At 39.7% G+C, this 1,153,433-nt stretch overlaps 10 protein-coding genes across 39 annotated transcripts; 7 read left to right on the top strand and 3 right to left on the bottom strand.

The window, feature by feature from the left end:
* Nucleotides 1–48,196: 48,196 nt before the first annotated feature.
* On the top strand, nucleotides 48,197–66,472 carry ATP6V1C1 (ATPase H+ transporting V1 subunit C1; the record flags this gene model as incomplete). The annotated part of the gene is made up of 12 exons (XM_082015421.1): nucleotides 48,197–48,328; nucleotides 51,374–51,441; nucleotides 52,589–52,674; nucleotides 53,657–53,751; nucleotides 58,008–58,099; nucleotides 59,191–59,289; nucleotides 60,646–60,714; nucleotides 62,108–62,200; nucleotides 62,289–62,382; nucleotides 63,710–63,807; nucleotides 64,982–65,108; nucleotides 66,377–66,472. 12 exons carry the CDS (start codon nucleotides 48,197–48,199, stop codon nucleotides 66,470–66,472), a joined length of 1,149 nt encoding a protein of 382 aa, XP_081871547.1.
* Nucleotides 66,473–89,929: 23,457 nt separating this feature from the next.
* On the top strand, nucleotides 89,930–113,710 carry BAALC (BAALC binder of MAP3K1 and KLF4; the record flags this gene model as incomplete). The annotated part of the gene is made up of 3 exons (XM_082014980.1): nucleotides 89,930–90,257; nucleotides 110,368–110,537; nucleotides 113,606–113,710. Exons 1-3 carry the CDS (start codon nucleotides 90,104–90,106, stop codon nucleotides 113,708–113,710), a joined length of 429 nt encoding a protein of 142 aa, XP_081871106.1. The 5' UTR covers nucleotides 89,930–90,103.
* A 23,304-nt stretch (nucleotides 113,711–137,014) lies between these two features.
* FZD6 (frizzled class receptor 6) lies at nucleotides 137,015–165,759 on the top strand (the record flags this gene model as incomplete). Its single annotated transcript, XM_082015244.1, has 6 exons — nucleotides 137,015–137,194; nucleotides 157,539–157,735; nucleotides 160,155–161,172; nucleotides 163,250–163,398; nucleotides 164,673–165,101; nucleotides 165,603–165,759. 6 exons carry the CDS (start codon nucleotides 137,015–137,017, stop codon nucleotides 165,757–165,759), a joined length of 2,130 nt encoding a protein of 709 aa, XP_081871370.1.
* Nucleotides 165,760–177,396: 11,637 nt separating this feature from the next.
* Nucleotides 177,397–184,042, top strand: CTHRC1 (collagen triple helix repeat containing 1; the record flags this gene model as incomplete). The annotated part of the gene is given in 5 exon segments (XM_082014636.1): nucleotides 177,397–177,523; nucleotides 177,526–177,692; nucleotides 180,765–180,986; nucleotides 182,133–182,349; nucleotides 183,886–184,042. Coding segments are annotated over 5 exon segments (876 nt in total). The 3' UTR covers nucleotides 184,029–184,042.
* A 3,584-nt stretch (nucleotides 184,043–187,626) lies between these two features.
* Nucleotides 187,627–203,226, bottom strand: SLC25A32 (solute carrier family 25 member 32; the record flags this gene model as incomplete). Its single annotated transcript, XM_082015419.1, has 7 exons — nucleotides 187,627–187,762; nucleotides 189,415–189,560; nucleotides 190,119–190,232; nucleotides 196,765–196,925; nucleotides 198,015–198,100; nucleotides 199,735–199,885; nucleotides 203,055–203,226. 7 exons carry the CDS (start codon nucleotides 203,224–203,226, stop codon nucleotides 187,627–187,629), a joined length of 966 nt encoding a protein of 321 aa, XP_081871545.1.
* A 117-nt stretch (nucleotides 203,227–203,343) lies between these two features.
* On the top strand, nucleotides 203,344–229,531 carry DCAF13 (DDB1 and CUL4 associated factor 13; the record flags this gene model as incomplete). The annotated part of the gene is made up of 11 exons (XM_082015254.1): nucleotides 203,344–203,483; nucleotides 206,337–206,536; nucleotides 207,813–207,920; nucleotides 208,722–208,808; nucleotides 209,633–209,788; nucleotides 210,450–210,527; nucleotides 214,552–214,634; nucleotides 216,542–216,706; nucleotides 220,943–221,078; nucleotides 228,468–228,631; nucleotides 229,444–229,531. The coding sequence occupies exons 1-11, from the start codon at nucleotides 203,414–203,416 to the stop codon at nucleotides 229,529–229,531; spliced, it is 1,335 nt and encodes a 444-aa protein (XP_081871380.1). The 5' UTR covers nucleotides 203,344–203,413.
* Nucleotides 229,532–251,341: 21,810 nt separating this feature from the next.
* On the top strand, nucleotides 251,342–767,805 carry RIMS2 (regulating synaptic membrane exocytosis 2; the record flags this gene model as incomplete). Of its 30 annotated transcripts, XM_082015595.1 has the most annotated exons (40): nucleotides 251,342–251,511; nucleotides 325,465–325,497; nucleotides 325,887–325,973; nucleotides 358,999–359,209; nucleotides 392,872–393,182; nucleotides 478,092–479,017; nucleotides 530,260–530,468; nucleotides 531,864–531,987; nucleotides 534,647–534,742; nucleotides 535,525–535,648; nucleotides 541,325–541,371; nucleotides 542,586–542,698; nucleotides 549,156–549,203; nucleotides 557,481–557,611; nucleotides 560,932–561,103; nucleotides 561,661–561,814; nucleotides 571,314–571,340; nucleotides 579,671–579,739; nucleotides 593,133–593,289; nucleotides 597,561–597,677; nucleotides 607,773–607,838; nucleotides 608,455–608,562; nucleotides 613,533–613,598; nucleotides 616,137–616,199; nucleotides 620,764–620,838; nucleotides 623,352–623,420; nucleotides 624,865–625,044; nucleotides 626,160–626,269; nucleotides 627,103–627,135; nucleotides 655,818–655,850; nucleotides 665,707–665,742; nucleotides 670,652–670,752; nucleotides 690,526–690,698; nucleotides 691,770–692,009; nucleotides 711,227–711,468; nucleotides 763,469–763,610; nucleotides 764,867–764,979; nucleotides 765,732–765,833; nucleotides 766,754–766,893; nucleotides 767,340–767,805. In XM_082015595.1, 40 exons carry the CDS (start codon nucleotides 251,342–251,344, stop codon nucleotides 767,556–767,558), a joined length of 5,637 nt encoding a protein of 1,878 aa, XP_081871721.1. In that variant the 3' UTR covers nucleotides 767,559–767,805. The 30 variants fall into 30 exon arrangements, with proteins under 30 accessions (XP_081871721.1, XP_081871743.1, XP_081871732.1 ...); XM_082015617.1 differs by lacking the exons at nucleotides 620,764–620,838; nucleotides 691,770–692,009 and adding an exon at nucleotides 645,812–645,901 and having other exon boundaries at nucleotides 358,999–359,230; XM_082015606.1 differs by lacking the exons at nucleotides 620,764–620,838; nucleotides 623,352–623,420; nucleotides 627,103–627,135.
* A 48,013-nt stretch (nucleotides 767,806–815,818) lies between these two features.
* On the top strand, nucleotides 815,819–826,813 carry DCSTAMP (dendrocyte expressed seven transmembrane protein; the record flags this gene model as incomplete). Its single annotated transcript, XM_082015094.1, has 3 exons — nucleotides 815,819–816,847; nucleotides 824,548–824,868; nucleotides 826,730–826,813. The coding sequence occupies exons 1-3, from the start codon at nucleotides 815,822–815,824 to the stop codon at nucleotides 826,811–826,813; spliced, it is 1,431 nt and encodes a 476-aa protein (XP_081871220.1). The 5' UTR covers nucleotides 815,819–815,821.
* Nucleotides 826,814–838,545: 11,732 nt separating this feature from the next.
* On the bottom strand, nucleotides 838,546–874,835 carry DPYS (dihydropyrimidinase; the record flags this gene model as incomplete). The annotated part of the gene is made up of 9 exons (XM_082014818.1): nucleotides 838,546–838,723; nucleotides 844,898–845,105; nucleotides 855,791–855,933; nucleotides 857,564–857,705; nucleotides 858,705–858,861; nucleotides 866,843–867,032; nucleotides 868,174–868,353; nucleotides 870,481–870,639; nucleotides 874,566–874,835. 9 exons carry the CDS (start codon nucleotides 874,833–874,835, stop codon nucleotides 838,616–838,618), a joined length of 1,557 nt encoding a protein of 518 aa, XP_081870944.1. The 3' UTR covers nucleotides 838,546–838,615.
* An 11,414-nt stretch (nucleotides 874,836–886,249) lies between these two features.
* LRP12 (LDL receptor related protein 12) lies at nucleotides 886,250–944,118 on the bottom strand (the record flags this gene model as incomplete). The annotated part of the gene is made up of 7 exons (XM_081996870.1): nucleotides 943,965–944,118; nucleotides 907,738–907,794; nucleotides 899,921–900,056; nucleotides 898,184–898,386; nucleotides 892,223–893,324; nucleotides 891,461–891,593; nucleotides 886,250–887,113 (listed from the first exon to the last, which is right to left on the bottom strand). The coding sequence occupies exons 1-7, from the start codon at nucleotides 944,041–944,043 to the stop codon at nucleotides 886,250–886,252; spliced, it is 2,574 nt and encodes an 857-aa protein (XP_081852996.1). The 5' UTR covers nucleotides 944,044–944,118.
* Between the last annotated feature and the right edge of the window lie 209,315 nt (nucleotides 944,119–1,153,433).

The following is a 1,153,433-nucleotide window of genomic DNA, read 5'->3' as shown; positions in this document are numbered from 1 at the left end:
GTTTGATATGCAATTAATTGGGGGCACTGTCAGCTATTTTAAAAACCTATGGAAGGAGGGAGGATTTCCTGCTCATATGGAGGAAGCAACACTTGAAAACAGAAACATAAACTTCATCCTTTCAAATCTACTGGAAAAAAAAAAAAGTGGCACACTGTTTGGGAGAGAATGAGAAAAAATTGATGGATGAATGCTTTATACACTCTTTCCACTACCACTGGTGATATTAACTGGTGAATAAATGATATTAATGATATATACTAAAATATATCTACAGATATTTTAGTATAGTGCTACACAGAACAGCAGTTCTGTTTTGTCTGGAGAGGCAAAATGTAAAAAAGCTAACATAAAATTTTCTTCTGCCTCATTAATGTTTCTCTACACTCAGTTGTACTACTTGGATTCCTAACCTTGTTTGGCTCCATATGCACAGTATGTCTCGTAGATTACTAAAGTAACAATTCACATTTTGTTCTCCAAAGATAAAAAGACAGCAGAGCACAAAATACATGTGCAGCCCTGAGTTCCCCTTACTTCCAACTGTGAGGCACTTCTACTACTTTCCCTTTTTTTTTTTTGCCTCCACTCATTTTATTTTCAGCATGGTTCACAGCTGGATGTAGACAAAATCAGGTGGTGTCCCTATGACGCAGATAAACTGGAGCAGGAAAGACACCCTTCCTCATCTCGTCTTTTGGAGTGCAGAAAATACCCACTGGTGAGGCAACCCAGCGGTCAGGAGCTGCAAATTGGTTTGGACAGACGTCTGAAGGCTGCATAGCCCAATGACCTTCCCTGCTAATCCCAAGTATTTCCTTCTCTTTATGTGTTCCTACAGGCTACCTCTTCTCTCCTCTGGTTCTCCCATTTCCTCTCCCTCTCTGATGCACCCTCTATCACCAGGCGTCAGCAGCAGGATTGGATTCCGCTCCTGCAGGTGAGAGAATGAGATTATTTCCTCCTCCATCTCCTCTTCCTCTTCCCCCACTGCTGCCAACTCCTGCAGCAGTCCGTGTTTTTCCTTAAAGCCTCAGGTGCAGGAATTATGTGATTACAGAGGAATTTCATCTTCCATTGAGAATAAAATGTCCCTAGCTATTGAAAACTCAGCACAACAGAAGACAAATACAAGTAACGATCCACCTTTGGATGTAGGGAAAAGGTTGCTTTGATTTCTGAATGCTTGAACTTGACAATATGGTCCCTGTCCTGGCTCCTTTTACATTCGATGCCAGGTATAGTCAACAATCTGTAGCCATACAGCCAGAGCACCCAGCCACTGCGGTAGGAGGAAAGGGTCCAAACTGCATTTTTGTCTGAGCTGCTCAGGGCAGGAACATCTACGCATAGCGCAGAGGCACAAGAAAAGGAAAATGAAGGCTGTGACAGCTCCGGATCTCTCATGCCCACAATGCTGTAGAAATACTAGCTTTCAAATAGTCTCTCTTTTTAGTAAAACAACCTGTATAAGTAGGACCTTGTGGCAGTAATATCAATTGATACTCTGATCTTCAGACCATTTTCATTGCTGCATACTTTGGACCTATCACTGTTCATGTCCAGTTGACAAACATACTGATAACCAACTGAAAGAATGATTCATAATCATTAAAAGCACATAGGTGGTGGGAGGAAAGACATCTCTGCCTTAACTCACACAGAGCAGTCACCTCTCACCTATATTTACTGAATAGTTTGCTGGATCAAAACAACTGGGGCAGAAATAAGGTCCCAGCTTCCTAGTATGGATTGGTTTGGCTTCAGAAGAAGGGTAAGTTTAAGTGTAACTTATACATAGAATAGTTACAGAATAGATCTCATACTTTACACAAAGGAAAGGTTAAAAAAAGGAATATATACCAGGATTATTTTGCCTGACTTAGCTTCTATAGATGCTTATGGAAAATTAATGGAAGCAGCAGCTCAAAGCACTATATAAAGCTACCACAAGGAAGTAAAATTAAGTTGGGATTGTTTTACTAAATCGAAGGTAGAAGGAGCGAGCAAGAGAAAATTCAGTCCTGTTTTAGGGGTGTCCAGCAATGTATCATAAGCCCAGCTTTGCTTTTTACAGCTACAGTGTCCTGTCAGTCCAATGATAGAATGTTTTCACCTCCAAAAAATCTAGAGTGGATGGACACAGACTAAAAGAAAATCACTGTGAACTAAATATCTGAGCTCTTAAATAAAGACTATTGACGAGAATATTCAGATATGAACATTACTTGAGAATCTAGCGACCTGCATGCCTATGCCACATTAACTAGTAAAGAAGACTCAAAAGCTTCAAGTACCTGCAACAGGGTATGGACTTCTTACTGTTAGGAAATGTGCCCAAGTCCAGCCCAGGTTAGAAATGACTTGGGCTCACTACGTGGTAGATACTGAGCTGTGTATTAATCATTCACACTCTAGTTCCTGCTATCCACATGTCATGGATCATCACTAAAACCTGAAGGATCAGCTGGAGGCTGAGGGTTAGGCCTTCATTTATCATTTCTCATTACAAATATCTCTGGATCGGAGAAGAGACATGGGGTTTCCCTCTGCAGATAAACAGGAGGTGGTGGCTCCCGGAAGAGTGAACTAGTTAACAGTGATAAGACTGTATCAATTTAAAAATGCAACAGTCCAAACACTGAAATGGGATAAAGTAGTCTGTGTACCATGCACGGAGGTTAAAAATATGCGTATCATGTGCTGTTACTGGTGGTTACCGAATGGGGACATTCTTTTTTATTAACTTCTTTGGAATGAATACTCTCTTTGTTGTTGTTTGTTGCATATGCAAGGAGTTTTTGTTCCCAGATGTTTATTCTCAGCCCCGTAAGTAGTTCTTCTGTAAGTAGTCTTCCCCAAGTGTGGTCCTAGCTCTAGGCAACGATTAAGAATGTTTTCAGGCTTCTTGGCCTGCTAGTTGTTCTTGTCGGTCACCTTCCAGCTTTCTGAACATGCACATGTTCTTCTCGTGATTTCTAGATGCAATGCCCGCCGGCAGCCCGCAGTTTTGCTGAGCTTCCACTGGCTGGTAGGGCATTTCATCAAGAATGAAGACTCACAGTCTTCAAGAGGAAGATTTCCAGCGAACCCCTGGAGAAGCACTTTCCACTTGTCAATGTCTTTCATCACCCTCCCAGCTCTAAGAGGTGGCGGTGATCTACCCCTTGTCATCCAAAAGCAGCAAGAAGGAAAGTGGTCTCTTGAGATTGCACTCCAGCACTGTCTGAGATGCCTCCAAACGTGTGCCTGCATTTTCTGCTTCATTGACAATGTTGTCTCACACATTCAGGGGATGAGAGAACCACAAGTCAAGGCAGAGGCCTTTCCACCAGGGTGAAAGGGGCAGGACTCTTAGACAGACAAAACCCTAGCAAACTCTTTCACTGCTTTCAAAGCAAGTGGCAACACATCTGAAAAAAAAAAATTGACCCCTTTAAGATAAATCCTGTTTACTTTGCTTGCATGAATAGAGTTGCTAATGTTACTAGGAGGAAGATGCCACTGCTCACTTCCCTCTGCATTTAAATTTTCTGTAACACATGGATTTTTCACTTAGAAGTCGACAGACCTTTTCAAAAATAATTTATATTTTTCCCTATAAAAAACAGAAAACCCATAGATGACAGGCTGGCAGTTGTGACCAGCATGGAGTAATTACCCCTGTAATGTAGTTAAGAACATACAGAAGGATCCACAGGATCCATGTCACGTACATACAGGAACGAACAGGCTCTGGACCTGTGCATTTTATTGTCAGACCACTGCAGTAGTGATGCTGTTGGTACTCAGGGCCTTCAAACAGGTTGCTGGTTAACCTGCTTTTGAGTCCCTAATTGCATGCAACCAAGTTTGATCTTCACCTCTAGGAAACTGCGTTCGTGTACCTGCTGCTCTTTTTCCCTTGGGGCAGGCCCTTAACTCTAAAAGGGTTGTAGATTGCAATTTCTTTTTCCAGCCTCAGTCTTTCTGTGGTCCTAAAAAATGGGAAAGGAAATCCCTTTTTAATTTTGTTGCCATTAAGATCCCTGATCTTGTTTAGAACTCTAGCCACTGTTGGCTGAAGAATGTGGGACAACGTCCTGGATCAGCCATTACATTATTGGAAGTGAAACAGTAGCTACGGATATCATCTGCTCAGGATACTGTGTCAGTGCTATCCCCTGGCTTTGCTATGGCCCACCAGATTGGCAGAAGCAATAGGAAAGTTAGCAAAGCAAAGCAACTAGGTCTGGGTTATTTTTATTACCCTCCATTTCCTCACAGCCGGTCAAAATAGTCAGTACCTTCCAAATCTGACCGACTCAAAAGGCAAGTGAAAGCTGAACATGAAGTGAGCACCAGGCAAGCATGGGGCAGTGTCTTCTGGTTAGTACCTAATCCTCTTTGTCATGCCCTATTTCAGGAGGAAGAACGTATGGCCCAGTGTGCACACTCAAACCAGAAGACCTAAGTGCTAAGCCAGAAGATCTCAGCTAGCTTTAACATCTCCAGAACCCCAAGGCAAGACCATCTGTGTGGGGCAGTGGGGTCATGCACAGCCAGGAAGCCCCTGGGACAGCTGGGGCTGCAGCTGGGGCAGGAGGACTGAGATACTGAGAGCTGCTGAGCTGAGCTCAGCCTTCAGCCCTGGGCAGTCCTTAGGGGTCCCGGTCCTCTCCCAGCCCAGTCCTGTCTGGGACGTGCCCCTGCTGCTTACCTCCCTGCAGAGAGCTCCCAGGCCAGGGGACAGCAAACCGCCCAGCCCCTGCAAGCTCAACCATTGCAAGGAGGAGAGAGATGGTCTTATGCAAGGACCTGGTACTGGTACCAGTAAGCATACTGCAGTGGCTGCTCCCTGCCTGCTTACCCTGCATCTGCTCATGAAAAGCACCACTGAAGCTAGTCTTGGGCCATTAACTTTGCCTGGCACTCCAAGACTGGGATTTGGTTTTTTTTGTTAAAGATGATTTTCCAACAGAGCATATAATTTCTGTTCATTCCTGAAATTAAAAAAAAAAAAATCTTTCTTGTTATATATAATTTTCTTGCATAATTTAGAATTTGTTTCCCCTCTTCTCCACTGCCTGGAAGTGTGGGGCAGGGACCCAGCACAGCATCTGGCAAGCTGCTGCAGTCCCACAGCTGAGCTGGATGCCCACATCAGCTCCGGTGGTGCTGGAGCTGGAAGGAGAGATGGCAGCCCAGGTGTCATCCATCACGGAAAAGAAATGCCTAAAGCAGCGTGTATTTAAGGTTACCACCCCCCAAGATGGTCCTTTACTCAGGATATCCCAGTATTTTTCTAGTTATGGAGCAGGACTTTGGCCTTAGGTTTACTTTGAGAAGCCAAAGAAATGTTTACCATTTTCTGTAACGGAAGCTGAGTTTAAATTAATTATTATAATAATATTGAGGCATGTGTTATAATATGTGTTTCTGAGATTTTACTACATGTAAACACAATCATAAGTGTAATCAATGTCAATGACTTCCATTTAATTCTCAGACAAAGTTTGCTTTTAAATACCACACCAGATTTGACACGGCCAATGATAAATGGAATGCAATTAGTTCTACTATTTGCTTTGATGATATGCTAAATTATTTCTTACAACAGACCATTTATTATCCAAAGCTAATGGTTATACTCTTGCATTTAACAAGTCTAATATATCTGAAACCATGGCAAACTGATAAGTTTGAAATTGAGATATTAAAGTCTAGAAAAAAGTCGTTCCATGAACAAGTTTCATCTAATAAATCCTTGTCAATGCCCAAGTCATCATTTTCACAAAATCTTAAACTGTAAGAATTTTGTCTGTATTTCTCATCATTGCATAAATTTAAAAAATCTTAATTATGCTTTTACAGTCACTTAATGAATATACAATCTTAAGGAAAATGTCTGAATTTAAATATTCTTATGGCATTTTTAACATCATGCCTTTTCTAATTGTTAACAAGACAATTATTACCTTTTTTCTCCCCTGAAATTTATCATGAGCTCATGGTAATTGCAAATTAACGAAGAAAGTGTAGTCCCTGAGAATACAAATATTTGATCTTATAAATTGTTAGCCCTTATGCTGCAACACTGCTTGCCATGGACCTTACTCTGCTGCTCTGCACTCTGAATTTCCATTATCACTCCTTTCCTTCAGCATGTGCCTTCTTCATGTAGACCTAATCCAGCTAAGGAATGTAAATGCCTTACAAAATAAAAAGCTGAAAACAGGTAGCAGCAGAGCACCTGATCCCAGAAATCATATTTTGGCTGAAAACATAAGTGCCTGGTCTTAAGGAAAAATGTCTTGCCCAAATCTTATCATTCCTGCAAGGTATTAAAGCTACCTTGTGAATGCTGGGCTTTGATATTTCGATGCCTGCTGAAATTCCATGGCGGCAAAAGCAGGGCACACATGAAATACCGGATCTCCAAGATTCTGGAAAGTCTTACTGTACAGTTAACTGCTACAGTGGAACATGTATTGAGTTTTTTAATGTGCCACACTACACTGACAGCCTCAAGTCTTTTAAAAAAAAAAAAGGGGCAACACAAAATTACCACAGGGACTTTAAAAATTCAACTGTAAGATTTATTAAAAAAATAATTCTTGATATTTTTCACTCATATTCAAATTTCCTTCTATCATCAAAGGACAGGTGTGTTCCACCTTGATTTGTTTTATTCCAGGTTTCAAAATAATGCAGGCACAGCAAATTCTGGTTGTTATTTAGAGAAAATTCTTTCCTTTCATAACATGGGGGGGTTACAGAAGGGGGCATTTATCTCCCCTTTCTGTGGTTACCTTAATAATGACAAGCCAGGCCCTGGGCCACCGACACTGGGGTGGTCTGCCCCAGTCACCCCACACACACTCACCTGTCCCCTCCCAAACCTCCTTTGCTCTCCCAGCCCTTCCTCCCTTCCCTTCCACCCACACCTGGATGCAGCCCCACCAGGCACATCTCTTCTTCCTTCTATTTATCTAATTCCTCAGGGATTTTTTTCTCATCCTAGTACCTTCCCCCATTTTCTGAGCTCCATGTTTTCTTGCTTCGTGTTGAGCAGGGGACTCTTCTCACCAGTTTAATCCCCCTGAAGATGATAGGAAGAGGTGATTGCTGGGGATAAAGGCAAACTCAGAAAACATACTGATGGTGAACACTTAAAAACACCCCAAATACCATGTTGTTCTCTGTAAAATCTTAAACATAACAACCATGGATTGTCCCTTCTGCCAAGGACTACGTAGAAATGAGGATGTAAGGGCCTCAGCATTTTTCCTGAGGAGAGATGGACTGAGAAAAAGAAATGGACTAGACATTCAAATCATCCTCCTTATTCTGCTGTCCATACAATGTGTTCATAAATCTGTTCACCTTGAATAAAATCAGCAACTGCAACAGGGAGATTTGAGATGGTAATCCCGCTTGCAGGACCACAGCTAAGATGCTGCTGTGTTTGGTACCCTTTACTCTAAAGCTCTGTCTCGTTACTGTCTCTGTAAGCCCTCTGGTTTCTGAATTCTGACCGAAAGAATATTCCCATCATCCAGATGACACCCTGTCTCCTGCCAACCTTTTGGCTGGGATAATATTTCCTTGAGGTTCTCCTTCTCGATAAAAGAGCCCTCAACAAACTCTGCATGACTGGGCTAGGGCTGCCTGAAACAGCGAGCTCTGCTTCTCTGCTGCAAAACTCCACAGTACGTATTCATCACCCCTGCATTTATCACAGCAAGATTCATAAAGATTTTTGACAGATGATACATGACTTCTAAACTTCAGTTTTCCAACAGAAATACCGGAAAGCGGCAGACAGCTGCTTCATTTTCAGTTTGAGGGAAGGCTATAGATACCGGTAGCAGCAGCCTTTCACTGCAGCAAAGGCAATCCATCATGCTCGCTATACCTTCCCCTGGGCTCCAGTCGGATACAGCTCTGTGATTTCAGCACTCCAAAGTCTCTGCGTTTCTCCAGGGTAGCACTTGTCTTTTTCTAGGGAGTCATGTTAGAAGTCCCACCTGCAGCAGGTCTTGTCTTCAGCTTTTTGTTCCAAGTAAAAAGGGTTTATTTAGCAAATAGAGTCCTCTTCTGTTGGTGGGAGGGCACTGGATAAAACTCACATTCTGCTCATCATTTTTTTCTGCAGCAGAGTGGCCGCTTGCACAGAGATGAGGTGTCAGCAGGAGCTCGGCGATCATCTGCTCTGTTTAGCCGGACAGCACTGGTGGGAGCAGCCGCAGCACGCACTGCCTCCTCCCTGGCCGGCCCTTGGCAGGCTACCATGGGCAAGGGAGAGAGAAGGGGCTGTGGAGGAGGAGTGAGACAGGGATGTGACAAGGTGAGCTAGGACTTCTGCAGTACAAAAAATAAGGCAGAAGTCATGGGAAGCAGACGTGGTTGCTGCTGCTCTCCTTGGAGCAAATTGTCTCTTCCTACCACACCTTAGATAAGCTTCTGTGGGGCGGTGACACCACAAAGCCGTGGGGCCCACGTACCGTTTCCGTTTGCCAGAGTCCCATATGGGAGATTTAAATCACACGTTCGCATGGCATCCTTAATGACCCAACGAGTGGAGTATAAAATAAAGTTAATAACAAAGTGCTGCAGTGAAATCCCTCAGTGATAAGAAACCACGCAGCTCTGCTTCCCGCAAGATGGGTGCTGATTTCTTCCGATGGCGGTACCAAGCTGTCACTGCGGCTGCTTGCTTTAGCGTGAGATGCCAGCTGCACGATGCCATTAGCATTCCTCATCAGCCGCGGCTTATGTCTCTCTCTGTGCACAACGTTGGAAAACCAGGTCATTCTCTTGGCTCATCCTCCTCTGATAACTCCTCTTTTCTTCCACTGCCGGGAAGCCGAGGATGGCGTCATTAGTTTTCACTAATGTTCATCTCTATGTGCAACTGCTTTTGGCTCAAGCCAAAAATGAAGTTTTCACATAGTTTCACGCCCTAATAGAAGGGAAACTTGAGACAAATTTGAGGGGTACCTATTTTCCTTGTGTTACAATGATTCAGCTGATATTTTTCAAAAGATCACAAAGAATACTAATGACAGGTTAAGCTTCCAGTACTCGCAGAAAAGAGAATAAGTGAGTGAGATTCCAATGAAAATACAAAGTTATATACCTACCCATGCCAGATAACCACTGGTACTGCAAGACTGTCATAATAAGCAACCCGAAATCACGCCCTTAAACAGAAAAACTGCCCAAAGTTGTATTTAACTGCTTGGGGTTTGTAGGCAGATCAGAATCCTAATATTCCAAAGAAGTTGCAGGGAAAAATAAAAAGGGAAAAGTCAACCCAACCCCCCGACCAGAAGCTCAGGTTTTCATAATAAGACAGTGGAAATGATGGCTTTTAAACTAGTGAGGAATAAATTTTGAGAGGACTGCATGGAACGTGGTACAGAGAGATAAAGCAACAAACTTTACTAAAGGTCAAGTGATTTTGTGCTGTGGGTAAATACATAAACATAAATGCCCATGAAGAATTATCTGGATGGTACAGTGGAGCTTGTATATTGGCAGGGTAACTGTATCGGTAATTAAAGCTGCATTAATGTGCTTGAGTGATGCTCTGAAAGTGTCACTGTAATGGCAGTCACAGCATCAACTGAAGCAACTAAGCTGTGAGAGGAGGAGCCATGAGCTACGGAGACTCCTTGCCAAGAATGCGCTTAGAATTTAATATACCAGAACACTATTAAAAATAACATGACTTAAATAATAATAATAAACCCTCCGCAATATTAGTTTCCACTACGATAATTGCAAAATCAACTGAATTATATGCAGTATTTCAGGAGATAAAATATGAAGCAGAGAATGCATTAACAGTCATTCATGTCCCTTCATCACCAGGCGGGCTCTTTGGAAAGAAGCATACCAAGTTTCAAGGAACTAAATTGTGTTTTGTATACCTCGAGGGGCTGGAAAAGATCAGAGAAACCTTGAAATTGCAGTTGGAATTTGTGGAAATTTAAATTCTTCTTTTGCAGTGATTTAGGTTAAGAAGTCCTAAACATAAGCTGTCCAAACCTCTGCAAATAAATACAGATCTGTTAATTCAATTAGGTAAAAGTGACAAGTGGGAGAAAAATATCAACTAGAAAAGTTTGAAGATGGAGTTAGTGGGAATACGTGTCCTTCTAAGGAGAGAAATATTTTCAAAAAAATTCATACTCAAGCATAGGTGAGCCTAGCTGCCCAAATTCAGCAGAGTAATTTTACAGAAGCTTCAGGTACATTAATTTTACTATTGCCATTATTGAAATAGGATTTGGCCCAAAAGGCCACATAGCAGTTAAACTTGTCTTATCAACTCCAGGTATAATAGAAGCCCAAGTTCAAGGTATTCTTCAGATGTGTGGTGCTAATTGCAGATATAAATGCTTTATTTTTCAGCTTCTTGCAAGCCATCAGGTTGCAAACAGATCATGGAGAAATAACTCATTTTGATAAGTACACTCATATATTACCTGTCTCCTGAAGTGGTTAATTTAATAAAAGCTATTTCAGTGGTATCCACAATCAGTACCAATGTGATAATGGGTATCATCTCAATCCTCTACGTTGAGTGAAAGTGTTGCTTTGGTTCACAATGGGGCAATCACAATTTTGTACATATACAAGACCAATACCGAGGACTTAATGCTTACAGATGATGTACAAAGAATTAATTCAAAGAACCTCAGGACAGAAATCCTTCTTTGAACCGCTTCCATATTAGTACCTTGAATGTTAATTGTGCTTAAGATGTAATTTGCAGCAAGGAACATTTTACCACAACCGGGCTTTTCTTATGCATTGCAAGAAGGGAAATAAAGGAACTGTGATGCTTTTAGGCCCAGATTCTTGCAGCCTATGTTCTTTGGTGATATTTAGACTACGTAAATATGGGCAATATAAGTGATGGTCTTATTTGCAATGCAGCCACCGAGCTGTTAGGAAGAAACCTATACTTTGCAGTTGCCTCCTCCCATAAAACAAATGGTGCCTTCTTCATCACTGGAGGCGCAAAGTACCCTCTAGTTAGATCTTGTGCTGAAGAGGATCGCCCAGCTCTAGGAATAAACTCTGCAAATGAAAAAATGCAACAAGCCACAAATGTTTTTACATGTTTTAATACACACCTCCAGGGGGAAAAAAAAAGAGAGAGAGATTTCCATAATCACAACATATTACAATAAATGCCCTTTTAAAAACATTGCAAAAGATATTGTAATAGCTCTGGTTTGATTCACTGTTCATGCCTTATGATTTTCTTTACAGATGGAAGGACACCTCTTCCCACTGCCAGCCTTTGGGGCTCATCCTGCAAACAGTTTGCATCCAGGCTCTAGCAGGCCACTGATTAGTTACTAACACTTACAACTGAGTAGAGACTTCCAAGGCAGAATAAAGTGACAGGAGCGGAGGACCCAGACTGTAAAAATTCAACCAGCCATTGTAACACACACTGGAGGTCAGCTTGCGTTTGCATATGAGGTTCTTTCTTTGTCCTTCTCTAACAGATGATACTTCTATTGCATACTAAATGAGCAACATTATTTGGTATTTTGTGTATGATTAAAAGCTAAAAAAAAAGCATAAGTCCTCTTCTACTTTTATTTCTTGCACCCAGTGATCTTAAAGTTTTCACCAAAATGTTGCACGGATATTCTTGTAGTCACATATTGGGAAGTGGGAAAAGTAGAAAACGCTGGAATCATAGAATCTCACAATATCCTGAGCTGGGAGGGACCATGAGGATCATTAAATCCAACTCCTGACTCCACACAGGCCAACCTAAAAGTTAAACCATATATCTATGAGCATTGCCCAAACGCTTCTTGACCACTGACAGGCTTGCGGCCATGACCACTTCCCTGGGGACCTTGTTCCAGTACAGATCTCACAGAACATGACCCGAAAGCCATGCAAAGAGACCTTTTGTTGACAGCACTGTCATGGAGAGCACAAACCTTTGCTGTGGTTGTGCAATTGTGTTGCAAGAGCATGAGAGGATAATAATTAGTTGTGTAGGAAAAGTAGGTCTGTGGGACTGAGTTGAGGCCCCAGGCTCTGAACAGGAGCCAGCATGGTGGAGCTGCTCAAGTAGCATTTTTCGCTTCGAAGCTGGTGGAGGCACTACCATGGTAACACCTGCAGTCATTGGATCTGGTCCAGAAGGTTTGCCTCCAGCACCCGTGGCCCATTAATATTTACTCAGTGTAATATATTGCAAATAAAAAGCAGTTCTGTATGGGTCCCTTGTCGTGCTGGTGATGAGGAGATTCTTTCCACAGTTCCATCCATGCTGGCATCTTTTATAAGAAGAACCGTTTCTAGAGCATTAATTTCTCACAAAAACTGTTGCAGAAAGAGCCTGTGATCTTCTTTAGGATCCTGAAAAATGTAGCCATAACAGAGCAAGATCTGCCTTCCTTCATCTGCCTTTTAATTAAGGGAATATTTTGTATGCAGATCAGCTTTATTTGCCTCTGGTTTATTGCAGTTATACGTCTAAAGCACCACTGCCCTGCATGTTATCCATGCACTGTAGTCTTCTACCAAGTTCCAGAGGGCACACATAGCACTGATCTCATAGGTATAGCCAAACTGAGAAGAGATCTTCACATGTTTTCTTTAAAATAAAATAAAATAAAATAAAATAAAATAAAATAAAATAAAATAAAATAAAATAAAACAAAACAAAACAAAACAAAACAAAACAAAATAAAATAAAATAAAATAAAATAAAATAAAATAAAATAAATAAAATAATGGGGCTACTTCCATCTGCCTGGAGATATATTTTAAATAAGAAAATACCCTCATGAAAATATTCTGAAAAAGGTCAGGGCAACAAATCACAGAATCACAGAATCATTAAGTTTGGAAAAGACCTTTAAGACCATCAAGTCCAACCACCAACCCAACACCACCATGCCCACTAAACCATGTCCTGAAGTGCCACGTCCACACGTTTTTTGAATACTTCCAGTGATGGTGACTCCACCACCTCCCTGGGCAGCCTGTTCCAATGCTTGACCACCCTCTCAGTGAAGAAATTTTTCCTAATATCCAATCTAAACCTCCCCTGGCGCAACTTGAGACCATTTCCTCTCATCCTGTCACTTGTTACTTGGGAGAAGAGACCAACACCCTCGTCGCCACAACCCCCTTTCAGGTAGTTGTAGAGAGCGATAAGGTCTCCCCTCAGCCTCCTCTTCTCCAGACTAAACAACCCCAGTTCCCTCAGCTGCTCCTCATAAGACTTGTGCTCCAGACCCCTCACCAGCTTCGTTGCCCTTCTCTGGACACGCTCCAGCACCTCAACATCCTTCTTGTAGTGAGGGGCCCAAAACTGAACACGGGATTCGAGGTGCGGCCTCACCAGTGCCGAGTACAGGGGCACGATCACTTCCCTACTCCTGCTGGCCACACTATTTCTGATACAGGCCAGGACAATGCTGGCCTTCTTGGCCACCTGGGCACGCTGCCGGCTCATGTTCAGTCGGCTGTCAACCAGCACCCCCAGGTCCCTTTCTGCTGGGCAGCTCTCCAGCCACTCCTCCCCAAGCCTGTAGCGTTGCATGGGGTTGTTGTGACCCAAGTGCAGGACCCGGCACTTGGCCTTATTAAACCTCATACAGTTGGCCTCTGCCCATCGACCCAGTCTGTCCAGATCCCTCTGCAGAGCCCTCCTGCCCTCCAGCAGATGAACACTCCCACCCAGCTTGGTGTCATCTGCAAACTTACTGAGGGAGCACTCGATCCCCTCATCCAGATCATCGATAAAGACATTGAATAGGACCAGCCCCAGAACCGAGCCCTGGGGAACACCACTTGTGACCGGCCACCAGCTGGATTTAACGCCATTCACCACAACTCTCTGGGCTCGGCCATCCAGCCAGTTCTTTACCCAGCAAAGAGTAAACCTGTCTAAGCCACGAGCTGCCAGTTTCTCCAGGAGAATGCTGTGGGAGATGGTGCCAAAGGCTTTACTAAAGTCCAGGTAGACAGCATCCACAGTCTTTCACTCATCCACTAGGCGGGTCACCTGGTCATAGAAGGAGATCAGGTTGGTCAAGCAGGACCTACCTTTCATGAAACCATTCTGGCTGGGTCAGATCGCTTGGTTGTCCTGCATATGCCCTGTGAGGACCCTCAAGATGAACCACTCCATAATCTTCCCCGGTACCAAGGCCCAGCTGACAGGCCTGTAGTTCCCGGGATCCTCCTTCCGGCCTTTCTTGTAGATGGGTGTCACACTGGCAAGCCTCCAGTCTTCTGGGACCTCCCCTGTTAACCAGGACTGCTGATAAATGATGGAGAGTGGCTTCGCAAGCTCCTCCACCAGCTCCCTCAGTACTCTTGGGTGGATCCTATCAGACCCCCTAGACTTGTGGGTGTCCAGGCAGCTTAGCAGGTCCTTAGCTGTTTCCTGCTGGATTATGAGGAGTTTATTCTGCCTTCCATCCCTGTCTTCCAGCTCAGGGGGCTGAACACCCTGCAGATACCTGGTCCGGCTATTAAAAGACTGAGGCAAAGAAGGCATTAAGTACCTCAGTCTTGTCCTCATCCTTGGTGACAATGTTCCCCACCATAACCAGTAAGGGATGGTGATTCTCCTTGCCTCTCTTTTTTGTTGTTAATATATTTGTAAAAACATTTTTTGTTATCCTTTATGACTGTGGCCAGATTGAGTTCTAGCTGGGCTTTTGCCTTTCTAATTTTGTCACTGCATGACCAAATGAGATCCCTGTACTCCTCTTGAGTTGCCTGCCCCTTCTCCCAGAGGTGATAAACTCTCCTCTTTTCCCTGAGTCCCAGCAAAACCTCCCTGTTCAGCCAGGCTGGTCGTCTTCCCCACCAGCTCGTCTTACGGCACATGGGGATCGCCTGCTCCTGCGCCTTTAAGACCTCCTTGTTGAAGGCTGTCCAGCCTTCCTGGACCCTTGTGCCCTTCAGGACAGTCTCCCAAGGGACCCTCTCAGCCAGTGACCTGAACAGGCTGAAGTCTGCCCTCCCGAAGTCCATGGTAGCAGTTTTGCTGACCCCTCTCCTTACCTCACCAGGAATCAAGAATTCTATCATGTCATGGTCGCTAAGCCCAAGATGGCCTCCGACCACCACATCTCCCACCAGTCCTTCTCTGTTTGTAAACAGCAGGTCCAGTAAGGCATCTCCCCTGGTGGGCTCACTCACTAGCTGTGTCAGGAGGTTATCTTCCACACACTCCAGGAACCTCCTAGACTGTTCCCTCTCTGCTGTGTTATACTTCCAGCAGATGTCTGGTAAATTGATGTCCCCTACAAGAACAAGGGCCAGAGAATGCGAGACTTCTGCCAGCCGCTTATAGAATGTTTCATCTGCCTCTTCATCCTGGCTGGGTGGTCTGTAACAGACTCCCAGCAGGATACCTGCCTCATTGGCCTTCCCCCCCATCCTTACCCATAAGCACTTGAGTTGGTCTTCACAATCATTGATTTCACATACAGAGCCACTCCACCGCCTCTCCTTCCATGCCTATCCCTTCTGAAGAGCTTATAGCCATCCATTGCAGCACTCCAGTCACGAGAGTCATCCCACCATGTTTCTGTGATGGTGACTAAATGACCCAGTAAAGTGACTGGCTCTGGGCAGTAACACTGCTGAGCAAAGAACTGTCTTCTCACTCTGTGCATCACAAATCCTGTCCTCAGTTCTTAAAGTGTTCACAGATAATCTTTCAAAACAGAATATAAAACCAGTTTCTGCATATCCATGTTACAGGCTACAAACAAGGGCTTCCTCCAGCATCACTCTAAATTACCATAAGCTCCGACACTTCCCAGACCATGCCTGACACTGAAAAGAAGGGTTTTTTTACTGCGAAGAATTTTCTGAATATTACTGAAATTATTTTTAAATGCCATCCCAAAATACTTACATGGCACGGTCCTAAAACACATACAGCTAATACAAGCTGCATTTGCAAGCACAGGACAATTCTTGTCCTTGTGTGCTTTTAGAAGTGAAAAGGTTTTAGACCAGCACTTGTAAGTTCATAGCTGATCCTTTAAGAACGATGCAGTCCTTACAGAGGAACTGATCACAAACTGCTGCGCACTTTTCCTCTGAAATACGGGTCCATTCAACGTTCCTCAAAGTGTCTTTAATGTTCAGTGATGTGGAAATCGCGGGTAGGCAGGCATGGAAACGTCACTGACGCTGCTCCCCTCGCAGAAACCTTGTGACGCCTTTGACTAGGGTGCGTTGTAACACGGACAGTTTCCGTCTTTCCTTTTATCTCTCTGACTAAGACACTAGCACGACAGAGCAAACACTTCCAGGGCATCAGAGGACGTGACACACAGGGCAGGACTGATGCTGTGTAGGCTCTTGCAAGCCCCAATGGCTGGGGAGCTGCGGGTCAGCCTCCTCCGGCCTCGTGCCCTGCACTAAAGCTTACGACAGCTTTCCATCTTAACCGGGTTCAAAGAAAGGCCAAACCCCAAACCAAACAAGCCCTATGTGCCCCTAGAAGCTTATCAGCACAGCCGAAGCTTTTCTTTAATTTCTTGTTTGTGCGAAGAAATCTGCAGTCACTTAACAGGCCTGGCATTGTGCGTGACCGCCTGCATCCACAACTAGGTCAACCGGCAGCGTAGAGCGCTGTAGATGCGAGAGGCTCTCTCGGCTCAGCCGGTGCCTGCCGATTATATTTTGGGAATTAGCTAGGTAGAAGGGAATGTCCTCCCAGGCATGTGCTACCCTGAAACTTTAGTCCGTTTGCACAACTCATTTGAAACCTCTTCTCGGCCCCAGCTGAAAAGGGTGCTAAACCCACAGCAGCTAAAGCAAGACTGCAACAGTGGAAAGTTCAGGGGGTTTCTCTTCTCCTTCCCTCTTCTCAGCACTTGTAGCTACCCAGTAATTAGTCGCAGTACCCAACACTGTCTAGGGCTTGCGCTCTGTTCAGAGAGTATCAGCTTTCCAAAGCAATGCGGATAACTCTTGGGTAAGATAAAAGTGAGAGGATAAAGACCTGGGATATTTTTACTAGGACTATTTTTATTTACCATATGAACATAATTCCTATCGCTGCCTCAGGCGAAGACAAATAAAACGGCAAAGATGACAGCTACCCTTACGTCTAGGCAGGCAGAACTCTCCATCCTGCCAAAGCGTGGGCTTGCCTGCTCCGTCTCTAGCAGAGCTGCCTCTGTTGTAGTGCCATCAATGTGGAAACACGGCTGCAAGAACATATTTTTGGCCATCACTCAGAAACTGCTGCCAGCCCTCTGCAGAGCCTGGGAGACCTTTTACGCTGTGAGCTTGCCTTTAAGGGGAAAATCCTTACAGAATAAATGATTTCCATATCACTCTTGTAGCTCAAATGTTCGGATAATCTGTAAAAGAAAAAAGAAAAAAACAACCAACAAATAAAACTGACAGCTCCGCAGAGTCCCACCTGGGACATACTATTGCTCTAAAAGCTAAGGAATTACACCCAGCTTCCTTCCAAATTCACCCATATGATAAAATTCTCCTTGAACTAGGGCACCAAAGAGTTTGTGGCTGCACAGCAAATGCAGGGATGACAAACGGAGGGACACTTCCGTCCTACCTTCTCCTTTTTTGATCACTTAAAACCTGATCTTCCATATTATCTAGAATCTGTAAAACTGCAGCCAAGTAATCTCTCCACAATGCTCTCTGCCCCTCCTTTTGCACTGCGCCCAGCCATCCCTATACAGCCGATGACAGCACTTATCCCTATTTCAGGAATGATGGAGTCGGAGGGGCTTAAAGGAGGCTTTGGAGGAGGTCACCAACAACATCCCAGAGAGGCTGCCTGCACGGGGAAAGTGGTGGAGGTTGCCAGGGGACATGGTTGTCCTGCCCAGATGGTATTACTGTGCACCTCAGCACGTCTGCCCCACTTGTGGGTGGGAGAAGATCTGAGCTACGAGGAGTAAGCTGGGACTTCTGCAGTGTGCTCTCTGCGTAAGCTGGAACACATTTTAAGAAGCCCTCTAAGTCTGGAGCAGGGGTGGCCACGCAAGAAGCTTGTGCAAATTGGTATTGCGCTTTGAATTCGCACTCCGACTTACTTCTCAACAGCCTAATTCCAGGGTGGGTAAGACTGAAGATGGAAAAGTCTGCTTATGCACAGAAACACAAGTAACAGAAATGCATCAGATAATGACAATATAGAAAAGGTGTAGTATGGTTTCCAGTTCTCTCTCATGATGCAAGGAGAAATGGACAGCTGAAGAAATTAAAATATGGCACATGCAGAAGTGATGTGAAGTTAGGTTGTTTCTCATGATGGATAGTTCAGCTGTGGGACTCCCAGCTACTAGATGTTACCAATGGCAAAAACTCTGTAGGAATCAGTAAGGACATGAATACTAACACGAGTGTTCAGAGTTGCAACAGTTTGAAATTTTGAAAGCAGTCAGGGTTTACCGCAATCCTCACCTACTCAAGATTAGGACATTTCTTGCCCCTTCCTCTGCTGACTATTATGACATTTCTTGCCCCTTCCTCTGCTGACTACTGTCAGGGAAAGGATATAGGGCTATGTGAGCCATGAAGCTAATTCAGCAAAACAGCTGGTGTGACATACTCATGGACGTCACATTAAAAAAGGGCGTGACGTTGTAATAGTTACAGCCTTGGTGACGTAGCATTCTTTTCAAGCGGTTTCTCACCCACTTGTGTATTTTACTTCCTGTAGAAATTAATGATTATCTTGAAAGTGAAAATCCAAAAAATGTCAAATCTGGTGAATGAACTAGCCAGTGACTGGATGGGAGGTGGAGGCTCCCAGGAGCGTTTGTTCACTGCCCTTTAAAAAACAGATAAATGTCTTAGATTACAGGTATGTTATGGCCTTAGATACATGGTAATTCTCAATCATAATTAGCCCTGCACCCTTCCTTTCCATAAAGGGACACTTCTAAGAAATCTATTTAGATATGTATGAACTCTGTAAAAATAGCCTACTCTGAGTATTAAGAAATCAAATTTAAAAAAATAATCACGCAAACAGAAATATCCAGCAGTCTGTGCATATATCCATCTCGGCAAAGGACATATCAAGTGATTAGATCTCACTCCAGTACCCCAGTATCCCTGCAAGCACCAGCTCTTATCAGATCACAAAGTCTGGATTAATCCGTCGGGCCGGCAGCGTGACATTAAGACCAACGGGATGCATGAGCTACCGAGGCAAAAGGTCTCTCTGCAAACAGAGCGAGTCAGCCGCAGTGTCGCAACGCTTGCTAAGGGATTGCGAGAGCCTGTGATATTACATGGGTTTTCTGCCCAACTGCCGCAGTGAAGGGATCTGCACGTTCATTGAAGGAAAAAAATCATGGGCTGTGTAGGAAAATTCAAAGGTGGGGATAGTTAGTGGCATCAGAAAGGAGCAAATATCTCTAAAATGCAATTATAAGATTTTTTAAATTACTTATTTCTGGGATTTCAGAGCTGACAACGCTGCAGTTTGCGCATTAATTTCAGTATTTTGGTTCAGAGCGATGAAGTACAGAAACGCACCCTACTCTTTTTGCCTGGCCAGCCCTTGCTCAGCCGTGTGTCCTTCACACAGACCTGAGATCCACTTCACCACGGAGAAGTGACTTTTTATCAGAACCAAGCTAACATGGCAAAGCAAGCTGATACGCTGTGTGTGTACCCCGGACACCAGTGCTGGCTCCCTGGACACCGCCAGATGCTGATGTGGCTCTCAGCAGGGCACTGCAGAGATGGATCACCCCAGGGAGGTACAGATATACCCATGTATATGACCAGCAGTGGCTGGCTATGGAGGAGAGGGAAAGTAGGAGAGCAGAGCTGTTCTACAGAGCCATTTGATGGTTTTCCTCAGCCCCTTCCCTGCCATGAAGCCCATATTTCTGCTTTCATTCCTATCACTGGCCTGTTGCAAAAAATAGACGACGACTCAGGCCCACTGCTGAGGGCCAGATTTTCATCAATGTTAATCCCAAATGAAATTAATGGGAGCCATGGATGCTCCAGACACTGGCAAATGCAGTGTTAATCCCTCCATGCCCTAAGGCATGCCTATAATGGAAAAACTGCCCTACTTTAACTAGATCAATTTTAAAATGTGAGATTTTGCTGGAGCGTGTCCAGAGAATGGCAAGGAAGCTGGTGAGGGGTCTGGAGAATAATTCTTATGAGGAGCGGCTGAGGGAACTGGGGTTGTTCAGTCTGAGAAGAGGAGGCTGAGGGGAGACCTTATCGCTCTCTACAAATACCTGAAAGGGGGTTGTGGCAATGTGGGTGTTGGTCTCTTCTCCCAAGTAACAAGCGATAGGACAAGAGAAAATGGCCTCAAGTTGTGCCAGGGGAGGTTTAGACTAGATATTAGGAAAAATGTCTTTCCTGAGAGAGTGGTCAAACATTGGAACAGGCTGCCCATGGAGGTGGTGGAACCACCATCACTGGAAGTGTTCAAAAAACATGTGGACATGGCACTTCAGGACATGGTTTAGTGGGCTTGGTGGTGCTGGGTTAATGGTTGGACTTGATGATCTTAAAGGTCTTTTCCAAACTTAATGATTCTGTGATTCTGTGATTTTAATAGCGAGATTTTTGCAATTTAAGTAATTCAGACAAGGCCTCATGTTCCCAGTCTCTACCGTGTCTATAAAAAGGACTGTTTCTGTTGAACAGGCTTAATTTGTGTGTGAAGCCCCTGCATGAAAAGCACTGAGCCCCAAGCGTTCCTGCTGTGTTTGTTAAATGGCACTTTCCAACTGATCCGTGCTGTTTGCAGAGAGCTGAAGGGCCACAGGGCTGCAGTAACCCGCCGTGGGTTGCAGACCTCCAGTCCCAATCCCTGGATCCCTCACTTCTGCTTCATCTCACCCCACGCTGGCTTTGAGCAGGGAGTCAGACGGGGACCTGCAGAGGTCCCTTCCAGCCTAAGCTATTCAGCGTTTCTCTCCCGATATCTGAGTGGGCTTCAGCTTTTGTTTCTCTAAACGCCATAGACACAAGGAGTGGAGGCAGGTCCATGCTGAGAGCTTTGCTTTGTGAGGTTAAGGAGGTCTCGCAGTGAGGCTGCCCTATTTCTGCTGGAGGGGTTCAGCGTAGGTCTGGCTGGACCGCTCTGCGCTGCTGCCCGTGCACCGTACAACCGCCGCAACTCCTCCGGGCGTGCGCTACAGGCACATCCAGGCTTTCCCAACACGCTCTGTCCTCATGGCCATAGCATAGAGTAGCTCCCACCAAGCTGCTGTAGAAATATAATTCCAGATATCTGTAACTCCTCCAAAACCAGTGATGCAACCAGAGGATCAGATCAGGAGAAGGTGAACTCTTGCTCTTGGCACCCTGGAAACCTGTGAGCCTCTGGGCCAAAAGCTCCTGGGAGCTGTTGTTATTTAAGAGGAGGGGTGAAAGAAACTCAAGGCCCATCTCCAAATCAGGGCTACCACAGCAGAGCAACCAGAATGGTCCCTCACTCATAGGACAGGGTTGCCCTGGAGAGCCCATGGAGGAGGGGAGCAGATCAACGTGCGACATGTGAGGAAGTATCTGCAAATGTGAAAAACATACTGAGAAGAAGAAAAGCAGATGAGAGTGAAGACTTTAACTTGCTCGAAGAAGAAATAAACCACACAAAACACCATTAAAGAAAGGAAAAAGTAGTTGTTTTATAAGCAGTTACTGCAGTTAGCATAGAGGCCTTGTTCAGTTGCAGAGGAAGGCAAGTGATCCACCAAGCACTTCTGCAAGCAATACGTGCTCTGCGTTGCCAGAAGCACTGTCTGCCAAAAAGTCTCTTTTTTAAAAAAAGTGAAGAACCAAAGCTTTCCATAGAGTTACTGTCCAGCTAGATGACCTTCCCCTCCATCATGCCCAAAGAGAAGGCCATTTCTTTCCCATTGGCAATTATGCCCATCCAGAGCACATTTTTACCTGAAACACAGGTAGTAAGACAGCAGTTAGACAGTTGGTTTCAAATATAATGTTTCCAAGTTGAACTGTACCATTTCTGTCCTTTTTGAAGCTCTCTGTGCTCACTTCCTTCCTTTTCTTTACGGGGAAGTACATCCTTTCAGCCAGCCTTTGCATGGTAGGAACCAGCAGTCCTACTAAGTAGAGTTGCATTTCAAATGGAAGTCTAGATTTCTGCTGTTGATGAGAAAAGACAAGCCTGGAGAAGGTATCCGTTCTCCCAGTGAGGCCACTCGCACCCTGGGCTAGGGGCTGAAGGCCTGGGTTCAATCTTTCCTCTGACACCGTTTTAACGGGAGCTAGTCAGGTCCCTTCCCAGTGCTTCATTCTCCCCATGCATAAAACAAAGATATACGAGTGACAGATACCACTTTGAGACTTATAAGCAAAAGTGGTATTAAAGAGATATTGTTGCTGCTGTTATTACTTATTATTATTCACGCTTCTACATCTCCTTTCTCACCTGCAATGTATTAGGCATTACCTCACGTGAAACTCGTAACTCGTCTACCAAATTTGGTTGTTTGCCATCCCAGTTGTGCTTTAGGCAAGAAAAGGTGCCTCCTTATCTTAAAGCAGCCTCAAATTCATGTAACAAGTGTCAACGGTTCTTCTAGATATCTCTCTTGTTCTCAATGCATGCATTATCTTAAGAAGGTCGTGTTTCATATTGTTTTCCAAATCCAGGGAATTCAGTGCAAGTTCATGTCTATCTATCTTCATTTTTTAATTGAAACACAGTCCATCCAGTTACTAATTCACCCAAGCAGAATAAATGTGATTCAAAGGAATTTGACATGGAAGAATCTAGTCCATTATTTAACACAAGTCCAGAAGTGCCTAGTAAAAAGAGAGACCTTGAATATTTTCAGTTGCAGAATAAACAAAGGGCAAAATGATGCAAAGGATGATGATGGAATTAACTGAAAGATGTTTATTGTGTGTCTGCATTCCACGTGTGAGAGAGAATAAAATGTAATCCTTGTACGAACTTTGGAATACACTTGTAGAATACACTCGTAGAATACACTCAAAGATAAAATACCCAAAATGCCACTGCTGGGTGATCGGTTATCCTCGTAAATAAGGAGTAAGTGCTAAAATAAACTGTGGTGCTTCCTATAAGGTCATTTTACTCTGGTAAAGAAATTAGCATCTTTCCAACAAGCAATGTTTTAATGGGAGCAAATGGCCTGTCCAGACTCCCAAACTCAGCTATGAACATGCAGTAACTCACATTTAAAACAACTTTTTTTACCTCACTTTGGCTAAGACACAATGCTAGACCACTAGCCTGGCTGTGTTTCAGGTCCTCTTTTCATAGGAGAAATCAATATAGTGCTACACAGCAATAAAAAATGAGATCTGAGATGACATGGCTTGCGACTGTTAGCAGGTTGCATGGTATGAATGTTTGTTTGGATCTTGCTGTTAAAATTCACCTCCTGCACATATAACAATTGCAATTTTAATGTGCTTAAATTGCATCCCCAGGGTGTAACCCTATTCTATTGTCCTGGTTTCAGCCAGGATAGAGCTGGTTTTCCTCACAGAAGCTAGTGTGAGACTGTGTTTTGGATTTGGGATGAGGAACTGTTGATAATGTGCTGATGTTTTGGGTTGTTGCTGAGCAGTCAAGGACAGTCCAGCTTCTTGTGCTGGCCTGCCAGCGAGCAGGCTGGGGGTGCACGGGGAGCTGGGAGGGGACACAGCCGGGACAGCTGACCCAGACTGGCCAAAGAGATATTCCCTACCATCCGACGTCATGCCCAGTACATAAACTGGAGTTGGCCGGGGGGGCGGAAATCGCTGCTCGGGGACGGGCTGTCGATCACGGGGTGGTGAGCAATTGCTGTATTGGGCATCACTTGTTCTTGTACATTCCTTTGTTGGTATTATCATTGTTGTTCCCTTCTTTCTTTCTGTCCTATTAAACCGTGTTTATCTCAACCCACGAGGTTTTTCCTAATTCTCTCCCCCGTCCCACTGTGGGAGGGGGAGTGAGCGAGCGGCTGCGTGGTGCTTAGTTGCCGGCTGGGGCTAAACCACGACAGTCCTTTTTGGCGCCCAACGTGGGGCACGAGGCTTGAGATAATAACGGTTGCAGGTCACAATATCAGTTTGATTTGCATCATGCTCTCGTCTTTGCTGTACATGTTAAGGATCGGTGTTGGTTTCTGCGGGCTGCTGTACTCTGCAATGATTAGTAATGTCTCGCCTGTGAATTTTGTTTTTAGAGCACTGACCTTGAGCTTAATGTGGTATCATCTGAGCCCTGTACTAAAGCCGTTACTGTATTTTGGCTACAGTCTTGTGGAGACGATTAGCAATTATACTTCTGCCTCTGAAAGGTTTTTTATGGAGGAAATGCAGAATGGTACCTTTGATACCCTCTATCATAACATTTCCTCCTTCATCACAATAATTTTTCAGTATTTTGAACACCCTTGGCTGGTTAAAATACCTCTATTGCTACTTCTGGGGAACATTGTTTCGGTTTTGTCTAAGTCTAGCAAGCAATTTAAGAATATCACCCGGAGATCTGCCCCAAGGCTGGATAGTTATGAATGGCAGGGTGTGTGGAACAGCATGGGCAAATGCCTGGGGCGGTGGGCACCTCCGGTGTTTTGGAATTTCACTCCCGAACAAGTGCAGAATCCTGATAAACCAGCAGAATATTTGGAAGAAGTATGCTGTCAGCCTGGCAGCTCCAAGGAGACACAAATCATTGCCATGTGCTGGGGCCTGGCCCATGCCTACCGAACCCTATTTAACACTGTGCAAAGGGGAGAGAGGCTCTCTGGGTCTGATGGCAATGTGGCAGGCACTGTGACTACTCCAACCCCCGCGGCGGGCACTGCCACTACTCCAACCCCTGCGGCGGGCACTGTAGCTACTCAGACTGTTGCAGCTGAACCAGAGAACCAGCCCATCCCGGTATCAGTTGCCCCTGTACAAAAGAAGAAACCTTGGAAGCGGTTTAGTAAGGGAGGAGGAAGATTCTGCTAAGAAGGAGGCAGAGGAAGAGAATGAGGAGGCAGAGTGCTCTGGCCATCAGGGCCATCACAAGCACGGAAGAGGGAAGAGAGCGAGTCATCACTTGAAGAGGAGGAAGAGGAAGAACTTATAAAAGAGACAGTAACTACCCGATCTCTATCCCTGAGTGAATTGCGAGATATGCGAAAGGATTTCAGCCGTCGTCCAGGTGACCACATTGTCACCTGGCTGCTCCGATGCTGGGATAATGGGGCCAGTAGCCTGGAATTAGAGGGTAGGGAAGCCAAGCAGCTGGGATCCCTTTCTAGGGAAGGGGGCATTGACAAAGCAATTGGAAAAGGTGCACAAGTCCTCAGCCTCTGGAGACGACTCCTGTCAGGTGTGAAGGAAAGGTATCCCTTCAAGGAAGATGTTCTATGTCACCCAGGCAAGTGGACCACCATGGAGAAAGGTATCCAGTACCTGAGGGAGCTAGCGGTGCTGGAAGTGATTTATGGTGACTTGGACAATGGACAATCATCCAAAGATCCAGATGAAGTTAATTGCACGCAACCTATGTGGCGGAAGTTTGTACGGAGTGCACCATCATCATATGCCAACTCATTAGCAGTAATGGCCTGGAAGGACGGAGAGAGACCAACAGTGGATGAATTGGCTGGCCAACTCCGGCAATACGAAGAAAGTCTCTCTTCCTCCCTACGGACCTGCGTCTCTGCTGTAGAGAAACTGTCCCGGGAGTTCCGGCAATTCAAAGAGGATATGCCCTACCCTCCACCCATACGGACCAGTGTCTCAGCCATTAGGAGTAAGCGCTCTTCTGTTCAAGAGAGAAGATATAGAGGATACACACCACGAGCCACCCTGTGGTTTCAATTGCGTGACTACGGAGAGGACATGAGGAGGTGGGATGGAAAACCTACCTCGACCCTAGAGGCACGAGTACGCGAGCTGCAAGGAAAAACAATTACAAAAGGGGGTTCAGGTTCCTCGAGGAAAATCGTCGCTCCACTTTCCAGTGGGCAGCTTCCCAGAAAGAACAGAAGAGCTGATCTCACCTCTGATCCTCTTGAAGGGACTTCTGATTCCTATTTACAAGAAGTGGGTAACGAGTACTATGAGCAGGATTAGAGGGGCCCTGCCTCCAGCCAGGCGGAGGAGAGGGACAACCGAGTTTATTGGACTGTGTGGATTAGATGGCCTGGCACATCAGACCCACAGGAATATAAGGCTTTAGTGGACACCGGTGCACAATGTACCCTGATGCCATCAAGCCATATAGGGGCAGAACCCATCTGTATTTCCGGAGTGACAGGGGGATCCCAACAGCTGACTGTGCTGGAGGCTGAAGTGAGCCTGACTGGGAATGAGTGGCAGAAGCACCCCATTGTGACTGGCCCGGAGGCTCCGTGCATCCTGGGCATAGACTACCTCAGCAGAGGGTATTTCAAGGACCCAAAAGGGTACCGGTGGGCTTTTGGTATAGCTGCCTTGGAGACGGAAGAAATTAAACAGCTGTCCACCTTGCCTGGTCTCTCAGAGGACCCTTCTGTGGTGGGGTTGCTCAGGGTCAAAGAACAACAGGTGCCGATCGCTACCACAACAGTGCACCGGCGGCAATATCGCACCAACAGAGACTCCCTGATCCCCATCCATGAGCTGATTCGTCGGCTGGAGAGCCAAGGAGTGATCAGCAAGACTCGCTCACCCTTCAACAGCCCCATATGGCCAGTGCGAAAGTCTAATGGAGAGTGGAGACTGACAGTAGACTATCGTGGCCTGAATGAAGTCACGCCGCCACTGAGCGCTGCTGTGCCGGACATGCTAGAACTTCAATATGAACTGGAGTCAAAGGCAGCCAAGTGGTACGCCACCATTGATATTGCTAACGCGTTTTTCTCGATCCCTTTGGCGGCAGAGTGCAGGCCACAGTTTGCTTTCACTTGGAGAGGTGTCCAATACACCTGGAATCGACTTCCCCAGGGGTGGAAACACAGCCCTACCATTTGCCATGGGCTGATACAAACTGCACTGGAACAGGGTGAAGCTCCAGAGCATCTGCAATACATTGATGACATCATCGTATGGGGCAACACAGCAGAAGAAGTTTTCGAGAAAGGGAAGAAAATAATTCAAGTACTTCTGAAAGCTGGTTTTGCTATAAAACAAAGTAAAGTCAAGGGACCTGCACAAGAGATCCAGTTTTTAGGAATAAAATGGCAAGATGGACGTCGACAGATCCCAACGGATGTGATCAACAAAATAACAGCTATGTCTCCACCAACTAGCAAAAAAGAAACACAAGCATTTTTGGGTGTTGTGGGTTTCTGGAGAATGCATATTCCAAATTACAGTCTGATTGTAAGCCCTCTTTATCAAGTGACCCGGAAGAAGAACGATTTTAAATGGGGCCCTGAGCAACGACAAGCCTTCGAACAAATCAAACAGGAGATAGTTCATGCCGTAGCCCTCGGGCCAGTCCGGGCAGGACAAGATGTTAAAAATGTGCTCTACACGGCAGCCGGGGAGAATGGCCCTACCTGGAGTCTCTGGCAGAAGGCACCAGGAGAGACTCGAGGTCGACCTCTAGGGTTTTGAAGTCGAGGATATAGGGGATCTGAGTCCCGCTATACTCCAACTGAAAAGGAGATATTGGCGGCATATGAAGGAGTTCGAGCTGCCTCAGAAGTGGTTGGTACTGAAGCACAGCTCCTCCTGGCACCCCGACTGCCGGTGCTGGGCTGGATGTTCAAAGGGAGGGTCCCCTCTACGCATCATGCGACTGATGCTACGTGGAGTAAGTGGGTCGCGCTTATTATACAGCGGGCTCGAATAGGAAATCTTAATCGCCCGGGAATCTTGGAAGTGATCATGGACTGGCCAGAAGGCAAAGATTTTGGAATACCACCGGAAGAGGAGGTGGCGCGTGCTGAAGAGGCTCCACCATATAATGAACTGCCAGAGAACGAAAGGCAATATGCCCTGTTTACTGATGGGTCCTGTCATATTGTAGGCAAACATCGAAGGTGGAAAGCTGCTGTATGGAGCCCTATACGACGAGTTGCAGAAGTGGCTGAAGGACAAGGTGAATCAAGTCAGTTTGCGGAGGTGAAAGCCATCCAGCTGGCTTTAGATATTGCTGAACGAGAAAAATGGCCAGTACTCTATCTTTATACTGACTCATGGATGGTGGCAAATGCTCTATGGGGGTGGCTACAGCAATGGAAGCAGAGCAACTGGCAACGCAGAGGCAAGCCCATCTGGGCTGCTGAATTGTGGCAAGATATTGCTGCCCGACTAGAGAATCTCGTCATAAAAGTACGTCACGTAGATGCTCACGCACCCAAGAGTCGGGCCACCGAAGAACATCAAAACAACCATCAGGTGGATCAGGCTGCTAAGATTGAAGTGGCTCAGGTGGATCTGGACTGGCAACATAAGGGTGAATTATTTATAGCTCGGTGGGCCCATGACACCTCAGGCCATCAGGGAAGAGATGCAACATATAGATGGGCTCGGGATCGAGGGGTGGACCTGACCATGGATGCTATTGCACAGGTTATCCATGAATGTGAAACGTGTGCTGTGATCAAACAAGCCAAGCGGTTAAAGCCCCTCTGGTATGAAGGACGATGGTTGAAATATAAATATGGGGAGGCCTGGCAGATTGACTATATCACACTTCCACAAACTCGCCAAGGCAAGCGCTATGTGCTTACCATGGTGGAAGCAACCACCGGATGGCTGGAAACATACCCTGTGCCCAATGCCACCGCCCGGAACACTATCCTGGGCCTTGAAAAGCAAGTCTTATGGCGACATGGCACCCCCGAAAGAATTGAGTCAGACAATGGGATTCATTTCCGAAACAACCTCATAGACGCCTGGGCCAAAGAGCACGGCATTGAGTGGGTGTATCATATCCCCTATCATGCACCAGCTTCCGGAAAAATTGAACGATACAACGGACTGTTAAAGACTACACTGAGAGCAATGGGTGACGGAACATTCAAACATTGGGATAAACATTTAGCCAAAGCCACCTGGTTAGTCAACACTAGGGGATCTACTAATAGAGCCGGCCCTGCCCAATCAAAACTTCTACGTACTGTAGAAGGGGATAAAGTCCCTGTGGTGCATGTGAGAAACATGCTGGGGAAGACAGTCTGGGTTACTCCTGCATTAGGAAAAGGTAAACCCATTTGTGGGATTGCCTTTGCCCAGGGACCTGGGTGCACTTGGTGGGTAATGCGGAAGGATGGGGAAGTCCAATGTGTACCTCAAGGAGACTTGATTTTGGGTGAAAACAGTCAATGATTTGAATTGTATTATGTTAATTGTTCAGTATGACATTACTACTATGGCTGCTATCTACCATATCAATGGTATTATAGTAAGAATCACCCAGACTGATGAAGAATGAGCTTCACTGAAACCAAGCAACGTGCAGCAGTGATGAAACCAGAACTGGCTTCAGCAGCTTGCGCCCAACAAATCCCTCGAGATCGACATCTTCGACCTGCAGATCATGGACATGGACCGTGCCAGATGACAATCCAACACCACACACCATCTCCCCTGCCCTGAGAGACTGCTATGATGGATGAAGCCCAGAGTCATGGACTGACTGAACTCCATAGACATTTTAAGTGATGGCCCATGGACTAAGAAAGTGATATCTGTGTGTATATATTAAAAGACAGGAAGAGTAATAATGAATAATTGGAATGTATTGAAAAGTATAGGACCCAGGCATGACGTAAATGGTATGGAATAAGGGGTGGATACTGTCCTGGTTTCAGCCAGGATAGAGCTGGTTTTCCTCACAGAAGCTAGTGTGAGACTGTGTTTTGGATTTGGGATGAGGAACTGTTGATAATGTGCTGATGTTTTGGGTTGTTGCTGAGCCGTCAAGGACAGTCCAGCTTCTTGTGCTGGCCTGCCAGCAAGCAGGCTGGGGGTGCATGGGGAGCTGGGAGGGGACACAGCCGGGACAGCTGACCCAGACTGGCCAAAGAGATATTCCCTACCATCCGACGTCATGCCCAGTACATAAACTGGAGTTGGCCGGGGTGCAGAAATCGCTGCTCGGGGACGGGCTGTCGATCACGGGGTGGTGAGCAATTTCTGTATTGGGCCTCACTTGTTCTTGTACATTCCTTTGTTGGTATTATCATTATTGTTCCCTTCTTTCTTTCTGTCCTATTAAACCGTGTTTATCTCAACCCACGAGGTTTTTCCTAATTCTCTCCCCCGTCCCACTGCGGGAGGGGGAGTGAGCGAGCGGCTGCGTGGTGCTTAGTTGCCAGCTAGGGCTAAACCACGACATCTATACATTCAGTGGAAGCTTTGCAGCTGAGCTAGTCTGGCAAGATTTAACTTTGTATTTCTTCAAACGCAGCAAAGCCAACAGCCTTCTCCTAGGCTCAACCACCATTTTCAAAACCAGGCTTTGCTTCCATGTCTAAGACTTAACTACTGCCCATTTCAGAGTACACTAGTCAACTGAAACTTATCCCTAAGTTACAGGAAACTCAAAAGCCATGAGAAAACTCAAAAAATTTGAATATTATACTGATGAAGACCATGCAAGTACTTAAGAAAAGACATTGCATCAAGCAGTATTTTCATTTGAACATCAGCTTGAAACCAAGACTTTTTCATAGAATCATAGAATTGTTTACACTGGGAAAGACTTTAAGATCACCGAGTCCAACCGGTAACTAGAACTGCCAAGTCCACCACTAAACCATGTCCCAAGCAACACACCTACAAGTCTTTTAAATACATCTAGGGATGGTGACTCAACTACTTCCCGGGGCAGCTTGTTCCAATGCTTGACAACCCTTTCCGTGGAGAAATTTTTCCTAATACCCAATCTAAACCTTCCCTGGCACAACTTGAGGCCATTTGCTCTCATCCTGTCATTTGTTACTTGAGAGAAGAGACCAACACCCACCTCACTACAACCCCCTTTCAGATAGTTGTAAAGAGCGATATGGTCTCTCATGAGCTTCCTTTTCTCCAGGCTAAACAACCCCAGTTCCCTCAGCCGCTCCTCATAAGACTTGTGCTCCATACCCCTCACCAGCTTCGTTGCCCTTCTCTGGACACGCTCCAGCACCTCAATGTCTTTCTTGTAGTGAGGGGCCCAAAACTGAACACAGGATTCGAGGTGCGGCCTCACCAGTGCCGAGTACAGGGGCACAATCACTTCCCTACTCCTGCTGGCCACACTATTGCTGGTACAGGTCAGGATGCTGCTGACCTTCTTGGCCACCTGGGCATATTGCCAGCTGATATTCAGCAGGCTGTCGACCAGCACTCCCAGGTCTTTTTCCGCTGGGCAGCTCTCCAGCCACTCCTCCCCAAGCATGTAGCGTTGCATGGGGTTGTTGTGACCCAAGTGCAGGACCTGGCACTCAGCCTTGTTGCACCTCATACAATTGACCTCAGCCCATCAATCCAGCCTGTCCAGATCCCTCTGTAGAGTCTTCCTTCCCTCAAGCAGATCAACACACCTGCCCAGCTTGGTGTCATCTGAAAACGTACTGAGGGAGCACTCGATCTCCTCATCCAGGTCATTGATAAAGATATTGAACAGAACTGGCCCCAGTACTGAGCCCTGGGGAATGTGGCTTGTGACTGGCCACACACTGGATTTAACCCCATTCACCATGACTCTTAGGGTCCGGCCACCCAGCCATTTTTTCACCCAGTAAAGAGTACACCCACCCAAGCCACGAGCAGCCAGTTTTTCCAGGAATATGCTGTGGGAAATGCTGTCAGAGGCTTTTATAAAGTCCAGGTAGACAACAACCACAGCCTTACCCTCACCCATTAAGCAGGTCACCCTGTCATAGAAGGAGACCAGGTCACCCAAGCAGGACCTGCCTTTCATGAACCCGTGCTGACTGGGCCTGATCACCTGGTTGCCCTGCATGTACAGCATGATGGCACTCAAGATGATCTGCACCATAACATTCCCTGGCACCAAGGTCAGACTGACAGGCCTGTAGCTCCCCAGATCCTCCTTCCAGCCCTCCTTGTAGATGTGCGTCACATTTGCTAACCTCCAGTCAACTGAAACCTCCCCGGAGAGCCAGGACTGCTGATAAATGACTGCAAGTGACTTGATGAGCACTTGCGCCAGCTCCTTCAGTAGCCTTGGGTGCATCCCATCTGGCTCCATAGACTTGTGTGCATCTAAGTGGTGGAGCAGGTCACTAACCATTTCTCCTTGGATTATGGGGGCTCCATTCTGCTCCCTGTCCCTGTCTTCCAGCTCAAGGGGCTGGGTATCCCAAGAGCAACTGGCCTTACCCTTCAAGACTGAAGCAAAGGCAGCATTAAGTACCTCAGCCTTTTGCTCATCCTTTGCCACTGTATTTCTCCCCGCATCCAATAAAGGATGGTGAATCTCCTTAGTCATCCTTTTGTAGAAGCATTTTTTATTCTCTTTCACGGCAGTAGCCAGATTAAGTTCTAGTTGGGCTTTGGCCTGTCTGATTTTCCTGGACTCCTTTGCCCTTCAGGACTGCCTCCCAAGGAATTCTGTCAATGAGTCTCCTAAATGGGCCAACGTCTGCCCTGTGTAAGTCCAAGGTAGTAGTTCTGCTGACCCCCTTCCTTACTTCTTCAAGAATCAAAAAATTTATCATTTTGTGATCACTATGCCCAAGATGGCCTCCAACCACCACATCACCCACAAGTCCTTCTGTTCCCAAACAACAGGTCCAGCGAGGCCCCTTCCCTAGTTGGCTCACTCACCAGCTGTGGCAGGAAGTTATCTTCCACCCACTGCAGGAACCTCCTAGACTGTTTCCTCTCTGCTGTACAGTATTTCCAGTGGACATCTGGTAAGTTGAAGTCCCCCATGAGAACAACGGCTAGCAATCATGAGACTTCTCCCAGCTGCTTACAGAATATTTCATCTGTTTCTTCATCCTGGTTGGGTGGTCTGTAACGGACTCCCACCATGGTATCTACCTTGTTGGCCTTTCCACCGATTCTTACCCATACACACTTGACCCTTTCACCATGATTGTCAGGCACTAGACAGTCAAAACACTCCCTAAACATACAGAGCTACCTCATTGCCTCTCCTTCCTTGCCTGTCCCTTCTGAAGAGTTTACAGCCATCCACTGCAGCACTCCATTTGTGCAAGTCATCCCACCATGTTTCCATGATTGCAATTACATCATAGCTTTCCGGCTGCACAATGGCTTCCAGCTTCTCCTCTTTGTTGCCCATGCTGCATGCATTGGTGTGGATGCACTTCAGCTGGACTGTTGATCCTGTCACCTTTTTGTGAAGAAGCCCTAATTCCTATGTGATTGTTCTCAGCGACTTCCATGGTTTCTAACACACCAATAGCCCTTGTGTCTTTGTTGCCACATGAATCTCCACCCCCTACCTCCACTGAGATGGCAGACCAAAGGACCTTGCTAGCACACCATCCCTCAAACATTGTCATGCCGCTCCCAGGCTTACCCCTAGCGAGCCTGGTTTTATGTCTTTCCCCCTTCAAATCTAGTTTAAAGCTCTTTCAATGAGCCCTGCTAACTCCTGCGCAAAGATCTTTTCCCCGCTTTGAGACAGGTGATCGCCATCTGTTGCCAGCAGGCCTGGTGTTATATAGACTGACCCATGGTCAAAAACCCCAAAATTCTACTGGTGACACCAGGCTTAGAGCCAGGTATTGATCTACTGGCTCTTCCTGTTTATTCCCCCATCATCCTCTGCAACTGGAAGAATAGAGAAGAACACTACTTGTGCTCCTGATCCCTTAACCAGTCATCCCAAGGCCCTGAAGTCTCTCTTGATTGCCCTAGGACTTATTGTTGCAACTTCATCACTGCCGACCTGAAAACTCAGTAATGGATAACAACCCAAGGGCCGTACCAGGGTAGGAAGTTTTCTCTTCACATCTTTAACCTGGGCTCCAGGGAGGCAGCAGACTTCCCTAAGAAGTGGGTCTAGTCTGCATATTGGGCCTTCTGTTCCTCTCAGGAGAGAGTCTCTGATGACGATGACCCGTCTTTTTTTCTTTATGGCAGCGGTTTTGATGCAGGGCGTAGGCTGATTTAACCTTTACTCTTCCAATCTAGATGAACCATCATCCACGTCATTGTTCGGTTCCACTGGCAGAGCCTTGTACCTATTATGCAAGGGTATTTTCATCAGCAGGCAACGTAAGAACTCCTGTGTTCACCTGCAATTTATGTAAGATTGGAAAAATGGAGCTTTGTGTTTCTGTTTTTGTGAATAAACCCCTGAACTCTCCTTCCCGGTGGCAGCCAAGCTAGAAAAAATGTCCTGTGAGAAAGCAAGTGCGAGATGGAGGAGTTAGCTGAATCTTCAGAGACTGTAACACTGCTACAAAACTCTTCAAAATTTTGATGCTTCCTGCTTTTTCCAGAGCTGGAAATATCAGTTCCAAGCTCAAGAAACACTAGACAACAGCAGTTTTCATTAATTTTTCACCAAAGATCCTTCTTGCACCCACATATTACCCCGTGACCAGCCTTTCCTGAGCTTTTTTCTGCAGGTTGCTTTTTTCACTGAACAAGATCAAGAAATCCTGAATAATACAAAGACGAGCAAAAGAAACCACAGGTCATCAAGTCTAATGAAAATTTAGTTGTGCTTTGGACAGAGGTTTGGCTGGTTTTAACTGACTCTGCTCCATTCTCGCCGTATTGTCCATATCGAGCATTTCCAATATACTGCCTGATTTTAGCACTTCTTTAGTCCATCTGCCCACTGGTAAAAAAACCCACTGTGAGAAGAGAGGGAAGAATTTCCACTGTCACTTGGGGAATATACACAAAGACCTAAATTTACCAGCAGGTAAATCACTGCCCTTTTGGCAAATTAAAAATAAACAGGCAGTGATATGTAAGTGTCACGTAGTCCATGTGGTTGCCTTGGAGGTATGCTGGGTAAAATGAGACTTCAGCTCCCAGGAACCTCGAGTGAAATATTAGCTTTGCTGCACGTCTGTGAAGAGCCAGACATACCATCGTTTATAGACTGTGAGAAACGAGGGCAGAACCAGGAAGCACAAGATAAGCCGTACTAATATTGCCCTCTATCAGAAATTTTAAGTAAAGATAAAATTTACAGGATTTACGAGTTTTGTATTTGGCAGAGATTTTTGTTGTAGTTAGCAGACGAAACATGTAACACCATATAAACCATAAACACGTGCATAGTTTTATTTATGCGAGGACATGATTCGGTGGAAGTGCTGCATGAATCAGCTGTACGGCTCAGTGCTCTTGCACCTTCTCAGCCTCTTGCTCTCCCACCAGCCCTCTCCTTCCAAGCACTGGCACATTTACAGCCACCGAGTAGATCAGGTTAAAGAACTGATTCAGCTGAAAAATAACAGGAGGGGGTGGAAAAAAGGTTGGTTTTCAGCCACGTGAGTCCACTGTGTGGCTGCAGACCGCTTGTGCTGGTGCAGCGCTGGGCAGAAGGGGAGGTAACACGGGGTAGGACCAGCAGGCGAGGACACGGAAGGGAGATGACGAATTCAAGTAGCTTCTTATCAAACTATGCCCTAAGACCTTTCCTAACATAATTCTGTGATGAGGAAAATATTTGGCCAGGATTATAACCAAAGGATTTGAATGAGAGGAAACTGAGAATTTAAGATAATACAGTAAATCATTCAAATCGGTTTTTAAAATATAATTCTTAAAGGAAAAATCTCTAGGACGGCTATAGGGGAGTGAGACAGGGCTTTTTTTTTTCCTGGGAAAACCACTGTGGTAGTAGCCTGTATTATATCTACTGTAGCCAGCAACTTCTGTGTTCAAAGGTGCCATGTACAAAGGCACAAGGGATGTCCTGCTTAGTTAAATGAGTGCTAAGTTATAACAGTACTTTATTGTCACTGGTATCTTCACAATCTTTCATAAAATGTAAGTTGCCAATCCATTACTGCTATTACTGCTGTGATTATATATTGCTTCCATTTTTCAGAATATACAGACATATAATTCATTTGAATACCATTCTATGATACTGAAGTTACCTAAATGGAATTTTAATTAAGTGAAGATTCACAGTGGGGTTCAGGCACGTAACTCCAGTGAAGTGACATCTGGCATCACTGGTGTCCACAGAGCTTATTCGTGGCTGCTCCAACGGCTCCCAAAGCATCCAACCGTTCTGCTGCCAGACGGGCTCCGAGATTTCTTCCGCTGGACAAGTCTGTAGCCGCCTGAAATAACCGTGCACCCTGCAAAGTTCTGCTGGCGTAGCCTGGCCAGCCGAGCCCTGCCGTAGACACAGGCGTGCTGGCCAAAGAGGACGTTGCCTGACGTCGCGTTATTTGCGAGTGGGACGAACACGAAGCCTGATGCAGCAGCACGTGCATACAAGCGCTGTGCCACTACGGGGAGGAACGTGTCCCCATGCATTGCTGACCATACAGGGCTATAGCCTTCCCAGCCCCTTCTGGTCCACCCAAGCCTGGAGCTAGAGCCCAACAAGAAGCCCCCATCAGTTTATCGCCGCAACAGAGCTCTAAGTCAGAGGCTCTGAAACACAGATTTGTGAGAGCGCTGAGCTTCCCGGTGCCCCCTTTTCCATCAATCAGGTGCTCTCCCGAAAGCCTCGGCTCCGAGCCCTGCATCAGTAGGGTGCTCAGGAGTCCCTGCCCCGCACTGAAGGGCAGGCAGCGCTCGCTGCTGCCCGGGCAGAGCACGCACTTGGGATCGCAAACGCTGTCCGTAACTTCTCTCTGCTTGATTTGGAACCAAGATTTGGACGTGGATTTTAAGTCCGTCGGGGTACGGCCTGCCCCAAAGCTTTTTAGGCATGGTGGTTTAAGTCTTTCTGCACCTGGCCTGAGCATGCTGCCCACATTGTATAGAATAATTTAATGCTCGTATGCATAAATACAGATAAATGGGGACTTCAATGTCAATTAAGGTCACTCAGGAATTTATAAAATTTTGTGAAATTCTAATTTATTATCTTCCTCAAGTCCTTGATCTGAAGCTGAAAGCCAGGGAGGTGGTTTTAAAACAGAGAAGTAGCTAGGGAAGAGACATTCTGTCTCCTTCACAAAGCTTGGCTGAAGAAAATCTACCATTTCTGCTCCAGTTTGCAAACACCTTTTTTCAAAGACTTGAAATTTAAGTCTTAAGGGTTGTGTCTCCCAGGCAACACCAAGAAAGATTAAAACGCAATGTGCTTTGATAGGTATCTTTTATTAAAATGCTTTCAAAAAGCCACTTTCAGGAAAAATAAAAGTGCATAACAAAGTAATACAAGTTTATTTTCTCTCCAATTTCTTTGAATAATTTGGGGAAAACAGTAATATTTTTTCTCTCATTCTCCTACCATCCAAATTGATGGAGGCTGGAGGATGGGGTCTTATACTGCAGTTTTCCCATGTTATGCAGAACATCATGACCTTATCCCATTGTATTTCTTATTTTTCAGATATTTGAATCCTGTGCAACTTGATACTGGGATATATGTATAGCAATATTATTCTTTTCTATCTTTTGATCTACAGATATTCTCAAGCTTTAGAAAATATAGGTTTCCATTTTTAAGGCTTTATCCCTGCAAATTGTATAGAATCTTTATTTTAGCACCTTTATCACCAGAATAAAAAAATCCCACTGACACATTAATAAAACTGTGAGTAAAATTCTGATCATGTTAAAACTGATGATAATATTCCCATTGTCTCCAAGAAGTCAGTTTGTCATCTTTTGTTTGGATAATATCAGAGGAACACGGCCTCAGAATGCCAGAAAGTGACGGAAAACTATATTGTCTCTGCCAGTCTCTGTCGTATATGCCATCTACGTACCAAAGAAGGACATGTAGCTCTGCAGAGATCATTGCAGAAAATTTGCCTACAAATCAAAACTAGTAAATAGAAACAGAATGGGTGAATAATCAGAATTCAAATAAAATCTGTATTTCCCTCAGAAACGCTGAGGGAAATACAGGAGTATTCAAGACTCACTGCACTAGAATGAAAAGCTAAAATCCTTTCACCACATTCATTTCGGAAATATTTGTCACTGTGGGGGAATGTGGAAAGGCAACCTTGACTGACAAAGGAGAGGGCTTTCACGGGACAGAGTCCTTGGATGGCTCCTGACAGCAGCCTGCATGGGCTTTTTGGCTGAAGCTCCTGCGCAGCAGGCGTGGATTCCCCAGCTGGGGACTCCCCGTCTTGCCTGGTGCGGCACGTGTGCTCTGGGTCATACGAGCCCTGTGGGACTCCTCTAGCCCTGGGTAGTGTTACTTTCATCACCAGGATTTTCAAAAGGCAGCAGCTACTTCCATAACCCATCTCATACGTTCTTACTTTCACTCTCCAAATCTAGAAGAGCAACCACTTCAGGCAGCTGCGAAAAGGTCAGGTTTAAGGGCAACCCTGCCCCCAGCTATCTCCTGCCTAACTCCTAGGTAAGCTTTCTCAGTCCTAAGTAGTTTTACCTGCAAATATCTCTGTGCATGCCGGTGCACACTCAAGTCAACTCAAGCCTGTGCACAAGAGTTTTCCTGAACAGAAATGAGTCATTCGGATATTCAAAGTTGAATACAGGCCTACATGGAGAGCTGATCCAAAGTCATCTTTGACATAAATTTTGGGTTGCAGAATGAGATTTCTGTGCAATGATTTAAAGAGAGAATTATTTTTCAAAAAATACAACAGAAAACAATTGAGGTCAAAAAGACACATTACAGTTCCCCCCTCCCCAAATGTAATTTGAACAAATACATAACTCACAAAAAAAAAAGTGTGCACTATTTCAGTCTTCTAAGTCTGTCAGGCCAGATGGAGCAATGTTACAGGCAAGTATATTTATAAAAATATTAGTGAACATATCTGTTTAATCTACCATATACCCACTCATATTGCAGCAGCTCTGGTTTTAAATGTCTTTACAGTATTTTCCATGACACCATTTATAATTACTGCATACCTGGCTTGGGTCTCTCTCCGACAGCTCACTTAAAGGCCATGTTGCAGCTCACTGTTACTGCGTGTTTATTCTGAGGGTGCTAATATCCTGACTATTTAATTTGTGTCAATTCTTTTTTCCTTTTTTTGTTTTCTAGCAAAGTGTTATAGGTTGCCTACAAGCCTGCTTTGTACCTCGTTGATCTTAGTTAACAAATGGCAGGTAAAACGATTGTTGTAAAACCAACCACATTAGGCAGTGGACTTTAAGTGGCAGATCATAGGTCCTTGTTCTCAGAATCCTCTCCTGCATTTCTACAAGCATGTTGTCAACATGCAGGTTAGAAATGCTTGCTATTCTTCAGTTAAGAACTTATTTTATAGTATTATTTACTAACTACTCTATTTATAGAGGTGAATGCCAGGTTTCTGTCTGATAGCTTGGAGCTATGGATCACTCAAAAAAATCTTATCTTGTTCCAAAAATAACATAGATAAGGACTTGCATTTGCTGGTTGGAGTTGGCATATGGCATATATTGCCACATTTTGAGGAAGTGTCTTGCAATAATAATGAGAAAATGTGTCTATTGTGAAGTTTTGTAATAATTTCCACTGAAAACTGATTGAACATTAATAATTCAGCCATTAAGAAACGATTCTTGGTGGACTTTGTAAAGCAGGTATTTAAAAATAAGTTTGCCCACTTTTAAGGTAGACAAGTTTCTGGTTTACTAAGTTGTTTTAGAGCATGTGTTTTTATACTGATATGAGAAATGTCTCTCTAACAGAATTGTACCAGTAGGAGCATGTCAAGAGTATTACAAATGGCTGTGGGCCATTTCCCAGTAATGGGAACATTTTCAGAAGCCTCTGGGGGTTGAAGAACATAAATGGCTGAAGAAAGACTGACCTGACACATTAGGGGTTGTTTAACAACATTGACAATTTGAACTTGACTGAGCAGAATTTTGCTAGATCTATAAATACTTAAGGGGGAGAAGACCACGGGACTAGAAGCCTGGGGTTGCTCCCAGATGAAGCCACATCCTTTGCTGGGCTGGGGCTGTGTGAAGTCACATTTTTTGGTATCTGCAATTGCATCTGTGCCTTCTCTATGCTGCAGTTCCCCGCTACCCACCCACAGCTACAGGATGGCCCCAACTTTTGCCTACTTGAAAAAAAAAAAAAGAAGAAAAATAGGAATAAATCGTTTGGTTCACCAAAAGCTGCAAACCAAAGTAGTTTGCTTTTTGTATATGGTTCCTGCTTTCTCCAGATATAATACTGCGAATTAAGATGATAAGCAGTTTCACACAACAAAAGCATTTGAATTTGCCAGTAATAGAGCAATTTACAACCTGCTGTTTTTCACTTGGCAATTACTGTGTGAGGTAAGAAAAATGGGTTTTGGCCCCAAAATAAAACTGCAAGTTTCTTTCTAAGTCCATCTTTTCCTACTCTTCACGTGCATGCATATTGTCTTCCTTCCCAAGTCCTTCACTGCAGATCAGTAGCAGTAAAGCACTTAAGTACATATACTGACAGTTTTGATCACCCAACTCCACTGCACCTTCCAAGACTGTGTTTTCCAAGAGCCGATCTGAGGAAAATTAGCCACCGCAAGCAAGAACGCACACAACGCGTTTGCAGCCCTGGCTATCCTTCTCTGCCCTAAGGGCAAAATCGCATACAGCCTTCTCAACAACGTCTGTTTCCTCGTGGTGAACGAGGCCACGCTGATCCATATGTGGTTTTCCCAAAAATTCCCTAATCACGCCCAGATTTATCAGAGGGGGCCGGCGCCCGCCAGGGCCTGAGGTGCGGACCGGGCCCTGAGGCAGCCGGTGGGTGCTGCCGGCCTGAGGCGCCCATGGCGGCCGCAGGATGCTGGACTCGGCGCCCCGAGGAGGCTGGCGGTGTCCGTGACGGCGAGGATGCCCCGGGCGAGCCCTGGCTCTGGGGCGAGGAGGAAGGAAGGGATGGCCGCGCCGGCCTTGGCCCGGCCGGGTCTCGAACCCGTGATTCCACCATCACCAGCGCCCGGAGCGGCCCCGTCAATCACTGCGCTTGCTGCGTCAGCACCTCCTCTCCCCGCCCCCGCCCCGCCCCGCCGCTCCTCCATCTCGTGACCGGCGCTGCGGCGGCGTCAGCTGATCCGGTGCCTCACGTGACCCGCTGGCGGATGTGCGGGCGGTGCGCGGCTGCGGCTGCCGGCGGGGGATGGATCAGTGACGGGTAAACGCCGTTGGGAGCCGCCGCCGGCGGGGCTGGGCCTGGGCCTGGGCCTGGGCCTGGGCCTGGGCCTGGGCCTGGGCCTGGGGTGCGGAGAGGGGGAAGGAAGAGGGCCTGGGCCGCGGCCGCGACGCGCCCCGAGCGGCCAGCGCAGCGCTCCGGCCTTCCCCGGCAGCGGGCCGCGCTGGGCCTGGCGGTGCCGCGGGTGACCGCCCGCCGCCGCCCCTCTCGGGAGCGCTGAGAGGCCTTGGCGCGGCTCTGCTGGGCTCCTGCGCCAGGAGTGAGGTAGCCGCTGCGGGCTTTTTATCTTGCGGAGGGTGAAGTGAAAGCGCGGTCCTGGGAGCTTGCGCCGGTGGCTGCTGGGGCAGCTGCTGCTTGCCCGGGTTATGGGAACTGTCATCTAATCCCTGCGATCCAGATCAGCGGCTCTGTGGGGAGTAAAGACAGCTCCGCGAGCCCCAGATTGCCTCTGCACAAGGCATGTGAACTCTCCGTTGTGAAATGTTCCCGGGTGTGGCTCTGGCTTTCTCCTTCTGGCCACTTCTGCTTGTGAAGTGTGGAGGCATTGAAGGCCAGACGCCAGGCGTCAGAAGTGATTTCTGAGAGCGAGAGCTTGAAGAAATAACACCTCGGAGACTTAGTGCTGGATATTGGGATATTGCATATAGTGCTTCCTATTGAGCTAAATAGGAAAGAAGAAACAGTTGTCCCCTCCCCCAAGCCCTGTTTTAAATGCAATGCAATGTGTCTTAGCTCAGATTCTGTTTTGACATCACTATATGTGTTTCCAGGTACAACACTGAGACATCTGTTTAGTAGTTTTATTGCTTAGATTATAGTATAGTATACTGCATGTAAGATTTTTTTCTTTAGAAATATATTTTTCCTAATAACAGAAATTAATATAAGTATAAATTATGGGTAGTGATACGAAATACGTTTTAAATAATATATCAAACTTACTTTGGGCGTTAGCATAGTTAGGGCTCAAAAACAGTCTCTCTAGAGGAAAGCTTCAAGGGATGAAACATTTCAAGCATTTTATAGATGAGTTCTGCGTATTTGACTAGCAGAATATCTTGGCAATGTGTTTATGTTACTTAACCCTCTTTGTAACAGTGCACGGAAGATGATTACACTTCAAAATTACGTTGCAGGTATGGTTATGAGAAAGTGTCAAGGGAAACTCAATGGGATGCTGCCCAGTTGTTGAATCTGAAATGAGAAAAATATGTTCTCATTAAATTCTAGTATTAAGCCCTTATAAATGGGAACTTGCATTCTTTGCGACTACTGAACAAGACAAAGATGGGTCAAAACACTGCTGGTCTTGCAAGGTTAGGGTTTGTTTTTTTTTTTAAAAAGCGAGTGGTTTGGTCTATTGGTATTAAATAATAATTTCACGACCTGTGGAATTGTAAGTATCAAGATAGCTAGCTCAGTGCTCTGTGTAAAGTTGGAATTCCAGAACCTGTTCCTGAAGGTCCTGAACTTTGGTTCAGCATGGTCTATAGAGAGATTCTGTTGCAAGCTTTGTTTCTCATTTTCCTGACTTAATGTGTTTGGTTTTTTTTCCAGTTGTATAGCAAACACTTTTTGTTATACTTTTTGAAGTTGGCCAGAAAATACTTACAATGGCATCTCAGAAGCAGTTTCATTCCTTAATGAGTGGCTTTACCCACATTCAGCAGAACTAGGACCATAATGTCAACTCACGTAGTATCATAGTGTGGTAATGGACAATGTTTAGGAAGAAGCTCACCACCTTGAAAGCATTAGCTTGATTAACTATACTTGTGCTACAGCATTGGATGTTTTTAAATTGTTAGATTTCTGTGTTGTAGACAATTACATTTGCGTATGTGGATATTTATGAATATTTCTTTTAATAAGTGTACGTCAGAAACAATTGTCATAGCAAAAATAACTGACAGTGATTAGGTGAAACTATGCTATGACAAATTCTACTCAGTATTACATTACAAAAAAGTGCTGGTCACAGAGGTACATGGTGTAAACAAGTGTTCATTTGTCCATTCCTACTGCTTATTCTAGGTTTTACACGTTCTACCTTTTTTTGGTTATTGTCTTGGTTTGTCATCCAAAAAACCTAAAAGCAGGAAAGGCTGAGAAAATTTTGACTGGAACGATGCAACTAATGGTTTATGGGAGCAAGGAGGTGAGATGATAGCTGATAGGCAGCTTTTTGTTGGGGTTATCCTCCCTGCTTCTGCTTTAAATTTTCAGCATTAATTAACACTTTCAGTGACAATCATAAGCAAAATAGAGAAAGGAAAGAAGTTTAATCATTGGGTTGTTAACCAAGTACTTAAAAATTTGAACTGTCCCTTTGGGGTTTTATTGGGATGTAAGACGACTAAAAGCTAAACAAGACTAGCTTCTGCCAGCATGCTTGTTGTAACTTCTTTGTTCTTGTTGTGTTTGTTTTTCTCCTGTAACTTAAGTTTCAACATAAATGCTTCAGAGTGCAGATGTTTAAGTTAGGGCTATATCATTAGCCAGACAGTGCTTAGTACAATGAGATCCCAGTTCGCATTGGACTAGAATTTTTGGCTGACCACATACTTGCAGTAGTGTAGTTTTAAAATACTGTCAAAAGTACAAGTAAGTCTTTTCAGGGCAAGGTACAGCTAATAAATGATAGTATCCATGTAACTGATACTCTATTGTTGAGGCCAAAAGAGACTGGTGGTAGGTTTTGCAGGCTGCTGAGATGCCAAGGCTTGCCAATTTAAAAATACATGTTGACCTAAAGAAAGAATAAATTCACCACAATGGTGAATCTCAAGGCAAGATATATACCATTATTTGCAGATCAAAGGAATAAAAAAATAGTTTACTGAAAAATACCTGTCAATGTACTTAGCAGGAAATACCAAGTGTTCAAATCTTCTTTATTCTGTGGTCCTCCTCTTTAAATTTCATGGTTTTCATTTTACAGGGGGTTAGTATGTATTTTTTGGCTGACAACCATCTGTTTCCGTTTTTCTTACCATTCTGTAGCACTTCCCTTTTTTCCACTTCTGGTTCATTGTTCCACATAGTTCTGATTTCAAATTTATCCTTCCCCTTACATTTAAAAAAAAAAAAAACAAACATAGAAACAAACATTTAAAACTCTTCTACCAGGCTTTTTTTTCTTTGTGTATATTTGAAAATACCTCCATTGAGTAGGTAGCTGAAATGGGGAATAATCTTAGTTCCCATGGCTATTAGAAATGGAACAGAGCTTCAGGTAAACCAACCACACAGATAAGGTGAGGGAAGGGAAGAGACGTCCACAAGCTTAATGATTCCTGGGAGCTACAACTGTTCCACCTTTGCCTCCTCAATATGAACAGTAGAAAAAGATCTTGGTTATTCAGCTGAACAATACATTTTTGCCTCTGAGCCAATACATTGGTTTTAAAGCATGAAAAAAGATTTGCTGCAAGTCTGTCAGGAGTTTGTAACTTCAGTTTTGTTTGTGGTAGACTTGTAGTCATCATATGAAGTCATAGAATCACTACGGTTGGAAAGGACCTTCAAGATCATAAAGTCCAACCATTAATCCAGCACCACCATGTTCCCTAAACCATGACCTGAAGAGCCATGTCCACATGTTTTTTGAACACTTCCAGAGATGGTGACTCCACCACCTCCCTGGGCAGCCTGTTCCAATGCCTGACCACCTTCTCGGTGAAGAAATTTTTCCTAATATCCAATCTAAACCTCCCCTGGCGCAACTTGAGGCCATTTCCTCTCGTCCTATCACTAGTCACTTGGGAGAAGAGACCAACACCCTTGTCGCCACAACCCCCTTTCAAGTAGTTGTAGAGAGCGATAAGGTCTCCCCTCAGCCTCCTCTTCTCCAGACTAAACAACCCCAGTTCCCTCAGCTGCTCCTCATAAGACTTGTGCTCCAGACCCCTCACCAGCTTCGTTGCCCTTCTCTGGACACGCTCCAGCACCTCAATGTCCTTCTTGTAGTGAGGGGCCCAAAACTGAACACAGGATTCGAGGTGCGGCCTCACCAGTGCCGAGTACAGGGGCACAATCACTTCCCTGCTCCTGCTGGCCACACTGTTTCTGATACAGGCCAGGATGCTTCTTGGCCACCTGGGCACACTGCTCGCTCATGTTCAGCCAGCTGTCAACCAGCACCCCCCCAGGTCCCTTTCCGCCGGGCAGCTCTCCAGCCACTCCTCCCCAAGCCTGTAGCGTTGCATGGGGTTGTTGTGGCCGAAGTGCAAGGCCCAGCACTGCGTCTGGACAGTTAGTCTTTGAAAACTAAAAGATTGAAAAACTTTACTTACTAAAAGCAATTATTCTTTGCAATGCGTCTATTAAAGTTGTTTGGGGTTTTTTTGGTTTGTTTTTTCCTTGGGAAAAGATGTTTAGGTTTTTAATGATGAGCTTATTTTCCCAATCTGTAATGCAGGGAATGAGACCATGTCATTGTAAACATATAACTGTTTCCTTAGATGGTATAATCTCTGGAAACTTTATACTTCTTCTTTGAGGGCTATTTATGTTTTAGTGGAAAACTTGAGAATTCAGTGTTCCATCCATCTTACTGAATAGGATTTCTATGTTATGGCTCTTCTGTCTTTTACATGGATATTTGCATGCTGCTGCTACCACTGCCTAAACTGTTTTATTTATCCAACATTTATTCTAAAGACTCTTCTAGTCAAATCCAAACAACAAACAATTTAAAGCTTAAACACTGAATGTGTGTGTCACCTGTAGTGGTGTCTCCTTACATGGGTTAAGTTTACTGTAAACTTGGCTGTCTCTTTTATAGGGCCAGACTTCAGTGAAGTGTAGGAAAATGTCATGTGCAATGGGTTCACTGAGTTTGGCATGTGTTAAGGAAAATAATGCATCCAAGTAGTCTGAATAAGAGGAAATTTTGTCTGGTTCCAAATCATTGATAATTGCTCCTGTGGAGACCTGTATGTGAGATAATCTGGTTAGTGCTTCCCTAAACAAAGAAGCCCCATAACACGCTGTGTTGTATTGGTGATGACTGATGTTGCTTTAATTTTTCACAGTACCTCCTGATACCAAAATCATCAGTACAGTATGACCAAGGATTGTTACAGAACGCACCTTTGCGCGTGAGGGACCAATCGTGCCTGAGGGGCTGCTGGCACGGGTTTCACCCCCCTCTTGGATTCTGCTCTCGGGGACCTTCCCCCAACAGTCAAGGCCACAGCATGGTGGGGGAAGTAGACCCAGTGTTTTCACCCATCTTCCTCAGAGACAGGACTTCTTTTCTCATCCATACTATTTCCAGGAACAAAGAACACCTTATCCCTTCTTACCTGCTTTGGCAACTTGTTAGGGTAGAAGAGAGAGTAGTGCCAGTGAGGAGAGCACAGATGACTTCTAGGTCCTCACTCTCTGGTGTTGAATAAAACCAGCTGTGCAGGTCCATGGCCTGGGCTTTGGAGAGTGCCCAGAACTGGGCTGGGTCAGGCCAGACAAGCTTCTGTGGAGTGGGACATGTGTCTGATCTTGGAAATACTCTGATTTCTCAAATATCTTTACCTGCCTTGGCATCATCTGTGTTTAGGATTATAGCATTGCTGTGCTATATATATATATATATATATATATATATATATATATATATATATATATATATATATATATATATAATAGCACACCACCTGGTAGTGGAGTGTCAGATGTCATGGAGTGTGCGGTATCAAGAGCCTTGATGACTGGATGTTGGCATTTCTTGTTATAAACAAGGCCCTTTAATTGAAGGAGAAAGGCTGTTATGCCAGTGACAAGATGTGCTTCATGGTACTAATTTAATGATTGGTAAACTTTCTTCAGCTTTAGGCTTCCTGAGTAGCTGAAGAAAAGAATCAGATAACAGGCCTTTCTTTAGTTCATCTCTAACTTCAATACCCATGATAACTTGTTGACCCTAGAATGATTACACGGATGAAGGACCTATATGTGTTGTTTTGGGCAAAGTTTGCTACTGTGTATTAGTTCTTACAGATACAATATTCTCTCTCAAAAAAAAAAAAAGTAAAAATTGGGTGCTGTAGTCTGTGCTTATTATGAAATGTAGGTTAGTCTCTACTTTTTCAAAACCGCTACAATAAGACATTGCAAATATTAAAATTTGACGTTTATAGTCTGTCAAGCTACGCTTTGATTCTGTTCTTCACTCCCTTATTAAAAAAAAAAAAAAAGTAACTCTCCACCAGCTTGTTCTGTTTCTTGGTGACAGAAGAACGTATATGCTCTGAACTTCTTGAGCTCGTTTGCAAAGTCGCTCAACACAATTTTTATTTAGTACAGATACTCTCTTGACTACTGCCAAGATGTGTAACATTATTGAAGGTCTGTAATGACAACAGAAATACCAAGACCAGAAGGTGTCCTCCTTTTTCTTGAAATTTTTAACTGCCAGGAGAACCTTCTTTGCTTGAAAGAATAAAAGGATTTAAATATCTTTTAGGCATTTACTCACTTTAAAACATTGTCCTAATCTGAAAAGGGATTGGAAAAGATAAAATGTCAGAGTTGAAGTTTGGGGGTTTTTCGCTTATGTGTTCAGAAAAAGTTGTCTGTTTTTACAGATGCTGGAAAATATTTAGAGCTGTGAAAATATGCTTTGGGTCCTGTCTTATGGATAAGACTTATAACTGTCTTATTTTCAGTTAGATAGTTTGCTTGTAATCTTTTGTGGAACTGCAGTTGAAAGATGCTAATGTTGCAAATTCAGCCCACTTTAACTTGCAGGATGGGCAGTTTAAAAAGATTTTCCAACTGTGCAAATGTGATTTGGCAGATAGGGAAAAAATGAATTTGGAACCATGCGATACTCTTGGTAAAATCTCTTACAGTGTCTGGAACTGCACTTTAGTAACATGGAATGAGATGTTTTTCTTCAGGCAAAGCTTTGAATCCTGAACTAATGGCAGGTATTATTTCTCCCCTCTGCTCCCCCTGCTCTGGCTTCTCTTCTGCTAGAATCTTGCCTCTATCTTCAGAAGCAGAAAGCATCAAGATAAACACATAAAAATGACTGAGTTTTGGCTGATTTCTGCTCCTGGAGAAAAAACCTGTCAACAGACATGGGAGAAACTACATGCAGCAACTACAAAAAATAACAATCTTTCTACTAATTCAAAGTTCAATATTCCAGACTTGAAGGTACGTAAGCCCCATTTTATGTCCCAAGAAGTATGTTTGTTTTGCATCATCTTTGTTTCTTTAGACTACAGCTGTAGATGGGGAATACTTGTTTAGAGAGAACAGCTGACTTCTTTTGATGATTATGTGTGGATCTAAAAAATAATTAAGAAAACAATTATAGTTTTTCTGAAATTCTAAGTTAAAGGTTCTTCACTCTAAGTTTTAAAGGTTCAGCAAGCTGTGACTTTCAGCTCATACAGCAGTTTTTCCAGGGACTTATACTGCTAGCAGTTAGCTGGAGGAGAAAATTAGAAGAAAAATGGAAACTTGTGATCTGAGTATTCAGATGGTACAGTTTCCTTTGGTGGTTGGGTTTTTGTTGTGGTTGTTTTCTTTGGGTTTTTTTTGTTTTTGTTTTTTACTTCTGAATTGTCTGCTTCTGCTTTTCTGGCTGAGATGCAGTGAAAAGGCTTGATTTAAAACACAGGGGTGTTGTGGTTTAGCCCCAGCTGGCAACTAAGCACCACGCAGCCGCTCACTCACTCCCCCTCCCCCAGTGGGACGGAGGAGAGAATTGGGAAAAAAACCTCGTGGGTTGAGATAAACACGGTTTAATAGGACAGCAAGAGAGAAAGAAACAATGATAACAACAGTAATAATACCAACAAAGGAATGTAAAAGAAAAATGATGCCCAATACAGCAATTGCTCACCACCTGGTGATCGACAGCCCGTCCCCGAGCAGCGATTTCCACCCCCCGGCCAACTCCAGTTTATGTACTGGGCATGACGTCGTATGGTAGGGAATATCCCTTTGGCCAGTCTGGGTCAGCTGTCCTAGCTGTGTCCCCTCCCAGCTCCCCGTGCACCCCCAGCCTCCTTGCTAGCAGGCCAGCACGAGAAGCTGGACTGTCCTTGACTACTTAGCAACAACCCAAAACATCAGCACATTATCAACAGTTTCTCATCCCAAATCCAAAACACAGTCTCACACTAGCTTCTGTGAAGAAAACCAGCTCTATCCTGGCTGAAACCAGGACAAGGGGTTGATCAAACAGCCACTACTTTTTCTCTGTCCAGAACTAACATTCTTCTGTTAGAGTAGTGGTTGTAGGCTGGGCATTCCAGTGTGACCTGCTCATGTGCGTCATAGAAAACGTGAAGAAAACTGTTTGAACTATTACTGTGAGAAGCAAAGAGAAACAAAATCTGAATGCAGTTTCTCTTTGTTAAGCACAATTACCAGTGTATGGAAAAGTTACGAGCTAGTGTATTCATTAAGAAAAGGTCTATCCCAACACCTGAATGTTTCTTGAACGAGCAGAATTGTGAGCTCAGTTGAACTGAGTGAAAGCTCATCAAAGCATATCAAAATGTAGAGGGGAAGATGCCACTAATCTCTGTCTACAGAATGGATCAAGTTCAGGTGGCATGATGCCTTGTTCCTGTCTCTGCGAGGGATCTGGCCCAGGGCACAAAGTGCTTCGGTGTGTCTTTTAAGAGGATCTTCCAACTGCCATAACTTTTATAACATTTATATTTAAACTGTCCTGAGTTATATATAGGTATAGATATACTAGTAGAGGTAAGAAGAGGGACTACAGCAAATGTCTGTCTCTTTCCAGGAGATCCTTGGAGATGAGTCAGGATGGCTTACAAACTGTAGGGTGCCTAGAGCATTTAGAAGAGTTATCGCTGAAAACTGATATGGCCTGTTAGGATTATAAATGATTGTGATTGTTTTCTACTTCCTAAAAGAGGCAGAAGCTGGGTATACTTAAATACAGTGGGAAATAGTCTGGCTTCTGAGACCTGGTAAAACTGTTTAAGGAGTGAGACCCTTTAATTAAAGCTCATTGAAGCAGTGATTTAGTCTCCATTGAACAGCAGCCTTATTACTTAAAGACTTAGTTGTCCCGTAGCTTGTCAGTGACTAGTCAAAACATTAGCTTCCTTATTCTGCATATAGCTCAGAAGAAGGCAAGGCATGGAAAGTGATTTGGTTGTGATGTTACTTAAGTAATTGTGCTCCTTTCTGCTTCAAGGCAAAAGAGAACAGGAGTCGTGCAAAGTTGAGTGGTCAAATATATAGAACAAAGATGCTAGCCTAAAAAATAATGTTAATAGCATCTTGACAGCAGATTCACTTATGCCTAATAAGCATTTCATCCAGAAATATAAACTAGTAGCTAAAATATTAGAAATAAGAGTCATATTTTTGGAGCTATCTCCTACTTCCATTGAACAGAGTGAACAAATGTGTAAGTATTTAAAGAGAGAACCAAAGAAACACTGGTATTATATGACCTATTTAATAAATAATAGCCCTTTGGCTGTTTAACTTGAACGTAGTTATACCATTCTTACACTTTTCGATGTCTTAGACCCACTTGAGACTTGTGTATGAAAGAGCTAAACAGAGAATATTTTACTGTGCTGTAACTTTTGTGTTTGAATTATACAGAGTCTAAAATGGTGTCATCCTTGGCCCCAGAAAGGTATACAAGTTGCTGTAGATTATTACATGAAATTAGGGAAGAAAGTGTTTTCTGGAGGAGAGGGCAAGAAAGAGTGAAAGCTTATAGACAAGCTAGATATTCCATTACTCCAGGTGCAGGAAGTCCAGACTCTTGTTGATCTGACTGCCGCAGTATTCTCGTATCTGCAAAGTTTTCAATATTCAGGTTGCCTCCAGCACGGAGATACCTGATTACAGAAATTTCAGATTTGATCTAAAGTAGTAAATCAAATGCTGAAGCAAGTGACTTGTGGGAAATGCAGCCAATTCATAATGTAAAAGTTGTTTTAACATGTTTTGGATGGCTGGAACGCAGGACTGAAACCGCGTGCTAAACTAGATCTGATATAGGGGTGCTTTAGAGGTATCTTGAGCAAATGAAACACAGTGTGACTTTGTTAAATCAACATGTCTGAATCTTAGAGTACAGTATTTTATGTGGTTCTGCAAAGCTACCTGTTCAGGAGGTGTAGCTTTTATTGTTATTCGGTTTTATCTTTCTATGTTTATATGCAATTGCTAATACATCTTGATCTTTCCTTCGAGGTTGGCACACTGGATGTTTTGGTTGGTTTGTCAGATGAGCTGGCTAAACTGGATGCGTTTGTGGAGAGGTAACAGTTTATTTTTACTAGCACGCAAAATATTAGAATAATGATGTGATTGTTTCCCGAGTCCTAATAATACACGATTATTTCCAGCTTTTTTGTTTCATAGTGATGCAGGCAGTCAGCAAGCTAAGACTTCAGAAAGCTAAGCTGCTGGTTTTACTAGTATCTGTACTTGGAAAAAAACCAACATATCTGAACTTCTTGTGGAATTATGCATTGATGAAGGATGGTTCTCCCTGCAGTAGTGCTGTGTGCTGCCAGGTCCTGGAGAACTGTTAAGAATGGAGCCTGACAGCTGCAGGAAGTGATGATGAAATGGAGTAAAACCTGTTCTTTTAGCCAGTTAGAGTACTATTTACAGATTTTGAGAAGGTAACCACATTGTTTCCTAATCCACAGAGATGATTAAACAGCATTAATATTAAAATGCAAAACCTATTGATTTTGAAGAAACTAACGGTTCTTTGAAAGTAATTTGGAGCAAATGTAACAAAATCTCATATAACCAGAACTTGTGGAGCCATCTTCTGATTCAAGGAAAGAAGTGTTATGTAGTTGTTTTTAAATAGAAAAGGAAACTACCTGGCATGGCACATGTGAGTAATACTAAACATAGCTTTTCTAGGCAGGAAGGCAGGTCTTGAGTGTCAGATCTCATGAGGGCTTAGGGCTGGGGTTTCTCCATAGGTCTTCAGTTATCTTTGGTGTTTCATTGTCATGGTTGCCTTGTGTTTTATTTGGATTATTGATGATTTCTGCCTCGCTATATACTTCTAGAAAGGGGTTAGGATTTTGAAAGTATCACAGTTTTCAAAAAAAGGTTGGAATATAGTGAGATTACACCTGAAGTCAACCCCTGTTTTCTGGAGGTGAGGGAATTAGCCTCACTTTGTTGAGAACTGATGAGTAGTAACATTAAAGGAGTATTTAAATAAAGTTCTGGCATGTATTTGAGAAGTTGGTCTCCTTCAGATAGAGCCCGGTTTGTGCTCTTGGAAGGTTTGTATATAAAGCAATCAACTCTTCCTTTTCTTGATCTAATGTCTTTTGATCCAATCTCAGGCAACTTCAGATCAGTTTCATAAATGGTATTTCTCAAAACAGCAGGTTTTTTCATTCTTTTTTCATATCTTTATCTTTCATTTTTCAGTGTTGTAAAGAAAGTGGCTCAGTATATGGCTGATGTTCTAGAAGACAGTAAAGATAAAGTTCAGGAGAATCTTCTGGCTAATGGAGGTAAAGTGTTAACCATAATATGTGTATCCCAAAAGTGTAGGAGGGAAGGCGGTGATCCTGAAACATACTGAATGCTGTTCTCTGACTTTCTGAAAGCCTAATTTAGACATGGAGGTACTTTTTTGCATGAGTCACTTGCCCTGACACAAATTATAGGATCCAAAACAGCAAGAAATTAAATTTACATGTTAAATACTCACTTACAGAAGCCTTTTTATCCTTTAGGGCTGTATTTTGTCATCACTGGTGTCTGGTGGAACATAAAAATTACTGTTACTGATCACTGTAAACATTCTTTGTATTAGTTTGTCATCTGAATAGGTATGATTTTATGTAAGCTATTCTGGAATACTCAGTTGTTCCCAAATTGTGATTGAATGTCTTTATAAAAGTAGTTTTCTTATGGAAATATTTGTCCATTTTATTATAGTAAAGAGTTGCACTGGTCTCTCAATCAATATTTTGTTTTCAAAGCTGTTTCATAAAATTTACCACAGCTTGTATTGATGCAAGAGAGGCTAGTATGAGTAGATTAACATGAAGACAAGTGCAGCGATCCTAATTAACACAGTTATTCTTAGATAGGGACTTGGAGTAGTCTCTCTCATAGATAGCTTTACAAAACTGTAGTTTCAGGTGAGCCAGATAATCTTTGCTTTCTTTTTTTTCCATCATAACCCTCCCTCCTACCCATTTTTGACACAAAGCAGAAAATAGTTGGTCTTGTCTATACTTCTCCAGCCATCGTTGCCTTAGTAGTAAATATCATTTAGGGTCTACAGAGGTGGAGAAGCATATCTGAAGGCAAAGGTTACAGATGGCTTACAACTTGATTGATTATTTTCAGATTTCTTAAGCAATAGAGTCCACATGTGTCCACAAACAGCCTGTTACAGTACTCTTCTGTTACAGCAATCCTACAAGGAATATTATACATCAGTCTTTTTATTGTCTATCTTAACAAAGTTCTTTAAAATTTTAGTTGACTTGGTTACCTATATAACGAGGTTCCAGTGGGATATGGCCAAATACCCAATCAAGCAATCCTTGAAGAATATTTCAGAAATTATTGCAAAGGTAAGGTAATTTGTTTTATAAAACTTTCGTACTTGAACTTGAGAGATTTATGCACAAAACTTGGTATTCAAAGCTATTTGTCTGTTTTTGTTAGCTTCATGTAACTTTGATAACTATAGTAGTGAACCTGGTAGCAGCCACTGTTTTAGTAACCAAAGAAGTATGTTAGGTTGCAGATGGGATTTGGAGAGTGTTCCCTGAAGGCCATCCTGCTGTCTTTGCTGATCTTTGTTTTCTAAGATCACTGATTTAACAAGGGGCTAGCAAATGAGGTCACTTACATTTAAAATTTGCTGTACTGGTATGTCATTTGTCTGATGTTCTCAAACTTTGTGGGCTCTTAGCAATGACCCAGGGAACAAACTTCCTTTATGAAAGCTGTGGCACTCAGTATTGAGGGGAAAAATAAGCCGTCAGTACTAAATGTAAGGAAAGCTCATTCCAGTGTCATGGATTTTCCCCGTCTTTGCCTTGGTAAAGTTTTTCGTGCTTTGGGGACTTCATTTGGTTTGTACGTGCTGTGAGCATATATAGGGTCCTTAGCAGTGACTTACTGTATTCAAACAGTGAAAGAGTTCTCTGTAAGCTACCCTTGCTTTAGTATCTTCCCAGCTTTTTCAGGTTTTTTTTTTTTCTTTTCTGTTTTCTGTAATCTGCAAACTGGCTCTTGGAATTATCTGTGTCAATAAAATATATACACGCTCCCCCCCCCCCCCCCCCCCCCCAAAAAGCAGCTGCTCCAGGTACCTATAGAGACAGTCTTTGGTGATGGATATGTGGGAACTATAATTGGGGTGGGGGTAGGGGTAAGTGCTGGCAGACTCATGCTTTGCTATAACTGCACATTCTTTACATCTTAGTTTCTTTCCTGAAACTATTAGTTTAAAATTTTTGCGGAGGTTACAAAATCTTAATATATGGTACATAGCTGACTGAGAATGCAACTAACACTTTAATTTTGATATTTTCTTTGGGGCTATCACTGCTTTTTGAATTTAGTCCACAAATTACACTCAGTAACTATTCCTGGAAAGCATCTGCAGTGTGGAGTTTTGTTAGAGGAAGACTGACTGTCTTATGATCCTTAAGATTTGTTCATTAAAAATATCCCACAGATAGAAAATAATAATCTTAATATCTGACACTACTTAAGCACATAAGCTTTTGCTTCTTCTTCAGAAGGTATCAGAATGAAGCACTCAGCTGTTTACAGCAGCTACTTGGCAGGTATAGACATGAAGTTTAAGTTCCGAGAAGAGGAACTTGGTGGGGAAGGAGGGATAAAGAGAACGTAAGACAGGGTGAAGTGGTTTCTACAAGCCTTATCAAGGAAGTGGTTCTTGAAAAAGTTCCTTTCCTTTGGTTTGGCCTTAGAATAGGAGTGAAAGTTACTGAATTAAAAAGAAAAAAAAAAAAGAAAGTCTTCAACTGTGTTTTGTCTCATTTTTGCAACTTAGCTGTTGCCATAGTATAGAACTTGTTTTTGTAACAACTAAGTTTATTAAAAAAACAACAAAGAACATGAAGGGATATGCCCTTTGAAATGTTATCAAGGATTCAGTGCATGTTATCCTGTGTCCTGGAATTTGTTGGATAAATCATCTGCTTGCAGCAAAGTTGTACTCCAGAACCTGAACTTAAATAACTGACTTGTATTCTTCATCTAATTTAGGGACCTCATTGAGTTATTAGACTGGATACTAAATGCAGAGAAACAGGTCTGCTGGAGTTCAGCCTGAATCATCCTGTTGAGGCTTTCCATTTCTCTGCATGTTCAGCTGTACCTGTCTTCTACAGGGACAGCTTCAGGGACACCTATATATTAAATCTAATTTCAAATAGTTTAAAAATGTTTTCAACTGTGAGTCACAGATGTTTGTCAATAAAGTGGAGAAGAGAAGAAAGATGACTGAAATTGTTTTACTTTCTTGTGGAAGTGACACCTAGGAGATAATGTCACAGGACTTGAAGCAGTTTTGTCCCTAATGTAGTTAAAATCTTCACTTTGGCATGTGATTAACATGAAGATATAGGAAAATTGATAGAGGTACATTAATTAAAATCTGTGAAGCCTCTTGACATGTTCATGTTAAAATAACTCAAAAAGCTTGTTACATCATGAGATGCTACTTTTCCTGTATGGTTTTATATCCTCCTCACTCACTATAACAGCAGATTCTGGTATATGCCAAAATGAGAGTAATGGCAACTGCAGTGGGGAGTTTGTCAGTTGACAAAAAATTCTAGCAATGTTGGAAACATTTAAAATAAAAGGAAATCTACTGAAACTATTTATCAAGTTTTTTCAGCTTTTAACTTTCAGAAGTATTGTGACCTCCAGTATCAATACTGAAGACTTCAAAGATGGTATCTCCACCATGTGAGAGCTGTCACTTAATTTAGACATTCTTTGTATTTGAAATTATAGTCATAAGACTGTTACGCAAGGCGACAACCTCGATACCCTTAGTGCCCTAGTCCAACATTTTCAGCAACCCAGGTATCTACTGAAATACAACTCAGTTTTATAGCTACAAGACACTCATGTATTGCCAGCGACTATGTAAGTGGTTTAAATACCTGGGGTTTGCTATGTGTAGAAATAGGCCCACTATGTTAGATTGATACTTTCTTCAGCAATATCATGAGTCTGCCTCATTTTGCAATGACATTTGAGTTACCCACCAATCCTATTACCAAAATAAGTATGTATTGTCGCTTCATTTGGCAGTTTTACGCAAATATATTTTCAAGATCTCTGCTGTGACGTGAAGGTTTGTGGTTCTGCATTCTCTAACATTTTAATAGGAAGCAAAGCTGATCCTTATTTATAGTAAACTCCAGTCAGTGCAGCAGTAACAGGCTTTTGACTAAGCAGTCCTCTTTTAAAAGGCTACTGACTTTATAAATGAGAGCAATTAGAGTATTGACAATTGGGAAACAATGGAACTAGTTCGTAAAGGCAGTGTTTGGCATCAATGGTTTTTGCTTTTTGTCATTAAACAATGTGTCGTTAGACTGTTGTTGAACGTTTTGATCCTTGAAAAAGGCAGAGGGGAAGGTTGTTGGTCTGGGAAAAAGTCCAAATGCACAAAGGTACTAGCTTAATAGCTTCTGATTAATTTTTCCCCTAGTGCTGTCTTCTAGCTGTGTAACAAAAAAAAGGTGCCATTTCTTGTAGGATTAAAAAGTTTTCATTAAGATGTGTGCTTTGTGGTGCCTACTGAAATGTTCCACATACTTTGCTAAAGGTTACATCAGTCAAAGAATTTAAATAACCTTAAGTACTCATTTGTTTAAAAAGTGGATTGTCTTATTTTCAGAGTATTGTGTCTAAAACATTGCTGTATTTGTAAAGGTGCAAGCCGTTAATGTGTTCCCAAATGGAACTGCCAGAATGTTCAGGCTTTTAATGACTTCTTCCTGCTACAGACAAGTGAACTTATATGGTGACCTTGTTTATGGTAACAGAGAACCAAGTGATATAAAGACAGCATAAAAGATGACTTTGTGAAGGGAGACGGTGATATGATTTATTGTGTTTTCCCTTGCAAACGTACAGAATGGGAAATAGCTCTGTTGGGGGGGAGGGGGAAGACATAAAATAGTTGTGATAATATTTAGAACTGTAAATAGTAACAGCCATTTGGAATTGGGCAGATGATGCATTTAGTTGATACTCTGGCTTTGAGTGACCAAGGCTATTCATCTCAAGGAAAGGTGCAAATTGCAGTAGGCAAATACAGTGCCTCTTAAGTTGTAGATGATGCAAAGCATTAATGTTTTGGGTTACTTAATTCTTGATTTGCTACTCATAAAACTATACTGTCATTCTTGTCACTGAAACTCCAATGAGGGAAAAGCATAATGAGCAAGTGAGGTAACAGCTGGAGGAAATGATACCCTGTTTTAACAAGTATACTTGTTTCACAGTAGGAAGGTAAACTTCAAATGATCTCTCCTGTCAGCTGAGATGGAGAGTGCTAGCCTCAAGGTGGTGGAGTAACGATCAGCTGGGTGCAGTACCATGTCGAGTTGATACCAGAAGATGACATGTAACTTTTATTATTGGCTGATTTTCCTTTAAAGGAATTCTAACTTAGAGTTCTCTGAGTTTTCAGTGAAGTTTATCAAGCACATTTTAACTTGTGTGTTTTTCATTAAGTTCTTGTTGGCAGATCTAAGCTTTGAAATTGAAGTAATTTAAAAACTATTCTAGTTCTTTAGGCACTGTTCCTTTTCATTTTATCTTTAAGGGAGTAAACCAGATTGACAATGATCTGAAAGCAAGAGCCTCAGCATACAATAATCTGAAAGGGAACCTTCAGAATTTGGAAAGAAAGAATGCGTAAGTCATTGTTTTTTTACTAATGTAGCATGGGAAAGTTATCTAATTGTGAAAACTTGGTAACATGTGGAGAGGTACAGGCTCTAAGCTTAATGTATTTTTGAGGTTTATCAATCTTGATTAGCAGCTGTCATAAACCAGCATTTATTACTAGCTGACTTGCTGGTAACAGCTCACTTGTATTTCATAATTGCTTCTCAATCACACAAAAGCATGTACAGATAGTATAAATTGCTGGACCTTTTGAGAGAAGCTTGCTGTTGAAGTGGTGTGTAACACTGCTACTTAGGTGTCTGTCAAAACACGGAACTCTTTCCTGTCACTCACGTGCTTTAAGCATATTGATATTACTGGGTTTCTTCCCTCAAAAGTAACCGGCAGAGAGACGTTGGTTGCATACGTGCGGATAATAAATTAAACAAGGACTGCATGCTGTCTTGTCATGTACATGTGATGATAACTGTACCTCAACTGTATTTCAGATGGTTCTTCTGTGCAAATATGGTTGATTAATTTGACCCAACCCTGCCATTACAGTTAATGGTACAAGCCTGCTGGCTGATTCAGAACCATGGCTCATGGTAATGGTAGCCATTTTATGAGTGAGCCTAAAGTTCTGTCTTAAGCCATGGTAATTTGTCAGCTAAGCTTCATTAAATCTGTGTAAGTTCTTAGCCTTTTGTGAATATGAGGCAATATGCTGCTTTAAATTTTTATTGAGGTTCTGTATGTAGGTCTGTACTAGGTTAGTTTTAACTCTGAGGTTCCAGATACTAGACTTCACAATTAATGTTTTTCTTTTACTGGTTCTTGTGTTTTTAAATCACTTTTAAAAAGAGAACTTGGCTTCTTAACTGTGTGAGGTGTTTGGAATATGGAAATGATGCGCAGTAGTGGAGCTACTGATAAAAACTTTCAGTGACTTTAGACAGTAAGATATAAAATGTATATAAGGACATTTTGTTTCCTCTACTAATAGTGAATGCTTAAGTAAAATAAATTTTTGAAAATGCTATGCTATTCAAGCACTGGAAACTGTCCAGACGAATTCAATTCTTAAACATGTATTTACTGTCTTTGTTTCTCTGCAGGGGAAGCTTGCTAACCAGAAGTCTTGCTGATATTGTAAAGAAAGAGGACTTTGTACTCGATTCAGAATATTTGGTCACGTTATTAGTGATTGTACCAAAGTAAGTTTATTGTTTGTCCTAAGAGCAGAATAAAATAATAGATCCCACAACCCCGTAATACTGTAAGAAAGGACATCTGAATTTCTTTGGGGTTTTCCTGGATGAACTAACACAAACTTTTGGATGCGTAGTAGAGGCAAATGAGCCTGTGTACCTGTATTCCACTGTTCACAAGAATTCATCATAAGGAATTGCTGAGTGCTCATGAATTTCTTTAAGAAACTGGAGATTAGACTTATATCTCTTATCTAATATTAGCCATGGCTAGTCATGTTGCAGAAGGTATCCTTATGAAAATAATAAGTACTGAGTAAAAACATGACTTGTTTTACATTAGAAGGCTTAACGATTGAATTATCTGGGTTAGGACTATGCTGGCTTTCACCACTTAGAGTGAAGTGACCTCTCTACTACTTTGCTGTGTACTTTTTCAGATTGGCAGAACACTGCTTTTTTTTTTTTTTTTTTTTTTTTTACTTAGAATCCAAGTCTCTACCAGTGGTAGAGACTCTCGGCTTATGTCATGTCAAAGGTTTGCTAGGAACAGGTTGTTCCTGTCTGAAATATTTAAACAACAAAAACCCCACTTTTTCCCCTGGCCAAGGAAAGTGGTGATAGATGTCCTCAAGACTCTTGTAAAATGAGAAAATGGCACTAAACTCTCTTTCTGGAGCTGGGAACAAAGAGAGCTTCTAACTTGTAAAAATAGCCAGTAGGCTTTTTATTGCATGGAGCAGTAGTCTGCCACATGTAAGACTGGTGAAGACAGAACAGTTTTGCAGCAGCTTTAGCAGAAAACAGGTTGTTAGTGTATCTTGACTTGTTATTTTTCTTTTGCTATTGACTTGTTTTTGTGTTCAAAGGGTGTAACCTCTTCACCACCGCCTACAAAAAGGCAGGGCTTCCAAAATTCTCAGTGGTCATTCAGGCAAGTGCAGGACTCTAGAGAACCCATTTCTAGGTGTAGAAAAAGTATTCTTATCAGTACTCAGAAGAGCAGAGTTACAGAAGGAGTTTCTGATAAACCTTGACAGTTAAGTCTGGTTCCCCAAGAGCTGTACTGAATGATGACTAATTTAATTTTATAGTTCTTTGATTTCAAAAATTTTACACTTGTAAACTTATATGAAGACTGAAGATAAAAAAATGTTACATTTGCTATAATTTATTTAGCAATAATCTTTAAAAAAAGCATGAGGAGGATTTCCCATGTGTCTGGTATTTCTGACAACCTACACCTGGGTTGGGAGATGTGATGATTAAATGGCTTTAACTTTAAAAAAAAAAATTGATCCATTAATGTAAGATTTCTTATTACAGTACTAAAAGTCTAATCATAACCTGTGTATTCTCTAGGTTAAATTATAATGACTGGGTTAAGCAATATGAAACACTAGCAGAGATGGTTGTACCACGTTCCAGCAAGTAAGCTGTTAAATGCTAATTGTCATATTTGCATGTGCTATAATTGTTCTTTATCTGTAGTGACTTTTAATTTTGAAGATTGGTCAAAAACTTGTCAAAATGTCTAGCCTTATACCTTTATCTGATCAAGCTTGATTATGTTGTAGTTGAAGAAAAATTCAAAGGATCTCTAACTCTAGGGTTAGCAAAGTTATCATACTAATTTGTGGGACAAGTAAAAGAACCGAAAAATTAGTCTAGGTCAGGTCAGGCCCATTCAGCTTCAAGCTAGTGCATGGTGGGGTTTAGCAACAAATACTAGCTGCTAGCCTGTAAGCTTTATGCCTGTACTCAGAGGACTTGAAACAAGTTACATATACCCTTTGAAAACGGCTAAAGAATGAGGAACTGGAAGTGTAGATGTTTTTGGTTTGTGGGGTTTTTTTTTTCTGTGCAAAGAAAACTAACTTGTCTTACAGGCTAAGAAAGGTCCTTGGTACCAAACTGGTGCTTGATGTCTGTGATGGGCAAGACTGAGGCCAGGATTTGATAATACTGTTAAGCCACTTTAGCAATCTTGTAACCACATTAAAAATAAAGTCAACATGTAGCACAAAGCATTGATGCGTTGTAAATTTTAACTCGGAGAGTGAAGTTTAGATCAGGCAGATCTGATATTATCAGCTCTATGCCAGTTATAAAATCTGAACTTGCTTTGGCTAACTTCACATTTGAGTTGGATCAACTTAAGCCTAGTGGGAGATCTGCTAATGATTCTTATTTAAGTACTGGGAAACCATGACCTAGGGATAGCTTAAGAAGAGGTGACTTGTTCAACTGTGGGATAATGCTTGTATCGAAGACAATATGACGTTGAGGAACAGTCTAAATCTCTTTAAGCTTTTATCCTAAGGTGAAGTCTCAAAATAAGCAGTATTGTCTTGAACTATAAAGTATTAAATCTAGGGGTTTTCTTTACAACCTAGGAAACACTTTTCTTACCAACCTATGTCTCTTTAATTTGTGTCCTTTCCTATTTTAAATCCATTTCCTTTTTCTTTAAAACACACATTTCTAAGAATTCTGTAGTCCAAACTTTTCAGTATTAAACCAACTTTAGTTCATTTTTCTGTAAAATAATTTTACATTGAACATACAGACATGTATGAAGTTTGAGTGGTGAAGTCTCAATGTGAAATGGGAACTGCCATCCTTTACAAAGGGAGTAATTAAGAGCAGTTGCTAAAGTTTCCGTTACTTTCCGTATAAGGTGTTTAATTTGGGAACTAATCCTGTGTGATTATCTGCATCTATGTTCTTGCCTGAATAGTGATAAAAGTGCAACTTAAGCTACTGTATACCAGATCTGCGGTGACTTGAACCTTATTAATTCTGACACTTTTTTTCTGTGTAGTGTACTCTTTGAGGATCAAGATAGTTACCTTTGTAACGTCACCTTGTTCAGGAAGGCAGTGGATGACTTCAAGCATAAAGCCAGAGAGTATAAGTAAGGCTTATTTTGTGTATGTTCTGCTTCTCATGCTTTGCAGGATCTCTAGATAGCCACTCTTGATTTTATTCACTTCCAAATGCAGATTTATGGTCCGTGACTTCCAGTATAATGAAGAAGAGATGAAAGCAGATAAAGAAGAAATGAATAGACTGTCAACTGACAAGAAGAAACAGTTCGTAAGTCTGTATGAACTAGTCATTATAGAAACATGAGATGTCTAAGACTTGTTATTGCTACATAACAATTTCATGAACTTGTGATTCTGAGGAAGTATTACAAGAATGACATGACATAGCCTGCCACCCAGCTAATCTGCTCAGGGATAATTGAGTTTCCTGTAGAACAAATGTTCCTCACTGCATTGAACCAAGTACTGATATTACAGAATCACAGAATCACTAGGTTGGAAAGGACCTTCAAGATCATAAAGTCCAACCATTAATCCAGTGCCACCATGTCCCCTAAACCATGTCCTGAAGCGCCACATCCACACGTTTTTTGAACACTTCCAGAGATGGCGACCCCACCACCTCCCTGGGCAGCCTGTTCCAATGCTGACCACTCTCTCAGTGAAGAAATTTTTCCTAATATCCAATCTAAACCTCCCCTGGCGCAATTTGAGGCCATTTCCTCTTGTCCTATCACTAGTTACTTGGGAGAAGAGACCAACACCCTTGTCGCCACAACCCCCTTTCAGGTAGTTGTAGAGAGCGATAAGGTCTCCTCTCAGCCTCCTCTTCTCCAGACTAAACAACCCCCAGTTCCCTCAGCTGCTCCTCATAAGACTTCTGCTCCAGACCCCTCACCAGCTTCGTTGCCCTTCTCTGGACACGCTCCAGCACTTCAACATCTTTCTTGTAATGAGGGGCCCAAAACTCAACACAGGATTCAAGGTGCGGCCTCACCAGTGCCGAGTACAGGGGCACAATCACTTCCCTACTCCTGCTGGCCACACTATTCCTGATACAGGCCAGGACGCTGTTGGCCTTCTTGGCCACCTGGGCACACTGCCGGCTCATGTTCAGTCGGCTGTCAACCAGCACCCCCAGGTCCCTTTCCGCCGGGCTGCTCTCTAGCCACTCCTCCCCAAGCCTGTAGCGTTGCATGGGGTTGTTGTGGCCAAAGTGCAGGACCCTGCACTTGACCTTATTAAACCTCATACAGTTGGCCTCTGCCCATCGATCCAGCCTGTCCAGATCCCTCTGCAGCTGATAATACGTGAATTTGAATGAAATAATAAGATACTACTAAAATGGTCCTTCATATAGTTAGCCCACGGCAGCTGAGATGGTATACTGATGTGACAATGGAAGTCTCATTAAATTTCTTTTTACTTAGTATGGAAACACCCTTGAGCTATTATGTCTATAGTGAACTCTGCCTTTAAGTTGTCTTTCTTATCATGGTACAGATATTCAGTATCTGCTCAAACGTGCTTAATAGGCTGAATGTTTTTCTGAAGTTTGAATAACATAGTTTATTTTTCCTCTTCCCCCCTCACAGGGGCCTCTGGTTAGGTGGCTGAAAGTGAATTTCAGTGAAGCTTTCATTGCATGGATTCATGTGAAAGCACTACGGGTTTTTGTTGAATCTGTTTTAAGGTAATGAGGGAGACATGAATAGTGCTTTTCTTCCTAGACTTTGTAAGAAATTACATCTAGCTTGGGTTTACCAAACTGGGGTGTGTGAATGCCACCCTTCTGGGAAGGAGGAGACAAGAAGTAGGGCAATAATAATAGCTGATGGCAATAGCTCTTGTGGGCAGTTGTGGAATATTTGAGGTAGACAACTGTGTATCTTGACCCTTGGATAATCCTTCCGCCAATGCTTTAGGAATTACAGGTAGTCTGTAAGTTGCAGCAAGGCGTTTCTGCTGATTCTTGGCTTGCTTTATGAGCTGCTTGCAAAAAGAGCTTACTATATCTTCTATTTAAGTGGGAAATGTGAATAGTTCAGAATAAAAAGTACTCAGTTTGACACTCGAAATGTATGCTTTTTCTTTAAAACATGCCTTTCTAAGAATTTTGTAGTCTGAACTTTTCAGTATTAAACCATTCGATATTCCAACTACAAAATTTCTCTGCTTTTTTTTCTTCATAACTATTCAGAAGTATAGTTACTAAGCTGACTTAAGAACAGCTGTACTTGTTCTGCAGGAGGAAGGATTTTTTCAGAGTTGAAAGGACTTCTGCCTTGGTCAGAAAAAGAGAAGGGTTTTTTTTAGCCTTTTTGGCAAGTTATCAGAAAAGACAACCAAAGGAGGAAAAAAAAATCACATTAACTTGCACTCTAATCTGTTTCATGGCTGCTATGGGCTTATTTTTAAGACAAACTTGCGTAAGGAAGGAAGCTGAGCTTGATTTGAATATTGTCAAATGTTTCCACACACCTAGAAAGGAGGATTGAGTAGAGACTAGTTTCTCTGCCTAGTGGCATAAGCAGAGTCTAGCAAGTAAACTAATTGGAATGTTCAAAACTTAGTCTGAGACTTAGGTAACTTTGAGAATTGTGCTAAGTACTCAACTATTTAAAATTATTTTAAAAGCATTTAGATTTATGTTTTGTTGTTTTAAACTTGAAGAAAGAAGTTCTACTTTGTACAATTCATAAGGCATTAATAAACAGAATGGTCTTGCAAAAATTAAAATGAGCAGAATTTCCTCTTCAGCAATAGGATTCTTTCTCAAAATAAAATAAAATAAAATAAAATCTGCTTTACAAAATAAAAGAAGGCTTATTTCAGCATTTTAATAACTTTCTGCTTGACTTCCTCAGATATGGTTTGCCAGTGAACTTCCAGGCAATGCTGCTTCAGCCTAATAAGAAAACAATGAAGAAACTGAGGGAGGTTTTGTATGACTTATACAAACATCTTGACAGTAGTGCAGCAGCTATCATTGATGTAAGTGTTTTTGTAACTGCTACTCCCCTTCAATATTAGGTTTAAACAAAAAAAAGTCTATTGGCTTTATTAAAAAGCTACACCTCTCCATATTCTCCATCATCCTCTTACAACACAGAAAACTTTATCTCCTTGTGAAACTGCCACTTCAGTTTTACATTTTTGCAAAGCAGATGGTATTAAAAGTTGCAACCAATGCATTTGATGAGCTGTCTGGTATAAAAGACTCATGTAGTTTCTTCCTGCTGCATCCTTTCCAACTACCAGTGGAAAGGTATCTTATAGACTGTATACACATTCATATCCTCAAAGGATTCAAACCAAGTCAAATTTGATCTGAAACTAGGCTTAAGGTACTTGAACACACTTTAGGTCTTTTTTTGAGCCCAGAAGGAATACATAAATTGTCCACATTCTATGGTAACAGTGGCCTTAATACTGAAACAACTTTTTTTTGGTTGCATTGCTGTCTTTGTTTTTAAGTTAACGTAGTTGTCCTTCTCTGCTGAAGGAGGCTGAATTGATGTCAAGATGGAGTCATCCTTTCCATCTGTAGAGGTCTCACTTTCATGTTTAAAACTGATTTGCTGGGAGCCTTACTCTACTAATTTGTTTTGAAAAGCAGTGCTTTTCATAGTTAAAGATTAACTAAAGGTAGACCACACAATGAGTTCAGCTGAATTTAAAAAGATTATTTTTAATCTTTCTTAACATTATATTTAATGCTTTTCCAAAGTATTTCCAAACCTGCTGGGGGAAAGGGTATGTGAGACAATTAAGGTGAAAATTAAAGATGCTGAACTTCATGTAACTTCCTGGATCATTCAGCACTTCATAACATTCTTTTCCTAAACTGTCTGTGTTTTGAAGTAGTAAAATGTAATTGTAGTGCTTTTCCTTCCATTTAGTGGTGGTGTGTTTACCATAGCAACAGATGTGAATTATTGATACAGAATCACTAGGTTGGAAAGGACCTTTAGGATCATCAAGTCCAACCATTAATCCAGCACCACCATGTCCCCTAAACCATGTCCTGATACAAAACTACTTAAGATTTTTGAAAAAAGACTTGTATTTCACTTAGAACTTTGACAAATGAATAACAGTATTTTTCAAGCTTTGTTGCTTAAACAGTCACTTGAATGTGAAAATATAAGCTTGAAGTCTTGCCTGGCCTATATGCTTCTAAAACATATGAATGTTTCATCTACTTCTGAATAGGAGCCTGAACTGTAAGAGTATAACTGGTTTCAAAACTTTATTTGCAGGCAACTATGGATATTCCAGGCCTAAACCTCAGTCAGCAGGAGTACTACCCATATGTGTACTACAAGATCGATTGTAATTTGCTGGAATTCAAGTAAAAGTTCCCTAACATGACAATCTTCTCAGTGTTGGTGTAAACAAACAGAAGTGAGGTTGAAGTACAGTAATACTTTTAACACTCTACTAATCATATGCTTGCTTCTTATGTTAGGTGAATTTGACACACAGTGGTCCATCTCTAGACATTTTCTTTTTAAAGAACAGTGTAGGTAATCTGCTTTTAACTAATTATGTCTGTAAATGTATATTGAGAGAATTGAAGTATTTATAAACAGAGTGATCTATTTAAGGAAAAGCTCATTCCTCTTTCGTATGGTGGTCTGTGTTAATTCCATTTACCATTGTTTATAAAAAAACTTGTTTACAGAAGAATAGTGTAAATGTTCATGGCCATTTTGTTCATTTGATTTAGTAGATACAATTGTGTTCATGTTGTTGAACTGTGATGTAAAGTATGTAAAATTGGTATGAAATTGTGCTTTATGAATGGTTTAAAACTACAGTCAAAGCACTGTAAACACAGGAAAAAATAAACCTACCTGTGCAAATGTGTCACTTCCCTGTACCGCGTGTAACTGTAGATACCTGTGCCTAAGCTGAAGCAATGTATCAAGTCATAAAACCGATGCGGCATCCTGCATGCAGTGGTACAGAAATGCAGTTGACATCAGCACAACTACTTCTAAGAGATGCAGGTATTTCTTTTGCTTTGTGCAGAAATGCTCAAGTATGTTGGTTGGCCACCAAGCCTATGTATGAATGTTTATCACATTTATATCTTCATGACTTTAAAGAAGAGAGAGGAGGCAGTTATTGGGAAGATGGAAATAACCTGGGATGCTAACAAGCGAGGTTGATGTGTGACTTTTTTGATAATTCTTTGTTCTTGTCAATCAGTTGAAGCTTGGGACTACTTTATGGATTTGAATACTGTACTGTTAGATGCTTACTTATATTTTTTTTTTTGGCAGCATCCTTTCTACCATACAGGGAATATGACACCTTCCGTTTAATGTTTACAGAGAGAGGTTGTTTATCTCAGTAGCAGTTATCACAGCTATTACAAGTATTCTGCATATTCCATTTGTTAAATATGTGGTTAAAAACTGCAGTACCTTTTAAAACTGACTTGAATTAAGACTGAGACTGGAGGAGCACTGATTTGTCAAAATTAGTATTTGACATACTGTAACCACTGGATTTTTTCTAATTTGGTCACTAACTGAAAATACCAGTACTGTGAATCCTAAGCAGTGTAAAGCTTTCATCTATAGAATCTCTAATCCTGAACCAGAAGCACTTTTGAAGAATTTGTTGCTACTGGTAACGAAATGGGGCTTGAAGTCTATAAAAAAAAAAAAAAATTACTGTAAAATTATATTTGATTTTCTCACTTTTTAAAATTTTTTTATAGGTAAAAGGGGAAAGAGTGAGATCAAGTGTTCGGCTGTGCTCACACTCCCATGCTCGCTCTCATTTCCTTACAGAAGATAATAGCTGCTTACTGCGTTGACCAGGTTGTTGAAGTGTGTGAGCAAGTGGAAGGGGTTTTCCCCTCTATCACTCAGCTCTGCCCCTTCCACTGGCTTTTGTTATTACTATGTACAAAGATAGAAGTCTTGGTCCTGAGCCCACTGTAACTGAAAGAAACTTCACAGGGGTAAAGAGGTTTTTTTGGTCCACTGGAAGCATTTAATTAAAGCTTCCCTGATCACAGAAGTAAGCAGGCTAAACTGTTGTCTCTGTTCATCTTCTCTTCTGATTTTGTTTTCAAAGCCTTCTTACAAAAAAAGCGCAGTACAAAGGCTTAGGATTCCAGTTTTATTGCCAGTTAAAATAGATTTGGATGGTGAGAAGCAGACACAAAAAAACCCTCCAGAACTTATCCCCCTTGTTTTTTCCAAGGCTCAACTTCATTCCTTTATCCCCAGCCTCCTTCCTTCTGCCCAGTAGCACAGAGGGATGGGGAAGCGGGGCGGGGGGGGTATGATCAGTTCGTAACAGTTCTTCTCTGCCTCACCTTCTTCCTCGCACTTTTCCCCTGCTCCAGCATGGCTCCTTCCATATGCTGCAGTCCTTCAGGATAAACCTAGTCTAGCATGGGTCCTCTATGGGCCACATTTCTTCCAGGGCATGTCCACCTGATCTGATGTGGGGTCCTCCAGAGGCTACAGTGTGAATTATCTGCTCTGGCATGGATCTCTCCATGGGCTGCAGGACAATACCTGCTCCCCTGTGGTCCTCTCTGTGCTGCAGGGAAATGCCTGCAGTGCATTTCCTTTCAGTGACGCATCTAGGCTGGACTTACTTGTGGCTGAAGAAACTCAGAATTGCTGTTTACAAGAAAGGGAAGATGATAGAACATTAAATGGTAGTGACTAGCCATGGAATAGCAGATGTCTGATACCCTTGGGCTTTCCTAGTGGTAAAAAGTACCTTGGATACAGGCGGTGGGCGTTAGTCTGTGTTACATTTGATTTATAGGGAAAGGCTACAACTAAAACCACCTCTTTTTACACTTTATTATATTTCTGTGGTTCTTAAAATATTTCTGGCAAATGGAACAGGGTTTGAACTGTGTAGAAATGGAAAATTTTCATTCTGCTTCTGAGAAGCATGCCAGGTGATTAAGATAGAAAGTAATTTGTGGAAGAAATGAGGAACATAATCTACTCTGGAATGTGAGCAGTATGGGAATCTTATTTTTATTACAATAAAACACACCTTATAGTGTTAGTGACTGAGCCAACCAGGGAAGGGGCCTCACTGGACCTGTTCATGAACGGAGAAGGACTTATGGGTGATGTGATGGTTGGAGACCATCTTGGGCATAGTGGTCACAAAATGACTGAGTTTTCAATTCATGGAGAAGTAAGGAAGGGGGTCAGCAGAACTGCCACCTTGAACTTCCAGAGGGCAGATATTGGCCCATTTAAGAGGCTGGTTGACAGTCCTATAGGAGGCAGTCCTGAAGGGCAAAGGAGTAAAGGAAGGCTGGACGTTCTTCAAGAAGGAAATCTTAAATGTGCAGGAGCAGGCTGTCCTGATGTGCCGAAAGATGAACTGGTGGGGAAGAAGACCTGGCTGAACAGAGAGCTTTGGCTGTAACACAGGAGAAAAAGGAGAGTTTGGGACCTTTGGAAGAAGGGGAATGCAACTCAGGAGGACTACAAGGATCTTGTGAGGTTGTGCAGGGCGAAAATCAGACAGGCCAAAGCCCAACTAGAACTTAATCTGGCTACTGCCGTGAAAGAGAATAAAAAATGCTTCTACAAAAGGAGGGTGAAGGAGATTCACCATCCTTTATTGGATGCGGGGAGAAATACAGTGGCAAAGGATGAGCAAAAGGCTGAGGTACTTGATGCCGCCTTTGCTTCAGTCTTGAAGGGTAAGGCCAGTTGCTCTTGGGATACCCAGCCCCTTGAGCTGGAAGACAGGGACAGGGAGCAGAATGGAGCCCCCATAATCCAAGGAGAAATGGTTAGTGACCTGCTCCACCACTTAGATGCACACAAGTCTATGGAGCCAGATGGGATGCACCCAAGGCTACTGAAGGAGCTGGCGCAAGTGCTCATCAAGTCACTTGCAGTCATTTATCAGCAGTCCTGGCTCTCCGGGGAGGTTTCAGTTGACTGGAGGTTAGCAAATGTGACGCACATCTACAAGGAGGGCTGGAAGGAGGATCTGGGGAGCTACAGGCCTGTCAGTCTGACCTTGGTGCCAGGGAATGTTATGGTGCAGATCATCTTGAGTGCCATCATGCTGTACATGCAGGGCAGCCAGGTGATCAGGCCTAGTCAGCACGGGTTCATGAAAGGCAGGTCCTGCTTGGGTGACCTGGTCTCCTTCTATGACAAGGTGACCTGCTTAATGGGTGAGGGTAAGGCTGTGGTTGTTGTCTACCTGGACTTTATAAAAGCCTCTGACAACATTTCCCACAGCATATTCCTGGAAAAACTGGCTGCTCGTGGCTTGGGTGGGTGTACTCTTTACTGGGTGAAAAAATGGCTGGGTGGCCGGACCCTAAGAGTCATGGTGAATGGGGTTAAATCCAGTGTGTGGCCAGTCACAAATAGTGTTCCCCAGGGCTCAGTACTGGGGCCAGTTCTGTTCAATATCTTTATCAATGACCCGGATGAGGGGATCAAGTGCACCCTCAGTACGTTTGTGGATGACACCAAGCTGTGCAGGAATGTTGATCTGCTTGAGGGTAGGAGGGCTCTGCAGAGGGATCTGGACAGGCTGAATCGATGGGCCGAGGTCAATTGTATGAGGTTTAATAAGGCCAAGGGCCGGGTCCTACACTTGGGTCACAACAACCCCATGCAATGCTACAGGTTTGGGGAGGAGTGGCTGGAGAGCTGCCCGGTGGAAAGGGACCTGGGGGTGCTGGTTGACAGCCAGCTGAACATGACCCAGCAGCGTGCCCAGGTGGCCAATAAGGTCAACAGCGTCCTGGCCTGTATCAGCAATAGTGTGGCCCAGCAGGAGCAGGGAAGTGATTGTGCCCCTGTACTCAGCACTGGTGAGGCCGCACCTTGAATCCTGTGTTCAGTTTTGGGCCCCTCACTACAAGAAGGATGTTGAGGTGCTGGAGCGTGTCCAGAGAAGGGCAACGAAGCTGGTGAGGGGTCTGGAGCACAAGTCTTATGAGGAGCGGCTGAGGGAACTGGGGTTGTTTAGCCTGGAGGAAAGGAAGCTCATGAGAGACCTTACTACTCTCTACAACTACCTGAAAGGTTATAGTGAGGTGGATTTCGGTCTTTTCTTCCAGGTACCAAGCGATAGGATGAGAAGAAATGGCCTCAAGTTGCACCAGGGGAGGTTTAGATTGGATATTATGAAAAATTTCTTCACGGAAAGTGTTGTCAAGCACTGAAAGAGGCTGCCCAGGGAAGTGGTTGAGTCACCCTCCCTGGAGATATTCAAAAGACGTGTAGATGTGGTGCTTTAGTTGTGAACTTGGCAGTGTTAGGTTAATGGTTGGACTTGATGATCTTGGAGGTTTTTTCCAACCTAAATGCTTCTATGATTCTATAAGTAACAAGAGATGATTCATGTCCTAATAGGAAAAGCAGGCATAACTGGATTGTCACAATTTACATGTCTGTAGTCAAAATAAGAGAGAGAGAGCTGCTGCACAGAAGTATCTGGAACAGCAACGTACTATTATTTTAGTACATTTAACATAGGTCTTGAAATGTCTGTGTGTGTGTGTGTTCTCTAACGAATTCTTGATCGTTTTGATTGAAGAGTCTTAAGAAATGAAATCTTTATTTTTCACCTCTAGAGAGCGAACTCGAGCTACTTTCAAAAAGCTACCAGGGTAAAACTCTTGCGAAAGTGATCTTTTAATGATTTCATCTCATGGTCTCATAATAGCAAGGAAGTTTTTATTATTGTCCATAATTACGATGCTTTGCTTGCACATACTCCCTAGAGATTCATATGGTGCCACGCACGTATTCAACCTCTCACTGAAGAGCCTGAAGAGAAGAGATGTACACATCCTGATAGTGAAATAGAATGCTGGTGGACTCAGAATTCCTGCCTAAAAATTTACATGTCTAATTTCAGGTACATTATGTGATTTCGATATTGTAAGAGTGGATTCCTTGACTACACTGCTCACTATTTCCATTGATTTTACCAAATATTAAGTGAAGGGATTATTAGGAATCATGTGCTTTTTCCATCAAAGCAAGTCTTCAACTTTCAACCTTCTGTACCATACAACCCTCCTTCACACCCACAGCAACACAGGGAAAAGATAGAGTGATCCTGCAGCTAGAGGCTGTAAAACATTGTGAAAGGCCTTTTAACCTTTTTCTCTTTTTAAAACGGATTTCTGGATTTTTTGATGTGTGAAAAATATTTCTGTACTTCCTGAGCCACCAAGTTTTCCTTTCACAACAAACAGATTTTAAGTTAAATATTCAAAATTTAGGGTTTTGATACTTCTAATAGAGCCTGGTAGAAGCTTGCCTTTTACTTCAAGAATCTTCAGGAGAAATTCATGGTCTCTGGGGACAAAGGCACTGTGGACATCATTACATGGTTACTTTATTCTTGCATACATCTGTTTTGCTATTCTCTACCTTGTGTCAGCAATAGTGTCAGTCCAAGGCAGATCTACCAACTGATCCAGCTGAAACCCACCTGGTTTCCCATGTACCAGTTACCTGCTCTGGCTAACAGAAAACAGAAAAACTGTTTTCAACTTAACGTCACCTGTAAACATGATGGAGAAAGCAACTGTAGGAACAAACATCAATCTGGGATATATCGAACAATCTCACTCGGTAAGGACCCACTCTCCACACTGGAGTAGCCACGGACAATGGCTTAGCCCTGCTTGCTCCCCAGTCTTAGAATCACTAAGGTTGGAAAAGACCTCCAGAATCATCAAGTCCAACCGTCAACCCAACACCACCACGCCCACTAAACCATGTCCTGAACTGCCACCTCTACAAGATTTTTGAACACCTCCAGGGATGGTGACTCCACTACCTCCCCTGGGCAGCCTGTTCCATCGCACAACCACTCTTTCAGTAAAGAATTTTTTCCTAATATCCAATCTAAGCCCCCCCGGTGCAACTTGAGGATGTTTCCTCTCATCCTATCACTAGTTACTTGGGAGAAGAGACCAACACCCACCTCACTACCACCTCCTTTCAGTTAGTTGTAGATAGCGATAAGGTCTCTCATGAGCTTCCTTTCCTCCAGGCTAAACAACCCCAGTTCCCTCAGCCGCTCCTCATAAGACTTGTGCTCCAGACCCCTCACCAGCTTCGTTGCCCTTCTCTGGACACGCTCCAGCACCTCACCATCCTTCTTGTAGTGAGGGGCCCAAAACTGAACACAGGATTCAAGGTGCGGCCTCACCAGTGCTGAGTACAGGGGCACAATCACTTCCCTGCTCCTGCTGGCCACACTATTGCTGATACAGTACTGAGTCTTGTTCTGCTCTGTCTTATCAACTTGGTTAAATCACTCTGTTGTAGGTCATTGCGCCCTCTTAACTCAATCTCTTAGTTCTTTGTCCTTCACCTACTCTGTCCTCCCCTTCCTCTCAGTCTTTTACACTCTTCCACTGCTCCCTTCCCTTCTTCCTCTTGGATTTATAAACTGACACTCTACCAGAGGCTGCAGTTCTGAATGTTTTCAGGCTGCTAAGCGATATTCTTCCCCTCTTATCAGCAGCCTGGTTTTCTTAGAAATATTCAGTAGCTGCAATCTCTGCTTGGTTGCCCTGAATTCAGATGCATCCTTGTCTTTATCTCCGATATCTAAACACAAGACCTAACTTGCCAGATTCACCCACGTGAAACTTCATAGACATTAGTAACACTATTTCATAGAATCATAGAATCTTTGGGTTTGAAGGGACCTTTAAAGGTCATCTAGTCCAACCCCCCTGCAATGAGCAGGGACATCTTCAACTAGAGCAGGTTGCTCAGAGCCCCATCCAACCTGACCTGGGATGTTTCCAGGGATGGGGCATTGACCACCTCTCTGGGCAACCTGTGCCAGGGTTTCACCACCCTCATTGTGAAAATTTTCTTCCTTCTATCTAGTTCATATCTACCCTCTTTTAGCTTAAAACCATTACTGCTTGTCCTATGGCTACAGGCCCTGCTAAAAAGTCTGTCCCCATCTTTCTTAGAAGGTACTGGAAGGCTGCAAGCAGGTCTCCCCAGAGCCCTCTGTTCTCCAGGCTGAACAACCCCAACTCTCTCAGCCTGTCCTCCAGGAGAGGTGTTCCATCCCTCTAATCATTTTGGTGGCCTCCTCTGGACCCGCTCTAAGAGGTCCATATCTTTCCTGTGCTGAGGGCTCCAGAGCTGGACGCAGGACTCTAGGTGGGGTCTCACCAGCATGGAGTAGAGGAGCAGAATCACCTCCCTTGACCTGCTGGCCATGCTGCTTTGGATGCAGCCCAGGATATGGTTGGCCTTCTGGGCTGCGAGCGCACATTGCTGGCTCATGTCCAGCTTTTCATCCACCAGTACCCCCAAGTCCTCCTCAGCGGGACTGCTCTCAATCCCTGCATCCCCCAGCCTGTATGGATACTGGGGTTTGCCCTGACCCTTGTGCAGGACCCTGCACTTGGCCTTGTTGAACCTCATGAGGTTCACACGGGCCCATTCCTTGAGCTTGTCCAGGTCCCTCTGGATGGCATCCTGTCCCTCAGGCATGTCAACTGTACCACTCAGCTTGGTGTCATCTGCAACCTTGCTGAGGGTGCACTCAATCCCACTGTCTATGTCATTGATGAAAATATTAAAGAGTACTGGTCTCAAAATGGGCCCCTGAGGGACACCACTCATCACTGATGTCCCTCTGGACATTGAGCTATTGACCACTACCCTCTGGATGCGGCCATCCAACCAATTCCTCATCCACCAAACAGTCCCCCCTTCAAATCAATTTCTCGCCAATTTAGAGAAAATGATGTTGTGGGGGACCGTGTCAAAGGCCTCACAGAAGTCCAGATAGATGACATCCATAGCTCTTCCCTTGTCCACTGATGTGGTCACTCCATCACAGAAGGCCACTAGGTTGGTCAAGCAGGACTTGCCCTTGGAGAAGCCATTCTGACTCTCTCGAATCACCTCCCTGTCTTCCATGTGCCTTAGCAGAGCTTCTAGGAGGATCTGTTCTGTGGTTTTCCCAGGCACAGAGGTGAGTCTGACGGGTCAGTAGCTCCCAGGGTCCTCCTTGCTACCTTTTTTAAAAATAGGTGCAATGTTTCCCATCTCCAGGGACTTCATCTGACTGCCAGGACTTTTCAAATATCACGGAGAGTGGCTTGGCAACTACATCAGCCGATTCCCTCAGGACTTTGGGATGCATCTCATTAGGTCCCACAGACTTGTGAATGTTCAGGTTCCTGAGGTGGTCTCAAACCTGATCTTCTCTTACAGTGGGAGGGACTTTGCTCCTCCAGTCCCTGTCTTGCAGTCTGTCCCCTGGAGAGGTGTGGGAAGAGAGACTGCCAGTGAAGCCTGAGGCAAAGAAGTTGTTAAACACTTCAGTCTTCTCATCTCTTGTTACCAGTCTGCCAGTCTTGCTCATCAGGGGGTTACACTTTCTTTGACCTTCCTTTTCTGGCTGACATACCTGTAGAAGCCCTTCTTATTATTCTTTGCATCCCTTGCCAAGTTCAGCTCCAGCTGTGCCTTGGCCCTCCTGACCTCATCCCTACACAACCGGGCAGCACCTGAATTTACTCTTCACCTGCCCCATATCCCTCAGGACTGTGAACTCCACCACTACATGATCACTGCAGCGCAGGCTGCCTCCAGTCTTCATGTCACCAATTAGCTCACATGCATTGGTGACCAACAGGTCCAGTATGGTATTCCCTCCGGTAGGACTGTCTGTTACCTGGCACAGGAAGTTATCCTCAGTGCATTCCAGGAGTCTCCTGGATTGCCTACAGCTTGCTGTGCTACTTTTCCAGCAGATGTTGGGGTGGTTGAAGTCCCCCAGCAGGATGAGAGCCTGTGAGTGCAATGCCTCCTGTAGCTGGAGTGAGAAGTCTTTGTCAATAGACTCCCCTTGATCAAGCAGCCTGTAGTAGACACCAACCACACTCCATCCATTTGTTTGCGTAGAGGGCAACATCTCCACCCTTCCTGCCTCGCCTCCTCCTTCTGAACAGCCTGTACCCATCGATAGCCGCACTCCAGTCGTGGGATTCATCCCACCAAGTTTCATTAATGGCGACCAGGTTGTAGCTTTCTAGCAGCACAGTGGCTTCCAACTCTTCCTGTTTGTTGTCCATGCTTCATGCATTGGTGTAAAGACACTTCAGCTGGGCTGTCGGCCATGTCATGCTCTTAGAGGAACATCCTTTAATTCCTTTGAGGTTTTTCTCTGGTGCAAAAGGCTGAGGGGCCTTGCTACCACCCCATTCCTCTAACCTTGGTGTGTCATCCCACAGCTTGTCATCGGTGACCCTGATATTATCCCCCTCCCACTTTGAGTCTAGTTTAAAGCCCTGTCAATAAGACAAATAATTGTGCTAAAATAGTAAATCAGTTGCATTTTTAAATGTACAGAGTACATAATCTGAAGAATATAAGTTAACACAGTTTTACTTCAGCAGAATGAAATAGAAAGTTTCTTTCCAAATACGGAACTGGTGTAATTTGAATTCTTCACCTAAACTGTCCAAAATGGTTAGTTTCTACAGACGCGCAAGTGATCCACTTGCAGGGAAAAACTTTTCATAAGAATTTAGAAAAGTACTTGTAAATGCGCATCTTTGTTACCAAGTGAAGGTGCTTTTGATCTAATTTTCACTCTGGTCTCTACCTGGACTTCTGAGCTTGTGGAAACACCACGGCTTAGAAGAAGCTTCTTTCCTCAGCCTTGGAGAGAAAGGTCTGATTGACTCTTTGCAAAGTAGATACATCAGCAATACCTTCTCTGAAGATATGAGGTGGTCCAAAGGCGATATAAATAATGCCTTATTTTTTCAGATGAATGAAAGAAGAGCCAAACCTTTCATAATTGTGTCTCTGAGACGACAGCAATAAAGCCATCTTGAGACACCTACACAGGTAGCCTGCTGCAGCATTTGTTTTAGGTGTGTAGACAGTTACTGCCATCATATTCAACAGAATGACTGTTGTAGTAGTCACTATTAATACAAACAACAATTTCAAACACCATTGCTCTGAGTTTTCTCAAGTGGAACCAAACTCTGTGGAAAATTTATAATTAAACTATTGCTGATATCAGAATAGATTATGGTATATAGATCTTGGCATTTTTTCTAATAAGTGATGTGGTTGGTACTGTAAAGTAGCTGTTTCTAATAATATTCTAATTTTTTCTAATGGAAAAATATATTAAAATAAGTGTTTAGGTAGAGTCTAAAAATAACTTTAAATTATTTTAAAAAAGAAAGCTTTAAATTCTTAAAAAAAAGCTTTAGATTCATTAAATACTTTAGCTGACCTCCTGAAAAGGTATTCCTTAGGAAAGGAAGAAAAGAATTATTTTGTGTTTAGGTGAAAAAAAGCTGTTGTAATAATAAAATACTTATTTAAATATACAAGCACTTCAAATCGTAGAGCTTCAAAACTGGAAAAGCTAAAATGAATGAGTTAAATACTATCCCCATTTCAGTTAATGACAGTCTTGTCTCTTATTTCAGACTAGGTTTATGCTAAAAATTCTGACTCTAACCTATAATTTTCCTGTTGCTCTGATTTGCTGGAAGACAATTCAGGTTCCTCATTCAGGCCTTTGTATCACTCGATGGCTCTCACAGAACCGATCTCAGGGAATTGAATCGTCGAACCTGAACAATAATATAAAATCCATTTATGTTTAAAATAACTATGTGGGAATGTTGTTCCTCTTTGAACTATTTCCTAATTAAAAAAACCACAACCAACCAAACAAAAAACCACAACATAACCCCCACCAACTGTGAAATTTGAGTTTTAGAAGATAATTGTGAATTTCATAACAACCTTTAGAAGAGGGTCAGCTACTTTACAGTACTAACTATATTCATTTTTTCCATGTAATTACTAACACCTTGCTGTATCTTAAGTAAATCTTTGCAAAATGTAATATCTCAAAGCAATAAATTTTGAAGTACTCAACCTTTTTGCATAACATGGCAAAGGAATCAGGATGCATGAGCATCTCCTGAGACAGAACGGAAGGCTCAGAGTTAGCAGACAGAAGGCAGCTTAACCAAGTGAGACGAGGTGTGAGATTCAGCTCTAGACAGCAAAAATCATGTTGTCTGCGTGTAAGCTGGATGTGTAAGTTCTCACCATAGACAACCTGAGATGCAGTTTGTGTACAGAGAGGTGCTCAGTGCCATTTCACACCATAAGGCAGCTGAGATACCCTGGTAGGACTGGCAGGTAAGACATAGGGCCAACAGGAGGCCCATATCCTTCTGGATCCTACCTGGATCACTAGGTGCTTTGTTTATCTTCCTGAGGTGACCCTCCTCTGGCTGGGCAGCCGAACTGCTCTCTAAGCTATTCCTTAGATCCCCACGCACTGTAATGGGCCATAAGTAAGGTTAGATGTCTTAATCTCTGACTGAATCCCAAGGGCTTCGTCTCCAACCTCCTGTCTCCAGCTGCAGTTCTTACATGGAGGTCTCTGCAAATCACTGTTTTGCAGTGTTATGCCGGGCTGCTTCAAGCTTTCTTTTTTTTGCCGTTGCTTTTTAACTGTTCTTGAAGCTATTTAAATCTGTGTTTTTCCTTCCTATCTTTATGATGAATTGCACAGAGAGCATGAAACAAAGGTGCTACCGTCCTGTTGCCTGTGAACCCAGCCAAACATTGAACGCACTGGTATCATATCAGTGATACAGCTGTGGTCAACAACAGCAGATTCGGGCTGATAACTTTGCCTCAACCATTAGGAATGCAAAGAGCAAACAACAACCGATGCCCCCGTAGCTATCGGTCTACCGCCCTCTGAGGCCGGCCAACTCAGGCTGCTCTGCTTCCACAGATGAAGTACAATAAACCCGCGGCGCACAGTAAGGGCTCCCAGGTGCAGAGTGAAACTGCAAAGGAATAATCTGTGCGCTGAAGTGATGTCATGGGTAGGCTTAACGGCCAAGCGAGGCAAGGCCCTCCAGCAGCATTTTGGTCTGTAGCACAGCTCCTTCTGAAAACAGCAGCCAAGTAAATCCAAAGTTCAGGGAATGTTCTCGGTGTGAATGAGCGGACTTTGCTTGTGACATCTGGAGAAGGCTGGTTTTTCACTAAAATAACTATTTAATCTCTGTCTCTTTGCTGCACTTAGCGTAACCTCACGACTACAGCCGAGATACATTTTCTGTAAGCATACTGGGATGATAGCACTTGTTCTCTGTCCTCTCTTCTTTACTCCCATCTTTCTCTTTCCTCAAGGCAGATGAAGAAACATACTGATTTTATCTGAAATTAGGCTTCTCCCGTTCTCTGATTTGCAATGGCATTAGTGATAACAGGGTTGTAGCCAGGCTACAGTTACAGAAGGCCATATGGCTGACCAACACGAAGTGCTCATATCATCATGTTTAAAAATAGACCTCAAAGCCTTTACAGTTGTGACTAACACCATGGTCATGCATGGATTCCTCCTCCCTTTCCTGGATCGTTTCTCACAGGCGAACGCTATTTGCACACAGTGACATCAGCACGCAATCTTGCACAAACCTCTGACTCTTCTCTTCCTGAAAGACAGGAGAAGAAAAAATATTCCTTTAGCAGGGACAGAATTGACCTTACTAACCTCCTCTCACAGCCATATCAACTTATTTTGAGCAGGACTCCTCATGTTTTTGCATGAGGACCTTCAGTGCCAAAAATCACCAGAGCTTAATTTCCCCTCTCCCTCACCTTGAGGTCTGGGTCTGATCAGACTCTACAAATCTCTTACGTTTCTCCTCACTCACTAGGCTATCATCAAAGAAGACCATAAAGAAGATCATAATTATTTTCTCTTAATCTACAGTCCTTGAGGCCCTCTTGAGGGAAGCACTCTAGTGTGGTGAGTTCATCTCATGAACCAAGAGAGATGACTAGCAGGAGAGCCAAAGTGGAAGACAGCTAACAAAATGCTCGTGTCATGGTGGGACAGTTTCTTCCTAGGCAGCTCTCTGATGGTTTTGTACATAAAAAACCAAACTGCTTCCCTTTTAAAACCAAGTAGCAACAGAACATAGGGATAATTCTCATGAGAAGGCGATTTTCAAAGCTGTCAAGCTTTTATGTAACATTTATGTTGTATCCAGTCATGACTATAAATTTCTTTTGATGAAGACTGGAGAGTGAATGTGTTTAAGCCCAACAGAACAATTATGTGTAGCAAAACTCACAGAATTTCAACAAGTAACTGGCTCGAAATGGCTTGCTGAGCTAGTGCTTATTTGCTGGTAAAACATGTAGTCTTAAACAGCTAAATAAATTAACACTTCAGTAAGCCATAGTTATACTTAAATGATTGCAGTGCCATCCTCTCTGTTTAAAAATGAATATAAAACTTTGTCTCATTTTTGGCTCTTTTGTGTTAGCATTAGTTTTCAGCCATTTGAGATCACCTGTGAACTGACTTCTTTCCATGTTGATATCAGATGGGATTTGCCAGGTTAAAAATGCCAAGAAGTAGATAGGAAGAAAACCTAAAAGGGAAGCCATAGTGTCCAAAAATAACAGATGCTTTCAGCATATAGCTCCTCTGCTTTGTGCTTTTGAAGGAGAACAGCAGTATCACAGTGCTGTAAGCAGCACTTATTAAAAATGTCTTATAGTGAAATCTGGTAACTGTTTAAGTTGAAATTTTGGTGCTACATGTAAAAAAGTAGAAACTTCATTTCATCATTCAACCACACCGCAGCAAGAAAGCTGTAAATCATTATTTTCAAACTCAGGACAATTCATCATTCTAATAAATATAGTTATATTGAATGGGTTTTCATAACCTATCCAATACCTAATGATGAAGCTCTTGAAATAAAGTCAATAAAAATGAACAGCAACAGCAGCAGCAGTAGTAGTAGTAGTATCCAGATCTTTGTTCAAAATGTTTGTTATGACTAGTCAAGAAGAAAATGGTCTGTTGTGAAAAGAATTCAGCTGGGGCTGGGATGCAACCTTCCAGCTGATGAGAAGCTCCTGCAGAGTCTCATTTTCTTGGTTAGTTGTAATTACAAACAGCTGTTTAAAGAGGAAATAAAGTAAGGCATGGAGTCAGAGTAGGAACACCTATCTTTTGCCTGCAAACAATTCCTAGGGAAAGGTAAATCCTTGAGATATTTAAACAGATGTATTGTTTTATGTGGAACTGAAAGCCTGAAAAATGAATGAAGATGATAAAGAAAAACTTTCTGACAGTAAAAAAACTGGCATGAACTTAGTTATGTGCAAGGAAAAAGTGATGCATGGAGATCATCTAATAAAGAATTGTGGAAAATGTTGGAAGAGCCAGATATTTATCAACTATTACATTTCAGTACACGTGGCCTGGATTATAGGGCAGGTGAGTGAAGCTTCTTCCAGAGGGCTTTTCTTTAGGTTTGGGCCTTCAGACTGAGCCAGACCTGAGAGCTCCATCAGTGATGGAGAAAACCGATGAAGACAAATTTAAACACAGATGGGGATCGCTGGGGTCCCTGGAGCGGGACAGACGGCTCTGGCTCAGTGGCTGCTGCAGAGGGCAATATTCCCTCGGCTCGGCGTGTCCATGCCCCCTCGAGAGCAGCCAGGCTCCTTCGCAGATCTTCCTCTTGATAGACCTTTTTGATTTTATACACTATGTCCTAGTTTGTGTAGCAGCGCAGCATCCCACACAAGGTGTGTGCATTTACTTTGGCGGCAACCCAAAGGCTGGAATATTCCCTTTTCACAGGTTTGAGCAATGGGGCACAGAGCTAAACCTCCAAATTTCCAGGCATGTTCAGATTTGTAAATCCATCTGATTTACTTTACTTTAAGCCCAAAAATTCAAATACATTTAAATGTCATTTACTCACATTTTGACACAAAGTAGGGCAGAGCAGAGAACCATGAAATTAATGATTTAATAGAATTCCTCAAATAATAAGAATGCAATTAATTATTTAATATCATTAACAGGCCAAAAACAGTTGTAGTGCTTCCACAATACTGAGATAGCACATTACCCCTGGGGAATAACCAGCTAGTCTAAAAGAGATTGTCTTCATTTCCCTCTCCCAAATCGACTGACTTCCCACTGCAGTTTGTTTGACTAAGGTGTTAAAACCAGTACCAAATTCAAACTGAGGCGTATGAGTCTGTCTTAAGCAGCCCTTGAGTCGTCATCGTTTACGGACTGGCACATCACGGCAAAGCGGAGATCAGCGCTACCTTACGTTAACTCACAGATGAGTCAACTCTTTAAGGTACGAATGAATGGACTTGCTCTTAACAGAGGAAAAAAACTCAGCAGCAGCAGCAGAAACCCCCCTTCATAGGGAAAGGTCTCAGTCCTTCAATGGAGAGGGAAGATGCAGCCCTTGCAACATGGTGTCTCTGCTCCGTCCGTAAGCAAGAGGCTATTGCTTCTGGCAAACTGAGCTGAACCGGCCAGGAGCAGCCGCCAGCCCTGCTCCGCTTCCGAGAGGAAAACACGAAGCCGTGTTATCGTCATTGGGAGAAGGAGTGGAAGGAAAAAATAAATAATCTGCTGAGATGGGAATGGATAACAGAGATATATTTTGAAACTGATGTAAATCCTGTTTGGTGACGTGCTGGTGAGTCACTAGGGTGGGTGGAAGTGATTTTGCATAATAACGGTATCATCTGCTTTCGCCTCTTGCACTGACACACAACAGCAAACACAGGCACTGTGCAGCAGCCGGTGAGTCAGATGCTGTGTACCAACTTAAAAGGGATGAAACCTCACAATATTTACAGTTGCATTTCACGTTTCAGTGTAAAAAGGCATTGGGAGTGGGCACTGGTGGTGTACAGATATTTGGGTTTCCCCTGGGACTGACCGTCTTATACCAAGGAGTCAAAACTTTGGAGGAGACTTAGGATGAAGCTGCTCTAGGTTCCACGGTGTTTAGACAGAATAAAAGAGGACTTGAACAGGAGGACAGGCTCTTTCAGAATTAACGTTTATAAAGAATGATGTTGAATTCAGAATAATTGTACCGAGGTAAGCTTTCAACCTAATTTAAAAAAAAAACCTCAGCAGAAGCACTGGCATTTAAAGGAAGGCTCATACATGAGGAACGGTTGTGCTGAAGCTTAGAAATATTCAAAAGTGCTTATTGAATGGAGGTGATCTTTGTTTCTCATTTTAAAACGTTTTAATTATTAAATGACAAAACATGATTTTAAAAGTTTAACGTGATTGCTCCTAACTGAAGTCTTACCTACACACTGATAACACAAATGTAATCAAACCCTGACAGTTTCCCTCTCCATATTTTCCATCCTCTTGGCACTGTAGGGCATGGAAACAAAGCCTGAAAAGAGAGAAAAATACTGTATTTTTTCAAGTTTATAGTTGACTGAATGGACCCTGTATGTATAGAATTAGCGATTCCTCAACTTACAGAGTACACAAATAAGGGAGTGTCTGCCTGCTTCCTTTTTAATTGCATTTCGATTTCCCTGCGCTGTTGCTTCAGGCTGTTAGGGCATCTAGTCTATAATAAAACAAATGCATTACCTATAAACAATTAAAACGTAGCTGTACCTGCTTGATCTTGTAATACCCACAGAGAGAAGAATGCATCTGAAGGAAAAAGTCAAACCTATTTTAATTAAGAATTAGGTATTAGGGCCATAAAATTTCAGACTCAGTCTGCCAGGAACATCTTAAGTGATAAATGTTTACCCAGTAGGATACTTCGTTACGTGAAATACTGATTTCATAACTAGGTTTTGTGATTTACCTTTTTAATTAGGGACAAAGTGTCGTCTTGGTACAGAGTATAAGGTAAACAGATTTTATGTGGAGGAGCTCTGCAGAGACTCGGGTAAATGAGAATAAATCCATCGCCGCAGAGTGAGCTACTGCTCCGTTTGTGGTCTGAGGTTTCCAGCGACATTACGGTTGGTGCCAATGCCAGCGGCAGCGGTTCGTTTGCACCCTGTTAATGATAAACTCAATAGCTCTTTCCTCTGGGGAGTGCCACCCACAAATTCCCTGTGTGAACAATTTTAAGCCTCTCTCTGTGTTACCCTTGCTGCACTTGTGTTTAATATCCTTGCTGGATACTACACTGCTCTGCTCGGGCTCCTTAGCCAATAGATATTTAAATGCTCTCAGATAAAGCCTGGTGCACAGCTGACAAGTTGTATCTCCCCAGAAAATAACTTTATTTCACTAGTTGCCAGTTTATTTGGACAGGTCTGGGACACCCAAAGGGTCTGGAAAAAGACCTTCTACCTTCTTTAAGAAGGAGGAGATCTCAGCTTGGCTGTCACAGCCTAGCAATACTTTGTAGGATGTGTTTCTATGGGTGGTTACTGCGCCCTTCAAACACTCTGGCGAAGGGAATGGCTATTTAGAACAACCAGAAGCTCTCGATGTTACAAATTAATACGGCCAAACCTTTACTGTGCCCATTTTCATACCTCCTCCTCTCTCAATCCCTTCAAACTACTTGAATTCCGAGTGCAGCAAAAGGTACTGACCCTCACTTCCCAAATGAAGCAAATATCCTGCTGTAACTTTAAAATGTTGGAACTCCCACAATCTTAGAAGTTAGATAGAGGCAAACCTAAGATTTTGCCTTTCCACATACCGATATTGAAGATGTCTTTGCACAGAGGACACCAGAAAACCAGGACACTGCACAAACATGCACGTCCCGCCCAATTTTCAGTCATAAAGCATCGGTAAGGTGCCGCGCAGTGAGGACACTTTGATGCCTGCTGCGTAATAGTTTTCCACTACTTGCTTGGAAAGTGAATATGCTTGTACTGATCCTAAACCTCCTGCTTTTCCAGAACTTGCGGCAGGATCGTTGGGAAACGTTTGCTCGAGACGCAGGGAAGGAGATGGACCATTGAGAAGGACAGGCCAGGGTTAAAGTCCAGCTGTGGTTCAAAGGGGAGGCTGAGAAATCTGGGAAGCCTAAATGATGGCGAGATTTTCATGGTAGTACACCATCGCAGGACATTTCTGTGCTGCCAGGGCACAATTATTCACAATTAGGAATGTGCAAAATTATTCTTTTGAATCTTTAATCCAGTTTGAAACTAAATTGGCAGGCTCGGATGGGGGAATTCGAAGTCTTGCCCTCTGACTACGTGGATGTTGGGATTTGAGGTTCTGTTTCAGTCATCTTCGAACATGAAAAAGATGCAATGGAAAAGCAAGTTAATTAACTCCTTCCTATTTATGTTTGGAGACATCTCACAAAACCTTCAGCTGTAGCTAAGATTTAATATCACATGTACATCTTCAGGAAGCTGTGAATACTAAATTTAAAACTTTCTTGTTTTGACTGGCCATATGAGATAAATGAACGCTATCATTAAAATAAGTTTGTTGAAATATATGCATAATTAATGCAGAGCAATGTGAAAATTGTATGACATACATTTGAAAATTGTTTCAAAGAAATATTTGAGCAATCAAGCCAAGAAAATTCTATTTTTCAAGTACTCACAACAGTAAAGATGAATGTTTTATCATTTACTTGAAGTAAATATCTGCTGTCAGGAGGGAAGCTGACGCAAATAAACAGTGTGAAAGCTTCAGAGTCAATCTTGCTTACAGGCATATTGCAAGCTTGGAGTGATGATGTCAAATGGATATAACACAGCTAATTAATTTTATTCCTCCTCAGATACATAAAATACCTGACTAGAAAGAACAAGTTTTAAATGCAAACTCCTCTCTCCCCACTAACGATGCCCTTGAACACTAGGTAAGCGAGTAAACTGATCTCCTATCTGCTTTCTGGTGTGAACCAAACAGGTTTAATGAGAAAAGGTGTACTTGCTAAACACCATCTAATAGAACAAGTAGAGTTACTACCCAAAAAGCTGAAGACAGGCAGGACATCTCTTGCCTGAACCTCCTATTGCTTCTTCTGCATTTAGCACTGAAAGCAAATATAAAAGCTAACATACAGCTTGCAATGGTCATTGGGATACAAAAGAATTAATTTGACCCAGTAATTTTGAGGTGAAAATTAATAATGGGCCCTACCACAATTCCGTATGGATTTTATGAGGAAAAGTGTAAAACCAAATTGTTTTAAATCCATTTTAGAAAAATTAATAGATGTAAAATCCCCGAGAGTTCCTTCCTTTGCTCATCCCCTGCCCATCCTGTCCCTTTACTTCTACTCCTGTTTTTGAGGGAGCCTATTTTCTAAACAGCATATACAGAGCGTATACATACACGTATTTTGAAACCAGCATACACAGCGCAGCCATTACTGACAGCGTGAGGAGGGGAAGCATCGCTGCATAGCGCATCAGGCAGCACAAAACCAGCACAGCCAAAATACAGTCCAAGCTGCCCTTAGCAGGATCTCTGGGAGACCATCCTTTTACTAATGATTAATGGAGCGAGGTCACATTTTACTGCCTTAATCATCTCCCAGCACGGTGGTAGCAGCATGACAAATTAAATGAGACCCAAAAAATTGCATTCTTAATTTTACTCCCACTAGGCTACACCACCTCAGGTGCTGAAGTAAAGGAAGGAAAACAATCTGTAAAGTTTCTCCCCCCATGACTTCCACAGATTTCAATTCTCCACTCACACATTGCCGTCTCCCTGCTCTACATCGACTGCCCCCCACGCGGCTTCACCGGCAGATGAGTTCCCATCTGATTACACCACTGGAGGAGATGGACTTGGCCCAAGGATTCATCTGACTCAGGGTATCTTCTGTGTTTCTGAGGGGCAGATATCATTTTCTGATCACCTCCTTCCCTGATACGATTCCCAGTGCAAAATGAATATTATCGAATTAATATTCCTGTATTGTTCCATTGCTGTATTAAAACTGCCACCATCTGCTTCACGTCAGCCAACGTGCAAAGACAAACGCAATTCATTGCCATAGGTTGTGGCACTTTATAGCTACAGCACAGGCCCACTCACACAGCTGCTACGTACCTCGGAGTTTGCTCTTTAGCTCAGGAGTGAATCACCAGGGTGTAGGTACATGAAAGTTGCTAGTGAGAAGTAATTTTCTTAACGCATCAAAATGGATTTTGATACAAAGGTACCTGCGACTGACTCCATTTGGCTCTTTTAAGAAAAGATACAAAACTCTGTTTTTCTCTTAGGCTCTTAAATTAATTTAAAACACTGAAGAATAAACATTTTTTTAGGTGTGGAAAGAAAATCCAGTTTAAAAAGTGGTTCTCAGCTCCACTAGGAATTGATGAAATGAAAATTACACTGTTTACTTACTAGAACTAACAAATGTATTTTGTTTGCATTAGTTATGCAAATTTTAATTCATTTGAACCTTGTCAAACCTTATTATTTGGGAGTGAAAATTATTAGGTCTTACTGTTGTCCAAGTGATTTAATAAACCAATCAAAAATTACACCAGCCGCTTAAATATGAAAGCAGTAACAGTTATATTATTACTTTCCTGCAGTCAGTTGCTCCATGTTCCACCAAAAGTGGAAATCTGGAAGTTGATGTAAAGCACATCTGCAAAGCAGGCACTTCTGTAGGGCTCAAGGAAAAAAACATCGCTGAATATAATGGTTTAGGAACCTACTTTACATTTATGGTCTAATTCCTCTCCAGCACAGAAAGGAAGAGAAGGCTTTCATTGTTCTCTCGCCAGTGGCTTTCCCAGGGTTTGAAAACTGTGCTAGGAAACCGGTATGTCAGAAGATGAAGTTCCTGCAAGTACAGCTAGAACTGAAATCCAAGTCATGTGAAAGTACACGTGCAAGGAGACGGCATCCTGTCAGAGCCTTTACAACCTTTATGTTAAAATGAAACAAAATACAAAGGCTCCCCCGAGGTTCTGTTCCAGCACTGTTTAGTGCTCTGTTGTTTAGTGCTCTCGGTCTAGAAAGCTGCTTCACGCAGTTGCAGTGTGAGACACGGACTGTGATGCTAGGTTTTCCTTTGGAGACTCAAGCATGTCTGGCAGTTTTTCCTGGGCCATGCCCTGTGCCCACCTAGGGCACGCACAAGTCCTGGGAATTGGGATATGTGTTAGACCCCTTTGATGGCTTTCAGACACCACTATATTCCATTGTCCTGGGGACTATCTGCTGGTGGGGTAGCCTGATTGAAATAAAATCTCTATTGGAACCCCCTTTTTACATAAAAAAAAGTGTTATTAATCCACAAAAACATTACCACAGTGACGAAAAAGTAGCTGCTTCCTCTCTGATCGCTGCCCTGCTGATCCTGGGACCTTGGTAGTACAAGTACATGGGCTGCAAATGCCAGCAGCAATCCCATGTTGTGAGGGATTTCAGCAGATCTTGGTAGAACAGGAAGATCTTCACAAGTGAGTATTTGGCTGAGAAGCTGCTCAGAGACACCTCAATAGTCATCTGCTTTGGGAAGCCTAATGGGTGTTCAGTTTTGGGCCCCTCGCTACAGGAAGGACATTGAGGTGCCGGAGCATGTCCAGAGAAGGGCAACGAAGCTGCTGAGGGGTCTGGAGCACAAGTCTTATGAGGAGCGGCTGAGGGAACTGCGGTTGTTCAGTCTGGAGAAGAGGAGGCTGAGAGGAGACCTTATTGCTCTCTACAACTACCTGAAAGGGGGCTGTGGTGACAAGGGTGTTGGTCTCTTCTCCCAAGTAACTAGTGATAGGATAAGACGAAATGGCCTCAGGCTGCACCAGGGGAGGTTTAGACTAGATATTAGGAAAAATATCTTTCCTGAGAGAGTGGTCAAACATTGGAACAGGCTGCCCAGGGAGGTGGTGGAGTCAGCATCACTGGAAGTACTCAAAAAAACGTGTAGACGTGTCACTTCACGATATGGTTTAGTGGGCATGGTGGTGTTGGGTTGACAGTTGGACTTGATGATCTTGAAGGTCTTTTCCAACCTTAACAATTCTGTGATTCTGTGATTCTGTGGGTGATTCAGCAACCTGGGCAGCACTGTCCAACCTGAATCACTTTGGAACCAGAACGCAGGAGCTACCGGCTGAGATGCAAAGTTAAGGCGTGTTGGATCCTCTTAAAGATCTTCTAGCAGCCTTTAGGAACAAGAGTTTTTAGCTCCAGAAAGTTTGTGCTTCTACTCGCAACTCTAATGACACAGCAGCCAGAATTTCTCCAGATTTCACTGGGTGTATCCTTTTTAGCCAACAGACCTGTTGCGTAAGGGCATGAAGTGCAGTACACATGATTTCTGTACCACTCTGTAAGCTGTCTTAGGAGAAGGAGTCATACCTGCTGCCCTACTACAAAACAATTGCAGGAGAGAAACATTTATTTGGGATGAAGTGTCCTTCTCGTGATATGATCCCACGGTCCCTAGCGTTCGTGGGGCTTGCTCCACAGCCTTGACAGGGGCCTTGGGAAGCAGCTATTGGAATAGAAACTAAAGCCACCATCAATATGACTCAAAGCAATGTGAAATCTCTCTGTGTGTCTGTCTTTGGATTACAAGCAATAACATAAATTATATAGACTGTTTGGCAGGAATCTGATGTTCTCAGTTGCTTCCCAAAGTGTGCATCCAAGAGGAAAGAGCGGAAGTTCCTCTGGAGTTGAGCGCTCAGTATCGCATCTTCAGTCCGCAATTACACTGCCGCAAATCGGCTAAGGGCGAGGGTGGAAGCCGGGCTCCCCCGGCTAAGTCAAGGAAGGGGCAGGTGGCTTTATGAAATGGGGTGCAAGACCCACTCAGGGTACATAAGTGGGGTGCAAAGGCGGGCCAGGAGGACTGCTGGGCAGTGTCAGCTATGGCAGGCCGGCTCGTAGTGCCCGCCCGTGTGTATAATAAATCCTGTGCGTATGAATCCTCGGCGCAGGGAAGCGGGAAGGCGGTCGGGCTGGGGGGCGGTGGGACGGGCGAGCGGAGACCAGCGGGCGGGGAGGGAAGGGGGTAACGGGAGGAGAAGGGGAGGGGACAGCCAGGACGGGGTGGGGGGAGCTAGTGGGGATCATAAAGGCGGGGAGGAGGGGGAGAAGGGCGAGCCGAGCCGGGAGAGCGCAGGGGAGAGCGGGGCCGGCGGCAGCCCTGCCCGGCCATGGGCTGCGGGGGCAGCAGGGCCGACGCCATCGAGCCCCGCTACTACGAGAGCTGGACGCGGGAGACCGAGTCCACCTGGCTGACCAACACCGACGCCGAGGGCCCGCCGCAGGAGGGCGGGAGCGGCCGGGAGCAGGGCGCCCCGCGCCCCGGTGAGTGGGGGCCGCGCCGCGGGTGGGCGCCGCGGGGGAAGGGCAGAGGCCGCGGCACAGAAACGCGCAGGCAGGCAGCGTCTGCAGGTGTGTGTCCGCACCTACCTGCGTTACCTGCTTGTCGGAGAACGCCTTTTTCTACCCTCACCGAGAAATGCCCACGCCGAAGGCTGGGCTGGCACGTAGGGTGGGCTCGCCGCGGCTGCACCGTGCGCCCGGAGCCGCTGCCGCTCCCCGCCCGCCCCGCGGCTGCCGGCCGCCGCGCCCAGGCCGGCCTCGCCTCGGGCAGGGCTTGCTGCGTGGCGAGAGACCTTCCCCCGGCGCTGCCGGCGTGAGCGCGTGTGAATGCCACCGGCTGGGCGTGGCGTCACCGGGGGAAGAGAACTTGGGCTCTGAGGTTCTCGCTGGGGAATACGTGGCTTTTTTTTTTTTGGCTTTTTGTTTTTTTTTTTGTTTTTTTTTTTTTGCAAAAGAAGTCATTTAGGAAATAGGTTTTAAATAAGGAAGAGGTCATGACATGCCAGCCTTCTTTCGCGCTACCTCGAATGAGGACGATACGCAGAAAAGCAATCAGGTGGTGGGCTGCGCCGCAGCCGACCTGCAAGTTTGAATTTCCCAGGTCTTGTCAGTGTGGCACATTCTTAGTTCTGCAGCTGAGCTGTTACAGTGGGGCGGAGGTGGGAAAGGGAGTGAGGAGCTCTGATCTGATCTGATCTGACGTGGGGTTTAAAATGTTTTCAGAGTTATTAGGTATTGCAGCGGTATCTGGAAATCTCAGTCTAGGTCCAGAAACTCATCGTGCTAGGTGTTGTACAACCACGACATGAAAATGGTCGCTGCCCCAGGTAGATCACAGGACAAGGGGTAATGGTTTTAAACTAAAAGAGGGCAGATTCCGACTAGATAGAAGGAAGAAAATTTTCACAATGAGGGTGGTGAAACACCGGCACAGGTTGCCCAGAGAGGTGGTAGATGCCCCATCCCTGGAAACATTCCAGGTCAGGTTGGACGGGGCTCTGAGCAACCTGCTCTAGTTGAAGATGTCCCTGCTCATTGCGGGGGGGTTGGACTAGATGAGCTTTAAAGGTCCTTTCCAACTCAAACTATTCGATGATAATTTGCATATAAAGCAGTAAATGCCTATAGGCAGCTTCAGAAGAAAAGAAGTAGCTTTGCAGATTTTTATAGTGAGCTACAAAGCACCAGGAAGAAATCATGAAAGTGCAGGAGCAAAAATTCACAAAGGTGGGCATCACAGGCCAGCTGGAATAGGGAGATGCTGACTCTGCACTGACCAAAATACAACAGGGAGGGAGAAGGCATGAAGGGTTTATGTTGTACTCCTGAAGGCTACAGAAAGACTGTAGTAATCACATGTGAAATTATGAGAATTTCAAGGTGAGTTGGTATATGAAGTGCTGTATTAAAAAAGATTATATTAAGGAATTTAAAGAGGTTCAAGATGATACTGGCTGATACGCTTGAATGACAGGTTGAAAGACAGGTCTTGTCTCCAGCAATGAAGACACCAAGTCTTTCCTCAGTACCCATCCTTAGCATTATTTCTGCTGTGTTTAATTTGAGTTGGTGCCTAAACATCATATACAGAAGCCAGATATTCTGAGATTTGATATTGAAGAGGAGGTGATAAAGAGGTAGATCGGTAAGTATTCTTCATAGAAACATGCGATAATTGAATTTGTGTTTACAGATGAGAATACCAGAGATAAGGAGAAGAGGACAACACTCAAGTCCAATAGAGACTGATTAGGGTAAGAGAAACTCTTTACAAGACAACCTTGCAGAATAGATTTAGAGAGGAAGGGAATGAGGAGAGGACAGACTAATAGGAGCAAAGGAAGGACTAGTACGACTTCAGGAAGGGTGAGATTCACCCATCAACACAGCCACGGTGGCAGCAGCTTTAGGAACTGGAGGAATGCACATCAGCCCCAATTAGTGCCATGAAAGTCATAAGGTACTTCACTGAGACCTGTTGTAGTGTAAGACTTGAGGTAGGAAAGGAATAAGGAGAGGTACTCCAGGGACTAGAAACAGCAAGTTTGGTGAATTTACAGATGAAAGGGAGAGGAAGCAGCAACTGCAGGGGCAAATTAGGTCAAGTATGGGTTTAAGACGTGAATAGGAAAACATGCCTTTAGTGTGAGAACTGAAAACAACCCAAGAGTGAGAGACAAAAGGGAAGAGTAGGTGAGGGGATAAGAGTAGGATGGGGGAGATGAGGAGATGGAGTGTGACATTGACGTAAGTGAAGGTAGGAAACTTCTCTAACTGGGACTTACAAAGAGAGGAGGCAGCTGGGGCGGGGGGGGGGCACCAGCCAAAGGCAGTCGGGGAGAAGAGGATGAAGTTCGTTGTCATTTTTCACTTGGAATAAATTGCTGCTGTTCTGTGAAGAGAGAGAACTGGAGGCAGGATGAAGGAAAGATTTCAGGAATAAGTCAAAAGCAGTAAAAGGTGGCTGTGATTGTCGACATGTTTCAGTTAAGTGGAAAAAACACAACCAGACATTGGACATAAAAATGGAAAGAGAGTTAAATCACTCAGGGGTAAAAGAATGCATGGGATACAGGATCAGCAAGCGTACCAATGAAGAAAGGGTTAGTAAGTACCATATATTAATCTTCGTAATCTCATTCCACCCCAAAATTTCATTATATCCTTCTCTTTTTGTCAACCGGCATATTTAACTTTCTGTGCCTACGCTCATTGGAACTATATATATTTGTGTAGCCAAATATTTGTATCTTTACTAAAGCATTTTGAAAGTTACAATATTATTAAATTAAAAAGGAAGTAACAAGTTTTTTTAATTGTTTCTTCACTTTCCATTCTTCCTATTTCAACAGATCCTTTCTTTAGAGTATTTGTTCACTTCCCTACTAGATTTTTTACATCCATTTTAATAAAGTGTATTGCAATCTCCCTATTTTTTGCAGGAAGATGTGTAGGACAATATCAGTTGTTATAGTGTAGCTAAAATAACGCAGCCGTCTTTTCCTAGGTTCATGACAAGTGACTAACAGCCACAAATACAGGCGTTAGTAACTTGTTGCAGTACGCTGCTGAGACTTAGACAATGATGAAGAGGTGGTGGGTTGACCCTGGCTGGGTGGCAGGTGCCCACCAAGGCTGCTCTATCACTCCCCTCCCCAGCTGGACAGGGGAGGGAAAGTATAATGAGAAGCTTGTGGGACAAGATAAGGACAGGGAGAGATCATTCAGCAATTGCCATCACAAGCAAAACAGACTCAACTTGGGAGAATGTTTAATTTAGTATCTATCAAATCAGAGTAGGGGAATGAGAAATAAAAACTAAATCTTAAAAAAACACCTTCCCTCACCCCTCCCTTCTTCCCGGGCTCAGCTTCACTTCCAATTTCTCTCCCTCCTCCCCACCAGCGGCGCAGGGGGACGGGGAATGGGGGTTGTGGTCAGTTCATCACACACTGTCTCTGCTGCTCCTTCCTCCTCAGGGGGAGGACTCCTCACACTCTGCCCCTGCTCCAGCCTGGGGTCCCCCCACAGGAGACAGTCCTCCACGGACTTCTCCAGTGTGAGTCCCTCTCACAGGTGCCAACCTTCAGGAACAGACTGCTCCAGCGTGGATCCCCCACGGGGCCACAGCTCCTGCCAGCAAACCTGCTCCAGCGTGGGCTGCCCACGGGGTCACAGCCTCCTTCGGGCATCCCCCTGCTCCGGCGTGGGGCCCTCCCCGGGTGCAGGTGGAGATCTGCTCCCCCATGGAGCTCCATGGCCACAGGGGCACAGCCGGCCTCCCCGTGGGCTTCCCCAGGGGCTGCCGGGGAACCTCTGCTCCGGCGCCTGGAGCCCCTCTGCCCCTCCTGCTGCTCTGACCTGGGGGCTGCAGGGCTGCTCCTCTCACACATTCTCACTCCTCTCTCCAGCTGCAGTTGCTGTTGCCATTTTTTCCTTCCCCTTCTTAACTCCGTTCCCCCAGAGGCGCTGCCACTGTCGCTGATGGGCTCGGCCTCGGCCAGCGGCGGGTCCATCATGTAGCCGGCTGCACTGGCTCTATCGGACACAGGGGAAGCTTCTGGCAGCTTCTCACAGAAGCCACCCCTGCAGCCCCCCCCGCTACCAAACCCTGGCCATGCAAACCCAGTACAACAGAGTAAATTGATACGGATGAAGGGGGGTAGAAAAGTAATAAATAACTTCATGAAGCACTGCAGGTGGTAAAATTGAAAGACATCTGCTAGAAGGTAAGTGTACACACTGTTCATAGGCGAGTGGCTTCCCGGAGGGAAGAAAAAAGGGGAGACTGAGGGTGAGCCTGTACAATAGAGCACTTTCTCTTAAGAACATCCATTGCCATGTAAGCGTTGAACTTCTCACAGGATTCAGCTGCTGCGTAGGCTATAGCTGGGGAAAATAACAGACTACATTTCTGCTTAGTAACCTTCCTTGATCCTTGCAACCCTTTGCACAAATTGCCTCCTCTTTAGAGGGTCTGATTCAGCTAAGTAGAAGTGTTAGCACAAGTAATGACTTTCTGGGGAATTAAGAATCTGCAGGAGCAGGCGCGTCCCCAGGGCAGTCACCATGGGCTACAAGCAAACCGTGGGGAAAAGGTTGAATTAACAAAAACCGCACAAAAACAGCCAAGTATTTTGGAACACATTTGGATATCCTGCTGTGTTACACTGGGATAACTTGCTGATATGTGGATATGTGTAGGCTAGTAGCTTAAGATGCACAATTTCCCACCAGAAACTAGTACTGTAAAAGCGCTTTATAAACCCCTTCAGTAGCAACTATAACAGAAAAATATATTTTTGTTTTAAAGCAGGCTTTAAATCATCTTATTTCTATTTCTTTTCGTTTTTCAGTGACTGAGTTAGCTGCTGTATTCAATTATTTTTTTCTTTGTTACACCTGAAAGTGCCTCGGAGTGGATAAAGCAGCATGTTGCCTTGTGGTCGGAGAGACCTTACAGTCCTGATTTAGCTCATGGGCTGCAAACTCCTTAGGACAGGTTCTCTCCTTTCTGTTTTCCAGCAGTGACCAGCACAGTAAGACCCCAGTCTTGGCTGGAGATTGTTACTGAAATGCAAATAAAAGTAATTAATTTTTAAATGATGTAGCAACCAAGTGAAAAATAATTCTCTTGCATCATAACTGAAAAGCTGCATATTGATTGCCTCAGGACTCGCCTGTTCAGTTCCTCAACTAATAAAACGTGTTTATTTTTTATCATTACCTGACTCGCAGTATCGGCTAAGGCTTTAAAAACAAAGACAATTGGGTTTTGTCCTTTGTACTTTGCACTATTTTTATAGTAAAGTCTTTTTACCTGAAGTGTATTAAAGAAAAACATTGTCCAGGTTTTACACAGATCCACCTGATGCACTTGGGAGAAAAACTTGCCCACGGCATCTGCAAAAGTACCTGCAGCCAGCGGTCTGCTAGGAATGAAATCTGCAATTTAGGATCAGTTCATCCCCTAGTGAAGAATTTGCCAAATAGCTATGAAAAGGGAGTAGAGTCGAGTCCTTTGCAAAACAAAGAAAATCAGAGGAATGCAGGAGAAATTTTATTGGTATCTAGCAATCCGGCCAGCTAACAGTTTACCTTGCGTAGTTGCCTTTAATATAGCTGTACATTTATGAGTAATTCTTGTCTTAAACGACCGGCTTATGCTGCTGCTCCGCTCTTTTGTGATGGCTGACAACTGTGGGGAGTTTTATAGACCAGGTTCATCTTTGCCGTTAGCCTCTGGTCGAGACTCTGTATGCAGAATCCGGGGTTTCAGAGGTAACCTCGCATAGAGAAGTCTTGGAAAACTGCTTTTCCATCCTTTACAGGAGGAGAGGCTGGAAGCAGCCAAAGAGCAGGGCTGTGCGAACACCAGTTGCTATAACAACAGGGACTGGTGCTGGCTTGGACCGCAGCCGCAGTCATCTGCTCCCTCATTTACCAGGTATACGTAAAGTTAAAGGCTTGACAGCAACGCATAAGCAAGCATCAGGTTGTAAAATGAAGAACGTGTTTTCTGCAGCAGATGGTTTCTCCTAAATCGGACTGCAGAGAAGCATTTAATAAAAAAAAAAAAAATCTATTTTAGGTTAAGAGCCAAAGAGGGATCGCTTTTGCTAGTGCGTATTATGGGTATATCAGTATCTCTTTGTGGTCTTGTGCCCATTTACTACTGTTCTTTTATTAATGCGTTGGTTCAAAATCTGGTATGTTTAAGAAATTATTGTAGCAGTGATTCTGACGTGATATTTTCAGGAGATAACCTTATTACAGTTCAGAATTACAGTAAAGGTGAATAAATACAGCCTCTTCCTGGACTGTAGAAATATTACAATATTTTCCTATTTCACCTTAGTCCAGGCCTTGGTTATAGTGAGAAGGTATTTACTAAAGGATCCTGTTTTAATGCTGTTTCTGGATTTTAATTATATGATCTCTGCCATTTCAGTCGTCAGTAGCCTCTGTATGGAGGACAGTACTAAGGAAACCTTTCTAAATCATACAAAAAGAGAAGAAAAAATAGCATGGAGGATGTTTCATAGAGTAGGGAGAGAAAACTTTTGCATCTAACTTTTACCATCTAGCTTTCAGAACGCAGCCACCTTATGTCTCTGCTCAACTTTGTACACCAACTTTTTGTGTGGTGACATTTATATGGATGGGTAATAGACTTCTTATATATGTAGAGTCCCTCTGTAGATTGGGTTTGTGTAGGTGCTTCCATCTGCACAAGAAGAAGATTGGGTTCAAAGCGCTCTGAAAATCACTTTCTTAAAAGCATGATTTGGTAGGACTATCCTTCAAAGGGTTTCTTTCCGAATGGCAACTAGTTTTGTGTCATCCCTCTGCAGCTCTGGAAGGCCACATAAATAGCAAACCTTGCGGTCAGTACTGCAAGTACGAACGGCGAGGTAAGCCAAAGCAATGGAAAAGCCCAGAGACCCTGCAGATTCCCAAGAGTTGACCATTCCCATATGCTTTAGCGGCTTCTAGTCAAACTTCACAGCACGTCTGCGGGAGAGGGGTGGGGAGTGTTGCAGGATGGACGGGAAATGACTCTGATGCACAGCCCCGCTGGATGCCTCCCTCAGAACTGGAAGAATAACAATTTTTGCTGGTAAAAAATGACAGTTTTACATCAGTCTATGGATCAGGGAATGATAAAGAACCCCAGATAGCAATAGAGGAAAATAATAGAATTAAATGGGTAATCTCTGTAATAAATTATGGGTGTCAACCCACTGACTTGAAACTACTCAACATTGCCTTTCTTTGTTCGACATATATTTGGGGTTTTCTCAGCACAGAACCCAGTCAAAGATTCCAGTATTTGCCTAAACCGGTATTTACTCTGCCACAAGACAGCATTTAAATTATTGGAAAAATTAGGCTCGGCTGATAAATACAGCTTTTTGTAATAACCATATTTTTCAGCCCAACCATTGCTGTTAACTCTTCCAATCCATACATTTTCATCTTTGCTGTCATTTGATCGTTTAATACTGTCATAATTTCACATAGGTACAGGTGTCATTTGAGAACAAAAGGTGACATACAGATTGGAAGCAACAAAATATTTCAACACATTGTCAGAGAACTTCAGCATTTTCATTTTATGTCCCCGAGTCATTCTTCTGCTCCCCATCCCACCCCCCAAAACTAAGCATCTCCGTATTTTTAAGCATGGAAAAAGCCCTATTGATACTGAGACCACCTGTGCTTAAGCTTTTTGATAAATTATGAGAGTAGGACTGTTACAAATGAAAATGTTGTTTGAGATAGTGTGTAGGGAATGGAAGTGATTTGGATGGGACGATTGCTGCCATTTTGCACTACGGCCATTCTGTGTAGTTATATGCTGTGTGGGTGTTGCATGATTCAGTAAAAAAAGTTACTGATACTTATTTGGCCATCAGAACATACTAAGCAACCTCCCTCCACCACCTCCTAAAAGTATTTTTAAGTGAAGTATCAGAGATAACTGATAGATGAGAAAATTTCTTCTGAGCCTTCAGCTTGCTGTTTTGTGAGATGTATTAGATTCAATTGCTGGAAAAACGTCAATCTTCTTTAACAGTAAGTGGTTAGTGGCATTCAGGTACTGCATGAAGCCTCCTGAAAGGTCCCGGTGTCTTGGGTGGGAGCAGCCGCCCCATGCCCCTGCCGCAGGAGGGGAGGGCAGGGGCTGGGCAGATCTCTCCAGCTGCCTGCTCCTGCCTTGGCAGCCTCTTAATTGCACTTTTTTACCCCCCCCCCCCAAAAAAAAAAAAAAAAAAAAAAGCTATGTTAACTTTTCCACGAGGTCTCTTATTTGCTGATTAATTCCCATTTAGCTAATGGCCAACAGTCTTGCTAAATACCTCCAGCAGTCTAAAGCAGACCTACCAGGTTTGATCGCCCACAGCGTACCCCAGAATATTCCTTTACCTGCGGATAAAATAAACTCACTAAAAACGCGATGTGCTTGAGCACTTGAATTATATGAAAGGCTTTCCCAGCTGCCACAGTACCAGAAAGGAGGGAGATTGTTGAGCATCAGTAGAGATGATTTGCAGGAGAGACGATCTGGAACCTTCTCTCTGGGTAATTTTCCATCAGAAAAAAAAAAATCCTTCTTGCAGCATTGAAATCTTTCATGAGAAAAATGTTCTTAGTTACCGAGAGCCAAAGGGCTGTCATTAACTACCCGAAGAGCTCTTGCCCTCTGCCTCTGCTGTGGGCGGTGGGGAGGAGGGGTGGTGAGGCAGCGAGAGTGTCTGAAAGGGTTTGAGCAGCAAACCTGAGCGGTGGTTTTTGTCAATGACAGGTCCTGCCTGCGGGATGCTCAGAAGAAAATTGCTCTGCAAAATCCTTCTTCTTGTGGAAAAAGCTCTCCTTTTTTTTCCCCCAGCGTTATGTCCTTATTCAGGACACATAAAAATTGTTTATTCTTTTCCTCAGGAATGAATTTACACTTTCTGGCCAGTTCTAATCCTGTATTTTCCAGTTCAGGAATGTATAGTTCAAAACCAACACTTAAAAATGGAATTGGCTTTAAGTGAAGACTCCTGCCAATCTCAAAGTAGAGGTGTAATGTGTCTCATACAGGAAACACAGATCAGAGTGCAGTTTACCTCATTGCCTGCGGATCAGAATTTCCAAAATTTCCACCTTGAGCACATAGTGCAGTAATCCAGCATTTAAGTGACAGACATCTGTCTTTTCTGTACCTGTAGTCAGGTATAGTAATATATTTCTTAATAGAAACAGAACTGATATCGCTAGTCCCATTTTTTCCCCAGGTAGTCCTGCCGTTTCAAAATGAAATTGATTGAAGTTTAAAAAATCTGAGATTCAAAGTTGGGTTTTATCTTAAGTCAAAATACAATACTAGTTAAGACTCAGAAACTGAATGATCGAAGCCATGAGTTTATTGTAAGGCTTTTTGTTTGACTCGCATACAGCAACACTCTTTTCTAGATTATGTGGATAATATTGGGAGAGCTGTGTGAGTGCATGCATTTCTCAGCAGTGGCCTTGCACGAAAAACGTGGCTTGGTCCTTTACTGTATGCAAATAAAGGATGTGTTCCTATCTCAGTGTTGTTACCTGATGAGTACATGCATAACTGATTCTGTTTTCGACTGTCACACTGCCTTTTCTCTTCTGTTTAGGGGAAAAAAAAAGTAAAGCAAACAGGTAAACGGGGGAGCAATGTTCTACTGATCAGCATGGGCAGCTGTAGGCTGCGAGGCAGGATTCTCCATTTGAAGGTTTTTCTGTATCCACCGAGCCCCTCCAGGTTGTTTCTGCATTGCTGTTTCCTTGGCTGAGCCTTAAATTTGAAGCAGCTGATGAAAAAGAAGTAACACTGAGCCTCTCATGCCTCCTGGAAGGTCATGGATTCAGGCTAGCCTGTTCAGGTGGACGCTAGCTACTGAAAAGCAAAATAATCAGCCATTCCCTCCATTTTTATGAAATATTTTTATTTTTTTTTAACCAGTTTCCAAGCAATGCACATGGTGGTGTTTCTGTTTCTGTACGTTTCATCTGGATACGGTCCTCAGGCTGCAATTGCCATTCTTATAAACTGCTAATATTTCCCAGGTGGGCCATCAGAATTGTTTCAAGGACTTGCAGTGCTAAAAGTATGAATTTCTGCTACTTGCGTAAAGCTGGTGCCTGAGTGCTTTCCGTGTGTTTACATTGTGGAAAAGATGAAAAAAAATTAATAGATTTATCTAGTAGATTGTTAATGGCTGATGACATTAGGTTTTAACACAGCTACTGCCCTCATTTTAGGATGAACACTAAACGTGAGTGATAACTTTTTCACATGCATACAGATATCCTAAGCCAAAGCATTTTATGATTGCAGTCATGCCACGAGCCAGTTAAGTCATCAGTGTCCTTTCATATATTCATAGACTGCAAGGCTGGAAACGTCACCTGGCCTTACAGCCCACTAGTTTTTCATTAATTAATTCCCATATGGAGGATACCTTTGGGACATTCAGACTTAATTCACAGCTTTCCAGTGGCTGACATTTTGCCTAAGCTTTTGTAAATTAGGCCAGTAGCTAATCACTCGTTCTTAAAATACCTGTCTAATGTCTTACATGGAACCTTTAACTTCAATTTCCAGCTGCTGAACCTTGGTGAGCAAAACTGAAGAGTCATTTCAGCTCAGTTTTCATGTACATTCAGATGCTTTTCATCAGGCTTTCTGTTTAGTCTGCCTAAATATTTTTGCTGCTCCTCAGTATGATTAATTGAAGTGATACTATCTACTCATCTTAAAATACCATGTGTGATTAGCTAGGTAATGAGCTAATTTCTCTGTTGGAAATTAATCCAAAACATAGTGAGCAATGTTTGATTACCACATCCCAAAGGAGAAGGAAAGACCACATGAAGGAGAAGGAAAAGAAATTTTTCACAATGAGGGTGGGGAGGCACTGGCACTGGTTGCCCAGAGAGGTGGTAGATGGCCCATCCCTGGAAACATCCCAGGTCAGGTTGGACGGGGCTCTGAGCAACCTGCTCTAGTTGAAGATGTCGCTGCTCACTGCAGGGGGGTTGGACTAGATGACCTTTAAAGGTCCCTTCCAACCCAAAGATTCTATAATTCTATGATTCTAAAGATCATGTGAACGTCTACAAATCTAAGCCACTGTTCAGAACCCGTCTTCAAACAGGGTGGGTACAGTTGTGGGAAGGATGGTTGAGCGAGGGCCAGCAGTCTGCTGCTTGTTTTCCATCTCACACAGTGCCTTCCTCTAATGGCAACTTCTTTATTTGTATTTTAAGGAAAGGGTCAGACAGGAACTGAGCCAAAAGCAAGCATCTTTGGAAAACAGGCTGACTTGACTTAGTTGATGTGAGATATTGTGCATGGAGGGTATCATTTTTAAGGTGAATTTTTCATGGGCAATATTGAAATATAGCCTGTATTTTTGCATGTGGAGAAGCAGATCCCTACACTGCCTATCCTTCTAAAATGCAGTGTTACGAAAAGCACCTCAGAGGTTTGCTATTTGTACATTAGTTTTTCACTTTGGAGGAATGAGTGATCACTTTCTGGCACATCATGTGTCACTGGTAAATCACTCCATCTTGTGATTTTCCCCGGCATAAAATGTACTCAGCCTTCAATGTCTTCCAAAATGTTGCCAATTCTTATTCCACAATATAGTGAAACTTCAGTTCTTCTTTCCTGTTCTAGTTATTAAAATTTGTATCTTCATCCATGAAACTCTGTTGTCTTTCTGCCATTAAGTCCTTCCCTAACACCCTGATTACAATTTCTTTCAAGTTTACCTTTCCTATCTTCCCTTCATGGTCAGACCAATTCCCCCTTATTCTGCTTCCAGAGTCTTATTTTCCATGTAGTATCCTTTGTCTTGAGCTTTGACATGATCACACATTGTTAACAAGTGTTGCATTGTGCTCTATTTGGAATAAATACGAAATTTATATTTGCCTTTCATCTTGTAGATGGGGTTGCAACACTTAAGTTTGTTTACAGGATAGTTGTATCATGATTCTCTATCATAATTTGAAATAAAAATATACCAGTATGCAAAGACTTAGCATCTGCCTGTACCTGGTAAATTCGGCCATGTAAGAAATATGAAGGTTTGCAGCTTTAATGCTGCCCTTTTTGTATTCTACTTGTCTGCTAGAATCCTTGAATAATTTCTAGGAGAAATCTTCGTATTATAGTAATAAATCTTATCAGACTTTCAGAGCTATTTATCAAATGTTTATTTATGCATATGCATGTTAAACTCCAGTTTTAAAATCTTTTAGAAATTCCTTGTATCTAACAAAGAGGAGCCTCTCGCCTCATTTCAAAACGGCGATGGTAAAAGAAGTTTTGAAATACAGAAATCTATAGGACTCTTTTTTTTGTTTTATGCTCAGAAATGAAGCGGCAGGAAATAGGAAAATAAGCAAACCTGCCCACCAAAACTGTCGTAAGATGTAGTGCCTGGTCTCCCAAGTTTTGCCAGGACTCCAATGCGCATAAACTCATTTAAAAACATCAAACACATTCATCGTTGAGACAGTTCTTTCTGTACTGCATTCGACATTTAACGCCATAATCTTACAAAAGAACGTAATTCCATAAGGCTCCCGAATGTGACAAAACCGTGGCCAGACCAGGATCTACGGAGCCTGATTTGCCTTCTGCTACCAGCTATTACCCGAGCCCCGCTGTCTTGCATAATACAGAATTTCCTCTTACTTATCACCTGCCCCCCTTCGCGCTGGAAGCGCAGCTTCTGAACGGAGGATGAAGAGGCTGTTTGTGCTGGAGGGCCAGCCGAGTTCAAACGAGCATCCCATGGAAGCGGGGGGGGACGGACACGGCTCTCCCCGGCTTCCCCGCGCCGCTCGTGCGCGCCGGGGCGGGAGGGACCCCCGTGCGTGGAGGGGAGCACAGAGCTCCTTCCCCTGCCTCGTCCCCAGCCCCTGGGGCAAGCGCCTCCGCAAAGGGACTCCGCAGCGATTCGATGGCTGATGCAGAACGTATAGAAGGTGTAAATACGTCTGGTTCGCTTCGCTTCGCTTCGCCGCCTAAAATCCGTCTTCAGTTAGAGTTCAGATAAATGATGCTGGATTCTCTGAACGTCTGGGCAGTGAATTCATTCTGTTACTGTATTTGCTGGTTCGATAAACGCAAAATATTGTTTCTGCTGACATTTTCGCGCTGCAACAGGTCCTCCCTCTGCAGATCTTCTGGGTCCTTTGTCCTGCCTTACAAACCCGCTCTCTGCTATGTCTGGAAGTTTCTAAATTCTTCCTTGTTAGGAAAAAATTGCTATGGCCATTTTCCTGAGCCTCTGGCCTCACCCCTGCGGCTTCTGCTTTGGAGGAAATGACTTAAACTTGACTTTTGCCACAACCTCCACTCCATTTTTTACAGGATCCACGCTATCTTTTATTTCTGCAGCAGAAGTACATACCGGCACTCAGGCCCGCAGATACACCATTTCCCCAAACATGAATAGTTCCAAGTCAGGAGAACAAGCAGGTATCTCAGTACTCGCTGTAGCTGCCGCTCCGCAGCATTAAAAGCAAGAAGCTCAGCGCTGGTGACAGACATACGTTTCCTCTGGAAGCAACTGCCCGTCGTGATAGCGTCCTTCGTTCTTCTTTACCGTGAGTTTTCTCCGAGGCCATTTTTACAGTGCGGTATCTTATTATGCAGGCATTTTCTAAAACAGCATCCTATGCATTATTCATGAGACGACAGCCACGATACATAAAAAAGGGTGTTGCTCAACCGGAAAATTGAACCGTACTGGTTTGTTCGTAGTCAGTTCCAAAGATATAAAGTTAGCATACTAATCACCAGCTACTCACTTTAAACAAATCTGTGCTTGTTATTCAATAGCAGAGCGTGTGACGGCACAGGGTCCACAGTCCTGGCTCGGATCGATAGCGTATTTGGGTCAGAATTCATGGCCAGTTTTGGCCACTACCTGCTGCTTTAAGATCAGGCAGGAGAATATTGTGGCAACCACATGTGGAATAATTTTCTCCACAAAGGTCTGATCCTTTTGGCTAAGATTAACTTTGCCTCCGTACTACTTCATACCCCTTCCAGATTTCCTGACGGCATTAGCTATTGCGGCACTCCTGATCTTTGTTAGTCACAGAAATTTTCAGTTCATCTTGGATCTCACTAAGACGTTGCTCTTTTGACGAGGTCCGTGCAAAGACATCCAGGCAGACCTGCCTTTACGCTATCTGTGCTTTGAGACGTTTTCTGGAGTCCTGATAATGAAGGGCTACCCATCAAGGTTGTTATCTGGTTCCTTCTCCCCTTCCCGATCATTAGCAAATATCTATTAGCTTTCTAATACATAGATAAGGTCTAGCAAAAAGCCTTGAGGAGGTCATACAAAATTGACTCCCCTAGTTCTCTTTTTTCCCCCTGTGTCTCTGTGCCAGCTGTCAATCCATGACACTATTTTGCTTTTTACTCTAGTTTTTTACTTTCACGATCTGAATTAATGATGTCATTTTCACCCTCTTCACATCATCTTTATTTCCATACTAAAATCTGCTTAGAAAGAGTTAAATATTAAGAGTAAAAATTTCCTCTTTATGAGATACTCTCATAGAGGATCATTTGAATTCTTAGCTGTAACCAGGCTGTACGAAGAACTACAGCAGCGTCTATGCTTTGTTTATCTTTGGTTTTGTTATCACTAGTGTTGTCAGTATAATAGACGAAATCAGAAATACAGGTCTTATGTCTAAAATTTCCATTCCATGTTTTACATTTTCTTTGACTTCTCTGTGCTGAACATTCTATTTACTCAAATGATTCTTTTAAAAGCTTTCTTAGCCTGATTCCTCCCCATTTAAATGTTTTTTTTTTAAGACATAAAATATGATGTCAGCATGCTTTATTGTGAATGGACATAAGCTTGCCAATCTGCGAGCAACTTTCCAGACTCTAGTTGTAAGTATGTATCATCTAAATTACAAAATATCTGAGGGATGCCGCTGTCCGGGAATTTCTGAAAACTCATTCAAAATTTAAAAATGATTAGGATGGTAGACACAAGAACACATGCTAGCAGGTACTAAGAGGTCTCGTAGAAGATGGTGGGAGATGGGATTTGGTGACCCTTGCTCTTAGAGAAGTGAGGTGCAGCCTGCCAGGAAGGTAAGTGAGGCAGAGAGGGAGATGTTGAGAGAGAGAAGTTACGGCATATGTTACAGCCAGCAGAAAAAAAAGGGCATCACGGACAGATTTCTCTGAATGCATTGGTGAATTTGCATCAGATTTCCAAGTACCATTTCAGGAACCGAAAGATGCCTTTGAACGGAAGAGAACTGTTTACTGCCTACAATTCTGTTATGAAGAAAGCTTCTGTTCTTTACAAAATGGTCGTATCCTACCTGGGATTAATACACGATTTAATAGTCTGAAACACAAAGAATCATGATGATAATAGCTATGGTTAATTTTAGAGAACTTTAGAGAATTAAGGTAACAGAAGCATTGATGTGTTTGGAATCTCCTAAAAACTAATTTTGATGTTTGCTTGGACACACTGAATTTTTCGTTACATTTACAGCAGAGAGAGTAAGAAGTTATCCCAGAAAGACTGGAAAAACTTGGTGTTTTACTGGTAGTCTGAATATTCAATGTTAGGATAAACTATTAATTACAAGTAGCAGCAGGTTTTGGAGACTTAATTTTATTTATACTGTTTCTATGAGTGACATAAAAATACCAGAGCCCTTGTTTCTGTGTTAGTAGTGACAATTTTCATGTTCTATTCTCTTTGCCCTCTTCTAGGAGTTTATATTACCTTTAATATGCCTGTTGTTCTCAACATAGGATACATAGTTCAGGCAGATTTGTCCCATCTTTCTGGTCTTCATACTTATATTGAGATCCCTCTGATTTTAGGTAGCTTTCTGTTCATTACATATGGTTATACTTGTAAAACTGTTCTTAAATGCTCTTCTTTTAAATTGTGGAATAGCTGAAACATACCCAGATGTCCTAGGGATCAGGTTTTAGTTTTGATTTGTAAAATTCCATAACTGGAGTTGATTTTTGTCCATATCCAAATTTTCCCAAACTTTCATATTTTGAGAAGTTTGAACAAAAGGCAGCACTTTAATGCCATCATTTTTGTGGGGGGGAAAAAACTCACTCTTGGGCAAATTTGGTTTTTCAAAATGTATTCAAATTGTGCATGTGAAAATACACAAAACAAAACATTATTTGACCTGACATCATTCGGCGCAAATCACCAGACTTTTTTAGTGAAAGAGATTTTAGAAAAAAAGCTCCTTTGTATCCATCAGCCATATCGCATCTTACTCTGGATCAGCAACTCTGGGACGCCGTTTTTGCTGTAACACAACGGGGATCTTTGGTGAACCCAGGCTAAATGGACAAGACAAACGTACGTCCGCTGGCGCAGGGGTGGTTGGAAGCAAGGCGAATACACCGCCGCGGGCTCTCGATAGCACGGCAGGGCAGCTCCATGAGGAGAACTGGATGAGTGGGGCTCGGTTCGGTTCGGTTTGATCGGATAGTGCACCAACCTAAGCTGCTTTCTGCTGCTTGTTCCGAACCCCGTGCTACCTCCCAAGTCGTGCCGGTCTGACTGCTTGCGTCACTGGGTGATGAATAAAGTCTAGGGATTGATTTCAGTTCAAAATAACCCTTTTTTTCCCTGGTGCTGCTGAAAAAAGTGTTTGTCAAACTGCAGCTTGAAGGAGTTCTATTGGCCTGGTAAGAAAGGCAAGAGTTAGCTCGCCTGTGCAGCCTAGCAAGCCGGTGAAAAGGAAGATGACAGTAAGCGTTGCCGTGGGAGAGTGAATTCTTTTAAGCACATTTCATGCTGGAAAGATAGACTTGGATTTGTGAGCAATAGGGCTGCTGCTTGGGTACTCTCCCTGCGTCACGAGAGGGGACTCGTGTATGTTCTTTATAAATAAGCCTGGTTACATGCAATGAAATACCTGCCTCTTGTTAACCGTTCCTGCCCACAACGGGAGCAGCCTGGCAGTCCCCCAAACCCTGACGAACCATTCCGGAGGGGAAGGTCACCATCACATTGGTGGGGCCTCGATAATCACCCAGAAACTCGAGTTTTGGGAATGGAGCCATAAGGATATTCTAGGCTTGCCAGTTCATTTGAAAATAAAATAGGTGTATTTGACAGAGCATTGTGATGGGATCTGCTGTTTTCCCTGCCCTCAGGAGGCCCACAGACTTTTGGCAGGGGCTGTCCTGGCAGAGAACATGAGAATGAAAACAACATTGCTGAACCCGTTTGTTCAAATTTCTACTGAAGCTCTACAGTTTTCGCTGTCTTTCGACCAAGGAGGTTATTTACCCAACCATGCGGTGAGGATAACATAAATATCTTGACAGATACCTTGGTTTAAATGACACTGAGACCCTGAGTATTGCTACCCTGCTAGCTTGCAAATTCCAGATTGTACAGAAGAAGAAAGTTAATTCTTCCATTTTTGTGTACTGTGGCAAACCCTAAATAGCAATGCAGAAATATTTGCTATTTTAAAAGAAACCATGTGTTTCTAATCTTTTTTTCAACATCATCTCTGTTTTGCAATCAGCATTTTGTGCTACATATCTAGTCTATAAAATAGGTGTCACTTTATGAATTGCCAACAAATCTTGTGTTCTTACTCCCACTGCCCATGCATTCTCACTGTCATTTCTCTTCAGTGCTCATACATAAAGGGCAAGTCACTGAAGTCTTTAAACTGTTGCCCACTCTCTAAATCATCTATTTTCCAATGCAAAAGAATTCTAAAATAGTTTCTTCAGAGTAGCAAACATATTTCAGAATAAAATAAAAAAGCTTTTTGCGCTGCTTTTTGCACTCATATTGGTGGCCACCAGGTCACCCATATAAAAATATAGTAGACTGATAGTAGAAGGCACGATTCTGATACCTGGTTCATTTCTGACAGGTATTGCAAAAAAAGTCTCATCCCTGCAATGCAGCGTGCAACAAGGATGCTCAGGCTGCAAACTAACAGAGGACAAAAAATAAACGAGATAGATATACCATTTTCAGGATAGAGATTTTCCATCAGCCTCCAGAAGTGGATTGATGTAAGAAAAACCGTTCTGTGTGAGACCAAAAGATGCAACACAATCTGATAAATGAATGACTGTGCTTAATAACAAAATGGCTCTTCAGCTGACAGCTGTTTCACCAGACAATTTAGGTAGAGGCCAGATGGCCAAAGGGACACATGGTGGAAAGTAGTTTAGTAGGATGACTCCACAGAAGGAAAAGCTCATAATTCATATATGTCTGAAACATCCAAGATTCAATTAATGGAATTAGTATGTAATGCCTAGAGCATTTTGCCTGTTCAGAGCTGTGCTCAAGCTTGTTCTCACAGCTCCACTGCAAGGCGAAGCAGTAGAATACGGCGTGACTCCTGGTTTAGAGCTCTGACTCACCCGTAGCTTAATTGCCTCCCCGTCTCCCTCCCTGACAACTGATTTTGTCTATGATATCAGTCTGTGCCACTTACTGTTCTGCACCAAGTCACTTTTCTGCCCCTCGTCTGGCACTGTGGAGACCTAAAAGACAAGTAGGTGTGGACTTTTGGGAGATGCAGGAGAGGTGAGGTTTACTCTTGTCTTATGGGAAGTTGCCCGTCAGTTTAGATGGGAGAACGGCATTAGTTTTTATATCTAGCAGAAAAGGCAGCTTCTAAAAACTGAACTTTTTAAAAAAATATAAACTCTAATGTAATATTTCCAGGTTTCAGCTAAAAACTTTTTCTATCAATAAGTAGATGACCTCACATTATTAGTTACCACCTCTGCAAGTTAAACCGGCTTTAGAAAATCTCCAACACCATCTTCTGACTGCTCAGGGAAATGCAGTAACTAGTTTGTATTTAGACTTCTTAAATCTTACACAACTTCAGATATTTTCAATATCAAGACATTGAAGATTTGGTTGATTTCAGTCATTGCCTTTGCTAGCTGCTGCTGATGTTGCTTTCAACTGATAAAGCAGCTTGTAGAGAAAGAAAATTCTTCTGAGAAAGAATTCAGGACTTTGCTTCCTTTTTAATGCCCTTAACACTGTGCTTGAATTCCCACCTGATTCATGTGAGAAGGTTTGATGACACAATGCACACTTCAAGTAGCAATGCATTATCATTGGTTTTCCTCATACTTATTTTTCACTTAGTATCGGTGACTCCTTGCTGGTTCTTCCAGCTTTGATACCTGCATTGCCAGTTAGTAAATCTGCTTTTTTTTTGGTCTATTTGAACATAAAGCTGTAACAATAAATGAGCTTTGCCAAAAATAAAATTCAGAGCTACAGTCATGCATCCCACTTGCTCTTTGTATTTGGATTTCAGACCCAGTGTTGCAACCAGACGTTTAGTCCTCTGCACTCACCATAAATCACAACTGTTTTTTGTTAATGCAATAAGATGAGAAAATTCTTTTAGGCTGGCCAATATCATATTGTATAACACATGCCTTATCCACACAGCTAGTCCAGAAGGCAACGTAATCATTTATTTGATTACTGATAGTCAAAACAGTACGACATATATTTTTCCTGAATTTCTTTCCTCAACTTCTGACCAAAAAAAATGTTCAAGGCCATGAATAGAGTAATCTGTCCATCCATGTTGGTCTCATCTGTCATGCTCACATCTAATCCCTTCATTTCCCGGAACTGAAACAGATTTAAGGGGAGCCTCTCTGGGTCCTTATTTAATCCCTTGTTCATGCAAGCAACTGTGTGTGTGGAGAAGCCAATGGAGATGCGCAGGTGACCACAAGGCTACTGTTAATGCTGCACTCATTGAGCGGTTTTCCATGTTTTCCAAGCCAGTGTTCCACAGGGCAGTGGACTATGGGAGAAAGGCCCAATAATGGAATGCGTGAGGGTAAAGGTGACAAAAGGAGATAGACTGCTCTCAGTGTAGTACCGTACCACCCCTTCCATGACTTGTGCTATCAGAAAAACGTGGTGAAAGAGAGAGAAGCCAAAGCCAGTTATAAACTGCTTCTTAGCATTAATTGCACGATTTCATGTGTCCCTGCTAGGTCTTCTGGAGAATGGGAAATCAGCTCAGGCAGGTGTAGCTACAGCATCAACCACAACTGGAACACCAAACACCGAGGAGAGGAACAATTGTGGTCCTCAGTGTGCGAACCCCATGGTCTATGGCACGGGAGCTACGGCGCAGAGACAGAACGGCTCCAGGACAGCAGAGGTAAGAGTATAACTATGTTTTCTGACGCTCAGCACTAGCTGCAACCAGGTCGAACTTATTTTTGTGACAATCTTCCTCACTGCAGTCAAAGTGTATTTAATGTCTTGGGATAAGAGAAAATGGCTGCACCACAGCTACAAAATTGATGTTTTATTTGGGAATCAGAATAACACACACACTTGTTACAGCAAAAAAACCCCCACACTTATTTTTTTCCAGCTCAGTCCAGCTGGGGCATGTATTGTGCACACTGTTTAGATTAATTATCTGAAAGGGAATGTTTTTTCCATTAATTGCTGTTATGCCTAAATTATGTGCACTGCACGAACACTGGTTCATTCAAGGCTGGATGTGAAGCCTGAAAAAGTCAATGCGAGTCTTTTCAATAATTACAGTAGGCTTCAGATCAGATCCTCCCTGCTTCTCCCCCTCACTTAGATGTTGTACACGTTGTAGAAGGATCATCCAGTGTAACAATAATGTATGAACACCCAAGGCTTTGGGTCTAGACCAAAGCCCCAAATCCTGCTGTCCTAGCTGCCTACCCGCCTGTCTCTCACATGTTTGCATCTGCTGCCCTGTTTGTGTAGCAGCTGCTGAGCTGCTGCAGATTAAAGTGATCCAAAAACTATGGTTGGTTTACTGCCCTCTCGGTTTCTCAGACAGGAAGACCTCTCAGCACGGCATGGGGTGGAATTGCTACACCCACCCCATAAGAAGTTGTCCCCTCTTGGCAATCACATCCTTGAGTGAGGCAAATTTAAACCGAGGAGGACTGAGCAAATGAAAAAGGGAATTTGAATTGAACTTCACCTTGCATTTGCTTACAAGCAACACATTGGTACATGCGTGTTTATTTTATATCTTCACTGTATTATCTTCTGTACTGCCGTAGCACAGAAATATTCCCTGGTGACATGGATCCTGCTGTATTTTTCCATGAGATAGGAACAGATTCTACAGCAGTGTGACATCTAGAGCCATGGGTTTGCTGTAAATGAAAAACATAAATGCCTGTTGTAGCCACTAGCCCATAGAGAAAAATGAATTGGTCGGGTTGGATATGGTTGAACAGAACTAACATAGTTATTACTCCAATTTGGAAGAAGACTTGGCCACACTTGAGAATTATAGTGTATACCTGACACATTGTTGGAGAAAATTATTTGTCTAATTTTGTAAGCTATTGAAAAATGACCTCTGTATTTAGACTTAATAGGAAGTATGGGCAAATTCCCACAACATATTAATAGTGTGAGTATTGACTGTAATGGGGCTACTCAGTGACGTGTAGGTTCCTGACCTGAGGCCCCATGGATTTGAATGCATCCTATTTCTAGCTAAGATACATTCAGTAAAACATATCTGTACTGTTGAAACCCAGTGGAAAGAAAATTTCTGATCATAAGTAGGGCATTTACATTATTCTACACATCTAATGCAGGTGTCTAAGAAAGGAAGGTGATTTGTCTAAAGTTCTTATGGTTAAAAAAAAAAAACAAAACTGTTTTCCTACCGTGAAAGTGTAGTATCTAAGTTAGGCTCCAGCTCTGGTTTGCCATTCTGAATCTCTGTTTCTCCGCTGACTGTTCAGGGAAGCGTAAGATGAGCAGGTTTCCAACTGGGACACCTAAAGTTTAGGTGCCTAGAGTTGAGAATGTGACTATCCCCCCAACTCAAAATGTGCCATTTTATTCACCTGAATATTCACATTGACTACAGTTTTTCTTTTATCTCTGCATGCTGCAGAACACAACGTGATGCAGCACGTGGTGCTCTCAGGAGACTTAGGTTCTGGCATCAGCCTGTGAGGTGGTAGAGGGCAAATTGCTTTACTGCTCTGTTTCTTATTTTCTCAAGCATCAAGCTCTAAAGCATTCTACTGCCTTACCCCTACCATCAGTTATGTGACGGTACAATTTGCGGTGTCGAAAGGCAAAGGGTTTGACATGGGCTGCATCTCGGAAATTTTAGTTTCCTCTCTTGAGGGTAATGTCAAAACAACTTGGAAGTATAAGATGCTTCTGATGAAAGGAGTCCTAATACCAGTGAAGGTAACAGAATGGTTAGGCACCCCAGAAGCAAAGGTGGTATCCAGATTATGTCACAGACTGGCAATAACTGATATGTGTAGTCTTTGGAGAGTCCGTGTGTGAACAGGAGCATGAGGGGAGCAGACAGGAAAGGAGCAGGTGTATTCAGGCTGCAAAGATGTGAAGTAATCCAGAGCAGCAAATAAACACCAGGTTTTGCTCTCAGATAACTATGTACCTTCCACTCATGTCAGTGGAAGTTTACCAGGCATTATTCCACCTGGCATTATTACCCTGTAATGATGCCTAATTTACCTGGCATTCTTTACACTTACAAATTGTCTCATGAAATACTGGAAATGCAATAATCAAACCCACCTAACTCATCTCTGTGTCTCTGTCAGCCCGGTTCTGAATGTCCTTTGCTAGACCTACCCAATTTACTGCACAGTATAGCGTCTTGCTTATGGCAATAAGCAGACAGACTAGGTGATGGAGAAGGATAAATTTAAATTAGGGATGCACTTGCATGCCTCAGACAGACTGACTTTTTTGAATATTTGGAAATAAGCTGATGAAGCTCTGACAGGTATATATTGTACTTGGGTCTTACATGCAGGCAGAACTAAGTGTTATTTTGAAACTATATATTCGCTTAAGAAACATAGAATAAAGTAGAGAAAATTCTGTCTCAGGCTAGTCACGCTCAACTCCCAGTGACATCAAAAGGAACCACTAATTTCCACTTCTAGACTGAAACCAGATTTATTTGCTCCACTTTTAGAATACACATGTGCAGAAGAGACGATTAAAGCCGTGAGGGTCGATCCAAAGATGTCCATAGCCTTTATAGCAGTTATAAAAGCTTGCATCCACGCTGAATGAGAAAGTTGCTCCACATCACAGTACTGTGTGAAGAACGCTGGAGTCTTTCTGTTTGTTAAGTAGAACTGTTTTCAAAAATTAGGAGGTAATCGTCAATGACTCTTTCTGCTGTTGCTGTGGAACTCACTGTTCTTTTTAAAACTTTCACAGAGTAAATGGGACACACAGAAAATGTCCACAAAAGAAGCCACCGTTAATGTTACAAAAAGCATCAGACAAAGTGACAGAAGGAAAACAAAGAATTGTGTCAATTAATGAAGGAAAGTACAGGTGAGGATGGACCTAACAACGCTTCACTGCACTTTAAATGTCATCAGTCGCTGAAGATATGAAGATCTCCAGATGTTCCATGTTGAACACAACAGGCAGCTGCTGCTGAGTGCCTTCAGAAATGTCTTGTAGAAACCATCTCCAGACACTGTAGGATGCCTAGATGTCATTTGTCTAAAGCATGGCACTGCGCAGACATATGCCAAAATTCATGCCATTTGTTTTTTCCTGTGTTACCTCCTGTGTATGTCCTGTTCTGCATTGCTATTAGGATGAGGCTGGATGATGAGAGGTACAGTTCATCCCAATTTAAAATAGGAAATGAACAAACGAATCTGCATGTTCAGTCGTAAGGGGTTTCGAGTGCGCACATGCAAACCCGTGGAGTTCATCTAAAGCGCTCACTTTCATAAAACTCAAACCCAGAGATCTCAGAAAGAGGCACATAGGTGGCTTCCACTAGATCTCTTTTAAATGGTATATATTGGTTATATATAGTTGTCATATGGTATCTTAGTATATGTAACATATAGTAACTTTTTTATATATTGATCTTTTAGTTACTTAGTTTTAATTTATTTTCTGTATTGACAAAACTTAGATCCTAAAACCAGTCACTTTCACATTGATCAGCCTTACTTGAAGTTCCTAGTTTTAGCTGGCAGGTAGGGTTCTGGCTGCTTGGTTATTTTATACATGCCCCTTTAATTATTTTGAGGCCCAGACTGACTTGGAAAAAAAGTGACCACTAACATTCCATGAAAATAACCATAATTCTTAAAACCGTATTCCAATGACAGCTCCAAAAGTTAACTTTATTTCATCAGATATAGTTGATTTGCTGTGCAGAACTTACTTAATTGCATTGTAAGCATCCTGTATGATAGTACTCCATTTTTATCATAAATATACAGTAAAAGGAATATAAATGTTCAGTGCAGTAAAGACCAGGAATTAATTCAACATATTGCTTCTTAATATAGAAGTAATAATATGTATTCTCTGTGAGTTTTTATGTTTATGAAGATAAAAGAGGTAAATTTATTTGCCTCCCCCATCAGACATATATGAGTATCCTTAGAAGGACATTCAAAATAACTATTCAAAAGTTCTTCATAACAAACAAATGGCCTTGGGAAGAAAATCCATGTATGAATTCCTTTTTACATGTAGGCAAATAAGTATAAATAGAATTGTGGGGAGTGAATCCTAATTTATTCCATATTAGTATCATTTCAATAACTTGCTGCTAGGTATGTGACTACTTAATACTTTCCTTGGAGTGCAAGTCGTCTATGCAATAGGGAATTGTTTATTAATTATTCTGACACCAAGGCAAACTGAAATCCAGAGTCAATGTGAGATTTTTGCATAAAACAGCATACGTATAAGAAATATTTATTTTTACATGTTCTAAAAAGGGGCAAAGAACTTGTGCTAATCTTTCTGCAGGTCAGTGTGTTATCTGGTAAGTGATCTTGTGCTGCACGTTTATGTAGAACTAATGTAGATGGCCGCTCACTACAAGAAGGATGCTGAGGTGCTGGAGCGTGTCCAGAGAAGGGCAAGGAAGCTGGTGAGGGGTCTGGAGCACAAGTCTTACGGGGGGCAGCTGAGGGAACTGGGGTTGTTCAGTCTGGAGAAGAGGAGGCTGAGGGGAGACCTTATCACTCTCTCTACAACTACCTGAAAGGGGGCTGTGGTGAGCTGGGTGTTGGTCTCTTCTCCCAAGTGACTAGCAATAGGATGAGAGGAAATGGCCTTAAGTTGTGCCCGGGGAGGTTTAGACTAGATATTAGGAAAAATTTCTTTCCTGAGAGAATGGTCAAAGATTGGAACAGGCTGCCCAGGGAGGTGGTGGAGTCACCATCACTGGAAGTGTTCAAAAAACATGTGGACGTGGCACTTCAGGACATGGTTTAGTGGGCATGGTGGTGTTGGGTTGATGGTTGGACTTAATGGTCTTAAAGGTCTTTTCCAATCTTAATGATTCTGCGATTATGTAAAAGATACTGAAAATGGTGTTGTACAGGTAAGACAATGTTGGTCTGTGTTGTCTAATGGATAGCCACTGTTGGTGGCCATGTGCTGACCTAATTGAAAGCGCGCGTTCAGGATTCTGCATTATTTGTGTAGAGCAGAAGATGAATCTGTGCCAGACTTGTAACCCACTTCTGTTTCAAAGGATTTACTGGCAGAGAGAGTGCAGTATAAACTTGTATGATACAGAAAAGCTACAGAAAGTCATTAATGATGCTGGTGTGTGAAGGGCCAGAGGCTATTTTCAAGGAAGGCAAAAGGGAAAGTTCATTGTGCAAGAAGCTGTTCCACAGATAGTTGCCTTGGGTGGATACCATGTTAGGGTGAGTAGATGCAAGAACAAAGGCGTCCTGGCAGTGAGATTATTTACCATATACCAATAAGAACTTATTTCATAATGATGTGCTGACCAGATGCATCTGATGGCTTGGGTCACACAACAGAAGTAAGTGCATCAGTATGAGAAACAGCTCTGGCTGCATGTCAGCAATCAGCAGGGAGGCAGTTTTTGAGTCTCATATTCAGAGCACGAGATGTGACAGGATGGTTAGCAGGAGATGGCCTTGGTACATAATTATCTGGGCAATACTACAGACCTTGCTTATGTTGACCACATCCCCCATTAGGGTGGCAGCTGTGGAGTGGTGGAGGCTGACTGCCTTGGATGGCCCCTCTGTCTGTTCATGATAACTTTCCTGACCTACTTCAAGATCCCATAAACCTGTTTAGAACCTGAAACTTAACTTTAGGGCATTCAAAGACTGGATCCAACTTCTATGGTACAAACTGTGTCTAGTTACAAGTAACTTTATAAACTCTTCTCCTGTAACACACTACTGTTCTTATTCATTAGGTGGTAACTGAAAAGAATTACATTATGTCTTAGGTGGCTTCTTAGTTCTTGATGAGTAAGCTTCCGATAACCTTACTAAAACTAAGAATGTGTTGTGGAGATGTGGATCCTGTCTCTCTACATAGATAGGGTTATATTTATGTTTTCTTTACTTCTACTAGAGACAACCACCAGTAGAAACAACCGATTTGTTTATAAAATAATACACCACTCTGTATAATTAAGCGTGACAGAATCTAGTCTATACTGCTTAAGACAATTTAAAGTCCTAACAATAGATACTTGTGATGGTTTTAGTGGAAGAAGCAAGCTCAAACAATCGTCTGGACATGTTCACCCCAGGTGACCTTCCTAGGAGTGGAGAGTCTTATTTACAGGGTCTGTTCTTCGAGTAGCATCTTTCAAATATAAACGGCTCAAATACAGGAATTAAAGTAACCACGTTAGAAGACATAGACTTTCGGATAAAGGACCTGCAGACATCTCTGTCTTCTTATATGGCAGGAGTTTTGAAATGTAATTTTCCCCCAGAAGATATTATGCCAAATAATTTGTTCAATGTTGCTTGGCTGCACACGAGGATTTCTACAGCTACACTGAAACAACACGCTTTCTGCTGGAATGATTTGCCAACTTCTGGTGAGCTTTTATGATTTACCTGAGTTCAGGTTTTCAACAGAAACCTTGTCATATTTACATAATTCCAATAGAATGTATGGATAGGGTTTTCCTCTGATGTATATATACATGTAAAATACATTTTCTTCCACTATGTGAGAAACGGAATCACTCCAAAGATAATAGACATTGGATAAAGAAGAGAGAGAATTTACAGTTACCAACAGACGTTATTAGGCAAATTCATCTTCTCAAAGACTCGGTGCAATTTTATCTTTCAGTATTCCTTCATCTTGTCCCTTATGCTTCCTTAATATATTTCATCATTTCACCATTACCATAGGACATTGACTGTAAGACACGCAATTTTACGATGTGACAGAAATGACCTTGTACTGAAAAAATAGGAAAGTATAATTATTGTATAGGCAATATATGAGTACTGGGTTGAACATGCATTCTTGTTAGCTAAATGACTGAGATCGCATACAAAACAGGAAATAGATATTTTTGATCTTCCTAGTATGTTCATATACATATACATTCATATGTGAATGCCTCTGCTTGTGTACATTGTAATGTCTTTAGTTCAGGCATGGTTTTTTGCGAACATTTTACTTGTGTTTTTAATTCTGGCATCCAAGTGTAAAATGTTTTAATGCTTGAACTGAAATCTGTTTTACATGCCTTATGAAAAGAATGAGCTATATAATTTGTGCACAGAAATGGTGTTTGAAAAAGCAGGCTTAGTTTTATTTGGAAATAATGAATAATCTATCTAAATTCAAACTAGACTAACAGGAGCATTTTTGTACTCTCATTTTATCTGCAAATTATTGAAGATTGACCTTGAACTTGAAAATAAAAATAAAGGAAATTTTTTAATTGTCTGTTTATTACTCCACGCATTTTACATTCCTGTGTCTGGGGTTGATTTATCTTCAAGATAATAAGATAAGGTGCTGGTTGACAGCCGGCTGAACATGAGCCGGCAGTGTGCCCAGGTGGCCAAGAAGGCCAACAGCGTCCTGGCCTGTATCAGCAATAGTGTGGCCAGCAGGAGTAGGGAAGTGATCGTGCCCCTGTACTCGGCACTGGTGAGGCTGCACCTTGAATCCTGTGTTCAGTTTTGGGCCCCTCACTACAAGAAGGACATTGAGGTGCTGGAGCGTGTCCAGAGAAGGGCAACGAAGCTGGTGAGGGGTCTGGAGCACAAGTCTTATGAGGAGCAGCTGAGGGAACTGGGGTTGTTTAGTCTGCAGAAGAGGAGGCTGAGAGGAGACCTTATCGCTCTCTACAACTACCTGAAAGGGGGTTGTGGCGACGAGGGTGTTGGTCTCTTCTCCCAAGTAATTAGTGATAGGATGAGAGGAAATGGCCTCAAGTTGCACCAGGGGAGGTTTAGATTGGATATTAGGAAAAATTTCTTCACCGAGAGGGTGGTCAAGCATTGGAACAGGCTGCCCAGGGAGGTGGTGGAGTATTAAAAAAATGTGTGGATGTGGCGCTTCAGGACATGGTTTAGGGGGCATGGTGGCGTTGGTTGGACTTGATGATCTTGAATGTCCTTTCCCACCTTAGTGATTCTGTGTGAAGAGCTATGACCAAAAACTGTGAAGGTATTATGAATAGTTCCCAGCTCCTCTCTTCATGGAATCAGCATATTTCTGTATCTGATGTCCTCAGGCTGTGACTCATGGACTGTGCGGTCACATCAAACAAGGTAAAATACATATTTTCCCCATAAGAAATTGCTGTATTTGCCAAAGGCTGCTTATGAGGTCAAAATGAGAGGAATTGTAGCTCTGTAATTATAAATGAGAGAGTTTGTGGTTGCAGTCATGGCTAAAGTGGAATACACTGGGAATTTGAGACATTTTCTTTAGCAAGATGTCATATTATTGGGGGAAGAGCGGAGAACAAGAACTGAAAGTTATAGAGCCAGCTCAGATGTGCCTCTATAAATAGCAAACTTGGTACATGCTGAGGTAACCCATTACACAGCTTCAGGAAGGTCCCTGCTAAAGCACTCAGCTATTTCTGGCACCTCACTTTAAGAAAGTCGGGAAGAGACCAGCAAAAGCAATCGGCAGCCTCGGATGCACAGCCCCCCAGAACAGCCCAAGGAAGTCCGCCTGCTCAGTGCGAGAGAGCGCTGATGGAAGCATGCTTGTGGTCTTCCTTTACATTGACTGGGAAGAAGACAAGAAGAAGCAGACTTAAGGGGAAGTTGGAAAGATTGATGCTGGAAAATAAAAAACTGAGGATCCGTAAGCATTTGGCAGATTGTCTGGGAAAGTCTATTAAGATCACAGTAGACAGATACCTGTTGTGTGGTGTAGGGACAACTGATTCTTCACTTCATGTGCTGTTCTATCACAACCCACAGAAACGCCAGTTCTACTCAATTTTCTAGAACCTCTTGTTCTCCAAGGAGGCCTCCCCTGAAGTAACCTGTGAATAAAAAAGGCATTTGACTGTGGAGAAAAGAGGTGAAATGCTTATAGCAGCCATGACATGCTCATGTAGTGAAAGGCCCCCTTCTCCTTGGGTGGTACCAATAATTATTTGTTCTTCTTCCTCTCTCATCATTTTTACCAGTTGCACCCAGAAGATCCATTACGGACATTACTGTGTAAGAATACAGGATGAGACAGTCCTTGTCCCAAGGGACACAGTGTTCTCTGAGACAAGACATGGGAACTGAGTATGATCAACAGAAAAAAAAAAAAAAGCTGGCTAAGAAGAAGGATGATTCTGTATGTTAGACATGTAGGAGAGTTCTGCTGGTGAGGAATGTTTTGAAATCTTGGAGAAAATCTGTATGGCATGGCAATAGATAAAGGAGATGTATATCCAAACGTGCAAAAAAGACAACATTTACTTCTGAACCATGGGAAACTGTTCAGTGCTCGGGTAACATCCAGAGAAATGGCTACAGCACATGCTATATTCATCAGAAAGGCATTATCAGAAATGCTGCTGTCAAAAGCCAAGTGGGACAATGTATAGAGTCAGTCCCAGTTCAGGCTTCAGGATATAGCTATAGCCTCTTGTTCCTGCAGAGAATATTGGGCGTTTCTGATACGTTTGATATAGCCATATCCTCCTCTTCTTCGCAAGATATTAGTCATTGCTGATGCGCTTGAGGCCCTCCGGTAATAAGGTAAAATGAATGTGCAACGAGTGACTGCTACAAAGGCAGCCAAATGTGAGAGGAGGATTAAAAGTACCACAGGAGACAGCAAGAAGCAAATCCTGCTTGGGGGCCTCGCCGCTGTACACAGCAGGTGCAAAAAGCTCTTTTTTATACGTACGCCAGTGACATACCAATACAGGCATGACTTTAGTGAGGGCTGTGCGTTTGGGTCCCCATTAAAGGCAATATATCTGTGCTGTTTAGAGTTTTGGTGACGCTGAAAGAAAAATATCAATGAAATAATGACAAATTCTGGTCAGTACCTGTAAAAAGATTAAAAATATATATATTTAGGAGTGTGGAAAGAACGGCAGCCAAGTACAATGCTGAAGAAAATGGCACAAAGCTGCTGCTGGAGAAATCGCACGGCCCACGCTAGCAGCAAAGCTCTAACTGCCTGTCGAAAAGATGGGTGGTCTCCAGGACCCCAGCAGCAACGGGGTGGCAGCTGGCAGCCTGGTTCACATCCAGCCGGACAATCAGTGAAGCGGGGACAGTAAAGGGGACACGGGTTATTCTCCCTGTTTATTCCGTGCAGGTGTTGTAAACGTTTGAGGCAACTAGAATACATAGCTAAAAAACCACCCTTGCTCCTGCCTGAACTGGAAAGCACAGGGCGGAGAAAGTAGCTGCTGTGTTGTTTAACCTGGGCCATAGAAATAAACTCGCAACTTTTACAGATAGCACTTTTTTCTTTTTTTTCAGAATTACACTAAATTTTTAAGCTACTTTTCCTTAGTGCCAGAAAGGGTTACTCTTGCTGAAATGTCATCCGCATCCTAATTGCCTGTGCCTCGGGTGTTGTCTGACAAGTAGCTTGTCCTCTGATTCCTGGCCAAGATGCTGACACAGCAACTGGTTTGTTTCCTGTGGAAAAGGAAGAACAGTATCAAAGGAACAGCCTTCAGATCTGCCAAAAAGAAAAAAGGATCTGGGGGCGTGAGGAAGCCGTAGTCCAGCAGTCAGGCACGCGGGAGCCCATGGGGACCCGGGAACAGGATGCTTTGAAGTCGGGGGTCAGCCTGTGCCCTGCAAGCAGAGCCCTTGCTGCTGCAGGGCGTGAGGAGGTGGGGAGCTCCTCGCAAGCGAAGCCCCCAAAGCAGTTGGGGTTTAATGGATTCTGCCCCTCTCGTGCCTCTGGGGAAGATGTGCTGAGGTGGCGTGTCTAAAATTAAAGCTTAGGTGGTGTTATGTGATCTACAACGCTGCGTACACGGTGCGTCCACAGCACAGTTTCATTCCACAGTGAGACACACTTGGCCTCAAGTTTTGAAGAGCTCGATACACTGCCATGTTTCAAAATTAAACCTTCAGTGTCCTCAGGCTGAGCATCCCCCGTTGCACTAGTGTCTCCTTTCCAGAGTTTCTCATTGAAGGATGCGGAATAGGTAACAGAAAGAAGTAAGTTGTGGCAGTCTAAGATGCAGGGATGCAAGACCTCTTGTTCTGTCCTGTTATCACCCTGGGGTTTGCAAGTCCTCCAGTCTGATTTTCAGGGTTTTTTTTTTTCAGGTAGTCTATGCATATTATCCAGAGTTAAGAGACATTCCCCTGCCCATGTATAAAACTAATGGCGAAGTCAGATCATTAATACAGGATAAAAAGTGAGCTGATTCACCAGAAAAGACGTTTGTTGACATATGCCACTTTAACAAGATAAAATCCAAGTTTTTTTGCAACAGCTCCTTTCAGAGAAAAACTCAGCAAACACTAAAACGTAGGAAATACTCTAATCTTAACGGTAGAAGTAGGACGTTCATAAGAAGGAAGAGGGAAGAATGTAATAGCTTTTCTTTTCCTTCTGGGGGATTGAACATCATGTAAGTCCTGAGTGAGAAAAGTGGGATGCCTCTGTACATCTGTCCTTGCTAGACTGTTTGAAACAAGCAGCTTTAGGTTGCTGTGGGTGCCTGCTGAGGAAAAAAAGAAGGGTTGAGGGAGAAAGAAAGAGCATGGTGTCATAGGTCAGGACTGAGCTGTGCTGCCAGTTGTATTAATTACCCTTGCTTGCACACTCTTGCATTATAATCGGTATTATTCAGCTTTAACTTAATTTCCATTAACCTTTGCAAAACACTCACATGTTTGGATACAGGGAAATATGTCTGGGGCATTACTGCATGGATAGAAAGAACAATTCGCTCCCAGTCAAAAAGCAGCTTAAGGAAAGGCACCATAGCTAATCATCAGCCTATTATTTATTCAGCTATGAGGAGCTGTCAAATGCAAAAGGCATGGAAATATTTATGGTCATTTGTATCTACTCTTATCAGGACATAAGAGTATTGGGCTTGTTCATGCAAGGCAGATAGAGCTTTCCAGGTCACGCTTAGTAAGAGGTTTAATTTTCAGTTTGCCTGACCCAAGGGCTGAAGGGCTGATTTGATCCTAAAACATCAGGTGCTGAGTCTTGCCCATGTCCCTCAACCAGCTCTTTGGCAGTGCTGTGGCATCTACCTTATCCTCAAATTCATTCTCCCCTCTGCCCCCAGCATTTTTTTCCACTTCATTCAAAATATTAATATGACATAATTTTTGCAGCACTTTGTTATACACATTATTATATTATAGAAAGCATAATTTTACCAATTCCAACATGGACCTGGGGAAGCTAAAGATCATGATCAAAATTGCCAAGCACAGGAGCAAAGTTACTTCTCTTTGATTCACCGTCCAGCCTCAACCCCACACAAGTAGTATCATAACCTCTGAGAACTGTTGGGACGTAGGGAATTCAGGCATAGTGTGATATGCATATCGCATTCATTATTCATGTTTCCAATTCAAAACCATCCTTCAGATGAACTAACACCTAACATCATTGCTGAGGCAATTGTTTTACACCCACTTCTGGAATGCAGTACTTCACTGCTCTAGCTGGGATTTCACACCTAGCAAACAAGGATTTTCTGTCCCTTGTCTGTGGTAGATAACACGTCAATCTTTTGACAATTTAGAACAATAATTAATAAATACGACAGAATAACTTCCAGAACATATACTGGGCCACATTTTCCAGCAAGAAATTGCTGTCATCGCTGCCAACCTGTCTGGATGCTGTGTTTTCTTAGAGTGCATTAATTACTTAATCCATGGTAAGAAAGCAGCTTCTTAAGCGTGTACTCTATAGGTATTTTTCAATTCCCTCTAATAAGCTCTCACTGGCATTTCATGTTACAAATGCATTTTTATCAGAAGGTGCATCTAAGCTGCCAAACCACTTAGCTCCAATACTTACTCCTGAATCCTAGTCCCAGGCCATCTGGCACTGCACATATGCACACGTGCACATTCACTCCCGGTGAACATGGGAACAAAACAACCACTTGCCTCTGCGATAAAATGAGGCTTTGGCCCAGGAGAAGGGTGCTGCTCCTGGCAGACTCCCTCTGCCCTATGGAGACCTCCACCACCCCACAGGCGTCCCAGCCTGGCTCACCCACGGACGCCCTTGCATTGTGCCCCAGGGCACTTCTCACAGAGCACCGTGTTATAAACAGCCCCCGTGAGCTGTAGAGCAATCCTTTAATTACCCTGGGAAGGGTGTTTTCACACGTTGTGAAAGCCGGTTCCTATCACCTCCTCCTTTCCAGCTTCCTGGGGAAGCCCAACTTCCAACTTCAAACTTCCAGCCCAACCGCAGCCCAAGCCCTTAGCTTTTAAGCTTCCATCCTCTTTCTCCAGGCAGAACGACCCCAGGCACATTCCTTGTTTCTTCCATCGCTCAGCCTTCCTGGGATCTTGCATTTTTTCCCCTGCGTATTTCATCGCAATGCACCACTCTTTCCGCTTCCATTCATCGCACGTTTCTGTCCACCTGTGTACACGGACACTCAGCTCCACAGTCACCCGCGCTCAGTGGGTAGCTCAGTGCTACCCCACTGCATCAGAAATTACAGTCTGGGTAAAATCGGTTGTTATCTTGCGTCATTACTGTAGGCTGGTGCCTACAACAGGGCTGTTCACAGAAGTGCCACAGGGCTCTGGCTCTCTGTGTCGGTGGCCGTACCAAAGTGTAACTGCCAGTCCTCCAGGACAGTCAGTACAATTTACAGGGGAGAAAGAAACACACATCTTACATGCACAGCCAAGAATTTATTATTAGTTTAATAAAAATGTTGACAGTCCAATAAAGTAATTACCATCAGCCCGGTTATACAGCGATATACCGATAGTCCAAATTGTCCAGCTATTTCAGCCCATTCCCAGGAAGGATACCTGCTGCTCAGCACCCACCCCACTGTCTGGGGCTGCCCCCATCCTGCCCGGCCCCTCTGCGTCCTAGGGTCAACGGCACCGGTCTTCTCCAAGAAGAAAGAGGGGAGCCTGAGGGGAATATGGTGTTAATGTTCATAGTTTTCTACCTCATCTTCTCCAGGAGAAGTGTGACTGATGCTGGGGGGCTTCTTCCTCCTCACTTTGGGTCTGTCTGGAGTAACTGTATACATTTTCTAACACAGTCTGCTTACTTGCTCTTTCCTCATTGGTTTGCAATTCCACATTTTGTCTGAATTTGCTATATATAGCATATTTTACTTATGCCGGAGGCTCATTCATTGTTCTTTTTGTTATTCCTAAAGCAGGTTTAACTCAATCCACAGGGTTGTTCCCCACTAGTGACTAAAAACTGACCATGTGTGACTTGTGCTTACAGTCCCGGCATCTTTAGTATCAGCCCGCACTTGCACCTTGAAGGCCTCTGAGAAGACTCTCATCCTGTGCTTGTACTTGCAGGGACTCCTGGTACAACTCCCTGTTTTCCTTCAGTCACCAGAAAGCTGTAGCTTTCTGATAACCTAATGAATGTTTTGTTAGCACAACCTAATCACACATACATCCCTGCTTTAGAGCCAACTCTGTCACTTTACAACAAGAACAACCCACCAGAAGACACACATTCAGACGCAATACCCCATATCTACTAGTTGTAGACCGGTAAGTCGCCAATTTATAAACACACCCAGTGCACTTAAGGAGGAACAATCTGGATGATGGCTTCAAGAACTTCCACCATGATCATACTTCCATAGTCATAAATTAGCGGTCTTAAGGGTGATGAGGTTTCAGAGCACTGTCCTCTGCCATGGGCTTCTGCCAGCTGCCTCCATCAACTGTTGGAGACGTGCCCCCTATACCAGAATTTGGCATCCAACCCTGGTCAACCCAGGTGGTCCTGGCACATCTTGGTCCCACAAGGAATATTGCTATCCTGGGTCATAAATCTTTTCTGAACTACAGAGAAACTAGTAAGGATATAGTCCCAGTTACTCCTGGCAGCTCACGTCTCTCAAGCCCACATGCTGGCATCCTTAGGATGGATGGCTGCTCTACTTGTCAGGATTGATATCTCCAGCTCTTTTGGGGAGACTTTGTTCAAGGGTAGGAGTCAGGTTTTGGACAGACCACAGCTAACATCAAAGTTTCATGAATGTTCATGAATGTGAACAGTAAATACAGCAGTGGCAGAAGCACCAAAAAGCTGTTGCAATTGCAAGTACAATGGCTGCAGTGGTGGACAGTATGCCCTTGTAGTAAGGGGATGTCTGCATGAGGAGTGCACAGACAATTTTTGAGGAGTCTGCTGGAGCAGTCACTTGCCATACATGAGACAGGAAAGTGCTGTACATGGCACACCAGAAAAGACCAAGGGTTGAGCTGGTGGAAAGCCTGCTCGATATGGACCAAGCAAGCTCCATGGCTACACAGTGTGGATGCAGCTAGCCTGCTCTAGAAGGGACTAACCTTGACATTTTGAGGATAAGCTACAATAGGTAGGTCTGATGCCTTCAGAAATATAGCTGCCAGCTGCCCATAGCCAAATTTGGATCTGAACAGAATTTGGACTAAGGAGAGTTCATATAATGCCACGAAATGCAAAGTTTTTGATTTATCTCCACTCTGACAAATTTGTAAAATCTGGGTTACTTTTAATTATATACCTGGGAAAATCAATAAATTCATCCTTCCAGAACTGACCATGTCTTACTCCTTTTTGATCAAAGTGACTAACACAATTCACGTCACTTGATTTAGAAGGACACTTTGATAACAGATCCAGGTATCTCTGATGTAGTCATGTTTATTTATAGAGACTATACAAAGTCAGGTTGCCCTGGCCATGGCAAGATGCAAGCAATGAGAGATAATTTCTCTAATGTCTCCCAGCACTTCTGTGACCAACATTTACTGAAAAGTTTTGGTCTCAGCTTTTTCTCCTGGACACATCAGCACTGCTTCTCTGACTCAACACCCTTCCAGTTAAGCATGTCTCATGACAGAAACAAGTGATCCACACTCACAGTTTCTATCTCCTCTTTGGAAGTTCCTGCAGTGATTCAAATTTTGCCTTTTTCATACATCAGAGAACATTCCAGTGGTGGTTTAAGCACACAAATTACATTGCAAAGCAATGAGAAGTTACCTCGGGGATGGTCAGTCACCCCGTCTCAAGTGGGAGGTTGATCGTTCAGAACCAAGGAGTGATAACTTCCGAAATACATTTGATTATTTAGATTAATGGAGCAATCTTTCCTACTGTCTCAAGCAGATTGTGCCCTGGAAGTCCACTGTCATAGGTATTAATAACTGAGGGCTTTTATTTTGGATGCTTTTGAGACAGCTGGAAGACTGTTCTCTAAGAGGAGGTACTGCTGGTTCTTATTCACCACATTTAGGATCACCTTACAGACCTCTCCAGTGGTAAATTAATGATTTTTTCTTATTAGCTGAGGATATCCTGATTTATGTCTGCTCAGTTCTTTGAACTGTTTCTTTTCAAATTCAAATGGTCTTTATCCCACATTCTTGAACAGTGAGTGCTACCGAATTCTTAGATATATTTCTGTCCTCTCAAGGACCTGTTGGAGATTTGCTTGGGCAAACCCAGGTGACCACTTTTTTGACATGAATAATACAATAAATAAACATATCTTGACACTGCTCTCAGACTACCTGTCGAGCTCTTAGAGAAGTAATAGCACCTTCCACTTCCACTGGGTATTTGGGATGTCTTTGAGGTCAAAAGAAATAATGATTTCCTTCTTCAAATGACAGACAAGTTCAAGCTTTGCTTAGCCACACTAGTGCAATTTAGTATAAATCGTTTCTACTCTATAATTTTCTTCCATATATCTAAAATAGCAGTTTAAAACTCAGTGGCGATTGGTCTATGTGACACCTTTCTTCCTCCATTTACTGACTACTTCGCTTGCACCTACCAAAGGTAAGTTTTGAGTCGTGACAATGATTTTCACTTCTACTAAGACCATTGCATGCCATGCTGTCTAACTTTGTTAGCATAAAGGCTTTAAAATTAGTCTATGGTGCACATTCTCATGCACCCCTTCATATTGCCAATGTGTTATAAGGTGACTTAACTGTGGGCAAAAATCAGTGGGTTTGTATTTTTTCCAAGGTTTTTGTTTATATCATCTTATACAATATAAAAATAAATTACTTTTCTGCATGTTCACAAGTGAAAACAGTCTCTTTCTTTATTCATTCAACATGTATTATGCTGCTGCTGTTCTCCCACAGAGGTCATAAATACAGAGGAAACCATGTTGCTTTACCGCAAATTAGTATAAAAGTAGAAAGCTCCAGTAATGCGGGTTTGATTTTCTTCGCTTTTTATTGATTTCAAATTGAGAAACAGATTAAAACCAGCACTTGAACTGACACAGCTGGGGCTCCTGAACATAAAGCAGCTTTAGATTTTTCCAAACTGGTAGAATTTTGAGAATTCTTTCCTGCCATTCAACAGTTTCATTCACACAGTTCACGTATAGGTCAAACAAAAGCTTAGATAAATTATTCTCTTTACTCTCAGGAGTGTAGAAGCCTTGCATTTGCTAGCGGCTGAAGAAAAGACACAATGCAATTGGCAGAGATACAGAAACATGTATATCTTGCCAAAACAGGCACAGAGAGGAGAATGGAACGAGGGACACATATGAATTATGGAATTATGGAAATGTCAGTCCATTGGATTAAATCCTGATGCTAGTTATATCAGTGTGAATCAATGAATACATTAAAATTTGTGATATGATAACAGAATTTGTTCTTTGTCGTCTATTAAAAATGTCAGTATCTGGTTTTAGTACAAATTACTCCACAACACTTGCTTAAACACTTTCACCTGTGTTTTGCAAAGGAAGTTGAATCAATTTGGTGCAAAATATAATGAAGCACGTGTTAGTATTACGCAAGTGCAAAGAGGAGGATAGAAACAAACCACTGTCTTTGTCTGTTATTACTGATTTGAATTTATTTTCAGTCCCTTTGCACAGGAGCAAATAACTGCTCTTGAGTGGTGAAGAATAAAGTTGCTAGATACTTATTTTCAGTTCTTACTCTATGCTAGCTGTTATGACAATTGATGCAGAAAGAAGAGACGGTAAAATTGGATTTATGAATCCAAGGACTAGACTGAAAAATCCTAGCCACATTACCCCAATTGCATTTCCAGCAGAAATTGAGTTGGGTGAGCTAAACTGATTTTGGTCTTGTCTATCCAATTTGCTCTACTGACATTTTTTAAAGGTTGCAGGAGCTGCATTACAGTACTTTTGGTATGGAATTGCCCTTCTCTTTCTGACCTCTGCTGCCACCCCTTGATGTCCTTGCTCCCCTTTTTAGAGACTTGGACTTCTCGGTTGGCCTAGTCCCTTAAGTGCTGTCAGTATCTTTAGGTCTATATCAGCTATCAGCCATGATCAGCCTCTGCATCTAGATGCTCAATAGACCTATGGCCTCTACTACTCTGCTGGGATCATTTTACTTATCTTCACTTTTCACCATGAAAGTCATTGTTCCTACAGCATGATACCACTGCAAAGTTGGACCAGACACAGAACCTCATCCCAAACTTATCCCTAATGCAACCATCAAAACCAATGTTCCAGGAGAATGTGTACTTCTAGCATATCATGATTCCAACTAAACCTCTCAGATGGTCCTTAAACTGCCTGAAAGTTTGAGTAAAGGATTGTCAGTGCATCGCGTGACCACTGGTGGCACGGGGTGACTCACCACGGTCCTTTCTGCCCACACGGCCCAAGGTATAAATCCAACTTATAGCAGTGCAGGACTAAAATTAAGGCCCTGAAGCAGAGCTGCAAGACAGTTAAAACCAATAATGAACACTTAGCCATTGCTAAGTCATTGTCCTCTGCTACTGTGAGGATCTGAACTGTGTTCTGTCATGGGACAGGGGCATCACACCAATGTACCCGAGTGTCTCCGTGGACGCAGATGGGGGCATCCCTATCATTCAAGGGCAGTTTGGGTCCTCTGAGAACAAAGACAACCATGATGATTAGGCTGCTGTTGGCAAGGAAGGCGAGAGAAGTTTCCCATGAACACTAAGTGTCTCTTTGTCTCACAGAAGCTCTCTAGGATCCAGAAGATATTGGCATGAGTGCCTTCCACTTTCCCTTTTGAAGAGGGAATGCTTTATGGATACTTCTCAGCCATATTCTCAGTTTGGAAACCAAGACCACAGGCCTTCATGAACCAGTGGTCTGAGAAGGGCGAGTTAGGACTCCTGTGAAGCTTTTCTTTTTGGCTTTTGGCTTCCTCTTTCCCCTTCAAGTTGAACACATCCAGTTACATGGGAGAAAGTCCAAGAAAGAAAATGAAGGCACAAACATGGAACCAGTAAACTCTTTTACAAAAAACATGTAAAAGTACATAACAGAGCACTGGTTAGCCCCTTCTCTGACTCCCTTTCTCTCAAATTCTCTGGCAGTCATAGCTGATGATATCTGTGAGTTACTGAAACTCTGCTCTGCCAGGTGGGAAGACAAACTTGAATGTTAACTAGATGTAGTCAAGAAAATATATTTTTGTGCTTAGGATCAATTCCTTGCTAATGAAGAACTTTTTTCTGTTTATGGCCTCCTGAGATTACTACAGACACATCCTAAAGCCTTTCCTTTCTCATTCATTATTGGCTTGGTCTTTTTTTTTTTTTTTTTTTTTTGTCTAACAGTATTTCACATTTCATTTTTCTGCCATAATTTGTATTTGAGATGCTTTCACACTTACACAGTTGGCTCCATAATCTTTCTGACTACAAATTCCTGGATGGAAAGGCTTCATTTCCAGATGTTGGCTGGTGATATAGTGGTTGATCCTAAACAGCAAGGATGAAAAGACACGGAAGGAGACTGAGCAAATGAGGTTTATATAATTTGTAAGTCTTAACAGTGGTCAGCACTATCTCCCAGGACATGGTATAACTGGTTCCATAAGCATATTTTGCAAATCCTAGAATAAAACAGTAATGCTGACACAAGTCCTGGAGTGCAGCAGATTTTATTAACCTGAGAAATGAGTTGTTATGTGGTTACAGTTACCCTAAGATCTAAAGTGTGACTCATTTTTGTATTCTGCATTGATCTCAGGCAGAACTGTACGTCTCAGCTGAAAACATATTTAGTATTCTGCATGATGTTTCCATTTTGTAATAGCTTGGGAGCATCTGTGAGGAAGCTTAGGAAAAGTAGATCCATTCATTATTTCTGAGTAGTAAAACCATAAGATTTGAGTAATTTAACTGTTATCATAAACAGTGATGAAAAATTCCATAGAAAACAACTTGCTGTTCTATTTGTAAAGATGATGGATACAGTGATCATGATACTTTCTACTTAATTCTTACACATTAACAATTTTACTCCATAGAATTTCACAGAAATGCTATTACAGATAAGTAAAGAAATTGTGAAGCAAGGAAAACCAAAAATTTGTACTTCCTATCTGAACTTCTTCCTTCACAGTTTAGCAAATAGTGAATCTGCCACTCGAGAAGTCCCACAGGGAGAAAGTGTTGGGAGGATGCACTTACAGACAGATCCAGTTTTTTGTACAAGGTACTCTGTTTCGTAGTTCCCCGGAACTTGGGAAGTCCCTGCAGCACAGGACTGTTTTGTTGGGAAGACAGAATGCATTAGCTGTGTATGGGATGGGTGTAATTACCAATACCCTGGAACAGTGCTGTGGATGCTCATTAGTCTGCCTTTAACATGTTGATTAGTACCTTTGGAATCACCTTGTAGTAGTTAGTGCCTGACCTTCCAAAACTGTTGTTTTCTTGTATCCCTGGCATCCTCATGTTTCAATAAATATCTTGAACTGCCAACTTAAAAAGCAGCATTTGAAATGTGTATGAAGTCAATCCCACTTTGTTAATTGCACATCATATTGATAGGGACAGTTCAACTCAAGTTAATGCACCAGTGTTTTGGAGGGAGCGAAGAACAAAGCTACACCATACCCCATTAAGACAGGACTTTCTGTCTTGCCGTCAGTGTCACCTGTACCTTGCCTGTCCACTCTATCAGACTGCTTGGTTTGTACGAGTCTTTTCCATTGGAAATGACTCATGCCCTGTAGCACAGATTTCCTTTTCCCCGGCCTTTGTGACATTGTCCAAAGTAAGTACCGCCCCAGCTGCAGAAACAACGAGGATAAGAGGGGCTCCCTCAGGAAAAAAGCTCACCGATGCTGCTACCGTTACTGTCACCCAAGAAGACAGATTTATCAGGAAGGCAGCTGCTGAAAGTCCACAAGGAATGAAATATCCTTGATCATTCTTAGGAAAGTTTACTCTTTACAAGAATATTTCCTGTTTAGTTTACATTGTGCTTCATATCTGAGGCTAGGTGAGGTAACCTGTTGGGAAAGGAATACTATTAGCATAATCACTGTTTTATTAAAGCAACGCTATGAAGGCACAGTGTTGTCATTTACAGACAAATGAAAGATGAGATCCTTCTAGCATAAAGGAAATCAACATCTTCTTATGTGTGGGTGCCACAACCCACACAGCCATAATATTTTGAAGGACTAAAGTCTAAATAGGTCATACTTTGTCCAGGGAAGAAGATGACACAGGTTCCAAGTACCCAGTAATGCGGTTAGCACACGGCAATGCATAAACCTTCTGGCGTTCTCAGTATGCTTCCTTCTCCAGTCTTCATTGCTGTTGTGCGTTGGGGCTACAGTTTAAAGGCTTTATGGAAAAATATGTATTATAAAAAAAGGTTTAAGCTGATAGAGCTGCATGAGATTGGAGAAGTGCTCAGAAGACATTAAGTCATCAAAGACTAAATAACTAGGAAATTACTGTAACACATCTGTGCATTCTTACTGAGCCTTTCTCATGAGTTTATGTGTTCAATTAAATGGTAGATTTTTGACTGAGGAAACACATTCTGTTTACAAATGGAAATGTTTTCCCTATTACTGTAAACTGGTAAGTAGAAATTATATCAATAATGCTGTTTTGTCTAGTTTTTTTAATTTCCAAAATGCATTTGAGAAAGACAAGAATTACGCTTTTCAATTTTAAGTCTCACAACAGGATTTCTTGATGCCATCTACCGGCTATTTAGTCCTTTTAAATTTCACCAAATTATGAATAATGTGTTTTAAATGTAGAATAATAAGAACATTATGAACCTTAAAACTGAATCAGCCAACATCAAACTATGTAATTGGCAAATCTGTAATATTTAAATTACATTAAGTCAAACTTTGGTACAATGTTCCAACAGCATAATTCAGTTATGAAGCTTTTAGCTGTGCCAACAGGAGAAAGCTCGAGCCAGGGTACAGCTGCTTGTGTACGGAATCTAAGCAATAAAGCCACACACATACATACCCCTTGTGTCTCAGCGGCAGGCTTCTTCCTGACAACTGCCGACCATCTTAGATTCTTCCTCTCTAGTGCATGAGCACATGGGGCACTAACATGTTCACGCAGCAGGTAAACGTGGTCACATTGCTGTTTGCCTTTCCTGGAGGGACGTCCCCACAAAAATTTGAAGGAGAAAAGGGTGCTTCAGTTCATAGCCCTGGCAAACTGTCAACATCTCTGCTGTGGATGGGTTTAAGCTAGTCGGATGGAGCGTGGGCAGGCAATCTGTTCCACCACATCGGTCGCACAGGTGGTAGGAGTCAGCAGAGCTTGGAAGGGAGCTGCCATCAGCCACTGCTGAAGCCCTCACTGCTGCATTTGTTGAAAGGCGTCTGAAGTTGACCTAGGATTTAAACAAGGCTCTAAATCACTGAAACTCTTTGTAGTAAAAATCACTAAACTACGGTGTTTGAAGCAGTGCCAGAGAAAGGTCAGCAAATTAATATTATATTAGCTGAAATGTTAACAGTAACTCTGGTGCCAGGTGAGAAAAGTAGTTACACATCTGAGTAGTTGCATCCCTAATCAGCAATATATTTGAGCACACGCTTAAAATACTTTATCATACTTAAAGGTGCTTTGCCAGTGAGAGTGCTCACATTCCTCACTCTGGTTAGTCAAGACCTTTATAGAGCCAGAAACAAATATATTTAGATCACGGCTCTGAGAACCAACCTCTGGAATAACTTGCTTAGCAACTAGGTTGTGAGCAAAGAAAGTATATTAATAATGTGATTGAAGAAAGGGCTCATCCTTCCTTTTCTCTGCCTTTTCCCGTCTTCTAACAAAAACCGTGAGAGTCTTTAAGGAAGGAAAACAATGTTTTTTAGCCATATCTGGTTTTCAGATATTTATGTATGAAAATGCATTCTGGTGGCAGGAGCTAAGCCATCACTTTATATAATGCCATATTTATACAGTATGATACTAGCAGAGCTTACAACTAAGGCTACTAAACTCCTCACAATATCCTATTTCCAGGTGCTTGTTACTCTGACCAATTTCTGCGGTTTGGCTGAAATTTCCACACCTTGGATTTTTGTCTGGTTGTTTCAGCAAAATTCCTTACTAAGCTTTCATGAAAATCATGTAAGACACGCTGGTTTTCATATATAAAAATTATAACAGAAGCTTGTCTGAGAATTACCCAACCCTACATACTGGGAAGCAGAGACTTTTCACTTGGTATAGATGGTCCTAGATAGTTCTGCTGTTGTTTCCATGAAAATGCCTATAGGCTTAGTTAATGAAACTAGAAAGGAAAGAGAATTCAGTAGAAATCAGCTGGAGTGTAAATCTGCACTGATCATGTCTTGCCCCTGCAAGGTTTTGGTGTGTCTGAGGACCTGGTGGTGTTCCCAGAGTGAAAAGCAACTCAGCAACTTCATCAAGGGCTGAGCGAGAACTTCCCTAGAACAGCTTCTGAGAACATGGAGTGGGAGACTCTGTCTTGCACACTCCTGGTGCTTTCACTGCCAGAGCTACAGACTGTGTGGCCTCTCAGAGCTCATGAAAAGAAAATTGTTAATATTTCTAGGATGGGAAGTTGCTGCTGAGAGGACTAGGGTGGAAGCCAGCTGGAAGATGAGAACTGGAACAATGACAGAGGAGAACATAGGTGTCTTCGTACACTTGAGCACATTCACTTCCACAACCTGCAAAAAAGATTTCACTAATGTCACCTGTGAAACCCGCTGTGGAAATGTCAGTCACCTCCCCATTCAGTTGCTTGTTCGTACAGCAAATTTAACTCTATTACAGCTGTGTGGATCTGCGGCAGGTAGGTATAGTCCTCATGATTCATACAGGTGCTAAAATGGTTTCACATAAGGGAATCTGGAGGGGTTTCATGTTTCTGTGGGGTGACACAGGAAATGATACACAAAAGACCTGCATGAAGAGAAAGGTTTTAGATGCTTGCGGTCCTCTGAATAACCTTCACCGTCTGTGGATGGATTCTCTGGGTAAATGTGCCTGACTGCACAGACCACCTTGGGGCACACTAGCAGAACGGCAGTGCTGCCTGAATGTTGTCAAACCATTTCTAAACCTGGTTTGCATGTCTCGGCATCTGGTGTTTCCTGTTCCAGTCCTGGAGCGCAGAGTGTGCTGCATGGCTAAACAGTAGCCTGATGAGACCTCGGGTGGCTCCGCGCAGAGAAATTCGGTCATCTCTGCCTAGTAACCTTCAGCATTTCTGTAGCTGGGTCTCATTAGCTCGGCCTGTGTTGACAAACACAGCTAAGCACTGCCGGACACGTACGTGACCTGCGTGTGGTCTCAGCCAGCAGCAGACGGTGCAGCAGGAGCACAGTTCATCCTTGATCCGGGTCTCTGGAAGACAGCGGTAGCCGGAGCGCCAGAGCCCGGTGCTCCACTTGCGTCGGGACACTCGTTTGCCATTGTTCTCACCTCAGCATCCCTCTCCTTAGCGAAGGCCTCACATCGCTTTCCTTTCCTTCATTAAATTCAATCGTTCCATGTCGACTTTCAATGCCAACCTCCTCCTCAGCCGTAGCCTCATCTAACCAGCGCCCGCACCCCTCATCTCACGAGGATTTGGGCACTTCGCAGAACGGCGGCAGCGGCGTGGCTGGCTGTGACCCACAAGCCTCACAATCGCTTCCGCAGGCGGGACGAGCTCATTTCCCGACGCTTGAAAGTCTGTAAATCGCCCCAGCATTCAGACAGCGTATTGCAGAGTTAGTACTGAGTGTTTTTATCAAAACCCAAGCGCCAGGTATCGTCTGCGCGGATTTTCCACGCCGCTTGCATCCGTGGAACTCAGCCCCAAGGGCTTTCTCCCCTGGCGGGGCTTCCCCCGCACCTGAAGTGCGCAGGGCCGCGGGCAGGACCGGCCGCCTCAGGACCGGCCGCCGCCGAAGCCCGCGCAGCCCGGGGTAAGGCCCGGCCGCGCACAGACCCCTGCGCGCACCGGGCGGGGCGAGGCGCCCCGCCCCCTCCCGCCAAGTATCGCGCGAGCGCCCCCCTCCCACCCCCGCCGGCCGCTACATCCTGCGGGTGCCGCGGGGCGGCCGCGGCCATCGCAGCCGCGGCGGGTGGGGGAGGGGGCCGCCGCCGCCAGCCTGGGTGAGTGCGGCAGGAGAGGGGAACGCTGTCGTCGCCGCCGCCAGGGCGGGTCCCGTCCCGGGGAGCGCCGGCTCCTCCTCGGAGCGGCGCCCCGGGGCGGCCGCCGAGGGGGGAAGTGTCCGCCGGGAGGCGGGTCCTGGTGAGGGGGCGGCGGGGGCGCGGCTCGGGCGTGGCGGGGATGCGGCGCCGAGGCCGCGCCCGGCGAGCCCCGGCTCCTGGGCCGACTTCTCGGCCGGCTCCCCGCCCGGCCCCGCGGGCGCCGCTTCCCAGGGCGGGGCTGGGAACCGAGCGGCCGGCAGCGGGGCGTTGGGAGCAGCGGTGGCTCCGGGGCCTAGCGCGCCGCTCCCCTCGGGCCAGGCGGCGCCCCCCGGGACGGGGGCAGCGGGAGCGCGGGCTGCGTCGCGGCCCCAGCGGGTATGTGGGGAGGGGGGCGGTCTGGTCCCGGGGGGAGTGGCCCTGTCTCCTGCGGGCTTCCGAGGAGGCCCAATTCGGCCTTCGGACGGGTGGTCGCGGGCGGGTTTGTCCTGCGGTTAATTGCTCTGTCCCGTCTTTTCCCATTTCTGCAGCGCCCAGGCTGGAAGAAGACGGGTTTTATTAAAATCGCCGTCAGCCGAAATGAGGAAATACCTAAAGCAGCGGTGAGCAGTCTGACCTGCGTTGGTGCCCGCATCCTTGCTTTGTGCTGGAGCCGGCAAGGGAAGATGCGTGTTTTTCTCCTTGTGCAAAGCCGGTCTGTCTAACTACTGAACAGAGCTATGTGCTGAAGCTGGAGATCCTGACAAGATGGGAGCGCTTGTGTTCTCTGTGACTTGCAGCTTACTTCTGACTGTGGTGCAAGGGCACAGTTTATTCACATGTGAGCCAATTACTATTTCCAGATGCTCAGGAATGCCTTACAATATGACTTTTTTCCCAAATATCATGGGGCACTATGATCAGGACACAGCTGCTCTCCAAATGGAGGTAAGTTCTCCCACCACTGCTGTAGTATGTAAATATAAACACTGTGAAACAGTCTTTTTTGTCATTGAGAAATGGTTTGAGGTATCTGTTGCACCAAATGACAAGGCAGATAACGTTTAGTGACTACATGTTTCTTTAAATTTTTTTGGAGTGCACTGGAGCTGCTTGGTTGCACAAGCATTGTGTGAGGGAGCTCTAGGCACCCTCCCCCCGCCCCCTGCCTTGGATCCTGTATTGGAGTGGAAGAGGAATGGCTGTAGTGCAGCAATGCGGCTATTCAGAGCTCGTTGACAGAGCTGATCACATGTAGCCCACGCACCTCACTGAGAAACAGAGCAGTTCTTGAACTTCTCTGGGGGCATAGCTTATGATATCCTGCTCCGCTTGAACTCAGGTGGTATAAAAACAGAGTTTAGAAGTTGCTCGTTGTTCCTGTCTTAGTTTATGTCTGCTAAGGAGAGGTACCTAAACTTACTCTTAACCCTATTCTCCATTGTGGCTTTTGTGTTTTGTCTTCTGACTGAATGCTGAAACTTCCGTCTGAAAGAGCAACTTTCCTCTTTTTTTCTTTTTTTTTTTTTTTTTTTTCCCCGGAAAACAAACACTTTCCTACCTGAGCTGACTGTAACATACGGCTCCTTTGAGCATATGCCACCTTGTGGAAAGGCTTTGTCGATAGCAATAGGTATAAAGGGCGAGAGCCTCTCTGGGTGAGAGGCTTGTAAAACAAGTTTTAAACCTGTTTTAATAATGGCTTTTCAGTGGTAAGAGGAGGGGGAACATCTTAACGCAGGTCTTGAAAAGCTTACCATCTTGTGCTGTGCAGAGAGTGAAACAGAAGTGAGTTGAAAGCTTAAGTTTCTGGTTAAAAAAAAAAGTATAGGTGGTATTGGAGGTGGCTACTATTACTAAAATCTTATTTGCATATTCTGTACTGAGCTTGGAGGTGGAGTTTGGTTCAGTTGCCAAAACATTTTTTTAGTGGTGTTTGGGATAGTCAGGATTCCCTGTTTGGCCTCTAGCTGACAGCCTGGAAGGGCACAGGCTTTGGTCTCGTGTCATGTTTGCCAGCCCTGTGTAGATGTATGGGAAATCAAATGTTAAGACACCTGTATGCAAGCAACAGAATTCATCTGCAGATCTCAGATAAACTATGGGTTTTTAAATTGAAAGGCAGGCTATAGGCTTCAGTGGTAAACTGTGCAGTGCCTTCTCCAGTCATGGTTTGTCAGGAATGCTTTCTACAGCATCTTGCTTTCTCTTGTCAGGTATGCTGTTGGTTCGTACTTGGTGTGACTTAACTACAGCTGTTGAGCCAGCTTTTGTCAGTATTTGTGCCTTCCAGTCATGCTGCTGTTACAGCAGAGGGACCATAGAGCCATTTTTATTAGTTTGCTATGACTGACTTTTCTGAACTGTCAGTAACTTGTGCCTAGCACATAACTTCTGCATGGAGAAGAACATGAACCTTTTCCTTTTTGGAAAGGGTTCGTGGCTTACTTGTTCTCATATAGCTACTTCGTAAAAACTGTGTGGTAGTGAGAAGTTCTGTTGTTTTCTCTTTTTTCCATCCTGTCTCCCTTATAACCACCTCTGGCTACTGCAGTGATTGATCAGTACTCAGCGAACTGACTGGGTGGCTGTGTGACAACAGCGTCTGTTAGGGTTTGATTTCCCTACCCTGTTTCATTTGCTTCCTGGTGTCTGTCATTGCCACTGTCTGGCCTCTAATTTGGTACACCTCACTACTCCAGTGTTGTGCAGACATTTCTAAACTACCTAAATGTGTATGTGTGCTGATCTGCATGCCTTTATCTGTGATTCAGCAGTGCTGATGGACTGCTTGGTCAAACTGAATTTTTCAGACACCTGGTTTGCTGGTGAAAGGATAAGGAAGTTTCCCCTCCATTCTATATGCTGCTCATGTCGAATCTGTTGCTAGTGGTTAGATTGGAATTAATATGGTAAACTTAGGGCAATTCATTTCTGGGCCTTTTCCGAGTCACACATTTTGATGTGATTCTACATGGTATTCAGTAATGGCACCAGTATTGTTTGTCCATGGTTGACTGCAACAGGGAATGTTCTCGGGATTGTGAAAGGGTTCTGCTTGTCAGGACACTTGGTGTTACAGCAGAGGAGGAAGAGCTATTGACTTCTGGAATATTGTTTAATTTCACTTTGCAGCCATAAAAAGGCAGAGGGTTGGGAGGTGGAGGAGACTTCTGTTGTTCTGAGAGCTTGAATTTTTCCATAATTGCTAGTCCAAATTTTGTTCATACCAAAGAAAGAATTTTAATAGTATGTTGGTTAAAACTTTTTTCTTTTGATCCTCGGTAGGAATGCTTAAAGGCTTTCGTTTTTATTTCCATCTCTTCCTGCTCCCCTCCCCACAGACTGTTCTCAAGACTGGGCATGGTCTTAGGTTGTAAATGCTGGGTTTGAGATTGAGGCTTGTAATATTTTCCTCACTTTATCTTAACTGACTTTGAGGAAGCTGCTTATTCATGCAATCCCAGCAAACATGGTGGAGAATTCTTCAAGAAGTAAAAGTATTTTGTGTAGAAATGACGTTGATGCTAGTCCTGTTTGCTGCTGCTATCCCCTCTGGCAACTTCTTCCCATTACTTATTTGAAGTGTTTACTCCCAGAAAGAACAAAGAATTGTCAAGGGGACAAGTCTCACCTGAAGGTGAAGTTCATTCTCCAGAAGAGTGGTAACTCTCCTACATGCCACTCTCAAGGCTCCATAGGTGTGTTCTGCTGTGGGGAGTCTAAGAGCCAGAAGAGCTGTGCTTTCTATCTGCTGGAGCACTAAGACTTCTGTACACTTTCTCTACTTTCTGGGAAGGTATAAAATTGTCATTTCTGGGATGGTGTCTTCACAGTAATTTGCCAGGGGAGGATCATGTGGACCCACTGTCTCAAGTGGTGGTTGTCCTTCAGGAAATCAGCTGGATCACCAGCTGATGTGTGGTCTTACATTGCTGTGTCATGTATCAGTTCTTCAAAATTACGTGCTATAAACCAGAACACTAAACTGATTAGAGCAGGAAAAAAGACTAACCCAATTTTATGGCCTCTGTTATGGGTGTTCTGGCTAGTGATGATAGTCCCTCTGGGATCTTATTTTCTGCAATAGAAAATTCATGATTTCCATTTGTTCCTCCCACACATGCATCCTTTTTTTAAATTTTTATTTTATTCTGAGCTTTTGACTTGGATTGAGTTTAAACTACTTGAGTTTTGCTTTATATTTAGATTAGTTTTGTGTTGTTTATACAACAAATTGTCATTTTAGGAAAGTAAAACCACATGACTTTGTGGTGTGAAGTTTTGGGGTTTTTGTGTATGCTAGCTAAACAGCTGCATGACAGTGGAATCTTATTATTTGCAGATGCTTACAGTATCTGCATCTCAAAGCAGTTTAACAGTAACACTGCTCATGTTACCACTTGCTCAGATTGGGAGGCCGAAGATCTAGGATTTGTCTAGTGAGGAAAATGGGTGCACATAGCAGAATAGGTGGTTTGTTATAGCTATACTTAAATGGGTGTAACTCCCCCTCGTGGTCATCCTCAAAACCAAGTCACTTCTAACTCCAAAGTAATTCTTCCTTTAACTATCCTGGGATAAACTGTCAACATAAGGGCATTAGTTCCAGCAAGGCAGAGAATATTATGGTGTCATAACTTTTTGTTCATATCTCTTAATCTGTTATGCCACAGTTCTGGAATGTGTCCACTGTAGACAAGCCCTTAAGACTTCCTGACCTTAGTAAGATCTTGCAGGTCTGTAGCAGTACAAAGACAAAAGGCTTGCCAGTGAGTTTTTAAAGCAGACTATACAAAACAGTGGAAAATGTCCCACAGAGAACAATAAAGTACTTCAGACTGGAAAATGATTCAGTGAGTTTTCCGTTCACTTCTGAGTTTGTGACCATGTGCCAGAATGTGTGTGTGTGTGTGTCTATAGAGAGTTCAGTGCAACTGGATGCAGCAGTGGCAAAAACTGTATGAGAACTAGGGTTGGTTTAAACCAACAAAACCAGCTTGAAGTGGATTAAGAAGAACCTTCAAAAGCTTAATACTGAAATTCTGTGAGTTACAATTTTTAATGTAGTCACTTAACTTGCTGCTACTAAATATAGATTTACAATTAATTCAATATGAAGATACTTCCAAAAGCTGGAAACTTGGTGTCTTGCAAGCTTAAACCAGTACATAAATGTGTGTGTGTATGCACACAGGGAGGAGGAAGCTGCCCACCTTCTGTAAGTTGTGAGTGTTGGGGAAGTAAGTGCTGTTTTGTGTAGAAGGTTGTTACTGGGATGTTCTGCAAAATAGCACAGGTGTGAATTTACTGAAACCTCTACAGAGGGGCATCCTGCCTCTCTTACCCCGTATCAGCAGTGTTTGGTGTAATACGTAAAACACTAGTAGTTAAAACTTGAATCTTAAATCTCTGCTCTTAAGTTTTTGGTAGCTCAGCTTCAATTAGGACAGCAATCAATATTATCTATCCGTCTGGACTTACGTTTTGTCCCTGATGCTGCCTCAGTGCCTAAGTTGGAGAAAGGGTGCAGACATGTGGACATTGACCCAATGGAACAAGCACAAGGGCCTCTTTAATTCATGTTTTGCTTGTAACATTTTTGCCATTTCTTTACCAAATATGACTGGTACTAAGGGGCAGGGAAGGGTCGTGTAAAAAGTGGTAAATGTAGCATGCTGTACATCATGGTACTTAGTACAAACTAATTCAAGCTTATCAGACTAAACGGTGGTCGCAAAAGATTTTGGTGGTGAAACAGCTAAATTGCTGCTTGTTAAATTAAAGTTGCCGAATGCCAAAGTAATTTTTTTTTTTATACACACTTGATGTGGATCAAGGGAAATACAAAGCGGTATGACTGACGCTTCGAGATATACCCACTCTGGCATCCGCTTATCTATGACCACAGGCGCTTTGGGGTGTCCTGCTCTTGTGTGGACTCATCCACAGGTTACAGCCCCTTTGACTGAAGTTCACACTGGAGTTCCAGCCTGTCCAGAACAGCAGCACAGAAACAGCAGCAATGCCCTGGCCATCAGCTAGCCCAGGTGCAAGGCCATTGCTGTTATCAAAATGTTCCCAGGCACAGCAGAGTCAGATGATAAGCAGTACAGCAGTATGGCAAGCAGCAAAAGCAAAAAGCAGCCACTAACAGGCAGTAGACTCTAATATATAGTAAGGAAAGCAAACCCATGGCAAGCACAAGAGCCTGCGAAAAAGCAATATTGGCTATAAAATCGATCTAGCACATTCCAGTCAAATCTGTTGTTATCTCAAACCTTCAAGTGCCATGTTGGGTGCCAAAAAGGACTGTTGTGGTTTAAGCCCAGCCAGCAAGTAAGCACCATGCAGCTGCTCACTTGCTCCCCCATGGTGGAATGGGGGAGAGAATCAGAAGCGTAGAAGTGAGAAAACTCAGGGGTTGAGGTAAAGACAGTTTAATAGGGAAAGCAAAAGCTGTGTATGCAAGCAAAGCAAAACAAGGAGTTCGTTCACCACTGCCCATTGGCAGGCAGGTGTTCAGCCATCTCCAGGGAAGCAGAACTCCATCATGCGTAATGGTTACTTGCGAAGACAGACACCGTAACTCGGAACGTGTGTGTCCCCCTTCCTTCTTCTTCCCTCAGCTTTATATACTGAGCATGATGTTATATGGTATGGAATATCCCTGTGGCCAGCTTGGGTCAGCTGTCCCAGCTGTGTCCCCTCCCAGCTTCCCATGCAACCCCAGCCTTCTCACCGGCAGGCCAACAAGCTGGACAGACCTTGACTGCTTAGCAACAACTGAGAACATCAGTATGTTATCAACATATTTTCATCCCAAATACAAAACATAGCCCCATACTAGTTGCTATGAAGAAAATTAACTCTATCCCAGCTGAAGCCAGGACACAATAACACACTCATAAACCATCTTTGCTGATTCAGTGGGTATGCTGAATTATAGCCACTAAAGAAGTATTTGTTACCTGTGGTACTGAGGCCATTCATCAAGTGTGATTAGCTTGTGCAGATTGTCTGAAACCAGACAGGCGAATGTGTGTAATCCTATTACACTGGCTTTAAGCGTATCAGTCATCTGCAAAATCTAATGCTGCTTTGTCTGAATAGCATTCCTTGTCTACTTGATAATGTGAGTAGTACTGCCTTGCTCCCTTGTTCTGAAAGGATGCCGCTTAGAATGCGTGGGGGTCCAAAGTAATGCATGCTTGACAAAGGGGGTATTTACCCTGTGGTAACTGGGGTTCACTGAGATAGTGCTGACAGTGTGATTCCCAGAGCCTCATCTTTATCCATGTTCAGAGGCTATGCCTACACTAGCAAGTAGTTTGGTGTTATAGGAGTGGATCACTCAGTGAAGTTGTTAGCACACTTACCTGTCCACTGCATGAGACTAAGGGGTTTTACTCTGAACTGGATTTAGGCCGAACCTACTGTGCATGAGGTCTGGAGTTGGCCTACAGAAGGCTGTCCTGCAGATCTTTCTTAAAAGCTGACCTTTCTGGGAAATACCGTGATATGTTCTTGTTGGTCTCCTGCAGGTTGTTGTACCTTCCATAGTGCCCTGTCTAGTGTTCATGTGTAGCTGCAAGCCCTGGTGGTTTCTGAATCTCATTGTATAGCCTGTGTCTTGGACCCCCTCTTCTCCACACTCATATGCTGTGTGGTCACTGCCTAAACCAAGGCACCGTAAGTGTGGAGGCATGGGTCCTGTGGCTGCAGCCTACTCCAGGAGGACACCTGTGAATCACAGATCATTAATGAATGGAGTAATGCAAGCTTCCCTAAAGCTGTTTTTATAGAGAAGGAAAACGCTGACTGTTTGAGCTACTGAGTTTGGAACCGCTTTGCCTTCATTGGTAGAAGGCGGTTAGGGCTTGGGAGCTGAGCCCAGACTAGTGGGAACACATCACCCTTGGAGCGGGGAAAGCCTGCAGTGGGTACAAAGCTTTCAGACATAGAAAGGTGCAATTTCAAGATCATCTCCATGTAAGGGTGGAGGTCTCTGTCTAGGATTGGGCTGACTTCTTACAGGCCTTCATGCATCTGCCCCACTGGTTGCTGCTATAGTCAATAGTTTGGCAGTTCTGGAAGGAAATGGAAGGTCTCCTGCAGAAACTGCCACCCCTGTCACATGTCTAAAGCCTCCTGATCCTTCACTAGCAGGGTGGGCCAAGAGCTGCTCTCATCCTTTTCCATGCCCTTCATGGGCCTGTCAGTGACTACCTGCACTACCTTCCCCAGTGCCACCTGCAATGTCACCTCAGGGGTGACCCCCCCCTCCCCCCCCGGGAGTGTGTTGCCTTTTGCCTGCAGTCTAGGAATGAGATGCTGGAGGAAGGGGGAGAAAGAAGAGGTGCCATTGCATATGCCTCCGATAGGCAGGTGGATGCATCTCCCTCTATCAGAGGCATCTGCGTGAAGAAGAAAAGCAAATGTGAGTTTTTGACTGCCTGTGAGGTTACAGTACAGTGGCATGGCGTGTGAGCTCCCTACAGCCCCCAGCTTCTCATGGGTGAAGATTTCTGCAGTGTGATGGAGGTGCTGGGGGTGTACCTGTTTCTGTTTAGACTGGGTCCTGTGAGGGGTGGGTAAAAGCTCACACCAGGCTGTACTTCAACAACTTGCCATCAAGTTACTTCTGTGCTACAGTGAGCAACGAGCTGTTGTGAAACAGCCTCTCTTTGACTGATCTCACTACCAGGAGTTTAAATTGTCACGGATTTGGGTGGAGATTTTGCAGGGATGGAGGAGACTCTGTGAAGCAGTGCATGCAGAAAGAAGCTCCTGTAGTAACATTGTTAGCTCTGTTAAGAGAGCCCTTTCTTATATTTGGGTATCTTGCATTTGGAGGAAGGAAGAATTGATTATAAAGTAGTGGAGTAAAGGAATTGGCTTATCTCCTTACCAGCTGCCTCATCGATCCTTTTTTGAACATTTCCAGTGATAGTGACTCCTCCACCTCCCTGGGAAGGTTTTTCCTGCTTTCTTGCCTCCCAAGTTGGCCTGTGTCCCAGAAAAAATAAAAATTAAAAGTAAATAAAAATTACTAAATAGAAGTAGTTTAATTAAGATGCTTAAATATGTCTCCAGAGCAAAAATCTATAACTACTCAGGTTATAATTGTTTTAGACATTTTATTTTCATAAAAATAACTGAACAAAAATGCCACAAAAGAAATATGTGGACGATAAGAACTATTTCCAACAAATACTTAAGAATGAAGTATCACTTTTTTCAAAAGAGATTTTGTGTATGTATTTTTTAAAAAAGTACTGCTTTTCCCATTACAATAATGACCTACTCTGAATAATAATAATTATTATTATTTTAAGTTTTCAAGCTGTAGTGAAGGTGATGGCTAGTAGAAGTGAACTTAAAGTGGAAGGCCTGATTTTCCATTTTGCATGTGCACTGATCTTCCCAGAAGCAGTGATTTTTACAGAAAATTACTCTGGATCAAAATGTACAACTGACATTGGATGCTAAGTATATAGAAAGTTGGCTACATGGTGAAAGCTTCCCAAACACAAACAAACCAGAGCTGCCATCCAGTTTTCCATTGTTCTTTTGAACCATCTCTGGTTTGTGGCTCAGACTCTTGGGTCATTTGTTTTCTAGTGCTGTATCTGACTTGTTGGTGTGTGCTCCTGTGTTACTGAGAAATCATTCAGAAGATCTCATCCTCCTTGTCAGCCTGTGTGCATGACAGAAGTGACTTGTGCAGATTTTCTAGGGACTAAGCCAGTCTGTTTGAAGTTTAGGAAAACATTTGATGCTGTACTGCCTGTATCAAGTATCAAGATTACTAATTTCTGTAAACTTTCATTAATCCATTCACTTTGTTGTGATGTAAGAGAAAAATGTCAGTCAGGCATGCACAAGTCAGATGACTTGAGTTGAAGCCCATGAAGCTGCATTTATCTACCTCAGTACCTGCAGTTCTTGCCTCTGTCTTCTGATTTTAGTATTTCCAGCAGGTCATACCTTGGGACACTGACACACTGCTTGGCTGGCTATGAGACAAGCTGTGTCTCATAAAAATGAGATATGGGTAAGAAATCAATGGATGCAGTTACTTTTCGTTTTGTTGGGTTTGGGAGGCTGAGGGTGGCCATTTATTGTTCCCTATTAGCATGGGAATTAACTTCAGAAGCCAGGTGATTTTCCAGTTTATATACAGGTGGTGGGTTGACCCTGGCTGGATGCCAGGTGCCCAACAAAGCTGCTCTATCACTCCCCCCCTCAGCTTGACAGGGGAGAGAAAATGTAATGAAAGGCTCGTGGGTTGAGATAAGAACAGGGAGAGATCACTCACCAGCTACCTTCACGGGCAAAACAGACTCGACTTGGGGAGACACTAATTTAATTTATTGCCAATCAAGTAGGGTAATGAGAAAATAAAAACAAATCTTAAAACACCTTCCCCCCACCCTTCCCTTCTTCCTGGGCTCAGCTTCACTCCCAATTTCTCTTCCTCCTCCCCACCAGCGGCACAGGGGGACAGGGAATGGGTGTTGTGGTCAGTTCATCACATGTTGTCTCTGCCACTCCTTCCTCCTCAGGGGGAGGACTCCACACACTCTGCCCTGCTCCAGCGTGGGGTCCCTCCCACAGGAGACAGTCCTCCACAAACTTCTCCACTGTGAATCCTTCCCACAGGCTGCAGTTCTTCACGAACTGCTCCAGCCTGGGTCCCCCCGCGGGTGCCGTCCTTCAGGAACAGACTGCTCCAGCGTGGGTCCCCCATGGGGTCACAAGTCCTGCCAGCAAACCTGCTCCAGCCTGGGCTCCTCTCCCCATGGGGCTACAGGTCCTGCCAGGAGCCTCCTTTGGACATCCCCCTGCTCCAGCGTGGGGTCCTTCCCAGGCTGCAGGTGGAGATCTGCTCCAGCATGGAGCTCCATGGCTGCAGGGGCACAGCCGGCCTCACCATGGTCTTCCCCAGGGGCTGCAGGGGAATCTCTACTCCAGCACCTGGAGCACCTCCTGCCCTTCCTTCTGCACTGACCTGAGTGTCTGCAGAGTTGTTTCTCTCACATATTCTCGCTCCTCTCTTTGGCTGTGGTTGCTGTTGCCTTTTTCCCCCACCCCCTTCTTAATTCTGTTATCCCAGAGGCACGACCACTGTTGCTGATGGGCTCGGCCTTGGCCGGCAGCCGGTCCATCTTGGAGCCAGATAGCATTGGCTCTATCAGACATGGGGGAAGCTTCTAGCAGCTTCTCACAGAAGCCACCCCTGCAGCTCCCCGGCTACCAAACCCTTGCCATGCAAACCCAATAGAACATGGTATCTCTGCCCCCACCTAACCAATAGCAGGGCTAGCCCAGGTCTGCAAAGTGGAAAACTTGATGCAGGCAACTGTGGCTCCTTGCAGAGCTTCCTCAGGTCTAAGGGGGTCAGCTTTAAGCCAAATCTGTTGTGCCTTATAACTGTGTTTCTGGGTGGACGCAGAGCAGGATCAGCAGCCATGTAGAAATGGCACCTGGCTGGGCTGGTGCTGGTCAATGCAGAGCTGGTTCAGATGCATTTGCAGCCATAGAACTGGCTTTCTTGCTATGCTGGTAACTCTGTCATGGTAAAGAGCATTGAATGCTCTTGGTGTTCTCTTAGTATTAGCATGGCTTGGGTTTAAAAAAGGGGGATTGAGTATCTTGTGGGAAGAGGACTGACTGGTTGTCCCTTGCAGGCTGAGTTGGCAGTGAAGTAAATCTCTGACTGCAGATTGTATGGCTTTTCTGGCTTTCATGCTTTTCTCTGTTGATCCTGTATCACCTTATTTAAATGCTTAAATACTCAGGATCCCCAGTTTCTCTCCCATGAGCACATGTGTCACTGAGCTATTGACAGAAGCTTTTTTTTTTACAACGGCTTAAATTTTTATTTTATGGACTGGCAAGTGGACTGTTCATGGTCTGAACATGGATCCCGGAGCACTCTGAGAAGTAGTCTGTGGCATAAATGCTGCCTCGGAGCTTGGCGTTGGTTGCCTAACTTTTGGAGATACGTACAATTTGATTCCTGCTCCCCTTGAGCATTTTCTCTGCTTCCTGAATTCTGTGGATGTCATTCTTGGGTGCCTCTGTGTGTGGTCATTGGATAAGGAAACTGCTTTTGAGAACTGTGTGAAGTACCTGGAGGTTAGGCATCACAAGTTTCTGTTGCAGTAGCCAGTCCCTTTTGTGGATCTGGCTCTTGATTGCTTTACTTGGTGTTGCAGAAGACTGACAGAAGGTTGCTTGAGAAGACCAAATCCTGTCATGACTGACATTATCCTGATTTAGGTTATGCGTGAAGTAGGCAAGGAGGAAAGCGTGGTGCAGGGTTACTGTGGTGACTTGGGTGGTGCTGTTCTGCTAAAGTGCATGTCCACACTCCCCAAGATGGGGAAACATGAATCTGGTCTGACTTTTGGAACCAGAGCAATAATGACTTCTGCTGGAATTCCCTTCAAATGAGGGGCTTTTCTACAGATAACAGGCAGTCTATTAACAGTATTACTGGTAATTTTCTAAATTGTATTCTACACAAAGTTCAGTAATAAATCCATTGAATCCTGTGATATGTGGCAGATACATGAAGGATTTAAAATTATTTTGATGTTCTCCTGTTACCACAGTCCAGATGTAATGAAGCTCTGCCTAGACTTCAGATGTTTGAGGGCCTACTGTATACTTTCCTTCAGTTGACTTAATATTTGTCTGTCTTTTATGCTTTGTATAGTATACATGGAGATAAAACCATATATAATTGAAAGCTTTGTATAAATAGTTCAGTTCTATAATGCTTGGGAAAACTTTCTTATGTTTGTTTTGGGCTGTAAATTGCAGAGGCTGGAATATCTGTAATTTAGGTCAAGCTATAATTTAGGTTAGAACCACAAAATGCAGTGAATTTTGTTAATAAGCTATTTTGGAAAGTATTGTATTTTGGAATACTTGTACTTTAGTTTGTTTCAGAACAACTTCTTAGTGAGATGCAATATTCCTGTTTCTATTTCTAACCTTTGTTATAGTTAAATATAGGGATATATGTATTTTTATTTTGTACTTAAGAAGTACTTAAAGGGAAACATGGTACTAAGTTGTTTTACTACGGAAGGAAATTCTATAGTTGCTAGTTAATGCAAAACAGAGCCCATGGAAGTAAAAAGCAGAATAGCCTGCTTTATCTTTCTGTGTATGTGTCTCTGTATACTGGCAATGGCAAGTTTAGTGCCCAGTTGTGGTGGTAGAGTGGTTTTTTGGTTTTTGTTTTGCCTTTTTTAGAGTGAGGGCCTTACTGCCCTACTGACCTGTGAAAACCTTCCCCCATGTGCCTTGTCCTTGTCTTGGTTGGATTTCTCATTAATAGTCCCATCAACTTTGAACAACTAGTATGAAGGTTCACAACTGAATGTGTATTAAAGTATATTGCATATATAGGCGTAGGGGTGAATGATGGTGAAGAGTTTGCAAATGTACTCGTGATTTTGTTGCAAATATGTCGAATATTTAGATCATAGTAATTCAGCTCATTGAGCAGCTGCACGGTCTGTGATCTGAACTAATGCCTGGCTAAGTTAGTTTGAGGTGGGTGATGAAGGTCTGGCCCCCCAGGGTCTGCACTGCACGCAGATCTGGCTCGTGGCCTGTCAGTCCCTGAGCCGCTGGAGTTTACAGCACAGCATTTTTAAGATCAGCTGCTGCCTTACTTTGCCTTCTAAATTAAGATGCTTCAGGTGCTGACTGGCCGGCAGCTCCCACACCTTTATGGCTGTGGGAGGAGCAGACTACTGGGAGCAGTTCAGTTAATCAGCTCCTCTTGCAAGCTAAGCTGTCCCCACGCTTTGTTCAGAGCCCGAACGCAACTTGTTGACTTTGGAAGTCCAAGTGCATGCATTACCTTTGCTGTTCAGCTGAAGGAGAAAGGTGAAAGCTCCTATCTTTGCAAACATCTTCCATTGCAGCATTGTTTGGTCCATTTGCTTGTTTACTACATTTTTCTTTTTTTTTTTTTCCTTTTTGTTTTCCCCTCAGCTCCTTGAACTCTAGATTGTCCTTGAGCAGGAAACCTTAAACTACCTTTGTCTTTTAAACTACTGGAGTAACCTGGTTTCTACTCTGACAAAAGATATAATTCTTATCTCTGTAAATACTAGACTGATTATATTTTTAAAATGTCTGACAAGCTTTTAAATGATTGTATTTGCCTTAATTCTATTTTGAAAGCTGTAGAAAGTAATGCTGCTTTGTTTAAAAGCATCTTATTTTAATGAGTCAAATTCATGTGATTTCAATGGTTTTCTTTTACCTCTGTCAAATTAGCATGCACTAATGATGCATATTAAATCTATATATATTCATGTCTAAAATATTTTATTCTTATCAGTGAATTTTAGTTCTGAAAAACTTTTGTCTTAGAGGAGCTACCCATATAAATTTGACGGAGGTTAGAAAATACAGATTATAACTGATATTTGCTGCTGGCAGCAATAGTCAATTATTACCCACAGCTCAGGTAGTGACATTGAGTATTTGGGGCCCCCCCTAAGTCAATATCAAATTACTTCATACCATCTTCATTGGTAGTTCAAAGAATGGTTGACATTGCACTCATGTTCACAAGCTGCACCCGCATTTCTGTTTTGCAGCTCTGCTGTTGAAGTAGCAACTTCTAGCAGACATGTAGCAACAAGACACTAACACTTAAACAGCCTTTGCCTCCTGCAAAGTAGTTTCTAAATCCTTACATACCAACTTAAGTGTCTTTAACTTGCCTTTGATCTAAATCCATCAGTATAGCATCCAGTTGGAAGAACCTAGTCTTTTCTCAACATTGCTTTGAATCTAATCAATCTTGAAAATGTCATCCTTCATTTAGTTTCATGTGTTAGGACATTTATTTATCGTGACTTAATTAATTGTGCATGAATTAGGAGTCAGAGTTTCTTGGCAGCTGATTCACTGTGGCCATGAGCAAATTACCACGCTTGCCAGCCCATCTGGGAATTGCATGAAGGCATTAATCTCTCTGGGTATGATGCTAATCTCATTCGCATCCAGTTGAGAATAGCTCTATTGAAACAATAGTGTAGGATTAAATCAACCATGCCATACTTGTTTCACTGTTTTTAATTGAAACAGATTATCATTATAAAAGTGGCTAAAGATACCGTGAAGATTAATTGTTAGCGTAGCTCTGAGTATAAAGAGTAATTACTGCCTGTTCTTTTGAGACCATTTCTATACACCATGGTTGACAATGGCCATATTTCCTACATATCACATACGAAAGTGGATATGTAGAATATGTTGTGTTTAGGTTTTGAGGTTGTACTTGAATTATATAATGACACTTACTGGACAGTAGTTGTGTTTGAGTTTGGTGCTGTAAATTATTAATAATTATTTATTAATTGCTAAGGTGGGGTGTTATTTCCTGTAAAGCAGGTAAATAGTTTAATGAATAACAATGTGTATATTTAATATAGATAGGAATCTGGGGTACAGAGTGTAGTATGATTGTAGAAATTGGGATTTAAGCCTGTGTTTGCTTCCACAATTGAAATACACAGTTATGTAACTGACAAAGTTGTAAGTAATGTTATTGCTTTAGGTCACAAGATTCGTATCAAATCATGAAACGGGTACCATTGCTTAACAGTGAGACAGCTGGTGTCTCTCATCATTTAACTTCAATGTTAACTAGGTTAACTAAGCTGAATGTTTTAACTTGGTAGCTAAACCTCAATGGTTAGGAGAGTGGGTTGTTACAGTCTTAAATAACTGGCTCCAGTGGCTGAACAAAGGCTCTTATCCTCTGTATCTTCACAGTTCAAGGTACTTCCTGTCTCTTACAATCAAGGTCAACCATAGGTCATTGGAACAAAGACCTCAATATTTTGATCCACTGTTTTCTATATTATTTAAGTATTTCTGTGAAGTTAATCAGCAGTGTACAGGAGAACATCTTCACTTACTTGTTTTGATATATGTTAGTATTTATCATACATCCCAACCCTAGAGACATCTGATCATCTCTGGTAATAGTTTTTTCTAGGATAAAATGAGATGAGGTAGGACAGAGCATCTGCACTGTCTGCCGGGAATAATGAGCTTGTTTCTGTTGTGTCTTGGACTTGTAAGCCCACTAAGCATGTGTAAGAGAAGCATGCTGAGCACGAAATTCGCATACGGTTCTAGGTTGCAATTTACTTGTTGGCAAAGCACGTTTAAGAGCATGTTTGCATCTAGCCATTTATTCTGTACTCTGCACCATTTGTTTTCACTCATCTCAGTTGTGTTATTGTTTGTAGGACCACACCATAACTGGATTTCTGAGGTGGTCTGGCTTTTTGCCTCTGGATAAAATATAACATAGACATACTTTGTAAAGAATCTAGTATTTACTAAGCAAAGCATTGGTGTTCTGTTTGGTGTAGAGGATATTCCTCTTGCTGGCTAGTGATGCTCTGCTCCTCTGATTGTTTGGCCGTATTTACAGCCCACAGTGGATATGTGTATGGTTCCCAGGGTTTAGTTCAGTCCATTTTGCATTGGGAGGTTTCTGTACAGGGCACATGCCCATCTCATACTCTGCACTAACAATGCAATGGAAAGTTTGCATTTCACAGCCCTCAGTTCTTCAGTGCTATTGCCTGAGGCAGTGCTTCTCCTTGTTGGTACAGACTACCTCATCTTCAGCTTTAGTTGTGATTAGTTTGTTGGAGGGTTTTTTTGGTAGATTGTTAGTGTAGTCTAGTTTCCCTCATATTTACTGGGTTTTGTTTCCCCTTGGCAGGGAGATGAGAATTTATATTTTAGGACTTCTGCTGGCTTTTTGAGGCTCCATTCTTGGTTTTAAGAGGGTCTGGTTTCACTTTATTTTTAGCACTGCCATCACTGAATCTGCAAGTTTTCGTCTCTGTCCTTCATGTGACAGGGCAGTGGTTGCTAGTGGTAGAAATGCCAAGGGCCTTGGTTTCCTGGAAGAGCCTGTTTCATGTGATTGTGCCACCTGCAGATCCTGAACTTCCTGAAGAGGAGGGGGTGATGGTACTAGATTCTGAGTTTGATCTCAGACTTGGATGTTCAAGACATCAGCATGTGTATGCATGCAGGTTAACCAGCTTACCACTTGAGTAAAAAATGGTTGGTGGTTGGGACACCCGTGGTCCAGATAACCAGTTGCTTCAAGGACGTGTTCTTACTATCAGTGATCTTGTAATCTCAGCTGTACACTTTTTGCTTACACACCATGCAGCTGGAGGAGCAAATACTTTGGTTTTGGTAAGAATTGCTTTTATGGTCCATCAGGAAATGCAGACCTATTATTTTCTATAATGAAATGTTTCCAAATTGACTAGCTGGAAGTGAAGCCTACATTTAAAGATACATAATCGTTAGCGGAGTTCTAGGTGCAATTCACTACCGCTTTTGCCGTTCTTAAACGGGAAAAGAAGGCGGTTTCTGAAAATAAATCTGTATTTTACAAATCCCATTTGTGTGTGCTTGAGGCAAAGTTTTACATTTTATAAAGGTTTTTCGTTTGAGGTAACTCATTGCCTGTAAAATGTATTGGAGTTTTTTGATGGAGTCTATACATTTGTTGAAAGGGGTGATTCAGACAGTATATTATACTTTAATTTTCAACAAGGCTTTGACATGGTCATAATCTATATTTTTAAAGGAAATATGCTGGTAACTCAACGGGGACTTTCTTTTCCAATGCCTGCCTAAAGAACAAGAAGTAAAAGGAATAAATAAAGGTTTTTTCACAATGGAGAATATTAAATCATTAGCTGATAGTTTTGTCCTATACCAAATGAACGACTAGGGTCGTTCCCCTTAGTTATCTATACTGAAACCTCTGATACACAGCTAATTACTAAATGACCTAGAAGAGGTTTGCTGATAAAACAAAATCAACTAAAGAGTTGCAGAAAGGTCTTGTGATAGATGCAATTGGACAATAAAATCATAGGTGAGATTTAGGAATGGTAAATGCAGAGTAATGGATATGGGGGAAAAATATTCGTACAAGTAGGTGGGCACAGTATTATATTAGTTACTGTCGTTCAGAAAAGAATCTTTGTTGTCACTGTGGAAATGTGAGGTCAGTGTTCAAATGTAGTCAAAGCAGATAGAAGGCAAAGTATATTATGAAAGGAATAGAAATAAAAATTTAAAACATTATTATGCTGACATATAAATATAATATGTAGATGATAGCAGGATGGCAAAATGACATGGAAATAGTAGAGAGTAGTCTGTTAGCTGTTTGTCAAAACACAAACTCAGTTACAGAACCAGGAGTTACAGTAAACAAATGCAGTATTTTCTCAGCAGTGCCTGGTTAAATTATGCAATATAACTTACTGTTGTATTGTTTTACAAAGGGTATAATCATGAATGATTGAAAAAGGGACTAGACTCATTCTAGGAAGAAAGGAGGTCTGTCGGTGTCTTTTCAACACAGCGGCGGTGTTATAACCTGAGCTGGTTTCCTAAACTGTTGGTGGTAGGAAACTGGGAGGGATGTCCGCTTGTCTTGTTATACCCCCTTTGCTAGCAGCTGTGGTGAGAATGGGGTGGCCAGCTAAATGCACCTTTGGTCTGACTTGGAAGGTCTGCTTGTGTTTCCAGAACATCAAACTTCCTGCCCTTAACTTGTGCTTGTACTTTCAGGTGTCAAAAGGTAATTATTTTTAGCAAGCTGAAAGAAATATTGTAAGAACAGTTACTCTTGGAACCCAAGTCCTTGGATTTCTACTCTGATTACAGTACAGGCTCAGCATGGCTTGCTTTCTACAATTTTGCATTTTTGCATTTATCTGTTAAGATAATTTTGTATTTAAATACGTTATTTAAATGACAGTATTTAGCCGTTGACAACATGCTGTAGTAAAACTCATGCAGACATTTTATTTTCACTTGTCATTATCTGCCTGTAATGTATTGATGTGTAGTGATTCTTGTGATATTTTAGCTTTTATCTATTTTTATATAACAGAAACTCTGTTAGAATGGTAAAGGTTGGGTTATGTCCTGACTTTCTTCACCAGACATCGCATTCTTCATACAATTTTCTGTATCAAGGGAGCAAGCTTATGATATCTAGCCTTATTAGCGATGTTGGAAAATGCTATTTAAAAATTGATAGTTGCTAATCAAAATAGCTAGTAAAATATCTCTGTAGATAAAGTTGGTTTCGTAGATATGAATACTGTTTTTTTAAAAATTCTCACTTTCTAGAGAAAATATTGCTGTTTTACCTAAGTCTGCAAAAGTTCTTGACTGGCACCCCAAAACTTGCTCTAGAAAATTATTTTTTATCAACTGAGATGAACTGTGGGTGACAAAAAGGAAGAATTCATAACAATCAAGACAATTTCTACAAGACTTAATTTCAAAAGTAAACTCAATTTCTGTAGGAGCTGTGTATGACTACCCAGGCTATTTTTTTTTTTTTTTATCGTAAGTGCCAGGAAGAACAGAGCTAACATAAATTAAACTCTGGAGCAAATAAAATCTAATTGGAAAGAAAACAAGCATCATCATTGTGCAAAGGAAATTTAATTTAGTTACCGTTAACTCATGACTATTTTTTTTTAATCTGAGGCCATGTAGTATTTAGGAAATAATCCAACTCCTGGAACTAGATTACATTATACCAGAGCTATACTTCTCTCCTCGTCATAAAATACTGGAGTCTTGGGTTCCTGCGAAGGCAGCTGCAGACAGACATCCACAGGAGGGACCAGACTTCTGTGCGCCTGCTGTAATGGCATCTGCAGATGCAGCACGCAGCCAGAGTGCTCTGAAGGATGGTGCCAACTTTTTTTTTCGCTTTTTCATAAAATGTTTTTCTGTTATTCTTGCTCTGCCTTATCTTCTCCCTTTCCCCTCCTCCACACACGTTCCTGTGTTTATTACAAAGGTTCCTTGAGGATTTGTAGGTATTCCATTCTGAAGGGGAAGATTTATTTATCAGTGTCGTTCCTTTTAAACCGCATGCTCAGTAGTAAGACTTGCTCTTGGGGCATGGGTATATATATATTTGGGATGCTTAAAAGCTGACAAAAATAAGGGTTGCTATTCTGGTTCTTCTTCGAGAACCTTTTGACACGCGCACGCCCCACCCGCCGCTCTCCACTTCCCTCCGTTTCACTGAGCTGGCCAGAGGAGCCAGCCTGCCGCCCCGCCGCTCGCCGCGTGGGTCAAACGTCGGCGTGCCATATACGTGCCCTGCGTCCTGGCAATGACCTCATGGCCTTAGCCGATCTGTGGTCTGGCCTGCAGGTGTCCAGAGAGTCACCAACAGGTTGTCAGCGTGTGGTTGGCTTCTTCGGTTTTATTTCCGCCTGTGCTTGCTAGCACGAGGGCCTGCTCACACAGCCCCCCAGCACCTCCGCTCCCGTCTGTTGGCCCCGCTCCTTTAGACATTCGACCCGTACAGAAGTACAGGAGCGCGGCTGGCGATGCTGTTAGTGTGTCGTCGCTTGCTTCCTTCAACAAGCTGCCCTTATAGCGATGCAGCAGTTGCAAAAATGACTGACAACTTCTGGTTTGTCTGAAGTTTGCACATAAGGTAGTATTTCAGCTAAAATAATTTTCCCTGTTGGTAAAGTTGATAAAATATAGAGAAGGAAGGTTGGGTTTTTCCTTAAAAGCCTGTCTGACTGTAAATAATGGGTTGAATGAATGGGAGCGGGGGGGAAGAGTTGCATTAAATTTAATTCTGTGAACTCTAGTAAGAAGTTATCAGTTGTTCACTGCCTGGTGCTTGGTAATACAGGTAGAGAAATTCTCAGTCATGTTGAGATTTTGAAATGCTGTGTTTCAAAATTGAGGAATAATGATATTTGGACCTCATTAATCAAAAAAACCCCAATCCTCTCTAGCATGAGAGAAGACGATGAGTGCAACACACCACTTGGGGCTGAAAATGTAATTTAACAGGAACTACAGGGACAGATTACCTTGAAGAAGCTCAGGGCATTTATTGAGAAGCTGACTGGTGAATGTAGGAACTTAATGTTTTACCTCCCCCCTTTTTTTTTTTTTTTAATCCTGGGCTTCCATAATACCTTTCAGATTTCTATTACTGTCAAATAAGAAAAATCAGGTTTCAACAGTTACAGATTGGCCAAGATCCTGGGGCAGGAGCTGGGCTAGAAGTGCTATCGGAGCTTTTCTATTTTCTAGTAACTTTTTCAAACCTACAGGGGAACAAATGTGAGCCATAGTGATGAAAGTTAGTTTTGATGCTTAAAGTTACTAACCAAAGCCTTTTTCTTCCTCGTAGCCTTTTCTTACACTTATGAATCTTCACTGTTCACCAGACGTCCACACATTTCTCTGCAAAGCCTTTGTCCCTGCCTGCCTGGAGCAAGTTCACGTGATTCACCCTTGTCGAAGCCTCTGTGAGAAAGTGTATTCTGACTGTAAGCAGTTGATGGACACTTTTGGAATCACATGGCCTGAAGAGCTGGAATGTACCAGGTGGGGTATTCTTTATGTTGAAGGTGGTGGGCATGATATTTTCATATTTGACCCAGACTAACTTGAAAATCTGAGGCAGAATGTTAGATATCACCTTGCTGTTGCTTCCTCGTCACTGGTGACCTTACAGTGCTTATGCAGAGGACTATTTTTTTATTAAACTTTTTAATTATTCAAATGTTCACCTGCATTTCCTGCTTATGACTTTTTTTGCAACTGAGTTCTGCGGCAGTTCTTTTCAGTATTCAGATCCCTGCAAAAAGCAGCTTTTTGCTATAAGTTCGGTGAAATTTAAAATATTAAGTGTTACAACATATATTTTGCTTTTATTTCTGCTTTCTAAACTAGGGATGATCATACTTTCTTCATAGGGGTTTTATAAATAATTGTTCATAAAATAATGAAATATGAAATATGAAATATTTGAATGGTCACAGAGCATTAAATAGTAGAAGCCTTATCTTACTCCGAACTGCTTAAATGTGCAAATTCAATCTTGTGTTTCTTTCCCTATACTGCCTGCCAAAAGTCTCTTTTTTAAAAATTTCACCTTTTTCTCAAAGATGTTCATGTGTCTGTTCCAGAGAGGACAGTTAATACTACATTTGGGGAAAAGATGAGTGTATATATATTACATGAAAACCACTGAAAACATTCCAGTTTAGTCTTCTTGAGATGCTGACCTTCAACTGCAGATATTTATAAATGATTAAGGCCAGATGGGTTTTTTTTAAACATACGTCGGGGCAGGAAGTACAGGAAAGGAGCAGAGTGGAAACTCAAATCATTTTTCTAACTCCCATGCAGTTGCTAATCTGTGATAAGGCTGAGGGAGAGCTGGGACAGTACTCCTGTGCCATGATCTCTGGTAGAAATCCATATTGGAGTGAATGTGGCAGATGGCATTAATGCCATTTCCCTTAGTTCTGCAGAAAAATTGAAGTTGTGGGGTTTTAAAACGAGAAAGCAAAAACAAAGAAAACTTCCCATCTAGTGTGAGCTGCTATGTATGCAACAGTAGTGCCACTCAGTGCAGCAAATGCCTTCAAGAATTGTTTTGAAAAATTAGGAAAATTAGAAGTGAATCCAGTTATTCAACAGATCTTTCAAATGACATTTTAAATCAAATTACATTTACCTATTCTAGTCTATTACTGCTAGCATTTACTGAAAATGAACCTGCTCTGTTTGTATCTGAAATGATGTCTGCCCAACAGCCGATACAGAGAAGTCCCTGTAATGCAGGGTGTTCTTACAACAGCAGACACCCTGCTGCTGGAGCCCAGGGAAGAGGAGCTGGCATGAGGATGGGCAGTAACCAGAATCCTGAGATTTACACCCTTGTATTCTTACAGACGTACATAATGCCTATGAAGACATGGGTGAATAAAGTTCACACTGTTCCCGTGCATACTAGTCTGGCCTGTGGTTAATGAAAGAATCTGCTGCAGAATCAGTTTTCTTACTAATTAGTCTGGATTTATTTGGGCAGCATGATAATGCAGAGAAAGAACTGAAGGGTTTTTTTAGCTCAAGCGGAGCTTACAAACTGACATTGAGAGACTGTCACAATAGTGGTTGACAAAGAATGGTTTGAGATAACAGAATCTTACTTTAAAAGCTAGAATGCAAAACTTGTTCTTTTTAAATATGTGCTTAAACTTGGAATGCATGTAGATATTAATCCTGTTTTGAGTAAATGCTTACCTGTTTGAGTTATACTCATGAGTTATACTTACATAATCTAGCTTGAAGATATGTCCAACACTGCTAATACTATGTAACCACTAACCACCCATGTTATGTCCAATGTGTGCAACCCTTGAGAAACTGCCTTTTGAGAAATTTTTAAATGAACATTGCTAAAATAGTGATAATTTTTTGGTTTTGTCTTTTTCAGTTAGGTAGTTTTATTGTTGTTGACAATGAAATATCACTGTAACAAAAAGTTACAATAATAATCATATACTAGTCATCAGTTAATAGGTACCATCAGCCTTCTTTCTTTGTTTCTTGGTTGAAGCTTGCATTTTGACAAGATTGTTTGTTGTCTCCAACAGTCTATTGTTATCCAGATTTTAAAAACACAACTGCTGGAAATATTTTAATGTACATATATAAGAGTTTAGTAGAATTTAAAAGTCTGAAAGAACAATTGCAACTTGAGTAGTGTTGCATAAGCAATGAAACAACAGGCAAAGAACAACAATTAAATAGCTGTGTTTGAATAGGCTTCTAAACACAAAATATTTGAAGTCTGTTTTTTAAAATGCCACCTGTCTTTTTTTACATAATGCACATTTTGCATTATCTATAAAATTTAACAGTGCTTAGAATCAGATTTTTCTTATTTGTAAGAAATAACGATTGTTGAGGGTGAGGGGTATTAAGATATTTCCTCTTCTGTTTATTTATGTAGACTAGTCAATTGTGATGAGAGTGTTCCTGCTACTGCTGCTGTAACCACAGATATACATGGAACTCAGAAGACCCCAGGCCAGACCCGAAGGGATTATGGATTTTGGTGTCCACGACACCTACACACTACCAATGGACAAGGCTACAAGTTTCTGGGAATTGATCAGTGTGCACCCCCATGTCCCAATATGTACTTCAAAAATTACGAATTGGATGTTGCGAAAAGCTTCATTGGAATAGTTTCGATCTTTTGTCTTTGTGCTACACTTTTCACATTCCTGACTTTTCTGATTGATGTTAAAAGGTTTAGGTACCCAGAGAGACCCATCATATATTATTCCGTTTGTTACAGCATAGTCTCTCTAATGTACTTTATCGGATTTTTACTTGGGAACAGAACTGCCTGTAACGAGGCAGATGACAAGTTAGAAATTGGTGAAACAGTTGTTCTTGGCTCCCAAAACAAAGCCTGTACTGTCCTTTTCATGGTTTTGTATTTTTTCACGATGGCAGGAACTATATGGTGGGTGATTCTTACAATCACTTGGTTCCTTGCAGCAGGAAGAAAATGGAGCTGTGAAGCTATTGCACAAAAGGCCATGTGGTTCCACGCAGTTGCGTGGGGAATACCTGGTTTTCTAACCATTATGCTCCTTGCAATGAACAAAGTTGAAGGGGACAATATTAGTGGAGTTTGTTTTGTGGGTCTCTATGATCTGGATGCCTCTCTGTACTTTGTGCTTTTGCCGTTGTGCCTTTGTGTTTTTTTCGGTCTCTCTCTTCTTTTAGCTGGTATTATTTCTTTAAATCATGTGCGTCAAGTCATACAGCATGATGGCAGAAACCAGGAGAAGCTAAAGAAATTTATGATCCGAATTGGAGTTTTTAGTGGTTTATACTTGGTGCCACTTGTAGCACTTCTTGGATGTTATGTCTATGAACTGGTGAACCGGAAAATCTGGGAAACAACTTGGGTGTTTGACCACTGTGACCAGTACCATATTCCTTGTCCTTATCAGGCAAGTAGCAGTTTTCTTTATAAATAATACTGGAAAGTTAGTTAGCAAAAACCCTTATGTGTCACCGTATCTACTGTGCAGTTAGTAAATTATTTTCACATTAAGTAATCAGTTCAAGAACATGCAGTCATTAGTTGCTTTTTAAGTCAAAATCGGCGGTATCATACTTTTGCCTTGAAATTTTTTGCTTATCAAATTGATAGCACTCAGCAATTAAATTCAAACTTACCGCTCTAAAGGGAATATATAATCTTTACAATATTTGAACTTCATGTTACAAATTGTGTTGTAGGGAAGAGCATTCTTCACAGTATCTATTCCTAAAAGTAGTTGCCCAGTATTTGGGTGCTTAGCTCAGTATCAAAGTACCTAAGGTGAATTTGCATCGATTTCAGTTGAAGCTGAAATAATGATTCATGAAAATAGAGTCTAAATTGGATTTAAAATGTTGCTTATAATCATAAATTTAAAGTAACTTTCATCTTTTTTTCTTCAAAGTGTAGAAGTATAAACCACTTGAAATTACAAAACAAATTTCCAGTATATTTTTTCCACGATAGCTGTCATTTGCAGGCTGATTTTCAGTAATGTGAAGAAATCTTTAAAAAAAACCAACCAAACATAAAACCAACAAAAAAGAAAAAAAAAAAAAACCCAAACAACCCAACAGCACTTTAAATTGCAGAGGTGTTCATCTTTAACATTTGACTCTTAAAAATACTTCCTTGGAAAGGCTTTTAAAGTAAATCTGCCCACATTCAGTACTCGCTATGGATTAAACCTCTTCTAAGTATATAGAACTCCCTGCAATGGCAAGTAATTTGTGGTTTGTTTCTTTCCATTTAAGAACAAATATAAAAGAAGACAGCATCACTAAGAGAAATGCAAGTGTCTTGTGTCATCTTTCATTGCTTTGCACTTACTGTCTATGTTTTTACTGCAATAAACTATCATTAAAAAGAGGAATATAAATACAGGCATTATGGAATGATAAGACTTGATCGTTCTACATTCTTAAACATCCTCTGTATCCTCTGTATTGAAGTCAGTGTAAGCTGAGAGTAGCACAGCTCACAGACTTCTTGGTTATTTTTGCATCCATCACGATTCTTAAGAAGTGCACTTTGTCTTCAGCGGGTTTTGCACTGAGCTCTGTATCAGCCTAAATGGTCCAAAATGCACAAAGCTGAAAACAAGGCTTTTAAGCTTTTTAAAAAAACAACTTGTTTTGTAGAGCTTATATATAACAGCTTGGCATAATAAGGCAGAAGGAGCATGTATTTTCAGCCTTTAATTAACATATTGGAAAGAGTAAATAGCAACAGGCAAAGTTACACAAAGACATACTTAATGGGATCTGTCCCTGTAATAAACAGCATGTGCTAACTATGGAGTAGCTTGAAGTGGTGTGCTCGGCCTTGGCTTACCTGACCTAGCTTGTAGACTTTTATTACATTGGCCAGGTGAAAACCAAATAAAAACAAACTTCAGTTTAAGTAGCTAATGTTACCTGGCCATCAAAAATAGTGACTTTTGTAGTTGGGACTGGCAGATAAGCCAGGTAATGTAAATTAAATTTGCAGCTTGGGAGCGGAAGATAATAATCTCTTACAGAGTTAAATGTCTCAGCTCCTATGATCCAGTTTTGCAAATAAGTGGATTAATTTTGCAATAAACAGAAAAGTATTATGTAGTTCCCTGCAGCTTCTTGAAGATGCTGTCTAATCTGATTAACTCCCAACTCATCTACTTACTGTTTCTTTTAAGTTGAAGGGATAAATCTTATGCATACAAACTATCTCTGAAGAACATGGTTACTAACGCTATTACCCTCCAAATTATCTTTCCTTTCAATTTAAAAGAAAGATATTTCCTTCTGACTAATCTCTTCTCTGAGTACTCAGCTGTAGACATTAACCAGGTCCGACTTGACTGTGCATGTCTTACATTTGTCCACTGTACAAGCCTCAACAAAGAACAACAGCCATAAGGAGAAAGTCTCTGTTTTACATAATTTGTTTTCTGCATTTAAAAAATAAATCAACAAGTGCATTTATTAAACTTTGTTATCTTCTAGGCAAAAGCACTCGCAAGACCAGAAATATTTTTGTTTCTGATGAAATACTTGCTGACATTAATTGTTGGCATATCTCCAGTCTTCTGGGTGGGAAGTAAAAAGACCTGTTCTGAATGGGCCAATTTCTTCAACAGAAACCGCAAAAGAGAGTAAGAACAATTTTTTTATTCCTGTTTTTTTTAGGTGTATACTGCAAAATAAGTTGGATTTCAGACATGTTTCTTAAATATAGCTCAGGTAATCAAAACATTGTCCTGAGACTCTTTCTTTTTCAGAGTCCAAATGCTGTATATGGGCATCAGAAAAATTCCATTGGCCTCTGTGGAAGTTTTACATATGCAATGACTTTTTGACAGTATTCTCTATATAGAAAATGTTTCCCTCTGCTGATCTGTTCTCTTCATAGAGCGGAAGACATATTGTTGTGTTTAGCATTGGCTAATACATCTCTGGTTTCCAGTCAAATGAGTGAAGATAATTTCAGCCATCAACTTAGATCCTTTCATGTGTTCTGACTACTTCATTTCATATAGTACTTAGCAGTGTTTAAGATTATGCAACAATAACATCCGTTGCTTTTCCCCTCTGTCAGGCTTGTCTTACTTTAAAATTAATTTTCATTGAACTCTCCTTAGTATCACTTTTATTTTATTAATCTACTTTTTTTTTTTCTGAAACAGAATACTTCAGTTTTATTACTTAATTTCAGTAAATGTATATCTGTGAACTTAAACAGCTTATAAATGTCATCTTCCTTTCTTGTAGCTGTCATTTTTTCCATTCCTTTTATTCCTTGATTATTTCATTTTAGATTATCTGTGTTACTTGTAAATTTTACTGTATTTTTAGATCTTTTTATTTATTTGGATTTCCCAAGGCAGCAGTCTTTAAGCTCCTTTTATTTTACATCTACATTCCTTGATGGTGATCTTACAGCTTCCGTTCCCTCTCCTCTCTTTTTCCATTTCCTGTATAATTTTTCTTGTGTTTCAGATGTTAACTGCTTTCAGCTATAAGAAGTTAAAAATAATTAAGTCAGTTTTGTAATGCTTACCTTTTTTTTTAACTTGAATGAGGTTTACTTTACATAAAGTTAATTTGGTAATACAGCTGCTTATGAGCTAATCCTGCTTTCCTCTTGTAGATGATTAATCTACTGAAGCCATTGGATCTACTTGCAGAAGTAAGAAATGTAGAAATCTGCTTTATTTTTGTTCCACAGACATAATTACTTTGGAGCCATTATGATCAGACTTTTTTTTCCTCCTGTTTTCACATATAATTATTTCCTCTTGTTCGTTAACATCCAGCTCAGATTGCATCATTGGTTGCTATTCTTTCACTTTTTTTCTGTACAAAGGTGCATTACATTATATCTAAGGTTCTTCTCTTCATTCATTTACGTGCTTGTATTTTCTTTCAGTCCCATCAGTGAGAGTCGAAGAGTGCTGCAAGAATCATGCGAATTTTTCTTGAGGCACAATTCCAAAGTTAAACATAAAAAGAAGCACTACAAGTCAACTTCGCACAGATTGAAAGTCATTTCAAAGTCAATGGGGACTAGTACGGGTGGCACAACAAATCATGGAACGTCTGCAGTGGCAATCACTAATCATGATTACTTAAGCCAAGAAACTGTTGCAGAAATTAAAACCTCTCCAGAGACATCTGAGAAGGAGGTAGAGGCAGGTGGAACGTCGGCCCGAAGAGTCGAGGAAGGCGAAAAGAGTGGAGATCAAATGTTATCTAGTTCTAAACTGGCTGTGGATCAAGTGGAAAAAAGAAACAAAGCAGATAGCACATGTGATATGAGTAGCTTGGCTGAGAGTATGAAGAGAGTAGGTGAAGGAAGGTGAGGTTCCTTAACTCAATCTTTTGCTTGTTTATGGGTATTACTGCTATTTTTGTAAGTTTTCTATTTCTTTCTCTCTGAAAAATCAGTATACTCTGAGTATACAGTTAACCCTCAGTAGCTCTCGAGTACTTAATTTTTACAAGCTATTTCTATGGCCATGTATCTTTAGCATACGGGCTATTTTATATTTTTGTAGGATTCTTCTTTTCCTTTTAAATGTTGAGGGCTGGACCGTAGCTCATAGGATATTTTTGTATGATTGAACAGTGACCCTCAAGAAACCTGTGGCTGCAGTGCAATTGTTTTGAGAGGTCACAAGTCTGAAAAAGAACAATGGTGACACGAAGCTTAGAAAAGTATACAGAACTGTATTGTGTTCTCTTGAAAAGAATATAGCTTAAGATATAATATAATTTCATTGCTAAGAGTGTATTTTTTGCAGTGTAATGCATTGTGCTTAAAATTGACTCCCCGTGTTTTATTTTTCGTTACTTACAGAATAACTCCTAAAAATGATTTTATTGAATATCCTCCATTACAAAGCAGCTGTTCCCAAATACCTGATGTCTCACAGTCAGCTTCCGTATCACTACTTGTCTACTCGCCTTCAGACACCAGAAGAGAGTTGGATTCAGGAAACAGTTCAAACCCTTGAAAGATTGAAAATTTATATGAACATTTTCAATGTATAAAACTGATGGATTCTGTGTTACACTGGAAATAACTGGTAATCTGTGCCTTATTAAAAAACACACATATCTTGCTTTGCACTTAAAAAAAATCTAAGTTTTGTTGTGGGGACAGCTAGCAATAATGTACTATATTTAACCCTATCCAGGAATAATTGAAGTTCTGTAGGATGTAGGTGGATTGACTAGCAGTAATTTAAGAAAAAGAGGAGAGAAACAGATATTATTCCCAACATAAAGAACACTTTGTAATAAATTGCATTAAAATAATGCTTAGAAAGCACTGTTACTTTTCAAGGCATAAAAATTACAGCTCCATCTTTGATATTTTTCAAAACTTACTAAATTTTTCCCCCTCTTTTTTTACTATGTCTTAAACGGCAGTATCTCTTAAGGGATCCACAAATTTATAAATACTCTAAATTATGTGTGATGATGTATCAATTATAGCACTGTTTTATGGTAGTTTGTACACTGAATATGAAAGGGAATCTGGAATTATAGTGGTTTATTTTGTACATAAAAATGAATTTTGTAAATAGCTGACTGCGTAAGGTCAATATTTGGGACTACTGTTTTGTATGTATTGTACAAACTTGGTAAAGTTAACGTGCTTCCGTTGGGTGTTACAGACCTGTGGTGATCAGACAATGTTATTTACTTCTGAGTAAAGCAGATTGTACCTTTATATGCACCATACACTGCGCATTTGGGGCAAGACTGGTCAGGCATCTGCCTGTCCTGTTACAGGGATAACATTAGATGCAGCACTGCTTCAGAAAAATGCTTGTGGAGCCCCTCCTGGTGTGGTGTTCCAGTGCGTCGTGCCAAAGACGAAAACACTTCAGAGCCCTGGCAGTGTCGGGGACAGAATCTGAAGTACACGCTTTGGGATTTTTTTTACTGAGCTGCAGTGAAAGTGTATGTTTCACATTGTTTCTATGCAAGTAACTGGATTTTTTTTTTTTAATTCTGTGGAGAAATACCTTGCAGGAAATAAACTGCTGAGTTATTAATATACAGGCTTGTTTAACAATATATTTACTGAAAACAAGATAACTTTTTCTAAAAAGCTTAATTTTCTATAAGCTACAGCAATATATTTTCTTTAAATCAAAAAGGTCTTTGTACATGTAGCCTTTCTTATGATAGGGTCGTTCTCAAGAGCAAGTACTACTGACATGGTGTCCTGGTCTCAGGACAAGAATTCAGGATAAGAATTTTAATGTTTGGCGCTCAGGAAATCCTGGCTCCAATGAAGTCAACGCGATTTATCACTTGAGATGGATTTGGAGTCAGAATTTTGCTGTTTTCTAACCCTAAATGCCAATGTATTTTTTTTAAGAACACTCGGCATCTTGCATTTGATTATTAATAAGAATATTTCTCAATATTTTGATATGCAGAGAAATGATTATGTTCTAATTTGGGCAGCATTTATGGTGATGCTTTGAAGAATCAAGCAAAATTGCATGGTACAAAGGTTGTGTAAATGCTGAATCAACAGGAACTACAGTTCTGATAAACCAAAGTTATTTGTTTTATCTATTGTCCATTAAAAATGGACAGTATTTACCTTTATACTATGGCATCGGCATTTTAGCATTTGTAATTTATTGCCTTAGATGCTATTTCTTTTATAATTTCCCCATTTAAAATATACAGAATTCTTGCTGCTGAGAAGGACAGTGAGAAAGATCTGAAAAGTCTCTTGTGGAAGGGCACACTAAGTACCCTTCATTCTTGTAGTCATGTTTGTAAGCGGGTAACTTTATACATGTGTTCAGTAGTTTTGTTATTACTGTCTTTGTTGGTAATAAAATGTACTGTTGTATAGTAAGACCTTCTGAGTTGATATTTCTTATTAACTACACGTAGTATGTTTGTTGCTGTATTACTGTAGTGTTTCTGCACCGAAGACACTTCAATGTATTTTTTTCTGAGAGCTGTGTCAGGTAATAAATATTGCAGTGTTTTTATCCCTCCTATGTAAGTGAGAAACCAAGAACAATGCTGGGAATTGTTCACATGAACATGGAGAGTTAGGAAAGAGTGAGAAACTGAACTAGTTCTTTCATCCTAACATTTAGAAGATTCTTTCTTTCATGACCTCTAGTTAAAGACCTCTTTCAGATTACATAGAATATGTATTTCCACACTGTGCTCTTGCTGTATCTTCTTAAAATATTGATAGACATTTTAAATTTATTTAATATTATTCCCTTTTTTAGGTAGTTCAGTGAAGTCATGCTTTTGTGGCAACTGCTCTAGAAAAGACGGATACGAACTAATTTTGAAGTTACAGCAATACTGTAGGCTTAAAAATAGATACATTTTCAAAGAACTGTGAAATACTAACTGAGCAGTAATCATAACATTCATTGGAAGTGAGACGCATTAGTGGTAAAATGAGACTGTAGCATTTGTGTGTTCCAGTGCTGCTGTACCAGAAATCACGTACAGAACGTGAGTTCTCCAGGTTTCCGGGGATGGCGCATCCACCACCTCTCTAGGCGAGGCAGTGGCTATAAAGGTGACCTTTACAGCTGCAGAGATTGCGATTCCTGGATGCTTTAACCTTGAAATGCCCAAGCAGTGACTGGAAAGCTAAAACAGACATTTTGAATGCCCACAAAAATGACGGGGGGGAAAGAAACTGGAAAAGAGAGGTGTGGAGATGGGTGAGGGTATGGAGGAGTGCCTTACAGTGATGGACTGTAAAGACCCTCATAAACAGTTTCTCTAACAAAAGGTGTTTGGGTTATTTGCTTTTATCTGTTACCTGACCAAAGTTAAAACTGAAAATAGACAATTCATATTAAAAGGGCTTTTCTTAAACTGTAAGAATAACTTATTACTGGAATGTCCCCATCAACTTAAGTCATTTAATCGTGACTGGCTATCTTCTGAAAGATGCACTAGAAATCCAATAATTTAAAAGATTGATACAGCCATTTTAGTCTCGTTTTCAGAAAGCGAGAATAAAGGATACTGACAACTTCTCCAAGCCTTAAAAAATGTGTGCCAAATGGTCTTTTACTTCTCTTTTATGACAGAGATTCACTGAGAAAATCACTTCAAAATATGCATTATGCTGAGTTTTGAGGTTGCATAGAAAGTCTTTCACAGGGTGAGATGAATTTAACATACTAAATCATATTTGACTTGTGATATAAACAGTACCTGAGATTACCACAACAGTAGTTTTATGGTACATTTTGTGCATAATCTCTTTTACTATCCTATTTTGCTATTTTTTTTTTTTTTAGTGAAAATGAGGGTAAAGTTTACCTAGAGTATAAAATACAGCTACATATATATTTGGAAAAAATAGTCCAAGTTTGCAAAACGAACCCAGAATATGGAAAAAAAATGGCATTTTGTTTCTATTTGTAACATTTGAAAGGTGCTATTAGCACATAATAAGAAAAATATCAGCAGTATTTGAAATATTTTTAAATCCTTTTGCTTTCTAAACTTAAAGAAAAAACAATTCAGGTATGGAGTACTAACAAGCTGAAGCAACATACTTTTTTCTTTGCCAGTTGTTCAAGTGATTGACACGGAACTCTAGGTCCTTTTTCTTCACAGGATGCAGAATATACCTGGGTTTAAAGATGGTCAAATCTAGTTGCATTTCATAAGTGAAAAAGAAAATACTTAAATATGAAAAGCTAAACTTCAGTCAAAATACGGTTAACGATCTACAGAGCACTGAACCATGCAGTAGCTGAACGGGATGAGGAATCGCCTTTCCCTTTGAAGTCCGACCACCTGGTCTCAACGTGCAATTTCAGATCGCTGCACGTCAAAGGAGAAATGCTGCATCCCTCCCCGACGCTGGCCGCTCGTTGAGTCGGTCTTGGAAGGTCTGACCGCTCGCTCCTTGGCTGTATTCCCTGGTAAAGATCTCTGCCAGTATTAACCACTGGCATTCACAGGGATTTAGACTGCTGGCATCAAAGGTATTTTAGAGTCTCATGAGAATAAATGTTATTTCCTGTGCGTTACCTTTTTTTGCACTTACTTTTTCGCTCTTATTTTTGTCCCTTATTATACTTCTCTATTTTTTTAATGGACTAGGGTTTAACTGTAATTAAAAATAATGAAGTTGGGCAACCTATGCCACACCTTCGTGAGCCGTCTGCTTTGTATCCCTAGGAGCGGAGCCTAGAGTATCTTTCTGATGTACATCTATGAAACCCGCTTCTGTACATTAACCAGATTTTAATTCCCATTAAAAAGTGCTTAAGATGCAAAGTATAATTAAAAGATTAAAAACATGCCGGGACGCTTATATCTGAGCTCTTCATTAATACTTATTCCCTGTATTTCAACTTTGTTCATTGAAACTAAACCTAAAAATCGAAAATAAAAGTTTGCTTTATTTGAGGTCTCGCTAGTTAAAATAGTGACAAACCTGAGGTATCTTTAAACCTACCTTCATTAAATGGCTCACAGCTGGTTTCTCAGCACAAACAGGAGCTGGAGAGGAGGATAGTTTCTGGAAGAAGAGCTGTGTGGCAGAAAGCAGGTTTTGTGGAAGGGAGGTGCTAAATGGGCGCTGAGGACTGGGCGTAGGTGAACTGGAGGGACACTGGTCTCCAGCCCAGAGAGCATGCTCTCAGGTATGGCAGCATAGTCGTGAGAGAACATCGGGTGTTTCAAGCGGAGAGGAATACACTGATATTTTAGGACTCGCTCTCGACATACAAAGTGAAGAGAAACAGCAGGAAGAAATTTTACTTCCATTGAGTTGGTTTGTAAGTTAGAGATGATGGTGGGATCACTAGACACGGCCACCAAAGGGATCTTAACAGGAAAAAGCACGTTCCGTGTTTGTTGTGTATGAAGGATGAGCAAAGTATCTCTATCCTTGTGAAGATAATGTGCATCCCAGTTTATCTTTCTGATGCTCTGCTTGACCACATAAATTGGATCACAAGAAATGACATGGGGACAAAAATAAGTCACTGCCAGATAAGGTCCCTGAGAAAATTATTAGGAAGTTATTTAATTAGTTGATCACTTAGGCCATCTGGGAAGCTGCATTCTCTCCAGACCCCGCTCTAGCAGTATCATACCTACTATCCAAGAGTGCATGCAGGTCTTGAATGGCCCAGCCGAAGATGAAGGATTTGAGGATGCTGAAGCAGCTGAAGGGGTTTCTTGGCACTGGGTTTGAGTCACCGATGTTGCCCGCTGGACACAGTCCTCTCTCGGACTTGCTCTCCTTCCAGATTCCTACAGGCAGGACTGTGATCCGGACTTCAGCTAAAGAACAAGCAGATGCACTACAGGGATTAACAATCCAGACGTGTATCATTCCGTCACTGGCAGGGGTGTGACATGCCGCTGAGCAGATGAAATGCAAATATACGGGGCTGGATGAAGTCGGGACTCGCCATGGAAATTAATCAGAGCTATTTTTCTTAAAATGTGATGTTAGTAGGCATGATCATCCAGAGAATGGACACTGTGAAAGAAGCTGATGGTCGGAATGAGGTTCCCTATGGAGAGAAGTAGAAAGTCACCACGCCGGTTGGAAAGACCAAAAAAGCACATCCAATAAAAAATGAGGGAGGACTTTGCCTTATAAATTAATATAACCTCAACAGCATTAGATATTTTTAGGGCACACATACTGACAGTTTCTCTACTTAGCAATGGGAAATTGTGAACTCATTTATGAGATTTTTAATCAACCGGGAGGTGCTGTAATTACAGCAAAGTTACAAGGACAGAAGTAAGGAAACTACACTAGAAACAGTCATGCCTCACAAAAGCATAGTTAGATGAGCATCCGCTGTAAAAAAGGTAACTCGAAGAAGGACCTGAAAAGACATTTTTATTCACAGGAACCTAGTAGGTCTTTCACTGTCCTGGCCAAACACAAGTTCATCTCCACCTGAGCCAGGGATGCAGTTTTGTGCTTGATCCTTTCCAGCGCCATTGCACTAGTCAGTTGTTGATACCAGTCAAATAAGGTTTCTATTTTAGCACATATAATCATTTTAATGCAAGAGGTTATCTGCTGAAATATCCTTGGGCCTACATATGGGATGACCCGCTCATGGTGACCCTCTCTCACTGTGCCTGACCCACCAGCCCCTGTAAATCCATTGCCCTTTTGGTGACAGTGGGTCATCAGCGAACAGATGAGGTGGCTGCTGCCCAGAAGCTCCACAGCCCTGCTTGCAGCAAGCCATGGTGCTTCTTCACGGAGGTCAGGGCGCCTGGACACTGTGGGTGTGAGCAGCCAGGTCTCAGGAATGCTGCGGGCTCCTGGCTGCACCGCTACGTTCAATGGGCAGAGCCAAAGCGACCATGAGTGTTCAGATCCGTCATCGCCGAGTTGTGGCACTGTCCCGCTCTCTGTCTCGCCTGTGAGACAGGAAGTTTTGTGCAAGTGTTGAGTGTCCTGGGCCAACTAATCTGTTTCTGTGACCAAATCCTCTTGTATCCACCATCTTCTGCATATTTTATGTCAGTCAGCTTGGGTGGGTATAGACCTGTGGTTTCTGTATGCCACACTGAAGCGCTACGCAGCCCGTTCTCAGCTCGTAGCCCACTCCTCATTGCTGCCTTGCTTATTCTGAGGAACTCCTTTTCAAAGGGCATGCTGGATGCAAATAAAAATAAATACTTCAAAGTTCAAGTCCATTCCTTTAATTTCAGGATTATCACTAATTCAAGGTGTCATTTCCAAAACTGGAAGGACAGGTATATGGCAGTGCACTAGATGAATGCTGTAGAAAACCCAAGATTGTTCCCTTCATTGAAGAAGCTTTCCTGTCTGAATGGAGCATTGTAGTTCACATCCTAATAACCATTTAATAACACGGGATTCAAGGAAAGTTAGCTTTTCAGTTTGGCAAAAGGCCTATTTACCGAGGATTCATGAGGCAGCCACTTTTTCTACCATTGACTAATTCACAACCGCTCTAAAAGAGCAAATGTTTCTCCTGAGCCTCAGTTCCCTCCATGTACACGTTGATTTGCTGGAGGGCTGCCTGTACGTTTATTCTGCTGTCTGTAATTACTGTCTTCTGCAAGAATTTAACTTAAAACTGGACTGAATTAATTTTCCCGTTCTACCATGAGCACAAGTCCTTGAGTAACCCGATCTAACTGACCAGATGAGCTCCAGACGCTCCTTCCAATCCAAACATTTCCATCACTGCAGCCAGGACTGCGCGGCGGCACTTGGGACGCAGCGTTGCAGAGGTACAGACCAGACTCCTTCAGAGTCAGACATTTTCAGCCAGCGATCAAGTGAAAACGGGTCTCGGTATGGGCTTTTCATCATAAAGTTTACAACATTAATATGTCTGGACATCCTTTATCACTGAAGCAGACGGTTATCCTGAATAGTTTTATAAAAGTTTATCTAACTCTGTCTAACAATTTGTGAGTGGTGTCTAGTTTAAGATATCCAGTGCTTCTATTATTGTTATAAAAGCCACAGCTATAGGGAAATGCCACTATAAATCAACTGATGGCTTGGACAGAAAAAAAAGATCTGCCTAGGAGCCCCAGCAGGCTATGAAAGGAGCTGTTTCCACAAGATGTTAAAGATTTATCCCAATAGAAAACTTAATTAATCTGAGTAATAAAAAGTGTTAGTGCTGTCTCTAGTGTTTTCTCTTGTGGAAAAAATGCAGCGTTTCCCAAAGTAACGTTAAGAACCGCCATATGCTTATTCAGAAGTAAAGAATTAACTGCAGGATGATTCTCTCACACTCAAAAAATGCCGACCTCCTGTATATGGGCACTGGAAACTCCTGCTGCAGACAAGCCTCCGAAGGGTTAGTGTACGCTTTCCTGACAGTTACGCTCCTCTGATGAACTCTGGTGTTACGCTCGAACCTCTGCGTGGCCTTTCTGGCTGTCATTCAGATGATCAATTATTTTTTTTTCCACGTCTTGCCTAGTGAACTGTTCCCATGACTGTCACCTGGAGGTACAGAGTCTCAAGAAGTAGAACATCGATATGACTTACACTTTTAAGCCTTTCTCAAAGGTGGAAAGGGACATCAGTGAGTGTTATAATCTGGTAAAATCTGCCCCAAACTAGTTTCTAAGGTTCAAATGTTAGTAAGCGTACCTGCAAAGCACTGCTGCGACTGCGGTGCCACGCTTACCACATTTGTGTAGAAGCTGCTGGAAGATTTGTTAAATAGAAGTATCTGTGCTAGTAAAGCAGGAAAATAGCGGGAGAGAAGTTTTGGATTATTTTGAAATATTAAGCATACTATAGAAATAATATATTTGAATTAAAAGGTGTTAGAAGGGCTCAAGGCCACAATCCCATCGATTTTCATGCCATCCCAAAGGTTTTTTTGTGGAAGAAAATGAAATCTATTTCTTAAACCCGTAATAAATTTTCCTGAGAGCTCTTGCTTTGGTTTTCTTCTACAGCAGCACAGACGTCTCTTTGTCTCCTCGATCAGACAGGCAGGCTGCAAGAGCCGTTCGAGAAATTCAGCAGCCTTCTCTGATCTCAGCCTTTTACACCAACTTACAACTCACCCGAAAGTATCCGTAATAAAGTGAGCAAGAGCTAAATGATGAACCCCACAGTGAAAAGCACCAAGGGTGGATCAGCAAAGATTCTGAGTGTTGCGATGCTGAGCACCGCAGAGCTAACCCTGAGCGCTCCGCTTGGGGTACACACGAGTTCCCCAAAGCAATGGGGAATAGATAGGACTGCCAATCAAAGTCAAAATCCCCAGACATCACCAGGACAGGGAAATGTATAAAGCAGTAAGAGTTAAAAGCAGATGAAAGGTCCAGGTCTTGGCACGTACCTTACTGGGCCTCTTTTGGCTCAGGATCCTCAGCCTTGAACCTTCTGTAATATTTAGACACCTAAGCCTGGTTTTCCTGGTTGTGAAAAGCCACAAGTAATATAGTTCCCATCTGAGAAAAATCCATTCCTGAGTGGTTAAAGCTTCTCCTCACTGTGTAAGGAGGCTTTTCTACCAGGCCTGAGTCTCTTCTACCAGATCTGCGTCTCTTCTACCAGATTTGGAATATGGACCTGGTCTTTCATTCCCAAGCTCTGCATTAACCATGGGCAATGGGTTCCCACGATAAAATGCTCATAATCTTTCCTACTGCAGTTGTTTCACTTTGTGAAGACCAAGGAATGAATAGCAATTATTTACTGGTTGTATTCAAGCCAGTGATCTAACAAATAGTATTCACAAACTGGAAGAGTTTGCACAAGAAAGGCGGAGAGACCCAGTGGGCAGACCCTCGAATTTAAACATTCTGTTTAAACACTTAAACATTTTATAGCTGAGATGAATGGAAATGCATGCATGTATGAGCACGTCCCCCTCTCCAGGCTTGTGTGGCTGTTTTTGGGGATGCTGAGAGGCTGGGGGTGGCGGGGAAAAGCTCAAGTGGCAGCGGAGAGACCGCACTCATGGCACCAGCCCGGCGGTGTGAGCGCCTGCTGCGAGCGGTGCACTGACGGTGCCGCGGTGACCCTGCGTCAGCCTGCCTGGGCTCTGCAGCAGCGAGCTGATCCCGTGGAAGATTTTAGGGACGTTTTTAAATGACGGATGTATCTACCTCATCATCTTTGCTGATAGGGGCGTAAAGCCACACGTAAAAGAGAAATTCTATATCATATAGCAGGATGGATAAGGTGAAGGAATCACTAGTTGACTTAATATGCATCCTGGTTTGAAGATGCTCAGGCAAGTTTATTACAACACCTCCTTTTGTCTGGGAAATATTTCAGGCAAAGCAGATCAGTAGTTCTGATCAATTCAAGTATCTCACCAGCATTCAGCAATGGTTGCTGCTCTCAGAAGCATTTAGATCTATCAAAAGCCCACAGAACATACGCCTAGCAGATGGCAAGGCTTGCTCGGACTGAAGCAGGCTAAGAAGGATGTTGATATTTCTGTTCTCCAGATGGTAATGCACACTGCAAGTCAAATGAGCGCTAGGAACTGTACAGTGTACTCACCAGAGCTCAAGGCAGATGTCCCACCGTTATTTGGTAAGACCTTCCTCTACAGCGCTCCTCAGTTTGCTTCCCCCAGCAAAGCCAGCCTTTTGGGATTTAAAGGCTTCTAGCCCAGCTCCAAACTCTAATGGTGAGCAAACCCAGGTGGGGAAATGCATATGGATGCATGCGCACATTCTGTTATCTAAAACACTGAGTAATTGCGTGAGAAAGGTGTACAGTGCTGCAGTGCTGTGTGCTTTGGCTGTTGCATCTTGCCCGAAGAAATTAATTCTGTAATACAGAAGTTTGGCAGTCGAACATGCCTTAGCAACAGCCCATACTGATGCCGGGATCCCCAGCCACATGGTAACGATGCGTGTGTGGACGTGCACGTAACAGAGAAAGTCAGGCGTTACCATTTTCACGGCATTACCACCAGCCCTGACCAGAGGCAGGAGGGTTTGCTGGCAGCAGCGCACAGTTGCACAACGAAGGCTCGGCATGTGCATGTTCGTGGATGTTCACTGAGGCTGTCACAGAAGGGATTGTTATAATTAAGGATTTACATCATTCCATAAATTTTCCCAACGGTTTAGGGAACCATTGTTATTTACCGGCTGGTTTATGAAGTCGGCTGGGTGTATCGCAGCACTTCTCCACAAGGCTGGAGCCCGAACCTCAGCAACGCGGCCGACGTCAGTCCCGGTTCTCAGGCCAGTGCGTGACAGGGCTGATGACAGCAGTGTGACCTCTGGGCTCGATCTCACTTCACTGCTGTTGTTCAGCCTTTGTCGTGGAAAGGGGAGAAAGACAGAAAGGGCTTTAAGTGCGGAGGTAACTGCACTCAGAGCAAGGCGAAGAGGCTTAGTGTGAACAAAAATTTGGTTCTGCGTGGTCTAGCGTGAATGGCTCAACGTCTTGTAGCACACGTTCCTACAGGAGAAATGCCTGGTTTTGTTAAACACTTCAGAAAAAGAATGTATTGAAGCTTATCTCCCCCTTCTGGAAGGTCTGCCTCTACAAATCCCACGAAGACTGCAGCATACACAAGTTGTCTTTCAAATATTGGTTATTTTTACTTTTAATGCTTAAGGGCCTACAGCATTCATTATTTTATAGTACCTTCACTGCTAATATGATGAAAACGAAATATTATTTTAACTGGAAGCCGAGTGAGATGGTTTACGCCACGTTGCTGAGGACTTTTCTTGTGTTACGTTCAAGTCAGGCAATACCAAGCGGCTCAACAAAAGTCCAAATTCCGCTGCCGCTCAGACGGATTTTGTGTCCCGAGCTCGTGCTTCTGTTAAAATGAAACCCGCAATTTGTACCCGGTGCCGTTTGAGCCCCGTTTCTCCTCCCGGTGCACCAGGCCCCTGCGGTGCCGGCCCTGCGGGGCGAAGCGGCTGGCTGCGCAGAAAGCCGTGACCGGCTGCGGGGCAGAGGCCGGCAGGCCTCCCCGAGGGAGGGCTGCGCGGTGCCCCGCCAGGCCCCGCCGCCGCCGCCGCCGCCGGGGGCTGCCGGCGCCGCCCGGGGCCAGCTCGGCGGGGCCGGGCCGGCGGGGGCGGGAGCCCCCGGCCCCCGTGCCAATGGCTGCGGGGGGGGTGGCTCTGCCGGCGTCCCGCTCGGTTACAGGATGGAAATTCCCGGCCTCCCCGGGGAGGGAGCTCGGACTCCGCGTTCTGAAAGCCTCATTTATCCCCGCGCTGCCGCCCAGAGCGGCGGAGACGGGCGCCTGCGCCGCCGCCGAGCTCGGCCACGGCGACCCCGGCCCGCACCATGCGCCGCGCCCCGGCCGCCGCCGCCGCCCCGCCGCTGCCCGCGCTGCTGCTGCTGCCGCTGCTGCTGCTGGCGGCGGCCCCGCCGGCCGGCGGCGCGGAGGGCCCCAAGGGCAAGCAGAAAGCGCTCCGCCAGCGGGAGGTGGTGGACGTGGTGAGAGCGGCGGCGCCGGGGCCGCGGGCGGGGGGCCGGGGGGCGGCCGGAGGAGCCGCGCGGCTGCTTTTTTGTTGCAAAGGTTGGGGGGAAAAAAAGCGAAAAACCAGCGCTTTGCGAAAAACCTCGCTGCCGCGCCGGGCCCGGCACCGCCGGGCTCGCCGCCGCGTTTCCCTGGGTTCTCGCTTGATTTTTTTTTTTTTTTTTTTAATTATTTTCTGGTTGTGCTGAATCAGGAAAACGCCCAGAAAGGGTCAGAAGGGGTTTGACAGCAGCCGCCGGTTTTCGGCGGCCGGGTGTGCCCCTTCGTGCTTGCCGCAGCGGATGAGAGTCCGCCGGGGTCTGCGGTGCCCGGCGGGGCCGCGCCCCGTCCCGGCGCAGCGAGGCGGGGCGGCTGCGGCAGCCGGTAACCCCGGTCTGCGGGGCAGCGCCGGGACCTCCCAGCCCTTGCAACAAGCAGCCGTAAATGCGGCTTAGCTCCTAAAAGGCTACCTAATAAATAACGCGCTGCGAAAAGAGAAGCAGGAGGACTGCTCTTCTGCTGGAGATCCGGTGGAACCTGCGTCTGCGCGCGTTACTGAAGCCGCGTTTCCTCGGGGTCGCATTCCTCCCTTCGGCGCCCGGGACCGCATACCTCCATACCTCCGTTTGCTATTCCGTTGCAACCAGAAACCCGAATGCGTTGGGACTATCCCATCTCAGGGGTAGAAGCAGGGAGGGAGATTTTCCAGTCCTTGGAATGTAGAAAGCAGATGTGAAGCTATTTCTGTGAGCTGCTAGGCTCACCTCCTGTAGAAAATCAGTGGCGTGGCCGTTTCTTCCATGATCTCCAGAGAGATCACTAAACATGATGTGCTGGAAGCACCATGGGTGGCCAAGCTTCCCTTTCACACCACCTCATTACTCTTTTCCACTCATGTAGAAATGGAATGGAAGCGAGAATAAGGGAGTTTGCACACCTGGAGGACCTTACATTTTCTGTGGAGCGGGATTTTAGGGTCCTTCGTGCAGGGTGTTTCTCTGGCATCGCCTCGTGCTTTCTGGTGCGGGAGAGTGGGCAGCGAAGCGCGGGTGAAGAGATGGTGGCTGCATCGGCCGCAGCCCGGTTGTACAGGCTGCTTTGGCTAAAGCCCTTGCAGGGCAGAACGAAGGCGTGCCCGAGGGGTGATCCTGCCTTCGGTGGACATTTTCATTTTAAAAGACGTTTCACGCATTTCCAGCTTAAGAAAGCGTGAAAAAAAGACTTGATTTGGCAAGCGTAGGTGAATTTAACTGGAGCAGAGCCTGAAACCCAGGTAATTCTTCCGCTCACATCCATTTTTTGGGGTGTGCAACGGCTAAGCTGCGCTCCCTGGAAGGCAGCAGCAGCAGCGGCAGCCCCTCTTTTGGGGCAGCCCCCTGCTCCCTCGCTGTGCTGCCGGTGCCCCCGGGTCTGAGCCTCGGCCTGCCCCCAGCTCTTGACCATTTCTCCGTCCTCGGGATTGCTGTGGTGAGTACCCACGTGCAAAACCCAGCGCCAGTCCCTGCTACAGAGTCCAACGGCACCGTAGCAGCAAAAGCAGATCACCAGTGCTGTGTGGAACAGAAAGGTCTTTGCATCGTTTTCGTGGCCCCTGGGTCGGTGTGTGCTTCACCACGCAGCCTTCTCTCCGGCTAACTCTGTTACACGTGGCCTTCCCGGTGAGAACATCCTGCTATTTCCACTGCCGTAGGCCACAGTGTCTTCCTTGGTGAGGGCAGTAAGGGAATGCTAGCATCCGTCGGTCCAGCTCTCCTCTTAGAACCCACAGAGTCACTGATTTTATACATAGCGTGGCTCCAGCCGCGCCTGTGCTGGCCGTACTGGTTTTTGCACCCGAGCACAGGAAAAGGAACAGCCCCAGAAGAAGAAAGCTAAGAAAGCTCACCAGTCTGACAAAGGAGAGAGGGCAGGGGCAGAGTTCACAGCTCCTGCGGCGCAGACAGCGGCATGGCTCGCAGCAGGGGGGATAGCTGCTGGATCGTTTCTTCTTGAAACAGGTGGGGATTGGGTGGTTTAAAACGGATGAAGAGAAAAAGGCGTGAGAAAGGGGAGGAGCAGAATAGAGTTGCCTGTGAGGGTCTGGGATGCAGACTGGGGGAAGCAGTCAGTCACCAGGTGGGAAAGAGCATTTAAAGCGGAAGGCCTGTGGTCGCCAGCCCCTGCTCGGCGTTTCTTGTGGCAGCTCCGCACACGTCTCCCCCCCGGCAGCCAGCGCTCCGGCTGCTGGGGGAAGGAGCTCTGGGCTGCACAAACCCACTCTCCAAGGGGGGCAAACCCAAATCTCATAAGGTATGAAGGCAACGTGTGTTAACGTGCAGCTTGGGAGAGCAACGTTTGGCCTTTCCTTGTATCGTGATGTTAGGGAGGACGTTAGTGTGCCGTCTTCCCTCGTGTGCCGTCTTCCCTCGTGTGCCTTCCCACTGCTACGAACGGGGATCCCGAGTTCGGGATTATTCCAGGGTGCATCTTCCCACGTCCAACGTCGGCACCGTTGTGCTGTGCGCGCTCTGGAGTCTGAGCGTGGCTTGGCTATCACAACGCGGTTCTGTCTCGGAGGAGTGGTGACAGAAGAAAACCAGCGTTAACCTCCGCTCTGTATGAAATGCAAAAGTTACTCTACTTTAAAAAAAGATAAAAAAGCTTCTTATCCAAGACAAGACGTACAAGCAATGGTGGGTTAGGAGAAAGTAACTATAAACGTATAACTTTTTTTTTGTTTCTGTTTTGGAATGTTTTTAATATTCTGAGGTTTTTCCAACAGGTTTTAATCCTTGGACTAGGCCAATTTTTAATTCTAGGATTTATGCATCTTTTAATGAAATAATTGGTGTCTTAATTTACGGCAAATTCTGCTGTCACTGCTTATCTTTGAAATTTTATTTTTCCTTTTTTCCTCTATGAAACCATTTTCTTCGTGACCCAGAGAAAGCCCATTAGCTTGTGTCACAGCAGGGGTTTTGGGTTTTGTGGTTGTTATTTGTTTGTGTTTGTTTAAGTTCTTAGCCTCGACGTTAACGGGCAGAAGCAGCAAGATCTGTTCTGTGTTTCAGTACAACGGCATGTGCTTGCAAGGCCCCAGTGGCGTTCCTGGACGGGATGGAAACCCAGGAGCCAACGGGATCCCTGGGACGCCTGGGATCCCAGGACGGGACGGGCTGAAGGGGGAGAAGGGCGAGTGCATGCGCGAGAGCATCGAGGAGTCCTGGACGCCCAACTTCAAGCAGTGTTCGTGGAGTGCGCTTAATTACGGCATCGATCTCGGGAAGATAGCGGTACGTTAGCTTTGCCTGGGATGCTGCACTTCGCCAACCTCAGCAGGCTGTAGATCTGCCTCTGTGAGCTGGGTAGCACCAATCGTACAGATTTCCCATCGGAGCCTTTTTCTACATGTAAGGGTGAACTTCTCAAAGGTTCAGCTACTTCAGATTCATCTCAGCTGTGTTTCACAGCTATGTCCCCATTTCATTTCTCTAATAGTTTTTCAAAAGAATGATGTGGCTGGTGTAAGAGTACATTTAGAAGACCAGATCTGTAACTGTAAGGCTGAAAGTCACACTTAACAAGAAAGTACCTCCAGCTTGCCCAGAACAGGGCAAGGTTTTTACCATTTCAATCATAAGGAACAGGAGAGACGTACATCTTTCTTTCCTCTGTTGATTGTACCTGACTTTGTAACTCCTGCTTCAAAATGGTCGTTCACTGAAACTCAGTTGCAGGATGCTACTGCGGAAAGGATCGGCATCGTTCAGGAGCAGAATTACCAAGCGTTACCCAAACGGTCCTTCCTCCGCTGCAGCCCTGGGTATAAAACTTTCAAACACAACAGTGCAAGCCTAGAGGAGGGGAAGAAATCCCAGTTCAATCCCAGCTATGGAGCAATGGCCAGATTGGTTGGAGTAATTTAACTGCTATTGCTGTGGCTAGAGTGAGAATCAACTTTTTTGAGTAGACATTTCTCACTGCCTTATACTTGAGAATTGTCCCTTGCTTCCCCCCTGCCCTGATCTCCAGCATTTTGAAGACAGAATAACAACCTCTTAAAAACTTGAAACCTTTTATTAGAGTTTAAGCCTCTCACAAATCTTGTGATAATTGTTAAATCCAGGATTTCTGGTGACAGAGGCAGAAATTGTACTTGAAGGTTGTGGTGTTTTTTTTTTTTCCCCCGAGGGAAGAGACTAAAGAGAATAGCCAAAACATTCTGAAATAACTATACATATATTCCTAATATGTTCCTAAATATAAATATATTTCCTAAATATAAGTAAAGAGAATAGCCAAAATGTTCTGAAATAACTATACATATTTTCCTAATGTGTTCTTAAATATAAATATATTTCCTAAATATAAGTATATAGAAAATAAATAGGTTCAAAACCTATTTTGGTTGCTACCAAAGCATTTTTGTCTCCTCTTAGGAATGTACATTTACGAAGATGCGCTCGAACAGTGCTCTCCGCGTTCTCTTCAGTGGATCGCTTCGGCTGAAATGCAAAAATGCCTGCTGTCAGCGCTGGTACTTTACTTTTAATGGAGCAGAATGTACTGGGCCACTTCCTATTGAAGCCATAATATATTTAGATCAAGGAAGCCCAGAGCTGAATTCTACTATTAATATACACCGAACTTCTTCAGGTACGTATGCCAAGACCACATGAACAGAGATGGAGTAGAAGCCAGGAGCAAATCTAGTTACCAAATGCAGAGTACAGTCTGCCTCAGAAAGTCGAAAGACTGAAAGAAGTGGCAGAAGAGGAGCCAGCTAACACTTATTACTCTTACTGTGATGTCTCACAGTTGACTATCAATCAAGTGTAACAGTATTAGAATTATTTATTAAATGGTACTTTATTACTGTGGTATTTTTCATGGTAGAATCATAGAATAGTTTGGGTTGGAAGGGATGCTTTAAGGTCATCTAGTCCAACCCCTCTGCAGTGAGCAGGGGCATCTTCAACTAGATGAGGTTGCTCAGAGCCCTGTCCAACCTGACCTGCAATGTTTCCAGGGATGGGGCATCTACCACCTCTCTGGGCAACCTGTGCCAGGGTTTTACCACCCTGTGAAAATTTTTTTCCTTGTATCTGGTCTAAGTCTACTCTCATGTTGTTTAAAACCATTACCCCTTGTCCTATCACAGCAGTCCCTGCTAAAAAGTCTGTCCCCATCTTTCTTACTCACATCCTGCAATTTATAAGTGGAAGAGATTTCTATACAGAGAGTTCTACTGATCTCTGCTACAACATGAATAGAGACATTCTGTGCTGTATTAGCATACGGAGAAACTGCCTTATTGCCAAGTAGACAGTGTCATCCTGGCTTAAAGTGCTGGTATTTGTGCATTATCTGTGCATAAGATGAGATTTATTCCTCCTGGAATTTCTACTGTAATTTCAGATGGGGCACAAAACTACCTATGGATTGAAGTACCTAGGAAAAATTATTCAATTGCTAAGTAAAAGGCAAATTAGGGAAGTCCTTCACCTAAAAGGAGATGACACTAGGAAAAGGGGACTAACATCAGGTCTATAGTCTTTCTCCATTTTCTTCCCTGTACTATTTATTTCATGACTGCAGGAAATCTAATGTCTAGAGCTATGGTAGGTTTTTCCATCAAGGGGTAGGACCCACCTGGCTTCATTAACCCACTCTCAACTAGTGGTGCTAGCGGGGGGGGGGGGCGGGGAAGAAGAGTGCAACAGAAGTGAAACTTTATACAGAAGCAGTGAAATAGGAGTGGGAAGGCTCACAGGGTGGCAATCGCCTTTGCAGGACTTAGCCGGGTATGGCTGTGTCCCCGTCCCTCCTCCCCATCACTGCTGAAAAGATGGGTGGCTGGGATTGAAGCCATATCCCAGCTACCAGTTTGTGAAGTTGGGCATTTAAAGAAGCAGGAATACCTCCCGTTTAGCCATCCTGTGGACTGGGATCTGCTTCAGGTACCACAGCAGACGTTAAGCAGCAGCATGGGTAAAGGCAGTGCATGACTCTCTAACCTACGCTGCCACATCTCTAAAAAAGAGGTTTTATTTCTAAAAATGCCGATCAGGTTTAATTAAATAGCCTGAGCTTGCAGTGAACTGCTGTTCTTAAGTACCTGTGTCCACCTTCAGTTGTGAAATACAAAGTGATTGTGTCTGCTGAGGTAACCTGATTTTTGCCTTTATCCAGTGGAAGGTCTGTGTGAGGGGATCAATGCCGGCTTGGTGGATATTGCCATCTGGGTCGGGACTTGCTCAGATTATCCACGGGGAGATGCTTCTACTGGATGGAACTCAGTCTCCCGAATCATCATTGAAGAACTGCCAAAATAACTTTCTCTTCCTTTTTATAATCCCCCCCCCCCTTTTTTTTAAATTTTGTACAATTTTCTTCAGAATTTATTTCTGTAGAGTTGAATGCAAGTATTTGACTGAAAGGCACAAAATTCTTGCATCTGTAGTCTTTGTCTAGCCTTTTTTTGCACATTGCAGAGGCTTTTTATAATAATCATTTTAGAATATAAATATCAAACCCAAGTTCATTAACTTTTTCAATTCCTCGTTTGATGTGTGAAAATATATCACCACCATTTTAAGAATGAACTGTAACTTTTTGTATCAAATAAATAAGACCTTTTTAAAAAAATGCAGTCTCTTTTATTGATCATCAAACTGTTTAAGGTATTTTACATGGTGTTATGATACACAAGTGATTCTTTTAGAAGACTTCCTATAAAGTTCTAAGAAAGTAAACTCGGGTCTTGGCTTTAGCCTTCAGAAAACATACATAACATCTATTCCTGTAAACCTGACTACAACATAGGATGCTCTGCTGTTAGTCTTAAGTCTCTCAACAAACTCCTGGTGACTTATCTGTGACCTAGATGATGTGGTAAGCGTTAAATACCTTGTTCTGAATAATGAAGTAAAAATAGACTAAGCTCTCCTTCCATCTTTCTCCTCTCAACAGAGTAGATTTCAATATAAACATCTATTATTGGTCTCCACTATTAGCATGCAGATACTAAATAATTTTACAGTTACAAAACTTAATTTCATTGCTCCAGTAAAATAATTCTCCTGGATTTAGCTTTTCAGACATATACAATCACTTTGGTATTAATTAAAAGCTAGACATATTAAATCGTTCGGAAGATAGAGAAATAAGGCAGGCTGAAATGCCCTGACTTTCAGAAAGTGTACTGGTAAAGTGAAAGAATGATGTCACAGATACTTGACTGCAGCCTCCAGACTGGACAAGTGACAACACTGATCATGCCAGCACAGCATTAGCCTCAGAGTTTTAAGTATTTTCTTCCAAATGCAACAAGTGATATACTCAAATATTTTTTAAAAGTTGTACAGATTCTAAAGGCAAAGAAGTCGTGTTTATATTACAAAACCAATTTTACATTAATCAAAAAAACAAGAAAAAGCATGTACAACATGCAGAAATCTACACTCTTCCCACAAATTAAAAGGAAAAACCATTCAATCTGAGGTAAGGATTTTATTTCAACTATTTAGGATTAAATCTCAGCTTTTTTTCTGAACAGGTTATAAGATTTTTCCCAGGCATCTCTCAAATTGGTAGCTCTTGTCTGCAGCTTTTGTTAAGAGTGCTGGAGGAACACACCTGCAGCTAGGAGAGCATTCAGGCTTTCTCAACTGCAAGCTTACATGTGATATTGCTGAAAGCCAGCAAATTACACAGCTGGTATTCTGTCTCTGAAGAACTGTACTGTTTTCATTGGCTTGGACGATGGGTTTTAAGGTATCTGAACACAAACAAGTTACTATGAGCTAAGCTATGGAGTGAATTTACAGAATGTCAGTTAACATACAGTAAGTGATTGTGTACATGCTTGTAGCCTGTCCTTGCATTTATCTTGGAGCATGACTAAGCTGTTCTGGGCCTAGAGCACACCAATCCAGGGTAGTAAGTGCAAAACTTCTTACGATTTATTCGTATGTCTTCACAGTATTTTTTGGACCCTGGGTGGCAGAGTTATCTCTGTGTTCCATTGAATTCATTCTGCGTACTAGAACACACACAAAACCAAGTAAACACCCTCCAAAGGCAGAAGTTAGTAGCTGTTAGGGATCTATACAGTCATTTGCATGGTAAACTTCAGTAAAGTTGATCTTCAGCTAAATACACATAGAAACTTTCATAATAAAAACCAAAGCCAGCCATAATGGCCACATGCCTTTTTCAGATGAGATTATCAGCTGTATCAATAAAGGGAATGGGATAATGGAGAAGAAAGTGTAAATTATTAATAAAGTTAAGTACACATAAAATGTGGTAAGTGGCAGTAGTATCAACAGAAACAAGCAAGTGGATTGCTGAAATAAGATTCAAAATGTTGAGCAGTTTCTGTAGTCTTCCAGATTTTAATTTATAACTGAAACCAATTCCCTAATCTGTAAAATTTTTATTTAAAAAGCCTTATTTCTGCTTTAGGTTAGTCTTCTGTTAAACAGGAAACTTCTCTAAGGGATTATGCAGGTGTTTTGCTGGATTGTATTCTCCGCTCCTTATGAAACTGATTATTCCCCCCTACCTGTTGAATAATCTTTGCTAACTTATTTCCTCCTTAGTTAAATGATACTTTCTAGATACTTCTTACTACCTTCTTACTAACAGCAGAAGACAGATGTTACAGCCAGTAATGTATTTTTCTTAAACAACTAAAAAAAAAAACCAAACCCAGATCTCCAAAAAGTACATATCCTTGACAGCAATTATTGGCATGCAAATAAACATCATTATTATACAAATTTACTGAGATGTACTGGTTTTATCACTAAGTTAGCAATCAATACATTCTTACAGTCCTTTCCTTAGACCAAATCAGAAGACATTAATGGATCGCTTTGTTTTTTTTTAAGAAAGTTCTGTGCACAGTATTTTTTAGAGTACGTACTTACAGAATTTTTTTTTTCAGAGAATATTATTGAAAGTAAGCATGGTCACATTTGTTATCACAGTGGTTTGAAAACTGCATCTCTGTGGGATTACTAAGAAAAAACCCTAATTTTAAAAATGTAAGGCTACTTTCAAATATGCATATACTTAGTAATATTTGGTCAGATGTATCAGTAACAGAGACAGAATCTCTCTGAGACACAGGAAGACAGAGAGGGAGAGAGAAGGCAGGCAGGGAAGAGAGAGAAAATGAATTAAGTAAGTGGCCAGCAATGCACACAACATACACTTTGGTCTGGTGCTAAAAGCAAGCCAAAACACACAATTCAAGTCTGTCCTGGTATGAGACAAGAACTGGGTTTCATCAGATTGGCAATTATTCAAACCCAAGAATGGACAGCTGTTTAACAAAACAATTTTGAGTTTCCAAACTGCACCCCACAGAGGCAACATTTTTGTGTTGGATGAGCAATGGAATTTGAAGCATTCCATATCCTAAAATCTGACAAATTAACACAGAGGTGGATTCAGAAGACATTGCTGTAAGCAATTAAATACATACTTTCTTCATGAGACTCAGATAAAGATTTAGTTTTGACAGACCCCAGAGTTGCTTTTATATGAAGTTTTCCACTTCTGTAGGAATAGAATCTGACCAACTGCCATCTTGGGACTTGTCAAAACAGATTAGTCCACTATTCCAGGCAGGCCAGGATGAACTCAATTGCTGCACAGCTGCCTTCACCCAGTCAAAGTGCTATTATTTCACAGTTGCAGAGACATCTGTTTCAAGCAGACACAGCTGATTCAGAGAGGAAGGCAGCAATACAGGAATATTCAGCAGAAGAGATGTTGGCAGGGTTTTACTATCTCCAGGTTCTTTCCTCAAAATACTACATCAATTCACAGTGTAAGAAAAGACTGCTGAACTAAATCTCTCCCAGATCATAAATATAAAAAATAAAGGGTAGATTCCTAATGAACACAAGCTCATGCCTTTTAATTTTTTTCTTTTTTGAAACCAAGTAAGAAACCAGACACATTTTCATAAACAACAAAGGTAATACAGCAGGCAGGAGTCACTCTGATCACATTGGGCACAACTCCTTTGTAAAATCCATGAACTCCTTCTTTCCTTTAAAGACATAGAAAAACATTTAGTTTTAATTAACGTCTTTTAATAGAAATCAGACATAAAACAAAGCCTGGCATTTTTCTTCTCACACTTTCACTGAGACAGGTACTTGAGGTTAGGAATAACAGTTTCAGAATAATTGCCTCCTATAGTGTTTAAGGAGCCATAATATATAAAACTTTAACCCATCATTCGCTCTTCTGAACATACAATAATATTCTGTAGGTCAGTTATTTAGCCTAGGGTTTGGGTGTTTGTGGGTTGGGCTTTTTTTGTATTGTCTAAGTAGAAGGCAATTTGCTATCTTTCTTCATGCCACAAGAACTGCTTAAAATAACTTAAAATTTCTGCAGCCTGTTCCAAAAAGCATTTCCATATCCATATAATCTCACTGAAGCCAGCAGGGCTGAAAGGCTTGGTCGTTTTGGGTCATTAATAGCAAATGAGCTGAGGGTCAACATAAGTAACTAAAGTCAGCATTTAATTTCAAAGAATTAAAGCACCTCCTCCAGAATTTTGATTCTATGGGCCAATAAATGAGAATCTAACCTATTCCAATTAGAATTAGAGTATTCATGTTAGGGCTGTTAAAAAGTTTTAAGGACTTTTAATCTCAGCTTCCTATCTTCCAGCTTCATAGAAGCCTAGGACACCTGGAGGGATGAGTACAGTTAACACAGATCCTGCAAAGTGCTTGTGTGTGGTTTACCCTACCCTCTGTAGGGCTCTGGGTTGCATTTCATTCATAATGAGTACAATGGTGGCCTCAGAATAGCTGCATACATTCACACTTTATGAGAACCAATAAGCCTTCCTATAGACTGCAGCACTGAAGGGCACACCACTGAGACATCAGAGCAACTTTGGTTTGAATTGGCTTTGGTCAAAATGGTTGTATTGCCTCTGAGCCAGGGGTGGTCTTGGAACACCACAGCCTCATTCATGTGGCACTTCTTAATACCCCAGGAGTTAGCTGACTCCACTCATGTCCCTCTTGCAATATGCTGCAACCCAGAAACATTGTCCAAAGCGAGATTAACATTGGTTGCATGCTGCAAAGGTGGACAACCTTCGTAACTAGAGACTTCTGTGTGAAAACTCTCACATGCCCTGTGGAACTGAGGGAAAAGAATATGCATAGGTGTGAGGTAACAGTTCTCTAAAGGTCCTACTGGAAGCTGGGACTAGACTACAAATGCAGTCAGGCCCCAGGGTAACCCAGGGACATCAGTATAAACAGCTCTGGCCAGCTCACTTCCTCCTGCCAGGCACCTGGATTAGCCACAACTCCCCGCAGCAAAACACTCCTGTGATAATCTAAAGCAGTTCAAGTGAGACTTCATTGTTTAAGAGCCCCAAAACAGACAACGCAATGTTATTTTTTAATCTTGAAAAATTTGCTGGGCAAGAGAGAAGGGAGACAGAATAAACAACAGAAGCCTGCAGGCTAGCATTAACCCTCTCCTATCTCCTCCTTTGTCCTTAGATTATTGCTATTAGTAGCATCTTGCACAAAGTGACTTTGTACAGCTAATATTTTGTTTGCTCTGAGCTGCACTAGTTCTGCAAGTCAGCATGGAATCCAGAAAACATAGTTCTGATTCTGCAAGACCCACTTTCCAGGACTTAAGTTTTTAATTCTGCATGCCTACCTCCATGTCCTGCGGATCACATCAAACACACCAGAATACGTATTATGCTGATCTTGAAGACGAGCTCGCACAACTTGATAGGGATATGTTGCTGACACAGCGAATATTTTGGATACAGCTGCCATCATTATGTATTCCAGAGTGTTCTAAAAGCAACAAAAATTACCAGGCTTGCCTTAAATATGGTTTAAATTAGCCAATTTCCCAAAATCTTATTTGATTTTTAAATGTTGAACTAAATGATACTCTACATTTTTCCCCCTTATAATACATGTACCTTAAAAATGGCAAAGTTTACTATATACAGTACTACAAGTAATGAATTGTAAAACATGTGTTGTGCCCTCTCATTCCTATCAAGTGAAACACTTCTTCCAGAAGTAATGACATTAGCCCAACTTGCACCTGACCAGTTTCCATGTAAGTGTTTAGGATCACCACCTATGGTTCCACAAAGTAAGGCAAAAAAACATTCATCCCTCTCAAAAGACAAGGAAATAACAAGTTGGTTTCCCTACAGGAAAACAGCACTAATCAGTTGCTTATTCCTAAAAAGTGAAAAAGTATTATTTCCTTCTATATATTCTACATTCCAATTAATGTATCGATACTTTGTAAATTTGGCTGTTTTATGACCTAGACAAATGGAACAGATTTCTGCTTAATCACATGCCACAACACATTTTTATACTCAAGAATCGTACCAACTTTGTATCTGATTCTCTGTTTCTATACTTGTTGTATCTCAGTTTCAAATCCTCATATGCCATGAACTGAAGTGCTCCATGTGAAGTTCCAAACAGACCAGGCACAAATCCCTAAAAAAAGGAATAAAACAAGTTTAAACAGCAGTGCATGAAAACTATACAACTTGACACAGCTCAGCTTACACACATATATATCTCCTCCATTACTTTACAAATTGTGACTGCACAACTGCCACTGTGCAGTATGACTCAAAGCTGACTCTGAGTTGGTATTCTTAATGGCAGGCATCACACAGAAGTGTAATAAATGTTACTTCTCGCCAAACGACATACAGGCTAAAGACACCTAATGATTGAGCAAGATAAAACAAGTGGCCTAGGATCTCCACCTCATAGAGCACAAGCACAGGCCTTGAAAAGCTGGTAACATGGATCAGGATTGTAAGAGTACAAATCAAGCTGCAGTCTTGCAGATGTGCTGCTCAGTGCCTGTCCCTTTCCAGGGACTGGCACTAAACTGTTTAGTTCCCACCTGAGACTGGTAAGGCAATGACAGAAGTTGGCGTCTTAATGAGGAGGGCCATCGGGAGCAGAGGTACAAAAAAATTCTTGTCACAAGTCCAGGAGAAAGATATGTACGTGTGTGCGTGTGTGTGTGTGTGTATATAAATGTGTATCTATTATATATATACATTTCTATATGAAAAATGTCTGTGTATATATAGAATCATAGAATCTTTTAGGCTGGAAAAGACCTTAAGATTGTTGAGTTCAACTGTTAACCTAACACTGCCAAGTCCACCACCGAACCATGTCCTTAAGTGCCGTATCTACACATCTTTTAAATACCTCCAGAAATGGTGACTCAACCACTTCCCTGGGCAGCCTGTTCCAATGCTTGACAACCCTGTGAAAATAGGTGAAATTTTTCCTAATATCCCATCTAAACCTCCTCCAGCACAACTTGAGGACATCTCCTCTCATCCTGAAATTAGAGGAAACTCTACTTGGGAGAAGAGACTGACACCCACCTTGCTTCAGCCTCCTTTCAGGTAGTCGTAGAGAGCGATAAGGTCTCCCCTCAGCCTCCTCTTCTCCAAACTAAACAACCCCAGTTCCCTCAGCTGCTCCTCACAGTTCTCTAGACCCTTCACCAGCTTCGTTGCCCTTCTCTGGACATGTTCCAGCATCTCAATGTCTTTCACACCCACACACTTGCACGGTGGAAAGTTGAAGGGCACAAGATGGAAAGCTAACTCTTACAAGGACTTACGGATGACTTACATTAAAGAAAGAAATCTGAAATTTGGATCAGTTTGAGTATATTCCTCACCCTGCTCAGAGCACATCCCAAGGCAGCCCAGCAGAGGTGACCAAAGGTGTAACAAAGCAGTCTGGGAAATGTTCCCCATTTGTAAGAGGCAGTAATGGACAGCAAGAGTGTAACATGAAAGTACACAGAAACTTTTTATTTCAAAAAAGTTGAAATGAAGGAGGAAAACAGGTATTTTCTGAAGTGTCTCTACAAGAAAGAGAAGGCAGGAGCTCCTTCAGGGACAGGACTAGCTCAGCTGAAAATGAGCTGACAGCTGCATGTGTTCTGAGAAGCACTAAATCTCTTTTTGAAGAGTTGGTCACTTACACCGGAAAAATAGAAATAAATGGTAGATTAATCATCTTGGCCAGAAATGACTTAAGGGAGCCAAAAGCTTGCTGAAAACTATTGCAAAGGGACAATTATGATGGAGTAAGCGATCAAAATGTGGGTAAAAGGACTCAACCAGAATTTCCTCAAAAATACTGCTAACAAATAGTTTTATCTTATTTCCCATGATCCATTCAGGTTAAGACAGAGGAATTAAAAGATGCGTCCAGACACAAAACTCCATATTAGACTAAATCAGAAGCCCAGAATGTTGAATAAAGACTTATCAACATACTACTTGCTAAGAGCCTGGAGAAGACAAAAAAGAGAAGGCATCCTGGTAGGAGTCCACTGGACTAGTGTAACAGGACAAAATGGTAAATTACTTCATAAATTCCTAAACAACAAAAAAACCCCACTAAACCCTAAACTAAAAAAAAAACCAACAAACCCTAACTAAAACAGCATCCATAAAAATTGCACAGAGCTTCTACCACTTCAGAGATTAGCTCTCTGCATGCTATAGATTTCTTAAGTTTACAATATTACAGCCATTCAGGAAGTGATTTTTAGGATCTCTTAGGATAAATGAGGATGAATTTCTTCTCACAGTAGAAAACAACAGTCATGAACTAATCATCAGTGACCATGCAGTGACAAAATGCATTAAGGGCTAGCTAAAGTCCCAGAAGAAACACTTCTCCAAATGAGAACAAGTGGAATTAAATCAAACATCTATATTTCATTAACTGTGAGCACAATCCTAGACTTTTGTGAAGTCTGAAGCCAAAGGACCACAACAGAAGGAAAAGGACAGCTTTAGTTTTAAGAAAACCTGGATCAGAAAAGAGAGTTAACCAGTAATATAAAAACAGAAGAGGAGGAACAGAGAAAAAACAAAATTATCAAAAATATCACTGAGAAAATTACCTAGGTCAGCAGAACAAGTAACAGTATGAAATTTTTGTATAGCAATAGCAGGGAAAATCTTGACAAACACTTGCCCATGGTTAGACAGTCAAACCGTTAAAAGACAGAGGAAGCAATCGCTCTCTAGTTGGAAAGAACAAGAATGATGTATTTGTATCATAGGAGATTGAGGTAATATTTTCCCCACCAACAAAAGAAGAAAGTTAAATGACATTTAAGAGTGCTAAACTTTTAAATTTAAGCCAGCAGATTTGGATAACTTCCACCCAAGAGTCCTAAAGCATCTACTGGTGATACTTGCTAAATGAGTACCAGCATGCTCTAAGTCTTGTGCTGATGGGGAAAGCTTCCAAAGACTGAAATACTTTTAATGTTGGGCCAATATTAAAAAAATGCAAGAAGGGAGTGAGGCAACTGTCAGCCAATGCGCCTCAGTAAAATAAGAGCTGATCCAGGCTTCTATTGATCATACAAAACAATGTGTTCTTATGGAAAATATGTTTCAAAGCAAAACAGATTTCTTCACAGTAATGAAATATCTTGGCTGAGGAAGTTTTTGAAAGATATTCCTACTCTATTTGCTTATTCTTAGAATTTTATGCAAAAATCGATAGAATTTGATACTTATTTTTCATCTATAATATGACTATGAAGATCAATTTTAAAATAATTTCACTTTTTTTTTTACTTTAATATTCAAAATGTACCTTCAGAAGATTTTTGCCATGAGGGCTTATCAGGATCAATGGTTGCTCAAAGAAGTCCTGCTTGAATTCTCTTTTGGAGGATTAGAACAATAGACAGAATTAAATACATAATTAGAAATTTAAATGGTAAAGCATATAATTTTGAACAGCAGACAGCGGGGAAAAAATTTGTACTTTAAAGTTGGCTTAAACAGCTCCGAGTGCTAAATCCACGACAAGAGGAAAATGTCTCATTGGTTAGTGTTTCAAAGGTTGCCCATCACAATGAAAAGGAACATAGGCAAATGTAGATTGTGCAAAGTCTAAGCTTCTTAGTTAAGTAGGGAACAATGTTCATTTGGTGATGTGGTACTCATATCGCTGCCTGAAGCATTTGAGTGTGCTCACACCAGAGCAGCCTCTGCTATATGTTTCGAAAGAACACAGCAGATTCCCCCTGTAATCTGTTCAGTGTTTTCTTCGTTTGAGTTCTCAGTGTGCCAAAGACCAGTAGTATCAGAGTGCCCTGCTCTGACAACTTGTGCAGACAGACACTGGAAGTATGCCATCATCTCCCTATGCATCTTGATTCCTTCATGGTGAAATATGATACCATCTTTTACGTGAAAGTTACTTACGCTTCTGTCTCTCTGTATAACCTGGGATTAAAGTTAAAATCAAGATGGCCAAATCTCAGTGGATTTTGCCATATACAAGTACAAAGACATAGAAAGTCACTTAGCTTACAAGCTTCACATTTGCAAGAAGGAGGAAAATAGCATAGACAAAAGCATAGCAAAACAAAGAGAGTTAAATGCCTTAGACGTTAATGGGCTAGAAAAAATACTTTATCCTCAGAGTATGGAATCTTGCCTACCAAAGGTGAAATGACAATACAGAAGTGTCCAATATATCTACTTCACTTGGTAAAGAGCACACATAACTGCTAGGATTTTGTTGTTGTTAGCGTACTTCATTATTATTCTCAGTCTTGATGACTCTGTAATCTCCTTAAATTTTCTGTACTTCCTGTTTATTTTACTGTTGTCTATTAAGCATTGTTCTATTTCTAACTGCTGCTTCTACATCATCACTGAAAGAGAACAAAACTGAAAATAGAAACACAGCAGCATGGAGGCCAGGAAGACTGTTGCATCCTTGATTCATGTTTTAGTAGTCACTCTAGACATCTAACAGTTTCCCAAGAGCTCAAGAGATATTTTAAGTTTTTCTGAAAGTGCCAACTCCTACAATCTTATGATTATTTTACAATGTTTGGTCTCTCCTGCCTTACTCATGAAAAGAACCATACAGCACTCTTAACATGCAGATGGCTGCATGACATGACAGCTTCATGGCAAAGTACTTTTTAGAGCTCAGATCTCCAACAGATCTATAGGCGTGTTCAAATATATAACTCCAAGATGTTTTTTTTTCCTCAGCCTAGTATGCAGCAGAGCAGCTCTGTCCCCAGCCATCTGGGGGACAGAGGCCAACAACAAAACCTAATGGATGGAGGGTGGGGAAGATCACTGCCTAGATGATTACTGGGATAATCAGTGAAGGAAAGGCTCCTGTCTTTTCAAAACCAGGCCAGGTTCAGGAAGAAGAAATTGAGGAACCCAGCTTCAGATGAACTATAGTTTAATGAATGAACAATACCCAGCAGAGCTAAAAAAGACAGCTTTGGTCCCTGCTAGAAAGATCGATGCGTCTTGACGTTACTAGTCTTGTGCCCCAAAGGACTGAAAGGAATTGCTCAGGCCAGTAACAGCATCTTTTGCAACAGAGAGAAAGATATGGAATTGCTTGGACAGAAATACCGTTCTTTGGAAGACTAATCTCAAATTAATCAGAATGAAACTACTTCCAGATTTTATTTCCAACTTGTGGTGGTATTCTCAAGAGATCCCCTTATTTGCTATAAAGAACTTTATCTGAAATTAAGATATGAGGAAAAAGACGACATTTGTGTGCATTACAGCTCCTGCAACTCAGGGCAATTAACAAAACTTAAGCTGTCAAATTTCAAATAAAGTGAGGAAAAAAGAAAACTCCCACAAAAACAGAAAATGGAGGAAGGCTAAAGTATTGACAAATCAAAGAGCCAACTGAAGAGGTGCCTTCTTCCCCAGTATAGAAAAGGTTGAGAGAATCCTGATGTCAAATCAAAGTTGTTCAGTGTGCATAGTTATGTAAGTCACTCAGGACCTATCTAGGTCACCTTCTTTGCAGATTTAAGCAAGTAATTTGTTCTTTCAAAGGAAGTACCTGGTTTAGTTCCCCACTTGCAGATTAACTCTACAAAGTGTCTAGTGCCAAAGGCAACACATGCTACATGCATGAACAATGTGAAAAGTAACTCAGTGGAAGGACATCTTAAACCCTAACTGATGCAAGCAATTAGAACTTATCTACATGGAACAGAGCAGACATCCAGGCAGGCAAATCAGAAATTCTGACAATTTCAGTTTAGGAATAAGTAAGGTGCCTTGTTCCTGGTGTCAGAATTCAGCATTCACTGGTATGTGGCATACTAGTCTATCAGCATAGGAAGGATTATATTTTTCACTGCAAATAAAAGAAGTTAATGTGCAGTAATCAGGACAATTCCTAAGAGATACTGTTCTTGTTCTATAGCATTACTTGCAGGAGAAGAGCCAGACTGAACTAAAATAGTTTCTTCACACCTTCCAGGCACCGATGAATGCATCTTGATGTCATGGCCTGAAGGAAGGAGGAGGCAAAAAGTCCAAATCCAGTTGCCATCTGTTTCCCTAAATTAAAAGGAATAGAAGCCCCACACATACACAGACTGTATTTAGAAGTCTGCAGATTTTATGGATCTAGAGATGACAGATTACAGACCTCAATAACTAGAGGGCAAATGAGCAGTTGTGAAACCATCCATTGTGGAAGAAAAAATTAGCAACTACATTGAGTCATATGTTATGTTCCACAAGATGTCAGAAAGATAGAGATAAGGGATGAAATAGAAGAAAGTGCTAGCAGCAAGACAGATTACGCTATTGCTGCCCTCTTTATCCAAATTCTAATTATAAGAAGACTCAAAAAAATTAAGCAGCAGCTTGTAGTTTACTTTCATTTCAGCATTATCACCCAATAAGAGATGGCTTAGCCATAAAGCTTACACTCTATTCTTCAGTGATTTCCTGTATTTCAACAGTATAATAGTTTTTCTTCTGATTAAGCCTTTTTGCTGTAGTTCTTCAGTGGGAAAGAAGACACAGAATAAAAGTAAGTGAGCTAATATAAAAAATTACTTGCTTTTTTTTTTTTTTTTGCAGACAAGTATTTACAAATCTCACCATGCTACTGAGTGGTGCTAGCCAATCCTGGAATTTTTCTTAAATTTTATTACCTTATATAAGCCACGTATGCCCTCCGCCTTGTATATCTTTATAAGAGCATCAAACATTCCTTTGTATTGCCGCTTTGATGGATCAACACCAGCGTTGTATTGGAGCACAAGTCGTGTCTTCGTTACCCATATTGGGTTTGTAATACAGAGAGTCATGGCTCCTAAGAACAGATGGAAGTTAGACTGACTGTTATGCCAACTCCAAAGCTTGTCCCAGTTTGTTCAGTCTAGTGTAACACAGGCTTCTACAATGACAAAACTAGTTATTCTACAAGAGTACTCATATTACTTAAAACAGGCAAAGTTTATGCCCACCATTGTTCCCTCTCTCTGCCTTCACAACCTAATCCTGCTGGGATTCTGTAGAGCATATGGCTTTTTTTTTACATCCCCTTTCTTGCCTCACCTTTCCACAGTCAGTAGTGTAATCTGTAGAAGACAGGAAACATAAGTAATTTCTTAATGTACTCCTGATTATCTGAGTTATTCTTCAGGTATCACTGTTCAAAATTTAATGGACACCTCAGTCATTAGAAATTTGCTTAAACATATTCACAGGTTAACACAAGCAACCTGGTATAGTTTTATAGGTTATATATTTACAGTTGTGAAAAACAGTGGAGGGTTATTTTACATCAAACAATATGCTTTATACTTCAACATTAAATGAATGCACCAACATCCTAATAAAAAGTCTTCTCAGTTGCCTAGATTAAATACAACACAGAAGCATGTGCAAGAATGTATGTTAGAAACAACATATTAAAAGTCTTGCTGATAGAAGTTGTATTTTTATTTCAGATCTTTAGTTTCTAAGAAAACTTGGACTATAGATAAAGATTTCCAAGGACTAGTGACAAATTCACTTATTCTATTAACTTCAATAGGCCTCCTCTTTTCTAGGTCTAAGTGTTCAACATTTAACGAGTTAACAGGCCAACAGCAGCAAATTTATATAATTATATTTTGTGACTCAATATAGTACAAAATATGGAAAACACTCATACACAATGAAAACAAGGGCAAAAGGCATTTTGACAACTGCTATTTCTGAGCAAAACTAAAAAGACCACAGTGATCCGTCTGTTCATCTTGGACATCATTAATTTATTTACAGACAATAAATGATTGCATTCGGACTCAGACACACTTGCCACCTGTAAGGAAAAGCAGCACTGACACACAAAGGCAGGGAGCAACATACGGAAAGGCTAGAAGCAGATATTAATCTTCTCTGCATTTAAACTCACCAGCCTCTGCAGCTGACACTAGGTGTTCAGTTGCACTGAGTCTTTCCAGCTTCCCTTCCTTCCTGTAAGCTTTGATGGCATTGTAACTGGAAAAAGTAAAATATGTTTTGGTAAAGGTGAAAACAAACCTACATCACTAAAAAAAACTGCAAACAACAAAACACCTCACTTAAGATGATGGAAAACATTAGGTGGTACACTGTCTTTGAAAATAGGTATCTAAGCAAACAATCTTTGTTTAGTTGATTAATTGATCCCTGAGCAGTTAGCTCTTTAAAGTGAACTATGGTAATACATATTTAAATTGATAAAGTATTACTGTCAGTATCAATGGGACTTGCATCTTGAAACAGCTATTGGATATCAAGAATTAACGTCTAAAAGAAACCGATTAGATAGCCTCCTTTTTACTGAGAGCAACAGTGACAGGTATCTATCTTCTCACTCACAAATACACTGAGCTTTCTTCTCTTGATCCAGTTTCCAGAACAAGATTGTGGACTCAGAAATTGTCAACAGGAGCTGAACCATCAATAAGAACCTATAGCACATCTTGAGGGCTGAAGTACAATAATAACACAGTCTAGACAACTGACAAGCGAGGTTTGCATAGGCGTACCAACTAACTGTTCCAAAAGTGTTTCAGTTAATAGGGATCAGCAGTAAATCACGTCACAGTTACACAGCTAATGAAGTAGAAAAGACTGAGTATTAAAAAATGGGCCTTAAAAGTAAAGCTTGTTGTTGTGGTTTAACCCCAACCAGCAACTAAGCACCACGCAGCCGCTCGCTCACTCCTCCCCTGCCCCCAGTGGGATGGGCTGGAGAACTGAAAAAAAGTTAAAACTCATGGGTTGAGATAAAGACAGTTTAGTAGGACAGCAAGGGAAGAGAATATAATAACAACAACGGTAAAAGGCTATACAAAATAAGTGATGCATGATACAATTACTCACCACCTGCTGACAGATGCCCAGCCAGTTCCCGAGCCGTGGTTACCACCCCTCTGCCAATGCCCCCCTAGTTTATATACTGAGCATGATGTTATACAGTATGGAACATCCCTTTGCCCAGTCTGGGTCAGCTGTCCTGGCTGTGCCCCCTCCCAGCTTCCCATGCACCTCCTCACTGGCAGAGCATGGGAAGCTAAAAAGTTCCCGACTCAGTATAAACACTACTTAGCAACAACTAAAACATCAGTCTGTTATCAACATTATTCTCATATGAAATTCAAAACACAGCACTACACTAGCTATGAGGAAGAAAATTAACTTTACCCCAACTCATCAACTCACAATGAAAGAATGACTGTCACTAAAGTTATTAAAAATCAGTTACACATTTAGCTTTAGTAGAAAACTTTATCATGTTCTCTAATTCTTAACACATCAGTTTAGGTTTTTATTTTTTGTGAGGTTTTAAGCAAAGTGTATTGGCACTTTTAGAGGATTCTTCACAAATTATGTCACCATCTCTCAAGTTCCTTAGTATTTTCACAGCATCAACAGAATGCCCTGTACTTGACAAACTAACAGGTCTGACTCAAATTGCTTAAATTCTAAATGAGCAAACCATAAAAAGGGGTAACACACCTGAAGTTATGAAAAGAATCACAAGTTTATAAGCCACTTAGCACATTTTTATACCCCCCAAAGAAGATGCAGTGTATATCTGAACATTACATTGCACAGGATATGGCATATTTTACAGTTCTACTTACAAGAAAAAGTAAAGTCCCCAGGAAGCCCCTGCTCCCAACATGTTTGGAGTTACCCCTTGATATAAGCCTCGTAGTCCTTCATGCTTCCAGACAGTGGTCATACAGTGGAGAATCCCATTGTATTTTGGCCTCAGCTCCAATCCATCGCTTACTACGAAAGAAAGAAACTATACTGAAAAATATTTCAGAAAGCATGAAGTTCAGCTGTGTAAAAGCCACCACAAAAGTACACAGCCTCCAAAGCAAGCTGCAAATGAACGTGAAACCTAACTCATCAGCTGTACTTTAAAAGTATTCTTTTAAAAGTTTGCAAGAGTTCGGGTTTACAGCTTCATAAGCCTAAAGAACCTAAAAAGAAAAAGAACCTTTAAGCTCTGCAGAAGGAAAGTTCCCATCAACCTGACAAGGCTAAATAAATGCACTGCTGTGCATTTTTGGTGAGTAATAGCTTTGAATTAAAGTTTTTTGTCTCTTCTTTTTAGCGCCCCAGCAATTTTTCATCACATTTTAAGTGATATATGTGATACAATACATTTCTATAGGGAGTCTAGACAAGTCCCAAATAACAACTCTAAAGTCCAATCTTCCTCTTCAACAGGTCCTGTCTCACTGACTCCAAAGTCAGTTTTTACCAGAACATTCAAAGGTTATTTCCATCAAAAATTCCTGTGTTCTCCTTGTATTCTTATTGAATGGATTTGCAGGAAAACACCAAAACTATACACTTCTCCCACCCGAAAACCAAACAGCTGGTTGTCCAAACATTTAGAAAACATGACTGTTGAAAAGATAAAAAGCATGCAAGTTGTTGATAGATTTAATTTAGAACACAGATATTCATGCAACTTACGGTGGTAAATATTATTGTTCCTACCATAACAGCAAAAGAATAAGTTGGTTACTGGTGACATGTGTGATACAGCACACGGTGAGATGACAAGAGCTAACTGACACAAGCTGGAACAGAGGTAATTCTGACCAGAATTTTTTCTCCATCAGAGTGGTCTAATACTGCAAAAAGTTGCCTGAAGAGACATCTCTGGAGCTACTCAGAACTCCAGCAGATAAGACGCTGGGCAATCTGATCTAAGCAGACCTTATCCAAGTAGGGGGTGAACTCCATCGATCTCTTCTGACCTAAATTACTCTATATAGCAGCAGTTTTCATTCTTAATATAGACATAAGTTAATCTCACAGTTTTACAGTCAGCACAGTTTTTGTGTCCTCATCAAGATTAATCCCGGTAATCATGAATTTCAGATGTTTTCTGTTCAGTGACACATTATTATTCATTCTCCTTTGAATTTTGTGTACAGTACTGTATGTCGTGACTTCAGGACTAGAGAAAAAATGCTTTTTCTGAGCACACTGTGACAAGGCTTCAACATCTTGACAATCACTCAAAACTTGAACCCAAATTAAATGCCTCTTCTCTCCCTCCTGAATGAGCACTGCTAGATCTTTCCCAAAGACCTTTCTGAATTCTTTACCATGCTGTCATTAAATCAGGTTTATAAACATATTAAGTGACGTGGGAAATCAGAGACATGAATGCAGTCTGCCAAGAATCTTCAAAACATTGATTTTGGATCTCAGCTCTTACTTCCTCATTGAAGACAAAACATAGGAATCATTATTTTCAACCCAAACAGGCATGTGAAATTATCCTTTTCTTTCTCTGTACAGTCTGACTAAAAAGCTACCTGGAGGTAACGTAGAGTAAGTTTAACATTGCAGTACCAGCAAGTAACTTAGGTATAGTTCAAAAACCAGTGCAGCCTCCAACAATGGAAAGAAAGGGCAATGTCAATGACACTGTTGTGCAGCAGGGAGGAAAAGCCCGCATCCTTAAATGACATTGAAACTCAAACCATATCAGCATTGTATTCTCTCCTGTGCCCAAAGGTGTATTCTGCAGGTATCAACAATCAATACATGAGCTATTTTGTTAAAAGATGGACTTCAGATCTCAACTATCTGGAACAAACTTTTGTAAAAAAGCAGTGAGTGTTGGTGAGTCCAACCAAAACCTGACACATGGAAATCAAGAACAAAACTGAAACCATCATATAGAACCACAGAGTAATATCAGTTGGCAGTGTCCTACAGAGGTCATCTAATCCAACCCCCTGCTCAAAAGCTCTAATTAGACCAGGTTACTCAGGGGCATGTCCAGCTGGTTCCTGGACATTTCCAAGGCTGAAGAGAGAGATTACAGCCTCTCTGGGCAACTGCTTCCAGTATTTGACCACTCTCATGGTAAAAATCCTCTCTCCTAATAAATAACTGGAGTTTTCCACGTTTCCTCTTGTGCCTGTTCCCTCCTGCCCTATCATTATTCACCTCCAAGAAGAATCTGGCTCCACTTTCTCTGTGTCCTGCAATCACATAATCATAGACTGCAACATCTTTGTGAGGCTGAACCGATCTTTTTCTGTCAGCCTGTCCTCCTGTGACACAGGAGGCTCCAGCCCCTTCAACCAGTCTGGTGGCCTCCACTAGGATCTCACCAGTACATCAATGTCTTCCTTGTACTGGTGAGCCCCAAACTACCCACAGTACTTAAGATGCAGTCGTACAAGAGTGGAACAGAGAGAAATGAGCACTTCTGCTAGCTACGCCCTTCATAACAGCCCGGGCTGTGCCCAGACAAGGATATGCAGGGACGTGTTTAAAATGAACTTTGTAAAAAGTCTGTTTGGAAATGTAATGCTCTAAATTTTGTTAAACTTCTCTGTGACAGTTCACTATTTGTTGTTGCTATCTTAAACACCCATATATCCATTTAAGATAATAATCCAAAGATACAGCAAAATGTTTCAACCTCCGTAAATGACACTATGATAAAAAGGTAACATGTTTCTCATATTAACAGCAAAATCAACTGGGAGAAGCTGACACATTTCGCTGCGGAAAAACAAACAAGTGGGAGTTCTCTGCGAAACAATACCACTACTTTTCATCACGGGGATTACTGTAAAACTGCTGCTATGCTTGGACTGTTGAAAATATTTGGCATCAGAGTGAACTTTGAACAATCCGCCCGTTAAAAACAGGAAACCCTGCTGTGTCCTCTGGCATGGGTGCTCACGAACGAGAGGGAAAGGCCGGGTCAGCGCTCTCGCCTGCCCGAGACACGCAGCGCGTTCTGTAGCCCCTAGCCCGCAGCCGCAAGCTGCGGGGGGAGCCGGTCTCGAGGCCTGCCCCCGGCGGCACATCCCACCGCCCCAGCAGGCGCCCCGGCCCCGCGGGGGCAGCCACGGCCTCCGCCTCCGGGCCCCGCGGCGGCCCCGGCCCGGGGCGGCCGGGACGGCCTCACCTGCGAAGCGGATCTTGACCAGGTCCAGCGGGTGGAGCACCAGGGTGGAGAGGACGCCGCCGCTCAGCCCCGCCGCCAGGCTCTCCAGTTGCACGTGCCGGAGGAGGGGCCGCGCGGGCGGCGGCGCCGCCGCCGGCTCCGCCGCGGCGCACGCGGGCCCCTGGGCGCTCATCGCCGGCGGCGCGCGAGCAGCGGGCGGGGCGCCGCGCGCTCACTCGCTCCCTTGCCCGCCCGCCGCGGGCTGACAGCCGGTCCCAGAGTCGCGCGAGAACAGCTCGCCGGCCGCATCCGGTCACGTGTGCCTTTCGCCAGGGTGCGTTTCCCGGCGGCGGCTGCGTGCGTGTGCGAGGGCAGCGAGGATGCGGGTCAAGGTGCTGAGCCGCAACCCCGACGACTACGTCCGCGAGACCAAGCTGGACCTGCAGCGCGGTGAGCGGGGCGCCCCGAGCGGCGGGCTGGGCGGGGAGGGTCGAGGGCCTTCCCTCCCGCTGCCGCCTTCTGGCGGCCGTCGGCCCTGCCGCGCTGCTGAGCTGCCCTCCCCGGGAGAGCGTATCAGTCGGCTGCGGTATTCTCTCCCTCCTGCCGCCGGGTTCGGCCGAGGAGGCGGTAAGGGCCGCTCTGCGCATGCGCCCGCCCCTCGCGCGGCTGGGCCGTGACCTGCCGTGAAGCGGCGGGGGCGTCTTCCCCGCAGGGTTCTGCCCCGAGCAGCCCGGGGGCAGCCCCCCGGGTGTCCGCCCCAGGCGGCGGCGTGCGGTAGCTGTCCGCGGAGAAGAACGGCTGCTGCCCTGCTACCGGACCTGGCAGGAGCCGGCGTCTGGATTTTGGGGGTGCCAGCGCCGTCTGGGAACGCCGTTGGAGGCGGAGTGGGGAGCTGGGGGGGTTTGCCACCGTTCATTTCAGTCACGCCGAGATTGCGCTGAGTATTATCTGGGTTACTTTTAGTCACCTTTTGCACTCGCTAGTGTTTCTTTCCTAGTACAACTCATCCCACTTCTTGCATGTTCCTTATTAAAATGGGCAAAAATCGTGTAGCTTTTACACATTGTTTTTAGATGCAGCTGTAGACAAGAATATGACTCTCCATGCTCTGTTTAGAGAATCACAGAATTGTTTGGGTTGGAAGGGACCTTTAAAGCTCATCTAGTCCTCTCCCCCTGCAATGAGCAGGGACATCTTCAACTCGAGCAGGTTACTCAGAGCCCCGTCCAACCTGACCTGAAATGTTTCCAGGGATGGGGCATCTACCACCTCTCTGGGCAACCAGTGCCAGGGTTTCACCACCCTCATGGTGAAAAACTTCTTTCTTCTATCTAGTCTAAATCTACCCTCTTTTAGTTTAAAACCATAACCCCATGTCCTATGGCTACAGGCCTTGCTAAAAAGTCTGTCCTCATCTTTCTTATAAGCCTCCTTTAAGTACTGAAAGGTTGCAGTAAGGTCTTCCCAGAGCCTTCTCTTCTGCTCTGCTCATTCTCTGGAAAACTGATCTTACAGTCGTGCAATTTCACCTCTGTAACATGATAGAAATGAGGTTTAGTTTTTACCTAGTGTCAGAAATTAAGTTTGTAAAATGTCCACCCTTTGTCGGAAAGAGCAGGAATAAAACTCTGGGTGTCTTAGATGCACTAAATCAAACAATTTTGAGCAGCACAGTACACCTATAGTATTTTAAATTGCATATACTTCATTATTTGATTGAATTGGAAGTAGGTGGCTATGTTGTGTGAAGTAGCACTGTAACTAGCATTCTTTAGGTGTTTAATTGTGGTAACATAACATGGAAAAACGTTATTGAAGTTACTCACTGGGACAGTGGCTGAATACATCTTAATTTTCTAAGTGTGATTTATGTATAAACTGTTAAATCAAATTCTCTGTCATTACAGAGTGAGACCCAACTCTGTTTCATCAGTGACTTTAGAGGGTGATATGCATCGAATAGTCTTTGAAAACCAGCAGACTGACCTAGTTATCAATTCTTAATGAGTGATCTGGTGTCAGTTGCTCTACTGACTTTTCAACCTTTTTGCATGAAAACAATGAATGAGACAAAACACAGCAGCACAGGGTCCATATCCACTGTCTTTCTCAATTTATTGTAAGATATTGTTGTGGTTTAACCCCAGCCAGCAACTCAGCACCACACAGCCACTCACTCACCCCCCCATGGTGGGATGGGAGAGAGAATTGGAAGCATAAAAGGGAGAAAACTCATGGGCTGAGGTAAAGACAGTTTAATAGGGAAAGCAAAAGCCGCACACGCAAGCAAAGCAAAACACGTAATTCATTCAGCACTTCCCAGCCATCTCCAGGAAAGCAGGGCTTCATCACAGGTAACGGTTGCTTGGGAAGACAGATGCCATAACTCCAAACATGTGTGCCCCCTTCCTTCTGCCCCCAGCTTTATATCCTGAGCATGATGTCATATGGGAGGGAATATCCCTTTGGCCAGCCTGGATCAGCTGTCCTGGCTGTGTCCCCTCCCAGGTTCCTGTGCACCCCCAACCTGCTTGCTGGTGGGGTGGTGTGAGAAGCAGAAAAGACCTTGACTTTCTGTAAGCACTGCTCAGCATCTGTATTATCCACACTGTCTCCTGGAGAAATCCAAAACACAGCCCCATACTAGCTACTGTGAATAAAATTAACTCTCCCAGCCACAACCAGCACAGGTATATCTATGCAGGTGGATGCAGAGGGACCCTTGCTTGAAGCTTGAGCATTCCTGTTGGGAAATCAGATCATGCTACTGGAGGACCAAGCTAATGAAACTGATGAGTCTTGTTTCAGAGTCAGGGATGGCTTGCAGCTGTCTAAACATGAAGTGAGCTAGGTTGCCTCTCTGTGCATGTCTGTGTAACCATGTCCTTTCTGTCTTTGTTAGAGTTTAGTGGTAGGAGGTTGGGGTTGTGGGGTTTGGGGTGGTTTTGTTGGTTTTTTTTGTTTTTTTTTTTTCTTTGTTGTGGTTTGGGTTGTTTTTTTAAATAATGGTGGGAAGATGTCTGCAACTTCCTGTTTGTTGTGTACATTCATATCTGCATTGGTTGAGCAGTACACCCTTGAAAAGGGCATAAAATAATTTCAGAGTTATTTCAGACTCTATTAACTTTGAGCTTGTTAAGTGAGCATACTAATGATCCCATGGATCAATTTCAAAACAGTAGGAACAACAAAAATCTTGGCATTACCGAAAATTCTCCCATGGCAGGAAAATGAAAGAGAAAGCTGCTGAATTCAGCTTAGCTTGAACATGAGTCTCTAATGTCTGTGTTACTCTTATTGCAGTTCCAAGAAACTATGACCCTGCATTGCATCCATTTGAGGTTCCACGAGAGTACACAAGAGCTCTGAATGCAACAAAGCTAGAACGCGTGTTTGCAAAACCCTTTCTTAGCTCACTTGATGGCCACAGAGATGGAGTTAATTGCATGGCCAAACATCCAAAGAGTTTGTCTACAGTGCTGTCTGGAGCTTGTGATGGAGAGGTAAGCTGCAGTTACAAACCACAACAAAGAAGGTACCTTTCTTCCTTCTTTTCTTTTTCTTCCTCTCTTGTGTTGGTTTTTGTTTGGTTTGGTTTTAAATGTGCCTTGCTTACTTTTCTTTTGTGTCTTTGTTCAGCATGATACCCTATCTTCTCTCAGAAGGGTAGGCAGTGTTTCTCAAACTGCAGGTTGTAACCTCCCAGCACACAAAGAGTTTCAAAAATCTTAAGGCAGCAGCTTTCAACTGTGAGCAGAGTGTGTGATATTCAGTGCCTCAGGATGGAGCAGTGAATATTAATATTTACAGTCCAGACTGATTGCTGTTTGATGCCTGTGTGAACCTCCTCCTCCCCTTGAAGAAATTGAAGTGCTGCAGATTAAAATTACATGAAGTCAGATGAGCTAGGGGGAATGGGCACACAACCAAAAACTTTGTGTAATAATAATTTAGCATATTGCCTAAAAAATACTAACTCTGTATTTGTTTCATTATTTTACATAAATATTGCAAATAGCAAGCAAGGGCACTTTAATTAGAGTCAGCTGCTCAAAAAAAATTGCCTGTCTTTTCTGCCTTCTGTCCTCTCTCACCCTTACATTTTTCATTTGTATATTTTAAAGGTGTCTCCTGGGTAGCTGGTTGCTTTCTGCTTTTTATAGAAGGTGTATATGTCATGCAGTAATGTAAGGGAGATGAACCTTTTCGGAGAGGAGGGGAGTAAGTTTATATGAAACATTGGCCAGATTTCTTATCCACTGATAGAGTGAGTAAAGTACTGGATACTATAAATACATTCAAATATAAAAACTGGTCTCCATTTCCTTGTTTTTTAAGTGGGCCCAATTTTAAATGGGCTTTGAAACAAAAACCTCTGTGAGAGGTAGAAGTCTATATAAAATGTAGGACAGCAGCTGGACTGAAAACATTCAGTTGGTTCCAGAGGCTATTTCCTTGTGCTTTTCTCTTTAGAGGGGTATTTTTTTCTAAAATTATCACTGCTGCTGTCTTTTAGCAAGAATTATAGTTCAAAAATAGGGGAAAGCAAAAATATGGTAAGTATACAGCCTGGGTGGGGGGAAGGGGTAAGAAGGAAAGAGCTGCACTTTTAAAATGTTTTTTCAAGAAGGGAATAATTAAGTAGTTTTAACATTATAAAACCTGGCTGGTGTTCAAGCCAGCTATGCCATTTTGTTACAATATCTGTTGAATTATGAACTGCATTTGTGGGCTGTCGAAAACATAAACAACAACAGAATACTTTTCTGTTTTTAACAGGTTAAAATCTGGAACTTGACCAAACGACAATGTATTCGCACTATACAAGCCCATGAAGGCTTTGTTCGAGGCATGTGTGCTCGCTTCTGTGGTACATCGTTCTTTACTGTAAGTATAATGTGTCTTCTTAGTGCAACGTAGCAGTACAGAGTGCCTGTTCACCATCTGTTTTCCAGTGAGCAACTTACTCTCTGCCATACAATATTTGAATATCGTATGAACACATTTATTAAACTTGTCAGTGAACCTGACAGTTCTATTTCTGATGAAATTTTTTTGATGCTGTGATACAGATGTTATTCAAGACTATGGAAGGGATAAAACCCAATAAATTGCTAACAGATGGTTAGGTAATTAAAACTTGAGTAAATTAGTTTTCATTAAAGTAGTAGATAGATGATGATCATTGAAAAACATACAAACGCTTTAAAAGTATCCATTTGCATATCCTGTGATTAAAGGTAAGCTGATTAAGTCAACATCATTCCATGTTAATTAAACTTTATTAACTTACATCAACCACAACTGATTCAGTTGCCTGTAAACCACCTGGAAATAGTATGTCTTCTTGTTTGCATTAAAACAATTCTAAGATGATAAAATAAAAAGAATTGGTTTTGAAGAGCAGTGTGTCCTGAGGTTTTGCTTCTTTTGAGCTCAACATGGAAGAGCTATTTTCACTACTATATATTTATCTTTTCTGAAGTACAAATCAGGTTATGAGGTTAGTAGTAAGGATATAGGGGAAGTCATAGCAAAAAATTGTGTAGAGAGCGCACTTTACTTCTGTGTATGCCATGGATCATTCTCTTTTTGAAAGGCTGCCTGTATGTAATTGCAAAGCACATCTAGTAAAATAAACAGAATATATTTATGTAAAACTGTACATGCTTTCTCCAATATTTCCAGGTTGGTGATGACAAAACTGTGAAGCAGTGGAAAATGGAGAGCCCGGAAAATGGAGAAGAAGAACCTATTCATACAATTCTTGGAAAGGTAGTAATCTAAGTTTTCATTTTCCCACATCTCTTCTTTTGGATTAAGTTTGAACAAATTCTTATCTAGCTCTTGGAGGAGAGAGAAACGGTGTGATATCACCTGTTATCAGAATGAGTTGTAAGGTGATGGCATCAAATTTGATAATGGCACTTTTAAAGTATCTTCAAGTTTTTATTATACTTATTTAACATGTAACCAGAAAGAAATATCTCAAATACCATCAGAGACTGCTTAGATCTGTCCCTTTCTTGTGAACTGATCAGACCTTTCTGTAGTCTCTTTTCTTTTCAATTGTGTGTTGTCAGTGCTTAGTCTGCATTAAATAACTTTCTTTTCATGCCAATACCTCACAGACATTAAATACAAAATTTTGACTTTAAGTCTTTCTTTTTGACAAAAGCAGACTAAAAATACGTACTTCAGCATTTTCAATTTAATAGTTTGAAACTCTTTAATTATTGTAATGTCTATGGAATCTGTTCAGGTCCCCACTGAAAATTTGTAGTTGTACCCTTAAAACTTCCGTTCCTTTGAAGTCAGCCAGGACTTTGTAAATGGGCTTCTAATGTTGGCTCCATTGTAAATTAACAAGAAATGTGAGTACACAGAAAGCTAGTCTACTGTGTAAGGGTACATCTGACAAGACAGTTTCTGGTAGCAGTGGTGATTTGGTTTTCAGTAATGTAAATGAATAAAAATATGGCAGACTCAATATGTGATGATTTGTTGATCTTTTTGATAACACAACATACTTGCATATTTATGTATACAGTTGGTTTTGTAAATTTGTTATTTGTGTGGGTTTTTTTTTTCTTTTAAAGACAGTGTATACAGGAATTGATCACCACTGGAAGGAAGCTGTTTTTGCCACCTGTGGCCATCAAGTGGACATTTGGGATGAGCAAAGGACAAGTCCCATGTGTTCTCTGACATGGGGTTTTGATAGCATAAGCAGTGTAAAATTTAACCCCGTTGAGGTAATGTTTCTCTTATGTATCGGAAATAAAGTTTTTTCTTGATTGGTATAAGATCTAAACTCTTATTAACACCATCTTTAACAGCTTTTTCCAAATTTGGATTTTGATATGTGTTTTAACATAGGAGTTGTGTACGTATATTTTTATGGCTATATTGCTTTGGAATGTAGTACCATATATTTTCATCTTTTAATCTTTTGTCTCTGTTAGTGGCAGGGAGGAGAAAGAAAAGTAGGGTGGTCTCCGTTCTGCCCACAGCAATACATATCCTGTACCTCAATCATATAATGTAGTGGCTATGTGGCTGTGGAGCTCTCATCTGTTCCAGTACTCCCGTGACCAAGACTTTTCCCCCTTTCCATGGCAAAACAATTGCATTTGATCGTCTACTATATACCTCTCGGGTGGGCTGTGTTCGTAGATGAAGTGTTTATGAGGAATTGCTTGTTACTTGTGAAGTAGAGAAGACTCTGTGGATTCTGAATCTTAGTGGGGAAAGCTATTTAAAATGTTTGTGCTGAATAACTAATTGCACAGAAGGAACGATGAATGCATTTCCTTGATTGAAAAAGGTACTATTTGACTACCAGTTTTGTGAAATAGCTTAGGTATCTAATGTAAACTGCTGACTGTTTCACCATACTCGTTTTGGTTTTTTTAGACATACCTTTTGGGAAGCTGTGCTTCTGACAGAAATATTGTGCTGTATGACATGAGAAAATCAACTCCATTAAAAAAGGTAATCTTTTTTTTTTTTTAACAGAAGCTTATGGCACTAATAATCATACTGATTAAGTAAATAGTCTGTTGATGATGGTAGAGAAAGGGAAGCTCTGAACTCTGAGTTCACTGACTTCTCATTGTCTCTAATTTTGAGTCTTTTAACTAAGTTTGAATTACTGTTGGGATTTAAACCATGCAGAGTTAGAAGAGCCCTTTTCTGCATTCAAATGGACTGTCATGCTCACTCTGTTGTAATTCTTGCTAAAGTGCCTGACCTGACAGCAATTTCACAATAAGAAATTTATGTTCCTATATTGCATTCGCTCTGTGTATGTGTGATTTTTTTTTTTTTAATTGTTTGTTTGTTTTTTCCTCCTTGCCAGAAGGAAACAAGGTAACTTCTAAGGCATTTCCTTTCCACCACTGGAGAGCCTTGCTCTGCATTTTAAAAGGTGTTTTTCTTTTGCGTGGAGATAAACCCTCCTCTACGCACCTAGTATATGCATTCAGAAATCCTTTGCAGTGGAATCAAAATTGTATTTATATGTGGAATTTACCAATGACATAGAGCTTCTTACTTATCTTTAAGAGAATGTATGTATTTAAAACAAGAAGCATGTAATTCATACATGCATACTAACCTCGATCAAGGTCAGTAGTTCTGAGTCCCAGGACTATCTTAACAGTTTTCTTCGTGAAATACAATATTCTGGCTTGTGAATATACACTCAGTATCCTTCTGAGATATTATGTACTGTCTGCAATGACAGTGGTCTGATACACACTGGAACGGTACTTAACTTAGTTACAAAATAGGAATGTTGTTGGCATAACAGTATTTCTTTCTCTCCCTGTGCCCCAACAATTTTTAATGAAGTTTCACTTGGGCCACTGAGACAGAGATTCTAAAAATTGTCAGCAATGCCAGCTGGAGACCTGAATGTCAAAATGAACACAGACAGTGCTGTAGGTCTGTAGTTACAAGTTAAAAGGATGTAGTTGGAGCCTTTGTGAGTTAGGTTTGAGTCTAACAGAATTTTACATATGTATATATGCTAAATATATAAAAGTATGCATACATGTGCATATGTACACATGTGTGCACATATATATATGTGTGTATCTCATGTAGAAAGCAGCATGCTTAGGTGCATATCCTGCTATAGGAGTAAAATGCTGATGAATACTTCTGTGCATCTGTGGATACAGTAGCTTCTGGGTTTCTTGCTGGGATAGGAATGATTCTCCTGTGAGAGGCAGGTTGAATGTCCGTTTCTGCATCAAGAGCTAAGAGCTCTGTAACTCCCAAGAGAAGAATGCTGCTTATTAGAGGTACCATACCTATGTATGGGCATTGACTTCTAGCACTGCTGTGTTCCTGGTGTTTGATCAGCAAAGCAGCTTACACACTGCTCTGCCTTTGCAACTCAGTGGGAGTCCTTTCCTTAATGGAAACAGGAGTACAACTTTCTGCATCGTGAAGCAGTAGTTCTCTTGCCCATTTGTCCTGTCTGTGAGTTTTGAAGTCTTAAGTTTCAAAGAGGGACAGATAAGATGGTGAGATGCTGCAGAAGTGCAAAATAAGGACTAGCCTAGAAAAGCTGGGAAAAGATGAAGGGAAGCACTCCTGTTGAATGACAAGAGGAACATTCTTAGCTGTTCACCTCAACCAAATACCTTGTAGATAGTAAAGGAGGACAGATTAATTATTTGGGCGATCCGGTTTTGTGTTCAAGTAATCTCAAAATCTCCAGGCTGATGCTCTTTGTAAGCAAGTGCTCACAGTAAAAATAAATAAACAAAGATAGCCAGGTTCACAAATTTGACTCGTCTTAATAAGGATTTTTTTCTTATGAAATGACTAAGTCTATGTACAGTTGATTAAAAAATAGTGTCAGAATATGGCTCTGCTGCAGGTTTAGATAGTTCTGAAATGCCATTGTTAATGTATTTACGGCAACCTAAATCACTTCCAGCGCAGGTTGCCTTGCATAGTTGTTACTGAATATAATGCTAGAACTGTGCAGACAATCCTTTTCTTAGGCATTATTTTAATTCAAATGCCACTGCTGAAATAAACTGAACACTTGTAAGTTTGGGTGAAAAAATAATGAAGCAATATGCGGAGCATGGACTTTGACCAAACCTGTCCCCTTTTGAAAAAGAGCTGGATTTTTCAGCAATATTAGAGTTACTTTGTGGCATGATTTAAAATATTTATTACACATATAATCATAGAACAGTTTGGGTTGGAAGGGACCTTTAAAGGTCATCTAGTCCAGCCCCCCTGCAGTGAGCAGGGGCATCTCCAACAACACCAGGTTGCTCAGAGCCCCATCCAACCTGTCCTGGAATGTTTCCAGGGATGGGGCATCTACCACCTCTCTGGGCAATCTGTGCCAGTATACTCATTTGACGGTGGCTGAAAAACTTCGACAGGGAAGAGTAAAGAACCCTCCTTGATTATTAGCTTTCCAGATATGTGCAGGGTTTATAATTAGAAGGACAGTACTGAAATCTGAACAAAGTCTCCTTGTCACATTACGGTAAACATAGGACCTTTCAGTGGCCTATCCTCTCAGTAAAGTCACTTTTTGAAGTAGAGATCACTTTAGACATCTGATGATTACATTCGGTTCTGGATGCATGCAATTTCTGAAAATGAGCAGTATTTTGCAGCATAGACTTCATATTGAACAGTATAATGTCACCTAGGAAATGAGGACTTAGGGAGAATGAGAATCATGAGAATATGGACACACTCATAAAATTACAATCCTTTTTTTTGGGGTGGTGGTTCAGTAGAAGTTGTCACTATTAACTTGCTTTGAGATTGTGTTCATTATTTTAGAAGTTATAATTGTACAACTACATTTTGTTATACGTATGTAAATTTATAAAGTTTTATATAGTAAGCTGAGAACAAAACCGAGTTTGGAGTACCTTAGCATTAAACACACAAATTTCAGGACTTTCAAGTAGGATTATGGCTGACCTGGAGCATTGTGGAAAATCCTGTTTAGAATTGTTCAACTTGTTAATAAGTTGCTCCGTAATTATACAACTACTTTGCGTCAGGCATACTGTATGGGATTAATTTTTAAATAGAATAGTTGAAAACTCCTCCAAGACTCAGCAGAAGCCAAAGCTGTTGTGTCGTATGGGTGTCAGATAACCTCCTCCCTGCCTCCCCTTCTCCCACAGGGGCCCAGCTGTTTATGCCACAACTATCCCCCAAGGTGGGGGCATCTGACATGCAGCTTCTTAATACCTCTTGGCTACTCCTAGCAAAGTGGAAGGATCTTAATTAGACTGTCATCAGCTGCCTTCCTCCCACTTCAAGGCAAACTGGCCTCTTTGTAGCCATCTGCTTACTAGCAGGGAGCAAAGCTTATGAATGTGTAGCAAATGATTCACTGCTAGTACAGTGACAGTGGCGAGTAGATTACAACACAGTAACTTCTACACACATTGCTTGGCACTTCAACAAGAAATGGCAACTGTCCTGGAGAATTCATGAGCTGCAATTTCAGAGGTAAAATGATGTAGGGATAGTAATAACTGGGAGAACATCAAAATGTTACAATCGCTTTGCACGTGCTGGTTCACAGCGTCAGTTAATGACAATATCCCTTGAAATAACCATTTATATAGGCGTGTTTATGGATTACTTAACTAAAGGTTCCTGTAAATATGATGGAGAAGTGAAATTTTTCAGAAGTTCTGGGTGTACGTGTTGACTGCTATCATGTTTACATGGTTTACATGTTAAATGACCACTTAGAAGAATTTGCTTCTAAGATGATTTAGAGAAGAAAATTTAATTGCAGCATCGCACAAGGCAGTGAGCATATGATGGGGGACAGGAAGTTCTCGAGTTCCAATTCTAACATTGCTAAGGCAACATTCTGTCATGTCACTATTCCTCTGCCATAACTCTGTATCTAGAAAGTGCTTGTCTCCAGTGCTACAGGAAGTTTTGAACTAGAGGGAGTATTTTACTGCCTATAACAAGGTAGCAATGTATAAATGTCTTCCAGGTTATCTTGAACATGAGGACAAATACACTGTGTTGGAACCCCATGGAAGCTTTTGTTTTTACTGCAGCAAATGAAGATTACAAGTAAGTGTCACCTTGCTTTTTGATAATCCTGATCATGTTATGTTTTTAATCTGTATCTTGGTGATTTACCATCATGCTAAAATAAATATTTTAAAAACTCCTTAAGCTCTAAAATTCAATCACTTAAGTAATAACCTAGAGAATTATAGGCTCACTGATTTTTTTTAAAAAAATGAATTGATAGTAGACTGCCTCTTTCTCTGTATTTCAGTACCTGAGGGCGGAAAGCAGTGTAACTTAGAAAAAATGTAGCTGAAGCAATGCCAGTGTAACTTGCAACGGGACCTGGAAAATAAGAACTGTTGGTCCAGTCTGAGGCAATATAAGTGTTTATTTTTATGCCAGCTCTTGTGAAGCTTGATATATTGTACTGATCAGTTGTTTTGATGGGAACATTTCTTTAAAAAAAAAAAAGAAATCTCTTGTGAAACAGTTCCAGGGACTGCAATACTTATCCTTTCAATGTCTCAGAGCAGTTTTTTAACCTTTGAACAATACTATTTATGTGAATAGCTAATCTGATATTGAAAAAGATGTCTCTTCAAAACTAGGCTGCTGCAAAATGTGCTCCATATCCTTTTTGTCCAGGAAGTCAGTGATCTAACAATAGATCACCGTTTTCTTATAGAACAGAGGAATTTTATCACTTATCTCAAGGCTGTTTTTCCAAGGAAATGGAATCTAGCCCAGACCTTGAAAGTGGGTGTTGTGTTTAATGTACTGCTTTTCACCTATTTTGGTTATGGTATGGTAAGGCTACCAGGCTACCTAATCTATTTGTTTATGCATTTGTAAGTTTGTTGGGTTTGTTTTGTTTTGTTGTTTTTTTAATTCCCTTGCTAAACTAAAAATGGTAGCTGTTACTGCCAAGGGCAACTGTCCTCTTGCAAACTAAAGCAGTTAGTATAAGTGCAATGGCAAGTGCATAGATCAACAACGCGCATATGCAAGTGTTAGCTGATTATATGGATTAGTGGTTTTGAATATAATGCTAGCATAGTTTTTCTTGGGGAATTTGGAAGGAAAAAGCAATATTTGCCAGTAAACTATTGAATAAGAGACATTGAATTAATTCCAGTTATGCATTAATTTGCAGCAAGGAGAGTGAGAAACCTGCTAAATTACAATTTTTTAATATAGTAGTGCAGGTTTCATTAAATGCACCTTTGTGTATTGGTACCAGGCAAATTAATGATCTACTCTGTTATTATGCCTTGCTGTGCATCCATGGGCTTGTTGATTCAAAGGGAGTACCGGTAGACCTCACCTGAGCTTTCAAGTCCTTAAGACCAAACCAGCTGTGGTCCACCAGCTGTGTGTTCATTTTTAATGTAATGCTTTTCTACAGATAGTGTGCTCTGCTGGACTAGTATCTCCATGTATTGAAGGACCAAGCATTCCTTGGATTCCTACATTATCTGGTCTAAAGACAATTAGGCAGTAGGAAAGAGTGCCAACCAAATGGGAACTTCACAGTAGACTCTCAATTACTAGGAGTTCGCAATATGGGGATATCTAGAAACCTTGATAGGCTTGCTGTAATGATTCAGAGATGCTTGTCCAAGTTCAGGTTATGTACTTATATCTGAAGATGGAGTAGAGGAGGACAGTGTGGGGGCTGGAGAAATGCATTTGGTCAGTGACTCCATGAATAGAGAATGAAGGGAATAGCGGAGGCTATCTGTTCTTAGACAGTAAGCAAGAAACTTAGGTCTGGTCCAATAACTAAAGCCTCAAGCCCTAAACGATGCATCATTCTTTCTTTTCACATGTTACGAGCAGTTCTAAAGAGTCCCTTCTGCATTATGGATGTATCCTTAAATGAGGTTTAAAAGTAACTGTTCAGCAGAAATGCACCATTTACTTAGGAGTTAAGATATTAAGTTGTTGGTGTGTTTATTTTAAAGCTTATATACTTTTGATATGCGCTTTCTTGAATCACCTGTGATGGTGCATATGGATCACGTGTCTGCTGTTCTTGATGTGGATTATTCACCCACTGGGAAAGAATTTGTCTCTGCCAGCTTTGATAAGTCTGTCCGCATTTTTCCTGTAGACAAAGGTCACAGCAGGTGAGTGATTTTACACCTTTCTTGCTATCATTCATTCCAGTGACCTCCCTCCCTAGTCCTCAAAATTCTTAATTCATTCATTAACATCTTCACTGGGGCATTGACTTCCTGTGAATATTGAAATCTTACTCTGTATAACCTGAGATTGACAGGTCATGTAGTTGACAGATAATTCTGGAGATCTTAGAGTAGAACTTCTACTTGATGAATAGCAGTACTTATGCAGTTTTAGATAAAAATTACAGTGGATTATTGTTCTTGCTTGTATTCATTTGTATTTTACCAAGATGAATCCCATCTTATTTCCCTCTGTACGTATCTTTCGTGTTTTTAGGTCACTTTGTACTGTATCTGTCACCACTTTTTTTGTGGTGTTTGCAGTGTCTTAGAACACTGTGGCATTTGGTTTTCTATGACTGTCTTCATCCTGTTATGGATGATTGCTAAAGACGTTACATGAAAAGCATTGTTGTATGGATCAGTTTGGGACACTTTTGGGATCTGTTTCAGTATGCTTATTATGTTTTGTTCATATTTTGTTAACAAGGTTTTGATTCATCTGACAATGCTTTGAATACACCTCACTTTGAATTAGTTTTTCATGTAAGATTTCATAAGGCAATGTATTAAATATTTTCCTGAATCTCAGATTGGATCTACTGTGTTTCTATTATTATTTATTTTTCAGTTTGATGAAAATTGAAGCAAGTTATCAGATCTGTCTGGTATCATTTGTTCTTTATAAACCTACATTATTCTCTGTTGTCAGTCCGTCCTCCTTTTTCTTTGTTCTTAACTTTGTTTTACTTCTAGTTGCCTTCCTCTCTCCAGCCTTGGCCACCAAAGAAGTTGCTGCTAGGTGAAGTTCTAGGTGGTTTGGGGGGTGGAAATGTTGAAATATTGATTGGGGGAGGAGTATATTTTTATTATTGATTGATGCGATCATGTAACTGTTTGTATGCTCGTGTACTGCATTAAAGATTGAGAAGGGGCTGTTTACATTTTTCTTTATAACTAATCTACAGGTAGTTTTCATTTTCCTCCTGACTTGCAATAATGTTTTAAATGTAATTAGGTATTGCAGTTCCTTTGTGGGTTTGTTTGTTTTGGTTTTTTTTTAATTCTTGTATTATTAAACAATACAGTTAGCAGCTTCTGTGTTCTATAGATTTTCCTTTCTGTGGAATAGTAATGTTCAAAAAAGTGGTGATATGCAGAGTTAAAGCCCCCAGAATCATAGAATCATTTAGGTTGGAAAAGACCTTTAAGATCATAAAGTCCAACCATTAACCTAACACTGCCAAGTCGACCACTGAACCACGTCCTTAAGTGCCGTATCTACACATCTTTTAAATACCTCCAGAAATGGTGACTCAACCACTTCCCTGGGCAGCCTGTTCCAATGCTTGACAACCCTGTGAAAATAGGTGAAATTTTTCCTAATATCCAATCTAAGCCTCCCTCAGCACAACTTGAGGATGTTTCCTCTCATCCTAAAAAGAGAGGAAATTCTACTTGGGAGAAGAGATTGACACCCACCTCGCTTCAGCCTCCTTTCAGGTAGTTGTAAAGCGCGATAAGGTCTCCCCTCAGCCTCCTTTTCTCCAGAATGAACAACCCCAGTTCCCTCAGCTGCTCCTCGTGAGACTTGTGCTCTAGACCCTTCACCAGTTTCGTTGCCCTTCTTTGGACACGCTCAAGCACCTCAGTGTCCTTCTTGTAGTGAGGGGCCCAGAACTGAACACAGGATTCAAGGTGTGGCCTCACCAGTGCTGAGTACAGGGGCACAATCACTTCCCTGGCCACACTCTGATACAGGCCAGGATGCTGTTGGCCATCTTGGCCACCTGGGCACACTGCCAGCTCATATTCAGCCGGCTGTTGACCAACACCCCCAGGTCCTTTTCCGCCGGGCAGCTCTGCAGCCACTCCTCCCCAAGCCTGTAGCATTGCATGGGGTTGTTGCGACCCAAGTGTAGGACCTGTCACTCAGCCTTGTTGCACCTCATACAACTGGCCTCAGCCCATCGATCCAGCCTGTCCATATCCCCTTATAGGGCGTTCCTTCCCTCAAGTGGATGAACACTCCTTCCCAACTTGGTGTCATCTGCAAGCTTAGGAGGATGCACTCAATCCCCTCATCCAGATCATTGATAAAGATACACCACTAAAGTTTGCACACCCAGTAATGCAGCAGTAAAAGGCTTTATTCCACGTTATAGCAGATCATTGCTAAGACCTGTGGAAGGAATTTTCCTCTTTGTCCCTCCTTTTTTCTCCTTCTGTGTGGTGGGTATAAATCTAGTGAGGAAGAGCCTTACAAATGAAGAATTTAGCCTCATATAACCTGACTAGGGCATTCTGTGACACTTAAAATTCTTCAGAGGTTGGGCTTTTTCAGAATTGCACAGTTTAAATTAACCCTGTGGAATGAAGGGAAGTATCCAAATGGAAGATCTGATTCCACTTGGAAGACTGAGAATGCAGTCAAGAGTATCTGTAAACAAGCATCCTGATAATACTCCATTTTGACTTTTGATCTCCCGCCAGTCTGAAAAACTCCTATGTTCCATTGCTTTCTATTTTATTTTAAAATGAAAATTTAAATTAGGAAATTGATTAGCCATAAGAAGTAAGTTTTATTATGAAATTGATTAGATTTAGTAAATTCTTGGTAAACAGAACCGAATGTCTGTGTGAATTTTTTAAATGACAGATCTAGGTTATTTGGCCATGTTTTGTGTCTTTCCTTTCCCCGAGAATGGTGTTTAATAAATTGTGATGGTAGCAACAGGAGAGGCAAAGGCTGAAAATTCCAGGTAAAGAAAGGAAAAGTACTTAGTTTCCCAGGAGTGGGTGAAGAAAAGCTTTGTTATTGAGCCAAATAGTAAAATGAAAGTAAACATAGAAATGCTTATGAAAATGAGTGCACACACTCTATTAAACTTCAGCATCTGTAAAAAGCTGATGTGAGTATTAATGTTTTCTGAAGGTACTTGTGCTCAGTCTTCCACATGGTTGTTCTAGTAGAGCACCACTTGAGTGAGCATTTCAAGAGGTGATTAAGCTTATTAAAGCTTGAAGGTGGTATATTGATTACTTTTGTTTTTCTCACAACCCTTCCAGCTCAACCCAAGTCTAGTTTTTCCACAGCTCTTGAATAGGTGTTGTTTTCGTATTCCCTTTCCATTACTACTTGTATTTTACTTGTAAAAATAATTAAGTAGAAGAAAAAGAATGGTTTATAAGCTGCAGTGCATGACTGGTATAATAAAGGGGTGGGTATTAGTGGACAGTAAGTAGGCCTTACTTATTCTTCACCTTTAGAATGCTAATAAATAATGAAAATTACCAGAAAAGTGTACTCAGTCTATATTTTTACAGCAGAAAGAAAAGAATAACTTCATGAATATTGTTCTGCTTGTTTGGTGCATGCTTAATGAAAATTAGATAAGAGTTTCATTTAAATCCTGGTTTAAATGTAACATGTAGAAACGTTTTTTCAACAGGTACCAGCACTGTTGAGCAGAAGTCTGATTGGCAAAAATTAAATGTAGTTTATGCTTTAATAGTCACGCAGCTGTTCTGAATCCTTTTTACTAATTGATATTTCTTGTTAAGTTCTTGTTTGCAGGACTGAAGAGTTTTCTCCAAGTTTTTAGGGTTTTAAAATTTTTCTTAGGAGTTCTTTAGACAATGACAAGGAAGTAAATTTTGGGGGAAGGAAGGGAAATCACAATGGCCAATCCATTGCCATGTCATAAATGGACAGCTGGGGGTGTTTATTTAGTGTTCTTTTTTCCTGTTCATAATGGTGGTGTCAGATTCTTTGGCATGCAGTCCCATTCTGTAATGCTTGATCAGTATGATAGCATATCAAGGAAAATTATTTCGGGAATAGTATGCGTATCATGTTGTATACCTGTGGCATGTTTTGCAAAAAGAGTTACTCTCTATCTATTTACTCTAATCTCTATGAAAACACTTATTTAAAACATGTATTATCCTAGGTGGTTCTTTTTCAGTCTAACGATCATACCTTACTGGAATCTCTCTCTATATAGATTTAAGATCAACACAGTGTTTAAAAAAAGTCAGATTTTTATAAAAACAACCACAACAAAAAGTCAAAAAAAATTTATTTTGTCTTGAACAGATTGCTTTCTGCTATTGGAAGGGTAACATTGGTGGGAAAAGTGATGATAGATCATTTAAAAATGTTTCTCTTTGCTTTAGGGAGGTATATCATACAAAGCGAATGCAGCACGTCATCACTGTAAAATGGACTTCAGATAACAAGTACATTCTGTGTGGCTCAGATGAGATGAATATTCGTCTGTGGAAAGCTAATGCTTCTGAAAAACTGGGAGTGGTAAGAGTTGCATTTTGCTTTTTGTTATCAAAAGACAAGATGTTTGGGGTTTTATTATTATTACAACTGGTTAGCCTATTCAACTTCTAAAAACTAGTTTCTAAAGGGACAATGTACAATTTTAGTTTGACACTTGTATTTAATTTGAAAACTGACATATGCAGTATAAGTTCATTGCATTTACTACATCTTACAATGATAATAAAATTACATGCCTCGTTATTGCTACGCAAGGCGACTTTTTTGGGGGGGGTTCTTGTTTAATGTTAACAATAATCATCAGTTCTAACTAAACCAGATTAGAGTTTTTGCGTGGGTGCTAAGGTGAGAATTCATCCCTTTGCACTAGGGAAGCAGCAATAAATTCTGGTTTGCCATACCTAAGTCATTCTACTGAAGCTTAGGGTTACTATTTTAAAAATTTTGACTGGCATGCGACTGGTTCATGTGCAGTTCATACTGTGATAAACACATGCATTGTAAAATAGACCATTTGCACCGGTGTATAACTGAGATTGTCATTAACCTATTTAACTCTCAGATACCAAGTAGGCAAACTAGTGTGGTGTCTGGAGTCCATTTAATTCAATGTAAGTCAGTTTCGTTAAAGTGTTCCTAGTAGGAGAGACATCAGTCTAATAAGATAAATGTCTTTTTGGTTACAGTTGTTCAAATGTTTATGTACAGACAAAGCCAAAATGTTCATTTACAGTTACCACTTGCATATATTCATCTGCACAGTTCTATTAAAGTATTGAACGACTTTGGAGAAAGAATTTGACACTTTGTCCACTGGGAGTAATCCCTTCACGTAGCTTTATGTTGTTATGGTATTTTGGAGGTGTTTACATTGCTTTTTCTGAGCCCATCAGCATAGCTGTCAAATAATGCGTGGGGGAATTTCTGCTTGATCTTGTGAAAGATTGAGGTGGGAGGAAAGGAAAGTTGTAATTCAGGGAACAATATTGTACAGTTAAGGGGATGGTCTATGGCATAAGATATGTCTAGGGCTGCTTGTGGTTACCTGAAGCTCCATCAGGTGAATAGTATCTGCATAGGAGGGAAGCAGAGTGGAGCTGTGAGAGGTGGCAGGTGAATGGGAGTGGTAGGAGTATGTAAGGCTACAGTGCAGCATGGGATGATTTATGGACTGTTGTGCACTGTGAAGCACTGGATATGGAGTAACACAGCTAAAAGAACGTGTAACTTTAGCCATGGCCCACCATAAGTATTTGAAAGTCTTTAACTTCCATCTTTGCTATAGATAAAAAAACTCAACTTTGTGGCCTATGCAGTATTTGTGGTTACAAACTATTATTTAAGTTTAATTTATTTAATGGAATAACTCTTATTTTTTGTTGAGGATGCTATTTTTTTTTTCTGTTCTGAACTGATTCTTGGGATTTTCCCATGTAGTGCTTCAGTCAAACATAAAACATTTATATATCCGTCCCATACTTGCTAATTCTAGGGACTGCATGGAGCTCTTTATAGGCTTTACTTTTTGATTTAACTGCTATGTTGAATTTGCTTAGACAGTGCACTATTTATTGGGCAGAAATATTACCTGCTTTCCTGCTGTCGTATCCATGTGGTCATGGCAACACCCTTTTCGCCTGGTTTTACAGTATTAGCTGAAACTTTCTTTATTCACTATATTCATACTTCATATAGAATATCTTAGAGAAAGACAGCATGCTCCTTCTATAACAGAATTGTGTGGTATTTTTGACATGCATCTTTACTTCAGCTGTCAGCTCCAAGAGAATTAAGTTAATAGCTATCTCTAACACACAGGTCAAGTGGCATGTGGTTTTTTGTTTGATTTTGTTTGTTGGTTTTGGTTGGTTGTTGTTTCCATATTTTTACTATCAGAAATGAAAGTCATCCCACCATTTAGAATACAAAACTTGTCATCCTATTTAAAAAAAAAAACCACCTTGCAACATCAAAAGATATCTTAGGAAAGCAAAAGTATTTAGAAATACAGGAAGGAGTTACAAGGGACATAGTGAATTATGCAGAAAAACTGCTGTCATGTCACATGGATGACACTAATGAACTTGTAAAGAATTATGTTGTAATAAGAAGAGATGTTTCACATCCCCATATCTTGGGTGGAAATGTGTTCAAGCATGATGCTGTTGAAGCCTTGAATTTAGCAAGACACAGAACTTGGATATTAAGTTAGTAGCTGTCTAAAGCTGCTATAGTTGTTAAAAAATTTTATAAGCACTGTGAAATTTTATTTTTCAGATGTTCAGAGAGTAACTGTTGCTAATAGAACTTAAGAGTGGAATCTTTATGGCTTATATGTTTTTGGATATACCTTGGAAATGTTACTTGGATTCAGGCAGCTCTGCCAATCCTTGTTTGATCCAACCTGCTAGTTCCTGTGATTCTTAACATTGCAACTGCTAACGGCTATTTATCAAGTTCCACTGTTTTTCTTTAGTACCTGCTACTTCTTTTTTAGAGGATTGGTGTTCTTATCTTTATAGGCTTATGCTTGCTTATCTTATAAATGTCCAATTCTTCCATAGTCTGTGGCTATTTTTTGAATATTTTGAATATTCAAAGCTGAACATTCAGTAATTCTGTTGGAAGTGTCAGATGTCTTAAATGCTTAGTTGCTTGGTCGGCTGTTTTTCTTTGCTGAGAAGATTTGATTGAATGACTCATCCAAAGGTCACTGTATTTCTGATATAATGCTAACATCTTGTAATACATTGTATTTTAAGATGGTTATTTTTGGGGTGGGGGTGGATAGAAACCAGCATCCTGAAAGAGAAAGAAAGATGGTAATCAAACTTTTGTTTTTTCCTTTGGTGAGTCTTACTTAGTCTTACTTGTTTTTAGCATTGCTGGGTTCCAGGGAAGTTGTAGTGAATATATAGTACTTATGTTGTGACTGATGAACATTTATCCAGTTGGAAGGTTGTACTCTCTGAACTGTGGCTACCCTAGCAGTCATCAGTTCTGACATGCATGTTTCTTTTGGTTTTTAATGTATTTGGCATTGCACTCATTACTTTGAGTGAAACAAAGTGAAATATTAAAGTAAGAATAAAAGTCTCTGGAGGAGCCAGAGGCATGCTGTGTCTCCACTCCAGTGACAGTCAAGTCTGCCTGGGTTTTACATAGGGGTAACAAACCCCAAATCTCTCTGTTGGAGCTACTGCAGGAGCTGCTTTAAAATAACTTGCAGTATTTAGGTTTTTTTATCAAAAGTTCATTAAATAACAAATAAACATTATTAAATGGGGCTTAACAGGTTTTGTGTTTAAAGCAGTAAACATCTAGTTTTGCACGTCTAGAAGCAAAAGAGCCAATTAAATAAGAATTTTGAGATACTCCAGACTGTTCCAATACTGTACATAAAATATGACATGTAAAGATGTTTGAGGCTTTTGTACCTGTGCAAGGTTTGGGATTTCTGAAAAGGTGAATGATTTTGGCTTTTGAGGAAAAGAGGAAAATAGAGCCTCATCTGTGTGAAAAAGATAGAAAAGCAGCAGTAATAGAGTAGGTTTCAGTTAATAAAATAGAATTAATCTTATTAATACAAAGAAGGGAATAGATTGGGTTTTTGAATTGTAGTCAAGCAATGTACCATCAACTTCAAAAAGCTGTATTGTTCATCAGTCTATTGACACATTAGAAAAAATCTACACCTGGAGTTGTTAGAGTCTAAATGCTGAGTAACATTACTTCTGTAAGAGCTGCAAAAGTTGGCGCTGTTACATTTCAAAGTAGTTAAGAATTGGAACAGAGCACTGGACAATTGAAGAAAACTTTCTGCTTGGGAATGATTTATATTTCAATACGTATAAAACTAGTGTGAGGAGTGTAACTGTGGTGGAGCATAGGTTTGCTGCTTTCTTACGAGATGCAGAAGTAACAGCTTTTGAGTAAGGACTGAAAAAGATGGGAGAAAGGGCAGTTACAGGTCTTGGTTTTGATCTAGAAAAGTGCATTAGCAGGACCACACGCATCAAAACTGTCTGAGTAATTGTGTATTCTTTCAGTTTGCTTCTAGTATACAGTTCCATTTTGTGAGATAAGGCTGATAACAAGCAGTACCAGATATTGTGTGACATGGCATTTGTTTTGTAGTGATTTTTTCTTTTTTTTGTGATTCAGTGCACATGTAGCTTCATCCCTTTAGCTACCATTTTGTGCTCTTAACATCTACATTACCTTTCTTTTGTCATCCATTTAGATGTAAAGAAGCCATAGGTTTTTGATCCAAGGAAACAATGAGTAATAAACTTTATGGCAATAAATTTAGAAAGGGGTTTTCAGCAGGGCAATGGAAAAAAAATTAAATAAAAACAAGCTACGGTGTAGAAAATTGCTGGGATACGTTTATATTCTAAAAATATGTTGCATCTGTGCTCTGTCTGCCCTAATGTAGAAGGACAACCTGGACAGGATAGATAACCAGTATTCTCATGCTGAATTACAGGAATCTGATAGTGTGGAGTTTTAAATACTGCACAGTACAAATACAGCCTCCTCTAAAAGGCGATTTTTTTGTTAAAGGTGGTTTTAGCTCTTCAGTCAGGGCTCTGGAAAAAATGCTTACCCTCCTCCTGCTTAGATGGGAAAAATAACCAGCCTCTATCATCTGGAGGGAGGAAAGAGGCATAGGCAGTTTGAGGACACATTTCCCTATTTCTGACAACTTGGTTGCATTTTAGAATTCTTTTTCCCTCTTTTTCACTCTAGATATTTTTTGTGAAATGCTGCTGCAGTAGTGGCATGAATCAGCTGTCTTTCTACCACATAATTTCTATTTCCTTCATACAGGAAGTTGCACATAGACTTTTGGAACGTATGAAAAAAAGGGTCATACATCATCTTTCAGCATGTGTTCCACTCATGATGTCATGCAAATCCTAATTTATTACATTGTGGAGTGTTCCAGTCCCTATAAACAAAATACCTAGTCCTGCTAAATTGTGCTGCATTTACAGCATCTTCTCCAGCTCAAAGCAGAATGGAAAGTAATGCTGTTCTCTTCAGCTGTTTACTTTGACCTTTTTAAAATGACTTGCAAGAGAGAGATTGGAATTCAGTGCATTATTGCAGTCTGTTTTCTTAGCTATCTGCTGTCTGTCATAAATAGACGGAAACTTGTCATTACTGCAAAATTTTCTTTTACCATCATGTAGATGAGGGCGCATTTAGCACAGCCTGGTGTATGGGGCGTTGGCATTCAGTAGTTGGATGGAAAGTCACCAGCTATGTGCCTTTCTACATACCACACTACACATAAAAATGAAATCAGACTCAAATATAACCACTGCTTAATCTATATTAATTTTTTAAATAAGATATCCTGGATGTATCTTTAATTTACCAAGATTCACCTCTTGTCTGTAGAATCATCAAGGTTATCGGCAGCAATTTGCTTTTCTTAAATTAAAGGGAAATCATTGCATTTAATTAAAATAAAAGCTCTTTAATTTGGATTATATTGGCAGTTTTCTGCAGAGTGGGAACACCTGGGATTTCTTGAGGGTGAACCAGCTTATCCAGCCTGGCTCACTAGAAAGAATTTCAGTAAAGGGGGGTGGTGGTGGGATGTTAGTTTTAGTGGGTTAAGATTGTAAAATTTACTCAATTGCAATTTGAGACGTCATGATAAATGTAAGTAAAGCAGAAGGATTTTTTTTTTTTTTAATGAATAAGAGGGTGTGGAGAAACAGAGGTTAAGAGTATTATGTGTCTCTGATGCCTGAATAAGAATTTTCTGAGTGATGAGCAACTCTGCATCTGGTACCTGGTTTCTTTATTGTCCCAAAGGAGAAACTCCTTTGCCATATGTTTTATTGTTTTTAGTTGCTTTTCAGACCATAAATGGTATTTTTGGGCCAAAATTACCTGAGTATGATATTTATTTTTTCAGAATTTATGAAATGTTTTAACAGAAGTCACTTCTAAAAGTGACCTCTGGAGTAGAGAAGAAATAGCCAATTGCTGATTTCAAAGGGGAACAAAGCAAGTTTCATAATAATGTAGGTGAATTTCCAAATTTTTGTGTGTGTAATAAAGTTGTTGGTTTGGGGTTTTTTTTATTAGTGTCTGAAAGTCAGGTTCCGTTTTTTTCTTGAGGAAGTAAGAAATTAGTGAAACCGAGTCAGTTGCAAAGCTGAATAAATAGAATTTGTCTGAACTACTGTTTTGCTTTTAATACTTTAGGTGCTGGTAGCAGTGGATGAAGTAAATGTGGGAGGGTGAAAGACTTGTGCCACTGCTTGTTTGAGAATATGAAAGGTTTTTAGATGTCTGAAATACTGGAGTTATAGAGTGTATTTTGGCAGGGAGGGTAGGAAGATGAGGGTAGGATTATCCTTTGTTAATGTTAGAAGATTTTATGTTAAAAAACACTAAGTGGCTTGGGAGTTATGGACTCTTTACCTCTAAAGATTCACTTGCTGCTTTGGTCAAATGAAAGCTCACTAGACAAAAATGCATCTGAAATTCCCGGAGACCCAAGCAAATCCAAAACCCTTAGAAACCCATATCCCTCGTGAAGCAGTGCATGCTTTAAACAAAAACATGGCGCGCACAGGTTTTTTCCCTTTTGATAAATAAGCACTAGGACCAAAGGAAACATGCCTGGTTGGGGGGAAAAAAAAAAAATCCTCTGCAGGTTAGCTGTCAGGAGAAGGTGTTTCTCACTTTCAGTTTTGTTAATGGTGGCTCAGACATAATTTTAAACATGGATACAGTTAAAGTCTTTTGTGGTAATACTAGCTCACCTGTATCTCATGTGTTTGTGATACTAAGACATTTTTAGTTGCGTAATGAAAAGTTGGAACTCCCTGTGTGCCATATTGCCGAGCTAATACTTGAAATCTGATATATACACTGTGCTTCCTAATGGATCAAGGAGCTGGGTAAGATTTAGGCCACCTAAAGAACTGTCTGTAGAGCTGTTCATGAAGACAGTTCATTTACAGCATTTGTACTTACACTGGCTAGGGATTAAAATGCCTGCAAATCTTTGTTTCACAGCGAAAGTTGATCATCATCAGAGGTTAGGAAAGCAGGCAGACTGATCAAAGAGATTTTACTGTCAGCTATTTCTATTCTCTCTTCTTTCTCTACAGCACATTAAAAACTGATTTTCAGGGCATAAATTCAGTTACTTTGCTGAACTTTGAAACCTGTAATAATGTTTTGTGTTTGAACATTGGGGTATTGTTGAAATTATAGTTTTTTAATACTTACCTATCCTAATGCTTAAGTTCCTATGGTTACAGGCATTTGCTATAAGGAAACAGTTTGAACAGTTAAAATTTTGTTTCGTAGAGAAAATTGTGACACTTAAATCCTTGTTCTTTTATAACATGTTGGTGTGTGTTGTTTTCCCCGTAGCTTGCACCACGAGAGAAGGCAGCTATGAATTACAATCAGAAGCTGAAGGAGAAGTTCCAGTTTCACCCACAGATCAGACGCATAGCTCAACACCGTCACTTGCCTAAAAGTATATATTGCCAAATCAAGGAGCAACGTATCATGAGAGAAGCTCGTCGGCGAAAGTATGTCTTCCTCTCCTGGCTTTGGTTTCTCTTGATCTTAATGAAATGATCACTGCAGTGCTGTAGCAGCAATGTATGGGAATGTTAGAGCTGTGTGCGAAGAACAAGTATGAGCTACTTTTAACAACTGAAGAAGTGATCATGAACGACTGGATTGATTAACCTTTGGTTATAAGGAAAATGCAGACGAGTGCCAGGATCAATGGCTGCTTCCCAAAACTTCACTGAAAAAAGGGGAGCAAATACCATGTTGGAAGGAGCCACAATGCTCTGTTAAGCATGACATGAGGCAACATTGCAGTGGAAACAGAATGGGCTGTTTTGGGTGTGTGGAGGTTTTGTTTTGGTTTTTAGCGGTTGGTTTTGGTTTTGTTTTTTTAATGCCAGACTCCAGGATGAGTGTTTTCCATCACCTGGATCACTGCCATATTGGAATTGGGAGCAGAAGGTGGCATACTCTGCTGTAGCCGTTAAATTAATGGTAAAACCAAAAAGTAGTTGGTAGATTTTAGTTCTACCTGATCAGCAAATCCTGTTGACATGAAACCCATGTAAGCTGAGCTCCCAGGAAAAGGCTTCATTTGAAACTTCTCTAAATTAGCAAATTTTAAAGTTATTTTCAAAAGCACAATCCTTCTTCTCAACGGAGGAGGTACGTGGCTTTTGATTAATAAAAGCAAAGCAATTCTTAATTTATTTAATTATTTTTTTACTTGTAGGTTATCTCCATCAGTAGCTTAAGGAGGAAGCTGGTATTTTTTAAATCTTTGTGCTGACTACTGAACTTCATTTTTCTGTTTTTTTGTTTCTAGGGAACTGAATCGTCGTAAGCACAGCAAACCAGGATCTATGCCATTTGTGTCAGAGAGGAAGAAACATATTGTGGCAGTAGTGAAATAATTGTTTTCACGCATACAAAATGTCACAATGAAAGAAAATGTCATTATTGAATGAATCCACTGTACAAAATTTGATGGGCGTTGGTAAGACAACATGTGGCCTCAGAAATGTGGCTTTTCTTCCAAGTATGCACATGCTTTGATTTCTCAAGTTATCGTCTGCTGTGGGTAGTCGTAATAATTGGCCCTGTAATCTTTTATTGCCATTTGCTTGTCTGATGTCACTGGCCCAATGCTGTGTATTGCAGTGGAGTTTGACCCTTTTGATATAAGCAGATAAGTTGGCAGTTGGTGGAGAGTATCTATAGTTCCAATCCTATTCCTCAGTACTGTTATGACAAAAGAAGGATGAAATCAATTCAGATTCGTCAGAGGCAAAAAAAACTTTGTTCCATATAGAGTTATAAAATCAGTTGTCCTTATGCTGTTTTTGTCCTTTTTTGTTGTTTTGTTTTGTTTGTTTTTAAACAGATGTAATAAAGTATGCAAGTGACCTTAAGGCAATGGACTAGATCTTGATTATTCCAGCTGAGAAATATACTGCATTATACTTACTAGTGTGATATACTATTTTTCTTTTATGCAAAAGGAGTTCAACAGGGATGTCAGACATCTGTAAGCTTATTTATAGTTTTGTTTTGTCTTCATAACTATTGTATAATGACTTGACAAAACTTCAGACAATTGAAGTTGCTAATATTAATAATGACATAGTTGAATAAATACCTTCTCTCTTTAGCTTATTTAAAACTTCTAAAACAGGGATGAAAGATGACACAAATTATATAAACCCCAGAAACTTTTTAGGTGAGATTAATTATAAGCCTTCTATTTTAAGTTTGTATAAAAAAAAAAAAAACCTTCACATTTCACAAGGTACCTGCAGCCCAAAGTTCTTTTACTGTTTGTCAGGGAAATGCTCTGCTTCTCTTCCAGTGGGATAGACTTAGCGTTTTACTGAAGATACTAAGGTGATCAAAAAACTGTGCTGGAACTCATCTAGGCCTTCTAGGCTGAGGCTTCTCTTGAAGAAATACGAGATATTTAATAAGTGTTGCTTAACATCTTCCGTACTAGAGGGTTTTTTTAAGCCTTTGCGCTACTATGCAGTCTGTAGCTACGCTCCTGCATCTCCCCGAGTTTATGCACAAAAAATTTATGAACTCAATTAGAGTAAACCTTATTGTTTAACTTTTTTATTATTATTATTATTTTAATCCCAAAATTGAGCACTTAGACAGGATGCTATATGAAGGTGAGTGCTCAAATATGACTGACCCTAGCATCCATATGCATTTCTCGTTCTTACTCTTTCCCTTGTCTGTTCCAGCACTGGTTGGGCAAGATTCCTGGATCATCATTGCAAAATGATGGCTGTTCGGTGATAAGAGGCCATGATATATCTTTTACTTTCTCGATCACTTACCCGATGGAGTGGTGCAGGAAGAGAAGCAGATCTGAAGAGCTAGAAGTAGGATGATGAGAAGCAGTGGAACAGATCAGGGAATAGGCTGATGCTGGCTCTGTGCCTGCTGTACTAATACAGTGCACTCTGTGCTAAATACACTTTATTTCCTTCCTGAAACACTGAGAAAATCGGGGGAGAATGTGTGGTCCAAAGTATGGCTTGTGACACAGCTGTAGTCAAGTCTTGCACAATTTGCAAAACCAGACTAAGCTGCTGGAATGTGATTAAAAATTTTCAGCCTTGTCAGTTTAGCTTGAGTTGATGTAGTTGGTGGTTGATTTGTTGAGTCATGATAACCTCTGGTGTGAACAAGTCCTGCTGCTTGGAATTTTATTAGTTTTGGTGCAGAATTCTGAAGGTAACCAGAGAGCTTTCTGTTCCGAAGTTAGTTTGGTTACAGTGTGGTATTGGTGTGGATCTCTACTGCATGAGCCACGTCCAGAGGATCTCTTTGTGTTCAGAGACCTTTGTGCACTATTGCTTTCAGAAAGGCCCCCAAGTGGAGCAACTCAAAAGATCAAGGTTGGGTAAAGCTCTCGCTAGAGAGACTGTAGCAGCATGCTGGGAAAAGGCATTTTAAAGTTAGGAGGGTACTTGGAGGCTGCATGTTTGAATATGAATTCCTTTTACATATTCAATGGGAGTGGTCTTGTGCAGAGATCTTGGTCTTGTCATCAAATGCGGCACCCACTTAGCATTCCAGGATAAAGTCTGTTTTCTAAAATCAAGTCTTGCTATGACTTGTAGAAACATGTTAGTTGTAAAACCCATGTAGGTGTGGGTTGGGGCTTTCTGGTTTGGAATTTTGCAGGTGTCATTCACAGTCTGTCTGTTCAGAGGGTCCCTGGCCACCAATTTGTACGCTGTTGGAAGAGCTGCTGTTTATTTGTGCCTCTTGGAAACCCTTACAGTTGGTCTCTAACACTTTTTGTGGCCGTCCACCAAAAATATGTAACGCCACAATACTTGCAATACGGCTTTAAAATTAATTTATTTAAATATAGTAGTTGCCAAGTGGTATTTCTGTGCTTGTAAGAAGTGCTCATAAAAGTCTGTCACAGGCCATCACTGAAATGGTTTAGAAACTGTGTTAAAGAGCTGGAGTTCTTAATTATTTTTGTTTCCCTCAGTGATTTGAGCGATGTAATCAGGCGTCATCTTAATCACCTTAAAGGGGTTACCTAGATTTACTTAAATCATTATAAACCAAAAGGGTATCGATGCAGGCAGATGCATGTATGCACACTCGAGTGTATGTAAAATAAAATCCTTAGCATCATATAAGAGATAGAAAATATAAGGAGACTGTTAATTATTACCTTCAAAATTTTGGTGTGGTTGATTTTAAAAAAAAAAGGGGGGGGGAGGGGGTGGGTGAGGGACTATTTTTTTAAACCAAATGCAGTGCCTACATACCTGCTGAGTGAAAAAAGGTAACTTCTGTATGTAGTCTTGCTTTAGGAAGATATTTAAAGACTGTTTTTAAAGATAAATAACTTCTTTTATACGGAAATATTTGACTACATATTCATAGCTGGTGAATTTTAGCTGTTTCATGATAAAGCATCTGTGGAGTCATCAACATTTTGTTCTTGTTCTATTGTGGCCAGGCTACATGATGGTACGGATATTTGAATCAAACAATTTCTTTTACTCTGTGTATATTCCAGCTAGCTAAACCAATCTAAACCGCCATTCAGGTTACTGAGGTGTATATGGAAATAGGTACAAGTTTTAGACCAACTTAAAAAAAAAAATCCATGGGAGGTTTTTTTGCCACTGTCCATGTGGGTATTCTTTTATATCTTTGTTCACAGTAGCAGAATCCCATGGCTTTTGGGACCTGGAGGCTTTTTTTCCTCACAATCCAAAGGATCCAAGACTGCTGTGAGTCCGTATCCCCAATCCCTTAACAATACAAACCAGTACTGGTGTGTGCACCTACACACAATACAAACAATAACCGCATGTCCAGCCGCAAAGCAAGGTGGGGAGAGAGCAGTGCCTTTACTGGCACCTGTGTAAACACAGGCTGCATTTGGCTTACAGCTCCACCCTCCTTCTTCTCCAGCTGGCCAGGACTGAAGTTCACCTGTGGGGTGGGCACGCACCTGCAGTGTGGGTCTCCTAGCTGCTGTGAGACGCTCAGTCCATGCAGCGATGGGCACCCAGCCCTGCTCTTCACCAGCTGCTGGCCCCTGGCCCCTCCAGTCCCTCAGGCATGTGTTCCTGCTCCAGTGGCTCATACTTGCTCCTATTGTCCCACTCATGGGCTAGTTCCACTTGAAGTTTCCTAGCATTGACACGTACATGTATGCAAGACCAGTTAGAAATAGGGGGTAATAAGAATATCGGATGGACTGAAGCATGATCAGTAAGCAGTCTACATGGGACTGGCCCCTTTTAAGCATTTTGTCCTTGGTTTTCCCATGGTTGTTTCTCCCCAGTTTACCTTAGTCCCTCCCTTTACACACCTTTGGTGCTTCTCTTAAACATCCCATAATAAGTTTTGCGTATTACTGTGGTCCCATTAAAAAAATCCCATAATAAATTATGTAATCCCCAAGTTTTTTCTGTTCTGTCCCTAAATTCTGTTCCTCCTGTATCCTGTAAGAAGTCTTACACCCCTTTAGGCAATAGAATCATAGAACAGTTTGGGTTGGAAGGGACCTTTAAATGTCGTCTTGTCCAAGCCCCCTGCAATGAGCAGGGACATCTTCCATCAGAGCGGGTTGCTCAGAGCCCCGTCCAACCTGACCTGAAATGTTTCCAGGGATGGGGCCACCCCTCTGGGCAACCTGGGCCAGGGTTTCACCACCCTCATTGGGAAAATTTTCTTCCTTCTATCTAGTCTAAATCTGCCCTCTTCTAGTTTAAAACCGTTACCCCTTGTCCTATTGCAACAGACCCTGCTAAAGAGTCTGTCCCCAGCAATAATCCCCTCATTTTGCACAGCTTTCTAGGGAGTTTCCTACAGTTGTTGTTTTAGTTGGTTTTGCACCAGGGACAAGGATCGGAATCGTTCCCCTTCGAGGGTTTTAGGACTAGTGACTCAGTGTGCTTGGTTTTCACTAACTGTTCTTCTGACACTTGCCACAGCTTTATGTTTAATTTACTTAGCCTTTAATCAGATAACCTAGCAAACATGCTCTGTTACATGAAAATATCCCCACAGTGCCTTCTGATCCTAGTTATTGGACCAAGAATGTGGCAGGTGGAGTAGAATTCATCTTGTTTAACCTTAGATGTCTACAGTACAGGCATGGTGAGCAGCTTTGTGTACCTGATCTCACTCTATGCTCAGTGAAGATAGTTACTTTTAGGGGACATTTCTCCCATACTTCAGACATTTACATTATGATTTAAAACTTTTTTTTTATTATTTTATAATTAACATGATACAAAAGGTGACTAGTTAACTTGTGAATATCTGCCTAGGTTTGGACAGAATCACACATGGAGGTGATTAGGTTTAAGATGAGCAAAAACCAGGGACAAGTGAACACTTTCTGGAAGTTCTTGTCTGCTATTCAGCATTGCCAAAGTCTAAAAACATTTGAAGGGAGATGAATGAGGTTCTGTAACTGAGGACAAAGAAATTTCTGCAGATAATGGTTTGTGGGAAACTTGAAGAGCTCAGTGTTATACTAGAGAAAAATGGAAAGGCATTTGAAGAAGAGGGACTTTAATTAGGAAGAAAAGACTGTGATGTGCTCAATTAGGCCTTCTGGGGCTTGAGAAGGTGTGTGAAGAATTCTAGGACAAAATCAAAGATCAGAGTTCAAATGCCACCAGCTAAAAGCTGCTGAAAGTGTCATTCCTTACTGTATGAAATGAAAAAAACAGACACTTCCTCTAGGTTGAAGATCATGTTCTTTATACATAGTTTGAAACAAACTTAAGGACTTGTTTTCAAAGATGATGAGTGATTACCGTTATACTGACTTTAAGCAGAGCTGATGTTTTTCAGTACCTTGAAAGTTTGATCTGATATCTCTGTGGATCTTAGGATATAAAAAGGAAGATCTTGGGGTTTGAAGTTTTTCTTATATTAATAAGTGCTAGTATACTTACTGATTTCATTTTGTACAAGTCCGGAGCAGTTTCAGCAGATGCAAACAGTGCGTTCTCAGTGGGCAGATGGGTATGATCAGGAGTTTATAGCATGTTGCATCATGTTTTCTACTTTTAGGGCTTGTGTGAGCAAAACCAAAGATCTTGCAGCAGACAAAGGAGCATTGCTGATTATTAAAAAGATAAATGGATGGAGATGGTATTTTGACCATCATTGTAAAAATGTGATTAAAAACCACAATAGGATAGAAAACCACAGATTTAATATAGATTTAGTAGACATGCTGCACTCACGTATTTATTAGAAGACTGACACCCAAGCCTCTAACTTGTGTTCAAGCAGAATGGAATTATTTGAAGATGTGGCTTTTTTCTAAGAGCTTTATTGAAGAATAGGACAATCTTTTTTTCCAGTGACCTAAAAATACCATTAATTTACATAACAGCATACAAAAGCTGTCATGGCGTAAGGTACAAGTGGATGGTGGGAGGTAGCAAGGGAGAGAGGATCTGTTACTTCTGCTAAGAGGCCATTGCATCAAACACCTGCACGAGACAAGTCTCCTAGTTCATGATAGAGCCAAACCTTGTCAACAGCTGCAGAGCCTCAGTCTGAGCGCTCCTGGCTTTTACTACCTGGGGCAAACATCCCTGAGTAGCTAGGCAGCAGCACTCGGTCATTACTCATTTCCCTTTCAGTCTGTCCTGCAAGAGCAGCTGTTTGCTTTTCTTCTGCACTTTGAGATCTAGGGTAGAGATTGAATAGTACCTGAGGATGAAATCACTTCTTTGTATTTGTAAAATTGGTTTGATCAGAGGATTACAGATTTTCCAGCATTACTGTTTTCTTTCTCTTCTGTTTTTGTTCTCTTCACATCCCTGCTTCCCTAAACAGCGCTTCAGAAATTCTTGCTTTCTCTATGGTCATCGTTGACTTGGCTGTATCACTTAGCTTTTACTAACCAGAAAACAGAAATACCTCTTTCTTGAGGTTATTTCTACCATATAATATTATCTGGTGGAACTTTACCCTGTATCCCTACAAAAATGAAGATTATTAAGCTCTGGAAGACCTATGGTTGTGTTAATAGTTTGCAGATGCCTATGAACCTACACTATGGTGCGCACAGTGTTTGGGTGGTGCGCACAGTGTTTGGGATGTATTAGGAGAAAGGAAACCCGGTCTCAAAAATGCTTGGAGGATGAGAAGGAAGGAGAGCCAAAGGGGAAGGATTATTACCAGAATATAACAATGTTTTGCAAACTGGCCAAAGGGGTGGGGTGTGGTGTGGCAGGAGTTAGGGGAGCTGCAAAGCACAGACGGAAAAGGAAGGAGCATGTCAGCAGTCTTCTCACTCAGTCTGAGTAAAGACGGTAGGGAAAAATCAATCTCTCATGCTATAAGAATGTAAGGCAAATATCTACAATGCCTATGTTTTAGGGTTTTTTTTCCCCCCACAAATGGGATAATCCAGCATTTAAATCTGAAGGCAAAAGATTCATTGGCTCAACTGGATATCTAAAGGTATCATATTTATAGACCAGCTATTTCAGGAATGGAGCCTGTGTTCTTTTGCATCACCTAAGGCAAAATATAACCTTGGCAAACAAAACCACTGGCAATATTTGCAGTTGCGTCATTCTCAAGTGAGTATTTAACATCTGAAAACGTTAGGACATTTATGATAAGCCACTGTGTTTACATAATCCTGTCAGTTATGGCTGTCCAGTGGCTGCGGGACAATGTCTTGAACAGACAATGTTCACTATGACAAGTTAAAGCAGCATGGAGTAGGTAACTGGATTATGATATTGATGTCAAACTGTGGAATAAACTTAATACAGCGGTGTCTAAATGTTTAAATTAAGGCTTAATCAGAAGAGAGTTTTTTCCCCCCCAGGAATAAAAAGAATAAAAACAGGAATCTGGCTCAGTGACAGTTTAAATTATGGGCAATGCGTAGTAATTTGTTTCAAAAGACAAATAGCTGTATGGGTTTTGTACCTTATTCTGTGGAGAGTCTTTTATGTGAACTGCCCTAGACAGAGATTTTCACTGAGCTCTGTACATTGAAGAAACGTCGTAGTCTATTTTGGACCAAGTCAAAATTCAATTGGGTAGTCATGCTTAGGGATGCATTTATGGTGGCAGACATGGAAAAATGTGGCCAAACAGATCAGAACTCAAAAAAAATTTGTTAAAAAAGTTTTGTTAAAATGTTTAGTAACCAAAGATCTTACTCACCAGATGGGAAGAGCTGAAATAGTGTGCAGTGGGATGCTAAACTAGCCAGTTAAGTCTTTCAGCAAGAGATATCTGAAGGAAGAAACTGCAGATCAGTCAGGTTCTCATTTTATCTGTCTGTCTTAATTCAAGCCACTTCTCATATCTTCAGAAGCATAGGAGTTCAGCTGCCTTTAAGCTGTGCTATCAGAGGCCAATGCCTTCGCGGTTTTCCAAATTTTCTTGCAAAACTGCTGCTTCAGTGAATACTCTGCTGAAAATGTCCCTCTGGTTTGCTTGGCTTTAGGGACGCCAAAGTTCATATGTCTTGGGCCATGATGTAAAGGTATGCCCAGTCCCAGAACAGGGCCCGCTTTATTCTGTGCAACTACATCTCTCTGAGTAACCAAGAGGAATACCAATGCTGGAAGCAGTTTTCCATCCATTCCTTCCTGACCCGCAGGTATATGTTTAATGCATAGCTACAAAAGACTCCTAGCTTGTCGTGGACAGCGTTAGATTTCCCTGTTGGAGGCCAGCCATGGAAAAGCAAGGCTTTCCACTTGCGTCATGTACTCACCGATGCAACCGTGCAAAAGTTGGTATTTTAGCAAGTGAGCTAATAAACAACACTACTCAAGCCTTCCCTCTTATGGAGCAATACAGACATCTGAGGTCACACTGGTTTTCACCACCTTTGTTGACTTTCTGACTTCAGGACATTTTATTCCGTTCTGATAGTTCTTTAGTGGCATGGTGTTTATCAATGTCTCCAGGAGGCAGATACCATCAGCAATGTCCAGACCTACGTGTGCGTGACCTGACCACAGAATTTCACTGTCTTGAAGATCTGTTACCTCCAAAATAAGGTAAATTCAGTATTAACTCCCAACTAACTGGTTAGAGATCTTGGCCCTTCTGGTGTCTTAATGGAAACCATAAAATTTTCTGGGTATTGTACAGCGTCAATGAAAAATTTCAGAGATCCTCTTGAAAGCTTTCTGAAAGTCAACATAATCTGGGTATGTTCAGTATGTGCCCCTGAAAATGTGGTCAGGATAAGATCAGGCAGCCAAAAGTAATCTGTTGTTCTTAAAGTACATGAAGATGCAGTGATGTTGCAAATCCAATTCACTTCAAATACGTAGAAAAATTTTCTAGAGAGGACTATGATGCTATGTCAGTTTTACAGTCACTAAAAGTGTCTTTCAGGTTGTTTTTTTGAAGGTTTTTCTTCTACATTTTTCTACAGTGGACTCATTCTCTTGTGCTCAGTTCAAGATTTAGAGCATCATTTTGTGTTTATTTTTGCTGCCACCTTTGAGCAGATCTGATCTGTTTTACCCTACACTGTGCCTTCCAGTTCTTCATTTTTAAGCTACTTCCGTCTTAATGCAAGATGATTTTCTCACAGTTATTGTCTTATTTGAACTATCCAAATTGATTTTTTTTTTTTCAGGTGACAGGGCAGTTTTAGTATGCAGTGAAAGTCTCCTCTTTAATTTGTTTTTTTGGATGGTAATAATATTTCCTCATTTGTTTTTTATTAATTCATTCTAGCTATGATTAAAATCACCTGCAAGCTTTTTGTGGTTGGAAGACAATCCTCAAGAGCCCCCTTTTTGCTGCTTGCCAACGTGATTGTCTTTTCTTCATAACCATTTATTCCTTTTTTCCATTTTTAATGGCATTTTGCTGTGAGCATTTGGGAGGTTCTGCTTTGCTTGTCCCTCTCCGAGGGTGACTCAGTAGCATTGCAGTGACCCACCCCTCCTTTTTCTAGACATTGAAAAATACCAGAAAATTCTTAGTTCTACTAACACATTTTACTGAAGATCCTCAAAATTTGTTTATTTGAAAGCTGAAAATTATGCCTGTTTGTGGAAAACTTTTTTGTTAATAACTGACAGTTCAATTCCATGAATTTGAGTGATGATTTTCTTACTTTCTTCTTCTGCAAGTATTTGCTTTACATTTATTTTCACGATGGCAACACATATGTCATACTTGCTGTCGGCACATGCAATTTGCATGCCCAAGCATTCACAGGAACAAACACAAATTTCTGCAGATTAAAGCCTGGTATGCCTGTGTTTTTGTTACAACAAGCCTGATGCGATTTTGTGGGCAGAAGATCATGTTCTTGCCACCAACGGATGATTTAGTTGTTAAAGTTGGGTGAGCTCTTCATCAGTTCTCCTGTGTGGAACAAATTCCAGGTACCCAAGTCATGTCCAGTCCATCATTAGGTGTCCCAACTCTCCCAGTCATACCCAGCCATGTCAATGAGAGCGTGCTGTTACTAATGAGGTTCTGTATGTTGTTTTAGAAAGTAGGTTTGTATCCTGGTAGCACTTGGAGAGTTTTCATTCTCACGTACTACCTTGCACTGTGTACCTGCTCCTTTGCTGTTAATTGGTTCCTTGTCTGTCTCACAGGGCTCTTTACATGGTGTCACTCACAATCAGTGCAACTCTCTCTTTCCCTCCAGCTGGGAAACCTGAGTAGTTCATGATTTTATTATTGTTCTTCAATTTGATACAATCTGTTCCTGACCATCTGTACCCACTCATGCTGAGAATATCAATACTGTAATTTTCCATCTCCCTCATAACTTGAGCTGATTTTTCCAGCTTGCAGCATTCTATGTACATGCCAGAATCTTATACGTAACTTGGAGTGACTCTGGAGCAGCAGCTACTTGAGCTTCTTGCTGAGGATTGGACTGATGCTTGTTGCACAAATACTTTTGGGAATGTCCACTAATCCAAGGAACTGAGATGGAAATTGTCATGGAGACAAAGTGAAGACTTAGCCAGTAATATTTTTAAAGAGGGAGGTGGTCAGCCCTGCATCCAGCTCCCACACTTGAAGAATCGAGAGAGAAATTTCTGTCTGGCCTCTATCTTTGATGTACCCAGCCGTGGTAGACCTGTCAGGAGCTTACGTAATCCTGCTGACATAATTCTTTGGATCCTAAGCAACCCAACGCAGCAAGGTACTGGTTTCAGAAACGTGGAAAAATGTGGGTTCACCTCTGTGTGTGGGGGTGTGTATGCTCCGCATAATTCTGGCAATTTATATTCTAGTATACTCAGAATTAAGCAGGTTAATTTGGCTTTTCCTATATTTGCTCATATCTAGTGCTTAGAGGATTTTGAAAATCCTATTCTCAGCCATCAGCTAATTTAATTTACATAGAAAATACAACAACTGCTACATGTTGTTAGTGCTTTTTTTGAAGTGTGTTTTTCTTCACATAATGTCTTGAAATAAAAAGCTTCTAAATGGCATGTGATTAGAAATCTGATAAATTAGGTCTTGCCAGTATTTAATCTGTCAGGTCCTGCAGACTCCTACATATATGTGTGTGTGTGTGTGTGTGTGAGTGTGTGTGTGTGTGAGTGAGAGAGAGAGAATATGAGGGAAAAGGAAGATGCATAACGGACTATGACAAGAGGTTTAAGTGATGTTATAAACCACAGGAGTGAAGTTCAGATGGCTTATGGTCCAGTTAACAGAAACTTTCAATATCTCTATAAATCAAAATTTGTCTGTTGCTTGTTTTCTATATGTGGTTCCGACTCATGAATCTATGCCCTGTAGAAATTTATTCCGTCTTGAGTCATGCAAATGTTGCCTCCTATCACCCAGATCTTGTTTTCTCCAATGATTAGCCCTGTTGCACCCTACTCTGTCACGTAGTTTTAACTTCATCTGGGGGGAAAAATGGTATTGATTTGTCTTCTTTTTCAAAAATAATGTAGAATTCATTGTACCAAAATTGGAGGAGTACAAGGGGCAGTCATTATACACATGATGCAGACCCAAATAGGAGAAAAGCTAATGTGAACACAAACAAAATACTTTATGCTACTTCCTTCATGCTACCTTCACCCTGCTACTGAGGATGAAGGTGCGAATGCAGCAAAACTTCATTGGTAAGCACACATGGGCAGCATCAGATAAAGAGGCAATATATTCCTCCCTATGGAATGGTTTAGTCAGGTAATGAACAGGTTTAGCTTTTCCTCTTTAAGTTACTCTGTGGAAATGTAAAGCAAAGCTGAGACATCTTTGCATATGCTTCTCATCCTATGTACTGATACGGGTTAAAAACATGACATAAAGCGATAAACAGTTGCTGGATATGAAATCATGGACAGTAACAGTGTAGACTTCAGGGCAATAGCAGATGAATGTATGAAAGCTTGAGATGCTACATGGGGTGGACAAAGTCACAGGAGGCAACTTTCTGACTAGAAATGAGGAGCAGTTCCTTGTGAGGGAAGCAAGCAGCCATGTGTCCTTATTGCTTTCAGGACATAAGTCAGCAGTGTCATCACTAGCTGGCCTGCAGTCATCTGCTACTACGGGTTAGATGCAGCTCTTCCAGTTGTCAGTCCTGGGCTGCATCTGCTGAAGGATAGAAAGAATTTAACTTTTTCTTCTGTGGCAGAAAGGTTGAGGTGTTGAGCAATGGAACAACTTTCAGTAATAGCCATATTGGCAAAATCTGACTGCCCTAAATGACATTTTTTGTATTGAATTGGGTTGTCTTTGAAGTCAGATCAAATATCTCCTATGTTGGTCAATAAAGGGTAACAAAGCTGGTGAAAGGGCTGGAAGGAATGTCATATGAGGAGCAGCTAAGGACTTTGGGCTTGTCTAATGTGTAGAAAAGGAGGCTGAAGGGAGATCTCATTGCTGTCTACAGCTTCCTTGAGGAGGGGAAGTAGAGAGGGAGGTGCTAATCTCTTGTCCCTGGGATCCAGGGACAGGACATGTGGGGACAGTTCAAAGCTGCACCAGCGGAGGTTTAGACTGGACATTAGGAAGCATTTATTTACTGAGAGGGTGGTCAAACACTGGAACAGTCTTCCTAGAAGAGGCTGTCGATGCCCCAAACCTGTCAGTGTTTAAGAGGCATTTGGACAATGCCCTTAGTAACGGGCTTGATCTTTTGGTCATCCCTGAAGTGGTCAGGCAGTTGGACTAGATGATCGTTGTATGTCCCTTCCAACTGAAAATACTCTGTTCCATTCCACTAGAGACATCATTGGTAAAGCTTGGAGACTGGACCCATGGTCTGTAGAGTTAGGGAAAGCAAGGAGGGAAAGCCCCAGGGTCACCGCTGTAAATCATTATTTCCTTGGAGAAGGCAGGTTGCCAGTTTCACTGAAACTAGATGACCAGAAAAGTAACCAATTCTTGAAGCTGGTTTGTCAAATGTTGACTTGTCCTACACTCCTCTTGAGGGACAGTGATTTTTACATAGAATCATTGAATGATTTGGGTTGGAAGGGACATAAGTAGCAATACCTTATTTCTGTATCTAACTCATTTTTGTCTACCTTTTACAACTGAGTTTTGGACAAGGGTGTGGTACAGGCTACTCTTTATGGTTTTTGAACTGCTGACAGCCATTAATACCTTTGAAAATGATGGTGAATGAGGGGTGAATACCTATGAAATCCATAATATCACCAACAAAATGTCAACAATTGTTATTGATACTTTCTTGCTTGCTGTCTTCTGAAATAGCTGGCACCAGGGAGAATTACATTCACAGAAAGGTGGCTGTTCAACAAAACAGCTCATATACAAGACAGAAATATAGAGAAGAATACATCCAGATAACTGGAAGAATTTATTTGGATATTTATTGCTAACACATTGGTGGAAAATAAAAAATATTATTAAACTAGCCACTGTTAGGGAGAGAAATACAACAGCAATGAGATGAGCACTGTAAGGATGTGACAGCGTTACTGAAGCAACCATAAACACCTGACCCTCAGTGCAGCTGGATACCTTCTTGCTTTTGCACATGCACCTGGTTTATTGCCCCCCTAAAATCATGTGTAGAACAAACCCAAGCCACTGTGTGGTTGATGCTAGAAAGCTTCAACGCCTGCTCATTCTGCTTTCGGGAGAGCACATAAATTTTCTGTGGAAATCCTCCCAGTGCAAAAGTATAGAGATGAGGCTGGGAAGTCTTTCTGGGCAGGTGTATTCTGTTTGGGCCTTCTGGTGCACCAACTTTGTAGCGCTAATCTGAATTGTAGTATGGTGGTTAATGAAATATAGGCTAAGCAGCAGTTTTAGCTCAGTGTTGTGTACTTTCTAGGTATTAGGGTAGTCACTGGTTCTGTTCTTTTCCTTTCCAACTCATAAACCCCCTGCTTTTAAAAGTATCATCCACTAATTTTATAGTGGATGCAGTCCCTTATATGAGAGACCAGGCAGGCTTTAACAGCTGATAGTCTAAAATATTGTCTCACAAAGAGATCCCTTGCACACTGAGAGTGAAATAACTCTCTTTACATTCAAAGAAGGAAATCCACTACATTTTCTTTTTTTATTTACTTCTTTGAAATGCAAGATGAAATGTCAAAAATTAGCTATATTTTATTAACTCTTCCCTTCCAAGACAATTCTTCATAGAGAATGCTTTTTTTTTTTCTGTCCTCTATGAAAATAAGATAATCTGTCCAAGCTGCTGCTTTTTCCACCTCACCATCATCAGGAAAAACTGGAAATAAAAGTAAAAATATAAAGTTACATCCATTAATGTTTTAAATATCTTCGCAGTCTTTACAAACTTTTGTGCACATGAATCTCTTCTCAGAATGTTTTGATTTCCTACTTATTAGGAAATCATTATGAATGTAATTATATTAATGTAGCTAGTGAATGAATCTTGTTTTAATCATACTTGTGTTTTTAAGTATGAGAGAATCCTGGTCCAGAGAGCAGAACACAAAGCAGGCATCGTCGTGTTGCCATGCATTTGCTGACTCTCATTTGGCCTAATGCAGTGTTTCCCTTAGCCTAGTAAAATGCCAAAGTTGATTAGTGTTGATTAAGACTGTTCTTCATAAACTTTTTATCATGCACAGTTTGATTTTTATCCAAGTTGTGTCAACTAATGTCATGGGGAGCTTTTTCAGGAAAACAGTACTAGAAAGTGTCAAATAAGTGCTAATGATCTCAATACACAAGAAAGAAATTGTTTTCCAATTAGACATTAGCTTTTGTCGTTATAGTGCCTTCTGTCTCTGGAGTACAAAATGAACTTTCACAAAATACTGGCTCCTTTCTTAATCTACTGGAGCTAAAATTGTAATGAAAGACTGTTTGCTTGAATAATAATTAAAAAAAAAGAAGTGTACCCTTATGCTTTTCGAAGCAGTTTAGCAGTGCTACCACTTCTGCCTTTACCTATTATTTGAATTAATTGAACTTCCTGATTAATTTTCTGGTCATTTGGCAGATGTGATACCTAGATAGGTAGATAGAAAATACCATATGCTAAACTTATTAATAATCATCCCTTTCAAGCATATTTTCATTATCAAAGCTGCTATATTCCAGGTCTATGAGAATTAACCTTAGTTGAAAATCCAAACAGCTAAAGCCTGGCAGCCTTTGGATTTTGAGGAAAATGAGCAAAGTCAAACCAGTGTTTTCTTTCTTTCAACAACAGAGAGGCCACAACTTAAACTGGGTGCAGTGAAAGAAGGACCTCAGCAATGGGGTGGTTTGCATGGATAGATGTTGCCATCTGTGCTGAATGGATCTGCAGCACCTTGAGAACTTTCCGCTCCTGTGACACTTTGGGAAAAGTTTAAGTCATTCTCCATCGATAACCCTCCGCCTCCAAAACCCGCTTTCCTTACTTTTCTTCAAAGATCAATTTAACCCCATCTTATGAATGTTCATGAAAAAATAGTCATCTTCCATTTATTTAGTGTTGCTAACTTTATCTGATTGCTGTCTTTTCATTTGAATCCGCTGCATTTATCTGAGTTACCCACCCGTTGCATTTCATCTGTGGCTCTCTGAGCTTTCTGTGGCAACAGGCTGTTGTCTGTGCTATTATTTCTGTCACTATCTAGGGCACTAGACTCTTCATACATGACTAGGCTTTCTAGGCATTACTGTAATAACAATAACAACAAGAACAACAATAGTAATAATAATATTAATAATGATAATTGTGGATATCATTACTACTTTTAGTAATGAATAATTAATTGGGAGGCAGAATCACATAGTAGACTCCTTTTTTTAAAAAAAAGGCAAGCACTCATTGCTATCTTATAGAAGCAATGGGACTTTCAAGCTGTCACTACAATAGGAATTAATATTTTCCTGACATCTGGTACAGGATACTCTGTACCAACTCTGAAGGACAATCTTATGATGGAATGAAAAAAAGAAAAAAGATCATGTGGGACTTAACAATACTGGTGTTTGTTCTGAAGCAGCTTGAGTTTCAAAAATGTAGGAGGGGTCAGGGCAGAGGGATTAGAAGGCAGCAAACAGGGAAGGCAATGCTGCATCCATCCATACCTCACAGGAACATGTGGTAACGTTCTAAGCACCTACTGTGCCAATGTCAGCCTGCGCTTTATGTGTTGAATAACATCTGTACACTCATTATTTTGGATTTTGAAACCCGTATAGTATCTGACAACTCAGAAAAAATTAAAAAGAAACCAAAGTGCCCAAGCTGGAGACAATTTTTAATACCAATGAATGTATTGAATACCAATGAATGGCCTGTCAGTGACCAATAAAAATAGACTCTTCTACAGTTTTGGTAGGATTCTTGAAAATTAGCTGAACAGCTGCTACACTGTTGAAAATAAAATCCTTGACTTATTGCTATTTTGGCCTGTTAGAGTATAGGCCTTCACTTACTGCCCAGTTACTTAGAAACATTGATGGTACAGGTCAAGAATCAAACAGGAATATATAACCAAAGAACTGCCATTACACGGGAATTTTTAGTTTCTTTCAAAAATTCCTTGTTTGAGTTTCAACTGACTAACTGGACAACAGTCAAAATTGAATTGTGAAATTCAGACAGAAAATACTGAGTAAGTTCAAGATTCTGCAAAGACTATTACCTACACCTTTAATTCAGTGTATTATACATTACACTTAGTTCAGTCAGTGTACAGCTGTATGCCAGGGCCTCTCCTACATCGCATTTCAAAATACTACCTGGATACCGGCTCCTTGGTCCACTGAGAGGAGGCAAAACAATCTCTTGTCACCCAAGCTGATTTAGGAATAAGGTCAACATTCCTCCATAACCCCAGCAACCACCACAATGGCCATGGCAAGCCCCCATTCCTCTAGTCCAAAAGGCTTTTCTTGAGCAGTTGAGAAGGGAAAGGGTTTGGAAGTGGGTAGGACTGAGTTGCATTCTTCAGCACAAGGTAAGGGCTTGCCCCTTCTTCTGAGCCTGTGAAGGTACTGATCACGTGCATGGAGAGGAAGAAAATGTGGGGGCATTAGCTATAAGACCAATGTTTTTCCATCTACTGCAGGTGGATCGTTTACACTGTTGAAATTGGGAAGGGCTATTTCATCAAGTACAGCTGACACAGGGGTATGGAAAGTGCTGTGATAACCCTCTTTTGTTAGAAGTGAAGGTAACAAATAAAGAAAACTAACTCTTACTGATAAATATCTATTACTTTTCAAATCAGTTGTGGGGAAGTATCCAAGTAAAATAAATTTTCTCAGAGCAGAAAAAAATTGCATATAGAGTAAGAAAAATCCTCCTGAAAGAAACCAAATGAAAATGTAGGTGACATTATATAATATTATTAGCTTCCTCAATTTAGGCAGGGAAAAGCTGGGAAGAATCCAAGACTGCACCAGTAAACCAGTCCATGATGGTTTGATAGCACTTAGCATATGACCAGGGAATCACAAATTGTTGCAGTGTAAAGCTCTGTCCTTCCTCAACAGGAATTTGGGGAGTCCCTTGCAATATGCCTCCAGGAAGAGTCCTACAGGACACATTTCTTGCTGGTTATACATCTGATTTGATCCATCGAGAAGCTGAGTGTGGGAGATTTTCAACCAAGAACATGTTTTTCATTTTCTCCATTCAGTGATCCATAACAGAATACTTTAAAGTTCCTTTCATGTCAGCTACATAAAGATGTTTCCCAAATGAATGTTTCAACTTGGGACAAAAATAATGGAAAGAATTAGTTACACTGTATTTCTCCCTTATACAAAACATTATAAAGCAGATGTTAGCATTGCCTTTTCAGGAAAGAATTACACTTAGCATGCTTGAACGATGAATCTACCAACTCATTTACTCTTCTTGTTGCTATGAGGAAGGAAATGGGAATAAGTATAATGAGACTCTTAGTGAAAGACATTTTGTGGCAATATATAAAGCCAGGTTAAAATGCCACTGTTTCCTTGGGAACCCTTCTTGTCTAACAGAACTCGAAAGGAACAGAAAAGGGTATCAAAAATTTGTATTAATAACCCTGCTTGTGTCAGTACATTTAGATGACTTAGAGAAGCCACCAAAGAAAGTACCATGTATCTTTGATTCACCTGGAGTGAATTTTCAGTTGCAGCTTATATAGTGGAAGAACAATTCCAACAGAAGAATGTAAACCAAGAATGGGAGTACTGTTTTTTCAGAGTATGGTAGTCATTTTGGGATGAGAACCGAGATGAACAGGAAGGACAGGTATCTGGAGATATGTGCATGTGAAGGCCAGAATTTATAGATGTTTTACTACTGAAGGAATTACAAATGAATGCTCCTTAAAAATAAGTTTCATAAATGATCATACTACATGACGATATTTGTCTTGGCTGATTGTAGATTATTGTTGACACCATTACTCTGGAGTAGGCAGAGAAGTCTGTGCTCTGAATATATTTTCATCAGTATGTCACCTGGGTAACGTAAATAACAGCAACTGCATGAGGCAATTCTGTGCTGGCTGACAGGAACATGAACAAAAAATGTTTTGATTTAATTGCAGGAAAATGCGAGGAATGATAGGTGGAACTGATGAGGAGAAAGGAAGATAGAAGCATAAAAGGTCAAGTTGAACCATTTCTTCAGTGAGTCACGGGATGTCTTCTGCTCTGAATCTGCTCCCTCTTTTCAAAGCAAATAGCTAGATAATATCTGCGGATTACAGTTCCTGTCCCTGGATTTGTTTGTTTATAGTTACACGCTTGATGGTACAGGATTTAGTGGGAACAGGGCAAATACAAAGGAGGAAAGAAAGCTCTTGAAATTCTACAATCATGCTGAGAACAGGTATTTGTAATTTGTAGACGAAAAAACCACAGGCACGTTGAAATGATTACAGAAGCAGGCACTGTAAATCCAGAAAGTTCAGAGGTAAATATCCATTGGAAAGAAATTCAGATGGATGAAGCAATGCACAAAGAACTATAGTGATGTCTGGCAACCAAAACTGTGGTCAGAATACTGTTCGTGTTTACAGTTGTGACATGGCATGAAATATTTTTGAAACAACTGTGTAACCTGACAGGGTAGAGAGATTGCTTTCAAGTGGGCTGGCTCTTTTTAATTACTCCTAAAAGCAATTGAGTGATTTCTCTCTTTCCTCACTTCCTCAGGATAAAATGTAGTTTTCCAAAGGCATCAGTCCAGTTAATTCTTCCATTCAACATTTATAGATTGATAAGGACTGTACTATCTTTGGTAATCTGATGACACACAGCTCTACATTTCCTCCTCTTTTTGACTTAGATGCCAGATTAATCTAGTGCCTGGAAAAAACAAGGAACTGGGTGAGAGCCAGCTGGCCGGAATCCAGTCTGAAAGGTGAAGGTGATGTTGACTGGAAGAGCAGAATGCTTTGAGGACTTGATGAAAATCATATAGATTATTTTACAAGGGTATCTGCTCAAATACAATATGCTCAGTTTCTATACGATGGTTTATGTATAATAACAAAGGGTCTGTTACACATAATTTTACATCAAGAAATGGAACGGGCTCCTTCCAGCTAAGGATGTCAATGACATTTCTTAGACAAAACTAAAATTTGATGAATATATGTACATGACCATAGGTATGTATTACTATTAAGACTTGCTTTACTGCAGCTAACCTATCATGTCCCTCTGGTAACCTGTGCCTCCAGAACTTGTCTTCACAAAGGAATGATGTCTTCAGCCCAACATTGCATGCAGAACTCTTTAGCTAATGAAGGCACATCCTAGAATTTAATCTCTGTCGAAATATAGCTAACGAGGACCAGGATACTTTCAGGAAGATGACTTTTTATTCCAGGTCTTTGTACCTGGTTGTACATTGGTGTCATAGTCCATTAGAAATAGCAAATAGAAATGTATGATCTGTGGTGGAGATTTCAAACCATCCAAACCAAACTAAACAAAATTACTTTATTATTGCTACTTACACTTATACGATATCCAATGCTGCTGTGAAATGGGAGTTATGTCTCATAATGTGCAGGTAGAACTCTACTGTCTGTAAATAGCTTGAAAACCCACAGATCTGGATTCAGTTGCTTTCTTTGGCATTCGGGGACAGGTTATTTCTCACTTATTTGGACTGGATGGCATTTTGGCCATTGGCCAGAAATTATTTCTTGCCATCAAAATGACCGTTGGCAGTGGCAGAGGGGGGAGACTTACAGGTAGCAAAAGCATTCTGAGAGGTTTTATTACACCGGTGCCTCGTTTCCAGGGCGGAGGGAGAACTTCCTTCTCCAGCCTTCCCTCATCGGTGTCACATTCCTGTTCCTCTGAGTTGAAGGAATCGGTCGGGACAGGCGCTGGGGCAAATGTCACGACGGGCGCTGGCTGAAGGACGCTCCGGCAGGACGTTGTGTAGGCGGTCGTGGAGCAGCAGCTCTGCGGGGCTGGACCCGCCCGGCAGCCGCCCCGCCGCTGGCTCTCCGTTTCTCAGCCTAAACCGCAGACCGGCCGTCGGGCCTTCGAGGGAACGAAGCTGTGGCGGACGGGCCGCCTCCTCCTCCTTCCGGGGGCCGGCGCTCCCCCCGCCAGCAACTTCGCCCTGAGGCTGCCCGCGGGTCCGGGCCCCTCCGAGCGGGCGCCCCTCTCCGCCCGCCCCCCCGAGCAACCCCGGCGGGGGGAGCGGTGGGAGCGGCGGGAGCGGTGGGAGCGGTGGGAGCGGCGGGGGCGGTGGGAGCGGTGGGGGCGGCGGCCGCGCAGCGTCTCCCCGCCCTCCCGCCCCCGCGGCCGCCGAGCTTGGTCGTCCCAACGCGTCGCCGGCGCGTTGGCTCCTCCTTGTCCTTCCTCGCGTGATTTTTATCGCGTCAATTTTTTCGGGGGGGGGGGGGAATAAATAAATAAATAAGGCCAGCTGCCGCCCGCCGCCCCCCGCCTCACAGCCCGCGCGGCACCGCTGGGGGCGGCAGCCGGGCCTCGCGCCACCGAGGTGGGGCAGGCGGCGGGGCGATGCGGAGCGCCCCCCCGTGACTCCGGCCCTCCGCCATGCCAAGGGTTAGGCGGACCCCGTCCCGCAGCCCAGAGGGCACCAGCCAAGCCAGGCGGCGGCAGGCAGCGGCGCGGCCCGGCCGGGGAGCGGCGGCGGCAGGCGGCGGCGGCGGGAGGCGGGCGCGGCGCCCCACGGGCCCCTCCATGGACGGCGGCAAGGAATTATGAGCCGCTGCCGGCGGCCGGGACTGGCGCTCGCCCGCTGGGGCTTCCCCCGCTGCGCGCCCCGGGGCACCGGGGCTCCGCTCCCGCCCTCCCCCCGCCTCGCCCCCCCGGCAGCCGCTGCCCCCCGGCTCCTGCCCGCCCCCGCCGCTGGCTCCGTCCCCGCTCTCCCCGCTGGGTGCTCGAGGTCCGAATAATCTCGCTCGCACCCAAACCACAGCACTCCCGCGGCTAATCCTGCCCTTTCCCCGCTCCCACCCCACCCTGCCTCCGGCCCTTCCTCTCCCGCCGCTGCCCTCTCCCCTCCCCGCTCCCCCTGCTCGCCCCCCTGCGCCCCGCCGTCCCCGTCCTCCCCGCCGCCCCCGGCCAGCCGGCGGCCGGGCGGGTGGGTGCGAGGTCGGGGCTGCTGTCGGCCACCCCGCCCCTCCCCGGCGGGGCCGTCATTAGGCCGCCGGTTGATTACAGGGTATTGATTTGTATGTGCTTCTCCCGGCGCCGGCGGCGGCCGCTCCCGCTGGTGCCGCCGCGGCCGCTGGAGTCAGGGCAGCGCTTCCCGTAGCGGCGGTGAGCTCCCACCAAACATGTCGGCTCCCGCCGGGCCCCGGGGCGGCCCCGCTGCTCCCCAGCCTCCACCGGCTCCTCAGCCCGAGATGCCCGACCTCAGCCACCTCACGGAGGAAGAGCGGAAAATCATTCTGGCTGTCATGGACCGCCAGAAGAAGGAAGAGGAGAAGGAGCAATCCGTGCTCAAGTAAGGGCGGGCGCATCCCTTCCTCGTCCTCCCGGCCCACGGTCGCGGGCGCCGAGGTGTCTTCCCCGGCCTCGGGGGCGGCGCGGCCGGGGCGGGAGAGAGGTGCCGGGCGGCCGGGGACGGGCAGGGCTGTGTCGAGCCGCCGGCCGTGCCCCGGCGGCTGCTCGGCGCCGGGCGGGTGTGGGGCACGGCGTGGGGACCTGCCGCCGCGGGAGCTGGCAGAGACGGGGCCGGGAGGCCGCCGAGGCCGGCAGGGCGCCGCGGCCCGGGCTCGCCGCCCGCCTCAGCCGCGCTCCGCGGCACGGCGGCTCCGGCCCCGCACGTCCCGGCGCTGGCGGGGGCAAGGCGCCCAACATGGCCGCACAGGTGCCGTTCTCACCCGGCGTGTGCCATCAGGAGGAAGGGGGGGTGGGTCGAGGCGGCGGTTGGCGCCACCGGAGGGGGCGGATCGGCGGCTTCGGGCCCCGTCCCGGGGGCGCGGCGGGCTCCAGGCTGACGGCGGCGGCCCTGCCCGGCGCTGGCGCGGCCGCCCGGGGCAGAGTGGGACCGCCGGGGCCTAGGCTCTAGCCGTCTCGCCCGGTGGGTTTGCCACAGCCGCCATCTTCCCCCGACAACGTGTCTGCCGCCCGCCTCCGCCCCGCTGTTCTTTCCAAGCGTGAGCCCCGGCGCAGGGGGAAGCGGGGCGCCCTGCCGCCCGCGCGGCGCGGGCGTGGGAGGCGGTGGCGGCCCTGCTCCGGCAGCGGGAGCTGTCCGGGGCGGCGGCCCGGCTCCGGCAGCGGGAGCTGTCCGCGGCGGCGGCCCGGCTCCGGCAGCGGGAGCTGTCCGGGGTGGAGGCCCGGCTCCGGCAGCGGGAGCTGTCCGGGCGGCGCCGCCCCTGCAGCCCGGCCCCGGCGGGGCGCGTCTGATCCTGCCGCTGCTGCCCGGGCGCGGCCTGGGGCCAGGGGGCCGGGGAAGCGTGAGCTCTCCCCTTGCGCCGTGCCCCAGCCGCGAGTGGGAACCGGCCTTGTCGGAGGCGCGGGGGTCCCGCTCCCGTGAGCGGCGTGGGCCGTGTCCTTCCATTGCCTGGCTGGAAGGCGCTGAGTAAAGTCAAGAAAACTGTTCTCCCTCCGTGGCAGAGCATTCACGCTGACTTCTACCGGCTTTAAAATAGGCAAAGCTACTACTATCGTGGACGTGCGTGCTATGAGTGTGGTGAATCTGAAGCCCTAAGCATATACCAAAATTAGTATTGTGTCTTGGACATGTTACTGCAGCTGGACCTTCACACTCAGTACCTGGAAGCTGTGTTCTGGGCTTTAGTTGCTGACTTTGGAAGTCTGTTTCCAGGACATTGCATTATTGTTAGCGTCATAATGAAAACTTCAGATGTAATTTGTGTGACAGTTACTAAACTGTGAAGTGATCTCCTAAAAACATTTCAATGTCTGCTTAAAAAGATTTTTTTTATTGGGTGAACATTTTGAAGAATGTCAGTGTAATGTGAGCACTGGAAATAAAGTGCCATACCTTGCTTTATCACTGCTTCTCAGTCTTATGCTATACATTTTGCTTGCTTTTTCTTTTAAAGCAATCTAGACTCCTTTACATTGCTAAATTGTGTGGCATATCAAAATAAATGCAATTTTGTCTAAAATTTCTGCATTCTTAAAAATCATTAGCAAAGAAGGAAATGGAAAATTATTCAAGTTGCAGTTTAAATACATAATAGCATTACAGTTTTAAAGAAGGCTGCTGGCAACTTTTGTTGCAGATGACAATATTTATGATCCAATACAAAGTATGATTTCAGTACGATACTAGGATCAGCTTGAACTGTTAATCTTACAAATGAAGAATAAACTCTTCACAAGTAATGACAAGGTAAAACCAACTTAAGAAAGGAAACAGAACTGTTTTAATTTGTAATTTTCAGAATCTTGGAAGCAGACAATGGACAAAAGAAAGGTCTTCATCAAATCTTAAGATAAACTATAAACTTCATGTGGGCTTTAGTTTCTCATTATGTCTCACTAAAGCTTCCTGTTGAGTTCTGTGTAAGCTGTGAGGAAAATGGTATGGTGTAAAGTTTACACACAAAGGATAGCCTAAAACAGCGCTCTCAGGAAAATGCTGTTGACAGTGGAATTTGGATAGATGGCCCACAGTATTTCACAGGATACTGAGAAGTGATCTGGTGTCAGATGAATAACTCACCAGTTTCATTTTTCTTAAAGTGAAGTGACTTCTTGAACCATCAGGTACATCTTTATTCCGAAAATATCTATAGATTTATTAAGCGCAACCCTCCACCAAAGTCATATCAGAGCTGCTTCGGCATTTTTAGGTAGATATTACTGACTTTAATTCTCTTGACAGATGTTTTCCTTCTGTCAAGAGAAGAGAAAGAAGAAGAAAGAAAATGCCCCATATTTACATGAATGAACTACTGTTATTGCATAGGCATAAATATAGAGCTAAATCTTGCAGTCTTTGTTCAAGTGTAATTCTCCTCGAAGGCAAGCTTCTTTTGAAGTGGAAGGTATTTTTGTCTGACTAAGCAATAAAATTGTGTCATTTCATTCCATGGAGAAATATGGGAGGATAAAAACAGATGCTGAAAACAAGACTTGGCATTTAGAGATATTATCACAAGAACTGTTCAAATGTTGTAGAAAGGGGCAAGCATGGATTTCCTCTAATTTTTTTGATAATTTATGGTGATTGAGTGTCAGTATGAATGGCTAGTCCCTGGGCTCTACTTCCTTTCTCCATTCTATTTCTGTTTTGTGCTTTTCAAATTCCTTTGCTGTGCCCATCAGTGTGGTATTTGAGCATCTTCCAAAAGTGCATTAAGTAGTGTGACTCACATCTGTAATGTGGACTATTTATTCTTTTCCTTTCACTCCCTGGGGTAAATATGTGTGGATTTAAAATAGACACGTAACTTCTTCTCCTTATGCTTGTTTTACTCTTTGTGGGGAAAGGAAATGCAGATGGTATTGAGTTGTAAGCTGTAGCAACTAATAGTGATCAGGTCAGCATGAATTCTTGCCAGGATTTGCTGGAACATGATGGCATGGAAAGCAGAAGCTTTCCAGATTTGCTCTCTCCTTTGGCCTGGTTCGGTCTGTGAAATACGCCTAGCTACAGTTGTGCACGGTGTTCCTGTGGCAGAGCTTCTGCTTTGAAAAGGAGGATGGGCAGCAAACTGCTGCTTCGACTGTCTCTCTTCTGGAATTTTTGAGGCTCTTGGAGTGTATTTTGAATGTCGTGTACTAAGAAGGTGCCTTTTTGACAAGGTTATTGAATGTATATTTTGCATAATATGCAAATGCGTGACACTCAGTGAATTTATATCTGTATGTTGGGTGTAAGTCCTCTGCTGTTACAGGAATATTTGCATATTTTCTACTTTTATCTTTGTGGGTATTCTACTTTCATGCATATAGCATAGAACTTTTGGTGATGGCTTTTTCTTTACATTATGCACATCCTTTCTCTTATAAATTCTAGTTTTGTGTGTGTAAGCTTTGTAACAGATTTTAGATAGCACATTTCCTCTATATGGATTGATTTATGGGATCAATCTTGTGCTTTTTTACTTTTCATTTGTATTTTATTTCTATATCAAAGGACTGGCTTGAGAGGATGCACACAGTAAAAAGATTTGTAGAAGATGCTAGGATGCTGACATGATTTGTAAAGGCTTATGTTTCAGCCTGTGTGATGTGCATATCCACTTTTCTACTGGCAGTATCATGAGTTTCCAGCTCCTTTGCCTAACTATTCTAAAGATAAAATGCTCTTCTTGTAAAGTCAGACTCACAGCTCTGAAAATATATGCATTTCAGCTTTTCATGGGTATGGACAGTTTGGCCCAGTAGAAGACAAATTTTCTGAAGAGAAATTTCGTTATAAAATCATACAGCTTTTCATATATTTACAAAGCATCACAGGTTTACTACGAGGTCCTTACAAGAGATATCTTTTGTATGTGTGTGTGGCTGAAATCAACTGATGTAGTCATTTGTTTTATCCAGGGGGAGAAGACAGATGGAAACACAGTGGGCTAGCTAGAGAATGGTGGCTCTCCATTAGTCACCACTGTCAAGTCCAGAGTAAGCTTTAGGAAGGCATGACTGACTGCAGCCTTGCGTGTCCTCAGTTGCTGTGTCCATGATTGCACGGCCGTGGTAAAAATTGGGTAGCTACAGTCACTGAAACAAAGTCTCTGACAAGCAGACCTCAAAGAAGCTGGGCTGTGTGGGCTCTGTATGGCACATGTGGGTGAGTGAGATGTGGGGCAGGATGCTGGGCCTGGGGGAGAGGAAGCAGCAGATTGATGGCTGTGAGTCACAGCAGCGTAAATATATGCCTCACAAAGCTATTGTACTGCTTTATAAATAATTATCCTGCTTTATAAATAATCAGCTCTGATTTATACTGCTTTAAAAGCATTGTATGTTTAGAATTTTGATTTTGGGGCTGGAGGGATGAAAGAGATGTAGATAGTGATTATTGGTTTTGTTTTTTGAGATATGTATATGGGAATTTCCAGGTTTTATAGGGTAATGCTAAAAGATTTGCCTTTGGCTAGATAGTAAACTAGGACTCCAGGCAATGTTAGTTATTTAAGCTATGCTTCTACAACTTTACACTGTGTTTTGCCTGAGTCTGGAGTGCTGATCAGAACAGTTCATTGCTACACCACTCATCATTTTGTTCGTGTTTCTATGTATAAAATAAAATATGGTCAAGGTGACTTTAAAAGTAATAACTTTATGCAGTGTAAAATAAGTGATAGTGGAAGTTATATGAAAATATATAGTTGAGGAAGATAGTTGCCCCTTCCCCTGCCCTCTTCCCTGCCCTCTTGCCTTCCTAGTGCCTCATTCTCTGCTCCCTCCTAATATTCTTCATCATCTCCCCTTTCTTTTGTTTTAACATTTTGTACTGCTTTTGGGGCCTGTCTCAAAATTGTCATTATTCCTTACTCTTCTCTCTTACCACATGCTTAGGCATTTTGTAATATAGCTAATACTTGGCAGGACATTACGGCTCATACCGTTTGCTTTTCAAGAAGATCCAATGCTTACAACAGTTGTCTAAAGCATCTTAGCACACTTTTAGGCACTGTCGACAAATAATAGCAGTAGTACTTCCTCTTAGTGACTAAGCAGAATGTATTTGGAGATTATATAGACTGGCAGTTACACTCATTACTAGGTTTGCTAATGCTAATGTTGGGTAAAGTTTCAGAAGACTGCAATAGTGCTGATGTTCCTGCATTCAAAAACTACAAGCAAGATGCGTTGGGTGTAGAAAGGCCTGACATCATATGGGGCCAAAAATTAGAAAAGCTGATACAGGATTTAATTAACAAAGAACCCAAAAAATAGTTATTTAACACAAGCCAATATGTGCTTTCTGAAATCTTGTCAAATAAATCTGCTTTTGCATTCTTTGAAACAAAAAGAAGAAACAATTCAATTTTATGTCTTAAAGACAAGAGTGTTGATCATACTTTAAGGTGCTGTGACTGTTAGAAAGCGGTCACTCCTAGAAAGTGGTGACTGGGTGGAATTAAGTGGTCCCTGGAAGTGAGGTTGGGAGGCTGAATGGTTCATTCTGGATTTTGTCTGCACGCATCTGTGAGCTGGGTAACGTCTAAATAACTGAGAATGTCAAATGATTGATTTTTCCATTGAAACAACAGCTTAATTGGTGTATATATTGTAAGTAAGTGCAAAAATACACAGAAAGGTTACTACAGAACTGATATAAAATGTGTTTTTACCCTGCCAGTAAAGTTTTAAAATACTTGCAGCATATTCAAAGTTCCATAATAAGGAGGAAAAAGTAATATAATGTTTTGAACTTTGAAATTTAATCCAGTGGAATGTGAAATTAGCCATGTATGTAAACGTTCAGGTTTTATCTGTAAGGTAGACTTGACAACCTTGGGAATTTCTTCAGATGAATGCCACCCTCTGCTTAACTGGCTTCATCAAAGTTTTACTGTCATATTCACAATCAGTCAGAAGGCGGTGAAAGTTTCTAAGTCCATTAGGCCTACCTTTTCCAAGAAAGATTTTTTTTTGTTGCCATCTTTCCTTTTTCCTCAATGTCTTTCTCTGATGGCTTTTTTGACAGGAACTTGGGGAGATAAACCCCAAAAGAACACAAGAAATGATGAGTTATGATCTATTTTATACTTGTTTGACTGCAATGGACATTACACCTTAACAATGAGCTTTAGGGTGGGGGTGATTTTTTAGGTTAAGATTAGATCATGTGGGCTGTCTTAATCATATGTCTTGCTATATCATGGTTATATCTACAAGTTATCATAGACAACCTAGTCCCTTTAAAAGTGGGCAAAAGTGAGTCTTCTTAATTTAGACTCATAAGAAGGAAGAATGTCTTTAAATACTAATTGTTTAAAAATGGCATTCAAAACCAGATGTCTTTCAGTCAAATTAAGTCATGTTATAAATCTTAAGTTCAAGTTGAACCATATTGTTTTCAATGCTTACTGAGTTGAGATTTTGTCTCTTGCAGGACTATGTGGTGTAATAGGAAGAACTGTTATGTCCTTGAAGTATAACTGTCTGTAGAGGGTATATTATAGTTTATTTGTAAGAACAGTTTACATCTAATCTGATAGTGCTTTTGTAAACTCAGTAAACTTCAATAGCTGAATCTTACGATTTGTTAAACTTCTGGTGATACAATGAAATTGCTGAATCAGTGCTGTGCTGAAAAGCTCCTTCTGCATGATATTATGTTGTGATTGTTTTCTCATGTTGTTTCTCCAAGGTATTGTCTTGAAGCTACAAAGGGATCAGTCAGGACTGTGATTATAAGAGTTAATGTAACAGTACAAGATCATACAGGAGAGTAGGAGTGCATTTAAGAAGTTGATACATACCATTTTTGTAGAGTAAGAGTTCAAAGTAATTTATACTGTTTTCTGCTGTTTTCATTGAAGGTGGAAGACAGTTCTTTTATAGTCTTGAATTAAAAGATCAACTGTCATCACATTTCTCTGCCTAAACATGTTTGCAGAGTGATCTTAGTTGCATTTTGATAAGCTGAAATTAAATTAATGCTTTTTGAAAAGGGAGGAGTTTATAATAGTGTAGTTTATGTGTCTTTTGGAGTTTTGTGGTTTTGATGTGGGAGCCTAAAGAATATCGTTGATTTAGACTTTAAAATCTTTTATTAAAACCATAGTGAGATATCCTATTTGTTCTATCAGGAGTTAGTGAGAACTGAACTTGTGTTTCAAAAAAGTCTGAGCGCTTTACTTAGAAAATTCACAAAGAAAATCTTTACACTTTTAAGTAAAACATAAAAGAGTTTTCTTTTTACTGTCTCTATGGGGTTGGTTTGTTCTTCTTAAATCTCATAGGAAGTTGTTTACATACATCCTGATAACTTATTCTTTATTTAACATTAATATTTTTAAGTTTGAATGGTTTCTTATAGCAAATGTTGTATCGTGTTTGGACATAGAATATCTCACAGGTCATATAGCAGTGCCAGGTATTTGATGTAACATGCCATTTTGGCTCTATGTATTTGTGAGGGCAGTCTTTCCTTAGAATGTGTATTATCTTAAGCATATGAGGGACATCAGATGTTCTGACCTTTAAATAAAATTGTGAGTTAGAAGCAGTCAGCCTTTTCTGGAAAATGTTTTGCAACCATCTTTTGTATAACTTTTCAGAAATGAGTACTCCAGTGTGTTAGCAAGAAATCTTTTTCCATATAGTGTTACTCTAACTCTTTGTGCATTTATACATTTTTCTGTTTACAGAAAGGATGAGTGAGAAGTGATGCTTTGAAAGCTGTTTAAAACCCAGATAACACATAGAATAATAGAAGATAGGGCTGGTTGGGACCTCAAGAGGCCTTCCAATTCATCCTTTGCCTCGAGGTATGACCAACAATAAGATAGTAATTCCTGACACTTATTTGTCTAATCTAGTGATTCCCAACTGTGAGGGCCCCCCTAACCAGTGAATAAATAGGCTTCATGGCCAAGGCAAGGGCACATAACAGACGCTGCACAGAATTTGAGCTAATCAGCTCTGCGAGAGCTGCGCTGCCTACATAGGAAACGGTGAGGAGTGGGCCAAACAGATCTTAGGGTAAAGCTCTTGGATCCAGTATGAAACTTTTACTGTCTTTTCAAATGGTAGTTTACTACTGAAAGGTATGGGAACAACAAATTCAGCTACTGACCTAACCAGGGGTGGAGCTTCCTTGCACTCCCTAGGTAATTTGTGTCAGTTACTCAGAGTTATTATCCTCACCATTAGATTTTTTCCCCTACTGTTAAACCTAAATCTCTTTCCTGCCATTTGCTACTTTGTCCTCAATGGAAATACAGAGCTGTCTGTTACTTTCCTGTTTGCAGCAACCTTTTATATATTTCACAAATGTGATCCTATGTCCTCCCGCAGATTCTCCCTTCTGTAGACTTAACAGGTCATATTTTCTAGACTTTTGGCCATTCTTGTTGCTGTTCTTTATATGCTTTCTAACTGATCATTTTTGAAATACAATGTCCAAAACCAGACACAGTATTCCAAACACAGGTGTATGGAGAGAGCACAAGGATAACACCACGTGTATTGCACAGAACATTTTCCTTGTACAGTCAGTGTCATACCTACTTGCCTTTTTTGTTGTGACATCATTATGGACTCGTGGTCAGCTTGTGATCAACTATACCTTCAACATGCTTTTCTGTAGAACTGCTGTTGAATCAATCATTCCTCATTTTGTATTTTGAAGTTTATTACCTCAGCTATACATAGTGTTTGTTTTCATCTCTGTTGTGTTGTATTCTGTCTTTATCAGATGCTTCTTATGAATTTTGCATTAGAGTGCTTAAATAAAATGCACAAACAGCCCTTGGAGCAAGAATGAGGATTTGCCTCTAGAGAGTATCTTAATCACAGAGCTATTTAGACTTTCTCTTGCTTGTCCATACATTCACATTCCTGACTACACAGTTGCACAGCTCCATCGGTAGGATGCAGGGTAATCTTATTCCAGTTTTGCCCATAGCTTGGTTGTTAGGGAAGAGAGAGCTGTGTTCAAATTTCCTCAAGCTGAGAAGGGTCTACAACACAGGTCTTGCACCTCCTTGGAAAGACATAACTGCTACACTATTGTAAGGGAAACAGTTGCATCCTCTGCTATATTTATTCAATCTGTGGAAGCTGTTGTCTGACTTACAACAAATTTGACAAGAAAGTTGAGGACCCAGAGACACTTAATTACTAAGGGTCTAATGAAAATCAGTAGATGGGTAGTGGAAAGGGATTGTCCACACTCCTGACTGCAAAAGTCTGCTTGCACCATATTACTTGCTGGGTCCTTATAGGGGAGAACCAACCATAGACATAAAAATAAATCAACCATGAGCTGTGAGTCCTCAAGAAATCAGACTTCTTTAGGCTCAGCACTCATGGAACTGCTTGGTTAATGAAAATTATTGCCTTGGTTGTGGTATCTTTTTCAGTCCCGTGTTACAACATATAGAGCTTGTGTTAAGGACTGAGCCCAGAGAATCTCGGGGGTTCTCCTGACCAGATGTGAATATCTACAGTGTAAGACATCTACATCTGAAATCGCTTAGATTCAGTTTGAAGCAAATGGAACTAAAGAGGTGCCTCTAGGATGTGATCCATCTGATCTGAAATTAGACATTTCAAACAGGTCAAATGAATTGCAGAGCCCATTTCTGGCTATGGACTTAAAAAGAAGATAGAGTGAATGTGTCAGATGTAGAGGTCTACCTTGTAGACATCTTGAGCTGGGTAAGCTGAATGTCACCCTCAGAGTTGTGGCTTTGAGGGTAACTCGTCACTATTTGGTGAGATGAGAATGCCATAGTCACTTTTCCTGCTGGCACTGACTTTGATGGTTCCCTAGATTTAGAAGCCTGTTTGTCAATCTGCATCTTTTGCTTATATTTCAATCAATAATTAATTAGTTGCTCATTTATCCATATATTTACTATGTAAGACTCACTTCTGGGAACCTGAGTGTTTCCCTTCTAGGCCAAGGTTATTCTTAGGATTTGAAATATCTTTTATACTAAATTCAGAAAGCCTTCGAAGAATGAGATCTAAAAGACCTTGAAATACAAGATCTTTCCAGCATGTGGAATTAAGCATCTCTATCAACAAAAGTACATTGCAAAAAAACCTTCACATGCCATTCACCAATAAGAATGATTAGTGGATATTTTAAGCCAGAAGACAGAATCTCATAGCTGAAGCTAGTCTGGTTGCTAGACGAGAAGTTACAAACACAGGGCTTGTCTACTACTTGCAAACTGTAAAGAGTGTAACATAAAGACCCAAAGAAAACTCTATAAACTTAGTTTAAGTTGCTAATTTCTTTCCATAACTCACACACCATCTCTCTTTTGTGATGTATCAATGGAAGTTAGATTTCAGCATACGCTTTGGATATTTTCTATGCATTGAATTTCTTCTTTTCCTGCCAGTTAGCCATTGCTTTAAGAATATTTATTTAGCTAATTGTGTATTTACAAGTTGATAGGTCACGTTTGATAGTAGTCTGTAAAAGCATACTATTGAATTACTTTGCATCCTGAATTCAGCACTTTCTTGCTTAAAAAGCCTGGAAAAACAGTTATCTGTGGAAGATGTTGTGTGATATAGAAATCAAATACATTTTTGCTGAATCAGGCCCTAAGACAGTTTGGGAACATGGGTTTTGATTCAGCATGCTTTCATTAATTTGGTTAGTCATTATGATTATGATTCATTTCATTCTGTGTAGCCGACTGCTGCACAGTGGCAGCTGAACCATGTATTATCTAACAGCTAGAAAAAATAGCATCACTGTCACGTTTAGAAGGCTGAGGATTATACTTTTATTGAACACATGTTTTGTACTAAAGTTAAAATGTTTCAGGAAAACCTCACTTTTTCTCAAACTACTTGTAACATTACAGATTTGAAATATCACAGTAAACAATATGAACTCTTTAAAAATAAGAACTTAATTTTAATTTATGAATAGAATGAAGCTTCTTGTCCTGATTTTTAATAATTTATTGGCTTTTTGGATTGGTTGTAAAATTATGCCTGTGGATGCTTTGCTGATATGCTGATTTACATATAAGTGGTAGAGTTGAGGAGCTAGATTTAACTAAATGGGAAATATTTCTCAAGTGCTGATATTACTTCCATGCTAATATATATCACATCAGAAGACATTTCAAGTGAAGCACTAATTTTAATTATTCTGCCGAACTTTACCAAAAATGCTAGAGACATTCCAAAGTTAGCAGGTTGTAAAGTTAAGAAAAACCCAATATGATTGAAAGAAAATTGTATTTTTACCTAGTATATACATTTCTTTTTAAAAATTGTATCTTCCATGTTTAAGAATATGTATCAGAAACATAAAATATATTTTTTCCTGTCCTGTTTATGGTTTACCCGAAAAAATGCTGTAAAGGATGCTGTGAAGGCACTGAGCCAAGAAAAGGTGTTTTCACAGTAGAGTACAGAGGAAGTACTTCGTATTTGAAAACGTTGAATTCTTCTGTCTGCTTGATATCTGAACATGCAGGTGGCCAAAGATGAATAAAATTTAATGGACTATAGCTGAGCACTGATGGACATTTATATATTATGAATTTATTTAGGCTTGGTTGGAAGATAAGTGTTTTTAGCTACTTCAGTATTTATTGGAACATGTCTTCTGCAGAATTTACTGAGTGTTCTTGTCTAAAATTTGGCCTGAGTTATATATTTGAAAAGTCATTATAATAGAGATATTCTCTCGTATAAAAGAAACTTGTATTTGGGGAAAGGCAAAATAAACATTTAGTTAGATTTTTAACTGTTAGTATGAATGGTTATATTTGTTCTGCACAGACAAGAGTGTTTATAATTGTAGAGTTAGGCTATGATCACACCACACTTATGCCCCAACTTAACTTCTCAAACATAAGTAACTATTTCTTAACTAAGTAGGACCAGTTATTTACAAGTAAAAGATTCACTAATTAAAAGGAATTTGGGTTAAAATAGTGCCTTTGCTTAAACTTCGTAATTTTGCCTAATAATACTTTAAAATAAAAAACAAAAACACTCGCTGAAACTGGAGTTTCACTGTGAAAGCCGAGTCGTGGTTCAATAGTTAATAATCAGTTTAGTTTTTAACCATTATGCTTATAAAGAATATACAATATACTTTGCAAATGACAACATTTACTCTTTTAATAAGAAAGAATTTCCTGGAAGTTTACCAGTAAAATTCATTAGTTCAGTGGGTCATTAAATAAGTAAAGGCACTGCTGTATATTTTTTTTGTTGTTGTTATTATCGAAATAATTGAATTATGTACTCCTAATTTTATTCTTAGGTTAAATAAGAAAGAGTACTTCAGAATTGTTAGCATTTTTTTGTCACGCTTCATAACAACAAGGTTTTTCTTTTGCAAGGGCTTAGGAGTGTTTTATTCTAGTAAGCCATGAAAAATTTGTCTCTCAAAGGGGCTGCTGTTCCTAACACAAGTAAGGCTAAGCACTTCCTTAATAATGATGACCTATTTTTAAACAGCTCCTGCCTCCCATTGGCACTGCTGGGTGTTCAGTAAAGCTGCCCACAGGAAGGACGGTGGCTTGTGTTAAAAGAGGGAAATTGCCATTAAGTATCTTCTATCTTGGACATAAATAACTCCTATTCAGTATTTATAAACTTACTGAATGGTATTATCATGGTGTGGAAGGAGATTTATACAAGAGCTCGACTGCGCATTTCTATTGCTTAACATGTTTGGTCATCATTAGTATCTTTTTTAGGGATGGTTTGAACATCTGCATAATAATTTTTATATTTACATTACTGAAACTTATTCTGGCCTTAGTTTCAGTTTAATAAAGTTTTTCTTCAAAAAATTTCTCTGTATGTGAAACAAAGGGAAGAAAGGTTTGTTTTTGAACTCTTGCCCATCAACCCGATTATTCTTTGCCTTTTAATTCACAATTAGGCTCATATTGCCATAATAAATGGAAACTTACATAAGGATTTATATGGAAGCGTGTAACTCATTAGATTCATAACTAAAACCTGTATCATTCTTTTTTGGTATGGAGTAAGTATTTGTATTGGGTTTACATGCCCAGGTGTTGCGGGGGGGGGGAGCTGCAGGGGTGGCTTCGGTGAGAAGTCACCAGGAGCTGCCCTCATGGCACACAGAGCTTGTTTCAGCCAGCTCCAGAATGGACCTGCTGCTAGCCAAATTGAGCCCCTCGGCAGCACTGGTGGCATCTCTGTGATCACATATTTAAGAAAAGGTAAAAAATGCTGTGCAGCAGCTGTGAGAGAGAGGTGTGAGAAAAAATGTGGGAGAAACAGCCCTGCAGACACCAAAGTCAGTGAAGAAAGAGGGGAGGAGGGGCTCCAGGCGCCGGAGCAGAGCGTCCCCGGCAGCCCCTGGGGAAGCCCACGGGGAGGCCGGCTGTGCCCCTGCAGCCATGGAGCTCCACGGGGGAGCAGATCTCCACCTGCACTCGGGGAGGGCCCCACACCGGAGCAGGGGGATGCCCGAAGGAGGCTGTGACCCCGTGGGCAGCCCGCGCTGGGGCCGGCTCCTGGCAGGGCCTGTGGCCTCGTGGAGAGAGGAGCCCAGGCTGGAGCAGGTTTGCTGGCAGGACTTGTGACCCCATGGGGGACCCAGGCTGGAGCAGCCTGTTCCTGAAGGACGGCACCCCATGGAAGGGACCCAGGCTGGAGCAGTTCGTGAAGGACTGGCTCCCATGGGAGGGAATCCATGCTGGAGCAGGGGAAAAGTGTGAGGAGGGAGGAGCGGCAGAGATGAAGTGTTATAGACTGACCACAATGCCCATTCCCCATCCACCTGCGCTGCTTGGGGGGCGAAGGTAGAAGGTTCAGGAGTGAAGCTGAGCCCAGGAAGAAGGGAGGGTTGGGGGGGAAGGTGTTTTTATGTCCACTGTCCTACTCTGTTATAAATTGGCAAGAATTTAAATTAATCTTCCCCAAATGGAGTCTGTTTTGCTGGTGACATTAACTGCTGAGCAGTCTCCCTGTCCGTATCTCAACTCACAAGCTTTTCCATCTTATTTTCTGCTCTGTCCTGCTGAGCAAGGGGAATGAGAGAGCATCTTGGTGGGTGTCTGGCAGCCAGCCAAGGTTAACCCACCACAGTATTTTGCAAATATATTTACAAAGGCTAACTTGGGCCTAGTGACACTGCTCTTCCTGGATTCCCCGTGGAATCAACAGAGCAAGAGCAAGAGAGTCTTCTCCACAAGGTAGCTCCGAGGGGCTAAATTCGTCTCTGGGTAGTTCTCTGCTGTCAGTGCAGCACAGGCAGCTCCATCGCCACCCTATCTGCTCCTTCCTGCCTCCATGACACCGTCACGGCACGGGTGCCAGTGCCTGCAGAACTGTCTAGTGAAACTGCATCAGGGAAGTTAAGCTGATGAAAAATATTTTCCCCTTTGCCATTTTGGCAGAGCATTTTTTTAATCTACAAAAAGGAACTGATCCAGTTTACTGTACAGTTCCGCAAGCTGCTGAGCTAGCACAGCTGAGGGGCTGGGAGAGATTAGCTACAGTACTTTTGGAGTTTCTGGGAGCAGTGGACTTATTCCACCATTATTTCCACAGCCTGCAGTGACTGCTCATGTTGCAGTCATTGAGAAAAGCAGCAGTCAACACTTATGAAGCAATTAATGGTTTTCAAGGTGCCGATGAGGTCTATGAGTGGATGCCACCAAAATTAATGTTCAGAGTTTTTCTCATGAAGAAAACAAAGCAAATGCTCATAAGCTTCTTCTATTGAATAACTGAAGGTGAAAGACCATTGCTGGTGTTAGTTCAGACAGAACTATGTTTTGTTTCTCTTGATCAAACAGCGTATGCAGGTTTTTTTCTCAGACATTTAAAACTCTGATTTGGTGACATAATGGAATAAGTTTGTTCACCTCATAGGACGTGGAAGGGAAGGAGAGGGAAAATACCTTAGATGAAGCTGGCTAAGTGAATGGGCTCTAGAAGTAGTTGCATTTTCCGATTTGATCTGGGACATAAATAATGAAAGATGTGTAGCAAAGGTCCTAGTTGTAATTGCTGCACACACAAGCTTTTATATTTTTACAGGTGACCGGACACTCTTTTTATTGTGTAAAATAATGGGAGAGCTGCTTTGCCCCTAGTATTTCAGTTTTTGTATGGCTATAAGATCTTCGGCTTGTTCAAATTATGTGATGGCTTTGGCTCTTAAGTTTGTTTGCAATTTACTTGAAGTATAGGCTACATGGATATTTTAAAAAAGACAACATGTAACTAATTTTGTTGTAATTTAGTCTGTTATTAGAACATCATTTAAAGTAGTGAACCATGTAGATGACAACAATTATGACCGAATTTCAATATGCTAGGGTCATGAACCCATGAACTACTGAACGTGTGTAAGATTACACAGAGAAACACAAAATGTGAACTCACCATTGCTACTGTCTATGCCAACACATAAGAAAAAGATAAACCTTGCACCAAAGCATTTAATTTTTTTCTAACTGTAATAAAGGAAATTTATTTGGCTAAGTTATAGACTTGCTGAATTCTGCATCTGATATGTAGCCTCATTGACTTAATTGAATATTTTGAAAAAAAAGGCTGTTTCAGAAATACAGCATTTAAAAATATTACCATGCTAGTAGCAATTTTCTGAATGCTTACTTTGCCTTTTTTAAGCAATGCTATATTTAGAGAGACATTTCATTCTTTCAGAAGAGCAATAAATCTATTAGGACTAGCACTATTATGTAGGACTATTAAATATTCACATATTTTGTACTACTTGGTGGCTAATATTAGCCCAGTATTCATTAGGAGCTAGATTCTACTATTGGTTAGAACTTTCTTTTTCTCTTGGATTGCTATAACAGTCGTCTTTGATTTACATTTTATTGAAAAATAAAACAGCTGTCCTCTTTCTTACACCTCCCCTCTAGGATGCTTGTAAAAATTACCACAGAAGCAATATTTTAACATGTTATACCCCCAAACGAGAGTGATGGTAAGAATCAAAGACTACTCTTCTGGAATGATTTCCTGCCCTCAAATAGCAATAAATTATACATTTTTAAAATGTCATATTTACTCAGAAGCCAGCAATTTTATTAAAACTAACTTCCATTTTTTTCTATAAATATCAGACACAAATTTCTGGAGGATATGCTGGGCTTTTTCACAGGTTAAAATTTGGGCTGTCTCAGTGGCTGGTTCAACACACGTCCAGTGTCTGACTGGGTTACAATGACTCCAATTCTGGTTTGTACTGCTGGCTTGAATGCTTGTGTTATTGCAAAATGAAATACTAAACGGTCTTTCCTCCTGATGCTGTATGTAAAGAAGATGCACTTTTATTGCATGTTTCTGTAAAAGTGAGGATGGAACTTCAATAGAGATCTATCTGAGATGATAATGGAATTATCCTGAAAAAAGGAGGGTATTATGGAGGGCGTGCTCATCTTAAACACGACTTTTTTTTCCATCCAAGAAGTGATATGTTTTTTCCAGTGCTCCAAATATGTTTTAAATAATATAAGTGCTAGTTTAATGTCTTTAATTTTACTTACATTTAGGTTATACAAGATAGGATTTTCCAATTTTTGTAATTTTATATCCATTTCATATATTAAAGTGTTCTGGGAGATGACCATTAAAGTCTGTCAGTCCTATAGATTTTAATACAGATTAATTTTAAATTATACACTTTCCCCAACTAATTTTTTATGGATGAATTTATTTTGTAAGAAAATATTTGGGTTAGACCATATCGCTGGCAAATAAAAAACTTTATTGCTTTTTTGTGATGTTTTCCTGAAAATTTTGTTTCCATAATAAAATGATTGAGCCTGATTTTGGTTTAGCTTGCATTCTTTTATTCTGTTATAAGTCTATTGATGTCATTAGATCACTTCTGATCTAATCTTATTGTCAAAGAAAAAAAATGAGGCCTATTATTCCTCATCATTTATGTCAAAACCTATAAAGGCCATGCGGGAGTGAGAGACTGCAGACAGCCTCGCTCCTCTCCTGCAGAATTTAAGCAATGAATTTGTAGTTCCTGAACTGGTGTTGCTGCCTGTGGAAGAGCAGAGGGAACAGCAATCTGAAGTGAGGCATAGAGCCCATCCTGGGGAAATCTTGAAACAAACAAAAACCCATTCTGTCGCATTGGAATTGTAGTCTTCAGTTTCGTCAGGCTTCGACCGTTCTCACTTGATACAGACGACCATATCGTATTATCGTAATCACTGTACAGGCTTCCAAATTTTCTTACGTTTACTGTTAATACTGCTTGAGCTGGAGGTGTATGTATTGAAAGCATGGATTGTAGGTTGGCTGCTAATATTTTGCTGATGTCTTTATTATCGTTACACAGTAAAGTGTTTTCTGGTAATTTCTTCAAAGATAGGTAATGTTTTCCCTTCTTAGCAGTGAATGAACATCATAAAGTCTAATGTTCCACTAGATGTAGATAAGTGGATAAAATCTGTAAAATAAGTACAGAAAAGTGAGACAATTTGCCCCGAATGCCCTAGAGAGTAAAATGACGGTTATTGATTATAACTACAAAATTAATCAAGCTATTCACTGTACCTGTTAAACTTACAAAGTAGTGAAGAGGTTAAGCAAGCCTTGTAGTATCAGCACTTCTGGTGTTCACTGTTGCTTCTAAAACTTTTTCCTTTCTATTTTTTTTTTTTTAAAATCTTAAATACTTTGTTAGTCTCATGCATCTTTGGCTACTCTGCTACCTCCAGATATTTTTGTGTAACATCAGTGTGTGGAACAGGCACAGTATGAAGGTTAGCATTTTAATAAACAGTGAAACTAGTGTACATTCCACACACATGATAAAACTTTGGGGTTAAAGTTCAAGAATAATCACATGCGTAGCAAGTATTGTGCTCACAATAATAAAAAGTAAGCGAGTTGAAGGAAATTGCAACTTGATATCTACACTTATGACATCATCTTGTATATAGATACAGCTTTAGGTTTTTATTTGTTTGCAGTAGATAAAGGGAGGACAACAGGGCTGTCAGTGGTTCTTATTCTCTCTTTTTTGCAGACAGTTAACTAGCCTCTAAAAGCACGCTCACTATTTGAGTTACTTGAATCAGGTTTTATACAAATTTTTCTGGAATCTAAAAATATTTGAAGAATAATATTGATTTAAAGCTAAAAGAAAAATATTTAATTAATAAAGTGCAGAGTAGAACTTATGCATGCATTTGTCTAACATAAAAAATCTAAAATATCCTCTATATGTGTGTATATATGATTTTTATGAAAAATGTAAATTATTTTTGAAAAAGAGCAATAACAAGTCAATATCTTTTGGGATCTCATTAAGAAGGTCTTTCTGACTGAATGTTTTGAAAGTTTTTTTACTGTCTGTTTTGCTCTAAAGTGCACTTTAGCACTATTCTATCTGTAGTATATAATACATAAAAATTGTCTTATTGTCTTGAATTATCCTTGTCCTGATATCTTCCTTTTATCTCTTTTTGGTGGCGAATCCTTATATGTCTGTTGCTAAAGGAACACATCTTCATGGGTGCTAACAAAATTAACTCCTGTCTGTAGTTAAATTTATCCAGTTTAGTAAAGTAAGAATCAAAGTAGAGAAATTTGAAAAAGGCGAATTTAATTAATGTTATTTCTAACAGTTGGCGTTTGATAGCTGGAGCTTTTTTTCTGCACTGTCAGCTGCACCATTTCAAACTGAAGTGCTGTTTTTAATTTGCTTGTGACAGACAGCCGTGCTAGTCAAAATGCGAGAGCCTGGATGCTATCAGTTTCTGTTCATTTTCTTAATCACTTTCTTGCTTTGCTATAACCTACTTGTGCTCTCTCAATCTGTCAGACACAGTTAAAGGGAGTTGTTGTCTACATTTCTACATTAGTTTTATTTTCCCATGTTTCCTTATTTTAATAAGTCTTTTAATCCAGTTTTAGTTAGAGCAGATTGGTCTATGTTCTTCAGAAGGTGGATAGATTGAGTCAAGGCGCCTCTAAGAATGACACCAAAATGCTGAATGTACAGTGACATTGCCCAACCCTGTTTCTGACTGTGCTGAAGAGGGATACACAGCTCTTTTCAGGGCCAGGAAGGAGGCCGGCTACTCTGCGTCTCCAGCAGCTGTGTGGGTGTTTCCTGGGCAGAGGTGGAGGGGAATTGACCTTAACATTTGTTAGCAAGTTTTGGGATTGTCTGGACTCTCACAAAGAAGGAAGAGATCGGAAACAAGAACAAATCAGACTTAGATTATCCCTTTGCACTCCCAAAATACATTTTCACAGCCTTGAACAAATGTTGCCCCTGAAGCAGCACAAGTAGGTTTTGTTCCTTTCTCTGGGCTTTTAGTAAAAATAGAGCAAATGCGCATCATCCACGAGACTCATATCTTAGTGTGTTCATCTTTGTCTCTCTCTCTGCTTCTGTTCTTTTCTGTCCTTGAGGAAGGATGTCATTATTGCAAAAAGTTTTCAATGGGAAGGTGGGCCATTCATTTTAAGGGGCATATGAATTTGAGCTCAGTCTAGTAGTTGAAATAAATAGTTGCAAAACTTGTGTGCCAAATTGAGATTGCAGTTCTCAGTACTGAGAATCCAAGAGTTTCTCGGAATACGTTTCCTGATATCTGCAGCTTGGTACATGTCCCAGTTCTCTGGATCCAGATATACAACTCAACTTCGAGATTTTACTCCGTAGTAGGACAAAATGAAAGTGTGTACCAATTCTCTCCAGTTCATGTGTCTCCCGGTTTTCATAAAAAGGAAGCATTGCTCTGTGCATCAGGCAAGAGCCATGGCATACTATAAAAAACAGCTGGTTTGGATGATTCATAGGTGAGGATATCTAGGTCCTGATACACAATGAAAGATTTGGTTAGGTTCATCCTAGATCCTCTTCTGAATTCCATTACCTGCAGTGTGCATTGCATTGTTGTGTCTACTATCTATGCCATATAGGAGTTTCTATAGTAGCAAAATCTGTAGGTTGCCCTGAAGTGACGTTTTTTAATCATAGAGTGTGTGATGAGGTTTGTTCTCCCAGGTTATTCTTGTTCGACAGGGAGACTGTTGAATTTTATACATGTTATGTTCTCTCATCTTTGTCAGAAAACGCTGAAGTAGTCTGATCAGGAAGTGATTAAGCATGAATCAGAGTGACAGTGTCCTCATTTGAAAAGAAAAAGTGCAGCCTCCTGGATACTTAAGGTTTTAAAACCACTCTTTGCCATCAGTACAACTGTGCCTCCAGGAGAAATGAAGAATCCAGTATGACCCCATGACTGTGCACTTGATAATCATTTCACTCTTAATAATCTAATCCGTCCATTGTAATGAAGCAATTAGCTTGCTGTGCCCCTAGCTGTAGTCTAATAGCGAATAATGGCATTTATTCTCATTTTAAGAGTTTTACTGTTGAATACTATTATGTAGGGTTTATTTGGCCTGTCCTTTCAGGCCTCGTATACAGTAGAAAAAAATCTTTTTAAAATCCAGGCTATCTGTTGTGAGGACATTTATGATGGATGAATTTAGCCCACTGCCATAAATTTATTTGGGTCAAAAATAAAGGTAATATAACATTGGAGGAAAAAAAAGGAAAAAAATAAAGAAAAAAGGGCAAGGAAAGGAGAAACCACAGCACTAAATCTAGCTGCTATTAGTTCCTCTGGTGTCATTTGAAGTGATCAAAGAATAGATCTGTGACAATGTGTTACTCCTTCCTGATCCGGTCAGCTAGCTTCAGAATCTTCCCCATATTTTTCAGTTTCTTTTATGGTCTAACACTCCATTTCAGTATAGGTTATCTTTTTAGGGCTCTCAGTTTAAAATGGGAAAAAAATTCTTTGTATAATTTTAAATGGGATAAGAGAAAGATTTTATTCGATCTGTAATATTTAAGGATAAAGTATGTTTATTTTCACTTTGCCAGAACTGGGTAACACTTGTTTTCCTTCTTCATTCACTGTCTCTCTTTCAGATTTCCTTTCACTCTCTCCCCTTTTTTTCTGCAGTGCTTATGCCTTGTGAGAGCTTTCTATGACACAGGCAGTTTTTGTTCAATGCAACCATTACTCTGCTCCTACAACGATTTTTTCCTCTGTATGAATGGCATGTAGTATCGGGCATGAAATACAGGAGATGTGAGGAGAAGGAAGGCAGAAGGAAGAGTGTCTGGGTTTTAATCCGTGTAACTGCTGAAAGGCAGATCAGGTGGAAAGTGACATTAGGAAGCTCTTGAAGGGAGAAAGCACCTTTTTGTGTGTAGAGTTTTCAAGTTATTATTTAAGGTTTTATTTATTTTTAAACTCTTACCAGTAGAACTTCCTACTGCAGTATATTGTGCCGAAGTACTTCTTGTGGGCTCCTTGGGATGTTTTCACATCCTCAGTAAGGTCTAGGTGTACTCAAGGCTTCACTAGACCTTTTCAACTTTTTGTTGGGATTTGCATGTTCACTGAGGCAATGAAAAAATCGTTTCAATTTTTGTCAGGATTTTTTTGTGACGGAAGTTTTCATGTGTTGCTAGAAGCCAGACAAATTTTGGTATCTGGATTCTGCTAAGAGAAACCAGAATTTCTGCCAGCTCCTCTCCCCAGCTCCTTGGCAGCCTCACTGACAGGCTGGTGGGAAGCCGTATTCTGCATCCTTTGAGTTGTTCAGTCCCTGGTTCTTCAGCAATGGAGACAGCTGGGGCTTCCAGGACCTTTACTTCTGGGCAGCATGTCAGGTGGCTTGTTGCAAAACCCAGACTCCTGATTAAACTAGGTCAAAACCAATAATTCCACTTTGTGGAAAATTTCTGAATTTTTGGTATTCATTATTCCATAAAATGGAGTCACTGCTAGATTTGAATCATAGAATAGTTTGGCTTGGAAGGGACCTTTAAAGATCATGTAGTCCACACCACCTGCAATGACCAGGAACATCTTCAAGTAGATCAGGTTGCTAAGAGCCCCGTCCAACCTGACCTTGAAAGTTTCCAGGGATGGGACATCTATCACCTCTCTGGGCAACCTGTGCCAGGGTTTTACCACCCTTGCTGTGAAAAATTTCTTCCCTATATCTAGTCTGAATCTACCCACTTTTAAGCCATTACTCCTTGTCCTATCACAACAGGCCCTGCTAGAAAGTCTGTCCCCATCTTTCTTACAAGTCCCCTTTAAGTACTGAAGGCTGCAAGAAGGTCTCCCCGGAGCCTTCTCTTCTCCAGGCTGAACAACCCGAAGTCTCTCAGCCTGTCCTCACAGGAGAGGTGTTCCACCCCTCTGATCATTTTGGTGTCCCTCCTCTGGACCTGCTCCAACAGGTCCATGTCTTTCCTGTGCTTAGGGCTCCAGAGCTGGATGCAGGACTCCAGGTGGGGTCTCACCAGAGTGGAGTAGAGGGGCAGAATCCCCCCCCTCGACCTGCTGGCCACACTCCTTTTGATGCAGCCCAGGATACAGTTGGCCTTCTGGGCTGTGAGAGCCCATTGCTGGCTCATGTCCAGCTTTTCCTCCACCAGTATCACCAAGTCCTTCTCAGCAGGGCTGCTCTCAATCCCTTCATCCCCCAGCCTGTATTGATACTGGGGGTTGCCCTGACTCTGGGACTTGTCAGGTCCCGTAGACTTATGCATATTCAGGTTCCTCAGGTGGTCTCAAACCTGATCTTCTCTTACAGTGGGAGGGACTTTGCTCCTCCAGTCCTTGTCTTGTGGTCTCTCCACTTGACAGGTGTGGGAAGAGAGACTGCCAGTGAAGACTGAGGCAAAGAAGTCGTTGAGTACCTCAGCCTTCTCTCAAACTTGTTACCAGTGTGCCAGTCTTACTCATCAGGGGGTTACGCTTTCTTTGATCTTCCTTTTCTGGCTGACATACCTGCAGAAGCCCTTCTTATTATTCTTTGCATCCCTTGCCAAGTTCAGCTCCAGCCACGCCTTGGCCTTCATGACCCCCATCCCTACACAACCAGGCAGCATCCCTGTACTCATCCCAGGATACCTGTTCCTGCTTCCACTGCCTGTGCATTTCCTTCTTGCCTGTTAGTTTGCCCAGCAGGTCTCGACTCAGCCATGCCTGTCTCTTGCCTTCCTTTCCTGATTTCTTGTACCTGGGGATTGAACCTTGTATCTTCCTTTCGTTATGTGGATTTTGAATGTTCTCCTGTCTGGATTTTTTTGTTATCTCGAATGTAATTCCTTTCCCTCTTTTACATTTTTCTCTTCAGTCAGTTACAGAAAATTGTTACAGAACAATGTTTATGCCTTAAGAGTGCTTTCAGAAATATGAATTAATATATTGAATTGTCAAGAATGTGTCATCTGACATGTTTCTTGAGTAAGAAAAACAATTCAGCCCAGCTAATCTGTACAGTGGGAGATTGTTATTAACTCTGACTACCTCTCTCTTTACTGGGGACTGGAATCTCCCAAGTAACTACTGAAACTACATAAACCAAGAAAGTTTTTACCCAGAATGGGCATACAATGTTAAATAGTTTTTGTTCCATTTATCTATTTGATTAAAATCACTTGCTGAACAAAGGCTTCATGATTATATGAATCTGACAGCACAGTGGGCTAAACTTCTGCTATAAGAACTCTGATATTACCTATATCCTATGGTGTTTATTCTTTTCTGTATATTCAGCACAGCCAACAAACAAAATGTACTTCTAATTATTGTTATCTCTTAACAAATAGCCTTCTCTTGTCTCATTTAGAACAAGAAACTTGTTTAACTCCCCAGAAAACTAAATTAGTCCCATGCTTAGAGAATAATAGAGAACAAATTTAATTGCCTACCTTTCCCTATTCTTCCTTATCTAATTTATATTGTGAACATTTGGGGGCAGCTCACAGGACTTTGTGTTATTTTAGAAGTGCATGTCTACTCTAGATTCTGCTAAAATTTGTAGTAACTATTTGCCTTTCTGCAGGTTTTGTTAAAATGTAACTGTAAATAACATTCCCCAAAGGAACTGCTCTTAAATATGCCTCTCTGCTTTCAATAATTTTTGGACAAACCAGAAGAGAGCTCATGCTGAGAACATATGAAAAAGCAACAATAAACATTTATAAATGAAACAGGAGAATAGTAAGTAACACTTAGAACTAACACCAATTTCAACCTTAAATTTCTTTGAAGGCTGTGTCTGTTAATCAGTTTCTTTAAATATAATTGTAGCTAACTACTAAATCAGACACATGGTGGATTTTTTTTCTTTCTCCATTTATCACCAGATATTATTCAAAGAGAGTAAGATAAAAAGTAAGCAATATTTCACACTTACACCAATTTGTGGTTTTTTTTTTTTGTCGCTGTAACTGTCAGAATTTGAAAAATTTTGGAACCGTTTTCTAGAAAAGGTTGGGGTCTGAGAATAGCTCCCTTCTGTTTCCTGGTTTATAGCTTCCTCCACCATCTGAATTTCATGTAGGGCTCTTCTCCCAGGACTACTTTGCTGGCACGCTTCCACAGGCTCAGACAGCTGCCCTCTTAGTCAGGGGTCAATCTCTGAAAAAAGAAGAGGTGGCTGCACAGGGAGAGGCAAGAGAATAAGGGGGATCTGTCTGAGATAGTCACAGATAAACAGGTTGGAGAAAAAAGTAATTACTTCTGTACTGTCTTTGGACTTTGATCCAAATGATGAAGAGTGAGTGTCCTAGTCAGAAAAGTATTTTTGGAAGATACTGATTTATACTAGCTGAGGGTGTGGTCTTGCACCTTTTATTATATGACTAAATTACAGTCTACTCTGACTTCCCATGCTGGCATTGAGGAACTTATCATGATATCCTAAGAAAAAACAGAATATTTTATTTTCATATTTTCTCCTGTGTTTAACATCCCAAATGGAAAAAACTTGAAGCTTGACTTGTGGATGAAGCAAGTTGCTCATTTGCACTTCCCTCACTTTTTCACCATTCTTGCTTCAAGCCTGAATGATTTTATGGCACATTTTTCCAGAATTGCAGTTTTTCTTTGTTTCAGGCTACATGTACAAATGTGTGTGGAAGCATGGAGTGCTATGGTGTGAGTGCTGTTGATAAAATAGCAAATAAACCAAAGAGATTTGCAAAGATTGTTTCTTACAGATGGATAGTAATTTTCTTGTAAAAGTTGGTTGTTTTTTCAGAAGATCCTTGAAACTGAGGAAGAATTTTTTACTAGCCACACTTGTGGTATGGTGATCAGTTTTGATGTTCTGAAAGTCTCTGGCTTCAGTGACTGTACCTGATATCCATGGCAGACTGAAAACATACAAAGAAATTTGGATCAAACTGGTTTTTTCACCTTTTAGCTTGATATTCCCATCTTGAACTCCTTGCTCGTTCTAAGTAAAAGTTGGACTTTCTGGGGGGGGGTTATGTGGCTGGATGGTGCCTGACCATCAAAAACTCATTGTCCTCAAAGATGAGAAGTCTGTCAAGAAGATTTTCAGGGCTTCTGTCTGGACTAGAGGGTAGTGATGGAACTGAAAGTATGTTCTTTCTGTCCTTCAGAAATTTGGGTTATTTAAACTCTCTTTTCTTTTTTTTCAGTTTCTGCTAGAAAATGACAGGCCTTCCAAAGAGTTTGAAGGACTAGATGACAGAAAATTAAGCTGAATAAAGAGAAATTTTGAGAATTCTGAATAAAGAGAAAATTTGACTTTTCCTCATGTCCTTGTTTTGAAAAGCAGGCTCTTTTCCTTCAAGGACAAAGTAGAAGATCACAGAAGACCAATGGGAAATCTCTGGGTTTCCATCAACAAGTTTTGCATTCTTAGAGTCTAGTCAATGCCCATTTATTCCAGACAGAAAATGAAGAAACAGTGGATATCAGATCTTTGTCAAATGCTAGCATAATAAAATTCTTAGAAGCTTACTTTTTGAGAGTGTGTATTGAAATCAGGGTTCCTATTTCATTTTTTGTTCATCTGGTGTTTTCCATTTGGTCTACAGAACATTTAGGAGAGAAGCCACCCAAATGGTTATATGACCATCTACCAGGAATGTTTTTGTGCCATGTTACGCACATATATTTTGAAGGAATTCTCAGCACTTTCCGAGAGAGTCTTAGGGAGGTTAGGGAGGTGGTGTTTTGTTTTGTTGTTTTTTAAAGTGGCACAGATCAGAAAGTCTGTTGGTAATATGGCCATGTAAAATCACCAAGCATGTTTTATCATGCTTTTTAAATTTACTATATACCTATATTTAGATCTTGCTTCACCCTCTTTCAGTCATCCTTATGTTACTGACCCAAAGCTCAACACTACTTAAGCTCTGGCAGATCATTGCCAATTGTGTTTGAATGACTTTGTGGATCTTTCCAAAATGCTATTTTTCTACCTCTGGCATCCATAAGGACCTAGCTTCGTTTGTGTATTGTAGCATTTACAGATTGGGTGTGCTGTTGTACCTCTCTCAGATTAAGGAAGCAGAAAAGTTGTTCTGTCTTTACAGCAAATGCAAAATATGGGATTTGGGATTGCTTTCATAGGCTTGCATTACCTGCGATAATTTAACACAAACTGGAATTCCACTTCATGTTAAACAGAGGGTCATCTTACATTAAATATTCTTATTTTACAAAGATTTTTATAAGTAATCATTTCCCAAGCTATATGTATAAGATGATACAGAAAGCAATCACATTTACTAACATGCATGCCTGAGACAACTGTCACAGCTAGGAATTTGGTTTATTGTTGCTAGGACAGTGATTTCTGAAGCGTTGAAGAAAATACATGAAAAAGGATATAGCAGAGTCAGAGACTGAAAAATCTAAGGGGTAAGCTAGAGGGCTTTTTTACAGAACATCACACACACAGAGAAATGTTATGACAGCTTTCAGACATTTCAGGATATGCTATGGTAAAGGCCATATAAGAAGCTACTGTTAATGGGATACAAAGAATTAATTAATGAGGCAAAATAGTCCTAGATGTGTAAATGCATACTGAGAAAAAGTATGCTAATTCTAGACTACTATTTTCACTTCCTACAGGTACCTTTACAAGAAGGCACTGCAACTGAAGTGATTTTGCAAACCAAATATGTTTTACATTTCCTAATATCTATCAGTTGATCTGTTTCCTGGGCATCAGTCATGTAACTTGCAATGAAGTTTGGAATCCCTTTGCAGAGGGATCTGCACAGGCTGGATCGATGGGCAGAGGCCAACTGTATGAGGTTTAATAAGGCCAAGTGCCAGGTCCTGCACTTGGGTCACAACAAGTGACCATGCAATGCTACAGGCTTGGGGAGGAGTGGCTGGAGAGCAGCCTGGCGGAAAGGGACCTGGGGGTGCTGGTTGACAGCCGGCTGAACATGAGCCAGCACTGTGCCCAGGTGGCCAAGAAGGCCAACAGCGTCCTGGCCTGTATCAGAAATGGTGTGGCCAGCAGGAGTAGAGAAGTGATCGTGCCCCTGTACTTGGCACTGGTGAGGCCGCACCTTGAATCCTGTGTTCAGTTTTGGGCCCCTCACTACAAGAAGGATGCTGAGGTGCTGGAGCGTGTCCAGAGAAGGGCAACGAAGCTGGTGAGGGGTCTGGAGCACAAGTCTGATGAGGAGCGGCTGAGGGAACTGGGGTTGTTTAGTCTGGAGAAGAGGAGGCTGAGAGGAGACCTTATCACTCTCTACAACTACCTGAAAGGGGGTTGTGGCAATGAGGGTGTTGGTCTCTTCTCCCAACTAACTAGTGATAGAAAGAGAGGAAATGGCCTCAAGTTGTGCCAGGGGAGGTTGAGATTTGACATTAGGAAAAATTTCTTCACTGAGAGAGTGGTCAGGCATTGGAACAGGCTGCCCAGGGAGGTGGTGGAGTTGCCATCTCTGGAAGTGTTTAAAAAACGTGTGGATGTGGCACTTCAGGACATGGTTTAGGGAACGTGGTGGTGTTGGATTAATGGTTGGAATTGATGATCTTGAAAGTCCTTTCCAACCTAGGGATTCTGTGATTCTGTGATAGCTATCCTTGTTCAGAAATTTTTTTTTTCCAGAATCTAGGACTTCCTGAGCTGAGTATTGTACGCACACCACTGCGCATGAGAGGCACCGATGATCTGTTCTGTGTGTATTTCTCTTAATCTTCTTTGAATCCGTTCATACCTCTGGTTTCAACAACATATTGTGTATCATGTTCCCTACTGAATGAATGAATGAATGCCCTGTGGAAGAAAACCCTTTGGTTTTGTTTATTTTTAAATTTGCCACTTGATAACTTGAGTAGGCACCACATAGCTCTACTATACTGAGGAAAATAGTGAAGCCATATTCCCCTTGACTACATTCACTGTGTTTGGATAGACTTTTGTTATATACCCTCTCAACTGCTTTTTACAATTTAGACAATCTTAGTCTATCTATCTCAGTTTGATCTTGGGTCCTTAAAAGGATCATGTATAGATTTTCCAACATGGAAATAATTCTCTGCTTCTGATCACTCTTATTGGCCTTCTTGCTACTTTTTTGAATAAATTATATGTATTCTTTCTGAGGACTGGTAACTAGAATTGAGATGTTAAAGATAGGAGCATACCATATTTTTATCAAGTGATATGGTAATATATGTCTTTCATAATAACCCCCAAAGCTATTGCTTTTGCCTTTTTTGACCACCAGTATAAGTTCTTTTTCTTGAATCATAATAGCTAATTTATTTGTGAACTTTGTATCCGTAACTAGGCTTATTTTCCCATGTGCATTACTTTGCATATATCCATGTTGAATATTATCTAACATTTAGTTGCCTGGCTATTCAGTCTTTTAAGATTTCTTACAATTCTTCTCAATCACCTTCAAATTCCAGTAACTTTGTACTATTGGGGTATTTTGTCACCAAAGTTTATTTTTTCATATTTGCCTTGAGTTTAGATGACAATATCTAAGCTTTGAGAACTGACATTATAAAACATAAGAATGCACTAGATATGTGATTAAACATGTATTTTTAAATTAAAACAGTTTAATGCCCCATATGAAAGTTTTCTCAGATTTGTGTTGTCCTAAATACAGTACAGATGAGTTCCTGTAGTTTGATGATTTTATTAAATTGATATCAGAAGTTGAGTTGAATATAAATATTATTCAACTGCCTTCTAATGTCCTAGTTACTGAACTTAAATCTTTTTGCACCTCAGAGCTACAAGAGAGAGTTTTCTTATTATATTTTGGACTGTAATAGTTATCTATGCAAATGTAAGAGAAATTATAAAAAATATGGTCTAAATGTTATTGCAACCTTATGTAATAAAACTTGGCATCTTTTTTGTTCAGAATTTTTGTAAAGAATTTATAATTTGCCTTAAAAGAATTAAAGCAGTGCTAGCTGGAGCACTTTATCGAATATAGATACATGTGTATATGGTCATAGTACGAGATTTATTTACTTAGCTGGAAATCTGGTTAAAATGTTATATGTGACTATAATTTAGATAACAGAGCAGATGGAGTGCTGTTCTTGCCAAGTGTTAATGTTTTTAAATTTATTTATTTAAATCTTTAATAGCCATTTCCATCTCTTCTTTTTTTTTTTTTTTTTGGTAACGTTTAGAAAATTTGGCATTAGAGTGTTTCCTGATAGCTTTGGGTAGCTTATAAAGCATCTACTGTACTGCATTTGCACTTTCTTCTGTGAGTGCAGTGCTTGAAAAAAGTTCAAGGCTCCTACAAGCCACGGGATTCCACATAATGCACAGAAATACCTACTGAAGACTGATTTCTAAGTCTCACCAGTAAGCTTCAATATCCAAGGCACTCTTATAACCAACTATTGAAAATGTAGACATTTTTATGCGCAGGGCATATGCACATATAAAGGTATGGAAGTATTTGAGGCAAAGGGGAAAAATGCCAAGTTTCTACTGGTATACACATATTTAGTACCAAATGTTATAATTAAAAAATCGTTGATTATTTTGCTTTTAAAACAAAACCTGATAATTATACTTAATTCCCGGTTTTCTAGTGTGTAGCTGGGTAGAAGATGAGTCCCTAGAAGGAATGAATGATCCACCATGTCCAAACTCTAGCTCTCAGACAAGCATGTCTTGATAGTCCATTTCATAATTATTTTACAGGTAGAGCTTGATTAGTTTAACTGTATTTTGCTCTCACTTTTCTTATTTTGAAGGTGTTCTAGTATACCACTCTCTTTAGAGCCAGCAACCATCTTCTGTTTTCCTGCTTAAACCAGTCCCTGCTGATTTCTGTTTCTTATTTAACATTTTTTCTTTTTTCTCTGATATTTGCCTCTGCTTTTACTCCATTTTTTTCATTTCTCATTTTACTACAGTTCAAATCTCTCATCCTGTTTCTTAAATTAGGCTCTCTATTCCCTAATCGTCCTCCTAACTCTTCAGGTATAGGTTCATCTTTCTTGAAGAGGGATAAACAGGACTGCGTGTAGTGTTCAAGGTGAAGTTTTACGAGGATCAGTGTGTGGGCATTAATGCTTCTTCCTTTAGCGGCAGTGGCTGGACTGGTTCTCTTTCTCCGGTTGCTCTCCTCTTTTATTCTGCAAATTATTGTCCATTCCTCATCATTCCTGTGAGCATGAATGCCTTTCAGCTTCTTAAATGCATGACCTTGTGCTTAACACAACTGTCCATAGCAGTTTGAGAAGGAACTGGAAGCGTGGAAACTAAATGAGCTTGTATACCAGTAACACATTGAACCACAGATGCATTTAACATTAACAAGTGATGCAACCTCCCTGCTCAGCCTGGGAGCAAAGCTGGGGGTCAGCGTCGCACTTCCTCACATGGCCTCCTGTGAGGAGAGATGGCGGAGTTCCAGAGGAGCTGGGGCCGGTCAGGGCAGTCCGGGCGTGGGGCTGGGGGGCCCCTAGTGCTCCTGCTACTGCTGCCTCCCCCAGCTCCTCTGCCAGGACTCCTCAGTGGACCCTGACCCTGTCACTTATAGGTGTGGGGAGGGAATGCCCCATTCTGATTGGCTTAAGATGCCGTGGTGATTGATGATTTGCTATCGTTGTGTGGGCTCTGCTTGTCCTTCTGGAAGATTCTCCATAGGCTGACGTCAGAAGTTGTGTGAGGTGGTGTGTCCTAGGCTGGTCGTGAGGGAGTCACTGGTGAGGAACGGCTGTTTCACGGTTGCAGCCCCTGCGATACCGCCACGCCTGCTCTGGTCCCGCTTCTCTTGTGGTTTTACTTCAGGTCAGCTAGTTTATGTTGCACAAAGTGTTGATCTGCCTTACTTCTAGTGGTGCGCCTAGCTCGGTGGGGTCAGCAAAAGTATATGTTGTGCTCTTTTATGTATTAGATTAATAAATGAAAAAGCAATTCTTCCCAAGATGGATTCTAGGGGAACTTTATGTTTCTTCAGCTTAATGCTTCCTCTTTCAATAGGATACAATGACATCTTTTTGGGCCAGTTCCTGACTGGTTTAATTCATTTCCCTGTGGCATAGCTCGCAAGTTTACCGAAATCCAGACAAATTAAGTATGTTTTTTTGTTTTTTTTTTTTCTTTTGGAAATCAACTGGTTTTGAAAGAAAAAGATTAGGTTGACTTACTTTTTAACTTATATTAGTCTCCCTTTATCTTGCAACTGCTAAGCAGACTTAAGGTAGAGGCAGACATGAGGTAGGCCTGTCTGTTGAGTGCCTGGGAAACATGGAGTTGCTTTTGCAACCAGAAGGAGAGGTAGCTTCACAAAAGTAATCTGCGCATTTAGAAGCCCAAACATCACTGGGACTTTTAGGTCAGATTTCTGATAGCATAAATAGTGGTATAAAAATGTTATTAACAACCTGCTGTGCTGGAAAAACCATGAATGGAGACACACTTAAACTTTTTTTAAGCAGGATGTCATGTTCAGTAGAAAGGACTATCTTCTTCAAGTATAGTCTTTTTCTGTAACAATTTTTTTTTTAATTAGTAAGATTTTTTTTTCAATTGTATGCTAGAATTCCTATCTGTAAAAAGCACTGCTAATTAGGCATAGTCCATGAATTAATTTCCATGCTTTCAGAGATGTTACTATTGTTCTCCCGTTGTCTTCTGTGTGACCTTTGCTAGAATATTGCATTCACTTTTAAGGCCCCCTGGTCGGAAGTAAATTGATGATTCAAAAGTTGTTCAGGGAACTATGAAGCTGTTTACAAAAACCTGAGAAAGGACCAAGAACATGAATTCTTTTGGTTTTTCCTGTTTTTGTAGAGTTTAGTGATAGTAAAATGGGAAGACTATAACAGTCTGCACAATTTTAGAAGGAAATGAATGAGAAGAAGTAAAAACACTCCTATGAATTCTTAATAAAAATATTCTGGGCATGAGGATTTAGTAGTCTATGGGGTACTCTATTACAGGGATTGCCAGAACTCTTGTTACTTGATTCTTTCAAAACAAGGCTAAGCATTGTATCTGTAGATACACAGTAAAGAGCAGTACTGATGATCAATGGAACAGTTATTTCCTTTTATTTTATGATTCTACAGTTTCTAATATTGACTGAGTGATTTTTATAATGGTCTCAAGAACTTTGTTATCCTTAGTGATTTCTGTGCAGCATACTCCTATTCAGCCCCATACACTTTCCTCAGAAATGCAAACAAATGAGGCATATCCTGGGTGTCATACATTTAAGTTGGAACAGCTTCTCTTTGTTTTGAACCTTTTCTATTTTTTTTGTTTTGTTTGTGTCTGTATTTGCTTTATTTACTTTTTACTTATTTTTTCTTTTCCTGGCTGCTCATATTCAGTGAGGAAGTTCATTTCCTGTAACTTTTTCGTGGACCTTAGTTCATTTTCTTCACAAAGCTGCTGCTTAAAAAAAATCCTCTGGCTTCAGGCCTTGCTTGGCATGCAGTATAGCATCCCTCTGTCAGACAGCCATTCTTACCTTCTTGGATGTCTGTCTGGGTGAAGACATCTTGAAGAACTGTAGTGATTGCCAGACGTTTGATCTCAGAAATAGGAAGGAACTGCAAAAAAGTCTCAAAACTACTTGTCTGAGAGTTTCAGTAGATAATTTTCCAAACTGGCAGTTTAGGTCAACCTAATTAGAATGTTAGATGGGCTTCTCCCTGGACTTGTGCTTGAACAAGAAAGGAATTTTCAAAATTAGTCTGATACCTGGAGCGATGTGGGTGTTGGTCTCTTCTCCCAAGTAACTAGTGATAGGACGAGAGGAAATGGCCTCAAGTTGCGCCAGGGGAGGTTTAGATTGGATATTAGGAAAAATTTCTTCACCGAGAGAGTGGTCAGGCATTGGAAGAGGCTGCCCAGGGAGGTGGTGGAGTCACCATCTCTGGAAGTATTCAAAAAACATGTGGATGTGGCGCTTCGGGACATGGTTTAGGGAGCATGGTGGCGTTGGGTTAACGGTTGGACTTGATGGTCTTGAAGGTCCTTTCCAACCTTAGTGATTCTGTGTGATCTGCAGAACTGGTCTTTAGAAAATCGTTTTGACGATGCTCTTTCCCATTGCACAGAGGCACTAGAGGAGGCTCTTTCCCTTCTGTTTTTGTCGGTTGACCCTGGCTAGCAGCTAAGCACATCTGCTTGCTCCTTCCCCTATCCCATGGGATGGGGAGAAAAATAAAAGGAAGGTGACAAGATCTGTGGATCAAGATAAAGACATTTTAATAGGTGAAGCAAAAGCTACACATGCGAGCAAAGCAAAGGAATTTACTCACTGCTTTCCGCTGGCAGGCAGATGTTTAACCAATTTCTGGTAAGCTTGACCTCAGCACACAGAACAGTTCAAATGCCATAATCATAACTATCCCTGCTTCTTGGTCCTTTCTTTCAGCTTTTATTGCTCAGCAAAATGTCATATGGTGTGGAATATCCTTTTGATCTATTTGGATCAGCTATCCCAGCTGTGTGTCCTCCCAGTTTCTTGCCAGCCCCAGCCTGCTTGTGGAGAGACAGACTGGGAAAAAGCCTTGACGCTGTGCAAGCACTCTTCAGCAATAGCTGGAACTTTAGCATATCAACACTGTTAGTCACAAACCAAAAAAACCCAGCACCATACAGGCTACTATGAAGAAAATTGACTCCATCCCAGCTAGACCCAGTACACCTGCAGAGTAGCTGTCTAAGAAGCTCAAACAGAGATATGAGAATGGGGGATTGTTCAGAATCTAGTGGTGTTGTGTGGAACAAGGAAACCTCTGTAGCTTGTGACACACAGCTGCTCACGTGGTTGGGAGACTGTAGCGGCATTCCTCTGTTCTACTCTCAGTTCCTCAACTGTTCTCATTATGAGTAAATTTTTCACTATTATACCCTGAGGTGACCTTTCTCTTCCATTCAGGCATTGATAAATGATATCAATGATGGCGATGGTAGAATCATGTAGTGCCTATGTGCTTCACTGTGTTTTATTCTCTGGCAATAAAGTCAGTCCATCTCTGGACGAACATATCTTTTCTGTTGGCTGCCATTTTGCCTGAAAAGTAGAAAGACTCATATGGATAATTCACCTTATATGATGTTTTTCTGAGTAAGGTTTCACTTAGGAAGGTATCCAGGGTAAGTTCTAATGTGTTCTTTAAGTTAATATAATTTTTCCTTTTTTTAATGTATATTGTTCCAGAACTGGGACACTGCTTCACACCATTTTCCATCCTGGGTATCGAGAATAATTTATATTTTATTTGTGTAAAACAAAATTCTGTTGTCTTTCTGCCTCTAAATCAGAGGTACACGAATACCCTCATAATAAAGTCTATCAAAATTGTTTCTTGACTGGTATGAAAGCACTAAAAAATAGCTAGCTACACTAGGGTGAGTGTCAACTGCCTGAGGCAGTGATGACAGTATCAACTGTGAAGAGAACCTGCATCTTTGAAATATGTAGATCAGCCACTCTTAATAACTTTATGCTTCAGTGACTTGCAGATGTGATGCAGCACCTGGCAGTGAAGTTCTGCTGTAAAAATGTGGGTGAGCAGCACAGGTAATAGTGGAGTGCATGTGAACACTCAAGCTAAAAAGTTGGATCTTGAGTGTCTGGATACGATTCTCACACATGGTGAGAGCCAACCACAGGTAAACCTGTGGATTATGTGTTGTGGTGGGTTGTCCCTGGACGCCAGGTGCCCACCAAAGCAGCTCTATCACTCCCCTCCTCAGCTGGACAGGTGAGGGGAAAATATAACGAAAGGCTCGTGGGTCGAGATAAGGACAGGGAGAGATCACTCACCAGTTACCCTCACGGGCAAACTCATCAGTTCATCATTTTATAAACAGAAGTGATGCTGTGCGACCATAGCACATGGGGTTGCCTTGTACTGATCCTCATAAGGATGGAACTTTTCGAATGACAACTCTTTGTTACAGGAGCTAATAAATTATTAGTATTGACTGTTCGTTAGTTTCTGCCTGAATACATAGAAAGAGCATGATGTGCTGCCAGTGACTGTCAGCAGTATTAGCAGAGGAAAGCTTGATACTTTTTAGCTGAGGTGGGTAATAGGTGTAATACATACTAGGATTTATAGAGGATTTTAATGCATCTCCTGTAAGATGCCTGATCCCAGCAGGGAGCTAAGGAGAAAGAACCTTTCTATTCTCATTTCAGGTGTCTGGATCAAAACCTGCTATTACTCATAGGAGCTCAGAGCTATCATTTCAGATATGGTTTTGTTCAGCTGAGGTTAGAAGATTCTCCTTGGAGATGAAATGTTTGAGGGATTTGGCTTCTGAAAGCTAAGAATTCTCTTTAGTATGTGTGATATGAAGTTACTCTCAAAGTTTTTTTCTTTGGTTCCCACATGATGACGAGTGGCACATCTGTTGTCAAATGTTAAGGCCTTTCTCCAAAGTATGTTGCTCAATATCATATCATCAGATTTTCTGAAAATAAAGCAGTTTATTTTCTTGCAGCTTTGTTTATGTAGAGAAACCTTTATAGAGGTTATTAAAGAAATGCAGAGTGAAGTAAAACCTGTGATGTAGAATGTCAGGCCAAATGGTTGAAAAGTGACAGTTTTATGCAATTGAAAATAGTATTTTGTAATGGGAAGTGCATGGTCACCCTTGTCTATTAATAAAGAAGAATATTAATTAACCTATACCTACCTGAATTCATATGTGTGTATACATTTTTTTTTTTAAATTATAACATCTTAATTGATTCATTTTGGTTTCTTACCATAGAAAAATAATTTATGAGAAAGTATGGCACACACATTGCTAAAAATAAAATCCAAAATCTACTCTAAAAAAATCAATAAGGTTAATTTTACATTTGTTAGGATATAAGGGCTGATGCTGTCTGTATGAAATGTTATGTCTTTGGTACAGTATGTGAGTTAAATGTGGTTAAATCTATCACCTTTCAGAGAGCAGAAAAGAGACAAAACAAAACCCCTGAAACAAAATCTTAGCACTTCAAAGTTACTAAACTCAAATTCTGGGAATTTAAAATTAAACTCATGGTTTTTTTTCCATGATATGTTCTTTATCACAAACAAATTCAGATATAAATAAATATAAATAATTATGCTAAAAATGAATAGAAGTTAAAGGTAACATAAAATACAGCACAGTGAAAAAACAGCTAATAAATTGAAATAATATTAGTTTCATTGTCAGATCAATGCTATCTTGCAGCTATTAGTGGAGGTGAAACTAGTAATGAAAATGTACTTGTTGAAGTAGGAGTGTGACTTAAAAACACGAAAAGAACATGTTAAGACAGTAAGTTTAACCTTTTTTATTTTGTACACTGTAAACAAAAAAATTGCTCTGTTTTGTGGTCTCTGGCAGCACTGGGAGAACTCTAGGACAACTCTCAAGTGTAAAGAGTTTTTGTTTTTTTTTTCATTGTAAATATATTTGTGGGGGAATCAGTAGATTGTTATCTGTGAATGTACACTTATACTACAAAAGTGGTACGCCTCACATAATACAGGGAATTGATACTTAAATTCATAAAAGGAGGATTTCAGTTTGCTTTTAACTATGCATTGATGACATGTTTTTGCATCCTGAAATGAGTTTTTATTGATAATAGGTAGGATGGTTTGCTTAACTCTCTGTATTCGATAAATGAATTGTTTATGCTTTATGTAACATTTTCTTTCATGTTATTAAGGAGTACAAAGCAGAGAAAAAGTGGCAAATATGGTAGTGAGTTAATTTTTTTAAAGTATGCTAAGTGAAGCAGATATAATCTGATTTGAAGTTAAAAGAGCATCTAGCTTGATTGGTGTAAACATGGAATAAAATAATTGACTGTCTAACTTATTATTTTTATAAAACATATCAGTGTCATTCCCCACACCAGCCTGTGACTATAGAGGCTATGCATTACTTGGAGTGTGCTTATGGGCACAATGGAGCATGGACCTGGAATGGCTGTTTCCCGTTGATGGCTCCTGGTTAGGAGGGCGATGCTGTACCCCAGCTGTTACGTACACAGCCTGCCTAAGGCACAGAAAGAACCAGCACTTCCTGCTACGTGAATTTGTAGATTTTCCTTCTAAGATTCTAAATAATCTCTTAAATTGTACTGAGAAGTTTTTGCAGTAAATTAAAGGATGACTTCAGTTATTTTTTTATGAGATAGAAACTGGGATTTGACTTTTTAAAGTATACTTAATGTTTATATAAAAATTAAATAATGTATGTATTGGCCATTTACTCTGTCTAACATCAGTGTGAAAATAGATTATTTGAATACAATGTGAATATTGTAGCAGTTGGTAAAATGGCAGGCTAAGTAGCTGTAGTTCATGGGTCTTCTGTCTTTGCAGCAAACCAGCAATTTTGCCTGATCACGGTGTAATTGATAGTTAGGAAAAATAAATTCCAGTTCACTTCATTGTACACTAAATTGTGTTGATTTTTCTCAAACAGAATTGTGAAACTAATAATTTTGCTGCTTGATCTTACAAAAACCTTGAGTTAGCAAGGTGTACTTCTGACCTCGTGGTGATTACCTACCCTGTCTGTATATGGCCCTGTCTTTTTTTCTGTGTAGTGACTGAAAATTCTGATTTGATGTAGGAGAGGTCATGCTGTTTTATACAGGCTGCCAGAGTGCAGATTAATAATAATAGACTAGCTGAGCTGCAACAGAGAAGTGATATTCTGTCAGTTTTGAGGGCATGAATGAGTTTAGCAAATAGCATAGCTTTATATTGCTGATCAGCTAAAAGAAATTCAAAGTTTTGAGAAGAGAGACCTAGGCCTGCTTAATCCTATGGAAAGGATGACCACAAAAATCTGTTAAAAGCTCTTGATTAAGTAACAGGGAAAGAAGGAACAATTAAAACATTTAAAAGTGTAAAATGCCAAACTACACTTTATTCTTAACAGTATCTTTTAATGTTTTCATGCTAGCTAGGGAGTTTTAAAAAAGAAAACTCTCCTTCACAACATCTGACAGCCCTTCGGATGTCCTGTTAAGAAAAAGAAAAGAACTAGACAAAGTGGGCTTTAGCCACCATTGTTAGTTTGATTCTTCTTCCTTTTAGTGACAAACACACATAAAGGGAAGGTAAAACAAAGGAAGAGAAAAGATGTATCTTTGTGTTAATTTTTATTTGCAACTCACTGCTGGAGGAACACAGGCAGAGCACGAAGTCCTGTTAGCCTGAAGTAGTTAAGGCACTACTTTTAGCTGTCTTATTCACAGTTGGCTCATGGGGGTGCTGCAGCCATGAGGCTGTGGCTATAAAGGAAGCTTCTGATCTGGTGGTGGCACGAGGAGGGATCTGAAAGAGGGATTAAAAGGCAAAGAAGAGAAAGAACCGTTGAGACAGGTTTTGAGTCTTGCCTTCTAGGTTTTTTTCCGGTGATTTACGAGTAGCTGCTCGAGATGTCTTTTTAAAAATTTTGGTCTGGTTGGGATATTTCTTAGGATCAGGCCAATGAATGCCTATTACTATTGTTTTGGTTATTGGGCTGCAGGATATGAGGGGATGGCAAATTGTTCTTCTGGCAAATGATGACTAAATAAATAATCCAATATAGCCCATTCTTCAGTTGGTATTTTTTCTATCATTTAAGGCTTAATTCCTGACAATCTGATTAGATTATCACACTGTCCTTTGGTGAACAAAGGATTTTTTGAAATGATTTTTTTTAGTTGCTAATTCACTTTTTCTGCCTCTTGTATCTTCTCCTGTCAACATTAATTGCTCTAAGGTATTTGACATTTTAAGATTTCTTATACTAATTCAATATGCAAGGTTGCTCATTTATTGCAAAAGTAGGATTCCTTCTTGTTCAACATCTTCATATCCTGAGTTCATTAGGAATGAAGCACAGTAACAGACCAATGGAGACTTCACAAAGCACATTCCAATCCAATAACCCAGCTGGTATCTTAAGTCAAAGTTTAGGTTGCCAAATCTTGACAGACTTTTTTGTAAACTAGTGTTAAACTGAAATTTTTTTTTTTTTAACCCACGGTTGTCATTGCAGCAGTTAAGATGTCACATTAACCTCCTATTTAAGGCAGAGAAAATGACATGAGTACATTGGTGTAAGTTGACCTTTTTTAACCCTGAGAATTCTTTCTTTTTACTTTTCTATATGTAAACAAAAAGGAAGAATCAAAGAATGTATACATTAATCACATATAGTTTAAAAATTGCTTACTGAAAGTGGTGTTCGATTTTTTTTTTTCTGATTTTCATTTAGTGTTATAAAAATTTTCAAAGAAAAAATAAATACATTTCAGTGGAGCTAAAAACATTCCATAGAAATGTTAATTCAACCAAAGATTTAGAGGGGAATAGTTGTGCTTATTTATTTATTTATGATAACTTCTAAATATTCTATTTACCAGTGTCATTATTTATAAGTAGTCTTCTGTATTAGATTCATATTGAAAGATCAATATATTTGTATGTGATCACTAAATCATGAAAAGGCGGAATGATCTGTTATTCTAGGAGTGAATAGAAACTTTTTCAACTTATTTAAAAAAAAATTACGCTAATGAAACAATAGTCACTATTTGACATAGTTAAGAATTTTTTTTATGTGACAATTTTAGATTTTGTCTTCAGAAAGAAATTAAAAATTGCTGTTACTATTCAGTTCTAATCAAAATATTTCAAGCTGTCTTAAACTTAATTCAGCGTGCATCCTAATAGTTCATAGTTAAAATGTTCAGTCATAGATTTTTAAAGCTATGAGGAGCTCTTCCTAAACAGGAGTCATTATGACCATATGGTCTAACTTCTGTATAACAGATTGTAGAATTCTTGTAGTGGTCTGTGCTAAAAACTTTGGCTATGAGAGCTACCTATAAATACCTAGTCTGCTATACCTTCCCTTTATTTTTGGATATTAAACTTTGTGGTTTGAGGACTAGCAGAATTTGTCAGTTTTTGTTGTAAAGCTAAAAGGAAATATAGATAATAGCTAGTAATCATACTATTATCAATACATATCACATGATTTCTTGTCTTCCAAATGAGTATTAATGTATGCACATAGTTTTTCAAATTTTTAGTCAATAGGAAAAGTTGTGAAACATACTCTCATAGATTTTGTCCAGATACACATTTCCTAGGCATGTTTTATTTGCCTACTTATTTTAGTCCCCCGGTTTGAATGGCTGTTCATGATGGGACAGCTGTTGAAGCTGTAACTCTCTTTTTCCATGAGAATGGAAGATATCTTTTATATATCCACTCATTGAAATGTTTTAGATAACTTCTGTGAGCTTCTGTGAACTGAAGAAGTGGACATGCCTGTTTGATATCAATGGACATCAAGATGATAAGTTTACCCCTTTTTACAGTATGCTTTGAAAATATTAAAGATAATTTAAAAATGAAAGTAGCCAATCCACTTGTTGCCACTTGTGGTAAATCCTAAATCCTTCAAAATGCAAATGTTAGGAATGTTATGTTCACTTTGTCACTTAGTGACAGCTTGTTCTGTATGAAACAAAGAAGAATCAATGGTATCTGTCAGAAACCACTTGTCGTGTTGCTTGATATAGTTGCTTGTTAGTCATGTTTTGCTTTAGGTAAGAACAATTACAGGAATTGTGTTTGCACATTTCAGTACAAACACTTATTACCATATTTAAGTTTTTTTACAGCTAGTACATTCTGTAATAAGTTCCAACAATCACAAAAATGGAACATGCATAGATTTTGCTGTTTCAACTTTTCAGATGACAAAGCTAAATTGATAATTTGTCCCTTTTTGGACAGTATTTACATAAATGAAAATCATTATTACCTTTTTACACTATCTATCATTTAGTAAAATTGCAAATCTTACTTGCGCAGAAGTTTCTTTGAATCCTCATTTGAATGTTTGCTCTTGTAAACTGCATTAAGAATTGTAAATGAATGGGCAGTGTAATTAATGATGACAGAATAAAATGTAATATAAAAAGTGGAGCTTATACTTATTTGTGGAATGAGCCATTTCTGTTTGAAATAGAATAAAAACAACACCAATAGTAGCAATGAACAATTGATGTGCTACTTTGCCTTGAACAGCCATGTTTAACTTCAGTAAAGTGAATAATTTTTGAAGTTGCTAAGATCACCCACAGTTTTAGGAACATACATAAAATTCAGATGTCTAAGACATTTCTCTTCTGACATACACCTAACCATCACTATGCAACCAGGTATTTGTTCTAAAGCTCCTTGCATGTATAAGCTGGGGCACTAGCATGTGCACAGGAGTGTCTTAGCATGAAGAAACAGGAGATACAGCTTGTCATAATACAAAAACTCATCAGAAAAGTTCCTAAACTCTATCTGAGCATCATCAGAGATATAGTGAGGTCACCTGAGGAATACCTATGGCTTGGCGTCTGTTGTAAAACACTGCAAATGTGGCTATATTTAACTGAAAACACCTTGCATTTTTATAAGGGAATGAGAGGAAGTGGTCAGAGTACAAGCCCAGACAATGGAAGATCATTTCATAGTATCATAAGATCTTGCAGGTTGGAAGGGACCTTTTGAGATCATCTAGTGGTCCAGCTTAAAGCAAGATCAAGTAGATGAAGTTTTTCAGGGGCTTGTTGAATCTTGAATATCTCCAAGGATTGAGATTTCACAACCTAACTAGGCAACCTCTTGTGATATGTGACCACCCTCAAAATACTAGATGTTTTCTTTATGCGTAGTTGGAATTTCCCGTGTTTCAAGTTGTCTGCCACCTCTTGACCTGTACCTGTGCACCTTCAAGAAGAGTCTGGCTCCATCTTTTCTGCACCTCCCACTTGTCCACACAGCCAGTCATGTCATCACAGAAAGCAATCACGTAATTCAGGCATGTTTGCATTTACCTTCTTGTCCTTCCTGTGCTTGGAAATGGCTTCCAGTAGGATTTGCTCCATGACCTTCCACTCAAGATGTTTGATACTCACACTTTCTACAAAAATTAGGTGACAAGTCTGATAGGACATTCGTTATCCTAGCTGTTGAACCTATGAAATTATACAGACAATGCAGAAAACCTCAGGGGCTGACAGGAAAGCAAGCTGGAGGGCCTGGCTCTGTAACCCTACAGGTACAGACTTCATCTGGGAGTTTGAAGAGGTCTGGGTTTCCATTCCATTACTTTCATTTCTGACTAGACAAACTATTATCTAAAAGATCGATACCATGTTTATAAAAAGAATTAATCCATTCAGTTAGGTTCTGACTTCTCCAAGAATATTCTGTGAAAAGACAATTCATGGTACTATTGCACATAATTTCAAAAGTGTAGAGAAGTGTCTGTTAGGTACCCAAATTCATGGAAGAGACAGTAATTCAGGAAAGCAGTGTCCTTTTCCTTCTGTTGGCTAGATCTATACAGTTTGTCAGTTTTTCAAGTGTCTTGATTCTGTTTTGAGGATACTTAACTTCATCAATTGTAGTTAATGCGTAAGATATTTTAAATAGTTTTCTTGGGGTACTTTTTAGGCCTTGTAAGAATGCAGCACAGTAGTCATTAATCTTGCCATTAATCCTTGCCTGTGCAGAGGCTTGTGTAAAGTTAAGCAAATAAACGTTTGCAGTCTTTGAGCATGACCTTCAAACTTACTTGAAAACAGAGCTCTCTACTGCTGTGTGTATGGACTTTAACATAAAAGTGGTGGGAGGGAGTTGTCTGGGGCCTCTAGGTGCTATGATAATGCAGAGAGATAATATTTTTTGTTGAAATCGAACTGGGCAATTACTCTGTTTCTTGAAGGCTGATTTAGACTTGCCTTGTTTAAGACCCATGTATTTGCTTGCCTGACAACCATGTCTATATTATGGCCACGACGTATGAATATGTCCCTTATGTAGTAAGAAATATCAAACAGACATGGATAAGATAGTGCTCTTATTTTTAAATGAGAAACCTGGAAAAGTCTAAAGCTATTACAGTAAGATTTTTGTCTCTGAGTGTGAAAAAGCTCTAAGCTATCAATTGTATACAAGGCTAGGAATCCTGGGATATATATCCTTCCAATTTTTCCAAAAAATTTTTTTTTTCCAAAAGGGAATTTGCCCTTCTTTCCTGGGGGATGAATGATAGTGAATTTGTGTTTTGTTTCTTTTAAAAATGACTTACAGTATCCACAATCAATTGATTTATATTTAAAGAGCTTTATAACTTTTAAGTAGTCATGGGCATTCCAACCAGAATACATTTTTTGTATACTTGTCATGAAGATGATGATTTAAGATAAAATATGTTAATTATAAGTGTCATCACAGATGCTGCTATTCTGCTCCGTTTTATAGAAAATAGCTTACATTTCCTGTCTACTTGAAATTTCATAACAAAAGAGACTACATTGGCCATTCCACAGATATGTTTGCACATCATACATATTTATATTTTTTAATTATTAGTTGGCCACCTTCTTTAGTAATTCTCTTAACTTCAACTAGTATTTAGGAAAGTGATTAGCATTTTCCAAATAATTTTAATGACAGTTGAACACATTTAAACTCCTCTTATGGGAACTTGGGTTGAACACTGAGGCTTTTAAGTAACTGCCAATAAATACAATTATTATACTTTTTTTTTAGAGGTCATTTTTAATATTTTTTAATTATAGCTTTTTTCAAAGCTACCATCAGTTATGCACAGAACAAATACCCTGTTTTGTTTAAAAAAAGTCTGATCCCGCAATAATTTTTTCTCCTGCTGTGATAATACCTGTAATTAATAATACAATGATTATAGGCATTTTGATATTCTTTTGTGGTTTCAGTAACTCGTTTATGTAATGTTTATAATAAAGTCTCTCCATTTACATCCTGAAATCATGCACTGGAACAATACAAGATGTCACAAATAGAATATTATTAGTATTGATCAGTTTGACCACAGTGCTGTGTCATCTGTGGCTATTGTCACCAGTGTTAATTTTGAATCATAGTCTTCTGGGTTTTTGGCAGGCTTTATAGCAAATTAGAAGTTCTGAAGCATCTTTGTTGGGCATTCTATAATTTTCAGTTTAATTAAATGTGAAAAAGAGAATTGTCTTTGTTCTTATTTTATACTGTTCCCTCATTTTTAACAATAGATACTGAAGTGCTAATCTCGTTCTGTTCTGCAGAGGTTCTTATGTTGTCCTTATCAACATAGTATCTTCAGTCTTTCAGTCATGCATTAAATGACATGACTAACATCTGTTCCATTTGGTTTGTTCTCTCACATTCTCTCCCTGGGGGAGGAATTTCATGTGCGGTTAGTGGAGTTTATTTTAACATGGTGTTTTTTTAAAAACGTGCATTTCTTTGTGTTTATATTAGAAGAGGTGAGATCAGTGCACCTTGCAGCTAGAACAAAAGACAAGGGTGGTTTAGGAGTCAAGGATTGTTGTAGAAAAGCTCTGTCTCCTTTCATGTAAATTAAGACCATTATTATGCCTGAGGAGTGAAATTGTTGACCATGATCTTTATCCTGGACATGTTGGTCACAAGATGTTGGGCATTTTGAACATAAGAAATTAAGCTTTTCTCTTGATGCTCTCTCCTATTAAAAATCAATGCAGAGAGTAGAAGACGAGGCTACAGCCTTTATGGTGGAAAAATGTGGATGGGAATTCAGTAATGGCTGATAGCTTCTTGCTGAGGAATTTTGCATTACTGTGGTTAAGATAGGTAATGATAATGGCATCTGATAAATATGTGCACCCATAAAGATGAAATGGACTATCCTGACAAGCTAGGAAATGAGAAAACAGCTGTAGGTGCTGTTTGGTAGACCATTATCAGGAGGAATTCCTAGAGAATTCTGAAATATTTGACCGAGTTGACAGTTTGAGGATATATATGTTGAACAAAATAGGGATACAAACATTTCAAAGTGGTCTCTTTGCACATTCACTTCAACTTGTCCAGCTTTCACCAACTGTTCTTCATTCCTGAAGAGATCTTTTTGAATTAGTGAAACTCTGTTATCGTTATAAGTGATAAAAATCATCACATCCAGATGCCAAGCTGGGCTTTGAAGCATCATAGAAAAATTAGGCAAGATTTCTAAAGCCATGATCAGTGTAACACTTGCTTATTTGCAAAGATATAAATACATTTTATTTATAGAATGCCATTTTATTGAAATCAAAAGACCTTGCTATTTCTTTATAAGAACTGTGGTAGAAGGCAGAGTACTTCCATTACTGCTTTCTGTTCTAAGAACGTTTTGCAAATCAGTGTTATTCTGCAGCATTATATTAGCAGTAAAAAACATTATATGTAATTAATTAGGTAGTAATTTTATGTGCTTTTTATAGGTCAGTCTAGAGACGTTTTACTTTATACAGAAATGAGGTTGCTTCCACACTTCCATTTTCTAAGTGTTTCTCTTCCAGGTACAATCTCTTCTTTGAGCTGCATTATAAGACACTGTATACAAGTTCTCCAGAAAGTAAACAAATCTTTTTTCACATGAGTTGGAAGGATTTGCTATCTTCTCATTCTGAAGCTCAGTAATTTTACATTTTTATAGTTTCATGTAGTCTCATTGAATGTAGCCTTTTTTTTTTTCACGCTACTACTTTTTTTACTCACTGCAGTCAATGACATAATATAGCAATATTTTTAGCATTACTTGTATTACAGCTTTTATCAGAGATGTTGAAACAAAATAATTTTAGGCAAACTAAAAAACTAACTTCTATAGTTTTATCTATGCAAGATACAGAGATTTGTTTGACAATGCATGAAAAAAATAGACATGTAAAACCCCCATATCTTTTTAGATAATGTTATTCATTATTATTTAAATATCAACTGTATAGTATACATTTGAAATAACTTGGAATTTGTGTGGTGGTATTGTATTAACTTAAAATATGCCTTATGCATAGAATGCGACTTTTATTTTTTCAGTGCATGTTATTATTTACCCATTTTAAAAAAAAGGTTTTTAAACTTTTAAAAACCTGTAAGAATACTCACATGTTGTTTATTTCAGATACATTTCACTTTTCAGTTAGATGGTTGCTAATAATGTATGAATAGGACATCATAGATGATAGCTTATCTTGGATGGGGGTCATCAACTGAAGAAGGCTATGTTTGGATTCACACACATAGGAAAATTTCTAAGGGACCATTATAATCTGACTTCATCCGTCACATATGTAATACAATCTCTTTGAGCAATTATTGCATCAAGCTCAATAATGTGGGATTGAAATAGAACATATTTAGAAATGTGTCCAATATTGACTTAAAATTGTGAAGTTTCACTCTTATTGTGAGCAAAATGTTTCAATATTTTTAAAAAATCACCTTTTAAAATTTGCATTTTTGTTCTAATCTCCCCCCCTTCTATTCCTTGAGAACAGATTTTTCTTCCTATATCAATACTGTTCTTTTATATATGTTAGGAAACAAGCCCAGGCTTCTGAGCCAGATGGTACTTGTATTCACTGTGCAGACCAATCTATATTATATTCTCATTTATGGCTGTTTTTTCTGCATCAAGATGACTGCTTGGTTCAGCCATAATGGACCCGGCTGCAAACGAATATGTGTACGCTTTCGATGAGCAAGGATCTAGAGTGCCAAAGTGGAAGAGAAAATGAACCAGCTTCACAATCAAAACACTCTTTAAAATGTCTCCTGTGTATATAGAAATTGATAAGATTGAAATCAAGTTACTGATTTTATCACTTTTCCAATAAGGTTAAAAAGTCCTGAACTCACTGACCGTTTCCCAGACCTCATGCCATTCTTGCCTATCTTTTCTGAACTCTTTAATATTGAAATTTTGCTGGTCACTCTTTTCACCCCTCTTTTGCTGTACATTGTTTGGAAACAAAGGTTTAAGTAAATTTTTTAATTGTATACCCTATTCATGAATTTTGGGATTCAATTAACCTACTTAGGTCCTTTTTCTCCTTATAGTTGGTGTCTGTTTGGGGGGGGGCAAAAAAAGAGTATTATTTTCTAGATGAAAAAATTGACACTATAGGTAAGGCTCAGTTTCAAAATGTGTTGTTTCTGCAGCTGTGACAAGCACATCCATCTCTCTGCCCATTTTCTGTTGTCCATCAGGGTTACTTCTTCAAGCCAGCATTCAGCTGTGACTAAGAATCCTGAGATCTTGGGAGAGTAGGCCAGATAAGTTAAAAAAAAAAAAATCTAAATGTTTGCCACAGGACTGAAACTGGAATGTTTGGTACAGGCATGGAGTGCCACAGACAGGCCAGGCAGGGCTGTGACAGATGAACCTTCTCTGCCTTTGGTGAATAGGGATCATCTGTATTAGTAAGAAACTAGTGTGGTTTCCAAGACACTGTTGCCCACAAGTATGAAACAGCTTTAAATTTTGTTTCTTGGTTAATCATAGAATAGTTTAGGTTGGAAGCGACCTTAAAGGTCATCTAGTCCACCACTCCTACAATGAGCAGGGACATCTTCAACTAGATCAGGTTGCTCAGAGCCCCGTCCAGCCTGACCTTGAATGTTTCCAGGGATAGAGCATCTACCAGTGTTTTGCCACCCTCATTGTCAAAAACTTTTTCTTGCTTATATCTAGTCTAAATCTACTCTCTTTTAGTTTAAAACCATTACCCCTTGTCCTTATCACAGCAGGCCATGCTAAGAAGTCTGTCACCATCTTTCTTATAAGCCCTCTTTAAGCACTGGAAGGCTGCAAGAGGGTCTCCCCGGAGCCTTCCCTTCTCCAGGCTGAACAACCCCAACTCTCTCAGCCTGTCCTCATAGGAGAGGTGTTCCATCCCTCTGATCATTTTGGTGTCCCTCCTCTGGACCTGCTCCAACAGGTCCATGTCTTTCCTGTGCTGAGGGCTCCAGAGCTGGATGCAGTACTGCAGATGGGGTCTCACCAGAGCGGAATAGAGGAGCAGAATCCCCTCCCTCGACCTGTTGGCCACGCTGCTTTGGACGCAGCCCAGGATACGCTTGGTCTCCTGGGCTGCAAGCGCACATTGCTGGCTCACATCCAGCTTTTCCTCCACCCGTATCACCAGGTCCTTCTCATCAGGGCTGCTCTCAATCCCTTCATCCCCCAGCCTGTATTGATACACCTGCCTTGCCCCAACCCATGTGCAGGACCCTGCACTTGGCCTTGTTGAACCCCATGACATTCCCTTGGGACCATTCCTTGAGCTTTTCCAGGTCCCTCTGGATGGCATCCTGTCCCTCAGGCATGTCAACCGCACCACTCAGCTTGGTGTCATCTTCAAACTTGCTGAGGGTGTGCTCGATTTCACTGTCCATGTCATTGGTGGAGTCATTAACCAGTAGTGGTCCAGTACGACCGCTGAAGGACACCACTGATCACTGACCTCCATCTGGACATTGAGCCGTTGACCAGTACCCTCTGGATGCGACCATCCAACCAATTCCTCATCCACCCAGTCCATCCCTCTCCAATTTAGAGAGAAGAATGTTTTGGGGGACTGTGTCAAAGGCCTTACAGAAGTCCAGACAGATGACATCCATAGCTCTTCCCTTGTCCACTGATGTGGTCACTCCCTCATAGAAGGCCACTAGATGGTCAGGCGGGACTTGCCCTTGGTGAAGCCATGCTGGCTATCTTGAATCACCTCCCTGTCCTCCATGTGCCTTAGCAGAGCTTCTAGGAGGATCTGTTCTGTGGTCTTCCCAGGCACAGAAGTGAGTCTGACGGGTCAGTAGTTCCCAGGGTCCTCCTTGCTACCCTTTTTAAAAATGGGTGCAATGTTTCCCTTTTTCCCATCTCCAGGGACTTTATCTGACTGCCATGAATTTCAAATATCAGGGCGAGTGGCTTGGCAGCTACATCAGCCTAGTCCCTCAGGACTCTGGGATGCATCTTGTCAGGTCTCATAGACTTCTGTATGTTCAAGTTCCTGAGGTGGTCTCAAACCTGATCTTCTCTTACAGTGGGAGGGACTTTGCTCCTCCAGTCCCCATCTTGCAGGCTGGGATTAAACCACGACACTGACCCCATCCGTACACAACTGGGCAGCGTCCCTGTACTCATCCCAGGAAACCTGTCCCTCTTTCCACTGCCTTTGCATTTACTCCTTGCCCTTCAGTTTGACCAGCAGGTCTTGACTCAGCCATGCTGGCCTCCTGCCTTCCTTTCCTGATTCTTTCACCTGAGGATTGAGAGCTCTTGCACTCTATGGAAAGTATCCTTAAAGATCTGCCCACTCTGTCTGTTCCTTTGTCCCTGAGGACAGTTTCCCAGGGGGTCCTATTGACTCCTATTGACTCCTTGAAGAGCTGTAAGTTTGCTTTCCTAGTGCAAGTGTTTTAGCTATAGGAGAAAGTGCTCAGTACCTACACAGGACAATTGCTTTTTTTTTTCAGAAAGGAAATAAGAAAAATTTTAAAAGTAGTCACAAATATTATATACATTGTTTTGATCCTAGAAGGTCAAGGTTAGACTTTCAACTAATACTTGTATTCGGACCAAATTGTCTGAATAGACAGTGATTTAGAAAGTAGTTTTCTGTTTCTGTTGGCTAAACCAGTATTTTTGTAGGATTGTCTCTAAAATTGTGAGTTTAAATATATTTATGAGTGTGTATTGGGTTTGCGTGGCCAGGGTTTGGTAGCAAGGGGGGCTGCAGGGGTAGCTTCTGGGCCAAGCTGCCAGAAGCTTCCCCTGTGTCCAACAGAGCCGATGCCAGCTGGCTCCAAGACAGACCTGCCGCTGGCCAAGGCTGAGCCCATCAGTGACAGTGGTAGCGCCTCTGGGCTAACAGATTTAAGAAGGGGGAAAAAACCAAACTGCGCAACTGCAACTGGAGAGAGGAGCGAGAATGTGTGAGAGAAACAACTCTGCAGACCCCCAGGTCAGAGGGACAGGAGGGGCTTCCGGCACCAGAGCAGAGATTCCCCGGCAGCCCCTGGTGAAGCCTGTGGTGAGGCCGGCTGTGCCCCTGCAGCCGTGGAGCTCCATGGGGGAGCAGATCTCCACCTGCAGCCTGGGAAGGACCCCACGCCGGAGCAGGGTAATGTCTGAAGGAGGCCATGACCCTGTGGGAACCCCACGCTGGAGCAGGGAGATGCACCCAAAGGAGGCTGTGACCCCATGGGGGACCCACACTGGAGCAGTCTGTTCCTGAAGGATGGCACCCTGTGGAAGGGACCCAGGCTGGAGCAGTTCATGAAGAACTGCAGCCTGTGGGAAGGACTCACACTGGAGAAGTCCATGGAGGACTGTCTCCTGTTGGAGGGATCCCATGCTGGAGCAGTGGCAGAGTGTGAGGAGTCCTCCCCCTGAGGAGGAAGGAGCAGCAGAGACCATGTGTGATGAACTGACCACAACCCCCATTCCCTGCCCCCCTGCGCCGCTGGTGGGGAGGAGGTAGAGAAAATTGGGAGTGAAGTTGAGCCTGGGAAGAAGGGAGGGGTGGGGGGAAGGTTTTTTTAAGATTTAGTTTTTATTTCTCATAAATAAAGTTGAGTCTGTTTTGCCTTTGAGGGTAGCTGGTGAGTGATCTCTCCCTGTCCTTATCTCAACCCAGGAGCCTTTCATTATATTTTCTCTCTCCTGTCCAGTTGAGGAGGGGGAGTGGTAGAGTGACTTGGTGGGCACTTGGCATCCAGTCAAGGTCAAACCTACCACACAGTTACAAAGTAATAATAGAATTGCTAATTAGTTGTGTGTTGTGGATTTTATTCTAAACTATTTCAATAGACGGAATCTCTTTTCTGGATATGCTCTTAGAGAAGACTAGAAAAGAGCAAACACAGAATCCCCCTTTGAAAAGTGGGGGTGGTGTCAGTGGAAGAAGAGCCAGAGAATTAGAAGTGAATCAGCCCACTTTAATTCCCAGAAAAACAGTGAACAAAGTAAGCAAAGTTCTTGTAAGCATCTAGAAGATAAAAAAAGAAATGAATAACAGACAATATGGGTTTATCAAGAACAAATCGTTCAAAAAAATCTAATTTTGTTCTGCAACAGGCATCAGGTTCTGTAGACAGGGAAGTGGCAATAGATAGCATATCTTGACCTGAAGAAGTCTTTAATATCATCTTGCAGAACATATTCCTAAGCAAGCCAGGGCAGGTGACATAGAGAAAACTGCTGTAGAACAGTAATATGTTCCAATGAGTAATAGTCAGAAAGTTTTACTTAGTATGTATGGATGGTTTTCTGTTTAAATGGAAAGATGTACCAAATGAAACTTGCTGAAGTTGTCAAGAACATTCAGTAATGTCCAGACTGATGGAATAAGGCACACTTAAAAGCACGTTAGAAAAGACATTTAAAATTATTTTGAAAAATTAGAGATATAGTCTAAAATTATTGAATGATATTCAACAAGGATGTTATTAAGTAAGTACAAACATGAGCCAGCAGTGTGCCCAGGTGGCCAAGAAGGCCAACAGCATCCTGGCCTGTATCAGAAATAGTGTGGCCAGCAGGAGTAGGGAAGTGATTGTGCCCCTGTACTCGGCACTGGTGAGGCCTCAAATCCTGTGTTCAGTTTTGGGCCCCTCACTACAAGAAGGACATTGAGTTGCTGGAGCATGTCCAGAGAAGGGCAGTGAAGCTGGTGGGGGTCTGGAGCACAAGTCTTATGAGGAGCAGCTGAGGGAACTGGGGTTGTTTTAGTGTGGAGAAGAGGAGGCTGAGAGGAGACCTTATCGCTCTCTACAACTACCTGAAAGGGGGTTGTGGTGAGGTGGGTGTTGGTCTCTTCTCCCAGGTAACTAGCGATAGGATGAGAGGAAGTGGCCTCAAGTTGTGCCAGGGGAGATTTAGATTGGATATTAGGAAAAGTTTGTGTACTGAGTGGTCAAGCATTGGAACAGGCTGCCCAGGGAAGTGGTGGAGTCACCATCACTGGAATTGTTCAAAAGATGTGTGGACATGGCAATTCAGGACATGGTTTAGTGGGCATGGTGGTGTTGGGTTGATGGTTGGACTTGATGATCTTTAAGGTCTTTTCCAACCTTAATGATTCTGTGATTCTGTGATTCCATGATACTATGCTTATATGTAATCATACATTTAAACTGAAGTTAGCAACTGTTTAGGTAGCACTTCCCAAGTGCAGTATCCAGGCTCTAAACTGCCTTTTGTACTGAACATGGACATTAATTGTCCATGTTGTTATGGAAAGGGTACTTGCCATCATAGGTTGCGTAAACATTACTATGCTGTAGAAAACTGTGAGGCAATCCTTCAGTTCTAACCAGCACCAGTAAATGCTCAGCTGGAAGGTGTCCAGTTTTGAAAACTGCAGTTCAAAATAGTGGTGGATTAGTTGACAGCAGCCCATGTGAGGTCTCTGGAAAACATGCCGTGAGGAGATGCTGAACAAATTTGATATGCTTAAGGGAAAAGACTGATGGGAACTTTAAGATTTTCAAATAAATGAAAGGCTGCTCTTCTTCATGCCCACAGTAGATGATGGGACAAGAAGTATTGAGCTTAAATTGCAGTTTGGGAGATTCAGACAAGAAAGAAGTTAGATTTTGGTTAGTTTTTTCATGTGCAAAGTACTTTTTTTCCTCTCTTACTGTCTTTTTGAGCAAAACTGCATGTACCTCCTTCCTCGAAAGAGATAGTATTTTCCTTACAAAACAGCAGCATACAAATTCACTAGTTTATGAACTTGAGAATCGCTTTTAAACTTGTTTTCTCTAGATTGCCTTTACTTCTTATTTATACTACTAGTGTGGATTTAAGAAAATACTGAATGTACAAAATCTAGTTTCATACTCCAAATTAGAAAAGGATACTAGTGTTGTAGCTCTGTAAAATGTGTTAACTAGTGAGTTTTTCAAGGATGTTTAGCATATGCTACATTTTAAATCATAGGACTATTGTCTGGGCTGCTTTTGATGTCAACTTTGTGTTTACTAATTTTCATTTATATATAGTGTCTTCATGAATGGCGGTTCCATTAATTTTAAATGCACCCTAATTGCAGACAGACATGAATGAATGCTTGTAATTAGCTAGAAACACGAACAATGAGTGTCTGCATTACAATAAAGGCTTATGCATTAAATGATCATCCAAAGCTGTGATTCAGAATCCCATTATTAAACATTTAGAACTTCTCTTCACAGAAGAGTTTGAATAACATACGTTTATGAAGAGTGATGCTCACAAAGGTAAGTATATCTATGGGTAGCATTCCATTTATGCCTCTAGTACAGGCGTAGTTTTGCTGGAGGAAGAATGTGAGATGTGAAGGAACTGAAATTCCTTTTTTCTTCCCCTGCCTTCCCCCTACAAGTGCCTTTAACCTGTTATGGCCAGTCCTAAGTTTCTGGAATCCAAAACTGATTACTCCTACAAAGAAGTAGTGAGCGTTGGAGATAATATGTATGTCAGGGAGAGGGTTCTGGGTTCTTAATTGGTTTCTAAATTTATTCCAAGGAAACAGAAAACAAAGGGAGCAAACTTCATAATGCCATGCAAGAGACATTACATCCTTTCAGGAAGTTTAGGTGTTGAGTCAATGTTGAAATGTTAATTGTTGAGAGAATACTATAATTTTATTTGAGTATGATGTTTAATTATATAATTAAATTTTTCATTGGCATTTGGTGAAAAGGTTTAAAGGCTAGTCTGGAACATCAAATCTAATGGAACCAAAACATCACATTTCTCAGATTTTGGTGTAGCAATATTTAAATAGGCTGCATAAAGCCACAACTCACTCAACCAGGAAATGTCTCCACATTTACCCACTGACCACTGCAGAGTTTCATATGTGGCATGAAAATGAATCAAAAGGAAATAGCTTTAGCTTTTAAAAATACTGGTATTCTCAGCGAAAACAAAATATTTTGGAGAGGCTGAGGAATTCTGATCAGAGGCCCTTACATCTTAGTTTGAAGGAAGTAATTTTCATTAGTTTTTATAGCAGATCATTTAAATGCTTTTACACTTCTTTTTAGTGTGCAATTTGTGGTATGGAAGCTATTTGAAAGAATTTTAATTCTGGGCCAAAAAAAAAAAAAATTAGATTATTCTTACCAATGTGTTCTGCAAAAGTTTTTCTTTCTTTTTTTTAAGTGGTATTTACTTCATGAATTAGACCAGGTGAGTTAGTTTCTGTTTAGAATGCTTTTACAAAAGCAGTAAGACAGGTACTCTTCTTTGAACATAAGTTTTAAAATAACCTTGAAAACTAAAACCTTGAAACTAACTGTAGAGAGAGTGGAATGTATGCAAATTTGTCAGTAATTTCAAATCTGTCTATGTTCATAATATCGGATTATGTTCATCTCCTGAGCCTAATGCCTAGTCACTAGATAAAAATAATTGTGAAAATTACAACACTCCAGTTTAATTGGCATCGGTAAGAAAGCATTAGAATCACTTTGCTTGCTAGTTGTAAATACATCTGTAAAACATAAGAAATAAAAATTCCAACAAAAATTATCAATTTAAATAAATGCCTCAGACTAGGAGAGCCTTATTCATACAATAAGTATAAGACACGGGGACTAAGAAAAAGAATCAGAAAAAGCCTAGAAAAATTTGGTAAGTTCCAAGTATTATCTAACTTTAACTCACTTTAAAATAAAGATGCAAATAGCAAACCAACCCCAACAGAGTCCTAGTCAATGGAGACAGGTGGAAAGAAATAGCAAACTATTCTGTAAATAAATAGACTGATATCTTTTATTTCTTAGTGGATCATTGATTCGGGCTTATAAAACCAATGGGAAAGAACATTTCCACTATTGTAAACTGTGTTACTATAGTTATGCAGATAATTTGTAATAATATTCTATTTATGATTCTAGCTCTTCCATGCATCAAATGAATGACCAGACAACATCTGTTTTTAAAGAAAACCACTTCTGCTTTCTTTCAGTAGCATCTAAACTGGGCATTGTGTTTACCTCAAATATCTCATGTAGATAGATTATATCAAAGATAGATGAGATTATATCACAGTCATTTCCAATTATTTCCCAGATATAAACTAATAAATTCTGTAGAAGATGTGAATAGAGAATTCAAAATGAGCTAAAAGTATTCCCATTTATATTTTTATTCAATTAATTATATTCTCAGAAAAAAAATTAGTTTATGTTTTATTCTCATAACAGAAGGTCTTGGGAATATTGGAATTTTTCCCTCAGAAAGTATTTAATTTTTTTCTTTAATAATAATATAATTTCCACCTCTCAATATTTATGTGAACATCAACAGCAAATCAGCAAAAATGAATGATTTCTTGATAAATTGGCCATTATATATGGCCACAGCTATGACATATGTAATTACATTTTCTATTCTTTAACGAGAAGATGGCACAGTATTGTTTGTGTCAATAAGAATAACACTTTCCTGAATTAAAAAAATCGATTTGAAAGTATTGTCACAAAATCTGTAAGGAACAATAGACTTTACGTTACTGTTGTATTTCTCATTTATTTTTCTTCTCCACGTTTTTAATTTCCTGTTTAAATCTTAGATTCTAATCTCGTTTTCATAGCAGAAGCTGTATTGTGTTTCTTTTTTGGTAGGGAACTTGCATTTTTCACACCATTTAGCAAGCCAGCCTTACTGATGAAGTACTTACACTGCAAATACCAGTGTTTATTATATGATAGTCATTCAGAGCTTCATGTATGAGTGGATGCAGGACATAAGTCTGCCCTACAAAGGGGCTTTCTGCAAGGCTGATTTTGAAGAAGCTGAGAACAAATTAATGATATTTATTATTTCTGTCCCTGTTATTTCCTCTGCAAGCAATCCTTCTCTAGGATTGTCTGCACTCTGGAAGAAATCTGAATCTGTTTCAGGCAATTAATTGTCACAGTCTGAGAAATACTGACTTGTTATCTGTTGTGTAGTTGTTAAGCTCTTTAGTGTATATGATTTTCACCTGGTGAATATACAATAGCTAATAATATTACGAAATAGTTATTTAACAGGCATAATAACATATCAAGACCAAAGTAATTGCTAATGCATTCCAAATTAATTAGAGAGTTAAAATGAATTTTTATTTAATTCACCTGCTAGCAGCTGAGCCCAGGGTTGCATATTTCACTGTAGCAGCTGGTGACAATACAAGCATCTAGGAAAGCATTTTCTGCAGGAGATGCTTGGAATGCCACCTACTGTTGAAGAAGCAAAAAAAACCCCAACCAAAACCCATAGCAAAACTTGCTTTTTTTGAGTAGTTTATTCTAAAGTGAAACTCTACTGAAATTGTTACATCTGTAAATTTATTACTCGTGAGGCCATCTTTTTTGCAGAATATTTAAGATGTATTATGTAGAATTCAACTAACGCTCTGAAAAGGGACTAAATGTATTTGACTTCAGTATCCTAGCTTTTGTATTAGTTTTAAAATTAAGCTTTCTACTTTGTTTTATGAGTTCCCTGAGAATTTCAGTTAGTTGCAAGACGGTTTGAAGTATATGTAAAAAATAAAGTCTCATCATTCTAATATAGAGTTAATAGAAATTTCATTAAACAAGGAAAGGTGCGATCCAGATACTGTAATAAATATCCCTTAAAAGTCCTTATGATTAAATTTTTCATTTAAATGGAATGAAGTATTAAAAGAAAGACCTTTCTCTGGAGAAAAAAAAGCTTTTTTTTGGTATTTTAAAGAAAAACAGGTGTAGGATGACAGCTAAAATGGTATTTTATTATCTGTTACTGAATTTCACTCTGGTAAAATTATGCATGGAGATTGCAGACTTACTCCAGCTTGAGTAGTCTTGTAAACCTGTATGTTACATTGGGATATATTTATGCATGTGTTATTACTATCAATGATACTGGTCAATGTTTGCATTTTGGTCATGAACAAGACTATAATTCACGGTCATCATGTTATAGTTATCTATATTTCTATTGCCAGAAGTAAACCATGGCTTACTGTAATGCATCTGTTGTGGTATGTTTCACACATCCTGTAGGTAAGACTATAAAACTTTTTTTTTATTACACAAAATATAAAAGATTATGGTGGTAGACCTAAGACCCAGGTGCTCTTCCAGCAGTCCTATGGTGAAACCTGATTTTTTTAAAGTAACATGAAGTACAAGAGTAGAGTATTGTTCTTAAGGATTATGTTGGAGGGAAATTTTCTTTCCATCTGTCTGTTTGTTAAACTGTTCTTAAAAACATATGAAATTAAACAAGCAAAACCAAAATCTGTCTAAATTCAAACTAACAACAGTAATAAAGTAAAAGATTGCTAGAATTGCCTTCAATTCTATTTAAAAATAGACACATTCACATGAATCCTAGGTTTCAAAAATTTATCTTTGTTAGGAGATTGGGTTGTAATAGTGTATGTAATGCAAAAATTTTTCAACTCAAATCTCACCTGAGACTTGCTATTGGATTCCCATAATTGGGAATTGGATTTAGTAAGAGATCTTACGTGACAATTGGACAATTTTGCCTGTGTCTCTCCTTGGAAAATCAGAGGCAAGTCCAGTATTTTTTTCTGATTTGACTTCTTACATTGAATATTTTTTTTCTTCATAAATCACCTGCCTGAAATACCCACATATCTGCAGGATTTATGAAAGTACTATTTATTAAATTGGAGAAAAAAAATTAAACCCAAATAAACCCGTGTTGTTTTTTTTTTAAATGAACTTAAATATACAAGTTTTTAAAGCTTATCCAGCTAAAATTTTGTTAACATAGTTGAGAACACTCTGAATATCCTGAGTGAACGCAGTTACTGCTTACGTAGAGACCTTGAAGAAGTGTCAGGCTCCTGTGTGAGGCCTTTCAGCCTGTATATAGTACAAGCACTGAGGTTATAGAGAAGTCAGGGCTTTTCAGACTGTGTGAGAGAGGCATTAGTGTGACCAAATACACTGCAGGACAGATGACAAATGTTAAACTACTGTCTCACAATGTAGCTTCTTAAAGAGAAGAAAATGGGTATTTGTAGGAACATAGCCTTTTTTGTCTAGAAAGCAGTCCACTGACAGAACAAACCAATTAAATTCAAGGAGGTATTTACCTGTATCTCATGTCCTTGAAATTGGATTTGGAAATTCATTCTAGTGAAGAATTATGTAATACTAGCTGCTTTTTAGATGAGCCAATAGAAACTGAATAGATAAACTTCTATTAAAGAAATATTTACTAAGGCTCAAGGCTCCTTAAAACTTGCTTGCTCTTTTTAACTGCTGCCCTTGACAACCTTCGTATGCATTGATTGGATCTTTGTTTTGCTCTTACTGTATTTCTAACACAGGCTTATTTTTGATTTTGCATGTTGGAAGTTATGTGGTCTGATCTTGCAGCTATTATATATTGTGTCAAGAGATGAGTAACTGACAGGTAATGGATAATTTACCCAGAGAAGATCAGACTGGTGAAACTCCTAGTTCAGGAAAGTTAGTAATGTGGCAACCTGAAAAAAAGCTTCTGGAACTTTAGGATTGGAAGACGCTTTTTCACTGAATATATTTTCTTATGTTAATGTTGTTTATACAGGATGAATAACGCTACCGTCTTCTAGCTATTTTTATTGCCCTTTTTTGACAGTTTTGCTTGGTCCAATACTTTTTATTAATTATTGCTTTACTTTTTTTTTCCCCCTAGTTTTTGTACATGCTTCATTCCCTCAGCAGACACAAGATACCCAAGTGGGAAGCAGCTGGCATACGCCACATGGCAACCAATTATAATGCTGACAGTTACAAATTCCCACTTACTCTGTGATAACCAAAATATTCTTTTGTTTGCTATATTTAGGAAAAAGCCACAGTAGCCCATTTTAAACAATGTGGTAAGTTTGGACAAACAGTAGATTTTTAACATTGACCTTTTAATATTGCCTCCGTGGTGAGGTCTCCTGCTTGCAATTTGGATAACCTTCAAAAGAAAGCATTGATCCATGATTTAATTATTGGAACTGCACATAACGTAATGGCTACCATTCAGTGTAGTGCTTACTTATTATTGCAGTTGGTTCTCATGTGCTGATTGTGATTTTGACACTCATTTTATGGTTTTACTATCAACACCATAACAGAAAGGAAATAGTCTGACCGAGCTAGGAAATGTGTGAGAAGTGTGGGAGCTTTCATTTGTAGAACACAGTGTTTCTCTCTTACTCCACAACATTTTTGCCCTGAAGATTTCGTAGCCTAAGATCAGCTGAGTCCGATTTATTGTGCTGGTTCTGAAATAATCAAAATGTACTGTAGTCTCTTCAATTTTAGAGTTGAAAGTACAGGGCTGTTGAGCACTAGGTTTTCAGTTGCAGTGAATCACATTTTAGTATATATTTTCTAAAAATATTAGTGTCAGAATTTTACCTTAAGACTTTTTTGTCTGTAACCTTTGATAAAACCATCCTATTTCTAATTATCAACTAAATGTCAGAGTGGTCTTAATCTTACAGAATTTGTTACGTTTATGGGTGATGTTCATCTGAAGTTCATGCAGGGAGCTCATTTGACTGGGACTGTTATACAGGAGTGTGTCTAGATCTGTGCTTAGTTGTAAAGTGTGTATGGTGCTTTTTTATAGTTTCTCTTGTATCTTTAAGATCACTTCCATTTGAACTTCAGCATTGTTTAACCTCTTCAGCTTGGTTTTAGATTTAAATTTAATCTGTTTTACAGGTATTGTTTCTAGCCCAAGTACCCAACTTCTCCACCTGCTTGTTCATGAATATTAAATGTCCGGTTACCTCTCAGCTACTGATCTTGGAGGTGTTTTTGTGAAAACTGCTGATACTTTTGTTACAAACAGGTCAAAATTAGTCAGGAAAATCATTTACACACTTCTTCAGGAAAATCTTTCCTTTGAAAAGCCATTATTGTCCAAAATATGATCCTTAATTCAACTACCTATACCCTTTAAATTAATAAAAAACTTGGAGCAGTCATGTAAAATAAAGACTTTAATTTTGATAAAAAATAATTAAGGTGAATGTTCTTAAAGCATCAATAGGATAATCAATTCAGAGAATCAGTTCAATTTATATGTAAATATTTTACTCTTATCCAATTAACATGGCCTTTCTATTTAACCTTCTTAACTCTTTTCTTGTAGTTAAACATATTTGCATAGTTTAATTTACTTCATCTGTAGAGGTACCCTCTTTCAAGGAAATAGCTGATTTCACACATACTTGACTCTGTGTGTTAACTCCACTGCTTTGTAAAGAGCGGGTGCAGGCAAAGTTATATATTGTGTATGTGTCATATATCTGGACTTCTGATGTGTGAGCAGATAGACACTGCATGCTAATCCTTTGTTTTAAGTTTGCAACTTGGTGTAGGGCATATCACTGGGATACTAGATTACAAGTGACAAAGATGTAGAAAAAGACAAGAAGTTGTCCATAACAGGCAATCTAGGAAGATGGATTAATGGACCTTGTGCTCTAAGACAGGCTGGTAGAAACCTCTGAATGTGGCTGCAGCATATAATCTTCCCCATTTTTCAGCACAGTCCCTACTTAGACCACCCCCACAGTGGTTTAGAGATAGTTATGTACTGAATGCCATTTTTGGTGAGAAAGAGTGGGAGGCAGGGGGAAAGGAGAAGGGAGGGGGAGTAGATTTTTATAGTTGTTTTTTTAAATTGTATTTTATTTTCAGTGCCATTTTCTGTGGTATATTGAGGAGGGAGCTTTTCTACGTTAAGAAATACTGGTGGTGGTGAATACTTTTAAAAGATTATGATGTTCATGTACTATGAGAATGGGAATATATAAATTCCTGAGAAAGACAGTTACATACCTTATTGGATATCTTTTAAAAGTGCTGAAGACTGAAATCGCTTGCTTTTGCTTTCCTCATCAGCTTCCCATGCAGTCTTCAGCCCACTTCATGTTGGGTAATACTATATTTTTTTGAAGATTGTTACAAAGTATTAATTTAGTAACTGCATTTATAATCTGTGAAAAGTTTCATGGAGGATTCAGCAGTGATCTCCTTTTTACTCTTTTCCTTTAATGTGTAATCAAGGTTTTGGAAGGCAAGTGATGAGCCACAAAATTCAGAACTCCCAGCCTGTTGATGATATTTAGTTAAACATTTCCAATGGCAAGGGTAATTTCTTCTCCTTTGTAAGTATAGCAAGGATTTACCTGTAACCTGAAGTTTTTACAGACTTTAGTTTGGTAAGCAGCATGTTTTACCGCAAAACATGAAGAAATTTGTTCATCTAGTGTATTTTGGGTACCTACACAATTCAGTGTCTTAAGGTAATTTAAGTTGGGGTTCTTTTGATTGACTTACAAATTTTTGTTGAAGTGTCTTTCACTTAAAACTGTGTGCCCTAAAGGATGTAGCTCTCTCTGCCTTTCAGATGGGTTAGAACTTCTTTGGGTGGGTGATGGAAGCATCAGCTTGTAAAGAATGGCTTTAAAAATATCTGCTTGATACACATTTGTTAGTAATAGGCTTTTCATAGGATTTTTCACTTTTATAGCAACTATCACAAGCGTCACAAACACAGATACCCTCTTTTTTCTACCTACAGGACTTGGGTTCTGCATAATCCTCTTTACTTTTCAGAATACTCTATAGTGTGGTGTAGTCACAGTAGTTCTATGAATTAGGACACTTTTAGACTTCTGTGCAAGAAATAGTAGCATCTAACTTAAAATCCTGTCGTGGTTTAGCCCCAGCTGGCAACTAAGCACCACGCAGCCGCTCACTCACTCCCCCTCCCGCAGTGGGACAGGGGAGAGAATTAGAAAAAAAACCTTGTGGGTTGAGATAAACACAGTTTAATAGGACAGAAAGAGAGAAGGAAACAACAATGATAATACCAACAAAAGAATCTACAAGAAAAATGATGCCCAATACAGCAATTGCTCACCACCTGGCGATCGACAGCCCATCCCCGAGCAGCGATTTCCGCCCCCCGGCCAACTCCAGTTTATGTACTGGGCATGACGTCGTATGGTAGGGAATATCTCTTTGGCCAGTCTGGGTCAGCTGTCCCGGCTGTGTCCCCTTGCAGCTCTCCATGCACCCCCAGCCTTCTCGCTGGCAGGCCAGCGCAAGAAGCTGGACTGTCCTTGACTGCTTAGCAACAACCCAAAACATCAGCACATTATCAACAGTTTCTCATCCCAAATCCAAAACGTAGTTGCGCACTAGCTTCTGTGAAGAAAACCGGCTCTATCCTGGCTGAAACCAGGACAGTATCCATCCCTTACTCCATACCATTTATGTCATGCCTGGGTCCTATACTTTTCAATACATTCCAATTATTCATTATTACTCTTCCTGTCTTTTAATATATACACACAGATTTCACTTTCTTAGTCCATGGGCCATCACTTTAAAATGTCTGTGGAGTTCATTCGGTCCATGATTCTGGGCTTTATCCATCATAGCAGTCTCTCAGGGCAGGGGAGATGGTATGTGGTGTTGGATTGTCATCTGGCACAGTCCATGTCCATGATCTGCAGGTCGAAGATGTCGGTCTCGAGGGAATTGTTGGGCGCAAGCTGCTGAAGCCAGTTCTGGTTCCATCACTGCTGCACGTTGCTTGGTTTCAGTGAAGCTCATTCTTCATCAGTCTGGGTGATTCTTACTATAATACCATTGATATGGTAGATAGCAACCATAGTAGTAATGTCATACTGTATTGTGTAACAATTAACATAATACAATTCAAATCATTGACTATTTTCACCCAAAATCAAGTCTCCTTGAGGTACACATCGGACTTCCCCATCCTTCCGCATTACCCACCAAGTGCACCCAGGTCCCTGGGCAAAGGCAATCCCGCGAATGGGTTTGCCTTTGCCTGAGGCAGGAGTAACCCAGACTGTCTTCCCCAGCATGTTTCTCACATGCACCACAGGGACTTTATCCCCTTCTACAGTACGTAAAAGTTTTGATTGGGCAGCGCCGGCTCTATCAGTAAATCCCCTAGTGTTGACTAACCAGGTGGCTTTTCCTAAATGTTTATCCCAATGTTTGAATGTTCCGTCACCCATTGCTCTCAATGTAGTCTTTAACAGTCCGTTGTATGGTTCAATTTTTCCGGAAGCTGGTGCATGATAGGGGATGTGATACACCCACTCAATGCCGTGCTCTTTGGCCCAGATGTCTATGAGATTGTTTCGGAAATGAGTCCCATTGTCTGACTCAATTCTTTTGGGGGTGCCATATCGCCATAAAACTTGCTTTTCAAGGTCCAGGATAGTGTTCCGGGTGGTGGCATGGATATGTTTCCAGCCATCCAGTGGTTGCTTCCACCATGGTAAGCACATAGCGCTTGCCTTGGCGAGTTTGTGGAAGTGTGATATAGTCAACCTGCCAGGCCTCCATATTTATATTTCAACCATTGTCCTTCATACCAGAGGGGCTTTAACCGCTTGGCTTGTTTGATCGTAGCACACGTTTCACATTCATGGATAACCTGTGCAATAGCGTCCATTGTCAAGTCCACCCCTCGATCCTGAGCCCATCTATATGTTGCATCTCTTCCCTGGTGGCCTGAGGTGTCATGGGCCCACCAAACTATAAATAATTCACGCTTATGTTGCCAGTCCAGATCCACCTGAGCCACTTCAATCTTAGCAGCCTGATCCACCTGATGGTTGTTTTGATGTTCTTCAGTGGCCTGACTCTTGGGTACGTGAGCATCTACATGGTGTACTTTTATGACTAGATTCTCTAGTCGGGGAGCAATATCTTTCCACAATTCAGCAGCCCAGATGGGCTTGCCTCTGCGTTGCCAGTTGCTCTGCTTCCATTACTGTAGCAACCCACATAGAGCATTTGCCACTATCCATGATTCAGTATAAAGATAGAGTATTGGCCATTTTTCTCGTTCAGCAATATCTAAAGCCAGCTGGATGGCTTTCACCTCTGCAAACTGACTTGATTCACCTTGTCCTTCAGCAGCTTCTGTGACTCATCGTATAGGGCTCCATACAGCAGCTTTCCACCTTCGATGTTTGCCTACAATACGACAGGACCCATCAGTAAATAGGGCATATTGCCTTTCGTTCTCTGGCAGTTCATTATATGGTGGAGCCTCTTCAGCACGCGCCACCTCCTCTTCCGGTGGTATTCCAAAATCTTTGCCTTCTGGCCAGTCCATGATCACTTCCAAGATTCCTGGGCAATTAAGGTTTCCTATTCGAGCCCGCTGTGTAATAAGCGCGACCCACTTACTCCACGTAGCATCAGTCGCATGATGTGTAGAGGGGACCCTCCCTTTGAACATCCAGCCCAGCACCGGCAGTCGGGGTGCCAGGAGGAGCTGTGCTTCAGTACCAGCCACTTCTGAGGCAGCTCGAATCCCTTCATATGCTGCCAATATCTCCTTTTCAGTTGGAGTATAGCGGGACTCAGATCCCCTGTGTTCTCGACTCCAAAACCCTAGAGGTCAACCTCAAGTCTCTCCTGGTGCCTTCTGCCAGAGACTCCAGGTAGGGCCATTCTCCCCGGCTGCCATGTAGAGCACATTTTTAACATCTTGTCCTGCCCGGACTGGCCTGAGGGCTATGGCATGAACTATCTCCTGTTTGATTTGTTCGAAGGCTTGTCGTTGCTCAGGGCCCCATTTAAAATCGTTCTTCTTCCGGGTCACTTGATAAAGAGGGCTTACAGTCAGACTGTAATTTGGAATATGCATTCTCCAGAAACCCACAACGCCCAAAAATGCTTGTGTTTCTTTTTTGCTAGTTGGTGGAGACATAGCTGTTATTTTGTTGATCACATCCGTTGGGATCTGATGACATCCATCTTGCCATTTTATTCCTAAAAACTGGATCTCTTGTGCAGGTCCTTTGACTTTACTTTGTTTTATAGCAAAACCAGCTTTCAGAAGGATTTGAATTATTTTCTTCCCTTTCTCAAAAACTTCTGCTGCTGTGTTGCCCCATACGATGATGTCATCAATGTACTGCAGATGCTCTGGAGCTTCACCCTGTTCCAGTGCAGTTTGTATCAGCCCATGGCAAATGGTAGGGCTGTGTTTCCACCCCTGGGGAAGTCGATTCCAGCTGTATTGGACACCCCTCCAAGTGAAAGCAAACTGTGGCCTGCACTCTGCCGCCAAAGGGATCGAGAAAAACGCGTTAGCAATATCAATGGTGGCGTACCACTTGGCTGCCTTTGACTCCAGTTCATATTGAAGTTCTAGCATGTCTGGCACGGCAGCACTCAGTGGCGGCGTGACTTCATTCAGGCCACGATAGTCTACTGTCAGTCTCCACTCTCCATTGGACGTTCGCACTGGCCATATGGGGCTGTTAAAGGGTGAGCGAGTCTTGCTGATCACTCCTTGGCTCTCCAGCCGATGAATCAGCTCATGGATGGGGATCAGGGAGTCTCTGTTGGTGCGATATTGCCGCCGGTGCACTGTTGTGGTAGCGATCGGCACCTGTTGTTCTTTGACCCTGAGCAACCCCACCACAGAAGGGTCCTCTGAGAGACCAGGCAAGGTGGACAGCTGTTTAATTTCTTCCGTCTCCAAGGCAGCTATACCAAAAGCCCACCGGTACCCTTTTGGGTCCTTGAAATACCCGATCCTGAGGTAGTCTATGCCCAGGATGCACGGACCCTCTCGGCCAGTCACAATGGGGTGCTTCTGCCACTCACTCCCAGTTAGGCTCACTTCGGCCTCCAGCACAGTCAGCTGTTGGGATCCCCCTGTCACTCCAGAAATACAGATGGGTTCTGCCCCTATATGGCTTGATGGCATCAGGGTACATTGTGCACCGGTGTCCACTAAAGCCTTATATTCCTGTGGGTCTGATGTGCCAGGCCATCGAATCCACACAGTCCAATAAAGTCGGTTGTCCCTCTCCTCCACCTGGCTGGAGGCAGGGCCCCTCTAGTCCTGGTCATAGTACTCGTTATCCACTTCTTGTAAATATGAATCAGAAGTCCCTTCAAGAGGATCAGAGGTGAGGTCAGCTCTTCTGTTCTTTCTGGGAAACTGCCCACTGGAAAGTGGAGTGATGATTTTTCTGGAGGAACCTGAACCCCTCTTTGTAATTGTTTTTCCTTGCAGCTCGCGTACTCGTGCCTCTAGGGTCAAGGTAGGTTTTCCATCCCACCTCCTCATGTCCTCTCCGTAGTCACGCAATTGAAACCACAGGGTGGCTCGCGGTGTGTATCCTCTATATCTTCTCTCTTGAACAGAAGAGCACTTATTCCTAATGGCTGAGACACTGGTCCATACGGGTGGAGGGTAGGGCATATCCTCTTTGAATTGCCGGGACTCCCGGGACAGTTTCTCTACAGCAGAGACACAGGCCCGTAGAGAAGAAGAGACACTTTCTTCGTATTGCCGGAGTTGGCCAGCCAATTCATCCACCGTTGGTCTCTCTCCGTCTTTCCAGGCCATTACTGCTAATGAGTTGGCATATGATGATGGTGCACTCCGTACAAACTTCCGCCACATAGGTCACGTGCAATTGACTTTGTCTGGATCTTTGGATGATTGTCCATTGTCCAAGTCACCATAAATCACTTCCAGCACCGCTAGCTCCCTCAGGTACTGGATACCTTTCTCCATGGTGGTCCACTTGCCTGAGTGACATAGAACATCTTCCTTGAAGGGATACTTTTCCTTCACACCTGACAGGAGTCGTCTCCAGAGGCTGAGGACTCATGCACCTTTTCCAATTGCTTTGTCAATACCCCCTTCCCTAGAAAGGGATCCCAGCTGCTTGGCTTCCCTACCCTCTAATTCCAGGCTACTGGCCCCATTATCCCAGCATCGGAGCAGCCAAGTGACAATGTGCTCACCTGGACGACGGCTGAAATCCTTTCGCATATCTCGCAATTCACTCAGGGATAGAGATCGGGTAGTTACCGTCTCTTTTATGAATTCTTCCTCTTCCTCCTCTTCAAGTGATGACTCGCTCTCTTCCCTCTTCCGTGCTTGTGATGGCCCTGCTTCAGAGCACTCTGCCTCCTCACTCTCTTCCTCTGCCTCCTTCTTAGCAGAATCTTCCTCCTCCCTTACTAAACGAGCTGACTTCCGCTTCCAAGGTTTCTTCTTTTGTACAGGGGCAACTGATACCGGGATGGGCTGGTTCTCTGGTTCAGCTGCAACAGTCTGAGTAGCTACAGTGCCCGCCGCGGGGGTTGGAGTAGTGACAGTGCCCGCCGTGGGGGTTGGAGTAGTCACAGTGCCTGCCACATTGCCATCAGACCCAGAGAGCCTCTCTCCCCTTTGCATAGTGTTAAATAGGGTTCGGTAGGCATGGGCCAGGCCCCAGCACATTGCAATGATTTGTGTCTCCTTGGAGCTGCCAGGCTGACAGCATACTTCTTCCAAATATTCTGCTGGTTTATCAGGATTCTGCACTTGTTCGGGAGTGAAGCTCCAAAACACCGGAGGTGCCCACCGCCCCAGGCATTTGCCCATGCTGTTCCACACACCCTGCCATTCATAACTATCCAGCCTTGGGGCAGATCTCCGGGTGATATTCTTAAATTGCTTGCTAGCCTTAGACAAAACCGAAACAATGTTCCCCAGAAGTAACAATAGAGGTATTTTAACTACCCAAGGGTGTTCAAAATACTGAAAAATTATTGTGATGAAGGAGGAAATGTTGATAGAAGGTACCAAAGGTACCATTCTGCATTTCCTCCATAAAAAGCCTTTGAGAGGCAGAAGTATAATTACTAATCATCTCCACAAGATACTAGCCAAAATACAGTAATGGCTTTAGTACAGAGCTCAGATGATACCACGTTAAGCTCAAGGTCAGTGTTCTAAAAACAAATCTTGCAGGCAAGATATTACTAATCATCGCAGAGTACAGCACCCTGCAGAAACCAACACCGATCCTTAACATGTACAACAAAGATGAGAGTATCATGCAAATCAAATAAACTGATATCGTGACCTGCAACCATTATTATCTCAAGCCTTGTGCCCCACGTTGGGCGCCAAAAAGGACTGTTGTAGTTTAGCCCCAGCCGGCAACTAAGCACCACGCACTTAACTCACTCCCCACCTCCCTGTGGAATGGGAGAGAGAATTAGGAAAAACCTCGTGGGTTGAGATAAACACGGTTTAATAGGACAGAAAGAGAGAAGGAAACAACAATGATAATACCAACAAAGGAATGTACAAGAACAAGTGATGCCCAATACAGCAATTGCTCACCACCCAGTGATCGACAGCCCGTCCCTGAGCAGTGATTTCCGCCCCCCGGCCAGAAAATACAATTTATATACTGGGCATGATGTCACATGGTAGGGAATATCTCCCTGGCCAGCCTGGGTCAGCTGTCCCGGCTGTGTCCCCTCCCAGCTCCCTGTGCACCCCCAGCCTGCTCGCTGGCAGGCCAGCACAAGAAGCTGGACTGTCCTTGACTGCTTAGCAACAACCCAAAACATCAGCACATTATCAACAGTTTCTCATCCCAAATCCAAAACACAGTCGCACACTAGCTTCTGTGAAGAAAACCAGCTCTATCCTGGCTGAAACCAGGACAAATCCATAAACTGAATTTATAGTTCTGTCTTCAGTCTTTGCTTTTCACTAGGTTTGTAGGGAGAAGATATTTCCTAGTTATCAAATGATTTTGAAATAGTTCAAATCTGCTAGTAATTGGAGACAGTTATTGAAGAGAGAGAGAGAATACTGTCTTCCCTTCAAAGATTGTGTGTTGGCATCTTGACTTTTGAGAGCGCTATTGGCTCTTTACTGTCATCAGGGCTAGTGGGGTCTGGAATGCAAAGAACAAATGTAAATCCTGAGGGTAATATTGAGTTTAATTCACATGATAATATATGTGGGTATCAAGTAGTTAGCACTCATGCTGTTGTTTTTGTTTGAAAGATAGCAGCTCTATAGATAGTTTTTTTTATGTACATAACTAGAAATCTATATTTGAGACAAAATAATTTGCTGCAGTCTACTCTCAATTATTCTCTACTTGGCTGTGAACTCAGCTGAAGGTCAATGTAAGTATTGTATCTGCAGAGGCAGAAAAATGTTAAGATTCTTCTAATAGATCTGAGACTGTGTCACATTGTTCCTTTATGATTTGCTTTAGGAAAACAAGATAGTTCTGTGCATTAATATTTAATCTCATCTTTATTCTTAATCAAGTTTAGTGTAACATGCATTGCGCATTGAGACTACTGTACACATACTCTGCTTTGGGTTTTGGGCTATTAGGCTCTATGTTCTCTAAACTTAAAATTTCATGCAAGTGTCCCAATCTCTGGACTTCATAGGCAATATATTTAATAAAAATAGCTTCTGTAGAAGCATCAACAACTTCATTAAATTGGCATTAATTGTAATAGCAAATAAAATTTTAGTTGTTTTTATTCATGGATGAGGGAAATCAGAATCTCAAGCAGAAGATTGATTTGCATTTCCAACCCTCTTAGCTTCCACAAAAGGGCTAGGAAAAACTTCCATCTGAGTCTAGCCTCTTCTAACCACCTCACTAAGGTGGTAGGGAGATAAGGGGTATGCTTTCAATCCTCTCAGACTAAGGAGAGCATAGAAAGCTACTGAGCAAAGGACTGTAACTACTGTAACATTTTAAATGACAGTGAGGTAGTGTGTTATATGCTTTATGCTCAACTTTGTGTTCTAGGAGACATTAAGTACACGCAGTCTATTCCTGCAGATCAAATCTCCTTGTGCTTGTAGAGTTTGATGTAGCTATTAGGATGTTTATCTCTGCCAAGGACAGCTGATTCTGAAATCTGGATTTCCCCACTGAAGAAGAACTAGATACTTGTTTCATTTCAGATACCTAGGAAGTGTAGAGTGTATTTTACAGGTCATTTTCATGGATTTAGGCACCTGAATTCTGCCTACACATTTTTGTGGCTATGTACCCAAGTATGTAAAAGTAGAGAATAGATCTGGTAACAGAGTGCTTGTTGGTTTACCTGTGACTAATACATCTTTGGGGAAGAATAGCTTATGGTTTTGGCATAGAGATTTTAGAGGAGAGCTTTTCCTGGTGGTAGTAGAGTGAAGAATAGAAAAGGATTAAGGGTTTAAAGGCCTAACAAGATTTTTATATTAATATTTTTACTACCTTTTCTCCTGCTTTTGTTTTTCTTATTCTTTTCCCTCTCCTTTCTGTTATGTCCTCCTATTCATTCTCTGTGCCAGTGGGACTAGCCATAATCTTTGAGGAAATTTTTAGTACACAAGGAGGATCTAACACCAAAAAGTGTTCACTGAGACTTGAGATCTAACCTAATGATATTAGGTCCTGGAAAAGATCAAAGGGATCTGGCACTTGCAGAGGAACACAAGAGGAATGGTACTATGAATGTTTCAAAGGGCAAAGTGCTTGAATGTTTCCTGATGACAAAGTACAAGGTGCAAAAATTCTTTATTGTTGACAAGTAGAAAAATCCTGGCTTGTTTTCAAGTGAAGCAGTATATGGAGTTATGATCTGTGCAAATAAATTGTGATAAAGGCTTCAGACTCTTTTAACATTTTAGAATTAATTTGGTGCTTGTGGAAAGTGTCAAGTGAACTCCTGTAATGACAGGAATAACAAAAATTGAAAATAGGTGGTTAAGTATTTAACATTCTGCACTGTTAGAATGCATTGTCCCAGTCGCTTTTGATCAGACACACTATCTGCAGCCTGTTGGTGGTTTTAGTAAACAAGTATTGATTGGAAATTGTTTCTAGTGAATAACTAGAACTGGCATCATTCTTCAGGGTTTATAGAGGATAAGATTGAAAAGATGTAGGAAGGTAGTCTGGAAGAAGCAGAATGCAGTCATACTTCTTGGGGTTTTTCAGTTAGTCCATTGAGTAAATTGAGGTTTAGGGTTTTTTTGACCTGTCAATCCAATCCTTTGAAGAAATTATTAGTTGCTGATTTTTGAAAGGAAGGGAGAAAGCAATGCATATATGTGGGAGTACATGACCTATTAAAACACAAAGCAGTTCTTGTAACCAAAGGAAATACAACCGTATGTCTGTGTGTAGACAGGATTTAAGAATCTGGAGTGTCTACAGTCCTGTTTTGTCTAGAAAAAGCTATTTAAACCATAATTGAATTAAAAATGCATTCTATGTTTTTCAGCTAATATGTCATTATTTCTGTCAGTTACTACAACTTCTACTCCTAATGTCATCTGATTGAGGAGTCTTCCTTTTCCAAAGTAAGGAGAGTAGCAGGCATTCAACCTGTGGTTTGCTGATTTAGATCCAGAATCTCTATCTATTCCCTGACCTTGGAAGATAAATATCTGTCCTGTACACCTGGAGAGTCCAGGCCTGTTGATCCACAGCTTCAATATTAGTTTAATTTCATATGGTAGAATCTATTTTTTTCAGTAGATTTTTTCATAATGTCTTTTCAAATGGTAGCTTGCCCTCCATGGTTGTTATAAAGTCAAGGAAAATAATTTCCTAATCCAGGGACTGAAGGATGTATGGAGAGTGCTCAAGGAATGCGTCACAGTTATATAATAATGGAAGCTGTTGTCCTCACATAACTGCTGTGTTGGAAAGTGTATAGTGGATGAGACACAGAATTATAGGAGGAAAAAAGATTATTTCACAGGAGTTATATTTTGAATTGTGGTGTCAAATTATATCTCAACTTAGAACACAGCATTCCTATAAACTGCTGGGAAAATAATTTTAGATGCAGGTTTTCAAAGTGTCTTGTAGTGGGCTATGTTTTTTTTTTAATGGTGCTAAACTAAAAATCTGATTGTAAGATTTTCAAAAATACCAAGGGTTTGCAGCTGCAATTGAAGTCACCAAATATATACTTTTATGTTAAGATGCTAGATCCTCTTGAAAAAAACATACCAAAGATTTCAAATGGCACACTTAGAATTAGTGTGCCCTATTGCAATTTTGATTTCAGTTCCACATGTGAAAAAAACATGACTGTGGTAACTATCCAAAAGAAAGATGTTGATTGTAATCTGATTATGTCAAGCACTCAGAATTTCATTGTTTAGTTCAATAGAAAAATTCACAACAAAGTAATAGTGTCCAGTAAATATGTTTGGGAGTCATGTACAGAGAGGAATATGAGGAACCACGGATTAGCTGCATATTCAGTTTTCTTTGTCCAGTTGCTAAGGAGGTGATAGTTATACTCTCTAGCTCTAGGCGTGTGATTTAGGAGCTCTGAATCATTGTCTGAGAGTGTTTCCTTCTCAAAACTTTTAGGCTCTTAATGTTGGGAGATCTGAATTTAAATGTCCTAAGCTGCCTAGTGAAAAAAGTATGGATATGCTTCGATTCCCTGTCTCTCCCAACCCTCCCCTTTTGAATTTCCTGTGTTGAAAAACAAGTATGGAATTTCTTGGTTAAAGGTAATATGATTAAGATGCATGGTAGAGTGGAATTGCGACTGCATGAGAAATTTTTATTTTCATATTTCTTAACATTGGAGTATATCTGCCTTTTTTTCTTTTTTTTGGTATTGGAAATTTTCTTTGTATATTAATTTCTGAAGTGCTGAAGAGGCAAAACCATGCTGCATGTTCAGTTTTCTCTTTCTGTAGTCAATTTTGGAAAAATTTTAGTGAGTTTTAGTGTCCACTTAGTTCTTGTGTAGTCACTGAATCCTGTTTATAGAGGTATTCACTGTGTTATCGTGTGGAGGAGGAGATGTGGATCTATTTTGGTGAGCTTTATTTATCTGTCCAACATTAAGCATCTGCTTAAATTGGGACCCTGCACTCCCTGTCTAGTTAGGTAAGAGAATATTCTCAATAGAGACATTCAGAGTATCTATTTAGGAACATTTTTGGTTTTTTTGAACATAGAGGGAAACTAGATCCTAACTTGATATTTAAGGCACATATCTGCAATTAGAGGATGTAAATATTCCTGTGACTATAAGTCTCCATTCTTGGGTTCAGTGGAGAGGAATTGCATGGAACATCGGCTTGCTCACTCAAATTAAAGCATTTATTTCCGATAGAATATTTTCATAAAGACAATAGACAAATATTAATCAGTACTATACAGACATAGTGTATATATTATCTAATAATTTTTTAAGCAAGTCCTAGTAAATTTTACTCAGAGTAAAATTCCTTATCTTTCCTTCCTTAGTTTTTAGAGTTACATTGTCTGTAGACCCTGTCATCACTGTATTTTAATAAATATAGTGCAGATTTTCCATTAATCTATTAATTCAGGATATTGCATTTTAAATGGCATGTTACATGTTATAAATTCACTTTGAATTATGATAGGTAATTTGGTTGTAAATAAAAATAAAAAAATCCGATTATAGTTAACATAAAGCACCATCCTTGCATTTATAGCTGAATGTATTGCTCGAAATATTTTAGCATGATATTCTGTCCAAAGAATTGGAAGCCAGTTACAGAACTGATTGATTTCATTTTGTATAGAAAAGCTTTAGATAATTGGCATTCCCCATTTTTAATTCTAAATGTAAATAAGCACAGAATACAACTTCATATAGATACACAACAAGTATTATATGAATTCCTTTTAACTTAAAGTAAGAACTTTCTCCTGCCCATACGATACAGTTTATAGAACTTCAGGGTAGTTGTTTTACAACATGTTGCACTCAGTTGTGCAAACTTATCTTTTTAGGGGCAAAGAAGAGCAAAAACCACAGCTGACACAGTAAGTAAAATATCCTAAAAATGCAGTAGGCTTGACTTTACTACCTTTGCCATGTTCTGCTTTCTGCACCTCTGATGGTATTAGCTTTCACTAATACCTGATAGGCTGCAGGTAGTTTGTCATCTGCTTCCTGACCGGCTTGTAAGAGAGCTGCCTGCAGCTTCTTACATCATCCACACGTTAGCTGGATGTAGGTTCTTGCTGCCTGCTTGTGAACTGTAAAACTTTATTTCCCTTACATCCTTAGTGGCTGACTTAGTATTGCAGCTAACATTCCCATTGGCTCTAGCTTTTCTGCCTGTATATTTCTATTAACATTGGATAAGAAAACATTCAAACTAGTGTGGTTTTATTGGTTATTCAGTCACATTATTTGCTTATTTAAACAGGTGGTTTCCCTTTAGTGGGATCACTGAGCTGGTAAATAACGTTCTTCAACCACAGCAAAAACAGCAAAATGAAAAGGAGCCCCAGACGTAAGTAAGCTGCTCTCTGTAGACTAAGTAATGTCTGTATAGCATTAAAACATACTGGAGAGTATGTTTAAAATAATTGCCCATTTAGACATCCTGCTAAGGGCATTTTACAAGCTGACATAATTTACTTTCTGACCCCTCATTTGTAAAGGGAAAACTGAAAATCAGGTTGTACTCTCCTTATCAGTAACTGAAGTGATTACATTAGAATACAATCTGAGGAGTTACTACTGCTCCATTTGCCTTTTTCTGCAAATGCTCCATACATGAAACTCCCAGTGAAGTGATGAGTTTTCTGTGCATGAGGATCTGGAATAGTGAGACATGTAGTATTATGTATAGTATGTCTATGCACATGCATGGTATTTGTGATATTGGTTATGCATAGAATGCTATACATATCTACATAATATGTATGAAGAGCTTTTTAAGGACCAGGAAAATGTCATTTCATTTTTTCATGCTTCTAAAATATCTGTAAAGTTTCAAAACTTTAGCAGATATAGGTGAAATCTTGTTTCTGTCAAAGCTGAGGGATTTTTGACTTTGATGGGGCCAGTATTTCACCCATGGACCTTTTTACAGTGCTAAGCCAGTATGAAAGCCATATGAAAAATTTTATTTGACTTGCTATCTGAAAGTTTTAAGATTTAACAGAAACTGGCAAAGCTAGGACATTCAGTCTTAGCGTAGAATGTAAAGCATGGAGCTGAAAATATTCTTTCTGTAATGAGAAACTAAAATATATTTATTATTTCAAATTTTAAAATTCTTAAATTGTGACTTCTGATATTATTTAAGCTTTAAACAGTTAAGTTGCTATCTCTTCTTTCTTCTAAACAGGAATGCCTTGTAAGTTCACATGATGAAATAAATGTTATCTTTTGAACTTGTGCATAACTGGTTTAAAACATGCATATTATTTGTTGTTAATTATTTTCCAGGCAGAATCAGTTTTAGTTTAAATATGTATATTTAAGTGGACTTTCATACTTGCAGGCCATGAAAGCTGTGGATTATTTTTTGAAAATACACAGTGACAAATTTTCACAAAAATAAACAGAGAAATAAGCCAGAAGATTGATATTCTGTAAAGCCATGCCTTATTCTGAGCTCTGTTTCTGATATCCTCGCTAAAGTTCTTATAAAATTGCCTATAATATTAATAGTGGAATTTTTCTTTATTGGTTACCGTTAGATGCTGGCAATATTACATTTTGTCCACAACAGCTCAGTACCTCCTTTGTATTCCCAGTTTCCTTAATGCAACAAAGTTTGTTCTGCTTACCAATGTTGTACATATGAAGCATATGGCTTTGAAGAAACTGAAATACTAAATACACAGTATAAACAGCTGAGTTATAGTTGCCAAAAATTACGAATGGTTACTGTTATTATGGAAGGATTTTTCTGAACAGTGATCTCTTTGGGAACCAGCTTTGTTCAGTGTTTTTATTAAATAATTAAGAAATGAATTAAATTGTATACTCATTGTATTTACAGATAGCACAATGCTGGGACAAGTGTAACATCTAATAAAAGAATTATATTCCAAAATTATCCTGAAAAATCCAAGCTATGGTTATGATGTTATAATGCCATTCAAAAGGATAAATGCAAGGTGCTGTAGTTATGTAGGGATAGTTTGTGTGGTTGACATAGAATAGAGGAAAGATGGTGTAGGTAGAAGATCTTTGGCAGAGGACCTGGGAGCCATAATAGTATGTAAGTTGAGCAGGAGCCAATATGGTGAAAGAGATAAATATCTTACTGGAACGTATAGACGTCATCCTGGACATGCTGTGAAGAAGTTTTCAGACTGCTAAGCTTTGGTAAGGTCTCATCTGGAATAGCATGCCCTTTTTTGGACACCATCCTTCAAAAATGATGTGCAGCAGTTGGAATTCACTGGAGAGTAATAAGAATGAATAATCAGATGTCTAAGAAACATGGCATGTATAAGGAAAGATTGAAGCATATGAGGTGTTTTAGCCTCCTGAAGAGAAAATCCCAGGGGATGGACGAGATGGACAAATCTTTAATTATGCAGAAAGTTGCTGAAAAATGGAAGGAAATAATATCTTCTCCATGTCTCTAGTGGTGAAGCAGAAAGGAGTAAACTTAGGTTGTATCAGGGAGGATTCAGCTTGGTAGGGAAAAATTTTTAACAGAAAGAAAACTTAAAATGCTTGCATAGTTTGCCTAGAGCTTATGTGGAAGCTGTGACACTGAACATCTTAAGGGTTGGCTTGGCAAATATCTGCTAGCGGAGACACAAGCGTAACTGGTCCTGCACAGGCACAAGAGAATAGACTAAGTGACTTTTTAAAGTATCTTCCAGCACTGTTTATTTATGATAATTTCATTAATTTATTAATGAACATGATTTATTTTTGTGAATTTTTTTAAACTTTCATGGAGAAAATAGAACAGAAATATTAATGGTGCAACTTCTTTATTTTATTTATTTTTCTGACTTTAATGGCTTGCAGAGAACTGTTGTACTTGGGAACATTGTGGGATGCTGGGGAGCAGTGTGGAACTCTGTATGTTTGAAGAAATTTTTACCACGATCTATACTTATCGGGGCTTCTTCGACTTGAAATCACTGTCAGTATCTGAGTCTGTAATGGAGTTCAAGATACATCTGTCTGTCCAACTTTGCTGATGAAAAAACTTATTTACAACTAATCTGTGGATGATAAAAAGTATTGGGAGAAGACAGAAGAGGAATCATAGTGGTTGAAAACATAAAGTATCATGTTACATATTTCAGTTTTACTCTGGTGAAAGTATTTTTGAAGAATGGTTCAATGAAGATTGCCCTGTCCCTATGGGCAGAAGCAGGGTTAGTCTGACACCTTTGGACATGAACCACAGAATCACAGAATGGTTGAGGTTGGAATGGACCTCTGGAAGTCATCATGTCCAACCCCTCCTGCTCAAGCCGGGTCACCTAGAGCTAGTTGTCCAGATGGTTTTTGAATATTTCCAGGGACTGAGACTCTAGAACCACTCTGGACTAGAGATACATGTGCTAGTGCTCGGTCCCCCCTACAGTGAAAAGTGTTTCCTGATGTTCAGATTGTGATAAATGATTTAGTCCCAAACAGGATTCCAATTTAAGTTTACAATTTATTAAGCGAATAGAGGCAAGCAAACAGCGCTGGGTGTGCCGGGAGTCTCCGCTCCACCAAGACGCACACGGTACAGTTCCTGTTCTTGGTTTATATCCTGTCTGCCAATACATATTCATGAATAGGCGTGTCTTCTTTGGCGCATGCCCTCTTCTCCTTCTAGAGTCTTCTCGAATCTTCCTCGGCGTGCCCCCAGGATGACCCCAAACTTTATGCATGCACTTTACAAGTTTCTCTTTACACAATGCTATGCGGTCAGTGGTCAAATTGGTTTGAGCTGATATACCAGCAAAGTAGTTTAACTTTCTCCTGTAAAATACCCCTTTTTATGGTGCAGGAGAAATCCATAAAAGTACAGAAGATTACACTTCATCACACGAATCAGATGAACATATTTCACAAGATGCAACCTCCTGTGTTTCAGTGTGTGCCCATTGCCTCTGGTGCTGTCACTGGGCATCACTGGAAAGAGCCTGGCTCTGTCCGTTAGCACCATTCCTTCAGGTATCTGTATATATTGATAAGATTCCCCCCCTGAAATTTTTCTTCTCTAGGCTAAAAAGTCCTAGCTCTCTCAGCCTGTCCTCATATGAGAGTTGCTCTAGTCCCGTAATCATCTTTGTGGCCTTTTGCTGGACTCTCTGCATTATGTCCATGTCTCTCTTGAACTGGGAAGACCAGAACTAGACACAGAACTCCAGATGTGGTCTCACCAGTGCTGAATAGAGGGGAAGGATCACCTCCCTCAGCCTGCTGGCAATGCTCCTCCTAATGCATCCCAGATACCATTCCCGTTCCTTGTTGCAAGAGCACCTTGCTGGCTCCTGTTCAACTACCAGGATCCACAGGTCCTTTTCTGTCAAACTGCTTTCCAGCTGGGCAGCCCCCAGCATATGCTGGTGCATGGGGTTGTTCCTCCCCAGGTAACTTTGCACTTCCCCTTGTTGAACTTCATGAGATTCCTGTCAGCCCATTTCTCCAGCCTGTTGAGGTCCCTCTGCAGCGGCAGCACAACCTTTTGGAGTATCAGCCACTCCTCCCAGTTTGGTGTAATCTGCAGGCTTGCTGAGGGTACATACTGCCCCATCATCCAGACCATTAATGAAGATGCTGAACAGGACTGGACCCAGTATTGATCCCTGGGGTACACCACTAGTTACTGGACTCCAACCAGACTTTGTGCCACTTATCACCACTTTCTGGGCCCAGCCATTCAGACAGTTTTCAATCCATTTCACTATCTACTCATCCAGCCTGTACTTCATCAGTTTCTCTCTAAGGATCTTATGAAAGACGGTATGAAAACCTTACAGGAGACAAGGCAGACAATATTCACTGCACTCCCCTCTTCCAGTCATTTCATTGTAGAAGGTTATCAGGTTGGTCAAGCATGACTTCCCCTTGGTGAATGCATGCTGACTACTCCTGATCACCTTTTTGTCCTTCATGTGCCTGGAAACAGTTCCCAGAATTAGTTGTACCATTGACTTCCCAGGACTTGATGTGAGGCTGACCAGACCTGTGGTTCCCTGGGTCCTCCTGACCTTTCTTGAAGGTAGGAGTGACATCTGCTTTCCTCCAGTCATCAGGCACCTCTCCCAATTGCCATGATCATTCAAAGATTATTGAGAGTGGTCTTGTATATCTGACCTTCCTTGATGAAGAATACTTTTATTACCAGCTCATGTGTGCTTCATCATGAGTGCTCAAGGTATTTCCATGTTGTCATCCTTACAGAGTAGAAATTCTTAGCTGCCCCCTGAAGCAACTGCTTTTGATGCTCAGCAATTAGCCTGTCAATTTTTGTTTCTTCAGCTCCTTATGACATATATTTTGTAAAGATATATTCAGATTGTTCCTCATTAGGATTTGGTGGTGGTCTTTGTGCCTAAGGGTTTGACCTGGAGTTTATATTTTTGTTTTGTATGAATCTTGGATCATTATGTAATGGTATTAAGCTCCAATTAAAATAAAGGAATTCCCATGCTAGGAGGCACTAAAAATTCATCTAGTCTAACAGTGCCCGGCAATGAATATTTAAGAATGCACATAAGGAGGAGGGCATGCATAGGCTAATTCTGATAAAGACACTTGACTTCAAGGTATTTTAGTAGCTTCCTAAGACAAAGGCTGCTTGCATATTGCTATATTTATTTCATGGCCATTAGGAATCTATCTGCCATAAGTATTTTCAGTCCCATTTTAAACCTATTTATATTTTTGGCTTCAGAACTTGGTGAAAATTAATTCTACAATTTAAGTATATGATGTGTAGAAGAGTTGTTACCCTTTGTTTGCTTTAAACCTGCTGCCTATTAATTTAATTGAGGAGTCCTAGTCTTGTGTATGTAATTCCTTAGGTACTTTGTCTATACTATGCATAACCTTTACACATTTCTATTATATTCCATACAGTCTTTTATATTCCATACATTCATCCTTTTAAGCTGAAGAGTCAGAGTTTCTCCTTCTATGAAAGGCACTCTGTGCTTCTGATTGTCCTTGTTGCCTTGTCTCCATTTAAAAATTCTATTAGATCTTGTCGAGTTAAGGGTGACCAGCATCACTCACAGTATTCAAGTTATGAGAACTCCACGATTTTATACAGTGGCTTAGGAAACAAAGTTTCTAATGTTTGCTGCTTAAGGATATCCAAATACTGAAAAGATGGTGTGTTTTTTCCCTTTTTCTATGACTAATTTTTTTTATTTTCAGGCTGGAAGTGAGTCTCTAGTTGGTTTGGTTGCTTGCTAAGACCTGTAAGAGGACTATCATTGACTTTGGCTGCAGGAATTGAGCCTTTCTTCTTGCTTTGATAATTATGAGGACACTATTAATAAACAGTACACAAAATACAGTCAGCATCAAAAGCCATTAAGCATAATGCCTTTTGTACCTAAAAGATTTCAAAATAAACATATTAAAATATTTAATTGCCTTTTTACACATTCACTAAACTAATTCCGGGGGAGATAAAAAATGTAGATTGCTTAGCGCAACATGGGGGATTTTTTTCTGCTAAAAATGGCTTGTTAATAAATAGATATTTTTATGTTTTTCTGCAAGTTATTTGTCATTATAGGGAAATGAAGATTGAAAATGACTCTTACTGTTATGAGACTATTAAATTTATCATTTTCTGCATAAGATTATGGTTGCCTGACTTGTAAAGATGCCCTCGAGTTTTTTCCGCACAGTATTTAATACAAGAAAGATTTATTTGTGTTGGTTGGATTATTCACAATGTTAGTGAGGCTAAGACAGTAGCCATGAATATGGTGGATGTCAGTTTTATCAGAAGGCAAAGATAAACCTGTTGGGGACAGGTAAGTATAGTGATCGTAAGAAATATATTTCTATATTTAACTTGGAAGCCAATTGGTCTGTTTTAATCCTAAAATATACACAGGTTTGTAATTCTGCAGATGAAGCCACAGAATGTGGTAGTTCAAAGGTAATAGATTTCACATTTTTGATAAATTAAGAAATCTTATTAATGAGGAATTTAAAAATACCGAGGGACAATATGAGGACCCTATTAAGAAAATGTCTATTTGTGAAAGAAAAAAGTAATCTTTAAACAAAAATCGAGTAGTGTGGTATAACGAGGAATTCCTTGAGGATCTGGTGTTAAAAAAACAAACTGGCAAGTAGAAAGAGACACGATCAAAAATACTTAGTTGGCCAGCAGTTAACATTATGGGCAAGGAAAAGGTGAAAAAAGTCCTCCAAACTGGGATAATCCATATACTTTACTCAAATAAGATACTGGTTAAAATGGTAGTAAAGGAAAATAATTCCACTTATGTATGAGCTAGGGCTGAAATGGAGCTATATGTTGACTATTTAGTATACTAAGATCTCTAGATATTTTGTGTTATGCAGTGGAATAATAAGAAAAAAAATTGGTATGACTGAAGAACAGAATGTTTCCATGTGTATATACTTACAGGTGTAAATAAACCCATTGCTATCTAGGCAATACAGACTTCAATATGTTGTAATATAATTAAAGTAGCTCCTAAAAGCTTTGTGTGAGAGTATTTTCTCTCTGTTATAATTTTTGAAGTTTCTCAGAGTTTGTGGATGTCATGGGCTGTGCTGCTGCTAATATGCTGACAACATCCTGCTTTGACCTGCTTTCCAAAAGAAATGGACAGTACCCCTAGAGGGATGACAGATTGTCTGAATGAGATAAGCAAATAGATTTAGAAAATGCTGGCTTAAGCGTAACTTAAACAAGACAGAAATGGTATTCTTGCTATAATTAGAGGAAAGCACGTTAGCCATGCAGCTGAATCAGTGACCTCAGTCTCCAATGGAACCTGCCTTCATGACAGTGGCAAAAGGGGTTCTTGCAAGACACAGAGGCTATCCACTCATTTTGGCATTGACCATAACCATCATGGATGTTTTAATTTTTTTTTTCCAAACAAGTATTGTGCATTTCATTCTGTGAAGAACTGATGATAAAGGTCATATGGCAAGTCCAATTTGTATGATGTTTATCACGTCTTAAGAAAGTCAAAACTTCTAGAGAGGATCATGTCACAGCTGCTGCACTCTACTGGCTATGCATTATCCTTAATAATTTAAAGCCTTTCTCCTTAAAATTACAGGGCAAACTATATTTTGTGAGTAAAAGTGATATGAACTTTATTTTACTTGCAATAGTAATAGTTCCAAGACTTCTGTTTTTATCAGAAATTATTAAAAAAATGGAACAAGATGTTTTTGACTTGACAAATAAAATTTGAGCCTTGCTTTCGCTATTGTTTGTGATCACTTTAAACTGCAAATGATCATTTACATGTGTAACAACATGGCTATTCAGTGTAGTTCCTATCCTATCTCTGGTACTAAGTGAGCAACTTCCCTCATTCTGCTATGTCTGAAGGGTGTGAATATCCATTACTTACATTTTTGTTTCCCTCCTCTAACATGGTTCTACTTTCCCATGCAATTATCAGTCCATTACAGATATCTGCTCCTTTATTTCCTTTTTTGTATCTGTGGGCAACTAAGTGGGTAAAGGAGTGGCTGTTTTTGCTGAGGCAATCTGACTAAATCTTGCTGGAAATATTAAAAAAATCTTAAATTTTTACACAAGGCAGACTAATTTTCAGGGTAGAGCATATATGGAAATGAAGGTAATTATTAATTGTTGAAAATACAGATTTCACAGTAGACATGTCTGGTTTTTTATTTAGAAGTGACTATTCAGTGCACCTATAGCTGCTGCTATGTATATTTTCCATGGATTATGTCTCAATTTTTAACCGTTCATGATGTATATCTTTTTTGTTAATGTCAGTTTTGAGGAAAACCCAAGGTTGCAAAAGTAACTTTTAATAACTTTTTTTTTTAACCAATGAAATATGGCATAAGAAACATATTCTTAGCTTTCTTACAGAGCTTCTATTTTGTTAAAATAATGTCTTAGTTAAATTCATGGAGATAACTTGGCAGAGACGAAGCAAAAGAACAGAAGAATACCTTCTGGTTCTTATATTCTGTTTGCAGGTTGATACAAACTATTGTGATCTTTTTGCTACTTTTGTCTTTCTCTTCAAGTGGGGAGCATTTGTCATCGGATACCTGGCTAGAAAATAAAGAATACAGGAGTGGTATCACGCTGATGAATAGCGGCCAGGTTCATGATTCTCACTGTGAACATAACAAACACCAAAGTCTGAATTTCCATGGGCTTTATATTATCTAAATCACTTGCTTTAAATCATTCTTTGCCCTCTAGTAAATTTTTCTTGAGATTCAGTATTCCCATTGGGAATATAGGCGTAGTACTTTATCATACGGAAATACAGTTAAGGTGTTTGAAACTGAAGGGAAGCTTTGGAGTTCAGCAGTTCTACAGCATTCCTGCACAGACAGATCCTAGTCTGAATCCTCAAGGAGAAAACCATATGTTACAGCCAGACTGTGCTTGGTGTATGATCTGAAGGTGTAATGATATGATTCGGTGTCATGGCTTAACCCCAGCTGGTGACTAAGCACCACACAGTTGCTTGCTCACTCCGCCTGGGTGTGATGGGGGAGAGAATTGGAAGTGTTACTACACCAATGCACGCAGCATGGGCACCAAACAGGAGGAGCTGGAAGCCATTGTGCAGCGGGACAGCTATGATGTAGTTGCCATCACAGAAACATGGTGGAATGCTTCTCATGACTGGAGTGCTGCAATGGTTGGCTATAAGCTCTTCCGAAGGGATAGGCAGGGAAGGAGAGGTGGTGGGGTGGCTCTGTATGGTAGGGAGTATTTTGATTGCATAGAAATCAAAGATTGTGAAGACCAAGTAGAGTGCTTATGGGTAAGGATGAGGGGGAAGGCCAGTGAGGCAGATATCTTGCTGGGAGTCTGTTACAGACCACCCAGCCAGGACGAAGAGACACATGAGACATTCTATAAGCGACTAGCAGAAGTCTCGCATTCGCTGGCCCTTGTTCTTGTGGGGGACTTCAATCTACCGGACATCTGCTGGAAGTATAACACGGCAGAGAGGAAGCAGTCTGGGAGTTTTCTGGAGTGGTGGAGGATAACTTCCTGACACAGCTGGTGAGTGAGCCCCACCAGGGAAGGTGCCTTGCTGGACCTGCTGTTTACAAACAGAGAAGGACTGGTGAGAGATGTGGTGGTCGGAGACCGTCTTGGGCTTAGCGACCAAAACATGATAGAATTCTCAGTTGTGAGCGAAGTAAGGAGAGGGGTCAGCAAAACTGCTACCGTGGACTTCTGGAGGGCAGACTTTGGCCTGTTCTGGTCGCTGGTTGAGATAGTCCCTTGGGAGACAGTCCTGAAGGACAAAGGGGTCCAGGAAGGCTGGACAGCCTTCAAGAAGGAAATCTTAAAGGCGCAGGAGCAAACGGTCCCCATGTGCCGTAAGATGAGCTGGCGGGGAAGACGACTGGCCTGGCTGAACAGGGAGATTTTGCTGGGACTCAGGGAAAAGAGAAGAGTTTATCACCTCTGGAAGAAGGGGCAGGCAAGTCACGAAGAGTACAAGGGTCTCGTTAGGTCAAGCAGGGACAAAATTAGAAAGGCAAAAGCCCAGTTAGAGCTCAGTCTGGCCACAGTTGCACAGGATAATAAAAAATGCTCCTACAAATATATTAACAACAAAAAGAGAGGCAAGGAGAATCTCCATCCCTTACTGGATATGGCGGGGAACATTGTCTCCAAGGACGAGGACAAGGTTGAGGTACTTAATGCCTTCTTTGCCTCAGTCTTTAATAGCCAGTCCAGGTATCCACAGGGTATTCAGCCCCCTGAACTGGAAGATGGGGGTGGAGAGAACAATAACCCACCCATAATCCAGGAGGAAGCAGTTAAGGACATGTTAAACCACCTGGACACCCACAAGTCTATGGGGCCTGATGGGATCCACCCGAGAGTACCGAGAGAGCTGGCGGAGGAGCTTGCCAAGCCACTCTCCATCATTTATCAGCAGTCCTGGTTAACAGGGGAGGTCCCAGAAGACTGGAGGCTTGCCAATGTGATGCCCGTCTAGAAGAAAGGCCGGAAGGAGGATCCTGGGAACTACAGGCCCGTCAGCCTGACCTCTGTACCGGGGAAGATCATGGAGCGGTTGGTCTTGAGTGTGCTCACAGGGCATGTGCAGGACAACCAAACGATCAGCCCCAGCCAGCATGGGTTCATGAAAGGCAGGTCCTGCTTGACCAACCTGATCTCCTTCTATGACCAGGTGACCTGCCTAGTGGATGAGGGAAAGGCTGTGGATGTTGTCTACCTGGACTTTAGTAAAGCTTTTGACAGCGTCTTCCACAGCATTCTCCTGGAGAAACTGGCGGCTCGTGGCTTAGACGGGTTTACTCTTCGCTGGGTAAAGAACTGCCTGGATGGCCGAGCCCAGAGAGTTGTGGTGAACGGCGTTAAATCCGGCTGGCGGCCGGTCACAAGTGGTGTTCCCCAGGGCTCGGTTCTGGGGCCAGTCTTGTTTAATATCTTTATTGATGATTGGGATGAGGGGATCGAGTGCTCCCTCAGTAAGTTTGCAGATGACACCAAGCTGGGTGGGAGTGTTGATCTGCTGGAGGGCAGGAGGGCTCTGCAGGGGGATCTGGACAGGCTGGATCGATGGGCAGAGGCCAACTGTATAAGGTTTAATAAGGCCAAGTGCAGGGTCCTGCGCTTCGGCCACAACAACCCCATGCAGCGCTACAGGCTTGGGGAGGAGTGGCTGGAGAGCTGCCCAGCAGAAAAGGACCTGGGGTTGCTGATTGACAGCCGGCTGAACATGAGCCAGCAGTGTGCCCAGGTGGCCAAGAAGGCCAACAGCGTCCTGGCCTGTATCAGCAATAGTGTGGCCAGCAGGAGTAGGGAAGTGACCGTGCCCCTGTACTCGACACTGGTGAGGCCGCACCTTGAATCCTGTGTTCAGTTTTGGGCCCCTCACTACAAGAAGGATGTTGAGGTGCTGGAGCGTGTCCAGAGGAGGACAACGAAGCTGGTGAGGGGTCTGGAGCACAAGTCTTATGAGGAGTGGCTGAGGGAACTGGGGTTGTTCAGTCTGGAGAAGAGGAGGCTGAGGGGAGACCTTATCGCTCTCTACAACTACCTGAAAGGGGGTTGTGGTGAGCTGGGTGTTGGTCTCTTCTCCCAAGTAACCAGCGATAGGATGAGAGGAGATGGCCTCAAGTTGCGCCAGGGGAGGTTTAGATTGGGTATTAGGAAAAATTTCTTCACCGAGAGGGTGGTCAAGCATTGGAACAGGCTGCCCAGGGAGGTGGTGGAGTCGCCATCTCTGGAAATGTTAAAAAAAACGTGTGGATGTGGCGCTTCAGGACATGGTTTAGGGATCATGGTGGCACTGGATTAATGGTTGGACTTGATGATCTTGAAGGTCCTTTCCAACCTAGTGATTCTGTGATTCTGTTATTGACTTTTGACCCTGCTACAATCTGAAGGCCAGCTAGTAATGGTAGTAGTACTTTCAATAACAACTTAAATCAGACCATTATCTGATGGTAATGAGATAATATAACCATATCATTAAATAATTAATGAGGTAACAAATATCCCAAATCCCTATAAGGAAATGTGTTTGGTTTGGGTTTTTTTTTCCTCTTGCAAATTAGAACACAATTAACAAAGCTTTTTAATTTTTTGAGTGTATGAAAAAAGTGTCTTTAAATGTCCTTGTAAATAAATATCGCCATATAAGAGGAAGGATCTGAAGTCAGCAAGAGAATATGAAGTTGTATGTTTGTTTTATTTGTGACTCTGAAAGCTGAAGTGGTTGTTTATTGTTTCCTTATATGCTGACCTCTGACAGAAATAGTCAGTGTGCACAGCTTTCTGTACTGTAGAGTTAACATGCAAATAAGACCCCTGCAGTGTGTGGAGAATTGAGATTTGTAGCATGCAGTTGTCATCACTAACTGAAGTGTTTTTGGGCTCTGATTAGAAACAACATTTTCATAGACCATCTTTTTCAAACTCAGGACGTCCTTTTTCCTAGTTCAAAGATTTCTGTGTCCATCTCTCTTTGGCAAGTTTTATCTCCCAGTGTATTTTCTTTTGGCTCTCTGAGTTTGTCCACCCTATTACAGTTTTCTTCTCCATGGAAATCAGTTACTATTTGTCAGTATTTTCTATGATGCATCTATGTGAACATGGCATCATAATGTTTAACTGTCTAAAACACTAATTACACAAGATTGATGTCTTTCAGGTATTCTGGTGGCTCTCACTTCTATCATCAGGGACGTTGATGTTCATGAACTTTTGAAAGCAATACATCCATACTATTTCCAACATATTTTTTTAGATGTCTTCAGCCCACAAGATTTGCCTTAGTGAGGTATTTGGCACTTTTGTGACGTTCTAAACATTTTAAACTTCAGTTGATACTAGTGGATTTGAAGAACAGCTCAACACATTACAGCGTTGTCTGTATTATCTGGTTTAAAAATGTGTCAAAATACATACTTATTAGTTAGTGTTCTTTTTGGTTGAGGTTTCCAGGGGAAAATAAGAAGCCTAGCAGTCAGAATCACAAAATCAAAGGATATTAGAACTTGTTAGTGACTTCAGTGGAACTGAGATAGATACATATATACACACACTATATAAATTGAGTGTGGCTTAAGTCTCTTCCCTAAAAAGATCTCATCCCTAAAAAGATGCTTCTGTGAGTCATGTTGCTACCCTAGTAGCACTGTAAATGTAAAGAGTATGTTCAGGAAGCACTCACACAAAACTGCAGAGATATGGGTGTCTATCTTCATCACTTGGGAAATATTTTTATGGCACAGTTAAATTGGGCTCATTTTGGCATTACATATTCTGTTTTCAGATGAAAACTGCTGACTTGAGCTCCCTGTTGTGTTGAACTCCTGTAAATATGCTCAACTGCTATTACATCTATTATCTCTGTATTGGAGAGATAAGGATTTCATGGGTGGACTGTTGGGTGGATGAGGAATTAGATGGTCTCATCCAGAGGGTAGTGGTCAATGTCTCAATATCCAGATGGAGATTGGTGACAAGTGGTGTCCTTCAGGGGTCCGTATCGGGACCAGAACTCTTTAATATCTTCATCAATGACATAGACAGTGGGATTGAGTGCACCCTCAGCAAGTTTGCAGATGACACCAAGCTGAGTGGTGCAGTTGACACAAAAGAGGGACGGGATGCCACCCAGAGGGACCTGGACAAGCTTGAGGAATGGCCCCAAGGGAATGTCATGGGGTTCAACAAGGCCAAGTGCAGGGTCTTGCACCTGGGTTGGGGCAAGGCAGGTGTATCAATACAGGCTGGAGGATGCAGGGATTGAGAGCACCCCTGCTGAGAAGGACTTGGAGGTACTGGTGGATGGAAAGCTGGACATGAGCTGGTAATGTGTGCTCACAGCCCAGGAGGCCAAGCATATCCTGGGCTGCGTCCAAAGCAGCCTGGCCAGCAGGTTGAGGGAGGGGATTCTGCCCCTCTACTCCGCTCTGGTGAGACCCCACCTGGAGTCCTGCGTCCAGCTCTGGAGCCCTCAGCACAGGAAAGACAAGGACCTGTTGGAGAGGTCCAGATGAGGGCCACCAAAATGATCAGAGGGATGGAACACCTCTCCTTAGGAGGACAGTCTGAGAGAGTTGGGTTTGTTCAGCCTGGAGAAGAGAAGGCTCCCGGGAGACCTTCTTGCAGCATTCCAGTGGTTAAAGGGGCTTCTAAGATAGATGGGGACAGACTTTTTAGCAGGACCTGTAGCAATAGGACAAGGGGTAATGGTTTTAAACTAAAAAAAGGCAGATTTTGACTAGATCTAAGGAAGAAATTTTTGACAATGAGGGTGGTGAAACACTGGTAGATGCCCCATCCCTGGAAACATTCCAGGTCAGTTTGGACGGGGCTCTGAGCAACCTGATCTGGTTGAAGATGTCCCAGCTCACTGCAGGGGTGGTGGACTAAATGACCTTTAAAGGTCCCTTCCAACCCAAATTCTATGAGTCTGTAGATTAAGAGCTTGAGGCTGTAGATTAAAACAGTCCTTCAGCACCTCTCATCAATTTATTCCTCTTTCTAACCTCCCTTCAACTTCTTTCATCTTCTTAACATTTTACCTCGAAAAACTCAGAATAGCTTTTACCAGCGGAATTAAACCCCAAAATATTGAGTATCACACATGAGTAAGGGTAGGACTCAGACCACCTGTAGAGGTGGTGACTTGTTTGGTTTTTGCAGAGCAGTAGCTTTCTCCCAGAGCAATCCCTGTTTTTATCTGTTTTTGTTTTGTGTCCTCCCCCAAACTGTTAGTAAGAAAGCATGAACAAAAGATACCTTCATTTCTTTTGTTGTAGATGTTACCCAGTGATTGGAAAGTTTCTGAAAATAACTATGTGACATTTTTAAAATATTGGATGAATTGGGAAGAAAATTGACCAAGAATTTGAAGTCAGAGATGTATAAAAGCTTCTTTAGAAGTCAAAATAACATTTCTTGAAACAATAAGAGTGACTTTACCAAAGACTTTTAATTACCTTTATCAAATACATCAAACTTCTTAAATCAGTGGTGACTGGTGTAATAAAAAAGGCTTTCAGAAGGGTAGTTTTAATGACTGGTAATTTGAGATATAAAAGATTCTAAATACTTTTAATTTGCACTAAGGGTAGAGATTATTCTTAAAATAAATAAGTGCTAGCAGCCCTTTCTATTGTATGTGATTGATACTAAGACATGAAAAGAGCATAATGAACAATGCTGAATAAATATTCAGGAGAGAGGAGAGATCTAATGATCGTCGTTGAATCAATTATAACATCGTAACTGCATAACTGCCCTCAAAAAGTCAGATCATATTCTAAAAAAGAAAAAATCCGGTTCATGAATCAGTAACCAATTTCAGAACCAAGAAGGAAGTTCTGAAGCAGTTAGTGATGCTGGTGGATACCTTTTAACTCCTTTGAGTTTTTTTGGTCCTGAAAGGTGTTTGGTGCTTCACAAAGGCTACCTGTGTCGTTTCAGCCCTACGTCTTAGTATTTGCTATTGAATGCAAGTACTGAGAGTAGTTTGTACCTGTGCAAATAACTTCTACAAATGACCCTGCTGGGGGTAGTGCTGAATGCTACTATGAAGTATCGAGCACTTCCAGCTGCTAATGGTATCAGTGGAAGCAGTGGTTGGTTTTCATGCTAAGTTTCACATAGCAGTGGGCATTTTTGCTTACTTGCAGGTAGAAAGCAGAAGCAGACCTGTCAGTCATCAGCATCTGGGGAATTCCGGTCCCCTGGAGTCAGGAAACACAATTAGGCTTGCTGGAAATAAAATCAGGCTTCCCAGCTGCAGACCTTTTTGAAAGTTCAAATGTTGGTTACATGCTTTCAAACTCACAACTCCTTTCAGTAACATTTCTGGTTAATTGATAGCTATGGATCCGTGTTGTGTTTGTCTTTGAAAGAGTTTATTCTCTCAGTTATATGCTTTTATTTTGATGTGTTTGTAGTGATTGATTTTATTCTATGTTTTGGAGTGAGTGAGAGTGAGTAAAGTATTCTTTTCATTGTTGTCATGTTTTATTCCTTTGATAAGAAATAGTTGGAGTGTTTGGTCCATTCATTAGATTAAAAAAATGAAGTATTCAGAAGTGTGGAGCAGCAGCAAGGCTAGAGGAAAGAAATGTCTATTTATCCTCAGTATTTAAGGCAGGAAAGGATCAGACTGATTTAGAAAGGCTGACTACAGGATGTGAGGCTCTGCTGTGTTTACCTAGGGAAGACGTACTGGAGGAGACAGTTGTCCTCCATCACCAGGTGCAGTTTTTTGTGGTGGTAATCTTCACTCTAGTTCTGGTTTTGGAGATTTGAGGATGACTGAACAGATATCTAAAACATCTCAGGTATGTTTCATAAGGAGAATGGTCCTCAGAACATATATATCATGAAACCCTCAGTCAGCTCTTTTTTTTACAGATGAATGGATTTTTTAATTTTTTCAATGTAATCATTCCCATTTGCTTTTACCTGTGTGCTCATGGGTGACTTTCTGTGATCACAGTAGAAGTAATATTGATTTTACAGAAGAAGGAAATTCACTTATTGCTTCCTAAAAGTGTTTTTCTGATTATGTTCTGTATAGAGAGAAAGTTGAAGTAAATTCTTAGTGATGTGGCTCCTGGAGTATCTTGGACTTAGAATAAACATAGACAGATGGTGCCAGGGTGAGTTGATCAGAAGCCTGGGGTGAGGATGAGTACTAGTGGGTACAAAGTCTCATCTATGAATAACGTTAACAGACGGTGAAGATTGTCACAGAGCAAAAAAAAGCAGTCTCTCAGAAACAAAATTTCAGTTTTTATTCTGGCCTATTGGGAATTCTGATCTGTCACAGACATGATTCAATGATTTTAAAATTTGAAAGCTTGTCAGTAACTCCAGTTATCCATTCTACATATCACCCTTTTCTCATTCTTTAGGAAGCTTTACATCCTTTTGTATATTCCCTGCCTCCACAACTGATTGCTAAGGGTAGTTTTATTTTAGGAAAGCGATGTTCTTGATTCAGTGCAAGGATATTCAGCAGAGAGAACTTGGGTTCCATCAACAGGAACACAGTCAGACTTCTCATCTCAAGTGTACTTTGTCCATTGATGCAGTCTGTGTCAGGAAACAGTTTTGGAAGAGTTGTGGACCTCCCATCTCTTAATTATGTACCTAAGAGCAAAACATGTTCTATTGTTTCTTTTGTATCTAGTGCAGTGTTTGCCAATAGGGTGAAAAACACATTTGTATGACAAAAATCTGATGAACAGGTAACTTCTGAAACAGCAGAATGTTGTCTATTTCAACACTAAATGTCTATTTAAGGTAGCAAACGTATTCCAGCCATGCTTCATCATATGTAGTGATGGCACTGCATTCTCCTCTTTATGGTATCCCTATTGAATCTCTTAAGAAAATGTTATGCTCTCTGTCCTGTTGGAAACTATTCCGTAAAACATTTACGATTGAATTTGTGACTCCATTGTGTATATTTCTTAACTATTGCAGTATTAATTATCTATGTACACTAAATAAATATTCTTTCTTTGGTTAAACATGTAACATTGAGTCATGATAATCTTAGGATCACAACTTTATCTCCTCTGGTGATTTGTTCACATTTTGGCTATTACGCCCTAGCCAATGCTTTGCCTTTCTTTTGACTCTAGAGGCCTTTCTTTTGACTCTTTAGAGGCCAGGGAAAGATGAAAGAGAAATTTTCTTTTTCGGGTGTTCATATTTAAAGACAGACCCTACTTCCAATGCTAGAAACCTACTGTTACAAAGATCCTATTTTAACAGGTTAGTTACATTAGCAGGAAGAAGAATTGGAAATTTATCAGTATCAATATTGTGCCACCTTTGAATAGTAATGTCTGGTCAATCCTGGATACAAAAGACCTAAAATAAGAATGGCAATTGATTTTTGACATCTGTATTTATTTTCTTGAGGTGGAATTGGCCATGTTCTGCAGTAGAAAACATAATAGATTTTTTTTTTCTCCAAATTATATTCCACAGTGTCTTCAATTTAGGATAGTAGATTTCTTGAAAGGTCATGGCAGTTAAGATACCTCAGTGAGAAGAGGCAAAAGGAGAGCAACACTACAGAATAAGGTTCTCCTTCTGCCAGAGTCTGCCAAGTTTGATTTGCAGTGAACATCTGAGCTTGGGCTGAACCCACTCAGGGGTTAGTTCTGTAAATCTCGTTATTTAAACAAAGAGAATTCTCAGCAATTTACATAATCACATAACAATATAGTAATCTGAGTCCTGCTCAACCATATGAAGAATAGAATGCATGAACATGAGAACCATTACACAGGAAAAAAATTAGTTGATGAAGAGCAGAACTAAGACTTGTTTTACTCATCTAAGTGCAATTATGCTAAAACAAATGTGAGTAGAATCTGCTTATATTTATATTTTTCCCAAAGAGAAGTACTCCAGGAGATGGCTTTAATAAACCGATACCAAAATCGTGGCAGAGAAACATGTTCAAGTGTTACAGGAAAACAGAATTTCACAGAGTTGTCTCTAGGATAGTTCCTGGCCTTTGAGTGTCACAATGTCCTTGCTCCCTCTGCTAGCTTACAGGGCCTGCTGTTACTGCATACTTCTGCTCCACGGGATTGTGAACAGCAGAGCACGATCAGCGGGCCTGCCATTGTTCTCTTACACCCTCATTTACACCTAGTAGCTGTGCGCTCTCAATGGTTAACTACTGTGGTGGGCTGACTGTCTCTGGACACCAGGTGCCCAACAAAGCTGCTCTATCACTCCCCCCCCTCAGCTGGACAGGGGAGAGAAAATGTAATGAAAGGCTCCTGGGTTGAGATAAGAACAGGGAGAGATCAGTCACCAATTACCCTCATGGGCAAACCAGACTTCACTTGGGGAAAAATTAATTTAATTTCTTGCCAATGAAATCAGAGTAGGGTAATGAGAAAATAAAAACAAATCTTAAAACACCTTCCCCCCACCCCTGCCTTCTTCCTGGGCTCAGCTTCACTCCCAATTTCTCTTCCTCCTCCCCACCAGCGGCACAGGGGGACGGGGAATGGGGGTTGTGGTCAGTTCATCACACGCTGTCTCTGCCGCTCCTTCCTCCTCAGGGGGAGGACTCCTCACACTCTGCCCCTGCTCCAGCGTGGGGTCCTTCCCACGGGAGACAGTCCTCCATGGACTTCTCCAGTGTGAGTCCTTCCCACAGGCTGCAGTTCTTCATGAACTGCTCCAGCGTGGGTCTCCCCACGGGTGCCGTCCTTCAGGAACAGGCTGCTCCAGCCTGGGTCCCCTATGGGGTCACAAGTCCTGCCAGCGAACCTGCTCCAGCCTGGGCCCCTCTCTCCATGGGGCCACAGGTCCTGCCAGGAGCCTGCTCCAGCGTGAAGTTTCCACAGGGTCACAGCCTCCTTTGGACATCCCCCTGCTCCAGCGTGGGGTCCTTCCCAGGCTGCAGGTAGGGATCTGCTCCAGCATGGAGCTCCACGGTCTTCCCCAGGGGCTGCAGGGGAATCTCTGCTCCGACACCTGGAGCACCTCCTCCATCATCTTCTTTACTGACCTGGGTGTCTGTTTCTCTCACACATTCTCACTCTTCTCTCCGGCTGCAATTGCTGTTGCTGTTTTTACCGCTCTTAAATCTGTTAATAATCTGTTATCTGATAATCTGTTCCCCTAGAGGTGGTACCACCATCGCTGATGGGCTCGGCCTTGGCTAGTGGCGAGTCCATCTTGTAGCCGGCTGGCACTGGCTCTGTCGGACTCAGGGGAGGCTTCTGGCAGCTTCTCACAGAAGCCACCCCTGCAGACCCTCTGCTACCAAAACCTTGCCACACAAACCCAATACACTAATAAGCTTTAATTAATAGGTTAAAGGATTTAAATATAAGACTGAATTCTGATCTTTTCTCTGGCAGTGATTTTTTTTTTTGAATGGTTTTGCAAAACTGTGGTTAGTTGGAAAACTCAAGCATTATCTCTCAGAAATAGTATTAGATTAACTACTATTTATACAGTTTTTGAGGCACATATCTCTTCTCTTTTCAATCATTATTAAATACTGTTTATCTAAAATGGTGAAATACTGCTGCAACCTAAATTAACATTATATTTTACTTCTGAGAAGTAAAGTTTGAGTTCAGTGCATTTTTTGAGTAAGGGGAAGGTGTGGAGGCATGGGTTTAGATACAATTAGTATGGGGAAAATTGTTACACACTTTGTTCATGCACTTATGAAAAATCTCTCCCGCAGGTGAAAGCATCTTTCTCCCTTTGTGAGCTCTTTCCTTGTAGAAAATAATAATTATTTTTTATATTTAAATTTCCATTTCAAGACCCATTTCTTTTGTTTGTTTCTAGAAGAGGTTACATTAGCATGATGAAAATAATTTTTATTTTTGCCCTACTTCCTGTTACTTTAAAAATATGAGCAGTATTGAAAAAATTACAGTTTTTTGAGAGTTGGGAAACTGTTTCAAGAGGATCTCCCCCTGTAGTGCTGCTAGCAAGATGGCTCCACTGGTGGTACATTTGCAGTAAGAATACTGATACAATCAAAACCAAGATGGACCACGACTAATTACTACCAGCAGTTGTGGTGGTAAGAATTCAGTATCAGGCATGTTGATGTAGTTTGCTTAGATGAAGTTGAGACAGCTGTATGGTGAGCACAACTGAAACTTGTTATGCTAGCTATCCTAGCATTGCTCACATTTATTCCCTGTTTGTTAAAAAAGGAAAATCATCAAGATAGAAACAGTCCTGTCACACAGGTAAAAAGATAGGGACTACTTAATAATTGAAAATGCTCATGAATGTTGTAAACAATGTGGAATGAACTCACTCTGATCATGATACTACAATGTCTGGAGGTGTTATGTTTCGGAGCCAGGACAGTCTGACCTGTTATTTAGCATGTATTTATTTCAGCTGTGTGTGTAATTGTCTAATGAAAAAGTAATTTTGCCTTTCATAGTAAGTTTAACACAGTAACTTAGTTATTGTGGGCATTTCTAAAACTAGAGGTGTGAAGTTAGTGACCTTCTTTTTTAAGTCAACTGATGATGCAAATAAAGTAACCCGAGTGACTCTGAGAAATATTATCTCTCTTGGAGATACCCTTTATAAATGCAATGTTGCAATGTGCTTAATTGCCAGCAACTGAATTAGCCTCTTTTTAAGGTACATTTGGTAAATATTGTATACCTATAAAATGAAATTTAGTATAAAGTAAATAAAAGTATGATTTATGAAAACAAGTCAAATATAAGATAAACTGTGAAACTTTTTTATGAGTGAATTATTTGTATAGAACAAGAATTTGTATACTCTTTAATAATTAGGCTGTTGAAAAAACAAAGGTCTAGTATTTAAGAAGTATTTTTTTAATATAATGGTGTGGCCCAGTTTTCTTAAAACTTATTTATGTGAATTCCTAACACAAGCAGTATGAGGAAAAAAATGTAGAAATAGCCAACATGCAACTCTATTTCTAATGTTTTTAGACTAATATAACATTTCTGTTATAAAACATTTCAATGAAGTGGGTGAATTGGGAAGAAACATGTAACAGTAGCTATAAAAATCAGCATGTTTTTTAAATATAAAAACTAGAATGATAGGATACAAATAGAGTGTAAAAGGGACTTTTATGAGAGCCCCAGCCAAGTGTATTATCAGGTGAGAATTTTTGGATAAGGGATGAATGTCTCTGTATGTCTGTGTCAACTGTACATGGAAAATATCAAAGAGGAATCGTAATTTTTGCATAAAGCTCATAACATAATAAGAGTGCTGCAATAACTGCACAATAAACCTAGTTCGAGTTTATGAAGTAGTTTCCTGTTAAAAAGTAAGTAATGAGGTGTTATTTCCCTTCTGTGTAGCAAGGAGCTCTGACTCTTCTTTCTACCGTTTTACCTGGCAGTCTGTAGTGGCTGATTGACTTAGAGGTCTAAGAAATTTTGGTTTCTGGTTGGGGTTTTCCAATGCTTAGACTACTGCAAGTGGTGATAGTCAAGAGTGATTCTAAATGTATATGATGCTACATTTGATGTGCCTATTTTACAGCAATATACTTGCTACAAATTTTTACTGTCCTTTGTGCCTTCTCTCATAGAAATTAAGGACAGATGCTGGTCATCAGAAGTAGGAAACTGAATGCTGAAAAAAAGACTCATTGCTCCTATGCAAAGTTTCTCAAAACTCCACTACCACTTGTCCAAACTGCTTAGCAGCAGCAATACATGATATTACAGTATCAATCAGTACAGCTGAAGATTCAAATAGTATCATCTGTTGTAAGGTGTGTCTCTCTGATTGTATCCTTTCTAATATTCAGTAAAGCTTGAGGTCATGATGCATCTTCACCCTTAAACGCAACAGTTCCAAAAATTCCCTTCTGTCACTGTGACTATTTTTACAAACTTGAAACCAAACTGTCTTTAAGACAATTGTATCTTCCTACCAGAATTGCCGGAAATTGTTCAAGTGAAGTCAAAAGTATCTGGATATGTAAGGCACACAGTGATTGCTTACATCTTATTTCATAAAAACTTAGTAAAAAAAGGTTGACCATAATTATCTGTAAAGTTTAATGTGTAATCTTGTAATTTCTTTCACTTACTATAATCAGGATGAAATATAAATGACAGTACAAATGCCCATCTTAGAATCACAGAATAGTTTGCGTTGGAAGGGACCTTTAAAGGTCATCCAATCCAACACCCCTTCATTCACAGCTTCAACCAGACCAGATTGCTCAGAGCCTCATCCAACCTGACCTTGAATGTTTTCCAGGGATGGGGCATCCTCTGCCAGTGTTTCACCACCCTCATTGTCAAAAATTTCTTCCTTAGATCCAGTAGAAATCTTCCCTCTTTTAGTTTAAAACCATTAGCCCTTGTCCTATCGCTACAGGCCCTGCTAAAAAGTCTGTCCCTATCTATCTTAGAAGTCCCCTTTAAGTACTGAAAGGCTGCAAGAAGGTCTCCCCAGAGCCTTCTCTTCTTCACACTGAGCAACCCCAACTCTCTCAGCCTATCCTCATAGGAGAGGTGTTCCATCCCCCTGATCATCTTCGAGACCTGGACCCTCTCCAACCCGTCCATGTCTTTCATGTGCTGAGGGCTCCAGAGCTGGATGCAGTACTCCAGGTCAGGTCTCATCAGAGTGGAGTAGACAGCAGGCACAATCACCTCCGTCAACCTGCTGGCCACATCTTTAAAGATCCTATGCTTGTGCTCTGCCACATACACTTTCTGGCAGCTTATTTTTACTAGAAGTTCAACTACTTGCTCCTGATCTTCATTGTCATCTGAGGATTAGTACTTACAGTTTCAGCACTTTACCAAAGCAGCTCCTTTGGGATAGTGTGGATTGCAAACACAGGGACAATGCCCATGGAACTGGAGATAAAATACTTTTAACTGAGGGAAGGCAGCTGTGGAATGAACTTGGAGAGTTTCAGGCACTGGAAGATTCCCTTTTTCAATTTCAACTGGCATGCTTAATCTTACTTTGAATGAGATCTAAAATTAGCTGGGAAGTGTCGGCCTTGTCACAAGGGTAAAGAGCAGAAGGAGAACCACCACTATTGCATATAACAGTATGAATTTAATTTACTCGCTTGATGCTTAAACATTACAAAAGGAGTCATACTGATATTTCCAGCATAGGTGGGGAAGGTACAAAAGTAGGTGGCAATACTTATTAGAAGAATAATGAAGACTTTTTATGGAGAAAGAATGAAAAATTTGGCTAAGGATGTTTATTTTAGAAACATATGAGAAAAACATGATGGGAATCTATAGACTCATAATAGTTTAAAGAAGGTCTTTTACATCTTTTTTTTCTAATACAGGAGCAGCTAATGAGAATGAGGAAAAAATACTCCAGTATAATCACCAAAACATTTGTATGAAAGTTGTGGAAACTTCTGTTTTAAGTTACAATTTTAAATAAGGTTCAGAAAAGGATGAGTAAAACCCTCTCGGTTACATTGAAATAAAATACAGAGGGGTATGAAGATATTCAAAGGTGTAAAGTAATTTCCATCTGCTGTTATGAAGGAACCTCCCTTACTTATAGGCGACTAGTCTCAAAACTGTCAGTTATGGAGAAATTAGGTCGATTTGTCTGAATGATTTGGCCATTGTTAAACTATTGGAGGAATGTGGTATTCTCCTTATTTTTAAACACCCCTCTTACTTATTATAGCTAAGAAAGTGTTGAAAAAGTCCTAGATGAATTGGATGTGTTACTATATTCTCCCAGTTTAAACCTTAATTGTGACTTTATAGCTTTTTGTGTATTATAGATCATAAAAATACAATAAACCATCCAGTCAAAGATTAATTTGAACAAGCAAGAAGAAACAATTAGTCACAAAGATACCACTTCTCAGTTTAGTCTTGCAATTAGTTTGAACTGCTGCAGAAAAGGTAGAAGCAAATATCTCTTGTTCTGAGGAAACCTGGAAGTGACAAGTACAGCCAGGAGTTACCTACTTCTTTTTTCCTTTATATACATATTGTCTAGCTTTATCTTGATAGCTTTAAAACCACACAGAAATATGGTAACATTAAGTGGATCAGCCTTTAATTGGCCGTATGTTCATCTTCTTCGTGTTCACTTTTTCTTGTAGCGCTGCATGGGACTATTGTATGTAGCTATTGTTCACTGCTACCTTGTCAGCAAAGAGTAGCCTCACTGCTGCTAATAAACAAAGTTAATAAACAAAGGCTGCCATTATATTCAATACTGGGCATTATAAACAAAGAAAAATAGACAGGAAAGGTAATCCTGCCAGTTCCAACTAGGGTTTTTGTCTAGCTGACATGTAATCTGTTGATTCATTCAGAGTCATATCCTACTTGGTTATTAAAACTGATCCCTCCCCCTTCCTTTCTTGTCTTTTTTACTGAGTTTCTGAATGTATTAAAATAAACTAGATTCAATGATGTGACTTCATCTGCAGTTACAAACTTATTTAGGGTCATACCTGATTAATTAATTAATTTATTCACTAAGCTGATAACAAAATGCGGTAAATTGTGAACTGGAAGCCTTTGCAGAAAGCCCTAGTAAATGGGGAAAAAAGAGATGGAGCCAGGGCAGTTTGAAGACCTCCTTTTGGACATGTCTTTTACTTTTAAAAGTGGCTTATACGAAGTTCCCACCAGCAGAGAACTTCTGGTTCCACTCCTCAGCATGAGGCAAGTGCTGTTAGGTCATAACAGGCCGTCTTTACCCTGCTCCCTTGCACGACAAGGAGAGACTGAAACAGAGATCTTAGTTTTGGATGCTGATTAGCTTTGCTGTAGTTTGCTTTTCCCACTTGAGTTACAAGTGAGCAGCAGCGTTGATACAAACCAAAGGCAAGATCATTTAGCAGCCATACTCCTTTCTTTCCACTTTCTTAGCTCTTTTTCTTCTGTTCAGCATTTCAGGCACAGTAGTGTAATTCTAAATCCCTTAAAATAGATATAGGGTATGTATACTCACAATAAAAACATACGTTTTTTTACAGTAGTTCTTTCAGTGAAATTATGAGAAAACATAATGTCCCATATGCGTGAACTGCAGTAACTTATTTTGGCTGCATCTGTGTCTTTTTAACCTAGGATTCAGATTTTGGCCACCTTGTGTGTTTCATGTGAATTCAGTAAGAGTATTTTGTTGATAAAGAAATACTTCTGTGATTTAAGAGACAGTATTTTTCTTAGTGCGAATGAGGTTATCTTGTAAATAAGTAAGTCTTTCACCACGTTTAGGGCCTCTGTGAAGTCCTTACTCTGTGACTGCTATATTTCATACGCTCTTTAAACATGGTCTTGTACTTAAACTTTCATCAGTGTTGATCTGTTCCTATTTCAAATTAATGAATATCATAGAATAATTGAGGTACGTACTCCCTAATAAGTTAGAGAATGGGAAACATGAAAATAATGTTTTTCCAGTTATCTCCATCTGTAAAACAACTCAAACCACATATAGGTGAAAAAGATAATAATTTCAGAGATTTATTTCTACTGACAATTCCAGGAGGATTTATTCTATGTTTAGAAAAAAACTACAATGAAATATCTTACTCACTGTTTGACACTGCTGGATATGGCTGTTGTTGTCATTATATGGCTTATATTTAACCACCTTGTTCTAAGTAAAATACTTTAAAAGGTAGCAAAAATCTCTGTATCTGTTAACTTTTGTTTTAGAACTGGGAAAAAAATGCATTTCCCACCTGAAAAAAATAGTGTGGAGTTCATTTCCCCCTACAATCTTCATTTGAACAGATTAAAAAATTTCAGATTATTTATACAAAGTGTAACAATCCCCACAGGAGAGACTGTACACAGTTGTGAGATAAGATTGGGAGTTACTGTTCCTGCATAGATTGTGGAAGGCTGGGATTCAGGGCACGTAGAGACTAAAATCTAGGTCTTTTACATTTCAAGTAAATACCCAAATGAATGGGATTTTGGTATCTTTTCTTTTGTGGACATTATATCTGCAATAACTTTCACTAAATTTTTTTTTATTTTTTAATTTTTTTTAGCTAAAACTGGTACTTTCTGCATGAAATCAAAGTAAGGGCCTCAAATGAAAAGCCACTTAATTAAAAAAGTTTGACTAGCTCTTTTCAATATCTTAGATTTCTCCCAGTTACTGTAAATTCCAGGGCATAGATTAAAAAACAGCATTTTATTCTACAGTTGTGGTTATTAATGCTTTTCAATTTGCATTCTCTATTTTTGGTAGAATTTTTTAAAATAAAGGTTAAGCTTAGACATTTCATTTAGGTAGATGGCTCTGAAGTTAAACCTACTAACAGTAGAAAATAGTTAATTATTGTTTATTTGAGGAAACCAGACAGTTAAAATAGTATGTCAATTCTAATGACACAGTAGAGATTTCATTTTGCCAGCACGAGAGTTAAAGTGCTGTGGATTAAGTGAATGTTGGTAGAGATCTCTGCTGACATCTAGTTTCTGTCAATATTTCATTTTCACTGATATGAAAGCTGAAAACTCTGAATTCTGACTGACATCAGGACTGTGGTTGTGTTCCTGGGTACGATAATCCATTGATTGCAAACAGAACTGGATGAGAGCTTCTTGGTTGAAGTTAGGCTTGAGTCTTTAATTGCTAGTAATTTTTCTTTGCTAGACTTAAAATAGAATGGTGGTCTTCTGAAGAGGAGTTTTGTATGTTGCTCTTTCTCATTTCAGTCAAATACTGGCAAAACTGTCATTTGGTCATTAAGAAAAGTTCTATTTTGCATTGCTGAACATAGTGGTTTTTTTAAAAAATGGCTTTTTTATAGCTTCCACACATCAGTATAAAAGCAAAAGCTCAAGGTTTTTCTGCCCATTGCATTACATGGAGCTGAAAATACAAGTGAGGTCACTGGTGAAACTTTGAGAAGGTTAACTATTTTCACAGCAGTTTATAAAAAGCTTGAAAAAGATTTTTTTTTTCTATGTGTAGAAGTTGTCAATTCTTTATTTTCAGCACTTGCTGAACCAAATACTTGTTGTTGAATACTTTTCCCTATGTTTCTGCTTGAGTTTAAACGTCATATTTCTTGTCTTATTCCACAAAGCCGTTGTCAAGTGCATAATCAGAGAAGTGCTGTTTGAGAGAAGATCTCTGACTCAAAGCATGGTTATTGCCAACACTAGATCAGGGCAGCTTGAGCTTTGTCTAGGTGAGTTTTGAAAACCTCCAGGGATGGTGATCCCGCAGCCTCTTGGGACAACCTGCTCTAGTGCTGCACTGCCCTCCTGGTGAAAAAAACTTCTCTTAATGTCTAACCTGAACCACCCAGTGTGGTGCCAATGGCACTCTAAGGCCATTAGACTGCCTTTTGCCTCGTGTTGGATTTGCAGCTACTAGGAAGAATTTGTCTCTGTAATTTTTCTGGTCATTTTTCGATTAGATAGCTAGTTTCAGGCAGGTGTTAAATCACTCCTTATTCCATTCCTCTTCACTGGATTGAACAAATCCAGGTCCTGTATTCCCACCTTGCAGTTTACATGCTTTAGGACCCTGACCATTTGTTGTTGTTGTTGACAAACTGGATTTGTCCAGTTTGTCAACATCCCTTATGAACTGGTGAACCCAGTCTGGACACCGTATTCCAGGTGCAGCCTTGCCAGTACCAACTAAACGGGAAAAATAACTTCCCTTTATTTGCTGCTCATATGCTTGCTACTGTAGCCCCATATGTAATTTGTCCAATTTCTAATGACAGCAAACACACCAGTGGCTCCTAGCCTGGTTTCCACCCTGTTTTCCAGCGTTTCTTGTTCAGCCAGTTGTTCCCTAACCTCTACCAACACATGGGGTATACATATAAGAATAGTATCTATTCGGAAGAGAAGTGGGTGTACTTGGTGACAGGTTAGCTAGCACTACTGTAAAAGTAGAAAGCATTAGGTGTTTAACATGGTACAGGGAAGAACATTGTATGCCATCTGATAGTCATTGCCACCAGGCAGAAAAATTGTTGAATGAATGGACTTGGCAGAACTGAAAGCGAACAAACCCTTTTGGAGCCTGGATTCCCGCCACATCCGTGCTCTGTGCCTGGGAATAGGAAATGAGGCATGGGATACAATCGGTAATAAAACTTTGAGAAGTGTAGCCAGGAAATGAGAAGTGGCTGCTATACTTACATCTGGCCTCAACATCCTGGATACTTAGTTAACAGTCCCCCTTCTAATGGCAGATTTTAAGCAGCTTTGGAAATTTCAGAAACATTTAAGTGAACTTTTGGAAGGCAGAAACTTCTTGTCAGTATTAAGGGTTTTTTTTTTTTTGCAAAACGCTGAAAGTTTTGTGGGCATTTCTGGAGGACAGGGAAAAAAACCTTCTGCACAATAATAAGAGACATCAGACTACTGAATTTGCTTTTCGTACTTGCCTTTGGCAGTAGCTCATGGATCATGAGAGACCCACAGATTGCTCCTTTTGATTAATATTGAATTTCTCATTTCCAGAAAGGCGTGGGGAACCAAGAATAAGCAGAATTAAATTAACACCATTCCAGAACAAAGCGAGTGTTCCAAAAGAAACTAGTTCTTGACCTTTACAGAGCAATCCATGCTCTTACAAATGGTTGCTTTTGACACTGAAAAGTCCTCTACGCAGCTTTCTTGGACATGATGTTTTACAGTACAAAAAAAGTATTGACTAGTCGTATAAGTCTCATGAACTTCACCACTGTAACTTCCAGCAGATATGAATGTGATTCAGGGAACTCGTTCTCACAAGAAATTAAAATAAGCAGAACAGAAATACCAATTTTCCAGACTAACTTTTCATTATCATTAGGACTTTGCATAAACTCATACTTGTGTTTTTGGAAACAATGTGGAAGAGGAGAGAGATTTTGCATCAGTACAGATAGATGGCTTGTGCTATTGAGGCCATTGTCAAAATACACATATATAAGGGTTACAGATATGCATTGCTGATTTTTCTTCTTAAATGTTCTGTTACTGTATGGTTTGATATAATTATCTGGATTTACAAACAAAAAACCCCTTTCATGCCTGAGAATAAGATTTGTATTATGGATAAGCATTTTGGCCTGACATGCAGCTCATCTGCAGAGTCTGTTTTTCCCATCTGACAGCATGGATCTTGGCCAGAGTAACTCGCTGGAGTATAGGGACTGGAAATCTCAGCCTTGACATACCTGGAGTTCAGCTCCAGGCTCTGAAGTTTGCCTTGGTACTGGTTACTGTCAGTTCTCTGGTAGCTGAGCTCCTGAGCCCTCTCAGGCAGCAGTGTTCTGAGTAGAGGCATGAGTTCAGACAACCTGAACAAAATACAGTTTTATTTGCATTGTGTTTTCTGAAAAATATATGCTATACAATTTTTACTAAACGTGTTTCAAATACTGTGCTATTCTAAGCACCTAATCATTGCTGCAGGGTGTAAGTTTAGTTTTTGGCTTAAACCCTTGCAGGCTAAATGATAAAAAAAAAATATTAATCTATAAAATAGATCAGAAAGTTTTTTTGATGGTCTTCCTAAAATGAATACATTGTATTTTGTTTCAAGTATGCATATTCATCTCAAGTGGTTCTGCTCAGTAAGTAGAGCATATATTGTGTGTAACCGATTATTTAATAGATTTTTGTCTTCTGTGTTTCATTTTTTCTGACAGCTATCAATACCTGTAATATTTTTCTTGGAATGGAAAAATATGTAATAACAAACTATTTTGGCAGATGCTAAGTTGTTTGCTACTGGAACAAGGATTTTAGAAAACTACTCTGTATAACCTTGAAAAGTTTATACTTTGAGGCAAAAGTTGTGACCTTTACATAGATTCTTGTGCCCAAGAGGAAACAAAAGTGAAATTATTTCAGTACACGAGGCTTAAGAATTGGCAAAAGGCTTGTGCTTTTTATGCATCAGTGAGACTGGTAAGCAAATAATCATACAAACAAAGGCTGTAGATTATAAGGAAGGCACAAAACTGAATGTAACCTAAAATAAACTTGAAGTTCAGCATAGATAATATACTTTAAATGAAGAACACAATGTTTGGCAAAATTAAAAGGCAAGCAAGGTCTCAGAGATTATGTGTTATTGATGGAAACAGGCCAGACTACCAGCTACCAATTATGTATTAAATAATTTCAGTGTAAAATGACGAAATGTGCCAGGTTTCCAGATTTCCAAATTTTGTTCTCAACTTCATTCAGCTCTTTCTTATTAGTAACTCGTGTCCTGCCCCATTCAACAACGAACTCTTTTTGAACCAGTGAGAAGGCAGAGGAAGCCACTTACCACTGACTCTACAGATGCCTGTTGGGGCAATGGTGACCCTCAGGTCCTTCCTGTGGAGGCCAGAGACACGACCCCTCTCACTGCTCTGCTACAGGCCAGAAGGTTCTGTAAGCATGTGTGGGAGGAGGGCTGAAAGCAAGAGAAAAACATGGAACTGCCATGTCCTGAGGACAGCGTGTGGACTCAGACCTGAACTCAAGTGACAAGAGCAGGTAGATGAGAAAAATGACATAAACAACGTGAAGTCACGCTGCTTTCCCTCCTTCTGGAAGAGGGTCAGTGGCAGTTGAGCGCTCGAGGCAGCGTTTTGGTACATGGAAGAAGAGGCATGCCTCCAGACTCCTGTCTTGCCAGAGGGAGTTGCCTGTTTGTTCCTACAACTCCTCTCTGGTGTAATGTAAAACATATTCTTAGGGGAGTTTCCCTGAAAAAAAAAAGCAAATCCCAACAATTCTTCCCTTATGTGTGGATATCCGTGGTAAATAATATTGTTGAGATAATTTTAAACTGACTTAGTGTGGTAATATTTGTTTTGATAAGAGCCTCTGACACTTCTGATGAAATAATTTTGTATCATTAATTTATATCTGAACTATATAAAGGATACATTTCTGCATTAAGGAAGTTGGTCTCCCAGATTTATTTTTTTCCAGGAGGTTATTCTTCATTCTATCTTAGTCTTCATGTGTGTTTTTTAATAATCTCATCTCAAGAACCCCTGGAAGGATAATTCTAAAGAATAAATGTCTTCTGCATTTTTAATTTTTTCTTTGGCTTAGTATACCATTTTAATGTTTCATAGAAAACGTTTCATTTTTGGGGTTTTGTTTGTGTCTGTTCAGGGAACTACATGAACTGCTTAAACTAGATTAATAATTTTTAGATTGCTAAAATTTACAGTCTCTATTAGCAAAATTAGGTGAGTGGAATTCCATGCTAAGAATTTAAAGATCACTGTTCAGACCCCTTTAAATCACAAGGATAAAACCAAAAGAGAGGTCAAAGTTCTTTTTGCTTTCTCTTTGAATCCAAATGTCTTGCAATATGCTATGTCACATTTTCCAGCTTTTTTCAACAATGACACGAATTAAAAAATTCTAACTTTTTACAATGAAAATTAAATTTCCCATGACATCATTTACCCTCAGAAATAGGGGTGTTGAGAAATAACTGCCATTATACAAAGGGATACAAGTCTGTAACTTTGGTCATAGTGAGACAGTTTTAACTATCATATATGGATCCAAATCCATATGGATTATTGTGGTCTCAGGAATATGAATGAAGTAGCATGCCTGAAGGAATCATTGCAGTTCTATATGCACGTGGCAGCTGACTATAAATGTGCTCCTAGTCCACTGAAAATGGAAGGTAAAGTGTGTGTGTGTGTATGTATCTTAAACTACTGTCCCTGGATTTTACACTGAAGGTAGTCTTCTACCTTACCTTTGGCATGAGATGGCAGTACCTACCTATCTAATGATATGAAAGGCTTAAATGATTTAAAATAACTTGTTAAACTGAGGTAACTTGTTGTGGGCTTGCACCCAGTGCTTGAAAAATGGTTGAAAAAGCACTTTAGAATCAGTATTCTGTGTGGTATTGTTGGATAAATGAAAATAAGTTGTATCAAGAGAAGATAGTTGCATGTCTGGTGGAATTAAGTAAAAGTACACTTGGAATAATGAATTAGATTTTTTTTTTTTCTGGTATTAACCACTTTATTGTCTAGTGCCATGGGCTCTTGGATCACTCAGCCCATGGTTCCTACTGTTGTATTTGCAGCTAACAGTTGGTGATGTCCTAAAGCAAAGTTACTTCTCTCTGTAACAGCTGGACTGTGTGCTGCATGTTATCAGCATTGGGCCCCGTCCTACAGTTTAGTTGTAATGAAAAAGAAGTAATTCCTGAACATTACTCTTCTGGGGCATCGTAAATTAAATGTATTTTCTTTACTACAGTATTTCTCTCTGAATTGTGTTTTGAAATTAATTGCAATTTAGTGATTGCATTGTATTTGTGGGCTTAAATAAAACAACTGTTAATGATCTCTTGTCTTCTGCAGAAAATTACATCAGCAGTTTGAAATGTATAAGGAGCAAGTGAAGAAGATGGGTGAAGAATCACAGCAGCAGCAGGAGCAGAAGGGTGATGCCCCAACCTGTGGCATCTGCCACAAAACAAAATTTGCTGATGGCTGTGGCCATAACTGTTCATATTGCCAAACTAAATTCTGTGCGCGCTGTGGAGGAAGAGTGTCTTTACGGTCAAATAAGGTATGTAGTTATGAAAGTTTGGTAACAAGCTTCTCCTAAAGTCAGTATCTCTTACTCATTGCTTATGCATCCAAATCACATAGCTACTGAAACAGATTCCCTTTAAGGAGGTAATGATACCTACTTTAGGGGCTTTTAAGACATCTGTCCTCATTTCAAATAATTTCCATTTGCAGATGTATTTGTGACTATGGCTTTTAAGTTAATACATGGCACATTTCTACTAACAGACTCATGAAAGTGCAATTCTTTGATTGAAGAATTGAAACTTTGTATTGGAGAACGGATATATCTAGTGGTCTAGTGAGGCTAATGTTGAGACACCGATAATTAAAAGTTAGAGAAAGGATCTGTTTCTTTTCTGCTTGCCCAGACTTTTCTGTACAAGATTATTGTAAAATTAGTGTTAGAACAGTATATGAAATATATTATGATGTTTTAAAATGTTTATTATGTATTATACATATGCACATATATTATGTGTGTGTACATATAATTATGGATATATACATCAAAATATTATTAGGAAAAAAATTAAATTAACAATATAGACTTACAGCTAGTATAGTGGTGTTTATTGTATAACAACAGGTAAAACAGCAATCTGAATTTTTAAAAAGTTTGATCATAAAGTAAAAAATTCACCAAAACTGAGGTAATCACAGAAAACAGTTCTGAGATCAGTTTATTCAACATTTTAGATAAAGCATCCACATCTGATACACATGTGTTTCTCAGATTCTGACAGATACTTGTAGAACATTCATGAAAATACTCAAGATGTCTTATGCTAGTCTTTTGTGGAAACACATCTTTTGTAAATCAATATGATACTTTAATAATTTAATGCTTATTAATATAATTACTTTACAGCATAAGTTATTTCTATAAATATTTTTTCTGTAGTAAATTCATTGTAAATACCATGCAATCTGCAGATATTATCTTAATCTTTTTGAAGGTAGGAGACAATGGTATATTTGTTACGTATTTCTTTGTCCAAGATTGAAAGATAGGCTCTAAATAATGGAGTTAAGTTTTTGATTGACAAAGCATAAAATAATGTGCTATTTCCTGATGATGAAAGTAACTTAAGTTGTGTGTCAATCTCTCCAATTGCCTTGGATTTTGTTAAGGTAATTTAAAAATTTTGTCTTCAGTAAGCTCACGTATTTTTATTGTTTTTTTATAACTAAGTAAATCATGTTTCTGGTAATATCAGATATAATAATTTCTGTATTCATTTCATCTGATTATGAAAAGAAATCAGGACAGATATTTGAATCACTATGTCTATGTACTTAAAAACATAAAAAAAGTGCATTGGGGGAAGGCTTCATCTACTAATGAAGCATTCCGATATATCATTTAAACTGTCCTCAGGATGGTTCCTGTGAACTTGGCAGATAATTGTCTGACTTCTTTTGACAGATTTCCAATGAGATTCTTCCACACCTTCTTGGTCATTTGTTCCATTGCTTCGCCGTGCTCACCATAGAAAGCTTTTCTTACTGTGTAGCCTAAATCTGTCTTTCTGTAAGCCGACTTCTCCATTCAGTATTATGAGTCTGTTCTGCACTCTTAGCTGGCTTTTTTTTACTGCTGTTGATAGTTTAGTGTGATAAATAAGCTTTTTCTGCCTCTCATTCAATTCTGTTCTAGATAATTTATGAATACGCTGGACACAGCATCTCTTAGACAGATACCCTGTGAGGCTTCACTGGTGATACCTCTCCCTTAAAAAACCCTGACCTATTTTTCTTGTCTTTTTGTCAATTTAGTTTTCTCATGGATGAATTTTTTCCTATTCTATGGCAGCTGAGATTCTTTAAAAGCCTGGAAGCCCAACTCAGCAGTGTGAACAAATCCCATTTACTCACTTTCTCTGTGACTCCTTGAAGGAACTCTAATACATGTAACAGACACAAATTCCCTTTACTAAAGCCATTCTGACTTTTCCACATTTTATCATAATTTATTCATATGCTTGCTAATTTTATTCTCTATTCTGGTTTCTACAAATCTGTCCAATGTGGATGTCAAACTCACTTGTCTATTACTCACTTGATCTAAAGCTGAAATTCCTTAAAAATGAGTAAATTGGCATTATATTTGTGACCTTTTATCTTCTTGTCAATGAAAGACTCTGTATTACAGTTAATAGTTAGATATTTTAGACTTGGGATGTTTTATGCTGAATATCATCTGATCTTAAAAATTTGTTACTATTTTTTTGTTGACTCACTTTATAACTTCTCTTTCTAAAATATCATTTTGGAGTATATTCTCTGGTTCGTTCTGCATAAAATAATATTCTCTCTAATCACTGTGAACATGAATATGGAAGGTTTAATTCAGACACAGACTGTGGCAGTCTCCTATTTATGATCCCTTTTATGTCTATACACATTATTCCATGAAAAGTAGTTTTGGTCTACAAGAATTTACCAGAATTCATTTTCTTCTGTTTTCCTTAATGGATACAACTTCAGCTTCTTGAAGGATGACTTCCAAGAACTTCCTTTTTTAGCTGTGCTAGATTTAGTTTGGTCTTTGTAGACAGTTTTTGACAGGTTATATATGTCTGCTTTGGACCCTTAGGTAAGATGATTCTTAAACTCTCTGAAATGTTTGTTGATGGAGCTGTTTGATCTGTTTGTGACCTTTTTAATAATACCAAGTTTCAGGCCAAATTCATTCCATTCACACCAGATTCTGCTACTGAATAGTTTAGTACAGACCAGTGTTAACATCATGCATTTCAGAAGATGTAAGATTACAAAGAACACTTCTCTTTCAAAGCTCACAAGGTGGACTCTGCTTACAAGGTTCATTGTCATGAATAGGAACAGAGCATCGAAATATTTAACTGCTGTCAGAGCATTAGATTAGGATTCTCAGAATAATTGGGTGATTTATTTCTTTTTCAGTTTAGCTATAATGCCTGAAATATAAACATTAAAATTCAGTTCAGGTTGTACAAAAACTGTAATTGTTTGTGAGTTCCTTCTAGATCAACAACTAAAGCTGATAATGGTGGTCCTGCTGCTTCTGTACTACTTAGTATCTTAGTGAATGGAGTATTTAGCCAGGATGGGGGCTTAAATTTCATGGGAGCAAGGGACCTTGAACTGTCATCTTTTATGTTTATGAACGATTTCAGATTGATTAAATGATTGAAATAATAAATCACAGGACAGCAAGCAGTAATTCTTCTTAATAATACAGGCACCACTGGTATACAAAGTATACTACTGTTTTTTTTTAACTGTATACTGATTTGTATAGGGAAATGCACACTGAATGAGGCAGTAGACAGCAGAATGAGGTTTATGCAGCCGAGAAATTTACATACTGAAATATTGGACAAATACAGCTTCCAGATAGATACAACTTTGTATGCAGTGAATATAAATTCCAACAGCTCAGGATGCCAGTTCGGTAAACCAGCATTTCACTTGTAAAGGAAGAAAGCAATACTTGTCTGAAAACTTAATTTGACGCATGCTGAATATGTTTTTTCAGGGTGTTTGGCAACATGGTATCACTTGTAGCCACTGAAACATCCTTCTCTCTTTGGCTTTGAACATAAAAAATAAGAGATTTTCAGTTGTTTTCTAGGACCAAGCAACTGTGTGCGAAACACATAAGGTATAAGTAGGGAAATACTCTCAGCTCCCTCTGGTGCTGTGAAAGATTTGCATTCTGATTATTTCTCTGGGACTATGTTTGATTTTCAGAAAACCATCAAATTCTCTTTTGTTGAATGATTCTAACTGCAGGACTTGCAGCGTTACCATATTTATGGAGTCACAAAACAAAATTTTAGCATGCTTGTGCTAATGTATAATCCATTTCATTCTGTTGACAATTGGCAAGCACCAAAGAATTAGTCTGTCACAATCAGGATTTCTAAGCCACTAGGATTTGGGATAAACTTAACTTATTTCCTACCACATACAAATAAGTTGGTCTTTAGGAGATAGGGTTTAATTCTGCATTTCTCTAGAAAAGATGTGTAACATTCCGAAGTTGAGGAACAGATTTCTCCAAACTAGGTGTTTGGTTTTTTTTTTCTTTTCAGTTTAGTCCATGTAACACCTGCAAAATCTGATAACCTACAACCGTATTCATCATTCTGGAGAATCTCTATACAAATATCTCTGAAAGAAAGGAAAGTCAGCTGCTGAATTATTCCAAAGACAACCTCTTATGTAGCAGTTGTAAATTCACAACCAGAGGTTGTAAAAGTCATCCTTCTAATTAGGATGAATTTCACATCTCAGTCTCTCCATGAATAGAACAGAGTTTGTGTTATAAAATATATGAAAGACTTCCCATCTGAAATCTGGTCCTGATTACATGAAAACAATGTTAATGCCTTAGTGAACATCTGTGACTTTTAAGACATCTCTAAACAATGATCAGCTTCATTTTAGTTGAGGTGATCAGCCTCTTTATTCTTTCAAAAGTTATACCCAACTTACCAGGGCTACAGTTCAGCTAATATATATCATGGCCCTTGGTACCATTACCTCCTCCTTTCCTGAAACGGGGTTCGGCTGCCTGTGCTCACGGGCAGCTCTGATGTGGTGCAGCTGTAACCTGGGATCAGCCTTTGGGGAAAGAGCTGCAGGAGAAGGGGCTGCATGAGCCCCTTGGGACCTCCGGCCCCTCGCCTGGGAGATGCCCAACCCCGGTCCCTGCCTGAGCCGTGCCGCTGCCTGTGCAGGTCCCTCGCTGACCCGAATCTGTAGGCATGGCTTCCTGACCGGCCTTAGCTCTGCTTCATCACCATGGACCTGCTGGGGACCTGGATTCTCCGCTGACCCTAGTTACAGTCCTGGGCCCTACTCTGCTCCCCTTGCATGTGTGCTGTGGGACGCAACCCTGTAGGTGGGGACATGGCCTGCCTCATGTCACCCTTTGTACCCTGCTCCTGGTCAAGCTGCTGACCCTGCTTATGCCTGGACAGTACAGAAGTAGCGCGCTGCCCCAGCAAAGCACTTCTTCAAATTGATGCGTTTAATACTAAGAGTAAAAGCCTTGCCACAACTATGATTTTGAACCAACCTGTAAACTTCTCTTGCAAACTGATGCTTAGCAGAACTGATATTCAGCATCTGCATTGAAATCTCCAGAATCATTGAACCTTGATTCTTTGGAAGAAGCCTGTAATTTTAATATAAACTATGTGGATATGATCATTGCCTTCAAATGACAACTGCACAAACCATTTCTGTTATTAATTTTATTTATTTGAAACTATTCTCATTTGGTAGCTGTTTTGAATCTCATTAAACAGCAGATACTGGTCTCAATTTCAATAAAAGATAGGCATGTTTGACCTCTTCACTCTATTTCAAAGCTTTCAAAAACCTGAGAGGTTACTATGATCCTGACACAATGAAGAACTGATAATTTTAGACAAACTGATAATTTTAGGCACTTAAGGTGAAAAAATAGTGTCTTAAAGAGTGGCTTTGGATCACACAGTGAGATGCTAGGTTGAAATTCTAACAGATTTTTTTTAAAGGATAAGATGTAGATATTAACCCATTCTAGATTTATTTTGAGCATAGAATGGAATTCCAGTCATTTTGCTAACATTTCTGTGTGTCTGAATATTCATGGAGTTAAGGCCTTTCCTCATAAAACCGATATTAAAATATACTTGTATTTTCATGTGAAACAGAACAAGTCTGACCAATTTGTTGCTTTTTTAACAATGAATAATTTCTTAAATGTCTTTGCTATTGAAATGACCAACTAGACTGTCTCTCATATGGTCAGTCATGCCACTACTTACATTGTACTGCTATGAAGTCAAGAATGTTCATCAATGCAGGGGGAAGCAGCTGAGAAGCTTGAGGTAGTCTTAAGTGTTCAGTAAAGCATGATGGCTTGTTTTGAACTTCACATACCTTTATATTTCATAACCTGTTTCTGAAAACAGACTCTTCATCCTAGAGGTTATTTAACATAGGTAGATTGTGTGAACCAAATCTTGATTACTGTTACTATCACAGTGTGAATGACAGGATATGCAGTCTTAGCTGCCCTTTCAAAACCACCAGTTTTTAGAATTACTGCTTTGTGTTGGAAAGCTTACGCTTATATAGTGAAATATTTGAGACTCTTCATTATGTCATTAATTTCTGACAAAAATCTTTCATAAACTTTTATATATAATTTCATAAATAATATGAATAATATATATATTCATATATATTCATAAACTTTATATATAATTTATAAATATGTGTATATATATATTGTTTTTGTTGTTGCCGTAGTGGGGCTTGTACTTTAGGATATCATTTGAGCTAACAGAGTGAGACTTCCTACTGATAATATCTTTGATACATAAGAATTACTGATTAGCCATGATTTTCACTAATATAGTCTGAGGTTTTAGGAGATGTGAGTTGGTATGTTCTCCTTGCTTACAGCCTTAGCATGCATTTGGTATGTATTTTATCTTTCTTGTGTTTTAAGTTAAGTTTGGTTTTTGGAAACTCTTGATTTGAACACAAATTAAGATTTAGCAAAATGAGCCGGTGATGGAACAGAACAGTCTTACCAGATCAATATTTATGAACCAATAATTTCTAACATTAGAACCTCGTGGCACAAGAGTAGGTATTAGAAAAACTGTCATAAAACTCTTAAACTGTCCTTTCTAAAATATTATCAGTATTGTAGTGAGACTTTATTTCTGTCTTTCAAATTTTTCTTATTTCTGAATTGTCTCAGAAATAAAAACTCATACTGGTTTGTATGTATATTCCATTATGTTATGTAAATTTACTTTTCTTATATTAATTTACATTTCTTCTTGTGTATTATGGTTTTACTTCTCGTAAGTGTTTTAAATATACTCGTATCTTAGGTGAAAACTACTGAGTGAAAAAAATAGATTAGAACATAATTCATAGTATGAAGAGGTGCAGATCATCTGTGTGTTTGCAGAAGACACTTAGAATAAATAATAGGTAAAATTTTCTATATATAAATATCACTTACAATTTGGCTAGACTGGAATACTATGTTAGATCAGCATAAAAGTAGTCAGGACAATGGATAAATTGTATTAGTCATTTTTGTAATAGAGATAAAATGTTTAAATATACGTAGGTGTATTGTATGTAGGAGAAAGCTATTTAAAAAGGATAATATAGCTAGATTTTCTTCATGAGTGAGGAAAAAGTATCATAGAAAAATGGGGTTGGAAAGTACTTCTGGATGTCATCTCATCCAACCTCTTGCTCAAAGAATGTTTAATTACATCAGTTTTCAGAGGGCCTTGCCCAGTGGAATTTTGAATCTTCAAGGATGGAGATTCAGCAGCCACTCTGAGCAACCTGTTACGGTGCTTGACCACTCTTATGATTAAAAAACAGAAGAAAAATTTTCTTCTATCTATTCAGAATTTCCCATGTTCCAACTTGTATTTATTGCCTTTTGTCCCGTGCTTCAGTGTGTATCTTTGAGGAGAAGACTACACATAATACTACTTGTCATCAAATGACCAAACTATGGGTCTTGTGTAGTGAAAATTATAAGGAATTAACACTTTCAAAATAGCACAACTTCTAAGCATTTTCTTGAAATATTATGGGCCTTATTTATAGTCTGCTTTAAAATTTCAGGGATAGCGGTGCAGTGCAGAATATGAAAAACAGAAAGTAAAACTGAAGACATTAAAAGTTACTAAGACGTTAAGGACTGTGCTGGAAAAAGGCAATTCTGCTCAAAAGAATAGTCAGCCTAGACAGGTAGAAAAGTAAGCTAAGCTATATGATTAAAAAAATCAAGTAATGAAGATACATTTAGTCTCAAAATTTGTTTGCTTAAGGATCTTGCCACTTTAAAAACTTTGTCTAAGTTTTAACCTCTTCTACTTAATATTTACATTTTTTATTCATTATTCATTGTTTTAAAGATGTTCTCATTTTCTAATTTGCAATATGTCTGTGTCTGCTTCACAGTTTTTTGTGAAACCTGCTACCTTTACTTTTTTTTCAGTTTAATGTATTTAAAATCTTTATCTTTGTCATGTGCTATTTTACCTACTGTGTCTTGTTGGAGTTTACTTAATATTCTCACATTGTTTTGTAAAATCTTATTTTTAGTTGTTCTCTAAATCCTTAAAGTGGGGAGCTGGACTATTCCGACTTAATTGCTTTTCTGTTGTTACTTAGCCCTTCCTACAGCTGCAAGACGTTCACTAAGAAAACAAACTATTCAGGCATTTACAATGTTTAAAATTTCTTAGCCTCCCTCTGTGCTAAAAATACCTGCTTATGGATTATGCTCCTCCTGCATAGTAGGGTATATTTCTTTAGAGGTGAGGATGAGAAATCAAGGCACTAGGTGTTTCCATTCAAAATACCTATGAGCAACTACTGCCACTCTTACTGCAGTGGGACAAGAAGCCATGCTAGGAAGGTAGCAGAGCACCTGATGCTGTGCAGATAAATGTTTCTCTGCACACCGAGTGATAATGCTTAGAGACCCTGTGATTTAGATTGCTTTCAATGATATTTCCTATTCATATAACTGAGAATGCCACTAAAACCCCTGGCATTTTTGAAAATACTTTACTCTTTTACCACCGTACATAGGATCATAGAATGAGTTGGGTCAGATGGGACCTGTGGAGGTTATCTAGACCAGTTTCCTGCTCCAAGCAGGATTAATTTTGAAGTTAGACCAGGTTTTCAGGATCTTGTCCAACTGAGTTGTAAAAATCTCCAGGGATGGAGAATCGGTAACTTCTTTGGGCAACTTCTTCCAGTGCTTAACCACTCTTGTGATTTGTTTTTTTTTCTTATACCTGGTCCAATCCCTTGATCGTTGCATTTTTTTCATTAGCTGTGCATCTTCAAGAAGATTCTGGCTTTGTCTTCCTTATAGCTCACCTTTCAGTAGTTGAGGAATGCCAGTACCTGTGTTCCCACACCCTTCCCTGCCCCACCCAGCCTTCTTTTGGCTAAACAAGCCTAGCTGCCTCGGCTTCTCCTCGGATATTGTGAGCTCTAGTGCCCTGACTGTCTTGGTTGACCTCTGTTGTATTCTCTCCTGTTTGTTTGTGTCTCTAGTGTTGGGGGGAACATAAAACTTCTGTAAGAGCACAAGAGCACAAAGTTACATGTCATATAGGTATCTGAACAACAAAGCTACAAAATGAGTTGTCACCCTTTCTCGATGAGCAGCTGTGTTTCCAACCAGTGCGAAGTGCTTTATTGCATGCCTAGATTTAGGCTCTGTGTTGGCATGTGAAATTTAGGTACCAGAAAATCATTCATCATTCACAAAAATGGGAAATAGTTTTGACTGAAAGAATTTTGAATATTTTTTGTTTTCTGAAGTATTATTCCATTTACAGTTTTAGACAGCTAAAAAGAAAATTTCCTCAAGGAAAATAATAATCAACGGGAATGTTTGTATTAAATACTTACGGGTATGAAAAAGAAAATATAAACAATACAGATCTGACATGACATATGGTGAACACTTGTGACAAACTCTGTCTCCTTATGCTTTAAAACTCTAGTATCTTAAAGATGCATTGAGTGACTAACATGCAGTTATGCCATTATGCATACCCTGCATCTGGCTATAGTAAACAAACATTCTTAATTTCACTGGACTCTTTGCAAGTGCAAAGGGTTGATGCATGCTGATAATTTGCAATACTGCAGTCCAAGGCATGTAGAGCTAAATTCTGCATCCTTTTAATGAGATGCCCCATTTGTTTTATTAAGGTAATTAGGACATGAATCTCAAATTATTTTTATGAAAATAATTTTCTTTGTGCAAATTTTTTGTACAAATATGTTCTTTGATATAAAAAATCATCTCCATTTCACCCATGAGAAGATTAAGAAAATTATTAAAATTACATCTTTTTCGCTAGATTTTCTTCACTACTAGGGGAAATAAGAGATTATATATGAATTAATTTTATATTTGTTTGTTTATTTTACTAACAAATACTAATGCTTGCTTTCAAAATGAAAGTGACTCTTTCCTTCTTTGTCTTTTTTTCTGTCCTTTCTTTCTTGCTTTCGTGGATATGAACTCCAGGAGGACAAAGTGGTTAGAGCCTTTTTTTCTGTCTAACCTTCTTTTCTTTTATGGGTAGACTTATTTCCTGGCCTACATTTGCTTTCATTTGCACAGGTGTAATTCCTGCTGAAGGGAAGGGGACTTACTGTCATTAAAATGAAAGCAATATTTGGCATGAAAGGCTTACCTGTTTTTCAGATAACTTACTAATAATCTGTGAGTTGTTGTGAACATTATGCATGATATTCCTCTCTGTTTGCAGCTTTTCTGAGCATGTCCCTCCCTACTTTTCCTTTAGTTTTGCAATATGATATGTGCACGGTTTAAAAAAATGAAGTAGGTAATTGTCTCATAGGTGTTTCTCTTAGAAAAATACAAATGAGTTTTATCAAAGTGGCATAAAGTTGTTAACAATACCACTGTGTGCAAAAGTTATTTTATCATTGATATGTACGCACTCAACGTTTTAGCTCGTAACTTTTTTTTTAGTGTGGTAGTTCACTTTTGATTTTTAATGACAATACAATTAGATACCAGTAAACATTAAGAAAACATATTTATATTAAATATTTAGGAATATGCCAGCAATGTCATGGAGTTGTACATTAACATATGGATCATTTTATAAGTTAAATGGTATGTCAGCGTTCCTAAAATGTAGTGCACATATTATATTGAGCATAATGTTGAAATAATGTTAGATGTTATGCATGTCACTGACACTGTGTTTGTCTTGCTAGTATTACACCTCGAGTAAATATTTTAATCTAATTTCATTTTAGCTATGTTTAGAAAAGGTAGTGTAAAGCTGAATTTGAGAATAAGCCTGGATATATTTCAATATTTTACCAAATTAAATGTGATTATTTAAATGACAGAGTTGAGAATACTACCTGAGCTAGTGTAAAACTGCTCTTCCATGAAAAACTCTAATGTATTCTAAAGAATTGCACTTGCAAAACCAACTTGACCTGTAGTGCTTGTCAAGTAAGTTCCTATATTAGATGGAGTAAAGAAATCAGGGTTCATGTGCATTTAGTGAATGTATACACAGCAAAGTCTTTGACTACAATAAATGTAATTTTTCTTACTGATAGCAGTGTCAAGGCTCACATTTAACTTGCATGTGGTTCAGAAATACATTGCTTCATGCAGAAGTTGTAAGCCATCTGTTATTGTTACCATTTAGGATATGTTTTTACTAGTGGGGAGGCGATCTTTGTGGTGGGCCACATACTGGTCCCCCAGTCTGTTAGAGGGTTACAGAGTTTTCTTTTGGCCTACATGATTGAGTTTTTCACAGTTAAAAGGCTGTGAACTCATAGAAGCTGTGAAGTAACACCAGTTCCTAGAATACAGAGGTAGCTGTAGAGTACAAAAGATAGATGAATAAAAGGAACAATTGTCTCCTTGAAGAATTTACCCTTTCAGTATAATATTGTAAGCAACTGATGCATGTTAACAGTATTCCCACAGTCAATCCAACTACTAATGTCTGTGAGGTACTCATCTATACTGTAGCAGTATCATATCCTAAATTCACTTGGAAAATAAAAGAAAAAAAGAGTGAAGGAGGTCACAGTAATAAGGTTGTATAATTATCTAGATTTGCCATGTACATGTGTTAAGGAGGGAAGTGACAGGAATTTCTCTAGCTAATCAACTAGTTAGATTTTTCCATAAATAATGACAGTGCCTCAAGTTGCTTTAGGTAAATATCTGTTTCTGCTGATTTTGAAATAGCTGTTTTAGAAATTATGACGGTGGAAAGAACAATAAGTATTTTAGGTCAACTTTTTTTCTCAACTACAAACATCGTGAAGTAGGGAGATCAGTGGTATCCATCTTGCTATTTTAGTGCTAACAATAAGGTTAAAAACCCTGGTGTATTTTATGCAGATACCAATCAAAACAGATACTCCAATATAAATAGGATTTTTTAATTTTGTGTGATGCAAAATGGAGACCCAAAAATGACAGAAAGTAATAGTTTATGTTAGGTTATAAAAGAGTAAGTTCATCTCTGAGAAGGAAAAAGTTGATTTTTTAATTGAGAAATAGTGTGATTAGTGAATTTTTTCCATCTTCTGGATTTTTTTTTTTCTTTAAATAACAAAGGTACATTTTAAAGGATTTCCTGCATTTGTGTCACTATTATTCATTCAAAACTATCAGGTAGAGGAATGCTCTTTGAGAAACCAGAGTCAATTAAGGCTGATGGAAGTGAAGTTTATTTCAAAAAACACAGATTCATGGGATCATCTTCCTTAGATTTTGACAATTGTATTCTTAACTCAATAACTTTATTAAAATGAGCTGGAGTGGTGAAATTAATTATCATTGAAAATCCTGGAAGGTCTAATTAAAAAGATGAGGAACTAAGAAGTGCAATACAGTTTGTATAAAAACATATCTTCATTGCAAATAGTAGGAAATGAAGAAGTAGTAAAATATTTTAATTTTGACTGAACGTTATCCTGAATTTAAATGAAATTATATACTACATACCTTTGCTTGGAGGCAGTGGCTTTACAGTAATCACTGATATTTCTGGAAAAAACAAATAAGTAAGCAACCTAATATAGGAAGTTTTTGGAAACATTTGGCAGAAGAAAACATGGTTCCTTCTCATTTAGGTTCCTTCACTTGCTGGACATGATCTGGCATTTTAAAACTTTGATAAAATCCTTGTACAGAGTTTAGTTATGGACATTTGAGTTTTAGAAACCTTAGTTCATGTTTTGTTTTTCAAGTGTTCATTTTCTTGTTCTTTGCTTAATAACTGTCTCGGGTACAGAGATGAAGACACCAGTTTTATGGTTCAAGTTAGATGCAACTTAATTAAACTATATGGAAACATTATTTGCAACAAATGTTGTTTAGGTCAGTGCTGCTCTGTCTGAAGGAGAGGGAAATCTTTCTGGATTAGACAATACCTGTTGCTGATAGTGAAAGGTGTTTTTTTTTCTCCATCCCAGAAGTTAGGATGCAGTTGCTGATTGATTGTCATAAAACCATCGTCAACTGAAGCAAAAAGATGATGTATATGTGTGTTTATGGTATAGAGAAAACATGTTTTTTAAAAGCTGAAGGAGAAAGGAGACTTCAGAGAAACCATGATTCCTTTATGATCCTGCTAGTGAGCGGAAGTCGTCTTAATTTTCTTGCATCCCCTTCATTCAGTGCTGGGAAGAATAGTTTCCTGAGAAAGCACTGATGGCACTGGAACCTGATCTTGAGTCCATCAGAGAAAGTGGAAAGACCCTGAACTACTTGGTATTAACCTCACAGATTCTAACTCAAAACTGGAAGAATAGATTTTTGATTCATAGCTGTATTTCTGCATCATCAATTAAACACTTCTCTTTCTGGTCATGATCTGGCTTTTAAAAACTTTAGTAAAATTCATTATGGACATTTGAGGTTTAGATACATCAATTCATGTTTTGCAAGTGTTTGTTTTCAGGTGAAAAGTTTTAAAGTGGTATGAAATGCGAAATTCAGTGGCCTGGCCTTCAGAAGTTCTGATACTTTTCCTGTTCCTTCATAATTTTTAGTGTGGTTTTTTAAACTTATATTCATTTATATTTATTTTTATTTGTATTTAATCATTTTAGGGTTCAGGAAGCTGTTTTTAGGGAAACTGTTTTAAACTGCTACAGATAAATCAAAGCCTTCAACAGAACTGTTTATAATTCTGTAAAGGATAAATCTGAGGAGCAATGCTAGGGAACTTGTCCTTGTTCTGTCTTTATTTCCTGTGCAAGTGTATAAAACATTTGAGACTTTCCATGAAGTAATTCTTCTACCTTTGTATTGTTATGCACTTTGAAATATTTAAGACACAGACAAATAGGTTGTCTGTAAAAATCAAGTCTTCAACCTTCACCAGTCTTAAGAGCCTGCAGAATTTTTTTTATAAGGTCATCTCAAAGACTTTTCTAAGCAAATTCAGAATCAAATGTATTTACTAAAATGTATTTACAAAATGTATTTAATTTCCTAAGCTAATTTCCCTAGTAACTGGACTGACTTTGGAGTTTTATTTGAACTTTAATCATTAAATCAAAGTTTAATAATTTTTGAGATTCCTAGACAGAATTCAGACAATGGCAGTTATTTTTAGAAAATTAGTCTCATAAAGCAATCCTATATAAAATTACATTAGAAAAGATCAAAAGCAATTATCATAGGGCATTATTCTCCCTCTCCTTGTCTTACTGCAGTTAAAACTTCTTATTCCCCAGTTTTCCATCACCATGTTCCAGATTAATGAATAATATTATTCCAGTCAGGAGAGACCAAGGTGGTGAGAATGCTTCTTGTCATTTTGTGGAAATTTCACTGTCTAAACAAGAGATTCTAATTTTACTTCTGCTTTTCTGAACAGGTCCTGGGCCCTACCAAGAATCTTATTGTTTTTGAACAATAAGAGGTTGTTGGAGTTCTGTATCTCCACAGTGCCCTACAACTTTCTCACTTGGAATTGCACAAATGTGACAAGTATCTGTAGAAACCATGGGTTGTTCCTCATACCACTGCCTGCTTGCTATTGGAAAATATCTGTTTGTGTAAACTCACTCTATTCTTGACACTTGACTGAGACTGACTTTGTGTCTTATGAGGAAAGACACTCTCAGTCTCATCGAGGTTTTCATGGGCTGTATATGATCTAAAGGATATGCTCTTTTTTAACAAAGAAATATGTTAATTTCCAGATTACTGAAATTTGAAAAAAAAAAATTTTACAAAGAGACTCACAAACACAATAGATTATTTCCTAGACTTAGAATACCTCTGACAAAAGCCTCCTGTACCAGCTATTATTCTGGATCATTTTCTGAGATATCTCTCTGCTGCAGAAAGCTTAATGATTTCCTCAGTATTGGCTTTCAGATTGGGATCTCTAAAAGTAATTCGGAGAGTTGACAACTTAGACCATCCTGTCTTGGGCCACTTATCCTAGGCTGTCCTCTGATCCTATTTCTCATGTATCCATTCGTCTATGCCGCTGTCCTTTATATTACTGTGTTCAGAGCTCACTCTTGTCTCCTTCATCACTATAGAATTCACCTCCAGTAGCAGAAGGTGCTTTAAACGAACATGGCACTGAATGCCCACAGTTTTTCTGTCTTCTGTTTCTTGGAGTTGGATTGCCAAACATAAGTAAAATGGTCTCTCTGTAAATGTATTTAAATACAAAGTTGCTTCTTTTCTCTCTGTTAGAATTATTCTGATTGCATAATCAAATCATCTTCTCTACTCAAAAATACGTTATCTAGCTTTCTGTTTTCAGGACTGTCACGATGTGACATGTAATAGAACGTAGTCAGTATACATACATCTTATTAAAGTTTCAGATTTAAACTTGCCTGAAATCCTGATGAAGACCACACAAAGCAAATGCATCGTACTGGTGGTTAACTTGACATACAAATGTTTTCCCTAAATTAGATCTCTTCCCATGTGTTGTTAACTTTGCCTACTGTCATACTAAGATACACTCTGTGCTGGCCATCACAGTCAAGGAACAGGGAGATTAACTACATTGTAGTCCAACTTTGTGCTAACTTTTTCTTCATCATGATGCCGTTTGGCTCAGTTCCTTATTCACAGATCAATTGCACACCCTCCTCAGTGTTCAAGGAAAGGGAGATGTGGTCATAGGAACTGCCAGTCTCCTTTTCTAATTTCTCTTGTATTTGAAAATTATTTGGAAAATAAAAAAAAAACAACTTCTTGACAGGATGTAGCTTCAGAATGTTCTTAACTAGTTCAATCTAACGACTACATGTGTTTTTATATATCTGTGTAGTGAGACTTTGCTTTTGTTAGCAAGCTCCGTGCTAGAAGAACACTGAGATATATTTCTTGCTTAAGAAAGAACAGAAAACTAACTAGAAGAGTAAGTAAGCCTGAAAATCTTTTTGCAGTCATATATAAGCTTCTTTGATGTTAAATGAGCAAGGGTTTATGTGCCCAAAAGCTTGTATAATTTTTTCACTTACAACAGTCAGTATAAAAGGTACTAGTTCCTCCTATAAATCTTGACCTGTACGTGTACACTGTGGTGTTGTAATTTTGTAGTACCAAAATTAGTAGTAGTTGGTTTTCTTTTAGATGGTAATGGATTTCTGAAAAGCAGTGGCTGGTGGAATTAGATGAGCTGGCTTTCATTTTGCTAACTATTTTTCCTACCCTGATAGCACTAGAAATGTATCTTTTAATTTCAGATTGTGCAAAATAGATCCGTTTTCCATTTAATTTCTTCTTCAAGCTATCCTAAAATAATCTTATCCTAAAATGTGTACAGAAATAGTGTAATAACAATATTTACTTTATCGCCTCAATACATTTTCACTTTCATTTTTGTTCAAATTAATAAAGCTATTTGCAATTCTGGAACCAGAAGACGAAACAGTTCTTGAGCAGTAAGTTATATTTGCCACCTGTTGCAATATTCAGAAACCCTATCATGTGCTATTAAGTTCCAGGTGTAGACTTTTATCAAAGGTAGCTCAGCAAATTCCTTGTTTCAGTCCCAGGTGTGTAACAGCACACCTAGGACTCCTTGGACACAGTTAGACATTATAGCACAGCAGGGAATGGTATAAATGTTTAATTATCTAGATTCAGCTTCAGTGGCTGGAAACCAGTGCCTATACATAAATAATGAAGACATTGCTACTAATAGAGTAAAGCGGCAAACCTCCCAAGATGTTTTTTTTTTTTTTCCCTCAGCTGTTTACTTAGAGCTTTTTTTAGCTAGTGTCCTCAAGGAACAGTTTATTGATAGGTTGAGGAATTAAATGACAAAAGCTTCACACCTGGGTTAATATTGTCTAGCTGAAGATGTCCCTGCTCCTTGCAGGGGGATTGGACTAGATGACCTTTAAAGGTCACTTCCAACCTAAACTATTCTATGATTCTCTTCTATGATTCTATGATTGTCTCTGCTGTGTAGATCTGCTGTGAGAAAAAAGGAATTTGTATAGCAAATATATCAAATATTGGATGCACAGGCAAGACAATTGTATGAGTGACTTTATGTAGACAACTTCAGCAGATATTGGACTTCAGTGCATTCATGCAGAAATTTAAATAAATGTGACAAATACTGTTTAAACAAGATGCCATCTATGAAGTATAAATAGGAGGGTATTTGAAAATGAAAAATTCCTTGGTTTGAATTATTATAAAGATGCCTTCATTCAGCATCAAGGAGATCCATGGAAAAGCCTGGATTTCAGGTAGCTAATTCAATTTTAGTTGATTAATGTGTGCTGATGGTTGCAGTTTTTGAGCATTGGTTTAATGTAGTTCACAAGTCCTTCTTACCATTTTAGATCTGTAAGAAGTAAAATACCTATGCTTTGTAAACCAAATACATAAAAAAATTGACAGTTCTCTTTGATGTTGGGGCTGGTATACTTTCACAAAATCCCTAGAGTGTTTTTATACTGATAGAATCGTAAATGTATATTTATTAACTGAAGTTAGAATCTTAGTCATTTAGTTGACTATGTATACAGGTACATCTCCCATTTATCTTTAAATGTTTAAACTTCTCGGGCAGTGTTAATCACTAGTGTTCATTTAACCTGTTCATCTTTCAGTGTCAGTGTAATTGCTACATAACTTCAGAGTCATGACCTGGTTAATTAAGGTGTTCTTGCTCTCAGATACTTGGTCATGGGATTATGAAAGATGATATTTATTGTTGTTAATGATTTGCATTTCTTAAAGTTCTAGGTAGGGAATGTGTAGTATTTTTCCAAGAGATTAGGATAGTTTTAGCTCTACATTGAAGATAGGGTTCAAATGCCTTTTTCTCCTGAGGTGTACAATTGTCTAGTTGTCTGTTCGCATTGAGTATTAACTCATATTAATTCATATCATTCAGGAAGCTGGTCTCAATACATAAGAAGAAACTAAGCAGCATTCTTATTGTTTTGATGTTACTTTTGTAAAAGTTGAAAGTGTACATACTGTTTGCTTTCAGAAGTCAGAGCAAGTGTGAATTTACTACAGTGACATTAGCTCTCTGAGTTACTCTCTCAAAACAAGTGTTATTCAACAAACATTTTTCAGGTAACATATTTCTGAACTAGATATAAGAAAAATGCAGTACTGTCATACTGCTTCAAAACTGAGGACAGGGTTTCCATTGTTTGTTAGTATTGGCTGAATCAGCGTCATATGGCAGGCTGTAAATTGTATGTCAGCTGTGTCATAGGACCAAGTTTTTCAGATTACATACATTAAAAAACAGAATACCATCTCCCTTTTCTTGTACTGTCTCCCTGTTCTTGTATTATATCAAGTCTTCTGTGTTGTCTATAGGTAGATTTATTGCTTTCACACTTAACTAATATTGACCACAAATTAATTTTTTTTTTTTTCCCCGTGAAAGAGTACTTTCCTGCCCTCATTTGAAAATCTGAGTCTTTGAGAGTTTTATCTCTGTGGCAGTTTAATTGAAGCTGAAACAATTTTGCCATTACAAACATTAGTTGTAGTGGGGGGAACCCTCAATCTTTCCGAATTTTTTCTGTACAAGTTACCACTTTCAAAAAAGCTTTTGAAATACTAGCAGTGTACATAAGAGTATTGTGAAGAATGGGCTGGAATTTCAGTTCTAGAATCCGTGATGATAAGCTGATCTTCATAAGCCCAGTTGTGGTCATCCATTACATAAAACAGGAGGCACTTTGCTGGCATGCTCATCATCTGTCATCCACTTTGATTTAAACATATTACTGGAATGAGTGTCTGAATTGTAAAAAAACAAAGAACAAAACCAGCCAAAAGACTACACAAAATTTTGTCAGTGCTTCTGTGACATTTCAGTTAGGATTTCAAACATTTGATTTCTTTGTACTGGCAGATGCAAATGCTTTCAAAGTAGGGGATAAAATGAAAAATCTTTAAGTATAGTTTTAGTCAATAACAAAAATAACAATAACCAAAACACTTGATTGGTTCTAATTTGGAACTTGAAAGTTGCTGCTCCTGAATTCTCTGATAATATAAGCTGTGCAACAGAAATATGAGGAAATCTTTAATTTTTTTTGGTCACTTTAAATATATTTAAATTAGTCTTTTAGTTGGAACCAGCTATTCTAAGGAGAACCTGCATACTATTGAGGTGGAAAAATCATAAAAAAAAAAAAAAGAAAAAAAAGTGGCTGATATTCACTGTTGACACAGGGGATTTTGGAAATTCAGAAAGATTCAAGGATTTGCACTGTGAAAATCTGTACTTCACAGATTTGAAGAAATCCTAAAGTACTCAAACTTAGTTTTGTTTATAGAAAAGCTGACCCTATAACATGAACGATTTCATCAGAGAACCTTATACCAGGGGGAATATTCAAATACTTAAAGTTAGGTATTAGATCAATACATGGCCTTTAAGCCTTTCAAATATCTAGATTTAAAATCTAAAAGAAAAGAAAAATAAAATGAAACAGGAACCTTTAACCTCTGGCTAACTTTAGGTGTTGTTTTCAGAAATATATTGAGGGAAAACTTCGAAGTTTTTGTTACAACTTTCCAAAGACTTTTACTGTTGGTGCATTACTGTAACTTTTCTCACACGCTACATGACTAAAGCCCACTAGAGGGAGCCAGAAATATTTTATTATTTTATTGCCAAGTCAGTATTTCAGATTATTTCCATTTCTACTTTTTATCCAATTCTAGGAAAGTGTAATATAATGCTGTGTCCTTTATAGCACATTATAATCTGCATGTCATATGGTCATCACAGGTATGGATTTGTTCATGCCCCAAACCCACAAAACAGGAGCTGTCTGCTGTGTAAGGCAATTGTTTGAAGTAGAGCATGCACCAGTTACAAACTTACACATAACAGCTAGGGAAGAAAGGGATGGCTTTGTCAGAGAGAAATAGACCACTGTCTTCGCCTTCGTGGAGATAAATGTGGGTCAGATCTGGTCCAGAATTGGGAATGAAAACACATATAACTTCACATCCTGAGAAGATAAAAAATTCTTTCACAGAGAAACCATTGTGTCAGGATTTAATCTCAGTGAAAGTGCCTGTTTAACCACTTTTCTTTCTGAAGCCTCAAACAGTTAACCTAGCCCATTTATACAGGCTGTATGTGGTGTCTCCACAGACCTTGACTTGTTTCACTCAATATTGTCAGTAGTGTATCCTGAAAAAATGAAGGGAAAAGCAGAAGCCACATGGAGATGACACTAGTAAGATATGCTGGTTTTATCAAGGTAAATTGATAAGAGCTTCCAGCTGTGAGCTGGAATGTAACAACTTCAGAGCCTATTTAAAAAGATTTCCTGACAAATTACATGCTCTTTGTTAGGCAAACTGCATGTCATTTTTAAGGCACAGACATGGTTTCCAGGACATACTTCTATAAAGTCTTTTGTTCTGATGAGAGAAGTTTGTCAGGACTACATTATCTTTATAATTAGGTCATATTCTTTGAAAAGTCCACTAGTTGTTAGCTGCTAACTGAAATTGTACTGTGGACTCTTTTTTGAAAGGAGATTACTAGCCTATTCCGCTATTGGTATTCTTCAAGACACGTAGTCCATGACTTGTTTCCCATTCTTACTTCACCTATATTCTCATATTATCACAGAATCACAGAATCATTAAGGTTGGTGTCCTGGTTTCAGCCAGGATAGAGCTGTTTTTCTTCACAGAAGCCAGTGTGACACTGTGTTTTGGATTTGGGATGAGAAACTGTTAATGCGCTGATGTTTTGGGTTGTTGCTGAGCAGTCAAGGACAGTTCAGCTTCTCATGCTGGCCCGCTAGCAAGGAGGTTGGGGGTGCACGGGGAGCTGGGAGGGGACAAAGCCAGGACAGCTGACCCAGACTGGCCAAAGAGATATTCCCTACCATACGACGTCATGCCCAGTACATAAACTGGAGTTGGCCGGGGGGCGGAAATCGCTGCTTGGGGACGGGCTGTCGATCACTGGGTGGTGAGCAATCGCTGTATTGGGCATCACTTGTTCTTGTACATTCCTTTGTTGGTATTATCATTGTTGTTTCCTTCTTTCTTTCTGTCCTATTAAACTGTGTTTATCTCAACCCACGAGGTTTTTTCCTAATTCTCTCCCCCACCCTACTGTGGGAGGGGGAGTGAGCGAGCGGCTGCGTGGTGCTTAGCTGCCAGCTGGGGCTAAACCACGACAGTTGGAAAAGACCTTAAAGATCATCAAGTCCCACTGTCAGCCCAACACCACCATGCCCACTAAACCATGTCCCGAAGTGCCACGTCCACATGTTTTTTGAACAATTCCAGTGATGGTGACTCCACCACCTCCCTGGGCAGCCTGTTCCTAACCTTGGCCACTCTCTCCATAAAGAAAATTTCCCTAATATCTAATCTAAACCTCTCCTGGCACAATCTGAGGCTACTTCCTCTTGTCCCATCGCTAGTTACTTAGAAGAGACCAACACCAACCTCACCACAGCCCCCTTTCAGGTCGTTGTAGAGAGCGGTAAGGTCTCCCCTCAGCCTCCTCTTCTCCAGACTGAAAGACACTTGTTATGAGACATGGAAGACTTAAGCTATGAGACTTTGCATTGTTCTGCTTTCTACTGTCAGTTCACGTACACATAATGTGTACGTGAAGAGTTTTACCACCTTATATCTCCCCTTCCCTGCAAGAAGGAAGGATGCAAAAGAGCAACAAAGCAGGAAGTGGTCATTAAACTGTAGATACAGTTATCTGGGTGAAATGTGAAGTAGTCCTTATTTTAGGGAAGGCACTAAATCTCACTAATAACACTTTCAAAGCCTGCTAACTTATGTTAGCCATGAAGGGGAAGCATTCAGCTAGCTACCTCAACAGGATGCTGAAGAAAGACTTTGCATATGTGGAATTTGTAGATATTTTAAAGGAAGAAATAAGAAAGTTATTTCTTATATTTATTCTATTCGGAGAGTTGTCAATATATATAAAGTAGAAATGTAGGCAATTAACCAAATGTATTTCCTAAAAAAGGGCATTATATGACACTGGATTAAAAAAAAAAAGCTTTATTTAATTGTACATAACTTCCTTTTTCCTTCTGTCAAATATGGTTGTTCTCTTCAGGATATTGGTAAATAATGTATACCTGGCTGTGTTAGGTGTCACTAAGTCTGTTGCTTTTCTACTTTTATTCTCCTTTTCTATTTTGAAATTCATTAAACTGACATGCATATAAAATATTTTTTTAGATCTTAGGTTTTCTTAGTGTTCTGCCAGGGTTAACTGTGGCTGCATCTCATGTAGGCATAAGATGTGTAGCTATTGTAGCATGAAACGCAGTGTAGGTTTCCAGCCTGGATAGCACAGCATAGCTAGCCTGTTGCGGGAGGTGTGTCCAGAGGAGGGCAACCAAGGTGGTGAAAGGTCTCAAAGGCAAGACTTAAGAGGCGTGGTTGAGGTCACTTGGCCTGTTCAGCTTGGAGAAGGGCAGTCTGAGGGGTGACCTCATCTCAGTCTACAACTTCTGTTGTAGGGGAGGGGGCAGCGGAGGTGGAGGTGCTGATCTCCTCTCCAGTGACCAGTGATAGGACACAAGGAAATGGAATGAAGCTGCATCATGGGAAGTTCAGACTGGGCATTAGGGCAAGGTTCTTCACTGAGAGGGTGGTTGGTCACTGGAACAGGCTTCCCAGGGAAGTCGTCACAGCACCAAGCCTGTCAGAGTTCAAGGAGCCTCTGGATGACACTGTTAGTCATATGTTTTGGTTTTAGGTAGGCCCACGAGGAGCAGGGAGATGGACTCGATGATTGTTACGGGTCCTTCCAACTTGAGATATTCTGTGATTCTATGATTCCATGTCTTATTTTTTTGGCTGAGCTTTGCAGCCTGCAACGAGCTGGGCTGCTGTGACTTGTTAGAGTCTAGACAGAAAGTTCAAGTTGAAGAATGTTGACCTGCCTAATGGATGAGGGAAAGGCTGTGGATGCTGTCTACCTGGACTTCAGTAAACCCTTTGACAGTGTCTCCCATAGCTTTCTCCTGGAGAAACTGGCGGCTCGTGGCTTGGATGGGTTTACTCTTCGCTGGGTAAAGAATTGGGTGGATGGCCGAGCTCAGAAAGTTGTGGTGAATGGCCTTAAATCCGGCTGGCGTCCGGTCACAAGCGGTGTTCCCCAGGGCTCGGTTCTGGGGCCGGTCTTGTTCAATATCTTTATTGATGACCTGGATGAGGGGATCGAGTGCTCCCTCAGTAAGTTTGCAGATGACACCAAGCAGGGTGGGAGTCTTGATCTGCTGGAGGGTAGGAGGGCTCTGCAGAGGGATGGATCGATGGGCAGAGGTCAACTGTATGAGGTTTAATAAGGCCAAGTGCTGGGTCCTGTACTTGGGTCACAACAACCCTATGCAACGCTACAGGCTTGGGGAGGAGTGGCTGGAGAGCTGCCTGGCGGAAAAGGACCTGGGGGTGCTGGTTGACAGCCAGCTGAACATGAGCCAGCAGTGTGCCCAGGTGGCCAAGAAGGCCAACAGCGTCCTGGCCTGTATCAGAAACAGTGTGGCCAGCAGGAGTAGGGAAGTGATCATGCCCCTGTACTCGGCACTGGTGAGGCCGAACCTCGAATCCTGTGTTCAGTTTTGGGCCCCTCACTACAAGAAGGATGTTGAAGTGCTGGAGCGTGTCCAGAGAAGGGCAACGAAGCTGGTGAGGGGTCTGGAGCACAAGTCTTACGAGGAGCGGCTGAGGGAACTGGGGTTGTTCAGTCTGGAGAAGAGGAGGCTGAGGGGAGACCTTATCGCTCTCTACAACTACCTGAAAGGGGGTTGTGGTGAGGTGGGTGTTGGTCTCTTCTCCCAAGTAACCAGCGATAGGATGAGAGGAAATGGCCTCAAGTTTAGATTGGATATTGGGAAAAATTTCTTCACCGAGAGGGTGGTCAGGCATTGGAACAGGCTGCCCAGGGAGGTGGTGGAGTCGCCATCTCTGGAAGTGTTCAAAAAAACGTGTGGATGTGGCGCTTCAGGACATGGTTTAGGGGACATGGTGGCGCTGGATTAATGGTTGGACTTGATGATCTTGAAGGTCCTTTCCAACCTTAGTGATTCTGTAACATTTATGTGGGGTTCAATACAGCAATAACTGCATGATAAGCATCTCTATTTTTCTGTTACCATTCGGTTGTCATTCTGTTACATTTCATTACGGCTGGATCTTTCATTTTTCTCAGACAATTTCAGTAATGAGTGATGGCACAGGTGATGTAAGTGGTGTAGTTCTGTTGGCTTCAATTTAATGCCATCTGCATACAGACCCCAAGATTATTGTGGTCCTGTCACATTTTCTCCCTTTTTGGCCTCTTGTTGATGTTGATATTGTGTCTTGCAGTAGTAAATAACCTGTGAACACTTAATGCCGTTCTTCTTCAGACAGTTTACAAGCATTAATTAATGAAAATATTCAGCACCTCTGTGCTGTAGATCATTTCTTATTTTTATAGCTGGTTCCTTAATGAAGCTGTGACATGAGTACAAAACTTTGAACACAAAGCAGCATAAATAACATCTAATTGAGACTTTCAGGCAACAAAAGTCTCAAAATTAAATCTCTGTAAGATATTTGAATATTTTACTAGTGCCTTTGAGAGTAGAAATGTTTGTGAAATAAAACAACTTGGAACTATTATTTGGATGATTTCTACTGTGTGCCAAATCTGGTGGAACACAGTACTTATTTTGCCTGAATTATTTATTATTAAAATATTTAAGAAAATGAGAAAATGTTGTAATAATCGTCTCTTAAATAAAACTTAATATTTTCAGACATCCTGGATTTATGTTATAAGCAGTAAGCATCAATCACTTTTCTGTAAAATTGTGGAAAATTAGTAATTCCACTGTCTATTTATATTACCTTACTCCAGCTGTAACTGCCTATTTGTATTTTTCTACTAAAACCTTAACTGCCTTTCCTCCATCCCAAATTTTTAATCCATCAGCAAAGTTGCTCTAACAACAGTCTCCTCAGAGGGAATTATTTTTTGAAGAATTAAGGGAACAAATAGGCAAAAACAGTTGGACTGAAGAGTTCAAGGAACTCGTTTGTGTGCAGAGATGGGTAGGGATTAGGCGGTGACAATTAACTGTAACTTCTTTGCAGAGGATTAAATGATACAAGATCACCTAGAAATTATTGGTTAAACTGAAACAATGGGGATTATTTGAATAATGATATAGAGGGGAAAGCTATAAGCAACTTCCTAGCTGAGTTCCTCAAGCATTAGTGTAGGGAAGATCTTTAATATTTTCACTAGTGGCCTTGGCATAGAGAACAAGAATGTTGTAATTAAATACATCGGTGACACAAAGCTGGATACTTACCAGTGTAGGGGAGCAATAGGATACCATACAGTAAAGAACCAGATGAACTTGTGAACTCCAGTAGTAAAAATGAGATTAAATAGCACCAAGTGTAAAATCAGGAATTTAAAGACTAAAAAGAATTTCTGCTCTGAACTACAGGCCAGGGACCCCTGTGTGGCTCAGTCCTGCTCAACAAACCCTGGATTCCGCAGGGTAGCTGTTTCCAAGCTGCTTATTAGGAGCAGTTCTTGCTCCATGCTGTTCTCCTACACTTTGTGCTGGCATTGTCTGGGGGAGGCTGGCTGGCAAAGGCCTAACTGTGCCAGGAAGCGTAAGAATTAGCGGGCAACCATGGGCCAGCACCTGGCCCTGTGACATGATTATGTCTTCCTAGTATAGGCTTAGCCTGAAAGAGCAAAATCTAGTTGGTCTTGAAAAATGAAAGCAGAGAGAGTATGTGATTGGTCTCTATAAAAACATCAGGCAGCAAACCCTGAGGAGAGGAAGGAGCTATTTAAACTAAATGACAACACTGGTACAAGAATAAACAAACTAGCTTGGAATAAATGAGTGCCGGAAATTAAAAGGCATTCTTTCCATTGTAGCTGTGGGACTTGGAAAAGCATTTTGACAGATTTTGGCCTCATTATTTCTAGTTAATTTTAAGATGGAACTTTTTAAAATTATAAAGTTGTTAAAAAAATACTGTTGCCTGAAGCAGCAAGCCACTGGAATCAATACACGAGGTCTCTTTCTATGCAGTATTCTTGTTTAGTGAGCTTAAAGTTCCTGAGAAAAGTGACAACACGTGTGCTCTGTTCTCTTGCTTTCTTAAGATTGTTACAAATCTGAAACTTTAGTAAAGGTGTAGCATGGTCAACTCTACATTCTCAATATATTACATAATTATGCAAGTTTTCAAGGCTAGAGAAAGACTTTGTGGAACTGTGTTGTAGATTGTGTTCACCTATGGCAGGTTTATTTCATTCCAAAACCCACCATGCTTATTTAATGAGCCCTCATGGCCCTGTGGAGTACTGTGTGGGCTTACAAACTCCATTTTGGAAGCAGTGCAGATGCATTTGCTGGGATGCAATGCTCACTGGAGTGTACCATGTCCACATCACACTCTGTTTCATGTTAGCCATTTCCTCACTGGAAGTCTTTACACTATCTAGTTCTTCATGAAATCATGAAAGCTCATGAAAGAGTTGTGTATGGTCAATATGGCACTGTACAGGAATTATGCACTATTTCCAATAGGCATTGATTCGAAACACTTTGGACTGGACAATGTTGAGTTCTGCCTGTGCCATAATGAAAAAAAAACAAATTAGTGCCTTTATCTTAAAGAATATCAGTTATTTTATATGTGAATTGCTTCTTTTTATACAGTATACTTTAGAAAGAATGTGCTCTGGTTTATATTAACCCACCTAGATTAGCACTGCAACTAACAGTTTCTAGTCCTACTGTGCATGTGGAGGCCTTTGTCACACTTTTTGAACATAAATAATCTGTTTTCCCAGTCAGATGTCTCATTCACTGATTGTACTCTTGGTTGAAAAAAAAAAGTATGAACAAAATTGCAAGTGTATGCCTTAAGAATAATAAAACTATCGATACAAGAGAGATGAACTGTCCCATTAGGATAAGTACAGCATTAGTAAAAAAGAGTGAGTGTACCTTTTAAAAATTGTAGTCACTTACGATTTTTTGTCTCTTATGCTTAAAAGATAGAATCATGTAAATGTATACAGTACCAAATGCATGCACAAGAAGGGATATACTAATTTTATGCTGACTTGGTTGTTTATAACCATCATAACTATTCATACATAATATATCCATTCACCACAAACTCAAGAGCAAATGTGTAGTATGGCCATCCTCTCAGTATACAGAATTTTTGTATGCAAATACACGTATCCTTTAAAACATGTGTAAAGATGTTAGTCTCATACTAATATTGTAACCTTTCCCACTTTTATTAACTGGTATTGGAATCCTTGTGGTGTTTAATACAGTTTTGGAGGATGGGTATCCATGTATCATTACGGATATAGGGCCAGTAAACGTTACATCAGTTTTGGCAGTTGGTCAAACTGATTATAACTTTATTACTTGCATGAAAGTGAAAGTCAGTACCATAGCACAGACTAGTGGCATAGCAAAATATTGAAAAAGTGGGTAATATTTATTAACTCTTATAAACAATCACAAATTCAGAGATTTTCTTTGCTCCTGTAATATACTTCATTGACTAAATGCATTAATTTCACAGAAGGAAATGGTGTGACGCAGAGTGAAGGTATCCCACAGGTATAGTTGAATAAGGTAGAGCTGAATGGATAATTATAAAGATACAACCTCTGTTTGCTCTAGTGCAGTATCAAAAGACGGTACTATGCAATGTCAATAATGTTACTAATTTCTTTTTAGAGGATATGAAAACTTGCAGATTCATTTTTGCTTTGAAAGAGAAGCAGTAAAACTGATTGATATCAAATAAAAACCTAAACCATCTTTAAGGAATATTTCACAGTACTGCAACCACTGCAAGGAGTTTTTGTTCTCAGTTACAGTCAAATAAATCCAGAGTAGTCCTGTTGATTTTAAAACAGTTATTTGGATTTATTTTTATGTAGAAAAATAGTTACCAAAATGCAGTTGCAAATGATCATAGAATCATTCAGTTTGGGAATTATCTGTTTGTTTACTTCTGTTGGGGCAATCAATAGCACTGTTCCTATTTTGCTAGAAAACTTTGGGAGATTTTAATGTGTTCAGAAACAAACCAGTAACCAGAAAAGCAGATCAGTCTCACTTTCTGGGGAGACAGTGTTCAAAGTGACCATTGCAGTTCCAGAACCAGGAGACCCACTGATTAAAATTATAGTTCTTTGGAAACATTGTTATATTTCAAATAAGCAAAATGGGGAAAGATCAGCAGAAACTGGGTCTAGAGGTAAGGAAGATACTATCGGGCACTGGTGCCACATTAGCCAAAGATGCATAGATGTGCTATGGGTGACTCACGTTGCTGAGTGCCAGCGCTGGTTTGGCAGTGTCTGTTCCAAGTCAACACAGTGACTCTCCTCGAAAAAAACTTCCTTGGTACAGGGTGGCTTCAAACATTGCACTGTTCCATGATGTAATGAAGTTTTTTTGCATCTGTGACAGATTAAAAAAAAAAGGACTAACTTTAGTATCTTGGTAAACATGATTAGTTACCTTGATGCTTGACCCAAGCAAGGAGTTTTCCTACTCTTCCATTTTTCTTCCCCTTTCCTTTCAATGTTGTATTCTTGTGACATTATATAATGTTTAAGGCATTGTATCTTACATAAGATATGAAGACAAAATAAATAATATATATATTTAAACCAAAAGAAATTTTCTGAAGAACTTTAACAGCAAGCACAACAGTTAGTATAATGCTAATGTATTACGTGCTTCTGCCAAGCAGCTGAACTCTACAACATTTGGTAAAACTGTAACAATCAACCATCCTGTCCTATGGAAGACTTTCAGTATGATTTTGCACCTCTGCACACCTGTAATTCAAAGTAATGTTATGAAAGCTGTTGAGGATTTGGTGTAATTATTTCTTAGATTGTAGTGTCCAAGCTTTCAAACTCAGGCTTATAGGTAATCAAATATACTGTGTCCTTTAATTTATTCTTAAAAGAAAGATTTCCATTTTGTTCTTGGAAGTTAGTGTTGGGCCATCTATAATTATCCTTAGGGGACCAGTGAATGGTATTTCATAAGGTAGCTGTCTTTTCACATGATGTATCTGAAAATATTAAGATGAGTGTCATACTATATCCTTTTTATAAAATTACCTCTTTTTTTTGCTTTAAAATGTCTGCAGGTGTAATTTCTTTATAAATATCTTTTTAATTTCATTGAGTTTCAAGTGGTGTGTGAAAGGTGTTTGGAAGAATTTAATAGACAAATCTCTAATGTTTTATTTAGGACAACATAAAGGAGCGATTTTTTGTGCACTAATTATGTCTGATGTGTAAATGTGAAATGGCTGATTATGTCGATAATGCAGGTTTTGCAGAATTTGGTTTTGTGCACTTATATAGTAAAAAGTGCTAATATTATATGATGAAAGCTTTTGGGCAATGTTAGCAGAAGTTAGAGCACATTATAGAATAAACTTGTAAAAATTGGTGAAAAAATACAAAAATAGTTAGAACTTGTTTCTTCCGTGTATGGAATAAATCTTTGTGAATGAAAAGCACGTGGAAGGTTCGAGGTAAATCTGTCTAATCCAAATTCGGAATATTTCTTTTCAGTATTGCATTAAAAAAAGAGAAATTTTTCCTAAAAAACCAAATTAAACTAAGAGTTAATGTGAAAATGTCAGGCTAGATAGATTTCGTGTGCTTATTTTCACACTTTACAGGAGAAATTTGTTTGAAAACTTCAGCAATTCTTGTCCTAGGCACGAGGTGGTGCTTCAGCCTGTTGTACTGAGGTGCACATCTCCGTACAGTACCGTTAGCACTTTAGACTAGTGTTAAACCAGCACTTAAACAATAACTAGAGGAGTTGGACAACAGATTTTTGTCCATTTTTTCCTTTTCAAATTGGCATGTTCCCATGCTGCGAAGAACTGACGCCAACAAATTGCAACACTGATGTTCGTGTACAAAATGTGCTCACAGCTGTGGAATTCTTGAGTGGTGGTTAGATTTGAAAATGGGTGTGGTAGGTAGCGTGCCTACCTTCGAGCTCAGCTTTCTGATGTAAGGGATTAGCCCTTTTTTAATTGCTGTTTTAGAAGGGAAACGTCTGTGGTGGTTCTTTGCAGATATATCAAAATGCATGTATTAAAGCATGTGATCCACTCGTGTTTTCTCCCCTTCCCCTCTCTGCTGTGCTGCTGTCACAGTCACATGAAATGCTCAGTCCTGGAGGGGACTTGGCGGGGAAAGAGCTGCTCTGCGAGCGTGTGAGCTGCTGAGAGCTCTCTCGCAGGCCCCTGGGGGCAGAAGGAGAAGTCCTGTCCTGTCCAGGAATATGCCACCTTCCCATCTGTGTTTTTATGACACTCTCTTACATACGTGTCTGTCATTTAAGTGAGAGTTCTGCACTGTAAATTACCAGTATTTTTTAAATTGCAAGAATCTTCTACATGCTACGTTAAGATGGAGAAGTCAGTTTAGCCCTGTGCTAATTGAAGGCTTGAATTTCTTGGTGCTCACTGAAAGCGCCGATATTTCTATGTGTGTGTGACAGTTGCCGTTCTGCTCATTGTGTATGATTATTTGAAGCTAAAATTATAACTGCTTGGGTCAACACTACGGAAGTCTGCATGTTGAAAGTACATTGGAAATAAGGCTTTATCAGAAGTGTTAGCTATAAACATAATGAAACATAAGAAACATAATGAAATATTATGATATTGTGAAACCTTAGAAAGGCAGCAAAAATCTGCATGATGCATAAATATATGCATTTTTCATGCTGTGTGTTTGTATTTTTCTCAACATGAAATACCGTAAGTAAATTTTTTGTTTGTTTTTAGTTTTCTTTTTTTCATGAGGTGTTTTCAGTTTAAGTGCTCTTATTGTTTCCTGCAGGTCTGACCCAAATACTTTGTAGTGTGTAAGAAACATTGCACAATGGAAACAGTTGGAACCAATTTGACTTCAGTAGGGCCAGATAATACGATGTCTTCCTTAAAGCATCACTGTGACAATCTGTAAAAGCAGCTTCCAAGATGTAGAAATGGAAATAAAATACCAGATGACGATGCAGTAAATAGTGACAACAAAGATAGGCATAGCATCTTTAATCAGGGACTGGATTTGGTGGAACTTTTATCATAAAATATTTGCTTGTTTCATGTGGGACTCACAGCACTGACAATTGCTCTGTTCTGCTATACATCGTCATCTACCTAGTTTGTCAGGAGCTGAGATTTATGTTGGAAGAGATCACTAAATTTTGTGTGTCACGGGGAAGAGGTTAGGTCAGGAGTACTCTTCCTGATTCTACTTTTAGAGGGGGAGCTATTAAATTGTATTGATTCTGAAGGACCTCTCATTCTGTTAGGTACAAGAGAATAATACTGGTCATCCTGGAGTGCATTGTCCTGGGACAAAATGTGGCTGTCAGCCAAGGACAGAGTTGCTCAAGTGTTTAGACTGTGATATCTAGCTTTTGTGACACTTTAACATCTTCTAACAGAAGGAAAAATAGCACACAAAAACTTTGGGGCATTTTGTCTTGTAGTCATTCAAATTGTTATATATTTGTATACTTAAATAATTGTTTCAGATCTGGTCCTTTCATTGAGCAGACACATATATGGAAAGTTTAATACGTCTTTCAGCTGTGTACAAACCAAGCAGAAATATTAAAGGCTTTGAATTGCTATTGATTAAAGAGGGCAAAAATACGTCTGTCTTTGGCGCTGAAATTTCAGTTTGGAGCTTTCGTGTACTTTCTAACTTGATTAGCAAAGGTAAAACAGGCCTGTTCTTATATTTGTATTTGAATGATGGCCAGGCCTGAAGCATACACAGGATTGACCTTTGTTCTCAGGACGTCTAACCTACTTCAGAGCGCAAGCTGCAACTCAGGGAGTCTCTTTTTTTACCCTCAGTGCTTTGACAGCTTGTTCTGTCTTGTTGAAACAAGCAGGCACGAGTTCTCAAAGATGGAGTATCAGCACTATAAAAAGTTAAGAAGGAAGTTTACCAGGATGGGGCAACATTAAATGGGCAAGCGGTGCCTCCTTTTCCTGCCCAGCCTGGCAGTTTGTGAATGAGGCAGTCAGTGAGTTCAATTTGAGTACGAACCTGCATCCAAGTAGCCTTCTATATGAAGCTTTCATCAAAACGTTTTTGGTGAGACTTGACTGAACAGCATGGCCCAAATTTTCTGTTTGATAACTGCCTGGAAAATAAAAGTAAGATATGGATTGCAGCTTCTGAAACCTTTTCTGGTGGACTGAGCTAGATGTACTATGGAGGTAGAAACTACATTTTCCGTGTGATTCACCCATCAAGCTAGCTGCATTTAAAAGACTAAGGAAGAGCACTAATGTAAGCCTTTGAATGTCCTGTACTGTAAACCCTTGAAAAAGAGGCGGTTTAGGATTAGAAGTGGAGGCATCATAACTAGATTGAAGGCTGAATGTAGACATTCAAGGAACATGTAGTAAAAATGATGCAATTTTGTCTGTGAGCTAATACAAAAATATAAAAAGGACAGAAAAGCTGAGTTAAGGCTAAAGAAAAATGAAGATTAAGGATTAAATAACTAAACTTGTGGTGAATTAATGCTATTTACAATTCAGATTTTAAGATAACACTATAAACACTTTGAATGTTCCATAGTATTAATAACTGGTCTGTTGTAGTTTATTAATTACATCCTGATTTATTCTCATATAACATAAGAACTGAATGTGAAATTAACTTACAGGTAATTGGCATTGGCAATTTCCTGTATTGCCATGTGACTAAGGTGATCAGATACAAAACCTTTGCAAGCAAGTACATTTTAGAATATTACAAAATCTCATTACTACATGCAGGATATCGCAACTGGGAAGCTGTAATTTTAATAGTTCAGTAAGCATACAGTGAAAGCTAAACCTTGGCTATGGAGAGACTCACCACCTTATATATTGTGTTATTTTATTTAGAAAATGACTTTAATTTACAATAGCTTTGAAAATCAAGTCACTTCTTGAAGTCAGCTGCTTCATGTAAACACAGACCACCACTGAAGTAAATAGCAGAGCATTTTTGAGAATTATAAAATTACTTCTTTATAAGAGCAGAGGATCTATTCCAAAGTTTCTTACTCTGACTTAGTAAGAGAATGGATTAAATGTTTAATGAATTTTTTATTCCTTTCTTTTTTTCTGTCATCTCATCATCCTCAACCTATGGTCTTAATTTTCAAATCTTACATTTACTGCCACTGGAATCAAATGATCCTTTTCATTTATACGGCTACTATCTGTGGTTTTCCCATGTATTTTAAATGATGAAGTGAAAATGGAATAAAAGTTTTTTTGTATTTGTATTTTTTCTAAAACAATTTTCTTCAAGGTTGTACAGACATATTTTAAAACTCGGGTAATTTTAATAGAAAGAATTGAAATAGTATTCTTTTTACGTTTGGAAATGGCAACAATCAGTTGATGTATGCTTGATGAAAACTTTGTCTACAGTGTTTAAAAGCTAACAGATTTTCCATTTAACTATGTCTGAACAGGTAATGTGGGTATGTAACTTGTGCCGAAAACAACAAGAAATCCTCACAAAATCAGGAGCCTGGTTCTATAACAGTGGATCAAATGCACCACAGCAGCCTGACCAAGAAGGCGTTAGAGGTATGCGGAATGAGGAAGCACCTCAAGAGAAAAAAGCAAAGCTGCAGGAGCATTTGCAGTACCAAGGACCATCAGGTGATGTATCCACACAAGTTTTGGACAAAAACCGATCTCAAGGGCTCACAAGACAAGACTCAATTAAGAATGGTTCCGGAATAAAGCATCAAGTAACAAGTGACACAACATCAGACAGGTAAGAAAGTATTCAATGTTTATACTGATAAAGTCTGCTGAATTTATGCTACAAATTTTATCTTTTTAAGTTTTATCTTATTTTTATTCTGTAGCCTATAAAATACATACTGGGCTTTTTGAAACAATCCTAAGAAACAGAAGCTGAGGAGTCTCTTACTGTATTCAGATGGTCATCGACAATGTGTGTTCTTCATTCCTTCTCATTAAAAAAACAACATGGAAAATGACAGTTGCAGTGTGACTGAGCTTGTCCATGTGCCTGCAACTTTGTTGAATCATAGTCATTGCACTGTATCAGATGTTACCATATTTCTTTTGTGGACACTAACTTTATATCAGAATTTTAGTAATCTAAACTCAGAGAAGCAAGTTAATGAAGGTGATGGCTGCTAGGACTATAAAACATCTGGTAGTACTTGCAGTATATAGTATTGAAGATGGTGAAATCTTTGTGTGATGACCTGAGTCTTTTCATGGTTTCTCAGTTTCTTGCTGTCAGTTCTTGTCATTAGTATGAAATTTTTTTTCTTCACTGGTTTATCTCAGTGTTGACATTGGTTGAAACGGTGGCTATTTCAGTGCTAATGCAGTAGGATCTCGTTTAGCCAGAGGCTGGAGCTGGAAATTCCCTCCCTTTTTCTTGATGTGATTGTACCAAAAAACACCAGAAGGGTCTCAACCTCTGTGGCTACATTTTACTGGAACACAAAAGTAAAAACTGTTTAATTGAAAAAATTTAATTTCTTTCCAAGCAAGACCAGAATAGAACTTTAAATATTGTGGGAAAGGAAAGAGGAGAGTGAGCTTGCTCACGTGTTTCCATGGAAGTGATACTCTCTCCAGAGACCTCCACCTGCCTTGGAATTTGGCAGCCAGAGCAGTATAATCTGGCAGCCTTCCTCTGCTGCCCAGCTATGACCTCGTTACAATATTTATTCCGCAAGCTTGAAACAAGTAAGACACGTATGATATCTTTTACAGTTAACATAATTAAAATTGTTTTCCTTTTCTCTCACCTCTTGTATTCCACCATATTTTATTTCCTATTTTTGGTCTTATTTGGGAACAAATTGGATGTAATTAATCTAACCCTTTTTGTTTCACTGATTCTGCCTGTTGTCCTTTGCTCTGATTTTAGCTGATGGGTTCAGTACTTAGTTGCTCTGAGTGCTCCTCAGTTATGTACATGGTCTCTGAGAAATACAGCTGGCAGCTTAACTTGATGCAAGGAGCAGGAGAGAGACTAATTCTCTTGTGGCTCTTTTTTTTTTTTTTCTTAATTCTGCCAGGAAAATGGAATCATGCATAATGTGATGATAAAAAAAACCCCTTCTTGTTCTCAGCAATAATTTAACTCTGAAAGTGTTTTTATATTATATGCATGCAGAAGGAGAGAGGGAGAGAGGGATACATAAATAAACATATAATTCAGATATGTAATGTACATTTACCCTAAGCAGAGTTATATGATAAACATGGATAATAGAAAGTAATAGTTACCAACAGGAAGAATGTAGACTGTGCCTGAAATCAGAACAATTCTGCTGATTGTGATCACTACTTCTCAACATATTGTTTAAATCCAGATTGTTTTGTCAGTGATTATCCCCTTCCTGTTTTATTTGGATACTAATACTAGTGTTCCCTAATTAACATATACAAGTATGCTTAGAATATATTTATAATATATATTACATGCTATTGAAGGTTAGAGGGTCTTCTGAGGAATTTTCTTCCCTAATGTTCCTCACATTAACTGTCTTTCCTTTGCTGGAGATAATGAAAAAGACTCCTCCTTAATGCCCCATCAATGTCTGATTGGTCAAACAGGCTTTTAGAGGAGAATTCCAGTGTCTCAGAGAGACTATCCCAGAATTCATAGATAGGAATAGACCTGAAGTTTGGACCTGTATATAGTGTGGTGCCATTGCTACTCTCAGCAATAATACTGGGAAGGCTTGCAATTTCGTTACATTCAACCACTGTCAAGAACATAAGATAATACATTATTATTGCTATAATGCAGTTATGCATATAATATGTATCATAATTTGATATAATTTTAATATTAAAATTTATAAATCCATATATGTTTTATTTACTATTATTGATCAAGTTAAGACAACTTTTATCCAGTTGAAACTCACTCACCACTTTGTTGTCGTCAAGCAATTGTATGTAACTTTTCCTAAAGGCTTCTGGTCTTCTGTCATCTTTTCTGAATGCTTCATGTTACCTTTTTTTTTTTAATATTATGTTATAACATATTTATGTTATATTGGAGATCATCATGACAGGTTTTTTTTCTATTCTTAAATGAATTCTATGCAGAAATTGGCTACTGCAGTATGGTAGACCATTTGTCTAAATAAGCTAATTCTAGGAGAAAAACATGGCAGTTCAAAATGTGCAAAATAACAAGGAAATAGCCAAAAAAGTCTAAAATATGTAGAAGTGGTTGTTGTTTCTGTTGCACAGCATGAACAACAGAAGTAATTAGAAAGTGAGAACTATATTGTCTGTTTTTATTTTTCATCCCAAACACATTAGTTTTGACACAAAAAATAATTAAAGACGTTAAAAAAGTATTGCTAAGACTCTATATACTTGGGCTCTTATGATTCAAATGGAAAGGTTAAATGTCTTTTTCATCAAAGAAAATTTGAGCATTTGCAGCTTCCTTTGATGTTGCAGCAATCATTACTTAGAAGTTCTTTATAGCAAATGTCATATATCTTATCTTGGTCATCTAGAGACAAATTGGTCACAGAGTAAAGGGCAACATTCACTCCCTGAACCTCAAGAGCATCAATGCCATTTCTGTCTCATTCCTTACTATGTCTTTTTTAATTGTGCTTTTTTGTTTTTCCATTCTTGAGTGGTAATTACTGAATTTCCCCCCTATTTTCTTTAGTAGTAATATTCTTCATTAAAATAACATTCATTGTTTCAACCGTTAGACTAGTATTCTGTTCCCTTGATGTATGCAACAGTCCCATTTGCAATCGATAGAGCCTAAACTGTTCAGACAGACAGATAGGTACTTGATTATAAGTCCTCTTTGACTGATCTGAAATTTGTTGCCTTAAAGAAGTCTGAGATGATTTTGGATTGCACATTCTGCAAGGACGTTTTTCTTATATTGGACCCATAACAGAGGAAAAGAGAGTCAAAGACTATTCAGGAGCAAGTTGTACTTCCCACCAGCAGAACAGTTTGCCATTATTAAATTTTGTTCTAGTTCATATCCAATATTTATAATCTGCCTTGTAGGTTTTTTACTGCTTTCTGTGTGTTACACCCATGGAGAAGGCAGAGGCAGCAGACACACTGTAGGATCCAGTGTTAGATTGCTTTCAGTAATTGACCATCTTATATTTGACATTATTTGAGGTGAGAATAGCATAATTTGTATCACATGGAGATTTTTTGCTAAGGGCAGTTGACAAGTAAACATATGTAGTGGTTTTCACAGACTTACTCTTATGAGCAGAGTATGGATGCTGATGGTAGTATAACACTAGACTCCGTGAAAACTGCCAAATGATGTGAATCAAAGAAATGCAAAATATTACTCTATGTAATCCATAGACTCAGAAGGTCTATTCTGAGGTCTGCTGTGCACAGATGGTAGATTTATGGCTGTATGCACTGCAGTTCTTTGATTTGTACTATCCAATTTCACATAAATTCTGGATTATACAAAAGGGGCCTTTTTATTTTATTTTGATCAAAAGCATTCATGTACTCTATTGTTTCCAAGACCTACGCTACTCATCATTCAATACATTATGTTTTCTTTCTAGCAACAAAATTGTTTGAATAATCTTTTTCTAGTCATTTTCTAGCAGGCAATCAGCTTGTAAAATGGTTGATTTCTTCATTCCAAAACCTAAGCCAAAGCAAATGTCTATAATGTCCTATTAAAATGTGTATAGGATCCTAATAATAAAAGCTGGGGAACAGGGAACTTTAATGCTGATACAAAGCTTTTTTATGTGTCATTCTGTTTGCCTGAATTGTTAGATCTTTAGGTGGTGTTGCCATGCTTGAGTTGTAACATAATTATTTTTCTTGCTCTTGGTATGATCCATTGTAAATCCATTTCAGTAATTTTCCACATATGGATTCAGTATTTTAAATTGTAACTCTTTTGTGACGTACTAGGGATGTTGCTTCACAAACATCTTTTCTATATACCTGGCATTTCACAATCCTTTTAAAGCAATAGCTTTAAAATTGTAGGAATTTTAAAAAAGTAGGAAATGCATGAAGTCTTCCCCGTGCAAGGTTATGATGACATAACTATGTCTCATCTAATGTCCAACTGAAATGATGTTATGTAGTTTACGTAGATGTGAATGATTAAGCTTTTTGTTGGTTTTTTCCCTTTTCTTTTTTTTTTCCCCTCATCCATCCTGTATGAATCCAAAATGCTTTCCAAAATTTGAAAATGTGAATTTTGAATTTACAATATATATTTGTCATGCATTCTATTACTGTAAGAAGTGCTATCCTCAAGGATATTTTTCATGAGATTCAATGCAAAAAAAAAAGAAAGTGAAAATATTGTGAGAAAGTTTGTTTTCATGTTTCAATTGCTGCATCTATCAGAGGGTGAGCCATGTCAAAAAGAGAATTGGTTCTTGATATCTGTAAAGATCATGATCTGTAAGATCGTGATTTGGAGCAAGACTAATGAATAAAGCTGCTTGAACCCTTTTCAGATTAACTGTAAGGATATGAGATTAAATCATAAAAAACAGAATGAAAACAACAAATTGAGAGTGAGCAGCTGCAGAGTTGCACAACAGCAGTATTTATTTTCCAGGCCAGCAGACAGACATAAAATATATCCTCTTTCCTTCCTTCTTCCCTTCTCCTTTGAAAGATACATATGTATTTCGTTCGTTTTCTATCATTCCTTTTATCTCAGGAAAAAAAAGGGATTTTTATGGTGGTTTCCACACACTATAGAGGTTTGGAAGCTGATACATTTTATTCTGGGTAAGAACTGCAAACAAGACTGTCAAGGCTACTTGGGTCTGAAGGCGCAGGTTTTGTGCATATATTCTTTATGGAATGTATACACACATCCCACATATAAAGTTTTTATTCTATTGCGTTACCAATGGCAGTAGAACGAAAGTGGTCCCCTGTGTCCCTTTGCTTCCGTTCTTGGAAGGAGTGCCAGTACGAGTTGGCAGCGTTGGCTCTGTCTTTTCGGACTGCAGTTGGGGATGTCAGGGTGTGAACAGAGAGAAGAGAGACCAAAATAAGAGGGAAGAGGAACAGAGAGGAAAAAGCAGGCATAAGCTCGTTGAAAAATATCAAAGAGCAGCATGAATTAAATAAATGAAAATGTGTGTCCATCTGTTTCATGTTATATCTTTTTCAAATGGCTTTTCTTTAATTCCTGGATTATGAACAACTGATACTGAGAACATTGCTGATGGTCATTTATTGCAATTTAAAGCACGACAAAGTAATGTTAAAGAATTAATTACATTTCTGTCTGAAAGGCTGGAAACTGGCCATTTCCCAAAATCATCACTATTTTTCTTCTGCAACACTTATGACACAGCACTGTAGTGCAGCCTCTGATTTTGATAATTTCTATTTCTGAGAACCTGAGTTGAGAGATCTTTAGCCTAGGTGTCTTAAAAAAAATACCATCTTTACTTGTACCTGCAGAAACTAAGCATATTTGAAAGCAATCTCAAGTAAAATAGAGGCTTTTTAACTTTTTTACCTATGTTTTTCTACCTGCTGACATATTTAAAGACAGTGAGAAATACTGAAACAATTATACAGAGACAGTGTTTAAAGTAAGGGAGTCTGTATCCAAGAGTCAGACTGACAACACTATGTGCAGATTTGTTCGTGTTCAGAAGTATCTATTAAGGACAACCGTGTCTCTAAACTTTTTAGAATTCTTTATGTAAGAATTAACTGACACGAATTTATTTTTTTAACACTGGTTGACCACTGCCGTAGAAAAAAACCACAACTGTTGAGAAAGCATAATGATATTCTTTCACTTCATCAATATATCTAATACTTTGTACAAGTATTTTGCAGGTTGAGTTTAAAATTGAATCAATATTCTTTTCCATGCATTGCAGTGACTGCAAAGAGCTGTTGCTGACTTTCCCTGGTGCTAGAACGGGATGCAAAATTTCGGCACTAGAGGTACCCTACAGTAAAGATTTAAGTTTTATGGGTTTTTGAATTGCATCCAAATAATCCTGTTCCAGCATTTTTCACCACTTTGGTAGTCAGTCCTTAGCTGTAAAGCGAAACCAATGTCAGACTGAAAACTGTTGTCTCTGTAGTTTTGCTTTTGTTTCTTGTGCTCTCTATCTTCCAAGTCAACGTATGCTTTGTATGATTTTTGAGGTAATAACTTAGAACAAACGAGTTAGCTTCTTCTTCACAGAGCTCCTCTTTTAATTATTTCATTCCTCTACATATACATATACATATACATAGGTTTAGGGGCGTGGATTAACATTTCACGGCTAATCCAGTTTTCAGGTAGAAACTAAAGCTATGCTTATGTGCTGTCTCAATCTGGAAGGCATAAAAAAGAAATTAATAATAACTGTGGCCAGAGGAAGCATTAGAAATTTATGGGTAAGGGAGCCAGAGAAAATGCAGTATTTAATTATTGAAAAGAAGTACCTTGGGTCCAAGAAAGTCAGAAATCCTTCAGTGGAGAAATTTTAATGAAATAATTAGACACTTATGACAAGGATTAAGCTACACTCACTTATGAAGATGAGTAAGGAGTTTGGTACCCTCTGTAATGCCTACGTGCAGAGTCTCTTTAAGAAGTTCCTGAGTGGTAGTGACATTGTCTATTAACAGCCCAGACTACCTATAGTGGGTATACTATGTTTCTACCTGTTATTAGTAGGTTACAGTGGGTTAAAGTGTCTCTATTCTAGTCCAACTTCTGCAAAAGAGGGAGAGCTTTTTCTCTCCATTACCTTTGCAGAACGATCTGTCTTCTGGGAAACAAAACTGCTTGTAAAAATCTGTTTGTCTCCTAATGTTGGTTTTGTGGGCCTCCTGCTCACGTGGATAGTGACACTGCTAACACAACTAACACAACATTCAGGATGTGCAGCCACCACTGAGACTTCAGTGTGGTTTTTCTGAGATGTGCATTGCTTCCCTCCCTCCACTTTTATTTTCCCCAAAGCAGCAGAACAACCGATAAGCTAGCTGTTCTTAATTTTTTTGTGATGATACTTTATTAAAAGAAATACTACTTTTTTTTTTTCTTTTTTTTTTTTTTTCCCAGAAGCCATCTTTTATCTAGCTGTAGAATCTGTACTGAGTAGTGTTGGGCCTCTGACCAATGGGAGATACAGTTTGGGATCAATTTTTTAGAGAAAGCTAGTCTGTTTGGATAAGAGAGAAAGGGAAGAGGAAACTTCCCTAACTGTGGCAGAATTAACCTACCTTAATAACAGTCTAAAACTGCTGTGTTTCAAACATTAAAGTGTTTTAGTTAAACATGTAACAAAGAGATTGAATTCCAGCTTTAAGTGACGATCTGAACTCAGATGCAATCATTCTCTGCAGTGAGCAAATCTCATGTTTGTTTTAGGGAATTTAATTTTCACAATTTACTGTGACGTGCATTTTCAAAAATAATTCCATTGCAACATGATGTTAGTATTTTGCTTTCTGTTAATGATTAATTGATTTTTTTCTTAATTATGTCTATTTCTTGCATACTGCATACTGAAAACTAGCACTGACTATTTGACTTTTCTCACTGTTATGCAGAATGAGCTCAGGGAAGTCTTAATATTCAGTGCTGCTATTTGGTATCTTTGAAGTGGAGTTTGGTCTTCCATTGCTTCTAAGTATTATAGTTCTGCATATCACAGCTAGGTCTTTAAGTGTGCTAAAAGACCATTAATAATCTAAATCTGTAAACACAGATCTCAGCTGTATCAGAATATTGAACATTTTTCATTAAGTACTAACTGCAGCTAACATTTATGGAACTAAATGTAGTTTTGCTTTTAGCTAAATTGACCCTGAAAGAAAGCAATACCAGAAAAAAAAAGGGTAGTAGTGTTTTTAATTTAATTTTTTAAATTAATGACACCAGTACCTTTCTGGGTTGAGCACGTCTTCTTAAAGTGCTGTTTTGTTGACCTTGCACAAACATGAATGTTAGAGCTCGCTGTGTGTTCATAATCCTTAGTTGTGCTGTGCTCGTTCTGTGGAGGCTAATTTCTCTTCAGAAGTATAAATAACAGATTTTGCTTGAATTTCATATTTACAAAATTGGTCTGTAGAGGTGAATAAGTTACATCTGTGGTGTGCAGCCTAGGGAAGTGGCTAACATTTAGTAAAGGACTCTGCTAACTCAAGTTTTTAGCTTCTGGCACCAAAGTGGCTCTGGAATCTGCAGGAGGCAATTCAATGAATGGCCTTTTATTTTCATGTTTTCTACCACAGCTATATAGACTGGATTAAAATAAAAAATGGGAATGAATAATTGTTACTGTTACAGATTCTTTCTTTGGCTCTTTCTTTCTGCCTCCAGAAGTCACAAAGCAATCACTTCTGTAGTGCAATTTAGTTGTCATTTATCTTTTTCATGGCAAGTTTAATAATTTTAGTAAGTGTCAATCATCTGTTTTATTAAGTCAGATCTGAGGAAAAAATATAACTAAAAGTGAATGTAATAGGACCAGGGTGGCCATATTTTCACAATTAAAAATTACATTATTAAGCAATGCAATTTTTTTTTCTACCTTGTCTTTAACATGATTATTCTGTTCCTTTTTCTGCCCCTTCTTCAAACCAAATACTTGTTTGTCCCTTTGTCTACTCTGGAATGTCGTTATCTATCTATTTATGTATTTATTTTATTAGCTCATTTTCATCGTCTCTTTCTCACTGGTGAGAGTTCTTGCCAAACTCTGGCTAGGCATTGGAAGTATTTTCAAGGATATACCCATGATATTCTGTCACTTAAAGACAGACATTCTTTTCTTCTTTAACCCAGTTCTTTTTCTTTCCCCTAGCTCTAGCTCACCTCTCTTCCTCAATTTCCAACAATTCTGCAACCATTCATAAGTGTCCTTTCAGATTTGTAGCAAAGTATGTGGACGCTGCTCTCCCAAGCTTGGAGGAATCTTAATTTTGTGCCTTTCGGTGAAAACAGGCCTTGAGGCATTCTTTACTAACCAAAAGGAAGACACATACAGACTTTTTAAGGGAGCAGTTACCTGTTCCAGCAAAGTAGTGCAGTACAATGTCATTTCAAGTTAAGTAGAAAATGTAAGTGACCTGAAGTCAGTGACTCTTTAAAGCGGAGTTTTTAAATCCAAGGTAGTAGCTATGTATGATATGCAGTGGGTTGTGTATCTGTAACTTGTTCTGACGTCTATGATTCTATGATTTCTGCACTGTGCAGCACTGTGCCCTGTAATTGCCCTAGTGCCTCAGAAGGTGACATCAGAAAGTGCCCATTTCTGCAGCACTGGGCTTCCTGGAAATGCTATTAGGGACCTCAGTAAGTGTGTCATCTTCATAGAGTAAGAGGAGATTAAGTTGCTCCAAACACAGTTTTCCCAATTTCCGGTCCAGTGTTTTGTCAGCTGGTATTACATGCCTGAATGGGTCCTTGATGTAGTTTATCTGCCAAAGTAAGTTTTTATTATGCAGCTTGTAATAGGATGAACCATGAACTTTGCTGCAGAAAACCCATTTTCTTTGACAAAAAGAAAACAGCAAGGACAACGGTTCTTATGGTAATATCTTGATAGAAAGCAATGCATTTTAGCTGCAAGAGGTTTTATTCTCTAATGAGTTTGCGAAAATCCTTAGCTGGACTTTAAACTTCCTTGGTGCTCACTTTAAAAATTAATTAAAAAAATAGCCATCAAGGCAGATGAGATTAAAACAGAAAACCATCTGATTTTCTTTGTAATTCCAAATAAACTGGGAAGCTTCAGAGGGACATTGCATTCTAAAGTTCCAAATCAGTGCACAAACCCAATTTTTTTTTCCCAGAGGTAGATTAATTTTAATTAAATCTTGTCGATTCTGGCATGAGGTGCTGGGCTGACAAAAATGGACCTACCTCAGTTGTATCTTTATGCTCTGGTTAGAACTGTGAGAAATATCTTAAGCTAGAAGAGGAATCACAATTAGTTCAATAATCTCAGCTCCTGAATATAAGAAACTCAACAGTTCAGCAATTTCACCTCCTCATGATGCCTAGATAATTGCATTTTATTGCTAAAATGGACATGAAAGGATTCATCTTCCTGTACCATTCATTAACAGGGATTGGAACAAAAATTTTTGAAAGAAACCCCATTTAACTTGGGTTTGCATTTGTTAGAAAACAATGTGTATTTTGGGTGCTTCCCATGTCTCATAGATCAAGTAAATACAATGACTGGAGAATTTATTTTCATTTAGAAAATATGTATCAATATTTGAAGCAAGAAATTGGATCTCTGAATAAGTTAAAGTTGAAAGCAAAAATAATTTAATTGCTACTCAGCAGATCTTTTTTTGGATGCAGAGATTCCTCCTTAAACGAGAACATCAATTATAAAGACCCTGACAATCAGAGAAGGAAAAGAGGAAGATACGTCACTTAAACAATGGAAAAAGGAGGAGTATTTTGTAGGTGAGGCTCACTCAAACTCTGGAGCTTTGGCTGGAGCTTAAGGCCAGTATTAGTAGTGTCTCAACTTCTCAACAGACTTGTTTTGGATGATGATAGACTACATTGCAGTAATGAGTGATGCACTGGTGTAGATCAGGACCATTCATTCTTACCTACTTCACTCCTCCTTTAAGTACTTAAGAGCATTTATAAGAATGCTTGTGTCCCATTTGTAGATATTGACAAAAGCTGTCAGATATTTTCAGAGTTAAGCCTGCTGAAGCTAACTAAACCAGGAGATTTCCCTGAAGACAAGCATTTTAAATTTCATGCTCTATGTGGCGTATGGGTACTTCTTTCAGAAGCATTTTTTAATCCCTGAAAATGAGATTTATTTGGGAATTTATACTGTGGTATGTCACCAAGCATCACAAAGACGTACAGTTATGATAACAATCAATTATGAAGTTAACTGTAACCCCCTCCCCAAAGCTTTTAACATAATGGCCAGCACTGCCGTTACTCCACTAACATAAGACTCCAGTATTAAATGGAAATCTTTCCAAAGTAAAATATTTATGCTGCCTTAATGCTTATAAAACCCAGGCTCCATGACACTGTCAAAGGAAATGCATTCCAGAGGTGTGCGATCATCAGGAAAATATTCTTCTGGTATTCCAATCAGCTGAAGATAGGAGCAACCCAGGAGACCATAAATCTTATAATGACATGAAAGGAAGATACATTAGTCTCTTTGAACTCATTCCCAATATATGGAAGGCTCCAACTTTTACCCGGTGTATGGAATAGCAGAAATTAATAAACAATCCAGTGCATAGATGTGTTCTTTTAGCTCCTGTTTCACAAAATGAAAAGGCTAATCTTAATCTTGCTGTCATTTGGAGAATGATCTATCTTCTAGTTTACACATATATTAGCCTTTGTTTCCATTACAGATCACCTCGACACATTGACACCTAACACAAGGTTGGAGGCCTTTTAAGGTCCAAATCAGTCATCTGAAAATAGGGATACTGCAATGAATCTCTTAAGACATTTTCCAGGTGATGAAAAGGAATTTCTAAAATTAATTAAACTCCCAAGTTCACAGGGAATGAGAGCCAATTTCTGCAATGTATAACCACCATCAATGTAACGGTTACTTTCCTTACAATGAAAGGAATTTTATGATCAGCCCGCTCACCCAAGGAAGTGTTTGTGTAAAGGATCTCATCCAAAGAGGATAAGAACTGTTGATAATTTCACAAGGAGAACATTACCTCGTAATCTGAGTGTGTTTATTGAAATTATTCCTGTGCTGGGTGCATTTATACTGTTGGTAATCATCAGTGGACTGTTGTAGGATTTAATTTTTGCTGTCTGCTTTGTGCTAATCATGTCCTATCTTAAACTGGTATATTTGGAGAATGAGGGGTATAAGTATGAATTGCCTCTGAGTACTGGGGAAATCAACTTGCACCTTGAATACGTCATCCTGAGACACAGAGAAAAGACAGATGTCTGAAAACTGTTAGGGTGTGCATTTTCAGCGTCTGTTTTTAGTATTTTACATTATTAATCATGCATAATTGTTAGCAGTGTTTTAAGTAACCTTTTTTTTTTTGAAAGGTGACAAATGATAAGTTTTCATCAAAGTGAGGAACAGAAATCTTTTTTGTAGCAGATGAAGTTTTCAATGCATTGTTTCAAAAATCAATCAAATCTCTGTTCTAGGCCAGCACTTCTTGACTAGTGAGACACATCTCATTGGTGAACCATCCAGAACTGCAAATGAGGCATAAAGCAGGATTCATGTAATGTAATGAGTACAGAGAGAAATATAAATTGATTGTGAGTCAGCTGAAGGTAAAATTGGTTGAAATACACTGCTCTAAACCACGCATTCTGCAAGGTGCAGCATCTACTGCATATTGAGCCTGCTGTATCGACGTATATGCCATGTACGCTTCTGTTTATCCAACCAGAGTGTAACAGCTTTCTGTTCCTGTCAGGTAATGCAGCCAATTCCTTTAGTCAAGGAAATGAAGTCTCAGTCAGACGTTTTCCAACTCTGATTGCCCAATTCTTCCATCTTAATAATATCCCTTTAATACTTTTAAAAATATTATTTATATATTTTATACCACATGTATGAACATGCACAAATACATATATTCATACTAACAGCTTAGGATGTATAGCCATTGCAGTAAACTGTCAGATACTCTGAGGAAAGTGGAGAACAGATTATAGGATCATTCTATGACCCAGAATTTACAGACATTATTTTGTGGACAAAAACATGCATTTCTCCTGTAGGAAGCCTACCAGTCCTGCAGACATAAAGCAAAATTAGTAGTATGTATTATTTTTGTACTATTTTTGTACAAACTAGAATCATGGTATTGCAGGTTGATGAACTAATTTCTAAATTTATTAGACAAATAGGTTGTTTTTTGTTGCCAAATGCAATTTCTGCCCCAACAGCATTTTAGATAAATTATGTCTTAGGTCAGGGCAGTGGGTTAAACACATGTATCCCTAGATTTTAGGGCTTCTTTTTTAGAATGGGAGATCTACCATCATTAGAAATTTTGCTAGAAAACTTGCAGATCCATAAAATGCCTGGATTATATGCAGGAACAATGCACGGGCAGGAAAAAGAGAGAGAATGTGCACACCTGGATTTTTTTTTTCTGACATACTGTCAGAACACAACTAAGGCAGGAATTGGAAAGTGTTCTCAGATCCAGCAGTAGAAATGCAACCACAGAGTTATAGTCATACCTCCTAAATAAGGTACTTAGACAAGCCTAAGAACAATTCATTAAACCTATTTTTGGGCACTCATGCAATTTTTGCTGACATGAATTTTTTTTTAACATGCTCCTATTTCTCTCTATTGATTATACAGGAAGAAAAAGATGGCCAGGCTTCTAAACTACATACCCTAGTCATCTATATTTAAGTTGAATGAATTTAGGTGTCTGTGTTGATAACTTCAGACAATGATTCAGACAATCTAAATTCAATGTCTGAGTTTGCCTAAAATCAATAACATCTTCATTTTTAAGCATAGAATTCTCTAAGCAAGGAATACTTGGAAATGCCCAGATCTGGCAAGTGAGGTAGGAGCTAGGCACCGGAGATTTGTTGCGGACCAGAGGTAGGCAACAATGTACTTAAAATTTAGTGTTCAGAGTTGTTTTTGTGAACATGTCACGTAGCATATAGTATTATTATCAAAATAGCAAAATGCAAAGTGTCTTATTCCAACTGTGCCGGAAAAAACTCTCAAACTCAACATTATATCATTTCATGTTTTTAAGTCACAAGATGCAACTTGCACTTTTTCTCTGTTTTGTGGTGTACCCTAGCAACAGAAGCTTTTGTTTCACCATGCAATTTGTATATATTATGTAATATTCAGAGGGTGAGGAGGACAGAGATAAGACAAACAATTAAAATTAAACATTCCATGTAATTATTTTCAACTATTTTAGGCCTTGTCATATTTAAATAAAATTTCCCATATTACCTTTCAACTAATATATTAGAGAGAATTCCATGGAAAGGTTTGAGAAGCCATAATCTATATTAAGCTAAGGAAGTTAACCAATAAGTCAAAGTTTTTCATGTTAAGGATAGTTTAAAAATAATTATACTGGGATGTATACCGGGTTCTGAGTCATACCTGCTGATTAATTTCAAGAAGTATTACTGTTGTGGTATAGTCTATCATCATTAACAACAAAAGGATTTAAACGATAATTTTCATATTTCCCTTGTCCAATTTATTTGTTTTTTTCCCCCCCATCTTACTCATCCTGGAATGTGCAATTTGTGTGGTCAGTGCCAGTTTTTGTATGTGTCCATACTAGGCCTAACAGCAGGATTTCCCGAGTGAACATATGGCACATTTCCTAGTATCAGCATAAGGAGCAAAATCAGACCCATCATTGTGTTATCTGAGTTTTAAAAAAATTAACAATTTTTTAGCACCAAAACTATTTATAATAAACAAGTCATCCAGCATTTAACTTTCACAAGTCTTCATTTTTTCCATTCATAGATTTAGAATTTAATTAATCCATAACTGGTCAAAATAAGGTAAAATCTCAGCTTCCAAATGTTTTATTTTTAAAATGTATTCTTTCCAAACTAGTAAGTATGCAGGTAAGCTCTCATGTTTAACTTGCTTGCCACCTTTTAGAAAGTTTTAAAGCCATACTGATCAGTGGATTGTGATTATTTCTGTCATTTACTAAGACCATGATGAGACTCAGGGAAATGAATTGTTTGGTCTCATCATAGAACTTCAGCACACCTAATTAGGGAGAGTTGGCACTTTCTTGCTTAGGAAGTCCAAAGCTGATCTGGAATCTCCCATCAAGACTCGGCCTTTTGGACTGATGTAGTCTATACTCCTTGATGTTCATGGTAATCTATACATGTCAAGGTTAATTTTGTCTTTCATTAAAAAATAGACATTTGCTTGCCTTTTTTTCCTCCTGTGTTGATGACATTAGCTTGGAGAATTTTCAGACATGGGAATATTGAGATTCCTGAAGGTGCAAAACGTAAACCGACAGCGTATCTTTGTATTTTATCCTGAATGTAAGTAGGTTAATCAGAGCATCCTCTTAATCATTCGGAGCGGTGTGGTACTTGCTGGGTGAGTTCATGACTGAGGAACAGAGCACGGACTGCTTCCACTGGCCCTTGTGCAGTCCCAATATTCGGAAACATGCTACAGGCATAGTGCTGAACTGCGTTTTTGGGCCTTATCTAAAGACTGTTGGCATGCAGGGTTATCCCTGATTTCACTGGAAATAGGCTACTAAACAGTTGCTGCTACAGGGAATGGTAGCTCAACAGACTTTGGAACAACAAAATTTTAGTACCCTAGAAACAGCAAGTAAGAGCATGAATTTGGGTTCACACACCTTATCTGGGGAGCAGACATATTTCTAGCCTGAACTAGATCACTTAAGCTTCATTTCTTAAAATATTGAATAGATAATGTACGTACAAAGTTTGTGATGGTTAACTATTTTTGTGAAGCTCATTCTAAGAATAAATTATTATTATTATTTCATTATTTGATATTACTGCTGGTGAAGCAGGAGATAATCTTTGCTGAGTCCTTTGTGCATGGGATACCGTTAGCAGCAAGTCCAATGGAAACTGAGGAATGAGGGACTTAAATACCAGGTAGTTCCATGAGCACCAGAATCAATGCAGACGGGGCTCTGAGCAACTGATCTAGTTGAAGATGTCCCTGCTCATGGCAGCGGGGGTTGGACTAGATGACCTTAAAAGGTCCCGTCCAACTCAAAGATTCTATGATTCTATGTTTTTCTACCCTATTTCCTTTGTGATGTGGTGGAGGATCACAATAACTTAAGCACCTTTTCCTACCACTTATGATAATTTTGTCAAACTTAAGATGGCAATGTTGTGGCTATTCACTGACTGTATTCTGATTGTCTTTCTACTGCCAAAGCCAATGGGTAATGGTTCAGTTCTACCCATCCTTCCTCTATTGTGCACTGACTTGGGTCTTTCTTCTCCTACGATGATGCTGATTTTCACACAGCTTGTTGGAATATAACTATTTTAATATTTGTGCCCTTATGAAATTAACCAGTCTTCTCAAATGTATTAATTATGGTGATAGATGGTAATACGGATAGAAAAATGGGTAAACAGAGTGTACAGATTTCTAAGTCTCATATCCTTGGTTTAAAATCTGTAACTTAGGCTAAAAGGAGAGGTTACTATTAAAAGGATAATTGGGAAGAAGATGGAGAACTATTTTTCAAAAGAAAGACATTGAAAAGAATTACTTGAATATGGATAGAATGCCTCAAAAATGAACATAAGGAAACAGGAAAATGTGGAAGATACTTAGATAAAAATGCAAGCAAGAAAAAAACACAATATTTGTTGGTTGAATACTACAATGAATTTACTTTCTTTTACATTACTGTACCTTGTTAGTGGATATTTTCTGTAACAAGGTTTGGTCTCTTAGCTGGAATTTCAGTATCTTTCATCGTGGATCTGTGACCTGACTACCAGGGAATAAATTCAGTATCACTTTTCCGTTCTCAATGAATGTTTAACTCAGTGAATTAAATAGTTCATTCAATATTTAATTATTTTATGGAAAAGAGAACAGCCTCAACAGCAAAGACAAATTCCCTTTGGAATAACCAAGAGGGTGTTGATGAGGACTTTGTGGGCATATTTGAGGAAGCCAGAAGGGAAACGGGACTCAGTTTTCCATTTTCCCTGTCACAGTGCTATCTGCCAGACTTCCTGTAGTAAAAAGACGGGTGCATTCTGAATGAGTGCTCAGGCGCCAGCTGAAGGAGAGAATTCATTTTTACAATTCTTGAGCAGAGACTGATGCTTCCCTGCAGCCTGGATTTAGGTACTTTTATCCTTTTGGGGTTGGGGCTTTATCTGCATCCCTCTCTTTATTATTTCCTATCCTAGACATTCAGAATACTGGCTTCTATGATTCCTGTTCTTAAATATGATTAAATTTACAGTTGTAGATTTTGCCTTAATTCTTGCTAAACTTCTCTTGTGAAGCTGAACCTTTAAACATTGATGTGATGAAATACAAATGAATGTGTGCTTTACCCCAGAAGAAAGTCTGGTTGCATTTCCCTTGCAGTAGCAAAATGAAATGTCCATCCTTGAATTTAATTTAAGTTAGTCCTTTAAAATCTTGTCCCACCTTGGAGCACCCGTTTGCTAATCTGACCCAAAATAAGTAGTCTTATAAACTTTAATAATATAACAGCAGCCTATGTGCGAGGCCACTGTTGTTAACTTACCAGTCTGAAAAGCGTTTATTCAGAGGTTTTTTCTTTCCATAGGAAAGAAAACTTAAACTTAAGCAGTCAAAGTTTTTTAAACTTAAGTATTTAGCCAAACACTTTGGTAAGGGCATATTGGAGAGCAGTGGTAGCTGCATTACAGGCATTTATGTGCTATTGATTACTCAATTTTATTTAGTGTCTAGACAAAAAATATAGAGGTTTAACTTTCTGTATATGTAAAAAATCCCACTCTTACCCTGAAACTCCAAGTGACTCTTCTCTACCATTTTCTTCCATGATTCCATCAAACAATACTTACTTATTATCCAGTAAATTACAATGAAATTGAATCCAAAATTGTACTTGATAGCATCTTTTATTACAGAATATTCTTTGCCTTATGAGCTGTAATGTATAGCTTTAATGAGGTTGCCTGACTTTACCTTGTTTAAGCTACAACATTCTGTGAAATGTATTATCTGTGTGGCTCTAACAAAGAAGTGATGCCTAGAAGTAATGTTTGAGATAACATATTTGTACATATTGTCAACTTTCTTTGTATAACAGGTTTACCTGAAGAGCTTTCTCAATTCTAGAATAAAATTCAAAGTAGTTTAATCTTACATTTGAAATAGAAATGTTTTATGTGAGTTAAAAAATAGCCATACATACTTGGGAGCTTTCTTGAATAACTTTTCTTCCAAACTACTTGTAGCTGGAGGGTTTTTATTAAGATTCAGCTTGGCTAGAGAAATAGGTATCTGTATGGATCTCAATGTAACCTGGCTTAATGGATCCAATGATGCTTTCCCAGCCTTGTCTTTTCATTTTGAAGTAGGCTGTCAGCCGCTCGCTTAGACTATCTGGTACTTGTCTTTCCCATTCTGTACAATTTTTAAAGCACTTTGTGTTCATGTCTATGAAATCCTTTGTAAAACTGGTGTAGAAATTAAATTTATTGTTATTAAACCATAATTAGCAAGGGTAGTATACTTGTATAGTGTGTATATATAGAGTAATGTACATATATATGCAAGTATAAATAAACAAAATACTGTAATAAAAATTACTATAAAAATAATTTGAATCAAGCCCTCAAATATTCGCAAATGCCAGAATCACAAGTGCTTGAGTAGTGCTTGGTTCACCTGGTGCATGTTGAAGTACACAAGTAGGTGTGGTTTGAAAAAAGCAGCTTGTGCATATCACAGAATCACAGAATCACAGAATCACTAGGTTGGAAAGGACCTTTAAGATCATCAAGTCCAACCATTAATCCAGCACCACCATGTCCCCTAAACCATGTCCTGAAGCGCCACATCCACACGTTTTTTGAACACTTCCAGAGATGGCGACTCCACCACCTCCCTGGGCAGCCTGTTCCAATGCCTGACCACCCTCTCAGTGAAGAAATTTTTCCTAATATCCAATCTAAACCTCCCCTGGCGCAACTTGAGGCCATTTCCTCTTGGCCTATCACTAGTTACCTCTTTTTCTTTTAATATGGATATTGGAGGGTGTACAGTGAGTGACCTGAAGAAGAGACAAGGAGATCTCATGTGTAAGGAAGTTAAATATCAAATAGGGGAAAAAATTGCACAAAACCCTTGTAATTTTAGTTGAATTTTCTGCTAATAACAACTATGGAGTTTTTGCCTTTTTGCCTTTAAAATTTATCTTTCCTGCATTAAAGGTTTTCCTGGCACGAATATCTGCAGAGTACTCTTCGTTCCTTACCCCAGAATTAAATGAAAAAATTAGAAATTTTAAAGATGTATCCCATTTTGTCAGTAGTTTTAGATCAATTTAAAAAAAAAAGTAGTATGTCATAACTTCCATTTTAAATATCTGAACATGAAGACATAGAAAGGTGAATGTCAAATGTCCAGACCTTTGTTGCAACTACAGGAGCATTTTGGCTTTGGTGACCATTCATAAGGCACAAAAAAAAATGGTGATATAATTGAAATAGATGATAAAATATTGGTCTTGTACCTACTCTATGGTCAACGTTGTTTCCCAACTGTTAAGTGGTGCATATGAGACTAATAATTTTTTTAGTAACTTGAATCATTTGTAACAAGATGATTCTGTTTCTTGCAGCAGATACAAAAATCTTGCCTTTTTGGTGGATTGAATGTAAGGCAAATTTTCTTATATGACACAGATGAATTCCCTGTAATGTAGGCAAGGTGGTTACCAAGTACTCAGTTTTCATTTTGTTATAGCAAGATAGCCATAAATACTCATTAGCTCCTACTCCAGGATCTCAAGAGTTACCAGCTTTTCCATGCATATAGCGTAGTACTTTTTACCACAAATTATTATACATTTCTCAAATAACAAATGTTTCCATAATGCACAGTATATTATAGGCGTAAATACAGATATGAAAAACTGCTTTTTGTAGTACTTTGTAGGCTTTCACATGGGTTTTGGGAACAGTTTCATTAGTGTATATTTTATCAATGCTTTTTCTGAAATATTTAACATGAATGTTAGTAGGAAGTCTTCTTTATCTCTTTTAGAGGGGCCTGGAGATTAATTTTTTCCTATTGCTCTTTTTCTTTGAAAACCTGAGTTGTAGCTGCCATCATTCTGGCCAAAGAAGCCTGGATGGGTGCTCCCTTCTGAGCACATCAATAGAACACTTTAATTAGCTGGGAGGTTGCTTATTCCCTTATCTTCTGGGATTAAAATTGCTTTCACTGGGAGACCTGTAATAATGGCCCTTATTTTATGTTAGTTTATTTGGAGATTTTGTAATTAGTGCTAAGATGTTAAAAGCTGTGGATAGAAAATGAGGCATTTTAAGGAAAATCTTTTTAATTGTTATTTTTCAATTTGGCAATGATAGAATATATTCTGTAATGTTATGTAATGTCATCCTCTGGCACAAGCATTGAAAGAAAAGAGGAAAAATATGTTTTGTAGTCAGGGATACTTATTTTCTGTACATTTAATAGTATTCACCATGCATATTGTGCTGCAGGATCTCACTATGTTCCGTTAGATGACTGATTCTGCTTCTTGCTCTTTCACTTCCTATACCGGAGATGTAGGCTCCTAAGGCAGTAGGTTTTCCTGGAAGTAGACAGGTATGGAGCACCCAAAGAAGTGATTGATTTTGCTCAGTTCCATTATGGCTGTTTCCGTGCAATAAACTTTTAAAAGAGGCTGAAGACTTCTTATTTTGAAATTAGAATATGTATAATGCAGTCATTCTCTTTAGTGATTTTTCACCTTTGCGTGATAAACCATTGCCTTGATGCTGTATGTACAGTACCTAACAGAGCAGTTACATATAGAATGTCTACTGTTTGCTTCAGCCACGAATTGGTATTACATTTAAACGTTTGTAATGAAAAACCTGTTATGTCATGCAAGGTATACTATAGCTTTTCAGATATGAGACAAAAAGTCTATTGTTACAGTGTCAGTGCTACATGTTGTTTATTATATGAGGAATATTTTTAGAGTGGTCTTCCTTTCCTGTAGAGCTGCCTTTACAGTAAAAAAAACCCCAAAACCCACCTACATACACGGTCACTGATGTTAGTCATTTTCACAGGGGAGGGAAGGAGGAGGGGAAGATGCAGAAATCCTCCTCCTCCTCGGCAGTAGTAACAGTGTGAGGATGCCTTGTCCTCATTTTTTTTACTTCTGAGATTTTATTGCTGGCAGCCAGATGTGCTGAAACTCCTGACGACAGCGGCTATTCACTGCGTGTTTTTAATAGGCTTAGAGAAATATGAGTAGAGTACATGAAAGCAGCTCAGCTTCACACTTCAGCTGGGAATGCCCAAAAAGCTTACTGCTGTTTAGAATTCTTGCTACAGTCAGGAGAAAGCCGCACGGTTACTAAATCTTCTACGACTGAATTAGAAGAATAATGACTGTACAATTAACTATCGGCCCCTGCTCATTTAGGCACAGTTTTTACAGAGATCAGGAGAAATATGGAACTTGATTGGCATGTTTGCATTTGATGGTGTGTGCAAAATAGATGACTTTTAAGACAGGTGGTGAAGAAAAATAGAAGGGAAGGAAAGAGAGAAAATGCAATTTGAGACACTGCGCCAGGTCTGCAATTCTGTTTTATCTCATTTTCATGGGGTTTTCTCATCCCCTCCAAATATTTTACAAAATGATCTTTTTGGACAAACGTTGAACAACACTAGGTGAGTAGAAAGGAAACATTTTTGCCTTACCATTTCTATGCTTATGCTCCTAGTAATGTATTTGCATGTTTTTCAGTGGGGTACTTTAATAACTGCACTCTTAGATATTAATATTTTTATGGTAGTAGTGAGTATCTTCTGTTGGTGCTTTTATATTTTATGCAAGAATTTAAATGAGAACTCAGTCTGCAGAAATAAAGTCAGCAAAGATAGAATAAAATATTGAAGATGGTTTTGTATCTTTCAAATACATTAGCTACCATTAGAAGCTAGCATTATTAGCTGTAATCCTGAAACCATATTAAATATTCATAAACAAATTTGTCTGAGAAAATGATTTCTATGTGGATGTGGCAGTGAAAGGATTAAAGACTCAAAGATGTGTCTGTTTAACCATACATAATTTGTTAGAAGGCGTAAATTAGTAGTCCTGCATACCATTTGCAAAATAGGGAGAAAGCAGTTTCTTATTTTCAGAAGACTTAGATTCTCTGTGCATTGCTTTTAAATAATCTTTTTAACTAGCCAAATTATAGCTGATCGGTGGATGCTTTGCAGCACGTCAGTCAGCTCTGTAGGCTCTCCTTTTATGAATAGCTATTGTTTTGTGGGAAGTAAAAATGATAGGGAGAAGTTGTTTATTGGTGTGAGATGGTTATTAAATTGGTTTCTAAGGATTTTTTGGGGGGGCTAAACTGAATTAATAATGACTCATTTTTGTGGCATTATTCAGTAAATATACAGTAATACTGATGCTTAGAACTTTTTCATACTTCTATTAAATATTAACAGTAAAAATAATTAAGAATTATATCTAAAAGAGCATGTGTGCACATCAGGGAGAAAAAGAATCCTGTAGTTTTTTATAAAGATAGTGCACTGATGGAAACATTCTGGAAAAAGGGTGGAAATAATATTGCAGAGACTATGTACAGCATTTTAATCTTCTTCTCTGTATCTGTGGGAGAAATCCCTTTTAAATGGGATATTATTTCTTAAATAAAGTGATATTTGCACTTAATACTTCAGAAAACTGTTATAATTTTATTTCCCAGAATATTGTTCTAAGGATTCTCTCCCTTACTTCTGGTGTTTCCTTTATAAACATTTTAATATATATTTAATAGTACTGTTTTCAAGTTTTGATATATTGGTTGTGATTTTCTAATTAGGCATGTAAAATTATGGAAGTAGCTTTAGTAATCATAATCACTTTAGCGAATTATAATTTTTTTAGATATATATGAAATCTGTAGTCAGTGTGATTTTTCTTACATCCCTTTGGTGTACTGTGCAATCTTTGAAGCTCTACAAAATGGAGCAATAATTTATTATCAGCTGTGATTGTAAACCAGTGCGTATTTCCAAGTGCATAGTTTCAGGCCTGCAGCAACCAACAAAGCCCATAGCAACTGCTCTAATCATCTACATACCAAGTCCTGATTCTCTGGATCTGTTTTTGCAGATCAAGGTGCATGCTTTTTGTTAATTTTTTTTTTTACAGATACATGTGCAAGGTGCTTTTAGGTGTGTATTTTGCTTGTAAGTCTCTGGCAAAAACTGTATACGGTATCAGTTTCACATCAAAAGACATCAGAGAATTGTTTTATTGCATGTGTTGTGCCTGAGATTTAGAATTACATTTATTCTAGAAGACTGGCAAACAAGAAAGGATTGTTAGGAAACCCAGCCTCCTACCTAGTATAGACTGTCTTATTTAGGATGAGAAAATGTCTATATTTATAAGGAGCAATGTCATGTCTTTCTGGGTACCAGTGCTTTTGGCCTCAAGAAAACATTGTGTGATTTTTCAGCAATATGCAGCAGTAAGCGTGCGAGACTAAGTCAGTCATGCTTTCTGTGTCTTCTAAAGTTAGTTAGTTGAAAGTTATTTAAGGTTATTGAGTAAAAAGATTCTGTCTTCTGAATAAGTACCAGTATTTTAAATTTGATCTTGATAAAAGAGCTTTGAAGAAATAATCTATTGAATAGTCACTGAAAAATCTTGCTGCTGTTTATTTCGGAGGCTAGTTCTCTTTGTTGTCTGACTGATGTAAAAAAATCTATTTTATTTTTTTCTAACTAAATCAATGCAGTGTATATTTTAGGTAGATTTTTCACTTAAAGCTTTGCACAGTTAATGTACCGTGCTTGCAAAAAACTAATTGTTCATGCATTAATAGTGAATGTTTCAGAACTGTGGTAGGGAAAACAAAAACACCACTAGCATGTAAAAGGTTCTGCTTTGATGAGGTATAACGTGGTCTGTCTCTTTGGACTTTGAAGTGAAATATTTTGTCAGACTAAAAAGAGATGATCCTTTTACTTTTTAAGGTTTTTCTTTCTGTTTTCACATCTAGAAAGTAAAAGTCAGAGTGCAGAAAGATAACAGCTGACATTAAGCACAGAATGATTAACTGCTGGTTATACAAAATAACAGTGTGAAGAAAACAGGTTCATACATACTAATAGTACAGTAGATAATGGAATATAAAACAAAGTCATAGGGAACTAGTTAGTATGCAAATAACTGTAGCTGAAAATATATTCCTATTAATTTCCACATGATCTGTTCTTGGAGTTCTTCAGTTCTGAAAGTTTAGTTATGGTGTGATGTTGTTGCAGCAAAGCCAGTTATCTTGGCCTTTGTTTTCTGATGTGATACCAAACTTTAGCAGGAATATATATTAAACTGGTTTTTATCATTTAACATAGAGACCGTACATGAGTTGGGTTTTTATATGCATATTTTTTGCGTTGCAGTAGCTGATGTGAGAGGACTCAAACAATATTAAACTCCTTGTGAGTTAAATTGATTTTACCATTTAAATGGGTTTCGTTATCCTCTGCTGAGAGCTTCTGTTGGAGGAATACTGCACTTTAGTTCTCTTTTGCCAGCTACACAGCAACACTTTTCTGTAAGACGCTGTTGTGAGCGTAAAAGAGAGGTGGTTTACTGGGACTTCCTCCTGCTCCCGCGTGCGTCGCGCTCTGACATTACCAACTCCAGCTGAAGCGGTAAGAGCTATGACTTCAGAATTGTGTTTCCCCTGCGCTGGGTCTGTAGGGCTATTTCCGGTGTAAGAGGTTACTTTCTGTTGAAAATTGATTAGAATTACCTCACGCTGGGAAGTCACAAGGATTGTTTTGCTTTCTTAGCATTTGGCAAATAACTAGTTGGCCGAATAAAGCCTTCATGTGTCTGGGAAAAGAAAGTATGGGCAAAAAAATCAGGAGACCTTTTCTGGAAACATACTAAGTGCTTACATTACATCCAAATTCTAAAGCAGCATCTAAAGGAGCTTCAGGTTTTTGACGTCTAAAATATGTCTGATGACTTTCAGTGACATACTTTTCATTCAATGACTAAAGATGATGAAATAAAAGTTTTTAAATGTCTTTTAAAAACCTTTAGTTATCAGATCAGCTAGGTTTTCTGCTCGTCATTCTTCCTTTAGAGTTTAGCATACGGATACTGTGCTCTCAGATGCTCTATTTGCAGCAGCATGCTTTGAGAAGTCACAGTTGCTTTGGGCAACATTCAGATTAACACATCATTGCATAACGGCAAGTATCCTTTGTGACTAAAATTGATGCAAACTCTACAGAACACTATTTAGTCCAATTTTACCACTGCAGTATATATTAACAGCTTTTCTCTGAGAATGGAAAGCAGTGGATTTACCTAAACCTGGTTTCTCCCACAATACATTGTTATATCTTTGTTACAACTATGTGAAAGTGAGTTTGTTGTCTAGGTTGGCCACACAGGGGCATAAGATAACTAATACATTTAGCCCAAAAATAGTACAAAGGTTGTTCACAAATTCTATGTACAGCAGAGACTTAGGAATGGTCACCGTTTTGAAATTAGACACACAACTTAAAAAAGTAAACTGTATTTTCTTTCATAAAATTAAATCCCAATATTTTTAAAGATTCTTAAGAGTTTGCACTTTTTCAATCCCTTGGTAAGCGTATTTTACATAAATACATTGATTTTCAAAAGGTTACTAAAATACCTAATATATTAACCTGTTCCTGAAACCAGATATTTACACAGAAAATATAATTTTAATCAGAAAAATATTATTTATTTTCATTATTTAATTTTATGTTTTGATTCCTAAATGTACATATGAGCTATTTACTAATGCTCCATTTTATAATGAAACCATCACATGAAGTCAAGAATTACTGGCACAGACAATTGTTATTTCTCATAGTGCAATTAATGATTACTTTGACATTGAAGGAAAAGGTTGATTTTCTATTCCTTTTTTGGGAAACAACTTTGTCGAGATATTTCTGTGCAATAGATTTGAGTTTTTTTCTGACTCTGTATCAGCTCAACAAAGCAAGGAGTTTGCTATAATTCTAAGAGAATGTTGCGTTTTCAAATATTATTAGTCCAAGAGCCAAGGATAAAAACACTCTGATGGTGTTAGAACTGAGAGTATATTGTCAATATTCTGACATGCAGTAGTGAACAAAAACTGAAACTGCCTCTCCTCACTTTCAAAACTGAGCTTGTCTATAACTACTGTTAAAAATTTAGCTCACTGGGATTTTCATATCTGCTCCCTTTTTACCTCTATACTAGATTCATGTAATTCTGTCTTAAAGAATTTCCTGAAATTTCTATCTGATGTGCTTTCTCAATTGAAAAACCATGCAATGTTGGAAAAAAATCCAGAACTTTTATTTGTATACCTTCTATATATTTTTTCCTTACTCAATTAAAGGCATAACAAAGCTATTCCCCCCCTGGTTCTTAACTGTTTGTGAATTGCCTCAGACACAATCAGAATTCCAAAACTAAGCTAACACCAGCCCTAGATGTCTATATTACTTCAGAGAGGTTATCCATGTCAAATGACCCTCTATCTTTTTTTCCTTCCTAAAATTAGAAGCATAAGCCATATTCAGGTGAATCCCTGTGTACATATATATAAACCTTGTAAACATAAGGGGAAGACTGGCTGGGACAGCAAGTTTTGTACAAAAGACAGCTGTACTTCCTAGCATTCCTTGAAAGACAGCTCTTGAAGCAAGGAGAGGAAAGAAACCTTTTTATTGCCTCTTTTGGTAAGTAATTTCAAAAATTCAGGGTTTTTTTTTACTATAAAAATAACCCTAAACCAGCACATGAACGCTGGCAAGCAGCAGGCATGAGGGAGCTCAGTGATGAATTTAGTGACATTGTTTGGTCTTTTTTGCACCTTTGCCGTGAGTCCCTCGCATAGACCACTCTCTGTCCTCTTTGAGCTGTGAATAAGTATATCTAACACCACCCATACTTTGCCCCTTGATTTGCTACTTTGGGAGAAAGTGGGACAAGTAACATGAGTTTCTTAATCTCCTTCTCATCTTTCTATTTCCCTTGGAGGAAGCAACTGAACATGCTAACTTGTCCCAAAGCTATTTCTTTCTGGAAAGAAATTTTGTATTCCATCTTGTTTTGGCAGCTATTGAGTTTTGGGTTTGTTTTTAAAATCCTTATTTCTAGGAAAAACCATCCCTGTAACATCCTGTTACAGATATTTTCAGAGAGAGGAAAGTAAGAGATTTCCTTACAGAACAATTTCTTTTCCCATCTCTTCCAGCTCTGGAGAGAGATACCTTCTGTTACTTCCAATTCAGTTGCTACAGATTTAATAAGGTGACATATGCTTCCTCCGTGAATCTCACAGAGCTGTGGATTTTTGCAGCCATAACAGGTTTCTCTCTATTCTCATTGTGCATCAGCTGCTCTTATCTGATGACGGTAATAAAATCCTAGCCGGCATATGATCTTAACCTCCCACCAGGAATTAAAAAGAGGATGGGTCAGAGGTGGATAATTTATATCAATTCAGATAGCATGTTAAATTGACAAATTTAAATAATCTTAAATTTGGAAATGATTAAACATGCCTTAAAATTTGATTTTTGTTTTCCTCACCTGTGTGTGAGCAACAGAAATCTAAGCTATATATGAGTACAACATTTTTGCTCAGAACATGTAAAATAGTCTCTTTCTGTTCTTGAATAACTCAGATAATTCCTGTCATTCCTCAGAACATCCACATAAGATGTAGGTATGATCTTCTTTTTCTGGAAGAAGAAAAGGCAGAGGCCATGATATTAAAAAATGACGAGTGACTTTGTGTACTCAACTTGAAACGTTTTAAAGAGATTTGTTCAATGATCAGAGCCCAGTAGTTTATGAAAACTGCATGTTCCAACATGGATATCCAAAAGTCAAAGTTGCTAGTCGTAACCCTTGAATAGATACATTTGGGGGTAGATTGAACTGTAATGACTGAACAATAACTGTCCCCAGCTATCTATTTTACCCATCTTCAGGGTGCTGTCACTCTGGTAAAACTGCCGTGAGTGCTATACGAATCTGCTCCATACTGCCTCCGTTTAGAGTTTGGTATATTGGTATGAGGCAAAGTCAATACGCCAGACAGGTTGCTGTAGCTGGTCGGGTGCATATTCATAAATATTTCAGTTTTCCCACCTGTATGGTCAAAAACTCCTGGTGAGGGTCTTCACCAGCCCTGCTTTGCTCAGCACCAAGTATGTAAAAAAATGGTTAACAACACTCATGTAGTCCCTCACCTTGCTTCCACTTCTTTCTTTATCCTTTTAGCTCTTCTCCTTTTGGGTCAGTAAGTTAAATTACATGCAAATTTATGGCACAATGTGCCTACTAATGGCACTATTCATTTACCAGGTCAGTAATAGTAATTATAATGCATTGTAGAAACATGGGGCTTCATGAAGCGAACCTTTCCTTATCAGAACTAAGATACGTCTTTCCGTTCCTTGATCGAGAAGTTCTGCCAGCTGCTCCTGCCCCATTACAGACTCCCTGAAGCAGCGGAACAGAGGAAGACCGCTTCCGTTGGTGTGGGCTCTGCCGTTTCCTGAGATTTTTTTTTTCTCTTTTTGATCTTTTTGGCATAGTGTGATTCTGCGTAGGAAGAGAATTAAAAGGGAAACTAAACCTATTTAAACCGCTACTATCACAACTTACAGGTGGACAGAATAACACAAAATTGGGAAGTTTGACTGTCTAGGTCTGGTTAAACTGGGGAGGGTGGAAGTGAACAGTATTGCAGCTGTACTGCTTCTTTCCTTTCAGGTGGAACAGAGCTGTCCTACCAGTAGCTAAATAAGGACCTAGCATCCCTTTGGATTTCTCAGGAATATGCTCTTGATTTTGCACTATATATATATAAAGGTAGAATGAAGCTTTACTCATAGAAAACACTATGTTTCGAAACAGTTCAAGAAAGATTGGTATCTGGGCCTCAGGTGATTTACAGGGTTCTGAAAAGCTGTGAAATTCGAGATGAGTATTGGCGATAACAGTATCGTTTTAGCTTTACCCTGAGATAAAAGGTTTGAAGCAGAAGTTGGAAGTATTTGAAGTCCTTGGCTTCACTTCACATGTGCTTTGCAATAGGGAGGCAAAGGCAGCTTTCTTGTAGCTGGTTTTTGGATTCTGCTTTTTTTTTTAACCTGAGAAAAAATTAAAAACTTGGGCTGAGACAGCAAGCATAAAATCTCTCCTCCCCTCTTACCGCCGCCTCTTCCATATACTAATGTTTCTCTTTAGATTTCTTAATTTTCCTAGTATTATTTTTTTATGTTGTTGCTCCTGTATCTTCAGATTGCACTCACAGCAAGTGCATTTTGCGTGGATGTTAGGACCCCAGGGATAGTCAGCGTTTCATTCACTCAAGAACTGTCACTTTTCACTGCTAATGGTGACATTGTTCTGCTGTAAAATTACAAGAAAAGTGTAGTTTTTAGAGAAGCCCCAAGTTTATAGCTCTTCTGTATCACAGTGAATCTAACTCAGATCATTATTCAAATAACCTGCAGTAAAAGCTTCTAAGTGCCCTATTTTCAAGAACTCTTTCAGTAGAACCTGCTTCATCTAACTGTCACATGTTTGTAAGTTTTGGAAAGTGTCAGGGAGGACAGAAAAGATTTTAAAATGCAGCAAGAATTACAATATTAAAAACACAGCAATTCAAATAATTTACATTCACCAAAGCTTGCTTGCACTTAGCATGGACCTTTAATGTTAAAGTATGTTCATTTGTAGGACACAGCATAATCATGGTGTAGAAGGAGTACCTGTAATATTAATTCAAATCTCTTATTTTAGAATAAAGCATGAGAAGAAGGTTCAGTCAAAGAACTGGGGGGTGCAGGGATATGAATTCTACACCTGCCACAGTCAACATCTCCTTTGTAATGCCAGGAAAACCACGTGAACTTCATTACTGGAGTTTTCTGGGATATATTTAATACTTCATGGGAGCCTCTGAAAGTTAATTTATAAATATTTCCAAAGGTCTTCGTGACTCTGAGTTTGTAAGTATACGCTAGTGGAAGTTCAAATTAAATTTGCATTCTATTTTATGGGAATTTAGGTTCATCTTTAGATTTTAGGCTATGTGGCAGATGCCTTAAATATCTTAGAGGTACACAAGGATTTTGTGCCATACCCTTCACTTGCACCAAAGATGCCCCCCATCATACCAGCTGCAAACTGCATCATATTACTAACTGCATTATTTCCTTACATACTGTCAGCAACGCAGCTAATGTGTCCTCACTACAGTGATTTTTTTGTCTTGGGATAGCTCTTTCAGAAGTTTTTTTCATTAATTTAAGTACTGAACATAATTTCTCAATTCTGTAATCATATACCACTAATGCAAATGTATTTGTATTTGCAAACAAATTCTTAACAAGTGTGAGGATGTTATGCAGTAAGCATGTTTGATAATACTTGCCAAATGTAATAGAGACACTAAAAAATTGGGCAACTATAGAAGCTACTCAGAGACTGCTCACAAGATTGCACTAGTGTACAGAAATACCTTGTTCTCCTGTTAAGCACAGAAAAAAATCATGCATTCTGTAGCGGGGTTTGTGTGGCCTCCTGATGGTATACTGGGGTAAAACCTTCATATCTGCATTTTTGTGGGTTTTATTGTTGCAGTACTTCCATGCAACTAATGCAACGGGAACTCTACTGGATTCTGGTCTGTTGATGCAATCCACTATGAGTAAGACTGTATTTTAGAGGTCCCAGCTTAATATAGAAATAAACAGCTGAGAATTTTGAACATTTCCTGCTTACCTTCAGTTGGGGAGCCTTTTGAATAATCACTGGTGTCTAAATGCTGTCTCAATAATCACTTTTTTACTGAAGTTGTGCAAGGTACATCAATCAGTATTTCATTTTGATCACATCTGGGTGATATCTGAACGGTTCTTGTGTCATACAGGAAAAAGTCTGTTGCATATATTCACCTTTGATTGGAGCAAGTGCATATTGAAACAACAGTTTAGGTCAGATCAGGAACTAATCTTGAATCTAATGCTGCATCAGCTGAAGTGAGATGGGCTAACTAAAAAGAAGAAAGAAAAAAGTATTTTTAAATAGGTCTCTGGCAATACATCAGCTTTACTTGAATCCTGGGAGTTTTGTTACAACAATTTCAAATTTGGAGTGATGTGTAAGTGATATGATATGTTTTTTTTCTCTAGAAAATAATGTTAGCTCATTGTAATTGCCATGAAAATGTGTGAAAAAAGTACACTGAAATCCAAGGAGTGCAACTGTGTGGAGAGGAGATAGGAAATGGAGTTGCACTGTGTTATTTCTGTCTCTTGCCTATCTGTTATTTTTTCCTTCTCTTGCTTCAGTTCTCTCCCCAGCAAGAAAATGCTGCAAAACAATAGAATATGCTCATTAAATCACGTGTCATGCATCCCTCATGTAATGCAAAATTTAAACTATGGCAATAGAGTGGGATATTTCATTATCTCCATGTACCTAAATAACACATTTCAGAAACCTTCAGTTCTTTCCTAGTTACTTTATATGGGGATGCATCTCATTCTCTTGCATAACAAAAGCAATTCATTCAAAGTTCAACCCCTTCCCCGGCTCATATCACTAGCTAAAAATAAGTAACTTATCTTTGTTTCAGTTTTTCAAATGATTTTGCTCCAATGGCAAATGTGCTACTTTAAGTTATATAATCAAAACCAAGAGAAGGTAACATGTTCTCAGGCCAATATGCTAATTTCAGATTTTTTTCAGCACTGTACTGGATTGGTCTATGTACTGAGCAATCGAGAAAGAAAATGTTATTTTCTATTATTTTGACAGGTTTTGTACTTAATCACTTCTATGCCGTGTATTTTTAGAGTGTGCTTTAGCAAAGACTGAACTGGATACACTGAAAAGATATAAGAAAATGCTACCATGGTTAACTTTAATGCACTTTCCACTGATTGCAAATTGACTACTGCCAGCATGAAACTGGTACAGTCATAGTAGGGACCTTTGGATATAGACCATATACTCGGACTTTGCCTATACTCAAAACATGTTGGGAAGTCCAGTCTAGAAGCGTTACTGAACTGGAAGAGGAGGTTTATGAGAGCAGCTGTGAGGAAGGATACTGTCAATATCACAGCAGAAGTCTGTATTAACTCTGCAGTGAAAGCATGGCCTCCATTTCACCGGTTTATATTTTCTGTCTATGATGTACTTTGTGCTGATTAGCAGCACTTTCGTCTGCAGGGCTGCTGCATTTAATTTGTGCTATATAGTCATGTATAATAAATAAGGCAGTTTGAATACTTAACCAGGAGTGATACTACATTTATACAGGTATCCATGTATTATTATGGATTAATTATGGTTCCATAGTTAATGTTAAATCTTTTTTTTTTCCCTTTGAAGCAGAAAATTTAACTTTGTTGCTTGTATGAAGGAAAACAAAAATCTCAGGTATTCCTAGCATTTTCTCAGAAAAGATAGATTTGTCTGAGTATCTTGAAACATCTCTAATCCTGTAAAATAATATTTTAAATATGCACATACTGGGTCTCATTTTTTTCCAACTCTGTACTGTACAAACAGGACAAGGAACAGGGTACTAGCATAGCCAGACTAAAACTGACTAGCAAAAGATTGCTTTCCATGAATTGTTATTGGTCTTGATTAGGCAACAGAGAATGTTTTTATGCTGGTGGTTTAATTATTTTAAGTTATGTATGCAGAAATAATTTATTTGTTAAAAAATGATTACAATATCTACTGTTGTCCTCAGTAAACCTAATACAATAAAATAGGTATATATTTTGCCATGAAGAGCTCTCACAGCATTCTTCCGAAGCATCCTTATATTCCTACTCTAAACCATGTTTCTCTATGTTGATGAGAATTTTGGCTTCTAGTGAACTAGTTGGAAAAAGTAGTTTTATATTTGAACTCTTAGTGATGAACATATATTTGTTGTACATCATTCAGGAACTGAGATAATATAAACTTTTAGAAAATAGCAGTGAACTTCAGATAAACATCATTCGTAGGATGGAAATTTAATGTTTTCCACATAAAGCCCACAGGTGCTGTTGGGGGTTGGGCTGTGACTGGTGTGTTATCACCTAATTAAAAATTTTTCTTAGGTTTTGAGTAGTATTTCTAACTGTTAAATACAAGTTGGAACATGCTGTCCTAAACTACTCTGAGACACTCACGCTGGGATCACTGTGCATAACTCTGGACATACCTTTTTATGAAATCTAGATTTCAAAAAAGGAGGAAAAGGAGGTAAAAAAATCCAGACGAGAACAGTGAAGAGAAATGTAAATATGTTCAGGTTGGTTTAGTTAGAGTTGAAAGGAGACAGATTAGCAGCATATATATGTATTAATTATGTATATTATATATTATGTATTAATTACTTAAACAGCAAGAACGAAAGAGATTTATTTAGAACATTTAAAAAAAAATCTTGAAATGTGATGTAATCAATGGAAGGTTTTGACTGAGTGGCCGTGCAAATTTCTTAATCCACCACATTATAGAATGAAACACATAAGAGATGGTAGAAGAGTTAAAAAAATAAAAACTTCTGAAATTAGATTGAGAAAACTCTAGAAAATGTACTGTGGAGAAAGATCCTTCATTGTCATGGAAACAAACTAGATGATCTACTAAGTGTCTTCCATCTCTAGCTGTATTCTATTTCTGCCATTTATTTTCAGGTGAAGTTAGAAAAGGGAAGAATTTTTCATTATTTTTACTGTCTGGCAATACAGTATAGTACACTAACAGCTGCAATTTCAGTACTATCTCTGGAAGTTTATCTTTCATTAAGTTTAAGTAAGAATTGTTGTTTACAGTACATGAATGCCTAGTTAAAACACATGGACTAAATAGTATTAGTAACAGAACAAATACTACTGCTAATATCTCTGCAGTACATTTGTTTTCTGCATCATGCCAGCATCACTTCTGTTACATTTTGCTAATTCTACTGTCTTTGTGTCCAATGCAAGGCAAGTCAAAGAACTGAAACTAAAATCAATTAATTTTACTTATCCTTTATCTAAATTATCCCTTTAATAAGAAAGAACTTGTTTTCAGCAAAATGTTTGGTTCATGTTCATATGTTACATAGGTTTTTATAGAGTAAATTATTTGCTTAGAAAATTCTCTGAAGAATAATATCACAGGTAAAGTATGTAGCTTCCTCCTATACAGTTAAAATTAATTTGACCCAGCACCAAGCTAACAGCTTATTTTTCCAAAGAGGTAACTGTCACCTGATCACATGAGAAGTTTCTAGTTGAAACATCATCAGAAGTTGTGTTTGCTTAAATTCCAATTCTCTATTTATTCTTTCTTTACAAGACTTAATTTGGAAGTCAAGTATTTCTATAAAGAAATAGCAAAAAAAGCCCCAGGGACAGAACGTATGGATTCTGAAGGCATTTTTAATGCTTCCTGCACTTATCTGCAGTTTCTAAGTTTTTAGCAGAAAGGTTTTACCCTTTGCATTGCTAAAATAGTTTTCAGTTATTTAAACTTCTCGAGTCAGACAGTATATTTACAAACACATGAAATTGAGCTTGTATTAAAAGTTCAAAATCTAGAAGGAATATTTTGAAAACTAACTGGTATCAGGCACCGAGAACATTTTTGGCTGCAGAAGGGAATGAGACCTTTGCCCAGCTCTGTCTTGTCCAACTTCAGGTACTGATCAAAGCACCATAGGCTTCCTGTGAAATCAGTGGAGGCACGTAGCTACTTTAGAGCAGAAACCAGCTGACATGTTTTAGGCAGCTATGTTAAGTGTATGGCTGACCAGAAAAGTTGGGGTAGTAATAGCTTCATCTTTTTGGGGAGCTAGCATTTGCAGAGAGATGTGAGTGCAAAGGCTGTAATTACTATTATTCCCTGAAAATTTCCTTGCCAACTAGATTCCACCGTAATGCCCTGGCTCACGTTACATGCCTGACATTTTACATGCTGAAGATAATCAACCAGTTATTGGTAATTACAATGAAACTCAGAGTATTCAGAGAAAAGCAGTGTGAGACAAATATTAATTACCTCATATGAATATGACTATTAGATGCACCCAGATTTTGAATCTGTTGTCTAAATGAGGTTAGTGTATCCTTGTTACAGTGATTTGAGGGTTATTTTGGCAGTATAAGGTATGGAAATATTTAATGATGATATAACTTCTAAAGAAAACAGAAGTTGCTAAAGAATAAATATTTATTTATAGCATTAATAGTTTCTTCATTTTTCCTTAGGCAAAGGCAGTTCCTTCTACTTAGATTGTAAGACAATTCATATACAGAAGAGAAATAATTTCTCAAATAGTGTCATAGAGAAATGCTATCCTTTCCTTTCCCTTAGTAGTTGAGATGTAGTGTCTATATAAAAAAAAGTCATGTTCTTTCATCTGGCTACTGTGATTTTTGATAGGAGGAACAGTGCTACTCAGAGAATAAACACAAATTTTTAATTATGTAAAAAATTAAATGAAATAAGTAATATAAGATTAATGAAATTCAAATTATCATAGCCTGAGTCTGTGAAAACTAAAACTTAGATTGAGGCTAATCAAATAAATTTATCGAGATACCAAAAAATCGTTGAACCCTTTTTTAAGTGGGGGGTTCAAGCCTGCAGCAATATTTGCTTATGCTTGTATGCTTTGACAGCAGTGGAACTTTTCAGAAGGTAAATTTGTTGGATGATTCACTGTAAACACAGCTTAATGTGGTTTCCCAAAAATGAGCTCTATACTGTATCATTTGCCATAGAAGCAGCTTATTTCCAACTGTACTAATTATCAATAAATTGCTCTCAGATTTAGTTATTTTTCCAAAGAACCTTCACTGTTCTAGCACCGTTCAAGTTCCTGCACTGTGGAAAGATAGCATGACTTCTAAAGCAAAGAAAAAAAATTTTTTTCTTCTTCTTGATGTTATATATCAAATATAATGTTATAAAAAAAATCTCAGAAAATATTGCAGACTCATAAAAAAAATCATCATACTCCCAAAGAGGGTCCATTTAAAAATAATGTATTTCAACGTATTCGAATTTCACTTCTATGCGTTCTACTTTCCTGGTAGTCTAATGATAACTACAGTGCTGCCTACCTTTTCTTCCTCTTTGGCTGTCAACAGCAGCTGTTGCAGCCAAACCACAGAAATGAAGAAGAATCAGCACAAAATATAGACACATTTTCCAGAATATTAATTTAGGGTCTGGGCACCAAAAGAAAAATAAGAATACTAAATTCATTAAAAGCAATAAGCAATGCTTGTCAGATATTTATTTGTCTAATAAGGTGGTTACATTGATTCTGACCGTGTTTAAAGAATAGTCATAGGAGAAAAATTTAATACAAATGTAAATTGAAATGAGATTCATCATTAGCTCTTTTCTTCTCTTTTAACTCTGTCTCTTGTGCTACAGTCTTCAGAACTTTCTCTTTTTTTTTTTTGTAAAGTAGAAACCACATAAAATTTAATTGAATAGCTCTGAAATACTGTACAGAGACAATCACAATTAATTCATTCAAGTAAAAAAGATACTTTGCCACATAACATACCTCAGGACATGTATCCAACTGCACTGTCAGTCTGACTGGTTCCAGGTAAGTTTTCTGTTCGATCATCCAGAGATGCAACAATAGACTATGAATTTTTGTAAAAATCTATCAAGGGTATTTTTCAGTGTGTATACATGTGTGCATGTATATATGTATACATATGGACACACATTTCAAAATACATTTAATAATTAACACAAATTTATGACTGGTGTAAATAAGAATTACTCTTTTTGTTTATTTGGCTTACATCTTGAAAAATAAATCTGTGTGCATCTGTAAGTTAAACAGTTCATAGAAATCTGCGGATAAGTACTCACATAGCTGTTAGATCATGGACACCCACATTTTTAATGACTAAATTTACACACTGCTCGCTGCTCTGAGAAGGTCCTACCAGTTTTGCAGAGTTGAATACCTGTCACCTAACAAACATGTAGTACTGTATGGGACTCCCAAGTGAGGCACTCTTCCACGCAGCAGACATGCTCAGAGAGCAGGGAGCCCTGAGTCAGCACAAGACACACTGACCGCGGACATGCTCACTCCGAAGCACCGTTACGGGACTATACAGCTGCGGCCTGGGATCTTTTGTCTTCCTGTTAGCGAAAGCATAAGGACCTCCCAGAAGGTGACTGGAGTGAAAGACACATAGGAAAAAAGGGAAGTATTGTGAAGGTCAGAGGTTCAAAAGTGAATCAGAGACACCAAGCAGAGCACTCCAGGTAGTGGTCACCACTCCCTGGAGGCCCCCAAGAGGTGGGGGATGCTCCAGTCAGAGATGCAATTGAGTGAGTGGAAGCAGGAGGTGAGAAGTGAGAGTAGATCCCAAAAATGCCAGAATCCCCCAAGGATTTTCTTCGCTGGGGACATGGATCACCTGCTTCACCAGGGCTGGGAACTTCGTGGAGTCTTGGAGGAGGGCCATGCATCTGTTGACTTAGGTATCCCACATACTGCTTAGACACATGGTGAGTCAAATTCACAGATTCCTAAATCTCCTCATTTGCTGTGTAAGAACTGTTAATGATTAACTTAGTATTTTGTTTCCTACTTCATGAACTACATACTTACAAGTCAATTATCATTGTCCCCATACCCAAGCGCTTGTAAGGGGGCTGGATTATCTTGCCTTCTTATCTTTGACTCTGCACCACTAGCATAGCCACCTCCTATTTTCTGATTTTAAGGTATTATAATATTAGATATTTTTGGACGTTAGATTAGAAGATGCGGCAGTAACACCTATTTTTCTCTTATATGTGTTATGGATATTTATTTATACACATATGTAATAAAATCTGGCAGAAGCACTTTTAAAAAAAATATTCATTACCTCTTAGAGTAAGAAACAAAAAAGCCTTTCAGTTTCATGTATGTTTAAAATGTTTAAAAATCAAAGCTTACAACATTTCAAGCAACGAATAAGTATTAAAAGCACTATGCTGTAGAGAGATGCTATAAAATTGGAGAAAATAAAGGTATCTTTATAGATTAATTGAAAACATATATAATTAATAATTTATCTGTTATTTGGTTTTACTTTTATACCTTTGTTTTTATACTCCCTGGTTTTTACATGAAATGCTGAGTTTTCGGTAACTGGAGTTAAACATCTTCTTAGATGTTGAAATGTACTGCATAAAATTTACTTGCTTAAGCATGTTAAGCAACATGTAGATTTTTTTTTTGTGGAAAGATACAATAATACAAAACATGCCAGGTCTCTACTGATGGAGAGATTGAAGGAAGAAATGGAAAACAAAATTGTTATATAGTGCAGAGATAAGCATTGTCCAGCTTTTTGAGCAAGTGGGCTGAGTGTTGTATCTCAAAAATGTCAATAGATCACCGTCATAACTTGAGGGCAGTTTGTCCTATTCACTCTTGCTCCCTCTCTGCTATTCAAAGGAGCTCAAAGGAATCCTAAACTACCAGTGGAATCTCTTTCTAGGGATTCTCTGAGTTAGTGATGTTACCAGGGAAGTTTAAAGGTACCTGTTAGATTTTAATCTACAATACTAATACTTTCTGTGTTATCAGCAGTTTTTCCCTGGTTTTCAGCTCTAGAGGGTAGTGTAGTAAGTTAAGGCTCTGGCAGGAGATAATGAAAAATATGGAGTTATCTTGCTTCTGTTTTCCTTTGTTTAGGGGGTTAGCAGCCAAGGCTGGAGGGGATGGGCGATGGAGGAGGGAATACTGGTCAGAGTGCTTTGACATCGCCATGGTGTGAGATTGGTCTTGAAAACATGAAAAGGAGGGTTTGTTGTCAGAGGCCGTATGAAAGAGGCAAGACTGATTCAAATACTTTCATTTAAAGGAAGTTGTGTATCTGAAATGCATTTTCAGGCTGTAACCAAACATATTTTTGGGTTTTGATGCAGTAATCTTTGAGATTTCTTTCAGTATGCCAGAAGTAGTGCAAGGGTACATGCTGTTATTATCAGTTATGTGTCGGCCGTTCGTCCATAGATTACAGGTGACAAGGTAAGCATCGGCAACAACAAAGACATATCATGCAACTTTTCCTTTTACTTACTGTGGCTCTGGCCACAGGGAAGAACTGGATTTGGAAGAATCTTATCTGTGGTTGTCGTGGATGAAGGGCAAAAATCTGTCACCTTCTGAGCAGCATGTGACTTATTATCTTTATTATGGTTATTGTGATTAAATCTTATATGTGAGAAAAGAGAAAGAACTTAGAAGGCTCAAGCAGGGTGGTATAGGAGGTATGGGGAAGTGAGGTATAGCTTGGAGCAAGAACACAAGTATCTGAAAAATTGAATGGACTGCTAATATTTCATGAACTACTCACGTGAGTGTTGCAATTTCAAAGTTGACTCATGGTAGAGGTAAAATTGTAGGACAATTAGTTGGGTAGAAAAGTAATAAAGGAACAGTAAGAGTTTCAAGTGGATGAGTTCCTAATGGCTTGACAAGTCAGTACCTTTTTTTTTGTTCACTATAGGATTGTGTTTCATGACTTAGTCTTTAATTCAGGCAAAATTTTGTCTTTCAGAGGGGTGTGAACATAAATCAAGTATGGCCAGATTTGCTCATGTGGGAGATAAGTGTTAAAAACATTAGTAAGATCATTATCTGTATCCAGTTTTAGGTTCAGGTCTTCCAAAGGGATTGGTTAAGAAAGAGGTTAAGAGGGAAGAGGTTAAGAAAGCTCTACAGGGTGACTTCAAAGTCTGCCTTTAAGTTTAAGAGGCTAAACATGCAGTATATTTAAAGAAGGTGAAATGTTTACTTGATAATGATTGATAGGTGCCTGCTCACTGTAAATGTTTTCTTAGATGCATCAAATTCCATTAGCTGAAAGGTAAGCAACATCTCAGAAGAGGGTAGAAGTTTTGTTCTAGAATTGTGGGGTTACATCAAAAGACTCTAAAACACAATTGAATGTTTTCAGAAGCTTATTTTTCGAACTCAAATGCAATTTATGGTCTTGATGGAAGAAATCTTCTGGTCTTTGTAATCTGGGAGACCATATGGGTTGATAAGAATAATTCCTTTAGAATTTTATTTATGAACTATCTAAAGGCCAGGTGGAGGATAAAATCTATAAAGAAAGCCATATTCTCAAAGATTTGAGAGAAAGGGAGGTAAGGGAGGTTGTAGTATAAGTAAGGAAGTGAGTGTCCAAGTGGAGATAAAATTATGTTATCTAGGAAGAGAGTGGAAACGTATACTGAAGTAATGTGGTCTGCCTATGGACACACAGCAGATCAAAGCTGTGAATATATCAGGCATCAGGGTCATTTGATCGATCTTTTTTTTCTCCAGATATTCCCACATGAAGCGGTCTTTATGTTTAGTTCTTGTGAACATAGTAATATTCCAATGTTACTGTTTTATCTATATAGAAGAACTGATATGTACTTAACAATAACACAAAACCACAGCAATATTAATTGGGCACAAGCAAGGGAACATTATTTCACTTGTGAAGTAAGCTTTCTCATTTAATTGTAACCATTCATCTTGCTAATAAAATATTATACACAATGGTCTTATATAATTTTTTTCCTTAGATGTTTGTTTTGTATTATGTTCTTCTTTCTCAATGAACTAGATTACTGATTTTCAGAAAATTTTGCTTTTCTTTTGATATCCATTAGTAATGCATTTTGCAGCTGCAATCAGTCAAGAAGAGATATTTTAATTCAAGCAAATTTTCCATAGCAAGCATTTAGAGTAATATTGATTTTAGCATTAATTTTATTTTAAAACAAGTCTTAAAGGTTTAGCTATCTTACCTGAGAATGTAATTTTAAATCTAGTTTATTACTTAATAATGTACTGCAGCACAGGAAGTTCCACCTCAACATGAGGAAAAACTTCTTTACTGTGAGGGTGATGGAGCACTGGAACAGGCTTCCCAGAGAGGCTGTGGAGTCTGTTTCTCTGGAGATCTTCAAAACCCGACTGGACGTGATCCTGTGCAACCTGCCCTAGGTGATCCTGCCTTGGCAGGGGGATTGGACCAGATGATCTTCAGAGGTCCCTTCCAACACCTACCATTCTGTGATTCTGTGATACTACTGTATGTTTTGTATATATCGCATGCTTTATCTTCAATTTTAACAGTCCAAATGAGTGGAGGGTGGATATGATTTCTGTGCATTTTAAGAAGCTTGCCCAGATGGTGGGTATTGCTGATTCACCACTGCAGCCACAGGTAGCTGTTTTCTATGGTCCTCATAAAAATATTTATGATGATTCCCATCAATTTATCTGTATGGTTATCAATTCATCTGATAAACACTGAGACTAAATGGACTCATGGCTTAAATAATATATGTTGTTCCAAAAATATTAATATTTCAATCAACAGTTTTCATTGCAATTCATCATAATCTTTCATAATCATTCCAATTCTAAGAGCACACCTCATAATTTAGTTTCCATTCCCGTGTATTAGATCTTGTTGCTCTTTTTCCTAAATCAAGAAGGTATCTATTAGGAAATGTATTTCCCATTTGATAAGCTAAATAGACTGTATTGATTGAGTCTTTGTTAAGTGACATGTTCCCAGTGGTTGAACCATACGTATCTCTTACTTCCTGGAGTTCAATCATTAGACCCAGACATGATCTTCAGAGGCAGTTGCAATATAACTTTATAGGAATAATGGAGATAATACAACTTCTATAATGAATTCAATTTCATTATTTATACATTTAAGGATTTATACATTCAAGGATTATATTAGCCCCTTTGTTCAGATTCTTTCTTGAAAATTGAAGGAAGCACTTTTCACTGTGGAGTCTTCCATCCTAATGATACGGCTTACCTAATTTTTCCTAGCTGTTCAGATTTACATTTAGCTGTGCTGCAACATGATTTTTGAAGTTATTCCTTTCCTTTAGTCATTTAGTCAGTGTCATCCTGACAAGTTCATGCTTACTTAGAGATATGTAGATATCAATGTGTGGATCATAGAATAGTTTGGATTAGAAGAGACCTTTGAAGATCATCTAGTCCACTCCCCCTACAGTGAGCAGGGACATCTTCAACTCGATCAGGTTGCTCAGAGCCCCATCCAGCCTGACCTGGAATGTTTCCAGGGACGGGGCATCTAGCACTTCTTTGAGTAACCTGTGCCAGTGTTTCACCACCCTCACTGTAAAAAACGTCTTCCTTATATCTACTCTAAATCTACCCTCTTCTGGTTTAAAACCATAACCCCTTCTCCTATCACAACAGACTCAGCTAAAAAGTCTGTCACCATCTTTCTTATAAGCCTCCTTTAAGTCCTGGAAGGCTGCAATAAGGTCTCCCAGGAGCCTTCTCATCTCCAGGCTCAACAACCCCAACTCTCTCAGCCTGTCCTCACAGGAGAGGTGTTTCATCTCTCTGAGTATTTTGGTGTCCCTCCTCTGGACCCTCTCCAGCAGGTCCATCTCTTTCCTGTGCTGAGGGCTCCAGAGCTGGATGCAGGACTCCAGATGGGGTCTCACCAGCGTGGAGTAGAGGGCCAGAATCCCCCTCCTCGACCTGCTGGCCACGCTGCTTTGGATGCAGCCCAGAACACAGTTGGCCTTCTGGGCTGTGAGTGCACATTGTTGGCTCATGTCCAGCTTTTCATCCACATGAATAACTACTGGCACAACATCCCCAGTGCTTCAGTATCTTGAAAAACACTGTTAACACATCATGTTGCTCTTTGTGTAGACCTTTTGAAGCTACTGGGTACAAACTTACAAATTCTATCATTTAAAAATGTAAACTAATCATTACTAAAATTAGAGATTTCCTTAGCTACTGATGGAACAGGAAATATTTATGACCATCACCACCTAATATCATTGTATCATCTGGCTTCCTTCGAAACCACAGGAGAGCAATATTTACTGAGCATTTCTGTCTGTCAGCTGAAAATTTTCCATTTCATAACCAACTCATATAATTGTTAGAATTCCTGTGCTCTTAATATACTTGCAGAAATACTTCATACAATTTTTTTCCTCGTCTCATCTGACAAGGGATTTTCCTTATATATTTTTTTGCTTCCATTACTAGATTTATGTTAATTTTTCTCAGCTTCTCTTTTCTGCTTGTGTGCTTTCACTTACTGCTGAGGTAAAGGATAGCTGCTGAAATGCTTTGAAGAGTACTCGATCAGAATTTCCACTGATTTCCAGTTTTCCAATTGAAAATTTTAAATTTCCAATTTTCACATTTCTTTTCCCTCATCTGATTTGGATCCTGATTTAGATTTGTTTTCAGCTTTGGGGCACAGGTTACTTTAACGCCTGGTGTATGTATATCATAGGCTTGGACTATACGTGAATCATGTAACAAATGCAAAGTAATTGTGATCATTTGTACCTAGGATGTTACTAAGTTTTCGTTATGTGACTGGTTCCTCATTCGCTCAGGACGATGTCTGTAAAGATTGTCTTGTGTTGATGTTCACTATTGACAGCAATCTTTCTAAAAAAATTCTAGGGACATTTTGGCATTGATAGCCTGAGAATGCCAGTGTGTGTGGCTTATATGCTTGTACTGTCTCTCCATTTTGAAGAAGCTTTTCTTTTGTTACCCTGTTGATGAGTCTTAATTTGGTGATGCTCATGGGTGGCTGGGAAATTATAGCAAGCTTGTAGTCTGTCTTTTGTTTTTATGTGTTAAAACAGAAAGTAGGTGAAGTAACTAAAGGCAATTAATTTAGTAAAGTGAATTATCTGACTCCCATTTAGTGACAAGAATTGTATGAAGAAATTAGTCTTTTTAGAGATGGTCCATTTATATTCTATAAATCGACACCTAGACAAAAGTTCACTTCCAAAATACGATCAATAATGTCTTCAAGAATAGTCATTAATTCTTAGTGTTCTGAAATAATCTATAACCTGCAAAGGTGTTGTGTGGCAGTGTCATTAATTCTGATCTGTGTCATTAGCAGTATCAGAAGCCTATTAGGGAAAAATTATGTATTGTGTCTTGACTTTAGAAAGCAGTATGGCATCCAGTAGTGTATCTAAGTCTTGTAAATTTTTTAAAAAGTTTTCATTGCATTTTATCAACAGAGATCATCAAAGACCATATCTGTCTCTTGGATATTTATAGTTCTCTCTATGGACACATTTGTTTGTCTTGCTGTTTGGGCTGGCTAACCATTAAAACAAATATGTCCTGTAGTTTAATCCATTCCAGTAAGCAAGATATGGTTACATTCCTGGGCAGTTTACTTCATTGACATCTTGTATAACCTTGTCTGACAGTTTAGAGGCTTTCAAAAGACCTTGCCTATACTTTTCTACTAGTGAGAAAACCAGACCCTTTGAAATTAAACTCAGTGGATTAAAATGCAACTGCAAGCAGCATTTGAATCTCCAAAACTTTGTTCCTTTGCACAATTATTACTTCAAGCTACCTTCTTATAGCCATAATAATATCTGGCAGATATTTTGCAGGATTGAAGTTCCTAGCGGTTTACTACCACGACAGGACATAGACATGAAGTGTCCCTTAGGTCACTTTGTTACTTACTTTCCTAGTATTTGTACACTTTTAAGTCAAACAGCCTATTCTTCTTTCTGTACTTTTCCTTTAGGCTCCTGCTTGCTTAGGAAAAAACCCACAAAGCAACAACCTACCAACCTTTGCATGCCCTTAATACGAAAAAAAATCTTTTGAGAGAGAGAGAACACAGACCTTTAAAAAGTAAAACGTAATGTTTGTACCCTATGGGGAAAGGTGCAAAGGTGATTTCATTTAAAGATTTTCCAAATGAATGAGATCATGTAACAAAACTTACTAGAACACATAAATTCTTAGTGTAGAACTCAGCCAAAGAGGGCTATGGTCACATTTATTTGAGCCATATTCAATGTTGCAGTCCATGGAACAATTCTTTGTGGCTAAATGAATTCATTTACTAAATATGCTTCCTTTGACTTAATGTCTTATTTCCGATTTGGGGAAAGCTATGTTACAGTCTTTGTTTGGCTGAGAATTCTTTGGCTCTTCTTGGGTGGGTTGTGCTGCTAATTAATGTCATACTTTCATATATGAAGGTTCTCAAAGAAGATCGTATATCCTCAAAGAGAGCATAGGTTGAAAGGTACTAGAAGTGAGTCCAATCCCTGACATTGCAGTTAAGGATGCAAGTAGATGCTTTTGAGAGGTCTACAAAATACTGCCTACTACAAAGCACTATGGGTTTTTTTGTTTGTTTGTTTTGGGTTTTTTGCTTTTCTTTTTACACTTAAAAAAACAAGACCTGTAGTGTGAGATTTTAGGAAAAGGGAAGGAATGACCAAGAGGCTTACCAGTATCTTATGTTTTTGCAAAAGGAGCAGCACCCATAGATAAGAATGCCAAATGACCTTAAAAAGTAGACCACACTTCATTCTCCAGAGAAAGAGAAGAAATAAGTCCCTGTCAATCTGACATAACTAAAATTCATTCTTGACCTCAGTTGCATCAATTAGTCTATCCATTAAAAGGTAAGGAAGACACAACAAGAAGACAACTGAGATTTTTTTCATACCATCTGGAGCATGGTTGTCCTCTTCTCAAAAATCTGTTGCTAGATACAGCCAAATTCTCACACATAATTGAAAACTAAAGTCTAGCAAACCAAAAATCAAATCATGCTTCTGGAAAAACAGGAATGTACCTGTGAGCACTGAAAGCCACAAAGCACAAGACATGTTAAATAAGATGGTGGAACAAGCAAGGTCCAAGCCTTGTTTTTCAACATTTCCTTATGTGTGGTAGTTAAACGGACTTCTGTGTGCTCATATCTCAAACTTATATTCCTATACGATGGTCAGAAGACACCTTGTTTGAAATGAGTGTTTCTGTTGTAAAACAATGTAGGTTTTGTGTCTCTGCTACCGATTGAAATGCAATCCCAAAGAATTACTTCAAAGATTGTTAGATACCTTTTCAGTTTTTAGTCTTAATTTATTCATGACTGATTTGTATCTATTTCATCTTGTTACAGCATTATCCTGTAGCTTAAGTTGTTCTTTTCTCTCCATGTCTGTCCCTAATTATTTCTCTCCATGTCTGTCATAATATTCCCGCTTGACTTTCATTTTGTATAGCTAGATAAACCAAATTATTTTAGTATTACTTTTTATTGAAATTCTCCATTTTCCTAGTCATTGCAGTAGGTCTTCCATGTGATTTACTTTTTTATTTGAAGATAAGTGATGAAAAATGTGCAAGGTAGTCTAAACGGAGTACTACAATGCCTCCTACAATGATACCAATACTTCCTTCTGTTGCTGAAAGTTTTTGAGGAGTCCTAGAATCATGACTGCCTTCTTCACTGTATCACAATACCTTTGTATTACGCTACAGTCACGCTGTGATTGGCCACTGCATGTATCCTGCATTTAATATATAGAAACAGCTCCCTTGCCTCCTCTAACAGCTCCAGTCAAGGACCATGTATTTTGCAGCGAAGTTTTTGTGTTTAAGCGAGATTCATTTTTTAATGTTAAGTTTTCCTGATTCTGTTATTGTATTTGATTCTGTATGTCTGGAAACTCTCAAATTCAGCTGATGAACATGGATGGTTCTGGGCTGTACATTTCTATGTTTAATTTCTGCTATACACTATATAACTTTATAAAACAACACTTGTGCAGCCAAGTTTTATAAGTAAGACAAACCAACACTGTATTTCAAAGATTCAGTTCAGGTTGTTTGTAAAATAATTGGGGTGTTTTTTTTCTGTTCCCAAGAATGGATGTTGTAGACTTCCATTCAGAATCTTTAGGATTCAGATCTACTTCTTCCCTGTAACTGAAAGGACTAGAAACCTATCTTATTTAAAAAGCAAATACATAATTTTTTAATGAGAGAGCTGAGATTCCTTTTTTCTGCTTAATATGTAGATCATATAAGTAACATTCAGCTTGCATGAATTTTCATAAGAAGCAATGAATCCATCAGTTAATGGAGGTTAAAGCATGGTCAGCTACACAGAACTCACCATCTGCTATTTTGGAAACAAAAAGATTTACTAGATATCCCATTGGAAAGCAAACATATTATTTAGAGAAAATAGAACAACTATTTTGGCTATATAGTTGCTGGTTATAACTGTGCACCTAGTCTAATGGTATAGACTATGATGTATAATGGTAATGTAAAGTCTGGTTGCTTGTGTCTGTTGAAGCACCACCTTTGTATTTTCTTTTCCCATCCTGTTGGCTTTTTCATGATGTAAGCGAGGCCATACAGGTCAGAGATTCAAGTACTTCACTGTCCTGTCTCTGACAGTGATGAGCAACAGATTTAGGGAGGAATATGAATAGCAGAGAAAGTGTAGAACATCTTAGGTACCAAGAAATAGAAGTTCAGAGACTTTTTGAGGCATTGTTGTGGCTGGATTGTCTCTAGTAGCCCTGTCCTCCTATTTTTTAATAAATTTCTTAATCCAGTCAGTGTTTTGGCATCCACAGGCTATTATTGCAACATGTGAATTATGCCCTTTATGGAAAAAAAGTGTTTCCTTTTGTTGTGGTTTAACTGCAGCTGGCAACTAAGCACCATGCAGCCACTCACTCCCTCTCTCCCGGCAGGATGGGGGAGAGAATTGGAAGAGTAAAAGTGAGAAAACTCATGGGTTGAGATAAAACAGTTTAATAGGGAAAGCAAAAGCTGCACATGCAGGGGATTTATTCAGTACATCTGATCAGCAGGCAGGTGTTCAGCCATCTCTAGGAAAGCAGGGCTCCATCACATGTAACAGTTACTTGGGAAGATGAACACCATAATGTCGAACATTCCCCCTTCCTTCTTCTTCCCACAGCTTTATATACTGAGCATGTTGTCATACGGTATGGAATAACCCTTTGTTCAGTTGCGGTCTGTGCTGGCTGTGCCTTTGGTCAGTCCCAGCTGTCCCAGCTGTGTCCCCTCACAGCTTCTTGTGCAGCCCCAGCCTGCTCGCTGGTGGGGTGGTTTGGGAAGCAGAAAAGGCCTTGATTCTGTGTAAGCACTGCTCAGCACTAAGGAAAACATCCCTGTATTATCCACGTTGTTTTCATCACAAATCCAAAACACAGCCCCATACCAACTACTATGAAGAAAATTAACTCTATCCCAGTCAAAACCAGCACAGGTTTCTGTTTGTTTTAAAATATGTAATCTGAAAATAAAAAAATCTAAAATATGTTCATCAGGTACACGAGGTTTTGTGAGATGCAGAGAGTGAATAATTGCTTCCTGTTTATCTTTTTCATACATGATTTTATGAACTGACATCTTCTTCCATTTCAAACATTATTTCTACGCTATTTCCATTGACCATTAAGGTGGTATTTCAGAAAACTTTACACAATGCCTCTGTTTTTTGAGTAGATAATAACTAATTTATGGTCTCTTACATGTTAAGTCTGATTAGGCTTGTTTTTGCCCTTTTATGTTTTTTAACATTTAATTTTATCTGCCAGCTTATTAAGCAATCATTATTGTAATTTTTAGCAGTCAGTCTTCATTGTATTCTAAGTAGCTGTGAAAACTGACATGTCAGTATTTGAGTCTATTTAGAAGTCATCTGTAAATATACTGAATATTATCAGCATACATTTTTTGTGCCCACGAAGGAGAAACAGGAAACTTGGAACTCAGGTATGTATTTTTACAATTCTACAGCCATTATTACCCATCCAAACTTCCCAAGATCATGTGGTGGATTAGTTCATCATAAGTTATCTAATATACATAATAAGTTATGTATATTATGTGTCTACATATCTATAAAACAAGTTATCTCATGTACATTTTGATCAAAGATGAGCAATCTTTCTCTGATTCTGCTTTCTTGAATGCTTGCCCTTTCTGTTGCCTTTAAAGACCCTTTTTTTTGAGTGTTGTCTGTCTAGTAACCTTTCTGCCACTTTACAACCACTCTCTGTAAGGATTGTATAAACCCAGGGTCTTTTTAATGTGTAATGTGATGGAAGGAAAGAGAAAGGTAGAGAAGTACAGTTTTCCTTTTTCTAAGTGCTTCCTTCTTCCTTCAAATGTGGTCCCCAGATACCCAGTCCCTGGTAGTGTAAGTGCTTCTTTGAGGTCCATTGCTCTTAGTACTGTATGTACTCAACTGCCTTTGTGTACTTTAATAGCCTAATTCAGCTTCTACTGAGATCAACTTTATCCACTAGTTTGGCGATTTCAAATATCCAAAATGAATTCCATCTTTATTTGCCTAGTTGCTGTACCTTGGATTTTGCACAGCTTTAAAAGTTAACAAAAATGTATAGAGGGATAAGATAGGATACGTAGTATGAATCTTCAAAACTGTGGCATATGAACCTGCCAAATTCCATCTCCTAAATCCAGCTTCAATTCCTCATAAAATAATAAGAAAAAATTTAAAGAAAGAGATCTGTAAATCTGCAGGGGCCCTAAGACCGTTGTTATTTTGAAAGTAGGAAGAAAGAATGTTGCCTAACAAACTGTTTTATTTGACAAAATTGTGTAACAGGATAAAGAAGATGCATAGTTTATTGTGCTCTGCAGAAGAGTTCAATGCAATCTCTTAAGTTGTCTTACTTCAGTTCAAATCACCTGAGCATAAGCACAATAGAATGTCTGGAAAACAGATAGAAAGACCCCATACAGTAGATTATCCTCCTGTGCACTAGTGAGGCTGCACCTCGAATACTCTGTTCAGTTTTGGGCCCCTCACTACAAGAAGGACTTTGAGGTGCTGGAGCATGTCCAGAGAAGGGCAACAAAGCTGGTGAGGGGTCTGGAGTGCAAGTCCTATGAGGAGCGGCTGAGGGAACTGGGGTTCTTTAGCATGGAGAAAAGGAGGCTGAGGGGAGACCTTATTGTTCTCTACAACTATCTGAAAGCAGGCTGTAGCAAGGTTGGTGTCGGTCCCTTCTCCCAAGTAACAAGCGATAGGACAAGAGGAAGCGGCCTCAAGTTGTGCCAGGGGAGGTTTAGATTAGATATTAGGAAAAATTTCTTTACGGAAAGGGTTGTCGAGCATTGGAACAGGCTGCCCAGGGAAAAGGTTGAGTCGCCATCCCTGGAGGTATTTAAAAGCCATGTAGATGTGGCACTGAGGGACACGGTTTAGTGGTGGACTTGGCAGTGTTAGGTCTACAGTTGGACTTTGTGATCTTAAAGGTCTTTTCCAACCTAAATGAGTCTATAGTTCTATTAGCTGAATACTTTGATGATGCTAAATGAGAGTTATTGCTAACACTGGAGTTAAAAAAAAAAGGGTAAAATGGGATGAGCCCTAGAAAAATATCATCTATATGAAATATGGTTTTAAAATGCAAGTGACTATCTCTGTGCAGGAAGATAATGTAGTGCGTGCCCAACTTTGAGTATGTGAGTCATCAATTAGCCCACTCAGAATGCAGTTTAGATGATACGTTGTCTTTGACAGCTTAAGAATCTTTTGGTCCATTTTCGTCTGTCCCATATCCTGGCTCACGCATTCCTACTTCTAAAGACACAATTTAACATCTCTTTGGGCAGATGTGCTGCAAGTGCTCAGTCTTAGCTCCTTCAAGTCAGACAGTGCATCCTTGAGCAGCATATTGGGTGACTTCTTACGGCATTTTAGATAGTGAATAAATGAAGAGCAGTTGAGTCAAACCGAAAGCATAGATACTGGGCACCCTGTACTTTCTGTGTTCCCGTTAGGGGTTCTGCTGGGCCATAACTTTGTGTTCTTTTATTTAATATTAGTATTTGATTATGGTAAAGAGAGTATCTGTTAATAAAGGTCAGAGATGATGTGTTAGTCCACTTTTACATTACTGGTCTTTTATTTATTGTAGTGTAATTACACTATAAAGGAAGCAGAATTGGTTTTACAGTGTTCTTCCTCATACATATTAACTGTATAGTAGCTCCTAAAAATCTATGTCCTAAATTTTCATTTTTTGGTTGCTTAGGGATAATTTGTTAGTTATGCTTCTTCACATCATCATATGGAGATTTTTTTCTTAACCTTTAAAAAAAATTTTTGATTAGAGATGCTGCCCGATTACAAATTGAATTTTTACTAGTTGTTCAGGCTTCTGTTTTTACTCTCAATGCCCTTAAACACCTACACCGACTGTCTTTGAAGGCTGTGTAATTAGCTCCCATAGGCAGCTTGAGCTTTTGTTTGAAGCTTCATTTAGGAGAAAATCCCTTGTGTACCATTGTATTTTTTTTTACTTCATTTGCCAGGCTGAATTACAAACTGCTGTACATATGTAATGCTTACACAGCTAAAATAGGTATCTCTAACCTTCTCCTGTTACTTGTGGGTTTTTTTTTTTCCCTTGGACCAATGACAGACTCCTAATACTTAGCCTTCTTAAGTAAATGTGGTAAAATGGTCACTCCTTGCTGAACTATTATTTCTGGGAAGTAAATTTTTAAATGAGATCACAGTGTAAATTAATTAGCTCATCATGCTTTCTGCTTGGTAAGGTATTCATGTAGCCTCTGGCTTGAATGTGGCTATTCCTACACTTGAAATCACTGCTTAAACAGAAAAGTGTAATTATATCTTTTGTCTCACATTTATTGGTTGCAGAGTGATTTTTTTCATTTGACAAGTCCAAGTGTGAAGGACAAAAGACATTAAGCATAATTTGTGAAGGCATTTTACTTTGCTCACATTATTTTTGGATAGCTGAATGGTTGAACAGGCTTTTTATCTGAGGCACAAGTATGTTAAACTACAATATTCATGTAATATAGTATAGAATGTAGTAAAGCATAACATAGTACACAATATGATATTCCATTACCAAAAAGTTCGGGGGTTTTCCCTACCAGGAGAAGAAGAGGAATTTTAATCAAGTTTTTACTGTTTTGTTTTTTTATTTCTGTAAATTGCTTTGCAGTGAATTAACACTCAGTAACTTGGAAGAACAAAATGTAGATGCTAAAATTTTAGCTGAAGCTGATGTTATTTTGAGATGAATAGCTGACCAAGGTTGCAGTGAACTGTGAAAGCACAGTTGAGAATGTTGAGAATCATCAGAATGAAAATTATTTCAGATTTCGTTGTACTGTATCTCCAAGTTTTTCCTAATTTGGAGTAACTGGATTATTTGAACAGCTAATCTGGATATACTGTATTTAAACGGGTGGGACTGTACTTTATTTACTGAAACATCTTTTTCTCTCTGAAAAAAGTTGGATTATATTACTGAAATGTTCATGTAACATATTTGAAGTTCAACACTGAATCATGTACCCGTTCCCAGTAAATGACATATGGACCACCATACATGCTGCAAGTATTACTAGAAATTGAGTTTTCATTTGTCTTTAAATAAATAATTTTTCTTAAAATATTCCTTATTCTTTTTTTAGTTTTCTTATAAAAGCCTTTACTTTCCAACAGTTTTATTTAATTTTGACATAAGGGTTTATTTTGATGGCCTCTAAATATATATTATTCTGGCTTCCATAGGTTTTTATGACAAAGGTTAAAACTTACATTTCTCTATTCTGATTTTAACATTAAAAATGGACTATTATGGAGTTTTAATTTTCATTGTGGCTTTACATTCCCATAAAACTCTGAATTGCTTTCAAGGCATAATATATTTTTTTTTGCTGTGAAAGTCTACAGGCAAATAATGGGGTATATTTTGACTGAGGACGGGGAAAGGAAGATTCACCTAAGATATTTGCCAGGTTTCTGAGTATTTGCCCTTCTGATCCTTATACCTGGTGGGTGTAAAAGTAGCTGCTTACATAACTTCTCATTTTCTCTTTCGAAAGACAAATATCTATTTAAATTTGGATTCTGAGGCCTATGTAAGAAAGCAAATACCAAGTTTCATTAAAGTCCTTTTGGAACTAGTGTAGTGCTATAATTTTCTGTCATAAGACCATGTTGAAATTAGGGAAGAATGTGCTGCAGTGAGATTGAAGGGTGAAAAGTAAGTAGAAGTTTAAAAATTTGAAACCTTTGATCTAAGTGATTTGGCTTGGTGTACATTAGATGATAACAAAATTGGCCTTTTTTCTTAGCAGAATCACACATAGCAAGTCTGCAAATGATTTGCATTTGTTTTCCTCAGCAAGATTGCAAGATATCTCCTTTTACTAAAAAACTTGAATAAAGAGAAGAAAAGGTGACTGAAGATGCTTATTAAGGAGGAGATATAGCAAATCAGATAAGAGGCAATAACTTATCTTTGATACAGCTGTGAGTGTTATCAGATGTGATCTCAGTAAATAGAAATTACAGGTGGTAATACAAAAATGATTCCTTAATGACCATGTGTGGCTTCCAAGTGTCTGCTTAAGCATTGCTTGTTTAGGGGACATGCTTTTCTTGACTCACCAGCTGAGAACCTCTTAGTCACGAAGTACAGAAGTTCAGATCTCATAATAAGGCAACATAGACTCTATTGAAATGGAACTAAATCACAGAATAACCCCTTCTTCTCTCCTGGATTTAACCATGTGTATTTAACACAGGGCTGCATTTTGACCTTGTGAACGTGAGCCAGTCAGTCTGTCAGCTCACATTAATGCTTAAACTCAGTAAAATTTCTTAATGAAGGCATTCAAGTTCTGAAACATACCCTGTTAGGGAAAGAGGCTTTCAAGACTAACTGCAAAAGATACGTACTCAAGTCAGTAGGTAATGAGCTGTGCCTGAATGTCTCTCAGAAAAATAATTAGTGTGCATTTCACTAGCAGTTACTTAGTTAAGAAAACTGTTACACTTGATAGCATTTAAATAGCTTTTGTGTATTGCGTGGAAGTGCTCTGTTGGAGTGGCTATTGTATTTGGGATAATAATATAGTACTTAAGCATACTGTTTAAAAACACATATTGGCAGGAAAATCTCACATTATCTAAAACCATTGACTTCTAAAATTTATTCCTCTGTTTTGCTTTGGCAGATCAGTTTAATGAAACAGAAAGAAAAAGTGGCTTCTATGTTTAACAAAAATCTTGAATTTCCCATAAACTTTGATGAAATGGTCTTCACTTAATTTTACCTAAGTTGATATCAATAAATTGTCACAGTAATCTGGATTGCTTGATGAGGCACTGTTATACCTTAGAAATACATGTTTTTCTCAGTGTTCACGGCGATGTGCCCTCACAGACTGGGAGGCCGGCTGTATCCTGGGCTGCATCCAAAGCAGCGTGGCCAGCAGGTCGAGGGAGGAGATTCTGCCCCTCTGCTCTGCTCTGGTGAGACCCCACCTGGAGTCCTGTGTCCAGCTCTGGAGCCCTCAGCAAAAGAAAGACATGAACCTGTTGGAGTGGGTCCAGAGGAGGGCCATGAAGATGATCAGGGGGCTGGAGCACCTCCCCTGTGAGGACAGGCTGAGAGAGTTGGGGTTGTTTAGCCTGGAGAAGAGAAGGCTCCAGGGAACCTTATGGTGGCCTTCCAGTACTTAAAGGGGGCCTATGGGAAAGATGGGGAAGGGACTTTTTATCAGGGAGTGTAGTGATAGGAGAAGGGGTAATGGTTTTACACTGAAAGAGTATAGATTTAGATCAGATATCGGGGAGAATTTCTTTACTGGGAGAGTGATGAGACACTGGACCAGGCTGCCCAGAGAAGTTGTGGATGCCCTCTCCCTGGGAATGTTGAAGGCGAGTTTGGATGGGCCTTTCAGCAACCTGATCTAGTGGAAGGTGTCCTTGCCAGTGGCAGCGGGGTTGGAACTAGATGATATTTAATGTCCCTTCCAACCTAAACCATTCTATGATTCACTTTGTATGTCATTTAAAGCTCTGTAACATATCCAGAATGTTAATTTTGACTAGATTAGATGGAGTTATTCTCAGATTTGTAGACAGATCCTTGAGATGTTCATAATTCAAGGTTAGAAACTGAAAAATTGAGCAAATAATGCAAAATAGTTTTATTAAATATCAACTTAAAAATCAAAACACTCAAGGAGCACTCAACAATACTCAGTTTCTTTTCAGTTTACAAAATATCTTCAGGCTTAGGGGCATTTTCTAATAAAATTTCGTGAATGTTTGATAAAAAGATGTAACAGAATATTTGCCTGCTCAGAAGTCATGTAGTGTTGTTAATATGGACTAAAAAGATATATCTTAAGTTTCAAAACATTTACTCAAGATACATCTATCCTATAACAGCTTTTTTATTAATCCTTCAGTGTTTCCTGAAATTTAAGTTTTTCTATCCACTTATTAAAATGAAGTCAAAGCTCTCCGAGTTCTGAAAAAATTCTTTGAGACTGTTTTGGAAAATAAGCTAACCATCTGAGGCATTATCAAGGAAAAAGGCATTCCTTTCAGATCCCGCTTTAAACCTGACAAGGTCTGAGTCAATCCTCTTTCTGTCTGAAAGTTCACATTGGACATTTGGAGGGCAGTGTCATCATCCTGGCTGTCAGTTATTGAGAGAAAGAGAGAAAAGAACATTCATGCCAGATGGTCTCATCCTTTTTATCAGATATGTAACGGTGATAGACAGCATGTAAGTTAAGCAGCAAGAAGAGAAACAAGATGGAGAAAAGAAATACAGATGTCAAACAGATACTTTAAGTCCTCTTTCTTGCAGAATAATGGAATAGATATCAATGCAGGGCGGGAATCCTTTGCCTCTGAGGAAGTAATGTACATGTTAATTCTAGGCTTTACAGTGTACAAAGATGCAACACAAGGCTAATAGTGATGTAAAATTGCACTATATTTTCTCAATTCTAGCTCTTGTTCTACAAGAGGTTTTATGTTTTTCTGAGGCTCTAATTAATCTTGAAAGATTTAAGAGAAATGTTAAAGATACATGTAAAGATGAACCACATAATATTTTTGTTGTCAGTATGCTCAGACCAGTATTTCTTTATCAGCCTGAGGACTGTTGATGTTTGAAATGCCAGCTTTCCTGAGTTTATTTCATATCCAGTATGAAGAGTGTAATTCAGAAAATGAAATATACTGATTTTGAAAGGTTTTATGGTTAACTTTTTGGGTAAAATAATCTTATATGTTGATTGTTTGCTCTGGTGTTGCACCAAGTCTTTCAGCTATCAGAACAGCTGCCCCAATCTTTTAGTGGAACTTTGTTAAAATAAGAAAATCTGTGAGACTGTTCAGCATGCCACATTTTCCTCATCAAGTAGGATGGGAATTGATTATTCAGTTCTTGCAGAGTACCGTAAGGATGCCAGTCATGTCCTAAGTTGCATCAAAAGAAGCATGGCTAGCAGTTTGAGGGAGGTCATTTTCCCCTTCTGCTCTGCTTTGGTAAGAACCACCTGGAGAACTACATCCGGTTCTGGGGTTCCCAGTACAAGAAAGACATGGACCTGTTGGATCAGATCCAGAGGAGGGCCACAAAAATGATCAGAGGGCTGGAACACCTCTCCTGAAAGGCTGAGAGAGTTGGGGTTCAGTTTGGAGAAGAGAAGGCTCCAGGGAGACATTATTGCATTGTATAAAGGGGCTTATATGAAAGATGGAGAAAGACTTTGTACTAGGTCCTGTAGTGACAAGTGGCGATGGTTTTAAATGGCAAGAATGTAGATTTAGGTTGGACATAAGGAAAAAAAAATTTTATGATGAGGGTGGTGAGACACAGGAACAGGTGGCCCAGGGAAACTGTGGATGCCCCAGCCCTGGAAGTGTTCAAAATCAGGTTGTATGGGGCTTTGAGCAACCTGATCTAATGAAAGATGTCCCTGCCCATGGCAGCAGGGTTGGATTAGATGACCTGTAAAGGTCCCTTCTGACACAAACTATTCTGCTGTTCTATGTAATACTGTCTGTCCTAATAGTAAATAAGCAGTGTGTGGATTTCTTCTTACTCAGTGAAAACACCATCAAAAGGAGATTGAGATGTAGAAGGGTCTTATTAAACAGGTTATTTTGATATTGTATTTGGGATTTTCATGTCATGACAGGTTACATAAGCATTGGCAGAGTATTAACAATAGACAGACTCTTAAACATCATCCATATCAAGTAAGCCTGCATGTAGTATTAGTTGTTTAGTTTCAGGTCAATATGCTGTTGGTCTCAATTTATGATGCAGCAGCTCCATCACACATACCTCACCTATACTATAATGGTCCTAAAGTTAATGACAGTTTTTTTCTTATATTCTGATTGTAATAAAACTTGGTTTTCTGTCACTTATTTCACAGCTTAGAGCAGGGCTTTCTTATTTTCATATTGCTATATTTCTTATTTCTTTACATGATTGGTTTACCTTTATGACTTTGTTGTTGTTGTTGTTGTGATACTGCTTTTTGTAGTCTTCATTTTGGATTTATCTCATTTGGCTTTAAAAGTCTACAGTGGAGATGTCTGTATCTTAGTTGTCTAGTCTTCCATTATAGTAAATGGAGAGAGATAAACACTTCTAGGGAACAATTAATCTTTTCCCATCATAGACATCTAAAATTTCTTAGACTCCACAAATGCCATTTCTTACTAGTGACTCTAAGGGAGTGACTGGTGACTTAGGGAGCTTGCTTTGGAGTGCCTAAATTACTGTTTTCTCAAACTAGGTGAGATCACCCTGTCCCTTGGGTCTGAGGTTTGCTGTTCCATTTGTTTAAAAGAAAATTTAAAATAAACAATGTTTTCTTTAAAAAAAAAAAAGTTTAAAAAGCAGGTGTTCTATTGAAAACCACACTGATAATATCTTTAGGCTGTTTTTTTAAATTATGACTGTCGTGGTTTAGCCCCAGCCAGCAACTAAGCACCACGCAGCCGCTCGCTCACTCCCCCACGGTGGCACGGGGGAGAGAATTGGAAGAGTAAAAGTGAGGAAACTCATGGTTTGAGATAAAGACAGTTTAATAAGTAAAGCAAAAGCTGCGCACGCAAGCAAAGCAAAACAAGGAATCCGTTCACCACTCCCCATGGGCAGGCAGGTGTTCAGCCATCTCCAGGGAAGCAGGGCTCCGTCACGCGTAATGGTTTCTTGGGAAGACAGACGCCATAACTCCGAACGTCCCTCCACCCCTTCCTTCTTCTTTGTCCCAGCTTTATATACTGAGCATGACGCTATATGGTATGGAATATCTCTTTGGCCAGCCTGGGTCAGCTGTCCCAGCTGTGTCCCCTCCCAGCTTCCCGTGCACCCCCAGCCTGCTCGCTGCAGGCCAGCATGAGAAGCTGGACTGTCCTTGACTACTTAGCAACAACTCAAAACATCAGCACCTTATCAACATTTTCTCATCCCAAATCCAAAACATAGCCTCATGCTAGCTTTTATGAAGAAAATTAACTCTACCCTAGCTGAAACCAGGACATTATCCACCCCTTATTCCATACCATTTACGTTATGCTCAGGTACCACACTATCCAATATAACCTCATTAACCACCCCCCCCCTTCCCATCCTTTAATATAATACACAGATTATCATCCCCTTAGTCTATAGGCTTCCCTCCAAAATGTCCCTGAAAAGTCTGCTGAGTTCATTTAGTCCATGACTTTGGGCTCCATCCCTTATGGTGGTCACTCAGGACAGGCGAGGTGGGGTGTTGCGTGGAGTTACTGGGTACCAGCTCAGGTCAGGTCACCGCTGCACTGGCACTGCTTCTTGTAAGGCTTGTCCTCCATTCATTCAGGTGGTTCCTGCTATAGTAGTTCCTATAACATGCAACTCAAATCATGGGTTACAACAGTTTAAAGGTACTTCCATTACAATCTCCACCCCTGGGCCCTTTGTACTGGACCATAGGGTGTAACATTGCAATGAACTCCTCCCCTTGCCCCTGCTCCAGCTTGGACTTATCCACAGACTGCAGTCCCTTCCGTGAGCCACAGTCTCTCCAGGGGTATATCTGCTGTGGCATAGACTTATCCACAGTTGCAGTCACTTCGAGGTGCACCTGCTCCAAAATGGCCGTCTCCACAGGCCACACTACCTCCAGAGATAAATCTGCTCCAACGTGGCCTTACCCATAGTTCCAGTTCCTCCAGGGCTTCTCCATGGCCACACACTTTGAGGTGCTCCAAGCATGACCTCATGCACAACCAATAATGCTTCAAGGTGCACCTGCTGCAACATAGACTTATCCACAGCCACAGACGCTTCGAGATGTACCTTCTTCAGCGTGGACTTATCCTTGTGCCACAATCCCATCAGAGGTATACCTGCTGCAGCACAGACACAACCATGGCCACAGATGCTTCGAGATATACCTGCTCCTGGCATGGGCTTACGCACGGTCACAGACGCTTCGGGGTGTCCTGCTCCCACATGGACTCACCCACAGGTCACAGTCCCTTCGACTCGAGTTCACAGTGGAGTTCCAGCCTATTCAGTACAGCAACACAGGAAAAAAACCAGCAATACCCCGGCCATCTGCCAGCCCAGGCCCAAGGCCATATTGCTGTTATCAGAATCTTCCCAGGCACAGCAGAGTCAGACGATCAGCAGTACAGCAGCAGCGAAAGCACAAAGCAGCCACTAACGAGCACTGGACGCTAATACATGCAGGGAAGGCAAACCCATGGCAAGCACAGGGGCCTGGCAATTAATGGCTAAACAGCAATAACAACTATAAATATTATCATCTAGCACATTCCAATCAAACTTGTCATTATCTCAAACCCTTCGAGCCCCACGTTGGGCGCCAAAAAGGACTGTCGTGGTTTAGCCCCAGCCAGCAACTAAGCACCACGCAGCCGCTCGCTCACTCCCCCACGGTGGCACGGGGGAGAGAATTGGAAGAGTAAAAGTGAGGAAACTCATGGTTTGAGATAAAGACAGTTTAATAAGTAAAGCAAAAGCTGCGCACGCAAGCAAAGCAAAACAAGGAATCCGTTCACCACTCCCCATGGGCAGGCAGGTGTTCAGCCATCTCCAGGGAAGCAGGGCTCCGTCACGCGTAATGGTTTCTTGGGAAGACAGACGCCATAACTCCGAACGTCCCTCCACCCCTTCCTTCTTCTTTGTCCCAGCTTTATATACTGAGCATGACGCTATATGGTATGGAATATCTCTTTGGCCAGCCTGGGTCAGCTGTCCCAGCTGTGTCCCCTCCCAGCTTCCCGTGCACCCCCAGCCTGCTCGCTGCAGGCCAGCATGAGAAGCTGGACTGTCCTTGACTACTTAGCAACAACTCAAAACATCAGCACCTTATCAACATTTTCTCATCCCAAATCCAAAACATAGCCTCATGCTAGCTTTTATGAAGAAAATTAACTCTACCCTAGCTGAAACCAGGACAATGACAATGATGATTTGCTAGTTTGAACATCTTAACATGTAATGTTCAGTATCAGAAAGGCAAAAGTTTCAATTTAATTTAGTATTTTTTGAAACTTCCATATAAAAATGAAAGTTTCTTCTGATTTTTCACAAAGCATTGTCCATGAGGTACTTAATGCCTTCTTTGACTCAGTCTTTAAAGCTAAGACCAGTTGTTCTCCAGGTACCCAATCCCCCGAGCTGGAAGACAAGGACAGGGAGCAGAATGAAGCCCAAATAATCCAAGGGGAAATGCTTGGTGACCTGCTATGCCACATAGATGCACCCAAATCTATGAGGCCAGATGGGACCCAAGGGTACCGTGGGAGTTAGTGCAAGTGCTTACCAAGCCGATTTCAGTAATTCATCAGCAGTCCTGGCTAAACAGGGAGGTCCCAAGTTGACTGGAGGTTGGCAAATGTGACGTTCATCTACAAGAAGTGCCAGAAGGAGGATCCAGGGAACTATAGGCCTATCAGTCTGACATTGGTGCTGGGGAAGGTTATGGAACAGATCATCTTGAGTGCCATCATGTAGCACATTCAGGACAATGAGGTGATCAGGGCCCGTCAGCATGGGTTCATCAAAGGCAGGTCCTGCTTGACCAACTTGACCTCTTTCTATGACAGGGTGACTGGCTTAAGTGGATGAGGGAAGGGCTGTGGATGTCGTCTACTGGATTTTAGTAAAGCCTTTGACAGCATTACCAAAGCATACTCCTGGAGAAACTGGCTGCTCATGGCTTGGATGGGTGTACTCTTCACTGGATTAAAAGCTGGCTGGATGGACAAACCCAGAGAATTGTGGTGAATGAATTTAAACTGAGCGTGCGGCCAGTCACAAGTGGTGTTCCCCAGGGCTCAATACTGGGGCCAGTTCTGTTTAAGATCTTTATCAATGATCTGGATGAGGGGACTGAGTACACCCTCAGTAACTTTGCAGATGACACCAAGTTAGGCAGGAGTGTTGATCTGCAGAAAGAAGGGCTCTGCAGAGGGATCTGGACAGGCTGGATTGATGGGCTGAGGCCAATTGTATGAGGTTCAACAAGGCCAGGTGCTGGGTCCTGCAGCTGGGTCACAACAACCCCAAGCAATGCTACAGGACTAGGGAAGAGTGGCTGGAGAGCTGCCTGGTGGAAAAGGACCTGGGGGTGCTGGTTGACAGCCGGCTGAACATGAGCCAGCAGTGGCCTAGAAGGCCAACAGCGTCCTGGCTGGTATCAGCAATAGTGTGGCCAGCAGGAGTAGGAAAGTGATCGTGCCCCTGTACGTGGCACTGGTGAGGCCGCAGCTTGAATCCTGTGTTCAGTTTTGGGCCCCTCACTACAAGAAAGACATTGAGGTGCTGGACCATGTCCAGAGATGGGCAACAAAGCTGGGGAGGGGTCTGGAGAACAAGTCTTATGAGGAACAGCTGAGGGAACTGGGGCTCTTTAGCATGGAGAAAAGGAGGCTGAGGGGAGACCTTATTGTTCTCTACAACTATCTGAAAGCAGGTTGTAGCAAGGTTGTTGTCGGTCCCTTCTCCCAAGTAACAAGCGATGGGAGAAGAGGAAATGGCCTCAAGTGGTGCCAAGGGAGGTTTAGATTAGATATTAGGAAAAATTTCTTCATGGAAAGGGTTGTCGAGCATTGGAACAGGCTGCCCAGGGAAGGTGTCGAGTCGCCATCCCTGGAGGTATTTAAAAGCCATGTAGATGTGGCACTGAGGGACACGGTTTAGTGGTGGACTTGGCAGTGTTAGGTCTACAGTTGGACTTTGTGATCTTAAAGGTCTTTTCCAACCTAAATGAGTCTATGATTCTATGAAAGAGTTGTAGAGGCCAGTTCTTAGCCATGAGGATTGTGACACTTTACGCAATGTGATACCATGTAACAGATTCATAAAAGCTAGCTGTAGCTTGTAGCTCATCTCCCTTGACTCCCTTCATAGTTGATGGAGAGAGAGAGGTTCTGTAGGGGATGATCCAGAGAACCTAAACTTAGTTTTCTGCTCTGAGTTGCCCATTAGAGTCATCTGCCTCTCTCCATTGACTCTAGAGGGAGCCTGGGGCAGCAGATCCTATGAGCTAACGTAAAGAGTGTTTGAATATCCCCGTGTAAGTACATAGATAAAATCTAATGCTCTGTAAGCACTTGTAAGTCAGTGTGCACCCAGAAAGGTGTATGTTGAAAATCAAGGTTCTTTTCCTGTATTGTACAGAGATAGTTAACCTCAATCTATTTTCATTGCATATTTAAGGGCAGTATCACAATGTAGCATGTGAGATGGAGTAAAATTGTTACTTCTAGGTAAAATATACTATATCTGATTTTTCTTTTAAGGTACAAAACAGTCTGGTTTCTGGTACATGTGTTATTTAGTTTTCTAGTTCTGATTTTTTTTCTAGATATGTTGAGTTTCAGATAGATTTCACACACACACACAATCTTACTACATTATAGATCAGATTTTATTGCTACTGAACAGAGCAAAAATGTATGTAGTCATGAATTCTGTCTTACATGAATTTTATCTTTATATAGTCTTGATAATGATAGGCATAGTATTTATTCACTTTTAGTTAGGTAAATGCGATTTAGTAAAATATACTGGTAAAATTACATAGGTACCTCATCTATGTATTAAAATACAACAAAAATATAATCCCCGTGTATGTATTCTTAACATTTTTGAATTAAGCTGCTAAATTTTTGATGTAATTTGGCAGTAAAATATAAATTATTTGAAACATATGGGGATAACTGGATTAATGCACAATGAGAAAGGTACAATGAGAAAAATAGTATAGGATGTAATTATTTTCTTTGTTAGCAAGACTGATATTTAATGTCCCTTTGGCAGAATCAGTTTTATGTTCAAGTCTAGTGTTACAGTGAATTTGAGAAGAAAAAAAAATTTTTTTATTATTATCCTTTTCATCACATTTATTAAAACCCAAGCTAAGTGATGTTCTATGATGTCTCCCTGTAATTAATTTTAAACAAGCTTACAGAAGCAGAATTAACTTTTTTGCCCTTCTTTATTTTTCCTTTCTGGGAAGGTACTCTGTCCAGAATAAAATACTGTGAAATGCTAGGTGATTTGGTGTTTTGGGGGCAGGGGGGATTGTTTTTTTTAGTATTTCAGTGAATTATTTGAAATGAAGATTAACATGCTGAAACTTGACCCCTCACTTTCAGGACTGGATTGTAGGTTTTCTTAAAAAGCTGCTCTCTGGGGTTTAATACAAACATTTAAGGGATACTATTTCTTTATAAAGGCTTATAGGTATGCTGCTCATTTTGGCAGAATTGTATGAGTCATTTTTAAATAGACTTGGAACATCTAGATTCTGCATATCAGGTTACTGTTTGTGAGTCAGCAAAAATGAGTTGCTGATGACCAGTCATTTGAAAAAGAAGCGGATGTCAATACCTACGGTTCCTTGAGGCATCCTGCGCGTATGGAGGCATGGTGCTTCCTCCGTCCTCACCACTGAGGAATCTCCCACCTGGTTTTTGCAGTGGCAAGGCAGCTGCAGGTCCTCACATCGCCCTTTTCATGCCTTGTAGGGAGTAGGGTGGGAGCAGTCAGGTACAGCCCCAACAAATATCGATGGCCTTAAAGTTACATGTTGTGTGCCTGAGGTGTCTGGGCATCAAAGCGATACATCTCAAAGAACTCCAATTACTCTAAGGTAAGTAATTATCCTCTCCTTTTTTTTTTCCCCCTCTCATGATTATTCCTACAAACAGGCAAACTGATTAAGTCTCAATACATGAGAGAGTAAAAACGATTATGTGCAAAAGTGATGGCTGCAAACATTTTTTGTTGCCCTTTACTCTTAAAAATAAACTACCAAAAAGGTCTGTCTGCCTTTTCCTTTGAAATTTTTATGTATCTCCCTGATCTGCAGAGGCTAAACAATAAGTAGATAAATTAAGTATTTGTTATTACAGACACGGCTGGAAGAACTAAGTACATTTTAACACATCCAGAGCTATTGCATAATATCTGGTGATTCATAGAAGTGTAAAGATAATAGTTTTAAAAAGATCTCAATCTCTTTTTGAGGTTTTAAAATCTGTGGTCATCCTAAATATTCTTGGAATATAATTTTACTGAATAGCTGATCCAGTACCTTAATTACAGTAGCTATTTCTTCTTTGGTGTCTGCACCTTGGAAAATAACTAAAAAGCAGACTGCTTATGTATTACTGTGTATTTTCCTCTCATGATTTTATTTTCACTGGCCTTTCCTGAGTATTCTGCTGAAAACATGTGTGTTTGTATAGGGCACTCAATTCTCTGAGAAATACAGCTCTGATTAGATTCTTCTGTTCTTTCTTGGCCAGTTAATTATATTTCTTAAGCACAGTCACAAATAGAGACTGAGGCGTGTCGCTTTTATGGTTTATTCAGTAGACTGCATTGCATATTTTGAATTGGTTAGCTGCATCCTATTATTAAAAGAGTCTGTAAAGGAGCATGTCTTTGTGATACTAAGTGTGCAGTTACATTTTGTATATTCAGTGACCCAGTATTTTGTAGCATTTCGTATGAGCCATAACTGAAAATGAACAAAGACTAAATGCATGAGTCATTATTTGCGGAAAGGATCTTGTATTCACATTTTTATTGTATCCCTTATAGTGAACATGTATGTTTTTTGTTTTGCAGGGATTTAAGTTTTTTTCTAGTGAATATCAGAGTAAATGTGCAGTTGTCTCCTTTTGCTGTTCTTTCAACCGGAAAGTACAATGCAGCCCCAGCATGTACTGTCTAGTTCAGATAATGGCATGAAAAGTATGGAGCTTTAGAGAATATCAACTAAATACTATGGTTATTTTTAAAAACTGTCCTTTTCACTGCAAAAAAAGCCCTTTAGCTTTTCAAAATATAGTAGAATATAAAACCACTTTGACATTAAAACAGCTACTATATGCAATTATTTCATGATATAATTAATTTTGTGACAAGGTAGGTAAAATGAGTTAAATAGTCTATGCCACAAGTCTGGAAATTTTAATAAAATACTTATAATAATTTACTTATTGTAACAATAATTTTGTTTCTGAATCCTAGAAAACTATAATTTATTTTGCATCTTGGTATATTTACTATTCTGAGCTGATACTAAATTTTGTCCAACCTCATTGGCTTGGAAGTAAAGGATGCTATGGATTTAAAAAGCCGTGATGTTTAGAGATCTCAAATTAATGAATTCACTGAAGTATGATTTTCAAGAGAGAAAACATAAGTAAAGATTTCCAAGGCTTTCTAAGCCTGAGGATCACACTCCAGGGGCATACTGAATTGTGATAATTGAGAAATTTCCATATACATGTCTTAGGAAATGTGACAAGTGTAGTTGCAATATTCCAAATGAGATAAGGGAGCATCTTTTCTTCTCTCCCTCTTGGGTTTTTTTTCCAGCAGTCATGTTACAATATCCCCGTTAGATCCTGACAAGAAAATCAGTTGCTCTTTTTAACTACAAGAACATGACATGTTTAAGCTCACCTTCATTTATTTCAAAAGTATTTTACATGTACTTGTAAATTGTTTTCTATTTCAGAAGTAATGTAATCTGGGATTTAGGAAAAGGTATTTGTATTCCAGAGACATTTACTTGCCACGTTTGCTTTTATGTTCATTACTGAAAACATAACAGAAACATCTGTTTTCCTGAACAGAATGTGGTAAAATAGCAATATTTTGATTTACATAAATGTATAAATCTTGATCTATATAGAGTGGGCCAGAGAGTTCATAAACATGAACTTCACTGAAGGTTTTGATGTTAGCTGTTTAAGCTCTGAAAACTGGCTTACAGTGAAACTGTCTCAAGGCATTGTCAACACTCTACTGGTTAAAAGACTTGAAACTTCATTAAACTTATGGCATGGTTGCCCATTGTCTCAGCCAGTTTTCATTTCACTGACAGGTCTCTGGATGTATTTTAAAAATTGGCAATGTCTGTTGGTCATGCCTGGAATTACAATTGAAGTTATGTCTCTTTGGACATTAAAAAAATCAGGCTCCCCACCAATACTTAGTTTTAGCCGCATAAAATAAAAGCTGAAGTTATCCGTATATAGACATTTTTTCTGACATTCTAGTTTTCATCAGAAAATACAGTTTAGTGTGAGATTTAGCAATGAGATATCTCTTTTTTTGTACGGTCTTTTTTTTTTCAGATTTAGGGGCCTGGATTTCTTTATAAGATGCTACATTGTTGTTAACGGTGATCTTAATAGGAGATGGTCACAGATAATAAATGTCAGATTAAGCTTTGTTATAAATGCATCATTTTGCATTTGGCCCAATACTTTTAATTTTTTGTCATCTTTTTATTATAGCAACCACAAGGAGCAAATGAAAAGTTTTAGAAAAGTCAACTACAACCAAAAAAATCCAGTGATGCATGGAATAATTATTTCCTGTTGTCAGTTCTCCTTTTGAAAAATCCCAGTTTTAAATCTCGTTGAAAGTTCTTGAATTCTCTGGATATGATTGAGTATGCGGACTTGATTTCATGATTTTCATTTCCAATAGGCTTTGAAACTTACTGGCTCCTGATAGTTATCCTGACTCAGTAACTTTTGTGTTATTAACCACCACTACAAAATGTGTGACAGGAATGTCACCTCTCAAGGAATGCGTGACAAATTCTTCAAAGATGAGACATCTACATCTGTAGACTTTTCTGTAGTCACACTACAGAAAATTGCTAGTGATACTAGAATAGTTTGTACTCTTTAGCATAATGAAGTTTAAAAAAATCAAACATTTTTTTAAAATGGTACTTGGAATATATATGAACAATTTTTGTTTTCAACCATTCACTTTTTTGTTAAATTTTCTATACTGGATATCCCAAAAGAATATTCAGACTTATTAGTGGTTTTTTTCATATTACAATTTACTCTGAAAAACATTAATCAAACTATAGCCAGGGCTTATTATTTTAAGAAACATGTATTTAAATCAATTTTCCACATAGATTTCTGAAGTTCAGACTTCTAATTGTCTGGGTGTTATGGAAAAATTATATATAGGCTTTAAATCCCCAACAGCAGCATTTCTACAGGGATATAAGTAATAAGAGGAAAATAGCTTTTCTGGTGAAGATGATCTCTCTTAAAGTAATGGTTTTGGGAAAAACCATGAAATATGGACTCAGATGTTAGGCACTTCTGAGAATCTCAGATTCCTAGCTGGAGTAAATTTGGTGATATCAGAACCACTAAATAGGTCTCCTTATGTATTGAAGGGAACCTCATTTACAGTAGGTGCAGGTTATGCTGCACATGTTCTCTTCCTTCTCTATTTCTTTTCCTCCAGTCTTTTCTCTGAAGTTCTGCAGATGTATGCTTCCCTCTTTCTTCTGTCTCTCTGTTCCTTCTTATGCTGAAGGCATAGAGGAATAATCTGAAGGTGGTCACATTCCAGACGTGCAGTAGCTCATCTGTTGCATAACTGCTTGTCTGAAATTTTTGGGAATTTTGTGTCATATATCCCCCTCTGCCTTTGAGTTATCCATCTGAATTCCAAATAAAGGTTTTATTTTTGCCATGGACCTATATCTTGTTTATCAATTTGTTACTAAAGTAACAATTTCAAAAGATTTAAATGTTATTTTTAATCAGAGTAAAAGTGCATTAGTGTTATATGTGTTGTGGTTTCCATAACAGACCACATGGACAATCAGCATTGAAACTTCCTCATACGGCTGCAACATTGGAGGCTTTGCCTACCAAACTGGACTCGTGTTCAAGGCTAGGTATCTTCCACTCTGCAATCAACAACACAATACTGCATAAGAAGGGTGAAGATAACATGTTAAATCATTTCAACTGTAAAAGTAATTGTTAATAATTATAGAATAATTGTACCACTATTCCTTAGTGTACTACTTACTGTAAGAAAAATGTGTAGGTCACCTCAAATCAAGAATTCTGAGAGTCTTCTAATTTAAATTGCTTTTTTTAATCTTGCTGTTAGCTTTGTATCCACTTGTGGTATCAGTGCACTTCAATTTTATCTCCCATGCTGATCTTGAGTCATTACTTGAGAAAAACCTCCATCGCTCTGGTTCATATGAAGAGATACAGTTCAACCCAAAGTCTGCTTTTTTGTTGCCTACCCTCAGAATGGGCCGTCATAAAAGATGACCTGAAAAGATAGTGTGATCTCTCAGGAAAAGGGTCTGCAGATAAATGCTTTAAAAATATGTTTTATTGGAAGGCCTGATGCAAACAGATTCTCTAATGGAGGAGACCTGATTTGCAGCTGGACACCATCACAGCACTGTGCCTGAAAGATAAATACCACTTGTTAAAAGGTGGTATAGGTATATATAGGTCCTGGATCCCTGGTGCTGATAAAGTTGTGATTTTGCCATGGTCACAAGATACTTTTGATGGCAAAGAACAGGAATATGTGTGGATTCAGGAAGAGTAACTGAAAAGAAATACATATCTATATAAGGTGTATTGCTTTTCATTTGCTCTTTTGCCATCCTGTATTATTGGCCTCAATATGCCAGTCAACTATGGAATATGTAAAGAACTGGAAAATTTAAAAAAAATGCCCAGAGCAGAAAACAGTTTTTGCAATAAAACTGGTGTGCAGGTTGTGTTACTGTAAGAAACCTATGTTTGTTTTTTGGGCACCAGAACAAATGAATGCATGTACTAGAATATTTGGAGTATTTATGTTTTGCATAACTGAAGGAATCAGGAAAGCTCCCTTTAATAGTCAGCTGGCTTAAGAAAGAAGTCCAGAGGACTAATTTTCTCTTGGTCTTTGGAAGTAATATATATATTTTACAAAATCTCTTTTTATGCTGGTCCATAAACTTGGGCATTGAATCAGGTGGTAAAACTGCTTTTCACATGTCCCCATCGAAATCACTTGTGATTCTTCACTTCCAAAGGCTGTTTTATGTGAACATTTCTATAGGCACACCTAGCACTGATGTACTGTCCCTAACCTTACTCATGCAGTCATTCCTTTTTTTAATGAGATAATCATCCGAGAGACATTTTCAGGCACCTTCAAGCTTGCCATAAACGATAAAACAGGGGGGTTGAGCTTGTATACTCCTACTTGTTAAACTCTATCAAGGAGATTTACTGAAAATTAAAGATTTTACGAGTACATGATAAGGCCCTTATGATCTTGAATTTTTAATCTTGGCCATCCTCAGATTTTTGAAGTGTGAAAGAATGGTTTTGTTTTTGTTTTTGTTTTTGTTTTTAAAGGTAAGGAATAAATTATTATTGTCATGTTGCTAGTCTAAGGCTGATCAGGACATATGTTTCTCAGCTAACCCTTTTCTTTCCTTTAAGTTCATAGACAAGGAGGTATCAAATGTTGTAGGCAAGAAATTATGTCCTATTCCAGACTAGAAGACTCTTTGTGGCAATATCCATTCTAAGACGGAAGAATAAGGGGCAAATCATTCCTAACTGCAAGAAGCCAGAAAACAAAGCTTATGAATAAACTAACAAAATGGTATTTTGGAAATTTGGAAGTGGGAATTATAAGGAGCATCTTGAAAGCAGGAATATTTCTGGTCATGTGTGCAGGCACCTAAATAAACTAGAGTATCACAGTTTGTTCCTGCACAGGTACTCAGCCTGTACTTGTACGCAGCAAGTCCCAGCTCCTGTACAACGTACAGGAGCAGTGTACAACACGCCCTTCTTGTTTCCCACAAGAATTGCTATTACAGAGAATGTAAAGTAAGACAGAAACTCCTATTAGAAATATCCTAGCTTGCATTTGATTTTGTGTCCATCTTTTCTAACTCTGGGGTTTTTTGCTTTGTTTTCTGTAGGCAGTATTTGTAAAGCTGTAATGTTGATTTACAGCTTAAGCTTTTTGTCAAACTGTTATTAAGCAAAATTTCATTACCTTTTTGAGTACAACTTCATTAGGTTTAGCATTTATCACATTCTTCATTCCTTCATCAGCTTCTTTGCCCAACATATCAAGTAGTACTAAACACTGATTGCAAGGCATACAACTTCCAAATAAAATAATTAATGAAAGCATTTTAGTTGATTTCATTGAAATGCAATGCGTGTCTTTGTGATTGCTTGCAGCTCCCCTGTATTTTTAAGACAATAGCTGAGTAGTCCTGATCAGGTCCCCAGTCCAGGTTCTTGCAGTATTTATAGGCTCCTGTGTTAGTCTCTCTGATTATACATAATGGCCATAAGATGCCAATCATCTCACTGTTTCTATTACAATCTTTAATCACTTTATTTTATCTGATGAATAGATCCATTATCCCTGATAATCTGGAACTGATGCATCAGGTCCAAGTTCCTGTATAAGCGAAGGACTCTCTTTAAAATCCAGAATTTTTGAACTAAAAAACTGCTGTTTGCAGGCAGTGAAACAACATGCTCTTCTCCGTGTTAGGCTGACCTGACCTGAAAATGGCTTTTGATTCAGTAAGTGTTCTCTTAAGGCATCTTGTTGGGAAAGAGAGAAAACAGAATTTCTTATTAAGTTGAATTAAGATGAATTACATAATTGCCAGACTTTGCCAACTTTGCAAAATCCTCAAGTATTTTGCTGGACCAGCCTTCTCCTGTGAGCCTGTATCTTTGATGATTCTTGACAAACAGTTTTCAGAATGTCTGGAAAGATGTTGAATCCCTTGGCTATGAACATGTTTTCTATGTTAAGTTTTCTGTCTTGCAGACATGTGTGTTGCTCCTAATGACTTTATAAGTCTGACTTATTGTCCTCATATTTCTTCTACTAGTGTAAAAAAATTCCACTCAACGTTCTTTTAAGCCAGCTCTTTAAGGAAGAGCTCTGGCAAAAATAACATAGAATAGAGCAGCTACAGTGCCTGTCAAAGCAGAGTAGGTGAACCAAGGCTGGCACTTGTCTCAAAGTCTCGAGGGATGTTGCATTCAGAGGAACTATCTTGCTGCTATTAATGCTGGTGCAGGCTAACTTTGTTGCCTGTGGTTAAGCTGTCTAGTGGAACAGGGTTGTCACAAGGCACAAGAGAAGTCCTAGTGCAGCATAAGCAATCAGCAAGATAAAGCAGTAATACAAGCACAGATAAAATGCTTCACTGATCATTTAAATGACTGAGAAAGAAAACAAGTCATAAAGTTCCTCTGTTTTCCAGAAGAAATTTGTGCTTTACCATTGTATTTTTATAACATGGAATATCCTTTTGATGTCATAGGTAAACTTTCTACTTTCAGCTAAACTGACCTAATACCTTTTCTTCTCACGTTTTTGCTAAACATTAATTTTCTTCATATACCCTATATTTTATTAATATTGGGCAAATCCTAGCTAGAAAATGCTTCTGTATCATTAATGTCAGTTTTTAGCCTTTACACTATTGATCAAGAACAGCACCTGAATTCTCCATGGAGAGATAGTCTCTAATGCATTATTGAAGGTGTTTCTAAAATAGTTTAAAAAAGCAAAAATGGGCTGAAGATGAAATGTCTGTAACCTTCAGCACACTAGCATCTTTCTGTCCACTTTTCACAAAACTAGCATTTAGAAACCCATTTTTTCTCTAATGTACTGATGATGGTAATTCTCTCAAGATTTTTTCTGTATTTTAAGTGTTTATATCTGCAGCAATAATTTTCTATGGATTTATGAATCAAACTCAAAATTCCAACTGAGTACCATTGGTTCTTCTCGCCTTGCAACAGCAGAAGGACTTGGGAGTACTGGTGGATGAAAAACAGAATACAAGCCAGCAATGTGTGCTCACATCCCGGAAAGCCAATTGTATCCTGGGCTGCATCAAAAGCAGCGTGGCCAGCAGGTTGAGGAAGGAGATTCTGCCCCTCTACTCCATTCTGCTGAGACCCCACCTGGAGTCCTGCATCCACCTCTGGGGCCCCCAGCATAAGAAAGACATGGACCTGCTAGAGTGGGTCCAGGGGAGGGTCATGAACATGATCAGGGGGCTGGAGCACCTCTCCTAGAAAGACAGGCTGAGAGAGTTGGGGTTGTTCAGCATGGAGGAGAGAAGGCTCCAGGGAGACCTTCTTGCAGCCTTCCAGTACTTAAAGGGGGCTGATAAGAAAGATGGCAACAGACTTTTTAGCAGGGCCTGTTGCAATAGGACAAGGGATAATGGTTGTAAACTAAAAGTGGGTAGATATAAGGAAGAAATTTTTCCCAATGAGGGTGGTGGAACACTGGCACAGGTTGCCCAGAGAGGTGGTAGATTTGCCATCCCTGGAAACACTCAAGGTCAGGTTGGACGGGAGTCTGAGCAACCTGATCTAGTTGCAGATGTTCCTGCTCATTGCAGGGGAATTGGACTAAATGAGCTTTAAAGGTCCTTTCCAACCAAAACTATTCTGTGATTCTCAGCTTTTAATGAGGACTTTAAATTGGTTCCGCCTCTCTATTGGTTTTTAATGATTCATCCTTTCTTGCAGTACTACATACAAAAAACAAATAGCAGAAAACCTGCTGCAGCTAGCCTCAGTTATACTGAATTTCATCTATGAAGATTTCAACTACTGACCAGCCTTGGCTTTTGTAATGGATCATAGTGATTGATAGGAGGCAATGGATTATGTATGTCTCAAAACAAGGAACTTTCTACCTCATAAATATATTTTCTACACTGAACAGACAATAGCAACCTTTTAAATTGGTTAAATTGAAAGGTTAAGGTACTTTAGGGTGTGCTATTAATAGCATATTATCTATGTAAATCCAAACAGTCAATCCATTGCTTTGGAAAATATCACGCTAATGATTAGGATAAATGAACTTGGTGCCACAGTAAGGCCAAATATAAGGGATTTAATTTGTTTTTTCAGTTATAGTTGGCATTAATCTAATTTCTAGAAAAAAACATCCTGTGGAGGAAGGACATCAAACTATGTGAGCATGGTTATCCTTCTCTTATTATTATATATGGATCTATTAATTTTGTCACTGTTTTGTGTTAGTTCATCTGGACATGCATTTCAAAATTTCTGTATACCATGAAATGTTATTTGGCAATTGTAAAAGTTGAATCTGTCCAACTATCCATTCGGATAGTTTTTCTCGTGTAAAATTACAGAAACTTGATCTTTGCTTTCTGCACCATCAACTCCAGCATCCTGAATGTCTTTTATAGTCTCTTGCAAAGTTAGCATGGCTCCCCAGCCTAACATCCAGTTGCTCTCATGCTTGACAAGTGCTTCAGTGAGCATACATTCAACCTTTCTTGTTGCTTAGCTCAACAACAAAAGTAGAGGTTAACTTAAAAAAACTACAGATCCCAACAATCAGACAATAACAGTACTGAGAGTGATGAAGTCATCACTAATCTCTAAAAGCTTTCTTGAGTGTCTTTATAAAATGTTTTAAATCATCACTTTCCTTAATTACTTTTTTCCTGCTCCTTTACTGTGTTCTCTTAGCTGATTGCTCACATTCTACTCAAGACTGAATTATTGAGAGTACATTGTAATTTTTATAATAGACTTGTGTTATCAAAGGTGCTGAGAACCTGTACGATTTGAACAGTTCCCTCTCAGTGTTTCTCAGCTATTTGCCAATTGAGTCTAGTCAGCCTTGGTTGACCCCCTTTTTATTAGTTCTCATACCTTTTCTAGAAATGCTGTTGTTGACGGAAGAAGTGACCGTTTGGTCCAAAATCTTCTAACATGTAGCCCTGAACTTTAGTTAAAATTTCATCATTTGTATCTTGACTTTGGAGAATCCTACTGAAAACTGGCTTCTTGGGTAATGCAGGTTACATTTGTGACAGGAACTATAAAACATTAAGTAGTTGGGATGTTTATATACACACGGAGTTACAAAATGAGCATTCATTTCTCCTGTGGAATATAAGAAGTTGGCATCTTCTTTTCTTATTTAAGTAAGACTAGGGTAATTGAGTCTATCTTCATTGCAGTAGAATGCAGAATACATCTTAAGGCTCGTTTATGTTACACGACTAGATTTATTTTAGTTGTTTCATTTTAAAGTGCCTTTGATACACACAATTTTCGTGGAAGAGATGTAGTTATATATTTCAGTAAATTTTCTTCACGGCTATTGTGTTTTGAGTAATTCTGCAAGGATTATTCAACAGTGGTTTGCTATTCAAGTATTCAACAGAGGTTGGTATTTTCCTCGGTATGTTTTATACTGTTGTCATCTTGACTGGATGCCACCTTTCGGTATAAATGCTGCTAGGCAGCCAGGGTTACCCTTTTCGCTTCCAAGTGTTCAATTCCACACGCTTTCTAGAGTAGATAATGATCTTCCATATGGATTTTTATGAGGATCCAGGAATAAATTTTATTCTTTGGGAAGCTGAATGTTGAACCTCTTTTATGGAAGACTTGCTCTAGTGCAGACAAATCTAAGAGACGATCAGAAACTAAGAGGGAGGACCATCCAGAGCGGGTCTCAGCACTGCAGAAAAGAAAAGTAGCTGTGATAGAAATACCTAATTTCAGGGATCTGAACTGGATATCTGAGGATGACTCTGCGCTCTGCTGATATTTCAAGAAGCCAGGTTGTTGTTATGCACATGATGTTGTTACTACATGGTAGTGTGGTAGGAAGTTTTTCACACAGCGCCTCTGACCACACAGGCAGCACAGGCATGCTGGACATCTTCCTTCCTCCTGTCTGAGCCCTGGCATCTAAACTGAAGGAGGTTTGTCTAGGCAGCCATAACTGTTCACTCCTGCACATTGGGGCACATATCTGGGCTCACATAAGGACAGTGGATTGAGAGCCCAGTACTTAAACTACTGCGGAGCTTGAAAAACATTGTAAAATCATGTCCTACCAATACATAATAAAGGTGCTATAGCTTTTTACAGAAATACAAATGATTTTTCTGTAAACTTGTGGTCTGCTCCTATGTTGGATAGAATTAGGTGCGGCTTTAAGAATAGACACATTTAATTTCACCTCACCAACATGTTGAGAATGACAGTTGAATTGGAAATTTAAAGTTTTATGTACTGTGTTAATATCCAAGAGTTATTGAATGCATCTGTCTCATTTCATAGTGGTCCAGCTGATGTTCCCTAGCATGAACGCATTTAGCCTGCCAGCTTTATCTTGGAGAAGCTGCTGCAAACAGCCCACCATTCACTGGTGAGCCACCACTGATTTAATTCACTGGATGAGTGAAATTTGGATGGGTGAAATAAATGGGCCTTTACCTGACATTACTGAAGAAAATGGACATTTTCATAGTGGATATTTTCTGCTTTCCCTTTTGTGGAGCTTTTTCCCCAGCTCAGTATGACACAGTTCATCTTTTCCAGACTGAAATATGAACCAAAGAGATATTTTAAAACTGAAGTTCATTGTTTGATATCACGTATGTGTTGTAATTATGGATACAATAGAGAAAAAAAAGATACACTGACTCACATTCATTAGTAAAGTTACAATTTTAGGAGTTTAAGAATCCAAAAGAGCCTGCAGAGATGTCATTAAGCAAAACATTTGTCATATGACTGTCCATGTTGCTGATATTTTCTTACTGTTTGATCATTATTGAAGTAACTATCTTTTTATATTTCATGGTGATAATACCCTAGTAATAATGGAGTGTTTCTTTGAACGAAAATACTTCTCTTCATCAGACTTAAAGGTTTCTGATATTTGAGACACAATTTTTTAGATATATTTTCAACTGCTTTCAACTTTCAGCTGCTAGGAAAAGCACCTGCTGAATGATCCCTGTGGTAAGAAACTGAAACGCTTCAAAAAGATTAGACTCAAATTTAGATGCAATGAGGTACAGATGAAGTATATTATGATATACTCTCTGTGATGGCTCAGGGTAAAAACTGGTGTCAGAATGCCTTTTCTAGGAGTATGAACTCACTATTACTGAGGTGGATAAAATCTAGGTTGCTGCTAAGTCTGTATTTTTCCATGTCATGCCACTTTATCATGGCTTAAATTTATGACGGTCAAATTTGTCTGGGATATGACACTTTATCTTAAACATAATTTACTTTTAAGCTAGTTTGCATAGATAGAAGATACCTTGCTTGTGAAATTGTGGAAAAATGTGCTTAGAATTATTTAATGCAAATGAGACTGTCTACACCTTTGCTTTCTATTATTTTCACATTCTCACCATATTTTGAAAGTGAGTTCTGATGACTGTTGCTAGAAATAATTAGTCCATTGATTTTCAGTGGTTTTTTTTTTAAATGGCATGTAAAAAAAGTATTTTTGGTTCTACAGTATGTTCAGCACATGAGACTGAAGTAGATGCTACAGCTATTTTAGCCTAACAGTTGAAAACTGCGTCAAAATTTGACTTGTTACAAACTAAAAATAACAGATATTACATAATTTTAATTTGAAACCTAGAACACAAAGAAGATGCTGGACCTAGTAACACAACGCACAAAATATTGGAACTGCACAATTTTAAAAATAGTTTAAATTTAATGCCTTGACCAGCATGTTCATTTGTAGGCAATAGTACTGTAGCAAGGCACTAATCAGCTAAGTACCATAATCCTCCTTATAGGGTAAATTCTTACTTGACCTCCAGCTATATACAGCACATGGTAACAGCATTAAACTGTAACACTCCTCTCATGCTCTCAATAGCTTCCCATTGGGTCAGTGCTCTGACTTGAATTGCTCTTGTTTCATATACTAGACTTTTTGTTTTCCTAGATTCCTTGTATTTTCTAATTGCATTTTGGGGGAACGGAAAGGATTGTAAAATATATCTAAAAAATTGTGTCTCAAAATTAAGAGACTGTTCGTATGATTTCACTGAACCTAGAGGATTAAATGAAAGACCTAGCCAGAACAGACATTGATGTATTCTCATGAACCTGAGGCTTCCTACTTCCCAGAAGTGCAGTGGCTGATCAAAAGGTAAAGCAGGGAAGAAAGATGCTGAATGTGTTGTGTGAAATCAATTCGTAGTGCTCAGCATTTTTCGCTCTTTTTGGGGATGGTTAGGAAGATATTTTTTACTTTTAGCAATAAAAGCTCAATGGAAGTACTGAAAAACTTTTTAATTGTGCTTCAGATAAATGAGAATAATATCTTTAACAAAGTCTTGCACTTTTTTAAGAACTAGTATTTTAAATTGTATTATATTTTCTGTGACAAAAGTATTTTTTAAAAAGTGGAATATCTTTTCATAAAAATAGTAGATGCAGAATTTTGGGATTTTCTTGTATTTTATATTATTTTAAGTCCTTTTTAGTAACAGTTCTGTATTGTATTAACTCATTCTTTTAATGTTTCTGTGACCTACTATTCTTTTAACACCCAGGGTTTTAAACTCATTTAAATCCTGCTGTATGGCAGCTGTTAATTGATTCCATCCTTCTGCAAATGATTTCTATGGTGTCCGTACTGAGACAGATAACTACAATGCACATTCTGACCAATTATTCTCAAAAGCTATTTAATCCATTTACCATTATTTTTATAATTAATTGGCTTTTTTTTACAAGATATTTTACTGAAAAAGTAGGTGAGATAGATCTTGTTTGTATATTAAGTGGTAATACTTCACAAAATATCCATTTCAAAGATGTTAAAAAGTAGAAACAAAGGAAAACCTCAGTACATTTAACCTATTTGTAAGTGGTAAACATTCATCAATGTAGCTGAATGAACAGTGAGATTAAAATATTTTATTTCTCTTTTTGCAGTTCTCTAAAATCAAATTATATGATATAAGGGCTACTGAAAACTCAGTCAAAGTAAAGGAGAACAAAGCCATTTCTACTGGTAGTCACATTTTCCTATCTGTGATGTTCTTGATATTAAAAAAAATGGTGAAACAAACTTGTTACCTAAATATTTGTAGATTAGCAAAGGATACTTAGAATAACTAGTTTTGTTCACCGGTTCCTTGTTTTTTCCATGCTATAACTCTTTTCCCTGCACAAATTGAAATTAGCCCTTGAAAGCTGCAATACTGAATTTTTGCTGAATTGCTTGTATGGAAAATATGTGATTCTGAAGTAATTGTATGTCTGTGCAATCATGTCCCGTTCAAAGCAAAGTTGTTATCAGTGGTGAATTTAATTATGTTAATGTTCTGTTACTAGAGATTTCCTTTCATTCCATTGATACCAGCCTGCAGTCTGTGAATTTATATTTTCAGATATAATCTAATAAAAATGAATATCTGCAGTATCACTCTCATGCTTCAGTAAATTTTATAATCATCACTGTAAACTTAATTCATTATTGTTTGGAGATATTTAGCTGGAAGGTATTTTAATAGTTCAAAATATGATTGCTAGAATTTGTAAGGCATGGCTGAAATACAGTCTCAGATAAATTTTACTTAGTGAATTGCTTAGATCTGAGTGTTAGATGTACTTCAGGGCAGCCTGTTTAAAACTATATTGATCAAGAAATGTGAGAAATACTTTTTATTTTTATCAGAGTAGGCTGTTTAAATGAAGGAGCTTGCAAATCATGCATTGGTTGCTTACGTTCTTTTTTTTTTTTTTTTTGAGCGTGAGAAACCAAGGAGGGGGGAACAGACTGATCAGAAGATGAATCTAGTATAAAACTAGACAACATAGAAGAACTGCAAAAAGAGATCTTGACAGAAACTGAAACTGCTTGGCAGTCAGAAAAAGCTACTTTTTCAATAAGCTGGAGCCATAGCTGCTTTGGAGAGTGTGCAAAATGATTTCTCATGCACAATGTGACTCAGCAAAAGCAAGAGTATAAGCAGAGAATGAGAAAAGGACTTAAATCGATACAAGCTAGTCTTTTAAAAACATTTCCAAAAATCGGCAAACATTTTTCAGATTCTTCAATACGGCAAAGCAAGCCTGTGGAAATGCTTTCATAAGAGTAACTAACACAGAGAGAGTAGGACCCTCCCTGAGATAGGCAGCCAGATCTTAATTTTGCACAGCAAGTTTTCTGGGTTCATTGCACTCATGGGAGTTTTGGTTGCAAGGTCCGGAGTGTTCAGCTCATCTTCTTGCAGCCTAGGAACCTTTTTGCAAGGCATCATGGTGGTGTTTTATCTGCTCCCTGTCACTGGTGTTTTAAAACAAGTGCCTGACTGTTTGTTGAATACAACACATAGCAGTATAAAAGTTTAGAATAGTAGAACTATTCTTATATGATCACTAAGCAACCAACAAATATTGTTTTCCTGACAGGAGCCATAGAGTAAAAGAGAAACAAAGCTGTGCTCAGTGTATTTGACGAGGTCTCTAACAAGAAGCCCTGTCTCTTGTGTGGCTTTTGTGACAGAGTTCCAGTGGGAAATGTGAATTTTTACTTTGAACTATTCTTTCATGTACTGAAGGGATCACATTTTGAAAACAGTTAAGCAAAATTACAGTTTTAATTTTCCATTCAATTTTATTCCTTGCTAATTCATAGGAAACACAGTAGAAAATATTAAAGTATTGTCTAGTAAATTATAATTAGGTCATACAAGTAGGTGACCAATATTCAGTTTTCAAGTAGCTGATAATGGCTCGGGCCCACTGAGCCCTTACTATTTTTTGATTGACCCAAAACTTCTTATTTATAAAAATTTCCAAGTAAATGTAGACGAATTTAGGTACCCCTGTTGTAACATATCTTTAAAATGATATTTTCTTGAAAGTTTTCTCCAATTTAAATGTTTCTCTATTGGTCTGAGAACAAGATTAGTAGCCAGGAAGATCTGAGATCTAGTTTTCACTCTGATATAAATACTTCACAGTGTTTTTTGAACATTCATGGCTTCTGAAATGTGATGGAAACTTCCTTTTAAAAATTTCCTTTTCCTCAGTATGCTTAGGTTAATTTTTTAAAAATCTAAATCAAAGCAGAAGAGTGTTTTCTCTTCAAGGAAGAATACAAATGAATGTCAAAGACTTTCAAGACTTTAGTTGCATTTCTGAAATTAGAGCCATCAAAGCAGAATAGCTGTCTTATATTCTTCTACGCCATATTTTAAGTACTTCACACCCTAGTGTAGTGTGGGTGAGTTGAATAATTTAACTTTATGAAGAGAAAGTCAGGTTACAGTCAAGCTATTTGCTTTTTCGTAGTACTAGTGATATCTGTAGTGCACTACAAATAAGGTTTCTATCAGCGTAAGGTTGAGAGATGTGTGCTAAAAGACGAAATGTCATGTACTGATAAATTGCAATTAAAAAAACCCATACGGTGTTAATTAGCAGAAAATAAGTTTCAGTCTCTATATGTGAAAGGATAATATTTATAGAATGTGCCTGGTGAAGAAATGTGTGCAGGTTCTAGAGTCTCCTAACCATAACAGACAATTTATTATCGTTTCAAAGTAGTAGTAATCACAATGGCCTGGAGGATTTCTCAGTGGTGTGGGAACCTTTTCAGAAAAGGTGGTAATCCTTCTGACAAGCGATGTATAGTGCTTAGTTGAGCTGGCAGCTGGAGGGTGTGTATTGCAGCTGCTGACACACATTTGAAGTTCTCTTAACTTTTAATCTCCTGGGGAAGTCCTGGAAAGGCAGGAGTAGTCATTTTCCATGGTGTATCTAGCTGGAGGTACCTGAGGAAAGGCTTTTATTAGGTGTCTTTAAGGTAGTTAACGGTGAGAAATGGATTAGATGAAGGCTCATGAAGGTGAGTGAGAATTACCTTGTGATCTAAAAATAACAGCAGATTTTTAATAGCAGTGACTGGCCATAAGTTTTCACCAGTACTGTTCCTCCTACCACGGTTTAATAACACCGGTTTAACATGTGCATACCTTGTACAGCTGTGTTTGTAGCAGGTATTTTTAAAATGAAAAGAAGTGACTCATGGTAAAGGGTGGCTAATTGTCTTGTGATGACCAGTAAAGGGAATGGCAGGCTTGAATACCAAGTGGTATGGTGACTGCTGGGCAGGACGGGCCCTCTCCTGCCAGCAAAGTTTCTGGCCGATCCAGTGTACAGGTACGGTTAATTTATTTCTGATGGACAGGATTACAACTTCTGGCATTTGATCCTGGTAGTGAAGTTAGATCCCTTCAGCAGGGATGAAATTAATTAGAAAGGGAGTTTGAAAGTGCCAGTCAACAATTAAAGTAGTTACTTTTATCTTATCAGGCTGCTTTCTCTGAAGAAAAAGCATTTTCAGGAAGGTCCTTATTCTTGCATGTGGCCCAGTAGTTGCCACATGCAGGGCACCTGTGTAAAGCTTTTTCCTTCATGAAAGGTTGGAATAGACTGAGGACCCAGCTGATCTTTACATTACTCTTAGCTGTAGGTGGTGATCCTATGTTCATGTCTTAGCAACAAAATGGAAGAAAGGCAATGAGTGCTTGTAAATGTAACAGACAAGGTTAGAAAATGTTTGTGTAAGAGGTATAAAAATGTAATGCTGAATTGTCACATCCTCCTCTCATTAACATAGTTTCTGCTAGAAAAAAGGGTGGATTATTTAGTAAATCTTGTGCCAGTTCCTCAGATGACATGTCTTCCTGATAAAAGTACATTTGCCTCAGCAAAATGTCTACAATAAGTGTTTTTACTCATACAGAAATTCCATCTTTTTTATCCCCTCAGCATCGTCCCCCCATGACTTTGTAGCAGCAATGTTTCCAGAAGAGATTTGTCTACTGTTCTTTGCATCCATATGAGGACACTGTGACATGGAGTCATACATACACACACACATGTTTGTGTGTGTGTGTGTATATATCATCTCTTTTATGTAGCTAAAACAATTCTTACTTTTCTGTTGTTTATATTAGTATAGATACATGTATGCAGATGTTTAATCCTGAAGAATGTGTCTTAGTCTGCTCTAAGGCACATGTGAGATTTGTCAAACTAGATTCTGTATGGTTTTGTGTGTTACACAGTTCATGGTGGAGTTTGATCGTATATACCATGCTCACTAGGGTGTTTTGATGTCTTGGAGAGTCAAATCTATGCTAAAGTCTGTGACTGTATATAAAATGTAATCCATATGAAATATAGACTGAGTATACACAGTGTGAGTAATTAACAGTAGAGTATGTGTATGTTCCATGTGCACACATATTTGTCTCAATCTTGCAATGACATCCGCATGGATGACTACCTTACCTATTGAGTGCCATTTATTCCAATTGTATTTGCATAGAGATAAAAAAATTTGCCTACATGGGGGACAGAATTGGGGGGGGGAATGAAGCACATTTTTATTGTAGGCATGGCAGAAATTTTCATCAGTGTAGGTAATTTGCTGTTGGAACAACTTATTTTGGGATGTGGCATATTTTTCATCAGCTGAAATATTTAAATGAAAAATATTTATTTTCCTTAAAGTAAATTTCCACATCTAATCTCTGTTGTCTTAATGAAAACTTCTGTGTCTTTGCAAACTGTCTGGGTTCTAGTAGTTTTGTTGTCCTAATTGCCCGTTCCTGTTGGCCATTCTGGTTTTAGACTTATGAAACTCCGATCATGTCACATTCGAACGATTCAACTTGAGACCTCAGTAGTAGAATCCATAGAGTTCTTGTTAAACTTACAGAGATGATGATTTGTGCTGGTACTAACATGACACTTTAATAAGACAGATAGGGCATCTTAGCTTCACCATAAGCAAATAGACATCCAAATGATGCTTACATTACTTCTCATGCTTCACAGGAAGAGTTGCATCTTTGCAGACTGAATTAGTTTCCTCATTTGCAGATGCCATTTTAAGGCTAAAGTATTTTAATATTTACAAGGCAAGACTGGGAACAAACCTTTCAAGCACAGTTTAATGACCCTGTATAGTACCTAAGACAGGATGCCAATTTGCCAGTCAACCCCCTGTGCACACTCTGCTCAGACAGTTGTGGTTTTCCCTTGCTCAGCAGAGACTACATTTCCTTTCTGGCTCCGAGAAGAGCATTTTCTCTCCTACTAGCTAGGCAGAGCCCTTTCTACTTTCCTGGGCACCAAGGAGAGCCTGTTTTTTCTTCTCCCCCTCACTAAGTTCATAGAATGATAGAATCTTTGGGTTGGAAGGGACCTTTAAAGGTCATCTAGTCCAACCCTCCTGCAATGAGCAGGGACATCTTCAACTAGGTCAGGTTGCTCAGAGCCCCGTCCAACCTGACCTGGAATGTTTCCAGGGATGGGGCATATACCACCCCTCTGGGCAGCCAGTGCCAGTGTTCCACCACTTTCCTTTCCTTACCCCTGCTTGTTAGGACAACTGTGGCAACAACAGGGCTGTTTCTTTGCTCTCCTTTTTCCCATCCTTTCTGTCAGTAGGCAGGATCTCCTGGTTGCTGCCAGCAGGGCTGCCCTTCAGTATCAGTGGTCATTTGTGAGGGTAGAAAACATTTTCAAAGGGATTGTAATTACAACGATAGAACTAAATATAAGAGGAAAGGACTGATAGCACAAAAATAGGTTAACATACATATTTTCATTACTTAAAGTTTGAGCTGATCTATCTTATCCCAGAGAAGGCCCATCTCTGAGTCTCTTTTATCCACATCTGGGATCTTTGCTCCAGTTTCCTGCAGGTAACTCCTTCAAGACCATCTGGGGTGAAAAACTAAGTATGAATCTGGACATGTCTGGAAGTAGCATTTCAAATGCTCGTTACCCTCTTAGGATTGATAAAGGCAGGATCTGAAGCTCCGGTTTGTTTTTTCCCTGTGAATCACTACTCCCTATTTAATTGATCCCTTCTAATCAAGTAGCAAACAATGTTGTATGAAACAAACAGAACATATAACAATATAACATTCATAATATATTCCAGACATATCCTGTATTAAAATATTGCCTATAATAAAATCACATGCTTCAGGCAATCAGTGTCAGGAAAAAATATCTGTTGATGATTCCCTTTTCACCTTCCTGTGAAACCTCAGAAGTTGTCTATGGCTAGATATTGCCTATGACAAAGAGTCGATGCTTAATTTGGTACAGGAACTCCATTCCGCTATCTGGCTGGTGAGTCTTGCTCAAATGCTTGGACTAATACTATTGCCATCTGTATAGGGATGGGAAGGATTTTTTTGGTCAAGTCAGACAGGCAGGACTTTGAAGGTCTTTCTCTACTTATGCAACACAAAAAATGTTTTGTTTTCTGAGCTCAGGTCTTCTGAGTTCATCTGATTTAGACAAGTGCTGCTGTTGGATCTTTGTCCTGTTTTCTGCCCTTGTCACACATTGGAGTTTTGCAGAAACTGAAATGAATGTTTTTAAGCAATAACGGCTGCTAAAAGATCAAACTAACTGAATGATCCATCTAGCCTTAATTTCTATGGTGATTATAAAACCCTATGAAACAGAGGTATATGGCCAAGTTACATTGCTGTAAAACGATTACAAAGGATTATAAAATTTTGGTACTTGTGAAGCAGTTATGACTGCAAAGTAGCGTAAGTATTTGTATACTATATTTTATAATGTTGTATTAGCAATTTTCCTTTAAAGCTGTTTTTGATTTAAACTGTACACCATAAGCAGATTTGTAGTGTGACATGCTATCTTTAATTTAGTACAGAAAATGTGCAAGCACATTTACAAAGAAATGCAGTGAACGGATTATTTTTCCCATCAGCTGATCATTCTGTCATTTAATTAGCATTAACTGTATATTTGTGCTACAAGAAATATTGACAGAGTTCTCTTTTTTCCTTCTTGTCATGATTATTTAGGAAAAGAAGCCCATCAATATCAAGAGAACAGAACAGAAGATACGACCAAAGGGACGAGAGAGACGAATATACACAGTATGCTACATCAGACAGTGCAATGCCCAGGTCACCATCAGATTATTCAGATAGGCGGTCGCAGCGTGGGCCTCAGTTATATGAAGAACCTGAACTGGGTGATTACAGAGATTCCAACAGAAGGAGTCGCAGGCGTTCCAAAGAGTATCCAGTAGAAGAGGAAGATGCACAAAACAGGGAAGAATATGAAAGGCAACGGAGGGAAGAGGAGTACCAGGCACGGTACCGAAGTGATCCTAATTTGGCTCGTTATCCAGTCAAGCCACAACCATATGAGGAACAAATGCGTATCCATGCTGAAGTGTCCCGAGCACGTCATGAACGGAGACATAGTGATGTCTCATTGGCAAATACCGAGTTGGAAGATTCTCGGATGTCTATGCTGAGGATGGAACGACCGTCAAGACAAAGATCAGTGTCTGAGCGCAGGGCTGCCATGGAAAATCAACGTTCATACTCTATGGAAAGAACTCGAGAGGCTCAGGGACCAAGTCCCAATCGTCAGAGGACCACAAATCATAGCCCTCCTACACCTAGGAGGAGTCCAATTCCTCTGGAAAGACCAGACATGAGGCGGTCTGATTCATTAAGGAAACAACACCATTTGGATCCCAATTCTGCTGTACGGAAAACAAAACGTGAAAAGATGGAGACCATGTTACGGAATGATTCACTCAGCTCAGACCAGTCTGAATCTGTCAGACCTCCACCACCAAAGCCCCATAAAACGAAAAAGGGAGGTAAAATGCGACAGGTTTCATTAAGTAGTTCAGAAGAAGAATTGGCATCCACTCCAGAGTATACAAGTTGTGATGACGTAGAGATTGAAAGTGAAAGTGTTAGTGAAAAAGGTAAGATTTCTAATTTTTTGACTGTTTCAATATAGAGATGTGTTTTAGTATTCATTCCATTGTGTGTTTATTTTACCTATTAGAACTGACTGCGACTGCGTATCTACAGCCCTTCACAGGTGACTCAAGTTTGTTGTGATGGGAGTTATTTTTTTCTGAATTTGTGTTTCATTTACTTAAATCTAAGTTTAATGATTTACATGTAAAAGAACATTACAGCTACTAAAAGTATTTGGATATGTTAAAGGAAAAAAACATGCCTAGTGAAAAAACTGTTAATTTGCAAAGTATATAAAGCTGGGCTGTCATATAAGGCCATGGTTTCATGTCCATTAATACCAGATTTGCACACTCCTGGATCACAATGTGCACATATTTGATCTGGATCAAGTGTGGGCGCATGACTGCATTTCTGTTGCATTAACTAGAGCACATGATACAGAGCTTAAGCCAGTTTCATGCTGGCTGCTGCAGGTTAAAGAACATCTGATCTGCAAAAAACCCTGTGTGTTTATAAAGTTAACCCATTCAAGTTTTTAAACAAATTTAAAATGACGGATGCGGTTTATACCAATGGATGTTTCTTTTTCCTGTGGAACTATGGTGCTTTTCGGTTTTAGTGCTTTTTATTCATAATGTTGGAGTTTCTCTGTTGTCAGAAAGAAAAACTAAGATGAATTGAAATTATTCCCAACCTATCCAAAGGTAATGTGTGACTTAAATATGAAAGCATTGGGGACCATCAGTTTAAACTGAATCAAATTGTTTGCTTACCTTCATGTATGTTGTTGGTCTAAAGTACAATAGTTGCAACAGGTTTTCAGTTATTATTCTTATGCTAGTGTGCTTTTACTAATTCTCACAAATGGTCATCTGCTGTTGTGTATTGGGATTAGAAAATTTGCTACTATTTGTTATTAATATTGCTATCTGAAGCAAGTAGTTAATTAGGGTTAGTGAAATAACCCTGAATTTTCATGTCAATAGCAGCAACAACGGTCTGATAAATAAGGAGCAAGATAAAGTAGAAGGGAAGGAAATTTCACGCAGGTTGAAGTAGGCACTTACATGCAGTTACATGAAACAACTGTGATGAAGCCTTGACCCCCTTAGTCTTCCTGATGAGTGAGATGAAAAACTTCTATCAGCTTCAGGGTGTTCATGGTTTTGTTCTTGGTAGCAACCTTCAGGAAAACAAACCAAATCAATATATGAGAAGTAGTAACAAAGTTTTTATTTAATGAAGTTCAGCATGGGAAACATAGTATACAGAATAATATACAAGCAATATATTATTTTGTACACAAAACATAGAAAATGTATACATTTCAAACATACTATAGAAACAATGTTAGATTCTCTGTCATAATTATTTGACATAAATTATAGCTTTCACTTAAATAATCTTGTATTTTAACTGTCAAAGAAAACGTTACTGATAACAAAGTTAATAATAACGATAATGTCATGTCTGTGCTGATTTCTGAGGTAGTGAATGTAGCTAAACTGAGCATGTATTTTATAAATGAATGAAAAAAGCTTGCAAAATTTTACAGGAAAAAAAATGTTCTGTTTTATGTTTTGTTAGTCTTGACTGAATTACTGTAAGAAGTTTTCATGACATACAGAGTGTAGGTGCCTGGAAGCAGTGTGGAGAAGAGCCTTGGTTTTTCACATAGGAAGAGAGCAACTGCTTGCACTGGGGAAGAGGTCTGAGTGCTTCTGACTGTGCCTGCTTCCAGCCCGAGCTGGAGGGTCCTGTTTCTTGCTGATGGGCTGGGAGGCAGGGACCGGGCATGGATCAGGCAGCTATCCCAGCAGCAACACCTGTACCCAGAGCCAGCTGATGCCAGCCTCAGCAGCCCTGGTCACGTTATCAGATGATATCCTCGGTCCCAGTCATACTTCTCCCCCACTTGTTAATCCCTGGTGTGGAAGCTCCAGAAAAGTATTTGTCTAGGTGGTTTTGGGAAGATTTGTCTTCTGCTAGGCATGAGGGAGGGGAGAAGAGAAAGAGGAAGAGGGGATCTCACCGCCTGGATCCAGCCTTCACAGCTGCTGTAGGCAGACCCACAAAGTCCTGCCTCATTCTTTTTATTTTCATTAATCTCTCTTACCATTGTAAACCAGTCTGCACTCAGAGTCCTCATAAGCAAGTGATTTCTTCATGAATACCACCAAAAGGCATTCAGCACATAAACACCCATCAGTCTCTCTTGTATTGCAATACATTATTTCCTTAATTGATAAAATACAATTAATTACTTTAAACACCTCCCATAAAAATGGAATCCAAATTACTCATTTTCTGCCCTTCAAAAACTCCCCAGATCTGAGGATTTCTCAGCTGTTCTTTTAAACCACATACAAAGTCTGTTTGGCCAAAGGTATAATATTAAATATAAAACATTTGGCCTTGGACTGATGAAGGGTGGCAATGTTAGAGTGAAAATTTGGATGCAGTAATAATGAGTTCTCCAAAAGAGGAGAATAATTTGTTCTCTCTCTATGGACTACCCATATCTTTTCACAGATCCTGCAAATAAATATTAATAACTGCTCAGCTGTGAGCTGCAGCCTGGGCCTGAGCTGCAGGAGCAGCTGTTTGCTGAATTACATCTGAGATTTTACAAGGCCTTGACATTTTTTTTGAGAAACTGGTCTGAAAATTGTGAATTATCTAAAAAGGTAGGAAAAATTATAGTCATATGCTCTTAAAAGGGCTGAAAGTTTGCCTTTTTAAGCTCATCTCCAAAATGAAAAGGATTGATACATATATATGGTTGGAACGTATATATGCATATAAAATGAAGATAGCCATTTCATTTTACAAGTCCAACAGAGGCATGGACCAGCTGCTGGATTAAGAGCTCTGGGAAGAGCATCCAATTAATACTGAGTGTCTGTGACTTTAACTATTTGGGCCTGATCTCATTTCAGTAGCTGTCTGCTTTAAGATGCTTTTTTTCCTTGATTTTTCAAAAATGTGATCTGATTGTTTTCAGGGGGGAACAAGGCAAAGTTGTTTTTCTGCACGTTTCTGGTAATGGCCAGAGAAACCATTGCCTTGGAATGCTCCTCCCTCCTTTCTATTGGGACAAGGGAAACTGTGAGCAGAGAAAGCTGATGAACACCCAGACAACACTCAGATACCCAGTAGACAGCCATGTGAAACACAAGCATGGTGAAGAAGCACTGTAGATGGAGATTCAGTTGCAGAAGAGAAGAGCTAGGTTCTTAAGATAGAGCGTAGTTTTTGTAATGCAACTATATTTGGACCAGGAAATTCGGGTCATAAACTAGGCTGAGGACTGACATATTGGAATGGGAATCAGGAGGCTTCAGGAGGATGAGCAGACAAAGGGAGGAAGTTTAGGAACTGCAAACCAAAATGCCATTGGGTGTCTGGAAACCAGTGGATTGAGGTGGAAACTGAGGCTGAAGAAGAGGGGAGAGCAAAGCTGATAGATTAAGTAGGCTAAACCTGTGACCTGTAGTTTGGGAAGAACAGATAAAGAAAAGCAGAAGCAGCAGTTTGGGAAAGATGGTGAGTTTCCGGGAAAAGGGTGTTCAGAGAGGAGGGCAGGAGGGCTGGGCTGGGCTTGGGAGCTTTATCAAAGAGGAACTGGGACTCCCTGAGCAAGCGGCGTGGGCCTGGCAGCATTGCCCTGAAGTGCTGAGAGGGGGTTTGGCAAGGTGAGACGCACAGGACTCTGGTGAGGGGCCAATGGTGTGAGAGACCAGTTCATTCTTTAAAAGGTTGGGAAGCAGTGCATGACAACAGTGTTAAATGGACATAGCTGAGTTTATAAATGTGTTTACTTGAAACTTAGGTTGTGCCAGAATGAGACATATTTTGCAGATTGAATTCTGTGCAGGACTTCATACACGTTAAAACCGACCTTAGTGACATAGCTGAATACTAATTTACGAGACGGCCTCTGCCTTTTTCTGTGCATTGGATGAACAATTCTTAGTTATTGGGCTATTAAAAATTTTCTGAAGCTCCCAAGATTTTTTGCAAGTTATCTAAGGGACTTCTTTACTCTTGCTGTGAATAGCAGGCTTCTGAAACTGCACAGACCGTGTCTCCATTTGCAATGCCTGTTGCCAGTCCTGGAGATCAGGGTAGCAGACAGTCCCAGGCTGTATCTCCACATCAGCATTCCCCGTCTGTGTTAGAAAATACACTTTGCAGAGGAAAAATAAAGAAGATGACCATATGTTTTGGACCAAAATATTAGGTATATTTCTATTTTCCCTAATAGTGAAAGAGCAAAAATGCTTAAAATGTTGGAGAAAAACAATTCTTGAAATGTCAGTGCTTTTATGAAATGTAAATTTTAAATGGCAGTAAAATGGATCCGCAGCCAGTAAACATAATGACTTATTTTTAAATATTCTAGATTGTTCCGTTCAGCAATTCTTTCTCAAAACCATCTTAGTTCACTTGGTTCAGTTTCAAGGCTCTGAGAAACATGGTTTATAAAGTAAGAACGGTTGTGGTGTTAATTGCAGTAAGGTGAGCATTGACCCACGTCACATACAAAGCTCCAAATGAAGCTATGGTTTTTGTGGTGTGCAAATCAGGCCAGACTGTCTCCATTGCTTGTCCAATTGAAGTGTCTTATCTTGTGAGGAAATATTAAAGTTTTTTAATTTGCATTTTCAGTTAGATGCTTGTCAGTGCAATTGTAAGGAATAGGCCTTAGGGCAGGTTTGAAAGGGCCCTCATAATTTGTCAGCCAGCATGAAGCAGATGTGAAGCAGAGTGCTACAGGCTTGTTCTGTGTATCTACAGGCTTTCCAGGTAGAGCTAGAAAATCAAACTGCCCATATATTCCTTGTGGCAATACTGTCACACCTGCAGTGCACCCAAGTGCCAGCCTGAAGAGACTTGCCACAGCCACGCTTGGGAAAGCCAGTGGTCCCTGGGGCTGTCATACCCCCACTCAGAACACAGGCAATGAAGAGGTGACCTGTGCTGGAGTTGGGGTTCCTTCTGTTCCTTCCCCAGATATTTGGGAGTCCTTGATGTCCTACAATTCTATACAACTCTTTCAAATGCCAGAGTTCCAGCAAGAGACAATCTCTATGTGGAAAAAGAGAATTCATTCAAGGAAATCTAGGCATGTGATAGCTTTAAATACTGCTCTAATTTGCTCTAAATATAAAGTAGGACATAGTAGATTTTCCAATGGTGGTAAACAGCTCAGGCATATGCGCATGCCATGCTCCCAGGCACCATCCAGAGCACCCAGGAAGAGGTATCTGTTTGCACAGACGGTGGCTGACATCTGGTGTGGGTGGAATCTGTGGTGCGAAAGGCAAATGTGTCTGTGTTTTGTCAGAGGTGCAGTTCTTAAGTTTAGTGTTTGCTTTCACTGTTCTTTTATTAAAACATGATAGCTAGATGGATGCCCATTTTTATTATCAAAGAAACTCTTATGTGTAGAGTCATAGAATCATTTAGGTTAGAAAAGACCTTTAAGATCATCAAGTCCAACCGTAAACCTAACACTGCCAAGTCCACCACTAAACCATGTCCCTAAGTGCCACATCTACATGGCTTTTAAATACCTCCAAGGATGGTGACTCAACCACCTCCCTGGGCAGCCTGTTCCAATGCTTGACCACCCTCTCGGTGAAGAAATTTTTCCTAATATCCAGTCTAAACCTCCCCTGGCGCAACTTGAGGCCATTTCCTCTTGTCCTATTGCTAGTTGTTTGGGAGAAGAGGCCAACACCCTCGTACCCACAACCCCCTTTCAGGTAGTTGTAGAGAGTGATCAGGTCTCTCCTCAGCCTCCTCTTCTCCAGACTGAACAACCCCAGTTCCCTCAGCCGCTCCTCATAAGACTTGTGCTCCAGACCCCTCACCAGCTTCGTTGCCCTTCTCTGGACACGCTCCAGCACCTCAACGTCCTTCTTGTAGTGAGGGGCCCAAAACTGAACACAGGATTCGAGGTGCGGCCTCACCAGTGCTGAGTACGGGGGGATAATTGTTTTCCTACTCCTGCTGGCCACACTATTGCTGATACAGGCCAGGATGCTGTTGGCCTTCTTGGCCACCTGGGCACACTGCCGGCTCATATTCAGGCATCTGTTGACCAACATCCCCAACATAAGATGTGGATAGGTAGGCTCCAGTGATCTTACACACTTCGGCATGGCTGTGTTGTTGATTGAAAGCTGCAGAGCGCAGGCTGTGTGAGCAGGAGCGTGCGTGTGCAGGACAAGGGGTTAGTACGCTGTGCTTTGTCACTAAGGGCGTTGAACACATGGATTGCCTTGGCTGCATTATGGTCATTTACAAACACACGAATAAGTACACTTTTTCATTATAGAAGTTAAAAAGGTCTCATGCCTGGAACAGCTTGCAGGACTTGTTTATTGTAACATTGAAACCAGACTGGTAGAGATACAATTTCATTTTTGATGGAGAATAAAGTCTATTTGGAAACAATATACTCCTCACAAGCTAAAAATGTATGGTAGCTCATGGTGTGAGGAGCAGAAAGCACACTTTCTGAGCGCATGTCTTACATGAGCAGAGATGCCAGGCAAGTGGGATACCGTCGTGGTGCTCTCACTTTTAAATTCAAAGAGATAAGGGACCTAATTTCAATCCTACTTGTGCCAGTTTCATACATCTTCAACAACTTTGGCTTCAAAGTTACACTGAGCTAAATTAGATCGGAATGAGGTCATTGTTACTAAAATTTGCTTCATTCAGGTTAGAGAGTTCCTGAAAGTCTGACTTCTCTGGAACAAATTATACTAGAAGGCAAAATTTCAGGACTGAGCTGCAGCACTTGACTTGAACGGAAGAGGCTTCCACGCAGTTTCAGTATGGAGATACCTTAAAATACAAACTACATAATTTTGAATGGTCATACGGAGAATAATTGATTATTCAAAATACTGAAATGTTTTACGTGATCTATTAAGAGCCAGATTTGAGGGAGTCACAAAATTTCTTAATATTATTTCACTTAATATTACAGTGTAAGAGATTGTGTTTTGCATTTAGAAAGAAATAATTTTTTCCATAAAGACCTCTACATCTTATGTAAGGTAGATGTAGTTTTAATGTATGAAGAGTTTGACTAGAAATTCAGAATTCTGTTTTCCTGTTTCTTTTTCTTTTTTTTTTTCTTTTTCAGCATTCTCCTATGAACTGCCTCTATTTTAAATGCAAAGATAAGAAATATTGAGAGATAAGAAATGACACTTTTCTCCTTATATGTTTCAGCAATAGAAGAATCACTGCTTTTAAAGTACTTCTTACAACATTGAATGAGAATTATCTTACTACTTTAAAATATTTATATTGACTGTGGTACAGTTTTCTTACAAAAATATTTTTCATAGGTGCATAGATGATAATAGAACTAGTGTTTAATGTTGCAGTTTTCTAATAGTAAAGAATGCTTTTTTATATTTTTGCCAAACCTTCTCCTACTTAGACATTTCTATGTTCCTTAGAAGATAAAGGGAAGGGATGTGGTCTTCTGTAGCATTTAGAGGAATCTACTGTATAATATTTTAAATTTGCAGTCACTTAAACTTGGCGTAAGCCAATAATAACCCTCACAGACAGAGCCCTGCCTTTTCCCAGTTCTTGGCCGCATATTCACATCTTTATATTACTCCTTTTGCTCTGCTGGCAGAAGCATTCAGGCAGGTACACACTGCATCAAGCCAGGAAACTTTTGTGGGGTAACACTAATTAGGCAAAAAGATGGTAAATATTAACATTTGAAGCTTCTTGATAAAATGATATTGAATGTTGTCTTAGATATTATAATGCATGCTGAAAAGATGGTGTATAACTGATTATGCCTTATCAGAATCTGAGAATAGAAAGGAATTTGCTGAAGTAAGGGAGAAGAAATATTTTCATATAATAATCAGAGAAGACAGATTATTTTCTCATAGGTAAATGAACATGAATAATTTCATAGCGCTTTTATTGCAACAAAAAAGTCTAGTATTCAATTTTATTGATTAAAACCTTGACTAAATTACAACCTGAACCTTCTATATGCAATTGTACACAAACCATTAAAACTGTAGTTCTTTATGTTTCCTTTTTCTATGGGACTTTGCTGGAACTACAGCTGTAGCAGAAGTGATGTGCGGGCACCAGGCTAATTCTCTCCTGATATGATGCAATGGAAGAACCATGGGTTATTATTAAAGTGTTTCAATGCATTAGTTGTACTTATTTGTGGTTCCAGATGAGATTAAGTTGATTATTAATAGGACAGCATGATTTTTTATATTTTTAACTTGGGGAAAATTTTTATCATTGGAACTTATCTTCAGCTTAACTCTATATATTTTAACACTAACTACAAGATGTATTTTGCCCTGGAAATTGTCAAAATTTTCTATTCTGAAGGTAAAGGTGTTTCTTTTTCAGTTGAAACTGTATAAACCATTGAATTGTCTGGGTGACCAATCTTATAAGTATCATAAAAAGCATTATTACTTTCTCTGAGCACTTTTTTTTTTTTCCAAACTGAAATAGAAAACAAAAGAAACTTGTGTTATAGTTTCAGAATAATTTCTCATTATCCTTTCACATCTTGGCAGCTGTAATATTTGCTGAATAAACTCATAAATATTCATTAATCTTTTACTGTAAATAGCAATATGAGAAATTACTGTCCAATCATGCCTGGAAAGGGGGTTCATCCTAAGAAATGCAAAGCTTCCTATGGCAGTAGTTCTTACCTTATCCAACCCGGTCCACTTATTTCTAATCAAAATTTCAGTTTAACTAAGTTAGAAACTTGGGACTTGTGATCTGAGTCTTGCATCAGAAATAAGTGCTATTAATTCATACAGATTTGGGAGAGATAAGCCAAAATGAAGACCTGCTGGATTCTGTGTAGAACATTTCGGTTCTTTACAATGTCATGGTAGAATAAAAAGCCATCATAGGATTCAGAATATTTAGCTCAATACTGTGATGTTTGTAGTCTTTTTACAGAGGAATCCCAGCAAACAGAAATAATGACAACAAAAAAAAAAAAAGACATGTAATGCCTCCAGAATACACGGAGCATGTATTTTTAAAATTATAATTTTCTTCATACTTTGATGAAATCATTATTCTTCTAGTAAAAGAAAACACTCAAACCTATCTGTCACAGGTCTAATGACTGGATTAGACTCTGTCATTTTAAACTATGTTAATGTTTTCCTGTGACATACTTGAATTGATTTTGGACGTAATTTTGCTACTTCCCCACTTAACTATCAGAAATTAAAGGGGCCACCGTCAAATATTTTTACTTAATTAAAAAAATAATTATTATTATTTGGGAGTATCCTATCAATAATACAGTTTCCTCTTTTTTACATTTTCTTTAAAAATGGAAGCATCTTTCTTGTTCTGCTGTTATTTTTATGTGTATTTCATTAAGGATAGGATAATCAGAAGGGAAGAAGCAGAGAAGCAGAAGTGGAGGGGGAGTAAGCAGAACGGGCTGTATATACGTCATTCACCTGAAAACTGGGTTCTTAGAATTCTCTGTACTTTAGCCCTGGTGCCCCAAGCTTCCCCAAATGTGCCATCCAAGACCTGGAGCTAGTCACAGAAGCTGCCTGAGAGTAAATTGGAGGTTGTCAAAGTTGAGAGTTAGAAGCATGTGTTTGCCAGAGGAAAGCATATCCTTTTCTGTCTTTTCCCACTCGTCTCCCAGTCCAAGCCTCATCCATTGCAATTCACAATCTAGGTACCAGAAATGCTTGGTGTGAATAGTCTACGTAAAGTGGCACCAGTTTCTGTGTCCTTTAGTGGATCTGGCTGTAATTTCACCTACAGCTGTTCAGGGGCTGGTATATAACATTGGAGCTGGTCCTGTGATGAAGGCAATAGCGCAAGCTTGAGGGGTGAGCTAGGCAGCTTAGGGCAGGAACTATCACAGCTACAGTCCTTCAGAAATCTGTCCCCACATCTCAGTCAGAGCCCTGAGGAGGTGGCCAAGTTTTTCAAAAGGAGGAAACACTGCATCTCCCCACCGCCCCACCAGTGAGAACTGACCTGCCAAATGACGAGTGCCTTTGAAAATCAGGCCTGATTTTCACACTGCAAACCTGCCTAGGAATCTGAGTATTGATTTAGGATCTGAATTTCACACCATTTGTGAAAATTCTAGCTAACTTTTTCCAACAGTAATGTTTTCTTGAAAATATATTTAAAACCTTACAAATGTGTTTTGAATTTTTTTGTGACTTTCTTTAATATCAAGGGATCATTAATGTGTTTCTCCAGTGATGATCCACTGTTTTGATATTAAAATGCTAATTTTAGGGACAAGATAGAAAAAATGTGATGTAATATTAATGACTTTTCTGATAATTGAGAAAATATTAAATAAAACTGGTTGAAGAGAATTGGGTCATTGCAGTCTATCAAATTGGTGCTCAGTGGTTCTGTTGTAAAATTGCTTTGAGAAATTTATTTTGCCTTGGGATACAACGTACCTATGTATCTCCTAAGAGTGAAGCTTTATGCTAACATATATGCTAACATTTTCACCTTTTCTAGTGAACTAATCCTATTTGTCAAGGAAAGGTTAAAGACTGTTGCACAGAGAAAACAACAATAATGTCTAGCCCAGCATTGGGTTTTTTTGGCTATAAGTCATCACTTTTTTAGTTCTCTACATGTCTTTGAAATGTGAAAGCATTTGGAAAGTATAATTTATAATGTATTTCTGAAAATATTTCCTATGAAACGTATCATATTCTACTGTAAAAATATTTACATCTTAGAACATCCAGATATGTTGAGGACGAAACAAGTCTGCAGTCTTTTGGTCCTAACTACTAGATGATTATGGCTGGGCATTGTTACATGTTAAAAGAATCATTACAGGATAAAAGAGAGAGGGAAAAATGGAGAGAGATCACACAAAAATTTGATTGAGTTCCTTGTGGCCAGATTGCCATTACTTACAAAGCAGCCGGCTCCCTCTTTGTATAACCCATCAAAATCATTACATTATTCAGTGGTGCTTTTTCCCTTCAGTGAATTTTTAATTTTTCCGACTTGAAGATATTTTTAAAATGGTTAATACTCAGTTAATATTTAACTTGCTAAATTGTTACATGTACTGTGGAAAGTCACGCATGTCTGATAGCTCAATTTCATCTTGTTGATTAAGTTACTTGTTGTAAAGGAAACTTTGAGTAGCATTTATGACAAGGAGATGTAGATTGTGAAAGAAGGGTGTGTGATAACGCAGGTTCCGGTTTATGTCTCATCTGTATCAATAGAAAAGTGAATTTAACAGCCTGTGTTCATGCAGCAGTACTCTCTATATTCTCTGTGTTAAGATACTCCTTTGAGATCATAGAATCATAGAATCACAGAATGGTTTGGTTTGGAAGGGACCTTAAAGATCATCTAGTTCCACCCCCGCTGCTGTGGGCATGGACACCTTCCACTAGATCAGGCTTCTCAGAGCCCCATCCACCCTGGCCTTGAACACTTCCAGGGATGGGACATCCACAACTTCTCTGGACAGTCTGTTCAGTGCCTCACCACCCTCATAGTGAAGAATTTCTTCCTTATAACTAATCTAAATTTACCCTCTTTCAATTTAAAGCCATTACCCCTTGTCCTACCACTATGTGCCCTTGTAAAAAGTCCCTCTCCAGCTTTCTTGTAGGTCCCCTTTAGGTACTGGATAGCTGCTGTAAGGTCTCCCTGGAGCCTCCTCTTCTCCAGGCTGAACAATTCCAACTCTGTCAGTCATAGGTGAGGTGCTCCAGCCCTTTGATCATCTTCGTGGCCCTTCTCTGGACTGACTCTGAGTGGTCCATGTCCTTCTTATATTGGGGGCCCCAGAGCTGAATGCAGTACTCCAAGTGGGGTCTCATGAGACTGGAGTAGAGAGGGAGAATCTCCTGCCTTGATCGGCTGGCCATGCTGCTTTGGATGCAGCCCACGATACGACTGGCCTTCTGGGCTGCATGCGCTCACTGCTGTGTCATGTTGAGGTTCTCATCAGCCAACACCCCCAAGTCCTTCTCGGCAGGGCTGCTCTCAGTCCATTCTCTGCCCAGCCTGTATTTGTCCTTGGGATTGCCCCAACCCATTTACAAGACCCTGTGTAAAGACAGGTGAACTGAATGAATATGTACATAAAAAATATCTGTGTCACGCACCGAAGCTTAGACCTGATGCAAGATAGCAATTTTTATGGAAATGTGCTCTGATCAATGGTATTCTAGAGAAACATTCTTTAGGAAATAGTTCCAGTGTTTATACTTTCAGCCTTTCTGAACATTTAGATTATATATATCTTTTAGAGCCATAGTTACATAATCTGTTTACTTGGAAAATGGAAATATACGGACATCAGTTACATAATCTAAATAAGAATCAAATAAAAGTTTTCACAAGAAATCTCCATGACTGTTTACTGCTATGCATATTTATAGGCCATTTTTATATACATCTGTAATAACAAGGAAAAGCTTGGCTTGTGATGCACTATGTTAGATGTCTATTATTTTTAACTGGATTTTATAATTTTTAAGAATTTTAACATTTCTTCTGAATATTATAGTTTGAATTTAAAACTTTTTTCTAATCTCAGTTCTGACAATCTGTTTATACTGAGAGTTTCTAAAAGCTGAGTTCCATTGAAAATCTTCCTGGTCTGTTTTCATCCTGAAATTTTAATGTACTTTAAAAAATAGCATTTTTTTAGCTAGCATATTGATGCATTGAAGGAATTCAATTTGTTCTTGAAACGTTTTGACTGATGAAGGCCACCAGAATTAGGTTTGAACTTCAGACTAATCATTCGAGAACAATTTAAAAGGTTGCTATTGTCTGTTCACTGTAGAAAATATATTTATGAGGCAGAAAGTTCCTGTTTTGAGACATACATAATCCATTGCCTCCTATTAATCACTATGATCCATTACAAAAGCCAAGGCTGGTCAGTAGTTGAAATCTTCATAGATGAAATTCAGTATAACTGAGGCTAGCTGCAGCAGGTTTTCTGCTATTTGTTGTTGGTATGTAGTACTGCAAGAAAGGATGAATCATTAAAAACCAATAGAGAGGCGGAACCAAGTTAAAGTCCTCATTAAAAGCTGAGAATCACAGAATAGTTCTGGTTGGAAAGGACCTTTAAAGCTCATTTAGTCCAATTCCCTTGCAATGATCAGGGACACCTGCAACTAGATCAGGTTGCTCAGAGCCCCATCCAACCTGACCTGGAATATTTCCAGGGATGGCAAATCTACCACCTCTGTAGGCAACCTGTGCCAGTGTTCCACCACCCTCATTGGGAAAAATTTCTTCCTTTTATCTACCCTCTTTTAGTTTACAACCATTATCCCTTGTCCTATTGCAACAGGCCCTGCTAAAAAGTCTGTTGCCATCTTTCTTATCAGCCCCCTTTAAGTACTGGAAGGCTGCAAGAAGGTCTCCCCGGTGCCTTCTCTCCTCCATGCTGAACAACCCCAACTCTCTCAGCCTGTCCTCCTAGGAGAGGTGCTCCATCCCCCTGAGCATTTTTGTGGCCCTCTTCTGGACTCACTCCAACAGGTCCATGTGTTTCCTGTGCCAAGGGCTCCAGAACTGGACACAGGACTCCAGGTGGGGTCTCACTAGAGTGGAGTAGAGCAGCAGAATCCCCTCCCTCGACCTGCTCGCCATGCTGCTTTCGATACTGCCCAGGATATGCTTGGCCTTCTGGTGTGCAAGCACACATTGCTGGCTCATGTCCAGCTTTTCATCCACTGGTACCCCCAAGTCCTTCTTGACAGGGCTGCTCTGAATCCCTTCATCCTCCAGCCTGTATTGATACCAGGGGTTGCCCCAACCCAGGTGCGGGACCCTGCACTTGGCTTTGTTGAACCTCATGAGGTTCACGTGAGCCCATTCCTGGAGCTTGTCCAGGTCTCTCTGGATGACATCCCATCCCTCAGGCATGTCAAATGCACCACTCAGCTTGGTGTCATCTGCAAACTTGCTGAGGGTGCACTTGATCCCACTATGTCATTGATGAAGACATTAACCAGTACTGGTCCCAATACAGACTCCTGAGGGACACCACTCATCACCGATCTCTATCTGGACATAGAGTGATTGACCACTACCCTCTGGATGTGACCATCCAACCAATTCCTCATCCATCCAACAGTCCACCCATCAAGTCCATCTGTCTCCAATTTAGAGAGAAGGATGTTGTGGAGGACCATATCTAAGGCCTCACTGAAGTCTGGATAGATGACATTGGTAGCTCGTCCCCTGTCCACTGATGTGGTCATTCCATTTTAGAAGGCCACTAGGTTGGTCAAGTAGGACCTGCCCTTAGTGAAGCCATGCTGGCTGTCTTGTATCATGTCCCTGTCCTCTATGTGCCTTAGCATAGCTTCTAGGAGGATCTGTTCCATGATCTTCACAGGCACACAGGTGAGGCTGATGGGTCAGTAGTTCCCAGGATCCTCCTGGCTACCCTTTTGAAAAATGGGTGCAATGTTTCCCTTTTTCCAGTCACCAGGGACTTCACCTGACTGCCATGACTTTTCAAATATCATGGAGATTGGCTTGGCAACTACATCAGCCAATTCCCTCAGGACTCAGGGATGCAGCTCATCAGGTCCCAGAGACTTGTGTGTGTTCAGGTTCCTCAGATGGTCACAAACCTGTTCTTCTCTGACAGTGAGAGGGACCTTGCTCCTCCAGTCCCTGTCTTGCGGTCCATCCACTCGAGAACTGTGGGAAGAGAGATTGCTGGTGAAGACTGAGGCAAAAAAGGTGTTGAGTACCTCAGCCTTCTCCTCATCGTTATTACCAGTTTGCCAGTCTTGCTCATCGGGGGTTACGCTTTCTTTGACCTTCCTTTTCTTGTAGAAACTGTTCTTATTATTCTTTGCATCCCTTGCCAAATTAATCTCCAGCTGTGCCTTGGACCTCCTGACCTCATCCCTACACAACCGTGCAGCATCCCTGTACTCATCCCAGGATGCCTGTCCCTGCTTTCACTGCCTGTGCATTTCTTTCTTGCTCTTTAGTTTGACCAGCAGGTTGTGACTCAACCGTGCTGGCCTCTTGCCTTCCTTTCCTGATTGCTTATACCTGGGGATCAAGAGTTCTTGTGCTCTATGGAAGGTCTCCTTAAAGATCTGCCAGCTCTGTTCTGCTCGCTTGTCCCTGAGGGCAGTTTCCCAGAGGGTCCTATTGACTAACTCCCTGAAGAGCTGGAAGTTTGCTTTCCTAAAATTCAGGGTCCTGACTTTAGTCTTCACCTGCCCCATATCTCTCAGGACTGTGAACTCAACCAGTGCATTATCACTGCAGCCCATGCTGCCTCCAATCTTGATGTCACCAATTAGCTCAATAGCGTTGGTCACCAACAGGTCCAGTATGGTATTCCCTCTGGTAGGGCTGTCTGTTACCTGGCACAGAAGGTTATCCTCAGTGCATTCCAGGAGTCTCTTAGATTGCCTACAGCTCACCGTGCTAATTTTCCAGATGTCAGGGTAGTTGCAGTCCACCAGCAGGTTGAGAGCCTGTGAGCTCGATGCCTCCTGTAGCTGGAGTAAGAAGGCTTCAACAATAGGCTCCCCTCGATCGGATGGCCTGTAGTAGACCCAAACCACAGTGTTTCTTTTGTTGCCTTGGTCCTTGATTCTTACCCATAAGCGTTCAACCTGCTTGTGGCTATTCCTCAGAGACAGCTCTTCACACTCTATCTGTTTGTTGGCGTAGAGGGCAACATCTCCACCTTTCCTGCCTTGCCTGTCCCTTCTGAACAGCCTGTATCCATCGACAGCTGCACTCCAGTCGTGGGATTTGTTCCACCAAGTTTCAGTAATGGCAACCAGGCCACAGCTTTCTAGCAGCATGGTGGCTTCCAACTGCTCCTGTCTGCTGCCCATGCTGCATGCATTGGTGTAGAGGCACTTCAGCTGTCTGCCATGTCATTGTCTTAGAAGAACACTCCTTAATTCCTTTGAGGTCTTTTGCTAGTTTTTCCCTGTTGGCTCCTATTACCTCAGGAGCCCCTGGCTCATCTCCATAAGACTTCAAGTGTGCTGCATTGTAGCCAGCACGTCTCAGAGCAACAGGCTGACGGCCCTTGCTAGCAACCCATCCCTCTAACCTTGGTGAGAAGACACCAAGAGCTAGTGTCTCACTTTAAGTAGTGAGCAGACAGAGAGGCACAAGGTTTCATCTTGAAGCGTGGTTGAGTAATGGTGAGCTGTGGTGAGCCAGCAGCTCATTGGCGTCTTGAATGAAAGTCGCATTCTTCATCCTCTCTCATGCTTGCTGATCTGGACCAAATCCAATATTTAGCTGACTTTCAGTGAGCCGGTTTAGGTCACTATGCTGGTACAAAACTAAACCATTACAAGAAATGAACACTTTTCTTTCACCTTAGTAAGCTGAAGTATTGCTGCGGTATTTTGCACCATTACCAGACTGTCACAAAAGAGCATAGTCAAACTGCTGGGAGCAGCATGGAGAAGAGGAATGAAACAACCACGTCCAGTGAAAATTAGCTGTTAGATAACTCAGCCATCTAATGGACCACATTTGCACTAAGCATTACATAATAGTATGACTTTCAAGCAGCACTGGCAACATGATGGTCAAAAATGCAAATTTTAAAGGGTGATGCATATGACAGCTTGAGAGGTGATAGAATAGGTGAGAGCCTCTTGGAATTCCTGTTTTCCTAAAATTGAAACCACATATCTTATCTAAAGATAGGGCTGCACTGCAGTCCGAAGTGTGACTGCAGCTCATCTTGACAGATGAGAACTGCTTTTGAGTGTGGTAGTTAAGTAATGATAACGCTGGAGCTGCAGAGAATGCTAACTGCCGAGACCCTGGGTAAATTTTCACGTGATGAGTCTGTGCTGAGCTGCTATGCCTATGTCCTCATTACTACAGAGGCTAACTACTGGTGTACAGATACCCTGTGAGATAAGCAGCTTTTCAACCCTGGCCTCTGGAAAAAGATGACTTCTCTAAGCAGTAAGCTTGAACAAATAAGAATCTGTTATTAGCACGTTTGTAAGATGAGAAAAAGCATCTATGAAAATGGCAATACTTTGTGTTGCCGCTATAGGTTAATTTCACAAAGATATATGATTATGGCAAACTTTGTACCAGAAAAATGTATCACATGCTCAATGCTGTTGCCTTTTTCAGTAATAGTTTTCTGTAAGAAAAGCAAAATGCAGTAAAAATAGATATACAAGAAGGCATCTTGACATGATTCCCATTCAGCATTCTGTGATTCTGATTTTCTGTTGCTCCACTCCCTTTTTATCTGTACAAAGTGACTGAAAAGTGGGTGTAAAACATTACCATTCTGATTTGCTAGCATTAACACCTTCCTTGTATTCACTTCACAGTAGATCAGATGACTAGACAACATGCATCGCAGTGGAAGATAAAAGCTTTATTTTTCAGAAGTGTTAAAGTCTCAGTGTGCCTATGAAATTCAGTGAGAGCACAGAGCACTTAGTCAACAGCTTTGTTCTTTTTAAATATCTGGAAAGAGACTTATACACAGTGTCCTACCTCTTTGAGCCATTGACATTTGTGTAGTGTGAGTGTGAAATCCCATCACCCTGTGAAGGCGGTGACCTTCGGTGACTCTGCACAGATACACATCACTGAGCGTTTTACAGAGCTGGGTGAAGCAGAAATTGGCTTTTTATTGACAGCGGTAAAATGTGCTGTAAGAAGTACTATGAAAGTACATTGTAATTATATAATTTAGTTGCTAATTATAGATAACATTTGCAAGTCACCTGAAGTGTGTGTAGAAAACAGGTCGTAGCACTGCCTTACATTAAGACAACCTCAGATTTACTACTTGGAGATTGTTTTATCTGTAGTTTCTATCTCAGTGAGACTTGGCTGTTTGTGCTGCAGTTCTCCTTGCTGGTTTTGTGCTGCAGGCTGATTTAAAAAAACAACCATAACAATTCAGAAAAAGTAATTGAACCGTTTTGAAGGGTGAGTCCAGAGGAAAATGTCTTGTTAAAACCCTTAAGACACTAACTGGAAGCGGTGCATTACCTTCATTCTGGGGGTATACATTTTGGGTCGCTATGAAACTGGCACAGAGTTGGCTGCATTTGAAACCTCTGAACAAAAATCACAGTTCACATAGGCTGAGGAGAGAATTGTTAGTATTCAGTTGCTAATATCTATGGCTCTACTGAACTTGTTGTAGCTCCTGTGTGTAACCACAATATATAGGGACCTTTCCAAAGGAGTTGGTAACTAGTTTTCTCCTGGGTACTCATAGACACAAGAGGATTTTCCCTCTAACTGCTCTGGACCAAGGCAGTACAGGAGCACAAGAGAAAGACTATATATTTTGTATTCTTGACTTATCGTCCACAACCTGCTGACCCTGAGAAGGAGAAACAGATGACTGACTTACAAAGTGGACTAAAGGCAATTTCAGGAGGAGAACAGCTAAACTGGGACAAGAATTCTGTGGCAGAGTCAGGAGATGGAAAAACTGTCCCTGGGAGCAGATGGGTGAGACAGAAGTCTGTGGGAGTGAGAGGGTGCTGCTGACTGGCAAGGGCAGACTGGGGCTGGGGAGCTGAGGGAGGAGGAAGAGGGGAGGACTGGTGCTAGCCAGTGGGAGCTGGTAATGAGGCTGGGATCGGTAGTATTAACTGTGCCACTTCCCAGTTTTTTGAGCACTTGATCTTAAAATTGTATCAGTGTTTCTTGTTCTCTTCCCTGTGTGTGTTTTCATTATTATTATTTGAATGCTAACACCAAAAAGATTCGACATCTAGAGAATATAGCTGAACAGATGTGATACAATTTTTGTTAAAATTAGCTTATAGTGCTATTCTGCAAGTATATAAATCCATTATTTATTTAGTTATTTCTTTTATCCTACTTGCCCTGCTTTTGTCAAATACTTTGTTTTTTAAACTAGAACAGACCTTTAGCCTAGTGCCCTTCTGTTTGTCCTAACTGTTCTGTTCTTAAGAAGAACAAAACAAATGTATTGTTTACCTAGATATTTAACTCCATTAATGTCACTATAGTTATGCAGATCTGAACTGACAGCTGGTCCAGGGTTTCTACAATAAGTTTAGTCTTGCAAGGCCCCATTTCCTTAGTGGTCTTGAACAAGTGTTTCTTCTACCTGATTCCAGCCCCTGCTATATGGGGTTTTTTTCATGTTAGGAATTGTTACAATATCCAGAATGCCTCTTGCTCAAGGGGAAGCCAAGGTTCAGGAAGCAAGAAATGTGCAGAGGAAAATGAGATTCATTCACCCGTAATACTTCAAGAGAAGTTAAACACTTTTCCCTCTGTCTGCACAGTGGATGGTAGATCCTTTCTGACAAGTTGAAATACTCTCCGAACAAGAATTTTAACAGTTATACCAAATAATTAAAGAGATTTGAGTAAGACCTCTGTATTAAAGGAAAATAGTGTAATATCCTTTTAAACAGCACCTTTTTCAGCCAAAGCTATGTGTTAATATTTTGTTCCTTATGGAACTGATCATCACAGACCCATACTCCTTATATTGATTAGGGAGAATTATAATACATTAAATATTGTTCAGATACTACTTTCTGCAATTTACTTTGGCTCATTATCATAATTTATCTTGACTTGTAAAAATGGTGTTCCTTGAGTGAATTCCTACAGTCAAGCCCTCTGGTACATAAAGCATTGTTAAGTGATTTCTATGGCAATAATAAACCATAGAAACTGTCTTTCCTGTTCACTATGACCCGGTCCTTATCAGATTATAGCAATGGGATCAGCAAGCACACAAAGCAGAACTTCAGATACTGCATTCTGTGAAACAAATTTCAATATATGTTTAGTTTGTTAATATATTTCATCATTCTTCTTTTTGCTGCTGTATACAGTTTTCTGAGTCTATTGTTCTTTAGATCCTTCTAGCTGGCTGTTTTTTCTCCAGCTTCCTTTTGAAAACTCTGCTGCTGCAAGAGTAGAAGTTATTAAAGATTTATCCTTGTATGAGAACAGCTAGTACAGTTGGCAAATCTTTTCTAATCATATTTGTCAAGAGAGGTTGTAAATAATTTTTACATGGATTGACTAATAGTGAATGACGCAAGGGAATTCAACTCAATTGTAGATGATAAATTGATGGATTTGCATTTTCCCCTCCATTTCAGGCTTTGGGTCTGTATTCATTTGTAGATCTTTACTCATCATGTTTGTTTATTTAATATGTAACTGAAGTTATATACACAACTGTTGGTGAGGGACAGGGCGGATAGGATCACAGTGTCCCTCCTGGTGAATACAGCTGCAGTCTAATGGTTGCACAGCTGTGATTATACGGTATCAAATCAGCTTGTGATGTCCCAGTGTTTACTGGGAAGGTAAATATGCTTTTGCCTCTCCAATTTATATTTTATTAGGTAAGGCTTGCTGTGCTGCAGAAATATTTTGGTTCCACAAGTATACGCCAAGTACCTGGCATTGTCATTTCTGCCCTACCCCAAAATTTTCTCACACTGGCCAATTCATCAGATGGCAAGCTAAGCCCGCTTTGATGGCTTAAGAGTGCACAGCGGGTCTTTTTCAAGACCAGGGATCTGGCCTGCCTATTAGAGGTTTAAATTTGGTATTACGTAGCATAATCCACCAAATGCTTTAGCTATTATATTCCCTGTAAAAATAAAGCAGATTTTGCTGAACTAGACAGCCCCATCAGATCACGTACTTGTGAACTATTTATGATAAAAACATAAGCATAAAATAGTAGCTGCATTTCCATATTACAGGCTGAGGCACACTCAAGAGGACCCTAATCCTTGACTGCTGCTTTTAGGTACTATTGCAATAGAACTAATACATTGCTGTCTGGAGTCTAACTTGGTCAACTGACAAAGGTTTATTGAGCAGGAAAGATCTGCGTTAGTACTTGTGTAGTATTTCTGCTGTTTTTTTCCAAACCATTTTTATAGCTTTGCAGAATTTAAAATGAATAATTACCATTACAACACCTAATACAGCCTTCTATCTGTCACAGTCCATTCGGTGTCATGCTGCTAATTTGTTATTGAACTCAATAACTTGTATGACTGAAGAACATCTTGTGTTTGATTAAAGGGCATTTCTTGAAAGGCATCCAGCATTTGTGTGAAGGAGAGATGAGAATCTATGATGTCTCTTAATAGTTCATTTCAACAGATGATTTCTGTTGTCATGTAAGGTGAGGATTTAGATTCCAGACATTCATCTAGCCTTACATGTATTTTAAACCTTCATCTTGAAAGATGTATCATACTGGTAAAGTCAGTGGTATTAATCACAGAGTATAAGTTTCTGCATTTGCCTAAGACTGCGTGGGAACAGAAACAGAGAGCAAAACTCATACCTATATGTAATCTGTGCTCCTAAGGTTGCTGCAAATGGCAAAACTTCATTTTATTACGTTTGGATGCATCTTCATTAATAATTATGAGGACTTAATGTAACTAAAAAGATAAAATATTCTTAGTTTGATCCCTAAATATATCTCCTAATTTCTCTGCTCCGGAGTTCAGCTCGATGTCTTTTCCACCTTTTAATCTGAGGAGTTTTGAATTTAAAAGATGTGATGACACAAGCAGAGAAAATAATACTGTGTTTTAATTAAATAATGACATTTCTGTTTGAGAATATTATTTGTTGTGTGCTACATATGAACAGACTGATTTGCTTTATGTTTTCAATATAGTCATTTAGATGTTGTGAGCTAGCAAACCTGTAAATGGATTAATATTATTTAAAGAAATTAAATAAAAATTAATATAGGAAAAGATCTACAGAAACTACAATGGTAAGTTTTGCTGGAAGAAAATTTCAAAACCAACTACATTTAGATTAAGTACTTTCCTGCCATTTAAGATGAGGACCCAAGAAATCAAAGATGATGGTTATGTCTATCATTATCATTCCAGTGATAAGAGAATAAGTTATATGATGCTGTGATTTAACTATGCATTTTATTAAAAAATATGCTTAGTGAATTTAAAATCTGTGTGGGGAGGCATTCCTAAAATGATACGAGGAGGAAATATAGACTCTAAAATTAGACTCAATAAATTATTCATTAAAGATTTATTATATACTTGAAAATGAGAAATGTACTTAGAATTATTTAATTTGTGACTGGTTGAAGTTCAATGTCACATTTTACTACATGCAAATCTAAATGCTGCAATAATTTGACTTAACAGAATCACAGAATCATTAAGGCTGGAAAAGACCTTTAAAATCATCAGGTCCAACCATCAACCCAACACCACCATGCCCATTAAACCATATCCTGAAGTGCCACTTCTACATGTTTTTTGAATACTTCCAGTGACGGTGCATGTTCAGGTGATATTTAACTGAGAAAAAAGAAAGTTTAGAATAACTGAAAGCTCACTATCAAAGAAAGAAAATAAAAGATCTAGATCTCATCATCCATTTCTCGATTAATGTATTTGTCAAAGAGTGAGAACAGACATGAAGTATTTTTCCTCTGGACTGCAGAAGAATTTGTGTTCTTTCAGATTTTTTTTCTTCCCCTGCAGCTTTTATTGCTGAGCACAACATTGTGTGGTAGGGAGTATCCTTTTAGTCAGCTGGCATCAGCTGTCCCAGCTGTGTCCCCTCCCAACTTTTTGTGCACCCCCAGCCTCCTTGCTGCAGGGGTGGTGTGAGAAACAGAAAAACGTCTCTTGCCAGCTCTTGGGGGCTGAACGCTAAGGTTTTGGTGGCAGAGGGATGCCAGGGAGAGTTTGTGCTGAATCAACATACCGTCCTGAAAGCGTGAGCAGCTGTAGTCATTTTTGGGATGTACCAGGTAACACCAGCCTGAAGGAGCAGAGGTTGAAATGCTTTGTAAAGATATTCTCTATCCTAAAGTACTTGCAATGAACCAAAGCAAAAATTAGAGTTTGGGTAAACTATGGATACTCAATAAACTTGGCATCACATAATTTGCAAGGCCTTTTAATGTAGAAGTAACATGTCAAGACTATTAAAATAAATGTGGCGCCAAGTATTTCAGGTTTGCTAAAAAGAACAGAATTTCCTGTGTCTCTAAGACTGATGGATTCTGTTACCTGGCTTGGCTTGAATTGTTAACAAGATGCAAGTGGGCAAAATTAGCACTTGAAAATATCCACAGAGCTAAGTCCTAGCCCCTTCTGTACTCTGAACTAGAGGAGCATTTGCCAACCCCAGTTCAACAGCAGTTTCCACACGGTAGTATGTGACCGATGATAAGCTCAACAGAGTGGCTGGTTTTACTAGCGTGATCACAGTTTGCATAAGTACAGTTATGCCTTTCCGACTGTGGGCTTGTTTGTGCATCTTTGGCAGAGGTGGTAGAACAAGTAAGCACGTAGGGCTTTGCTGCTGACTGTGTAGAGTATGTCCTGGATGGGTTTCAGGACTAATTAAAGTAGGCAGCAGCCCAGGATAATCAGGGCTGGTGAAATTGCCCAGTTGATTATTTTGCGTGCTGAGCTTGCTGTGGCTGCTGCAAGGGAGGCTGATGTTTGGAGTGGTGGTTGCTGCTGGAGAGAGGGAGAGGAAGAGTTGAGTGATCTCCTCAAGCTGCAGTGACAGCCATAGCCTGGAGGAAGCAGGAACAACAAACCTGGCTCTGAATGTACTCTCACCCTCATCTCCAGCTCCATCTCTTCTGCCTCCCGGACCCTTACTGTGGGACATCACTAGCCCTCAGTGCAGAAAAATTCAGTCCTCTCAACAGAGTTGAGAAACTGCTTTGGCTCTGTGCGTACCCACTAATGCTGCTAGCTCCTGCAGGACGGAGTGGATTAAAGTGTGGCCAGCAGGAGTAGGGAAGTGATTGTGCCCCTGTACTCAGCACTGGTGAGGCCGCACCTCGAATCCTGTGTTCAGTTTTGGGCCCCTCACTACAAGAAGGACACTGAGGTGCTGGAGCGTGTCCAGAGAAGGGCAACGAAGCTGGTGAGGGGTCTGGAGCACAAGTCTTATGAGGAGCGGCTGAGGGAACTGGGGGTTGTTCAATCTGGAGAAGAGGAGGCTGAGGGGAGACCTTATCGCTCTCTACAACTACCTGAAAGGGGGTTGTGGCGACAAGGGTATTGATCTCTTCTCCCAAGTAACTAGTGATAGGACAAGAGGAAATGGCCTCAAGTTGCACCAGGGGAGGTTTAGATTGGATATTAGGAAAAATTTCTTCACTGAGAGAGTGGTCAGGCATTGGAACAGGCTGCCCAGGGAGGTGGTGGAGTCACCATCTCTGGAAGTGTTCAAAAAACGTGTGGATGTGGCGCTTCAGGACATGGTTTAGGGGACATGGTGGCACTGGACTAATGGTTGGACTTTATGATCTTGAAGGTCCTTTCCAACCTAGTGATTCTGTGTGTGATTCTGTGAAAGTGCGAATAGATGTCTTTTTAATGAAGTTTACCAGTTCATAATCTAAACCAGCATACTGACCTTGCTCCCCGTGACTCTGTAGATGATAGCTGTTATTAGGATGGGAATAATATGTGTAAAGGTACTACTTTGCTTTCACTATTGCAGCAGCAGAACAGTTCATTAAGGTTTGTGGAGCTTTGATAAAGGGTTTTCTCTCACAGAAAAGTAATTCTTTCAGTTATTGCTATTGACATCTATAACACCTACAAACAGAAAAGAATTAAATAACTGAAATATGAAAGTTAAATAATGAACAAGTCTCTTTTTCTTTCATATTCTCTAACATCCTCAGACATAAAAAACCCCACCTGTTAAAGAGACTCTCACAGGTGCTAATTGTTATTCTGGGGGAAAAGGAGCAGCAATGAAATGAGGTGTTTTGGCTCATTTACATTTGCTAATGTTATTTCTTCAAATTAGGATCATGGTACTAATAAAAAAAGGAGGACATGCGATAAAGAAATCGGGAAAGTCTTTTCCCACTGGTGAAACATTGCTTTGTTCGGTGCAATAGGTAAGGACTATGTAAAGATATCGTTTGAGAGTGGGTAGGCTTTGATCTCCAGACTTTAGTTTGGGGCTATACTAATTGCCTTGCCTTTTCTCCTCCTTTCCTTTTGTTACCCATTTGGACAATATTGCTTACTGTATTTGAGCTTCTCATACTGGTTATGAAGGTGGTGGTAGCATGAGGTCTATTCGAAAGCTGGATGGTTTTGGAACTGGTTATATAGAAGATGAGAAAATGACAAGAGAAAGTTGAATGTGGTGAAGGGAGAAAATGTTAACAGTGGCCGTGACCCTGTTCCTGAAGGCTGTTTCAGATTCACCCGGTCAACCACCTCACAGATCTCTGGTCTGGCCTATATAGCTAATCAGCAAGAACAGCTGTGTCATGAGTAGTGGTGAGTAAAGCAGTCTAAAAAGCAAAGATTTTGTTTCCCGGATGACAAGATGAGAGTTGCAGGTCCCTGACGGCCAGGAGTATCTCCCAGCTGCTCTGCAATAGTGCAGTCTAGGCTCCACTGCAGTCACTGGGAGTTCTCCTGCAGTCTTAAGTGTAGCCAGGTTTCAGTCTAAATGTTGAGGGGGACATTATCACTGATTATAAAGCCACCAAAGTGTCCAATTCTCGTGTAAGAAAGTATGTTTCCTACATTTTATTTTAAAACATATTTATAGTTCAATTTGATGAGTTTTTGCGGATTTAGACATTGAGATTATTTTCTGTTGAATTCATTTGCTCAGAATATTTTTGGCTCCCCTGAATTTAGTAGAAAATCTCTCATATGCATCAGTTGGAATGAGGATTTATGTTTTAATTAGAAAAATGAATCCAGTTAATCTAAGCACCTTCAAGTTAACTTATTTTAACAAATGCAAATGCTCAGCTACTTTCTTGCAAAGATTAACGCTTACAGCCTAGATTTTTATGGTAGAAGCCAACAGAAGCTGACCATGAGAGTAATACAGTTTTTTAAAATGTTAAGTACTCATTTGACTTGGATTTCTTAAGAAATCTTCTTCTCAAGTAAAAAAACATAAAATTGAAGCTGGCAGAAAATTATAATGTCAAGCAGAAACATGAGTGAAAAAAGATTGTTAAGCAACAGAGAAATATTTAAATATCTGAATGGCAAGTGCGCATTTATGTGGAGGATCCCTATAATACCTGGAGTTTATTGTGCTTGATATTTTTAATCCTACAAAACTTTAAAAGAGAAATAGAGAAGAAAGTATCCTGCTTGCTTGCACACTTTCAATGACAGTTTTAATTTTTCTTAACTGTTATTATGAAAAAGTCTTGAAAATCAAAACAATTTTTTCAGGGAATTTTGAATGAAATATTTGTTGCCTTTAAGAAAACTAATTATTTCCTTTAAGAGGAAAAAAAGAAGTCGGATTAATCAATAGTATGATAAAACTTTGTTAAGAAAATGATGGTGAATTGGCATACCAGATTAAGTCTGTTCTCAGATGCCTGTGCAGATATGGGTAAGTAAAGCATTTGTACCTCTTCCTTGAAAATCATCTGCACATAATTATGAATTACATCTGTGCTCAGACTGCAATGTTTTTGTAAAGCTATGCCTCATCTTTGACTGAAATTTTTAGTTTTCATTTCATGTTCATAAATACTATTTGTAAGAGAAAGTGTTTGAATTACATTTATACAAATACTCTCATATGAGGGCTCTGGTGAGTTATCTTAATTTTTTGACAGTTCCTTTTTATGAGAATGTTTAGAAAAAAGTATAATCACAAATGTAGTGTCAGCAGTGCAAGAGAGAGGTATATTGGTGGAAGAGTAATGTTCAGGCCAGGGAAATTCAAACTGATGGCGGACAGCAAATGCACTTTTGAAGTCCAGGGTTAAAATATCTCTCTCATAAGAAGGTTGTAAAGATTACATGTTTTTATAGCATCACACATATGACTAAGCAGCAAAAAGCATGTCATCTGCCTTCTTTATTCTAAAGTATGTTGTATCATAAAACTTGATTCATGGCATAATACAGTGTAGGATTGTAATAGAGTTGAAAAGTGTGCATATGGTGTGTTCTCATTCCTTGATGTGCATTCCTCATGGAATGTTGGAGTGGGTCCAGAGGAGGCCACCAATTCATACTCAGTTTGAATAAATTATACAAGAAAAAAAGGTAAGTAATGTTCTGCTTTTAGCCAGACACTTCAACTAGAAAATAATAAAACAGTCTTTTGGCACAACAAATTCTTAAGTATGATAAAGCTGAGATAATGTGATTGTAGACTTTAAATTTTTAATACTATTTTCAGTCAAAGTGACAATGAAATATTGTAAGTGTTTAATCTAAATTAATCTCCTAGTTTTCTGTCCCAGAATTTATTTTGCAGTTGTAGACATTTATATCTACAGGGACTTTTCTTTTTCATAACTAGTTTCTTGATTCAACTTATAAGCATGCATAAGTTGTTCATTAATCTCTTGTTTGACATTACTTACTTTTGCAGAAAGAGTTCATTTGAGATGGGATGCTCTCCTAAGGCAGCGAGGAGAACAGCACCACACATTATTTGTTAAGACTGGAGAGGGCAAGAGAATACAATCGTTATAATGTAGTGCTTGTGCACTTGGTGAACTTAAAAGGGCAGACATGTTAGCTGCGACCTTCCTTCTATCCTGTAATTTGTCTGAGTGTTAATCACTGTCTTTATGAATGTGAATTGCCAAGATTTGCCACACATGACAGTTGCAGTATAACTGTTATAAACCATGGAAAAGAGTTGGAGGGTATAACCGAAAACTGAGAAAACGAAACTCCTTAGTACTTTTCCCAAGTCTGTAGGCAAACCACAGTTTGCTGAGCGTTTTTGAAGGCAGCCTTTATGACTAGATGTATCTAGGATGTGGAAAATCTGTAGTCAGTGAAAAAATTATGCGTTTTCCCCCTCTGTTTGCTTTTTATGTTCTGTGACATCAACAAACAAACATCTGTCCAACAAGAGCCCCATAATCCTCTATAACTCAAGTCTTGGGGATTAAACACCTTTTATCTGAACATATTTCTGTGTCTAATCTTTAGTTTTTTCTATGGTTTGTTTTTTTTTTCCCCCTGCTAGTCTTGGTTTAAACATTGCCCTTAAGAAAACAGATGATTACTGTAATAATGGTGTTGTAAGATTTATACTTTTTAGCAAAAAGAGAAGCTGAAGATTTTGGGGAGGGAAAAAAAAAGGCATCTGTCTGTGACCTAACTAAATTTAAAAAAATCCTTCTGCCACAGGATAAGATTTGATCAAGCAAAGTATTCATATTCACAAAATAAATTAAATTAGGATTACAGTCTGGAATTGAAAAATTTGGAACCTTTATATCATGGGCAAAAATTTATGTTGGTTCGCTCACAATTTGTTCACAGTGATTCATTTCCATGACATTTTGGTGGTAAAACATTTGGCAAGTTATTTCCTAACAGTGATGCTAGCATGGTCCAATGCTATGAAAAAATTTGGGTAATGAGATAGTCAGAAAGTGTCTGCCAACCTGAGGAGGCAAAGTCATACAGCTGAATCAGCCTTTGTTTTTTCTGGCACCCTAGTAAAGAAAAAGGGATAAAACTGTTGGAATGGAGAGTGGAGAGAGAAAAAAAAATAATAGCAGTAACAAGGAAAAGGAAGAAAAATGGGAACTGTGTGGGCCTGGCAAGAGGCATTTGCAACAAAGAGAATTGGTACACGGGGCTGATCTAGGTCTGTATAGTAGGATAGGAGGGCAGTAAATCCGGGCTAACACCCCAGATTCGCACGTAAGACTACAGGATTGCAATGCCGCAAACAGAGTGCTCATGAAGTTAATGCCTGTCATTGACAGGAGTAGGACTGTGAAAATGGCTAAAAGCATTGCTAATACAAATCCTCCAAGTTCTCTCATGGCTGCTCACCCCATGTAAAAGAAAAAGTCAAACTGTCTGGTTTTGGAACTTTGAATCTTTTATTGCAATTTCAGCTTCTTAAATACTGTTCTGTTTTCCTGAAGTTCAGTGATGGTTTGGTCAACAAATAGGATGGGAGGACATATGTTTTTGAAGAGAAAATTAATTAGAGTGGGGGGTGGGGCATATTTTTTACTTTAAACATTTACACTTTTGCTTATGTGTGTCAGATCAAACTAATCCCACCTCCAGCTCAATGACTAAAATAGAGCTACAAATAAGCAGTTTTGCATACAAAGAAAGTAAACTCATACTTCACTTCCTCTTTCTCCTTTCTTTTTAACATTTGATTTGTAAAGTTTTGAGAGAATTTATAACTCAAATTTGAAGTTTATTCACCCTCAAGACTGTTAAATGCTATACTCTTAAAAAATACACACAAATTCCCACTTCAGTGTTCTTCCTTACCTAATCTTTCAAATTTGAAATATTTTGTGAATGATATGGGTGAGCGAATGCACTCTCAGCAAGTTTGCAGATGACACCAAGCTGAGTGGTGCAGCTGACACACCTGAGGGATGAGATGCCATCCAGAGGGACCCGGACAAGCTCGAGGAATGGACCTGTGTGAACCTCATGAGGTTCAACAAGGCCAAGTGCAGGGTCCTGCACCTGGGTCAGTCAAGCCCCTGGTAAAGGCTGGGGAATGAAGGGATCGAGAGCAGCTCTGCTGGGAAGGACTTGGGGGTACTGGTGGATGAAAAGCTGGACATCAGCCAGCAATGTGCGCTCGCAGCCCAGAAGGCCAACCGTATCCTGGGCTGCATCCAAAGCAGCGTGGCCATCAGGTCGAGGGAGGTGATTCTGCCCCTCTGCTCCGAGCTGGTGAGACCTCACCTGGAGTCCTGCATCCAACCCTGGAGCCCTCAGCACAGGAAAGACATGGACCTGTTGGAGTGGGTCCAGAGGAGGCCACCAAAATGCTCAGAGGAGTGGAACACCTCTCCTAGGAGGACAGGCTGAGAGAGTTGGGTTTGTTCAGCCTGGAGAAGGCTCCAGGGAGACCTTACTTCAGCCTTCCAGTGCTTAAAGGGGGCTTCTAAGAAAGATGGGGACAGACTTTCTATCACGGTGTTGTGGTTTAGCCCCAGATGGCAACTAAGCCCCACGCAGCCGCTTGCTCACTCCCCCACAGTGGGACGGGGAAGAGAATCAGAAGAGTAGAAGTAAGGAAACTCATGGTTTGAGATAAAGACAGTTTAATAGGTCAAGCAAAAGCCACGCACGTAAGCAAAGCAAAACAAGGAATCCATTCACCACTCCCCACGGGCAGGCAGGGGTTCAGCCATCTCCGGGGAAGCAGGGCTGCATCACATGTAAGGGTTTCTTGGGAAGAGAGACGCCATCACTCCGAATGTCCCTCCATCCCTTCCTTCTTCTTCGTCCCAGCTTTATGTACTGGCCATGATGTCATATGGTATGGAATATCTCTTTGGCCAGCCTGGGTCAGCTGTCCTGGCTGTGTCCCCTCCCAGCTCCCCGTGCACCCCCAGCCTGCTCGCTGCAGCCCAGCACGAGAAGCTGGACTGTCCTTGACTGCTCAGCAACAGCTCAAAACATCAGCACGTTATCAACATTTTCTCATCCCAAATCCAAAACACAGCCTCACACTGGCTTCTGTGAAGAAAATTAACTCTGTCCTGGCTGAAACCAGGACACAGGGCCTGTAGAGATAGGACAAGGGGTTATGGTTTTGAACTAAAAGAGGGCAAATTTAGACTAGATAGATAGAAGGAAGAAATTTTTGACAATGAGAGCGGTGAAACCCTGGCACAGGTTGTGTTCTGATATCTAAGGGTGAAATTTGCTATATTGGTGTTAGATGAAGAAAATAGGCAGATATGTAACAGCAGCCCTGATGAATATGTAAATACAGTTAAATACTACCAATATCTTACAAAATATATTTTTTTGTATATGAACTGAGTCCTTTATACCATAGGAATTTATCTGCTAAGGCCTTCATTGTAAACTTTAAAATTGCAATACAAATAAGTTTATTATTTTTTCAAAAGGAAAAATGTAGAAACATTAATAAATATAAGAACAACAAGAAAAATCGAACATTTTGCAAATGGCAGAGCCACATTTCCCATTTCCTAAGCAATAAACTCATTAGAAAAAATGCAGAGTATGTACTATGCAATAATCTAAGCTTGCTATACAGTTTACGTATGTGTTTTTGCTTATACCTGGTGTCTCTGCAGTGTTACATAGAACTTGCAACTGAAGAAAGAGAAAGTAGAGACGAAACAGAGAACTGGACACCAACAAAGCATTTTCCATTTCCTAGTACTTTATTTTGTGGTTTTCATGTTTTATAACAAAAAATATTTTTATATGTAAGTCATTATCTTACTATTAGTTGTCACTCCTATTATTATTGGATTTATATGTTATATAAGTAAATTAGAACATGGAGTAAAGAAAAACTCTGAAGTTACTTTCTCACTCAATGTAGAAATCCAGTAAAGAAGCAAAGTGCTCATAAATCTTATGAGATTGTATTAGCACAGTATATTCATTTAATATTATCAGTTGTTTTATATCTTCTTTGGGTGCACCTGAAGGTGCTTTTTTTTCCTCTGAAAGACAACTGTAAAACTGGCATTTTAGTGAAAAGACTTGCTGTTCCTGTCAAATCTCTTCATTCTGCTAACCTGTTTTTTGTTGTGCTTCTTGTAAGCGCCCCAGAGAGCTTGGAGAAGGAGAAGGTTTGCTTCTCATTCCTAAACATCAGCAAAGTTCTACCTGTAGAGCAATTTATGATTGGAGGTGTACAAGCCTGAAGAGGTTCTTAAGGTGCAGGTTGATTTTCCTGTGAAAACGGTGACAAGAACTGCCATGTAAAGTTGAAATACGGGCAGATTTCATTCAGAAATCACTGAGACTTCAGTGTTGAGCTCCACATTTTTATAGTCCCTTTCAGCTGAGCAATGACTGGAAATCTCAGTTCTAGTTGTGGTCTTTGTTGGCAACGTTTGCTTTTTTCTGGGACAGTCACCTCTGCCTTTTTCTGGTGTTTGGATTGCTGAAGTTCTTGTTTTGAAAGTAAGAGTTGTAGCAGAGTTTCCAATTATGCCAGTTCTTAAGAAATTAGATGTTTGGTTTCTTTTACCCAGCATCCTATTCAGGCAATTACAACACTGCAAAGAAAATGGCTGAGAAATACTAGCAATTTTTGAGAGTGGAAATCCAATGGGAATTGCATGTGAAATCTAATGTTGGCTTATGGGAATCTCTTCATGAAAACGTGGAACTTGCTTTAGAGAAATGTTTTAACATATGCACTGTCGTGGTTTAGCTCCAGCCGGCAACTAAGCACCACGCAGCCGCTCACTCACTCCCCCATGGTGGGATGGGGGAGAGAATCGGAAGAGTAGAAGTAAGGAAACTCATGGTTTGAGATAAAGACAGTTTAATAGGTCAAGCAAAAGCTGTGCACGCAAGCAAAGCAAAACAAGGAATCCATTCACCACTCCCCATGGGCAGGCAGGTGTTCAGCCATCTCCAGGGAAGCAGGGCTGCATCATGTGTAATGGTTTCTTGGAAAGAGAGACGCCATCACTCCGAACGTCCCTCCATCCCTTCCTTCTTCTTCGTCCCAGCTTTCTATACTGGGCATGATGTCATATGATATGGAATATCTCTTTGGCCAGCCTGGGTCAGCTGTCCTGGCTGTGTTCCCTCCCAGCTCCCCGTGCACCCCCAGCCTCCTTGCTGGCAGCCCAGCACAAGAAGCTGGACTGTCCTTGACTGCTCAGCAACAGCTCAAAACATCAGCACCTTATCAACATTTTCTCATCCCAAATCCAAAACACAGCCTCACACTGGCTTCTGTGAAGAAAATTAACTCTACCCTGGCTGAAACCAGGACACGCAGAAAAATAGTTTTTGCCTGTAGTTGAAAAGTATTTCCACTGGTAGGAAAGAGTACAAAAATTGAATTAACTTCTCCGTTTGAAATGTTAATGTGTACTGGTATCCATTATTCCGAGTCATGAATAATGAACACGGCAGAGCAAAGGGCAAAATATGCAAGTCATGAATTCAGAATTCAGCTGAGAAATTCTCCATTTCTTCTGGAGGCATTTGGTTATCTTTTTCAGTAAGTATAACGTTAATGTATAATCAATTCTAGGAATTTAATTAACTCGTTTATACCTATAACTGACTCCATATTTTCCTAGTAGGTAACAATATGACATGATATGGTAATATGAAACATATGAAATGCATTTTCAGGAATAAGTATTGAAATAGTGTGGTAGTATTTTAAAATGCTGATTCTTGATAGTAATGGGGAAGCAGAGTGATAATACTATCACTTTTCTTTATCAGTTGCGTTGTGTTCTTCATAGGCTGCACAATCTAGTGTAGATTTTTCAGAAAGTTCTAATGAGAAACAGGCTGGGGACTTACATGCATTGTGTGTGGAAAAGCTAGATAATAAAAACATACTTGATATAAAACTGAGTAACAAAGCAGTGTTCAACTTCTGAAAAATGTGTATCATTTTGCTGTAAACAGAACATTTTCATGATGAAGTTCTGGAACAATTGCATTAAATGCAGCATTATGTGCTTACAGAAAGACCAAAAGGTTTGTGAATATTAACATAAGGCTTTTGTAACAATGCTAATTTACACATTCCAGCCTAATATAACCCATGTGACACTAGTCACCCAAGGCAAATTTTTTCAAACTACAAGAAATAATTACTCTTGACAGATGAAAGTGAGGTAATCTAATTTTTATAGTATTTTATAAATTCCAAAATGAGAATTTTGTATATCAAGAAACACATTTTTCCTCTCTGTTGTAAAAAAAAATTGCATCCATGAATGTGTTTAATGTACTTAATGTAATTTAATTAATGAGGATACTTCTGTTTGTAGGTTCTTCATTTCTGTGATGTTAGCAGAAAATAAAGCAAAACAATTCCCATCAACTCTTATAATGTATGCCTTTAAAAGCACTATATTTATATAAAACAAAGCCAAATATTTTCCAAAGCCAAAAGAAAAAACTACTATATAAATACAATTTGAGAAATGCTAAACAGATTCTCACATCTGTATTTGCGATGCCAGCTGACAGCATTCTGGCTGAGGACAAATTGTAGACTGCGAACAGTATTTTGATGTTGTTAAATAGAACATGGTACCTGCTAAAGTATAATGAAAATTTTTTAATATTGAAATGAATTATATCCAAGTTGAGTACAAAATTATGTATGTATACTCTCAAACATCAGAGCTGCAAGTACATTTATTTTTTTCATTTTATTAATACATAAGCTGAGTAATTGAATTTAAATTCATTTTATGTGAAATAGCTGAACTAGGCAAACTTTTGATGTAATTTCTTTCTGTTTTCCTAATTACCCTATTAGAAAGTGTTTTAATTCAAAAGCAAACATGAACTGTAAATAGAAGCTCTGTTAAAAAAGTACTTGTGTAAAAAATCAAGGTTACTCTTGAAAACTAAATTCACAATGTGACAAAATAAGCTCCTGCATACCAGCCTGAGGAATCTCAACCCTGAGCATTCATCTTTAAGAAGGCATTTTTTCCTTTGTGCACAGAATCATAGCCCATTTCTGATTACTTCTTCCCTTGAACTGGAATCTGGATACAACATTGTTGTGTTTCAGAATCAAGTATGAATTAAAAAATTTCAGTAGCCAGATTGGATGGTCAGCTGTACTTCACTGCCTGAAATTTTTGCTTTGTACCAATATCTTTAATTTGATTACCCCATGGTACTTTTTCAGCAGGCATCTGCCTTTTTCATTGCAGGGAATGGATGGTATCTGGAGAAATGAGACATTCATTCTTTTAATTTTTATTGAAAAAGCCTGGATTATTGTAACTGTCCATTTTTTTCATGGTCCTTTGCAGAACACTCATCACAACAGTATTTGAGTAGCTCGCATTCATTCCTTTATCTCTGTAGGTGGAAGAAATCTTTATCTTGATTTTATGGACTGGAAATCAATGGATCACTGTCAGAACAAAGCTTAGCATTCAGATCCCTTGTATTTTGAGCTCATTGCTCATTACTGTTATGGGAAGAACTGAAGATTCACATTTCAGTTAACCTTCATTATAATTGTTAGATATCAGTTGGGGGTCACTTGCCAAAATTTTGGTTGAAGTGACGTTCTATTCAGGCACAAAGCATTTAAACAAAGCAATAGACCTAATTTTTTCCTCCATTCAGTTCACTTCCCTCCAGCCCCCAGACTTGCTTCTTTGACTTCCTGTGCGCTAGTCTTCTTCCTTTGGCCTGCTCTGGGTCTTGTAAGACTTTGCAAAAATAAAAATCTTCTAAGTTCTCAAACTGTGATACCTATTTGATTCTCTTCTATTAGCACTAGTAGCATTTGTTCATTCCTGTACATTGACTTCATGCCCCCTTTTCTATTGTTCAAAGCTCTCCTAAATCTACTCTTCTTATGATTTATCTCTTATAGAAGATTAAGTAACCAAGACACTGTGCAAGGCCAGAGCTGGGAACAGGGACTGAAGTGTCCAGGGTGGAATATCTGCCTTTGTTATACAGTGTTTTGAAAAAGAACAATCCACACCAGTACTTCCTCGTGCTGTCGCTGCCCACTAGTTCTCCTGATGGGTACCTTTAAGCAGGCAAAAAACTGCAGAGTCTTGACATCCACCATACTTGGTTTGCTGGTTACACAACAGTCCTGAAAGTGTTTATTAGCAGAATAGACAGCTTCTACAAGAAGTGAAAAAGTACATGAATCTTGCAGAGTCAGTTATTTTATTTTGCCTGTCATTGATGAGATGGCTCCCATTCTTCAATGTACCCAAGCTGCTGAGATGAGGCCAATGATCACATTGGTCTTCTGCTACACTGTGGATTGGAAACTCATAACCTGTGGCTTACAGTACGGTGCTGCCTGGAATGCTTCCTTGTCTTGTTCAGGGCCACGCAGAACGAAGAGTGAAAGCTGCAGCTGCCATTCTCTGCAGTGCAATACTGGCTCAGGAACTTTTCTAATGGTTCGATGAAGTTTGGGACAAGTGTTGTAGCTGAGTAAGCTTGTACCCAAAGTTGTCTTTCACTAGCATTGCATTTACCTATTTGTTTAGCTCCCATGTCTGATTACATGATGTTGATTGTACATGACAGTTTTAGGAGATAAGAAGAGGCAAAGATTTTATGGTTGTAAAGGACACTTTAGTAATAGTAAAGACTGTGAAGGGTCCTATTGAACCCTTTCTGTTCTCTCTAGCAATAGGCAAACTCCTACAAAATTCTCAGTGTGTGCAGTACCTGGAATTAAAGAAAAAGTGCAGTAAGTTTTTTACCTTTCCCCCACTGGGACATCCTTGCACTTAGAAATATAAGAAGGCCAGGGAGCAGGGGATTTTTGTGTTATCAACCTTTGCTGCTTCTGACTTTACTAAAAGAAATAACAGATTGCTTATTAAGCTTTGCTTATAAAAGAAAGGCTGTTGTAAAAACAAATAAAAAAAATGAGACTGATCTTAAGAACACAGTCATATATGAAATGTGGAAGCCATTTTTTTGCATAATGTCTAATTTGAAAACAACAAGGAAAAAGAGAAGATGCTGAATTGTGGCAGAGAAGCAGTTAAATTCCGTAACTGTTTTCATTGAGACATGTAGTATGCCAATGTTGTTATTCCCAAAGCATATCATACTTGCCAGTTCTTGATTGCATTTGACAAAGGATGATCTAAAAAAAAATAGGCAGGAACAGCAATGTCACCCTAAAAAATTAACTGCTTCTGTTGTTTACAGTGTATAACTATAGCGGGTCCTCCGTTTGCAAAAACCTGTGGTATCTCTTTATTTCAATTCCAGAAATGGGAATTACAAATCACAGTCAATGATGAAATGTACAGTAATAAATGTTAATAGTGTCATTATTTGTATTTGCAGTATTACTAATCAAGATTTCATTTTAAGCTAATTTTATTTTCTTTTGATAGATACAAATAGTCCAAATTTACTTGCATAGTAGTAAGCAGCAACAGAAGAATACTGAGGTTAAAGTTATTTCTAATCACAGTAAAATATTTAAAATATTATCACAGACTTTTTTAAAATGAGGGATTCAGGTAATAAAATATTCTAATCATAATTAATTTATTATCTTATACCTTATTCAAGGCTTTGCTTTTTTATGAAACCTTGACTTGGGCAAGGACTGCAGTTCTTATAGCACAGCAAAGGTGCTCTATGGTATTTCGTCTGTGCTGAGCAGACACAGGCAGAAAAGGAGAGTGCTTTGAGGACTTCCGAGAAAAATATGCTGAGCAGTCTTTCAAGGGACTAATGGATGCATTTCCAAGTGTTCACTGCCAGATTTAAATCAGGAGAATAATCCTTCTGTTGTTTACAAGTGAGCTGGCCGTATCTGTTAAGGTCATTGTGATGACACCTGTGCCAGCTGGATCCCACAACCATTTTTTTCACATCTGAGTCCTGCACACAGATATCAAGAATGCATGATGAGGAAAACAGGCAGCCTCTACCCTGTTTTCCTCTACTTTACCATAAAAAGCAACAAAAATTTATTCCTTAACAGTAATATTTGAATAATGGGAATCCCCTGGAACTTATTTTCAATTTAAAATTGAATGTAGATGATTATGTAATTTTCATATTTCTTGTTCTGTTTCCCCGTCAAAGGCTTTCAGTTTCATGCTCCACAGAGATGAATAAGTAGTTCATGAGTGAAGTGCTTAAGTCTCTGAAGAGGACAGGCGATGGAGAGAACACGATGCATTTGCTGCTAGTTTTCTTTAGGTAGTAGCAGGTCAGTACAGTAACAGTTTATTTGAAGATAAAACTGATGTGGAGAGTCAGAAGGCAAATGTGAAAAGCCTTTTACTTTAAGGGTTATGTTAATCTGGATTAATTGTATTGTCAGGTAAAGTACACACCTAAGGAAATGAGCAACTGAAGCAAGGGAGAAGAGGATGTTTTGAAAATGGCTGCACCACAAGTGTCGTGCACAATTCTATCTGAACTCACTCGGTGGCTTTTGAAGCATTTTGCTTTTTTATCCTTGATGTATCTGTCATAAGAATTCTATTCTGTCAATATAGTTCTTCTATCTGGAGAAGAGAATGGTGGTCCAAGCTCATCTACAGTATTTGTTTGCTTCTGAAAAACTCTTTTGGTGTGAGCTACACAAGTTACACTGGCTGAAGGACCGCTTTGTGCAATGAGAGTCTCCATAATGTAGGACCTAGTCCAATTTATGAGGTGAATTTCCCTGCTGTTTTTGCAGGCATTAAATATTATGACTTTTTTTCTCCTCTCACCTCAACTTTCCAGAAATTTAAAGATGAAAAAGTAGAGGATGTGAGGGAATTTTCCTTAAAAAGTAGTGAAAAATACTGACCTTTTGGTTAAACTTATTCTGGAAATATTTAGCCTTGGGAGATGCATTTTTAGATAATTGTGATCATATAAAAACAGGAGACTGAGGTTAAATCCCTTATGTAGCTTTTATTACAGCTTCAGCTACCATGAAGGCTATAATTATGGGAGTAGTTCTTGTTGACTGTGGAAAGGTCCCTGAGCAACATGCTTATTTATGTATTCAGCTAAATGAAATAATTACAGAGCTAACATCAACCAATTATTCTTTTGTGGAGCCTTCTTCCATTGTTCTCTATTCTTTTGAAATCATGAAGCCACTGAAAATTACGATTAAGAGCTCTACTTTTTATCATTAGGATTCAAAATTAATTTTGGAATGTGAATGTATCTATATCTCTCTCTATATATGACTTTAACAGTCTTATTCTTATATCTCCACAACATTTTACTAACCTTATTGGTTCTTTTTGAAGAACATCCTTAGACAATTTCTGTACAAAGGAGGTTTCTATCCAGTTTGTATGCATAGACATGAGCAGTCCTGGATGGATGTTGGGAAGAGGACGGTTTTGTTTTGTTTTGTTTTCATCATGTAATAAAATGTAATGCTTGTTTGGTAAGTAGGTTTTTATAAATTCTTGTAATTTGCTAAGCATGAGTATTATAGAACTAGGAAAAGGCAGAACTACAATCCTAGAAATTATTGGAGAAAAATCAAGTCCTATATTTCTCAAATTTGACACTGAAAATTGTTTGGAACATTTCAGTTTTTGCTTCTATGTCTGTATGTCAGCAGCTCATTTTAAAAGAGACTAATTGCAGCAACCACTTAATTTCATTATGCAGATAGGCCACAAAGAAAAATTCCTTGAATTTAACCCCAACTCCTGCAGAATTAACATACTCTGATAGCACCAGAGAAATACCCTCAGGAGACAAATAATTTTGTATTTAGATCTGCATTTAGATTATGTTCAGTACCTAATGAAAGGGGTCATTAACTGAAGAAACGAAGATATTGATTAGTTACTTATTTAATCTACACCCTTTGTTCTGTGCACAGAAGATGAATGTGGTCCTGGGCGATGGGAGGAGTTTGCCATCATATTATGAAAGATTATACATTAATACATTTGTATAGGAACTAAATTAATGCTCCATGGAAAAAAAGTCTCATATCACTCTTACCTTCTGAATACTTCATTTTGTATCCTAATCTTCCTCTTGATGTAACACGTATGTAAATTTCCCTGCATGCACATATGTACATCTAAACGTATGTAAGTACAAAATAAAAAACAACTACGGTCATTGGTATTTTATTTTTGCACATCTGTTCTTTAATCTGTAAACCAGGTATAACAGATCATTGCTCTAAACTAATTCGATCATATAGTATCACGCTGTCAAGCCTGTGCATAGAAGGTATGAAACTAAATTAGGCAGCTCATGATTATTACTTCTGGAATCCACTGGAGTTTCATTTTTAGGTTTTCTGTTCCTCTTTAAGGAGACAGGTAATTAATTTCCTTCAAAGAAGGTGGCTTGACAAAAATAACATGTAACCAAACTCAAAACAATAGGTATTTTTGCATACGCCAAATTGCTTTCTTCATCGTGACTATTAAAGGGGAGATCAATAATTAATGATCCAATTACTAGTTTACGGAGGCTTTTATTGCAGTGTCAAGGTGATGAAAAGCCCTCTCGCACTGATTTTTTTTTGCTGCCACTCCAGCTTACGGAATCAGCAGATGCACTGCATGTTTCCAGACCGTTTACAGCATGTGTGCTGCCAGGGATGGATGATACTTTGGATTTACTGCTGTGATTAAGCTCTTGTTTCTTAAATCAAATCACTTCAACAGTGAAGTGAGCCTATGTTGTGTCTGCTGCAGTTTAGAAATTAGTTTTGAGAAGGTAGCAGGTTGAATTAGTTAAAAATTACACTTGTTTAGGCAATCAGAAAGGCTGTTATTAGTATTCCACATGTGGAATGTTAGATGAGCTTTAAAGAAAAAAACTGCTATGATTTGTATTGAAAAGCTGTATTTCCTTGTTACAAATAGTTTAATCTTAAACTGGTGACATATACCACCGTAGCTGTATTTCCCTCTTGATTGTTAGGTAGAATTTTAAAATTTGGCTATGGCTTTCTGTATAGTACAAACTGAAAGTTACAGACAAGAAAATAAGTCATCTTAACTCCTGAGTGGTGGTTTGCTATTCAGAATGCCTAGTTGTTCAAGTATGTAATACAGAAGATTTGGTTTTTAAGGTTATTTTTATTTCTATTCTAAAATATGTGTTTCCTCATCAGAGATCAAGACATTTAAAGTGAATTTAGAGTCCTTTTCTGTTCCCTCTGAGAGCTTGTAATAAATTATTGGGAATATCATGCTCAAAAATGTGGACTGGAACTTTTCTGCATTACCCCTTCCCTTCAGCTGTCATTATAGGACAGTTGTGTCCAAGGGTAAAAGTGAAGGATATTTTTTCCTCCCAAACAAAAGCTAATAACTGAGCAGAAAAAGGCAATGGTGAACTGGAACTTAGATATTAGTTTGATAATTTTATGATTGTTTCACTTCAAAATTTTAGAATTATTTATTATTATCATTCTTATTATCGTATTATTCTATTCAATACACAGATACCTTATTTGTTCATTGGTTATCTCATATGGAATATCACAAGATCAGTGTTTCTTAATATCACTTTTTGGTAGCAAGATATCAGTGATCCTAACTGGCACTAGTGGAGATAAAGAAAAAAGATGTGATCAATGAAACAACTGGCTGATTCTCAGTGGCTGTTGGGCTGATGATTGAAATTGATTCTAGATAATGATGTGCCTATGATAGGAGGCATCTCTATGCTAGTAGTGTCTCCTTGCATTAAGATTATATCTATGTGACTTCGGGAATAAAAATACAGAAAGCTATTATGAATTAATATATTTATGTTTCTTTAAAACTAGGCTAAGATTTTCCTTTCCTTCCTGACATGCTCACTATTCCAGCTTTACTTATGGTTGATTGTTCTCTTGATGAAATTAATACAGCTCTGTCATGAGTACAACTGACATTCTAAGTTTATGTTCTTGTTTGTGAATTTGACATCACGTCTCATAAAGAATCCATTCCCTTGTTGTCTTTCATGGTCTCCTGTTGTCTTCACTTTGTAAATTTGAAGCTTACTTAGTAATTAAGATATACTGATTCTAAGCAGCTTAGGGTTATTTTCTGTAATAATTAGTGTTGACATCAAAGCACAAAAGCTTGAAAGTAAATAAGTACTTAGTAAATGAGGGGTTAGTTTTTCTGGGTGTTTTTTTTTCTGTTTCTAGTAAGTATTAGAAGGATCTATGCATACGTATGCATGTTGAGAAAATAAATATGTATTTCATTGGCTTCAGCTGCATGAGTAGCCTTACATGTATTATTTGAAGAAAATGTTGGTATAGTCTCCGTGTCAGCAGATGCCCATTTCTAAAAGAAGTTAAAATGCACCTGGTTAAACGCTGCCTCTCAAACGTAGAAGTAGGTTCACATCTAGTATTCAGTGCATGTGCAGTAAAGCCTATGCGCCTGAGATTTCTAGGTGCCAGGCAGCCTTGTTGGAGCTATTCTGACATTCATTTTGCCAAAGTCAGGACTTCAGGATGTAAAAAAAAGTGTATATCTGTGGAGAGCTGAATATAGGTTAAGCAAGCACAAAGTGAACTGCATAAGTACGTATGTCTACCAATGCTAAAGGGAGTTTTCCTGAAGCAACTTATTCCTTCAGTTTAACCAAGCCTTCTTTGGTGAATGTAAATAAAATGGTAATGAAAAGAAAAATCTAACAGAAATAGGTATCATGAGCACACAAGAACCAAACCTGCTTCTTAAACATTGCAGCTGTTTCTCACAAATTTTCATAGCGCTCCAGTTATGAACTGAGTTCTTTTCCAGGTTGCTATAAGGCTCGTTTCCAACTGGCTTGGCAGGTTTTAGTGTTGCCTTGCTGTTGGCAGTAAGACCGTTGAATTTGCCTGGACTATTTTCAACATCCGTGGAAGGAGTTTGTTGTGTGTGTGCAGATCAGTTCCCAGTTATGCAGCAGCTCCAACACATCATAGAACCATTGGATCTTCTTTACTTGTATGACAGAACTGTGCTTCCTTAGCAGTTGTTTTCCAAAGTGACTCATTTTTCTGAGCCAGTGACATGGGAAACATAGGGTGTTTTCTCACCTTCCAGACACCAGTTAATTTCTATCTGCATTATATCCGAGAGCTTGTTAACTTTCATTAACAAGAGGTTACTGTGAAGAGTGGTAGGCTTATTCAGGACACCTGACTAGGCTGTCTACTTTTAGTTGGTGGGAAAATCATCACAGTGTTACAGAGAACAGAGCTGCTGAAACAAGGGCCAGCTATGGGATTCTGTAATGTTATTAATAGGTTTTATTCTCCCCTGCATTACCAGTAGTGCTTGTTTCTTCTTTAAACGGGTCCCTCATTCAGTTATAGCCAAGCTGGTTATTGCTGATATTGGTTCCAAGCCTGAGACAGTGAAGAACTTGCAATGAAGCTGTCAATGGGAACCGTAGGGTGCAAGGATGCATGGTAATGACAGATAAGCAAGGAAGATGTGTGAGGTCAGCCCATGAACATATGTATGGTCTTTGTGGATGTGAATAGGGAATAAAAAGGAAAAAGGCATATCTTGTAAGAAGGGATTGACAGTTTGGAGTATTTAGAATAATAATAAAAAAGTAGTAAATTGCTTTTGATTACTTACTACTGGGCATAATCCAGAAATACTGTCTTTTCTAAGCTTTACAAAGTGTGTTTTCCTTTGTATTCTGCTGAAGGAATTTCCTTTTCCAGGCATAGGCTCAAAACTTCCTACAATGAGAATAGAAGAGAAGGAAGAAGTGGCAAAGTTGAAAAGGCCAGAAGTAGGGTCAAAAGTGTAATTTGGAGGAAACATCTTCCTAAGGCAAAGCCTTAAAGACCATCACACCAGAGAGAAATCTATAGGATGTCATGCTTCATTAGTTCCAGTTTTCCCTGATCTTATTAGAAATAGAGTAGCAGGGAACATATGACAAAGGGGTGCAAATCAGAGAAACGTGAATATTAATATTAATCAACTGGCAGTGGTGAACTCAGCCCGCAGTATAAAATGTCTGGCTGTTTCCCATGACTTCTTAACAGTCCTTTTTCTTGGTGGCCCAGAGTGTGAGTTTGTTGACAGGATCACATGATACAGGCCATGGTGTGACATACAGGGTCACACTCCAGGTGTCATATGAGAGGCATAGCTGTAAATCTATGAGGTCATCTAGTATGTGCCACTGTGCTGTGACTGGAAGCATCTCTTCCAGTGGGACTCTGGTGAGTGTGGACTTCGATTAAGAAATTCTGGTATTTCTTTTTCTCTTTCTCTTTTTTTTTTTTTTTGGCTCCAGCCTACTGGTTTTAATATGCAGTAGCTTTCTGCAGGAAGTAGACAATTAATCATACAAATGTGTTCGCCATAGTGATATGTTTTCTTTCAATTTATTCCAAGAAAAAAACATTTCTCAAAATATATTTGACTAATATACTAGGCCTAATTTTGTTCTAGAAAATGTAATTTTGAAGAAAGTCTTTCCCATAATTTAAATTCTTCCAGCAAAACATACTTAAGAAAATACTTCTGGTAAATATTCTTCTATCAACAGTGATGTTAAGTCTCAGCCTCAGAGAGCCAGAACATGACAGTCATGTTGAAACCCTTTGACCCCTTATATTAGATAATCCTTTCCATTAAGAGTAATATCTTTTCTGCTGAGCAGTATTAGCAGTAGTTGAAAACAAGGCTACATACTGCTGAGAGTAAACCAGGGTCTTCATTTTTAATAACATCTTTCCCTAAACAGTATCACTTAGGGGAAAAAAAACAAGGAAATCAAGAGATTTTTAAATTCTTAATGACTGACACATGCAGACCGGAGGTTTATTTGGTAGCAGTAGCCCTAGTCAATGTTCCAATGCCCTCATGCTCTCCATGTCATCATTCTTGCCACATCAGCATCCATTGTTATGTGCTTCACCCTCCCTGAATTTATTGTCTCACCTGCCTTGTGGCCTGGAGCACTCTGCCTTTCAGGATCGTCTTCCACCTGTGTAGCTTCTCGTTTATGTTTTTCTTTCTTGTCCATAAGAAGTGTTAATGAATGTTCACTCTTAACAAGGGCAGTTATGCAGGGTCATGCAAAATTACTCTTGGATCGTTATCACGTGTAGTGGTCCTGTGAATCTGCAGATGCATGTATCGGAGCTGGGATCCCACCTGACTAAATGTAGACATCCACAAACTGGACATCTGCACCCAAGCTAATCATCTTGACATTTTACAGTTATTGAAGAAAAACGGATACTTCTTGAGTACAATTCATGTCAGCCTTAAAGTAGATGTATAAAATTAGTCAGACAAATGGAGACAAGAATAACTGGTTTAGATACAGATACAGAAATCTGAAACTATGTGAGATGAATTCTGGGTGTCTCTACTTTTCAGGTGAGGGACACTTTCCTACTTATTACAACATCTGCTAGTAGTCTAAGCTCCAAATCAGAAGTTTCTGCTGAATTGCGCATAGTCATTTTCTTCTTAGTGCCTATGACTGTCAAGTTCCTATGCAGAAGTGCAATTTCGCAACTTAATCTTTGACTTCTCTTAAGAACTGCAGCCTTGAATCTTACAAGTGGGTCAAGGTCTGCTTTCTAGGAGATCCGACAAAAGATCTCCTAGATCTTTTGCATTTATTTATCTGGTTGCCCCAAGGCATCCCAGCCCCTAGTAGGCTCTTGAGGCCTTCGAGTACAGCTCTTGGCATAGGTGCCACCGATTTACATTGTCAGGGCTAAATACAAACACGTGAAACTGTGGTCCACAGTTTCCTTACCACTAATGAAGAATAAGACATTTTTCTCCTGATTATTCCATTACAGCTTCTCCTTTTGTTTTGGTAGGACTAGATCCTTCAGACATTTTCCTAGGCTTTTTCATGTCTAAAGCTGACAAATCCAGAGGAATAATTATTTCCAAACAAGAAATATTGAAATGCATGTAGGAAGTTTCAAAGCCTGCTATAAGACCTGCAAGAAGAATCTTCCTTTTGTCATCAGTGATAAAACTGCATTAGTGACTCTGCTGAAAAATAGTTCTGTGCTTTATGTGTGCCAGGCAACTTCGCATTTGTTCCTGCACCAAATGCTAACATGTCCCTGAAGTGTCCAGAACTGACAAAGCAACTGTTTAAGCACTCATATAATCACATCCAGGCAATTCCAGCTGTGTAGCTCCTCTTTGGAGTCACCCATGGTGTGACAGTCTAGATGGCTAGTATTGCAAACACAGAAGGAAACCTGCTTAAATGAGAGTGCTTCAATAACTGTAGTCCAGTTTCCACTTTCCTCCAGAGTCATTCTGGTATAGGGCATCACTGAGAGAGAGCCTTGCAGTTAAGAGGAGGATCAAGTGATGTGGGATGTGCTCTGCTCGCTGTAGCCTTATGCTGAAAATCAGCTTGGAGGGGGAATGTGCTCACTCAGTTGCAGGGCTAAATGATTGGTCATTTTGAGTAATGACACATCGACACAGTCATTGGCTCATGTAGTCAATATGTGGTATGTATTCAGCATGCAGTAGGTAGTCAGGTAGACTCCACAACTTGAAGAATTTAAAGTTATATGACCCGTCCTTTTTGGCAGTGAGATTTGACTCTGAGGTCACATGCTTTTGTTTTGCTTGGTTCAAAGCAAGATGATGTTTCTAATTGACCAAGGGAAGAACTTTCCAGTTTAGATAGGTCCTGGTTTAGATAGGAACAGTGTGGGTCATCCATATCTCCTGTGTGAAGGTGTCCTGGTTTCAGCCAGAATAGAGTTAAGTTTGGGCACCTTAGAGCATCCCAAATGACTTCGCATGTCTAGAATAACTAATTAAATTCAGTGTCTTATGTATAAACTGTTTGGAAGATAAATGGTTCTGGACTTGACCATGAACTTGGACAATACTCACGAAAAAGTAGACACATACTGTGTAGGTTAGATTCAAACTACTTAATGCATTTTAAAAGATACTTAAGTACCATATTCCTGTGTGGGAAATACTAATTCTCCACAAAAAAAAAAACAAACCCATAATCAAACATCAAAATACAAGGGGAATGGAAAGTGACTCTAATTCTTTTAAATGTACACGATCTTTAAAGGTTCCCATTGCTAATGGAAGTCCCCACTGCTGTGGGTTCCTGGCTAGAGAAGAAGAAAAGCTTTTCCTCTGCCTATTTGTTTTTAGCTAAAGAAAATGAGCAAAGCATAGTACACATCAGTAAGCTTACAAAGGTTTCAGCTTAACACCATTTATACAGAAGGGCTAGGTCACTGATGTGATTTTTCTCCCAACATGATTTGTCCATGCAAGCTTTCCGTATACACATAGAGCTCACTGACGTTAATAAGAGGAGACCTCACATATGTTCTTTCTTGTATCCAGCTGCACTCCTGAACTCATGAGGCATCTGAATGCTGTTATAATGATATTAGCTAAGATTGTATCTTGCTTAGTAATACATTAGTTCCCTTTTCCATGAAAGATAGCTTTGATATTATAGCTTATATAATTTATCAATGTGGTGACATTTTTTCCTGAGTCATTTCTGCTGCACACCCTAAATACAAAATTCTCTGTAATAAAGCATTTGCTATTGTGTAAGAGAAATATCTAAGAGATCAGCAAGTGCATTCTCTGGTAGTCAGAATTAAAACTACAGTGTCTTTGTAACAGAAAGATTATGGTTAAACAATTTTTCTTGTAGGGAGACAAAGAACTATGTGTCTTACGTGTATTACTTTTAATTTTACAAGATTTAACAAATAATTTACCCAGTCAAGATTTTAATATTTATAGAATGTGCACTTAAAAATTTCTGTCCAGTGATTTTGTCAAGTCATTCATTGTACCTCAAAAAAGTGTGGATGCCCTAAGCAATGCATGTCTCACTGAAATGTAATACGCTACAGGGCTCCCAGACAGTCATCCTGGGTATATTCTTAGAAGTTTAAATATTTCCTTAATAATAGTTTGATAGCATTTTATTAACTTTTATAGTATTTAAACCTGTCATTTAGATGACTTGATGCACAGTTAAGAGCAAAATCTAGATGGTCTACAAGCGCTTTATAGTTTCTCATTTCTATGCCAATTTTTTTTAAACATATGGCTGCATATTTTCATGGAAAAAAGGGTAGAGATATGAACAGAACAGTCTTTGGATGGAGTTGTTGCTTATTTTCTTATCATTTTAATACTCAATAATTGGTATTTAATGTGAGACACAGCTAAATTAAAAAGAAAGTTAGCTTTCTACATCTTGACTGAAAAGAAGAGGGGGAAACAGAAGAGCAAGAAGGGGGAGTGCTTTGATCAGGCAACAGACTCAACTTTGCATGTGTCCCTCGGTGTAGGTTTAGGTTCAGGGCATACCGTTTGATAAAAAGTAACTGTTGCTGCAAAATAACTGGATCATTTAAAATGTAAGTTGTTAAAATTTTAATTTATCACTGTCAATAATTTGTCACTCTCATTAACTTAAATAATATGTGCTATGAACAATAGCACACATTATTGTGTGCATTACTGTATGCAGATTACTATTTTGGATAGTTCTGTTGAAGAAAAAAAAAAGGACCCAGAATTTCTTTTCCTAACAGAAAGTCAGTGTGTGCGTTTCAAATGTGGGTGTGCATATGCCAGACTGTTAGAGCCCATCACTGCTCAATATTCGCTCATGTAAACACCTACATGATGAACTTACGTATATACAGCACATCTGTACTGTAAAGTTACTGTGAAGCTATTTCATTTCTGTCTTTGAGTGCATGCCTATATGAACATATTGTGGACATGCAAGTAACGAGAGAAGATTGGACCAGTTTTTGGTGACTAGGTATATGCACATTTGCAGTGGGAATGTGTATTCGGTCAGGACACTTCAGGGGCCTCAACTTTTCAATAACTTATTTTTGTATTTCTAAGAAGTTGTTTTCTATGCAGATGCACAAGTGACAGTTCAGTTTGATAGGAAATCTTTGCTCTTGCCAGGCTCACACAAACTGTATCACTGATATAGGAAAAGGCATGAACAGGAGAGCTGGCAAAGCCATGACGAGTTTTGTAAAGTACAGGCAAAGTGCTATGTTGACTGCAGAACCGCAAGGACATTCATTTCTGGTGGCTTCTTTTGTATTATAAGTGATAGTCAAGATTGTTACTGAGAATTTTAAAACCTTAAAAAAAGGCCAGTAATTTGCAGTGGTGAATTCTTAATGCCTGATGGTAGATACCTACATTTAAATGTAGTCATTTCAATGAAAATACACAATTTTGCAGAATAGTCGGGAATTAGAATCAGTAAGAATGATCAGTTTTAACTGTTTTGGTTGTAAAGCCCATTTTATTTCAGTGCTTTTCTCCTAGACTTAGGTACCAAATTATAGGGAACCAAATTACAACTTTTTCAGTCAGACTTTGGTTGTGGGTACAGCAGTTGTATTGATGACACAGAAAATAAGTGCGGGGAAAAACCGGTATAGAGCTGTTATGCCTTTGGTTCAAGCAATTAAAGCTCAGAAGTCATCCTTACTGTAATTAGGTGGTTTTTCCTCACTTAACATCCACTTAAAAATAGAGTTTAAAACCAGGATTTGTAAGACAGGCAATACGTAAACTGGAACTCTTGCGGTCTTCTGGATATCTCTAAATGTGTATTTATGCAGTAAAGGCTAGATCTTCATGAGCTCACTGATGATTTGACTCAGTTCCTTTGAAGCAATGTCTCTGAAGACATTGGAACCTTTATGCTAGAAGTACACTTTGCAAAATGTTATTAGCTTTCAGAAGAATATTTCTTCTCCCTTTAGCAGGATAGCCACACTTTTCTCTGTAATGTACTCAAGATGTTAACTGTCATGAGAAAGCAGTTTTGGTGAGAATTTCCCATTTTAAAATATTATCTTCCTTTTAAGAATCAAGAAACACAGCTAATACATTTACAGCAGGCCCATTTATTACTTACAAAAATGTGAATGAATTAAAGCTTCAAAGTAATTTCATGAGATCCCTTATACTGTTTTTATGAAATCAAAGGATATTTAAGATTCTGCAACGTTTCTGCAAAATGTAAGGGACTAAGTTTAAAGTGTCATTTTGAAAATAAAACCTTTGTATTCTGTACATTTCCTTCTTTAAAATGAAAATGAGGCTTGACTTTTTTTTCCATATAGCATATGCAAGTCTATGTAGTAGGAGAAAACAAGTGAAAAATATCATATTTCTCATTGTACATAATATCCCTCTGAGAAGACTACATTTTACTTTTCTAAAGCATGTATTAGCTTTTTGTAGCTTAGTTTTATGGAGCTGTATCTTCAGATCATCTCTGTAAAGTTTTCTGGACAAGTGTTAAGACTGTGATTAGACCTATTAGTTATGTTTCGCCAATGTATTGATATAGTTTCAGGGGAATAGGTTGAGCAGTGTCAAAGCAGGATCTGAAGTAATAGAAACAGAAAAATGTCATTTGTGGTCTGTTCTAAAAAGAGCAGGACTACTTTGGTTTAGTGATCTTTTGGTCATGAAATTCGATAGAAAGGTCAACATTTTTTCCTGCCTACAATGGTATCAAAATATTATGTATCATGTAGTAAAATATTTTTCATGTAATATGTAGTAACAACGGTGAAAAAAAGAGCGAGAATGTAATAATGCAAAATGTGTGGGCATAATGTACAATTTAAAGTACCTACATAAAAGAGAATGTTTTATTAAAAAACATGAGTCATTCTCTAGTTCTATGGACAACAGCATTAATTTAGACCTCTTCTTTAAAAGTGTTTTTTAAACCTTTCTTCCTAGCATGTGTCTGCCATACAGGTTAAGTTCTGATTTTATGAAATATATATATAAAATCTACTTCATCAAAACCCTACACATTTATTCCCAGCTATTAGGTACCTGTACTTACTAGAATTCTTCCTGATACTTAACCAGTAGACATTTCTTTGGGAATTTCAAGCACAATTAATATGCTTTTTATTCTAAAAATGTCTTCTATATTTGTTTTTCTTATCAATCTATCATGTTTATCATTTAACCTTCCTTAAAACATCACCTACTGTACATCTGCATATAGAGCATCATTAAGTATTTTATTGAAGCAATTAGAATAAATATTAGTTTGTGTTAAAAAAGCAAAGAAATACATTCCTTAAGACAAAACCGTTTCTTTAGATTATGATGAAAACTTACTTCATATTCAAATGCTTTCCTTTCTGAAAATTCTCTTAGGGATACAATACATTTTGCCCTTTCATTTAATTTACTGTAAGTAATTTTATAGGAAAAACTCTGAAGCAAGGATGCTTTCCGCTGTACATAATTTTATGCACATGTAGACACACACAAACGTACCTCCTTCTTCACTGTATTTCATGTTCCATGTACTCTGTTGTTAAAGCCTTTACTTTTTCTTGGAAGCACTTTGCAAGTCCTGCTAGCAGAGGTTATGAATCAGATAGGATAATCAGAAGTCTTTACAATTTTACTGTATCTTTGTCTGTCCTTTCTTTCACCTTTCCTTTACTGCACTATCTTGTCTGTCTGATTCTCGCAGGAGACATGGATTACAACTGGTTGGACCATACGTCTTGGCATAGCAGTGAGGCATCCCCAATGTCTTTGGTGAGACATGTGGAGCCTTACCTTTTAGTTTCCTTTATCATTTCACATTTCCTTTGTTTTATTTATACCTTTGCATGTTTTCTTTTTTGTATCCTTTTTTTTTTTTTTATGCCACACCTATAGGGGACAGTCAAAGGGGAAAAAGAAAAACTAGTGAGCAGGCAGTTTTGTCGGATTCTAACACCTTATCCGAGAGGCAAAAGAAAATGGTGTGCTTTGGTGGCCACTCTTTGGAAGAGGACTTGGAATGGTCTGAGCCTCAGATAAAAGACTCTGGGGTAGATACCTGTAGTAGCACAACTCTAAACGAGGAACATAGCCATAGCGAGAAGGTACTGAGATTATGGAGCCTGCATTTTAACCTGCACATTTGGTCTTTGTTTGCTCTCTGTCACTCATTAAAATAGTGCATAAAATAAAAGATAGGGTGTTTCTAGAGACAATGTAGCATTTCTTAAGGTGCAGAAAAGAAAAACAAATGAAAAGTCTCTGCATGCTTGCAGCTTTTACTGTTTGGCAGCCTAAGAAAAAAAATGAGAGGCATAAAGGAATGTTGTTCTTATGGTTGCATAATAGTATATCGTGGTATTATCTTCAAGTATAAAATAATTAACAATAAGGATTCTACTGATTGGCTTATTTGACTTACTATGTTCAAAATCCTGGGGCTGAAATGAAATTAATAGTTTAAACCCCAGGTGAAAAAGGGAGAAAATTGGGTCTCTCTGCGCAGAAAAGTTGTTTTTCTTTTTTCCCTTTCACTGTCATGGTTGTTCTTTTGTTTTATTGCCATGCCATTTTTGTGCAGTATTGCGCAGAATTAAAGGCTTTGCCATCTGCTTTGGTATTTTTTATGTTTGCTTTCTGTTTGGTGGAGATTGTGATAAATCTTTTTAGAGTTGTTAGTTGTAATGGGAGTGCATTTGTCTGTGCCTGCTAATTTTGCATGAAATAGAGCATGAAATAGTAGTTATCTGTGAAAAAGTGCTATGATTACACAAAATAAAATGTTAAAATTTTATTAATTATGTCAATATACAATATAACTGTGCCTATGTATAGTAATGGAATAATAACGTTCACTCTATCTATGCTTTGTATGTGAACTAATTATTCCAAGAAAGAAATAATACATTTTTAAATATAGTAATGACTATACCTTTTAATGTATTCTATATGTTTTAATATACTACTACTGAGAGAAAGTAAAAGATTGAAAACTTTGTCAGTCTTAAAGAAAACGGACGTGTTTGGAATAGTGGAAAAAGAAGAAATGTCTTACATCAAATTTCTGTTTTGAGTTAGACTTCTTTTTCGGTATTACTCTTATACTAGACCTCTACCGTTGTTTTTGTCAGTAGTCAGATGTGATTGTCATTGAGTGTAACTAGATGATCTTTCAGGTCCCTTCCAAGCCAAACCATTTTATAATTCTATAATTCTATATCTGTCTAATCATCAAGATGCAAAGGCCATTCTAGATATTTACGGATTGGATTTAGTAAAATAAATAATGTTATTAAATATTAGAAGTACATTGTGATGGGCTATATATGCAAATAATTTTTTTTCCAGCACAGTTTTCTGTCATTTTGTTTCATTAAATATTAGTGTAATCATAATACTTTCATGGCATTTTAAAAATATATCAGGAAATGAAAAGTATTACTGAAATATTTTTCTTTAAAATCCTGTTCACTGTATTTTCCATTAACACCATATGATAGCACCCAGTAACTTGGCAACCATCCAAAGATGGAGACCGTCTCATTGGTCGGATTTTGTTAAATAAACGACTAAAAGATGGAAGTGTGCCTAGAGACTCAGGAGCAATGCTTGGATTGAAGGTTGGTAATGAATAATCTTGGAACTAAAAACTCTCTCAGTTAAACTAGCAACCTTTATAATGAAGTATTCCCATATTATATAGTGTATTCATACCGATATCTATAATGTCTTATCATCCTCAAACTTACAAAACAAAGACATTTTATATTCAGTTACCAGAAGCAATTTTACAGGGTCCCTGACAGGCTCAAAAATTGTGTTTTTCAGAAAGACTAGACATGTTTTCACAAGTTTGCTGAGAATGCCTGCTCTGCAAGGTACTAATTGCATTCTTGCTGGGCAAGACAAGCCCTGTCCACTTTCTTCAGTGTGGAGCGTTGCACAATGGTATAACATCTGTTCCCCAAATAGGAAGAGAAATGTGAAAAATAAAGATCTTTGAAGATCTTGGGGACATCTGGAAGTTAATGACATTTCAATCCAGAGCGGATTCTGACAATGGAAGAGCCTGTTTCTGGATTTTTTATTTGCTACATTTTAAATACACAAGACAGGAAATTATTTAGTATTTATTGTATATTATCACAAAGTAATATGCTTGCATCTTTTTTATGATGCGGTACTCTTGGAATAGGTTATAAAGCTGTTTCTAGCTCAATTCTTGTGTGATATTATTATTTGCAGTTTCAGCAATACCAGTACAAGAATGAAAATGAATTATACCCCGTAAAGGAAACAAGCATGTATTTATTTTTAATCAACATCCTTGTTGTGAGAAATCATTAAGAAGTTGGATTAGTTCTTCATTCTCTATTTAGCATGACACTGACTTCACTTTGGGTACACATATTAGGCTATAGTCATACACTGTAAATAGGGATTAAATCAGTGTGGTTACTTATAAGATATACTAACATGCTTTGGAAATTTTTGATTTTTTTATTTAACTAATTGTATTTTGAAGTTGGTGGAGAAGCCAGCTGAGCATCACTTTTGGTTTCTGTGTTGTCTTAATGTCAGAAAATGCAAAAGAAGGGACTACTAGTGTCACTATGAAGTATATTTTGTTTAAACTTCTATGTTTACAATTCTAAAATCTTCTATTATAAAGATCAACTCCTCACTGAGATTCATGAATAGCTTAGATTCCAGAGTAACTACTTTTTAATCTCAACAGACATCTGAAAAGAGTGTTTTTCAGCAGTTATTCGTGACCTGAATTTTCAAATATTTACATTATCAAAAGTAACCTAAACTGGATTTAGTATTAGCAATTTTAAATCCCAACATGAAGACTCCTAAGAAACCTTAAGAATTTGAAGATTATGCAGTTATAACTAATTCTGATATTTGAATCTGCTGATTCTAAAATAAACAGTAAGGTCAAATCTGTTGAAGTTTCCTGTGGAGAAATCTTCAGTATGACAAGGATTTTCATCTGACTTGCCCAGCCAAAGTGGATTTGATTAATTGCTAGAGGTGTTTGATGCTTAGTGTGAACATCATGAATTCTATTACATTAACATGTGGATGTGAGAGCAATCTGGCTGCAACATCTGTCACCCCAATGATCTCCAGGGTTGATTTGGCTGATCTGGCTGGCTAGGCAGGTGTCCCCTTCCTCCCTCACTACTTCATGTGCGTCCCTGCCAAAGCTGCATGCTCAGTCGAAGAGGACGACCTTCCCTGATAGAGGTGTATCATTCATCGGTCAAGGGTATAAGGTAGCTGCGCTCCCCTGCTAGAACCTCCAAACAAGCTCAAGGTCCATGTGTAGGAAAACATAGGGTAGTCAAGCTTTCAGGACTGCAGAATTTAAAAAAAAAAAAAAAAAAAAAGAGAGAGAGAGAGAGAGAGAAAACCTGGAGTACTGCATCCAGCTCAAGAGACCTCAGCACAGGAAAGACATGGACCTGTTGGAGCGGGTCCAGAAGAGGGCCACTGAAATGATCAGACCACAAAAATGAACACCTCTCCTGTGAGGACAGGTTGAGAGAGTTGGGGTTGTTCAGCCTGGGGAAGAGAAGGCTCCCGGGAAACCTTCTTGCAGCATTCCAGTACTTAAAGGGGGCCTATGGGAAAGATGGGGACAGACTTTTTATCAGGGCCTGTTGCAATAGGACAAGTGGTAATGGTTTTAAATTGGAAGAGGGTAGATTTTGACTAGATTTAAGGAAGAAATTTTTGACAGTGAGGGTGGCACAGATTGCCCATAGAGTTGGTAGATGACCCATCCCTGAAAATGTTCAAGGTCAGGTTGGAGGGAGCTCTGAGCAACCTGATCTAGTTGGAGATGTCCCTGCTCATTGCAGTGGGGTTGGACTAGATGACCTTTAAAGGTCCTTTCCAACCCAAACTATTCTATGAATATATCTGTTTTCAGTTAAAAAGTATCGAAGTAAGCAGTCTAATGGCCAATACCTTACATTTTTTTGGGTGGTAGTTTATAACACAGTGAAATACTATACAAATATTTGCTAAAGTTTAAAAGCTTTATCATTCTGTATGTGCATTGTGTTTAAATTACAGAAATAGCCAGAGTAGGTACAAACATAACCTGTCATAGCCAGAATTCTATGGTGCTTTTTTCAAGTGTTTCTGTCTTACCTGGACTACCTGAAAACCAAGGAAATAATTGAATTATTATTTCTGTTGCTAGAACTTTTAAGTCATTTAAAGTAATTTTTATTCTGTGAAAATGCTTCCTCTTTGAAACAGGTAGTAGGAGGAAAGATGACTGAATCAGGTCGACTCTGTGCATTTATTACCAAAGTTAAAAAAGGAAGCTTAGCTGATACCGTGGGGCATCTTAGACCAGGTATGTATCTACTGTAGATCTATATTGCTGTCTTGATTTTCTAAAGGTGATCACAAGTGACCAAGTTTAATTAGATGTGAAATTACGTTAAATAGGTGCGATGAACTATTGTAGAACTCAACCTGAACATTCAGTTACAAGATTATTGACATTACTGCTTTTGTGAAATATATACATTCTCATTGTTTTCAAAATTATATTTGAATTTTTTAATTCAAATTTTTGTACTCAAAATAATATTCCACTGATGTCCTGCCCAGTCGTTTTGTGGTGTATATTTTATTAAGAGCAAATGTGCCAACAGAACCAGCTCGGCTAAGAAACTGCTTCTATCCCAACATGCAAACCATGGATTGCTATATTTGAGAATCTGCAAGAAATATTAACTATTAACATAAGAACTATCTGACCCTTAAATACTAAAATTGTAGAGGTAAATGGATCTTCAAAATAGTAAGTTGATGAGATACGCTGTTTTAAAGATTTGCATTTGCTAAAGAGCATGTTGGGGTTTCTTTTAAACCACAGCTGCCAAAGCGAATAAGAGCTCTAATTCAGCAGGGGTACTACTGATGATCTAACTGTTTCACTAAACTTTACATATGTGAGGCTGAGCTGCAGAAAACCTTTAATACTTAGGATTTTCCTGAATGAAGGACTACAAACTTGTTCTACAATACAGGTTTCACAATGCAGTAAACTGACAGTAGAATGACTTAAATTGTCATTGTAAGTACAGTTCACAGCAGACTTCCTAAGCAGTGTTATTACTGAAATTACAGGTGATGAAGTATTAGAATGGAATGGAAGGCTGCTACAAGGAGCCACCTTTGAAGAGGTTTATAACATCATTTTAGAATCCAAACCTGAGCCACAAGTGGAGCTTGTCGTTTCAAGACCAATAGGGTAAGTAATTTTGTAAATGTTTTTACTAAATATGATTAAAATGTTGCTAAATTTCACTTTTAGGCCAGAGCATATCAAACGCATTCATAAACGTTATAAACTGTAAAACTTTTTGCAGAATTCTGTAAACCAAAAGCATAGCTAGAATAATAAATCATACCAGTAAGTAGAAAGAGCTGGTGTGAAATCCTGTGTTCTCTCACAGAGTGCCAGGCATTATCTGCTAATATGGTAAAAAATAGATTCCCTTCTGTGGTTGTTTAGTTGGCGATCCAGACTATATTGGCTCTGAAACTGTGTTTATACTCTTCTTATTGTTGCAATTCTTGATTAGTAACTTGACTCTTGATTTTTATTTCTCCATTCCCATTTCTATATAATATATATAAAATTATATATTCATACGTGGTCTGTGAACTGATGGTGAACTCTATTTACTGAGAGACTGCAATGTAGAATGTTGCCCAAAATACAGTATGCTAATGACATAATCAATACACTTTGGAAAGTCTCGAATCCACATTCTCATCATCTTCATCTATGAAATCTATTAAATTATCGCTTGTTATCTAATGCAGAACGTATCTGAATGAATAGCTAACACTAGTGCTTGTCTAAACTGTGTCGCACTTTTTCTTTGGTGCTTTACATTGCCCAGTTTTCTTAACATTCAGACCTATCTCTCAATGTCTAAACTTAATTTTTTCTTGCATAGCAATAGGGCATTTCTAGTTGTTTTGTTATATTAGACTGTGAATACTTCCCCTTCTTCATGTGTTCTTTCTCTTCCAAGTTTCCTACAGCCTACAGTCACATCCATCCCTTTTTTACTTCTCCATTGGAAGTTCCATAGCTTATCACACCAGGGCTGTGAAGGAGGTGATGCTTATCACTGAATTTGAAGATGCTTACAGTTGTTAAGAATTTTCTCTTTTCCCCCACAGAATTTACTATGATATATATGACACAACTGGACAGGGTGCTAGGTAATCTCATCTAGGCTCCCTCTTCAACATGAGGTTTGACCAGGTGGTCTTTCAAGATCTCTTCCAACCCGGGCTGTTCTCTGAGTCTATAATTATAATTAATTATAATTAATAATTATATTTATCCCTTTATTTGTATAAGATGCACACAATTATCTTACCTTCATATGAGAAAGCATAGGTAACAGTACAACTAAAAATTAAGAAATACTAAAAAAAATCTAGGACCATATAATCTGTGGATGGAATTTCAGTGAGGATAATTTGTTATGGGTTCAGCTATAATAGGAACTTAATGTGTTTGACACATCAGGATCTTAATGTAGGAACTTAATTTGGTTTGACAATTATAAACGAACTTGTTAATAACAAAAACTGCTTTATCTTGTCAGTGGGATGAGAGGTTATTTCCTACACACATATTGAATTGCAACCCCTTTAGGGTAAAGGCTGTATCATCTGTCTTACACTTAAAATCCTTTGCATAACTTAGGAGTTGTAAGTATAATAGTAATACTAAGGGACAGACTACATTGCTAGAAGAATATTGCCTCAGAAAAGGACATTTCAAATTCATTTCATACAGGCGTAAGGTCTTTCATAGTTTCTCTGAAACAGAAGTTCATAGCAAGAATTTCAAGGAACTGCTCACGTCTTGAAAATATTCTTGAAAATTTTTTCTCTTTCTGCATTCTCTTCATTGTGTGAAATTTCCTGTATTCTTTCCTGTACTTTTATATTTACTGTCTGCTGTTTACCTTCTTTATCATCATGTCTTCTGTTATGTTACCGTATGCTCCACTTGCTGTCACTAGAGCAGCTCATCTATAATTCTGAGAAGCCCATCCGTAATTCCATAAAGTGATGTGGGCTCTCAAGTCACCTTCTTCAGCATTAACTGCTTGCTACATAGGTTGAACAACTGAGCCGTAGCAGGGCTAAAAATGTTGTTCTGTGTGCTTGATTCCCAGTGTCTTTTTGCAGTAGCTGTAAAAGAGGGTTTTCACCTCCAAACCTCCAGTTACTAATCTAAATGGGTTTATAACTAAAGTCTCAGGGATGAATACTTTCTGCAAGGTTTCTTTATATAGAGATTTATTATTAATTGCAGAAAGAGTACTTTCTGCAAGAACCTAAAGTTTTAGAATCTGTTTAGATGTGTGTAACTCTTCGGATTTTGATATTAAAAATATAACTTCAGAAATGTTTTTAATGAGATTTGAGCTGATGAACTGGAAATACCATATTACCTTCTCAGTTCAGGAGATTTCTGGTCATAATCAAATGGACTATACAAATTAATATCTTATGCTTGCCCAAGGAAACATAACACCATAGATCTGTGTTCTGCCCCAGGGAATACAGTTTCAATGTATTTAAAATAAAAGTTCTGATTTACCAGATGTCTGAAGTGATAATTAGTTCCATTATAACAACTGATGCCCATTTGAAGGTTTTCACTTTTGCATTGAGGTATATCCTATTACTTATAAAGAGAGTCTCTTGATGGTCTCATGGCAACGCACTAACTCATGCCAGAAATCTTCAGACAGTTACTAGCTATTAACTTAGCTGAGAAAGACAATCTATTGTCATACCTTGCTGTCATGGTTTAGCCCCAGCCGGCAACTAAGCACCACGCAGCCGCTCACTCACTCCCCCTCCCGCAGTGGGACAGGGGAGAGAATTAGGAAAAAAAAACCTCGTGGGTTGAGATAAACACGGTTTAATAGGACAGAAAGAAAGAAGGAAACAACAATGATAATACCAACAAAGGAATGTACAAGAACAAGTGATGCCCAATACAGCAATTGCTCACCACCCAGTGATCGACAGCCTGTCCCCGAGCAGCAATTTCCGCCCCCCGGCCAACTCCAGTTTATGTACTGGGCATGACGTCGTATGGTAGGGAATATCTCTTTGGCCAGTCTGGGTCAGCTGTCCCGGCTGTGTCCCCTCCCAGCTCCCCGTGCACCCCCAGCCTGCTCGCTGGCAGGCCAGCACGAGAAGCTGGACTGTCCTTGACCGCTCAGCAACAACCCAAAACATCAGAACATTATCAACAGTTTCTCATCCCACATCCAAAACACAGTCTCACACTAGCTTCTGTGAAGAAAACCAGCTCTATCCTGGCTGAAACCAGGACACCTGATATTCTGAATATAAAACCAAGTTCCAGTAAACAGGATTGTTAGTTCTTCTTCATTTTATTATGGGCTGACTGCTATGAAAACTGAAGATGGCATGCTAAGCTGATACAGGAAGATAAAATGGAAAGCTCTTTTAAAAAAAAAAAATTGTACCATTTTGGCATGCAATTTATAACTTTTTCTATCTTAAAATAAAAATTGATGGCCAAGTTGCTATTGTATGTGAGCTGGCTGTCTCTTATATGCAGGAACTTGTCTATTTTCCTCTTTCTAATTCTCAGAAATACTTATTTTAAAATGTATGTTATTTTCACAGTTACTACTGTTTTGAATTTGGAAGGAATGATGCATTGTGTTTTATTAATTATTCTACACAATCTGCTTGCAATGGAACATATCTTAAAATATAAGGAGATGCCTAAAAGTACTTCTGCTTCTCCTACATCTGTTTATCTCAGTGAGGGTTCCTTGTAAGAAATACCATTCACACTCCTGTGAAATACTGGGATCTGTACGCTTTAGGAATATAAATGATAATGTTCAAAGATTTCAAGTTTATTGTTTTATCTGTAGAAAGCTCGTATTCAGTCTGTTCACAATGATACATCTTTTCAAGGTTTTCTTCTCAAATTCATATGCTAGAAATACTTTTTTAAAATGACAGGTTAGGTTCAGGAGTATATTTCTGAGTAAAGTAATAGGTGAGTATTGGGTCCCTTCATAAATTCTACAGATATCAAATATGCAAACTTAAATATTTACTTCTCGAATAGCCCTTGTAAGTTTCTGGCAAGTTTTCATTACTAACAGGAGAGACAGTGGTTTTTTTCTTGTCTACAGTGAGCAGTTACACCAGTTGCATGCCTTCTGATTAACTTGAATTATTGGGTACTGTGCATCAATTCATGTGGAAAGATTCTTCAACCTGCTTAGTAAAGCTAACTTTCTTGGGAGTCTTGAAGAGTATTTGGAAACGGTATACCAAAAAGGAACTAGTTAAGTTTGATTTATATATAATACAGAATCCTTTTTTTTTTCATTGTATGAGACAGTAGATATCACTGAAAGCACTTTTTACTTCCCCTTCCTTTTCATACACCTTTGCGGTGGGTTGATCTTGGCTGGCTGCCGAATGCCCACCCCGCCGCTCTCTCCCTTCCCTTCCTCAGCAGGACAGAGGGAGAAAATAAGATGAAAAAGCTCCTTGGTCAAGATGCGGATGGGGAGATCACTCAGCAATTAACATCATGGGCAAAACAGACTTGACTTGGGGAGATTAATTTCATTTATTAGGAACTAAGAACAGAATAGGATAGTAAGAAATAAAAACAAAAGTGAAACTACCTTCCCCTCACCCCCCTTCTTCCCAGGCTGAACTTCACTCCTTTGTTCCTGACTCTTGTACCTCCGCAACGACAAACAGTGCAGGGGGATGGGGAGTGGGGGTTGCGGTCACTCCTCCCCCCCCTCCTCTGACCTTAGTGTCTGCAGCGATATTTCTCTCGTGTTTTTTCTCCTCGCTCTTCTCTCTCACAGCTGCTGCACAGCTTCTTTCACCCTTTCTTAAACGTGTTACCACAGAGGCACCACCACCTTGGCTGAGGGGCTCAGCTGTGCTCAGTGGCGGGTCCTTTGAAGCCAGCTGGAACCGGCTGGAACCAGCTGTGTCCAGCACCGGGCAGCCCTGGCCTCTCCTCACAGAGGCCGCCCCTGCAGCCCCTGCTGCCAGCACCTGGGCACTGACACCCAACGCGACCTTGAAGAAACCAACTGCACCGAAACACACGTCACGAGTTTAAATATTGTTCTTGCTGTGACTCGGAGCTGAAGCTCTTCATCTTCCTTTGTTTTGCTCAAATACCTCCAAAACGATCTATTAGCATTGATAGTTTTTATTAGCATACAGCAATGTTTGCCCCTCATAGGAAGACTGCGTTCCGTTGGGGGGGTGAGTGGGTGTAATGAGGTACTTAGTCATTACGACTGACTGCTTTAAAAGTACCTAGCTGTACACACAATTTAATACAGGTGATGGAACATCTCATGTATATGCAAGTATGCAATTTTGCCAAATGAAATTGCTTATCTTATTTAGTTATGGAAAAGGTAAGATTGTCCAAATTTGGGGTTCAAGGACAGTAAAGGATACATTGGGATAGCCATTATTGGCAGTCTAGTATGTTTGAGTGAGGGTCCAATAAAGCTAATTAATGGTTAATATTATAATAAAGTCTAGTATTCACAATTTTAGTCTTCCATCAACTCTGAGATTTTTCTTATTTTTATTTACCAAATTATTTTATTTGTGACTCTGCAGCCTCTCTCCTGCATTCACAAAACCACTTGTTCTGTAGGCTTTAATTTGCCACTGAAATTATCTATACTGGATAAAAGATAAATCTTCCCCGTGGCTGAAGACAGCGAGTAGACCATATGCCTTTCGTGAGGCATTCCATGGTGGCTTGAGAAGTGGTATAGTGTAACTGAAATTTGAATATGCTTGTTAGATAAAGGATCAACCTGTCTTTTCCTGATTCCAGGGACATTCCCAGAATACCTGACAGCACACATGCACAGCTGGAGTCCAGTAAGTTTCAATTGTGGGGTAGGAAAATCTTCTCTCTCTTTTATGTAAGCACAAATAGATTGAAAAATGTCATCTACAGTCAGTATAGCTCTCGTCTCTTTGTCTGTACTTGTCTCAACGTGTCATCTTACTGTGTTATCTATCTACATTTGTTTAATAATAAACTATCAAAAGTCAGGATATTTTGATTTAGGCTCAACATTTGGTTATAAACTTAGGCTATTTTTGATTGACAAGAAAAGCATAATTCTAACTAATAAACAAGAACATTAATAGTAATTTTTAATTTCCTGTTTTGTTGTTTTGCATTTCAGTTGAACCTTATAAACTAAAAATGGGGAAGAAATGTTCTTTATTTACAACCTGACAGATAGTTACTTTGAAATCAGTATACTTCTCCTTTATTGGAACCATTCAGAACCTTTTAAATTGGCAAAACCAGTATTTCATGTGGGGAATAATAACATGATCTTTGGCTTATATCTGATAAGATGGATTTCAGCCTGGAGTTATTTATCATTGTTTCATAAATCTTTTTTAATAGAAGCCATGAATAAATGCAGTGGCATAAACTTGATTATAATAATATGAAAAACTCCTCCAATAACTTTTCACTGATCAGCCAAGTCTTAAAATAAAATCCATTTTATCTTTTGTGAGATGTGGAGTGTCTTTTGTTTTTATAAAAAATATTTAACTTTTAATCTATGTTTTATATGTCAAAACTTGTCCTTTGACAGTTTGCAGACCTTGTAGATTTGAAATAAAATGCACAAAAAACACTGCATGCATCTTGATGTTTTTGTAAAAATCTGATTAAAAATTAGTCTGACTGTACAAGATAATAAGTGCCCTTCAGAAGACTGAATTCCTTTGACCACATTAAAGTGGTGAAAGGAAAAAATAACTTGACTATTTAGGAATTTTGGGACTTCAACTTACTGACATAATTATAGTCAGAATTCTCTGCATGAACTTTTTAATCCTATATGCTTCAGATGACATTTTGCAACTGTAATAAACTTGGAAAGCTTTTGATTGCATCTGAGCACCAAAAGACTGAGTATAATTATTTGTCAATTTTAAACAAAGAAGTGATATTTATCACAACTTTATTGTATGTTTGGTTATATTTGTACAATTTTTCTTTAAAGATCATTGTGAAGAATGTGAAAGTGCTACTATTTATAAAATACTTTTATTTATAATTACAGGTTCTAGTTCATTTGAATCTCAAAAAATGGACCGACCTTCTATTTCAGTGACTTCTCCTATGAGTCCTGGCATGTTAAGGGATGTTCCACAGTTCTTGTCTGGACAACTTTCAGTATGTAAACATTTCATTAATATTAATGTTGTGTTTTTGCAGCATATACAACTCTCACTGCAGAGTACAAGCTGTCTGACATAAATTTCTTGTTAAACTAGCTACATTTTTTAGTTAATGCTATATATCTCAGTTTAAGAAGGGTCATATTTTCAGAACAACAGTCCTTTTTATTAGCTTTTGGAAATATTATATATGTTGAATTAGAGATATATATGTATATCTATCTAGTAAGCTAGACTGTTAGAGTCAAATTTTCAGAAAGGCCTAATCTTGGCTCCAGTTATGTTTGTGCTGTTGAGTGCATACACTTTTTCAACTGTAACACTTATAGGTAGAGTTGGTAGATTTTATTAGCTGTGCGCTTAGACATTAATACTACTTATTTCTTATGCACTAGCTTTCATACGTACTTTTCCCCCGATAACCCTTTGATTGTTTACTAATGTTGTACTCTTTGTACCAGTGTTACTCACTTTTGTTCTTCAGTCTCATTGAGAACAAGGTTCATTACATGAATGTTTTCTTTGCAAGGGTAGTTTTTTGTACTAAAGAACTTGGGTTTTGTATGCCTTTCTGTGTAAGTTACAACTCCAAAATGGGATTTTTCAAAAGTGCTCAGTTGTGGCTTGGTACATGTTGAAAAGGAGAGGAGAATGGAATGGAAGCAGTGCAAAACTGGTGTTAAACAAGTCTGAAAACCTTACATTCATATTTCTATCAACTTGTTTATGTTAAAATAATGAGTGTGCCATAAAAATACGCACGAAATCAAAGCAGACTGTTTATAGGTCTCACAGAAATGGTTTATGGTATTGATAGAGGAGACGAAGAAATATTTTTCTGCCTGTTCAGCAGCCATGTTGGCTCCATTTTGCAATGCATGAAACATCATTTGTTTTGCTCATCACACCAGCCATCTACAGTATATAATTTTTATTTTTCTGTAACTGTTGTTGTTAGCTACTTTGAAAGACCTAATCCTTTGGATAAATGGAAAGTTAGAAATCTTGACTGTGGAGTGCAAAATGATTTGCACAAAATACAATTACAAGGCAACATTAACATGAACTGTCAAAATACACAGACTGAGGTTTCTAAAAACCAATTTAGTTTTTTACAAGACAGCAAAAATTGTTGTTAGTAGAAACAGGGAAGAAAGCAATCTCTTATGGCTAAATCTCATAAAAGATTAGGCTGTCAAATCGTTTTGGTTCCTAGCTCCCAGCATGAAATTTGAGATCCAGAGTTAGCTGCTCAGACATCCAATGCACAGACACTGCGGAATGATGGTCCAAATAGGAACCACACAGAACTGACTTCCTCACTTTCTCAGTTTCAGAAACAAAACCTTCAGGAATTTAAGATTAGGATTTATTAGTAAAGACAGTAAGTCTGTTGATTTTGTGGTTTGATAGGATATTGCAATTTGAGGTGCCTAAGAATAGTATCAGGAGATTTGGAGGTATATTCTAATTTACTGAGAATAACAGAATTCACAGGGTTTTATATCTCAGACTGGCATATAAATTCAGTGTTTAACTCAAGAAGGCATCATTCTTATTTTTAATTATTTTTTGCTTGTTTCAAGATATAAATGCCTTTATTAATAAGTTTATACCATTTCTTTCCATCTAAGGAAACCAAATAACGTTAGGACACATTTAAAGATCTTTCCTATGTTTGTCCTCTTTGTACTCCCTTATGTGCTGCTTGCAATTATATACAATGCTCCCTGCTACACAATATCCTCATTTCCCCCAGAGAGCAGCTGATAACCGAGAACGCACAGCTCCAGTTGACTGACACTGAAGTCAGAAATGTTCAGTAACTCTCTAAACTCCTGCTGTCCCAATGTAGACACCTAACATCAGTAGACAGTTTGAAAACCTGGACACTTATCTTTACCTCACCAGCTAAAGAAAAGTTGGATATAGCTGTATTTCATGTTAATCATGTTAATGGCACAACCCAGCTCCTGCTGTTGTTGGCTCAAGGCTTTGGGAGGCTAGTACTAAACCTTTTGCTTTGTGAGGAAAGGTGGCTGTCACAATGTCTGAAGATGGTGTGGATAGATAGCAACAGGCACCTAACTGGGCACATTGAAATGCATAGACTAAAATACACTTTTAGAAAAAGATGACTTTAAGAGAATTGAAGTATTCTACAGGAACAGTTTCTTCAAAACAGTAAATATCTGTAGTTTCTTTTTGATCTGATATTTTAAGTTAGTTTTGAAAAATCACTTTTTTTAAACTTTTCAGATTTGGGGGTTTATGCATCTTGAAGGTAGTTTTTCCTTCACTTTTTAAAATTTTGGTTTCTCATTTTATAACTTTAAAAAATTTTGAAACTTTGGGAAAGTTAGTAGAAAAAACAACTCTGTAGAGTTGGAGATGTTTTGAAAAATTAGACTGGATTGTGAGATTTTCTAATTTTGGACCTTTTGCACAGGTGAAATAATAGGGAAAAATTGAATTTTAATAATCTCCTCAAGTTACAAAAAATATTTTGGTTTGAACACTACAAAATGGATGAGCTTCAGTATTTTAGCTTTCTATGTATTTAATCAGCTCTTTTCTGATAGAACACTCATTCATTCCAAATAGCTGAGTAAGATGGAAGTGGAAGGAAATAATAAATTCCAAATGTAATTGGGAATGTGCTCTTTATGGTGAGTGCCTAGGCAGGAGAATAACTGCAGAGCCCTGGCAGTAGATGGGGACAGGATGCTGTTCTTTGTGGAAGTGGAGGGTCGGTTGACATTCTGGGCGATAGTAGCTGAATTCAGACAGGTGTGCTGAATCTGAGGGAACCGATCATAAGCAAGATTTTGGAAGTCTTTTCTGTATTTTCTGTACTTTTGGGCAATACCCTGTAGTCCTGATGGTCCATTGTTAGGGAAGCTGTGTGTAATACGCTGTGAAATACAAGAGTTGTGGGCAGAAGTGGAGATACCTACATTTCAGATGGAGGTCTGAATTATTTGAACAAATACTTGGATATATGCATCCTTATGCAGACAGTGCTACAGATAACAGAATCACAGAATCATTAAGGTTGGAAAAGACCTTCAAGATCATCAAGTCCAACCATTAACCCAACGCCACCATCCCCCCTAAACCATGTCCTGAAGAGCCACGACTACACGTTTTTTGAACACTTCCAGTGATGGTGACTCCACCACCTCCCTGGGCAGCCTGTTCCAATGCTTGACCACTCTCTCCATAAAGAAATCTTTCCTAATATCCAGTCTAAAAACCGCCCCTGGCGCAACTTGAGGCCGTTTCCTCTTGTCCTATCACTAGTTACTTGGGAGAAGAGACCAACACCCACCTCACCACAACCTCCTTTCAGGTAGTTGTAGAGAGCGATAAGGTCTCCCCTCAGCCTCCTCTTCTCCAGACTGAACAACCCCAGTTCCCTCAACTGCTCCTCATAAGACTTGTGCTCCAGACCCCTCACCAGCTTCGTTGCCCTTCTCTGGACACGCTCCAGCACCTCAGTGTCCTTCTTGTAGTGAGGGGCCCAAAACTGAACACAGGATTCGAGGTACGGCCTCACCAGTGCTGAGTACAGGGGCACGATCACTTCCCTGTTCCTGCTGGCCACACTATTTCTGATACAGGCCAGGACACTGTTGGCCTTCTTGGCCACCTGGGCACACTGCCGGCTCATGTTCAGCAGGCTGTTGACCACCACCCCCAGGTCCTTTTCTGCCAGGCAGCTCTCCAGCCACTCCTCCCCAAGCCTGTAGCGTTGCATGGGGTTGTTGTGACCCAAGTGCAGGACCCTGCACTTGGCCTTCAAAGGTGTTTAATAATAGTGTTTTGGGTTGTATTTCTTTATGTTCAGTATGGTTTTAGCCAGTTTAGCTGCAGTGATGCCTCTCTATTATTCAGGGATGTCTTTGTCTGTTCAGTCTTCCACATTTGCTCTGTATTGGCATTGGTCTGTGTACCTTTTTTCTTCCGTTGAGGTTACAGTGACACTTCAGAGCTGTCTAATAGGATTTCCCATGAAGCAAACCATCTCACATAGCTAGGAAATAATTATTCTGCCCAAATATATATTTAATTGAACAAATTATATGCAGCTACAGTAAACTATTTTTTTGTTATAATTTACTAAGGTATATAAATAATTTATCTGTATCCTGTGCAGTTTATTTGATAGCATTTTTGATCCACATTGTTCTTTCAGGGGAGTAGCTGACTGTTATTGCAATTATTGTTTTGTTATTATTTGCTTTGTCTGATTCCTGTTTCTGTGATTTTTCACTGATTTGTTTTTCCTTTAATATAATTTTGAAAAAGTCAGTATTCTTTGTGTGTTGGTGCTCTTTGCTTCATTACTGCATTCTGGCTACTTTTTCAATACTGCATGAAAAGTGTAACTTGGAATGCTTTTCCAGTAGTTAGGTCTAGAGACTGATAACATGACTAGAAGACTGTGTGAATGGATACAGGTATAAAATGACAATATTTCATTTTTGTACTGGTAGAAATTCTAACAGAAAAGGGATGTAATTTATAAAATTAATCTATTTCCTTGTACCATGGAATCACAGAACCACTGCAATTGAATTTCCATTCATATTCAGTTTACAAAGCAGTAAAAATACTGGTGTATTAATTACAGTTGTAATTGTTGTTGTAATTGTATTCTGTAGCATATTAGAAAGCGGATATTGTACATTGTGAAGGTCATAATATGTCAGCATATTGGGGGGATGAGGTCAAGTATGAGACATGCTCCCCCTCCCCCTCTCACCTTTTCCTTTTCCCCTTTCTACCTTTACTCAAGAAAATTGCTGTTGCTCTAATGTTGAAACCTGGGAAGTTCTAGGTGGTGCACACAATGTGCTTATTGCCCTCCCTTTCCAAGGCAGAATATGGCAGGTGAGGGTCCTTGGCGCATGGTGGGAGACACTCTATCCCTTTTAGGATTGCAATATTCTGGAATATCTGTATTTCTCTTGTAATATGGAGCAGAAGGAAGCTGAAGATCTACTTTTATTGTACGTGAGTAGGTGACGTTCTGGCACCCATACATTGGGCTATGCAGTACTGCCTCTGCGGGGTGGGGGGGGCGAAACAGTGTGCAGCTGCTGCACCTCACAGAGCACAGAAGCACATCAGACAAAACCTGTGATCCAGACTGTCAAATTTTCTTATATATCCTCTTGCCTTGCTGTGAGAGCAGATTACTTCACACTCTTTATGGAACAGCTTTCTCCAGCATCTGTGCATGCTAAGTAAGCAAAGAGGGTGACAGAACCATCATCATACTGCCTATCTCCATACTTTGGGTACATTTCTTACGGAAGTGAATATTGCTTAGTAGCTTCTTTCCATCGCTTTGAAATAGATCAATAATCTCAGGAAAACTGAGCAGGGAGGTAAAGAAGATTCAAGTCTGCAGCATTGCTGTAGTTGTTGTGACCTCCTCCCATTGCTCTGGTTCCCCCACTCACTGGCCCTTTCAGGTATCAACATGTGCTCCTGTTCCTGTCTATTCCCCGTACTCGATACCCTTTCTGTGCCACTCCATTAACTGTTGCCCTAAGCTGAAGATGGAGAGTGGTTGGAGTTTGTAGCTAGTCCAGGACCTTAGGCAGTGTTGCCTGTAGTAATGTAGTCTTGATGTAGCCACTGGAAGCCACAAGGCTGTATGAGATCGGAAGTGTTACATCAGAAAAGTAAGAGTTATAAATGCATCTATGTGTGCAGCGCAACTACTAATTTTGCTAAATGCTCTAGATCCCATTTCACACAAGGGTTTTCTGTATATACCGTATGTCATTTCTGTCACGATTGCTAGAGAAGTGAAATACATCAGTTGTACCTTCCCCCATGTAATGCTTATACCAGATAGCACTAAATTTCTTTTAATCACTTTTCAAGTATTTAGGAGGGCTTTTTATAGAAATGCCTCTTAAAGTTGCAGAAAAGAGAAAACTTTTTACTTGTTTTACTCTAGAAAGCAACCAAAGCTGTCAGTGTGTGAACTGTACTTGTTTCTGTCTCTGAATATGCATCTACAATCGTCCTGAAAGAGATGGTCAAGCTGAACTTACGTTTCCAACCCTGCTTTTAAGCCATACTTTGCTGACCTGCTCCTTTTGTTAATGTTATTTATGAATCTATCGTAAATATTATCTGTAGACCAGTAAAGTGAAATCCTTGCTCCTGGGCAATCAGTGGCAAAATTCTTGCTGACTTCCCTAAGGCTGGAATTTTCATCACAGGGTTTTGATATGATTTGGTAACATATTTGCAGATTTAATTTATGCATTGCATTAAAATAATTTGTGTTAGATAAAAATGTCATTGGTGTAAAGCTGTGTTTAAAGTAATAGTTGTGTGTCTTTGTTTTCACTTTTGGTCTTTTAGTTTCCAGCGTATTGTCCTTTTTGGTTTTGTTTTATTGCTTTTTCTTTAATTTTGCTTACCAGAGCCAAAGCCTTAGTAGAAGAACAACGCCTTTTGTTCCTAGGGTTCAGGTAAAGACTTCGTCTGCCTGACAGAAACTAAAGTTGTGTTTTTTTCTTTTGTTTGTTATGGAAAATGCATAGTAGGAAAACGTTACATTTTAGTTCGTTTTCCCATATTTTTAGTGTGTTGCTTTAAACCATATTAACAAGTTTCATGTCATCTTGTGAGCAGCTTGTAAAATACTGCATGGGGGTTAAAATATTAAATTAACATTTAAAGAGACAACTAGTTTTTGTTTTGCTCTTTACCCAATATTAAACTCATACAGGTTTCAATAGGGATGAAGGCTATGCATCCCACACATAAAATGTGTGTACTGTCTAAGCAGGAAATAATTTTGTGTTTGAGATAAAGATGATGCTTGATATAAAGATGAATGTCTCTTTAAATCACCATTATCATTACTTAACACATCCTTTTTTGCATTTTCCAAGTAATAGTAGCGCATTGAGTAGAAGACAGGCAAAAAATTTGTACCTTGATTAAGGAAACAAATTTCTTGTGTATGAAATTTGGTTCTTGCATTTCAAAAGTACATCAAAATAACCAAAACTCTATTTAAATAAGAAATAAATTATCCTGTTGTGTTACTGAATTTATTTACCTTTGGTATTCTGTTCTGGTACAAGTTCTTTGCCTTTTTTCATTAGGAAACTCTGAAGGTACTGTAGATTAATGCAAAAGTAGGTTTTACTAATATGTTACAATGCTTATCTTGTTTTGCTGCATGTTTTTCAGTTTATAGACTATTAGCTGCTTTTCTTACAAAATATCTTTATGGAGATGTTAATCTTTTGTGTGGGAGCTGTATAAATGTTTCTCTTTTTTTGATCAATTGCTCAAGGAAAGATATAAAGGATGATCTAAATGATAAGAATGAGATGATTAAATTTCATATTGAAATGGAAAAAAGATCATATATCTATTTATAAAGGAATTCTAAATAAGACTGTAGGAAATGGTTTGGTTATGACTCACATTTGATGAAGTACAATTTTTTTCACAATATATTATTTCCTGACAGTAATCTTAAATGTAAATTCAAAATAAAAAAATTTTAAGAAAAAAAGGAGATTAAAAAACTAATACTTTAATAGTATTTTTTTAGGTTAATGTATTATTATGGGCTTCTGATATAAATTGGCTTTCTATTAAAAATGTAAAACATCCATGATTAAGAAAGTTGGCTTCTGCTCATGATAATGAAATCAGAGGGGTACAACTTCAATCACAAGTTGTTAAGTAGTTCATAAAGGTAATTATTGTATATGACATAAGTAGTCTTTTAATATTTATTTTCTTTTTAGGTATGTGCAAAATAAATTAAGAAATGATATGACAATTCGTTGTTCAATATAAAAAGGAAATGTCTGCGTGAAACCTGCATGTTTCATGAAATACTTTAATGTAGAAGTAACATGTAGTAGTTCCTTATTTTAATCACATTATATAAAATACAGAAATAGACAAAAAATTCGAAGTTCTACTTAGAATAATATGCTCTGATAAAAAAAATAAAACATTTACTTTGAGCAAATGATTGTGGTAGTTGTTTAAGAAAAGAAAACAAGGGTAATCAGGACGAGGTGAGAGTGTATAAGGCTTACTCTTTCACCTCTGGTTGGATTATTTTTGATACTGTAGATAAGAATTATCTTTAGCACCGACTTTGTTTCTGCACAATATCTGTGGAGTCATTGTAGACCTCTCTAGCAGTTTTTTGCAGAACTCAGTAACGGTCAAAGCGAAACATAATGTTTGTGACGACTTCCTGAAGAACTCAAACTTACAACCTTGGCAGCATCTTTACAACTATACTGAGGCAAAAAGTCCCTCATCTGCCCGCTTTTAGTAGGGATGGTAGATAGTTTAAAATGGTTTAATTTAAGATATGTTTACAATGCAGGCTGCAGGGGAGAACAGAAATTCTCCAATGATCTTTAAACAAGGGTATGAGAAGCAGTCCAGTAGCAGAGCAGAACTCTGGTTACTTTTTGGCATGAGAAATTAGCTAACTCAGAGCTCTGAGCTGTTGTTTGTGGTTATCAGGAAGTATACATTACATTGTGGGCTGTGGTATAGCTGTGTCTGTAGAATTCCCTACAAGAATGAGGATCTTCAAACGTTTCTGTTTATACCTATTTGTTTCATTGCTCTCAACAGGAAATGCACAACTTTATTCTTGCTTGCATTGTCTTTACTTGTTAGTCTGAAACTGATCCTGGTGATAAATGTCCCAGATTCTGGCACAAGTTCCTCTTTCACACTTCTCTCCATGCCATTCCATTCATTTTCTATCTCTTGTATCACTGGGTGATTTAAAACCTATCACTACTATTTTATTGGGAAGAAAACCACTCAATTTCCTTTTTTACTCTACCATGCACCCTTCTCCTGAACTTTTACTAATTCTACAGTCCTTGGAAAAGTGCTTATATATTTCCTGAACTTTTAGATTCAGCTTAGCATACCAGCAATTTTCTAACTTACAAAGCAATGCTTCTGATATCCTTGTAGGGAACGATCTGTTCTTAAATTTTTGTTTTCCATGCAGTATCTCTTGTTTACTTGGTGGAGCCTCCTTTTGAGCCAGAGCTGCCATGAAACAACTGCTTTTTTCCTAACTTCAAAAATTTCAGACATCTTTTTTGCTTTAATACAGAATATCAGTATATTTGATCATATATGAAAATATATGCATGTGTCTATCTGGCATTATTGAAATCAAGATGAAACCACAGCAAAAAGAAAAATTAAAAGGAATGTAGATTTGGGCAGCCTAAATAATCCATAATTTTCTGGCCTTCATATCCTAGAAGCTCTTCAGTTTGACAGGCCTTTCCTGTATTTATTCTAGTGTATCAGACAGCAACCCAAGCAGACAGCAATAATAGTTTGGGTTAGCAACCCTCAGTAGTCAGGATTTGTTAGAGGTATGTTTAACAACAACCAAAGCTCACCTAAACTATGCCAAAGACTGTACCACCTCAGGGCAGTTTCTGCATCTACATAAGCTTAAGTCCAAATAAAATGATTGCTGTAAACATTTTTTGAAATAAACTGAGATTTTTTTTTTTTCCAAGAACAGATCCTGCTGGTGTATCTCTTATTTCAGAATGATGCAAGAAAGAAAGAAAAGTAGTTTCTATCTGAGTTTCAAAATAGTACACTAATGAACAGCTACGTAGGTTACATGGAAAAGTGTAATGAACAACACAAGAACAAAAATGCCTGGGCATTTGTCTCTCAAACCTAGTTTGAGTAGGCTGTGGTGGTAGAAATCAAGCTGCAGGACAGGTGGTCTCTCCCAGTGGCACAAATTGTATCTCTCTTCCATAAGATTCATGAAGCAAACCTTATATAACAAATGACGAAATAAAGCGTAGCATAGAATGAAAAACTTCAAATATTCTCTGTTATAAATCTAATGTTATCACTTAACATATGGTGTGCCTGTATGTGCTGTACGTGAAAACACATTGGAATTGCATAGTTAAGCAAACAGTCAAGCATTCATGAGAGAGGAATGTATGAAATAGCAATAAACATATTATCTAGATTTTCTTAACTGATTTCCCTTATGCATATGTATTAGACTATGGGTCCTAATTACATGATTACTTCTTTTCTAGAACTCTGACCTCAATCAGTGCTTTGAATAAAATTTCTAGTTAAGATAAGATCTAAAAGAAACAGGATGAAATCTGGTAAACTGGATAGGTATGCTTAATTTATATAACTTAACTTATCCTAGCTTCAAATAAGTCTGAGGTGCCTTGGGGAGGAGCTTAGACTTGTACAGTTGAAGGAAAGAACTAAGTACCTCAATATCTGCAGTGAGTGATCCAGCCCAAATAAAGGACACCTATTCCCATTAACTTTACTTGAAACTTAGGCTACTCCAGAGGGTAAGTCAATTCTCCAGAGGGAGGTGGTTTCTTCTGAGGCTACAGAGGACCAAACAGGAGTACTAGATACCTGCATTCTCACTTAGGATGCAACACCAGCAGTCAGCTTTTATATACTGTTCTATATGTAGGAGACTCGCTCTAGAAACAGGTCATCTGTGGTTTAAGCCCTGTTTAGACTGAAGAGACTGAACCTTTCTCTCAGAAAAGTGCCTTTGTCATCAAGTTATTGCACATCCTTTTCTTCTCTGGAGTATGAAGTGTCATCTGAAGCTGAGATACTGTGTGTCTGGGAATATAAGCATGTGGTGATAGCAAAGAAAGCTTATTTTTAGCGTAGCAGATTCCAGACCTGCTACCCAGAATGCATATTGATCTTGTATTAGACCACTGTTGATTAAAAACCAGAAAGAATCTTATGAAGCTGGGACCAGATCCTCATCTCTGTTCCACCCTGCTGACTACCTTCATCACCTGACTGCGGAAGAGTTCTTGTTTCTTGCACTCTGCATAGCAGGTGTTCTCACCTGGAAGCCTGCCTCATATGCACACTCTATGGATGACAGACCATCTCACAATTTGAGGATTCCTTGAGTTTAGATGCCTGTTTGCCTGAATGTAAGTTACAACAGAGGTTTAGTCAAGAATTAGATGCACATCTGCCTAGGGAGGGAGCCTAGAGCAGGGAAGTATATGAGCATGTATGTGGCAAATAAGTTTCCTGGACTTCAACACTAAGTGGAAATATCTTTGGAAAACATTCAGGTTGGATGACTTTCTAAGTGAATGTGAAGTGCTTGCATCCTAAATTGTCAAGGTAGACAAAGTCCTATTCAAGAAGCTTTTTACAGGTGTTAGCCTCTACGTTAGCATCAGCCAGCATGGTTTTCCTGTGGTGTATTTTATGTGTTGTAATTTTAGCCTTCCCTTTCCTTCATTGAGATCAGGATTGCATTGTCACAGTTTCTTAGACGTTCTAAGCTTTTAAAAGTGCTATTCCCGCATGTATGGAAAAAAATTATGAATGGGGGGTTTTGTAGATTCTGGTCTGTTAGTCAGCTGATTAAGTCTTTCAGTGCTGAGCAACACACCTGTACATTCTTGTGGGACTTTCACCCTGTGGATTGAATAATTCAATGTTATTCACTTTTTGGTGTTAGAAAACTTCTCTGCATACTACTCCATACTACGAAGCTGTAAAAGAAAAAATAATTTCCTCATCAGCTTTTCTGTTGTGCATGTGCTATCCCATGTTTATTTCACAACATAAAATATATATAATATTCTATGAGGTGTGGTAGGATTGTCCTGCATTTATTGATTAAGAGTTGAGAAACTATGGCCACAGTCTGAGACAACCAGGTTCTGTCCAGGCATAGTACACACCTCAGACTTCAATTACAACACTTTACTTAGCACTACAAATCAGGCTCCGGAGTCTCATGCCAGGCTCCCAGACAGTGAACAGCATGCAATTTGTAAATACCTTTTGAAATGTTTTAACGGATCCACCCCTCAAGACACAAGAGCTCTGGGAAAGGGGAAGAGATGGAATCCAGTCATCTTGGACTGCACTTGGCTCTCTTAAATGGCTGTCCTTTCTCTCCTTGTGAATAGAAAAGTCAAAGTTCTTGTAGGAAAATACCATACCATCGAAATATTGTCATAATACTTGTGCACAGGAGAGTCAGAATTAAATCAGTCATATTCCCAAACTCATTTGCCATGTTCAGTATGGTAGTCTAACTCCTTGTTTCTCATTTTTCTTTCCAATTTCCTGCTTTGACTTCTTGTCAGATTTCCTTTCATCCCACTCTCTCTGTGCAACATATTTTGCACCAGTTACAGAATGGCTGGTTCTTTTGTCTCATTCCATTTCTCTCATCCAGTCTGTTTTTGCCCCTCTTTTCTTCTATGATTCTCGACATTAGTGGCTCCATTCTTCCCGTGTTTCACCAAGAAGTGTCCTCTATCCTTTACAATCCCAGTAACTAACTAAAGCAGTTTCTGATTTGTCCGTTCTTCCTTCTTCTAACCCCATGAGAATGCAATCCCATCCTACCGTCCATGGGGTTCTTTGTCCATTCTCTCACTCCCAGTTTCTTTTCTTTGCATCCAAGTCAAAAGACTTCTTGGGTTACAAGTACCTGTGCTGAATATTGGAGCACTAGCAGCATGAACACAGGAGAGATCGAGCTTTCTAGTCATGATTCTGCCTCCTGACCTTTCCTGTAAAAAGCCAAATTACAGGGAATTACAGGGAAAATATGCCCATTATTACAGTTTTTTGCAATTTTTTTTCAGAGCATTAAGAGAAAAGTAGAAGTTGTAAGTCAATGTGAAATTTATAAGTCAAAGTCAAATTTCAGGTTCTTGTTAGAAAACACAGATGTTAGAGCATCTCAAAGAAATGTTGTCAGATGCTTTAAGTTTCTGCTTACAGTCATTCTCCAAACATTTTGGCTGAAGTTTTTCTGCAAAAATCCAGTCAAATCAAATATAGGAAAGAAATATTTAGCCTGAATATGAATTAATAATTCTGGCTATATTTTTAGCACCCATGTTTGGATTATCTCACCTTCACTCAGTCACAGTTTGTGATAGTGTTTGGATCACAGATATATTGCAGTCTGCTTCAGCAAGGATAATTTTTTCCCTAAAAAGCAGATGAAAAACATTGTCTTCAGTACTACTTCTCTCGGGATGTGGGACTAGCCAAGCCTGTCCTTTGTCCACGGACTCCCAAGGAAGCTTGCAGGTGGATACATATAGCGTCAGAGAACATTTAAGTTATCTTGCATTTCAGAGGTCATTAAAGCTTTGCTTTGGATTCATACAGTTGGTGCAAAGCTTTCTACTTGTGGTCTGTAGCTGGATGAAGATACCTATGCTCCAGATAATTCTCAGTTTAGAAAAAATACTGAAAAAGCCCCTTGCTTTGCAGGAATGTAGGAACAGCATCTAGAACTCTCTTGAATATAATGTATTAGGGATAATTTCTCTCACACAGTTTTCTGCTTTAGTAGCCACAAAGGCCTTTAACTGTTGGTACCAGATACCTATAAAGTCAGTAGTAGGGCCAACAGCAAGATAATAGAGGACAGGTATTACTAATATCCATTCAAACACTGCTGGTTGGTGGCTACAGGAGTTGCAAGATCTAAAGGAATGGAGAAGTAATGGCAGTACACTGCCAATAGTGATTGAGTTGCTGTATCTTAGTGTAATCTCACTTACTGAAGTATTAGGAATGGCAGAAAGCTAAATCAGCTTCTTGTTGGTGGGTCAAAATTCTTGAGAATTGCATCAAGACCTTTGCTGACTTTTCTGACTGAAATGCTGAAGATGAGGAGCTATGATAGCAGATGGGCACCACAGAAAGTGTCCCTTCCCTGGTTATGTTTACCTTTGCTAGTGTATATTCATGCCTAAAGGTGCACTGCTTTGTTAGGTGTGGAATTAGGCATTATTCTCTTTGACTCTTAAGTTCAGCCAGGGTCAGTGTTCCCTTTAAATGTCCTTGTTTGTCCAGGCAAACTCCCCATGAAAAGAGCCGCCTCTGTCAGCTGTAGTTAATGATACTGCAGTGATACCACCATGTAATGACTCCCTGGCTATTTGGAAAGCTTTGTTTTGTCCTAACTGCACCATTTCCCCCTTCCACAGGGAGTGTTCTAAAGCAGGTATATCCTCTCCTTGAATAAGTTGTTTAGAGCTATAGTATTCAAACTGAAATAGCTAAATAACAGCTTCTAATGACTAGTACAGAAGGATAGCAGACCAAGTCTAAAACTGATTAATAATAATTTCTACAAATGAGTAATAGTAATTTTTGCCTTGTTGTTGCTGAGTTGGACTGTGAGAGTTGGACTACTGAGCCTTCCTCTCTTAAAATTTCTGGAGGGCTTATATGATTTCTGTATCAGTCTCTGCATCTTGAAAAACATACAGAGATTTGAAATATTTATGGTCTTATCCTATAGTCTTTCCAGCACAACAGGACATGAAAAATTCATTAATTCATTGTGCATAAACTCCTTAGAAATGTACATATATGAATACCATACAACAGTAATGCAAGTAATACAATATCACTGCCAAGAGAGAATAATCCTAACCAGAGCACCATGTGAAAAACAATTAGTATGAAGGAAAGTACTTATTTTACAGGGTTTTTAAAAAAGAGTAACTCCTGGTACATTCTGAAGCTATTATAGTATTAATTTATTTTTATGCTTTGTTATAAATACAAAGTAGAACATGATATTTTCTAAGTAACCAATATAAATAGAAGCTTATGAGAAAAATTAATTTTAAAGATTAATATGCTGCTTTGTTGTAGAAATGAATTCACTAATTACTATTTTCTCATTACAGATAAAACTGTGGTATGACAAGGTTGGTCATCAGTTAATAGTGACAATATTGGGAGCAAAGGATCTTCCTTCAAGGGAAGATGGGAGGCCAAGGAATCCTTATGTTAAAATTTACTTTCTTCCAGACAGAAGGTAGGATGAACACAAAGACAAGGAACATTTGAGTAAGAACTAGTCTGATACTCAGATGGCATGCACAGCTGAGTTTACTGGTTGTACAGTAAATAAATAAAAAAATCTTACACTTTGGAGTTTCTTTATTGAACATGCGATTTAACAGCAGTGTGTCTTTGAAGACTAATCACAAACTCACTTTCACTGGATGTTTTATTAAATGTCAAATAGAAAAGGAAAGGTAAACATGCACCACTGCATGAGGATCTGTTATTTGTGAGGAAATTCATGGTTTGAGATAAGGACAGTTTAACAGGTAAAGCAAAAGTCGCGCATGCAAGCAAAGCAAAAAAAGGAATCCATTCACCACTCCCCACAGGCGGGCAGGCAGGCGTTCAGCCATCTCCAGGGAAGCAGGGCTGCATCACGTGTAATGGTTTCTTGGGAAGACAGATGCCATCACTCCAAACGTCCCTCCACCCCTTCCTTCTTCTTCATCCCAGCTTTATATACTGAGCATGACGCTATATGGTATGGAATATCCCTTTGGCCAGCCTGGGTCAGCTGTCCTGGCTGTGTCCCCTCCCAGCTCCCTGTGCACCCCAGCCTTCTCGCTGGCAGGCCATCACGAGAAGCTGGACAGTCCTTGACTGCTTAGCAACAACCCAAAACACCAGCATGTTATCAACATTTTCTCATCCCAAATCCAAAACATAGCCTCACACTAGCTTCTGTGAAGAAAATTAACTCTATCCCGCTGAAACCAGGACAGCAAAGAATGTTGTTAGTGTTTTATAATGCCCTTATTTCCTATGACAGTTATTCCTGTCTATTGCAAAGAAAATTCTACAAAGTTAGGTTCACAGATTTCTGGGCTGATCAGTCCAGGGGTTTGGTTTGCCCCACCTTTATACAGCAAGGCAGAAACAGGTTTGGCATCCGAAACCCATAGATTTCATATCACAGTGTAAGTGAGTTAAGGCTGAAGGGGACTCAGCTGAGATTTCCCAGATGCACCTTGAAAACTTCCCTGAAGGCACAGGACTGATACTAATCTGGACTGGCATTCTGTATGCATTTAGGAAAAATTGAACTGTGGTAGGGACCCTTATTCCTGAATAGCTCCTTCATTTTTTGGTCTATGATATTCTGCCATTTTAACTTAGGTGGTGAGAAGAACAGCAAAGGGGATGATGTGTTCCCCAGCTGTTTTTTTTAACTGGTATTTCCTCAGATTGTGTCAGTAGAGGAACATGTTTAGCTTTATTTTGTAGTGTATCAACCAAATAATTCAAAGATTTAACCTGACTCAGTATATAAAAGATTGACCAGTGGATTGCTGAATCTGTAGAACAGATTGTAACTTTACAGTTTATATTTTTACATCCTTTGCATTTCCTAATAGCTAAACTGGGAAGATGCTAACTATCTCCAGTACTACTGGACTTCAGCAGGAATAAAAGCTATGCAGTATTTTGGAACACACTGCTTTTCCACTTCCATTTTATATCGTATGTTGACAAGACAAGTGTCTGCGACTGCATAATTTGCTGTAGCATTGATGACATAAAGGTTTTGGATAGATTGTCTTGGGCTCACCAGTATTTGAACTGTTGGACTAGTTTCTTAGTTTATTCAGATTGCTGTAGTGTGTTTGGAGATGCTGAAGCTGTGCTAAACTGAGAATCAGGTCTGCTTAAATTACCTTACCTGCTTTTTCAAGATTAGTAAAACTGCCAGAAATGTCCGTGTTCAAAATGTTTCACAATGTAAGTTGTAATAACTAAAAATACATAGAAGAAAAATATTTCATTAAATACTTTTGGGTATACAGGTACAATAGTTACATAACATTAAAATTTTATTAAGCTATACTGGTATTTCGCATTTATGTGAAGTATTCAGATCTTTCCCTTTAATTACTATATGTGTTTTCTATCACCTATATAAGAATCAGCAATTTGTCTTATTGAATTGTGTTTTTTTAATGACATGCAAATTCATTTTCCTTTCCTTAGAGGTAAAAGCTAAGTAAGCAACAATATATTTCTTGTGTAGTAGATGGGAACGTGCTAGAGGTAAAATACATTTAAATAAGTCAAGCGTTTAATTAGATAAATATACTGAAATCTCTTTGATTAAACAAATTTCATTGGAAAAGCTTGTCCAATGTAACTTATTTCAGCTCTCAAGGGTAAACAAATCTTTAGTATAATAGAAATAATTACATTGTTTGTTTTAACAATCTGCCTAAAAATATTGTTAGCTAATATTTTGATCCAGCCTCTAAGTAATAGAAGATTACTTAGAGAAAGTAGTACAATAACTATATTACAGTTGCAAGTGTTAGCAAACAGACAGTATCTGCATTGCCATATTAAAAATCCACATAAATTAGTACCACAGCTGCTTAATGCAGCAATCAGCACGTTTAAAATTAAGCATTGTTATGAGAACTCTTGTCAGTATTCTCAGTAGGAGGAGTGTGGGTGTTTTCCAGCAAAACTTATTTCCGTCAGAAAACATCCATTCTTTCAAGCAGAAATATTCTGCAAAACACATTGCTTTCAAGAACACCCTGGAGCCAGAGCCACAAGTTCCATGGTAACATTGCCTGGAGATCCCACTGAACTCAGAAACATAAGGCCAACCTAGTAGTGGAGATCCACCTTCAGCCTGGGTAGTTCCTTGGGGTGACCCAAAGGATTTGGGGATCTGCTTTGAGAACACTGTTCCTGCAAGTGTTGCTGGAAAAAGACATATAACTCATTCTCAGGGCTTCTGGTTTCCCAGCTGCGAAGCCCTTAGTCAGGAAAATCCTGTGGAGAAGGCCCCGCACTGCCCACAGCCCCTGGACCATTCCTTCATGTGGGCCAGCTGCTCCCTGCAGTTTGAGTCGGCCACTGGAGAACTGGAAGCTTGAATGAACCAGCTGCCTCATTTATCTGAAACGCAAATTTTTGCTATGCCCAATGTTGTCTGCATATGTCTTCTACTGTCAGACTGTGCCTCATGGAAATCCCGTTTACAGAAGTGTATTTTGATCTATACAAAACAAATATATTAAAACATTTCTGTTTTTCAGGGAAGCTCTTAAAATTGGAATTGGCACATGAACTGGAAATCACCTAACTTTAGTTTTTAATATGAAGTTATGAATTGTCCTCAATATATGTGCTGAACTTTATTTTATCATGAAGGACTAATCTTGACATAGATTATAGTGCCCATAAAACTACAAAATGTACTGCTGATTTAAGATTTCCTGCTTTCCATGATATACTTACTACAGTGTAATGGTCTTTTGAACTTTTTAAATATTTAATCGTTTTTTGCAGTGATAAAAATAAAAGAAGAACAAAAACAGTAAAGAAAACATTGGAACCTAAATGGAATCAGACATTCATTTATTCTCCAGTTCATCGGAGAGAGTTTAGAGAACGAATGTTAGAAATTACTCTTTGGGACCAAGCACGAGTTCGAGAGGAAGAAAGTGAATTTTTAGGAGAGGTATACAATTATTGGTAGTTATTATACAAATACATTTGCTCACATATTTATGTCTAGATACTGTATTCTTTAATAAAAATACTAAATATACCAAGGCAAAACTTTTAAAAATTTGTCCTTATATCACTTAGTAATAAACAAATAGTGATCTCGCACTTATCACATAGTACTGATATGAGATTCTTTCTGTGTTTGTTCTGTTTTAGTAACATCATGCATGTCGTTTCTCAATTTCCTGTAGAATTGTTCATTAAAGTCCATATTACCCATAGCTGTGTTTTACCAAAATGTTGGAATGTTGCTGACTAACTTGCTACAAGATATTTGAATGCTGTAAAGTTTGTCATAAGATAATAAAGGCTTTGTGAGAGATTTTTGGTATTTTAGTATTGTAAAAGGCACAGGAACTCCCTTCATATTAAATGCAAGATTTTTATAAAACTTCAGATGAAGTCTTTAACAATAAGAGAATAATAGAATAAAATTTTAAACATACCTATTTTAAAATACTCTGTTATGCAATGCTTTCCTACTTTTAACCATTTTTTCTTTTTTAGATTCTTATTGAGTTAGAGACAGCATTACTAGATGACGAACCTCACTGGTACAAACTTCAAACGCATGATGTCTCTTCATTGCCACTTCCCCATCCTTCACCATATTTGCCACGCAGACAACTCCATGGCGAGAGTCCCACACGGAGGTTACAAAGTAGGTTGTTAGTTTTACACACTGTGTATAGTTCATTTGAATTAATGTGTAAACTATATTAAATTCTCGTAGATGGGAAGCTGACAGAATTTGTGTGTTCGTTTGTAGCTGTTATGAAGTAGGCCATTTATGATTACTGATGAGAGTCTGACGTGCTACAAATGGTAATATTTAACACTGTTCAAGACATCAGTTTTTTCTTATGAGACTGAGTAAATTATCTTGGTCTTTTGCAATGTGCTGTTTCTATCTTGAAGTCCTATCTTCTATATTATGTTTATCATTTCATTGTTTAACCAAAAGTGAATGTGCAGTACCTTTCTCTTTAGCTCATACTTCTTAAAAATAAAGTGGCCTGTATATAACATCGTATGTAGCTAAATTAATTCCATGGCCTGTTGCCTTGTTTTGATACTGTTTTACATGGTTACATTCACAAATGGGATTTCTTTTAAAATTCATTTTTGTAGAGTTTGGTATACTTGATCCACAGTAGTTTGATATTATCAGTAGATATTTTGAAAATAGAGTATATACAATATGCTAATAAAAATAGATACATAAGAAAAAGACAGTAAAGGGTGAAAATCTGTTTCCTTAATTGTTTCTCTAGTTTAACTGCTCAGTACTGTCAAGCAATCATTCCCTGAATTAACTTTATAATATATCAGTTGACATTGATATAAAAAAACCCCCCAAAAAACCAAGAAACAAAAAACAATTTTTAAGAATTCTTTGGGTTTTCTTGAGTCATTGTATGTGAGTGTGTGTGTGCATATGTTAAACACAAACTCACAGAAACATATGCATGTGTAGCCATGCAAACAAGCTTGGGTATTTCATATGTTCTATATGGATTCTCTATTAAATAATACCCTGTATATAAGCATTTCAAGTAGTTGACAGTTTTTGTGTCTGTGCACTGGATGGTGAGAAGGACTAAAATGCTCCATATCATAATATTCTGAGATAGATACGTTAACAGAGTTACAGTGCATAGCCTTCAAGCTGTAAGATTATACTTATTCACAAAAGGAGGAAAGAAATTATACTTAACAGGTAAGGAGTTCTGTTTCAATTCAGTCCTCTTCAGTCTTCTCAAGTACCATGACTGTTGTTTAAAATTATTTTTTATGTTTTAAGATTATTTTATTTTTCTTCTATATTTTCTGCCATCTTGTAACACATTTTAGGAAGTTAAATTTTGCATGTAAATTTACTATTACAGACCAACTGGACATTTCAGTACCTGTTTGTATGTAAAGTTAGTGAAATTCTGGTTTTCAGGAGATATTCAGTCCTGTTAGCAAAGCCTGTTTGTTTATAGTAATTCCTGTCTGCAATAAAATCTATCATGAAGAATGAATAAAACAGTAACTCCTTTATTTTGGAAAAAGGTTGTAGTAATACTTGACTGAAGATCTGTTCCATGATACTGACTGAAAGTCAGTAAGGTTTTTTTTAAATACTAATACTAATACTAAAAATGTGCTCAACTGAACAATCTTATATGCCTGTCTGGAAATGTAGAGGGAAGGACTTATCAAAACTTTTGGTTTGGTGAAACACTAAGATTTGATGTAGAAGACCTGCTTTTCAGTGAAGATGACTTAGCCTGACTGTACCCAGAGTGGTACTTCAAGAACTTGAGGTTCTAAAAACTTCAGCCAAAGAGGCAGTGTCAGACATTGTCTGTGATTGCTGGAGAATTCACATACTCCTACAATAAATTATGCTATTTGCATTCGTATTGAGATCAGGATCCCATAAAGAAGGATTTTCTCCAGTGTCATGGGAATATATATGCACTTATTGAATCCTTATGTGTCACAAATAATTTTCAGTTTAAACAGATAGTTTTACATGTATAGAACAAGGTCTCTTGGAATTAAAATTCCTCCTTTTTGGGAACTGGAAAAGCATCCAAATGGAAATTTAGCATCTGTCAGAGTTCTGCAATGGTAGCAGAATCCATTTAACAATTAAAAAAAAAATTTTTTTTTAAATTGGTGTCACACCTCTGAAATGGAAGTAAAAGTATTTCTTGGTGTCCAGAGTGGTGGCAGAATATCCTATTGGAGATATTCAGAACTCAACTGGACAAGGCTATAACCAATGCAATGTAAGCTGGCCAAGCCTGAACAAGGCATTGCACCAGATGACCTCCAAAAAGCCCTAAAAGTCATCACCAGGGACTGGTGAAGGGCAGATAGCACATCTTACAACTATTTGCCTAAACTAAGTAGAATATTTGCAATATATTAACATATAGAAGTCTGTTTCTTTCACTTTTTTTTGGAGGTTTCAAAAGAATATTAAGTTAAACACAGTACCATAGTTCCTTGTGTCTGATGCTCTTTTTCTATCCTTCAATAACAACTCTTGTATATGATGAAACAGAAGATGTTATCCAATGGCACATTATGACAATGTGAAAAAAATCTCCAGAATGCAGACTAGGCAAGTCTAGCAAGTTTGTCTAGCTTTTTCAAAGCACATCTTAGAACACTTACTGTGCTGTTACACAGTAGGCTGATTTTAATTTCTGGGGCTGCAAAATCTGAGCAGTTCAGTCTTCCCAACTTTTGTTCATTTCTGTGATATCTCTATGTATAGAACTAGTGAGTACAATATCATATAATCATAGAATAGTTTGCGTTGGAAGGGACCTTTAAAGGTCATCTAGTCCAACCCCCCTGCAATGAGCAGGGACATCTTCAACTAGATCAGGTTGCTCAGAGCTCCCTCCAACCTGACCTCAAATGTTTCCAGGGATGGGGCATCTACCACCTGCCTGGGCAACCTGTGCCAAGGTTTCAGCACTGTCATTGGGAAAAATTTCTTCCTTATATCTAGTTGAAAATCTACCCTCTTTTAGTTTAAAACCATTGCCCCTTGTCCTATCACTACAGGCCCTGCTAAAAAGTCTGTTGCCATCTTTCTTATAAGCCTCCTTTAAGTACTGGAAGGCTGCAAGAAGGTTTCCCTGGAGCCTTCTCTTCTCCATGCTGAACAACCCCAACTCTCTCAGCCTGTCCTCCTAGGAGATGTGTTCCATCCCTCTAATCTTTTTTGTGGCCCTCCTCTGGACCTGCTCCAACGGGTCCGTGTCTTTCCTGTGCTGAGGGCTCCAGACCTGGATGCAGGACTCCAGGTGGGGTCTCACCAGAGTGGAGTAGAGGGGCAGAATCCCCTCCCTCGACCTGCTGGCCACGCTGCTTTGGATGCAGCTGAGGATACAGTTGCAGCCCAGTTGGCCTTCTGGGCTGTGAGCGCACATTGTGAGCGCTCATGTCCAGCTTTTCATCCACTAGGACCCCCAAGTTTTCTCGGCAGGGCTGCTCTCAATCCCTTCATCCCCCAGCGTGTATTGATACTGGGTGTTGCCCTGACGCAGGTGCAGGACCCTGCACTTGGCTTTGTTGAACCTCATGATGTTCACCCAGGCCTGTGCCTTGAGCTTGTCCAGGTCCCTCTGAATGGCATCCCGTCCATCGGGCATGTCAACCGTACCACTCAGCTTGGTGGTGTCTGCAAACTTGCTGAGGGTGCACTGGATCCCATTGTCTATATCATGGATGAAGATATTAAACAGTACGGGTCCCAATACATGCTCCCAAAAATTGTTAGTGTGAGAAAAAACAAGAGAGATATTTTGAATTACAAAGTGGTTTGTTGTTTGTATAAATACACATCTACAGATCTAAGCTTTCTTATCTTCATGATTGCCAAGTTGCTACAAATACATATAATTGAAGACAACAGTTAAATGTTATTCCCTGAAGGTAGGTTAAAAGTACCACCTACACATACCACTTACTTCTATTCTCTTTTTAATATCACTGAATTGTAGCATTCCTGACTAAGAGCAGACTGTCAGCCCTGAAGACTGAACTCCTATATTTACAGATAGCCAGTAGTGAAGTGCAAGCTTCCCAGAGAGCCCCATATGCCTTTTTTTCTAGGAATCAGTTTTCAGAGACATAGCTTAGTTTCTACGTATAATTATCTCTCAATATCTTTGAGTGGGCATGATGTTGTGCTACAGACTGATCGAAGTCTGCTGTCCACCTTCTCTTGCCTAGTCGTCTGATCCATACAAACCATTAACTTCCTAGTGATGAAGGATCATTACCATGCTTTTAACTTAGAATTTTTTGGAAGATACCTCCTTAGAAACTGGAACTAATGTGGAACATAGGATTATGACTTTCTAGGTCTTGCAGCTAATTATATTTCAGATTTTCATAAACTGAGTGTTTTTTATGCAATGAGTATATTTTAAGCTTTTTCTTATGTGAGGTAGTGAGTTGGTCTAGTTTACTTACTGTGCTGAGCTTTTGATATGAATTTTTTAAATGGCTTCATTTTTGCTGACATTTGACCTAAAATCATTAAGAATTCCAGACTGCATTAACTAGAATTACATACAAACTGAAGTTCTTTTTATATTTCCTCTGAAAAGAGACTGTAAACAGAAAATTAAAGATTATTTTAAAAAATATTTGGGAATTCCTGGTGTTGGTTAGGCCACAGTATTATCGTTCCATCTCACATTAGGTAAGAGGCTTACTACAGATTAAATTGAAAATTGAATGTAGTTTGAATATTGTGTTCATAGTTGTTTGGATCAATGGGATGGAAGTTACTGCTAGTACTACTATTCATTGAGAACTGATACAGAAATCATGCAGGGTTTGTACCATGGGACTGCAAATCAAAAATTACTTTCTCTCCATGTAGCCCAGAATACAGAGATAACAGACATCAAACTGGATCTGAGACATTCTTATTCAATCTTCTACAGTTATGTCCATGTAATGTGTGGAATTGTGCAGTGTGAGCTGGTATGGTTTAGTTGATAAAGAATACTGGGTTATTGTGTATTTTAAAGAACAACAATTGTTTTTTAGTTCTATATTGACTCTGAATTTGTTTTACAAGCAAGTTTTTTTTTTTTACTTCAAGTATTTTAAGAATTTCCCAGTTACTTAGGATTAAAAAGTAACTGACACTACGTTTCTAAGTCAGACTTTGCAGCTTTAAAACCAAGCTGTCTGAATTACTGATCTACAGACAACAGAGAGTGGGTGTACAGTGTAGATAACAGCTAAATGCCAACACAAGGGAAGAAATGTGAAAATAACAGTCAAAACAAAGATCTTCAGGTCTCTAGTTACAGCATAGGTATGTACAGCAGTGGAAGGAGAGCTTTTAATTGCCATGAGAATGAACAATATGGTTTGAAAAAGAAAAATGTAGTTTCATATTCTGAGCATCCTCAGTAAAGGAAAAGTAGTAAATCCATGAGAGAAACTCTGCTGAAAACAAGGTCTAAGAGATTTTAGAAATGACAGTGTTTGGAAGTCAACAAACAGAATTCCAAAATGGTGTATCAAATTGTATTTTTTTCAAGAACTGAAACCAGAAAAATCAGTCAGGATCAAAATAATTGTAAATAAATAGACTGTGAAGTATCTTTCTTTTAAATGCAATTTGACTTTCATTACTTTCAGCATTAAAGGCATTGTTGACTCTATTCACTGAGTTTCATGATTCTTAAGGCATATGAAAATAACCTGGAGGGAGAGAAATTATAGTAATGAGTATTTAAACTGTGGGGACAAAAATTGGATATAGTTATGTTGTGCCAAAAAATATGCATACTGTGTGCAAAAAGTATATATAACATTCCTTTTCCAAATTTTATTTATTCATTCAGATGGGAATAAAAAGTTCTATAATGCTTAAGCAAAGTTCTTTGAATTGCATGAAAAGCTTTTGTCATCTTCTTTTGTCAGTTTTGTACGTTTTCCTGAGTTAGACTATGTTTTCTGGGGCAATGCTGAGACTTTAACATGCTAGAAATTATTATATCTGACTAGAAGAACCAAACTGATAGACTGAATTCACAAATAACGGATCCCATTTTTTATGAATTTTTGAAAAACATTTTTAGATGGACTTATTGCTAGGTACTGAGGGGTTTTTTAGAAATTTCTGTGGCTGTACTGTCAAATCAAAGATAAGTTGACTGTTATAACTGTTAATTCAAGCCCTCGCTTCCATTATTTAAATGTCAGAATTTTCAAGTCTATATTGTACAACATTAAGAAGTACAGTTGGTAGTACCAAAATCATTAATATTTAATAATAATTAATTACAATATATCTGAAACTTTACCCTGTGAAATATGAGCCCCTGCATTTCAAACCTCAGTCTTCCAATGAAAGCTATTGACTTCCTTGGACCTCTGTAGAATATAATTTTACTGCAGAATCAGGATCTTGCTGTCTCAGGAACTTCCTTTTAATTTGTAGTGAATATGGTAAGTCAGTACAATAATTTTAAATCAATGTCACTGAATCTTACTTGAGGGAATTATAATAATGTTGTTCACTAGTAGGTAAGTGAGTTGTACTTAGTAGAAACATGTATCAGTGGCTTTTTTTTCAAATTATAATATGGAGCATTTTATGGTCAGTGGCACAGACTATGAATTAAGAATATATTATAACAGTTTTACCCTAGAGAGCAAGAATAACACTTATTTTTCTCTTTCATGCTTCTTCCTTAATTTTTCTCTTTCTTTCATGAAGCACAGGCCTTGGGCATGTTATCTTTGTTTGCATGCACTGATGTTTTTTTCGTAGAAGATGGAAATATACCAGTATTGTGTTTATTATACACCTATGATTTATTATATTAAGCGTACGTCTATGGTTTTTAAATACTTTAATTAAAAGGTATTTAACATGATACAGGGGTGTCTTAAAAGGCCTTAAACTACCAAAATATTTGTCTTTTTCCTAATAAAGGAAACTTATTTAAGATGTTAATTCTGTGCTGTTTGAAAATTTTAACTTTATTAAATTGCAATTAAACTACAAAAATACTTAAAATCCTGTTCTGAAGCAGTTTAAGGGAATTTGATTATTTCAAATGCTGCTACTCTGGTTACTTGATAGAATCATGTTATTAAATTACTCTTCTGTCATGTAAAGGTGACAGAAAAGCAGTGTTCTTTGTGGAAATAAGTCAGCAGATAGGGTAAAGTAACCTTGGTAGGCAGTTGATAAATAGCAAGTCAGGTGACCTTTAAAAAGATTCTAAAAGATATAGGTCCATATAGTATCTTCCTTTTCTGGCTAAAAGAAGTATGTATTTTTTTTAATTGTTGAATCATAATAAAGTATCATATAGCAATGTGATGGTTCTGATGAAGTTTTCAGATGGGTTTAATACTTTTCTGACTTTTTTCTTTCTGTGTTGTAGCCATACAGAAACAAACAATGGCTTCCTTAGTCCTCACTCCCTTTATAATCTCAGTATTTTTATATTCTTGTGCTCTTCAAGAAGCTCTACCCTTTTACAGATCTTTCCAGAAGTTAAATTGAGGAAGACTATTGTTTTTAATTATATAAATAATTTCTAGGCTGTGTTAATTGATTTTTTTTTTTTTAAATTTGGATGGTACTCTTGAACCTTTGGTGACATTCTGATGTTGCTGTAGTAGACTAGAAAACTTCCCCATACTCCATTTTTCATAATTTTGTAGCCAGAGTCAGTTTTTCATTAAATTCATGACTAGAAGAGACTAGAACCAAGGAATACAAATATTAGAGAACTTACGCACTGCAGCTCACATCTAAAAGTTTGTAAACAATGCTGAAAAAAACCCACTTCTATCCATTTTGAAATTATATAGCCTAATGGAATTCTGGTGCTGGGCCATAAAAATTAATTATGTTTATCAAGAAACCCAGTTCGAAAATATAGAGAGTTAGAAATTGTAAGTAGTAGATGATTTAATAATATGGTCTACATATTAAAATGGTTTGTACCTGGAAGTCAGAAAAAGTGTGACTTGCCAGAAGGGACCTAGTCATCCAGTGAATTCTTAACAGCACTAGTTGTCAAGAAACTGTAATTTTAATTTTTCCCCTAACACTAACATATCTTGTCATCTAAGGTGCATCATTTACTCATGGACTTCCATAGTTTAATTTTTAAGATGACGAGTGTGAGCTGTTCAACTGTAAGGAATAAAAACATTCATAATGTCTTGCTAATGGCAAGATACCATTCATGTTATCCTGCCTTCCTGGCTTTGTATTACCTTATGGAAGTCACATTTACAAAATCTGCAAATGCAAAGTAATGTTTCACATTTCCATAATTGTTCACGTGTTTACGTACTGTTGTAGTGCCAAGTTTAGAAAAACTGGTATAGGTTAATGGAAAACTAAAGTACATAATCCAGTCATACTTCATGAATGCAAACAATAAATTAGATATTGCAAGTATTTAATCATTGTGCTCACATGGGGACTCCTAAATTCACTGGTAACAATGACATGTAGATGAGTGTCGTGGTTTAACCCCAACCAGCAACTAAGCACCACACAGCCACTCCCTCAGTCCTCCCTCGCCCCAGGTGGGATGGGGAGGAGAATCGAAAAAAAGGTAAAACTCATGGGTTGAGGTAAAGACAGTTCAATAGGACAGCAAGGTAAGATAAGATAAGAATAATAATAATGATGATAATGATAATGATAACGATAATGATAATGATAATGATAATAACAACAGCAACGATAAAAGAAAACACAAAATAAGTGATGCACAATACAATTGCTCACCACCTGCTGACAGACGCCCAGCCAGTTCCCGAGCCGTGGTCACCACCCTCTGCCAATGCCCCCCTAGTTTATATAAAGCATGACATTATATGGTATGGAACATCCCTTTGCCCAGTCTGGGTCAGCTGTCCTGGCTGTGCCCCCTCCCAGCTTCCCATGCACCTCCTCACTGGCAGAGCATGGGAAGCTGAAAAGTCCTTGACTCAGTGTAAACACTACTTAGCAACAAATAAAACATCAGTCTGTTATCAACATTATTCTCATACTAAACCCAAAACACAGCACTATACCAGCTACTAGGAAGAAAATTAACTTTATCCCAGCCAAAACCAGGACAATAAGGTATGTACATATTTACCAAATCAAGACCTAGCTGGAGACAGAAAATTGGCTGGAACATGACTTCTGAGTTTGTTGAATTTAAAGTACGATTTATAGCTACATCTCAGGAAAGTTCTGCAAATAATTTCCTGCTGAGATATCAACCACAGTGTGCAGTAACTTTTAAGTGTAGCAACTCATATTGTATGCCTAGCTGAATATACATTTTGCCCTTAAAAAGTTAAACACTTGCTTACAGTAATGTGTAGTTGTATTTCAGAATTGGAAATTACTGTACTAGTCCTCTGTGACTACTGAGTGTGAGTGTTGATCCAGAAGTGATTAGCATTTTTGTGGTTTAATTTCTCCTAGCTGCTTGAATATTACTGTTTTGAATGAATGTGGCCTACAATATAAAATTCTTTAGTCTCCAGAAGCAATTATAATGAAGTTTAAGGTTCTAACCATCCCTGTTACATGTATTGATTCATATATTTTTCCCTGACACTACTTCATTTCAATATTTGTTTTCCAGATAAAGGCTTATATTCATATAATTCAGGTAAATTTTCAGCATGCCAGAAATGCTTATTGCTTCCATATACATGCAAAATTTAATTCAATATTTTATTGCATGCTTTTGCTACCTGTTGTGCAGATGCTGAATTGCTTAAATATTCCTTGGCTTTTCTTGTCTGCTTTTCAGTCATAGGTCTTTTGTTGGCTTTCTTTCTCTATTCTTAACATCTCAGTATTGATATTGGAGCGGTATTGTAACACTATACTTGCTTTGCCTGCCTTTACTTTAGGTAGAGCTTCGGTAGGTGAACTGTAGTGAGCTTTGTTAACTATACTAGGAAAATGCTATTTTGCTTAAGCTGTATTAAAAGGAACACTGTTGTATTACAGCTGTTTGAGAACTAGTGTAAGTATTTATGGAATACAGACATGGGGTAAGTGTAGTGCTGGCAAAATCAGTATTTATACTGATACATATTTTTACCGTTTCATATTGATTCCCCGTTACAAATCCAGTTGCTATATCTGAGAAGTTTGCCTTAATTAAATAGAAATAAATTCATAATGTACATTTTTACAAGCTTAAATTTTGTAGTGCATTTCATGTGGGACTTTTTGTGGTTCCTGCAGTTTTAATTATGGGAATCTCTTTGAGAATTGGTTCATCTAATTATCTTTTAGTTATGTTTAAAAAATGAAACGCACTTTGTTAAGAAAATAGATCCAATACCATGGTGGAGAGAAACAAAAACCCCATAGGATGGTTCTTGAGAGTAGAACTAATAAAAACCAGTTGCTATTATGTTTACCTTCAGTCTCCCATGTTTCTTCTATTCCATTCTCTCCTGAAATAATCCCACTTTCTTCTCATGTTTTATGATACCTTCACATGAGAAGAGACCACATTTGCTGTGGTGACTGCGGACTTGTGCATGTGGCCACAAATTTTAGCTTGATAATCTTTCTTTTTCATTAAGGGGTTCTGATCTGTAGCTCTGTCTTCTATCCAGCAACTATTTTCAAAGGGCTATAGGAACTTAACTGAATTTGGTATTTATACCCCTCTGTCAATGTAGATGAAATTGGTCAAAAACTTTAAAAAAACAGTATTATGTGCGGGAGGATGAAGTGACTGACATGGAGACAGCAGGACTGTATGAGAAATCAGCTCACACTAAGAACCTTCAGGCACAGACTGGGTGAATATGAGAGAGCGAATTCTTAAGACAGTTGTTGTGAGACTGATTTTAGGGTTGCTTTGATGTCAGCTTCGAACACAGAACAATTACAGGCAATGCTAAGTTACTTTAACTGGTTGTGAAGGCCTTTTGTGAGCTTCAGGGAAGGAGCTCATAGGCATGCTTCATTTCTCTTTGTCTGCCCAAGGAGTCCACAAAACCTTGTAAAAGCTTCCTGCATTGTAAAGGGGCAGGATCCCCAGCTCAGGAGCTCAGTCTGCTTTCTTTTTCCTTTTTTTTTTTCCCCCCACAAGAAAAACAGAGAATTCCCGAGCCATAAGTCTGGCACCTCCTTTTGTATTTAATCTGACTTATCTTAATTTTTTTTCTTATTCTATCCCCTGTCCTAGTCTGTTCTGATAACTATATTGGTTGGCGATACAGGCTTTAGTAGTGTTTTGAACCTCATGTGTTGGTCTTCTCTTGAGGCCTATATCAGAAATATCAACGGGCAATATATGAAGCACAAAAAGTACTATATCTTGCTTTGTTTCCCCTATATACTAATAGTAGAGTGGAGCACAACTCTGTGCCAACTTCAGTGGTCATGCAGAAGTCAGAAGAACTTTCAGAACTGTCCACAGATTTAGGTCGCCTTGCAAAAAAATATTTATGATAGCATATTGTTTCATTCATTTGGAAGAGTTCCAGTTATTTAGAATGTTGTTATAGAGAGTGAAATATAGAAATCACATATAGAAATGTGATTCTGTTGAAGTAGAAATCACATATAGAAATGTGATTCTGTTGAAGTAGAATAGGATAGGATAGGATAGGATAGGATAGAATAGAATAGAATAGAATAGAATAGAATAGAATAGAATAGAATAGAATAGAATAGAATAGAATAGAATAGAATAGAATAGGAGTAGAATAGAATAGAAATTTCAGTTGAAAGGAACCTAGAGCAATCATTTAGTCCAACTGCCTGACCCTTCAGGGCTGACCAAAAGTTAAAGCATGTTATTAAGTGCATTGTTCAAATGCCTCTTAAATGCTGACAGGCATGGGACATCCACAGAAGGGTCCCTAAGAATGTCTTCAATCATTTCCAAATTCTTTTTTTCCCCATCCCTGCAGTGAAAGCTACAGTGCAAGTGCCATGAACTTCCAGTTCTAGTGTGTACATGCTCTTGCAGAGTTATTGTGCTGGGTGGGATGGTAGTTTGTGCAGCAGTGGTAGGGAAGGAGTAGGTAGGTGTGGGAAGACAGGAGTATGCTGAGGGTTATTAAGTTCTGGTGGGGAGGTTCTCCACTCTCCCCAAGGTAAGCTGTCCCTGGAAAACAGCTTTATTGATAGTTTAAAGCTGTTAGACAAAAACTTGCTAAAGGGAATGAGAATATATGTTTAGATTTCACTGGCGTTGGGGTTGTGCTGAATTAAGGCATTTTTATGTGTCTTACACTAGCTAATCATACAGTACGGGGTCTATTTTGCCTTCAGTCTGCAACTGTAATAACCATTAATCCTGGTGGAAGCCATTCAAAGTCAGTACTTACCATCTGTTACCACCCAGTTACCAGACAAAATGGTAACAATATCCCTAAGAATGTTTCATTAATAAGCTATATTGCAGTGCAATGGCAGTGAAACTTAATTGACACACTTAATTAAACATTGCTCATGTTTAAAATCCATCAAAGAAAAATTGTATGCAAACCATTGGCACCAATGCATTTATTTGATGCACCCAGTGTCCCAGGTGTTACATGCTTAAACTTTTTACTGAATTTTGAATATGTTAGAATGGATTTAAGCTTCTTGCTCTTGAAATAGGTATCATATTTTATAACATATTTGTCAAACACTTTAAGATATTCATTAAAATATGAAATAACAGTTTCATTATAAATATTCCTTTGGAATAATTTGTGAGAGGCTTCATTGTCACATTTCCAAGATAAACTATGAACTGTTCTTTCTCTGTTTTATGGTCAGTGGTTGAAATCACTTAGATAATGAAGTGTTATTTTGAAAAGACTTGTTTAAGGTGGGTCTGAAGCCTAAATCTTCAAATTTACTTTGACACTAAGTTAAAAAGAAAATTACCAGCTAAAATTAATATATAGCAGATGAAATTACTCTTGCAAAAATTATAAGAAATATTAAACTAAGCTGCCAGCAATGGCACTGTTATTTTGAATACTCAGTTCAATAAAGGATTTTGACCTGTGCACTTTCTAGTCTGTTCCAATTCTGAAGTTAATGGAATACATTTTAAAGAAATATAATCTGATTACTTTGCAGAAGTTACATATTCCAGGCAGTACTTCTTGACATTACATATTTAATTGACATGTTTTCCTTCCTTCATCCTTCCTGAAAACATTGATTTCCAAGGATAAAACCAAGTAATTAATCCTGGTTTAGATTTCTTCTGAATTCTTAACCCACATTTAAATTTACATTTATAAGTAAATGTGTAATATTACCTAAACATGATTATTTTTCAGTTGGTTTAAATCTGTTAGTAGTTAGAGTTGGCTTAAGGTAGCCGCTGCTTGAGGAGATGATCTGCTCTGAGGTGATCTGATCTGAAGAAGTTTCACATCTCGTCTTACAAAAAATATTTTCCTATTTAAGGGATGCCAGGTATTACAAGAGACTGTCTTTGCAGTAGCAAAGACAACTGGAGCAAGCCCTGAAATCTGATTCTTCCCTTGACTACTCTTTCTCTACTCCCATCTTTAGTGGAGGTCTCAATCCTGGCCCATTCACTTTCCCTATGTGCCTGCTCTTCTCTGCAGCTTGCATGAGTGAATCATAAAATCATGGAATACTTTGGGTTGGAAGGGACCTTTAAAGGTCATCTAGTCCAAGCCCACTGCAATGCGCAGGGACATCCTCAACTAGACCAGGTTGCTCAGAGCCCTGTCCAACCTGTCCTGGAATGTTTCCAGGGATGGGGCATCTACCACCTCTCTGGGCAACCTGTGCCAAGGTTTCACCACTGTCATTGGGAAAAATTTCTTCCTTATGTCTAGTCTAAATCTGCCCTCTTTTAGTTTAAAACCATTGCCCCTTGTCCTATCACTACAGGCCCTGCTAAAAAGTCTGTTGCCATCTTTCTTATAAGCCCCCTTTAAGTCCTGGAAGGCTGCAATAAGGTCTCCCAGGAGCCTTCTCTTCTCCAGGCTGAACAACCCCAACTCTCTCAGCCTGTCCTCACAGGAGAGGTGTTTCATCTCTCTGAGTATTTTGGTGTCCCTCCTCTGGACCCTCTCCAGCAGGTCCATCTCTTTCCTGTGCTGAGGGCTCCAGAGCTCACGCAGGACTCCAGGTGGGGGAACAAAGACAGAGCCCTGTACATAAAAAACGAAAAGGGCCTCTGGATTCTGGAAGGTGTTTTGGAGTTGAGGTATTAAGGGATTCTGTAAAAGGTGGATGTGGTTTGAGGGGACAAAGAGAGAGAGACCCCTGTCTTTTACCCCTGTCTTTTACGACTATGGTCCATTGAAGCTTCTTAGCTTGTCTTTTCTGCCAGATGTATCCTGTGACTACTAAAACACATAATTTTAGCTATGCAACTGGGAAGTCTAGAGCCCACTGTGACAACAGCTGGCTATTTTCATCCACAAAGATGCAAATCTTTTCTCTAGAATACAGAAAATAATATTCTAAAAATACGTTAAAGCAGTTTTACTTAGCTGTAAATATAAACATTGAGAAAAAACAACCTCAGTTGTAATTAATTAGATTCATTCATAAGGATGAATTAGATGATGAGTAAATGACATTCATTCAAATCATAGTTGATTCAGCCCTCTTACGTCTTTTATGCTACAAACTCTTCCAAGTATCCATGTGATGAGCATCAGCAAACTGTTCGGTTGCCCTCATCTTCCCATTCCACAATCCTCTCTCTGACAGAGCCTGAGTGATGTTTCTGGCATCTCTGCACAGCAGCCACAGTCCTGCTGCCAGATCGGTACCAGGGCTACCAGAAGCCAGAATCGCACTGCTCTGCACTCCCTTTGGTGGTTTCTGACTTTTAGGTCCCAGCCAAAGCCCAGCCAGACTAGTAAGACTCTCTTGCTTAGTGCTTGGTCACAAATATTGTCCTTATTTAATGACCTTGTTTTGAATTAATTGCTAAGGAGAATGGAGAGTGTTATGGTTTAACCCCAGCCAGCATCTCAGCACCATGCAGCCGCTTGCTCACTTCCCCCTGGTGGGATGGGGAAAAGAATCAAAAGAGTAAAAGTGAGAAAACTCCTGGGTTGAGATAAAGACAGTTTAATAGGGAAAGCAAAAGCCACACACGCAAGCAAAGCAAAACAAGGAATTCATTCACCACTTCCCCATCAGCCATCTCCAGGAAAGCAGGGCTCCATTACACGTAAGGGTTAGTTGGGAAGACAAACACCATAACTCTGAACATCTGCCCTTCCTTTGTCTTCCCCCAGCTTTATATGCTGAGCATCATGTCACATGGTATGGAATATCCCTTTGGCCAGCCTGGGTCAGCTGTCCTGGCTGTGTCCCCTCCCAGCTCCCTGTGCACCCCCAGCCTGCTTGCTGGCAGGCCAGCACGAGAAGCTGGACTGTCCTTGACTGCTTAGTAACAACTGAAAATATCAGTATGTTATCAACATTATTTCCATCCCAAATCCAAAACATAGCCTCACACCAGCTTCTATGAAGAAAATTAACTCCATCCCAGCTGAAACCAGGACAAGTGTAATCCTTTGTGCTCGCTGGCATGTATATCACCACACCAGTAGAAGGCTCTGCTGAAAATGGCAGCAGGAACAGCATCACAGACAGAATGGATGCTTTTTCTTTGGGAAGGAAGAGAGATTTTCATTGGTCCTCTGTGATGTTATAATTAAGAAAATAATCACATTGAATGTTGTCCTTGTCAGACTCAATTGCTTTTAGAAATCCTGATTCTCAGAAGGTTCATTAGGAGGCTGAAAACTTTTCCCTCACACCTGCCCTTATCTTCTATGCTTTCTTGAGTGCTAATTGTGCTCACTTGCTTTCTATTTCTTGTTTTAGAGAAAGACTTTTTGTTATTTCTTGAATTCAAAGACACCTTTCACGATCCCCATTGTATCATTGTTATTTCTAAACTTTTATAATACATTGAACCTACCTGAATTACACCATGTAGGAATTGCAAGGCATAGGAAATCAAAGCATGGCTTCTCTTGTACTAATTTTGATTTCCTATTTGTGAGAAAAAAACTCCCAACATTTATTGCAATTAAATAACAATAATTAATGTTGTTCTACTGGCATTGCATCATGTACTGGCAGGCTAGATTGTGTTTTCTGAGAATTAACACATATCACACTTATACCATTTTCTAGTTGAATAATTTTTAACAGAGCAATTTTTATCACCAAAAAAATAGCCTGCAGTCTATTTTATAAATTCATACACCCATATCTTGATTGCTGCAATCACTTGTGACTTCTCATAAAAGGCGCAGAAGGAGTAGAAAACATGCAAACAAATACAGCGGGAACAATCAGAAATACAGAATGGTTTGCATATGCAAAGGAACTAAATGATATTTCAGCTCAAAAAAAGAGATGACTGCAGAAGAATACAGAATGCTGATTCACGTTTCTCAGAATAAAAAAGCTTAGAGGGCATTGCCTGAAACAGTGTAATAGAAATAAAACAGAGGAAACTCTATTTCACACAATGCAGAATTAAACTGCAGAACTTACTGACGTAAGATATTATAGAGGCCAAGACAATACTCTAACTCAAAAAGAAATTAGATGAATTTGTGGCAAATGAGTTGATCAATGACTTATGGTAAACAGAATGGCTTAGGAGAAGGCTCAGTTGCTAGGACCCCTGCCTGCTGAAAGCTAGAAGGATGCAACACAGCAAACTTTTTTCACACAGATTTTGCAAGCGCACTCCACTGAAGAAGGATGTTCCACTATCCCCTGATGGGTAGACAGATGTTAGACAGTCTGACAGATGATGGCAGTTCTTATAATTCAAATAATTTATAAAATTTCTTTAAATTGAAAACTTTTTATTTTTGACAACAGTCCTCTTAGCACTCTTCTTTTGGGAGGGGAGGGTAGGGACCCTTCTGTGCCAGTCACCCAGATAGAACATTAATCCTGCTTTGTCTTGGGCTTCTTTAATTTTTCTCCCAGTTTTTACTGTTTTTTTTTCTTTTGTGTGTTTTTAAAAATAAATCTTCCTAAAAGAAAAATATTCCTGTGGTGGGAATAAAAAAAAAATCTTGCACGTGATTGAAGGTTTGGTGACAATTAGATGAAATCACCTACCTACTAGTTACCTATTTTTAGATGGCCAGAGAATTAGAACAGACACACCATCTTGCTGAAGAACAGGGATTTTCACATTTAAAACAAGTAAATGGATAATTACCATTCACATGCCAATGCTTAATCCTGATGTCAGCAATCAAATGCTGTTTCAAAGATGCCAGAGAAGACAAGTAAAACTAAGCTAAACACAAACTGACACATATATTTGTCCTACATGACCTACATTTTGGCTCGTAATTGTGGATGTGGAATCTGCTTTTGCCAACTAAGCTGTAGCTATTTTGACAGGTGTACTCTTATAGAGCATTTAACAGCTTGCTTCCTCTAAAATATCACAGAGAGGTTTTGTTTTTCAGGACACACTATATGTGTGAAGCTGCCTATTCTCGTGTTAATGCTTACTAATATCCTAAAGAAAATACTGCATCCATTTAATACTATTTTTATAATTTATTTTTTCTGGTGTTCAGAGAATTTGGGGAGGGATGGTGCTTATATATGTAAAAACTTGGAAGATGAACAGTGTGATGCCAGTTTCTATATGGAATGAATACATATAGATACAAAGTGTATAAAAATATTTCATAAAAACAATGTTATGGAGCTGTATTTCAGCATTTCATTAAACATTACATTAAAAATTTAGATGAAAATAATTGTTACACTAATACATTTGCAATAATATAACATTAATAATTTCCCTTATATGCTTATATTAATGTTTCATTGTCTAATAAGAAATCCTTATATTTATTTATGTATTATTGGCTGAGGATAGTTTTAACTATAAATACTAGATAGTATTTATCTACTAGTATAGTAGTAGATAAATACTACATTTCTGATTTTTTTTTTTTTTTTTGGCAGGGTCCAAAAGAATCAGCGACAGTGAAGTCTCTGATTATGACTGTGATGATGGAATTGGTGTTGTTTCAGGTATTACTGTCTAAATTTACTCTTCTATGTTCAGTAGAAGTCTTATTTATATTTTATTACTATGAATTTTATCATGTTTTTCTAGTGAAAAATAAGGGGAACCTAAGTGTATATTTTTCCAACAGACACAAAATAAGTATTATGGGTAATGCACATTTAACCATGAAAATTACCGACAGAGGCAAAATATCAATGTGTGAACTTGCTTGGTGCTTTTATAGAACGACAAAAATAGCACAAAGTGTTTTTTTTATTAAATGTGAAGAAATGTTTATTGGATTTTTTTGACAGACATATGGGTTTGATATATCCTATAAAAGTTCATGGTCGAATAATAACACTGCCAAACTTCTGAAACCTGAACATTTAAGGCAGGATGGGAGATATCTTAACAGATAATCTGTTTTACTAAGTATTGGAATTAGTAGTTTAATGAGTATTTGAGATAAAAGCTGTCATGTGAAAGAGTATTTCTCCTCGTGTTCTAAGAGAAAAAATAATACTGTAATCATAGCTGAAAACGATAAAATCAGAAAATCATATGCTTTTTCTGGCTACAACAGAGAATATATTTAGGATGGAGCCATGCCACCTTTCAACAAGTACTGATGGCCATGTTCAGCTCGGTGTGTACTCTGTTACCCTACTGCTCTACTGAGTTTTTCAACCCACTCAGGGGATTCTGTGTTGGACAGTTTCTGTTTCCCTTGGGTCATGTCTAGCTGAAGTGTACGTATGTAGTGATTTATGTACCTGCCCCTCACTACAAGAAGGACACTGAGGTGCTGGAGCGTGTCCAGAGAAGGGCAACGAAGCTGGTGAGGGGTCTGGAGCACAAGTCTTATGAGAAGCGGCTGAGGGAACTGGGGCTGTTCAGTCTGGAGAAAAGGAGGCTGACAGTCTCTACAGCTACCTGAAAGGGGGTTGTGGTGAGGTGGGTGTTGGTCTCTTCTCCCAAGTAACTAGTGATAGGACAAGAGGAAATGGCCTCAAGTTGCACCAGGGGAGGTTTAGACTGGATATTAGGAAAAATTCCTACACGGAAAGGGTTGTCAAGCATTGGAACAGGCTGCCCAGGGAGGTGGTGGAGTCACCATCACTGGAAGTGTTCAAAAAATGTGTAGACGTGGCACTTCAGGACATGGTTTAGTGGGCATGCTGGTGTTGGATTGATGGTTGGACTTGATGATCTTAAAGGTCTTTTCCAACCTTAATGATTCTGCGATTCTGTGAAAGGTGGAGCAGTATATGCTGGCTGGTCTAATGCAGCAGCTGTAAGACCATGATCAGCTGGTGGGTCAAAACATGTTCACACAGACACCTGGCAGCATATGTGCAGCTTTTACACCAACCATACTACATGCTGCTGGCAGGCTACCCCCTTAGCCTAGGGGTAGAGGAAAAGAAGGAGGTAAAACAGGCAATCCTGGATATTGCAGGATGGGATGCAGCCAAGTATTGATGAATCCAAACATTTGGTGAGCTACCTTATTACTTGGGTTTGTGCAATCCTGTCTTAAAAACTGTTACCAGTCTGACTGAGCTCAGATACATTTCTCTGTTGTCTGCGTAGTCATCCCTGTATTTCCAGGTATTTCACAGTTACCCCTTAGGCTCTGCTTAATTTTTGACCTTGCTATGTTGCTATTCCCTTGCCGTAGGTCTTGTGCTTGCTGGGAAAATGGGATAATGGATTTTTTTATTAACTAGCATGTAAATTTTATCAAGCAGCCCTTTTTTAACTAACAAAATATTATACAGACTTTGCAGTACAAACAGGGCAACTCATTCTGTTAGCATGTTTATAGGCTGTGGTTCACTGTAGGTGTCCTACTGGAATATCTAGAGAGCAGACATTATTAAGCACAAGTTGACCTTGTTCATGTTGGAACAATCTAACCTTGCAGGTATTCCACAGTAGAACTTATTCTATCCCAAATGAATATTTTTTACCTTTTCTGTATAAGCATTCAGATTTTTGTTAACTCTGCTCAAATTTTGCTCTACTCTAAAGTTCCAGCAAATTTACCAGAGACAGACTGAATGAATGCTAAATTTTCTATCTTCCTTAAATCATTTATCTTCAAACAGTAATAGGTTCAGTTTTCAGATTAATTAGAAAGGTATTCAGGAAAATTTAGGGCATATTCTCACTCCTCCGTTTGCTTTACTGCAGTCAGGAGCCAGGAAGGATATGTAGCCAGAGAGGTGTGAAGTATTGGAACCAGGGAGGCAGTGATCCTCAGAAGTTCCTTGTTCCTACTTACTGGACTTTCAGTCTTCGGTTGGTTAGCTTTCTGTATGTGCTTAGTAGTCACTAAGGTTTTAAGATTGTCTGTCCTCCCAAAGGAAAGGACTTTCATATTCCTCTTGGTCAGTTAAATTAGAAATGTATCAACGTAACTTTGGAGTTTAATAAATAAGGGAGGAAGAAAGGGGGTTGATGGGTATATGTCTAGAGTGCCCAGTATGGTGCCATTTTGAAACTGAAATCTTTCTATTGTCCTGGAAAAAGGTAACGAGTTTTGCAGTTTTGCCATCAGTGAGACTCTTGCAAAACACCTGGATTTACAATTTTATTATTTACTTTTTTCTTTACTCCATACAATATTTTAAACAAATTAATTAAGCCTTTTAAATTTTTCCTATGTTATTTCTGATGGCTGACTTTTAAATAAAATAGATAGTGCATCTGCTTCTAATTTTCTTCTTCTTCTCACACACCTATGACATTTCATTTTCTAATGCTGTATATTGAATGACTGTACATTCTCCAGTACTACTGAAGTCTTATTTTTCTAGCCGTATTATCAATTCTCTTTTGAAAATCCTGCTTAAGGGACTGATTTTCTTTATCTGTTTTCTATTATTGCATTTTGTATTGTTTATGTGAAGACTGTAAAAATGCTCATTAAAATCTGCCCTGTGTTAGCTTGCCTTTTTAGAGGAAATAGATTGTTTAACTCTTCTTTTGACAACTCCTTGGAAAATTAGTAGTCTTTACACTCCAGTGAATGAGTCTACTTCCCTTACCTGAATTTTTGATGTACCTTTAAGTTCCTTTAGGACGTTTTAGCTTTTGTATTTCTGCTGACAGTTCTACACCTTAGTTGCATTTTAATTCAGGCTGGCTGTGTGGGTGGGAAAGGTTGATGTTCTTTTGGTTTTGAAATATTTATTTATTGCCTTTCTTTTTTGTGCTGCTGTCACTATGTTTGCAAGCCTTTTGATTTATCCTTGTCTTGTCGTATCATCTACATCCTCCTCTCGTTTAAGGTTCTTCTATTCATTTGCAGACTGATCACAATCTTGGTTTAAATATATGCCTTCTTTGCATGAAATGTAATACTTTAGTAATTTGTCTCTCTTTGTTTTCTTTCTTTCTTACTTACCCTAGTTCTTTCATTTTGTATTTTCACATTTTATTTAACATGACACTTCAGTTTGCTCTTTTTCCTTCTGCCATATAAATACTGTATCACATCAAGTATGTTTACTAACAACTGTCGGGTACTCTCACTGATCCTTTCCATAAAATTAATGCTTACTCAAAGTATTGGACCTGCAAAATAAACTCCAGAAACCTTTAAGAAGAATAAGAATTCTCTTTTGATTCCTTTAAAATTATTTTTATTCAGAACAGTGGACTAGATGACCTTTAAAGGTCCCTTCCAACCCAAACCATTCTATGATTCTATGAAAACCATGGATCTTCCTTGATCTCATTATGTATGTATTTATAGTTCATTGAAAGATATATGCTGTCTGGCTTTGTCATGTTCCTGATTTTCTCTTTCTCCATAACACCTTTTATATAGCTTCTCTGGTATTGGTCCCATAAGGTCAGTTGACTTTGTCTGTGGATAAGCTGGTGATAGGTAGAAACGCAAGAATGGAACATCTTTCTTAATGTGCATCTGTAAGCAAGATTGTATTAGACCGTATTTGCTGAAACAGAGGGAATTTTATAAGCTACAGTTCCTTGATCATCATCTTTTTTTAGTATATCTGCAGTTGCTGTTTATCACTGGAATGGTATTTTTGATCCACCAATTTAATGTCCTGATGATAAAACGCTTAAATTACGTCTGTTTCCTATACAATTCTTTAATTTTTACAAAAAGTTCAAACATCTCTTGGAAAAATGATTCATAAAAGCTACCACTTCTGGTGGCTTGCATCTTACCATGCTCAGACAAACTTAACGAATTTCAGTCTTATTAAAGAGACTGTTGTTTCTGTCAACAAGAAAGGCTTTTAAGAAAATAATGTTAAACCAATTGAAAAAATTCAATGTCTTTTTTTCTGGCTATCTGTATATTCTGTGCCAACTACTGTCAGAAAGAGTTATAACATCTTATGTATTTAAACAAGTATACAAAAGTGATTTTTGACAAGATTTAAAAATAGATCTCTTCATATGCACATACATATACATTCATTTCATCTTGGGATCAAAAATACTAGAAGATAATTTCTATTGAATCTCATCTCTGATGGATTTAACCTTAGCACAGGATAGCAGAAGGAGAAGCACTAGCAGTTCTGGTTTTGCCTTTTAGATTGCTTGTACATTACCATTTAAAGCATTCATTTTGCTGTCCTGAACACTAAACATTGGTCCCCATAAAGTTTTCTGTCATCCGCAGTTCTGTGTGGGAGCACATCAGCATTTTCACATGCCCCTTAGAATGCTCTTACATATGCTCATTGATGAAAGTAATGCAGTATTTTTATATTGATTTTAGAACAATTCCAGAGCACTTTACAAAACACCATTTAAATTATCATAATACTAAATACAATTCAACGAAAAGCAAGGTTTGGGGTTTTTTTTTCTTTCTATTGACCAAAGTTCAATGGGCATTACAGTTAATGAAGTTCAATGAATATGGAATTTCTAAATAGTTATCTTCCCAGCCACTTCCTCATAGTGTATGTTGAGCCTTCTGTAACCTACTGAGTATAAGTAACCTAATGAGTCTAACTTTATGAACAGAGACATATATTGTCAAGAGCATTTAATCATAAAAATTCTCACCTATCATTGTGGTAAGACTTAAATATTAAGTGAGATATTAATGTTTAAAATTCAGTTCTACAGCAATATCTCATCTGCACTACGTCATTTGATGAGACACTTGTAATCTGAGACATGGTTCAACAGACGGATCCTGGAAGAATGTAAAGCAATGAATTCTGCATAGGCTTCATTGCAAGTCTCTGTAGAGAAGAGCTTTTCCAAGGAAAATAATGCAGTCTCCAGCTTTGAGAAGAAAAACGTTTATGAGTCTTTCTCATTATGCAAAATATAGCAAAAAGTTTCAGGAGCAAAATACGAATACAAATAAGACATTTACTCAGAGGATGGTTAGAGCCAAGTAGATTAGCAAAACCAGTAATAACCAGTAAAGAAATTCTTACTGAACTTAACAAAAAATTATTATAACTTTGAAGAAGAATGAAAAGCAATTACTCATTTTTGCTGCACTTCTCAAAACACCTGAGGAGTCCTCTGTTCAAAAGAATTCTTTCACTGTCATGTTTCAGCCTTCCCTGCAGAGGAAACAAAAGACCTTCTCTCTACTTGCTGATAGTGTGATCTGAATTTTTATAGCTGAATGCTGTTGATAATTGCTGCTCAAAGCAAATACAGAACACACAAATACTTCAGTAACAGCTTGAAATCAACTGCTTATTAAAAGACATCTTACAGCATTAGTACATAGAGTGGATGTCTTCTACCCTTACTAAAATAATGGATTTAATTTTAGGTCACCAGCTAGCCCTAAATGGGAGTCTATAGTGCTCCCATAGCCCAGTAACTACACACATAAACATTGATAAACTTTTTCTTTTATATGCTGATTCCCATTCCCCTACTCTAAAATCTGTTCTTCGTAGGTTCTTCCTTGAGTAAAAAATAGCTCAGTGTGTCTTGAAAATTCTCCCCAGAATTGGAAGTGAAATTCAAGCAATGTTGAAATAGTCCTTATACATACCCTTTAAGTCAAAGGGTCTTTAACCATTTTACTTGTTTTTAAACAAGTGAGTTGAATGTTATTTACAGTTTTACACCTGCAGCTCTTAACACAGGAATTTTAATTATGATTCTTCAACCTTTTCCTTATATTTTTAGTTTCACTTTTTAATGCATCAAAGGTAAAGTTTAGTAATATTTCTACCATTTAAAAAAATTTTTCTAGCATAATTTCTCAGCTGACAAAATATCCTTGTCTTCAAACATCCAAATATTCTCAATTAATACAGTTTTTAAAAAAACTAGTTTTATATTTTTAAATATAAGCTGTATCACTCAACTTTGAAAGTAAAGGTGTAAATAAATTCAAATTTTATTTGCAGATTATCAGTAGTTATCAGTAGCATTATCTTATTTGAGTAAAGTTAAGCAAATATGAATTCAGCGTGTTAGTTAATGTTCTACCACAGTCCTAATATCTACAGAGTGACAGAGGCATCTAATAGATAATGGAAAGCTGCAAGGAAGTTGCATTCCTATCAGAGACTCTCTTTATGGATACTTCTCGCATAAAAGGAAGCCTGGTTGGGATGAGTTATAAATGTGATGACAAGGTCTTCTGTGACGGAAATGCTCCACGAAAGGGCTGATAAATTCCAGCTGACAATGTCAGGAAGAGATTAATTTGTGGGACTTGCTGGATAGCAGAAAATATACATAGATGAGTACTTAAATAATACTTAAACTTTATCTGTAGAGTAACTGTGTTTTTTTCAGGCTCTGTATGTCACACTGTGTGTAGGGACAGCACTGAAAACTCAGCAAGCTCTGGTTTATTACTGTGTAGGAAAGCTCTTCATACACATTAATGATCAAAGTCTCAGGTGTAATGGGCCCATACATACCATTAGTGCATCAGAATTAAAAACACCTCGTGAGGAACTGAGTCACTATGTGGCAAGTAAACAATTGTTCCTACTGTAATGTTTTTTGGTTCCTTTCACTATATATTAATTCTTCCTATATTTGTAGAATAATATTTTGATGCAAAAAAATCCCCAAACCCATGCATAATGTATCTTCAATTTATAGAGTATTCAGATATTAATAATTCAATTTAGTTGATCAGTTACTGTCAGCACTTTTTCAGAGGCCATCAGAATTCTGCATTTAGATCACCATAAAAGCTGAGCACATTTGTATAATAAACCTGAAATATCTCCAAAGTACCCATGTGTGAAATCTCGATAGGTTAAGCATTTCTGACAATTTGATTATATAATTGTTTTTAATTAGTCCTTGTTCTAAGCCCAACCACAGTGAGTGTTAAAAACTAAATATGTGATAAAGAGAAAGCTTGATGCCTCAATCAAATACAGATGTTAAACTGGAGAAAATGCCACTTAGCATCAGTGTCTGAAACAAGTCAATTATTTTGCCTGTGATGAACAGCAATTCTAATACTGCTTTTCTAGAACAATTTTCATACAAAGATTTTCTCTCAAGTCAATGAAGCAATAAGACATCTAAATTAAAAGCTTCATTAGTACTTTTCAGTTGCCTTTTTTTAGGTTTATTTTAGTGCTGTTGATGTGAACCTCATATTTGGAGGTTTGTGATTTTCTGTAATTTTGTGCCTCAAAGCTACATAATTTGATAACAACTCATTAATACTAGTATTTACTGAACATGTAACCTGCATAGCATAATGTTAGCCAGTAGGGCCACAGTGTGTGGATGAATACTTTACAAATGTATTAATATTCTCTCTTAAAACAGATAAAATTAAACTTCAGCTCAGAGAAAGCTGTATTTAGTGTGCCTTGTAAAATCGCTCATCTGATGTGTGTTATAGTTTTTAATGAAAGCCTCCCATGAAAAGAAATTGGTGGTGGCATTGCAGATATCTTTGTCATGTGCCCATATTTTAAGTGTGTGCAGCTCACGGTTGTTTATCGCTGATTATCTCTATACTGATTATCAGGTTTTCTGTGCTCTGTATGTTGATTTAAGAGGCTTACTATAGTTACAGAGCCTTTGATTCTATGGTAATGACTTAATATTTATAGCTGCAAGCAGATTCCAATGTTTATCCTATTTTTACTACTGCCATAAATAACTAACTGCTTTGCTCAATAGCAGCTCCTTGGGTCAAGTTGCACTTATGACCTGTTTTTACTGTCTATAATTTCTTTCTGCAAGAAAATATTTCTATTTTCTTTCTCTAACCTTATTTCCAGGACATGGAATATTTTTGAAATTGGAAGTTAAATCATAACTTTTTCAATTGAGAATGTCACCTGTCTTGAGAGACATGAATGTTTAAACTCCTGGTCAAGCAAAGCCAGTCACATTCTAGAGAGAATTAAGTTCTCAGGTTAGGAGTACCAAAGTTACCACTTCATATCCCATGGTTAATGAATCATCAATAGCAGCTTTAAAGCCTGTTTGGGGTTTGGAAGAACTCAAGCGTTGATTGCTAAACGTATTACAGTGTTGGCCACTTCTGAGGTGTACAGGTTTGTGCTAGGCATGTTATTAAGCCTCCCGCGTAAGCTTTGTATTACTCTCATCTTCCTGAAGCTTTGTAACTGAAGAGCTGGCCCATTGCTCTCTCTACGTCTCTTGTGGCTGCAAGGTAAGCACAGATTGCTTGTCTTTCCCCTGAAGCTCATGTGTCAATGAACGGCACAAATTTCTTATATACATAGGTATTTTATTTGATAGATAGTAGTTGCAACAAAAGGCATTGAAATTCAATGAAAGAATAAACAAGTGAAAGATGATTGAATCAATTATTTTGGTATCAGCAGAGTCTCAATGTACTTTATCTGTGACGTTCATTCTTAAACAACTTCTTAGGTACTTTTTATATTCCAGCCATATCCCACTATATCCAAGCTGGTTTCTTATACTTTCCAAATTTTGGGTTGAAATCCCATACCAGTTGAAGTCTCAAGGTAGAGTCTAGTACGTGCCATCTTTTTCATCTGGTTTCAGCTGGAGAAAAAAAAATCAGTGCACAGGTAGCATAAAGACATGGTAGGTCCCACTGGCTGGGCACACATGTGCTATCTCTGTGATTCAAGCACAGGCAGCTCTTTCATTCTAGAACAGTAGTGGTCACATGTTAAAAAAGAAAAGATACAATTAACTATACTTTTAAGTTTATTATTCTGATTTCGAGGTTCAGAAAGTAAAATAAATATTACACTGGCCCTGAAGCTTGGAAATCTGATATTTTTAAATAAAAAACTAATACTTCAAAAAATCTCTCCACTATTATAAGTATGGAAAGCTTGTTTTTAAAATATAAAGACTTGAGGACCAATGAATCATTAAACTGTGATATACTGGGACCAAGTGCCTTTAAGACAGATACTGTAATTCTGAACAAGTTGATCTACCAAAGACGGCTTTACGCAGATTTGCTTAAGTCCAAAACTGATCAAGAAATTTGCTAAGCTCTTATCTTTTGGATCTGAAAATTTTGTACATGATTATACTTTTTTTCTCTCAATGTGTTTCTCTGACCTGGCATAGTCTGAGTGAGTACTCAGTTCCTACATAAGCCTAGCAGTTTTCTTAGATTCCCAGGAAATAAAAAACAGTTTTCACCTTATCCCTATTCAATTCTTTTAAAAAATATTCTAAGATACATTATGTCAGAAATGTCATTATGTAAGAAAATGCAGGGCTTTGGATCCTGAGAGGATGGAAGCACCCTCCTTGCATCCTTGATTTTGGCAATGAAGTTCAAAACATGGCATGTTCAGTGATCTGTATCTACATGGCTGTGTTAACAGCACGTAGTTTTTTGGGTCATTTTTCTGAAATTTCTGATTTTCCTCATGCATTCATACAGCTTAAATATTCTCCTTTACAGTTTAGATTTTGTTCTGTGTTGGCATGATAACGACTATACTCAAGAAACCTAAGAACCTTGCTGGATTTATCCCTAAACTCCTTTCTCTCCACATTAAACACATGTTAATATTTTCTGGTATTGCAATTTATAAGATGGACATTCTTGAAAAAAATGAAAGTACTAAATCTACAGATGTTCACAGAAAGCTATGTTCTGTGAAAGTCTGATGTGGTTATTTTCAGTACGAGATAGCATTTGATGTTGCTTTGACTACTAGCTAGTGAAAATATGTAGTGTGAAATAAGGCAGAGCGCTACATTAACTTGCCAAAACTGACATGACTTTGGATATTTAGGTTAATAATAGAAAATATTCTGTCATGTGTACTTGTACAGCAAATCATGGTTTTTATTTCATTATATATAAGCTCATACTAACTTGCTATTCACCTATGTTTTAAGATTATGACTTCTTGGAGATAACTTTCTATTTTCCTCAACTGTATCAATTTGTCTTTTAAAGATTAAAACCTTTCCACCACTTTAAGACTATCTTTAGAAATTTGTTTATTTCTTGTTGTATTCAGGATACTTTTGAATTAATGTAACAAGCAAAAATAACTGATAAGCCATTTTCTAGATTTATCAGTTTTTAATGAAAATATTAAACATTGTTGGAATAAGTTGTTCGCTGTGAAATTAGAAAAGATGTGGTTTGCATTGTAGGGATGCCATTGGCAATTAATCACCTATTGTCATAGTAAAAAACAAAGCCTTTCTAAATTATCCCAATTTCAGTTGGGCTTCTCTGCAGAAAATATGGATTTGAGGTATTGTTTTATTTAAGTATATGGTATGATATTATAGCATAAACAACTGCTGGTTGTTTCAGAACACTTCTTACTCTGTACACAATGCCTTTTAATGAGTTCGGTGAAACACATAGCTTGTTGTCTTAGTGATATGTACGATAAACTAAAATCAGTAAAATATAAAAGATAACACTTAAGAACAAAGAAAATAACTTCAAGTCTATCCAGAAACAGTCTGCAGAGCTCTCACTTGTGGTCTTAACTCTCAGAATTGCTTATAGCTCTTTCGCTCTCTGTGGTAGCAGATAGTGGCCTACAAAGCTCTTCACAGGTCAAACATAAAATTCACCCCGTCTGTTGATTTCACCCACAACTATGTTGCACTGGTCCTTATATGCTTTATCAGTGTGTATGCTAATAAGTGTACTTCACAGATGGGATAAAAGTCTGTAGTTCATTACTGACTCTCACCTGAAACTACATGTAGCGATTGCTTTGAAGTGAGGAGAGAGTATCTGATCCTCAACATCATTATATTAATGTAATGTAATGCTGATGTGCTGTTTTTCCCACTTTAAGTACACACATACACACACACAAAGCAGCTTACACCTAAACCTAGGAGGAAGAAGTTATTTATGAATTAGAGTGGTTCATATATATCCTTGGTCCTAAGGCCATACAATTAATATGAATACCCGGTTGGAACTATTGAACATTCTCGGAACCATAAAATGGACTGAATTAATGAGATTTTGCTTAGGTGCTTACCAAACATTTTCCAGGAAGAAAACTATGAACAATCTGGAGTAGAAGACCAAATACTCTTGGACTCTTGTAAGATTCTCGTGGGAAAAGAATTACAGTTTTATGAACCAGAATTTTTCCAGTGCCAGGTGGATCTCTTGAAATACCGAGGGCAACCCCCAGTATCAATACAGGCTGGGGGATGAAGGGATCAAGAGCAACCCTGATGAGAAGGACTTGGGGATACTGGTGGTTGAAAAGCTGGACATGAGCCAGCAATGTGCACTCGCAGCCCAGAAGGTCAAGCGTATCCTGGGCTGCATCCAAAGAAGTGTGGCCAGCAGGTCAAGGGAGGGGATTCTGCCCCTCTACTCTGCTCTGGTGAGACCCCACCTGGAGTCCTGCGTCCAGCTCTGGAGCCCTTGGCACGGGAAAGACATGGACCTGTTGGAGTTGGTTTGGCCACAAAAATGATCAGAGGGATGGAACACCTTTCCTGTGCATAAAGTCTGAGAGTTGTGTTTGATCAGTCTGGAGAAGAGAAGACTTTAGGGAGACCTTCTTGCAAACTTCCAGTACTTAAAGGGGGCTTCTAAGAAAGATGGAGACAGACTTTTTAGCAGGACCTGTTGCAATAGGACAAGGGGTAATGGCTTTAAACTAAAACTTCTCTACTAGAGGGGAGATTTAGAATAGACATAAGAAAGAAATTTTTCCCAATGAGGGTGGTGGAACCCTGGCACAGGTTGCCCAGAGAGGTGGTAAATGCCCCATCCCTGGAAACATTCAAGATCAGGTTGGACGGAGCTCTGAGCAACCTGATCTGTTGGAACATGTCCCTGCTCATTGCAGGCGGGTTAGACTAGATGACCTTTAAAGGTCCCTTCCAACGCAAATGATTCCGTGATTGTATGGAATATTCTTTACTTGGTTACTGTCATCAGAACAAAAAGCCCATTGTATCAGTTGTCGTAGCCACTAGGAGCTGTTTGAAAACCTGTTTCTGTAAAACATTATCAACAGATTAAGATTTGCAATTCTTCGATTTCTTGTCATCGTATATTAATTTGATCCTCACAAAATTTGTGGAAAACTTCTTTGAAACTGCTCTGTATCTGCCATCTTTTTTTCACAGAGAGTATTATACCCAGGGACAGTGAATTCACCTTTTACAATTAGATGCAGACAGTCACTTTAATACATCCAGCTTTTTAAAAAGATTTTTCTTAAAAGCTTACGTAAGATGTACATGTGGTAGCCTTTTAAGCTATTTTGACTGGGAAGGCTTTTGCTTAGACTGTTTATGCCTTCTGCTATCCTGATTCAAGATTAGCTCCAGGATGTAAGCAGGTGTCTTCATGGCCTTAGCTCGTATATTTGTGAAGGAATCATGTTCTTTAAATTCAGACCCATGAGTGAAATCTGATGTCATTGAGTCATTGTTACGTTAATTGTTACTGAAATACAAATCTTTCTTGAACTCTATATTTAACCCCATAGTAGTTTTGTACCCCAAATTTCTAAACTGCACTTTGGAATAGTGTTTAACTGTGGACATTTCTGTTTGAAGTATATTATAGACAATCATTATAATAAAATTTTAATTAGAAAATGCAATAATCAATTTTGTATGTTTTTCTAAGGAAAAAAGTCAGTTTTATTAGTTTTATTATTAATACATCATATTCACCAGAAATAAATGGTAAATGTGGATATTTTGATTATTATAAATCCCCAGTTTGGTGCATGTCAATTTGTTTCTATACCTTTAGATTATGACTATAGGAACTATAGCTGTACTTAAATTAAGCATAACAACAAAAATCAACTTTCTACATGTATTTTTTATTACAAAAAACCAGGAGGATGACATGATAACAGTCTTGAAAAAATTCCATCTTTTATCATGCTACTAACGACTAACTCCTATGGTAGGAAATTAAAAAATGCAATTTCAGATTCATTGAATATTTGCATTTCTTTTTAGATTATCGACATAATGGGAGAGATCTTCAAAGTTCAACGTTATCAGTGCCAGAACAAGTTATGTCATCCAATCATTGCTCTCGATCAGGGTCCCCTCATCGTGGAGATAGTATAGGACGGACTAGATCGTGGTCTCCCAGTGTCCCTCCCCCACAAAGGTAAACTGTTATTTAACTAGCAGGTATATACATTTAAGTGGTATTGATCCTGTAACAATACTGTAAACAATCTTCAGACTTTCAAAATAACAATGAATTCGTTAGATCTTCTGAAATTATGTAAAGGAAATAATGATTTTTCTTACAGTATACTGATGTGCAAAAATTCACCTAATTTTGTCTTACTTTTCATCAAAATCAGTACATTCCAATCTAAGGAAAGAAAAATATTTCTCCAGATTTTCATTTTCAAGAGCTGTTTAGAAGGTGACATGTTTTATAGCATGTGATGATTTGACATTCTCTTAGCCTTCATTTGACAGTGGCTGTTTTCAACCCTTTTGTCTGTGTAGAATTAGGGTCCAGGGAGAGCCTTACTTCCTGCCAGTAGTAGCTTTCTTTCTACTATTTTTTTCAAACTTTTAAAGCATCAAGAATAAATTGACACACATACAGTTTTATACTGAAAAATGTCAACATCTGATCTTTGAAGGCCCCTGATAACTATTTATATTGTGCAACAAAGATCAGAACATCTCTTCCACAAGCTAGCCATTTTGGGTAATGACTACTAATTGACTGAATATACTGTTTAAGCCAGAATTAAGAATTTTCCTGCATGGATAAGCTTCCTTAAGAGGAAGCAGAAGGATAGATGTAAAGGTGAATGAAGCCTTTTTCCAGCATTTTTGTCACAAACTATGGGTAGGTTTCCAGCTGGAGTAATTCAGCTGGAATAAAAGAGGAAGTTATTTTCTTTGCCCATGATGTTCACAATTTCCATTTAATACTGAATATCTGGTATCCAATATTTCCTGTCAGGTACACGTGTGTATGTGGTTCTTCTAAAGCCATTCTGATTCTCCTGTGTTCTGCTTTCCTTTCTGTTATCTTTGTTCTTTTTTGTTAGCTTAAAATTCTTTTGACATCATTTTCTCTTACTTATGTGTTTACTTGCCATTTCCTCTAACAGATACAGACTAAATGATATCCTTTTGCATTAGTGAGGTATTAGGGTCTCAAATGATCCCATATCATCACAGACATCTAACAGGCAGAAGCTGCAAATTTCTACTTGAAATCTAAAACCGTATGTAAACACAGCCTGACTTTAAATGAGACATAAACAGTAGACACAGAGGGGCCTATTCTAATTTCTACTATAGTGATTTCAGTCTAAGTAATTGCTTATGCTAAATCCCCTTAGGTTATTTGTCCTGGGTATTGACATAAATCTGAGCAAAATCTTTTTCTCTGTGTGTGTTTGTGTTTTTGTGTGTGGGTTCATGCTATGTGCATTTTGGGCAGAACTTTTACCCAAGGTAGTAATTAACACTTGTCTAACAAACACCATTGAAAAACCTTTTCATTTTCTTGTAGTTTTGCATTTCTTTATGTGTATGAAATGTTTCTTGCTTCCTGACTTTCCTAAAGCTAAATTTTTAAACATAATTTTGAACTTGCAGAGAAAAATGTTTCAACTGTTTCCTACAATGTCAAAATCAAATACATTATTTATGTAATATTTCCCTGGCCACACACAAAATTGTTTCTTTGAGGACTTGTCAAGCCCAGAGAATTGGGTTGCCAGAACTTGAGAGTTTGTAGAAAAGAAACATAATCCTTGGGTTACAGAAATAAGTACCTTTTTTAATTCTAATAAAAATCCAGATGTACTTGGCAAATCTATAAGCATTGTTAATCACATTTGCACCATGTTTAGCTGAGTTTGTTATACGTGTGCTGCTATAGACATGTTCTAACTGCAGTAAGTTTGCTGCATGCTCAGAGATCTCTCAATTACTGATTGATGCCTCTGCAGGCAGGAGCTCTTGGGACATAGAAGTGCAAGTTGCAGTTACATCTTAGAAGCCATTTTGCAGTCCTCAGTCCTTCTATTGGACTTTGTTAATAAACTCCACTAGAGACACATTGCGTAGTATCTGACAAGAAATTGTTACTCTTCCTGTAATGTTTTCAGCTAATATATGTAATGGACTGTTATCCCCTCTGTAGATCAGAATGGACTTTAGACTGTGGCAGGCACAGGACAACATCATGTTTAGCTTTTTCTAAGACTGTGCATTTGAAAAAGCAAGATGAATGTGACTACAGAAAGTGGCTAGGCTGAAATGCTGTGGTAAATCTAGTAGGATGCTCATTATTCCCTACCATCAATTCCCTGCCAGCTGCAATTAGATCTGCTTACCTGTTATCTGGTTGCTCCGTACATGTTCTGTCAGCTGCAAGAAAGTTCCAAAGGAGTGAAGACATACGTTGTGAAACCAACTTTTCTTATAGATCAAGTTTCATTGGAGGAAGTATGTAGCTTCCTGTTAAATAGTAAATCTGGCTGACAAAGGCATCCTTAGCAGAATGAAACAGAACTGAAATAGCAGTGACACTTTGAAGTACAAGAAATACAGTTGTGTAGGATGTTAAAAAGCAGCATGAAATCAGAATGTGGTATAATACAGAAATTTAAAGAAGAAATTATTCATTTAGAACAATAAGCCAATAAAACAATCTTAGTGAAAGTGATTTGAGCAGACAGGATGGTTTAGAGTTTAGGCAGGAGTTTTGACTGTGTGGGCAGACAGCAAAGGTCAGATCTTTGGGAAGTTTTGCAAAGAAATGATAGCTTGAGAAAGCTTAAATTTTTAAGTCAAAAAAAGAGATGAGTAAAATAAGACGATAATACTATAGAGAGGGAAAACCAAAGACAAGGTTTGGCTTTTTTTTTTAAACCTGAACGAAAAGAGAGACCCTGAGGAAAAGGATCAGACAGAAACTAGAGTTCAGAAAGGAGGAATGAGAATTGGTTGTTGGGAAAGCTAAAAAAGTTAACAAAGAACAGCAGAGGAGCCCTGTCAACATCCGTTTTAGAGTACAAATATGTATGAAAGAGTCCAATGGCACGGTAAAGGCTATGCTGTATTTTCTATCATTTTGGTATAACTAAGGTAGTTAAGACACATACAGAGAAAAAGTTGCAGGGAAGATTTGTAGAGTGGAAGGTAGAAGAATTATACTCACTTTTATTATGGCAAATATAAAGTATATTAGCCAGACTAAACTTTGTATTTGGCTTCATGAAAGCCAGAGTGGAGAAGTGCTTTATGAGAAATGGAGTGGAGCTGTAGGCAAAAGTTTGTGTAGTGCAACATCTTCATAGCACTTACATGCAGAAATAATCAACATCATGGCAGCAGCATGTTAATAACACTAATCAGGGACTGGCAAATGACAAAGGATAAGGATGACAGGTACCAAAAGTGCAGACGAAGTGACAAGGAAGGACAAGGGATCTGAACGGTATAAAAGTGAAACAAATAATGGAGCCCACATTAAGGAAGACTGCAGGAAACAACAGGAGGTAGAAGAATTTATTGGTCCAAAATTTCATTTTGTGTGGAGGGAAGCATGCAAAATATTATTTTAAAATTTATACCAAACAATTCTGTTTTAATTATCTAATAATTATTACAGTTAACTGTTGTCTTTCTATCTTCCTATTCTTGTTGATGTGCTTTACGGAACAGAAGAAGTGAAGTTAGTGTGTATCAGTGGGTATTAATGGTTAAACTGAGTAAAGAAATTGATGGGCAAAGCTTCAGTCTCAAATAGTACAAAACTGTAAAGGTGACTGGTGCTCTTTAACGAAGCCTGCACTATGTGTACTGCTTATACCTAATTAAACGGTTCTGTCCTTTTCAGATTCTAGCTAGTGAGATTACAGAATAAGCTTTCCAGTGCAGAACAAGCATCTGTTATTTAATTCAGATGACAATATTTTCAGCAGGCTGCACTCTACCCTAATAGCCAGAAGTACTCATTGTGTTTTACTACAGTTTACATCTTTATAGTATAGCCAAACTCAAGAGCTCATGGAAAATCATTACAGTGTATGTTTCAGCTAGAAAGGAAATTTTCTTTGAAGGTAGTGGTCTGGAAAGATAAATGAAATTTTCTCTAAATTAACCTTTTTAATTAAAAAAAAAAGTTATCCTCTCATTTCTGGAACAGGTAAACATTGAAACAAACAAACAAAAAAAAACCTTGTCCATGGCATGGACTTAAGACCTTTTTCTGTAGGAGAAAATTTTTTTACCATGAGATTTAAAATTATGTGAGAGTAAAAGTATACAAAAGACAGGTCAGTTAACACATCTCATTACCATCATGCTTGCAAGTAATTGTCTGTACAAACCAGTGAGGCCATGTGGTCCAGGCACACCCAGAACTCAGAATCTGATGTCTTTTATCCATAGTCGGAATGTGGATCAGGGACCACGAGGGACTCGATCTACTCCTGCACATTACAATACCCTGAACCGAATGGATAGACACCGTGTAATAGATGACCACTACTCCCCGGACAGAGAGAGGTAAATATCTGACTGGATTAGAAACAGCTGTAGCCTACACTCATCAACGTGAATTACTTCAGCGTGGTAGCTCACTAAAATAAATAGCAAAATTACTTACCTACCCCCACAAATGAGCATTTCTCTTTGTGTAACCAATTTATCCACTGGTTACATGATATATATTAAAAAATACACAGTGCAGACAAGGCTGGCAAAACTGTCAAGTTAGTGTATCTTTGCCAGGAGGGAATATGAAAAATCTATGAGAAGTTGTACAGTATAAAAGACAACTAGCTTAGTTGTCCTTTTTTTTAAAAAATAGTTTTATGTACTATATTAATAAATTCTTTAAGTGATGAATATCTTTAAAAAAATCTAACAGTAGATTTGGTCATTCTTGCTGCTGAATAAAAAAGCATAAAATGGATCATTTCAGCTCTGCATTAATGTAATGCTCCCTTTGGATACTGTGCGATTCACAGACATAACAAAAGTATATTCTAGCACTGCATTTGTCTTTTCTCAACTTTATGAACCATTTTTGTGGAGGAAACAAAAAACAAAAACCAAACCAAAAAAAGGTTATGGTGATGTGTGTTAGAAGGAAACTGGGGTTTCTGTGTTTAGAGGCACATCTTACCATGAATAATGTTTTGCCTAATGGAACTTCCCAAAGGGTGAGCAGAGGTGTAGCAACCTCTGTGAATTTTAATGATATAAAAAAGAACTGCAGACAATAGTTGACTAATGTAGTTAACTTATGGAATTAATTGTGGTAGTGTCTTTAAAAAAAGGCATTAAAAAAAAAAGCTAAGATCTTTCCCATCTCATTGTCTTCAGGTCAGAAAATCAAAAGAAAAAGCATTTTTTACCTTTAAATTTGAAAATCTTGCAGCTTCTTACACACCAAGTTGAAAACATGAATATTATAATCACAGGCATGATTGCTAGATACTGTCCCATTTCATAATTGCATATAGCAAGGAATAATACAGATAGATTTTGTAATCTTACTGAGTGCTATGTGACTACTATTCGAAGTTAATACTTTTACAGATGATTATTACAGTTTATTCCTCAAGTGACATCAAAGCACATAATTGGAGTTGTTAACTGTAATACAAAGAATTTAAGAAATTAGTGGCTTTTTGCTAGCAGTATTGAACAGAAAAAGTGAATAGGTCTTAAAAGAACATTAATGTGATGATCAATGATTGTAACGAATATAAGACAAAATTCTTCAGAAAAAATTACGATTAATTGTTCCTAATTAAGTTAGAAAAAAGACTACCAAAATAAAATAAAATCATATCTGTTAAATTTGTCCAAAAAAAGTCAAATGGGCAAAACAATGAAGATATTGAAAAGCAACCAAGTAGTTATCACCCCGAATGTTAACTGTATTCATTATAAGTATAATAGGTCATAGATGAACCTCTTTCTTGCATTAAACTACTTAATATTTCTCTTTGATTTATAGAAAAATAGAATGCTGTTTAGTTAGCTCGTGAGGCTGTCTGATTTTCATACAGAAGGCAATAACTTAAGGATTCTGAGCTGTTTCCTTAAAAGCAAAGAACAGAATGATTTTGGGATAATATTATGTTGATTTTTAGACTAGTCATCTTTGAAATAGGATCTAAACTTGTCCTTTGAGCCTGTGTATGCCTTATGGAATGCTTCAGGGTTTGTTCACTGCGTGGGTGTGCTTGCTGCCTCCCAAATAAATGCATAGCAGTGAAAGGTGTCCTGAAGTACAGCACTACAATCTTTCCCCATCACTTCAAATAACCTCTACTGGACTGGCTTGGCTTAGAGCAAGAGAATTCGTTTTTTAGATTATGTCAGAAAAACAATGCCAGAAAGTGGTTGGTAATGAGATTATAGAATTTTCTCATGTCCATTCTAGATGAATAGATATTTACTTGTTAGGTGTGCTCTGAATCTCTGACCATAGGTTTATATGTCATCTGTATTTTCTAAAACACACACCAAAGTTCTCCTGTTTATCCATGACGAGCGGTTGCCTCTGTAATCACATTGTTGACTAGTTATGCCTCTATTGCAACATACAGTCTCTGAAGCATATTGGTTTTAGGCAACACTCAAAAGAATAGAAAAAGACTATTTCCAAACATTTATCATGTTTTATATTAATTATTGGTTTTACAGTGGTTTTATGAATGGAAAGATTATTAGACTTCAAATTTTGTTAGTGAGTATTTGTGATAACCGTCTGTGTTACGTAATAAAAAACAATGGTGTGTACACAAGTACATAAAGTAACTCTTTAATGGTATTGATTCTGAAAACTGATGGAACTGCATGCAGTATGGAGAAGTGGAAAAATTGAACATCTTTATAAGTTTATAATCTCTCTACTTGCCACCCTTGTTTTATTCTACACTTACCTCTGAAAAAAAAATCACACTGTTTTTCCACAGCTCTGATGGTTTGTTGTTCCCATGGTCTATTTATCCCTTCAAGCTTGTTTGTTTGTAAAAAAGGGTCTTTTTCAAAGTGCCTTCTTGTAGACATGCTTAGTTGCCAAGTTAAAATATGGCTGTGAATATGAGTAAGAGAATTCTTTCCTCACTTCTCTAGATAATTCAACATAAAGTTTTCTGAGGTATATGGTACTAAGGAGTTAGTTGAAACTACATACAAAAATGTCTAATGACCTCAAGCCTAATGGCAATGTAAACACTCCTTCAAAACTAAATGCATACTTAGAAGTGAAAATTATATTATTTAAAAAAAAAGCTGAAAGACATAAATTTAATTTGAGATAATTTAAATTTCAAATACCAGACCTTTAAATATGTGAAATGTTGCTATCAAATTATATACTGACTTTTGTTGGCAGGGTAAAGTTATAGTTACAATTTATATCTGTTGCTGTATTATCAAAAATGTCAGAATTGTATTCTGTATACTACTAACTCAAAGAGGGAAATCAAGTTAATTTGTTACCTATATATTTAATATAGATGTACTAGTTCATTTTTGTCAAAATGTGAGGAGTTTTTTTGCAAGTACCCACACTCTTTTATGAAATAGACTAAATTTGTAATGAAAAGAAGTATGAATGCTTATGACCTAATACAGTCCCAAGTTCCATAGAACCTTTTATCTGTAATGGGATAACCTGCTAAAATTTGGTTTGACATGTTTTAATAAACTCTAAAGCAGTTTTTCACCTCACTGCAGAAACTGAAACTAATCAAATGCTAAAGAAAATATTGGAAACAGCCAGATTTGACCTCAGAGTTTTATATTTAAGTTATCAATAGAACAATATGAGTATCTTAGCATAGTTCCAAAAACAAAACATCTGCCAAAACTGTATCTGTGTATTAATTTCTGAAAGATATATCAGCAGTTAACAACAAACACAAAGACATCTTAAGGAAATTGTACTCAGGCCCACAGCTCTAACCAGCTTAGACACTATTTAGCAACTATTCATCTAACTATATTCTTTATCCTAGATGTTCTCTCCCTGAGGCATGAAATTGCTAATGGTGAATTTAGCATGGATATAGTAGGCCAGAGCATTCAGACAATGCCTAACTCAAATAGTCTGTCAGTGGAAATGTGAGAAAACTCCCAAAGTGTAAATGTTTTTGTGCTAGACATGTACAAGAAAACGAGAGAGAAAAAGCAAGTTAAATTTTGGGTCCACTATCCCTTCATCAGGACTATTGCACAGTTTCTATTCTAAAGAACAAAATTTGTTATCTACTATGTTAAAGTAATGAGGTAGTCATAACCATGATTATTTAATGAAATATTCTGCATTATCTTTAAATCACTTCAGAGATGATCTCTTGGTATGCTGGGACTATCATGACTATAACACCACTATTACTGAGAGATAATTTCATTTGCACATTTTAATACAGACTTTTTGCTAAACACTTTGTTTCATGCTGCTGAAAGAAGTGTTTTTTTTAAACATCTTTAAGTAAATGCCAAAATTTCTGGTTACTATAATCAAACCGGTGAAGACCAAAATAATTCACTACCATGAGTCTGTTGCATGTTAGATAAGGTGCCATTTAATTAGCTGCTTCCATTATTTAACACAAAATTACATGTGCCCAAAAGCAGTACAAATTCTAAATTTCAAAAAGTCATCTCACACAGCAGGCTCTTAATCCAGCCGTGTTAATAGCTAGGTGCCAGATTAGGTCAAACTAGGAAAAGGGCTTTTTGAGACATTGCACCATAGTGAAAACCAGAAAATGTAACAATTTTTTTTTTATATTCTTTATTAAGTATACAGCTGAATAATATGTAATTAAGTAATCATTTATTATTTAGTTCACATTTTATAGTACGATCATTTAAATGTATATTACAGATATAAAGATATTGTAGAGCATAAAAGGTAGCTGATGCTTTATGTGGAAATTCTGAGATAATATTGTCAATTTTTAGCTGTGTATGTCATATGGGTACATACCCATATATTGGTATGCAATGTCACTGTTTCTCTGCTTCTTCAAATACCCAGTAAAGTAAAAGAAGTAAATTGCTGAAAATTTGCTTATAACTATGTTATAAAATGATATGCATCAACTTAAATCATAATAATTGCAGCGTTTCTTTAAGTTCTTTTTGTTCTTTCAAAATGTTACCATGTGTATTGATAGTATATTGCACTTCCTAATTATTTTGTGTATCTACACTTACAATTGCAATTAAAAACATCACTGTTAAACTGCACAATTATCTGCACCACCCACCTTGTGCCTCCATGCGTCTGCTGAAGGCTGGTAACCTCCAACGGATGGATGGAGTAGGAAGGTGGCAAGAGAAGTGCAGTCTTGCAAGTGTAGCTACATCTGGAAGGACTCATGATTCAGATCCTTTGAGCTGAATTAAAAAACAAACAACAAAAAGTCATAGATACATTCCTCAGAATAAAATGCACATACAAAATGCCCATGTTAACATAAATAATGCAGTTCTGATAAAAGACTTCAGTGTTAATGACCTCTGGAGCAAGGACTTAAAGTACATTATACAGAGCATTGTGATAACGTCATACCGATTTTCTTGCTGAAAGCCATCTTGATTGAATATGTGTCAGTTCACAAATTCTCTGCTGATAACTACTATTGTTTCACAGCTAAAATCTTCAAACTGTCCATTGCAATCAGTTGGAATATTTCTAGGTTTTAATCTATCCCAGGGGATAAGCAGGAATTTTTATACAATTGATGTGACAAACAGCATCCATATCAATATGGGTGGAAAAACTATTGATGTTCATACATAAAGAAAATTTGTAATCACCTTTAAAAAGACTAAACTATTAAATAAAATTACACTGTTAATGTTTTCTAAGAAATGTAGCAGGGGAAATTATATAAGCAATGTTTTATTCTTGAATGGCATTTGCCATTTTTTGAAGGTTGAGAGCTTGACTTCAGATTTTATTTATGTAGATTTTAGGTGTGATTTCCCACGTGTTTATGAAGCAACATGGAAGACATTCTACCACAGAGCACATTGACTCCTGCTTTGTTCAGTTGAGAACCTAAACTTTTAGAACCATGTCACTGGCCTCACTTTGGAAAAACTAGTTGTAGTAGTTATTTACCATCATTGGAATGAGTAAGCTGCTGTGAGGAAGTATAGCACACCTTTTCCCTGAAGCCACATAATTTTACTTGTTCTAGCCTTCTCTTCCCTTGACTAATTCTGTGCTCAGCCATGGAGTCCTAACTTGATCCCAGGCCCAATTTTTACCTTAATTCCTTTCCATAGTATTTACCCTAAATTTCATATGCCAGGCGTATCTTTTGCCTTCCAGCACCTTCAGTGTCTCTTTTTTCCCCTAAATTTCCAACTATTCATCCCAAAGAACCACCTATTTCTTACTCTGCAGTCTGATTAAGCTAATTCCTGTTTTTTCACATTGCCAGATCCTTTCACAGAAATACTTGGGAGAAAACTTCCCACTCTAATAGGGAAGCTTGAATGTTAATCAAATGGCGAGACCTGGTCACAGAGAATGAAAATTTAAAGGAATAGGTTATCTTCTAATGCCTCATCTTTACTGTTGAGTAAAATACCCCAAGCAGTAAAGACCAGGTTAAATTCCGCTTGCACGGTAAGAAGAACAGAAAGGTGTGCCACGGTGTATGTGTGTATGTTTTCAAGTGTGCTTCTGAGACTGTTCCAGGATGGCAAGCCTGTTCCTGGAAACTGAGTACTTCCAATTAGGCAATCTAACTGGTCACTGAATCACTGATCTCTGTTTTGGTACCCTAATAGTTCGCTGAATTTTTATGAAACTGTAGGGAAATGGGCAAATAGGTAAGCAATATCAGAAAATTATAAGCCATCATTTTCTATTCACTTTAAAAAAGGAAATTTATGATGTTTGCTTACATGTCTGGAATCTTCTTGTCAGAATAGTAGTACTTTGCTTTCATCTGATGCAGGGGTGTTTGTGGGGGGAATGTATGTGTATATTAATGGTCATATTGCAAAACCTATTGTATTGCCTTATCAGACTAACTTCATTATTTTAACATAAGTGAAGTGAGTTGCTGCTGCAAATTTTCTGTCTATGCTATCTGTAACAAAATATGTAATGTTTCAGAAATCTGTAAGGATGCAGGCTAACATTTTCATTTTGCCATACCATCTTTTGATATACTTCTGCCATCAACTACTATAACATAGCAAATAAGGAATGTGTGGTAAAAGGCTATAAGTCCAAATGAAAGTTGCCAAAAAAAAGGTATCTTGGAGTTCTTTTGTCTTTTAAAAAATCTGCTAAATCTAAACCTTGTCCAATGGTCTTCCAAGCATTCCCATCTGCACGTACATATGAGATCATGATTTCTGTGAACGGCTCAAAAGACAGGTTTATTTTAGGTGCAGATCTGGAACATTTTGCATTTAAGCAAATGCGGATCTTAGTGATTTTACTACGTTATGACTTAGTTATGTTATGATTTTAAGTGTTTTAGGCTGGCTATTAGCCAAATGAAAGTTGTGTATGTTTCAGTTTTGGACAGTGAGAATTAGGTATGTCATAGGCATTTTTGGTGGTGTGTTGTTAGCATATTTATAAAAACATAAAGAGTTTATTTTAAGCTAAATACAAAAGTATTATTAATAAAGAAACAAATAGCAGAAAATTGACTGGGTGCTCAGGAGAGAGATGGCATTTAAACCTTTTGCTCTGCAGGTTGAAATACATAAAGCAAATAAAAATATGCTGCCCCCTGATGTGCATACTATCATATTTTGACCTATGTGATATCAGTCATTGTCTCCTCCATACAGACATGGCATGTATCTTTCCTTTCTTTTATACTTACCGTGCATATTTTATTGAAAATATTACAGTGCTTCCACAGAAACCATTTCCAGACACATACTTACATGAATAATATCTCTATAATTATTATTGTAGTTAGAGATGTTATGAAAATGCACAAACATTGTTAGGTTATACATTCTTGATATATGATGAATGCCTTGTACTCTAGTTGCTTTAATTCATATATAGAACTGATTTATCTTCTTAATGAATTCAGGCATAATCTTCTCATTTTTTACATTGCACTTGTAGGAACATTTTATAATGAGTTATTATGTATTATGAGTGAGTTAGCATGGATAACATGGGCTCTAAAGAATAGGGAAATGTATAAATAGCCAGTAATGTCAGAGGATCAGGTCAAGTTTGTGCTAAGGCTTACCTCACTTCTCTATATAGACAAGCAGAGTTCTGGGTGATGAGGAAGCAGATTTCAAACTTATTAAAAGTTATTACATATTAAACTGTATAAGCAGTTGCATCTACCTGCCAGCTAACTCTCATTCTGAGTTTCTGAATTAAAAAGAAAGAAAAAAGGTTGAACTGCCATACATTCACAAAAGTCTCAGAACTTTATAAGAACTCCAGAGCTCTGAGTTTCTGGAATTATTAGGACAAAACTTGATATCAGAGGTTGGGCACTTAAAATAGTTTAGTGGGGATCTGAAAAGCAGTTAGGACTTAAATCCTAAGCAGAACATTAAGAGATGGTGTTGCATTCACATACAAGTAAGTGAACAGAACAGTCTGGGGTGTTCCTTCTTATGGACAGTTAAGTTACACTGCTTGCAAATAACAATTGCATTCCCATGAAATTCATGTTCTGCAACACATATTCTGCTTGAAGTCATAGTTTTGTTTAAAGCTTTCTGGTTAAATAGATTATATTTATTGATGTCAAATTTTTGAAAGACTATCAAGAAAACTTGTCAACAACTCACTGGAGAGATAAAAGGGGAAATGAAAATGAACTGTTAACATTAAAATGTCATATACCAGCTGGAAACAGTTAATTATTTATTAATACTAATGGAATATTTGCAACAGTTTTGTGGTGTTAATTCCAGCGTTGCCTCTAAATCATTTAAGGGTGTATTCATGTGTATATAGCCTGGGAATGTTCACCACGTAGTGGTGAGAATAAGCTGGTGTGCAGTTATTTGCCATCATCGCACATATCATAGCTGCTGTCTGGTAGACTCCTACATTTTCATTTGATTGTTCTTCCTGTGAGTGTGCATGTATTCTAAAGCAATTTTAAGAACATGATGGAATTATTTTTTAATGCTTCTTGGCAGCATGCTGACTGTTAGGCTGTTAGGGATAGACTGCTTTTCATACTCAGGTCTGTGCATTAGTTTAAGAACCCTAATACTTTTTGCAGCCTGCAGTGTAGCTCTATGATTATTTTCTTGTTACTCCTTCTTAGGATCTCACCTTCAAATTTTCAGTGTACGGTGTAAATTGGGCCCTATTGAATTGTGTACAGCTCCTCATTCTTGAACAAACTGCAAAGTTTAAAATGCATAATCAGGGACTTAAGTTAGAAGCCTTTTACAGTGGTGACTATGCTTTTGCATTTGTTTAACAAGAAGTGAGCACAAAGATCTCTTGTACTATATATAATTAACCTAATAAGCTTATAAAGAATATTTACATGCGGCTGATGATGCATTTTATCCACACGCAAAAGCGGCAAAGGTATTAAGTGTAGGTAAATAGCTACCTATAACAATGTGTTTGATTAATAGAAAATCATTAATTATAAGCAAATTAAGATAAGAGAAATAAAAGCAGAAGATAAACATAAGGTCTCCCATGTTGCTTGTTTAATCAATTTACACCTCCAATGTAGAGTTTTGTGATTAGACATGGCTTTAAAATGCCCCAACTTCAGAGGAGCTGTAGACCAGTGATGCCTTTGCATTCTAATAATTCCTTGGAATTGGAAAAAAATTGGAAAAAACCCCACCCTATTTTCAAAACCATTTTTCCTGTACTGTGTGCATGTATTTCTAATAAAAGATAAATAACATTCTTCTATTTTTCATAATTGGAAAATATCTAGTGTTGTAAAAAATGTAAGTGTATTTAAAATATATACATTTTGACATATTTTCAAAATAGAAACAAAATATAAATAGCTTGGTTTTATTATTTTTATATACATGCATTTGCTCTTAGGCATATTCTGATACAGATTTTATATCTCTTCATTACTTATTTAAATAATAACAGGAGTTTGGTGTAAATTAATCTTTTCTCACAATAGGATAAATATTGGGAAAACTTACACTCAGAAATGGGAAAGCTCTGGAGCTAGCTATGTGGCGATAGATTTTCCAATGGTGATAGACTTTCAGACTAGCTAGGTAAACCTCCATCAAAGATACTATTCATACTGAAGTTATCACTGCCTTCAGCAAGGAAACAGACAATCTGACTTCTTGAGATTGCTTTCAGACAGAGATTTATACATTTTTTCCCTCTAACTGAAATAATGTAGAAAATCCCAAATATTAGCTATCCACTTGATCCACAGTCTCCTAATGGCTTCTCAGAATAAATGTGTGAAACATCTAGATAATTTTACCTTTAGAACTGTATATCAGTTTTCTAATTTTGTTAATAATTTCAGTGTGCTATACAATGCTTTTGTAGCTCCTGTATTCTCAGTTTTTTATGTTTTCTGTTGTGTGATGTGTATCATTCCTTCTCCATCTTATTGTCTCGTATCTGTATTTTTCTTTCTGCCATCTACTCAGTCATTATGTTACTTTACCTCGTTCCCGTTACACCCAATCCACAGATCACCATTACAGAGAAGCCAGGTATATGTTTTTCTCTGTGTGAGTTGGTATGGATAATGCATGTACTTCTGTGTACCTACATGTCTACTTCTGTTTTTATTAGTCTGTGTATAGTGGTAGAAAACTTAGAAGTGTTGGGTTAATATTAGCATTAGCTTTCTTAGTATAGTGTGTAGACAAAGACTGGGTAAGACTTCATGTGTTTCACTTTTTAAACAATTTTTAACTGCCAATAGTCTATAATTGGTGGTGCGTGAAGATGATGCTATATTTACATCATTCTAATGTCTTTTTAAAAGTCAGTAAAGAAAATTATTTAAAGAAAATTATTTAAATCAACAAACAGATACCTGCTAATAGTGTGATTTCATTGACATTCACGTGAATGTCATACATGTATAGCCGTGTTAAAGGTTACAATAGATAAAACTGGAGTGTGACAGCTTTCTTGTAGTCTCACCTGCAGGCCAATATACCTTAATTTTTAAAAGTAGTTTTGCAAAATTCACTAAAGTTCCAGCTGAGTTTTGTTCCAGTGTTTTGTTCTGTTGCTGACACTACTTGCTTTTCTTGTTGTTTTGTCCTCATATCATCTTTGTGTTGCTTTTCATTGTGTTCACCCTTTATGTTTTGGCAGCCAGGATCACACAATGTACCCTCTATTTTGTGAAGATGCAATCAGATTACTTCGCTCCCGTAAGATGTGCCGTACCTATTCTGAGGGTGCTTACTATGATCTTGAGAGGTATAATTGATGTGGAGCATATCGTTAGCTCTGCCACTTGTACTTTGACAGTACTATGTTTGTTTTCCAAACTGAGAATGTGATCTATGTTTTAAGGATAAACACATACAGTGAAGATGTTTTATAATACTCTGTGAGCATGTACGCATCTAAAACTGACTAGTCAGGACTATGGGTAAATCCCAAGAGAAGCTGAATAGCTTTATAGAATTCAGTTTCATAAATTAGGTTATATGGATATTATATATAAGTGTCTTTGTACAACCCTTATTTTTGCTGGAATTTTCCAAAGTGCTTATAGTACTTATTATTCTCTTTGAAATACTGAGGGAAAGCCTGTCTACTTCAAAGTACACGGAAATAGAGTCTTTTTGAAATTTCATGCTTTGCTTAAATGAAAAACAGAGTGAAAAGTAAAAGTATAATCTTATGTTGTAGATATTTGTATAGTGCTTATTCTGTAGTTTATGAGTACTTGTATACATTCACAATACCTGTGTGTGATTAAAGAACATCAGAGTTCCTATTTGTGTATGAAATACATAGCAGAGAGACGCTGAGCCCGTAATAATTTCTATGAAATTATTATACTTGAAATACGGTGGCTTTTAAGAGATGTAATAAGACATGCTGATGTACTACTGTGATTATGATATTTCCAGAAGTATTGCAAAACAGGAAAAAGTCTACATGGTTGTGTGTGAATAGAAATAAGGATATAAATCTACTGATAAACTGTGACCTAATAAAAATGAAACGGTGGCTTCAGATCTCAAATAGCAGCTATAACGGTTGATATGGCTATTGCTTTACAAGAGGGGCCATGTAAAATTTTCCATAGCAAGAACTAAAGAACTCTTGATATATTAACTTCATGGATGCCTTCTGGATGTGAGTTCCTCTGAGATGCTCATTAAGGTTTGCTCTGGATTCAGATCCTATATAACCATGTTTTTAGTAAGTGTAAAACTACTATTGGACGCAGAAACAAAATAGAATCTGAAACACTTATAGTATCACAGAAGTATTCCTTCCAAAGAAATATTGCTTTTTAAAAATTCCACAAAGCCACAGTATAGTAGACTTTATAACATTTAGAACGCTGTTTTGAAATTAGTATCTTCATTTTTTAAAATTTTGAAATTTTGAAAGTTTCTGTTTTGAACATTTGTTTTGAAATTATGCTGTTTTATATGAAACCTAACATAAAGAAAGTGTGTAAATAGTTCAGACTGCATGTAAAAACTTTAACAGACAGCAGGATTTATGGTTTGTTTTCTGAAAATATGTGATGAAATGTGTTCATATATATGCTATTTCAATAGCTAGTTTTTATACACTGTTTTTTGCCTTACTTATATAGTCACATTTGCATTAGTTTATCTGAATCTGTTTCAGATTGCTGGCTGTATTTGTGACTGTTCAGATATTGCTGAAAGTTGCAGCTGTTATCAAATTGTCTTAGTTTGAGGATCTTGACTTGCGAATCTTAATCTTTTTTCCTACAGAAATTAATTTCTCAAAAATAAAGTAAAATCAATCAAATAAAGGGCAAAAATGACAGTACTGCATAAAGATGAAAAAGCTGGGATTTAATCAGTGAGATGGAGTAATTTTTTCCAGGGCTTTATTGAAGAGAAGGCTATTAAAGCTAAATCCTCCTGGGGTCAGAAAGAAAAATCCAAGATGAAGTGGAATATGTCTAGTTCACTGTTAGAGCAGTATCTTGAGATTCCTTGGGCCTAGGAACTGGTCCTGGATTTTCTGATCCTCTTGAATCCAGGCTGCCTTGTGGGTAATGTTAGTGTTCAAGTTGCTTGAGTCATCTTACCAGATACGATCTACTCTAAGTACCTCATAGCCACTATAATTTTCCTAGTTTTTCGTCCTTTTTGTCTTTCCACATTCTGACAGCAGTTCTCTAGGTATTTAAGGACGATTTACACCATCATCTTTACTTAGTTCCTCCTTATTCCATTGAAAAACACTAAGTAATATCCTCTTCCTTATTTTATTTTTTTTGAAATATATGAAAAATTACTTTTAAAACAATATTTCTTAATTTATCTTTATGCCTTTTCCCAGTTTAATGCTTACCTTAAATTACATCATTTTTGTAGGTCAAGGTGTTAGTCATGTTGTCTTAGTTCAATCTGCTTAGTCAATGTCATGCTTATATCAAGCAACCACCTCTTCCTGTCTTACTTTTACTTTATTAAGCATGTGAAATAACTTTTCCAGTTTCCACTATTCATCAAAATTGCAAACATTGTTCTGCACAGTCCATCTCTCAGGGAAGAGTCTCTCATCTGGGGCAGGGTTTTTTGTATCTTATGTCACTGTGAATCCACCAGTGTGGGTATCCTGCAGGCAAATATGTCGTACAGATACGTCAGTCAAAATTACTTGCCTTATTTGTTATTCATGGCTCCTTTCATTGCTTTTCTTGTAGTCATTCACAGCCAGCCCGTGAACTCTTGTCATCTCTTCTAGCAGTTTTTTCTTTTTTTTCCCCACATAGTGACTATTTGGTTCTATTTTATCTTTTCTCTGCAGAAGTTTGTTTCAGTTATTGTTTATTAGATTTTATAGTCTTTAGTTTGTTAGTTCTAGGACACATTTCCATCATCAAAACCCTTAATTTCTGAGTTAATTCTTAGGCTATGGTACTCGTCATTTTATCTTTGTGAGAGTTCTCCCCTTTTCAAGAAGTCCAACTGTTTCACTCCCAAAAAAAGCAGAGGCAGCATTGACAAGATGCTTCAGCATATGCCTAAGAAAGACAATAGCCACATGGGCAGCTTCAGTGCCTTCAGTGCCCTTTGGACCTGGTGCTTTATTAAGAAAATACTGCTCCTCAGTACCCCACTCTAATTTTCCTTGACTCTTTAATGTGATACTCAGTATGGTATATGCTAGCTGGTGTCAGTTCACACTACCGTAGCTACTCAGCTTGAACATATATAAGACATCATGGCTGGACATGCAGAGCTTTACTTATGCTTTTATCTACATCTCCCAATTCACAATCTTATAGAGTTACACAGGCTAGTTCATAAATTGATGTTCATCCATTTTAAATTGGCTCACATACACATGATCACAGAATCACAGAATCACAGAAGCATTAAGGTTAGAAAAGGCCTTAAAGATCATCAAGTCCAACCATCAACCCAACACCACCATGCCCACTAAACCATGTCCTGAAGTGCCATGTCTACACATTTTTTGAACACTTCCAGTGATGGTGACTCTACCACCTCCCTGGGCAGCCTGTTCCAATGCTTGACCACTCTCTCCATAAAGAAATCTTTCCTATATCCAGTCTAAAAACCTCCCCTGGCACAACTTGAGGCCATTTCCTCTCGTCCTATCACTAGTTACTTGGGAGAAGAGACCAACACCCTCGTCGCCACAACCCCCTTTCAAGTAGCTGCAGAGAGTGATAAGGTCTCCCCTCAGCCTCCTCTTCTCCAGACTAAACAACCCCAGTTCCCTCAGCCGCTCCTCATAAGACTTGTGCTCCAGAACCCTCACCAGCTTCGTTGCCCTTCTCTGGGCTAAAGACCTCAGCATCCTTCTTGTAGTGAGGGACCCAAAACTGAACACAGGATTCGAGGTGGGGCCTCACCAGTGCCAAGTACAGGGGCATGGTCACTTCCCTACTCCTGCTGGCCACACTGTTTCTGATACAGGCCAGGACGCTGTTGGCCTTCTTGGCCACCTGGGCACACTGCTGGCTCATGTTCAGCCGGCTGTTGACCACCACCCCCAGGTCCTTTTCTGCCGGGCAGCTCTCCAGCCACTCCTCCCCAAGCCTGTAGCGTTGCATTGGGGTTGTTGTGGCCGAAGTGCAGGACCCTGCACTTGGCCTTATTAAACCTCATACAGTTGACCTCAGCCCATCGATCCAGCCTGTCCAGATCCCTCTGCAGAGCCGTCCTGCCCTCCCTCAGATCAACACTCCCACTCAACTTGGTGTCATCTGCAAACTTACTGAGGGAGCACTCGATCCCCTCATCCAGATCATCAATAAAGATATTGAACAAGACCGGCCCCAGAACCGAGCCCTGGGGAACACCGCTTGTGACCGGCCGCCAGCCGGATTTAACCCCATTCACCACAACTCTCTGGGCTCGGCCATCCAGCCAGTTCTTTACCCAGCGAAGAGTAAGCCTGTCTAAGCCACGAGCCGCCAGTTTCTCCAGGAAAATGCTGTGGGAGACACTGTCAAAGGCTTTACTAAAGTCCAGGTAGACAACGTCCACAGCCTTTCCCTCATCCACTAGGCGGGTCACCTGGTCATAGAAGATTTCAATGTTCTCAAGATTTTTACTCCAGTTGTTTTTAAAATTAAAATATCAGTAGTTCCTCCCAAGTAAAAATCTGTTGAAAACCTCAGTGTATGAAATTCTTTCTCAGCTTGCCTATATTAGAGCTCAGCTTGGTTCTTGAGAACACTATGTACTATTTTATTTTTTTTCACTTAGCCTGTGAGGTTAGTTTTTGGAAAGCAGTAAAAGCTGGTTTGTGCACATTTTGTGCAGAATGTGAGGTTTATTTCAAGAAGATTTTCTGTTGCTTCACTTAAGGAAACAAACGTTTGCTTCCATTTTGTTTTCTGACTTTTGTTTCATCAACCAGAAATTTTCTAACATCCATATCCTATTTTTGGTAAAATTTCTCAGCTGCCCAAGTACTGTTTTCCTGTTTGTGTAACATTTCACGCCTATGAATTATGTGCGTATTGATCAAATGTTCTTAATATGTTGTTAATAATTTCTGAATGTAATTTGAAGGTAGAAGTTTAAAATGACATACACATGAAAATATATGTTCAGAAGATACTGCTGAACCGTAGATAAATGTTCTCTATGTTCATCACTATCTTAGTAATACGGTGAGGGACATCATGAAATAAGCACCCTTTAAAATGTCTGAAATATCTGTGCTGTTTATTCCATATTCAGGAGGACTAGGCAGGAGAGAAGAGTGCCTAATTCATATTATGACGACACAACCTATACTCCTGACAGGTATTTTAATTTATATAGTAAAAATAGATAAAGTTGAGTAATATATTTTTTCTGAAGTGTAGTCTGAAATTTTTAATTGGGCTATACTAATGATATTTAAATTTACAGTGCACTTTATGCAGTATTTATCTAAATACAGAACAACTAATCTCCATAGTTTTAAGTACTACTTTTTCTTTTAGATCTCCATTAACATGACTTTGGATTTTTTTTTAAGCATAATTCTTACCTTGAAAATTTTTTTATTCATTAGATGTGAAAGTAAAACCAAATAGCGTAGAGGAGCTAGGTACCACTGAAGTTTTTTTCCCCACTTAACTGCAGCATATTTCTCATGGATAACCTTTTCAGTCACTAGAAGTGATTATAAGGCAATTTAGAATCCTTAATTTCATTCTTTAATATCCAGAGTCACTTAAGAAGATCCTCCGCTTTTGACATGTTACTGCCTGTATTGACTTAAAAATTATTAACTAAATGATTTCAAATTGATTTTGGTGCTTGCTATGCTTGGACCAAAAGTATTATTGTTCTTCCTAAATTTTGGTATGCATACAGTGTATCACAGTGAACATAATATAACTAAAGTCTGACGCATAATCTGAAAAATTTTGGGGTGTCTCTGGAAGTAGTTATTTGATAACAGCATTTCATGTTTAAACAGCTAGGCAAAGTCCAAAAAGAAGGAAATTTGAAGAAAGAAGGAAGTTGATGCTCCTCTCCCCTTGCACAATTAGGTCTTTTATATTTCTCTGTCCATTTTTAAGTCAGTATCTGATTTTTGTCTACAGCATGAGCGCAGGTAAAGCAGGGATTATTTGCTAATAGCAAGTTTTTTTTTTTATTTCATTGCTATGAATAAATACAGCCATATTTAACAAAAGTAAAGTGCACTGCAGTTCTAAAGCCATGCTTATATATTTATGGTGTCTGTAATAAAGTACTTTTACAGAAGAATCTCACCTAAAATACTGGCTAATTGAAGAGACTGGCTTCAGTTTTAAGGATACAGAGGATCAGGGAGAGTATAAAGACATACCTGTCATTCTCCATCTGTATTCTAATTTAGCTTGAACTAAATTTAAATGTAATTTATAACTAAATTAGATTAAACTAAAGTAACTTTCATCCAGTCATTGATCTGGCTACAAACCATGAAAGAAAATGCCATTTCCCATACCATCCAATTTGATGTAGAAGAAACAAGAGCAGCTGAGTGACATTCACATATACTGCACTCCATAGTGTCTTCCCTCAACATAATGATCACGAGGTCTGGGGTCATTTACTTTCTAAACATATCACAAAACCTCAGATTGTGAAATCTGAGAAGTTTGGAAAAAAATGGAATAATGCAAAAAATACTTTATGTATCATGCTGTGATTCATGGGAACAGATTCGTGAAAACCCTTGGATATCCAAGGATCCAAGCCATTAAAAAGTTAATCCTGCAGACTTTGGCTAGGATTTTCAGTACAGACAAAGGAAGATTTATATCCAAGTTAATAATATGATGGTCCCTTGATCATTTATGAAAATTCCTCACTTGCTTCTCACTCACTTTCGTGTGGAAATCATTGAGCAGTGGGACTATTCCAGTTTCAAGGCTTTACCCACACAGGATCCTGAAAATCTGTATTTCCAGAGGTCCAGTTGAAACTCCTTAACCAAATACATATTTGCATGTACTTAATATACTGGAGTAATGGCACATAAACAGTTGATCCCCTGGTTTCTGAAATGAAAACAGCTTTTTTGTCCTGTTATTTCTTTTCTGCATGGTTCTGCTTAAGATAAAATATTTCTACATGTGTTTTATGTTGTCTTCAACTGATTTACTGAAAGAGACCTTAAAGATCATCTGGTTCCAACCTTCCTGCCATAGGCAAGGACACCTGCCACTAGAACAGTTTGCTCAAATAATGCTGCAAATGTTTAGGTAGCCCGCATTTAGTATCTGGAAGAACAATATAGGTATAGAATTTAATTAGTTTGCATTGTTTGATCTGAGTGAAGTGAGTTTTCACCTGCTTCTTAGATAACTTTAAAAACTAACCACCCTATCAAATAGAAAAATGATTTTTTAAAAGTTAGATATTTGAAGTTAAACACAGTATTTTAAACTATTGCTACATAGAATATTATTTTTGTTAATGTTACTTCTTCACAATTATTTTTTAATGATTCCACAAACTTGATAACCATTGAAAACGTGAAAACTTTTGTGTAAGAAAAGATAAGGGATCAGTTAGTCTTTATGGAACCGAAATTAATGGCTAAACTGCTGAATAAAATAAAGGTGAAATGTATTAAGAATTATATAAGGAAAAAATTAAACATCATTTACTTGGGGATTATTTTTAAAAGATACGGTTTTCTTCATACCTAAGAGAAAGAAGGAAGTGTACAAAATTATTTGGAAACATTTGAAAAGCTTCCCATCTTACTGACAAGTGCTCATGTCATATGATTTAGAGTGTTATTAATAATACATACGTTTCTTTATAACACTTCTTCATTTTAACTGCATTGTAAAGGTGGTACAATGGTGCAAGTTCATGGGCAGATCATGTAGTCAATGGTTCAGCTGAAAATTATGGGTAAGTAAAGAGTGTAGTGTTACAGATATAGCTAAAATGTATTTCTAATCTTTACAAAAAAATTAATTTATAATTGTACCAAAGTTATTCCTACTAAGTATGTTTGTCTTCATGTCTGTCTGTATTGACTCAGATAAGGCACATTTGCATGTTACTCGTTTTTCCAAGATTAAGCTGTTGTATTCAGTTACAAATAGAAAAAGAACATTAGTTATGTTTTAACGTTTTTAAAACATGTTCTCATTATTCAGGGCCACTTAATGAAAATGGGCTTTTTGACTGATAATACCTTCCTACATTCACAGTGCTGGGAATGTGTCTTTGAGACCTCATACTTTTTAGTTTTAGAAATAATCACAGTTCTAATGGTCTAACCTATCTTCCTGTGTGATTGAAGCATAACCCATGCGAAGTGCTGTATACATTACAATCTTCACTTCTACCCAAATGCAGTTGGCTCCTAATCAAGGGAGCACACAGATTTTCCTATTAGTTCTTTGACTTTACTGCTTCTCCCTCATTTTCTTCTTGCTCTTGCAACATTTTTCTTCTTTATTTTTATTTACTTCCTTTGTGAATTGCACAGAGCTTGCTTCTTTCTTTTCTTAAGTAGGGGCTGGACTATGCCGGTGGCATATTCTGGCTGAGTAAAACAAACACACACACACACATATGGTGTGAGACCAAAATGCTTGTAAATCCTGAAGTTCTTAAGTGAAACATCCACAGAGTTACCGGGAACTTGTCTTTGATGAAGACTAAGAGTTACAAAACTGCATCTCAAAAATATTTGTTGTGAAATTATACAAAATACTACTATACATTGGTGTCCCAAATGCTATAATTTTGTGCATACAGCTACTTAATAACATTTAAATTGTGCAAGAATGTGGAATTAATTACTTTTTAGTAAACTAATTACTGATCATACTTTGAATTTTGTGTTCCTACTTATTTTTTTGTGGTGGTACAAGTCAATATATCTCTCTCGAGAAATAGTTATGTACCTAAAACAGATCACTGGAAAGCTATTAGACTCTATTCAGTTGAATATAATGAACCATATAAAATGATACTATATATTGAAAATAGAAGATATATATATAAAAAAGGGATTAGTCACAGTTCACCTACAGTCCTAAGGCGATCTAAATAAAATTGTGATTCATATTTGTCCTGTATGTGTTGACTAATACAGGAATTCTGTTTAAGGAATTCAGAGACTGAAGGAGAACGTAAGTCACTTTGTCAACTTAAAACTAAAAAAATATGGTAAAAAACAGAATTAATCCTTCAAGGATGCAAGTTTTTCTTCTCTCTAGAGAAGAAAGGTTTGCAAGGGTCATTTGGCTCAACATCAGTGCAGCCACAGAGACTTCCTTGAAAACATATTTCTTCCCTAGCTCTTTGAGCCAGAGTTCCACTGTGTGCTAGCTCTTCAGTTTTAAGTGTTTGAAGTATACACTTCATTTGTGCTTACAGCAAGGGCCATGCATATTAGTTCTTCCCAGGAAAGTGCAGAGCCATACTGAAAATGGACAGCATTTGAAGAAGGCTGAAAAGTAGTGTAAACAAAGCTGTTGTATTTGCTTTTGATAGTCACAGTAAATAGTTCTGGTTTACTTTACCTGTCTTAGATTTAGTATGGTATAGATGCTAACACAGGTAAATATCAGGGGGAAAAAACAGATTTGTAACTTATCCTTAAGAAGGAGCTTATTTGTTAGTACTCCCTGCCCCCTTTTAAACTTGCAAAAAGCTGTGGAAAAAGAAAAAGAAAAAGAACATTTACTGTGAGACAATATGGCTTTTAGGTAGACCATAAGGCATAGAACACACTTTAATAGAATGAAGACTACTGAAATGGTCAGGTTCTGTTAAGATCAATGAATTTACAGAATGCCTTTAACAGAAACTATGCTATTTTGCTCATTCATAATTTAAGAGCTTAAAAGATAATAAAGTTTTATGTAACTGCTTATCTTGGAATGATCTGATTCAAATCCTGGCCTCATCAAGAGGCAGAATGCTTGTTGACTTCAGTGAGGTCAGAATTACCGGTCTGTTCCTAAGAGTTAAGAAGACAGATAAACATGTATTTACATTATTAAGCCCTGTTTGTGATATTTTACTAATTAAATGTCTGCCATGTTATTGTTTTTTTAAAATGTTACTGGAAGAAAGAGGCCAACTTAATACAGTGTTCCATGTACAAATAAAGTTATATTTAAGATCTGAGGAAAAAAGAACCATAAAACCCACCAAACTTTTCAAATTTTGGTTTTAGTCCTGCACTGTACAAGGGCATTTTTAGGTACATGCTTAATTTTAAGCCTACAACTAATTCACTTGATTAGTCTAAAGTCTAAGTAAGTGCTCTGCTGAACTGCTTTTGAACATTCAAGCCCTACTAGGAAGTGCTTGCCTCTTGCTGCTTCTGTCTCAAGCTTCTCTATGCATCGTCTTGTATATCAATTACTCTTCAGTCATGAAATACATACTCATTAAAACCCTCGAATGTTCCTGTCATTGCTCATACATTACGATAAAACAGTTGAGTGGGTGAAATATTGTATTCTGAAACAGGAAAAAATGTGTAATAAAGTTATAATACAAAGCTGAAATACTTATACTTTGGAATATTTCTAATATTTTTGTTAAAATTTAGATTATTATCTTGGAAAGAGTTGCAGCACTATGTTCAGTTGTAAAATTGAGCTGGGGTGTGGGGGGGGAGGATTGCAGCTCGCTCTGAGAATTTTGAGTTCCCAGCTCTTGAATGCTAATCAGTTTTATCGTCATCTTCAGCACGTCATCTCATGAAGATAGCGATATGTGTTCCTGCAGTGCGATTCTTTAAAATGTGTCAGTTGAGGGTCTATGTTAAAGGTGCTGGAAATTGGAAGTAGTCGGTAAAATCCAAGTTGCTATAAATGAAAACGTATGGTACAAGTACCAGAAACAATAATGTAAAAACAAACACTTAACATATTACATTATAGCAAAAATCTGTTTAAGTCTCTCAGACTTTTAAATTAATAGTGAAGGAATACTTCCAAATATTTAATATTGTAGGCACAGAATAAAAATATGAATAAATATTAATATGATAAATCTATTGCAAGCTAAATAAATTGGTAAGCCATAAGGCAATGTATATGTTGCTTGCATTCATTTGTTCACCTCTGTGTAAGGAAATGGTAGCCTGGAAGGTTCATTTTTTGGGACATTACCTTTGAGTAAAATACTGGAAATTGATTCTTAAATTCATTAAAGTTAACTAGTTAAGTGAAATTAGTATTATTATTAGCTCATTTGCTGTGTTTGCTTTCATTTGAATGCAGTTACAAATAGTGTTAACTGGAAGTTAAGAAGCCTCTTTCTCAAAAGCATTCACCACTTCTTACTTTTGTTTAATGCTGAGACTTTCTATGAAGAAGAAACTGCTTACATATTTTCCCTATTTTCCCTTCAAATGTACAAGTTGCTTTTCTATTCCTTCAAAATGCACAAACTTTATTTGGTCAGATTTTACAGATAAAGTGATATGAAATATTTCAGCATATCATTTCAGTCTTAATTATTCCAGGATTGACACTACTTACTGGTTTTATTGATATTTGATTGTAATAGCTAGCATAAACCTCAGACTGCATCCTTAGAATCATAAACTAATTTAGATTGGAAGGAACCTTGGAAAAAAACTATCTGGTCTAACTGCATAAAGCAGGGCTTTGCTATTCCTCAGTAATTAAACAACCTTACAATCGATTGATTATGAAACATTTTGGAGAGAAAATCTCTATAGATAGAGCTATATGTGCTCTCTTTAAGCATTTTTATAATTGCATCATGCTATCATGTGTTAGCGTGATTAGTCTGCAACAGAATCACCCAAGTGACTGCAGTGCCGTGTACAGATACCTAAGCAAGTTGTAAGCAACTGAGTTTCTGTAGCTGTAGCAGTCTGCGTGTAGCAGCGTGGAGCACAATGTGCCTGGGATCGCAGCCGAGTTCTCTGCTTTGTCTCTTAGCTGAGTTAACTAGTAGAAAAGTAGTTCAGGTACTGGCATTTTACAGTTTAGACATGCCTGCGGCTGTCATGTAGATACACCTGTAGTTATCACATACACCACAGTAAGGTGCATGTGAATAGATCATATGAGTGTGTGCATGTATGTGTATAGATGTATAGATATATATACTATATATATGTAAAGCATGACAGAATATTACTGCAGCAAAAATATCTTGCTTTGCTCTCTGTATTTGTTTATTTTGCAAGAGTACCTGAAAGCATTACAATCCTGGCTTTTAAAAACTATAGCAGCACATAATTTTATATTAAACCTCTTTATAGGTATAGATGAGTGATTTGGTGAGATATCCAGTCGCCAGTTTATCTAGGTATTTGGTAGTATATTGCTCCTTCCCATTTTCCCATTTTCAATTACAATACTTATGACTCAAATTTAAGTTTCCTTGGTAGTAGAAATCTCAGTTGTTTGTAGACATGCTTACGTATGTTATGCTAACAGAGGATCTTGTGTCTGTGACTAAACAGCAAAGTTCCTATAGCTAGTAGAAGAATAACACGTCCAAGGATTGAAATCCAGCAGCCATCCACAGACACTGACAGGTATTACCATTGTATATTAGCTGGAGTTTGAAATTATGATCATTAGAAAATGTATTGCTGTATTTTTCTTGTTCTGTGCTCAGTGTTTCTAGATGAAAAAAAGATGCACTAGGAGCGGATGGTAGTGCACTGTAATCCTACAGCAATTCTATTTTTATTTCTTCAGTTTTTTGTTACAAGAACAACCTAGTACTAAAATTGTGATTGGCATGATCTCATAATTTGCTTTTTTACTCTTGCAGACAGTAAAGGAATTTAACATGGGTTTTCAAATAAACTGCTTTCAGTTATTTTGGGGAAAAAAATAATTTTTATTTGTGTTGTAAGCTGTTATGATTGCTTACTGTTGAAAAATGTTCATCTTTTATAAAGCTTTTTCTAGATAGAAGTTTAGATAAATGAGTGTATTCATTTGTTGAAAATTCTCTTTTTATTTGTTAAGAAGAGTAACAAATCTGAAAAATTAAAAATTAGAAATTATTATTTTCTGCATTGGGAAAAGTTAGCTTTTGAAATTTCCAGAATATGAACATAGAACAATGCAGATAAATCAGTAGTTAATACAAAATGTTGTAGCACCTTTGGTTAGATGTTGTAGTTATTGGAATTTACAGCGGTACCTAAATAGTATGGCATTCTACTTCTAAATTTCGATGGGTTTGGAATATAAAATTAAACTCTGAAAATTCACAGAGCTTTGTGTGTGGTGGCTTACAGCGAGCTCAGTTTCAGAGTAATAGGTATGCTTGGTTAAGAAGCAAACACTTACTGCTGTACTTTCCCCTCAGTGTAGGGGAGACTTATGCTCACAAGCCTTCTAGATTTTGACAGCCGAATAGGCCACCCACTATCATGTTTTCCTTAGCAAAGGCAGAAGGATGCTATGATAGGCAATACTAAATGGAGGAGGTCACTATCTGATGTTTCATTAACTGTATTTTTTATAATGAAAAGTCTGTTAGCAAAGGAACAGCTCTAGCATACATTAAAATACTATACTGATGTTGAATAACTTAGACTATTATATTTTCCTCTTTAAAAATCAATAATTCATATCATATGAATTATAATGAGAATAGAGGAAACTTTCATCTAGATAACTTGGGAGCATAAGCCCTCAAGAATGTTACCTGAAAAGTTATAAACTTCTGTTTTTAATTCACTGAGGTGCTTTAAAAACTACCCCTCCATGGTTATGGCTGGATCATGATATTAATGTCTAGTTGTATGCTGTGGTAGTGAGGAGCTTCACTGTCCAAGCAGGTTATTGGAGTAATATTTTTTCTATAAAAAGGACAGTTCGTTTCTGAAGACCTGGATCATACAGCACATGTGTTTACTGTTAAAAGGACAAAAAAAAAATATGTGAAGACAAAGAACGTGCCTGTTTCACTCCAGACAGTTAAAACTGTCTCATGAATTGTTCTTTGTGTGTGTATGATGTGTGTGATGAAAATCACACGGTGAAGCTTTCAAGTGGAAGACTGTCAGTATGCTTATATAGCCCTCCATTTGCTGCTGTGGGTGCTGAGAGGTTTGCAGCACATAGCCTGTAACTTGAGGGTAACAACTCAGTTTCACCTCAGGATTCAACTTAGTCTTCAAATCCTTCAGTCTGCAAAACAAGAGTTGTGTCAAAGCTTCATCTAAAAGCAAAAGGTTCACTGCCAAAATCCATGTTCTCCTTCACCTCTGGGAACTCCTGATTGTTTTTCCACCTGAAGTAAATGCCAGCTGCAGACTGTGGAAAACAATATTTATATTAACTCTTGAATATGAAATTTCTGAGGCCTTTATCTGTTAGCATAGTCATTAGATATAGTGGCTCCATGATGCTTGGCAGAATACAAAACCTGCCCACTAAACCATTAGTATTGATCTTAATGGTAAAAGTGCCTCCCTGCCTTCTAATACAGGCAATGGATCAGATCCCTAACATCCTAAAAAATACTTCCTATACTACAGCTGCAGAGAATGAGACCTTAAGTGTAACAAGTGAAAGAGGCTTAACACCTTACGAAGTGTTTATGTGAATGATGTGGTTGCTATTCACCTGTTCCTCTGTATGTCCTACTGGCTGTTGGAAAGAGAAGTGGACTGATACGTCTCTCCATATTGCCCAGCGCCTGCTGCTGGGTGCTCCAGCAGTCCTCCACTCGCTGGCAGGAGAAGGGTTGTTCTAGCTCTCTGTGTGTGACAGACCCAAAGAAGAAAGTGGCTGTGGGCTCACTAGTTTACTTAAATATGTGGTTACACAAGGTAGGAGTGGGTTGTCTGGACCTTGGTTGTATTCTTTATTTTAATTTTGCTGAATTTAGGAATATTTTTTCTTGGGATTTATTCCCATAGTCTAAGAATTTATTCCCATGGTCATTTTTTTAACCACCATGCAGCTGGCTGACACCTTTCTCACCTTATATAGCACTGAAACCTCTCTTAAACATTTACCTGAACTAAGCAGCATTCACATCAAAGCTAAGGTTTTGTTTCTTTGTCTATCCACACTGTAAAAGAAGCGAGACAATGGATGTTTTTGCTGATGAAGCTTCCCATTCAGAAACAGAACTGATAGAAGAAGTGAGGTAATTTGTTGTGGTTTTGTGCCAGGCTCATTGTACTTTTCCTCCAATCTTTAGTGCCTCAGCTTATAATTACCATTATGTGTCTCACTGTGGTGTGTTTGCTTGTTAAGAGCTTATAGATGTAGGTTCATGGTGAATGGTATTATTCTGAACCTGTCTGTGGCAATTCCTTTCTATGCTCTAGGAGTCTAATTATTACCTTACAGAAAGCCTGAAGAGACATTTATTTTAATGAATCTTTTATCAACCCATTCAGCAAAGTTAGCCACTCTAGAGACAACTATACTCTGTCTCAATATGGTTTTTAGGAGAAAAATGCTGTTAATAACATAAGACCCTTCATAATGAGGCTGTGATATGTCTCTCTCTTTTTTGATACTAATTAAAATTTGGCTTCTTGTTACACTTAATCACCATCCAGTCACTCTTTGTATTAACTGACTTCATTGTAAAATGCGTGACTTCGCTCAAGGAAAAGTCCTGAAGGGTACATCTTCCCCATTTGGATTATATAGCTGTTCAGTTATTCAAGAAGAGTGTGAATATAATAAGTAGCTCCATCAGGGTATGGATTTTACTTTTAAAATTACCTTGATTTTAGGATATTGCTAGCAAATATTACTCCTTGCATTGTGAAAACGGTGGAGCTTGATTAATTTCTGAAAGTAATGATATGATTAACTGCCTAAGTAGAAGACGAGACTGCTTGATCAAGAAATTATCTTTTATTCAGTCTACTTTCTGCCCATTGCATCTCTAATGTTAACTTTTTTGCTGTTTTGACACAGTTCTTTAGGCTGTGGGTTAGTGGATTTTTTTTTTAATTACAAACCAAACTTTGTCTGGTTGGTGGAACCTCTGCAAGTACTAATGATGTAGATTTTCATCTGACTGCAGTCCGAGCACCGTGTATGAATCCATCGCTATAGCCTAGCCTATATTTTGGCAGACATCCTGAGCTTAATAATAGTTAACATTGCTACATGGTAATTATAATATCTGGAATGTGGACTTCCCTACAAACAAGAGTAGTACCTCTAAAGATAATGCAGTCTGTAAAAATCTAGTCATGTGAGTAAAAATGTTCAATTAAATGAGTTCTTAGGTTTAGTGAGACTTAATATTATGTCAGTTATGCTTTTCCTCCAAAGTGTATTGACAAAATAATATTTTTACCCAGAAATTGTCAGGAAACAGACTATTGCATGGATAGTCATTACTGAGACATTGGAAACATTTCAGCCCATTTATCAAGATTATGGAGCAAGCCAAATCATACATGTATAAAAAACTGTATGTTATCGAGAAGCGAACTCAGAAAATTCACCCCCCTCCAAAAAAATGTACATAAAATTATTTTCTCCAAACCAGTATCATGCAGCATATTTTATAATTAATAGAGAAGTCAAAGGTCAACTGAGCTGCTTTTTGGCTAACATTACAGGAATTGTGAAGCAGCAGATAGACAGCCATATCAAAGATCCAGATCAACAGAGCAACGTCCTATGCTGGAGCGGACCAACTCCCGCTCCCGATCCACAGAGCGTCCCGACTCAAACCTCATCAGGTCGATGCCTTCATTAATGACTGGAAGATCTGCCCCTCCTTCACCTGCCTTACCGAGGTGAAACAGACAAATCAATCAGACTAATCCCCTTCTGCCCCACCAGCTCACCATTTTATTTTCCCAGTAGCTAATTGGTATCGCCTCATCCTTAGCTGATCACTAGTAGCAATAGATACTAACCCTTTAGTGCCAACACACTATTTATATTCTACTCTGGATATAATGGTGTGGCTGTCATTGCAAATTGTTTGCTAACAGTATTTAACTACATTTGTTTGTTATTTCTCATTTATCAGGAATCCTGGATGGTTTCCCACATAAAGCACCTCATAACTGTCATGTTCTTCTCTTACAGAATGATAAATTGTGTTCATCAGACATTGCTTATGGAACAACCATCATAACAACATCAAATGAAACTATTTTTTTTTAAAAAAGTTTCTTTAAATGGACTGTACTGTCTCTTAACTACCATTTTAACCACCGTTTTCTCTGACTACATTTTACTGTGCCATAGTCTGTATTGTTCCTGTTTGAGTGCTATACTTCACTGATTGACATTTTTAAGATTTCTATAAATTACTCTTAGCTTAAATAAACATAATACGGTAAAAACATGAGTACATTTTGGTCTAGTTGATGTTCAGTAAAGCCTCTCCTTATTTCAGAACTGCAGAATACATTATTTTGTTTTCTGAAAGTGAGAGTTAGTAACATCAAATCCCCAATGAGAGTTAGAGTCAAATAGCAATGTCTTTTCTCAGTTTATTACTTTCTTTAGACAAATCCCTGTAATCTCATTGTCACTCAATGGCAATTTAACCAAATACAAGCTGAGTAAAGATCTTTGAATTTGGCCTATGGATAATTTTATGTGTATGTGGGTATTATATCTATATGCACATGAATATACACACAAAACATATTCTGGCTTGACTGTGCAAACAAGCATCTTACAGATGTTCAGCCTTAGTTTGGCTTTCTTCTTTTTCTCAGAGAGATTTCTCTTTTTAATCATGTCTTTTTCTGAAAAGAAATAAATGTTTCACTATGGGACTGCAAGGGTCCCAAATGATCTAAAGCCTACTTAGTCATATTATCAGTTCTTGATGCTATTTAAGGATAAATTTGTCATTTAATGGCTATGGTTTGTTTTGATATGTGTCTCATAGGTCACATCCTCGAACTGGGTCTGTTCAGACAAGTCCATCAAGTACTCCAGTAGTAGGGCGAAGGGGCAGGCAGTTACCGCAGCTCCCACCAAAGGGGACGTTGGAGAGAAGTAAGTGTATGGTTTTCTCCTTAAAGACACTGCAAAATTGCTAATGAAGGTCAATTATGTTTATTATTTTTCTTTTGGCGTTACAGTTGAAATCTGTTGAGTTTTTATGTACAGAATTGATAGCAGTGTTGTATTTTGCACTATATTTTCTTCTATTGTGTTTCAATGTCTACAATACTCTTGACTGAAATGAATCATCAGCAGTGCAATAATCATCAACAGTGCAATACATATGAACAAAGATGGACTAACTGTTAGCATGATCCTGTTCCTTTTGAACTCAATAGGTGTTTTGTCATTGACTTCAACAGGCACAGGAAATGATCTTTTATGTGTTGCTTAGTGATAAAATTCTGGCTCTTTTGGAATTTAAGAGTTTAGCTGATCACTTGTGGGTTCACATGGAGTGCATTTCAGATTGCTAAAATAAAACCTCTGCATCCTGAAACAGGACGAGCAAGAAGAGAGGTAATAATCTTCAAAATAGGAAAGGTCAGCAAGATGTTTCATGATTCCTGTTTTACTGGTACTGTAATTGTGCTTATCTTTAACATCTCATAAAAGCACTGGTCAATGGAGACATTGTCCAAAATGTTTAGAAACAGAGGAATATAAACACATTTTTGATAGCAAATACATTTTCACCCTTCCACTTCTGATAACTAGATGTGCCATGCAAAATCAGTCTAAATGGCCATATATGTTCTTTTTTTTTTTTAATCCTTCTTAACTTGTATATGGTATCTTTTATAAAACTTCTGTTGTTTTTAACCCCTGTGCTTTGGTTCCCTTTTTTGTTTGTTTGTTTGTTTTGTTTTTGTTACTTTCCCTAGACAATGGAGACAAGGAGATAGAATCTTATGAAGGTCTGTACATAAAGGAGGGTTTGTTTTTCACCTGAAAGCCTTTTTGAGGGGCTATATAGGGAAAAATAAACCCAACTGCAATTGATGTTATTTGATTGTACGTAGTCAGAATTATTGTCATAATTATTTAGTCTTTTTTATATTCAGACCTGTGGCTCATAAATTGTACAAGGTTCCACATTGAAAAAAAAGACAGTATAAATAATACTATCTAAATACGATGATCATTAGAAAAGTACCTAGACATGCACCCATTTTTAAATACCAAGAGTTTACACCGCAGCAAATAAGAGTATTTCAGTTAACCTACATATGTATGTACATTTTCAGGATTAACACTTCAGGCACATACTTAAATTTAAGCATCTGAGGCTATTTGACATGTTTAAAGTTAACCATGCATTTAATCAGAACAATGTTTTTATTACAAATATGTTATAATGTTATACAGTTGCTGAATTACTAGGTAATTTTCAAATAACATAGGAGCAAAAATTAATTGAATCAAGGTAGTCTTTCAAAAAGTTATAATACTTTTGCTTAAAATTAAATCCCCTTATATTTTCTACCACTGAAACCATTTAATCTGCTTAATAGCAAGCCACAAGATATCAATTGCAGTCCTTGGTTATACCACTGAGGGTCTATATGTAGTATCATTGTATCTATCTCATCAGACTTTTTAATCTATTGTTTAAAATGTTTACAACGTTTATGTCCATTTTGGAAGCAAAACTTCATGAAAAGAAAACTCTGTTTTCTCAGATATTTATCCTAGTATATTCATTTCTTTGTTGTCTTATGTGTTGTGAAAAATGCCTATATGAAACACAGTCTAGATATGCCAGGAAATAATTACATCTAATCACACGACGTTTGCTGTCATTGCTGTATATGCTTTCATGTTTTACCACTCTTCCCTGCTCTTTACTTAGTATATCTATTTAGACTGTGAGCTCTTCAGGGCAGCAATTGTGAAGTACTGCATATTTTTACTGTGTTTGATTAGAGAGGGTAGCAGTCTTATTTACATCATAGATTCTATAGAGAGAGAGGTAATAAATACAGTAAAATAATTACTTTTATAGGAGTGCTAGAATTGTTTGCTTTGGTAAATACTGCTGGAACTTCAGGAGCTCTATTTGGTTTTACTTGAAAACTGAGTGATATTTTCTGTACCTCGGTCTAAAGTAGGCTTCTGGAAAATCTGGGTTACAGAAAATTGTTGAATCCACAGATATTGGAGTTTTAATATACAATCAAAGAATCATCAGTGACTCAAGATACAGTACCTAGACACATTTCCTGTTGAATTTTACATGTATAAAGGTGGTAAACACTGTAGTTAAAAACATAATCCATAGATACAGCTTTCACGCAGTATTCTATATAATTTTCTGTCATGAATTAAGAGCTCATATTCTGATAACAATATAGTTCTACTTTGAGTCTTTTTCTATCCTTCTTTAGGATTTCTAATTCTTTTCTTTAAGGGGAATAATAATCTTCTTTAAAAGGAATAATGGTCTACAAGAGCAGCAGATTATACCTAACTTCTGTTAGTGACAGATGTAATTACGATTAATAGCAGTTTTTTACTGTGGAAAATTGAATTTTACAAAATATTATTCTAAGCAAATGAAGTACCAGTGATAAAAACTACAATTTAATAGAATTGAAAATGATGACTATAGTAGAAGGGGTTTATGTTATTATGTAAGAAATAAAGCATCAAGTAAACCTGAAAACTTTATAGACATTTGAGTAGATTTTTATGTGTTGTTATATGCCCTGGTGATAATCAAAATAGTTGTCTCTTGTTGGGAAGGCTAATTTGACCATACTGGAAAATGTCTTTGTCACAGAAAAGTAGTCATTTTTGTTCTTATAGAAGCATATATTTGATGTAAATGAGAGGGGATTTTATATTGCGTGGAAACATGCTGTGAAGGTTAATCTTTCTGTGTTTTGAAATTAAAGATTTGATTGTGACCAGATTAAGTTAAAATCATACTGTAGAGAGGACTTAGTTAAAGATAGATTATGGACAAGGAATTGGAAGTAATCTCAATTTTGCAAAAGACAGAAAAACGTTTATGTTTGTAAGTCCTACAGTAGTGTCATTCAGTCTGTATACATTTGAATAATTTGTATTTGTTACACGGTTGAAACTGCATACCATTTCTTACAATGTAGCTGAAATGCAGGAACTCATGTAGAAAAAAAGGAATAATTTGCAGTTGGGGAGATTTTTTGTTATAATGCAGCACGCAGTATAATGTGGACTATGTGGTGTGCTTTTGGCTATGTGTCTAGAACGGTAAGTGAAGGGATCTACAGGGAAAAAAAAACCAACCTCTGGGTAACTGCCTTCCAGATTAAGATGAGAATTAAAAGCCATTGATTTAGGGTAGATTTAGTTCAGTGAACTGTGTAATGTGGTTGCAGGTTTTTGCTCCAGGTCACCTAGGTTTCACCAGAATAATTTATTTCAAAATTCTGAAATAGCCAGAGAAGTTTGGTTTTAAGAAATCTAGCTGTCAGTAGCTATGCAGGACCAATCCTAACAGTGTTTTGACAAATGTATCTTTTTCTCAGTGTCGCACATGCTCAGTAGGAGAACATGCAAATGTCATTAGCTATGTTGCATTGACAATCTTTTATGGTCATGACTTTTTGGCTAATTCCTTAGCTTCCCACAGCTGTGCTGCTGCCAGTATCAGATCAACTGTTCAAAAGAAAGGCTGGGTATCTCTGAAGTGTGTGTCATTATCTTATCTAGACAGAATATACCAGAGGCATCTAGGCAGTTGGGGTTTTGGTTTAGACTTTGTTAGTATGTAACATGAAAATATACTAAACTCTTAAATGTTCTGTATTATTAGGGCTATAGACAATAAGTGAATAGTTCTTAAGGGTTAACAAGATTTTTTTCATTTATATGTGGATATAATGTATTTCTTTGTTCTTATTCTCCTTGGTAGAAGGATGAACTCAATGACTGCTTGCTGCTAATTAAAATAGAACACCATAAAGTACTCTTGAAAGTATTCAGTATTAGCTCTTTCAATTAGTTGTTAATTACTAATCAGAGAGAATTTTTTCCTAAAATAGATTTTTCCTTTTCCTCTTAAAAATAAACATAGTCCTTTCTTTCTTCATCCCTACAAAAAAACTCCAACCATCCACCCAAACAAAAAACCTAGAAAGTTATGTCAGGCCAAACAAATATAATAAAACCTTAAAGTATAAAAATGAAGTGCTCAGAAATTTAGCAAATAATAGAGCTCAGTGAGGATTTGCTCTTCTATTTATGCTCTATGGTACAAACTTTAATTATGTGATCTCATAATAATCTTGTGTCTTGGGAAAGTTATTTCAGAGGCTGTTAAAGCTGACATTAATGCTTTAACATTCTTAACTTCTGGTATGAGTGATCTTATTCCAGAATAAAATTATCTATGAATGGAATGAACAGGGGTAGTTGATTAGGTTTAATCAGGGATAGCTATCAGCCATAACTCAGCTTTTATATCTCTCAGATACAATTTCAAATCTTTAAAAAGAAAATATCTATACTATCAATTGTATTGTTGTTGCAGTTGATGCATTATGGAGTGCAAGTTACTGAGACACCCTGATGGTTAGGAAGACAGATACTATTGACAGACAGAAAGACATGCTGTTTATTTTAAGGGGTTTTGCCTCATTCAGGACATAATTTTTCTGTTAAATTAGACATAATTTTGCAAAATGAGAAGGATAGTGAGATAGTGCTTTTCAGTGCCCTATCATAGTTTGATGGGAGACAGAGAAAAACTATTACAATGCAATTGCAGAGAATCTGTATTCACAGTGGTTATAAGTCTATCATACCCATCAGCTGTGATTTAACAGGTTTTTAAAACAGGTGATTGATCACATATATATAATATAGGACAGGAACTTGGATTACCTTCAGCTTGGCTAGGAACCCGATGACTTAGTCAAACACAGGAGTCTAAAAAATAAAGATACATATCTCTGCACCCAGCTCCTATTCATGTGGATATTTCTGTGCTACTGACTGTGTGACACATTTGCGCTTGCGTGGGATAACTCGTGCATTATGTGTACTTGACAGGAAAGTAAAGAGAATAGCTTAGTTAACATCAGTAACAAGGTTGCCTTAGGATAATGTGTGCATATACGTTGGGGTTTGCATTTCAACTAGGAATTTGCAAAAATATGCCTTTGGGTTTTACTTGTGGGTGCTTAGTTCATTCTCCTCAGAGGTGGCAGGGTCCTCATCCCCTGAAGACTATTAAAATATTTTGTTTGCATGAGTACAATTTCCATATAAAAGCTTGACCAAACGTTACCTATAACACAGGGTTTAGGGTGTTGACTTGAAAGGTCCTGACCTTTCAAGGGAAGTAATGGTTTATAATTTTATCTTGGATTAGAAAAAGGGGGAATTAAACACCTCTTTCTTTATGCCTATTGAAGGTCTTAACATCTAGGTCTGAGACTACAAGGGGCATAAAAAAAAATTAGTAAAGAGTCATACAGCTGTGCTCTTGACAGCCATTGTTTTTTTATGTTTTAGGGTATCAACATGCCAAAAACATTGTAGTTCAATTTTACAGGAATTGATTTTTTAAAGTCTTTGGCACACCTTCTATACATTCTTTTCTATGAGAGAAGATTGACTGCATAGACGATGTCCCTGTTGAATATTTTACAATATGCAACAGACAAATTTTCAATTGGAATTTAAATATCATTATTATATCACAGAATTATAAAGCAGAAATCATAGAATCGTGGAGTAATCAAATCATAGAATAGTTTGGGTTAGAAGGGACCTTTAATGATCATCTAGTCCAACCCGCCTGCAATGAGCAGGACATCTTCAACTAGATCACGTTGCTCAGAGCCCCATCCATCCTGACCTTGAATGTTTCCAGTGATGGGGCATCTGCCACCTCTCTGGGCAACCTGTGCCAGTGTTTCACCACCCTCACTGTCAAAAATTTCTTGCTTACATCAAGTTCAAATCTACCCTCTTTTAGCTTAAAACCATTAGCCCTTGTCCTATTGCAACAGACCCTGCTAAAAAGTCTGTCCCCATCTTTCTTAGGAGCCCCCTTTAAGTACAGGAAGGCTGCAAGAAGGTCTCCCCAGAGCCTTCTCTACTCAAGGCTGAACAACCCCAACTCTCTCAGCCTGTCCTGACAGGAGAGGTGTTCCATCCCTCTGATGATTTTGGTGGCCCTCCTCTGGACCCACCCCAACAGGTTCATGTCTATCCTGTGCTGAGGGCTCCAGAGCTGGACGCAGGACTCCAGGTGGGGTTTCACCAGAGCAGAGTAGAGGGGCAGAATCCCCTCCCTTGACCTGCTGGCTACACTGCTTTGGATGCAGCCCAGGATGCAACTGGTCTTCTGGGCTGTGAGCGCACGTTGCCGACTCATGTCCAGCTTTTCATCCACCAGGACCCTCAAGACCTCAGCAGGGCTACTCTCAGTATCACTCAAATCTATGTACAGATTAGTTTCCACTGCATTGGCTTTAATTATAACCTAAATCTCTCTCCCTGTTAATAACCCGTTAGAACAGGTATTTTTTTATATTACTAATACCTGCTAGCTAAACTCGAAGTCAAATAATTCAATGAGCTATTTAGTTGCACATAGATCTATACAAGTAATGAGAAAACTGGGAAAAAATCTGGGAACAGAGAACACAAAAAATGAATCTGAACCTTGAGTAACTACAGTATATTGCATCACATCAAAATAGTGTTTAATGAATAACTGACATTTAAATTAAAGCAGGCATGTGGTACACCAGTTATTCAGCTCAACACTCGTCTGTATCATTACTGTTGTGACCCTGGTATTAGATGAGCTCTTTCACAAAAGAAAGTTATGTTTCTTTATTAATGACGTAAAAGAAATATATTTGTGTTGCTTATCATTAACTGTATCGTTACTGTTGTTTCCAGCTACTTCAGTATTCTCTAGTATTTAGATATGCTTTAGGCAGCTGTAGTTACTGGTGGAAAAGTGTCTGTCTTTCTGAATTTTTACTATTCTGAAATCCAGGTAAAGAGCATATCATCTGTCATATTGGGATTTTTTTTTCCAAGCAGGAAAAACATTTGCATTGTTTCTTCTGCACTTATTAAGGTACTGAGAATGCCTACTTGCTTATGATTTATACACAATTTAAAATATGCTCTTCAAGAATAGAGGCTTGGACATTTATTTCTAGAAAAACTAAAGCAAACGAAGCAGAAGATGCTTCTAAACAAATTATATACCAATATATGTCTGCTCTTGCTGCTTTGGTACTTACTGTCTGCTTTCCAGTGCTTCAATAATTTAATAAGAAATTGGCAACAAGGGATATTAAGGGATGCATATGACCATCATTACTTGCAGAAGGATCTCACTGGAGTAAACCAGAGATGAAAAATAACACACGGTTTTATTTAATCTTTGATTCACTGAAAAAATAATTTATGCCACAGACTAAGGGTTTGTATGTTACTGTGAATGTCTTTTGTTTGATGTTGATCTTTTATTTGAATAGCTTGTAACAAAGCATGCCTGTTTTTGTCTTGCTTTTTCCCCTGTCATACCTTGCTTATACAAATGCAGCAGGAGATGAAGAAAAGAAGCGTATCGGAGTTCAGGAATCAGAGGTCGAGGCAGGTCTGTCTGACCACAAGCACCTATCTCCTTTAGAAACATTTTCCCCTGAGCATGTAGGGAAATCTTATCATCCTGCTTTTAAATATATTCTAAGTCAAAATCCAGACAATAATTCTATCATTTTATGTAAGCACAAGAGAAACAAATTCAATATAGCATAGTTTATTTACCAGTTTGTGAATACTTAAAATAGTTAAACCCACAAAAATCCCTTAACTTTTTTTTACCCCTCTTTATGAAAGTATTCTGTGACTATGATCAAGTTACAGCCTTAGCAGATCTGGGTGGACACCCCTTAGACGAACCCTCTACTTTGCATTGATACTTTTTACCAGCAGGGAAGGAAATGTTATTGTATCATAATACTTTTTCTTCCCTAGTTCATGTAGGCGGACTGATGGTGCTGAACAAAAATAGTAGGAAACTGCATTTCATTGAAAAACTTATATTTTGTATAATGTCCCTCATCCTGTTTGGAAGACAGTTCAGTTGGTAGAAAAAGGAAGTTAGTGTGATGAGAACTGATAGATGATGATCAAATCAAACAAATGTAAATATTTTTTCAACTCAAATACCATGTGATTAAAATATACAACTTTACCTTCTAATTTCAGAAAATACACACCATACAGGTTGAAAGACACGCAGAGATCTAAAGATTTTTCAACCATCATTTTTCTGCTCCTAATTTTCTTTCGCAAGGGAAGAATCGTAAAAGCATAAATGTGCATTTACGTGCACTATTAATAGGTTACATTCTGTTATTCCTGTTAATGATTGTCTGTGGCAATACATCAGTTGTGGTGGATGTGGAAGAGCAGCACAGATAAGCTTTTCTGTTATAAGTATTTGGGGCTAGACCACTGCTAAGCTTAGCTGCTTAAAGTAGGCAGTGTGGTACGTACCTCAAGGCCCCTGGAACAAAGCCCAGAGAGGGATAATGCACTGAGGATAGTGCTGTGGTTACGTGGAGGAAATGAAGTTCTCCAAAAGGGTGGCCCAAAAACATGACAAGCTGAGCGAGAAACACATCAAGTACCAGCTGGTAGGAAAAATTACTAGCTAAACATAAGTAGGCCTAAAATGCTGTCTTTGCTTAAAAGTATAAGTGCTTGAATCACAATTTATTTGGAAAAATATAACAGTGCCCTGGACCCTACTTGCATTGTTATTTAAGAGAAGAAAATATGGATCACTATTGTCTTCTTAAAACAAAGTCAGGAATAATTGTTGTGATAGGGCTCATTAGTTTTTCAGCAATCTGGATGCTAGACTAATTTCAAGATTTTGCAGCTAGAAAGCAGGATTTTTTTTTTTATTGATTGTAGTTCTCACTCAAGCTTCAAGTGTCCTTTAAGATCTTTGCCTTCCCATTTTTAATTACAGTACAGTTTACATTTTTCTCGCTTTTGTTGCAGTTCTGCCTCTATGTGTTTACTGTTCACTGGTGTGTGTAGTGTGTACTGTTCACTCTGTGTGTTTTGTGATAAGTCAAGCATAGTGCATGGAATTGTGCTAACCTAGTTCGCAAAATATTTGTGTATGCTATAGTTGTGTTTTTTGTCATAGTAGCTGTTTCCAATTAATAATCATCATTGTCTGTTTTTAATGTTATAAAGATTATGAGGAAAAACATCAAACCCCACCTGGTAATGGGCGAAAAGGCAAGTTGATGATGATATTGCTAGTGAAATGTGGGTGTTTGAAAAATTTTACGTATTTTTGGCTGCATGTGTGTGTGTTGCTTAGTTCTGCTAGTTCAAAATCAGTAAGTTCACGTATGTTCAATTTTAATGTGTGGTTTTACTACTTGCACTTAACTATTTTCAACTATGGTTCTATGGTTTTAAAATATTTTTTGGAATCAAAAGCTTTGATTTTTTTTTTTTTTTTCCAGTTAACTGTATTACTGAAGATGTAGTTTACAATACCTAGATACATGATCATGTTGCCTATTTAGAACTAGTGGTATAGTTTTGGTACTTTTGTTCATTTTGGAATTCCCAGTCTGCCTTGCCCTAAAAGACCAAGTACAGTTTGCAGACATCCACAAAATAGTCTTCATTGTCTTCCACTTTTTACCAGGTCTATATATTTTTACGTCACTTGGCCATATTTTTACAAGTTTGGCACATTTTTGGTAGTGACAGGAGAGTTGGACTATTTTAATTAGCATATACTGGTAGAGACAGGCTTATGTTATTAGCAATCATCTCTATTGTCTAGTTCTTATTATGTTCAATATTGTCTTCTGTTACAAATGCTGTAGAAATAAGCTTAATTCAAAGCATTAAATGTTAACATGGAAATTTAGATATATTATCTAAAAATAGAACAAGAAAGTTGCAATGAACCACCACAGCTTGCTTTGAAGTTTTATCTGAGTTCATGGTTCTAAATTACTTTGAAGAAACTTGTTATTATCTTTCCATGTACATCTAAAGCGATATTACATTTAGACTTTCTCTCAACAATTTCTTCTATGAGTGAATAAAATAGCTAGATAGTGATTTAGCTTTATTAACATCTGGATATTCCCTGTTACACTTCCATCTCTACCAGGAGTCTATGTGGGGGATAAGCCCCGCTTACACTATTATGGACTATTCCTAGCTTTCTCTTCCCTAGAAAAATTTAGTAAAAGGAATATAGGTATCAGGAAACCAGGGATTCATTTTTGCCCATGATAGTTCATTCTGTTGCAGGGAAAACCACACCATTTTTAATACGCCGCTTATTATCCAGTGTAGACAGACTGAATGAGGTGCCATTGCAGAGAGGGTGCTGTGTTGGCAGCCTGGCAGAGCAATGCATGAGGTCACCTCACTTACTCTAATGGCTCTGCCAGCATGGTCCTTACTGAATTCAAATGCTGGAAGTCTGCTATGGAGCTGGAATCATAGAACCATAGAATAGTTTGCGTTAGAAGGGACCTTTAAAGGTCATCTAGTCCAACCCCCCTGCAATAAGCAGGGACATCTTCAACTAGATCAGGTTGCTCAGAGCCCCATACAACCTGGCCTTCAATGTTACTAGGGACAGGGTATCTACCACCTCTCTGGGCAACCTATGCCAGGGTTTCAACACCCTCATTGTCAAAAATGTCTTGCTTATATCTAGTTCAAATCTACCCTCTTTTAGCTTAAAACCGTTACCCCTTGTCCTATCGCAACAGAACCTGCTAAAAAGACTGTCGCCATCTTTCTTATAAGCCCCCTTTAAGTACAGGAAGGCTGCAAGAAGGTCACCCCGGAACCTCCTCTTCTCCAGGCTGAACAACCCCAACTCTCTCAGCCTGTCCTCACAGGAGAGGTGTTCATTTTTGTGGTCTAATCATTTCTGTGGTCCTCCTCTGGACCCTCTTCACCAGGTCCATGTCTTCCCTGTGCTGAGGGCTCCAGAGCTGGATACAGGACTCCAGGTAGGGTCTCACCAGAGCGGAGTAGAGGGGCAGAATCCCCTCGCTCAACCTGCTGGCCAAGGACAAGACCAAGTCCTTCTCGACAGGGCTACTCTCAATCCCTTCATCCCCCAGACTATATTGATACCGGGGATTGCCCCAACCCAGCTGCAGGACTTTGCATGTGGCCTTGTTGAACCTCATGAGGTTCACATGGGCCCATTCCTTGAGTTTGTCCAGGTCCCTCTGGATGGCATCCCATCCCTCAGGTGTGTCAGCCACGCCTCAGCTTGGTGTCATCTGCAAACTTGCTGAGGGTGCACTCGATCCCACTGTGTCATTGATGAGGATATTAAAGAGTACTGGTCCCAATACTGACCCCTGAGGGACACCACTCATCACCCAGTACTGCATGCTAATTACCAGATAATTGAGTGTCTTATACTTTTGAAATCCAAATTCCAATCCTGGTAAAGTTGGAGGCTTTTGCCACTAACTTGGCATGGTTGACAAACCAATAATCAATGATCAAGTCAGGCAAAAGCTGTTTTTGTTCTCAGTTTATCTTCTACTCCTTCAGTTATTTTTTATACTTAATTGTAGAGCCCGAAAGGTGTACTTTCCACAATTAACTAAATACTACTAGCCTTTATTTAAGACAGTTTGTTTTCTTATATTTATTAATTACTCCAAGGTGTTCATTCTTTGTTTTGGAAGCTCCTTCTGCAGAGCTCTTTTACTCTAAAAGAATGGTCTGTGCCCTGTATTTGATTTCAAATATTTATTACCAAAACCACTATCTCTTTCAGTTTTTCTTCTGGTCTTTTGCCTTTTTCTTTCCTGTATCTTGTATGACACCTTTTGATCATTTGGGTTTGTGAGAGAAGGCTCCTGGTAATTCTGTCCTTTACTGTCTTAATTTAGGGTGCATAAAACATGATATAGTTACCAAAACGGAATTTTAAGCCTTTCAGGTCATCAGTTCCCTGACTCGATAGAATATTTTACATAATTACACAACAACTTTGTCTATATTACGGGACTCAGGAATGCTTTCCAATTCTCATCTCTCAGGTTGAGAAGTGTCTGGAGCCTATTTGTATCTTGAGTCAATACCAAGACAGGACCCAAGGCACCGAGTTCTCCCCTTTCTATGCATTCTGGTTTCTGCATGCATGGGAGCTCCACCACTCTGTAAGCAGTCTGGATGCTCAGAGGACTGGAATGGAAAGTTTGCTGTATTCCAGGCTTGCTGCACAGTTTAGACACAATCTGAAGAATATAGGTGACTGAAATGCAAATTAGGCAGAATAAAGGAACCCCAGTCAGAGAAGTGATGACAGATGGACCTGCTTAGCTGACTTTCAGAAATAGTGTATACATATGCTTTTTTGAAAAACGAGCATGCGGCTGTCGTGCCAGAGGGAACTCTCATCCTGCTGGCTGACCTGAGCATCTTCTTCCATCTAAGACTGTTTGGGATTCCTGGAAATGGGGCCTACACTTTGCCTAAAGTCCTAAACAGCTGTGAGTCTGTTGTGCTCTCTCCATTCCCCTGGCCACTGACTCCAGACTTTGCCAAGAGACTGTGGCAGCTTCTGAGTTTTGTATGAAAAATGATACTGAATACATGTTTTATGTGTACTGTGAAAATACTTAACATATTCATATGTGTTATGAGTACCTAGAGTAATACTACATTTTAATTAAATTCTAGTTCAACTGAAGTAAGGTTTAAGTAAGGTATAGACCTGTTGAGACTGTGGTGGTTGTAGGCAGGCACATAACTGCAATCTGCATGCTGGGAAAATGGTGAAATAAAACAACCACAACACAACAACAATAGTAGTAAAGTACCCCAGTTTTCCAGACTGAAGAACCTACATTCTGCTGAAGTTCCTTATGATATAGGTGACTATTTTATAAGTTTAACTCTAAAAGTACCAAGGAAATATGACAGATGAGAAAGATTCCAACTACTAACTTGTCCATAAATAGCTTCACTTTTGACTTATTTATATATACAAAATGTGAGGTGGCATCTTTAAAAACTACATCACAACATAAAGTAGCATTTCTAAGACTGGTACATGACAATGTAATGTCATTTTGTCTCCTAGTCAAACAGAGTTTATCTGGTTACTAAGCTAACATTTTATAAGTAATACTGAAAAATAGCACAGATGATTTTCTGTGGGCAGCATTTGCATATAAAGATGCATGTAAAATTTGCATGTAAATTTACATGTACATTTGAGCAATAAGAGAACATAGGTTATTAATTAGTAGTAATTAATATTCTGAAGAACCTAGAGCTTTCTGAAGAAACAAATCTATATTTTTCATCTTTTTGTAAGCCTTTTATTGTATTTTCTTTATTGGTTGATATTAGTGGTTAAAACTACTTGCTTATATTCAGAACAATTTTTTGAACTGAATAATTTTTTAATGTTTTAGAACTGTGCCATAAACTTCAATCTTAACTGCACTTTAGAGGGTAGAACACCTGTGGTTGCTTGCAGAGCTTTTTTGTGTGTATGTATGTGAGATATATTATATATATGGTCATATAATAATAAATCACCTTCCTGCATAAAAAAATATTTGAAGACTTGCTGTAAGATTATACTTTCTTCAGTAGAGAATAAAAATAACCTAAAAAAACCACCCTATACCAAGCTAAGCCTTACATCCTGCATTCTGCAGGGTGGATTTGTAGGCTGTTCACATTTTCTTGCATGCATAGAGCACTCACTAACACCCAGGGAGTGGGAATACAAACTGAGCAGAGACTATGGGAGAGAGGTGCAGAGCAGAAGCTTGCATTTTGCTTCACATTTATGTTAGCCATTACATGTAATTTGTCTTATTTAAAGTCATTAACCATTAGACTCTGGAGGTATTTTGACTTCCTTTCCGTTTACCTTTCACAGCATTATGAGGATAGCCGTACCAGGTCTGACCAAAAAATCCATCTAGCCCAATGTCTAGTCCTCAGTGCAGGCAGAGATGCTGGAGGAAAGGAATATGAGCAGAAAAAATGTGCAGTTGTGCTTATCCTGGATCCCCAGTCTCCTATGAGAGAGGTTCCCTTGTGCCTCAGGAACCGACAGAAACATCAGTGGTATTTTTACATGGTGTCTTCGTCTCCCTCAGAGGCTCTCTGCACCCTTTCTCCCACCTTAAATCAGTCCTGCCAACATAAACCTGCAGTGCCTGTCCAAACAGGGGACTCAGTAGAGCTGTTCTTCTGAGATAGTCAAAATAGGCTTATCCATAATAGACCAGTGGGCCAGCTGTAACGCATTCATTTCTAACGTGTTTCAGGCATATAACCAGAAGAGGGAGCAAAACTGCCATATCTTAAAAACATATAAGACGACCTGAAACAAACAAATCCTTCCCTGCCCCAAACAGTCCTGGGGAACAAGCTTTGATGGTGGCTTAAAACGAATATATTTACTTTTTTATTTTTAAATATACTTTATTAAATATTTATATACACATATTTAATGTACCATTACTGACTATTTTTTCTTCTGACTAATCTGGTGCATTTAAGTTTTTCTGGTGTTTCTTCATGTTTTACAACTCTATTATCTTTATAAAAGCAGCAACATGATACTTTGATTTTTAGCTGAAGGTAGGCTGTGACTTTACTAAGTGATACTGCGACAAGTACTCTCCATGACCTTGCATATCTAAATTTTTCTTTTAAATAAGCAATAGAAGATTAAAATCAATTCATTCCCCATATAGAAGGACTCACTAGTAAAACATTTAAAAAATAAGATCAGAACAGAATGGATGGGATTTGCAGCTAGGAAATATGATGAGAAGAGACTGCTACTGGACGAGGCTGCTTAAGCGATTTACAGCTCCACATAACTAATGTAGCCTTGAAGTCAATTTGAGGAAAACATTCCTGGAGTAAAGGAATAACCCACAGTGCACTTCCATTTTTGTTACACTAGTAATGATAATATTAAATGTAGATATGTGGCAATATTTTATTGCTTACCTAATGAAAGTTTTTTTTAATGTATTCCCACTGCAACCCCAAGGAATGAAGCCCAGGTTTTGTTTTTTTTTTTTGCAGAATGTGTAGCTCAATAAGGAAGGTGAAATCAAAACAATAAATAATTAAGATATGTCAGAATTTTTATTGGAATGCTGTATTAGTTAAAACCATAATATAAGTGACACTTACATAGCCATTTATGAACAACAGTTTATTTATTTTAAAATTTTATTAACATATCCCAGCATTCATTTGTTGATTTGGCACAAATTTGCAAACTAGTTTCATGTGAAGGGGTGTGTGGGTGTGCGTGCATGCAGTGTTTGTCTGGCTCATAAAGAGAGAGATGCTGTCCCTGCCTCTATGCTGTCCACGCTTTACCAGCATTTAGGACAATGGCCTGAGATGCAAGACCCAAACTCATTTCAGTCTCTGGAGGAAACACGGATCATCACATCCCAGATGAATGCCTTGAGCTCTAACGTATAGAATCATTCTCTAAAATATTCTTCCAGTGTGTGGAGGAAACATTGTAGATGAACTGTTAGTGTGTCAAAAGGGGAAGCTAAAAAATGGTGTCCTCACATTTGCTGTAGAATGTCACCTGGAGAAACAGGAGGTCTTGCTCTAAATTTGTCAGGAAAAGACTCTGTGTGATGTTATTTGTCTTCAGATATTGGATGAATCTAGTTCCTGTTGCAGTAGGGGAACATCAGTGCTGTTTTACTGAGGCATCTGAAGGTTTCTCTGATGTAGGAGCAGCAGCAGCCTGGCGTAAAGCCTTCATAGCTGACTTTTTGTCACTTGGAGCTGGCCTTGATGCCAATAGCAACATGCTGGTGGTGCAAGGTGGGACTGGATTCATCCCAGGTATAATGTAGTACATCCAGGACAATTCATGTATCATGACTTGAAGCAATTTGCTTTCCCTTAGTAGAGATTTGACACAGCTGAAAATATTTCTCTCTGTTTGAACTCTTGAGACATGGCACTTTTTACTTTCTTAGAGACTTTGTTTTGTAAATTAAAACTTGTATAACGTGAATTTAGCCTTTTCTATGTCTTTAATTCTTCTTCTTGTATTCTTAATGAATGAGGTAAAGATCTTGAGTATCTGGTTCAAAACATAGTTTCTCAGCTTTTTACAGTTTATCCCACAGTTCTAGTGGCTTGTTATGGTGCTGCTTTGTGTTTAAGAAGCACTAGCCAAAACCCTTTTGACTCATTTTTACAGTAGTTGTCACCATACATTATTAAAAATACATTTCCTTTCTGAGAATTCATCTTATAAAATTAAAAATAGAAAGAAGTTCTGAGGATTTTTCATTTGCAGGAAAAGATGACTAAATTAAGTATGTCCTAATGAAAGAGTGAAGACTTTATGATAACCTAATTAAAAGTCTAAAACCAGAAATGCACTGATAAAAATTGGTTCGCAGAAATTTTAGGTGCTGAAAAGAATATAAAAGCTGAGTGGATTTAATAAAAAAAGATAAATTCAAGTAAAAGAGACGGTATATAAAAATGTTTCAAGCAATGGGTAATTGTGAAAAGGGCTATTACTGTCTGTATTGTGGAGAAAAGAAAGGAGGGGGGTAGTATTTGCATAAGAAAACTCCCCATCATTAGCATCTGGTATTTTGCTGCATCATCTTGTACTTCTGCAGTTTGCTGCATCATTCCAGGTCAACTGAAAATTGCTGGTGCAACTTAGCACTGGCACGTTTAGAAGTTCAGAAAAGCTGGAGATATGCAACTATTCTTATCTTATTTTATTTCTATATTTTTAATATTTTTAATATTGGATATTCTAAACAAAAATGTAAGCAATACTGAGGTACTTAACACTAGATGTACCGGAGCGCACCATCCTCCTCTCCCAGGCAGCACAGGTGAGTATTGTTCTCAAGAGGGAATGGCACCCAACCAAGTGTCATCCTGACGTGCAGCGGGGAGAGCGCGGCTACGTAATTCACTGTGGTGGGCAATGCCCAGGGGGTAGGTGCAACAACTGCATCTAATGGAACAACTGCATCTAAAGATTGTACTTTTCATACTTAACGGGAAAAATCTGGATCAGTGCACCTGTCAAATCCTTCTTAGCGTTTTGCCTGTTCATCAGCATCTTTACTAGTTCCCAGACAGAAAGTTCTCCCTTAAACACTTATTTTCTTAGGTTTGTAAAACATGGGGATGTAAATGGAATCAGAAAATGGTGAAGAAAAGGTTGAACGTTGGAGTAAATCTAATGGATGTATCTATTTTTGTTTCTCAGTTGAAATACGAACCATTACTATCCAAACTCTAGCAATGCTCCAGAAGTCAATGAAGCTTTTCATCTGATCTGGAGTACCTCCAGTCGTCATATACTTAAGCTAAGAGTTGTACTTAGCTGCTGATAACATTAAGCAGCCATTTAAATTTAATGTTGACATGCCCAAGGAACAACTAAAGCTATAGAAGGATTATCATTGGAACCTTTTCTGAAAGTATTTATATGTTCTTGCTATCACTTTTAGTAGAAACATAAAAAAGGAGCCTGTTTTGCTTTTCATAATAGGTGGAGGTTTTTTTCTTTTTTAAGGTTAACATATGGCAAAAGTATCTCGTCATGCTTGTCAAGTCACTGCGGTTATAGAAGCACTTCTAGAGTGCTCTCAAGTGGTTTAACTATTTTCCAGATATTTAGTTCTCAAAGGATTAGCAAGGCATAGGAAAAGTTTTCTTTTGGTAGGTAACTTTGGTATGTTGAGTGATTTTGGTGACAGCAAACTATAGATTTTAGGTTCAGAACTGAATAAGGAGTTCTGAGAAAGAACTCTGACCAAGAAGGTCCTGTCTTCTAAAACTGCCATAAAGCTAGAGTGGAAATCACTCTGTGCTTCTTGATATTTGTCTAAAACAAACTCCTGTATTTGAGATTACTGTCTGCTTACTTTTTATCGTATTCTAAGTACCTCTACTACTTGACCTAAATGATCATCTAATGTTGTTTTTTCCTAGCAGTGACTATTCCTTAAATTCAAAGGTAGCTTTACTAAAGTCATCAAATTTTTTTTTTTGTGTGTTAGTTAAGAAGACAGTTCTGGACTCATTCAGGAAAAAAGGAAGCATAGATGGCATCAGTAAATATTTTGTTGTTAAATGTGTATTTTCATAGAGAAAAAGAAAGAATTTTCTTAGGAAGAAACATAATAAGGTTTTATTTCCACAGTTTGGAAACAGAATGTTTATTTTGAAATTTCTTCTTTAGTACTACAAAGATGAGTTTCTCTTTCAGCATGCATATCTGTGGTGTTATGAAATCATTATACCAACAACTTTATTGATGTATTACTTGAAACCTCCAACTCCATCATTTTGAAAAATCAAAGCTGCCTTCTACAGGACAGCAGCCTGTCATAGAACAACAACATAGAACACAGACAAGAAGTCTGCAGGATGCCTACAGATAACATTTTTGCATGGTTACATTTTGAATGCCAGATATTCATCAGTCTCATTTAAAAAGAAGAAAAACAAGTCATAGGCTAATATCACTTTATGACAATTTATTTTTAATTTATAAGATGGAAAATGTTTTCCATATCTATCATATTCTTCTCCATCACTGGCTATTTCTGTGATGATAAAAGTGGTTATATCTGTGGGCAACGGCTGTGAGAAGCTTTGTACTTTGTGGGATCAGCAAAATAAGCAGATTCTTAACAGCCCAAAGCAAAAATGGAATTTAGGGTATTGAATCTGTCTAGTTAATTGGCCTAAATTTGGTTTTAGCATGAGATACCAAAAGGTTTAAAACCAGTAACATTATGCTAACCACCCAGTTTAGTTGTCAGAAGATGTAGAATTAAAGTGTAGATGAAAAATATCTGCTCAGCACCCTCAGAAAGACTAACGTCTTGCAAGTCTAGGGAAGTGATTAGGTCAGAAATGCCAGTTTCAGGGTACAGATCCATAATTAGCAAGAGTTTTTATTGAGTAACTTAATCTGCCTAAAATAAAAACTGAACTTAAATCAAAGCCTAGATTTAGAAAGTAAATCCAACCTAGTTTTGGCTTAACAACTAATTGTTAAAAATACTTTTCAATTTAAAGATAAACATACATGATTGCTGGTTCAGTTTTGTTTTGATTGTTTGCTTTTTGAATTATACCTTTGCAAAGACTTTTTTACCAAAATATGTTTAACTTCCCTTTTAATTCACAGAAACACAAAGATATTGTAAGAGGCTATAGAACATAGAGTACTAACTTTTTAAAATGGAAGAAGCTATTGTGTAAATAACCTCTTGGTTTTTTATTCCAACTGTTAAATATCAAAGGAGAATAGCTGACAAATTACATAGATACTAAATTCTGTATAGTATGTTCTGTTCCATATTTAAGATGTTTACTAATTCTCTTCACCACAGGCCTCTGAATTAAAGAACCAAGCTAAAATTTTGCCGTGTTAATGATAGTACATTTGTTTAGATCAAGTTGTCCCAATGCTGTTAGGTGTCTTATAATGTAAGTTACATAATATTTCTGATTTTTTTTGGTTTATGCTAGAAGTTACATGGGAGGACCAGCAGAAAAAGGTGAATGGTACAATAACTGATGACAAACCATTGCCGAAAAAGAAACAGCATTCTGAGCCAGGTTTGTCAGGGTTTGGAAAACCACATGAAAGCATGAGACTATAAAAACACATTTCATGCTTTTGTAATGCGTGTGTGCTTGATGTACCTTATTTTGTTTCACTTTGGTGTGAAATTTTTAGTATGTAGAGACCATTTAGATTACATAGTTCTGTTTTAGAATAGCCAAAATAGATCTGCTTTTGTAAAAATTTGTGTTAGAATGCACATGCATTAGAAAAGAAGTGTTCTGGCAAAATATTAGACTTAGCTTGTTTTTTAGTTTTGAATTTTTTTATGATTTACCTGTGTGTGCAAGCCTCAGGAATCAAAGTATGAGTGATGCTGATTCTTATTTAGTTGGCCAAACCAAGGTATCTACTGCATGTGTGGTGGGAAAATACTTTTCAGACTTGAACTGAAACCTTCTTGCACCATCACACATGGCAGAAATAATGTTCTGATGTAATTTTTTATGTAAGCTCCATTTTATATCTCCATATGGCTGGAGTTCTCAAATCTAAGAGAACTGTCCTTTCTTCTGTCCTGTACATGAATGTATTTCACTAAAAACTATCACAAACTTTCTTCCACTTCAAACATTAAGTGTAATTCTTCAACTCTGTCTTTGTTCCTACAAATGCATGGCAATAAAAAGAAAACCTAATAATAATCATGATGATAATGATGACAATAATAGTATTGTTCTCTCCTCTGAATCAGACCATAAAAAGTCCTAATCATGTTAATTTATGCACTTGCAAAGGCACTGTGGTATTTTGGTGATAAGCACACTGTAAGAGCAGAGTAGAAAAGGGACAGGAAGGGAAGGAAAAAGGAAAATATGGAAATGAAAAGGAAAAGGGAAGGGAAGAAATCTCTAGATTGCAGGTTTCATCCTGTATTTAAAAGTTCATCCATGTTTACTCAAGTGAATGGGAATTTTTCGGTTCCAAGAATACTTAGGTTCAGTTTGGGGCTGCAGATCTCTCTCTGTTGGGCACACTAGTTGTTTCACTTATTCTAATAGCAACACTTTTCCCAGTCACACAAATTATAGTTTACAAAATTGGCCAATTGTGCTACCTCCTAAATTAATGCTGTAATCTCAGTTTCAGGCTCACTTACATGCTGATCACTTCCATGTTCTTTTGTTGAAGCTTAACTATTGAACAGCTGAAAGTACAAGAGTCAGAACTGAAGAAGAGCAGCAAAATCTGGATTGATACTGTAACCTAGGAATTAGGGAATGTGGCTGCAAAAGGCCAGACCTGCAGTTGCATTTCCCATTCCCTGACTTCTTAATGTGTCAAAGGAAGTTGCAGGACAAAAGAAGTACTGGTCATAGGAGTCAGGATCAGAATGTCATGTATCTTCTTTTCCAGCTGAGAATTTTAAGTACTGCATGACAGATTCAAAATACAATGTCTACAGATCTTCACTGTTGCCTTTCCAGGGTGAGTTCTGCAGAACAATGCCTCTGCCTAGACTTTTCCCTTACATGGTAGCTAGGTAAGAACATTATCTCCATTTCCCAGCTGAGGTGGGTTTAGAACTGTCATTTAGGCAGATGGCACGTTTATAGTTACTAGTGATACTTCTTTAGAGCCACCTTCCCCATTTTTTAGAAATGGGAGACACATTTTGTTAGATGCTTGCTCTTGGGTCATTCTAGATTTTGGAACGTGAGTGAAATCTTGTAATTATAAGAAAAAAAAAGCAGGTAGAAGAATAGAAATCAGAAACAAATATGGATATTAAAATGTTGTCACTTTAGAAATTATTTTGTGTATTAGAACAATATGTATATGATTTTTGTCTGTTTTTCCCTGTGGAACAGTACCACGGGTTTCCAGTACTGCAGGGAATAATCAGAATTGGTTTGGAGAGCCACAGCTGCAATTGCCAAAGCCCAGGATAGATATAAAGTTGAGTAAAAATTATGCTCTGCACTTTACAGTCCTAGGCATTTCTGTGAGCACTGATGCCTGGTAAGAGCATAAATTCTGCTCCGATTTATGTTATCAGTAATGTCTTCCATAGTATGTTCACATGGGACAATGACATGTGAGGCAGAAACATCTGAGGTGGTTCTGAACGCTCTACAAGGGGCACCAAATAGTGCATATGTGTATTCCTAGGATGCTTTTCCAAACTAAATCTGCTTGTCAAAAAGCCCTATGTACTGAAGTGGTAAAAGTGGAGGAGTACAAGTGTCACAAATCAATGCAGCTTTGAGGAGTTGCATTACCTGCTATGTATGGCACACTGCTGTCCCCTGTAGACATCCCTATATCCTTATAAACACTGAGTATGTTCATTTTCAAGGCAGAGCGGTTAGGACATCTGAAGGAGGTGCCATAACACCGTACTTGCCCCTGGATGTTGAGATATATTATATCTGTGACAATGATCTGCTAGTGATGTAGCCTGACTGAATCTACATCAAGAAGCTTCAAATTCCTTGAAGCTTTCCAATATGGGATTTAGCCTCTGTACGGGACTGTGCTTTCTTTAATCTGTGAATGCTTTAAATGTTCTGTTTGCACAGAAAACAGCAAGGTGATACTAACACAACCTAGTCCCTGGCTGCAGCTGGCACTCTGCAGAGAAGCAACGAGGAGTACAGGCACCTCATATTGCTGTTGCCCTGTTTCGCTTGCCTTTTCATACAAAGATTTTCTGCTATAGCCTGTTGTGGAAGCTTCTCTTGTTTTTAAGTTCAGTTTGTCTTTTAAGAATTTTACCTAACCGGTCACATGGAAATGGCCATGGCAGTGTTATAGCTAAGAAAATCTGTGAAAAAAAAATAGATATTGATTACAGAAAAACTTTGAGTGAAGAACTGAGACTGTGAGCAAATTGTAGATAAAAACATAAATAGATAATTAAAATAATTCCAAATAACAGAAGAAATAACAGTAATACTGTATCATGTGAAGCATTAATATTCAAGAAATATGCATGATTACAAATGAGTTTAGCAAATTTCTTGGAGGACAGTTTCAGGTCACTAAATAAAGTAGTAAAATGTAAAGTAGAAAAAATTCTATATTTCAGGCTTTTCAATAGAAGATGCTGGTAAAATTCCTGTTCCCGAATATCAGAAATCAACGTGTTTTCTTAACAGTGCCTGTAATCTCTAAGTTCCAAGGCAATTTGCAAAACTATTGTTCAGTATATTACAAAGAGTCAATTGTATTTATGCAAAGATTTTTGAGGGTTGGAAGGGTCAAATTACAGAATCATAGGTAAGCATAACCTGAAATTCAAGTCAAGACTTGAATGTGTGTGCCCTTCCTTTAGCTGATGTCAGCACTGTGTCAGAGAACACTGCGTTCTTGGGACATCACAGAATCAAACATTATGTGGTATAGTTATTTGTTCCTATCTAATATTATTAAGTATCTCTACTTTCAGCACCCCTGCCTGTGAGCTGTAATAAATGGCATATGAAAGGAAATGAATAAAGTCCTAGTCATAGAATCACATTTCCTTGGTCAGTGAAGGAAAAAAAACCCGCAAAGCACAGCATGCAAACATTTTCACATGGTTTTGCATTTTTATATGTGATGCCCTAAGAGAAGAAGTTGGAAAAGAAGTAGGCTATGGGTACAGAATGTGCCCTGTACTGGTAGAGATAAGGTTAGGCAAGATACTGTTTTTCTTAAAAAGCATTTATTTTCATCTAGCGTCATTGATAGTCTCTCTTGAACCCATCAGGGTTACTTAAAGGGAGAAAGCACATAGTTTAGGGTACCAAGGCAGTGATACTCGTTTCTGGTCCCTGTCAATTGCTGTTCAAGTGTTCAGTCAGTCTCACTATTCAAAGTTTTGAAGCTGAACACAGTCTAGCAAACTGTGTCTCCATTCAGAAATGATACAGATAATGCAGAAACTACTTTCATGAGAGCAAAGGAAACACTATTGTTTTTCCCCTGTTTTTCCTACTTGGAGCCAGTAGATACGATGGTTATTATCTGGAAACCATCCTGCAATGGTTTCATTATTGTTGCCTGTTGAGAAGATTGCAGTGTTATCGAATATCCAACCTTTGCCACAAACACTTTTAATTTCTAAAGCAACAGTTGAAGAACAGAACCATGGGAAAGGGCTGACATATGTTAATATGATTGACCAAAAGGAGACAGAACAGTTGAAATGGATTTATACATCTCGGGATGGAATGAAGCAAAAATGCAGTGTCCTTGTAATTGTCAGGGGGAAAGACATATTTCTTTAGTAGAGTCCTAAAGTTTTAGAGGAATCATAACAATGGTAAGTTAAACACATCAGAAAATAAAAAGGTAATGCATGATTAAAAAAAGGTAAGTTTTTATATATACTGGTTGGCTTTCAATTTGGAGGTAATCATGGCTTGTTTAATCTATGGAACATTTATGTCTTTTTCCTGGGTGGAAGTATTCCTTGACTGTACATAGAAAAAGCCTATCAGAAATAATTTCTATGTGACTCTACTTTTGTAGTTTATCTATTGCCATGGAATCAGTTGTAGTAGTAAACCAGTAGTCAAAAATAATTCAAAACAAAGCGGTGGTTATTTTCGAAACAGTTTGTAGTCAGAATTGAAAGTATGATAGATTGAATATTATAAAAAGAGAGATATGTTTAGAAATAGGGAATGAATGAGTCTGGAAAAGACAAAGTAGTGACAGTACACACAGAGAGAAAAAGCACACTAATACTTCATAGAAATGCCATCATGAACGCTGGACAAGTCAAAAATTCTGGTTAAAGAAGGCGGCTGGCATAAAATTACCACCTTGTGAAAAGGAGAGGAGTAGAGTGGAGTCAGGGACTAGTTTATGATTGTTGAAGAGGAAAAGTGACTGGGCAGTAGAAGTAGTAGTTTTCAAAAGAAATGGATTGAGAAAGGGAAGAAGAAAAAGTCCATGGCCCTGGTGCAAGTTTCAATTTGCCGTGGTAGGGCTGGGCAAGAATGTACAGAAAAGGATCTGCATCTGAAAAGCAGTGAAGTGGGTAAAATTTACAAAAAGAGCTACATGTCGAGTCCAAGGATCATTTAACCTGTGACAAGTGAGATGTAGGCATGACTGTTGTCTTGAAAAAAATGAGTGTCTGCACACTTTCCAGGGACTCTTCTTGCAATTAAGAAATGGTGTATTTAAAACAGATAGTCCTCTAATATATTTGCTTCTTTCAAGTTTTGCTGACATTCTTTTGTATACCACTTTGAAAGACAGTATACCTAATCTGTACCAAAGCAACAAAGAGCTGGATTCAAGAGAGAAAAGGGGATTCTGTTGATGGGAATTGCAGTCCCAGTGTGACTAGGGCACAGGTGTAGTAAAATACTGCACTTCGGTGTCCTAGTCAAATTGCATGAAGTTGGGGTGTAATTGTAATTTGCAATGGGTCACAAATAGTGAGATGGCCTGGAAATGTCTAACAAACCACACACCTTTTTTGTATACATCCTCTTACTGCTTTTTCATGTCTTGGAAACCATTCCCAAAGTCTTAACTATGTGATCTCCTGGACAATCTGATTCTGCAGGAGGTGAAACTTCATGACATCACTAGGGTGAGAACAGATTTAGAATAGGGAGTTACCTGATTTAGGATAGCTGATCTGTCCTTTATTGACAAGAGAGGGTGTATTTGTACCTAAGCTCTTCGGTATCTTTTCTGAAGTAGCATTGATGTTTGGCTAAATCACCTAACTTTTCAGTGAGACTTACTATCTTTTCAGAATTTATGATATTTCAAATCCAGTGTGTAACTATAGTGTAATAATGTTTTGAAGTATTACTATTTTGTCTTTTTCCCCTTATAAAATTATAATCTGAACTTTATTCAGAGAAACAAAATCATGAAAGTTCTCTCTCTGAATTCCTCATTTAGTTTATCTCGAGACTTATGAAAAAGTAATGCAGTATACACAGTTTTGTTTGATTTATTGAGTTCATGCTACTGAGAATATTTAAGTTTTCTTCTTGAATGTTGTTTTCTACCTTCTTCTCTATTATCCTTGTATTTGGGTGGGAATAACCCACTTTTTCCATATTCTTATTGACCTTATCTAGTGTATATTATATACTATAGTATATATAGCATTATTATAACATATTATATGCTATATATTATATGTTATATGTTATATATAACATATATTATGTAATTGCAATATTAAATGTATTGCTCCTGTCTTCCCTGTATTTTCTTTATCCTAGTTAGTTGTCTGATTATATTTTTGAGGAAAAACATCAGCATCTGTCCAGTATACAGCTGTGGGTTTTTTGTATGTATTTACACTTCAAGATAAAGAACTCGCCTTTAACTAGTAGGAAATTACCTCAGTGAAAAAAAATCAGAAGTGTGGAACAGGCTCTGTATCTGCAGGAAGGGTAACTGGAAGATGTGGCTAAACACTATTAAAGAAGATTAAGGAAAACTGATTTTATTCACACCTCAATGTAGTCAAATAGCCTTTCACTCTAAATCTTTTAACAAATATTTCTGCTCTTAACTATTCTGCTACCTATTCTTTGACTTTTATCTGTGTCTTCAGCATTGCAGAGTTTGAATAGTGACAGGGAACATCTTTCCTGAAAGTTAGATGCATTGTGTCATTCTTCAGGTCTAATCACGTCCAGACTAATGACATGTATTTTATGGAACATACAGACTCCATGGAACGTTTCTATCTTGGAGTCTCCTCCATGTTTTAAGAATATGCCTATTTAATTGTGCTGTTGCACACCTTATTTTATGGAGAATGTCCAGAAATGAGGCTTTTCAAATCTGGAAGTTACAGAAATTTCTGAGACCATGTATGCAGTGAAAGATCTTTGTTTTTAAGGAGAAGCAAAAACTGAAATTAAGAAAAGCCATGAGGAAAATTAAGAGTAATTAACTTACATCTCTTCGTCCTATGCTGCTTTTAGAATTTCAGATGGGTATGTTTGCTGTGTAAGGTTTCAAGTGCATTTTTCTGAACAGTAAGTTCCTAAATACTTCTCTTTAATAAGTGACATGACTTACAATGAAAAGTTCTGTATAAAACATGATAAAATAGATGGTACTTATTTTTTCTTATTCAGATTTGCAGTACAATACCTGGTTTTCATTTACTTTATAAGTTTATTCATTGAGTCTTATTTGTTTCTAAATCTGTGTATAATACCTTTATACATACCACTCTCCTACGTCAAGATGAACAATTGATCTAAATAAGTGCTGGTTCCACAACAAAGGAATAACTATGCAAATGAAGACTGCTTACTGACATGATGTAAATTTAATAGAATTTTATTCCATGATTTTGTTCTCAGATTTTAATGTATTTCTATCAAAAATATCTATTTTAGTGGATTACAAGCTACAGAGTTAGAGAATTTTCAAACTATTGTTTGGGATTTATAGCATGGCTTCTTAATCAGGAGGAGATTGATTCACATAAGTGCTATCGTGTCTAAATTAATCGGTCTAATAACTAATAACTAATGTTATTAGTACTTCCATCTTATCATCATTAATTGAAAGTAGTGCATTACCATGACACAACTTCTACTAATTAATTAATATTTGCAACAATTAATACAAAAATGTTATAAGCCATTTATCTCAAGAGATGAGATCTCAGCTGAACAGGTATCCGCAGTGAGACGACACCTATTAAATTTTGTTTTCCTCTCTGTCTTGTATTAGAATTATTCTTCTAATATATTTGATGAGTAAAAACTTAAAAATGAAAAATAGCTGTAATTAAAAATTGTTTTTGCTTGCCACTCATGGGTAAATAATTTTTTTCATAAAAAATACTTTGCATGAGGACTTTTAAAAATGCAGTTTTTCAAAAGTATTGGTACGTGTGACTGATATGCAACTAAATACTGGTCATTTGGTTTTAAATTCTTCAAAGGGAGCTTCCCTGGTATTCAGTTATGTCAATGCTAAGCCCCACTGACACTACTAGAATGCCTTGCATTACCATACCAGGCATATTCCTAATTTGGAAATAATGAGATTCCAAACATCCTTTGAAAATTTCTTGAGAGGGATTTATCTTAATGTGATATATATCTCAAAGCTATGTATTCTTATGGATATTAAAAATACTAAATGAAGTATAAAACGGTCATAATAGAGACTTTATAATAACTGGTTTTGACATAGTAGCAGTTCTTGCTTCAGGGCTATAGATATATAATAGAAAATATTTTTAGAAAATTTTAAGTACTTTAGTTGGGTTTTGTTGGTGGTAATAATGATTTATCTATTTAACAGTTATAGCAATTTTAGCTACAATATATTAATACAAGCTGTAATACACCAGGGAGAAGTAGATCTTTGTATTCCCTTATTTATATTTCATCCTATGGATTCATTGTACTTGCCTCGAAAGAAAGAAGTTTATACGCCCTTATGTTTTTTTGACATGTGAATACATGGCATCCTTTGTCAAAATTTTCAGCTGCTATGCTTTCATATTGCATATCTCATATATAGCGCTTACGTGTGTTCATTCTGTAAGCAAATTTAATTGCCTAATGCATGCTAAATACATATCTTACAAGCTGCTTGTGTTTACCACAAAGTTTTGGTACAATCTTGGCATTTGATAGTAGATGGAAATTATAAACTGCCAGCTATTTAGAATAAAATTGTTTGACTATAGAACACAGTGGTTATCAGCTGAAATTTAGTGTTGTCTTAAATTTCATTTTATTGATTTATAGTGCTTTTTCCAATTTTGCTTTTTCAGTGGTATCTTGATATTGACTGTAAAATGTGGATAACATTATAGCATATTTTTGTGGTGTATGAACTTTTCTGAAATCCTTAATCTAACATCTGCAGTGTTAATGAATTATTAGCAATGTTTTGTGACTCATTAACAAACTGCAAGTTGAAATGAGGTCAGGGCTTATAATTTATTTACTTGTTTGTTTATTTCTCATGATTTCTGGAAGAATGCATTTGTTCTGCTAGTGATGGTAGTTGGACAGTTCTTTGTAATTATTATTACTTTTGAAGGTGAATTCCGCCCATTCTTTTGCTGCAAATAGATTTTCAATACAGAGAATGACACTGTCCCTCAGGTGTTCTCCATGTCTGAAATGGCAGTGTGTGTTTTGAATGTGAAATAATAAAGTAAGTAATGAGAGAGTTGCTTTGGCATTTAATTTGCATGCATTTGCAGTAACTTAGACTTCTGTGAGACAAGAGTAACATTTGGTTCTAAAGAAGTATCTGCTGAATTGACCATGAGAGTTAATAGCTATACATTCTCTTTCCCACATTCTGTATTTTGGTCTTGATAATATTGCCCTTGGCAGAGTGTTACAATAATGCAGTCCTTTCCAGAGTGTGTTATGTGGATTCTGAAATTCCTGGGCTTGTATATCCTTTCGAAAAAAAAAACTGTTTTCCATTTTGGACATGTGAATTTTGGTTCAGCATAAATTACAACAATTTAATAATTGAAAAATCTAATAACAGTCTTCTCATTGGTGACGTTAAACTGAATGTTCAATACTTGAAAGAGAAAAATAATACTTGTGTTCAAGTAGATAACATTCCAAAAAGTTGAACAGTCATGAAGAAAAGTGTTTATGCTAGTTAACATACCTTTTACTATCCAGCTTTTTCTTCAGCTTTATTGCAAGGATTGACTTTGCTGTCACTTATAACTTTTGTTATTTCCTCAGCTCCTATACTAACCCTGTCTTTACTGTTCTTTTTCAACAACAGTAGTTTAACCACTTCTTCTTCAGCTTTCTTTTTCCTTCTGGTGTCTGTGTTATTTTTTTCCCCATTTACTAACTGCTCTGCAGACTTCTCTCTCAAACAATTTTTGGCCCTTTCCCTCAGTGTCAGTTTTAACCTTCTGAATACATCCTCTCACGCCCATCTCCTTTGTCTATGTCTGTCCATTACACGATGTGATCACAGAAGAAGCGGAATCATCAAGGAGAAGAAACTCAGGTCTGTCTCTTCTACTGCTTTTCTCTGTGTTATTTTTTTCATTTTACCTTTCCTATAGATTTTATCACAGCTCACCTCACATACTTTTCACTGTCTTCCCCCTCAATATATTTAAATATGGACAACTGTAAGAATTTAAGTTTAAGGTGCTTATGTAATTTTTACTATCTATAAACTATGTAGTCTACAAAAAGTAACTGATGACACGTGTGCTATATCTTAAGACTTTAAACGGATTGGATTTCTATCATATCAGTGTTTATTTCCCATCTCCATTACCTGTAAATTAGCCTTTAAGCTTCCAACTAGTACAGTAAAACAATCTATAATTTTTTTTATCTTTTCATTTGAAAACTGCTGCAAAAATTATGGAAACTTATATAACAAGTTATTTTTCACCCTGGGGAGGATATAATTTGAGAACTGAATAACTTCAGTAAGTTAAATTTCATGCATTGGAATGTCAACCTTACCTTCATTGAATAAAAACTATTTTGATTAGAAGCAGAGTTGTTAGTGATCAGAAGATATTCTCTCATGCCAAAAAGTGTAAAACATGAGGTTATGATAACAAGAGAGAGCGAGAAGATGGCTTTTCTTCCATATTGTGCATTACCTGTGATTCATCTTCCATATCAAATTTTAATCTGCCATCTTATTGAATTTTCCCTGTACTTTATGTTACTGGCAGAGAACTAATGTCTAGCAAGGCATCCTAGCTCTGAAAATGCAGTAGTTGTTCACACTTCCCTGCTTATTCAGTTGTAGTATGTCCAAACAGTAGTGAAATTCCCCATATTTAAGTTAGTTAAATTCACCTATAAAATTTAAATTTTATAATTATTGTGTCAAAGCTCTAATTAATTTCCTGTGCCTCTGCTATTATGTCAACAAATTAGAGAAGTTACTTGGATGCCATTTACTTTCTAAAATCTGAAGTAGTTTTTGGGTGCATTGACTGGTCCATTAAATTTAGGTGGTATTTAGTCAAACATTTTTGTCTTTTCTCTACTATGGCTGGCTCCTTCAGAACTCAGTTTTACCTTTGGTACTACTCTTGTCCTAATCAGAGATTATCTTTATGGAATCTTGCAGATGTTACTTGCTGTGCTTTTCATATTAAACAAATCTCAAGATTGAAATCACTTAAATTACAGGGGAAATTGCAGAGTATGGATAGAGAAGAAAACTGGTAGTGTGATCTGAATTCCATCTTCTGTAAATTACCACTGTTAGCAATAAGTAAAAATTAGAAAAAAATTAAATTGTAGAAAAACTGAGTTTACTTACCTTGTACTTGTGATCCATTCCCAGTTCCTGTGCAGTGATTCTGAATCTCTTAAATTACAAAAATGAAATTAGAGGATTGGGTGACCAATTTTCTATCTGTTCCTAATAAAAGAAAATGAAAGTTGTGGACCTTTTTATTCAAGAACCTTCTTCTGAGTTACTGATTGAATCAATATATTGAATCAGCCCATCTGATTCTTGGGGTTGGAAGAAATCAGACCTTAAAAGATATCTAGTGTCTCAGAAAAACACATATTTTCATCACCTATGTTTCTTGAACGTATGTGAGAAGGCAGTACCTGGGTATTATTAACTTGTTTGGACTTTCCAATTCAGATGCACTTTCGCAAACACCAACAGTGTTAAGTAAATGTATTAGGCACTGATGAATTTAAGTGTCTAGCACAGAAATGCAAAAGCATGATCAGCAGTGCAGTTGAAACAGTTATTACTGCCCTTAAACTCAGGAGCAATGAGTTTCTTCTGTGCATAGTAACATATTTTCAGATGTACATTTGAAACGGGTACTCTTCCATGTTTTACCTCAATGACAAAACAGCTTATGCATTTCAGTACAAGGTGCTTTGAGCAGCTGCGTGCACAGCTAAAAGCAAGGGTGACATTTCAAAGGCATACCTTTTGAAGGAGATGTTTTCCCATTGTTTTAGAATTTGCTTTAAAAAGTGTGGAACTAGAATTATCCATTTACAGGTTTCATTAGGAAATGCTTTTCACAGTATTTACCATGCTACCAAATGTTCCCGTGAATTAAAGGATTAGCTATTGATTTTAGGTGTTATTAGTCCAAGAGGTGTTGTGAAAGCTAAATATCTGAATATGTGAATATTGTATTGAAAGAAGAATATTGCCATTTCCTCTCTCTGGACATTATAATCTTTAATTGCAAAAATGAGAAAATTTAATTCCCTGAAACATATCTACATTTTTTAAAATTCAAAAGTTCTGTGAGAGTGCATGCAAAGCTTACGCTGTATATGTCAAGCACAAAAGCAAGTTCAGAAACCTAACAAGCAATAATATTTTTATATATATTTTGTTGTCTGACAGCAGTACAGCTTGATAGCATACTTAATGACTAAACCCTGTTTTCCTTGGGTGAAGGAGGAGCTTTGCAATGCAGGGTTTTCACAATTTGTTTCTAAAATCATATGGTGGAAATAATTTAATATGTTTCATAGAATTTAAGTATTGTGAAAACTGTTAGGGAGACATATGCCTCTTCACCTCCCTGTGTATTCAGTATGAGCAATGGAAGAACATCCCTGCTTGCCAAAGAACCTTAGTGATGAAGCAGGCGTCTTTTAATCGGTAAGATGGTTCAGACCAACCAGTTACCCTTGTGCCAACAATTACTTGCAATTGCAAGTACTACTTACTGTGGTCTTCAAACATATGAGATACAGGAAACATTCTTCAGCCTTGTAAAATTAAGCTAGGCCTAGCCGTGAGCTGACTCAAGTAACTGTACCCAAAAATTGATCACCAAAACTATGGAAATGCTGATCCATAACCATTTAAAGGCAGTCAGTGTACACATAGAAGAAATAGTGCTGGCTAATTAATTCTAGAATTATTCCAGGATGAGAAGGGATGGAGTAGCGATGCCCAGTCATTGTTGCTTTCTGAGGAGGCAGATGACAGTTAGACGATGAAATAGTGGGGACCGCTGCATTTTGAAAGGGCCATGGAAGGGCAGAGAAATAGGGATTCCCGTTCTTTTCTGCAACATCTGGAGCAAAACTCTAATGTTAAGAGCACATGAAGGATTGTTAGAGTTTTGCTAACTTTGAGAATGAAATTCAAATAGACAAGGACTTTGAAATATGTTTTCTTCTGTGTTTGATCATTTCTGTGGAAAATTATGTTTCTTTATAATAATATGGTTGTTGGGGGTGAAGCCTACAAAATCTAAAAAACCCTATTAAAGATGGGTGACCAAACTGGAAGAACTCATAGCCCTGGACACTGAAGGGCCAAACAGTAGAAGGGTCTGGCAAATAAATTGTTGGAGAAAGTAAGTGCAAAAAATTTGTGTGATTGGGAGAGTTTAAGAGATCAACTGCAATAGAAGACAAGGAGAACAGTTACTTGGATTTGTTCTTATCTTACAGTATCGTGAGAGGTTTTTCAAGCCTTCCAAGAGTGAATCTACTGTAACATATTTACACTTTATAAACAGAACACGACACCCCTCTATTTTTGAGTTATTGTTATAGTCAGTGTTCAGTGACACATGTTCCTTTAAAGACCAGGATGGTACTTTGTTTGGTTTCCGTCTTTCTTATGTTGAAAAGAAATTTCTGGATGGAATTTGTAACGTTTTAGCACAAGTATGATTAAATGACTTGTGCACCTCTGAAGGCTTCTGTGATATTTAGTTTGACAGGCGTGTTTAAAATCTGATGCCTTAGACTGTCACTGAGACATTTAAAGACTCTCACTCTGTATTTGATCAACAAAAACCAAAGGGCTATGTAAACTCCAAATTCAGTTTAAAGGTACTTAGCATGCTAATGGATGTTGGATAGCTGGGAGGCTCATTGCCCTTATTGTTAATTTTTATTAGAACTAAAACCAGAAACCAAAAGCCTCAAAAGCCAACCCCCAAAATAGCCATCTGTACTGAACCATGTAAATAAAATCTGATCTTCAGTCTGCTGAAGGAAAAATAGTAAAAATATCAAATTATATAATTAAAAATGAGTGCATAACTGTGCAAAAGACAGAACAGCATTATGTATATATTTTTTATCGGCAAAGGTTTGCTAGTTGAATTTGTAATTCTCCTGAGACTTACATAGAGGTGCATACACCACTGTTGTTTTTGTGTTCTTTGGTTAAATCTTTGACCATATTTTTGGTTATTGAGATGTTAATGAAGTTGTCTTGCATTCTTAGGATGGCTGAAGAATCTCTATTAATAGCTGTTTGCTTTTCTGGAAGCAGAGGCGTAGTTATCATCAAGTGTTTATGCCTATGTTTTGAAGTGGCTTTCTCAGAATGTGAAATATTCTGTGGTTATACTGTAGAGTACACCAGTAGTGGGAACTCTGAGGAGCTTGCATGCTTGGCAAACAGAATGTTGGAGAGCTTAACAATAAGACTCTGCTCAGGCTTTCATGAAGACAGTGCAGAGTTTATTGCATGGATGACCTGAATGGATTTTTGTAAGTACAGAATGTAAGGGTCCACTGACCCTCAGAGATTTTTTTAAAAAATTTTGCTTATCATTCAAATAGAGAGGATGTGCCAGAATTCTCTGGAGAAGCAAAATGGGCTGTTTTAGCTAGTATTTATTTTACTGCTTCTTTAATAGCACCTTTTTCTATGTGGGTGCTCAGTATTTTTCAAAGGTCATCAAAATGTATGTACACCTTTGTACAGCAAGGCCCATCATCACAGAATACCCTGCAAAAACACTTTGGAAAAGGAACCATGGGCAAACACACCATAAAAAAAGCTGGTTCTAACTCTAATTATTATTTTAATAAACATGCAAAATAGAGCTTTCCAGCTTGCTTCAAAAGTCCTTCATCCTTTAGCAGCTGCACTAATCTGTCCCTAGTGATGAAGACCTAAGCTGACCCTGCCAATTTATGAACCCATGATTCTAGAGATTCTTTAACTTTCTAGCCTAGATCACCACACCATCTTATTCAATTCTTTTACTAAGCAGTGCCATGTATTCTGCATATAATCTGAAGTAACATTGTTAACATGGTTTAAGCATTGTGATAAAAATTTGTTTAATTGGTGAGAAATGTCCCCCGGGTTTCAGTCTTTGTTTAGTGTGTCAAATTTGAAGCCAAGAAAAAAAAACCCACCAAAACCATCAAGCAACTCTCAAATAGAAAACAGGAATGCAAAGGCATGCTCCCCCACTAGGAAGCTGGCTAAGTGAAACTGTCTTCATTCTAGCATTCCCTTTTAGGGACAGTAATTGACACTTCAATCTCATTGAAACAGTAATATAAAAACACTTAAACAACCTTTTATTTGTTTTCTTGTTCCACATTTCTGTAGGTGTCAGCCATATTCTTTTCACTCAGACTGTGATGTGGATCACAGACTTCTTGGAAAGGTCTTGCTTCCTGCAACAGTAACTTTTTTGTATTTGCCACACAGTGAACGTAAAGCCCTGGAGCGAAGTTTCGCAACCATTTATATCACACATCACCTGATATTTTGCGAGACCTGTAGCAGTTAGACAGTTATATTTTTCACACTGTAGACAGCCAGAATGACAAAATTTAGAGCTAGTTTCTTAGAGGTAGAATTGGAATTGAATGGCTCTGGAAATAGGAGGAAATGTAATCCTTTGAGCGCAAGACCTTTGACTGACAAGTTTGGGATTTTGCTTTCAGGAGACAATCTTGTTTCCTTTGCCTGTTTTGATATGAATATTTTTTCAGGGATTTTTTTCAGCAGAAAATTGATTTTCCTGTATTCTCATAAAGCATTTAAAGAGAAATATCTAGTAAGAAATTGGGCTAGCATTTTTAAAAGTACTTAACAAAAGTTAGGGTCCTATGTATCCATTTGTTTCTTAAAATGTTATTTAATAATTTGCAATACTTTGAAAAATCAGACTCAATTTTCAATAAAGCACTTAAGAAGCTAATTCATCCACTCTATAAATACTATTGCTGATTTTAAGTGTCTGCAAATATGAAAAATAGAAGCATAAAACATTTGATGTAGTCGTCCTATCTTATGCCTAAACTTGGACGCAAACGAATTCCACGTCTGTCTGTTGTAATATGATGCACATCCTCCAGTGTTGGAGGCTGCAATATCTTTCATTCCAAGCAGGGAAGTCTAGGTTTATTTTAGGCCCCAGCTTGAGCTGATGCAAATCTCTTTCTTCCGGATCACAGAAAGTACTATCCTGAACCAGCCTGTTCAGCTGATCCCTGCACAGTTAAAAATCATTGCAGGAGAGACAGTTCAAGCGAGAACCAGGCTCTAACCTCAAGTTTGGGGCAGTCAGCTCTAAGAGAAGGAAGAAACCCTGGGAGGAAGACTGTTAAATCCAGCAGCTCCCAGTTGAACCTTCAGGCTGCAGAGTCAAGCTCCCCTTTATCCTCCCCAGGAGGCCAGCAATTTTTGAGCAATTGTTCAACGCTGCCATCGGTATTTATGTCTAGGGAGAAGTCTGCTATCCTACTGCTTCTGAGGAACTGTTACTCTATTCGGACATGTGCAGAGATAGTTCTGCTCCAAGGGACTTGGGGTCCCTGCTCCATGGACTTCTTGGGGAGGGGTGGGTGAAGCTTGCCAGGGTACTTTGGCTGTGGCACCTCCAGGTTGCCATCAGAACAGCAGGACTGTTGTGAACAAGGACTCATTGAGTTAAGGCATTTCCATCTTAGAAATATTAGCTGATCAAGGCCAGTTTAGATCAGTTTTAGTTCTTAAGTCGCTCTTATATGAGTCTCTTGTTTAGAAGTCCTTTCTGTTCATTTTATCTTCCAGATATGTGTTAGGTTGGTAGATACCTTTTAGATATATTAGTACCTGTTAGAAAGAATAAGGACCAGGGGAACGTGGCTGTGTCCACTATTTTATGAAACATCAGTGGTCATAATAGCATAATAATAATCATAATAGTAGTGTCAACTGTGATGGCAGAAGAAGGTTTTGAGAGGATTTTTCAGCATTTAATCTCTCGATCCCTATAGATTATCTCTGTATTTCACAAATATACTTCAATATATTTGTGTTCTGATTAATCTGAAAACATACAGTTATTTTCTGTAATGTACAGAAATGTCTCCTTCATGAAAGCACTGATTTTTTTCTCCAAATTTTTTAAATCTGAAAAACTTTAGTTCTTAAATTGAGATATCTACACCACAGGATACAATTTATGCTTATTTAAACCAAGTTTAATTCAAGTGATGTAGAAAAGTATTGATTAATGTGATGATATTGAAGATATATTAATGTAATAGAAATACACAAAGATTTTTAGGAGTGACTGGTGACTTTGCCATTTTATATTATTCAGTTTGAGACATTTTAAAATCATCTCAGTGATTTATTTGTTTTCAGCATTTTCAAGACATTTAGGCTCTTTATGGCTTTTTTGATTTGAGCACCTAATAACTGTGGGAACCAAAAGCATTAATTACTTTAGTATCAACGTTCTGAACCTGTTCTGAATTGTTTTCAGAAGTGATGACTAGGCCCATAACTGCTGTGAAGATCTTTGCTGTTGAGAAGTTAACATTGTTTTATTTGGTCAATGGACAATACCGATATTGTTCAGTTCTGCTGCTGAGACCTTTCCATGACTCTGAGAAGTCTGTGAGACCTTTCTCAGCTCAATCTTCTATTCTTTCTAGTATTTCTTCAGACAACTCTTCAAAATATAACTGGAATCTCAGTTTGGAGAGTAGGATCCACTGTGCTGACCTTTCTTGTAAAAATCTAAAGAGTTTATTTATTGTAGAGATTTGTAATAAATGTCGCAGCACTTCAATTACACTTTTAAAATTCAAGCATCTGACAGAATTTTATGCTTGCTAATATACTATGGTATTTTTTCTATAAGTCAATTTAGAAATATTTTTCTATATACTTTTTAAACATGGAGCAAGAACAAGTGAAAATCAGACAGGTTTCAAGTTTCCCTTATTTTGACAATGTCTTTATTGAAAGACTCATGGTTGAAAGACATACAGACATATGGATGAAGGGACTTCTAAGCATCTTAAAAAATTAATTATCCTACATAGTATTAGATTTCTGTATTAAAATGATACTTCAGGCAAAGTAAAGATTTCTTTTCACCATGTGTATGAAATAACTTAGAAATGTCATCATTCTGTGTGAACTCAAACCAAAGCGTATTTTAATGACTCTTACTTTACTTTCATCTATTTTGCATTATGTTGAATCAGTGGTATTCCTATCAAATAGCTTTCTGCTTTAGAAAGTGATGAGGCAGTAGAAGACAGTGTTGTATTTGTAGCTTTACATTGGTGACAGTAATTTAAAAAAAAAAAACAAAAACTTAAAGCTTGTAAAGCAAACAGATCTATCTCTCTTTTTCTGCTGTTTTCCTAGCAATATCCACAATCCACATAGATAATATAGGCAAGGCTACCCAAATGCTAAAGCAGAAGGCTGCAAAAGGCCTTATTTATAAAATGTGTACAATATGGGGCATGAAAGGTCGGGAAATGGGAAAGATTTCAAGAACCCATTTGATATCCCCCGATTTCCAAAAGTGTAGGCTTATGACATGCCATATCTGCTTCCCATTAATTTGCCTAGGAGTTCCACTAGCAGTTGCCAGCAGAAGAACAACCTTGCTCCTACACAGGATGGGATGCCAGATCCTATCGAAGCATGGCACATTATTCGTGCTCTCTGCAGGAATATATTTTTGTTTCTTACGCTTCTACCTTGCCCCCAGTATGATTCCTCTTTAAGTATGACTTCCTCCTCTGCTTTGATACTCATCTACAAAATGGTATTTCCTTAAAATATGGCAGCTCTGTTTCCCTCTTCAGTCTGTGTACTATAAAGTACATCATAATTTTCTGAGCAACCCTCAATAACCAATAATTCTGAAAAAATATTTAATTCTAGTAACACATGCTATTTTTGGTTTGTAGCTTGGGGGTTGTTGCTCCATATTCATGGGATTGTTTTAATTGAATTTAATATCATTTTGACTTACAGTAAGAAAAAAAACCAGAAAGTCTGTTTAAAAGTTAATGTACTTCTAATTAAAGTAAATTTAATTTGACTTAAAATTCTTTCACATTAATTACCAAACTTGGATTTCAGGGTGCAGTATTTATGGGCTGCCAAACTATTTGATTTGGATCCAATGTATTTTCATTTCTTTGTGACAGAGGAATGCCCTGAGCCATTTACAACCTTTGATACGTATTCAGAATATTTGCTGACATCAATTAGCTGGATTTATCTGCATGAACTGGATTCTGGGTATTGCTGTTAGTGTCTTTTGTTTTTCATCATATCTTAACTCTAAGACAAGCTACAGTAATATCATTATTAAGCATTTTAACCTGTAGAAGCTATGAGAATTGATTAAACCAATTAAGAGTTAAAGTAATTACTGAAAACCATTCTGATAAATTCAACTTTTATGCTTGAACCATTACGCTGCACATTGTGTGTGCACTGCATAAAACACAGAGCACAAGCAAATTTTTTACTTTTATTTTTGTGTCATCCTATTCAAGGAAACTGTAAAGTAACTATGTCTGACACCTGCCTTGCTCTCTTTTGTGTTGAGTGTATTAATGATTCTGAAGTGCACAAAATAGCCATGGGTTCCCTCCAGTAAGTCTTCAATAAGCGTGCACAAATGTATACACTAGCATGCAGTGAATATCCCTCTGGATGTAGAGCACCATACTTGGTTGACTAAACTCATGAATTTAAAATAATTTGGTGGATTTTATTCTTTTTTTTTAATGCATGATTTATATTGCTTTTATTATTATTTCTGCATTTTCTCTCTCCCCCTCTTTTTGTTTTACATATTGCTTTCATTTGTTTATAGAAGAAAAGAAAGCAGATCCAGAGAATGGGGATACAGGTAGGGTGACTTATTCAAAATATTTTTATGTTTTGCCCTCAAGTTCTTTGATATATTATGTGTAAGTAAATGTGCACCACAGAGTCAGCTAAAGAAGGCTCTCATACACCTTAAGACTTCTGTTCTGTCATCCCCACTCCAGGCACACAGTGTTCCTACCTGCACACTGCCTTTTTCCTCTCTGTTACAGGTTTCTGACTTCCAGAATCTCAGTGTTTCTTAGTCACTTCATCACTAGTTTTCCCCCATGCCTGAGCTGCTGTGCCTCCCAAATTTTGTATTCCTCTTGTCCATGCCTATCCAAAACTAAATCTGTCCTAATATTTTAAGAGAAACTCCCCTCTACTTCCATACACCAGATTTCCCTTTTACTCTCTAGGCCCCAGAAGCCCCAGTGTACAGCAAACTCCTTCTCCAGACACATCACCATCACCAGCATCTATAGTAGCTAGGATAGTTTAATAATTTGCACTGGAGAAGGCAATGAAAGAAAGAATGAAAGAACACAGCTCCCAGCTATTTGTATTTTGTAAATAGGCAAGTTTGCCTTAAGTTAAGCTGAGTGATAAGGTCATTTTGTTGTCCCTTTTGTCTCTGGTGTGGACCACAGGCTATCAGTTGAAGAGTCGTACCCTAGAGAGTGACCAATATTTGACCTGAAGAGAAAATAACAGTCTTTAGCTCCAGGCTGAATTGAATGATTTCTTATCTCCTTGTAAAAATGTGACTCTATGACCAGTTGAGGTCGGGGAAAGTTAGGTATTTAACCACACCACTGATTACAGTCCCTTAAAATTTTTAGAATGAAACTAACTTTTAGTTTTCAGTATGAGGAAAGCTTTAACAGTGAAGTAGCTGAATCTTATCTTATTTCAAGTTAAAACATGAAAACAATAGTTTGCATTCAAAGGTGGACCAGTGATTCTAGTGCCTGCCCTGAGTTGTCTTGTAGGAATAGACCACCTAGACCATGGTAGGAATTATGTGGATGCCACCTCAACAGGGCTCATCCCCAGGTTCCGCTTTAAGAATCAGAGCTCCTTCTTCTACTATGTTTAATATGCAATAGTAGTTACAGCTCAAGCTGGGTGACTCTGAGGAGGGACCCGGCCTGTTGGTTGTTACTGGATTTTATGGCCGCTATAGGTCTCTTTATTTCCTGATGGCACTTCTGCTCAGCCAGTGCTGTTCATGGCATCTGGGGTCTTCTGAGTTGCTCCAGCTGCCTCCAGGCACTGTTTTTGTCTGTGTCTTGAAACATTTCCTTATCTTGTGTTACAGAATATCCTGTACTTGAAGTTTTACTTATAGTTCCTTATCTACCATTACATTTCCATAGATAAAAACAAAGGTTAAGGTACAATTCATAAGGCCTAAACCTTAATTACTTCAGTCACTAGTGCTAAACTGTGGCACAGATTAGTCTCTCATGACAGTCCTTGTGGATCCAAGTGCAGGTTACAGGGTTGCTGTGCACAGTACTTGGGCACCTTACTCTGGCATTTTGGGAGTGTGTTTGCACTGTAGTTGTGCTGCTTCCCCTCAGCACACTCTCTTCTAAAAATATGGAGAACGGGTGCTATTGAATCAGCAGCTGGCTCTTTGTCAGCCAGGAATTTCTCTGTGCTGATGAAAAACCCGCTGAGATAACCTTCGGGTTTTTAACATTAGAGAGTTGTTCAAAATAAGCAAAACTCTGAGATGTTGCCTACAGTGTAATGATCCCAGTTGTGGTTGGTGAGCAACACCAGGCTCTGTTTTTCTGTCAGTCTTTCTTAATTTTTGGTGCTCCAATGGCTGATGTTTGAGTATCTCATTGGCTCTTTCTGTTGGAGGCACAGCTGCTGTCTAGAAGCCAAATTTTGAAAGGAAGTTAAGGCAGAAGTGTACAAATGAAATTGCTTCTGCCTGGCCAAAATTTGGTTGCATATGCTTCAGTACATCATGGCAGTACATGAAAGTATATCAGAAGTAGCTTTAATTTTTCTAGTGTCAGACTCTATAGTCCTGAAAATGTGTTGTGCTGGGCTCTAGCTAAGGACCTGAATAACACAAAGGGCTCAGTCAGCCTTGTGCTACCAGTGTTAAACCTTACACTCCTACATTTTCACCACTATTGATAACTTATAGATTCAGGTTAGTTCTGGTTTGTCTACCATATGCACCTCCTGATTACAGTGGAGTCCTTAATATAGGACTGATGTCCTGTGTACAGCCTTGGTTACAAAAATCATGTTAGGAGCTGAAGCTTCCTAATGCACCTGGACAATTACTGAACTCTCTGGAAGTATGTTCTGCTCCTGCTAAACCCCCACACATAGGTTTCAGCTAAGTATAGATTTGCCAGCCGAAGTGGAGATGATGCTAGTCCTGCATTTTAGCCACTTAGTGCAATGTGCATGCATGCTGGACCACGTGAACGGGAAATGCCGTGACACTCTCTCACCCTTACCTACTCCCATCCAGATCACGGCTGCATCTGGCTTTAGTTACATGGAGATTAGCCTGCGGCTGCCAGTAGCCCTGCACACTCTTTCTGCATGTCAGCTCCGTACACAGAACAAACAAAGCTGATCTTCTGCCTTATGAGCTTTCCATTGCCCTCAGGATTCCCTCTTTTTGCATATAACTGCATTCACTTGCTTGTTAAAGGCAGTTGCAAAAATACATAGCAAGGTAGATTTTCTTTTAATAAGCTTTTATGGGAACTGAATATATTTTTTCTAAATGTTGCTGTCTTTTCTCTTGAGACCAAAATACGCCACCAATTTTGCTTATTTTGCTACAGAGGACTCACACTGAGGACTTACGTGTTATACTTCCCTTTCAGCTGCATATTTCAGATTGCTTGGTTTTGCAGACTATGAGCAGTTAGAAACCTAACTTTCACTTGGGAAAAATGATCATAGATAAGAATGAATATTTTCACAAGTAATTGTGAAATTTCTGATTGATGCTCAAGAGGTGTTATTTCGTCACTTCTTGAAATCTGAAATTTGGCAGAATATTTGGTGAAAAGGAAGATATGTGGTGATTTCATAAGAAAATTTCCTGAGAAGAATTGACAAATATCCCTTTTGGTGAAAAACATCTCTTTTGTTACATTACTGAAGAATGACAAGTGGTTTTGTAGACTGTTATGATTTCAGAAAAAGATTATGTCTTTCTTTAAGCAAGAATTAGAGTATTTTACTTCAAATCCTCTTATGTGTTACTTCTTTGACTGAAAAAAGAAAAAATATCATTTTCCAGTTTAAAGTTTTTGTTTTCAGGAGAGAAAATATATCTTTAGAGCTTTTAAAACTAGATCTTTATAAAAAACACTGCATCTTAATGATAAATTGTCAGGTAATGCTTTGGGGCCTATAATGGTCAAGGAAAATTGTGATAGGAAAAACTAGCTGTATTTTATTTTAGGAATTTTCATCTGCTGCTCTCTTTTTCATTTTGTTTCTCCCTCTAAAACTCCAGGTTTTCATTCATTTTGCTTGATTTTCATTTCTCTTAAAAGTTTTGATGAAGGCTTTTCATTCATATTTGTAGGGAATAAAGATGGAGAGTTTGAGTACAAAAATCAGAAGCCAGGGGGTTTACAGATAACAGTACAGTTTAGCCTTATTCCCTTGCCTCTTCTAGGCAAGGTCTAGAAGGCTTAGATCTTAGCTGGCAGGTCTCTCTCGTAGTATGTGCTACTACCATTACTGCTCTCAAGAAAGAAAACGCAAAGCTCAGACGCCCTGCAGAGGTCCTGTGCAAAGACCCACTTTACTATTGGATTATGACTTAGAACTGAGGTTTAGAGTTTAAATCAGTTTTATGTAGTACACTGGAATCTTAATATTCCCACCTCAGTTCCATAAATAAAAGTCCAGATTGTTCAATGTATACAATATACAGAAACTTCCATTTATGACAAGTGGGATTCTGAAATTTTAATCCTAGAGAACTTTTATGTTAAAATTATGGAAAGTTTAAGACAAATGTCAGTCAAAATGAATGCTTTTTAGCATTCAGTGGATAATGAATTACTCTTGATTTATACCATGTTAAAGTGGAAGAGAATCAAGCCTGTGTGAAATTCTTTTTTTAATTCTGGGCTGTTGTCTTCCTTTCATTTTTCTATTTATCTGTCCCACCTCAGCTTTGGCACTTACTTCCTTACTATTTTAAGTAGTAAATTGTGGTGTTACAGTACCAGTTGGCTGAAACCAGCTGCTCCCCAAGTCATATAATAACCCAGCCCTAACTGAGACTAATCATGTATTTGGTCCAAGAAAAGTGAATTCTGAAATCATTCTTGAAGTTGTGTGTCATTAGAATGTAATACAGTGATGCCACTGGGTGGCTCTTTAACATTCCTTTATACATCTTTAAATTGTTTTGAGCATCATATTCTCAAATGGTAAATGGAAGCTCTGCCAGCCTGTGGTTGTACTTGATTAGTAATTTGGTATAAAGAGGCTGGTATCACACTGTAACAAACGCAGAACCAGGATGTCCACCCAAAATAAGCAGGTTGTCTTTGCAGTCCTTTTTTTTTTTTTTTTGAATTAAAGACTTGGTTTCTCTTGAATATTTTTTAAGTAGTAAAATTCTCTTCTGTGGAAACATTCTGTTCCATTTACTTTCATTTCTTCCACAAAGTTGGTTTAGTTTGAATTGTGTAGGTAATACAGCACTTATTAAGATTCTGCCTAAATACTTGCTTATCTACTATTTTCCTCCTCTTACAATTTTTTTTTTGTTTTTCTGCAAAACTGTAATTCAGGAACTGAAATTATATACAATGAAATTTAAGTAAATCAGATTTCATCTCTTTCTGTTAAAACTTCCATGAGCATAACTCTAAGCTTGAATTGAGGACTGCTTGTGTATTTATTTTCTTGTTGTTTTTTTTTTAAATTAACAGGTGCATTGGATGTAGAAGAGAGGAATCGCCAAATGAAAATGAGCAAGTACAAACAGGTAGCAGGATCAGATTCCAGGCTGGAACAAGATTATCATTCTAAGGCAAGGGAGTTTTGTTTTGAAAAGCAACAAAATATGCTAAACTGAAATATCCAATATCCTGTTAGAAAGTAATACCTGAGTGGGAAATTGTTTCTTCAGTAAAAGTTTCTTGTGTGTCTATAATAAAACTACTGAAAACGTGCAGCAAAACCCCTAACACAGAGTGTTCTTGATTATTAAAAATTTAAGAAGGATAAGTTAAATCAAATAAAAGTGGTGGTGCAATTATCCATTGGAATGAACAATAGGACCATGATTTAAAAGCTCAAAGAGAAATAAAAAAGAGGTTTATTAAGTGACAGATGGAATGAGAGCTATTGAAACCTGTTCATGGCTTTCATATAGTTGAACACAGGGTTATCTTGATCTATTGAAAACTGGAAGATGTAGTGTTACTTAGTTTAATAGTGGTAGTTTAGCTTTTGGGAAAGTATTTTATACACTAACACAAGCTTCCACCCCAGCTTCAACAATTTGCCAAAAATCTGAATCGTTTCATAGTGGTATAGCCCCAAATATACTATCCAGAATTTCCTCCTATCTGGAACAGGGTCATGTCATATACAGTGTGTTAATTAAAATAATCAAGATATTTTCAATTTAAACTTCTATTATACAAAAATAATTTAGTGTCCTCTAAAATACTTCATTAATTGAGGTCAGATTGTAAGTGGGAAACATGAGACTTCTGACCTATAAAAGCTGGCTGAGGAAGTCTGTTTTAGACTTCTATTTCCAGGATGCAGTTCCTTGCTCCAAGGATTGGCAAAGTTACTGTAAATGGAACCATTTAATATTTGAAGACAAAGAAATCATCGAATTTGTTAATTATTATTAGTTTTGCAGATAATGTAGACTAATATACTTGATATAATTACTTTCTAGAATGTACAATTCAAGGTGGGAAAATAGAGGAAGAGCTTTAGTGAAACCCATGACAAAAATGGAAAACACTATTAATAGTTAGAATTGACAAAACAAAAAGAAAACTGTGAAAATGGCATTTAAGTATTTTAACTTAAAAACTCTGTAGACGTGCTGCATGGTTATCTCAGTATTTTACAAATGTATTTTTTATTACAGAAGGCATAGGAATTTTTATTAACGTGTAGGAGGGACTTGGTATACTGTCATGTTTAGATGCTTGTTTTGTGTTGACACTTATGCAAAATTATTTTCACGTGTGTCTATATTGTCGGCTTTGAAAGGTGTTACCTTTTAGAGACGAGCGTAATAACTGTGCGCAGACCTTTCGCAAGTGTTGTGATTGTATGTACCACAGAAATATGACTCTATGTATTGTATGTATGACCAGACTTATTCTGCTAGTTTTCCTGCTCCCTCAATGCTTGACTGAAATTTGAGTCAGAAGTAGGACTGGTCTGGAGTAAAGAGAATAAATGGGCTCTCATGTGAAGGAGCTGCATAGAATATAACTACTTAAGGAAACGTTTCCTACCCTTGTTTTTCCGTTTCACCCACACCGTATTATTGGGCCTCACTATACATCTTTTAGCTTTTTAATTAAAATTTTACCTTCAGTATTATAGGAATGTATTAAAGAGGAAAATTATAAACAAAATTATTTTATGAAAATGGTGATTTATTTATTGCACACATCAAACAAATTGTGTCCAGAAATAAACAGCTAATTTACTCTTCTGCCATATTGTAGTTTCAGTATTTGAAAATGACTTAGTCATTCTATCAATGAGCCTGTGGAACTAGACACTGAATATTCACATACATGTATTAATTCAAAATGCATTCTTAAAATTGTGTATTTTGAAAGCCATATGAGAACCATAACTCTTATAAGCCATACGAGAGTTCTGTCTTCACTTTTTTACTACCACTGCTTCAATTCCCCTTAATTAAGTACTTATATTATCTAGAGACAGAAAATGAGTAAGTACAATTTATCTACCTGGTTTCTAAAAAAATTCTTCTGCAATCATGAACTGAAACACGTATGTCAAATGCTGACTGAAATCTCATGTTCTGTTTACTATAAAGTAACTTTGATTTTTTAAATCTGTTAACTGGCCCAAGCAGGCAGTCAAACATGCCATGCCTGAGAAAAAGGTCATTGAGTAGGCATTAAGCGACATTCAGGAAAGCTAGCAGATGGAATTTTCTTTTACATTTCTGCTCTATTTCTTTAAATGGAAGTCAACAACAACTGTATGTCCCTCATGATTACTTTGAGTTAAGAAAGAATATCCTTCCTTGCTGAGAAAGCAAACCTATAACAGTAGAAGTTATATTAAATATGAAAATATGAAAATAGGCATCCTGTGTTAGACTTCTTTAGTTTTGTTCTACCTCTGGAAGTCAGTACTAGAGGCTTTAGAGGAAGGTACATACACTTCTGTGGTGCATAGTCTTATATCAGGAAGCTTGTGGGAAAAGTTTATGTCCAGACATCTGTATTCTTAGAAGCTGCTAAAATATGAAATTGATTTTCCCTTATGTTTTTTCCTCATGATTGATAAAGTTGCAGATTGTATTTTTATTATTCATATACATGCCTCATTATTTTTGGAAAACTAAGTATTCTGGTTCCATGATATTTTGTATACATGAGTTTGGCAGGTGATATATTGTGTGAAAGAGTTATTTCCTTAAATGCAGAAGTTGCTTAAATATGGTTTCAGCACAGACATAAAGAAAACAAGCAATGTATTTGATTTTCATATAAACATATTTACAACTAAGGAGACATGAGAGGAAAAACTGTGGGCCTTAAGGCTTAAGTAAAAGTATTTCTGGTATTGGAACAAATATTTATTTCTGAATATTGAGTACCAGTAGACTTGTACTAAATAGGAGATATACTAAAGTCTGAATTGCTGTGCTGGTAGAAGCTGACATGCAGGAAAACCTGAGTTCTGGTAATACAGAAAAAAAGCACAGTAGCACAAGAGTGTTCCACCAGAGGGAAAAACAGCCGTTTGCCATACTGTGGCTCTGCAATACTAGCCTGATTTATGTAATTTTCCTCAAGAATCTTTCTAGGACTAGGTTATTGTTTTGCACAAAGGGCTAAGCTTCCCAGTTCTTAAGCGTTTAAGCAAGCTGCACTGTGAAGAGATGAGGGCCAAGACGGGAGCCCGGAAAAAGCTGAGTGAGCAGCGTGCTAGATTCACTTTGGACTCATTTGGCTGATCTGGCTTTTGAGGTCAGTTCCCAAGCTTCCTCTTAAAATCTCTCTGAAACTCTCTGCCTTGCTTCTTGCTTGGCGCTGCTGCCATTAGCTCTTCTGGCAAACAAATCGATAGCGCTGTGCTTGGTAACTCCTTCCACTGGCCATTCCCACCGCTGCTCAGATTCAGGAATCCCTGCTGACAAGCGAAGGATAAAGGGTGGGAAGAATCCTGCCGTTCCTCTCTCCTTGCCCCCATGACTGGAACGTGCCCAGTGGATCGACTGGGGAGAGTTGAAAAGCTTTGCTGCTGCTGAGAAAAAAGAGAGAAGATACTTCTTGTATGCGGAGCCCTAGAACTGTTTGCAATACGCGAAATCAATGTAAAATCAAGAGAGAATTCCATCAACTCAGGCCATATTAGCCACTGCGGAAGGGTCTGAGTAACGCTGAATGCCAAACTAAGTGGGGCTGGATTTATGTAGGAGTTAGAATAGTGAAAAACGATTGTTTTCTTTAGGAACAAAGGTAAAACAGAGACTGGCAACTAGCTGACACACATTTCAACCTCAAAGTATCATGAGGCTCATTTTATTTGTTTTACTAGGAGAAAATAATGACCTACAAAAAGGCAGAGAAATCCAGTTATATAATATAGCAATTAGTAATAGTCAGTAATGTAGTAATTAGGAATATAGTATATTAGAGCAACAAGGAACAAAGCTGGGGTAAAAGAGGTAAAACACCAGATAAAAACTAAGAATTTTGCAGAACAGGTGACAAGATTATTTAGCCAAATGTAGAAGAGACTACACCAAATAGAGAATAATAGAGAACACTGAAGAGGAATTTCCAACTCCACCTTTAATGATTCATATTGATGCTAAGACTGAAACTCTCTACATCATCAGATGTATGTAATGCTGCAGTTCTCATTAATCAGTAACCACAATTCAAGTTTTAGATATGAGCATAACTCTCTGTGTTTGGTGTAGGAGACTACTAGTGTCAGGCGTACTAGCATGCTACTTTGCAATTCTTCTGACCTGTTAGCAAGACCGAGACAAATTAAGAAGAGTTAAGCATGTGCTCAGTTTATTTGAGTAGTGTAGATGCAGCTGAAATGCTCTGGGAGCACGCAGCCACCAAAAAGCTGCAGTTCTTCAGACTGAGCCACTTTGATTCAGCAATGAATCAAGTACTACCTCATGGGTTACCTGTGTGAGAGAACGTGCAGAAGGTAAGAGCTGTAACACTGGAGGTGGGAGAGGTGGAGTTTGAATACGTCAGAAGCAGATCTTCTTAACTCTCAGTCTTGTCGCAATGTGCAACAGTGTCCAAGAGCTGCCATTTTCCTCTGAAACCTGCAGTAGGTAGTTGTGTCATTGGTACCACTGTACGGTTGTATCCTTTGACCGGTGGTGTTGATTGAAACATTTGATTTAATGGTGTTTTGGGGATGCCCTTGTCTCCTCCTTAAAAATCAAAACAGAGCAGAAAGACTTGTCACTTTTCTTCTTAAAACCCTTCTGGAGGAGGAGTTGAACAAACACCCAAGCTAATAGGGTGATGAGACCTTTGATATTCTTACTGTATATAAGCTGTAGTTGATTTATATTGGTTTTAAATTGGCAATTGTTTTTGAAAATTTAAGCTTAGAGTTTGGGAGTTCTGGGAAGATCATGATATGCCCAGCAATAATTCTATATTTTATAATAATTATGAATATTCCTCTTTGATCCTATAATTGTTTCTTACAACTTCTGTTGTTAAGGACATAACTAGAAATATTCAAAATATTGAATAAAAAATGGAGGATAGGGTAGATATCCATATTCCCTCAAAACAGTGCAGAAATTGGAAATTGTTTTTTATACATTTCTTTTTAACATACCACTCTAAATTTTAAAATTTTAGATCTCTGAATGAAACTTGGAAAGACAAAGTAATTAGAATGGAGCTATGCTGCAGATAAATTAAGAAGGCAAAAATAAACACAGATAATACCACACACAAATATTCCATGCAATTATTTTCTATAGAATAGCTGTAAAACTAAGGGCCTAACCAGTAGTATTTGGTAGGCTTATAAATGGGAATAACTGTGTGTAGTTTTATGGGGTCGCTTCGTCTTCCCCTTCCCCACGTCCACACCGATAAGCTCGTCAGGGAATAACCCAAACACCAATTAGGCTAACAAAGAATTTCCCATACTAGGAAAGTATTTAGTTATTGACTGTTCCATGGCTTTTGTGCTTTCCTATGGACTAGCCAGTACTATTTTTGGACAAGAAACTTGGTAGCTAAAGCAGCTCTCTGGTCTGGAAGGACAGGCCCTGTCACTCTCAACAGCCTATAAGCGCCCAGGTTACCTAATCAATCACGCTCATTTGTGCTATGTAAAGAATTTTACCGCTCAGTGGCAGAGGGAATCCCTCTGGCCCATAGTGCTGATAGCATTTATATTTTCAGTCAAGTATCTTATTGAATTTTTAATATAAAAGTTGTGGAATGAATTGCTGATATTGCTGTTCTAGTTCCCATAAATACAGGATTTAAAGTTCAATTATAAGAGTTAAAAATGTAGCTAGATTAAATAAATTCGGAATTCTAGATTTGAGCTCTATGCACATGGTAATGTAGAAAACATCTCTTCTTTCATTTTTATTTTTATCAAACTGTATTTTGCTGCTGGGTTAAACGTAATTTAGTAACTTCGAATACAGGTGTGGATTGGTGTGATTTCTAGTATTTTCTTTTTTAGTCAATGATATGCAAACTCTCAGAAAATACTTCTGTTGTCATTTTTCTTTTTCATTTAATTCAAGGTCTCTTAATTTATTTTGGTTTTGATGCTTTTCTAATTTATTTTTTAATCTTGAGTATCCATGTCCATTAACCGTGGTTAACACAAATACTGCATTTACATAATCATGATTATGGCTGAAATATAAACATCTGAAAGTAGACTGATACTGGCTGTCTTCATCGGTCAGAAGGTACTTTCTGTTGTCAGACATTTTCTTAGTTTTTGTGTAAGCTTCTATCGCTAACCATATATCTAGAAAGTAGATATTAAATACATTATAAAATGTTGTTAAAGTACCTTACAATTTTACAATGAATCTCAAAGGGAAAAAATGACTCCTGAAAGTAAAAAAATAAAATCGTCAGTTTATTTTGGCTCTGAATATTCATTAGTTATTGGAGCTTATAAAAAGAAGGGATTTTCAATAGCAGAAAATTAGATTTTTCCATTTAAAAAAAACATAAAAAATACTAAGCATAACACAGTCTTGAGTTTTACAGCTATAAGTTAAATATTCTTTTGCAAAAAACAAATATTTTCCAGATTTTATCAAACACATATATATCAAATATACATCAAAATGTATACCAAAAGATTTCTATCAAAGCCAGATTGAATTGAGTAATTGTAACCATACCATTAATAATCACATTTTAAAACCACCCGAGTGCTGTTTTGACCAACTTCCAGCCACAGCCATCACTGCAATTTATCTTAAATCCTTTTATCGTTTTTGTAATAGAAGATATTGTTCCTTTCAGAACTGCGTTGTATAGACATGTGAATTGCTAAACTGTTAGTCTATTTTGGTTCAGTGACTATCTTTTCATAGTAAGCTCAATTATTTCTGTTTATAGTTCTTATCTAAATTTGAGCTGTAAAGTTCCAAGATGCTATTGAACTAAGTAACAATTAATGTATAAAATGGTATGACTGTGCTTGAATTAATTATCTAAGATGTACTGAAAGTGATGTTTTGCTGATAATAAATAAGAAAATATATGGAAAACAAGATAGAAAATTAACTGGGAAATATGTACTAAGTATCTGGGTGCCAAAGTGTGATATTCAAAAATAGAGGATATATGAAGTTCACTGAATTACTGCAAGAGTCAGGGAGCGCCAAGAAATGAGTATTATAATCTATGATAACATGTATCACAGCAGACTGAAGTTTGTGCTACTTAATTCTGTGCCGGGCAGAATAGGCGCAGAAAGGACATTATTCACATTTGAAAGATAACAAGGGTAGAGCAGTGGTTCCTGCTAGATGGAAACATGTTTGCTAGATCGATTGGCCAGGCTACTGGCCTTGAAAAATCGAGAGCATGGCACGCAGGTAGAATGGGTAGACCTGAAATCCCAGCGCAGTGCTCGCACAGAGCCTGCCTAAATGTGTAGGATTCAAAATGAAGCAGCAGAACCTCTGTGTCTGCTTGGCAGGGGGTGGTTCAGCGGCCACCAAGCGCCGTCAGCCTCAGAGGCCGGAGAGCTGGCTGGCCTCTCGCCCTGCCCGGCTCTCCTGCCCTGTGGCGGCTTGAGAAGGTGCTCCTGGGACGGCCGCCGGGGAGTCGCTCCCCGTGCTGCAGCTGGGCATACCCTGGGTGGAGGGTTCCCCTGGAGCCTACTGTTGTCATTTGTAATGCTGGCAGTAATGATGAGGCTTGTGAAGCGGTTTTAGCAGTGCGGAAGTTATCTTTGGTCCAGCCTCTGGGAGTGCTTCTCTTTATTAAACGAGTTGATTTTCTTTTATAGCAGCCCCAAAGGTATCAGCGGAAATTTTGCCAGTTTATCAACCTTTTTCTGTACAACAGTTTTGTGGTTTTGAGGAACACTTGCCATCTCTCATGCAAGAAAAAAGCTATATATCTCTATCGGATTTCCCCAAGGCATTGCAATTTTTTGATTCTTTTTTTTTTTTTTAAGTATCTTAACTGCATAATCTCCTGCAGTTAATTTTAGCGAATATAACTGTGACTTCACGCATCCATATTGCAAGTACTGTATGTGAAGGATTTGGACGGATATGCAACACACCACCATTATTCTGTAGAAGCTGGTTCTGCACAATGGAGCTAATCAAAGTAGGGTCAGGACCTTGGAATCTCAGCATAGGGAGGCCTTTCCTTTGTAAAGCCTTAATGCTTTCAGCAACAGTTCTAGTGAGAATGTTACTAAAAGATGAAATTATCTCTGTGGCCCTTCTAACCTATGGTGTTTCTGACTGTCATTTGTTGGAAGTAAGTCTTTGCTTAAAAGAATTAATATTGATTTGGTGTTAGGCAATAGAATATATTCTTTAAGTAATACATTAGAAGGAATAATATCCTCCTCCTGCAGATGGAAGTAATTGTTTTACCAGAGATTTCACTGACAGTCTGGAATCAGCGAATAATAACAGGAAACAAGAAGGAAAAAAAAAAAAAGCAGTTCTGAAAATTTAATCCTTTTAGGATTTAGGAGTACTGAGATACCCAAAAAATGTTCATTTTTATAATACAAAAAGTAGAATAGGTAAATTATTGCAGCAAACTTATTCTATTCCAAGATAGTAGAAAATAAAATTTTAGACATAATTATCGAATAAAGTTAAAGTCTGCATAAACAAAACCTCTTTTTTTTTCTCTCCCTAAAAAAGCATCTTGTCCTAAATCTTTACCTTAAATATATATATATATTTCATCTAATAACCTTAAGTATTATGTTGAAAAGAAGTTTGGAAATTTTGTTCTTCCAGAGTCAGTTTATGCTGAGGAGAAAAATTCATCTATCATACAGCCAAACACACACAATTTTGTTATGAAGTTCAACTTGTGTTATCGCAATAAAATTTATCTGATGCATCTTTTTTCTTCAAACTATGTAAAAACTTTAAAAGATGTTATATTAATTTCCTCATATAGAGTATCTTAGATCCATTACATTTCAGAGAACCAGGATGCATCATCCTGTTTCTGTTCTTGAGCGACACACACCATCAGGTAAAATCCAATTCTAGTGATTGGCATACTTCTGCCATTTAATCTGAAGTAATTAGCTAAGTAATAATATCTGCATGTAACTTAGTTTGACTATGATTTTCTAAAAACAAAATTCAGAAGACTGTGACATGGTTTTCTGTATCTAAGTGACAATAATGTAATTTCACTTCTGGTAAACAATCTGACTATCAGTTTCAAGAATTGCAAAGAAGTAACTTGGGTGTTTTTTAGGAGGCAGTTGGAAATGTTTCCTTTCCCACTTCTAAACTAGTTTCAAGTCACATAAATTTAGGAAATGCTACGCTAATATTATGCTATGGAAACATCTGTAAAATGGAAATAACTTCAAGAATTCTAATAATTCATAGATATTAAAGATCTTTAAAAATGTTCACAGAATTTTTTGACCCCAGAATAGTTCTAATATAGGTAATTGTCTTGTGAAATGATCTGAATTGGTTTTTCTTTCTTTTCTGGAAATGTTACATATTATTATCCTACTGTTAAAGTGTTTTTTGTGGTGAAATTGAAGCTGTAAGTAATATTTTCTGTAACTATTACTTAGTAATAATTATAAAATATTTTCCATATTTTCTGTAAAAGTGAATTCAAATTAACCTTACAAGCAAGCAAAGAGGTAAATTATTATAGTCTTTGCAATGTGATATGACAGACATAATACATGTTTTGTATTTCCTCCCTCTTTGAGAACTGAAGCACAATGACTAAAGGGAAAAAGAGAGTTCAGTTTTTCTATTCCCTAGGAGCAGTCTGCATGCTCAGGATCTCCCTGCAGCCTTTTTTCTCCCAGTTGTAATCTAACGAGGGTAAAGTTGCTGAGGAAATACATTTTAGGGAAAAGTAATGTTTTCTGAGCAGTTTAACTTGCCTACGGAGGGCTAAGAAGATGGTGATATCTACATCTTGCAGATTCATTTCCCCTTTAGCTAGACGTGAATCAGCAGAAAATTTCTAGACAAGTTATCAGATAAGCTCATATATTTCTTATTGTACAGGGATTTTCTAAGATGTATCCTAATAATCAGTGAAAACAAGAGGTTAAGAAAAAAGATCATGGGACCTTCCCTCAAGTCATGCTTGGTTTTGGAGGCTACCCTCTAACTTCTATAGGTTTAAGGACTTGTAAAGTGGAATCATACAAAGATATATTTATATCCTGTTCTTGAGCAATTGTGTTACTCATGGTCCTTAGGCACTTCTGCTTAAAGGAATAAGCACTCACCAGATGGCCCATGTGTCAATCCAGCTGTTCTCTTCAGCATGAATTCCTTTCAAGGTGCTGTGTCCCAGGACAAATTTGGTGAAAGACAATATTTAAATGTTACATAGAGAAAGCAGGATTAAGGGGGAAATTCATATCTCTGTTTTCAAACCATCAGGTATGTTGAAATACTTAACAGGCTTTTGGGGTGAAATAAAGTGTAATGAAGCACAAATTCTGTGATAAGAAAGATGTTTGCCTTTCTATCTTTCTTTCTTTGTTTTTATGAGAGACCCAAGGACTAAAAAACAAATTATGGAACTGTAGTTTAAAATCCAGGTTAAATGAGAACTATTTAAAATGCATATTGTTTGACTTCCTAGCTTGCATTTCCAAAGTAACATCTCAAAGAAGTCCAAATTAAGTAGAATAATCAAAGACATAAGAGGATTTCTTAAAACAGAAATCCTGCCTTGTTGCCCTCTTTAAAAAATAAGCCATTGTGTGGATGGCAGGACTGTATGAAGTGCAAGAGATTTTGAGTGTAGTGGTGACAGAAATCGCATGTGAACCACTTGAGGAACAGAAACAAATACAGGAAGCACACTTTGATTCTGTTTATCCAATGTAAGTAGGGTTCATTAGAGTTAGAGGACCAAAAAGGACCAGAAACAGAATTAAGAGTTGTCACTGAAACTGAACCCATTGAACAAGTGAGTTGACTGTAGGCAGGCTCACCACTTTGTCCTAACAAACATGCTGGAGTTCACCAGGAGATAAAGCTCTGGAGATACCATTAAATACAATTACACAGTAGCTTGTGAAGCTCTGGACACGTGCGTTTTTGTAATCACCCTGATATGAACAGCTCACATTTTTTACAGTGAACAGCGTCTGTGATAATGCATCTTCAGGAGACTTGGCACAGTGTTGTGGAATGCTACAGGACTGATGATCTGTATTTTAAATAGATTTTCTTCCCTCTATATAAGACAGTCAAAAATTTAATGTGTGGCAGTTAAAAAGATGCTGGGAAGTCTGAGAAGATCTACATCAAGAGATTACTACCCACCATCACAAAGCCAGACTGTGGACCTGATTCTCTAAAGTGAAACTTGATGACTGACTCTGCCTCATTTTAAATAGGAGCTAAAAATCAGGAGAAGTTCAGCAGTATGAAAGGGAATTTGGGTAGTAAATAGATCTTAGAAAAAGCTTTGTTTTATTTTCCATTTTGCCTGCTTTCTTGAATTACTTTCAAGTCAGAAAAGGGGGACTGATTGTTGGACATCCTTCTACCCTCAATTCTCATTAAAGGGTTCTTCTCTTGAAGCTTTCATTTATTTACCTTCATATTAGGTAGACTCATATTTCTTCAAGATCTTTGCTTTTGTTCAAAAATTGTTGGGAATATTCTGGCTACATGAGAGCATTCTATTGTTCACCTATAACTTGTTAAGGCATGTTGGAATCATCAGATCTTGTTACAAGGTGAAGTCCATCCATCTCTATCTCCCATAGAGATTTTCTATTCATTCCAATTCATATAGTCAATTATAGCTGTTTCACCCTAGCCATATGCTATACTTGGATCTACCTTATTTAATCTGTCATGATCAACTAGAACAATAGAAAAGATCATCTTACTTTAATATTTAGACTATGAAAACTCTTCTTAAAAATCTGTTGCTTTCCTTGGTAGGTAATAGAAATTAGTTATCTTTGTTTTTAAAGTAGATGTCTAGGGGTAGCCTCTTGTTGTTATGAAATGTCATGTCCCAGAGTCCTGTTCCAATGGCTTGATGATTTGGCATGGAAGGTTTCTCTATGAGTAGTGATTTTGAGGTAGCTTTTGATAAGATATTATGAGATGCCTACTAGGCCATTTTACACCTTGTATTTTCACTCCACCGTGTAACACATCTTGGATTGGCTTTTAAGAATTTTTTTTGAGGTGATGCTTAAAATTGTTCCTGTGTTGTTTTACTTGTCTTTAATGTAAACAACAGTTTTTTACTGACTGTGTTTTTCATAGGAGAGATGGGATTTTAAACAGTGTCTTTGTGATTTTGAATTGTCTTTGGAATAATATGGTAACTTTATATACCCCAGCCGAAAGGTTGCAGTGCACTCTCCTCTCAAAATTTGTAAATTTGTAAATAAATCCTGACTTAAAGTAAGATTAAATAAGAACACTTAGTTCCGTAGCCTGGACGAAACTCTCTTTGTGAATTAGTTCTGCATCAATAACACCTTGATTCCAGAACAGGTATCAGTGCAGCTGAAATTAGAGGTTGTCTTGATCTTCCAGAAGTCATATCATATGAAAGAGAACATCAGAACAAGAGACTTCTTGGTGTTTTGAACCTGACTGCAGGAACAGATTCTTTTGTAGGAAGACAAACTAATTCTCAAGCTCACTAAAAGACCCAAATACTTCTTAAGAGCTGCCTTACTCCTTTCTACTTTACCAAATATTTGCAGGTCCTGTAAATTGTCCCAGATATAATACCAGAATATTTTCGAGTGCTCTCCTATATTTATTTCATATTGTGCACTTAGGGAGTTCTTAAAAAGATTGCACCGTATGCCAACTTATGTGAAGCAGACAGTTTTTTGTCTTTTGATTTGGCTTGCCTCTGGACTACCTCCCTCTAGATTTCCAGTTGTCCTTAGACAGTGATCCATTGGTGGCTTCTGCATTACTGCTGCCCTTGTAGTTTCTTCTTCAGCTCCTGGATCACCTTGATCCGTAGGATGACAGGGTAATTTGGGTTGCAGGGGACCTCAGGAGCTCTCTCGTCCAACCCCTAGCTTAAAGAAGGATCAGCTGTGAGATCAGTACAGGTTACTCAGGGCTTTATCTGGTTGGGTCATGAAAATATTCAAGGGTGAAAACTGAACAACTTCTCTGGGCAACTTGATCCATTGTTTCACTGTACCTATGGTAAAAGTGTGCTGCCTTATACCAGTCAGAGCTGCTATGAAATTGCTTGGCTCTGTCTTTTTGACATCCTCACTCTATGACCTGGCAGGCTGCTGTTAGGTACTCCCAAAGATGTCACTTCTCCAGATGGAGCAAGCCCAGCTGCTCCAGCCTCTCCTCACAGGGCAAATGCTCTAGTCTCAGACATCTTGGTGGCCCTCTGTTAAACTCATTCTAGATTATCAGTGTTGTTATTGCTGTTCTTTGGGTCTCAAAACTAGATACAATATTCTAGATGTGTTCTAATGAGTGCTGAGTAAAGGGGAATATCTCTCCCCTTGACCTACAGGTTATGTTCCAGTCAGTACAACCAAGACTGCCTTTCTTTGCTGCCAGGGCCCACTGATGACTTGCTTGATCTTTTTCATTGTTCAGTTTTCATTTACTAATTTAGCAGTTGGATGCCGTTTGCAATGTGGCTTAGTCCCGTAGTGAAATCAGGTTTTAGGTCCTTTGTAAAACTATATACATGAGCACTGGTTAGTGAAATCGATAAATGGCTGGCACCAAACTATTAAGGGAAAGATGTGAGAATGTCTAAGTAGGGTTTTTTCACATGTTCAATAGAAACATAAATGTTCCTTTTTACCAACATATTTTACTTGGTGGCCTAACTTTATTTGAGATTAGGATGGTTTCGAAGGTGGATTTTTCAAATCAGGTTACAGTCAGTTCTTTTTATTCAAGGTATAAGTAGATTGGATTTCTGAATAATGGGAAAAAATGATGTTGGATAGGGAATGGGAGTAAGGAATGGATGAACAGGGAACCACTGTACATCCAGCTAGATTTACCGGTTCAGGCACTGTACTGCTCAGAAGTAGCAACACCATGTATATCTCTCTCTTTTATGTTAATGCGAGACAAGAATGCCAAGAGAGGCACAGTAGGGCCAGGTCAGGAGATCAAGGGGTGCCTAATGCAAAGCAAGAACTGGCTGAAGGGAGAATAGAGTTGGAACGGTGCCTGTGAGACTCATCAGAAGCAAAATACAGAGCTAAGAAAGCAGGATTCAAGAGTTAGGAATAAAAAAGAGAAAGGTAGGCTAGGATCCAGGACCACAAAGCAGAAGTCAGGATCAGAAGCCAAGAATGAATCTGAGCTACAACTGGTTGCAACTCCATATTGAGAAGCCCAAGGCAACTGTAGAGCTTATTATATACCAAATACCAGAGCAGTGCAAGAATTAGTCTCCCTGGACAGTCCTTAAATCTCCCAAGGGACTGATGGATGCCATGTGCAACTGATAGCAAAAGCAGGGCTGGCAGAGGCTGACCTTGCTAGCTGTACCTCAGTTGCCTTGATGGAGCCTGACAGGGTTGACAAATGTAAGCACAAATTATTGAGTTGGCTAAGTATGAATTACATGCAAGGGCAGATTCATCATAGCTTTCATCTTGGGTTTGTGTGTATGCAAGCTACAGATAAACATATATTCTCTCTACATATTAATTTGGATATGGTATTTTGTAAAAATTACTTAGAATCTTTTGTTTTATATAAATGTAATACTATTGTTGTAAATATTAGCAATTGTTTGATTTTATTTTTAATGGCAGACTTCATTAGGCAGCCATTAACAAAGGTTTTAGAAAGAATCAAACAATCCAATAACATTTGTTCAAATGATGTCTGGTAACTAAAATTTACAATGCATTTAGAGGCTGTGAATTTGCACCGAAAGCTACAGTTGAAATTACAGAACATTTTATGCAATTGCTGTGCTCTGTCTGCTCAAGAACTTTTGTCAGTGAGGCAAAGCACTATTAAACAGTCCAGAATGGTTCTTTAATTTTCTTGTAGTAGCACAATGGACAATTGTCTGAAACATCTTCCCAACATTTTAATCAGTAAAACCATTAACCAGTTTGCATGTTCTTATGTAAATGCTAGCAAATAGAAACTGATGAGTAGACTATAAAAAAGAAAAAAAAAAGAACATTAAATAGAAATACGGTTGGAAATAATGACAATTTCAATTGACTGGACAACTGTATGACGGTATATTCCAAGACAGAAGAGTGGTAACAGTAGATTAAAACAATATGAAACACTTTAAAACTCCATTTGAATTAGAAGTTCCAAAAGAGTTTCTGTTGACAAATAGGTATCAGAGCAGTTGTAGCTCTATGTGGCCTGTCAGTCATATAGCGGTAGTTCACAAAGGTCAAAATGTTTGCAGAGGTTGTTGTATCGGAAGCAAAGCAGGTATTTGTTTTTCAACTTTCATAATCTTGAATTTGTCACTACAGCAAAGTAATCTATTGCAGTTACAAGGTATTGGCACAAACACCTCACTGTCAGTTTGTTAGGGTCTCCAGCTGATTATTTTACTAATACAGAGGAAAGGGCTTTTAGAAACTTTAAAACTTGTTTGATAGGATCTTTAATAATGAAATTTATCCCATTATTCAACACAGCAAAATAGGACAAAATCATCTTACTATTAAAAATACAAAAGTGACTTTTAATCAACCTGGATACTCTTACTGCTTTATGGGTCCTAAAGACCAGAATGCTGCCTATATTATATGAGTCTTGATTGGGTTGGAAATGAAAATTTAACCTTATTCCAATAAAAGGGGCATATATTTCCAGCATGGGGATAGTCAGGAGATAATTTTCCTACTGCCATGTCTCTTATTTAAAAAATAAATAAGAAGAAAAAAATTGAAAAGAAACAGTATTTAATCAACCTGCGTAGAAGGCAGCTACACTTCACCACAGCCTGCACCTTCCGATTGTCCAAACGAGGGGAGCTATCAGTGCACATGAGGCTCCCTAACTGTCCTCATGCCCGTGTTTTCTTCCGAGGGAAATTGGAGCACACAGAGTAGTTGCTGGATCTCATGATCCAAACCTGTTGCCATGCTACAGCCAGGATCCAGCCATGGGGACTGCAGTGCAGAGCGGTGGGAAATGGAGGCAGAGTTTCAGATATAATGGGTGGATGGCATCTGGTTAATAATGATCTTTTCAGTCTAATAATTGATCTTACCATAGTGTTGGTGACGTTTAGGAAAAAAAAAGAAAGTGACATTTGGAGGGAGAAAACAAAGTATATGAAATACATGAAGGTGTAATGTCTTGGGGGAACTTTAGCCACACAAAGAATGAAGAAAGAATAGTGCAAAATGACACAAAAATGGTTGCATTTTACAGTCAGTGAGTGTATATGACATGAAAGAACTGAATACTTATAAAAAAATCAATGTTTGTACACTGGAAGTGCCACTTCACTTTTGAGGCAGAAAGCAAAGGACCACTTCAGAAACTGCCTTATGTAGAATTGCAATTTAAGAAACAAACGTAAAACTAAAATACCAGCATGGCTGCTGTCAGACAAGCAGTATGTTTCCTTTTGTCTTCTTGTGCTGCAGTTACTGAAACACTAACATGCAATATGCTTACTATTATAATGCATTTCCTAAACAAAACTGTCAGATATAAAGTTACAAGTAGACCTTAGCAGCAGAATAAAGAGCAATTTGGAGTTAATGGATGAATATGACGTAGCTGAGCTTTGTCCAGCAAGAAAGACAATTTAGTTTCAGTTTCTAGATGTTACTTTGGTAGACAACTAGCAGATGCTGAGACTGTAGTTCAGACAATGTGTAAATAAAACTTTTAAAAACAAATATTTTATATTAAGACATTCAGATTTAATGAAAGGATCTATTAACTTCCCCAATTTCAAATCTAAAACATCCTGAAATAGTAAAGGTCATCTGACCCAATTGAAAACATTTGATGGGAAGTACCTTTACATACAACTGAGAGAAAAGAGAAAGTAATGATCTGATGGTCTTTTCTCACATTGTATTTCTGAAGTGATTTACCTTTAAGTTGCTTTTCTTGCCATAGCAATTCTCAGTCTTTGCCATATATCACTAGCTTATTACTATTCTATTAGCTTTAAAAAAAAATACAAGGTGGTTGTTTTATGAAAACGTCTGATTTGTTATACAGAGCACATTGCTATGAAAAATGTATTTTTAAAACTGATGTTCTCCAGGTGTGGAAATGAAATAGACAAAACCAAAACCATAGGTTTTTTAAACTTTCAGTGTGCTGCAGAATGACTCCTTAGAATAACGTTGTGCAATGCTCATACCGTTGGCCACTTCATGTTGCTCGCATGTATTTAATTTAGAAGGGCTCATTTCCATGGACTGCTTGTAAAGCTCACTGTGGTGTCTGCAGGTCGAAGTCTGTTATTCTATGACTCACCACAAGCGATCTACCCACTAATTGGAATGTAATTAACAATTCCATCAAAGATTTACATCTGGCACTAAAGTCTATGTTATTTCCCCAAAGGATGGCCACATTAGGTCTGTAACGCTAGTGGCATGTCTACCCTGAGGTCGCTAGCCACCGTCAATGTGGCAGCTGTCCGTATAGGCACACGCAGCTTGGCTGAGCTTTAGCTCTGTTGGGACCCAGTAGCAGCGGCGCCTTGGCAGCGCGGGCTTCGTCATGGCAAGTGCGTCTGCTCGCGAGCGTTGGCAAATACCGAAGGCCTGAGGGCAGCTCTGCGTTGCCTTTTCTGTAGTGCTTGGTGGTAGCCCAGTACACCAGGCTGTACTTCCCAGTCTCGGTAGTTTTAGGCTATATCAACGCAAACTACACTCATAATTTTGTCTTCAATGCAGAATTATTCTAGGGAGGGTTAGGTGGGTGGAACTGAATAGATAGGACTCAATATATAGGCATTTGACTAGGCACGGCTCTCCAGAGAGCTGAGTAGTTGTTCTTTTAAAAGGAGTTGCGGCAAAAGAATAATTCTTTTATTCTGGTGTAATGTTCCCTTATCTCCGATGACCAGGACAGCTGTTTAATTATTGTTTTATGTTCCCAAATGAGTATATCAATAATAATATATACTGTCGTCTTTATCAAGCAAAAATATTAATGGCATCAATAAAAACAGCTAGTAAACATTACAACATTTAACTCTTGAGTTTATAGCTGGCTAAGTGCACTCTCAGACTTAAAGGCTGGGGAGGGCTTGAGTGGTTTGTCAATGAAAATTAATTATAAATTAGTACAGATCAGGAAGCCAGCTCCAGCACGTGCAGCCATTTTATGTAAGCATGAAGTTCAGGTTGTGCTTAGTCACTGCCTGCAACATGTGTACAGCGTAACCTGCGTGAGCATTTTTTCTTGTCTTTACCTCATTTCCCCATCTTAAAACGGGCAAAATAACTTGCTATTTGTAAGTGTAAAATTCCTTTACGGTAAATAGGCACTCACATGCTATTCTGAAAAACTATTTAGACACTGAACAGTCTCTTAGAATATTTCCCAGCGTAACATTCCTTGCAAGAGAACAGAAGCAAATGATCCGTTATGCTAAAACTATAGAAAAGGGACAAATTTGACGGCCAAACCTGGACACCCTTCTTTTCTGCAGGACTACGCAGGTCTGCCACTTTACATTACAAATTGTTTACTCCAGCTGGCTGAGCCCAATGTCGCTACCCCCGAGAGTCCAACAAGCCACTGATGTATTATGCAGATAATTTTCTCCCATTGTTTTCTTCAAGTCCTGTCTGTGCTGCTCCGCACATCTCTTCATACTGTCGTCTTTCCATGTCAGCCAAACGGTTACCTGGTGATCACTGGCAAGTCATCTTGCAGTACTGTTTTTCTGAAAAGATTGTCAATAGTAGTAACCCATCAGATTTCTGTGTGCACAGAAATGTCTGTATATGATGAGGAGAGGGAAAAATATCTTTTTGCTGTTTATTATATCTGGTGCAATGCAGAGCGGTACAGACTTAGCATTGATTTAGAGCTAACTTGTGTAACGAGAACAAATGGCCATAATATTTTGTTCAGATCTCACTTGAATACCTCTGCACAACACCGCTTTGTGTTGTATGGGCTTACTGCTGATCACCAGCCACCTGCCAGTTCCGTGTTTGGAGGATACTGTTAACAAGCTCAAATACTATTGTAATTTTTTAGTTTCTGAGGCATTTGTAAATTATCAGTACAAATCACCTCTAGTCCTGTCCCATCCTTTCAGACTTCCCAGCCCAGCAGTTCAGCAAGGTGTGGAGCTTGTTTGCACAGCTACGACATCGCTTTGTCTTTTGGTTTGATAATCTTATCTCTCTATTTACTTTAAAAAAAAAAAAGTTTACATTTGTCAACCAGAAGTTCTTGTAAATAGGCTAGGCCCCAAAAGAGACACATATTTTATAAATAGCATGAAGCGCGTTGTGTTTCCTCTTCAATCTTTCATGAGCTAAGTAATCATGGACAAGTCACTAAGTCTCTCTGCTTTGCTTTCGTGCACTGGTGAAACAGTTGTGGTAAGAATATTCTGTGATGGTTTAGATGTCTTTGCTAAGGTTTGGGAAACCTTTGGAAGAGCTGGAAGTTTTGTACAGGTCTCTCTATGGATGAAGCTGAGGAGGTAATAACTTGAAAGGGATAACAAAGCAGAGTAAAATTATTAGAAACCAAGCCGTAACTTGTATTCTGTATAAGTGGAAAATGTCAGTATGAAAATTCAGGCAGCCTGGTGACGAAGGCAAGTTTAGATAGCATCAGGGACCAGCTCCACAGCTGATTTGTGGTAATGTCATTGACAACATCTTTGTCCCTTTCCTCTTACAGTATCGGTCAGGACGGGATCCTCAGCGAGGTGCAGACAATGTTTCCAATAAGTCTTCAGACAGCGATGTCAGTGATGTCTCAGCTGTGTCACGGACAAGTAGTGCTTCACGTTTCAGCAGCACAAGCTACATGTCCGTCCAGTCAGAGCGGCCAAGAGGAAACAAGAAAATAAGGTGAGCACAAGGAGTTATAGTGCCAGCCATCGCCGTGTAATTTAAGTAACTGGACATTTGTCAATATTTGTATTCGAAATTAATAGTTTGCCTAAGTTCGAGTTTGCAAAATACTGATTTAAATGTCTTCTTCATCTAATGCTTTTTGAAGTCTTCATGGTATTTGTTTTTAGCCAAGTTATGTCATCTTGGGTTATACTAACATACACTAAAATAACAAACATATGCTGTCAGCAAGCATTAGGCACACTTAGATTTGCATTTTTGAAAACCATTTTGTAAAATACTTAATATGCCTGAAAAGGCAGTTTAACTTGAAAATCTGTGCCAGCAATGTCAGAGGCATCTCAATTTCCTTTTAAACTAGAGCTGCTGAACTTTCATAGAAGTCTTATTTAATACGTGCACAGACAAATTCAATTTATTTTCAATTTTCAATTTTATTTCAATTTCAATTTTCAATTTACTTAGAGTAGTCCAGTTTAACTATAGGCGTACAACCACTGAATTACTCTTCAACAAGATGTACGCAGTGTATCTGCAAGCAAAACACAGCATCTCCTTTGCCTGCTCCCTGTGCACACTCAGAGCAGCTTTGACTGTAGAAGGAATGAAAGATCATTTTTATTGGAAGATATAACCCACGTGCACCTCTCAGCAAAAATCAATGTCAACCTATATTAATCTCAGAAAATTGTCTTCTTGAGAGAAATGGTGCATTTTAAAAGATTGTTTAAACATCTGTTTATATGAGTATTGTTAGGACCACATTCTTTCTGGCATACAGTTATGTATACATTCCTAAATGTGATGTATTGCTATGCAACTTTTATTCGAAGAGGGACTTAGAGACGGTCCTAAGTAAACGTCCCAAGTTTCTCTAGTGTAGGCTTGAGTCCTAGCCAGCATGGCTTAATTCATGACTGCTTCCATCTTTTAGTTTTTATTTAATTTCTTTTGCTTTTCCTTTCTTGTGAGTTCATGCATGCTCTTCTCCATGACCTTAATTTTAATTTATTCTTTTCTTTTTTCTTTTTGCATGCCTTTTTCAATTTTTGTTGACTTCAGAAGGACAAGGGATATAGAGGGGAAAAAAGAGGGAGGGCTGGAAGGGGATGAACAAGATGGAATATTTCCTGAGGAGCAAGAAAAAGAGGAGGAGGAGGAGGAAAAAGCAAAGGAGCAAGAAATTAATGGAAAAGGGGAAGGGCAAGAGGTGACAGAGAACTCTGATAAGGAGGAAATCAAAGGATCAGGGCATGATGAAAAAGCTCAAGAGGACCAAACTGAGGAAGGGAAAGAGGATGACAGGTAAAATATACTTCTGTTTCTATATTCTATAAAATATACTTCTATTCCTCTTCCTTCTGTATCAGGACCCTACTTGCCTTCCCTTTTTTTCCCTTTGCTTAGCTTATTGTCTATGTTCTCTGCACCTTCTTTTGCTTTCAGTCATGATGTTTTCACATTTAAGCAAGTTTCAGTCTCAGCTTCAGTGAACTTGTTCTGCATACAAAATGATGCAGCACATTAACTTGACTCGTTATTATGCATGCAACTACAGCATATTATTTTTTTTAATTGTTTTAGACAAGACTTTGGGTTTGACTGTAATAAACAATAGAAATTGTAAGATTCCTCTTCATTCCCTGCTTGAATTATTATTCAGAGTAAAATCTTTTAGCGAGTGGTATCTCATCAATATCAAACCCATCTTTACTTTCATTTGTGGCAGTACTAAAGAAAAGATTTTTTTTTTTAATCCTCTTTGTGTAGGCTGATAAATATGGATATTGATCGACAGTTGATGTGGATAAGCAGAATCTTCCCTTTTTTTGGTTCCATGTAAATAACTGTCGTGGGTTGCTGTATTATGGAGGGGTCATGTACCTCTGCTGCTGTATTATGTCCAGAAATATTTCAGAACAATTGGCTCTGGTTTTATCAAATAATATTCTAGATCTATACATTTAACAACAGTTGCTTTGAACCATGGCTTTTAATGTAAATGAGTGACATTTCGTATTGCAAAATCCATGTAATTTGCATTATGAGAAATACAATATTCCTTCTTTCTTCATTAGTAAAAAAATCAGTTTGAGATTTGCTGAATATTCTTGAACCCCTTCTCACTACTCAAGCATGGCAAAAGATCTCAGAAAAAATAGGGTCTTTTAATCTGCTAATTCTGTACTATCTATGGATAATTTATGCCTGTAAAACTCTGCTTATATATATTAGGCTAATCACAGAGCTCTCTGTGGCAATCCACTTTCTACCTTTTCTACAAATTTAAAAGTGTACGTTCCTGTACGTACACACACACACAAAAAACAAAGGTGATACAAAAAGGGAATCAAAATGTGTAGTGTTCAGTTTGGGGTGGTATGGGCCGATATAGCCATACTACTGCTTTTATACATTGAATACCATCATTCTTTGACTCATGTGAGTGTGTTTTAGAATGCAGCTAAAGCAGTTGTTTAGAAACAGCTGTCTTTAAGTCTGCCTTGGCATACGTGTTCCAGGGACTGCTTAATGGTAGTGTGGGAAAGGATTGTTTAAAGACCTTTTTCTCTCCCAACTCTAAGTTCCCAGTTTAACGGATCTGGAAATCCTGGCTTTCAAAAAGCACAACCCTTTCCCTGGTTTCCAGATTTCACTCAGGTTAGTCCTCAGCCAAAATGCTGTCCTCTACAGAAAGTAAAGTCGTCTTTGAGAAGGAACTTGTTCCCTGTGCCAGCTTGTTCCTCTGCTTGTTAGCTGCTCTCTACCTTCAGGAAGCAGCAGCACAAGTCAGGAGTCCCGACTTGATAGAGAAAAAAGACATTACTAAGTGACTGCTGTGCAGTGCTGTGTGTCTGTGTTAGATTTTGGCTCCCAATGTGGAAATCAGCCTCTAGTACTATTTGCCCACTTTGCCCGTTTTGACCACTTTTAATATGTAAGTTGTGAATAAAAAAGGAAGTTTCTCTATATCCACCTCCCTTTCCCATGGTACAATAAGTGTTCATCTTTTTAGTATTGTCTGAGCATTCTTCTAGGGTAAGAAGCAAACTGAAAAGCACAGATTGATTCCTATATACATACAGGTATATGTATAAATTTATATGTACATGTAGTTGTGTATCATTAACATAATGGAATATCATGACTTATGTATTCAGTGGACAAACCCAAAGGATCGATCCTAAGCATTGTAATTCGGTGCCTTCTGCTTGTTTGTTTGGCAATTTGTAAGATACTTATGAGGTAAGTTAACAACTTCAGCTCTCCAAAAAATGTTTTCCGACCTGCCACCAATATTAAACAAGCATGAAAGCATCACTTAATAATTAAACATATCAGTAGGTATTTGAGAGACCCAACAGAAGCAAAGCAGCCAGTTCATCCATCACAGAATAGTAATAGACTATCATCTAATTCCTGAGTCCTTGGGCATCAAGAAAAGCTATGTTGCAGATGGGAATTTTCAACATGTATATTTATATCAGAGGTGCATCTTTAGTTGAACATTAGTCACCTTTCCTCTGGGCAATCTGGAACGTCGGGGCTGCTCTCAATCACTCCACCATAAAAAATTAGTTTGTTAAGGATACATCATACCTCTTGATGTCACTGTGCTTATATACTTTATGAGTAATGGTAATAGTCACACTAAGGGCTTCAATATGCTGAAATCATAGGTAGGTTCAATATAACTTAAATGACTGTGAAGACAGATATCCATCATAGATTTGTCCCATGCCTATTCTAAAGAGGCCCCCCGTGCAATAAACTGCATTAGCTTTTGGAATACTGGAGCACAATAAATCAATAAATCTTTTTTGGCAGAAATAGCTGCAGCATGAGACTTGGCTTCATTAAGCCTTGTAAAACTAAACCTTGGCATATGGTTGACCTATAGGGAAAACATAATTGTATTCTTTTTTGGCAATACGTGTTAGTAAACAGAAAGCATGGATCAAGCTTCCCTGTTGTAGTTTTAAAGGATTCCTTATGAATGTTCTTTGTTCTATGTTCTTTGACATTATTTCTTATTCCAGCTCCCTGATGATACTAGGGACAAAAAAAGTTCTCTTAGATCTAATGTGTGAGTATTCATAGTTTTTATTGTAGGAAATCTGTTTAAGATTGCTCTAAATCTTAACCTTCCTTAACATTTTTCTAAATACCTAGGCATTAATTCTGATAGTCAGAATTCTGATATATCATATGAATACAAAGCAATTGTAATCAGAGCAGTATTTCACTGTGCTACACACTGTTGAAATACAGAAGAAAAATACAACCTCTGTTCCAAGCACACAGAGTCTAAATCATGAGATGACATATGAGTCCAGAGGGAGAAACACAGGAGAATTAAGAAATGTTCCACATGACAGGAGATAGTTACAATACTGGATTGGGGACATCTTGACAACAGAGACATCTAAGGGGAGATTTGAAGAAAGAAGATAAGATAGCTCTGGGGATGTTTATGAAGAGCTCTTTTCAAGCATTAGAGGCAATGAGGAAAAAACATGATGTGCTTACTAAAAACATATCAAATGGATGATGGGGCAAGTCTGATGAGCAGTAGTAGCTCATCTTTCAGTCTTGAATGTGAGAAGACAAATGTGATAAGGAACTACTGCTAAAATACTAGAAAATAAAGATTAATTATATACAGCTGGATAAAAGAGTATCGCTTTTTACTGATGTATGGAGAAAGATGAGACAGCCAAACTGAAGGGCTACAAAACTTACCTTTCCAACAGTATCCTGGAAGGGGTTAGGGTAGGTAAATTGCCAGGGCTGGAGAAAAGCACCGCAGTAGCTGGCATCTGAAATGGTGAGAGAGTAGACAAAACGATTAGCTGTGTAGGCGGACAGAGAGGGTAGAGATGTGAAATAGAAAGCATGTGCAAGTCACAAAAAAGTGGACCTACTGAATCCTGAATTAAAAAGCCTGCCCAAATAGCAGGCCTGAATGATACACATGATCTACATGGCTGGAAAAAGAAGCAGAAGAGACATCTTGGGCGAAAGACTGAGTATAATGACACTGAGCTGAGATCAGTGATTCACAAGGAGGTGCCAAAGAAAGAGGTTTTAGTGTAGGCAGGAGGAGACAGGGAAAATGCGAGGGAGTTTTTATTGCAGAGGGGACATGCTTTGATGTACTGTTGTTGAAGGAATGATGTGTGAGGGATAGCAATAGAGGAGACAGAGCTACAGCCCTGTGGGACCATCACAGTTAACTGGGTGGGCAAAAAGTGAGAATCTACGGGAGCATGTTTTGAATGAAAGATTAGAAAGAGAAAAAAAATTGAGGGGATGAACTGTGGGAACTAGGGGAAGTAACAGAGTATGGTTAATTGTAAGCAAAGCAAAGAAGAAAACAGTATACTTCTGAAATTTTAAGAAAACATTCAAGACTTCAGCCGGAATAGTTTCAACCGAATGCAAAAAGGGAAAGATAGTTGTTTGGAAAGGGTTTGAAATGTAATTGGAAAACAAGGCCTCAAGAGATTTACCTAAAACAATTTGTACAATTAATTCAGAGATGAAGAAGAGAACGGATATGTGGCTGTCGTGACAGGACTGATGAGAGCAAGACTAGAGGTTCTGTATTACTTTCTAAAGGGATATGCCAAAGCATGTTTCTATGATTTGGGGAAAGACCACGTGGCTAGAGGTAAGAAGAAGGAAAGAGACATGGGCAAAAGGAAATGAGAAGATAGCATACGATCACTTAGGCAAATCAAACAGTTCAGGAAGAGATCCAGTGAGAAATTTCTGCATCCATGACAGAGGCAAGGGGAGAGAAATGTATGAAGAGGAGAATGCAGAGGCAGCATATAAGAATAGGTCACGTGTTTTGCAATGTATTGGAAGAAATCAGTAACACCCCGTGTGAAAAAAAAAAGAAGTGAACACTAAAGGACAGTAGAAGAAATAGAGCTGATTAAATAGGAAGATGACACAACCAAGGAAGGAGCGTTTGTAGTAGAAAAAGTCAGCTGGGATGTAATTTTGTGGAGGCACTTGAAGATACAAGAAACAGAGTGCAGGATGTACTTTTAAGTAATTGATTTGTTCACATACAAAACTTTTGCTCTTCCTAATGGTTCTTCATGCTCTCTATGCCCTTTCCCTTGTGGGGTATAAAGTTTGATTTCAAATTCACTTTCGAGTTCTTTTTTGTGTCATTCAGTCAAATCTTCAAAGCATTTCATTTGTAGGTTTTAAAACATTCCTAATGAGTATTTGTTCCTTAGTTTTTCATTATATTGCAATCCTAGTATTCCAGTTTTTGTGAGCCTTTCACTGTGATTGCAGCTATTATCAGTTAAATGCAGTGTTTTGCAAAGCTGGATGAAAAAGCATGTCAATTCAGTCCGTGCAAGCTCCTTCACAGGTGTGGAAGCCAGTAACATTTTTTGAAAACCTATATTCTGGTAAAAGTATCAAAAACGGTGCAAAGGATAACAAGCATCAAGAATCCATTTTCAATGCACATGTTTGTGTTTCTTAAAGCTATCTCAGAACGATTATAGTGATTGCTCCAACTGCACTACTGGATGAAAGAAGTTAATATGCCTAACCTTTCTAGCCAAACAGGGCGTATGTTTGTAGGGGAAAGCTGTAACCTTTCCCCACTGTAGCCTAAGACTCTTTCTCCACTGCTTGATGGGTCCTTTAGCAAAATTACAGTATAGGCTGTCTGTGCTCCCAAGAGGCCTAACTATATATATATATGTGTATGTAGGTAAGGTTCATCCAGCATAATTTCTGCCATGGGGGGAGGAAGAACTTGGGTACAGCTATCATAGAATCATAGAATCTTTGGGTTGGAAGGGACCTTTTAAGGTCATCTAGTCCAAACTACCTGCAATGAGCAGGGACATCTTCAACTAGATCAGGTTGCTCAGAGCCATGTCCAACCTGAACTGGAATGTTTCCAGGGATGGGGCATCTACCACCTCTCTGGGCAACCTGTGCCAGGGTTTCACTACCCTCATTGTCAAAAATTTGTTCCTTAGATCTAATCTAAGTCTGCCCTCTTTTAGTTTAAAACTATTACCCGTTGTCCTATCGCAACAGGCCCTGCTAAAAAGTCTGTCCCCATCTTTCTTATAAGCCCCCTTTAAGTAGTGGAAGGCTGCAAGAAGGTCTCCCTGGAGCCTTCTCTTCTCCAGGCTGAACAACCCCAACTCTCTCAGCCTGTGCTCCTAGGAGAGCTGTTCCATCCCTCTGAGCATTTCTGTGGTCCTCCTTGTCTTTCCTGTGCTAAGAGCTCCAGAGTTGGATGCAGGACTCCAGCTGAGGTCTCACCAGAGCAGAGCAGAGGGGCAGAATCCCCTCCCTTGACCTGCTGGCCATGCTTTTTTTGATGCAGCCCAGGATATGGCTGGCATTCTGGGCTGTGAGCGCACGTTGCTGGGTCATGTCCAGCTTTCCATCCACCAGTACCCCCAAGTCCTTCTTGGCAGAGCTGCTCTCAATCCTGTCAGTCCCCAGCCTGTATTGATACTGATACCTCATCAGGTTGCTCCAACCCAGGCACAGGACTCTGCACTTGGCCATGCTGAACCTCATGAGGTTGACATGGTCCCATTTCTCAAGCTTGTCCAGGTCCCTTTGGGTGGCATCCTGTCAGGTGTGTCAGCTGCACCACTCAGCTTGGTGTTATCTGCAAACTTGCTGAGGGTGCACTTGATCCCACTGTCTATGTCACTGATGAAGATATTAAAGAGTACTGGTCCCAATATGGACCCCTGAGCGACACCGCTCATCACCAATCTCCATCTGGACATTGAGCCATTGACCACTGCTATCTGGAAGTGACCATCCAACCAATTCCTCATCCACCCAACAGTCCACCTATCAAATCCATACCTCTCCAATTTAGAGAGAAGGATGTTCTGGGGGACCGTGTCAAAGGCCTTACAGAAGTCCAGATAGATGACATTGGTAGCTATTCCCCACTGATGTGGTCACTCCATCATAGAAGGCCACTAGGTTGGTCAGGCAGGACTTGCCCTATGTCAATATTAATGTCATTTTTCAAGGAAAACATGTCAGCATGCAGTTTCCTGCATCTCTCAACCCAAGACGTTGGTGTAAAAAACTTTTTAACATCAAAACAAATTGACCTTGCTGTTACTGGGATAAGAACAGCAGGTTGCAATATGATGTTCACCAGCTCTTTTCAACTGCAAAACGTTTCATTATTCAGGCAGCTGGGGCAGGCATGATGGACTGAGTCCTTGAACAAAAACCAGCAATTTAATTTCTGACTAGTTAAGCAGAGAGATGCTTATGTATTGCTAGTCTGTGACTCTGAAGTCAAAGAACCTAAAATAAACTCTTTTATCAGTAAGATTTTATTATTAATAATGGGCTGCATAGCATTTGTTGGCAGTTCACAACAAATTCTTGCCCCATTTAAAGCAAAAACTACTAGTTTTTGATGTTTTTTAACTTCAGCATTCCACATTGAGGTAAATACTTAAAAGCTGTAAATTCATATAGCAACTGGGTCTGTAGCAACGCACACAGTCAATAATTTGGCCATTTGTTTCTTTACATTTTCACAGATGACAAACAAGAAAATTATCTGAGACTTCTGAAAAAATGCTATAGAAAAGGATCTAAAATATCAATGGTTCAAAAGAAATTATATTAATTCATATTTGTTCTGAAATCTGTACTTGGAGTAGAATACAAATCATTTAAGAAATCTAGCAAAGTCACATGTTTCTATGTTATTCATCACCTTCTATCAAACCCTTGGAGACCTATTTTTTCTTGTTACTTTGGAGTAAGTACAAAAGATGTATAGACTCCGTTACAGCTAGTAAATTTATTTTGATCCACTGGCAAATAATAAAGTAATGAATTTGGAAGTACACATTATTAATACAGTGAACAGTGAAAATACCTCATTTGAACCAGCCTGCGGCTTTGATATATGGTGCCCAGCAGGGAATGCGGACATTTTTTCTTTGACAGCAACACAATATCATTGAGACTACTTCCCCCTCCATGAAATGCAGCCTGTACTTCAACCTCTATTGAGTCAGCTCTGACCTGTGATCCAGAAAGCACTGATGTACTCCTGTTAATAAAGGTTCTTTAAAACCAATATATCAGTAGTTTTTTTAAAAAAAAAAAAAAGTGCTGATGGAAAGCTCTGGAGACATGCAGGTAAATAGGGATGAAGGGAAAAATTAAAATGAGGATTTGAAGGAAATATAAATGTTGAAATTAGTTTTTGCACTTTTAAATGTTAAAAAAACTAATTTTCTGAAGATATTTAAAACTAGATTGACTCATAAGTTCTTCAATAGACAGGCTTTTTTATCTCTATTTGTACAGGATTGAGCACGACAAGAATAGCAATAGCAACAACTAACTGTGGGGTAGAAACTTATAAAAACAAGGAACTGAATGTTGAAGCCCATCAGACTTTTCTTTCTTTGCTATTATGATTCTGTGGTTCTGTGTGTTTTCAGTATTTTAGTGCTGTATGCTTTCACTATTTTTACCTGAGTACTATTTTAATAGAAAAGTTAAAATATTCTGTAAAAATAATATAGTTCCTTTTCTGATTCCTCTAAATCTACTTCATTAAAATAACTTAACCTTCTAAGAAACAAACATAAACTCCTTCTTGTTACTTCATAAAAGTATTTCTGAAACATAATTACTGGTTTTGTGCCAGTGCCTTTGAAGTCATTGCCAGAGCCATCTGGCAAGTATGATTATTTTAACTAAGGATCAAGGGCCCAGTGCTCATCTTACTGTTGATTACTTAATACCTATGGTTAGGTGATACTCCAGTGGTTTGGCATCGCTCATCTGTCTGTTTTTAACATTATTTGACAAAGCATCTGAACATTTTGGTTCAGTACTATCACTGTACCTGCATGATGGTCATACTGAGACTATAAAGTTCATAAGGTGCTACCTAAACGAGCTGGGACATGTATCAGCAGGTGGCCTCTAGTAGGAAATAAGCCTATATATTTCCCTACAAATATCACTGTGAACCCGGCGCTTCCCAGATTGTAGCCATAACGTGAGCCCAATTCTTATGAAGGCCCAAGGTAAACGAGAGGAGCCTTTGCTCCAAACATGCATGGTGTGAAACACGCACATTGCCTCAGCAGGGAGTTTTGGTCATAGATCTGTCCTCCCCTAGTCAGAAGAACAAAGTTTGCAGACTTGTGTTCAAAAAGATATAAGCCAAGTTTCTTCACAACATTTTCTTTTTATGATGGTCTTAAGTTTTCTGTATGCTTTTCTAATTTCCCCCCGAGGCCCAAAGTGACTTCTTTGAGATCATGATGTCCCACATGTCCTCTTTGATTGAGGTAACTATGGCTTCAGATCTCTTTCTTGTGTCCATTTAGCTCTCAGTCGCAGCAGATCAATTCAAAGAGATGCTGTGGGTTTGTGAGATGTTAGCAGCGCCCGTTACAGCCCTGATCCTTAGGAGTCCTCAAGCAACCTGAATTTACAAGGAATGAAGGAAACATCAGAGTTGCGTTATTCTTCAGAAGCCCACTGCCACACACATTCACATGAACAGTACAAGGAGCGTGAGCATACCCACACTGTACAGTACTCATCTAAGCACTCCAGTCTTTCATGAGTGAAGTATAGATGCTACAGTGAAATCCATATTGACTACAGCACTTTATTTAAATAAAGCCCTTTCAGGGCGTCCCTGTGTTTTATGGGATTTTTCCCTTAATATAATCTCAGTAGCGCATCCTATCCAGTTCCTGCATGTCTATCTTTCAAAGTTTTCTAGCTGTCAATGTGATTTCTAAATAAGAAAATCTTCCTTCTAGCTACTTTCAGTTTAGCAAGTACAGATGATAAATCCTGGTTCCTCTTACCCTGAGGCAACACGTGATGTCTCTTATCTCTATATATTTTTGAGAATTTCTGCCTTCAAGTCTGAAATTTTTCTCACTTCCCCGACTTGATTTTATATTATTTCTCTGGTGGTTTTACATCTGGGAGACATAGTGGATTTAAAGTCTGGTTTATCTATTCACTGCTTGCTTTTCATTTCATCGAGCTCTCTTCAGCCCTTCAAGGAACAAAGCTGGGCAGCACTGAGCAAGCCTGCAGTATAGCAGGTGACTTAGCAGTAATAATATAGGAAACAGAATGACCCCTCTCTTCTGTCTTTGTTGGATGACTGTAATTCAACAGTGTGTTTCAACAGGCACATAACATTTAACTTTCAGATTATGTACATGCATGGTGCATTTCTGTAAGAGACACTCAACTAAATCAGGTTGCCTACTGTCAGTTCTAATTTGGAAAGCTTGTTGTTAACCTGCTTTTACAAATGAACGCAGCTGCTTCTTTGCCAGGCTGGGTTAAAGATGCTTTCTAAACTCAAATATTTTGGATGTTATTCAAAACTGACTGTCTTTATTTGGAATGTAATTACTCTGTTGCCAAGCCTTCAGAGCTCATATGGACTGCTTGGATTTACAAATGAATATTGAACTAATGTGACAGCTGACTAATGCAAGACTTTTAGACCTCAGCTAGTTTTCTCGCTAGCGTTCTTTTGAATTCACAGATAGTAAATGACTGATTTAGTTCACTGTATCAAAGGAAGGGTTTTCTGCAAAGATTCACTACTGTTAGCAGGGTAATAAAGCTTTTCCATAACTTTGTAAAGGAAAACTTGAAAGTTTATGGACAGTAGATTAATACAAATATAATAATTTTGTTATAACATTAATCTAATTCAAATTAAAAAGTTACTATAAAATTTAAAAATGTTATAAATTGTATTTTTATATACAACTGCCCAATTATTCTCTCAGAGATGGTGAGAACTTTTATCAAAAATCTGTGAAGCTCTGTGAAAAATTCAACTGCGAGTGTTTGGAAACAGTTATCTGTTACAGTGTTTTTTCTGCATCGCTCATTTATTGTGGCAATGTTTGGTAAGTAATCCAATGGCCTGACCCTAAATGATTTTGAAATTTGTTCCTATTAAAAAAACAACTTGTTAGGCAGGGTATGGAAAAAGCTGTACATCTATTAATTTATAATAATAAAGCAGTGTGCAGAGCTTGGTATCTAGCAGAGCAGGGAAGATCCAGTTCAAGTCAACCTATGTACTGTAACAGGTGAGGTATTTCTGATTTGTAATGAAAGAGACCTTTGAAACAGATACTTCATAGAAAAATGTTGTTTTATTTTGAGATGGCCACAGAAGTTTTCTTTGAATAGTAATATACATAACAAAATACATTATAATCACTGCTTATTGTTTCCCACCAACTTTCTTGTTATAATTTCAATAAAATAAAACTAATAATAAAGTCTGTCCAGTAGCTATTAGAGATTTATATCACAAATGAGTTAATAGGATAATTTTTGACCAAGTGAATCTCAGGAGATAAAGTCATTATAATTTTGAACCTGCAATTTCTCTCTCTGATGTGAGTTGGCAGATGAGTACATGCATTGGCTGGAAGCATTGTTCCCATGGAAATGTTATTTCCTACATCACAGCTGTCCCCATAATGCTGTTTTTGTTAAATTTCTTCAGCAAATTAATGAAATGAGAGCCTCTCCAAGTGAGTTAAGAGATCTAAGAGTGGCATTACAATTCCTCTCCTGCTTGTAAAAATCTATAAACAAAGTCTTCACTGGGTCTTCCAGTCTCACAAGAGATGTGTATTAGAAAACATCTATTACAACAATTGAAAAAAAATTGTTAAAATCCTTTCCCTAGGACATCACAGCACACGGCTGTACTCTACACTTGGCAAAGTGACTTTTTACTATTGCAGGTGTTTTATTTTTGTTAGGGATCATTACCAGACAACTAGGCTAAATGACAGGAACATAGTAGTATTGACTTTGCATTGGGAAGAAAAGAAACCTGCAAGATCTGCCAAACGACATAAGCGTAAATCTGATTCTCCGATACATACAATTTTGACAAAGTAACAAGATTATATATTTTCATTTCCAATTTTGTTTTAAAGACTACTGCAAAAATAAAAACAAAATCCTCAAAAATCCCACAAACTATGTACAGTGCAATGGATATATTGATATCTCCTCCTTCACATTTCAAAATATTAAGAATATTGTAGATTGGAAAAAATGCCTGTGCTTCATGATGTTGGTTTTAGTAAAGTGTATTTGTTGGTAAATGAAAAAAAAAAAAAGATTGTCATAATAATTTTAGTCTATCAGTTGTACTTAGAAACAGATAGAATAGCATTTTCATTTATTCTTTGTAAGAATATATGATATTCTTTGTAATTTGGTAGTGATTACAGAGTCACTGAGTGTAAGGATTCTGTACTGCTCCCTGTGCTGCTTTCTGCCACGGGCTGTTACGGTTCAGGGCCAAGTTTATATAACATAAGCAGTACTTTACTCCTGCAGAATTCCTGCTGATGTGATGTCAACTTACCAGGTTAGTGAAGAGGGAAGAGGAAGCTTTTCTGCTTTTACCAACACAAAACATCTATCTTGTCGGTGTGTTAGTGCGGAAGATAACGGAAGGAAGAGCAGGGAGAGGAAGACACAGGAGAAGATGCTGGGTAGCAGTTATGGGTTATGGGAAATGTTCAGTTCAGTTCAGCAAGTCACTAGCTAAGCTATAGAACTGAGGTTCCTGGTGCTGGGACTTACTTTGAGCTAGTAGAGGGACTGTGATATTATTTAACAAATAAGATGCAGGGAAAGAGAGATGTTCACCTTGCAAGAGTCTGATTGTCATTTTGATAAGTCAAGGAGAGAAAAATGAGATGGTGTCAGAGGATGTCTGAAAGGATGTGATATGTGTTTTTTGAACGACGGTGGTGTCCTAGGATTAGGGTTTGGGCCTGTTTGTCATTTGTATTTCTTGACTATGGAGAAAGGCTAAGTCAGTGTATTTTCCTAGTTTAGACTTTCTTGTTGCTGCTTGTTGGATTCCTCAATGTAAAAAAAGAATGGGCAGTACTGCCCTGTGTAACAATATAGGATGCCTGCAAAAATCTTCATGAGGTTCTTTAACCTGTGGGACTTCATAATTGCTTTTTATAGCAGTAACAGCTTTCAGGAGAGTCATTGTCTTTACTTCCTCCATCCCTGTTCTGGTTGGTTTGCCACATATTGTAAATCTCAACAGGCATGATAAAGTATAAGGACTTCCATGTGTCAGTGGCTTTTTTTATTTTATGTTTTATTTTGTTTTTTGGCCTAAACAAAAGGTTCCTGAGGAAATTTGGCACTTACGATACTAATCAGCCAGTTTCTAGAAAAAGATTCTGTTTCTGTGAGCAAGAATTTGACCAACTAGTGAGATGCCGTCCAACTCTGCAGCTGGTTCAAACGGTGCCACCAAATACTGCAGGTTTTTAACTACGGAGACAGGGCGAGACTTTCCATCTGGTACATATGAAACAATGAGGATTCATTGTGTCTGCAACTGCTTCATGGAAAATGTATCAGCAGCCAACAATATTACCAATTAGTTCTAAAATTAGTATTTTCTGTAAGCTCATTAAACACCTTTAAAGCAAAGTCAATCAGAAATCGGGAGAGGTTGGATGAAGTTTCTGACTTTTTTTCTTCGTATGCTGAGTAAACCAAGTTTTAATGCAGAACCTGTTTATCTAGGATCTAGAGCATTTGCTCACAGTGCATTCCACCTTACCTGGTACAAGAGTTCCCACCTATACTGCTGTATAGTAAGCAGTGGCTTCAAAACAATTTCTCTGCCTTTAGGGCAGGATCCTTTTGCACTGTGAAATCTTCCCTCTCTTAACCCAAACCTCACAAACAGTTGTTTCCTTTCTTGCTCAGATATCAAGGAATTGGTCTGTCTAAAGCAGGAGATACCAAGCCTGAAGTAAAGATCTTGTGAGACCTACTTCTCTGCCTCCTTAGGCACTTCATGGTGTTCCCCTCTGGCTATGTGTCTACTCCAGAAGGGATTGTTTGCCAAGTAGCCAGTCTTAGGCATTGTATCTTGGGAGAGTTTCTGTGCCAGTGTTTTCTAATCTTTCTGTAATTCAGCACAGATTTTGACAAACTGGGGAGAAAAATAAGGTAGTTTCTGATTATCTGCTATACTAGAAGTATGGAAAACCTTGACAGCAAATTTTACTCCAGAGAATAATTGCATTCCTTGTTATGAAAATAAGTGGGTCTCTGCAAAGACATCATGAAGATCAATGCCCTTAAGAAATCCAGAAACAACATTGCATTTTTCAGAAGGCTATGTATGAATAGCAATTTTGTACTTGCTTACTATTTTTCAGGAAAAAAAAAAAAAGCTTGAAAACAGTCTGAGATCTGTAGTATCATCAAGGAATTTAAGGCTATGTCTATACCAGTTAACTTGACAGGGCCAGGACATAGTCCTGAGAGCTATCCCGTGATCATCCACATTGTTTAAAGAGTCTGTGTCCTCCTTACCATAGCATTCTGCTGGACACACCAATAAGGTGCCCCTGATTCAGCGCAGGCACAGTTCTGGAGATAGCATGGGTCAGGGTCTGTTTTCTCTAGGCAGCGTGCCTTTGGGCAGGATGTAAGCTAGCTGTGTGTATGCAGGCTATCAAGGTCAGAGAACAGGCCTGAGCCATTTTATTAACTACTGCAGGTGTGGCACAGTCTTTGGTGACAATAAGGACCATATTAAATGTCCTGTCATAGGTATCTGTCAGTCTGACTCCCCTTCGTTGGCTAGCATGCTGTATTTTTAAGAATAGTATCTGGTGCTTAGGGTTGTCATACTCCACTGTTGGCTTTAAATTACAAATATTTGTAGATACCTTACTCTAATTTCTTTTCTAATGTCTTATTTTTCTCTTGTTTGTTTTGAAGACCTTTCTACTTTAGCTTTGAGAAGGTATTCTTCTAAAAATTATCCATAGCGTAGGTGGCCACAAACAGTTGAAGTTAAGAAAACGACCTATAAAATACATAGGAAACTGTCATGCCCAACTTGATCCTGACTATCTGGAATAATTATCACTGGGGAAAATATAAATATGCTTAACACCTGGTTTGAGTTTGCTTTAAGTAGACTGTTTTCTAGATCAGCTTTTAGGATTTGTTTTACACTTAGCTGTTACTAGTAATTTAACATGCATTTGAGTATTCCCTCTCCTTGTTTGTGAAGAGACTACAGAGGGATACTGTATTTTAGGAAGGGTGTGTGAAGATACTTCTCACAACTGAGAACTAGAAAAGAGAGTGATCAGAGTTGAAGGCAGAGTAGAGAAATCTTTCCTTTTTCTCTGTTCACTGGAAAATTGAAGCATCTAACTGGAGTTTCTAGCCTACTTACAAACAGAGACCTGTCTGCAGTTCTCAGTGTTCTCAGGCAGTTTCCTGAATTTAGGTGTAATTCAGGAAACAACATTGCCATGAGCTTTGCCCATCGCTGTGCTCTCGTTGACTGGTTGGTCCCCATGAGCCAAAGCCAGTGGCCTGGCTGTCACCTTCACTCTGCTATTGCTGTACGCTGTGGGCGGCCGTGCAGCTGGGGTTGCGTGATGATTTTGTTCTTGATTTGATTCTAATAAGGGTGATTATTATGCCGTTATGACCATGTGATTGGGACTAGCATACTTAATTCTTTTCTTTAATTTTGGGTTTTTTTCCCCCATCTGGCTGCATATTCTCTTTGCAGAGGATATTTTTAAGATTAATATCTTGCAAGGCACCTTGAGAACCCTGGTTTTAGTACATATCTATTCCTATATCTATCTATTCCATATATATTCCTATATATATTCCCATATCTATCATTCTATGGCTCATATAATCTCATAAATTACTTTTATCATGTCAGTTTTAAAATATTGTTGTACATATTTAACTAAATGTGTGTCTGTATTATTATGTTTGTGTATATATACATGTAAAGAAAACTTCATATGTAAGTAACTTCTGTCTCCTGTTAAGAGAAAAGATTGTAAGATTTCCTCTTTTGCTCTAAACCATCTTATATTTCTGTTAATTCAGGAAGGAACTAAACCTGACATACAAGACTGTACTTTTGGGGAATAATCCATTTCTGGCACTATCGAAAGGCAATTGGGGTAGAAAGATAGCTTCACTGGTGAGGATACCAAGCATCTACCAAGAATAATTTGTAAGTTAGGGTTTAGATGGACAGAAACGGTTTGAGGTGTTGATGAAAGACTTGGCTTGCTCATGACCACTGCAGTTTTACTATGAAGTACTATAAGCCACTCAGAACTCTCCTAGTACAAAAAAAAGGAGTTTTTTGTGAGAGAGGAATTGAGAAAAATCAAAGCCACTGCTATATCATGGCTTTCTCCAGGAGCTATTTGTCATTTGGGAGCATAACAAAGATGTCTTCTCTGCTGTTTTTACAGAGGAAAAAAAACAACAGCAACCCTTTCATTAAAGAAAGATGTTTTTAGAACTCTACTGAAAAAAAAAATAGTTTTGTGAATGGACTTGCAATATTAGCCATTTGTACTAATATTTGGTATATCCACACACATCTAAATCCCTTTTTCCTTTCTTGAATTCTCTTTCCTACTTTTCTCGGTTGGTCAAAAGAATGTGGCTGAATGAAGTCTACCTCATTGTTGGCAGGTATACACAGCAAAGCTCATCTTGCGATACAGAAGCCTTTAGACAGCAGCCAAGGAGCAAATGTTTGTAATGCATAGTACTTTCATAGTTAACTGCTTAGTGAAATTAGAACAACTCTGTTTGCATGCCAACCTTTCTAAGCACATTGATTTCTTTAGTAAGGGTAATTATTGTAATCCATTGCACTTAAATAGAATTATATATCTTGGAAAATGACACATGAAGCATCTCACAGGCACATTAGAGTCAGGAAATGGGAACATTCTCCTCAGTGTAAGCTTTATGAGAAAACAGAATATTTCTGTTTTTACTGCTATGACGTAAGACCTTTCCTAAATGTTAATATCACCTATAAAGCAATGCCATAATTATTATTTCCTATTAGTAAATATGACAGGAACCCACTAATTTTCTGGATATCATTCTTGAAAAATGGATCATTGGAATAGGCTGTTCTGCAAGCAGTAAAAATGTTACTTCCCCTATCAGTGTGTTCTGTGCAAATGAGCTCCTTTATGAAACAACAGAGATTCAGTAATGACTTACACTACAGTCTTTCCCCAAAGGGGAATCCATAAGATCTCGCTCCAAGGATCTGTTTTCAAAACAGTTTTAGAAACTAAATAGCTGTAGTTTTCTACTCCTGTGTCAAATTTGAACTCATTTTTTAAAATATTGAAAGAGAGAGACCTGACACAACACAGTCACATTATTCATATTTCCTTAGAAAACTTGGGTTAAAAGTAGCATTACTGGCTAAGGGGCTCTAATTTTCTAATTCTTAGAAAAATTTTGCATAAGATAAAGTTGAAGATATTAGCTCTTCCCAACACTGTTCTTCCTAGGTCTCTCTAGTGTTTCGTATATGCAAGATAGTGTTGAAACGGAGAACCAGTTTCTGTGGCATCTCGTTTCTGTGAATCAATCCTGAAAGGTGTTAGACTGAAAGAAAATACAGCATGTAATGTTATCATCTGACAAGTAAGTTATCATAGTGATAAAAAGTCCCAGAAATACAGATCCACTTTTTTTTTTCGTTCCCTGACATCTTTACCCACATACTATCCCACTCTTTGCTTAGTGTTAAATGTACCAATGTGAGTCAATGTGTACTAATATATAAAAACAGAGAGTTAAAAAAGGAGAAGAAAAAAATGTTCAGGTTATAACTGTGTTCCAGTATTTTGTAATTGTCTGTCCAGGCAAGGCCACGACAGCTCTCTCTCAGCTTTGTTTTGTGCCTCTCCCTCTCTCGATCCAAACTCTCATTCATATTTTCCCTTATAACTTCCTTCAGAAGCACACCCAGTATTTGTTGACTTCGTGGTAGAGGTCTACTTCTTCTATAAAATAGCTTTTATGTTTTCCTCTGTGTTGTGGCTTAACTCCAAGTGTTTTATGCCTTCATGCACATGCAGCTGTCAACTAAACAGCAAAGCACTTTATGGGTACCTCTCAAATACTTTAAATAGTTGCAGCATTGTTCCAAATCTTGTGCCTCATCCCATTTCCCCTTGAATCAATGAGAAGAGACCCAGCGATCCCTTGGCTTTTGAGGGCACTGCCTTAACTCCATAGATAAGTTTTGTGTGTGTTGGCAACTAAACACCACGCAGCCGCTTGCTCACTCCCTCCTGGCAGGACGAGGGAGAGAATCGGAAGAGTAAAAGTGAGAAAATTTGTGGGTTGAGATAAAAACAGTTTAACAGGTAAAGCAAAAGCACGCAAGCAGAGCAAAACAAGGAATTCATTCACTACTTCCCATCAGCAGGCAGGCGTTCAGCCTTTACATACTGGTGATTTACACACAAATGAATAATTTCCCCTGGTTTCCAGAAATATTCCACTGTTTTGTGGATTGTCTAATAGTGTATCTCCTGGGCACTTTTTAGTTAGATGCACTATACTGAACAGAATAATGTGAGTCTAAGTTCTGTGCAAAAACTTCACTGAAATAGAAATATTCTCTATGTATTTTCAGGCCTATATGTGCTCCAGAGTTTCCAGGTCTGGATGTTTGTCCAGACACCTACCAGTTAGATGTCAGGGCAAAATTTGGATAGGTACTGCTGTCATCGCTGTAGATTGTCATTTCTGTCTAGGGAAAGGTCCCTTAGCCTGAACCCCCGGGAGATCAGGACCCCCTGGGGCACGTTGTGGCATGCTGCAACAGATAACTTAGATGCATCCACAATAAAGCATGTAGAAACAGCGTATAAATGAGTACAAAAGGTGTATTAGAATTAAATTTCATTTATCAGTAAGGATGATCTAAGTCACATAGCGGCCAAGCGTTGTATGAAATACATATATAATACTTGTATTTGTTGCTGAAGAGAGGGAGCAAAAAAACTTAGCTGTCCATTACTGTGTAATTTCATCAAACCCATAGGATGACTGAACTAAAACAGACGACTGAAAACATCTTTGAGATGTCTGAATGTTAAGAAACCAAAGCTAGGCTTCAGACCAATATCCTCTCATTCCACTCAATGATGAATCAAGTACCTGTTTCCCAAAAGAATATAGATTATTTGTGTGTGTATATATGTAACAAGAGGGGCAGAGCACTGACTGCAGAACTTAAATTTCCCAAGCAAAAAGGTATATATGATATACTGATGTATGAATTCTTTGATATGCTTTTTCTGGTAATGTCTTTTAAGACAATCAGTAAATAAGAGCTTGTTATTTTAAAAAGTATTTTAATGAGTCAAGTATGCTTACAGGACACCAAACAGGAACCTAGAATTGAAGTTGTTCCTTTCTACCTCTCAAAAACCAAACCCTACCTGTGTGAATTAGCTGCTTTTACCCTCCAGTCTCCCAAAACCTTCCATCTGAAACCTGTCCTTTTTGTCTTCCCCTTTTTACTCTTCTTTGTCTGCACTGTTTATCCATCCACTGGCTGACAGTGTCTTTACATCCAAAATGCAAAGCAGACAGATGGGCGCCTCAGGAAAGAACATGACTAAGAGCACCAGCATCAGCGGGGACATGTATACACTGGAGAAAAACGATGGCAGCCAGTCGGACACAGCAGTGGGCACTGTTGGCGGTGGCGGCAAGAAGCGACGCTCCAGCATCGGTGCAAAGATGGTCGCCATCGTGGGTCTCTCGCGAAAAAGCCGTAGCACATCACAACTCAGCCAAACTGGTAGGAACTGGATTTTTTTTTCCCCTCTTAAATTATCATTGAAATGTACATAATGTATATGTATTGTGGTTTAATCAGTTGGATATCCTGTTGAAGTTGCCTAATCAACAATATTCTAGGGAATGAAGAAAATGTTCGAACATCTTTTTTCTCTGGACACTTTACTAAACGATTCTTTTTTTCTTTTTTAGCAAAGATCCTTTTCAGGTTGGACTGAGGCTTTTATTTTCTTCTTGCTGGAACCTACTTAATGCACTAATTCCTTGCTTCTCAGGAGCCCACAGAAGCTGCTGTACTTCTGTTTGGGGGGAATCCCTACTGGCAGTTTGTGAAGGGTTGCCGAAATGTTGCAAAATTCCTTTGCTTTTGTGATGAATAGTGTTTGTGTATTTCAATATGGGTTTTTTTTCACATTTGAACATGAAATCTTATTTTGAAATTATTTTCCTAAAAAAAGTGATATATTGTATTTTAGTACTTTAGTACAACTGTTTTATTGCTTTTTAATTCACTTCTTTTCAGCCTACAAGCATATTCACCATCAGTATAAATTTTCCTCATTTCTGTTTATTTCAGTTAAAATATAATACTGAAATATTCTACCTAGGAAAAATGGAGTTTTTCTGCTTTGACATCTAAAGCGTTTAAAATCTTACGCATTTTTTTCTATTCCACCTATTTTGGGGAAAATCCATATAATGCACTCTGAAAAGCTCTCATTGTCAATTAAGGAAGTTGTATAGGACAAGTGTATTTTACGTGGGAAAAAATTACTTGTATTTAAATGACATATATATATAAAAAAGTATTTAAGCAATTTATATAGTTATGCACATATATATATTTATGTATTTTAAGGTACATACATAAGACATATTGTATGTCCAGTGTTTAAGCAAAAATGTTGTAACGTTGTCATATGGTTCAACATAAGTTTAATGTTCAGCTGTGTGTGATCCCATCTGAAGGTCTCCATTGTGTTAACCACCATTCAAACATTGATAAGAGATTTTTCGGTTCTCTAGAAAACTTGCGGTTTATATAGTGAAACTAAAGTGATAAGAGGAGTTTTAATGTACCAGTAAATGGAGTAAAATGATGATTTGCAATGTCAGAAATTGTAGTAAATATTTTAAGTAGACTCTTGTAGGAAAGGGAGTTAAAGTACCTGGAAAGAGTAGAAGTAAAAGAGAGGGGAAAAGAAGGGTAAGCAAGAGGGGTAACAGTGCAGAAGAAGGAATACAGAAAGAGAGCAAGGTGTGTGCCTCTTGCTGAATGTGGTATGAAACAGGAGGAAATGAAGAAGAGGGCAAAGAACGTATATAGTGAAAGCTCTGAATTTCATGCAGACACTGATGACTCCATCGGTAGGCAAGTTTTTGCAGCAGTCTCATGTTTTACCAGTGCATTTCAGGGTTATGGAAATGAGTGTTTCATATACATTTCTATTTTCTCTGGGTTCAAATGAATGTGAGGCAAAAGATAAAGTTTTTTCATACATCTGTTATGTATCTGTATACATCTGTCTATATATGTTACATATATAGATCTGGGAAGTGTCTGGTCAGGCAAGGAAAACTACTTGCTCGGCTAGAAATCTAAATTTTATTCATGTGATAGTATGTAACTGTGTTCATGTATTTGGATATCAAGACAAATACAATGCACTACATTACTAGTTCTGTCCTAATCTCTTCTCTCTTAATAACAGATATTAAATGAAGTATGTCAGCTCTTTGTATGCTCTTCAAGTATGTCTCAGCACTAGAGAGAACCTGTATTGTGTGGCTTGCCTAGATTTGATTAAAATACCACGCTGCCGTAACTATTTGGGACTTTTAACCTGAAGTTTTTCTCTGTTTTACCCAATCAGTTGCCCAACAACTGATTAAATGCTCAAGTCAGGGATGAATGTGAAATGTAACTCTCTCAAAAGCACTCCAGGTCTCTTAACTCATTGACTGGGAATGAGGTGTTCTTGAAAAACTCTTGAATAAGGAGCTGTATTTCGGTGCTCTTAGAGGAGCAGCAGAGAGCAGCGGAGCCTGCACAGCTCTTCTCCCTCGGCTGCTCCCTGGGAGAGATCTGTGCTCAGGGCTGGCCTGTGCCTGGCACCTCCTGCTGCCCTCTTCTGAAAAGGCTCCTCGTCTATTGGTTGGATATGGGTGGTTTTGTAGGGCTGTTACTGCACACCAGCTCCTGCTGCCCTATTTGACAGAAGTCCTGAGGGGTCTTGTCTGGTGGCCACACGTGGCTGCATCTAGTGGGACAGGCACGCACATAAATTAAACAGTTGGGTCATGCAAGCATGCTGGTTGTATGGTGGCCACAAGCCTGCGGCCAACATGTCAGCCCCTGGATGAAGTATGTGTATGGTCCTGTGTCTCCAGTGACACAAGGTGATGACCTGTTGGGTGAGTGAGGGCACATCATGAAGCAGTGTTTTGCACGTCTCAATCATCCATCGGCACATCATTGGACACCAATATTGTACACGAATTCCAGAGGTTTAAAACTTGCAGCTAATGTATTTAATGAATTTATAAATTTCCCTGGTTTATCTCATCATGTTCCTGTTTTCAGATGGGTAAGTGCCTGCACAAGGACTCGTGTATTGGTATAAGCATTGATACAAGACCTGGGATCAAAACACTAATGTGCTGTAGATGTCCTGTGAGTACAGTTTTGTGGAACTGAGAGACAGGGGATACTCAGGTGGCAAGGCATTAGTACTGCATAGAAACTGGTCAAAGTATAAAGCGTTCTTAGGTAGTTTCTGAAGAAATTATGTTATTCAATTTATCAGCCAAGTATCTCCTTACGTATGAGGCTTGAAAAAGCATACCGATATAATGAGAAAACAATACTACTTCTGTATAAACTTGTGATCATATTTATAGCAACTCGGCTTTTATAAACTGTGTGCTCATGTGGAATTCAGTGAAGGAATGCCTATCAGTATTTCTGAAACTTTTTCCAAGTGTTTTGTAAACCATAATTGTATTTCAGAGGTTTTCTTCATTCATATTCTGTAACTAAATCTATGCCAGAAGTTTTTTTGAAAGTAGGTCATCATAACTGCTTTCAGGACTGTGAATCAGATTCACAATAAATGCATTAAAAGGTCCATTTTTACTGTCTTTTCAAATTAATTTGATATTATTTCTTGTTACTTGGCATAGTGTTAAAAATTGACACATATATAACAAAGTATTTTCTATTCTGTTGTGTAGTTCTTTTAGTGCATTCAGGTGGGAACAGTTGTTTGAGGTTTTACAGGTAAAGGGTATGTTGATTTGTTGTTATAAGTGGGAGTAAAAGGAGTAATTGTTGTAGGGGTGGTGGTAGTAGTAGTAATAATAATAATATAATCAACAACAACAACCTAACAATAGTATTTGGGTTTCATTCAACTATGGCTGGTGTATATTCTGTGTTGGAAGTACTCCAGAGAGAGAACTGAATACATCTGAAATATGACATAAGCCTGAATAAGCAATGCTCTTTTCTCCTCAGACATACAAAGTCTTAAATGCCTAGAAAATTGCTAATCCAGTAACTCTGCTGACCAAGCCCAGCAAGGGTCATTTATGACAGTAAAATAATAATTCAAGAAGTTGAAAAGATCTGACTTCATTAACATAGGCAATAGGAGCTGATCTTTTCAGATTATCATAGCAAGACAATCCATGTACGCTCTCATATTCATTACAAGAAAAGGTCTTAAGTTGCACTCTGTGGATCTCTATGGTTATGGCAAAAGAAAGAGCAGAAAAAATGCAAGTGTTAAGATCATGAGAATACAGAAAACATGAATGAGACTCATTCTTTGGTTTCCATTTGGGCTTAAAGGAGAGTTGTAATTTATTTTTTAAAAGTTCATACTCCTTTTAACAATGTGTGTCACTGCTGTGATATTTCTTTCCTATTATTTGATTTAATGAAAATTTTAAGTGTGAAATTATACAGGATCAGTATTTTCTGAACTGATTTGATTCATTTCAAAGCAATTAAAAAAAAAGAGCCTGGGAATTCCTGCAATTTCTTTAACCTTGGAATCAAGCTAATCGTTGGATGACACAAAAGTAATTTTACTTACAGTAACTTTTACTTAAGATAAGATTTTAGTAAAAGACAAGATACTATAGAGTAGAATGGCAAAGGTAAATCAGAATTTAATTTAGTTCTTGTTCCTGTGCCTTTTCAGTGCTACAAAAAGTAGCCATGGAATACTCCCTACACTTGAGTCAAGCAATCATTCCTAGAAGCTAACATTCGCCAGGTTAGAAAGAGTTCAGAACCTTCAGGTCCTGATTCCACAGGCATTCTTTCCAGTGGAAAAGCTGGCTTTCTTTGCAGAGGAAAATAAAATACAAAATGCAAATCCCAAGCAGCATCTTAACAGTGTTTACTTAGCTATTTGTATCTGGAATAAAATCTTTTTCCTTCTGGGCAGCCCTGAGGGATCTGAAGATCTGCCTTCCATACAGATGCAGACCTGTAACTCTCAGTTATATTTCATTCATGAGTGAAGTCTTTGCCCTCTTCTGATTAGACAATCTTAGCTCTCTTTCAACTTACATGCACTGTCTCTGGCAGGTGGATACCTGGGTGTCTTGACTTCCGTTACTTAGCTGGTACTTCTCCTTTAGCTGTGAAAATATTTTGTCTTTTCTTTAGTTAGCCAAGACCTATTGTGTTTGTAGGCTGATTATACCCAAAAGCCGAAGTAGTTTAATTTATGTTTTCAAGACTTTTTTTAGAATCTGGACCACACCATGGATCATATATACTAAACCATTTCCTGTGTATACGTACATTCAGTCACACGTACAGAGTCTAGCACACTCTCAGAGACCGAGTCCCATGACATCTTTGGGTATATGGTCACAATAGATGGCAACTATTAAAATAGATGACAAGAAGCATATAACAGCGTGACTTCAGAGTGTCCAGTGCAGTAATGCCTGCAGAGAGGTGTAACCATGTTTTTGAATAGAAACAAATTGCCCTTGATTGTCTCTGCAGAGTGTCAGTCTGGAGGGCCCTGCAGACATAAACCTAAAACCTAAAACCTGGGGGTCACCTGACGCTGCCGGAACTACAGTTTCTCTGTGGCGACATGTTGCTCCATGTAAGCTAATTACTCTTCCTAATAGGTGCATTCTCCCAAGATAAAAGCTGTAGGAAAGCATTGGAAAACTATGCAAGGTCAACCAAGACATAGACAAATATTAAAACCTATTAAAATCTCATTAGAATCAAAAAGCTTTTTTTTTTTTAATGACCAAGGTAAAGGCTGTCCCTCCTTTAGCAGGAAGGCAAACTTCAGCAAGATGCCACACGTGGCATGAAGTTATAGGGCTGTAAAAGTAAAGTTTTGGGACAGTGTGTCATGGTCTTCTGTGCTCTCTTAATATCCTTTATAATTTTGGTGGGGTTAAACTATGGCATTATATTCTTGAAGTTATATTTCATTGTAGAAAAAAAAGCAAAAATCCACTGATTCAGTACAAATAAAATTATGATTGCCCTTGAGAGAATTAAACAGCATTCATCAAAAAGAGACACTTTGATTTTAACAAATTCTGGAGGTGTCCAAAGGGTAGGCCCAGTGAAACAAGGTTAAAGTATTCTGAAATGTTGATATTTTATGACTACATCTTTTCTTAGAAGAAATATAAGAGAAGTAGGTCTGTCAGAGCAAAAAGCTTGAGAGGGATTTTATTTTCTCTGTGCGTGTGTTAAAAGCCGAATCTTGGATTCTATGTGGTTTGTAGGGTATTGAAACTACGGTCTAAAGTGCTATATTCATAAGCGGAATAGTCTCAGTTATGTCTGTCATGAATCAACAATGTAGCCTGTAAAGCATTTTCCTCAATTACTGGAATAACTGAAGGGAATCTGTTGGGAACATTTCTCTTCGTCTTGCATGGAATTTCACATTTCTCAGTTCAAAGTTTGGATTTATATAAAAAGCAGTCTTCTACCACACACAGAGTACGTATATTTCCTATTAAAAAGAAGATGATTAATCACTCCCAACAGTGGTAACTAAAGGAGAAACACTGATTGCCTTTTGTCTAAAATGAGATAGAATATGGTAAACAAACCACCTACTGAACTAAAAGCGTATTCATTTTCATAATATACATTATTATTTTCTGTCTCTAGAATTAATTTATGTGGCCAAAATGGCGACTGAAATTATCATTCACTACTTTTAATCTGGCCATGTATTTTAATCTTTTTAAAATCACATATATAATTCAGGTGATTTGAAGCAAACCATTTGTTCAGAGTTTTATTTCCTCTCCTATTCCAGAGACAGATTGCTAATGTTAATAAATTGCTTTAATGTGTAGTATTATACTTGTATCAGTATTCTTGATGTGTAATCTGATTTAGTTTCAGAATAAACCCATATTACATTGATAGAAATATAGGATTAGCAGTTGACAAGAGATTAAGGCCAATTTGTCCTACTGATTAGTTGAGAATCGTGACCTGAATCCTTTACCAAAAAGAAAGTACCGTTATAATAAATACATTACCAAGACCATTAATCAGATTTTACTAAATAAACTCTGGAGAGTACGCTAATAAATAAATAGATTCTAATAGCAAATTGAAAAGCCTTGACTACACACATTTTTAACTATATTTTACTAAGGTGGTAGATTTCTGTTTTTAAATTGTTTTCTTCCACATGTAAGAAAAGACTATGAAAGAAGATAAGGCAGTACAAAATTTATGCAACTCTCCTCAACAGATTTTCTGTAGAGGAGGTAGGTATATATTTGAGTCCTTCTATTTTCATAAAGCTTCTGTGAGAAGTGGATGCAGTGAAAAGAACTGTATCACTGAGGTGTCAGAACCAAACTCCAGGCAGTGCTACCTGTTATCTTATAGAGATCCGGAGGAGCTCTGGAAGATACGCCTCACACACAAAGTGTGGGAGACACCTTATACCATATATAAGCAGAAATTGCAGGTGGATGAGAAGAAAGTCCTGTAATGAGACTAGGAAGTAAGAATAAAAGGCTTAATTTTGGGACAAAATGTGCAGATCATGTATACCAACTGAGCAGTACTGGCCAGTCACAAATTACTCATGGAACTCGCTCTCTGTAATACGCAGTTACCAACTCAGTGAGATATACACCTGTGAGATTTCCAGCTGACTGTGGTACAAGTAAGACTAAATCCCCTGGTTGTAGGCACCTATATGATTAAAAATCTCTACTTACATTTCCAAAAACTATTTTCTGTGTTGCCAACTCTTTCCTTAAAAAGCAGCATACTTATATTACCACTTGATCTCATTAATAAGGGAAAAAACAGAGAAAGTTATAAGTGAGATCAGAACATTTAGCTTGACCTTCCACAAGATTTTTTTTCTTTCCATAATTAGAGGTAAAAATAGAGAGAGAAATGTAGAGTGATCTTTTGATCTTTCTTGGTAAGAATATTGCTAAGCTATCTTTTCTTATTCACAGCAGAAAAACTCTCATAAGATCCCTGCTAAAAAAAATATACATCTGATCAAAAAACTTTAAAGCTGTTTTATTTCTGTTTCACAGTAAACAAGATTTGTTCTTTGTGGTGTTACATAAGGAAAAGCCATCACAGTCCTTCCTGAATTAATTCAATCTGGAGAGCATTTCTTTTTTAGGCTATGTGAGCGCTATTCAACAGAGTAATTTAGGCTTTCCTTAAGAAAGTTTCAGTTTGAAAACTCCTTTTGGGATTTTATAATCCCTTAGTTAACAAGTGATATAATGTATGTGAATTTCTTGTTGGATATTCCGTGAAAAAGGGCTCTGACTTCATCCTACTGAAACATGAGAGTGAAAAAAAGAACTTTATAAGGCAATTTCATACTTTTCCTCTGGCAATTATTCAGTTTCCAGTTTGTTTGAAATGTCTACGGTACTTCCCTGTAGTTACAGTTCTGTGTATCTCTGTAGTTTATACTATAGGGAAGAAAATTCAGTTTTATTTGCTTCCAGTCGAAATAATTTTTCTAGTATTGTCAATTTTTTACAAAGCCACCTCCAATGACTACTGTTTCTGCTCTTCCAGAAGGATAATACTCATCTACACATTGCTCTATGAACCACCTTCACTAAATAACAATGTGCCATGAAGGGAGATTTGCTTCAGATCTCCAAAGGCCAACAGGAAGAACTGTTGTACTTTGCTCTTGGACAGTTATCAGAAGTGTGGTTTTAGCACCAAAAATAAATAAATAGTGCATTTATATTTACAGATTCATTAGGGCTGCATCTTTTTTTAATTTAACATTTCATAATAATACAGTATTTCCTTCCTTGGAGTTAAATGGAATAAAATGTTAAAGGTCCTTCAGCAAGTCATATCTCGATATTGAATTTATGTCTTTAACACTACCCATGCAATCAGCAATACTATTAATATGCTTTTGATAAATGATTTTTTTTTCTAAGGATAGAAGGTAATTTATAGAATAATTACCTGAAAGTAAAAATCATTAAAATAGCCTTAAAAGTAAAGGTGGTATTAGAGGCATACTTTGCAGACTCATTCAGAACAGTTCTCTGGCTTCAACCGGTGTGCAACTTATATGGATGTTACAGTATTAAGAAAGTTCAGTTTTACTGCACTCTCATATTGCCCATTTCAGCTGGCTGTCATATGCCTATATCATAAATAAGACTAATATGTGCTCTCCATAGGATAAAATGGGGAGGTAAATGTTATAGTACTTCTGCTTTTAAACACTGCACAAGATTTACAGCTCATGGGAAGTCATGCAGATAATGAGAATACAGTTGTGTGGGCAATTCGTGCTTCTGGACTCTTTGTGCTGATGTACCTCGTAATGAACTGGGTTATGCCTCCTAGGCATTTCCAGACCATTTAGATTGGCTTTGTCTTCCATGGAAGAAATGTGCATGATGCTATCACTCAAAACTTATATGTGCCACTAACAGAAAACTCTTACAGGAGAAATTATATTAACAGTGTAATTTAAAATCAGCTAAGGTACCAGTGATGATTCACAGAAAACATATATGCAACCATTGGATCAGGGAGCTGAACCCTCTACTCACAAACAAATTACCCCAACCATTAGCCTACAGTCACGGCTCTCTTATCAATGCTTTAATTGGCCTACTGGATCTTCCTTTTTTATTTTTTTGGGTGCTAGCAAAAATGTCAGTATGCAAAATAGTGCAGGTCAGGCGTGTATCAGATGGTGTGTGCCAGGTACTCTCCAAGAAAGTGGGAAATGTTTTAGTCTTCTGCAGCAGGGTGGGGGCTCTGAACCCAGATCTCTCTGCATCATGGATGCATCCTCTTGGCGGCAATATAAAACTGAGATTTCGCTTCCGCTTCTGTAGAGATGTAATAAAAGGAAACAGTGCCCAAAACTACATTTCTTGAGCAGACTCCTGTATTTGCAGTTTGTAAATCTTACTGGAGTTGTCCCTGAGGCATAATATGCAGGACCTGCGTTTTCTGAATGCAGATGTGGGATAGGTCCCTGCCACCTCCATGTTGGCAAGAGTCAGTAGCTTCTCAACATGCAGGGAATCAAAATTAGAGGTAAATTAGGATAAAAAGGCTGATTTTGGGGAACTTAGGCACCACTGGGGCTATGAGCAGGATTTTTCAGGTTTATTTCTTTGGAATGAGATGCCAAATTCCTATGCATTTTAGCCACTTGTATCCATTTTAAACCATTTTTTATTCATATCTGACCTTTGCAGTCTGTATAGAGAAATAAGACAAACATGGGGGAGGATGAGAGGAACAGAGAAGTTACCTGAGACCAGCAGAAGTCAATGGAGAGACAGAATATAAGCCTAAAACCTGTAAAGTACCTATTCCATTGCTTTAGCAACACAACAAAAAAGAATTTGTGACATTATTTTTTCTGTCCTTCTGGGTGTTTGTGCTTCTTAACTATCCTATTGAACAACTCAAGGTTAATTTTTTTTTTTCCCAATTTGTAAAACACATCTTTATACTTAGCAATTATGCAATGCTTTGGCAATAGATAGTGAGGGTTTTGAAGACATCAGAAGTGCATCTAAATTCAGCAGAAAATTCAGAACCTAGTTCAAGGACTGCACTGCTGAACTGTATATTTTTGCTAGATTTTTTTTATGTTTTAGCAGTTTACAACTGAGGAATGGCTCCAAGGTTAGGAATTGGTTGAATGGTCACATCCAGAGGGCTCTGGTGGTCAACGGCTCAATGTCCAGATGGAGATGGGTGATGAGTGGTGTCCTTCAGGGGTCCGTATTGGGACCAGTACTCTTTAATATCTTCATCAGTGACATAGATGGTGGGACCGAGTGCACCCTCAGCAAGTTTGCAGATGACACCAAGCTGAGTGGTGCAGCTGACATGCCTGAGGGACAAGATGGCATCCTCCAAGCTCGAGGAATGGGCCCGTGTGAGCCTCATTTGGTTCAACAAGGCCAAGTGCAGGGTCCTGCACATGGGTCAGGACAACCCGACCAGGTATCAGTACAGGCTGGGGGATGAAGGGATCAAGAGCAGCCCTGCCAAGAAGGACTTGGAGGTACTGGTGGATGAAAAGCTGGACATGAGCCGGCAATGTGCACTCGCAGCACAGAAGACCAACTGTATCCTGGGCTGCATCCAAAGCAGCGTGGCCAGGAGGTTGAGGGAGGGGATTCTGCCCCTCTACTCTGCTCTGGTGAGACCCCACCTGGAGTCCTGCATCCAGCTCTGGAGCCCTCAGCACAGGAAAGACATGGACCTGTTGGAGCAGGTCCAGAGGAGGGCCACAAAAATGATCAGAGGGATGGAGCACCTCTCCTGTGCATAAAGTCTGAAAGTTGGGTTTGTTCAGCCTGGAGAAGAGAAGGCTCCCAGGAGACCTTCTTGCGGTCTTCCAGTACATGAAGGGGGGCTATAAGAAAGCTGTGGACAGACTTTTTAGCAGGGCCTGTTGTGGTAGGACAAGGGCTAATGGTTTCAAACTAAAAGAGGGCAGATTTAGACGAAATATAAGGAAGAAATTTTTGACAGTAAGGGTAGTGAAATACTGGCACAGGTTGCCTAGAGAGGTGGTAGATGCCCCATCCCTGGAAACATTGCAGGTCAGGTTGGACGGGGCTCTGAGCAACCTGCTCTAGTTGAAGATGTCCCTGCTCATTGCAGGGGGGTTGGACTGGACAACCTTTCAAGGACCCATCCAACCCAACTATTCTATGATTCTATATTCTATGAAAATGTGAAATTTCTTGAATAGGGCAAAGAAACTCCTCTCCCTGCTACCAGCTATGTTTTCTTGTTACGTCCTTCTTTCTCACTTAGATATGTCCTGTTTATTTCACAAGTAATACCAAGCTCCCTGTTGTTCTTGGGCATATCTGCAGAGCAAGCATTTCTGCTGGTTTCTTGGTGAAGTTTGTAGGCAACTGAAAATTTGTTTTAGTTCATGATCTCTGTACACTATGAGTTGCATTACTTGACTGAAAAGTGAGCTCCCATCCAGAGGATGCAGATGAAATTGTTTTACATGAATATGTGTAACTTAGAGGAAGAAAAATGTTTAGGCAATCTTTTTTATTATTTGCCTGTTGTAAAGACATTCTCATTTTATTTTTGAGGTTGAATATTATTTATGAATGTTGGAAATTAGCTGACTACATGTGTTTGCTATTAAGCGTATGAGTAGTTCCACTGAAGTAAGTGGTACATTTGAGGGATACCGGCTCTCATAAAGGGAGGGAAGACATGTGAATCCACTTTTCACACAAAAGCAATCTTGGTTTCTGCTTCAGCTCTCTTTCTTTGCTAGGACTACTAAAGGATGAGAACTACAGAAACCCTTCAGCTTTCTCACTGTTGCTGTTACTGTGCTTTCTGGTTTAACTTCACCATCTTATCAATAGCCAAAGTCATGTCTTCATCAGTAAAAGGACAGAAATGCAAGGAAGTGTGCAAAATCACTCCCAGGTAAATAGGTAAAATACATAGAGAGCTGTTCACTGTGCTGTTTGATCAGCCACACAGTGGCTGAAGACCATACTGCCACAGGAGTTACCTTTAAAAGCATCACTTCTCAGCTAGTGCTCACGCTAAGACTCCTTGTTTTCTGTTAACATACTGACAGAAGCCAGGTGCCAGCAACAGCTACCCATTAGAGGTCAGGCTGCAAGAAAATGAACTGATCAGTCAGTTCAGCAGCTTCCTTACAGAGAGGTCTGTAAGTACTCAGTGTACAGTAGAAGTCATTAACTTGGATGCCTTTTGCTATTCTATTTAAGCAAGGGCTTTCATGCAGCGTGTTGGCAGATTACAGGAATTGTTGAACAGAACCCCACTGGGAAAAGGATTCTTTGCGATTTTGAAATGAATTTTCTCACATGGTCCAAGCTGAATCTTGGCTTTTGCCACCATGCTTGTCTCTTCTCAGTGGGGAGATGAATCTAAACATGTGCCAGTTGTGTCTGTGTTCCATATTCTCAGCTTTCCTGGATTGAGGAAGAAACTTTCTGTCATTTGATTTTACCTCCATGCCATTCTGTACTCATCAGGCATTTGAAGATAGTATATATGGAAAGGAATCTGAAGGTCTCCTTCTGGAGATTATTCCATATATATGGAAGTGTGGATGGGATAGAAGTGGTTGAAATCACAGTCAGTGATCATACAGGTGAAACTCATTAAAATCCTTGAACTTATTTTCCATTTAATTTTTTGGCATATCACCAAGGATTCTGTTCTCAACTGAAAATACTTTGCAGGTAGCCAGTTAGCCATTTTTAGCTAATTTGCATTCCTTCCCTTTAGCAGAGTTAACTGTGTTTTCCAGTTCCACCTTCAGCCCATCAATTCCTGCTTTTTCTTCTCCTCTCATCCTGAGTTATGGCATGTCCGTCCCGTGTCTAAATACCAGAGAAGTGAACATACTGTTGCTTTTTTGTTTTTAGTGAAGAGAGAGTTTGGATCTCACTGAAAGTAAGTGGCCTTGACATGGAAGCAAACATGAAAAAAGTGACCTCCTAGGAATTTTCTAGATTCTAGTAAAAAGACTTGAGAATTAAAAATATTAAGAAGCTGTTCTATCAATTCTTATGAAAACAAATGCCCATAAGACATTGGTCTTCAAACAGTATGGAAGGAAGATACTAATATCATAGGATAATATTGATATCAAAGGAGAGTAGCAAGGTATATCTGACTAGTAAAAATGTACAGATCCAGGATGAAGGTCTCAGCACCTGCGTCTGGTAGCAGGCTACCTTTTGAGAAGATTTTCATCAACGACGAGTGACAGCCTGAAAGCAGAAGAGATTGATGAGGATGAAAAACAGCAGGAGGCAGCAAGGAAGACTTTAATGTGAGAGAAAGAGTCAAGAGGTGAGGGAAGTGGAGTATGGAGAAATTCAACAATTATTTCAGTGAAAGGAGAAGTAGGCACACACAGGAGAGGTCTAGATGACAGCATGGGTCTGACTGCAGGTTAGACTCTGGGAATCAGGAACAAGGGAGTCGGAGGAAGAATAGCAGCTTAGGAAGAATACAGCAAGAGAGAAAAGCTTTTGTGAAGGAGAACTGTGTAACACTGCTTGAAGTGGCTAGGAAAATCCTTCTGTGAAAGCAGAGTACATGAGCAACTCAGATAGAAAGTCCTTTTTTTCTAAGATGTCATGCTTTCTTCTTCCCCATTCCTCATAATCCTTAATTCATTTCCTGTTAGTGTTTGGGGTTATTATTAGTGCATCACCTGTTGGTTTTTAATATTGAACAGTTATAAAAGTTATAGTTTCTGATAAGAATAGGAATTGAAAATAACTACTTTGTTGGGGACAGGAAATCAGATTATAGTTTCACAGGGCCATCCTCAATGGCAAAATAATGGCAAAAATAAGTCATTATATTATTATTTATGTATTATAAATATTCTATTTATTTTCAATTAAAGCTCATCTAGATTTTTATCTGTTACCTTAAGATGCCTTTTAAGGTGCCTTTTTGAAGTACTCCATTTGGTGATGAAAAGTAGAGGGAAAATGTCCAATTCTTCAAAAAAATTTAGATTCATCAGTCTCAAAGAAAGCAAGCTTGATTTAAATATGTGAGATGTACATACAAGTTTGAGATGTATGCTCTTCTCAAGTACATCAAAAGTACATGTCAAAGATATATGTATATAACATAGACATATATACCCATATATACATACATATTTAAAGTTTTTTTTCTTTTTCCTAACTTCAGTTGTTCTACAGATACTAGAGGCATCAGAGCCTACACCTCTCCTCTCAACAGGGCAATAGTCTCACTTCGCTAACTGTGGAACTTGAATGTAACTGTTCCATAAGATCAAAAGTTAGTAAGGAGAAAAAATATCCACATGGGCAGACGGAACAGCCATATAAGAAGTTTTTCCTTAGGAAATGTCTAGAAATGGCATACTTAGCTTTCACAGAATCACAGAATCACGGAATCACTAAGGTTGGAAAGGACCTTCAAGATCATCAAGTCCAACCATTAATCCAATGCCACCACGTCCCCTAAACCATGTCCTGAAGCACCACATCCACACGTTTTTTTGAACACTTCCAGAGATGGCGACTACACCACCTCCCTGGGCAGCCTGTTCCAACGCTTGACCACTCTCTCAGTGAAGAAATTTTTCGTAATATCCAATCTAAACCTCCCCTGGCGCAACTTGAGGCCATTTTCTCTAGTCCTATCGCTAGTTACTTGGGAGAAGAGACCAACACCCACATCGCCACAACCCCCTTTCAGGTAGTTGTAGAGAGCGATAAGGTCTCCCTTCAGCCTCCTCTTCTCCAGACTGAACAACCCCAGTTCCCTCAGCCGCTACTCATAAGACTTGTGCTCCAGCCCCCTCACCAACTTCATTGCCCTTCTCTGGACATGTTTGAGCACCTCAACATCCTTCTTGTAGTGAGGGGCCCAAAACTGAACACAGGATTCAAGGTGCGGCCTCACCAGTGCCGAGTACAGGGGCACAATCACTTCCCTACTCCTGCTGGCCACACTATTCCTGATACAGGCCAGGATGCTGTTGGCCACCTTGGCCACCTGGGCACACTGCCGGCTCATGTTCAGCCGGCTGTCAACCAGCACCCCCAGGTCCCTTTCTGCCAGGCTGCTCTCCAGCCACTCCTCCCCAAGCCTGTAGCGTTGCATGGGGTTGTTGTGGCCGAAGTGCAGGACCCTGCACTTGGCCTTATTAAACCTCATACAGTTGGCCCCTGCCCATTAATCCAGTCTGTCCAGATCTCTCTGCAGAGCCCTCCTACCCTCCAGCAGATCAACATTCCTGCGCAGCTTGGTGTCATCTGCAAACTTACTGAGGGAGCACTCGATCCCCTCATCCAGATCATCAATAAAGATATTGAACAAGACCGGCCCCAGAACCGAGCCCTGGGGAACACCGCTTGTGACCGGCCGCCAGCCGGATTTAACATCGTTCACCACAACTCTCTGGGCTTGGCCATCCAGCCAGTTTATTACCCAGCGAAGAGTAAACCCGTCTAAGCCACGAGCCGCCAGTTTCTCCAGGAGAATGCTGTGGGAGACGCTGTCAAAGGCTTTACTAAAGTCCAGGTAGACAACATCCACAGCCTTCCCCTCATCCACTAGGTGGGTCACCTGGTCATAGAAGGAAATCAGGTTGGTCAAGCAGGACCTGCCTTTCATGAACCCATGCTGGCTCGGCCTGATCCCTTGGTTGTCCTGCAACCTTCAGCCTTTCGTACCTGGCAGCTGCACTTACCCTGTCAGGTTGCAACACTGAGCATTGGTGGGGTCTCAGTGCATCAGGACAGGATAATTAATATTGATGGTATGTTTCAGTCCTGAAATGGAGCTTTTCTCATCTTCACTTCTCAGCCTGAGCTGAGCACAGAATTGCCAGCTGGATGTTTGAACTATGTTGGATGCTTAGTCATGAAGTTTGTTATATCTTTCTGAGGGATTATGTCATGAATTGGGCTTTCAGTCAAATTTAAGGCCAAATCTATGTAGGTGAAGCTAGTAAATTAATTTCTTCCTAACAATTAATAGCATGTTGTAGACATGCTGAGTTATTTTAAAAAATGTAACTCATGCAACATACAGCAACTAATAGCATCATGCCAGTAGGGTCTTTGGTCCTTTCCTGAATGGGCTGTCTGTGAGTGAACACCCTTGCTCTGGCATTGGCAATGGCTAGGTGGATAAAGAGTTCTCTGTTTCTAATTTCTGTGATTCTCCCGATGAAAATTGATATTTTCTATATATGTGATAGATACTATTCTGATTTAACTGCTTCATTCCTGTCTTCCAAACTGAGACATGGTCAGAAAGTCACCATGTAACAGTGCCTACACTGACACTTTCTCTGGCAGCCAAGCAACAGCTTGATTTCTGTGAGTTTTCCATGCAACTTCTTCTGCACTTTGTTAGTTCTTCAGTTCATTTTCTAACAAATTTGTGGTAACAAGGGTATGGGACTTTTTTCTTCTGGTCTGTCAAGAGACAGCTTCAGAGACAATCTACAGATCCTTCTCCATATGTAGATCATGTCAAAATTTAATATATCTCAGGCATGAGTGCAGAATGCCAGAAAACTGCTCCAAGAGAGAAGGGTGAGATTCACATGCAGGTATGGAAATGATTTCTTAGTCATGACTGTTACTCCCACTCCTTACCAGATTGGAAACGCACTAAAGCTTTGTTATGCAAAAGCCTAAGCCCTGAGCAGGAAGAAGATCAATTGAAAGAATGAAATGAAATGAAATGAAATGAAATGAAATGAAATGAAATGAAATGAAATGAAGTGAAATTAAAGACTTTACCATTGATTATTCCTGGACCTGTTTTTTTCTGTTACTTTCTTCAGCAGTTCATGATTGATCCTTGCTTAGCTTAATAAGCATGGAATACATATTTTTACTAGGCAGGAGTATGACTTAGGAATGATAAGATTTGATATTGCTGCTCTCTGGGCAAAAAGAGATGATTCTTGGCCTGCCTGTAGAAGAAATTGCAAACAACGTGATTTTTAAGGCAAAAAGTGTTTTATAGTAACCCCTTTCCCCTAAAGAAGGCAAGTCTTATGCTATACAGTTCTATGCTGCATATGCATTTCTTTCCTGCAGCCCAGGATATCTTGGTTTCTCCTGTATGTCAGAATGCCCTCATGTACCCAGTAGTTAAAATAATCTTCCTTACCCACAGCTCTGATCATCTTTCTCTCTCTTTTTATCCTTGTAAATCTGACCCCAGCATCCTGAACTTCACCATCCTTCAAGATTCTTTGTCTACTTTTACACAGTTTTTTTTCTCATCAAGTTACTTCTCTTCCTTTCACTCTGACAGCAAAGCTTGATGGACAGATAGCATTTAGACTGAATAAAAATTAGCAAATTATTTTTGTTCACAACTCTGGGTAGACCATGGCAAGGACTGTATTATCAATATCGATTTAGACAGCATTTATGAGTAAATTCCTTTGCTTCATTACAAAATACAGTCTTGAACACTTATAATCCAGATATCTCTATTTTAGGCCCTCAGGCTTGGGTTACACGGTTGTTCGGTGGCTAGGAAACAAAACTGGGCATGTGAACAAAGCGTTTTCTCCCCAGGAAAAAAAGGACGGGAAATGGAGAATGTTTATTACGGGACAAGAAAAAGATTCTCTCTCTCACTTCCTCTGTATATATATACATATACAGCACTATACTGCATGGAAAAAAGTATTGAGATGATTATGATTCAGCAAGGGCGGTAAGAGAAACATTGAGAAAAGAAGCTTTTTTGGGGGATACTGTTCACCAATGGAGAAAGGAACATAAGCTCTCAGGCAGGGTAGAGCTCAATGGAAGTAACTTCCATCAGATTAGTCCTGCACAGTACTTCTGTGCAAGGTTGATGTGTAAAGTGTATTGAATGCATAAAATGATTCTGCCCAACCTGCACTTCTGTTGTGTCATCACCTCCCTATTTGCTTTGACAGAAATGTGGTTTTCTGCACACTTCTGCCCTCTTACCACTTGCTGAATATATGTTGAACCTTCATTCATATCATCTGACAGGCTAACAGTATGCCGTAAACTTTATCATACATCTGCGAATCCTATTTTGTCTTACAATACTAAAAAATAAAATAAAAATCTTTTTATCCTAGCTATTAACAGGTGATGTTTCAATGTCTTTCTGAATATTATTGTATTTTACTTCATCTGGTCATAATAAATGTTCAGAATTAACAAGTTATGTTTCAAGTAATTACATAATATGGCTGAAATTTATAGAAGAACTACTGTGTTTCCTTCTATTTTGTGAAAGCAAACAATACTGTATTTGTTCATAAAAGTCATAACTTGCAGTAATAAAAATGCAGTATAGACATACTGACGGAAAATTATATCGGCAAAGGAGGGGCATAAGCAGAGTGGAGCCATTTCACAATACAAGTATTTATGCCAGTGAATGCCATGTGTTCTTTTTAAAACATTCCTAATACAATAACAAAACTGTTAGCATAGAAGGATAATTACAATGTTACTTCTATTTGTACTGAAAATAAATCGCCAGTACAGACAGACATTTGAGAACCATAAAAGGAACAGGAATGTGACTTCATTCCACCCTCAAATTCATCTCGAGGTTCTGAGCATGTACATTATCTTTTGATTTTGCAGAAGTATTTAATACAATGCTAAGTAATAAATGTGTGGTCTTGAGAATGCAGCTTTTTTAAGAAAGAGTCACTAAAAGTATCTTGGTCACGAGGAAGAACAGATGTGTTCCTTGCTATTGAACTCCAAAGCTCTTCTAGAAATCTCTTAACCTGACTTTCATAGGACCATTTACCCAGATTCATCATATTTAGTACTTATGATGATAATATTCTTTTGTATCAGCATCATTATTTCTTACCCCAATTAATCTGCATTAAACTGTTTCCTCCCACCACCTTGCCAACTGAAAAGATTGTTTTGCAGTCGGATCAAGGTGTTCTCATTAATCTTCCTAAACAGGATTGTTGCAAGGAATCAGATCCCAAGGCTTACTGCACCTTTGTCACTCTTGTAGAAGTACAACGAAGCAGGGCAGTTGACACAAGGCATCTAATACCTCTTGATGAGTGACTTAAAAATAAAGAAGTATGGCCACCTGCAAATGCTAAGTCTCTTCAAACTTGATGGATTCACAAGTCCTGCAGCAAGGGACCTGCAGCCTCAGTGACCCAAGGAGTCCCTTCCAGCCATGTGTTTTGGACTGCCCTTGCCCCAATCAAAGTAGTAGGTCAGATTTTTGATTCAAACTGAACCTGAAATAACCTGAGGCTAAAGAATCCTCTCTAATGAAACACTTGCTTTCTAAGTACAGTCAATTATATATCTCACAGACCAAACTGTCTGACAGTTTGTCTACCAAATTGACAAAAATTTGGTACTACAGTTCTCAGCAAATTTTCTTCCTTTCCTTGGGAAATAAAGGAATTTTTCATATAGAGCTGCTTTTAAAAATTAAAGATTGTTTAATTTTGTAAATTTCAATCATGCTATATTTGAGTTAACGATAGTTTTTTACAAAGTGTAATTAAATTATTACTTTCACATGGAGTTCATTGGGATTAAAACTACGATTTCTTCCCTCCTAGCTTCCCTTTCTCCTCTTCAAAATCCTAAGGAAGAGGAAAAGGTTCACAGACCCCTAAAAGCGAGTGATTTCTGATCTCTAAGTGGAACTAAATTTGAAATTGAAGGATCTTTTTCTAAAAATATGCTGCTCTTACGTCTTTTCTGTTTGATAAATTAGGTACAGCTGATACTCACTAGTGGAGTAATTACAAAAAGAAGAGCTAGTTCTTGAGGTAGCCATGACACAGAATGCATAAGTCTTCATAATGTAAAAGTATCTTTTTTTAGGTAGCTTTTGGTGCTAGTTTGTGTTTTTGAGTTAAAACTGTGAATAAAAGATACAATGTCCTGAAATAAAAATAGCCTTCATGTGAAGGTCCACACACAGATTCTAGGAGTTACCTTGGATGCCATGACAAGATGTAGGACAGTAGTGAGAAAACACAAGCAAACAAAAGAAAATCTGTCTGACTACAGAAAATGCAAAAGCATCTTTGATGACTGTTGATATCAGACCTGCTAAATCTTAGGTGCTGAGCAAAGACCTCCTCATTTGTGCCCCTTTACTCCCTCACAGGAACCAGAGGTCATGCTCTGCAGTGTAGTTCTTGGGCCTCTGTCCTATGACTGCACCTCAGCTGGCAGACAGAGCTGGTCAGAGAGCACCAGCTGGAAGGACCTTATTCCCCTCACCTTGGGGAACATGTGGTAGGGACTCAAGGCACTGGAAAAGGCAGTGACCACATTACTTGACGCTTTAGTCAGACGAAAACCAAGTCAAATTTCCTACAATGTGACTTGTGTGTATTATCTGGGCATTCAGTAGAAGCCCAGAATATAACCAAAGCCTCTGTAGTCTCTGTAATGGAATCACAATAATAAGAATAGATACGTCTCTCTGTTAGTTTCACCCAATCCGAAGAAATAAATTCAGTTTGTTCTGAACTCGACAGTGGGTTCTCACATCTCAGGAGATAACCCTTCCAGCACAGTCTCCTGCAGCTGCCCTAGTCTGTGTCCTCTACTTTCCCGTCTGTATATATTGCAAATTTCCCCACGCGCACAGTTTTCATATGCTTACTGAAGTTCCCTTTCACAACTAACTTCTCCTGTTTCAAATCTTTTCTCCTCTATAAGTAAGCCCATCCTTGGTCATAGTAAATTCAAAAGGAGAACTAGTGCACCCGTTATTTGTCTTCCAACTGGGCTGTTCATTTAGTTGCCTATGGCAAAAATCTTTTTTCCTAGGATGTTGGTCCCGCAGTCCAGGAGCCTTTATATCCCTGCAGACTTTCATTAGTATCACCAGGACTCTGCAGGCTTTACAGTTTTTGTCTACAGGTTCCTTTATGTGAGTTGAGCCAAAGATTTTACTGGATATTTGGCTACAGTCATCCTTCTAGCTTCAATCTCATCTGGCTAGCCCGAACTGCATGGAACGGAGGTTTCTTCCCTTCCAGTTGAAATTAGGCAGTGATGATCAGTGGTTTCTCCAAGTCCCATATAAAAATTAATTGCATGATTTGCATCAAATCACAGATTGAGGCGCTTTCTAGTTAAGCCTATATATTTTTGACTCTGTCATTTGTAGGTGTGTGCCTAAGAAGCAATTGTTCTTACTTTGTCATTCATTTATATATCATCTTCACCTAGCATTTCAGTTCTCTCTCCAGGCCTGTTGTCTGGCTTCCTCTGATGGATCTCATTGCCAGTTTGCAAATATCTCAGCCACTAATTTAACTTAATCCTGTCACAAAATTTTACTATCTTCAAAGATTTTCATAGTTAGAAAGTCTAAAAGCATTTCCCATTTTTCTCTGTAGCTTCATTTTGTCATGTGGCAATGAAACAGCCCAGGTTGATCGCTTTCTGTCTGCGCGAATCATACGTGAACTTGAGATGGGATTATCGGATACACCTCAGTCCTGCTGGATGCAACACAAAGCAAGCATAGAACCTGAGTCAAAAATTGTACACTGAAAGAGACACGGGTCCCTGAGTTCAAGCACCCAGATTTGGTCACTGCTTTCTCAGACCACTGTCTGAACAAAGATTTTTATGTGTTGAGGATTTCCAAAATAGAAGAGAAGTGTTTTCATCACTCTTTACAGCTTAGGAGTTGTAAAAAAGATAAGAAAGTTTTTTTCTTATTAAGTCATTTCAAATTGAAAGTGTGATTTAATGTTTTCCTGCCTCTGTTTTGACTCCACAGTCAAACTCCTATGTTTTTGGGGTTTTTTTTTCCCCCATATATGAATTTACAATTATTAGGAAAATAATATAAAAAAGCAGAGCAGAAAATATCATTATTCTGTTGTATGCATCTCTGATGGCCCCACAGCCTCAGAAAGCACACACAGCTGGAACAAGTAGGGAGAGATGCAACGAGGGTGATGAAAAACATGGAATAGGTTTTTTCAGTGCAGAAAAAAATGACTGAAGGAAATGATTGAGGGCTGTAAACACCATGAAAAAGGTGACTACAGAATGATTTATTCACTGTTCTCACAATGCAAGTACTGGGGCATTGCAGGCAATTACCAGGCAAACAAGCAAGAAGAAGTACTTCTTCACAGTATAAATGTAAACTGAGGGACCCATTCTATAGGATACGGTATGGACCCGATGTATATACTGGCTCAAAAAGAGATTAGACAAAATGAGGTGGCTTGGACCTCGCAATGGCAATTAAACACACAAGCCTCTAACTCAGAGAGCCTCTAAACCAGTGGTCAGTGAGAGGCATTCCTTCCTATGCTTTTTTTTTCCCCTTACATGCATTTCTTAGGCATTGGCACTAGCCATGCTGACAGAGAGGATATTGAATAACTGGACCTTTGTTTTTTCCTGATACAACCGTTTTTATTTTCTTATGTTTTGTCCATATCTGTCTCTGGTCTGGGACATGAAAACAGCAGTCATTATTAAACTATATGGATGCTGGAAACCAGAAGCTTGTGTGATTTATCCAGCATGGCAGATTCAGCTCTATAAAGAAACATCTCTTTTTTCCTCAGTCTGAAGACTTCATCCATTATAAGTTTTATCTGGCTTTTTGCAAAAGTCTGAGTAGCTCATATAAAAGCTGTTTTTCATTATCCCAGTTAAAGAGCTTAACATTGTGTTAAGCTATTTGTCTTTAATCCTGTTCAAGAATACTTATCTTTCCCCCAAGAACAATATTCTAACCATGATCTTAGCTTAATTATAAAAGATTTTAAAGCAAATAGGTACATAACTTAGCTGATTTCTATGCTTACTTGACATACTTCTATGAAATCTCAAATTTAATGTTAATCTAGAGATTCATGGAGTAACTCCAATATTTACACAGGTGTAAGCAAAACCAGGAGGTGGCCCCATGTCTTTAGCAGACATTAGCACCAACAGTTCAACTGTGCAGTCTGTACCTTTCTGTTATATATATCACACTGCACAGAGTAAAATAAGGATTAAATTCAAATTTAAAACATTCTATAAACTTTTACAGGAAAAAAATGTTCTCATATGGTCATTTGTCATATTTCTGCTTAGAGAACATTTTTCCTCTTTCTTTCATGCATACAGAACTGAACTTATCTATATATTAAATGACTCTTAATCTAACAATATTCCCCAAATAAACACAATATCCCCCAAATAAACACGAATATATTAAGATTATTAAACATGGTGGGACTGAATAAGCATAGAATACAGCGAAAATTAGGAGTTTATTAACTAAGCTATATTAAAACATTAACTAAAATCCCACATTGTAAAATTAATAGAAGAGTCAACTATCTTTGACGCACTACATAATAGGCAGACGCAGAAAAACTGTATTCAAATAACTCATTTGCATTAGTGGGTTGCTTCTATTCTAATTGAATTTTGTAGAGCTCTCTAAACAAGAATGCTGGTGCAGAATCCTGATGAAAGTCTGACATTTGTTAAATCCACAAAAGATTATTTTAGAAAGTAACAATAGCCAGTATTCATACAGGGGAAAAAAAAAGGAATTTTAATTAACAAAATGTGTATCTATTTTATTTTGTTTCTGAAACAAAAGAAGCAGGGTAGGGGGGGAAGAAATGAGCAAAGAATTATTGGCTTGACTTTTAGGGTTCTGAGAACCCAGAGTTCCTGACGGATCCCTCCAAAAGAAGTGGGAGGGAGAGCTTCTCAGCTCCTCTGCAAAATAGCTTATGTACTATTCAGATTAAATTTATGGAAAGACTTAACAATCGTATATTTTTTTATAAAAACTTAGTTATATTGTTTATTTGGGGGTAATTTTTAACATATCATTTATATATAAGAGTATTTCAAATTAAACACGCGTTGTCTGTGAGATATGGCAAACAGGCTGTCATCCTGATTGCTTTTTTCAGTCACCAACTCCTACACTTCCTGCAGTATAAAATCATTAAAATATGATATAGACACAAGTTTGTGTGAATAAACACAAGATAGCATTTTTTATATATGTGTGTATTTTTATATATGAATACATGCATATAGACAAAAACACAAGCGTGTACTACAAAGGAGGAGCCACAGCATAGCTAGGCATCTGCACCTGGACTGAGAGGTGGGAGGCAACCTGCCTGTTTGATCTATTGGTAAATTGGCCCATGGGCTTCTGGGTGGGTGAGTCAGAAAGAGTTGTATGCTGTACCGCGTCGCACTCTGTTGAGTTCAAAACTTGGTGTCCAAAAAGGTTTGAGAACCTCTTTTACGTAGCTGACAGTCACCAGCAGTATCGGTTGTTTGGGATTCTGTCATCTTCTAGGCGTGGTTCTATTATTTTTGTGGCTGTATGTAGTTCCTAATTGAGTCCATCGGTTTTTTATTTTCAGCTATCGTTAGCTGTTAACTTCTCCAGCACTGAAAATTCATTCATTTGCCATAGTTGGTACTCTGGCATTGCAATCTTCTACAATCGGATTGTTTCAAATTTTTCTCCACTGACTGCGGAGGAAGCTTAGGCACCTGGCTTAAACGAGACTCCTACTTTTAGTATGCAAAAGTGAAATGAGCTGAATCTTGGTGCGTGTCAGGGCCACATTTGAGCTGACTCCAGACAAACATTCTGCAAATGTGACATATTCTGCAAAACTATTTAGCCTGGCCAAACCCAGCACTGATGTAGTTTCCAGTACCTAGGCTGGGGTTCAAGTACCAGCTCTGTTGCGCTGTGTAAGTAAATCCTTTACGTCACACAGCGTGAACCATTCAGATTTTTTTTTTCCATTCTTTCTAGTTAGAAACTCTCTTTTATTCTCGAATCCAGAGAAACACCTTTGCACTTAGATGAGTCACCACTAGCAATGGGGACTGCTGTTACCCTTGAAAAAGAATAGTTACTGGGTTTTGTACTGTTAAATGGACTGCTCTATTAGAATTATACTGGTGCTGTTTTTCATTTAAAATAGCTAATACAAGGAGACAAATTAAAAGGCACACCTTTCACTTTGCCTTCTACTGAGGAAATCATAGTCCTCACTTTATTTACACTAGTGAAATGGAAATTGATACAAACTATCTCTTAATATATATCAGTAGGCAGATATTAGTAGGATATTATTTGCCAATACGTTTGAAATATTGTGTGCTGATGGAGGTTATCCAGATGGAATGAAGTTTTTGCTGATGACTTACTGAGGACAGTGTAAATTTGGTGCCATTTCTTTCTATTCTGCAGCTTGCGATTTTTATCTGCTGTGCTTTTCAGAGTCATTTGAGAAAAAAACTCAAACTATGGGTTCATATAGTGTCTTCTATATTCAGGTCCAAGCTTGTCAGTCTTTTAGCATTATCATTATGCAAAAATTGACTAAATGTGACAAGAAAAAGCAGCCAGAGGAAGCTAAAGGACCAACATTTTGAAATACAGACAAATAGCAAATATAGCATAATCCTAGGAAAATTGTTCAAAATTGCAACCATTATTCATAGACCCATGCTTATGTGTGGTTTTGCAGGTGAACAAAAGTGGCTTGAGGTTGACATCAATGATATCTCTCTCACCTCTTATTTTCAGTAATTTACACTTTAGGTGACAGCCTAAATTTTACCTGAAAGATATTGAACTACATCTCTGAGGGAGCTTTGGAAAGTCAGCCAGCACATGAATTTGCTGTTTTAAGAGCTTATGTGAACCACGAGTACGCATATGTGCATGAGCTGTGTGCTAAGTGTGTGTTTTCAACACACCAGAACTGCTCTAGTAGCTGAACCAAAGCGATTTCTAGACATGCTCTTGCACACACACAGTTTCGTTTAGAATCAGCCCAAGTCTGGGGACTTTATGACTCCATGGATTTCCTTTGGTGTTATTAGTAAACTGCAGTTTGAAAAATATTTGGAAAGTATTTGCCTCTCTGGATACACGCACATTTCTATGACAGTTTAAAAAATATTTCCTCTAAAGTAATTCTACTAAAAATTTAAGAGGAGCTGTGTAGTGAAAGGGTGGCAAGACTTTGAACACTGAGGATTCAGTCTTCTCGGCAGACTTGATTCGGTTCATTTTCCGTGGAAGACTTTGCAGGAGATGTTTAAAGCCCCGTATGCTGTGTGAAACCCTAGCAATCACAGAGCACTTTTCCAAGGACTTTCACTTTGCATCTTTTTCTATGACTCAGTGATGTGCAATGGGCAATCCAATTGCACTATTTGCTGTTTGTACCAAAGCTACAGGAGAGGTAATCCATGCAGCCCAGCATGCCTGTAACCTGATGTAACAGTTCCTGGATATCCCAGCTGCCATGGGATATTATGCGCTATTGTTATTCTTTATTTAACTTTTGGAATTCTGCATTCATTTCAGTCAAAAGTGCCTGAAGTATGTGACTAATGATACCCATCAATGATTGGTATGATTCGGTTCTATGAACATCAACTTAGAAACAGAAAATATAGCTATTCCACCTAATAGTTTCTCTTTATTGTGCTAAGAATTTAGAGCTGGAATTAGGCATGTCAGAAAAAAACAAACTTACAATTTAAAGACCATGTGTGTACAAGAAGATATGGTGCACAGGAGGAGGGCCATGAAAATGTTTGTTTTCATGGAGAAGGGTCAAAAAAATAAGAGGGTTGGGACACCTCTCCTCTGAACAAAGGCTGAGAGAGTTGGGGCTGTTGGAGAAGACAAGGCTCTAGGAAAACCTATTGCAGCCTGTCAATTACTTACAGGAGGCTTATATGAAAGATGAAGAAAGACATTTTAGTAGGGTCTTTAGTGATAGGACAAGGGATAACAGTTTTAAACTAAAAGAGGGTAGATTTAGATTAGATATAAGGAAGGCATTTTTTATGATGAGGGTGATGAGACACTGGAACAGGTTGCCCAGAGGGGTTATGGATGCCCCATCCCTGGAAGCATTCAAGGTCAGGTTAGATGGGGCTCTGAGCAACCTGATCTGGTGAAAGATGTCCCTGCCCACGGCAGGGGAGTTGGACTAGTTGATCTTTAAAGGCCTGTTCTGACCCGAACCATTCTATGGTTCTACGGTTCTGTGGTTCTATGGTTCTATGATGATGATGTATAAATGTTTTACATGCTTTCATTGTAGCTTACTACAAATTGCACCTTTATGACATCATTCTACCCTATTTTTAGACATTCTTACTGTTTGATGATATTTTTAGATCATCTTGGATGGAATACCTTACTAGCTGGAGAAGTAAATTTTATTTCTTAAAGGCCAAAGAAGCTGCAGTTGCTCAGCATTTTGCAGGATCCAACACAGGTCATGCATGAAGACAAATTTATATCAGCGCATCTGGTCTGCAATCAATATTAGCTAGGACTAATGTTAGCTAGTTACTAGTCTATGGAATTTTACAGCTCTCTATGTGTTATTCTCAAATATGAAATTGTGAGGATTTGTCCAGTGAGGCCTTACATGTAATCCTATGTGTGCAAAAAGTTTCTAAGAGTTACAAGTTATACACACCAATTGAAACTTCACACGTGGTGTTTTGAATCACATTTGAACTCATTAATATAGTGATAGGGTGGCTAACTGGCTTTCAAACGGATAACTTATGAAAGAAGTTATTTGTAGCATAGTGACTCTGAAGCCCAACAAGTTGTTTGGCAAGCTGACTTCATATTTTGTACCTGAAATCCAGTTCCTGCCTGGCAGATTTAGATTTGTAGCAGTGTCATATCTGAAAGAAATAGGTTTCCTCTGTATTACAATATTAAAACACATAGGGTTGTTTTCTGGCACTGAGTCCAGTTGGCACAGAGTTACCCAAATCCATACTGTGATACTCTCCTACCCTTCAAAACAACCTTTTGGAAGTGCTTTCTGGCCCATTTTAACTCCTGAACCAGGATTTTATTGGAGGAGCACTAGAACTTCAGGCCAATACTGTGCTAGAGACCCTCCTAAAAATGTAGCAGTAAAATGGTCTAGTTCCCATGCATCAGAATGTGTCTTGGGTCTCTTGGTATTGTAGTTATTCATGTAAACATAGCTGTAGATTACCAGAATACAAACATATGAGAGAGAAAAATAAAATTGTTTTTCATCAGTAATGAGATTTTGGGATTCCTGTGATTGTGTGATCATGGCTGAGGAGACACTGCTATGACTCAAACACCATGGAAGCGAGAGCAGTGTAATGACAACAGCAGACATTCCTCTGCCAAAAATACAAACAGTGTGAAAACTTACAAAATAAAATGAAAATTTGTGATTTTGTCAGTTAATCATGACATCAGTAGATAAAAATATATGGCTTTCCTCTTGATTGTTTAGACTTTGCTTGGAGAACATTTTCTATTGTTATTTATAGATAGTTCCCAGTGCACACCAAGTGGCTCAGACTCTAGTCAGTGAGTTTAGAGCTGACCATTAAAACTAAGGTGTTTCATTTGTGAATTGAATTCTCTAAATATAGCCCCCTTGTAGAATCCTCATTAAGACTTAAAGTATTCACACCACATATATTTTCACCTGTAAGAAGTGAAATTCATGACCTCATTAAAATGGTGTGGCATCCACCTAAGTTCTGGCACTTTCAGGCATTCAGAGATTCTCACCTACCAGGTAGCACTAACCGTAAGGATGCAAGTGGAATTTAGGACAGCTGGCTGGAGCGGAGCTGGTTACCTGTGAACTACACAGTGCAGGCAATTTGAAAGAGCATGATTTACAAGGTAGATGGGGCAGGTCTCTCCAGGGCTTTGCATAGCAGAGGAAGCCTCAGAAGACCTCTGTTTGGTTGTTCTGCAGTGCAATAATGCACAGGACCGTGACATATAGTGTTTCCAATAAATGTAATCTGTGGTCTCAAGTAAAAGAGATAAGCTAATAGACACAGAACTTTGCAAAATCATCCCGGCTTAATATACATTAACCTTCTGCAGGGTGTGTCAAAATTACATTATAGACTTGCAAGACAAATGTCTCTTCGCAATGCTGACATTTGGACTCACCAAAGCTTTCGCCACTTGATGATAATGTAATAGTCTTATACTGCAAACATAGCGAACCAGACCCGCATTGTACTGGCAATGTCCTCAGCAAACTGTGTACTCTCTAGACATTGCAGTCCTTGAGAGAGGAGCACAGTGCGTGACGGGTCCACACCTCGCTTTCCATCCTGTTGCGTTCATTTATCATTTTCACATGTTGTTTACAAAACACATTTCATGTCAGTAGACGGTGTTCTGTACTTTTTTCCTGGAAGAATAGAAGCATAAAGATCATAGGGTGCTTTTCCACAGTATATCTTCTTAAGTACCATCAGCAGACTGCTGCATCAACGCAGGTGCATTGACTGGTGCCGTTCATCCTGCAGCACAGCGCGCTCCATGGGCTGCTCAAGTGCCAATAGTTCTGCACTGGTTTTGTCGCTTCCGTATGGAAGACTGAATTATACAGGGGGACGAATCATGTTTTGTGAAGTTACAGCTTCAGAAGCTAATTACACTGCCCTCGTCTAAGACATTTGGAAAAACTTCAGTGGAGTTACAGGCAGCTGAAATAGTAAGATTTGAGAGTATACATGAATAACTGCAGTTTGTTCTAAGCTGATGAGTCTGATGAATTATAAAAGCTACTCTGAGACAAAAAGATGGATTAGGGTCTAAATAGAGAGAGCAGATAGCCTCCAGGTATGCATTTAAAAAACAACACCTTTGGTTTGGGGTTTTTTTACAGCTTGATATTGTTTCCTGTGGGTTTCTTTCTCAAAAACACTTTTTCCCTAAAAGAGCATGCACATTTTTATTTCTGTGCTCTTTGTTTCTCACCCTGGTGAAGCATTATGAAGTAATACATTTTGCTGAGCTCCAAGACACCTTGTGGTTTGCAGATTGCCTTGTGATCACAAAGGTGTGAAATTATTTTGATCAAAATAGAAATACTCAGCTGTGTAAAGGTTTTCTGCTCCAATTCTGACCTCTTATGTACTTGTGAGCTAGTTACACAGCATTGCTGCATGCTAGACCATTAACAACTCCCTTTGTTACTTAGAAAAATTATTACTTTATTTTGGTTTTGTGGTTTTATCGTAAACATTGCAGGGGAAGGTTAAATATATTTTATTTAAATAAGAACAGACAGCTTTCACATGTGACTAATATTAGCAGTAAAGCAAAAGAGAGACTTATTTTTACACATTTCCTTCATGTTCATTAAAGAATGCATAATACAAAAGAGAATGCCAACTGCTGGACAAGCAATCCTACTATGTTGTTTAAGAAACTAAAAATGGTATCCCCATGGATCTGAAAGCATCCTATGTTTCCAGGAAGAAAAATCTTACTACTTTTCAATTGCTACCTTTTAAAACATGTTTAATGTTAAAATTTCCCAATTTCATTTTCAGAAATTGAAATCTGTGGTTTTGGAAGATACATATTAAAGCAATTTTGTTTCAGCTCTTCAAATCTGTATCCTTCTGAAAATGTGCAAGACTTTGAAATGATCCTTAGAAAGGCTAAATTACTTGCAGGTAGAGTTCTACTGGCACAGACTGTTAAGGTGATGGGAACAGTGGGAGTACTTTTCCACTGTAGGAATACTGGAATTGGGTACCAACAAATGAGTCTTAATGTGGGCATGCAAAACAAGCAGTTCTAGGAGAATCCTGTTTTGCTGATATAACCACACTTGCACTAACAACTAGGGAATTCTCCCTGAAGAGCTGTGTCAGCCACCAAAGCTATTTTGGTAGAAATCTGTGCTGTGTACCTAGCTTGATATTTGAGGTGGAGTTGACCTTACAGTAGAAAATGCTGAAAGAACTGGGAGAATGGAAAAATTTACTGTTACCATGTAAGCAGATAGAAAAGCATGGCTGCATTCTCCGTGACTGCTTAATAGGGAATGCTCAGAAAATCCAAAAGGTGTTGATTTTTAAAAAATAGACTTTATAAAACTTATATCTAATTACTGGGCATAGAAATTATGTAGGAGTGGTTATTATGCCATGAAACTTCAAGAATAGGAGACCACTCAAGTTGGGTAGTTGGGGTGCTGCATGGATTGGGAGCCATTGCCCTGGGACGGAGCTCATGATCTTGTTAGTCATGATCAAAAAAACACTAAAACAAGAATAACGAATTTTTATATGATGGGAAACAGTAAAAACAGACATTACTTTGTGAAGGACCTTGTAGCATTCTGGAGTCTGCCCCTTCCAAGTGCTTGGCTGGAGCTGCCACATGCCTCTCTCTGCAGGTGTGGGGACAGCCAGCGTTTAGCAAATTACAATAAGTAACAGCTTGTTAACACACGTTACAAGTTTTCACACATAAATCCTGTTTTAGACTGATAGGGCAGTACTTTTAATGATCTTTTCAGTGTTTCCTTTTAGCTTTTTAAAAAAAGGAAAGAAAAAAGTTTAATTCAGTAATAATTGCAGTCTTCTATCCCAGCAATACTTAACCTGGACAAATTACTGGAAATTTCTTGAATAATAACTTATTTGGAGAATAACATTTCCTCCAATTAGTACTGGTATTTATTTTCCCTTTTCTGTCTTCCTAGAATTAGTTAAGTGCTGGGTTTTCAAAATGGGTTATTTTTTTTGGAGGGGGAGATAATTCAGTTAACTCTTTTTCTGAGACCCTTGATGTTTTTCAAGTGTTTCTTCTCTGTTGAAGTGCACTGGTTGTCTCTGCTTAGTGAAGGCTGAGGGTATGAGAGGAGGCCAAACCTCAGTTAAATAAAACACGGTCTGGATTGCACCTCGGTGGGAGGTGTGGGGGACTGTCCCTCACGTTGCAAGAGGAAGCCATTCACCCTTCTTGTAGCTGCCACATTGCACAAAGATTTTCCTCAAGTGACAAAGCCTTTAGATGGAAAGTCATTAAAGAGTTTGAATTACACTTGTCATATCTTATGCCTAGAAGGTGATAGGTGTAGTGCAAGTTAAAGATAATAACACGTATAAAAAGCTAGGCAGCTGCACTGTCTTTTCTGAAGACAACCATGATCAAAACAAATCCTTCCTGTAGCAAACAAAAGAAATCTGTGAGCAATGATTGACATAAAAGCAAAAAAGGTGACAAAGAAAGGGGCAGTAACGCCTTTCCAGTCCCATTCCCAGAACACCTTCCTTAACCGCAGGATTAAAAGGAGGTGTTTCACAGAAACTTTAGATCACCTTTCCATAGTGTCTTCTCTGAAGAATCCTCTCCAAAATCTGCACAAGGCCTTAAGAACCTTTTTATGGCAATGTGTGCTTTTATTTTGCATTCAGGAGACAGAGCAGGCTTTAGCAATTAATCCAGAATATAGGCAGCAATAAAAAAATCATCTGCACAAATAACTTTGCATTCCTCAAATCCAGGAAATTATGACCTCCAGGTTCACTACAGAGAAGTAGCAATTGGAAAGAAAGAAACTTTCTTCTTTTTTCCCCAGAAAAAAATGTTTTCATAAAGGAATCACCAAATTATTGTTTTTCCTATGAATACCCATTTAAAATCTAATAATTTGTGTTTAGTTGGAGCACACATGCTGAAATTCGTTCAAGTCACATCTAAAGATGGAAAAAGATGGTGAATACATTAATTTCAATATTATTTTTTCCTGTGTTTAATTACCACATATACTATATCTATATAAGAAGAGAAAGATATGTATATTAAATCCATAATCCCATCATTGGTTGCCTGTATTTAGAGCAGGTTGGCACTGAAGATCCAGTGCCATGAATTCATGTTACATGACATTTTCTAGTAATTTTCAGGGAATAAAACTAGTAAGCAATTGCTTTCCTAATTCAGTAGATGAGCCACCAAAATATTTGAAAATATATCCAACTCTACAAATAGAATTGCCTCAGGACAGTACATACATTTATAGCAGATGTTTGACCTTGTTCTGTTCGACCTGGATTCTTACAATGTCCTATTCTTTCAGCAAACTATCAGAAAATGTTAAAGAAATATGGTACCTGGGAGTCTGATGATTTGTCTGAATATCTAGCATTGAGATGTTAGTTTGGATGCAATTCCTTTAACAGGAATTTGGTTGACTTGCAACTGGTAACACCAGCAACGAGTAGCAGTTAAAATAAAAAAGAAACAACAGCAAAACAACTGGGGGATGTTATCAATGTCAGGGCAGTAATCTTGTTTTCTGCAGTCCAGGCATGTGTCTAGGTTGCTGTCAATTAGATTATTTGTGTAATGCAATCATTAGCATCTGTTCCAGGAGAGCTTCCCCAAATCCCAGAATCCTGACAATTTATGGCTTTCTTATCTCAGTTCTTTGTCTCTGTTTTCATTCTTCCCTTTAAACCTTTATTTTAAAGAAAGACAATCAGGAGAGAGAAGGATATTGAGGAAGCTTGGACGGGAAAGTGATCTATCTGGTGGTTCGTCACAGATTTGCTCAATAGGTGTCTTGTATCACAACCTTTATTTGGGGTAATTTGGAATTGACCACAGACTGTGGAATGCTTAAAGTGATTTTCTTGGTAGAGGCTGATTTTATCAATGACAGTAACAGGTATTTTTATACACTGTGCAATATTAGCAAAAACATCAACTCGTTATAATGGCTGTGGCTGCTAGGTCTGGTTCAGCGCTAAGGGGCTGAGAGGTGTGGGGGCCCTGGCATTGTGGCACAGCCTTCAGGGCGCAGCCAAATTCCCACCCAGATCACACATCACCGAAGTAGCCCATCAGCGTCTTGTTTGGCGCGGCGCGCCCTGCGACGGCCGCGTCACGGCAGGACGTCAGGCCTGCGTGTCAGAGGGGGACTCCCAGTTTCTGCTGAGGTCAGAGCTTAGGGGGAGGTGGCGGCGGTGCTTACCCTCTTATTTGGGAAGGAAAACAAGAGCAGACTGCTTGAAAACTTGCTGGCTCCTAAGCAGGTGTTATTTCTTCTACAAGGGGTATTTCTAAAGGGAGTACTTACAAAAGGAGTGTTTATAAACGGGAGTGACAGTAGATTAAACAGATGTTACAAATCAGTGGCTCTTCTTTGACTATGTATTCTACAGTTTGCTTGTAATTTTGTAAATAACTCCAAGTCGTCCAACTGTTGTTTCGCCTTTCTCTGCATCCTCAACATCTTTTTCAGTTTTATTCTGCTGTTTTTATGAAAGTCATCAGTAGTTCAGCTGAAATGTAATGAATATTAACGTTTTTTTTCATTCAACTTCTCAAAAGCACTCATGAATTATTGTTCAATCAAACCACAGACATTTGCTTTTCTGTCATATCTTACACCGATAAAAACGTTGAAGGAAGTTATTTTGTCTGCTTTAGTGTTTATAGATAGAAAATTCTATAGTCACCAAGTCTTTTAAAGATAGCTTTAGCAATTAACTTCAACACGTTTTATTGTTTCTTCCCAGTTACATTATAATTGTGTATTAGAGATTTATTATTATTACTCTCATTATCATTATAATTTATTTTACAGCTGTTTGCTTCACAGTCCTTTAGTAACACCTTTTTAGAGTAAACTGTAAACGGAAAAAGTTCACTCTGCAACTTGAACATACTTTAATGTGATGTAGCGCAGGTACAAATGCAAAGGGTGATTTTGGAGGAAGTGCTAGAGATACGGCAGGCTAACCCGGTGTCCACCTCAAACCGGAGCAGCTCAGCAGGTCTCTGTGATCACGGCCTGCCCACGGACCTGCCCGTGGCATACGAGGGAGGTGTCTGTCTGTCTCGGCAGCTCACCTTCTTGATAACCAGCAAAGAGTCACGGGTGCGCTGGAAGGTGACAAGCTTTGGCATGCAGCCAGAGGAACATTGAACCTATGTAGAATGACCAACTAAATACACATTTTGGAGTATGACCTGAATGCGATGTCTAAAAGATGTCAAAGCCTAGACCAGTTGCCCTGTACATTATTTCTAGCTAGTGCAGTGGAAAAAAAGTATTTATGTTTTTCTAAAATAAGTGCCTATGGTGTCAAATGAAATATGTTTTATTAGGAATAGTAGATTATAGTCATCTAGAAATGAAAATACTGTGCCTATCCCTGTAGATCGAGTGATGATGGGTTCCACCCCTGAGTGCTGATTAGTTTTCATTCCTTAGCAAAGCATGAAAGTAATGTCTTGGCTGTTTATAATCTCTTATTATTATCCAGGCACAAATATTCCTTTCTGAACATCAACTCAACTGAAATCAACACCAGGGGTGTGACTCCATCTACGTTCTTCATGAAGAGTTTCAGTTGGCTTCAAACTGGCATTCTGTCTGCAAAGTTTCTTAGATCAAACCCTAAATCTTGCTTACCATTATTTAGGGGGATTTAAAGACCTTTGAAAGAAAACTGAAAACTGAAAAAAATACCACATATACTGTCATTACTTTTTAAAGGGCCAATAAGAACAGCAATGTGCAAGGTTTGATATTGCTTTTGCACTGTCACTAACTATAGAGCAATAAGTTATTGATGCTGCAAAAGACTGTTACAGTAGCTAGCACCTCTTTTTAAATGGTGTCCAGTGCTTTAGTTTCTCATCATTCTGGGGGGAGGGTTGCCAAATGCTATGCACTCCATTAATATAATGTGCTAGGTAAACAGAAAAGGAAGGTAATGTTAAATAGTGGTGAGGAAAATATGGAAGTAAAACTGAATCAAAAATAAAAATTATGTGTTGTAGCTATGACCAAATCCTATGAATTCACAAAAGATATACCCAAGTTTACTAAGGAGGCAGGTGCACTTTAGAGAAAAGCATCTCCATCTCTTTAGTATCTCCATCCTTGGAGATACTCAGTGCTGGCTGGACACAGTCCTGCGCAACCGGCTCTAGGTGACCCTGCTTGAGCAGGGGCGTTGGACCAGATGACCTCCAGAGGTCCCTTCCCACCTCAACCCTTCTGTGATTCAGTGGTTCATTCCTTCTCCACACACCACCAGAGAGCGGACACTTGCCCGCTGGCTGCAGGTGTGTCGTGCCGGCCAGGAGAGCTGGCATTGGTCACCAGCCTCAGCTGCTCCCGGTGCCACTGAGGCGGGCTCCACGCCTCGGCGAAGCGTGGGGGCCACCCCTCCCCGTGGGGTCCACCCCTCCCCGTCTTCAGCGTGCCTCTCGGCCCCCGGCCGGCCCCAGCGCTCCCCTCCCGCCTCCCGCCGCGCTGGGGGGACCCGGCGGCCCAGCGGGGAACGGACGGGGAGGAACAAAGTTTGCGGGCGGTGCCTGCGGGACGGCCCCGCCGCTATCGGCCGGCGCCGTTTCCCGGTCCTGCCTCCGGCTCGCTCGGTATTTACAGCCCCGCCGGCGAGGCTCGCACGACGGGCGCCGTCCCCACCTCGCCGGCCCGCCTGCCCCGGTGACTTACGCCGCCGGCTGACGGCTCGCCCCGCTGATAGGGCGGCCCCGTGCTGGCTGCGGCAGCCCGCCCCGCCTGAGCAGCGGCGCCGGCGGAGGCAGCGGGGCAGAGCCGGGCAGAGCGGGGCAGAGCCGGGCAGAACGGGGCAGAGCCGGGCAGAGCGGGGCAGAGCCGGGCAGAGCGGGGCAGAGCCGGGCAGAGCGGGGCTCCGGGGCGCGCAGCCCGCCCAGCGCTCCCCGCCACCCTCAGTCCTTCGCGGCACGGAGCGCCCGCGGCAGGCTCCGCTCCCTTCCGCTCCGCTCCGCCGCTGCCCCCGCGCCGCGCCGCGCCGCCCGCCGCCAAGACGCCGCGCTTCTTGTACCGCGCCAAAGGCGGGTGCCGCTCGGCCAAGATGGGCCGGCAGACGGCGGCCGGCGGGCGCAGCATGCAGCGGTCGCAGAGCCGGAGCAGCCTCTCCGCCTCCTTCGAGGCGCTGGCGGTCTACTTCCCCTGCATGAACTCCCTGGAGGAGGAGGACGGAGGTGAGGGGCCGTGGCGGGCCGGGGCCGGTGTGCGCGGGTCGCCCCCGGCGGTGGGGAGGGCCGGGGTCGCGGCCCGGTCCCCTCCCGGCGGGCGGGCGGGCGGCGGTGCTGGGTGCGGGGAGGAGGCTCCCGGAGAGTGACGCCTGCTAAGAGAGGGGTTGGTGACACCGTGCTGGCACGGGAGAGCGAGGTGTGATTTAAAAGATGATCTTTATCATCACACTGGAAATGAAGTTACTAGCTAAGCTTTAGTTGTGTTGAAAAAAAAATGGGGTAGAGGGTCTTTCCGTTTTCTGCTCGTTTATAAGGAAAGCAAATCACATCTCCTCACAGGTGGTTTTCTGACACTACGTGGGCTTGCTCAGGTATCCCTTGTCCCTTATTACAACATGATTTACAACAAATGCCAGATCCGAACAATTAAATACTGGCCCTATTTAACTTTTTCTTAAGAACAGCAGTGTAGGTAGAAGGCTGTGCATACAAGTGGATCTTGCAGGTCTCACTCACAGTTAATCTCTACTCATGAAAGTAAATCCAACCAGTAAAGTGCTTGTATAATTTCTGTATATTTGTTGCAGGGCCAAAATTTTACATAACAAAGAAAAGAAATGCAATGGATTTTCTCTATAACTGTGGCCAAAAAAACAAACAACGCCCCCCAAAAATTTAAGCTAGTGATCAGAAAACCTTGGGTAACAAATGTCTGTGTGTCATTAAGCATGACACTAAACTCTACCCAGGAAAGAACTTGAGTTTCAGGAGCTTGTTTTGAAAATACAGGTTTTGTAAAGAAAATCACCTGGTGTGTTTAAATATCTTTACATATAGAATGAACTTACGGTCCTCCTACTGTTTATCAGAACTAATTCAAGATTTTTAATTTCATTAAGATTAATTGAACATATTGCACTTTCATTAGATTTCAGCAATACCAAATTAAGAGATCAGTATTTGTACAATGCTGCTAGACAAATGGGTATCAGCTCCGTATGTACACCATTCATAATCCGTATTCAAAATATCTGCATATCGCCTTCCACATGTCAGGTTCGAGAGTTCAGTGGCAAATATTTGACCCCAGTCTTCGCACTATCTTGATTTATCTTTTCATGTGCAACAGTCCCTGAAGTCTGTTCTCCAAAGCATCTTTCCTTTCCTGATGCAAATGCGAAGTGTGGTCCCTCACCTTTCCCCTGGACCCTACTCTGGGGCTGGCCAGGTTGCCCCTTTCCGTAGAAAAGAGGGAGCCGCTCCCTGGGGCGCACTGTGCTGTCCTTCAGTACTCTCATCTGTCCCCTGCCTCGAACAATAAAGTGAATTGCAAAATATTGCCAGTAAACTGCAGAGGAGGCTTCAGAGAGCATTTTTAATCTTTTGGCATGCTAATAAACACTATGGCTGAAAACACACATTTTTAAAACCCTGAAAATATCATAAATTATGCTAGACATGTTTAGGTATTCATTAAAGATTTTTTTCTCTATCATTCCAGAATAGTTGTCTTTTCAGTCCTGATTATTAGTTACAATAATTGCATTAATCCTGTGTGAAATCAGAGTATTGATTTGTTTTGATCTGATCTGTTTTCTTTTACTTATCTAGGAAACACTTAACTTACTCCTCAGCCGAGATCTGTGTATGTTTAAAACTCTTCACTGGTTCAAAGAAATATGAAATATCTGGAAGTCAGTAGAGGAATATCTGTCAATTTAAGGGTAATTGTAATGATGTGTTTCGTTTGTGCTGGCAAGTTATTTAAACAGAAGTATGAAAAGAATGTCTACTGATCTTTTTACATGTTGTGCTGATTTACATATCTGATCCTACTTGGATGTAGGCTACACTTGAAAATGCATTTCATGTCATTCCAATGGAAAAAAATAGAGATATAATTGCTGTGCAGTTTTTATGGAGCTGAGTTTCTGCTACCTGAGATTTCAGACATACCAGGTTACAGAGGGAGTGACAAGCATGACAGCTAAACTCTCTTCCCAAGTGCTCTCACTGAGATTAGAAAGAAAAAAATGGGATGGCTTTTTTTGATGGCAAGTCACCTCTGCACTCAAATTGGAATTTTTTGTCTTCTGAGTGCTTCTATGCAATTATATTTATGTACCACCAGTGTCCTTAAGTGGGTGTGGTACATGCAGTCCCACGTTCATGTACTTAATGCTCTTTCACAGTTTAATCTGAAAAAGACAGATGCTAAACCCACTTCAGAAGTTATCCGTCCTCAAGTGTAGTTATTTCTGTGTATGATGGATAGGTTAAAAAAAGATAACCTGCTACAGGGGTGCTTTTACATTTCCCACTCAATCACATTTTTAATACATACAGAAAATCTCACCTGTTTGTGGCATTTATTTGTGATACTCTCGTGAAGACTTCTTTTCATTAACTGATGAAATGAATACACTGGTCCATAGGTATATCTTTGGGTATGAAAGAGTATGAGTACTGTCAAGTTCAGAAGTGACTGAATATTAAGTTACTCCATACAGTGTATTTATAATTTTAGAAATTATTTTTTAACACAATGATTGAGAAGATCCATTCGAGTGTCAATTGATTAAAGAAGGAGACTGCTGAAGCCCTGGCATCCCAGCTGTAATGTACTGAGAAAGTGAGTTGTGGAAAGGCTGCAATTTTCCAGTTGGTAGCCATGAACTTGCCATCGGTAGACCTGAACTTCCCATGGTCGGCCAGGTTTGCAACACAGGGAACTGCTATTCCCTCCAGCATTTCCTACTTGCCGATCAGTTAGACAAGTCCTTCAAACTTACTCACATTCATTATTTTTAAAGGAGTTCATTGTTCTTAGCTGTGTCTGGTAAAAGGTATTGAAAAATCAGTTTTTTCATCATCAATTTATTTCTGGCATGTGTGCGTGTGCACACACAGAACTAACATGTCATACAGTACCAGAGCAAATTACTTACGTTATCAAAGTATCAAGGCTATTAAAGGGTGTCTTTTTTTGTTAGATTAATTCATGATAAAGTGTATGGCCTGCATAGTAAAGTGAGAATTGGCATCAAATAATACTTGCAACAGATTTAAATTATGTGGAAATTTTTGAAGAGGACAAATCTGTGGGGACAGAGGGCAAATCAGTACCTATCTGAATGCTCTTGAAGCATCCCAAGCCTCACATTTTGTCTGAAATGCTGTCTCTGTTGAAATTAAAGGAAATTTTGTCATTAAATTCAGAAGACCAGGGGATTTCCACCGTAAATGTGGAAATGTGTGACGTCCTTTTCAATGTCTGTGTATTCATAGTGCAAAATTTCATGCACATGCACAAATATATTTAAAAATAGCGGATATGAGTTTACTAAACTTCCTTGTGGACAACTGGAAAATGTGCTAGAGCAGGTGAATTCTTATGTACAAGGTTATTGGAGAACAATTACAGTTATCCAACATGCACTGAGAAAAGAAGAGAGAGGCTCAAACTGCATGTGGTCTCTAGAAAACCTATGTCTATTTTTATGGGTGGGACTGTTAACTTGGTGCTTCCTCAAATTATACCGTGTGTATTGTTTCCTGTAATAAATTTGTGCTACAGTTTCCTTTTTATACTCTATTTACGTTCACTTCTGATTTGCATTTACACTGAGATGTTGATATAAGCTTGCCAAATAGAAGGTTGCCAGGAGTGCGGCTATGGAACTGCTAGTCATGGCAAAATCTGTGTGCAGAGCTATGCCCTTCAAAAGGGAGTATATTTCAATTTAGGGTCTTCTTTTGCCAAAGTTTTTGGGTGGTAGTGAAGCTATGAGATTCAAGGGGAAAGTCAAATGCTTTGCAGGTGCTGAAGACAATTCAAGAGATAATTTATGATAATTTAGGACATAAATTAATTCAGAAAGAACTGGAAAGCATCTTGGTCTCCCAGTATGTTAGAAAAACAAAAGGCAATTAAAAAAAAAAAAAAGCCACAGAATGTTCTTCAGTCCAAGACAATCATGCCAAAAATAGCAAGAATTAGTTGTGTTAGCTGAGGAGAAGCTACATTACAGTTTTGCATATTAATGTCCGCTGAAAGAAGTATCTGAGCGTTGCTGCAGGAGTTCAGCAGGAATGGAAGCAGATGATACGCTCCTGTCACCCGGCTGATAACTCTCTGGGAAACTTGCTTGAGGGGTTGTTCAGTCCCACACAGGTATCAGCAGGAGTGTTGCCATTTATGCTAGTGAGTGAAGGATCAGGACTGACTTAAACGTATTCCGAGCCGCTCAGTCGAGCACTGTTACTGGCTTCAGGGGCATTTCCCACTGATTAATCAGTGCTCGTCGGTAGAGCTGGAATAAAACTCGGCAGTTCCTGGATTCTGTTCCTGTGGTTAGGCCACCAGATCACACTGTCCCTCTGGGGGTCCCAGTAGACAATAACAAGCAGACAATAATTTAACCAGAAATAGAAAATAGGGGAAGTAGTAACAATAAATTAATTAACACAGTAATTATCAAAGTGAAGAGAATCCTGCACATGAAGTAGTTATACTTTAAAATTACCCTCTTAAAAAGAAAAAAGTAATAGTAGGAGTATCAGGGAATGAAGGAAATGAGAATAACTACATCTTCTTGGGGGAATTGCCCTACTTTTTGGCCTTGGTGGTAAAGATGACCTTGTTTACGTGGAGCGTTCATAGGCAGAGCCAAGGTGGAATACGAAAGAAGGGTATACGGCCCTGTGGCAGGTATCTGCTGTAAAAGATGAAGCTTTAAAGACCTTGGCTTGATTGCTGCTAACACGCCAGAGCTCGTCTGCTGCGCATCTCGTGCAACAGTGGGGTGGCTCATCTTAGAGGATAAAAATCACTCCGAATACGGAATAATAATCATTCCGTACAGAATCTGTACGACATTTAAGTTTATGGTCGATGATTTTTTATGTTTGCTGCTCGGGTACTGCTCGGGGGCTGAGCTGAGTCGGCCTGTCCGTCAGTGCGGCGGGGCTGGGTCTCTCCCACTCCTGCAGCTCCTTGGGCCGACTCCAGGGTGGAGGCAGTACAGAAGTAATTTCTAGCAATTTGCATCTCTCGTTCAAGTCCCAAGTGTTTTACCAATTATACTCAGGTACTATACTGATGAAGTAGATGTAGATGCCAAGAGGGATACGACCTTTTAAAAAAGAAGGGTAGAAAAAACAATACTGTTACTGGCAAAGTAAAGTGTGTGACAAACAAAACACATGTATTCTGTGAAACATCTGTAAAATCAACAGAAAAGTAGAAGAAACTGCCGAAGGATTGACATTGAGCACAACATACTCCAGTCTGACTATATGATAGAAATGCCCAACAGAGTTTTAAAGCTGTATTTCTCTTACATTTGTTGTATTTCACTTCTGAGCTGCTATAGTTACACTGCAGCATGTACCTGAATAGCTAACAGGTAACTCGGGTATGGCTATAGCAGCAGCAGTGAAGCTACAGCATATGACAGGTTTCATCTCTGGTGGTACCTACATAAGCCTGAAACAAACTGTCTCACTGGTATCTCCCTGCTGTAATTGTCATTTTTCAATGGCAAGGTCAACAGCGTAGTCAGAGCAGTGGCACGCTGTGTTGCTGTTGTTTCAATTGGAGAGGTAAATGTTTAACAGCGGTAGTTTGAAAATGGGTCATTACAGTGTGAAATTTGCTCAGAGTTTTGGGAACTGTGGTTATTTAAATAATGATATTTGCATAGTATCATTACTCATTTTAGACAAAGCTAGGAGGAAGAACTGTTTCTAATTTGTGTAATCTCAGTAGCTGTCCAACTGCTTGGCACCGTCTGTCTCATTAAGCCCTAATAGAGGGTGTTGAATTGTTTCAACACACTTGCTACATCATTCAAAAATATTGCACAGATCCCTCTGATAGGGTATGTAATGACCCTAGCTATATTAAAATAATCAAGGTTGGGTTAAAGAATAATGTTACTGTCATTATTACATATGTAGAAAGTATCTCTCAGTTCATATAATACAAAAATAAAAAAGCAATTCTAAGCTCCTCAATATATAAACTTTTCACTGTTTAAGAGATTTTAATCTGCTCTTGGCACTGCATGGAGTAATTGTTACTAATAGGTGTATAAGAATGCTATATATGCAGAAAATTGAATGTACATATAAACATAAAAACATTATCACTCATCATGCAGTGATGGTTTCATTTTACTTAAGATGGTCATCCTTTGTCATTGGCAAAATCAAAGAGTGGGTTTAAAGTTTTCTTGTGGTGAAGATGTGCACCTATTTAGTGATTCCTTATGTAAATGGTATATAAAATTAGAATGTAATTCCACAAAATTGCTTGCTCTATTTTTTCAGGATTTTAATAGCTTGGGGATGAGAATGATTTCCCACTGCTTTGCACTTTTTGTAGTCATGTAGATTGTTGTACAGGATGTACAAAGTGCTACCATTCTGTTTTGACACATGCACAAAACATGCACAAAGTCAGACCTATTATAGCTGAATGATAAGAACATCTATCTGTGTGGAGATCGTAACTGCTCTAAATGAGGGTTCCTGAAAAACCGTTCATTCAGGTCACTTGGCATGTGGGACATACAGCTGTGGGCTGCAAAGCCATGTGCTTTGCATCGTCATAGCTCTGTGTTCTGTTTTACAGCAATCATACGAGGCTTTTGGCAGGTGCATCCTCTGACCACGCGTAGAAAACCAATGGTCTTGCCAGTAACAGAAACAGAGACTTCTGCAGAAGTGCTGGCAAGACATGAGTGGCTGTGTGCAGTTGTGTTCCCAATTCACATCTCACCGTCAGGAGTTGTGCATTTCTAAATACAAGTAATAAGGATAACGTGTTATTTCTGCATTTGATGTCAGCGGTTTTCATATTGCATCAGAACTAATTTTTTTTTTTAATTCCATGTTTGAGCCACTTAGTGTGCAACAGGGTTTTTCCAAGTTAAATTCAAACCTTTAAGGATCTCCAGTTACACTGGCTAGCCAAGGGGTAGTTCACTAGCACAGCAAATCTCAGTATAGCTGTTGACTTAGAAATACATCTTGCATACATTTGAAGAAAACATTTCTTCTTGCCCCTGCAGTCATACATTTGAAAAAAATAGCATAAACATAATAGAGATGTCCTGATCTCTCTTGAGCCAAACAGGTGATTAAAAAAGATAACAACCAGTTTATTTTCTTACTGTGTATTACAATTAAGATCTGTAAAACAAAATATCCAACCAGAAGTCTGCATAGCCAGTGTGTTGTTATATAGTCAGAGCCAAGTAACCAAAAGAGAAGTGGAAATCACATCAGTGCTAACACCTCTCATCCAGACAGCTGTGGTTGTTTTGTTTTGTTTCCCTGGGATGGCTCCCAGTCCGTCGGCTGTCTGTTATCAGAGGTAAATTCTCTGTCAAGGCAATGGCCAAGCCACAAACCTCTGTGCTGTGGTTGAGTATATACTTAATTGGGATTTCCAGCGAGTGTTACATAGCACAGGTATTGAAAACAAGCTCTAAGCTGTCAGAGATGCCTATTTGTCCTTTTTTTATATAGCATGTTCAGTAGTGATTCTGAATAATAATTCAGGGGATACAGGAGTTTTAAGTAATTAATATTAAGTAATTACCATGTATATGTAAAAACAGTTCTTGTTAACAGCTCAGGCTTGTAAAAATGTTTCAAAAACTTTTGGGATCACAAACGTTGAAGAGCTTAAACTGATGGATGCCCCATGCAGACAAAAGCAGTTTGTATTGTCTGATGCTCTTCAGAATTTGCTGAAGGGTCAGTTGGGACTGAAGAATGGACATCAGCACAGCAGTGAAATTAAAGTGGCAGAATAAAACTTTAAACACATTAAAAAATGTGAGAGAATAAAAGCAGGTGCCTGCTTTAAACCACAGCATTGCTTGAGAGCAGCATGTGGTAAACTGACTTTACATCATGCAGCCACAACAAGCCAAGGGGATCTTTTCCAGATTGAATGTACAACCAGTCTTGCCATGAAAGGGAAATGAAATGCAGACAAAGGATGCTGCAATCCGGCCAAAACTTTATATCCTGGAAACAATCGAGATTTGTGACTATGTCTTGGGTCCTATATGTGAGGATTCATCAAGAACGGGACCCGAAAGCTTCTCTACCAGCCTTGACCAGAAGCTCAAGCAACAGTTTTGAAGCTGATTATTTCATTCAGTTCTCTCTTTCTTTCACTTTTTCTTAGGTGCTGTCTTAATTAACCTTAATCTTAATTAACCATGCTTCCAGGATGGCCAGAGGAAAGGGAGAGGAGAAAACACAAAGGCACAGGACAAGACTGAATTATTTCTTGACTGAAAATGAAAAACTAGTGAGGCCTCCCAAGAAATTTAAAAATGCATAGTGAAAACTGAGGCTGTCAGTCCCGGTTCTCTCAGAATTTTCAAACCTGGCTGTTCCCACACTAAGGAGCTTCCCTACTGAAGGCAGCTCTGCTTTTGGGCTATCAAGGCAGGCAATTCCCATCCCAGTCAGAATTTCTCAAGTGTTTTATGTTCTGATATTCATGGGAGTAGGAACTGGAGCACAGGTCTTCCCTTCTTCCTTACAAGTGAAAAGTAAGGAGGAGCCTCTGTTTACAGTTTCTCCCTGGCCCTGCAAATACTCTTTGGGATTCATAAATGCCGACAGTGTGCACTATGAAAAAACTTCATCAGGACTGTAACACAACGCTTCCTAAGCTGGTGGGTAGCACTGGCCTCCGAGACTCAGTGAGGTGGGCTCAGATCTTCTCAAACTGAGATGACAGTGGAATCTGGGTTTCTTAAATCCTGCTTAAATTAGTAGATCCTAATCCATGTCTGCTGCTTGGGATCTGTGAGTGACACAAGGAAAGAAACAATTCAGCTGTGCTCCGCAGCAGTGCTTCAACAAGAGCTAAAAGCCTCGTTCAATGCAGCCAAAACCTGGGCCGTTCCAGACACAGAACTGTGTGGCTACAAGGGGATTTGAGACTTTCCCTGTCCCCCTTTTCTTCGGTAGGATCAAATGTTCTTAGACTGTCTCTGATGATTTTATCTAGCCTGTTCTTAACATTCCCAGAGCAGGTCTCTAGATACGTAAAGAGCTTTACTCTTGAAAAACGGTCACTTAAAGACAGCTTATTCTCTTTGTGGATCTAACTCCTGAATTCAAATGAAAATACTGAAGCAATTTTTATGCAACCCACTAAAAAGTGAGGTGGGGAGAGCAGAGAAGAGGCACCTCAAGTGTATTCTGAAGCCACAGCTCCTCTGTCTTCAGTACAAGTCCTACCAGGAGATCACGTACCAACCGGGGACTGGCGTAGCCTGTGCCAGCGATGTCCTCTCTCGGGGCTCTGTGCCTGATGCTCAGCGGTTCTTGGAAGCTCCTGCCGAGAGTGAGCTGAGAGCTCTCGCTCTCCCCACCAGCGACAGATTTCATCTGGCTAGATCCCAGATCGTGGAAGGTAATCTATTGCATTCACTGCAGGTTTTGACTTGTCCTCATCTGATACTGAAGATCGTATCAGTAGTTTTGCACCCCTAATTTGCAAGCGATTTGCATTCCAAGTTGTGGGAACAAATAATTCCATGTGTAATTTAGAAAATGTGGCCTGTTGAGTCTATTTGCAGTAACCATATTAGTTAAATTACCAGTGTGATTAACTGTAAGAATGAGTGTGCTTTCATAAATGCCAAAGCAATTATTTCTGGTAATTTATTCCACTCCTTACAATATGGCCGCAAAAATCTGAACTAGTGTTTTTCAGATAATATATTCCATATTTTATGATGGGGACTTGAGGGAAATTTCTTCTTTCTAAGGCAATTAGATTATACTAATTTGGAGAACATTTTCCATGGTCTTTATTAGAGTTTAGTAAATTGTGAGTAAAATGATTTTCAGTGTAGGTGGTCAGCAACATACTTAGCAACAAAGTACACTGCTAGACTCTCTTTTTTCCACATCCTTTCATTTGGTAGGATTAAAAACAGTGTGCATGAGGTGAGTGTATATGTATAAATACTTTATGTTTATAAAACCAACTCCGCTTTTACAGTGGTACCAGTTACATCTTTACTTCTGTGTTAGCGGCAGATGCATTCCCAAGTTATTCATCTAGCTAGAGGTTAGCATCACCTCAGTTGGGCTCATTCAACTGTGTGTTTATTTTCACAGATGTTTTTGGGAAATGATCTGTCTTAAAAGAAAAAGAACAACTTTAAAACACATTGTTCGTTTGTTCCTTTTGGGCTGGGTCCAGTACAGAATGCAGCCACACAAGTAGTTGAAACAACACAACTGAGGAAGTTTTAATTCCTAAGCAGCAATGAGGGAGAAGAGTTTGGATTTACTGGAGTGATAAGACCTTCAACCAGACCTTCCACCAGCTACAGCTTGGAATTATGGCACCAAAGGCTCTTTCTTTGAGTTGAGCAACTACTTTGCATTTTCATTACTACTTGCATCTTTTAAAGTATTTTAATACTGAATTTATTAAACACAAATTGTGGATTACATAAATACTGTCTTTGCTTTTCAGTTGTTGGAGGAATTGTGGGATTATATTTTATTTATTATGGTTTTCCAGGGACCAGTGTATTGCTAGGATTGTGGGCAATTGAGTGTAGGTATTTCTCATGCGTATTGTTACATACTAGTTTAGACAAGCTTCATCTGAAAGAATATTAATATTTAAAGCAATGGCTCAGGAGTCATGTCTGTGAACCAGAGCTTCTTCTGACTTCTATTCCAAATTGCCATTTTGCTGTTAAATCTTCAGTTTTTATTTCAAGAAGCATCAGCATCATGATTAGGAGACTTATTGCTGAAAGGTCAGATCTTTCTCTTTTGGAACCATGAGAGAGCTCTGCCTGTTTCTATTGAAAACTGGAAAATAGTTATTTACATAGCCTCCTTTTGTAGTAAGGTCAGGATTAAGGTCAAAATATGTACTGTTTACTCCTCACACATGCAAAAGTTGGATATACTATGCATGCTTAACTTTCATTCTCTATCAAAGTTGTATCTTCTCACCTGTCAGCCTGTCTTCATGTGAACCATAGCGCTTACTTCAGTTAAAATAAATGCAGGAAAGTAAAACTACTTAAAAATAAGATTCAAAGGGATGCTAAGAACAGCTGGTGAAACAAATGTGCCTCTATGAAAACTTGAATGGCAGTTGCACCAGTTCTGCCTCAATTTCTCTAAATTGATGTGCAAGAAATGTGTTGATTTTTTTTCTGTGAATGTTCTGCTAGAGTAAAGGAATACAGACTTATAATTCTAATTCAGAAAAAAAATCTGCTTTACTAGTTAGGAAAAGTTACTATATATGCCTTCACATATCACATATCCAAACTCATAACTATCCCAAACCCCAAAATCTTTGAAAGATATGATATGAAAAAATTGAAGAATCATGCAGGATGGAGATGTTCTGTTAAATTTGCATGAGACAATTCATGTCTGCAACAATGAACTGAGAATGACCACCATTCAACAAGGCTGAACAAAAATGAATGCTTACTAATCAAAAGGGCTCTTACAATGGAAGAGTAATATCCTGTAACAATACTTTAATGAAAAGAGCATGGGGCTTCAGGAGTCATGTGCCTTTCACATGTAACTGTGACACAGTGTACCTTTTCTACAAAACTACAGCACATTTTTTTTCAGGCACTTGTGTGGGAATATTTCTTTGGTATGAATGATTGGATTTTAGAACAACTGTGGACCAGTGTTGGAAGTCAGCTGCCAGCTTTCATTACTTTAATTTACATAATAATACCAGCAGACACTTGGAACAGTACAACCCAGTAGAAATGAAATTGTTGACTTATGCCCTTCATTTTTCGTATGTCATGTTAGCCTTGTATCTTTTTTATTTGTATTTATTGCACCAGATATTGATAGGCATTTTCAGAAGTAGTTTTGACATAGTAAAAAAATTACTTCACTCTTTTGGGTACTAAATTGATGTGGGTAGCTGAAGTTCTAGAGGAAAATGGCTCATTGCAGGGGGGTTGTACTAGATGACCTTTAAAGGTCCCTTCCAACACAAACTATTCTATGAATCTATGAATCTATGAATCTATGAATCTATGAATCTATGAGCAATGGGCAAGAAGAATCTATGAACTATGGACAAGTCTTGTCTGACCAACCTAGTGGCCTTCTATGATGGAGTGACCACATCAGTGGACGAGGGAAGAGCTGCTGATGTCATCTATCTGGACTTCTGTAAGGCCTTTGACACGGTCCCCCACAACATCCTTCTCTCTAAATTGGAGAGATACGGATTTGATAGGTGGACCGTTTGTTGGATGAGGAACTGGTTGGATGGTCGCATCCAGACGGCAGGGTCAATGGCTTAACGTCCGGATGGAGATCGGTGATGAGTGGTGTCCCTCATGGGTCCGTAATGGGACCAGTACTCTTTAATGTCTTTATCAATGACATAGACAGTGGGGTTGAGTGCACCCTCAGCAAGTTTGCAGACAACACCAAGCTGAGTGGTGTGGTTGATATGCCTGAGGGATGGGATGCCATCCACAGGGACCTGGACAAGCTCAAGGAATGGGCCCGTGTGAACCTCATGAGGTTCAACAAGGCTAAGTGCAGGGTCCCACACCTGGTTTGGGGCAACGCCCGGTATCAGTACAGACTGGTGGAAGAAGGGATTGAGAGCAGCCCTGTTGACAAGGACTTGGGGGTACTGGTGGATGAAAAGCTGCACATGAGCCAGCAATGTGCCGGCAATGTGCACTCACAGCCCCGAAGGCCAACCATATCCTGGGCTGCATCCAAAGCAGCGTGGCCAGAAGGTCAAGGGAGGTGATTCTGCCACTCTGCTCTGCTCTGGTGAGACCCCACCTGGAGTCCTGCATCCAGCTCTGGAGCCCTCAGCACAGGAAAGACATGGACCTGTTGGAGCAGGTCCAGAGGAGGGCCACAAAAATGATGAGAGGGATGGAACACCTCTTCTGTGAGGACAGGCTGAGAGAGTTGGGGTTGTTCAGCCTGGAGAAGAGAAGGCTCCAGGGAGACCTTCTTGCAGCCTTCCAGTGCTTAAAGGGGGCTTATAAGAAAGATGGGGACAGACAGGGGCTGTAGCAATAGGACAAGGGGTAATGGTTTTAAACTAAAAGAGGGCAGATTTAGACTAGATAGAAGGAAGAAATTTTTGACAATGAGGATGGTGAATCACTGGCACAGGTTACCCAGAGAGGTGGTAGATGCCCCATCCCTGGAAACATTCCAGGTCAGGTTGGACGTGGCTCTGAGCAACCTGATCTAGTTGAAGATGTCCCTGCTCATTGCAGGTAGTTTGGACTAGATGATCTTTAAAGGTCCCTTCCAACCCAATGTTTCTATGATTCTATGAAAATTATTACTTGCTATTTTTTATATACTGATGAAAAGTCATGGTCTTAAGGAACACATAGAAGGCTTGTAATAAGCAGCATGATTTGAACCATTCATGATACTGCTATAGAAATGTCCCACTACTGCTAAATACTGCAATGTTATTAAATCTTTCTTGACAAGGGGCCAGTGGGTTTTCAAGGTGGTTTGGGTATCTTATTTCCCACTTGACTAAAATTCCCATTTTATTTATCTGACCTGATACTCCCCCTGACTGGAGGGCCTGGGGTATGCTCCTGGGAGACTTCAACCCGCACGGCAGCCTGTGGGACAGAGGGACACTGAGTGAGGACACTGAAATCAATGGCCCTCTCCTATTCCCCATCCAAGGGTGCAGGTCCTTTTGCTCTAAGCCAGCCCCCGGTACTGACACGTCCTCCTCAGCGTGTGAGAGTCCTTATTCTAGGACAGTCTCATCCCTTGGTCATTTCCTTTCTCAAATCCCTAGAGCTTCACCGATCCCACGGATCCAGCAGTTCTTCTGCCATGTGGTATGTGATGAGCAAGGGGTGGTGAAAGGGCAGCAGAGGCTACAAGCAACTGCAGAAGAGGGCGAGTCCCAAGATATCCTAGGATCTTGGATATTACTCTACACTCATTGTATCAATATTGAAGAATTCTGGTATCATTTGGTGTCATGTACATTTAGAGTTATTTCCCTTTTATGATATTATCAGTATATCATGTATTGCTGTGCTGAAGTCAGGGGGGGTTATCTGTTGAAAAAATAAAAGAAATTGGAATACAGAATTCCCTGCACCATTGCAGGGAACAGCATTTAAAATCAGAAATGACATGGAGTGACCATCTTATTCATGAAGTAAAAACTGAGGCTTCATTCCCACTCATTTGGTTTTTTTTTTTTTCCGATGGCACTTTCAATATATCTTCCAGTTGAGGTCTTGATCAAAATTCCTACGCCAGAATGCTACTGTATTAAGTTTTGAGTTTCTTCCCTTGTCTGATACCCAGCTATCTGTCACCGCTGTTTTTACAATTAAAATTAAACTATGCAAGAAGGTACAAATTTATTACTCTTGGAGGTGGAAATAAAGTTTCATATTGTGAATAAATCAATACTGTATTTTTTAGATATGAAGTTAAAGCAGCTAGTGAAATGAGAAGAGCATGAATAGGGAAGAAAAAATGGGAAGTCTTCTTGATTTGTTGTTTACCGTCCTCGCTAATGGATATCTGTAACTTGATTTAGCAGATAATGACCAAATGTTTTTAAATCAAATAATTCATCTGAATTAGAACGTTCCTCAGACACTGCAGGTTTTGACATAATGGTAACATTTTAGTTGAATTCTTAGGAGGGATGTATTCACCCACAGAAAACATGTTTTAAACACACTAGTCAATGTATAGTGGAAATCTGGTTACCTCTGTGGTCAGACTTGCGTTTTGCGTATGTCTTTGTGTCTGCCCTTGGAAAGCAGGTGGTGGAAGAAGTGAGGTCCTCTAAAAGAGATTTGCGATGCCGCTTGCCTATTATGAAAAAAAATGGTAATTTTAAAATGGAAGTTTTGGTACAGGTCATTAATTTCTGGCTTCGACTGTTTCTGCCACGCGGAGCGGTGGTGTGCCACCCGCAGCGGTGCCCCGACGGGCCACCCTGCTGCGACAGCGCGGTGCGATGGGGGCTTCTTTTTTGTCTCCGCAGAAGCAGGGGGCAAGAAGCTGCGGAGCACCGTCCAGAGGAGCACTGAGACAGGGCTGGCCGTAGAGATGAGGAACTGGATGACCCGTCAGGCCAGCCGGGAGTCGACGGATGGGAGCATGAACAGCTACAGCTCTGAGGGAAAGTAAGCAGCAGCTATTACTGTGGTTACCGGACATTTCTCCGTGAAACTGGTAGTGAGGCCAAAGTGAGGTGAGCGCTCTAGGTCCTGTTGGGCAGAGTTCCCTTTGCAAGCTGGTGTCATGGATGGACCAAGCCTGTCTTCCCCTGCGACCGAAAGAGTCTCCCATTGCCGGTGCAGGAAGGATGAGGATAATTTCTGCAGTGCTGTGAGAAGGCATCTGGTGGCTCAGAGCCATCGGTGTGCGGTGTGGCAGGAGGGGAGGCAGGCGCAGAGCACTGGGTAAAACACAGAAAAGGACAGTTTCTCTTCTGGAAACTCCTCACATATGTCTGTGCTTTGCAGAGCAAAGCATTTCCGGAGCATTTCCAGATGTCATTCGCTAGGCTCAAGAGTTTTTCAAAGGTTCTGCTAATTAATCCTGAAGAATTTATATGGGCAGAACTGAGAGACTGTCATGTATCATGCTTTTCATAAAAGCCCAGGTTAAAGACTTCTGAGTGGTACGTCCAAGACATTGCCCAGGACAATCTTATTGTGGATAGATTTATTAGTGGTATTCACAGCATTGGACAATATATCTTATACGTCCAAGTTGATGCACTATATGCACTTGAGATGAACATTTATTTATCATTGGTCATTACAAATCTCATTAGTTGTTGTTGCCTTGTAAAGGGTCACAGGTAATTTATGGCAAGAATTTGAATTTTAAGTTACTTTGGTCATTTGCCACAGTGGATTTTAGTTCTATTATTGAATAGCTGTCATTCTCAAAGACATTTTTAACAAAATGTTTATAGTAAATGCTGATATTAAAAGGTGATTTTAAAAATAGTGACCAATATTCAATCAACTGAGAAATGTGTGCAATTTTACCTTCATGTAACTAAATTACTGGTAACGACATGTATTAGTATCTTACTGAACTGGTTGCATATGAATACTACAATAATTAACAGTGGTATTTAATGTATTGGGAAAACAGAGCGTGATGGAAAAATATTAATGTGAAAATTAGTGAGGATTAGTGCTTCCTTCACCTGTTTGTTTATACGTTGGAGGCCAAATTGCTGCTTGTTGAACACTTTAAAGTTTTGAAAATTACAGTAATTGTTTCGTAATTTTGTCAGTGTAAATAAATTCCTTGTGAGCAGTAGTACCAAAAACATAAATGCTAAAGGCAAAACATCTAGAAAACAAAAAAGGGCAAATTCAAGTGTATTTATTTTTAGTGTTTTTTCAATGTTATTTTTTAGTTTGATTTTCCCTGGTGTGAGGTTGGCTGCAGACAGCCAGTTCAGTGATTTTCTGGATGGACTTGGTCCTGCCCAGCTTGTAGGACGACAAACTTTGGCAACACCATCAATGGGTAAGCATTTGTGTCCTATAGATGTGATGTAATCTACTGGGTCTGGTAATTAGAACATAGAAATTATCTAGATTTTAAGTCTTAAAGTACGGATTTCCCATGTGGTTTTGAACAACTCAGCTAAGACCAAAACAATAACCTCAGCCAAAGTGGAATATAATTGTGGATGCTCATTAAGACACTCAAAAGAAGAAAGGTGCTTTGAAAAATTCAGTCTTTTATCTCTTCTTCTTCAGTTTTCCATCTTTAAAATGTAGCTAATGAGACCAATCCTTCCTCTGAATCACTTGGATAGTATTGAATAAAAATGGGAATTTAGGTGCAAAGCATTTGTTATTATTTCGCTTACAGACTTTTTTATATTCACAAGTTATCTTTTCATACCGTGTCGTAAACTAGAGGCAAGGTGGAGAGATTTCAAGCAGTTTTACAGAGCTGCTCTGTACTAATTTGCTTGCTGCCTTTTTTTTACCTGAAATTCTTAAGACAAAAGAAAGAATTAAATTTGGAGTGACAGAGGCATGGGAAATGGGAGACAAGATATTATTGCAGGGGGTTTTAATTGTTTACTAACAAGTATCAGTGAAGAGCATATGTATTAAATTATCTAGTAGTGTTAAAATCTAGATCATGCTTATTGATGGAATGCAGACAATACAAGTCATTATGTATTCATCCTAGAAATTCCCATAGCCTTTTATATATTTAGGTATTTCTGAATTACAATGCCAGGTTTTCTTTTTGTTGTCTAGGAGATATCCAGGTGGGAATGATGGACAAGAAAGGACAACTGGAAGTAGAAATAATCCGAGCCCGTGGCCTTGTTGTAAAACCAGGTTCAAAGACACTGCCAGGTAAGGAAGAAAAATCTTAGCAACAAGAATAGAGTTCTACCGAAAAAAATCCAACAAACGTCCCACATCTGAGGCTTTACTCTTCAATTTAGGTAAACTCTTATCAAATTAGCATATCAGTAGATTACAGTATTGTACACTAAGATGCATAATGTGTTGAAACAGTATACAAAAAAGCAACCCTACTTCAGGAGGAAAAAAAAAAATCAGACTGGTGCCTGCGCTACCAGAAGACACAAAAGTATTTTAGTAATGCATCCTTGGTTATGGGATAGAAAGGAAGGTATATACTGAAGATGTCACATGGGAAGCGTAGAGATGAAGAGGGAATCAACAAGAGTTGTGGAATAGGTACCTACTCAAAAAGTAGACCAGTATTGGGTACTTACTTCTTACTTTATAATCTTATGTCCTATAACACTATGTGAAAAGGACAATATAATTATATTTTTAGCAAGCTCTTCTGCCGAAATAGAAATTGTGTCAGAGTCTTTTCTTCCCTGATTTTCACCTTGTAGATAATTTTAAATTATTAACAATTTGGAGCATTGATCCAAATCTCTCCAAAGTCAATGCGAGTCATTCATTTACTTAACAGGCCTATTTTGCATACCGTACAGTATAGGGATACTATATATAGGAAAATCTGATTTTTCTAGGTCAAAATCTGAATTGTTTCATGGCAAAAGAGACATATAAAAAGAAGTAAAGAAAAAATTGTACCAGGGAGAAAAGTAAAGAAAATGCATGAATACTTTGCGTGTGAATAAATGTTAATATTGCTTGTGGAGATTTGTTTATATAAGTTATATATCCAGTAAAAGGCAGATTTTATCATATGGTGATAGAACAGTGCATCTATTATGCAAAAAATCTGGACGACTTCTTTACTTACTGTTCTTTATTTTTTTTTTTCTAAGCACCATATGTAAAGGTGTATCTATTAGAAAATGGAGTCTGCATAGCCAAAAAGAAAACAAAGGTAGCAAGAAAAACGCTGGAACCACTTTATCAGCAACTTCTATCATTTGAAGAGAGTCCCCAAGGCAAAGTTTTACAGGTAATTTGCATCAATATTCTTCTGAATCTGAAAACGTCATCGGTACAGTTTTCACTGAATGAGTTTCAAACTTCCTTTCATGCTTCATTTGGAAAGTTCTCCTATTTCAAATACTTGCTGAGCAGATAAATACTACAGTAATAACTGTTGATGCATGTAGAAAGTGCTGAGCAAAAGTCAGTTGTAGATTATTTTGCTTCTACTATATGTGTGGGCTCCTTCTCTCACTGGGCTTTCTTTAGTATCTTGGATAGCTGCTCTGTTACTGCCCAGGTCATTTTTGTCACTGCATCATGATTAGTGTACACAGAACTAAACTATGATGACAGTCAAATATTTAATTCCTTACTATAATTAAATAAGCAGAGACATTTGATGAATCCAGTTGAAGGTCTCGACATTTTTTCTGAAATTTTTCTATCTTCTTTTGTTTCCTTTGCGAACAGATAATTGTTTGGGGAGACTATGGACGTATGGATCACAAGTCCTTTATGGGAGTGGCACAGATACTTTTAGATGAACTGGACCTGTCCAACATGGTGATTGGGTGGTTCAAACTCTTCCCTCCTTCTTCCCTAGTAGACCCAACTTTAGCTCCTCTCACTAGAAGAGCTTCCCAATCATCTCTTGAAAGTTCAACAGGACCTTCGTATGCTCGCTCATAGCAGCTGTGAAACTGTTGTCATAGCAACCAGCGTTACAAAAAAAAAAAATTACAGGTCGCAAACCCTGGTAACACTGCATGCTTAATGTTGTGTCTTCTGAGCCTGTTTCTAGGGCTGCAATGCGATCCTGTGTTCTCAAGGAAGTTGCACACATTGTGCCCTATGGAAGGCCCTCAGGTGAAGGACTGAAGTCATGAAGAACTGATAGGTTTGGAGTTCAGGGACACTCAGTTTTGGTCCAATCTGAAGCCATGGACTAAACTAAAAGAATCAATCTGTTTCATGCAACAAAAGTCCTTTTCAATGGCATATATGTTTTGTTGCTCCCTTTTCTTTATTTATATGCCCTCCCCTCCTAAAGCTTGATTATGCCACAGAAATGGTTACCCGCCCATGAAGCCATGCTACAAGTCAGTGGGTTGGCAGACATTGGAAGAAAAGAAGAATGTAAGGCTGCTGGAAGAGTCAACTGTCATTTGAAACAGTTGCTTGAGAGCCGAAAACTCTTCATACTGAAAAGGTTCAAGACTTAAAGTGGCGGGCTTCATACTTCCAGCTATAGATACAGTGAAACCCCAGATGTGATGGACTCTCTGAAAAATAAAATTCTGTGGATATACTGTACTGTATGAAATTAAAGAAACTTTTTTGCATGGACACAGATTTAGCTGAACACTTAAATTATTTTCTTGGGGCTGCAACTTGCAAAAAAAAAAGAATAAATCAGCCATTTTCAACAATTTATATTATTTTTAAAAATAAATTTCACTAGTGCATGGTTTTAAAGGGAAGAGAATGCAACAGGGTGATACAAAGACACACCACGTTTATCATTCTTTAAACCAGTCATGGTCTGTATTTTGGCAGACGTATATTAAAAATAAAAAAAATAATTTCTAGCAAATATTTAAAATTCTGTTTATGTGACAAGAAATAAGTGTAATATATTAAATTTATTTAAATGTAAAAGGTACAAGCCTTGTAAAGTTCAACATAATGTGCAAATTGTACACTTCTTTTACCTCCTCCTTTCTCTATCTCTCCTCCTGGCCTCCCTTCTTCCTTTTGCTCTTTTTCCCCCTCTACCTCCCAGGATGATCATCATATTCTAAAATGGCTACCTTTTGACTTATTACTCTCTTATGCCCCATATTTGGTTCAGGGTTGCAGATTGTTCTGCATTTCTGAATTATTTGAGCAAAATATTGTTTAAGAACTTACTTTTTTTCAAGCATGTTGAAAAGGATTTTGCAACATGGCTTGGGAGTACATTAATGTAATTCAGCATGTATTTGATAAAGAAGATATTTGAAATTTTTGCAATTTATTGTACAGTGCATGGTAACTTATTTTCATTTTTTTCTCACCTTCAAATTGAATTCTACAGCAAAATACTGGAATCTTGTGGCCATTGTAGGATGTCTTCAATAAATTTGTTTTCAGCACCAGCATCTTTCATTCAAAGGTTGAACTATCATTTCTTGAAGGTTCTGGAAAGAAGAAAAATTAAGTAAATGGTTGATTCTTAGGAAATAAATTTAAACACTTTTATTTGCACTAAAAGAAATTAATGCTACATTTTTGAGATTACAAAAGTAGCAAAGGTTACTAATTCGTACAGTTCTGCTGTAAAGTTCAATTTTCATAAACTACACTTGTGTTGCAAAAGGCATAATTAGGTAATATCAGTCTGAAAGCTGTCAATCTTTGGTTCGTAAGATAGCCTTAAAGCAAGCTTATCCGTACCACTCTGACAGCTTTTTGACACCGTTACCAGAATTCTCACTGAAGTCAAAGGATCTTCAAAAACCTGTTTTTTGTAGCAGACAGTAACTACCGTTGGGTGGTGCTGCAAGTTCAAGCTTCTCATTCAATTACATTATTTGAAAGGAATGTACCTGTCTGACAGTTAATAACAAAATATCCTTTTTTTTCCCCTGGGTATTTTTATGCCTTTAATACCTATTTAAGGTTTAATATTGAAACCTTGCAATAATTTTTGAAGTATACATTACATTTACTTTTAAGGCCACACAGAATTATTCTGATTTTATTTGAAAATCTATTAAAGTTTCCCATTAAGAAATTGTACGCACCTCATAAGAGGGCAAAATTAATAACAGTATCACTTAAAATGCCTTTTAGTTTGTGCAATATCATATAAATCAAGATTGTGTCTTGTCTTCAGAGTTTATATAATTGATTATTGTTAAGTTAATGGACAGACTGGTAAAATTATATTTATTGAAATAATTTAGACACCTGTCTACCAGCAGCAAATAAATACTACTAACATGCAGTCTACAATATCCCCTAGGATATTAAACAAAAATACATAACCATTCTCCTGATATTGTGAGATGTGCTCACACGTTCTTGTATGCATAATCCTATATAAATTATTTCAAAATTACATTCAAGGACATGACGCATGGAAGGTTTGTACATACTTGTCATTATGCAGTATTTATTTTAAAAAAATTAATGTATTTTTTTTAATTTTCACACGTCTGCAACTCTACTAATGGTTTAGTCATGTAAATAGCACTATTCCAGTGATCACTGCTGTCTTGTACATAGTACGTTTTAAAAAGTTAAAAAGGAATTACAGTTGGGGGAAAAAAAAAGGGCAGACTAGGCCTGTAATGAACACCAACTAATGTAAATCAAACTCATTCTGGTGATGGTATTTAACACTTTAAATAAAACATTTTCTTTACAGAACTCGTGTGCAGTGCTTTGTTACTTTTCTCTGACAGGATCGGTAGCATCCTTTGGTGGAGTTTGCGGGAAGGAGCACGCGCAGCTGATGCACGAGCAAGCTTTTCTTCGCAGAGCAGTGCTGCGGCAGAAATAGTCCCGTTTGCAAAATAACACGGTCACTGCCGGCGGTTTTCGGGCCGTGTGTGCGCACCGGCGAGGGGAGCAGGGGGAGGCTGGGGCTGCCTCTCCCCCCGCCGGGCGTCGGGCTCTGCGCGCTGGCCACACGCCCGCTCCCACGTGCCGAAACAGGCACGTGGCTCCGGGGCTGGAGCTGGCTCTGAGCTGCCAACCCCAGCTGCTGCGAGGGCGTGCGAGGACTCCAGTATAACCAGCACGCTAAATGTGCTGGGACTGTGAAGTGCTACCGCCAGCTGGCGTGGAGCAGCCGCACCCGCCGGTCACGCTGCCGGCACTTGAATCGGGGTGGCCATGGCCAAGGAGGCAGTTGGGGATGGCTGTGGATTAACTCCCGTCCTGCTCCCGGCTCTGTCCGGAGAGCACTGCCCGGCCTGCCCAGAGCAATGCCAGCATGCTCCCTGCCCAGCTACGGTTCCTGCCACCACTTCATTCGCTAGGAAAGTTGTAGCCTTAGGTTTTCAGCTGTTGAACTCCAACATTAAATAGGTTGGACTGTCAAAAGAGTACATTTGTAAGCTTCCACGCTATCCCTAGATACCACCTAATATTAGCTGCTTTTTTTTTGATGAGCAAGGCACAAATGAGGTCAGAGCACCCCACCAGCAGCGGTGGCTGCTGAGGCTCGTGCAGCCTCTGCAGCAGGGAGCGGGCAGTGGTCCAGCACCTCTACAGCTGTGTGGCGGGGTGGAGATGGGGATGGAGGCGGTGGGAGCAGAATATCCTGCCTGAATCCCCAGAGGCAGGATCAGCACGGGCGGTGGTGACTGGGCAAAACTCGAGCACTGCCACGAAGTCAGGTACTTATGCCTTGGAAACTTACTGGAGGCTGAGAGGCTGGCTGGTGGTTTGCACAGCAAAATGTGTGCCTTTGATTCCAAATATCTAAAAGGTTCTTTTCTTCTTTCAGACAGTTTCTCAAGATTGCTTGCTGCTAACCCCGACCAACACCTTCTTGCTTACTTCCACTTAATTTCAAGCAAAACAAAACTGTAGGTCATTTTAATCTTAACAGTCCCACTTTACTCATGACTACGAAACCTTTGCTTAGGTGGCTGATTCATGCTGTTATTCTGGTGCGTTTGTGCCAATGAAAAGTGCAGTAAAACACTGTGTCACCCTAATCATGGGGCTTGTCTGCTTCCATGCCTTTGCTGCACGTCTTTAAGGCTTAAGTAGTGTGTATTGGGTTTGCGTGGCAAGGTTTTGGTAGCAGAGGGTTGCAGGGGTGGCTCCTGCAAGAAGTTTATAGAAGCTTCCCCCATGCCCAACGGAGCCCGTGCCAGCCAGCTCCAAGACAGACCCACCGCTGGCCAAGGCCGAGCCCATCAGCGTCGGTGGCAGCGCCTCTGGGGTAACATATTTAAGAAAGGGAAACAAAAAGAGCACACAGCATTTGCAGATGGAGAGAGGAGTGAGAATACATGAAAATAACTGCAGCCCCCCAGGTCAGAGCAGCAGGAGGGGCAGGAGGGCTCCAGGCACCGGAGCAGAAGTTCCCCGGCAGCCCCTGGGGAAGCCCACGGGGAGGCCGGCTGTGCCCCTGCGGCCGTGGAGCTCCACGGGGGAGCAGACCTCCACCCACACCTGGGGAGGAGCCCACGCCGGAGCAGGTTTGCTGGCAGGACCTGTGGCCCTGTGGGGGGACCCAGGCTGGAGCAGCCTGTTCCTGAAGGATGGCACCCATGGGGGGACCCAGGCTGGAGCAGCTCGTGAAAAACTGCAGCCTGTGGGAAGGACTCACACTGGAGAAGTCCATGGAGGACTGTCTCCCATGGGAGGGACCCCATGCTGGAGCAGGGGCAGAGTGTGAGGAGTCCTCCCCTGAGGAGGAAGGAGCGGCAGAGACAACATGTGATAAACTGACCACAGCCCCCATTCCCCGTCCCCCTGCGCCGCTGGTGGGGAGGAGGGAGAGAAATCAGGAGCAAAGTTGAGCCCAGGAAGAAGGGAGGGGTGGGGGGAAGGTGTTTTAAGATTTGGTCTTATTTTTCATTATCCTACTCTGATTTTGATTGGCAATAAATTAAACTAATTTCCCCAAGTCAATTCTGTTTTGCCCAGGACAATAACTGATGAATGCTCTCTCCCTGTCCTTATCTCAGCCCACAAGCTTCTTGTTATATTTTTCTCTCCCCTGTCCAGATGAGGAGGGGGGGTGATAGACCAGCTTTGGTGGGCCCTGGTGTCCAGCCAAGGTCAACCCACCACATAGTGAGATGCTCTTGCCACGATGAGGGTGAGCACGGGGCCAGCACGTGCTAACCAGCACGCCGTTCCATTCTTGTAGCCTCCCGCGACTATCGAATAGCCATTCACAACTGTAAAACTAATTAAAATATAAGTGGTTTTACATAGAAGGTTACATACCTTCTATGTAAAACATACCTGGGTGCTGGTTGACAGCCGGCTGAATATGAGCCAGCAGTGTGCCCAGGTGGCCAAGAAGGCCAACAGCGTCCTGGCCTGTATCAGAAATAGTGTGGCCAGCAGGAGTAGGGAAGTGATTGTGCCCCTGTACTCGGCACTGGTGAGGCCGCACCTTGAATCCTGTGTTCAGTTTGGGGCCCCTCACTCCAAGAAGGATGTTGAGGTGCTGGAGCGTGTCCAGAGAAGGGCAACGAAGCTGGTGAGGGGTCTGGAGCACAAGTCTTCTGAGGAGCAGCTGAGGGAACTGGGGTTGTTTAGTCTGGAGAAGAGGAGGCTGAGGGGAGACCTTATCGCTCTCTACAACTACCTGAAAGGTGGTTGTGGCGATGAGGGTGTTGGCCTCTTCTCCCAAGTAACTAGTGATAGGACAAGAGGAAATGGCCTCAAGTTGCGCCAGGGGAGGTTTAGATTGGATATTAGGAAAAATTTCTTCACTGAGAGGGTGGTCAGGCATTGGAACAGGCTGCCCAGGGAGGTGGTGGAGTCGCCATCTCTGGAAGTGTTCAAAAAACGTGTGGATGTGGCGCTTCAGGACATGGTTTAGGGGACATGGTGGTGCTGGATTAATGGTTGGACTTGATGATCTTAAAGGTCCTTTCCAACCTAGTGATTCTGTGATTCTGTGATTCTGTGATACCAATGTTTTAACATGACATAAAATTTTAGAAAGCATTAGATTTCACAGCTTCCTCACAAACTTGGGTAATGCTGTGGGGGAGCCTAGACCAGTCTGTATTTGTTTCCTTAGCTCATACCCCTGTGTAATCCTCACCTCCCTGTCACTCAGGCAGCAAAGAGCAGACATCAGACCTATAGGTCTCACAACAAGCTTCCAACTGTGACTGTCCTCTCTGTCCCTTCCTTGGTAAATATATACAGTGAGCCTTTAACAGGAGCAAGCAGCTATGCGAGCAGAGAGATGCACGTTTTCCCAGGCCCACATTTAGGACAGATTAATAGGAGCTAGCTTTAGCTGGCAAAAGATAAATCTATATGCTACTAAAACCAAAGATAAATTAGCTTCTGGAATTATTGGCTTAATAGCTGCCTGTTTTAGATGTCTTGTTTAGGATGGGATGAGTCACTCTAGGGAGATCAGATTCTCTCCTTATCTTCCCATAGACCATAAAGGCAGAAAACGATGACTGCCTTGGGTTGAATGTCTAACTTCACAGCAGTCGAGCTTAGGAGAAAGCGGACCCAGCCTCAGCAGCCAGGAATAAGAACAAAGACTCTATGGTCATTCATTAGTAAGCCCTATCTGCACTACCTGTTTAATTATCAGGTCTGAGGGCAGCAGGCAGCAGATGACTGATGAGGGAGGAAACGGTTGGGAATTAATTTCCCAGATCTGACACACTGCCCTGTCAGGTCACTGCTCAGCCCAGCCCCAGGGAGAAAGAGAAGCAGCCATACTAATTAAACCCTGGGGCATTAATGCCCCCAAATATATTTGACATGAGGTCACACAGAAAGAAAAGAGCATCTTAGATCTGCAGAAAGTTCATGACACAGGACTGAGGAAAAGTTTGTCATAAATGCCTGTCCTCTGTGACCATTCCTGCAACCAAGAACAGTGAAATGCCATCCAAAATGTACATATTGCTGAACTGGTGTTGGCATGAAGACAGAATGGGTGAGTGGCACTGGATGCCATTAGCTTTATGGATGTGGAGGCTTAGGATAGCTCAATGAGGTGGGAGTGGGTTTAGCACTGATAGACTATTTCAGGGCAAGACTTACAAGCAGCAGTTGAGGTCGCTTGATTTATGACTCTTGGAGAAGAGAAGGCTGAGGGGTGACCTCATTATAGGCTACAGTTTCCTCAAGGTGGGGCAGCAGAGGCGGAGGTGCTGATCTCCTCTCTGGTAACCACCAATAGGACATGAGAAAATGGAATGAAGCTGCGTCGGGGGAAGTTGGAATTGGAAATTAGGAAAGGATCCTTCACTGAGGGGGTGGTCGGTCACTGGAACAGGCTCCCTAGGGAAGTGGTCATAGCACCAAGCCTGTCAGAGCTCAAGAAGCATGTGGACGACACTTTTAGTCATATGGTTTAGTTTTAGGTAGTCCTGCAAGGAGCAGGGAGTTGGACTCAATGGTCCTTATGGGTCCCTTCCAGCTCAAGATATTCTATGATTCTATGACTTCTCTGGACAGCTGTTAGCAGGGCTAGTGTAAGAGCTGTTAGTGAAAGTCCTTTTATCTAGCTGCAGTTTTGGTAAGGGAATGATCAGTATTTTAGAAATTATATTTATATTAAGGTGACACCACTCACTGAAATGAAAACAAAACAACATACCAACGCTTATTAGGCCAAAACTCAACCAGTGTGTCCTGCTATGTGAATAGTGCCTCTGACACATGAAGAAAAGGCCAGTCTTACACTTGCCAGTGTATGACAACCTAGTTTGAATGCCAGCGGCGGCCAAAATTATTATCCCCTTAATGAGAATAAAAAGCAGATTTAAGGAAGACTGAAGGATGAAGTAGGAATGTGAAATTATCAAAGTAACAATGGGCAGATATATTATTGATCCCCCATTTTGTTTCTGGTTAATTAGCACTTTAGCTGCAGCGTTCCTGAATAGTGGCAGACAGCTGCCCTGAAGATGAGGAAGAGTCAGTTATATCAGGTGCTATCTCCCAGAGACTAGCACACTGAGAGTGCTGCTGCATGGGAAGCAACTCAGTTAAGAAGCTTGGAGACATTTCAAGTGCCTTCTTACAGTCTACCACACACTGGAAAGGACACAAAGATTTTCCTTATTTAACAGTTTCTCAGCCCTTATTCTGATTCCATACCAACTTCCAAGCTGTGATTTTCTGTTTCAGAGTCTGAACTCATGATGTGCTTACTCTCAGATCTGCTAACTTGGACTTTCAGAAGCCTTAGCTACCATCTGCCATGTGCCTGAGGCATCAGTGAACATATTTACACAGCCGCGTGCATGAACAAGTGAGTCCTGTCCTTCACCGTGCTTTGGCTGTACAAGCCCAACTGCCTGGAAGCCAGCAGCTCTGGCTCTCTAGGAACGGCCCTGGGGTAATATGGCACTTCACCAATAGACTATTTTATTCCTTACTGGCAAAGATACAAGCTGGAGAAAAGTCATTTTTCTATATATCCTGATGCACTTTGGCCATTGAAACAGAGCTGGAGCTAAGAAGAGCAGATCTCAGAGTGAGCCAAGAAGTGTTTGGGTCACATGAAAGGAACCAGGCCAAATCAGCTAAAAACCACATCTCAAATCTAAACACATGAGCCAGGTGCTAGACAAGGAAATGTTGAGTGTAGACACAGAGGTAACATGTTCCTGCCAGCACCTTAAAGAACCTTAAACCAAAAAAACGCTGTTGGCACAGCTCTCAGCTCTGAAAATTTTGGTAAGATGAAAAAGAAAAAAAGAAAAAGAGCATGAGAATGGCCCATTTCAGATTTCTGTGAACTGCATTCATTTCTAACCCAGATTTCTTGTTTTCAATTAGCATGCTGAGGTGTCAGTAAAGATCACAATATCTGTACAGCTGTAGGGCTAGTTTTCTTTAGTTACACACTTGGGTAGCTGCGAACTTATTTTTATATAGTAATTATTTTCTTTATCTGCTTAGGCACAGTTTTTCCTTCCTTGTTTCCTTTAAGAATGGTCCATAAACTGAGAGCAGGACCAAGCTGACTCGCTGTAACCTCTCCATATCTAATATGTGTCTGCTTTATACTTAAAATGTAAGATGCCTTAGGCAACAGATTCAGAGTAATTTGGCATATAGTTTTCTCCCTCCCTCAGCATCTTTGCTTCCCTAACCAGTATTGATTAACAAACCTAATTGTGACAGCTGGGTGTCAATGCAGTTCAGCAAGCCACACTTAGAGCCCGAGATGGATAGTCAGGCTGTCTTCAGACATCTAATTTAGGTGAAACTCAGAGGGTCAAAATTAAGAGTCTATTTAATTGTACTCAATAGAAAGAGACAGGAGGCCCTCCAGGGTAATTCTAATTTAGGATCGTCTGGAAAACCATTTTGAGAACCTTTCACTATCAGCTGCATAGGAGGCCTAAGGCAGTTCAACTTCCAAGGTGGGCCATGCAAACAGCTCCCGAAACGACAATGCCACCCTCTGGATAAGACATAAAAGAAGAATCATTGCTTATTCTCTTCAGCAGTTTCTGCTCCCAGAAAATGTCTGGGAAAGTCTCTCTCCTGAGACCTAAATGATAATGAATTTGAATGCTGTGAAGGCAAAAATCTGAGGAAGAGAAAAATGTACCCACTGAAGCTTCTCCACCCTCTCATGCAAGACTCAGGACTTTGGACTGACACCACGGCTGACCTTGGCCTTGGTGACAGACCATGGCATGAGGGTTGGTCGTATTTCTGCTCTCAAACAGCTACTTGAGTTTCACTTGCAGACACCAGGATGCCACCTGGCTGCTGGAGCCCTGTGACAGCATCGTCCCAGTGTCCCTGCCTCACTCCTGCCTCTGGACCTTGTTTAGTTAGGGGCCATCTGCACTGCTAAGTAAAACTCACCAGCTCCAGTTCACTGGCATGGAGAGCCAGTAGCATGGCTTGCTTTGCATCCACACACCCGAACTCTCTTCCTTCCTCCCTTCCCTTCCCCTCTCTCAAACTGCTGGGAACAAGGGCTGGCCTATGTTATCCCCAAAGCGTTTCCTGTCTATCATGGGTTAAAACCATAGCAGGGGCCATGCCAGAGATGGCACAGTACATATGGTACAAGCCAGGGCTTTCGGTTATTTTGGTGAGCAAAATTGGAGGTTTTGGCCTCAAGCATACAAGGGCCAATTCTCCCCTGCCCCAGGAAGGCCAAGCTATGTAGAGTTGAAAGAACCATCTAGGAGGTGTTGAAGACCCGCGATGTTGGAGAGCCACCACAGGAGAGATGGGAGGTGTGGGATCTGGAGGACATACTAGAAATGGCTACAGCGTGTATCCTGCCCCCCATCAGCAGGAGGGGTAAGAGCCAGCCAGCTTGCTGAGGAGCTGCTTCAGGAAAAGTAAGAAACTGGATACATTTTCCACTTTCCCAGAATTCTGCTGTTCTGGCCAAATATTTACCTTGCTCAAGTAGGTACTACCTGTACAAATTTGCAAAAAGAGAACAGACTCATGGCCAATTAATCACAATTAACTAGGATAACTTGAATGAACCAAGCAAAGTAATTACAAACTGAGGAAAGGGGAAAAAAACCACCCTACTAAACAATTTAATTCATTCCTCTCCATCCCTTGGTCACAACCAGGGTACTGTCTTGTCTAGTTCAGCACCTGTGATATTGTCCCATAATTGTTTCGACAGGTAAAAGAAACAAACCAGCATTCAGATGTTTTTTCCAATAAAGAGCCATCATTTACCTCAATATCACAACTGCTCCTAACTGATTTTTGGAAGTGATGCAGTTACTTGTGTTTCAGGGCTGAAGCTGATCTGCAAGCATCAGAGACAAGCATAAGCTCTTCTGGTGGGGCAGGTTATCCTGCTTCTGTCAACCAGGAAATGTCATGTACTTCCTTTTGAAGCATTTAGCAGGGGTACTTGTCAAACTCAGGTGAAACGAGAGGCTGGGATCCAGGATGGTGACTCCCATGGTCTTTGAGGCTAGCCTTAATCTTGCTGCTGATCTGATCTGCAGTCTTTAAAGATGCCAAATGAGTCAAATAAAATGGTGTAAAGATCATGTTTATGAGTCTCCCGTTGACACCCTCTTTCTTTCTCAAGTTCCCTTATACCCAAATGTGGTTTTGGTTTTTATTTTACTACCCTATTATTTACTGAGTGCATGTATCCAGGTCCTAACTATTAATATATATTGAGTCGTTCAAGGCAAATTCTTCTCTGAAAAAAAAAAAAAGTGTTGTCTTGGGTAGAGGCCAAGAAGAAAATGGCAAATTGGAAGGAAACAGCTCACAATTCATGCAGAAAAGGAAAGTTAAGGAATAAGTGCCTGGCTTACAAGGCTCCACAATGGGCCATTGTCAAATGACACCAAATCCCATACATCATCTCCCTTGGAAGTCAACAAAATTCAATTTGTTTTAAGAAGAACTATTACCCAAAGCTCTCCTCAGAGGGAGAAGAATCTGGAAGAAGCTGCAATGCAGTTGTCTCCCACTGAGCCTTTGCTGGAACTTTCTTTTGTTGGGAGAGGAGCTTGTCAGCCTCAGAGGAACGCCAGGAGGCTTACTGGGAATGTGAAACCACACAGATCCCTCGAGATCTTCAGGGATGATGGGCATGGCTGAATTAGATGGTGATCAGCGTGTAGCCAGTGCTGGGTTTTTAGCATTGTTTAGATGTCTCACTAAAAATGAAAATGCAGGTACCAATAATAACTAGTGAAGTAGTGGTGAGGAGGAGCTAGAAGGACTCCTAGGCTCTGAAGTGATATAGAGGCACCATGAGCTGTGGGACAAGACCTGCCCTCTAATTAGTGCTCCAGTCAGCACTGAATTATGTTATCCTCAGCAAACCCTTTCAGTACAGTGTCTGAGAAGTGCCCTCTGCCAAATGCTCTACTTCCCTGGCAGACAGGGACTCCTCGGGGCAGATGAATAAACTACCCATTGGTATCTGCATAAAAGAGGCACATTATCTCCCTCTGATGGGTGTTCCTGCAAGAAGGGACTGTTCCAGGTTCTGCATCTAATGACACTGGACAGACTTTGCTGCCATTGATCCCCATTAGAGATTGGGCTCTCCACCTGCCCTGGCACCAGGCTGTATTCCCTGCTGCATCAGTTGCATAAATGCCTAAATCTGGGATTACGCCTACCCTATGTGTTACAACATCAACTTTACCACCACCTCTCCTAGCTCCCTACATTGTTTCACAGTGCCTTCACCTAGGATTTTCCTTTTCCCTTGGTACTAAAGCTAGAGGGTGCTCTGCCATCTGGCAAGTCCCTAGGGCAGGGCTCATCTCACCTAATTTCAGAGGTCAGCCAGGTGGACATGTGTATCTAAGTGGTTCATTCTGGTCTCCCTGTATAGACAGTGGAAATGATACTTTTAGAACCAAATTTATCTGACATTTTTTATGTCTCCTTTAAGATGGAAATGGATCATAGCTTAGCTGTACCTATTCTCGTCACTGACTATAAAGGGAATAGCTCAGATGTACATCTAGTCAGCTGAATCCCATTAATTGAGTCTTCCTATTGACTCAAAGGGTTTTTTGACTGAAACCTCCTACGTGGCTCCAGCACAGAAGAGGCACCACTGCGGCATCCAGTCCGAGGCCGCCGGAGACAAGTATTGAGCGCTGCAGCACGGCGGCTGAAATAACGTCAGTGGCTACAGGGCAAGAGGTGCCCTGAGCTAACCCGGCAGAGATGGCAAAGACATCTCTGGATATGTCTGAAATTGTAAGGGTTTCTGGGGTGCAGTGCGAGACCCCTCTCCCAAAGACAGATGGCTGCAGGCTTTCTTCTCTCAGGTAGCTAATTGTGCCTCAGGCTGTTTTATAAAAGTGTGCTGAGGCAGCTGTGTTGCTCAGTCTTTCACCTATAGCATGAGCCTCAGATGTTGGATAGTCAGACTGAGCTTCCCCTTACTGCTGAAAGACTTCACACCCAAATCTCTTGCTGAGCAGGAAAGGGCCCCCGAGAGCCAGATCTGAGGCATGTGATGGAAAAGGGACTTTCCCAGCCTCTGTGAAACTGCATGGCTGGGTAGCCAAGGCAGAAGTGGATGGATGTGTGGGACTGTTGCTTGAGCTGAGGAGTTAGGCATGCCTGATTTCTGGTCTGGGATCTGAGGAACATCTCAGTATTTTGAATTTAAACTGCTGCTGAATAAAATACACATCAACATCCCTGAGTAGAGACTGTCCACCTCTCACAGACTACCTTATTCCCAACACAGGAACAGGCTTTAACTTCTTTCTTTTCCTCTGCTGCAGACTAAACCCCATGTTTCCACCATGCTTTCTACAAATAACGTTGCCTTCACACATAAGCAGCCTATACCTGTTATCTGAAAGAATATCACTTGTTTTAAACTCCCTAAATCTTCCAATATCTTCTTTCCTGTATTATCATCCATTATTTTAATCCTAAAATCATACAGTTTTATCCCTCTGATGCATGTTAACTCCAGCTGGAGAGAATGATGTTCAGTAGGAAAACTTGCTACAGAATTTTTGTCTCAGTGACATTTACTATTCAGTCGCCTATTCAGAATCCCCTTTCCCTTCTCCAAAGTGTCAGGCTATGTGCTTGGGAAGGAAAGCTATCAGAAGGAAAGCACTTTGGAGAAAAGATGGAAAAGAGAAGTAACGCCATGATACTGTCTGACATCTCTAGGGTATATTAATGAAGTTTCTAACACGATTTTATTTTGAATCTACTGCCCAATGGGCTGCCACTTCTGAACGAGGTACCCAGGCACAGTACACAGTACACATGGAGAACACTTGAAAAGGAGCCAAAACACCTAAGTTGTCGCCCCACTGAGAGAAATGGTGAAGAGGAGGATGTCACTTCAGCCAAGGTCTCCTGACACTGCTACCCACTTGCAATTCTCATCAGCAGTCTGTGTCCTGCATCTGAAGGAAATGTCCTAACTTTAGAAAAACAAGTCCAGAAGAGGCTCGCAACATGGTACAAAGATGTGCAGCCTGATTATATACACACAGCATACACATCATCTGGGCTTGGGTTTCTCCTCTTGTTCCAGCAACACCACTGAGACCTGTGGCTGGGGAAGGTGCTGATGTGGGCCAAGCTGGCAGACATGGTGCTAGGAGGACACAGGGCTGTATTATGGTGCTGTGATAAAGGGGATCTGGCTTGTGTAAGGACTGCAGAACTCACTGCTACACCTGCAGGTTGAGCCTTATTTTAGTGAACTGGTTTTGTAACACAGACCCTAGCCTAAAACATCATATATAGCATTGGTTGGGGAAAACATGAACATGTAAGAAAGTTTTCTTTGTGAGTTCTATGGACACCAAGAGGCCAGTCAAGTCCAAAGAGGTGACAGCACCATGCTCTAGCCTAGAGCACAGTTAGAGGAGGAGTGGTACCTCCTGAGGCTGCTCCAGAGGTGTGCAACCAAATAAACACTGGAAGAAAGCAAGCCATTACACACTGAGGGGAATACACTCTCTGTATTTCCTAAAGTTCCTTCTATATGCTACCTATAACTCCTGGACTTCCCTTTCAAATTTTCAGATATGGTCTACTCAGGAACAAAATTGCTGCTATAGGCAGGTCTCCAGCCCCACAGAAAAGACTTAGCAAGACCAAAGGCAAAATTCTAAGGCATTTGACACTCTCCAATGATGAAATGACACCCTTTATTTCCTTAAAAACTGGAAAATTACAAGTTAATGATGCAACTAACCCACAGACATGGTGCTTTCAGCATCAGTGTGAGTCACTCAAGTCTGGATGCTGTACTAAAAGATATCGTCCAGCATGAGAGGAGACTGGTGGCTTCATAAAGGAATTTCAGAGAGGGGTTTTGTGGCCTAAATACACCCATCCCTTCCCATATTCAGCTCTTTTCCGTTGTACACAGAGGAAGAGGAAATGATCATGGCATCCAAAACAGATTTGTGCAGGTAAGTTGGTAAACAACAAGATAACTGTTGCCCTGGAAGCAGATGTATGCAGGTTTATTTTCATTACTATGTATTATCTCTGAAGCTGCTGAAATTAAGCCGCATGCCATTATTTCTACCTGTGCTTCTCTGCCAGGCCATCTTCTGGTTCTGCTATTAACCTTCAGTTGAACTGACCATTATTTGACTTGCACCTTATTTTGAACCCTAGCTTGTAGAAAAGGTATTGCGTAAAGAAAAGAACTGGAATTTGCAAGTTAGCCTCTGTGATTTCAGCACACAGAACACAGAAAACCAACCCAGGAACTGTACTCTTTTTAAAAATAGCTTATTGTTGAAAGCTGAGGACCCTACCCTGGAAATGTCTGTCTTATATCCTTATTTCATCAAAGTCAACAACAAATTCCTGTTGACTGGTGCGGTTAAAACTGTACCTGGTGGACTTCTGCCCATTGACTTTTAAGGATTTGTCTCTTGGGAATGGAAAAATATATACAAAGTTGGGGTTTTTTTATGTGGTGACTATTAAGATGAGTAACACAAAACCACACTTTCTTCAATGTCATCCCTCTAGCAAAACTCTAATTTCTGTTAAAACCTACCTTTCAGGTTTAGCAGAGAAAGGAGAGCAGGAGTCGGTGCCAGTCAGGGTGAGTAGAGGGGGGGCCAGATTCAGCAGTGGTGTAACATCAGTTCGCTGGCTCTGCTACAGAGTTCGAAGAGCAGCCCTTAAACATGCTTTCGGTTCAGGGCAGCGCACTGTAAAGCACTTCCATAAAAATTTTAGTACTTGCTATTAAAGCAGCGTTGACAACAGCTGGTGGGTGTAATATATTACCTATTCTAAAATGCTGGATATCTCCAGAATTTAACGAAGTTAAACAAAGCATTATGCAGAGAGGGACAGACAACTTCCAGGCTGGCTGAGGACGAGGCCACCGAAAGAAGCAGTCAGCTGAGGGTGACTGATGGGAGGAAGATCTGCAGCCTCTGTTGAGTCACTGGGGGCCCTGCAGAGCCCCAGGAAACCGGTGGGAGATAAACAGGCTTGCCCTGGGCGCTCAGAAGTGTAGGGAACCCAAAACGTAAAAGGTTTTATCTCCACTAAAGCCTCCCATTTCCTATAATAAAAGGTTTGCTCCCTAGAATGAATTTCAATTTTAATGGTGCTCTGAATCTTTTTGCTTTCCCTGGCCCAGGAAAGGGAAAGTGGAGAGTTATCAGTACAGTTTGTTCCCTGCTAATTAGTCCTGAGGGCTCTGCCTCTCCTGTGGAGAAAGGGTTTAGGTTCTCCTCACCCTTGCAGAAAATAGTGTTTTTTTTACTGGAGGATTAATTTATTCCACTGCAGATCACAGCATCCTCAAAAGAAGGGGGAAAAAAACCAAAGAGCTCTATATTAGATGCTTGTGCTAAGTGTTACTGGCACACGACTGCAGACCCACAGGCCGGCAGCAGCCTCTCCTGGCAGCACGGTCCTTGCCTGCTTGGCTGCCTGTCCGTGGCAGCCTCAGCAGTCATGCTCACAGGCACATGATGTGCAGGACGGAGATGAACTTCAGGTTGGATTATTTCCCTCTTCAAGTGCAAGGCTCTGTGGAAAGCACAGCTGCAACCAGACACTCAACCATCACAGCGCTTCTCTGAAAAGCCTTTTGCTGGACTGTGCTACATCCACTGCTTTTTCTAGCTAGAACAGAGCATTATTTAGTGATGGGCTTATTATGCCTCTCTCCAAGTTTTTTCTCTTCTCCATTTATACATATACTGTATTTGAGATGCAGAAGTCAGACACACACATACACGGGCACAGTGAGGAGACCAATGTATGTACAGGCTGTGCAATGAAATAAATCTGTTCAGTGGGGTCCTGACAGCCGCTCTTCCATCCTCCGGCTCTGATGGCAACTTTTCCCTTCAGTAGATATAAGATGCATCACTGTCCCACTTAACCTTGTTATGTGACCACTAGACTGCATGGTTTTATATTTTGACTTTTTTTTTGGAAGAGAATCCCATATTAACATTTTTGAAAGAATCAATACTTATAAATGAAATCATAGGAGTAAAAGAAAGAGAGGGAAGACAAGAGAAACTTTTGCAGTCTGCTCAGGCTGCATTACTTTCTGCTCAGTTATTCATCTCATTCACACACAGGGAAAGCTAAATCTTAAGATCTGCAAACCACTGATGTTAAGATGGTTCAGTTGTTTCACAAGCAATGACCTCTGCTAATTGCAGCAACCCAATTTCACTTCTCAGCAGTGTCTCCCTGGCCTATGAGGCAAGAGCAACTGTGTACAACACGTATGCAGTACTGGACTGGATTTCAGCTCTGATTTTAACTTCCAAGGGTTTAGGGATCAAAAACCTCAGAAATACAGTCATAGTATGGACATTCAGTGTTTAACGTGTTTCAGACTGATAAATATCCAGGCCATAACATGAGTGGCTGCTTGCCTAAAATTGCTTCAAAGCTTTGCTCAGAAGGCAAATGCCAAATCACTACTTTCATCACTGAAAATTGCGTTACTATTTCTACTGACAGTCCAAGGGGATTTTGTCCCTTCATCATCTTGTTTAGATAACTAAAACTGATTTCACAAACTCTTCTTTCAGCAAACACTGAACTGAAGTTGCTGGAGACAAACTTAGGGCTGGCTTGATAGCCCTGGGCAGTAAAGTCTTCCTTTTACCCAGTAAAGCAGTAGTAATGCAAGCATTCCCACACTGCCTCTGAATGCTGGTAGACTGTAAACCACTTATGCTATTTCCAGAAAACATCTCAGGAGCAGTCTTGCACTAAAACCTTGGTTCCAGACCTCGTGAATACCACAGAAATCAATAGGATGTTTGTGGTTATCAGGACCTTCTTAGGAACTGGATGCATTCTTGAATTGTTAAGGTTGAGACATGAAATGTGAGATTTCAGGATGCTATAGAGTAGCCATATAAAATATTGTCCACATACTTCTGTAGTGCCAAGAATATCTTTTAAAATTTTAATAAAATTAATAGCAATTCAGGAAGTATAAACATTCACTGAAGGAACTGAAGCTGTATGTCAAGAGGGAGGGATAGTTGGTTCAGTTTTCTGCAAATGGAGAAATAATTCTGTGAACAGATCATGAGAGGTTTCAGGGTTTCTAACAGGATTGATGCGGTGCCTGTAGCTGTACTCAGTGACCCTTTCTGGGATGCCTGCTTTTCACAGACTCCTTGTGAAATCATGGGATAGTCACTGAAGTCATATCTAGGCACACTAAACACATTCCTGCACGCCTCACTTCCCAATTTAGGATAATCATAATCATAATCATAATCATAATCATAATACTGTCACACACCAGAGCACAGAGTATTTCTGTACATCTCGCTTTTGTGCATAGAGGGTACTTCCCCAAAACAGAATCCAATTAAAAATTGTTATACACACACTTCTTATTTTCTACCCCTCTTCCTGCTCATCCTTCTGCTGCTCCAAAGGGTCCTAAGGTTGGTGGTTGCATTCTGCTGTTGGTGGGGGAGTTTTCAGCACCTGAAGTGCCTCTCTGGAGGAATATGGTGTTCATGTTGATGGTTGCCTCTTCCTCTCTCCAAGATCCACCTGCAATCATCCTTTGCTAACACACTCTTGCACCTTTGTTCTTTCTTCACTGGTCTGCAGCTCTGCTCCATGATGTATACAAATTTACAGTAAATGGTGCCTTTTACATGTGTTAGATATTACTTCTTGTTCTCTTTGTTACCCCTAAAAGCAGTTTTCTCCAGCTCTGGCTCTGTATTTCTTTAACTGACTGTTAGGAAACAGTTTATAGCTCGAGGGTCTCTGCTGACAGGCTGCACCCCATCTCTTATCAGCCCTTGCCGGTGCTCCTCTATGCTGCATCCTGTGTCCATACTTCTCAAGATCTCTGCTGTCGCACCAGGTCTGTATTTCTCTGCACTACATCCCTGTGCTGGAGTGGTAGCTATCTCGTTCAGTGCAGAATAGCTGCTTGTTACTGCCTGGGAGCCACCTAAAGCCAGGGCTGTGTCACGCAAAGTAGCCACAGACACCTGAACCACCAGAGCTGTCGCAACCAAGTGAACCAGAGAGAGTTCAGATAGGATGAGCCTGGCAGGGCTCAGTCCTCAGGCCTTACAGACTCGTATCGAAGCTTATGGGCTGTTACTAGTGATAGCCATACTGTATTACAGGGCTACAGGGTGCCCTGATGTCCCAGTGCTGTGCTCTGGGGATGTGCTGCCTGCTTCCGTGAAAGCCGAGCAAAAGCAAAACCAACAGCAGAAGCAGATGTGATTTTTTTTTTTTTTCCTGTTAAGACAATGTGTCACCAACATTATGCTCAGAAACTGCCTCTGCTGTAAATACTGAAGACCAAAATGGTGCTGGGAAAAAGAATCATGTGGAGGCTCTGGAATGACTCCACAAACCTGTAGGCAAATGTCTCCATAACCTGGAGGGAGCAGATAACTTGGAAAAAACACCTCAGTTTAAACTGAAGGCACCAGGCCTTCAGTTTACAGGAGCTTGCGCTGCAACCTCTCCTCCCATGTTGATAAATCACGATTTCCAGCTTTGCCAAGTCAGCCGCGAGAACAAAAAATGTTATTAAAAAAATGGAGGAAGATTAGGAAAATGGTTCCTCCAAAACATAACTCTGAGGAACCTAAAGCCATGGTTTATCTCCCACACTCACATTTTATGTAAAACATGTCTGGCTTAAGAAATTACTTTTACCAGCCTCCCCCAGGGCTGCGAGAGCACCCTGTGCTTGGCACCGTGATGGTGGTAGACAGGGGCTGGCATGAGGTGACTGGGAGGGCTGGGAGCTCTCCTTCATGCTGCTGGGAAGGTTTCTGAGTAACATGGAGTTTCATGCTGTAGGCTGGGGTCAGCCTCTTATAATACTGGGTATTAGGCATTTACATAACAAAAATAAAAGAATGTAATGGCTGAATACACGATATCCTGGTTTTAATAGGAAGGAAAACCACAGTTATGTTGTGCAGCCAAACATGTTCTGCAGCCAGACCAAAAATGTGAAGATTGCCTCTCTGAGCTAGCTATTGTGTTTTAAAGCAAGGGGACAAAGATTTACAATCCCCACCGCCATCTGTGAAAGCTTGTCTTCCTGCAGTGTCAGGGTCAGATGAAATGCAACACTTCCATAACTGGTGTTTCTCCATAAACCATGAGAAACATCTGAAACCAAGTACTTGTCACTGTAATGTTTGCCATACCCTACCTTTGACTCATCCAAGGCAGATCTGTATCTCCCACCACAGTAGTCATAGCTATCAGCAGAGACATTTTTGAAGTTGCTCTCATTGTGTTATTTGTCAGACACAACCATTAAAGGATCATTAGCAGATTAATGCTACTCAAAATCATGTTCTGACACCACTAGAAAGGCTCACTTCAACCTATACCCTTGTATTTTTATGTTTACCTGTGCAATAACAGACCTTACTCAGTTCCCTTTAAACTTAAAGCTAAGTTTTTCTTCTAAGTTAAAGGGAGGAAAATCAGCTCAGAAGACGTGTTATAAAAACCTGAGCAAAGAGGTGAGAAAAGCACTGGTAGAGAGAGCTCATATGAGCCATCTGCAAATTCCCTTCTGTAATTATTTTGGTATCAGGAAAAGATGAGTCCACTTGTTCACACAGTCAGCATGTGACCATTTGGAATAATAACAGGTCATTTTTACCCACTCTATATTTGGGTTTGATATTGGGTTTGAACAACCCCTTGTTCCTCAAAGTGAAGCATATAAAACTCTGGGGGATTTCAGGTCAAGTTAGGCTGAGCTCTGTCATACTGCCAATAGAAGTAAGCTGTAGTATGCCCAGGATTAGCTCTCATTAGTTCTCTGATCCAGTAACCGTGTAGTTGTGTGGATCTGGGGCTGGCAGAAGATGGAGTTGGGAATACATGGGCACAGGGTAAGGGCAGTGAGGAACCACCTCCCCTGGCAGCAGCTTGGACCCAGGCTGCAGAGCTGCACCCAAAGGGCAGGTCTGCCCTGGGATTTCAGTGCTGTGCCAGGGCCCTGGGCTGGCTTCAAGGGCCATGCTTTGGATCAAGTCCCTCATCATGCAACTGCTAACAGTTATCCTCACTGATCACAGGTATCAGTCAGGTTTTAAGCAGTAAAGTTGCATTGGCATCTGAAGATTTAGTTAGCCCTGCCCGCTTCTGCCTAATTCCTACCTGGATCCACAGATTAGATGATCCTCTGCCTACATTGACAAAGGGGCACAAAACTAAGAAGCATCTTCAGAATATATTACCCATGCTGTTAAATGTCTTCTATTCTATGTGTAACAATCAGATACTCATTGGACAGAGAGACACACCAGGTCAGTGCACTGCTACACAGCTGTGGAGACCTGTGCTCCAGGCACTGATTCCACAAATCCTGGAGTTACTTCTGCCTCTACACTTATTTACTTGTTCCCATGTACAGCTTCAGCCTCACAACACACACAATTGCTTGTTCTGCGATTAGTAGCAACACGTGCTTACACATCTCTAGGTCCTATTGTCTAGAGCTAAGTCCAGCGAACAGATGGTCTCCAGCTGTATCATTGTGTGCTCTGGTTTCATCTGTCTTTCCCAGACTGAACTGTGGCTGTTTGAGCGGGGTGTCTCAGGGTGGCAGGAGGCTGGCAGGGAAGCTCTGAGCAACAGAAGAAAAGAAAATGTAGGACACAGCCTTTTGCCACCGAGAACCGCTGCACCAGTCCCAAGCGTGGAGCTAGACGTAGCACTCTCCTAAAGGGGTGGGTTTGGTTATGCTGCAGTTTTGAAGGTGAGCCATTCTGGTCACTGGGCTATGTAAGAAACGTCGTGGGATCCCTGCTGTCCCAGGAAATTGTGTCCTCCAGGCAGTGGGGATCCCTGCAGCCTCAGCTGGGAAGGGAGCTTTGCATTGCTTGTCTCCATGCGAAGAGGCTGGTGTGGTTAAGGAGTCTCTCACTCTTCCTACTGAGCAACCTCACTGGTGCATGACTGATTTATGCCACTATGTCTGTTGTGCCTCACACATAAAAAGCATGAGTTTAAGCACTTCAGTAAGCTCTGTTAAAAATTAGGCCGTAGCATCTGACCCCACATTTCTATCATTATTTTCTATACTTAGTCCTTATGTGAAATTCATTGATTATAATAGATTTAGGATCAGGTGCTGTGAACGTGAAATCCACACTGAATTTAGAAACCCATGGGCATGATCCATTGATTTTGGTGACATTCGCTCTGGTAGAGTGCTGTATGTTCTCTGCTTGTAGTCAAAGAAAAAACTTACATTATAATGCTCAGGCAGCATGTCAAGTGCACGCTAGGAATTTCACCCACTCTCAGAGAAGACCTGAAACGGAAACAAGCCACATCATTTCTAGCTTTGAACATGGCATCACAGCAAATACAACTTGGGACCTTGGGTGATTCAGAAGATATTTTTGGATCATTCCTGTCCAGCTGCTCTTATAAACCGCAGTCATTGTGCATCCTGCAGCCTTGATTGTTACAGCTTTTTCTGTGTGCAACGAACTTCCACTATCTAAGGGGGTATGCCACTGTCGGAGCCTTAGCCTGACCCTGAGGTTTTGCAGTTCTTAGTGGCTCATACATATTCCAGGCAAAACACCTCCAACCCTTTGTCCTTGGTTCAGTAATTTTAGCCATTCCTGTATATACAGATTCAGTAACACAAGTACTTTATTAAAAGAATAGTGAGAATTCAAGGAATTTTTCTTAGCAATAGTACAGAACATGTATTTATAGAAGAACATGTAGAGGAAGGTGCAGCTTCAGTTACCAAAAACTATGTTTGCAATTTATTTGTTTAAAATGCATAGAAAAACCAGAATTGGTTTGTTTGTTGGTGTTCCTAGACATGTTAAGATGGCATTGCAGGAAGACAGTGAAGGAAGCACAGAGCATCACAAAGTTATAATTTTACCAAAAATGTGCATTACAAAGCTGGAAATTGGTATTTGGATTGTAACTTGAAATGAACTAACTGGAAATATCACTAAAACATCAAAACATCCTTACCTCTGTCCTGCAGAGATGCAATTCCATTTGTCTTGAGAGGGTGCTGGCATCAGCACATCAAACGTAGAGAGGGAGGAAAAAGAAGAGATAAAGAAATTATGACTCTGAAGAAGCAACTGATTTTTTTTTTCTCTTTCTGTCTTTCCTGGGCACAAAGTGCCTACCTGCAACCCTAAGGCACTTCTGTGGGACTGGTTTTTGCACAGCCACATTTTTTGGATGGGAATGACTGGCTTGGATTCCTTTCCCTAAAAAGTGAGACAGAAAGAAGCCATTGTGTGTACCTTTTGTCAGTGGTCCAGTGAGGGGAGGCTTTGTGTCAGTTCCTTGCAATATCTGAGGTGATTTAAAGTAATTTTTCTTTTTCTTCCCTAGAAAAATCCTTCAGCACAGTGCAACTTGGGGAAGAACTGAGGAGCAAATGAGAAGCAATATGTTCTGGTGCCCCTGAGGCCAGACCATTACAGCCACGGCAGTAAGAGGCAGCATCACTCCTGTGGGATTTGGATAATCTGTTGTCAGCATGTGTCAGATGCTCAGTGCCGCCCAAAAGCAGGCCTCCGAGATGACTTTGCTGAGGTGTACTTAGGCTGTGCTTAGCCGCAGCCCTTTGTAGATCTGCTTCTGCTCATGCAGCTGCTGGTTACCACCTTCGCCTGTGTGGATACAACTCTTTGGGCAGAAACATACCTCAGCTGAAAAAATAACCATTTTCTGTTATGTGTGATTTTCAGCCCAGATCAGTTACCTGTTCATCATCTGGACTCCCAAGTGCGATGTCCTCATTTGTCAGTGAAGGATGGGAATTACAGGAAAAGGAGGGAAAGAGTACCATCATCTAGTGTCCTTCATTTTCCTGTGAAAGCATGGAGACCAAGGAATGGATTCATTTGACCCAAGCAGTGACCTAGATGGCAGGAAACAAGCAGCTGTACCAGATAACCCACTTCATCCTAAAGCAGTCAGGACAAATTGTACCCTATGTGTATACATTGTCCATAAAGAGAATTGTGAGTGGCAAGTGCACATGAGATGTAAGAGCAGATGAGGCCAGTCACATTCCTACAGCCCCTCAGGACCTGAAGACAGTACTGGAAGGGCTCTTGGGACTACAGCTATGTAAGGTTCACCTAATTGCTCTGTGGTGCCAAAGCAATTTTGAATGTTGCCCTTGGTTTTTTTCTTGACAGAGTAGATTAAAAGGCTTTTCATGCACCACCACAAGCTGGGGGTCAACTGGCTGGCAATCGTAGATCATAGAATCATAGAATGGTTTGGGTTGGAAAGGACCTTAAAGATCCAACTCCCCTGCCACAGGCAGGAGCACCTTCTACTAGACCAGGTTGCTCAAAGCCCCATTCAACCTGGTCTTGAACACTTCCAGGGATGGGACATCCACAACTTCTTTGGGCAACCTGTTCCAGTGCCTCACCACCTTCACAGTGAAGAATTTCTTCCCAATATATAATCTATATTTACCCTCTGAAAGTTTAAACTGAAGTTTAAAGCCATTACCCCTTGTCCTATCACTACAGGCCCTTGTAAAAAGTCCCTCTCCAGCTTTCTTGTAGGCCCCCTTCAGGTACTGGAAGGCTGCAAGAAGGTGTCCCCGGAGCCTTCTCTTCTCATGCCTGAAAAACCTCAACTCTCCCAGCCTGTCTTCATAGGAGAGGTGTTCCAGCCTCTGATCATCTTCATAGCCCTCCTCTTGACTCACTCCAACAGGTCCATGTCCTTCTTATGTTGGGGGCTGCAGAGCTGGATGCAGTTCTCCAGGTGGGGTCTCACCAGAGCAGAGTGGAGGGACAGAATGACCTCACTTGACCTTCTGGCCATGCTGTTGTGGATGCACCCCAGGATACAGCTGGCCTTCTGGGCTGCAAGCACACATTGCTGGCTCATGTTGAACTTCTCATCAACCAACACTCCCAAGTCCTTCTCTTCAGGGCTGCTCTTAATCCATTCTTCAAGCAGCCTGTATTTTCGCTTGGGATTTCCCGACCCATGTGCAAGGCCTTGCACTTGGCCTTGTTGAACTTCATGAGGTTCACAGAGACTCACCTCTCAAGCTTGTCAAGGTCCCTCTGGACAGCATCCCTTCCCTCCGGCATGTTGACCACACCACACAGCTTGGTGTCATCAGCAAACTTGCTGAGGATGCACTCAGTCCCATCGTCCATGTTGCTGACAAAGATGTTAAAAAATGCTGGTCCCAATATCAAGGCCTGAGGAACACTGCTCATTACTGGTCTCCACTTGGACATCAAGCCATTGAGCTTAACTCTTTGAGTGTGACCATCCAGCCAATTCCTTATCCACCGAGTGGTCCATCTGTCAAATCCATGTCTCTCCAATTTAGAGATGAGGATGTCATGAGGGACAGTGTTGAATTCTTTGCACAATTACAGGTAGATGACATCAGTCGCTCTTCCCTTACCCACCAACACTGTAAGCCCATTGTAGAAGGCCACCAAATTTGTCAGGCACAATTTGCCCTAATTAGTGAAGCCGTGTTGGCTGTCACCAATCAACCTCCTTATTTTCCATGTGCCTTAGTATAGTTCCAGGAGGTTCTGCTCCATGATCTTGCTGGGCACAGAGGTGAGACTGACTGGCCTGTAGTTCCCCAGGTCTTCCTTTTTTCCCTTTTTAAAAATAGGGGTTGTTTCCCCTTTTCCAGTCAGTTTTGCAGAACTTCACTGGACTGCCATGACTTCTCAGATATGATGGGTAGTGGCTTAGAAACTTCCTCTGCCAGTTCCCTCAGGACCTGTGGAACTCAGGGAAGCAACTTTGTGGTGAAAGTCCTGGGAGTGCGGACAAGCAGCTGACCTTGAGCCATCAATATGCCTTTGTGTCAAGGAAGCCAATGCATCCTGGGCTGTATTAGTCTTAGTGTTGCCAGAAGGTCGAGCGAGGTGATACTTCCGCTCTGCTTAGCACTGGTGAGGCCCATCTGGAGTGCTGTGGCCAGTGCTGGTCTCCCCAGTACAAGACATACAAGGACATACTGGAGCAAGCCCAGTGAACGGTCAAGAAGATGATTAAGGGACTGGAGCATCTGTCATATGAGGAGAGGCTGAGAGGGCTGGGGGTGTTCAAGCTGGAGAAGAGATGGCTCAGGGTGATCTCATCAGTGTATGTAAATACCTGATGGGGAGTGGGTGTAAAGAAAAGGAGCCAGATTCTTCTCAGTGGTGCCCAATGCAGGGACAAGAGGCAATGGAGGCACACTGAAATAAAGGAAATTCCATTTCAACATAAGAAAAAAATTTTACTGTTTGGTAGGTCAAACACTAGAACAGGTTTCTGAGACAGGTCGTGGAGTTTCCATCCTTGGAGATACTCAAAATCTGACTGGACATGGCCCTGAGCAATCTGCTGTAGTCAGCCCTGCTCTGAGCAGGAGGCTGGACTAGTTGGTCTCCAGAGATGCCTTCCAGCCTCAAGTACTCTTTGATTATGTGATTTTTTAAAGACCTGGTTTTAAAATATTGTTCCTTTACATTGTCATTGCTGGGAAGCATTAAGCTTTTCTGACTGTCTCAATGATACATCAGTTAACAGTCAACATGGTTCACTTCAAAGAGTTAGCTCAACTTTGAATTTTCTAGGCTCAGAGTAGGTTATTTGCGGTATGTGTTTCATTCTTAGCCTTATCTTACTGATGAGCAGCTTTATCTCCGTTCTAATATGTGTGTTTGCCTAGAAATATATTTGGCCTTTAAAAGTTAGCAAAGAGTTCAAAAATAAGCACTGAGCAACATCCCTTGCTATTTTTAATGTTTTGCTGTTATGGAGTCTGGTGGTAAAACCACTCAAATTTTTTCAACTTTTAAGGAGAGATTCAGAACAGACATAAGCTGTCAGAGCAAACTGGCCAGCAAAACCATATTTGCATTGCCAGAGCAGCACAAAACCAGCCAAACCTTACTTGTCTTTAGTTCCCAAATGTCTCATTTCCTTAGCACATTCTGCTATAAAGACCAGTATTTTGTGAGCGGCAGAAGAGTTCTAGTTCCCCTTGTTCATATGTCCCTGATCCATTACAGAACATACAAGCATTACAGGTCAATGGTAACAGTCAGACAAGAGAAAACTCCCAGCTGTCAACTACAATGTCATATAAAATAATCAATGAAATAGTCATTATTTAGGGTGTTTACAATGTGATGTTTTTGTAAAGCTAGTTGACACATAAGATTACTCTGACTTTAAACTCCAGGTAAAGTTTTGATGGTCTGTGTTTTTGCACTACTAGACTCATTTGAGATACATTCAAGACAATGAAAGGACATGTGATGAAGCTCTTAAAGGCTCTAGAATTGACACGAAAAATGGATGAGCAGACAGTTGCACTTCTTAGGAAGCTCAAGAAGTAAGAGCTGGCAGAGCATGTGCTCTATTTTTCAAACATTAAGTCCTTCAAGTATCAAAGTAAGGATGTGACCATCTGAATAGATAGCTAGATGAGAAAAAAAATGATTGGGTGGTCAAGCACAGGGGGCAGTTGTTAATGGCCATAATGCACCTGGATGCTGGTAAGAAGTAGGGTGCTACAGGGGGTCTACCTTGGGACCTGCCCACTGAAAGACCTTTACTGATGACCTGGAGGAGGTGGTGGAATCTGCTCTCATCAGGTTTGCACACAAGACTAAACTAGAGGGTGGGAACCGGCCAATATGCTCGAGGGCTGTGCTGCCATTCAGAGGCACCTAAGCAAGGCTGGAGAAATGTGTCAAAAGAACAAATTCAGCAAAGCCAAATGCAAAGTCCTGTACCTGGGGAGGTATAGTAGAATCATGAGATAACAGGATCACTCAGGATGGAGTGGACCTCAGTAGGGCTCTAGTCCAGCTTCCTGCTGGGGAGGGGGTTTGGGGCAGTATGGACATCAGTGTCCAGGTAATATGGCCTGGGGGGTTGGGCTGGGGTGAGACGCTCTTTGGTTTGGCACAATACATGTTTGAGAAACCACTCACCTTTTACTAGATTCAAGTTCTGAGGAGCAGACTGTGGTAGAATTTAAACCTACACGATTACTGCACAAAGACTACTTGGCAGGATTTATTGCATTTAATAGTTTGCTATTAGGACTAGTTTCTGGTTTTGGTGTAAAACAGGAGTATTTGAAACACTGTAGAAGAGCAAGGGTTTAGTGGTGTTTTTTTTTTTTTAAAGAGAGTGCATGCCAGCCGCTCTAAATAATCTGTGAGCAGATTATCTGGAGTGCACGTTGTCCAGGCCAACTCCTGATATTAAGTGGGGAAGCACCTTGGAAAGGTGTTTCCAGGGCTGTAGAAGCAGGCAGCTGCCTGGCACAGGGCACGGGCTCTGCCAGGCATGGGCTGGTGCCACATGGGGCTGGGAGCTCAAGGAGCACAGCGTGGTGGCAGGCTGCCTGCAGGGACATGGGTGCTGCCAGCCCAAACCCAGGCTGGCTTCTCAGCAGGGATCAGCCAAGACTGCAGGTGGCAGAAGTGGCAGCACTGGGGTCCCCAGGGGAGAAGTGGGGAGAGGGAAAGGAGGCGAGGAGGGAGCAGGGGCTTGGAGGGCACGGAACTGGAGGAGAGCTCAGCGGGGGTCTGCACTTCCAGAGCCCCGCGGGAGCTTGTCGGCACAGCATGAGCGCGGGGGCCGCGTCCCTGTCTGTGTCCCAGTGCAGGGACCGAGGAGCACCACAGGGCTCTCCAGCGACCGCGAGCGGCTCTGCAGGCAGCTCCCTGCTGCCGGGCAGGCATCACTGCCCTGAGCCCCGTGGTACCTCTGACATCCAGGTCCGCCCCACACTCCCCGTTAACCCAAACGATGCAAACTGTCTAGCACCGTAGCTTTTACCCCCACAGGGATTCACTGGAAGTTGATGGACTTGGACTGACTTCGGTTTCTGTCTCAGATGAAGGTGGCTTTACCCACACCCCCGTTTCTCCCGAACCGCCGCCGTGGCAGCCCGCGGGCGGCGGTGCCGTGCCGCCCTGCCGGTCGCCTCTGTGCTGGCGGCGGGTGACGCGGCTCTTCCCCCGCGGGCGGCTGGTGGGTGGCACTCGGCATCGCTGCTCGCTGGCTCGGGGCAGAGCCTCAGCCACCTTTCTGGGCAGAGTTTGTAGTGGATCCGTCAAATCCAAAGCAGGTAGCACAATATATGTTCGGATAACACCTAAATCCCGCCGTTCGTTACAGTGTAAATTGAGAGTAGCGTCCACGTTGACTCCATAGCAGGACAGATTGAAAAGTCCTCAAAATACAAACGTTCCCAGTGACAGCTGTCAATGATTTATAAACAATTCTCCATCCACACTGACAACTAGCACATGAATAACAAAGAATACACTTAAGACAAAACATTTTGTACAATTACTGTTTCCTCAGATGGTCATATTATGTTACTCAGAAATGTAGTCTATTCTGTTGCTTAACTTTGCTCTGCTTGTGTTAACACAAATGACTACTTTTGTCACCAGTTGGCTGAACTGATGCAGAGCTTGGAAAGCACATTTCCTGAGCTAATGGCAGGAACAAATAGCCACAAAAGAGTGAACTATTTACACGTTTCTCCTTTGGGATACAAAGTTCAGAATAATTACCACAAACACAAAAGATGCTGTACTAGAGTTTTAATTAAAAACAAAAACAAAATAAAATACACACAATAATTTGAGTTTGGGAAACAGAAACAAGTCCTGTTCTTCTTTGCCACACAGGCTAGTAACTGGTCTTAATGTGATGCATTTGTATCACTAGAGCAATATATCTCAATCTTTTTTAAGTAAAGAACTTAAACTTTGAGGGAAAAGATCCACAGGCCATTCTGTATGGTCTTCCAAGTATTGGTTAGCCTTTTAAAGGGAGGGTAATAATTAAATTAAATACTTCACATTTAGATAAATAAATTTGTAATATTCTGCAATAATTATAATATTACAGCTATATTAAAAATATTACTTAAGCTTGGGGTGTGGGTAGAACACATCCTGGTCAGCTGCAAAGAGTTTTTAAATCAGTTTAGTGCAATTTGAGAGCATGTTTTGCAATCATGTTAGGGTGAAGGATGACTGGCAAGCCCTGGGGTACATGCTGAGTAACCTTGATTTCGGTTAGGCAGTGCAGTGGACTCTTTTGCCATTGGATAGCCCGGAAAGACTTTGTCTGCCTGGCCAGATGCACCCCAGGGCACTGTCTGCATCAAGTGCTGTCATTGCTGTGTATCACATTGGCATCCACCACCTACAATCAGCTGAAGAGACGCTTTGCTCTTCTTATTCTTATAACACTCTGACAAGTGGAAAGGCATTCCAGGCTGTAAAAGGGTCTTAGGTTTCTTCTGACACACACCCACTCACAGGCACACCCTGCCACTCTGGAATTGAAAAAAAATCCATGAAATGCAAGGACATATGAGAAAGGGCCATCAAAGAACCCTAAAGGGTAGATGGCTATTTTATTGACGAAAAGCCAAGTAAACTTCAAATGTACATAGAGTTATAACACAGCTTTACACATGGGTGAAGCAAAATCCTCCAAATGGTCCCTTGGGAAGACAGGTCCTCTCTCCAAGCACAGGCCCAGCTGTTGATAACCAAGGCAGCATGTGAAGCTTTCTTATGTTATATGAGAAAGGAGAAATGCAGCTGGGACAGGAAAAAAAAAACAAACCAACCAAACAAAAAAACCAAAGCCACCAAAAACCAAGGAAGAAAAGGAGTGACCATGGTCCCAAGCGTGCAGGGTAAAGCAGGGGAGAGGATCACCACACCATCCTTCCTTCCTTTCCTTCTGCCCTTTCTATTATGCTGTCTTTCCCCAGGACTATCTGGTCTGCCCTTCACAGCACAAAGTCTGCTCATATTTTTTCTTCGTAATACACACTAATTTATTCTGGGAAGCCTGACCACTAGCTGAAAACAGCTGTGGGGTTGGAGAGGGGGAGAGCCCTCAACCCTGTCTAAAGAGGGAACTATATATGTGAATGACCATGGCATGAGAGTGGACCAGGTCTAGTGACCAAGGCTAAAGCTCTCCTTCCTTCCCCCTCCTCAGAAGGTTCTTAAAACCAGCTAATTTAGTTTTTTCCTCAGTTCTGCTACCCTCCCAACAAGCATCTCTTCTCCCACTGTGTAGGGGGAGCACAGGAGAGCACTGGGCGCACTGGGCTGGTACTGGGGAGCTGCAGGGAGCTGGTAGTGCTGGGTGATGCAAGAGTGCTGCTTTTTGGGCTTTTGGCTGGAGGTAGAGAAGGCAACATCTGTGATGCATGTAACAGCATCCTTTCACACAGACACTCAGGCAAGCCCATTTTCAGCCAGTTTCTAATGTATCCAGGCTGAGGAATACAACCACCTTCTCTGCATGGCAATGTTGCGATGTGTATCGCCTTTATGGTGCTATTTCCATCTGAGGTCATGAACTGCAAATGCTATTTTGATTACTGGACTAGCCAAATCTGCAAGTTTTTTGCCTTCATCTTGGATTGAAATTCCTGGAAGTGGTGACACAAGGACTAACAACAGACGTTTGTGAAGCTCTTTGCTAGCACTTGGCTAAACAGAGTGCTTTGTTTAGCACTTCTGCTAAAATCTCTGGGGAAGGGAATGGGCAGACCATGAAAGCACCGGGGTTGGCTGGTAGCTAAGTAGCAGGTCTGGCGGGGACAGTAACAACAACCTGACACAGGGTTCGTTCATGGCTTCATCTTGATATGGAGGATAGAGTATACAGAAAGGAAGGTTGGATGTCTTAGAGAAGGAGAAGGATATGAGAGGATATGAGAGGCCCCATGATTTGGAGGAAATGCCTTGTGTGCAACATGGGGTCTCCTTCTCTGAGAGAAAGGTAAAACCCTGAAGCACAGTCAGGAGTGGGGAAGCATGGAGGCACAGGAAGGTATATTTTATTGTTTTGTCTGGATCCATGGTTGGTTTGGGTTGCATAAAGAAAGGAATAATTAGTTTATTAGAACTGTTAATATAGTTTGTGTGGCTATAAGACATCATGTGTCTCAGTTGAAAATGAGATTTTCTGCTTGGATGGAAGACTGGAGCTGTAGGAAAAGCTCAACTGCCCTAAAGTTTTGCCAAGAAGAGGACAAACCAGTTCATCAAACCAATTGCCTCCTACATAAATTACATTGATGTGAAGAACTAGGACTTTTCTCTTGGTAGGTACATAGGGGCTGTGGCACTTAAAAAAAAAGTCTCTCCATTAAAAACCTGAAAGGAACTAATTGTATCTTAAGAGAATAAACATTTATCAAGCTATAGGAAATGAAGAGTTGATACATAACAGAGTTCAAAAGTTACTCTCATTATATTGGAGCAAGATTAAACTCTCTATGGCATTGGAATTCTGAATAAATGGTAGCAAATCAATTTGACAAAAGTTATGACTAGGTTTTTTTCTTTCCTAATCTGAGCTGTACTGTCAACCTAGTAGTTAAGTAACTAAGATATAAATCTTATGAAACTTCAGTGAAGCAAGGAAGATATTCACTGACTTTTACTGAGAAGACTTGGTTGCATTTTCTTTTACAGACATTTTACCTGATTAATATTTAAACAATCTCCATAGAAAGGATAAAGAAAATAGAATGAAAGCTTTCAGTATAATTGTGATAAGGGGGAAGATCCGTTGAGAACTGGTAAATCAGGAAATAGGAAAAGTAATTACAGTGTATTGAGCATCTTTGTTTATTCCCATACAATTGACGCAAACATTTACAACACGCCAGAAGCAAAGAAAATGCAGTAATTCTGTCATAGCACCGATATTTTCTTTGGGAATGTTGAAAAGTACCTAATAGGACATTTGTCAGCTAGGAGCAAGTTTTTCAGCAAGAATTATTGATTTTCATTATCACAAGGTAGAGCTTTTAACATATAACATGATCTATGTTTCAGATTTTGAGCATATCCCAGGCTAACGCTCTTTGCAAAGTACTTCTCTGTTGTCACAGGTCCTTACAGGGGAGGAACCAGCCTCAAGGCTCTCTCCCTGACCTGCTTCCAGGAGGTTTGGCTGGTATCTACAAACAATACTTATTAGTGTCATGGCTATTATCAAGCTCTTTCAGCACAGTAATTCAGCCCATTAGTAGTTACAGTTCAACATAAATGTGTCCTCAAGACAGCTACCTTTCCTACAAATCTCTTAGTTAAAAAGAGTTTTTAACCATATTTTCCTCGTGCTGACGTAGGATCTGTATTGTTTGAATGCTTGGAGAAAAACTCAGGCTCTGGCTGACTAACTTCATCTGGAAAGTTGTCTTCCTCAAAGCCTCTTCATGCCCCTGTTTTCTGTCAAATGCCCTATTACCTGTGAAATCTTTCATGTTGCAACCTGTTGGCTGATCATAAAATCTATGTTTCCCCCCATTTTCCCATATTTACAGAATTTTTTGTAGTTCTAAAGTGGCTTATCTCATCTTGAACAGAATCTTTGCTTGATTGCAGAAAGGAAATGGCTGATAAGGTGTTTTCTTCCTCCCAAGAGCCTGCCTGCAGAGGAGGATTGTCACAGGGAGGGTCAAGGTTAAGTTTTAGGACCGTATATATATATGCTGATCGCTCCCTTTCCTGTTCTATCTTTCTCTTTTCTTGCTAAAATGAAGTCACCACTACCTCTTTCCACATCCATGCAGAAGCACTGAACTACAGCTTGTCGCCCTAATTAGCTGGGGGAACTGCTGGATAATGCATATTTTCAGTTGCGAAGTAGTCCAGGCTCAAACCTTCAAAAACGCAAACTCAAGAGTTTTTATAGCTCCGAGGAGATGAAGTATGCTATTAATTGTTTAATGGCTAGACAACTGTTAATGTTTTTGTAGCTGATATAGGTTGTGGCTGTCTGGGAAGGTAACATGTCCTGTAAAGTTACAGGACAGATGGGAACCCATACCACTACATATTAATGTCTAATGAAATTCTAATTATTTCCATAACTCTGCAAACTTGTATGTGTTGAGGTTTGGTTTATAATGCATTGTGGGTTTTATTCTGTGCCTTCCCCTTTGTTTTACCAGTTCTTCTTCCTCAAAACACTCTATTTCTATACGGGTTTTAGTATCATATACTCACTGTGCACAAGAACTGACTTTATTGCATCAACCACTTCCTGCCCCGTTTCTTTTAATTTAAAGAAGCCATTCTTTAGCTAAAGCATGTGAGAGTCAGAAAACAGAAGACAGAGAATTCAGTCTTTGTGCAGAAGTAGACAACACAAGGACAGGCTTTGGAAAGAACTGTGTCAAGTATTGTCTTGTAAGCCTTAGGCTGCCTTACTTTTTAAATTTTTTTTTTTTTTCTTTTTGTCAGCAGGAACTTTCTTATTAGTCATCAACAAAACCCAAACATCCCGGACTCGAAAATAATACTTTATTGCAAGTTTCAATCAAGTTAACAAAGTTATAAACTCCTTCAAAGTAACGGAAGGGTAAAGATGGAAATGCCAGACCTATTGTATAGCAACAATGCCAGATGCTTTGATAGATCCATTATAAATTCTACTTACATTATTCTAAGCAAAGATTGCTATCCAGTTGCTGTTCCTTGGCTGCATTATTTCTTTCCTTATCTCACTGATTCTTCTCATAGCACACAGTAAGGAATTTATTAGTAATGTATCAGATTTCCTGGTAAGATACGGTCCAACAAACGCTGTTATTACATTTTTCTTTTTTCTGTATAACCTTTTTCCTTTATCACTTTGGCAGTCTTTGCTGTACGGGTGCCTTCACTGGAGCAATGCTGATTTCAGTTACCTGGAATAGCATATATTAGGGGAAAATTAGATTGGAATAGTTTGGTATTTCATTCCAGTGTAACTGTCTGGGGCAAAACCCTTTTGTGGTGCATCCTATTTGTTGTTCATTTCCTTAGAGTCATTTAAAAGATTCAATTCTTGTGTCTGGTGTATATTTTGCTTTGGTGAAAAAGATAATAGTGTATTGAGTGAACGATAGGATGAAAACACAAAGGGAAAAAAAGGAATTAAAAATCAGTTATCAGTGTATGAATAGCCTGAGGTTTACTAAAGTAAAAAAAAAGCTTAAAAGCTGATGAAAATGATCTGGAACCCACTTCTGGAAAATGTGCTTTGTGAGTATCCCCAGGTGTGTCCTCAGTAAGCAGTAGCTTACACAGCGTCTTCAGCCTGAGAACTTGCCTTGCTCTCCCCAGCCCATCCCCATCACTATGGCTCGGCAGATTACTTCCCCTCTCAGATTTGCTGGAATAACCTCTTCTGCAATCTCTAGCTAGTCTAATGGTGTTAAAGTGATACCACCTATTTTAAGTTTTTTTTTAATAATATACTTTTTCTAAGCAACGTGATTTTTAAATGAGTTGAAGCAGGAACACATGAGCAGTTGGGCACGTGACTCTAAGGAGGGTGGGAGTGCTCAGGCCAAAGGCTCATATGAGTCCAAAATAAGGTGCATGATTGCACCAGGGGAAGCTCCAGCCCAAAAGTGTCTGTCCATGAATCTGCTCAATAAGTCAGGCTGTGGAGTGAAGGGCAGGAATCCCGCAGGCAGCCATGACCCAGCAAGCGTTTATTTCCAGATAAGGTTGTTATTACAGATCCTGTAAGCCAGGATCTCACAGAGGCTGCAGCTAGTTAGTAGAGCTAGTTAGGCAAGTGCATCTCTTCATTATAACTGTAAAACTGCTACCAATGTTTTTTTATTAAACATTGATTTTATATTTCATTTGAAATGCCTATTCTCCCTGCAGCTGGAGGTAGCAGCTGTATCTGGCTGTATAATTTGTTGGGAGTGACATCTCCAACATAGAAGAGGTTATGAAACATAAACAAAGTAAATTCAACAGCAGAGAGAGACATTTCCAACTTTCATTAAAAGAAGAAGGATGTGAGAAATCTGTGCCTTGGGCAGTCACTTCATGCTATCTGTTGGGCACTCAATCAAGACTCCATAAAGAGGTATCAAGATCTCATTTTTCCTGGGACCAAGTCAGGAGCATTTATGTGACCATCAGTGATGATTATTCAGCTGAAAACTCCATGCTAAACTGCTTTCCTGGAGACTGTTAGGAACCTTCCCGAGCCCAGCTTACAGGAATAGTTTTTTTACAACAAGCATCAAGTTAGCGTTTTCATAGTGACTCAAACACTATCTTTATATCATACAAAGATTAGCTTCAGCTACCAGCATCAGATAAAAGCTTTACCCAAGCTCAGCAGTATTTGGATCAGGTTTTCCACTGGAGCCCATCAGAAGTGATTTTCTGCAATCCTGATTCACTCTGAGAACGATTTACTCATAGCTGTTGTGTCGCTGGCTCCAGACATACGGCTCATCCGGTGGAGCTCGGCTCACTGTGAGTAATGATGCACTGTCATTATTTCATTTCCTTGGATATTTAGAAAAGAAAATGTAATTGTTTCATTTTAATCTAAATTTCTGATGTAGCAGTAAAACAGAAACAGTAATTAAAACCATGACTCAAAACCAAGAGCACACATATTTACAAACATTGATCTTTGTTTCTTTCCTGGCTCTCTGGAAGCCAGCCACAAGGAAGGACTATTAGTTGCTAGCTGATCTTTCTTAGGCAGAAGCAGGCAGAGCAGAATATTGAGGGATTTCAATGCGACACCGTGTTTTCAGCTCTGAACTTGCTTTGTTCTTGCAACACACAGATATGTCACAAAAGGAAGCAACCTTCAGCATCCTAAAGACAAACCCAAAGAAATATGCATCCAGCTTGCATGTTACAGTAGTTGAAGCACGGTGTTGTCAAAACTGTGTTAATCACAGCATCGTTATTAGTTGAAAAGCATTAAGGAACTGCCAGAACAGTAGGATCTCGAGCAGTGACTTTTAAAATACTTTTTATGTGCAAGCAAATTTTGCTGGTCATTCTGCAGGGATTAAGAAGAAAAAATGGGAAGAGGTCAGAAATGCAGTAATTCAGGAACCATCCTCACTTCTCTAGTGCAGACTAATGGCTGTAACAGCCATTATCGTATTGTTGTTCCGTGTAGAAAACTGTCAGTTTTACAGTGGCCAGTACTGGACCACATCAGCAGGGAAGTCCAGGAACCAGGCAACCGCAGCAGCTGCTGTTAGCTAGAGGAAATATTCCCCCAACAGAAGCTCATGTTGTAGTTGTGACGGGGTGGCCTCCATCACCCCCAGCCAGCAAGCATCCACCTTGGTCCCAGAAAATGTGTCTGGCAGTTGTACTGACGCAACAGATTGTGAGGGTGTGCTGTGAGTGGGTCACTAAAATATTCTGCTTTAAAAGAAATGCCAAAAAACCCAGGGATACCAGCACATCTGAGAGATGTCCCTGGTTGCAGGATATGGTTTGGGAAAGACCAGCTGAAGCTCCTTATCAACACGCTGTATCACTGAAGGGAGCTCTGGCCTTAGGTGATTGAAATGTCAGGACACTTTTCAGGCTGCAGGACTGATTTCTGCATTGTCTGTATGTACTTTACAGGTTTATTTGGTTCTCTAGGAGAGGCTAGGAGGACTGCCAGTCACTGCCACAACTTGATTCAGATTGGTGAGTATGGGTAAAGCCTGCCCACAACTCCTTGTTCTTGAAATGTAATGGGTGGGAAAAGTTATTCCACCCAGATGAAAACAAACTACTTGCTTTCTTGCATATAGCACAAGGGAATGCAAAAAATTCCTTCCTCCTCCCCTCCTCTTTGGGTCCAGTTCTTTGGCTAAAAACTGCTGACCTGGCCAGCATTTGGGGTATTATGAATGAACTTTCAGTGCCATAACTGGCTGGTCATAGAATAAAAGTCCTGTTGCATACTGCAGGAAATGGTGTTGTGGGAGCCTCTTTTCTTCCTGGAGCCCCAAAGGGATTATGAAGTGCTGCAAAATTTACATGGTCAAGAGATAAAACTGTGCCTATAAAGTGTTTTATTTCACTATATAAAAATTACTAGGAGACAGACAGTATCACAGTGAGGAAAAGAATGTAGAAGACTGTAGACTGCATGCAGAGATGAAAAAAATGATTAGCAATGAACACTTGGTGGATGTTGAGAAAGACTTAGGTCTTTCTTCAGAGATCTTGGAAGAATCCCACAGGATATAGCATAGCATAGAAAAGGGGTCCAGGAAAGCTGGTTGATATTCAAAAATCACCTGCTCCGAGCTCAAGAATTATTCATCCCAACTAAATCAAGCAAAGGCAGCAGGAGGCCAGCATGGATGAACAAGGAGCTCCTGACAAAACTCAAACATAAAAAAAGAAGCACGGAGGAGGTGGAAGCAGGGACGGGGCGCAGGAGGAATACAGAGATGCTGATTGTACAGGGATGGGGACAGGAAAGCCCACCTGGAGCTGAATCAGCTGAAGCAGGCGAAGGGCAGCGCAAAGGGCTTCTCCAGGCCTACTGGCAGCAAAAGCCAGACATGGGGAAATGTAGGTCCACTGCTAAAGGACATGGAAAAGGCCGAAGTACTCAAAGTCACCTTCAGCACTGCCTTAACTAGGAAGACCAGCCTTCAGGAATCCCCAGCCTCTGAGACTGGAGGGCAAGTCTGGAGCAAGGAAGGCGTACCCATGGTGGAGGAGGATCAGGTCAGGGAACATTTGAATAAAGTAAGTCCATGGGACCTGATGGGAGGCAACAACAGGTGCTGAGGGGGCTGGCTGATGTCACTGTGAGGCTACTCTTGATTATCTTTGAAAGGTCATGGTGCCTGGGAGAGGTTCCTGAGGACTGGAAAGAGCAACTGTCACTCCCATCTTGAAGAAAGGCAAGGAGGAAGATCCAGGGAACTACAGTCTGGTCAGCCTCACCTTGATCCCTGGGAAAGTGATGTAGCAACTAATCCTGGAAACCATTTGCAGTGAGTATTCAACAAGGATTTATAAAGGGTAAGTTATGCTTACCCAACGTGACTGACTACAGTGAGGTGACTGGCTTGGTGTATGACGGGAGAAGAGCGGATCTGTTTACCTCATCTTCAGAAAGGCTTTCAGCACTGTCTCCCATAACACCCTTATAGACAAGCTGACAAAGTATGGGTTAGATAAATGGACAATGAGGTGGATTGAAAACTGGATGGATTGCTGGGCTGAGGAGGTTTTGATCATCAACAAAAAGTCCAACTGCACAAAGTTCACTAGTGGTGTGATACTGGGGCCAATACTGTGTAACATCTTCATTAATGACCTGGAAAGAGTGCACCCTCAGCAAGTTTGCAGATGATACAAAACTGGGAGGAGTGCCTGATACACCAGATGGTTGTGCTGCCATTTGGAGTGGCCTCAGAGGCTGGAGAAATGGACGAACAGGAATCCCAGCTGTCACAGAAACAGAACCACAGAATCACAGAATCACAGAACCACAGAATGGTTGAGGTTGGAAGGGACCTCTGGAGGTCATCTGGTCCAAACCCCCCCCCTCAAGCAGGGTTACCTAAAGCATGTCCAGCTAATCCAGGATCATCATTCTGTGATTCCGTAAATATGTGGTATATGCTGCTATCAAGGCTGAGATGCTGGTCTCAATGGAGACTTGGTCTGACTTAATATGCACTTACTTGGATCACTTTACGTAATTTTCCCTCATAAAATACTAGGAAGGATATGTTCTGCTAAAAGATCATTTTATTCATTCATCCTATAAAGAACAGAGACTTTCTCCAGTTACAGATGGTCCACTGTATCTAATTATACCCTTACATTATGCATAATTTAGATGCTATGAACATTATGCTATGTTCATCTTGCTGCCTGCCAGCTTTCTGAACTTGTTCAGTAGGTGCTTTTGAAACAGCAGGGGTACGGCCGCTCTGCGGAGGGGAAAACTGGTCTTACGGAGAGCCAGTGAGACCTGCTACTTCAGTGCTATCAGTCCCTGCTGGAAAACCAGCTGTCTGGAAAATTACATGCAGGGACTTTTCAACCAAGGGTAAATAGATAATGTGCATGCCAGCACTTCAGTAGTTGCTGATTGGACTGGACTCTACAAAGACACCAAGGACAGAACTGAGCCTGGTGTACAGCCCTGGATCTTTGAAATCAGAGTCTAAATGAGAATCAATCTCCAATTTAGAATTCCTTAGGCGTAGTAGGTAGCATCTCTGCAATGGACCTAACCACCCATGACATTTCTGAGAAAACCAATGGATACATTTTATTCCCAAAATGGATCTGCAAGTTTAAGCATAAACAGTAAAACCATAATTGCAAGCTAGTTCTGAAAGTGTCTGTAAAAGGCAGTGTGTGGAGGATGTTACTGCAAAGGCATCATAGGTGCTTAGTAGATTGTGTGTTACACTTTCTGTTGCTGTTGTCCTTGTAAAGCAGTGTATCAATGTTTCATAGAATCCTAGAATCCTAGAATCTTTGGGTTGGAAGAGGCCTTTAAAGGTCATCTAGTCCAACACCCCTGCAATGAGCAGGGACATCTTCCACTAGACCAGGTTGCTCAGAGCCTTGTCCAACCTGACCTGGAATGTTTCCAGGGATGGGGCATCTACCACCTCTCTGGGCAACCTGTGCCGGTGCTTCACCACCCTCATTGTGAAAAATGTCTTCCTCTGATTTCTTTTAAAGTAAATCTGTAGTCCTCTTTATCAGATGGCCCTGATGACAACTGAATGAAAAGACTGACTGGTTCAATGTCAGTACCATCCAATAATTGGTACGACCCATGTGACTCATTTCAAGGGGAGAAGATGGGTGTCCAGAATTATCTTCTTTCTCTCCCATACACACAAGTATGCATATAAACTGTAGTGTCTGCAGAAACCAGTAGTTTATTTAAAGTAAAATCTTAAGTATCAAAGTTAAAGCAATATAAGATTCTTCTGTATTTTCCAGAAAGTTGCAAGAAATATGATCTTATTTGGCTACTGAATTAATCAGAAGTTATTAAAAGTCTCTGCTGTGTGTTGTGTTCCCATATCACTCTGATAATGAAATCTCTCCCAGATTTTCAACTCTTTTTATGTTTGAACACAAATTAGCACTTTTCACCATTTTTTTTCTCAGCACCATGAGCAAGAAGCAAATCCATTTGCCACATCCAAAAAATGAACTTTTCATTTCTCTGCAGGAAATCCATTGTCTTGCAAAAATAAGAGATCATATGTCCCCTTATTCAAGTTACAAAAGCTGTAGGGTATTTAAGATGCCAACATCAATTCCTAAGTTACTCTGCAGTACTTTATGCAGATAAACATATGGAAGACAGACTGATTTCACCCTTTCTTTAGGAACTCAAAGCTTACTGAGGTAATAATATTTTGTTGTGGATTTTTTTTTATTACTGAGGTAGAATGTTTTACTTTTGATAGGTGTGTAATATTCATTTAACTTATCTAGAGCAAATGTACAATATGAACACAGCATATATACTGTGCCAGTAGGGATCAGAAGCAAGCTTAAATGGATTTGATATCTCAGTCTTGACTGCCAAGGCATCTGGTGAAGAACAAGATAATTTAGGTTGGAAGGGACTCCTGGAAGGCACCTAGCTCAATTCCCCGCTCAATGCAGGTCCAGCTAGATCACGTTGCTCTGTTGTACTGGGATTTCTTTGCTGGACACAGCAGTCCACAGTGCTGAGTCAAGGGGAAGAATCATGTCCCCTGACTTGCGGGAAAGACTCTTGCTAATAAGCTCACGATGCCATTGGCCTTCTTTGCTGGCTTATGTTCAACTTGTTTTCCACAAAGAGATCCAGATCTTTTTCAGCAAAGCTGCTTCCCAGGCAGTCAGCTCCAGCCTGTACTGGTGCCTGGGGTTATTCCTCCCCAGGGGCAAGACTTTGCATTCTCCTCTGGTGAACTTCATGAGATTCTTGTCAATCCATTTCTTCAGCCTGTCAAAATTCCTCTGAATAGCAGCTCTACCCTCCTGTATATCTTTATTAACCAAGGATGAATTGTACAAAATTTGAGTGTCGTTGTTGGATATTTAAGGTGGGTACTATTCTAAGAGCCACATGCTGACAGATTGTCTACAGAAATACGCACACAGGTCTCAGTAGGAACACTACCCTCAGTAGGGTAAAAACGATTAGAACTTCAAAGTTATTTGGGCACTGAATTGCTGTTAGTTTCAATGTGAAGCACCAAAATAGCTTAGATGTTCTAGACCTAAGACATTATTCAACATAACATTAAGTCTTTGAGATCTGGGCCCAGAACTCATTTACTGATATCTATTACTCTGCCAGAAAAAAGGTGGAAAGTGGCACTTGCAAATTATGTACTATTTTGGTCTTGTGCATAAGTTACTTCCTCATGAATCTTTGTCAAAACCAGAATAATTTCAAAATTGTAGTGTGCCTGACTCATTGAGGGAGGGCATGGGAAACAAATTACTCATGCGAAATTTTTTATTAGTGCCCATCTCGGTTCCTCACCAAAATCAAGACACATACAGCACTGTGGAGATCCTTCATGTGCTTTACAGGAGGGCCTGTAAGTAATGTTTTAGTGTTAATATTAAGGAACTGTGCATAGTAATAATGGACTGAATTAGCTGTTCTAAGGTAAAAGGACTTGCTTTAAGTTAATTGTTGTCACCTTACTGATTGGAGGGTCTATTCCTAAAGTTCATGAAACAATTTAGTCCTAAGCTCCCCCAAAACTAGGTATAGTGATAAGATGTGTAGGAGAAAGGACTATGTAACCTCTCATGTTCCATTCCAGCCCTCATACTGGAATTTGCTGGGTTTTGTAGAGTTGTTTTTGTCAATAGGCAAACTACCATTTGGGTTTCCCGAACTGCCTCTATTCTTGCCTGTGCTTTAAGGGAAGGATATGTCTGTGGGTCTGCTGCATCAAAGCTTCCAAACGTAACATGGCCCATAGTGGTATAAGTGAGAAAATTTGATTTCTTGCTCCATATTCCTTCTGTAGCTGTCCATTTTCTACAGCTGCCCACAACACATTTTCTGTATCCTGCTCCGAGTGCCCAGCTCAGTCAAACATAATCTGTGCTTGCAATGGAGAAACACAGGGATAGGTTCATCTCACCTGGCTTTGGATAGCTCTGTCTGAGTAATCCAGACTCTTTTCATAGTTGAGATAGATAGAAAAAAAGTTCTCATAGGATGCAATCCATCTCAGGTGAGGGTGGACTTCTAAAACAGGTCTGAAGTATGGCTCTGGGTAACTGCCCTTTTCTCCTCATTGACATAAAGACAGATAGCTCAGATGTGGACATTACGCTGTAGACATCTGATATTAGATGACAGTTAACCAATTTGTAACATCCTAAAGACTTGATAGTACCTTGACGGTGTTCAGAATTTTCCTGAGCCATGTATCTTAAGTACATGAAGAAAAAGAGAACTTGATCAGTTGTTATTTTTGGTTTTTTTTTTCTTTTGCATGTGTATAAATTGTTGTTTTGTTTGCATTGCTGTGTTGTTTAGTATTTCAAGTTCCTATGTGTACATATTTGATTAGATATTTTAGTCCTCGCCTGTGTTTGTTGTGTTTAGTACTATTTACTCTCCTTCCCCTGCAGTTAAAAGCAAACAATGTGAACATGAGAAATGATGGGGATCTCAATGAAGCCCTGGGGATAGCTACTGTAACGTTGCTGGATTTTTGATTTTTGATTGGGTTTTATTTCTTTGCTGAATGCCCTGCATTGACCAAAGGAAATAATGTGGGACTCCCTTCTGTATTTTTGCCTCTTACTAACCCATAGTTCAGCTTTGTATTTTTTGACGGTATCCAAAAAAGGGAAGTAATTCTGCATTTCAGTGTAACTGATCCAGCCTAGGAGAGAAGGCTGCTGAAACTGCCAAAAAAGGAAATATTTGGTTTTATATTCTTATTGTGTGCTTTCTCTTCCTTGAGTCCTGTACAAAGTCCAAACAGGATTTCTGAGGCAAAGATCACAGTGTAGCTGAAGCTTTAGCATCAATGGGATGTAGTTTTCCCATTTAACCTAATGTATCTCTTAATAAGACTTTATTTTTATGTATGACGATCCTGTGCGCGGAGTGGGGCAAAGGGCCTGCCAAACTGCCATTCTCCCCGTGAGGTCAGCTCAAACAACTGTGCTGCGCAGAGAAAAGTCGTGTCAGACTTTGTGTGAGGGCACAACAACTGGGTGGTACTCATCAGTCCTAACTCAACGGGACCTGTAGGCCCCAGGCTTTGTCTGAGTTAGGTCTGCGTCAAAATAGAAAGTAGACTTAAAGATCTGACTGTTTGTCATGCTTTGCCAAATCAGCTGTGTCTCTATTAAAAAAGCTTATTATTTAATAAATCCGATTATTTTTCTCGCTATTAAGTTTTAGGAGATGTCTGCTTCTTCCATTATATTAAAAATTAGCAAAGAGTTTGCATGGGTGGCTAATCCATAAACTAGAAATGTAGGCCTGCTGATCACCTCTAAGCAAGCAGTGGCCTGGGTAGAGAAGGTTTCAGAAATACTCCCTGAAAATACAAGGAGTTTCAATCTATCACAGTTGGACTAGATGATCCAAGGTCCCTTGCAGGTCCTTTCCAACAATTCTATTCTATTCTATTCTATTCTATTCTATTCTATTCTATTCTATTCTATTCTATTCTATTCTATTCTATTCTATTCTATTCTATTCTATTCTATTCTATTCTATTCTATTCTATTCTATTCTATTCTATTCTTATTCTATCTAACTGTAGCAAGCCATCGTCAGATACAGGGTGAGCAGGGGACTAGGATAGGACCAAACTGGTAGTGAAGATGGCCACAGCTTCTTGGATAATGAATATGGAGGAGTCTCCATAGCAGGCAGGGAAGAAATCATACACTGTGTGAACACATACTGTGTAAAAATGACAAAGCTCTAGCACAGAGCTTATGGCTGACCTGGAAAGACATTTTCTAGGGACTCTTGATGCTATGTACTTATCCTCTGCTTACTTAAAAACTGTAGCCAGTATCTGAATTATCACAAGCAGGATATTAAAAACTCTTTAAAATTTTCCTCTTTTGTTTTAAAATGAAACTAGAAAATACCTCTTAATTATATTGCATTAATTTCAGTACATCACAAGGCTTAATAAGTATGGCCCAAACTCCTTGCTGGAGAGGCTCCTTTTGAGCATTTGTTCTTATAATTACTCCTGCCAGCATGCCATATGGTCGATGAATATCACACTTCCAGATCTGAGTACGTATTTCCTAGAGAGGGAAAATAAGGTATAGAGACATTCCCCTTGGACCCTACAGAAAAATCAGGTTCAAAAGCAGAGCTAGAGCACAAGAGCTTCCAGCTCCCCTCTGTGGCATATGTCACCAGTAACTATGGGGGAAAGAAATTAGCACTCAAGAGCAGGGAACCGCTTTCCAAGAATAATTCTTTCCTTATGCTACATAAATAATGGTATCAGCTACCACATTAGTTCATGTTACAGGACAGAAGAAAAAATAACTTGCTTCAGACTGCAATTGAAATGAAGGTTTTGCTCTTGTCAGACTCCTGTTAGAATTTGTATCTGCACCTAACAGCTTCAGGAGAGCTTTTGTGATTTACGTTTTCGAGAAGAATCATTCCAGGAAGCTCTCAAGGTTTACTATTTCTTTAAGCACTGAATTAGCCTCTTTAGTCGAGCTAAAGATTTATTTCTACCTTTGAGCTAGAGTGTTATTTTCCCTTCCCAGGTATCCACAGCTGTTTAAGTGCCTGCTGATACCAGAATTTTCAGCTGCCACATTTAGGTTTGGAGTCTTCATCCTTTGTGTGACCCTCCTGTGCTGAGTATCTATGTCTGTTGCTGATGTCTTATGGGGAAAAATGGAGGTGTCAGACAAGCCACAGAGATGCACGCTGCAAGCATGACCCTGACCCCGGTGGTGGCTGAGCTCAGAGACAGGCTCTGCAGGGGACGGGAACGCTCCTTTTCCAGCCTTCAGTGATCACGCAGAGACACCTGAGCATCCATGCCACAGGTTCCCAAATTCAGTGGCTCTTTATGAGGCCTTTCCTCCCTTAAAACTCTGGGTTCATGCAAGTTCGGGACAAACCTGCCATGTATGTGCTGAGTAGTGCAGTGATCTCATGCAACAGCATTAAATCTGCCCAGTAAAGGACACTTTTTGATTATTTTCAAGTTCTGTCCATATTTTGCAGGTGTCCAGCCTCCTGGTCCAGAACTATGGTTGTTGTTAATTCTAAGGCTTCGTTCTTGACTCTCTCTCCAATTCTTAGATGCAGTCTTGCCAAACTCCCAGTCACATACTGCAGCCATTTACCAAATGCTTATAAACATTAACAGGAATACACCATACCCATGCATACAAACACACAACACCATGCAGAAACTACGCTTGAGAACAGCTGTGAAATCAGCGCTGCAAAAGACAACTCAAAAAGTGTTATTTTCTCACAGGGATGTTTTTTCATAATACTACATAAATGCTAGCTTTTTTGAATTTGGTTTTTTCATGGCTTCTTAAATCAAGAACAGAACTCCAGACCTGTACAGGGCAATTTTTCTTAGATCTACAAAGAAGATGTGGCGGCACGTACTGTTTAAGGATCCAATCTAGGATATTCAGGATTCACTGGCAGGGTTTGCTGGCTGTTTCGGCTGGTTCTGCTTGACTCCACGATTATGAACATCTCCTTTTATAATTACGTTTCCTAAAAGTGTCTCATTCATTTCCAGTTCAGTAGGAAGAGGGCAAAGCAGACCATCCACATAAGCAGAGGACAGCCAGCTCTGCTCATGGCAAAGCTGGAGTCCGGTGGCTTGTGTACTACCTCTCCTCCCCATTTCACTTGCACCACTTACCCAGACACAGGGTGACTTTTACATACTTTGGGGACATTAATTAACTAATTTCACTCCTGTGAAGGAGCTGCTAATTGCTGTTATACTCAGTTTACAGCTGGGTTCACTGAGGTCCTGGAGGAAAGCAATTTCCTCAGCCTTCCCGAGCAGAGTGATAGTGCTAAGGACTGAGCCCACACTGAGACCTATTGCCCACCATTAATCCCTGCTGAAGCAGTTAAGCACTGAAAACACTCAATATCTTTTAAGGGTAGTCCTCAGCACTAGAAAGGATCAGGCCCAAGTGAGGCTAAGGGAAAGCAGCACACCAAGCACAACAGCCCAAGAAGGTCCCAGCTGGGTTCAGATGCCTGCTCCAATCGCCCTCAGCTCCTGTTGCATGCAAAGCTGATAATGACATAACTAATAGGTAATTATGAGGAGAGGAAGGGGAAAACGGTGCAGTGAATGCTAGCAGAATTCATAAAGTTAAACGCCAGTACAATAGAGTATGAGTACGAAATAATAGTTTAGTTCCTGGCTACCTGCTGTGTTCAGGCTGAACAAAAGACAAAGTAATATCTTCAGGATGTATTTGCGAAGACAACTGTTCCTTATTATAAGATAAAATTGTAACAGTTTATTTTATTTAATTAGTACTCATTTGTTCTAGTACGTTAAGAGGCTAATATGCATACAAATTGATCTCACATCTTTGGACAAATTGCACCATAAATATTACATTGTAAAAGAAGAAGCAAAGATGTGAGCACTGGACTCTCCATCATCAAACTGAATTGAATCTCACAGAAATAATCTGTAATTTATAGCACAGGCATGTTGGTAGGCAGCAGAGATGGTGACACGTACAAGCAGTTAGGGTTAAAAGCGTATATGGACCAATTTGTAGCTGTGCTATCCCAGGAGAGACCCAGAGGAGGAATGTCGCCTCTGAGGCACACCTTCTTCCCTCTGTACCAACCTACCTCCAGCTGAAAAAGGAGAACTTCACTCCCCATCAGCGTGCACAGGCTGCTCCCACCCGTTCCTCCCTCCCCGGCAGTGGCTCTGGCTGCTCCCTGAGGGATGAGCCATGCTCCCCTGCGTCGGGGTACTGATGGGAAGTTTCCATGCTCCTCTTTTTCCCATCTCAGTGCCCCTGTAAGGCAAAGCTAGCATCTGCAGGGAAGCACTGGCTGCTGTGGGAGGCTTGCTTCCGTCTCGTACATGCACATATACACATATGAACCGCTCCGTCTATACAGCAAATGAGAAATCAAAGTGTACAAAAAGTAAAAAGACAAAAATACATTGAAAAAAAGACAGAATATCTTTTACAGTTATCTCTTCCAAGATGATGCTGGGGATGAAAACTTGGGTCTCTGGTGGGGCGGTTCAGCCCTCAGGGAGCCAGACCTGCGTTGTTTGCAATGGGAAGTATTGACCAGCCCGTTAAATGCACATCACCGTCAGTAGTGTGACCCTGTGACTCACAGCATCTTTGTTTTCCTTTCCTTTTAGTTTGAGCCATTGCAGTGTCAGCAAGAATCAGAAGAAAATGCGAACATTTGTCTCCATAGCCCAGCATGCATGGGGAATTTTTGTATCCGAAAGGAAGCCTGGCTGGAAGTATCTGATGCAGCTTTTTGCAGTTTGCTCTGCAGTTGGCTTCCTCTCAAGTTTTCTCTTATTCCTTGGCATGCGCTTCTCCCTGGCACACCACACTTTGGGTCCCTTACTGATTTCTGGATTCATCTGGATCTCGCTTTCTATCGTGCTCTCCTGTTTCAAGCACCTGCGCTGTTTTAGTGTCCTGTTCCTTCTTTCTTGCGGACTGCAAAATGGCAGGAATGCTCTTATTACTGCTGGCACAGGTGTCGTGGTGGCCGGCAATGTCCAAAATATTTTTCACAACCTAAAAGTTCTGGCAGATAGTATAACCTGTCATTTAGAGTATGAGCAGTTTGCCTTGATAAAATATTATGTTGAGGCAGTAAAATGGATTTACGATGCGGCCAAGCTTTCCACTGAACTATCTAAACACATAGTGTTCCTAAGTCATGAATTCACACCATCTTATTCAATTTCAGATGATGCATTAAAACAAGAGCTAAATGACACAAAGCAAGAAATCCAGAAAGTTGCTAACCAGATATCTTTTATGCTGACTATACTGCCCTATATAGGCCAGCAAGTACTGCCTATAGTGGGGATTCTTCTAGTTTCTTTTGCAACTGGCCTCTTTATAAAAAAATTTGTGGGCTCTCACAGTGCCAAATTTAAGAACACTTACATCACAAAACAGTTCATCACGTTTGATGAGCACCAAAAGCAACAGCAAAGACCCTGTCTTCTGCCACTCAACAGAAAAGAAAGAAAAGATTATGTGACAATCCCATCTTTCTGCCTCACAAGGAAGGACAGAAAAAACATGCAGTATTTTTTTCTCCCTGTAATCATTCATCTTTGCATCTGGCTTCTGTTTGCTGCAGTAGATTATTTGTTTTATTGGTTAATTATTTCTGTGAATAAACACCTCCAAGAAGTACCAGATCTAGAGATTCAACTCAGCCTCTTTCAGCAAGTAAGTACTTATCAGTACTTTATACTTCTTAGTTTAGTGTTGAAAAATTTCCCTTCATCTTCAGCAGCTGCAGGAGCAGACATACAGCCAATGAGCCATCAGTTTTTTCATGGAATTATCATTTGTTTCAAAAAGGGCCATTGCCTTTATATATACGTATGTCGGATGGAACCAGACAACTCTCTGCACTTTCCAAACTGTCATTTTATTTCTAGAGAATGGTAAATATAGGAAGAAGGACTGTCATTCCTCCATTTATGTATGTGGAGATGACCAGAAGCTTAAAATTGGAATCTCAAAATGCTGACATCTGTGAAGCACCACTTTTATAGCCAAAATGCCACTGTGTCACTGACATAAGCAATGCCAACCTTTCTTTAACTGAGTAGTGTGAGGAGCTCATAATTTTAAAAAGCATAGCTGCATACACATGAAATAATAACACGTTGCCAAAATCTTAAAGTTCTTCTAAGCAGGAGCAGCAGCGGCATAGAGAACCATAGAGTAATTAGGTTGGAAGGGATGTCTGGAGGCCATCTAGACCAATCTCATGCTCAAAACAGGGCCAGCTTCTGAGTCAGATCCGATTGCTCAGGGTCTTGTCTGTGAATACTTCTAAAGCTGGAGTTTTGACTGCTGGAGTGCGTGACCCGTGTGATGCTGTGCAGCCACAGGAAAGCTGCCCAGTTTGATAGCTTGCAAGACCAGGCTTAAAACATTTCCCAAAAGCATATAATCTTTTGATACTTCCAGGATAAAAAGGTTTCAAAGAGATGCTTGACTGTTAGTACAATATGATATATGCTCTTTCTTCTGTCAATTTTTTCTTACTCAGCATTTCCTATTACTTCCTCTTACAGCTCGTAACAATGAGAATTCATTCCCCTTTCTCCCCATCCCCAAAAAAATCATCTAGTCAAAAGCAATTCCGCAGAGTAAGATTATTAGAGTGAGCAATGCAATAAGTGTGTTGCTTGAAATTACAAGCAAACAGAACAGGACATACAATCTGTGGCAGAGAGATTCTCATTCTCACTTTTCCATACGTGACATATTGAACCCCTGAGCTGGCTTCTTCAGCCAGACCACATTTTCTGGCACACTGCTAAACCGCTGCAGGTTCAGCTTAGACTGCTGGTCCTGGTGTGTCATGGGATGTCCATCTGGTTGGGACTGAACCATGAAGGGGAAGGGAGATGTAGTTCACAGGATCCTTGAGGAATGGGAGCACTTCAGGCAAATGTGAGCTGCTAATGAAATTAGCTAAATGACATCACGCTGCTGGCCAAATTCTGTCATACTTCAGATGATGATTTTTTGTCTTGTATATCAAAATATCAAACTCTTCCATGGGAGAAAAATCAAATTATTGTCCAATTTTATCTTAAAAAAGAGTAGAAAAATCCATTATCTGTATGGCAGACATAAACCAAAGGTTCTCAGATTGTGTTTGTGGAAAACCACTTTCCTAAAGGATGGATGTTGCCAACTTCTACTCATGACCTTTCCAATTGTTACCTGAACTTTCTTTCAGGAAGGTAGACGCAAAAGCCACTGGATTCACTGTAACTGCACAATCAGCACACATATAACAAGTCAGACCCATCCTGGACGGGTCAGATTCCAGTGCAAAAACAGAGAGGCTTTTATCATCTGGTCAGTCAGCCTAAAGTGAGATATGCTGAGGAGGTAGATTGCTATGCATGCTAAGGGGACTTTACACCTCATATAAACCTGCTGCTGCACAGCAGCTGTGATCTGGCATCAACAAACCAACATGTGAAATGGTCCTGGTCCCTTGGGATATGGTCCTTGAGAAAAAAGGATCCAGGAAAACTGGTTGATATTCAAAAAATACCTGCTCCAAGCTCAAGAATTGTTCATCCTAACTAAATCAAGCAAAGGCAGCAGGAGGCCAGCATGGATGAACAAGGAGCTCCTGACAAAACTCAAACATAAAAAAAGAAGCATGGAGGAGGTGGAAGCAGGGACGGGGCGCAGGAGGAATACAGAGATGCTGATTGTACAGGGATGGGGGCAGGAAAGCCCACCTGGAGCTGAATCAGCTGAGGCAGGCAAAGGGCAGCGCAAAGGGCTTCTCCAGGCCTACTGGCAGCAAAAGCCAGACATGGGGAAATGTAGGTCCACTGCTAAGTGCAGCAGGGGTCCTGGTGACAAAGGACATGGAAAAGGCCAAAATACTCAAAGTCACCTTCAGCACTGCCTTAACTAGGAAGACCAGCCTTCAGCCTTCTCTCCTCTGAGACTGGAGGGCAAGTCTGGAGCAAGGAAGGCGCACCCATGGTGGAGGAGGATCAGGTCAGGGAACATTTGAACAAAGTAAGTCCATGGGACCTGATGGGAAGCATCCACTGGTGCTGAGGGGGCTGGCTGATGTCACTGTGAGGCTACTCTTGATTATCTTTGAAAGGTCATGGTGCCTGGGAGAGGTTCCTGAGGACTAGAAAGAGCAACTGTCACTCCCATCTTGAAGAAAGGCAAGGAGGAAGATCTGGGGAACTACAGTCTGGTCAGCCTCACCTTAACCCCTGAGAACTAACCTTTAAATACTTAAAGGGGGTTTATAAGAAAATGGGGACAAACTTTTTAGCAGGGCCTGTTGCAATAGGACAAGTGGTAATGGTTTTAAATTAGAAGAGGACACTTTTAGACTAGATACAAGAAAGAATTTTTTCCCAGTGAGGGTGGTGAAACACTGGCACAGGTTGTCCTGGGAGGTGGTAGATGCCCCAACCCTGGAAACATTCCAGGTCAAGTTGGACGGGGCTCTGAGCAACCTGATCTACTTGAAGATGTCCCTGCTCATTGCAGGGGGTTGGACTAGATGGCTTTTAAAGGCCCCTTCCAACCCAAACTATTGTATGATTCTATGACTCTATGATTAACGTGATGGAGAATATAATTGTGGAAGACATTTCCAAACATGTGAAGGCCAAGAAAGCTATTAGGAGTATTCAGCATAGATTTATAAAGGCTAAGTCATGCTTGGCCAACCTAACAGCCTTCTATGATACAATCACTGGATCATTGGATGAAGGGAGAACAGTGGATGCTGATTGTGCATTTATTAAGGCTGTCTTCCACAACATCCTCATTGACAAACTCATGAAGCATGGGCTAAATAAATGGAAAGTGACATGAACTGAAAATTGGCTGAACTGCCAGACCCAAAAGGTTCTGATTATTGGCACAAATTCACTTCTGATGGAGGAGTACACCAGGAGTAGACACTGGAACTTATAATGCTTAACCTCTTCATTAATGACCTGAACAGAGGAACAGATTGTAGCCACACAAGTCTGAAGATAATATAAAACTGGAAAGAGTTGCTGAAACACCAATGGATTGCGCTGCCATTCAGAGGGACTTGAAAAGGCTATAGAATTGGGCCGACAGGAACCTCACAATGTTCAGCAAGGGAAAATGCCATGTCTTGCAGTCCTTGGAGAGAAACAACTGCATGCAGTATACATGTGGGGGGCTAACTGGCTGGGATTGGCTTTGTAGAAAAAGGCCCTGAGAGTTCTGATGGACACCAAGTTGACCACAAGTCTGTGATGTGCCCTTGTGGCAAGGAAAGAGCTATCCTGGGCTGCATGAGGCAGAGCATTGCCAGCAGACAGAGGGAGGCGATCCTTCCTTTCTGCTTAGCCCTGGTGAAACCCAGTACAAGAGAGGCATATACTGGAGTGAGTTGAGTAAAGGATGAAGCAGATGATTAAAGGACTGTAGCATCTGTCATATGAGGAGAAGCTGAGAGAGCTGGGGCTGTTCAGGCTGGAGAAGAGATGGCTCAGGAGGATCTCATCAGTCTATAAATACCTGATAGGGTGTGGGTGTAAGAAAGAGGAGCCAGACTCTTCTCAATGGTGCCCAGTGCAGGGACAAGAGGCAATGGGCACAAATTAAAGGACATTCCATTTCAACGTTAGAACTATTATTTTTTTTTTCCTTTTCAGGTGATCAAACACCTGAACAGGTTTCTGAGACAGGTAGTGGAGTTTCCACCCCTGGCGATATTAAAAACCGAACTGAACACAACCCTAAGCAACCTGCTGTAGCCTCAGCTATTGTCTGTGTCCTGCTGTGTTTGGTTTTGCCTGTGTTTCTATCCTTTGTACCCTGAGAGCAGCCCCTTATCATGACCTGCCTTGGGTGTAACCCAAGTCAGGGCAAAGAAGAAGCTTAGTCCCACCATCTGTAGACAGAGGCCCTGAGCCTGACCCTGTCTGGCTGTTTTATGAGTCCTGTACTAGTGCAGTGTTCACTCCTGTGGAAAGCTGGTTGATTCTCCCAAAACTGAAAATTATGCCATCATCAGATTGTTTCTAGTTTCCCAATGAAGGCTAGTCACATTAAAATGTAAAATATAGTCTCAACAGATTTGTCATAACAAGCCCCAGGGCTGCTGATCTCAGGTTGTCTAGAAAGCTGTCTGGGTGAGCAGGACAGACTCAGCGACTTCTTGAGATGTTTATTCTTGGTACGAACAGTAAAGTTCTTCATACACTTGTACTCCTGTTTCATCTTGAGTTCCTAATTAAGTTTTTCCTTGCTTATACATCGGTTCAGTTTGGGGATTAAATGTACTGAGATAGATTAGAATGGGATAGAGTCAAGGAAAAGCTAACAAGCCGAAAATGGGTAGCATGCTTTAGAGACCTGATTCTGTTTACAAACAGAGAAGGACTGGTGAGAGATGTGGTGGTCGGAGGCCGTCTTGGGCTTAGCGACCACGACATGATAGAATTCTCGGTTGTGAGGGAAGTAAGGAGAGGGGTCAGCAAAACTGCTATCATGGACTTCCGGAGGGCAGACTTTGGCCTGTTCAGGTCACTGGTTGAGAGAGTCCCTTGGGAGACAGTCCTGAAGGACAAAGGGGTCCAGGAAGGCTGGACAGTCTTCAAGAAGGAAATCTTAAAGGCGCAGGAGCAGGCGGTCCCCATGTGCCATAAGAAGAGCTGGCGGGGAAGGCGACCGGCCTGGCTGAACAGGGAGATTTTGCTGGGACTCAGGGAAAAGAGGAGAGTTTATCACCTCTGGAAGAAGGGCCAGGCAACTTACGAAGAGTACAAGGATCTTGTTAGGTCAAGCAGGGACAAAATTAGAAAGGCAAAAGCCCAGCTAGAGCTCAGTCTGGCCACTGTCGTAAAGGATAATAAAAAATGTTTTTACAAATATATTAACAACAAAAAGAGAGGCAAGGAGAATCTCCATCCCCTACTGGATATGGCGAGGAACATTGTCTCCAAGGACGAGGACAAGGCTGAGGTACGTAATGCCTTCTTTGCCTCAGTCTTTAATAGCCAGTCCAGGTATCTGCAGGGTATTCAGCCCCCTGAGCTGGAAGACGGGGATGGAGAGCACAATATACTCCTCATAATCCAGGAGGAAGCAGTCAAGGACATGCTAAGCCACCTGGACACCCACAAGTCTATGGGGCCTGATGAGATCCACCCGAGAGTACTGAGAGAGCTCGCGGAGGAGCTTGCCAAGCCACTCTCCATCATTTATCAGCAGTCCTGGTTAACAGGGGAGGTCGCAGAAGACTGGAGGCTTGCCAATGTGACGCCCGACTACAAGAAAGGCCGGAAGGAGGATCCTGGGAACTACAGGCCTGTCAGCCTGACCTCTGTTCCAGGGAAGATTATGGAGCGGTTGGTCTTGAGAGTGCTCACAGGGCATCTGCAGGACAACCAAAGGCTCAGGCCCAGCCAGCATGGGTTCATGAAAGGCAGGTCCTGCTTGACCAACCTGATCTCCTTCTATGACCAGGTGACCCGCCTAGTGGATGAGGGAAAGGCTGTGGACGTTGTCTACCTGGACTTTAGTAAAGCCTTTGACAGCGTCTCCCACAGCATTCTCCTGGAGAAACTGGCGGCTCGTGGCTTAGATGGGTTTACTCTTCGCTGGGTGAGGAACTGGTTGGATGGCCGAGCCCAGAGAGTTGTGGTGAACGGCGTTAAATCCGGCTGGTGGCTGGTCACGAGTGGTGTTCCCCAGGGCTCGGTTCTGGGGCCGGTCTTATTCAATATCTTTATTGATGATCTGGATGAGGGAATCGAGTGCTCCCTCAGTAACTTTGCAGATGACACCAAGCTGAGTGGGAGTGTTGATCTGCTGGAGGGTAGGAGGGCTCTGCAGAGGGATCTGGACAGGCTGGATCGATGGGCAGAGGTCAACTGTATGAGGTTTAATAAGGCCAAGTGCAGGGTCCTGCACTTCGGCCACAACAACCCCATGCAATGCTACAGGCTTGGGGAGGAGTGGCTGGAGAGCAGCCTGGCAGAAAGGGACCTGGGGGTGCTGGTTGACAGCCGGCTGAACATGAGCCGGCAGTGTGCCCAGGTGGCCAAGGTGGCCAACAGCATCCTGGCCTGTATCAGGAATAGTGTGGCCAGCAGGAGTAGGGAAGTGATTGTGCCCCTGTACTCGGCACTGGTGAGGCCGCACCTTGAATCCTGTGTTCAGTTTTGGGCCCCTCACTACAAGAAGGATGTTGAGGTGCTGGAGCGTGTCCAGAGAAGGGCAACGAAGCTGGTGAGGGGTCTGGAGCACAAGTCTTATGAGGAGCGGCTGAGGGAACTGGGGTTGTTTAGTCTGGAGAAGAGGAGGCTGAGAGGAGACCTTATTGCTCTCTACAACTACCTGAAAGGGGGTTGTGCCGACGAGGGTGTTGGTCTCTTCTCCCAAGTAACTAGTGATAGGACAAGAGGAAATGGCCTCAAGTTGCGTCAGGGGAGGTTTAGATTGGATATTAGGAAAAATTTCTTCACTGAGAGAGTGGTCAGGCATTGGAACAGGCTGCCCAGGGAGGTGGTGGAGTCGCCATCTCTGGAAGTGTTCAAAAAACGTGTGGATGTGGCGCTTCAGGACATGGTTTAGGGGACATGGTGGCGCTGCATTAATGGTTGGACTTGATGATCTTAAAGGTCCTTTCTAACCTAGCGATTCTGTGATTCTGTGATTCCAAAGAGTATCTAACAGAAGTGCCTGTCCTCTGTTGAAGAGCCACAGGGAAGAAGTACATACTCCCCCGGCATGGTCAGAAAAGAGGGATGGGTGATTCAGTGTCCCTACAGTGCTCCTACACACAGAGCAGAAAGCTGCCTGCCAGTATGAAACACAGTTCCCAGCAGCATGTCTAATTTAGTCCCTCTCATTCAGCGTTTCAGTCCGAAAACAGTGCAGGACATCAGCTCTTCTAAGCAAAGACACCTATTAGAAGAGGAGAGGTGGCTTTGTGTGATAACCTGGTGGTCAGAGCACCTGCCTTGCTGGGTGTGGAAGCACTGCTGATCTGGTACTGAGCCACAACCAAAGGGATGGACACTCTCTGCTCTGCTGTTTTACTCTAAGGAGGGTCTGAGCAGATTCATGGGAGTGGGAATATATTAAGCCATTATAGCTAGATTAGCTAAATATTTGTCTATCATCAGAGCCACTGAGAAGGTAAGTCCTTAACAGTCCAAATTATGGGACAGTCTCCCCAGACACTGTGAAAGTGCAGTCTGAAACAATAGCCAAAAATATATTGTTATAAGCACAACATATAGAGACACTGGATGGACTAGATGATTTATGGTCCTTTGTAAATATGAATATCCAATGGGAGAAATATTAAGAAAATCGGGAATCAGTACTATAATCAACTCTTTTTTTCCTCTTTTCGTGTGCAGAGGAATGAGAACAGCTTTATCATTGGTATGAGAGAGCATATAGCAAAGACTGATCCTTTCAAGATCTCTTTGTTTAAGAACGACTGCATCCCTCAGCCAGAGCTTGCTCTCTCCACGACATGGATCCAGCTTGGAGTCATCATCTTCTTCTTAATAATTTTTGGGTTATTCTCTGGCCTCCTGACTCAACTTAAAATACTCGTGTCAACTTCATTTTATCCCGACACTGAGATAAAACGGGTACATTATTTGCATGAAAAATTACTCAAGAAAAGAGCAAAGATGCAAGAGAAAACTGGCAAGAACATGTTTGCTAGAACGGTAAGCCATCAGCTCTAGAGGAAAAAAGTTATCCCCCTCTCTCAGGGTGGTAGTCAGATCCAGGAAATACTTAAATACTTCTTAACTTCAATTATGTGCTAATAGACTTTCCCAGTGCTCTCCTGCACAGGGGCCAGAGACAAGTTGCCTATTGGTGAAATTAGATCATAGAATTGTTTTGCTCTGTCCTTCAACACACATGCATCAGACGTGAGATGGGTACACCCAAGTATGTGCTGACAAGAAAATACTCCTCAGACTTAGCGCTCTCCAGAGAAGAAACTTGGTTTTCATGAACATTTGAAAAGCACCTCCAGCACAAAAAGTATTCCTGCAATCTGGACAGCAAATGCTAGGCATTTGTGTGCAGCTTCTTAACATTGAGAAAGATGTTCAGTTGTTGCTTAGCAAAAGGGAAGGTGATACATTTCTGCTTTTGTGGTGGGTTGACCCTGGCTGGACGCCAGGTGCCCACCAAAGCTGCTCTATCACTGCCCTCCTCAGCTGGACAGGGGAGAGAAAATGTAATGAAGGGCTTGTGGGTCGAGATAAGGGCAGGGAGAGATCACTCACCAGTTACCCTCACGGGCAAAACAGACTCAACTTGGGGAAATTAGTTTAATTTATTGCCAATCAAAATCAGAGTAGGGTAATGAGAAAATAAAACCAAATCTTAAACACCTTCCCCCCACCCCTCCCTTCCTCCTGGGGTCAACTTCACTCCCCATTTCTCTGTGTCCTCCCCCCGAGCAGCGCAGGGGGACGGGGAATGGGGGCTGTGGTCAGTTCATCAGACGCTGTCTCTGCCGCTCCTTCCTCCTCAGGGAGAGGACTCCTCACCCTCTGCCCCTGCTCCAGCATGGGGTCCCCCCCACAGGAGACAGTCCTCCATGGACTTCTCCAGTGTGAGTCCTTCGCACAGGCTGCAGTTCTTCACGAACTTCTCCAGCCTGGGTTCCTTCCATGGGGTGCCGTCCTTCAGGAACAGGCTGCTCCAGCGTGGGTCCCCCATGGGGCCACAGGTCCCGCCAGCAAACCTGCTCCAGCCTGGGCTCCTCTCTCCACGGGGCCACAGGTCCTGCCAGGAGCCGGTCCCAGCACAGGCTGCCCACGGGGTCACGGCCTCCTTCGGGCATCCCCCTGCTCCGGCGTGGGGCCCTCCCCGTGTGCAGGTGGAGATCTGCTCCCTCATGGAGCTCCATGGCTGCAGGGGCACAGCCGGCCTCCCCGTGGGCTTCCCCAGGGGCTGCCGGGGACCCTCTGCTCCGGCGCCTGGAGCCCTCCTGCCCCTCCTGCTGCTCTGACCTGGGGGGCTGCAGGGCTGCTCCTCTCACACATTCTCACTCCTCCCCGGCTGCAATTGCACAGGTATGTTTTTTTCCCCTTCTTAAATATCCCAGAGCTGCTGCCACTGTCGCTGATGGGCTCAGCCTTGGCCAGCAGCGGGTCCATCATGTAGCCGGCTGGCACTGGCTCTATCTGACACAGGGGAAGCTTCTGGCAGCTTCTCACAGAAGCCACCCCTGCAGCTCCCCCACTACCAAACCCTGGCCATGCAAACCCAACACAGTTTTAAAACACAGTGGGAGTGCAATCGCAAATACCATTAGGAAATGGAACTTTTTGCTTGCAAAACTATTTGCCCTGTATATATATATGTATACATACACTAATGGAAGTAACAAACTCACATGCATATATTTGTGGCAAATCCAGATAGATAGCTGCAGACATATATAGTTTTGGTTTTGGTTTGGTTTTTTTTAATAGCCTTCAGTACTGACTATACAGGATGTTAGTGTCTGGGCGATCTCTAACTCAGTAATACTATGATCATAGCATTGTATTTCTGTCTTTTCAGGTCAACTTTTGGTTTCCAATACTCAAGGCAAGAGAGGCAGTGAGGAAGAAAGAAAGGAGTGTGGCAAACAAGAACATGGTGTGAAGACCAAGTGAATCTTTGGACAAGGCTGAGATGCTCTAGCTCCACAGGGACCTGTGTTTTGCACCCATCTTTCCATGGAATATCAGTTTTAAAATGTAAAAAAATAAGATCAAAGACTAATCATCAGTATTTTGGAAAAGTGTGGAAAAGAAGCCATGGGTGATAGTGTGCTCTCCACCACAGAGAGCTCTGGGTTGCATTAATACTTGTTTTTCAACTTGGGGTCTGCATTGTCTGGTACTTCAGAAATCCATGGAGGGTCTGTTCTTCTGTGTAAAAGCAGTCAAACAGCTTGGAGCTTTTTAGGACTGCAGCGCAAACTTCTTTGGGTCGAGCTAACAGAGGACATAATGGTAGCAGCAGGTTTGTCTTCATCACATTTGCCAGACACTGAAGATAGAAGACATAGCAGAGGCTGTCCATGGGCTTCTGGGATGGCCAAAAACCTAACTAGAAGGCTTAGATGTTTCTAGACATTTCTATCCATTTCTCAACCCTCAACTACCCCAGACCATTCCAGCCTGATTCTTTCCCATCCCTAGCTTCATATACCTGCTCCTGTCTCTGTAGCTGTCTCTTCTGCAGGGCTAGTGCTCTATATGCCCCGTCAATCTTCTAGGCTAGCCGAACTCTCCCTCCCACCTCAGCTCACCCACTTACTTCTGCTGATTTGTCTCTCTGAAGTTTCTAATCGTAGTCTCCTACTGGAATTCCTCACTTGGTCTTAGTCTCCCACTTTCACATATCCATAGACTGTACCGGAGTGCAGATGTCCTTCGATGATCATGAGAGAGGTAATGTAGCACCTGCAGAAGTGAGAATGCTCACAAGAGCTAGAATACAGAGGAATTACATTCTGTGAGTGCAAACAAGTTGGTTTTGAGGTGTAGGGGCATACAAACAGCTTTGAATCTTGCAGTCTGAGGGAGCTTGTGGAAGTAGCAAAAATGGGCTTAATTATGCTGCTAAAGCCACCGTTGACTTCAACAAAACAAAATTGTGCCAATACTGAGTGCTTCACTTATTCAACTAACATTGGTGATGTGACCTTCATATGACACAAGAACAAATGCTAAAAACATAAAGACATATGAATGGCTTGACTGACATGGCACTAGAGATTTAATGTAGAACTAAAAAGCCACCCAATGACAGTGTACTCATGATTTTCAGCCACAGCCAACTTCTTTCTTTAGGCTGCATAATAGCAAACTCTGCTCTGTTCCTCTATAGTATGTGCACGGTCCCAGGCCAGCCATTGATTGGTGTCTCTGTTATCTGAATGAATACGTATTTAAAGCTTTCCAGTAGCAAGTGTCAGAAGATATTTTTCACCTGAAACACTGAAAAACGCTAAGTCTTTTTTTCTGTGGGTCTTTCAAATGAAGTCTCACTCATCCATTGACACAGGTGGTTCGGGTTGCCAATGTACCAAGAATTTGTCTGTGAAAAATGAGATGCTAGATTAAAGCCATGCATTATTGAGGGTTGTGCTGAATGTCTCTGAGTGGCCTGATTATGTCATCTTTTGCTAAAGTGGGACAGTCCTGGATAATAGCAGAACATCATTTATATCCCAGGTACTACTGTCAAGGACCAGTAGCAAGCAACATTGTGGTGAAAAAGAAGCAAAGTGAAGGTTGCTTTAAATCTGTTTTCACAAAATAGACTACATGCCCAGGTACTATGGACAAGAGGATATATTTGTTCACTTTTGTTATCATTGCAGATGAAAGGGGAAGAGTTAAATGTCAGCAAGAGCTAGGCATTTTTGGCTGAGTTCTGACAAGTCCATTTCTGGTAGGAGTTGAATGTGCTCCTTTCAGTCTCAAAGCACAGACTGGTGAGAAGCCTTACCGCCTAGTGACTACAAAGCCCAAAGGCTGGGGCAGGTCTGATTGACAGCACTACCACAACAGTAACGGGTAACACTACCCGTTTCACTTGGCATCAGGAGGCAAAACTTGGAGTTTCTTGCCTTACCTGTTTGATGGTGTGTTGCCACCCAGCATACCTTTTCTCTCTGTTGTTCTGCAAGCAGCAAGCGAAAGCTTTGCAGCACATGGGAATGGTTCATCAAAATGATTTAGACAGGGGTCAATGGTTGTGAGAGATACCTGAACTGGTTAGGATTTTGAGTTCTGGTGCACACTTTCAGGACAATACTCTGTCTGTACTTTGTATTTACTTAAGGAAATAAAGCCTAGTGGCAATGACAGAAAATGGGAATGACTGATTATGAAAAAGAGCCATTAGTCTTTGGTAGGATAGATGAGACCTTGCAGGGTTTACATGACAGTGCTGTACCTGAACGCCGCGGCTCCCACCACTAACTGGAAGGGCAGCTTGCTGAGTATTGCTTAGCTCTCCCCCTCAAACTGGCAAGAGTCATGGCAGTGATAAAAGCCAATCCTTCTTGGGAAGTTAATTTTAATTCTGTACAAAATATTTAGCTCTGGTAAACATTTTACCTAGATGCTTGACCCCTCTACCAGTGACAAAAGATACGGAAAAGCCCAAGGTACTTCTTTGTCTTGGTCTTTACAGATAAGACTGATCTTTAGCCATATGAGGCCCGTCAGACCTGAGGGAAGGTCTGGAGCAAGGAAGTCTTACCCCTGTGAAGGATCACAGAATCACAGAATGGTAAGTGTTGGAAGAGACCTCTGAAGATCATCTGGTCCAACCCCACTGCCAAGGCAGGATCACCTAGGGCAGGTTGCACAGGAATATGTCCAGTCAGGTTTTGAAGGTCTTCAGAGAAGGAGACTCCACAACCTCTCTGAGAAACTTGTTCCAGTGCTCCGTCACCCTCCCAGTAAAGAAGTTTTTCCTCATGTTGAGGTGGAACTTCCTGTGCTGCAGTTTATGCCCATTGCCCCTCGTCCTATCACTGGGCACTACTGAAAAGAGACTGGCTCCATCCTCCTGACAGCCACCCTTCAGATATTTATAGACATTGATAAGGTCCCCTCTCCGCCTTCTCTTCTCCAGACTAAACAGCCCCAGGTCTCTCAGCCTTTCCTCATATGAGAGATGTTTCAGTCCCTTAATCATCCTTGTAGCCCTCCATTGGACTCTCTCCAAAAGTTCCCTGTCTCTCTTGAATTGGGGAGCCCAGAACTGGACACAATACTCCAGGTGAGGCCTCACCAGCACAGAGTAGAGGGGGAGGATAACCTCTCTCGACCTGCTGGTCACACTCTTCCTAATGCACCCCAGGATACCATTGGCCCTCTTGGCCATCAGGGTACATTGCTGTCCCATGGATAACTTATTGTCTACCAGGACTCCAAGGTCCTTCTCCATGGAGCTGCTTTCCAGCGGGACAACACCTAACCTGTACTGGTGCATGGGATTGTTCCTCCCCAGGGGCAGAACTCTACACTTGTCCCTGTTAAATTTCATGAGGCTCCCCTGCCCAACTCTCCAGTCTGTCCAGATCCCGTTGAATGGCAGCACAGCCTCCTGGTGTATCAGCCACTCCTCCCAGTTTTGTATCATCAGCAAACATTCCAACCCTTCATCTAGGTCATTGTCGTGGTTTAGCCCCAGCCGGCAACTAAGCACCACGCAGCCGCTCGCTCACTCTCCCTCCCACAGCGGGACGGGGGAGAGAATTAGGAAAAACCTCGTGGGTTGAGATAAACACGGTTTAATAGGACAGAAAGAAAGAAGGGAACAATAATGATAATACCAACAAAGGAATGTATAAGAACAAGTGATGCCCAATACAGAAATTGCTCACCACCCCGTGATCGACAGCCCGTCCCCGAGCAGCGATTTCCGCCCCCCCGGCCAACTCCAGTTTATGTACTGGGCATGACGTCGTATGGTAGGGAATATCTCTTTGGCCAGTCTGGGTCAGCTGTCCCGGCTGTGTCCCCTCCCAGCTCCCCGTGCACCCCCAGCCTGCTTGCTGGCAGGCCAGCACAAGAAGCTGGACTGTCCTTGACGGCTCAGCAACAACCCAAAACATCAGCACATTATCAACAGTTCCTCATCCCAAATCCAAAACACAGTCTCACACTAGCTTCTGTGAGGAAAACCAGCTCTATCCTGGCTGAAACCAGGACAGTCATTGATGAAGACGTTGAACAAAACTGGGCCCAGTACTGATCGCTGGGGAACACCACTAGCTACAGGCCTCCAACTGGACTCTGCATCGCTGACCACAACCCTTTGAGCTCTGTTGCTTAGCCAGTTCTCGATCCATCTCACAGTCCACTCATCCAACCCATACTTCCTGAGCTTCACTATGAGGATGTTATGGGAGACAGTGTCAAAAGCCTTACTAAAGTCAAGGTAAACCTTATCCTCTACTCTCCCTTCATCTACCTAGCTAGTCACTCCATAGAAGGCTATCAGATTGGTCAAGCATGATGTCCCCATGGTGAATCCATGCTGACTACTCCTGATAACTTTCTTTTCATCCATGTGCCTAGAGATGGCCTCCAGAAGGAGCTGTTCCATTACCTTCCCAGGGACAGAGGTGAGGCTGATCGGTCTGTAATTTCCCGGGTCTTCCTTCTTGCCCTTTTTGAACACTGGGGTGACACTGGCTTTCCTCCAGTCCCCAGGCACCTCTCCCGTTCTCCATGTTTTTTCAAAAATGATGGAGAGAGGTGTTGCAACAACATCAGCCAGCTCCCTCAGCACACATGGGTGCATCCCATCAGGGTTTGTGAGTGTTCAGTTCAGCCAAATGATCTCTAACCTAAACCTCATCGACCAGTGGAGAGTCTTCCTCCTTCCAGGCTTTTTCGCTTACCTCCAGGGCCTGGGATTCCTGAGGAGTAGTCTTAGCAGTAAAGACTGAAGTGAAAAAGGCATTCAGTAACTCTGCCTTCTCTGCCTCCTCTGTCACCAGGGCTCCTACTTCATTCTCCAAAGGTCCTACATTTTCCCTAGTCTTCCTTTTACCACTGATATACTTAAAGAAGCCCTTCTTGCCCTCTTTTACTTCCTTTCCCAGATTTAGTTCCAAGAGGGCCTTGGCCTTCCTTGTTGCATCCCTGCATATCCTGACAACATTCCTATAGTCCTCCCAAGTGCCCGGTCCCTTTTTCCACCTATTGTAAACTCATTTCTTCCATACAAGTTTTTTCAACAGTTCCTTGCTCATCTATGGGGGTCTCCTGACTCCTCTGCTAGATTTCATACTTAAAGGAATGCACTAATCTTGAGCTTTGAGGAAGTGGTGCTTGAATATTTACCAACTCTCTTGGGCTCCCCTACCTTCTAGAGTCCTAACAGAATCATAGAATCATAGAATTACTTATGTTGGAAAAGACCTTTAAGATCATCAAGTCAAACCATCAACCCAACACCACCATGCCCACTAAACCATATCCTGAAGTGTCATGGTTAGAGAACACTTAAACACACTGGACATACCTAAGTCCATAGGACATGATGGGAGGCAACCATGGGTGCTGCAGGTGCTGGCTGGTGTCACTGTGAGGCAACTCTCGATTATATTTAAAAGGTCATGGTGATCAGGAGAGGTTACTGATGGCTGGAAGAAAGCGAATGTCACCCCCTTCTTCAAGAAGGGCAAGAAGGAGGATCTGTGAAACTACAGGTTTCACCTCAATCTGTGGGAAGGTGATGGAGTAATTTCCTCTGGAAGCTGTTTCCAAACATAAAGGCCAGGAACTTGACCAGGATATCACCTAAATGTAATTATTTTTTTTTTATTGTTAGGGTGGTCAAACATTGGAACGGGATGACCAGATAGGTTATGGAGTCTCCATCCTTGGAGATACTCAAAATCTAACTAGACATGGCTCTGAGCAACTCAGAGCAGTGGGGCTGGAGTAGATATTTCTAGACGTGCCTGCCAGCCTCAGCCACTCGGTGATTTGGTGACTTTACACAAAGCATTGCAGAAAACATATTAAACATTGGCAGCAAAAGCTTGTGTCAATTTGTGAATGTGCTGTGCCAGCACCGGGGTGCCACCTGACTAATATTATTGACATTACACTCATACTGGAGTCACACACTTGAGTGGACTAATGCACTGTTTGCTTCTGTGACCACACACATGCATACCCGTGTGCTGAAGGTGAGCTGAATGGCAGGCCAAGGAGGTAAGTTTGCTCTTCCCCATCTCCCTAAACCTGAGTTACCAGGGAAAATGGCACATTCTGCACGTGTGGTTTTTTTTTAAATTCTAAAACAAATTCACCTTTGGTGCCTCAAAGACATTGAGGTTAACAGTAGTAGAACAGTTCTTACCCCGATCTACAGTATTGGGTCTATTCCTCCAGCTGCTCAGTGGTCCTCTTTAGTTGCACAGGTGAAAAGGCAGGTCTGTCTCTCCCCTGGCGTTACACAGAGACATACCTCTCATTCTCTGCAGACCTGACTGGGTTTCTGTTTTTTCCCATTTGTTTCTGTCCTGTGAGCTGGGGAAGTCTAGGGGTTTGTTTATCTTCAGCTGCCTCTTCTGCAAGTTGTTCAGCTATTCCCTTGGTCTCTCTATTTACCATAACCCTCAACCACATGATTACACCGTTCTTTTTTTATTTTTTTAAAACTTGTCTACAAGTTACAATAAAAAGAGTATTTTATCCACAATTATTTCTGTTCCTCTTCTTGCCTATCCTCTCCTCACATTTCCTACACTTTATTTTGGCTCTTTTCCCCTGTCTTTGTAATTCAAAGTCTTCTTTCCTCTTTTGGTATGCTTTCTTCTGCTCCAATAGATCACCCTTCCACATACATAAAAGCATGTATTTTTTCTTTCTACTGAGCAGTACTGTACTAAGGTACAGCTGAAATCAAGGATTTTATTTATTCATTTATTATCTCAGTAGAAATTTCTAATATCTTTCATGTTACTGGGCATTGTCTCTAACTGCCTCTCTAGGGCTTGTCAGAAATGTATTCATATACCACCAGCATTCAAAACAAGAGTCTGAGGAGAAGTCTGGATTTGGCTTTTGACTCATTCATCCCTTTCCTTCCCCCAGCTCACAGCAGAGCTCAACTTCCTTTTTAAATGTCCTTCACTAGTGTAGAAGCTGTTTGATTTACTGTGAAAAATCCCCCAATTGAATCAAATCTGGTTTGTAAAATTAATGAAAAGTTGACCTGATTGTCTTGTGAAGATAATTCAGAGAGACATGCTAGTGCTCCTGACACTTCTGAAGCACAATACAAATGAGGACTTTCCTTTCAACAACCATGTTTATGGAACTCTCCTTATCACCACCCCGTACTCCCAAGCTTGGCTTGCTTTATAGCTAAGCTAAAGGCTTTTTTTTTCCTCTGTGCAAGTTTTGCTGCAGCATTTTGTGTGGGCAGCTGGGTGTGCAAAGTCAGAGGATGCTGGGTTTACAATTGCCTTCACCCTGACCCCTGCGCTGTCAATATTGTCACACTGACTCACTGTGTTTCCATCACAGTTTAAATAGCCCAGAGATGCTTGCAGTTAAAGAAGGAATGAACAGGCAAAACCTTTCCTCTAGTTCTGTTTCACATCGCAGAAGTGGAAAGGAAGGATCGAAGGATCACTCCCTAATGCTGATGAAACAAAGCCTGAAAATGGGGATGCTATTGTCGACTTTATGGGCGCAGACTTCAAAATAGGTGAACGTGCTTCATGGGTGCTGCTGCGCGTGAGAGTAATTTCCTTCTCATTTCATTCCTGATACATAAGACCAGCCCTGCCCTCCAGTGGCACAGTAAAGCTACATGCTGCAGTATTGGACTCTGCAGAGATCTCCTGGTACTTCAGGCTGAAGACAGAAGCACTGCAGGTGTAGGTGCTTGCACCACAGCCATGAGCTCTCTACAGGTAGGGAAATGATAGCCAACAGACAACCGGGCAATAAACACATACTGGCTATGTGAGGATTTCTCTGGCAAATGATGGGCATGAAAGCAATATTAGGTATGCCAGGACCAGATCTCCCAAATTCCTTCTCTGCTCCTGCACCTGGAATCCACATCACCAGCAAGAATAGAATACTCCAAAAGAGTACTAGAAAGATCCCAAACTTCTGTCTGGGTGGGGAGAGTGATAAAAATACAGTTAAGGTTTTTTTCCTTACTTTAACAATGTATTTGGGTAATTAACCTTTCCATACAAAAGAGAAGGGAAACCAGCAGAATCCCAAAGAGAAGCGCTAAGCTGTTCTCTGTTTCAGCCTTAACAAACAGATCCTCAGCTCCTCTGTACTGAGATGTATTGCTTCAGAGAAAAAGGGTTTTAATGCAGCAATGCCACCTCTCAAAGCAATCAGAGATAGTCTGTTCTGAGTGACTAATGGACTGAAGGAAAAATCAAAGAAAGCAAACATTTTTCTCATTAGGTGCTGGAAAAGCCTGAGGATTGTGGCTAAATGAGGTAGGATTCAAACATCTGGGAAAGCAATTTTGTCTTACTTCCCTGTGAAAGGCTCAAGGAAACTGTGTGGGCTGCAGAAGTCATCTCTAAATCATCTTTCCAACCTAGTGCGGGGCATCTGTTGCCTTAGGACAACAGTTATAGCACAGCCCCAGCAACAACCGTGTGAGAATGTAATGAGCAAGCAATAGCTGGGATGAGGTTGTAGGACAAATTCAGAAGTCCTGTCAGGGTCTAGAGACTGAAGTAGGACTGAGAGATCACTCAGTGCTCTCTTCCAGTGCTCCAGTTCAGGACTTGTGCTGACATAAATGCATTTCATAATCTCATTGCATATCAAATTAACTATATGGCTACTAGAAAACACATCCTACTGTATTTGGCTCTGCTGTCACTCATTACTGGTATTTTGGAATAGTGATCCGTACAGTTCCAAAATTATATCCCTGTGAAGATCTCACCATTATAGTGTGCCCCATGTAAGTGGAAAAAGAACAAGGACTGCAGAGATTTGGAGCCTGACAGTCTCAACTTTAGTAGTAGTGCCTGAATAGTACAGCTGAAATACTTTTGATGTCACACAGTTTCTCAAGGGCTATCACTTGGCACCTTGTGGCTAGAGGCAGGATTCAGGTACTAGGGCCAGCACGTGTCATGGCAAAACAAATACTCATAAATATCACAAACCTGACAGGCTCAATAACTTGTTGCACTCAAGGACATAAAAATACAGCAGATGCTTTGGTGTAAATCCCAGTTCACAATATGCAGGTAATTTTTTTCATGGCATCTGCACAATAGTTAAAACAGTAATTGGACTTAAAAAGTAGGCATTTGTTAAGAACAAAATCCAAAGGGTACACCTTATGAGGAGAATAATTGATGGTACAGAGCAGTAAATACTAACATAGGGATCAGGAACACTTTGCTAGTTGTACAGGGAGAAGCTTCCTCATTTCTAATCTAATAAAAATCTGTAGGAAACCTGAAAAGATTATACAGTTTTCCACAGATAATACAGCTAACAGATACAGCTAAACATATAGTAGAGCTCAGTTTATAAAATGAGTGTTTATATAACTCATAAAACTACTTGATGTTATCACACTGTGAAAACATCTGTTTTTAGAAAAATCTCTAACTTTGTTCCTTTGAAGCTTTCCTTCACTTTCATGGTCTGCAGTCTTTTGCATCACCTCGATCTCAGTAGGTGTCCCAGGAGCACGGAGGACATTTGAAAGTCCTGGACACGTCCACAGTACCCAAAGGACTGGCAGCCTTTACTCCTTGGTCTCATTTCTATCATAATTGAGTTGTTTTGTCCTTGAGCAACTTACTTAAGCCAACACTGGATGTTAAACATAAGGCAACTACATATATTCAATCGAGTGATTTCAGAGCTTTGAGCATCCATAGTTGTCACAACTGTAAACTTACTCTAATTATATTTACTTGTCTCACAGGTATATCATGCAACTGCAAGGATCTAATAATTGTTAAAACCTGAAGCCTCAGATGAAAGACTCCACACAAATATAAGTTATCATTAAAAATAGAAATCGGTCCTTTCTCCCCCTCTACTTCTTCCTCTGCTCTTCTTCCAAGGTAGCAAAAGATTAATTAAGGAGAATGGGTTCGTGGTTGACATGCACTCTTGATGAGCCAAAACATAAGAAAAGACAGGCATCCTTCATACCAGAAAGTTCCAGTTCTGAGAGGGAAAGACAGGCTAGGTGGAAGGTAGCTGCTGGGTAGACATCTTCACCACAGTTAGTCACACTCTATTCTCTTTGTAGTCAGTGGGCACAAACTGGCATTGCAAGCAAACTACTCATCTCGTCCCAAAGGAGAACAACTCCGGACAGGTTCATCTAACCTGTTTTAGATCTTGATACAGAGATTAACAGGGTTCTAGAAGCATCCTCCTCTCTGTTGATTACAGAGGGAGACTAGACAACAAACTCGGATGCAGACCATTGCAGTATAGAAGTCTACATTGAACAGTGTACCCAGCTCCCTTGCAATAGAGATTGCAATAGTCTTGGATGCCTGGTTCTGCTGTTCTGCCACCCCAAAGACAATCTGAGAAATGGGAACCTGTGATAGCTCTTCCTGAATATCCCCATGATTATCCTCCATCATCTTACAAAGAAAATTCTCCTTTGAAATTTAGAGGCACAAGAACTACCAACCTAGTAGGAGTTTGTTTCTCGTACAAGCTCGTACATCACTGTATGCCTATGAATACAGCAGGAACTACATGTCTGCTTTCCATTGTCAAATTAAAAATGACAGTAATTATCATATGCTTTCTGTGTCTGTCTTAAAATGTGAAAAGTCTTTCTGTACCTGTTTGGCCCATTGTCATGGGGCAAGGACCAGGACACCCATGGACTGCACAGAAGTACAGGTTATACTGTTTCTACACATAGGACAATAAACTTACTGTACAGGTGTTTTTGTGTTGGCCTCATTTCTCTCTTAAATATTCTCCAGTGACAGTTGCTTAAAAAGAAGGGCTATCACATCTGAAAATGCAACTTTAAACAACATTCCAGGTTTCTGAGACAAAACCTGTCTAGACAGAATCATGCTTCTAAGAATACACTTACCTCTCAAATGGAAAATCAGATAAATTGAGAAAAAGAGATTTTTTTTAAAAAAATTAGGAATTCCATCCTACAAAAAACAAAGTATTAGTTACATAGGGGAAAAAAAAAATCACATTTTCAGTAAAAAGGTTTTTTGAAATTAATGCATTATGCTCTTGCTCTGGTAATCCCACTTCATAAGTCTTCAAGCTACGTGTGTCTGTCTCTCCATAAAGTCAGAACACAAAACAATATTGCAGGTGAGTTCACCAGTATGGTTAGCATAGATTTGCCTCAGGTGTAACAAAGCAAACACTTGAACACACCAATAAACACTTGGCTGTGCAGCTGGCAGGGACAAAATGTATAAACTTCTTTAAAGACTGGGACAGGGAGGTGTAACAGCAGCTCTAAAATAGTGTCAGTTCCTCTGAATCAGCATTTTTCTGTACCTGACCCCTTCAAGGAAGGGAAAAACAAAAAATAAAATTCAGCATCTGCTATCAGAATTCTCTGCATTGCTTAGCACAACAGACATCTTCCTAGCACATGAAATTAAGAGAATTAGGATTCATCTCCTGTGACCTAACAGAGCAAGAATGTAGAAAATGTGCTTAAAGACCACTGCTCATTGCTTTTACTTTACAGATTTGCTGATACCTTCTAAAGATAAATATTAAGAAATAATGTCCCCAATGTACCTACTTTTAAGAACCTACAGAGCTGCTGCCATGTTATAACTCTAGTTACTATTTTATTATTACAATTTTCCAGTTGTTATAATAAAATTCCTTTTAAAGAGAAATTTCAGTGACAACTTTTATGCAGGAAGCCCAGTATAATGTTTATTGGTTACTGTTCTTTCATGTTGGCTCTTGAGAAGTTGATTGTGGATTGATTGTTGGATCCAGAATGCATTGCATTGGTGGGGACAGCAGGGTCATTTTCATTTGCGTTTATCTATAGAGAAGAAAAAGACAATATGGTATAATCTTTCAAAAGAAAATCTCTGCTTTGCAATTTGTCACTCAGAGAGGTAATAATGGAGAAAGAGTGCTAGGAGCTAGAAAGAAGGATTATTGCTCCCTCACTCTATTGCAGCTTTAGCCTTTAGCCCTCTCTATTACAAAAGCTTTCTCCCTTACGGCAGAGGAAAACAAATAGGATGCTGCACTCTGTTGCTGCTACTGATGCCCTGGATGAGGTTCACTGTGAGGTAGCTTTAAAGGAATGATACAACTAAATGCGGAAAAGCTAACTTTTTTAAAAAAAAAAAAAAGCACTAAGAACAGACACATGTTATGTAAGGATCTCGTTAGGTCAAGCAGGGACAAAATTAGAAAGGCAAAAGCCCAACTAGAGCTCAGTCTGGCCACTGTCGTAAAGGATAATAAAAAATGTTTTTACAAATATATTAACAACAAAAAGAGAGGCAAGGAGAATCTCCATCCCCTACTGGATATGGCGAGGAACATTGTCTCCAAGGACGAGGACAAGGCTGAGGTACGTAATGCCTTCTTTGCCTCAGTCTTTAAAAGCCAGTCCAGGTATCTGCAGGGTATTCAGCCCCCTGAGCTGGAAGACGGGGATGGAGAGCACAATGTACTCCTCATAATCCAGGAGGAAGCAGTCAAGGACATGCTAAGCCACCTGGACACCCACAAGTCTATGGGGCCTGATGAGATCCACCCGAGAGTACTGAGAGAGCTGGCGGAGGAGCTTGCCAAGCCACTCTCCATCATTTATCAGCAGTCCTGGTTAACAGGGGAGGTCGCAGAAGACTGGAGGCTTGCCAATGTGATGCCCGTCTAGAAGAAAGGCTGCAAGGAGGATCCTGGGAACTACAGGCCTGTCAGCCTGACCTCCGTACCAGGGAAGATTATGGAGCGGTTGGTCTTGAGAGTGCTCACAGGGCATCTGCAGGACAGCCAAGCAATCAGGCCCAGCCAGCATGGGTTCATGAAAGGCAGGTCCTGCTTGACCAACCTGATCTCCTTCTATGACCAAGTGACCCACCTAGTGGATGACGGAAAGACTGTGGACGTTGTCTACCTGGACTTTAGTAAAGCCTTTGACAGTGTCTCCCACAGCATTCTCCTGGAGAAACTGGTGGCTCGTGGCTTAGACAGGTTTACTCTTCGCTGGGTGAGGAACTGGCTGGATGGCCGAGCCCAGAGAGTTGTGGTGAACGATGTTAAATCCGGCTGGTGGCCGGTCACAAGCGGTGTTCTCCAGGGCTCGGTTCTGGGGCCGGTCTTGTTCAATATCTTTATTGATGATCTGGATGAGGGAATCGAGTGCTCCCTCAGTAACTTTGCAGACAACACCAAGTTGGGCGGGAGTGTTGATCTGCTGGAGTTTAGGAGGCCACTGTAGAGGGATCTGGACAGGCTGGATCGATGGACAGAGGTCAACTGTATGAGGTTTAATAAGGCCAAGTGCAGGGTCCTGCACTTCGGCCACAACAACCCCATGCAATGCTACAGGCTTGGGGAGGAGTGGCTAGAGAGCAGCCCGGTGGAAAGGGACCTGGGGGTGCTGGTTGACAGCCGGCTGAACATGAGCCGGCAGTGTGCCCAGGTGGCCAAGGTGGCCAACAGCATCCTGGCCTGTATCAGGAATAGTGTGGCCAGCAGGAGTAGGGAAGTGACCATGGCCCTGTACTCGGCACTGGTGAGGCCGCACCTTGAATCCTGTGTTCAGTTTTGGGCCCCTCACTACAAGAAGGATGTTGAGGTGCTGGAGCGTGTCCAGAGAAGGGCAACGAAGCTGGTGAGGGGGCTGGAGCACAAGTCTTATGAGGAGTGGCTGAGGGAACTGGGGTTGTTCAGTCTGGAGAAGAGGAGGCTGAGGGGAGACCTTATCGCTCTCTACAACTACCTGAAAGGGGTTGTGGCGACGAGGGTGTTGGCCTCTTCTCCCAAGCAACTAGCGATAGGACAAGAGGAAATGGCCTCAAGTTGCGCCAGGGGAGGTTTAGATTTGATATTAGGAAAAATTTCTTCACTGAGAGAGTGGTCAGGCATTGGAATAGGCTGCCCAGGGAGGTGGTGGAGTCGCCATCTCTGGAAGTGTTCAAAAAACGTGTGGATGTGGCGCTTCAGGACATGGTTTAGGGGACATGGTGGCGCTGGATTAATGGTTGGACTTGATGATCTTGAAGGTCCTTTCCAACCTAGTGATTCTGTGATTCTGTGTGAACTGGGGCTTTACATCCATCTATTGGGAAATCATTTCTCAAACTAGCTGATCTCATTGATGGTACACACCTGTACCCAAAAACTTAGCCTGGATTTTGTCATGCTTAGCGCCACCCACTGTCCCCTCGACCCATATTAATCAACTCCCATACTGCAGAAGACAGCGTTTCAGCTGCAGTTGGCATACAGCAGCATCATGCCTCAGTCGTGCTTGCTGAAGGTTTAACCTAGTTCTTTTACTTTTTCCTGAAGCATTTCTTCTTCTGTTAAACAGTTAAAGAGTGACATGTTGTCACCTAGTCCTTCTCCCAGCTGCCTTATCCCACCCATATTATGCACTGCGCTGATCCTTGCTAGGTTCTTCTGAGAAACAGTTCAACTCACTAAGCCAACAGAAGACTAACCCAGAAAAAGGAAGCTAATTGTTTTCTGCTGGCTTCATAAATAGATCAGCTTGCAGAAAGATTTACCGAGCACCAGGGTGTATCCAGGTGAGGGAGTGTCAATAACCAAGCTACGCACTGTGGACACTGGAGAGGAGGGAACGGGAGATGCCAGCTGTTATTCCCCTGCAGCACTGAACCTTACAGCAGCTCAAACATCCATTAGACCTCTGCTGGCATAGACTGCAGCACCTCTATTGCATGAAGCTAGCTGTTATCCTTGCAAAACAGACCTATCAGCTTAACCCAACCAGCATAACTGGTGGAGAGTTATTGTCTGCCACACAGGGACACTAAAGAATTTAATTTTTCACATCGAGCTGGTTTTGGTGGGGTTTTTTCTGTAAACTTGCAAGCCAAACATTTATGCTTTGTTTGTACTCCTGATGCTAACTGAACTCAGGTTTTCTATGGGCTTTCATATCAACGTCTCAGTCTAGCAGTTAAACTCCATTTGCTTCTCTCAACTGGACTTTTAAAATGAGACTCCAATCAGAAAGAGGTCCTCCATACCTGAGCTGCCACACATTTTCATCAAATTTGAAGACACCAAGATAACTCAGCTTCTGAGAGGGCTTATTTCAGACAAGCCTGTCACAAGCTAGACAGCCTGCTACACTTTTGCTTTCTTGAAGTTTCAGAGAAGCATAAAGTAAAGTAGTTTTCACTAATCAAAAGAGACAGTTACCTGCAAGAGCCAAAACTGGGGAACGAGCCTATTATTTTGGTGTCACAGATGTTCCTGAGACCACATCTGTATATGGTGCTCTCTTCACAGGAACAGGCTGACAGACCTGCAATAAAATAGTGCAAATATTTCACTACTATTTGTCTTCTCCTTTCAACTGCTAATTGGACACAATGAAAATACCAGTCCTATGATAACCCAGCCTTGTATGTTATGTACCCCAACACTTTCACCAAACTCCTTTCTTGAAAAGATCCCTTACACTGGGATGACACTGTTCAGTTCTTAGCTTTCATCAACAGCTGGGTGGCTCAATCTGTTCAGCACTGTAACAAAGCAATTCTAAACCCATTTTTTTTAAAGAAGCAGCTGACCATATTCCACCTCATTTTATTGATGCTTCTCGCTTCCTTAGTCCAAACAGATCTTGGAGTGACAAAATCCCAGAGATTATGGTGTATAAATAATTAGGATATGCTAAAAAACAATCAAAAATCAATTAATCTGGTTGCTTCTGTATATTTTTTAAATCTTGGTTCAGCTACTTCAGGACATCCCAGGAGAGAACAGGTACAGTACACACCCGAGTTGCTCTCCAGAATAGCTGACTCACTCCTTGTTCAAGCTATAAGCTTGTTCTTTGTTAAAGTAATCACATTTTCTGGTGACGCTCTTAATATAGGTAAGAAAGGTTAACGAACAGCAGTGAAACAAAGTGAATCCTGCCTTGTGTGGCTATCTACCATCCACATCCCAGCTGTTGGCTACAGGAAGTTGAGCTGGTTGAAAAATCACTTCTGAAGACATGCTGCACTTGATGTTCTGGTTAAGGGAAAATTCTCTCTAGCTTTGATGAGAAATGGAAACCATCACATTCACTGAAGTCTTTCAGAATTCTGTAATTATTACATTTCTTACAAATTTTAGTTTAGTTTTGATACTCTGCTAAAGCAGAGATGCCAGGATCTGGAGTCACTAAAATTCAGCTATGCTTGAGGAAGCACCTAATTATCATTTAACAACTGCAACATGTTCTCTTACATGAGAAGGAATGCTGCAAGTTTTTGCTGGTGTAATGCCAGTACAAATCTGTTTTCAATAGCTAGTTTCTCTTACCATTATTTGACATTTATTTTGCATTAAAAGTCAAAGGGATCAACACTGCACCAGAAAGAAAGTGCTATAATAATAAGCAGCCCTCATTAACGAAGTACCAAATATCTTCAGTGTCCAGTGGATTAAATACAGTCACAGGCACATACAACTTTGTGCACAATACATATCCCACTAAAGATAGATCCAAAGGACTATGATTTCTAAGAGGAACACAGCAAAGAGAATTAAAAATGCAGAATGAGTCTACTGTAGGGGAGCAGTTCTCACTATTTAGCCTGTGAGATCATCTTATCTGCAGCTGGCCATGGAATTGCATGACCTTTGGAGCAATTGTTTCAATTCAGTTACATGTTCAGTGGAAAAGAAAGATCCCTTCTCCAGACAAATTCACAGTGAAGACTACTGGTTCACTTTTCTACTAAGTCTGGCACAGATTTTCTTTGCCCTTCCTTTCCCCCAGAAACAGTAACCTTCATTCACATTGAAAAGGTGACTAGAATATAAAAAATTTGTGGACAGATATAAATGAGGAATCTGGTTTCAAAATAAAAAGTAGAGTAGAAACAGCATAGTTAGATCCTAACATAATACAAGTGAAAATAGCTCTAGTTTATCTAATTTATACTGACCTATACTGGTACAAAAAAAAAAAAAAAAAAAAGTGTTCATTTATGTTTGGACCCCCCCCCAAAATGCAATAATCTGATTTCTGTTCTTAGTACCCAGGGAAAAACTGTGTGCTCATGAGGGGACTTCCCTGCCTACCCACTGTATTATGTGTATCAACTTGCAGGCATCCACCAGCTCCTGTGGAAGTGTGGTCTTTGGGGAAAGCCTCACTCAGCCACTTTTACATGCCTTTCTCAGTCCATCAAGACAACAGCAGGAAGAAATATACAGAGTTACCTTGGACGCATTTCAATGGGCCATATCTCACATGCATGCTAGTCTGACTCAACTTTTAGATCCTGCAGTGAATCCCACTGATTCAGCTTGTGATTTTAAAATATACTTAGTCTGGGTGCTTTTGAAAATCCTACTCACTATATGTAATGCTGAGGATGCAAAAGCATTCTTCATGAATGCTTGCATGTTAAATGGCCACTGAAAATTCAATCTTCATGTATTTTGCTGTATTTCTTTTATGGAAAAAAAAGAACAAGAGCTTGAACAGAGCTATCTTGCTTAGTCTAGCAGTGCACTTTGTGCATGTTCAGCTTTTAACACATTCTTGCTGGAACAGAGACAAGTGTTCAGTATTCTACAGGGTTTAGCTCCCAAATATCTGATCTATGAAAGAGTTAGAAAATTATTGATTTCTTCCTCAGTGTAATATTTCTTCCTGCTTATGATGTTAAGACTCTGATTTTCAGTGAAATCAGTTAGTCAGATTACTCAAGAGCAAAACCTCATCCACTTTTATTGCAAGTGGGACATGTTTATTTTAAGAAGTACCCAGACTTAGTCTACGAGCTGTACAGTCTACCCTAAGAGCAGGAACTAGTCTATGGTATTTTTCTGTAAGATAAAAAGCAATAAAAATTGAGTCCTTATTTTAATTTCCTCCCACCTTGGCAGATTTTGATTAGTAAGGGAAATTACCATTGAAACCCCAAACCTCTGTTCCCAAGAGCTAGTTATCCTCATGTTGTACAAAGCATTACAGAGATTTATTAGTTTAATTAACCTGTTCCCGCTGCCTGACTCGTTTGTAGACATATGGAGGGAATGGTGGACGGGAGACATATTTGCCTTCTCCTGCTGTGACACTGAAAGCTCCACCTTCATAAACCACTTTGCCTCTTGAAACTGTAGCAACTGGGACTCCATGGCAGACCATTCCTTCAAATATATTGAAATTGTTGGCCTGGTGATGTGTCTTGGCAGATATTGTCCTGTGTTTACAAAACAAAACAACACCCAAAATTACTATGACTCTTGCATTTTTCTTCATTATAAAATTTTGAGAAATATATAAAGGAAGAATATTTAGCAGCATAATTAAACTATGAGATTGTACAGTACATCATGGAACAGCTGTAAAAATAGGATAGAGCATTAACATTTCATTGAACAGTAATTGCATTTCAAAAGAATGAAGACGGAGTCAAAACTTTGCAGCCTTGAAATGCAAAATTTTCCACTAGAAAGAGATTAGTGGGAAAAAAATCAGGTTGTAATATTTTATTTGGATAACATGATTTCATTCTGCCTTGTCAAGCAAATATCTAAGCTCTGACCTTTTAGCTAGAATGACTTGCAATTTCAAGTTTGAAAAGTATGGCTGCAATGTTTCAAAGACTGAGACTCACAAATAACACAAAGACTATTTCACTGGAAAGTCAGTAGATGGTAATGAATTTTGGTAACTCTTAATGTGAGTTGGACTGATCCAGTGACTGACAGCTCAAATATCTTGATGTTGCTAAATAGTAATGACAACATCACACTTCTACATACCTTTCCTCCAAGCATATTAAGCAAATTATAATTTTAGACCTCAACAGTACTCATCTGAGCTACGGTATTATTGCTTTGTTTATGCATAGACCTCATTCTTTATGATCACCATTTTTCTACCCAATTTCTCCAACCCTAACTGGCTACATTAAAGGCAGAGACAATGCTAGAGATGATATTAGCATGTGGAAGTGCAGGCTGTGTATACTTCCTTTATTATGTATTTTCCCTACTGAGCAAATTACTATCTATCTACTGTATCTAAAATGGGTCACAAGATTTTGAATTTTTGTTAATTATTTCATTAACTTCCTGTTTTCAATCTACAGATTTTAATTCTTTTAATGCAATTTGAAGACTTTATATTTTTATTGTAATCTGTAATTTCTTAAAGGAAGGAAGCTTCAGGCTTTTGGCTAGCAGTCAGAATTTTCCAGAACGGGTGCTCACACAATTGAAAACCTATCATGCATATATTGCATTAACATTATTCCAGAGACTACATCTTTTGCAAAAGAAATATTTAAGTCAAAATTAATGTGAAATATTGATAGATTAAAATATTGATCGACTTGGAGAAGAATTTTCTAAATCTTTAGTTAATATCTTATCAAAATGAGAAAAACCACAACAAAATATACATCTTTCTTGAAGTACAGCCATTATCAAAAGTAATCACATATCAAATATTTCAAATGATTACTTATACAGAGGAAAAAAGAATTCATGAAGGAATACTTAGTTTTCACAGAATCACAGAATCATAAAGGTTGGAAAAGACCTTTAATATCACCAAGACCAACCCAACACCACCATGCCCACTAAACCATGTCCCCAAGTGCCATGTCTATACATTTTTTGAACGCTTCCAGTGATGGTGACTCCACCACCTCCCTGGGCAGCCTATTCCAATGCCTGACCACTCTCTCAGTGAAGAAATTTTTCCTAATATCCAATCTAAACCTCCCCTGACGCAACTTGAGGCCATTTCCTCTTGTCCTATCGCTAGTTGCTTGGGAGAAGAGGCCAACACCCTCGTCGCCACAACCCCTTTCAGGTAGTTGTAGAGAGCGATAAAGTCTCCTCTCAGCCTCCTCTTCTCCAGACTAAACAACCCCAGTTCCCTCAGCCGCTCCTCATAAGACTTGTGCTCCAGACCCCTCACCAGCTTCGTTGCCCTTCTCTGGACACGCTCCAGCACCTCAACATCCTTCTTGTAGTGAGGGGCCCAAAACTGAACACAGGATTCAAGGTGCGGCCTCACCAGTGCCGAGTACAGGGGCACAATCACTTCCCTGCTCCTGCTGGCCACACTATTGCTGATACAGGCCAGGACGCTGTTGGCCTTCTTGGCCACCTGGGCACGCTGCCGGCTCATGTTCAGCCGGCTGTCAACCAGCCCACCCAGGTCCCTTTCTGCCAGGCTGCTCTCCAGCCACTCCTCCCCAAGCCTGTAGCGTTGCATGGTCACTTGTTGTGACCCAAGTGCAGGACCTGGCATGTGGCCTTATTAAATCTCATACAGCTGACCTCAGCCCATCGATCCAGCCTGTCCAGATCCCTCTGCAGAGCCCTCCCACCCTCAAGCTGATCAACACTCCCACCCAACTTCTTGTTGTCTGCAATTTCCTTTCATATCATTCTGTTGAACTAAGCGAAACTGGTTCTACTAAGGGCTACATTTAAATCTCAGTGGCAACTGACTTTTCAAAGGCTGTTTACATAGAAATATTCTCTATGACCAATCTGCCCATGGGAATATAAACTTTTCCTTAAGCAGCACACCTTGAACAGAAAACTTATGCATGTCTGCTCACCAGCATCAGCATCGTCTTGTAGATTCACAGTGGAAAGGCAACAGAAGTCAGACCTCTCTTGTATTTGCCAGTCCTATGAGTACTGTTGAACAACTTTATCCATGGGTTTGCCCCACAAAGAGTTTATGAACCTATTCCTCTAGCTTATTGCATTACCCTTATGGGTCTAATTGCTAGAACAGTAAGTAAGAACAACTGTAATACAACTATCTTTAGCATTCTGTGGGTATACATCATTATCTATTTGCACAACAGATTTGGGACACAAAAAGAAAAATGGAAAACATAATTTGAGCAAACGAGCAGAAAAATAAGCAAGATCCTTCAACTCAACATGTGAGCTGTTTAAATGTGATAGAGCAGTATCACTAGAGGTAAACACACCTCAGAAGTAAGTATGTCCTTCATAAAAAGATACAAAATTAATAGCAGTTAGCATATTTAAAAGTAATACCCATTTGTACAGCTAAACCTTACAATATGACAAAACACATTCCCCAGAGCTTGTCTCAACAACAAACTTGTATAGAACTCATTTACAACTATTCTGTTGAAACCAGCCTTAGATCACGCTGCCCTTTCTGAAGGTGAAGCACACTGTCCCTATGGAGATCACCAAAATTCGTCTGTGATTTAACCCTTTGACATTATCAATGTCAGTGAAAGTTTCAGGTAGCAAGGAAGAAACTAATTAAAAAAGAATTAGATGGTATGCTTGGGTCTGAAGCTCACAACTCAGCAACCTTATGCAACAGACTGTTTACTGCTGTATCAGCCATTTCAGTAGCAGGCAGCTTGCTGGGAATCTTAGCAAAATTCCAATGTTTGCTCTGAATGTCTGACCACTATTGACCACTCAGCTGATGGCAAGAAAGGCTGTAACCTACTTATAATCCAAGAAACCAAGTCTGCCACTGTAGTGAAGTATAACGTAACAGCTGTCTCCAGCATCCTAAGTGATGCCTGACATAAGGGATTACTCCTATATGAGAGCAGATTCTCACTCCAGGCTTCAAAAACCTGTATTAGATTTTTTTAATAAAATTTGTAGAATTCTTTAATTCTGGTTATAAATTACAGTGGCTCTTCTTTCAGGCAACCCTTTCTCAAATGGAGAATGAGATCAGAATGATTACTTCAACATTTAAAGGAACATCCTCCTCTACAAAGAGGATTCTGCAAAGACATCAGGCCTTGTTTTGTTCCTACTTACACCAGTGTTTCCATGTAATTCATTCAGCTGCTTTTGACACACCCGTTTTGCGAAGAGGTATTAACTATCAATGTAAAAACTGACATTTCTCTAGTACCAAAGAGGAAGACATCATTCTGAAACTGTCTTTTTTCCAATCCAGTGCTTCTGTCCAGCTCATTTACAGTCAAATAGCAATTATTTTAGTCTAAGAGCAATTACCAGATTTTTCTCTGACTGTGTGAGGATTCAGTGACTAGTAATCCCATGAGAAAGGGCATTACAGCCACTCCTAGAATATGTCTATTTATGTCTAAATAAACTACAAGCTGAGGTTTGAAATATAGAAAAGAGCATCAGATTAGACTAATGCAGCAAGCTATAGGGTGAAATTCAAGACTGTACAGGTGGTCAGCTCAGAAGTTATGCCCTGAAGCTTTGTTAAGGAGTTAGAGGTACCAGTTTTCATTTTGAGTTAAACCCAACCCAGGAGCATCATAAACATGTGTACGCCTCAGTCAGAGCCTGGAATACCGAGTTATAGTCAAGCAGGAGGGGAAACTGGATGAAGGGGAACCATTAGACATTAGAGTGATTTAACGCACAGGACATGAAGCTACATCAGCCCAGTGAAGGTGGATCTGTTGGACTAGAGTAAGCCCTAGAACCTAAGCTTTGACTGCTGTAAGGATTATCACTTCTTTAATTTTTAAGGTGGGCATAAGAAAATGAAGAATTTAATTACTTTCAGTGGAAACTGGATGCATACCTCACACAGTTTTCTTAAAAAATTCCAGGTACAGGAATATGAAGGAATTTGTACTTGACAGCCCTTAGGCAAGAATAGCTGCTCAACATCTCAGAAAAGGAAGGACACCTATTTTGTAGTTACTTAATTAAACATTTTAAAACATAGTAATAAAGGCAGCTAAAATGACTCAGGTCCATTGTTGAGAAAACAACTGCTTCGTTGACAGCTGCCGTAAAAAAACAAATTATGTAAGAGTGAGTGTTTGAGCTGTAAGCAACTTCTCTCAGTGCTTACAGTGCAGTATCTCTAAGCTTTTCAGAGCTGGGGGTAGGTGAAAAATGCCAGTTTGCTGAAGATAGTATCAGCCTTTGTGAGTTGCCTCTTCACATCACTTTCAGATGCCTTTGAACTCTCCATATTGTTAACCTGCTTTTCTAAAATCTAGAAAAAAATAAAAAGGTTGTTCACCTTTCTGTGCTGTCCTAAGCCACCACTCATTTACAATGATAATTACGTTGAACTTTGTTAAAGAGTCAGTTTTACTAAAAAGAGAAGCAAAGGAGGGGTAAAAAAGGGAGGAAAAAGAAGAAAGTCTTTAAATCTATGTGCAAAAATGCTGGCTATAAACCTATAAATGTGGATTAAAAACCCCATAGCTATTTCATATTAAGGAATTGCAATAACTGCACATGCAAACATATGCAGGCAACTATTCATAAATTTGTATTCCTAGCCTCTTAAAAAATATCTTTAAATAAGCATTGCCTTTGAGTAGCCATATGAAGTGAGGGGATTTGTGGATAAAATAACAGATGCAAGAAGAGGTAGGAAGTTAACGTTTGGGAGCTCCAAGTCTAAGTGACTTATCTGAGGGATGGCATCTTTATTTCATGCAATCATATCTCCTAAAATTCATCATTTTAAGATGGGTAGAGAATGACAACAAAATTATTTTTCTGATTATGGTAAGTAATGCATTTGTCAACAATACCATCAGTCTGATCCTATCAATCTCTCCAAGCTGATATGGGATGGAAGTGAAAATTATCAAACTGTATAATGGGCAGGAGGGAAGCAGTAATAAGAAATTAAGCTTGCAGAAAAGCATAAAAAGAGAGGAAGATACAAATTAGTCTATTCAATCACTAAAGAAGATCTGGAATTGATTACCAGGGAGAAAAAGACAAGGTTATATAAGGAAAAAATAAGAAAGATTTAATTTTTTTGGTAACATTTCTAAGATTCAGTTCTCTAAAGCGAGCAGCTGACATTTTGCAAGACAGCAAATTACTAGGGAAACATACCTCATGCTATCTCAGAGGCTTATTTTGTTACAGTTCACAGAACCACAGTCACTGAGGTTGGAAAGCATCTCTGGAGATCATCTATTCCACACCCTCTGCTCTGATCAGAGTCAGCAAAAGCAGGTTTCTCAGGGCTGTGTCCAATCAGGTTTTAAGTACCTCCAAAGATGGAGATTCCACAATCTCTTTTAGGCAACCTGTGCCAGTGTTTGATCACCCTCACAGCAAAAAAAAAGTTGTTTCTTATGTTTAAATGGAATTTCCTGTATTTTAATGTATGCCTATTGTGCCTTTCTCCATGTCCCCTTAATTTGAGATAACAGGCCTTTGACAGGAACTCTGATTATAGTGAATTACTGTACATTCACGCATGCACATGCTTGCACTTGTGCAAAAGAATACAGGGCTATTGAAAATGCCAGAACATACTTGTCCTATGGAGACATATTTGTATGCCACATTATTTTATTTTGCCTCATTGTGTCTAGATGCAGTTATCCATATACTCAGTATTCAAAATTATGCTCGTTCATCAAAAGAGTAAGACAGTTGCAGCATTATTTATTCTAATAATCTGCTAACATCTTGGTTTTATCCTCTCTCATGTTACGAAAAATTACAGGCAGTTGCTTGGCAAAAAGTGCTTAAATGTTATAACTTGTCCCTACTTAAGCCTCTGAGGCTGAAGACTTGACTACAAATGAGACAGACGCAGGCTGCAGATTTTGGTTCTAACAAATTCAAAAGATTTATCCATGAACATATCTACAGGCAAACAAAGGCATTGAGGGAACATATGCCAGCAGACTGGGGCACTCTGACTTCTTGCTGATTTGCATCCAGTGACTGTTTCCCCTAAAATACATAAACAACATTGGAAACAGGGGCTAGAAACCACTTCTACCCTAGTCACGTCATAGCAGGCACATTACAGAGTAACATGTCCTTTTCCACCCTCTCCTTCTCACCTCAGGACTCCTGCATTCCCTGCTAATGAGAGACCCCACTCCAGCAGCTGTGTGCTGGGGCTGCAGCCATCACTGCTGTGCTCAGGGTCAAGCCCAGCTCCATGGGCACACGTGGGGCACACACTGGGCCTGACAAAGTGGGCCACTCCAGCAGAGCCCAAGGAGGATGGGGTGAGAGACTGCTACCTGCACAGCCAGTTCTGCCTCTGCACTCAAAAGTAGCTAACTTTTAGGCTATATTTAGTGAGTGGAAAAAAACTGGTGGGTGAGGCTTCCTAGACTGTGTATTGCTATAATGAAGTTGCTGGACTTAGAAAGCTAAACTCCATTAGAGATAGGGTTTTTATCCCTATGGGTATTTGATCTTGCCTTTGGGGCCTCATCCAGGGTTTTATTTGCAAGGCTCTGACAGGCTACGGTGAGTTTATTGAGCCCTAACATCTGCCAGGAGCTGAATGTCTCTTAAGAGATCTTTAGCACCTTCTGCCCCTCCTTCACAAGGGATGCTCAGCTCTTTCCCCAGTCTGAATTGGGTACTGCAGTGTTTAGATTCCTTTCTGAGCATTTCTAAAACATGCCCCAGAGTTTTCATATTCTTGCTTGCTTTCAAATAGCTAAAGGCATCAGCTATAGAGGACACTGACTTGCTGACAAGTGACATTCCCTTTTCTTTGCTTACTCTGCCCTCTCCTTCTGGAACAGTCGTTACAGTTGGTTTTGTTTCACAGACTTGGTGCTGTTATATCATTTGTATGCAGCTGAAAGAAGTCAGTGAACATTCTTGATCAAAGCACAGATTACAATAAGATGGTACGGTAAGCACACATTTGCTGCCTACATGCATTTTTCCAAGGGCTTCTCACACAACAATCCTATGTGCACAGGCTGTACTTGGGATGCTGAGGGTGTTGTCTGCAAGAAGATGTTTGGTAGCACATGGCTGCAATAAACCAACAGGTCCCTTTGGTATTTGTGTGTTCTTTAATGAATATGCAATGAATATAAGGAAGCTAAGAAACAGACCTACCCTGGCAGAACTCACAATCCATCTTTTCTAATGTAGTTTCTAAGTAATTTATACATTTAATGTGTTCTTCACAATAATGCTTACTTTCATGCAGACCTGCTAAAAACAGTATTTAGAAGCTTTTAAATACAGTGGCAAATCTGACAACTGTTCATATAATATCTTTTGCAGAAACTACCAGAAAATGCTACAGAAATAGGCCAACGAAGCTGACCTGTAGAAGGAAAGCCTCAGCTAAAGTGGCAGAGTGCTGGAAGTAGAACCTTGAATTGCAATTTCTCCCAGCTTGCAGAGTTGTCACGTTGAATTCACTAGCTTTTTGCAACCTAGAAAGAGAAAATCCTGAATGTCCAGATAGCATACAACATACTGCTATTGTACAATGATGTGGGAGGTGAAATGCAGCTGATTTTGTAGGGATATAAGTTTCTGTATTTTGAAGAGCTTCACTACCTTTCAGAATGACTTCAGAATCTTCCCTATAGACTTCCTCTGACAGATTGTGATAATACCAGTTCTTCACAGCAATACTTCATCAATTGTCTAACTCTTTAGGCTAGTATCAGCCAGTATTTTAAGACTACAGCAACACAGCATCAAATCAGATCTGGAAAACTGCCTTTTCCTCTTACAAGATTTAGGTTTACAAAGAAAAAAAATCATGATCAAAAGAGGAAGGACTTAACAAGAAAGAGAAGCAAGCCTATTGTGAAATTGAAAATCACTCCCCAGAGTAAACAAAGCACATGAGGCTGCACCTAGTGTAATATTTTAAATGACTGAAGTCTAATAGCTAGACCCCTTTTTTTCTGCTGGGCTTTTTGTGCCCTCTTCAGGATTTGTAGTGAAACGAATAGACAAGCACTAGTGAGATTTATTTGTACTTACTCATGTAGTTCACATAATTGTACCTACAGAGGGACTTGTTCCCAGCAAAGCCAAAGGGATAAACAATGGGAACAGTACCAGATCAGGAAAAAAGTACTGGCTGAACTTAAAATCAGTTTGCTCAGTAAGAAAATACAGTTTAATGTTTGAAAAAATATTTGAAGACAAACTGCACCTTCACAGTGCAGTGGACAAAAAGGCAAATAGAGCACTCAGGAGAGAGTGAAGGGAGGCAGAAGGAATGTTAGGGAGGCAAAAGGATAAATAATTACAGGAACTGACAAAGCACCTTGAGAACAATGTCAGAACTCTGCTATCCTTCTAAATTCATTTGTCCCCAGGCAGAGCAGAAGTGAGCTCAGAAAAGAATCCTTCAGGTTTTTTTTTAATCAGAGTTCATAGCTCCACTGTCCTGAAATAGTTCATTGCTAGTATCTCAAAATATGCTTGCTCAACATGCCAGAAGGCATAATGCACATGAAAATCTCTCTGATCCAGCACGGGTCAGGCCTCTGTGTTTATTGGGGTTGACATTCCTGAAACTTCTTTTCCTGGTGCTGCCAATTTTTTTGCGGGACTTCTGAATAGCAACCTCCATGTCCTCAAGCTTTGCAGCTTAAAACACGGAATGCTTTTCCTCTCACTGTCACATGTTTTTGGCAGTCATTAATATACTGAAATGAGTGAGAATTGTAATATCAAAAATTAAAAACACAGATTTTTTTGTGTGTAAGGTAAATCTAGGATTAGGGCTTTTTTTCCTCCATTTGGCTTCCAAAATCAGACTTGCCCAGTTATGCTTCAGAACTTTCCTCTACCATGAGGGGAGCTTTCAACTCTTAAACAACAAAGGTTGAAAATCTAATTCCATCTGAATTACAACAGCTCAGGCGTTAGAAACACTAAACACTAAACACTGTGATAACCTTGGTGAAAGCTGGCCATACTGTCATCATGTCCAACACCCCACAAAGTTCATCTAGGGTTAGCAATTGCTATTTTCTATGGATTTACTTGGATGACCCTGATGAAGGGATTTCAAGGAGGGTCAGTGTGTGCCTTCAGCACAGTTGTACGCTCACAGTGCTCACTAGAGCTGAGCCCAAGACAAAAGCACGAGCCCAGCACACCTCCTGACCTGCTGCTGCCGGTGTGCGCAGGGCTGGATGTGATCAGATGCAAGACTCTGTATTAAAGTGCCTGCAGATTTAAGCTAACCTGCTCAGCAGCTGAACAGTGAGATTCACTCACACAGCCCATAGGTACCTCAGCTGAGAAAGACAACTCCCCAGGTGAGCTGGCTCTGTGACAGCTGGCTGCCAGACCATTTCCAGGCAGTTAAAACAAGACCAGGATGAGCACAAGAGCCAGAGCAAGATGCAGGACATACCGTTATTGAGGTATTTATATTGGCCTGAGTATGGAGCTAGCTGATGGTGTGAATACACCTGAAAACAGGAATCAGCTGTAATGCACAAAATGCTGTATGAGTTGAGGCTCCTAGAAAGACACTGCCTGCCCTTTGTAGCAAAAACGTACCATGGGATCAAGTCATGCAGGGTGAGACATCAGCACACCTTTTGTGCATCTGTTGTTGGTGTGGCAAGCATTAAGCAAGCACAGCTTGAGCTTCAGAACTAAGCTCACTCCTGGCTCTACCACTATATTTGCTCTATCAGCTAGGGAGAAGACATTAGGAGGGCAAGACCCCACACTTTCACCACCCATCCTGACCACCTTTGAGTATGTTTGAAGTAGCTGTAAGTTCAAAACACAAGCTTGTAATGGGTCATCCTGCAAGAACACAGGCTTGTCTCCCTGCTCTTTGCAGTGGAGGGAAGCTAAACATACTCCAGCACTTAACAGAGTTACTCTAAGATCCCAGAGTGGTTATTTTCACTCTTAGGATACCAAGCCCTGGTAGCATAATGTACAGACCTTGTCATTTTTGCACTTGGTCAGCAATCTAGAATTCTTTTAAATCCATCTAGAGATCAAAGATCTCTGCTTACATACGCTATTATAGGAGACAAATAACCTGTAAAATAATTCACATGAAGTGCTGTTGAAAAACACCATAAACTTACCCCGAAGCCTTATTGCTGTACAGAGGCTTTGAGGTATTTTTTCCTGCAGAGAGGCTGGATGGGAGGAAATAACTACCCGTACATACCTTGTAGCTTTGGGATCCCAAATTACGATGTCAGCATCAGAACCCACAGCAATTCTCCCTTTCTTTGGGTAAATGTTAAAGATTTTTGCTGCATTTGTGCTGGTAACAGCTACAAATCTGTTTTCATCCATTTTGCCACTGTACTGGAGAAGAGTACACAAAAGCAAACACATTACTTTTTTAAACAATGAATGAAAAAAATGTTCCTGTTGTTGAAAAGGCTAGGATGAATGACAGCTCTCTGCCAACATCACATCATTTTTTTTAATGCCATACTGAAGAGTTTAAAAGAAATAAAAATAACTATTTGTCTCAGATGTACATACTGCCGTGTACATTCACTGAATAAAATAACTTTATCTTACTTTATCCCACAGCAAGGGGAAAAAAAGACAACTTTCAAGCCAAACTCTCTGTGCATCAGTCCCAACTCAACTGAAATAAAATTTTGTATCTGGATTTGAATCTGTAGTCCTGTTCAGCAGTTTTCTCAGGAGACATCTCTCAAGTATTTAGGTTTTGGAAAATGGTAGGACAGTATTAAGGAAAGCCTAGAAGATGATAAAGGAGAGGCAAGTAACAATGTGTAATATAGGAAAGGTGATTTGCAAATCTCTTCAGCAGTAACACAGAGGATAGTACTGTTCAGTAAATGTTTGAGATCAAGTAGAGCCTGTTGAAAAATTATCTTGCCCAACAGCACACACTGTTCAAAAGCAGCACTGATGTACATATTCATGTCTTGCTTTCATACTAACAACAAGCTAGATTATGTTCCAGTTTACATCGTAAATAATCCCATTAGAGCTATGCCACAGGTGAATATAGGCAGAAGTCTGTCTTGTACATGCCAACTGGAGATGAATCCCAAATACAGATAAACAAGAGAGATTCTGAACCACATCCTTACCAAGTGTGTGAGGTAGATAATTCTACTGTGGCAAACAAATATGCTTAGCAGTGCATTATCAACAAGACTTCACTACTGCAAGACAACATTAATTAGAAAGTTGAACTAGACCCTCTGGAACTCAACAGTATTGAATTATCCAGAGCAATCATAACACCCAGTAAGCAGCAGACCCCTCACCAGATTGCCTTACCGCCCCCCTCATCAGACTACCCCATATCCAAAAAGGCTGGCCACTAGCTTTCATATTTATATTTGTTTAGAGCCTGACGGGCATTGCCCTGAGAAGCACTGAGCATTCTTCTGTTGGCACTGAGAGTCTGAAGTCAATGGGACCTCAAGGTGCTCATCTCATCATGTCACAGGACTGAGCCATACATTACAGAAGCATTTCTTATCTCTAGTGTGCTTCCTATGGCTGAAAACACAAATCAGAAGTTGACAGGCCCACACCCAGTGTGGAAGCTCCTCCACTGGCTAAGTTTGAGAGAGATCAAGGAGGAAAAAACACAGAACTGACTAAGTCAAAACTGTGGGCACCTCTTTCCTTTTACTTTCCTTTCATCTGTTGAAAAAAATGCTGCAACTAAATGTACTGTGCACTACCACTGAAACAACAGCAGTCCTTTGCTGCTAAATGATGGAAATGGTTCTCTAGTGATATATTTTAAGTACTAAGAATCCTCTTCTAATCTCCCAGGACCATGAAGTGAGAGTTAATAAGGACCTTGTTATGGTATTTTATCAAAGGAGCTATCCTGTGATACATACACTTGATGAAACTGGAGAGTTGATAACTGCTGAGTTTATATTTTGTTGGAGAAATCAATTACCTCCATGTTCAGACATCTTGATATACTTACAACACCTTTTTCCCATATGACTGACATCCTGTCTTCCACACCATTCACTCCATTAGGGATTTTTGTGAAGTCATCCTTCCCCAGAGCTTTCTGGCATATGTCAAAGGTGCAATTGTCAGTCCCTGTCACAGACAGGTCATCACTATGGAGCAACAAAGTTCATTATGAATCAGAGCATGTACCAGACAGTGCCACATAGGAAAATCTGTTGCAAGGCTGAGTAGATCCAGCCATCCATCCTGCAATGAAAAGTTGATATACCCTGCCTGGATATCTTCAGTCCCATCCTCCAAGAGTGGCTCCACAGTAACAGTCAGTTCCCCTGTGAAGAGGTTTCCTCTTCAGAAACCCCTCAGAAAAAAACAAGCAGTAAAAATAACACTTTTACTTTGGATACATCAAAGGTGTCCCACAAATGAAGGACTGTCCCACTCTGCCCAGAGCAAGGGGCTTGGCTCTATCCTCACTTAGGGCAATTTTAGACTGTGTCACTCCATATACCCTGTGAAATTACTACAGATCTGCACAACCATCAGCCAGTTTTCAGGAATACTTTCACGGACTCTTCAGTCAAATTCAACCCTTTCGTGGAGTTAAGATTTATTGGTAATTAAATACCAGCAAACCACACATTTTGTTAACTGCAGATATCTGAAGGATACTTCTGTTCCTACTTCCTTTTGAAGGAGATGTTATGAAGTGGACAACTTATACCTACCTTCACAAGTCTGCAGGCTTAGTTTTTATGCAGCATCCAAATTTCAAGTGAAAAGGCAGTTGACAACAAAACCCCTAGCCATGACCCACTTTTTACACATTTCCCACCAACTTACAGCCTTGCTGTCTGTCCCCCTGGTCATGTTGCAATTTTTGCTACAGCATTAGCAAGGCAAGGCTTATTGATTAAAAACAGATGGGGACAGAAGGCCACAAGAGTTCAGAGAAACAAAATCTGAACACTTTCTAATTTCTGTAACAAAACATGTTTTTCATCTATGGTTTCACCTTCCATTTCTCCTTCCTGATAATATAACATTCTGTACTTAGAAAATCTCCAAGGCATCATCCTGTTATTATATACTCCAGACAGAATTTGCTGTGTATTTGGGCATCAGCTGTCACTGTTTGTTCATCTGCTTACTTGGCCAGTAAGTTCATGAGGAAACCAGGAGTAGATGGATCTGGTCTCAGCGGAGGTCCCATGACATATGCTGCAGCATGAGCCCAGTCTTTATTCCAGTAGTTGGTGCCATCGGTGCCAAGACTAGCAGCAATAGGCTCCCCATAAACCACCTTTCCTGAAAAATGTAAAGCAATAGTATCATCATCAAACAACATAAAAATGCATACCTTGTATTCTTCTCTGTTCCGGATCTTTTTGGTGGCAATGGATTTAAATTTGAATGAGTGTTTCAAATTAAACACCAACATATGGAAGGACATAATAAACTAAGCTATAACACAGCATCTCTGTTCTGAATATTCTGCTGGTAATCTCCCAATATATTTCCTCATAAGAGCACTGCTTGGGCAAGTTTTTTAATTAAATTGTTGACAGATATATTATAATGGGGTTTACATGTTGTTTACCAGGCATGTGATTGAGATTTCAAAAGGAAAACAGTCCTCAGTTCTATTAATTATGTTCAAGATCCATATATTTCTTGGTAGCACCTGTTTTGTGCTCTGAAATTATTGACTATGTAACAATGTAAATTAATATATACAGCATACAGACTGCAAGGTGGTACTTTTAATTGTCAGGCTATAATTGTTCCAGGAAGAACAATATGGCACCAGACATAAATTTAAAGAGTGTAAAAACAATTCCCAAATAAAAAAGTATAATCTAATTAAAAAAGTTAACTCTCAAATTTTAATCTTTAATTCTTTGTTGCACAGTATTATAGATTCCTCGGAAGAGGACACCAACCCAGACCGGCTGTTAGCCTTTGGGTAGAGCTAACATATTTTAACTACTTTTTCCTCCTAGGAAACATGGGTTTGAAACTCATCAGAACAAGACGGGAGATGAAACAAGATGTTTCACTCCCTGAGGAGGTGGTCTAGCCATTTTGCAGTTCTGTAGGTGACAGGTGGTAATGCCCCTGACTGTGATGGTCACCAAAGAACCAGAGCGAGCTGGGACATCACACACCCACTCATAGGCTGCTTGGTGCTGGTTAAAGGCAACCTCTGCTGGATCCCAGCAAGAGCTTCCTCCCTGCTCCCTACAGACAGTGGGTATCTGGCTGTGGATCCCAGATTTCTCTCTGGGCACAATTTTTATTAGAACTATCAGTGCATTACCCCAGCAAGGGCTCAGCTGGTAACTGCTTGGTGATATAAGACAGTCACCTTTCTCTGGCTTTCTGCGTGTAGGTCATTCATTCACGCTACTGTTGGACATCAACAAAGGAAACCTTTGCAGATTTTGCTCTCTACATTAGGTACTGGTACTTCTGTGAGCTACTGGACTATAACTGCTACAATAGCACAGCTGGCTACTGAGGAGCTCAATTCTTTTCAAAATATGTTTCCCACCACAGTAGTGCCATTCCTTAAATCTCCTGTGCTAGCCTTGCAAAAAGGCCTGACCCCATTTAAACCCCATAGTTCTACACTTATTTCTACAAGGTTTCAAGACCTGCTCCAACATTACTGTACTGTACATTTACTCCAAGTACTACATAGTAAAACTTCTTCTATGACCTAAAGACTCCCTATTAGCATTATTAATTTGCTATAACCACCTCAGCATGCCCTGATATGCTGAATGTGCTTGTCTTACACTTACAGTTTGGCTTGGAGCATTTTAAGCTCCCAGTCCCACTTATCTACATACACTACAGATTTACACTTGGGCTCAGAGGGAGACCGCCACCATTTTTTGGACTTGAAATCATGACTTAAGCAGTTATTTACTGGTTTTTGCCTCTTATTTTCAAAACTTAAAGCACTGAATATGAGGCCATCCATGGAAGTGATGTGATCGCTCAGTGAATGAGGAGGTTTGAGTCAGGTTAGTCTTTTCTTAATTCAGGGCAGCTGCAGGAGTCAGGGGGATCTTGGCCTTCCCTAGGCAACTCCAAACACAGTATTTGAGGGCAGGCTGTCACAAACCTAGATATATACAGAAAAAGTCCTGCATATATAACCAATCTCCTATATTTACCTATTAGGCTTTTGACAGACTTTTCATGAGCAAAGTCAGCAGGAAGGGGGGGAGGGGGAAATGTGGTGTGATGTGTGTCTTTGCTACTGCATCTAAACAAGCTGAAGAAACTTCCATCCTAAGTAAACCTTAACTATGAATCATGAGGACATGGCTATAAAAGATAAAAGTTAAAATGGTAGTAAGGGGTAAATGTTTAGTTTCCACAAATAATTTTCTTAGTTTCACAACATAAAACTGAAAAGAAGTCTCCAAGCTCACAGTTGCATAATGCTGAGTTGATTCTAACTCATGTACCATAGCTCATGACAGTATTTCTGTAGTCGAATTTGACCTGAGCAGCTCCCCTTGTTCCCATGAGTGGGAAGGAGTACAAGCTTCAACAGACTACATCTGGACACTTCTGCTGACTGTGCAATTTCTTGCATTTCATTTGGATCATGACTAGTCAGACTGAAGGGTACAATAATATCAAGATTCTGCTTTAATCCAAATAACAAAGAAATTCTGCATTACAGCTCTTCTAGCTCAATTGGCTTCTGCCTATACGCATGAAAGTGGAGTAATGCGGTAATAAATCAGGTCTTTCCATTTGTTATGTTTTCCTGCGTTCAATAAAAACAGTAAGCAGAAAGCGTTCTGGAAATAGCTGTGGATTTGGTCACTTCATCAGATGCCCAAACTGGCAAGAGCTATTTTCACATAAATAACATTATAACAAAGAAGAACATGCAATTGCAATTTATTTTACCACCTATCAGAATTCAAAAACAGCTATAATTTTGAGAAACAGCAACTAACATTTACAGGCTTGAAAAACTGGTCCCTGTGTGCTTATTTTAGTAAAAGTTTCAGAAGCAGTTAAGATAAGGTCATATGGGGCAAAGATACTCACTGACCACCTGTGAGTGAGAAGAAGCAGAACTGCAAGACAGGGTTTATTGAGTCAGGCATAGTTAGCTGTCCTGCGTGAGCCAGCAAAAAAGTTGGTATTTTTAGTTCACTCCTGTGCTCAGAATCAGCTTGAGAGTCTGTATACCCACAGCTATGGATATGCCCTTCCTCTCAGTAAGAGCAGACCTGGCCCGAGACTGATGGTAGGAGGTACCAACTTTCTAAGTATAAGCAAGCTTCTTGTAATCTCTATCAAGTACATATTTTTGTATGCACTTTTTTTAAAAAGGAGAAACCTTTTCAAAAAATTGACTTTTTAGTAAGATTCTGCTTTCCAGTTCTGATCTGCACTAGAAAGTCTTACCTCCTCAGCTGTAACCCAGTTAAATGGGCAAAGGGACATGATCTCTAGCCTTTAGTACACTTAGAATGAAAGCATTTCTGCATGGGAGGTAGTATAAATCATATATCCCTAAATCACATTTTATTAGCCTTGCTTCCCCATACGTGTTACTGGCCGAAGGAATGGGTGACAGGGCCACATTAGTTTTCCCCAGTAAGTTTACATCAGGCAGTCCTAACAAGGAGAGGGAGCCGCACTGCCTGACACCAGCACTCTACAGCCTTGTCTTCTCATTGTAGGGAGCAATAGCAGGAATTTACACAATAGCAGGAAGAGGATCCTCTTTGTCTTCCCACTCGAGGGAATGAGACTGTCATGCATACACACTGCCCTTCTGTGGAAGCAGACAGTTCCTCTACCTATTCTAGCAAGATTCAAGATCATGTTTTGCACACGGATGAAGAAACAGCCTGCTGAGATGAGCAAGAACAGTTCTCACAGAGAGGTAGAGAGGTGCTGTCTTTGACCCTCTCAAGTGGAGAACTGGTGAAGCATTGCTTTTGGCAAACAGGCTGGTAGGGCCCAAGAAAAGAACAGGATGGGGGAACGAGTCAACCTGTCCCTCTCCAACACAGTCACAAGGTGTAAATCTTGGATTTCCTGTTGAATATTCAGCAGCACTGTAGCTGTTACTAATGTACATGAAAAACATGCTGCTACAATTTGGAGACTTCCTTTGGTGACTGGTGTTGCTGGAGATCAGAGCAGACATAGATGGTGGGCTTTGGCATGGGGGCAAGAAGGAAAGACTCATGTGATTTCCCTGAAGTTTGCTTATTTTACTATAAGAACTAGTATCCCTTTACAGTCTGTATGACTGCGTTTAGCCTTTAAATTCTGAGCCATAGCTCACTGAAGACAGAATTATGCCTACTGTCTTCAGCAAACTGTATCAGGCCTTCAGTCTCTAGCTCTAATATTATTTTTCACCTTGTATAGCTAAATGATGGACAAAGAAGAATTGGGCTCTGACTTATATTTTTGACTAGGAAAATCACCATCTCGCAGAATTCAAGAAGCAATGCTTCAATTCTGGTATCACACTGTCACCCAGAAAATAGATTATGCTCACTGAAGATCAGTCTCTCCCCTTTGGAGGTCAGTGATGGAATAGGAAGGGATATCAATCTTCCTCTGACATAGGCAAGGATGAATATGCACCCACACACTGTACTTCATGCTAAGTGCTTGGAAAGGAACATGAAAAATTTCACAGTTGTAAATAGCAGGAAGCCAGCATCAAGAGGTGGGGAAATAATATTGAAAAGATTAATAAACCGCATTAGATTGAATATTTCACAGAACCACAGAATCACAGAATCACAGAATCACTAGGTTGGAAAGGACCTTCAAGATCATCAAGTCCAACCATTAATCCAGCGCCACCATGTCCCCTAAACCATGTCCTGAAGCGCCATATCCACACGTTTTTTGAACACTTCCAGGGATGGCGACTCCACCACCTCCCTGGGCAGCCTGTTCCAATGCCTGACCACTCTCTCAGTGAAGAAATTTTTCCTAATATCCAATCTAAACCTCCCCTGGCGCAACTTGAGGCCATTTCCTCTTGTCCTATCACTAGTTACTTGGGAGAAGAGACCAACACCCTCGTCGGCACAACCCCCTTTCAGGTAGTTGTAGAGAGCGATAAGGTCTCCTCTCAGCCTCCTCTTCTCCAGACTAAACAACCCCAGTTCCCTCAGCAGCTCCTCATAAGACTTGTGCTCCAGACCCCTCACCAGCTTCGTTGCCCTTCTCTGGACACGCTCCAGCACCTCAACATCCTTCTTGTAGTGAGGGGCCCAAAACTGAACACAGGATTCAAGGTGCGGCCTCACCAGTGCCGAGTACAGGGCCACGGTCACTTCCCTACTCCTGCTGGCCACACTATTCCTGATACAGGCCAGGACGCTGTTGGCCTTCTTGGCCACCTGGGCACACTGCTGGCTCATGTTCAGCCGGCTGTCAACCAGCACCCCCAGGTCCCTTTCCACCGGGCTGCTCTCCAGCCACTCCTCCCCAAGCCTGTAGCGTTGCATGGGGTTGTTGTGGCCGAAGTGCAGGACCCGGCACTTGGCCTTATTAAACCTCATACAGTTGACCTCTGCCCATCGATCCAGCCTGTCCAGATCCCTCTACAGTGGCCTCCTACCCTCCAGCAGATCAACACTCCCACGCAACTTGGTGTCATCTGCAAACTTACTGAGGGAGCACTCGATCCCCTCATCCAGATCATCAATAAAGATACTGAACAAGACTGGCCCCAGAACCGAGCCCTGGGGAACACCACTCGTGACCAGCCACCAGCCGGATTTAACGCCATTCACCACAACTCTCTGGGCTCGGCCATCCAGCCAGTTCCTCACCCAGCGAAGAGTAAACCCGTCTAAGCCACGAGCCGCCAGTTTCTCCAGGAGAATGCTGTGGGAGACTCTGTCAAAGGCTTTACTAAAGTCCAGGTAGACAACGTCCACAGTCTTTCCCTCATCCACTAGGTGGGTCACCTGGTCATAGAAGGAGATCAGGTTGGTCAAGCAGGACCTGCCTTTCATGAACCCATGCTGGCTGGGCCTGATCCTTTGGTTGTCCTGCAGATGCCCTGTGAGCACTCTCAAGACCAACTGCTCCATAATCTTCCCTGGTACAGAGGTCAGGCTGACAGGCCTGTAGTTCCCAGGATCCTCCTTCCGGCCTTTCTTCTAGACGGGCATCACATTGGCAAGCCTCCAGTCTTCTGCGACCTCCCCTGTCCCCTCCTGCGACCAGGACTGCTGATAAATGATGGAGAGTGGCTTGGCAAGCTCCTCCGCCAGCTCTCTCAGTACTCTCGGGTGGATCTCATCAGGCCCCATAGACTTGTGGGTGTCCAGGTGGTTTAGCATGTCCTTGACTGCTTCCTCCTGGATTATGAGGAGTACATTTCAAATGCTTGAGAGCCTTCTGGTATTTAAGAGTTTACACAGCTTTCACATTAGAGTGGTTTTAACCTGTCCAAGTTGAACATCTTTCAGCAAAATATTTGTGTTTTATTTATGTCATTCATATAATACTTTGAGAATATTTTTTTTTTTCTGGAACTCCTTGTTTTGTATTACCACTTTTAATTGAAGAATGGAAACTTTTACTGAAACTAACAATAACGGATTTCTAATTGCCAGAATTTATACACATCAGTCTCATTAAAAACTGTAATTGTTGTAACTATCTTTGTGGTACACTAGGTATTTTTAAAAATTTCTTAATCAATCCTAGATTTCTGTTTCCAAAACAGTATACTTCCATGTAAATAGAAATTAATTATGGAGAGATGTGATACATTGCTGTGCACAAAAGCAAGCATTGATGATTCTGACTGCCTCAGTCCAGGAAGCTATGAAATCCAATTTGCACCACAATAAGTATAAGTCGTACCAACATCAAAGCAGTATACATATATCAGGTCAGTTACCAAACTGTCACTGCAGACTAGTCTTAGAAAAAACACATGCCTAACAATATTTTGCAGTATTTACTATCAGCATAATTTTTTTTACTTTAATAGTGTGGTACAAAACACCAGCTCCCATCCTAGGTCTTTTATGTTTCATCTTTAATCTGGGTATTTTAACTGTTGTTACAGCTTCTTGTAGTAAATGTTGACATGAAACCTGTGAATGTACAAATAACCATACACTGACGGATATAATCCACATTACCTGCAGCACTGACATCTGGTGGAGCAATCTAACACAGCACAGTACCAAAAGATGTGCCAGTAAAAAATATTCCAGTAGATTCTTTCATAAACTTGAATTACTGATAAGTCTTACTAGAAGTCATAATCAATACATATTCCACATAAACATATCCATATATATTAGCACAATGATATAATGTTGGTTTTGATTGCACTTTCATCCAGCTTTCATACTCTGCATTTTGATATTAATAATCTACGCCCCCTGTGTAAGCATTATCTAAAATCAAGAAATAAGGAAACTGAGGTTTGTATGCAATGAAATGTTTGGTCAGATAAACTGAGATGTAAAAAGATAATGAGGACAACCATTCCACAAAGTTTTAAGCCCTCCAAATCACAGGCTTCTGTCCTGCTCCTTCCACCCATGTAATATCTCCTCAACAGCACTGTCGTTCAAGAAGGCTGATCTGGATGAACTTACAGATGAGAAGGTAAAACATCCTTGCTTCCAGCCTGCCCAACAGATGGTCAAGAAGCTCAGGCTCCCTTGGCTGACCAGCACTATTTATGAACCCTGCAGTGCATGACCTGAGAAACCCTTCCCTGGAGGGAATCAAGGCTTTCAGACACTGTCATCATCTCCATGATTTCTAAGTGCTCAGTGAATAGGAGTGCTGGTCATCCCATGGCACTGTCTGTAAAAAACGTGGTATGGTCTCTGATGTAGAATTTCTCATCTAAGTAGTTGATAAAGGCTTGCAGACTATAGCTCCAGGGAGGAGAATAGCAGAGCATATATTGTGTTAGACTGGTCACATCATTTTTAATGCAATAATGCTGTCCTGGACATCAGTCTGACCTTGGAGGTACAGTACGAAGGAAAAAACGTTTGGTCTGGGGAGAAGAGAAAGTCTCAATCCCAGCTGCTCTTCTACACTGCTTAGCTCCCCTTTGGCCCCACAAAACACACACACACACACAGTGTAGATTAGACATCCCACTCCAAGAAATTCACCCATGTTCTGAGGGTTATGGCACCCATGACAAGTAGGACACCGATGCTGTGTTTGATTTTCCATGACCCTCTCCAATGCCATTGCCCAAGCATAAAAGAATTATGACTTTTACCTTCTTGTCGTGCATTACTTATCACCCTTGCCGCAGATTTACTCATTACATGGACTACAAAAAGGGGGCAGTTTACAGCATTTGCTATGGTAATTGCTCTTTGCGTAGCTTCAGCTTCTACTTCTTCAGGACGACACAGCTCATGCCCCTCAGGGCCAGTTATTCCCATTGCCAGCATCTTCTTTGCACCCTGAACACCACACAAAAACATGTAAGTCAGTTAAAGTGCAACCATGGTGCTGTGAACATGCTGCTGGACAAATGGATCCTAAACCAGCCACTGCAGCTTGTTTGAGAAAAAAACCAACAAGGAAGTTATGATTTTTTTCAAGAGAAGTTATTGTTGTGTTATCTGAAATCCAGTGTATCTCTCCATAAACACAGGTCTCAGAATACCTAAGTGACTTCAGAGAACACACTCCACTGGCTTGCAGGGATAAATCACCGCTTTTGAAAACCCTACCCCTCTCTCAATATGTACTCTTAAATGATCGCAGACAGTAACTGAGGTGACAGTACTAACCCCTCATTGGAAAAAAACCCGGAAAGATCTTTACTAAGCACAAAGATACACATCCAGAGCCTCTGAATGAGGCTCCAAGGTTTTAAGAGTCATAAGATTTTATCCCTATGGTATTAGAGGAACTTATGCTTTGCTGATTTGAGATTACCTAACAATAAATTAATTTCCATTATGGGACCTGGGGCAGAGTCAAAACACTATTGACTAGAATAGTTGAAGAAACTCAAAGACATCAGTGTAGTTATACTCCCAGTGCCTCCACACAGCACTGAGACAGCAGTAGCAAGTGTGCAGTGAGGCTAACTGCATATAAAGGGACATTGAAACTTTTGTGCCCAGTCAGTGAAGCTTTCTCCATACTTCTGGATTTGTCCCTGTCAGATGAGCCAACTATATTTGGAGAGACCTAGGGTTAGGCATCACATGCCTGATGTCTAAATACTTGCCCGAGTGTTCCTCCTTTGACTTGGTCAATGGTCAAGCTCTGACTGTTGCTTTCTTTGTCAGTCAAGTATACATATTATATTGCAAGTATATATTATACTGCAAGTATAACTCTCATTGTAACAGGATCATTTGCCTCCTGTCTACCCTGATTCCAGGACTCTAGGTTACAATTTCTTAGCCCACCACAACCATCCTTTAGGATCTTGGACAAGGTGTTTGTCTTCAGTTGCCTGGAAGTAAAATAGGGTAGAAAAAGCCTTTTCTGATGGTACAATGATGGTACTAATACATCTATTGAAGTGCTTAGGTAATAGGACTATTTATATTCCTGACTTTGATGGACAAAATGTCAAATGACTACCTGTGCAATTAGCTCCCCATTCTCCGCATGGACTTGAGCAACGGCTCCAAGTTCCTTACAGCAGGAAAAGGCTGCATATAACTCCTCATCATTGACCATGTATAGATCTTTATAGGCCATAAACATCTTGAAGGAGTTGACGCCTTTGTTTTGAACAAGACTTTTCATTTCTTCCTTCACCTGAAAGACAGTCAGCAATTTTCAAAAACCAGCAATATTGTATTTTATCTGTCAATAATTTTGTATAAAGAACTTGTAAGTATGAAGGCTGAGGCTTTACTCACACATCAAACATACGTTCAGTCCAAACAGCCCAAGGCACATATTTAAGACTGATTTACGCTATTCTTGTATCAAATTTATTCTCAAAGTATATAAACCAGTAACACTGCAGGTGCAGATACTGGAGGCACAGGCTAATTGCAGAAAAGGAATGCAAGAAAAGCAGAAAGGTAAAAGATAGTGAAGCAAGATTTTATTCCAAATAAACCTCCTGGTGTTGAAAATACACAGTCCAATACTACAATCAATGTATCCAACTTATAAAGTATGGAGATTTGTGCAAAACTGATTTTCAGAATTGGATTGTAATAGGCTTCAGCTTCTGGCAAATAACAGAGTGGCAGAAAAGATCTAATCTCCTAGAGCTTTGTCCTGACTCTAAACAACACACAGCCTTTTGAAATATTTTGTTGTCAAACAAAATAGCTCTAAAACTCTAGATGCAAGCCTGCTTGTTTTCTTGTATGCACTCCTTGATAGGATTCCCTGCTTCTGCTAGGCTCTGTGAAGCCCAGCAAAACATTATGTCCCAAAGAAAGAAAGAAAGATGCAGATTTTAGCCCAAAGTTTTCTTGTACAGCTGGTTAGCTAAAACTGTCCATTACCTAACTTTGGCTCTCCCTTCCCAGTAAAATGATGGTGACAGTAATTCACGTGTATCTGAGATGCGATTACAATTTCCATGGGATGAATTCCTTTCAAACAGGAAAACATTATTTTTCATCTTCTCGCTAATAATCTGGTTGGATCTGCCCAGGAAAGGTAAGAGATTGATATAAACTTAAGGAAATTATCTGGACTTATCTAGAGGAGGGATGGGAGCATATCTTGAGAGGGAATTATCAAACAAATAAATACCTGACATAAGGCCCTGCTCTGAAACAAACATAGAGGCATGTCATTTATTTTCTCCTTCACTAACTACTATGACTAAGGGAAGGCATTGTAAAGAATGTATGTTTTTAATCAATACTTTAAATCCTGAGGAGATGATAGCTAATTTGAAGGGCAGGTCTTTTACAGCTACAAAACATCAGACCTTTCTCTCTCTTTCAATCTTGGCCTTTAAAAACAGTTAATATCTTAACATAAACCAGCACATTTCATTGATTTATACCTCCCTGGTTTTATTGGATTTTTCAGTACAATTCCAGTGTTCTCTACGGAGGTTCTTTCAAATGCACATTCCTCAAACTTCACTGAAGAATTTATTTTGTGTCTTTGCATTGAGCTAGAAGTTGCAGTCAGTCTATTTAGCGCTTAGTGCACAGAATACCAAAGATGGGGTGTTTGCAGACTGAAGGCTTTGGTTTATATAGTTTAAAAGTTAAAAATTAGAGGAAGTACTCATATTTAAAAATTGAATTTACTTAATATATCTATATACTGATGCATGTTTTCTGAGGATGCAAAGTGGTCTTGTAAAACATGGGTCAGGTTCAGATGTCAAGCACCTGAAAAGTTAATTTATTCAGTAAAGCTTTCAGGTTATCAGCAAATATTCACACAACAAGGACAGTTCTCCCATAGGTAAATTCCAAAAAGGTTTTTTAGATATTCTCATGTTCAAGGAATTATTGGCTCCAGTCCTGCTTTCTTTTAAGGAGATATTATGGCAGTCACCCAGGAATAGAACTCTTTCTTTACGAATAAAATTAAGTACCATTTTTTTCATGTATACCCTTATTAAAAAAAACGAACAAAAAAGCATAGATTATCAAGTGTTCCAGTAACAAAAGGCAAAATTCATGCAAACACCTCTTTCCCCCTCTGGCCTGCCTGGTCTTGGTCTTGCACAACTTTAACTTTGTGCAGTATTATCCAAAGATACAGGCTATCTGCAGACTCTCTTTATTTTTTCAAATACATGTACTTCTAGAAGGGTGTGGACTATTTCAAATGTAGTTTTCACACACAAAACTACAAACTATTACACCGCCAGCAAGCTATATTTAGCACATGAGCACTAATTTAAAGCAGGTGCAGTACCAATTCATGGAATTGAAAATTAGCTATTGTGTCTACCTTGTTGCTCCACCATGTAACTGCCACATGCAGTGCGTAATCACAGCAGACTTTAGGGTCTGCCCAGCTCTTCCATGTATCAAAGGCTTCAATAAGAGAACAGCCTTTCTGAGGAATGGCAAAGTCGATGATCATAGTGGTTCCTCCTGCTACAGCAGCCTGAAAGGAAGAAAGTTAATATTTAGCAATCAGCGAGAATGCAAAATTCCTCCCACTCTCTCCGATTCCCTGTGCAACAATTAATCTTGACACTCTGAAAAGCCAAAAGCCACTGAAGAGTTTCCCCGAGTCAAGTCTGAACTTGCAAAATGATTGTGGAGATTAGTATCACCTCATTTGAAAAGGATGTTCTCAAACAGATATTCAGGGGAATCATGGGGAAATTCTCAGACTGAAGGAGAAGCTTTTGCACATGTACAAAATCTTATCAAACATTTGGAGATGAGTCTGCAGCATTCATGCATCAGTAGGTTTTCTTAAGCAAGTTTTCGTAAGCCGGTGGGATCACTGAGAAAGAAGAGCACCCAGAAGACCACAATCAACTTGAGAAATGCTTCATCAGAGTCTACATAGTTGAAAAAACAAGCCTGTGTGACAGGAAAGTATTAAGGGGCAGATACACAATGAAAAAAACCAACAACAAAACAGATTCAGGTTGAAAATTGAGTGTGAAAATGGAGTGTAAAAATCTCCAAATTCTTGTCTAACACCAAAAGGATTTTTAGAGTGTTTTAAAATTATTTTTATTACTGATGGGGTATCATTTAGAAAAACTGCATAGCAGGTTTTTAAATACAATGAGGTATTTACATCCTCCATACAAATATCTACAAGAAAATAAATAAATGAAATACTTACTTTATGTATGTTATGAGGATCAAAAATTGCTTTTTAACCAATAATTTTCACTCTCCTTTATGGACATTTGAATTCTTCCTTTTTTTTTTCACTTTGAAGGATCTTTGTTAGTCACTCCCAGAAACCAGATCCTTGACTAGCAGAAATTGATCCAATACAGAAATTCCTTTGTTGTAACTGTTACAATCTTCCAAATTAGCCACAGAAATCCCCTCTTATTGCTCTGAACAACATCCCTTTGCACAACAGGTACAATCAATTCCGATCAAAAAATACACAGTTCAAATTCATGTTACATCACTCTTCCTATTTCTAGATCAACTAGTCTCTTCCTTCTTTCTCTTCACCGAGCAATCAGAAGCAAAATTGTAAATATGTCAGTATATTTTGCAAAAAAAGAAGTTTGGAGAGTGACGTAAACATTTGTGAATCTGTGATGAATTCAGCAAAACTTTTTCTCCAAGAGAAGTTGTTCAGACTGTCAATTTTTTTTTCAACAAGACAGACTGAATTCTTATTTGTTAAACAAGATTTAGAATTAACGAATATTTATAGACTTCAAGTAAAAAAAAATTTACGGGTTCGACAACTCCACTCAAAGTCTCTTTTTTCCCCTAACATCTTTTTTCCCCTCTCTTTGTAAAGAGAGGTATTCTGTGCCTTTATTTATTCAGCTGAATGGGTAACTCTTAGCTAATCATTGTAGCATATTTTGCAATAGTTGGAACAAAACTCTGTCTCCCTGATTCTCTTGCCAAAATATTTGTCAGATGATGACCTTCAGTAAATAGCTCTGAACACTTTCCACACTTGGGCCTGGGTTAAGAAGGTCCACAATAACTAACTTTTTGACATCTGATCACTAGGCTTGATCTGGACTCTTCTTTTAGACACCAAAGTGACTATCTGGACATCCTATTTTGTGTACACAGTCTCTGTTTTGCAGCTTCCCTGTCCAGTGCCTCAAGAAGTTACTCAAAAAACCCTCAAAACCTCGGAAAGATATTACTTTTTTTTGCAAGTTAGCATACATTTTACCTCCTCTACTTTGGGATTTCACAGTGTAGGCACCTACATCTGAGCTAGTCTGCATCTTGGTTCTCTTTAAAGTCAATGGAGGCACTTTAAGAATGAGACCACTTAGACCTTAAGAAGGTGTTTTAAGAGAAAGCCAGTCATTGCTGTTTCTTTTACATGTTTTCTGCTGTAAAACAAAATCATCTTCTGGCTTCAAGTCACACTTGTTTGATTTCTCTTGTGATGTCAAATTTCTAAATACGTCGTTGATAATTAGCTTACAAAAATGGTCTTCACAGAGAAATAAAGGATTGTTGCAGAAAATGACAAAACAATAATATATATATATTTGTGTACTGTAAATGATGTAAACTCAGTATTGCAGAAATCAAATTCTGCACTTTATTCAGCCAGGAAACATACTTTGTGACACCTGCAGATAAGCAGAACAGACATTGTGGACTTGATTTTTTTCTCTCTATTTATCACAAAAAGCAGTGTGAAGACAAAAAATTGCTTGTGGAAGCCATTTTGGTAATTATAATTTTTTTTGAAGAAATATTTGTCTATGGACATCTGAAAAGGACAGCAATTGCTAGACCCATACAATAATAGATTCCATCATTTCTACCAGATAACTATGGAAGACACTTAATTTGGGGAAAAAAAATCCCACGATCAAATTTATAATCCCTTTCCAGCTATCAGTTCCGGAGGTGGAAATTCAGTGTTGTAGCTCTCCTTTGACATCTTATCTTACGTTTGCCTTGGAGGGACATGTTATGTTTGACATTGCAGCCATTTTGGTATGGCAGGAAAGATCTGCTGCGATGGACAAAATCATTTTTTGTCAAAGTTTTGCAGAATAATTACAGTCTATTATAATGAACTACTATAACTTCTCATTGAGAAAAACAATTCTAGTGCTTAAAATTACCCAGTGTAAAATATTTCCATTCAAATAACTGCAGCAACACCAGCAAATGTATCTTGAGTTTGAATAAATAGTTATTGAAAGAAATATACCAGTAATTTAATGATAACATACAGGTCATTTGTAGCCCTCCCTTCAGTACTCTAGGGTCAACATTAAAAAAAGCCAAATCCTTGTTAGAGTATGGAAATGTACAATTATGCCACTCAGACAATCTAACTCGCACTCTCATGACATGATGGGGCAAGCAAGAAATGAAATTTCCTGTTAAAGAACAGGGTCAATCTAAGCAAGACAGCAAACTTGAAAGGTTCTTAATAGTTGTGTGGTTACTGCATCACACCATTTGTTAGAGTTGAATTTAACTTATTTCAATTATTTCAAAGAGGCAAATTAGTATTTTGCATGTCAGAAAAAATGCACATCAGTGAAATCCTTTTCTTTAGAAGGGATGCAATATCGCTTTCTGCTTTTTAGCAAAGCTCAGTTCTGCTGTGAGAGGGACACGATGTAACAGGCTCTCTGAGGATGCTGGCTAACAGACAAGCCAACTAGGGCAATGTGATCCCTTCTGTGGGCAAAGGATTTCAGCCTGCATAGCAAAGCTCTTAGTAAAGCACCTTACAAATTTTAGGGAGCTCTGTACGAGTATTTTTACTGTACGGAGGTGATGCATAATACCGTTAATACTAGTAATTGATACACTGCAAATGCAGGGAATGTAACGAGATCAGCTAAAAAGCTGAAAAAAACCCACTCCATGTGTAAAACTGGGAGAAATGAGATACTTTTAGAAAGTGAATATGAACTGGACTTTCACCGAGACACAGTAAGATCCAAAGTGAATGACAGAAGAAAAGCTTGCTTTCCCCCATGCTAACAGAGGAGAAAGATCTGATTACCACAGAAGTGCTCCCAATGCACTGGGGAGTTAAACTGCTGCTTTAGTTAACCTTTGCTCAGAAAAGTATGAAGCTTGTTGCATATACCAATGCAAGCTGTCATCTGCATGGTGACAGCCAGGGAAAATGACTGCACTTAACACTTGCCACCTGCAGCCAGAAGAATCTCTGAAGGAACCCAAATAACATACTGGTTGAAAGTGGACCTCCGACTATCCCAACTGCTTATTACAACATCCCAGACAACGGACAGTAACAATTGCTTGTGCTTGATTCACACTCTATTCTCTCGTTTGGAAGTAATATTAAATAACGAGCTGACATCCCTTTCTGAGAAAGCCCAGATGCACACACAGACACATATGTGCACCCACCTTGGTTCCTGTATAGAAGTCGTCTTTTGACGTGCTACCCATAAAAGGGAACTGCATGTGCGTATGAGTATCGATGCCCCCAGGGATCACCAGCTTGTTGGTCGCATCCAGCATGACGAGTCCGGTCGGTGGCTCGGGGTTTAGGTTTGGTCCCACTTGCTGCACCACTCCATCTTCCACGTACACATCAGCCACCACAGAGAAGTCGTCGTTCACGACTTTCCCCCCTTTGATCAGAAGTCTCTGCTGAGCCAGGTTTTGGTGTGGCATGGGAGCCTGGAAGGTGAGAGTGAGGCCTCAGCTCAGAAAGTTGCTCTTGCCTGAGAGTACTTCACTGCCCCTGTCTCCCAGAGCAGCAGTTATCTCCAAATGGCCCTAAACACACACGCACGGTGTTCTTTAAACAGACATAAGCGGAATTGCCCCCTCTGCCCTTGGCAGCTCCACCTCCCACCTCCAGTGGAGCACCAATGCCCAGCGAGTGCAGCGAGCCGGCACAAGGGATGGCGGCCGAGTGTTGCCTTCGGGCCCTTCCTTCCTGCTCCAGACTCTGCCTGGAGAATGCGGGGCCAGGCTTTCCAGAGGGTCCGTCTCGGCTCTCATGGCACTTGCTCCAGCCTGCCCTGTACACCTCATGAGACGGGCTGGGCTGTTTTGAAAATGTGGCCATTCATCGGCTTATGATGCCCAAAGGTGACCCAAGCTCTTTGCAACAGGGTCTGAGGAAACTAAGGGTGACTGAGCTGCCTGCAACTGCCCGGGAGCCTGTGAGTGCTGCCTGTGGAAAGGGGCCGGGAGAGCGCAGGGCTGAGGTGGCCCAAGGGCTGCAGCCATCTCAGCCGAGCCGCCGCAGGCCGCTGTGGTGGGTTCCACGCTGCTGCCACGGGACCGAGCCGTGGCCGGAGGACACCAGCCATCAGGAACTGCTCCTGGGCCGTTTCTCAGAAGATGACTTCGGACACACAACCCTCAGGACCCAAACACGGCTCTCCCCTCCCCAGTGCCACCACTTGGACATCACACCGCCCTGAGGTGGGGAGAAGCCCCTCGGGGAATTCCGGAGGCAGCCCAGCCCCCCCACACCCTGTCCGCAGGCGGCTCAAGCGCCAGGGGCGTGTGGCCGCTGTCGAAGGACCATGTGAAAATCATCTTCCGGTAGCTGCTGCCCTGCGCCATCGGGACCCCCGCCGGCCCTGCCCGGCCCGCTCCGGCCGGCGCTGCCCGCTGCCTGCCGCACAGCTGCCCACACAACCGCCAGCGGCCTCGGCCCCGGCCCGCGCGGGCTGCAACCGCCCCACCCCGGCGCCTCCCCCGGCCGAGGGGGCCCTGGGCGGGCCCCGGGCGGGGCAGCCCCGCCGCCGGGCATCGCGGTCCGCGGAAGGGGCGAGTGGGGCCGTCTGCGGCGGGTTTCATCCGGGCCGGCGTGACCCCGGCTGGCAGGCGCGGCTTGTGCGTTTCACAGTACAGACCTGGAAAAAGCGAAGGGAAAGTAAAATTAGGACGGCTAGAAAATGAGCCAAAAGCTTGGAGCAGAAGAAGCGAAAGACCTGCTCTGCACCATCCCAGAGGTGCCTGCCCTGTGGACTTTACCCCCTTCTCTCCTCCAGTAACCCGGGGTTTGCGTGCTCAGCACTGACACTGCTCAAGCGTGTCCCTGAATCTGCTGAGCACCGGCATCTTCATCCTCCTGACCTCTTCCACTTCAGCAGCAATGGCTTCAGACGACACACACATATGCGCACATATGCGCACATATGCTGCCTAAAACACACATAGAATTGTAAAGGTTGGAAAAGACCTCTAATATTATCAAGTCCAACCATCAGCCCAAAAACACCATGCCCACTAAACCACGTCCTGAAGTGCCACGTCCACACGTTTTTTGAACACATCCAGTGATGGTGACTCCACCACCTCCCTTGGGCAGCCTGTTCCAATGCCTGACCACCCTATCAGTAAAGACGTTTTTCCTAATATCTAGTCTAAACCTCCCCTGGTGCAACTTGAGGCCATTTCCTCTCATCCTATCACTTGTTACTTGGGGAAGAGACCAATATCCACCTCACCACAACCCCCTTTCAGGTAGCTGTAGAGAGCAATAAGGTCTCCCCTCAGCCTCCTCTTCTCCATGCTAAACAACCCCAGTTCCCTCAGCCGCTCCTTATGAGACTTGTTCTCCAGACCCCTCACCAGCTTTGTTGCCCTTCTCTGGACATGCTCCAGCACCTCAACATCCTTCTTGTAGTGAGGGGCCCAAAATTGAAACAATCGAACATAGGCAAATGACACTAGATTTGGAAAACGCTCATCTTCCCATCTGCGTGTCACATTTGTTCCTTCTGTCCCAGTGGGTAGGAGAGCAGTCCCAGACATTTGCCTTTGTATCTGCTCACCCCAAATTGTCTCATCTTACACCTCCCCTTTGTGCAGTGGGACAGAGACCGACTATGATTCATCACACCACAGAGCAACAGAAAAGGTCAAAACTCATTTGGAAAAGGAGAGCAGAGAATGAGAACAATAAAGTGAAATGCCCCAGGACTTCCAGGGCACTTGTGTGGTGCTGAAGGGGCAGCAAAGGGTAACCTGTACCTACTATGTCTGCTGCATTTAAAGTTGGTGAGAAGACAAGAGTCAAGGTACTGTGATGAGAATTCAGTCATGAACTCTGGCTCACTAATTTCAGTGGTATTGATGAGCCACGAACAGTTGAGTTTCTGCAATATGATTGTTCAGATGAAGAGCAGGGGAAGAAAGATGCAGCAAGGAAGTCGAACTATGGTCCTCTAAGACAGGAATTGTGAACATTGAAGAGTGAGAACAGAAGAGGTCCAGGTGGGCACTGAAATGGGGTAATGGGGCTATACTTTGCATCTCTGCTGCTGCTGAGGCCGTGAACCCTTTCGTCAGATGAGAAGAGGGAGTGGCAAAGACAGAGGCTCATTTGATCATGTGCAGTCACATGGGAGTGCGGCAGTCAAGTTCATATGCCTGTCCCAATGGGTACTTAATGACTTCAAGCGTAACAGCATCAACATATTAAGTATTTATTGGCCAAGAGACTTCACCCTGAATCTCCCAGCTCAGTACGGAAACTGGCAACCTAAAATAGTAATTTTCTTACTATTTCTCCCTAGCCAATGAATATTTAGTTATTGCTATGAAATGAGTTTCTACATGACAGACCTAGATAATCACCTCCAAGTATATTCTTGGGCTAGTGGCAAGTGGGAAACTGTTCCTGCTCAAATCCTTCCCCTAAAATGATGAGAGTAAAATTTGAAGGCAGGCCCATCACATCACAGCAGAGTATGGTAAATACCAGTGTATTCAGCTCCCTTTTTTTGTGTTGCGCAGGAAAGAGCTGACATGACTTTGACACGTAAATGCATGAAGAGTAGCATGGCTCAAAATCCTATTTACCTCTGTTTCTGAACAGCATCAGACTTGAGCTCTGTTTCCCTTCCTCTGATTTCCTCCTGGTTAACTTAGACTTTGTGGATCCTGCTCTTAAGTGTCTAAACCTTCCTACCTGTAACTTCATGCCCAAGTCAGAGCTGCAGGTTCCACAAACTGGCAAGGTAATTGAGAGTCAGGCCTTATAATGCTGTGCCTAGGAAAACTGAATCTATCCCACAGGTGGTTTTAAACACATTAAACAGGTTATTGGTAGATAATGACATTCTGTCTAAGCAGTCCTTTTATTTAGTCCATTTGGACAAACAAGATAATCTCACATCAGCTGCATTTACATACATTTGGTAAATATTTGGTATTTCACAGCTCAGCTGTCCCTGGACAGAATGGCCTGAAATACCGCCTGTGGGACAGAAATAATCCTTATAATACTCTGAGAAGACAACTGCCCCCATATTCTTAGTCATCGAGTATGTGTTGCTGCTGCAACAAGGACATTGTCTCCTAATTGGCTTTGTAACCTTCACTCACGCACAAAACCTTTTACTCTTTTTATCCTTCCCTTTGTTTAAAACAAATCTTTGCTCTGTAAGCAGTGGCTGACTCTACACTGCTGTACTGGTTTTGTCTGGGATAGAGTTGATTTTCTTCATAGTACCTAGTATGGGGCTGTGTTTTGGATTTGTGAGGAAAACAGTGTTGCTAATACAGGGATGTTTTTGTCGTTGCTGAGCAGTGCTTACACAGAATCAAGGCCTTTTCTGCTTCTCACCCCACCGCACCAGCAAGGAGGCTGGGAGTGCACAAGAAGTTGGGAGGGGACACAGCCAAGACCCCAACTGACCAAAGGGATACCCCATACCATACAATGATGTGCTCAGCAATAAAAGCTGGTGGAAGGAGGAGGAAATGGGGGGACATTGGGAGTTATGGCATCTGTCTTCCCAAGTAATCATGTGTGATGGAGCCCTGCTTCCCTGGAGACGTCTGAACACCTGCCTGCCCATGGGAAGTGGTGAATGAATTCCTTGTTCTGCTTTGCTTGCGTGTGCGGCTTTTGCTTTACCTACTAATCTGTCTTTATCTTAACCCACAAGTTTTCTCTTCTGATTTTCTCCCCCAACGACCGCAGGGGGGAGAGAGCAAACAGCTGTGTGATGCTTAGCTGCCAGCTGGGCTTAAAGCAAACTGTGCAGAGAAGTTTCCTGTCAAGAAACATTTATTCACCCTAAAACATTACATAGTATTTCAATTATTTGAGAGACATTGCAGAAATTAATCAATTTCAACCCTGTACTTGAAACCTATGCTAATGCTTTTGTGGTCTGCAGAAAAGCAAATAATCCTGAAAATCTGGAAACAAGACTGGAATATCTTGTTTAGTGTAGCTATCACAGAAGTATGATGAAAGAGATTTCTAAGTAACCTAATGATTAACGGATTTAATTTTAAGATTAAGAACCCTGAAGAAAACCCAATCCACATCTATTATTTAGCAAAATAAAATAATTCAGCAAATTAAGGAATAGGTTCCCAAGAAAGGGTTAACTGAACTTTGGAGCATTCAGAAGACCTTGAGGACGTCTTCTGAAAGTCATTATAATGAAGACACAATCAGTTTAAAGTCTTCTGAGGCACACACACTCACTCACCTCCCCCTGGAACCTTCAACTGCTGCCTCCCAGCATAAAATGTTACTAATTTCTGTCTTCTACTGTAATTATCCCATCTTATTCTTATACTCCATTTTCACATCCTTCCTACCATATCCTGTTTTTGAAAAGCCCTTCTATCATCACTCAGTCTTCAGCTTTTTCTTAACCCAAAGATTCTTACTGGGATTAAGCTTCAAATAAAAGTTGGTGAAGCAGAGATGTATCTCAAAATGCAGGAGATGCAGACAAAGAAGTTTTTTGACAAACAAGAAGGATGTTTTGTGAAGGAAACTAGAGACTGCTGATGAGCAGTGGGGAGAAAGCTCAGCTAATGAAGATGTGTTATTAATAATATTTTTGATTTTTGACAACTTTCGTCCAAGGAGGGAAGACTGGATCACAAACCAGATTTTCAGCACAAGAAAATTAACAGAAAGGATACCACTGACTTTCAGTAATGCTGGATGAAGCACTTGGTTTTGGAGAATCGGTGTAAGGATGTGTCAGTTTGATGAGAACTCTGGATTTGCAGAAGGGAATGAATGATTCTCTTCTCCCATACTCAGAAAGTCAGGAGGACTTTGGATACTCAGTAGGCATTTCTCTGCAATTCCATAGAGTCCATAACAACCTGTTCACCTGGGATTTACTTTCACATCCTTCTTTTCTGCAGTGGGAATTTAATACTCATCTAGTAAAATCAGATGGCCTACATGTAATTCCACCTGGAAAGTCTTCATAAATGTGAGAACAGGCAGGTGCCTCTTGTCAAAGCTTCACAACTAGTTTTCTGAACAATCCAGTGCTGACTACTTTCCTGAGATGGATCTGCAGACACAGACAATTGGTGATGTTTTAAAATCTAATCTCTAAAGGCTTCTTCAGTTGTAAATGCTTTCCAAAACTAGCAAGTACACCCTATTGTTTTCCTATACTAAAACAAGGCTAGAAAAAGATTATGACAGGAGTTGAGTTCTGTAGTTCCACATCATCTGTACAATTATAAATATGCTCTCCTTAATATAAGTACTGGGCCACATCCAAGCTCCTAGTGCTAGTCTTTCCCCAAATATATTGGAAGTGATGCTGCATCCCATTAGCCTTGGGCCCCACATCTGTGACACAAGGCAGCCAAAGCTGTTGCATGTACTGAAGACCAGCCTACTTTTTAAAGCAACAACAGGTAGTGACTCTTCTCTCTCATTTTCAGAAGACTAAGTGCCTCTTGCTCCTTGAACTTGCTTAACACAAATGATGGATCACAGACAGCACAACCAAAGAAGAGAAAAGGAAGTCCAGGAACCCAGCAGAGGAGCACCTAAGAAACCCTAACACTATACTCTTTTCACTCTTTATTTCCTATAGTGGCTTAATAAGGGTCCCATAAAATGGCCACCTCCTAAAAATCCATGAGACCACAAAGGCAGTTCAACTCAGGCATTGAAGTTCTAGTCCTCAGAGTGTTCTGGGGGATGGGTGGAAGAGTCCTCAGATCTGTCAGTTGCTTCCTGGTGGATAATCTCAGTCAAAGAAAGCCAGTTCCTATGTGGGATTTTTCCAAACTCCAAGAAACATAACCACAAAAGCACAGAGATTAGCTTCCTTTGGAAACTGTTATTTTTACTAATGCATTATCTGGAAAAAACACTGCAAAATATTATCTATATTATTTTCACCGATTCTCAAACTTAACATCTCTTTTTTGAACAAGCATGAAGTCAGAATTATAACTGCTGCCCAAGGCACCAGGCCAGAGAAAGCAAAATGAACACCTCTGTTTCTTTCCACACCACTGCAGAAATAAGATGTCTGTTACAATCTTCCTCACTATCCTGTATATTGCTCCTGCCTTTGCTTCACATCTGGCGCACCAGAACCACTTCCTCTAACTGTGGCTGTCAAAGGTCCTTCTTAACTGACCATAGGAAAGATGACAGGTTTAAAAAAAATAATTTTTAGCAGTCATTCTTGCTCCATTTCCTACGGCTGGAGAAGCAGCTAAAAATGATTTCTGCATTTCTGTTGGCATACATTTCAGACACACGAGTATTTGGTTGCAAAGGTTAGCGATTCTGCTAACTGAATTACCTTACCTCTGTACCACAAGCCAACAATGCTGTGACAAGATCAGAGATTTCTGCTCTCGATTCAGATACCTGCCCCTGTTAGGTAGCATCTACAACATATTCTTATTTCAGGGATCTTTTCCTTATTCCTTAAAACAAACTTATTCCTTTGTCCTTTACATTTTGCACAAGAAACCATTATTATTTTTAGGAAGTGCACCCTGAACCAGAACTCCTCTTTTCCTTCTTGTACACATTCCTGATTTGACATGCCTTACCCATTCTGATTTTTTTTTGGGGGGGGGGGGGGGGAAGGAGATGAGGATCTCCTACAATTGCTTATCTCAAAAAAATCCTTTGCACAATGCAATAGATTATAATTATATTCCTTTAGAGTGTCTAGTTCATTTTATTGCAACTCTCACATCATTCAAAATCAAAATACAGTGACTCATCTTTTCTTCTTAATTTTTTTGGCCTCCTGTGTTCCATCCCTTTCCTTCCTGCATAAGCAGCATACAGGGTGACTAAAATGTGGAATAATCTTTCAAATTGTACGCAAGTGGAGTAAGTTCCTTTAGATTGTATCTTTTCTTTGGTACTTTGATAATACCAATACAACTCGGTCACAAGGAGGAACTAATGCTGAAAGCTAAGTTTTTCTGCTAGATTTCAGGATGGGGAGAAGTATTACAAACACTGTGTCAGAATATTCACAAAGATTAGATACACCTTGTTAATGCTGGCTTTCCCCAAACACCCTTTGTCAAAATGCAATTTGGAATTATTAACCTAGTCTGCTTATAGAGGCTGCTACCCTCATTTTCCCCATCAGTTATGGAGGTAGTCTTTTCTACCCAAATTGTTAGATAATACTCGGATTTAGTGAATATTACATTCTCTTTCCGCAAGTTACTATTCACCAGCTAGACCACAGTGCGGTACTGGATGTGAATGGAAGCCTCAACTTGACAAATACATCGACATGACAGGAACGTTCTGCCATAAAACTTCTCAATATCAAGACCAATATGCATGAACTCATTTAATTTACTTTGACGAGGGAAAGCTAATTACAGTAGTCAAATCCCAAAACAGGATAGAAGGAAAACAGTTTTAACCATCTATATGCTTACCTCTCCATACTTTCAGTGACTTGGCAAAAGGACAGGACAGACTTCTCCTACATCCTTTCAGAAAATACCCCATTTTGGGCAACTGGATTGTAGATGAACTCCTGGAGTTCAGTTACCAACTGCCTATTTTCAGAGACTCACAGGTGAGCAGGAAAAGAGACACAGCCAAAAGAAAAATAAACCAACACACTCATCAGAACTACAGGAAGATTAAAGTCAAAATTGCAGTACTTCTTCAGGACAACTGCAGCAGTCAAATTTACTTTTCAGAAAGAAAGCAAAAACTCGCCTAACGGGAAAACCCATGACTAACATTGATCTGCAGTAAGTATTTAACGTAAGCACTCACTGAAAAAGTATTTGTGTCCTAAACATGAACTGATTTTCCTAGACTGAATCCAAGCTTTGCCACAAGTTCTTCTGGCACTTGGATAGGAAATGGAATACAAGATACTAACCAATTACACCATCCTCTCTGGGAACCTGTTTTGAAAGAAGAGCTATCAGCAATACTTGCTGAAATTGTACTGAAAATGGACTTGACTTTGGAAGCAAAACAAGCCCTTGTAGCATCAGAGGCTCAGTCAGCCCCATTAATGTTTCAATGCAAATCAAATGACAAGAAAAGCATGATCTGTGAAAAGGAACAATGACAAACTCCTTCCATGCTTAGAAAGCTTTACATGAGGAGAAAAATCACCTCACAATAATCTACATTCTTCAAGGCTTTCAGATGAAAGTGCTTTATTACAGAAAATAAGATAATTCCACAGTGAATCATTCTGACATTTCAAAATGCCCTAGCATTGTATCATAGCTAAACCAAGAAACACTTAAATAATAAATTAATTTGAGCAGCTCCAAAGTAAGAAGAAATGAAGTAACATGACTCAAGGGAAGGTCTCGGTAAAAAAACAAAACAAAACAAAAGGGCAAAAGAAAAACCAAAACAACCAAATGAAACACAATCAGTATTAACCGTATTAATCAAAAGAAAATGTATTCACTCCCTTTAAATTCACTTAAGAAAAAAATCACTGCAACAAATTAGCCTCATACAAATATGAATTTTATTTACAATTTTCCAAATTCTCAATCAAATCCAACTTCTCAGTTAAATGTGTAGCATTTCTCCTTTAAAACAAATCAAACATTGTGTTCTTTTTACATCTGCAATATGGAGTCCATAGGTACATGCTATTTGGGGCATCTAATGGAACAAATTTAGATCACTTTATTTGTGTGTATAACACTGAAGGTATTCTGTGAAGACTTTTTCTTCAAAATGTATCTGCCTTGGGGACAAACATTTCCATAACCACTTTCTAATGACAATTAGTTAGGAAGGTTTAAAAACCCAGTATTTTATACCAGGACATACCGTTCACATATATTTCAGGGTGTGTTACCATGTTCATATTGCAAAGTTGCCTGCTCTATAAGCAATGCCACTGAAATCAGACTAAAGAATACCCACAGATTTAGATATTATTCAATGTGAATAAAAATGGCCATTGATGACTTTTACTTGGGTATGTATAATTATGGGCCAATCTGTACCTGCTCTGGTACCAGTGTGATGTGATCTGTTCTGAAACTTGAAACCGCATGGGTCATTATAATAAAATCTTTTACCACTGTATTGCACATAGGTTCCTCAGAAGCACAAATCTACATAACCGTGTCCTGAATTCAGAATTTACCTGCTAACTCTCATGAATAAAATCAACCAGATGGTAAAATTGTTTATTTTTCTCATCCCAGTGTCTGTGAAAGAAAAGAAGAGGGAGAAGATATATACACTTTGGAATCCATTCAATTATTTGTTTCTTCTGCATGTGATTTGTACTTCAGAGTTGAGGATTTTTAAAAAATAAAATAAAAAGCCAGACAGACCTTGGATTTATCTTTAAAAGTACCTCAAAAACATAACAAAAATTCAATTTAATTTTGATACATATTAAAACATTTTAGTCAGTTCTGCCTGACAGCATAACACGACAGAAATGCACAAGACTTTAAACATGCTTTAAAATGACATTCAACAAAGTATTTAAAATTTAATAAATAGCATACAATCACACACAAATACATTTCATACTGGATCTTTAAGCCTACTAAAAACAGACTGGCAAAGAATAAATAAAACAGTAGTTGACATTTTTGTTTTTGAAAGGTGTAGATTCTTGTTGTCACGCTAGTAGCCACGTATTAATCTGCTTATCACAAAATTGGAAGTTATGAGCTTTTTTCCCACTGATCTTTTTTGTTCCAACATGTAATACTACTTTTTAAAAAAATTCACTGAAAGGGACTTTTTTTTAAACAACCAGTCTGCAACCAAGTAAACCAGTTTTTAAATACAACGAATAAATAGGGAATTAGTAAAGCAAATTCAATTGCAACAAAAATGCAACACCCCAAGAAAAGAGCCATGGAAATATATAGCCATTGCAGTATTAGACAATAATAGTACTTAAAGTGATAGTGCTTGTGCACTAAGCTCATTAGAGACCTTAATATGATTTTAGTGCAAATCCCTTGAGTCCAAACAAGCCTTATACCCTACAATATTAGGGAAAGATCTATTACCAGTTGGAACTTACTCTGTAGTGTATTTGTACATATAGGATATTTAAAGAACTAACACATATTGTAGTATCTTCGGCCCTTTTTTACTTCAAATCGAAAAGACTAATGACTGGGGATTTTACATACTATTTGGCTGTACCATATTAGATTGCAGTTTAGGAAAGTCAGTGCTATAAAAGTGTTTGCCATCAGTTTATGTATTCTACCTAAATTTCACAAATCATTGCATTTTGTACTTCTGAGAGAAAAAGAATGCTCCTGGAGAAAGTTTCTCCTCCCTTTAAATAAGTTCACATTATGATGAAATTCAAGAGTATTTAGACAAAGTGTTGTATAAACTCAAAGAAAAGTACATATTTTACATTAACAATCCCTACCATCATTTAGTATATTAAGTTACAAGTATGTTGGCAATAATACAACAGTCAATTCCTAAAGGAAAATAATTCTGTACAAATTCACCTGTTAATATGGGGTTAAACAGGCAGCCAAATAATTCTTGAGCAGCCATGTTTCTGGTTTGAACTACAGTACCAGGATAAACTAAATTTGAAACTAACTGGGATAACTTCAGTTTAAAGAGGAATCAGATTATACTGGATACACACATTGTGTATTCAGAGCCATTAAAATGTTCACTCCAATAGTTCCATAACGTCACCCAGTATAAGAAATGTTTAATCAACCACACAGGCTAGAATAGTTTTAACATAATGTCCTGGATTTTTTAAAACTAAAAACTAGTTTTAATTGTGAAGTACAAAACAATGACAGATATTGCTCCAACTTGTACACAATCTTTCCTAAACAATCCGTACCTAGCAGAGTAATAATGCCTCATCGTCACTAGTTTCATTTTTCACTGTTGCTTCTAAGCAAGTGTCAGGTATCTGGGCAGTGTGTACGATGCCACAGCTCTCACAGGGGCCATCTCGACTGCATGACCTTACACTGTGATGTGTTGCACTGTAAGGCTGTCTAAGCCCTGGTCCTTGATCTGAGCTGAGATCAAGTAGAGGTCTTGAACAGTCATTCATGTCGAAGTCTGATGCTACATCAGAGACTGGAATTAACATTTCAACATCATCATCCTCTTCTCTTCCACTTACCCCATTATCAAGCTGTCTTAAAGGACTTTGGTTCTGATTCACTGAGCTTGATCTCCCTAAAGTAAAGCGTACCCAGCGTAAGCCTTGAGTCATACGACTTAGTGCGCTAGTGAGCTGGTGACGTGCAGGACTTGTGCTTGGGGGCTCTACACTTGTCACTTCTCTTCCACTATCCGTGTTACCACTACTGCCGCTCTGCGCAGAGGAACTCCCACACGCTCCGACTGTTGCTTCTATTGCTGTTGCAGGAGGGACTTTCTGAGGCAAGGTGGCAGCAACACCACCAACTGCTCCTGCTGTGTCTCTTCTTTCATTTTCTGTGTCTGTATCATCAGATTCAACTGAAAACAGACTTCTGTGAGTATTATTTCTTTCAGCTTCTCTACTAGTACTTTGGCTGGCAACATCATCTCCATCCGCTGAGACCAATGCCAATGATCCAGAATGACGTGACCTTGCAAAATTAAAAATTCGATTCCAAATGTTACTTGATCTGCCAGCAATAGGAAGTCTGATTGAGGTAAATCCAAGCTGAGATCGTACTGCCAGTCTCAGGTTTTCCAGAACTGAAGCCTAAATGAGAAAACAAGCAGCAATCACGTATTGACAGTACATTGGCACTGTTCTACCAAAAGAATGACAACTACTGTGCAAAACAGCATGTAACCACAAAGTTAAATGTAGAGTCTTAAATATTAAAATGTTTCTTCTTTAATATTAAGGATCTGGTGTATGTAGCAATAGGCTACTTTAAAAACAAAGCAGGCATGAAAGACGTCTAGATTCTCTTGAGGAAAAAAAATTATGGACAGGGAAATTAAGCAGAAATACATATGGAAGAAAAAAGGGAATAAAAGAGCAATGAAGTATATAAGGTATGTCTCTGCCCACATCAAGGACCTCTAAAAAAAGGCAAACTGAAAACCAACACACTGTAACCTGAATATGGAACACTGATTACAAAAAAGTACATCCACAAACCCAGTGCAGAGCCAGTAGAGCAGGTATGAAAATTCTGTTACATACAATCTTACCAAGAAGATAAAGTAATCACTGCGGATTTTAGAGCACAGTACATAGAAACATGCCTCAAAAAGTTTAGGATTTAAAGCTGAAATATTCCAGAAAGATTTAACAGAGGTGACCTTTCCTTATCCACTACCATGGGGCTGCCTAGAATAGAGACTAAATTAAATATCTGCTCTAGCAGAGGCTTGTAGTTTGATTTTTTCCCATTCTGGCATAATCAGTTAATTCCAGTTTCAAAACACTTTAATGTTTCTGTATAATTAAAATTATCTTATGTGTTCTAAACCATACATTCCCCAAATTTGGGCTAAATTTTCTAGTCATTCAGCTATAAAATGATGCATGCCTGAATTTTTCTTCTTAAAACATTGTATAACTTTTGAATTGTAAGGTAACACAAACATACTAACACTTTTGACTTGGAGGTCCCTTACAGAAACTTACAGAAAACAGTGCCTCAGCCAAGAAGCTCAGTTCTCAAATACTAGGGTAGAAGATCTGCCAGATACCCACTATTCTGAAAATATTCACTTATGTGTTTAATTACAGGATAAAGTCCATATTTGCATCTTTTAATTAAGATTATGGCAACAATACAGAATATTCTTCAGAATACCCTTTTTTCCCCAATTAAACACTTAACATATATGCATATATTTCACTTCGTTTACAAACACTGAACTTCAGTGTTCTCATACTGTCACCTTCAGCTCCCTTCCACAATCCTTCAGACACCATAGAAATATAATAGAAATAGAAATCAGAGAAATAGAACCATTAAGGTTGGAAAAGACCTTTAAGACCATCAAGTCCAACCATCAACCCAACATCACCATACCCACTAAACCATGTCCCCAAGTGCCATGTCTATACATTTTTTGAACACTTCCAGGGATGGTGACTCCACCACCTCCCTGGGCAGCCTGTTCCAATGCTTGACCACTCTCTCAGGAAATAAATTTTTCCTAATATCTAGTCCAAACCTCCTCTGGCGCAACTTGAGGCCATTTCCTTTTGTCCTGTCACTTGTTACTTGGGAGAAGAGACCAACACCCTCGTCACCACAACCCCCTTTCACGTAGTTGTAGAGAGCGATAAGGTCTCCCCTCAGCCTCCTCTTCTCCAGACTGAACAACCCCAGTTCCCTGAGCTGCTCCTCATAAGACTTGTGCTCCAGACCCCTCACCAGCTTCGTTGCCCTTCTCTGGACATGCTCGAGCACCTCAATGTCCTTCTTGTAGTGAGGGGCCCAAAACTGAACACAGTATTTTAGGTGTGGCCTCACCAGCGCCGAGTACAGGGGCACGATCACTTCCCTACTCCCGCTGGCCACGATATTTCTGATACAGGCCAGGATGCTGTTGGCCTTCTTGGCCACCTGGCCAGGATGCTGTTGGCTGCCTTGGCCACAGGGCATACACAGCACAGTAGCTAAACAATACTTCATGCACAAACCCACCTCTTCCCTTCCAGTAGTTCACAGAATGATATTTGAATTCAAGCATATGAGTATGTATTTTCAGTAGCCTTACTTTCAAAAGCCACCAGAGAGACTGCTACCCATCCTTGAAAATCCCTCTCTGAAGGCATGTATCAGTTTTAGGTGATTTGCATTACATACAAACCAGGACAACCAAGATTCCTCTAGCTTGAGACTACTAACTTCTAGGGAATCTCAACTAGGTATCTTTAGTCTTACACAGATTTGCAACCTTAAGATGCATATATTGCTCAAAACAAAGCACGCCGTACACATCCTGACTTAATACTGACTCCTTCCCCCCAACACTTAACCATACTAAAAAATCTGAGATTTATAATTTATAGAATACAATTTACATTGCCTACTGATGTTCTCGCCTCTGAAAAACTTTTTTTTTTAAACAATGCAACTTCATTGATTAAAGATTTTACTCTTATCATGGAAGCATCAATGCTCTAGAATGACTTTTTCATTATTTTTGACGGTGATGGCCTGCTCCCTACTACTCCTTATTTTTATGCTAGTTAATTTCCCAGTATAGCTACTTAATTTTTCAAGGCCACACGTGTTATCAGAAATACCGGTCTTCATAACGGGAATCTACTAACACTACTTCATTGTTCAAAACTATTGTACATGCATCAGTATTTTTATGGAGTGTGAAATCATGGTTACATAAGAAAGACTATGAAGCAACTACATTTTGTTATATGTCATTTCAGCAGGTTTCAAATTCCACTATATTTTAGTTTTGAAAAATAATTTAAAATATATCCAAAGCAACAGTGGTTAATTAAATTTAAATCAAACTGATGATAAAATAAAATTTCAGTAATTGCACAGCTTTTTAAAAGCTCTGGTACCAGTCTCTTGAGTACAGTCACTACATATCTGTGTTTTCCAGAACTGTCCTCTCCCATCAGGAGATTTCATTTTAGTAAAAGCCAGTAACTTTATGCCACCTTTGTGGGGTTTTGTGATGAAATACGGGTCTGAGCAAGCTAAGTTTGACTGAAAATTGCAATGGTTTCTAAATGTGTGCATGTGCACCAAACCTGAAGTGTCCCATACAGGGTAGCGATGTGGAGGAAACATTGGTTTATTCCAAGTTACTTGTAGCAGAGGACTTGCACATCTGGACATGCCGAGTGCACTGTCTTAACAGACTTTCTTGACCTAACCCTACCTCAAGAGGCTTGTGAGCATAGCTGCATCACAAACCGGTGAAGCTTAATTTCGGAAAAGAGGCCAGGCAAGCCAAATTTCTAAAAGTATAGAATTGTTTTTAAACAGAAACATACTGATCTTTATTATAACCATGATAACCCAGCCAATAATAATGAGGGATTCTACAGTGTTCATTACAGGCATTCATTAAGCAGTTTTAACTCAGCTCATTAATAAGTTTTAGCTAATTTAGCTGCTGCAAAATTTTCAGTGTCTCCCCTGTTTTCAAAGTCTCTCATGCAAATTGAAACTTATTTTCCTCTTTTCCTCTGCAAAATCCTTTGTGACAGATCACAGCTGCTGCTTGTGAACAGTCAAATAGTCAAATACGTCAAAAAGTAAAATCTGTGGCAGAATAAGTATAATGATATCAGTTCTGTTCAAAATTAAAAAAAACCCAAACACCACAATTCCCCTTCTTATGGTCTTGTAACTATTTTTCTTACATGCTCAGCAAAATTGGCTAACAGTAAACTTTGCTATATTAACTGCAACACAATACAAGACCATGCCAACTCTAATACGGCATCACAGGAGGATTCCTAGACTGAGACTTTCCTTCCATTTCACAAAAGAGCATTATAACTGAAAGCCAACTTTTTAAAAATTACTAAGTTGTTTTGATAGAAATTCATTCATGAACTAAAGAATCGTGCCGATGATCCATCTGAAAATCATGGTGGCTAAATGATATTAACTCCCATTTAGCAACTTTTACTTTGTTACTCATTCCTGTTAATGTTATATGGTATTACAGCCTTGCCTTTGCCTCATTCTGTGCATAGAGGGCATGATCATACCTAAATACATACACACAGTTAATATGTACCAATTTAGATATATACCCAAATTTTGAAGTGCTAGCTTGCAATCTTAACTTGTACAACAACATCAATACACAACATACAACTAGGTCTAGCAATCTATTACTTTTCATACAAGAGGGATTCTATAGTGTGCATTACTGGCATTCATTAATAAGAAAAAAAGCCTGCAAAGAAAACTGTGTGGTGCTACCATATCATGACTTTGTCCAATGGCTAATCCTTAATATAATAGTATTGGCCTGAAAGGAAAAAAAGGAAATACTATAGAACAAGACAATGCAGATGAAAGTTGAAATATCTTTATTCCAGTCTCCTTAAAATTTAAGTGGTCTGCCTGCTATTTTGGAATCTTACCTGATTTGGTGAACAAACAGGAAAATCTTCAACCGGTGGAATTAAACCCTGGGCAATTAACTGTCCATAGGATGGAGGAGCTTCTCTTCTTAACAGTTCAGCCTCAACCCTTGACAAATGAGTTTCAAATGATCTTTCAAAAAGAAAAGAAATTTCATAATACATAAGACTATGATGTGTATATATATATTTAAAACTACATCAGACTGTTATAATCTGAAATAATAAATTTCAGCAGATGAAGTTTTGTTAATTTAACTGAAATGTAATTGACAAAAAATACACAGTAAGTCCTTGCAGTCATCCCTATCATTCTGTCCAGCTGAAACAAGAACAGAATCAACACAACAATAAAATCCTAATAAAAAAAAAGAAAAAAAAAAAGCATGGGCTACATATAAAAGGCACCACAAGAGATGCTTAAGTTATTTTACAAAAATTGAAAAATGTAATCCTGGTATGAGGTAGTCTACAATAGAATAAACATGTTGTTAAATACAAAATTGAGATATTTAATTGCAGAAATGCAGCTTTTCCACACTTTATTGGTAACAACATCTGAAAGCATCTCAATAGTTAAGTGATCAGAATACTTCTATTCTCTTTTAACTAACCTCTTTTTACCATCAAAGAAAAAGAAGGAACAATGCCTTTAGAAATCACATCCAACAATAACTGTATGTCAATAAAAGTGTTTCAAGTATGACAAGATATAAAAATACTTTAAATTTTTAAGTTTTTGAGGCCATCTGTTGTACTTACCTTCGCTCAAACATCCTGAGTGAGTACAGTTTACAAGTACATCCCAGTGCAATGACAAGCAACAATCCGCAAATAAGACTCCCAATGACAGCTGCAGTTATTACTCTAGTGGGCACAATGACTGGGCAATTCTCTTCATCACTGCCATCACCACAGTCATCTTGAGAATCACAAACCCAGCTCTCAAACACACAGCGGTTATTTTTACAATGAAAATTTCCTGGCTGACAGAAGAAACAATTCTTCTCATCTGAACCATTAGGGCAATGATTCTGGTAGTTGCAGCGATCTGAACGAGGATAGCAAACACCATTTCGAGAGCAGGGAAACTCATCTCTTTGGCACATGGTACAGTTGGTTTCATCTCTTCCATTTGGACAGTGCCAGTAGCCATCGCAGCGTTGCTGCTCTGTGTAGCAACCCCAATTTCCACCACATGGGATTTCCCAGGGCAAACAGAAGCCATCTACCTGGTAAGTGGCATTGAATCCTCTTGCAGCATTCACTTTGTCAGCACAAAAATGCACTCTTATTTGTCCTGAGGATGAAACAACTGTGAGGGGAGCATGAGAGTCAAATGCTGTTAGCACACGCAACAGCCTCCTTGGATTCTCCTCTAACCCATCATATATTTTGACGTAGTCTCCATAACCTGTACCATCAAGTTTAAAATCAGTGAATCGCAAAATTACTTTGCGATGGTCACCAGTGTCTATCAGCCAGGTGCAATTGCTTCCAGGTGGATAGAAGTCAGGATAGTTGGGAGAACTGAAAGTACCATAAAAGTATTTTAACCACTGCCCACATGTTGGCACATCACAGTCTATTTCATCTCCTAGGTCAAGACAATCAATGTTACCGTCACATTTTAAAGATTCTGGAAGGCAAGTGTAAAGCTTGGTGAAGCGAGAAAGACACTGGAACTGATTGTAAGCACAAGGTTGAAAGGAAGAAGCTACTGGAAGATTAGCTTTGTCACAGATTTCTTCGTCTGAGTTGTCTCCACATTCATTCATATTATTACATTTCCAACTTTCTGGAATGCACTTCCCATTAGCACAATGAAACTGGTCACAATCACAATTTGGTTCATCAGATTTCCCTGAAAGAAAAAAAAGAAATTGTAAAAATATTCTCATTTTAGAATTTTGCACTTTATGGTTTGTGTCACACGTTTATTTGCTGCACCAGGTAGTTCAGAATAGCAAAACAACTATTTAAAGTCTTTGTAAATCATCACAACTTTCAGTAAGTTTCAAGATAAAAAACAGTTGTTTCAAGTTGAAATTCTGTCAGCACATCAACATGAGCCTCATCCTTAGCTACTTTCAGTGAAATAACTTTAATCCAAGCAAGAAAACAACGCTTATTTTTAGCGACTGAAAAATCTAGCTTCTAAGGCGCTAGAAATAAGTTAGAAAAAAACTGTTTCTCTCCTCTATCACTTGAAATACAAGAACATTTTATCCTGCAGTACCAGTTACCTCCTCAAATTTTTTCTTGTAAAAGCAGTCAGACCTCCCTCCTGTTCTTGTAGGTTCCTACTTTGTACGAAAGGATCTATGGCAAGAGAGGAGCTGACAGTTGAAAATTACCTATTACTACCAACCAAAGAGAAACCTCTGTCCTCATCTCTTCCCACTGCTCCTGCCTCTCTCTCCTCCAGCAACTAAGAGGAGAGAGGAGCAAATACAGAAACACATGCTTGCCTGAACACAAAATTATATTTTAAAAGTTAAGGATCCAAGTAGTGATCCAGTAAACATGGAAGTGTGGGGGTTTTTTGTTGGTTTTTTAATTCTGGGGGGAAAAAAAAAAAAGTCAAGACACACCTTTCTTTAAGAAAACGTGGCCTACTGGCTACTACTACTCTTGTAACATCAAGAATATTTTTTTCAGGGCTTCATTTATTAAAGTTGCAAGCATATTAAACATGGAAGCACAGCTGGGAAGCAAGCTATTTCAGCTCTGCAACAACCTCGTTAGGTTAATACCGCTCTATCATCTAAAAATCACTGTAATTTCTAAAAAACACTGAAACTGACTATAAAACAAACTGCCATGGTCAATCCTCCAAAGATTTTTTTTTTTTTAAAATCTGCAATGAAAATAGTCCTACACAGCAGCAATTCAGGAAATAAATTAGACAAACATATACTAAATCTAAATAACACCATACTTAGGGATTAAAAAAAGAAATAGGAAAGACAGCATGATGAACTTACTGAAATGCAGACTTTCCCAGGAGAAGCAGGTTCTATCTTGCTTTACGACAGAACAATTCAGATTGGAAGGGATTTCTGGAGGTCACCTAATCAAATCATCTCCTCAAAGCAAGGCTAACTGAAGTTTGATGGGTTGTTCAGGGCCTTGTCCAACCAAGTATTTTCAAAGTTCCAGTTCTTAACCACACAAAGTGATAGAAGTCCTCACATCTACTCTGAATTTTCCCTTTTGCAACTAATCTGCTGTGATAGGTCAAGTCATATCACATCCCCGTTCTCCTTTTTGCTATTTCAGTATCTTAGAAAGAATTAAAAAGAAATGCTCTACCTTGAAATAATCAATTTTTCAAAAAAAGGTGCAAGAACATCAGCATTTGAAAATGTTCACAACTGCTAGGGCTTTTTAAAACATTAATGCAGCCAAAAACATGAAACCAACAAGAGTGATAAATTGTATAAGTACCTCTGAAGAGTGCTTATGTCAATAAATTCACTGACAGAGAGTAAAAGGAGAGCAAAAAGAAAAGGAAGCACTGCCAATAATTAAGTTGTAGAAAATGTTTATTTCATTAAAAAAACAAGAACAAATCTAGTATAAATTATATAATCTTCTTGTTCTGTTACATATATATATATGTATTTTTGTATATACACATGCACATACATGTACATACATCATTTGTAACATTAGTATGGCAAATATTTAGTATGGATTTTTGCCTTGAATTTGAAATTTGTAAAAGTGAACTACTACACTTGTCCTGCCTAAATTGAATGACTGTGTGCCACAGGTGGAGGGTCAATATAGTAGAATATGCTTAAGAGAGTAGTCATTATACTCTAGCTCAATGCTTCTATCTTGCAGAACCTGAAAAAAGGTTGGGTAGAAAGATATAGCAAGGAGTTGTAAATATTAATGGCAATATTATAGTAACAAAACAGGATAATACGATTTCAACCTAAGCTCTTCCTTCTATTGGCCTTTAAACATCCCGAGCTGCCTACTTGATCCTGATTTAGTATTTTTAATCACTGATCCCAAAGTCATTACATCAGGAAAGTTTACATATGAATCATAAATTAGAACGGTAAAATAATAACAGATGTACAAAATAAGACTATAATTGGAAGCTGTATCTCAAAAGACTTCAGATTAGTACAAGATAACTAGCAGAACCCATGTGCAGTTCTAGCCAAAAGACTGACACAACCCTTCCATGCATCTGCAGTGAACATAAACCTCTATACTTTTATTAAGTCTATTTTCTACTCTACATCACCATTATTAAACGTCACCTCATTCTGATACTCATAATTAAAGATGCTGATAAATCAAAGGGGGTGAAAGACAGAGGGAAGAAAGACCAGTAAAGTGACACAAAATTTACTTTCTAGTCAAGTACTGTTCTTAACTGGAATGCTTTTTTTGTTGCTTTGTTTGTTTAAAATGAAATATGAATATATACTTTGAAGATTTTTTTTACTTTAAACAAGATTTAATTGAAACAATTCACATGGCCTATCTTCCACATCAGATCTTAAATATGGGGTTCCCTAATGATCTCTTTTAGATCTGTAATCTATATTGTTTCCATCATTCCAGCACAAGTCGGCCTAACTTACATCCATGCAGCTCAAGTATTACTATTTTTTCCCCTCTTTTTCTAAGATCACATACAGCCTTTAACAGCAGCCTTAACAACACTGGATTAAATAGTTTAATGAGGCATTAAACTGAGCACTACTGCATGATGCTAATGAGAAGAAATCAAAGAACATAATGGCACAGTTGAATGTATAGCAAAAGTGTTGTTAGTATTTCAGAAGTCTCCTCTTCACATTGGAAAACAGAAACGATCAGATGATTATTAGAGCAGATTTGTCAACTCTTCTATACACAGGTCAGTTTACAAAATTAGAAGACTGCTCTGATCACTGAAACACTACACAACCACCTCAATCGGTAAATACTTTGTAAGTATCATATCAAGGACAGAGACTAAGCTCAAACCAAAGTTTCAGCAAGATTCATTTAAAAAAAACCAAACCCAAAGACAAAAAAACAAAACAAAACAAATTTGAAAAGACATTTAAAAACATTGGATTGAAGTCTTAAGTACTCTAAACCGAGTACTACTGCATGATGCTTACAAGAAGAAATCACTTCATGGTAAATTGCTTATAGTTGAAAATATTACAGCTTCTTCCAAAAGGTGTTACATATTGAAATTGTTTCAAGATCAGAGGAAAAGAGAGGAAAGAAAAAAGTTTCAGAAAAACTCTACTGAGCTTCCCTCCTCTGCCCATTCCACACCCTTATTTAAGATGTCCTTCCTTCTCAAAGCCCATCAGGCAGGAACACTGCCTTCCCCCTGTGGCTACCAGGAGAGGGAGATAAGGAGGGCAGAAGCTGATGCCGGACCCAGGGTAACAGTGTGTGTGTGGGCAGTTAGCAGAAACTGTAGTAGAGGATGACTGAGTAGACAGTGACATTTTTTCCCCCCATCATGTTTTTTGGTGAGACAGCGGTAAGCAAAAGCCAGATAGAACACTGGCCTGAAAGCTGAGCCAGCACCAAATGCAAGGCAGCATTACTTCTGCCAAGACTTGCTAAGCTGCAAAGAGCTGAAGCGTAGAGGGAACTTTTTTGTAGGCTTGAAAACAGGTGATAGAAAGGCATAAACCCTCCTGGAAACTTCAGGTTTCTGAAGGAGCTCTGACAAGGTAAAGGAAGCCATTAGGTAGAAAGAGTGCAGAATACAGAACAGGGGCAAACATGGCTTAGGATAGAGGAGATCAGAGCTCATTTTACAGAATCTTGGTGGAATAGTTTTGAAGACGGGTGGCAGTGAGTGTGTGTAAGAGTGTATGAATTGTTTTATGGAGGAGAGGAGTTAAAAGTCAGTGCACAGAGATTTGGAGCAGGCCAGAGAGTGGGTTATAGTGAGAAAGCAGGAGAACACAAAACCATTATGAAAAGAAAGAGGAATCTAACTGAGTATTTTTGATGATCAGGACATAGAAAACCATGACCATGCTAGTCTATAAAATCCCAATACCACCTAAGGCTAGAAAAAAGTTTGGAGCTAGTCTTTACCCATGACTGTCTTCCTCCTCTCTCTTGGCAGCAGCTACTAGAGCAAGAATTGCCCACAAAAACAGTCTCAAACTATTACTTCTGGTAACTAGCTTATATTGCATACTTGAATTATCCAAGAAAAATTTTGCATGTACAAAACCATGTCTATAATTGGCTAGAGTAATTTATCATATTAATAGGTTTTTAAATTGTGTGTTTTTTTTTTTAAAAAGAGAGTATACCTTCTGGATATGGGAAATAATAGTGCAAATGTAAAAAGAATCCCACCATTTCTTCCTTCTTTTCCCTTATTTATGCTATTCAGAAGTCTACCCAACTATTTTAACAACTAATTTTATTCTGATTAGAAAATTTCAAACCTTAAGCTATGTTAAAAAACCTCCCAAGCTGCCTAGTATTTGTATACCCCCCTGCTCAAATCATTTACTCTGCTTATTACTGTGAACACTAATTCCAACTTTGGATAGTCAAATTTTAGATGGGATTAAAATAATCTATACAATGTATACTTTCAGTAAGTCTTGCATTGTCTTCAGGTAATGCATATACTGTACCCTGCTACAATAAAGTAGATCTTGAAACAGAAAACAAAAAAATGAAACCACAAAACTGAACAAGGTATCGTTTGAAACATACCAGCAAAGTAGGCTAATCTGAAGCCTTTTCTGGAGATGCTATCATCTGAATGAAATCTGATCCAAACGTGATCCTGTGAAGAGATGTATGGTGAAGGAATGGAGGAGCCGCATGCTTTATAGCCTTCAATATTCTTGTAGCTTCCAATTGTTAACCAGTCTGAGCTGCATCGTCGGGATCCCTGAACATCAAAGTCTTGAAAGCTGTGAGGAAAAGAAAACAAAAGAAGAAAAAAAGAAAATAAAAAAGAGGTCAAAATTGCTACTGAACTGAATATTACAAAACCAAGCTGATGAATTGCTACAATAAAAATGGTAATTAGCTGTACACTGTATTCTGGTCCAAAATAAAAAGAGCGGTTTCTCTACCCATGTAAGAATAGGCTTTCACCTTGTGGTGATGATACTTTTATGTTATGAGGACAGCAAGAATCCATTCTGTCACCCAAAATACTGCATCCACTACTTAAAGAAGCTCAGTTTTGCTATTAAAACCACATTAAGTCTGCAGCTAATAAATAAATAAATAAATAATTCTGTTAATGCAATTGTCTGTATGAGTCTCATTTAATCACGTTCACATACTACTAAGTGGTTTTATTTAACTCAAATGTTATCAGAACTTTAGCTAATGCTACACTTTGACAATGATATGACTTGACATTATAAATACAGGTAAATTGTTCACAACTATGATTTCAGGTAAGATTTGCTCCCTGTTGCACTACTCGGTTACCCAATGTCATGGAATGTCATGGTATGGCTACAGCTATATCAAGACATTCTGCCACGGTAATGAAGTGTGAAGGGAGGACAGTCTGGACAAAGCAGGTCAGTACAAATAACACAGCAGTAAACCAGAAATGAAATGTGAAACATTTGCTAGGTAGATGAGTGGGAAAAAAACATTTGAGAAAAAAAAAAAGTTTTATGATAAATGAACTGTATGAAAAAGTTTAGAAAGCATTCTAGTAGATGAACAGCTCTACCTACTTTACATTGCATTTACGCCAGTGTAATATTTAGTAGAAAGATTGTTTAAATTAAAAAGCAGTACTTTAAAAGAGTAACTGATGTCAAAGCAAATACTTCATAATGAAGAGCTGCCTCTTAGGTCAGCAGGTCTGTACTGGAAAGTGAAGTAAATCTGCAGCTAATGCAGTTTCATGATCAGCCTGTGAGGCAGTACTAATTTGTATCTTGATGCTAAAACAAGCTTAGATTTCCCTTGTGGCAGTAATGGGGAATGAACTGATGAGAACTTGAACTTACAATACATCTGTTTTACATTACTTCTTTAGAGAAGTTGTAAGGTACATGAAACTGTGAGGATCTCCCTGCCCCAAAAGTCAGCATTTCCAAAACTGCAATCATATCTATTGATTTACTGTTTATACCTCACCACTTTTAAGCACACCATGAGACTTCATAGCAATGAAGCATTAAAGAATTTCCCCTATGCCTTCTTTAATGCAAAATTCTTATATTTCAGAAACATGAAAATGAAATCAAATAAATGAGCACACAGAAACTTTTTCTATTTGCCAGCTCTCCAGCTGAAAACAAATGCTACATGACTGTGAGAGCAAATCAGATAAAAGGAAAAGCAGAAAACAAACATAACGGAAATCCTACATTTACAGGAAGGAAGAGGAAATTGGTACACACATAATTGGCAATTTAATATGTCTAGTCAGTACTTCTTCAATCCATGTAGTTAATACAGCAGCACTGTTACCTTATAGTAATGATCTCCCCTGGGTTTGCATGGATGTACCAGCTACAGTTGATTCGGGCAGGATACTCAGAGGGCCACCCTGGACTTGTGATTGTCCCGCTTGGTGATCGAATTTGTTCTGGAATATCTCCACAAGCTAAAAGATACATATACATTGAAAGCAACTTGATTAATGCCATTTTTTTTTTAAAGCCAGTAGGACAAAAATCAATCAACACTTATCAGGGAAAATACCACACTGAGTTTGATGAGGTAGCAATAAAAACAAGATCTAAAGGAGTTAATGATGCACATGGGTCACAACATGTCTGCCAAAAGATGTTTTCCAATGTTGCCAGTGCAGAAGTCTGGCAACTTCTTCTTCTAGAAGACTAATGTCAATTGGTACTACAGATTAAAAAAAGATTACTCCATACAGACTTTGACAACTTTATTAAAAACATGAAAGATTTTGTATTTCCTAATTTTATTTTTTAGCCTTCACAAAGACCCAGTTCAATTTAACTATGCATTTACACCTTATATTGATAAATGCATTAGAAGGTGAAAAATAAAGCAAAATAATTGAGTAGTAGAAATTTCCTGTCTTAAGACAACCCAGTGCCAGGCAATCATTTAAATATCCCCTTCCAGCCCTTGGCATGGAAATGATCTTCACACACATGATTCCAATGCTTGGAAGGCAAAGAGCACTTACTTCACCACACTTCATTTATAGATATTAAAAGTTAGGTTTACAAGAAATTAGTCTTAAGAGGGGCTTGTGTAACTACACTTCTGATAATGCACTTGTATTTATAGGACTAATTCTATGCAACTGAAGTAACTCAGCCATTTGTGTTCTTACTTTATTATAGGTGTAGCTTGCCTTAACCCAGTTGCTTGTTCCTTTTGCTGGAGTGTTCTCAGCTCTGCTGATTTTATTTCAAGTAATGAACTTATTAGTTTTGTGGTTTTGTTTCACTGCCTTGTTTTTTTCTCCTTAGCAGCATTATATCCAACATCTGTCATATAGCATGTTCACAACCGTCACATAAATAGGAAAACCAGAATATTCTTGCTACAGAGCTGAAATTATGAGGAAGTTTCAGAGGCCAGAAAACACATTAAAAATAATTGCCTTCTGTGCTTCTATTTTACAGTTTCCTTACTGGTAGTCCAAAACTTGTAAGGTCTTGAAGTTTACTGGTAGCACAATCAGTTATGAATAGCAGTTTAAACACAAGAACTATTACAAATGAAAAGGCATTTTTGTTATTGTCTGATGATCAAAAGCTTTTAGAATTTTAAAAATTTTGAATATGTATTTGATTAAAATAACAGATCAGAACTGATGCAGTGAACAAACACGATAAAATATGAACTACATTTGTAAAGTACTAAAGTTATAATAATGTAATTTGTAATCAGGTTATTAATTTTCTTCTATTTTTATCCACAATCAAGCTTTTAAGATAATTTTCCAAGACTATAGGGACTTGAAATTATTGACTAATACAATAAAAATTATATTTTAAGTGATTATTATTACTTAAAAATATTTATATATGGCATAAGAAATACATTCTAAAAATAGGTTTAAAAGGATCAAAAGACAAAAATACTGGCATATGCCTGCATTTTCTGTATTAGCTTAAATATGGAAATTTAAAAACAAAAATAAAACTCAGTAAATTTACTGTTTTCACACGCAGCTGCAAGAACACATTGCTTTAAATAGTTTTTCACATGTTTCTTATTAGAGCTTCATTCATGCTGCACAGTTAAGTGGTAACATAATTTGGCTATAGAATGTAGGACCTGTCCTAATATCTAGGGAGGAAAAAGTCTCAAAACACAGAAAGATATGATTTTATTTGAATATTCAATCAATTATTCCCTGGAAATTTTCTTGTTTTAATTTTGAGCAAACCCTATAGGTGGTGCTCTAACACCGCGATATTCTGGAACACTGCTCCTGTGTGAATGATCTGAATCATCAGACAAAAAATGGAGGGACCAGAAAGAAAAACTCTTTTTTTGCAATTAAATGTTGAAGTAAAATAGCATTTTTAATAGGTATGAAACAAAAACACATGCAAAAAAAGTATGTGTAAAACAAATGTACCAAGCTTGCAGATGTTGGCAAGCAATTCCACACGCTACTTAGTTACTACTGAAATATTGCTCTGCTTAAAATAAGTTCCCTTCAGGTGAAATTTATACTATTATAAAATTCATCTGGTTTTAGGTATTTACAAACCGACATATTGAGATTTTGTCACTGTGAACTTCTGAGGAAGCCTTTAAATTTTCCTGACAAAAACATTACACTGGAAGATAAAAATAAACCATTCAACATATGTTCATTCAATTTTACAAAGTTCACCTCCAAAAACTTAGGCATGCTGTAAATATATGTACAGCATGTGTCTGTCAAATAGGAACCTCCAAACACTGCTAGCAACTGTAAATTACTATGCAACTAGCTTTGCAACTTCCTATGCTGGTGCAGCACACCCTGACAACTGTAACTTACTCAATCCAATCCCTGCAGTAGGAAAAGCAGTAACTTTCACTTGTTACATGACTCTGAATGGAAGAAATTCCACACGGAAAGCCTGCAAAACCAAGGTAGTATTTTCAGAGCACCCTGGAAACTTCCAGTTTTACTCAAATTCAGGTTTTTTTAGCCTTTGTTTGCAATACTAGCCATAACCCGATATTTTCTATATTCTTTTACTTAAGCGGGCTGTTTCACTATTTCCACTAAAGCTAACACTAAAGAGCTGAAGGCAGAATATGACCCCATGCTCCACTCTGGTGAGACTCCACCCGGAGTCCTGCGTCCAGCTCTGGAGCCCTCAGCACAGGAAAGACATGGACCTGTTAGAGCGGGTCCAGAGGAGGGCCACAAAAATTATGAGGGATGGAACACCTCTCCTGTGAGGACAGGCTGAGAGAGTTGGGGTTGTTCAGCCTGGAAAACAGAAGGCTCTGGGGAGACCTTCTTGCAGCCTTCCCATACTTAAAGGGGGCTTATCAGAAAGATGGGGACAGACTGTTCAGCAGAGCCTGTTGCAATAGGACAAGGGGTAATTGTTTTAAACTAAAAAAGAGTAGATATAGACTAGATACAAAGAAGAAATTTTTCATGAGAGTGGCGAGACACCGGCACAGGTTTCCCAGAGAGGTGGTAGATGCCCCATCCCTGGAAACATTCCAGGTCAGGTTGGACGGGGCTCTGAGCAACCTGATCTAGTTGAAGATGTCCCTGCTCATTGCAGGGGGAGGGGACTAGATGACCTTTAAAGGTCCCTTCCAACCCAAACTATTCTATGATTTCCAGCACCATCCAATATGGGAAGAAAGAAGCAGACTAAGCAGTGCATGAGGAAGCAAGAATGTTCACAGGCACTAAAATACAGGATGGAGTGAACAATACTGTACTTCTGCTATGGAAGAGGAAAAACTCGAATGGAAGAAAGTGTGCATATCACAAACTGGGGGTTAACAAATAAAATGGAATGGACTTGAAAAGGGAATTACAGCTTCCTTAACTTCAGCTAGATAAATTTAGCTAGGTAAGCTAAATGCAGTTGCATACTTGGCATACATTCATGCACTGAAATCTCTTACTTGTAACTCAGGAGACAACAGAAATCTCCCCTTTGCTTAAAAAGTGTATAAAGGTCAAGATCAACTGTGTAGAAGCCACACTTCAGAAGTACTGGCATTTTGAGAGAGAATAATTTCTCAGAAAAATTTTTTAAAATCAAGAATAACCTTTTGAAATAAAAGTTTTAAATGGAGTCTACTTTATAAAGATAATAGCAAGCCTTTTAAAATCAATTCCTGACCCTTAACCTGCTTAACTAGGATGTTTCTTCTAAAGCTTCTGAGAATATGAAGTCACATATGTTTTATTCATGTGTTTGTAAACATGGAGAATGTCAGCAACATCAAGAAGGGCAAAGGAATCAAATAACTACAGTGATAATGTGTTAAACAGACAGGTATGAATAGAGGCAAACATCTTTTCACTAAGTTGTGGAGAATCTGCACTTCCAATTTCAATTGCTACTGGCCCTGCAGGCATTTGTCATACAGGTCAGTTATATCTATAGGAACTTAAATTACAGGAAAACTGACTAGGTTTGGAACAATTTGTTAAAAGTATTAAAAATACATAAGAAAAATGCAGAATGAAAATTAGAGGAGTCAGAAAAAAACAGATTAGTTTGCAAGCGAGGCAGAAGCACAAAGAAGCAAAGATACGTAGCGATACGTGCCCAAGATGTTTTCAAATCTCTTGCTGGTGGCTATAAGATTTTTGGATGGGAACAACTCCCTCCTGCACAACCATTTCTACATGGGTGTTGTCTCTGCCTACATACCTCTCAATTCCCCTATATTCTTTGGTACAATTCTGCTCATCCATCTCTTATCTGTTGTAACTTCTTTCCTTTGTGAGCCTTTATTTTATTAACATTCTAGTTGCAATTCTGCTTGTTACTTTGTTATACCTGTGCAGTACATTGCAACACTGTAATTGAAGACTGAAGATGTTTCACAGACTTAAGTCCAAAATAATGGTCAAAAAAACCTGCTGAGAGGATAAGCTGTGCACATGGTTTTCTAGTGTATATGGATTTTCCTGTAGACTTTTTAGAAACATGTACAACAGTTTTTCCTTATTCTCCCTGAAATTTGTTCACCATCCCACATTACAGAACATGACCGTAAACTACCTACGGGGATGCAGACTGGTAAACAGAAGAGAGCCAATGAAAACTTTACAGTACCAAATTCAACTTGCAAGTTATAACAAGAAAATAATTAAGAAACCTATGCAAAATTCTGTAGCAAGATCTAGAGAAGTAAAGTACCTGTAGTAACACTGAACAACACGTCAAGGAAAAAAGTCACTTCAGAAAAGCAGAGAGAGGGAGATTAGGGATTTATCTTCACAGTAATGCCAGGAGATTAGTTGAAAAGATAAAAGAATTAGCTTTCAATGTGAACCACAAGATGATAAGGTATGCATTATATTGGACATGGTAAGGACATGAATGCAGCTGGATAAATGATCTGAAGGTGTTTAAAACAGCTTAGAGTAAAAAGAGAATAATGTTGTGATAAAGTCTAAACCATGAATAGGGAGGATAATTATTGCATTTGTAACTCTCAGGAGCCACTGAAAGTCTTATTTGGAGAACTACGGGGGAAGAAGGCATAGGAATCTTTGCCTCCAGGTCAAGCTCTAATGCTTTAATTTAAAATGCCCTTTGCTCTGCAATACAGAGACACACTCAGTAAAAAGGAATCATTATAATTTTTTTTAAGTTGCTGTGAACAAGTGTTTTTACTAGTGCAGAAGATCTTTAAAATGGGGTGGGGGGTGGTTTTGCAGTTATGACAATTTTGGTGCAACATACCCCACAGACAGATCTGAAAATATTTCTCAATTTTTCAGATTTTAAAGGCATAAACACTTGTTCTCTAGTGATAGCTTATACACAAGAGACAACATTCCACTGTTGCTGTTGGTAGAAAAAGCACACTCATATATTAAAGGTGTACCTGTAACTTGGCAGATATAATATACACCAGAAGCATAAATACCAAAGACCACAGAGGTCTGTCCTATTAAAACATAATTTAGTAAGGTAGGTCATGTAGCCTTACAGCAGCAGTATGACAGGAAATCTACCATCAAGACAATCATTTCATTTTAAATCCCTTCTCAGTAGCAGCTGTCCAAGAAAATCGCTTGCTTGGTTTCAACACCAAGTTAAAGTTGGATTTAGAAAGATTAAAGGCCAGATGTCTTTGGTTCTATTTTACAGAAACTCTGCTTTAAATTGTTCTGACAAATAAAGCTGTCTAGGTATATTTGATGAAATATATCTGAAATACATTGAAATATCTGCAAGTTCAAAAACATGTTTAGGAGACCCAGATTGTTTCAAAGGAACTAAAAAATCATCACCATCTTTTATACTTGGGCCATACACCTAACATTTAAGATATACATACAAAGTACTGTAAGGAAAACACCACCGGGTCTGTCTACATGCTTTCTTCAGGTTTTCATTAACGACTCCCATCTCCATTATCTCAAAATTCTGCAGTGATGAATTTTCACTTTATATAAGACAGAAACTTCAAGAATATGGTATTTTTCCCCAGATGGAGAACTATTTTAGAACACACGACTGCCAGAACTACCTTTATGTTTTTAAATTTTTTTTTTTTTTAATTTATTTTTAAATAGAAGTCCTCACTGGATCTTTCGTCTCAGTAGTTAAAGGTCTGTCTACCAGCTGCTGTTATCTTGCATTGAAAGTACATTGTGTTCTCTTCTTGGCACTATCTATTCAAGCATGCTGGCCAAAGTACTGCAAGCAGAGTCAAAAATTCCATTCACCTCTTGCCCAGCAGATGCTTTTTTGCCTGTATGGTGACCTGTGACACAACTGCTGCAGTAAAAAGGGGTGAAGGGTTGTTAAAACATATCCTGAAAGCTGCACAGCTAGATTTTAGGCTCTCTGTTGATCTCGTACAATCCAATTCCAGCAACAATTGTTCCAACAGTAGCAAGTACCTGTGCTGTTACTTTCTATTTACAGTGTGCCATAAAAGTACTACATAGATACTTGATGCATTATACTGTTGAAAACCAACATTCTTCATGATGCAGTACAAGAACGGATAGCAAAGATCTTCTATAATTAGACTTTTGACAGTCTTTTGAGTGGCAAACAATGAAAGGGAACAAGAAGGTAGTATGGTGTAACAGAGACCATCCACTGACCGTACCTTTATCCCAAAACTTAACCATGTGCACAAGCAGCAATGTAATGTTTGAAGTGATACTGCAAGGATAACTACAGCGAGATGTGCAAGCTGCTGTCAAAAAGGACGAGTTTGCATTTTGCCTCTTATTTTAGAGGAAGGGTGTGAAAATCAGTTTCATTTCCAGAGATTAGTGGCAGCTTCCCTATGGAAAAAATCAGGCTTGTATTCTTCTACCCACTGAAAAGGAGTGTTTATCTGCCCACCTGCACATATTCTAAGCATCTGTATCACAAAACAGGACCAGCAGCTTAGCTGACACTGCTTAACGTCTGAAGAACAAAGACTATTGTCTTTGATACAGACTATTATCTGTGATACAGTGTTATCACCTAATGCCTTAGTGGTCATACAGTTACATCACTAACACAGAATAGTCCCAACTGTGGCTGCTGCTCAGAAGAGGCCTAAGACCAACTTACTGGAAGAGAACAGAGCAACCTTTGAGCAGCGTGTGCTGCTTTTATACCCCATATTCTCCCAGCATCTCATCAGTTTCTCAGTTTCATGAGTTCTAAAATTCTTTTTTTCTTGCATTAAGGAAACTGTGCAGTCAAGTGTACAGTAGTTTCAGTTACTGCTTCAATCTAATCAGGTGAAACGCATAAGTCCTGGATTTATATTATTTGATAGTAGCAGTGTCCAAAATTACATTTCAATAAATTTCATTTCACAAAAACTTTACTGTGGAAAGAAAATATCAATTCAACTTAAACCAACTTTTCTCTTAGTTCAATGTTTGTATGGAAAAATAATTAAGCAGTCCACTTAGAAAGGCATAATCTGTTCATGAGCATGCAGGTATCAATTTTATCTTATGAGAATTTTTCCATGTTCCAGTTGCTTCATTCCTTATTACATGCTGCAAAAGGCAGTAATAATTTTTATAGCCAAATATCTCTTCATAAGATACCAGGTGGCTTTCAATATTTACTATTTAAGTCATGCATGAAATTTAAACATTACAAAAAATGACTTACCCGTTGACACTCCTGAAATATGCACATTTTCAGAATGTTCTGCAAGAGCACCATTTCCTAAAATTAAACATAATGAATAAGCTAATTTTGAAGATAAAATTTGTAAAAATTCTTCAGATACCCTTTTACAGAACAGAAAGAACAAAACTGGAGTTATTTTAATTAATATTAAACATTAAAGGTCCTATGTTCATTTTATGATAAAACTTAGAGAAAAACTAGAGAAAAAGTTACTATACAATCAAAATAAAAAACCAAGCATTGTTAGTGTACTAGGAATAATTAAACATACTAGAAAGTTAAGGAATGAGAGACTGAGAGTAGCAAAGAGTTTTGAGAAACTTCAGGCATTTTAGATGGTAGATTTCCCATGATTTTGCATCAAATGCTATTTTCTTTTCAAGAAAGGTTTATTTCAGTGCATCTTCCCCATTTCCTCCTGGATCAAGATTGTAAGTAAATGCTATGCAAATTAAGACATCCAGGGGAAGACATCCATCTATTTAATAATGAATTGCAGCCTATAACCTTTATCCAGAAAGATGTTTCAGATATAGCCAGAAACTAGCTACCTTCAAGACTAACTCCCCATCAATGTTCACTAAAACTAATTATACTTGGAAAGATGAACAACGACACCCATGTGGTCATCAAGAGTTAGAGATAAAAAAGTTATTCCTTCAAACATCATACTACTTTGTACTCCTGCAAAGTAAAAGAAGTCTGCTAAGGTAAATACATTTGCTGACAGGCGGTAGCCCTGTTACATGATGTAACAGATCAAGTTATATTTGTGCACATTTCTCTCACTGAACAGCTCTCATTCTCCTCTCCTTTATTCAACGTCTTTTCTTTTAACCTTTGCCATGTCACACAGATTTTCATATACATGAAATCATTTGTTCTACCAGCAGTGCAATGTAAGTATGATATGTTTGGGTAACAAGAACCTTAAATACATGAAGAAAACTCAAATTCCTTTTATACCAAGCTTAAAAGACTGTTAGAGTTGACCTAGAACATATAAATCTAAGCAAGCATCTCAATGCTCCTCCACTCCATTGGTTACAAAAAACCCCCAGCGTTTCAGAAATTGCTCCCAAGGTTGACACCAAACGCACAAAGACATAATTTTTTACTTCCTAACGACAATACAGTTAGAAAACTGATGATCAGAATTTGTAGGAAAACAGCAAATCCATTTAAAAGGAAAAAACAAAAAAACCCATAACTAAATTATTGGGCTCTTAAAAGTGACGTGTTTCCCCCTCCCATTTTTAATGAACTAATTTTGCTGCATATATGTACACACCAATTTGCTTTGTTTCAATTTAAAAAATTCCGCACTGTAACAATTCCCCTCAACATTCAAAAGACAGAAGTATTTTAAAACAAACACTATTTCAAATACTGTATTAGTGTACAACTACTTTCCAATTAAACTATTTTGAAGAGTGAAATACAGATATAAGGTTTAAAAAGGTATTCTCCAAATAGTTTCTCAATCTTGCACATAAACTGGCATGCTAAGGAGTATTTGCTGCTCTGATTTCATGTCTTCAGTAAAACTTAGCTCTAAATTTACAAAATAAACACTATCTTTGCTGTAAAGTGATTTTACTTGTGACTGATTCCACAGAAGCACATTTCTGATTGTCTTGTTTTCTATTATTTCCATCAACATAAGGAAGACATTAACACATTTCAAGACTTCTTGTTTTAAGCTAAAAATAGTTTACTGGTATTTCATCTTTCAAATTACAGTAAGGATTATTCATTGTTTTTATATTTTCAAAAAGGGGTTATTAGCATATACAACAATATCTGTATATAAATATCTGTATATATATCTGTAGTTGCTATTGAGCAATGAAAATGAACAGCATGACAAAAAAGAAGGAATTCACAAACATTTAGAAATATGAAAACCCCCGAAGTAATTACATTGAAGACAGTCAATATCTGGGCATTCCATTGATGCCCCCAGAATATGAATTATAGACAAGCTGCCTATATATTAAGACCTGGAAAACAAAGCCCCCAGAATTTTAATGAAATCAGTTCTGATAAAAATACAGTAACAAAACATGAAAATATTGACATAACACTGAGTGATGGAAAGAAAATCAATGTATATATCACAAAATTGCCAAAAACTATAAATCAGTAATAACAAGAAGCATACTAAAATGGGAACTCACATCCAAATCCTGTATGCATTGACTTAGAATTAATGGGTTAAATTAAGAAGAAAACTTAAGTCAATATCCAAAAACAGAGCACCTTAATATTGTCCATCTAAATATGTTTTATGATCTAAGAATTAATCTCTTGACATAAAGTGATGTCATATTTATTGTCAAACTAACTTCAGCAATTAGTCAGAGGAAGCACTAATGTGTGGCGATGAAACCTCAACTCAGATCCAAGTACTACAGTGTCAAAATAAGGTGGTTTTTGAAAAATTATTTCCTTCCAATAATCCTTCATTACATGAAAGATGAACTTAGAAACCTCTCAGATTATTACTTCCTTTTTTATTGGAAACTGTCACTGAAATAGAGTGTGTTCAGATGCCATTTAAGCATAACCAACTGCTGACACCTTTATGAAATTTTTAGGCAATGATCCTTACATGTTCTCAACAATTATGTCACATGGTTCAATATAAACAGAACCTACTAGAATACCAATATATCAGATAACAGATCAGTAATTTCCAGTACAATATGGGAACATAATAATCTCTGAAATTCCTGTTAGTCTATCTATTTAATACAGCAGAGTATGAGTATATATAAAAAAAAAATTCTTAGACCACCAGTAAGCTTTCATATTTTCATGTTTTAAAGAAATATTTATTATTCATTCCCATTTGGACCTGAAGTTTTAAACTGAATCAGGTGCAACCTAACAAAACTTGACACAAAGTTTGTCCACATCAGTTACAGGAGCTGGTTAAGTACATGTGACAGCACAGCACTGGAAGACACACACTGAGAAGCTCCCACATGAATCCATTCTGCCTGTGAGAAAACAAGTTTGTTTTCAAAAGCTGACATCTTCCATCACTTTTTTCTTATTTTTTGGTGACGACTTAAAAAAAAAATTACTTGTGTAACCAGGACTATACCCATCTCCTTCATATCCTTTTATAAATACTTATGATAGATGGAATACTTATTTTATGTGGTATTTGACAGAAACGTAGTCAACTTTAGTCCTGCAGCTTAAGATATAGTCAGCAACTGCATTTAAGTTAAAAAATTCAAATGGACATGACTCAAGCAAAAAACAAGCATTTAGTATGTCTTTTTCTTTAAAAAAAAAAAAAAAATAGAATCTTTGGTAAATAGGATATGAGATATGTTAAACTACTGATAACCTACAGGTGAAACAAAAGTATGCAAAGTACTTTTAATGGCTTTCAATTTAAGTGCACATGAGTGTGTTGCCACCACTGCCTGTAATATCTCTAAATTAGATTTCTTGACTGCAATAAAAAAAAATCATCAGCCAACTGGTTATTAAGTGAGTTAGACTCTTTATAGGGTGCGTTTACAGTATGGAACAATCTTCAATTTCTGAGGTGCCTTTCTGTCTTGAGTAACTTTAAGAATCTCTTAAGTGTTCAAGGTATGGTTATGGTCAAAGTTGGTCACTGATTCTGATGGACTCATCCATAAAATTTTATTTTATTTTCACAGCACAAAGTCAGTACCTTTGACCTTAGTCAGTACCTTTGACCTTAGTCAGTTTTTTCTACCTCACTGAAGTTCTCCAGGTTGAGATGCTGTCTTGTCTTAGGAGCAGGCAGAAACAAACAACAAGTAGTTCCATGAACACTTGAACTCATTCCTTTTGATTTGTGTCTCACAGCTGACTGACCACAGAAGCAGGCAAGAGGACACCAGGTTTGCCTTCAGGTTTTCCAGCAGTCAGGGCATTTCTCCCCTCTCAGTCTATGTGAAACTATGTTAAACACCCCTCACCCCGCCCTGAAAATCCCAACACCCTCACCACATCACTTCCAAACATCCTGTTGAAGAGCCAGGAGCCCTAAACTCCTACACAGAGTCTGGAGAGGAGGACAAAACTACACGGAAGACAAAAACCATAGCCTTGGAAGGTATTTGACTTACTAACATTTTCTGAGTTTTATCACAGATAGGAAAATAAACACAGGCCAGGGGATAGGGGCTGGCAACAAGGGAAATGTCACAGCAGCAAACACTCCAACCAAATTGCAGAGGAAAACGACGGGGCGGGGGGTGGGGGGGGAAGTGTGGCAAAAAACAATGCTTTCACACTTGAAAAGCATGACAAGTTTGGAAAATATCTGCCACCTTCTATGTATTTGAAACCCAGACAGTAGCAGTGATGCTGAGACTAACATGGAGGCTAACCACAACACAGCAGCCTTCATTTCAGGGATGTTACCTCCCCACATCCTTCCATCCCGGCAGCCTGCTCAGCACAGCTGGCTCTCAAAATGGGAAGAATACCAGACTCAAAAGTATTATCTGCAAATAACTTCAGAGCATAAAACTAACCCTACACTCCGGAAATGAGCTTCTCCTTTAAATTTTACTCAAATTCGTGCAGTTTGCAAAAAACATAGCCAAACAGATCCCCCCAGTAATTAAGTGTCCCTCTTCATCAAAACACTGAGATTGAACAAGATGAGCTTCTGCATTCCAGATATATGAACTTGGAGGTTTCAGACAAAGAACAAGAACTTTATCTAAATACTGATATATTTGAGGTAGCAAATAATGACTCTTAAATGAAAATCCCATTTTCATTTCATTTTGACTAAAACTAGCAATATGAATGCATAGTGAAGTGATGAATACTGTAAAAGTGCACGCAAATAAATTTGGTACACGTGACTTTGCCCACCATGACTGTAAAATCAAATCTTATAACTTCAGTTTGGAAGAACATCATGTGTCTTGGGGCTCAGTTAAATCCAGACTGGGTTTTACAGAGAAATTAACTTGATTGTTGAAAGGAAAAGTGAAAATAAACATAAAAAAATCCACAGTGACAACCATCACATTTAAGTTACCTTTGTTTTTGCTGTTGGACCAAGTAGTTACTGTCCACACAAACCTCAGGCGCACTATCTCCCTTTGAAGCTAAACTCTTCTATATCAAGACTAAGCCTCTGCCATTAGCTTTAACAGCCAAATTACAACCCCCCTACAAATAGAAATGTACAAATTGAGGAACTGCTGTAACTGAATGGCTATGGAGAGAGAGTTTTTTCTAAACTACCTCAAGTTAAAAGGTACTGTGGTGCATAATGAATGCTACTTAAACAGACTGGACAGGATCTCTCTCTGGAACCACAATTATCAGGGACAAGAGATCAGCAACACTTCCTGTGTATCATGTGTTTCCAAACCCCCTTTATCATGGCACATGTTCAACTTGCTTTACTTTAGACAATGTACTTCATAACCAAACTTCCTTTATTCATCCTATTCACAAAATTCCTGTCCACTCTGTACCTTACAAGGAGTAAGCTTCTTTGCACTGCCTCTTGTCAGCTGATGTTACCTTGCATTAATCTTCACCCTATTTTGCTTCTAACTGACAAAGTGTGGATGATGCCACCAAAATAAAAATCTTACAGTACACTTCCATGAACAGATTGGCGCTGCCTTACATACCACCGCACTAAAAAAGCCCTTTAGCAACGGTTCTATGATATCCTAGCCCAAAACCAGCAATATCCTTCTTGATCTAGAGTTACAGGGGCTGCAAACATCCATGATGCCTCTGTAATATTCCAGCATGGAAATGAATGACCCCTTTCGCTAGCACATTTTGTGACAGTCCCAGCCAGCGGCCATCTCACCCCTCTACTTCCTGCAAATGCCTAAGCACAGCTGTGTAGAAACAAGCTCCACCTGAAGACACTGTGTGTCAGGCTGAACTGCAGTCACACTCATCTGCCAAGTCAGTGGGAGAAAAGTGCAAAGGCTAACTGCCTCCCTGTCACACCTACGGTTAACCTATGGCTAGGATGTTACAGCTTAGAGCAGAGCGTGCGGGAGACCAACAGAAAAACAAGTACCACCACCCTCCTCAAGATAAATCCGATGATCTTTAAGGGTCCCTTCCAACTCAAACCATTCTGTGATGAAAACATTTGTTCAGTATGTAACCCAAAATACCGTAATTGATTTATTTACATGTAGGTCACATGCAGTTAATGAGCCAAAAATATTAGGTAGGATCCTCCTCAGTCTTTTGGGTCATCGTTTACAACCTCCTTAACCCCTGAACACTTTGCACCTATATTTGTTAAACTGCTGCACATTTAGAATTAAATCCATTAACTGCAGGGATTTAATGCTGTAACAACAGCAAAAAGCTACATATCCGCAGGCATATGGCCATACTGCTGCCAAACTCAACTGTAATGCAGAAATAGTACTATGCAGTGAATTGAGATTATGCAATTGAGGAAAAAAAACACTTTCCATAATCTCAAATGAACGTGATGGTACAAAAAGAGACTCGACTTGTTATTTCATCCCTTATAACCTAGAAACATATCTGAGAATATCTTTTTGGCTCCTCCTGTACTTTCTCTTCTATCTGTGCAAAACATGTTTTCCTACCACTGCTAAACTGCTGTTAGAGAAATTCAGAGTTTGCCTTCCTCAGAAGACACGAACAGAGCTACATGTGCAACTTCAATATTACAAGAGACAAGGAACTGAAAGTCGAGCAAATAGAAAGAAAAAAGAAAGAAAAAAAAAAAAGACCAGTCTAAGCATTTGAAACTTACCCACCCAGAACAGTTCATGAAACAAACAGCATTACTGCTACAGGGAATGCTTCAAATTAAGGTGAGACAAAGCTCTGAGTACACAGACCACTGAAGCCAGGCAACATTTGTTACATCTCTATATTCAGTAACAAAGCGAAGCAGCAGTGTCATTCCCAGATTCCTACAGAAACCAGTCACAACCTTTACAGGTGACACCATTTTATTATTTCCTGCCTTCTGACGGCTTAGTTTGCAATCACTGCATCCTTTTGATTAGAGATATGCATGACATCAAATTAACACGTTTGTGCACCAATATGTATTTGGATTAACTACTCAAGATAAGACTCATGGTCCACAGTCACCTCATTTTCATGTCTTTATTGTTCTTTTTTATATAGTGCATTGCACCTTTGACCAGAAGTTTTTGTCCTACACCCAACTGCTGCTTACTTCCTTGACAAAGGGCAACACATGCTTTTGCCTAAGTTCCTGTATTTCATGACAAAAGGCAATTAAAAAAGCAGCATGAGAAGTGACAGTATTGACTTTTAGGCATTAACTGATCAATAATGGCCAGTTTAGCTGAAGAATCTTTGCAAGAGTTATTGACAAATTGTGTTATTTATTTTTAAATCAACAGTTTGGTATTAACTAGTTATGTACAGATCTTTTCCATATTTCCTTAGGGTTCAGTACTGGAGGCACAGGAATTTTGTGTGGTCATTTGTGAAACTGCATCAAGCTGTGCAGCAAGATGTAAATTATCCTTCAGGTAAGGGAAGGATTAAATAACCATTTCTTTTAATATAAAATTACACATGCAATAGACAGAAACATTGAGAGAAAGCCTTACTGCTGTGCAGACATCAGCCAGAATTCTCTACTAAAGGCAAGCTGAGCAACAGAGTGACAAGATTTATTCCAAACCCCTGTAACAGAAGAACATCTGCTACAAAGAAGATACAGTAAATACATCTAAAATTTCAAACAGTGGAAGACAATGTTCATGCAAAATGAGAAAGTGTTGTATACTCGAACACTACAATGGCATAATTAATTTCTTTAATTAAGGGAAGAATAAAAATGACTAATAGATGAAACTATACTGAAATAGTGGCTTATTTAAATGTTTTTATGACACAAAAGCAGGAAATAAGCACATAAAATTTCACTGTAAAAACAGATAAAGCACAGCATTTGTTTACAATACTCGATGGTGTTATTTTATGTAGTGCCATTTTTATTTTAGACCAACTGTGATGTAGTTTTATTTAGAAGACTAAGACAAGAACTAAAGAATCAATTCTGCAATACAATTGCTTTATGTAGGTTTTAGATTTATTTTTTACAACAACCAATATCTACCATTTTGTGCTTAGAAAATTATTTCTTGAGTATAAAACAATGGGTATGATGCTGCCAAAAGTCTGTACTGTATACTTAAAACCTGTTGTCCAACACTGCATTTTAGTATCACCCCCTCATTCTTATACCGTCCTTTCCTCCTCACAGAGGGATTTTAAATGACATGTAGCTGCATGATACTTTTGAAAAATAGGTCTTTATTCACCTCTTGGTGAATAAACACAGACAGGGAGTTCCCAATTCTAAATTCACTGTACAGAGCCTAAACTCAAAGTTAATCAGTACTTGAGTGAAAAGCAGCACACAACTTTATTCCTATAATCTTGGTAACACTGACTTAAAAATCTCCGAAGAAAAATATCATTCTACTTTTACACTCTTTAGCATTGTAACATTATTCCCCGTACCAAAAAAATTCAGTGTTTATTCTTCAAAAATTGACTACTAAAACAGGTACTCTACTAGGTAAGTGAATGCTTTGAATTTGAAGAATATACAGGGATCAGGTCGTAACAGATCTATTAGCTTCTCTACCAAAACATAATATACCCTTTATTCCTGATAATTTTATGGTGTTAACTCGAGATTTGTCTACATTAGTATTTTTTTTTTCAGATAAGGAGGATGCTTCTGAATCTCGTGATGTGCTCCACTTCCTGTGCGTTGGTTCACATTACACTATGGCCTTGGAACCACCAAAACGGATTCCTTTTAGATGACACACTCCTACTGGTAATGGGTACTCAGTCCTCTGCACCACACTAGAGCTATTCCAAGGAAAACCCTTCAGAAATATATACAGTGCAAACATTAGATCTTCAGTGTAACTTGTTTTGCTCCACAAATCCGCTCCTGCCAGGCTGTGGGAGATGCCAATGCAGAGACACCTCTAGCTACCCAACGTCCCAAGTGTGCTCCCTGCTCACCTCCAGTGCTGCCTGGGATGTTCCACCTCAACTTCAGGCACAAGCTTCAAAGTCTCCCCAGTCATTTAGTGTGAGCAATATAAATTATCTTTCTGGGCTCATTAAGTACTGCACACATTATTCACTAATATTACACGAATTGTGAATGCTGTCCCGACACAAAATAAAATCTACAAAATTCTATATAAACTATAACGATGTGTTAGCATAACGCAAATTTGACATAGATGCTGCCAGCCGTATGATGCTGGAGTATCCAAACACAGCCCTCAACACCACTGGGATACATCAAGTAAATATTTGGAAGATGCTGCAGTCTACAATGTGAGCTCTCGCATTCCTGCTCTATAGGTGTGGCTTCTCAGTCACTTTCCACTCTTCCTTCTCCCTTCCACAGGAAGGGACAACTCTTCCTCGTTGCCAATCAAACATACAAAGCAACCAGCAGTTCTGTACTTGGCTGTGTTTAATGCAGCACAAACCTCTTCCCTGGCTGTACAGGCAGGAGAGACTCTCACAAGAGAGAGGACAGGAACCAGTTTTGGAAGAGATGTTTGCACACCAAATTAGCAAGATAACCCGAGGTTCCTTTATCCTAGGTTGCAAAACAGAAGCTAGAGTAGTAATGACAGCAACTCTGACTTAATGCCACAGGTGGGGGAAAAAAAAAATCTGGTCACACCCATAAATCCCACAAGACAGTATTTAATTGAGTCTATTGTCATTAAAATACAAAATTTTAAATTAATAACTAAACTAATTTAAGAGAAGGTTTTTGTGTGAAAGTTTCAGGAAAAAAAAAAACAGTTAAAGCTTCTCAGATGTAGTTTGAAAAGGTGGGGACAGAAAAGAACCTGACTTTTTTTCTTACTCGCACTCAAAAGTTCCACAAACTATTTATAGACATCTCTAATATACTTGGCAGCAAGCAGTGGAAATTGGCAATCTAGCAGAGACACTGGCTCAGCTTCAACAAGATTCCTGATTTTAAGCACATAAGTAGTTCCATTCATGTCAAACCCTATACTTCTGCCCAGCCAGGTATAAAGGAAGTTACTTGACTGACCATTGCCTGCAAGTTCTCAGGTAGTAATCTACTGCAGCATTTCAGACTAGACAGAGTAGAAAAAACCAAATTACTAAATTAAACAGTTCAAACAGTGAACACAGTCTTCTAAATTAGAGTTAAACCTCAAGTAACTTAAAAAAAAATAAAAAAAAAGGATAAGGAAATCAGAGGAAAAGGGAGTAGACCAGAAACTGGGGGCAAGGAGAAGAGAAAGGGAAGCAAGAGAGACTATACTACCTACCCATCCTTAAACGAAATCTCCTTTATAAGGCTTAGGTGCCTATTCTTAACTGATTAGATGCTATCATGAATGCAAACCTAACAATTTGCCCTCCTATTTAGAAAACATTCCACTGTCATATTACTTACAAACCTCAAAAAAGCCAAAGTTTCTAGCTATTTTAAAGAGCTATGTTTAAAATAATAAAACTCAATTACTTTAACAAAGGACTGTTCAGAGCCTTTGTACATGTTCCACTGCAGTAATTATTTTTTTCTTATGAAATTCCATTTCAGATACTAAAAGTATTTCACATTTGAGAAGTGCCAGACGAGGGGAAAATTTTGATGTGTGGGCTGCACAGTACTTATACAGTAGGGGGAAGAGCATTTCAGATTTGATTCATACTCTTCACATGCTTTGTACTTTTATCTACTACAGTTTCTTTAAATCGCTCTTGCAGTAAAAAAATTGGTTTTTGCTCCATGCAGGTTTAGATTGATTTCCCATCTTAATTCCTTATAAATACAAGAACAAATGGCAGTAGGCAAGAGTCTACATAGAGCTGGTATATTTAAAAAACAAAACAACAAAAAAACCCCAAAACCCCAACCCTTCAACCAGAAGTTTTCAGGCCTCTCTCAGAAGTTAGATGGTAAAAGCAGGGCTTCAGATCATATTCTTAAGATATAATACTGCTGGTTATCCTGTTTTCGTCAAATTATTTGATTCCATTCTGTCTTGAAAGAGCGCTAGCAGAAGAAACAAAATCATTATTCATAAACCAGTAATTGCAGCCATCATAGATCTATTATAAACTTGCAGAAATGAAAATATTATCTGCCATAACCCCATGAATCCTTACCAGGAACCCTCAAAGCTTCTAGTTCCAGATGACAGCATGACTCAGACTTACAAAAAAGACTTAAGTAGTGTAGGAGTACTTGATATTGGGTGGTGGGGGAGAATCACGAGGATTTTTGAAAAGAAGGAAAATACTGCTCCACTGCTGCATCTTTATTATGGAGCCTACATTTCATGTGACCAAGAACTCAAAACAGAAGAGAAAAAGAAAAACACAAGTAATGTTAGAAAGAAAAAAAAAAAGAAATAAAAAAGAATCATCGCCAAAGAGACATCCAGAGAACAATGGTTTCAAAATCCAGAAAGCTCGTTGGATTTATAAAATAAACTAAATAGATTTTGTAATTTTAAGTCTTTATTCAGCAGAAGGGTTAAGATGTTACAATTCAGACAGAAATGAAAAAGGAAATTTAATGCTTCTGACCAGAGCAAAAGCAGGGGATTGAGAAATCTAACTGTAATTCCTAGATTTGCTAGATTCTTTCTGGAATATTGGCCTGAGCAGACCAGGGAATACTGGAGTCAAGACTATATACCTGCTGAGCTTCAAGTCTGCCTTCATGAAGGTAACAACAATAAATTAGAATTAACTGCAAAGCATCCCAGCTGCATTCACTGTAATGACATAACTGAATTGAATGCAAGCCATTTACCGGAAAGGGTGGTGAAGCAGCAGTATATTTACATGCACATTTTGCACATACATCAAATATAAAAATCATAAAAGCACAGCATGTTTATTGCATCTAGGAAAAATATCCTCATTTGAAAGATAAAACTGTATTTTCTTCCCTTCTCGCTACTTATTACTAGAAATAAAACTTTGATTTTGACAACCTTTTATACTCTTTAATGTGTTTTGGTTTCTTTCTGATACAATTAAAAAGTACTGCAGAGTTCCCAAGAAAGCTTGTTTTAATTTACAAAAAGGTTCACAGAAACCACAGACCTTGCAAATACTTGTGCAGGCTTGTTTATGCAAAGTCTGACAACCGGAATTTTTAGACCCCTAGCACCTATTCGGACTGAAACTGAACTTACACAGAATGTCATGCAGTCTGCCCAGCTATCTTCCAGTAACACAGGACAGAGTCTCTGTCCCTTATTAATACTTTACTGAACTAACTACAGTGTAGAAGTAACCTTGCACAGCACAACTCAGCACACCATCATTCTTGCAAACTGCAACAACATAGTAAACTAAAGCATGGCCAAAGGAGGGAAGAACTCCTAAGGCAATGCCTTCAACACCTGTAAAACAAAGCTTTTTGTTAATCTCATGTAAAGACCCAGGTGCAAAATTAATTTCATTATTTATTATGAATAATTTGATCTGCTCTAGTTATACCACAGACAGAAGTGGAAATGTCACTGAGTTTTGAGGGAACTACAACATGTAGATGCTTCCATTCTCACTATTAAAAAGACATTCAATCCGCGTAACTCTTTCTCTACTGTTGTTACCTTCAAAATTTCAATCACTACGATAGCAAAGGTTATTAATTAGCTACACTAATTTTCTAGACTTGCCTCAACTATGCTGTTTATTAAACATCCTCAGGACTTAGGAAGAATAAGAGATGAACTTGCTATAACTTGCCAGTCACAACATACTGCATTCCTCAAAATGCACCATGAATTGCTTCTATTAAAAAAAGACAGGCATTAATAGAAGACAGATTGCCTGCAAGATATGAAATTTATTTTACTTGGATTAATAACCTCTCTAATTAAGAATCAGATCTTAAAATAGCCAAGGCATACCCCTGGTCCGAACATGCGTGCACACAGACTTGCATGAGTATACTCAGCACCCATGCAAGAATTGTGTGCATGGCAGCATTGCTACTTTTACATTCTTTTGTTCAAACAACTTAACAATCATAGCAAATAAATTACAATCTATAAACAGCTGGTAAGAAGTCTCATGATTTCTAGCCCTTGTTCTCATGGGGGACTTCAACTTACCAGATGTCTGCTGGAAATACAGTACAGCAGAGAGGAAACAGTCTAGGAGGTTCCTGCAGCGTGTGGAAGATCACTTCCTGCCACAGCTGGTGAGTGAGCCAACTAGGGAAGGTGCCCCACTGGACCTGTTTGCGAACAGAGAATGACTTGTGGGTGATGTGACAGTTAAAGGCCATCTTGGCCATAGTGATCATGAAGTGACAGAATTTTCGATTCTTGGAGAAGGAAGAGGTCAGCAGAACTGCCACCTTGGACTTCCAGAGGGCAGACGTTGGCCTGCTTAGGGTACTGGTTGATAGTGTCCCTTGGGAGGCAGTCTTGAAGGGCAAAGGAGTCAAGGAAGGCTGGACAATCTTCAAGAAGGAAATCTTAAAAGTGCAGGAGCAGCCTGTCCTGATGTGCTGAAAGATGAGCCAGTGGGCAAGACCACCTGGCTGAATAGAGACCTTTGGCTAGAACTCAGGAAAAAAGGGAGAGTTTATGACCTTTGGAAGAAGGGGAAGGAAACTCAGGAGGAATACAAGGATGTTGTGGGCTTATGCAGGGAGAAAATCAGAAGGGCCAAAGCCCAACTAGAACATAATCTGGCTACTGCCGTGAAAGAAAATAAAAAATGCTTCCACGAATATGTAAGCCACAAAAGGAGGGTTAAGGAGAATCTCTGTCCATTATCGGATGCAGGAGGAAACATAGTTTCCTGGCAAAGGATTAGGAAAAGGCTGAGGTACTTAATGCCTTCTTTGCTTCAGTCTTTAATGGCAAGGCCAGATGTTCTCCAGGTACGCAGCCCCCTGAGCTGGAAGACAGGGATGGGAAGCAGAATGAAGCCCCCATAACCTAAGGGGAAATGGTTAGCGACCTGCTATACCACTTAGACACACACAGATCTGTGGAGCCATATGGGATCCACCCAAGGGTACTGAGGGAGCTGGTGCAAGTGCTCACCAAGCCCCTTTCCATCATTTATCAGAAGTCCTGGCTAATCAGGAAGTCACAGTTGACCAGAGGTTAGCAAATGTGACATCCATCTACAAGGAGGGCCGAAAGGAGGATCTAGGGAACTACAGGCCTGCAAGCCTGTCAGTCTGACCTCGGTGTCAGAGAAGGTTATGGAGCAGATCATCTTGAGTGCCACCATGTGGCACATACAGGACAACCAGGTGATCAGGGCCCATCAGCATAGGTTCATGAAAGGCAGGACCTGCTTGACTAACCTGAACTGCTTCTATGATAATGTGACCCACTTAGTAGATGAGGGAAAGGCTGTGGATGTTGTCTACCCAGACTTTAGTATTTGACAGCATTCCCCACAGCATATTCCTGGAGAAACTGGTTGCTCATGGCTTGGACAGGTATACTCTTCGCTGGGTGAAAAATTGGCTGGATGGCCAGGTGCAAAGAGTTGTGGTGGAGTAAATCCATTTGGTGGCTGGTCACAAGTGGTGTTCCCCAGGGCTCAGTTTTGGGGCCAGTTCTGTTTAATACCTTTTTCAATGATCTGGACAAGGGGATCAAGTGCACCCTCAGTAAATTTGCAGAAGACAGCAAGTGGGGTGGGAGTGTTAATCTGCTGAAGGATAGGAAGGCTCTACAGAGGGATCTGGACAGGCTGGATCCATGGGCTGAGGCCAACTGTATGAGGTTCAACAACATCAACTACCAGGTCATGCACTTGAGTCACAACAACCCCATGGAACGCTATAGGCGGAAAAGGACCTGGGGGTGCTTGTTGACAGCTGGCTGAACAGTGTGCTCAGGTGGCCAAGGCGGCCAACAAGCATCCTGGCCTGTATCAGAAATAGTGCAGCCAGCAGGAGTGGGAAAGTGATTGTGCCCCTGTACTCCGCACTGGTGAGGCTGCACCTGAAATACGGTGTTCAGTTTTGGGCCCCTCACTACAAGAAGGACATTGAGGTGCTGGAATGTGTCCAGAGAAAGGCAATGAAGCTGGTGAGGGGTCTAGAGCACAAGTCTTATGAGGAGCAGCTGAGGGAGCTGAGGTTGTTTAGTCTGGACAAGAGGAGGCTGAGGGGAGACCTTATTGCTCTCTACAACTACCTGAAAGGGGGTTTTAGCAAGGTGGGTGACAGTCTCTTCTCCCAAGTAACAAGTGACAGGACAAAAGGAAATGGCCTCAAGTTGCGCCAGAGGAGGTTTGGACTAGATATTAGGAAAAATTTCTTCACTGAACGGGTTGTCAAGCATTGGAACAGGCTGCCCAGGGAAGTGGCTGAGTCACCATCCCTGGAGGTATTTAAAAGCTGTGTAGATGCGATGCTTAGGGACATGGTTTAGTGGTGGGCTTGGCAGTGTTAGGTTTATGGTTGGACTTGATGACCTTTAAGGTCTTTTCCAACCTAAATGATTCTATGATTGTGTTCTGTAAGAGAAATATCCAGTAAAATTTATAACCCAGTAAAACTTATTTTCTCTCCAGTGATTTATGCAAGACCTATGTACACTCCAAGCAAACTCTGGTACAGCTACTGCATGGACTCAAGTTGTCGATTCTAAAATATAAGATTTTAAAAGAATCTAGAAGTATCTATTTGTATTTATATAATTAAAAAATACAACAGAGAAACGTGTAAATCTCTAAGATACAAACTAGTATTTCTTTCCCTCTCTTTGAAAGCAGATCTTTTCTTTTTTTTCCCTTCCATGTTATCTGCTATTAATCCTGTGACTCTTACCCTGCAAGAACAATGCTCGTGCTGTACCTCACACATTAGCATGAGTAGACCTGTAAAAGAGTTTGACACTTTGTATTTCAGACACTATACAGTATCTTAAAAACAAATTTGCAAAAAGTTCAGTCTTCTTTACCTGGCACATAACATCTGTAAAACACAGTAATATACTACTGTGTTTTTTCATAACAGCAAAAATAAGCATTTATCATGATTATAGCTTTATTGTGTCAGGAACCATACAAACAAGAAAAACAACTCTTGCTCCACAGAACTCACTGCTTTGTGAAAACGGTATACGTTATTTTTTCAGGTAAAGGAAAGGACAATAAAAAAAGCACAATACATAAAACAATTGGAAATACCTGCCCGCCAGCTGCCAAAGCATAATCAGATGGCAGTGCTTTATAGGAACTACAGCAGAGTCAAGAGGGTTTGAAGAATGCAAACATGATGGCTTTGGGTTTCTCATAGACAGATCTACCCAGATGGTGGGAAGCACAAAGGAAAGAACGGATAAACTTGAGTAATGTTAATAAGTGATAAAACTTATCAGTACTAAAGAACTGCTGCAGATCAACAGCATAGTAAAATCAAGTGAAACAGAACTTTGCCTTACAGCTGTCCTGTGCTAACACTCCTCATTGTGCCTCCTGTTCCCCTGTCACCCCCAAATCACTCAGAACAAAGTTCAAAATTCTGAACACCAAAGGTACAGACTTCTCCCTCTCCCAAAGTGAAAAATTCAGGAAGCATTTGGGAAAGTCTGAATTACATTAATTGTGCTTGAGGTATCTATAGAGACAGGAGAGCTTACAGTTGTAAAACAGTAATATATAAAATATATACAGACAGTTAACGCTGCCACTTTTATATGCAATGAAAAGAACTGCACACCTGACAGCCAGAATGACTTCTTTTCACATTGCAAAGTACTGCAGGGTACTGGAGCCTCTTGCCATGAGGATTCCCAGTAGTTAGAAAAGATAAACACAATCTTCTACTATCAGGAACTAGAATCAAGAGTGTTGCATAGTACTATGACTCCACAATTCCAAAATGAAGCAAAGAAATCCTTTCTGTAGAGTTGAATAAGCATTTGACTTGACAGACAGTTTAGGCAGCTGCAATTCAGCAGAGCACAGCATGCTTTCAAGACAACCATAGCATATGTAACATTAGTCAAAGCGGGCAGAACAAAGTTTGGTTCAAAACACTTAAGTATATAATTTCCCTGATGTCAAACTACATCCCTGAGACACAGGTACCACTGGAAAACTTTAAATGTGTTGAAGTAGACACATACAGTTTATTTACTATATGGATTCTGGTTTTGGCTTTTTCCAAGAAGAGTATTTGTTACAGAAATCAAAAGATCACAATGACTTGCAGATGCCATAGCATACAATAAAGGCTGTTTGTATGACCCTAAATGAACTTTCTGTGCCTACTCTCAATAAAGCCAGTAAGAAAAGATCTCATATTTTACAGGTCACAAAATCCCAAGTTTTGTTACATTACAGTAGCTCTAAGCATGCAAGAGAAGTCTTGCATCCTTCAGGTTTATCTCACTCTTTTTTTGTAACATGGAATTTGAACTACATCCTGCTTTCCTTCTCAAACATGCACAGATGTTCCTGCTCTGATCCTCTGTTAACCACATACATATACCCCGGTGCAGCAGAATCATCATTGCAATCGAAGAACTTTGCAAGAAATTGGAAATGTCTACAAAATTCATTATACATGCTTTGCTTGTTTATCTCAGGGTCAAATATACCCAAATCTGGTGTCTCATTGCACTCTGAATCTTCATGTTTTAGATGTAAGTTCACAGCAATTCAAGAGAGTAAACAGATTTTCAAGAAGCTAAATAGCTGAAATAGGTACATGTACAGAGGTGTGAATGGGCCCATTCGCTTCCCACTAAGGTTACCATCTTAATGAAACAGTCCTAAGGAGATGAAGGACAAAGAGATAAGCTGCCTCCTTTCACCAAAACACAGCCATACTTGGGACTGTACCATCCCTCTCAGCTTCAACATGGCTGGCACGGGGCTGAAAAGCAGGTAGCCATGAGTGAATGTGTGTACACACACACACAGACACACACACACACACAGACACACACACACACACAGACACACACACACACACAGACACACACACACACAGACACAGTGTAGGACAGAGCTCTGATGACAAAAGCACAAATAGGAAGAGAGACTTAAACACAATGAGATAAATGAACACCTTGGCGAAGAGAATGTGATCTAACAGGTATTTCCAAAATCCTTACCACCATTTACCCTGACCTTCATATTTATAATTACCTGCCAATATACCATCCCTACACATAGGTACATCTTATCTCCATTTTTGCCTTGACACAAGCTCTTACAGCTCTTCTTTTCACCTGTTCCTTTCTTGACCAAAAACCATTCACACTGCACATGCCTACATGGGTCAGTAACTTTCCTCCTGAGAACAGTTTTAACAAATTACATTTTTCTGCACTCTAGTTTTCTAAAAAAAAGAAAAATATTATATATATGGGATACTATACCAAAAGTGTTTTGACACTTCCCCTGAGGAAATCCCTGCCAAGAATCATTCAGAGAAACACCAGATGACTGAAGGTCAAGTTACATAAATAATGCCCACTCCTTTGTCCATCCAGTTCACAACTGGATACTCCAAAAGCCATTTCAGTTGTTTAGTTTGAGCATATTGACTGTTATCTCACAGAATCATTAAGGTGGGAAAAAACCTTCAAGATCATCAAGTCCAAACACCACCCCAACACCACCATGCCCACTAAACCATGCCCCGAAGTGCCACATCTGCATGTTTTTTTTAACACCTCCAGTGGTGGTGACTCTACCACCTCCCTGGGCAGCCTCTTCCAATGCCTGACCACTCCCTCAGGAAAGAAATTTTTCCTAATATCTAGTCTAAACCTCCCCTGGCACAACTTGAGGCCATTTCCTCTAGTCCTTTCGCTAGTTACCTGGGAAAAGAGACCAACACCCACTTCACCACAACCCCCTTTCAGGTAGTTGTAGAGAGCGATAAGGTCTCCCCTCAGCCTCCTCTTCTCCAGACTGAACAACTCCAGTTCTCTCAGCCACTCCTTGTGAGACTTGTTCTCCAGACCCCTCACCAGCTTCGCTGTCCTTCTCTGGATACACTCAAGCACCTCAACATCCTTCTTGTAGTGAGGGGCCCAGAACCAAACACAGTGTTCGAGGTGTGGCCTCACCAGTGCCGATTACAGGGGCACAATCATTTCCCTACTCCTGCTGGCCACACTATTGCTGATACAGGCCAGAATGCTTGTTGGCCTTCTTGGTCACCTGAGCACACTGCTGGCTCATGTTCAGACGGCTGTCAACCAGCACCTCCAGGTCCCTTTCCACCGGGCTGCTCTCCAGCCACTCCTCCCCAAACCTGTAGCGTTGCATGGGGTTGTTGTGACCCAAGTGCAGGACCCGGCACTTGGCCTTATTAAACCTCATACAGTTGACCTCAGCCCATTGATCCAGCCTGTCCAGATCCCTCTACAGAGGCCTCCTAAACTCCAGCAGATCAACACTGCCACCCAACTTGGTATCATCTGCAAACTTACTGAGGGAGCACTCAATTCCCTCATCCAGATCATCAATAAAGACATTGAACAAGACCGGCCCCAGAACCGAGCCCTGGAGAACACTGCTTGTGACTGGTCACCAGCCAGATTTAACGCCATTCACCACAACTCTCTGGGCTCGGCCATCCAGCCAGTTCTTTACCCAGCGAACAGTACATCTGTCGAAGCCACAAGCCGCCAGTTTCTCCAGGGAGACTGCTGTGGGAGACACTGTCAAAGGCTTTACTAAAGTCCAGGTAGACAACGTCCACAGCCTTTCCCTCATCCACTAGGCGGGTCACCTGATCATAGAAGGAGATCAAGTTGGTCAAGCAGGACTGGCCTTTCATGAACCTGTGCTGGCTGGGCCTGATCCTTTCAGTTGTCCTGCACATGCCCTGTGAGCACCCTCAAGACCAACCGCTCCATAATCTTCCCTGGTACGGAGGTCAGGCTGACAGGCCTGTAGTTCCCCCGACCCTCCTCCCGGCCCTTCTTGTAGATGGATGTCACATTGTCCAGTCGTCTGGGTCCTCCCCTGTTAACCAGGACTGCTGATAAATGATGGAGAGTGGCTTGGCAAGTTCCTCCACCAGCTCCCTCAGTACTCTTGGGTGGATCTCATCAGGCTCCATAGACTTGTGGGTGTCCAGGTGGCATAGCAGGTTGTTAGCTACTTCCTCCTGGATTATGGGGAGTTTATTCTGCTCTCCATCCCTGTCTTCCAGCTCAGGGAGCTAAGTACCCTGAGGGTACTTAGTCTGGCTATTAAAGACTGAGGCAAAGAAGGCATTAAGTACCTCAGCCTTGTTCTCAGCCTTGGTAACAATGTTCCCCCCCCATCCAATAAAGGATGGAGATTCTCCTTGGCTCTCTTCTTGTTGGTAATTGTAAAAGCATTTTTTCTTGTCCTTTACGACCACGGCCAGAATGAGTTCCAGATGGACTTTTGCCTTTCTAATTTTGTCTCTGCATGACCCAACGAGATCCTTGTACTCTCCCTGAGTTGCCTGCCCCTTCTTCCAGAGGTGATAAACTCTCCATTTTACCCTGAGTCCCAGCAAAACCTCCCTGTTCAGCCAGGCCGGTCATCTTCCCCACCAGCTTGTCTTACGGTGCATGGGGACCGCCTGCTCCTGCGCCTTTAAGATCTCCTTCTTGAAGGCTGTCCAGCCTTCCTGGACCCCTTTGCCCTTCAGGACGGTCTCCCAAGGGACTCTCTCAACCAGCAACCTGAACAGGCTGAGGTCTGCCCTCCCGAAGTCCATGGTAGCAGTTTTGCTGACCCCTCTCCTTACTTCACCAAGAATCAAGAATTCTATCATGTCATGGTCACTAAGCCCAAGTCGGCCTCTGACCATCACATCTCCCACCAGTCCTTCTCTGTTTGTAAACAGCAGGTCAAGCAAGGCACCTCCCCAGTAGGCTCACTTACCAGCTGTATCAGGAAGGTATCTTCCACACACTCTGGGAATCTCCTCTCTGCTGTGTTATACTTCCAGCAGATGTCTGGTAGATTGAAGTCCCCTACAAGAACATGGGCTAGCGATTGCGAGACTTCTGCCAGTCGCTTATAGAATGTTTCATCTGCCTCTTCATTCTGGTTAGGTGATCTATAACAGACTCCCAGCAGGATATCTGCCTTGTTGGCCTTCCCCCCCCCCCATCCTTACCCATAAGCACTCTACTTGGTCTTCACAATCATTGAGTTCTATACAATCAAAACACTCCCTAACATCCAGAGCCACCTCACCACCTCTCCTTCCATGCCTATCCCTTCTGAAGAGCTTATAGCCATTCATTGCAGCACTCCAGTCATGAGAGTCATCTCACCATGTTTCTGTGATGGCAACTATATCATAGGTGTCCCGCTGCACAATGGCTTCCAGCTCCTCCTGTTTGGTGCTCACGCTGTGTGCTTTGGTATATATACACTTGAGCTGGGCTATCGATTGCACCCTTAACTCCAGCATGCCACCCCTAGTCTCATCTCTAGTGAGCCTGGTTTTATCCCCTTCCCCCTTCCAATCTAGTCTAAAGCCCTCTTGAGGAGGCCTGCCAACTTGTAAACTAGTATCCTTAGATTCTAGCTTAGAATCTGTAAGCTAGAATCTGGCTTGAGCCTAGTTTCCCATGGATCACACAGCATAAGAGCAGTTGTTTACATTGGTACATTCCCTACAGCTTCCAAATAAATACTTTGGACTATTTCTACCACATTTGGCAGAAGAGTAACAGTCCCAAAAATCCAGTTAATAAGAATTTCAAGAAAAAAAAAATATACATTTCTACTTGTGTTCCAATATAAAGGCTTCATTGTAAAATTTCTTTTTACTAAATCTAAGAGATTCCACATAGAATACAATAATCCATGAGAAAAAGTGTGCTACTTGTCTGCTTCCAATAAAAGGCAGCTGGTCTGAAGGAGCTCTGTAAGTGGCAGCAGCAGATCACCACTAAACCTTTTAAAGCAGTCTGCATCCACTCAAACAACAGCGGAAATATACAACAGACTGTGTTTCTTATAAGCCGAAGAGGATTAGCATTTTGGGGATGAGAGAAATTTGTTGATAGTCCATTTGTAAAAACAGATATGGAAAGGAGTTGGAATTTTAAATAAAGTAGAACAGACCCACTGCTCTCAAAGTAGCCTACTTCCAGTTCCACAGCAACTGCACCTTTCCCAAAAGGGTGCTGCTTCCATTTAAATACTTTAGGACTGCTCTTTGTCCTTTATCTTCCCTCCAAGGGACAGACATTCAAAGAAACTACACTGAGAATTGAGACTTCTCTGAAGAGCAGTTCAGACTACTAAGTGACATTCCTGGGGGTGCTGGTTGACAGCCAGCTGAACATGAGCCAGCAGTGTCCTCAGGTGGCCAAGGCGGCCAACAGCATCCGGGCCTCTGTCAGAAATAGTGTGGCCAGCAGCAGTAGGGAAGTGATTGTGCCCCTGTACTCGGCACTGGTGAGGTCGCACCCCAAATACTGTGTTCAGTTTTGGGCCCCTCACTACAAGAAGGACGCTGAGGTGCTCGAGCGTGTCCAGAGAAGGGCAACAAAGCTGATGAGGGGTCTGGAGCACAAGTCTTATGAGGAGCTGCTGAGGGAACTGGGGTTGTTTAGTCTGGAGAAGAGGAGGTTGAGGGGAGACATCATTGCTCTCTACAACTACCTGAAAGGGGGTTGTGGTGAGGTGGATGTTGGTCCCTTCTCCCAAGTAACTAGTGATAGCTCTAGAGGAAATGGCCTCACGTTGTGCCAGGGGAGGTTTAGACTGGATATTAGGAAAAATTTCTTTACTGAGGGTGCTCAAACATTGGAAACAGGCTGTCCAGGGAGGTGGTGGAATCACCACCACTGGAAATATTCAAAAAATGTGTAGTTGTGGGACTTCAGGACATGGTTTAGTGGGCATGGAGTTGGGTTGATGGTTGGACTTGATGATCTTGAAGGTGTTTTCCAACCTTAATGATCCTGTGATTCCTGTTGCCTCTCATCCCTTTAATAAGCCTGCCTTTCCCCACACTGCTTCTGCCTTATGTTAAGCCAAACCAATGCTCCCCACTTCACACACATGTAAAATCAGCATAGGACCAGAAATGTGAAGTAACAAACTATTCATGCACAACCATGAAACACCTACTTATTTTCTGTGCTTCAGCTTCTACGCTGCAAACAACAATACTTTACAGGAACATTGTCAGTGTGAGGCATTATTAGTCTATCCTAATACTTAAATCTCCGGTACTAAGGAACTTCTAGGAAACTACACAAAAAATATTTTAAAAGAAAAATATTAATTGAAAGTTTATCTCCAAGCACATCAGTAAAGCACAGTAAATTTAGATGTGAGTTAGGTTTATATTATTCTTTTGGTATAAGCCTATTTTTAAGAAAGCTCAGTACCAGCAAGTCACCACTTGATACACAAGTGTTCTTTTACAGAGAGATGCCACACATGAAGTAACAGCCAACTAGGGAAAGAAACTCAAACAGCAGCTGTTTGTTGGGACACTCAGATTCAACCAGTGTATGAATGAAACAAAATGATTTTTTGAAGAAAGGGACGAAGAATGCTTTGGAAAGACAGCTATGTGAAAAAGATACTAGTATTTTATGTTAATACCATTTACCAAACTTGACAGGCAGTTCTATTCTTTTGGATGTAGCTTCTTTTCAATTTGCATGAAAAGCATTGTTACACTTGTGCATTGATAAAAGCAGATTACATCCCTTACAATTCCTTACTGGCAACTCTACCTAATGAATAACAATAAGCCACAGTTTAAGGGCATTGGTTTCGCTGTGTGTTTGCTATTCAAAAAAGGAAGAGGATATCACTACAAGAGGTACAGTTCTGGGAAAGAAGTATAAAGGAGGTCTGGAATATTTCATGGTATTCGAGTTTTCCATTCCTCACCTTGTATTGATAGTATACAGATATACTACTTTCTAAAATTAGGAAGTACTTTCAAGTTCATGTAGATTGCAAAAGTGACACACAAGGCTTATTCGCGACAAAATACATATTATGAAGACAGAATACTTGCAAATTCTTACACTGTTCATACTTCACCACTGATTGCTATCCACTTGACTGTTTACTTGATTTTCTTTTTCTGGATTGTCTACAGAAGTACTCAGAGGCTTAGCAGTGACATTACAAGACAACTTTTACATGGATTCAGTCATTACCAGTGTTGGGGCACCAAAACAGCATGATTTCTCAAGAGACCCGTGTCTTCACTCTTGAAGTACTTTACCCGGTTCAGTCCCCAGAAGGTAACTGCTAGGCTTGCTGCAGCTAAAAGTGATGGTACAGATGGCACTCGTGTTGGTCTTTGTCCTCTCAAAGCAAAATAAACTGTACAGGTTTCTAATGTGGACCACCTACAACAGCGAAAAATAGCTACAATAATCCTGAGTGGGTAAAACTTTTAAATGCAGCTTTTTATAAAGATAATTTTGAATTAATAAACATGCCACTGAAAATTCCTAAGGTCTGAAGTTAATTTCGTTGCTTCTAATAATCAAAGTGCAGGTAACAACTTTACTACATTTTATAAAGCAGTTCATTTCGATTTGACTTTGATCTTACTGATGCCAGCAGTAAAATTTAAACTGATCACAACAAAGCACAGCAAAGTCAAGGCTGAGCATGGACTAAGGTTGCACATCCTCTCCCTTTCAAAAATGTATATACATATTCAAAGCAACCAAAGGGCTTAGTAGTACTTACACAAAATCATATGTATGTTGGAAAACCAAAGATTTACCTTGATTTTATCAACTTCCGCTGACACAGAATTATGGATGAAGTGAATGACTAACTTCACTAAGGAAGGACTACGGCAATGGTCAACAACACTAACAGGAGACAACCTTAAGCACAGAGCGAGTTAGTCTTGGCTTAGGAAACAAAGTTGTGGATTAACGACAGAAGTTCTTAGCCTGCCCTACACAAATCCTATCTCTTGAGAAGTTCAACTGAAGAACAGAGTACTTAGTAATATTTAAAAAAACCCAAACAATCATGACCAACAATCATACAATAGGGGATGCTTCACTTCATACAGCCAGAGAAAGGTTCTAAGGCTCAAAATAGCCATGGATTTCCTTTTAAAGGAAGGTAGCTTGAATAGGAAAATGGGTAAATTAGGCTTCAATGCACTAATTCAGCTGTAAAATAAAAGGTAAAAAAGTTACATACACAGGCAGACCTTCCACTCTATTAAAAGCCAACCTGCTAACAAAATTCAGCACTTGTTCCTACACTCTTTTTAAAGGGAGGCACTGAATTTTAAAATAGCAAAAAATGTGACATAGCATAGTGACAAGTACAAGATCAATGTCACACATAATGCCTACATGTTCGAATTTCTATTTATCTGCTTTTATATAATGAAACGTACAGCTCATTTAAGTACGCATCCTTCCTGTTTAATAGCAGGTTTCTAGACATAGGGAAAAAAGTAGGCCCAGAACAATGAAACCCCATAAACTGCAAAACAAACTCTGACTGCATGTCTAAACAAATTAAAATATCTTCAGACACTTCAAAAATACATCAAAGCATACAATATTTCAGTACAGGCATGAAGGAGTTGCTTAATAAGAATCCAATGCCATGATCCTTATGTTTACAGCAATAATTATAAACTATGTTCAACAACTCACAAATTTAAAGCTAGTTCAGACCTTCTTCCCATCAAACTTATCTCCCTTGAAAAAAACTACTGTTTGATGTGATCATTTTACTTGAATAAGACACACACGCCTGAGAAACTGTGTATGTTTATTTCTAATTAGATGCTTTGAACACTTTATTGGCTCCCAAATGTGCAGTATGGTCAGCAAGCAGGATCTCAGATTAAAAATTTAAATTCAGCTTTATTTTGGTCATTAATCATTTCTGAATGCTATTGCATTTTATGCTGAATTCCTTCACGTGCGACGCTCTAAATGGCTATCTACAGTTCAGATCCACCTCCTCTGTAAAGCCAAACTAGGGACAGTTCCAGAACACTGATGAAAGTGATTCAAACACACTCACTCGGTCCCCACATACATCCTCCTGGCCTCCATGCTTTTAATTAACATTAAGACAGCTGACTATTTCATGATACTCATTCCAAAAAGTCACTATCAAACACTATGAGTACTTTATGTTAATCAGGAGTGCAGAGGGGGTGTCTCTCAACTCCCCAGCCATGACCTTAACTTTTCACTCTGGGCAGATCTGACTTGCAAGGGCGTCGTCCTTGGGAGATGTCATTATAGAGTACCCTTTGCAGCACTGCTGCTCCTCTATAACAGAGGATCTCTTATTCCAGGAAAACTCCTCATGGACCCCAAAGCACCACACACAGACTGTGTGGTTCCAACAGATAGTGGGGAAAGTGGACTGTGTTCCTCTCCAAGGTAAGAGGGTAAAGGTATAGTCCTTCTCCCAAGCCTTAACCATCTACACTGTAAAGCCAAAAGGGCTGTACAGGCAGTACTGTCCCAGATTTCCACAATGGATAAAGAAAAACAGCTAGCATTGTGGACTTAACAAAAGATTAGTAACATTATCACTCAGCTTTGGTATATTGGATTGCCATTGCGCTTACTTGAGAACTGTGATACCACTGAAGTTTTATTACAGCATGCACAGATGACAGACACAACAGATAACTTGAAATCAGGGACTGGAGTGAGACAAGCTAGACAACAACTAGGCAACAGGCACTGGAAACAGCGTTAGCTGGATCAGCAGCAACAGGATGGTCAATAGTAACTGGACTCTAGAAACATACAGCTCCCAGGCACCTCCAGCAGTAATGCTGCTAAAGAGGCACAATTGCCAGTATCAGCCAGAAAGAAGAACACAGAGCAGGGTCACAAAAAAGGATGTTTCAAAACATTGACGAAAGTCATATGCTGAGTTACAAAATGCTCAAAGATCTCTTTGTTCATCCACTTATTTTCTAAAGCACAGGTAAAATGCAAGATCTAACGTTTCCATAACATACCCCTGTCCGAGAGTACTTGGAAGGCCTGAGAGTGAGACTTCATGCGATCCCTGAGCTCCTACACTCAAACCGCTCCTCTTGCTTGCTGGTAAGTAGTAAGAGTAACTTCTTAAACTGATTAGATGCTCACTCCATAACACCTCTTAAAATAAAAGGACTGGTTCCTTTCCTCCTTTCCACTTGCACAGCCTCTTAAATAGCCAGATAGCTTGGCTTCCTCTTCCATACTAAAGAACAGTTCTGCCACCTTTAGTCATGAACAAGACATCCCAATCTTTCCCTCCCTTGCCAACCCAGTTCTCCAGGCTTCATGAATATCTCTAACCACAGACACTAACTGAACTTTAGTCATGGAACTGATTGCTCTTTCAGTACCTTTAGATAGGAAACATGAACAATGGAAGGTGCTCTGACAAGGACATGTCGCTGTGATCAAGAGACAGGTGACTGATGATATCATTCATTTTTCTGACTCACCAATAGGCATCTCTTTCAGAATATTTAAACTGATGTTTGCATCATGGAAAAGAGAAATGTTCTACCTCCATACTTTTAAATAATTATCAACTTGGGGAAAAAAATTAAATATGTACCCTCCCAAATCCAGTTACAAATATTTCCATAGACGTAGGTTTAGACATGCACTTTAAGTTAAATCCCTGTGCACTCTCTCTGAGCACTTCTTTAGAAGAGAGCAAATGGAAAAATGTAATTGCTTCGTACTATGCAGAGCAGACTGGAGTAAATACAAAAATATTATGAATAAAACAGCCTGTTATTTAGGACTCTAGAATCATTCTCTCTTTGGAAAGCACTCTGTTTAGCTCTATGTGCAGGAAAAAAGGAAGTGAGGGTTAAAGCCTCCACTTAAAACTATGTAATAAGAGGAACACACACGGTTGGTCTTGAGAGTGCTCACAGGGCATCTGCAGGACAACCAAAGGGATCAGGCCCAGCCAGCATGGGTTCATGAAAGGCAGGTCCTGCTTGACCAACCTGATCTCCTTCTATGACCAGGTGACCCGCCTAGTGGATGAGGGAAAGACTGTGGACGTTGCCTACCTGGAGTTTAGTAAAGCCTTTGACAGCGTCTCCCACAGCATTCTCCTGGAGAAACTGGCGGCTCGTGGCTTGGATGGGTGTACTCTTCGCTGGGTGAGGAACTGGCTGGATGGCCAAGCCCAGAGAGTTGTGGTGAACGGCGTTAAATCCGGCTGGCGGCCGGTCACAAGCGGTGTTCTCCAGGGCTCGGTTCTGGGGCCGGTCTTGTTCAATATCTTTATTGATGATCTAGATGAGGGAATCGAGTGCTCCCTCAGTAAGTTTGCAGATGACACCAAGTTGCGTGGGAGTGTTGATCTGCTGGAGGGTAGGAGGGCTCTGCAGAGGGATCTGGACAGGCTGGATCGATGGGCTGAGGTCAATTGTATGAGGTTTAATAAGGCCAAGTGCAGGGTCCTGCACTTCGGCCACAACAACCCCATGCAACGCTACAGGCTTGGGGAGGAGTGGCTGGAGAGCAGCCCGGTGGAAAGGGACCTGGGGGTGCTGGTTGACAGCCGTCTGAACATGAGCCAGCAGTGTGCCCAGGTGGCCAAGAAGGCCAACAGCGTCCTGGCCTGTATCAGGAATAGTGTGGCCAGCAGGAGTAGGGAAGTGATCGTGCCCCTGTACTCGGCACTGGTGAGGCCGCAGCTTGAATCCTGTGTTCAGTTTTGGGCCCCTCACTACAAGAAGGATGTTGAGGTGCTGGAGCGTGTCCAGAGAATGGCAACGAAGCTGGTGAGGGGGCTGGAGAGCAAGTCTGATGAGGAGCGGCTGAGGGAACTGGGGTTGTTCAGTCTGGAGAAGAGGAGGCTGAGGGGAGACCTTATCACTCTCTACAACTACCTGAAAGGGGGTTGTCGCGACAAGGGTGTTGGTCTCTTCTCCCAAGTAACTAGTGATAGGACAAGAGGAAATGGCCTCAAGTTGTGCCAGGGGAGGTTTAGATTGGATATTAGGAAAAATTTCTTCACCGAGAGGGTGGTCAGGCATTGGAACAGGCTGCCCAGGGAGGTGGTGGAGTTGCCATCTCTGGAAGTGTTCAAAAAACGTGTGGATGTGGCACTTCAGGACATGGTTTAGGGAACATGGTGGCGTTGGGTTGACAGTTGGACTTGATGATCTTGAAGGTCCTTTCCAACCTAGTGATTCTGTGATATACATATGGATTTGTTTACTGCATGTGACCTAGTGATCATCTGTCTCAGTCCCAGTTACTACAATAGCCCTAATTGAAGCTTTTACTTTCTTTCACTTGAGATACTCAAAATACAATTTCATAGAAGGAAAACACCCAATCAAGGGCATACTAATTCATTGGATTCTAATACATTTTGTAAAGTGTAGGGGAAAGAAAGCTGCTAACCAAAGGCTTATGAAAATTCATATACAGCTAAAATCAAGAAGACATAGCACATGAATTTAAGCACATGCCTTCCCTCAACAAGACACATCAACAAGACTTCTATTTTCTGTTCTAAACTGCTCACTTTCAGTTATTAAAAAACCTTTCTAAAGGAGCAGTTCCTTACATGAGCAAGGTCACTGAATTTTTGAGAGATACCATTGACTAGAACAAACTTATTACTAGGGATACTGTATAAATTAGAGGAAAAACAAAATTCAATTTTTTTTCAGGAAAGAACTATTCTTACAATCTGTACTTGCAGAGGGACCTATCTGTGGGTCCCAATAGGTTCACACAAAGCTGGACTAATAAAACCAAGTTATAGGAGCCTCTAGCAGAGTCATTTTTTCCTTACTTTTAAACACAGGTAACTTCATTACAGACTTCTACCACATACCAAAGTGTGCTCACACTGCTTGTTAGAGGATTACTCTACTGTTTTCTGTCTGCAACTGACTTAAAAAGTCTGCTCTGGTTACCCAGAGTCAGTCCTGGGGGCTTCCACTTAGCAGAGGAAACATCTCAGAGGTTAAAGACAGGGTAGTCATGCGTTACAGACACACAATCAGATGGGTGAAAACATGCCATTCACATCCTAATACATAGTTCAAGCATGCTTGCCACTTACAGAGAAACACAGCTAGTTCACTTCCATTGCTTTGTGGGAAATTTATAATTCACAGTAAGAGTAAGCAAGTTCAGCTTTATTGCACGTCAAAAAATTCCACAGGCAACTAAAGGTATCTGGGAAAGTACTGACAAGTCACAAATAGCTATAATGAAAATAGAGACCATCTTATGACAACTCAAGCTACTGAATTAAATATTTTCATGTGACTTTCTCCCCCCCCCTTCAAAATATGCTCTACTTGTAAGTTTTCTTTGATTTTGAGGGGCTTTTATTCTTGCTTCTTACTTTTGATCCAGTAACAAATAAGTCGGGGCAGGGGGGAAGAGTCTAAACTTTACTTTTTTCCTGACTAGTTCCAGAAAGTTGTTCCTTGCAAAACAGATTAGAAAGTTATACAGGAATTCCCTCATAACCTAAAATTCCAAACCAAATAGAATAGCAAGGGAAAAAAAAAACTCTAGCAGATAGCTACCAAATATGCTTGCCTCGCTAAAAAGACATCTTCAACACAGTAACAATGTAGCAACTGTTACAGCATACCCAAATTTAAAGCATCTGTTCAGAGAGAGAAGTTGGAACCACAATTCAGAATAGCACTTTTGAAAGTATTTGCACTGATCTGTCAATTATGCTAAATTTAGTAGTTTAAACTTACATACTCACAAGAATCAATACTATATATTTCAATGCAACTGTAAACCTTCATGTAATAAAGCAGTAGAAAAGCAACAACTGCAGCAAAAAATCAAGTGTAGAAAACAACAAAAACCCAACACAATTCTTGAAGTGTATGTTATCATATAGCCTGCTATAAACTACTTGCAGCATTTATTTCTACTGAGGGGATAACCACAGGAACTCAGATTTACAACCAACTTCCATAGCATCAAATGCACTGGTACCCTGTGTTTTCTTACAATTGTGTAAACTAAGTAGGCTGAATCTTGCTGACCAACTGACACCTCAGTAATAACTGGTACTGCAAAATGTTACAGCTAGTAATTCTGAAATGCATACAAGAAAAAAAAAAAATCCCAGACTGTTGACAGATCATACACTTTCAGTCAATGCCTAGCTGAGTATCTCAGCTGCTCCAGTATTTAACATGATCATTATCTGGGACAATATAAATGGAGCACTAAAACTGGAAAATGCAGAAGCATCTAGGAAAGCAAAACCACAGTATTTATACAGTACAAACTCATGAATTTTTTAAAAAAATTACGGAAATTAGTGAATTATATTTAACAAGTATGAAAATAATTTCTACAGCTTGGAAACCCAAGGCATATGGTAAAAGACAAACAATGTGTGCAGGGATGTACCTAACATACCAAAGATAAAAAGTTTAAAAATTTGAGATCTGTTAACGAACCACAAGGCTGATCATAATTGCAAGTTTTAGTCAGGATGAATATAAAACAGTATTTAGGGCTCAGCTGAAAATAATACAGTATACATCTACTTGATACTGAAATAAGAGTGACTAAAACAAAGGATTCAAACACATTGACCTGTAAGGCCCTTCCAACACTAACCCAGCAGAGTCCTTCCTCTCCTAGCAATGAGAGAAACGTCCGAAAAAGCCATGCTAATTATACGTTTTGCTCTGATGACAGGAATGGAGTCAGGTGGCTTCTGTTCTGTTTCCAGTTACAAGTACCTCTCTGCTCTTCCTCTGGCTGACAGTGTTCTCATTTAGTGCATAATAACAATCACACCAACTACCTTAGATTAAATTTTCAAACTCTCTTTGCTACAAGGTTGTCTAGCATGTGGGTATTTTCTTCTCCCCTTGAATGAACACTACTTTAAATATTGTCCATGTGACCTCATAGATACCTTTGACTACAGATCTAACTGGCTCGGACCAGCCAGATGGATATGTATGTACTTGCACAACTTGACATATGATCAACCTATGAGACAACAGAAATTTCTATGCCATTACAATTGGAATGTTTTCACTTCAAGGACTATGGAAACCATTCTAATAAATTAAATGCAGCAGTTTTGCCAATAATACTATTTACAGCTTAACAAAATCTCTCTCTTCAGAATATCACAAAAGTATCACTAAAGAGTGACATTCAAGAGTTTAAGGTACAATCATTTATTAAGCCAAGTCATTCCTTTAGAACAGTCTGTTCTGGCTTTATAGTTCAACTTCTTTAGAAAATTAAATAAACTGGCTGGCATTTTATTTGCTTACATGATTCAGGCTATTCTTTCAAACAAGCCGAATGAATCTGGAGAATTATTTATTCTTCCTCATGCCATCATTAGCAAACTGACATGTAAGTAAGATTTGGGTCCTGACAGGTGGACTTTTAAGACAAATTTACCTGCCTGATCTTAAAACCAAACGAACAATGTAGTCTCATTGTAATCTCATGCAATATTTGCACCACAGAAACCTGGAATGGTTCTAACCCAAAACTAAGTGTTTTAAAGCTTATATAAGTGTAATATGTCTTTCTTTAATGGGCCAGAATAATGTCAATGGCATTGCAGTCTCAGTAGTATTATACAACGTTGTTTCAATTACAGTTTTTGGGAATAATAATTTTATGAACTCTGCTAATGTTTCTTAGTCACTAGTGATTCAAGAAATACTCACTAACGCCAAACCCATCCTGGAGATAAGGAGAATTAAGACTGATGTCTGTCTGCCCCCACTTCTACCTTCAAACTGTTTCGGTCTTGCTGTCCTACTACTGTAAATATTTTTCTTTGGTACTCATAATATCTGGTGAAGACAGAAACAGGGAGATTTACCCACCGTACAACAGCATTGACTACTACCAACTGTACAGAACACTATAAAAATTTCCTGTAGTCTTCTGTTCAGTGTGATAGAAATTCAAATTAATATAATTGGGGTGACAGTATAGTTAAGACTATAAAAAACTCTACTTTCCAGAAATCTGAAGGAGCCAAGTTCCCATGTTTCTGGACTCCATTCCAAAAGAAACACGTCCTAGCTTTTGCACTGTGCCACCTCAGAGACTTCTCATAACTCAGCCTCTGCTCTGGAACACCAAACTGGTCCTGAAAACACTGCACCACAGTGCCAGTAAGATATAAACCATCATCCTGCCATGGGTTAAATAAAAATCAAACAAAATGGTAACATGAGGAGCTCAGTTCTGTAATCCAAGCTTATGTTTTAACAATAAAACAAGTAAGATTAATTTGATTTCCTGCCGATCATTCATCAAACTTCGTTTCGCAAAACACTGCCCTCAAGAACAGGACCAATTTTTTTAAATGACACTTTCCCCCTAAAGAAACTACTCTGCACCACATACAGTTCTGTTTTGAACTCAGATAACTGTTAGGGCCTTTGAGATATGCAGAAATGTCTTCATATTTGTCCCAGTAAAAGCCATGCCAGGATTATATAGAGACAAATACAATCAATTACTTCTTGGATATAAAACTCTCAAGCCAAGAGACAGGCCAGGCATATTACAAACAAATACCATTGCCCAACACACTACTAAGCTGTAATTCTTGTTAGTTGGTGCTATTCCAATATTCCCCTCATCAGTATTCCTCCTTCTCAAATTTTTATAATTATAGTCATCATCAGAAGGAAGGTTTGAAAAATTCAGTAACTACAGGGAAACAGAGAAACATTCTCTGAAGAGCTCAATGCCCACATATCAACCTTGGTGAATTCAGTATTTTAATTAGTGGAAAATTCTAGCTACTACAGCTGTGCAACTGCACAATGGAAGGCAACCAAAGTGATGCACTACTGCTTTTCCAGGCATGCATTTACCTTGAGTACCGCCTACTCTGTTGAAAGCTTTAACATGCAATAAGATAATGATACCTACAAGGCTCTGCCAGGATCAACATCACAGTCCAGAGCTCTGCTGTCAGCAGTGTCCTGATCAAATTCAGGCCGATATTAAATCGGTTTAATTTGCAAGAGCTAAAAGCAGTTGTACAGGAAGGTAAAACGCTTTAACAGGGAATAGTTCCCACTTCCTTCTCCCAAAAGAAACAAGCAGGAGAAACCAAAATGACAGCTAGAGATAGGGCTATGATACACAGCAAATGCTTGCTTTTGTTTTTTTGCTTTTCGGATGCTCTAGCCTGGGGAAGAGAAAGTTCCTTTCCTTCGAGCAGTGAAACTGGTCAGAAATTCAGACATCTGTAAACAAAAACTGTTAGGAGAAACTAATCCCTCATGAGGATGAGGCAGCACACTGATCAAAACTGGAAGCAGCTTCTCCCTCCCAGCAGTGGTGACAACGGATGGCAGTGTGTTCCTCAGCAAGGCAAAAGAAACTTTTATGGAATCTTCATTCTTGGTTGAATTTTGGAAAGCCTTGATTAAAGGGCTATGAAAAATGTTATTTCACAAGCATTTTATTCATTTGCTTTTTCCTCTTACTAAATATCGTGCTTGTAGTTTAAATTTTTATAGTGGAAATGCTGACAAAACTGCCTAAGTTACAGCACCACAGTCTGAATCTATCTACTGAAGTCAGGCTGATGAAGTATATCACAATTATCATCTTTACTTTTTACTTCAATTCGTGGCAAATGCAATAAATGAATACGCAGTTTGTTAAAAAACGCTGCACAGAAATTAAATTTCTCAAGTACATTAAGCATGCAAACATAAGGACAGCTTAATTTATCCAGACGAGATTTTCCTTACCACTTCCTGCTCTACCATTAGCCAACTCCCTTCCAGCTGAGCTTTCACTTTAGCTTTTGACATATCAAATTCTTAACAGTTTATATAGATATTAAAACTCTTTTTCTGGACATTGTGTGTATTTAAAACATTGGTCAGTTTTGTTCATGCAAGTAGGCCCTCTCAAAAATTAAACTATAGGGGCCTAACTATTCAGTTACAGGTACTGGCTTAACTATAGTTCTGTTTTAAGAAGCCTACTTTACTTCTACTCATGTAAATATGAAACATTCTTACAAATTTATGTGGTACATCTACCCTTAAGAGTTTGCACTGATCTTTGCAGTGCAGGCATCTGCTGGACAAAGCCGAAATATCTGGATGTTCTGGCCTCAGTTTTGTTTTACTAAACAGTAAAAGATACTCTTATTTCATAAGCTCTGTCGCATGTTTAAAGCAAAGGCATCTACTTCAGAAACTGCTGAACCAGGGCCCCTGCTCCCGTCCTCCTCGGAGCAAGGCACATGTCCAGCTCCGTGCCAAAGGCTGCTCCTCACGTCAGGGGCCCACGGACACAACCCACGCTCGAGTTCGTAAAACAAACACAACTCCGTGAGAAAGCATGTGACGACTCTCGTCAAGTATCTGCATTTTGATCTATCGTGTATTACCGGCCCACTTACGTACTGCAAAAACCAGCCTAAGTACATTCCCTAACGCATTTACACAAGTATTTTTCACTAGCAGCTCTGTTTAAAAGATGGGTTTATAAACCATAAATGAAATGCCATTCGTGTATGAACTGAAAGCAGGCTGAGCAGAAGCGAAGGTCCCTGGAAGGGCTTCAAGGCCTCTGCTGATGTGTCACAAACTCATCACACGGCGCCAGCCTCCCCCGCCCCGTCCCCGCAGCCCCTCGGAGCGCGCCCGGCCCCCTGACACCAGGCCCGGCCGGACGTGGAACATCTCCCAGGCATCCCCATCGCCCACAGACAGCGATTATTCGTGACTCAGAGGATTTGGGTTTGGTTTGTTTGCGCGGCCCCACGCCAACTCCGGAGTTCCCGGCAACGCACATATGCGAGAGAGCGAGCCGAGGGCAGCTGGGCCAAACCCCAGACTCAGTTTTAAGGACTTCCCTGAGGAGATTTCCGCCCACCCCCACAGATGTGGAAAGGGAAAACCAGGCGCGAGCCCCGAGGCAGCCGAGCTCGGAGAGGAGGACGGGACTGGGGGCGGGAGAAGGACGGGGACACTAGCAGGGCCGCCGCGGGGAAGGCGGCGGCGGTCCCGGGAGGCGCCAGGGCCCGGGACGGGCCGAGGGACCCCGCCGCGCCGCCGGAGGCCGGCCGGGCGAAAGGCCGCTTTGTTCCCCCTCCCCCGTGGCAAGCGGCCGCCTCCCGGCCCGGGAGACGGAGGTGGACGGGTGGCGTCACTCCCCGGTACCTACCGCAGCAGGAGACGACGAGGAGCAGGAGCTGCGCTGACCTCCAAGCCGGGGAGCCTTCTGCGCTCCCCCAAGGGGCCATAACACCAGCCCGCAGGGAGGCGACGAGGAGCCGGACCTGCCACTGCCGCGCCCCCGACACGGAGCCGGAGCCGCCGCCGCAAGAAGGGCTGGCCGCGACTCGCTCCTTCGCCCACCAGAGCTGCCGCCTCGGGGACCGCTAACGGCCCGCACGTCCGCGCCTCATCCGCGCGCCCGCCCGCGGAGCCATGAGCCGCCACCTCCGCCGGCCTCGGCCTTCTTCCCCTTGCGCGGCGCCGCTTCCTCCTCCCCGGCTGGGCTCCGTCGCGGCTGCGCACTGGCGGCCCGAGCGCATGGAGTCGCTCCCGGCAGCCGCGGGCCGGGCGGGCGGAGCGGCGGCCCCCAGACGGCGGGGGAGGGCCCGGGCCACCACGCTCCGGCGTGGTACCGCCCCGCCACCGCCTCCCTCTCCTCCTCAGCCGCCACCACCGCCACCACCGCCGCCAGGTTTCGGCCCGCCCTTGGCAGCGCTCTGCCCGCCCCGTCCCGGGAGCCGCCGCCGCCGCGCCCGCCCTCAGCTGAGGCCGCGTCCCCCGGGGCTGGGTCCCGTGGGCCGGCCTGTCTGCCCGGGCTGCGGCGCTGGCTCGAGGAGGCGTCCTGCGAGGAGAAGGGTTGAGGCGGGGGAGGGAGGGCGAATCTTCCCGTCACCACGGGAAGGGCAGCCTGGATTCCCGGCGTACACGCAAAGTAACCAAATGGGTATATGGGTGTCCAGTCTCTCTGCCCTGAAGAAAACTCTTGTGTGTGAAATCAAACCCAAACTGTAAAGCACAGAGACAGCCCGGCAGCTGGCGGCAGCCGTCTTTCTGCCCTCCAAATCTGCATTTCACCAGTGAGACAGAAAAAGTACAGCAAGAGCCACAGGCGTAACTGCTGTAGATGCATAGCATCCGAAATTATGGACCCCATAACAAGTGCCTGGTGACACTTTCTGCTCAATTACAATTGCTCGCTTTTCACCCTTTAATGACACCATTTCTTGTTGCACAGTTATCCGTTGCTCTCAGTTGTTTAACCGAGTGTCGAAAATTAGATTCACAGCAAAACTTCTATATTTAGCTTGAATTTTGCAGTGCCTGTTGCAGACTGGGAGAAGTGTTTCTTTGTTCTTCTAGATCAACTGATCTACTTGGAAAAACAAAATATTACCATTCCTGAGAAAAACAAAAGTTAACAACGTTTGTAGGTCTTCCATAGCTACACCATGAGAACATATGTGTCGGATCAGACCAGAGTTCTTGCTCCACAAATGGTGATTGCTATGGGGAATGCTCTACACTATTTCTCCTTATTCCTCCCTTTTTTCATAGAATCGTAGAATCACTTAGGTTGGAAAAGACCCTTAAGAACATTGAGTCCAACCATTAACCTAACACTGCCAAGTCCACCACTAAACCGTGTCTCTAAATGCCACATCTACACGACTTTTAAATAACTCCGGGATTGGTGACTCCACCACTTCCCTGGGCAGCCTCTTCCAATGTTTGACAACCCTTTCGATGAATAAATTTTTCCTAATATCCAATCTAAACCTCCCCTGGCACAACAGGAGACCATTTTATTTAATTTGATGTTCTCTGATTTCTCCCACGTTTATTTCCCAATCCCCATCTATCTGTGAAGGAAGAGAAGTATATTGGAGGTATGTCTCATTTGGGAGGGAGGAGAGGTTTATTTAAGAGTGAGCATCTGGATGAAGCTGCAACATTGATAATAGTCACCAAAGAAGGAACGTAAACCAGGCAAGCATGAATGGTCTCTAACTCTCTTGAGTTGTGGCTCAGGAACACCCTGTATTAGAGATGTTTTCATTGAGTTGAATAACCCTCAGTAGATTAGTCTTCAGTAAATTTGTCCAGCACAGTTTGAACCTATGAGGGATGTGACTGTTCACCTCTCAGAAGCCATGAGCATGCATATAAAATTAATGCTTTAAGGGAGAAGAAAACACAACCTTCATTTATAGATTTATACAAATAAGTAAAGCATTCACAGCATGTTAGCTAACAATCTTTTTGGTTTCTCTCTATTTGCAAGTCTAACCAACTTTTTCAGCGAAACCTCACATGTCCTATTTTCTACCCAGTGTATCCCATTCCTCTTTTTAATTCTTAACAGTGGGGCACTGGAAAGGAAGTCTGGTCTGTAGCCACTGAGAGGAACATTACTGCTTTTATGAACAACCACCACACAGAGCCTACAAACGTACAGCGACTCCTAACCCTCCCACAGTAATTACAGCTGTACGTGCTGGGTGCAAGTCCTTACTGGAACCTGTTACACTCTCTGCCATAGAGATAGGTCAACATTAAACAAATCAGCACATAATCCGTAGCCTTCCTCCACTCCTCCCAAGTTATTTTTGCCTGACTAGTTCAACCCAATTTCTACCGTCCAGTTGTATGTTATTGAGGAAAGGGATGTGATATGATTCTCTTTCTGTAATTTTAGTTGCACAACAGAGATGACAACAGTAATTATCTTTTAAGATTAAATGCTATTCCAAATAACCTAAACATCTCTGTTGGCAAAACTGCTTTCAATCATTTGCACAAGCAAGTGGCTACCCTTTAGCATGTACCCATTGTTCATGGCAGCAGAGAGGAAAGCACCAACCCCTGGCATCATGGGCTTAATCTCAACATTGTTCTCAAAGACATGGTGTGACAGATGATATGCAAAAGAGTCTAAATGAGCTTGGCAAGCGAAAGGTGAGATACTGAAGTAATGGTCTAGAGAAAAAATCTCTGCAAGGGCATTTTGCCTTCATATGAGGTGAGCTGATCTTGTAAGTCCAGGGCAGAGAGTATGTTAGTAGTCCAGATAAGACAGTCAGGATGTCAAGCAACATCTTCCCATGTAGCCCCCTTAGCAAGGTCACCAAATCTGTGAACTTTTAAGTATTTCAAAGGAATTCTTTCCTAGCAAAGTTATCTGAGTAAAAAGCCATACTACTTCTTTTTGCTGCTTCTTCTGCTGGCCTCTGCTGACAGCTGTCCGTCTTATTCTCTTTGATGTTTGGGGAAAAGAATATTGTTTCTCCGGTGCCTGGAAAGTATATAATAAATCATAGACATAACTTTATATGCATGAAATTCTAATCATGACTGCATTTTTTTGTTTGGGTTTGGTTTTTACTCTTATCTGAAGATGACTGATAAAAATTTATCAAGAGGTATCATTTTAAGTTGGTCCAGAACTTGACATCATCTTTCCTTTGTATTTGAAGGCAGGTGAAGATGAAACATGCTGAAAGTGCACACATGGTTCACCTTTAACCCAACCAAGATTGTTGTAACAGGCAGTCATTCTTCTCTCTGAAGCTCAAGGTTGGCACGTGAAGCTACTGAAGCAGCTTCAGCAGGAATTATCAGGCACCCACTGACGATAACAGCATATGATTTTTTTCCCCTGTAGTTTTACTTTTAACACTGTTTTCTTTTTAATCATTGGTTGTTTACAGTCACTTCAGCTTCACTTCACTGCTTGCCACACATGCTTCCTTCTCACCATCTTCTCTTTTTCTCTTCATACTCCTTCCTCATCAGTTCTCCCTTTCTTTTGTCACTGCAGACTATGCTGTTAGCAAATGCCACCAACAGATTTAACACCAATTTTATGACCCACTGTAAAAATCCTCTCCAATTCATTCCTCACTCTCTATTCCTGCTCTGACTGGCTGTAAAATTGTAGGAGACAATCTTACAGTATGTGTCTCTAATGCCAAGTCCTGGTTGGGACCTCTTGGCACCATTTTAATACACAGTAAGAATGGAGACAATTTAAGACATAGGCTAGATCTCAGCTAAATGAATTAACAGCATTTTTCCTTTACCAATCTTATTACTTTCTGTCCCATAACCCCCCTTCACATGAGGTCATGAGAAGTGTTGGCATATTCAATACCAGTGATTAATTTTTGGTGAGACCTCTACTGTATCTGAATTTACTCCACCTGTTTTTTGCAGAAGCACTCAAGTACTTTATCATGAAAAAGATGGAACAATGGAATTCTAAATATTCTCTTTTTGTGATATTAATTTTTCCAAAACAATTATTTATAAATTTAACGTATGAAAAAGTAGGCAGAAGAGGAAGTGCATTTGCTTTGCAGCACAGCATATGAAGAGTTGGTCAAAAATTATTTGTTCCATCTATTCAGTGATCTTTTTTTTTTTTAACAAACAGTTGTTTGCACAGCAGTAGTCTAAATAGTGCTAGTAAACTAGATTTTTCTTCTACATGATTTTTAATACTAGACCACAGCTACCTCAAATCTAGAGTACCCTACATAACTTCACTGCAAAATGATGCAAGACAGTAGAAGACGGTGCCAGAAATGTCTGGATCAAGGCCATTGTGTTAAAAACCTATAGCATATATCAGAATCTGCTTGTGTTGTGCTGGTGTACACACTAATATTGCTGTTGTGTGCTGGAGAAAATATACCAAATGTGTTAAGTGATCATTTATTTCCCTGGTATTTATTATTAGTATCACTGTGCAGTCTAGAGGCAAATCAAGAGTAGGGTCCCATTGTGCTAAGGACTGTACAAACATAGGACATGCTGTACACAGTGCTGTGGAAAACAGTCCAAATATAGCTTGGTTAACTGCAAATGATGTATGTCTGGAGCCAGTGGCAGTGTAGCTGCATCCTTGCAGCTTGCACCCAAACTGATTTTGTAGAGCGCATTAGTTTAGCAGCGTGGTCCACTAACTGCTGCTGGGATTCACATTAATTTCTCCAAACTGCTGCAGAGCACTTGGAGTAAGCACTCTTTCTCTATGCTTTATCTCCTGGGGACTGTAGACTTGTAGACGGTTTGCAAGCTCTTTGTGTAGAGTCTAAACGGAGGATCCCCTGCAGGAGAAAGGGATTTGTGTACAAGCAAGCTGTAAGAACTGCCTACAAAATTTGTTACTTCAGTTAAAAGCAATTCATGTTCCTAATGTAATAGCAGTTATTTTTTCTTATTAGTCATATGAATCTGGACTGTCTCTTACATGTATTGGATATTCTGCTTTAAATATTATTACAACTGTTTTATGTTCAACTGACTGTTCAGATTAAATCATGAGTCGTAGTCACAGACTCTGTAGTAGTAGTTTCCCTGACAATAATAGCACTTCTGTCATATGCTGCGTGAATTGCTCTTGACTAATTTTGCGTGTTTTAGACATTTCTGGAGATCTTGCCCAAGCTTGTTCATTTATTAAAGTACATTGCTGCTGCTGCAACGACAATCAAATGGTAGGACAAAGTGACCTGATTCAGCCTGCGATTACACCGTGTAACATAATGCTTCGGTGAGTACCTACAACATGGTAACAACACTGGTACTAAAACTGTTTTTGTTTTTTTTCCTTACTGTTAACTAAAGCAGCTTAACTCTTACTGTGGCAATGTGGACCGAGATGGTAGGCAAAGATCAACAAGTATGGTGATACCTTCATTCCTCTGCCTGCATCTTTAATCCCAGTCTCAGAAGTGGCATAAGAACCACTGTTTTAGCATTACTTTACTATAGGATTTCCAGTGCACTAGAGAAGAATCAGTGGTTATCTAAAGTGGCTGAACAGCACCAGAAGATAGGTGAGAACCTGCATCCATAGTCCACATCACAATTCAGAAGAAAATCTCGTCCTTCAGTTCAGTCATAAGAGACTTAAGGCTGCTCTTAGCAGCCATTCTCTTACCTTTGGATTTAGCTTCTCAAGATCTGCTAGCTGATACCTGGAAGAAACTTCTATCACTATAATGTCTTTTTAAAACCTGTATGGTTTTTACACATGTATACACATTACTCTATAAAACATTATAATAAACCCACAAGAAAAGCCTGAGTTTAAAGTCTAGTCAAACAATGAATTTATCGGAGAAGATGTTTGTATAAACCTTTCAAATAATTTTGAATAATTATCTAATCACAGAAAGAGCACAACTGTTCAGCTGGTTCATGGATAGAATGAAGAACTAAACTATTAATACTGTTTTAATTTTAGAGGAGACAAACTGAAAGACCAAGGGGAAAAGAAAGGCAAAAAACCTGAATATGCCAAAGAAAAGAAAAAGCCAAGACAAGACTTCATGATTGCAAAGAAAACCAAAAAATCTCTTCAATACCAACAGAACATTTCATGAGCAGTTTTCACAACCTAAGAGGCTAATTAGCTAGTGTGGAAGGAGCTATTAAAAAACCTACATTTTTTTTGTGGAATTTTTCATTTTTTAAATTCAATTTATTTTTTCTTATGCACAATTTTTGAAGCAATTATCTTTTCAGGCTCCATACTGACACTGGTAATATTCTTGATTTTTAATTAAGTTAAATTAGAACCTCCTTCATCTGGCCTGCACATGCACGTCATGTCCCCACCAGTTATTAAGGCAGAAACAACATGAAGTCTGAAGTAGTGAACTACTTCTAAAGTATAGCCCAAAGTTCAAAGAAGCAGAAAGAACTCTAGTTTTATAGAGGTAATCATGTTCTCTGTGTTGACAGGGCTGGAAGAAAACACAACCAACATGATGTGTTAATATTTTGCCCAAACAGATTTTTTTATCTTTTTGAGTGCAGCTAATCTTTAGCCCTGGTTCCAGGTGATCTGTTTGTCATGCGCACCCATAACCTCCATGTGGAGGACTTTGAGCTGGAGGGCAGGATCTCAGCCAGTGGAGCTCTGCAGCCCTTTAGTGCATTGAGGAACTTAAGCCAATCTCCTTCTCTAATACATGCTACAACTAATTTCTACAATTCTCCAGGACTAAGACTGAGGTGTTTTGTTTTTCTTACACAATAGCAGCTGGGAGGTTGCTGTTTTAAAATTCTTAACAGATTTGGTTTGGCTTAACCTTACCTAATGCCATTTCATAGACTTGCAATTTGGAGAAAACCAGGCAGTGTAAACTTGTAGAGGAGGGCATGACCATTCTGTAGAGTAGCCGCTAGCTTCAAAGGGAGGAAGCCCTACAGGAGCCAGATGTTCAGAGGGGGATTACATTACTTCAGTGTTACTCTTCTTTTCTGTTGTCCCATCCAGTGGAAACTATCCATCAAAGCCATAATTTGGCTCTTAATGCATGACTGAACTGGATTGGGCAAGAGGAAGTCCAGTCTTAAATCTGAAAGAAATAATATCTCTTAGGTGGAGGTTCCTGAGAACTGTGAGTCAGATGATCTAACTAACTGTAGTAAGACTTTAACATAACCCACAGCTTAGCCAAGGTTAGAGGAAAGGGCTTCTAAGAGCTTTCTCAGGTTGCTAAATACAGGCACAATAACTGACAACTACTGGCTTGAGCAAGAGCATCCCAAGGACTGATACACTTTTCCACCTAAACTTCTGAACGTGACAATTATTCTGTCAAAAGTCCAAAGTGATAGTAGACATGCACACATACACACATACATGTATATATATATGTTTGTATTATATTAATATAGATTGTCGCACCTTCCACTCTTATCTAGGTACCTTAATCCTAATAGTACCTATTCCAAACAGTCTAGGAGTCATTCTAGGTCTTGCCTTCCCTTGTCTCAAATCACATGGTTATTAAAAAATCATAAGACTCTCAATAAGACTCTGCATATGACTTGACTCATAAAACTTGGCAATACCACCATACGGTCACCCATTCAAGCTAAGTCAAAAACTGTGTGGTAATATGTTGAGAGTGCCAGGGATTTGCAAAGCTCCGCAAGTCCCCAAGATGAACGTGAACATTTTAGTTTTGTGACGTGTGTGCAAAATAGACATGTAAATTAGAACTTGGAGCAGTTAATTTTATTTTTCAATTTGTTTCAATTTACAAAGGTATATTATAGACCATTGTAGTCTGCTCTGACGAAACTACATTTATTTGAAATCTACTGTACAAACATACTATAATTTGTAAAATCAAACCCATATTAAACTGCACAGAAGACAGAGTAAGTGCATGTCAGGACTTTGTGCATATTTCTAAAGATGTATATTAGTATATTCAAGGACAATGTTCAGCAACATAAATCAAAATAAACCGAAAATTTTAATTGGACCTTGTGGTAAGGTGACATCTTGTAGTGAAGACAGATGTCCTAATTTGATTTTTTTTTTTAGTATTTCTCCAACTTTTAATTAAAATGCAAGGAAATGTGAAGGGAAGATTAAGATTATGACATTCACATTCTGTCACCTATTCTTCAGAGAACATACCAACAGTACATTTTATATCTAGTCATTAGAGCTGCAGGAGTAAATTAAGGCCTGGGTGTCTAAATCCCATTTTCAATGCATCTGCTGTGAGTGAGAATGGGAGACCCGCAGCAGAAGGGACCACCCCATATTCCCTGTTCCCCTGTAGCCACAGAGGTCAGTGGGTTACAATTAGCATGGTCATTTGGAGAAGCAATTCAATGTACTAAAAAATACGTTCAGGACTAGGTTCAGTTGTTTTACATTTTAGTTCTTCACTGTGCCAGAGAGTTTTGCACTTCATTTTTTCCCTTTCAAGCTTTAGTCCTACTATGACACTTACTTATTGAAATGATGTTTCCAATATATTCCTGTCAGGCTTGTAGAAGTCTTTGACACACTCCAAGTGAGCAGAAGTAAAATAACACCTCAATATTTTCATGGCAACATTCAGACACTTTAGAGCTACAGGCTGTATCATGAACTGCACGAATTAGCATTGTTCGTCAAGGTAAATGAAGCTCCACTAATACCAGGGTTTCCTGAAATCGCTCTTGGATCAAGCTCCAAATTTTCTGTTTGTAAAAAGTTTAACCATTTGACGAAGTTTCGCTTGTCTGCAAACAGACAGCTGACTTTTTTTTTCCCGCTGGAGAAAAGTGATAACGGCTGATAGACAAAGACTTTTGTTTGTTTGCTACAAAACAGCTGCTTCTAATCTACCTTGGACTCGCACTGGTGTTGCAGTATCAAGGAGGATGTAAGCAAACAGGCGAGAGGACAGTGAGATCCTGAAGGGCAGATTTCCAGCACCAGAAAACCCACCAGTAGTGGATTCAGATGCAATCTGATGCAATAGCAATGTAGTTCACTGCAGTCATTTATTATATTGTCCTTTAGCTCCAAATGTGCAGAATAGTTTTGTACTGAGCTTGCTTAATTGCATTGCAGGAGATATCTGGGACTCCTGGAAATGCTGGCAGCTGGGATCATTTTCTTCTGAACTAGCATGTGAGGCTCTTAAAACTCAAAAAGGCATTTTGTTATTTTTCAGTGTTCAAAATTTACTTGTTTATTCATGTCTAACCAGGGCAAAAGGGTAAAGAGAGAGGCCTTGTCAGTAATAAACCCTCCATCGCTATCTGCAGTCCTGTCCCTGGTGACTGGTCTGTGTCACAGAAACCCAGCTAGCTGACACTGCAGCACCCATCTCTCACTTCACTCCCCTGTGTGCGCTCCCCCCGCTCCTTATTCATCACAGATCTAGAGCTGGAAGGATAAAAATTGAGGGAAAGCCAATATTTCCTAACACTTAATCTGTGTGTCCAGAGACAGTATACACTCTGGCCATGCTGTTAACTCTAAATCCCCTGAACAGATAAAGCTTTCTAGAGAAGCTGCTGTAGACACTAAAGAGAAGATAAAACTCACTTGGTTGCTTCCTTGGAAGACTTCAACTTCCTAGCCTGAATGTGGACATAAAATGCAGGAACAAATCCCTGTCTTGGTCTGGCAATTTATTCCTGTAGGAGGAGATAAAATGTGCTGAAAATAGGGGAAGAACTATAAAACTTCATTCCAACGATCTGCGACATCAAGAAACCTATCAAGACAACGTCCAACTCAGCTGCTATTAGCAACAAGTGTGCTGGCTTCTCCTGGCCAGGCTCAGTACAGCCACCGTGCTTGTTGCTCTATGGATTAAAGTGTCCTTGACAAATGACAGGTCATGGAAAGCTCCACATATTGCTATGACCTCCCTGTGGACTCTAAAGCTCTGCTCATTAGTTATTCATTTCTTGCTCTTCCAACCAGTAGCACAGAGACATATATTTCGGTTTCCTGCCTACTTCAACTATCCATTGTACAGCCCCAGACTAAAGTCTCACTCTCAGTACAGGCAGTTCTGCATAAGATAGTCCAGCCTAGCTGTAAGATCTACTTAGCTCTGCAACAATTTGTGGCATTTAGGCTTTGCCGGAAAAGAAGAAAAGGAAGGTCAAGAATAATACAAGGTTGGAATGGTGCTGACAGGACTTCCATGGGAGCTGCACAAACTGGCACTAAATCAAGAGATAACTTTTCGACTCTGCCACAGTTATCCTCAGTGACTCTGAGAAAAAACAGTCTTTCTGAGTCTCAGTTTCTGAGGTAAAGAACTAGATAATCCTCTTTGCCCACCTTTTCCATTTAAACTGGGATGGTCTGGATGGCGGATGTCTCATTGCATGAATGCACAGTGCCCATAGCTCAAGGATTCTGATTTCAGGTATGCTATAATGAGTACAGTAAACTGAATTAAAGAACTCCCCCTGAAATGTATGTGTGGAAATTCAGCAGGCTCTTAGTGTCACTCATTAGTAGAAAGCCTATTCATCTCCTTTCTTTTCAAAAAAACAAGGACAGTGCAAAAGCAAAACACGCATCCATGAAGTAAAGATTCACAGAGAGTAGAGATGCAAATATTCTGGGATAAGGACTCTGATTCATTTTACTGCAGACATTAAGTTTCATTTCTTGGGAAATGCTCCCTATGTATAGATGTGCACCAAACACCTGGAAATCTTTTGAGTGAAATTTATAGCTGCTAGTGCAAATTCCTTGCAAATTAGGTTTCATTACAATCTTAAGCTCCTTCCCCTCCCACCTCCCACTTTATTTTCCTGCCTCTGAGAAACGCCCCATCCCACATAAATAACATGCAAACATTTATGATATATATATACATACATAGTTTATATATTAAGAGAAAAAATACTCTAAATTGCAGTACATTTGAAAGTGAATACATTTTAGCAATGAGTGCACATACAGCCTTCATTCAGTCTTTCTGCTTGTTCATTACATAGCATGCTCCAAATCATAAATGGATATTTGTTCTCCAACTGTTCTTCTTAGGTGACTAGGAGATAATATTCCCAGTGTCAAATGGTTTATTTTCTAAACCTGTTGCTAGTCTGTTCAACAGACTGCTTGGAAGCTATATGTCTGGGGTAGAAACCCCTTGACTAATAATTATAATTAAGTAATGAAGATTATGTCACTGTATCTGGTGATCTGTCAGGTAAGGGAATACATGAAGAAACAGAATATGTAAAGACGAGCCAGTCTAGAAGATATGCATCCCATAGTCTTCAGGGTATTCACTAATAAAATTACTGAATGACTTGTAATTATATTTTGTAAGCTAAGGGAGAGCCAGAATCATATCTAAGGAATTGGAAATGAAATGTTGGACTGATTAATTTTTTTTTGTTACTTATAAAGAAATACTAGTAATTACAATTTGCTAAACATATCTTGAACTATAGTAAACTTAATTAAGGTAATAAATAAGAAACTCTATATGTATCTACACCATTGTTGTTATTAGTGAGGACTAGTAACAACAAGTCACAGGATGCAGATGCAAAGGCATATGACACCTTAATATTTTAGTTCAGAATTTGATCAGATACCTATTCGAAATAGCTATAAAATCTCATAGGACTTTAGGAGTCATGGAGACAGGAACAATTCCACAGTCAACAGCAATTCCATAGTCAACAGTCAACAGGCAGGTATTCTGCTGGGAGTCTGTTACAGACCACCTAACCAGAATGGAGAGGCAGATGAAACATTCTATAAGCGACTGGCAGAAGTCCCACAAACGTGAGCCCTTGTTCTTGTAGGGGACTTCAATCTACCAGACATCTGCTGGAAGTATAACACAGCAGAGAGGAAACAGTCTAGGAGGTTCCTGGAGTGTGTGGAAGATAAACTCCTGACACAGCTGGTAAGTGAGTCCACCAGGGCAGGTGCCTTGATTGACCTGCTGTTTACAAACAGAGAAGGACTGGTGGGAGATGTGGTGGTTGGAGGCCGTCTTGGGCTTAGTGACCATGACATGATAGAATTCTTGATTCTTGGTGAAGTAAGGAGAGGGGTCAGCAAAACTGCTACCATGGACTTCGGGAGGGCAGACTTCAGCCTGTTCAGGTTGCTGGTTGAGAGAGTCCCTTGGGAGACCATCCTGAAGGGCAAAAGGGTCCCCTTCAAGAAGGGGATCTTAAAGGTGCAGGAGCAGGCGGTCCCCATGTGCCATAAGACGAGCTGGTGGGGAAGACGACCGGCCTGGCTGAACAGGGAGGTTTTGCTGGGACTCAGGGTAAAAAGGAGAGTTTATCACCTCTGGAAGAAGAGGCAGGCAGCTCAGGGAGAGTACAAGGATCTCATTGGGTCATGCAGAGACAAAATTAAAAAGGCAAAAGCCCAGCTAGAACTCAATCTGGCCACGGTTGTAAGGGATAACAAAAAATATTTTCACAAATATATTACCAACAAGAAGAGAGCCGAGGAGAATCTCCATCCTTTATCGGATGGGGGGGAACATTGTCACCAAGGCTGAGAACAAGGCTGAGGTACTTAATGCCTTCTTTGCCGCAGTCTTTAATAGCCAGACTAAGTACCCTCAGGGTACTTAGCTCCCTGAGCTGGAAGACAGGGATGGAAAGCAGAATAAACTCCCCATAATCCAGGAGGAGGGGCCTGATGGGATCAACCCAAGAGTACTGAGGGAGCTTGTCAAGCCACTCTCCATCATTTATCAGCAGTCCTGGTTAACAGGGGAGGTCCCAGATGACTGGAGTCTTGTCAATGTGACATCCATCTACAAGAAGGGCCAGAAGAAGGATCCGGGGAACTACAGGCCTGTCAGCCTGACCTCAGTACTGGGGAAGATTATGGAGCAGATCATCTTGAGGGTGCTCACAGGGCATGTGCAGGACAACCGAAGGGATCAGGTCCAGCCAGCACAGGTTCATGAAAGGCCAGTCCTGCTTGACCAACCTGATCTCCTTCTATGACCAGGTGACCCGCCTAGTGGATGAGGGAAAGGCTGTGGATGTTGTCTACCTGGACTTTAATAGAGTATTTGACAGCTTTCCCCACAGCATTCTCCTGGAGAAACTGACTGTTCATGGCTTGGATGGGTGTACTCTTTGCTGCGTGAAAAACTGGCTGGATGGCCAGGTGCAAAGAGTTGTGGTGAATGGAGTAAATCCAGTTCCTGGCCAGTCATAAGTGGTGTTCCCCAGGGCTCAGTTTTGGGGCCAGTTCTGTTTAATATCATTATGAATGATCTGGATGAGGGGATCGAGTGCTCCCTCAGTAAGTTTGCAGACGACACCAAGTTGGGTGAGAGCATTAATCTGCTGGAGGGTAATAAGGCTTTACAGAGGGTCTGGACAGGATGGGTCAATGGGCTGAGGTCAACAATATGAGGTTCAACAGGGCCAAGTACCAGGTGGTGTACTTGGGTCACAACAACCCCACACAACGCTATAGGCTTGGGGAGGAGTGGCTGGAGAGCTGCCCGGTGGAAAAGGACCTGGGGGTGCTGATTGACAGCCATCTGAACATGAGCCAGCAGTGTGCCCATGTGGGCAAGAAGGCCAACAGCATCCTGGCCTGTATCAGCAATAGTGTGGCCAGCAGGAGTAGGGAAGTGATCGTGCCCCTGTACTCGGCACTGGTGAGGCCGCACCCCAAATACTGTGTTCAGTTTTGGGTCCCTCACTACAAGAAGGACATTGAGTTGATCGAGCATGTCCTTGAGATGGGCAAGGAAGCTGGTGAGGGGTCTGGAGCACAAGTCTTATGAGGAGCGGCTGAGGGAACTGGGGTTGTTTAGTCTGGAGAAGAGGAGGCTGACGGGAGACCTTATCGCTCTCTACAACTACCTGAAAGGGGGTTGTGGTGAGGTGGGTGTTGGCCTCTTCTCCCAGGTAACCAGCGATAGGACAAGAGGAAATGGCCTCAAGTTGCACCAGGGGAGGTTTAGACTAAATATTAGGAAAAATTTCTTTCCTGAGGGAGTGTTCAAACATTGGAACAGGCTGCCCGGGGTGGTGGTGAAGTCACCATCACTGGAAGTATTAAAAAAACGTGTAGTTGTGGCACTTCGGGACGTTGTTTAGTGGGCATGGTGGTGTTGGGTTGGTGGTTGGACTTGATGATCTTGAAGGTCTTTTCCCACCTTGATGATTCTGTGATTCTGTATTATGAGTCTGCGGTCCTTCTCCAGTGAGACAGTACAATGATATATAGTAAAATCCAGACTTGCGTTGTTAAATATGAAAACAGTCTTCAGTAAAAATAAAAGGAAAAAAAAGAAAAAAAATATTCCAAATTTGATAGAAATTTTCACAAAAACCTTCCAATTAACTTGAAATAGCATGTGTGGAATTCTACATGAATTCAAAGTTAACAACAAAATACCCATGAACTCCTGTGGGTGCAGACAATGTTTCATGCTATTTTATTCAACATACATTTTTCCGCTACAATTGTTGCTGTCGTCTCTGAGTATCTTGCAGAGGCTTAGGGCGATGACTGCCATTGTCATGCACGGTTGCTGAGCTGCTCCCTGGGGCAGAGGTGAATGTGTGCTGGGTGGCACACTTTGCTCTGGAGATGAAATGGAAATAGCCTGCCAGGTAACTCCAGTGCTTCTTTACCAAAAAAAATGCAGTGCATGAGGATGCACGATGTGAAGTGTGTCTGGAATCAGGCACATATGGTACATGGCTACCACACAGGCTGCTATAAGGAGCTCTACGATGATGCCAATGTACAGAGGCTGCCAAGAAAAAGGTCTGAGCCCATACCCATACCTCTCCTCACCAGCTTGACTGCACATGTCCTTATACTACGGTCTGGACAGTGCTAGCAACAAGTAGCTGCAAGAAGAAGGGAATTTACAATCACATTTCACTTTTATAGCATTACATTGCCTGTCTTTCATCTGCCGGATTATCTGACCTGTATTTCACCCTCTCCAAAGTAGCTTAACTTGTAAGAATCTTCCTCTTTGTACATTTTTAATTCAGAAGAGTAGCTTGTACTGATGGTACTACAGGATCTCTGAGTTTTACCACAGATGGAATGACTACCTACATTTATTTATCTTGCTCAGCAAATAGTCCTTTAAGAGTAGTTACTGACAAATTTAAGAAGTTAACTCTTGCAGAAATGCAAAGGGATCACACAGTGTCTTAATCAGAAAAATACTGTTTGAAACAAGACATCATTGAAGACTGGTAAATTGAAAAATGTAAAAGATCTGTTAGATAACCAATTTACCATTTGATCTACTGTCATAATGCCTAAAAAAAAACCCAACCCAAAATGCTGCTGTATCTGCCCATTGATGGAATACAGAAGATAGAATTTCAGCAATCAGATGATATAAAATGATGGAAATAAAAAAGAAAATGCCCATTTCTTAATTTCAATAGACTCTAAAGATATGCAAATTAAAACCTCTCAAACTACCTCTTTCTAGTAAATACTCATTTTAAAAGGTGCACTTGGAAAGTATATTGCTAGCTCTGCAGAGGACCAAAATAACAAATTAGTCATCTTATGTTGTATAAATTTGAAGAGTTCTGATAATAGATCTGATGTAGCATTTCTTCAATTGCTGTTTTTCATTGATCTGAATACAAAGAAGCAGTTGTGATTTTTTCCAGTATAGCAAAGAACATTTTATAAAAGAATTCAAAAGTCAACACAGGCTCATTACAAATGCAAGAAAACTAAGCATTATCATATTTACTTGCGACAATTATTAAAACATTTGACGTGTGTGTCATGTACTCCCTGCAGGAAAAACCAACTTCAGCATTATGGAAACAACAATGGTTTCCTTAGCAGTGGGAAATCTAGGGAAAGTCGCACCATGAAAATTTTCCATGTAAAAGAACTAGTGAGGTTGTCTCCTCCACTCCATTCATACATTGCATTTTGTCTCTTCCACTTCATTCTTACACTGTATTTTAAAAGTCAGCACTTTTCATACTGCAGCTACATTGAAGTCATAATTATTGTATTAACATAATAAATAACTACAGTATCACAGGTATTATAGAATCATAGGATTATAGAATTTTTGGGTTGGAAGGAACCTTTAAAGGTTGTCTAGTCCAACCCCTCTGCAATGAGCAGGCACATCTTCATCTAGATCAGGTTGCTCAGAGCCCCGTCCAACCTGACCTGGAATGTTTCCAGGGATGGGGCATCTACCACCTCTCTGGGAAACCTGTGCCGGTGTCTCACCACTCTCATTATGAAAAATTTCTTCTTTGTATCTAGTCTAAATCTACTCTTTTTTAGTTTAAAACCATTACCCCTTGTCCTATTGCAACAGGCCCTGCTGAACAGTCTGTCCCCATCTTTCTGATAAGTCCCCTTTAAGTACGGGAAGGCTGCAAGAAGGTCTCCCCAGAGCCTTCTGTTCTCCAGGCCGAACAACCCCAACTCTCTCAGCCTGTCCTCACAGGAGAGGTGTTCCATCCCTCTGAGCATTTTTGAGGCCCTCCTCTGGACCCGCTCCAACAGGTCTATGTCTTTCCTGTGCTGAGGGCTCCAGAGCTGGACGCAGGACTCCAGGTGGAGTCTCACCAGAGTGGAGTAGAGTGGCAGAATCACCTCCCTTGACCTTCTGGCCACGCTTCTTTTGATGCAGCCCAGGATATGGTTGGCCTTCTGGGCTGCGAGCACACGTTGCCGGCTCATGTCCAGCTTTTCATCCACCAATACCCCCAAGTGCTTCTCAACAGGGCTGCCCTTGATCCCTTCATCCCCCAGCCTGTATTGATAGTGGGGGTTGCCCCGAACCAGGTGCAGGACCCTGCACTTGGCTGTGTTGAACCTCGTGATGTTCACACAGGCCCATTCCTCGAGCTGGTCCAGGTCCCTCTGGATGGCATCCTGTCCGTAAGGCATGTCAACTGCACCACTCAGATGGGTGTCGTCTGCAAACTTGCTGAGGATGCACTCGATCCCAGTGTCTATGTCACTGATGAAGGTATTAAAACCAGTAACATTATTTTCTTAATCCACATGTGCAAAGGGTCTCCCTTTTCATTTTGAGGGGGTATGTTGTGTAATGTGAACATAAATATATATTAAGAAATTCAGCAAACACACCAACTGGAACAGACAGTATCATACTTTTCTTATGCTTTCTGCAGGTGCTAGACATAAGATAATATACACAAAAAGAAACAAATATTCCCAATACTGAAGTTATGAAATTTTTGGAGGAAAACATTTGTGATGGTGTGCTGGGAAAAGCCAGTGTTTGATATGCGTATAACTTCTGGCCGGAGTCCATGAGCAAACAGGGAGGCCTTTGTTCCTGCTAAATGAAGGAGCAATTGAATTGGGTCTTGTTTAATATATTTATTGATGATTGGGATGAGGGGATGAAGTGCTCCCTCAGTAAGTTTGCAGATGACACCAAGTTGGGTGGGAGTGTTGATCTGCTGGAGGGCAGGAGGGCTCTGCAGAGGGATCTGGACAGGCTGGATTGATGGGCCAAGGTCAATTGTATAAGGTGCAACAAAGCCAAGTGCCGGGTCCTGCGCTTCGGCCACAACAACCCCATGCAACGCTACAGGCTTGGGGAGGAGTGGCTGGAGAGCAGCCCGGCGGAAAGGGACCTGGGGGTGCTGGTTGACAGCCGGCTGAATATGAGCCGGCAGTGTGCCCAGGTGGCCAAGAAGGCCAACAGCGTCCTGGCCTGTATCAGCAATAGTGTGGCCAGCAGGAGTAGGGAAGTGATTGTGCCCCTGTACTCGGCACTGGTGAGGCCGCAGCTTGAATCCTGTGTTCAGTTTTGGGCCCCTCACTACAAGAAGGACATTGAGTTCCTGGACCGTGTCCAGAGATGGGCAAGGAAGCTGGTGAGCAGTCTGGAGAGCAAGTCTGATGAGGAACAGCTGATGGAACCGGGGTTGTTTAGTCTGGAGAAGAGGAGGCTGAGGGGAGACTTTATCGCTCTCTACAACTACCTGAAAGGGGGTTGTGGTGAGGTGGGTGTCGGTCCCTTCTCCTAAGTAATTACCGATAGAACGAGAGGAAATTGCCTCAAGTTGTGCCAGGGGAGGTTTAGATCAGATATTAGGAAAAATTTCTTTCCTGAGGGAGTGTTCAAACATTGGAACAAGCTGCCCAGGGAGGTGGTGGAGTCACCATCCCTGGAAGTGTTCAAAAAATGTGTAGATGTGGCACTTGGGGACATGGTTTAGTGGGCATGGTGGTGGTGAGTTGGTGGGTGGACTTGATCTTAAAGGTCTTTTCCAACCTTAATGATTCTATTCTGTTCTGTTCTGTTCTATTCTAACCTGAAACTAAAGGCCGGAAGGTAGGACGGCTGGGCTACAGCACGGCTAAACCACTCAGACCAGCTGACAGACTGGCAGCAGACATCTGTTGATCCAAGACAAAAGGGATCAAGGAAGGGAGAGCAGAGTCACCACCCTAAGGAGCCATGTTTGCAGTTGTGTTGGGAAGGAGCAGACGAAACTCAGAGGTGAAGCTCATTGGAAAGGACAGCTTGGAAAATGTGAGGAAGTGAACTGCCTGCTGCTATTTGGTCTTCGTGGGTCCACACAAACAGGACGCTGTGTGGATTTCTTTGTAAATAAACTGAATTTTGCGAAAGAAAGACCTTATTGTAAAAATCAATTTCCCCTACCAGCAGAGTAATTGGGCGCAACTCTGAATACTGGCTAAGCACTTGAGTCAAAAAGCAACAAGATAAAGCTTTGAGCTTGGTAGAAAGGTTACTAAAAGAATCTTTTCAAGTCTATTCTGGAACATTACAAAACTTACTTCTTCTCCAGCCTTATCCCCAATGCTTACTGCCACCGTTCTCAGAGATTCCTTTCTTACTGCCAGTATGTGAAAAGCATAAACACTAGACGTAGTCTGCCTTCCCACAGCAGATTTCTTTCATGCCCGTTCAGGTTTCAAAGGGAAGTCTAAATACAGATGATGTGGGAAAATCACCCCTAACAAACAGGAAATTGATGGCAAATAAATGAGTGGAGACATAAGAGGAATGCTTATCTCTTATGAAGTTTTATTTATCTTTGAATCAGTGTGGAAGGCATATACTGGTCCTGACTTTTTACAGGGGAGGTATTCAAAGGCCTGTGTTGGCACAGAAAGGTGAAGAATCAGGAGAGATTCCAGCTAAGCAGCGGCTGGACTCATTATTAGCTTGCTTCCACCAGCTCACAAGTCATCCACATTGTCTCTCCATTCCTACTGTCATTATGCAAAACCATAACACTTGTCTTCTGTAACACCCAATACACAATTACTTTGGGAACTTAGAAGATGCTATGTACCTATATGTATATATGCCTTTTTGATAAAGCTTTGTTCTCAGAATACATCACTAAAGAAATATTACTATTCAATAAGCCTGTGTTTCCTTGTGCTTTATTCCAAGATTAAGCAGACCATCATGCAACAGTCAGAAGAGTACAGTCTCACCTGAATGCATGATGTTTTAATAGGAACAAAAGATCTCCCTCATACAGATGAGATCACTAAGCAACTTCACCAACAGTAGTGAAATTACTCCCTGTAATTTAGGGCCGTTTATATTCTTAAGTGTTTATATCTATGGATGTGTCTTTAGTCTTGAGACAATTGGTCAGTAATATAAAACTTTATTTGTACTCTGTGTTGCTCATTTGTTTACATGAAAGTACTTTTTTTTTAATGAAAGGGTTCCTTTTGTTTAGAAACACTTATATTTTGAGTGTGGGGCACTAGGTAAATAATAGATAGTATGTGCAAACTAAATAAAAGTAACAACTGTACTGTGAATTATTTTTTTGCTTTTGTTGGAAACATTCCCTCTCTTCCCACTGGTAACCATAAATCTTTTTCTGTAATGCTCTGTTAGCTTTAATAAGTACAGCACAGTGGCCAGTGCTGGCTTTCACTTACTGTAGCTGAATGTTAAGCAGCATTGCAAAATGTTAAGTTGCAAGATAACTGACCAGTTTTCTTAAGACTTTTTGGGGAGATTGAGAATTAACAATGCTTCTCACCTGCCTTTTCACACTCCAATAGGAAAATGCTAATTTACTATTAACCTCGTCACAGCTGTCTCACATTCCATTTTCTCCATTTCACAATTCAGACAGGAACATATGCGCTGGCACCACGCGTTGTAGATATAAAAGCAGTTAGAATTCCTTTCAGCAAAGATTCTGCTCACAAAACTTCATCCAAGAGAGGAAGAAAACTTTCAGTATTTAGGGCATAAAACCCATATATCGGAATTGCAGTGTTTTCTCATATGATCTTGTTGATAACATCCTGATGCTTTGTGGCTAAGTTCCTAACTATAGATATCTGTTACCTGACTCCTGAAAAACAAAATATGACTTTAGTTCTCTTAACACTGACAGTGGCAATATGTACTGAGAGGGTGTATTTTTGCTGTTGGACTGAATTTCTTGCAGGAATCCTAGTCCACAGTCATCCGTACTGCCTACATGTTGATATATCTGTGAGGAGAAGTTTGGAGCCAGGCTGATAGTTTCACAGCATCCACAGACGGTTACAGCACGTCGCTGGATTCCAGTTTGCCCGCCCGCCGCTCCCCAAGGTATCCTGCCCTCTCCTTGCTCTGTGCCACCAGGCTCAGGCACCGTGACTGTGCCCGATGCTGTGACATGCACTGCTGGATGGAGCAGCTCTTCCCTTCTCATGTCCACTATAACAGCAGCAGAGATGGTGAGGATGAGTACTATTTTCCCACAAGTGACGATTCGGTTGTGGTGAACCTGTCCCAGGACTGGTACCCATAGACCAGGACACCATTTCAATTCGAAATAAAACTCCAGTGTGGAACATGCTTATTCCTCTGAAAAAAATCTTCAGTCTGGAGCAGCTCAGCAGATTTACCCTTGCTACCACAAGCAGGATGAGATCAGGATGAGATCCTTTACAAAGTGGCTATGACCAAGCCAGACCAGCCATCTTGTCTATACTAGTTTCCACAACACAGGAGACGGACTACTTCTTCCCAAGCCCAGTCTGCAGCCATGGCAGCAACACTTTTCCTCCCCTCCAGGGCAAGTCAAAGCTAAGCTGCCCAACCCAGCCAGCTCTGCGGCATGGCTCTGCAAGTGTGCTGGTGCAGGTAGGCATGCTGCTGGGGAGGGGAGCAAGGCTGAAAGGAAGATGTCATCTTTAAAGAGGGGACATGCTCTGCACACCTCTGTTGATGGAGGGCATACTGGCAGCCAACGGGCAGACCTGAGCGCCTGGGGATGGGAATGCTCTCCAAAAGACTCCCCCCTCTCCCAGTCTCCTACACTTATGCATCTTTGCTGTTCTCCCTTCATCCACCCAGCAGTAAAACAGTCACAGTAAAGGGCTTATATGCTCTACTAGTCACACTTGCATCTCCTCAGACCTGTACTGCAAATATAGTCCTCATCTATCAGACACGTGAATGGGCAAATTTCAAGCCCTGGTAGTTGCAGGCTATGGTCAACAGCCTGCAGTAGTTATAACACTCCAGGCTATAGCACTTTTTGGTCCAGTGTGAGTCCATGTGGCATTAAGCAGATGTACTGTGACCATAGCACACCATCACTCCACCAATCTCAAATGCCCATTTTACTTTCCAAGGACATATGAAGAAGACACAGGTTCTCTGTCCACATAGATGTAAGTCAAGCATCTCAGACAGGCAGACAGCAGGGTAGTACCGTTAGCATGGTGCCATCAAGGAGACTGCTATGTCTGCCACGTCTGGGTGATGCCACGTGGGTCACCAGGCAATTCTCCTGGGACAAGGTCTGCAAAGAAATGAATCCAGCTTGGCAAAGGAATGTGAGTAGCGATCTGGCAGGAGCTTGACTTCTAATCATGTGTCTGCCCTCTCCTTTTTTTCCAGCGTATTGGGAGACAGATGAGAGCAAAGATTTGCTCCTGGGAGACTTCTTTGCAGCTCCAAGTACAGGCTCAAACTGGAAAGATAAGGCCATAAAATAGGAGACATGAAAAATATTAACATCAGTGCCAAGTTTCTGTGCCTGATTTTTGCCCATTCCTGTTAAAATGTCCATAATCAGAGAGGATGTGTTGCAGCATGTTCATGGTTTCTGTAGCCCCCAGCCACAATGCTGCAGCCTCTGTCAGGGAGTGCACTCAAACCCAGGGGATGGGGAGGAACAGAGCATCTGGGCCTTTTTAAGATGTGAAAAAGTAACAGGCCATACTAAGCATATGTTCAGGAAAACATGGACCTGATTTCCAGAGGGAATGTTTTGAAAGATTTTCTGGCGAAGAAGGAGAGAGAAGGATCATGAGGTTTTTGCCTTTTGGGTACAGGTACCTCAAAAAGAACAGTTAAAAAGCACATATCCCTGTGGATAGGGCTATTCTCCTAAAAGGGACAGATACATCTTCTCTACGATGTAAAAGACTGGGAGGGCGTTGCTGCTAATTAGGCAGAGTTGCCCTGTTTTGTGGAATTGAAAGTGCCTGCTCTTTGGTTTTGCATAGGAGTTGGCTCTTGGTAGAAAGAGAGGACACTTTCTTCCTCTTGGGTTTTTGTGCACACTGTGAGTTGTGGCAGACGTGGCAGGACAAGTGGTCTTACTAGTGCATTTTGGTTTCCCTATTCTAAAACGGCCAAGAGCAGGTGGGACACTGATCCATCCTTCACCAGAGACTTTGGCCAAATACTTCTTAAACTGTAAGTGCTTGCAGAACTGTAAAATACCTTAGGACTGTTCCAAACTCAAATAACATCAATGTAAGGTGCTAAAGTGAGTCAAAGCCTATATATGCTTGTCCATTCATTGTGTGACTAGGTGGCCAATAAAGTTGTAACAATAGCAAAAAAAGGATACAGGTGCTGACATCTATATACAGAGGGGAAAACATTCTTTATGAGTCTAATGGTATACATTCAGTTCTGCTCTCTGTGTAGTCACAAACCAAAAAAAAAGGTGCTAATACATAATGGTTGTTGTTCCTGATGTAGAGGTGCGAGTGGTTGAGTACATGGTCCTACCAGCAGCTGGTGGTGTCTCATTCCTAGTGGCAGTTGCACCCAGGGATGGCTCTCCAGAGCTGCTGACTGTGTAGGGTGGGCAGAAGCAGGTTACCGGGTGACATAACCTGCATTCCCTCAATAACCTTTGATATTGAGGGAAAGGTAAGTCTAGGTGAGTTGGGAATCGGCACGATATGGCCTTGCAGTCCCAGGTCTCATGTGACTTGCTGTCAGCTGTGGGAGCACTAGGCAGCATGGTCATGCAGTTGCTTAACAAGCTGCCAGATAAGGTGATTTGTGGTGACTGTGGGCTGTAGATAAGGCTGGGATGCAGATAAAGCTGGGAAAGTGTGTACTAGGTGGGCCTGCAAGACTTCAAGGTTTGTAGGACCCACAAGAGCATCTCAGTTGATGTGACAAGCTTAGAAAGCTGAGGTAAATAAGAAATGTGTGTGACAAAGATGAAACATAAGACTAGACAATTAGTATTACCACCAAAGACATTGCCCACACTCTTGTGCTTAAGTTTAGAGACCATACTTAGTGGTCTCACTGTCTCCGAAAGTCAATGGATGTTTAATTTGCGTAATGCCTGAATACAAACTCAGTAAGGCTTCTAGATAGTGGGCAAATATTGTATAGCATCCCCCTATGCCAATTGCTTCCTCTTACACATAGAAGAAATAAAGGCTGAACACCTTAACATGATTTAAAAAACTCATTTATAACATGACTTTTCCTCAGATAAAATAGGTAATTTCACTGGGATTCAGACTTTCTTGGTACAAGGGAAACATCTAATTGCTCATGCATATTTGTATGGTTCTGTTTTTAACTGGCAACTCCATTAATGTCAGAATACTATAAAGACATACAAAATGATTTTACAAGAAATCATTAGTCATTAAAATGTTCAAGGGCAATTTTCTAAAGCACAAATGGAAATTTTCAATTTTCTGAAAATCCCAAACTGCATCAGCTTACAAGACTATTTTAGTGAGCTTAAAAATATTAATTCTATTAAAAACAACATCATTTGATGACTTACAGACATCTTGTCAATGCTCATACTTTTCCTGTTTTAAAGGCTGAAATCATAGGCTAATCATATTTGTTATGTTATCATCTTTATCTTAATATATTTAAAATTATTACTTTAAATATTTTTGACTGCTAGATCACAGAATCATAGAATCATAGAATAGTTTGGGTTGGAAGAGACCTTTAAAGGTCATCTAGTCCAACCCCTCTGCAATGAGCATGAACATCTTCAACTAGATCACGTTACTCAGAGCCCTGTCCAACCTGACCTTGATGTTTCCAGGGATGGGGCATCTACCACCATTCTGGGCAACCTGTGCTGGTGTCTCACCACTCTCACCGTGAAAAATTTCTTCTTAGATCTAGTCTAAATCTACCCGCTATTAGTTTAAAACCATTACCCCTTCTCCTACTGCAACAGGCTCTGCTAAAAAGTCCATCCCCAGCTTTCTTATAAGCCCCCTTTAAGCACTGGAAGGCTGCAATAATGTCTCCTGGGAGCCTTCTCTTCTCCAGGCTGAACAGCCCCAACTCTCTCAGCCTGTCCTCACAGGAGAGGTGTTCCACCCCTCTGATCATTTTTGTAGCCCTCCTCTGGACCCTCTCCAACAGGTCCATGTCTTTCCCGTTCAGTAGATCACTGAATCCAAACAACAACTTTAAAACAAACAAAAAAATAATTTACAAAATGCGATGAGAAACAAAATTATAGCAGAGCTGCTGCTGTGACTGTAATTCAATTCCTCACTGAGCTCTTCCTCTCTTGGCAAGGAGTGCAACAGACAGGACCCGCTGTCCGCTCCATGAACAGATGTAGGACTGGTGGGGCAAAATGTTTCTGGTGACGACTGCCTTGGCTCCTCAAAGATATGAGGACACAGGGATCTGCTAATTACAAAAACTTTGTTTGCACTGGTGGGCCTTTATCCAGCATTAGAGAAGGTATGTCAGTGTTACCACCTATTCATAATTCCCTGCATTATAAAACACATGTAGATGAAGGTAGCAAAGCCTTTCCTTTACCTCAAGCTATGAAATAATTAAATGTGCAACAAGTTATATCCCTCTGTGCTGGAGAGAGAGGTAAAGGCAGTGGAAGGGCCAAAGGTGGGCAAGAGGTGAGTAAGAGGTGGGCAGTCAAACTCTCTCTTCTTAGTCTCAAAACTCATTCAGTTGTAAATCAGATGACCTTTGTGCAACTTTTCCGTTTCCCTTTCTTGGAGAGATTCAGAAAAAAGAGTAGCCTGAAGCAAAAGCTTAGTGAATCAGGCTGCAAGTCAAGGCTTGTTTATCGTGGCCATTAGTCATGAAGACTTTCAGCACTTTCTGAAATTGTTTTCTTGTATCCATGTGGTAGGTATTTTCCAACCACAGGAGAAAAACGAAAAAAAAAAAAGAGCATAAAACAACAGTACTTGAACGGGTGCAACCTTACAGTAGTCTGCATCTTGGTGACAGTGCTTGGCAGGAAAATTTTCTTCTGTTACAATGTAGCTTCTACTCCATAAAACGCGGTTTGATGATATCAGTTTGGATTTTCTTGACTTCATAGAAGAAGGGAGTATTCAGAAGAGATTCAAGGTGTTGAGGGCAACATGATATAAGATGTGACAGCCATTGTACATGGAAGCCTGCCTCACAATCAATGGGATGGTGCAAAAAGATGTAAGGTAAACAGAATTTTTTAGAAAGGTTCTAGAAGGGAAAGGAAATAGGATGAATAGGAGCAATAGGATGAAAAGGGATGCCAGCTTCACATGGATATAGATATGGAGGTGGCTGCATTTAGTCTGTGCCAGAGGGAAGATATTTAAGGCTCAAGAAGGTCAAGCTGTAGCAAAGCTACCATAGTCAGGATGGGAGATTATGAGCACCTATAAATAAGTTATGATCTAAGAACTGTCTAATAAGATGTGAAGGGTGAAGTGAGGGCTTGATTCCAATTCAGTTGGAAAACTTTAAGATTGCGGTAATAACTCCAAAATCCACTTCAGAACTGAAGTGCAAATGGAGGAATACATTATTCATTTCCCTCTTTTCTGTATTGCTCTCTTCTTCCACTGTGCTGCCAGTGTCCATGAGTTCACTTTCGATGCATCCTTCTCTTCCAGCAATGATTCTTTTATTTCTGTCCTCTTTCTTCCTCCCTAATTTTCCCAGACTCTTTCCTTCCTTCTGCTTTTTTCTAACTTCCTGCCATTAATTTCTGTCTACTTTTCCCTGTTCTCTTGCTTAGTCCCATGTCCCTTTTTACCAGCTCAATTCTAGTGATGGGTCATAGTTAAAAATGATATGTCACATTCACCAGTGACTACTCCTGTTTTTAAATGCCACTCCTCTGATTTCAGCTGCCAGCAGCATTTCATTGGCATGGTGCTAGAATGGCAACACAGGTGGGGAAGGGGATTCCCATATTTACAGTGGTTAAAATCACAGATTCAGTAAGGTTCAAAAGGAGTTGAAACTCTGCAGCTAGTTCTGTATCATGCCCTTACACGTGTAGAGATGTCTCCCCTCTCAGCTATAGCTCCAGCATATGGGGTCAAGGTGCAGGAGGAAAGCTGCAGCTCGCAGATGGGAGGAGACATATGGCACCAAGAGACATCTCTTAAAGAGTGACTGACTTAGTTTCCCATAACACATGGCAAGCTGCAGCACTGCAGTAGAATCAGGGGATAAATCAGGCCACACTTGACTGTGAGCAAGGCTATGAAATGTCTGGGGTTTGCTCAGACTTGTGTTCTTTTCCAGCCCTCAAAATCTTTTCGGCTGAACCTCTGACATATGAAAGCCTTTCGATGATAAAGTTGTTGGCCCTACTACATGTTGTTGTCACACAGTGACATTGGGCTCGTGCTTCTTTTTGTGGCTGTTACATAGCAAAGGTCATATCCTCTGTGTTTTGCAGCACAGATCCTAATCCTGATCCTAACAACTGTCTATCAACATTTTCTCTTGTCCAAAAGACCAAGAGTCAAATGCAGTGGTTAACGAAGAGGCAAACAACAATGATCCTGCTGTAAACTGGGAATGGGTTGTACTGCTGGCCCAAGGATGACTCCAGTCTAGCATTTGGATTATCAGACAGCATCGGGCAGTACCATGACACTGCTTCCAGTTGTATGACGTGGCCCTGGTGCAGGGACAACCCTTGAACTCCTCTTAAACTAAATGCAGATCAATAGTCAAAGACTGGTCAATCTGATCGAACATTTTCATGAATGGTCTAAGTGGTAAAAGCATTAAAATGACTGTGCATGCCCTGCACAGCCAGAGCAGTCCTACAAACGTGAAGGAAAGATGAGATGGTTAGCCACCCCAAACACAGTCTGCCTGGGACACAGTCACTAGCTGTTTCTGGCACAAAGGGTCGCACAATGACAGGGGCTGCTACACAGCTGGAGACTATGCCATGCATCCACATGGAGGAGAAACCCTTGAAAAACCTAAAATACAGTCAGCAAAATGCATTGTTATATATAAGTATTTTTTTACTATCGGCATATTTTTTCTGGTTGCATTGCAAGCTAGTTTCTTGGAGTTTTTAGTACCATGATTGTAAGTCATGCCACACATGTCCTTACACAGTAACTACTGCTGATAAATGTAATTTCTACATAAATGCTGCCTCTGGAAAAAGGGGTGATTTATTCCTTTCCCTTTGTTATGATAATTTGTACCAACTGTTAACATTTTTTAAAATGTCTGTATTTTGAGCAGTGTGTTGTCCTAGACATGACACTGTCAAAAAATGTGCTTTAAATTAGGCACCCTGTTTTCAAACCCAACTACTTAGACTTAATAGTGTGAATAAAACTGTGGTCAGTGAAACTTCTCACTGGTACCTGTCAATCAACATCAGTGACGAAGGGAAGTATCAGTTCTCCAGAAAATTAAGTTTCTATCAAAATCATCCAGATTTGTCACAAATTAAAAATGCCAATGGTTGTTTTAATGATTTATTTTGATATCTGCATGTTAAAAGCAACATAAATGAGACATTTGCAGAACTCATACTCAGTACCTAATGAACACTCAACTGCTGTCCATCAGTTTATTATATTAACAATCACCGCATACATAATTAGATTTAAAAATTTATCTCTACATTTGCATATTTATCTTGGGTTTGCAATTTTATCTTGGGTTTGATAAACCGATTTACAGAAGGCCTACAGGATATCATCAGTGTAAAAGCCTCCTTTACCCTGAGCTCAGTAAGATTATTTTTAAACCCCCAAGAGCTTTTGTTGGTTAGCTGTTAGAGCATGTGGGAGGACAGGACCAAGTGTACCGTTTTGGAGAATACAGCTGCCATTAGTTAAGCACAGAGCATGAATTAAAGTGTCTGTACTGCTGAAAATGTTCAGAGCCTTAAAAAAAACCCCTTCATTTTATATCAGTCAATTTAAATACATTAGTTTTGAGATTTTTTTTGCAATTTTTCAGCACAAGAAATCAAGTTATTTTATGCTCTTTCATATAGAAAAAGCACTGGATTATGTTAAATACATTATTTATATACACATTCCATGTAAAACCTACCTTCAGAATACATGGAGACTGCAAAATCAGCCTAAGTTAAATGTGTCTGCACAACATCTTGCATATTCATTACATGCAGGTTTTTGGAACACATACTTTCATGCTACTGTCTATGGAATATTTTAAACCTGTTTTCACTAGGAAAACCTTCCTGCTATATAGGAACAACTGTAGCACCACACCAACCTAAAATAAGCTTTTGACATCTGCACACATCAGTCCTGCAGGTTGAATGTGCCATCGCTTTCACAGCTGTTTGTTGCCTACGCTTTGACAGGAGTTTTCACCATCCCCGTATTGCAGGTAGGAAAATCAGGGGACACTTCCCTTCTCCACTTGCTCCCAACGTGGCCAGTGGATTCAGTCCACCCAGGGTTTCAGGATGTCCAGCTGCGTCAAAAGTGGTGGCATGGTTGTTTTCATCTGCAAGACTGTGGATGGGGGCAGGCAAACAATGAGCAGCTTGGGTACAATAATATCTCCAGTCAGTACAAGGATGGATGTCCACAGCCTTACTTACACCAGCAAAATAGTAATTTTGCTGACATCGCTGCTACCAGTTCCCAGAACAGAATTAAGGAGCGTAGCATTTGTTCATCTGCTTTCTGTTTTCCCTTGTTTAACTTCATCTCTCAATGAAGTCTCTGCCTGTATAAACCAAAAAATGTCAGTGAAATACCCAGACATTTTAGATCTAGGCCTGACATTAGACCTTTTGCCTTGAAGAGCATCCAAAACTTTGAAAGTGATTACCATATGGATCGCAGGTCTGCATTTAATAATAAATCCTTCTAAGAAGCAGTGATTAAGATGTGAATCACAGATCTGCCTAGTAAATGCTTTTAAAAACCAGAAATCAGTCCCAAGGCAAAGCTAACAATTTACTTCTTGCACCTGCTTACCTGAATTTCCAGTTTTGATGTGGTGGGTATTTTGTTTCCTCTCGTATTGAGTCCTGGGAGTGCACGTGCCTCCCATGATTACCACTGTAAAGATATGGTCTGCATGGGCTTGTGGTGTAAGCAGCATCCCAGAAACATTGAAGTTCCCATGTGTGAAGTTCTCCTCTTAGCAAAATTCTTGGACACTGGTTAATCTTAGAATCAAAGAGCTAGAAATCACAAAATTGGTACCATTTTTTTACCCCAGGGACTTGAGAGATTAGCTTTCATAAGAGGTAGACATACCACAAATCTTTTCATATTTCTAATATTAATGTTCTTTAGAGTCAATAAGTTCACCTTCCACAATTCTGAGTCATTATATTCACCTCTTCCTAAAGAATGATTCAAATTAGATACTACGATTCTGTAGTTTGATACCTACATTGAGAGGTAGGCAACTCCTGTTCTTCCTTGATAACAATTTTTTATTCCAGACATACAGGAAAACTATGGAATAAATCTTTAGTTCTTCCCTCCTGACCTTGATTATAGGACAAAAAATTATAACCAGCTACTCCTCTGTGGTCCATTATAATAATTTTCAGCTTGGCTAATGTTGGTTTCTCACCTTGAATGTCCATTTCCACTTCTCTAATAGACATCATATTCTCCGTGAATGACAGCTTTCCTTTAAATAAGACCAAAAATATCTCATTAAGGTTTTCTACAAATTCCTTCACTCCTGCAAGAAGAAATCTGCTTGGAAAGTAAAATATGAGAGTTCCAGCTTTCAGTCATTTCTGTGAGAGACAGAGAAATTCAATCTCTACAATCTATTCATTTTTTGTCCCTTCTTTGGAGTTGGCCAGCAGACTGGGTCAATTAACATAAATGGCAAAAGAGGCTGGACATCTGGGGAATGACACCAAATTCATTTTCCATAAACTTCCAAGTAACCAGATGGCAAATGATTCAAAGGCCTATCTTCAAGAACCAGCTGTATAGTCCAGTTACCAGACTGGTGTTAGAAGTCAGCCTTTACAGTAAGAAATTACATCTACAACTTTGCCAATGACCTTGCATTTAAAAAAAAAGTTAAAATAAGAATTGCCACAATACAGGAAATTTATAAGGAGCTTATCTGTAAATGAGGTATAGGCTATAAACAGTTAATTGCATAAAGATAGTACTTAACAAGAAACTGGTTACTACAGTGTACACATCTTACCTACAAAGGCTGTATATTCAAAACAGATTAATGTTAATTAAATGGTCCATCAAGCTGGAGTGTGCAAAATCAATGAGCACTGACAGCAGTATAATAGAGATAAATCTAAGACACTGCCAACTATGGAAGGAAAAGTTTAGACGTTACACATAAGCCATGGCATCCAAATTTTGATTTAGACCTCCTCACAGATTTAGTGTTTACTTTGGATGGGTGTTAGGTTTAGTTCACAGTATAGATGGGGACCACCTTTCAATGTTAGTGGCTTTCAGACTGAGATGAGTCCAAATCATTTCTACTAATCTCACATACTAAGGCTGAATTTCCCCCTGTCTCCCAGAAACTAGATGGAGCATGACTTAGAAAGAGATTTAAATCTCATGCAAAAGCTTTCTGCTGAGCATTTACACTAAAGTCAAAATGACATTTGACTAAGCAACACCCATTGCTTAGTAATTTGTTATTTCAGCTCTCTTTGCAGAATATGCAAATTTAATTAGCACAGTTTTTATAGCATAGCATTGTTCCTAAAGAAGGGATTTTGGTCCTTCTGGAACTTCCCCTCCCTGGTCTTTGTACTGATAAATATGCTAAAATGTCTTCCAGTTCTGAAACAAAGGAAGGTTTTAAATCAAAATGTCATGGAGTATTAACTCCATATTCTATGAAATACAAGTATTTTAGTTGTTTCTCTTTAATACCAGTCTGACCTAGAAATCCAAACAGTCTCATCTCTTTTTCCTCAGAAGAATTACTTGATAACAGGATGTCAAAACAAAAAGTGAACGAAGCAGAGCTCATAAACCTCATCCTATTCAACACCAACTCTTCTTTCTGTAGCAACCTTGCTCCAAGCATAGTACCATGGCATAAACAGAGACCAGAGCATCCCTTGATCATGTATTTAGATAGTTACCTGACAGAGTCAAGAGAAACAGATTATTTAAACTTAACATGTATTTTTAATTACTTTTCTTCCCTTGACACTTTCCAGCCAGAACTTCTGCAAGGTGGCTGGAAGCTTTGGAGAACTGCGGGAAAACAAACATCTCACAAAGACTTTTCTCTGTCAGCTCCTTAATTCAGGTTCAGAGCTTGTCTCTTTGAATGAATGGCTACTATGGGAACATCAGGCAGAGGGGAAGAAAAACCTTCTCTTAAAACATTACAAGCACTAAAATGAATGATACCTGGTTTCTATGGCTTGCAAGTCACTTCTGTTTTACTTGTCCAGAAAGATCCAAGCTCATCTTAAACTTCTTCTATGGCCAGCTCATTTGTGCATCATCCCCCTGCTGTTGATTACCTATTGTCTAAAAGGGGATGAGCTCACACAAAATCTTTTCTTGAGGGCATGTATGGTATCTTCTTCCTGTAACCAATCATCTATCTTCACAGAGTGTAATTATGTCTAAGGGCTGATTTCCACAGCAACAACGAGCTCGAAAATAGTTAAGAAGGGTACCCACATCTGTATATGCTTGCACAAAAGCCGTATGATTTCATTTCTGTGATAAGCCATAAACCAAAGCGCTTCTTAGATACTGGTCCATCCATGCAGTTTCTCACAGTCAAAATCTGTGAGAAACATTAGCCAGCTACTTTCAACTGACTGCTTTGGTCACCAAAATAAAATAATAAAAAAACCCCTTTTATCAAGAAACTCAGGTAAATAAATTAATAGCATAGTACAGGTATCAAAGGAGGATTTATGGACGTTTACCCACACAGAGGAAACAAGTAGTAGCACATCCTAGACAAAAGGCTAAGAAAAGATGATTTGAATTACTCAGTCTCATCAACTCCACTACACATGACAAGCAGTTCTCTGTCATTCACATAAAAGCCTGATCCAGTTTCTGTACCCAACATTTCATGGTGCCATCACTGTCTTTTGGGACTTCCTTCCTTTATTTATCTTCCACAGGACCTTTTCTTCCTTTTGGGACTGATTGAGACATTTGTTCAAATGTTTTCTAAGATCAAATATTTTGATGTTACTTTTGTTCCACGAACAGACTAAATGCCAAAACATTCTGAGAAATTCTTTGAAATATTTTGGAAAAAAAGCAGAAAAGATCTTTCTTTCCCCAAGCCAGAAAGAGACGTTGCAGCATTTTCATATCACCATATTTAATTTTCTTGTATTAAAACCAACTGAAGAAAAGTTTATTGAAGGCCACATGGAGTTGCAGCAGCCTGTAACGTTGAGTTGCCTTGTGGGACCTGTCACTTGAGAGCCCTCCCTCCTGCCTAAGGGTTAGGCAGCCTTTCCTGCAGCACGATTGCCATGACAGCATGCCATAATGCGTCATGAGAGAGGTGTAGGCAATAAGAAGCTCAGACCATAGAGGAAAGGAGGGCCACAAAACATTTGCACAAATCCATGAAATCATCAATAACACTTTGTACTGGGTTTGCAAAGCAAGGTTTTGGAAGCGGGGTGGGGGGCAGGGTACAAGGGTGGTGTCTGTGGGAAGCTGCTAGAAGTTTCCCCTGTGTTCGATAGAGCCAGTGCAGCCGGCCAAGGCTGAGCCCATCATCAGTGACAGTGGCAGCACCTCTGGGATAACAGATTTAAGAAGGGGAAAAAAAAACCAGCACAGCAATTGCAGCCAAAGAGAGGAGTGAGAAGTGAGAGGAGCAGCCCTGCAGCCCCCAGGTCAGAGCAGCAGGAGGGGCAGGAGGGCTCCAGGAGCCGGAGCAGAGGGTCCCCGGCAGCCCCTGGGGAAGCCCACGGGGAGGCCGGCTGTGCCCCTGCGGCCATGGAGCTCCACGGGGGAGCAGATCTCCACCCGCACCCGGGGAGGGCCCCACGCTGGAGCAGGGGGATGCCCGAAGGAGGCCGTGACCCCATGGGCAGCCCAGGCTGGAGCAGGCTCCTGGCAGGACCTGTGGCCCCGTGGAGAGAGGAGCCCAGGCTGGAGCAGGTTTGCTGGCAGGACCTGTGACCCCGTGGGGGACCCACGCTGGAGCAGCCTGTTCCTGAAGGACGGCACCCGTGGGGGGACCCAGGCTGGAGCAGCTCGTGAAGAACTGCAGCCTGTGGGAAGGACTCACACTGGAGAAGTCCATGGAGGACGGTCTCCTGTGGGAAGGACCCCAGGCTGGAGCAGGGCAGAGGGTGAGGAGTCCTCTCCCTGAGGAGGAAGGAGCGGCAGAGACAACGTGTGATGAACTGACCACAACCCCCATTCCCCGTCCCCCTGCACCGCTCGGGGGGAGGAGGGAGAGAATTCAGGAATAAAGTTAAGCCCGGGAAGAAGGGAGGGGTGGGGGGAAGGTATTTTAAGATGTAGTTATTTCTCTTTTTCCTACTCTGATTTGCTTGGTAATAAATTAAATTCATTTTCCCCAAGCTGAGTCTGTTCTGCCCGTGAGGGTAACTGGTGAGTGATCTCTCCCTGTCCTTATCTTGACCCATGAGCCTTTCGTTATGTTTTCTCTCCCCTGTCCAGCTGAGGAGGGGAGTGATAGAGCAGCTTTGGTGGGCACCTCGTGTCCAGCCAGGGTCAAACCACTACACACTTAAAGGTTGAACTGACTTCAGATAAAAAGTTTTAGTGCAGTTCAAAAGATTTTAATTTAGATCAGATGTATTCAAGACAAGAGGTTTTTCAGCTTTCTTCTTAAAAAAAATGAAATAGTGCCATTTGAAAAATTATCATTACAGCTTCATGGTTTTGAGTAGAAATACCATTTTGGCTATTTCTCTACTATGCACAGAAATATGAGCTTAAGAATAAACCTTTCAAATGGGCAGTGCCTACATCTACATTGCTGGAGGGAAGTTTTCTGAGCCAGTTTGCCTATGAATACTGCTGTGCCTTTGCTGCACAAGACAGCAAGCCCTTCTGGGACAGAATAGGAGAGAAACTTTTCTGCTTACCCTGAAAGCTCACCAAAAGCCAACACCTGAATAGAGATGTCAAATACTTTGCAGGCAAAGCTCATTTTGACTCAATGGTTCTCAATTCAGGTTCTCAGGTTCACGTAAAAACCAGCATGGATCTGCCCATAGTGCACAAGTTTGGCAGCGTGTGATGCTTCAAAAGGCCAATAGCAAGTGTGCCTATTTACCTCTAAGACAGTAAATGGCAACGATAGAGCTTATTACTTAGGGCCACCTTGAGTCAAGTTTTAAATTCCTGCCTCCAGTCCAGCAACACTTTTTCTGTCTGTACCATAGGAACCAATGAATGCCGTTTCTGACTATTATTCTGGACTGTGCTTAGAATATGTGTCTATCACAACTGCAACTTCAAGCACGCACTCCGTTGCCGATAAACTCAAAAGGCCAGCGCGGAGTTTAGCAGCTTGGCACCTGCAATGATTTGATCTCCAGAGAGGCGGCAGGCTGCCTCTGTCATAGGGAGGCATGGGGCAAACGGGGAGCGCTTCTGTGAGACGGTACACACACTGACCTTGCAGGGACGGGATCCCAGGGCAGAAACTTCTCCCTTCGTGCTGGAAGCGTGTCCAAAGAAGGGCAGTGAAGCTTGTTGAGGGGTCTGGAGCACAAGTCTTATGAGAGGCAGCTGAGGGAACTGGGGTTGTTCAGTCTGGAGAAGAGGATGCTGAGGGGAGACCTTATCACTCTCTACAACTACCTGAAAAGAGCTTGTAGTGAGGTGGGTGTTGGTCTCTTTTCCCAAGTAACAAGGATGAGAGGAAACAGCTTTGATTTGCTCCAGGGGAGGTTTAGATTGGATATTAGGAAAAATTTCTTCACCAAAAGAGTTATCAAGCACAGGAACAGGCTGCCTGGGGAAGTGGTAGAGTCACCATCCCTGGGGGTATTTAGAAGATGTGTAGATGTGGCACTTAGGGACATGGCTTAGTGGTGGACTTTGCAGTGCTAGGTTTACAGTTGGACTTAAGGATCTTAAAGACCTTTTCCAACCTAAGCGTTTCTACGATTCTGTAAGAGCAGGAATGGCTATGAAGTGGGCAAGGTTATAGCGTCTCCTTCTTTCTCAGTCACATCTGGAAAATAAATCACATGAACAAATAAACTGCGAACTTAACCAACAGTGCTTTGCTAGGGCTGCTGAAATTGGGAAGAAACAGAGGACTGTAAATCCCAGTCAAGTCAGGCTCCCCCTGCAAGCCAGACAGCTCTTGTCAGAGGCCACCCATTGCCCCGGCTAACATGCCAGCTTGCCTTCCTTCCTGCAGTTCTGGAAGGAAGCTATTTCTGAGTCATTTACACTCACAAAATTCCAAATTAAAGGTCCTTTTAGTTCCTTGGAATAACATCAAGATGTAATCCTCAGGATATGAAGCTGAAATGTGAACACCTATGCAATATAAACGTTCTTGGGCAAGTGTAATCCTGCCTCCTGAAGAAAATGCGCTTTTACTGAACTTCCTGAACTAACAGACTGTCACACACAGGCTTGTAAATGCTTCGTGTTTCAGTCCGCTGCTGAACTACAGCGGTGGTGGAAATCCAAAGGTTAATCACAGCTATTTAAAAGAATAACTCCATTTTATTGATTGCACAGTGTTTGGGGAAATCAATAATTATCTACTAGTGTGCATATTGAATTATCTACTAGTTTACATATTACTCTGAGAATTACCAATGCGTATTAAATTATCTGTTTTTTTAATTAACAAAAGATTTATGATGACAGAAGTTTTACTGAAACAACTAATCTTGAATCTAGCACTGTTTTAGTATGCTGGAGAGATGAAAAGTGCACAGCAGAATTCAGGCTTCTCTCTGGCTTGATTTGGTTCTTTATTGGTCTTGGTAGAAGTTTATAAGCAGGAAACAAAAATATCTGAAAAATTAGGCTGTTGAGCAGTATTTTATAGCAATGTGAAGTTTCATTTTCTTTATGAAACTGTTTTTGAGTGCTTGTATTTTAACTATATTTGTCATTTCCATAAGGTTTTCCAATTTCAAATCTCAGGCTGCTTCAGAGAGTTTGTTATTAAAGTCATATTTTCTTTTAAAGCAAAAAACATTACAGAGATGTTAACTTTTACAGAGTTCTATTAGCTCAGACAAAGTGGTTTTGGACAAAAGAACATTTTAAAAATATGACAAAATTACTTACATTAAGAGTTTATAAGCTAAGGTGTCTTTGTTTCAGAAAAGTCTTTGTAGAAAGTTACTTATTATTTATTAATGAAATGAAAAAAAGATAAAAGGAACATCTTAGAACACCACTCTCTTAAGTCTCATTTCCTGGAATGGAATCCTGAATGCTAACCTGGTCTTATTTTATCCATCATATATATACAAATGGCAGAACAATGATGATATTTTAGCTTAAGCTAAAAGATGGGCACATCAGAATTTGAAATTGTCTTTTTCCTGGACATTCTAACAACTTAAGATTCCCCAATTTTAAATAAAACCTCCAATTTTTCAAAAACATAAGAAATCTTAAAAGAAGTCAGTTCTGATATACCTAAAGGAAACTTACGGCACAGTTATAATCTAAAGTTAAAAAGACAAAAATTAAATTAAAGCACTTCAGCCTTATTGAATCATGCTAATGTGTTTATGAAGATTGCTTCACTACTTAGATCAGAAAACAGTTCTTGGGTATTTATTGAAATCTTTTAGGAGCCAGCATATTTAGTAACCAAGAAACTTGTACTCAACAAAGAAAAGGCTAGAGATATCAATGTTTCACTAAGATGACATCAAGAGTTTAGCTGAAGTCTAGAATGAACAGCAACAGTTTTTCCATCTTCGGTAACAGCACTGCTGAGCATTGGAAAAACCCAGGTTCATCACTATTTGACCCATACGAAAGTAAATGTAAAGTAAATTTCTATAGGAAGAGTTTCAGTTAGCTGAAATTGCCAGCCAAAATGTCAGCAACCTGAACCTGTTCTGGGCTGATTTACAAAGGCACTGACCCAGCACAAAAGTCTTAAGTTTTCTTTGGAGGTAGGTATTGTTCTCAGAAATGTTGTCTCCAGGTAGGATATAACTTTCTAATCTCTTTTTGAACCAGTTTGAAAGTGTTAATAATGCCCCATAATTTTATGAAATAATTCTTCTTCCTTAAAGTTGAGAAGATTCAGGTGTCAGCCTTTAGGGACCCTTGAAAACATATTATTATATTCAGGAAAAATATCCATAATCTTGCACACAGAGAAAAAGCCTTAGAAGGGATTATGAAATACCAGTGTTCTTTGCCAGTAAGTACATAATTCATTCAATTTAGTCACTGCTAATCTTTTTTCTTTACTTTTTTAGAACTGACCTGATGTGTCAAATTTACATACATTTCAATAGAAGCACATTTTCTAGTCATACAGAAAAGATTAGCTATATAGCATGGCCCTTAGGAGTTGCAAACTGCTTTTAAATTCTACAAAGCAATAGTTTATAACTATGCTAAGTGATCATTTTATATAATTGCTAATAAGAATATTAGCACTCTTCCTACACTAAAAGCACCAATTAATCTCTTATATTAAAGATAATGCAGAGTTAATGTATCATTAGACCAACAGTGCTGATTTCAGAAAGTTTTTATTGTGTATATACATTTTAGAAAAAGCAGTCTAATTTTTTTGTTTGTTTTATAAGTGTCCTTTTGCATATGCTTACTATTATTAAGTTTTTTTATTCACCTTTTCCCCAGTCACACCAGAGGAATAATAGTAAACCAGTCAATCACTTTGAAGGAAGTGTTATCCATTAAGGTCTCCGTAGCAACCACTGCACAAAACATCTGCTTAAAAATTAAAAAGAAAATAATAAAGAAAAGGCTTCCTGTTAAGCAAAGAACAACCCAAAGCTACAAAAGAGATTGGCTCAATCAACATGTGATTAAAGGCTTGGGTTTACAATTAGAAAACCCGGAGTCAACTCTTGTATTTACCAATTCACGTTTCTGTGCCATAACTCTGCATTTGTCAGATGAAAGGAAAGCACTTTGCTACTTAAGCAGCTAATACGTTGGAAAGGGACTGTTTCTCCCCGTGCTTCTGTACTGTTGCTACACAACAGCATCCTGGTGTGACTGGAGACTGGGCACTGTGGTAGCACACGTTAAAACCGCCACAGAAATATTTATACAGGCTTTAAGATTTCAAAACAGAATTGTGCCGTAGGTAGGGGGTTGGCGTACTCCATAACGAAATGAAAACGAACAGAGTACACAAGCATAAGAGACTACGTTTAAGGTCACATGGTGAGGTACAAAGAAGTTTTGGAACCAACGCATGGATACCGCATGGGTTTTGAAGCCACCAGAACAAATATTATCCTGACTCTGTTTGTGCTATCATTTTGGACTGAGATGTGTACCTCCGAGCCACACAGAGAGGAAAAGACCATCTGTGTAGAAGAGTGTTCAAGAGCTGGAAATGACTTCAAATCTCACAAGGCATCAACGAACATTTTCTGTTTGGGTTCCCCCCCCATGCTTTGTTTCCTTGGGTGGATTTCAGAAGGGAGGAGTAAGGATGAACACCCCATGACTACTGACCTTGTGAGAATGGCTGATGTATGTTATTTCCCAGTTCTGTGGGAATTTGTCAAACCCCTTGTCTGCCAGTTGAAAATCATTATGCTATTTTTAGTTCACATGGTATTTGTTTGTGTATCTTTTTCCTGTCTCTCCTTCTTCCCAGCAGACTGGGGGCAGGCACTGTGGGAAATTACAATCTTGTTTGATACTTATTAATTTTGGTTTTGTATGCTAGAGTAGTAATAAAATCTTGAGATTAAAAGACTAGAATGAACCACTGTCACAATATTTTTTCTTACAAACAAGATTATAGAATATCCTTGAATAAGCAACCACTTAAAAATGTGTAGATCTATTAAAATGGTTTAGATTTATTTAAAAAATAATAAACATGGTAGACAACCCACAGCATTCATTGGTTAATTTTTTGTCCTCGCCATTCGAACAACAACAAAGAAATGATGAAGCAAAGTACGCCTCTGGGTTCAATTTCTAGACTGAATTTTGTCGAACACGAGCTACTGTCTACCAGTCACATCTTCACCTGCAACACCGAAACCCCCACAATCAGCAGTTTCCCATCACAGGCTATACCTGGGATACAAATCAGCCGTCAGCCTTTTCTCTGTCACGCTGAAGCAAATGGCACCCAGAAATCTCACAATGAATGACGAAGGATGACTTCCAGACTCTTCTCTAAGCCCTCATGTAGTGAGGGGAAGAACACAGCCCTGAGACATCTGCATGGCATTCAAGCTATGTCCTGTGCATCTGGTCTTCCCAGATCCCATCTGCTGCCTTCAACTCTCCAAACAAAACTGAGACCAACTCTGCCAAGGTCTCTTCAGCCGCACGCACAGGACTTGCAGCTGCTCTCCCAAATTTTCCATTGCTGCTCCCTTCCTCCTGCTTTGCTCTGGGAGAGCCCTGGCAGCCCCAGGGAGAGAGCATTTTGTGTGTCAGCTTCCCTCAGGACTGCCACAGCACATCATTTCCAGAGGTGAACTGTATCCATCTTGTAGTAGGTACAGGTAGAATACACTGAACTAAAGAACACATAAAAGCAGTTGGAAGAAATTGTGCGGCCAAAAGTTTCAGCTACTCATTTACACCCCTCAGAGCTTGCACTGCGTTATTTATAGCTTCCTGTATCCTCTCATTCTTCCCCTTTCCAGTTAACAAACCCCAGATATGCTTGGACAAGTACTTCAAAATTCTAAAGTCAAAGATGCTTGGACAAGTACTTCAAAATTCTAAAGTCAAAGAACAGTTACAATAGACAGCAAATATTTACAATTGCCGTGGAAAGCAACTATACTCCATGCCATTCTCTGTCATTTTAAATCTCTTTTAGGCCTGACTGGCTGAGCAACCAAGGTAATTACTTTTAAAATACACATAACCAGAACCAAGAAACTATTCTTTCCTCAACTGCAAAGCCATGAAGAAGATCAGATGCAACACAGATGGTAGTAAACTCAGTGGTAATTTTAAGGCTAAATATGCTTCTCTCTTTTCCATTTACATGTTTTTCCTTCCAGATGGGTCTTAAAAGCTTGGTATCATTTGCTAACTGATTACTGACTTACCTGACACCCAGTTACAAACAATGACAACAGAAGCCCCAGATCTCTCAAAGGCATTTCAATACTCTTCATCTTACCAACGAGTCATCGATGATCTGGAGGTGCTGGGCCACCCCTTCCATGCCCTGGCTGGGTGACACAGCCCTGCCAGCAGCAGCCACGTGTGACGAGTGAAGCCTTGCTGCCCCTGAGATCAGGAGGAATTTGTCATTACTTTCTGAGCAGAGATGCCAAAATCCTTTCCATGGAAGCCTGTCAAGGATGAAAGGGAGGCAGGGCACAGTCAGGTTTCTACTTCTGTCATCCACCTGAATCTTGCAAGAGAGCAGATTACCCTTATGCAGATGTCTAAGTACTCCAGTAATTATGGAAAGTTGTTCGCATACATTTCAGCAGGACTATGTGAAGCACCTGTATAACTCTTAAATACTCAGTTGTGGAAATGTTTTCCAAAACTGCATGATAAAATGGTGTTAAATTAGCTGTCTTACGGGCCCCTTTTGGTGCAAGGCCATTTACCTACTTTAAGAGGAGAATTTGGAAATTTGAAAACTTATGGTGAATTGTTGCATATATCTTCTAGAGAACAAGAAGGTGTTGAAGATGAGTATATTTACTTTGTCTAGTTGATCCTTGAGAAAGAATTAGAAAGCAGCTTAATCCCTGAGCTGGCTCTGAGCAAGTATGGACATTTAAGGGTGTCTATCTCTGTCTCCAGATCTAGAATTTGAATATTATGTATTAAGTCTGTCTCTATTAATAACAGGTCAAAATCATGCAGTCATTAACAAAGTAGGAGTTAATTACATTTCTTCCCCACTAGCCTTAACAGGTAAGTGAAAAGGTGATTGCATATGCAGTCTAACAATCTTTATGGGAAGGTGAACTGAACAAACATGTCAAATGAGCTAAAATAAATAGTTATAATGATCTAATCAGCTGTTGGTTAATTCTCATTTTCAGATCAAGTCCTGTGTTAACTTTTCTACTGGGTACGTTATGCAGTCCAAGAGGTAATCTATCTAGCTCATTGAAAGATTCATAGTATATATCTAAAAAAAAAAAAAAATTACAACATCACTCATTTTCACCCTTAAAGATCATAATTTTCAGTTTTTTTTGTCATCTGTAATGCTGGATAAAATCTGGATACACTGCAGTTTAGTAATCCCTAAAGTGCTGCTTTTCAGGCCAAAGAAACCATGCAGAAAATTTTGTGAGGTCATCAACAGAAAAGGCTTTGTGTTGGAGAAGGATAAAAAAGAGATTTTAATCATGAAGTGTGGAGCTGCAGTATACAAAGACAGCTTAAGGCTTCTCAGATGCATCAGTAAAATTGAATTTTGCCACTCCAAGGATGGAGGAGCCAGCGCTTCGATCACGGGAAAGGGCAGAACCACCATGGGAAGCTGGTGAAGGTACAGAGTTTGCTGAGTTTGCTGTTGTCAGAGAGGACTGGGCACTCCCATGGCTGCCTACACGTGTGCTTATCCTCACACAGCAGCTCTGCTTCCAAAGGTGACTTTCCCGATTTTGCCACAGGCAACATAGGCAGGAGGGGCTTAGCCACGTAACAGCCTTCAGCAGCCTGCTGTCCTAAGCAAGCACCAACTCTGCCTCTGCCCACAGCTGGCAATAGTGTTTAATTATCAAGATGTCCAAGTGGCAAATAAGTTCCTACTCCTAGAATTGGTGCTTGGTATCACCTTTTGAATGCATAAAGCAATATTTTTGCAATCACTCAATACATGAGCGCAATAGAAAAATACAGGCATGCCTATCCGATGTAGAAGGATCCTCAGTTTTCTTCCCAACAAAAGACTTGTTTCAAGTATTATGGGCAAATACTCAGTTCCTATAAATTGCTACATGGTACAAACATTCAAATTCACTTGAAATTCACAGATCTACGATAATTTTCATTTTCAAACAAATCACACAGAGCACAGTAGCTGTAATTATTTGTTCTGTGGTGTACATAGATGGCTGGAGCAAGTGGGAGCTTTGTTACGCAAAATAATGGGCAGGCACCCAGCTGCAGGCCAGTGTGCAACTAGTGGGTGAGACCAACAAAAATCAGTGTGTGATGAAGACAGGACAAGTCAGATGATGAAGTAACGTAACAGCAAGAACATGGTTTAGTATCAACTAGTTAGGTGTTTATTTTATATAAAAAAGAAGCCATTGGTAGCAGCAAGCACGATATGAATGTTACAGTTAGGAAAATAAATATATTTTAGCTGATTTTAGGGCCTTTTAAATTTCCACATTTATTCTCAAATTCAATTTCCCTGAATTTGCTCACTCATAGCTATGTTTGCTTTCTAAAATAGCTTCACAAGACTGTCTGGTTCTCTGTTATCAAATTGGTTATAGAACCACTCACGAACAGTGTTGGAAGTGGAGTTGCAGCAAGTTTGGGAACCGAGGTATTTGGGCAGCTAACCTGCTAACTTCAAAAATATATTTGAGTTCATCCTGCTTACTCAGTTATTGTTAATCACGCTCAGATTCCCTTTCCTTTATTGTTTCAGCTGACCGGAGATGAGAAGCAATCCCATTTGGCAGGACTTAACGAAGCCCGTATTACCAACAGTGGGGAACAGATAGCCAAAGCAGAGGAAGAAGCCTTGGGCTGACGTACATGCTGAGTGTCCTCATACAAGTATTTCTAAGACTTAAGGATGTTTTGTGAATAGTTTGCAAACAGAAACAACAGCAGACCGAAAAAGATTTTTTATTATGAATGGTTTGATGGGATTTATTTACTACAGCAGCTGGAAAATGTTTATTATTTCTAACATTTTTAATAAAATATTTATATTTTTGAAGTAGAATCAAATAGAAAAACATTCAAACTATATAATAGTCTTCTACTCATGTTGACTGGAAACATCTCAATCTTTGCAACAGAAATAGTTGTTAATTAACGACACTAATTTTCTAGGCTTGTTCAGACTACGCAGTTGATTAAACATCCTCAGGACCAAGTAAGAATAAAAAATGAGCACGTTAAGACTTGTCAGTTACACAAACATGACTTCCAGCTACCGGGAAAGTCTTTAAGCTACGTAAATACCACATTCCTACAAAACACAAACCACATGGTGAATCGCCTCCACTTAAAAAAAAAAGGCAGCAGAATTGGATGTAGCTAGTCATATGCCTTTTCACTGCTTAAATTACAACTTCTTAATAAACAAGAGGAAAAGCAGAGATATTGCAAAGTGGTCAACACACATTTGTGCATAAATCTTTGTGCCCACACATTTATGCAAATACGATCAGCATTTGATTTCCATGAATATCACTTTTTCCCTACATTGTTCTAGTTAATTCCTGCATTACTTTCTAAGATAAATAAGTAGCAGGAAAGGAAACTAATAATAGGAAAGGCAAAGACCATCTAAGTAAATAATGTATCTACCTCCTCCCTGGTATTCCATTACATCACACTCCCAGAAAATATTTTCTGAAAATCCATTTGTTCCACATATCTCCTTCTTGCCAGCTAATACACACATAGCTTATTCTGGCTCTTGAAACACTGCAGCCTTAATATTTTAACCAGTTCACATTGGAATATTTGTCTGGATCCATTCACATAGGTTAGAAATGGCAGAGATCCAGGCACAAATCCTTGCAGCACTCTGAAGAGTCTTCTTGCTAGGATAAGAGATCTTTTCTTTTTTTGTGTTAGCCATTTCTTAACTAAGAAAGTAATTCTAAGTTAATTCTTAACTAAGAAAGCCTATGCTTTCTTTTTCTTGGATGCTGGTCCTGCACTGTGTTCATGAAGTCAAAGAAGCCTGTAAGGGATCATTTATACTACCTGCAGACTCAGGTGCACTGGACCACAGAATGTTCCTCTGAATCATTTCCTCTGCACTGCCCTTAGAAATAAAGCTTCATCTCCTTCTTGTCCGCTTCATTCTCTTCACTACCAAAAAAGTACAGTAATTTGTTGGTCTATAATACAGCACACATCAAGGATTTGGACTCCATGGTGTTAGAAACTACACAAATAAGGTCAAAAAGAAAATCATGGCTCTAGAAAGCTTGGTGTTCCGAGAATTATGCATGGTAAGTTGCAAAACACTAATGGAATAGATCAATATGGCATTTGCTGTGTCTTCCCTTGCTTTGATCCTTACAGAAAACAAGGAGTAAACTTGGTTCACTAGCAGCCAAACTGTAATCAGCTAGCAGAGTATCACAAAGGAGGTAAGTCTTGTGGTAGATGTGAAGGTGGCTATAGGAATATCCGTGGAGAGCACAGAAAAAGCAGAAGTATATTTGCAGGAATTGCATGCAATTACCATAAATTTATGATGACAAAGATTGACATAGCTTAAAGACCAGATGATGTACATTCACAAAGATGTTAAGATGCGTTCAGGCACAGAGGCCCCGTAAGCACATACCATTAAGACATGGTAACAGAAGGAGAGAGATGGCTGCCTGCTTCTGTAGCTGCTTGCAACTCCACAGCCTAAGGAACTGGGTTTCCATTTGCACTTGGATCGATTAAGGAGCACTACGGAAAGCTCAAGCCGCTCTCTGTAGAGCCGTAACACAATACATCAGGTTGTCTCCCCGCCCATCCTGACAGGGTCAATGGCACAATAAAATCGAGTGACAGCTCTTCTAGCTCCTCTCCTTTCATTCCATCAAGCCATTCTCCTTCTAGAAACCATTCACGCCGGAACACGTACTCCGTGCTGCCCAGCACTTTTGCTACTGCAAGACCTAAATCAGAGGCAGCTATTACACTCTGGTCTCACGCTCCAGGGCTCCGGCAGCCCAGCCAGGACAGCAAAGCAGGCAACCCCCAGGACAACCCACCCAGCTGACTGCCAGGCTCTGTGCTCCCATCCTCCCGGATCATCTGCTCCCCCTGCCTCTGCCTCTCCCCTTTTATTGCTGCCATGCGCAGGGAATTGTAACTACTCAGCTGGTATTTGCTTGGAGCAACAGTTATGTCCTTGGAGGGGTTTCTCTTCTGGTGTTACGGGGCAGGTCACAGAGCATGAGTATCTAGAGAGCAGGAAACGGGGCACTGACATAACCAGTCCCCATCTTCAGGCAACATAAGAAAATGGCCTAGGAGCGTTCAAGGGAGAAAAGAATGAAATTGGACGCACTGCTTTTTGCTGCATGCCTCAGTAATGCTCTCCCGGGAGGCGATGGGGGCCTACTTGATCGACAGCCAGAGGCATGGGTTAATTCTACATCTCTTGACAAAAAAACTAGGAAGATTTTATTAAAACAAACAAACGGCAGCCTTTTTTAAAGGTCCTTGTGCAAAGACTGCCTGGCACAGACTGCGCAGTGCCTCCACAGTAACTTCACACTGACCCCCACTGTTCACATACTGTGAATACAGACGGGCCTGGGACAGCCTGCGTTTCTTGTACATGCAGAAAAGTTAATGTACGGGACAGATGCTCCTTCCTGAAAGTTCTGGCAATCACTTCATAGTGGAGTTGCTCAGGATTTGGAGACGCATGGCACATAGGCTGGAATACCTGAGGAATTACTCTGATAAGGTTGCTGCATGCCGGGAAATCTGGGACAAACATGAGAAAAAAATTAAAATCCACCTAGGAAAAGTTTTCAGGCAGGAGGAGAATGCATCTGAGAGAACCTAAATATGCAGTATCTGTAGTCTAGAAGAGGACAACCTTTCAACCCGTCCAGAGGACCCGAGGATCCCGCAGCCCACAGGGAAAGGAGGGCACAAATCCTTTGAGCTTCCAGCCTCAGATTCATTTCCCGATCCCACTGGTCTCTTCCTCCCCTGCCACTTCTCCCTGGGATTCACTCACCGTTGCCCTAATTTCTCTCTCTCCCCACATCTGCGTTTATTCATCCTCCTGACCTACATGGGGCTCTGCCTGGGCTGCACACACCTCCTCCATCCCCTCCCGGTGGTCGTCTGTACAGACCGTTTCTGCCCCTTCTGACAACTGAACGCTTTCTGCGTTTTCCACTGCGCACAGACTAAACCTCTTCTTACACCCCCCACTTTCCCCTCTCAGAGCCAGGATGGAGTTAATTTTCTTCACAGAAGCCAGTGTGAGGCTGTGTTTTGGATCTGGGATGAGAAAATGCTGATAACATGCTGATGTTTTGGGTTGTTGCTGAGCAGTGAAGGACAGTCCAGCTTCTTGTGCTGGCCTGCCAGTGAGCAGGCTGGGGGTGCACGGGGAGCTGGGAGGGGACACAGCCGGGACATCTGACCCAGGCTGGCCAAAGGGATATTCCATACCATATAGCGTCATGCTCAGTACATAAAGCTGGGATGAAGAAGAAGGAAGGGATGGAGGGACGTTCGGAGTTATGGTGTCTGTCTTCCCAAGAAACCATTACGCGTGATGCAGCCCTGCTTCCCTGGAGATGGCTGAACTCCTGCCTGCCCGTAGGGAGTGGTGAATGGATTCCTTGTTTCGCTTTGCTTGCGTGTGCGGCTTTTGCTTTACCTATTAAACTGTCTTGATCTCAAACCATGAGTTTCCTCACTTTTACTCTTCCAATTCTCTCCCCCATCCCACTGTGGGGGAGTGAGCAAGCATCTGCATGGGGCTTAGTTGCTGGCTGGGGCTAAACCACGACACCTTCCCAAAACACTTTTTCCCCGGAACATCAGGAGCTTTATCCACCACCTTTTTTTTTTTTTTTCTAATTATGGCCCCAGCGGCCACTGGCTTGGGGTGAGTGTTGGGGTCATTTCCACTTTCCTCTGGAAAAAGTTACCCATCTCACATAAAAACTGGCAGGCAAAAGGTCCTTTGGCACCCCTGCCTTTCATTATAGTTTAGGTTTGCAGGTGAGGCTGACAGTCCCCTGCTTAGAGAACTTCCCTCTTTTCTTTTTCCCTGTGTTTTTTTAATAAATACCATTCTTCTTGTTATTCTCCCTGTAGGGTAGTGAGTGACAAGCTTTAGCCGGGGTAAGCTTCAGTCATCGAGAAGCACAATCAAAACATGTTTTTATTTCTCTGGGTTTCTGGAAAACTGTGGCAGAATGTGACAAACCTTAAGAAAAGCTATTTTTAACAGAGGGCTTTATCCCAGAAACGTTTTACCGAAACCGTACCAAGCGCCTTGCTGCCCAGGGCACCCCGTGCCCCCAGCGCCCAGGCGGCTGCCAACTGTTTCCAGAGCTCTGACCTTTCAGCAAAAGCCTACAGGAGCTGGCACTTTGCCCCAAGATGAGTTGTGATACTAAGGCTGGAGCAGAAGCGGGGAGAACCTTAAAGGTAAAGAGAAGAATCTTTATCTAAAGGTGGAAGGTGTTATTGTATTTATTAGTGACTGGTAGGCGCTGGAAGGTTCTAGCGACAGGAGGAGCAGCAGGTATACCTGTCTGTAACTTCTTTTCTGAAGACAATGCTATAAAATAGAGTGAAGAGATGCTGATAATGTGAATCTGGCTTGTGAGTATCCACTGGATACTATAATGGATGGATTATACTATAATGGGTACTATAATAATGGATTTCCATTCCTGGAAATAAGTTTCTTCTTTCTTGAGCTAATTTCTTACAGGATCAAATCTCACTCTGTGTTTTGCAAAAGATACCTGTTGGAATTGCTCAGGCTGCTGCCTTTCTGATGTGGAGTTCAGGATTATGTTGCAGTTTGGTGTGCTCAAGGTCAGCGATCAGACTGTGCTGGAGCCCACAGACTCCCTGCTAAAAAGAGAGACTCATGGTGCACTGCAGAGCTGTTTAGCAAGGTCAGTTTGTTCAAGTAAAGGTCTCTTTTTCAAAAAAAAATTGCTTGCAACACAAGCAATCCCAAATGTTTTCTGCAAACCAAATTTATCATAAAAGTTCATGTCTGCATGTATATTTGTTTCCAGTACTTTAGCTGTAATAAAGACTAGGATGTTTAATCACAATAAAAGAAAAGGGAAATTTTTTCAGTCTTCTACTGATAGAGTATGTCAGCTGCTTAACTGGAAGCCCAAAGACAGAGAATAGCTCACTGAACTTCAAATAAAACCAAATGCAGGCTGAGAAGATTTGCATTGATTAAAGAGAAATACAATGCACATGTGAAAAGCAGCAACTCTATTTCCTATTTGAAAATTTTATATAATATTTCAGAAATGTGACTGAGCTCAAAATTAGACATCTGTTTAGACACGTTACTTAGCACCTTGGCACAGATGTTCTGTGTTTTTTATTATAGTGCTTTAATCAAAGAACATTCATCAGCATTCACTCAGCGCAGTTAAGTGCCACTTTGAATAGAGCTGCACGGGGAATGAGTTCTGCATGTCATTTGTGATAGCAGCTTTAAATCAGATGGTGATGGCGAATGATTGCCGCGAAGCCAGTCACAACCTTTTTGCCACTACCGAGTGCAGAAAGGGGTCAGGAGGGGACTCGCACCCTCACATCTGTGCAGCAGATGCCGACACACCTTCCACCCTCCCGCTGTCCCCTGTGTCCCTGGAGGGACAGAGGAGCTCTGCCTCGCTGCCTCCTCCCGCTGCTTTCCGCCCTCATCCCGCTGGCTCCCCAGCAGCAAGTGTGCTTTACCAGTAAGGGGTTTGCAAAGTAAACGTGGAGGCAAGGGGAAAAGGTCACGTCAAATTTACCTTAGCTAAGCAAGGTGAACTACAGAATGCTGTCCACAGAGGGTATGGAAGAGTCCTTCAAAAATACACACCAGGTGATGTAGCCCAAAAAAACCCCATTCTTAAAACATTGTGAACCAAGGATAACAGTTTACAAGTTTAATTCCACATCCTTGCAAAGTACTTCTGGCACCTGAGTGTATTCCTCTCACAGACGCCTCACGTCAGCCTCTTGCAGGTGCAGCATGCCTTCTAGCCCAGGCTCTGCCTGGCAGAGACCTGCAGAAATGACTGCTGTCTGCCACAGAAATGTGCTGGGTGGGCTTGATTTGTAGAGAGCCTATAATTTGCTTCCTATCTCTTTTTAAACCCATTACATGCCTAACAATGGAAGCTGTCAGCTGAAGTGATTTTGTCAGCCAAATTTGAGAGACTGCACATTTTATGACCATTAAAGTTTCCTGTAACTTCTCACTTGAATTTTTCCATGTCTAATAACATGGGTTTTTTTGGTTCGTCAAATTCCAAAATAAGAATCAGCAGTGATAAGAACTTGTCAGCTCAACAGGAAAAGAACTGGGGATTTGTTCCCTGGGTTATTTCTATTTTTTTAACTTAATGACCATTTAGTATAAAATGCATAGACAATCTATGTCATTATGTTACAGTCACACTCTCTCTTGCGGCACTCCCATTTTTGACCCCATGGGTTTGGTCTGCAGTTCTTCGGCAGTAGAAGGAGAAATATGTTCCCCAAAGCTTCATTTCACCCCGGCGGTTATGGCACTTTTCTGAATCATGTAAGGTGCACACTTTTTTCAGGCCAAGAGGGTGCTGAACCTCAAACTCGCCTAAGGCGTAGTCTCACCTTCAGCAGAAAATGCCCAGCTGGGTCTAAGCCGGGAGTAGGTTTACAGCAGCCTGAAGCTGGTGTGTCAGCTTTCACAACCCGTACAAGTTTTAAGCAGACATATCCACATGTTTACGCTGTCCTGATGCAGTTGGGAGGTAGGTAGCTCACCCACCAAGCAGGGAGAGCAGACAGCTAACATGTATCTTGAGGTCCACCTTGCTGGATGGGTTCCCAATTGGTTTCATTTTATTGAACCCACAGTTTCTTCTGAAAGACACTTGTGGCTGGACACTTCTCTGCCATTTGTGTTTTTTAAAACTGCCGTCAGTATCTACCCATCAAGGACAGCAGCGTGTCTTTTTCCGCTGTGCTAAGTAGAGCACATAGCAGAGGCTTGGCCAAGAGGCATGGTGCTCCCCAGTGTTCTGCTGGGGGACTCTAGGGTAACTTGCTGGAGCTTTGGGGCAACATACATGGTAACACTTCTAGCATTTTTTCTAAAACAGTTTTGTGAGCCTCTTTCTGCATGTGTCCTTTCTCTTTACTCTTCAGAAGGTTTTTTCTGTCCTATTTTGTGTCAGTACAGAAATACAGTATCAGAATTCTGCTTATATAAGCTTTGGTTCCTGTTATATGCTGATATAACCGAAAAACAATTGAATGGCTACACTGGGTTAGTCTCTGTTCTGGTTTTGAAGATGCTAAGATATCTGCGAGACTGTATTTTGGAATGCATTTCTCGTATTTTGATCCCTACCCTGCTGTCCATAAAAGACTTTCTGGATGAAGGGTGAAACCCTGCGTGCCCAGCTTCAAATGCTTCTATTTACCTTTCATAACTACATGAAGCAACAAGTTGGACAAATATTTTTCCACGAGGAAGGGATGAGAGAAAGATGGAAAGAACAACATGTGACAGGTCTCAGTGAGTTCACTTAATGTGTTACTGGAAAACATTCAAATACATCAGTAAGAAAAGCAGGCCAAGTGGAGATAAGGATGGAGGTAAAAAGTATTGAGTGTTCATGATAGAAAGAGCTTTTCTGAAACTACCGGAAGGACTGAAGTGACCTCTTGATTTTCTTATATGCAGGGCAGGGTATTTTGTGGGTATGGCTACTTAAAACAGGGTTTGACAAGATCCAGTCTTCAGTTAAAGATCAGTAAGATGCCATATTGCAAGAGTAGGTACAGTTTCTCATCAAAGCGTCCTGTTAAAAAACAAAGCAGATAAGAGACCATTTCCCGCTTAATGTAGTTGAGGAACCTGATCCTACAGCAAGGTGGCCATTCTGCAAGAATAATTCACAGTTCAGTCATTTTTCATTTTTATTTAATTCAAAATCTCTGAGACTAGTGTCATATTCCTGACTTGCTTTGTGCCTTACAGCGGAGTGGTACCTTGCCCTCCTTCCAGATGCCAGGTCTGCTGTCCCCCCTGCCTCCCAGATTTAACCACTCCACCAGTGGCACTCCCGGGTCACGTGCTGCATGCACACTGGGGCGAGCTGATGGAAGCAAAATACACACATTTGTTTTAGGTAAATTTCTTCATCGCTTTAGAAAGCTGAAGAAAAAAAATTGATTAAAACAATTTTGTTTGTTTGGGGCAGGGAGGAAATAGATTTCAGATTTTTTCCCTAAATGTCATCTCAATTTTATTTTGCTATTTTCAAGACAAACCAATTCCGAATTAAACAAAAATCAGAGCATTTCTCAAAATTACCTTCAACTGAAGGATGAAGCTTGAAATTAAATATTGCATTCCATCCCCATCTAATATTCTCTAACTCAGAAATGGTCTGGAGCTGGCAGTTCATATCCAATGTTCTCGGGCACACACTTCTTTCCTATCACCCTCCCTCCTACACTGCCTCGCTAGAACATTCCCCTGTGGTTTTGCAGATGAACCTTTGAGCCCAGGGAAGTTACAAAACCAACATTAATCACCTGCAGAACAGGATTCTCTCTTTTTCCTTCACTCAGTGGCGTCAGGAGCAGGGACAGCTTTTTTGAAAGAGTGGATCGCCGTCTCTGCTCCCTTCAAGTTACTTTGTCCATGACAGTGATCCGGTCCGTGTCAGAGTTCATTTCATTTTTTCTGCTTTCTGACTTATTTTCAAAAGTCATTTTAGGCCTGTATGCAAGCTAAAAGTAACTTAAAGTCACAACATTTCTAAGAGAAACCATTAAAAATAAAATACAAAAATCCCTCAGCAGTATTTGCAATTTGGAGAGAGAGAAGAGAAAGTAGTCCCCATCAGCTTGAATGAATGTAGAGCAAGGCACAGACAAAGCTTTTTCTGCCATCTCACTCCTAGAAACCAGTACGATCAGTGAGAGAAATGGTGGCAGAAGTTGGAAAGGACACACAGGGCATAGCTGTGTAGGCTCCATGGGTCAGGGAACTTAGAGACTACCAAAACCAAATGCCAATATGCAGACCTGTGGTCTCTTTTTCAACAAGCTTGGCTATGGGAGTAGACAAAGAATACAGCAGCCTGCAGTATTTTGATTTTTTTCCAGTGTGATTTAGTTATTCTTAGTATTAACATCGAAACAGAAAAAAGATACACATACATCCAAGCAGCAAAAAAGGACTAAGGGTGCTATCTGGCATCCAGGTACTGTTAGCAACTGTAGTTTATAAACTGTAAAACTGAAGCTGTCTCCAAAGGACAATTCTGAAATTCTAGATGCAGGTCTTCAGCGAAGTGAAAGACACAGAGATAACTCGAGAAGTAATGAACTTCCCTCAGCAGCAGCAGCAGAAGGTATCTCAGTGTGCAAATAGCATCACGGTCAGAGCCTGACCCCTGAAAGAAACAACAGGCTCAACAACAGAAGAGTGGCTGAAAATTAGATGCAATGGCTTATACACAATTCTTTCCTACCAATTCTGTTGCCATTATGCTGAGATTCTGACCCACAGTTTTATTTACTGAGCAGATTTGTGTCATTGCGAAGTAAAATTCTGAAAATTAATATTTTTTTATCTATATATATTCAGTTTCACAAAAACAATTTGTGATCTGTTATGAAAAAAGAAAAAATGGGTGCAATTGGCTTTCTAGTCAGAAAATGTAATTTTGGAGCACTGCTGCACAGAGGCATTAATGTGTACTTTAGCGTAGAAGTCACTGTAAGTGTGAAAACAATCTTGGAAAAATTGGTGCTGAGAGAATTTTGGTTTTAAAATAATTTTTCATGATGGTATGAATATAGAGCTGGTTAGATTAATATATTAGGGCACAAAATAACTTTTTTTTTTTTTTTAAAGACATGAGTTCATGCATACAAGGCCCATCAGCTAGATCTCTATGTGCAGAGAGACAGGCAAGACCTTTGCTTGATCAACTTACACAAAGTGTCTGAAAGAGAAGCGTCCACAAGAGCTGTGCAAGTACATACAAACAGCACGGTGCCTGCATCACATCAGTCACCGATTCACGGGTCACTGCAGGGGAGGAAAAGTAATAATCGGGATGCCAGACCTATGTTCTGTACTTAATCTTGCTGCATGGGTTCTGTCTGCTCATCGCGCTGTAAATACTACATCGGCTTCGTGAAAATACCAGGTGGCCTAAACAGCATAGCTCAGCAGAATTGTTTCGTAGATTATACAAATATATTTTTATCCTGGGAGGGGTTGAATCCTGTGCTGAAAAGAAAACCTGCGGCGCAGCGGCCTCTCGCGGCGCCGGGCCGGGGCCTCCGCCCGGGGAGGGGAGGGGAGGGGGAAAGAGCTCGAAGCTGCTCCAGCCGCTGCCCTAAGCTTGTTTTCTGAAAGGAGATGTTAAAATCTGCTGGTGAATGATTACCCACCCGCCCCCCGGTCACCGACTGCATACTGCCATCAACCGGCTGGTACTGCTTGCTGAATCACGCAGCTTTTAAAATAAACCAAAGGAATCAGAAATTCCCACTGACCTACTCAGACTCTTCACTTAGAGACTCACCTCAAGCAGGTCGAAAAGTCTCGCGATTTTGGCCCCAGTTCAGCAGTCCATCCTTACTCAAGTAAGTCACTTCAGCCTGCTGTTCACTTCGTTGTTCCAGGTAACGACTTCTCGCGCTCCAGCGCTCCCCATCCGGAATTTGGCTGTGTGCGGATGCACAGAGAGAGGTCCTGCTGGGGAACGCTCGCGGTTCCAGCAAAAACAGGGAGAAAGGAAAACAGGAACTGTGAGGGTGAGACAACTTGCTGAAGAGTATAGCATAGGCGATCAGCTGCCATTTTGCCAGCAGAGTTTCTCTCATGTCTCAGATTAGTGTCCCTTCGCTAACGCCAAACGGGTACATCCATATTCATCCGGGAACGACAGATAAATATAAAACGTGTTCTGCCGGAAATCAAGGAAGATATGAAACTATGTTTTCTCTTTCACACAGTCTGCATTTATCTGACCAAATTCAAAGTCTGTTCTGCAAATGTGTAATCTGTGAATCCTGTGTGTTTAACACTTTGTTTTTATAATTTACAATTTATTAAGCTATTCAGTAAATATTATTTACACGTGCTGAAGCAACCCAAGCTGCAGGAGTGGCTCTTCAGAAGTACATCTTGGAAGTGGATCCTTCAGGTAACAGAGCACAATCTCCAGCATACCACCACCCATCGATCTCAATGAAAATCCATGGACAGACTAGCTCTAGATCAAGTCCTTGAGGTATATTTTGCAAACACACTAGTTTGGTCACCTGTATTAGCATAGCAGCCAGATGCACTTGAGTTGGGCTTGTTTGCAGGTTTGCATCAGTCTGGAGATTGAATACCCTTCCAATAAACATTATTTTTGTCCTTAAGACTGCAGACAAATTGAAACTGAAATGTGAGTAGTATGTGAGACTAACACCAGAGGCACGCAGACTGTAGAACGGGAAATGAAACAGTAATAACCCCAGAGTTTAACTTAAACGTCATAACAATCCCATAGCAGACCTGCACTGTCTGGATCTAGAACCAGACCGCAACTAAAGTTTCATCCCAGCCAGCAGTCCCCATTTGTGATGTCTCCTAAACTGTTGTCAGAGATCCTCTATGTTATCACTGCCTTGAAAAACAACTTCAATGCACTGTCCCAGTTCCCAGCCTCAGGGACACCTCAGGGTGTGCAAAGCATGCTGCCCGCCCCTAAAACATGGCAGTGAAACTTGCTGGGAACTAGAAGAGTGGCCTGGGATAGGTTTTGTTCACTAACAAGCCTTCAGTGTGCTGACATCTGCTTTGCCCATCACAGGTTGACGATAGTAAACTTTTTTTCTCCCAATAGTCCTGCCAAGCCAATCCTGACAATCCTGTACACAGTATAGACTGAATCATATAGATTAGAGTAGTGGTACAATAAAGAAAACATGATTATTTGGATTGTTTTCCATTTGATTTCCAATTTTGTAGAGGCTGAATATGCGTAACAGATTTCTGGACGTTCTTTAATACTCATAAAAACTGTTCAAAGTTCAAGTTCCTGAAGCTGAACAGCTTCAGCCAAAGTTGTGCAGCAGTACTCTGCCTACTTATCTGGTCTGAAGAATTTTTCCAGAAATTTCTTTCGTATGGCCCTCATTTTTCCCCTGGACTTTTAAAGCTAATAACAAGCAATTTTTAATAGTTTCAGCTCATGAGTCTTGGTGTATTTATTCAACAACATAAAAGAGCTGCTCATCATCCAGTTTCGTTAGTGTCTCATAGCTCTAATCTTGACCTAGTTTGTGAATGTTTTATTTATCGACAGTGGGCTATGCAAACAGCCTCATCCCGGAGGAATTCCAAACACAGGCTCAGTCCAAGAGGACGCAGCTTCTCCAGGGCGTCCCCACCTCACCAGTTTTGTTTTTGTTAGCTACTCCCTCCCTCCTAAAAGGTCTTTCAAGATTCATTTTTCCTTGACAGCATTTCTGTCTTTCTTTCATCGAGAAACTTTGCCAACACCACATACTTACAATTAGTTTCTCCTTTCTCTTGCGAACTATGACTACAAATCACACACACAAATCTTGCAGCATTATTGGGAAGTGTCCATGATGGTATGACTCATTTCTCAGCTGAGATTGCAAATGCTTTGCAAGCTGGGGCTTTGCATTTTTCTCATCTTTCAATAAAAATAACCTACGAAAAGAGACAGTCTGGAGCGTCAAGGAAGGAGTGACAGAAACCCTGAAAGTAAGTTGAGCACATATCACTAGCTTCATCAAGATCCACACATAACAATGTAACACTGAGCTTCCTGGTGCTTTATGACATGTCTAATTTAGAGAACAGACAGAGGTATTAAACCCTTAATGTCAACATCTGATAATATCCTTCAGCCAAAAGACCAAAAAAAATCCCCCCAAAACACCACCAAACAAAAACCCCACATAGAGCCACAGAAGGGTTTTTCCCCATTTAGTTCTAAAACATAACATGATATTTCATAGTTGCATATATAAAGAAATTAGGCATTTATACCCTCTACTTCTTGCTATACCTTCACAAGAAGCTCAGGTAAGTGGGCTCCCAGCAAATTCTGAAAATACTTGGACAGAAGGCTTTCAGGATAGCTGTTTCCAGTACCAGAGTAATGCTGTACCAAACAGCCTGAGAAAATCAACATCAAATGACAGCAAATGGAGTCTTCTACTGCAGGAGAAGTTATCTCAGGAACAAAAATAACAGGCTTTAAACAAAGCAAATTGACCCAGCAGAAGTGAAATACTCCTCTCCAAAGCACGGCACAGGCATGCCCAAGGGAGCTACAAAGCCCCGCAGGCACCTTGGGGTGTCTCGGGTCACCACCCTGAGACCCCCGATTGGGGTTGATGCTGGGGGCACCCCAGAGCTGCTTCAGCTCTGAAAAACCTCCAGCAAGATACCACCACTGCTACAAATTCCTGCAAGAAAAAGGAACTGTGGCATGAAATGGGCAGAGCTTGGGGATGAGAGTGGAAAAAAGAAGACAACTCCCAACCCCTCTAACCTCTCCAACCATCTCTTCAACCAGCCATGGCTATTTTGACTCTTGGCTCACTATGTGGTCTCAAAGCAGGTGCTGCCTCCCTCTGCCCACAACGTATTTGCATATTGAATTTACTTTATTATTTTCTCATCGTGTGCCCAAGGTCCACCTTCTGCCCAGCTCTTTGTCTCTGCCTCTCCCCCAGCTGTTACCTTCTCAGCATCTCATCAGCATGCACTTTCAATTCCCTTTGAGACTATTTATAAAGTTGTAAAGGAACATAAATGAACATTTTTTTGTCAAAATGTATTTGAGATTTGACTACTTCTCAGCATACTAAAACTGGACTTATAGAAAGAGGCTTTGGAAAGGTCAAATTCTGTGAATATCCAGTTTCTAACTACATTATAGTCAACTGTGCTTACACTCTTTTTGTGTTCATTTTGTCAGGCTATACTAACAAATGAGTTTGCTGATATTATTTATGGGATAGTAAATCTTATGTGCAACAACATAAAGTTCATACTAATGAGCAGAAATCCATCACTGATCTGTATGTTCAGTCAAAACAAGAATAAATATCTGAGACTGTGAATACAAAATTCTGAATAAGTCCTGAAGCTACACAATTTGAGGATTAAATTATTCATAAAATTTCCACTGACTTCAAATAATAAGTATATTTGACAAATTTGTAACTCACTTGTGGTTAATTTGTAAATGGGAAAAGGTAAAAATTGCCATATATGTAATCCTTGCAATTTATTTCAGATGATAACCTCCTAATTTTAATCAATTTAGACTCTTGAAAGTTTCCTAATGAAGCCGACTTCAATTAGTTTCAAGAAGACTTTATCATGTTCTGAACAGATTTACACTGATAAGGTTTCCCTGCAGTCAGTGGAGCGAAACTGATTTATTACTGATGAAGATTTAGCCTGCAGCAGGGTACTAAAATCAAAGAGATGGGTTGCACAGAAAGTGACCCCAGCTGGAGGTGCCTGTGGTGGCACCCATGGGGCAGGGGAGCTCTGGCTGGTAGAGAGGTCATGCAGTTATCTCCATCACACCCTGGGTTGCTGCTCCTCTGTACATACCATGAAAGAAGGACTTGTTGGGTGTAATCCCAACATGGCATGAAGGTGACACAGTAGAATTCATTACACCCATCTCTCATTCTATTTCGAGCATCTGAGGGCAACAGAATGAGAATCTGTGGATTTCTTCATGCTCCATCCCTCCAGAACAGTGCACTCTTGAACTTTGCAGTGAAGATGTCACTCCTGTAATACACCCAACATGTGCTAACATGTAATTTCATTTTTTAAGACACTCAGTGAGGGAAGCTTTATTTTTATATGAACCTTTTTAGAAAATCTTCGCAATCTCAGCCAATTAATGGAATTGGAAAGGGAGGAAAAAGTGAAGAACAGAAAGCAAAACCAGAAAGAGGGATGAAGAAATGAAATCCAGGAGGAAAATAACAGAGGAAAAGAAGACAATTAATAAATACAATTAGATATGACTTGAAGATGTTAATGAATATAGTGGTACTGGAGTCATCAGCGGAAGGCTATAGCATTCAACAGAGATCGTCAGCTTTTGCGATTAAAGTCTCCTAGAAAAGAGCTTGTCATTAGATGTCTGCCCTTGTTCTGCTCTTACATCATCTTCTTTCTTATCCTCACAGCCCTCAGCCATGCTGCCGTTAAGTTGCCCGGGGGTTTCGTCCCCTGTCCTCTTCTCTTCTGCTCCCTCCCAGCCACATTTCTGCTTCTTTTGCCATCTCTATGGCTTGTGCATAGGCACAGCTTGCCCAGCCAGGCCTTCTGCACCCAACGGTAGGAGTGGGCTTGCCTCTCCGTTACTCACAGGTGATAGTGAAGAAAGCAGAAGGACAGCTGCAACATCCTTCTCACTTCCCCCAAAAAAGGAGAGGGAATGAATTTCTTCCATCTCCCGCAGTTACGCCTGTTGGCTGCAACCCTTTCAGAGGCAAACGTGGGGAAAGCAGCCGGGTACACAGCAGTCCCCACCACACCGTGCTGGGAAACAATGTGCATCCCTTGGGTGCATATCCAGGAGCCACTGCAGCCTGTCACGCACACTCTTTGTCTTGGAATTTATGATGAATAGTAATTTGTGCTGTAAGAAATCTCGAGATTGAAACCTCTTTTTAAACACATGCTAAATGCACAAAATAAGGAGGGGGCCAGGAGGCACCGACAGCTGGGGTGGCTTGTGCAGCACAAGTCAGTGGTGGTGGCAGAAGCAGAATGCAGTTCTTCTGCCCTCCTCTATTTACTGAGATTGTCCCCCAATAAAAAGAATAATTTACAGCTCTGCATATTGTTAAGCCATTACAGCTCTGGACTTTTACTCTGAATCATAAAAGTACCTCAGAGGGTTGAATCGATTCTATTAAATGATATATCACCAGTTGTCTTCCGTGCCAACGCTTTCTTCTCCCCCACTCTCAGTCCCAGACCCCTGCCAATGACTCACTGATTCCCAAAGTAAGGGAGAGAAAAAGAATGAGAAGGGAATAGTAACATTGCTTCTTTATATCTCGATTACTAATGCAGACCTTGGATTTGTCTTATGGATGGGGTTTGGCTTCTAGCAAAGTTAGTGAGTACTACTGCTCTACGTCGATGTGGGGGAAATCAGACTGACAGCACAGATCATTGGCTCAGACACAAAAGGCTTCTGCATGCAGGCTAAACAAAGATCTGTTGAAACGAGACATAGAATCTGTGTTCAGAGAGCTGAAATTCTCAGAAACAAGCCAGTATTTAAACCAGACCCTTGGTGTGAATAAATCTCGGTATCTTCTGTTGGAACTGAAAGAAAAGATCTAGTGGATTTCCTAGAAAAATGAGAGTTTGCTATTCAGGAGCTGCCAGAGAATGAGGATGTTTCCTGTATTGATTGATGCTGTAAAATACTCACCCACAACCAACTCAAGGGTACTTCTTCCAAGAACACAATGCTTGTGACTTTAGTGGAAATGAGAGATAAGGAGAAGATCCTTCAGGCAGCCTGGAAAGAGAGAAGCATTGAATTCCAAGGGCAAGTGATAACAATTTCTCCAGACTTCAGCCAAAAGATACAAGAAAGAAGGAATTGGTAGAACTTTAAAAAGCCTTTGTAGATTTTAAATCCAAGGCTGTCATGTCTTCTGAAACTGGGAGTTCTACATGAAAATAAAGATTACCTCCTCTAGGATGCAGATTGAGGGAATCAGTTTTTAACAGCTATCGCCCTCGTTGCTGCCCCGGGCCATTCAGATGGATTAATTCCTTGCTTTTTGCTGGCAGAGCCCAGGTAGCGAGTCCTGGCGACGTACGCTCTGCGCAGAGGCACCCGTGGGAGTTACAAGCAGCCCACCAAGTCTACTCCATCACAGGGGCTGAGACAGATGGTACAGCTGCCAAGGCTGGCGGGGCCGAGCATCTGGTAAATGCATTGATTTAAAGCAGCTCTCAAGCAGCGGCCGCGGCTGTGGCTGAGATGAGCACAGTTCAGAGCTGCTTCCCCATCCGGAGCCCATGGGGGAGCCGGGGCAGTATTGCCACAGCCTCCTCTTGGAAGCAAATACCAAATGTTTTGGAAGATGAAGAAAAGCAGCCTCCCTTCTGGGCAACCTGTCAGGGATTGCTGATATCAGGAAGGGAGTCAACGCTGTGGAAGGTTACTGCTACCACTATTTCACGGTGATATTTAGATTCCTCTAGGAAGGCTCTGGTCAGGCTTTTATTTTATTTCTTGGCTTTGTCAGTATCTTCTGTCTCTCCCTCTCTCTTTTGAATAAACAATGTCTGGTTTAAATAAAACTGTAGTCCAGCTTCTGATTATTCATAGCCAGAGATGAGTAACGGTTTCCCTGGGGTAGAAAGAGAACACAGGGGGAATTTACCAGCCCAAAGCTGAGACTATAGCTTTTGTGGCTGCACCCTAGCTAGTTTTAGACTGGTAGTATGGAGTGCTGGGCATGTTGTTCTCTGTTTTTATTTGAAGTGTTTTACAGCTTTTGTCTCCATTTGTCTATATTTGTGTCGGTACCGAGTGATAGCACACTGCTTAAGGGCCACATAAATATAACCTTAATGATACCAACTCATCAGAAGACAACTGGTGGGAAAGGACTGAGGAAAAGACTACAGGCTTGCAAAAACTGCTTCAGTTTTTAAATCTGCATGGAAAAGAGATGATGAGGCCACTACTATTAAATACTGCTGTCGTGCCCAAGAAAGAGAGCACCCATGAGCTACGAGGCCTTATTAGCCCAAATACCAAAGCCATTCCCACAAATGCAATGGGAGGTGACCCCTCAAATGCATAGATACTTTTGAAAAGTACACCACACCACTCTGGAGATGTAATTATTTATAAGAAGAATTAATTTCAGTAGAAAACAAATACTACCTGTGTGTGTCAAGCCCACAATGCTAGAAAATGACTGCTGACAATGGTACCCCAGTATGCCTCACGTGGAAGGCTAAGGGAGACGGCATGCTTGGTGGTCAGATGCTGAGGATACTGGAGAATCAATTTATAACTGTAAACCTTGTCAGTTTTTAGAGCCGAAAGCTTCTTCTTCACTACAAAATCCCTGAGAAGTGGCCACCCTGCCAACAGCAGTGAGATGACTCGACTCTACTTCTGCCATCCCTTTCTTGGTCAAAAACTTTGCACATGCGGCCAGACTTTGCCTATGTCTTTTAGTCATACAGTCTCCTCCACCCTACAGGTCCTTTCATTTCTGTGTCTTTTGGTTTACCTAAAGAATTAATGCTTGGGCCTGGTTTATACCTTAAGAACTGAGGAAATTTTTGCATGTTGATAAAATTTGACATGTTTTATCTTTGTCCTGCCATCAGAGTACTAATGGGAATCCAAATGTTTTCAGAACTTTTTAACTGCCACACAAACCGTCAGGAGAGATACCCTATCTTTAAATCAGAAAATAGCTTCTTTCCTGCTATCTTATCAAACAGCACCACATAGTCCTACAAAATGTATCCTGGCCGAACTACTAATGGAGAGATGTTTACATACTAGATGGGAAGGTATGAGACCTGATTTAGGTAATCATAGGAAATGAGGGAAGCAAAGTGTGGTGGAGAAGGAATTCCAGACCTGATCTGAAGAGGAAAGAAATTTGGATATGAAGGCTCCCCTTAAAAGCACCAGGAGCATGGATAACAAGGCTTGATGAATATGAGTGGAAGAGATGTAGTGACCACTGACAAAGTGACTATTTCACTGGTACAGAAGATCATGAGAAATTTGTTAATATTAATTGTATTTGTCTGTTTGCCCTTTCCCCATCACTTATGTTAAACAAAATATTTAACAGTTTATGTAAGTACAGATAAAGAAAAGCTAAGGATTTGTGAATTAAAGGAAGCACGCATGCACTACATATGTTTATATGCAATACAGTACTTTGAGACAGAACAATGGGAAAAGTCAGCAGATTTTGCTTAAAAAATAAAATAAATTAGAAAGTTTTGGAGATATTTGTGCTTCTGACAATTCAAGAATATTGGCATATAGAATATAATTATATATGTATTTACAATTTTCTGGTTACTCTTTAAAAGGTGTAGTTGATTCTTACTTTGAGAAAGAAATAACAGTGTTAATAATAGAGAAAAACATGTCTCTGATCATCAGCCCTTGGAGTTTCAGTGACACCAGAGAGGAAGAAAGGCACTGCTCTGTCCCATAAAGTGCCTCCGTAGGCTGATGGGATTTTACTGCTCTCATCTCTTGTGTTTTTTTCACTTCAGCTGTCAGATACTCATCCTCTCTCATCCTCCACATCTTACTTTGTTTTTGACATGGTGGATTCCCATCTTCATCTACCCTGTGAGTGCCAGCCGTTGCTGCCTCCTTTTACCTTTTGCCAGAAGCATCTTCCTTCTTTCTCCTATGCTGCCCCCAAACTTAGGAGAAGTCTGAGAGAATGGTCTCCTTAAGCCCCATCCTTATAACCCCTTTACCTTGGTGTCTACAGGTCAATCTGACACTGTTGAGATGACTGGTACATGGGTAACTTTGTCCATCACCCTTCTAACTAATAAGGCTTGTGGGATTCACTCCTATAAATTCTTTTGCATTCGTGCAGCTCCTGGGACAAGCTTCTGACCAGAGCTGGATGGCACCACCTCTGTGGTCTATATATTGCAGCCGAAGTATGCAGTCTTTGTGTGTAAGAAAGCCTGCTCCTGATCTGAAAGTTTATGTATAGAAAAGACAGAGCATTTTATCCTTGCAATACAGAATATCCACTTGGATTAGGAGCCAGCTCAGAGAGCCTTGTTCACTCGCTGAGTTCAGCATGGCTGTAATGTGCTTAGTTACAGTCTTGCTCTTGAAAAATTGATTCTACTTTCAGAAATATTACCGATTCTAGGGGCATTCACTAGTGTAAGTATAAGGAATACTGCAAAAACCTGGGAACCTCAGTGATCTTAAGTGTCCTTTCAAACCTAAATATTTCTATGATTCTGTGAAATCATGAAAACCATGGTCACCTTTATAAATGTGCTCATCAAGTTCTAGTTCATGTGAAGGAAGGAGCACAAGCCCCAGGTATCTGCAGGCTCATTTCATCCAGGCTGCGGTAGTCCAGGAATATCTCGGAAGAAATTTTCTTACAGATTTTTGTATACTTGTTACAAACCTGTTGGAAACAATATTAAAACCCAACCTTTCTCAGCAGCTCAGCTTTTTCTGCTTTGTTTTTAAGTACAACCGACATTCCCGTAATGCCCTTCCTTCCTCTCCTGGTTTTGGCCAGCACTGAAGATACATGCAGAACTTCACACCTGAGAGACACTGAGCCATGTCGCCATCGAGGCACCATATGCCCTAAGACCCTTTCATCCAGGAACATAGAATGGAAGGGCAACAACCCTGTGTGCCCCTTGGTAAACAAGCCTTTGTAGGAATCTACATGGCAGTCAGGAGGTGTGGGCCAGCACTTTTGGATCTAGCTGAGCTAGCACCAGGCTTGAGCAGTGGAGGGGGGAGTGCCTCTTTCCTGCGTGCAGCTGTGCTGAGGTCCATGCTGCTCTTCCTTCCCGCACCGCTAGCTAAAGGACACTGGCTGAGAGCTATGTGCTGCATACTGTGAAAAGGTTTTTAAAATCCCACCCGTTTTTCTACCCAAACTATCGGAAGCATGGAGCAGTAGAACAAGAATGAGGGGAAAAGGAAGAAATCCCTCCCTTCAACTTTAAATAGGCTTTTTAAAGTTTGGATTAAATATTAAGGGTTTTTTATTTGCCCGATTTTTGTTACTGTGTTGCTGTCCATTGCAGGATCAGGTGTGGGAGCATCCCTTGATCATTGTACCCCATGTCAGGCGAGTTATCTCTATGGGAGGGAAACTTGGCAGGTCCAAGTGGCAGCGACAGAACCCAGGAGCTTCTCAAATCATGGTACCTGCTGTTGTGACCACACAGCACTCTATTCTGATCTTGTTTTTGCCATAAAGGTAAAAATTCAGACCAATATGTGCATATGCAGTGACACCAACAACAGAAAACAGTTAACAGGAACCCAGTTGGACTTACAAGCCACTCTTCCCCATGAAATAGCCTGGTTAAACATGTCCCTAAATATAATTTGCTACTAAACGTGGCATATGTTAGTCAAATTACTTAGTGTACTCCTTAAAGATTCTCATAAGCAGTGATGAGGAGGGCAGTATAAGGACATGAATAGAACAGAGCTGAATAGAATAGAATAGAAGCAAAGTGACTTGTGAAGAAAACCAGTCAGTGGCCATAAAATGAAATATGGCTATTTCTATATCATGGTGTACCGTAAAATGAAGAGACCTAAAGCCTCAGAGAAAGAAATCTGGTTTTTTGTTTGTTTTTGGTTTTGTGTTTTTTTTTTTAATTTAAAATACTTTTAAAATATTCTGTTAATCTTCATGTGGACGCTAGATGGGGATCTTGAGTCAGCCATGCAAGAGGCTCCTTTATCCTGATTTTTCTTCATTTTATTCTGTTTTATCATGGACAGAGTACATGCAATACAAGTTTACTCTTCAGGCATCTATATTTTTACTAAGGTTTTTTGGGGGGAACGGTAATCTACAGTAAATAAATATTTACTTTTAAACATGCAAGTTTAAGGTTACACTGCATCTTTCTAAAGAGAAGGGAACGCAGCTGGAACTGTAGAGCACGTGCTCTTCTTCGCCCTAATTATTTGTTTAATTCCGATGGCACACTGCAATTGTTTTCTCACTTTTCAGTGCGGGATGCGGTTTACAGTGACAATTGTCTTACCACTGCGTAGCACAGATTATGACAAGGGGAAAGACGGCGGAGTTGCTCACTTGCGGCAGTACTAATGACCCAAGCATTGTTATTTCTATAAGTGGGATCTTTGTGTGTAACTAAACCTGAGCAATACAACTGTGAAAGCTTCTTTCCTTCGATCTTCCCCAAACCTCCGTATGACTTTGTACACACAATAATAAATTAATCTCTCTTGCTAACATGTTGTTGTTTGTTTAATAAGTACCTCTTTCTTTCATGTGGTGTCAAGCTCAGCCATAAAATATGAGCCACATTTTGAGCCATTGTCTTCAATAGTTCCTTTCTTGATGGATTCTTTCTTTTCCCTTCAGTAAACTGGGCTTTTGCAAACGGCTTTGCACAGTAGCACAGAAGGCACCGACCTCAAGCCTTCAGACACTGCTACGGACTGGCCTTAGCTCAAACGGCTGTCTCAGCTCGTTTGGTAGGGACGCGCTAGTCCACATCATACAAGATGCAGTTTGGGATTATTGCCAGGCTCTGCCCAGAAGATACCCAGAAACGAATTAATGAAAGGACTGAATGACTTCTTGCTGCATCTCTGGAGGCAGGGTATATCCAAGGTGAGATGGGATCGTTCCTCAGGCAGCAGACAGGAGAGACAGTAAAAAAAACCCAACCCTGCAGTGGGCATGTTGTTCTCAGTGTCTCATGCCATTAATGTTGGAACACTCTGTACTGAAACATGTTGGTGGAGGAATAATTCGTGCTGCAGAGAAACAAGTCGAATACCAAATCAGTTCTTTTAAAAGGATCAATTTTTAGAATGTATTATAAATAAACAATTGTTTCTTTATATGGGGAATGATGTTATTTGATGGCACATGGTGCTGCTTCTGCAGAGCAGACTGCTCTGTCAGAGCAAAGAGAAAAAAAAATATATTAAAGACATGAGATGCATGAAAAATATCATTAAATAAGTCTTTACTAGCCTTGAAATGGGGATGGTTTGCATAATTGATTAATCATAAGGGGACATTTTTGGTCACAGAAATTATCATTAGTAGAGCTCCAAAGTTAAATAATCTTTATACTAATAAAAAATGCCATTTTCCCCTCAGATCTTTCCAAGATCTCTTCTTTCTTTCAGTCTCTCTGACTTTTACAGGCCTTACTAATTGAACGATATTTAACTAGAAGTGTGGGTGATGAAACCATTGTGAGCGAATTTATCCCCACGGCGCTCTGCAAGGAGCAGCAGCAGGCTTGGGCCCAATCCTGTGAGCTCGCTGTGGTGCTCCGCCTGTCTGCACCACTGGTTTGGATCTGGCCTTTTCTCTCCCAGCTCCTTGCAGTGGGAAATCCCTGAATTTCCATCTTGTAAAAAAAAAATAAACATGCCAAGCAGCATCTTTGTCTACCCTTTTTCATTCCAGTGTTAAAAGGCAACTCTGCTGATTGTTCTGGAAATTATTCTGACGAATAATTTCACCTTCTCATGAAACTGTGGGCATGACAAACATGTACACAGGCTTTGTGAGACAGTTTGTGGTCCTTTAGGATGAATGTCGCTGCATCTAACTCAGAGGTGTAATAATCAGTATTTTTTTTATTGCCAAGAATTTAATTAAGGGAAACAGCTTTAGATACACAGTTCTCAGAAGGATTTTCTTTAGCCTGCTTTCTTAAAGGCTGTTTTATATGAAATAAAACATAGATTGCCTGGAGCAGGAACGGGTTAACCAAGACTTGCCATAACTGATTTCATTCGTGAAATAAATGGAGTATGGGTCCTAGCCTACTCCTGCACAATGAAGTAGCCATCTTCTTTACTTCTCATTTACTGTAAATCCTTCAGGAGGTACAAATGGTTGGGAATCACGTCCATGACAAAAGGAGGAATGCATGTGTTGGACATCGTACAAAAGACTTTCTTATTTGGTATTTTGCTGTGGCCAGTTTAATTTGGCTTATTTAACTGGGAAATGATTCTTAAATTGAGATATATAGTACCTTCTTATCACAAATGTCCTTCTCAGGAGATCTCTAATCAAGTGCTGCAGTGCACTGCAGACAGGAAAATGTGGTCAAAAGCTCATTTATTACTCCAATTTTAAAATGTGAAAATAGGGAAGTATTCATATACCTTGGTAACATATGGCTTCCAAACATGAGCATAAAATTGGGGTAAAATTAATCCCAGTCTGTAAGACTTTTTGATTTGTGTTAGTGTATTTATATACAGAACATAATATATATACAAACACAAGCTCACTATTCACATTAGCTTATATATATACCGAACGTAATGACACAGAATTGACTATTGATACATAGGGGAAATATATTGCGTAAATATTTAAAGGACAATGCAACAAACTTATTTAAGAGAAAACTTCAATGCATTTAGATATTAACTGTTGTACAAAATCAAGATTTCCTTCATGAGAATTAGTGGTCATATTTATAACTCTATTGTAATGTGAGAAACTGTTTTCTAAATCTGTAGCTATAGTTAGCCAAATTCAAAGCTGAGTCTGAGGGTTTTGAAGCAAATCACGTTTTCAGTTTCTTACCAGTTGTTTTTAGTAAAGTGGAAACAAGGCAATGCAGAGATTTACACCTTCTGAGATTCCATGGGACAAATTTATATATGCCTTTGGATGTAAAGAACAAAAATGGCGATTACTGAAGACCATAACTAGTACTTAAAAAGCCCTTTACCATTCTCCTACAAATTTGTTTCTATTCCATCTACATTTTATTAGTCCGGTTTCTCAATCTGATATATATATATATTTAATTGCTTGAGATTTATTTCATTACCTTGTAGGTATGTAAAACAAGTGTATTTTAATCCTGTATACGTTTTAAAATCTCTCTTTCACAAGCAGGGATTTGCAATGTAGGCAAAATTTTTTATGTGCTTTTTTATCAAGCCTTAGTGACAGCTGTATTGAAGTTCATCTCTTTCTGCCTCTGTTTTGGTGCTCTGTTTTTCTGTATCAGCGTGCATTGGCTGTTCACTATGATGAAATGTTTGTATGAACAGGAACACATTACAATCTTGCAATATGCTCAACCAGTGTGACATATATTTATTTTGCATTTTGCATCTAAGGTTTTTTGTGGTAATTTAGTCTCTAGACCTGCAGCTGAGATTTACTAACCTGGTATGACTGCATTAGAGGTGCAGAGACACCCCTCCCTTCTGAATCCACCTGCCTGCATGTTTTAATAACAGTCCTAAATGCTTATTTAATGCTGTGTCTGTTTGTTGTTGCTTTTTTTTTTTTCCAAAACAAGTTGTTCAACAGATACAACCTTTCTTCTACTTCATCTTTGCCTTGTGTGCTCCAGTTCAAGAAAGCTTCCCATCTTCTGTATTTAGGCAAGTTCTGAAAAGCACATTTTAATTTTGACAGGCTCAAGCATTTTTTCTGAACTTGGTGTGAATATTCCAAGGAATTGAATAGTTATTTAATATTTACATTATGAATACATGACAGCATGCATACTATCATGATGTTTAAAAGAATCAAATATACAGTAGTCACTTTTGTCCATCCCTGGAAGAAACCAGAGTTCAACTTATGTTAGGGGGAATACTTTCTGTTAAAAATATGAGGTTATCATGGTCTCAACCTATGTAGAGTACTATAAATCCAGTGGATAGCAATGACTTTCAATCACAAAAAAACCAGGTTGCCTTCAGACTAGTGCCCTCGGTAAGATGGGATCTGTATTCTGTTGTCAGTTCCCAAACTACCTAGTCATGCATGGTACTTTATCACCCTTCATATCCCAGTGTGTTGTAATATGCTGCTAGATCATATAGCACAGGATACTGCAGCCTAACGTGTTATTCCTGTAATTGTTATGCTTTATATTTACTATGCCTTTATGAAAGAGACGTCTAGCCTACTGGTCTTGTTGCAAACTAGAAATAAAATAAAAATAAAGTAAAAAGGACTTTCCCTGAGACAGCACAATTAAACCCCCGAGGGAACAAAATTTATCTCCTCGACACGTATAGCTCCATACAGCCAGATAGGACTGACTCCCATCTACCTTGTCATGCACATTCTCCTAATGTGTATTAAATGTACATTGATTCAGTCAGCTGCTAATTCAGGAGCCTGAGTGATTTGTCCAGGGAGGGAACAGGATGTCTCTACCTGGAAAGACCGGTGTTGTCCACAAACCTACTAGGTTAACCTAGTCATAGAAAGACCACGTTATTTCTGGCACAATTCTGTTCCATACAGATACTTTTCATGGAAAATCTGTTTCCAGTATTGTGCACATGCCACTATCCCCTCTCTTGTCATAGTTGAATGCTGACATAAATCTTTTTCTAATAAAATGAACTATTCAAATTATTTCTTTACTGAATGATGTCTGAAACAGATGTATTTTAATCTGCTGGGCATAGAAAATGAAATTTACGTGTCAGTGAGGTCTTTCTGGTTAATAAATGTTTTAAAAGAGAGAAAGCAGGAAGCTAAATATATGTAAAACTGCACTGCTTTGCATAGGGTGTTTTTAGCAGAAAATACAATATTCTAATACTAAATTATATCATATTTATGAGACAAAAAGTACACATATTTTGTGATAACAAATATCATCCCTGTAGGGGTATCACAGAGAATGCTGGAAAGAATTCTGATTTCACCAGCAATACTTTCCTTGTGCTACTCCCAGTAATATTTTTTTTTTTCATGCGAGGACAGCATCTACACAAAGCATTTTGTTTATTACCTCAGTGTATGCGTAATTTTGAACTCTTTATGTTTTCCTGTTATTTTAGCTGTTTACATAACACCAATTTTAGTACATTTCTGCAGCTTTCTGTTACTCTGAGAGAGCTGGATCCAAAGCCTGCTGAAATCAGTGGAGGGACCCTGTCAGCTGAAGGAGACTTGCCTTTGGGGATGGAGGTTAAGACAGCAAAGAGCTGGCTTCAGTGTCCCCTGGAGATTCAGATCAGTCTCCAAATAACCATGAACACTTCTGAAAATAGCCAGATATGTTGTTGAAATTTTAAGTTCCTCATCACAATAGTGCTATTCATTTTGTAGCGTTATTTGGTGGGCAGGCAAGGAGCGTGCCTATTAAAAATGAAGTTTTAAACCCAATTTACTTTACTGTCTGACCTGTTGCCGAATTTGATAAAGGTTCAAGAGCAGAGTTAGCCTAAATTGCTTGTATGAAAAGCCCACAGACAGCCCTGCAAAAGGAAGGCTGCCTGACTGGGCTCTGCCGCACACCGATATCCTCAGTCAGGTCCTTCTCCCAGTCTCTTCCTCCCTTTCTCCTCTCTCTCCTTGGTCCCCACTGCTCTCCTCCTAATAAATAAATAAATAAATAAATAAATGAATGAATGAATGAATGAATGAATGAATGAATGAATGAATGAATGAATGAATGAATGAATAAAAAAATAACAACATCAACAACAATAATAAATATCCCAGTGGTCAATACCCAAGGGATTCATCCCCAGGAAATAAAGTGGTGGCTGAGGTGACGTGAATTGTACCTCAAGCAGGACAAAGCTGTGAGAGAGTCTCTTTTCATCAGAGTCAATGCTCGGACAGCGCAGGAATTCTTTTCTGAACACCCCTCTTCTGTACAAAATCGGACTTAAACACCACAGTAAAAATCATTGCCCAAGTGTCTCAATGAAAAGCTCAGTTGCTCCTGATTAAAAAGTGCTTGAGTCTGTCTAAGTTTTCAGCCAGAGAAACTCAGCAATTATGTCCAAGTTCATTTTTTAACAATTAGCAGCTCTGAGCCTCAGACTGACAGATTACCATGATTTGGCTGTATCACCAATAGACAGGGAGTTGTGAAATTGTAAGACATTATTGTATTGTTGGTAGCCGGGGTAAATCTAAATCTTTTCAAGCTTTGCTTCAGTGGGTTAATTCCAGGACCTGAATTACAAGTGCAATTTGAATTACATTGCAAAGACTGAACTTACTTCACTTTAGCACAGTCCTTTTTCTTAAGACTTATGAATTCCAGTTATTTTGAAATCCTGAAATGTTGAAATCTTTTGATACCTTTCATGCTATTTCCAAGGAAAGACAGGTAAAGGTTTTCACTGACTTTCCCTGCCAGCACCTCTTTATTTAGGTAAATGTGTTTCTTTGACTCTACCTTTATTTTGTGGTATATCAGCTGCTGCTACATGCTGTGTACATCCACAGGGGCTTTTTATTCTCCCAGCCCTAAACCTGAGATATTAAAATAGCAGAAGAAAAAAACCTTGGCAGAATCAGAAAATAATAAAAAGAATATGATCCAAATAAATGTTCTGTATATATTTGGAGCAATTGAAGACACCTGCAAAAAACAAGGATGATTTCAGTTTGTCTCTATGTATTTTGTCTGGGAATTTTAAAACACTCAACTGACTCTTACTAATTAAGTCTCAAAGCTTGATGCTGAGCTATATGAGGCAGGGCAGAGGACATCACCCATTTTGTAGGGGAATGAAGTGAGATGTGACTACATGATTTGCTGGCTACAAAAGATTATTAAATATTGGATTTGTGAATAAAGATACATATTCCAGTTACAGTTTAACCATTAGGATTGTTTTTTTTCCAAATAACAACAACAGCAGTGGCAATAGAGAAAAAAGATTCTGCAGTGAGGTGTCTTGTAAAATAATTTGCTTCATCAGTAGCCTGTTGTTAAAAGAAACCTGTATCTGGCAATCACCCATACAAAATTTTACATAGAGTAAAATAATATATTGAGTACTGGCTTGAAACTATAGTTTTTCAAGTTATTGACGTATTTATTATGCATTCTCAACGATAGGAATACTGAGTAATTGTTGCAGAAGGCAAAAAATACAGGTTAATACTAGCAGTTCAAAAGCTCAACAATTTTTTTAAGAGAAACAGCTAAATGGGGCTGCGACCCTGCAGTTGTTTGCAGTAATCAGGGACTTTCGAATAACCAAGTCCTTATTCAGTTTCTCACAAATGTATGGAACTGAATAATCGGAATGGAAATTGGGTACATACTCTTCACGTTTCAGCCTGGGTTCTGAGAGCTTCAGTTTTCTCTAACGTAGCACCAGGATTTTTCAAATCTCATCAGAGAAATTCTATCCGTGGAAAGCAACGCTGTACTGTGATGCATATTTCTGCATCTTTGTATTTCTCGTGTTAATAAAACAAAATGAACTGGAGACGGAGATTGCAATTTTCTCCTCCCAAAGTGTATTTGTGTTTTCCTTAATCCAGCCTTAAGAGACTGAGGTGATGGAGCTTCCTACACTTCCCTTCAGAGAGCATTGTGAAGTATGACACACACCACTGTTCAATATTTTTCATAACATTCTGGTTATGTTTAGCTTTTTATGTGAATTCCATAGATCTGATATACAGTCTCTTATTTGTAAGAACCCCTCATTACGCTGGAAAAATATACTCTATTATATTTCCAGCCAGTTATACTAGCCTCCCTTCATTATTCTTTCTGATATATATTTCCAATCATTTTAGAACAGTTTAACGCTAGGAAAATGCATCTGCAAAATAAAATTTTGGTCAAAATATCTGAGGAGGGTATTTTTACCTTATTCTGTCTGGAGATGAATTTGAGATTTGGCTCAAGTCGAATTATGGGTACAAATACCTTATGTGAATTTGCAGGTTGTTTGCCCTGGGGTATTTGGTCTGTTTTTCTGTTTTGTTCTCTTCCGGTTCTCAGGTTTCTCTTACAGTAAATTCCTGGGCATTTTGAAGTATAATACAAACAGGGGTAGTAACAGAGGAAAGCAAGATTCAAATTCACTAAAATTTGGTTTATGTTGTTCAGAATCCATAATGTTTCAATATCTATAACTCTATATGCACTGTGTTCCTTATTTATTTGCACATTCACTTACTCCCCTGCTCCCTTCTCATTATACGACATGCCTTAAATCTCTCAGGGTAGTACACTGCAGCCACTGCTGTACTGCAAGAAATGCCTCATGCAGACTCCGAAGAATGTATTGGCATCAGCTCATAATTACATTTAAAGACATATTGTTAGATCTCCCTCTGATTATGTATAAACTGTCTCCTGTAACCACTTGAATCTGTGAAGCTGGAAGGGAAAGGCTGCACATTCACCGATTCCAGAGGAATTTAGATTTTCAAAATCCTAATGTGTCCCAGATGTGAAAGGAGGGAGGCTCTGATGAGGACTAGTGACTGGTGTCACTGACAGCCATGTTACATCACAACTACCCGGAACTGGGGAACGTTCATCACACAGGATACCCTCACTGGGGGAAGGGAGAAGGAAATGGAAGTTCATTCTGGAATTCAGGGTTCACAATGCTACAGAAATGCTTAATGTCCATAAAATACATCCTGGAGACAACAGCAAGCTATTTTTTGATGCTTCCCTCAATACAAGCATGTTTTTTTCAGAGGTTCAGAATCTGTTTTTCTCATTAAGGTTTTAAATTTATGTTTTAAATCTCTGGCTTCTTACTTTGATCTCATTGGTTGACATCAATCCTTATTTTAACCTTCTCTCTTTTTTTTTTCTTTTTTTTTTTCCCCTCCCTCAAATCAAGACATCCATCACTACTGCATCCGAGTAAACAAGCAACCGTTTCACAGGAGAAGGCACAGATAGGTCTGCTTTCCCCCAGACAGGGAGGTAGGAAACATTGAAAACAGCAGAAGTTAACACCACTGTCAACACCTGGATGCAGCCCTTTGCTCATGTGTTTACTGCATTGCAACCTGGATTTTTGAAACTTGATTTACACATAAGACCATGAGAGAACAAGGTCTCTGAATCACCCAAACCACCCTTTCTTTGGCTGCCTCCACTCAGCACAGCAGTAGGTGGATGGGTTTGGAAGAGAGAGAGAAAGGAACTATCTCCCAGTCAAGTGGGCCTTTTGTATGTGAATGTCACTAACATCTCACGGCAGATCATATGTGAGGCACGTTGTGGTGTTGCCCAGGCAAAAGAGAAGTATGGCTGAGAATAGTGACATCTGCCTCTCTCATAAGTGCAGAACAGAAAAATATATGTGGATCCTTTTCATTTGGGAAACCTGAAACAGAAAGGATTTAGTATGACCACATATCTACACATCACCTGACAAATGTGCAGGAAGATACTCTTCCTAAATGGAGTGGTTGTAAGTTTTACTGGTTCACTACTAGGCTTTCCTTTGCCAGCATTGCCTGCGTGCCAGCAAGACCTTCACCTGGCAGAATTTAATTTAAGGCCAGGATCTGGAAAAATAGAAGGCCAAATGGAATATCATCAGCTCTGTATTTGCTAAGTTGCTCAGTTTTGCTCAAATGACTTCCCTGCTTCCTAGCTTGTCTTGCCCTTAGCACAGAAAAAAAAGATTAAGGCTGTCAGGGCTGTACTTCAGAGGCAGCCCCAGCGAAGACCCTACAGAGGAAAAGCAAAAGATCATAACCCATCAGGATCCTCTCCAGCATAAGAAAGGATAAACTGATTTTTTTAGCCCTCATCAGGTTTCACAGTCAAATAAACAGCACCTGAGAGCCTCTGGAATCAAAGATAGAAGGTCACCGAGACCTGGAATTATTAGTAAGGACACTGAACATTGTCCCATTGCCCTAGGGAGATTTTCACTCACTGAAACTGATGCCCTTCAGATGCCATGTCAAGGTCTGAAGCCTGACCGATTGGTGTCTAAAAATTAAGAGCAGATGCTGCTAAACACTATTTGCTATCTATCATCTCTTCAATAATCTTGCCCAGAAATGTGAGGTTTAGCAATCAAACAATAGTTGGCAAGAAAATTAATGTCAGGGGAGGATTTATTGAGTAAGGACCCAATAAAAGCATGCTTGAATGCTTCTGGCAGTCTGCCTTTTTTAAAAAAAAATTACCAATAGTAGGTATTTTCCCATTTGCCCCTAATTTTCACCATGGGAAGCATACTTCTCATCTGTGGAGTCTTAAGAAATTTTCCTCAGAGTATCTAGGACCTCTAAATGAAACAGGACAAAAGTGAGCTAATTGAATTATCTCGTATCTTTATTCCTTTTTGTTAGTTTTATAGTGACAAATCCACACCCAGCATTCAAATATGACGACTGCTTTATGCAGCATGAAATAGTACATGCTAAAACAGTTGGAGGTAATCTTGGCTAATCAGATAGACTAACATAATAGTTTACTGAGTTTTTAAGATTGTTTGATATATGAAATAGTAAGTCCTGTCAGGGCTGGATTTTCATTGGAAGAACACACTAGTCCAAATGCTGTGGCCCTATGAACTTGTTCATTGTAAGGCAAATGTAATATGCAATAGGAGAAAATGAATGTTAAATGTACATAGTGATAAAGTGGTCATATCCTTAATCTGATGCATCACTTGCTGATTCAGAATTATTTACAACTTTTGGCTCAGTAGAGGACAAAAAAAACTTGTGAAGAAGGTACAGAAAAGTTTGGAAGGCTGGACTTTGCATTCATTAGACTTCACGAAAAAGAGATTTTTTTGTCAAAACTGTGACATCTTCTTTATGTGAGACAGCCAGCAAAAGTATTTTCTCCTAGGTGTTTTAAGTACATTTTATTTGAACTTAATAACCCTAGTTAGAGATCCACCTACCAAGTATAGCCTATAGCCCTTGATAATCATTTGGGAGAATAAAATGCAAAGATTTTAGGTCTACTGCCAGGCATCCTAGGTTCTACAAACTTATTGAGACATACTTTTAAAGTCTGCAGTCTTAATTCGTCCGATTTTGTAAATGAGAACCAACAATAACATTTGGATACAGAGCAAAACCAAAACTCTAAATCTAGATACCTTTGGTCTCAGTTTTTTTACCTACATAAACACAATCACAGGTTCAGCCCTACTGAGTTTTAAAGGGGTGAGAAGTGTGGGGAGAACAGCTAAAAATTAGCTTAAAGAAAGAGCACCTGTAAGTTAATTATTAGAAAAATTTTATCTCTGTCAAATTCTGTACTTATTTTGTTTCAACAGTAACAGTTCTTTCTATTCCCTTTCTTCTTCTACTCTACATTAGGGATTGAAGCTTTGTTCTCTCTCATCGAAGTCAAATTGTATTTCTGGGATTGCCAATAAAGCATGTCTTCTCCAGGTAAAGAATTTTTGTCAGAATATCTATACTGGAGTTCAAAGACAAAAACCATGTTACACTAATTTCTACTCTGAATCTGAAATGCTGTTACCATTTCTCAGTTCAGAGTTTCAAAAGGATATAGAATCATAGAATCATATAGTCTTTGGGTTGGAAGGAACCTTTAAAGGTCATCTAGTCCAACTCCCCTGCAATGAGCATGAACATCTTCAACTAGATCAGGTTGCTCAGAATTCTGTCCAACTTGACCTCGAATGTTTCCAGGGATGGGGCATCCAGCACCTCTCTGGGCAACCTGTGCCAGGGTTTCACCACCTTCACTGGGAAAAACTTCCTTAGATCTAGTTGAAATTTACCATCTTCTAGTTTAAACCCGTTACCCCTTGTCCTATTTCTACAGTCCCTGCTAAAAAGTCTGTCCCCATCTTTCTGATAAGCCCCCTTTAAGTACGGGAAGGCTGCAAGAAGGTGTCCCTGGAGCCTTCTCTTCTCCAGGCTGAACAACCCCAACTCTCTCAGCCTGTCCTCACAGGAGAGGTGTTCCATACCTCTGATCATTTTTGAGGCCCTCCTCTGGACCTGCTCCAACAGATCCATGTCTTCCTGTGCCGAGGGCTCCAGAGCTGGATGCAGGACACCAGGTGGGGGTCTCACCAGAGCAGAGTAGAGGCGCAGAATGTGTGCATCTTGACTTACTACTTAAGAAGTCTAAGTCTTAGTCCTCAAACTAGTCTTTGCAGTGACCCACCTAGTGTTCACCAAGAAGTAATGGCTCTTCTTGATGTTAGGTGTCCTTGTCTTTCCCTAATGTAAACAAGCATAATAAAGGTGGAGCCTGGGTATGACGGGGGCTGACAAGAATAAACTTGCCTGTATAGTTACAAGAAATAGTCCAGAAGAATAGACATTAAACAACGGAACTGGAATCAAGCTGGAATCAAGCTGACATATCACAAAATAAAACTGTGGAAGATTTAATCAGTATAGGAGTAAAACAACCTCTTGGAGTAAGAAGAGAAGATGTACTTTTCTGAAATGGTAATCTGCTCATAGTTTCTCCTAAAGTGTGTCTTCAGGAGCTCAAGGCTGCAATAACTGCTTTACAAAATGCATATGAAACAATGATATTAAGTATATTTTTTGTATAATGATTATTTTTTTTAGGTGTCCTGGGTAAAGAACAATGGCTCTTCAACAGCTAAGGAGGGCTTGATTCTATCCCATTTTCACTTGTTCCACAAATGTGTAACTTTGTAGATTTCATGGTTGTCATGGTTGTTCTTTTTTATTCGTATCTGTGTAAGGGCTTCATCCAAAGACTATTGTATCATGGGAAAAATTTTGATTAACTTCCATACGCTTTAGATAAGGGCATAAATGAAAGATGAACTCTCTGAATCATTGTGCTTCATTATTTCTGTTACAATTACAGCCTTGATCATGTTGCTTCTGACATGGGGCATAAAAAGAACAAATAAAAAGAACACATCCTCCAAACATTTAATCATATGAAAGCAATTTGCAGTAAGAGTATTTTAAAAATAATATCAGATCACAGATATTCCAGATCCATGTATTCATTCATTAAATTAATTTCATTAAATTCATATGGGTGTGGATGAGGATTTTCCTTGGTTTTGTTCTATGCCTGCTGAAACTCTGTAGAGTCTTGGCTGACATTTCAAGCAAAATACTGAAGATAGGATCATCTTACTTGATATTGTATTCTGCCAAATTGCATTTGGATTTCAGGGTAGATATTTATTTTTTACAAGACATGCAGGGAATTAGAAGTATTTTCTACTTACAGAAAGTGACTATAGCTGAAGACATGCAAGTTGTCAATTTATCTCATGCAATGTGTATTGCAGTACTTCATAAATTATGCTCTTCTTGGAGGAAGGAGCCTCTTTTAATCTTAGAAACTAATGTACAAGACTCACAAAACCTTTCAATTGTACCTATTAGAGTAGCTGAGTCTACAAATCAATAATAAAAAGTGGATTTCTAGTGACAGTCAAAGGTAATGGTGAAGAAGGAATTTTGTTAAATCTCTTAAGTATGCATATTCCATAAGTTAAATATCAAACAGCATAAATCCTCGCTGGGCTGAGGGACAGGAAAAAAAAAGATTGTGCTTTTGTTCTCCCTGTTGATTGTTTTGCTATGTATGTATAAATGAATATGCTAGTTTTCTAAGTATGCCATTGTAACATACATGGTAATATTTAATTTTATATGGTAAATGAATAAGAAACTTTTGGGTTTGTATTTGAGCATGGATTGAGCATTCATTAAAAGGTAAAATCATGGCTACTTTTGCTAACATATATAGGCGGTTTGAGATGCATCTGTTGGAAGCCTGTGAACCAAACAGAACTCAGCTGAGGAATGTGCACCTGCCTCTGAAGGCTCTTCCCTCAGCCTTCTCTAAGGTGCACCCACTCTTTGATGATAACCTGTACTGGGGCTGCTTTGTGTTGTCTTCTAAGAGAACATACTTTTGTTTCATAGCTTCAATACTTATTGGTACAGAATGAGCCAATGAAAACATGATACAATTCTTTACTTTATTCAGCAACAGAATGGTACACCGTTATGAGTTTGGCCAGTTCTGGCAAGTAATATTTAGTCCCAAAAAACTGCCATCACGATTCCTGGGTTGGTGAAATTTGTGGACTGCTAGGTAGAAATCAGAAATGAACTTTTATGAAAAAGCTATCATCTGGATCATTTGGCAATAGGTGAGCTTATATATAGGTTCTCTTAAGTTGCCAAATGGGAACACAAGTTTCTTCTGCAATGATAAGTGCAGAGTGGTCTCTGTTCTGGCACGTTTGTGTTGCTGTGCAAATGTCTTGCAAGTTTTGAAGCCTTGCACTTCAGTTTTGTTAGCCTCTTGGAAGAAATCTCATTTAACTGGCATTTTTACATCTACATTAATTCTTTTAAAACACTGAAGTGAGTGTTCTACAGCTATGTAAAGAAACGCATTATCAAAGCATTAAGATATGATTAAACTGACATTTTCTTAAGAAAACGAAAGGAGCAGGAAAAAGCCATTCTAAAAGGACTGAGTGCTACATACTCCAGATATTATCTTCAGTGCTTACTCAGGGATCTTTAAAGAAGCTTATTACCAAGTACCCTAAGAAGACAAGTGTGGATGTGTACAGATCAGAGGAATGCAAGTTAATGCACCTGCCAGATTTTACTATCGTACAAAGCGTGTCAATCAGCACTCAGACCTTGCGTTTAAAAATGTGTTCCCTCAGATTTTTTTCAGTGCTGTATCTCACATAGCTAGAATTTCCTAGTCTGTAGCCATCCAGTGTTGCAAATGTCATAAATTATGCTACTGAATATGTATCACTGAAATTAAGGTGAATAGTCCTTCGTTAGCTTCAGTAATGGCTTATACAAATACTAGTAGATATGGCTGCTGTGGGTACATGTATTTAAGTTTCCCTGCTCTTCTCGATAGGACAGAAAAATAATATTTGTAAAGTAAAAAAATAAATCAGTTCTAAATATGTTTTCTTTAAGAAAGATAAATGTAAATGCATAGCAAGTTGAACAGATTGGACAGTCTATAACACATGACAGTAAAGTTGTTTGAATCACAGCTACTTGATAGCTACCTACAATTCATATCCCACAAGGCCATTTCTAAAGTGATGCATCAGTTTCAGCTTGGTTTTCATTAGGAAAAATATGATCAGAAACCCCTCCTGAGAGCTGAGAGGTCACCAGCTGGAAATGCCTGTAGCAGAGGAGGGCCTGGTGTACCAGATCAACCCAGGGTGGCTGCAGGCTGCAACCGTGAAGAAGACAAATACAGAAGACAACTTATGAGAGATAAAAGGTGTTAGGGCCATCACACACTATGCTAATAAAGTCTCCTTTGTTGCCCTGCACAAAATTCTGGCATTGGTATCTAAAAAAAATTAATCCAAACTGGAAGAGATGTAAAAAGTGCTACCAGTAGAGTGTGGGGAAAAGAAACTCCTTTAGAAGAGAAAAAGCTTTGTTTGCTTTGTCTACAGTATTTAGGAAAGATATGACTACCACCTAGAGGTGGGGTCAGAGAGAGGAGCCGTACAATCTAAAGGCCACTGACTGCACAAGAACAAGTAGGTCTGTAAGACCTGATGGGTGAAAAAGCTGGTGGCAGCAGGTGGCTGGGCTTGGTTGCCCTGCAGGGCCCTCAGGCTTAGGTTCCTCACTAAAACCAGGAGCCTGAATCTTGGGAGGTTCTGTGGTAACTTTCATGTGCTCATGCTCTCTCACTTGTAAGTCTCACTGGCACAGACTGAAGGGTGTCCAAACTGTGCAGAAGGGCTCAGCACCTTGCAAACCTGTCTCTATACACAGTTTTAATTGGTTTCTGGATTTAGCCCAAATAATATTCTATTGAGAACTCAGTATTTACTGAGTTAGGATGTCAGGTTCTGGTGTTAGATGGAAGTCGCTTTATAAAGAAACTAGAATAAACATAAAGTGACTGAAGATATTCAAGTGACACTGTGGTACTGAAAATACAGTCATATAAATAAATGGGCTTTATCTGTTTGCTGGTACCTCCAGCAATGCTGACATTTACATTCTGCTCTCTTACTTCTGTCAAACTTTAGTTCTATTAAAGTAATGAATTCTCACACTGATATTTGCCTCTTAGCATGAGGCATTTAGAACAAGTCAACACATTTTCAGGGAAGAATTTTGGAAGTCTATTAAGATGCACAGATTTAAAAAGGAGAAATCTGTACAGATGTTGTGTATTAGAGATTTCTCTTTTTATCAGTTCTTATAAAACATGTTCATATATGCTGTATTTTCCAACAGGAAAATGAAGCACAAATCCTATTGGGATCACCAGCAGGGTCTGATGTCCAAAGGCAGATATTTTATTTAAATGATCTTATACTGCTCAGTAGGGAATACTATTTTCATTGTGTTTACAAACATGTTAGCATTCATTACAATGTTTCTGTGCTGCCTGTAAGATATGTATTTTAAAAGGTATGTTTCTGAAAAACTTTAGAGAAGTAGAATTTTTTAAGACTGATCATTTGACAGCTGCTACTTCACGTTGAAGCTCCCATTGCAGAGGACTAGAAGCCAAGTGTTCAAAAGAACTTCAACACCAGAGCATGACTGGACCATAATGTAGAATCATAGAATCATAGAAACTTTGGGTTGAAAGGGACCTTTAAAGGTACACCTAGTCCAACCCCCTTGCAATGAGCACGAACATCTTCAACTAGATTAGGTTGCTCAGAATTCTGTCCAACTTGACCTCGAATGTTTCCAGGGGTGGGGCATCCAGCACCTCTCTGGGCAACCTGTGCCACGGTTTCACCACCCTCACTGGGAAAAATTTCTTCCTTAGATCTAGTCGAAATCTACCCTATTTTATTTTAAAACCATTACCCCTTCTCTTGTCACAACAGACCCTGCTAAAAGTCTGTCCCCATCTTTCTGATAAGCCCCCTTTAAGTATGGGAAGGCTGCAAGAAGCTCTCCTCAAAGCCTTCTTTTCTCCAGACTGAACAACCCCAACTCTCTCAGCCTGTCCTCACAGGAGAGGTTCCATTCCTCTGATCATTTTTGTGGCCCTCCTCTGGACCTACTCCAACAGGTCCATGTCTTTCCTGAGCTGAGGGCTCCAGAGCTGGACGCAGGACTCCAGGTGGGGTCTCACCAGAGCAGAGTAGAGGGGCAGAATCCCCTCCCATGACCTGCTGGCCACGCTGCTTTGGATGCAGCCCAGGATACAGTCGGTCTTCTGGGCTGTGAGCGTAAATTGCCAGCTCACGTCCAGCTTTTCATCCACCAGGACCCCCAAGGCCTTCTCGGCGGGGCTGCTCACAACCCCTTCATCCCCCAGCCTGTGTTGATACTGGGGGTTCTCCCAACGCAGGTGCAGGACCCCACACTTGGCCTTGTTGAACCTCATGAGGTTCACACGAGCCCATTCCTCAGGCTTGTCCAGGTCCCTGTGGATTGCATCCCATCCCTCAGGCATGTTAGTTGCACCACTCAGCTTGGTGTCATCTGCAAACTTGCTGAGGGTGCACTCAATTCCACTGTCTGTGTCATTGAGGAAGGTATTAAAGAGCACTGGTCCCAGTATGGACCCTTGAGGGATACCGCTCATCACTCGTCTCCATCTGGACATTGAGCTGTTGACCACTACCCTCTGGATGCAACCATCCCACCAATTCCTCATCCAACAAACAGTCCACCCATCAAATAAATCCACATCTCTCCAATTTAGAGAAGGATGTTGTGGGGGACCATATCAAAGGCCTTACAGAAGTCCAGACAGATGACATTGGTAGCTCTTCCCTTGTCCACTGATGTGGTCACTCCACCAGAGAAGGCTGCTAGGTTGGTCAAGCAGGACTTGCCCTTGGTGAAGCCATGCTGGCTGTCTCAAACTACCTCCCTGTCCTCCATGTGCCTTAGTATAGCTTCTAGGAGGATCTGTTCCATCATCTTCCCAGGCACAGAGGTGAGGCTGACATGAACTTCAAAACAGTTTTTGCTTTGTAACTTTGTGGCTACTTCCGAGGTCAGTGTAATGGTATCTGCCTGGGATACTACATACTGCAGTACAGTCTAAGCCAGTGGTTTCCTCAGTCAACCCCATGCTCTGCTTGTACTTACTAGAATCTCAACACCATCATTTCATTTTGATGAGTTCTGCATACATGATGGTAGCTCTTCCAATGTCATCTGTCTGGACTTCTGTAAGGCCTTTGATATGGTCCCCCACAACATCCTTCTCTAAATTGGAGAGATGTGGATTTGATGGATGGACTGTTTGTTGGATGAGGAATTGGTGGGATGGTTGCATCCAGAAGGTAGTGGTCAACAGCTCAACGTCCAGATGGAGACGAGTGATGAGCAGTATCCCTCAAGGGTCCATACTGGGACCAGTGCTCTTTAATACCTTCCTCAATGACACAGACAGTGGAATTGAGTGCACCCTCAGCAAGTTTGCAGATGACACCAAGCTGAGTGGTGCAGTTGACATGCCTGAGGGATGGGATGCCATCCACAGGGACCTGGACAAGCCTGAGGAATGGCTCGTGTGAATCTCATGAGGTTCAACAAGGCCAAGTGTGGGGTCCTGCACCTGCGTTGGGAGAACCCCCAGTATCAACACAGGCTGGGGGATGAAGGGGTTGTGAGCAGCCCCGCCGAGAAGGCCTTGGGGGTCCTGGTGGATGAAAAGCTGGACGTGAGCCGGCAATGTGCGCTCACAGCCCAGAAGGCCGACTGTATCCTGGGCTGCATCCAACGCAGCGTGGCCAGCAGGTCATGGGAGAGGATTCTGCCCCTCTACCCCACTTGGAGTTCTGCATCCAGCTCTGGAGCCCCCAGAACAGGAAAGACAAGGACCTGTTGCAGCGGATCCAGAGGAAGGCCTCAAAAATGATCAGAGGGATGGAGCACCTGTCGGCTGAGAGAGTTGGGGTTGTTCAGTCTGGAGAACAGAAGGCTCTGGGGAAACCTTCTTGCAGCCTTCCCATACTTAAAGGGGGCTTATCAGAAAGATGGGGACAGACTGTTCAATAGGGCCTGTTGTGACAAGAGAAGGGGTAATGGTTTTAAAGTAAAATAGGGTAGATTTTGACTAGATCTAAGGAAGAAATTTTTCCCAGTGAGGGTGGTGAAACCGTGGCACAGGTTGTCCAGAGAGGTGCTGGATGCCCCTGGAAACATTCGAGGTCAAGTTGGACAGAATTCTGAGCAACCTAATCTAGTTGAAGATGTTCGTGCTCATTGCTGGGAGGTCAGACTAGATGTCCTTTAAATCCAGAAGGGACATCCGAAGATGTCACTTCCAATCCGAACTATTCTATGGTTCTATGATTCTGTGATTCTGTGAGAGTGATTATTGTTTTGAGTACCTTAAACGTACACCCTAGTTTCTTACTTTGGTTATACAAAACTGGTGGGCAAACTTTCCAACGCAAATAGTCCTTATGACAAATTTTCCATTATGGCTAATAAAGTTACATGATATATCTTCCTTTCTTTATTATCCTGCTAGATTCCTGGACTAAAACTTATGACCTTGAGATACTTTTAAGTGAAAGGTCTTTCCAGCTGTCAGAAATCTACTCGTTATTTACTGGAAAAATTCCAGGATTTTTAGAGTAAACTCTGTAATACAACTTTTATACAAAACTCTCATCATACCGCTAATTCTAAACTCCTTGGAGGTGAGAAACATCTTTCTATATATTTTCTCACTACTCCAAGATAAAGATTTAGCCATGATTTGTTTATGCACAGCTACAAATTAAGTACTTAGTATTATTTTATTTGGCCCTCATATTCATTCATGAAGTAAATGCCAACATTCCTCTGTACAAGTAAAAGTTTTCTTGATCTTCTTTATGTCAAAGTTGTCAGATTTCATTCTTAGCAAGTGGAAAACTTCTTCACTGATTTCTATAACAGGAACCAAAAGAAGCTTTTATATTTAAAACAAAATAACCATGAACCAAATCAACTGGCCCACAACAATTCCATTGTCACTCTAGAGGGAGTAAACCCGTGTGAAAAACAGAAGTTTAATGTACAACTTGAATAATACTGTGATGTGGGTGATAGTAGAAGTTAGATAAAGGTGATTATCTTTTATTTTCGCTGTCTGTACAGAATAAAAATGGATATGCTTTAACATGTTGCATAACGTTTTTTAAGCCCTAACTAATCTGTGAAACAACACTGATTTATGTACACAGCAACTATTGGCATCCTTCTACTTAGCAGAGAATTAAAAAAGAGATTAGGACCAAGGTTCAAGATGAAGTTGCCTAAGGCTAAGTATTTGATTTTGGCTTTAGGACTCCAAATAAAAATGGCCTAGTTTTTAGAGCTGATGAGCACAAATACCTCCAAATCAATCTTGTGATAGCTATAGCTCTTACATGATGAGGAATCTGTCCACTCTTTGAAGTGCCTAACAAGGGTTCAAGTGTCTGGTTGATGTGCTTATTTTTGAAAATATTGGCCTAAGGATCTTGCCCCAAAACAGGCTAAGCAGTTAATCAGAGAAGGAATCCTGCCAGAGAGACAGCGAGCTCCCTCTCCCATACTGCAGGCAGAAAAACTCCATGGGGCAGGGCAGCAGCAAGAGTCACCCTGCCTCTGCAATATCCACCAGATCTTGATGAACACCTGCACGACACTGCACAATAACGTAGAGAGAGCCCAGTACCCCTGCCATCAGTAGGTATGATCTTCGACAGCATCTATATTGCTTCTGAGTCCCAAAGCATTATCTTTTTATAGCATCTTTCTTTGCTGTGTGGGTACACATCCCAGCTCATACTTAACACGGATGCCTCTAGTATGATCACTGTTGTGCTGAGGGAGGGCAGGTCTACTCTTGGGTTTATTTGTTCCTCTGAGCTGAACATATTTAAAGATATCCATTTTCTCCTTGATTTTCTCTACCTAACTTCAGTCTATTTCAGGGTTGTGAGCTCTTTTCCACATGCCAGTCATGATTGCAACTGTAGTTTGAAGAAATTTATCACACATATACATATGAATAAATATTCGTAAGTAATGCTCCCCTTATTCAACAGACTTTTACCATATCTAGTCGTCATTCTGGTGAGGCAGAATCTAGGTAACGCATCAGAATTTTGCACATCTGACTTTTTCAGCAGAACTATGATTTACTCTTCTTTAGCCATTGTCAGTGTCCACTCTAAAAATGCAAGCATGTGCAAGGCAACGTTGCGTTTCTCCCACCTCATGGTACACTGATTTGTTGCAAAGCCTTCAACTACGTACAGTCTAGGGCTTCATTTCCTAAATTGATCTTGTTTTACACTGCAGAATGATATCACTTTGCCATGTCATTTTAATAATGCGTGCATTAATAAGCACAAAATCAGGCACAAGGATGGATTTGAACAGAAGGCATACTCTTTCAACTTGATATTGATAGGGATGTTCCCACAACACATCAGGCACTAAACTGGTTCCAGTGAGAGCTGGAAGGTTTTATACCACATAACTGTTAAGTAGAAATTGGCTTTTCTCATCCCATCCCAAAGATGCCATTCATTTCTGAACACCATCATCCTCTGCCCTGATGGAATAAAGGCAAATGAAGAGGGACTTCTGACATGCCAAATGTTACCAGACCCATGTCTCAGTTACCTCTGGCAACTGGCCTCTTTTATCTTCATCTGCAGGGGACTGCAGTAGCAACAGGCTCAATATTTCCATGGCTTCTGCTAACATGAACTTCTTATTCGTTTAATCCTGACTGGTCCTTCCCTTGTGGTCCTTGCCAAATAGACCCGTAACGGGGAAATAATCTTCCCAATCTCTAAACCAGGTCATTCGTCACAATCACCATGTCCAGGGAGCTCAGATCTGCCAAGAAGGGGGTCAGTCCAGTGACGGAAATAGAAGACTCTGGATACCCAGGCAGGAACGGAGGACATCAAGAGGATCAGTTTGCTTCTTGAGGAAGGACTTACGGAAGTTGTAGACAAAATCCCAAATCCCCAAAGTTTGCATGCTGCAGACTAAGCACTGTTTTTTGTTATATACTGAAGTAGTCCTGCAGTTTAGGTACTGGAGGCAATATTAGAGATCAGGGCGCTCTGTCTTTGACACTGCATTTCACTGTGACCCAGGCCAAGGTATTTGGCCTTTGTTTCCTTAGGAGTAGGGGATAATGCTGCCTATTCATCTCACATATGGGCAATTCCCTGTACCTCAGGGACAGGAGCCATCAGCACAAATGATGTTAAAAAATTGCCCAAGTTATTCCTGGGGCTGGATATTTTAACAAAACCCCATGCAAACAGGGTTGTGACTTGTAGCCATCACTTGAGAGGTCCAGGAGAGGTTTCCCTGCCTTTGTCTTGTTGTAATTCAATAATAATAATAATAACAGCATTTATCATTTCTCTCCTACTTTACAGTCTGCAGAACACAATATAAATATTAACTAATTAGCCCACTCCAATCAGGACAATGATTGCCACATGTTTGCCCAGAAACGTACAATGAGGCTGGGATATTCACACGAGCCTGAGGGAGTCACACTGCATGTCACGGGGAGGTGGACGCTAACTCCCTGAGGTACCCTTGAAAAACCGAGCTTTAATAGATCATGTCTACAGTCAATTTAGCATACAATTAAGCATTTGCACAAAGCAAATAGCACCAGAACTGTTGAAAATATAATCCTGCCCCCTTGTTAAAACACGCTCGGCTGTTTGGCATTATGCAGAATGACTGTCACCACGGTGCTTTGAAGTCACTATCGCTAATGCAAACATGCGCAGGTACAAATAATTCAGCAGCAGAACACTGATGCGACCCGAGTTTCTTACGCCGTGTATGATCCTGAAATCTTCAGGATCATATTTTAGTCTATTTATTCTCCACACAAAAGGTACTTTACAAAATCTGCTAAATAGCTAGGCCTACTTACTGGGTCCCAGGAATATGCCCTGCAAACTGTCTCATCAGACACATCTGTTCCTCCAGCTCTCGGCTCCTCTGTTCTCTTTCACCAGCAGCTGGTCTCTGAATGGATGTTGGAGACTGATCTCTTTGCTTTGCTTAGGCTGTGGGATTGTTTCTTTTCTGGTTTGCAGAGATCTGTCAATATTAGCTTAAGTGTAGGTTCTTTTTTCTCGTGAAAAGAAAAGATAATAATTCTTTCTCCTGATGGTGGCTTAGAGCACTTCAGATTATCCCTTGTTATTTCTTTGCAAGAAAAAATGTATATTCTCTTTTCATATGAATTATACCAGTTAACAATCCTCTGGCCCAAACTTCGTCCCATGAAGAACTAACATCAATGGGAGTTAGCAATATCCTCTGAGGGTAGAATTAGGATTCTCACAGAAATCTTTAGGTTCAAATAAGACAATCTTCACTGGTGTAACCATGGCAGCTCTCATGTCCTACACAGTACTTTTTAAGGATAACTTGGTCAAACATAGCATTCAAAGAAACACATTTTTTTTTCTGACTCTAGGCCATGTGCTTTTTCTATCTATAGGTCTCTGTTCCACAGAGCGCCACATTTTCCTTGGATGTCGGGAGGTCTGGAGGATACATCAGCCTGATTATTTATTTGTTCCTGTTTCAGTCTTGTTTTCCAGATTATTTCCCATTTATAATGGGAAATAATAATTTCTAATTTAACAGTTTAGAGAAAAAAAACCAACCCACAACTCAATTCAATTATTAATGATTTGCATTAAGTGCTGTCTTTGTACAGTTACTAGTTATTTATATAATTAGTTTTCTTTTTCACTTGTATTCTCCTTGGCCAACTTTAGATGCCTAATTTGCATGCCTAAGTCAGGAGGCTGTTTTTTCTCGGCTTCCAATATACGTAACGAAGACAGAGTGTTTCCTCTAGAGGAAACTTTAGGCTGCCTAAATTAATCTCCTGCCTAAAACATTTGCTTGAAGAAACCTTTGTTAGAACCAAAAGACTTCCAGTTTAGGCACCTAAAGCACCTAAGGTTTGATGCTAGGAGAGCCTCTTCCTTCTTTGTTGTTTTCTGTGTCTCTGGTGGCAATGGCAATGTTCCCTGCCTATGCAGAGAGAGAAAGCCCCTCCACATGACTCATGGTTTATCAGTCGGGACATGGTTTAGTGGGCATGGTGGTGTTGGGTTGATGGTTGGACTTGATGATCTTAGAGGTCTCTTCCAACCTTAATGACTCTGTGATTATATGATTCTATGATGTACCTTGTTATTCAAATTTGCTTATGACTAGAAGGTACTAATGGGCTGAAGTAGGGCCAACACACCACCAGGCTCTGAAACACAGACTTGCAGCCACTGAACCAGGCTAGGAGATCACCAGTGAATCAGGTTTCCAGTATGACCAGTGGAAAGGATGTAACACATATGATTCCTTTTTTTATCACCACACTTACTGATTTTTGCTTGGCCAAATTATGAGTTTTTTCAGGATGAAGAAGCACTTAGTATACAGATTAATCTTTCTGTGGCAATTTTAAGACCTAATGATAAAGCATGAATCAATACATGTGATTCAACAAGTGGAGGCACTGGAATTGTTCTACAGCACAGATTTTGTTCATCTTGAAAAGGAAAATACATGTAATTTGGGGGAGAGTTGAAATTGGTATATTGTACATTGCTGATGAAACTCGTTATTAAGTTTTAATGCAATTAGGTCACATGTCCAGAGAGAATAGGATAAATATCCATAAAATAAACAGCACAAAGACTTGGCTGAAATGTCAGAAGAGCATGACTGTGAGCTATTAACAGCTTCATCCTTGATTGCTTTACATATCTTCTAGTCTATACAACCAGTTGTCCAGTGTGGAAGTAAGAAACTGTTCACTGGGCTGCAGTAACAACTATAGTAGCAATGGGGAGAAAATAGGCAGCAGGGTCAACTTTTTTAAAAAAAGAGATAGTATCATTAGAATAAATTATAAGTCTCGTGAACTGGCTGAAGATTTTGCCTGTCATAAGTATTTTCTCCTTGATCTATCATTCACATTACAGAGCCGCGGCAGTGGTAACAATTGCTATTTGCTTCTTTTGAAATGGAGGATTATTCTAATTTTACCATGTGAATATCCCAAATACTGTCCTTCTCCTATCATCTATGTTATATAGTAGGCTGTAGCCTGCTTCTTTGATGGAGACTGTACAGTAAGCATTATCAAATGTGTTAAATCTTTACTGCATATGCCAGAAAAGTGAAGACACCTTGCTATATTTGAAACGTGACCTAAAGCACCTGGTTATAAAGCATCTATAGGGACACTGTGTGCGCAGGCCATTCTGAGAGCTGAATGCCAGATAGCAATGCACACTCCCTTCCTTCAGTGAAGATCTGTAGCAAAAAACCAGATATGCACACGTAGAGTACTGTTAAAATGAATAGTTCCAAAAATGTGAGTGTATTTAATTATGGAGTATATGTGTCTTACAGGATCACATTCAGATACATGTGCCTTCCACAATGGAAAATGGATTTGCAATTTTCATTTTCCCTAACTATGAATATTTGTATACCACTTAATTTAAAGATTATACTGACAGATATCATTTTCGATTAATATACTGTATTTTACACCCGTTTACATTCCATTTCAATATGCTTGCCTTCTACAAAATGTATTTCAAACCTCCCTAAAAAAAGAGAAAATAGGCACACTTTAAGCAGTTTACAAGAGACAGATCATTATCTCGTACAAAGGAAAGGAAACGGGAAAGCTGTAAATAATAAGTTCTGAATAGGAATGACATAAACAGCCTAATCAATGTCTTCCAGAACTGGCAAGTGACACCTCTTTGTTTTTTGCAAATAAAAACCTTCTTAACATCACAATATAAACCATTATCTCTGCAGGCAAGGTATATTTAGAAATGTGCAAAATGTACATTTCCTGCCAGCCACTAGATCAGTAGGTGGAGATCTAAAGTCATGCAAATATTACAGTAAATGCAGGCAACCAATTTCTAATTATTCCATATCAGCAGATTTGTGAGGAATATAATTTATTAAAAAAGAACAGTTTATGATCAGCAGACCTTAGTTATGACTGTTTAGGAATTCAGTGCATTTTGATCTAATCACAAAATCAAAATATTCATGAAACACAATGATATCTCCCCAAAGCAGCCGGGCAGCCATTAATTTTGAAATTCGGGTAATTTATTAACACTTATCTGTAGCTGTAAAAGCTTACCTCTGTGTTTGTAATACGGGTAAAAGTGAAAGCAGTTTTAAAACTGATTCCTAATGATTTATAATGGTTTGCTGTAATTTGAGCCAGAAATTCAATTAAAATGTATGTCTAGTTTTGTTTCAAGATCTTTAGTTAAAAATTCTATTAAAATTCTATTTCCTTCTTGCATTAAATGTATCTGTTATCTGCATATATGAGAAATATAAGAAAATTCTATCATTTATTCCCCAGACTCCACAAATGCCTTTAAAAGCATTCATTTTTATTTCGTAATTCTGCCAAGGTACTACTTAGAATTTATATACAGGAGAGGAGGAATAACTGTGCATGCTATTTTCATCTGAAGAAAACCAGCTTCTCTACTGAGTGCTCATGCAAATATTCAAGTGACATTTATCAGTTCATCAAAGAAAGAAAAAACAAACAACACTGAATTATCGGGTGTTTTAAAAGCTTAATTACAATACCAAGGGTATAGCTTCTTTCTGTATATTTCCCATTATAAATTCCTCTTGTAAAGGATATGTAACTTCACTACCAAAATTCCCTTCTGAGATAACACTTTGCATTGTTATTTATAAATAATGAGAAACGAAACTGGCCATTCTCTTGTTTATTTATAGGGGAACAAAAAAAGAGAGATAACTCATTGCTGATGTTGGTGGAGTCACTCCGGGGTAAGCCAGAAGGGAAAGAGCGAATATTACTCACTTTCCCTCTGTGATGGTCTTATCTCAGAATACTTCACTACTTGTAAAGGTAAAGAAGGACTGACTTTATAGATGAGCACGTCTGTTAACGTTGATGAGAGTGATGTGGCCAGTCCTAATTCTCTGTGTTGGGAACTGATCTTTTGTAATGCAGTTAAGCAGTATCTTCTAGATAAAGAGAAAAATATTCAGGCACCCAAAGAAATGTTACCTCATGAAAAATACTTCCTATTTTCAAATTCAGTTATTCAGCAGTATAATTGACTTGGGGTAGTGGTGAATCAAGACCATATAACAGCAAACTAAAGAAGCAGTTCAGTAGACTAAGTGGCACTAAGACAGCACTGAGGGTTTTCTTCTTTCTTCTCTTTGATCTGGTTCAGTAGCAGCTACTGACCCTGTGAAAGTGAGTTTTACAGAAGGCTGGGACACTTCATAGTCTCTGCAGTAAAGATAAAGCTGAGAGGAAGAAGGTGTAGGATAATTACTGCATTGGATGGACAGGAGAAATCGCCCACTAAATAATTGCATCAGCTTTAAGACTCAAGCATTTCTGACTAGACAGTAAGGCATCTTTGCAAGTGAGTACCTTCCAAAAAGAAAACATTTCATAAGAACAAGGAGTGTTTGCTCTGGGAGATATGGATTAAGAGAGGCAGACAGGCAACTCATAGGAAGAAATTGCATGATGCAGGTTTCACAAGAAGGAGAGTAAAAGGACTGAGTTTTCTGTCTGCTATTGATCAAGTGTTAAAGTTAAGGGGGAGTATTCCCTCATTGTGTTTTACCCAGATAGTTGTTACTGACTGTTGAAAACAGATGGGCAGGGTTTCTGAGAATCTTCATTCCCTAGGTTATCTCATAACCTTTGTCATGTTTCTGTCCTTTCAGACCATTGCACTGACAATCAATGATTTCTGCCAGATGAGATGAAGAAGACTCACCACAAGGTGTGGCTGTTAATAGAGATGGTATTTTGGACACACCTGAGTATGTCTACTATTCTCTCCTGTGGAGGGCAGTGGTACTCTTAAATAGTAGCTCCAGCCTTTAATAGTGCTTAATGATCTCGAGATGAAGCAGCAGCCAGCATGTTAGCAATATTATTGCATACTAAGCTGGCTGAGAGATACAGCACGAAACAAGAAATGATACAAAGGATCACAGAGAGGTTAGAAACGTGGGCAAGGAAATAACAAAATGACTTTATTTTTCAAACAAAATACATAATTTTCTAGTTGTTTCACACTTGCAATAACAGATCACAACAGACAACAGACAACAACAGACTTAAAGGAGCGTGTGAAACTTGGGGAAACCTGCTATACCAAGAGATATTTAGGGATGAGAGAACAAGAGACCTTAGAGTGAAAGAACAAGAGCTATCAGAGTGATAGCATCAGAGACCTTGTGGTTATAGAATATGTAGGAGTGACAGAAGAAAGCAAACGGGCTGATAAATGAGATGCACATAGGCATATGGGACCTGGGATACAGAAAAGACTCTAGAAGCATTAAATGAAGAGGAAGAGTTCCTAGAGCTGAGTATGTGTATTTCAGCTACCAGTGGGTGAACAAAGCTTCTACTGTTTTACTGAGTAAAGTCAAAACATCAATAAATAATTTAGGGACCCTACTGGGATAAAGAAATCCAGATATGGATAATTTGAAGGGCCTGTGAAGAAAATCTTTACTCCTAAACTTAGGGCAGTTAGAAAGTGTTTACAAAGGACCTTGGCAGAACTACTTAAGATACTCAAAACCAGCCAAGGTGAAAAAATTTCTTTTATTAACATCTAGAGGGAAAATTTGGCTCAAGGGCTCTTTTTGTCTCTTACCTCTATTACTCTCTTAAGAAAATTGTCTGCATCTCATTGGTGATGGCACTGTTTCTGCCTGTGCTGGGGTCATCATTTCCTGCCTTGTCTTCCCTCCTGGAGCAGCCTCAGGCTTGCTGCTCCCTAACACCAATCCCATTGAAACTCTTAGGAGTAGCTTCACCAGGCTTCCATTTAGAGTCAGCTGGCTGTTTGCTTTTTCAGGACTGACATTTTTCACCTGAGTTTATATGATCTTTTTCTGCTCTTTGATTGGAAGACATTTTTAAAATAGAAAAATGATATATGAAAAATAGTGAATTAAAAATAATACGGTTCTGATATTTTTCCCCAGACAAATGCTGCTTGTACAATGATTTCAGAACTGAAAACATTTTCACAAATACTAGATCATCATCTGAATACTTGCAAGAAATTAACGCCATGACCTTATGAATAAATGTAAAGTTGATCTGTTCATTCAGGAAAAAAAAAATCTGTTTTCCATTGTTCCTTAAATCCCAGAAAAAAACCACCAACAAAGTACTCTCAACAAATGTAGACAATTGTGCTTTAGGCTGAGTCAGATTCCTCTGAATAAGGAATATGTAACTACCATTTTTAATGGCACGCAGTCCATAACAAACCATTTAAGTCCTTTATGTAACTAGTAGCTTGCCTTCTGACTAGAGACACATGCCTCTAACCAGAATATATTTGCAAAGTGTAAGTAGAAAGAGTTTGACTAGCTGTTATTTATTGAAAATTTTGTGCAAGGGCAAGAAACGGTAGGAACACGGGAAAGGAGGAGGGATGACCCAGAGCCCAGTTCTTCAGTGGCATAATCCCATCTAGGTGGGATCTGTAATGGCCTTCCTTCACCAGCTCTTGGCTGCTTATTCCTGGTCATGAAATTGCTCTGTGGGCTGATTCAGGGGATGAACTAATCTGTTAAAAAAATAATCACTGTTTTGTCTTCATTCATATCACTGCTCCCTTTATTGAGTCACCGTTGTGAATGCAGTACAAATAGGTGATAACTGGAAGGGGCACAGGCTGTAATTATGGCAACTCCAACTCAGACAGTATTAAGCTGTGGCAAGGCTGCATCTGCAGAAACACTGACAGCTTGGCCTTGAGAAAGTATCTGTGAAAGAACTCTGGGGTAAAGTACTAGTAAAATGAGGCTTGGAGATATAAGCAAAAAATTACTGCTTGTTTTTTCTTACAATATTCAGGGAAATTGGACCTCATACCTTCTTGATAAATAGATGGGATGATGTGAAAAGTAGCTAATGCTATCATCAATTTATTCCCCCTTGGGCAAAATTTATAAGTCCCTGAAACATGCTGATAAATTATTTAGCTCTTACAATTGTGCTGAGTGTTTCAGATATGTAAAAAAACCCAATCCACAGCAAGTCCTGCTCCCCTTCTTCAAAGTAGGTTCCCAAAGGGCTTGCAATGTCATCTTCCAGAGGCCTCTGATGTAGCCCTATGTCTCACTGATATTAGTGGACCAATAACAAATCCCATCCTACTTACTGAGTCATCCTTCTGACTCGTTAGTGTTTAACTCTGGAGGTGCCTGAAGCCTGTGGGAAGCTGGTGGAACTATTCAACTGATTAAAGTAAGTGTCTAAGTCTTTGTTCGCATCAGTATAGCACATTCAGCCTTCCTTGCATGAAAGCTGACAGTCACCTATACATAAAAATAATAAAGCGCTCTCACCTCTGTACTGTTCGATCCCTGCTTTTCTCCACCTGATTTCAATGGGATTTGGAGCAAACTATGAATAAAGATAAAGGAAATAACTCAAGATGCCTTTCATGCTTTCATAAACATAGGTTACATAGGAGAATAGAGGTCTAAAATATTTTGTAGGAAGTCCTTTGGTTTTCCACATCTCTGAATGAATGGTGCTGGCCTTGTCTCTGAATTAGCCTTAATATTTTATAAGAATACATAGCTATGCTAGCCTCTGTTTACCAGCTGCAGTTACTCTTTTCTTTCCCAAAAAATGGGGACGTAGCATTATGTATCAGAAAACTCCATTGTTTTCTCATAGAACTCTATCGTCTCTGTGATGTATTGGCAGCCCTTTTGCACTGGTGAATGTTTTGTGTAGTATGTTTCCTAATTACGTAGAATTTGCTGCTTTTATTGTTCTATGTCACAGCCTTAACATCCCTTTTAATGTACTTTTGTGTTCAAATTAGAATAGCAAGAGTTAAGAAGTAAGGCTTTCTGTACATGGTGGTGGATGTTCAGAGCAATTCAGCATGTCAAGCTGGGGTCAAATGGAAAGGGAATGTCATTACTAAATGGTAACATTTTCTGTGGGTTTTAGAGAAATTCAAATCCTTTTTTAATCTAAATTTATTTTATCTTTTTTTCAGGGTTAAGGGTTGGACTTCAAGTTCCTGTCAGACATTTGTATATTAAAATGATTTTACATTTAATTATTTTCTAAACCAACTTTCAAAATAGTTATTCACAGAATTGCCATATCAGAATGCAATCTATTTAAATAGGACCTTTTATCCCAATTCACATATATTTTGTACAATATACTTGCCTACTTGTAAGGCATAGATTCAGATATCCTCTAATTATTGTCTTAAATCTCATGCCCAGAAAGTGTCTGCTGTCATTCTAGAAAAATCTGGGATGTGATTCTGTATCCCCCATGTATATTCTTAACAATGCCTAAGTGATGCCTAAATCTTACTGATTTACTCTGAGCAGTTGAGTAAGAAATTTAAGCCACAATCCGTTGCATACAATTGGAATAACAAAAGTTAAGGAGACGGATTTCTGTCTATGACACTCATGACAGTGGTCAGCTGCCTCACTTTTATTTTTCCCCAGTCCCATACTTGGTGTGCGGTTAAAATTCTATTTTCCTTTAATTCTGCAGTGATGTTGGAATGAGTTTGAGATGGGGTAATGTATTCAAAATCATAATGGTTTAGAAAATTACTTTCTATTTTTTTTAGCTATTACCACAAAGTCTTGTAATACATTATCATGAAAACCAGGAAAGAAAGGACAGGGCATGACAGGTATGCTGTAACTTGGTCATAATTGTACTAATGTGTGTGGGACTGTGTGGCCATAGATTATTCCATGTATCTTTCCCATTATTACCCATTTTAGCTAATCAAGGGTAGCTATTGGCACCAAAGCTCTTCTTTCTATACTGAGGAGGATTTCTGATGGCCTTTCCTTTTCCTGCCTACCCAGTTTTCCTCCACTTCAGCCCCATGTACCTTGTTAACCCACGGCCAGCAAGTACTCCTGAGGCTCTAGGAGACTCACTTAACTGCATGTGATACGATGAGGAAAAAGGGATTTCTTTCTTTTAGTACAATATGTTACACCATTACACATCTTCCAGTTTTGTTGCCACTTTCTCCTGTCTCTGCTTGGAATTCTGATTTCTCAGCAAAACAAGCCCCAGAGGAGTGCTTATTGACACCTAGGTCATGAAAAATGTGCTGGCCCAAGAAGCAGGGGGTTGGAGAGAGACCTGAACTGAAAAAATAATCCTGTCTATACCACTCTGCCAATGTGAGAGATTCTTCCCCAGCTCAATATGGTACCTGGAGCAAAGCCCTGACAGCACAGTCCAACAGAAAACCTAAATAGGTTGAAGACCCAAGGGCCGATGCACTTGTATTCCCATGCATACACAGACATTTCTGAAGCTAAGTGAGGTTGCATTGCTGATGCAAACTGCTCTGAAATGTGTCTGAAACTTCTTAGAAGACTTCTCTATGGAGAACTCTCCATCACTTTTTATAATTACTTTTCTTTTACAAGGCCTGCAATATTTAAGGTTTATAGTAGATTAACCATGTAAAAATAAACATATTCATCTGGTCATTTTCCTGTGGGACCTATATTTTAATAATATTTAACATTTACTCTAGCATTATAGTAGAAATTTCTTGTTTTGTTACTAGCAGGAAAAAAAGAACAAGTTCACGTTGCTGGCATGTCAAAAGAATATATATTGAAAAAATTATGTTTTGTGATTTTCTTTTTCGCATCGCAAATAACCTTATAGTTAGAAAAATGTACATTTTCTGGCATTCTGAGACAGCGACTAAATATAAACAGTTGTTTTCAAAATAATTGTTCCACTGCAGAAATGATTCACCAAGTATCTACATTATTTTAAAAATATTATGAAGGAACAAAAGGTCTTTTAGTTTTCCCATCTTGATAAGTGGCATTCAAAGAGCGCAGATCAACGTTTACTCGAAAGATAAATCCCCTGATGGGGGGTATTTGAAGCCCAGGTGTTTCTTATTGTATTCAGCCTGTATTTCTGCACTTCACAAGAGTAGCCCAGATCTGTAGTGAGTACTGCTTTGATCTTCTGTAAGAACCCTGCCTGATCCTCAGACTCCAATACTGTCAACTGAGTTGTGATACAGGCAAGAAATGACTTCAATTTAAAGTAATGAAGATGGCCATGGTGTCATTCTCTAGCTGAAAATTTATAGTGAAAGAGAAAACACAGGTCAGATTTTATACTCATCTTCACAGCTGTAAACTCAGACTGACTCCACTTTAGTGAATCCAGATGTGCATTGCGCTAATTCTGCAGTTCCCATTAATTGACACACTGTTCCCATTAATTGATTTCTGGAGTGTAAGTATCAAAGACAACACTGAAAATTAAATGTTCACAAAGAAAATGAAAGTTTAATTTTTCTACATTTATACAAATTATTAAATTCTTCATACATTCAAACTAAGGACTGATCCCTCTCCCTTGCTGGCAGCTTTAGCCTCATTTAGAGTTGACTCACAGAAGTAATAGGAGGCTTCGGACCTAACTCAATAGTTCCTCTCTATGAAGTAAAAGCAAGTGCTTTCTTTTAATAGCACAACTGGACACATTATGCCGGACCTTCCAAGCTTTTTAAATCATGTAGCAGGAGGGGTCCCTTTGAAACTCCCACTGCTACACTGAAGTAGTGAAGCATCTCTCAGGGCTCTGCTTACTATGCCTTCAGAACAGCATTAGTGAAAGAAAAGGAAATATCACAGCAAAATTCAAGTTCAGCTAACTCAGAATGCTTTTGTTCTAACTTACTATACGAGATCTAGAAGAAGGAATGGGAGAGAGACTAAGGAAGACCAGTTTTCATGGTGAAATTGGTCTCCCTATTGTATTGTCTTCTCTTTAGCCACAGAGAGAAACAAAACCCTGAAGGGGTAAAGTCAGAGACTGCTGCACTGAATCTCTCTCCAACATACTCTGTAACTCTCTATTGACTGTGAATGAAGTGGGGACAAAGTTTTTAGTCTAAATTTCCTTTAGGCTCATGCTGACTTTTAAGATTCCTATTGATTAGGCCCATAGAATATATGGTCATCAGTATAAGTAATCATGGTTGGGGTAACATGGCTATAATATTGTCTGTATTACGTTATTAGTATATGGGGTTTTGTTAGGGTTGTTCTTGAAAAAGAAAAAGGATGGGGACTGCACAACCTCCCAGCAGGTACTGGCAGCAGCCCAGCTCCCCCAGCCTCTCCTCACAGGGCAGACGCTCCAGCCTGTCCAGCCTGGGGGCCCTACACCGCACTGGCCCCAGTTTATCAGTGTCCTCCTTGCACTGGAGTCTCAAAACTGGATGTAATCTTTCAGGTATCTCGCTAAGCTTCAGCTCTGCCTGTATGCTTTGAATAGAAGTCTTTACTGAATGTGTAATTGCTTCCCAGCGTTTCATCTTCTACAGACATCTATCTAACCCAGAGTCTGTTTAGAGAAAGTAAAATGGATCATCTGGTATTGTGGGCAAGTGGATTTTGCCTGATTTTAAATCTAGGCATAATTATTCAAAATAAATTTCTGGTTAACAAAGGCTAAGCTAGCATTCCAGTTAGAGCCTTTTGCTTTTTGTGAGTTCACCAAACTGAAAAGAATTGCTAGAAGACTGTAAGGGGAAAGGACTGGAAAATCTGCTCCACACGGGTACATTAGAGGAATCACCTGTTCCTTTGTATTGGAAAGAATCTGTTTCATTAGGAGGTTCAGTCCTCTGGTTTAATTCTCCACCCTGTTTTGACTAGCCGGCTCTTTACACAGGGCACTCTGTGGCACCTCTGAAAAGTGTCATTGTGATCTTTTTTTCCCATTTCCACTGTATATTACATAATTTTTGTAGAGAAAAGAAAATAACAGAAGTTTATACCTGATGGAAGAAAAAGTTTTATCTTCAAGAAGAATACCTAAGAGAACCATTTTGGATCTGGCAGATTATTTTTGAGCTGTTCTATTAATTTTTTTTTCTTTCTCTGTATTTTAGAAACATTTGTCATGTTTTAAATAAATTGATTCTATAATTCTATTTTCTTAACTTTCTCTGTAAAGTAGAGAAGTGATCCTGCATATACCATGAGCAAATATATGTTTCATTTTCCAGTAAAAATCATTAAATTAAAAAAAATCAAGCTTGTACATTAATTGTTATATTTTATGCAAATGTGCATCAATTCTACTGTTTCACAATGCTGTTGAGGTGCCAGATGTATTTTCTAGAAAATTTATTGTGGTTCCAATTTTTTGTCCATTACATCAATAATTGCACTGTAAGCATAAGTAACAAATTTGGCTGTATCAAGCACATTTAGCAAAAAGTATTCTATCCCGTTAGTTAAGGGTGGTGTATTCAGATCTGTATGAATGGAAATGACCCAATACTGTATTTGATAAAAAAATTGTATTAGGAAGAGAAAATTGGATCTTGAGTTGCTTGAAGTCTTGAAAGGATTTAAAATAATATCAACGAGAAAGATCACCTATAAAATTAACATCACTTACCTTCCAATTCTTGAAATCTGAATTACTGTAGGAGAACTGTGAAAAAGGGTTTTGCCTCAAGGCTTCAGGATGCCAAGTTCTTCTGCTGGAGAAGGAGGACAGCCCTTCTTGGTCTAGGTATCTTTCTGAGGCTAAAAGATGGATTCAGTTCTATGGTGCTGTTTGGCCCAGATTACTCCAAGTCATGTCTTCCAGTTACTGCAGTACCTATGGCCTCAGCTTCAGGGGAGAAATACACATTGCCTCACTGCCAAAAGTTTTCTGTAGGGAATGCTCGTTCCTTAACCACATTGAAGCGCTGAGAATGAAAGTTAAGAAGCTGGGGAAAGGTGGAGGCGACAGGCATTGCCCACAGCCTCCTCTGTACTGTTCTTTGCTTGTGGGCCAGTGGACTGGTCTTGAGAAGGGCTCCTTACAGACAGGCTCATTTTTCTTTTGAATGACAAGTACAAATACAACTACAGTGATGAGGAATGCTTAAAACAATTTCTGAAAAAAGAAAAAAAAAGCTGTTATTTCATATTCAGAAATGATGTGATTGAATGAGTGCTTCATGCTCCACTAGCTTATACCTTTATACTAATACCCCACTGCACAGAGCAGTCTCGAGGATGCATTTATGAACTGGAACTTCTGAAGATTCAATTTCTGTTGAAGCGTTTCATCACATATACTTTTATTTTAAACTTGAAATAATGGGCTGGCAGCTACGTTTTGTGTGCTTCTTTAGACTTGGTTAGAGTAATTTGGGCACTCAGGTGCCTTCATGCGGAGTGAAAGTCCACCACCTGCTTGACAATAAGGGACCTTGTCCTATTCATTATTGTATTAACACAACAGTGTTTCATGAATGGCTAAGTAGCTCTCTTTTCAACAACTTTATAGCTATATCATATGACACTTATTTCCCTAACATCCACCATTTAATGAAAAACCCCAATTAGCTCTCTTCTCCCCACCCGCCGGCTAGGTGTTACACTACCCCTCCAGCTCTGGGCTGTCGTGCCGTGGCATGGGTGAACGCCGCAAGGCAGTAGGAAAGCGACACTATTAGTCAGCTCTGTCTTGCCTGACCTTAGCGACCAAGGCTGGAGTTAAAAGCCGGGTAGTTGTGTATAAAGCGAAGTGTTACAGACATGTTAATAGCTTCCTCTCCCCACCCACTGTATCAGTGGAGATGCCACGTTCTCTAATGCTCCAGTAGTAACCTGCTGGCTTTTGACTTTACTTTGTATGAAATGAAATCCCAAATTAGAGGTTACTTTAAAGTTAATTTAGTGTCTTCACAGTAAAGGGAAGGTTCAAACAGGTTTCAAGAAAGGCTAAAACTGTGCTGTTGTTGAGAGAGGTGCTCTGGAGATAAGGAAGGCACTGTGGAGTATAAATATAACCCGTATTTGTGTTTGCATGTGTCTATATCTATAAGTGAATATATATGTAAATGTGACGCCCATCAATGTCTATATGTATAGTGTTTACTTATTAATATGCTGTATATGGTTATATGTGAGACAAATATCTCCCTTTGTATTTATTCACTGTATTTTCTTATTTTCTATATGAAGGCGGTGACATCCCTCTTGCCCTGTCTTCCACCACAGACCATAATGTAGCATGGGACAAGCCCAAAGTGACTTTTTCCTTCCTTTTTGAACTAACTGCAGTTCTTTCTCCCAGTAGCAATCCTCTGGTTCAATAAAGCTTAGTATGAAAATCCAGAGCTTAAATACTGCCAGCAGGAGTTTAATGGCGGCAGAATTTCCTTTTTGTTTATTTACATTCAGTTTAAGTGGAGCATTCAGCATCTGGATTTTGAGGCGTGCCAGTCACTTACCTTTGTTTGGAGATGCACACAGGTTGTATGCTTTTCTCTTTCTTAGGCCAATGAAAGTAAAACTTAAAAAAACCCACACTGTTGGTCCTACTTAAGAATTTCAGCTTCTCTTCTGTTTTGTTCTGAGGCTGGTCCTTGACTTGTGCTGCCACATAAACCATGTCCAGGTGTTGTCACAGAGAAAGCTACGTGGCATGAGCAAAAATTTTGTAAGGCAGTACACTGACAGAGCAGCAGTGTAGTTGCCTGTATTATAGTTCTCAAAACCAGGCTGTCTCCATGTGGACCAAGGCAAAGCAGTTCGCCAACACCTGGAAGAAGAATGAACTATCTCGAGAACTGGTATTGATTAAGATTTTATATTTTTTCTTCTTTTCCTCTTTCCTACAAAACTTAAAGCTAATGAGTCTTTAATGGTTGTTGAGAAAAGCCTGAAAATGTGAACTGGGTCCACGCTGTGGGCTCAAAACCCAGAAAGCAAATGAAAAAAACTTTGTAAGACAATTTAAAGCCATATTTTAAAGACAATTTAATGGTTTTTAGGGGCCTGACTAGTGAGTGTTGACTACTTGGTATGGGTAAGACAGCATCAGGCATCCCTGTCTGCTGATTTACCAAAGTAGGGCTATTCCCCCATTGATATCCTCATAGGAGCAGTTCAGCTCTCATTACCATTAACAAATTTCACGTGACTAATAATGCAAAAAAATGCTTGTAGATACTTAGAGCAAAGCAGTAATTAGTTCACATTCTGGCTCACATCATACTGACTTTATTTATGCTTAGGCATTTACCTGAAGGTGGGAAGACAGTTACATTAGTCTCCAAGGTTCAGATGCTGCAGTGAATTCCTGCCATTGATCAAGGACAGTGATACTGGTCTCGGTTTATGTGGTGACTGTTATCAGCTACAAAATCACAGAATTTTATGGGTATCTAATTCACTGTAATGAGATAGGAGACTACCAACCCAGTGGATATTGTCTTTATGTTCATTTAGCCACTTATTGGTTCATGGGTTGACAAGTAGTCTTTTCTTCTAAGAATATTTCCATATTTCATATTTCCAAGAGAAATGGGTTCATTTCACTTACGGGAAGAGTAAATAGGGCATCTTCTTACACATTTTATTCATGTGTGTAAACTCACGGTATATATTATTTGAAGAACAAGCATAGGAGACACCTTTACTGGGGACATTTGAGCTCTTTAATTTCGGGGACACACAGGACAGTCCACAATGCAGTCATACAAATGACTGTCAAGAAGCAGTCTATAGCTATATCCCACAGTATCCTTTTGTGTGTCTGTGGAATCAATGCTTCATTGTCATGGGAATCACAGATCTATAGGGCTGGAAGGTATCTACAGACATAAGCTAATTCATTCCCTATCCTGACTGTACATAAAACAAACCTGACATATCTCACTTGTTCTTAAAAACCTTCAGTGAAAGAGAATCTGCAACCTGCCTCAGTGAACTATTTCAACCTTTCAATTGGAAACCTTGTAGCCTGAATCTCCTTTGCTGCAAATTATATTGCTTTCTTCTTGTACAAATCCCAGTCAGGCCCTGAGAATAATTGATCGCTGTACTCTTTCTAACACGCTCTATATATTCGAAGACGTTATCACGCTTTCCCTCAGTCTTCTCTTTTCCAGACTAAACAAATCCAGCTCCTTCAACCTTTTCTCATAGGTCACATTTTCCAAATCTCTTATCAATCCTGTTGCTCTCCTCTGGATTCTCTCTACATTGTCTATATCTTTCCTGAAATGTGGTGACCAAAATGGGAAACGTTATTCCAGCTGAGGCCTGAGCAATAACCAAGGAGAACAGAACATCACCTCCAACAGCTTATACACAACACTTCTGACATCCACGTGAGCTCCAGACTTTATTGCAACAACAAGAAATAGTTTAGTTCGTAGCCCACTATATTTGTTTGTTTTACATTAATATTGCTCATTTATACCTCATTTAACAACTGCTCATATAACTTCTCTAAATTTAGTATTTTGCATATTTATTGACTGCATTTCATATTCACTTATGAATGCTTTCTTCAGGACTTGAAGAGCAGCTTGTATTCTGACTGTACTGCCAAAATGCTTTGCAGTTCTTGTCTCATTCCACTTACTCTTTGGACATTACCCACAAATGTCATGTATGAAAAGTGTAACTATGTCCTCCATCCCACATCCATCAAGATTGTCAGTGAAAATCACACTAGAACAGAGGCACAGGGACAGACTTCTGCATGATCCTATTTGAAATGCCCTCCAGTCTGACAGAGAATCAGTACTAATTATTATGTTGGGTACTGTTTTTCAACCACTTAGTCACACATCTTTTCATGAAAGCATCCAGACCACATTTCTCTTGCTTATGAGAACAGTATGCAGAGCAGTGTTGAAAGCCCTGTTGAAATCAGGATTTATCAAATCTTCTGCTTTCTGCTATGCTGTTATCCAGTCATCCTGTCAAAGAAAGAAATTAGATTGATGTGATCTGTTATTGACAAATCTATGCTGGCTGTTTCTTTTCACCTTGTTATCTTCTTGGTGCTTTCAATTGGATTGTTTAATAATTTGTTGGTGTGTCTTTCTGGCTGTCTTTAACTGGGCTGTAACTCCAAGGTCCTCCTCTTCTGCTTTTTTAAAGACAGTTACTATATTTGCCCTTCTCAGTCCCCTGGAACCTGCCCCATACTTGACAAAATCTTGGACACAATCACTGATGGTCTGGAGATTATTTCATACAGATCGTTACAGACTGGTGGCTGAATACCATTTTGCACTGTAAACTTGATTACTTGTGACGTATGTAAATACTGGGTCTTTAACCTGATTTAATTAAGATTTTGTTGGATTTCTTCTTAATATATTGCTGATAGTATCATATGAATATGGCATTTTCATTAAAAAAATCATTGTTTTTATGGGGTTTATTTTCTGTCATGTTGAAGTATATGTTTGAAAGACTGTCTAAAATCTGTTTACATTTTAAAGAGGCCATATGGTACAAACACTAGTTTCAAAAAGCTTTGGCTCCTAGGAGTATGTCTGTGCTCAAGTGAAGGTAGTGCTTCAAAGAAATAGGATGGGGAAGCTAACAGGAGGAAAGTAATGGAATTACTCAACTGCAAGGCTGAAAGACACCTCAGGAGATCTTGCAATGTAACCACTTTCAGCAAAGAAGATCACAGGGGACTAGACAAGCTAGAGCCGATATTTTATAACCAGCTCTTAAAAACTAGTTATATAGTTTCCAACAAATCCCAGTATTTCATAATTCTGATTATTAAATGTCTTTGTTAACCACCAGTTTAATGCTATTTTTTTTTAATTGTAAATTAAGGCAATTGAAAGATGTATATAAATACCTGAAGGGAGGATGCAAATAAGACAGAGCCAATCTCCTTTCAGTGGTTCCCAGTTACAGGACAAGAGGCAATGGGCATAAACTGAAAGATAGGAGGGTCTGTCTGAACATAAGGAATCACTTTTTTACTGTGAGGGTGACTGAGCACTGAAATAGGTTGTGCAGGGAGGTTGTGGAGTCTCCCTCCTTAAAGATATTAAAAAAATGTCTAGACATGGTCCTGGGCAACTGGCTTTAGGTGGCTCTGCTTGAGCAGGTGGGTTGGACCAGATGACCTCCAGAGGTCCCTTCCAACCTCAATCATTCTGTGATTCTTCAATCTCATCCTTCTTCCAGAAGTTAAGGAGAACATTTGAATATTTTCACATGTATCCACAATTTAGGCTTTTGCAGTCGAGTTCCTTCTCGTCTAAACAAACCCAGTTCATTAGTTTTTCCTTGTATCTGCTGTTCACTTTACTGTCAATAGATTTGGGTTGCTAAGGTAGTTTGGCATCAATATTTCTATGTTTTAGGAAGGTTTTAAACACTGTCTTACATGTCATGTTCATAAGCAATGAAAATGTCATCATCACTCATTGACGGCAAAATCTCATCAGATTTGATCAATTATGCATTCCCAAATTGGGAGGTATTTAAAAATGAAACACAGCAGGAGTCTTTTCCAGGTCTAGATTTATTCAAAAGTTCCACTCGGCAACTTCTCTAGCTCTGCCTATCTCCATATCAGCAGAGCAAATAGGGATATCATGCATCCCTGGGGTTTGTGTTCAAGCAAGGTGAGAAGCGGAGAAGATGCACTCTTTGATAGGTAATTCACAAAAGAGTTAAAAAAGTGAAATGGCTTTTAAAAGCAGATGTGGGAAAAAAAGCTTTTTTTACAGTAAATCTCATGCTATGCCTATAATTAAGTCAAATAGGTTAAAGGCTTGTTATGCTAGGATTAACATATGGTAAATACATGCAATGAATTACACTGAGATTCATGTGATGATTACATATAAAATTCCATGTAATGAGATATATTTATCATCAAAAGGTCTTTGGCCTTTAAGAAAATGTTACAACAATTATCCTGTGAACGTGAAAAGTCAATAGAGGTATAAATGCATGTCTTTATATCATTATTGTGGCTGGATTAATTGCAACAAGACCAGCCCTGTTGACATTAAGTCATCAAGGGGGAAGCCTAGTATTACTGATGCAGTCTCTCAGCATGCCCTCTCATCTCTTCTTGTCTGCTTGGACAGCCAGAAAGAAATTTTTTCCTCAACTCCATCCTTTTAGAACAACAAACATCAAAATGGAGTTTCTCAATGAGTATTACATATACAGCCCTACAGCTCTTCCAAAGTCTTTTTCTCTTGGATCTCCCAAATCTCTCAATGACAAACGCTGTATTTGACAGTAGCCACTAGACTTCAGTGGTCAATATTATGATTTGGAGTAACATTACTATTAACCAGCAAGCTCAGCCTCATACTCACTAGGGCAAATAAACTATGGAGTAATAGCAGAAAAATAATTTTCTGCCATCTTTGTGAAAGTGAGATGCAAAAATGAGAATGGGGTAGGATTCATGGGTGTACATGGACAAGCAGTAAACAAATTTATCAGATAGGTACACGCACAGACATGAGGCCAGCTTGCCCCTCCTTCTCTCCAAAACAGCAAAAAACATCCATAGAAAAAATATTCATCTATAGGTTGATCTTCTGTGTTTACTCACACCATATTTTGTATGATGGCACCAAGTGAAGTCTTTTTGTTCCAAACTCTGTTGCTTAGTGTCTAGACTGATCAATCTCAGGAAGACAGTCTTTCAGTCACTGGTACTTAATTACGTGTGCATTTGGTTGTTCTGCTGGATTTGAATATAAACACTGCATTTAAGAAGACTGAAAGCAGATTTGGAGTAGATGGTCTGCCTTGGATCCTGAGAAGGCTGGTACATTGGTTTCAAGCACAGAAAAAATCAGGTGTAATTCTTATTTATGAAGCAATTTTTGTTTTAACATTTGTAACAGCAGTGTTATACCACTTGACCATTTTGCATCGACACCAATATTCACCCACAAGGTGATATAATTATAAAAATCAATAAACCTGGTCTTCAGTGGACTGATTAAGCAAATACATTTTATACTTCTATTTCAGTTTGCAAAATGTTGAGAATTTGACAGAGACCTAGATGACTATTTACTCATAATTTATTTCTTTCTGTTTCTTTAGTAATGTTCTACCTTACAGAATCTTGTTTTCCACTATTTTCTTAAAAGACAGGAAGAGAAAAATGTGTAGACATATTGCTATTACTTATCATTTCACATTTTTCATTTTTCTCCCCAAACTGATTTTTACATTTAATAGGATACAAGCGACTGAGAATACTGTTCTTGTCTACAAATTGCAAATTAAGTTTAGCTGTGAGCTCTTGTTTGGCAGTATAAAAGTTTACATTATATTATGTTTAAAGGCAGCTGTCTTTTGTGGAATTTTAAAATAGGCTAATTTTTATCAAAGGTTTTCCTTTCATGTCCTTTGATTACTAAGCTATATAAGTTAACCAGAAGATATCTAAGCATTAACCCATGTTGCAGTTTTTATCTCCCTTGGCAATCCCATGAGACTTCAGCTAAGTACATTAAATGGAGCATAAATCTTTAAGTTGTTTTCATTAAGTCACATATTTAGAATACATATCCCAGTTTATTTGATCAATTGTAAAATATTAGCTGCTGCACTGAAGATTTGTGACATGGTTTGCAGCAAGTGAACAAACATTTCTGAAGAGCACTGAAAATTTTTGCTGGAATGCATGGATAAGTTTATAACAATTAGTGTTTGGAACATTCATTTGTGGTGGGTTTTTTTTTTAATGTAACTTGCAAGTGTATGCTTAAGGGCCAGTAATACCAACAGGCAAGCTTTGGAGATAATTCTAATATTGTCTTAATATTCTCAGTTTGCATTTCTGTTAATTTTCCCAATTTTACAATCTTTTGTTCTTTTTTTTTATTTAGTGGCCAGCCCTAAACCCTAAGAAGAACACTAGTTGTAAAAGGGCAGGTGTTGGGAATAGCAGTTTTAGCGTGTGGCTTGGCTTACCATAGCTTCCTAAACAACTCAATTTTCAACTCAGTAATGATGTTAAAATATGATAAAGGAGTAGTTATAAGTATTAATACATTAATTATGTGTGTTGGTGGGTGGTATGAATATAAGATTTGTATTGAATAATTTATTGAAAGTTTTTGTCCTTGAAATAATATGTTGTACTTTCATATTAGTTTTTGTCTTTCACATTGTTCTATGGGCATTAGCAACACATTATGGTCTATGAGCATTAGCATTGCGCATCTCAACACGCAGTAGAAAAAAAGTTGTTTTTCCATTTACAGAAAGTGAAGCTCAGGTAGTGAGGAGCTATACAATTTATTCCAAGTCATAGCCAATAGCAAAGCTAAGTTTATAGCCAAAAAGGTATGGACTTGAGACAGATCCTTGCACTGACACGATCCTTCATATCCTTGTGTCTTTTGTGGCTCTTGCATTTTAAAAGACGACAGTTTAGCTCCTTGGCTAAATTGCCCACAGTAGAGTCTGGTTTAAGCACTTCTCTTATATACAAGGATCTTAAACACTTAATCAGGCCTCTGTCCTACTACCTTTACTCACAAGGGTGTGCTTTTCTTATGTGAGCATCCCTATCTGAAATCAGTAAGGCAGTTCATGTAATAGAAAATTTCCTAAACGAACAAGGGATTTTGCATTAACTTCTTAAATAAGTTTGAAATCATACTACTAAGCTTATGTCTAAAACATCTTGAATTTAAAACCCTCAGTGCCAAGGGAAGAATTATAACAATATTTACATGAAAAGTCTGCTTAAACTACAACCTATGTTACTGTTTCGGTATTTCTGACCAGATATGTAGGATGTGTGAATTTGTCAATATAAAATGGTATTATAGAAGTTCAGACTAACTACAGAACTACGTGATATTTTAAAAAGAATTATGTACATACTAAGCAGTGTTCACTTTTAAAACATGTAGAAAATGCCATATGGACATTTGTCATATTTCCCTTACTGAGCTAATCCTGCAGTAATACTGCTTAGTTTTTCAAGTGTTTAAAGAGAGTACATGAATGTCCAGTTTTGGTTTTAAAATTTTGACTCTGTATTTCACATGGCTCTTCAGTCAGCAGCTCAAACACAAGCATTCTGAAATTTTAAAAAATAAACTAAGCCTGATAAAAGCCCTTCATATCTTTTATAAACATTGCTAAAACTTGATTCTTAGTAACAGCACATACGGTAGTTCCAAAATAAAAGCCGGACATCTGCATGTGTCCAAATCTGTTTGATATAGATGGTGTAGCCTCAACTTCATTTACAATAACTGCATGATCTTCTTTACAGCACTGGGAGGTCTGCAATCTCTTGTTTAGTTGTGCATCTTTTGGTAAAGGATTTCACTACTACTAACTCAGCAACATGGGGTTTTAGCTACCAAATATTTTTAATCCTGGTCTGGTATTCTTTGTTTTCTCAAAGACAAACAGCTAAGTAATGCTCAACAAATGCAAGAGTGCTGTGATTTACGCATTCTAGGGACCATTATAAAGGCTAGTTTTACTATCAGTAACACACCATTTGGGAATCAGTAACACATTGTTAAAAACTCGTGTACAACAGTCTTTTGTTGGCAGTGAAATACCCCTTTTGTGTTGATACACACTGCAGTTCTGCTTATTTTAAGCATGCTATACATTAAGTAGATATGATAGGTTTGGCATTCATTGACAAATTAAGTGAGTTGATTAGCAATCTGAAATCTGCATGGACTTTCATTATGTTTGTCATGAATTGTAGGCCTAAAAAGTGCTTTTCAGATAAAAGACACAAAACATGAAAGTGAAGCAGAGGCTGATAACCCTTTCTGAAGGAAGAGCTATTAGTAAGTCTCATTGCTTAGCCATCTAGTAAACACTTCAATGACTTCTGATTACTATTAACCAACAGAATGATGTTTTTCTCAGAAAAAAAAGAATTACTTGTGTTTCCCAAGCTGTGCATTTTGGTTCAATAGTAAAAGAGTAGCTCGGCAAGTCAACTGTGCAAATGTCGGCAAAGTGTAAGCAAGTAAGAAATATTTCACTCTGTTGAAGTACCTGGTTTATCCAAGGCTATTAAAGGTTGTGTATAGAATTTTAAACCTTTGAAATGTTTATTTGGTCAGATATGAAGTGGTCATCACATTTTTAGAATTAGAAGTTCATTAAGCCTTCTTAAATCAGCCATCAGGTGAAAATCACAGCTCTCACATATACATGCATGATTTAGTATTTTCTGAGATAAACGTTATTTTTTCATTGCTTATAATGCTTATAATATATATAAATATTTCATTGCTTATAATATATCTAAATATATAAGTAGGTAATGAAGCGAGGTCCAATAGAGAGGAGAAGCAGGGGAACAATTTTTTGCCAACGTTCATGCTTTGGGCTCCTACGGGAGCCCTGACAGCATAACTTAGGATAGCCTTAAAATGGCTCTAAATTACATCAAATTTTCTCGAGCTCAAAGATGCTTCAATATCAGCAAAGCGTTACCAAATACAGAAGAATTTCTACATTTTTCTCATCCACAGTCTTATGGGAGAAGCTGAAAAAGAGACAACTTAGAAAGAAGACCTTATATCAGTGTGAGAGTTGATGGGAAAATATAGTAGAGTTCCTGAGAAACTGATAACAGAGATCAGAATCAATGTCCATGAGCATATATAAATGTGTTCTAACCCATCAGAGACAAAGTTTCTCAGAAAAGGTAATATGCGGTTGGAAAAACAGGTATGTTTTCAGGTGCACAGCCTCTTCTTTGAGTCATGCACAAATCTTGTTTCATTTACATTTTTAGACCATCATGGCTACAACAGCAATATGGACATCCATGTGCCAAGGCAGTTTGGAGCATTTATTATCAAAGACGACAGTTTCATCAGTGTTGTCAAAGGCAATAGTTAAAAGAGATGAAAAATCACCGGGTAGGTACAGCTTGGCTCATTTTATGAGGAGGCGGGACGTGAACAGCTGAAATTATCTTCTAGAGTATGTAGAGTACAACAGGCCACGTGAAACCTAGGCATGCTGTTACTCTTTTATTTGAGGTGGAGCCTAAGTCTGCACCCATGAAAATGATAAAAATGTTACCGATTTAACTTGGATCAAAATCACTTGATAGGGAAAATAATTCACATATTATTCTACAGACAAAGTTTATCTCTGTTGTTTTTGAGTATGTCTGATTCTCTAGCATCTAGGTACCAGGAAATTATTTACAGCTATAAAAAAAGGTCTTCATGTTTCCTTCCTTCAGCCATACTGCAGTAAACCACATCAATATAACAAAATATTTCTCCCATAATTTTTGAAGGAAACTTGAGTAAAGTCTTACAGCATCTGTTGTATGGTAGAAATCTCTCATAACCCTGGGAACACAGTCAGCCTAGAAGCATGCTGGACCATGAACTTAGTTCTGCACTGTTTCCAGGTAGGCTTGAATAGTTCATCAGAAGGACAAATACATTTATTTCTTTACTAGGTAATCAGAAGCAGAGTTAAGCTTTTAAGTACTTCTCTGCTGTCAAAGAGGGGGTTTCTAATGAACAGGTCTATTTTGTCTTTTGTCATCACTTGTTCATATTAAGGATCGTAAAATACTTCTGGTTTATTTAATATGTAAATTATGTCTTGGATGATCTAAGAGGTAGCTCATAGGTCCCAGGTCCTGGGAAGAACCAGTCTGCTCTCAGATACAGGTAGGTCAGCAGCAGAGTTTGTTCACAGTGAAAGCATAATCACAAAGAAATTCACAAATAAAACTTTCAAGGACTTTACTGTGTGTTGAGGTTGAACCATTTTGCGTAAATGTGGAAATGAATTATCTATTCGTTCTGGATCCATTGTGTCCTTATTTGACATAGCTCTTAAAGAAAGGCCAAAGAAATCCTGCATAACACCAATGGAGTTTTCAAATGCTTCAAAGAGCATGGTATCAAGTGAAACATCATCAGGTGTGCTAACGTGTAGCTGTCAGGTGAGCCTGATGGGCTGTTGTCAGCACTGTCATGACTATTACTGCTATTATAATTATTTGATCTGATTCTAGGATAAGCTGGGACCCCACTTCTGTAAGTGGTACGTAAACACAGAAGGTCCCTGCACCAAAGGTTTATGAAGTACAAACTTAGTAAAATCTCCCCTGATTCTGCGTCAGTTAACATGTGAACCCTAGAAATAGTTAGGTATGCAGAAAAGGAAGAAAGGAGAGACTGACTTTCCGTATTAATCAGTGGTATCCAGTATATATATTTACTGTAGTTAGGATATGCTACATTTGATGCATTTACCTTTTTTTTTGTGACTAGGCAATGCAAACATCAGCAATTCCTACCCATTCAAATCTAGTTTTTCTGGTCAGTTCTGAGTATTAGAGAAAATCTTTATGTTCTTTTCAGCATTTAGTATCCAACAAGGGGCCAAGCATTTTACCCTGAGCAATTTCACTTCCCCTTTACATTCCCAATGTCCTTTAAATTCTGGGGCCTGTGTTCGTAGGCTTAATGAAACTCAGACACTGGATCTAAATGCTGATAGTTTTGAATAATAAATTTGAATCATTAAGCACTGCAAGAGGGTGTAAAGTTTTCATGTAAAGGGACAGATTCTTATGAAAAGTGAATTCTTGACGAAAGATGAATGAAGTCCAGGAGAAGAGCAGGGCATAATTCATGTTCTGTTTCCAACTGAATCTTGAGTTTTGTGGGAAAGGGATCATTTAGCTGTGTTAAATACCGAAGTCAGATTAGAAACCCACTATTTGACTTTTTTCCTTCTAGTATAAGATTTCACAAATCAAAACTGTTTCATATGGAAAAATCCAAAATACTTAAATTTCTGTGGTACTTGTTTTTCTTATTGTGTAAAAGTTGTCTTGCTTTCATTTATAGCCACATTTCATTCTTAGCAAAACCTTTAAGAATATTAATAGCTTGCATTTGGATTTTATATTTTCATGAAAAGTTAATGCTAATATTAAAACATACAACGTTTAGAAACCAAACTTGTATCCAAAGAAGATACAACCTCTTTTCACAATCTTTTTAGAGGTTTCAATATGAGGATAATGAAATTATCTTAAATGATCTGCAGAGTCTTTTTGGAAAATAACAGCTTTTTCACATTTCTGTAACCATTTTTTAAGATATGGATACTGATTGTGCGTGATGATTCATAGTCTTTCTTCTATATCTTCTTCTGTATCTTAGTTTTCATTTCCTTTTTGTCCCCTAAACATATTCTTGCTTAGATTAACTAGTACCATTTTATGTCTCTCTCCACTTTATTTTATGATGAATGCAGCCATTCTTCTCTCCCCATCATTACAGCTGGTCTTTGATCCAGTACAGCTAATTTATATCTGCCATCTATCATCTACCATCAAAACTTTATTGGAAGAGAGGTGCACCTGGACTGAATGAATTTCTTTTGATGGAGTTTGAGACTATTTTAGGACTTGTGATTAGGACACATTCATCCTCTTAATGGAACACAACAGAGCCATCTTCAAATTTGTGCCAGCAACAACTTGGTTTGTTTCAGCATGTCATGGATATTTCAGAGTTCATCCAATGTTAGACTTGGATACACTCATTTGTTAGTGATTTGATCGGAAAGGTTATCTACCTTGGTAAATTCTGCTGTGTTTTCTACATATACAAATTTTATTTCTATTTGTAGCACAATCCTAATTGTAAGGGTTGGACTAGATGACCTTTAAAGGTCCCTTCCAATCCAAACTATTCTATGATTCTATAAGTCACTGTAAAACTATAAGGATGTATCTACCCAACAGACTGTAGAAAAGCAGAATATATTGGATACTTATGACCCCTGTTCTTCCATAGCTGAATTATTACAAGTACCTGAGTTTGTTGGTTTTATCCTATTTAGATATGTCTTCATTGCACATTAAGATAATATGCAATGTGCAATTAATACTCTGAGATTATAAGTGTAAGTTAAAAGTATATGTCTTATACCTGTACAGAGCCTTCAAAAAATCTGTCATGAATTTTCTTTAGACAATTCATTCATAAATGACTCTTTTACCACAAATGGTGTTATTATGCTAATGATTGAAGATCTTGCAAATAAGCAAATTGGACAGTTTCCTTTATATCAAATGATTAGATGCAGTTATGAAGTGCAGGTTACTGTGTCAATTCCCCTTTATGTGATTTGAAATATGTGTTGCACTAAGGGGTACTGGTGACAAATATCTACACACTACTGATATAACTTATTCTTAGTGGGGTCAGCTCTAGGTTGAGACACTTACATTCAGGACTCTACAGGCAGGTGCCCACATGGGCACTAAGTGCCTAAACTTTCGTTACAGTTACTGGGGATCTAGTTAATAGAGTCTAAAGAGTGATTTAGCTCATCTAAACCAGAAATCTACTGTGTATTCAGTAAATGAATATCTAAGCATGGCTGACTCCACTGGGCTTGATTCAACTGCCTTTAGACAGCTAGCTAGTACCATTTCAGATGTCCCAAGGTATCTCAGACATGTGCAAAAGTTAAGGAATATGGCACAGGGACTTAAGGAGACTAAAGACCTCTGGAGTGGCAGCAGGAGGACCAGTGGGGCACTCCAGTGCAGGTCAAAGGGCACAAGGTAACCCAGAGAAATATGCTGAACTGCATTGACTCAGATATCTAGCACAGAGTTTTATGTGTAGATACTTAAATTACATTGTCTTAACCTCACATTGAATCTGACCTTACACTTCTTTTTTTAGTAAACTTTTATGAGTTATTACATTTTTCTAGGAAAAAATGGAGCAGCCAGGTATTCCATCTCCTGGGAACTCATCACACTGTCCCTAGACAAAGGACACAGAAGCTGTATCTCATTAATGGGACTTAACTGGGGAAACCTGACTTGTCTGAAAGGTCTGCATCATTCTGGGGAAGTCCCTTGATTCAAGGAACCCCCTGTCTCAAAGCAGGAAAGATAGAAGTCTAGAAAGTCATAATTATTCCCCTGCTCTTACAGCACCTCAGGCACCAGCTACTGTGCCCCTGCCAACTCCAGTACAGTTTTTTGAAGTGGATTTCTCTTGCAGAGTGATTGCCACTGGTGTGAGGTTCACCATTTCCCCCCCTCTCCATTTTCTACCCTGAAAAAACTTAGCAAATAATACATAATAATATTTTAAAGAAATACTAGTGATAGTCACACATGAAGTTTAGCAGTCAACATGCAATGCTTGCAGATCGTTGTCCAGCTGTACTCCAGTCAGTGCTGGTGCCATTGCAAGTGGGAAAACACCCTGGGAGTTTGGGTAGGTCCATGATGAAATGTCTGTATTACTAGAAGGGAAGCATGGTAAAAATTGTAACCCTTATCTTTGCTGTTGTCACCTCCAGCTTCACTGTGGAGAGCACCTGGAGAAGGATGTTCGGTCATCCCATCACTTCTTTTGGTGGATTTGGCAGTGTTGTGTTTGCAGCTAGACTTGATGATCTTAAAGGTCTTTTCCAATCTAAATGGTTCTATGATTCTATTCAAACTGAGTCCCGAAAAGCTTCCACTCTTCTGCCTGCAGCAGAGATCCAAGCTTCATCACAAGCAGGTGGTATAGGCAGCTCTAAGTTGCAGACAACTGGCAGGAAACATGGAAGATCTCCTGTCCATGCGGTCAAGGTAGTAAAAGGCACTACTGTCCCAGAGTCACTGAATCTGTCAGACTAGTATGTCCTAACAGCCTGCTCCAGTCTACTGAAATTGTTTTGTTTTATTGATGAGAACTTGTAAAATTCAGCATACTTCTGCAAAGCACTTAGACAAGAAAAAGATACTAAGAATTTCTTAGGTTAAGAGACTGGAGCAGTTCCCTCTTAGTATCTTCCAGTGAAGCGTGCTTGCTCCATGTCATAAGATGGAGGATTGGCAGTACAATCATACATTAGGGCTGAGTTTGACCTCATGATGTATGTGAGAAAAACATCTAAGGTGATCATTTGGAAGATTCTCTGAGTAGGAAAAAAAAGACTTCAGGTGGAAAACTCCAGCCAAACTAATATTTGTAGTTCAAATGTGGTGCAGAAGACTGAAATGGAGAGCAAACAGCTTTTTGGAGTGAAATGACAGATTTTAAGAATCGAGGACTTACACAGCACCTCAGGCAGTAACATAACAATGCTCTGACTTATAACAGGGTCAGTGGTGAATTTACTCTGGATACAGGAGAAAGTGAAAAGGGGCCTGTACTCCTCCCTCCCCATTCAGATCCCATTAGCATGACCTGCTCTAGTTGGGGAAATGATCCCATGGTGTCTCTACAGTCTGTTCCCCACCCAGTGTCCGTCACAGCTGCATCCAGTCACCAGCTCACCATGGGACTGACGACAGGTTTGTCATTATCATTCACTGATAATGACCCACACTTCATAACTCTTTTTTTTTCAGTCCTCCCTGAGAGATTGTCAGTTCCAGCAAACCTGTGCTAAGCAGCAACAGAAATGCAAGAGACATTATTAACAAAAGCATAGCGGAGTCCAAACAGATAGACAGAGTCAAGACATCCATACTTTGTCATGTTAGAATATAATAACACAGAACATCACACTTAAGTGTTGATACACTCTTTTTCTATATTTGATTTAGAATAAAACCAACAGTTGTTGCAATAATCGAGGTCTATTGGCCTTGGTCAAGTGAGAGAGTTGCAATCATTTATTAAATTAATCCTTTTCATGTGTTTCAAGCTAGAAAATAAACACCCATTTCTAAGCATTGTATCTATGTGTTCAACTTTTATTGTAGCCAGAGCACTGGTGTTAATTAAATGCTGTGTGGGATTTTAATCCCTATCGTTTGCCAGGATGCACACAGGAAGACAGCACCTTAAACAATGCATCACATCAGAGAAATCTATTTAATCATTTGCTTTATTATTCAGGGAGTGTAAAACTTCTTCTTATGGTATTGTGGTGCTCTGTATTCACAGTCCCCTGATAGCAGAGAATTAAAACACTTAAAGCGTTAGAAACCTCAAGTTTGCAAAAAGCCTGAGACTAGTTTAAAAATAACAAGACTTTAAAAAGAATACTGTTTAGGTTTTTTTCCCCATTTATGATCTTTTCTTTTTTCCCTGAGCTTTTTGGTTTCAGTTGGGTGCATTTCAAGATTTCCTTAGCCTCTGCATGGTCTGGGAACTCCTTTTTAATGAATGTATTTCTGTTATTTCTTGATTTCAAGAGCTGAGACTTTTAGGAAAAAAAACAAAACTCCAAAAAAACAACCAAAAAACCAATAATGGAGTGTGACAGAGTCTTGCCTTAGTCAGGCCTTTGAGAGGCATCTGCTTACATTTTATACACTGCAAGTGACAACCCCCATCCAAAGCAAAGACATTTAATTCAAAATGCTAGGTTTTGTTGTAAATTAAACCACGGTAATTAACAAATTCTTATACAGAGAAAAAGCAATTAGGTCAGAGTACACAGAAGTAACAAGGAGGGAAGAAAGTCCTTTCCTGCAACCACCTGAGTCCTCCCAGGTCTGTCTTTGCTTCCCCACTTGGGTCAGGCCACTCAGAAGGTTTCATCTGGACTGAACCAGTTTTGCACACTCCTCTTTAATCCCCGGGCTCTTTCTTCTTCCATCACCTCAAAACCCTATCTGTGCATTTTTCCCTTGCTCTTCTTGGGATTTTTACATTCATTGTTTACAACTGCTTTAACAGAGATTCTGAGAATTGTCTATGACATACCGTACGTGCTTACACTATCAACTTATTTTCTATTTTAAAATGAAAATGTCATATAAAGTTTGATCCAAAATAATGCTTAAAGATATTCTCTCATCCATCTCTAAAGGACTATCATCCAAATACATGATAAATTAGACAAAAATCTACTTACTGGCAGATGAGACTGTTATATCCTGATATATTGTCTATGCAACTAGTTGTAGGGCCTTGAAAGTAAATCCTTGGTAGGAGTTTCAAAGTGAAGAGTATAATCCAAATATAAGCCAATAAACTTTGTAAAGAATAAGCTTTTGAAACTCAGGACAAGAAAACTCTCTCACTTCAGGAGAGATGTTTTTCTTTCTGTAGCTAAGCCATCACTTAGCTGATATTTGAATCTTAACTTATGTTTCCTGAAGTTGTTCTTTGATCCAATCCTGCTCAGTCAAAATCCACTATTGTAAGTTTATATATGGGGTAGAAAAGTGACCTCAGAATGTCACACCATGTGTTTCTCATGAGCTGTTAGCATGCTAGTCCTTCATGATTAGAAACGGCAAGATTCCCCTGTGTTGAATGATCCAGTGATATCATGGGACTTGCATTTCTCTGCATCTTTAGCTTCTTCATGAAGACAATACAGCACAGAATCTTTTTTTTTTTCCTCCCAAACAAATGTAAGACTTCTATCTCATCAGAATAATGAAATTTTGTGTAAGCATGAGGACAATGACTGATTCAGGCTGGTGTTCTGAGGCAAGAACTGGATATTTAGTTGATTAGCTGGAAATGTCTATTAACTGGAGACTAGATAAAGGATAATGCAAAGCACAGTGCACCTTTGAAAGACTGACTCTATGTCAAAATGACAACATGGGCCTGGAAACTGTGAAGCAAATTTTGCTTTCATCCAGTGCTGTCTGTTTAAATCCTGTGACAGCACGGTCAGTAGAAGAGCGCACTCCACACGTGCAAACGCAGCAGCGTGTGCTGCTTATGGCTCATTGTAAAATGGTCATATGCAAGAGAGAGGCAGGAGCGATCAAGAGGTTAAATGGTACTGGAAAGAAAATTAAGCAAGGCTGATGGTGAGGACCAGCCAAGAAAGCCTTGGTTTGAGGGTGGGAGGAATCTTCAGATAAATCCCAGCACTTCAGGCATTAGGGGTCTAGGTGCATTGGCATCCAAGAGAGGGATGAAGGTGATGGAAGGTGGGTTGCAGGTGTTCTGCTTCCTAGTTACAGAGCAGAGCTGTAGCCTCAAAGGAGGCTGCCTTTTCTCTGAAGGAAGAAAAGTGCAGTGATTTTGTCTGTTCCTATAAACTGTGGGGAATGAGATTATACGGGGGTGGAGTGGAAGGAGGAACAGAATGGAGAGATGGGTGAAAGCCTTAGGGTTCCCACACACACACCAGCTAATCTCCCGAGACCACATGTCTTGGAAGAGGAAGAGCTCATGCTAAGATGCCTAGGGCTCTTCCACTGCCGAGCTGCACACTCTTCCTGCTGTGACAATACCTCCTTTGGAGGAAATGCTAAGGGGAAGGAGGAAAGGATGAAACTTGGAGCTTTCTGAGCTTATCACCAAATATTCACCCTGGACATACTCCGGATGCAAGTGTCCAGTGTTAGTCTGTAAATAAGAATGGAAAAGCAGTGACTACAGTTTCAAGCTATCATAGAAAAAACCTTTATTTCCAAGTGATTTTGTGAGTTTATTTGGAAGAGCTGTCTCTTTCCTTCTTCTGCTCTGTCTTGAATCAGAAAGTGTCATACAGTAAGGACTTGGTGAATGTAGTTGTTTCTGAGTTTCTTACTTAGCTCTGAGCACCGCAGAAAAGTTCAGGAATGACTTTCAATCAGGCATTTTTAAATTGTTTTTAATTTATCTAAAAACAGGCTAAAGAGTTTAATTAACAGGCTGAGAGTAACAGTTATACCATTTTTCCTCTGCTATCAGCTTTCACTTTTATTTACGATGGGAGTCCCCCTTGTATCTCCTTTCCCACAGGGCCCACTATCACTAATATTTCTGTGATCTGTGAATAAACCAAAATTTAAAGTTAGTGCTTACAATCAATGCAAATTAATGATTACTTAAAAAAAATATTTCAATCAGGAAAAGCAGCTTTGTAGTCGAAAATCCCATGCTGGCCTTAGAGTGGGAGTTTTTCCAGCCTCTGCTTAAATCCAAAAAAATACTGCAATCTTCTGGCACAGGCTCACTGTAATGCTTTAAAAACAATTTAGCAACTGTCATTGCTGTAATTACAGTAACTAATTACCATCCTTAGCAAACAAATAGCTTAACATAATACGCAAGCCGAATCAATTTTGAAGAAATGCAAATTCCGAAAGCGAAAAAGGGCATTTTGGCAAACCTGAAAGAGAAGCGGGAAAATAATACACTTTGTTTTATCTGCACATAATTCCCAGGGAATATCATATCATAAATATTTGCATTCAGTTCTTATCAGGACATTTGCATTTGCTTCTTATCAGTCTGCAGGCCGGACTCTGCCAGATAGAGAGTAGAGCTCCACACCATGCACATATTTCTAATGAATCACGTCTCAGGCCGAGAGAATATTTTGGCTGGAACTTTATCACTGAGATGAAGAGGTCATTTACTCTCAGAGTCGGTTCATCTTGGAATTGTCTTGAGATTTTGATGTGATTTTTTTAAAATGAAAAAATAAACCAACTTTGCATTCTGTTCATTTCTGTAGTACTTATTAAGTCTGATTGTCTGAGAAGTAATTCCTTCCCCCAAAATCAAAATCATATGTAAACAGGTTTGATTCATATTTATGTCCCACACTCCATAACAAACAATGCTGCACATTTTCCAGTGTACAGAAAAAGAATAAAGCAATAACAGACTAAAAATAAAAACTAAGAATGAAACAAGCCGTACTTAAACAACCATTATCTTGAAATTTAATGCCAAATCCTTTTGTAGCACTTCAGAAATACGTTTGATTAGTGGCAGTTTTCTCAGTAATGAGAGGAAATGTTTATGATGAGAAAACAGTCTCTCTAATGAGCCATCAGATTTCCTTAGCAGTTTCCCCAGAAAAAAAAAAAATCACCTTTTTATTATAAAAAGTGCATCTCACCTGCAAGAAAAACAAGTGGAAAATGTCATAAATCTGAAAGCCGCATACATTTTCCTATTGCTAGCTCAGACACACAAACAAAGGCAACATACACCAAAAGCACTGAATCAACTCGATTCTGCATTCTGTGTTTTGCATGTATTCAAGGAGGTTTTGTTTGGTTTTACTTTGAATACAAGTGTGAGCCCATAAATACATTCTGTGATGGCAAAAAAGTCACTCATGACCCCCTATACCTAAGTATAAAACTGATAACTATTACATGCCATCTGGAAGAAGGCACATTTTGCAATCATAGAATATTTCCAAATATTTTAATTGAACTGAGTAATTATTTTCTGTGACTTTGGTTCACTGCCAGAATACCCCATTTTTGCTTTTATATATATATACAGTTTATATTCTTGTAGTCCAATTCAGAAATTAAAAAACCTTTTGTTCCAAAGTGCGTATTTTAAAGCCATGCAAATTATCACTTTCAAGTTCCTGAACTAGTGCAACAGCCAGATCCTCACCTGATGCAGGTTGGTATTGTTCAGTGCAGTGTTGCTGTTTACACCAGCTGACTATTTGGCACTATTTATTTTTATATAACTTCTGTGATGTTAAATCTCGACTAGTGATCAATTCATTGTGTGGTGTGTGATTTCTTTTATGTGTTGTAACATAGCAAACAAATTTGTCTCCTGGTCATTTGAAGCAGTACAAAACCATTTTAGAAAGGATCTATTTTTTTTCTATGTAATGATACTTAAAGTTAGTTTCACCTGATGCCCAAGTATTCCACTTTGATTTATTTGTTGAAACACACTGTGCAGTTTCCAGTTCATTATTATTCAAATGACTGATACAGCTCATTTGGACTAAGGAAAACATTGCATCAGTGATGTCAGAATTATCTGAAAACAGCTCCTGAAGCCATACTGCTGTTGCCAAACTTGGGATGTTTCTGATAATATACTGTAACCATTGTAGAGTGAATGCTGTCCTGTCTTTTTCTGATGCAATATTTGGACGCGTTATTGCAGTGCTGTTAGCATGGGGCAGGATACTTGAATGCCATTCAGCTGTAATAAAGAAGAGTGAATATGTGCAACACATATGTGAGAAGAATTGATGGAGATCTAGAGTTGTAGAAATCATCCAGTCATTGTTTCTATAGAAGAGTTAACGTCACCGAAATTTCCTCCTTGAATCATCAGAAACTGGTGGAAAAAAGCTCCAGCAGCAGAGACAACAACATCCTCAAGATCAGAGATCTTCTTTGGAATAAGTACATATCTGAGCTCCTGAACATTTCCCACACACATAAAATGTGTATGAAGAGGAAAAAAAAGAACAAGATTGTGTCTTTCTAATATACTTCTATGAAATCAAATGTGATTTCATTGAAAACTAAAATTTGGTATTTGCTGTATAAATAGAACAGTTAAGCTCTTGTTTCTGTGTTGCTGAACATATACCACTGCAGTCAGTGATAATTTAGTTATTTTAGCTCATTGGTAAAAGTTTAATCCACATCTATGATCTTTTTCTCCTTGTCTCTCATTTTAAATTACATTCATATTTAAACTAGGACTAACAGTGTACTGCAAAAGCCATTTTGAACACGCAGTTGAATTTTGTAACTCATCTGGTCTAGAAATCATCTCTATGGTTCATGTTTTATCATTGGTTTTTAGCTCTTTCTTTGAGGTGGGAAGGGCTTACAGTTAAGAGCCCATTATCAGAGTGAAGGATGCAGGAAATCCAAAATATTTATGTTTGTTCATGGCACATGGACAAGAAACAGTGCTCAGGAAAAGGGTTTTCTGATTAAGTGATTGAAAACACTCTGGTGTATGTTAATGGTTTCTTCTGTCCAACAGATAACATCATCTTTAGCCTTATCACTGTTCTTGAACTTATTTTAAACATTCTCCTGTGCTCTTCCAATTATATACTATGCTCTTTTGGCATCCCATCTCTTCACTGCAAATCGTCTCATTTGTTTGCTTTCTGATTTTTTTGCCAGCAGGTTGGGTGTAAAAAGAAGCATTTAACAGATACTTGAAGTGAAAAAATACTTTCTTGAGTGAAATTAATTTACATGGAATTAAACCATACACTTAACAGAAAAAGAAAAATTGGTTTTAAAAAGAATAACGCTTGAATTTTAATACCTTGATATCATTCTGGCTGCATGAGCACTGTGAAAAGATAAAGATGAAGGAAGATCTGATCATTCATTATTTAAATGCATGCAGAAGACTCCTAGTAAGATAAAATTAGGTAAGATCATGCTAGGTCACAATTTTTAAAATACTGAATATGTCCTTGTCTTTTCAGCTGTAAGAATCTGTCCAGGATAAGATAGTATGAAGGCTTTTGTAGCAATCATAGTACCGCTAGTAGTAACTTATAAGGCACCTTTCATTGTGCAGGATCCCAAAAAGGTTAACAAACTATGTCTGCTGCTTTGTCATTAAATTATTACTGCTTCTCATAACAGAGCTATGTCTCTATCAGAGCTACATTGTTATTTAGATATACACTGTCTGTATCAGTTAGTGGAGAAGACGGCTGATCCAGAAACTAGTACATAACTGTAGGCCTGGATTTGACTTCCTAGCCTATTGTTGAGGGTGCAGTAGATGAACAAAATAAAACATGACTTCTCTGGTAAGAGAGAAAGGGAGGGAGAAAACAAGGAGGGAGGGAAAGCACAGAAGAGGGAGGACTGCCTTCCAAGACCTGATTCAAGATTTATTTCTTTGTTTTGCTCAGCTTAAAATACAGAAATGTTTCTTAAGCAGTGTCTAAAATTCAACCTCACCTTTCCCAAGCCAACCAGTCTACTCTCCTGGACACTGGGAAACACGTTTAAATACCTTCAGAGTGAGCTGGGCATTGAGAGAAGCCTGATATTTTCTTGTTTGAGGGACTGATCACCATCACATTTTACAAGAAGTAGGTTGCACCTGTAGAGACTACAGTAGTTTAAAAGAAAAGGTGGGATGACCTATAGGAGAGGAAGAGAGCCAGGCTGTGTACTCCAGGTGGACAAAGGCACCCGAGAGGAGCTCTGAGCGAGGGAGGGGCCAGCAGGGTCTGAAGCACCCTTTGCCAGCACTTCTTGTTGACTGGTTCTGCTGAGGTGTCTAAGATGTAGATCCTGTTTACTAACATTTATCAGCTGTAAGAAGGTAAAAGTTCCTAGAAGTTCCCAGAAGAAATCTGAGTCAAGGTCTGTATTTCACATCTCTCTATCTCTGGTCTCTAAAATAAGGATAGGAGACCTTATTCAGATGTTTATTCTCTTGGGGGTGGGAAAAATGTTGATCAAAATTTGCAAGGTGATCAGTATTAGAGATGTACTAGTATTTCTTTATATAGAAACTAATTGAAGCTGGTCACTTTTCTAAAGGACTAAAATAATTGAATGCATTTTTGATACATATTACCATTGTTTATTGAATTCAAACATGTATAGTATTCAACTACACATAGAATTACTCTAACACCTCATAAAACTACTTGTTGAACACATTATTTGATGAAAAATGGTAAAATTTCTCAGATAATGGATTCCTTAAGTACTGTTCACCCAGCTATAATACAGATAAGAGATTTTTAGTATAACACAAAGCACTTTAGGAACCCTTTGAATTGAAGGACCTACATAAATACTGTGTTCTATGTATAGAAAGGTATACATCAGGATATCTCTACTGAAATTATAGCAGCTATACCCATTTCTACCGATTGAATCCAACCCAGGTTACAATCATTGCATAGTACATATTGACTTTCTTTTCTATTAATGAACACACCATGTGCTTGCCCATTTATATATCGTTATGTCTTTGTCTAACTTTGTATAGGATACATACGTGAAACTCTTCATGCATCACTGAAATGCTGGCATCCATTGAGGTGAAAAGCAATTTCTGTTTAACAGGAGACAGAAACATAAAACAAATGTTTAGGACAGGAAGTGAAGGAGAACTAATCCAGCTGAAACTCCAGGGGATTCCAAGCAGACAGAATAATATTTGCAGATGTGATTAAATTCTTTGTTATGAATGATTTTTTCCCATGAACTTAGGACTTTTTGTTGTTGTTGTTGTTGTTGCTGTATCATAAACTGTATCATAAACTGAACATAAGTAGATATATCTTAGTCACAGGTATTTGCTTTTGACTTTCCCAGAAAGTTATTAAATCAATATATTTTTGAAGCACTGATGGGGGCCAATCATATTTAATACTTGTTGTCCATAGGGTATAACTGATCATCTAAACCTTATACTATTGCTCTGGATTCCTGATGGAAGGATGATACTTTTTAAGACCCCATACCCCAACAAAAGAATATCAAAGAATGAAAGGTGAATGCCAAAACACCTTACTAGTATAAATATTCATGCTGAAATTACTCACAGTCTTGGGAATCATGGACATTACGAATAAAGTGGCAGTTTTCAGCACAGTCTAAAACAGATTCAGCCATAGTGGCAGAAATAAAGAGCTGAACAGTGTTAACAGATTATTTTTTAAAACTAGTCAGATAGCACTTCTTGTATTCATTCTTCCAGCCACAGCAATTGTCCAAATTGTCCCAGAGGTCTCTCTTCATTCTCAGCCAGGAATATGCTGCTGGTAAGGCAGTGCAGGTGAGCACAGGCACTGTAACAGAAGGATACCTCAGAGCCATTAACTTAACTCTATTTATTGCACAGCAGACATTTAAGGCAGTGTAAGGAAGTGTTACTGGGCTACTTGAATGTTTAGTTTTGGATCTCCTTGCCTGCATGGGCACGAGGCCACCCTGTAAATCATAACTTACTGTTGTAAGTCCCATTTGGGCTTTATTCCTTTTGGTCAGTAGTCAGTATCATGACAAACTAAATGTTTATCTCAAAGTCCCAAGTCTTTTCTTCTTTGACCAAAACCCTGTGGTGCTGTGAGGAGGCGACAGAGAGGAAAGAAGGTCTTGGGTCTGTGGCAGCTCGGTGGGATGGGAATGCTCCTCCTGGACCCACAGCAAGTGCTCACTCCAACTCACCACCTTGGGAAACACCATGCATGGGCTACAAGTGCAATGACAAAGGCAAAGGGAAGGAGAGCAATAGCAGTGCACAGGCATGTGGGCTGGCAGGCTGCCCATTCCCCCAGGAATGGGTTATATGGCCAGGGCCACCGCTCTGTCTTCTCCTGGGCCACTTCACACCAGCCCTTCACACCACTGTAGTCCTGCCACATGCTTCTCAGTGTATGGCCAAATTAAAAAGGGAAAAATAGTTTGGTGGTAGAGAAAATCACTGTGAGGGGTGGTGATGACTGTGGAAAAGTTTCTGGACCTGACAGGTTTTCAAACTTATATTTAAACACCTATTCTATACCCCAATTCATGTCCTAACCTTTAATATTATTTATTCTTTTTCATGCAGTCTAGAAAAAAAAGAGGAAAAATAGGCTCTCTTTGCATCTGGAAAACACAACAATTGAAATATTATTGTCGGTAAGCCCGCTCTACAGACACTAATTGATATTGTCTGAATAAGTAGAAGTGCCTGTCAGAGAAGCCTTTTAAACTGCTGACTTGTTTTCCTATCCAGTATACTTAAAATTGGCATGATGTTAGCTTCCCTCTTAGAAACTCTCGTATTTTGATTTATGAATGTTTTCAAATTTTTAAGATTCTCAAAAACATTGTTTCACCTGTAAGTAGAGAGATAGCTTGTTTGGCTAACTGCCTTGAATGAGTGTGTGCCAGGTAATGAATAATTCCATGTTCAATATTCTAAATTTGTGTTCCAAATTCTGAATTCCGAATGAGCTGCATGGAAGTATACTGATAAGTGACTGATTTTTACTGCAAGGATTGTCTTATTTTAAACTTTAAATTTAGTTGCCTTACTTTACTCAAAGGATTTTTGAGTGGAATGGTACTTAAAGTGATAGTCAATAATATTCCTACATCTTTCTAAGTCTTGGAACATGCCAAACTAAATAAAAGACGGATCACAGAATCACAGAATCATTAAGGTTGGAAAAGACCTTTAAGATCATCAAGTCCAACCATCAACCCAACACCACCATGTCCATTAAACCATGTCCTGAAGTGCTACATCTGCATGTTTTTTGAACAATTCCAGTGATGATGACTCCACGACCTCCCTGGGCAGCCTGTTCCAATGTTTGACCACTCTCTCAAGAAAGAAATTTTTCCTAATTTCCAATCTAAACCTCCCATGATGCAACTTAAGGCCATTTCCTCTCATCCTATCACTTGTTACTCGGGCGATTAACACAAAGACCAACACCCACCTCACCACAACCCCCTTTCAGGTAGTTGTAGAGAGCGATAAGGTCTCCTCTCAGCCTCCTCTTCTCCGGACTAAACAACCCCAGTTCCCTCAGACGCTCCTCGTAAGACTTGTGCTCCAGACCCCTCACCAGCTTCCTTGCCCTTCTTTGGACACGCTCCAGCACCTCAACATCCTTCTTGTAGTGAGGGGCCCAAAACTGAACACAGGATTCAAGGTGCGGCCTCACCAGTGCCGAGTACAGGGGCACGATCACTTCCCTGCTCATGCTGGCCACACTATTGCTGATACAGGCCAGGACGCTGTTGGCCACCTTGGCCACCTGGGCACACTGCCGGCTCATGTTCAGCCGGCTGTCAACCAGCACCCCCAGGTCCCTTTCTGCCGGGCAGCTCTCCAGCCACTCCTCCCCAAGCCTGTAGCGTTGCATGGGGTTGTTGTGACCCAAGTGCAGGACCTGGCACTTGGCCTTATTAAACCTCATACAGTTGACCTTGACTCATCAATCCAGACTGTCCAGATCCCTCTGCAGAGCCCTCCTACCCTCCAGCAGATCAACATTCCCACCCAACTTGGTGTCATCTGCAAACTTACTGAGGGAGCACTCAATCCCCTCATCCAGGTCATTGATGAAGATATTGAATAAGACCAGTCCCAGTACTGAGCCCTGGGGAACACCACTTGTGAACGGCTGCCAGCCGGATTTAACTCCATTCACAACAACTCTCTGGGCTCGCCCATCCAGCCAGTTCTTTACCCAGCAAAGAGTAAACCTGTCTAAGCCACAACCTGCCAGCTTCTCCAGGAGAATGTTGTGGGAGATGGTGTTAAAAGCTTAACTAAAGTCCAGGTAGACAACGTCCACAGTCTTTCCCTCATCCACTAGGCGGGTCACCTGGTCATAGAAGGAGATCAGGTTGGTCAAGCAGGACCTGCCTTTCATGAACCCATGCTGGCTGGGCCTGATCCCTTGGCTGACAGACCTGTAGTTCCCCGGATCCTCCTTCCGGGCCTTCTTGTAGATGGGCATCACATTGACAAGCCTCCAGTCATCTGAGACCTCCCCTGTTAACCAGGACTGCTGATAAATAATGGAGAGTGGCTTGGTAAGCTCCTCTGCCAAGTATTTCAGTACTCTTGGGTGGATCCCATCTGATCCCACAAACTTGTGAGTGTCCAGGTGGTGTAGTAGGTCGTCAAATACTTCCTCCTGGATTAATGGGAATTTTTTCTTCCCCCATCCCTGTCCTGCAGCTCAGGGGACTGAATACTCTGAGGATACCTGGTCTGGCTTTTAAAGACTGAGGCAAAGAAGGTATTAAGTACCTCAGCCTTGTCCTCATCCTTGGTGACAATGTTTCCCCCGCCCCCCCATCCAATAAAGGATGGAGATTCTCCTTGTCTCTCTTTTTGTTGTTAATATATTTGTAAAAACATTTTTTGTTATCCCTTACCAGTGTGGTTAGATTGGGTTCTAGGTGGGCTTTGGTCCTTCTAATTTTCTCCCTGCATAAGCCCACAACATCCTTGTAGTCCCCCTGAGTTGCCTGCCCCTTTGTCCAAAGGTGATAAACTCACCTTTTTTTCCTGAGTCCCAGCAAAACCTCCCTGTTCAGCCAGGCCGGTCGTCTTCCCCGCCAGCTCATCTTACGGTGCATGGGGACCGCCTGCTCCTGCGCCTTTAATATCTCGTTCTTGAAGGCTGTCCAGCCTTCCTGGACCCCTTTGCCCTTCAGGATGATCTCCCAAGGGACTCTCTCAACCAGTGACCTGAACAGGCTGAAGTCTGCCCTCCGGAAGTCCATGATAGTGGTTTTGCTGTCCCCCCCTCCTTACTTCACCAAGAATTGAGAATTCTATCATGTCATGGTCGCTAAGCCCAAGACAGCCTCTGACCATCACATCTCCCACCAGTCCTTCTCTGTTTGTAAACAGCAGGTGCAGCAAGGCACCTGCCCTGGTGGACTCACTTACCAGCTGTGTCAGGAGTTTATCTTCCACACACTCCAGGAACCTCCTAGACTGTTTCCTCTCTGCTGTGTTATACTTACAGCAGATGTCTGGTAAATTGATGTCCCCTACAAGAACAAGTGCTAGCGAGTGTGAGACTTCTGCCAGTCACTTGTAGAATGCTTCTTCTGCCTCTTCATCCTGGTTGGGTGGTCTATAACAGACATCCAGCAGGATATCTGCCTTGTTTGCCTTCCCTCTTGTCCTAGTTTCAGCCAGGATAGAGCTGGTTTTCTTCACAGAAGCTAGCGTGAGACTATGATTTGGATTTGGGATGAGAAAATGTTGATAATGTGCTGATGTTTTGAGCTGTTGTTAAGTAGTCAAGGACTGTCCAGCTTCTCATGCTGGCCTGCCAGCAAGAAGGCTGGGGGTGCACAGGAAGCTGGGAGGGGACACACCCAGAACATCTGACCCAGGCTGACCGAAGAGATATTCCATATCATACGACATCATGCCCAGTATATAAAGCTGGGACAAAGAAGAAGGAAGGAGTGGAGGAACATTCAGAGTGATGGCATCTGTCTTCCCAAGAAACCATTACACGTGATGCAGCCCTGCTTCCCTGGAGATGGCTGAACCCCTGCCTGCCCATGGGGAGTGGTGAATGAATTCCTTGTTTTGCTTTGTTTGCGTGCGTGGCTTTTGCTTTACCTACTAAACTGTCTTTATCTCAAACCATGACTTTCCTCACTTTTACTCTTCCGATTCCCTCCCCTGTCCCACCGTGGGGGAGTGAGCGAGCAGCTGCATGGTGCTTAGTTGTGGGCTGGGGCTAAACCACAACACCCCTCATCCTTACTCATAAGCACTTGACCTTGTCTTCACAATCCTTGACCTCTACACAATCAAAACACTCCCTAACATACATATCCACACCACCACCTCTCCTTCCATGCCTATCCCTTTGGAAGAACTTGTAGCCATCCATTGCAGCACTCTAGTCATGTGAGTCATCCCACCATGTTTCTGTGATGGCAACTATATCATAGCTGTCCCGCTGCACAATGGCTTCCAGCTCCTCCTGTTTGGTGCCCATGCTGCGTGCTTTGGTGTAGATGCACTTGAGCTCAGCTATTGAGTTCGCCCCCAACACCGGCATGCCACCCCTATGATCATCTCTAGTGAGCCTGGTTTTATCCCCTTCCCCCTTCAAATCTACTTTAAAACCCTCTCAGTGAGGCCTGCCAGCTCATAAACGAGAATACTTTCTCCCCCTTGGAGATAGTTGAACTCCATCTGCTGCCAGCGGGCCCGGTGCTGTGTAAACTGCCCCATGGTCAAAAAACCCAAAATTCCACTGATGGCACCGGCCTCTGAGCCACGTATTAACCAGGTGTGTTTTCCTGTTGCTTTCAGTGTTCCTCCCAGCCACTGAAGGGATTGATGAAAACACTACTTGTGTTCCTGATCCTAAAAATAAATCAGTGCAATGCATTTCTGCAAAATAAAAGGACCTAACTCATCCCTGGGTCTTATCTACGAAGAGTCAAGCCAAGAATGAATTTTGCCCAAGTATTAAAGTACCAAATCTGTTGAGATACTCTCCTGAGACTAGTCAGTCTTCATAAATAAACACTATATTTTAATTCCAACACTCAATTACATTATATAACAAAATTGGAAAAAATACCCAAGTAAGGAACTCAGGAAAAGCATTTACCAGGGGTGGGCTCTGAGATACTGTACTATTTTCCAGTCTGGAATATAAGAAAACATTGTGTTTGTTTCTCATTTACATAACCTTATGATAAGTGCTGACTATTTAACAGGCATTTTTGAAAATTTAGGTTAATAAAATCAATGTTGACAAGGTGACAAAGGAATAAAACCTTTTATTAGAAATTTAAAATAAACATTAACTAAATTTTATTTGAATATATGACTAAGGTCATCACTATGTAAAGAAATGTGAGATAAAGATAGTTCACATATTTTGTTGCTGCACATGCTACAGAGATTATATATTATTCTAAGTTCTCTTTTCTTCTTTAATTAACACTTCCAGAACACAACTGGTGTCATATTTACAAATGTGGAAAACTACTAAAATGGTGCAACTGATAAGCAAAATAACACCAGAAGTCCATTACAATTATGACAATATATTTTGCTCAGTGTAATAACACGGAACTGATAATCATTATTTAAGTGCAATTAAGTAGCTGCCTTAACACCAATAAAACACAAAATAAAAACCATCTTGGATATCAAGAAAGTCACAGCAGCAGGATTGCATTTGGTCAGTCAAATATATAGAGTAGTGTAGCTGTGGAAATGATTGACTGCATTAGCTACCACTGCATATTATGATTGCTCTTGACTTCACTTGTACAAATCCTTCAGGTTATTCTTTTGATTTACAGAGAGTTTCTACTACCTTAGTTCCTCCTGGTATTGTTTTAGCCCATTTTATCAGGCTATGCTCTATCACTAGAGTGCTCTCTAGAGGAGTGTATTTGCGGACTGTTAACCTAAGAAAAATGGCCATCCTCTTGAACAACCCATAAGCCTCAATGTTTTATTGTCTGAACCCTGTGTGAATCCATTTACACCTCCATAGTTTACATGAAGAAAATTCCTACTTCAGTACAGTAGAACATGTGTTTTGCAGAGTCATAAATGGCAACAAAAAGTGTAAGTCAAAAGTGAAACACAACCACAGACAGACCAGATTTAGTTCATCAGCAAAATAGTTAATATCTGTAGAAAGCTATTACTGACATTTTAAAAAGTAAATTCGCTACAGATTTTAGGGGCATAGACGTGGAACTATTTGAATGCCATATACATCTGTCACAACAATTTCACAGCAAGATGTAGAGAGCAGAAGGATTTCTAAAAGTCATTGGTCACCAATGATCCTGGCTCAAGACCAAAGTCAGAGATTAATTAGTAAAATTAGTGCCAGAATACCATAGTCTGCAGTAAGAGATGTAATCCCTTTTCATAATGCATAGTGAAACTGGGTCCCGGGCAGACAATGGATCTTCTCCTGTCAAAAATTAGTATTCACTGCAAACAAATGAATTGAAATATGGCTTAATATTGATACCCTGTTACAAAAAGATGCATAACTTGAAGCAAATAGGACAGAATTTGGGCATGTCAATTTTTTTTCCCCTCAAAGTTTCTTCCATTTGAAATCTGCAAGAGATTATTGATAACTTTTTTTTTCTTTTCTTTGTTATTTTTTGTCTAAAAAGTAATAGACTTTTGAGTTTTCCTCTGTGGGGGCCCTCCTGTGTAGGTTAAAGCTATTTCATATATGTAAACGGTTCTTCAGGTGCTTCTATCAAGTTAAAAAAAAATCCGAAATTATCTTTTTGAAGCTTCTTATATTCTTTTCACTTCCCCAGTTGGCATGGTGCTTTCTAATGGCATTTAATGTTAAAAACTTTGGCTTTCTTTTCTTATCTATTGTCTTATCTCTGTTTCCTTATCTGTCTCTCCTTGTTTTTCATTACCCTTATGTTATTCATCAAGATAAAGAGGGGCCCAGAACTGTCTTTCTATTTCCCCAAAGTTTCTTTGTACACTCCATCTTTGTAGGAGAATTTCCTTTTTTAGTTCTTGACCTTTAAGAGGAGCTTGTGCCAAGATGGGCTCTGTACATTATCTGAATCCTGCTAAATATGTTTGAAGTTCAGCTCTATGTTAACGATGTCCACAGAAGTCTTGGCATCATCTTCAAAGACATGTAGGGCTGTATTTTAAAGGTATTTAGGCACCTAAGCATGTTTTTATCTGTAGTTTTAGGTGCCTAAACATGGATTTATCTGCTGTATTAGCTGATTAAAAAAATGTGTTTATGTGCAGTTTTAAAAATCTGGCCATAAATTCTCAGGTAACTCAAGAAATGTTCAACCAGAAACAGAAAAGGTTCCAGAGGAGAATACATCACTGTATGATTTGGGGAATTTGGTGGCTGCTTCTTCAGTGTGAATTCAGAACTGGCCTGTAAATACAGCGATAATTCATGTGAACGTTAACATGTTTGTACTGGACATGATGAAACATCCATCTAGTCTGCTGTCCTGTGTCTAGTAGTCGCCAGTAGCAGATAAAAAAACCCCAACCCCAACCAAAGAAACCCAGGGCAAGGAGAGAACAGTACTTCTCGTGGCATATCCTGCCACTCTCAGCACGGATTAGGGATTTCCTGAGACAGAGGCTGCCCATTTAACAGCTCCTTAACATGCTGTCAGCACTTAGTGGTCATAGTACAGCACTGACCACAGGTTTCCCAAAAAAATAACCACAGTAACTTATTGAGATCTTTTAGAGCTCTTGGGTGTATACTATCTGGTCCTAGAGATTTGTTACTGTACATTTTATCCACAGGCTCTAAAATCTCTCCAATTTACGCTTTTGTTTGAGAGAGTCTGTAAAACTTGTCCTTTTCAAAGAAATTCAGAGTGTTGGGCTCCCTCTATGCCCCTCAAGAGTGAACGTTAATGCAAGGAATTCTTTGAGTATTTTCACTGCTAAAGCTTTATTTTCATCGAGCTCCCCTTTTGCACCTTCATCATCTATCAGCTCTACAGAGTCTCTGGCAGACTTTTGGTTTCTTGATGTGTCTGAAGATGGCTTTGCTGTTAGTTTTTTTGCCATTAGCATGTTGTTCCTCCAAACCTTTTTTGGCCTGCCAATGGTTTTATATTTATGGTTTGCGTTTAACTTACTGGTGTTCAGACTAGAAAGAATTTGCAGACAAGCTAAATGCCAAGATTATCCATTGAAATAGAAGAACTGGATCAGATTAGGAGTCCACTTTCCTTATCTTGACAGTGGCTAACCCCAGATATTTCAGAAAAAAAGTGCAAAAAAGGGAAGAAAAAAAACAGTATATGTTTTCAGAGAAGCTACCTTAAAGCCACATTACAGTGGCTGGATTTTTCCCTGAAGCATAAAATTTTACATTGCTAATATTTTTAAATGCAATCCTCATATGAACATCTTCCCCAAAGCATAAAATTTTATATCACTAATATTTATTAAATCCAATCCTTATGTGAACTTGATTCCTTGCTTTTACAATATCTAGCAGCAGTGAGTTCCACAAATTACTTATTGTTGGGGAAAAACATCTTTTCAGTAACTTGAAACTTACCAAATTTCAGTATCACTAATTTTTTCCTTTCTTTTGTAGTGTGAAAAAAAGGATCAGTCAGTTCCTATTCTTCATATCATTCTTTCTGCTTTGGGTTGTTTTGAGGACAAGAGCTTTTATTTTGGAAGAAAAAAGAAGAAATTAGATGCAGTCAATATAGATTTGATTTACTTGTGAGGGACTTTGACAAATTTGTGGACAGAAGGCTCATGAAATGGAAAGTTCCTGATTCTAGTGAAAGGAAGAAGATGAAGCAAGTAATCACAATACACTTTGAAAGGGAAAATGTCAGTACACTATGACTAGGTAAGTCCCTTGGGAAAGAATTCTGAGAAGAAAAATGAAGTTCAGAAGAGCTGGCCATACATAAGAGAGACAAGATTAAAGGCATAGCAGTAAACTATTGTGAACCATAAGCAATGCAGAACCAACATTGTTACATCTGGAATTCTTTAATGCAATCAAAAAATGAAAAATGAAAAGGACACTGCTAAAGGAAGGGAAAGGAAGGGAAGGGAAGGGAAGGGAAGAGAAGGGAAGGGAAGGGAAGGGAAGGGAAGGGAAGGGAAGGGAAGGGAAGGGAAGGGAAGGGAAGGGAAGGGAAGGGAAGGGAAGGGAAGGGAAGGGAAGGGAAGGGAAGGGAAGGGAAGGGAAGGGAAGGGAAGGGAAGGGAAGGGAAGGGAAGGGAAGGGAAGGGAAGGGAAGGGAAGGGAAGGGAAGGGAAGGGAAGGGAAGGGAAGGGAAGGGAAGGGGCCTACCTAAGAGTAGGGGAAAAAAAGGCATATAATACTTTGACAAATGAGATAAATTTTCTTAGACTTTTCAACAAACCAGTCAAAACAATCCACTAAGTGATTATGTTTAGGAACTCATACAATGCAGGAGATTCAAAATGCCAAGGAATGGAAAAAAGAGTACTTGATTTATAAAATGAAAAAAAAAAAAGGACATAGGACACTGTAGACTTACTTTTTGTTATATTGAACCTAATTAATAGCCAATAATCTGTAAGCATATAGAAGCTAAACATGGCTTTGTCCAGACAAAATTATCTCAACCCTATATATTTTCTTTCTTTTGTCAGTGTAATTGGAATAAGGCAGAAGAGATAATAATGATTTATCTTGACATTTGTAAATATTTTTGTGCTGTCATATATGACATTCCCAAGAAAATCAGGGGAATATGAACTAGATTAAATAATTACATTGTAGGTGAACAACTGGTTGAAAAAGAGTACTCAAAGAGAATATATCAATAGCACTCTATAAGACTGGCAGTCAAATTGAACCATATACAGTATTTTTTATGACCTGGATGAAGAACTGAAAAGCACAGTTACAAAATTGGTGAAGGTCAAAACTGAGAGGGAGGATTACAGACACTTTTAAGAATGAAATAAAATAAAGCAAAACATTAAAATCTGCAATTAATGCAATTGAACCCACATGGAAAAAGTAGACTGTGATACATACAGAAAGGAAAATCAGATACATAAATGCAAAAAGGACAGAAAGACTGCTGTACTGCAGAAAACATCTTCAGCATGGCAGACTGAATGTGAGGCAGAAATCTGCTGTTGTTTCAAAAAAAGAAAATCTTAATCCAAGATGCAGAAAAAGGATTGTTGGATAGGAGATTTGGGAGGTAATTATTCTGGTCTATCTACTACTGGTGGAATGCTTTATCCAGTTTTGGGCACCATGCTTTAAGAAAAACTGAGCTTGGAGGGAGTCCAGGAGAGAGTGACAAGAGTGATTAGCGGTTTAGAAAGCATGGTGTATGAAAAAGGTTGAAAGAATTTGGTTTGTTTAGTCTAGGAGAAAACAGACTGAGAGAGACACATTGTAGCAGCCTTTCAACATGTAAAAGTTTGTTACCAAAAAACTAAAATGACTTGCTCTTCATGTCCACTATAGGTAGGTTCAGAAATAAATGGAACTATTTTCTGTAAAGAAGATTTGGGTTATATATTAGACATGACTTTGTAACTGAGGTTCTTAAGCAATGGAGCACACAACTGAAGAAATTTATGCAGTCCCAGTTGATGTTTTTTCATATCAAGTAACTCAAATATTTGTGTACTGTTTAGGCATGTTAGGTCCTCTTTCAGGGCAGGGGGAGGATTAGATGGTCTCACAGCCCCATTTTTCCATTATCCACAGACCTTTATTCTGAATATTTTGTACCTCTTTCCTAGAAGCATGAATGAAATGTGAGCAAGTTATCTCTTGTTACTTACTATTTTTATGACTTGACTGTCATTTTTGCTTATTCTAGAACAGCCAAGCATATTTTTTCAGAATGATTTTATAATCATTCTCTCATGACTCAATAATAATCAGCTGTCAGTAAACCTCTTTTCTACCTACTGTCTTTGCTTTAAGATTGAAAGTTGAACGCAGTGTTCCAGTTGAGGTTGTACTATTTGTTTATGTAATGACCTGATATAACCTGTTAGGGTAATTGTCTATCCTATCCTTTATTCAATCATATATTATTTCCTTCTTTGACCATTGTTGACACTGAGCTGTCTTTTCTTAGGGTGCCCATTCACGTAGACTTGCATGGTTCTCCAAACTCCTTATCTTTGTGTGTGCTGGTTATTCTGAATGATGTTGTGTCATCTGAACTTTTTGTCACATTGTTGTTGATCCTTTCTGCCCATCATTCATATATATTAAGAAACAGTCCTAGTTTACAACCTTTACGTTCTCCAATCTTAATCCATTGCCAGGATAAAACTATCCCATTAATACCCTCTGCATTTTTAAGTTAAACACAACAAATGCTTATAAAGTCACTCCATAGCCTTTAGTTTGCCTTAATCCCTTATACTGAGGGGCGCACAGTAAAAGTAATTCCACACCTGAGTTACCCACAGTTAAATGTCTTTTATTTAATGGAAAAGAACAGGGTCTTAGGGATGTTTTTTTAGATGTCTACTTTAGATGACATGAACTAGTTGCCTGTTACACTCCACTGAATATAAAGATAGTCTGACTGGCTCAGTTGTGGAGTTTAAATATGTTGGCCAGGTGAATTGTCCTAAAACTGTGTGGGAATCTTGGAACAACCATGCTGTTTCATTGTGTCTGAGAAGTATGTTTTGGAAAACATTAGCTGCTAAGACTTCAGAGGCTGAAATTATTATATCTAGTAACTATTTCAGCCTGAGCACACATTGTGGACTTCCTTGGTATATGGTGCACAAGGGGGATGAAGCGTCAAAACCAAAAAGACATCAATAACAGAGTGTGCTCAGGGATCATTGGTCCTGTGTAAACTCTTAGATGCTGTTCAGCATGAAGAGAAGTAAGACAGCTCCACAGACTAAGCTGAAACTACCATCTTCTGCAAAGCAATGCTTGAATACCAGAAGGACATTGTGAGATTCTCAACAGACACATGACATTAAAAAAGGCCTGGTGACCATTTCTTAAGTCCGGAAATATTATTCTCAATCAGAAGACAGTAGATGCTACACACAGCAGGAGACTTGCTGAGAAGTGAAACCAGAAGTGGCCTATACTGACCGCTGTCTGTGAGGATACTATATTCTTTACAAATTGAGCATGAAAACCCAACAACAGCAGCAAAACCTGGGAAATGAGACCCTGTAGATGAAGCCTAATGGGAGGGAAATATCACAGAATGATAAAATCATGGAATAGCCCAGGTTGGAAGGGACCTCAGAAGACCATCTTGTCCAACCCTTTGCAGGAAAGGGAGCCTAGATGAGATATTTCTTTTACGAATGAGCCAGGATGTCCACCCTTATGACTGGGCAAATTTGCTGTTAGATGACAAGAGCCAGGATGAAGAATGTGTTGTTGGCTGATATAGGTAAAGGCCTGCAAAAAACCTCTTGACTTCCCCAACCCATCCAGATTCAACTTCTCCATGTATGAGTGCATGAGAAGGTCAAGAAAAGAGAGGACATCAGTAGATTGACAATGTATGTAGTATCAGTAGAAGTCCTTTAGTACCATCATGACCAGCCTTGTCTCTGGATTCCCTTACCACTTCCAGCAAGGATCAGTAATCTCACAAGTAAAAAGAAAGACACAATTCCACTTCTGGGTTTGCTCATTCCCTGAAAGTTAGTAATAAAAGTGACCAAACTGAAGATATGATTCAACCATGGTATAGAAGGTTTCTAGGCAACTTCTTATAAAGCAGTAAAGTTTTGTCCATATCATTCACTTGAAAGAAGTCAGCCACTTGAGATAGCTACAGGCAGAGATGTCAGGTTTTGGAAAATAAAAACCATGAAAGCCTACAACCTCAGATCACAGAATTAGTAGTGGCTGGGATGAGTGGGTTTGGTTAACCTAGATTTTTGCAGTCACTGAGTCCATAGGGATTATTGCACTGTTTTATGTTTAAAACTAAAACCCCAGGATTTTCTCAGCATAATAATCACTGGCTGCAGAATCATCTCCTTGATGTTGAATCAAAAAACTTTAAAAAATAAAAACAGCTACCATTTGTTCATCACTGTGATCTTTTAAAACATGCACCAGGTATGAGCTGATAAAAACACTCTTTCTGAATCCTCAGGGAGCCTGAAATTTTATCTGTAACAGAGATGTAACCAAACTGGTTCATTCAGTTGGATTGTCCATTGTGAAACTTACAGATAATAGAAGTGCAAGAATTGTTAACTATTTAAGTGCTGATCAAATGGAAGGATATTTCTGTGACTGTTCCATGACCCTAGCCTTCTACCATTTTTTATTTGTGTCCTTGTTTGTTCCTTAGAGCTCTTGAAATCCCATCTTTCATCTTTCTCCATCTGCCCATGGCAACTTCCACAATGCAGTTCTGCACACACCTCTCAAAATCTGTAACACACTGAAGATGTCTGGTTAGTGTCCCAACAGCAAGTGAAGAAAACAGTAGGAAATTAAAATTTCATTTATATTTGTTTCCCTTAATTGGCCAAACTGTGACCATCATAAGTGCTGAGCAGTAGCTCAGTCTGAAACAAGTGGGATCACTGAAACGGGTGAGAAGGAGTATGGCTCTGCCATGGGTAGAGGTGTCACTGTCTGGTACAGGCAACGCTGCCTACATTAGAAGAACCGGTCGCACACACAAGAATTTGTCATAGTACGTCTCAGTGGTTGTTCAATAATCTTAACAGCAAGCCCCATCTTGGGTTTGGATTTATCTGTGGTCGATATTACCATACTAAGGACAGGCATTCAGTGTGAACTGCAATATAATGCAAAGATAACCAACCTATCCTGGCTACCAGAAACAGTGCAGATACGTACAGAAGCAGTACAGCGTACAGGCTCATGGTATGATAGGCGCTAGTTATCCTTCCTGTTTAAAGCTAGCTCAGTTATCTCCCTAATGCATTGCTGTCTGCAGTGTGACATACCCTTAAAACAGTTCTTATTCCAGGAAAAAATGAGTATTATTACCATGGCCACACAGAAACTTTGTGATAGAATAAGGAACTGACTCAACGCTCAAGCTCAGGTGTTTAATTAAACTACCAGACAGCTACATGTTCTTTGGTGAGCCTGACTCTGACAGTGCACCCACTACCAGTTTGGCAGCCCACATCCAGGCTGCTGCTGGGTGCCCGGGCACAGGCACGGCACCTTCCCTGTCTGGCCCCAAGTCCCCCAGCCTGACCGAGTTGCAGATGGAGTTCCTCCTCTTACTTCCAGGACTCTGTACCAGGGATCTGGGCACCACAAGACTGATTTCCAGCCCTGAGTTAAAGAACTCTTCCATCCAAAGAGACAGGGACCTTGCTGTCAGCTAGCTGAACCAAAATCAGTCATGACACAGGCACAGGCAGTGGAAGCAGGGACAAGTATCCTGGGAAGAGTACAGGGATGCTGCCTCGTTCTGTAGGGATGGGGTCAGGAAGGCCAAGGTGCAGCTGGAGCTGAACAAAGAAAAATAATAAGGGCTTCTACAGGTATGTCAACCAGAAAAGGAAGGTCAAAGAAAGCATACCCCCATTGATGAACAAGACTGGCAGACGGGTAATAACGGATGAGGAGGAGGTTGAGGTACTGAATGAATTCTTTGCCTCAGTTGTCACTGGCAATCTCTCTTCTCACACTTCTTGAGTGGATGGCCTGCAAGATGAGGACTGGAGGAGCAGAGTCCCTCATACTGTAAGAGAAGATCAGGTTCAAAACCACCTGAGGAACCTGAACATACACATGTCCTATGGGACCTGATGAGATGCATCCCAGAGTCCTGAGGGAATTGGTTGACATAGCTGCCAAATGACTCTCCATTTATTTGAAACATCATGGCAATAAGGTTAACTCCCTGGTGACTGCCACACCTCTGTGCCTGGGAAGATCATGGAACAGATCCTCCTAGAAGCTATACTAAGGTACATGGAGGACAGGGAGGTGGTTCAAGACAGCCAGCATGGCTTCACCAAGGGCAAGTCCTGTCTGACCAACCTAGTGGCCTTCTGTGGCAGAGTGACCACATCAGTGAAGAAGGGAAGAGCTACCAATGTCATCTATCTGGACTTCTGTAAGGCCTTTGACACAGTCCCTCACAACATCCTTCTCTCTAAATTGGAGACATACGGATTGGATGGGTGGACTGTTAGGTGGATAAGGAATTGGTTGAATGGCTGCATCCAGAGGGTAGTGGTCAATGGCTCAATGTCCAGATGGCGATGGCTGTTGAGTGGTATCCCTCAGGGGTCTGTACTGGGACCAAGTGCTTTTTAATATCTTCATCAGTGACATAGTGGGATCAAGTGCACCCTCAGCAAGTTTGTGGATGACACCAAGCTGAGTGGTGCAGTTGACACGCCTGAGGGATGGGATGCCATCCAGAGGGACCTGGACAAGCTTGAGGAATGGGCTCGTGTGAACCTCATGAGGTTCAACAAGGCCAAGTGCAGGGTCCTGCACCTAGGTCAGGGCAACCTCTGGTATCAATACAGACTGGGGGATGAAGGGATTGAGAGCAGACCTGCCGAGAAGGACTTGGGGGCCCTGGTGGATGAAAAGCTGGACATGAGCTGGCAATGGGCTCTCACAGCCCAGAAGGCCGACTGTATCCTGGGCTGCATCCAAAGCAGTGTGGCCAGCAGGTCGAGGGAGGGGATTTTAGCCCTCTACTCCGCTCTGGTGAGACCCCACCTGGTGTCCTGCGTCCAGGTCTGGAGCCCTCAGCACAGGAAAGCCATAGACCTGTTGGAGCGGGTCCAGAGGAGGGCCACAAAAATGATCAGAGGAATGGAACACCTCTCCTGTGAGGACAGGCTGAGAGAGTTGGGGTTGTTCAGCCTGGAGAAGAGAAGGCTTTGGGGAGACCTTCTTGCAGCCTTCCAGTACTTAAAGGGGGCTTATAGGAAAGATATGGACAGATATTTTAGTAGAGCCTGTTGCAATAGGACAAGGGGTAATGGTTTTAAACTAAGAGAGGGTAAATTTAAACTAGATCTGAGGAAGAAATTTTTCCCAGTGAGGGTGGTGAACCACTGGACCAGGTTGCCCAGAGGGGTGGTAGATGCCCCATCCCTGGAAACATTGAAGGTCAGGTTGGACGGGGCTCTGAGCAACCTGATCTAGTTGAAGATGTCCCTGCTCATTGCAGGGGGGTCAGGCTACATGACCTTTAAAGGTCCCTTCCAACCCAAAAAACTCTATGATTCTATGACAGAAAACATGTTAATATAAAAACAAGTGAGATATATATGTACAAGATCTGAATGTAAAAAATGTTCATAAGGCAGGTACAGAGAAATGAAGGTAACTATGCTTATGTCAAAGGCTTTTTTCATAGTTTTGGACAAGTTTACAAGCAGTTTATAGGCTTATTTTGCCACATGGCTGTGAACTAGAACTTTTTGTCCTTCATTTTGTAGTCACGGAACAAATTCTAATTTGCAGGAAGACATTTGCTTTAAAACCTAATTCACAGAATCACAGAATCACAGAACCATTAAGGTTGGAAAAGACCTTTAAGATCATCAAGTCCAACCGTTAACCCAACGCCACCATGCCCACTAAACTATGTCCCAAAGTGCCACATCCACACATTTTTTGAACATTTCCAGGGATGGTGACTCTGCCACCTCCCTGGGCAGCCTCTTCCAATGCTTGACCACTCTCTCAGGAAACAAATCTTTCCTAATATCTAACCTAAACCTTCCCCAGCACAACTTGAGACCATTTCCTCTCGTCCTATTGCTTGTTACTTGGGAGGAGAGACCAACACCCATGTCACCACAACCCCCTTTCAGGTAGTTGTAGAGAGCGATAAGGTCTCCCCTCAGCCTCCTCTTCTCCAGGCTAAACAACCCCAGTTCCCTCAGCCGCTCCTCATAAGACTTGTGCTCCAGACCCCTCACCAGCTTCCTTGCCCATCTCTGGACATGGTCCAGGAACTCAATGTCCTTCTTGTAGTGAGGGGCCCAAAACTGAACACAGGATTCAAGGTGCAGCCTCACCAGTGCCGAGTACAGAGGCACGATCACTTCCCTACTCCTGCTGGCCACACTATTGCTGATACAGGCCAGGACGCTGTTGGCCACCTTGGCCAGCTGGGCACACTGCCGGCTCATATTCCTACACTTTTGATTCATTCATTGGGAAAATTCCCTTTGTTCAGGAATAATTATATGAAAACCAAAGCAGAATATCCTTGGCAGAAGAGGTTTCGACTGCCATGTTTGTCCTTTACATTTCAAATGCATCAAGCAATGTGACAATTGTACCTTATACAGGCAAATTAGCACACTGAGTTCCACAACACCTCTGGTTTGAGACCAGGGACAGTAATAAACCAATTATTTCAGGTGAAAAAGTGTTAGGAAGTGTAACCTGTTCATTAAAGGGTAGTTTGCAACAGATTGTCTTTTTTTTTAGGAGTCTATTAGAAAAGTTATATTCTGAAATTACTTCATATTCACCTGTTATGGCTATGTCTGTTACCACAAAGTTCTGTGAGAAACAGGAAATTTTTGAAGTGAGATATTGACCTAATTTTCTGGAAGGTGCATGGATATGAATCTAATTCCCTGGGAAAACATGAATTACCACAAAGTTTTTCTTGATTTCATACTTACAGTTCTGTATATGTTCCTCTGATAAAGTTCTGTTGAGTAACAGGATAGTAATGGTGTTTGACATGTGCATTAATCCAAAATACTTTTGAGGCTACCAAACCAATCAAACTCCTGTTAAACATCTGTTGGCCTAAGTACTTTTTGGGAAATATCCTTAAATGCTGTAGAATCAGGAGGATTTCCATGTCTGAATATTTTCACCATGAGAATCATTAGACTGTGATTCCAAAGCAACATACCCACAAAGCCACTGTAAATCTTTCCTTTCTCTTTGGACTCCACAAGCAGCATGCCAAGGCTGTCGCCTCATTTATGTTGATATGAAAAACAATTAACAAACACATGAGAAAGAACTAACTTTAAAAAAAAAAGTTATATATTAACACTCTACTCTGTAGCCAGTAGGGTTTAAAAATATACAAATATATGATAATTAAAGACAAAGAAGATTTTTCACCAGAGTTGAACTTGTTTCTGACTTACGCTGCTTGGCTGAGAAATCTCCCCAACCCTGTCACTCTCCTTGCTGTGTTCACACACTGCAGAAATCACAGCGAACCTGCTGCCAAAGCAGATTGTGGTGGTTTCTTTCGTCATCAAACTATAAAACTGTTGCATTTATCTGCACAAAAATGTTAAAGCTACTTTCAGATTCCTGAAGAAACAGCACATTGCTCCAGTTTCCTTTGAGTATCATTATGCCAGAACATAGTACTGACTGAATTAGCCAGACTGGCAGCCCCTGGGCCAGGGTAGAAATACAACTAATCAGGCTTTAAAATACACAAGGTATGATATTGAATAGATCTCCCAGCATATCTGTGGGTTAAACAACAAGGCAGATAGTGCTTTGCCCTGAGGAAAAGGCTAATGAGACAAGCAGCCCCTGCAAGATTTGTCTGCAGTTAAGCCATTTTATTTTAGACACCAACCTGGAATTGTTTCAGTTTGTGTCACTAGAGCACTCGGGAACACTGACATTCTAATAAAGTTTTCCATTTCCACTTTTTCTGGGAGTTATTAGACCTCTTGTGTGCCATGCTCACCTCTCAAACATCTTTAAGATCAGGCTCTAATTTGTTGCAAAGACGACTGTGCACATGGGAATGCAGCTCAAGAAATCTGGGTCCCGTTGCCAGTGCTGCACAGCTCTTCTGTTGCCCAGAAAGTCCATAGCATGGACGATTCCTCACCAAGACCGGTGCTTACTGGGACTCCTGCTAGCAGCTGGTCTTGCTGGTGTGCAATGAGTGAAAAATAACGGATTGAGGCATGTGTTTGTCACTGAGAGCCTGCCTTATAAGACTGGCAGATGCTTTGAGTCTCCAGCTTGTTGCAATAAATATTGGCTGATTGATTGATTAGCAGTCTGGTAGCACATTCTAATGGTCTTTCTACCCTCCAGCATTTTTGAGAAGGTCCTTAAATGTAGCTTTGCCTTTTTCCTAGCATGGCTTACAAATGACTTGCACTGGGTTAAGTAACAGAGCCTGATATTTCTACCTTCTGGTGGAAGCTCCATGCCAAATTTGATCCACTGCAACACTGAGAAATTCTGATGGTGTATTCTATACCTTTGCAGGAGATGGAAAAAATATATTTGCCTCCTCTCTAGTTTCTGCAGTGTGATTGATAGCCTGATTAAACCAGGCTGACTCCATTTGGTTACAGAACTGAGGTTTTGTTACTGTGAAAAAAAAATTCTGTTACAGTGCATTGCAGTGTAAAAAAAAAAAAAAAATCACATGGATTTAGACAGAAATATCTGCCTCCATGGAGACAGAGCAATGTTCGGAGAGGACAAATGTTAGTTCTCAGTTTGAGTATTACTCCTTCCACAAGTCCAGGAAAGTAAGACCCTCACAACGCAGAGAACTACATCTATATCCTCTGTGGTGAAGACAAAAGGCGATACAGTTTAGGGAACTAAGATTACTTCTGGTAGATATGAAACAAATTTATAACTATTTTCAATTAGGCTACATGCTAGATCCGTGCTTATAAAAGGCATATTGAAATGTATAATAATTGCATATTTGAATAATGAAGCGATCATGTTTTGTTAGTGAATTCAGAATTTTAAGAGTTAGGTCTGTATTTCAAGGGTGTTTACATAGGGACTGGGTTAATCAAAAGAAATAACTACACCTCAGCAAATAATAAATACTACTTTATTTGAGACTTGGAGGTTAGCAATCATGGAGTGCAGGTGGCAGATCTCTGGGTGAATTAAAAAGAAACTTTTGCTAAAATTCTAGAACCTATTCACTTTTTCAGCATTTCAGTCCCTCGCGTACAACCAACAGAATTGGGGAATGCCTTTATATTTCCTCACAGGTTTCTATTTTAGTGTCACAGGATCTCCATTTCTTTTTGCCATTTACTTTATGCATCTCAAGATTCATTGTAAAAACTTTTTCACAGTGTTAGTTTTTACTTGCTAACAAAAATTTTACTAGCTGTACTTTACTGAAGATTGTACATAAAGTATGTATTTATTGTTGCCTAAGTGAATTGTATGAGTTTTACATCACTTCAGCAATTATGCCAAGCTGATGAGTGTAATGTAAATAATCCAGCAATTGTTTTTCTATTGTGCCAATGCATAAGGACACTGCCCTAACCACTGAGTCCTGATTTAACAAAGGTTATTTTTTTTAATAAGGCATACTAATCCTACTGTATTGGTAGCTCCATCCCTTTTTTCAGTTGAGCTCTGCTATCCCACAAATTGAATGGAAATCTCATTAGTGGAGCTATAATGAGCTGGCAATGAAACCCCTTCAAGCTTGCGTGCTTAGGGCCATTTGCCTGTTTGTCTTACTCTTCATCATGAGCCTGAAATTGCCCATTAGGATTGCAGTGAAGAGCAAGTCTGACTGGAGCTGTGATGCTGACAGAGCCACCAAACAGGCAGAAATATGTCAAAACCAAAGGGGGCCATAGGGTATTATTTACGAGGAGACTGAACCTGTGTATATTCTTGTTCATCCCGAGGTCAAACTATAGCAGGGGGGAAAGAAAAAAGATAAAATAGAGGTAGAATAGAGGGATAGGATTAGGAGGGGAAAGGGAGCAAGGACAGTGTTTTATCAGAACATTTAAATGTGATCCAGCAGCATTTTACTGTACCTGAAATTAATAAGATGTCAATGAAAGGAACTTCTAGAAAGCTCTTCTATAAAGTGTCATGAATGTTAGCATTAATGTCAGAATAGAGAGAATCCCAAGACGGTTATGAAGATCCTTTGAATCAAAACAGTGTAAATCTGACTCCAACACGGAAGAAAAGAATTAGAAACTCTGGTGAAACCATGGTCACTCAAATGGCAGGTGCCTCTTTTGCCTTCCAGAGAGACAGTATTTTAAAACGTCAATATCCGGGATATTGAATACTTCAGAAAAACTGAAGTCCTGTTGTGATGGCAGAAGCCTCAGAGCTGCCAAGGCTAACAGGAGAGCGAGGAAAGTATTCTAAAAGCCCAGTCTGTCACAGGTAGAATGAAGTTGCACATAATCTCTACAATAGACTGTCAGCATATTTTAGTGTATCATACATAGTCAACAAATATATTAGAAAATCAAGTTGCCAGTAAACCATTGCAGAGATCCAAGAAGCTTTTACACTCTTATTTAAAAAAAACCCAACATTGTGACATACATTTGAAACTGCAATCCAGCTACTACTTGAATGGAGAATTAACCAGGTGTGGAATATCAGTCAAAACTTTCACTCTGTTTATAAGGAAGATTCAGCCTTAAAGAATATTAAGAATATTTCCTTATCACTCTCTTAAATCATAAATAAATTAAAAAAATCCTTCTCAAATTAAGGCCTTCCAAATCGAAAGAGAAACATAATGTATTTTAGAAAAGCTCTGAATTTTTGCTAACATTTAACAACAAGAAGAAACCCACCAAACATAAATGAGAGACAAACCCAAGATGGAGTCCTTCTCAGAAAAACGTATATTCAATAAGATGCACTGTTTAGACCATGAAACTGCATGGCTTCATTTTCTTGCTTATATACTTTTCTTTTATAAATGTGTCTCCTGCTTGGAAATCAGGAATTTAATCCTTTGCTTTGATAAACTAAAATTTGTTCAAAATGAAGTCAAGAAAATCTGATTGACATAGAGCTTTTAATGAATTTTGTGTAACCAAACAATGAAACTTGCATTGCAACCTGGTTTGTAAGATTTCCATGTCCCAAATCAAGTTTATCAATCTTTTAAAATTGTGAATATTACAAGTTAAAACACAGTTGGCATTAAGCACCAAGGTAAGAAACACAGTCATGTATTGAACCAAAGAAGGTCAACCTAATGACAACTATAAAGGCCCTGAGGTGGGATTCATTGTACTTAAAATTGGCTATCTAAGAGTTAGAAATATAATCTAAGCTAGTCACACAGACTTGTTCTGTTGTCAATAGAGAGGAAGCTCCAGAGAGTGATTCATCACACTCCATGATGAAGACTCACAGTTCGTTGTCTACAGAGGGAGCCTAGATGACAAGCATAAGCTTTGAGAAAGATACAGCAGAACATTAAAATTGGATAGCTGCATTTGTTGTTGCCCCACAGCCATCTGCCCAAATTTCTGAAAAATATTTCTGCCCTTAAGGAAGCATCAGCTTTTCTATACATTAGTCAGCTCCTGAACCACTGCAGCTTTCAAATCTGTATAGGACACAGTGGTTCATGAGTAAATTCATGTGTGGATCAGGTGTTCCTGCGTTGGGTTGGCTATTCAAGCCACAGGTGGATACAAAATGGACTTTCCTTCTGCTCTCCAGTTTTTAAATGTTGTTCCTTTTTTATCAGAGCCCTCAAGGTGGACATCAGTTTTCAAACAACTGAAGTTAGGTAACATCAATCTCCCACATAGAGATCTACCATGCTAACTCTAAAGTATTATTTATCTTGTGTTAAATTTGTTACATGGAAAGAGAATTAGTGTACAGGAATACAGCGGAAATGTTATGATTTGCACTGAAGACCTTGGAGACTCATTATAGCTTGCTGAGTTCTGCAAGTGAGTAAAAAAGCAAAACCAAAAGAAGACAATTTGAATTCCAAGATGCTATATTTCAAGATATATAGTTTTTTCCTCCTTTAGTTTTAATTATTTATTATAACATTGCACGGAATATGTTCTGTAAAAATAATGAAGTCCTAATAAAAGGAAACTTTACTGCAGCACTTTAAAATCTGTCTTAAATTGAAAAAGATGATGGAAAGTTTGTTAATTATAGGTCATACATATCAGTGATTATAAATTCACTGCTTTATTTTCCACAAGATTTGTTAATCATAAAATAATGATTCAGTGAGCATTGAATCCGTATTGATTCCCCACTCAAGAAGTCTGCAACTTCTACATATTATGTTACTTTACTGGATCGTTGTCTCTCAAAGTAGATTCATAGTCATCTACTTTATGCCATACTGTGCTCTCAGCCAGTGTGCATGTGTGTGCATCAGTAGCTATGTATAGCTTTAACTCTATCTGCATTAGCTAACAGCATGTACGAAGACAGAGAACCACAACCACCTGTATCATTTTCTTCTAGATAAACAATTTCTTCTCAAGTTGTATAAGAGACAGGACCATCTGATAATGATGCTGGAGAAGAGAAATAAGAACAATAGCCACAACTGATCACATACAGTGTACTGTAGAGACCTATTTGGGGTTTTTTGAGTAGGCAACAGAGTAGCTCATCCTATTTTGCCCTGGGTTACTCCAACCTTTTCTGCATATTGTCCATATCATGTAATGAGAACTATTCTCGGGCTATGTGAAAGTTTACACAACTTTCTTAACACACAGGCAGTAGGTCAGGGCAGTAGATTTTGCCAACAGAGAACAGATAGCAATTTTAGCGTGAGTTTTTTTAGAAGGAAGAAGGTGTCACCTTTGAACAATATGCTGCAGAGCTTGCAGTTATCGTTGTTTTTATGTGGGTATTTTATACTTGTGCTATTCTCTTATTTATCCTCTAGTTTCTTGGAATAATTCAGTTGCCAATTTATTTTGTTATTTTTTCATACCACATTCTAATGGATTGGTGTCATTGTTTATAAATTGGCAATGTTTCACCTCCAGCTAAAAAAAATATCTTTAGGATCAGGTTGTGGTCAAAATGTGAAAGATGTCAGGGAAAGAGTCAAAGAGGTTTCCAGGGACCCTAGTTACTGATGGAAATGTTCAGATCATTGTTCAAGTTGTTGAGAGGTTGTCTAGGGGTTTCAGGCTAAGCCACAGAAGTTGTTGTAAAAATCAGTACTCCTCTGATTGTTCTCCTTCCTGTCCTTTTCAGTGCTCTCCTGAAGACTTACATTCAAAGTGGTTGTGCTGAAATATTGGAATTGTACTTCCCTTTCTGTTTTATGCTAAGTTTATGGGCAGGCAGTGTTGATAATGGTGATGATGATCTTGAAGTCTCTGGAATCCATTTTTCTGCCTTTTACTGATGTATCCAGATAGAAGATCCCAAAGGTTCTTCCCTTTTTCTTTCATCTGCCAGTAGATCAGGCTTCTGATCTCATTGTTTGTGATGTCTAAGAGGGGAATATTGGCCACACAGATCATAGTGAAGGGCAATGTTGATGCTATCTGTGGTTTACACATTGTGCCAAATGTATGGCATTATGTTTTATAGCCTTTCACGTGTATTTTTCCTCCTCCCTTTATGTGTGAAGAGGCAGTGTGCCGCTGCAGCCAGGACTGCAGTGAATGATTTTAGCTGAGCTATCTTACCCAGAAGAGTCTTTATTGACATTTTAATGTCTCTTCACCCATTTCCTGTATCAGAGTCTCCTGCCTCTAAAACTGATTTTCTTCCCACGATTGGATTTCTTTCCTGCATTTTCCACAATTACTCCCTTACCCAATAACTTTAAAGCTTGTGTGAGAAATAACTCTCTAAACACAACTTTTTCAGACTTCTTCCAGCTTTCCTATTAAGTATATTTAATATTTCAGTATCTGGTTTTGGATGCAATGCTCTTTATAGAGCAAGTAACTTTTTGGTTATTCTTCCAGCTGCCTCAGCTCTATGAAAGACCCTGCAACATATAGTCAAGATAGGGCATGGAATTACTTGCCTTGAAGAGACGCTGTTTCTGCTAATTTGGCAATTAAGGAGTCAGTTTTGTCTGACGGATAACAGTTCAATGGCTTCCTCTGGCGTTAAATGTAGGCAATGTCTTGCAACTTGTCTGAGCTGCATGATTTTTGGAAACACCTGATGATCTTCATGAGGTTAGGGTAATTTTGCCTGATCTAGTAATCATCTGAGATTATTTATATGTGGGGTGGTTATTAGTAATGTTTTGCAAAATACATTGAATTTTTATTCAAATTTTCCTTTGAAGGCTGAATAATGTCAAGTTGTAAATTACGAAAATTGGGATGATACAAGTCCTCCAGAAAAATTCCCCAGGGGTTATGGACTGGGTATAAATTGCAATCTTGGAGGGCAAGATCTGTCTTTGAGATGTTTTTATTTAAATTTGCAAGAATTATATTACTGTAGTGCTATACATTCTTAATGCTTTCTTTATTCATGTATGAGGGACAAAATCAAAGACCTCATAGTCTTTGTAAATTGTTCTGAGATTTTCTGGCTTTAGCAGACTTCATAACCAACATGTCAATCAGAACTTGATCCCCAGAAGCACTAGTATTTCTTTTACATCCTTTTCATTCCCATGTGAAATTTGCATTGGTAACCACACTGTAGTAGATTTGCTCTGATATGATCAATATTAGCAGTTTGCACGTGGTTGAGAGACGTGACTATTTAGCAGTTGGGAACTACTTGACGGCTCATACTTTTGTTTTCCACAATTAACACTACTCTGACATGCATCTTAATGATTACTCCTGAGAGAACTGCCTGGAGTTTTGTTCTAGTGTTGGGTGCAAAAATACAAAGTTCTGAGTCAAAAACTACGGATAACATCTGGTCCTGCTTTTTTTTTTCTTAAGGGATCTCTTGACCAATTCTGCTTCTAGTTTTAGTTTTATTTATTGTTAAACCTCTGTTCCAGCATCTTTAATCCACCTGATATTGCTTTTGTGTGCAACAAGGTTGTTTGAGATTTTGTTGCACAATTTTATGGACTCTGGAAAGTTTCTAGAAATTCCTCCAAATAAAGTCTTTTGTTTGAAGTTGAATGCCTTTACTGTCTGCATGCCACCTTTGTGATATTTTATCTTTTTATATCTTTCAGTCTGCAGATAAGGAGGGCATGGCTCACATGCCCACTGTTGCATAAATGATAAATATTAATAATAACCTGTGTATAACAAATTCAGATAAAAATAAAAAGACAATATTTTTTCTGGCTTGGTAACACTAAAAGATAGGGTTTGGGCAACTGCAGATTTTTTTATGTAGTTGAGTAGTAAAAAATTACTTGGTTCCCAAGACCATGATTGACCTTGTTCACTGAAAATGTGTTTTTTTGGTTGTTAGTGGTTTTCCACTTCCTCCAAATGTTACCTTCAACTTACCTGAACTTACCTCCTGACAATTTTCTTTTGGTTAATGTTTTTGTCTTGTTTTGTGGGTTTTTTGTTTGTGGGTTTTTTTCCTTTGGTCATGCTCCTTCAGATACTCTGCTGGAGAAATACTATTATCTGGACTCCTTTTGTTGAAGAAGAGATGTTCTTGGGTATATTCCACAGGCTGGAAGTCTGGCCATCCCACCAGTTTTATATAGGAATTGAATAAGTAAGGTTAAAGGATTAAAACCTCAAGAATTAAGAACAATTACCTATTTTTATCTCTGGAGTCTTTCAGAGAAGCCAAGATAAAGTCAGTATAACATTAATTTATTCACAGAGAGAGAAGCCTCAGAACTTTGTGATACACAGTAGCAAAAGCAATTGATTAAAAAAACCCCAGTGTTAATGTCTGCTTTAATCAGCAATGTTTGTGACACCTCGACCATGGCTATAAGATTAGCTATCATTACAGCTAGACACACCTCTTCCTCATTCATTTCAATAGTCGTCTGCTTGGAAAGATTTGAAATAGGGATAGGAAGAAATTGTATGCCACAGGAATGGGATCACCATTACTTTTAAAAATTAGTGTGACCAAGTAGCAAAGGTAAAAGCTGTAGTGATTATTTCCCTATTATATTTTAATTGGAAATGAATTAAGTTTATTTTCCCTAAGTCCAGTCCTGTTTTGCCCATGACAATAAGTGATCTTCCTGTCTTATCTCAACCCACAAGATTTCTCATCTGATTTTCTCTCCCTGACCCACTGTGGTTCAACTGTTATACAAAGTTAACTCACCACATTTCATCATAGGCTGGTTTATTCTCCTGTTTACTGAGGCTCATGTCATAGGTGCATCTCTCCATTCTTCTTGGGTGAGTGTGGTTTTGAGAAGAATCTCCTGACCACGCCCAAGGGTGACATTGCAGAAAGGTCTCAGAGCATGCAGGCTGGATTTCCTTTGGGGGAAACTAACCAGAAGAAGCTCTAAAAGGACTGCTTTTGGTATGGTCCGGCCACTAAAGTGTATTCTGGCTTCAGGAGAGGCTGGAGCTAGCTCATCGTGAAACACATCATACACCTGAAAAAAAAAAAATTGTTATAAAGATCCATTCCTGTAGTGATACCTGTTAATGCAAAGCCAATGGCCTCTTTGAAGATGACTTTCATTAACGCTGAGGAGCATGGACTAATTAAGTAAAAGACAAGATGGATTTGCTTTGGTGTTTCATAATTTCTGGCTGAACCTACAGTGCTGTAGGAACAGTACCTGACCTACAGACCAAATGGAAGAAAATATCTCCCACAATGATCTAAGCCAACTGACTTTCAGCCATGATATGCAACACTTGGTCCAGATATTTTCAATCCATAGGCACCCCTCTGAAACATACCCTAAAATATAATTTTATTTTCAGTGTTAAGTGACTAAGATGTGACAGCTTTGTCATGGTGTTTATAGCAGCATGCTGAGGAAGTGATGCGTACTATGACCAGTGGCAAGACATGAAGCAGGCAGGGTACTTCTAGGTATAAAGTTTGCAGATGCAGACTTGGACTCCAGTACAGTCTCCTTTCATCTTAGAGCAAACAACACACAAGAGCACACCTGAGTTTCACCTCAGAGGGAAACAATCAGGAGAAAAATGCCTAGGAGCAAATCAGTAGTTTAGACAACTAGTGGAGAAACTGAGAGATGAGATAAACAGATGAGTTGAGAGTAGATGCACCTTTTGCTGAAGAGCAGACTGTTCCCCAAGAGGAGACTATGTAGTATCTACCAAGGTACCAAATGTTGCTAGCTATGCAACATATATGGTTTATTTTAGGTAGTCCTGCGAGGAGCAGGAACTTGGACTCAATGATCCTTTTGAGTCTCTTTGAACTCAAGATATTCTATGATTCTATGATTCTATGATTCTATGCAAATAGTTTCAGTCTATTTCCATAGATTCATACTGAGATGAAATTTTGTACAGTTACTATATGTACGGTGTTCTCCCTTGATATAAGTAAATGCTTATCACCAAGGGGATTACAAAGAGTTATCGTTATCAGTCTTTTCAAGCCTGGTTCATTCTCCTCCCTGTTAAGCAAAACAGTCTAAAATTTCAGTGTTCCCTTCAAAGATAACCTTGGTTTATAAGTAGGCAAAGACAGTCAGGGTAAACAGACAGACCTATTCTAGGCATTGCCAAGACCAGCTTTCAGACTTTTGCTGATGACATTCGAGTTCAGACTCAGCACAGAGGCTCTGAACTTCGCATTAAACCTGGGCCCTGGGTCTTCATCTCTTTCTGTTAATTAGTCTTAGTCTCTGCAGAATTATGATCTCTCATGATGCCAGCACAGCTCTGAAAGGTCTAAGTTTGTCAGTTAGTATTGCTATCTCCTGTTTGCAGGGTTTTATCAGTCCTCCAACACACTCATCTCAGGAAAGGATAGCATCCTTCATCAGGTTGTTCTGGAATTCATGTCCCTCAGTGTCCTGTTATTTGGTTATTTTTAAAGTGTTTGAATGAAAAGAATTAATCACAGTTTTACAAGCTTATAAAAAATATTGCTCCTTTACCAGGAATATTATTACGTATTATGTCGCAAATGGTATGAGTGACTCCAGGAACAAAACTCCAGATTTGGGACAGGATTGCCAAGGTGCATGAATCATTCACTTAAGTTCAGAGAAAATTCACAAAGCAATTCTCAGAGGCTTAATCATTTTAGCAGAAAGTATATGAAGTGCAGCAGTTGGCAGCTATAGGGTTTTTTTGTTTGTATGGTTGGTTTCATATGGAATTTTTGGGGGGGGGCAGGGGCAGTGAGGATTTATGGATGTTTCAATTTGCAATGGATGTCTTAAAATAAAATCTTTGTTCTGATCATTCCTGAAGTCTATTTGCATTTAGATTTTATTCCCTTTCAGTGTGAAGGGCTGATGTTTTCATACTTTTATTATTCAGGTTACACACAATGTTTGCTGTATATGCTATGAGGGCTTATATTTAGGTTTAGACATATGCACCAACCTTGGAGAACTGAACTTGCTCGATACATAGAACAATTTACTGAGAGAGCACCAGTGAAACCCTGGTGGTTTGGCCATAGTTCTTTAAGTCTAAGTTGCAACTTACCCTCATTTTCAGTTGAATTTATACAAAAAATAATTTTTTCAAGGTCAGAATTTGACCATATTATAGGAAAGATGTTTATTATTATTAATTATTGTACATCAGGAACACTAGTATCAGGTTTACTTTTATTTGATTGCACAAAGTGAGGAAAATTCAGGTCATTATATGAATAATATTTGCCCCAAAGGCATTTCTAGCATTAACAGTAAAGACAAGGGGACTTTGAAAGCCAATACCACCAATTATTTAGCAATACGAAAAGTTTTTTCCATGGCACACTTATAGGGAAAGTGGAAATGAGATATAATATAAAATGAACAATAATCTGGGCTGATAATCAACCATGTACATAGCATCTCCTCCACTGTTTGTCCTGCATTGACAGTCCAGGATGGTGGCGGATGGGAATGGGGAGAGGAGGAGGAAGAGACAGGCCAAATGCTAACTTGAACCTTCAGGAATGATTTCACTCGATCTGCTTGTCCAACACAACAAAATAATAAAGCAACAATATTTGCACTTCTGGCTGAACATTTTTATTGGGATTTGCTAATAAATGGAAAGCAAAGAGACACATAACAAAGAAATAGAGAAAAAAAATTACGGACTGTGTTATATGTTAAAATAAGTGGTTGTATTCTGAGTACAGAATCAGGTTCTATCAACAAAATTGTGTATCATAACAGATCGAAAGACTAACAAACTGTGTAAAAGCCAGAGTTACAACACTGAAATCTGTCTAGTTACATGAATAGTTCAACATTCTACCAGGTTTTAGGGGTTATTTTTGTTTCATTCAGTTCACTGTTCTCCTAAGAACAGATATGTTCTCTGGTGGCAGAAGTGAGTGAAGATGAAGGAACTATTTCCATTTACACTAGTTGGAAGTTTGCCGCATTGTATTTCACATAACAGGATTTTATTCTTTGAACTGATTTATGTAAATCATATATTTTGCTCTCTGAGCTTGATGATTATACTCTGCTGCTGATTAACTGGAGTTTGTTTTAAAAATTTGCACATTCTGGAGCATAAAATCTGAAATTTTTCCCCTTACATATATGTCAATTTCTGTTACTTCTAAAATGTACCTTTCCAAATCATATTATTTCAGTGCACTGAAAGTACCAAAGTGCTAAAAATGAGCAGGATGCAAGAACTGATCATTGCCAATGAACAGTAAGTGCTTAGAGAGGTGTTGAAGTATGGTATTTCTAGACAAAACAGGTAATATTTTCTGTGTCTTCTCACAGTTCTTCCTGCTTTAACACATTACATGTTATAATGTAATCTATGAGATAGAAACAATACCAGGAGTCCTAATTAAATTAAAAGTAATTACCCGTTGTGTAGATACGGCTTTCAATTGAGCAGCTGCAAGTTGATATTTTGTCATCCTCAGTTTATCTATATGCACATGCGTGATTCTTTGTATCAGTTATTAATGACGTTTTCTCAGTAGTCATGAGGTGTTGTGGAAAACAGAAGAGGAAAAGGATGAATGAAAAAAAAGTGTTGTAGGAAATGCAGACAGTGAATGAGTACATTTACTACTGTAAGTCTTCAGCTGAGATGCTAGTTCCTTGGTCACTTATTTTCTGTTATATCTTAGAGTGGTCTGAAATAAATATCAGATCATGCTTATGTTTTGGTTTTTTCTCATTTTTGGGGACCTAGCAGCAAATTTTAAAAACAGAGAATCTGGCATATTAAGCACAAAGACTTAATTCTTTTGTTTTCTTAAGGCTCTTCTATCCTGCCCTGGAATCATAGAATGATTTAGGTTGGAAAAGACCTTTAAGATCATCAAGTCCAACTGTAATCATAGCACTGCCAGGTCCACCACTAAACCATGTCCCTAAGCACACATGTCTTTGAAATACCTCCAGGGATGGTAACTCAACCACCTCCCTGGGCAGCCTGTTCCTGTAGGAAGAATTTTTTCTTAATATCCCATCTAAACCTCCCCTGACGCAACTTGAGGCCATTTCCTCTCGTCCTATCACTTGTTACTTGGGAGAAGAGACCAACACCCACCTCACTAAAACCTCCTTTCAGGTAGTTGTAGAGAGCGATAATGTCTCCTCTCAGCCTCCTCTTCTCCAGGCTAAACAACCCCAGTTCCCTCAGCCGCTCCTCATAAGACTTGTGCTCCAGACCCCTCACCAGCTTTGTTGCCCTTCTCCGGACACACTCCAGCACCTCAACGTCCTCCTTGTAGTGAGGGGCTCAAAACTGAACACAGGATTCGAGGTGCAGCCTCACCAGTGCCGAGTACAGGGGCACAATCACTCCCCTACTCCTGCTGGCCACACTATTTCTGATACAGGCCAGGACGCTGTTGGCCTTCTTGCCCACCTGGGCACACTGCTGGCTCATGTTCAGATGGCTGTCAGCTAACACCCCAAGGTCCTTTTCGACTGGGCAACTTTTCAGCCACTCCTCCCCAAGCCTGTAGCGTTGCATGGGGTTGTTGTGACCCAAGTGCAGGACCTGGCATTTAGCCTTGAATCTCATATGGTTGACCTCAGCCCATCGATCCAGCCTGTCCAGATCCCTCTGCAGAGCCCTCCTACCTTCCAGCAGATCAACACTCCCACCCAACTTGCTGTCATCTGCAAACTTACTCAGGGAGCACTCAATCCTCTCATCTAGGTCATTGATGAAGATATTGAACAAGACTGGCCCCAGTATTGAGCCCTGGGAACACCGCTTGTGACCGGCTGCCAGCCGGATTTGACTCCATTCATCACAACTCTCTGAGCTCGGCTGTCCAGACAGTTCTTTACACAGTGAAGAGTAAACCTGTCTAAGCCACAAGTTGCTAGTTTCTCATGGAGAATGCTGTGGGAGACGGTGCCAAAGGCTTAACTAAAGTCCAGGTAGACAACATCCAGAGCCTTTCCCTCATCCACTAGGCAGGCCACGTGGTTATAGAAGGAGATCAGGTTGGTCAAGCAGGACCTGCTTTTCATGAACCTGTGCTGGTTGGGCCTGATCCTTTTGTTGTCCTGCACATGCCCTGTGAGCACCCTCAAGATGAACTGCTCCATAATCTTCCCTGGTACCAAGGTCCATCTGACAGGCCTGTAGTTCCCTGGATCCTCCTTCCGGGCCTTCTCATAGATGGGCGTCACATTTGCTAACCTCCAGTCACTTGAGACCTCCGCAGTTAGCCAGGACTGCTCACAAATGATGGAAAGTGGCTTGGTGAGCACTTGCACCAGCTCTCTGAGTACCCTTGGATGGATCCCGTCCAACCCCACAGACCTGTGTGTGTCTAAGGACACACACACAGGACACAGACCTGTGTGTGTCCCCATTTCCCCTTGGATTATGGGGACTTCATTCTGCTCCCTGTCCCTGTCTTCCAGCTCAGGGGGGCTGGGTGCCCAGAGAACAACTGGTCTTACTGTTAAACACTGATGCAAAAAAGGCAAAAAAGTTAAGTACCTCAGCCTTTTCCTCATCCTTTGCCCCTGTGTTTCCCCCACATCCAATAAAGAATGGAGATTCTCCTTAGCCCTCATTTTGTTGCTAATGTATTTATAGAAACATTTTTATTCTCTTTTATGGCAGTAGCCAGATTAAGTTCTAGCTGGGCTTAGCCCATTTGGAAATGTCAAAATATCCTATACTGAGTGTAAATAGAATTTATTTGTTTAATATATAGATATAATCAACACACCTTCAAAGAGCTTTTACATTATTATACCGGAGAGGAGAGGAGGGGAGAGGAGAGGAGAGGAGAAGAGAGAGGAGAGGACAAGGAAGGAAGAACCTCAGTGAAAATAAGACCCAAAGAGGGGTTTTTTTTGAACAATGCAATAGATTTTCCGTTTTTAGAAGAAAAAGTTTCTGGCTTTTTTATGTAAGAACAAAATGAAGCTTCATTACAGAAAAATATCAACTGGAGTATTATTCAGACTGATTTAGTGTCTTTTTCAGCTGCATGGTTCTCCTGTAACAATGGGATACAACATCATTCTCCAATCAAGAATATTGTGCAGCTGCTTAAGAGCGTATGCAGGGTGACGTCCATCTGAGTGACTGTTATCTTACTGGCATAAGCTTGCTACCGAACAGGAGCAATTATTCCCAATGCAGTCAAATTAAATTTTCATAACTACGAAGCTGCATTTTACCTTGGGGCACTACCTGATGCCCATTTCTTCGTTCCTCGTTCCCTAATCCTCTATATTAAATCTAAACAAATCAATGTTTACTAACATTAATATTTTAACATACAGTACTTGCTTTGCCTTCTGACATCTTGTGCCTTTATTAGCAGCATGGTGAAGGTTTTCCGCACTGAACAGCAAAAGGCCCTTTTTTTGTTTTCCATTCTTGTTAGCTGGTTTATTTCTTCATGTGCAAATGTGCACATATAGGCATATATTTTTCTGCCACTTAAGTCACCAAAAATTCCTAAGTAATAAGAGAAAACAAATCATCATTTCACCGCTGACCAAGGGTTGTATTATGAAAAGACTAAGGGAGCATTAAAAAAACTTACTTCGATTGCTGCATTAATCAAGTGAATAGAATGGGTTCACTTCCCCTTAAAGAGTTATCAGTCACTTCTTGGTCCCCAGACCTACCAGTACAGATCCATACACCTTTATTAAAGCATCCTTCTGCCCTAGAGGCTGAAGGTGAGGGCTTTACAAACCGAATGAAGAGCAAAGCACTTCTGCTGCTTGTGAAGCTGCTTCCCAGATACACTGAACCCGTGGCTCTCCTCACAGCCACAGAACCCTGATTCCCACCCTGCAGTTCCTTCATATTCCTATTAGATGTCTGCCAAATACCTAATTATAGTATTTGACTGCCTGTTCAGCACCTGGAACTAGTGTTTGTCTGTATGTGATACAAAGCAAATTAATGGATAGGAACACAAATCAATTAAAAAAATAATTAAAATGGTATTCTATTTCCTTTCCTCTTTCCCTTACTCCCATGCTTCCCACTCATTTTGTGATTTTTCTGCCTGTATCTGTACCGTAAGTCTCCTGGCATTATTTCTCTGTCCCCAGTGAAGTTTGAAACTCCTTTCAATTTAGTATCAGCAAATGTAATTACAGGCTAGTTACTTTCATTTCCAACTCATTAATGAAAATGTTAAATAAGACTGGACCTCAAGTACCTTCCTAGAAATCCACCAGATAGTGCTTCCAATTTCTATAATATGGTCAGTCTCTCTCTTCCCAGAATGACTTTTCAGAAAATACCAACATCACCTCTTTACTTACTTGGTGCAAGTTCCTGGATAGTCATCCAGATTCCTCCAGGACTAAATACAATCTCTCCCATCCCCTTGAGTTTCTTGCCAGCACAAAAACCAACAAAGCAAGTCTTGAAAACTGAGATCCTTGGCACACAGCTACTGTTAGTTTAAGGGTTTATTCCCTTTGCTGAAGACGAGGAGATGGGGATGGAAAGAAAATTACCTTTATTTAAAGCTTTATAACACTAGCACAGTTTTACCTATAGCTAGGACTATAAACTTTAAAGTAGAGTTCAGTAGGCTGTGTCCATCAGCAGTGGGAGAAAAAAAGGCAGATACTATGGAAGCTGATAATTACCAAACTAATATCAGCAGCCACATTTTCTCTGCCTTTTATTATTAGAAAAAGTTAAATCCCGATATCTAGTTCATTCGTTGTGTTTTCTGGCACACACTGGATGTTTGTATGCCTGCTGGGCTGGAATCCTGATGCCGGAAAAAACAAAATAAAGCGTGCTGCAATTTCTAGCTGGCTACTGGGCTCTTCTTTGCACTTAGCTTCAAAGATTTTTTAAAATATATTTTTCTGCACCACAGCTCAGAGTTGCTAAATCCAGAAATTGAAACATTCTGGGAACCAAATCATTTGGGGGCAAATCAAAGCTCTTGGAACGTTGCCCTAGGATTTTGAAGATAGCAGTTAATAGTAAAAAATGTTCAATATTTTTAAGGAAATCCCAATTATAGAAGACTGCAGCATTCAAATCCTTGATTCAGGAGTAGAATGAATGCTGCATGTCTAACAGAGGAGGAAATGCATGCTTGTGTTGTGAAGGCAGGAATTAGAGATGAACAAAAGGAAAACCCTTGCATTTTACATCTTTTATGCATCTATATTTACAGGTTGGTAACAGTTGCTTGTGAATCCAAAGATGCAGCTTACTTCTTTAGCCATTCAGGTCAGTGTCTACAATAGGTCTGACAAAAATTATGGACCCTTACCCAATTTATGTAATTTGTTTTTAAAGTATTGCTGTTGTTTTCCAAATGAAAAGAATAAAGATTAGGGGCAGGAAGAGGTTAAAAGGTGATGTTAGGGCTCCTTTCCCTGCTCCACCGGAATTTCCTAATACTTGACTTGTGTGATGATATTTTAAAGCGTATCTTAGTTTATGTGTAAGTTTGCAGGGGTTGTAGTTACTTTGTCACTTTCATCTGACATAAATATATGCCCTGGCTGAAAGGAATGTGCAGGACACCAAGACTCAGAGCTGACCAGGTTAGTTTTCAGGCTAGTTCTCAACAGTACCCAGCTCTCTGAAGGGCTGTGCAAATGCTAATGTCAGCACAGAGGAGTTAGCAGAAATGAGTAGCTGAGGATGGAGGGAAAGACCTTAATGGCAATGTGAATTTACATCAGAGTAGAATGACTATGAAGCTACGGTCAGAGATAAGCAAAACCGACAAAAATAAACCTTTAAGACTTTTCTATATGCTCCCAATCCCAAAGCTACAGTAACCTCAGGATTTCAACGGCAGCAGAAGGGCCTGTCTTTTTAGGCAGATTACTGGTGATCCACAGGGAATGGGTGGCAGTCAAGGTCAATAGAACCATTGGGCAAAGCTGACCAGAGAGCGTGAGGAATTGGAAAAGCATAAGGCTGCAAAGCACACTGAGGGTTCTGCCAACTAGGACCCCTCTATCACGGTGATTTATATATTAGAAGCCTTGTATAGCAAATTCCTCAAAATATTTTTAAAATAGGACAATATATACTTAATTCACTATAATATGTAAAAAATTATAGTATAGTGAGTCCAGGAGCACCTGGGCTTAGAGACCATGTGCTACTGAATATTGGGAGGCTGCATAACAAACCCCCATGCAGTAAAGATACAGTAACAACGGTGATGTACACAGATGTTCCAGGTGTGCAAATTACACGATAGCAGTATGATGTTTTGCATATGGGTCTTAAAGATGCTATGTGTAGAAGAACAGCGTATCTTCACAGTAACTGAATATATACATTATAAAGCAAAAGAAAATATTTCCACCAATCTGGCTTCTTAATACTTACATTTAAATGGTAAAGCTCCGTGTATTTTTTCCAATACCTTTATTAAATGCATTATTCACCTCATCTGTGATTTGTTAGATTCAAACAGAGCCTCATACTCAGTTATCTAATGTTAGGCACCTGACTGCATTCTCTAAATTAGGGCTAGAGATGTCCTTGACACCCTGTGAAGTCAGAAAAGAGGATGACATGTTTCCAGAGGATGATTTAGGACTTTGGTGACTGCATTTCTCCAGTGACTGCAAAGCGACCTTAGATTGATTTTAGTTTCAACAGCTTTAGTGAAACTCCACGTGAGTTTCACTCAACTAAAAACTCCACTAAACCCTAGCAACAAAGATGGATGTCAGTCACGTTTGCCTTTCTATAGACCTCACAGAGTATCCAACGACAATGGTTAAAACCTACGTCTGAGTCCTCATGCTGGAGTCTGCTTCATTACTTCCCTAGTATCATTTTTCCATGGAAAGGTTTTTTACTCATCCCACCAGGAGATAGAGTTTGCAAAATGTTTTCTCCATGAAGGTGTAGTCCAAAGCACAGCACAGTAACTTTTCTACACATCCTGGTAATTGCCTGGAAATTATTTGTGTCTTACTGTTCTTTTTCCTTGAAACGTAAGAGCAAAGGAGAGTTCTCTTCCCTATCTACAGATATAGCTGAGTGAGCATCAGATGAATTAACTGTAGAATTTGAAGGAGAAAAACAGTATTTTGGCAGTCATGTGCCCGTCCAAATGGCAACTAGACCGGGCAATTAACCTGGGAAGGCGTGTGCCACAACACAGCCAGAGCCAACTGGGGGTCAGGGCTGCACTGCATGGGGATCCCAAGTCAGCACTTCAGGGCACTGTTTAGATAAACTCGTTGCTGCCGATAGCTAATGGGGAGTCTTTTCATGCTCAGGAAATAGTGTTAGTTAGTGCATTCATTGCTCTGGCTTTGTTGTTTTCTTGCCAAGCAAAACAAGAGCTACAGCTACAGAGTGTTTGCAGCAGCAGGGTAGGACAATCTCCCAGAATTATTTTTCTTTTCCCCAGTGTGTTGACATGGCTGACTTCTTCCTCAGAAAAGTAATACCTTGGAAGTATGACCCAGGTATTATGAAACAACAAGATTTTATTGATGACAGAAAATGACTAGGTTTGGTAGATTTTCCATTGGGGGTAAAGTGTTCTGTTTTGGTAAACAGTAGACTAAACGTACTACCACAGTGCATTTCTGTGTCCTCCAGTTCCTTACGAGGATTCAGCTGAACTAGGTTTAAGCCTCTGCAGTGTATCATGGTATCCTGCAGTTCAGGTGGCTGTAATATATAAAATGAACTTTAGTGGATTATTTTTTCTCGAATTTACTTCCACACTAAACCGTATCTCTTGCACCATGCTATATTAAATGCTGTGTTCTGTTTTGTTTAATTGTCACTACCAGCTCCATATTTTCTAAATGTTTCAAAGCTGGTTAGGACTTTTTTTGTTTTTTTAAAATTACGCATGAATGTGAAGATCAATTTTTAGAAAGCCTTTACTGGCTTAACTCAGCTCTCTTTGATAAGGATAATACTAAGACAGTTCCAAACATTTTTCACAGTCCCAAATATTATGTAATGAACCTAAGATGCACTGCAATACTCATGTTTCCCACTCACTATCACCTGCTTTTATTTCGCCTCACACTTAGTTTGCCTTTGGGAGACTGATTATGGGTTCTTTTTGCCAGTTTGCTGTTGTCTTCAGTGCTAAAAGACGTGCTAGTGCTGCAAGACTATGACTTTAAGCATCAGAGATACCGCCCTTCTGGTGATATGATTGCTGCAAGTTCTGCCCTTTATTCTTGTTTTTCCTAGATGCGTTATGATGATAAAATTCTCTTCTGATATGCAAGAGTCATTGCAGTACTCCCTCCACTGTTTAGTTTGCTCCATGTTTTTAGAGTATATCTTCCCTGTCTTGTGGAATCCCTAAACCTATGTTTTTCAAATCAGAAATTATTTCAAGAATACTAGTTTTGCATATTAGTTTAAGAAACAATAAAACCCATGATTTCATAACATACTGAACTCAAACTTTTCAGAATCAGATCTGTTTATAGGCTTGATGGTTTCTATCTAAAAAGCAAAAATAATTTCAGAATTTTAAATCATATGCAAGAAAACTTAAACTGGACATTCAAGACTGGCATCTTCAAAGTTATGAGTGCTTCTTTCGGGATTCTTGTCACCTACTTGGTACACTGCATTCTTAAACATTGCATGCTCTAAATTAAATTAGCTAATAAGTGTTCCAGATGTGAACAGTACTTTAATCCTGATTCCAGCAAAACCATCAGCTGATTATTCTATTTAACATTTCAACTTGAAGTGAACCGTTTCTGGATGCATCAACTTTAGTAGTTCCAACATTATAATTCTAGTTCATAATGTGCTCAGAAAGAGAACTGCTCTGTATTTGCCAAAAAGAATGTGCACATGAATATTAAAATGTGCATGATTTTTCTTTTCATCACAAAACATCCTAATTACTCTTCCCTTGAGAAAAAGAAATGATACACAAATAAACTTTCTAACCTCACTGACCAGATTGCTGATGAAACCTCCCTTGCACTTTAGCACTTTCTTTATCACATTTATGACATGTTCAGAAGCAAAGACCAAGTGTTATTAGTAGAATAGGAGTGATTCATTTTTTTGCAAGTTAAAGTGTTAATATTTAATTGTGACCTTTGTAGAAATGCTAAGGTTAAAATGTAAAAGTTAATAAAACTTCTATTTGAAATAACAGCAGATGGCCATGTAGTGAATACAAGCTTAAAATCACTCTTGGGGCTCTATTATGTTCACAAACTGCCTCAGCTATCAATTACTATGTATGTTGCTGATGAGAGAAAAACTGAACTCCTGTTTCATGTAGTGCACCTCAGCTGAGTATCATCTGACATGAAGCGCTATAGAAGGCTCTGATTCCTAAACAAATCCCCTGTAGAGGTGCCTGGCATATTCAGTTGAAAGGTATTCTTTTAAGATTCTTTTTTCCCATGAAAATTTTCATGAGTTCAACACAGATTAAAAAGTCACATGATAGTAAAAGAAATATTTTAATTCCACAGAGTATTGCTTCTGAAAATATGAGAGTGCTGAGCCATCTCGTCTTGTGTAGAAATGGAGTTGAGATACACGAAAGAAAATATTCAGTGACAGAGAAACTCCTGACTGATGCCTTGGAACTTGGGCAGTGAGTCCAGTTTCTGAGAAGCTGGAAAGGCAAAAGCAGTATACAGCAGAAGGAAAAGTAGCTGGAGGAAAACTGTAGAGAAGATGATGTAAGCAGACCCAGTGAAAGCAGCAGATGATATAGTTGAGATATTCAGAAAACAAACACTCCCTTCTATTTTTGTATCTTCTTTTTGAGTAGCTTAATCCTTACTGACTCTGGCTGAATTTTTACTAGCCTCTTTGACCTAATATGCGCTGCAGAGGAGGACTTATTTTTTCTGTTTGGCAAAGGCAGGCAATGCAGGTGGCAAATTGTTATTCTTTGTTTCATTTCTTTCTTTTCTTGCTGGCAGGTATTTCTAACCCTTATTATGTTTTCCTTTTTTATTTCCAAGGCTATGCTATGATCTTCAGGGCAAATGATAGGAACGAAAAGTACTATCGAAATAGGCTTTCTAATAATATTTTTGCTGCCTTTTTTTTTTTTCCCCCTTGCTGATTCTCCAGTAAATGTCTAACAAATTTCATCAAAAAGGTGACATGGAGTTTACTTGTATCAAATTCAAATACAATTGCTCCAATTTTATCATACACTGGAAAGACACATGCAGGAACATGGTGGGTGGGAAAAGTGATGTTTATCCACAGTTCCTGATATGAAGACTTTAGGGAGTTCCTAAAGTTCACACTTAAAAAAAAATAATAGTGGATATTTTCACAAAGGTATGAACATAAACCTAGCCATAATGGTTCAATGGTTCAGCAAAAGGGGGTTGGTCTGACAATGGCGTATGGTGTAAACATGGAAGAGGACGTCAACAGAGGGTATATGCACATACGAGGTCTGCCGTACGTCCTCTCAGCCTGCAGCGTATGGCAAGGCAGGGGTGGCCTGAACTGTAAGCTCTTGGTAGTTGATTTTTGTAAAGGCAAAATTTTCTGCTTTGTTTTCTCTCTGTCAGTAGAACCCCTTTATCTTTATTGGTTCTTCTGTCAAAACTTCCTAGTGAAAAACCAGATAGTAAGGGATAAGCAGGGGGCACAACCTAGGGAAGGAAGGAAGGTTGGAAGCAAATCATCAGCTAAACATGAAGAACCCTCTGCACACAGACCCATGGGTCAACCTTAGTCACCCAGCTGATCCTAAAACCTCCTAGGAGACTCTCTTCAGATCCATTCTCAGCTGCCAGCTAGTCGGGATGGCATCAATGGCTTTGGTTCCAGTTGTAAGGTGATATAGATAATCAAGAGGTAAAATGCTTGCAGATGTCCCAGATTAATTGACAACACTGCATCTGGGATGCAAATAGCATATAGTGACACTCCAAAGAGATCAGGGAAGGGTCGTTATAGTAAAACAGCAAGTGAGGGAGGTTTGCTAAAGCTATAAAAATTAATCACCAGTACTTTTCCCAACATTTCAGGACCAAACAACCTTTCTGATGTCAGGACCAATAGCTGACCAGAGTCTGCAAGGAAGACTTGCAGAAAACCTGGTTGCAGCAGGAAAGCGAAAGAAATTATTTGCATTTGTGTTCACTGTGGAGGAGGTAAAGAGGCTCCAATACTAGAACCTTCGTGGGGAACATCTTAGAGAGTCTGCCTGAAACCAAAGTGCCAGAAAAAGAGATTTTAGAATGTGTTGATATTCTGATTAATAACAAAACTTCAGATGGTGATTGTATGAGTGCAGGTGCACATTATGACGAAATTGTGCCATGAAATTCTTCACCTTCTGTTAACAGAATATGACTTACCACTTAGAGCTTCCTCCATGCCTCAGGAAAAGAAAGTTGCAAATATGATGCCAATTTTTAAACCAGGCTCCTAAAAGTTCTGCAAGTCTAATGTCCAGGCTGGGAAGCTTTGTAGAAATTATCATAAAAGAAATTAATCAGCCACCAGTTTGACAAATATAAACAGAAGTGTTAATATGACTTTTGTACAGGGAACATATGTCTCATAAGTGTCTTTATTAAGTAATCTATTTGAGAGAGTCATTATGTATGTGCACAAGGATGAGCCGACAGATACAGTCTTCTGAAGTGTCCAAAGGCTATTTGCCAATGTTTCTGGTAAAAACTTACTTGTGATGAGTTCAGCAAAAACAGATGAACATCTCCCATAGATTAAGTCTTCTTAAAAGATAGTAAATGAAAGGTTTACTGGTAAAAGGTCACCAGAGGAAGAAAATAACATACCATACAGAGACCTATGCTAAGGCTTGTCCTATTCAGCATATTCATACAGGATCTAGAAAAGGTGGTAGAGACTGATAAAGCTTGATGATGTTAAATTATTCAGTGTAGTAAAAATGAAAGCTGGCTCTGAAGAGCTGTGGAAGAATCTCATGGTATTGAGTAATTGGGCAGTAAAATGGGAGATGAAATTCAGTGCTAATAAATGTAGAGTAATGCAGTTGGAGAAAACGAAGCCTAATTTTACAAACATGGTATTGGGCTCTGAGCTGTTACTACAGTAAAGAAATCCCAAAGTCAAAATAGGTAATTCTAAGAAAACATTAGCCTAATGCACCATAGCTGTTAAAAACAAACAAGTAAACAAAAACAAAATAGAAAGTTGGGAATTATTAGGAAAAGACTAGGGCACAAACAAAATGTAAATTTTTGCTGTTAAGTAAATCCAAGTATCCTCTGTGTGTAGTTTTGATGCCCATGTCAACAAGGATAGAGAGATTTGACTGCATTTGATGTTCTTCTTTTATCTGTGTAGATCTGAACACATATCCTCTGTTGCAGTGTCTGGACCTTAGAGATTCAGAAGTGGCTGCATTTGCAGTACTTCCTCTTGAAAATTTTTTTACTTTGCAGGACTTCTTATATGGACACATGTATACCTTCAGAGCAGTCTTGGTGTGAATGTAAAAGCCTAGTTCAATGAAAGCGGTGCTGAGATAAGCATCAACGAGCAGGCTCACCAGGATACATGAACTGTGCATGGATGGATTTGAGAAAAGATTTCAGCTGCTGATGATTGAGTGGATTTCAAAGGAAACATTGAAATGAGGCTACGTAACTACAAGAGCAGGTGAAGACGGGATACAAAATGAGAAGATGTTTTATGTGCTGAAACAGCAGGCAGAAGTCAATAGAAGCAGCTTGTCTGGTTGTTCGGATGCTGATTTGAGAAGTGTGTTGACAGAGATGGCTTTCAAACAGTCTTTGAAGGGGAGGCGATGGTTTTAGTTGAAGGCAGGATGACCTGAAGGAAAAAAAATCATAAAAAACCCTGAAATGGTTCACTCAAGCCTAACTATGTATTAGAACAGTATCCAAATGTTGTCCTTTCTGAATAGAAAACTAGGCTAATGTTTTAGAATAACTACAGGGTGGGCGATGGTTGGGGTCTGGAGGCCCGGGTGGATATTCTGCTGCTTCACCCAGGGAAGGCTGTTTCTAGAGTCAGAAGAGTCCCACTGGGAACAAAGAGTTAGCAGTCACATCCTCTGAGGACATGCGTAACAGGCAAGAGAGAAAAATCAGCCCAGCCCCTATGCTTTACAGAGATTTTACTCTCAGATGAAAAGAAAATGCTGAGCATGATGAGAAATGGAAAAGTTGTGGACAACAACCAGTGATTATACCAAGTCCAGGTGCTGGAAGTCCAGCTGTTACATCTTCCATTTTCTTTTAAAAAATATTATTGTCAAACAACATCCCTGTTTAAAAAAAAAAAAAGAAGTCCAGCTGAAAAAATACAAAGGTTCAAAACCAAAGAGAACCTGAGTGACAAAAGGAAAATAGTTGCCTAGGAAGAAGTTGTGCGAAAGGGAGCTTGTCTGGTCACTCAAGCTGTCAGCTTTTCAGTAGGAAACTGAGCAGGATGACTATAACATTGAAGGCAAAGAGGGGCTGCCAAGGAACTCTCTCTTTTCTCTTCTATCCCAAATCCTCAGGTTTTTCTCCTTCCTCCTCTTCTTACCACTTGTCTTTGTGGATGGTCTCCTTTCTGGATTAAGCGCTTTCCCTAGCCTGGGTCCTGCTCTCCTGTGGCACAGTTCATTTCTTTCTGAAACATGTTTCTTTCCTTCTTTCTGCAAATTACTTCCATTTAGATCTCTTTTCTGTCTTCATTTCCCCAATTACTCCTTACCATGAGATAGGCATAGAAGAAGAGAAACCTAGACAAGTAACATAACAAAAAAGTGCAGACCGGAGAAGTTCTTTGGAAACAAAGATTTCCAAAAGCTGAATTGTTTTACTGAGAAATCCACCATAGGATGCAAATCCAAATCCTTCCCCATGACTGTTCAAATGAAGGTCTTTGGCCTCGGAGCCACTGTTACTTTTCTTCAGACTTCAGGACAGGTTTGGCAGCCCTGCCTTTTCCTCAGGGAGCCCCTGAGCACTGCCACTGTGGTGCGGGGTTTCTTCCCACAGCTACGAGCAGGTTGAGCCAACAGCTTTTATTTTGCAAAAAATAAACTGTGGAATCAGCAATAGATATACACTGACTAACTGATGTGCTTAGATACATTAAGGCTTTGTGAAAAACCTGTTTTGATGATGGGTCCCGTACACCTGCAGTTGCTTCAGAAAAAAAAAGTGGGCCAGTTTTTCCCTTTGAGATAGTCTCTGATTTTTATGATCTCCTAATTACAGTATGTACTAAAGAATTTCACTTATGTTTACAAAACAAACACGGTAGTTGTGTAATTATGAAGTCTGCCATTAAATTAGTGTTTTGTGTGTTTGGGTTTTAATTATTAACTGTGGCAGAATATAGCTAAAGCAGAAAACATGTAATTTCTATTATAATAACTGAACATGACTAGCTGCATATCTTTTTATAAGCAAAATGTGTTTTTCATTTGCATTCTTCCCTTGTCTTAGTTGTGTTTAGGGCAATGCAAAAGATTCTGGCATGCTCCCTCTTCACTGTAAGTGACTATATGGCATTTTATCTTTTGGAGTTTTTTGGGTTAAAAGTGCTTATTTACAAGGTAGCTTGATGTGCAGGATGTAAAGCTTCCTACTCATCAACACATAATTGTCTGTATAGCAGCGTCTTCGTCCTTTTTCTGATGAACATATGGCCCACACATCTACTATTGACACTTGTGTTTCTTTCCTAACATTCAGTTATGTCCTCATGGGTTTCTACACAAGTTTTCTCTCCTCATCCGTGTAGTCCCAGTAATTTCAAAATACACTTCATTATTGATCCTGCCTCTACTGCTGACTATTTTTCTACCCAATTTTTTTTCTCAGATTTTCACCTGTTTATATAACTACTCCTTTATTATTGCTATTGAATTCTGTGATATAAAATAACTTTTCAATGAAAAATTGTCTCATCTTGTTAAACTTTTTTTAAACCTTTAACATAGGTTGCTAAAGTTAAAATATCCTAAAGAAAGGCAACGAGTACTTCTGGAAGATCTAATTTCTGATCACATTTATCTTCCTAATCAGTATGAAAATGAGGGGTTTTGCAGTCTTTATTGAGTGACAGTCTAGCCATCAGGAATTTCTCCACTGAGGCCAGCAAAGACCAGTCATTTCTTCAGTCACCTGAAGGACACAGGGAAAAATCCTGGTTACCTTTCCTAGTCCTGGTGAGACATGGTAGGCTGTCTGTAACTCCTCAGTCTTATGCGCAGGGGTCTAACTGGGACATCGGATTTCACTTAGGTCAGGTAATAATTTTTCTTCCTTTATCTTCACAAAAAATTACATGCAGGTTCTCTATGAGGTTCCCCATAGGGTTTCCCTCACAGAGAAAAGTGGAACATCTCCATAACTCCTGGAAGCTGCTTCCATGGTCTGTGACCTGGGTGTGACAGCCAACAAATCTTGAAAATTTTCTGACGGCTTATCTAGTTACAGGAGTTGCTCAGATTACAGGTGCTCCTTACAGTCCAGTACAGCTCTGCTCTTGCAGCTTCTAGAGATAGACTAGTCTCAATTTCCATGTAGCTTTAGTCCGTTATTCTAGGCATCAAGACTTGATACCTGCTTTGGAAAAGCTTCCTTGACGGACTATTCAAAAAGCCCATAAGCACAACCTCCTGACCGCAGGGAGAGGGCTCGCAGTTCACATCAAGTGGCACATCTTAGACAGCCCTTTGAAGGCTCGCTCCATTTCCTACCCGACACTGACTACAGTCCTCTGAGATGTGTTATCCTCATGTACTCTATGACCTGCCCTCTTTCCCCGCTATTAGAGATTCCTACAACCTGGATTACGCATAAGCAAAAGAACTAAAGGACTTGCAGAACCTTTTTAGCTTCAGTGCCATCAGGGCAGGAATCCAACGGGAGGCAGAGTGGAGAGTAGGCTCCAACAGACACCTCACACCAGAATGACGTGATGCTGAATGCACAGGGCACGTGTAGACCACCTGCATAACTGGTGTGGCAACAAACATACTGCAGGTGGCAACTACTCTTTCTTAGGGGGAGAGAACTTGGGTTGTCTTCACCCCAACTCGTTACTTTCTTTAAAAGATACCACATATTAGGATTTAATTAGGTCACCTTTTAATTTCATCCAGATTCACAGAAGGAAAAAAAAAAAAAGAAAAATTTGACTGTGAAAACATCACCTGGTGAGGACTTCCTTGCATGATACATACATTCATTTCAATAGGACTCTGCATGTGTAGCAGAGAAACCCAGAATTTCACAATCCAGTGCCTACTGAAAAATAGCATAAAACTGAGCCCTCACGTAGGCAGACATAATTTCTTCATGGGACTCTCACCCACTTCTACCATGGCTGAATTTGATCCAAATTGCTTAACACTGTTTTTCTTAAATATTCTTTTTTCAGAGAAAGGGTTTATATAACCTGTCGCCTTATATTACAGCTGATGAAAAAAGTTTGTGACTGGAACCCTAAATGTTTTATCACCTGTCAGACATTTCAATGATAATAAAGAGTAACATCCTTTAAATTAATTAGTCATGATTAGGACTTCAAGCCCACAGGCCACTTCATTATGCAAAAATTATAAGTTAGCTATTTAAATTACCATTAAATTGATTCTTATGTTAATTGATATCTCACTTATAACCCCTGTTTTTAATTTCTATAGGATCTTATTAAGGTTTAATACAAGTAACTAAAATGTTTTAAGCAATCATTCAGCTAAAGAAAATATACTGAAAAAAATGATAAATATTTTTCTCTACTTTTGATTTCTGTTAAAAATAAGAATTACTTTAATAAAATATATCAGACATCACTCATACAACCCTATCAGTACGCAAATTGTTGTGATTTTCTACTTTATCCTGCCATTTAACATAAGCAGAAAGTTCCTTCTTCTACACATGCGCAGCAGAGATTTTCTGAGATATGTTATGATTTGCACAGAGTATTGAAAGGCAGAACTCAGGTCACAGAATACAATCAAACCAGTAATGCAGAATGCCAATAGTGGAGATGGACATTCAAATTCTTTTAAGTCACGTGTTAATGCTTAGACAGGATACACGTTTTGGATTGTCAAGGGCTGTTTGCCTTGCCTATGGCAGAGGACCAAAATTCTTGGAAATTGTGTAATTTGTTCCTCAAGTTAGTGTCTGCCAACAGAACAGCAGAACAGACTTGTTTGTTTCTCCAAACTTTTTTCACTTTCTTTAGTATTATATTAAACCATGTTTAAGTTAGGTGAACTCTGTTTAGTGACCTTGCCCTTTTGGTTTCCAATATTTGTAATGAAATCTCATCTGCCAATAATTTCTGTCCTTGATTATTAGATTTCTGAATAATGTAACACACATAGGAAATAGAAATACAGGTTTATGTCCTAGCAGTGTTGTTTGCAATGGCTGTGCTCTCAGTGATTCAAGCTGAGACAGTATTTCTCATATATACTTGGTCCTTCACAGAGAGTTCAGAGTCCCTGTGATGAACAGTACAGGCTAGATCTAAAAAGAGATAAAAGAACATCCTTTATGTCCCAAATAGCCTCAAAGTTCTTGTCCATATCACCATTGCCTTCAAACTTCATGCATGCTCCCAGGCATGCAAAAGACGCTTTTAGTGTTGTGCTATTAAAAATACCACAATATATCAGGCATTTTCAATTGAAAAACCCACATAATGAAAAAAAGTCCTAGGGCCCCCAGCTGCCAGGTGGGGCCGTGGGACATCTTGGCCCCAGAGCCAAGAGTCCTGCACTTTGGGTGTAGCTGACTTCTCTGAAGGAAACCAGTCCTGTGAGAGCAAAGCACTTGGCCAGGTGTCTGGGACTGCATCATGGAGTATACAGAAACAGCCAGACATTTCAGTACCTTCTCCAAAACAAGAAGTGCCGTTTTGATACCAGCCTATGCTTTAAGCACTTGATACTTCATCCCTCAATACCATGCATAGATAATTAAAGCTTCTCAATACACCTGAGATAATAAAAACACTAAACATAGCTAAACTTTGGAGATTTTCAACCTGACTTGCAGATGGTTTATCCCTCACACTATAGATGTGAGGGGTTAGTCCCCAGAGTGCTGTATCCTCTGAAACATCATTGGATAATGGCATCCATGCTAATGGGTGACGACATCTTTCAGCTGACAACACCCTACCTGGATTATTTTTTCTCAACAGATGTCTTTTAGGAATGGGACTGTAACCTGATATTGTAACAGAAGAAAACCAAAATAATATTTGCCTGTGTACTACTAGATAGTGGTCTTCAGGCACAAAGCAAATAGTGCTTCAGATGGTATCAAGGGTCAGATATTTAACAGTTCAACAACACCTTTCAGAATTCCCATTAGTCTGCTAGTGACAGAGAAAAAAATCTTAAATTAACCTTACCAAAGTATCTGTTTTAACTAGATTGCCTTAGATCCCATTGAACTGTTGTGTGTTAATGGCTTTTTCTTGAGGAATGAAATGTGAATAAATGAATTCGTATTACAGTAAGTAACAAGGGTTATTGGAAGAATGGATCTATAAAGGGTCAGTAAAGTAACCGTTCAACAGATAAGAATCAGACTCGATTGTCATAGTAGGATAATCCCTGACACAACGTTCACTTTTTACCTTTAAGTTTCTTTATTTTATATTTGTTGTTATTTGTTCTTTTTTTTTATTCATAGTCTAAGAATACATTGTAAATTATAGCAGCATCCAGTGGCATCACAGTAATTAGATTGTATAATTGCTTGCATTATGAACTTTAATTTCTGAGTTTTAAAGCTCAATAGTAAAAAAACCCACAGTGTAGTCTGAAACTTGGCATCCACAGCTTCAAGGATTTAGCTTGGGAGTGAGGTGAGGTTTTAAAAGAAATTTTCAAAGGTAGCAGTTCAGCTGTTTGTGGTTTTTCTATTGAGTTTTTTTTAGTAATTGTGTAACTTGAAAACTGTTGCAGTGTAAGCAGGAAAATTTGGCAAGGAATTAGTTCATAATATGGTTTAATTACCTTTGGCATTACACATATATATTTTAAATAGCCAAGATTTGAGTTTGAAAAAGGTGCTTAACACAGGTGTATTCATGTGGATTTCTTTTAGCATAATCTGTCATAAAACAATTATTCTATAAAATACACTTTCAAGTACCTATTTCTTAAATGTGCTAAAAACTTTCTAAATGCATTCCCGTATTTTCTTCACTGGAAATGTGACACCTATCAGATTTTGCAGGTATAGCAACTGCAAGTCAATCTACAAAAATTTATGGTGAGACTATTTCTAGTCTAGCTTGCATCTTCAAAACACAAATAGAGTAACATGAATTCTTAACATAGCACTATTCAAGCCAGGTATCAAAGCTTTTTATTAGAGAAGGTTTCACCATCCTTACTTTATGAATGGACAAACATTATAGAAATAAAACCCAAGTTGCTGGTCTTATGTCAAGATAGAACCTCTCCCCTGTTGCCCCTTGTCTTCTCCAGTGGCTCCTTGTGAAGAGAGAGCCTCTGTCCTCTTTGTAGCTGCCCTTTAAGTACCGGAGTACTGTGATGAGGTCCTGCCCTGAGCCTTCTCTTCTCCAGGGACAAAAGACCTAATTCCTTCAATCTTTCTTCATAGTGCAGGTTCTCCAGACCTTGGGGCCCTCTCCAGTGTGTCCGCATCTTTCTTGAGCTGCCAGGGCAGGAGCCGGACACTAGTCCAGGTGCAGTCTGAAAAGTGCTGAGTAAGTGGGGTGATGACGTCTCTCTCTCTGCTAGTGATGCCCCTGCAGATACAGGCCAGGACCCGAGCTGCTTTTGTTGATGCAGCGGTGCACTCATGTTCAGCTTGTTGTCTACAAGGGCCTCCAGGTCCCTTTCAGCAGGGATTCTCCCCAAATGTAGAGATCCTACCCTGTATCAATTTGCACTTGTCTTTGTTAAACTTCATATATTTCCTGCTAGCCCAGTCTTCCAGCCTTTCCAGGTCTCTCTGTAAGATGGCACTCCCTTCTAACGTGTTCATCTCACCACCCACTTGATGAGGGTGCTTTCAACCCCATCATCCAGGTCATTTATGAAAATGTTAAACATTGTGGGGCCCAGTATTGATCCCTGGAGGACCCTACTTATGACAGGCTGACAGCCTAAGTAAAAAAACCACATTGATTACCACCCTCCAAATGCAACCTGTTAGTCAAATTTCCTACCCATCTCACAGACCACCCACCCAATTTGTATCTTGCCAGTTTGTTCAGAAGAAGGCTTTGGGGAACAGTGTCAACTGCTTTGCTGAAGTCCAGAGATACTCCAAGAGAAATTCCAAGAAGGAATACTAAGATCTTTTTGTCATGAGAAGGGACACAGTTCCTAGAAAATATGTTTCCTTCAATTCTGAGATAGAACGAGAAGGACATGTTGTTTAAGAGACATGTCTTCTCCCTCACCCCACACCCCCCCCTCCCCTTTGGCTTATCTGTGCTACTGGATGTAGACCTATATATGGAAAGGGATAAAAACTCCATTGTCTTTCCAAAGTCCGATGCTGGTCACATGCCTGGATTAGTGGTCCCTACCCCTCAGATCATAGTCAGCTAGGGATATTATATATTAGTACTTTCAAAATATTGTTCCCCTCACCTTTATACTGTTCAGTATGGGGTATGGGTTTTCTTGCCCTGGCTGGTTAGTCATTCATAGGGTTACCTACTTACTATTAACTAAAGTTCATCTTAGAGAAGTTGTCTAGTGAAGCTATTCAGCCCATGGTGGAAAAGATTTCCTCATGAATGCACACTGGAAATGGTTTTAGGGGAAGGTGTCTGTTAGAGAAATAGTGGGATAGAGTCGAGTTTCTAATATCTAATAAGCAAATGAATCCAGCAACTCAGTGGGGTGGAGTTAGTGGCAGTCCTCTTCAGCTGGGAATGATTTACAAATGACTTCATAGTGCAGATAATAGTTCCCAAATAAATTGAGTTGTGGCTTAATTAAACATCATGCTTTGCTTCTTTTTCCCATTTACCTGAAACAGCCATAACTAGGATTAACTGTTGTGTGAGAACATAAAATACAGAGGCAGTCTCTGGAATTGCAGACCCTAAAGCTTTGTAGGGATTTAAAGATTATAACCAACACTTTGACCTGGCAGGAGATGGGTAGTCGGGGAAAAGCATGGACTACGAGTACAGTGTACCATTTTGATAAAATGAACCATAACATTCAATACCAGATAAAGCTTCCGTGGACATTGGCCTCCAAATATTATGCTGTGTGTTAGCACCACCCTTCAAAGACATTAATGTTGCAACGTTTCCTCAGTATCTGATATCTGGGCAGTTTATTTAAATAACCCAACTTAGCTACTGTCTCTGTGCAGATGAATCATATACGTGTATCTTTAATGCTCTGTCCTGAAATAGATCTTTGTGTTGAAAAGCTAAATTTTTATTTCTCTTCATGGATGCAGCTTTCAACTCGAGTGCAACACGACTGAGAAAAAGCTCTTTCCTTTCTGGCCCAGACTTTTCTCTGCCGCTATGTACAGCAGCACCATTCTGCCTGCTACTCACACCACTAACATGGACATAAACTTTGCCTCAGATTTTTAGTTTTCAAGGCCAAGCCATGGCTCAGCTTTATATGTTGTGGCATAGTATCTCTAAAAAACAACAGATGGTACAGGCAGCCAGGAAAACTCAAGAAAACAATGAGATAATATTGGTCTTTGTAACAACTATTTTGTGGATCCTTGCAGAAATGGCAGGTTTTAAAGAGAATCCTCTCTATACAGATCTTCAGTGACTCTCTACCCTTTATAATGTCAAAAAAAGCCCTACTTGTCTTCATGTACAAGGCCCAACCAGTGTTGTCCCCACTCAGCCCTGATTCAATATCTAAAGGCTGATGTTGACTCCCAGTAGGCCAACTTTCAATTTTTTGTGCTTTTGTCTATGCTGCCCCTCATGATTAAAAGAAAATGAAGACTGAACAACTCTGAAGTTACACATTATCCTTCTTTTGTCTCCCAAATGTTGTCTTTATGGCATGGTTTTCCTTTTGCCCTGTTTTGTGGAGTCCCAAGTACAACGCAGTCCCAGTCCAATGCTAGAACTGCTAGTTGCTACATTAATATTGTGCTCAGCATTGATTTCTCGTATCAGCACCTGAAGTCTCCTTTCACGGCTGTGGAGAGCATCCAGGATTCAAGAGGCACGAAGATGAGGGAGGAGCCCTCTGCCCCTCCTGGTGGAGTCGGGCCAGGGCAGCTGAGGATTTGAGCCCTTCTGAAACTGCATGTCGGAAAAGAACCTATGATTCGTTTCCCTGGAGGTAGTTGTGCTGAGTTTAAAAGAGAACAGCTGAAGAATTTTACTGGACTGTTATTTCCAACAACTCCTCCCTTCCCCCTCTCCCCAAAACACGTTTTGATTTACATTTTCCAGTTTTTGATGAAAGGCTGGAAACTCAACATTTTTCACTTATTGGCATATGATTTTTTTCCATGAAAAGACTTTTAGGGGTATGAAAAAGGTTTCTAAAGTATTTAATTTAATCTTTTTCTCTGAATCCAAAAGCAAAGGTGATGTAGTAAACCAGGATCTGCATGGAGGAGCATTGTGTACCATGGAAAAGGTGGCTGCTTGGGTTAGGCGATGGAAGCCTTTGAACTATGAGTCTATTGGAGATGCCCTAGTTCAATCAGGAATTAATTCAGAGGAGTCCTGTGGCCTGCATTATGCAGGAGGTCAGGCTAGAGGGTCACAATCATCTCTTCCAGCATAATAATCCATGAATCTGTAAGAGCTACCATCTTTTACGGTTCATTTCTTCTAAATGCCAATGTTTATTTGTAGCTGTAACATGCTTTGGTATAACATATATAGCTGGTAGGGTAAGTTAATGCCAACACTTTTGCTCAAATATTTTAATTTTATTTTTCATCAAAAAAACCAGAAGAGGAGTTATAGATAAGGTTATGAAAACTTATTTCAGATGTCATCCTAAAAGAAACTCTAACTTACTTCTCTTTCACTGGATCTTTTTTGTAGGCTAGAACATTTTGGTTTTTAAAATATTTTAACTGAGTCTAGGAGAGGATCTTGAGTTTTTGCACAGGGTCAGACTACAAGAAGTTTGATTTAAATATCAGCAGAACTTTAAATACATCTGTCACAGAGCTCTATATTTTTGGCAGTTATAGGCCACCTTTATTCTGTGTAATGTTGAAGGTTTGACTTCGTTTGATTTTTCCTTTTTAGCCAAATGAACAGTGCATCTTTCTTTAATTGCGATCCTCATCAACCATTTGGCCCAGTAATAGTATGCAAATTGAACTCTTCAAAAATTTATGCTAAAATTTATTAAATAATGCATCATACAATAAGTTAATTTGAAATTCTAAGTTGAGCTCCCTGCTCATAAGAGAGGGATTTTTTTTCCCTGTGTCATCTTCATAAAACGTCTTTATAGTCTTTCTAAATACCTGGAATGTGTTATTTGGGTTTTGACAAATTGATCTCTATTGAGGCTATTGATAAGGAGACATTCTCTCTGTTCCAGAGTTTTGATAATTTCTATTCCTTGATATCTTCTATTTCCACATAATTTTTAATATTTTCTGAGGTTGAACATTCTGGAGAAAAGTACCAATTAAATGCAACCATTTGGTAAAGATGTAAAAGCTCAGAAGACATACCGTGACATCTTCTGCAAACAAGCATTAATTTTGCACCATTACAAACCACATGTGTCTGGCCACTAATTTACGTGGACATAGTAACAGACTCGAGGATACATGACTACATGTGGACAGGTGAACACTTGGAGGATTTTTATATATATCTGTATATACATAAAAGCCTGGCTTTTTTTACAGATTTTGGGGAAATCAGAATCGGGTCCTAAAAGCAGATGACAATTTATACTATTTATACTATATATGTCCAGTATGGCAAAAGCAAGTGCAGATTTCCACGTTTGCCTGTGTTTAACCATTCTGAATGCCCTTTTAAACATGCCTTTTCATAGTCCTGCTTGGAGTTTTTCCTTTTTTCTCATGTGTTTAATGTGTGCATGGATCTGTCGCTTTCCACTCGTTCGTTCACTGGCCATGACAGGCAGGTGCCGAAACAGAGGCTGGTAAAATGACTAAGTAGATATTAATACAGCAAAAGTAGTAAGGTCCGTTCGGTAGGAGAGGATCTTTGCAAACACAAATCAAGCAGGGTAACAAAACCATCCCTCGCCCGGCCATCGGCAAAGCCCCGAGCCAGCGGGCGGGCAGCAGGCGTGAGCTCTGCTTCCTCATCTCTGCAGCCGTCCTCAGCCTCCTCCCGCAGCGCCCGCTCCGCTCGCCGGAGCCAGGCAGGATGCGCCTCAGCCTCCCGCGCTCCCGCACGCTGCTCCTGCACGCTGCCGCCCAGAGAAAGCAGCAGCAAAGTCAGTGTCTGGGGGGCAACGCGTAAAAAAAAAATATATATACATATTCCGTTTGATGTAACATGACCACTAGTGTGCGTGGGGGTGCATTCTCAATGGAGTCATGAGTTTAGGTTGTTTTTTGCTTCCTGCATCTGAGGACTCTCTTCATGTTTGTGTTTCAGAGGAAGGTGGACCTTTGAGTCAGGCTGCCTTTAAGCAATGGTTTTCCCGTTCTGTCTACAGTTTCCTGGAGCGGCAACTTTGCCAAGCAACGAACCAGCCGTGGCAGCGTGTGCGGGTAATCGCCTTAACGGGGAGCAGAACAACAGTGTGTAAGGTGGCAACCTGAAACACGACCAGCCTGGTTTCATCCCTCTTCCTCCGTACAGCCTGGCCAGGATGACATAACGGCGCGGCTGAGGCATAGCGCCAGGGGATGTGGAGACGCGACCCGGAGTCTCGCTTCTGACGTGTGCTGAGGACTGGCTCCATGCGTCAGGAAGCAGAGGCTGGCTGTTTGGGCTGCCGCTGGACATGCCTTTAGCCATCGCACGCCCTCGCGTGCCGCTGCTGTCAGACACTGAGGGGCCTTACCCAGTTTTTAGCCTGATGAACTTCTCGGTTGGGGAGGCACTTTCAGCTTTTTTGTTTCTTTTGACTAGAAATCGCTTTAACAGTCCAAAAGGCCACAACTTTATTAGCGGAAAAATGTGATCTATTTGAGTATGATGGGCTCCTACGTGAGCACAAACGATTTGGCAAATTTTGAAAGGAGAACATGTGGCCTGAATAATCAGCAAGAGGAATTCACAAAGGTTTGGCTTGGCTTGCTTAATTTTTTCTCTGATTTGTCTGTTCTTATAAGTGCCACCTGTTCTTTTGTTTTCCCGTAGATTTGCAGTTTTTTAAAACTAGAAGAGACATAATGATAATTTAACTTGACTTTCTGCATAAAATAGAAGCTATAATTTCATCCACTGCTTCCAATGCTTTTGTGGTAAAGCATAGCCTTTAGAAAGACATCAAGTGTAGCATTTCTGGTGATGTCTATCACCTCCCTAGGTAAAAACTTCTTATAGGTAGTTATTTGCAGTGTTTGGAACATTATACCAACTCCGCCTGGAATTTGTCTGGCTTTGCTTGCCATGTATTGAATTTTGTCCAGTCTTCGACTGAAGGTAGAAAGAGCTTTCTGCAAGAAGAAAATCTTCTGCCTCAGCACTTACTTGTAGGCTCTGGTAAAGTTCCTTCTTTCACATTTTCTTTGACAAACCAAAGAAATAAAGCTTTATATTTCTCTACCATTAAGGCCAGATCTGCATTACCAGTCATTCCTGTGGCCCTTTACCAAACTCCTTGCAATTCATCAAGGTTCAGTGTTCCAGTAACAGTTGCATTAAGCGCACACCACCTTACTTCTAAGAATATTCACATATATAGGTAGACAAAGAAGTCATCTAGCCACATAATACCAATCTTGTGCCAGAGTAAGAAATGTAGTTCAGCTTCAGCTTCAAATTCAGTGATGCCAAAGATTTCTGAATTTTTTATTCAGTTGGGGAAAAACTGTATCATATCACTCAAGGTTCCTACTTTTAATTATAATTTCTGCTGCAAAATACCTGCAATTAGCAAATTAAATTGAGCTGTGTTAGTAACAATGGCTGAAGAAAGATGGCTGGATTCTAAAGGGAATAAATAAAATCTGCTTCCCATAGGAACGTAACAGTTTTCAAAGATAACAGCTAAAGTAATGCAGAGTGGAGATCTTCGAGCTTTCTTGGGCATACTGCTAGATGAAATCCTACCAGGTCATGGCAGTTCTTTGGAGATTTCTTCTGAGATTCATTTTCATTTCTAATCCGGTGTGTGAGAGAGAGGTCAAATGGATTGAAACAAAACCATGTTTCTATGAAACCATTTTCTGTGAAACTCCACCTGTTACAGGGTAAGGAATACCTTTGATTTTAATCACTTTTAATCAAATCTTTTAATCAAACCACTTAGTCAAACCTCTCCATCTTCAAAATGAATCCTGCTGAGGGAGCGTGTGAGCCCAGAGCACCACAGAGAAAAGCGTTAATATAATTGGAAAATACTTCCTATCATTCTGGCAGAGTTGTAGACTGCTTTGATTTACAGTAGCATAGACCTATAGACTTTTGCACAGTGTATATGTCCAGGGTATACACTGTGATCATTATATTTCATTCTTTAACTGGTACTGGTAAACAACGTATACTATCAGACTCAAACCTTTAGAAGCGAAACTCTCAAGGGTAACCTCTACTCTCCAACCCACACATGCAACATATATTCACACACAATTTTAACTCACACATTATCTAATGAAGTTAATGACTTCACCTAATACTTTCTCAGTAACAAAGGGGCAGTTCTGGGAGCTGGAACTCCTTTCTCTCGATTCAGGGAGCTAGTGCATAGCCCGTTAAGTGAGTGACTTAGAAGCCTTCTTTCCTTTTCCTCCACAACAGAAACTGCACGTAATTGCAACTTCCTCTGCAAGTTCTGCTTGTATTAGATTTCCACTCTGTGCTGCGAATTATAACACACTACATGTGAAACACGTTTATTTCTCTTCCCAAATTCACTTAGGTATTCCCCATGCCTTCATTACAGAATAAGGTATCGAATAATGCATACCTCTATCTTTATTTATCACACAGAGCATTGTTTGCTTACGGAGTATCCATCAAAAAAATTCTTCTCTTTTACATGAGTAGGAAGAAAGAATGATGTTGTCAGAATTTGGCTTGTTTCAGTTGTAGATTTCTGTATCTTCATTTCTGCCACTGGTTTTATCTTTCAAATGGGGACGTCAGCAGAATTCAGCCCAAAACTCAGGTGTATTCATACCATGAGCTTTTTCTGTTATTCCCAACTAATTTTTTCTCATGTATTTTTAAATAGACTTTTATTCCTAAGGATGCTTGCCCTTCCTCCCTCCCTCCCTCCCTCCCTCCCTCCCTTCCTTCCTTCCTTCCTTCCTTCCTTCCTTCCTTCCTTCCTTCCTTCCTTCCCCTCTTCCCCTCTTTCCCTCTTTCCCTCTCTCTTTCTCTCTTCCTCTCTTCCTCTCTCTCTGTCTCTCTCTCTTTCGGATGAGGGGAACATTGCTTGGCTAATAAGATATAAAAAACCAGAAATATGTCTAGTTTTGTAAGTCAGCTTCAAAATTACTGTATTTTTCCATGAAGCTCAATGCTATTCTTTGTGCATGTGTGACTTCATATATGTTGACATTGTTTGTCTTCTGGTACAGGCTTATAAGATTCTTTCAGTCTGGTAAGGAAGACCACAGATTGAGTACACACAATTTTGTTTTTAAATGTTGGACATGTGCTGTGCTATCTTTTTATGTAGAGCAGCAGTAAATTCTTCCTATCGCACGGAGAGGTAAGCATGTTCTATGTTTGCTTCTTATTTTAGAAGTTTTAATAAAAACGTAATTAAAAATGTTTCTTAGGCTACAATGTGTGTAGTACACACTTTCTATTTCTATAGCACACAGTATATAATGAATAATGTGATTACTCTAGATATAATATAGTGCTCCTCAATATGAATATGAATTATGTCCATGCAATGGTTTTCTATATCTATCTTTTTTTACGTGGCACAATTTTCTTTATTTTCCTCAGGGCACAGCTTGAGCTCAGTTACTACCTCTGATTTTTGTGTGGATAATAAAATACTTATAGTCTTCAAAATTAGGTGCTGAGACAGTGATTAGGGCAGTATGAATAAGCAACTGAATAGATAAGGGCATGACATTTTGCACATGCATTACCACATACTGAACTTACGCACACAAAATCCCAATTTGTGTGTATGTACATGCTTGTGATTCCAATTCAGCAATTACTTTCTTCTTACCTGTGACATTCCTCCTGCAGTTTTACCTGGCCACTGCATTCTTCTGTTTGGAAGAGATTTGGCCGCTGCAGCTCTGCCGTTCAGGATGCAGCTGGGGACCTGTTCAGGAAGGCTATGATTTTTCTAAGTCTCCATTCAAATTACAGTGTGATTGCCTTGATTCAGTTGACCTCCCTGGGTAAATAACAGCATTCCTTGCAATTTTCTGTGTGCTTCCTTCTTACGTGGACAATACCTTATAAGCCAATGAGGTTTTTTCCCTATGCAGACCCTGAGGAGCCTGTGAAACTCCAGAAATGATTTTCCCCACGTTCCTTTGCTGAAATACCTTCTCTCACCACACCTATATTGCATTCCTACTTCTACTGGTCACCTCTTACTGTAGACCATTTCTGTGTGCTTGTACTTAATGATACATGTTTTGGAGACAAATCAGGTCAAAAGTGCTATATTAAGGTAAAAAAACCTCTAAAACCAGTCACCTCTACCAATGAAATTTTAGGGTGTGAGCCCACTTTCCATGCCTGATTCCTCTTAGACATAGTATTGAATTCAGTTCTTGCCAGCTTGCTGTGCTCAATTCAGATCTTTTTTAAAGGGCCTATAAAAGCAGACCTTACTTTACATAACCAATTATATCAGAAAAGTGTAAGCTTCCTCAGTCCCTGAAGATATTAAATGCAGGCTCATTTCTACCTGTAAGTACCCCGTTTTACATTATGGTTGACCACAGTAAGCAGGTTATCTGCCTGCACAAAGCCCTTAAGAATATAACCAGATTCTAGGATAATTCATTAATCTGTTCAGTATTTTTTAATAGAAAATAAATTTCTTGATGTTATATCCTTGAAAATTAATTTTTTTCTTTGTCAACAAGTTTCTTCTATGACAAATTTTGTCTTAATAATTGCAAAGTAATTACAGTGAATCCTACCACACTGTGAGTCTTTGAAAGTAGTAGGCAATTCAGCCAAAATATTGATGGCATGATACCAGTCCAAAGGAACTGTACATCTGTATGGTCCTTTAAAACTAAAATGGTGCTATACTGAAGTATCCCAGCTATTGTTCTGCAAGATTCTTCTGCTGGAATCTTCCTTTTCATGGTGCTTAAAATCATTGTTTCATCCCTCCCGAGAAGAAACGCTGACATTTCTGTGGCAGATACATGCCATATAATAAACTAGCTGTTAACAACATGACTGGCTGAAGCCAGATTTGTTCTCCCAACCAAGTTGAGAAGGTTCGGAATGGTGAAGCAGCGTTGATCAGACAGTGTGTTTCACCACTGAATATCTAATTTAATATTAGTTAAACTTGATCAACAATTCAAGAGTTTAGGGTCACATTATTAACAGAAAACATCAATCCTTTGGATAATTCAATTAAAAAACATCAATAAAAATCTAATTTCGAAAGTCACTAGTATACCAATATACCATATCCGACAGACAGAAACTGCTCAGCCACCATTGAATCATTGCCTGTTTTAATAAGTATTCAGAAATTATGCTGAGACTTCAAAAGAAATTGTAAGGAATTGTTAGCAGGTTTATTAATGTTTTATGTTTTATTAAAAGTTTGGGTGTACATTTCACAATGAGCAACATCAAAAATCAGACTTTCTGCCTGTAATTTTGCTTCCTCCTGTCTTTCTGCCTTTGGGATTCGCTCTTTTCCTTTCATCAGCTGCCATTTTCAGCAGCATGCAGTAATTTCATGGCTCATTGCAAGCGCTGAAAACCTTTGAAACCACAAATGCTAACCTACCTGGCCTGCAGCCATTTAGGAAGAGATTAATTTAGCAAACAGAAGCAAAACACTTTCTACTTCTAGCCTGTGCATAATTTCACTTCTATCTATATTTATTTTACAGTGAGCAGCGTAATGACAATTTCAGTAATTGCAACTCTGTAAAAATTTGCCTACCTAGCTTATCTCACTATCACAAGACTGTGAGTCAGTCAGATTAGAAAAAGTACAGCATGTGAAACTGCATTGGTTGCCTTCCAAAAAATATGTGCCTTATATAAAATTTAAGTGATGCTTTGCACTTATTTGTATACTTATCTATAGGACAATGGATTCTCCATGATGTTTGCTTGGTATGTGTGTGCCTTTTTAATGCACTGTGATTTATGGGTGCTTTTCCCATATAAAAAGATCAGCAACGCTAGTAGGCTGCAAGTGCCAGCCCATTTCTGCAGACTTAGTTACAAATGGCTGTTATGGTGCTGTCAAGCGATTTGAACAGAACTGAAAGTCCATCTGGGGCAAATCTAAGCTATCATGCTTGGAATGAATTCAAATTCAAAATTAGCCTACAAACTGTTAGCTAAAAAAAAGTTCAAAATGTTTTATTGTTTCTAATTTAACTCAAAGATCAAATTCTGTAAGTAACCACACAAACTTCTCTTCTAATCCATTTTTTTATTCTATTTGACCAGCATATTCAGAACAAGATGCATAATGCCAAGCTTATAAATGTTCATTTATACAATAAAATAGAAATGGCTTGATTTCCCTGTTTCCCTGTGATTTCTCTCAGTGCTGAGTATCCCACTTCTTACCAAGTTTGTTGACCACTGAGGTTGCTATGTTTATTCTCTGACGAATGTAAAGGTTACAATAATAGAACCCAAAGCCTTTGTTGCCATGTGCTGTGTAAAAAAAAATAATGGAGCAACAAAGAGATATTGTAGTAGCATTTTCAGATGCACAGGAGGAAAAAGATTTCTTTACAATTCCCACGTCTGCCTCGGTAGCCAGCATGATGGCCTCAGGTAGGAGGAATCCCTAAGGTACCTCACAGCTCATGACTTCTATATTGGTATCCTGGCACTGGTAGCAGGGCAATCTGGTGCCGCTTTCTGGCAGTCGTTGCTCCAGGCCTGGGCTAGTTGGAAGCGATTTTAGCGACCTTGAGTGACCTTGTGGATGGCAGTCACTGGGTAATTATTTCGACTGCAGGATTATGCAGTGGTACTTCCCGCCATGAGGGGCTGCAAGAAGATTGCTGCCAATGACATGGAGGGAGACGGAGTCAAAGGGAGAGGGGGGTCCTCCACGTTGGAGATGAAACGGTTTAAAGTGCACAGCTTTCCAACTTTTTACATGAGAGTAGTGAAAGAGCAATTGAATATCACCGTTAGCTTGCTTCACTGTGATTCAGATACTTTTATATCAGCAAAAGGAAAGTGTACAGCATTAAACTTGTTTATGCAGTGTTTTTATAATAGCTAATTCATTTAAGCATACAGATACACAGACGGCAGTGGGATGACTGGCCAACCCACACAGATGTACACCTCCAATCTGGCATCCCATAACATTCATAAAATATGTCAACACAGCCTGGATTCCTTCCATAGTTTATGTTAAACTATTGGTGTTCATACCATACAAGCAAAATATTTCATGTTGTTAAAATTTGTGTCCCTAGTAAATAAATATAAAACCTAAACACATTCCCTCTAAATGCACAAGCCGTGCGCAGCAGCGTTGAAGCAATATGTACTGTTTGTACTTCTAGTAACATTGGAGAAATTAACATTTGTAGAGCTGTTTGTCATGCAGGCAAGTGATAATACGGAGGCTCCTGTGTTTTATTAGTATTCTGCTTTTAGCTGTGATGTCCCTCATATGGCACCCTCTCTAGTTCCTAGATTCACAATACACGGCGCTACACATCAGAGCAAGCGGTGAGGAGAAGGATCTGGTGAGGGACGTGGCCATGTGTGGGGAGTCCCATGGCCTAGGCACGTCCCAAATATCGCCGGCCTGTAACCTTGCATAGCACCTTTCGCTCACCCCCGAGCCCCCAGCCACAGGCACAGGCAGTTGGCATAAACCAGCTTTGTTTGGCATGGAGTGTCCTTGAGCGGTGGGAAAGCAGCAGCTCTGCTGAATACGAGTAAGTGCAGATGCTCTAGTGCAGGATAAAGGCCAAGAATGAGTCTGGTGTTCAGGGTGTAGGAGTAAAAGCTGAATCCTATTTTTAGACCAGAATTCACCCAGAACCCTGAATGTAAAGTATATTCACAGACGGAGACCTCATGATCCACTGAGCACTCGAGCGGTCTTTGCACAGCACTGTTACGGTGCTGGTTCCCCTGAATAAGAGAGCAGAATTATCCCACCCCCAGCTTTGCAGAAGACCGTGATGGTCTTGGTAGCTGTGGATAGTCAAGATATTGCACTTCTTTTTGAGTAGGACAGTGGATATTTCCCTTTCTGAAAAGGAGAAACAAGAAGGGTTGTTGCAGAGTAATAGTCCGTAGCTCTTGCTGGGGACCTTTGACTCCTTGGTGCTTGCCCAGGTTGGGTTTTTGACTTGTTCAGAGCAAATCTTTTCCAAACATGACGATATGAACTTCCTAAAGCATGGCTGCTTAAAATGTTGCACCTCTGTGCACCTCTGATATGTATGTATTGTTATTCAGTGATGAAATATTATTTTTATATTTAAATTGTTAAATTATGTCACTAATAAATTATGTCACTAATATCTAACCATGTAAAGTAAAACAGATTAGTGTAGTACTGTGAAACACTATAGTACATTAATGTATAGTAAAATAGATCTGTTGCCATTATGTTTAATGAATAATATTCCCCATTAACACACATCTCTGCGTTTCAGTAATTCCAGAGCTACGACACAGACCAATCAAGGAAATGCATGGTAAACAAGCTATAATTTTGCTCAGGCTGTGCAACATAAAATACTTAGTGAAATTAGTGAGTGCCGTATGTGGAGGCACTGTAGGATTAAGCATATATTCAGGTGTACCCTCACCTTTCCTTGATTAACAAACATGCCCATCAAGATAAAGGAATAGTGAGGAGGAAAGAAAGCAGTACTTGATTATTAATACACAAAAGCAAAAATACACTGCTGTTAGACATGCAGAAGTCAGTAAAACCACATGCTGTTTGGAGAGGATTGAATTATCTTCAAGCGCTACCATCGAATTAAATATGTATATATTTCTAGGGCCTGAGCTCTGGAAAGCATTCCTATTCAAGAGAGCGCTTAAGCATATGCTTAACTGCAGAATGGAGGCTTGGAGGAGGTATTAGTATGTGTAGTCAAAAAGTACATTTAGCAGATGAGCAAAAGAACTTATTTCACAATCAAGACTGATGACAGTTTGCTATAGGTTAATCAATTGCCTGGTTTCATTACTTCATTTGAAGTTGTTTTTTTCTGTTAGATGGTGCAAAACATTGTTATAAACAAGTAAATTGTTCTTTTTGATTAACAGATGGCTCATGACTAGCCCAAAAAATTATTATTTTTTAAATTAAAGGAAAAGCGTTCCTTGTTGAAACCTTCTACATTACAGTTCAGCCAAGAGAAAATTTGTTAAAATGAAAATATAAACTTATGAAAAACAGGATTTATAATGGAAACACTGATACAGCCATAACTATGACCATGTGAACCATGCTGCTATTATTTACTATGGTAACATTATAAAAAAACTGCACTGTTTGGGCCATTACCCTTACAGTATTCTTTTCAGTACAAATCATTATATTTATTATCGGTCTTCTTGTATAAAGGGTCATGGAAAAGGCCAATCAAAAGCAGAAGCAGCCTGCTTTTCAAAAGGAAATTGGACCTATTTCTAATTCTTCTTCTTTATCAAATACAAGGAGTGCAGAGTTTTTTTGTGAAAAATGGTTTCATATAAGATAAAAGTGCAGATTATTGGTGAGAAAATGACACACTTTTCCCTACATCTTGAAGATTCTTGGGAGATATTGCCAGTTTTCCCAAGAGATTTTTACCTTCTCACAAGTGCATTTCCTTACAGACTTCAAGCAGCAGGTGCTGAGGCTCTGCATATTTATTTGGGAATGCACTGCATAATTCAGCTATCGTCACTCGGATAGATGTCTTAGCAATGTAATATCTTAGAATGAATATTGTACATATTATCAGACAAAATGTATGTTTTTAGAAAACCTTGTTTGTAATTTACAGGATGAAGAAAAACAAAACTGAATTCGTGTTTGCTTCTCTCGTAATTTCTTTCTTTCTATGTGTCTGGAAAAAATACGAATCTCATCACTGTTATTCCTGTCTTCTTGGAAATTGTCGTAAACGTACCTGTATTTCTATGTATTATCAGACTTGCTGAGAGTAGTTCAGTAGATGGACCACAGTGTTTGGACACAGATCCCCAGCGCCTGGCTTACACAATTGCTGTTATAATTATGACTAATAAATATGTGACAGTTTTTTAACTCTTTCTAGCTCTAAAAGGGATGGGGTAAAAGCTACCTGTCCCCTATGAGTTGAACAGGTTGTGACACATGTTCAGAAAATGTATAATGTAAAACACGAAAAATAGCCTTGAAATTATATTTAGGAAGTGCTCCATGACTGTTGACTCATCACTAACCTGAAATGAAAGGTCAATGTATGTGGAACCTCTTTTCCCTGTGCCCCCCCCCCCCCCCCCCGAAACAGCCATTCAACTTACACATCAGTGCAATAGAGCACAATAGGATTATTCCATATTTAAAATAAGTTTTTACTGTGTTCTGTTTATCTCTGGTAAGATACCATGCATTAAATGCATGGCTTAGAACTATAGCGAGTCAATATTACTACTGATGGTTTAATACCATTATCTGCATGACAACTATGCTTAACTCAGCAAACATTCCTGACATTGTAAACATGGCCAGTATAGCTGTTAATACAAAGTAGGCAAATTGATTGACAAACATGTTTAGAGATACAGGTCTCCAAGAGAGTATGGATCAGTTGTTTACTGATAACTAGCAGAATGCTCTGACTCGATTGCTAACAGTTAAGCTAAAAAAAAAAACACCGTTATGACTGCTGCTTGGTGAAACAATATTCCTGTTTTTTTTTCAGACTATGCTGCCAATTTAGGAGTATCAGCTCTGCACAAGAAAGCTGTGTCACAACTGGAAAATGATAATGCTGCTAACACAAAGTGGTGTTTCTAAAGTTGCAACACCCAAAGCACTCCACAGTATTTGATGACTGCTTATGACAATTAAAAATTGCTTTATTTATTAGGAAAGTAGACTTTATACATAAGAGTTAACTCAAATGGATTTTATTTTAGACTACCTATTGTTATCTCAAAGTATGTCAATATTACGTGCTTCAAAAGAATGGATAGGAAATGTTTATCAGTAGACAATGAAGGCAAATAGATTGTTTATGACAGTTTAGGGAATACATTTCTTGGCAAGATTTTGAAGTGCAGTCAGGAGGGTCATTCTTGTGGCTGCTTTTGTTGACATTCATCATAACTGAACATCTAGATTGTAAAATACGGAGTGTTTTGCACCAAGTGATTCTCTAGGTACAGCGTATTGTGTTTGCATTGGACTTTGATGGCACAGTCACAAAAGATAGGATGTTCAACTACTGCATATACCACTGCTGCTATTTCAAATGTTTCTTGAATTGCTCATTGCAATTTACAAATCACTGCCAAGATTTAATTTGTTTCTTTCCCTACAAAATTTTTCAAGTATACTTGTTTATATTTTTCAGCTATTCATGATCTCTCCTTATTTCTGACATTAAAGTCTGGAATCATATTTTGAAAACAAATAAACAAAGCAAAGATTTTTTAGATTTTAAAATATCATACACCGTAAAGTAATATTTATATTTCAGTTTGAATTTATTTGCATATTCTTGAACAGTTTTTGCTAAACTATTGTCTTAATGCATTAATTTTACCACATCACAAATACAATGTCAGGCAAGGTAAAATCATGTAACGGATATGATCAAGAAATATTGCTGTTGTGAGGATTACAGGAATAAAGCTAGTGTCATAAAAATATTGCATTTCATATCACCCCATTTTGCATGTTAATGTCTCGTTAGTAGGATGGGGAATTCCAGTTTTTACAAGGTCTATAAAAATTGCTGAACAATAGGCAGTGAAAGGACGCCTGGAGAAGCAAAAACCTCATCACCACCCAGACCCTTCATGCTGTTATTTCAACAATGCACCAGAGTCCTTACAACTAGTCACCAAAAATAATAGTCTCAATGTGTGTAATCATTGCAGATAATACAGCACATTTTATTTATTGCTGAAGTTATTAATGGTATTGTATTTTTAAGACTTACGAATGACATTTCCTTTATTTACTACAACTTACATGGCTGTTCCACTCTACCCTGAGCTTGCCCTAAGTAACCTGTTCATGATATCTATCTTTTTTCATTTTAAGCAGTCACTCCTACTCCTGTTTCAGAGCAAGCTGGCTTTGTTCAACTGCTCAGTTGGCGAGCCCTGCATCGAGCGGTGGTAGCACAGCCCCACACAGCCGCCCACGTCCTTCTGCAAACCGAACGTGCACAGGCGTCCAACCATATGCAAGATTTGGTCCATTCAGAGCGCATGTATTTTATCATTCCTTGCGTAGGTTTGTCACTGGTGAAATAAGGGCTGCTGTAATTTGGCGTCATCTTATACCTGCCTCACGCTCACTGGTGTAAGTTCACAGCTGGTTCAGAACAAAACAAATTCAGGCATTATCAGCGCAGATACGTTTTTACAGAACCAAGTATTGTCAGCATGCCACGCTCTCCCTGTTTGATTAATGTGCACTTTCAGCACAAACCAGGATGGACCTTCCAAAGAGCTCAGTTCATGTAATTGAGGCCAAATTTTAGGAACTGCTGATTGGTGAGGCGATTTTGAAAGCGTGGCACTTTACACAGAGATCAGTGCCTTGCTGCGTTAATGTCATACGAGGCTTCAGAGATCTTTTTATGAAGATCTGTTGCCTGACGGTGCAGTCTTAAGATGCGCATGAGTGAGGGGGCACCGTCACTGCTCCCATGTGTGCTTTAAGAACAAAAATGAATTATTTAAATATCACAGCAACTCTGTGAAGCAGATAGTTAGTGACACACTCAGCTGGAAGATCGGAAAACTTGAAGAACTCAATTGTGATAAAAGAAGAATAAGTGTCTTTGACTCTCGATTTGCAGTCCAAAATGCAGAGGGGAAATACAAGATGATCCATTTAAATACTTAAGTGACATTAATGGAGTCCAAGAAAGTGTAACTCACAAGATAAGTAGCCAGAAGAAGGAAGCTGGAGGTTCATGATAGGACAGGGAAACTATGCTAACGGAACAGATACGTAAGGGGAACTGTAAGTTACAAAACCGGGGGCTTATTTCATACGCACTTCTCTTTTTGGTCTTGTGGTCTAGCCACAGCACCACACTCCTTTTCTCCGTGTATTTGAAGTATTAACCTTTTAAGCAAATTTACATAAATTAAAGAAGTAAAATTTTAAAAATAGAAAAGCCAATTTTTAGTGAAAATTTTGGGAGCTGGTATACAATCAGAAAATTTATGTATAAAATGCTAAACTAATTGATAAAGTTAATGTAATGAGTTCAAAGTGGACTTTGAACAGTAGACAAAGTCCACCTGGATTTCTTAAATATAATATTATATTCTGATACAATGCAGAGGAAGAAATACATCTTTAAAGGAGTCTAAGTGTAAATAAACCCTCACTTCAATTTGGCTATATCAGAGAAGAAAGCAGCTTTGTTCTATTACATTTCAAAGGGCATTAAAGATGTTTGCAGTTGCACGTATATGAAAACCTCGCCCTCTTCAATGTTCTCAACACTGAAATCCATTATATTCACTAAAAAGGACTTGGCACTAAAATATATGAAGATTAAAAGTATTTGGAGATGTTTAAATCATCAACCTTTACTGATATGCACTTCAAGAGAAATCACCTAACGTTTAGATCAGATACCTACCATCCAATCTGAAAGAAAGCTATTAAAATTGTTCCCGCTCTCCTTTGTAAGTTTGCCAGAGTCTTACATGGTACGGTGCATCATGTTGGCATACAGCATGATGCCGCATAAACAACAGGACTGTATTGTGGATCATCAGAAATATGTGAAAATTCATTTGGATCTGCCACCAACTATCAATTTCGACAAGGAATGTATCTGCTCCGGCTTAATTAGAGAGGATGAAAGCAGGGCATACAGGTCAGCCTCCCCAGTGCTTGCGCACCACTGGAAACTCTGCTCTGTGCCAGGCTGCGAAAGTAGTCAGGACAGGTCAAAACCAGATGTTTTCTCTATAAAGCATTCCGCTCCAGAGGCATCAGCTGTATCTGACACAACACCAGTAGTCACAGGTTGCAGATGTGGAGTGACTTAAAAAATACTCACGTTTTGTTTTCTAAGTCAGCCAGAGGAATATATTCATCTTTCCCCATCGCCAGCCTCAGAGACGGGATTTGACTGAATTGGGTGGGGTAGCTCCTGATTCAGAGCAATGCGAAAGAGAGCAAACTCAGATCTCTGGGCAAAGCTCTTCTTTGGCTGTAAAACTGGTGTCATTCCATTTTGCACCTAAGATATGGCCTTTTGTATTTCATTTTTGTTTATTTGTGTGGGATAAATATATATATATATGTTTATATGCACACACTGTTATACAGATCAGGGTTATAATACTTTTCATATAGGATTATGCTGTAACTGTCATAAAAACCCCCCAAAATTTCTTTCCTCCCCTTGATTCACTCCTTTATCTTATTTTAAGTCTGTTTTTTGAGGGTGTTACATTTTTCATAAATTTCCAAAACTGCAAGGAAAACAGATTCTTAAAAATCCTTTAAATTGTCCTAATAATTTCATATTGTAACAAGTACAATTGCATTTTACAAAGTAATTACATTACTATGAGCCCACCCCAGATAGTTTGGGCCCTGTTATTTTACTGCTCTAAAGGTGACTTTCATTTTCATGTTGACTTTACTCTGTGCCTACTTGGAGGTTCATTCAGTGAAATAAAATTGCCTTGTAATTATTTCTACTTAGAGAAATATGACAGCTAGAATTTTTATGTTAATTAATCTTTGTTTTTTTATTATTGTGTGGCTGCCTATCATAAATTTCCTTGCAATCCTATTTTAATGTATTCTATAAATTACTGTGATTTCTCTCAGGCCCATCATGCCTTGCAAATAGTTAACTTTGCATGGATTTCTGTTGTTTGCCCTAATACACATCATATGTGTAATTCGGTGGGAATGGTTTGCATCTCTGAAAATACACTTGATTAGGAAGGATACTTGTCAGGAATGAGCCCTTGGTCAGACTGCAGTCTTCTTATGAGTGTGTGTGTAAAAAAATTGAAATACATTAAAAAAAGATAAAAAAATAATATCAAATCCAGTGCATACTGGACTGAAGGGAACAAACAAGGTATTACGTTTCTTCTTGTTTTGCTGGCTCAGTGAAATTAGGAAGCCACTGTTTCCTCACCTGCATGCCCAGTTAAGGGCCATCTGTTTCCTGTTTAAATGTAGTATCTTACATGGTTTTTCCAAAACCCCTCTTGCATTAATCAACACAATCCCAATAAACAGAAGAACCAAATCTTGCTAATCTTTCTTACTCAAGGAAAGCATTTTGGTAGTTGCAACTTGAACACGGTGCTTTTTTTTTTTTACTAACATTCGCTTTTGTTTTCTGCATTTTTAAAATTTCTCATCTAGTTCTAGGCTAATTTTGCAAGCTTTCTGCAACAGCCTGAAGTCCTTTTTGTTACTGTGAATTAAACCAATAATATGTTGATTTTGTCACTAATGCATTTAATCTGGGTCTGGTGTCATATCTTGTGTTTTAACATCCTCATGAATGTTATTATAAATTTAGCACTGAGTTAAAGATAATAAGGTCAAATGTATCCTTGACATTCTACTTTGCCTTTGATGAAGGTAACAAATAATGAGCATGGCCTGGTCTCCTTATTATCATAGTTTAGATTTACAGGAAATCATTGGTGGATGGATACTCCTGGTAGGGAGAATCAATGAGCCAAATTGGTTACTTGGATTGCGGTAAGATCTACACAGAGAAATAATACCTTTTATTATATCAAATAATTACAGTATTATGATCCCACCACAATGAATGCAGACACTCTAAATATCAGGTGTCACCTTTAGAAGAAATTCTTTGATAAATTACTATTATAATTGATATCCGGATATTTTTTATTTTTAAATAAGAAATGCAGATTAATAAGTATATATAAAAAGTAAGGAACAAAAGTAGCTTATAAAAATGACTGAGTGAAGTATTTAGTTTCATACATACACAGACGTACACACAGAGAAAGGCTCTGCAAGAACTTCGTTAAGGTTTTCAGTATCAACCACTCAAATGTTAGGAAAGATGGCTTGGGCAACATCGATTTGGCTCGTTTTTTGCATTCACTCTGGTACAGCCCTCAACTGCACGGCTGATGGCGAGCTGTACACAAGGCCCTACCTCGTCCATCGTACCTGATGGACAACCCCCACTTAACAAGCTGTTGTTCTGTATTTTGTTGTCTCCTCACTGCTCAGTGTGTGCTGTGAGACTATATTTATAGCACGCTCTTCATACCTTCCCCGAAGGCAGAGTCAGTTATTTTTGGGCTCGTCTCTGGTGTTCATTGCTGGGAGAATAGCTGTAACGGCAGTGGGGAGATTCATGCGCTTCCTGCAGTGGTATAACATGGAGATACAACACCCGCAAGCGCATGCCATGCAGTGCCTGCTACAAATCCTGCCCCGCCGCCAGCGTGTCCGATTGCTTCGCCAATGTATTTTTCTCAAACTGTGGGGACTGTTCTCAAAAAGTCTCATCAAGTGGGTAGCTACGGTGCTGTTATTTCCATGCTAAAGCTGAAACAAATTTTGATGAAAATAGAAAGCTTGCTCTAATTTTGGATTCTCAACTAGATATATCTAGGATCTGACTTCTTTGAGTCTTTGGGAGAACTCTGCGGCATCCCTGTACACGTACAAAATCCCTTTCATTTGTGTCAGACATAAGTGTTTACCACTTCTGCAAATCAGACATCCTAGTTTGAAATTAGGACCCAGGAAATGAATAAAATATAGTTATTGACATCTTGTGGAAAGCCTCGTTCAAGTGATTGCCCAGCATCACTCAGTAATCCTGCCATTTTATGCCAACACGTTTTGCTGGAGTCCAACCCTTTACTCTGTAGTCCTAATGTCATTTCATGTCTGTTCTCCACACAGACATCTGACCTTTCTTACCCCATCCCCAGTCTGGTGAGTTGCTTGGTGCCACTCTTTCATCCTGAGGTCTGTGCTCCAGTCCCTGTCACTCCCCGTTTCAGCTGGTCACTTCAAAGGTTGGATGAAGCTACTTGTGACCTCCCTGACATGCTCCCCAGAGCCTACATCCCACAGAGCAGCAGTGTGTGCAGGTCAGAGCAAGAACTGGGACAAATTTGGTAGGAGCAGAACTGCTTTTCATGGTCCTAGTGCAGACCTGGGACCAGCAAAGTTACACTGGCTGGACATTTGTAGGAAGAGGACTTATTCCCACATCAGCTCTGCTCTCCTATCCCACTGACTGTGGGACTCCAGCCGCGGAGCAGCCCATGGGGGGAAATAAGGAGATTAAAACCTGCTTCCCCACCACCACCACCTACACTGGCATATATTACCACTTAAGTGGGCTGACTTTCCGCAGCAAATCAAGCTGGGATGACAGGCAGCCTCATGCAGGCTTTAACGTGCCTGTAGGATAGATACAAAGACCACTTAGTCCAAGCCATAGTCCCTGGCTCGGTGCAAAGAAAAGGTGAAATTCTTCACAACAGTGATGATACCAGTATTTTTCAGTATGAGCAAAACTGCACAGTTTCACTCACCTTGCTCTCAAACAGGGCTCAATTGTCTTGGGTGACATTTTCTCCAAAAATCCATCCTCCTACGGACACAAGGCATGGCATGTTATTTTATCCCAGACAGTTGAAATTTATCTCAGCTCTAAGTAACTAAAACCAGCAGAGTGTCTGGCAACCTTAAATGAGAAGCCGTGTTTCCAGTCCCACTTATAATGTGCTGAAAAGCCAGTGCGAATGCAAAATGAAAACTATTCAAGTGAGCCGAACAACCAGAACAGTGAGCATCTGAGTCAGAAGAGGAGAAGTACACGGCTCAGGACAAGGAAGTTATTTCAGCCTGTGAGTCAAATAAGTAAGGATGATAAAGAGAGACTGGCATAAAGGGTTAAAGCTCACACAGCTGTGCCATCCTGAGTGTATTGAACTGAACTAACATTGTTAGATGACTTAAGCGACTTACATTTCTATATAATAGTGTTTTAATAAGTTTACAGAAGCAACAAAGAATGTAAAACAGGTTAAATAAAGGCAAAAAATCACCAACCAAACGTTTCTGAAAGGAGCAATGTTGCTGACCAAGACAGGTTTATGGGAGAAGAAACACAGGGCTCAATTTATAAGTGGGACTTAAGGATCTCAATGACTCCTTAGGCACCTAAGTCTAACATTTAGGTATCACTGGTATCTAATGTCATTGTACCACCTTGTCTAATCCTGTAGGCACCTCAGCTTCCCTGACACCTTGAGAAAACAAGAAATTCCTAAATGCAGAAAGACCAAAGCACCTAGGCTCAGTAATCGTGCCTTAAGTAGTCACAGGTCAGTCTTCCTCTGCTTATACCACCAGAGGGGTTGGATCTATCAGGCCGAGGTAACACAGAATAAGAGAAGGAGAGAGTGGCTGCATCCACGTTTTTACCGAAGATGTCAGTGGTTTTTGGGTTTTTTTTGTTTGGACTGTGAAATGTCCAGCTTTAAAACTCCCTTTCCTGTTGGCCCCTTAAATCACATCATTTGGTTCCCCAGAGAATGCCCTTGGCTGTAAGGTGACCTGCAGTGTGAATCTATTTGACATAATGCAATATTTATTTAGGCCAATGAATGGATAAAGGCAAGAAAATGACTCTGTAACATGATTTTTTTTAGGACACTTCAATGAGATGAATATAAATAAAATCCTCTCCTTAACAAGTCAGCATTCCGCTTTCATGAATGCAATTCTTCATACCCACCCCTTCCTATTCATTCTATAGGGGACCCCTGAGAACTGACCGAATCAGGACCGGGAACTCCATTCGATGCCAGGACGCTTTAACGTGACAAAGTTCATCACAGCAGCAAATAAATCTCTCCGTTCACTTCCCCCTTGAGATGACTTCCTCGTTTCCTGTAGTTGGATATGTGCTATGCAGGAGAGGGGGCAGGGTGACTACCTGGTGTAAATCGTTCCCTCCACCTGCTGATATTTTTAATTAAAATTAACCTTTTAATAGTATATCTGAATTGGCATATTCCTGACTTCACCTGTCTCTGTTGCAGTCTTCTGAAGACAGGCTGGTAAAGTGCAGTGCATCATACCATCTAACACATAGATGTGCAACCTTCTTGCCATAATGAGTGTTTTTCTGTGAGCCTTTTATTAAGGCCAAACATGCCACCACAGATACTGAAAATTAAAACAGAAAACTTTATTTTACTAACATTCCAACAACATCTGCTTTTGCTAAAAGGGACATTTTCTAGAAGAAACATCTCAAACAATACCTGCCCCTGAATTGTTTCCTATGCTGTGTTTTTGACCTGGACCAGCCTCACTCATGCTAGCAAAAGACCCTAACTCTTCTCTTTAAGTACCCCCTAAAGAATCAGGGGAAGGTTGCTAACATGCACCAGTGCATACACACTCATCTTGCTGCTTCACCTTATAGTCCTTCCATTTAACTCACACTAACAAATTCAGAATAATACAAAAGGATGTAGTAAAAGAGGTAAGCTCCAATGGATGTAGGAAAAGAGGTAAGCTCCAATGCAAGGAGTCTGCTTTCATGTCCACGGTGTTTCTCATCCAACTATAGCTTATACAGTAGCATGTATGATGCAGTAGTCCCTGGGTTTTCACAGTGGCCAAAGCACTGAAAAATACATCTACCAGCCTAACATTAGCTGCTTTGGTCTTCCCTCTAGTATTTTTTCTTTCATCCCTTCTTTCTATTTTGACCTCCCCTTTCTCATTTCCAGTTCTTTGTCCCTCTTTCCAGTATTATAAAGCCTCTCCCTTCTTACTAAGCTTCAGTTCTACTTCCAGTCACTGTGGAACTTATTTAGTTTTTCCTTTCTTTGTTTTCCTTTTTATAGCATTAGCTCTCTTCCTTTTGCTGATCCATTATTTTCTCTGGTCACCCAAATTCTTTAGTTCTTTCTCTCTGTAGAGATCCCATTATCTTTCTCTTCTAGTCTGCCTTCCACTCTTCCTTCAATTTTTCCTTCTTTCTCTTCAGACACATTTCCTTTGTCTTATTACTATCCCAGAGTATTTCCTCTCTGACTTTAATGGAGAAAATTTTATTTATTTTCTAGCTTTTCCACAGGTTCAGTTTTCTTTCATCTCTCACTTTTTGACCTATAAGTGCTTAGAAGTCACAAATATCCATCCATGAACTGGAATAACTTAGGTTGACCAGACACTGTTGATCAGACATGGATGAGATTAAAGCATAAATGTACAGTACGGCTGGACTGATCAGGAGCATACAGGTTGTCAACACAAGACTTCCCAAGGATAAAGTTCACCAGTTTTGAGGGTCTCAGGAACTCTTCAGTGCTGTCTACAGCTTAAAAGGGCAACTTGAGGAGCTGTGAAGAGAGGGACGTGGAAAAGGCAGGGAAGATAAACTAGGGGAATATTAATTTAATATTAAGTTTCTTTATGCCTTTTAGGTCATTAACATTTTAGGTCTGTTGAAGCAGCTTGAGAGACCCATTTATATTTATTGTTAGAAACTTCTCTAAGATGTGTTATGCGGAGCATTGTTGGTTCTGCTATGGTTATTTCTAACATGGGAGCAAAGTTAATTCCTCCCAGGACAAAGTTATTATCATAATCTCCTAGCATATGTCTGTCACAGCTATGCTTTCTCTTTGGAGCCCTTCCAGCAGGTAATTTTGGGAGACCATTTAAGACAGCCCTTTTTCTCTGCTACATTAATGGGGGCTTGGGGATTTTGATTATTATTACACCCTTTTTAACTTTTAAACTGTTATTTTACAAACCAAGGGTTGGGTTTTTCATTCTTCCAATTCAGCTTTCAGAGTGCAAGACGAAGGTCTGCCACTCCAGGGTGTATGTTAGCTACAGGATAATGTTTGTGGCAGAGAAGTATACAAGGCAAAGAAATGGCTTTTGTGGGTGATTAAATGCTGAAGTGAAGCTGAGGTGTTTGATAACCACAGAAGCTATTTATTGTGTGTATACTCCAGTGCCATGAACATTATTCCTATTATACAACAAAACAAAGGAAGATTCAACAAACCATAACGAGAGAAGGATGAAGGGTTTTTTTGGTTGTTGCTTTCTTGCTTGATGGAAGTTTGAAAGTTCTGTTTCATTTTCTGCTTTTCCTAACATTTCCTTTGGGGGTGAGATTAAGCCCAAAAGGCAGAGATTGGCCTGCAAAGGGTAGTAATAGTTACTAAATTCTGAATAAATACTGAGAGTTATCATATCTTATTATCAAACAGCAGTGCTCACTGTTTTGCTGGGACTCAGAGAAAGACCATGCTAATAGTATTCATAAAAAGCATTTCTTTAGGTTGTGACAAAAGTTTAGGAAAAAAATCAAGTATTATCAGGTTTAAAAAAACAACAATGAGATATATTAGGAAGATAACGGTAATATACATCTTCTACATGTTCCATTAATCATCACAGGAGCAGTGTGAGTTCAAGACATATTGTGAGACCAAGCTCACAAATACTACTTACATTCTCAGCAGCAGTTCTGTTTTGCCAGTGTCCTGCTTGCTTGCTTCTATTTTTGTGGAGGATTTCAGGTTTTTTGAGATGGGCCTCAGTGTTAGTCAGTGAGCTCCATCAAGACCTATGCCTGTTCTCAGAAAAATACAATGAGCTTTGAATAAAAAAGATCCATCACACAGGAAAACCTGTTTCTCATTACTTAATAGGTGTCATTTCCTCTTTAAATCACTTGAGTTGTTAAAAAGAGCAGAAACAAAATGGTGTGGCTAAAATGACCAACAATCCAGTGGAAACCCTGAGCAGAGGAAATCTGTCACAACCAACCCCACTGCTGGTCTTTGTTTGTAAATGTTGCTCATTAAACAATTATGAGCAGAGAATATATTTGTGAAGTGCAAACTATGTTTGCAAATGACTCGCCCTAGATAAATAAAGCCTGCTTTGTCAATTCATGAGAAATTTAACCATCTGTAGTCACAACAACCCTGTGAATAGCAGCTATTTTTACACCACTTCAGAGGTGGGGAACTCGGAGACAGAGAAGAATTTCTTGCATCAATGGCGAAACGTGAATTAGCTTAAAGCAAAAAAGGCAACTGTTAATCGTGCTATGTTTTTGTTGCTGTTGTGTTTGCACATCTCCTGACAAGAAGTAATACAAATTTTGTGGGAATTTTTATTACTTTAATGAATTAACATTGAATGTATTTTAATGCTAACAACACTTGCTTGTCTGCCCATAGACTTTCCTTCAGACCAGGCTGTTTCTGAAATATTTCTAAGTCATTAAAATATTATCTGAGCATTTTGTTGAGTACTTACAGCTTTGAAAGGTGCTGGACTGTCATCACAAGCTCACCTAGCAGGGAATGAGATTAAGGGGGCTCGCACCTGCCAGCCCAAAACTGCAGCGGCGCATGGTCCTGCCACCCCCCCGAGGTCCCTCCCTGCCTCCGCTGTGCGGGACACGGCTGAGGCAGCCTCCAGACCCCTCCTTCCCCTCCTGCTCACAAGCAAAAAATACTTCCTATCAACATGTGAATTGTTGCCAGCTGATTTTCCTCTGTTTTACACATCATCATATGTGGCTTAACAGATCAGTGCCCTCTCCTGTGATACTCCAGCACCATACTGAGCACATCTTCTCATTTGGATGATTGATTACTCTAAGTACCCTTGAAATGCATACCAGTTTTGTTCAGAAAGAAGGTATTTTCTCATTATTATTTGTGTCCATGTTTTATATTATTTACAGCATCTAGACATTTTATACACTCATTTTAAAATGATAGCTGCTGTTGAGTTGTATATGAAAAATAAAAATTAACTAATGGGAGTTTATTTTAATGCTTAATACAGGCACACAAAATAACGGTATGGACTTGAGGATTCTTGTCGTTGTTTTTTCAGGTACAAATCTCCATATAAATTATAGGATAATTTTTCTGCTCTTGAGTGGAATGTGAATACTGCTTTCTTTGTGGTATTCAGTGTTAATGTGCATATTTAAATGACAACTAAAGTTCTACTTATTCTAAATTATCTCAAATTACTATAGTATATGAAAAAGGACTGTTACATTCAGATGTTTCATTTAGAAAAGGGTTTCCACTCTCCTATGATGTGACCTAATTTCAAAAAAATTGAGACTGGGAGTTGTGCTCTCCTTGTTTTACACAGCAGATGTTAATGCCATTATCTACTTAATTTGAAAGCTGCACTGATTTCCACTCTGTTTCTTCCTTTGAGTGTCATTGCTGTATAAAAAATACTATCAAGTGTAACAAAGGTCATTTGAAGTTACACCCAAAATGCTGGCCTGACCTTACAAATAATAACCTTCTTTTCTTTAAATCATATGAATGTGGATGGCTGTACCACGACTATTGGGTTAAGGCTGTGTAGAATAATAGAATAACAGAACTGAGATTGTTGTCAGAAAAAAAACATCATAAAAACCCTACTGATGGTCATATTCTCTCCTGGTGTACGTACTTTCTTGAAGTCAGAGGTAAAATAGCACTCGCCCATATTTTTGCATACTATTTTACTGTCATAGTTTCAAGATCAAACTTGCTGCATTTACAGGTATACTTTGAAGTAAATTGTACTTGTCACAAGTTTTAGAGATTTAACTGTATTCATCTTGGCTAAATTATCACCAGTCAAAGATTTTGGAACAGAACCTGGTTAGCAATATCACCAATGGAACACGGGGTAGGATACAACATGGCTTGTCTCACAGCTGCATTACCCACAGTTACAGGGCAAGTTAAAATAAATTTATCACCAGTCATTTGTCTTGATAGAGTTATGAGAAGATGAAAGCACTAAGAAGTGCATTCTACAGTCACTGTTCTGATCACTATGCAATTTAAAAAGTATATGTGGTCTGTGATCCATCAGTATCTGCTTTTCTATATTTAAAAAAATCTGTGTTGGTGTTACTTTAATTCTCAGCATTTTTCTTGCTAAGTCCTTCTGGGAATGCAATGTATTGCAAAATGTACTAATGTTTCTTTTTTATATTTGATTTCAACAGTCTAAAAATTGAACTGCCCATTATATGAATCATGAAGTCATACTTCTTTGGTCTGTGGTCTTGCCAAGTATCAGAACCATCTAGTACTGAGCTTGATCAGTATTAAGATAAGGGACTTGTAAGAAAAATATGGGATGCGAACTGAATTGGTATTGATAATTCAGTAGATGGCATTCTTTCCTCTAACTGCTACAGATTCTCTGGATCAGAATGCTAATAGTGGGCTGAGCTTTCAGTTAAAAAATTATTAGGTACATGATTAAAAATAAGTTCCCTACGCTAGTAGAAACTCCTCTAAGCCACTACATAAACATGCCACAACTGTATGAACAAGAAAAAAATGTGACAGGCCATTAAGCATGTAACAACAGAGGCTGCAAATTAGAATTTGAAGAACTGATACAAACTCTTTCAGCATCATGATCTTGAAGACATTGGTTACTGGATGAACTTATGGGCCATGTCAGCTGGATGCTGAAGAATTTATACTCGAGGTGATAAAAATTTGAGGGAGAATTATGATGGGCTATGCAATGTAGTTAAGAGTTTACAGATATTGGAAAAGAAGGAAAGCATGTCTGCTAAAGATTATCTGAAATTATTTTTGCCATGTAAATAGAATTCACAGTGATGTAAGAGCTGAAAGTGAAAAATCCGTTGTTAATTGCAATAGTTCCTAATACATGAAAATTGTTTTTATTTTCTTATAGAATGATGTGGTGGGATTTTGTAGAGTTGTTTACACTGTAACTTGAATGTTACATAAATGCCAGCTAAATTTAAATAGAGGTGCAAGCTGACATTATAGGATAGGAGGAGATCATCTGCTGGTTTAATGTACCTGGGTTACATGGTAAATAAGGGCAAAGAAGTCCGCTTGCTGCCTCTGAGCTGAAGCCTGTGTAACACTACAGCAAAACACATACCTTTATTTCTCATTTTCTTTTCATCATATTACTCAATGCCCACTACAACATTTTACTCTCTGCCTCATTATGCCAAATTATTTCCAGCGTAATAAAGATCAAAGTTTGCTTCTGTAATAAAGATAATGATTACTTTAGATCTGCAAACAAAATTTTTTCCTGTACTTGTTCTCAGTTTTGGGATACATATAAGTAATGTAACATCTAAAATGCTTTCCAAGAATATAGCAATCATAAAAAAAATCCAACTAAACAAAAGAAATTCATAGGTACCTAAGTCATGCAGAATTGAAGTTGTTCTTAAAATAATCCCAAGCATTTGAAAAGATTATGAGAAAACCTTCTAATTATAATAAGAATTATTTTTATTATTATTTTCTCTTTCTCGATAAAACCTTACAACAATAGTCTTTAAAAAATGGGTTTGAAAGAAACTTTTCAGAAACAGCAAACCATAGAGTATCTTTACTGAACGGAAAATAGCACAGCCCATCCCTCAGCTGTGCAGTCACAGTCCTGATTCCAGACATTTTGGCAACCATACAGTAAGCAAACAAACATAAACTTTGTAAACATATGATTAGGCAGGACTCTTCTGCAGGATCCCATGTTTAGGATGGTCGTAAGATCCTCAAACAAAGAATTAATGCATTTGTATATACAAGCCCCTTAGTGACAGATTATGAAATTGTCACAGATAAACCCTCCAAAAAAGATTCATGTGGTGATGAAATACTGTCCATAGTATTAGAAGCATGTACCAATCCCATTCTTAACAAACATTCCCAATATAACATTTTCAAATTGCACCACACTTAGTCTCTGTAATAAATGTCTACTGCTTCACACAACAGTCTCTATCTTGCAAATGAAAATGAAGAAAAGGTAGAAAAAATCCTAGTGGTATTGTCTCTGTATTAGCACACTACTTTTGTCAATTTAAAGACCAGAATTTTAAAGTACACAGAAAAGATCTTTAATCAGGAAAAGAGAATTTTAGAGATTAAGTCTAGAGTTTTGAAGAAAGTTTAGAAAATATTATATTCATTTAAAGTTAAATATTTCATTGTTTCTTAAATTTATTTTGCTTTAAAGTAGGATGTGATTTCAAATTTGAATTAAATTTAGATCTATACAAAGTGTATATGGTTGGAACAAAATCAGAACAAATTACTTTAAGCGTAGGTTAAAGAAAAAAATATTTTCACCTGAAATTAAATTTAAAAATGGTTGAAATGAGAAAAAAAAATTCAGGTTGACCCAAAATGAAATTTAATTATCTTTAATTATGGCCAAAACTGACACCCACCCCCCCACCCCCCACTTACTTGTACTGTTCTGTAGAACAGGAACAAAAAATAGAGATGAAGACTGTTTTGTTAACAGAAGACTTAATCTTATTATGAGGAAGATGTTAAATAACACAAGTAAATTCCTATATTGTTGAAAACAAACCAGTAAAACGGACTGTTTATGCTACATATAAAATTTTACTGGAGGTAGTTTTTTTTTCCTCTCGTGACAGTGCAAAACAACAGATGTTCAGGCGAGCCACACTCTAGGATTCATCTGAGACAAATAATGAAATCTCCAGTCCTTTGTGATGAGATATCATTTGTTAGTGATACAATTATTTTAAAAGAATTACAGGAAGAAAAGAAACATCATGTCACTTGGTAGCCTGTACCGGTGTGTGGAATTATGGAACAGGAGAGCTCTCTCTTAGTCTAGTCTTAACATGCCACTTGCTTAGTTCAGAAACTTAGTGTGCCAAGCATTTACTGCAATTACATGAAGAATTGTTACACCCTTGGCAAGTACCATGCAGAGCTCAGTAAGCAGATGTTACTTACTTTGAAGACAAAATACATTTGGTGTCACTTAATTTGTATTCAGATATCTTGAAATAGAATGATAGTGGCACAGGCCTGAAAGGACGATCCTGGGTCACTTCAACTCACTGCCATCAGGAATGATCTGATTGTATAATTTCTTTTATTTCAGTCTTTACCAGATTCATTGCACTAAGCATATATAGCATAAAGGTTCATCATGTTTATCATACATTGTCAAGGTCAATCACCTTTATGTAAATGTCTGCAATATGCTCTTGGGGGAAAAAAAAAAGGCTGTGGTTGAAGTTTCAGGCAGAAGCAAATTTATATAAAGTTCAGTGTTCCCAGAGGCTGGGATCAGCCTCTGAGCTTGAGCTCAGCATGAGCTTGAGCACACGCTCAAGAGAAAAGCAGGAAAATGATAATTTCATGTACATGTATCTACACTGTTGCATGGAAAACCAATTCTGTTGTTTTTCTTTACCAAAGCCCTTAAGACAGTTGCTGAAATATTATAAGCTAGATCTGTTCAGAGGGTGAAGTCAATGACAGAGGCAGATTTGATTTTAATGCTGTTCTACAAATTTTTTTAAAAGAAACTTTAAATCCTTGAGCACAAGAAGAGGAAGCCATTTCTGAGGTCTTTCCAGCAAACGCTCTGCTCAAAAAGCCTTTTCTCTTGGCTTTCCCTCACAGCCATGCTTCAGGTGACTCCCATATTTCTATAGGTGTCCTTCCCTCCTCTCTGCCTGCGTGCTCCCAGCAGCAGCTGCTCCCCTGATGGCCTTGGTGGCCCCCGGGCTTGCACCCCTCCAGGCTTGCCCGCATCCCCTCGGCACATCGCTCACTTCCTTCTGGCGTTGCCGGTGACCTGTGCATTTGACAGTTGTCTATTTGTTCTTAAGAAAGGCTCAGGAGACCAACTGACCCAGCTTAATTAGTTTATTGATTAGCACTATAAAGTCCATAACCAATTAGTGAGAGTAAAGTTATTAATGTCCAGTTCTGTAATAGTCTATTGCAGGGATGCAGCCATGCAGCAGAACAAAGCAAACAGGACACACAGCTCCTCATACCCCCGCGTGTATCCCACTTGCTCTCCATGCCACACGACAAAAACCTCCATTGCGTGCAGTTCTCTCCCC

Source organism: Phaethon aethereus (genome assembly GCF_964289735.1).
Source record: "Phaethon aethereus genome assembly, chromosome: 2".
In the NCBI taxonomy this organism is placed as follows: domain Eukaryota; kingdom Metazoa; phylum Chordata; class Aves; order Phaethontiformes; family Phaethontidae; genus Phaethon; species Phaethon aethereus.
The sequence above is the reverse complement of the archived record's forward strand: the minus strand, read 5'-3'. Positions and strand labels throughout refer to the sequence as shown.